Source organism: Bubalus bubalis, chromosome 5, assembly GCF_019923935.1.
Source record: "Bubalus bubalis isolate 160015118507 breed Murrah chromosome 5, NDDB_SH_1, whole genome shotgun sequence".
Taxonomy (NCBI): domain Eukaryota; kingdom Metazoa; phylum Chordata; class Mammalia; order Artiodactyla; family Bovidae; genus Bubalus; species Bubalus bubalis.
In genome coordinates, this window is record NC_059161.1 from 75,161,928 (window position 1) to 76,287,019 (window position 1,125,092).

At 38.4% G+C, this 1,125,092-nt stretch overlaps 8 protein-coding genes, 2 long non-coding RNA genes, 1 other non-coding gene and 3 pseudogenes across 61 annotated transcripts; 8 read left to right on the forward strand and 6 right to left on the reverse strand.

The window, feature by feature from the left end:
- Positions 1-46,100: 46,100 nt before the first annotated feature.
- CFH (complement factor H) lies at positions 46,101-528,262 on the forward strand. Of its 15 annotated transcripts, XM_045165769.1 has the most exons (28): positions 46,109-46,520; positions 61,517-61,702; positions 62,041-62,146; positions 65,349-65,425; positions 70,642-70,833; positions 76,990-77,160; positions 81,924-82,097; positions 85,821-86,009; positions 86,436-86,612; positions 110,900-111,082; positions 113,203-113,379; positions 117,429-117,605; positions 118,501-118,686; positions 118,795-118,974; positions 121,339-121,527; positions 127,959-128,141; positions 467,403-467,576; positions 471,295-471,483; positions 471,910-472,086; positions 497,191-497,373; positions 498,972-499,148; positions 503,245-503,421; positions 504,330-504,515; positions 504,627-504,806; positions 507,565-507,744; positions 514,805-514,987; positions 527,242-527,424; positions 527,853-528,262. In XM_045165769.1, exons 1-28 carry the CDS (start codon positions 46,463-46,465, stop codon positions 528,047-528,049), a joined length of 4,791 nt encoding a protein of 1,596 aa, XP_045021704.1. In that variant the 5' UTR covers positions 46,109-46,462; the 3' UTR covers positions 528,050-528,262. The 15 variants fall into 15 exon arrangements, with proteins under 15 accessions (XP_045021702.1, XP_045021703.1, XP_045021704.1 ...); XM_045165761.1 differs by lacking the exons at positions 504,330-504,515; positions 504,627-504,806; positions 507,565-507,744; positions 514,805-514,987 and having other exon boundaries at positions 46,126-46,520; XM_045165762.1 differs by lacking the exons at positions 118,795-118,974; positions 504,330-504,515; positions 504,627-504,806; positions 507,565-507,744; positions 514,805-514,987 and having other exon boundaries at positions 46,121-46,520.
- On the forward strand, positions 219,043-221,407 carry LOC102411566 (ribonucleoprotein PTB-binding 2). The gene is given in 5 exon segments (XM_045165639.1): positions 219,043-219,150; positions 219,152-219,773; positions 219,776-219,946; positions 219,949-220,010; positions 220,122-221,407. Coding segments are annotated over 5 exon segments (2,013 nt in total). The 3' UTR covers positions 221,172-221,407.
- Positions 252,121-255,730, forward strand: LOC123333740. The gene is made up of 2 exons (XR_006551235.2): positions 252,121-252,678; positions 253,489-255,730. It is a non-coding gene; the product is annotated as an uncharacterized LOC123333740 (long non-coding RNA).
- LOC123327556 (complement factor H-like) lies at positions 280,632-324,182 on the forward strand. 5 transcript variants are annotated; one of them, XM_045165770.1, is made up of 9 exons: positions 280,632-280,787; positions 287,333-287,521; positions 287,949-288,125; positions 304,147-304,356; positions 307,162-307,338; positions 308,388-308,561; positions 321,271-321,453; positions 321,890-322,117; positions 323,272-324,182. In XM_045165770.1, the coding sequence occupies exons 1-8, from the start codon at positions 280,730-280,732 to the stop codon at positions 322,084-322,086; spliced, it is 1,365 nt and encodes a 454-aa protein (XP_045021705.1). In that variant the 5' UTR covers positions 280,632-280,729; the 3' UTR covers positions 322,087-322,117; positions 323,272-324,182. The 5 variants fall into 5 exon arrangements, with proteins under 5 accessions (XP_045021705.1, XP_044799173.2, XP_044799175.2 ...); XM_044943238.2 differs by lacking the exon at positions 323,272-324,182 and having other exon boundaries at positions 321,890-322,300; XM_044943240.2 differs by lacking the exons at positions 307,162-307,338; positions 323,272-324,182 and having other exon boundaries at positions 321,890-322,300.
- Positions 357,664-404,130, forward strand: LOC112585128 (complement factor H-like). Of its 2 annotated transcripts, XM_045165771.1 has the most exons (4): positions 357,674-357,802; positions 387,183-387,371; positions 387,792-387,967; positions 403,969-404,130. In XM_045165771.1, the coding sequence occupies exons 1-4, from the start codon at positions 357,745-357,747 to the stop codon at positions 404,113-404,115; spliced, it is 570 nt and encodes a 189-aa protein (XP_045021706.1). In that variant the 5' UTR covers positions 357,674-357,744; the 3' UTR covers positions 404,116-404,130. The 2 variants fall into 2 exon arrangements, with proteins under 2 accessions (XP_045021707.1, XP_045021706.1); XM_045165772.1 differs by lacking the exons at positions 387,183-387,371; positions 387,792-387,967; positions 403,969-404,130 and adding exons at positions 363,061-363,249; positions 363,670-363,864 and having other exon boundaries at positions 357,664-357,802.
- On the reverse strand, positions 410,551-411,360 carry LOC102390487 (annotated as a pseudogene).
- Positions 528,263-539,328: 11,066 nt separating the features above from the next.
- LOC102388943 lies at positions 539,329-577,119 on the forward strand (annotated as a pseudogene).
- Positions 577,120-577,479: 360 nt separating this feature from the next.
- On the forward strand, positions 577,480-656,096 carry LOC102392806 (annotated as a pseudogene).
- Positions 656,097-742,535: 86,439 nt separating this feature from the next.
- Positions 742,536-790,111, reverse strand: CR2 (complement C3d receptor 2). Of its 5 annotated transcripts, XM_006050013.4 has the most exons (27): positions 789,724-790,111; positions 777,454-777,633; positions 775,364-775,463; positions 774,853-774,938; positions 772,982-773,380; positions 771,199-771,375; positions 771,014-771,116; positions 770,311-770,396; positions 768,828-769,217; positions 767,025-767,213; positions 766,837-766,936; positions 766,539-766,621; positions 765,435-765,842; positions 763,816-763,992; positions 763,638-763,728; positions 763,284-763,360; positions 759,700-760,107; positions 759,151-759,327; positions 758,989-759,076; positions 758,552-758,634; positions 756,889-757,281; positions 755,669-755,854; positions 753,817-754,005; positions 752,827-752,850; positions 750,822-750,897; positions 746,258-746,363; positions 742,536-743,259 (listed from the first exon to the last, which is right to left on the reverse strand). In XM_006050013.4, the coding sequence occupies exons 1-26, from the start codon at positions 790,094-790,096 to the stop codon at positions 746,273-746,275; spliced, it is 4,734 nt and encodes a 1,577-aa protein (XP_006050075.3). In that variant the 5' UTR covers positions 790,097-790,111; the 3' UTR covers positions 742,536-743,259; positions 746,258-746,272. The 5 variants fall into 5 exon arrangements, with proteins under 5 accessions (XP_006050075.3, XP_006050076.3, XP_006050077.3 ...); XM_006050014.4 differs by lacking the exon at positions 759,151-759,327; XM_006050015.4 differs by lacking the exons at positions 774,853-774,938; positions 789,724-790,111 and having other exon boundaries at positions 777,454-777,619.
- Positions 790,112-906,516: 116,405 nt separating this feature from the next.
- On the reverse strand, positions 906,517-935,165 carry CD55 (CD55 molecule (Cromer blood group)). 27 transcript variants are annotated; one of them, XM_025286151.3, is made up of 13 exons: positions 933,836-935,157; positions 933,546-933,730; positions 932,629-932,811; positions 931,049-931,240; positions 929,836-929,935; positions 928,724-928,809; positions 924,787-924,975; positions 920,496-920,546; positions 919,836-919,916; positions 916,335-916,355; positions 911,097-911,169; positions 908,967-909,064; positions 906,517-907,721 (listed from the first exon to the last, which is right to left on the reverse strand). In XM_025286151.3, the coding sequence occupies exons 2-12, from the start codon at positions 933,643-933,645 to the stop codon at positions 909,010-909,012; spliced, it is 1,131 nt and encodes a 376-aa protein (XP_025141936.2). In that variant the 5' UTR covers positions 933,646-933,730; positions 933,836-935,157; the 3' UTR covers positions 906,517-907,721; positions 908,967-909,009. The 27 variants fall into 27 exon arrangements, with proteins under 27 accessions (XP_025141936.2, XP_025141935.2, XP_025141931.2 ...); XM_025286150.3 differs by having other exon boundaries at positions 919,836-919,919; positions 933,836-935,155; XM_025286146.3 differs by having other exon boundaries at positions 919,836-920,546; positions 934,949-935,161.
- On the forward strand, positions 916,552-916,623 carry TRNAC-ACA. The gene has a single exon. It is a non-coding gene; the product is annotated as a tRNA-Cys (tRNA).
- Positions 935,166-946,171: 11,006 nt separating the features above from the next.
- Positions 946,172-956,992, reverse strand: LOC112585129. Its single transcript, XR_003109533.3, has 3 exons — positions 956,836-956,992; positions 952,886-952,969; positions 946,172-946,803 (listed from the first exon to the last, which is right to left on the reverse strand). It is a non-coding gene; the product is annotated as an uncharacterized LOC112585129 (long non-coding RNA).
- A 72,024-nt stretch (positions 956,993-1,029,016) lies between these two features.
- On the reverse strand, positions 1,029,017-1,037,114 carry LOC112577791 (apolipoprotein R). 2 transcript variants are annotated; one of them, XM_025277667.3, is made up of 4 exons: positions 1,036,710-1,037,105; positions 1,031,481-1,031,651; positions 1,030,520-1,030,695; positions 1,029,017-1,029,960 (listed from the first exon to the last, which is right to left on the reverse strand). In XM_025277667.3, the coding sequence occupies exons 1-4, from the start codon at positions 1,036,792-1,036,794 to the stop codon at positions 1,029,805-1,029,807; spliced, it is 588 nt and encodes a 195-aa protein (XP_025133452.2). In that variant the 5' UTR covers positions 1,036,795-1,037,105; the 3' UTR covers positions 1,029,017-1,029,804. The 2 variants fall into 2 exon arrangements, with proteins under 2 accessions (XP_025133452.2, XP_025133453.2); XM_025277668.3 differs by lacking the exon at positions 1,031,481-1,031,651 and having other exon boundaries at positions 1,036,710-1,037,114.
- A 47,880-nt stretch (positions 1,037,115-1,084,994) lies between these two features.
- Positions 1,084,995-1,105,344, reverse strand: LOC112582767 (C4b-binding protein alpha chain). The gene is made up of 4 exons (XM_025277669.3): positions 1,105,162-1,105,344; positions 1,087,676-1,087,846; positions 1,085,929-1,086,104; positions 1,084,995-1,085,410 (listed from the first exon to the last, which is right to left on the reverse strand). The coding sequence occupies exons 1-4, from the start codon at positions 1,105,244-1,105,246 to the stop codon at positions 1,085,252-1,085,254; spliced, it is 591 nt and encodes a 196-aa protein (XP_025133454.3). The 5' UTR covers positions 1,105,247-1,105,344; the 3' UTR covers positions 1,084,995-1,085,251.
- Between the last annotated feature and the right edge of the window lie 19,748 nt (positions 1,105,345-1,125,092).

The window sequence follows — 1,125,092 nt, forward strand, 5'->3', positions numbered from 1 at the left end:
TCACCAAATACCTTAAACATTCTCTAGTTAGAAGCCAGATCATGGAGACATTTAAAATTAAAACAAGCATCTTGAATTATTATCAGATACAAAGCAGAAAGAACATACACTGTATTGAGTTCAGATGCAATAAGCTGTACATGTACTACAGAGCTTCCTGAGTAATGCAACTTTTACAATGGGTCCAAACAAACTTTATAGTTGCACAAAATGAGGATGTGGCAAAAAGCAATATGGAAATGTCATAGCCAAATCACTAATTAAGAGGAAAGGTGACCACTTCCTACACAAATATCAATACAAAATTTATTGAAATACTGATTGCTGTGAAGAAATGCAATATATGATATTTGAGAATATTAGGATGAACATTGTTGACAAGTCATTCACTCAGATGTAGGAAAGTTGAATAAGAAGCAACTCCAATTTGTCCTTTGTACCTCTATTTCATTTTGTTTTGTCTATAAGCCACACACTCATTTGAACTTAAGCCCTGGGAGAATCTATATTTCACAGGGTAGTACAGAAAACCTAAATGCAATTATATGTTAATGACCTGACAGCCTAAGTTGAGTTTCAACTAATTTCCTGAAACATTAGTCAATTATTCTCCTAGGAGTTAACTACCAAATTATCTAAGATCATCATCTTTCCATAACTTACCTGCTTTACACAGACAACGTTTCCAAAACAATCTATCCCATGTAGTTATCCTAGAACATGATTTAAGTGGGACCAAGATTGTAAATATACTCTCAAATAGCTTTATTTTGAAATTTTCCACCAGTTGTTTCTTCCTTCTCATTTTCCTTCAATGCTTTTCTTTTAATTCCAAATTCCTAGATGACGATCAGTTGCTTAGAAAGAGCAACCTAGAAGCTGAGTCCTTTATGCTAGAGTCATAGGAGAGTTACTGAGTAGGAGTGAATCAAATAGGGAACAAAATATATCCAAATTATAATTCAGGAGTAAAAAAGAGATCCATGTTAGAGATTCTGCAGGAGCTGAATTGGATTCTGAAAGAAGACTCAAGACAATGTCAAGTCAAAAGTGAAATGAGGATGTTTAAACAGAGGAAATATTCTAGGTGTTAAACCAGGCTAGAGCAAGAGCAGCTATGAGAAGAGGGACATCAAAGACCATCAAGGTGAATGTGACATATCCAGAATAGCAGACTGTTAATTCTTATGGAAGGAAATCTGTGGCTCAAATGGTAAAGAGTCTGCCTGAAATGCATGCCAACTGGGTTTGATCCCTGGATTGGGAAATCTCCTAGAGAAGGTAATGGAAATGCACTCCAGTATTCCTGCCTGAAGAATTCTATGGACAGAGGAATCTGGCAGGAGACAGTCCATGGGGTTGCAAAGAGTTGGACATGACTGAGCAACTAACCTTTTCACTGTCACTTTCAAGGAACAAAATAAACTTGGGTCTCATTTAGGATGTTCTTGATTACTGGTACAAAATACATGATCTACTATGCCATAAAACACTAAAGATGATGAAATCCATATTGCAAAATTGAGATTTAAATTGAAGAAAGTAGGGAAAACCACTAGACCATTCAGGTATGACCTAAATCAAATCCCTTACGATTATACAGTGGAAGTGACACATGGATTAAAGGCATTAGATCTAATAGAAAGAGTGCCTAAAGAACTATGGATGGAGGTTTGTGAATTTGTACAGGATGCAGGGATCAAGACCATCCCCAAGAGAAAGAAATGCAAAAAGGCAAAATGGTTGTCTGAGGGGGCCTTACAAATAGCTGAGAAAAGCAGAAAAGCCAAAGGCAAAGAAGAAAAGGAAAGATATATCCATCTGAATGCAGAGTTACAAAGAATAGCAAGGGCAGGTAAGAATTTCCTCAGTGATCAATGCAAAGAAATAGAGGAAAACAATAGAATGGGAAATACTAGAGATCTCTTCAGGAAAATTAGAGATACCAAGGGTACAATTCATGCAAAGATGGGCACAATAGAGGACAGTAACGGTATGAACCTAATAGAAACAGAAGATATTAAGACAAGATGGCAAGAATACACAAAAGAACTATACAAAAAAGATTTGAGTGACCCAGATGGCCATGATGGTATGATCACTCACATAGAGCCAGACATCCTGGAATGCAAAATCAAGTGGGCCTTAGGAAGCATCACTATGAACAAAGCTAGTGGAGGTGATGGAATTCCAGTTGAGCTATTTTAAATCCTAAAAGATGGTGCAGCTAAAGTGCTACATTCAATATGCCAGCAAATGTGGAAAACTCAACAGTGGCCACAGGACTGGAAAAAGTCAGCTTTCATTCCAATCCCAAAGAAAGGCAATGCTAAAAAAATGTTCAAACTATTGCACAATTGTATTCATCTCACACACTATCAAAGTAATATTCACAATTCTCCAAGTCGGGCTTCAACAGTATGAACTATGAATTTCCAGAGGTTCACTGGAATTAGAAAAGGCAGAGGAACCAGAGATCAAATTGCCAATATTCACTGGAACATAGGAAAAACAAGAGAGTTCCAAAAAAACATCTGCTTTATTGAATACGCCAAAGTCTTTGACTGTGTGGATCACAACAAAATGTGGAAAATTCTTCAAGAGATGGGAAAACCAGACCACCCTAACTGCCTCCTGAGAAATCTGCATGAAGGTCAAACAACAGTTAGAACTAGACATAGGACTGACTCCAAATTGGGAAAGGAGTACATCAAAGCTGTATATTGTCACCGTGCTTATTTAACTTATATGCAGAGTACATCATGAGAAATGCCAGGCTGGATAAAGCACAAGCTGGAATCAAGATTGCTGGAAGAAATATCAATAACCTTAAATATGCAGATGACACCACCCTATGGCAGAAAGTGAAGAAGAACTAGAGAGTCTCAGGATGAAATTAAAAACAAGAGAGTGAAAAAGCTGTCTTAAAACTCAGCATTCAAAAAACAAAGATCTTGGCATTGAGTCACATCATTTCCTGGCAAATAGATGGGGAAAAAATGTAAACTGTGGCAGGCTTTATTTTCTTGGGCTCCAAGATCACTGTAGATGGTGACTGCAGCCATGAAATTAAAAGGAGCTTGCTCCTTGGAAGAAAGGCTATGACCAACCTAGACAGCATATTAAAAAGCAGAGACATTACTTTGCCAACAAAGATCTGTCTAGTCAAAGCTATGGTTTTTCCAGTAGTCATGTACGAATGTGAGAGCTGGGCCATAAAGAAGGGTGAGCATCGAATAACTGATGCTTTTGAACTATGGTTTTGGAGAATACTCTTGAGAGTCCCTTGGACTGCAAGGAGGTCCAACCAGTCAATCCTCAAGGAAGTCAGTCCTGAATATTCACTGGAAGGACTGATGCTGAAGCTGAAGCTCCAAGGCTTTCGCCACCTGATTTGAAGAACTTACTTATTGAAATAGTCCATGGGGATGCAAAGAGTCAGACACGACTGAGCAACTGAGCTGAACTATCTCTTTATGGAAAAATTGAGAGATAGAACATTTTTGCCAAGGCTTGATGCAGAGATCTAAAGATCTCTTTTCTCCACAAAGACTTAATTTCTCTGCATTCAGGTGTCCTACCTTCTGCATTCCTCCCTGTGATTTCAAGAGAACTCAAAGGATTGATTCTTTCCCTTCCAACAGAAACAAGAACATCTTTTACATACATTTTATTTATTATTATTTATTTATTTGGCTGTGCAAGCTATTAGCTACAACATGTGTGACCTTTTATCTTCATTGTAGCATGCACAGTCATTAATTGTAGGATGCTCTTTCTTTAGTTGCATCATGGAACTCTTAGTTGTGATGCATGGGATCTAGGTCCCTGACCCAGGATTGAACCCTGGCACCCAGCATTGGGAACTCAGGGTTTTAACCACTGTCAGTTCAGTTCAGTCACTCAGTCATGTCTGACTCTTTGTGAACCCATGGACTGCAGCATTCCAGGCTTCCCTGTCCATCACCATCTCCTGGAACCTGCTCAAACTCATGTCCATGAAGTCAGTGATGCCTTACAATCATCTCATCCTCTGTCATCCCCTTCTCCTCCTGCATTCAATCACAGCATCAGGGTCTTTTCAAGTAAGTCAGTTCTTTGCATCAGGTGGCCAAAGTATTGGAGTTTCACCTTCATCATCAATCCTTCCAATGAATATTCAGGATTGATTTCCCTTAGGATTAACTGATTTGATCTCATCACCTTGCAGTCCAAGGGACTCTCAAGAGTCTTCTCCAACACCACAGTTCAAAAGCATCAATTCTTCAGCACCAAGCTTTCTTTATCATCCAACTTTAACATCCATACATGACTATTGGAAAAACTATAGTTTTGTCCAGATGGACTTTTGTCAGAAAGGTAATGCCTGTGCTTTTTAATATTCTGTCTAGGTTGGTCATAGCTTTTCTTCCAAGAAGCAAGTGTATTTTTTTTTAATTTCATGGGTGCAGTCACCATCTGCAGTGATTTTGGAGCCCCCCAAAGAGTCTCTCACTGTTTTCATCATTTCCCCATCTATTTGCCATTAAATGATGAGACCAAATGCCATGATCTTTGTTTTTTTGAATGTTGAGTTTTAAGCCAACTTTTTCACTCTCCTCTTTCAATTTCATCAAGAGGTTCTTTAGTTCTTCTTCATTTTATGCCATAAGAGTGGTATCCTCTGCATATATGACGTTATTGATAATCTCTCCCAGCAATCTTGATTCTAGCTTGTGCTTCATCCAGCCTGGCATTTCACATGATGTACTCTGCATAGAGGTTAAATAAGCAGGGTGACAATATACAACATTGGCGTACACCTTTCTCAATTTGGAACCAGTCCGTTGTTCCATATTTGGTTGTAACTGTTGCTTCTTGACCTGCATACAGAGTTCTCAGGAGGCAGGTCAGGTGGTCTCGTATTCCCATCTCTTTAAGAATTTTCCACAATTTGTTGTGATCCACACAGTCAAAGGCTTTGGACTAGTCGATAAAGCAGAAATAAATATTTTTCTGGAACTCTATTGATTTTCTAATGAATCCATTGAATCTTGGCAATTTGATCTCTGGTTCCTCTGCATTTTCTAATTCCAGTAAACATCTAGAAATTCACAGCTCACGTACTGTTGAAGCCTGGCTTGGAGAATTTTGAGCATTACTTTTCATGTGAGGTGAGTGCAATATTGCAGTTGTTTGAGCATTCTTTGGCATTGCCTTTCTTTGGGATTGGAATGAAAACTGACCTTTTCCAGTCCTGTGGCCCTGCTGAGTTTTCCACATTTGTTGGCATATTGAGCGCAGCACTTTCATAGCATCGTCTTTTAGGGTTTGAAATAGCTCAACTGGAATTCCATCACCTCCACTAGCTTTGTTCGTAGTGATGCTTCCTAAGGCCCACTTGACTTTGCATTCCGGGACGTCTGGCTTTAGGTGAGTGATCATACCATTGTGGCTATCTGGGTCACTCTGACCTTTTTTGTATAGTTCTTCAGTGTATTCTTGCCACCTCTCTTTAATATCTTCTGCTTCTATTAGGTTCAAACAGTTTCTGTCCATTATTGTGTCCATCTTTGCATGAATTGTTTTCTTGGTATCTCTAATTTTCTTGAAGAGACCTCTAGTCTTTCCCATTCTTTTATTTTCCTCTGTTCTTTGCCTTGATCACTGAGGAAGGCTTTCTCATCTGTCCTTGCTATTTTGGAACTCTGCATTCAGATGGATATATCTTTCCTTTTCTCCTTTGCCTTTAGCTTCTCTTCTTTTCTATCTATTTGCAAGGCCCCCTCAGACAACTATTTTGCCTTTTTGCATTTCTTTTTCTTGGGGATGGTCTTGATCACTGTCTCCTGTAACATGTCATGAATCTCCATCTATAGTTCTTCAGGCACTCTGTCTATCAGATCTAATCCCTTGAATCTATTTGTCACTTTCTCTTTATAATCATAAGGGATTTGATTTAGGTCATACCTGAATGGTCTAGTGGTTTTCCCTACTTTCTTCAATTTAAGTCTGAATTTGGTAGTAAGGAGTTCATGATCTGAGTCACAGTTAGCTCCTGTTCTTGTTTTTTGATGACGTTATAGAGCTTCTCCATCTTTGGCTGCAAAGAATATAATCAATCTAATTTTGGTATTGACCATCTGGTGATGTTCATGTGTAGAGTCTTCTCTTGTGTTGTTGAAAGAGGGTGTTTGCTATGACCAGTACATTCTCTAGGCAAAACTCTGTTAGCTTTTGACTTGCTTCATTCTGTACTCCAAGGCCAAATTTGCCTGTTACTCCAGGTATCTCTTGACTTCCTATTTTGCATTCCAAAGAAGTCCCAAGAGAGTATCTTCAAAGCTAGATTCCAGGCAGAACTTGAAACTATGAGAGTAAGTATCTTGAGTGTTTGGTTTTCCAATTTGCAACTAAAGAATAAAGATCACTGAAATAGCCTCATCTTAGAGTTCATTCCCTCTTCCAATCCTCTTTTAAACAAAACAAAGAAGCTTCAGTTACTCTGCACATACTTATAGTAGAAATGCAAATCCTTCCCGAAAATGATTTGCAATCAGGGTATTGAAATAGCACAACCCAGTTCATTAACTGGACTTAGCTTTTGTTTTCCCAGCACCCTTTCTTGTATACAAAAGTCCTACTCTTCTCAGTGGATCATGGTGGAATTCAACACACATTCCTGCACAGTTGTGTGATGCAAGTGGGGTCAAAGAGTCTGAACTTGGGAAAAGGAGAATCTTTCATGTGTGATTAAGCAATTCTCTTTCTTTTGGGGTTTCTAAAAAAGAAGTATTTATGTCCTTCTCATAAATAACTTGGAACTGACCAGAATTTGCAGCAACACTAGATTTTTTTTAAGCTTCGGAGGTTGGCCATGATTAAAGTGAGCTCTCTTTTTGGAATACTCACAGGAATCAATAAACTCTTTTTTTTTTTTTCTTAAGGATGGTTTGAATTTTTATCATTTGCACTTTAAAAAAATTCTAACTAATAAATTAACGTGTAGGTAACTTTTGTTACCTATCACCATCTCCTCAGTAGTGCTATGAATAATTATCAGTCTTTTTTGGTCCATTACTGGAATCATTTCCTAATAAAACTAAGTAGCACAACAACTTTACATTTTCTTTCTCAACAAACTCTACTGTTGTTAGGATGCTAATTTTCACATCACTGCCATGGACTAACATTCCATATTGGAGTCCAAAATTTTGCATTCTGCAGTAATTAAACACCAACTTCAAAGCATCAGATCACCTGATCTTATAGAAAAAGATAAAATTTCATAATAATAACAGGTTTCAAAGAAGCAAATTAGAAAATATTTTTACTGACCAATGTTTTACCCAGTTTCAGGGAACTAAGCATTGTTTGCTTCTGTAAATTTATCCATTTTATTCTGTAACACCAACTGAAAGAACAAGCATATATAAAAAATAGGGACTGTTCTGTCTTCAGTGGGACTAGGAGACAGTCATAGTCCAAAGCACAACCTCCAAATAGAAATTAAAGGAAAAACTTATTGGGACCAAAATGGCAAAAGGTGACAAGAAGAAATGCAATCTCCTAGAGATGCTTTAAATAGTACAGAGGTCCTTCAAAGTAGAGGGAACAGCTCTAAGATAATAAAGATACCTGACATGGAGGTGTGAGCAGAGTGCATATGACTCTTTGTGACTCCATGGACTACAGCCCTCCAGGATCTTCTGTCAATGGAATTCTTGTCCTTGCCCAGGCAAGAGTATTAGAGTGGGTTGCCATTTCCTCCTCCAGGGGATGTTCCCCACCCAGTGATTGAACCCACGTCTCCTGCATTGCGGGCAGAGTCTTTACCACTGAGACACCAGGAAGCCCCGTGAGCAGAGTACAGGTGTATAAAGCAAGCCTGATGAGGGAGGGAAGATTGAATAAGAAGATTCATACTTAACGTTATATTTTCAGAAAGTGAGCAAGAAGACAAGAGTGTATACCTCAGTCATTGTGGTAACAGCTAATCAAATGTCAATGAAAAAAATTAATAATGGGCAGAGATGCCACAGACACCTGAAATACATGGCTTTATTGTGAAAACTCAAGACTTTCTGCTCACTGGACATGGGAATGTTAACGAGAGAAAGCATTTACAGAGGAGATGACGAAACAGAGATGATGAAGATGCGTCCTGAACTTCCACTGCTTCAGTTTACATCTCTCACCTTTAATGTAGTTCAGCAAATATGTGAACAGATACAAGTGTCTCATTCAAAATTAGTAAAAATCAGAAAGAAATAAGCATGGATGATATGCTTATAAGTAAAAAGATTAAACATGTAGGAAAAGAGCCAATGTTAGAAGAAAGGGCAAGGAAACAGTTGGTAACCCAATTGAATGGGAAAGCTTATTTGCAAATGATGTGTCTGATAAGAAGTTAGTATCCAAAATATAAAAAGAATTCACACAGCTCAATAGTAAAACAACTGAACAATTTGATTAAAAAATGGACTGAGGGCCTGAGTAGGCATTTTTCAGAAAAGTCATACTGATGGCCAACAGGCACATGAAAAGATGTTCAACATCACTAGTCATCCAGAAATCCAAATCACCCAGTTAAAGTTAAAAGACTAGTGACAGAATATGAAATCTGCCTAAAACCAATGAAGGGTTAATTTAGAATATATTAGAAATATAATACAAGAAATTTTTGCATATTAGCAGTGAAATGTATGATTTCTCTTTAAAAAATAAAAAGGATGTGAACAGGAATTTTTCAAGAAAAGAAATGAAAAAAGCGTATAAGTACATAAAGTATAGAAATAGATGCTTATGCACATTAACTAGAGCAATGCAAATTTAAACAATAGTGAGATATGAGGACATAGAAACTTCATGTGCTGTGAGGGAATGGAGAAAGGTAGAGCATTCTGGAGAGCAGGTGAAGTGACTTTGAACTAGAGGCTAAAACTATCACCACTGCTCTGGACCTACATTTCAATATATATATATAGATATAGATATAGATATAGATATAGATATATAGATATATAGATACACAATAAAAAGTAATGAATACATAGCAAAAGAAAAAAAAAGCAAGCCAATGATTTTGAAAATATTGAAAAAATTGCCATACAATATGTTACTTTCTGGTGTTCAATGAAGTGAATCTTTGCTTTCTGTTCTTTAAAAAATAAGCAAAGCTATTTTAGCTGTTATAATAATGGTTGCTCTGGATGGCAGAGGAATAGGATGGGGAAACCACTTTCTTCCCCACATATTCATTGAAAGATCATATGAATGCTAAAAAAAATTCCACAAAACAACTTCTGAAAGCTGGCACAGGACACTGGGCACCAAGAAAGGCAGCCCATTCTCTTCAAAAGGAGGTCACCTCTATCTCCTTCCTCCCCCTTTTCTTCTCTACCAAACTTTGTGAATCTCTTTGGATATTCCAGGCTGTGAAGAACACTTAGGGAACTGATTACTGGCTAGATCTGTCTCTCTCCTTTTCACTCCCCCTCATCTTCTCCTGGTCCCCTCTATCTCCTTCCTCCCACTTCTCTTCTCTATGTAACTCTGTGAACCTCTCTGGGTGTTCCAGACTGTGGAGAGCACATAGAGATTTGATTACTGGCTAGCTTGCTGTCTCCCCTTTTGATTCTGCCTCATCTCCTCCTGGTCACCTCTATCTCCCTCCTCCCTCTTTTTTTTTTTTTTTTTCCACGTAACTCAGTGAACCTTTCTAGGTGTCTTTACTGTGGAGAATCTTTTCTCCATTAACATAGATGTTTCATCATTGGTGCTATATGGATGGAGAAATCTTGAGGCTATTGTAAGAATAAGACTGAAAATCAGATGCAGGAGGCTTAAATCCAAAACCTGAGAACACCAGAGAACTCCTGAATCCAAGGAACATTAATCAATAAGAGCTCATCCAAAAGCCTCCATACCTGCACTGAAACCAAGCTCCACCCAAGAACCAACAAGTTCCAGAGCAAGACATACCACACAAATTCTCCAGCAACACTGAAACATAGCCCTGAGCTTTAATATACAGGCTGCCCAAAGTCACACCAAACCCACAGACATCTCAAAACTCACTACTGGACACTTCATTGCACTCCAGAGAGAAGAAATCCAGCTCCACCCACCAGAACACCAACGCAAGCTTCCCTAACCAGGAAACCTTAACTAGCCACTCGTCCAAGTCCAGCCACAGAGAGGAACCTCCACAATAAAGAAGAACCACAAACTGCCAGAATACAGAAGGGCCACCCCAAACATAGCAATCTAAAAAAGATGAAAAGGCAGAGAAATTCTCAGAAGGTAAAGGAACATGATATAGTCCCACCAAACCAAAAAAAAAAAAAGAGGAGGAGATAAGGAGTCTACCTGAAGAAGAATTCAGAATAATGATAGTAAAAGTGATCCAAAATCTTGGGAAAAAAAAAAAAATGGAGTTACAGATAAATAGCCTGGAGACTACTGAGAAGGAGAAGATGAGATTGAGGATTGAGAAGATGCAAGAAATGTTTAACAAGGACCTAGAAGAAATAAAAAAGAGTCAATCAATAATGAATAATGCAATAAGTGAGATAAAAAACACTCTGGAGGGAACCAACAGTAGAACTGAGGCAGAAGATAGGGTAACTGAGGTGGAAGAGAGAATGGGGGAAATAAATGAAGCAGAGAGGAAAAAAGAATTAAAAGAACTGAGAACAGCCTCAGAGACTTCTGGGACAATGCCAAACGTCCCAACATTCAAATCATAGGAATCCCAGAAGAAGACAAAACGAAAGGCCATGAAAAAATCCTTGAGGACATAATAGCTGAAAACTTCCCTAAAATGGAAAAGGAAATAGCCACCCAAGTCCAAGAAACCCAGAGAATCCCAAACAGGCTACACCCAAGGTGAAACATCCCAGTTCAGTTCAGTTCAGTTGCTCAGTCATGTCCGACTCTGTGACCCCATGAACGGCAGCACGCCAGGCCTCCCTGTCCATGACCAACTCCCCAGAGTACATCCAAACCCATGTCCATTGAGTCAGTGATACCATCCGCCATCTTATCCTCTGTCATCCCCAAGACACATATTAATCAAATTAACAAAGATCAAACACAAAGAACAAATATTAAAAGCAGCAAGGGAAGAACAACAAATAACACACAAGGGGATTCCCATAAGGATAACAGGAGACCTTTCAATAGAAACTCTTCAGACCAGAAGGGAATGGCTGCTGCTGCTGCTGCTGCTGCTAAGTCACTTCAGTCGTGTCTGACTCTGTGCGACCCCATAGACAGCAGCCTACCAGGCTCCCCCATCCTTGGGATTCTCCAGGCAAGAACACTGGAGTGGGTTGCCATTTTCTTCTCCTATGCATGAAAGTGAAAAGTGAAAGTGAAGTTGCTCAGTCGTGTCTGACCCTCAGAGACCCCATGGACTGCAGCCTGCCAGGCTCCTCCATCCATGGGATTTTTCCAGGCAAAAGTACTGGAGTGGGTTGCCATTGCCTTCTCCGAAGGGAATGGTAGGACATACTTAAAGTGATGAAGGAGAAAAGCCTACAACCCAGATTACTCTACCCAGCAAGGATCTCATTCAAATATGAAGGAGAAATCAAAAGCTTTACAGACAAACAAAAGCTGAGAGAATTCAGCACCACCAAACCAGCTCTTCAACAAATGCTAAAAGATCTTCTCTAGATAAGAAACAAAGAAAAGGTGTATAAACTTGAACCCAAAACAACAAAGTAAATGGCAAAGGGATCATACTTACCAATAAATACCTTAAATGTAATTGGGTTGAATGTCCCAACCAAAAGACAAAGACTGGCTGAATGGAAACAAAAACAAGACCTCTATATATGCTGTCTAAAAGAGACCCACCTCAAAACAAGGGACACATACAGACAAAGTGAAGGGCTGGAAAAAGATATTTCATGCAAATCGAGACCAAAAGAAAGCAGGAGTAGCAACACTCATATCAGATAAAATAGACTTTGAAATAAAGGCTGTGAAAAGAGACAAAGAAAGACACTGCATAATGATCAAAGGATCAATCCAAGAAGAAAATATAACAATTATAAATATATATGCACCCAACATAGGAGCACCACAATATGTAAAGCAAATACTAACTAACAAGTGTGAAAGGGGAAATTAACAGTAACACGATAATAGTGGGAGACTCTAATACCCCATTCACACTTATGGATAGATCAACTAAATGGAAAATTTGCAAGGTAACACAAACTTTAATGATACAATAAACCAGTTAGACCTAATTGATATCTATAGGATATATCACCCCCATACAATGAATTTCACCTTTTTCTCAATTGCATATGGAAACTTCTCTTGGATAGATCACATCCTGGGCCATAAATCTAGCCTTGGTAAATTTTAAAAAACTGAAATCATTTCAAGCATCTTTTCTGATCACAATGCAGTAAGATTAGATGTCAACTACAGGAAAAAAAAAATATTTAAGACACAAAAATATGGAGGCTAAACAACAAGCTTCTGAATGACTAACAAATCACAGAAGAAATTTTAAAAAATGAAAATATGCATAGAAATGAATGAAAATGAAAAAACAACAACCCAAAACCTATGGAACTGAGTAAAAGCAGTGCTAAGGGGAAGGTTCATAGCACTACAAGCTTACCTCAAGAAAAAAGAAAAAAGTCAAATAAATAACCTAACTCTACACCTAAAGCAACTAGAAAAGGAAGAAATGAAGAACCCCAAAGTTAATAGAAGGAAAGAAATCATAAAAATTAAGGCAGAAATAAATGCAAAAGAAATGAGACCATGGGAAAACTCAACAAAGCTAAAAGCTGGTTCTTTGAGAAGTTAAATAAAATAGACAAGCCATCAGCCAAACTCATCAAGAAAGAAAGGGAGAAGAATCAAGTCAACAAAATTAGAAATGAAAATGAATAAATCATAACAGACAACACAGAAATACAAAAAATCATGAGACTACTATTAGCAACTATATGCTAGTAAAATGGACAATTTGGAAGAAATGGACAAATTCTTAGAAAATTATAACTTTCCAAAACTGAACCAGGAAGAAATAGAAAATCTTAACAGACACATCACAAGCACAGAAATTGAAACTGTAATCAGTAATCTTCCAGCAAATAAAAGCCCAGGATAAACAATTAATCTCAAAAATATACAGGCAACTCCTGCAGCTCAATTCCAGAAAAATAAATGACCCAATCAAAAAATGGGCCAAAGAACTAAATAGACATTTCTCCAACGAAGACATACAGATGGCTAACAAACACATCACTCATTATCAGAGAAATGCAAATCAAAACCACAATGAGGTACCATTTCACGCCACCCAGAATGGCTGCGATCCAAAAGTCTGTAAGTAATAAATGCTGGAGAGGGTGTGGAGAAAAGGGAACCCTCTTACACTGTTGGTGGAAATGCAAACTAGTACAGCCACTATGGAGAACAGTGTGGAAATTCCTTAAAAAACTGGAAAGAGAATTGCCTTATGACCCGGCAATCCCACTGCTGGGCATACACACTAAGGAAACCAGAATTGAAAGAGACACGTGTACCCCAATGTTCATCACAGCACTGTTTATAATAGCCAGGACATGGAAGCAACCTAGATGTCCATCAGCAGATGAATGGGTAAGAAAGCTATGGTATATATACACAATGGAGTACTACTCAGCCATTAAAAAAGAATACATGTATACCTGTGGCAGATTCATTTTGATATTTGGCAAAACTAATACAATTATGTAAAGTTTAAAAATAAAATAAAATTTTAAAAAAAATCGAAAGAAAAAAAAAAAAGAATACATTTGAATCAGTTCTAATGAGGTAGATGAAACTGGAGCCTATTATACAGAGTGAAGTAAGCCAGAAAGAAAAACACCAATACAGTATCAGATCAGATCAGTTGCTCAGTCGTGTCCGACTCTTTGTGACCCCATGAATTGCAGCACGCCAGGCCTCCCTGTCCATCACCAACTCCCGGAGTTCACTCAGACTCATGTCCATCAAGTCAGTGATGCCATCCAGCCATCTCATCCTCTGCCATCCCCTTCTCCTCCTGCCCCCAATCCCTCCCAGCATCAGTCTTTCCCAATGAGTCAACTCTTCACATGAGGTAGCCAAAGTACTGGAGTTTCAGCTTTAGCATCATTCATTCCAAAGAAATCCCAGGGCCGATCTCCTTCAGAATGGACTGGTTGGATCTCCTTGCAGTCCAAGGGACTCTCAAGAGTCTTCTCCAACACCACAGTTCAAAAGCATCAGTTCTTCGGCTCTCAGCTTTCTTCACAGTCCAACTCTCACATCCATACATGGCCACAGGAAAAACCATAGCCTTGACTAGATGAACCTTTGTTGGCAAAGTAATGTCTCTGCTTTTGAATATGCTATCTAGGTTGGTAACACATACATATGGAATTTAGAAAGATGGTAACAATAACCCTGTATGTGAGACAGCAAAAGATACACAGAAGTATAGAACAGTCTTTTGGACTCTGTGGGAGACAGAGAGGGTGGGATGATTTGGGAGAATGGCATTGAAGCATGTATAATATCATATATGAAACGAATCGCCAGTCCAAGTTCAATGCATGATACTGATTGCTTGGAGCTCGTGCACTGGGACGACCCAGAGGGATGGTATGGGGAGGGAAGAGGGAGGGGGTTTCAGGATGAGGAACACGTGTATACTTGTGGTGGATTCATGTTGATATATGGCAAAAAAAAAAAAAATCCCAGGACCAGACGGTTTCACAGATGAATTCTATGAAAAATTTAGAGAAGAGCTAACACCTATCCTACTCAAATTCTTCCAGAAAATTGCAGAGGAAGGTAAACTGCCAAACTCATTCTATGAGGCCACCATCACCCTAATACCAAAACCTGAACAAAGATGCCACAAAAAAAGAAAACTACAGGCCAATATCACTGATGAACATAGATGCAAAAATCCTTTACAAAATCCTAGCAATTAGAATCCAACAACATATTAAAAAGATCCTACATCATGACCAAGTGGGCTTTATCCCAAGGATGCAAGGATTCCTTAATATCCACAAATCGATAAATGTAATATACCACATTAACAAATTGAAAGAGGAAAAACCATATGATTATCTCAATAGATACAGAGAAAGCCTTTAACAAAATTCAGCATGCATTTAAGATAAAAACCCTCCAAAAAGCAGGAATAGAAGGAACATGCCTCAACATAATAAAAGCTATATATGACAAACTCACAGCAAACATTATCCTCAATGGTGAAAAATGGAAAGCATTTCCTCAAAAGTCAGGAACAAGACAGGGTGCCCACTCCCAGCACTACTATTCAACATAGTTTTGGAAGTTTTAGCCACAGTAATCAGAGAAGAAAAAGAAATAAAAGGAATCCAGATTGGAAAAGAATAAATAAAACTCTCACTGTTTGCAAATGGCATGATCCTCTACATAGAAAACGGTAAAAATTCCACCATAAACTTACTAGAGCTAATCAATGAATATAATAAAGTTGCAGGATATAAAATTAACACATATAAATCCCTCGCATTCCTATACACTAACAATGAGAAAACAGAAAGAGAAATTAAGGAAACAATTCCATTCGCCATTGCAATGAAAAGAATAAAATACTTAGGAATAAATCTACCTAAAGAAACAATAGACCTATATATAGAAAACTATAAAACACTGATAAAAGAAATCAGAGATGACACAAATAGATGGAGAAATATGCCATGCTCATGGATTGGAAGAATCAATATAGTGAAAATGAGTATACAAAGCAATCTATAGATTCAATCCAATTCCTATCAAGCTACCAATGGTATTTTTCAGAAAACTAGAACAAATAATTTCACAATTTGTACAGAAATACGAAAAACCTCGAATAGCCAAAGCAATCTTGAAAAAGAAGAATGGAACTGGAGGAATCAACCTGCTTGACTTCAGGCTATACTACAAAGCTACACAGTCATTAAGAAAGCATGGTACTGGCACAGAGACAGAAATATACATCAATTGAACAAAATAGAAAGCCCAGAGATAAATCCACACACCTATGGACACCTTATCTTTGACAAAGTAGGCAAGAATACACAATGGAGAAAAGACAATCTCTTTAACAAGTGGTGCTGGGAAAACACTCTCCGACATAAATCACAGCAGGATCCTCTATGATCCACCTCCCAGAGTAATGGAAATAATAGCAAAAACAAACAAATGGGACCTAATTAAACTTAAAAGCTTATACACAACGAAGGAAACTATAATCAAGGTGAAAAGACAGCTTTCAGAATGGGAGAAAATAATGACAAACTAAACAACTGACAAAGAGTTAATCTCAAAAATGTACAAGCAGCTCCTACAGCTCAATTCCAGAAAAATAAATGACCCAATCAAAAAATGGGCCAAAGAACTAAACAGATATTTCTCCAAAGGGGACATACAGATGGCTGACAAACACATGAAAAGGTTCTCACATCACTCATTATCAGAGAAATGCAAATCAAAACCACAATGAGGTACCATTTCACCCCAGTCAGAATGGCTGCTATCCAAAAGTCTACAAACAATAAATGCTGGAGAGGGTGTGGAGAAAGGGAACCCTCTTACACTGTTGGTGGAAATGAAAACTAGTACAGCCACTATGGAGAACAACAGTGTGGAGATTCCTTAAAAAACTGGAAACAGAACTGCCTTATGACCCAGCAATCCCACTCCTGGGCATATACGCCAAGGAAACCAGAATTGAAAGAGACACATGTACCCCAATGTTCATCACAGCACTGTTTATAATAGCCAGGACGTGGAAGCAACCTAGATGTCCATCAGCAGATGAATGGATAAGAAAGCTGTGGTACATATACACAATGGAATATTATTCAGTCATTAAAAGGAATACATTTGAGTTAGTTCTAACGAGGTGGATGAAACTGGAGCCTATTATACAGAGTGAAGTAAGTCAGAAAGAAAAACACCAATACAGTATATTAACACATATATATGGAATTTAGAAAGATGGTAATGATGACCCTATATGCAAGACAGCAAAGGAGACACAGTTGTAAAGAACAGACTTTTGGACTCTGTGGGAGAAGGCAAGGGTAGAATGATTTGAGAGAATAGCATTGATACATGCATATTATCATATGTGAAACAGATCACCAGTCCAGGTTCGATGCATTAGACAGGGTGCCCAGGGCTGGTGCACTGGGATGACCCTGAGGGATGGGATGGGGAGGGAGGTGGGGGGGGTTCAGGATGGGGAACAGATGTACACCCATGGCTGACTCATGTCAATGTATGGCAAAAACCACTGCAATATTGTAATTATCCTTCAATTAAAATACATAATTTTTTTTTTTTAAAGAATAATGGTTACTCCTTGGGGAAGGGATGCAACATGAAGGTACTCCTAGAATGCTGGTATTGTAGTTTTCTTATCTATATGCTGATCACATTGGTGTATTCACATTTATAAACATAATTTGCTTCATTTTTATGATTTGTACATTTTCTCTGTGTTATAACTTAATAGGTATATTTTTAGAAAAGCAAAGCTTAAGGGAGAAATTAGTGGGGGGTATAAAGGTTATTGACATTTTTTCTATTTCTATGCTATATGACTTATTAAAATAGTACATCTTATTTTGTAACTTAAAAAAGTAAAGAAAATTACATTTAAATTAGTTAAAAAATCAAAAGCATTCTATGGACATCCTGGAGATTAATCATGAGATGAGACAGTAAGAGTGGTATTAGAGTCTTGCACATAATCATATGTTAAAAATGAGTGAAATAATGTTTATGAAATCCTTATGGGAAAAGAAGTGCAATTCAAGACTTTTTTAAAAAGATTTTTTATATTCAGTCAAGTTGACATTTTACTATAAAAGAAATAAGTTCATGAATATGCAAGAAATCAAGGAACAGAGTCCAAAAATCCTGTCTAAAAATTTTGATTATGAATTTCAAGGAAAAAAATCAACATCAAGATCTCAATAAGAGAGAAGCCACAGTTGGAAAGCACCAGTGGTAAAAAGAAATAAACCCATTTAAATATAAAACTAAATTTCACAGAAAATAGGGAAATTAGTAATGAAATAGAATATAAATGTTAGTACAGCAGAATGAATGTTAAACTGAAGAAAACCAGGAACTGATGAAAGGAGGATGTTGGAGGCACACAGTAGAACTGTACTTCACAGTGATTTTTAATTAAAACATGCCTGGGACCTGGTAGGAATAATGATAGTTGGATGACTTGTGTGATCTCTGGGCAGAAGTTTTAAGAAATTGTATACATTTGCATCTCTTTATCTCTGCCCTGGTGACTGGTAATGCCACATGGCCTGGACCCTGGGGCTAGAACAACGTATACTGTCATTCAATGGGTTGCCCATTAAAAACAAGCAGTGTGAATGAGAAATAATGTAAACAAGTATAAAATATTGTTAAGAAACATATTTATGAAATATAAAATTCATTTAATTTTTTTACTTTCTAAATGTATAATTATAATATGTTATATGTGTTTGCATTTTATGTTTTGCATTTTTACGTGTAAGGACAAATAGAAATATCATCACCAGTCATTGAGATTCTAGGATATCTATTGCTGCCACTTTATCCTGCTACTGGGAAGGACACTTGGGGAGCTAAAATGTTACAAGTTTCTTTCTCTGACTTACAGTGAAGTAAGTCAGAGAAAGAAAAAGACCCCATGAACTCAAAAGCAAAACAAAAGGAAAACAGACTCATAGATACGAAAAACAAAAAACAAAGAGATGTTTGCCAGAAGGGATTGTGGAGGCAAGAGTGACCAAAATAGGTGAAGAGGATTTAGAGGCACATACCCTCCAGTTAGATAATAAATAAGTCATGGGAAAAAGCATAACGAATATGGTCAGTGATAATGTAGTAACTTTGTATGGGGACAGATGGTTACTAATTTATCATGGTGATCATTTCATAATGTATGCAAATGTTGAAGCATTAAGTAGTACACCTGAAACTAACATAATATCAACTACATTTCAATTAAGAAAAAACCAAAACAAAGACTAGTTTCTGACCACCCTTGCCCCTCTCCTGTGAACCATTGTCAATAACAACCATCTTGTTGTATTGCCTTATATAAATTGAGTTCCATACCAGACATTCTTTTAGATTTTAACACTAAGATAAGTTTTCTCTCTCTCTCAAAAAAAAAAAAAACAATGTACATTCATTTCTTAGAAGAGGTATTTTCATCTGTTTTCACACTAAATTTGCAGATGTTAAGGAGAACTAATTATGAACCATTGTTTCATTTTGTATACTGGTCATCACGAAGTTCAGGGTCAAATTTAACATTAAATTATTGTACTACAGTAATAAAGATTTCTCTTCCTAAGAAAGAAGGAGAAGAACACTGAAAATATTCAGAAAAAGAGAAATTTAGAAAAGTATAGGAATAGGGAATACTTTTTATAAGATGGCAAGGAAAAAAATAGAAACAATTGATAATCATAATTACACTACTTGGGCTAAATCCAGCAGTGAACATCTAGATTATCAAATTGAACTGAAGGAAAAAAAAAATCCATTACATTGCAAAACATTAGCAGAGGTAAAAGGGAGCAGTGCATAATGGCAAAATATTCATTTAACCATTTATTAAAAAATGTTTTAAATTTTATCCCACAACATACAAGGGAGGAAGAAAGGGAGGGGGAGGGAAGGGAGGAGAAAGATTGAGAGAGCAAGAGGAAAATAATGAATTTACAGGGAAAATTAACAAATGTATCATTATTTGTGTTGTTTTATCACATCTCTCTTGGTTTGTAGAATAAACATTTTAAAAATAAGTAATTTGACAGGTTTGATCACACCATTGCTAAATTAGAACTAATAATATTTACAGAATATTGTACCTTCACAGTTGAAGGAAACACAGTTTTATACATATATCGGATATTTATGAAAAATGATGATAGGTCATGTCACAAAAGCAGTTTTTAAAACTTTGAAATATTTGGTAGTAGAACTTGTCTGATGAGGTGGCAATTAAGGAAGATAAAACAACAAAAGTTGACAAAATGAAACTACATTTGAAATATAAAATTAACACATGCAACTCATCGATTATAGAAGAAATCACTGTGGAACTTAGGCAATTTTTAGGTATTTAAAATATTGGAAATACTAGATAGCATAACTTGGAGTGTTGGGTTGAAGCAATATATAGAGATAAATGGTTAGACTAAAATTCTTAAGTTAGGAAAGGAGTGTAAAAATTAATGAGCTAAATCTCTGTCTTAGTAAATTAAAAATATAACTATAGAATAAATCTAACAAAATAGCCCAGCATTCTTGATTGGACTTTGTTAGGAAAATACTTTGACTTAAACATAATCCCTTTATTTGGACATACACTTGTGTGATGTAAACATTAAGTTCATGAATAAGTTATTGTATCTAATTTCATATAGATATACTTTTAGTATTATAGCCCTATATTCATATGCAATAGCCTGACAATTTTTAGGCCTTTAGTGCTGGCTCACAAGTATAAAGATGAGTTAGCATCTTTAGTATAAAGTATAGTTAGTATAAAGTATATAGTTAGTATAGTTAGTATAAAAATGAGTTGAGATATGCTGTTCAGCCCACTTTGCAGACCCTTAATGCTGTGGGCTGTTGGTGATCAGTCATTATATTGGAAGGCTGCATTAGTCCACTGAAAGTGTTCTCTCTGGAGGCAGGCTCTTTTATAGTGAACCCTGTTGTCTCAGTGTCTAACAGTGGATTTGTTAGGATGGCCAAGGACCTAAGGCCCTGTTTGACTGTTATTTGAAGGCTCCATTAGATTCATGACTTGTAGTGAGATAATCTCTGAATCTATTGGGCAAGCTGTAGATCCTTTGCATTGCTACATGACTGCAGCCATGACTTCAAATGACACCTGCTCCTTGGAAGAAGAACTATGACCAATGTAGACAGCCTATTAAAAAGCAGAGACTTTGCTGACAAAAGATCGGTCTAGTCAAAGCTATGATATTTCCAGTAGTCATATATGAATATGAGAATTGGACCATAAAGAAAGTTGAGTGTCAAATAATTGATGCTTTTGAACTATGGTGTTGGAGAAGACTCTTGAGAGTTTCTCAGACAGCAAGGAAGTCAATCCTAAAGGAAATCAATCCTGAATATTTATTGGAAGGACTGATGCTGAAGCTCCAATACTTTGGCCACCTGATGCTAAGAGCATCAAAAAAGACCCTGATTCTGGGAAAGATTGAGGGCAGGAGGAGAAGGGGGTGACAGAGGATGAGATGTTTGGATGGCATCACTGACTCGATTGACATGAGATTGAGCAAGCTCCGGGAGATGGTCATGGACAGGGAAGTCTGGCGTTCTGCAGTCTATGGGGTCACAAAGAGTCAAACACAACTGAGTGACTGAACTGAACTGATAGATTCTTTAGTGAAGAACCCTGGAGCCTGAGGTATATTGATGGTTTATTAACGAAGGTTTCCATCAAAAGTCTACAAAGCAGTATACAGATATGTGTAATATCATGGGTTCTGAAGGAGATGTGGGCTTCAGGACAGCTCTTGAGGTATTAACGTTTGGATTGATTTTAAGGTCTCTAGCTCTAAAGATCATGGCATCTTGTCCCATCACTTCATGGCAAATAGATGCGGAAACAATGGAAACAGTGACAGACTTTATTTTCCTGGGCTCCAAAATCACTGTGGATGGTGACTGCAGCCATGAAATTAAAAGATGCTTGTGCTTTGGAAAAAAGCTATGAAAAACCTAGACAGCATATTAAAAAGCAAAGACATTATTTTGTTGACAAAGGTCCATAGAGTCAAAGCTATGGTTTTTCCAGTAGTGGATATGAGTATGGATGGGAGAGTTGGACCATAAAGAAGGCTGAACTCCAAAGAATTGATGCTTTTGAAATGTGTTGGACAAGACTCTTGAGAGTTCCTTGGACAGCAAGGATATCAAACAAGTCAATCTTCCAATAAATCAGTCCTGAAAATTCATTGGAAGGACTGATGATGAAGCTGAAGCTCCAATATTTTGGCCACCTGATGCAAAGAGCCAAATCATTGGAAAAGAGCCTGATGCTGGGAAAAACTGAAGGCAGGAGGAGAAAGGGATGACAGAGGATGAGATTATTGGGTGGCATCACCGACTCAATGGACATGAGTTTGAGCAAGTTCCAGGAGATGGTGAAAGAGAGGGAAGCCTGGAGTGCTGCAGTCCATGGTGTTGCAAAAGTTGGACATAACTGAGTCATGGAACAACAAAAGTTCTAGAGACTAGGCTGTCTGTTGGCTTGTGTAGAAGCAGCAGAAAAATATCCACTTGTGCCATGTGCATCTGCAACATCCATGGAAGTCAATCGGTTGTTGTGCCTAATTCTTTATAGTCACTGATACAGAACCAAGAGGTCATCTCTACCATTTGTACTTAGAGCTGCCATAGCAAGATATATAGACTGGGTGACTTAAACAACACATGTCATTTTCTCATACTTCTGGGAGACTGGAAATCCAGAATCAAGGTGCCAAGGTTGGTTTTCAGTGACCTATCTCTTGCTGGCTGGCACACAATGACCTTTCTTTTGTGCACATGTGGAGGGTGGGGAAATCTCTGCACCTTGTCCTTTTCTTATAAAGACACCAGTCCTATCAGATTAGGATCCACTCTTATAACCTTATTCAATCTTAGGTACCTACCTTATTCCCTTAAAGCCCTATCTCTAAATACAGTTACATTGCAGGTAAAGGCTTCAGTGTATGAATTTGGGGAGGTACAATTCAGTCTGTAACATAACTATACATTATGGTCCAGAAAGTTCACAGCATGGTAACTTGGTGGTACCTTGGACTTTGGTTTCATTCAAAGTCAATCCATTCTGTCATTTGTGCTAGGAGGACACATTGTGTGAGATAAGGAGTTTTCTCAGATGAGTTATGTTCAAAAATCATCATTGTAAGAAAAAATTCATCATTGTAACAAAATCTGAGCATACACTGAGTCAAATGTTTTACTATTTGTCCAACTTATTAATGATTTGTCCTTAGCACGACTTGGTTTCTTTCTTCAGAGTCACTGTTATTTCGGTGTGGAAACCATGATGACTACTGTATGCCTCTACAGTCTGAGTGACTCCCATTGTCTGGTCAAGGTTGTTGAAACTGGAGATAACTTGAGACAGTGTCCCTACTTACACTAATCCCCCTGTGAAAAGACCAAATTCTGTTTCTTCTCCTAGTCTGAGACATTGTCTCAGTTGTTCAAGCTAAACAAAGATCACAGGGACCATTCTCAGTCATGCATTACACTAACTTTTTAGAAGTCAAGGCCTGAGGTCATCAAAAACTATATCCAATCAAGATGTTCTTGCATTTGAGCAGCTGAAACATTGATATCAACAATATAGAGAACTTTGGGGAAATTCCCTCATCGTCCAGTGGTTAGGACTCCTTACTTCCAATGTGGGGGGCATGGGTTCAATATCTGGTCAGGGAACTAAGATCCTGCAAGCCATATGGCATGGCCAAAAACAGAATAAAAAATAAAAGGAGCCCCAAAACAAAAACAGTCTAGAGAACTTTTAGTTTCAACAAGTCTTCTCTGCTGTCCTTATAAGAAGAAAATCTGGATAAATTGAAAATCAGAAAGTTTTCTTTAACCCAACAAAGGAATGGGTTTGTAAATAAACTGCTACCCTGAAATCTGGAATGAGATCCAGAGAATCACAGCCAAGACGTGCTTATCTGGAACACAAGTCACTTGATCCATAAACTGGGAAGATTTAAATGATCATCTTGACAATTATTGGAGATAATTGATAGAATGAGATGAGAAACTCCTGGGGGCCTTAGGAGACCCTTACACTTTTGTGATCTTTACTTCCAGGAGCCTCACCAGGTTCTCAAAATGAAGATCTGAAAAATATGCCCCTTCTGAGTCTTCAGAGGCAAAGGGAGAGTAATGCTTGTGAAATATGCCCAGACCTTCTCCATACCAAAGTCCTCCTCATCAAGAGAAAAAACTTGACCTGAGCCTTATCCTGGGATTATGGGGAAGGACATTCCTCTCACTCCAGACCCCTTCCTGTTTTATGCTGAGAGGGGGTATTTTTCTAAAGGCTGTAAAACAGAAAAACATTTATGAAGGTCACAAGTCAAAGAGGAAAGCTCACTATCAGAATGAGACTTAAATGGAAAATTATAGAACATTTACCCTCCCACACCTTGTTCCCACACCTATGGGATTACTACTGATCACAGATGAAACTGCTGTAAGACACACTCTTTCTGCAGAAGGGTATGCAGGAAAGCCTGAATTCCAACAGAAAAACAAAGTCAAGGGCCCTAGAGAAATTTGAAATCTGTGGCACCTATGGCTTGAGCAAATATGAAACAAACCTCAGATCTTGATAAGATCATAAATTCTCATGGCAGAGGCCTATTTACCTCAATTCCTATTCAGTTCAGTTCAGTTCAGTTCAGTCGCTCAGTCGTGTCCAACTCTTTGTGATCCCATGAATTGCAGCATGCTAGGCCTCCCTGTCCATTACCAACTCTCGGAGTTCACCTAAACTCATGTCCATCAAGGCAGTGATGCCATCCATCCATCTCATCCTCCGCCATCCCCTTCTCCTGCCCCCAATCCCTCCCAGCATCAGAGTCATTTCCAATGAGTCAACTCTTTGCATGAGGTAGCCAAAGTATTGGAGTTTCAGCTTCAGCATCAGTCCTTCCAATGAACACCCAGGACTGATCTCCTTTAGGATGGACTGGTTGGATCTCCTTGCAGTCCAAGGGACTCTCAAGAGTCTTCTCCAACACCACAGTTCAAAAGCATCAATTCTTCGGCACTCAGCTTTCTTCACAGTCTAACTTTCACATCCATACATGACCACTGGAAAAACTGTAGCCTTGACTAGACGGACCTTTGTTGGCAAAGTGATGTCTCTGCTTTCTAATATGCTATCTAGGTTGGTCATAACTTTCCTTCCAAGGAGTAAGTGTCTTTTAATTTCATGGCTATTACCTGATATAAAATGTCCAGAATTCAACAAACATTTACAAGCTGTGCCACAAGGTAGCAACAACAAAAATAGTCTGAAAACACAAAGCAAAGACTTTGATAACACTCAGATGTGACACAGATGTTGTTATTATCAGACATTATGTCTTAAATATCAATGATTAATATGCTAAAATCTCTAAATGGATAAAATATACAACATGCACAAACATATGGGAAACGTAAACAGATACAAGTTCTGAGAAATTATCAGATGGAAATACTGGAAATCAAAATTTACGTAACAGAAATAAAAATGATTTTAGTGGACTCATCAGTTGACTAAACAAGGCCAACGAAAGAATCAGTGAGCTTCTAGATTGGTCAATAGAAATTTTCCAAACTAAAAATTCAAAGATAAAGAGAAGAATTTTAAAAATCAGAGAACCACTAAGAGCTCTTGAACAAAATCAGAAGTAATAATATATATACATATATATAGTTATATATATTAAATATATATAATTAGAGTATCAGAAGGAGAAGAAACATAGGAGAGCAGAAAAAATATTTGAAATACTACTGGCCAAGAGTTTTCAAAAATTATTGACCAACTCCAAACTATGGATTCAGGAAGCTTAGACAATAGAAAGCAGAATAAATATCAAAATTTACTCCTAAGCTATCACATTCAAACTTCTACAAGGCAAAGTAAAGAGAAAATGCTGAAGAGTCTATGAAGGAAAAAAAAAAAAACCTTATCTATTAGGTAAGAACTATTGGTAATTTATCATCAGAAAACACAGAAGAAGAGAGTAGGTGAAATAGTTGCAGTGTTGAAAGAACAATCTACCAACCAAGAATTCTATACCCGTAAAACGTATCCTTCAAAAAATGAAGTAGTAAAGACTTTGTTAGGTAAGAAAACTGGGGTATTTTATCACTGATAGACCTTCTCTACAAGGAATATTAAAAGATTTTCCATAGGCAGAGGAAAATAAGTCAAAAGCTTGGTTCTGTTTAAAAAAGAAGAGCATCAGAGAATGAAGAAATGGAGGTGAGATAAAATCTATTTTTCTTATTTTTAATTAATCAGCTACATGACATAAGAACTGCAAGTATCAGTTCAGTTCAGTTCAGTCGCTCATTTGTGTCTGACTCTTTGTGACCCTGTGAACTGCAGCACACAAGGCCTCCCTGTCCATCACCAACTCCCAGAGTTTACTCAAACTCATGGGCAGAGTACATCATGAGAAACACTGGGCTGGAAGAAACACAAGCTGGAATCAAAATTGCCGGGAGAAATATCAATAACCTCAGATATGCAGATGACACCACCCTTATGGCAGAAAGTGAAGAGGAACTCAAAAGCCTCTTGATGAAAGTGAAAGAGGAGAGTGAAAAAGTTGGCTTAAAGCTCAACATTCAGGAAATGAAGATGATGACATCTGGTCCCATCACTTCATGGCAAATAGATGGGGAAACAGTGGAAACAGTGTCAGACTTTATTTTTCTGGGCTCCAAAATCACTGCAGATGGTGACTGCAGCCATGAAATTAAAAGACGCTTGCTCCTTGGAAGGAAAGTTATGTCCAACCTAGATAGCATATTGAAAAGCAGAGACATTACTTTGCTAACAAAGGTCCATCTAGTCAAGGCTACAGTTTTTCCAGTGGTCATGTATGGATGTGAGACTTGGACTGTGAAGAAAGCTGAGCTCCGGAGAATTGATGCTTTTGAACTGTGGTATTGGAGAAGACTCTTGAGAGTCCCTTGGACTGCAAGGAGATCCAACCAGCTCATTCTAAAGGAGATCAGTCCTGGGTGTTCATTGGAAGGACTGATGCTAAAGTTGAAACTCCAATACTTTGGCCACCTCATGCGAAGAGTTGAGTCATTGCAAAAGACCCTGATGCTGGGAGGGATTGGGGGCAGGAGGAGAAAGGGACGACGGAGGATGAGATGGTTGGATGGCATCAATGACTTGATGGACATGAGTTTGAGTAAACTCCGGAAGTTGGATAGCCCAGACATAAAACACAAAATAATAGCCATGTAAAATCTGGTCTCTGGCAAATTCAAGAATGTTTGGAGTCTTCCATCTGTGAGCTAAGTGGGGGACAAGATCATATACCTAATCATTATTCCTGCTTGTCCCATCTCTAATTTTTTTTGAACTGCCCAGGTTTTGGCATCAACCTGCTGAAGGTAAAGTAGACTTTCTCAGGATAGAGTTGGTGAAACAACTTCATTTTCTATATGTTCGGCCCTAGATGCCTCTTCACTAGTGATTCATGCCTCAACTTAGGGAGTCTCTTGACATAACTATCTTAATAAATGAAAATTTCAAGATTCCTTGGTGATCCAATGGTTAAGAATCTGCCTTGAAATTCAGGGAATGTGGGCTTAATCCCTAATTGGGTAACTAAGATGCCATATGCTGTGGAGAAGCTAAGCCTGTGTACCACAACTACTGAAAGCCATGTGTTCTAGACCCTGTGAAACACAACTAGAGAGATTGTGCACTCTTAAAATCACCCCACATGATGCAACAAGGATCTCTGGTGCTGCAACTAAGACCCAACACAGCCAGATAAATAAACAAATATTTTAAAAGAAAAAAAATCAAAATTTCAAAACCCATTGATAGCTGCCATGGACCATAAAAAGATATTTGGCAAACCTGTTATTTGATTTCTTAATTAAACAAATAGGAAAAGATGGAAATTTGAAGTTTAATGATGAAACATTTGAAGAATTTCTACTAATGTCAGCATATGACACTACAGCCACAATTATGAAAAGCTGTAACAAATAAATTAAGATAAACAATGTAATAAAATGTGGATATTTTGACAAATTCATTAAATCTGGTTGTAGCCAGATTTGGTTCATTGAACTGCTACACTGATGCATTAAGAAATATAATGCAAAATAAAGTAGTTTTTCAGAGCTGGAATTCCTTATTTGGAAACAAAATGAATGTTTCAGTATTATATTCCCCTTCTCTCCCAACCTCCAGTATAATAATTCAGAGGAGAGACAGTTCAGGGCTTTAGCCAAGACAGTAAAAGATTTACTGGAGTACAAGGGAATCAGATAATAAAAATTAGTGAGCTAAAATTCACAATTTGATTAGGTGAAACACAGAGGATTTTTTAGGGCAGTGAAACTATTCTGTATGGCAGTGGTAGATGACACTATGGTTTTATCAACAGTTCATAAAACTTTATAGTACAAGAATAAACATTAATATAACCAAATTCCCCAAATTCCAAAGTTAAGGGAACTCAGGATGAAATACAGAATGTAAAAAATATTAAGTGTAATACAAATGTGTGACCCAGCCTTTCAGTGTGACCTAGCCTCACTGAAAGGAGGAAGGGGAGAAAAGGTGCTGCACTAAGCAACTTTGGAAATTATTGGAACTGTGAAACTAAAGGTTATAAAACTTAAGATCATGTGAAAGCACTACTGTAGCTAATCAAATTATTTCTTATATGAACATGGGTTGATAATTCTGATAGGGTTATACATTTATGTGTGCTGTGCTTAGTGGCTCAGTCATGTCCAATTCTTTGCGACCCCATGGACTGTACCCACCAGCCTTCTTTGTCCATGCAATTTCCCAGGCAAAAATGCTGGAGTGGGTTGCCATTTTCTTCCCCAGGGAATTTCCCAACCCAGGGATCAAACCTGCATCTCCTGCTTGGCAGGCAGATTTGTTTTACCACTGGGCCACCTGGGAAGCCTCGTAAATTTATACAAAAATGTATTTAAGTCTGGTATAACTTCCTGGATCTTTAAATCATGTAAAATGACATATAACATACAGAGTGCTACTGCTAAGTCACGTGTCCGACTGTGCGACCCCATAGATGGCAGCCCACCATGCTCCCCTGTCCCTAGGGTTATCCAGGCAAGAACACTGGAGTGGGTTGCCATTTCCTTCTCCAATGCATGAAAGTGAAAAGTGAAAATGAAGTCGTTCAGTCGTGTCTGACTTTTAGCGACCCCATGGACTGCAGCCTACCAGGCTCCTCCATCCATGGGATTTTCCAGGCAAGAGTACTGGAGTGGGGTGCCATTGCCTTCTCCAAATACACAGAGTAGTGGTCACCAAAAAATACTCGATCTAGAATCAGTGCTCTACCACTGGCTATTCCCCAGTCAGTTCATTTATATTCTCTCATGACAGCTTCCTCATCTGTAAAATGGAGTTATGAATTTCTTCCTCATAAGCATTTAGGAGAATCAGAAGGTAAAATATATTTGAAAAAGATCTATCACTCAAAATCATGGAGCGATCTTTTTTTTTTTAATGAAAATGTAAGGATTTTATGTGGGATAACATGAAAAAGGCCATACAAAGAGCCTGATTCATAAATACTTAATAAAAGGGTGTTCTTTCTGTATAATTTGTAGTTAGGAAATGGTTAAACATAAACCAAAGACACCCTCATCAAAGATACACTGATTTATAGTAAATAAAACTATATTTATCTGCAAATACTTTTTTCATACGTAATTTTTCATTGTCTTGTTTCTGTGGTAGAGATCTGGATCATCAAGGCTTTTGAGGGATCATGTTCTCAAATAATCTTCTTCTCTGAATACAACTTTTATTGAATGTTCTTCAAAGATTAAAATAATTTCTTTTTTTTGCCAAAGCTCTTGTTAATTGGAATATAATTTGTTTCAAAGACAGTGACAAAAAGAAAAAGAAAGTTTAACCTTCTTATACTAGGATTAAATAAAATTGAATAGATGTTTGGGCTTCCCAAGAGGTGCTGGTAGTAAAGAACCCATCTACCAAGGCAGGAGGCGTATTAAACAGGTTTGATCACTGGATCAGGAAGATAACCTAGAGGAGGGCATTGACATAGGAGCCTGGTGGGCTTCAATCTATAAGGTTGCAGAGTTGGACATGACTGAAATGACTTAACATGCACTCATGCAAACAGAGGATTCCCTGGTAGCCCAGACAGTAGAGAATCAGCCTGCAATGCAGTCTTCCCCTTGAGAAGGAAATTGTAACCCACTACAGTATTCTTTCTTGGAGCATTCCATGGACAGAGGAACCTGGCGGGCTACATGGGGTCACAAAGAGAAGGACACGACTGAGCGACTTTCACTTTCACTTACCCAAACAGATACTAGATGGTGGGAACCAGGCTTCTCACCATTGAAAAGGAAGATGATGGGCAAGCAAGGAGGAAGGCTAGAATAAACCTTGTATTAATAGTTTTAAGTTAGGGTCAGATCCATTAGCCTGAATTCATGTTTGGCTTAATATACAAATGGGTGGATATATAAGTTATCATAGGTATATGTATAAACATAGACTGAGATACATGCATAAATTTCCTAGCTCTGCTGGCTGAAAGAACCTGAAAGAAAATAGCACTCCAGTGAAACAAGCATAGGTCAGTATCCAGATCTTTGTTTCTATACTCTTCTCCAACAGAAAGAACCAGGGCTTCTTGGAGAAATCACTGATTCTAGGCCTGGGGCAGGAATCTATAAGATGATCCTGAATCATCTTGTAGTGCTAGAAAGTAAGGATGTGTTAAAAAAAAAAAAAAATGCTGGGGACCTGCCAAAAGTACACTGGCATCAACCTAAAAGAATTCTCAATGGCCAAAGTTGGGACAATTTGAGAAAAAATGTAAATATGTAATGGTGGATTATGGACTTCCCTGGTAGCTCATGTGGTAAAGAATCTGCCTGCAATGCAGGAGACCCGGGTTTGATCCCTGGGTCAGGAAGGTCCCTCAGAGAAGGGCATGGTAATCCACTCCAGTATTCTTTCCTGGAGAATCCCCACAGATAGAGCATCCCGGCAGGCTACAGTCCATGGGGTCACAAAAAAATAAGAGACAACAGACAGACTAATACACACACACACACACACAATTGGATTATCATCTAAAGAATAAACATCTGCAGTGGCTTCCCTGGTGACTCAGTGATAAAGAATCCGCCTGCCAATGCAGTAGACATGGGTTCCATCCCTGTTCCAGAAAGATCCCACATGGCCCTTAAGCAACTAAGCCTGTGCATCACAACTATTGAGCCTGTGCCCTAGAGGCCAGGAGCCCAGCTACAGAGTCCAGTGCCAAAACTACTGACCCTTTATAGTCCATGTTCTGAAACAAGAAGCCACCACAATGAGAAGCTATAACACCTCAACTAGAGAGTAGCTCCTGCTTGTTGCAAATAGAGAAAAGCCTGGGCAGCAATGAAGACCCAGTGCAGTGAATAAATAAATAATTAAAATTATTTTTTTAAATGGTCAACAAAAAAAGTTAAAAAAAAGGAAACATCTGTAAATCCATACTGGGATATATAAATGATGGAGTAAGTGTGAGTGAAGAAACAGATTTTCAGTATGGAAGGATTCCAAATAATTTATGTAGACCCTCCCAGCAAGGAGTTGGGGTTTCACTTCCCACTTCTTGTATGAGTTATGCTTAGTAACTGGTTTACAACAAACATAATATAGGAAGGGACAAAGAGCTTAGTGTGGAAATCTTACAAACTTCACTTCAGCCAGATAATACCAGTGAACATCATCAGTGATATCATGTTGATAGAAGGTACCTTTGATATAATGTAATAAGAGTGACACCGCTTTCTGTAAACTTTCTCCCTACACCCATAACTTCAATATAGTCATGAGAAAAACAGCAGACAAACTGCAACCAAGAGACATTCTTCAAAGCAGCTGATCAGTCCCCCTCAAAATTGTCAAGGAAATGAGTCTAAAAATCTGTCAGTCCAGATGAGCCTAAAAAACATGATGACTAAATATAATCTGATATTTATATGTAATATAATTTGGGTGGGACTTTGGAAAAAGAAAGGACATTAGGTAACAACTAAGGAAATCTTTGAGAGTCCCTTGGACTGCAAAGAGATCCAACCAGTCCATTCTGAAGGAGATCGGCCCTGGGATTTCTTTGGAGGGAATGATGCTGAAGCTGAAACTCCAGTACTTTGGCCGCCTCATGTGAAGAGTTGACTCATTGGAAAAGACGCTGATGCTGGGAGGGATTGGGGGCAGGAGGAGAAGGGGACGACAGAGGATGAGATGGCTGGATGGCATCACTGACTTGATGGACGTGAGTCTGAGTGAACTCCAGGCATTGGTGATGGACAAAGGGAGGCCTGGCGTGCTGCGATTCATGGGGTCGAGAAGAGTCAGACACGATTGAGCGACTGAACTGAACTAAACTGAAGGAAATCTGAGTAAAGCATGGAGTTTAGTTGAATACAATGTATCCATATTGGTTCATTAGTTGTAACAAATAATATGGGTAATGCAATAAGCTGGACTTCCCTGGTATCTCAGTGGTTAAAGAATCTGCCTGCCAATGCAGGAAACACAAGTTAGATCCCTGGTCCTGGAAGATACCCTAGAGAAGGAAATGGCAAACCACTCCAGTAGTCTTGCCTGGAGAATCCCAGAGACAAGGGAGCCTGGCAGGCTATAGTCCATGGGGTTGCAAAGAGTCAGACACGACTTAATGACTGAACAGCAACAACTACAATGTGAGATGCAAGTGTGGGGGTAGCTGAAGTATTGAGGGATTCTTGGCACTATCTTTGTAATATTTCTATGAATTGAAAACTATTCTATAAAAAGTTATTAAAAATTAACACAAGCGGAAATAAATAATATGGATATTCTTTTATTTGTTAAAGAAATACACTTTATCATTAAAACCTACCCATCAAGAAAAACAAAAGTGTAGTGAGTGAAAGTGAAAGTGAAGTTGCTCAGTCGTGTCCAACTCTCTGCGACCCTGCGGACTGTAGCCTGCCAGGCTCCTCTGTCCATGGGGTTCTCCAGGCAAGAATACTGGAGTGGGTTGCCATTTCCTTCTCCAGGAAAAGTGTAGTAGAAAGTCATGAAAGTTAACCTGGTGAATATGTACTCATTTTCTTTCTTTTTTTTTTTTTTTGTCAAAATCTGGTTTGTGTCTTCTCAATTTTGCAGACTTTCTTATTGAATTATTTATCTTCCTTTTACTCAGCTTTATACTTACTGATATATTACATATATCCCAGTTTTATTATAAATTTCCAAGCAGAAACTATAATTAATTTTCTCTACATAGCCAGTTTCCAGCAAATAGAAATACATGTAGTTACCAGTATGTGATTATTAACTGCATAGAGACTCAGACTTTGGGGGAAAAGAAAGAACTAAAGACAAAATTCTGGGAATGTAGAAAACAAGATAAAACAGTCAAGAAGACACAGCCAAACAAAGTTAAAGAAGACAACAGAAAAATTCAGTATCATGGAAGACAAGAAAGGGGATTATCAAGAGAAAAGGTCGGTAGTCTCAAATGCATCAGAGAGAACATAGGGGATTCTTATTGACTGAATACTGTGTTGAACCATGTTACCCAAAACAGTATGTTCAAGTCCTAACCTCGTACCAGTGAATGTGACCTCATTTGAAAATATGGACTTGGTGGATGTAACCAAGTAAGATTAAGTTAAACTGGAGTAGGATCCCTAATCCAGAGATTGGTGTTGTTATAAGAGAAAGAAGAGGGAGATTTATTCACATAAGCACAGAGACACAGCCACAGGGGAGACAGCCACATGACCACGGAGCACACACTGAGGTAGCACCACTGCAAACCAAGGAATTACAAGGATTGACACCACCGCCAGAAGGCAGGAAGACTCACTGAAGGATTCTTCCTCAGTGTCTCTGAAGGTGGTCTGGCTCTGCTGATACCTTGACTGCAGACTTCTGACCTCCAGTAATTATGAGAATATAAATTTCTGTGATCAGAGTAGCCCAGAGAAACCAATACACCAGAAAGGGATAAATGATTAGAGAATTTCCTGGGATTGTTCCAAGGTAGTTGTTTTTGATGGCAGATAGAAGCCAAAATGAAGACAAGTTGGGAAATGTATGAGAGGTTAAGAAATAATTCCATAATCATAAACCAGCATTGCAAAAATTTTAAGTGATAAATACAAAATAGTTTACACTTTTTCAGATAATGTAATAATTATCATACTGAGTAAAGTAAGTCAGACAGAGAAGAAGAAATATTGTACAACATCCCTTGTTTGTGGAACCTAAAAAGAAATGATACAAATGAACTTAAAAATCTAAAAGCTTCACAGACTTAGAGAACGAACTTATGGTTGCTGGAGTAAAGGATGGGGGAAGGGATAGGGAGTTTGGGATGGACATGTACACACTATGTTTAAATGGATAATAATTTAAATGGATATATACTATATTTAAAATAGATAAGCAACATTGACCTACTGCATAGCACAGGAAACTAGGCTTAATGTTATGTGGCAGCCTGGATGGGAGGGAGTTTGGGGGAGAAGGGATACATTAATGTGTATTCCTGACCTTTCGTTGTCCACCTGAAGCTATTATTGATAATTGGCTGTACTCCACTAAAAAATAAAAAGTTTTTTTTTTTAAAGTTTTATATCAGCAGTTCTGTAAAGTCAACAAAGCACCTGATAACATGCTTCCACATGCTTTTGGGGTGTGGGAATTAGGATAACATTCTCAGGCAACACTTTGAAATGGTTGAAATGTAAAAATTCATTGCATCTATAACACTTCACAAATTCATTGTCGTTTTAGAAATGTCTTTCCTAAATTTATTTTAAAGCCAACAATACATAATCAATTTTCAGGTGAGTTCATATTGAAGTAAGAGTTATCTCTTTGTCTCGATGTGTCTTCCTTCCTTCCTTCACTTTTCTTTCCCTACTGCATAATCTAATTCAACTTTCCTTTTCACCTAGTTCTTTGTGCAAAGAATCAGTATATTATTTCCTTCCATGTTAATGAAGTTCAGTATGTAGTTCAATCTTAAAATATCTTAAAGTCTAGACAAGTACTTCTGTTTGGCTCCTTTCACCCTGTGCTGTGTTTGACACAGGATAGATCCTGCTTGTAGAGGGATTACATCGACAGCTCAAAGCAACCATTTTTTTCATTAAGAATAGATTTCAACTGACCTTCACCATTGTTTTTTAGAACATAAGGAGATTACTAATTACAAATCTTATCATAGGAGTGTCTTAGTAGAACCAATATTTCCCACTATTAATGTCTTTTAAATTTAAATCCTGTAACAAGTTCAAGATGTCAGTATCAGAATAGTCATTCTTACCCTTTGTCCATGAAATAGATCATTACAATAGGCCCAAGTTTGGACTGCTACTGAGAGGACCAGAGATAAAATATGAGACAAGTACTGTTGACTATTTAATTCAGTAATTCTACCACTTTTTTTTTACATATAATACCCTAGCACAGTAGTTTTCAAGAAACGACTATTTTAATCTGTGGACAATTAAGAAATAGATTTTATATGCAGTTTTAAGAGATCTTCCGAATCTTTGCATTCAAATTTATTTCTAATCATTCTTCTGAGAGAAAAAAAAAACAATTAAAACTGGAATACTATTAAGGAGACTCACAAGTAATTAAGAGTATGTGTCATCTTCTGGTGTATCGAAACTATTATGAACTAATTTTCCAATTATAGTATTTCTATAAAATAAAATTTTGGAGAAGTTTATTTTAAAATTCTTCATTTCAGAAATTCCTTGTGAACAGAATTTTATTCCTATAGAATATCTGAAAGGAAAAAGTTTATGTTTTGCAATCTTTTTTTTTTTTAATTTTATTTTATTTTTAAACTTTACATAACTGTATTAGTTTTGCCAAATATCAGTATGAATCCGCCACAGGTATACATGTGTTCCCCATTGCAATCTTTTGATGATGACATTAAATACAAGTGTTATTAGTAACATGATGTTTAATGATTAGTAGGATTTTTTAATAGAATAAAAACTGTTAATACTGGAACCAGCAGCAGCCATGTTGCTTTTGATATGAAATAAATAGATTCTTATATGAAATAAATAGATTCTTAAATAAATAGAATCTATTTATTTCATATCAAAAGCAACATGGTTAAAACCTGATCATGTACCCAGTGTGATTTTTACATCTGTTTTATTCTTTTTGATTGTTGATACACATCAGAATTTAAACAACTGTGATTTCTTAGGTATCATTTTCAGAGACGGCAATGGCACCCCACTCCAGTACTCTTGCCTGGAAAATCCCATGGAGGCAGGAGCCTGGTAGGCTGCAGTCCATGGGGTCACTAAGAGTTGGACATGACCCAGCAACTTCACTTTCACTCTTCACTTTCATGCATTGGAGAAGGAAATGGCAACCCACTCCAGTGTTCTTGCCTGGAGAATCCCAGGGATGGGGGAGCCTGGTGGGCTGCTGTCTATGGGGTCGCACAGAGTCGGACATGACTGAAGCGACTTAGCAGCAGCAGGTATCATTTTGTATTTGAATTTCATTTAAATGATGGCATATAATCTGACCCAATTGGTTATATTAACTGGGTTTCTGACCACTTAATTTTGGCTAACTACATATCATAGGCAAGACTCATTTTATTTCCCCCGCCCCCCAAAACTGATTATTTCTACCTTACAGTAGATAATTTATTAGATATTTTTAGAAAGATAACTTTCAAAAAATTATCATCTACCAGAACATAGCTTGGTATCATTATAAAAAATACTGCATTGTATAACTCTGAGTCTTCATTAGAGGCTGGAAAAAGTCCAACTCTAAGAGTTTCTTCTCTCTAGAGGAAAAGCTGATGATGAAGCTTGGGAATAATACACACTTGGAGTCAAAAAAGGTGGTGAGCCTAGTGTTTAAATATTTAACTCTGGAACCAGACAGTCTGGGTTCTAACATAACTTAAATAAGTCACTTCAGTTCAGTTCAGTCGCTCAGTCATGTCCGACTCTTTGCGACCCCTTGAATTGCAGCATGCCAGGCCTCCCTGTCCATCACCAACTCCCGGAGTTCAACTCAGACTCATGTCCATTGAGTCAGTGATACCATCCAGCCATCTCATCCTCTGTTGTCCCCTTCTCCTCCTGCCCCCAATCCCTCCCAGCATCAGAGTCTTTCCCAATGAGTCAACTCTTCACATGAGGTGGCCAAAGTACTGGAGTTTCAGCCTTAGCATCACTCCCTCCAAAGAAATCCCAGGGCTGATCTCCTTCAGAATGGACTGGTTGGATCTCCTTGCAGTCCAAGGGACTCTCAAGAGTCTTCTCTAACGTCACAGTTCAAAAGCAACAATTCTTCAGCACTCAGCTTTCTTGACAGTCCAGCTCTCACATCCATACCAGACCACTGGAAAAACCATAGCTTTGACTAGATGGACTGTTGTCAGCAAAAGAATGTCTCTGCTTTTTAATATATGGTCTAGGTTGATCAGAGCTTTTCTTCAAAGGAGCAAGTCTCCTAATTTCATGGCTGAGTCACCATCTGCAGTGATTTCAGAGTCCAAGAAAATAAAGTCTTTCATGGTTTCCATTGTTTCCCCATATATTTGCCTTGAAGTGATGGGACCAGATGCCATGATCTTCATTTTTTGAATGTTGAGTTTTCAGCCAACTTTTTCACCCTCCTTTCATCAAGAGGCTCTTCACTCCTCTTCAGTTTCTGCCATAAGGGTGGTATCATCTACGTATCTGAGGTTATTGATATTTCTCCCGGAAATTTTGATTCCAGCTTGTGCTTCATCCAGCACAGAATTTCACATGATGTACTCTTCATAGAAGTTAAATAAGTAGGGTGACATTATACAGCCTTGACGTATTCCTTTCCCTATTTGGAACCAGTCTGTTGCTCTATGTCCGGTTCTAACTATTGCTTCCTGACCTGCATACAGATTTCTCAAGAGGCAGGTAAGGTGGTCTGGTGTTCCTATCTCTTGGAAAATTTTCCACAGTTTGTTGTGATCCACACAGTCAAAGGCTTTGGTGTAGTCAATAAAGCAGAAGTAGATGTTTTTTCTGAAATTCTCTTGCTTTTTCAATGATAAAAGGGTGTTGGCAATTTGATCTCTGGTTCCTCTGCCTTTTCTAAATCCAGCTTGAACATCTGGAAGTTCATGGTTCACGTACTGTTGAAGCCTGGCTTGGAGAATTTTGAGCAATTGTGTGGTAGTTTGAACATTCTTTGGCTTTGCCCTTCTTTGGGATTGGAATGAAAACTTACCTTTCCAGCCCCGTGGCCACTGCCGAGCTTTCCAAATATGCTGGCATACTGAGAGAAGCATTTTTTTTTAATTTATTTTTTTATTGAAGGATAATTGCTTTACAGAATGTTGTTTTCTATCAAACCTCAAATTGAATCAGCCTTAAATATACATATATCCCCTCCCTTTTGAACCTCCCTTCCATTTCCCTCCACATCTCACCCCTCCAGGTTGATACAGAGCCCCTGTTTGAGTTTTTGACTATACAGCAAATTCCCATTGGGTATATATTTTAAATATGACAATGTAAGTTTCCATGTTACTCTTTCCATACATCTCACCCTCTCCTTCCATTTCCCCATGTCCACAAGTCTATTCTCTATGTCTGTTTCTCCACTGCTGCCCTGCAGGTAAATTTTTCAGTACCACTTTTCTAGATTCTGTGTATATGCATTAGCATACGATATTTATCTTTCTCTTTCGGACTTCATTGAGTGCAGCGTTTTAACAGCATCATCTTTTAGGATGTGAAATAGCTCAACTGGAATTCCATCACTCCCACTAGTTTTGTACATCCTGATACTTTCTAAGGTCTGCTTGACTTCACATTACAGGAGTCTGGCTCTAGGTGAATGACCACAGCATCATGGCTATCTGGGTCATAAAGATGCTTTTTGTATAGTTCTTCTGTGTATTCTTCTACCTCTTCTTAATACCTTGTGCTTCTGTTACGTCCATAGCATTTCTGTCCTTTATTGTGTCCATCTTTGCATGAATTTTACTCTTGGTATCTCTAATTTTCTTGAAGAGATCTCTAGTCTTTTCCATTCTATTGTTTTCCTCTATTTCTTTGCATTGATCACTAAGGGAGGCTTTCTTTTTATTTTATTTTTTAACTTTACAATATTGCATTGGTTCTGCCATATATCAAAATGAATCCTCCTCAGGTATACACGTGTTCCCCATCCTGAACCCTCCTCCCTCTTCCCTCCCCATACCATCCCTCTGGGTCGTTCCAGTGCACCAGCCCCAAGCATCCAGTATCGTGCATTGAACCTGGACTGGCGACTCGTTTCATATATGATATTATACGTATTTCAATGCCATTTTTCCAAATCATCCCACCCTCTCCCTTTCCCACAGAGTCCAAAAGACTGTTCTATACATCAGTGTCTCTTTTGCTGTCTTGTATACAGGGTTATTGTTACCATCTTTCTAAATTCCATATATATGCGTTAGTATACTGTATTGGTGTTTTTCTTTCTGGCTTACTTCACTCTGTATAATAGGCTCCAGTTTCATCCACCTCATTAGAACTGATTCAAATGTGTTCTTTTTAATGGCTGAGTAATACTCCATTGTGTATATGTACCACTGCTTTCTTATCCATTCATCTGATGATGGACATCTAGGTTGCTTCCATGTCCTGGCTATTATACACAGTGCTGCGATGAACATTGGGGTACACGTGTCTCTTTCAATTCTGGTTTCCTCAGTGTGCATGCCCAGCGTGGGATTGCTGGGTCATAAGGCAGTTTTATTTCCAGTTTTTTAAGGAATGTCCACACTGTTCTCCATAGTGGCTGTACTAGTTTGCATTCCCACCAACAGTGGAAGAGGGTTCCCTTTTCTCCACACCCTCTCCAGTATTTATTGCTTGCAGACTTTTGGATCGCAGCCATTCTGACTGGCGTGAAATGGTACCTCATAGTGGTTTTGATTTGCATTTCTCTGATAATGAGTGATGTTGAGCATCTTTTCATGTGTTTGTTAGCCATCTGTATGTCTTCTTTGGAGAAATATCTATTTAGTTCTTTGGCCCATTTTTTGATTGGGTCATTTATTTTTCTGGAATTGAGCTGTAGGAGTTGCTTGTATATTTTTGAGATTAGTTGTTTGTCAGTTGCTTCATTTGCTGTTATTTTCTCCCATTCTGAAGGCTGTCTTTTCACCTTGCTTATAGTTTCCTTTGTTGTGCAGAAGCTTTTAAGTTTAATTAGTTTAGTCAAACAAATTAGTCCCATTTGTTTATTTTTGCTTTTATTTCCAATATTCTGGGAGGTGGGTCATAGAGGATCCTGCTGTGATGTATGTCAGAGAGTGTTTTGCCTATGTTCTCCTCTAGGAGTTTTATAGTTTCTGGTCTTAAGTTTAGATCTTTAATTCATTTTGAGTTTATTTTCTTATCTTTCCTTGCTATTCTTTGGAACTCTGCATTCAAATGGGTATATCTTTCCTTTTCTTTTTTGCCTTTTCAGTTCTCTTCTTTTATCAGCTATTTGTAAGGCCTCCTCAGACAACCATTTTGCCTTTTTGGATTTGTTTTTCTTGGGATGGTCTTGATCACTGCTTCCTGTACAATGTCATGAACCCCCATCCATAGTTCTTCAGGCAGTCTGTCTATCAGACCTAACCCCTTGAATCTATTTGTCATATCCACTGTATAATCATAAGGGATTTGATTTAGGTCATACCTGAATGGTCTCATGGTTTTCCCTACTTTCTTCAATTTAAGTCTGAATTTGGCAATAAGCAGTTCATGATCTCAGCCACAGTCAGCTCCTGGTCTTGTTTTTGCTGACTGGATAGAGCTTCTCCATCTTTGGCTGCAAAGAATATAATCAATCTAATTTCAGTATTGATTATCTGGTGATGTCCATGTTTAGAGCCTTCTCTTGTGTTGTTGGAAGAGGTTGTTTTCCATGACCAGTGCATTCTCTTGGCAAAACTGTGTTAGCCTTTGTCCTGCTTCATTTTGTATTCCAAGGGCAAATTTGCCTGTTACTCCAGGTATTTCTTGACTTTCTACTTTTGCATTCCAGTCCCCTATCATACAAAGGACATCTTTTGGAGTGTTAGTTGTAGAAGATCTTGTAGGTCTTTATAGAACCATTTTACTTCAGCTTCTTCAGCATTAGTGTTTGGGTCATAGACTTGGATTACTGTGATATTGAATGGTTTCCCTTGGAAAGGATCAGAGATCATTCTGTCATTTTTGAGATTGCACCCTGCCTTTCAGACTCTTTTGTTGACTATAAGGGATTCTTGCCCACAGTAGTAGATATAACGGTCATCTGAATTAAATTCACCCATTACAGTCCATTTTAGTTCACTGATTCCTAAAATGTCGATGTTCACTCTTTCCAGCTCCTGTTTGACCACTTCCAATTCACCTTGATTCATTCCAGGTCCCTATACAATTTAGCTCTTTACAGCATCGGAATTTACTTCCATCATTGGTTACACCCACAACTGGACATTCTTTTTGTTTTGGCTCTGTGTCTTCATTCTTTCTGGAGTTATTTCTCCATTCTTCTCCATTAGCATATTGGGCACCTATCAACCTGGGGAGTCATATCTTTTTGTCTTTTCATACTGTTCATGGGGTTCTCAAGGCAAGAATATTGAAGTGGTTTGCCATTCCTTTCTCCAGTGGGTCATGTGTTTTTTTTTTTTTTTTCTTTTTTGTCAGAGCTCTCCACCATGATCTGTCCATCTTAGGTGGCCCTACATGTCATGGCTCATACTTTCATTGAATTAATAAGGCTGTGGTCCATATGATCAGTTTGATTAGTTTTCTGTGATTATGGTTTTTATTCTGTTCACTCTCTGATGGATAAGGATAAGAGGTTTATGGAAGCTTCCTGATGGGAGAGACTGACTGAGAGACTAAGTCACTTTAGGTATGTCCAACTCTTTGTGACCCTATGGGCTGTAGCTCACCAGGCTCTTCCATCCACAGGATTCTCCAGGCAAGAATACTGGAGTGGGTTGCCATGCACTCCTTCAGGTGATCTTCCTGCCCACGGATTGAACCCATGTCTCTTATGTCTCCTGCATTGGCAAGTGGATTCTTTACACCAGCACTACCTGGTGTCAGTATTGTTTTTAATTCTAGGACACCCTCAATACATTCTCATACCTTAGAGTCTTTGCTTGGAGGTCCTCTTCCCTTAAATTGGAATTTAATAACCAAATATTCCAAATATTCTTGTTGTTGTTCAATCGCCCAGTCGTGTCCAACTCTGTGACCCCATGGACCACAACATACCAGCCCTCCCTGTCCCTCACCTTCTCCTGGAGTTTGCCCAATTCATGCTCATTGCATTGGTGATGCCATCGAGCCATCTCATCCTGTGATGCCCTCTTGTCCTGCCCTTGATCTTTTCCAGCATCAGAAACTTTTCCAATGAGTCATCTGTTCATATCAAATGACCAAAATACTGGAGCTTCAGCTTCAGCATCAGTCCTTCCAGTGAATATTCAGGGTTAATCTCCCTTAAGATTGACTGGTTTGATCTTGCTGTCTAAGGGACTTTCAGAAGTCTTCTTGAGATGCTCCCAAATACAGCCTTTGGAGAAAATTTCTTCTTGTGTTACATAATATTGATTTGTTACTGAGTGCAGGTATTACTTTTAATTTTAAAAATAGAGTTTTTAAAGTCTATTAAGTTTTGTAAAATTTTGCCTAACTTTTTGCCTTACTATACATAGAACACATTTGTTGATAAAGTGTCAGTGTGAATTTTGAGAATAAATAGGAGTGTTTGGGGCTTAATTTTAGTATAATGGCTAACTATTTACTGTCTGTTCTTGCTATGGTAATGTAATAGCATATAACAACTTCATGTCATGAAATAATAACATGTTGGTAATTTTATGTTTTTCTAAATCTCTTTGAAATAAACATTTGCTTTTTAAAAATACTGATGGACAATAAAAAGGAAAACAAAAGCAGTCAACTAATGCCTTAGGCATAGGTCTTTGAAATCAAATAAAAAGGAAAAAATGGTAAAAATAATACATCTAAAAGATGTTGTTGAAATTAATTTGAAGCCATTATTTTCACTTGAATAGTTGAGTGGCATCTTATGTTCATCTTCTGAAAATAAAGCAAAAATTTGTAAAGGAATATCACTCTGAAAATACTTTAAAATCTCCATAAATGTGTAAAATCTCCATATACACATACATAAATGTGTATATATGTGTGTGTGTATATACATTAAAAGCCTTTAGGGTGATTGCTGTTGTTCAGTCACTAAGTCATGTTTGACTCTGCACCTCCACAGAATACAGCATGACAGGCTTCCCTGTCCTTCACTCTCTCCCAGAGTTTGTTCAAGCTCACATCCATTGTGTTGGTGATGCCATTCAACTGTTTCATTCTCTCTCACTCCCTTCTCCTCCTGCCCTCAGTCTTTCCCAGTATCAGGGTCTTTTCTATTGAGTTGGCTGTTCACATCAATTGACAAGGTATTGGAGCTTCAGCATCAGTCCTTCCAATGAATATTCGTGTTTACATAATTATAAGATAAATAGGTAAATGTGAAGCATTTACTAAAATACATATGGAAATATTTTAAAGTATTTTAATTTATAAGTGTTTAATATATGGGAAGCAAATAATTTGAAAGACAGATCTGTATGCATAAAAAATAAAATTCAGTGAATCAGATCACTGGGTTTGATATCTAGTTCTAGCACCATGTTTTTTGACTTTGAGGAAATGGCTTACATGGTCTGTAGCTCAGCTAAATGCCTCCTCTTGGCATGAATTCACTCAGCTTTATTCCTTATCAGCAAAATGCATATGAAAGCCACAAAGGTTTATTGTTCTATGCTCACCAGAAGGGCAAAAATTACAAAGATAGAGGGTGTGTTGAGGGTGTGGAAAAACTTACAACTTGCTGATGGGAATATCAACTGATAGAGTCCTTTAGGAAAAATGTCTAATGATCCCTATTACACCCAAACATAATCATACATTCTGTCCTGATATTCCACTCCTCAGTATGTAGTTATTGGAAATGAGGGCATGTGCTTACTGAAACCTCATAATATGGTGTTCATAGCAGCACTCTGTGCATTACCACTAAACCACAATCTACCTAGATGCCCACTGGCAGGCACCAGGTAAATAAAATGTGGCATAGTCAAAGAACTGAATGAAAATGAAAGTGTTAGTTGATCAGTTATGTCAGACACTTTGTAATCCCTTGGACTGTGGCCCACCATGGGATTTCTGTCCATGGGATTTCCCAGGTAGGAATATTGGAGTGGGTTGCTATTTCCTTCTCCAGGGAATCTTCCCGACCCAGAGATCCAACCCAGGTCTTCTGCATTGCAGGCAGATTTTTTTTTTTTTTTAACCATCTGAGCCACCAGGGAAACCCAAAAGATTGAATATCATACAGCAAAAAGAGTTGATAATCTAGAGCAGCACCCAATGGTGTGGTTGAATGATCCAAATATTGTTTTTAGTGGAAGACCCCAAGCACGAAAAGATGAATATCTTATTACCAGATGTATATACAGTATTAATATAAAACCAGGCAGGGTGAAAAGACAGCCTTCAGAATGGGAGAAAATAATAGCAAATGAAGCAACTGACAAACAACTAATCTCAAAAATATACAAGCAACTCCTATAGCTCAATTCCAGAAAAATAAGTGACCCAATCAAAAAATGGGCCAAAGAACTAAATAGACATTTCTCCCAAGAAGACATACAGATGGCTAACAAACACATGAAAAGATGCTCAACATCACTCATTATCAGAGAAATGCAAATCAAAACCACAATGAGGTACCATTTCACGCCAGTCAGAATGGCTGCGATCCAAAAGTCTGCAAGCAATAAATACTGGAGAGGGTGTGGAGAAAAGGGAACCCTCTTCCACTGTTGGTGGGAATGCAAACTAGTACAGCCACTATGGAGAACAGTGTGGACATTCCTTAAAAAACTGGAAATAAAACTGCCTTATGACCCAGCAATCCCACTGCTGGGCATACACACTGAGGAAACCAGAATTGAAAGAGACACGTGTACCCCAATGTTCATCGCAGCACTGTGTATAATAGCCAGGACATGGAAGCAACCTAGATGTCCATCATCAGATGAATGGATAAGAAAGCAGTGGTACATATACACAATGGAGTATTACCTAGCCATTAAAAAGAATGCATTTGAGTCAGTTCTAATGAGGTGGATGAAACTGGAGCCTACTATACAGAGTGAAGTAAGCCAGAAAGAAAACACCAATACAGTATACTAACGCATATATACAGAATTTAGAAAGATGGTAACAATAACCCTGTATACGAGACAACAAAAGAGACACTGATGTATAGAACAGTTTTTTTGGACTCTGTGGGAGAGGGAGAGGGTGGATTGATTTGGGAGAATGGCATTGAAACATGTATAATATCATATATGAAACGAGTCGCCAGTCCAGGTTCGATGCACGATACTGGATGCTTGGGGCTGGTGCACTGGGACGACCCAGAGGGATGGTATGGGGAGGGAGGAGGGAGGAGGGTTCAGGGTGGGGAACACATGTATACCTGAGGCGGATTCATTTTGATATATGGCAAAACCAATACAATATTGTAAAGTTAAAAAATTAAATTAAATTAAATTAAAAAAAAAAAACAGCAAATTTGTCCCGTGTGCACAGAAATCAGGAGAGGGTACAGTCAGGCAGGATTGAGGGTTGACTAAAGTGTTGAATGGGAGGATGGGGTGGAGGGGGTTTGTGGGGTGCTGGGGTTTTCCTGAGAAGCTGTTCTTCACCTGGTGCTTTTAACATGTGTTTCCTCACTTTCTCTATATTCAGCAAACCATTTGCTTAGGTCTTTTTATGTATATTATATTTCAGTACAAAGTTTAAAATATTCAGCATTTCAATTTCTTGAATTTTGAATTATTAAACTCTTTTGTACCTAAAGAGAGTGAGCTTGTTGCTTTACACACATTTATAACAAATCCTTAAAAGATTAATTTCTTGAACTGCAGGAAAAGCAGGTCTCCAAATCAGCCAGCACTTGCATTCTTGGCAAAGTCTATTCCTGTTGTCTGGGTCTTGATTGTGAAAGCATTGCCTAACCTTGAGTTCTGTAAATGAATTTGAAAGAGCTTCTATTTATTTCTTTTTTAATCTCCTGAGGTTACAGATGGTAGATCTGAATAGGTCTGATTAATCGGAGGGTTTATGAAATACAGAGAGTATTACCAGTTATGCACATTCCAAGAACCTGAACATTTCCAGAGAACTAGCCTGGGTTTATAAAAACAAATCAAGGGCAGGTCACGGCATTCACTTTCTGTGGGAGTGCATGTTCAAACTCTGGCATTGCTGGGGCTCCTGTCAGAGATTTTTCTTTCGCTTTGCAAAGTTTCTGATGGGCGGGGCATCTAGCAATCCCTTTATTTCCCAAGCTGTGTTTCGACTTGCTTTTGGAGCAAGTGGTTTCCTGCACTTTTCACAGTTTTTAGCAGAGGAGAACCTGACACAGTGGTGAGCACTGTCAATGCTAGATGTGCCCTGAAGGGTCTCCAAAATGAGATTTCCAGCAAAAATCGTGTGGCTTGTGTTGTGGACCGTTTGTGTCGCAGAAGGTAAGAGTTTTGCTTTTTATTTTTTTCCTATATTGCAAAACATTTGCTAACATCCTTTTTATGGCAGTAAGAAAAACTTGGTCTAGAAGATGTGATTTCATTACTGTTCTGTGGCCTCCTGTGTGAGACACTTTTGACATTGTGAACAATGTCAAAAAATATAAGCAGCTTATTTGAATGGCATATCTGAATATTCATCATAATTTTATTTAATATAAAATTTTATAAAATGTTTAAATAATTATTAAAAAAAACTGTAACATGTCGTAATTGCAATTATCATAGAATGCACTTTATCTTTTTTTTTTTGCTTAGAATTTTCACCTTATGTGAAAGTATTAAGAAGTATGTGAACATATACAGAACAAGAAAATAAATTAGAAAATAAAAACCTTCATATTACAATGATTGGACTTATTTCAGATAGAGGACTTATCTCAGATAAAATTTTCTAAAGAAAAATTTACTTTTCATTTACAATTGACACTGTGATGGCCTTAAAAGTCTTGGAATCAAACACCACTTGCATCATTAGAATGAAAATATATAAATTTGAAAAAAAAATTGCATATGCAACCTTTGTAAAAGTTGCTCAATAGGGTTTTTTTTTCCCTCAAAAGTTGTATATAAGATATTCTAGAAGAATAGCCTTTAGGAGTAATACATCTGCATGGAGGATTTTTTTCTTTATATCAACAAGAAAATTTCTGGATAATTAAACCCTATTACTTTTCCTCACAGATGAAAAAATTTCTTTGTGGAGGAAATTTGATTTTCTAGTTCATTTTAGGTAACCAATTATGGGATAGATATTTGATTGACATTTTTTTTAAGTTATCATTCATGAATTCCCAGCATTTTTCACTAAGTCAACCAATTTTGATCAAATGCTTATTTCAAGTCAACCTCTAGGCAATGAGGAATATTAGCAAATAAACAAAACCCCTATTCTTGAATATAGTTCAATCTAGAAAATAAAGACAGTTATTTTTTTTAAGTTATATCCTTTAGTAATTTTTTTAGATTTTCTCAAATGTGTTTAAGACTTTTTTAAAAATAAAGTCTTTTCTTGTTATACATGCTAATATGCGATTACTTGATTTTTAGCTTATAAACCTTATATTTAGCCACTTTTTAAACTAGGTATACAATCATTTCCCCATCCATAAAAATATTGCAATAATAACTAATATTACAACAAAATATACAAAGAGATGATTACATTGGCAAAGAGTTCTGGAACAATGTAATGTTATCGATACCAAGCATCTTTTTCTTTACACAAGTATTTCTGTTTTTTCTTTAATAAGAATACTTTTAGTGCTTCCCGATTGACATCCTGTTTGCTGAAGTTTTCTGTCTACTGCATTTGTCAAGCTAGGGAAGATTTGTTTTGTTTCTAGCTCATGTTTAAAGCTAAGGATTGATGCTAAATTTTATTAAACTGTTTCAGTGATAACAAAGTGGAACTTGAATTATTATTAAAATTGTTTGCTACAAGGAATAAATGATAAAAACTAAGTAGCATTGATTTAAATTCCTTGCTCTCTAATTTATTCCAGCCGACTCATTTCATTTGTATTTTATGTTTCATCGATGTATGTTTGAATGTGACATCAGTTTCCACTAATGAACTGAGCATTAGCACTATACCCATTACAGTGAGAATGGCTATCAACCTGGTCACATTCTAGATAAACTACAGCTTTAGTATTTAAAGTAATATTTAGGTTAGCCTCATGGTTTTCACAAAAAACACCCCCAATGCACAAGTTAGTACAGAAAAATTACATGAGCTTTCAGTGCATATGGGGACTTCCCTCATAGCTCAGTTGGTAAAGAATCTGCCTACAATGCAGGAGACCCCAGTTCAATTCCTAGGTTGGGAAGATCCCCTGGAGAAGGGATAGGCTACCCACTCCAGTATTCTGGCCTGGATAAATCCATGGGATCACAAAGAGTCGGACATGACTGAGTGAGTTTCACTTTTTCAGTGGGTATAGAACTGCTCTTTTACTGCTTGTTCACCAAATATTTCTGAAACTGTTAGTTCAAATGTCAATCAATTTCATCAGTTTAGCATACCTAACAGGAATTTTATTAAAGAGTGGCCTTAGTCATTTAAAAATATACACATATACCTCAACATCTGCCTCTTTTTTTGTCTCCTGTGTAGAAATAACTACAGAATACAAATTGAGAGGTTGAGAAATACTGAATTGAATACTAAATGCTAAGTAGAGACATTGAGAAAAGACAGTTGTGTCTGCCATCACAATGGGCTTCACTCAACTAGATATAGCATTTCAGCATTTCCTACATGGTCTTTGTCTTGTTAGGAGTGAACATTTCTTAACAATACTAATCACTACTAAAGAGGAATAGTAACCAACAGGAAGAATTTATAAGCTCAACTCTCCATTAGTTTTTCCTTTATACTGGAGACCAAGTAGTACCTTTTAAATGCAGTAGGTTATCTGCATTTTCATCCTTAGTTGAACAAGAACATGAGTTGCTTCAGGGGGAATCATCCCAGGCTACTAAGAATCTGGTCAGATTTACAGAGTTTAGAATGACAGTTCCTCAGTTATAACACATTGTTTCTGCCTTCTGGAATATCTTGTGACCAATTTTTCAAGAAGACCTTTTAAGATCCAAAAAGTGTATATGCTTTGAAATTAACCATGGCCCCCAAATTCCAGGATGATTAAAGTAAATAAATCAAAACATAGCTGAAGCATGTCCAAGGCATGATGGCTATGTTGCTTGGCAAGATATGTGTTTTCTAATTCTGGAGGTTAAAAGGGTAAAAGCATTCTTTCAGGACCTGAAATATGTTACATATCAGAGAGATTCTATTCCAACACAGAGAGGAGAACTTATTTTTTTAATATATTTTACTGCTTCAAGTACAAGGTGGTTTTGAATCACAGTTAAATCTAATGTAAAAAATTTGATACTGTGATCATAAAAATTAATTATAAATTCATAAAAATACTTTTTAATGCAAAAATATCTGACATAAGAATTAATTATAAATTAATAACAATTGCTCTTTTATAAGGATAGATGTGAATGTCACATATAGTTATCTAATCTAGAAAACTAAACTCTTTGTTTCAATTCTAGTGTGATAAGTAAGAATCCATCCTCTCCAGAAAATCTCACATTTTCAGATTTAGTAGTGTGAGTGTTTACCTACATGGTGTGACTTAAAGTAGAGCAATAGAAAAGTTTTCTTCAATATCTTCTGTTCTCTTAAAATGTACATATTAATAATACCATAAATTCAACAGTCTGAAATTTATGTGGAAGGCCATATGTGAGTAAGAGTTGAGGTAGTTAAATTTAGTCATCATGATTTACTGTGAATTACATGATAATAAGTTTTCTGCAACAGTTTTAGTGGGCAAAGGGTAGCAACAAATGAAGGTAAGAACAGAATAAGCAATTTGGAAGATGAGGTGTTTCCAGGAAGGAAGATCTGATGGAGGAAGTGCTCTCTGGGTGCTTTGACAAAGGGTGGAACAAACGCCCCCAGGGTGGCCAGGAGAGGGAAAGCCTTGCTGATTTTAAGTTTAGGTCCAGCCTGGGAATGCACATTCTACTCTTTTGCCTGCACGTAATTTTAAACTAGGGGCTTCCCAAGTGGCGCTAGTTGTAAAGAACCCGCTTGCCATTGCAGGAGACAAGAAATGCGCATTAAATCCCTCGGTTGGAAAAATCCCCTGGAGGAGGGCATAGCAACCCACTCCAGTATTCTTGCCTGGAGAATTCCATTGACAGAAGAGTCTGGAGGTCTATAGCCAATAGGGTCACACAGAGTTGAACACAACTGAACTGACTTAGCATGCAATTTTAAACTAAAACTAAATTATTTAAGTATTGCTAAAATTATTCTTAGCTCGAAGTATGTTTTCTTTTTTTATTTTTTCTTTTTATTTTTTTTCACTTTTTTAAAATTTTATTTTATTTAAAAATTTTACATAATTGTATTAATTTTGCCAAATATCAAAATGAAGTATGTTTTCAAATACAAGTGGAAGCACAGATAAGGAGGCATTCTTTATCTGGGGGCCTTTATGGCTAGGGCTTGAGCCTCAGTCTGAGTTGACCCATTTTTATTCCCTTAGTCTGTGATGGTCCTTCACTTTTGGCCATGTTTCCTTCTTCTCAGCTCACCTCCTCCCCCTTCTCACCTCACACACCATCCCCCACCTGCCTGCCCTGAGATTCTGCCAAGTAACCTGTCCTGTGGTCACTTAACTAATGTGCACTTTACCCATTTCTTAACATCTTGAACCAGTCTCAGGACATAGTGCTTAAAAGGGACATGATGTCACTGAAAAAATAGTGTTGCATTTTAGCTTAAGACTAAAAGGAAACATTATAAAAATGGTTCAGAGAAAGTAAAGTAATGGAACAGGAAAAAAATCCCCAAAATAATACAAGTAAAAAGATTTGACAGAGTACTTTTATTTGTTTTGACATTTTGACTGAGAGAGCCAAGTTTCCCCTAAACCTTGTTAACCAGAAATTTAATAGATAGAAAAGTGATTATAGAAATGTTCCTTCAAAGGTTTTCTGAAGTTTTCTGAACTAAATTAAAGTGATTCTTAACTTCAAAAAGTATAAAATAAATTCAAATATAGGACCCATAAACAAAATGTAGAATGGAATTTTACAGATGCTAAATTTTTTGGGTTCATGCGACAGAGTACTAAAGATTTGTACCCTTGTCTTATCTTTTACTTTTGCTCCCATCTACGATGCCTTTTCTCCAGGTTATCCATTCAGTTCAGTGCAGTTCAGTTGCGTCCGACTCTTTGTGATCCCATGGACTGCAGCACACCAGGCTTCCCTGTCCATCACCAACTCAGCATGATCTTGCTGAAACTCTTGCCCATTGAGTCGGTGATGCCATCCAACCATCTCTACCCTGTCATCCCCTTCTCCTCCTGCCTTCAGTCTTTCCCAGCATCAGGGTCTTTTCCAAGGAGTCAGTTCTTCACATCAGGTGGCCAAGGTATTGGAGCTTCAGCTACAACATCAGTCCTTCCAATGAATATTCAGGATTGATTTCCTTTAGGATTGACTGGTTTGACCTTGCTGTCCAAGGAACTCTCAAGAGTCTTCTCCAATACTGCAATTCAAAAGCATTAATTCTTCGGCACTCAACTTTCTTTATGGTTCAACTCTCACATCCATACATGACTACTGGAAAAACCATAGCTTTGACTAGACGGATCTTTGTTGGCAAAGTAATGCCTATGCTTTTTAATAGGCTGTCTATGTTTGTCTTAGCTTTTCGTTCAAGGAGCAAGTGTCTTTTAATTTCATGGCTGCAGTCACCATCTGCAGTGATTTTGAAGCCCAAGAATGCATGTTGATGTATGGCAAAACCAATACAATATTGTAAAGTAAAAATAATAATAATAATAATAAATTAAAAATAAAATAAAATAATAAAAACTAAAAAAAATTGCAAAAGAGTAAAAAAAAAAAAAAGAAAGAAAGAAAATAAAGTCTGTCAGTTTTTCCATTTTTTTCCCCATCTATTTCCCATGAAGTGATGGAATCAGATGCCATGATCTTCAGTTTTTGAATGTTGAGTTTGAAACCAGCTTTTTAACTCTCCTCTTTCACTCTCATCAAGAGGCTCTTTAATTCCTCTTCACTTTCTGCCTTAATGGTGGTGTTAGCTGCATATCTGAGGTTATTGATATTTCTTCCTGCAATATGGATTCCAGCTTGTGCTTCATCCAGTCTGACATTTTTCATGAGTAGGTTCTGACAGTTGAATGGGAGTTAACCAGGTGAGGGTTGACAAGGAGGATATTGATTTTAAGAAGATTCAAATGTGTACTCAAAGGACTAAAAGTAGCCCTGGAAAGCCAGAGGAATCCAATCACTTTCCATATTTCTAATTCTTTAATCAATTGAGCTTGTCCAAATAATATGGGTAAAATTGAGTATCGTGTGTGCTGTTTTTCTCCCCTTTCTTTTTTCATATGTGTCCCCACGATTGTTGTGATAGTCCTTATTCTCTGGGAAGTTACATTTTGATAGGAGGACAGATGAAATTCTAGTAAACATAAACATAACTTTGAATCATGAATTACGTTGTGAAGAAAACGAAGCAGGGACTGAAGGAACATGACACAGAAGGGGTAGTGGGGTGTCCAGTGGGTCTTGGAGCCTAGAGATAAGTGGATCCCTTGGAGGAAGCAACATATGAATAGAGCCTGAAAGATGAGACAGCTAGTCACTAAGTGCCTGAGGTTAAAGAGACTGAGGAGTGAAACAACATGTGCAAAAGGCCTAAGGGGACAAAATTCATTTGAGATGTTCAACTAAATATAAACAATCAAACTATGGTGGCTTTGGCATTGTGAATAAATGATGGAGGTGATAAGATGAAATCAGAGAATGACAAGAGCCAAATACAAATTCTAAAGCCAAGGGCAGGAGACATACAAGGATAAGGAGAAGTCAGGGGAATTTTAATCCCAGAAGCGACATGACCAAATTTGCAAAAATCACTTGTGGCTCTGATGCTAATGTGAGAGGGGAGCTTGGGGACTAGTTAGCAGGTTGAGTTATCATCAAGCTGACAGATGATGCTAATCAGAACTAACATTTTAGAGATGGCAGTGGAAAGATGAAAAAACAGTGTGGTTGATGGTAATATCTTTTTCTCATGGAGACAAGAGATGCCATTTAAAGTTCTTGGATGTGTCTGTTTTTTCAGTTAGCATAATGTTTTCAAGATTTAGCATGTATCAAAGTATCCTTCGTTTATAAGGCTGAGTAATATTCCATTATATATCTGCTATATCCATTTGTCTATTGATGGACACTGGGATATTTCCATTGTTTGGTTCTTGTGCTCCTTTGAATATTGGTATGCAAGTATCTCTTCGGGTCCCTGCTTTCATTTCTTTTGGTTCCATACCTAGAAGTTGAGTTGCACACTTGGTGTGCTAAGTTAATTCAATTGTGTCCAACTGTTTGTGACCCAATGGACTGTAGCCCTCTAGGCTCCTCTGTCCATGGGATTTTCCAAGCAAGAATACTGGAGGGGGTTGCCATGCCCTTATTCAGAAGATCTTCTTGACCCAGGAATCTAACTCATGCCCCTTACGTCTCCTGTATTGGCTCCTGCATTGGCTTCTTTACACTAGCGCCACCTGGGAACTGCTGAATCATATGTTAACACTGTTTAACTTTTTGGGGAACTGCTAAACTGTTTTCCACAATGGCTGTACCATAGTGGTTAAGTATAAAATTTAAAATTTATTCTTTCAGAGTCCTGAACTCATTCAAGTAAATGATTCATCTACTAAAAGAAAAAAAAAAAAAAAAAGTTCATGGAAAAAGCACCAGGGGCTTTAGTATCATGTGAAGTATAATCAGTATGAGAACTCTTTTTATAGTAAATATGTCTACATAGAGTAAATATTGTGAGAAGCTAGTAGGAAGATTTTATGAAAGTGATGTATTCTTGTCTTTCATGTCTGGTTGTTGAAAGCAAGTAACAGAGGGATAAATATCCTTCGTGTAACTGCATTGCTTTAATAAAAATCATTTAAATTGAATAAGTTAATGGATAAGAAAATTTTACTTTTTCCTTGCATGAGCATAAGGAAAGGATAGGAACTAATTTTGTCAGAATGTTAGTATATTAGTGAAAATTGGTGCTCCACTCGTGATGCTGGCCATCTACATTTGGAATTCGGTAGATTAATTTTTCCGGTAACCTAAATGCCACGAAGTGGATCTGAATTTAGAAAGTGGAATTATCCTGTACTTAAACACAAAATTTCCATGTTATTAAAAAAAGGATCTTTAATTTGAAAAAGCAAAACCAAAAGCTCAGGCTTCTTGGGGAGAGGGAGGGGGCGCTGGTAGGTAGAGGTAAAGGCAGTTTGTATTGTTTTATGGTGGGGTGTTCGCACCATCTAGTGGAGAGAAAGTATGTTTACTTAAATTTTAGAAAACGAAACTAATGTGGACTCACAAAAGTTCCCTAACAGATGTGCCACACATTTGCAAAAACGTCAAGGAAAAACTAGCGCATATGAAAGCCCACATAAGTGTTATATATTACAGAAAAATGAATTTTCATGTGAACTTTCTGTTTCATGAAATGTAGAAAGTTTTCAAAATGGGATCCAGCTCAGTAGATTATTTTTTCCCCTTGTCTTTATGAAAAGAAATTCTAGAATAGAATGTTAGACCATTATTATAAAACCAACTAAGAAACGAAGTTTAGCAATGAAAATAATATCAACAAATAAATATGGTGAGAAGTATTTTTGACTTTGCCATTTTTAAGTAATGTGTTGAGCATATACTAATGAAATCATCCTAATATTGAGAGTGCTGCTGCTGCTAAGTCGCTTCAGTCGTGTCCGACTCTGTGCGACCCCAGAGACAGCAGCCCAACCAGGCTCCCCCGTCCCTAGGATTCTCCAGACAAGAACACTGGAGTGGGTTGCCATTTCCTTCTCCAATGCATGAAAGTGAAAAGTGAAAGTGAAGTCGCTCAGGTTGTCTACTTGAAAGTTACACAGTCATGTCCCACTCCTAGCGACCCCATGGACTGCAGTCTACCAGGCTCCTCCATCCATGGGATTTTCCATGCAAAAGTACTGGAGTGGGGTGCCAGTGCCTTCTCCGAAAATCGAGAGTAGTTATATCTAAATTAAGTAGAAAGAAGTTTTGAAAAGATTATCAATTATAATAAGTAGACATTAGCTTCATTATTAATTATATCTATTCCTCTCTTTATATGTCATATTGTTAATGAATTACTTTTTTCAGAAAATAAGAATCATATGGTATAGGCAGATTCTATTACATAATACCTTTATTGTGAAGTATATGAGTGGATAAAATATGTGTGCTGTATTAAAAATAATTCTAACTCCCCATGGAAACAAATAGAGCTTTCTGAGCATCCCCAACATACCCTTGGGTTTCTTTTGGATTAATACTCTTTCCTTTCTTCCAGAAGAAAACATTATTTTAATATTTATGGTAATTATATTTTTGCTCTTCCTTCATAGTTTTTAAAGGTTTATGTACACATCCCTCTTATATATGCTTGTTCTTGAATATTATGTAGATGAAATAATTTTGTAACATTTGATGTCTTCTTACTTCATGTGATTGCTATCATTTGTTTCTGTACCATTTTGTGGCATTGGTGTGATATTGAAATGCAGAAATATACACAAATTTCAATCCATTCAATAGTTGACAGACGTTGAGGTTATTTCCATTTTTAATTATGAAAAAATACATATGACTATAAAGTATTACCATACGTGAAAATCTAGTTTAGTGTATTCCTAGGAATAAAATAGCTCTTCAGTTCAGTTCAGTCTCTCAATCATGTCCAACTCTTTGCGACCCCATGGGCTGCAGCACACCAGGCTTTCCTGTCCATTACCAACTCATGGAGATGACTCAAACCCATGTCCATCGAGTCGATGATGCCATCCAACTATCTCATCCTCTGTCATCCCCTTATCCTCCTGCCTTCGATCTTTCCCAGCATCTGATCAGATCAGATCAGATCAGTCGCTCAGTCATGTCCAACTTTTTGCGACCCCATGAATCGCAGCACGCCAGGCCTCCCTGTCCATCACCAAGTCCCGGAGTTCACTCAGACTCACGTCCATCGAGTCAGTGATGCCATCCAGCCATCTCATCCTCTGCCGTCCCCTTCTCCTCTTGCCCCCAATCCCTCCCAGCATCAGAGTCTTTTCCAATGAGTCAACTCTTCGCATGAGGTGGCCAAAGTATTGGAGTTTCAGCTTTAGCATCAGTCCTTCCAAAGAAATCCCAGGGCTGATCTCCTTCAGAATGGACTGGTTGGATCTCCTTGCAGTCCAAGGGACTCTCAAGAGTCTTTCCAACACCACAGTTCAAAAGCATCAATTCTTCAGTGCTCAGCTTTCTTTATAGTCCAACTCTCAGATCCTTACATGACTATTGGAAAACCATAGTTTTGACTAGACAGACCTTTGTAGGCAAAGTAATGTCTCTGCTTTTGAATATGCTATCTAGGTTGGTCATAACTTTCCTTCCAAGGAGCAAGCATCTTTTAATTTCATGGCTGCAGTCACCATCTGAAGTGATTTTGGAGCCCCCCAAAATAAAAGTCTGCAACTGTTTCCACTGTTTCCCCATCTATTTGCCATGAAGTGATGGGACTGGATGCCATGATCTTAGTTTTCTGAATGGTGAGTTTTAAGCCAACTTTTTCACTCTCCTCTTTCACTTTCATCAAGAGGCTCTTTAATTCTTCTTCAATTTCTGCCATAAGGGTGGTGTCATCTGTATATCTGAGGTTATTGATGTTTCTCCCAGTAATCTTGATTCCAGCTGTGCTTCCTCCAGCCCAGCGTTTCTCATGATGTACACTGCATAGAAGTTAAATAAGTAGAGTGATAATATAAAACCTTGACGTACTCCTTTTTCTGTTTGGAACCAGTCTGCTGTTCCATGTCCAGTTCTAACTGTTGCTTCCTGACCTGCATACAGATTTCTCAAGAGGCAGGTCGGGTGGTCTGGCATTCCCATCTGTTAAAGAATTTCCCACAGTTTGTTGTGATCCACACAGTCAAAGGCTTTTTGGCATAGGCAATAAAGCAGAAGTAGATGTTTTTCTGAAACTCTTTTGCTTTTTTGATGATCCAGCGGATGTTAGCCATTTGATCTCTGATTCCTCTGCCTTTTCTAAATCCAGCTTGAACATCTGGAGGTTCATGGTTCATGTACTGTTGAACTCTAGCTTGTTGAATTTTGAGCATTACTCTACTAGCATGTGAGATGAGGGCAATTGTGCGGTAGTTTGAGCATTCTTTGGCATTGCCTTTCTTTGGCATTGGCATGAAAACTGACCTTTTCCGGTCCTGTGGCCACTGCTGAGTTTTTCCAAATTTGCTGGCAGATTGAGTGCAGCACTTTCACTGCACCATCTTTTAGGATTTGAAATAGCTCAACTGGAATTCCATCACCTCCACTAGCTGTCTTCATAGTGATGTTTCCTAAGGCCCACTTGACTTTACATTGCAAGATGTTTGGATCTAGGTGAGTGATCAAATCATCATGGTTATCTGGGTTGTGAAAATCTTTTTTGTATAGTTCTTCGGTGTATTCTTGCCACCTCTTCTTAATATCTTCTGCTTCTGTTACGTCCGTACCATTTCTGTCCTTTATTGTGCTCACCTTTGCATGAAATGTTCCCTTGGTATCTCTGATTTTCTTGAAGAGATAGCTAGTCTTTCTCATTCTATTGTTTTCCTTTGTTTCTTTTCACTGATCACTGAGAAAGGCTTTCTTATCTCTCCTTGCTATTCTTTAGAACTCTGCATTCAAATGGGTATGTCTTTCCTTTTCTCCCTTGCTTTTGGCTTCTCTTCTTTTCAAAGCTATTTTTAAGGCCTCCTCAGACAGCCACTTTGCTTTTTTGCATTTCTTTTTCTTGGGGGTGGTCTTGATCCTTGTCTCCTGTACAAAGTCATGAACCTCTGTCCATAGTTCTTCAGGCACTCTGTCATATGTAATCCCTTAAATCTATTTCTCACTTCCACTGTATAATTGTAAGGGATTTGATTTAGGTCATACCTGAATGGTCTTGTGGTTTTCCCTACTTTCTTCAATTTAAGTCTGAATTTGGCAATAAGCAGTTCATGATCTGAGCCACAGTCAATCCCGGTCTTGTTTTTGCTGACTGCATAGAGCTTCTTCATCTTTGGCTGCAAAGAATATAATCAATCTGATTTCGGTGTTGACCATCTGGTGATGTTCATGTATAGAGTCTTCTCTTGTGTTGTTGGAACAGGGTGTTTGCTATGACCAGTGCATTCTCTTGGCAAAACTCTATTAGCCTTTTCCCTGCTTCATTCTGTATTCCAAGGACAAATTTGCCTGTTACTCCAGGTGTTTCTTGACCTGGTACTTTTGCATTCCAGTCCCCTATAATGAAAAGGACATCTTTTTTGGGTGTTACTTCTAGAAGGTCTTGTAGGTCTTCATTAAACCATTCAACTTCAGCCTCTTCAGCATTACTGGTCAGGGCATAGATTTGTATTACTGTGATATTGTATGGTTTGCCTTGGAAATGATCAGAGATCAGTCTGTCATTTTTGAGATTGCATTCAAGTACTGCATTTCAGAGTCTTTTATGAATTGCTATTTCCTTCTCTATGGGATCTTCCCAGATCAGGGATCAAACCCACATTTCTTGCATTAGCAGGCAGATCGGAGAAGGCAATGGCAACCCACTCCAGTACTCTTGCCTGGCAAATCCCATGGACGGAGGGGCCTGGTGGGCTGCAGTCCATGGGGTTGCTAGGAGTTGGACACGACTGAGTGACTTCACTTTATTTTTTCACTTTCATGCATTGGAGAAGGAAATGGCAAGCCACTCCAGTGTTCTTGCCTGGAGAATCCCATGGACAGGGGAGCCTAGTGGGCTGCCGTCTATGGGGTCTCACAGAGCCGGACACGACTGAAGCGACTTAGCAGCAGCAGCAGGCAGATTCTTACCTTGGAAACACCAGGGAAGCCTGCACTGTAAGTAGGTCTAAACTTCATAGGGCTGGCTGTCAGAAAGGGTGGAGCACAGGTAAGGAAGCTGAGTCCACAGTACAGTTTCTTCTCTCTTTTGGATCAGGTTCAGTGCTGCTTTAAAAGCCATTCAAGTGATTTAATCAGGCTCACACCAGTTATCCAGGATAATCAGCTTGTTTAAAATTAAGTGTTTAGGATTATATCTGGTCATATAGCTTCTCAGCAGTACCTAGATTAGTGTTGGTTTAAATAACTGAGGATGGATGCCCAGTCACGCTGACCCCGCATCAAAGCTATCACAGCTGATTCATATCTCTTCATTCCTCTGGACATTGTTATCCTTCAAGTTATATCCTTCATTTTCTGTTCTCTTCTCTCAGTTAACACATGGTTGTTCTGTATTTTATGTATATGTATGTGTGTATGAGTATATATGTATTTTAAATTACACAAAACTATAGTTTTATTGTTTCACAATTGGTATTCTCTTAGACTTGTTTAGGTACTGTTTTTGTTTTTCTTTCATTACAAACCTTATACCTGAGATAGTTTTCCTTTTTCTAAAGTACATATTTCATTTTCCCTTAATGTGAATCTATAAAGCAAATTCTCTCACATTCTATTAATTGAAATCTTCAACCTTAAAAAAATTGTTCCTTTATGTAGAATTCTAAGTAGACAATTATTGCTTTATGCACATAGAAGTGATAAGTTAACAACTTCTGGTTTCCATTACTGCTGCTGAAAAGTCAGCTTTAAGTACTTACCATTCTGATCCTTGATCACTATAGTATATCTTTATTAGAAACAAAAAATCTATAATACCTTCTCCCTTACTTTTATGCTAACATTTAGCCATATGATTAAATATTCCCCAAAACACAATTTTCAAAAACCATAAAATATTTCCTCAGGTAAATGTACCACAATATGACAATATTCACATTAACATATCTTATTTTTTCCACTATGAAAATGTTGGAATAAATATCTTGTACATAAGAATCTTAGAAAAACTTTCATTATTGCTTTAGGATCTTTTTTCTGTTTGAAATTCTTTAATTTACATGAGCATTTTTAAGATTCTTTATCAAATTGCTTTAGTCATCTATACCTCTAATTTTATTTAATATATTTATAACATTTCTTTTTCTACAAAATCAGGTGTCATTCCCTTTACATTTTTGTCATTGAAATTTGTCCAAAAACATCACTTACACTTAATTGTGATGTCTTTGATTTTAGTAATGGTTATGTTATCAGTCATTCTTAAGAAAATGTTCTATCATCCTCCTGTATTTTTCTTTTGGTTGTGTTAGTGCTTTTGTTATTGCAAGAAGTGCTTTTGTGTGGCAAATAATTTTGCAGATAATTTTCCTTTGAATTTTGTATAGATTAAATCTTCAGAAATAGAATTTTAATTAAAAACATGCTAATATGTGTATACTTTTTACAATTTATTTCCTCAATTCATGAGTTTCCTAATGACAGTTTTCTGAGAAAACTAGGGATTCGATTTTATTCCTTTTTATCTTCAGTGGTTTCTAATTGCTAGAGTGCCAGAGTGGGTTTCAATTTGAGATTGTCAATCACATTTACACATATACTTGACTGCTCCAGCCCCAAGGTTACTGAGGTTCAAGAGATTATATAGAATTGGTGGTAGAGCAGACTGTACAAGATCTTGATGAAGATTTCAGACACCTCGATATGTCATCTCTTTGAATACATATTCAATAACTTCCTTACTAGAGTGACAACACTTTGTCTCCATATCCATTGTTGTTTCTTCAAACCTTAGAATAGTGCCTAATATTTCCTGAATTTGAGAAAGAATGTGCTGTGCTGTGCTTAATCTCTCAGTCATGTCCAACTCTGTGACCCTATGGACTGTAGCCCATCAGGCTTCTCTGTCCATGGGGACTCTCCAGATAAGACCATGGAGTGGGTTGCTATGCCCTCCTCTAGGGGATCATCCCAACCCAGGAACTGAACCCAGGTCTCCCACATTGCAGTGAATTCTTTACCGTCTGAGTCACCAGCGAAGCCCAAGAATACTGGAGTGGGTAGCCTATTCTTTCTCCAAGGGGATCTTCCCAACCCAGGAATTGAACCAGGTTCTCCTGAATTGCAGGTGGATTCTTTAGCAGCTAAACTACCAGGGAAGCCCTTAGAAAAGAGCAGAACTATAGAATTCAGTGTATCACTTAAAAATAATACAGTAAAGTGTAACTATTTATCTTGAAAGTTATTCTACAAATCTATGTAGATTTAATTTTTTTAAGGTAAAAAATATATATTAAGACTTACATTGGACGGACCTGTATAGGTTTTCTTTAAAACAAAAATAACCTGAAAAAATTGCATTTTTCATTGTATTTAAACACCCTTTTTTTTTTTTTTTGTAGACTGCAAAGAACCCCCTCCCAGAAAAGAAACAGAAATCCTGTCAGGTTCTTGGACTGAACAAACATATCAAGAGGGCACTCAGGCTACATATAAATGCCGCCCTGGATACAGAACTCTGGGGAGTATTGTAATGATGTGCAGGGGTGGAAAATGGGTGTCTCTTAATCCATCGAGGATATGTCGGAGTAAGTAATTCCTACTTTTGTGAAACCTGTGAAAAGTTGTGAAAAAACTATTTAATTAATAAATATTTAATAAATGCTATTATGGCAATACTGGCTGAATTCTACTGCTAGTGTCATTTAAATACAAAGCAATATATCCTCATCATTCTTAAAAAGGGGTTGTCATCTTCCAAAATTAAAAAAAAAGCATACAGATAACTTTGGCATTTTTCACTTTTCTATATTTTCAATTCTGTCCTCTAAAACAATATCAGATATCCCTGTTCTTGAACTCCTATGTAAATTGTTACTCGCTGTGCTACATGCTAACATCATATTCTTTTTCTTATTCATTTTAGAAAAGCCCTGTGCACACCCTGGAGACACTCCATTTGGTTCTTTCCATCTTGCAGAAGGAACTCAGTTTGAATATGGTGCAAAGGTTGTTTATACGTGTGATGAGGGGTATGTCATCAACAGAAAGAGCAGTTTATAATTCAGATCTTTCATACTGTAAAGAGTAAATAGAAACTGACCTTATTTATGTGTTTAAGGTTATTATATTTTTCTATCAGCATTTTTATAAGTAACAGACAAGTAATCTGAAAATGTAAACTATAATGAAAATGATTATATTTGGATAATATGATCTTCTCCTCAACATTGAAAAATTAAAATGAATTATAATTACTCTGGTAGAGTATAGTTACAGGAGAGTGGGAAAGTTGTACACATTTAAACAAAAATTCTCTGCAATGGGTCCTCACTGCATCCTATTATGTGCAGAATAAGAATTCCATATCTCAGGGGCAGTGGGAATGGTAACAAAATTAGAGAACGTGGATCTATTTTCATAAAACTTTATACAATTTATGAGAAATCAGACTAACTGAACACTGAAATAATAACTATCATTCTTTAAGTTTCCACAATCCGTAAATTACGCTTATCACGCAGACCAAAAATGCTGCTATACTCAAAAGAGGTAACTTTGTGCCTTCTAAGCACCTGCTGCTGCTGCTAAGTCACGTCAGTCGTGTCCGACTCTGTGCGACCCCATAGACAGCAGCCCACCAGGCTCCCCCGTCCCTGGGGATTCTTCAGGCAAGAACACTGGAGTGGGTTGCCATGTCCTTCTCCAATGTAGCAAAGTGAAAAGTGAAAGTGAAGTCGCTCAGTCGTGTCCGACTTTTAGCGACTCCATGGACTGCAGCCTACCAGGCTCCTCCATCCATGGGATTTTCCAGGCAAGAGTACTGGAGTGGGATGCCATTGCCTTCTCCGAAGCACCTGCTGGATTCCCACAACTCAGCTATTCTTAACCCTGTGTTGTGACTTGCTCAGTGTTCTTTCTTTCTTGTGACTCCCAGCACCTTGTTTTGAAGAAAGTTTTATATATAGGAAAACTGAATCATTGTACTTTTATACTACATAAATATACACAGAGTGGAATTTCTTATTCCACAAAGTGGAATCATTCATTCCCCATTTATTTCTTGATTTGAGGCAGTAGAATATTTTAGAGCTTAGGCTTTGAAGTAAGCTCGTATTCCAAAACGCTACCACTTAATAACTATATGTATTTTTAGAAAATATCTCTTTACTCCAATTTCCTCACTTATAAAAGCAGAAACATATCAAGCGCATCACAGACTTGGTGGGAGAAATAAGTACGGCAGGCTATGAGCAAGCAGGGCGGCGTCTCAGGGTCCCCATGGTGGGGAACGCGGGGCCGGGGCAGGGGCGGGGCGGTGGTGGGTGGATTCCCGCGGGCGGGGCAGCGCGGGGCTCAGGTTCCAGAGCGCAGTGGGCAGCGCGGCGTCAGCACAGGGCCCCAGGCTGAGGCGCCCGGGCGGCCATTTTGAGCTGGGAACGCCGTCTGAAGGGCTGGCTCTGCGGCTTCGGTATGCGGGACCCTGTGAGCCTGGTAAAGGAAACTTAGCGCGGAGGGGAAATAAGGTTAGATTTATTACCCAGGTTCTATTTTCATTCCCCAGAAATTTGAATTTCCGGGGTTAGCCGGTGGCAATAGGAGGATATGTGTAGAATTTCGCAGAACTCCGGAGAGAGGTTTGGGCGAATGACTGGGTCCCTGGTGGAAAATAGTCAGCAGGAAATGTTCCTCTGTTATTAGGCGGAGCCAATAAAGGAGCCAGAGAAGAACCTTTGACAACCAATTATCTTGTTCCTCCGTGTGACAGGGGCACAGAGTAAAAGTTTGAGTTCAAGTTCCCGTGACTTTCATTTACTCTACTGAAAAGATTTCTTCCCTTAGAGAATTAGGAACAAATCAACCACTATCCAAGAAGGCAAAGTGTTTTTTGAAGGAGAGAGTTTTCTTTTACTTGTGCAACTAGCAGGACAACTCTCATTCAGGGTCAAAGGAAATGTTTGTTCAGGTACAATTCTTTAGAAGTTTTAAAAGAGGCCTTTCTTTCTTTTTTCCCCAAATTCTCTCACTTGTGGTTATCAAAATGCCTTTCCTTATTTATTTTTTGAGTAAAAAAATTTTTTTTTGCTTCCGGTTGTCAAATGTAATAAATTTGAGAAGGATGCTTAAAAAAAAAAAAAAAAAAAAAAAAGCTTTGTATTTTGTATGGAGAAGGAAATGGCAACCCACTCCAGTATTCTTGCCTGGAGAATCCCATGGACAGGGCAGCCTGGTGGGCTGCCCTCCATGGGGTTGCAAAGAGCCAGACACGACTGAAGTGACTTACCATGCATGCATGCATGCATGCATTGGAAAAGGAAATGGCAACCCACTCCAGTATTCTTGCCTGGAGAATCCCAGGGACAGAGGAGCCTGGTGGGGTGCTGTCTATGGGGTAGTACAGATTCGGACACGACCAACGCGACTTAGCAGCAGCAGCAGCAGTATTTTGTATTGGAATATAGCCATTAACAATGTTGTGATAGTTTCAAGTGCACAGCAAAGGAACTCAGCCATACACATACATGTATCCATTCTCTCCAAACTCCCCTCCCATTCAGGTTGCCACATGACATTGAGCATAGTTCCCTGTGCAAGTACAGCATCTTTGGTTTGAAGCTCAGGCTTGATGAGTTAGTATAATTTCACACTGAATGACTTATGTAAGCGGGCTTGACTTGGTGACCATACTCTGGAAAGCATCACCAGGATGGAGATGGGAGATGGAGACAAGTGCTGACAATAAGCCACACCAAACTATTCTTGCTAGCACTGTCCTTGATAATGTTAAAAAAAAAAAAAAGCACAAAGTGTCCAGAAAATATCACAATCGTGGAGGGTAGGACTATGGATAGAAATATGGAAAAAGAGTGGACTGGGGTAACATGCAGTGAACTGTTGTTTACTGCTTTTATCATGATCTCATGTTTTTATCTTTGTTTTTTTGTGATAGTTCATGGAGCTTATTACATTGTTAAGTGTACCTCATTAACTGACTCAACTGGAAAAATAAAAATGCATAAAACATTAATGAGTTTGTGTCACGAACCAAGAATTTTGATAATTCAAGTCCATGCACCTGAGGGCTTAATTAAGTGCCTTTCCTGAGGAGGGAGGGAAGCATGTGCTCCTATTCATAGTTTTCCTCTAGAATTTCTGGATATTTGAAATGGTATCAAACTTAAAACTGCACATAAACACACATCAGCTCACAATTCTGTTAATTTTGATTTTTAGGTATCAGATGGTGGGTGAGATGAATTTCCGTGAATGTGACACAAATGGATGGACCAATGATATTCCCATATGTGAAGGTAGATGTAGAACTAATTTACAAGTATATTAAAGCATATATTTAAAATATGATTTTTTGGGGGAAATGTCTTATATTAAATATTCTTAAAGTCTATAATTAAATATTTCTTACTCAAATTATTTTTGTGGATTCTACTATAGTACAGATTTGGATCTAATCTTTTATTGCTATGTTGTTAAGTGTTTCAATAACCGAATATAAATACAGGTTCGTCTAATCTAATAGTCGAAGTATTACAGACTAGAAAAAAAAATCTAAGTTTTGTTTTTCCTTTTGGATTCTAACCACTGGGAATAACACACATATCACATTAAAATGAAGATGAGAGTGTCAGCTTTATTAATGAAGGAGCACACAGCCAAATAACCACCCCAATGCAAGGATCTCAGATAAAAGCTTAACTGGAGAACATAGTTTAAACATCTCCTTCCTCCTGCCTGACACGGGGAGTTTTCCTATGATTTTAGTTTACTGAAGAGAGCCAGAAACTAAGGAAGAGCTCTGCCCTTTCTTACTGATCCATAAAGCAAACAGAGAGAATGGAAAATTTGCACATCCTGTTTACCGATTTTAAACCACTGATTACAATCTGTAGTCATCATGAAAATAAGAGTCCCTTTGCTGTCCACCAGAAACTATCACAACATTGTTAATTGACTATACTCCAATATAAAATAAAAAGAATAATCTGTTGTCATCATGAAAATAACTTTTCCTAGTTGAATGGTGATGAGTAAGTAGAGAGGAAAAAGAAGAGGTAAATGCAGGGCAGAGAGAGTGGAAGGGAGGAAAGAGAGAAAAAGACAGAAGCAGAGGAAGAAGGAAAGAAGAACAGTGATCACTCAAAATTCCTGTTTTCTGAAAAAGAGTGGGAGATCTTTCATCAACAGAAATGAGAGGAAGGGGATAAATGTTCTAGGGAACATCCATACTGGAATAATCTGGAGTGCTTCTTAAAAACTGAAATTTTTGGATCATAAAGATCGGCTGAATCAGTGTTCCTTGGGTGATAGGGCAGGGAGCTAGCCACAGAGTTTCCATTTAACAAGCATCCTGGGAGATTCTATTCTAAAATAAAGGTTGACTATCTTAAACCTAAGGGATATTGGAAAATGATAAGGAAAATAAAAAAAGTGCTCTAGTTATTTTGATATAGAAGAAGAAGAAAAATTAAAGACTGTTTATTTATTGAAGTACATATATTCAGAAAGTTTGTTTTTATACCTTTTAGGAATACAGCTTTGTATTATTGTGAGACTTAAATGGAAATTTTGTATTTAAGTATCTCCAACTTTGTATTTCTCAATTATGTAAGAAATATGAATGAAATGAATGAACTGAAATGTATCAGTTCAATTCAGTTTAGTTGCTCAGTTGTGTCTGACTCTGCGACCCCATGGACTGCAGCACGCCAGGCCTCCCTGTCCATCACCAGCTCCCGGAGTTTACTCAAACTCATCTCCATTGAGTCGGTGATGCCATCTAACCGTCTCATCCTCTGTCATCCCCTTCTCCTCCTGTCCTCAATCTTTCCCAGCATCAGGGTCTTTTCAAATGAGTCAGCTCTTCGCATCAGGTGTTTCAGCTTCAACATCAGTCCTTTCAATGAACATCCAGGACTGACCTCCTTTAGGATGGACTGGTTGAATCTCCTTGTAGTCCAAGGGACTCTCAAGAGTCTTCTCCAACACCACAGTTCAAAAGCATCAATTCTTCGGTGCTCAGCTTTCTTCACACTCCAACTCTCACATCCATACAGGACCACTGGAAAAACCATAGCCTTGACTAGGTGGATCTTTGTTAGCAAAGTAATGTCTCTGCTTTTTTTTTTTTTTAATTTTATTTTATTTTTAAACTTTACATAAATGTATTAGTTTTGCCAAATATCAAAATGAATCTGCCACAGGTATACACGTGTTCCCCATCCTGAACCCTCCTCCCTCCTCCCTCCCCATACCATCCCTCTGGGTCATCCCAGTGCACTAGCCCCAAGCATCCAGTATCGTGCATCGAACCTGGACTGGCAACTCGTTTCATACATGATATTTTACATGTTTCAATGCCATTCTCCCAAATCTTCCCACCCTCTCCCTCTCCCACAGAGTCCATAAGACTGTTCTATACATCACTGTCTCTTTTGCTGTCTTGTACACAGGGTTATTGTTACCATCTTTCTAAATTCCATATATATGCGTTAGTATACTGTATTGGTGTTTTTCTTTCTGGCTTACTTCACTCTGTATAATAGGCTCCAGTTTCATCCATCTCATTAGAACTGATTCAAATGTATTCTTTTTAATGGCTGAGTAATACTCCATTGTGTATATGTACCATAGCTTTCTTATCCATTTATCTGCTGATGGACATCTAGGTTGCTTTTTAATATGCTATCTAGGTTGGTCATAACTTTACTTCCAAGGTGTAAGCATCTTTTAATTTCATGGCTGCAGCCACCATCTGCAGTGATTTCGAAGCCCCCCAAAAAAGTCAGCCACTGTTTCCACTGTTTCCCCATCTATTTCCCATGAAGTGATGGGACTGGATGCCATGATCTTAGTTTTCTGAATGTTGAGCTTTAAGCCAACTTTTTCACTCTCCTCTTTCATTTTCATCCAGAAGCTTTTTAGTTCTTCTTCACTGTCTGCCATAATGGTGGTGTCATCTGCATATCTGAGGTTATTGATGTTTCTCCCAGCAATCTTGATTCCAGTTTTTGCTTCATACAGCCCAGGGTTTCTCATGATATACTCTGCATGTAAGTTAAATAAAAAGGGTGACAATATACAACCTTGTCGTACTCCTTTTCCTATTTGGAACCAGTCTGCTGTTCCATGTCCAGTTCTAACTGTTGCTTCCTGACCTACATACGGATTTCTCAAGAGGCAGGTCAGGTGGTCTGGTATTCCCATCTCTTTCAGAATTTTCCACAGTTTATTGTGATCCACACAGTCAAAGGCTTTGACATAGTCAATAAAGCAGAAATAGATGTTTTTCTGGAACTCTATTTCTTTTTACATTATCCAGCGGATGTTGGCAATTTGATCTCTGGTTCCTCTGCCTTTTCTAAATCCAGCTTGAACATTTGGAAGTTCACAGTTCACGTATTGCTGAAGACTCACTTGGAGAATTTTGAACATTACTTTGCTAGCATGTGAGATGAGTGCAATTGTGTGGTAGTTTAAGCATTCTTTGGCATTGCCTTTCTTTGGGATTGGAATGAAAACTAACCTTTTCCAGTCCTGTGGCCCCTGTGAATTTTCCAAATTTGCTGGCATATTCAGTGCAGCACTTTCACAGCATCATCTTTTAGTATTTGAAATAGTTCAACTGGAATTCCAACACCTCCACTATCTTTCTTCATAGTGATGCTTCCTAAGGCCCACTTGACTTCCCATTCCAGGATGTTGGCTCTAGGTGAGTGATCATACCATTGTGATTCTGGGTCATGAAGATCTTTTTTGTACAGTTCTTCTGTGTACTCTTGCCACCTCTTCTTAATATCTTCTGCTTCTGTTAGGTCCATTCCATTTCTGTACTTTATTGAGCCCATCTTTGCATGAAATGTTCCCTTGGTATCTCTAATTTTCTTTAAAAGATCTCTAGTCTTTCCATTCTATTATTTTCCTCTATTTCTTTGCACTGGTCACTGAAGAAGGCTTTCTTATCTCCCCATGCTGTTCTTTGGAACTCTGCATTTAAATGGGTATATTTTTCCTTTTCTTCTTTGCTTTTGGCTTCTCTTCTTTTCAAAGCTATTTGTAAGGCTGCCTCAGACAGCCATTTTGCTTTTTTGCATTTCTTTTTCTTGGGAATGGTCCTGATCCCTGTCTCCTGTACAATGTCATGAACCTCCATCCATAGTTCATTAGGCACTATATGTCTATCAGATCTAATCCCTTAAATCTATTCTCACTTCCACTGTATAATTATAAGGCATTTGATTTAGGTCATACCTGAATGGTCTAGTGGTTTTCCTTACTTTCTTCAATTTAAGTCTGCATTTGGCAATAAGCTGTTCATGATCTGAGCCACAGTCAATCCCGATCTTCTTTTTGCTGACTGCATAGAGCTTCTCCATCTTTGGCTGCAAATAATCAGTCTGATTTCAGTGCTGGCCATGTGTAGAGTCTTCTCTTGTGTTGTTGGAAGAGGGTGTTTGCTATGACCAGTGTATTCTCTTGGCAAAACTCTATTAGCCTTTTCCCTGCTCCATTCTGTGTCCAAGGCCAAATTTGCCTGCTACTCCAGTTGTTTCTTGACTTCCTACTTTTGCATTCCAGTCCTATAATGAAAAGGCCATCTTTTTTGGGTGTTAGTTCTAGAAGGTCTTGTAGGTCTTCATAGAACTATTTAACTTCAGCTTCTTCAGCATTACTGATTGGGGCCTAGACTTTGATTGCTGTGATATTGAATGGTTTGCCTTGGAAACAAACAGAGATCATTCTGTTGTTTTTGAGATTACATCCAAGTACTACATTTCGGACCCTTTTGTTGACTATGATTGCTATTCCATTTTTTCTAAGGGTTTCCTGCCTATAGTAGTAAATATAATAATCATCTGAGTTAAATTCACTCATTCCCATCCATTTTAGTTGGCTGATTCCTAGAATGTCGACGTTAACTCTTGACATCTCCTATTTGACCACTTCCAATTTGCTTTGATTCATGGACCTAACATTCCAGGTTCCTATACAATATTGCTCTTTATAGCATCGGACCTTGTTTCTATCACCAGTCACATCCACAGCTGGGTGCTGTTTTTGCTTTGGCTCTGTCCCTTCATTCTTTCTGGAGTTATTTCTCCACTGATCTCCAGTACCATATTGGGTACCTACTGACTGGGGGAATTCATCTTTCAGTATCCTATCTTTTTGCCTTTCCATACTGTTCATGGAAAATATATACACTTTCATTAAAAATGAAAGTGAAAATATATACACTTTCATTACAAATCTCAAGGTAGTAGTGTTTTTTGCTTACTCCCACAGGAAAGAATCAGAGATAAGCTTACTACTATTATTGTTTTTCTTTGTTTTTACTTAGTAGAATTTATTTCTGGCTAACAGTTTTAGCAAATAAACACATCTTTAAAAAAGTAATCTTGCTGTTGGTTATATATATATATATATGTCAAATTTATATATACTCATTTTTTCATGATAAGGTTTTAAAGTTTTCCAATTTCATTAGAGGAAGTTATGTTTATTTTTTCAGTTGTTAAGTGTTTACCAGTGACAGAACCAGAGAATGGGAAAATTTTCAGTGATGCCCTGGAACCAGACCAAGAATATACCTATGGACAAGTGGTACAGTTTGAGTGTAATTCAGGCTACATGCTGGATGGACCCAAACAAATACATTGCTCAGCAGGTGGTGTTTGGAGTGCAGAAACACCAAAATGTGTAGGTAAGATAAACTTACTTACTGTTGATTTGATTAATTGCATGAGTTTAGTTTGTTTTTTCATGAAAATATACCTTTCAAAACACTGTGCATCCTATAGGATTTGAAAAATACTAACAATTGCTAGCATTTATTCAGCACTTACTACTTTACAGTAGGTGATCTAAACTGTTTACAAGTGTCATCTATTTAACCTTCCAAATGACCATGTGATTTATGTATTGTGTTCATCTCTGTTTCATAATGAGGAAATCATGGTGCAAAGAAATTAAATTGCATGTCCAAAATAATCATGGTGTATATGGTAGAGGTAAGATTCAAACCTAGGTAGCTGCTGCTGGTGCTGCTGCTAAGTTGCTTCAGTTGTGTCTGACTCTGTGCGACCCAATGGATGGCACCCACCAGGCTCCCCCGTCCTTGGGATTCTCCAGGCAAGAGTACTGGAGTGGGGTGCCATTGCCTTCTCTCAAATCTAGGTTATATGACACTAAAGTCCATTCTCATAACCATAATTAAAGTGTAGTTGACTCATGACTAAAGTAAAAGCATTTCTGCTACAAGTTTTTTTTTTTTTTTTAATTTTATTTTATTTTTAAACTTAACATAACTGTATTAGATTTGCCAAATATCAAAATGAATCCGCCACAGGTATACATGTGTTCCCCATCCTGAACCCTCCTCCCTCCTCCCTCCCCATTCCATCCCTCTGGGTCGTCCCAGTGCACCAGCCCCAAGCATCCAGTATCGTGCATCGAACCTGGACTGGCAACTCATTTCATACATGATATTTTACATGTTTCAATGCCATTCTCCCAAATCTTCCCACCCTCTCCCTCTCCCACAGAGTCCATAAGACTGTTCTATACATCAGTGTCTCTTTTGCTGTCTCGTACACAGGGTTATTGTTACCATCTTTCTAAATTCCATATATATGCGTTAGTATACTGTATTGGTGTTTTTCTTTCTGGCTTACTTCACTCTGTATAATAGGCTCCAGTTTCATCCACCTCATTAGAACTGATTCAAATGTATTCTTTTTAATGGCTGAATAATACTCCATTGTGTATATGTACCACAGCTTTCTTATCCATTCATCTGCTGATGGACATCTAGGTTGCTTCCATGTCCTGGCTATTATAAACAGTGCTGCGATGAACATTGGGGTACTCGTGTCTCTTTCCCTTCTGGTTTTCTCAGTGTGTATGCCCAGCAGTGGGATTGCTGGATCATAAGGCATGTCTATTTCCAGTTTTTTAAGGAATCTCCACACTGTTCTCCATAGTGGCTGTACTAGTTTGCATTCCCACCAACAGTGTAAGAGGGTTCCCTTTTCTCCACACCCTCTCCAGCATTTATTACTTGTAGACTTTTGGATCGCAGCCATTCTGACTGGTGTGAAATGGTACCTTAAAACTCTAAAAGGTCATTTTATATTTGAAAAACTAAACATTCAATGTTTATCTCTACTGATGTATCATGATGACATTCTGTCTTTGAATAACACTTCTAAAAGTGGCCCTGTTTTATACTTGCACTGGAAGTTTAGTATAAATATTACTGATCTGAATTGAATCCACTAAATAAATTTTTGTCTTTAAAAAAAAGTTCTATAGTAACCTGTAAGCCAGCATTTCTTTAGTCGTAATACTGCTGACCTTGGCCTCATGACCAATATGATGATTTTGTTGTTGTTTAGTTGCTCAGTAGTGTCCAACTCTTTGCAACCCCATGAATTGCAATGCACCAGGTTTCCCTGTCCTTCACTATGTCCCAGAGTTTGCTCAAACACATGACCATTGAGTCAGTGATGCCATCCAATCATCTCATCCTCTGTTGCCCCGTTTTCCTCCTGCCCTAAATTTTCCCCAGCATCAGAGGTTTGTCCCAATGAGTCGGCTCTTTGCATCAGGTGGCCAAAGTATTGGAAGGTCAGCATTGGCATCAATCCTTCCAATGAATATTCAGGACTGATTTCCTTTAGGATTGACTGGTTTGATTTCCTTGCAGTCCAAGGGACTCTCAAGAGTCTTCTAGCACCACAGTTTGAAAGCATCAGTTCTTTGGCACTCAGCCTTCTTTGTGGTCCTGCTCTCACATGCATACATGAGTAGTGGAAAACATCATAACTTTGGCATTACAGACCTTTTTTTGGCAAAGTGATGATTCTGCTTTTTAATACACTGCTTAGGTTTGTCATAGCTTTTCTTCCAAGGAGCAAGAGCCTTTTAATTTTATGGCTGCAGTCACCCTCTGCAGTGATTTTGGAGCCCAAGAAAATGAAATCTGACAGTTTCCACCTTTTCCCCATCTATTTGCCATGAAGTGATGAGACTATATGCCATGATCTTCATTATTTGAATGCTGAGTTTTAAGCCAGCTTTTTCACTCTCCTCTCTCACTTTCCTCAAGAGGTTCTTTAGTTCCTCTTTGCTTTCTGCCATTATAGTGACATCATCTATGTATCTGAGGTTGTTGATATTTCTCCCAGCAATCTTGATTCTAGCTTGTGTTTCATCCAGCCCAGCAGTTTGCATAATGTACTCTGCATGTAAGTTAAATTAACAGGGTGACAGTATACAGCCTTGACATACTCCTTTCTCAATTTTGAACCAGTCAGTTGTTCCATGTCCAGTTCTAACTATTGCTTCTTGTCCTGCATACTGGTTTCCCAGGAGGCAGGTAAGATGGTCAGGCGTTCCCAACTCTTGAAGAATTTTCCACAGTTTGTTGTGATCCACATAGTCAAAGGCTTTAGAATAGTCAATGAAGCAGAAATAGATGTTTTTTCTGGAGTTCCCTTTATTTTTCTATGATCCAGCAGATGCTGATTTGATCTCTGGTTTCTCTGCTTTTTCTAAATCCAGCTGTACATCTGGGGGTTCTTGGTTCAAATATTATTGAAACTTAGCTTGAAGGATTTTGAGTATTACCTTGCTTGCATGTTAATGAGTACAATTGTATGGTAGCTTGAACATTCTTTGGCATTGCCCTTCTTTGGGATTAGAATGAAAGCTGAACTTTTCTGGTCCTGTGCCACTCCTGAGTTTTCCAAAGTTGCTGGCATATTGAGTGCAGCCCTTCAACAGCATTATCTTTCAGGATTTGAAATAGCTTAGCTGAAATTCCATCACCTCCACTAGTTTTGTTTGTAGCAAGGCTTTCTAAGGCCCACTTGACTTCATACTCCAGGATGTCTGACTGTAGGTGAGTGACCACACAATTGTGGTTATCTGGGTCACTGAGATCTTTTTTGTACAATTCTGTGTATTCTTGCCACCTCTTCTTAATCTCTTCTGCTTCTGTTAGGTCTTTCCTGTTTTTCTCCTTTATTGTGCCTATCTTTGTGTGAAATGTTTCCTTGAGAACCTCATGATGATTTTTGCTTTTGTCATAATGTATTATGTCTAATTTATTTAAAATTACCATACCTTTTTTTTTTTTTACCAATACTTGTTTGGGAGAAATTTCTATCATATATTTTTTAACATTATCTAATTTCCCCAAATGATTTACATTTTCTTAGTCTAGTCTGTCCTACAGTGAGATACAAAGAGAAGTGTTCCTCTTCCTAGAAAGTCCTTTTTACAAAACTATTTCGAGTTAATAAAGATGAACATATTTATATGCAGTGTAGCAGTTACATATGCTCTAGAGATCATGTGGTGGGACTTGTGATTTAGTTGCTGAGTTGTGTCTGACTCTTGCAACCCCGTGGACTGTAGCCAGTAGGCTCCTCTGTCCGTGGGATTTCCAGGCAAGAATACTGGAGTGGGTTGACATTCTGTTCTCCAGGGAATCTTTCTGACCCAGGATCCAACTTGGGTCTCCTGCATTGCAGGCAGGTTCTTTACCAACTGAGCCAACAGGGAAGCTCTAGAGGATCATGGGTGGGGTTTATTTTTTGCATACGTTTCTGTGGTTAGTGAAATCTATCAGAAATGACTGATGCAAAACATGTCTTAAAGGAAGAATGAGAATCTTTAGATGAATTGAGGCAGGGAAAAGCAAACCAGTCGGATGGAGTGGAAGGGGCAGTGGCTTTGAGGTCTCTCTGAGCATGAAGCCCCTTGTTCCCATTGTTCTCAGGGGCCTTAATGTAGGATGCAGGCCGAGAAGAAGTCAGTGATGGAGAGAATATGGGCAGTCCAAGGTTCTGAGGGGTGGCACACACCATGCTGAAGGATTAGGCTTTTATGCAGACTAGTTTGGGAATCAATGCAGCATTTTAAGTGACAGGAAAAATATCATTAAGTTGCAAACAGGAAAGAAAAGATTGAGATGAAGGGAGAATAGAATCTGGGAAATTAGTCACTGTTGCTGGAATCCCAGGGGAAATTGTTTGAGAGAGGACAGTGTGAAAGATGATGGCCAGCTTTTGTTTGTTTGTTTGTTTTTGACAGAAACTTGAAGGGATGGCAATCACAAGAGCTGGTCAGTTGCTTTTTGGAGATGCAATACAACAAGTTAAATTAATTTCTTTGATAAAGTATTTTGTTAATAATTACTCTATTATCAAGAACAAAAAAATATATATAATTTTTACAGATCACTGAAATTATGTATCAAATTTTACCTACTTTTTAAAAAAATATGGTATTTTAATTACATAGCAGAACTACATGAGTTCATGTAAGTTGAATGCAATATCTGTGATACAATTCCTTCATAAAAAATTCCTTAGTTATTTCTACGTAAATTATTTCCATGAGAATGTTTTCCCTAAAAAAACACATATATTCTCCTTGAGTATATTGATTTTTACTTTCCCATTATATGCAAGTGTTAGAACACTTATTTGGAGAAGGAAATGGCAACCCACTCCAGTGTTCTTGCCTGGAGAATCCCAGGGAGGGCGGAGCCTGGCTGCCGTCTATGGGGTCGCACAGAGTTGGACACGGCTGAAGCGCCTTGGCAGCAGCAGAACACTTATTAAGTGCCTCAGCAGTGCAACTGGAAACATTATTTGGTATAAGAATATTGAATGATATGAGAAAAGTTCATTATGTATTGCTAATTATTATTTTTTTAAAGCAAACTTAAATGATTTGGAATTGAGTTCACATATTTTTTTGACTTTTGATTATGTTTGAAAATTTTTATAAAAAGCTTTTAAAAAATGATACATGTAGAAGAGGCTTATGCACTGTCATATGGAGTGAAGTAAGTCAGAAAGAAAATCAAGTATTGTGTATTAACACATATATGTAGAATCTGAAAAAATTGGTAGAGATGATCTCATTTACAAAGGTGAAACAGAGACACAGATGTAGAGAACAAACGTATGGATACCAAGGGGGAAGAGGGAGTGGGATGAATTGTAAGACTGGGATAGACATATATAGAGATATTATTGATACTATGTATAAAATAGAAAATTAATGAGAACCTACTGTATAGCACAGGGAACTTGGTGCTCTGTGGAGACACAAATGGAAAGGAAATCCAAAAAAGAAGGGATATACGTATACATATAGTTCATTAACTGTGCTGTACAGTAGAAACTAACACAGCACTGTGAAGCAAATAAACACCAATAAAAATTAGGAAAAATAAAAATAAAAACAAAGCCTAGAAAAAGTTGAAAAAAAGAGAAAGGCATTAAGTACATAATGTTTTCTAGCTTTCTACAAATGAAGGACAGGAGGCAACATAAATATTTAGTAATACCATTTCCCACAGCTCTAGAAATTGATGTTCAGATTCATTCAAAATACTATAATATATAAAATGCTTAAGTTACGACAAGTAACTTCTTTATATATCATTAATCTAAAATAAAGCAAAATATATGGAAAACCAGGATACATATGAATAGGCTGTTTTACATAAATCACAATGAAACTACTTCGGTATTCAGTTTTACATATATAGCTGATGAAGTTACTAGACATTATTTATGTCAAGAAGACTAATTTATTCCCCCAACTAAATAAATCAGCAAAAAGATTTAAATCAGAATTTTAACTTTCTTCCAAAAATGAATGTTAAAAACAACTGATAAATTATTCATCAAGCATTCAAGTCAAAACAGGACTTTGTTTGGTGGCCTAATTTACTTAATGGAATGGAAACAAAAGTTTTATCTTTATATAACTTATATCTGGGACACAGTACTTTGACATATAATGGACATTTTGAAATTTAATCCCTTTTGTTTAGAAATTTTCTGCAAAACACCAGTCATTTTAAATGGACAAGCTGTACTTCCAAAGGCAACCTATAAGGCAAATGAACGAGTTCAATACAGATGTGCAGCCGGTTTTGAATATGGTCAGAGAGGAGATACAGTATGCACTAAATCTGGATGGACTCCAGCTCCTACTTGTATAGGTAATGTTACATTTCTTTTATATCTTTTGCTGAATATTTTACCAGTTGCTTTAACTCAAATACTCCTTACCATTAAGCAGTTTATTTTTTCTGAAAATGGAGTATTGATGTTTATTTATTGCTGTTTAGTTGAAGTTATGTCTGACTCCTTTGAGATCCTATGGACTGTAGCCCACCAGGCTCCTCTGTCCTTGGGATTTCCCAGGAAACAATACTGGCATGGATTGGCACTCCCTTCTCCAGGGGATCTTCCTGACCTAGGGACTGAACCTCTGTCTCCTCCATTGGATTCTTTACCACTGAGCCACCTGGAAAGCATGACTTAAAAAAAAAAAAGATTATTGCAAATTGATCCTTGTTGTGTACTAGCAAAGTTGATATAAATGACTGAGTAGAACTTTATAAATCAGAAAGGACTATGTCAAGGAGTAGCACACTATTGTTGTGTACACAAAGTTGTTGTGCAGTCATGAAGTTGTGTCCAACTCTTTGCAACCCCATAAATGGCAGCATGCCAGGTTTCCCTGTCCTTCACTATCTCCCAGAGTTTGCTCGGACTCATGTCTATTGAGTTAGTGATGCCATTCAACCATCTCATCCTCTGTTGTTCCCTTCTCCCCCCACCTTCAATCTTCCCCAGCATCAGAGTCTTTTCTAGTGAGTCAGCTCTTTGCATCAGATGGCCAAAGCATTGGAACTTCAGCTTCAGCTTCAGTCCTTCCAATGAATATTCAGGGTTGATTTCCTTTAGGATTGACTGGTTTGATCTCCTTGCTACCCAAGAGTCTCTCAAGAGTCTTCTCCAGCACCACAGTTTGAAAGTATCAGTTCTTTGGTGCTCAGCCTTCTTTATGGTCCAACTCTCTCATCTGTATATGACTACAGGAAAAACCATAGCCTTGACTAGACAGACCTCTGTTGGCAAAGTAATGTCTCTGATTTTTAATATGCTGCCTAGGTTTGTCATAACTTTTCTTTGAAGGAGTAAGCGTCTTTTAATTTCATGGCTGCAGTCACCATCTGCAGTGATTTTGGAGCCCAAGACTATAAATTCTGCCACTGCTTCCAGTTTTTCTCCTCTATTTGCCATGAAATGATGGGACCGATTGGCATGATCTTAGTTTTTTGAATGTTGAATTTTAAGCCAGCTTTTTTACTCTCCTTTTTCACTTTCATCAAGAGGCTCTTTAGTTCCTCTTTGCATTGTGCCATTAGGGTGCTATCGTCTGCATATCTGAGGTTATTGATATTTCTCCTGGCAATCTTGATGCCAGCTTGTGATTCATCCAGTCCAGCAATTCACATGATGTACTCTGTATAGAAGTTAAATTAGCACGGTGACAATATACAGCCTTGATGTACTCCTTTCTAAAATTTGAACCAGTTTGTTGTCCCATGTCTGGTTCACGCCATAGTGCCAGGTCAAATCCAGCCTGTTCCTTTTTGTAAACTAAGACTTACTGGAATAGAGACATGCCCATTCCTTATATGTATTGTCTATGGCTACTTCAGGGCAAAGGCTAATAGAGTTTTGCCAAGAGAATGCACTGGTCATAGCTAACACCCTCTTCCAACAACACAAAAGAAGACTCTACACATGGACATCACCAGATGGTCAATACCGAAATCAGATTGATTATATTCTTTGCAGCCAAAGATGGAGAAGCTCTATACAGTCAGCAAAAACAAGACCGGGGCTGACTGTGGCTCAGATCATGAACTCATTATTGCCAAATTCAGACTTAAATTGAAGAAAGTAGGGAAAACCACTAGACCATTAAGGTATGACTAAAATCAAATCCCTTATGATTATACAGTGGAAGTGAGAAATAGATTTAAGGGACTAGATCTGATAGAGTGCCTGATGAACTATGGACTGAGTTTCGTGACATTGTACAGGAGACAGGGATCAAGACCATCCCCATGGAAAAGAAATTCAAAAAAGCAAAATGGCTGTTTGGGGAGGCCTTAGAAATAACTATGAAAAGAAGAGAAGCGAAAAGCAAAGGAGAAAAGGAAAGATAAAGCATCTGAATGCAGAGTTCCAGAGAATAGCAAGGAGAGATAAGAAAGCCTTCCTCAGCGATCAATGCAAAGAAATAGAGGAAGACGACAGAATGGGAAAGACTGGCGATCTCTTCAAGAAAATTAGATACCAAGGGAACATTTCATGCAAAGATGGCCTTGATAAAGGACAGAGATGGTATGGACCTAACAGAAGTGGAAGATATTAAGAAGAGGTGGCAAGAATACACAGAAGAACTATACAAAAAAGATCTTCACGATGAAGATAATCACGATGGTGTGATCACTCACCTAGAGCCAGACACCCTGGAATGTGAAGTCAAGTGGGCCTTAGAAAGCATCACTACGAACAAAGCTAGTGGAGGTGATGGAATTCCAGTTGAGCTGTTTCAAATCCTGAAAGATGATGCTGTGAAAGTGCTACACTCAATATGCCAGCAAATATGGAAAACTCAGCAGTGGCCACAGGACTGGAAAAGATCAGTTTTCATTCTAATCCCAAAGAAAGGCAATGCCAAAGAATGCTCAAACTACCACACAATTGCACTCTTCTCACACGCTAGTAAAGTAATGCTCAAAATTCTCCAAGCCAGGCTTCAGCAATATGTGAACCATGAACTTCCAGATGTTCAAGCTGGTTTTAGAAAAGGCAGAGGAACCAGAGATAAAATTGCCAACATCCTCTGGATCATGGAAAAAGCAAGAGAGTTTCAGAAAAACATCTATTTCTGCTTTATTGACTATGCCAAAGCCTTTGACTGTGTGGATCACAATAAACTGTGGAAAATTCTGAAAGAGATGGGAATACCAGACCACCTGACCTGCCTCTTGAGAAATCCGTATGTAGGTCAGGAAGCAACAGTTAGAACTGGACATGGAACAGCAGACTGGTTCCAAATAGGAAAAGGAGTATATCAAGGCTGTATATTGCCACCCTGATTATTTAACTTATATGCAAAGTACATCATGAGAAACACTGGGCTGGAAGAAACACAAGCTGGAATCAGGATTGCCAGGAGAATTATCAGTAACACCAGATATGCAGATGACACCACCCTTATGGCAGAAAGTGAAGAGGAACTAAAAAGCCTCTTGATGAAAGTGAAAGAGGAGAGTGGAAAAGTTGGCTGAAAGCTCAACATTCAGAAAACTAAGATCCTGGCATCTGGTCCCATCACTTCATGGTGAATAGATGGGGAAACAGTGGAAACAGTGTCAGACTTTATTGTTTTGGGCTCCAAAATCACTGCAGATGGTGATTTCAGCCATGAAATTAAAAGACGCTTACTCCCTGGAAGGAAAGTTATGACCAACCTAGATAGCATATTCAAAAGCAGAGACATTACTTTACCAACAAAGGTCCGTCTAGTCAAGGCTATGGTTTTTCTAGTAGTCATGTATGGATGTAAGAGTTGGACTGTGAAGAAAGCTGAGTGCCGAAGAATTGATGCTTTTGAACTGTGGTGTTGGAGAAGACTCTTGAGAGTCCCTTGGACTGCAAGGAGATCCAACCAGTCCATTCTGAAGGAGATCAGTCCTGGGTGTTCTTTGGAAGGACTGATGTTTTAGCTGAAACTCCAGTACTTTGGCCACCTCATGTGAAGAGTTGACTCACTGGAAAAGACTCTGATGCTGGGAGGGATTGGGGGAAGGAGGAAGAGGGGACAACAGAGGATGAGATGCCTGGATGGCATCCCTGACTCCATGGACATGAGTTTGAGTGAACTCTGGGAGTTGGTGATGAACAGGAAGGCCTGGTGTGCTGCAGTTCATGGGGTTACAGAGTCGGACACAACTGAGGGACTGAACTGACTGATGTCTACTTCTTCCCTACAATGGTGGAGCTCAGTATTTACGATAGACACCTTTCACCTGAGTCTTTATGTGAAAGAGGAGTTTTTAAACCTGGATTAGGTTATTTTATTACAATAAGAATAATGTATTCCAAAATCTTAGTGGCTTAAAAAACTAAGGTTTATTTTCTATGTATGTGCACTTCCAACCTTCATTGGAACCTGCATCTGCTATGTCTCTTGCCTTGGCAGGTAGATTCCTTACCACTTGTGCCAACTGGGAAGCCCATTGTATTAGATATATAGTCTTAATTAACAAAATTCCCGGAAAACATAGATCAGGAGGGACCCTCCTCATTATTTTAATTGTCCGAATCAGGGAATGGAGATATGACCTTCCGTGTTCTTTTTTAATCACTGTAGCTGTGGGAAAGAGAACATGAAAATTCAATGACTTTTTCAACTCCCTCCCTCTCTAAAGGAAAACATTACTCCCACATTCATTTCATTGTCCTATGCAATCCCTGTATTTAAGTCTACTTCAAAAGGACAGGGTGTGCTATTGCAACAAGTGTCTGGAGGGAGGAGAATATTTTACAGCAGTACTTGTGAGAAATACAGAAGCCGAGAAACTTGCAGAAAGTGGAAAGAATAGCTGAAGTGATACATCATGAATTCTTTGCCAGATGTGGAATATCATGAAGAGTGTGTTGACTGTGGAGAAAGAGAGTTCAAGAGTACCTAGGGTACAGATACATCAGATGAGAAACACAATGAAGGGAAATGTAAGTGATACAGCAGGAGGGGTATGAGGCTGTGCTCATTTTACTGACTTTTGTGCTGTACGAAGAACAAATTAATAACATCCACTTTTATATTTTTATATAATTGATTATTTTAATGGATGTGATTTCTATATTGTGAACATACCTTTTGTCTTTTCAGAAATAATATGTGATCCTCCTCGTATTCCAAACGGTGTGTACAGACCTGAATTAAGCAAATACAGAGGTCAAGATAAAATCACTTATGAGTGTAAAAAGGGTTTTTTTCCCGAGATACGTGGAACTGATGCAACGTGTACCAGAGATGGCTGGGCACCTGTTCCGAGATGTGCCTGTATGTTCCATTCATATCTTGACCTTCTTCTTAATTGTGAAATTTCTTTCTCTTAAACATACAACAGTGGGGCACCATGCCCTATGCAGTATGGCAAATCCAAGTATCCACCCTACTGTGTATGGTAATTTGGGGCTTTTAGAGGCATTATTTGCTTCTTGAAGTAGGCAATTCTAATAAGGAATAAAAACATTTTTGTAAACTAAAAACTCTTTACATTTTTGCCACTCAAAGATAAAATATGGCTGTGTTTTTGAATATATAAATCTCTAACAACCTACTCCACTATTCTTGCCTGGAGAATCCCATGGACAGAGAAGCTTGGCAGGATATAGTCCACAGGTGATCACAAAGAACTAGATATGACAGAAGTGAATTAGCATGCAAAATAATTGTAATACTGGATCTAAGTCATTAAGTAAAAATAACATCACATAGCACCTATTGTTTTAGATGCCCGCATGCATGCATGCTAAATTCCTCAGTCATGTCTGACTCTTTGCCACCCTATGGACTGTAGCCCACCAGGCTTCGCTGTCCATGGGATTTTCCAGGCAAGAATGCTGGAGTGCCTTCTTCCAGGTGTTCTTCTCAACTCAGGGATTGAAACCTGCATGTACTATGTCTCCTGCATTGGCAGGCGGCTTCTTTATCACTTGGGCTCACTGGGAAGCCATTGTATTAGATACATAGTCAAATTAACACGTTTCCCAGAAAACGTTTTGGCTTAGGACAACAACCCTCCATATTCTTAGAGCTCCTGTGGGTCAGGAATGAGGAAGGGCCTACACTGTCTGGTTCTGAATCACTATGCATGGGTGGCAGTCAGGGTATTGACCTGGGCCACTGTCACCTGGAGGCTCAGCTGGGCTGGAGGCTTTGCTTCCAGGTTGGCTCACTCTCCTGGCTTTGTGGGGAGGCCTCAGTACCTGACCAGCTGGGCGTCTCTGCAGGTCACTTGAGAGACAGCTAGCTTTTCTCAGGGGCAGTGACCCCAGAGAGGGAGGAGGAAGCCTCCACACCAGGTATGACTTGGTCACACACTGTCATGTCAGTCATGTGTATTCTTTAGAAATGGACACTAAGTCCTGCACACTCAGTGGTGAGTACTTAGGTTCTGTTTGAAGAGAGGAGTGTGGAAGGCGTTGTGGACTTTCCTAAAACCGTAAAATATAGAAAAACATCAGGTCAGCTGAACAGAGTATTTTCTGGGGATGCTTCCTTTACTCCTCAACTTCCTCTAAGTTGCCTCTAAACAATCTTCTTTCTAACAGTACACTGTAAAATTTCAGCATACTTAAACCAGTTATTCCATGAAAGAAAACTGTAATGATATAAAACAGTTCAGTGACCTTAATGGTAATTCCGAGCATACATTTAAAATGAATTTTCAAAGCATAAGTTCCATTAAAATGAAGGTATTAGCAGTATGAAACAGATTTTAATCTGCATAAGAATTTTAGGAAAAATATTTCATCTTGTTTAAGATGGATTTATGAAAATGGTGCTGTGTGCTTAGTCGCTCAATCATGTACAACTTTTTGTGATCCTTTGGACTATAGCCTACCAGGATCCTCTGTCTGTGGAATTCTCCAGGCAAGAATACTGCAGTGGGTTGCCATTTCCTTCTCCAGGGGAATCTTTCTGACCCACAGATGAAACCTGCATCTCCTGTGTCTGCTGCATTGCAGATGGATTCTTCACCAATGAGCCATAGGGAAGCCCTTTGAAAATGGTAGATCAACCCAATTCTATTTATATCACAACAAGGTTATCCCACAAGGGACCTTGTGAAGTTCTTGTGGACAACATGAGGAAACTATTTAAACAGTTTATCAATATTCATAGTTTCATTTAATGAGCTGATTATCAGATGCAGGACTTTGTTCTCAGGCCCGTTCCTTTCCTCTTTTGTATCATCAGCTAGTTTAATGCTGCAAAGGAGATGCATCTGGAATGATACACAGGTGCTGATAGTGAACCTATATTGGGACAGATTCATCCCTCAGAACGACTCCCATGTGTGAGGTTGGACCTAATAACATGAAATTTAAAACTTAAATTTAAAAATTATAAGATCCCGGGCCTGGATCTTTGGAGTAAGTTGCAGAGGTACAGAAAGACTAGAAACACTTTAAAACTTGGTGAATACTTTTCATCAATGTTGAGATCAATCTGAGCCAACATTATGATGGACAGCCAAGCCTGCTCATGAGACCTGAACCTGGGTTGATAGAGTGTAAGAGAAGAATGAGGCTGTTCTGAGTCCTGACAAAGTCAATGCCATTCCAACTATAGTGGACTATTATATGTGCTTCAATAAATGATCTGGTTAGAGAGACAAAGACAGATTCACATTTGCGCAAATAAAAGAGAGGAGGAAAATAGCTCAGGCCAGTGATAGTAATGATGCTTACTTTTAATTATGCCCTCTTTGTGTACCTTTTGGAAGTGAGTGTCAGAGGATTATTTTACTGTATTCATATTCTATGATGCATCAAAATGATAAATGTACTAGTTCTGAAATCAGATCATCAGAACTCAAATCTCTCCTCTACAACATAATGACAAAGCTAATTGAGTTCTTTTCACTTGGTTCTTGCAAATACAAAGACTCAAACTTGCCCAACATAGAATTATTGAAAGGTACACATATCTTAACATACATGATGAAATTTGTAAAATTCAAGGATGAAGAGACAATGTTCTAATCTCCAAAAAGTAGTGGACAGAAACCTAGACTATTACTTAAGAGGAATCAAACTATTTAAGCATTTCAAACTTAAAAATGCAGACAAGCTTCAAAAAAGTGGGGGAAATCTATCAGTGATGAAAGATGCAGACTATAGGCCATGAGAGGGTATAATTGACAAGTCTTTGTTAAAGGAATGGATTAAGATATGCAAAGAATCAAATTTTATAATTCACATAGCAAGCATATACATGAAAATTACTCAATATATGCTAATAACAATAAAATGTAATTATGTTATACCTCATTTAAAATATTTGTAAGAAATACTGAAAAATACACCATTCTCCAATTAAAATTAGACCATAAGTGACAAGGGTTTCCCTTCATTTTAACCATTTAAATATTAAGAATTATTCATTGTTCATTTCTCTGATTAGACAAGCAAGGGAAAAGATATCTTAATGTCCAGTTTGATAGATAAATAAGAATGTTACTCTGTGTGATTTGATCAATGAAAAATTGTTGTGGTTTTCTCTATATATCACATATTTCCAATAAACAGAAAAGTAAACTAATGAATGATAATTGTAAAAAAAATCTGTTTGATTCCTACATTGACTTGGTATGAGAATAAATGTCAGGATTCTGATTTCTGATGAGAATGGAGAAGAAAGAAAAAGAAAGCAGATAAGCCACAAGATACAATCTGTACTTTCATCTCTTGATTAAGATGCTAGTCAACCAAGGTTGGGACTTCTGTACTTAAGGAGAAATCATTTAATATAATTTCCTACCAAGAGAATCCACATACAAATTTTACATAATATGACCCACAAGACAGAATTTGATCTTCATTAGCAAGGAGTTCCTTACATACTTCAATCATCTGAATTTTCTATAACTTTTTTTCCCTAGAAACCATAATGCAATGAGTGTAATTAATTGAACAAGGATATATTCCATGGATGAAATATTAATTCAAATTGTATACTGAGGTAAAACATTATTTCTACTTTTTTTATTCCAAGGGAAACCTTGTAGTTATCCAGTAATAAAACATGGACGGCTATCTTATGCATACAGAGGATACTTTCCAGCACGTGTAAATCAACAGTTTGTCTATAACTGTGATCCGTCTTTTGTGCCTCCTTCACAACGTTCCTGGAACTACCTGACTTGCACAGCAGAAGGATGGTCTCCAGAAGAACCATGCCTCAGTAAGTAAACCTCTTTAAGTTTATATGCATAATCTTTGAAAGAGTGAAGAGACAAAAGTTGACAAGTGAGTACAGTTAAGTGTTATGTAACAACAGTAAGGCCACGGGATGAGTTCTGTGAGCAAAAAATCCAATAGAACTTCCCTTTACTAGATGCTTTTCATGTAAATCGTATGAGAGATACAGAGACTTTACAAGAATATCTGCATCATTTATACATATTTTAGTCATAAAACTAAAGACAAATAATATGGAATATTATCTTTTTCATTTTCCACAAACGTGGTACTAGCTTCCGTTTTTATTGTTACATGTTATATTTGAATACTAATGCATTCTTATGTAGATTCTATAAGGTTAATCTTTAATGTACTATTTTCCCAAACTTATGCTGTATTTCTTTCATATTAATTTTATGATCCTAAGGACAATGTATTTTCAATTATTTGGAAAATGGACATACCCCATCTCCTGAAGAAAAATATTTACAGGGTGAAACTGTAAGAGTTCACTGCTATGAAGGCTACAGTCTTCGAAATGATCAGAACACAATGACCTGCACAGAGAGTGGCTGGTCTCCTCCTCCCAGATGCATCCGTGTCAGTGAGTAAACTGGGCTGAAATCCCATGTGTTTATAATTTTCTAAGACTCAGCTGTATTATCCACTCCAAAAGTTTATATCAGATTCTTGTTTTTCCAAAGGACCTATTTAATTTTTTTGTTTACAAGTGTCTATGAGTGTACCTATAGACTTCTAGATAAGTATATAACCAAATATATGTACCCATTGATAGACATTAGTCAAGAAAAGAGGAGAAGATCCACAATGAAGAAACCTGTAATAACAGAGTGAGGTCAGAAAGGTGGCAGGAGTCTCACCGTCTCTCGTGATACAAACACAGACTTTGACCATCATTTGTGGATAATGATGGTATCTTTGTGGGGGTCCAGGAGTCTAGCAAGGAGAAGGCAATGGCACCACACTCCAGGACTCTTGCCTTGAAAACCCCATGGATGGAGGAGCCTGGTAGGTTGCAGCCCATAGAGCCGCTAAGAGTCGGACACGACTGAGCAACTTCACTTTCACTTTTCACTTTCATGCATTGGAGAAGGAAATGGCAACCCACTCCAGTGTTCTTGCCTGGAGAATCCCAGGGACGGGGGAGCCTGGTGGGCTGCCGTCTAAGGGGTCGCACAGAGTCGGACACGACTGAAACGACTTAGCAGCAGCAGGAGTCTAGCAGAGACATGACAGCATGCTCCTAGGGCACAAAGATTCAAGACTGGACGCCTCACTGAGGGTTAGAGGCATAGCCTCATTTTGCTCCTGAGGTGGCCCTGCTTAGTGCCAAGATAGACCCCTCAGCACAGGATTTTACCTGTGGGGAAAATAAGAGCGTGTGAGCAAGGGCGGCATCCTCATCTTCCAGCGCACTTCTCTCTCCCCTTATCCAGGACACTGGGGTCACCTGCATGGCTGGGATGGGGAGAGGCCAGGAGTACAGCATCCAGGGCTAGAATTCCTCAAGGAGCCTACTGACCTGGGTCCTAATGACCATGTGGAGATCCCACCAGGGAGCCCCAAACCATTGCAGACACCGTGCTTGTGGTTCTGCTCACCCCTGGGCCTCTCATCTCATCCACATCCCCTCCCCAGGTCCAGCTCCCTGTGTAACTCCCCACGGTGGCATCTAGACCTTTGCAGATGGCCTGTGGTACATCTAGAAGCCAACCTGTCCCCGTGGGTCTGCTCACGAATGTGAGCATTTGGCACTGCCCCAGGGAAGCAGCCAGGAAACTGTCGGCACAGAGACTGTCTTTGCTGCGTTGATAGACGCATATGAGCTTCAGAATTCTCTCCTAGGAGGAATTGAGTACATGGGACAGGTGTCTCCTTAAAAAATGTCTGAAAAGTCTCAAAATCCCTACCAATGTGACAGTGTACTTCCCTCCCCAGGTCAGTCTGTAAGACTGGAGGGAGTGACTGCTTCATTAAATGCAAACACAGCAACCTGAGACTTCAAGGGACACAGACATCAAAGGACTAAAATGTTAACAGAAAAACAATAGTTTTTCAGTTACTGACCCCAAATAACAGATATGGACGATTTGTCTGATAAGTAATTCAAAGTAATTGCTTAAGAATTTCATTGAGATAGAAGAAAACATTGGAGAAGGAGATGGCAACCCACTCCAGTATTCTTGCCTGGGAAATCCCATGGACAGAGGAGCCTGGAGGGCTACAGTCCATTGAGTCTCAAAGAGTCAGACACAACTGTAGTGACTTAGCATGCAAACATGCAATCCTTTATATTTAGAGTAATTATTGATAGATAAGGATGTATTAATATTATCTTTTTTATTTTCAGTTCAGTTCAGTCATTCAGTCGTGTCCCACTCTTTGCGACCCCATGAATCTCAGCAGGCCAGGCCTCCCTGTCTATCACCAACTCCTGGAGTACACTCAGACAGGATGTTTTATAGTTTCCTAATTTTTTCTTTCCTCTAATGGCTTGCCTTTTTGATTTCATGATATTTGTTATAGTAGTATGCATTTAATCTAGTATGGATTCTTGCTTTGTTTACCATGAGATTTACATAAAACACCTTACAGAGAGAGCAGTGTGTTTTATGCTGATAATATATGAACATCAACCACATATTAAATCTCCTTCCTTTTACCCTTCTCCATTTTATCTTTTTGATGTCATGATTTACCTCTTTTTACAATGTGTACTTAATTAAAAAATAATTGTAGATATAGTAATTTTTATATTCCTGTGCTTTAACTCTTAAATAGTTGTGTTTAACATTCCATATGAAGGTACTGCAGTGTTCTGAATGTGAATGTGCACTTAAATTTACCAGTGTACTAGGTATTTTCATGGAATGAATTAGCATTCTTTTACTTCAGCTTCAATAATTCCTTTTAGTGTTTCAGTAAGGAAGGTCTGTGTGCCTGCTCAGTTACCTCAGCTGTGTCTGACTCTTTGGGACCCTGTGGGCAGCCTGGTCCCGCCAGGCTCCTCCCTCCATGGGGTTCTCCAGGCAGGAATACTGGAGTGGGTTGCCATGCCTTCCTCAAGGAAGGTCTAATTGTGTTCTGTTTCCTCAATTTTTGTTGGTCTGGTGAAATCTTTATATTCTTTTCTTTTCTGAATGATATTTTCAAGTATTCTTCTTTGGCAGTTTTTTCTTTCAACACTTGGAATAAACCATCCCACTTTCTCCTGGCCTAGTAGGTTTCTGCTGAGAGATTTGCTAAGATCCAAATGAAGGCTCTTTAGTAAATTTCAAGGTTTTTGTATTGTTAGCTTGTTTGTTTTTTCTACATGCTGCTTGAAGGTGTCTCTATTTTTCTTTGATTTTTGCAACTTTATTATAAATGTGTGTTGTAGAGGACTTTTTAGGTTGATTTGGTTTGGTCACCTGTAAGCTTCCTGAACTTAGATATTCAAATATCATCCTTGATTTAGGAAGTTCTCAGACATTACTCCTTAAATATATTTTCTGCCTCATCTCCTTTTCTCCTCCTGGAACTTCAATAATTTGCAAATAGGTTCTGTTTTCAATGTAGCATAGATCATGTAGCCTTTCTTTGTTCTTTTGCATTCTTTTATTTTTTTTAAAAAATTTTAATTTTGTTTTTATTTATTTATTTTTAAAATATATTTATTTTATTGTATTTTTTAACTTTACAATATTGTATTGGTTTTGCCATACATCAACATGAATCTGCCACAGGTACATACACTTGTTCCCCATCTTGAACCCTCCTCCCTCCTCCCTCCCCGTACCATCCCCCTGGGTCGTCCCAGTGCACCAGCCCCAAGCATCCAGTATCGTGCATCAAACCTGGACTGGCGACTCATTTCATATATGATATTATACATGTTTCAATGCCATTCTCCCAAATTATCCCACCCTCTCCCTCTCCCACAGAGTCCAATAGACTGTTCTATACATCTGTGTCTCTTTTGCTGTTTCGTACACAGGGTCATCGTTACCATCTTTCTAAATTCCTTATATATGCGTTAGTATACTGTATTGGTGTTTTTCTTTCTGGCTTACTTCACTCTTTAGAATAGGCTCCAGTTTCATCCATCTCATTAGAACTGATTGGAATGTATTCTTTTTAATGGCTGAATAATACTCCTTTGTGTATATGTACCACAGCTTTCTTATCCATTCATCTGATGATGGACATCTAGGTTGCTTCCATGTCCTGACTATTAAAAACAGTGCTGCGATGAACCCTGGGGTACATGTGTCTCTTTCAATTCTGATTTGCTCAGTGTGTATGCCCAGCAGTGGGATTGCTGGGTCATATGGCAGTGCCATTTCCAGTTTTTTAAGGAATCTCCACACTGTTCTCCATAGTGGCTGTACTAGTTTACATTCCCACAAACAGTGTAAGAAGCTTCCTTTTTCTCCATACTCTCCAGTATTTATTGTTTGTAGACTTTTTGATAGCAGCCTTTCTGACCAGCATGAGATGGTACCTCATTGTGATTTTAATTTAATCTCCCTGGACAAGATAACTTTGATATATCATCTATCTCATGGATTCTTCTACCTTTTTGACTCTGTGGTTGATGCTCTTTAATGAATTATTTCATTTCATCCTTGGAACCTTCAGCACCAGAGTTTCTGTTTTTTTATGATTTGTACATTTTTATTAAACTGCTTGTTTTGTCCATTGTTTATTGTTTCCCTGCTTTTGTTCAAGTATCTTACTGTATTTTCTATAGCACACTGAGTTATTTAAAATGGCTATTTCGAATTCTTTTTTTTTTTAATTTAATTTTATTTTTTACTTTACAATATTGTATTGCTTTTGCCATACATCAACATGCATCCACCACGGGTGCACACATGTTCCCCATCCTGAACTCCCCTCCCACCTCCCTCCCCATACCATCCCTCTGGGTCGTCCCAGTGCACCAGCCCTAAGCTTCCTGTATCCTGCATCGAACCTGGACTGGCGATTCGTTTCTTATATGATATTATACATGTTTTAATGCCAGTCTCCCAAATCGTACCCCCCTCCCTCTCCCACAGAGTCCAAAAGACTGTTCTATACATCTGTGTCTCTTTTGCTGTCTCGCATACAGGGTTGTCATTACCATCTTTCTAAATTCCATATCTATGCGTTGATATTCTATATTGGTGTTTTTCTTTCTGGCTTACTTCACTCTGTATAATCGGCTCCAGTTTCATCCACCTCATTAGAATTGATTCAAATGTATTCTTTTTAATGGCTAAGTAATATTTCATTGTGTATGTGTACCACAGCTTTCTTATCCATTCATCTGCAGATGGACATCTAGGTTGCATTCTTCACTGGATAAATCACACATCGCCAATTGGATGTGAATACTGACAATTTTTATACTTTGTTGCTATCATGATACTTTGAGTTCATGTTCCTTAAAGTTTTGTGGTGCTGTTTTTCTAATTAAAGTTCTAGTCTCCTTTGGGTGAGAGACAACTTCCTTCAACCCTGCTAGAGACTCCGCAACTATTTCAGATCTTCTATAGTGGCACCTGCTGACACTTCTCATCCCTGTTTTGTCAGAATTTCTGTGCTTCTATGTCTTGTCTAGATAAATTAGTGCACCAGAAATGGTACTGACAGCCTGTCCTTTGTTTCCCCCAAAGTGGCAGTACATCTTTTTTTAATTTTTTTTTTACTTTAAAAAATTCTTATTTTAAATGGAGGCCAATTACTTTGCAATATTGTAGTGGTTTTTGCCATACAATGACATGAATCAGCCATGGGCATACATGTGTCCCCCATCCTGAACCCCCCTACCACCTCCCTCTGCATCCCATCCCTCAGGGATATTTCAGTGCACCAGCCCTGAGCACCCTGTCTCATGCATCGAACCTGGACTGGCGATCCGCTTCACGTATGATAATATACATGTTTCAGTGGTACTAATCTTGTGTTCCTGTTCTGGGCCACAGATTTAAGCCAAATTTCTGTGCAAGCTCACTGGTCGTCTGTCAAAGGTTCGTCTTCCCTCTGAGTCAGTTGTAACCACAGGGATCTGGCCACAGGGTGGAAGGGTGTGTGAATGAAGCAGACAGAGGTGCTCTTGTCAATACCTGGAGTTTCACAGAAGGACTTATCTCCATGCAAAAATTTTCAAGATAGGCTTTCCGGGACTCCTGGAGTGCAGCTGAGAGGGAAATATGATGGTTCATGAGCCACTGTAGGCATCACAGTCAAGACAGAGATCTGTCTGCCTTTTACCTCATGCATGCATGTGCGAGCCTCCTCCTGGGTCCGCTGGCATATGGAATTACAGGGGTGGGTGGTTGTTTATTTTATATTTATTTATTTTTAATAGAAGTATACTTACTTTATAGTATTATGTTGGGTTCTACCAAAAATCAATAAGAATCAGCCATAGATTTACCCATGTCCCCTCCCACATGAACATCCCTCCCATTTCCCTGCCCATCCTACCCTTCTAGGTTGTTACTGAGCTCTGGTTTGAGTTCCCTGAGTCATACAGCAAATTCCCATTGACTGTCTATTTTACATATGATAGTTTAAGTTTGCATGCTAACCCTCTCCATACATCCCACCCTCTACTTCCTCCCTGCCAGCCGTGTCCATAAGTCTGTTCTCAGTGTCTGTGTCTCCATTGCTGCTGTGCAAATAGGTTATCAGTACAGTATTTCTAGATTTCATGTGTATGTGTTAGTATGCGATATTTGCTTTTCTCTTTCTGACTTACTTCTCTCTGTATACTAGGCTCTATGTTCATCCACCTCTTTAGGACTGACTCAAGTGCATTCCTTTTTATGACTGAGTAGTATTCCACTGTATGTATGCAGCACATCTTCTTTATCTATTAATCTGTGGACATCTGTGTTGCTTCCATGTCCTAGCTGTTGTAAATGGAACTGCAGTGAACATTGGGGTACATGTGTCTTTTTCAATTTTGGTTTCCTCAGGATATATACCTAGGAGTGGGATTGGTGGGTCATATAGTGCTTTTACTCCTGGCTTTGTAAATACTCTCCATACTGTTCTTTATGTGGCTGTATCTACTTACATTCCCACTAACAGTGCAAGAGGGTTCCCTTTTCTCCACACCTTCTCGAGCATTTATTGTTTGTAGACTTTTTGATGATGGTCATCCTGACTAGTGTGAAGTGATATCTCATTGTTGTTTTGATTTGCATTTCTCTAATAGTGATATTGAGAATATATATATGTGTTCATTAGCCATTTTAGGTCTTTAGACAAATGTCTGTTTAGGTCTTTTTTCCCATTTTTTTGATTCGGTTGTTTGTTTTTATGGTATTGATTTGTATGAGCTGCTTGTATCTTTTGGAAATTAATCCTTTGTCAGTTGTTTCATTTGCTATTATTTTTTCCATTCTGAGCATTGTCTTTTCACCTTATTCATAGTTTCCTTTGCTGTGGAGAAGCTTTTAATTATGTCCCACTTGATTATCTTTGTTTTTATTCCACTATTCTAGGAGGTGGGTCATAGAGGATCTTGCTGTGATTTATGACATAGGGTGTTCTGCCTGTGTTTTCCATCCATTTTGAGTTTATCTTTGTGTATGGTGTTAGAAAGTAGTCTAATTTCATTCTTTTCCATGTAGCTGTCAAGTTTTCCCAGCAGCACTTAGGAAAGACACTCTATTTGCCCCATGGTATATTCTTGCCTCCGTTGTCAAACATAAGTTATTCGTAGGTGTATGGTTTAATCTCTGGGCTTTCTATCTTGTTCCATTGGTCTATATTTCTGTTTTTCTGCCAGTACCATACTGTCTTGATAATATAGCTTTGTAGTCATTCTGAAGTCAGGAAGGTTGATTCCTCTAGCTCTATTTTTCTTTCTCAAGATTGCTTTGGCTATTCAGGTCTTTTGTGTTTCCATATGAATTATGTCTTTTTGTTCTAGTTCTGTGAAAAATAACATTGGTATTTTGATACAGATTGCATTGAATCTGCAGATTATATTTGGTAGTATAGTCATTTTCATAATGTTGATTCTTCTAACCCAGGAACATGGAATATCTCTCCATCTGTTTATGTTGTCTTTGATTTCTTTCCTCAGCGTCTTGTACTTTTCTGTATACAGCTCTTATGTCTCCTTAGGTTTTTTCCCTAGGCATTTGATTCTTTTCGGTGCAATGGTAAATGGTATTGATACCTTAATTTCTCTTTCTGATGTTCCATTGTTAGTACAGAGGAATGCAAGTGATTTCTGTCTATTCATTTTGTATGCTGTCAGTTTGCTAAATTCACTGATTACCTCTAGTAATTTTCTGAACATATCTTTAGGGTTTTCTGTGTATAATATTGTCTGTCTGCAAACAATGAGAGTTTTGCTTCTTCTTTTCCAATCTGGATTCCTTTTATTTCTTTTTCTTCTCTGATTGCTGTAGCTAGGGCTTCCAAACAATGTTGACTAATAGTGGTGAGAGTGGGCACCCTTGTCTTTTCCTGATCTCACAGGGAATGCTTTCAGTTTTTCACCTTTGAGAATAATGTTTGCTCTGGGTTTCTCATATATGGCCTTTATTATGTTGAGGTAGATTCCTTCTTTGCTCATTTTTTGAAGAGTATTTATCATAAATGGGTACTGAATATTTTTAAAAGCTTTTTCTGCCTCTATTGAGATGACCACATGGTTTTATCTCGCAATTTGTTAATATGGTATATCACGTTAATGGATATACCCAAGTATATTGTAGAATGCTTGCATCCTTGCAATTAACCCAACTTGATCATAGTGTGCTATCTTTTTTAATGTATTTTTGAATTCTGTTTGCTAGAGTTTTGTTGAGGATTTTTCCATCTATTTTCATCAATGATATTGGCCTGTACTTTTCTTTTTTGTGTTGTCTTTGCCTGGTTTTGGTATTAGGGTGATAATGGCCTTGTAGAATGAGTTTGGAAGCGTTCCTTCCTCTGCAGGTTTTTGAAAGAGTTTGATAAGAATAGGCATTAGCTCTTCTCTAAATGTATGAGAGAATTCACCTGTGAAACTCTCTGGCCCTGTGCTTCAATTTTTGGGGAGTTTCTTAAATCACATTTTTGATTTCAGTGCATGTAATTGGCTTGTTCATAGTTTCTATTTCTTCCTGGTTCAGTCTTGATAGATTGAACTTTTCTAAGAATAGATCCATTTCTTTCAGGTTGTCCATTTTATTGGCATATAGTTGCTCATAGTAGCCCCTTATGATCCTTTGTATTTCTGTGTTGTCCGTTACCCTCTCCTTTCTCGTTCCTAATTTTGTTGATTTAATTCTTCTCCCATTTTTTCTTGATGGATTTGACTAATTGACAATTTTGTTTATGTTCTCAAAGAAACACCTCTCAGTTTTATTAATCTTTACTAATGTTCCTTCATTTCTTTTTCATTTATTTCTGATCTGATCTGTAGAATTTCTTTCCTTTTACTAACTTTGTTTTTTTTTTTTTTTTTTTTTTTAATGTCCTTCTTTATCCAGTTCTTTTAGGTGTAAAGTTAGGTTGTCTATTTGATGTTTTTCTTTTTTCTTGCTATAAACTTCCCTCTTAGAACTGTTTTGTTGCATCCCATAGGTTTTGAGTTGTCATGTTTTCATTTTCATTTGTTTCAAGAATTCTTTGATTTCCCTTTTGATTTCTTCACTTACCTGTTCATTATGTAAAAGCATATTGTTTAATCTCCAAGTGTTTGTGTTTTTTACTGTAATTGGTATCAAGTCTCATAGTATTGTGGTCAGAAAAAATGCTTCATAGAATTTCAATTTTTAATAATTTACTGAGGTTTGATTTTTGGCCCCAGTATAGTCTATCCTGGAAAATGTTCCAAGCATACTTGAGAAGAAAGTGTGTTCTTTTGGATTTGTGTGGAAAATGCTGAAGATATCAATTAGGTCCCTTTGGTCTAATGTTTCATTTAAGGTTTGTGTTTCCTTGTTGAGATCTTCCCTGGTGGCTCAGAAGTTAAAGTGTCTGCCTGCAATGTGGGATACCTGGGTTTGATCCTTATTAATTTTCTGTTTTGATGATCTTCCCATTGGTATAACTGGGGTGTTAACATCCCTTACCATGATTGTGTTGCTGTCAATTTCCCTTTTTACGTTTGTTAGTATTTGCGTTATGTACTGAGGTGCTTCTGTGCTGGGTACATAGATGTTTAGAATTTTGTCTTCTTTGGGGATTGATCCCTTGATCATTATGTAATATCTCTTCTTTATCTTGTATAATATTCTTTATTTTAAAGTCAATTTTGTCAGAAATGAGAATTGCCACTCCAACTTCCTTTTGATTTCCATGTGCTTGGAATATGTTTTCCATCCTTTTACTTTCAGTCTGTATGTGTTTCTAGGTCTGAAGTGGGTCTCTTCTAGACAGCGTATATATGGGTCCTGTTTTCTATCCATTCAGCCAATCTGTGTCTTTTGGTTGGAGAGTTTAATCCATTTACATTTAAAGTAATTATTTATATATTACTATTAGCATTTTACTATTATAATATAATATAATGCTGTATGTTCCTATAGCATTTTAAAAATCAATATATTTATTTTAATTGGAGGCTAAATAATTTACAATATTGTAGTGGTTTTTGCCATATGTTGACATGAATCAGCCATGGGTGTGCATGTGTCTCCCATCCTGAAGCCCCCTCCCACCTCCCTCCCCATTCAATCCCTCAAAGTCATCCCAGTGCACTGGCCCTGAGCCCCTTGTCTCATGCATTGAACCTGGACTGGCAATCTATTTCACATATTATAATATGCATGTTTCAATGCTATTCTCTAAATCATCCCACCCTTGCCTTTTCCTACAGAGTTGAAAAGTCTGTTGTTTACATCCTGTCTCTTCCACTGTCTCACATATAGGGTCATCATTAACATCCTTCTAAATTCCATATATATGCCTTAATATGCTGTACTCGTGTTTTCCTTCTGACTTACTTCACTCTGTATGCTGCTGCTACTAAGTCGCTTCAGTCATGTCCAACTCTGTGTGACCCCATAGGCGGCAGCCTACCAGGCTCCCCTGTCCCTGGGATTCTGCAGGCAAGAACACTGGAGTGGGTGGCCATTTCCTTCTCCAGTGCATGAAAGTGAAAGTGAAGTTGCTCAGTCGTGTCTGACTCTTAGTGACCACATGGACTGCAGCCTACCGGGCTCCTCCATCCATGGGATTTTCCAAGCAAGAATACTGGAGTGGGGTGCCATTGCCTTCTCCGTCACTCTGTATAATAGGCTCCATTTTCATCCACCTCATTAGAACTGATTCAAATGCATTTTTAAATCACTGAGTAGTGTTCCATTGTGTATACATACCACAGCTTTTTTATCCATTAATTTGTGAATGGGCATCTATGTTGCTTTCATGTCTTAGCTATTGTAAACAGTGCTGTGATGAACATTGGGGTACATGTGTCTCTTTGAATTCTGGATTCTTCACTGTGTATGCCTAGCAGTGGGATTGCTGGATCATATGGCAGTTCCATTTCCAGTTTTTTAAGGAATCTCCACAGTGTTCTCCATAGTAACTGTACTAGTTTACATTCCCACAAACAGTGTAAGAAGCTTCCTTTTTCTCCATACTGTCCAGAATTTATTGTTTGTAGACTTTTTGATAGCAGCCTTTCTGACCAGCATGAGATGGTACCTCATTGTGATTTTAATTTGCATTTCTCTGATAATGAGTAATGTTGAACATCTTTTCATATGTTTGTTAGCCATCTGTATGTCTTTCGGAGAAATGTCTGTTAGTTCTTTGGCCCATTTTTTGATTGGGTCATTTATTTTTCTGTAAATTGATCTACATGAGCTGGTTTTATAGTGTGGAGAATAATTCCTTGTCAGTTGCTTTGTTTGCTATTATTTTCTCCCATTCTGAAGGCTATCTTTTCACCTTATAATTTCCTTCATTGTGCAAAAGCTTTTAAGGTTAATTAGGTCCCATTTGTTTATTTTTTCTTCTATTTCCATTACTCTGGGAGGTGGGTTATAGGGGATCTTGCTGTGATTTAGGTCAGAGTGTGGTTTGCCCATGTTTTCCTCTAGGAGTTTTATAGTTCCTGGTCTTACATTTAGATCTTTAATTCATTTTGAGTTTATTTTTGTGTATGGTGTTAGAAAGTGTTCTAGATTCATTCTTTTACAAGTGGTTGACCAGTTTTCCCAGCACCACTTGTTAAAGAGATTGTCTTTTCTCCATTGTATATTCTTACCTCCTTTGTCAAAGATAAGGTTTCCATAGGTGCGTGGGTTTATCTCTGGGCTTTCTATCTTGTTCCATTGATCTATGTTTTTGGCATTGTGCCAGTACCATGCTGTCTTATTGACTGTAGCTTTGTGATATAGTCTGAAGTTAGGTAGGTTGATTCCTCCAGTTCCATTCTTATTTCTCAAGATTGCTTTGGCTATTCGAGTTTTTTTTGTATTTCCATACAAATTGTGAATTTATTTATTCTAGTTCTCTGAAAAATGCCATGAGTAGCTTGATAGGAGTTGCAATGAATCTATAGATTGCTTTCTGTAGTATACTCATTTTCACTATATTGATACTTCTGATCCATGAACATGGTATATTTCTACATCTATTTGTGTTCTTTGAGTTTTTCATCAATGTTTTATAGTTTTCTATATATAGGTCTTTTGTTTCTTTAGGAAGATTTATTCCTAACTATTTTATTCTTTTCACTGCACTGGTGAATGGAACTGTTTCCTTAATTTCTCTTTCTGTTTTCTCATTGTTAGTGCAAGGGATTTCTGTGTGTTAATTTTATATCCTGCAATGGCTGCCTTCTGTGGGGTCGCTCAGAGTCGGACACGACTGAAGTGACTTAGCAGCAGCAGCAGCTCTAGTAATTTTCTGGTAGTGTCTTTAGGGTTTTCTATGTAGAGGATCATGTCATCTGTAAACAATGAGAGTTGTACTGCTTTTTTCTGATCTGGATTCTGTTTATTTCTGTTTTCTCTTCTGATTTCTGTGGCTAAAACTTCCAAAATTATGTTGAATAGTAGTAGTGAGATTGGGGACCTTTCTCTTGTTTCTGACTTTAGGGAAAATACTTTCAAGTTTTCACCATCAAGGGTAAAGTTTGCTGTGGGTTTATCATATATGGCCTTTATTATTCTGAGTTATGTTCCTTCTATGCATTGTTTCTGGAAGGTTTTTATCATAAGTGGATGTTGAATTTTGTCAAATGCTTTCTCTGCATATATTGAGATAATCATATGGTTTTTATCTTTTAATTTGTTAATGTGGTGTATCACATTGATTGATTTGTGAATATTGAAGAATCCTTGCATCCCTGGGGTAAAGCCCACTTGGTCATGATGTATGATTTTTTTCATATGTTGTTGAATTTTATTTCCTAGAATTTTTTTTAAAGGATTTTTGCATCTATGTTCATCAGTCATATTGATCTGTAGTTTTCTTTTTCTGTGGCATATTTGTCTGGTTTTGGTATTAGGGTGATGGTGGCCTCATAGAATGAGTTTGGAAATTTACCTTCCTCTGCAATTTCCTGGAAGAGTTTGAGTAGGATAGGTCTTCTCTGAATTTTTGGTAGAATTCAGCTGTGAAGCCATCTGGTCTTGGGCTTTTGTTTACTGGAAGATTACTGATTACAGTTTCATTTCCATGCTTGTGATGGGTCTGTTAAAATTTTATCTTTCTTCCTGGTTCAGTTCTGGAAGGTTAGACTTTTTTAAGAATTCGTCCATTTCTTCCAAGTGGTCCATTTTATTGTCATAAAGTTGCTGATAGTAATCTCTTATGATCCTTTGTATTTCTGTGTTGTCTGTTGTGATTTCTCCATTTTCATTTCTAATTTTGTTGATTTGATTCTTCTCCCTTTGTTTCTTGATGAGTCTGGCTAATGGTTTTTCTATTTTATTTATCTTCTCAAAGAACCAGCTTTTAGTTTTGTTGATTTTTGCTATAGTCTCCTTTGTTTCTTTTTCAATTACTTCTGCCCTAATTTTTTTGAGTTCTTTCCTTCTACTAACCCTGGGGTTCTTCATTTCTTCTTTTTCTAGTTGCTTTAGGTGTACAGTTAGGTTATTTATTTGATTTTTCTCTTGTTTCTTGAGGTAAGCTCGTAATGCTATGAACCTTCCCCTAGCACTGCTTTTACTGAATCCCTTAGGTTTTGTGTTGTCGTGTTTTCGTTTTTGTTCATTTCTATGCATATTTTGATTTCTTTTTTGATTTCTTCCGTGATTTGTTGGTTATTCAGAAGCATGTTGTTTAGCCTCCATATATTTGTATTTTTTATAGTTTTTTTCTTTTTTTTCCCCTATAGTTGACATCTAATCTTACTGCATTGGGATCAGAAAAGATGCCTGGAATGATTTCAATTTTTTGAATTTACCAAGGATAGATTTATGGCCCAGTATGTGATCTATCTTGTAGAAGGTTCCATGTGCTCTTGAGAAAAAGGTGAAATGCATTGTTTGGGGGTGAAGTGTCATATAGATATTCTTAGGTCTAACTAGTCCATTGTATCATTTATAATTTGTGTTTCCTTGCTAATTTTCTGTTTAGTTGATCTATCCAAAGGTGTGAGTGGGATATTAAAGTCTCCCACTATTATTGTGTTACTGTTAATTTCCCCTTTCACACTTGTTAGCATTTGCCTTACATATTGTGGTCTGCCTATGTTGGGTGCATATATATTTATAATTGTTATATCTTCTTCTTGGATTGATCCTTTGACCACGTCCTTCTTTGTCGTTTTTCATGGCCTTTATTTCAAAATCTATTTTATCTGATATGAGTATTGCTACTCCTGCCTTTTTGGCCTGCATTTGCTTGAAATATATTTTTCCCGCCCTCTACTTTCAGTCTGTATGTGTCCCTTGTTTTGCGGTGGGTCCCTTGTAGACAGCATATATGTGGGTCTTGTTTTTGAATCCATTCAGCCAGTCTTTGTCTTTTGGTTGGGGCATTCAACCCATTTACATTTTGGGTAATTATTGTTAAGTATGATCCCGTTGCCATTTATTTTGTTGTTTTGGATTTGAGTTCATAAACCTTTATAGCTTCCCTTGTAGCTCAGTTGGTAAAGAATCTGGCTGCAGTGCAAGAGACCCAGGTTTGATCCCTGGTTTGGGAAGATCCCCTGGAGAAGGAAATGGCAACCCACTCCAGTATCCTTACCTGGAAAATCTCATGGACCAGAGGAGCCTGGTGGGCTGCCGTCCATGGGGTCACAAAGATTAGGGCATGACTGAGCGACTAACACTTACTTACTTATAAACCTTTTCTGTGTTTCCTGTCTAGAGAAGTTCCTTTATCATTTGTTGAAGAGCTGGTTTGGTGGTGCTGAATTCTCTCAGGTTTTGCTTGTCTGTAAAACTTTCATTTCCCCTGCATATTTGAATGAGATTCTTACTGGGTATAGAATGTGGGTTGTAGGTTTTTCTCTTCCATCACTTTAAGAATGTCCTGCCAATCCCTTCTGGCCTGAAGAGTTTCTGTAGAAAGATCAGCTGTTATCCTTATGGGAACCCCCTTGTGTGTGATTTGTTGGTTTTCCCTTGCTGCTTTTAATATTTTCTCTTTGTGTTTGATCTTCATTAATTTGATTAATATGTGTCTTGGGGTGTTTCACTTTGGGTTTATCCTGTTTTGGACCCTCTGGCTTTCTTGGACGTGGGTGGCTATTTCCTTCCATATTTCAGGGAAGTTTTCAAGTATTACCTCCTCAAGTATTTTCTCATGGCCTTTCTTTTTGTCTTCTTCTGGGACTCCTATGATTCAAATGTTGGGGTGTTTAACATTGTCCCAGAGGTCTCTGATGTTGTCCTCATTTCTTTTAATTCTTTTTTCCTCTCTGCTTCATTTATTTCCACCATTCTATCTTCCACCTCACTTATCCTATCTGCTGCTTCAGTTATTCTATTGTTGGTTCCCTCCAGAGTTCTTTTGATCTTATTTATTGCATTATTCATTGTTGATTGACTCTTTTTTATCTCTTCTAGGTCTTGTTAAACATTCTTGCATCTTCTCAATCCTCGTTTCTAGTCTATTTATCTGTAACTCCATTTTGTTTTCAAGATTTTGGATCATCTTTACTATCATTATTCTGAATTCTTTTTGAGATAGACTCCATATCTCCTCCTTTTTTGTATGATTTTTTGGGGATTTATCATGTTCCTTTACTGGCTGAATATTTCTCTGCCTTTTCATTTTGTTTAGATTGTTCTTTCTGGGGTGGCCTTTCTGTATGCTGGAAGTTTGTGGTTCCTCTTTATTGTGGAGGTTGCACCCTATGGGTGTGGTTGGTCGTTTGGCTTGTCAAGGTTTCCTGGTTATGGAAGCTTGCATCTGTGTTCTGGTGGGTGGAGCTGAATCTCTTCTCTCTGAGTGCAGTGAAGTGCCCAGTAGTGAGTTTTGAGCTGTCTGTGGGTTTGGTGTGACTTTGGACAGCCTGTGTATTGAAGCTTAGGGCGATGTTCCTGTGTTGCTGGAGAATTAGCATGGTATGTCTTGCTCTGGAACTTGTTGACTCTTGGATGGAACTTGGTTTCAGTGTAGGTATGCAGGATTTTGGATGTGCTCTTGTTGATTAATGTTCCCTGGAGTCAGGAGTTCTCTGGTGTTCTCTTACCTCTGGCTTTCAGTCTTAATCTTACAGTAGCCTCAAGACTTCTCCATCCATACAGCACTGCTGATAAAACATCTAGATAAATGGTGAAAAGAATCTCCACAGTGAGGGACACCCAGAAAGGTTCACAGTTACATGGAGAAGAGAAGAGGGAGGAGGAAGATAGAAGTGACCAGGAGGTGAAGAGGGGAATCAAAAGGGGAGAGAGCAATCTAGCCAATAATCAATTCTGTATGTGCTGTCCACAGTCTGGAACACCCAGAGAGGTTCATGGAATTAAATAGAGAAGAGAAGAGGGAGAAGAGAGATAGAGGTGTCCATGAGGAGAAGAGGGGCAGTCAAAAGGGAGAGACCAATCTAGTCTGTAATCAGTTCCCTAAGTGTTCTTCACAGCCCGGAACACCCAGAGAGATTCACAGTTAAGTAGAGAAACGTATGGGGAGGGAGGAGATAGAGGTGACCTGGGGGACAATAGGGAGAGTTAAAAGGGGAGAGAGCAATCAAACCAGTAATCACACCCCTAAGTAAAAATGGGTACTTGAAGATTAGATTCTTAAAGGTACACAATTGATAACAGATATCAAAAAGCAAAGATTAAAAATCTAGAGTAGAGGTTAGACTCTGAAAAATACAACATTAAAAATACAAAACCAAGCACAAATTATAAAAAATACATATATGAAATTTGCTTTAAAAAATAGGGTCTTTTTTGCAAGGTAATAGTAGGTTATAAAAATGAAAGTTAAAGGTGTAATAAAGAACTGAAAAATTAGAAAAAAAGATAATAGTAAAAATATATCTAGGAATTTCTGTGGAGCTGTTGAGGGTAGTGTGGGGTCAGTTCAGTTTCAGATAGCTCCTTGTTCCAGCTTATACTTCTTTTCAGGGTCTATATGCCCCCTCCAGTGCTTAGTCAATGCTAACTACAGGGTTTTAATCTGTTGTGCCTGTCACTATGAGAGCAGTTCCCTGTTACTTGTTTATTTTGGCTTCCACTGTTTGCAAGTCTCTTCAGTGTCTAATTTCCGCCTTGACGCAAGGGGGCGAAGGTGGTCACTTTTTTAGGCTCACTTGTTCAGTCGTGCTGTGGGGAGGGAGGAATACTGCAAACAAATATCACTGGTGTGTGTGGGGAGTGCCTACAGTGTATGGACCACACTGGGTTGCCCTAGCTCATGGTGCCTGTGCTTTCCCTGTCTACACTGCTCAGACTCCAGGTTGCTTCGAAGGGGAACTTTCCAAAGCAGGCCCTACGTTGCGTGCACTTCCCAGGTCTAAGCTTCTCAGGTTCAGGTTCTCTGCAAAGGCATAGACTCGGCTGGGCCTGCATTTTGTGCCCTTCCCAGATCCGAGGAGCTCAGGCAACCAGGTGCTTGGCGAGCACACTGTCCCAGGTGTGCAGTGGGTCTTATCACCTCCCTGGTCCCAGTCGCTCGGTTTACTGGGTGTGCCACAAGAGCGCCGTCACAGGTGTGCCGTGTGTCTCCTCTCGGGGGCTGATCTCAGGTTGCAACCCTCCTGGCAGATGTCAACCGTCCAATATCCCAGGAAGACGTGGTTTGCAACTGGGAGCCTGCTCCCAGTTTGGTGGAGGATGCCATCTCTGGGGCCAAAATTGCCCCTCGCCTTCCAGCTCTGGCTGTCGCCTGCCTGCCTCTCTGCCTCTGGTGTGGGGGAGGAGCCGGTAGGCAGCCTGCTAGCTCTCCTTTGGCATTTGATCAATCCTTTGTTCTGTGAGCGGGCCAGGATGTGGCTTAGGTTAGAGCTTTTTTTTTCTCTCTCTCTCTTTCCCCTCTCTCTCTCTCTGTCTGTCCCACAGTTTGGGTTGCTATCTCACGTTAGCTCCCTCAGATTGTCCTCAGGGCATTCAGGACTGGTCCTTAACCCTAAGCAATGCAACAGTGCCTCCCCCACTTGCTGGTGGCAGACGTGAGCATCTGAGCTATTTCTCCACTTGGAGTTTTGGTTAAGGCACATATTCTGTGGGTTTTTTTTTCCCCCCTCCCTGTTATGTTGCCCTCTTCCTGGTGGCTCAGAGGTTAAAGCATCTGGCCGCAATGTGGGAGACCTGGGTTCAATCCCTGGGTAGGGAAGATCCCCTGGAGAAGGAAATGGCAACCCACTCCAGTATTCTTGCCTGGAAAATCCCATGGACAGAGGACCCTGGTAGGCTACAGTTCATAGGGTCGCAAAGTGTCGGACACAACTGAGTGAGTTCACTTTCTTTCTTTCTTTCACTTTATGTTGCCCTCTGAGATTCCAAAACTCCCCACAGACCCACTGGTGAGAGGGTTTCCTGATGTTTGGAAACTTCTCCCCCTTCACCACTCCCTCCCCAGGACTGGTCTCTGTCCCTAACTCTTTTGTCTCTCTTTTTGGCTTTTATATTTTGTCCTATCTCCTTTGGAAGAGAATGGGCTACCTTTCTGGGTGCCTGGTGTCTTCCGTCAGTGTTCAGAAGTTGTTTTGGGGAAGTTGCTCAGCATTTAAATGATCTTTTGATGAATTTGTGGGGGAGAAAGTGATCTCCCCATCCTATGCCTCCACCATCTTAAGACTGCCCCCCACTTAGCATTTTCTTAATTGTTTTGGATTTTTTGTAGGTCTTTCCTTTGTCTTATGCTTATTGCCTATATGTCTCTTTAATATATGTTGTAAAGCTGGTTTGGTGGTACTAAAATCTCTTAACTACTGCTTGTCTGTAAAGGTTTTAATTTTGCATCAATTTTGAAATCCTTGCCAGGTAAAGTAATCTCGCTTGTAGATTTTCCCCTTTCAGTACTTTAAATACATCCTGCCATTCCTTTCTGGTCTGCAGGATTTCTGCTGAAACATCAGCTGTTAATTGAATGGCTTTTCCCTTGTGTGTTACTTGTTGCTTTTCCCTTGCTGCTCTTAATATTCTTTCCTTGTGTTTAATCTCTGTTGGTTAGTATGTGTCTTGACATGTTTCTGCTTGGATTTATCCTGTATTGGACTCTCCGTGCTTCTTGAACTTGATTGACTATTTCCTTTCCCATGCTGGGAAGGTTTTCAACTATAGGATCTTCAAAAAAAATTCTCAGTGCCTTTCTTTTTCTCTTCTTCCTCTGGGACCTCTATAGCTCAAATGTTGGTGTGTTTAATACTGTCCCAGAGGTTTCTGAAGCTCTCCTCAATTATTTTCATTCTTTTTGCTTTATTCTGCTCATCAGCAACTATTTCAACCATTCTGTCTTCCAGCTCACTGTTCCATTCTTCTGCTTCAGTTATTCTTTTATTGTTTCCTTCTAGAGTATTTTTAATATCAGTAATTGTGTTATTCATCTTTCTTTGTTTATTCTTTATTTCTTCTATATCCTTGGTAATTGTGTTAATTGTGTTGATTGCTTCTTGGCATTTTATGCCTTCTATTTTCAAGGTTTTGGAACATCTTTACCATAATTATTCTGAATTTTTTTTCAGGTATTTGAACTATTTCCTCTTAGCGTTTTTTTTTTTTTTTTTTTTTTTTGGTCTTGTGTGCTTCTAGTTTGTTCCTTTATTGAGCAATATTTTTTTACCTTTTCTTTTTTCGTTGTTGCATTTGATGTCTCCTTTTCTCAGGCTTTCAGGTCGAATTCCTTCTTCCTTTTAGTTTCTGCCCTTGCTGTGTAAGGTTGTGCCAGTGGTTTGTGTAGGCTTCTTTTTGGTGTGACTTTTGTTTGTACTCTGGTGAAAGGAGTAAGTTTTTTTTTTTTTTTTTTCCTTCTGATGGGCAGGGCTGTATGAGGTGGCAATTCTGTTTACTGATGACTGGGTTTGTGTTTTTATCTTGTTTGTTGTTTGGGTGAGGCATCCTACACTGGGTGCTACTGGCAGTTGCGTGATGCCAGGTGTAGACAAGCAGAGGCCTTTATGGGAGTTCTCACTAATAAATACTCCCTGGGGTTAGGAGTTTTATGGCAGGCTAGAGTCTTTTCAGTGCTCCCACTGCAAAGGCTCTGGGCCTGATGTCTGGCCAGGGAAGTGAGATACCACAGGTGGTTTGTAATGGCATTAAAGGGGATAAAACAAAGACACTAAAACAAGAAATGGACTACAAACCTCAGACAAATGGCAGATACAGAATCAGGCAAGTACTAACAAAAACATGGGAAATATACCACATAAACAAAACCAAAACAGTGAAAAAAAATAAAAGTAGAAGAGATTGATTCAGTGAGCATAGGAAAGTAAGAATGATATCAACTAGTTATTAACAAATCTGACTAAAAGCGTAAACTGGAAAACAAAACCAAAGCCATAGGTCAACTGGGGAATAAAACAACTAAAGCAAACAGACTAATGAACATAATGAGGAAAAGCGAGAAAAGGAAAAAAAGAAAGAAAGGCTAGAGAAGCAAATTTAAATAGAGGTAGACAAAGAAGCTTTACATATATTAAAGAAAAACAACAACAGAAAAAGAATAAGAAAAGCAAGCAAAAGAATATATATGGAAAAATAGTGATAATAATTTTTTTAAAGCTTTGAAAATTAAAGAGGAAAACAACCCTCAAAACCACAAAAGACCAATGTAGAGGCAGAAGTATTTAAAGGAAATTAAATGTGTGGTTAAAAAAATTTCTCAAAAGTGTAAATAGATTTAATTGTAGTATTAAAATCAACAGCTACAACATCAGAGAGCAAAAAACAAGTAAAAATTAAAAAACCCAGTAGCAACTACTAAATAAATTAAAATATAAGAATAATAAATATTTTTCTTGGATCAGCTGTCAGCATCCTTTTCCTCAATGTGAGTCACAGTCCGCCTCACCTCCCTAGGATGCCTCCAGTTCTGGGCTGGTCTCTTACCTGTTGTGGCCGCAGCTCAGACTCTAATCTGGTCCTACTCTTGCATGTTCTTGCTCTCGTCTATATCTGCCAGTGCTAGTGTGTTTTCTTTTGCAGGAACTCTCATTATCCTTTATATATTCCATAGATACAAAGTCTGCCAGGTGATCATGTGGATTCAATCTTCAGCTTGTACCACTGGTGGGAATGTTTTGGTTCTATTCCTTAGACACCTGCCCCTGGATTTCACTTGTGGTTTTATCTCCACCTTTGCATGTGACTCGTCCACAGGAGTTTACTCCTGAGGCTCCCCTGGAGGACTTGGGTGTGCCCCAGAGAGGACTGAATGTGGAGGTGGTGCAGTTGCTTGGATTGCAGGAGCCCTGGCAGTACCAGGTACTAAGGGGAGCCACTGGGTAGGAAAGCAGGAAATATGATGCCCTTAGGGTTTTTGTAGCCTCTGGTTGCTCTGTCTTTGTGGGATTGAGCTAGGGAGTGACACAGGAGCTTGGATAATGGGGACCATGAAAACACCGGATACTTAGCTGTAGCTATTGTCACAGGAGGTATGTGACTATTAGGGACTTTTCTAGCTTCTGACAGCTCTGCCCAGTGAGGATTGAGCATGGAGGTGACACAGCTGCTTGAATTTTGGGAACCCTGGCAGTGCCAAGCATGCAGGGAAACCAACTGACTCAGCTGTAGAAGCGAGGGTCCTATTAGAGTCGTTTCCTAGCTTCTGGCACCTGGCCATCAGAGGGCCTCTTTGGCTGGTCCTTCTCTGTTGCTTGACCCCTTCAGCCGCTTACAGGTCCCCCACTTGGGGTCATTCTCTGTTGTTCATCGTATCAGGGACTTAAAGATCACCCTGGCTGGAGTCCTTCTGTGTTACTTTGCACGTCAGGTCCTTAAAGGGCCACCCTCCCTGTGTTGTTTCAGCTGTCTGGTGCTGATATGTGCAGAGAGAGACTATAGAGATGGCTGCACCCTCAGTGTGTGACTCAGCAGTATCACCCTGCCTCCAGGTTAGCTGGCTTTGCTTCATAAGCATTTCCCACTGCGCTCTCCTCTCTCAGGTTCCTTCACACCATCTTCCTTCAGTCAATCCAATCTCTGTTCTATCTCCAACCTGAAGCACTTTCTAGGGGACTTGCATCCCTGTCTGGTGTAGGTTCAGCTGTGGCAAGGATTGTCTGTGTGATCCTCATTCCATTCAGACTCTCACTGGTCAGCTGCTTCACTCTCCAACAGAGTCAGTGCTTCACCTCTGTCGCAAACATTTGCCCTCCCATGCAGCTCTGTCCCCGCTTCAGTTGCCAACCCCAGATGCAGATTCAGTTCTACTCACTCTCCTCTTTTTTTGCCCTGCTTCCTTTGTCCTGCTGAATGTTGCCTGGTTCTATATATTCTTTTCCAGTGGTCAGGTTCTCAGCTGGCGTTCTGCAAGATCTTCTGTGTCTGGAGGTGTATTCCTGATGTATCCGTGGAGAGAGATGTACTGTTCCGCCATCGTGGATCTCAGTGTATGGTATAGAGCCCACACCTCACTCCAAGTCAGGATTGCTGTGGGTGGTTGTCGAACTTCTGTTGTTGGGTCAGGATAAAAAGCAATGGATATCTTGTTCTTCTCATTTGAACATACTTCTCAGTTGATCATTTTTCTTGACTCTCTGTGTTGATATCTGTGCATTAGACTAAACATCCACTTGTCCTAGTCTTCACAGATTGGCCTCAGTAGTAGAACCTTTCCAGAATTCAGCCTTTTCAATCAGCTAGGCCAGAATTTTGGTTACTTCTCTAACCTCTCTGCTCATCCAAACTTCTGAGTTTGTAGTCAGCCTTCTCCAGGATTCGAGAGTACGCAGTGATCTACAAGTCAGAATACTTGGTGAAACAGGCAATTGGAGTTTATCACCTAGCTCACTGTGCACTGAACTGGGGAGAGGAGCTGTGGCAAATGCTTGCATGCTACTTCAAACCCTGTGCCTCCTGCACCATGATTTAGCTCTCTGTAGTCCCCAGGCACAAATGCAAATTTTGGGTTTCATCAGCTCTCAAGGACAGGTTAGTTAGAAGCCAATTCCTCAGGCAGAGCTGGAAAAGATGAAGGTCCAGATGTGCTGTCTCACTCCTTCCATGGAGAAACTGGGAGTTGCTCACTCTTCATTAAGCTAAGGGAAGACCTGTGAGAAGTGCTGGTACAGATTCATAACTGCCACTTCATTTCTGTTATCCTAGGAGATTGGAAATCCTAGGCCTCCCAGAGGCAGGTAAATTGGAAGCTGGACCCTGGACTAGCATTTGCAAAATCAGAGATCTAGATTGTGGATCAAACTCCTTGCTCCTCCAGGAGAAGCAGGAAGTTGAGTGTTCCCTTCAAATTGTATGGTCCTTTGCTGCATGGATTTTATTGCAGGAATGTTCTTAGTTTTCCCTGCCTCTTAGGATTTTGGCATTTTCTCACTTGCCTTGAATGCAGAACTTCTCATCTACTGTTTCTATTTTCAATCGAAGGAGCTGATACACACAGAGTTGTTAATCAGTGTGTCTGTGGAGGGAAGGAGAGGTCAAGATGGCCTATTCCACTCTCTTACTAATATCACTGCAGTGTTTCCAAATTATATGTGTTGGGCTTGTTTGCTTTTCTATTTTCAGTTTTAAGGAAAAGCAATTATTGATTTTCATCTTTATCATTACTATTATTGCTATGTAATTTTAAAATTCCCCTCAGCACACTTTAGTGTCATCCCGTAAATCATATAAAACTTTAATTATCATGGTTTTATTTTCATTCAATTCAAAATATTCAGTTTTCTCTTTTGAGTTCTTCTTTATCTGTGAAGTACTAAAAAAATTAGCTGAATTCTATGAAGATGTCTGGTAGGTGACAGAATTGTACTTTTCCAAGTTTAGTTATTCATGGTTTGAAGGATCAATATTTTGTCCTTAGTAAAATGAATGGATGTATTGATCTTTGTCATCTTCGTTGAACTCCATGTACTGATATGGCTTTAAGCACCCAGTTTTGATGACAGCATTTCAAATTCTCAGAGACAAAGGCTGGGGTAACTGTGGTGGAAGATTCTGTGATCGTCACCTGATCTGTGTTCTGGGTTGTGTAAGAGATCCAGACTAGACAATACTTTCGACAAATCCCAGGAAAGGAAACCCATTGCTAAAAGATTTCTGACATGCTGTGGGATTCCAGATCCTTTAGACAAACAGATTTCTAATAATTTCCTAGAAGGGATTTGGAGTATTTTAAATCTTGCTTTGTTCTAGAAAATAGAAATCAAGTGTTTTGGTTTAATATCTTTGGAAACTCATAGTTTTTTTTTTTTTTTTCTCTTACACACGACCTTAAATGATTAGAAGTTTTCTTGGTTTATAGTCATAAGCGACTCCCCTTTTTTGTATCATTACCTTATTTGGGTCCTTATGAAATGTGTATCAAATATATGCTTACCTTTTCTTTATGCTTTCTCCCTTTTAGAAACATGTTCAAAATCCAATATAAGGATTGAGAATGGATTTTTGTCTGAATCTACCTTTACGTATCCCCTAAATAAACAAACAGAATATAAGTGTAAACCAGGATATGTAACAGCAGATGGTAAGACATCAGGGTTAATTACATGTCTGCAAAATGGATGGTCAGCTCAACCTGTATGCATTAGTAAGTATTTCATTATCTTAGTAGTCTTTATCTTGATGATAACTATACAGAAGTATTAACTTTGTTCTTTTGTCCTTTTTTCTTTCTTTTTTTAATTTTTTTGCTGGGGCAGGGTCATATGAAGTGTTTTGTGGTTCCATGGCTGTATTTGAAAAGATCAATTACAAAGCTTTGAAAAATGTATCTTTTTTTTTTTGCCTTTAATGATTAATTACTAGTGGAGTAGAATATCATTGTACTATTTAGTTCAACGTTTTGTCACTTTAAAACATCCTGTGACTAAAATCTAATTTTGCTAAGAGCCTTACCTGTCTGCCGGGATAAATTCATTTATTTTCAGCTGAGACCTTTGTGCTGATTGCATCTGCTTTTATTTTAGGAGACTCTTAAGCCAGAGTCTCTGCTCCTAAGCCTAAAAGTTATGTTTTTAAGCAAAGATGTGAGGCCATAGTGCATAAACTTCAAATAATATGATATATAATTCATATGTTTCAGTCTCTAGGATAGATATCCTTGTGAAAAATTCTCTCTTAGGAAATCTTCATAAACATCTAGTTAGTGGAGACAGAGAAACACTTCTAGACAGGACCAAATTCTGCTGTGCTGAAGGTTTTTCTTGTAGCAACACATAGATGTTTATGAAGATTTTCTAAGAACAATTAATGAGTTTGTTTTATTCATCCCAAAGCTACACACTGATATTTTTGAAGTGATATTTTACATATTCACTTTAAGTGAAGTGGGTATTTATAATATCCCTTTCTACTGTTTTCATTTTATTTTTTCCAGTGTCTATACTTGCTACAGGCACTACACCCTCAAAATGAAAAAAGTTTCACATATCAAACTTATTTTATTTTAATATATGACAACTTTTACATTCTAACACTCTTTTTATGAAAAATGTCTCTATTATTATATTTTACTAGTATAATTTTGCTTTAATACATTATGAAGTTTGAAGTAAATTATTTAAACTATTAACATCAGTCTATGGTGTTAGTGAGGAGAAGGCAATGACACCCCACTCCAGTACTCTTGCCTGGAAAATCCCATGGACGGAGGAGCCTGGTGGGCTGCAGTCCGTGGGATCGCTAAGAGTTGGACATGACTGAGCGACTTCACTTTCACTTTTCACTTTCCTGCATTGGAGAAGGGAATGGCAACCCACTCCAGTGTTCTTGCTTGGAGAATCCTAGGGACGGGGGAGCCTGGTGGGCTGTTGTCTATGGGGTCGCACAGAGTCGGACACGACTGGAGTGACTTAGCAGCAGCAGCAGCAGCATGGTGTTAGTTAAAACAGATTGTTAACATATTTTCTTGTAAATAGCTATAAATAATAAAATTGTGTCTGTATTCAATCTCGATAAGTATAAAATAATATACAACCATTAGAGATATAGTTGGAAAAGGAAAATCAGCATGTGAATTTTAAAAATTTTATAGCATCTTTAAAAAATTAACTTGCCTTTTGAAAATTACTTCTTTTTTTTTAATTTTATTTTATTTTTAAACTTTACATAATTGTATTAGTTTTGCCAAATATCAAAATGAATCCACCACAGGTATACATGTGTTCCCCATCCTGTACCCTCCTCCCTCCTCCCTCCCCATACCATCCCTCTGGGTTATCCCAGTGCACCAGCCCCAAGCATCCAGTATCGTGCATCGAACCTGGACTGGCAACTCATTTCATACATGATATTTTACATGTTTCAATACCATTCATTGACATTTTCTCTGGCAAATATGTCACAACTGCTAATTAATTTGGCATATTAATTAGGAAAATGTTGTTATGAAAATAGTATAATACTTCTGTAATGGCTTATTTTAATACTAGCTTTGGAAAAAAATGCACAAGTACAGCAACTGAGGAACATGTTCATAACATAAATAATTCAGGAACATTAAGTGTTGAGAAAAATGTTGCATAAAAATACACTTATTTTCACTTTGAGTAATTATTTTGGGACAGTGATATATCACTGGCATGGTTGGCTAATATTTTATGATTTGTACATACTAATTGGTGAAGCCCTTTTCCCTTGAGATGAAACTCAATCAAATTGCCCACTAAATAATATTAGAAATGAAATCAAAATCCCATTATCCCTTAGAATCCTGTGACAGGCCAGTATTTGAGAAGGCCAGAGTCAAAAGTGATGGCACGTGGTTCAGGCTGAACGACAGGCTGGACTACGAATGTGTTGATGGGTATGAGAACCGAGATGGACGCACCACAGGCTCCATAGTATGTGGTCAAGACGGCTGGTCTGATAAAGCTGCATGCTATGGTAAGTACTCTTTTCCAGATGTTCTTTCCTTCAAGATAAGCAAAATTTAGCAGTAATTGTCAGAAGTGTTTTATTTGTACCAAATTACACAGATCTAGAATCATCTTTAAGGAATGATGCTTCCTTCTACTTTAATGTAAACTGGAAGGAGGGGAAGTTTTAAAGTCCAATGACTCACTCAATACCAAAATGACAGGGTCTTGCAACCTGTTCAAGTATTTGCTTGTAAGTGTCTGCTTATACCTCCTACCTTGAATGTTAACTTCTGCAGGTTTTGACAGGTGCTTTTTATTTTCTGACTTGGACAAGTTCTGAGGACAATGACATGGATCTCTTTTATTTTGCCAATCAGATGTGTTTTTTCCAGGGTTGGAAATAGGGCTTCAGTCTCTGGTAAGCTGAGTGGATGTTGAGTGTCCCAAGTCAAGGGAAGAGTTATGTGCAAACTTTGGCAGCAAGGTAATATTTGGAAAATATGAAGGTGGGCGGATTCTACTGAATGAGAGAGGATTTTATGAGCTAAAGCTGATATGAGGCAAAGGAAAGATGAGCTGGGTTATTTCAAGGCATATTAACATTGATTGATTTTATGATTCATGAAAAGCCATAGGGAATTTTAAGAAAAGGAATGATATAATTTTATTTGGATTTTTGAAGGCCGTTTGTGGATTTTTCTGTATGCTGTGCTTATGATGGACAAGAGAAGATTCAAGAAACCATGTGGGGTGAAAAAGTGTGGGGATTAGATAAATTCTTGGCTGACGTGATTCAGAGCAGAGAATAGATTTGGGATATATTCTCCTGGTAATAAATGCACATAACATTGCTAACTGTTGGTTGTCAGAAAGAGCAAAAGTTGAAGGGACTCATGTTTTGAATACCATTTTCTCATAAGCAAGCAAGCAAATGGAAATGACTTTGTACATGGTACTGGCAGGAAAAAGAACACTCTTGCAAGAGCATCACAACTTTGACCTGAACACATTGTGGTTGGGCCAATGGGGACCATAAACATTGGACACATCAACTGTAGTGTTGAATGCATAGGTTTAAGCAGGAGATATACACATGAGATTATCACTCTCTAAATTATGACATCAGATTAGAAAAGAATGTAGAATGAAAATAGAAGAAAGCTCAAGACTGAGTCCTGAAGCTTCCAACACTGAGGTGTCTGACAGAAGAAGAATAGATGGCAAAGTGGACAGAAAGAAAGGAGGACCCAGAGAATTTAGGAGAAAAAAATGTCAGAATGAATGTTGCATAGATTGGACAGAATAAAATGATTTAAGAGCAAGGGATAATAAATTGACTAATAGTAATTTCTATGGAATCAGCCTGAAATGGTTCTATATCCAATTCCACCATTTGCTAAGTATGAATCTAAGGGCAACAACCTTTTTGAAGGTTTGTTCACTCCTCTGAGTCTGTAAAATCATTTAATATCTACAAATGTTCTAATATTTCAAAATATCTTTTAGTTATTAAAATAAATTATTCATATACACTTGTCATAATGCCTGCCATACAGTTTAATCAAGGCAATTGTAAACTAATTACATTAGAATAGTTACACTAATGAATACTTCTAATTCAGTTAATAAGCCAGGTTAAAAGACTAAAAATGTGGTGCCAATATTAATTGTGAGAGAGACAGTTTCAGGTGGAGTTCACAGGGGAAAACCTACTTAGAACCTGCTAAATAAATTATTAGTAAGAAATGCAATATAGCATGTGGACATAACTCTTTGAAAAGGCTTGGTTATGACAGAGAACAAGAGGTTCAGGATAGAGATTTCAGATAGATACACAGGGGAAGCTTGTTAGAGGAACGGGCCAGGCTTGTTCAACAGTGTCCAGAGCCCAAATTTCACTTTCAGGCTGTCAGCAAGCACCTAATATATGCCAGAAGTTGCCTAAGAGTAATTTTGAAGAATACAGTGAGGGACGGTGGTATGTCTTTCAAGAGCTTTCATGCCAGTATGAGAAAAATAAAAAGATGAATTAAGGCAAATAATGAACCAAAAAGTAAAACTATTTCTATTATATTAATCCAATAAGTGTATTCTAAGAACAAAAGAATCCAAGTGCTTAGAAAGTAGGAGGGACTGCAGGTGAAGTTTATGTAGGAAGACGTCTATGCAAAGAAAGCCTGGAAACCTTTCGTCAGCAGAGGCACACGCCTTTGCGGCAGCCGTGGCAGCAAAGCAATTGGCTTATTTTAAAAAGATTAGATGGTAAAGAATCTGCCTGCAATGCAGGAGACTTGGGTTCAATCCCTGGGTCAGGAAGATTCCTTGGAGAAGGGAATGGCAACCCTCTGCAGTATTCTTGCCTGAAGAATTCCACAGACAGAGGAGTCTGGTGGGCTATAGTCCATAGGGTCAAAAAGAGACATACCTGAGAGACTACAATTTCACTTTCAAAATTTCTGAGCCACCTGACAGTAAAATATCCACGTGCATTGCGGGAGACCTGGATTGGATCCCTGGGTTGGGAAGATCTGTTAGAGAAGGGAATGGCAACCCACTGCAATATTTTTGCCTGAAGAATTCCATGGAATTTTGGCAAGCTGCAGTCAGGGAATCACAAAGAGATGGACACAACTGAGCTACTAACAATTCTAAGTAAAGGGAAAGGCTTTTAACATGATCATGTCTTTCTTACAGTCACTCTATTGGAAGACAGCAGTTGGAAAACAGCCTAATGCCAAGACCTTTTTGTTGTTGTTAAAGCAATATTTAACACAGTATGATAAAATAGGAATTTTACATAAGATAAACATAAAATATGTAAACAAAGTCACATACCATCAGAAGTATTGCTATGTGGAAGTTTGGAATAGAATTTTAGGAAAGGAAACCCAATGGTTCTCATCAATAGTAACCTCTCATCTAAGCTACAAAACTCAATATTAAAAAAAAGCAGAAACAAACTTATTGATTTTGGGGGGAGGGGGCATTACTTGTAAAACTAGTTAGCTTATGTATAATTTTATGATAATGTTTGAAGAATTTTAGATAGTATGATTCTACTTTTTGGTGAGATTCTAATTCTTAAATTCCAATTGAGAAGTTTAAAAATGATTTAGCAATAGGAAGATTCCAAATAAAGAATAATGAAATTTTTGATAATATGTAGCAGTCCCTGGTGGCTCAGATGGTAAAGAATCTGCCTACAATGCAGGAGACCTGGGTTTGATCCCTTGGTTAGGAAGATCCAGTAGAGAAGGGAATGACTACCCACTCCAGTATTCTTGCCCGGAGAATTCCATGGGCAGAGAGCCTGGCCAGCTATACTCCACGGGGTCACAAAGGGTCAGACACAAGTGAGCGACTAATCCACACACAGCAATGTCACAAATTTCATAGATTTTACACATTTTCAATGATAAGTTTATACATTTTTAAAATGAATCAGAATAATTAAGCATATATTAATAGTTAAGCTCATTTATAGGTACAATAAGATTAGATGTTTGTGTTGTCATATACATAATCAAGACACCTAGAATATGCCTATGTGACCTTGAACATGTTTACTCATTTTGTTTCATGTTTCAGTTTGATTTCTATACTTGTAGATAAAATTAAGTGATTTTTAATGTACCTGTAACTCAAGTATAAGAGAAATGTCTCTCTTGTGTGTTCTAGTTTCCCAGTTATATTTTTTATAATACCATTTTTTCATTTGTATTCAGTTTTAAAATTGTGTATTTTTTATTCTGAGAGAATATTTCTACATTTTGAGACCAAAAAAGTAGCATTATATTTTGTAAATGTCAGTGATAAAATCAGATCCAGTATTAACAAGTTGACTTTACAAATAAATTATCAGGCATATATGTTGCTTCTCAATACCTTAATATTTCTCAAAATCCCAGATGAGTGCAGAGGATGTATAAAACCTAACATGTAATGTTTTTCAAGGAAGAGCATCAATGTGTTTTCTGTGTATGCAGTATCCAGCACCTTGTTTTATGTTACACAAATAATATTTATTTTGCAATGGTTAAATATTCTCACTCAATTACTTATCTTTTTTGATAGAAAGAGAATGCAGTATTCCTGAAATGGATCCATACTTAAATGCTTATCCCAGGAAGGATACATATAAAGTTGGAGATGTGCTGAAATTCTCCTGCAGTCCAGGCCGTATTATGGTTGGAGCAGATTCAGTTCAGTGCTACCACTTTGGATGGTCCCCTAAACTTCCAACGTGTGAAGGTAAATATTTATCTGACAGTTGTTGGAGCAAGAGTTGGGATTTCAGATATCAACCTTTTTATTTCCCTCCCTTAATTTTCTGTCCACTTCCAGTGCATCTATAGTCTAATGCATTAAGGCAGAGATATACCCACCAACGTGGAGAAGGAAATGGCAACCCACTCCAGTATTCTTGCCTGGATAATCCTGGAGACAGAGAAGCCTGGTGGGCTGCTGTCTATGGAGTTACAGAGAGTCGGACACGACTGAATGACCCACCAAGGACATGTACTGGGTAGTAGATACCTCGGTTTTCCTTCTTTAAGAAATTAACCTCCAGGTGCTTCTTGAAATATGTGGTGGAGAATCCACAGAAATGCATGAGGAACCTGACACTGGCAGGATTTCTTGTTAGTTTTCCTTTTTCCTGCAATTCCACCATTAATATTGGAGAGTTTATATACTGTGGGCTTTACATCTAGTGTCCTCAAGTATATCTAAAGAGTGTTCAAGTAACTTAAAATCAGTTCAGTCACATGTATCAAATCATGTGAATCAAAGTTAAACTTTTCAAATGCTTCTCTCAAATGATATTTTTTTCAAAAAGTTTTCACACAGTGTTTCTGTGGAATAAAAGTATTGCTATAATTTATACACCCAGATTGAGTAACTGGTTTGCATATTTATTTAGCATGTCTGGATAATGAACATGCTTTCTGAGCATACATAGACTTCAATATACAAGTTCAAGATGAGTAACAGAATCAGTAAACACTATTCTTTTTTCATTGTTTAAGAATGCTAAAATAAATTATATAACAAATAAAAGATCATTTAGAGAAATAAATTTCTGCATTAGCTGGATTTTTCAGTTATAACACACAATGTAACCATAATTTATGCAATATTTCTACAGTAAGGAAAGTAAAGTCCTGTGCTCTACCTCCTGAACTTCCTAATGGGAAAGGGAAAGAAATACACAAGGAAGAATATGCACACAATGAGGTCGTGGAATATACTTGCAACCCCAAATTTCTGATGAAGGGTTCTCGTAAAATTCAGTGTGTTGATGGAGAATGGACAGCTTTACCTGTGTGTATTGGTAATGTATTAAAAGTAGTAATATTTCAAGGTAAATCATTACTCTTATTTGTATCCATATACACATTTAAATAATATTTTAAAGACAAACATATTTGTGGATTTTCAGAGGAGGAGCGTACCTGTGGAAATATATCTGACCTTGATCACGGCGATGTCAAGCCTTCTGTCCCTCCCTATCACCATGGAGACTCGGTTGAGTTCAGTTGCAGAGAAGCATTTACAATGATTGGACCCAGATTTATCATGTGTATTAGTGGAGAGTGGACCCAGCCTCCTCAGTGCATTGGTCAGAATACACATCTCAAATTGACCTTTAGTATTTGCAGCCATTCTGTTGAAATTTAGAGTTATCCTTGAGAATGTCAGATCTTAAAATATAATGATCCCAAACATTTGATTTTTATAGTCCAATATGTGTTGAAGAGGAAAAATATAAACTAGCAATAGAATTTTATCCATCTTTCTGTCCTCATATGGACATCGTTTATCTTGACAAGTGTGAAACTAAACCTTACTGATAGATACTCATGTAATTAAAATGGGAGTACTAGTTACCAGGAAAATACAACTATCATTGCAGAAATGCCATTTTTGCTTTTATATGGTACTCTTTCTTTTAGAACATTGGAAACCAGGAATTATAGTTGAGGAAAATACCCATTTGATACATTTCTGTAGGAATCTTGCCTCTCTCAAGCTTCTAACTGATAATTTCTCTATCTGTTTCAAATTCTGCAAAGAGAATTTACTGTGTTGGGGAGGGTGGGCTCCAGCCCTCCCTGTTAGTAGGTAACTCTGTCATGGAAGGCACTTGGGGTGGGGCCAGGAACTGCCCTGACACATTTCCCTGTAAGAGATTCATCCTGACTCTTGGATGATCAAGTCTTTGATCACCGACCAGGAGAATCAATGTTAGCTGCCTTCTTTCATTTTTTCTCTTGGAATAGACTTTTTCCTGGAGTTTTCCTGGGCTCTGCATTCAAAGAGAGCCCTGGATTTCCAGGCCTATTAACTCATTATATTTCTAGTCATTAATTATTCCAAGAGGAAGGTAAGGCTTAGGCTTAGGCCCTGAGTGAGGGCAGGGACTGATAGCTGTTTTCTTTGCCGACAGTATGTCAAAAGACTCATTTCAAAAGACCAGTTGACAGATGGGAGACATTCAGTAGGAGTTTATTTAGTTAAATAGTAATTTTTTTTTGCTTATTAATCCCTGCATTTTCATGAACACATTATTGTCCTAGGTATTGCCAGTTCTTCAAGACCAAACCTCATCTTTGTCCTCTTCTATCTCCTCAAATGACCTCACCTCATTTAACTTTTCATTCTACCTAATGCCAAAATGTTTGCTTCAATTATTACTCTTCTGACCTCAGAGTTTTCCTTGCAAAAGTTAATCCTCTACCTGTATTCAGTTTAATGTAGTCCCCCTTTGCTATAATAGACCTTATTCCAGTTTTCTTCTCTCAAGGTTTATTTTGTAACTCTGTCTAATCTAGCTTGTCATTCTTCCTACTATGCTTATTCTCTCCTAATAAAATAAGTCTGCTTTCCTTCCAGAAATCAGTCCATCATAGGATGAGGCCCGCAGCCACTATTTCTCCTTTTGAGTATACATCTTCCTTTGGCCACCATTCCTTGAAGAATACTACTGGTTTTATGTCCATCAACACCCTGAACAAAATTTAAAAACAGGGCTAATTCCCAAGCCTTTAGTGTGTTTTCAATTCAGCTTGTTATTTTATTTTTTCAGAGTTTTATTTTGATATCATCATTTTTCTTTGACTATCTACTCGACTTTTCCTTATTTTATTCATTTCACTTAACCTTTATCATTAACAAATCATTAACATATACTGCCAAAGACCTATATGGATATTTTGTCAAATTCAAAAAGAACTGCCACCTGCATTGAATTTATGAAATAGGTATATATATATACATAAAGCTTTTTTAGTCCAACTTATCCTGGAGCTATAAAAAAATTGTATCATGGCTTTATATTGCATTATAATGATCTGATACATAACATAGTGGCTCAAAGACTCCAAGTGTATATGCAAGATAGGTTGTAACTTTAAGTACCCATCTTCTTATTTCAAGTGTTTGTTTATTTTTGGTGTCAGGTAAAAGATTTGCTTAAAAGTTAAGATTCTATACAAAACACCTTGGATGTAGTTTTCTTATTATGTTTCATTACATTTCTTGAAAAAACACATGTAAAGTAGCAACTTGGTATGCTTTGTCCACAGAAAATTGTTTTATTTTATTGTTTTAAGATTGTGAATTAAAAATAATGTAGAGATGCTTAAGGTCAACAAGCAAATTTATGAACATTTGCACAAATTTCAAGTTTGGGACCAAATTTATTCACATGATAGCTATTTGCTATGTAGATCATCAAAAAGTATTCCAGTCAAAAAGGCAGAAATCTTTAGGATGGGTGTTTTCTCTGAAATTTCAAAAACTGGACACAAGACTCAGGCTCATGTATAATTTTTCATCTCATGCAATTTGATCAGCAATAACTTGGCTGGTGGAATTTGTAGGCATAAATTGTAACATCATATTGACTCCATAGCTATTTTTTGTTATTAGCTGTTTGGTTCTTTAGAGTTAGTCTTTTCAAGAGAATGTTTTCATTTTATAGCAACAGATGAACTTAGGAAGTGTAAATGGCCAACATCATATTCACCTGAAGGAAAACAAGCACATATGATTGAATATGACCATAGCACCAACAAAACTTACCAATGTCGAGGAAAATCAGGCAAAATCAGACACAAACACTCAGTCTGTATAAATGGAGAATGGGATCCTAAAGTAGACTGCAATGAAGGTAATCTCTTGTCCATAATGTTTTAAAAAATGTATTATATATCTCTCTGACTTGTAAAAGTAGTATCTTTGTGTCCTTCAAGGAAATTTATCTATTTATCATTCCAAATATTTTCCATCTGCAAGGTAATTTAGAAGCTAATCAAAATACTGTGTCTAAATATTAATTGTATAACGTGCCTTAATCAGCTATGTGACAAACAACTCAGAGACTTTGTGACTTTAAATTAACATCTGGCCGTAGGTGTGCTCATTTCTATGGAAAAGCCATTGTTTCTGATTTTGTGTATTACACATACATGTACTTATGTTTATGCTGAACTATTATGTATTTATCGACATATCTATATGTATTAATCTATGTATCTATTTATATATATTTATGTATCTATCTAGTCATCTATTTTGGGAGAAGGCAATGGCACCCCACTCCAGTACTCTTGCCTGGAGAATCCCATGGACAGAGGAGCCTGGAAGGCTGCAGTCCATGGGGTCTCTAGGAGTCGGGACACGACTGAGTGACTTCACTTTCACTTTTCACTTTCATGCATTGGAGAAGGAAATGGCAACCCACTCCGGTGTTCTTGCCTGGAGAATCCCAGGGAGGGGAGCCTGGTGGGCTGCCATCTATGGGGTCGCACAGAGTCGGACACGACTGAAGTGACTTAGCAGCAGCAGCAGCAGCAGTCATCTATTTTTCTGTTTGTTTAACTATCTTGAGAAGTCTTGAGTCATGTTTACATGATGAATTCCATTTGAATAGGTTCATTTCAATTTTCCACTTTTAATATCTGCGTTTCTCTTCTCCAACTCTATGACTTTTGGACTCCCTATCCTCAATATGTTTACCAATTTCTACAAGCCTAGAATATCTAGAAAGAAGCTTCAAATCAATAGAAAACCAGATCTACTGTCTAATATTCCACCTCATAATTCATCCTTTTATAAAGATCCTAATATAAAAATCATACAACAATAAAGCTGTATTAATGGAGAATAAATTATTTAGAAAAACATAACTATTTGGGAATTAAACAACAAGCTTCTAAATAACTGCCATGCCGATACATAATATACATTGTATATTATGGGCTTCCCTGGTAGTTGTGCTGGTAAAGAATCCGCCTGCCATGCAGGAGACCCCAGTTCAATTTCTAGATCAGGAATATCTCCTAGAGAAGAGTTAGGCTGCCCACTCCAGGATTCTTGAGTTTCCCTGGTAGATCAGTCTATAATCTGCTTGCAGTGGGGAGGACCTGGGTTCAATCCCTGTGTTGTGAGAATCCCATGGAGGCAACCCACTCCAGTATTCTTGCCTGGAGAAGCCCCAAGGACAGAGGAGCCTGACAGGTTGCAGACCATGGGATCACAAAGAGTGAAACATTACTGACTGGCTAAGCACAGCATTGTATATTATACATTATATATTTATGATTGCTTGGTCCTTGTGAATTAACTTTTTTATAATTATAAAATATTTCTTAATTTTTGTCATGTACCTTGTCTGGAAATCTATATTAGCTTTTTAAATATAGTTAAATTGCAACAATTTATTATTTCATATGATGAAGAAATTCCCCCAAAATTTCAAGGAATTCATGATTATAAATTATTCTAAATTAGTAGCAAATATAAAATTAAAAGAGCTTGCTACACAACTGCATCTTTAAAGAAGCAAGCAACATTTAGGGGTAGTGAAGTACATATGTTCTACAGTTTCTTCTAGACACTTTGTAATTTTATGTGAGTATATTTAAGTATGTTATCTGTCTCATGTTAACATTTGAGAATTGCATAAAGTAGGAGTTGATTTTTTATGGATGGATTGTCAATTATTTTAAGAATATGTGTGGAAAAGCCGTTGAAGTGAAAAAAATCAGTTAACTATGAAAGTGTTGATTTATTTCTGAACTTTCTATTTAGTCACAACTATCTTCACTGCTGCCAAATTACCTTTGTAACTAGCTTTTTAGCAGGCTGAAAGTCTGATAATAGTCTCCAAGAATGTTCCTCTCACTCAAAATAACTTTATTTATTTTGGTTTTGAACATAGAAATTTCAGGGGAAACTTACAAACATTTTTTAAAATATAAATTTATTTATTTTAATTGGAGGTTAATTACTTTACAATATTTTGATAAAATATTGGGTTGTATATCGAATGGGATGACTTTGTAATGAGAAAAGAATTGTGGACAATTGGCTTCTTTACCATATTGAATTTTGAATTCATAAACATGGTATGTCTCTATTTATTTCTGCTTCAATATTTCCAGACATACCAATAAGCTCCCCTGGGGGCTCAGACAATAAAGAATCTGCCTGCAATTCAGGAGACCCGGGTTCAATCCCTGAGTAGGGAAGATTCCCTGGAGAAGGGAATGGCTACCCACTTCAGTATTCTTGCCTGCAGTCCCATGGACAGAGAAGCCTGGCAGGCTGCAGTCCATAGGGTTGCAGAGAGTTGGACATGACTGAGCACACGTGAGATCTGATATCCAGTTTGCTTCTTTGAAATATTCCCTTGATGAAGAATTCAGTTTCTTTAATAGGGAGTATGCTATTCACATTTTCTACATTGTCTTATCACTGTGTGAAAGTTGCATTTTTCAAGAAATATCTCTATTTTACCTAACTTATGTAATTGATTAATGTAAAATCATTTCTAATAGTCACATAACATTCTATTTTTCTTTTAATCCTATAGTATATTGGGTAATATCACCTCTTTCATTTTTGGTATTGAGAGTTGTTTACCTCCTTTATTTTGTGAATAGAGTTTTGTTTTTCAAAATTATCATTTTCAAATTAACATTTTTAACACACATAGTTTCTTCCATTTCCTCTCTTGTCTAATTTGTATCTTGTTAATGTTCATGATTTTTAACTTTCTTAATTTTCTGTTTTCTCTTTTCTATTAATCTTTCTCAATTTTTTATCTCTTGTGGACTTAATTTTCCTTTTTTCTGATCGCTTCATTTTAATTTTACTCTCTCATTTTTTAAGATAAAAAATGATGACATTGATTCAAACCATCCTGCTTTTGAAATCTAAGCCTGTAAAACTACATTTTTTTTCTTCTAAGTATTGCTTTACCTGTGCCTCAAAAATTTATAAATATGTATCAATTTTATTTTCAATGAACTGTATGTGAAATATTGTCTAATATTCATAGTGGCTTCTTTGATGTAACAGTTGTTTAGAAATGTGTTGTTTAATTCTCACATATTTATGGATTTCTAAGTAATTCAGTCTCCATTAACAGAAATACTGTGGTATGATTGTTATCTAGAGAGCTGCATATATTTACTATACACAATTTGATGATTATCATCAGTGATTACATAGATAATTTATTCTTACTGATTTCTAATCCAATTCCCTTGTCATAGAACACACTCTGTAAATTTTTAATATTTTGAATTTTATTCTTTCTTTGTTTCACAGCATATTGTCTATCTTTGTGATGTTTCCATTTCATATAAAGTATATGTATATTCTAGTTTCTAGATCAGTTTAACATTGTTCATAGTGTTCTAAAATGTACCTATGTCTTAAAATAGCTTTTTCTAGTTGTTCTATCCATCAGAGTAGGAAGGCTCTCAGAATTGGTAACAAGCGGTTGTGGATTTGTCTATTTCTTCTTTCAGTTCTGCCCATCTTTGCTTCATGTACTCTGATATATTCTTAGATACATTATATATTTATAATGGCTTAGTCCTTGTGAATTACCTTTTTAATATTTATAAAATAGGTCTTCATAGTTTTCATAATATGCCTTCTCTGTGAAAGGTTGTTGTTGAATCACGCGAATACACCGGGATTCTTGGCCCCCGGAGGAGAAGAATTCAATCCAGGGCCAGAGATGAGGCTTGATCGCTCAGAGCTTTTGTGTAATAAAGTTTTATTAAAGTATAAAGGAGATAGAGAAAGCTTCTGACATAGGCATCAGAAGAGGGCAGAAAGAGTACCCCCCTGCTAGTCCTCAGCTGGATGTTATATAGTCACTAGCAGTCTGTTAATGAAAGAAAGGAATGTCTTAAAATTCAGAATGGCACCAAATGGTTCATCCTGGGCCATAAAATGATTAACTTGAATCTTAAAGAAGGGCAGACGACCATACAAATAGTTTCATTTACATAGATTAGGGGAACAATATCTGAGTATAACATACTGGTTTGTCAAGTAGGTTCTGGGCCAAGAGGCGGAACCGACTTGGAGACAGAGTTTGGGGTAAAGGCATAGTACATTAGCATAGCTTAAGACAAAAATTTCCATAAGAAAAAGGCATTGGTTATCTCTAGGCTCAAGAATAGCTAACTTCAGGCGAAACCAGGTGTCATTATGGCAACACAGTATTTTAAGAGAAACCTCCCTTTAAATTTGTATAGAGAAGGAAAAAAATATTGCTAGTTTGTTTCCTCCTGCCCCTTAAGAGAGATAAAAATGTCTGACACTTGCAGGCTATTTCCTCCATTTGGAGACCCCTCTCTCCTTGGGGACCCCTAGATTTCCTATCAACCTGCCTAGGAAATGACTCTCTCATCTGGAAGTCCACATTAATTTATTGAAATATAGCTAATTAATTTAAAACACCTGACTATTTTCATGTGATAAAAGAATTCCTAATCAATTTCATGTAATGTGTCCTCAAATTATTCTCTATAAATTAAAAGCAATTGTAAATTAACAGAAAGCTAGATAAACAACTTATTCACCCATATCACAAAACTTGGAAATTAAAAAACAAAGTTTTTTCTGTGATTTACTGACAGAAAATATGTTAAATTAAGTAAAATGAAAACTGTATGCTTTAGAATCTATGGTACACAGGAAAAAACAAAGATATGTATAGATTAAAACTTGATTTACAAAAAAGTGAATTAAGTAATAGGTAGTACAATCTAGAATCCAGAAAAGAACATACATCCAAAGAACATAGAAGGAAAGGAAAACTAAAATTAAAATGTCAATTTTTATAATAAGCTAAAAAGTATAAATAGCTGATTTGCAAAATATTCAGTTTACAGGGAAATGTAGTGTAGAGACTAACTTTTGGAAGACTTTTAACAAATTAAAATTATTAGGACAAAAATGTTTAAACATCAGACATAAAAAAAAAAATAAATTCTTGAAAATACATTGATAAAAATGTCAAAATAGTTAAAACAGAAATAAGAGAAATATTTCTGATGAAACATAACTATTCCAAGTCTTCCCTGGTGGCTCTGATGGTAAAGAGTCCACCCGAGTTGCAGGAGACCTCGGTTCGATTCCTGTGTTGGGAAGATCCACTGGACGAGGGCAAGGCAACCCACTCCAGTATTCTTGCCTGGAGAATCCAGAATCCCCATGGACAGAGGAGCCTGGCAGATTATAATCCATGGGGTTGCAAAGAGTGTGACATTACTGAGTGACTATGCACAAAACAGCACAAAAAATACTCCTATTGACTTAGATCAGAATAGAAAATCTGATGATATTACTAATGATGAATAAAGTATATTCAGTCAAATATGTCCCTGAATTTAATACAAAATGTTGGCTCCCTGAAAGGATTTATGAGTTTCCAGCCTGTACTTGCATAGTGTTTCTAATGAAATAGAAATGAAGTGTGACAGGAGAAAGCAAAACCAAGGAGTCATAAAGGGCTCCAAATTCTTCCAGGTGTATTCACGCAGTCTTCCCTCAGTTGAGCAGAACAGGCTTTGTCTTCAGATTATGAATTGGATATTTGAGGTATCTCTATTTGATGGACTCGGACACAGTTTACAGAGGGATCTTTTATACCCTCTGGTCACACAGAAAAAGCCAGGCTTGCTAATCCATTAAAGAAGGTGCATTCATCAGTGTATATATGGTTTAAGAGTGCAGGCAAGCTAGTGAATTGTACCTCCAGGAGAGTACTGAATTGTAAACAATACACTCTAAATCCCAGTGAACCAATCTAACTCTTACCTTGTTCAAGAATCAGCATCAAATTAATAGGTTATTAACTAAATGTAGTTTCTCATCTGGCTAATCAACTCCCATGGTAGAAAAACTGGTGAGGGCTTCAATCCAATTCCAATATATCTGATCATGAATATCTGCTAAAAAAAAAAGAGACCCTGATAACAGTTTTCCCTCAGTACCTATAACTGAGTGAGCAATTCAATTAGGGCATCCTAAAGGTTAGAAAAAATAAAATCTGTTTTAATAAATCATGCAAGATTGAGCACAGGAAGAATAAAAGGAAGAAACTAAGACCATGAGACAATGAACCAAATGTGATATATTGAAGTGCTAAACAAGCTTAAGAGTATAATTACAGAGTATCATATTATTTGATCATTTATGATATAACATTATAGCTTTCTGTTTATTGAAAATTTTCCTTTAATATTTGAACTTATGCTTTTTAATCAAGAAATCTAATTTTAATATTTTCAGAAGCAAAAATACAACTATGCCCACCTCCACCTCAGGTTCCCAATGCTCGAGATATGACAACTACAGTGAAATATCAGGATGGAGAAAAAATATCAATTCTATGTAAAGAAAATTATTTAATTCAAGATGCAGAAGAAATTGTGTGCAAGAATGGGAGCTGGCAGTCAATCCCACAATGTATTGGTAAGTAGTGCATGCATAAGTTTGTTTAAAATATTCTTTAAAGAAGATTAATACTCCTCTAAGCTTTGTATCCTTCCATGGTGGCTCAGTGGTAAAGAAACTTCTTGCAACGCAAGAGATGCAGAAGATACGGGTTCGATCCCTGGATGGGGAGGATCCCCTGGGGAGGAGGGTGACAACCCACTCCAGCGTTGTTGCCTGGGAAATTCCATGGACAGAGGAACCTGTTGGGCTAGAGTCCACTGGGACACAAAGAGTTGGACATGACTAAGTGACTGAGCATGCACACAATCTTTGTATGGATCAGCAGGATGAAGTCCTCTCTGTCTCTTCCAATTTATCTTGAAACAGTAAATCACAGTTTCAGTTTATGAACTGATGAACACTCTTTCACTTCTGATGTGAAATGCAGACAAACTCCTTGGTCTACTGTGCAAATAACAGGTAAAATTTATATTTATGCAAATTTTATTCTTAATGATCAAAGGACAAGAATGAAGGCACAACTGGGCTGCCCAGCCTGGGAGTCATGGTCCTGAAAAATAAGCCCCCAGAAATTCTGACTTAGAAGTCCAGAGTAACTTGTGCATAAGAAAGCCAGAGGGCTTTAGGAAACAGAGTTTCTTCTGTTCTTTAAAGGCATACAAAATCTCACATACTCTGTGTCCCAGTGAAGAGGCATCAATGGGAAAGAGGCTTGGGTTAGACTAATTTGTTTATCTTTGTGAAACTTCTAGAGAGATAGAAGACAATTGGGATCATATATACTGGTGCCAGCCATCATGAGAGACAAGTACCACTTTAGAGTTTTCCCTAACACACATGTTCATAGCTTACTAGCACCAGAGACTTAACAACTCACCAGCATGACAGCACCAACCCGACTCCACTGAGCTCCACAGCTGCTACACCTGCATCTCACCCTGCTCGTGGGTGTGATATCACCAGCTCAAGTACACTTAGGCCCTGAAGCCAGCTCCATCAACACTTCATCCTGCCTATGAGTGGGCTGGCAGCCACCACATGAGGCACAGTCTGTCAGCCACCTGGGGAGGAAGTGGGATCCTTTCCTACCAGTGTACCCAGAGTAGTTGGCATTGACACAACAGAAGGGCACCCCTATATCATCTAGATCTGCTGCACACATCCTACAGAGGGGAGCATTCTGTTGGGCCCCATAGACTTCTGCAAAAGACCACTTCTCTAAGATCAGGAATACACCTAACTCTTAGAAATAAACACAGAGTTAGGTAAAATCAGGAGACAGAGAAATGCATTCCAAATGAAGAAATAAGACAAAATCTCAGAAGAGTCACTAAACAAAGTTAAGCAATCTATCCAATAAAGCATTCAAGGTAATGACCATAAAGATGTTCAGTGGACTCTAGAGAAGAATGAATGAAAATGGAATTTTACAAATAAGAAAATATTACAAATAAGAAAATACAAATAAGAAAAATAAAGAAGGACTAAACAGTGCTGAAGGATACAACAGCTGAAATGAAAAATATACTAGAGAAAATCAATAGTAGATTAGAGGATTCAGAAGAATGGATCAGAGATCTGGAAGACAGGGTAGTGGAAACTTCCCAAACAGCATAGGAATAAGAAAAAAGAATTTATAAAATGAGGATAGGTTAACAGACATCTGGGACAACTTCAGTACCATTATCATTATGGGGATCTAAAATAGAGAGAGACAGAGACTTACTTGAAGAAATAATAGCTAAACTTTTCTATCCTGGGGAAGGAAAGAGACATTCAGGTCTAGAAGTCAGACAGTCCCCAAAAGAGATGAACCTGAAGAGGTCCGTACCAGGACACATTATCATTTAATGGAAAAAAAATTAATAATGTTGTTCTTCCAAAGTAAATGGCAATGGGATCATACTTATCAATAATTACCTTAAATGTAAATGGGTTGAATTACCCAACCAAAAGACAAAGACTGGCTGAATGGATACAAAAACAAGACCCCTATCAGATCAGATCAGATCAGTCACTCAGTCGTGTCCAACTCTTTGCGACCCCATGAATCGCAGCACGCCAGGCCTCCCTGTCCATCACCAACTCCCGGATTTCACTCAGACCCCTATATATGCTGTCTAAAAGAGACCCACCTCAAAACAAGGGACACATACTGACTGAAAAAAGATATTTCATGCAAATGGAGACCAAAAGAAAGCAGGAGTAGCAATAGCAGATAAAATAGACTTTGAAATAAAGGCCATGAAAGAGACAAAGAAAGACACTACCTAATGATCAAAGGATCAATCCAAAAAGAAGATATAGCAATTATAAATATATATGCACCCAACATAGGAGCAGCTCAATACATAAGGCAAATGCTAACAAGTATGAAAGAGAAATGAACAATAACACAATAATAGTGGGAGATTTTAATACCCCACTCACACATATGGACATGTCATCCAAACAGAAAATTAGCAAGGAAACACAAACTTTAAATGATACAATGGACCAGTTAGACCTAATTGATATCTATAGGACATTTCACCCCCAAAATGTGCATTTCACCTTTTTCTCAAGTGCACAAGAGCCATTCTCCAGGATACAGCACATCCTGGGCCATAAATCTAGCCTTGGTAAATTCAAAAAAATTGAAATCCTTTCAAAGATCTCTTCTGATCACAATGCGGTAAGATTAGATGTCAACTACAGGAAAAAGAAACTATTAAAAATACAAACATATGGAGGTTAAGTAACACGATTCTTAATAACCAACAAAATAATGGAAGAAATCAAAATGGAAATCAAAATATGCATAGAAACAAATGAAAATGAAAACACAACAACCAAAGACATATGGGAATCAGTAAAAAGAATGCTAAAGTGAAGGTTCATAGCTTTACAAGCTTACCTCAAGAAATAAGAGAAAAATAAATATCCTAACTTTAAACCTAAAGCAACTAGAAAAAGAAGAACCCCAGGGTTAGTATAAGGAAGGAAATCATAAAAATTAGGGCAGAAATAAATGAAAAAGATACAAAGGAGACTATAGCAAAAATCAACAAAACTAAAAGCTGGTTCTTTGAGAAGATAAATAAAATAGACAAACCATTAGCCAGACTCATCAAGAAAAAAAGGGAGAAGAATCAAATCAATAAAATTAGAAATGAAAATGGAGCGATCACAACAGACAACACAGAAATACAAAGGATCATAAGAGTCTACTATCAGCAACTATATGCCAGTAAAATGGACAACTTGGAAGAAATGGACGAATTCTGAGAAAAGTATAACATTCCAAAACTGAACAACGAAGAAAGAGAAAATCTTAACAGACCCATCACAAGCATGGAAATAGAAACTGGAATCAAAAATTTTCCAACAAACAAAAGCCCAGGACCAGACGGCTTCATAGGTGAGTTTATCAAAAATTTAGAGACGAGCTAACACCTATCCTTCCCTGGTGGCTCAGAGGGTAAAGCATCTGCCTGCAATGTGGTAGACCTGCATTCAGTTCCTGGGTAGGGAAGATTCCCTTGGAGAAGGAAATGGCAACCCACTCCAATACTCTTGCTTGGAAAATCCCGCAGACGTAGAAGCCTGGTAAGCTACAGTCCATGAGGTCGCAAAGAGTTAGACACAACTAAACATCTTCACTTTCGCTTTTCTTTTCAACACCTATCCTACTCAAACCCTTCCAGAAAATTACAGAGGAAGGTAAACTCCCAAACTCATTCTGTGAGGCCAACATCACCCTAATTCCAAAACCAGACAAAGAAAAAGAACACTAAAGGCCAATATCACTGATGAACACAGATGCAAAAATCCTTAACAAAATCCTAGCAATCAGAATCCAACAACATATTAAAAAGATCATACATCATGACCAAGTGGGCTTTATCTCAAGGATGCAAAGATTCCTCAATATTCACAAATCAATCAATGTAATACACCACATTAACAAAATGAAGGAAAACAACACATATGATTATCTCAATAGATTCAGAGAAAGCCTTTAAGAAAACTCAACATCCATTTATGATAAAAACCCTCCAGAAAGAAGGCATAGAAGGAACATACCTCAACATAATAAAAACCATATATGATAAACCCACAGCAAACCTTATCCTCAGTGGCAAAAAATTGAAATGATTTCCCCTAAAGTGAGGAACAGGACAAGGGTGCTCACGCTCACCACTACTATTCAACAGAGTATGGGAAGTTTTATCCACAACACTCAGAGAAGAAAAGGAAATAAAGGACTCCAGATTGGAAAAGAACAAGTAAAACTCTCATGGTTTGCAGATGACATGATCCTCTACATAGAAAACCCTAAAGCCACCATGAGAAAATTATTAGAGCTAATCAATGAATATAGTAAATTTGCAGGATATAAAATTAATACACAGAAATCCCTTGCATTCCTATATGCTAACAATGAGAAAACAGAAAATTTAAGGAAACAATCCCATTCACCACTGTGATGAAATGAATAAAATACTTAGGAATAAATCTACCTAAAGAAACAAAAGACCTATATATGGTAAGCTATAAAACACTGATGAAGGAAATCAAAGATGACACAAATAGATAGATAAATATACCATGTTCCCAGATTGAAGAATCAATATACTGAAAATGAGTATACTACTCAAAGCAATCTATAGATTCAGTGCAATCCCTATCAGTCTCCAACAACATTTTTTTCACAGAACTAGAACAAATAATTTCACAATTTGTATAGAAATACAAAAAAACCTTGAATAGCCAAAGCAATCTTGAGAAAAAAGAATGGCACAAAAAACCTCGAATAGCCAAAGCAATCTTGAGAAATAAGAATGTCACTGGAGGAATCAACCTGCCTGACTTCAGACTATACTACAAAGCTATAGTCATCGAGATAGTATTGTACTGATACAAAGCCAGAAATATAGATCAATGGAACAAAATAGAAAGCCCAGAGATAAATCCATACACCTGTGGACACCTTATCTTTGACAAAGGAGGCAAAAACATACAATGGAGTAAACACAATCTCTTTAACAAATGGTGCTGGGAAAAGTGGTCAACCATCTGTAAAAGAAGGAAACTAGAACACTTTTCCAACACCATACACAAAAGTAAACTCAAAATGGATTTAAGATCTAGACGTAAGATCAGAAACTATAAAACTCCTCGAGGAAAACTTAGGCAAAACACTCTTTGACATAAATTACAGCAAGATCTTCTGTGACCCACTTCACTGAGTAATGGAAATAAAAGCAAAAATAAACAAATGAGACCTAATTAAACATAAAAGCTTTTGCACAACAAAGACAACTCTAAGTAAGGTGAAAAGACATCCTTCAGAGTGGGAGAAAATAATAGCAAACGAAGCAACTTACAAAGAACTAATCTCACAATCATATAAACAACTCTTGCAGCTCAATACCAGAAAAACAAACGACCCAATCCAAAAATGGGCCAAAGCACTAAGCAGACATTTCTCCAAAGAAGACATACAGATGGCTAACAAACACATGAAAAAATGCTCAGCATCACTCATTGTCAGAGAAATGCAAATCAAAACCACAGTGAGGTACCATCTCCTGCCAGTCAGAATGGCTGCTATCTAAAAGTCTAATGCAGGAGAAGGTGTGGAGAAAAGGGAACCCTCTTGCACTGTTGGTGGGAATGCAAACTACTACAACCACTATGGGTAACAGTGTGAAGATTCCTTAAAAAAAACTGAAAACAGATCTTCCATATGACCCAACAATCCCACTGCTGGGCATACCCATTGAAGAAAACAGAATTGAAAGAGACACATGTACCCCAATGTTTGTCCTAGCACTGTTTACAATAGCTAAGACATGGAACCCACCTAGATGTTCATCAGCAGACGAATGGATAAGAAAGTTGTGGTACATATGTCCAACAGAATATTTCTCAGCTATTAAAAAGATTGCATTGGAATCAGTTCTAATTAGGTGTATGAAACTGGAGCCTATTATACAGAGTGAAATAAGCCAGAAAGAAAAACACCAATACAGTATATTAATGCATATATATGGAATTTAGAAAGATGGTCACGACGACCCTATATGCGAGACAGCAAAAGAGACACAGATATAAAGAACAGACTTTTAGACTCTGTGGGAGAAGGCGGGGGGGGGGGGGGATGATTTGAGAGAATAGCATTGAAACATGTATATTACCATATGTGAAATAGATCACCAGTCTAAGTTCGATGCATGAAACAGGGCACTCAAAGATGGTGCACTGGGACAACCCAGAGGGGTGGGATAGGGGTACACCCATGGCTGACTCATGTCAATGTATGGCAAAAACCACCACAGTATTGTAATTAGCCTCCAATTTAAATAAAAAATTAATTAATAGAAAGTTGTTGTTCAGTTGCCAAGTCACGTCCAACTCTTTGCGACCGCATGGACTGCAACATGCCAGGCTTTCCTGTCTCTCACCATCTCCCAGAGTTTGCCCAGGTTCATGTCCATTGAAACGGTGATGTCACCCAACCATATCATCCTCTGTTGCCCTCTTCTCCTTCCTGAGAAAAGGCAGTAGTTACCTACAAGGAGACCCTAACAAGTATCAACATCTGAAGAATATTTTTTAGGTCATAATGGACTGGCACAACATATAGAAAGTAATGAAAGGAAAAAAACTTGCAGCCAAGACTACTGTATCCAGGAAAAACATATTGAAACCATAGTGTGATGTCCCTTCACACCTGTCATAATGGCTACCATGAAAAGGACAACATCAAGTGTTGTCAAAGATGTGGAGAAAAGGGAATCTTTGTGCACTGTTGGTGGGATTGTAAACTGGCAGAGTTGCTGTGAAAAAGAATGTGGAATTTCGTTTAAAAATTAAAAATAGAACTGCCATATGATCCAGCTATTCCACTACTGGGTATTTATTCATAGGAACTAAAAACACTAATCTAAAAATATATATGCACTCTAATGTTCACTGCAGCATTACACACAATAATCAAGATTTGGAAGCCACCTAAAGAGTCCACTGATATATAAGTAGATAAAGAAGGTGTTTTATATATACACATGATATGAACTATGACTGAGCCATAAAATATGAAACGTTTCCATTTGCAACAACATGGATGTGTCTAGGATGTATTTATTCTAAGAGATATAGATCAGATAGAAAAAGATAAATGCCACATGATTTCACTTATTTGTGGAATCTAAAAACAAAAGGAAAACAGGCTCATACAGATACAGAAAATTAATGAGTTGTTGCAAGAAAGGAGGAGGGGGTTGGCAAAGTAGATACAGGGGATTTTGAAGTACAAACTCCAGTTATGCAATAAGGAAGGCAGGGGGATGTAATATACAGCATACAAATATGGTCAATAATATTGTAATACATTTGTTAGGAACTATTGCTACTAGACATACTGGTAGTCATTTTATAATGCATGTAAAAGTAAAATCATTTTGTAGCCCATTTGAAGCTAACATATTATTATACATCCAACATTTCAATAAGACATTCATTTCAAAAAGGATGAAGGGGCATATTGAACAAGTGGTAGTAGCATAGTGTTTATGGAGACAAATAGCTTGCAAGTTTCAAATATCTGTCAGTTTTAAAATTCTGTAAATTGTTCTGAGTATTCTTTTCTTCTTATTCTTATTTTAAAATCCAAAGTAATATTTGATTGTATTAACATTTTTAATTTAAAGATTATATTTGTACTTTACTCTTTGACCTCTGTACTTCATATAGAAAAAATTGGATGTTCTCAACCACCTCAAATAAACCATGGGGCCATTAACTCATCTAGCTCTGCAGAAGAAAGGAGAGAAATACGTGAACAAAGGCTGTATGCACATGGCACGAAGTTAAGTTATACTTGTGAAGAAGGCTTCGAGATATCTGAAAATAATGTGATAATATGCCAAATGGGAAAGTGGAGCTCTCCACCTCAGTGTGTAGGTGAGGACACTAGGCAAACCAAAATCTATTTTCAGTACCATTCATTAAAACTAATCAGTTGTCATCAAAGTCATGAGACTTGATCCTTTAGATTTCTAAATATATCAAGTAACATCTATTTATAGGTCATTTATATTAAAATAAAATGTATATATTTATGCATTAAATCAAATTTGACATATAAAATTAATCACTTTGTTATTAATAATTTTGTTAGTTCTATAGAGAATTGCTTTTCAACTTGGCAATTATTTTGTATTAACACTAGATGTGCAATAAAATTAAACCTAACTATTATATTCGTAAACCTGTTTATATTCCTGTCTAAGTTTCAAAAAAGTGTCCTATGTCTTCCCTAAAATGTCCCTTTTAATTTCTTACAATATATAGTACTTCTCCTAAGTGTGGAGTCTCAATGTGTTTTTCTTTTATTACTCATGATTGGTTAGAGCAGCACTGATGTTTTCTTTCATATATTGGTAATTTCAGTTTCAAGTTCTTGCTCAAGTGGACACACACCAGACTGGTAATTTTAAGAAAAATTTGTGCACTTTCCTCCCATGTCATGGAAGTTCCTGTATAATGATTTATTATTTTCAAGTAAAACTACCAAATATGTTGACCAGGACATCAAATTAAATTTCAAAGTTAGCAAAACATGAAATCATTCTTTCATTTCTTCCCAGGACTTCCTTGTGGACTTCCACCTTATATTCAGAATGGTGTTATATCTCAGAAGAAAGACAGTTACCAATATGGAGAAGAAGTTACTTACGACTGTGATAAAGGGTTTGGAACTGATGGACCTGCATCTATAAGATGTTTAGGAGGGGAATGGTCTCGTCCACAAGATTGCATAAGTATAGTGTTTTTCCTTTTTTTCTAAAGCTGACAAATATCTTTTAATTCAAAGCATAAGTGGCCCAAATATGAAATTAAGCAGTAATTCTAGAATTTAACAAGGTACCTATGAAAAGTTCTGAATTCTGGTAGAGAATTAATAACCCTAGAAATAATAAAAGTTTGATTTTTTGTTGTAGTTCAGTCATTCAGTCGTTTCTGACTCTTTGCAACCCTATGGACTGTAGCAAGCCAGGCATCCCTGTCCTTCACTGTCTCCTGGTGTTTGCTTAAACTAATGTCCATTGAATCGGTGATGCCATTCAACCATCTCATTGTTTGTTGTCCCCTTCTCTTCCTGCCCTCAGTCTTTCCCAGCATCAGGGTCTTTTCCATTAAGTCGGCTCTTTGTATCAGGTGAACAAAGTATTGGAGCTTCAGCTTCAGCATCAGTCCTTTGAATGAATATTCAGGGTCAATTTCTTTTAGGATTGACTGCTTTGATCTTGCAGTCCAAGGTACTCTCAAGAGTCTTCTCCAGCACCATAGTTCGAAAATATCAATTCTTTGGAACTCAGCCTGACTCCTCTTTACTATCCAACTCTCAAATCATACATGACTACTGGAAAAGTCATAGCTTTGGCTAGGTGGAGCTTTGTTGGCAAAGTGATGTCTCTGCTTTTTAATATGCTGTTGAGGTTTGTCATAGCTTTTCTTCCAAGGAGCAAGCGTCTTTTAATTTCATGGCTTCAGTGACCATCCACAGTGATTTTAGAGCCCAAGAAAACGAAGTCTGTCACTGTTTCTAGTTTTTCCCCATTTATTTGCTGTGAAGTGATGGGACCAGATGCCATGATCTCCATTTTTTGAATGCTGAGTTTTAAGCGAGCTGTTTCAGTCCTTCTTCCACCTTCACCAAGAGGCCCTTTAGTTTCTCTTTACTTTCTGCCATTAAGGTGGTGTCATCTGAGGCATAGCTGGGGTTATTAGTATTTCTCCTGGCAATCTGGATGCCAGCTTGAGCTTCATCCAACCAGGCATTTTGCATGATGTACTCTGCATTTAAGTTAAATAAGCGGGATGACAATATACACCCTTGAAGTACTCTTTTTCCAATTTTGAGCCAGTCAATTGTCCATGTACGGATCTAACTGTTACTTCTTCACCTGCATAGTTTTCTCAGGAGGAAGGTAAGGTGGTCTGGTATTCCCATCTCTTCAAGAATTTTCCACAGTTTGTTGTGATCTACAGTATCAAGTGCTTTAGTGTAGTCAATGAACAGAAGTAAATGTTTTTCTGGAATTCCCTTGCTTTTTCTGTGATCCAATGGGCGTTGGCAATTTGATAACACTAAACTATCTCTTTCACATCATCTTGGGTTCAGTTTGAATATCCTCTGATATACATCTCAGATTTCTGGTCTCTGTTCCTGTACTATGGCTGAACTCTGCTCTTAACACTACTCAATTGTTGTTAATTTGTCAATCATTTCTTTGTAATATGCAATTTTCTAAGACATTTAACATAACTCAAGGTAACATATTTTGATAAAAGCAAAAATAGAAACATTCATAATTTAGGTGGGCTGTCATGCGAGAAGATACCTTAAATTTGAGAAGTATGCAGCTTTCCCATGTTGTATTTTTGATAATATAGAGATGGTCAAGAATATGAAGATTTCTGATATTTGTCTCAAGGTATAAGAGAAATGCTGTAGAATATTCATTGGTTTGATATGTAACTATTTATTTTCTGGAATATAATCAGTGGTCATTATGAATCTTTAAAAATGTACTAAACAAATGCATATTCTTTTTCTTTCAGGCACAAATTGTGTTAACTTGCCCACCTTTGAGGATGCTGTACTCATAGATCGGGAGAAGGATTTCTATAGGTCAGGAGAAAAAGTGGCTTTTAAGTGTCTATCATATTATCAGTTGGATGGATCTGATACTATACAGTGTATTAAGAGCAAATGGATAGGAAGGCCAGCATGCAGAGGTACTTTGGTAAAATTTTTTAATTTATATAAGTATCTGAAATAATATAATGTAGAAAATTGCCTCCACTATCATTAAATGGACATAGATTACTTTTAGGCCAGGTCAAAACCAGTTTGTGCCTGAACATAAAAAGGGATAGACTTGTGTTCCCAGCGTTTTTGTGTTGTAGCACAATAGTTCTCAAAGCACAGTCATGACAGAGCGTTCTCAGCACATTCTGTATACTGTTATATGCAAGCAGATTCACAGGCTCACTCAGACTTGTTGAATCTAAACCTCTGGTGCTGCAACTCTGACAATGTCTTGATGATTGCCAAGGAATTCTGTGTATATTTCAGTTTCGGACCCATGGCTACAGCCTCTTGTAGTTACAGCCTCTTCTTCCCATGAATCACACTGAGGAATGCACATCATTGATGGTGATGTCCTTAGCATTTGCCCCAAAATATCATTAAAGTGTAGTTTTGTAAATTTACACTTTAGTTTTCTATTATTTTTCCAGATCTTTTGTTCAAATCTTTAATTAATCATCTTCTCCTTGCAACTGTAGTATTCTTCAAAGTGTTTAATTCTTGATCAATCTCTAAAGAAGAACCTACTGTGTTTATTTTCTGAAAGGCCCTAAAGTTATATCTCATAAACAGGATGAATGTAAACCAAATCTTGAAGTCAAACGATATTTTTATTATGTTTTGCTTATGATTTATAAATTCATTTTGAATTTATATACTTTATAATTTTTATTTTACTAACCTCAAAAAGAGATTTCCAGGAAAACTCTTTTTTTTCAGTGCCCTAAAAATTGTGTATCACTTTTCTAGTGAAGTATAGGGGAGAGAATTAAGGTACAGAAGTTTAATTCCTGCTGAAAAATATTGCTTTATTTCCTTTCCCTTAACCTTACATATAAACTGATGACAATTAGCAGTCTTTCATGACAGATTAACTGTTGAATCAAAACAACCATGGAATATATTTGACATTCTATTTCCTCCTTGCTGTTCATGATAATCATTATATTAGAGATACTGTTTTACCTTTCTATTTAGATGTTTCCTGTGGGAATCCACCTGAAGTGGAAAATGCTATTATACACAATCCTAAGTCTAGATATCAAAGTGATGAGAGAGCACGTTACGAATGCATTGGGAATTATGACCTTTTTGGGGAGATAGAAGTCGTATGTTTAAATGGAACTTGGACAGAACCACCTCAGTGTAAAGGTAGAGTATTGTACTCACCCTGTCCACCCAGTTTAGAGAATATAATAACAAGATATATTGAATCAAAATTAGGATGAAGTAGCCTTTCTGGAATAATTTTTAGTTGCAAAAAAAAAAAAATGGTGCTAAAAATCCAGTTCTTCTGTGGTCTGAATATGTAATCTAACATGTTTATTGTATGACAGTGTTGACCAGATTTGAGCAGTTGGAATCATGGGACATTTCCTGTCTTAAAACATTAAGATAGTCAGTTGTTTTCTGAAGATAAGTGTGTAAAAGATACCATAGTTATATTTAACAGCCCAAGAAATTCCACTTTGAGACATGGAATAAGCAGCTGGGGCCTGATCACAAAATCTGACATAGATGTGGCCAGCTGTACCTATGGATGATATTTAAAGGTAGGTTACTAGCTGAGTTCCAGCAGAGCTATTTAAAATCCTACAGGATGATGCTACAAAAGTGCTACACTCATTATGTCAGCAAATTTGGGAAACCCAGCAGTAGTCACAGGAGTGGAAAAGGTCAATACTCACCAATTCCCAAGAAGGGCAGTACTAAAAAACGTTTAGATCACCAGACAATAGCAGTCATCTCCCATGCTAGTAAGGTTATGTTCAAAATCCTCAAGCTAAGCTTGATGTGAATAGCTGATGCATTGGAAGGTTGAAGGAAGACAGAGAATAGGGTGACAGAAGATGAGATGTTTGGGTGACATCACCGATTCAGTGGACATGAACTTACCCAACTCTGGGAGAGCTCAGGGACCTGGAAACCTGGCATGAGCAGTCCGTGGGGTCACAAAGTGTTAGACATGACTTGGTGACTGAACAATAACTAGCTGAACTCATGCAGGAAATGAGTGTACACATAAAAATAAAAAGTCTGAACTTGGTACTGGAATACTTCAGTCTTTAGAGATAAGACAGGATGGAAATCCAAACCAAGAAGTACATTCGGTTCAGTTCAGTTCAGTTCAGTCGCTCAGTTGTGTCTGACTCTTTGCGACCCCATGAATCACAGCACGCCAGGCCTCCCTGTCCATCACCAACTCCCAGACTTCACTCAAACTCACGTCCATCGAGTTAGTGATGCCATCCAGACATCTCATCCTCTGTCGTCCCCTTCTCCTCCTGCCCCCAATCCCTCCCAGCATCAGAGTCTTTTCCAATGAGTCAACTCTTCCCATGAGGTGGCCAAAGTACTGGAGTTTCAGCTTTAGCATCATTCCGTCCAAAGAAACCCCAGGGCTGATCTCCTTCAGAATGGACTGGTTGGATCTCCTCGCAGTCCAAGGGACTCTCAAGAGTCTTCTCCAACACCACAGTTCAAAAGCATCAATTCTTCAGCACTCAGCCTTCTTCACAGTCCAACTCTCACATCCATACATGACCACAGGAAAAACCATAGCCCTGACTAGACAGACCTTTGTTGGCAAAGTAATGTCTCTGCTTTTGAATATGCTATCTAGGTTGGTCATAACTTTCCTTCCAAGGAGTAAGCGTCTTTTAATTTCATGGCTGCAGTCACCATCTGCAGTGATTTTAGAGCCCCCAAAAATGAAATCTGACACTTGTTTCCACTGTTTCCCGACCTATTTCCCATGAAATGATGGGACCGGATGCCATGATCTTCGTTTTCTGAATGTTGAGCTTTAAGCCAACTTTTGCACTCTCTATTTTCACTTTCATCAAGAGGCTTTTTACTTCTTCTTCACTCTCTGCCATTAGGGTGGTGTCATCTGCATATCTGAGGTTATTTATATTTTTCCCGGAAATCTTGATTCCAGCTTGTGTTTCTTCCAGCCCAGCGTTTCTCATGATGTACTCTGTATATAAGTAAATAAGTTAAATATACAGCCCTGATGTACTCCTTTTCCTATTTGGAACCAGTCTGTTGTTCCATGTCCAATTCTAACTGTTGCTTCCTGACCTACATACGGATTTCTCAAGAGGCAGGTCAGGTGGTCTGGTATTCCCATCTCTTTCAGAATTTTCCACAGTTTATTGTGATCCACACAGTCAAAGGCTTTGGCATAGTCAATAAAGCAGAAATAGATGTTTTTCTGGAACTCTCTTGCTTTTTCCATGATCCAGCGGATGTTGGCAATTTGATCTCTGGTTCCTCTGTCTTTTCTAAAACCAGCTTGAACATCAGTAGATTCATGGTTCACGTATTCCTGAAGCTTGGCTTGGAGAATTTTGAGCATTACTTTACTAGCGTGTGAGATGAGTGCAATTGTGTAGTAGTTTGAGCATTCTTTGGCATTGCCTTTCTTTGGGTTTGGAATGAAAACTGAGCTTTTCCAGTCCTGTGGCCACTGCTGAGTTTTCCAAATTTGCTGACATATTGAGTGCAGCACTTTCACAGCATCATCTTTCAGGATTTGGAATAGCTCAACTGGAATTCTTTCACCTCCTCTAGCTTTGCTTGTAGTGATGCTTTCTAAGGCCCACTTGACTTCACATTCCAGGGTGTCTGGCTCTAGGTCAGCGATTACACCATCGTGATTATCTGGGTCATGAAGATCTTTTTTGTACAGTTCTTCTGTGTATTCTTTCCATCTCTTCTTAATATCTTCTGCTTCTGTTAGGTCCATGCCATTTCTGTCCTTTTTCGAGCCCATCTTTGCATGAAATGTTCCCTTAGTATCTCTAATTTTCTTGAAGAGATCTCTAGTCTTTCCCATTCTGTTGTTTTCCTCTATTTCTTTGCATTGATCGCTGAGAAAGGCTTTCTTATCTCTTGCTATTCTTTGGAACTCTGCATTCAGATGCTTATATCTTTCCTTTTCTTCTTTGCTTTTTGCTTCTCTTCTTTTCACAGCTATTTGTAAGGCCTCCCCAGACAGCCATTTTGCATTGATATATTTAGGACCATTTATATTTAGAGTGACTCATTAACTATTAAGGACAGTCTGCCATTTTCTTATTTGTTTTGTGTGTGTTTCCTTCAATTCTCAACGTTTTTCTTTTCTTGACTTCCTTGTGAATTTTTGAACATTATAAAATAGTTTGAAATGGATCTGCATTATATTTGAGTATATGTCTTTGCATGGTTTTTTTAGTCTCTCTAGGTATTAAGATGCACATAGGTAGTTTATCCGGAGAAACCAAAAAAATCTACTTTTCATACAAGGAACTGGAATACAAGGTAGGAATAAAAAGATACCTGAAGTAACAGGCAAGTTTGGCCTTGGAGTACGAAATGAAGCAGGGGAAAGGCTAAAAGAGTTTTGACAAGAGAAGACATGGGTCATAACAAACACCTTCTTCAAAAACACAAGAGACAATTGTATGCATGGACATCACGAGATGGTTAGTACCGAAATCAGAATGATTATATTCTTTGCAGTCAAAGATAGAGAAGCTCTATACAGTTGGCAAAACCATGATTGGAAGCTAACTGTGGCTCAGATCATGAGGTCCTTATTGTGAAATTCAGACTTGAAGAAAGCAGGGAAAACCACTAGGCGATTAGGGCTTTTATGATTATATAGCAGAAAGGATAAAAATATTCAAGGGACTAGATCTGAGAGAGTGCCTGAAGAACTATGGATGGAGGTTTGTACAGGAGGCAGTGAGCAAAACCATCCCCAAGAAGCAGAAATGCAACAATGAAAAATGGCTTTCTGAGAAGGCCTTACAAAGAGATGAAAGAAAAGAAGCAAAGTGCAAAGGACAAAAGGGAAAATATACCCATCTGAATGCAGAATTCCAAAGAATAGCAAGGAGAGATATGAAAGCCTTGTTAAGTGAGCCATGCAAAAAACAACACAAAACAAAACAAAACAAAAAACAGAGGAAAGCAATACAATGGGGAAGACTAGAGATGTCTTCAAGAAAATTAGAGAGAGCAAGGGAACATTTCATGTAATGATGGGCACATAAAGGGCAGAAACAGTATGCCCCTAAGAGAAGCAGAAGGTATTAAGAAGAGGTGGCAAGAATATACAGAAGAACTGTACAGAAAAGGGCTTAATGACCCAGATAACCACAAGTCACCTGGAGCCAGAAATCCTGGAGTGTGAAGTCAAATGGGCATCACTACAAACAAAGCTAGTGGAGGTGATGGGATTCCAGCTGAGCTAGTTCAAATGCTAAAAGATGATGCTGTGAAAGTACTACACTTAATATGCCAGCAAATTTGGAAAGCTCAGCATTGGCTATAGGACTGGAAAAGATCAGTTGAAGGGCAATGCCAAAGAATATTCATACTACCACAACACAACTGGGCTCATTTCACATGCTAGCAAGGTAATACTCAAAATCCTTCAAGCTAAATTTCAACATGTGTACTGAGAACTTCGAGATGTACAAGCTAAATTTAGAAAGACGGCGAAACTAGAAATTAAATTGACAACATCCGTTGGATCATAGAAAAACCAAAGGAATTGAAGAAACAATCTGCTTCACTGACTACACTAAAGTCTTTGACTGTGTGGATCACAACAAACTGTGAAAAATTCTTACAGAGATGGGAATACTTGACCACCTTACCTGCCTCCTGAGAAACCTGTATGCAGGTCAAGAAGCAACAGTTAGAACTGGAGTGGAAAAACAAACTGATTCAAAATTGGAAAAGGAGTATGTCAAGGCTATATTGTCACACTGCTACTTTAACATCGCACAAGATACCAGGCTGGAAGAAGCACAAGGTGGAATCAAGATTCCAGGAAAAATGCCAATAACCTCAGATACACAGATGACATCACACTAATGGCAGAAAGCAAAGAAGAACTAAAGAGCCTCTTGATAATGGTGAAAGAGGAGATTGAAAAAGCTAGCTTAAAACCACATTCAAAAAATGAAGATCATGGTATCGGGTTCCATCACTGTATGTCAGAAATGGGGGAAAATGGAAACAGTGACAGACTTCATTCTTTTTAGCTTCACAATCACTGTGGATGCTGACTGCAGCCATGAAATTAAAAGACTCCTTGGAAGAAAAGCCATAAAAACCTCGACAGCATGGTAAGAAGCAGAGACATCACTTTACCAACAAAGGTTCATATTGTCAAAGTTATGGTTTTTCAAGCAGTAATGTATGGATGTGAATGTTTGACCACAAAGAAGGCTGAGTACCAAAGAATTGAGTTTTTGAACTGTGGTGCTGGAGAAGACTCTGGAGAGTCCCTGAGACTGCAAGGAGATCAAGCCAGGCAATCCTAAAAGAAATCAGTTCTGAATATTCATTTGAAGGACTGATGCTGAAGCTGAAGCTCCAGTATTTTGAACACCTGATGAGAAGAACTGACTCCTTGGGAAAAGAACCTGATACTGGAAAAGATTAATCGCAGGAGGAGAAGGAACATCAGGAAATGAGATGGTTGGATGGCATGATTGACAGAATGGACATGACTTTGAGCAAACTCTGGGAGTTAATGAAGGACCGGGAACCCAGGCTTTCTACAATCCATGGGGTTGCAAAGAGTCAGAAACAATTGAGCGACTGAACAATACAACAGGAACTGATTATGATGTATCTTGACATTAAGTTATTTGGCTCCATCCCATTTGGAATTCACTGAGCAGTTTTAGCATGTAGTTGTTTTTGGTTAGTTGCTAAGTCATATGCCCTATTTGAGAAACTATCAGCCATTATTCAAAAAAAATTTTTTTGGAGTGTATTTCCTATACAATATAGTGTTAGTTTCACTGTACATCAAAGTGAATCAGCTACACATATACACATATCCCCATTCTTTTGGATTTCCTTTCCATTTAGACCATCAGAAAATGATGGCACAGGGAACTCAGCCATTATTTTTTATCTCTTATTCTTTATTTTCAACTTCATGTTCAACCTTCTTTGCTGTCTTCCCACAGATACTTGAAGCTATGTCCATTTTCTTTTCAGTCAATTTTCAAGGTTAGTTAATACTCAAACTTATTGATCATTCTGCCATCTGTGATATGTTGTCAATCCATGTGGTTTTCTAATCTATTTTCTAGTTCTACCAATTGGACTAGATTTTTAAAAACCGTCATCCAATGATTTCAATATCTGTGTCATCTCAGTGTTGTCTTCTGTTGATTGCTTTTTCTCTTTTGAGGTTTATCTGGTCTTTGGTCTGATAAAGGATTTTCAACTGTATTCAGACACTTGAGCTTTTTTATCTTGAGACTAAGGATGTTATTGGACTCCTTCATTAATCAGCCCTTCATTACTGCCATGTAGGGTGCAAGCCCAAGGTTCCCACCTGACCTCCTCTGTCACCAGGAGAAAGGGCAGAGGTTTCTTGTTTCCTCATTCAGTTCAGTTCAGTTCAGTTTAGTTGCTCAGTCGTGTCCGACTCTTTGCAACCCCATGAATCACAGCACACTAGGCCTCCCTGTCAATCACCAATTCGGTGAGTTCACTGAAACTCATGTCCATCGAGTCGGTGATGCCATCCAGCCATCTCATTCTCTGTCGTCCCCTTCTCCTCCTGCCCCTAGTCCCTCCCAGCTTCAGGGTCTTTTCCAATGAGTCAACTGTTCTCATGAGGTGGCCAAAGTATTGGAGTTTCAGCTTCAACATCAGTCCTTCCAGTGAACACCCAGAACTGATCTCCTTTAGGATGGACTGGTTGGACCTCCTTGCAGTCCAAGGGACTCTCAAGAGTTCGCTCATTATGTGGGTGGAAATATGAGCTGCTTACTTGGACCCTGTAGATCAATGCATGGAAAGGATTGGTCTGAGGTTTCTGCCATCATGTGTTTCTAGACTAAATCAGTCCAGTTCAGTTGCTTAGTCATGTCTGACTCTTTGCAACTCCATGGACTGAAGCACACCAGGCTTTCCCATCCATCACCAACTCCCAGAGCTTAACTAACCTCATGTCCATCAAGTCAGTGATGCCCCCCAACCATCTCATCCTCTGTTATCCCCTTATCCTTCTGCCTTCAATCTTTCCCAGCATCAGGGTTTTCTCCAAATAGTTCTTTTCATCTGCTGGCCAAAGTATTGGAGCTTCAGCTTCATTATCAGTCCTTCCAATAAATATTAAGGACTGATTTCCGTTAGGATTGACTGGTTTGATCTCCTTGCATTCCAAGGGACTCTCAAGAGTCTTCTCCAACACCACAGTTCAAAAGCATCAGTTTTTCGGTGCTCAGCTTTCTTTATAGTCCAACTCTCACATCCATACATGATGACTGAAAAAATCATAGCTTTCACTAGGTGGAATTTTGTTGTCAAAGTAATGTCTCTGCTTTTTGATATGCTGTCTAAGTAGGTCATAACTTTTTTCTAAGGAGCAAGTGTGTTTTAATATCATGGCTGCAATCACCATCTGCAGTGATTTTGGAGCCCCCAAAATAAAGTCTCTCACAGTTTCCATTGTTTCACCATCTGTTTGCTATGAAATGATGGGACTGGATGCCATTACCTTAGTTCTCTGAATGTTCATTTTTAAGCTAACTTTTCCACTCTCCTCTTTCATTTTCATTAGGGGACTCTTTAGTTCTTCACTTTCTGCCATAAGGATGGTGCCATCTGCATAGTTGACGTTGTTGATATTTCTCCTGACAATATTGATTCCAGCTTCTGCTTCATCCGGCTTGGAATTTTGCATGATGTACTCTGCATAGAAGTTAAGTAAGCAGGTGACAGTATACAGACTTGATGTGTTCCTTTCCTGATTTGGAACCAGTTTTTCTTCCATGTCTGATTCTAACTGTGGCTTCTTGACCAGCATACAGATTTCTCAAGAGGCAGGTCAGGTGTTACCATCTGTTTAATTTCCACAGTTTGTTGTGATCTACACAGTCAAAGGTTTTGGTGTAGTCAATAAAACAGAAGTGGATTTTTTTGTGGAACTCTCTTGCTTTTTTGATGATCCAATGGATGTTGGCAATTTGATCTCTGGTTTCTCTGCCTTTTCTGTATCCAGTTTGAACATCAGGAATTTCATGGGTCACATGCTGTTGAAGCCTAGCTTGGAGAACTTGGGCATTACTTTACTAGAGTGTGAGATGAATGCTATTGTACTGTAGTTGGAACATTCTCTGGGATTGACTTTCTTTGGGATTGGAATGAAAATTGACTTTTTGCAGACCTTTGTTCACTGCTGAATTTGCTGGCATATTGAGTTCAACACTTAAAGAGCATTGTCTTTAGGATTTGAAATAGCTCAACTGGAATACCATCACCTCCACTAGCTTTGTTTGCAGTGATGCTTCCTAAGGCATACTTGATTTTGTATTTTAGGATGTCTGGCTCTAGGTGAGTGATCACACCTTTGTGGTTATCTGGGTCATGAAGATCTTTTTTGTATAGTTCTTCTGTATATTTTTGCCTCCTCTTCTTAATATCTTCTACTTCTGTTAGGTCCATACCATTTTTATCCTTTATAGTGCCCATCGTTGCATGAAATGTCCTTGGTATCTCTAATTTTCTTGATGAGATCTCCAGTCTTTCCCATTCTATTGTTTCCCGCTATTTCTTTGCACTGATCACTGAGGAAGGCTTTCTTTTTTCTCCTTGCTATTCTTTGGAACACTGCATTCAAATAGTTTTATCTTTCCTTTTCTCCTTTGCCTTTAGCATCTCTTCTTTTCTCAGCTATTTGTAGGGCCTCTTGAGGCAACCATTTTGCCTTTTTTACGTTTCTTTTTATTGGGGATGATTTTGATCCCTTCATCCTGTACAAAGTCAGGAACCACTCTCCATAGTTGTTCAGGCATTCTGTCTTATCAAATCCCCTGAATCTATTTGTTTCTTCCACTCTAATTGCAAGGGATTTGATTTAGGTCATGCCTGAATGTCTAGTGGTTTTCACATCTTTCTTCAATTTAAGTATGAATTTGGCAACAAGGAGTTCATGATCTGAGCCACAGTCAGCTCCCAGTCTTGTTTTTGTTGACTGTATAGAGCTTCTCCATCTTTGGCTGCAAAGAATATAATCAATCTGATTTTGGTATTGTCCATGTGTAGAGTTTTCCATGGACATTTGGTGATGTCCATGTGTAGAGATTTCACTTGTGTTATTGGAAGAGGATGTTTGCTATGACCAGTGTGTTCTCTTGGTAAAACTCTGTTACCCTTTTCCCTGCTTCATTTTGTACTCTTAATGCCAAACTTGCCTGTTAGTCCAGATATCTCGACCTCCCACTTTTGCATTCCAGTCCAATATAATGAAAAGGACATCTTTCTGCTTGTTAGTTCTAGAAGTCCTTGTACGTCTTCAGAAAACCATTCCACTTCAGCTTCTTCAGCATTACTGTTCAGGGCATAGACCTGGATTACTGTGCTTGTCAATGGTTTGGCTTGGAAATGAACAGCAATCGTTCTGTCATTTTTGAGGTTGCATGCAAGCACTGCATTTCAGACTGTTTAGTCGACTATCGTGGCCACTCCAATTCTTCTTAGGGATTCTTGCTCACAGTAGTAGATATACTGGTCATCTGAGTCAAATCCACCCATTCAAGTCCATTTTAGTTTGCTGATTTTTAAAATGCCGATGTTCACCCTTGCCCTCTCCTGTTTGACCATTTCCAATTTGCCTTGATTCATGGACCTAACATTCCAGGTCCCTATGCAATAGTGCTCTTTACAGTGTCAGGCTTTACTTCCATCACCAGTCACACCCATAATTGGATGTTGTTTTTGCTTTTTCTTCATCTCTTCATTCTTTCTGGAATTAGTTCTCCACTGATCTCCTGCATATTGGGCACCTCCCCACCTGAGGAGTTCATCTTTCACTGTCCTATCTTTTTGCCTTTTCATACTGTTCATGGGGTTCTAAAGGCAAGAATCCTGAAGTGGTTTGACATTCCCTTCTCCAGTGGCCCACATTTTATCAGAATCCTCCGCCATGACACATCCAACTTGAAGGCCCTATACAGCATGGCTCAGAGTTTCATGGAGTTCTACAAGGCTATTGTCCATGTGATCAGATGGGTTAGCTTTCTGTGATTGTGGTGTTCATTCTGTCTGCCGTCTGATGGATGAGGATAAGAGGGTTATGGAAGCTTCCTGATGAGAGAGACTGACTCAGGGTGAAACTGGGTCTTGATCTGATGGAAGGGGCCATGCTCAGTAAATCTTTAGTTCAATTTTCTCTTGATGGGTGGGGTCATATTCCCTCCCTGGTTTTTTACCTGTGGCCAAACAATGGTGGAGATAAGGAAGATATTGCTGATCTAATTCAAAAGGTCTTATGCATGCACTGCTGGACTCAATGCCCCCAAACCTGCAGCAGGCCAGTGCTAACCCATGCCTATGCTGAAGACTCCTGGACATGGACGGGCAAGTCTGGGTCAGTCTCTTTTGGAGTCATTGCTTCTTTTTCCTGGATTCTTTTGTGCACAGGGTTTTGTTTGTGCCCTCTAAGAGTCTGTTTCTGCAGTCCTGTGTAGGTTCTGGTGGCTCTGTGGTGTGGTTAATTGCACCCTCCTCCAAGAGGGCTTATGCAATACCCAGGTCTACTGCACCCAGAGCTCCTGCCCCTGTAGCAGTGCACTGCCCACCCATACTTCTACAGGAGACACTCAGACACAATTCTGGCTTTGTCTCTGTGGGGTCTCTGGGTCCTGGTGCACACAAGAATTTAGTGTGCACACTTAGTGTAGTATTTCTAGACTAATTCAGTATTGTGAAAACTGTTTGTATCTTGTTAGGCTACTCTTTTCTGGGCCTTTTCTTAAAGAGATCAACTGCTTCATGAGACTTTTTTTCTTTCTGAAATTGTATTATTTTGGGATGCTGTCTCAGTGGCCCATTCAGGGTACATAGAAGGCAAAATGAAAACCCCAAGGACTCTCTTCAGTGTAACTCTTTGAATCCCAAGGTCCCTAAGCAGATTGACTTATACCTGTTTCACAGTCTTCTGTGTTGGTTTTTATAATATGTTCAGGACCTTTATTTGGCAGAAGGAATACTTAGCAGATGCTATAAACACAAATATTTTTACCTCATCTTGTCCAGAAATGGAAGCCAAAGTTTCCTTTCACAGACACTGCAACATGCTGTATAAAAGAGTAAAATTTTTTTTATCTTAGCTATCCATCTTCCCAGCATATACTCTGAAAGAAAACATGTTTGAACATCAGGACACTGCAAAGCAGACATATTGGTTAAAGTACTATATGTGCTTCCATGGTGGTAAAATAAGGTCTTAAAATGTGTATTTCTGATTAAGTGATTAAAATTCCTTCTGTAAATAATTTCTGTCATCAGAAATCTTAAGTTTTGATATGACATATTTGGCTGCCTTTTTATTTGTTTAAAACTGTAGGAGTTGTCTTTGAATAAATCAAACGCCATTATTTTTTAGACTCTCAAGGAAAATGTGGGCCTCCTCCAGGAATAGACAATGGAGACATTACCTCACTCCTGCAATCAGCATATCCTTCAGGAATGAGTGTTGAGTACCGGTGTCAGGCCTACTATGAACTTCGGGGAAACAAAAACGTAGTATGTCGAAATGGAGAGTGGTCACAACTACCAAAATGCTTAGGTAAATGCTTTAAACTTCTCTTGGATCCTGGGATAACCCTTGTACACAGCATAATGTTTAACTGTTTTTAATAGAGTTTTTATGGATTAAATAACAACCAGTTAATGCTTGCACACCAAGGATTAATCTCTGTATATAGAAATAAAGTTAGAAAATTTCATGTTCAAGCAACAATGGCTCCTTTATGAAAGCTCTTCATTTGATAACTGACATTATGAATCTTATAACATTTAATGATTACACTAAACAAAGTATCTCATTCTTATATCATTAATTTTTTAAATATGATGAAACCTACATTATACATTTTCAGTGTATTGGTTGGAAAATGTTTGAGGAAGATTTTTGCCAAAGTTCTTGAAACCCTGAAATTCTGTTGAAAGTATTTGCATATTACTCACAATTTATGTTTATTTTCTTTAATTTTAGAGGCATGTGTAATTTCAGAAGAAACAATGAGAAAACATCACATACAGTTAAGATGGAAATACGAGAAAAAACTTTACTCTAAAACAGAGGATAATATTGAATTTATGTGTCAATATGGTTATCGTCAACTGACACCAAAACATACATTTCGAACAACTTGTCGGGAAGGAAATGTGGTATATCCTCGATGTGGATAAAACATTGACTAAATGCAGTTGTAAAACTGAAGTATGTACATGTATTCAGATTTTTCCTTATTAATTCAATTATGTTTATTTTCTCAAGTATTTTTTAACTCATCTTGAATCATAAATCAGATTTGTGTTAAATATTATGGGGACAATGTAATTGAGAGATGGGTCCAATGAATCAATTCTTAAAAGTACCTCATTAAACTTGGCAAATCAAAATGTATGTGTCCTGTTCATGAAACATTTATAGCAAGAAATTAGATTCAATCACTTCCATGCCTCCTTCCATCCATCAGTTTCCTAACTTTCTTAAAGCTTTCTCCATTACTTCTGAGGGTTTCTGAAACTCTGTTTTAGAAGACATGGGGGAAAAGGTGTGGAAAGAAATGGAAAACATTCAAAATAGATGAGCAAAAGTAAGATAAACTACTTATATTTAATTCCTGACATAAGTATGACATAGTTTCCTTTTATATGTTTGATGTTATACTTATGTCAGGAATTAAATATAAGTAGTTTATCTTACTTTTGCTCATCTATCAATAGGTGAATACACCAAAAATGATGAGATACATAATATTTCAGTACAGTTCAGTCACACAATCATGTCCAGATCTTTGCGACCCCATGCACTGCAGCACTCCCAGGCCTCCCTGTCCATAAGCAACTCCCAGAGCTTACTCAAACCCATGTCCATTGAGTCAGTGATGCCATCCAACCATCTCATCCTCTGTCGTCCCCTTCTCCTCCTTTCAATCTTTCCCTGCTTCAGGGTCTTTTCAAAGGAGTCAGCTCTTCACATCAGGTGGCCAGTATATTGGAGTTCCAGCTTCAGCATCAGTCCTCCCAATGAACATTCAGGACTGATTTCCTTTAGGCTGGACTGGTTGGATCTCATAATATTTTACAAGATGCTTATCAAAGTACACATAATTCAAATAAAGAACAATGAGAATCACATTGCATAACTACTATAACACGGAATATAAGTGATTAAAAAATTCAACATTAATTATACACACACGTAAAGACACTCTGCTTTAAACAGTGAATAAATTTTTATAGAAAAATATTGGCAAGAAATGTAAGAAACTATCTAGTATAGCTAGAGTTGAATTCACAGATAATAGGTGTAAAAGGTGTTTCACTTCTTTTTACTTACATGTATTCTTGAATTTTTCTGTCTTTAGTGTATATCAACTTTGAACCTCAAAATATTTTCTAAAAGAAATATGCAAAGTGACACAAGAGGAGCTTTAGAGATCAATTTGGTAATAAACTCCAGGTCTAGTAACGTTTTCCTCATTTTGCTGGTACAGAGCATTTTAGAAACATTCACCACCAGTCTGAAAGGTGATGTTTATGTTCATACATTTTAAACAGCATATTAAGGTTAAATCAGTTAACTATAAACATTTTAAATTTCTAAATATCATAAAAATGTTATTATTAAAATAGATTTAAATAATCAAGCTACAATATTTAAGGTGATATCTTATTACTTTCTACTGCATCAAGTCAAGTGACCGTCTTAGTCTAAGAAGCATGGCCATCACCATTGGTGCTAATGTAAATCTGAATTGCTGGTAACAGCTGTTTTTCTCACTCTTAAATGAAATTGTTACAGTTGATAAGTTATCTTTGCTGTAAATGTTAACATTTTTGTTGATATTATTTCTCCAAAATTTTCAATTAATCATTGTAGAATCTATTTATGATCAAGGCTGCAAACAGTTATTTCACTGTTGTCTAGAAAATGATGATTTTTAAAGATCAGTTCTATCATTTTTCTGCATTTATTGTCATTCTGTGTAAAGATGAGTGTTAATTTATAGACTCTGTTCATAATCAACTTTACCTAAACAGTTTTAGCAAATCTTTAAAATAATTTGTTTTTAAATAATTTGTAGTTGACATATAGTTGATTTACAAGTTTCACAAGTATAAAACAGAGATCCACAAGTTTTAAATACTGTACTGTATTTAGAGTTATTGTAAAATATTCTTATGCTTCCTGTGTTGTATGGTATGTCCTTGGAGATTCTTTATTTTATACATAATACCTCTTAATCAAATACGCCTATTGTTCCTCCCTGCTTCCTTCTCCCCACTGGCAGCCACTTGCTGGTTATCTGTATCTGTGAGTCTCTTGCTGTTTTATTATATTCATTCATTTTAAAATTTTTTAAAAAATATAAATTTATTTATTTTAATTGGACGCTAATTACTTTACAATATTGTATTGGTTTTCCCATACAACAACATGAATCCACCACAGGTGTACACGTGTTCCCCATCCTGAACCCTCCTCCCTCCTCCCTCCCCGTACCATCCCTCTGGGTAATCCCAGTGCACCAGCCCCAAGCATCCTGTATCCTGCATTGAACCTGGACTGGTGATTCGTTTCTTATATGATATTATACATGTTTCAGTGCCATTCTCCCAAATCATCCCACCCTCTCCCTCTCCCACAGAGTCCAAAAGACTGTTCTATACATCTCTGTCTCTTTTGCTATCTCACATACAGGGTTAACATTACCATATTTCTAAATTCCATATATATGCGTTAGTAAACTGTATTGGTGTTTTTATTTCTGGCTTACTTCACTCTGTATAATCGGCTCCAGTTTCATCCACCTCATTAGAACTGATTCAAATGTATTCTTTTTAATGGCTGAGTAATACTCCATTGTGTATAGTTCCACCGCTTTCTTATCCATTCATCTGTTGATGGGCATCTAGGTTGCTTCCATGTCCTGGCTATTATAAATAGTGCTGCGATGAACATTGGGGTACACATGTCTCTTTCAATTAATTTTTTTTGTTCCACATATAAGTGATATCATATGGTTCTTGTATTTCTCTGTATGACAAATTTCACAAAGAATAATACCTTCCAAGTCCAATCATGTTGTATAAAACGGCAAAAATTCATTCTTTTTTATAGTTACTTAGAGCCCCTTGTGTAAATACATGTGTGTGTGTATATATATATATATATATATATACACACACACATACATAATTAGTGGTTTTGGTTAAATCTACTATAAAGATAAGAAAAGCATCATATCTTTTATCAGTGTAGTCCTGGTTATTGAAAGTAAGCTAGGGAATAGGAGATTTAAATTTGATTCATATTCATCCAAATTTATATGCTTACACTGAGTAAGGAGTATTAATTTCCAAGCTGTGATGGCCTTTGACTAAGCATATTTGAAGGTTTTGTTTTTAAAGAAGTTGAGAAAGAGCTGTGAAGTCTAGCTTATTTTGCATGAATCTGGTGTGCAGGGGTGGGAGGTAAAACAATGGAATTGTTTTACAATTGTCCTGGTATTTCAGAAGGCCAGTTATAAATAAAATTTGATACAATTTTCTTTTTAGTCTTTTCTTAAATGTACTAAGATATCTCATATTTTTGGAAAACACAGAGTGAAAAAAAATATATATCTATAAATATGTACCTCTAGGAGATGAAGTTAAATGAAAGCATCATCACTTGAGGTACTAGAGAATAGACTATGATCTGGCACCTTAAATAAGTACTAGAGAGGAGAATCTAGACATATTTTGTAAGTCTGCAATGTGAAACACCAGGGGAAAAAGGATTATATACAAGATGCAAGTCTGGAAAAAATAATGAATAGAGAGTCTAAGGAAGTAACCTGGACAGTAATAACACAAATTATTTTTTTCATTTTCAGTGAAAGGTTATGTTTTTCTAAGCTAAAAATGAGATGAGTATGTACTATGCATGGATCATTACATGCAAATATGAGAATCGTGAACAAATCTGACTCATTTTTTTTTATTTTAAAAACAAATTTTATTGGAGCATAGTTGATTCATAATGTGTAGTATCAGATGCATTGCAAAGTGACTCAGTTAAAGATATACATTTTTTTTTTTTTTGAACCATCATTTTGGCTTCCATGATTGTAGTTTTGCCTTTTCTGCAAAGAACAGCTACAACCTGGGAATAATCTAAGTGTCACTCAACTGGTGGGTGGATAGACCTTTGTTCTTATCAGCCAACTCTGTTAGTCATATGTTTCACTACTAGAGGTAAAATTATTGAGATTTATCCCTCAGTTTCCAATATTAGTATATCATCATTTGAAATCTTCAAATATATAATCTTCAAATATACACTTGAAATCTTCATTAAGTACAAATCTAACCGATTCATGACCTGAATTCAGGTAACACATGACAGCACAGTAAATATATCAATACACATAAAGAGAATTGCAGTTAACTCTTTCTTGAAGAGCTATTAACTTTGGAAAGAAGATGGAGTGAGTCCTCCAGAATCTGCATTTTGAAATCAAACCTTCTAACGTGATAGAATTGAGGTAGACCTTTGGATGGTGATTAGGATTAGAAGAGGTCCTTGGCGTGGAGCCCTTATACATGGGATTGGGGCCCCTGGAACACTAACAATAGCACTTGCTTCCTTTTGCTTCAGTTTGTTCTTCTTTATTCCATGCTCTCTCTGAGAATCAGTAGAATATACTCTTTGTAGCTTCTGGGAGTGGCCTTCAGTCCTTGCTGGTTTTTGGCTTGCAGCTGCATTAGTCTAACTGCTGCTTCTCTGACCACAAAATATTTTCTCTGTGTGTCTTTGTCTTTACTTGTATTTTTTTCTTCTTAAAAGACATCAGTGATATTTGATTGAAGCCCACCAAAATGGTTGCATCTTAACTTGATTACATCTGTTAGATACCTAATTCCAGATAAAGTAAGACTTTTAGGTCTTGGTTGTAAGGATTCTAAAAACTCTTTTGAGGATACTGTTCGACACATAACAGTGCACATTGCAGCCTTTCAGCTTCCTATCTTTCCCAAGTGTCAAATATATTCACCCAATCCCAACATCTCCCAAGGTTTTCACGCTTTTCAGCATCAACTCTAAGTTCCAAATTTTACTTAAATATCTTCTAAATAAGTTATGGATGAGGCTGTTTTTATGCATCCTTGGGCAAAATTCCTATTCATGTGTGCCCCTATGAACCAGAAAACAAGCAATACGCTTTCAAAATGCAGTGTTAATACATACATAGGATAGACATTACCATTCAAAAATGGAGACAGAGAAGTCTTAAAACCGTGAGGAGAAATCTCATTAGATCCCAATAGAGAGAACACTTCTCTATGAAAAAAAAAAAAAATGCCCATGGGAGAAAGCCCCAAATTTTCAACCCACCAGAGAGGCTAGCCTACTTTCTTAGCTGGGAGAGGCCCTGTTATCCCATGCCTCTTTGAGCAGGATCTATCTTTTGAGGCATTCTCCTTTATGTGTTTGATGCCTGTCCCTTTCAGTCCAGGCTGAATGCATTTCTGCTAGTATATAGTTCTCAAAAACCTTGTTAGTCTCTTGTGCTTTAATACATAGAAGTTTTCAGCTATATGGATAAAACACAGATTGTCCCTGAATAACAGCATCTCTATTTCTGGCTAAGTCGCTTCAGTTATGTCCAACTCTCTGCGACCTCAGGGATTGTAGCCTGACCGGGTCCTCTGTATATGGGGTTCTCTAAGCAACAATACTGGAGTGGGTTGTGATTTCCTTCCCCAGGGGATTTTCCCAACCCAGGAAATAAACGCCCATCTTTTAAGTCTCCTGCATTGTCATGCAGGTTCCTTACCACTGGCTCCACCTGGCATGCTGCAGTCCATGGGGACGCAATGAGTCAGGCACACGTGAGTGACTGAACTGAGCGCCATCTGGGCTGAGATGATTGGATTTCAAGTCACATTAAAAGACACTTGCTCCTTGAAAGCAAGCTATTTAATTTCACATCAAGTTAAAAGATGCTTGTTCCTTGGAAGAAAAATAACAAACCTAGACAGCATATTAAAAAACAGGGACATGACTTTGCTGACAAAATTCTGTATGGTCAATGCTGGCATATGCAGATGTGAGAGGTGGGCAATAAAAAAGGCTGAGCGCTGATGATTGGATGCCTTTAAACAGTTTGCTGGAGAAGACTCTTGAGAGTCCCTTGGCCCATCAGAAGAACAAATCAGTCAATCCTAAAAGAAATCAACCCCGAATATTCATTGGAAGTACTGATGTTGAAATTGAAGTTCCAGTGTTTTGGCCACCTGATGCAAAGAACTGACTCATTAGAAAAGACTCTGATGCTGGGAAAAATTGAAGGCAGGAGGAGAAGTGGATGACAGAGGACGAGATGGTTGGATGGTATCTCTGACTCAGTGGGCATGAGTTTGAGCAAACTCTGGAAAATAGTGAAGGACAGGGAAGCCTGGCATGCTACAGTCCATGGGGTCACAAAGAGTCTGACATGACTGAGCAACTGAACAACAAGTCACATGCCTAAACTTTTAAGCAAAGGATGGTTTCTCCTCACTACCTACTTGATTAGTGAGTACACTCCTGGGGTAGGCTGGGAAATTTCAAATTATCCCCTACTGATTCCTTAATGGCTGATGATTCATTCTTCAACTTACAACTTATTGCATATATTTTACTGCAAGCAGCAGGAAGAAATTAGATGAATCTTCCACAATTAGTTTGGCATCTCCTGAACTAAATATCCAACTTCACCTTGGATATTTTATATGGTGGTTAATTTTGAATCAACTTGGCCGGGTTATAGTATTCAGATGCTTGGTCAAATCAGTTTGTCTGTTTCTCTGAAGGCATCGTAAAGATATAATTAACATTTAATCACAGACTTTGAATAAAGTAAATTACCTTTCATAACTTCATCCATTCTGTTGCAAGTTTTAAAAGAAAACACTGAGCTCCTTCCAGGAAAAAAGAACTCTGCTTCTCAAAACTTCCAAAGCAAAAAACTACAACACACAACCTTCTTGGATTTTCCAGGCTGCCACCTACCCTGCAGGTTTCAGGCCTACCAGTATTCACAATCACATGAGCCACTTCCTTAAAACAAACCTCAATCTGTGTGTGTGTGTGTGTGTGTGTGTGGTGGGGAGTTTACAAACTCTGTATTTTCTTCTCAAATTTGCTGTGAACCTAAAACTGCTTTGAAACAAGAGTTCATTTTCTAATGAAGTAATTTGTAGAATTATGTGTGTGATTTCCTAATACATTCTCCACTACATTCTTCTTTATTTTAGTGTTCAGTTCAGTTGCTCAGTCATGTCCGACTCTGCCACTCCATGATCGCAGCACACCAGGCCTCCCTGTCCATCACCAACTCCCAGAGTTCACTCAGACTCAAGTCCGTCGAGTCAGTGATGCCATCCAGCCATCTCATCCTGTGTCGTCCCTTTCTCCTCCTGCCCCCAATCCCTCCCAGCATCAGAGTCTTTTCCAATGAGACAACTCTTCGAATGAGGTGGCCAAAGTACTGGAGCTTCAGCTTTAGCATAATTCCTTCCAAAGAAATCCCAGAGCTGATCTCTTTCAGAACGGATGGGTTAGATCTCCCTGCAGTCCAAGGGACTCTCAAGAGTCTTCTCCAAAACCACAGTTCAAAAGCATCAATTCTTCAGCGCTCAGCTTTCTTCACAGTCCAAATCTCACATCCATACATGACCACTGGAAAAACCATAGCCTTGACTAGATAGATCTTTGTTGGCAAAGTAATGTCTCTGATTTTCAGCATGTTATCTAGGTTGGTCATAACTTTCCTTCCAAGGAGTAAGTGTCTTTTAATTTCATGGCTGCAGTCACCATCTGCAGTGATTTTGGAGCCCCCGAAAATAAACTCTGACACTATTTCCACTGTTTCCCCATCCTCACCACCCAGATAATCACGATGGTGTAATCACTGACCTAGAGCCAGACACCCTGGAATGTGAAATCAAGTGGGCCTTAGAAAGCATCACTACAAACAAAGCTAATGGAGGTGATGGAATTCCAGTTGAGCTATTTCAAATCCTGAAAGATGATGCTGTGAAAGTGCTGCACTCAATATGCCAGCAAATTTGGAAAACTCAGCAGTGGCCACAGGACTGGAAAAGCTCAGTTTTTATTCCAATCCCAAAGAAAGGCAATGCCAAAGAATGCTCAAACTACAACACAATTGCACTCATCTCACATGCTAGTAAAGTAATGCTCAAAATTCTCCAAGCCAGGCTTCAGCAATACTTGAACCATGAACTTCCAGATGTTCCAGCTGGTTTTAGAAAAGGCAGAGGAACCAGAGATCAAATTGCCAACGTCTGCTGGATCGTCAAAAAAGAAAGAGAATTCCAGATAACATCTACTTCTGCTTTATTGACTATGCCAAAGCCTTTGACTGTGTGGATCACAATAAACTGTGGAAAATTCCGAAAGAGATGGGAATACCAGACCACCTGATCTGCCTCTTGTGAAATTTGTATACAGGTCAGGAAGCAACAGTTAGAACTGTACATGGAACAACAGACTGATTCCAAATAGGAAAAGGAGTACATCAAGGCTGTATATTTTCACCCAATTTATTTAAATTATATGCAGTGTACATCATGAGAAATGCTGGGCTGGAAGAAGCACAAGCTGGAATCAAGATTGCTGGGAGATATCAATAACCTCAGATATGCAGATGACCCTTATGGCAGAGAGTGAAGAAGAACTAAAAAGCCTCTTGATGAGGGTTAAAGAGCAGAGTGAAAAAGTTGGCTTAAAACTCAACATTTTAGTGTTAGGAAATCACAATATATCTCTGGAGATATGACTCCCTAGTAAGGATTAAGTTCTAGTTTCCCTTGAAGTTTGTAGCCCCTGGAATGCTTAGTGGTAAGATTATTGCCTAAGAAGATATCAAATTAAGAAAAACTAAGTTTTAGTAACAACTGAATACTTATCCTATACTACATTTCAAGATATTATATAATTAATATGTGCGATCTTCACAAAGGTCCTTAATACTGGGTATGGTGGTGGTTTAATTGCTAAGTCATGTCTGACTCTTGCAACTCTATGGACTGTACAATGCCAAGACCCTCTGTCCATGGGATTCACCAGTAAAGAATACTGGAATGAGTTGCCATTTCGTTCTCTAGGAGATCTTCCCAACCCAGGAACTGAACCCAGTTCTCCTGCATTGCGGGTGGATTCTTTCCTGAGTAAAGTATGAGGGAAGACTATAGAAAGGGAAGCTCATATATGGAATATATTGATTGTAGATATTTCACAGATGAGATGAAAGCCACACAGCTCATAGTATATCACCAAAGACCTCACATCTATCCCATTGTTATGCCAAAACTTAAACTCTTATTAGTCTGTCTCTAAATACTGTGCCATTAACAAAAATGTTATATGACTTCTTAAATGCACAGGATATTTTATATAGAATTCTAAACAATATTATATAATACAGCAATACATGAAAAGAAGCAAAAAAAGATGGCTGAGGAGTAAGATGGGGAAATCACCAGCTTCCCCACAAATACGCCAAAAACTCATTGAGATATTGAACAACTCTTACAAAGCAGACTTTAGGAGACAGTAGAAGACCCCAGGCTTCCAGCGGGGTAAGATAAGCTCACTGGAAGAAGGTAAGAGAAAAGATAAGACATTAAAAGTGAAAAGAAGAGATGGAGAATTTCAGGATGGGAGATTGTCTCTGAGACTGAACCACTGAGGTGGGAGCATTGAGTCCAAGATTATAGACTGCTAGAGAGCTCCTAATCACTCCCTCTCCCCCACAGAAATTAATTACTGAGAAAATCCATGAAGGCCTAGAATTGTACACAGAGCCTTGTATCACTGAGCTGCCGATGGCATATACACTGCAGGACAGCTTACCCAATCAACTGGCAAGACAAAAACACAATAACAATCATCAGCAGACAGGATTCTGATAGACACTCCAAAATATACCACCTCACACAGCCATGTCCTTCTGGAAAAGAAAAAAAAAAAAGAAAACAAAACTCACCTCCTCCACTACAATGGAGGGTCATGTCACCCCTAACAAGAAATCAACACAAACCACTGAAACAACCTTTCCCACCGAGAGCAAAAACCAAAGGAAGAAGGGATATATCCCTAAGGTCTGGGAAAAGGAGACTTCAAATGCAGTAAGTTAGAAAAAAAAAAGGAAGACACAGAAATATAGGACAAATGAAGAAACAAGGTAGAAACTCACAAGACCAAATAAACAAGGAGGAAATAAGGAAACTACCTGAAAAATAATTCAGAATAATGACAGTAAAGAAGTTCCAAAGCCTCAAAAATAGGATGTAAAATATGCAAGAAACAATTAACACAATTAATGCAATTACCAAGGACATAGAAGAAACAAAGAATAAATAAATAAAGAATAAATAATGAAGATATATGAATAACACATTACTGAAATTAAAAATAGTCTAGAAGGAACTGATAGTAGAGTAACTGAGGCAGAAGAACAGATAAGTGAGCTAGAAGATAGAATGGCAGAAGCAACTGCTAAAGAGAAAAATAAAGGAAAAAGAATGAGAAGAAATCTATGACAGTATTAAACTCACCAATGTTTGAGTTATAGAGGTCTCAGAAGAAGAACAGAAAAAGAAAGGCACTGAGAACATTTTTGAGGAGATTACAGTTGAAAACTTCCTCAACATGGGAAAGGAAATAGTCAATCAACTAAAAGAAGCACAGGGTCTAGTACAGGATAAACCCCAGGAGAAAGATGTTGAGACACATAATAATCAAGCTAACAGATATTAAACACAAAGATTAAAAGCACAAAGTATAAAACACAATATTAAAAGCATCAGGGGAAAAGAAACAAGCAACATACAATGGAAAACCTATACAAGTAACAGCAAATCTTTCATCAAGCCAGCAGAAACTCTGCAAGCCAGAAGTTGATGTCAGGATATATTTAAAATACTGAAAGGAAAAAAAAAATGGCATCAAGTCTACTCTATCTAATAAGGATCTCATTCAAAACTGATGGAGAAATCAAACACATTACAGAAAAGCAAAATGTAAGAGAATTTAGGACTACCAATCCAGCATTACAACAAATACTAAAGGGACTTACATAAGTCATAAACAAAAGAGAAAGGAAAGACATACAAAAACAATTAAGAAAATGTCAATAGAAACATATATATCAATAATTACTTTAAATGTAAATGAACTAAATTCTCCAACCAAAAGATATAGACTTGATGAATGGATACAGAAACAAGACCCATATATTTGCTGCCTACAAGAGACCCATTTCAAACCTAGAGACACATACAGGTTGAAAGCAAAAGGATGGAAAGTGATACCCATGCAAATGGAAATCAAAAGAAGCCAGAGTGGCACTTCTCATTTCAGATATAATACACTATAAAGTAAAGAATATTGCAAGAGATAAAAAAGGACTCTACATAATGATCAAGGAATCAATCCAAAATGAAGACATAACAACTGTAAATATCTATGTATCCAACATAGAAATACCTCCTTGCATGAGGCAAATACTAACAGACATAAAAATGGAGCTCGAGATAGCACAATAATAGTAGGTGGCTTTAACACCTTCTCCTTATACCAATGGACAGAGCATGAAAAACAGAAAATCTAAAAGAAAATACAAATCTTAAATGAAACATTAGGCCATTTGGATTAATTGATATCTTCATAACTTTCCATCCAAAAATGCAGAAGAATACACTTTCTTCTCAAGTGCACATGGAACATTCATTTTCCATAATAGACCACAGCTTTGGCCACAAATCATGCCTCAGTAAATTTCAGGGCATTGAAATCGTACCAAGCAATTTCTCTGACCACAATGCTACAAGACTAGATATCAATTACAGGGAAAGAACTGCAAAAAACACAAAAACAAGGATAATAAGCAATACATTTCTAAATAATAAAGAGGTTACTGAAGAGATCAGAAGGGAAATCAAAAGATTCATAGAAAGAAATGACAACAAAAACACAATGACAGAAAACCTATGGGATGCAGCAAAGCAGTTCTAAGAGGGAAGTGTATAACAATACAATCCTACTTGAAGATACAAGAAAATTATAAAATAGACAACCTAACTCTACACCTGAATCAGCTGATAAAATAACAACAGCAAAAAGCCAAAAATAGTAAATGGAAATAAATTATAAGGATCAGAGCAGAAATAAATGAAAAAGAAGTGAAAGGAGGTAGTCGTAAGATGGCAGAGGAATAGGACAGGGAGACCATTTTCTCCCCCACAAATTCACTGAAAGAACATTTGAACGCTGAGCAAATTCCAGAAAACATTTTCTGAATATTGGCAGAGGACATCAGGCACCCAGAAAGGCAGCCCATTGTCTTCGAAAGGAGGTAGGAGAAAATATAAAAGATAAAAAAAGAGACAAAAGAGGTAGGCACAGAGATCTGTCCCACGAAGGGAGTCCTAAAAAAAAGAGAAGTTTCCAAACACCAGGAAACGCTCCCACTGGTGGGTCTGTAGTGAATCTTGGAACCACAGAGGGCAACCTAACCAGGAGGAAAAATAAATAATTAAACCCACAGATTACATGCCAATGGCAACTCCCAGCAGAGAAGCAGCCCAGAGGCTCGCATCTGCCACTAGCAAGCAGGGGATGGACAGGGAAGCACAGGCTGCATTGCTTAGGGTAAGGCCTGGGCCTGAATGCCCTGAGGGCAATCTGAGGGAACTAAGGTGAGATAGCAACCCAGACTGTGGGATAGCAAGAGAAAGACAGGAAAAAAAGAAAAAGAGAGAGAGAGAGAGAGAGAGAGAGAGAGAGAGAGAACTATCCCCTCAAAAGCCCTAACCTAAGACTGCCAGGCCGGCTTACAGAACAAAGGACTGTGCACAGCTAGCCAACTGCGGATCAGCCCATCCCCAGCCAGAGATAGGCAGGTGGGGGCAGCCAGAGCCAGAAGAGGGCAATCACGGCCCCAGAGAGGCATCATCTACCAAACTGCATCAGGCTTTGTTGCTAACCAAGATTTCTAGGGATTCTGGAGGTTCGACATCTGCCAGGAGGGTCACAGCCAGAGATCAGCTCCCCAGAAGAGATACCTGGCACACCTCAGAAGGCACATCCATTGTACACTGAGAAAACTGAGTGGCTGGGACAGAGGAGGTTATAAGATGCACCCACTACATGGGGGTGACTGCGCTCGCCAAGGACCTAGTCACTTGAGCTGCTCGGACCTGGGAAGTGCACCAAACTCAGGCCCAACCAAGTCTGCGCCTTTGTGGAGTACCTGAGAACCTGAACCTGAGCAACTTAGACCTGGGAAGTGTAAGCAACCCAGGGCCTGCCTCAGATAGTTCCCAGCAGAGCAACATAGAGCCTGAGAAGTGTAGAATGAAAGCACACATGCGGTGAGTGGGGGCAAACCCAGGGCGGCTGAAACCCTGGGAGCACTTCCCACACACGCCAGTGATATTTGTTTGCAGTGTTGCTCCCTCCCGACAGCACAACTGAACAAGTGAGCCTGAAAAACTGACTACCATTGCCCCCTTGTGTCAGGGCAGAAATTAGATGCTGAAGAGACCAGTAAACAGAAGAAGCTAAAATAAATAGAGGGAATCCCTTTCGAAGGGACAGGTGCAACAGTTTAAAACCCTGTAGTTAGCGACTACATAGGAAAGGGCCTATAGATCTTGAGAAGAAGTATAAGCCAGATCAAGGAACTATTTGAAAATGAATTGACCCCACACTGTCCATAACATCTCCAGAGAAATTCCTAGATATATTTTTACTATTATCATGTTTTAATTTTTTAAAAATATTAAAATATTACTCCTTTAATTTTCATTTTATAACCTACTATTTTTATAAGCTTGCAAAAAAACCCCATATTTTTAAAGCAAACATTATATATATATTTTATAATTTTGTGACTTTGGTTTGTTTTTGTAATATCATATTTTTGAGAATCTAATCTCTATTCTAGATTTTTTTTTGACCATCAGAGCTTTATTATTATTATTATTATTTTTACTTTGCAATATTGTATTGGTATTGCCATACATCAACATGCATCGGCCACAGGTGTACATGTGTTCCCTATCCTGAACCCCTCTCCCACCTCCCTCCCCATACTTTGCTTTTTGGTATTTGTTATCAATTGTGTACCTTTAAGAACCCAATATTCAGTACCCATTTTTACTTGGTAGCCAGATTACTGTCTTGACTGCTCTCTCCCCCTTTGGACTCGCCTCTATCTCCTCCTTCCCCCTTCTCTTCTCTACCCAACTCTGTGAATCTCTTTGTGTGTTCTGGGCTGTGGAGAACACTTAGGGAACTGATTACTGGCTGGATCTGTCTCTCTCCTTTTGATTCCTTATTTTCTCCTCCTGGCCACATCAGTCTCCTTCCTCCCTCTTCTCTTCACTGTGTAACTCCGTGAACATTTCTGAGCTGTCCAGACTGTGTAGAGCACATAGCGAAGTGATTACTGGCTAGCTTTCTCTCTCCCCTTTTGATTCCCCCTCTTCTCCTCCTGGTCACCTTTATTTCCCTCCTCCCTCTTCTCTTTTCCATGGAACTCGGTGAACCTCTCTGGGTGTCCCTCACTGTGGAGAAACTTTTCATCATTAACCTAGAGTATTATCATTGGTGTGGTATAGATGGAGAAGTCTTGAGGCTACTGTAAGAATAAGACTGAAACCCAGAGTCAGGAGGCTTAAGTCCAAATCCTGAGAACACCAGAGAACTCCTGACTCCAGGGATCATTAATCAATAAGAGCTCATCAAAAGCCTCCATACCTACAATGAAACCAAGCACTACCCAAGAGGCAACAAGAACCAGAGCAAGACATACCATGCAAATTCTCCAGCAACACAAGAACATAGTCCTGAGCTTCAATATGCAGGCTGCTCAATGTCACACCAAACCCACTGACATCTCAAAACTCACTACTGGACACTTCACTGCACTCCAGAGAGAAGAAATCCAGCTCCACCTATCGCAACACTGACACGAGCTTCCCTAACCAGGAAACCTTGACAAGCCACCCATCCAACCCCACCCACAGTGAGGAACCTCCACAATAAAGAGGAACCACAAACTGCCAGAGTACGGAAAGGCCACCCCAAACACCGCAATATAAACAAGATGAAAAGGTAGAGAAATACTCAGAAGGTAAAGGAACAGGATAAATGCCCACCAAACCAAAGAGGAAGAGACAGGGAATGTACCTGAGAAAGAATTCAGAATAATGATAGTGAAAATGATCCAAAATCTTGAAAACAAAATGGAGTTACAGATAAATAGACTAGAGACAAGGATTGAGAATATCCAGTTGCCATTCACTTTATTGTTTTGGGTTCAAGTTTTATACACCCTTTCTGTAGTTCCTGTCTAGAGAAGATCCTTTAGCATTTGTTGGCAAGCTGGTTTGGTGGTGCTGAATATGCTCAGCTTTTACTTGTCTGTAAAATTTTGATTTCTCCTTCATATCTGAATGATATCCTTGCTGGGTACACTAATCTGGGTTGTAGGTTGTAGGTGAATGGCAAGAAATAAAGACCTCGAATAAATAAAAAAGAGTCAATACATAATGAATAATGCAATTAATGAGATCACAAACACTCTGGAGGGAACTAACAGTAGAATAGCAGATGCAGAATATAGGATTAGTGAGGTAGAAGATAGAATGGTAAAAATGAATGAATCAGAGAGGAAAAAAGAAAAAAAAAAAAAAAAGAAAAGAAATGAGGACAACCTAAGAGACCTCTGGAACAATTTTAAACACCCCAACAATCGAATCATAGGTGTCCCAGAAGAAGAATACAAAAAGAAAGACCATGAGAAAATACTTGAGGAGATAATAGTTGAACACTTCCCTAAAATGGGGAAGGAAATAGTCACACAGTTCAAGAAACCCAGAGAGTCACAAACAGGATAAACCCAAGTTGAAACACCCCAAGACACATATTAATCAAATTAACAAAGATCAAACACAAAGAACAAGTATTAAAAGCAGCAAGGGAAAAACAACAAATAACACACAAGCGGATTCCCATAAGGATAACAGCTGATCGTTCAATGGAAATTCCTTAGGCCAGAAGGGAATGTCAGGACATACTTAAAGTGATGAAAGAGAAAAACCTACAACCCAGATTAGTGTACCCGGCAAGGATATCATTCAGATATGAAGGAGAAATCAAAATTTTACAGACAAGTAAAAGCTGAGCATATTCAGCACCACCAAACCAGCTCTCCAACAAATGCTAAAGGATTTTCTCTAGACAGGAAACACAGAAAGGGTGTATAAACTTGAACCCAAAACAATAAAGTGAATGGCAACTGGATCATACTTATCAATAATTACCTTAAATGTAAATTGGTTGAAAGCCCCAACCAAAAGACAAAGACTGGTTGAATGGGTAAAAAAACAAGACCCCTGTATATACTGTCTAATAGAGACTCATTTCAAAACAAGGGAACATACAGACTGAAAGTGAAGGGCAGGGAAAGATATTTAATGCAAATGGAGACCAAAGAAAGTAGGAGTAGCAATGCTCATATCAGATAAAATAGACTTTAAAGTAAAGGCTGTGAAAAGAGACAAAGAAAGACACTACATAATGATCAAAGGATCATTCTAAGAAGAAGATATAACAATTATAAATATATATGCACCCAACATAGGATCACCACAATATGTAAGGAAATGCTAACAAGTATGAAAGGGGAAATTAATAATAATGCAATAATAGCGGGAGACTTTAATACCCCACTCACACCTATGGATGGATAAACTAAACAAAATTAGCAAGGAAACACAAACTTTAAATGATACAATAGGCTAGTTAGACCTAATTAATATCCATAGGACTTTACACCCCAAAACAATGAATTTCAACTGTTTCTCAGGTGCACATGTAACCTTTTGCAGGATACATCACATCCTGGGCAATAAATCTAGCCTTGTTAAATTAAAAAAAAAGTTGAAATCATTCCACACATCTTTTCTGGCCACAGTGCAGTAAGATTAGATGTCAACTACAGGGAAAAAAAAAAACTATTAAAAATACAAACATGTAGAGGCTAAACAACCTAGATGTCCATCAGTAGACAAATGGATAAGAAAGTTGTGGTACATATACACAATGGAATATTACTCAGCCATTAAAAATAATATTTTTGAATCAGTTCTAATGAGGTGGATGAAACTGGAGCCTATTATTCAGAGTGAGGTAAGCCAGTAAGAAAAACACCAATACAGTGTACTAACATATATGAAATTTAGAAAGGCAGTAACAATAACGCTATATGTAAGACAGCAGAAGAGATACAGATGCATAGAACAGTCTTTTGCACTCTGTGGAAGAGGGCCAGGGTGGGATGATTTGGGAGAATGGCAATGAAACATGTCTATTATCATATGTGAAATGGATTGCCAGTGCAGGTTCGATGCATGAGTCAGGGCACTCGGGGCTGGTGCACTGGGATGACCCAGAGGAATGAGAAGGGGAGGGAGGTGGGAGGGGGGTTCAGGATGGGGAACACATGTATACCCATGGCAGATCCATGTCAATGTATGGCAAAACCACTACAATATTGTAAGGTAATTAGCCCCCAATTAAAATATATAAATTTATATTAAAAAAAAGAAAAAAAAGTGAAGGAAATAATAGTAAAGATTGATAACTAAAAGCTGGTTCTTTGAGAAGATAAAGAACATTGACAAACCATTAGCCAGGCTCATCAAGAAAAAAAGGGTGAAAATCAAATCAACAGAATTAGGAATGAGAAAGGAGTGGTCACAACATACAATGCAGAAATACAAAAGATCAACAGAGACTAATATGAGCAACTGTAGGCTAAGAAAATAGACAACCTAGAGAAAATGCTCAGCTTTTTAGAAAAGTTCTACCTCCTTCAATTTAAGACTGAACCAGGAAGAAATAGAAATTATGAACAAGACAATTAGAAACACTGAAGTCAAAACTGTGATCAAAAATCTCCCCCAAGACAAAAGCCCAAGGCCAGATGGCTTCACAGGTGAATTCCATAAAACATTAAGAAGAGAGCTAACACCTATCCTTCCAAACTCTTCCTAAAACTTGCAGAGGGAAACATTCCTCTATATTCCTCTATTGTGGCATTCTATGAGGCCACAACCACACTGATGGCAAAACAAGATACTGATATCTCTCTCTCTGTCTCTCTCTCTCACACACACATTACAGGTCAATATCACTTTGATAACATAGGTACAAAAATCCTCCACAGAATTATAGCAAACAGAATTCAAGAACACAATAAAAAAGATCATACACCATGATCAAGTTGAGTTTATTCCAGGGTGCAAGAGTTCTTGGATGTATGCAAGTCAATTAATATGATTCACTATTTTAACAAATTGAAAGCTAAAACCATATGACAATTTCAATAGATGCAGAAAAAGCTTTCAACAAAATTCAGCACCCATTTATGATTAAAAGGCATATACAACAAGCTCACAGTAAACATTCTCACCAGTGAGACACTGAAAGCATTCCCTATAAGATCAGGAACAAGAAAAGGGTGCCTACTCATGCCATTAATATTTAACGTAGTTTGGAATTCCTAGCTACAGCAATCAGAGAAGAGAACACATGTATACCTGTGGCGGATTCATTTTGATGTTTGGCAAAACTAATACAATTATGTAAAATGTAAAAATAAAATAAAATTAAAAAAATAAAAAAATAAAAATAAAAAAAAAGAAAGAAATGAAAGAAATCCAGATTGGAAAGGAAGAAGTAAAACTCTCACTATTTGCAGATGACATGATACTGTACATAGAAAACCATAAAGATACTATCAGAAAATTGCTAGAAATTATCAGTGAATTTAGTAAAGTCACAGATTTTAAAATCAATACACAAAAATCACTTCTATACCTATAGAATAACAAAGAAAAATCAGAAAGAGAAATTAAGATATCAACTCCATTTACCATTGCAACAAAATGAATAAAATACCTTGGAATGAGCCTACTTTTGGAGAGAAAAGAACTATATACAGAAAATTAAGAGACCCGGATGAAAGACAAAATAAAGAGATGGAGGGATATTCCATGCTCCTGGGTTGGAAGAATCAATATGGTGAAAATGACTGAGTTACCAAAAGCAATCTAGAGATTGAAAGCAATATCAAATTATCAGTGGCATTTTTCACAGAACTAGAACAAAAAATTTCACAATTTGTATGGAGACACTGAAGACCCCCAAAAGCCAAAGTAATTTTAAGAAAGAAGAATAGACAATATCTTGAAATGCAAACCAAAACTACAATGAGGGACTATCTCATACTGGTCTGAATGGCTGCTATCCAAAAGTCCACAAGGAATAAATGCTGGAGAGTGTGTGGAGAAAAGGGAACCCTCTTACATTGCTGGTGGAAATGCAAACTAGTATAGCCACTATGGAGAACAGTGTGGAGATTCCTTAAAAAACTGAAAATAGATTTGCCATATGACCAAGCAGTCCCACTGCTGGGCATACACACTGAAGAAAGCAGAATTGAAAGAGACATGTGTACCCCAATGTTCATCACAGCGCTGTTTATAATAGCCAAGACATGGAAGCAACCTAGATGTCCATTGGCAGATGGATGGATGAGAAAGTTGTGGTACATAAACACAATGGAATATTACTCAGCTATTAAAAAGAATGCATTTGAATAAGTTCTAATGAGGTGGATGAAATTGGAGCCTATTATACAGACTGAGGTTCAGAAAGAAAAACACCAATACAATATCAGTTCAGTCAGTCAGCTCAGTTGCTGAGTCATGTCCGACTCTATGCGACCCCATGAATCGCAGCACACCAGGCCTACCTGTCCATCACCAACTCCCAGGGTCCACTCAGACTCACGTCACGTCAGTAATGCCATTCAGCTATCTCATTCTCTATCGTCCCCTTCTCCTCCTGCCCACAATCCCTCCCAGCATCAGAGTCTTTTCCAATGAGACAACTCTTCGCACGAGGTGGCGAAAGTCTGGAGTTTCAGCTTTAGCATCATTCCTTCCAAAGAAATCCCAGGACTGATCTCTTTCAGAATAGACTAGATGGATCTCCTTGCAGTCCTAGGGACTCACAAAAGTCTTCTCCAATACCACAGTTCAAAAGCATCAATTCTTCAGCGCTCAGCTTTCTTCACAGTCCAACTCTCACATCCATACATGACCACGGGAAAAACCATAGCCTTGGCTAGATGGACCTTATTGGCAAGGTAATGTCTGCTTTTGAATATGCTATCTAGGTTGGTCATAACTTTTCTTCCAAGGAGTAAGCGTCTTTTAATTTCATGGCTGCAGTCACCATCTGCAGTGATTTTGGAGCCCAAAACAATAAAGTCTGACACTGTTTCTACTGTTTCCTCATCTATTTGCCATGAAGTGATGGGACCAGATGCCGTGATCTTCGTTTTCTGAATGTTGAGCTTTAAGCCAACTTTTTCACTCTCCACTTTCACTTTCATCAAGAGGATTTTTAGTTCTTCTTCACTTTCTGACATAAGGATGGTGTCATCTGCATATATGAGGTTTTTGATATTTCTCCCAGCAATCTTGATTCCAGCCTGTGCTTCTTCCAGCCCAGCGTCTCTCATGATGTACTCTGCATATGAGTTAAATAAACAGGGTGACAACATACAGCCTTGACATACTCCTTTTCCTATTTGGAACCAGTCTGTTGTTCCATGTCCAGTTCTAACTGTTGCTTCCTGACCTGCATGTAGGTTTCTCAAGAGGCAGGTCAGGTGGTCTGGTATTCCCATCTCCTTTAGAATTTTCCACAGTTTATTGTGATCCACATAATCAAAGGCTCTGGCATAGTCAGTAAAGCAGAAATAGATGTTTTTCTGGAACTCTCTTGCTTTTTCAACGATCCAGCAGATGTTGGCAATTTGATCTCTGGTTCCTCTGCCTTTTCTAAAACCAGCTTGAACATCTGGAAGTTCATGGTTCACATATTGCTGAAGCCTGGCTTGGAGAATTTTGAGCATTACTTTACTAGCGTGTGAGATGAGTGCAATTGTGTGGTAGTTTGAGCATTCTTTGGCATTGCCTTTCTTTGGGATTGGAATAAAAACTGAGCTTTTCCAGTCCTGTGGCCACTGCTGAGTTTTCCAAATTTGCTGGCATATTGAGTGCAGCACTTTCACAGCATCATCTTTCAGGATTTGGAATAGCTCAACTGGAATTCCATCACCTCCACTAGCTTTGTTCGTAGTGATGCTTTCTAAGGCCCACTTGACTTCACATTCCAGGGTGTCTGGCTCTAGGTCAGTGATCACACCATCATGATTATCTGGGTCATGAAGATCTTTTTTGTACAGTTCTTCTGTGTATTCTTGCCATCTCTTCTTAATATCTTCTGCTTCTGTTAGGTCCATACCATTTCTGTCCTTTATCGAGCCCATCTTTGCATGAAATGTTCCCTTGTTATCTCTAATTTTTTTGAAAAGATCTTTAGTCTTTCCCATTTTGTTGGTTTCCTCTATTTCTTTGCATTGATCGCTGAGGAAGGCTTTCTTATCTCTTCTTGCTATTCTTTGGAACTCTGCATTCAGATGTTTATATCTTTCCTTTTCTCCTTTGCTTTTTGTTTCTTTTCTTTTCACAGCTATTTGTAAGGCCTCCTCAGACAGCCATTTTGCTTTTTTGCATGTCTTTTCCATGGGGATGGTCTTGATCCCTGTCTCCTGTACAATGTCACAAACCTCCATCCGTAGTTCATCAGGCACTCTATCTAGTAGATCTAGTCCCTTAAATCTATTTCTCACTTCCACTGTATAATCATAAGGGATTTGATTTAGGTCATACTGAATGGTCTAGTGGTTTTCCCTACTTTCTTCAATTTAAGTCTGAATTTGGTAGTAAGGAGTTCATGATCTGAGCCACAGTCAGCTCTTGGTCTTGTTTTTGTTGACTGTACAAAGCTTCTCCATCTTTGGCTGCAAAAAATATAATCAGTCTGATTTCGGTGTTGACCATCTGGTGATGTCCATGTGTGTCAGGAAGCATTTAACAGGAGGCTTCCTATATGCTGTTTTGGATCTGTCAGGAATTCTCTGTTCCTTATTAATTCCTGAATATTCAGCAATTAAGAGGAGAGGCAAGCCTCTCCCGGGGGCTGAAGAATCCAGGGATTTCCTTCATTAGTGTTTCTACATGGTGCTAAGTACCCTCTTCCTTCTTGTGTACGATACGGTAAAAGTGATTGTTTACAAATCTCTCCCTTTAATATGGATTGCTATGTTTTGTAAGTCTGTAATTTTAATCTTTATCTTTGGTGAGAATAACTACTTTGTAAGACGGTATATATGCCCACACCATGTTGATTAAAACACCTTTGCTCCATCAGAGCTCTGGTCCCCGTATATTTTTTGTCTGTCTGTCTGTCTCTCTTTTTCAGGCTGATCCCCTGGAGCACATAGGCCCTCTGAGTTCACTTTCCTGCCCGGGCTTCTAAGACCCTCTCGAGAAAGTGCTCTGAGCCTTCACTCCATCGAGAGGGTGCCTGAGGCCTCCGTGAAAAGAGCAAGCCCCGTTCCAGGGGCTTTATTGGCTTTTTTCATAAACCAAGTAATATCAGCCTCTTTCTCTCCTTTACTTTCTTATCATTGACTCCGGACCACCAGGTTCTGGCCCATTAAAGGACCTCAACACATGTGTAGAGTCTTCTCTTGTGTTGTTGGAAGAGGCTGTTTGCTATGACCAGTGCGTTCTCTTGGCAAAACTCTATTAGCCTTTGCCCTGCTTCATTCTGTATTCCAAGGTGAAATTTGCCTGTTACTCCCAGTGTTTCTTGACTTCCTACTTTTGCATTCCAGTCCCCTATAATGAAAGGACATCTTTTTTGGGTGTTAGTTCTAAAAGGTCTTGTATGTCTTCATACAGTATGCTGCTGCTGCTGCTGCTGCTAAGTCGCTTCAGTCGTGTCCGACCCTGTGCGACCCCATAGATGGCAGTCCACCAGGGTCTGCCGCCCCTGGGATTCTCCAGGCAAGAACACTGGAGTGGGTTGCCATTTCCTTCTCCAGTGCATGAAAGTGAAAAGTGAAAGTGAAGTCGCTCAGTCATGTCTGACTCTTAGCGACCCCATGGACTGTAGCCTACCAGACTCCTCCATCCATGGGATTTTCCAGGCAAGAGTACTGGAGTGGGTTGCCATTACCTTCTCCTGTCATACAGTATACTAACCAATATATATGGAATTTAGAAACATCGTAATGATAATCCCATATGCAAGAAAGCAAAAGAGACACAGATACATAGAACAATCTTTTGGACTCTGTGGGAGAAGGTGAGGGTGGGATGATCTGAGAGAATATACTGAAACATGTATATTATCATAGGTGAAACAGATCATCAGTCCAGGTTTTATGCATGAGACAGGGTGTTCAGGTCTGGTGTACTGGGATGACACAGAGGGATGGGATGGGGAGGGAGGTGGGAGGGGGGTTCAGAATGGGGAACACATGTAAACTCATGGCTCATTCATGTCAATGTATAACAAAAACCACTACAATATTGTAAAGTAATTAGCCTCCAATTAAAATAAATAAATTTTAAAAAAAGAATGGAGACTAGAGTTGGAGGAGTCAATTTCTGTGATTTCAGACTATAGTACAAAGCTATAGTCATCTAGAGAGCATGGCAATGGCACAAAAACAGAAGTATAGAACAATGGAACAAGATAGAAAGCCGAGAGAGAAACCCACACATCCATGGGCACCTTATCTCTGAAAAAGGAGGCAAGAATATACAATGGGGAAAATATAGTCTCTCCAATAACTGATGCTGGAAGAACTGGACAACTACGTGCAGAAGAATGATTAGAACACTTCTTAACACTATACACAAAGATAAACACAAATGGATAAAAGCTAAATGTTTTCAATTTAAGACCAGACACTATAAAACTCTTAGAAGAACACATAGGCAGAATAGTGTATGACATAAATTGCAGCATGATCTTTCATGACTCACCTCCTAAAATAATGGAAATAAAACCAAAAATAAATAAGTGGGACATAATTAAACTTATAAGACTTTTCACAGCAAAGGAATCTATAAACAAAGTGAAAAGACATCCTGGAAAATCCCATGGACAGAGGAGCCTGGTGGTCTGCAGTCCTCAGGATGGAACAAAGTAATAGCAAAGGAAACAATTGCTGAATTATTAATTACCAAATTATGCAAGCAGCTCATACAACTCAATACCAGAAAAACAAACAAGCCCATCAGAAAGTGGGCAAAATACCTAAACAGACATTTCTCCAAAGAAGACCTACAGATGGCTAATAAATCCATGAACAGCACTCATTATTAGAGACATGCTAATCAAAGCTACTACGAGATATCACCTCACACCAGACCAAATGGCCATAATAAAAAATTTCATAAAGAAGAAGTGTTGAAGAGGGTCTGGAGAAAGGGAACCTTTCTGCACTTCTGGTGGGAATGTAAATTGATACAGCCACTATGGCAGATAGTATGGACATTCCTTAAAACTAGTAATAAAACCACCCTATGGCCTACCAATACCACGACCAGGTATATACCCTGAAGAAATCAAAACTAAAAAAGACACCTGTACTGTTCATTATGGCACTATATACGATAGACATGCATGCAAACAACCTAGATATCCGTTGACAGTTGAATAGACAAAGAAGCTATGGTACACATATACAATGGAATACTGCTGCTGCTGCTAAGTCGCTTCAGTCGTGTCTGACTCTGTGCGACCCCAGAGACGGCAGCCCACCAGGCTCCCCCGTCCCTGGATTCTCCAGGCAAGAACACTGTAGTGGGTTGCCTTCAATGCATGAAAGTGAAAAGTGAAAGTGAAGCCACTGAGTCGTGTCTGACTCTTAGCGACCCCATGGACTGCAGACCACCAGGCTCCTCTGTCCATGGAATTTTCCAGGCAAGAGTACAGGAGTGGGGTGCCATTGCCTTCTCCGACAATGGAAACTACTCAGTCATAAAAAGGAGTGCATTTTGAGTCAGTTCTGATGAGGTGGATGAACCTAGAGCCTATTATACAGAGTGAAGTAAGTGAGGAAGAGAAAAACCTGTATTGTATATTAATGTACTTATAAGCATGGTACTGATGAACCTGTTCACAGAGCAGCAATGGAGATACAGGCTTATGGACAAGGGTGAGGGAGAAGAGGGAGAGGGTGAGATGAATGGAGAGAGCAGAATGGATGCATATATAGTAACATATGTAAACAGATACCAACGGGAATTTGCTGTATGACTCAGGGAACACAGACCAGGGCTCTGTAATAACCTAGATGGGGTGGGAATGGGTGAGAGGTGGAGGGAGATTCATGAAGGAGGGGATAAATGTACAACTATGGTTAATTCATTTTGATGTATGACAGATTCAAACCAATATTGTAATGCAATCATGAATCAATTAAAACAAATACATTTATTTTAAAAAGAAAAGAAGCCGGAAGTTCTCCCCTAAAACTTTAAGAAATGGCACAGTTCAGTTACTCATACAAGGTCAGGTTTCAGGTTTGCTGTTGGTCAATCAGTAACAAGTGTCTGACTCTGTGACCCCATGGACTGTAGCATGCCAGGCTCCTCTGTCCTCTACTGTCTCCTGAAGTCTTTCCTGTCCATTGAGCTAGTGATGATAGCTAACACATCTCATCCTCTGCCACCTCCTTCTTTTGCCTTCAATCTTTCTCAGCATCAGGGTCTTTTCCAATGAGTCAGCTCTTTGTACCAGGTGGCCAGAGTATTGGAGCTTCAGCTTCAGCATCACTCCTTCCAATGAATATTCAGGATTGATTTCCTTTAGGATTGACTGGTTTGATCTTACACTTCAAAGACTCTTAAGAGTCTCCTTCAGCACTGCAATTCAAAAGCATAATTTCCTCAGTGCTCAACTTTCTTTATGGTGCAACTCTCAGATCCATACATGACTACTGGAAAAGCCATAGCTTTGCCTGGATGGGCCTTTGTCAGGAATCTGATGTCTCTGCTTTCGGTACACTGTCTCAATGACTGCAGCCATGAAATTAAAACATGCTTGCTCCTTTAAAGAGAGTTATGACAAACCTAGACAGGTGTCAAGTTAGTAAATGGTACTTATGAAGAACAGGGAAGCCTGGTATAAGGCAGTCCATGGGGTTGCAAAGAGTCAGACACGACTGAGTGACTGAACAACAACAACCACCACATATGAAGGAAACAGTGGGAGGGAAGACAAGAAGCTTAATTGAAACTGTGCAAAATTCACTTTGTGAAATTGAACATTTTCAGTTACCACACTTAGCTGTAAGTTTATTTCCACTGAGGACAAGTCTATTTGTTATCCCAACTGAAATATGCTATTCAAGTGGTTTGATGATCTTTTCTATCATGATGTGTATTTTTTTCCCCATACTTGCAAGCAATTCTCCAACACAAGCTGGGTATGCTACAATTTAGTACATAATAATACCATCTACCTGAAACAGCTTCAGATCCCAGAGGATAAGGGCCTAGTCCCACAAACATGCCACCCTCCCCACTTCAGAAGCCTATCACAAATCCACATGACCATGCACTTCTGGTCTAGTCATTAAGATTGGAGGTAGCTACAACTTCATCTTCAGGTTCAGTTACTTGCTAGTGTGGCCCCTGGAACTCAAAATAAACTAATTAGATTAACTCATGACCAGCCAGATGGAAGGGAGGCGCAGGGCAAGGTGTGATAGAAGTTAGTAGAAGACAGCAGGAACCTACTAAGTGCAGAGCTTCCATGCTCTTCCAGGGCTCCACACTCCAAGTTCCTCTAAGCTATGAGTCCTGGAGGTTCTCAGAACCAAGGCATCACTACATGGGCATAAATTATTTATTTATTCACCATTGCTAACTGATGAAACCTCCAGTCCCTTGCCCTTCACTGGACATCAGGAGGGTGGGATCTTTGTTTCAACCATCTAGTCATACGGATGGTTCCCTGGGGAACTAGCCTCCATCATTAGAAGATTTCCAAAATTCACTGTATTAACATAACAAAAGACATATAGGAAATTCCAAGAGTTTCTAGAGTTCTGTGCCCCAAAAGGGGACAAAGACCAACTATATCTTTTTTTATTGAAAATCACAACATCACAAACCCTAACAGTGTTCTAAGTTTGTTGGGATGCTAACATATTGGCACTGTATCATATCAATGGCTATAAAATGATTGAACAAAAACATTTTCTATTTGTCTTTGCAAGAACTTTATTTCTTGTATTTCTTTTTTAACCAAGTATTAGTGTTAGGTTGTGTTGATTATAATTTTGTCTGCATTTGTTAAGATGTACAATCACTAATAACATTCTTTTTCCAGGCTTACATTTTCTTATTCTGCCAAGTGCAAGGTTTAGGTCATAGTATAAGGTCTTTTCACCAGAAATATGGATATTTCCCTTTCCTGGAAGTGGAAAGTAACTATCTGTTATCTTAAGATTGAACTGTCATTGAACTGTCAGGCACAGAAATCAATATGAACACAGGCTGGGGACATTGAACTCAGCCACCAAACGGTCATTGTCTGTTACTACATCATGTGGACAGGAAATTATATTTGGGTAAGGATATTCTCTGAGCCTTCTCCTTTGCACTTTTCTATGTTCCTATAAAGGTAAATAGAAGACAGCAGTAACCGATTAAGTGTGAGCTCCCTCTAGATTCTGACCACTTGGAAATGAAGTTTAGGTTAACCCCACAAGGAAAGGGACATGGACTTTTTCATTTCTGGCTGAATACAAGGCAGATATACTATCAGGTGTAGAAAAACGAATTTATAATTTCAACAGAGTCTACTTTTGACTCTGCTTTGAGGTTTGCTTCATTGTGCTTTCTAGTTTGATTCTTGTAAATATACTTGTAAATTTTAAACTACGTTTTCCTCTTTGCCCTTATGGTTTTAAAGAAAAATCATTCCCTTTTCAATATGATATTGTAAAGTTAAAAAAAAAAAAGAAAAATCATTCCCTTTTTAAAAATACAAGACACCTGTGTGGAGATGTGAGTAAATTAAACAAGGTAATAATGTCACCAAATATAAATAAGGTGACTCTTGGAAGTTTTGCCTTCAGTCTATAGAAAGGGAACAAAGGAATCTTCATTTTAGGAGATGGATTTAATATTGTTGTGTAGAAGCATCATTGTTGTTATTGTGGTGGACAATGGTGAACTACACTGATTATTTACTGGTGTTGCCAAGCACTGAATCCACCTTCTACACACTGCTATGCCCTCTTAGAGGTTAGCACTTATAAACTATGTTTCACACTCTTTGGTTTGCAGGTTTTCCCTGAGTTTTGCCCATAGATTGGAGTGGGAAATCAGAAACAAGAAGATTTCTCCAGCTCTACCAGTGAGGCAGTTACCCACAGTAGTTAGAGACACAGATCTGGTGAGACATCTCCACGTGGAGATCTGGTGATCCAGAGAGAAAATCCTGTTAGATTCCTGCTAGCCTGTTCTTCTCTAGACCCAGAACTAACAGCAAAACCGTATCTCCAACAACAGAGGGGTGGTTGCAAGCTGAAGGTACATCCAGGAGCAGTAGAACGTCATGTTTCTGGATCTAGCACAAGTTTCCCAACCTGGTAAGTTTTTATTGTGATTTGGACTTTTTGCATTGTGCAATGTCCTTTATTCCTCTGTGTGCTTGGTCGTGAGCTTATTCACTCACTCCTTTCAGACTCCTTGCAACCTCATGGACAGTAGCCCATCAGGCTCCTCTGTCCAAGGAATTCTTCAGACAAGAGTACTGCAGTGGATCTCTATGACCTCCTCCAGGGGATCTTCCTGAGCCAGAGATCCAACCTGCATCTCCTGTGTCTCCTGCATTGCAGGCGGATTCTTTACCTGCTGAGCCATTTGTTCCTTTCAGTTCAGTTCTGTTCAGTTGCTCAGTTGTGTCTGACGCTTTGAGACCTCATGAATCACAGCACGCCAGGCCTCCCTGTCTATCACCAACTTCCAGGGTTCACTCAAACTCATGTCCATCGAGTCGGTGATGCCATCCAGCCATCTCATCCTCTGTCATCCCCTTCTCCTCCTGTCCCCAATCCCTCCCAGCATTAGAGTCTTTTCCAGTGAGTCAACTCTTTGCACGAGGTGGCCAAAGTATTGGAGTTTCAGCTTCAGCATCAGTCCTTCCAATGAACACCCAGGACTGATCTCCTTTAGGATGGACTGGTTGGAGCTCCTTGCAGTCCAAGAGATGTGCAAGAGTGTTCTCCAACACCACAGTTCAAAAGCATCAATTCTTCGGCACTCAGCTTTCTTCACAGTCCAAATCTCACATCCAAACATGGCCACTGGAAAAACCATAACCTTGACTACATGGACCTTTGTTGGCAAAGTAATATCTCTGCTTTTGAATATGCTATCTAGGTTGGTCATAACTTTCCTTCCAAGGAGTAAGCGTCTTTTAATTTCATGGCTGCAATCACCATCTGCAGTGATTTTGGAGTCCAAAAAATTCTTGTTAAATCTAAATTCTAACCTCATAATACTCTGTCTCACTCTCTACGTCTCTCCCTGTCTCTTTCTCCTCCAAGGCTGGACAATTGCAGTGCATAAACCAGGTTTAGTTTCTTAGGTCACTCTGATTAGGTGTGCTCCTTGTATACGGACAGAATAAGGTTAAATCAGTTGAAGGACCCTTTCTTTATTAGACAATTTCACACTGTACATGCTTATAGATATGACTCATGTTTGGTGTAAACTTTGGTATAGCATCTTATGTTGATATATACACTCCTCTCCTTTTGTGCTTTTACACTTACTTTTTAAAAAAATTTTATTTTATTTTTTAACTTTACAATAATGTATTTGTTTTGCCATATATCGAAATGAATCCTCCACAGGTATCCATGTGTTCCCCATCCTGAACCCTCCTCCCTCCTCCCTCCCAATACCATCCCTCTGGGTTGTCCCAGTGCACCAGCCCCAAGCATCCAGTATCGTGCATTGAACCTGGACTGGTGACTCGTTTCCTATAAGATATTATACATATTTCAAAGCCATTCTCCCAAATCATTGCACCCTCTCCCTCTCCCACAGAGTCCAAAAGACTGTTCTATACATCAGTGTCTCTTTTGCTGTCTCGTATACAGGGTTATTGTTACACTTACTTTGCTATCTGAGAAAGTATTGTGTCTTTTCTATATGTCTAAACCTGTATAGTACATTTCATAGAACACCATTCCTGTTTTCATTATACTCAACTATTTGACATCTTACTGCCAGGTGTAAGTGGGATGTTTGTACACTCACCTACTTCTCAGTGGTCAGTGTTATATTCCATTCATCTCTTCCTTCTCCTGCCATGATTTGGTTACATTCTTTCTACTTTGCAGAATATTTAATTCATACAAATATGTCTATCCATGCCCCAGTTCTTATTTCAGTCTCAGTTCTGGAAAAAATATACAAAATGTTTAAGATCATGATATTGCCTATTTCCCACATCATCTTTTGAAATGTATATTAAAGCAAAAAGAGTCTCAGAATCTTCAAGGCCCCTTCCTGCCTTGCCCACAAAATAATTAAAACAAAACAAAACCCTTCTTTAGAGACTGAACAGTGCCATCTGATGGAATAAGCTTCACTTGTTGTTCAGTCACTTGTGTCCCACTATTTGCAACCCCTTGGACAGCACCTCACCAGGCTTTCTTGTCTCTCACTATTTCTAGGAGTTTGCTCAAACTCATACCCATTGGGTCAATGATGCCATCCAGTCATCTCACCCTCTATCAACCCCTTCTCCTCCTGGCCTCAATCTTTCCCAACATCAGGGTCTTTTCCAATGAGTTAGCTCTTCACATCAGGTGGCCAAAGTATTGGAGCTTCAGCTTCAGCATCAGTCCTTCCAATGGATATATAGGGTGGATTTCCTTTAGGATTGACTGGTTTCATTTCATTGCCCTCCAAGGGACTCTCAGGAGAACACCACTGTTTGAAAGCAACAATTCTTTGGCACACAGCCTCCTTTATGATCCAACTCTCACATCCATACATGAGTACTGGAAAAACCATAGCTTGACTATACAGGCCTTTTTTGGCAAAGTGATGGTTTTTAAAATTCTATCTACATTTGTCATAGCTTTTCTTCCAAGGATCAGGATTTTTTTTCTTTTTAATTTTGAGGCTGCAGTAACTCTTGTCAGTGATTTTTGAGTCCTCAAAAATGAAATCTGTCTCTATTTTCATTGTTTCCCCATCTATTTCCTATGAAGTGATGGGAATGGATGCCATAATCTTAGCTTTTTCATGTTGAGGTTTAAGCCAGCTTTTTCACTCTATTCTTTCTCCTTCATCAAGAGATTCTTCAGTTCATCTCGGCTCTCTGGAAAGAGCTGGTGTCATCAGCACATCTGAGGTTGTTAATATTTATCTGGCAATCTTGATTTCAGTTTGTGAGTCATCCACCCCAGCATTTCGCATGATGTACTCCACATAAAGTTAAATAACAGGGTGACAATATACAGCCTTGATGTACTCCTATCCCAATTTGGAACTGGCTCATTGTTCCATGTCTGGTTCTAACTCTTGATTCTTGACCTGCGTACAGGTATCCGAGGTGGTCTGGAATGCCAGTCTCTTGAGTTTTCCACAGTTTGTTGTGGTCCACAAAGTCAAAGGCTTTAGTGTAGTTAGTGAAGCAGAAATATATGTTTTTCTCAAAATCCCTTGCTTTATCTATGATCTAACGGATGCTGGCAATTTGATCTCTGGTTCTTCCTCCTTTTCTAAATCCAGCTTATAGATCTGGAAGTCTCAGTTCAGTTCACATACTGTTGAAGCTTAGCTTGAAATATTTTGAGCATTATATTGCCAATATGTGAAATGAACATAATTATGTGATAGTTTGAACATTCTTTGGCATTGTCCTTCTTTGAAATTAGAAAAAAAAATTGACCTTTTCCAGTCCTGGAGCCTCTGCTGAGTTTTCCAAATTAGCTGGCATACTGAGTGCAACACTTTATTGGCATTAGCTTTTAGAATTTGAAATAGCACAGCTGGAACTCCATCACCTCCACTAGCTTTGTTTGTAGTAATGCTTCCTAAGGCCCACTTGACTTCACATTCCAGGATTTCTGGCTCTAGGTGAGTGATCACACCATCATGGTTATCTGGGTCATTAAGACCTTTTTTGTACAGATTTTCTATATATTCCTGCCACCTCTTCTTAATATCTTCTGCTTCTATTAGGTCCAACTGTTTCTATCCTTCAGTGCCCATCTTTGCATGAAAAGTTCCTTTTGTATCTCTAATTTTCTTGAAAAGATCTTTAGTCTTTACCATTCTATTGCTTTCCTCTATTTCTTTGCATTGTTCACTTAAGGATGCTTTCTTATCTCTTCTTTCTATTCTTTCGAACTCCTCATTCAGGTGGAATAAGGTAGAGTCCTTATTTAAGGTGCCCCTTACATCATGGAGGCAGTTCCCTGATGGCTCAACGTTTAAAGAATCTGCCTGCAATGCAGGAGACACAAGAAACACTGGTTTAATTCCTGCGTTGTGAAGATTCTGTGGAGGAGGAAATGGAAATCCTCACCCTTATTCTTGCCTGGAAAATCTCATGGACAGAGGAGACTGGCGGGCTAAAATCCAAAGGATAGCAAAAGTCAGACACGACTGGGTGACTAAGCATGTAACTATAGCCACGGAATGTGTGCATCTGTATATCAATAGTGTCCTATGAGTTCTTGCACATTTAAAATATTTTCTGTAGTTTAATACTTGGCTGTCTGGTTGTATGGATATAAAACTCTTGGTTTTCATTTTCTTTTCTTAACTTTTATGAAAATGCTATTCTATTATTGCCTTGGTCTTTTAGTTTCTTTGGAGAATTCTAAAGTCCTTCTATTTTCCCCTTCCTTTTAGTCACCTAGGGCTCTAAGGAACTTCCCATTACCTTTACAGAGAAGACATTTTTAATGTGGCTATTCTAAATATGCAATATGATGAGTCTCATAAAATATATATAGTTATGTCGTGGTTTAGTTGACAGGCTGTGTCCAACTCTTGCAATCCCATGGACTGTAGCCTGCCAAGCTCCTCTGTCCATGGTATTTCCCAGGCAAGAATACTGGAGTAGGTTTCCATTTCTTTCCCAATACATCTATACAACTACTCTATAATCAAGATGTAGAATATTTTCATCATCTCAAATGTTCCTTCATCCTTTTTGAAGTCTCACCATCTTCCATAAGTACACTATTTCTTTTTGGAGTGGAGGTTTGGGTTCAATGAAAAATGAACTTCTGAAGAAAAATGATAACTTTTAACTTTTTCTTTTTTTTTCAACATTCTTTTATTGATAAACATTAAAACAATCTGTAGTTTTCTGTATGAAAACATAAGTTGTATGGAAATTTTAGCTTATGGAAATGTCCATAACTATTTTTATAGAAAGTATCTATAAAAAAAGAAACATTAAAATGTTTAAAGTGAAAATAACACCCCATTCACAAATTTGTTTAATTTTTCATATAGGATTTCATATTATTCAGTAGAATCTAGTATTACCAATAGCCCCAAATTCTTGTGTTTGGGGATAAAGACTCAAGGCTCTCTCAAGTCCTTTTGATTTGAGACATAAGATGTGTCCTCTGGATTGGATTCTAACTTTTAAATTTACATTTTATTCTGAAAATGGTAATTTTTAAAGCAAAGTTAAACATATAAATAGCTAAACACCTAAAGTTAATCTGATTGATAATTTTTTTAACACACATGTATGCCTGTGTGACTATTAGTTAGTTAGTTAGTTAGTTAGTTCAGTCACTCAGTCGTGCCCGACTCTGTGACTCCATGAATCGCAGCACGCCAGGCCTCCCTGTCCATCACCAACTCCTGGAGTTCACTCAGACTCACGTCCATCGAGTCAGTGATGCCATCCAGCCATCTCATCCTCTGTCGTCCCCTTCTCCTCCTGCCCCCAATCTGTCCCAGCATCAGAGTCTTTTCCAGTGAATCAACTCTTCGCATAAGGTGGCCAAAGTCCTGGAGCCTCAGTTTCAGCATCACCCAGGACTAAATTGAGTAAATGTCCAGCACATCATCAGGTTTCCTTGTGTTTCTTCCCATTCTGTACCACACCTTACCTCGTAGGCACCACCTTCATGATGAGGTTTTCCACCTTTTGAAAGCCTACCAATGAAATTATAAGATATGTACTTAGTGAGTGTGTTTGATTTTTTCCATTTACATGAGCTGTGTGATTATCCCAAACTGCTATCATTTTCTAAATTAGTGAATATTAATCAGTTGTATGAAAATGCTACAAATGTTTTATCCATTTTCTGAATGTTCATGGGAACCATTTACATTTTTGCCATTTATGAATAAAGCTGCAATGAAGAATTCTGTATGTGTCTTTTTAAGGGGATGCACTCCAGATCCTCTGGTGAGGGAGAGATTAAGGGGATAAACTTTCAGGTGCAAAATAGATGAGTCATAAACATGAAATATTCAGTGTGGAGCATATAGTCAATAATTATGCAATTTTAAAAATCTTGCTAGATTGTAACTAGACTTACTGTGGCAATTATTTTGAAATGGACAGAAACATGGAGTCACTACACTGTGTAACAGAAAGTAACACAATGTTGTAGTTGTAGGCCAACTGTACTTAAAAGAACAAACAAATACTTTGAAAAAGAGATCTCATTTGTGGTTACCATAGGCTAGGGCTGGAGATTGGAGAAGGCAATGGCACCCCACTCCAGTACTCTTGCCTGGAAAATCCCATGGACGGAGGAGCCTGGTGGGCTGCAGTCCATGGGGTCGCTGGGAGTCGGGCACGACTGAACGACTTCACTTTCACTTTTCACTTTCATGCATTGGAGAAGGAAATGGCAACCCACTCCAGTGTTCTTGCCTGGAGAATCCCAGGGACGGTGGAGCCTGGTGGGCTGCCGTCTATGGGGTCGCACAGAGTCAGACACGACTGAAGCAACTTAGCAGCAGCAGGGCTGGAGATAGGGGAACTGGATGAAGCCAGTCAAAAGGTACCAACTTCCTGCTGTGAGATAGATTAGTACAAAGGATGTAGTGTGCAACATGGTTAATATGACTAATTCTGCTGTATCTGAAGTATGAAAGTTAAGAGGATGGTAAGTCCTGAGTTCTCATCACAAATTCTTTTTTTCTTTAATTTTATATCTATATGAGATGATGGATATTCACAAACCTTACTGTTGTAATTATTTCATGATATATGTAAATTACATCATTAGGCCATACACCTGAAACTTATGCAGTGCTTTATGTAAATTATACGTTAACAAAATTGGAAAAATTGATAATCATAAAACCCACACATAAATAGCATGTAAAGGAAGGGATTGTGCTATAATTGATATGATTGTTTTTAAGCTCTACTATATATATATTTTTAAAATCTATTCACTTTCCCAAGTCCATGAAAATACGGATGACCCAAATGGCTGGGAAAAACCTCACCTACTCTCCTGAAATATAGTATTGAAAGTTAGTATCTGATATATGGCTTTGGAGCCAGTCCATATTAGCCACAGAAAGTTGTGCACTTAGATATCAGGTGCTGAATACAATAACTTATTGTGAAACTACCAACAGAAACAAGTTAGGGACATTTCAAAACTTTGAACGTTGATATTTATTAATGACACTAATTAACTAGCATCATTGTAATGCATAAATTCAGTCACACTAGGTAACTGCAAATGAAGCAGATTTTTGAACCCTAAACAGTGCAACTGGAGTATTTGTGTGAATGTACCACTGGGAAAATCTAACATGTTGTTGTTAATCAATGTCCTTCTCATCTTGTGGTTTTACACTGCTCATGGACAGGGTAAGTTGAAACAGATGTGAACACTCAGATCTACTTTCTTTTGTGTGTATTTTTGATTGAATAAACTGGTTAGAATAGTCTGTACTGTGAGATAACCATAAGAATACCTTAATGGAAAAATGATCAGATATTCACCTAAAAGGGGAAAACAAAATGAATACTTTTCAATGTCATCTGAGTTCCACAGTGCAAAAAGGTACTCTATGTAGATTATGGGGTCATGTGAATATGCTCATGAAAATTTGAATAGATAATGCGTCAGAGAAAAGTAGATTATAATTCCAGAATGTTTAGGAGATTCTTACTTGTAATATGAGAAAGCTCTGGAGAACAATGGTTATTTTTATACTTTTATATATGGTGATTTTTGCAGGTTCAAATCTCATTTTAAATATGTTCAGTTGACTGTATTGTGATTATAGCTTAATAAATCTATTAAAGGTCATTAACATCACTGTTAGTTTTTAAAAACCAGCTTAGGTACCAGATATATTTTCCTTTTACAAAATGTGGAATACGGTCTTAATTTCCAGTGTAGTGCCAATATATTTAGAATTATTTTCAGAGAGAAATGTAAATGTTGACAACCTTAAAAAAAACTTATCTCTTTTATTTTTAAACTTATAAGTTCTTTTCATTAATTATCTATTTTTTTACACAATAAGTGTATATATGTCAGGCTCAATCTCCCAATTCATCCCTCTACTTTTGGGCCCCCTTGTATCCATACATCCATTCTCTATGCCTATATCTCTATTTTTGCTTTGCAAATAAGTTCATCTGTAGCATTTTTCTAGATTCCATATATAAGCAATATTATACAATATTTATTTTTCTCTTTCTGACCTGCTTCACTCTATATGACAGTCTCTAGGTCTATCCATGTCTATGCAAATTGCACAATTTCATTGCTTTTTATGGCTAATATTTCATTGTATATATGTACCACTTCTTCTGCATCTATTCTGCTGTTGATGGACATTTAGTTTGATTCCATGTCATGGCTATTGTGAATAAAATAGATAACTAATGAGAACTTACTGTGTATCATAGGCAGCTCCCCTCAATGCTCTCTGGTGACATGAATGGGAAGGAAATCCAAGAAAAGGGGATATATATGTGTGTGTGTATATATATATAATGATTCGTTTTGATGTGCAGCAGAAGCTAACCCAACATTTTAAAGCAACTCCAATAAAAATGAAAAACAAAAGTCAAATTATATAAATGTATTAATATAAGTAATTAAATCATATTAAAAACAAAGATTTTACTCCAAAATATAAAACGTATATGTTCTTCATTATGATGTTTTTGTCTTTCATTTTCTTTAATAATCCATTTGTCTTCAAGTTTTTGTAAATGAAAACTCTAATGAGTTTTATGATACCTTGTGAAACTCAAGGTGTGAATAGAATATGCATCACTCTGCATTATTCATCTCATAATTTGTTGCATGTTATTTTAGTCCATTTGGCAATTTTCTTCATGAACAACATTTACAGCACAATAAAGCTCCCTGTCTAGTCCTTAGTGTTACAATTAAAAGCAGCTCAGGCCCCAGATCACTTATAAGAAAGGCTGCATCATCATTATTCTTGCTGAGGAGCAGGCAGACATGAATTGTTTCTCCTGATTCTCAGGTATATGAGTGATGGTTTATTAATCAACTAGAATAAGACTACAGGCATATTTCCAAATAAGAGGAGAAAGAGTATACAATATGAAAGAGAAATGTGAAACTTTGACAAATCTTCATCAGATATTCCAGTGCAACACTTCTCTTCTCTTTAACAACTGAACTCTTTCCAAAAGTGGTCTTAAAGCTAAATGTTGGAATATTTAAGCAAAGTTGTTTTTTTTTTTTTTTTCAGAATTTATGGGTGTACTTATGAAATTTTTAGCATGCAAAATAATTGTAATATCGGATTCAAGCCATTAAGTAAAACTCACATCACCTAACACCTATTGTTGTAGATGCCTGCATGCCTGCATGCTAAGTCGCTTCAGTCATGTCTGACTGTTTGCCTCCCCATTGGCTGTAGCACACCAGGCTTCTCTGTCCATGGAATTTTCCAGGCAAGAATACTGGACTGGGTTGCCATGCCTGCCTCCAGGGCATCATCCAAACTCAAGGATCGAACCTCCCTGTACTATGTCTCCTGCATTGGCAGGCGAGTTCCTTCTTTACCACTAGCACCAACTGGGATGCCCATTGTATTAGATACATAGTCCTAATTAAAAAATTTTCCAGAAAACATATTGGCTTAAGACAATACACTTCCATATTCTTAGAGCTCCTGTGGGTCAAGAATAAAGAAAGGGCTTCTCTGGCTAGTTATGCATCACTCTGTTTGGGGGGCAACTGGGTAATGGCCTGGGCTGCTGTCACCTGGACACTCAGCTGGGCTGGAGGCTTTGCTTCCAAGTTGGCTCACTCTCTTGGCTTTTGGGGGAGGCCTCAGCACCTGACCACGTGGTCATCTGCGCAGGTTGCTTAAGAGACAGCTAGCTTTCCTCAGGGCCAGTGAATACAGACAGGGAGGAGGAAGCTTCCACACCAGGTATGAGTTTGTCACACTGTCACATCAGTCATGTGTAATCATGAAAAATGGTCACTAAGTCCTGCACACTCCGTAGAGAGGACTTAGGCTCTAATATTTGGAGAGAGGAGTGTGGAAGGTGTTGTGGACTTTCTTAAAACCATCACATATAGAAAAACCTCAGGCCAATTTATCAGAGTATTTTCTGGGGATGCTTCCTTTACTCCTCAACTTCTTTCCTGCCTCAATAGTAACAATACTCTTTTTTCTAACAGTACATCATAAAATTTTGGCATACTTAAACTGGTTATTCCAGGAAAGAAAAGTGTAACTATAAAACAGGACAATGACCTTAACAGTAATTACAAACAAATCTAAAATGATTTTTCGAACCATAATTTCTTTTAAAATGAAGGTGTTAGAATTATTAAACAAGATTTCAATATACATAAGTATTGTATTAAAGATATTTAAACTTGCTTAAGATGGATTTATGAAAATGGTGCTGTGTGCTTAGTCCCTCAATCATGCCCAACTCTTTGCGACCCTTTGGACTCTAGCCCTCCAGGCTCCTCTGCCCATGGAATTCTCCAGGCAAGATTACTGGAGTGGGTTGCCACTTCCTTCTGCAAGGGAATATGATTGACCCAGGGATCAAACCTACATCTCCTTTGTCTTCTGCATTACAGGTAGATTCTTTACCCACTGAGCCATAGGGGAAGACCTATGAAAATGGCAGATCAACCCAAATGTATTTATATCACAGCAAAGTTATCCCACAAGGGACCTTGTAAAGTTCTTGTAGACAAGATGAGGAAATTGGCCAGTTAAATAGTTTATCAGATATTCATAATTTCATTAAATAAGCTGATTATCAGATGCAGGATTTTGTTCTCAGGCCTGCTCCATTGCTGTTTTGTATCAACAACCAGTTTAATGGAGCAGAGGAGATGTGCCTGGAATGATACTGAGGTACTGAAAGTGAACCCACATTAGGACAGGTTCATCACTCAGAAAGACACCCATGTGTGAGGTTGGACTCAATAATGGGATATTTAGCTATGATAATTATAAGATGCTGGGCCTGGATCATAGGAATAAGCAGCACAAATACAGAAAGACTAGAAACACTTTTAAAATTTAGTGAATACTTTTCATCAATGTTGAGATCAATTTGAGCCAACACTATGATGGACAGCCAAGCCTGCTCATGAGACCAGAACTTGTATTGGTAGAAGTGTAAGAGGAGAATGAGGTTGTTCTGAGTTTTGACAGAGTCAGTGCCACTCTAACCATAGTGGGCTATTATATGTGCTTCAATAAATGATCTGGTTAGAGAGACAAAGACGATTCACATGTGATCAAATAAAAGAGAGGAGGAAAATAGCTCAGGCCAGTGATAGTAATGATGTTTACTTTTAATTATGCCTTCTTTGTGTACCTTTTGGAAGTGTGTCTCAGTGGATTATTTTACTAATTCATGTTCTATGAAGCTACAAAATGAGGTGAATAACTGTACTAGATCTGAAGTCAGATAATCAGGACTTGAATCTCTCCTCTACGATGTAATGACAAAGTTAGTTGAGTTCTTTTCGCTTGACTTCTGCAAATACAAACACTCAAGCTCTCCCAACATGGTATTATTGTTAAATACACATATATTGACATATATGGTGAAATTTGTAAAATTAAAGGATGAAGAGAAATTATTCTAATTTCCACAAAGTAGTGGGAAGAAACCTAGACTGTTACTTAAGTGAAATCAAACTAAATAAGCATTTCACACTAAAAAATGTAGAGAAGCTTCAAAAAAGTGTGGGAAATCTATTAGTGATGAGAGATGCAGACTATAGGCCTTGAGAGGGTCTAATTAACAAGTCTTTGTTAAAGGGATTAGGATATGAAAAGATTCAATGTTTATAATTCACTTAGTAAGCATATAAATGAAAATTACTAAATATATATTAAAAATAAATTGTAACTACATTATACCTCATTTAAAATATTTGTAAGAAATACTGAAAAATGCATCATTCTCCAATTAAAATTAGCCACAGGCATTCAAGGATTTCCCTTAATCTTAACCATTTGAAAATTAAGAATTATTGATTGTTCGTTTCTCTGATTAGACAAGCAAGGGAAAAGATGCCTAATATCTAGTTTGAGTGATAAACAATAATGTTACTTTCTTGTGTGATTAGACCCATGAAAATTATTGTGGTTCTCTATATATATCACGTGTTTCCAATAAACAGAAAGTTAAAGTCATGAATGTTAATTGGAAAAAAAAAAAAACAGTGTTTTCTTTCTACATTGACGTGGTCTGAGAAGAAGTGTCAGGATTTTGGTTTCTCATGAGAATGGAAAAGAAAGAAAAAGAAGTCAAATGAGCCACAAGATAAAATCTGTACTTTCATCTCTTGACTAAGATGCTAATTTAGTCAACCATGGTTAGGACTTCTGCACTTAAGGAGAAATCATTTATTAAGTATCTATAGTTTTCTACCAAGAGAATCTACATACACATTTTATATGATATGACTCACAAGACATAATTTGACCTTCAATATCAAGGACCTCTTTACATACTTCAATCGTCTGAGTTTTCTATAACTTTTCTTTTCCTAGAAACCATAAAGTAGTGAGTGTAATTAACTGAACAAGAATGTAATTTATAGAGGTAATGTTTATTTCTTATTTGATTGTATAATGAGGTAAAACATTATTTCTACTTTTTTTATTCCAAGGGAAACATTGTAATTATCCAGTAATAAAACATGGACGGCTATATCATTCATACAGAGGACACTTTCCAGCACATGTAAATCAACAGTTTCTCTATAACTGTGATCAGTATTTTGTGCAATATTCCTCGGATTACCTGACTTGCACAGCAGAAGGATGGTCTCCAGAAGAACCATGCCTCAGTAAGTAAACCTATTAAGTTTATATGCATAAATCTTTGAAAGAGTGAAGAGACAAAAGTATACAAGTGAGTAGATTTAGGTGTTGTGTAACAACAGTAAGGCCAAGGGATGAGTTCTATGAAAAAAAAAAAATCCAAATAGATCTTCCCTTCACGAGAGGCTTTTCATGTAAATCCTGTGAGACAGAGACTTTATAAGAATATCTGCATCATTTATACATACTTTAATCATAAACTAAAGAAAAATAATATGGAATGTTGATTTTCATTTGTAACAGAGGTGGTAGTAGCTTTCATTTTATTGCTACATATTATATTTGAATACTAGTGCATTCACATTTAAATTCTAAAAGGTTAATCTTTAAGTTTCTATATTAACAAATTTATGTTTTTTTCTATCATATTATTTTTCTGATCCTTAGGAGACTGTATTTTCAATAATTTGGAAAATGGATATACCCCAAGTAGTGAAAGAAAAGCTGTACAGGGTGAAACAGTAAGGGTTCGCTGCTATCATGGCTACAGTCTTCAAAATAATCAGAACACAATGACCTGCACAGAGAGTGGCTGGTCTCCTCCTCCCAGATGCATCCGTGTCAGTGAGTAAACTGGGCTGAGATCCCAATATGTTCGTAATTTTCTAAGACTCAGCTGTATTATTCACTCCAAAAGTTTATATCAACCTCTTGTTTTCCCAAAGGACCTATTTAATTTTATTGTTTACAAGTATCTATGAGTGTACCTATGGATATTTCTTGATAAGTATATAACAAAATACATGTACCTATTGATAGACATTGCTCAAGAAAATAGGAAAAGATCCACAAAGAAGAAACCTGTAATAACAAAATGAGGTTAGAAAGACGGCAGGAGTCTCATTGTCTCTCCTGATATAAACACAGACTTTGACCATCATTTGTGGATAAGAGGATCTTTGTGGAGGTCCAGGAGTCTAGCAGAGACACGACAGCATGCTGCTAGGGCACGAAGATGACAGACCCCTCAGCACAGGATTTTATCTGTGGGGAAAATAAGAGCGTGTGAGCAGGGGCGGCATCCTCACCTTCCAGCGCACTTCTCTCTCCCCTTATCCGGGACACTGGGTTCACCCGCATGGCTGGGGGGGTGGGGAGAGGCCAGGAGCACAGCATCCAGGGCTAGAATTCTTCAAGGGACATGGGTCCTACTGACCACGTGGAGACCCCACCAGGGAGCCCCAAACCATTGCAGACACATGCTTGTGGTCCTGCTCACCCCTGGGCCCCTCATCTCATCCACATCCCTTCCCTAGGGCCAGCTCCCTGTGTAGGTCTCCACGGTGGCATCCAAACCTTTTCAGATGGCCTGTGGGAAATCTAGAAGCCAACCTGTCCCTGTGGGTCTGTGAGAAAGCACATGAATGTGAGCATTTGGCATTGCCCCAGGGAAGCACCCAGAAAACTGTCAGCACAGAGACTGTCTTTGCTGCATTGATAGAAGCATAGGAGCTTCAGAATTCTCTCCTAGGAGGAATTGAATACATGGGACAGGTGTCTCCTTAAAAAAGGTCTGAAAAAGTCTCAAAATCCCTCTCAGGGTGATAGTGTACTTCCCTCCCCAAGTCAGTCTGTAAAGACAGAAGGGAGTGACTGCTTCTTTAAATGCAAACACAGCAACCTGAGACTTCAAGGGACACAGACAATAAAGGACTAAAATGTTAAGAGAGAAACAAAATAGTTTTTCAGTTACTGTCCCCAAATAATGGATATGGACTATTTGTCTGATAAGTAATTCAAAGTAATTGCTTAAGAACTTCATTGAGATAGAAGACAACAGTGGAGAGGGAAATTGCAACCCACTCCAGTATTCTTTCTTGGGAAATCCCATGGACAGAGGAGCCTGGAGGGCTACAGTCCACTGAGTCTCAATGAGTCAGACACAACAGTAGCTACTTAGTATGCACTCATACATTCCTTTATATTTAGTGTAATTATTGATAGATAAGGATGTATTAATACTATCTTTTGTAACAGAATGTTTTATAGTTCCCTAAATCATTTCCTCTGACTGTTTGCCTTTGTGAATTCATGATTTTTGTTATAGTACTGTAACAATACTACTACAACTTTTGTTATAGTAGTATGCATTTAATAAACTTCTCTTTACCATTTGTGAATCTCGTATGGATTCCTGCTTTGTTTACCATGAGATTTATGTAAAGTATCATTCAGAGAGAGCAGTGTTTTATGCTGATAATATATGAATACAACCATATATTAAATCTCCTTCATTTTTCCCTTCTCCATTTAATCTTTTTGATGTCATGATTTGTCTCTTTTTATAGTATGTACTTAATTAAAAAATAATTGTAGCTATAGTTACTTTTATATTCTTGCACTTTAACTCTTAGTCAAGTGTTTAACATTCCATATAAAGTACTATAGTGTTCTGAATGTAAATGTGCACTTAAATTTACCAGTGTACCATGTATTTTCATGGAATTAATTAGCATTATTTTACTTCATCTTGAATAATTCCTTTTTGTGTTTCAGTAAGGAAGGTCAGTGTGCCTGCTCAGTTACCTCAGTCGTATCTGGTATTTTGTGACCCTATGGGTGACAGCCCACCAGGTTCTCTGTCCATGGGCTTTTCCAGGCAAGAATACTGGAGTGGGTTGCCATGCCCTCCTCAAGAAAGGTCTGCTGCTGCTGCTAAGTCACTTCAGTCGTGTCCGACTCTGTGTGACCCCAGAGACAGCAGCCCACCTGGCTCCGCTGTCTCCGGGACTCTCCAGGCAAGAACACTGGAGTGGGTTGCCATTTCCTTCTCCAATGCATGAAAGCGAAAAGTGAAAGTGAAGTCGCTCAGTCGTGTCCGACTTCTAGCGACCCCATGGACCACAGCCCACCAGGCTCCTCTGTCCATGGGATTTTCCAGGCAAGAGTACTGGAGTGGGGTGCCATCGCCTTCTCCGCAAGAAAGGTCTAGCTGTGTTCAATTTTCTCAGTATTTTTTGGTCAGGTGAAGTATTTATATTGTTTTCTTTTCAGAATGATGTTTTCAAACATTCTTTGGCAGTTTTGTCTTTCAACACTTGGAATATATCATCCCACTTTCTCCTGGCCCACTAGGTTTCTGCTGAGAAATATTCTTAGATCCAGATGAAGGCTCCTTAGTAAATTCCAGTTCAGGAAGTAACAGTTAGAACTGGACATGGAGCAATAGACTGGTTCCATTTAGGGAAAGGAGTACATCAAGGCTGTATATTGTGACCCTGCTTATTTAACTTATATGCAGAGTACATCATGAGAAACGCTGGACTGGAGGAAGCACAAGCTGGAATCAAGATTGCCGGGAGAAATATCAATAACCTCAGATATGCAGATGACACCACCCTTATGGCAGAAAGTGAAGAAGAACCAAAGAGCCTCTTGATGAAAGTGAAAGAGGAGAGTGAAAAAGTTGGCTTAAAGCTCAACATTCAGAAAACTAACATCATGGCATCTAATCCCATCACTTCATGGCAAAATAGATGGGGAAACAGTGGAAACAGTGGCTGACTTTATTTTGGGGGGCTCCAAGATCACTGCAGATGGTTATTGCAGCCATGATATTAAAATATGCTTACTCCTTAGAATTAAAGTTATGACCAACCTAGACAGAATATTTAAAACAGACACATTACTTGGTCAACAAAGGTCCGTCTAGTCAAGGCTATGGTTTTTCCAGTGGTCATGTATGGATGTGAGAGTTGTACTTTAAAGAAAGCTGAGCGCTGAACAATTGATGCTTTTGAACTGTTGTGTTGAAGAAGACTCTTGAGAGTCCCTTGGACTGCAAGGAGATCCAACCAGTCCATCCTTAAGGAGATCAGTCTTGGGTTTTCATTGGAAGGACTTATGCTGAAGCTAAAACTTCAATGCTTTGGCAACCTGATGTGAAGAGCTGACAGATTTGAAAAGACACTGATGCTGGGAAAGATGGAGGGCAGGAGGAGAAGGGGATGACAGAGGATGAGATGGTTGGATGGCATCACCGACTCAATGGACGTGGATTTGGGTGAACTCCGGGAGTTGGTGACGGACAGGGAGGCCTGACGTGCTGTGGTTCATGGCGTCGCAAAGAGTCGGACACGACTGAGCGACTGAACTGAACTGAACTGAAGTAGTAAATTCCAAGATTTTTGTTTTGTTAGCTTGTTTGTTTTTTCCTCATGCTACTTGAAGGCTTCTCATTTTTTCTTTGATTTTTGCAACTTTATTATAACATGTGTTGTAGAGGATTTTTAAAGTTGATTTGATTTGGTCATCTGTAAGCTTCCTGAACTTAGATATTCAAATATCATCCTTCATTTGGGAAATTCTCAGACATTACTCTTTAAATATGCTTTCTGCCTCATCTCCTTTTCTCCTCCTGGAACTTCAATAATTTGCAAATTGGTTCTATTGACAATGTAGCATAGATCATGTAGCCTTTCTTTCTTCTTTTTCATTGTTTTGTTATAATGTTTTTTTGTTTTGATTTTAATCTCCTTTGACAGGATAACTTTGATATGTCATCTATCTCACAGATTCTTCTGCTTTTTTCACTCTGTGGATAATACTCTTTAATGAATTTTTTCATTTCATTTCATTCTTGGATCCTTCAGCACCAGATTTTCTGTTTTTTTTTTTTTATGATTTGTACATTTTATTAAACTGTTTGTTTTGTCCATTGTTTATTGTTCATTTGTTTAATGTTTTCCTGCTTTTGTTCAACTCTCTTACTGCATTTTCTGTAGCACACTGAGTTATTTAAAACAGCTATTTCAAATTTTTCCTTGGATAAATCACAGATCTCCAATCTTCAGATGTGAATACTGAAGATTTTTATACTTTGTTGGTGTCATGATACTTTGGGTTCATGTTCCTTGAAGTTTTGTGGTGCTGTTTTTCTAATTAAAGTACCAGTCTTCTTTGGGTGAGAGATAACTTCCTTCAACCTGGCTAGAGACTCTGCAGCTATCTCAGATCTCTATAGTGGCACCTGCTGACAATTCTCATTCCTGTTTTGTCAGAATTTCTGTGCTTCATGTCTTGTCTGGATACATTAGTGCACCAGAATTTGTACTGATAGCCTGTCGTTTGTTTCCCCCAAAGTAGCACTACATCCTAGTCTTGTGTTCCTGTACTGGGTCACAGATTTAAGCCAAATTTCTGTGCAAGCTCACTGGTGGTCTGTCAAAAGTTGCTCTTCCCTCTGAGTCAGTTGTAACCACAGGGATCTGGCACAGGGTGGAAGGGTGTGTGAATGAAGCAGACAGAGGTCTGCCTGTGAAAACCTGGACTTTCACAGAAGGATTAGCTCCATGCATGAAGTTTTAACATAGGTTTTCCAGGACTCCTGGAGTGCAGCTGAGAGGGAATTGAGATGGTTCATGAGCCACTGTAGGCATCACAGTCAAGACAGAGATCTGTCTGCCTTTTACCTCATGCATGCATGAGCGAGCCTCCTCCTGGGCCCCTTGACATATGGAATTTCGGGGGTGAGTGGTTGTTTATTTTATATTTATTTATTTATAATTGAAGGATTTACAGTATTATGTTGGTTTCTACCAAATATCAACAAGAATCAACCATAGATTTACCCATGTCCCCTCCCACCTGAATATCCCTCCCAGCTCCCTGCCCATCCCACCCTTCTTGGTTGTTACTGAGCTCTGGTTTGAGTTCCCTGAGTCATACAGCAAATTCCCATTGACAGTCTATTTTACATATGGTAGTTTAAGTTTGCATGCTAACCTTCTCCATACATCCCACCCTCTACTTCCTCCCTGCCAGCCATGTCCATAAGTCTGTTCTCAGTATCTGTGTCTCTAATTGCTGCTGTGCAAATAGGTTTATCAGTACAATATTTCTAGATTCCATGCATATGTGTTACTATATGATATTTGTTTTTCTTTTTCAGACTTACTTCACTCTGTATACTAGGCTCTATGTTCATCCACCTCTTTAGGACTGACTCAAGTGCATTCCTTTTTATGGCTGAATAATATTCTATTGTATATGTGTAGCACAGCTTCTTTATCTATTCACCTGTCAACGGACATCTATGTTGCTTCCATGTCTGAGCTGTTGTAAATGGAACTGCAGTGAACACTGGGGTACATGTGTCTTTTTCCATTTTGTTTTCCTCAGGGTATATACCTAGGAGTGGGATTGGTGGGTCATACAGTGGTTTTATTCCTCGTTTTGTAAGGACTCTCCATACTGTTCTTTATAGTGGCTGTATCAATTTACATTCCCACCAACAATGCAAGTGGGTGCCCTTTTCTCCACACCTTCTCCAGCATTTATTGTTTGTAGACTTTTTGATGATGGCCGTTCTGACTGGTATGAAGTGATATCTCATTGTAGTTTTGATTTTAATTTCTCTAACAATAAGTCATGTTGAGCATCTGTTCATGTGTTTATTAGCCACCGTAGGTCTTTGGACATATGTCTGTTTAGGTATTTTTCCCACTTTTTGACTTTTTTTTTTTGGTATTGATTTGTATGAGCTGTTTGCATCTTTTGGAAATTAATCCTTTGTCAGTTGTTTCATTTGCTGTTATTATTTTTCCCATTCTGAGCATTGTGTTTTCACCTTATTAATAATTTCCTTTGCTGTGGATAAGCTTTTAAGTTTAATTATGTCCCACTTCATTATCTTTTTTTTTTTTTTCGACTACTATAGGAGGTGGGTGATAGAAGATCTTGCCGTGATTTATGACATAAGGTGTTCTGCCTGTGTTTTCCATCCATTTTGAGTTTATCTTTGTGTATGGTGTTAGGAAGTAGTCTAATTTCATTTTTTTTTCCATGTAGTTGTCAACTTTTCCCAGCAGCACTTATAGAAGAGACTCTCTTTGCCCCATTGTATATTCTTGCTTCTTTTCAAACATTAGCTATCCATAGGTGTGTGGGTTTATTTCTGGGCTTTCTGTCTTGTTCCATTGGTCTATATTTCCATTTTTCTGTCAGTACCATACGTCTAGATGACTATAGCTTTGTAGTCAGTTCAAAGTCAGGAAGGTTGATTCCTCTAGCTCTATTTTTCTTTCTCAAGATTGCTTTGGCTATTCAGGTCGTTTATGTTTCCCTATGAATTGTGAGACTTTTTGTTCTAGTTCTGTGAAAAACACCATTGGTACTTTGATACAGATGGCATTGAATCTGTGGATTATATTTGGTAGCATAGACATTTTCACAATGTTGATTCTTCCAACCCCAGATAATGGAATAACTCTCCATCTGTTTATGTTTTCTTTGATTTCTTTCCTCAGTGTCTTATACTGTTCTGTATATAGCTCTTATTTCTCCTTAAGTAGGTTTATTCCTAGGCATTTTATTCTTTTTGTTGCAATGGTAAATAGGATTGATACCTTAATTTCTCTTTCTGATGCTTCATTGTTAGTACATAGGAATTCAAGTAATTTTTCTGTAGTCATTTTGTATCTTGTCACTTTGCTAAATTCACTGATTACCTCTTGTAACTTTCTGATAGTATCTTTTGAGTATTCTATGTGCAGTATCATCTGTGTGCAAACAATGAGAGTTTTGCTTCTTCTTTTCCAATCTGGATTCCTTTTATTTCTTTTTCTCCTCTGTTGTCCCTAAGGCTTCCAAACAATGCTGACTAATAGTGGTGACAGTGGGCTCCCTTGTCTTTTCCTGATGTTAGAGGGTATGCTTTCAGTTTTTCACCATCGAGAATAATGTCTGCTCTGGGTTTCTCATATATGGCCTTTATTATGTTGAGGTAGTTTCCCTCTTTGCTCATTTTTTGAAGAGTATTTATCATAAATGGGTGTTGAAATTTTTCAGAAACTTCTTTTCTGTATTTATTTTGATTACCATATGAATTTATCATGCAATTTGTTAATATGGTATATCACATTGATGGACTTGTGTATACTGAAGAATGCTTGCATCCCTGGGAAAAACCCAACTTGATGGTTGCTATCATGGTGTTCTGCTCCTGCTGCTGCTGCTAAGTCGCTTCAGTTGTGTCCCGCTGTATGTGACCCCATAGATGGCAGCCCACCAGGCTCCCTCATCCCTGGTATTCTCCAGGGAAGAGCACTGGAGTGGATTGCCATGTCCTTCTCAAATGCAGGAAAGTGAAAGTGACTCAGTCGTGTCCAACTCTTAGCGACTCCATGGACTGAAGCCCACCAGGCTCCTCCATTAATGGGATTTTCCAGGCAAGAGTATTGGAGTGGGGTGCCATTGCCTTCTCCGTATCATGGTGTACTATCTTTTCAATGTATTTTTGAATTCTGTTTGCTAGTGTTCTGTTGAGTATTTCTCCATCTATTTTCATCAGTGATATTGGCCTATAATTTTCTTTTTTGTGTTATCTTTGTCTGCTTTTGGTATAAGGGTGATGATGGCCTTATAGAATGAGTTTGGTGGTGCTAATTCCTCTGTAGTTTTTTGAAAGATTTTTATAGGAATATTATTAGCTCTTTTCTAAATGTTTGAGAGAACTCACCTGTGAAACCATCAGGCCCTGTGCTTTAATTTTTTGAGAGTTTCTTTCTTTTTTTTTTTTTATCACATTTTCAATTTCAGTGCATGTAATTGGCTTGTTCATAATTTCTATTTCTTCCTGGTTCAGTCTTGGAAGATTGAACTTTTCTCAGAATATATCCATTTCTTTCAGGTTGCCCATTTTATTGGCATATAGTTGCTCATAATAGATTCTTATGATCATTTGTATTCCTGTATTTCTGTTGTAACCTCTTCTTTCTCATTCCTTATATTGTTGATTTGATTCTTCTCCCATTTTTCTTGATGAGTTTGCCTAATTGTTTGTCACTTCTGTTTATCTTCTCACAGAAGCAGCTTTTAGTTTTATTAGTCCTTACTATTTTTCCTTCATTTCTTTTTCATTTATTTCTGCTCTGATCTTTAGGATTTCTTTCCTTCTACTAACTTTGGGTTTGTTTTTTGCCCTTCTTTATCGAGTTGTTTTGGGTGTAAATTAGGTTGTCTCTTTGATGTTTTCCTTATTTCTTCCTATAAACTTCCCTTTTAGAACTGTTTTGCTGCATCCCATAGATTTTGAATTCTGTTTTCATTGTCATTTGCTTCAAGAATTCATTGATTTCCCTTTTGATTTATTCAGGAACAAGTCTGTTATGTAAAAGCATATTGTTTTATCTCCAAGCGTTTGTGTTTTTACCATTTCCCATCTATTTGATATCTATTCTCATAGTATTGTGGTCAGAAAAGATGCTTCATATGTTTTCAATTTTTTAAAATTTACTGAAGTTTGATTTGTGACCCAAGGTATGGTCTATCCTGGAAAATGTTCCATGCACACTTGAGAAGAAGGTGTATTCTTATGCATTTGGGTGGAAAGTTCTGAAGATATAAATTAGGACCATTTGGTCTAATGTTTCATTTATGGCTTATGTTTCCTTATTAATGTTCTGTTTTATGATCTGTCCATTGTTAACGTCCCTTACCATTATTTTATTGCTGTCAATTTCCCCTTTTATGTGTGTTAGTTATTGCCTTATGCATTGAGGTGCTTCTATGTTGGGTGCATAAATGTATAGAATTATATCTTCTTCTTGGATGGATCTCTTGATCATTATATAATGTTCCTTCTTTATTTCATATATTCTTTTTTTTAAGTCTGTTTTGTCAGGAATGAGAATTGCCACTTCAACTTCCTTTTGGTTTCCATGTTCATGGAATATGTTTTTCCATCCTTTTAATTTCGGTCTGTATGTGTCTTTAAGTCTGAAGTGGGTCTCTTGTAGACAGCATATATATGGGTCTTGTTTTTGTATCCATTCAGCCAATCTGTGTCCTTTGGTTGGAGAGTTTAATCCATTTACATTTATAGTAATTATTTACATATTACTATTAGCATTTTCCTATTATAATATATTATCCTATATGTTCCAATTAGCATTTTCTTAATTATTTTGTGTTTCTTGTAGGTCTTTCCTTTGTCTTATGCTTTTAATTCTCTTTAATATTAGTTGTAAAGCTGGTGTAGTGGTACTAAATTCTCTTAACTTGTGCTTGTCTGTAAGGATTTTAACTTTTCCATCAATGTTGAATGAAATCCTTGCCGGGTAGAGTAATCTTACTTGTAGATTTTTCCCTTTCAGTACTTTAAATATATCCTGCCATTCCTTTCTGACCTGCAGAGTTTCTGCTGAAAGATCAGCTGTTAATTGAATGGCTTTTCCCTTGTGTGTTACTTGTTGCTTTTCCCTTACTGCTTTTAATATTCTTTCTTTGTTTTTAATCTCTGTTGATTGGTGTGTGTCTCGACATGTTTCTCCTTGGGTTTATCCTGTATTGGACTCTCTGTGCTTCTTGAACTTGATTGAATATTTCTTTTCCCATGCTGGAAAAGTTTTCAACTATAATATATTCATAAATATTCTCAGTGACTTTCTTTTTCTCTTCTTTTTCTGGGACCCCTATAACTCAAATGTTGGTGAGTTAAATACTGTCCCAGAGGTCTCCAAAGCTCTCCTCAATTCTGTTCATTCTTTTTCCTTTATTCTTCTCATCAGCAACTACTTCCACCATTTAATCTTCCAGCTCACTGTTTCATTTTTTTTCTTCAGTTAATCTATTATTGTTTCCTTCTAGAGAACTTTGGATTTCCATAATGGTGTTATTCATCATTGTTGATTCATTTTTTTTTTTTTTTCTTCTATATCCTTGGTTATTGTGTTAATTTGTTGATTGCTTCTTGACATTTTATCCATTCTCTTTTCAAGGTTTGGAACATCTTTCCTATCATTACTTTGAATTCTTTTTCAGGTATTTTGCCTATCCTTCCCCTCCCCACCCCCCTCTTTTTTTTCCCCTTTGATCTTTTGTGCTTCTAGTTTGTTTCTTCATTGGAGCAATATTTTTCTGTCTTTTTTCTTTTCTCATTATTGCATTTGATGTCTCCTTTTCTCGGGCTTTCAGGTTGAATTCCTTCTTCCTTTTGGTTTCTGCCGTTGGTGTGTAAGGTTTTGCCACTGGTTTGTTTAGGCTTCTTTTGGGGGTGACTTTTGTTTGAACTCTGGTGAAAGGAGTAAGTTTTGTTTTTTTTTTTTCCTCTCTAATGGGTAGGACTTCATGAGGTGGCAATCTTGTTTGCTGATGAACTGGGTTTGTGTTTTTATCTTGTTTGTTTTTTGGGTGAGGCATCCTACACTGGGTGCTGCTGGCAGTTGGGTGATGCCAGGTGTATACAGGTGGAGGCCTTTATGGGAGTTCTCACTAATAAATACTCCCTGGGATTAGGAGTTTTATGGCAGTCTAGAGTCTTGTCAGCGCTCCCACTTCAGAGGCTCTGGGCCTGATCTCTGGCCAGGGAAGTGAGATACCACAGGTGGTTTGTACCAGCATTAACGGGGATTAAAACAAACACACTAAAACAGGAAACAAAATGCAAATCCCAGACAAATGGCAAATACAAAATAAGGCAAGTACTTACAAAAATAATTGGATACATACACATGCATGCACACACAGGGAAAAAAAAAGTGTAAAAAAAAAAAAAAAAAGAAGAAGAAGAAGAAGAAAGTATAAGAGATTGATCCAGTGAGCAAATGAAAGCAAAAATTATAGCAACTAGTTATTAAGAAAACTTACTAAAACCATAAACTGGAAAACAAAGCCAAAGCCATGTGACAACTGGGGAATAAAGCAACTAAAGCAAAACAGATTAATAAACATAGTGAGAAAAGGAAGAAAAGAAAGAAAGACTAGAAAAGAAAATTTCAATAGAGGTAGATAAATAAGTTTATATATATTAAAGAATAACTTACAACAGAAAAAGAAAAGGAAAAGCAAACCAAAGAATATGTGTGGAAAATACTAAAATTTTTTTAAAAACTTTGAAAATTAAAAACAGGAAAAAGTCCATAAAACAACAAAAACCAATGTAGATGAAGTATTTAAAGGGAATTAAAAGTGTGATTTAAAAAATTTCTCAAAAGCATAAATAGATTTAATAGTAGCATTAAAATCAACAACTAGAATAACAGAGAGGGGAAAAAAAGGTAAAAACCCAGTAGCAACTACTGAATAAGTTAAAATATAAGAATAATAAATGTTTTTCTTGGATCAGCTGTCAGCATCCTTTTCCTCAATGTGAGTCACAGTCCACCTCACCTCCCTAGGATGCCCTCCAGTTCTGGGCTGGTCTCTTACCTGTTGTGGCCGCAGCTCAGACTCTAATCTGGTCCTACTCTTGCATGTTCTTGCCCTGATGTCCACATCTGCCAGTGCTAGTGTTTTTTCCTTTTCAGGAACTCTAGTAATCGTTTGTATATTCCATAAATACAAAGTGTGCCTACTTGATCATGTGGATTCAATCTTCAGCTTGTACCACTGGTGGGGATGTTTTGGTTCTATTCCTTAGCCACCATCCTCTGGATTTCACTTGTGGTTTTATCTCCACCTGTGTATGTGAGTCGTCCACAGGAGTTTGCTCCTGAGGCTCCCTGGGAGGACTTAGGTGTGCCCCAGGGAGGACCGAATGTGGAGGTGGTGCAGTTGCTTGGATTGCAGGGGCCCTGGCAGTACCAGGTACTAAGGGGAGCCACTGGCTATGACAGCAGGAAATATGAGGCCCTTAGTGTTTTTTGTAGCCTCTGGTTGCTCTGTCCTTGTGGGGATTGAGCATGGGAGTGACACAGGAGCTTGAATAATGGGGACCCTGGCAATGCCAGATACATATCTGGTGGTATTGTCAGGAGGTATGTGACTATTAGGGATTTTTCTAGCTTCTGACAGCTCTGTCCAGTGAGGAATGAGCATGGAGGTGACACGGGTGCTTGAATTATGGGAACCCTGGCAGTGCCAAGCATGCAGGGAAAACAACTGACTCAGCTGCAGGAGCTATGGTCCTATTAGAGTCTTTTCCTAGCTTCTGGCATCTGGCCATCAGAGGCCCTCTTTGGCTGGTCCTTCTCTGTTGCTTGCCCCCTTCAGGTGCTTACAGGGCCCCCCACTTGGGGTCATTGTCTGTTGCTTATTTCATCAGGGACTTAAAGATCACCCTGGCTGGGGTTCTTCTGTGTTGCTTTGCACATCATGTCCTTATAGGTCCACCCTCCCTGGGTTGTTTCAGCTGTCTGGTGCTATGTTCAGAGAGAGAGGCTGCAGAGATCACTCTATTATCTGTGTGTGACTCAGCAATATCACCCTTCCTCCAGGTTAGCTGGCTTTCCTTCATAAGCATTTTCCACTGCAATGTTCTCCATCGGGTTCCCTCACACTGTCTCCCTTCAGTCAACAGCAGACCTTGCCCTGGGATTGTTTTCCAGTCTCTATGTTCCAGCTCCAAGCTACAGCACTTTCTAGGGGACTTGAATCCCTGTCTGGGGTATGTATGGCTGTGGCAAGGATTGTCTGTGTGATCCTCATTCCATTCAGACTCTCACAGATAAGCTGCTTCACTCTCCAATAGCCTCAGTTCTTCACCTCTGTCACAAACATTTGCCCTCCCATGCAGCACTGTCCCTGCTTCAGTTCCCCAGCCCCAGGTGCAGATCCAGTTCCACTCACTCTCCTTTCTTTTGCCATCCTTCCTTTGTCCTGCCCATGCACTGTGGTTGTGCCGCCCATGGACCATAAACATTGGAAATGTCAACTACAGTGTTGAGTGCATGGGTTTAGCCAGGAGATGTACATGTGAGATTATCACTCTGTAAATGATGACATCAGATTGGAAAAGAATGTAGAATGAAAATAGAAGAGAGCTCAAGACTGAGTCCTGAAGCTTCCAACACTGAGGTGTCTGACGGAAGAAGGATAGATGGCAAAGTGGATGGAAAGAAAGGAGGACCCAGAGAATTTAGGGGGAAAAAATGTCAGAATGAATGTTTCATAGTTGTGGACAGAAGAAGATGATATAATAACAAGGAATAATAAATTGACTAACAGCAATTCCTGTGGAATCAGCCTGAAATGGTTCTATATCCAATTCCACCATTATCTAACTAAATATCTAAGAGCAATGACCTATTTGAAGTTTGTTCACGCCTCTGAATCTGTACAATGATTTAATATTTACAAATGATCTAATATTTAAAAAGATTTTTTAGTTATTAAAATAAATTATTCATGTAAGCTTCTTGTCATGTCTACCATACAGTTTATTCAAGGAAAGTGTAATCAAATTACATTAGAATAGTTACACTAATGAATATTTCTAATTCAGTTAATAAGTCAGGTTAAAACACTTAAAATGTGGTGGATTTGGCTACATGGAAGCCAACAATAATTGTAACAGAGACAGATTCAGATGGAATAGACAGGGGAAAATCTACTTACAGCCTGCTAAATAAATTATTAATAAGAAATGCAATACAGCATGAGGACATAACTCATTCAAAGGGCTTGGTTGTGGCAGAGAATAAGAGGTTCAGGATGTATTGCTCAGTGGATTATGTATTGTATTAATGGGAAACATGAGAGTGTAATGAACGTTGAAGAGGATGAGCCAGAGAGGGAAGCAGGCAAAGACTGACCACAGGCTCCCTGTGAAAGAGGTGGGAGAGGAACTAGCAGTTTTGAGAAAGTCCTGGACTTGGTGACAACTGGATTATTTGCAACTTCCTGTCAGGAGAAGTAAGTAAATGGGTGTGTAATACAATGCTGAAGAGAAGCAGGTGCTGATGGTTCCTGTTCTCATTTCAGGAAGGAGACAAAGTCATGTGACCGAATGGTGCATGGGGGACGGAGGAGATGGAACACTGGCCAGTGTAGAAAAGATTGAGCACAGAGATTTCAGATAGACACACAGGGGGAGATTGTTATAGAAATGGGCCAGGCTTGTTCAACAGTGTCCAGAGCCCAGGTAATTTCACTTTTCAGGCTGTAGGCAAGCACCTGATATGTGCCAGAAGTAGGCTAAGAGAAAATTGTGAAAGATACAGTGGGGGTCAGTGGTATGCCTTTCAACAGCTTTCATGCCAGTATGAAAAAAAAAAAAAGATGAATTAAAGTAAATCATGAACCAAAAAGTAAAAATATTTCTATTATATTGTTCCAATAAGTGTATTCTAAGAAGAAAAGAATCCAAGTGCTTAGAAAGTAGGAGGGACTGCGGGTGAAGTTTATGTAGGAAGACGTCTATGCAAAGAAAGCCTGGAAACCATTCATCAGCAAAGACACATGCCTTTGCTGCAGCCAAGGCAGCAAAAAAATTGCCTTATTTTAGAAAAGATCAGATGGTAAAGAATCTTTCCGCAATGCAGGGAATTGGGTTCAATCCCTGGGTCAGGAAGATCTCTTGGAGAAGCGAGTGACAACCCACTGCAGTATTCTTGCCTAAAGAATTCCACAGACAGAGGAGTATGGTGGGCTATAGTCCATGGCATCAAAAAGAATCAGACATGCCTGAGAGACCACACTTTCCCTTTCAAAATTTCTGAGACACCTGACAGTAATATCTACCTGCATTGCAGGAGACCTGGATTGGATCCCTGGGTTGGGAAGATTCCCTGGAGAAATGAAATGCTAGCTACTGCAATATTCTTGCCTGAAGAATTCCATGGAATTTTGGCCAGCTGCAGTCCATGGGATAGCAAAGAGATAGACAACTGAGCTACTAACAATTCTAAGTAAAGGGAAAGGCTTTTAATTTTGATATTTGGCAAAACTAATACAATTATGTAAAGTTTAAAAATAAAATAAAATTAAAAAAAATAAAGAAGTCTAGCTCAAAAAAAAAAAAAATGATCATGCCATTCTTACAGTCACTCTTTGTAAAGACAACAGTTAGAAAACAGCCTAATATCAAGATCTTCTTTTGTTAAAGCAGCATTTTACATAGTAGGATAAAATAGGAATTTTATGTAAGTTTCCAGTGGCCATGTATGGATGTGAGAATTAGACTGTGAGGAAAGCTGAGTGCCAAAGAATTGATGCTTTTGAACTGTGGTGTTGGAGAAGACTCTTGAGAGTCCCTTGGACTGCAAGGAGATCCAACCAGTCCATTCTGAAGGAGATCAGCCCTGGGTGTTCTTTGGAAGGAATGATGCTAAAGCTGAAACTCCAGTACTTTGGCCACCTCATGCGAAGAGTTGCCTCATTGGAAAAGACTCTGATGCTGGGAGGGATTGGGGACAGGAGGAGAAGGGGATGACAGAGGATGAGATGGCTGGATGGCATCACTCACTCGATGGACATGATTTTGAGTGAACTCGGGAGTTGGTGATGGACAGGGAGGCCTGGTGTGCCACGATTCATGGGGTCGCAAAGAGTCGAACACGACTGAGCGACTGAACTGAACTGAACTGAAGCACAATATATGTAAACAAAGTCACATACTGTTAGAAGTATTGCTATGTGGAAGTTTGGAATACAACTTTAGGAAAGGAATCCCAATGGTTCTCATCAAGAGTAACCTCACAGCTAAGCTACAAAGCTCAACATTAAAACAAAAGCAGAAACAAATTTATTGATTTGGGGGGGAGGGAGAATTACTTTTAAAACTAAATATGGGCTTCCCTGGTGGCTCAGAGGTTAAAGCATCTACCTGCAATGCAGGAGACCTGGGTTCGATGCCTGGGTCAGGAAGATCCCCTGGAGAAGGAAATGGCAACCCACTCCAGTATTCTTGCCTGGAGAATCCCATGGATGGAGGAGCCTGGTGGGCTACAGTCCACGGGGCCGCAAAGAGTTGGACACGACTGAGCGACTTCACTTCACTTTAGCTTATATATAATTTTATGATAATGTTTGAAAACTTAGATAGTCCTTCTTTTGGGTGAGATTCTAATTCTTAAATTCCAATTTTGAAGTTTACAAATTATTGAGCAATAGGAAGACTCCAAATAAGAATAATGTAATTTTTGATAATATGTAGCAATCCCTGGTGGCTCAGATGTGAAGAAACTGCCTGTGGTGTGGGAGACCTGGGTTTGATCCCTGGGTTAGGAAGATCCCCTAGAGAAAGGAATGAATTACTCCCTCCAGTATTCTTGCTTGGAGAATTCCAAGGCCAGAAGAGCCTGGCCAGCTATACTCCATGGGGTCACAAAGGGTCAGACACGACTGAGCAATTAATCCACACACAGCAATGTGACACACAGCAAAAATTTCATAGATTTTACACATTTTCAATGATAAGCTTATACATTTTTAAAATGAATCAGAATAATAAAACATATTAATAATTAAGCTCATTTATAGGTACAATAAGATTAGATGTTTGTGTTGTCATATACATAATCAAGACACCTAGAATATGCCTATGTGACCTTGAACATGTTTACTCATTTTGTTTCATGTTTCAGTTTGATTTCTACACTTGTAGATACAATTATGTGATTTTTAATGTACCTGTAACTCAAATACAAGAGAAATGTCTCTCTTGTGTGTTCTAGTTTCCCAGTTATATTTTTTATATCATTTTTTCATTTGTATTCAATTTTAAAATTGTGTCTTTTTTTTTTTATTCTGAGAGAATATTTCTACATTTTGAGACCAAAAAAGTAGCATTATATTTTGTAAATGTCAGAGATAAAATCGGATCCAGTATTAACAAGTTGACTTTACAAATAAATTATCAGGCATATATGTTGCTGCTCAATACCTTAATATTTCTCAAAATCCCAGATAATGTGTTGTTTTTCAAGGAAGAACATTAATGTGTGTCCTCTGTGTATGCAGTACCCAGCATCTCATTTTATGTGACACAAATAATATTTATTTTGCAATGGTTAAATATTCTCACTCAATTACTTACCTTTTTTGATAGAAAGAGAATGCAGTATTCCCGAAATGGATACATACCTAAATGCTTATCCCAGGAAAGAAACATTTAACGTTGGAGATGTGCTGAAATTCTCCTGCAGTCAAGGCCGTATTATGGTTGGAGCAGATTCAGTTCAGTGCTACCACTTTGGATGGTCCCCTAAACTTCCAACGTGTGAAGGTAAATATTTATCTGACAATTGTTGGAGCAAGAGTTGGGATTTCAGATATCAACCTTTTTATTTCCCTCCCTTAATTTTCTGTCCACATTCAGTGCATCTATATTCTAATGCATTAAGGCAGAGATATACCCACCAAGGTGGAGAAGGAAATGGCAACCCACTCCAGTATTCTTGCCTGGATAATCCTGGGGACAGAGAAGCCTGGTGGGCTGCTGTCTATGGGGTCGCACAGAGTCAGACACGACTGAAGCGACTTTGCAGCAGCATACCCACCAAGGACATGTGCTGGGTAGTAGATACCTCGGTTTTCCTTCTTTAAGAAATTAACCTCCAGGTGCTTCTTGAAATATGTGGTGGAGAATCCACAGAAATGCATGAGGAACCTGACACTGGCAGGATTTCTTGTTAGTTTTCCTTTTTCCTGCAATTCTACCATTAATATTGGAGAGTTTATATACTGTGGGCTTTACATCTAGTGTCCTCAAGTATGTCTAAAGAGTGTTCAAGTAACTTAAAGTCAGTTCAGTCACATGTATCAAATCATGTGAATCAAAGTTAAACTGTTCAAATGCTTCTCTCAAATGATATTTTTTCAAAACTTTTCAAAAAGTTTTCACACAGTGTTTCTGTGGAATAAAAGTATTCCTATAATTTATACACCCAGAATGAGTAACTGGTTTGCATATTTATTTAGCATGTCTGGATAATGAACATGCTTCTGAGCATACATAGACTTCAATATGCTAGTTCAAGATGAGTAACAGAATCAGTAAACACTATTCTTTTTTTCGTTGTTTAAGAATGCTAAAATTAATTATATAGCAAATAAAATTTCATTTAGAGAAATAAATTTCTGCATTAGTTGGATTTTTCAGTTATAAGACACAATGTAACCATAATTTATGCAATATTTCTACAGTAAGGAAAGTAAAATCATGTGCTCTACCTCCTTAACTTCTTAATGGGAAAGACAAAGAAGAATATGCACACAATGAGGTCGTGGAATATGCTTGCAACCCCAGATTTCTGATGAAGGGTTCTCATAAAATTCAGTGTGTTGATGGAGAATGGACAGCTTTACCTGTGTGTATTGGTAATGTATTAAAAGTAGTAATATTTCAAGGTAAATCATTACTCTTATTTGTATCTATATACACATTTAAATATTTTAAAGATGAACAGTTTTTTGTGGATTTTCAGAGGAGGAGCGTACCTGTGGAAATATACCTGACATTGATCACAGCGACATCAAGCCTTCTGTCCCTCCCTATCACCATGGAAACTCGGTTGAGTTCAGTTGCAGAGAAGCATTTACAATGGTTGGACCCAGATTTATCACGTGTATTAGTGGAGCGTGGACCCAGCCTCCTCAGTGCATTGGTCAGAATACACATCTCAAATTGACCTTTAGTATTTGCAGCCATTCTGTTGAAATTTAGAGTTATCCTTGAGAATGTCAGATCTTAAAATATAATGATCCCAAACATTTGATTTTTATAATCCAATATGTGTCTAAAGAGGAAAAATATAAACTAGCAATAGAATTTTATCCATCTTTCTGTCCTGATATGGACATTGTTTATCTTGACAAGTGTGAAACTAAACCTTACTGATAGATACTCATGTGATTAAAATGGGAGTACTAGTTACCAGGAAAATACAACTATCATTGCAGAAATGCCATTTTTGCTTTTATATGGTACTCTTTCTTTTAGAACATTGGAAACCAGGAATTATAGTTGAGGAAAATACCCATTTGATACATTTCTGTAGGAATCTTGCCTCTCTCAAGCTTCTAACTGATAATTTCTCTATCTGTTTCAAATTCTGCAAAGAGAATTTACTGTGTTGGGGAGGGTGGGCTTCAACCCTCCCTGTTAGTAGGTAACTCTGTCATGGGAGGCACTTGGAGTGGGCCCAAGAACTTGCCCTGATACATTTGCTGTAAGAGACTCATCCTGACTTTTGGATGACCAAGTCTTTGATGACTGACCAGAAGAATCAATGTTAGCTGCATTCTTTAATTTTTTCTCTTGGAATAGACATTTTCCTGGAGTTTTCCTGGGCTCTGCATTCAAAGACAGCCCTGGATGTCCAGGATAATTAACTCATTATATTTCTAGTCATTAATTATTCCAAGAAGAAGGTAGGGCTTTGGTTTAGGCCCTGAGTGAGGGCAGGGACTGATAGCTGTTTTCCTTGCCGAGAGTATGTTGAAAGACCCACACTCAAAAGACCAGTTGACAGATAGGAGGCATTCAGTAGGAGTTTATTTAGTTAAATAGTAATTTTTTGCTTATTAATCCCTGCATTTTCATGAACACATTACTGTCCTAGGTATTGCCAGTTCTTCAAGACCAAACCCCACCTTTGTCCTCTTCTATCTCCTCAAATGACCTCACCTCATTTAACTTTTCATTCTACCTAATGCCAAAATGTTTGCTTCAATTATTACTCTTCTGACCTCAGAGTTTTCCTTGCAAAGGTAAATCCTCTACCTGTATTCAGTTTAATGTAGTCCCCCTTTGCTATAATAGACCTTATTCCAGTTTTCTTCTCCCAAGGTTTATTTTGTAACTCTGTCTAATCTAGCTTGTCATTCTTCCTACTGTGCTTATTTTCTCCTAATAAAATAAGTCTGCTTTCCTTCCAGAAATCAGTCCATTATAGAATGAGGCCTGTAGCCACTATTTCTCCTTTTGAGTATACATCTTCCTTTGGCCACCATTCCTTGAAGAATACTACTGGTTTTATGTCCCTCAACACCCTGAACAAAACTTAAAAACAGGGCTAATTCTCAAGGCTTTAGTGTGTTTTCAATTCAGCTTGTTATTTTATTTTTCAGAGTTTCATTTTGAAACCATCACTTTTCTTTGACTACCTGCTTGACTTTTCCTTATTTTATTCATTTCACTTAACCTTTATCATTAACAAATCATTAACATATACTGCCAAAGGCCTATACAGATATTTTGTCAAATTCAAAAAGAACTTCCACCTGCATTGAATTTACAAAATAGGTATATATATATATATAGCTTTTTTTAGTCCATATTTAACTTATCCTGGAGCTAGCAAAAAATTATCATGGCTTTATATTGCATTATAATGATCTGATACATAACATAGTGGCTCAAAGACTCGAAGTGTATATACAAAGGTTGTAACTTTAAGTACCCATCTTCTTATTTCAAGTGTTTATTTTCAGTGTCAGGTAAAAGATTTGCTTAAAAGTTAAGATTCTATACAAAACACCTTGGATGTAGTTTTCTTATTATGTTTCATTACATTTCTTGAAAAAACACATGCAAAGTAGCAACTTGGTATGCTTTGCCCACAGAAAATTGTTTTTATTTTATTGTTTTAAGAGTGTGAATTAAAAATAATGCAGAGATGCTTAAGGTCCACAAGCAAATTATATGAACATTTACACAGATTTCAAGTTTGGGACCAAATTTATTCATGTGATAGCTATTCGCTATGTAGATCATCAAAAAGTATTCCAGTCAAAAAGGCAAAAATCTTTAGGATGGGTATTTTCTCTGAAATTTCAAAAACTGGACTCAAGACTCAGGCTCATGTATAATTTTTCATCTCATGAACTTTGATCAGCACAAGAACTTGGCTGGTGGAATTTGTAGGCATAAATTGTAACATCATTATTTTATTGATTCCATAGCTATTTTTTGTTATTAGCTATTTGGTTCTTTAGAATTAGTCTTTTCAAGAGAATGTTTTCATTTTATAGCAACAGATGAACTTAGGAAGTGTAAAGGGTCAACATTATTTCCACCTGAGGGAAAACCAGCACATACGATTGAATATGACCATAACACCAACAAAAGTTACCAATGTCGAGGAAAATCAGAACACAAACACTCAATCTGTATAAATGGAGAATGGGATGCTAAAGTAGACTGCAAAGAAGGTAATCTCTTGTCCATAATGTTTTAAAAAATGTATTATATATCTCTCTGACTTGTAAAAGTAGTATCTTTGTGTCCTTCAAGGAAATTTATCTATCATTCCAAATATTTTCCATCTGCAAGGTAATTTAGAAGCTAATCAAAATACTATGTCTAAATATTAATTGTATAATGTGCCTTAGTCAGCTATGTGACAAACCACTCAGAGACTTTGTGACTTTAAATTAACATCTGGGCAGTAGGTGTGCTCATTTCTGCTGGAAAACCATTGTTTCTGATTTTGTGTATTACACATAAATGTACTTATGCTTATGCTGAACTATTATGTATTTATCAATGTATCTATATGTATCAATCTATGTATCTATTTATATATATTTATGTATCTATCTAGTCATCTATTTCTCTATTTGTTTAACTATCTTGAAAAGTCTTGAGTCATGTTTACATGATGAATTCCAATTGAATAGGTTCATTTCAATTTTCCACTTTTAATATCTGTGCTTCTCTTCTCCGACTCTATGACATCTTGACTCCCTATCCTCAATATGTTTACCAGTTTCTACAAGCCTAGAATATCTAGAAAGAAGCTTCAAATCAATAGAAAACCAGATCTACTGTCTAATATTCCACCTCATAATTCATCCTTTTATAAAGATCCTAATATAAAAATCATACAACAATAAAGCTGTATTAATGGAGAATAAATTATTTAGAAAAACATAACTATTTGGGAATTAAACAACAAGCTTCTAAATAACTGCCATGCCGATACATAATGTACATTGTATATTATGGGCTTCCCTGGTAGTTGAGCTGGTAAAGAATCCACCTGCCATGCAGGAGACCCCAGTTCAATTTCTAGATCAGAAATATCCCCTAGAGAAGAGTTAGGCTGCCCACTCCAGGATTCTTGAGTTTCCCTGGTAGATCAGTCTACAATCTGCTTGCAGTGAGGGGGACCTGGGTTAAATCCCTGTGTTGTGAAGATCCCATGGAGGCAACCCACTCCAGTATTCTTGCCTGGAGAAGCCCCAAGGACAGAGAAGCCTGGCAGGTTGCAGATCATGGGATCACAAAGAGTGAGACATGACCGAGTGGCTAAGCACAGCATTGTATATTAATCATTATATATTTATGATTGCTTGGTCCTTGTGAATTAACATTTTATAATTATAAAATATTTCTTAATTTTTGTCATGCACCTTGTCTGGAAATGTATATTAGCTTATTAAATATAGTTACACTAAAACAATTTATTATTTCATATGATGTAGGAATTCCCAACAAATTTCAGGGAATTCATGTTTATAAATTATTATAAATTAATAGCAAATATAAAATTAAAAGAGCTTGCTACACAACTGCGTCTTTAAGGAAACAAGTAACATTTACAGGTAGTGAAGTACATATGTTCTACAGTTTCTTCTAGAAACTTTATAATTTTATGTGAGTATATTTAAGTATGTTATCTATCTCATGTTAACATTTGAGGATTGCATAAAGTAGGAGTTGATTTTTTATGGATGGATTGTCAATTATTTTAAGAATATGTGTGGAAAAGCCATTGAAGTGAAAAATCAGTTAACTATGAAAGTGTTGATTTCCCAACTTTCTGGTCATTCAACTATCTTCACTGTTGCCAAATTACCTTTGTAACTAGCTTTCTAGCAGGATAAAAGTCTGATAATAGTCTCCAAGTATGTTCCTCTCACTCAAAATTACTTTAGTTATTTTGGTTTTGAACATAGAAATTTCAGGGGAGACTTACAAATTTTGATAAAATGTTGGGTTGTATATCGAATGGGATGACTTTGTAATGAGAAACAAATTGTGGACAATTGGCATCTTTACCATATTGAATTTTGAATTCATAAACATGGTATGTCTCTATTTATTTCTGCTTCAATATTTCCAGACATACCAATAGGCTCCCCTGCGGGCTCAGACAGTAAAGAATCTGCCTGCAATTCAGGACACCCGGGGTTCAATCCCTGAGTAGGGAAGATCCCCTGGAGAAGGGAATGGCTACCCACTCCAGTATTCTTGCCTGCAGAATCCCATGGACAGAGAAGCCTGGCAGGCTGCAGTCCATAGGGTTGCAGAGAGTTGGACACAACTGAGCACACGTGAGATCTGATATCCAGTTTGCTTCTTCGAAAAATTCCCTTGAAGAAGAATTCAGTTTCTTTAATAGGGAGTATGCTAATCACATTTTCTACATTGTCTTATCACTGTGTGACTGTTGCATTTTTCAAGAAATATCTCTATTTTACCTAACTTATGAAATTGACTGATGTAAAATCATTTCTAATAGTCACATAACATTCTATTTTTCTTTTAATCCTATAGTATATTGGGTAATCTCACCTCTTTCATTTTTGGTATTGAGAGTTGTTTCCCTCCTTTATTTTGTGAATAGAGTTTTGTTTTTCAAAATTATTATTTTCAAACTAACATTTTTAACACAGTTTCTTCCATTTCCTCTGTCTAATTTTTATCTTGTTAATATTCATGATTTTTAACTTTCTTAATTTTCTGTTTTCTCTTTTCTATTAATCTTTCTCAATTTTTTCTCTCTGTGGACTTAATTTTCCTTTTTTCTGATTGCTTCATTTTAACTTTACTCTCTCATTTTTTAAGATAAAAAATGATAACATTGATTCAAACCATCATGCTTTTTAAATCTAAACCTGTAAAACTACCTTTTTTTACTTCTAAGTATTGCTTTATCTCTGTAAAACTACCTTTTTTCACTTCTAAGCATTGCTTTACCTGTGCCTCAAAAATTTATAAATATGTATCAATTTTATTTTCAATTAACTGTATGTGAAATATTTTCTAATATTCCTAGTGGCTTCTTTGATGTAACAGTTGCTTAGAAATGTGTTGTTTAATTCTCACATATTTATGATTTTCTAAATAATTCATTCTCCATTTACAGTAATACTGTGGTATGATTGTTATCTAGAGAGCTGCATATATTTACTGTACACAATTTGATGATTATCATCAGTGATTACATAGATAATTTATTCTTATTGGTTTCTAATCTAATTCCCTTGTCATAGAACACACTGTTAATTTTTAATATTTTGAATTTTATTCTTTCTTTGTTTCACAGCATATTGTCTATCTTTGTGATGTTTCCGTTTCATATAAACTATATGCGTATTCTAGTTTCTAGATCAGTTTAACATTGTTCATAGTGTTCTAAAATGTACCTATGTCTTAAAATAGCTTTTTCTAGTTGTTCTATCCATCAGAGTAGGAAGGCTCTCAGAATTGCTAACAAGGGGTGTGGATTTGTCTATTTCTTCTGTCAGTTCTGCCCATCGTTGCTTCATGTATTCTGATATATTCTTAGATACATTATGTATTTATAAAGGCTTAGTCCTTGTGAATTACCTTTTTAATATTTATAAAATAGGTCTTCATAGTTTTCATAATATGCCTTCTCTGGAAGTCCACATTAATTTATTGAAATATAGCTAATTAATTAAAAACACCTGATTATTTTCATGTGATAAAAGAATTCCTAATCAATTTCATGTAATGTGTCCTCAAATTATTCTCTATTAATTAAAAGCAATTGTAAATTAAAAGAAATCTAGCTAAACAACTTATTCACTCATATCACAAAACTTGGAAATTAAAAAAAAACTTTGTGATTTACTGACAGAAAATATGTTAAATTAAGTAAAATGAAAATTGTATATTTTGGAATCTATGGTATACAGCAAAAATCAAAGATATGTATAGATTAAAACTTGCTTTACAAAAAAATGGACTTAAGGGGCGCCCGGGAAGATGACGGCGGCGAAGGGGGCGCGGCGGCGCCGGGGTCGGGGCTGCGCGGGCCGAGCCCCTTCTCCGAGGCGCGCGGACGCCCGGGGCCCCTTACCCGCGGCGCTGCACCCGGAGGAGGTCGCCGCGCGGCTGCAGCGGATGCGCCGGGAGCTTAGCAACCGCAGAAAAATCCTGGTGAAGAACCTGCCCCAGGACAGCAGCTGCCAGGAAGTTCATGATTTATTACAAGACTATGAATTAAAATACTGTTATGTGGACAGAAATAAGCGAACAGCTTTTGTTACCTTATTGAACGGGGAACAAGCCCAGAATGCAATTCAGATGTTTCATCAATATTCTTTTCGAGGAAAAGACTTGGTAGTCCAGCTCCAGCCAACAGATGCTTTGCTATGTATCACCAACTTGCCCACTTCTTTTACATTAGAAGAGTTTGAAGAACTTGTCTGTGCTTATGGAAATGTCGAGAGATGTTTTCTTGTCTACAGTGAAGTTACTGGCCATTCCAAAGGCTACGGATTTGTAGAATACATGAAAAAGGACTTTGCTGCAAAGGTTCGATTGGAGCTATTGGGTAAACAGTTGGGAGCATCAGCTGTCTTTGCACAGTGGATGGATGTTAATCTACTGGCCGCAGAGCTCATTCATTCTAAGTGCCTTTGTATAGATAAACTCCCTAGTGACTATAGGGATTCAGAGGAGCTGTTGCAGTTTTTTCCAGTATCCATAAACCTGTGTTTTGCCAGCTTGCACAGGATGAAGGTAGTTATGTTGGTGGCTTTGCAGTGGTTAAATATAGCACTGCAGAGCATGCTAAAGAGGTTCAACAAGCAGCTGATGGTATGACCATCAAGGGAAGCAAAGTTCAAGTTTCCTTCTGTGCTCGGGAGCACCAGGGCGAAGTACCTTAGCAGCACTGATAGCAGCTCAACGTGTGAGGCACAGTATGGGGAACACATGTATACCTGTGGCGGATTCATTTTGATATTTGGCAAACCTAATACAGTTATGTAAAGTTTAAAAATAAAATAAAATAAAAAAAAAAAAAAAAAAAAAAAAAAAAAAGGGCTTACTTCCAGAGCCAAATCCAGTGCAAATCATGAAAAGTTTAAACAACCCTGCCATGTTGCAAATTCTTCTACAACCCCAGCTCTGCGGGCGGACTGTTAAACCAGCAGTTCTTGGAACACCTCACAGCTTTCCGCATCTGATGAATCCATCCATCTCCCCTGCATTTTTACACTTGAATAAAGCACATCAGAATCTTTCTCATGTACCACTGGCTCAGCAACAGCTAATGAAGTTTGAGAATATACATACCAATAATAAACCGGGCTTACTTGGAGAACCCCCAGCTATGGTACTTCAGACTGCCGTAGGGATAGGGTCACCGCTTCCATTGAAAACAGAGCTGGGCCATCTTGAAGAAGTACATAAAACAGCACCTAATTTGATTCCAACTCAAACAACTATAACAACTGGCATGGGCATGTTACCATTCCTTCCAAATCAGCACATTGCTGGACAAGCTGGACCAGGGCATGGGAGCACTCAGGAGAAACAGCCAGCATTGGTGGGAATGGCAGAAGGAAATTTCTCAGGGTCACAGACTTATCTGCAGAGCTTTCCAAACCTTACTGCTGGTGGCTTGCTCACAGGACATCAAAAGCAACAACAAAGTCAGCCAAAAGGCCTGGAGATAAGTTCAGGGGCTGCCTCTAAGAAGCAGACTTCACTCTTGGGAGAGCCACCAAAAGAAATTCGGCTCAGTAAAAATCCATTCTTGAACTTGGCAAGTGTGTTGCCCAGTGTGTGCTTATCATCCCCTGCAAGTAAAACCACTGTACAGAAGACTGGAATTGCAAGCAGCATTCTGGATACAATCTCTCAGGGAAATGAATCACAACACACATTGGAGAAGTGCATTGCTTACTCTCAGCCTTTTGGTGATTATGCACAGGTCTCATCTTTAAGAAATGAAAAGCAAGGCTCATCATATCTCGTCTCTGCCCCAGAAGGTGGTTCAGTGGAATTTGTTGACCAGCATTCTCAGGGCACAGGAGCATATTACATGGAAACCTACTTAAAAAAGAAGAGAGTGTACTGAGTTAAGTTCTCTCCTTATAAACTCATAAGGTTCTTTGCAGTATCTCTGCTGTTCATCGCTGCCTTAACTACATGCAGACTAGCCATATCCTTTAAATTACGGGTTTATAACTTCCCAGAACGAACTGTGTTGTGCAGCAGGCAGAATTGCCAAGTAAAAAAAGTAAGTAGCAATAAGAGACATCAGTTGAGGACATATTCCACTAGAATTAGACACATCTTAATCAGTGTGCTATTAACTTAGTCCATTGGGGAAATTAACATATATTCCAATATTCTTTGTTTAAGACTGGGAATAATTTTGACACCGTATATAGAAGTGTGAAGCAATAAAATGGGAAACATTCTTGGTTTCCCAAGCCTTAGAATACATTTCTGATAAGCCAGTGTGCATTTCAATTTACTTTATCTGGAAGTAATCTCATTCACAAATTTTTAGAACTTTTACTAGAATTAGAGTGCAAGTACAAAATGCAGTGACTGGTAATGTTATACTCTACATGAAAACTTCATAATCAACCCCCGATACCAGTCATGCGCTGTAAAACTCAAACACAGAGGTGACATCCAAGGTATACACCACTACTGATGCTTTACGCTTAATATATTATTTACCACTAATACCTCTTGTGGGGGGAAAAAGGTATTTTTTTAAGTAGCTTTGGTGATCTAGTAATAATTTCAGGGGTTGGCAAACTACTCCCTGTGGTCAAATTCAGTCCTCCACCTGTTTTTGTACTGCCTGCAAGCTAAGAATGATTACATTTTTAAATGTTTGGAGGAAAAAAAAGTATGACTTGAAATTCATATTTCAGTGTCCATACATAAAATTTTATTCAAACACAACCATGCTTATTCACTTACATATCATCTATGGCTAATTTCTGTGCTACAGTGGCAGAGCTGAGTAGCTGCAAAGCGTAAAATATTTACTATCTGGCCCTTTATAAAGTTCACAGACTCCTGATCTAATACCATTCATTCCCTAATCCTTTTATTTTACACCTACAAAAAGACTTAAATTTTGCAACAGATTTGTAAGTAAGTGGCAAGAAACATAGGTTTCTAAGTCTTGTTTCGTAGAATAGTGATGATTAATTTACACGTTTTGGTCATCAAATGCCCTATTTCCACAGTAAAGCAGTCAATTCTGCCATTTCTAAAGGGGTCTTATGAGGTAACAGTATTTATAGCCATTCTTCAAAATGCATGAGAAACCCTTTTGCTATCCAGAATGTCTAAGTTTGTTCTTTGTTATGAGACACTAATTGATGATGTAGAATTTAGGGGGTCTCAGTGATCCTAGTCTTTTTGAAATCAGATCTTTAAGTATCTTGTATTTGAGGGACTTTATAATAGAGGGTATCACTCCTGTTTTAGAAGTTTAAAACTGGTATATATGATTTGTAATGTATTGCTTATATTAACTTCTACTGGCAAATGACAGCTAGAAAGTTAAACTAAGATAATTTCCAGTAAGTATACTACCTATAAATAACCAAATCAGGATGGGCATCACTCAATTCTGACTCAGCAGATGAAAAATGGGTTCCCCATGCTCTGCACTTTTTGTTTTCCTGTTGCATTAAGCCTCTTCAGTGCTTTGTCATAACTCTATGACAGTAGAAGACAAAGATGGAAATTTTAGAAATATAAGCAGAAAGAGGTTGAAAGAACTAAAAGGTACTTTGAGTTAACAGGTGTGGGTCTGCTATCCATACTGGCCTGTGCCCCATTGGGACATAAGAGATATGACACATGACTCAAGTGGTGTTAGTATAAGGACCATTACCCATGCTCTCCCCACCAGTCCATACTGTTATTTTTCTATGTAAACAAATTGTTTGTAATGCTTTGAAAATGAACTCTTAATATTAAAAGGCATATGCATGTGAAAAAAAAATGGACTTAAGTAATGGATAGTACAATCTAGAATCTAGAAAAGAACATATATCCAAAGAACATAGAAGGAAAGAAAAACTAAAATTAAAATGTCAATTTTTATAATAAACTAAAAAGTATAAATAGCTGATTTGGAAAATATTCAGTTTATGGAGAAATGTAGTGTATAGACTAACTTTTGCAAGACTTTAAACAAAATTATTCGGACAAAAATGTTTAAACATCAGACATAAAATAAATTATTGAAAATACATTGATAAAAATGTCAAAAGAGTTAAAACAGAAATAAGATAAATATTTCTGACGAAACATAAAATATTCCAAGTCTTCCCTTGGTGGCTCTGATGGTAAAGAATCCACCCAAGTTGCAGGAGACCTCGGTTTGACTCCTGTGTTGGGAAGATCCACTGGAGGAGGGCAAGGCAACCCACTCCAGTATTCTTGCCTGGAGAATCCAGAATCCCCATGGACAGAGGAGCCTGGCAGATTATAGTCTATGGGATCACAAAGAGTTTGGCATTACTGAATGACTAAGCACAACACAGAACACAAAATACTCCTATTGACTTAGATCAGAATAGAAAATCTGATGATATTACTAATGATGAATAAAGTGTATTCAGTCAAATATGTCCCTGAATTTAATACAAAATGTTGGCTCCTTGAAAGGATTTATGAGTTTCCAGCCTATACTTGCATAGTGTTTCTAAAGAAATAGAAATGAAGTGTGACAGGAGAAAGCAAAACCAAGGAGTCATAGAGGGCTCCAAATTCTTCCAGGTGTATTCACGCAGTCTTCCCTCAGTTGAGCAGAACAGGCTTTGTCTTCAGATTATGAATTGGATATTTGAGGTATCTCTATTTGATGGACTCAGACACAGTTTATAGAGGGATCTTTTATACCCTCTGGTCACGTAGAAGAAGCCAGGCTTGCTAATCCGTTAAAGAAGGTACATTCATCAGTGTATATATGGTTTAACAGTGCAGGCAAGCTAGTGAATTGTACTTCCAGGAGAGTACTGAACTGTAAACAATACACTCTGAATCCCAGTGAACCTATCTAACTCTTACCTTGTTCAAGAATCAGCATCAAATTAATAGGTTATTAACTAAATGTAGTTTCTCATCTGGCTAATCAACTCCCATGGTAGAAAAATTGGTGAGGGCTTTAATCAAAGTCCAATATATCTGATCATGAAAATCTAAAAAGAAAAAAAAAAAAGACCCTGATAACAGTTTTCCCTCAGTACCTATAACTGAGTGAGCAATTCAATTAGGGCATCCTAAAGGTTAGGAAAAAAAAAATCTGTTTTACATAAATCATGCAAGATTGAGCACAGGAAGAATAAAAGGAAGAAACTAAGACCATGAGACAATGAACCAACTGTGATATATTGAAGTGCTAAACAAGCTTAAGAGTATAATTACAGAGTATCATATTATTTGATCATTTATGATATAACATTAGAGCTTTCTGTTTATTGAAAAATTTTCCTTTAATATTTGAACTTATGCTTTTTAATCAAGAAATCTAATTTTAATGTTTTCAGAAGCACAAATACAACCATGCCCACCTCCACCTCAGATTCCCAATGCTCGCGATATGACAACTACAGTGAAATATCAGGATGGAGAAAAAATATCAATTCTATGTAAAGAAAATTATTTAATTCAAGATGCAGAAGAAATTGTGTGCAAGGATGGGAGATGGCAGTCAATCCCACGTTGTATTGGTAAGTAGTGCATGCACAAATTTGTTTAAAATATTTTTAAAAAAAAATTGATACTCCTCTAAGCTTTGTATCCTTCCATGGTGGCTCAGTGGTAAAGAAACCTCTTGCAATGCACGAGGTGTAGAAGATACGGGTTCGATCCCTGGATGGGGAAGATCCCATGGGGAGGAGGGTGGCAACCCACTCCAGCGTTGTTGCCTGGGAAATTCCATGGACAGAGGAACCTGGTGGGCTATAGTCCACTGGGTCACAAAGAGTTGGACATGACTAAGTGACTGAGCATGCACGCAATCTTTGTATGGATCAGCAAGATGAAGTCCTCTCTGTCTCTTCCAATTTATCTTGAAACAGTAAATCACAGTTTCAGTTATGAACTGATGAACACTCTTTCACTTCTGCTGTGAAACACAGACAAACCCCTTGGGCTACTGTGCAAATAACAGGTAAAATTTATGTTTATGCAAATTTTATTCCTAATGATCAAAAGGACAAGAACGAAGGGACAACTGGGCTGCCCAGCCTGGGAGTCATGGTCCTGAAAAATAAGCCCCCCAAAATTCTGACTTAGAAGTCCAGAGTAACTTGTGCATAAGAAAGCCAGAGGGCTTTAGGAAACAGAGTTTCTTCTGTTCTTTAAAGGCATACAAAATCTCACATACTCTGTGTCCCAGTGAAGAGGCATCAATGGGAAAGAGGCTTGGGTTAGACTAATTTGTTTATCTTTGTGAAACTTCTAGAGAGATAGGAGACAATTGGGATCATAGATACTGGTGCCAGCCATCATGAGAGACAAGTACCACTTTAGACTTCTCCATAACACACACATACATAGCTTACTAGCACCAGAGACTTAACAGCTCACCAGCATGACAGCACCAACCCCAGATTCCACTGGGCTCCACAGCTGCTACACCTGCATCTCACCCTGCTCTTGGGCATGATACCACCAGCTCAAGTATGCTTAGGCCCCAAAGCCAGCTGCATCAACACTTCATCCTGCCTATGAGTGGGATGGCAGCCACTACATGAGGCACAGTCTGTCAGCCACCTGGGGAGGAGGTGGGATCCTTGCCTACCAGTGCACCCAGAGTAGTTGGCATTGACACAACAGAAGGGCACCCCTATAGCATCTAGATCTGCTGCACAGATCCGACAGAGGGGACCATTCTGTTGGGCCCCATAGACTTCTGCATAAGACCACTTCTCTAAGAGCAGGAATACACCTAACTCTTAGAAATAAACACAGAGTTATGTAAAATCAGGAGACAGAGAAATGCATTCCCGATGAAGGAATAAGACAAAATCTCAGAAAAGTCACTAAACAAAGTTAAGCAATCTACCCAATAAAGCATTCAAGGTAATGACCATAAAGCTGTTCAGTGGACTCTAAAGAAGAATGAATGAAAACAGAATTTCAAGAATAGGGAAATATAAAGGAGTAAACAGTGCTGAAGGATACAACAGCTGAAATGAAAAACACAGTAGAGAATATCAATAGTAGATTAGAGGATTCAGAAGAATGGATCAAGAGATCTGGAAGACAGGGTAGTGGAAACTTCCCAAACAGCGTAGGAAAAATAAAAAAGAATTTATAAATGAGAATAGGTTAACAGACATCTGGGACAGCATCAGTACTATTCTCATTATGGGGATCTAAAATAGAGAGAGACAGAAACTTACTTGAAGAAATAATAGCTAAACTTTTCTAACCTGGGGAAGGAAAGAGACATTCAGGTCTAGAAGTCAGACAGTCCCAAAGAGAGATGAACCTGAAGAGGTCCATACCAGGGCACATTATCATTTAATGGATAAAAAATAATGTTGTTTTTCCAAAGTAAACAGCAATGGGATCATACTTATCAATAAGTAGCTTAAATATAAATGGGTTGAATGCCCCAACCAAAAGACAAAGACTGGCTGAATGGATACAAAAACAAGACCCCTGCTGTCTAAAAGAGACCCACCTCAAAACAAAGGACATGTACAGACTGAAAGTGAAGGGCTGGAAAAAGATATTTCATGCAATTGGAGACCAAAAGAAAGCAGGAGGAGCAATACTCATATCAGAAAAAATAGACTTTGAAATAAAGGCCATAAAAAGAGACAAAGAAAGATACTACCTAATGATCAAAGGTCAATCCAAGAAGAAGATATAACAATTATAAATATATATGCACCCAACATAGGAGCAGCTCAATACATAAGGCAAATGCTAACAAGTATGAAAGGAGAAATAAACAATAACACAATAATAGTGGGAGATTTTAATACCCCACTCACACATATGGATATGTCATCCAAACAGAAAATTAGCAAGGAAACACAAACTTAAATGATACAATGAACCAATTAGACCTAATTGATATCTATAGGACATTTCACCCACAAACTGTGCATTTCACCTTTTTCTCAAGTGCACAAGGGCCATTTTCCAGGATACATCACATTGTGGGCCATAAATCTAGCCTTGGAAAATTAAAAAAAAAAAAAAAAAATCCTTTCAGAGATCTTTTCTGATCACAATGCAGTAAGATTAAATGTCAACTACAGGAAAAAGAAATTATTAAAAATACAAACATATGGAGGTTAAGTAACACGATTCTTAATAACCAACAAAATAATGGAAGAAACCAGAAAGGAAATCAAAATATGCATAGAAATAAATGAAAATGAAAACACAACGACCGAAGACATATGGGAATCAGTAAAAAGAATGCTAAGGGGAAGGTTCATAGCTTTACAAGCCTGCCTCAAGAAACAAGAGAAAAATAAATAACGTAATTTTACACCTAAAGCAACTAGAAAAAGAAGAACCTCAGGGTTAGTATAAGGAAGGAAAGCATAAAAACTGGGGCAGAAATAAATGAAGAAGAAACAAAGGAGATGATAGCAAAAATCAACAAAATTAAAAGCTGCTTCTTCGAGAAGATAAATAAAATAGAGAAACAATTAGCCAGGCTCATCAAGAAAAAAAGGGAGAAGAATCAAATCAATAAAATTCGAAATGAAAATGGAGAAATCAGAGCAGGCAACACAGAAATACACAGGATCACAAGAGACTACTATGAACAACTATATGCCAACAAAATGGACAACTTGGAAGAAATGGATGAATTCTGAGAAAAGTATAACCTTCCAAAACTGAATCAGGAAGGAAGAGAAAATCTTAACAGACCCATCACAAGCATGGAAATAGAAACTGGAATCAAAAATTTCCAGCAAACAAAAGCCCAGGACCAGACGGCTTCATAGGTGAATTTATCAAAAATTTAGAGATGAGTTAACACCTATCCTTCCCTGGTGGCTCAGAGGGTAAAGCATCTGCCTGCAATGTGGTAGACCTGCATTCAATCCCTGGGTAGGGAAGTTCCCTTGGAGAAGGAAATGACAACCCACTCCAATATTCTTGCCTAGAAAATCCCACAGACGGAGAAGCCTGGTAGGCTACAGTCCATGGGGTCGCAAAGAGTTGGACACGACTGAATAACTTCACTTTCACTTTTCTTTTCAACACCTATCCTACTCAAACCCTTCCAGAAAATTACAGAGGAAGGTAAACTCCCAAACTCATTCTGTGAGGCCAACATCACCCTAATTCCAAAACCAGACAAAGAAAAAGAACACTAAAGGCCAATATCACTGATGAACACAGATGCAAAAATCCTTTACAAAATTCTAGCAATCAGAATCCAACAACATATTAAAAAGATCATACATCATGACCAAGTGGGCTTTATCTCAAGGATGCAAGGATTCCTCAATATTCACAAATCAATCAATGTCACACACCACATTACAGACTGAAGGGAAACAAACAAACAAACAAACAAACCACATATGATTATCTCAATAGATGCAGAGAAAGCCTTTAACAAAACTCAACATCCATTTATGACAAAAACCCTCTAGAAAGAAGGCATAGAAGGAACATACCTCAACATAATAAAAGCCATATATGATAAACCCACAGCAAACACTATCCTCAGTGGCAAAAAATTGAAATGATTTCCCCTAAAGTGAGGAACAGGACAAGGGTGCTCACTCTCACTACTACTATTCAACATAGTTTTGGAAGTTTTATCCACAACACTCAGAGAAGAAAAGGAAATAAAGGACTCCAGATTGGAAAAGAACAAGTAAACCTTTCATGGTTTGCAGATGACATGATCCTCTACATAGAAAACCCTAAAGACACCATGGGAAAATTACTAGAGCTAATCAATGAATATAGTAAATTTGCAGGATATAAAATTAATACACAGAAGTCCCTTGCATTCCTATACACTAACAATGAGAAAACAGAAAAAGAATTTAAGGAATCAATCCCATTCACCACTGTGATTAAATGAATGAAATGCAAAAAAAAAAAAAAAAAAAAAAAAAAAAAAAAAAAAAAAAAAGAAATGAATAAAATACTTAGGAATAAATCTACCTAAAGAAACAAAATACCTATACATGAAAGCTATAAAACACTGATGAAGGAAATCAAAGATGACAAAAATAGATGGATAAATATACCATGTTCCTGGGTTGGGAGAACCAATATACTGAAAATGAGTATACTACGCAAAGCAATCTATAGATTCAGTGAAATCCCTATCAAGCTCCAACGATATTTTTTCACAGAACTAGAAAAATTATTTCACAATTTGTGTGGAAATATAAAAAAAAAAAAACCTCGAAAAGCCAAAGCAATCTTGAGAAATAAGAATGGTACTGGAGGAATCAACCTGCCTGACTTCAGACTATACTACAAAGCTACAGTCATCAAGATCGTATTGTACTGGTACAAAGCCAGAAATATAGATCAATGGAACAAAATAGAAAGCACAGAGATAAATCCATGTACCTGTGGACACCTTATCTTTGACAAAGGAGGCAAAAATATACAATGGAGTAAACACAATCTCTTTAACAAACGGTGCTGGGAAAAGTGGTCAACCGTCTGTAAAAGAAGGAAACTAGAACACTTTCCAACACCATACACAAAAGTAAACTCAAAATGGATTTAAGATCTAAACGTAAGATCAGAAACTATAAAACTTGAGGAAAACATAGGCAAAACTCTCTTTGACATAAATCACAGCAAGATCCTCTATGACCCACCTCACAGAGTAATGGAAATAAAAGCAAAAACAAACAAATGAGACCTAATTAAATGTAAAAGCTTTTGCACAATGAAGACAACTCTAGGCAAGGTGAAAAGACAAAACTAATACAATTATGTAAAGTTTAAAAATAAAATAAAATTAAAAAAAAAAGACTGACTTCAAAGTGGGAGAAAATAATAGCAAATGAAGCAACTGACAAAGAACTAATCTCAAAATCATATAAACAACTCATGCAGCTCAATACCAGAAAAACAAACGACCCAATCCAAAAATGGGCCAAAGCACTAAGCAGACATTTCTCCAAAGAAGACATACAGATGGCTAACAAACACATCGAAAAATGCTCAGCATCACTCATTGTCAGAGAAATGCAAATCAAAACCACAGTGAGGTACCATCTCATGCCAGTCAGAATGGCTGCTATCTAAAAGTCTAATGCATGAAAAGGTGTGGAGAAAAGGGAACCCTCTTACACTGTTGGTGGGAATGCAAACTACTACAACCACTATGGGTCACAGTGTGGAGATTCCTTAAAAAAAAACTGAAAACAGATCTGCCATATGACCCAGCAATCCCACTACTGGACATACCCGTTGAAAACGAATTGAAAAAGACACATGTAACCCCAATGTTTGTCATAGCACTGTTTACAATAGCTAAGACATGGAACCCACCTAGATGTTCATCAGCAGATGAATGGATAAGAAAGTGGTGGTACATATGCCCAACAGAATATTTCTCAGCTATTGAAAAGATTGCAGTGGAATCAGTTCTAATGAGGTGTATGAAACTGGAGCCTATTATACAGAGTGATATAAGTCAGAAAGAAAAACACCAATACAGTATATTAACGCATATATATGGAATTTAGAAAGATGGTCACGACGACCCTATATGCAAGACAGCAAAAGAGACACAGATATAAAACCAGAGTTTTAGACTCTGTGGGAGAAGGCGAGGGGGGGATGATTTGAGAGAAAAGCACTGAAACATGTATATTACTATATGTGAAATAGATCACCAGTCTAAGTTTGATGCATGAAACAGGGCACTCAAAGATGGTGCACTGGGACAACCCAGAGGGGTTGGATAGGGAGGGAAGTGGGAGGGGGGTTCAGGATAGGGTACACCCGTGGCTGACTCATGTCAATGTATGGCAAAAACCACCACAATATTGTAAGGTAATTATCCTCCAATTTAAATAAAAAATTAATTAATAGAAAGTTGTTCAGTTTCCAAGTCATGTCCAACTCTTTGTGACCCCATGGACTGCAACATGCCAGGCTTTCCTGTCTCTCACCATCTCCCAGAGTTTGCCCAGGTTCATGTCCATTGAAATGGTGATGCCACCCAACCATATCATCCTCTGTCACCCTCTTCTCCTTCCAGAGAAAAGGCAGTAGTTACCTGCAAGGAGACCCTTACAAGTATCAACAGCTTCTGAAGAATATTTTTTAGGTCATAATGGACTGGCACAACATATACAAAGTAATGAAAGGAAAAAAACTTGCAGCCAAGACTACTGTATCCAGGAAAAACATATTGAAACCATAGTGTGATGTCCCTTCACACCTGTCATAATGGCTACCATGAAAAGGACAACATCAAGTGTTGTCAAAGATGTGGAGAAAAGGGAATCTTTGTGCACTGTTGGTGGGATTGTAAACTGGCAGAGTTGCTATGAAAAAGAATGTGGAATTTCCTTTAAAAATTAAAAATAGAACTGCCATATGATCCAGCTATTCCACTACTGGGTATTTATTCATAGGAACCAAAAACACTAATCTAAAAAGATATATGCACTCCAATGTTCATTGCAGCATTACACACAATAACCAAGGTTTGGAAGCCACCTAAAGAGTCCACTGATATATAAGTTGATAAAGAATGTGTTTTATATATATGCACAATAGGAACTATGACCGAGACATAAAATAGGAAACATTTCCATTTTCAACAATGTGTATGTGTCTAGGATGTATTTATTCTAAAAGATGTAGGTCAGATAGAAAAAGACAAATGCCACATGATTTCACTTATGTATGGAATCTAAAAATAAAACAAAAGGAAAACAGGCTCATACAGATACAGAAAATTAGTGACTTGTTGCAAGAAAGGAGGAGGGGGTTGGCATAGTAGATAAAGGGGATTTTGAAATACAAACTCCAGTTATGTAATAAGGAAGCCAGAGGGATGTAATATACAGCATACAGAATATGGTCAATAATATTGTAATAAATTTGTTAGGACCTATTGTTACTAGACATACTGCTAGTCATTTTATAATATATGTAAAAGTAAAATCATTATGTAGCCCATTTGAAGCTAACATACTGTTATACATCCAACATTTCAATAAGAAATTCATTTCAAAAAAGATGAAGGGCATATTGAACAAGTAGTAGTAGCATAGTGTTTATGGAGACAAATAGCTTGCAAGTTTCAAATATCTGTTAGTTTTAAAATTCTGTAAATTGTTCTGAGTATTCTTTTTATTCTTATTTTAAAATCCAAAGTAATATTTGATTATTTTAACATTTTTAATTTAAAGATTATATTTGTACTTTACTCTTTGACCTCTGTACTTCATACAGAAAAAATTGGATGTTCTCAACCACCTCAAATAGACCATGGAACCATTAACTCACCTAGCTCTGCAGAAGAAAGGAGAGAAATACATGAACAAAGGCTGTATGCACACGGCACGAAGTTAAGTTATACTTGTGAAGAAGGCTTCGAGATATCTGAAAATAATGTGATAATATGCCAAATGGGAAAGTGGAGCTCTCCACCTCAGTGTGTAGGTGAGGACACTAGGCAAACCAAACTCTATTTTCATTACCATTCATTAAAACTAATCAATTGTCTTCAAAGTCATGAGACTCGATCCATAAGATTTCTAAATATTTCATGTAATTTATCTACTTATACGTCATTTATGTATTAAAATAAAATGTATATATTTATACATTAAATCAAATTTGACATATAAAATTAATCATTTTTGTTATTAATAATTCCATTAGTTCTATAGAGAATCACTTTTCAATCTGGCAATTATTTTGTATTAACACCAGATGTGCAATAAAATTAAACCTAACTATTTATATTAGTAAACCTATTTATATTCCTATCTATTTAAGTTTCAAAAAAAATGTCTTTTGTCTTCCCTAAAACGTCCCTTTTAATTTCTTACAATATATAGTACTTTTCCTAAGTGTGGAGTCTCAATGTGTTTTTCTTTTATTACTCATGATTGGTTAGAGCAGCACTGATGTTTTCTTTCATATATTGGTAATTTCAGTTTCAATTTATTGCTCAAGTGGACACACCAGACTGGTAATTTTAAGAAAAATTTGTGCACTTTCCTCCCATGTCATGGAAGTTCCTGTATAATGATTTATTATTTTCAAGTAAAACTACCAAATATGTTGACCAGGACATCAAATTAAATTTCAAAGTTAGCAAAACATGAAATCGTTCTTTCATTTCTTCCCAGGACTTCCTTGTGGACTTCCACCTTATATTCAGAATGGTGTTGTATCTCACAAGAAAGACAGTTACCAATATGGAGAAGAAGTTACTTACGACTGTGATGAAGGGTTTGGAACTGATGGACCTGCATCTATAAGATGTTTAGGAGGGGAATGGTCTCGTCCACAAGATTGCATAAGTATAGTATTTTTCCTTTTTTTCTAAAGCTGACAAATATCTTTTAATTCAAAGCATAAGTGGCCCAAATATGAAATTAAGCAGTAATTCTAGAATTTAACAAGGTATCTATGAAGAGTTCTGAATTCTGGTAGAGAATTAATAACCCTAGAAATAATAAAAGTTTGATTTGTTGTTGTAGTTCAGTCATTCAGTCGTTTCTGACTCTTTGCAACCCTATGGACTGTAGCAAGCCAGGCATCCCTGTCCTTCACTGTCTCCTGGTGTTTACTTAAACCAATGTCTATTGAATCGGTGATGCCATTCAACCATCTCATCGTTTGCTGTCCCCTTCTCCTTCTGCCCTCAATCTTTCCCAGCATCAGGGTCTTTTCCAATAAGTTGGCTCTTCATATCAGGTGAACAAAGTATTGGAGCTTCAGCTTCAGCATCAGTCCTTTGAATGAATATTCAGGGTCGATTTATTTTAGGATTGACTGCTTTGATCTTGCAGTCCAAGGAACTCTCAAGAGTCTTCTCCAGCACCATAGTTCGAAAGCATTAATTCTTTGGAACTTACTGTCCAAATCTCAAATCATACATGACTACTGGAAAAGTCATAGCTTTGGCTAGGTGGAGCTTTGTTGGCAAAGTGATGTCTCTGCTTTTTAATATGCTGTTGAGGTTTGTCATAGCTTTTCTTCCAAGGAGCAAGCGTCTTTTAATGTCGTGGCTTCAGTGACCATCCACAGTGATTTTAGAGCCCAAGAAAATGAAGTCTGTCACTGTTTCCAGTTTTTCCCCATTTATTTGCCGTGAAGTGATGGGACCAGATGCCATGATCTCCATTTTTTGAATGCTGAGTCTTAAGCGAGCTTTTTCAGTCTCTTCTTCCACCTTCACCAAGAGGCCCTTTAGTTCCTCTTTACTTTCTGCCATTAAGGTGGTGTCATCTGAGGCATAGCTGAGGTTATTGGTATTTCTCCTGGCAATCTGGATGCCAGCTTGAGCTTCATCCAGCCAGGCATTTTGCATGATGTACTCTGCATTTAAATTAAATAAGCAGGATGACAATATACACCCTTGAAGTACTCTTTTTCCAATTTTGAGCCAGTCAATAGACCATGTATGGATCTAACTGTTACTTCTTCACCTGCATAGTTTTCTCAGGAGAAAAGTAAGATGGTCTGGTATTCCCAACTCTTCAAGAATTTTCCAAAGTTTGTTGTGATCTACACAATCAAGTGCTTTAGTGTAGTCAATGAAGCAGATGTAGATGTTTTTTCTGGAATCCCCTTGCTTTTTCTGTGATCCAATGGAGGTTGGCAATTTGATAACACTAAACTATCTCTTTCACATCATCTTGGGTGTAGTTTGAACATCCTCTGATATACATCTCAGATTTCTGGTCTCTGTTCCTGTACTATGGTTGAACTCTGCTCTTGTCAGTACTCAATTTGCTGTTAATTTGCTGTTTGGTAATCATTTCTTTGTAATATGCAAATTTCTAAGACATTTAACATAATTCAGATCAGATCAGTCGCTCAGTCGTGTCTGACTCTTTGCGACCCCATGAATTGCAGCATGCCAGGCCTCCCTGTCCATCACCAACTCCCGGAGTTCACTGAGACTCACGTCCATCGAGTCAGTGATGCCATCCAGCCATCTAATCCTCTCTGGTCCCCTTCTCCTCTTGGCCCCAATCCCTCCCAGCATCAGAGTCCTTTCCAAGGAGTCAACTCTTCACATGAGGTGGTCAAAGTACTGGAGTTTCAGCTTCAGCATCATTCCTTCCAAAGAAATCCCAGGGCTGATCTCCTTCAGAATGGACTGGTTGGATCTCCTTGCAGTCCAAGTGACTCACAAGAGTCTTCTCTAACGCCACAGTTCAAAAGCATCAATTCTTCGGCGCTCAGTCTTCTTCACAGTCCAACTCTCACATCCATACATGACCACTGGAAAAACATAGCCTTGACTAGACGAACCTTTCTTGGCAAAGTAATGTCTCTGCTTTTCAATTTACTGTCTAGGTTGGTCATAACTTTCCTTCCAAGAAGTAAGCGTCTTTTAATTTCATGGCTGCAATCACCATCTGAAGTGATTTTGGAGCCCCCCAAAATAAAGTGAGACACTATTTGCACTGTTTCCCCATCTCTTTGCCATGAAGTGATGGGACCAGTTACCATGATCTTAGTTTTCTGAATGTTGAGCTTTAAGCCAACTTTTTCACTTTCCTCTTTCACTTTCATCAAGAGGCTTTTTAGTTCCTCTCACGTTCTGCCATAAGGGTAGTGTCATCTGCATATTTGAGGTTATTGACATTTCTTCTGGCAATCTTGTTTCCAGCTTGTGCTTCTTCCAGCCTAGTGTTTCTCATGATGTACTCTGCATATAAGTCAAATAAGCAGGGTGACAATATATAGCCTTTTCCTGTTTGAAACCAGTCTGTTGTTCCATATATATTAGCGACTTCTAATTTTTCAAGTTAACTTTTGCCTAGTGTGTAATTTTTGCAGTCACCACTTGAACATGTTTTCATGTTTGAAGAGACTTTTTTTTTTTTAGACGACATACAGCTGAGTCTTGTTTAGGTGCCTACCCTGCCATTTTCAGGTTTTTAATGGATGCATTTAGGACCATTTATATTTAAAGTGACTTATTAACTATTAAGGACAGTCTGCCATTTTCTTATTTGTTTTGTGTGTGTTTCCTTCAGTTTTCAACGTTTTTCTTTCCTTGACTTCCTTGTGAATTTTTGAACATTATAAAATAATTTGACTTGGATCTGCATTGTTTTTGATTATATGTCTTTGCATGGTTTTCTTAGTCTCTCGAGGTATTAAGATACATTTACGTAGTTTATTCGGAGAAGGCAATGGCACCCCACTCCAGTACTCTTGCCTTGAAAATCCCAGGGACAGGGGAGCCTTGTGGGCTGCCATCTATGGGGTCACACAGAGTCCCATATGACTGAAGTGACTTAGCAGCAGCAGCAGGTAGTTATTCACTCCCTACTGTTGCTGACATTTTACCAACTCAGATGAAATGTGAAATGCTTACTTCCATTTAGATTTATTGGTTCTCTCCACATTTTTTTTTTTAGTGTTTTTTTTAATTTAATTTTATTTTTTAAACTTTACATAATTGTATTAGTTTTGCCAAATATCAAAATGAATCTGCCACAGGTATACATGTGTTCCCCATCCTGAACCCTCCACCCTCCTCCCTCCCCACACCATCCCTCTGGGTTGTCCCAGTGCACCAGCCCCAAGCATCCAGTATCGTGCATCGAACCTGGACTGGCAACTCGTCTCCACATTTTTAACATAAATGTCTCTAGTATCCTCTCTATATACATTGAGCACCATATCAGATGACAACTTTGCACAACTATAATAGAATCAACAGGGAAATCATACTCTTATTATATTTACCCTTTCTTAAAAAAAAAACAAAAAAAACAAAAAACTCCCTTCTAAAATCTCAATTCCTTTTCTGTTTTGCTTTCTTTTGAAAAGTTCTTAAGTATAGTTCTGCTGGAGACAAATTTTCTCAGTTTTGCTTTGTTCGGGAAATTCTTTCTTTCTCTAAATTCAAAAGGATAATTTACAATATAAAATTTGGAGTTGACAATTATTTTCATCCAGCTTTGGAAAAATGTTCTCACTTCTTTCTGGCTCTATGCTCATCGATGAGATTGCCACCGATGCTTGAATCCTTTTTTCCAAATACGTATTGCATAATATTTATCCCAAATAAGTATTGCATATATATAAAGCTGTTTATGAGATTCTTTTCTGTAAGTTTCAGGAATTTGAACATGATGTATCTTGTTTAACTTTTTAATCAGTATTGGCATATAGCCAATTAACACTGTTGTGCTAACTTCAGGTAAACAGAGAAGGGACTCAGCCACATATATGCATGTGACCATTCTCATTCAAACTCCCTTCCTATCAAATCTGCCACATTACATTCCACAGAGTTCCCTGTGCTATACAGTAGGTCCTTATTTGTCATCCACTTAAAAAATAGCAGTGTGTTCATGTCCACCCGAATTCCCTGTCTCTTCTCCCATCATTCCCCCTGGCAACCATAAATTCCTTCTCTAAGTCTGTGAGTCTGTTTCTGTTCCACAAATAAGTTTGTTTGCAAAATTTCTTTTAAGATTCCATATATAGGGGATGTCTTACAATTTTTCTCCTTCTCTGTCTAACTTCACTCAGTATAACCCTCTCTAGGTCCATCCATATTTTTGCAAATGGCATTATTTCATCCTTTTAGTGGATGAGTAATATTCCATTGTATATTTGTACCACATCTTCTTCATCCATTTCTGTGTTGATGGACATTTAAGTTGATTTCATATCATGACTATTGCAAACAAGGCTGCAATGAACATTAGGGTGTGTGTTTCCTCTTAGACCAAGTTTTTCATCAGATCCATGCCTGGGGCAAGATTGCAGGGTCATATGGTAGCTCTATTTTTAGTTTTCAGAGGCATGTAAATACTTGTCTCCGTAGTGGCTGTATCTAACAGTGAAGGAGGGTTACCTTCTCCACATACTCGCCAGCATAGCTCTTTTGACTCATGTTAAGGGATATCATGCTGTAGTTTTGATTTGAATCTCTCTAATAATTAGTGATATGAACATCTTTTCATGGGTGTCTTGCCCATCTGAATGTCTTCTTTGGAGAATATACCTAAGGAGACAGAAGATGTGTAATCTTAAAACTGTAGTACACTAATGAAAGTAATTGATGACAAAAACAGATAGAAGGACATACCACGATCTTAGATTAGAAAAATCAATATTGTCAAAATGACTGTACTACCAAAAGCAACCAACAGATTTAATGCAATCCGTATGTAATTACCAATGGCAATTTTTCACAACTCTAGGAAAAAAAAAACAACCTTAAAATTTGAATGGAGACACAAAAGGCCAAAAATAGACAAAGCAAACTTGAGAAAGAAAAATGGAGCTGGAGGAACGACACTCTCTGACTTCAGACTATACTACAAAGCTCTAGACATATATATATATATATATATATATATATATATATATATATAGTACTCATTATGACATCAAGACTTATGAATCAGTGAATTGAAATGGACAGGAATGGCAAATTTAATTCAGATAACCATTATATGGGCAAGAATTCCTTAGGAGAAATGGAGTAGCCTTCACAGCCAACAAAAGAGTCTGAAATGCAGTACTTGGGTGCATTCTCAAAAACAACAAAATTATCTCCATTCATTTCCAAGGCAAGTCACATAAAATCACAGTAATCCAAGTCTATGACCCACCCACTAATGTCAAAATATATGAAGTTGACGGGTTCTATGAAGACTTATATTGCATTCTAGATCAAATCATCAAAACCAAAAAAATCTGCTTTTCATACAGGGAACTGGAATGCAAGGTAGGAATAAAAAGAAACCTGGAATGACAGGCAAGTTTGGCCTTGGAGTGCAAAGTGAAGCAGGGGAAAGGCTAAAAGAGTTTTAACAAGAGAAGACATGGGTCATAGCAAAAACTCTCTTCAGAAACACAAGAGACAATTCTACGCATGGACATCATAAGATTTCAGTACCGAAATCAGAATGATTATATTCTTTGCAGTCAAAGATAGGGAAGCTCTATACAGTTGGCAAAACCAAGACTGGAAGCTGACTGTGGCTCAGATCATGAGGTCCTTATTGTGAAATTCAGACTTGAATTGAAGAAAGCAGCGAAAACCATTAGACCATTCTGGTCTTTTAGGATTATATAGCAGAAAGGATAAAAATATTCAAGGGATTAGATCTGAGAGAGTGCCTGAAGAACTATGGATGGAGGTTTGTAACTTTGTACAGGAGGCAGTGAGCAAAACCATCCCCAAGAAGCAGAAATGCAACAATGCAAAATGGCTTTCTGAGAAGGACTTACAAAGAGATGAAAAAAGAAGAGAAGCAAAGCACAAAGGACAAAAAGGAAAATATACCCATCTGAATGCAGAATCCAAAGAGGAGCAAGGAGAGATAAAAAAGCCTTATTAAGTGAGCAATGCAGAAAAATAGAGGAAAGCAATACAATGGGGAAGACTAGAGATGTCTTCAAGAAAATTAGAGAGAGCAAGGGAACATTTCATGTAGTGATGGGCACAGTAAAGGGCAGAAACAGTATGCCCCTAAGAGAAGCCGAAGGTATTAAGAAGAGGTGGCAAGAATATACAGAAGAACTGTACAGAAAAGGACTTAATGACCCAGATAACCACAAGCCACCTGGAGCCAGAAATCCTGGAGTGAAATCAAGTGGGCATCACTACAAACAAAGCTAGTGGAGGTGATGGGATTCCAGCTGAGCTAGTTCAAATGCTAAAAGATGATGCTGTGAAAGTACTACACTTAATATGCCAGCAAATTTGGAAAACTCGGCAGTGGCTATAGGACTGGCAAAGGTGAATTTTTATCCCAGTCTCTAGAAGGGAAATGCCAAAGAATGTTCATACTACCACAAGACAGCTGGGCTCATTTCACATGCTAGCAAGGTAATACTCAAAATCCTTCAAGCTAAATTTCAACAACATGTGAACTGAGAAATTTGAGAAGTACAAGCTAAATTTAGAAAGACGGTGAAACTAGAAATTAAATTGACAACATTCGTTGGATCATAGAAAAACCAAAGGAATTGAAGAAACTCTCTGCTTCATTGACTAAAGTCTTTGACTGTGTGGATCATAACAAACTGTGGAAAATTCTTACAGAGATGGGAATACTTGACCACCTAACCTGCCTCCTGAGAAACCTGTATGCAGGTCAAGAAGCAACAGTTAGAACTGGAATGGAACAACAAACTAGTTCAAAATTGGGAAAGGAGTATGTCAAGGCTATATTGTCACCCTGCTACTTGAACATCACACAAAATACCAGGCTGGAAAAAGCACAAGATGGACTCAAGATTGCCAGGAAAAATACCAGTAACCTCAGATACACAGATGACATCACACGAATGTCAGAAAGCAAAGAGGAACTAAAGAGCCTCTTGATAATGGTGAAAGAGGAGATTGAAAAAGCTAGCTTAAAACCACATTCAAAAAACGAAGATCATGGTATCAGGCTCCATCAGTGTATGTCAAAAATGGGGGAAAATGGAAACAGTGACAGACTTCCTTCTTTTCAGCTTCACAATCACTGTGAATGCTGACTGCAGCCATGAAATTAAAAGACTCCTTGGAAGGAAAGCTATGAAAACCTCGACAACATGGTAGGAAGCAGAGACATCACTTTACCAACAAAGGTTCATATTGTCAAAGTTATGGTTTTTCAAGCAAAATGTATGGATGTGAATGTTTGAGCACAAAGAAGGCTGAGTACCAAAGAATTGATTTTTTGAACTGTGGTGCTGGAGAAGACTCTGGAGAGTCCCTTAGACTGCAAGGAGATCAAGCCAGTCAATCCTAAAAGAAGTAAGTTCTAAATATTCATTGGAAGGACTGATGTTGAAGCTGAAGCTCCAGTATTTTGGCCACCTGATGAGAAGAGCTGACTCATTGGAAAAGAACCTGATATTGGAAAAGATTAAGCACAGGAGGAAAAGGGACATCAGGGGATGAGGTGGTTGGATGGTATGATCGACAGAATGGACATGATTTTGAGCAAACTCTGCGAGTTAATGAAGGACTGGGGAGCCGGGCTTTCTACAATCCATGGGGTTGCAAAGAGTCAGAAACAATTGAGCGACTGAACAACACAACAGGAACTGATTATGATGTATCTTGACATTAAGTTTTTTGGCTCCATCCCATTTGGAATTCACTGAGCAGTTTTAGCATGTAGTTGTTGTTTTTGGTTAGTCACTAAGTCATATGCCCTATTGGAAAAATTATCATCCATTATTTAAAAAAAATTTTTTAGAGTGTATTTCCTATACAATATAGTGTTAGTTTCACTGTACATTAAAATGAATCAGCTACACATATACACATATCCCCATTCTTTTGGATTTCCTTTCCATTTAGACCATCAGAAAATGATCGCACAGGGAACTCAGCCATTATTTTTTTTGATCTTTTATTCTTTATTTTCAACTTCATATTCAACCTTCATTGGTATCTTCCCACAGGTCCTTGAAGTTATGTCCATTTTCTTTTCAGTCTATTTTTAAGACAAACTTATTGATCATTCTGCCTTCTGCAATATATTGTCAATCCACGTGGTTTTCTAATAATCTATTTTCTAGTTCTACCAATCGGACTAGATTTTTAAAAACCATCATCCAATGATTTCAGTATCTGTGTCCTCTCAGTGTTGTCTTCTGTTGATTGCTTTTTCTCTTTTGAGGTTTACCTGGTCTTTGGTCTGATAAAGGATTTTCAACTGTATTCAGACACTTGAGCTTTTATATCTTGAGACTTAGGATGTTATTGGACTCCTTCATTAATCAGGCCTCCCTTACTGCCATGTAGGGTGCAAGTCCAAGGTTCCCACCTGGCCTCCTCTAACACCAGGAGAGAGGGCAGAGGTTTCTTGTTTCCTCATTCTATTCAGTTCAGTTCAGTCACTCAGTCATGTCCGACTCTTTGCAGCCCCATGAATGGCAGCACGCCAGGCCTCCCTGTCCATCACCAATTCGGGGAGTTCACTGAAACTCATGTCCATCGAGTCAGTGATGCCATCCAGCCATCTCATTCTCTGTCATCCCCTTCTCTTCCTGCCCCTAGTCCCTCCCAGCATCAGGGCCTTTCCCAATGAGTCAACTCTTCGCATGAGGTGGCCAAAGTATTGGAGTTTCAGCTTCAACATCAGTCCTTCCAATGAACACACAGGACTGATCTCCTTTAGGATGGACTCTTTGGACCTCCTTGCAGTCCAAGGGACTCTCAAGAGTTTGCTCATTATGTGGGTGAAAATGTGAGCTGCTGACTTGGACCCTGTAGATCAAGGCATGGAAAGAATTGGTCTGAGGTTTCTGCCATCGTGTGTCTAGACTAAATCAGTCAAGTTCAGTCGCTCAGTCATGTGTGACTCGTTGTACCTCCATGGACTGAAGCACACCAGGATTTCCCATCCATCACCAACTCCCAGAGCTTAACTAACCTCACATCTATCCAGTCAGTGATGCCATCCTACCATCTCATCCTCTGTTATCCCCTTATCCTTCCCCCTTCAATCTTTCCCAGCATCAGAGTTTTCTCCAAAGAGTCAGTTCTTTTCATCTGCTGGCCAAAGTATTGGAGCTTCAGCTTCATCATCAGTCCTTACAATAAATATTCAGGACTGATTTCCTTTAGGATTGACTGGTTTGATCTCCTTGCATTCCAAGGGACTCTCAAGAGTCTTCTCCAACACCACAGTTCAAAAGCATCAATTTTTCGGTGCTAAGCTTTCTTTATAGTCCAACCCTTGCATGCATACATGATGACTGAAAAAATCATAGCTTTCGCTAGGTGGAATTTTGTTGTCAAAGTAATGTTGCTGCTTTTCAATATGCTGTCTAGGTAGGTTATAACTGTTTTCTATGGAGCAAGTGTCTTTTAATTTCATGGCTGCAGTCACCATCTGCAGTGGTTTTGGAGCCCCCAAAATAAAGTCTCTCACAGTTTCCGTTGTTTCACCATCTGTTTACTGTGAAGTGATGGGGCCGGATGCCATGACCTTAGTTCTCTGAATGTTGATTTTTAAGCTAACTTTTCCGCTCTTCTCTTTCAATTTCATTAGGGGACTCTTTAGTTCTTCTTCACTTTCTGCCATAAGGGTGGTGCCATTTGCATATTTGAGGTTGTTGATATTTCTCCTGACATTATTGATTCCAGCTTGTGGTTCATCCGGCTTGGAATTTTGCTTGATGTACTCTGCATATAAGTTAAGTAAGCAAGCGACAGTATACAGACTTGATGTGCTCCTTTCCTGATTTGGAACCAGTTTTTCTTCCATGTCTGATTCTAACTGTGGCTTCTTGACCTGCATACAGATTTCTCAAGAGGCATGTCAGGTGTTACCATCTATTTAATTTCCGCAGTTTGTTGTGATCGACACAGCAAAGGTTTTGGTGTAGTCAATAAAACAGAAGTGGATTTTTTTGTGGAACTCTCTTGCTTTTTTGATGATCCAATGGATGCTGGCAATTGGATCTCTGGTTTCTCTGCCTTCTCTGAATCCAGTTTGAACATCAGGAATTTCATGGGTCATGTGCTGTTGAAGCCTAGTGTGGAGAAGTTTGAGCATTACTTTACTATCATGTAAGATGAATGCAATTTTACATTAATTGGAATATTCTTTGGGATTGCCTTTCTTTGGGAATGGAATGAAAATTGACATTTTGCAGGGCTTTATTCCCTGATGAATTTGCTGGCATATTGAGTGCAGCACTTAAAGGGCATCATCTTTAGGATTTGAAATAGCTCAACTGGAATACCATCACCTCCACTAGCTTTGTTCACAGTGATGCTTCCTAAGGCCTACTTGACTTTGTATTTTAGGATGTCTGGCTGTAGGTGAGTGATCACACCTTTGTGGTTATCTGGGTCATGAAGATCTTTTTTGCATAGTTCTTCTGTGTATTCTTGCCACCTCTTCTTAATATCTTCTACTTCTGTTAGGTCCATACCATTTTTGTCCTTTATAGTGCCCATTGTTGCATGAAATGTCCTTGGTATCTCTAAATTTCTTGAAGAGATCTCCAGTCTTTCCCATTCTATTATTTCCCACTATTTCTTTGCATTGATCACTGAGGAAGGCTTTCTTATCTCTCCTTGTTATTATTTGGAACACTGCAATCAAATCGTTTTATCTTTCCTTTTCTCCTTTGCCTTTAGCATCTCTTCTTTTCTCAGCTATTTTTAAGGCCTCTTGAGGCAACCATTTTGCCTTTTTTACGTTTCTTTTTATTGGGGGTGATTTAGATCCCTTCCCACTGAACAAAGTCAGGAACCACTGTCCATAGTTCTTCAGGCATTCTGTCTTATCAAATCCCTTGAATCTATTTGTCTCTTCCACTCTAATTGTAAGGGATTTGATTTAGGTCATGCCTGAATGTCTAGTGGTTTTCACATCTTTCTTCAATTTAAGTATGAATTTGGTAACAAGGAGTTCATGATCTGAGCCACAGTCAGGTCCCAGTCTTGTTTTTGCTGACTGTATAGAGCTTCTCTACCTTTGGCTGCAAAGAATATCATCAATCTGACTTTGGTATTGCCATGTGTAAAGTTTTCCATGGACATTTGGTGATGTCCATGTGTAGAGTTTTCACTTGTGTTATTGGAAGAGGATGTTTGCTATGACCAGTGTGTTCTCTTAGCAAAACTCTGTTACTCTTTGTCCTGCTTCATTTTGTACTCTTAACACCAAACTTGCCTGTTAGTCCAGGTATCTCGACCTCCCACTTTTGCATTCTAGTCCAATATAGTGAAAAGGACATCTTTTTGCTTGTTAGTTCTAGAAGTCCTTGTACATCTTCAGAAAACCATTCCACTTCAGCTTATTTAGCATTACTGTCCAGGGCAAAGACCTGGATTACTGTGCTTGTCAATGGTTTGGCTTGGAAATGAGCAGCAATCATTATGTCATAATTGAGATTGCATGCAAGCACTGCATTTCAGACTGTTTTGTTGACTATCATGGCTATTCCAATTCTTCTTAGGGATTCTTGCTCCGAGTAGTAGATATACTGGCCACCTGAATCAAATTCACCCATTCAAGTCCGTTTTAGTTTGCTGATTTTTATTTATTTTTTATTTTATTATTATTATTATTTTTTAGTTTGCTGATTTTTAAAATGCCTATGTTCACTCTTGCCATCTCCTGTTTGACCACTTCCAGTTTGCCTTGATTCATGGACCTAATATTCCAGGTCCCTATGCAATAGTGCTCTTTACAGCATCAGACTTTACTTTCATCACCAGTCACATCCACAATTGGATGTTGTTTTTGCTTTTTCTTCATCTCTTCTTTCTTTCTGGAATTATTTCTCCACTGATCTGCATATTGGGCACCTCCCCACCTGAGGAGTTCATCTTTCAGTGTCATATCTTTTTGCCTTTTCATACTGTTCATGGGGTTCCCAAGGGAAGAATAATGAAGTGGTTTGGCATTCCCTTCTCTAGTGGCCCACATTTTGTCAGAATCCTCTGCCATGACCCATCCAATTTGAAGGCCCTATACGGCATGGCTCAGAGTTTCATGGAGTTCTACAAGGCTGTTGTCCATGTGATCAGATTGGTTAGTTTTCCGTGATTGTGGTTTTCATTCTGTCTGCCCTTTGATGGATGAAGATAACAGGCTTATGTAAGCTTTGTGATGAGAGAGACTGACTCAGGGTGAAACTGGGTCTTGGTCTGATGGAAGGGGCCATGATCAGTAAATCTTTAGTTCAATTTTCTGTTGATGGGTGGGGTCGTGTTCTCTCCCTGCTTTTTGACCTGTGGCCAAACAATGGTGGAGATAAGGAAGATACTGGTGACCTCCTTCAAAAGGTCTTATGCACGCACTGCAGCACTGAATGTCCCCAAATCTGCAGCAGGCCACTGCTAACCCATGCCTCTGCTGAAGACTCCTGGACACTGATGAGCAAGTCTGAGTCAGTCTCTTGTGGGGCCACTGCTTCTTTCTCCTGGGTTCTTTTGTGCACAAGGTTTTGTTTATGCCCTCTAAGAAACTGTTTCTGCAGTCCTGTGTAAGTTCTGGTGGCTCTGTTGTGGGGTTAATTGCAGCCTCCTCCAAGAGGGCTTATGCAATACCCAGGTCTACTGCACCCAGAGCCCCTGTCCCTGTAGCAGTGCACTGCTCACCCATACTTCTGCAGGAGACACTCAGACACAATTCTGTCTTAGTCTCTGTGGGGTCTCTGGGTCCTGGTGCACACAAGAACTTAGTGTACACACTTAGTGTAGTATTTCTAGACTAATTCAGTATTGTGAAAACTGTATCTTGCTAGGCTACTCTTTTCTGAGCCTTTTCTTTTCTTTTTTAATTTTATTTTATTTTTAAATTTTACATTATTGTATTAGTTTTGCCAAAATTTTATTTTATTTTTAAACTTACAATATTGTATGGTTTTGCCAAATATCGAAATAAATCCACCTCAGGTATACATGTGTTCCCCATCCTGAACCCTCCTATCTCCTCCCTCCCCATACCATCCTCTCGGTTGTCCCAGTGCACCAGCTCCAAGCATCCAATATCGTGCATCAAACCTGGACTGGCGACCTGTTCCATATATGACATTATACGTGTTTAAATGCCATTCTCCCAAATCATCCCACCCTCTCCCTCTCCCACAGAGTCCAAAAGACTGGGCCTTTTCTTAAAGAGATCAGCTGCTTCATGAGACTTTTTTTCTTTCTGAACTTGTATTATTTCTGGGTTGCTGTCTCAGTGGCCCATTCAGGATACATAGAAGGCAAAATGAAAACCCCAAGGACTCTCTTCAGTGTAACTCTTTGAATCCCAAGGTCCCTAAGCAGATTGACTTACTACTTGTTTCACAGTCTCCTGTGTTGGTTTTCATAATATGCTCAGGACCTTTATTTGGCAGTAGGAATACTTAGCAGATGCTATAAACACAAATATTTTTACCTCATCTTGTCCAGAAATGGAAGCCAAAGTTTCCTTTCACAGACACTGCAACATGTTGTATAAAAGGGTAATTTATTTTTATCTTAGCTATCCATCTTCCCTGCATATACTCTGTAAGAAAACATGTTTGAACATCAGGACACTGCAAAGCAGACATATTTGTTAAAGTACTATATGTGCTTCCATGGTGGTAAAATAGGTCTTAAAATGTGTATTTCTGATTAAGTGATTAAAATTCTTTCAATAAATCATTTCTGTCATCAGAAATCTCCAGTTTTGGTATGACATATTTGGATGCATTTTTATTTTATTTGTTTAAAATTGTAGGAGTTGTTTTTGAATAAAGCAAACGCCATTATTTTTTAGACTCTCAAGGAAAATGTGGGCCTCCTCCACCAATAGACAACGGAGACATTACCTCACTCCTGCAATCAGAATATCCTCCAGGATCGATTGTTGAGTACCAGTGTCAGGCCTACTATGAACTTCGGGGAAACAGAAACGTAGTATGTCGGAATGGAGAGTGGTCACAACCACCAAAATGCTTAGGTAAATGCTTTAAACTTCTCTTGGATCCTGGGATAATCCTTGTACACAGCATAATGTTTAACTGTTTATATTAGAGTTTTTATGGATTAAATAACAACCAGTTAATGCTTGAACACCAAGGATTAATCTCTGTATATAGAAATAAAGTTAGAAAATTTCATGTTCAAGCAACAGTGGCTCCTTTATGAAAGCTCTTCATATGATAACTGACATTATGAATCTTATAACATTTAATGATTACACTAAACAAAGTATCTCATTCTTATAACATTAATTTTTTAAATATGATGAAACCTACATTATATATTTTCTGTGTATTGGTTTGTAAAAGGTTTGAGGAAGAATTTTTGGACCAAAGTTCTTGAAACCCTGAAATTCTATTGAAAGTATTTGCATATTACTCAAAGGTTCATGCTTATTTTCTTTAATTTTAGAGGCATGTCTAATTTCAGAAGAAACAATGAGAAAACATCACATACAGTTAAGATGGAAACACGAGAAAAAACTTTACTCTAAAACAGAGGATAATATTGAATTTATGTGTCAATATGGTTATCGTCAACTGACACCAAAACATACATTTCGAACAACTTGTCAGGAAGGAAAGGTGGTGTATCCTCGATGTGGATAAAACATTGACTAAATGCAGTTGTAAAACTGAAATATGTACATGTATTCGGATTTTTCCTTATTAATTCAATTCTGTTTCTTTTATCAAGTATTTTTTAACTCATCTTGAATCATAAATCAGATTTGTGTTAAATATTATGGGGACAATGTAATTGAGAGATGGGTCCAATGAATCACTTCTTAAAAGTACCTCATTAAACTTGGCAAATCAAAATGTTATGTGTCCTGTTCATGAAACATTTACAGCAAGAAATTAGATTCAATCGCTTCCATGCCTCCTTCCATCCATCAGTTTCCTAAACTTCTTAAAGCTGTCTCCATTACTTCTGAGGGTTTCTGAAACTCTGTTTTAGAAGACATGGGGAAAAAGTGAGGAAAGAAATGGAAAACAGTCAAAATACTGATAATATCACTTATCAAACATATAAAAGCAAACTATGTCATACTTATGTCAGGAATTAAATATAAGTAGTTCATCTTACTTTTGCTCATCTATCAATAGATGAATACACCAAAAATGATGAAATACATAATATTTTCAGTTCAGTTCAGTCATACAGTCGTGTCCTACTCTTTGCGACCCCATGCACTGCAGCACTCCAGGCCTCCCTGTCCATCAGCAACTCCCAGAGCTTATTCAAACTCATGACCATTGAGTCAGTGATACATTCCAACCATTTCATCCTCTGTTGTCCCCTTCTCCTCCCTTCTTCAATCTTTCCTTGCATTAGGGTCGTTTCAAAGGATTCACCTCTTCACATCAGGTGGCCAATATATTGGAGTTTCAGCTTCAGCATCAGTCCTCCCAATGAACATTCGGGACTGATATCCTTTGGGCTGGACTGGTTGGATCTCATAATACTTTACAAGATGCTTATCAAAGTACACATAATTCAAATAAAGAACAATGAGAATCATATTGCATAACTACTATAACACGACATAAAAGTGATTAAAAAATTGAACATTAAATACACACACACACACACAGATAAAGACACTCTGGTTTAAACACTGAATAAATTTTTATAGAAAAATATTGGCAAGAAATGTAAGAAACTATTTAGTATAGCTAGAGTTGAATTCACAGATCAGATCAGATCAGTGGCTCAGTCGTGTCCGATTCTTTGTGATCCCATGAATCATAGCACACCAGGCTTCCCTGTCCATCACCAACTCCTGGAGTTCACTGAGACTCACGTCTATCGGGTCAGTGATGCCATCCAGTCATCTCATCCTCTGTCGTCCCCTTCTCCTCTTGCCCCCAATCTCTCCCAGCATCAGAGTCTTTTCCAATGAGTCAACTCTTCGCAGGAGGTGGCCAAAGTACTGGAGTTTCAGCTTCAGCATCCTTTCTTCCAAAGAAATCCCAGGGCTGATGTCCTTCAGAATGCACTGCTTGGATCTCCTTGCAGTCCAAGGGACTTGCAAGAGTCTTTTCCAACACCACAATTCAAAAGCATCAGTTCTTCGGTGCTCATCCTTCTTCACAGTCCAACTCTCACATCCATACATGACCACAGGAAAAACCATAGCCTTGACTAGATGAACGTTTGTTGGCAAAGTAGTGTCTCTGCTTTTGAATATGCTATCTAGGTTGGTCATAACTTTCCTTCCAAGGAGTAAGCATCTTTTAATTTCATGGCTGCAGTCACCTTCTGCAGTGATTTTGGAGCCCCCCAAAAATAAAGTCTGAGACTGTTTCCACTATTTCCCCATCTATTTCCCATGAAGTGATGGGACCAGATGCCATGATCTTCATTTTCTGAATGCTGAGCTTTAAGCCAACTTTTTCACTCTCCACTTTCACTTTTATCAAGAGGCTTTTTAGTTCCTCTTCACTTTCTGCCATAAGGGTGGTGTCATCTGCATATCTGAGGTGATTGATATTTCTCCCGGCAGCCTTGATTCCAGCTTGTGTTTCTTCCAGTCCAGAGTTTCTCATGATGTACTCTGCATATAAGTTAAATAAACAGGGTGACAATATATAGCCTTGACGAACTCCTTTTCCTATTTGGAACCAGTCTGTTGTTCCATGTTCAGTTCTAACTGTTGCTTCCTGACCTGCATACAAATTTCTCAAGAGGCAGCTCAGGTGGTCTGGTATTCCCATCTCTTTCAGAATTTTCCACAGTTTATTGTGATCCACACACTCAAAGGCTTTGGCATACTCAATATTCACAGATAATAGGTGTAAAAGGTGTTTTACTTCTTTTTACTTACATGAATTCTTGAATTTTTCTGTCTTCAGTGTATATCAACATTGAACCTTAAAATATTTTCTAAAAAAAAATATCCAAAGTGACACAACGGGAGCTTTAGAGATCACAGGTCTAGTAACATTTTCCTCATTTTGCTGGTACAAAGCATTTTAGAAACATTCACCACCAGTCTGAAAGGTGATTTTTATGTTCATACACTTTAAACAGTATATTAAGCTTAAATCAGTTAACTATAAACATTTTAAATTTCTAAATATCATAAAAATTTTATTATTAAAATAGATTTAAATAATCAAGCTACAATATTTGAGGTATTATCTTATTACTTTGTACTACATCAGTTGAGCGTCTTAGTCTAAGAAGCATGGCCATCACCATTGGTGCTAATTGATGTAAATCTGAATTGCTGGTAACAGCTGTTTTTCTCACCCTTAAATGAAATAGCTTTGCTGTCAATAGTAACATTTTTATAGATATTATTTCTCCAAATTTTTCAACTTGGTTGTAGAATCTATTTATGACCAAGGCTGCAAACAGTTATTTCACTGTTGTCTAGAAAATGGTGATTTTTAAAGATCAGTTCTATCGTTTTTCTGCATTTATTGTCATTCTGTGTAAAAATGAGTGTTAATTTACAGACTCTGTTCATAATCAACTTTCACCTAAAAAGTTTTAGCAAATCTTTAGAATAATTTGGTTTTAAATAATTTGTAGTTGACATATAGTTGATTTACAAGTTTCAGGTGTTTAACACAGAGATCCACAATTTTTAAATATACTGTATTTATTTTTTTAATTTTATTTTATTTTTAAACTTTACATAATTGTATTAGTTTTGCCAAATATTGTAAAATATTGATTATGCTTCCTGTGTTGCATGGTATGTCCTTGGAGATTCTTTATTTTATACATAATACCTCTTAATCAAATATGCCTATTGTTCCTCCCTGCTTCCTTCTCCCCACTGGCAACCACTTGCTCATTATCTGTATCTGTGACTCTGTTGCTGTTGTGTTATATTCATTCATTTTTTAAAGTTTTAAAAAATATCTATGTATTTACTTTAATTGGAGGCTAATTACTTTACAATATTGTATTGGTTTTGCCATACATCAACATGAATTCACCACAGGTGTACATGTGTTCCCCATCCTGAATCCCCTTCCCACCTCCCTCCCTGTACCATCCCTCTAGGTCATCCCAGTGCACCAGCCCCAAGCATCCTGTATCCTGCGTTGAACCTAGACTGGTGATTTGTTTCATATATGATATTATACATGTTTCAGGTCCATTCTCCCAAATCATCCCACCCTCTCCCTCTTTCACAGAGTCCAAAAGACTGTTCTATCCATCTGTGTTTCTTTTGCTGTCTCACATACAGGGTTATCGTTACCATCTTTTTAAATTCCATATATATATGCATTAGTATACTGTATTGGTGTCTTTCTTTCTGGCTTACTTCACTCTGTATAATCGGCTCCAGTTTCATCCACCTCATTAGGAACTCATTCAAATGTATTCCTTTTAATGGCCAAGTAATACTCCATTGGCTATATGTACCACAGCTTTCTTACCCATTCAACTGCTGATGGGCATCTAGATTGCTTCCATGTCCTGGCTATTGTAAACAGTGCTGCGATGAACACTGGGGTACACGTGTCTGTTTCAATTAATTTTTTTCTAATTCCACATATAAGTGATATCATATGGTTCTTGTATTTCTCTGTATGACAAATTTCACAAAGAATAATACCTTCCAAGTCCAATCATGTTGTATAAGATGGCAAAAATTCATTCTTTTTTATAGTTACTTAGTGAATGAAGAGTGAGTCTAAGGAAGTAACCTGGACAGTAAGAACACAAAATATTTTTTTAGTTTCAGTGAAAGGTTATGATTTTCTAAGCTAAAAATGAGATGACTATGTGCTGTGCATGGATCATTACATGTAAATATGAGAATCGTGAACAAGTCTCAGACTTATTTTTTTATTTTAAAAACAAATTTTATTGGAGCATAGTTGATTTATAATGTGTAGTATCAGATGCATTGCAAAGTGGCTCAGTTAAAGATATACACTTTTTTTTTTAGGTTCTTTTCCCATATAGGCTGTAACAGAGTATGGAGTAGAGTTTCCTGTCTTATATGGTAGGTCCTTATTAGTCATCTATTTTATATATAGTAGTCTGTATATGTCAAACTTCTATTTTTTTAAAGAATTATGAGCAGATCCTACGCACAGTCAATTCTTTGAGAGAAGTGGCCTTATCCACATACTAAGATGCAAATGATAAATTATACAGCCCAAGTCTAATATCAAGGAGGATATTTAGGTTTACACTAATGCTGTATGAGAAGTCAATCTTTTAAATCCATCAAGGATAATTAAGTCCAAGATCTTTTATTAATTATGAAAATATATTGAATAAAATAAAGTGGTTTCAGAATCACTCTTAAAAGTAATTATTTTTAATGGAGAAATTCACAAGCATGAAATTAAAAACAAAACTCACAATACAATGTCCAAGGGGTTGATATCAAATTTGTATAAAAAGTGTAGTACACAGGTTGACAGAAAAATGCCTTGATCATTTAAAAATTTTGATATTTGGTATTTGCAGTTATTCTATTAAAAATAGATTCCTTTTAGAGTTACATAATTTTTTAAGTTAAATGGGAGTAATAAAACAAAGAAGTGTATTTTTACATCTGAAAAGTAAAATCTGATTTTACTCAGGTAATTACATACAATAAGCTCACACTCTTTAAGCACACTTTTCAAGAAATTTTGACCAATGTATACAGTTGCATAAGAGTCATCTAGACAAAATATAGGCCTCTGTGCATTCAGCCATGTCTGCCTCTGTGCAACCCTATGGACTGTAGGCTGCCAGGCTCCTGGGTTGATGGGACTCTCCAGGCAAGAATGCTGCAGTGGGTTGCCATTTCCTCCTCCAGGTGATCTTCCCCACCCAGAGATCAAACCTCTTACATCTCCTGCATTGGCCGGCACGTTCTGTACCACTAGCACCATCTGTTCAATAACCCCGAAGAATCTTCTGCAGACAATCCTCTTCATCAAACCCTAACCTCTGAGAACCATTAATTTGGCTTCTGTGACTGTAGTTTTGCCTTTTCTAAAAAGAACAGCCACAACCTGAGAATAATCTAAGTGTCACTCAACTGGTGGGTGGATAGACCTTTGTTCTTAACAGCCAACTCTGTTAGTCATATGGTTCACTACTAGAGGTAAAATTATTGAGACTTATTCCTCAGTTTCCGATATTAGTATATCATCATTTGAAATCTTCAAATATATAATCTTCAAATATACATTTGAAATCTTCATTAAGTACAAATCTAACCGATTCATGGCCCGAATTAACACAGGACAGCACAGTAAACATATCAATACATAAAGAGAATTGCAGTTAACTCTTTCTTGAAGAGCTATTAACTTTGGAAAGAAGATGGAGTGAGTCCTCCAGAATCTGCATTTTGAAATCAAACTTTCTAAAGTGATAGAATTGAGGTAGAACCTTTGGATGGTGATTAGGATTAGAGAAGGTCTTTGGCATGGAAGACTTATACATGGGTTTGGGGACCCTGGAACACTAACAATAGCACTTGCTTCCTTTGCTACAATTTGTTCTTCTTTATTCCATGTTCTCTCTGAGAATGAGTAGAATATTCTTTGCTTCTTTGTAGCTTCTGGGAGTGGCCATTAGTCCTCACTGGTTTTTGGCTTGAAGCTGCATTAGTCTAACTGCTGCTTCTCTGGTCACAGAATATTTTCTATGAGTGTCTTTGTCTTTACTTGTATTTTCTTCTTCTTAAAAGACATCAGTCATATTTCACTGAAGCCTACCAAAACAATCGCATCTTAACTTAATTACATCTGTTAGATACCTAATTCCAAATAAAGTAAGACTTTTAGGTCTTGGCTGTAAGGATTCTAAAAACTCTTGAGGACACTGTTTGACACATAACAGTGCACATTGCAGCCTCTCAGCTTCCTGTGTTTCCCAAGTGTCAAATATATTCACCCAATCCCAGCATCTCCCAAGGTTTCACCCTTCTCAGCATCAACTCTAAAGCCCAAATTTTATTAAATGTCCTCCAAATAAGTTATGGGTGAGACACAGTTTCTTGTTCATCCTTGGGCAAAATTCCTGTTCGTGTGTGACCCTATGAACCAGAAAACAAGGAATGTGTTTTCAATGTTAATGTATTAAAAATGTTAATACATACTTAGAATAGACATTACCATTCAAAAATGGAGAAAGAGAAAGAAAAATGAGTCTCAAATCCTAAACTCAAAACCCATGAGGAGAAATCTCATTAGATTCCAATTGAGAGAACACTTTTCTATGGAAAAAAATAAAAAAGCCCATGGGGGACAGCCCCAACTTTTCAACCCACCAGAGAAGTGAGCCTACTCTCTCAGGTGAAAGAAGCCCTGTTATCAGAGCTCTATCTTTGGAGGCATTCCTCCTTTATGTGAATGATGCCTGTCCCTTTCATTCCCTGCTGAACACATTTCTGCTAGTATAAGGTTCTCAAAAACCTTGTCAGTCTCTTTTGCTTTAATACCTATAAGTTCTCAGCCATGTGGATAAAACACAGATCATCCCTGGAAAACAGCATCTCTATTTCTGTCTTGTGCTGTGTCATGCTAAGTCGCTTCAGTCGTGTCCGACTCTCTGCGACCCCAGGGACTGTAGCCTGACCGGGTCCGCTGCCCATGGGGTTCTCTAAGCAACAATACTAGAGTGGGTTGTGATTTCCTTCCCCAGAGGATTTTCTCAACCCAGGAATCAAACGCCCATCTTTTAAGTCTCCTGCATTGTTATGCAGGTCTTTACCACTAGTTCCCCTGAGAAATTTCAAATTATCTCCTTTTTAATGACTTCTTAATGACTGATGATTCATTCTTCCATTTACAACTCATCTCATGTGTTTTATGCAAGCAGCGAGAAGAAATTAGATGAATCTTTCATAATTGGGTTGGCAATCTCCTGATCTAAATATCCAAGTTCAACTTGAATATTTTGTATGGTGGTTAATTTTGTATCAACTTGGCCGGGTTATAGTACTCAGTAGCTTGGTCAAACCAGTTTGTCTGTTTCTCTGAAGACATCTTAAAGATATGATTAACATTTAATCACAGACTTTGAATAAAGTAAATTACCTTTCATAACATGGGTGTACTTCATCCATTCTGTTGAAAATTTTAAGAGAAAACACTGAGCTCCTTCCAGAAAAACGGAACTCTGCCTCTCAAGGCTTCCAAAGTAAAAATTGCAACACACACACTTCCTGAATTTTCCAGGCTGCCACCTACCCTGCAGGTTTCAGACCTACCAGTCTTCACAATCACATGAGCAAGATCCTTAAAACAAATCTCAATCCATGTGTGTGTGTGTGTGTGTGTGTGTGTGTGTGTGTGTGTTTAGGGTGGGGGGTTGGGAGTTTGGGAGCTCTGTATTTTCTGCTCACATTTGCTATGAATCTAAACCTTCTTTAAAACATAGAGTTCATTTTCTAATGGAGTAATTTGTAGAATTATGTGTGTGATTTCCTAATCCAGTCTCCACTATACTCTTCTTTATTTTAGTGTTAGGAAATCGCAGTATGTGTCTGGAGATATGACTTCCTAGTAAGGATTACGTTTCTATCTTCCCTTGAAGTTTGTATCTCCAGGAATGTTTAGTGGTAAGATAATTGCCTAAGAAGATATCAAATTAAGAAAAGCTAAGTTATAGTAACAACTGAATACTTATCTATACAACATTTCAAGATGTTGTATAATTAATATGTGTGATCTTCACAAAGGGCCTTATTACTGGGTATGGTGGTGGTTTAATTGCTAAGTCATGTCTGACTCTTGTGACTCTATGGACTGTAGAATGCCAAGCTCTTCTGTCCATGGGATTCTCCAGGCAAGAATACTGGAGTGGGTTGCCATTTCCTTCTCCAGGAGATCTTCGCAACCCTCGAACTGAACCTGGATCTCCTGCGTTGCAGGCAGATTCTTTACTAATGAGCTATGAGGGAAGACCATAGAAAGGAAGCTCATATACTGAGTATATGATTGTAGATATTTCACACATGAGATGGAAGCCACACAACTCATAGTATATCACTGAAGACCTCACATCTATCCCATTGTTATGACAAAACTTAAATTCTTATTAGTCTGTCTCTAAATACTGTGCCATTAAAAAAAATGTTATGCTACTTCTTAAATTCACAGGATATTTTATATAGAATTCTACACAATTTTATATAATCTCACAATACATAAAAAGAAGTCGAAAAAAATGTAGAGGAGTAAGATGGGGAGGTTTCCAACTTCCCCACAAATACATCAAAAACTCATCAAGATATTGAACAATGCTTACAAAGCAGCATCTAAGAGATAGCAGAAGACCCCAGGCCTCCAGGGTGGCAAGTTAAGCTCACTGGAATGAGGAAGGACAAAAGATCAGATATAAAAAGTGAAAAGAATAGCTGGAGAACTTCAGGATGTGAGATTGTGCCTGAGACTGAACCAGTGAGGTGGGAGCATTGAGTCCAAGATCTGAGACTGCGAGAGAACTCTTAACTGCACCCACCCCCCATAGAAATTAAGGAAATTAATTACTGATAAAATCCACGAAGGCCTAGAACTGTAAACAGAGCCTAGTATCACTGGGCTGCCAACGGCATACTCTGCAGGACACCTTACCCAATCAACTGGCAAGACAAAAGCACAAAAACTATACCAGCCACAGGATTCACACAGACACTCCAAATTATACTGCCTCACACAGCCTTCTTCATAAGGAAAAAACGGAAACAAAACAAAACAAACCATAAAACAACTCACTTCCTCCACCGTAACACAGGCTCAAGTCACCCCTAACAAGAAATCAACACAAACTACTGAAACAACCTTTCCTACTGAGAGCAAAAACCAAAAGGAAGAAGGGATACAATCCTAAAGTCTGGGAAAAGGAGACTTCAAATGGAGTAAGTTAGGAAAAAAAAAAAAGAAAAGAAAAGACACAGAAATATTTGACAAATGAAGAAACAAGGTAGAAACTCACAAGACCAAATAAGCAAGGAGGAAATAAGAAAACTACCTGAAAAATAATTCAGAATAATGACAGAAAAGATGTTCCAAAGCCTCAAAAATAGGATGTAGAATATGCAAGAAACAATTAACACAGTTAATACAATTACCAAGGACATAGAAGAAATAAAGAATAAATAAAGAATAAATAATGAATAGAGATGAATAACACATTCCTGAAATTAAAAATACTCTAGGAGGAACAAATAGTAGAGTAACTGAGGCAGAAGAACAGATAAGTGAGCTAGAAGACAGAATGGCAGAAATAACTGCTAAAGAGAAAAATAAAGGAAAAAGAATGAGAACCTATGAAAGTATTAAACTCACCAGTGTTTGAGTTATAGGGGTCTCAGAAGAAGAGCAGAAAAAGAAAGGCACTGAGAACATTTTTGAGGAGGCTATAGTTGAAAACTTCCTCAACATGGGATAGGAAATCGTCAATCAAGTCCAAGAAGCACAGAGTCTAATACAAGATAAACCCTAGGAGAAGCATGTTGAGACACATACTGATCAAGCTAACATATAAAACACAAAGATTAAAAGCACAAAGCATAAAACACAATATTAAAAACATCAAGGGAAAAGAAACAAGTAACATACAATGGAAAACCCATACAAGTAATAGCAGACCTTTCTGCAAGCCAGCAGAAACTCTGCAAGCCAGAAGGTATGTCAGGATATATTTAAAATACAGAAAGGAAAAAAAAAAATCTACCATCAGGCCTACTCTATCTAGTAGGGATCTCATTCAAAACTGATGGATAAATCAAAAGCTCTACAGAAAAGAAAAAATTTAAGAGAATTTAGGACCACCAATCCAGCATTACAACAAATACTAAAGGGACTTATAAAAGTTGTAAACAAAAGAGAAAGGAAAGACCTACAAAAACAATTAAGAAAATGTCAATAGAAACATATATATCAATAATTACTTTAAAAGTAAATGAACTAAATTCTTCATCCAAAAGATATAGATTGGATGAATGGATACAAAAACAAGACCCATATATTTGTAGCCTACAAGAGACCCATTTCAGACCTAGAGACACATACAGGTTGAAAGCAAAAGGATGGAAAGTGATACCCATGCAAATGGAAATCAAAAGAACCCAGAGTTGCAATTCTCATTTCCGATATGATACACTTTAAGGTAAAGAATATTGCAAGAGATAAAAAAGGACTCTACAAAATGATCAACAGATCAGTCCGAAAAGAAGACATAACAACTGTAAATATCTATGCATCCAACATAGAAGCACCTCCTTGCATGAGGCAAATACTAACAAACATAAAAATGGAGCTCGAGAATAGCACAATAATAGTAGGTGGCTTTAATGTTTAACCTATTTAACCTAATAATAGGTGGTATAACATTGCTTATACCAATGGACAGAACATGAAAAACAGAAATCAATAAGAAAATACAAACCTTAAATGAAACATTAGGCCATTTGGATTAATTGATATCTTCAGAACTTTCCATCCAAAAATGCAGAAGAATACACTTTCTTCTCAAGTGCACATGGAACATTCATTCTCCATGATAGACCACAGCTTGGGCCACAAATCATGCCTCAGGACATTGAAATCATACCAAGCAATTTATCTGACCAGAATGCTACGGGACTAGATATCAATTACAGGGAAAGAACTGTAAAAAACACAAAAACAAGGATAATAAGCAATACATTTATAAATAATAAAGAGGTTACTGAAGGGATCAGAAGGGAAATCAAAAGATTCATAGAAAGAAATGACAACAAAAACACAATGACAGAAAACCTATGGGATGCATCAAAGCATTTCTAAGAGGGAAGTGTATAACAATACAATCCTACTTGAAGATACAAGAAAATTATAAAATAGACAACCTAACTCTACACCTAAATCAGCTGATAAAAGAACAACAGCAGCAACAACAAAAAGCCAAAAATAGTAAATGGAAATAAATTATAAGGATCAGAGCAGAAATAAATAAAAAAGAAGTGAAGGGAGGCAGTCCTAAGATGGCAGAGGAATAGGACAGGGAAACCATGTTCTGCCCCACAAATTCATTGAAAGAACATTTGAACGCTGAGAAAATTCCACAAAACAATTTCTGAATGCTGGCAGAGGACATCAGGCACCCAGAAAGGCAGCCCATTGTCTTTGAAAGGAGGTAGGAGAAAATATAATAGATAAAAAGAGAGGCAAAAGAGGTAGGGACTGAGATCTGTCCCAGGAAGGGAGTCGTAAAAAAGTGAGAAGTTTCCAAACACTAGGAAACACTCCCACTGAAGGGGCTGTAGTGAGTCTTGGAACCTCAGAGGGCAACATAACTAGGAGGAAAATAAATAAATTAATAAATAAAACCCACAAATTACCTGCCAGTGGCAACTCTCAGCGGAGAAACAGCCCAGAGGCTCGATTCTGCCACTAGAAAGCAGGGGCTGGACAGGGAGGTGTGGGCTGCATTGCTTAGAATAAGGCCTGGGCCTGAATGCCCTGAGGGCAATCTGAGGGGACTAAGGTTAGACAGCAACCCAGATGTGGGATAGACAGACAGACAGACACACACACACACAGAGAGAGAGAGAGAGAGAGAGAGAGAGAGAGAGAGAGAACTATCCTCTGAAAAGCCCTAACCAAAGACTGCCAGGCCGGCTCACAGAACAAAGGACTGTGCAGAGTTAGCTGACTGTGGACCAGCCCATCTCCAGCCAGAGACAGGCAGGTGCAGGCAGCCAGAGCCAGAACGGGGCAATCGCGGCTCCAGAGAGGCATCATCTACCAAACTGCAAGCAGGCTTTGTTGCTAACCAAGACTACTTGGGATTCCGGAGGATTGACATATGCCGGGAGGGCTGGAGCCAGAGATCAGCTCCCCAGAAGAGACACGATGCTGGGAGCCGGCATATTGCATATTGAGTGAGGATCTGTAATAGCTCAACTGGAATTCTATCACTGCTGGGAGCCAGCGTGAGGCACTCCGCCCATGACAAAGGTCATGAGGAAGGAGGCTCGGCATACGCAAAGGCGGGATCGAGCCTCAGGAGTCCCCCTGGAAATTCTCGAGCATCTACCCCCAAAACCAGAGTCTGCCTACTTTCTGGTTTGTGCTTTCACCTACACCTCTGACTTTACGGGGGGCTGTCTCCCACTACCTCTCTCTGGAAAAAGAGTTAGCTTACAGCTCCAGTTAATAATTCCTGGGTGTGACAGTGTTTAACCTACAAACTCCTTTGGAAATCCTCTAGCCTGCCTGAATAGGTTTTTCCGGCCACATGTGATTGTTCAGAGCCTCCCAACTGTGAGAGGCAGGAGATGTTCTAAACTGCCTAAACACAGATTCCTTTGAGTAGTTAAAAGATTGATTAGAAAATGTATTGGTGAAGGGTTTTTCACTTGTTGGGCCAATGTTTGCTGCTAAGTCTCCATACTCCTTACCTACTGTGTCCTTGGCAGTGTATTGATTGATATAATGGGTGTATAGAAATGTAAAATGCAGCTTTGTTCAATGCTTTTTGGAAGGCTGGCGCCTGACTTTGGAATAATCACCTTTAGAGAAAGATAAGTTTCTTAAAATGTTAACAGGCCTCCGGGCCAGAAGATGATGTCTATCACCTGAACTTTTGCATATGATAAGTTTACAGGAAAAAAGCCTGGCTTGCTGCATGGCTCTACCCCTTCCCCCATTATCCTCTATGCATACCTTTAGGTATAAAAACTACTTTGGAAAATAAAGTGCGGGCCTTGTTCTCTGAAACTTGGTCTCCCCATGTCATTCTTCTCTTTAACTTCCGGCTGAGCGTCCATCTGGAGCGCGGATGTCCTCTGCGACCATTTATTTGCCTGGGCTTCTAAGACCCACTCGAGAGGGTGTCTAAGGTGGGGCACCTTCCGCTATTCGAGAGGGCGCCTGCGGCCTCCGTGGTCAGAGCTAACCTGGTGTCACGGGTTATATTGATTTTCCGCGTAAACCAAGCCACTCAGCTTCTTTTCTCCACTGAATTTCCTCACTGAGCTATCCTTATTCTATTACTCTTTATATCTTTGATGAATAAATAATTAAATAAGTCGCCGACGCCGTCCCCGCTTCGAATACCCTGGATCAGCCGGGGCTGGACCCCGGCAACACCCGGCACACCTGAGAAGGCAGCCATTGTACACTCAGAAAACCAAGCGGCTGGGATGGGGGAGGCGATAAGACGCACCCCCTGCCTGGGGGTAACTGCACTCGCCAAGCACCTGGTCACCTGAGCTGCTCAGACCTAGGAAGGGCATCAAACGCAGGCCCAATTAAGTCTGAGCCTTTGAGGAGTACCCGAGAATCTGCACCTGCGAAACTTAAACCTGGGAAATGTATGAAACCCAGGGCCCACCTCGGATAGTTCCCGGCAGAGCAACATAGAGCCTGAGAAGTGTAGAATGAAAGCACACAGGCTGTGAGCAGGAGCAAACCCAGGGCAGCAGAAACACTTTGAGCACTTCCCACACACGCCAGTGATATTTGTTTGCAGTGTTGCTCCCTCCCAAGAGCAGGACTGAACAAGTGAGCCTGAAAAAGTGATCACCATCGCCCCCTTGTGTCAGGGCAGAAATTAGACGCTGAAGAGACCAGAAACAGAAGAAACTAAAATAAACAGAGGGAACCACTTTGGAAGTGACAGGTGCAACAGATTAAAACCCTGTAGTTAGCACCGACTACATGGGAAGGGGCCTATAGATCTTGAGAAGAAGTATAAGCCGGATCAAGGAACTATCTAAAAATGAATTGACTCTACACTATACACAATAGCTCCAGAGAAATTCCTAGATATATTTTTACTATTATCATTTTTAAATTTTTAAATTTTAAAGTCCTCCATTACTCATTTAATTTTCATTTGTATAACCTACTATTTTTATAACCCTGCAAAAAAAGACCATATTTTAAAAGCAAACTTCATATATATATTTTATAATTTTATGACTTTGGTTTGTTTTTTTAATAACATATTTTTGAGAATCTAATGTCTACTTTAAATTTTTAATCTTTACTTTTTGGTATTTGTTATCAATTTTGTACCTTTAAGAACCCAATAGTCAGTACCCATTTTTACTTGGGAGGGAGATTACTGGCTTGACTGCTCTCTCCCCCTTTGGACTCTCCTTTTTCTCCACCAGGTCACCTCTATCTCCTCCCTCCACCTTATCTTCTCTACCCAACTCTGTGAATCTCCTTGTGTGTTCCAGGCTGTGGAGAACACTTAGGGAACTGATTACTGGCTGGATCTGTCTCTCTCCTTTTGAGTTCCCATTTTTTTCCTCCTGGCCACATCAGTCTTCTTCCTCCCTCTTGTCTTCACTGTGTAATTCCACGAACATCTCTGAGTGGTCCAGACTGTGGAGAGCATATAGGGAAGTGATTACTGGCTAGCTTTCTCTCTCCCCTTTTGATTACCCCTCTTCTCCTGAGCATCTCTATTTCCCTCCTCCCTATTCTCTTCTACATGCAACTCTATGAACCTCTCTTGGTGTCCCTCACTGTGGAGAAACTTTTCATCATTAATCTAGAGTATTATCATTGGTGCTGTATAGATGGAGAAGTCTTGAGGCTACCGTAAGAATAAGACTGAAACCCAGAGTCAGGAGGCTTAAGACCAAATCCTGAGAACACCAGAGAGCTCCTGACTCCAGGGAACATTAATCAATAACAGCTCACCAAAAGGCTCCATACCTACAATGAAACCAAGCACTACCTAATAGCCAACAAGAACCAGAGCAAGACATACCATGCAAATTCTCCAGCAACACAAGAACATAGCCCTGAGCTTCAATATACAGGCTGCCCAATGTCACACCAAACCCACTGACATCTCAAAACTCACTACTGGACACTTCATTGCACTCCAGAGAGAAGAAATCCAGCTCCACCTATCGGAACACCGACACAAGCTTCCCTAACCAGGAAACCTTGACAAGCTACCCATCCAACCCCACCCACAGTGAGGAACCTCCACAATAAAGAGGAACCACAAACTGCCAGAGTACGGAAAGGCCACCCCAAAAACTCCAATATAAACAAGATGAAAAGGCAGAGAAATACACAGAAGGTAAAGGAACAGGATAAATGCCAACCAAACCAAACAAAAGAAGAAGAGATAGGGAATGTACCTGAGAAAGAATTCAGAATAATGATAGTGAAAATGATCCAAAATCTTGAAAACAAAATGGAGTTACAGATAAATAGACTGGAGACAAGGATTGAGAAGATGCAAGAAATAAAGACCTCAAAGAAATAAAAAAGAGTCAATACATAATGAATAATGCAATAAATGAGATCACAAACACTCTGGAGGGAACCAACAGTAGAATAGCAGATGCAGAAGACAGCATTAGTGAGGTAGAAGATAGAATGGTATAAATAAATCAATCAGAAAGGAAAAAAGAAAAAGAAAAGAAAAGAAATGAGGACAACCTCAGAGCCTTCTGGGACAATGTTATAAAAACCCCAGCAATCGAATCATAGTCTTCCCATAAGAAGAGTACAAAAAGAAAGACAGTGAAAAAATTCTTGAGGAGATAATAATTGAACACTTCCCTTAATGGGGAAGGAAATAGTCACCCAGTTCAAGAAACGAAGTGAGTCCCAAACAGGATAAACCCAAGACGAAACACCCCAAGATACATATTAATTGAATTAACAAAGATCAAACACAAAGAACAAATATTAAAAGCAGCAAGGAAAAAACAACAAATAACACACAAGCGGATTCCCATAAGGATAACAGCTGATCTTTCAATGGAAATTCCTTAGGCCCGAAGGGAATGGCAGGACATACTTAGAGTTATGAAAGAGAAAAACCTACAACCCAGATCAGTGTACCCAGCAAGCTGCTGCTGCTGCTAAGTCGCTTCAGTCATGTCCGACTCCTAGCGACCCCATGGACTGCAGCCCACCAGGCTCCTCCGGACTCCATGGGAGTTTATAGGCAAGAGTACTGAAATGGGGTGCCATTGCCTTCTCCATTCCCAGCAAGGATCTCATTCAAGTATGAAGGAGAAATCAAAAGCTTTACAGACAAGTAAAAGCTGAGAGAATTCAGCACCATCAAATCAGCTCCCCAACAAATGCTAAAGGATCTTCTGTAGCCAGGAAACACAGAAAGGGTGTATAAACTCGAACCCAAAACAAAAAAGTGAATGGCAACGGGATCATACTTATCAATAATTACCTTAAATGTGAATGGGTTGAAAGCCCCAACCAAAAGACAAAGACTGGTTGAATGGATAAAAAACAAGACAACTATATATGATGTATTCAAGAGCCTCATTTCAAACCAAGGAAACATACAGACTGAAAGTGAAGGGCAGGGAAAGATATTTCATGCAAAAGGAGACCAAAAGAAAGGAGGAGTAGCAATACTCATGTCAGATAAAATAGACTTTAATGTAAAGGCTGTGAAAAGAGACAAAGAAGGACACTACATAATGATCAAAGTATCAGTCCAAGAAGAAGATATAACAATTATAAATATATATGCACCCAACATAGGAGCACCGCAAAATGTAAGGAAATGCTAACAAAGTATGAAAGGGGAAATTAACAATAATAGTGGGAGACTTTAACGCCCCACTCACACCTATGGATAGATCAACTAAACAGAAAATTAACAAGGAAACACAAAGTTTAAATGATACAATAGTCCAGTTAGACCTAATTGATATCTATAGCACATTTCACCCCAAAACAATGAATTTCACCTGTTTCTCAATGCACATGGAACCTTTTGCAGGATACATCACATCTGGCCTTGGTAAATTGAAAAAAAAATGAAATCATGCCAAGCATCTTTTCTGACCACAATGCAGTAAGATTAGATGTCAATTACAGGGGCGGTGGGGGGAACTATTAAAAATACATTGCCTTCAGATAAGGCAATGGCACCCCACTCCAGTACTCTTGTCTGGAAAATCCATGGATGGAGGAGCCTGGTAGGCTGCAGTCTATGGGGTCACTAGGAGTCGGACATGACTGAGCAACTTCACTTTCACTTTTTACTTTCATGCATTGGAGAAGGAAATGGCAACCCACTCCAGTATTCTTGCCTGGAGAATCCCAGGGACAGAGGAGCCTAATGGGCTGCAGTCTATGGGGTCGCCCAGAATTGCACATGACTGAAGCGACTTAGCAGCAAAGGGGGGGGGGGGAATCGACAAACAATACAAATATATGGAACCTAAACAACTTAGATGTGCATCAGCAGACAAATGGATAAGAGAGTTGTGGTACATGTACACAAAGCAATATTACTCAGCCATGAAAATGAATACGCTTTAATCAGTTCTAATGAGGTGGATGAAACTGGAGCCTATTATTCAGAATGAAGTAAGCCAGAAAGAACAACACCAATACAGTATACTAACACACACATATATATATATATATATATATATATATATATATATATTTTAGAAAGCTGGTAACAATAAGCCTATATGTAAGACAGCAAAAGAGACACAGATATTAGAACAGTCTTTTGGACTCTGTGAGAGAGGGGCAGGGTGGGATGATTTGGGAGAATGGCATTGAAACATGTATATTATCATTTGTGAAATGGATCGCCAGTCCAGGTTCAATGCATGAGACAGGGCACTCGGGGCTGGTGCACTTGTATAACCCAGAGGAATGGGATGGGGAGGGAGGTGGGAGGGAGGTTCAGGATGGGGAACACATGTATACCCATGGCAGGTCCATGTCAATGTATGGCAAAATCACTACAATATTGTGAGGTAATTAGCCTCCAATTAAAATATATAAATTTATATTACAAAAAGAAAAAGAAGTGAAGGAAATAATAGTAAAGACTGATAACTAAAAGCTGGTTCTTTGAGAAGATAAAGAACATTGACAAATCATTAGCCAAGCTCATCAAGAAAAAAAGGATGAAAATCAAATCAACAGAATTAGGAATGAGAAAGGAGCAGTCACAACATACAATGCAGAAATACAAAAGATCAAGGAGACTAATATAAGCAACTCTATGCTAAGAAAATAAACAACCTAAAGAAAATGGACAGATTTTTAGAAAAGTTCTACCTCCTTCAATTCAAGACTGAACCAGGAAGAAACAGAAATTATGAACAAGGCAATTAGAAACACTGAAGGCGAAACTGTGATCAAATATCTCCCCCAAGACAAAAGCCCAAGGCCAGATGGCTTCACAGGTGAATTCCATAAAACATTAAGACAAGAGCTAACACCTATCCTTCCAAACTCTTCCTAAAACTTGCAGAGGAAAGCATTCCTCTATATTCATCTATTGTGGCATTCTACGTGGCCACAATCACACTGATGGCAAAACCAGACACTGATATCACACACACACACACACACACACACACACACACACACACACACGCAAATTACAGGTCAATATCACTGATAACATAGGTACAAAAATCCTCCACAAAATTATAGCAAACAGAATTCAAGAACACAATAAGAACATCATACACCATGATCAAGTTGAGTTTATTCCAGGGTGCAAGGATTCTTGGATATATGCAAGTCAATTAATATGATACACCATTTTAACAAATTGAAAGCTAAAACCATATGATAATTTCAATAGATGCAGAAAAAAGCTTTCAACAAAATTGAGCACCCATTTATGATTAAAGGGCATATACAACAAGCACACAGTAAACATTCTCAATAGTGAGACACTGAAAGCATTCCCTATAAGATCAGGAACAAAAAAAGGGCGCCTACTCATGCCCTAATATTTAATATAGTTTGGAATTCCTAGCTACAGCAATCAGAGAGGAGAAATAAATAAAAGAAATCCAGATTGTAAAGGAAGATGTAAAACTCCTACTATGTGCAAACGACATGATACTGTACATAGAAAACCATAGAGATACTATCAATAAATTGCTAGAAATTATCAGTGAATTTAGTAAAGACACAGATTATAAAATCAATACACAAAAAATCACTTCTATACCTATAGAATAACAAAGAAAAATCAGAAAGAGAAATTAAGATATCAATCCCATTTACCATTGCAACAAAATGAATAAAATACCTTGGAATAAGCCTGCCTATGGAGAGAAAAGAACTATATACAGAAAATATGAGAAATGGATGAAAGACGACATAAAGAGATGGAGGGATATTCCATGCTTCTGGGTTGGAAGAAGAAATATGGTGAAAAAGCAATCTAGAGATTGAAAGCAATGTCAAATTATCAGTGACATTTTTCACAGAACTAGAACAAAAAATTTCACAATTTATATGGAGACACAGAAGACCCCAAAAGCCAAAGTAATTTTAAGAAAGAAGAATAGACATTATCAGAGAGATGCAAATCAAAACTACAATGAGGGACCATCACACACCAGTCTGAAAGGCTGCTATCCAAAAGTCTACAAGCAATAAATGCTGGAGAGGGTGTGGAGAAAATGGAACTTTTTTACATTGTTGGTGGAAATGCAACTAGTATAGCCACTATGGAGAACAGTGTGGAGATTCCTTAAAAAAAACTGAAAATAGATCTGCCATATGACCCAGCAATCCCACTGCTAGGCATACACACTGAGGAAAGCAGAATTGAAAGAGACAGGTGTACCCCAGTGTTCATCACAGCACTGTTTATAATAGCCAGATCATTCAAGCAACCAAGATGTCCATCGGCAGATGAGTGGATGAGAAATTTGTGGTACATATACACAATGGAATATTACTCAGCTATTAAAAAGACTGCATTTGAATCAGTTCTAATGAGCTGGATGAAACTGGAGCCTATTATACAGAGTGAAGTAAGTCAGAAAGAAAAACACCAATACAGTATACTAACCCATATATATGGAATTTAGAAACATCGTAATGATTATCCCATATGCAAGACAGCAAAAGAGACACAGATGTATAAAACAGTCTTTTGGACTCTATGGGAGAAGGTGAGGGTGGGATGATCTGAGAGAATATATTGAAACATGTATATTATCATAGGTGAAACAGATCATCAGTCCAGGTTTGATGCATGAGACAGGGTGTTCAGGGCTGGTGCACTGGGATGACAGAGAGGGATGGGCAGGGAGGTGGGAGGGGGCTTCAGGATGGAGAACACATGTAAACCCATGGCTCATTAATGTCAATGTATAACAAAAAACCACTACAATATTGTAAAGTAATTAGCCTCCAATTAAATGAATTTTTAATAAAGAATGGAGAGTAGAGCTGGAGGAATCAATTTATGTGATTTCAGCCTATAGTACAAAGCTATAGTCATCCAGAGAGCATGGCAATGGCAAAAAAAACACAGATGTATAGAACAACAGAACAAGATAGAAAGGCGAGAAAGAAACCCATGCATCCATGGGCACCTTATCTCTGAAAAAGGGGGCACGAATATATAATGGGGAAAATATAGTCTCCCCAATAACTGATGCTGGAAGAACTGAACAACTATGTGCAGAAGAATGAAATTCAAAGATTTCATAACACTATATACAAAGATAAACACAAAATGGGTAAAAACTAAATGTTTTCAATTTAAGACCAGACACTATAAAACTCTTAGAAGAACACATAGGCAGAATAGTGTATGACATAAATCACAGCATGATCTTTCATGACTTACCTCCTAAAATAACAGAAATAAAACCAAAAATAAATAAGTGGTACCTAATTAAACTTATAAGATTTTTTCACAGCAAAGGAATCTATAAACAAAGTGAAAACCCTCAGGATGGAACAAAGTAATAGCAAAGGAAACAATTGCTGAATTATTAATTTCCAAAATATGGAAGCAGCTCATACAACTCAATAGCAGAAAAATAAACAAGCCCAGCAGAAAGTGGGCAAAAGACTTAAACAGACACTTCGCCAAAGAAGACCTACAGATGGCTAATAAATCCATGAACAGCACTCATTATTAGAGACATGCTAATCGAAGCTACTATGAGATATCACCTCATACCAGACCAAATGGCCGTAATCAAAAAATTCATAAAGAAGAAGTGTTGAAGAGGGTCTGGAGAAAGGGAATGTTTCTGCACTTCTGGTGGGAATGTACACTGATACAGCCACAATGAAAGATATTATGGACATTCCTTAAAATAAAACTAGGAATAAAACCACCCTACGACCTAGCAATACCACCACTAGGCATATACCCTGAAGTAATCAAAACTAAAAAAGACACCTGTACTGTTCATTGTAGCATTGTATACGATAGACATGCATGCAAACAACCTAGATATCTGTCAACAGTTTAATAGACAAATAAGCTATGGTACATATATACAATGGAATACTACTCAGTCATATATAGGAGTGCATTTTGAGTCAGTTCTGATGAGGTGGATGAACCTAGAGCCTATTATACAGAGTGAAGTAAGTCAGAAAGAGAAAAACGTATATTGTATATTAATGTACTTATAAGCATGGTACTGATGAACCTGTTCACAGAGCAGCAATGGAGATACAGACATACAGAACAGGCTTATGGACAAGGGTGGGGGAGAAGAGGGAGAGGGTGAGATGAATGGAGAGAGTAGCATGGATGCATATACACTAACATATGTAAAGAGATACCAACAGGAATTTGCTGTATGACTCAGGGCAACACAAACCAGGGCTCTGTGTTGTAGGCCCATAACCTAGATGGGGTGGGAATGGATAAGAGATGGCAGGGAGATTCATGAGGGAGGGGATATATGTACAACTATAGTTAATTCATGTTGATGTATGACAGATTCAAACCAATATTGTAATGCAATCATGAATCAATTAAAACAAATAAATATTTTTTAAAAAAGAAAAGAAGCAGGAAATTCTCCCTTAAAACTTTAAGATGTGGCACAGTTCAGTTACTTATACAAGGTCAGGTTTCAGGTTTGCTGTTGGTCAATCACTAACCAGTGTCTGACACTGTGACCCCATGGACTGTAGCATGCCAGCCTCCTCTGTCCTCTACTGTCTGTTGAAGTGTTTCATGTCCATTCAGTCTATGATGCTATCTATCCAATTTCATCCTCTGTGCCCCGTTCTTTTGCCTTCAATCTTTCTCAGCATTGGGATCTCTTCCAATGAGTCAGCTCTTTGCATCAGGTGGCCAGAATATCAGAGCTTCAGCATCACTCCTTCCAATGAATATTCAGGATTGATTTCCTTTAGGATTGACTGGTTTCATCTTACACTTCAAAGACTCTCAAGAGTCTTCTTCAGCACTGCAATTCAAAGGCATCATTTCCTCAGTGCTCAACTTTCTTTATGGTGCAACTCTCAGATCCATACATGACTACTGGAAAAACCATAGCTTTGACTGAATTGGCCTTTGTCAGGAATCTGATGTCTCTGCTTTCAGTACACTGTCTCGATGACTGCAGCCATGAAAATAAACCATGCTTGCTCCATTAAAGCAAGTTACAACAAACCTAAGCAGGTGTCAAGTTAGTAAATGGTACTAAGGAAGGACAGGGAAGCCTGGTATAAGGCAGTCCATGGTGTTGCAAAGAGTCAGACACGACTGAGTGACTGAACAACAACAACAACAACAACATATGAAGGAAACAGTGGGAGGGAAAACAAGAAGCTTAATTGAAACTGCAAAATTCACTTTGTGAAATTGAATATTTTCACTTACCACATTTAGCTGTAAGTTTATTCCCAGTGAGGACAAGACTATTTGTTATCCCAACTGAAATATGCTATTCAAGTAGTTTGATGATCTTTTCTGTCATGATGTGTTTGTTTTTTCCCCATCAGTTCAGTTCAGTTCAGTTCAGTCGCTCAGTCATGTCTGACTCTTTGTGACCGCATGAATCACAGTACGTCAGACCTCCCTGTCCATCACCAACTCCCGGAGTTCACTCAGACTCACGTCCATTGAGTCAGTGATGCCATCCAGCCATCTTGTCCTCTGTGGTCCCCTTCTCTTCCTGCCCCCAGTCCCTCCCAGCATCAGAGTCTTTTCCAATGTCAACTCTTTGCATGAGGTGGCCAAAGTACTGGAGTTTCAGCTTTAGCATTATTCCTTCCAAAGAAATCCCAGGGCTGATCTCCTTCACAATGTACTGGTTGGATCTCCTTGCAGTCCAAGGGACTCTCAAGAGTCTTCTCCAACACCACAGTTCAAAAGAATCAATTCTTCGGCACTCATCCTTCTTCACAGTCCAACTCTCACATCCATACATGACCATAGGAAAAACCATAGCCTTGACTAGATGGATGTTTGTTAGCAAAGTAATGTCTCTGCTTCTCAATCTACTAACTAGGTTGGTCATAACTTTCCTTCCAAGGAGTAAGCAGGAGTAAGCGTCTTTAATTTCATTTCTGTGGTGACCATCTGCAGTGATTTTGGAGCCCCCAAAATAAAGTCTGACACTGTTTCCATTGTTTCCCCATCTATTGCCCATGAAGTGATGGGGCCAGATGCCATGATCTTCGTTTTCTGAATGTTAAGCTTTAAGCCAACTTTTTCACTCTCCTCTTTCACTTTCATCAAGAGGCTTTTTAGTTCCTCTTCACTTTCTGCCATAAGGGTGGTGTCATCTGCATATCTGAGGTGATTGATATTTCTCCCGGCAATCTTGATTCTAGCTTGTGCTTCTTCCAGCCCAGCGTTTCTCATAATGTTCTCTGCATATAAGTTAAATAAGCAGGGTGACAATATACAGCCTTGACATACTCCTTTTCCTGTTTGGAACCAATCTGTTCCATGTCCAGTTTTTTGCCATACCTCCAAGCAATTCTCCAACACAAGCTTAGTGTCCTATAATTTAGTACATACTAATACCATCTACCTGAAACAGTTTCAGATCCCAGAGGTTAAGGGCTCAGTCCCACAACATGCTGCCCTCCACCCTTCAGAAGCTGATGACAAATCCATGTGACCCTGCACTTCTGGTTTAATCATTAAGATTGGATGTAGCTACAACTTTGTCTTCAGGTTCAGTTTTTGCTAGTGTGGCTCATGGAACTCAAAAGAAACTCATTGGATTAACTCACGACCAGCCAGATGGAAGGGAGGCCCAGGGCAAGGTGTGCTAGAAGTTAATAGAAGGCAGCAGGAACCTACTAAGTGCAGAGCTTCCATGCTCTCCAGGGCTCCACACTGCCAGTTCCTCTAAGCTATGAGTCCTTCAGGTTCTCAGAACCAAGGCATCACTACATGGGCATAAATTATTTATTTATTCACCATTTCTAACTGATGAAACCTCCAGCCTCTTGCCCTTCGCTGGACATCAGGAGGGGAGGATTGTTGTTTCAACCATCTAGTCATATGGTTGGTTTCCAGGGCAACTAGCCTCCATCATTAGAAGATTTCCAAAAGTCACTGTGTTAACATAGCAAAAGACATATAGGAAATTCCAAGAGTTTCTAGAGTTCTGTACCCAAAAAGGGGACAAACACCAAGTGTATTTTTTTTTATTGAAAATTACAACATTACAAACCTTAACATTGTTGGAAATATTGGCACTGTATTGTATCAATGGCTATAAAATGATTGAACAGAAAAAAATTCTATTTATCTTTGCAAGAACTTGATTTCTTGTATTTCTTTTTTTAACCAAGTATTAGTGTTAGGTTGTGTTGATTATAATTTTGTCTGAAGTTGTTAAGATGTGCAATGACTAATAACATTCTTTTTCCAGGCTTACAATTTCTTATTCTGCCAAAGTGCAAAGTTTAGGTCATAGTATAAGGTCTTTTCACCAGAAAAATGGATATTTCCCTTTCCTGGAAGTGGAAAGTAACTATCTGTTATCTTAAGCCTCTTATGTCATTGAACTGTCAGGCACAGAGATTGTTATGAACACAGCCTGGGGACATTGAACTCAGCCACCAAACGGTCATTGTCTATTGCTACATGATGTGGACAGGAAACTAGATTTGGATAAGGATATTCTCTGAGGCTTCTTCTTTGCACTTTTCCATGTTCCTATAAAAGTTAATAGAAGACAGCAGGAACTGATTAAGTGTGAGATCCCTCTAGATTCTGACCACTTGGAAATGAAGTTCAGGTTAACCCCACAAGGAAAGGGACATGGACTTTTTCATTGCTGGCTGAAGACAAGGCAGACATATTATCAGGTGTAGAAAAACAAATTTATAATTTCAACAGAGTCTACTTTTGACTCTGATTTGAGGATTGCTTCATCGTGCTTTCTAGTTTGATTCTCATAAATACACTTGTAAATTTTTAACTACATTTTCCTTTTTGCCCTTATGGTTTTAAAGAAAAATCATTCCCTTTTTAAAAATACAAGACACCTGTGTGGAGTTGTGACTAGATTAAAGAAGGTAGTAATGTCACCAAATATAAATATGGTGACTCTTGGAAGTTTTAACTTCAGTCTGTAGAATGAGAACAAAGGAATCTTCATTTTAGGAGACAGATTTAATATTGTGTAGAAGCATCATTGTTGTTATTGCGGTGGACAATGGTGAATTACACTGTTTATGTACTGGAGTTGCCAAGTCCTGCATCCACCTTCTACACACTGCTATGCCATCTTAGAGGTTAGCACTTATAAACTATGTTTACACTCTTTTGGTTTGCAGCTTTTCCCTTTTTGCCCATAGAAATTAGAGTGGGAAATCAGAAACAAGAAGATTTCTCCAGCTCTACCAGTGAATCAGTTGCCCACTGTAGTTAGAGACAGAAATCTGGTGAGAGATCTCCACATGGAGATCTGGTGATCCAGAGGGAAAATCCTGTTTGATTCCTGCTAGCCTGTTCCTCTTCTTCTCTAGACCCATAACTAACTGCAAAACTGTATCTCCAGCAACAGAAGGGTGGTTGCAAGATGAAGGTACATCCAGGAGGAGTAGAACCTTGTGTTTCTGGATCGAGCACAATTTTCCCAACCTGGTAAGTTTATACTGTGATTTGGACTTTTTGCATTGAGCAATGTCCTTTGTTCCTCTGTGTGCTTGGTCATGAGCTTATTTGCTCAGTCCTCTCAGACTCCTTGCAACCTCATGGACAGTAGCCCACCAGGCTCCTATGTCCATGGAATACTTCAGGCAAGTGTACTGCAGTGGATTACCATGCCCTACTCCAGGGGATCTTCCCGAGCCTGGGATCCAATCTGTATCTCCTGTGTCTCCTTCATTGCGGGCAGATTATTTATCTCCTGAGCCATTTGTTCCTTTCAGTTCAGTTCAGTTGCTCAGTCGTGTCCGCCTCTTTGCGACCCCATGAAATACAGCACGCCAGGCCTCCCTGTCCATCACCCACACCCGAAGTTCACTCAAACTCATGTCCATCGAGTCAGTGATACCATCCAGCCATCTCATCCTCTGTCTTCCCCTTCTCCTCCTGCCCCCAATCCCTCCCAGCATCAGGGTCTTTTCCAGTGAGTCAACTCTTCGCATGAGGTGGCCAAAGTATTGCAGTTTCAGCTTCAGCATCTTTCCTTCCAATGAACACCCAGGACTGATCTTTAGAATGGACTGGTTGGATCTCCTTGCAGTCCAAGGGACTCTCAAGTGTCTGCTCCAACACCACAGTTCAAAAGCATCAATTCTTTGGCACTCAGCTTTCTTCACCGTCCAACTCTCACATCCATATATGACCACTGGAAAAACCATACCCTTGACTAGATGGACCTTTGTTGGCAAAGTAATATCTCTGATTTTCTATATGCTATCTAGGTTGGTCATAACTTTCCTTCCAAGGAGTAAGCGTCTTTTAATTTCATGGTTGCAATCACCATCTGCTGTGATTTTGGAGCCCAAAAAATTCTTGTTAAATCTAAATTCTAACTTACCTTATAATACTCTGTCTCTTTCTCCATGTCTCTCCCTGTCTCTTTCTCTTCCAAGCCTGGCCAATTGCAGTGCATAAATCAGGTTTAGCTTCCTTGGTCACTCTGATTAGCTGCGCTTCTTGTATATGGAGAGAATAAGATTACATCAGTTGAAGGACCCTTTCTCTAATAGACAATTTCACACTGTACATGCTTATAGATATGACTCATGTTTGGTGGAAACTTTGCTATAGCATCTTATGTTGAAATATATAGACTCCTCTTTCCTTTTGTGCTTTTACATTTACTTTGTTATATGAGAAAGTCTTGTGTCTTTTTTATATGTCTAAACCTGTATAGTACATTTCATAGAACACCATTCCTGTTTTCATTATACTCAACTATTTGACATCTTACTGCCAGGTGTAAGTGGGATGTTTGTACACTCACCTACTTCTCAGTGGTCAGTGTTTATATTCCCTTATCTCTTCCTTCTCCTGCCATGGTTTGGTTACATTCTTTCTACTTTGCAGAATATTTAATTCTTACAAATATAAGTCTATCCATGCCCCAGTTCTTATTTCAGTCTCAGCTCTAGAAAAAAATGTACAAAATGTTTAAGATCATGATATTGCCTATTTCCCACATCATCTTTTGAAATATATATTAAAGCAAAAAGAGTCTCAGAATCTTCAAGGCCCCTTCCTACCTTGCCCACAAAATAATTTTTTAAAAAAAACCTTCTTCAGAGACCGAACAGTGCCATCTGGTGGAATGAGCTTCATTTTGTTGTTCAGTCACTTGTGTTCCACTATTTGCAACCCCTTGGACAGCACCTCACCAGGCTTTCTTGTCTCTCACTATCTCTAGGAGTCTGCTCAAACTCATACCCATTGGGACAATGATGCCATCCAACCATCTCATCCTCTGTCAACCCCTTCTCCTCCTGCCCTCAATCTTTCCCTACACCAGGGTCTTTTCCAATGAGTTAGCGCTTCACATCAGGTGGCCAAAGTATTGGAGTTTCAGCTTCAGCATCAGTCCTTCCAATGATTATACAGGGTGCATTTCCTTTAGAATTGACTGGTTTCATTTCATTGCTCTCCCAGGGACTCTCAGGAAAAGACCACTGTATTAAAGCATCAATTCTTTGGCACACAGGCTCCTTTATGATCCAACTTTCACATCCATCTGTACATGATTACTGGAAAAACCATAGCTTGACTATACAGGCATTTTTTGGCAAAGTGAGGCTTTTTAAAATGCTATCTATATTTGTCATAGCTTTTCTTTCAAGGAGCAGGCTTTTTTTTTTTTTTAATTTTGAGGCTGCAATAACTCTTGTCAGTAATTTGGGAGTCCTCAAAAAGGAAGTCATTCTCTATTTCCATTGTTTCTCCCTCTATTTCCCATGAAGTGACAGGACTGGATGCCATAATCTTAGCTTTTTCATGTTGAGTTTTAAGCCATCCTTTTCACTCTACTCTTTCACCTTCATCAAGAGATTCTTCAGTTCATCTTTCCTCTCTGCAAAGAGGTGGTGTCATCTGCACATCTGAGGTTATTAATATTTAGCCAGCAGTCTTGATTTCAGCTTGTGAGTCATCCATCCCTGCATTTCACATGATGTACTCCACATAAAGTTAAATAACAGGGTGACAATATACAGCCTTAATACTCCTATCCCAAATTGCAACTGGCTCATTACTCCCTGTCTGGTTCTAACTGTTGCTTCTTGACCTGCGTACAAGTATCCAAGGTGGTGTGGAATGCCCATCTCCTGAATTTTCCAGTTTGTTGTGATCCACAAAGTCAAAGGCTTTAGTATAGTCAATGAATCAGAAGTATATGTTTTTCTGGAATTCCCTTGCTTTATCTATGATCTAATGGATGCTGGCAATTTGATCTCTGGTTCTTCCTCCTTTTCTAAATCGAGCTTATAGATCTGGAAGTCTCAGTTCAGTTCACATACTGTTGAAGCTTAGCTTGAAAGATTTTGAGCATTATATTGCCCATATGTGAAATGAACATAATTATGTGATAGTATGAACATTCTATGGCATTGTCCTTCTTTGAGATTAGAAAGAAAACTGACCTTTTCCAGTCCTGGGGCCTCTGCTGAGTTCTCCAAATTAGCTGGCATATTGAGTGCAGCACTTTATTGGCATTATCTTTTAGGATTTGGAATAGCACAGCTGGAACTCCATCACCTCCACTAGCTTTGTTTGCAGTAATGCTTCCTAAGGCCCACTTGACTTCACATTCCAGGATTTCTGGCTCTAGGTGAGCTATCACACCATCATGGTTATCCAGGTCATTAAGACCTTTTTTGTACAGATTTTCTATGTATTCCTGCCACTTCTTCTTAATATCTTCTGCTTCTATTAGGTCCAACTGTTTCTATCCTTCAGTGCCCATCTTTGCATGAAAAGTTCCTTTTGTATCTCTAATTTTCTTGAAAAGATCTTTAGTCTTTACCATTCTATTGCTTTCCTCTATTTCTTTGCATTTGTTCACTTAAGGATGCTTTCTTATCTCTTCTTTCTATTCTTTCAAACTCTTCATTCAGGTGGAATAAGGTAGAGTCCTTATTTAAGGTGCCCCTTACATGTACGGAGGCTGTTCCCTGATGGCTCAATGTTTAAAGAATCTGCCTGCAATGCAGGAGACACAGGAAACATTAATTTGATTCCTGGGTTGTGAAGATTCTGTGGAGGAGGAAATGGAAATCCTCACCCTTATTCTTGCATGGAAAATTTCATGGACAGAGGAGACTGGTGGGCTAAAATCCAAAAAGGATAGCAAAAGTCAGACACGACTGGGTGACTAAGCATGTAGCTATAGCCACGGAATGTGTGCATCTGTATATCAATAGTGTCCTATGAGTTCTTGCACATTTAAAATTATTTTCTGTAGTTTAATACTTGGCTGTCTGGTTGTATGGATATAAAACTCCTGGTTTTCATTTTCTTTTCTTAACTTTTATCAAAATACTCTTGTATTATTGCCTTGGTCTTTTAGTTTCTTTGGAGAATTTCCCCTTCCTTCTAATCACCTAGAGCTCTGAGGAACTTCCCATTACCTTTACAGAGAAGACATTTTTAACCTGTCTATTCTAAATATGCAATATGATGAGTCTCATAAAATATATATATAGTTATGTCGTGGTTGACAGGCTGTGTCCAACTCTTGCAATCCCATGGACTGTAGCCTGCCAAGCTCCTCTGTCCATGGTATTTCCCAGGCTAGAATGCTGGAGTAGGTTTCCATTTCCTTCCCAATACATCTATACAACTACTCTATAATCAAGATGTAGAATATTTTCATCATCTCAAATATTCCTTCTTGCCTTTTGAAGTCTCTCCATATTCCATAACTACACTATTTCTTTTTGGAGTGGAGGTTTGGGTTCAATGAGAAATGAACTTTTGAAGAAAAACAGTAACTTTTAACATTATATTTTATTCTGAAAATGGTAACTTTTTGAAGCAAAGTTAAACATATAAATCGCTAAACAACTAAAGTTAATCTTAATCTGACTGATAATTTTTTTTAACACACATGTATGCCTGTGTCAGAGAAGGCAATGGCACCCCACTCCAGTACTCTTGCTTGGAAAATCCCATGGATGGAGGAGCCTGGTAGGCTGCAGTCCATGGGGTCGCTAAGAGTCAGACACGACTGAGCGGCTTCACTTTCACCTTTCACTTTCATGCATTGGAGAAGGAAATGGCAACCCACTCCGGTGTTCTTGCCTGGAGAATCCCAGGGATGGCTGAGCCTGGCGGGCTGCCATCTATGGGGTCGCACAGAGTCGGACACGACTGAAGCGACTTTGCAGCAGTCGCAGCATGCCTGTGTAACTATTATCCAGGACTAAATTGAGCAAATGTCCAGCACATCATCAGGTTTCCTTGTGTCTCTTCCCATTCTGTACCACACCTTACCTCGTAGGCACAACCTTCACGATGAGGTTTTCCACCTCGTGAAATGCCTACCAATGAAATTATAAGATACGTACTTATTGAGCGTGTTCATTTTTTTCCATTTACAAGTGCCGTGAGATTATCCCAAACTGCTGTGTATAGCAGTACCTCATTTTGTTTTCTAAATTAGTGAATATTACTCCATTGTAAGAAAATGCTACAAATGTTTTATCCATTCTCTGAATGTTCATGGGAACAATGTGCATTTTTGCCATTTATGAATAAAGCTGCAGTGAACAATTCTGTATGTGTCTTTTTAAGGGGATGCATTCCAGATCCTCTGGTGAGGGAGAGGTTAAAGGGAGAAACTTCCAGGTGCAAAACAGATGAGTCATAAACATGAAATATTCAGTGTGGAGAATATAGTCAATAATTATGCAATTTTTAAAATCTTGCTAGATTGTAACTAGACTTACTGTGGCAATTATTTTGAAATGGACAGAAACATGGAATCACTGCACTGTGTAACAGAAAGTAACACAGTGTTGTAGGCCAACTGTACTTAAAAGAACAAACAAATACTTTGAAAAAGAGATCTCATTTGTGGTTACCATAGGCTAGGGCTGGAGATAGGGGAACTGGATGAAGCCAGTCAAAAGGTACCAACTTCCTGCTGTGAGATAGATTAGTACTAAGCATGTAGTGTACGACATGGTTAATATGACTAATTCTGCTCTATCTGAAGTATGAAAGTTAATAGGACGGTAAGTCCTGAGTTCTCATCACAAATTCTTTTTTTCTTTAATTTTATATCTATATGAGATAATGGATATTCACAAACCTTATTGTTGTAATCATTTCAGGATAATGTAAATGACATCATTAGGCCATACATCTTAAACTTATGCAGTGCTTTATGTCAATTATATGTTAACAAAATTGGAAAAATTGATAATCATAAGACCCACACATAACTAGCATGTAAATGCAGGGATTGTGCTATAATTTATATGATTGGTTTTAAGCTCTACTATACTTTTTTTTTTTTTTAATCTATTCACTTTCCTAAGTCCATGAAAATATGGATGACCCAAATGGCTGGGAAAAACTTCACCTACTCTCTTGAAATATATTATTGAAAGTTAGTATCTGATATATGGCTTTGGAGCCAGTCCATATTAGCCACAGAAAGTTGTGCACATAGATAACAGGTGATGAATACAATAACTTATTGTGAAACTACCAACAGAAACAAGTTAGGGACATTTCAAAACTTTGAACTTTGATATTTACTAAATGGCACTAATTAACTAGCTTCACTGCAATGCATAAATTCAGTCACACTAGGTGACTGCAAAGGAAGCCGATTTTTGAACCCTAAACAGTGCAACTGGAGTATTTGTGTGAATGTACCACTGGGAAAATCTAACATGCGGTTGTTAATCAATGTCCTTCTCACCTTGTGGTTTTACACTGCTCATGGACAGGGTAAGTTGAAACAGATGTGAACACTCAGCCGTCCTCCTAAATATAACTATCTACTTTCCTTTGTGTGTATTTCTGATTGAATCGACTGGTTGAAATAGTCTGCACTGGGAGATAACCATAAGAATACCTTAATGGAAAAATGATCAGATATTCACCTAAAAGGGGAAAACAAAATGAATACTTTTCTATGTCAGCTGAGTTCACAGTGCAAAAAGGTACTCTGTGTAGATTATGGGGTCATGTGAATATGCTCATGGAAATGTGAATAGAAAATGTGTCACAGAAAAGTATATTATATATAATTCCAGAATGTTTAGGAGAGTCTTACTTGTAATATGAGGAAACTTTGGAGAACAATGGTTATTTTTATAAATTTACAGGTTCAAATATATTTTTTCCAGGTTCAAATCTCATTTTAAATATGTTCAGTTTACTGTATTGCAATTATAGTTTAATAAATCTATTAAAGGTCATTAACATCACTGTTAGTTTTAAAAGACCAGCTTAGGTACAGATATATTTTCCTTTTACAAAATGTGGAATACAGTCTTAATTTCCAGTGTAGTGCCAATACATTTAGAATTATTTTCAGAGAGAAATGTAAATGTTGACAACCTTAAAAAAAATCTTGTCACTTTTATTTTTAAACTTATAACTTCTTTTCATTAGTTATCTATTACATGTCAGGCTGGATCTCCCAATTCATTCCTCTACTCTCGGGCCCCCTTGTATCCATACATCCATTCTCTATGCCTGTATCTCTATGTTTGCTTTGCAAATAAGTTCATCTGTAGCATTTTTCTAGATTCCATATATAAGGAATATTATACAATATTTATTTTTCTGTTTCTGACTTTCTGCACTCTATATGACAGTCTCTAGGTCTTTCCACATCTCTGCAAATTGCACAGTTTCATCACTTTTAATAGCTGAGTAATGTTTCATTGTATATATGTACCACTTTTTCAGCATCTATTCTTCTGTTGATGGACATTTAGGTTGATTCCACGTCCTGGTTGTTGTGAATAAAATAGATAACTAATGAGAACTTATGGTGTATCATAGGCAGCTCCACTCAGTGCTCTGTGGTGACCTAAATGGGAAGGAAATCCAAAAAAAAAGGAAATCCAAAATCATTATATATTCACATAACTGATTCGTTTTAATGTACAGCATAAGCTAACCCAACATTTTAAAGCAACTCCAATAAAAATTAAAGAAAAACAAAAATTAAATTATATATATTGGCAAAACCAATACAATATTGTAAAGTTAAAAAATAAAATAAAAAAAAATAAATAGCCAAGAATGCAAAAAATTAAATTATATAAATGTATTAATATAAGTAATTAAATTATATTAAAAACAAAGATTTTACTCCAAAATATAAAACATATATGTTCTTCATTACAATGTTTTTGTCTTTCATTTTCTTTAATAATCTATTTGTCTTCAAGTTTTTGTAAATGAAAACTCTAATGAGTTTTATGATACCTCGTGAACTTCAAGGTGTGAATAGAATATGCATCACTCTGCATTATTCATCTCATAATTATTGCATGTTATTTTAGTCCATTAGGCAATTTTCTTCATCAACAACATTTACAGCACAATAAAGCTCCCTGTCCAGTCATTACTGTTACAATTAAGAGCAGCTCAGGCCCCAGATCACTTAAAAGAAAGGCTGCATCATCATTAATCTTGCTGAGGAGCAGGCAGACATACATTGTTTCTCCTGATTCTCAGGTATATGAGTGATGGCTTATTAATCAACTAGAATAAGACTACAGACACATTTCCAGATAAGAGGAGAAAGAGTATACAATATGAAAGAGAAATGTGAAACTTTATCAAATCTTCACCAGATATTCCAGTGCAACACTTGTCTTCTCATTAACAGCTGAACTCTTTCCAAAAGTGGTCTTAAAGCTAAGTTGGAATATTTTAAGCAAAGTTTTTTTTCATAATTTATGGGTGCACTTATGAAATTTTTAGCATGCAAAATAATTGTAATATCAGATTCAAGCCATTAGGTAAAACTCACATCACCTAACACCTAGTGCTGTAGATGCCTGCATGCTAGGTCGTTTCAGTCGTGTCTGATTCTTTGCCTCCCCATCAAATCTAGCCCACCAGGCTTCTCCGTCCATGGGATTTTCCAGGCAAGAATACTGGAGTGGGTTACCATGCCCTCCTCCAGGGGATCATCCAAAGCCAAGGATCGAACCTGCCTGTACCATGTCTCTTGCATTGGCAGGCGGGTTCCTTCTTTACCACTAGCACCAACTGGGATGCCCATTGTATTAGATACATAGTCCTAATTAACGAAATTTCCAGAGAATATATTGGCTTAAGACAATACACCTTCATATTCTTAGAGCTCCTTTGAGTCAGGAATAAGGAAAAGGCTTTGTTGGCTACTTATGCGTCACTCTGTTTGGGGGGCAACTGGGTAATGACCTGGGCTGCTGTCGCCTGGATGCTCAGCTGGGCTGGAGGATTTGCTTGCAAGTTGGCTCACTCTCCTGGCTTTTGGGGGTGGCTTCAGCACCTGACCATTTGGGCATCTCCACATCTTGCTTGAGAGACAGCTAGCTTTCCTCAGGGCCAGTGACCCCAGACAGGGAGGAGGAAGCCTCCACAGAAAGCATAATTTCTTTTTTAATTTCTTTTAAAATGAAGGTGTTAGCAGTATTAAACAGATTTCAATCTACTTAAGACTTATACTAAAGATATTTAATCTTGTTTAAGATAGATTTATGAAAATTGTGCTGTGTGCTTAGTCCCTCAATCATGTCCAACTCTTTGCGAGCCTTTGGACTCTAGCCCTCCAGGCTCCTCGGTCCATGGAATTCTCCTGGCAAGATTACTGGAGTGGGTTGCCACTTCCTTCTGCAAGGGAATATGAGTGACCCAGGGATCAAACTTACAGCTCCCTTGTCTTCTGCATTACAGGTAGATTCTTTACCCACTGAGCCATAGGGGAAGCCTATGAAAATGGCAGATCAACCCAAATGTATTTATATCACAGCAAAGTTATCCCACAAGGGACCTTGTAAAGTTCTTGTAGACAAGATGAGGAAATTGGCCAGTTAAATAGCTTATCAGATATTCATAATTTCATTAAATAAGCTGATTATCAGATGCAGGATTTTGTTCTCAGGCCTGCTCCATTGCTGTTTTGTATCAACAACCAGTTTAATGGAGCAGAGGAGATGTGCCTGGAATGATACTGAGGTACTGAAAGTGAACCCACATTAGGACAGGTTCATCACTCAGAAAGACGCCCATGTGTGAGGTTGGACTCAATAATGGGATATTTAGCTGTGATAATTATAAGATGCTGGGCCTGGATCATAGGAATAAGCAGCACAAATACAGAAAGACTAGAAACACTTTTAAAATTTAGTGAATACTTTTCATCAATGTTGAGATCAATTTGAGCCAACACTATGATGGACAGCCAAGCCTGCTCATGAGACCAAAACTTGTATTGGTAGAAGTGTAAGAGGAGAATGAGGTTTTTCTGAGTCCTGATAGAATCAGTGCCACTCTGACCATAGTGGACTATAGTATGAGCTTGAATAAATGATCTGGTGAGAGAGACAAATACAAATTTCACATGTGATCAAATAAAAGAGAGGAGGAAAATAGCTCAGACCAGTGATAGTAAAGATGTTTATTATTAATTATGCCCTCTTTGTTTACCTTTTGTAAGTGAGTCTCAGTGAATTATTTTACTGTATTCATGTTCTATGAACAATCAAAATGAGGTGAATAAATATACTAGATCTGAACTCAGATAATCAGGACTGAAATCTCTCTACAATGTAATAACAAAGTTAATTGAGTCTTTTTCACTTGACTCCTGCAAATACGGACAACTCAAGCTTACCCAACATGGCATTATTGTTAAATACACGTATCTTGACATACATGGTGAAATTTGTAAAATTCAAGGATGAAGAGAAATTATTCTAATCTCCACAAAGTAGTGGGAATAAACCTAGACTGTTACTTAGGAGGAATCAAACTAAATAAGCATTTCACACTTAAAAAAAGTAGAGAAGCTTCAAAAAAGTGTGGGAAATCTATTAGTGATGAGAGATGCAGACTATAGGCCATGAGATTGTATAATAGACAAGTCTTTGTTAAAAGGATTAAGATATGCAAAGATTCAAAGTTTATAATTCATTTAGTAAGCATATATGTGAAAATTACTCAAAATATATTAAAAATAAATTGTAATTATGTTATGCCTCATTTAAAATATTTGTAAGAAATACTGGAAAATGCATCATTCTCCAATTAAAATTAGACACAAGCATTCAAGTGTTTCCCTTAATCTTAACCATTTGGAAATTAAGAATTATTGACTGTTCATTTCTCCGATTAGACAGGAAAGGAAAAAGATGCCTAATATCTTGTTTGAGTGATAAACAATACTGTTGCTTTCCTGTGTGATTAGATCCATGAAAATTATTGTGGTTTAAGGGTTTTTCTAGTAGTCATGTATGGATGTGAGAGTTGGATGGTGAAGAAAGCTGAACGCCGAAGAATTGATGCTTTTGAACTGTGGTGTTGGAGGAGACTCTTGAGAGTCCCAAGGAGATCCAACCAGTCCATTCTTAAGGAGATCAGTTTTGGGTGTTCTTTGGAAGGAATGATGCTAAAGCTGAAACTCCAGTACTTTGGCCACCTCATGCGAAGAGCTGACTCATTGGAAAAGATTCTGATGCTGGGAGGGATTGGGGGCAGGAGGGAAGGGGACGACAGAGGATGAGATGGCTGGATGGCATCACCGACTCGATGTAAATAGAGAGACTCGATGGACATGAGTTTTAGTGAACTCCACGAGTTGGTGATGGACAGGGAGGCCTGGTGTGCTGCAATTCATGAGGTCGCAAAGAGTCGGACACAACTGAGCGACTGAACTGAACTGAACTGATAAATATCACGTTTCCAATAAACAGAAAATTAAAGTAATGAATGTTAATTGGGAAAAAAAAGTTTTCTTTCTACATTGACTTGGTGTGAGAAGAAGTGTCAGGATTTTGGTTTCTGATAAGAACGGAAAAGAAAGAGAAAGAAGTCAGTTGAGCTACAAGATAAAATCTGTATTTTCATCTCTTGACTAAGATGCTAATTTAGTTAACCACGGTTAGCACTTCTGCACTTAAGGAGAATTCATTTAATAAGTCTCTATAGTTTTCTACCAAGAGAATCCACATACAAATTTTATATGATATGACTCACAAGACATAATTTGACCTTCAATATCAAGGACCTCTTTGCATACTTCAATCATCTGAATTTTCTTTTTTTTTTCCTTTTATTTATTTAATTATTATTATTTACTTTACAACACTGCATTGGTTTTGCCATACATCAACCTGCATCCACACGGGTGTACATGTGTTCCCCATCCTGAATCTTCCTCCCATGTCCCTCCCCATACCATCCATCTGGGTCATCCCAGTGTACCAGCTCCAAGGATACTGTATCCTGAACCGAAACTGGACTGGTGATTCATTTCTTATATGATATTATACATCTTTTAATGCTGTTCTCCCAAATCATCCCCCTCTCCCTCTCCCACAGAATTCAAAAGACTGTTCTATACATCTGTGCCTCTTTTGCTGTTTCGCATACAGGGTTGTCATTACCATCTTTCTAAATTCCATATATATGCGTTAGTATACTGTATTGGTGTTTTTCTTTCTGGCTTATTTCACTCTGTATAATAGGCTCCAGTTTCATCCACCTCATTAGAACTGCCTCAAATGTATTCTTTTTAATGGCTGAGTAATACTCCATTGTGTATATGTACCACAGCTTTCTTATCCATTCATCTGCTGATGGACATCTAGGTTGCTTCCATGTCCTGGCTATTATAAACAGTGCTGTGATGAACATTGGGGTACATGTGTCTCTTTCAGTTCTGGTTTCCTCAGTGAGTATGCCCAGCAGTGGGAGTGCTGGGTCGTATGGCAGTTCTATTTCCAGTTTTTTAAGGAATCTCCCCACTGTTCTCCATAGTGGCTGTACTAGTTTGCATTCCCACCAACAGTGTAAGAGGGTTCCCTTTTCTCCACACCCTCTCCAACATTTATTGCTTGTAGACTTTTGGATCACAGCCATTCTGGCTGGCATGAAATGGTACCTCATTGTGGTTTTGATTTGCATTTCTCTGATAATGAGTGATTTTGAGCATCTTTTCATGTGTTTGTTAGCCATCTGTAGGTCTTCTTTGGAGAAATGTCTATTTAGTTCTTTGGCCCATTTTTTGATTGGGTCGTTTATTTTTCTGGAATTGAGCTGCAGGACTTGATTGTATATTTTTGAGATTAGTTGTTTGTCAGTTGCTTCATTTGCTATTATTTTCTCCCATTCTGAAGGCTGTCTTTTCACCTTTTCTTTTCCTAGAAACCATAATGTAGTGAATGTAATTAACTGAACAAGAATGTAATTCATAGAGGTAATGTTAATTTCTAATTTGATTGTATAATGAGGTAAAACATTATTTCTACTTTTTTTATTCCAAGGGAAACATTGTAATTATCCAGTAATAAAACATGGACGGCTATATCAGTCATACAGTGGATACTTTCCTGCACGTGTAAATCAACAGTTTCTCTATAACTGTGATCAGTATTTTGTGCCTCCTTCACAATATTCCTCAGATTACCTGACTTGCACAGAAGAAGGATGGTCTCCAGAAGAACCATGCCTCAGTAAGTAAACTTATTTAAGTTGATATGCATAAATCTTTGAAAGAGTGAAGAGACAAAAGTATACAACTGAGTAGAGTTAAGTGTTGTGTAACAAAAGTAAGGCCAAGGGATGAATTCTATGAAAAAAAACCCAACCATGTAAATAGATCTTCCCTTTACTAGAGGCTCTTCATGTAAATCCTATGAGATACAGACTTTATAAGAATGTCTGCATCTTTTATACATACTTTAATCATAAACTAAAGAAAAATAATATGGAATGTTGATTTTCATTTGTAACAAATGTGATAGTAGCTTTCATTTTTATTGTTATGTATTATATTTGAAAACTAGTGCATTCACATTTAAATTCTATAAGGTTAATCTTTTAAGTTCTATATTAACAAATTTATGTTTTTTTCTATCATATTATTTTTCTGATCCTTAGGAGAATGTATTTTCAATAATTTGGAAAATGGATATACCCCAAGTAGTGAAAAAAAAGCTGTACAGGGTGAAACAGTAAGGGTTCGCTGCTATCATGGCTACAGTCTTCAAAATAATCAGAACACAATGACCTGCACAGAGAGTGGCTGGTCTCCTCCTCCCAGATGCATCCGTGTCAGTGAGTAAACTGGGCTGAGATCCCATGTGTTCATAATTTTCTAAGACTCAGTTGTATTATCCACTCCAAAGGTTTATATCAAATTCTTGTTTTGCCAAAGGACCTACATAATTTTTTTGTTTACAAGTGTCTATGAGTGTACCTATAGATTTCTTGATAAGCATATAACAAAATACATGTATGAGTTGCCAGTCCAGGTTCGATGCACGATACTGAATGCTTGGGGCTGGTGCACTGGGATGACCCAGAGGGATGGAATGGGGAGGGAGGAGGGAGGAGGGTTCAGGATGGGGAACACATGTATACCTGTGGCGGATTCATTTTGATATTTGGCAAAACTAATACAGTTATGTAAAGTTTAAAAATAAAATAAAATTTAAAAAAAAAAAAGAAAGAAAATAGGAAAAGATCCACAAAGAAGAAACCTGTAATAACAGAGTGAGGTCAGAAAGATGGCAGGAGTCTCACTGTCTCTCCTGATATAAATGCAGACTTTGACCATCATTTGTGGATAAGAGGATCTTTGTGGGGGTCCAGGAGTCTAGCAGAGACATGACAGCATGCTGCTAGAGCACAAAGATGACAGACCCCTCAGCACAGGATTTTACCTGTGGGGAAAATAAGAGCGTGTGAGCAAGGGCGGCGTCCTCACCTTCCAGCACACTTCTCTCTCCCCTTATCCAGGACACTGGGGTCACCTGAATGGCTGGGGGGTGGGGAGAGGCCAGGAGCACAGCATCCAGAGCTAGAATTCTTCAAGGGACATGGGTCCTACTGACCACATAAAGACCCCACCAGGGAGCCCCAAACCATTGCAGACACCGTGCTTGTGGTCCTGCTCACCCCTGGACCCCTCATCTCATCCACATCCACCTCCCCAGGGCCAGCTCCCTGTGTAGGTCTCCACGGTGGCATCTAAACCTTTGCCGATGGCCTGTGGGACATCTAGAAGCCAACCTGTCCCCGTGGGTCTGTGTGAAAGCACATGAATGTGAGCATTTGGCATTGCCCCAGGGAAGCAGCCAGGAAACTGTCGGCACAGAGACTGTCTTTGCTGCATTGATAGACGCATATGAGCTTCAGAATTCTCTCCTAGGAGGAATTGAGTACATGGGACAGGTGTATCCTTATAAAAGGTCTGAAAAGTCTCAAAATCCCTATCAATGTGACAGTGTACTTCCTTCCCCATGTCAGTCTGTAAAGACAGGAGGGAGTGACTGCTTCTTTAAATGCAAACACAGCAACCTGAGACTTCAAAGGACACAGACATCAAAGGACTAAAATGTTAACAGAGAAACACAATAGTTTTTCAGTTACTGACCCCCCGAAAATGGATATGGGTGATTTGTCTGATTAGTAATTCAAAGTAATTGCTTAAGAATTTCATTGAGATAGAAGAAAACAGTGGAGAAGGAAATGGCAACCCACTCCAGTATTCTTGCCTGGGAAATCCCATGGACAGAGGAGCCTGGAGGGCTACAGTCCATTGAGTCTTAAAGAGTCAGACACAACAGTAGCTACTTAGCATGCACTCATGCATTTCTTTATATTTAGTGTAATTATTGATAGATAAGGATGTATTAATGCTATCTTTTGTAACAGGATGTTTTATAGTTTCCTAATTCCTTTCCTCAGACTGCTTGCCTTTGTGAATTCATGATTTTTGTTATAGTAGTGTAACAATACTACTATAACTTTATAGTATGACACCCCGCTCCAGTACTCTTACCTGGAAAATCCCATGGACGGAGGAGCCTGGTAGGCTGCAGTCCATAGGGTCGCTAAGAGTCGGGCATGACTGAGCCACTTCGCTTTCACTTTTCACTTTCATGCATTGGAGAGGGAAATGGCAACCCACTCCAGTATTCTTACCTGGAGAATCCCAGGGACAGAGGAGCCTAGTGGGCTGCTGTCTATTGGGTCACATAGAGTTGGACACGACTGAAGAGACTTAGCAGCAGCAGCAGCAGTATGCATTTAATAAACTTCTCTTTACCAGTGTGAATCTAGTATAGATTCCTACTTTGTTTACCATGAGATTTACATAAAGCCTCTTTCAGAGAGAGCAGTGTGTTTTATTCTAATAATATATAAACACAACCATATATTAAATCTCTTTCCTTTTCCCCTTCTCCATTTTATTTTTTTGATGTCATGATTTGCCTCTTTTTATAGTGTGTACTTAATTAAAAAGATAATTGTAGCTATAGTTACTTTTATATCCTTGCACTTTAACTCTTAAATAGTTAAGTGGTAACATTCCATATTGAAGTACTATAGTGTTCTGAATGTGAATGTGCACTTAAATTTACCAGTGTACTATGTATTTTCATGGAATTAATTAACGTTATTTTACTTTAGCTTGAATAATTCCTTTTCGTGTTTCAGTCAGGAAGGTCTGTGTGCCTGCTCAGTTACCTCAGTTGTGTCTGATTCTTTGTGACCCTATGGGTCACAAACCTGGACAGGTTCTCTGTCCAGGGGCTTCTCCAGGCAAGAATACTGGAGTGGGTTGCCATGCCCTCTTCAAGGAAGGTCTAGCTGTGTTCAATTTTATCAGTACTTGTTGGTCTGGTGAAGTCTTTATATTCTTTTCTTTTCTGAAGGATATTTTCAAATATTCTTCTTTGGCAGTTTTCCCTTTCAACACTTGGAATATATCATCCCACTTTCTCCTGGCCCACTAGGTTTCTGCTGAGAAATATTCTTAGATCCAAATGAAGGCTCCTTAGTAAATTCCAGGTCAGGAAGTAACGGTTAGAACTGGACATGGAGCAACAGACTGGTTCCAATTAGGGAAAGGAGTACATCAAGGCTGTATGTTGCCACCCTGCTTATTTAAATTATATGCAGAGTACATCATGAGATATACTGTATTTTCTCTAGCACACTGAGTTATTTAAAACAGCTATTTCAAATTCTTCCTTGGATAAATCACAGATCTCCAATCTTCAGATGTGAATACTGAAGATTTTTATACTTTGTTCATGTCATGATACTTTGGGTTCATATTCCTTAAGTTTTGTGGTGCTGTTTTTCTAATTAAAGTACCAGTTTCCTTTGGGTGAGAGAGAACTTTCTTCAACCCGGCTAGAGACTCTGCAGCTATCTCAGATCTTCTATAGTGGTACCTGCTGACACTTCCAGACAAGGCAATGGCAACCCACTCCAGTACTCTTGCCTGGAGAATCCCATGGACGGAGGAGCCTGGTAGGCTACTCAGTCGGGCATGACTGAGCTACTTCACTTTCACTTTCATGCATTGGAGAAGGAAATGGCAACCCACTCTAGTGTTCTTGCTGGAGACTCCCAGGGACTGGGGAGCCTGGTGGGCTGCGGTCTATGGTGTCGCACAGAGTCGGACACAACTGAAGTGACTTAGCAGCAGCTGACACTTCTCATCCCTGTTTTGTCAGAATGTCTATGCTTCATCTCTTGTCTAGATACATTAGTGCACCAGAATTGGTATTGACAGCCTGTTGTTTGTTTCCCCCAAGTAGCAGTACATCTTAATCTTCCTGTACTTGGTCACAGATTTAAGCCAAATTTCTCTGCAAGCTCACTGGTGGTCTGTCAAGGGCTGCTCTTCCCTCTGAGTCAGTTGTAACCACAGGGATCTGGCCACAAGGTGGAAGGGTGTGTGAACGAAGCAGACAGATGTCCTGTGAAAACCTGGATTTTGACAGGAGGATTAGCTCCATGCATGAATTTTTAAGATAGGTTTGCCAGGGCTCCTAGAGTGTAGCTGAGAGGGAATTGAGATGGTTCATGAGCCACTGTAGGCATCACAGTCAAGACAGAGATCTATCTGCCTTTTACCTCATGCATGCATGAGTGAGCCTCCTCCTGGGCCCCTTGGCATATGAAATTTCAGGGGTTGGTGGTTGTTTATTTGATATTTATTTATTTTTAATTGAAGGATAATTACTTTACAGTATTACGTTGGGTTCTACCAAAAATAAAAAAGAATCAGCCATAGATTTACCCATGTCCCCTCCCCCATGAACATCCCTCCCAGCTCCCGGCCCATCCCACCCTTCTAGGTTGTTACTGAGCTCTGGTTTGAGTTCCCGGAGCCATACAGCAAATCTCCATTGACTGTCTTTTTTACATATGGTAGTGTAAATTTGCTACAGTTCCAATTAGGAACTGGTTCCAATTAGGGAAACACTAACACTCTCCATCCATCCCACCCTCTACTTCCTCCCCGGCAGCCATGTCCATTGTCTGTTCTCAGTATCTGTGTCTCTAATCAGTTCAGTTCTGTTCAGTTCAGTCTTTTAGTCGTGTCCGACTCTTTGCGACCCCAGGAATCACAGCATGCCAGGCCTCCCTGTCCATCACCAACTCGCGGAGTTCACTCAAACTCATGTTCATCGAGTCGGTGATGCCATCCAGCCATCTCATCCTCTGTCGTCCCCTTCTCCTCCTGCCCCCAATCCCTCCCAGCATCAGTCTTTTCCAATGAGTCAACTTTTCCCATGAGGTGTCAAAGTACTGGAGCTTCAGCTTTAGCATCATTCCCTCCAAAGAACACTCAGGACTGATCTCCTTTAGAATGGACTGGTTGGATCTCCTTGCAGTCCAAGGGACTCTCAAGAGTCTTCTCCAAGACCACAGTTCAAAAGCATCAATTCTTTGGCGCTCAGCTTTCTTCACAGTCCAACTCTCACATCCATACATGACTACTGGAAAATCATAGCCTTGACTAGACGGACCTTTGTTGGCAAAGGCATATCTCTGCTTTTCAATATACTATCTAGGTTGGTCATAACATTTCTTCCAAGGAGTAAGCCTCTCCGTTTGTTTATGTTGTCTTTGATTTCTTTCCTCAGTGTCTTATACTTTTCTGTATACAGCTCTTATTTCTCCTTAAGTAGGTTTATTCCTAGGCATTTTATTCTTTTTGTTGCAATGGTAAATAGGATTGATACCTTAATATCTCTTTCTGATGTTTCATTGTTGGTACATAGGGATTCAATTGATTTTTGTGTATTCGTTTTGTATCCTGTCACTTTGCTAATTTCACTGATCACTTCTTGTAATTTTCTGATAGTCTCTTTTGGGATTTCTATGTGTAGTATTGTCTGTGTGCAAACAATGAGAGTTTTGCTTCTTCTTTTCCAATCTGGATTCCTTTTATTTCTTTTTCTTCTCTTCTGTAGCTAAAGCTTCCAAACAATGCTGACTAATAGTGGTGACAGTGGGCACCCTTGTCTTTTCCTGATCTTAGAGGGTATGCTTTCAGTTTTTCACCATCGAGAATAATGTCTGCTCTGGGTTTCTCATATATGGCCTTTACTATGTTGAGGTAGTTTCCTTCTGTGCTCATTTTTTGAAGAGTATTTATTATAAATGGGTGTTGAAAATTTTCAGAATTTTTCTGTATTTGTTTTGATTACCATATGAATTTATCTTGCAATTTGTTAATATGGTATATCACATTGATGGACTTGTGTATACTGAAGAATGCTTGCATCCCTGGGGTAAACCAAACTTGATGGTTGCTATCATGGTGTTCTGCTGCTGCTGCTGAAAAGTCGCTTCAGTCATGTCCAACTCTATGCGACCCCATAGATGGCAGCCCACCAGGCTCCCCTGTCCCTGGGATTCTCCAGGCAAGAACACTGGAGTGGGTTGCCATTTCCTTCTCCAATGCATGAAAGTGAAATGTAAAAGTGAAGCCGCTCAGGTGTGTCTGACACTTAGGGACCCTATAGGGACTGCAGCCTACCAGGCTCCGCCATCCAAGGGATTTTCCAAGCAAGAGTACTGGAGTGGGGTGCCATTGCCTTCTCCATATCATGGTGTACTATCTTTTAAATGTATTTTTGAATTTTGATTGCTAGTGTTCTGCTGAGAATTTTTCCATCTATTTTCATCAGTGATATTGGCCTGTAATTTTGTGTGTGTGTGTGTGTGTGTGTGTGTGTGTTTTCTTTGTCTGGTTTTGGTATAAGGGTGATGATGGCCTTATAGAATGAGTTTGGAAGTGATCCTTCATCTGCAGTTTTTTGAAAGAGTTTTATAAGAATATTATTAGCTCTTCTTTAAATGTTTGAGAGAACTCACCTGTGAAACCATCAGACCCTGTGCTTTAATTTTTTGAGAATTTTTTTATCACATTTTTTATTTCAGTGCATGTAATTGGCTTGTTCATAATTTCTATTTCTTCCTGGTTCAGTCGTGGAAGATTGAGGTTTTCTAAGAATATGTCCATTTCTTTCAGGTTGTCTATTTTATTGGCATATATTTGCTCATAATAGGTTCTTATGATCATTTGTATTTCTGTATTTCTGTTGTAACCTCTCCTTTCTCATTCCTAATATTGTTGATTTGATTCTCCCATTTTTTCTTGATGAGTTTGCCTAATTGTTTGTCAATTTTGTTTATCTTCTCAGAGAAGCAGCTTTTAGTTTTATTAGTCTTTACTGTTGTTCCTTTGCTTCTTTTTCATTTATTTCTGCTCTGATCTTTAGAATTTCTTTCCTTCTACTTACTTGGGGTTTGTTTTTTGCTCTTCTTCATCAAGTTGTTTTAGGTGTAAATTAGGTTGTCTATTTGATGTTTTCCTTGTTTCTTCCTATAAACTTCCCTTTTAGAACAGCTGTGCTGCATCCTATAGGTTTTGAGTTGTTGTGTTTTCACACAAGCTTTGTATGGATCAGCAAGATGAAGTCCTCTCTGTCTCTTCTAATTTATCTTGAAACAGTAAATCACAGTTTCCGTTTATGAACTGATGAACACTCTTTCACATCTGATGTGAAACACAGACAAACTCTTTGAGCTGCTGTGTCAATAACAGGTAAAATTTATATTTATGCAAATTTTATTCCTAATGATCAAAAGGACAAGGATGAAGGGACAACTGGGCTGCCCAGCCTGGGAGTCATGGTTCGGAAAGATAAGCCCCCAGAAATTCTGACTTTGAAGTCCAGAGTAACTTGTGCAGAAGAAAGCCAGAGGGCTTTAGGAAAGAGAGCTTCTGTTCTTTAAAGGCATACAAAAATCTCACATGCTCTGTGTCCCAGTAAAGAGGCATCAATGGGAAAGAAGCTTGGGTTAGACTAATTTGGTTATCTTCATGAAACTTCTAGAGAGATAGGAGATGATTTGGATCATAGATACTGGTGTCAGCCATCATGAGAGACAAGTGCAACTTTAGAGTTCTCCCTAACACACACATACATAGCTTAATAGCACCAGAGGCTAAACAACTCACCAGCATGACAGCACCAACCCTAAATTCCACTGGGCTCCACAGCTGCTACACCTGCATCTCACCCTGCTCTTGGGTGTGATATCACCAGCTCAAGTATTTTTAGGCCCTGAAGCCAGCTCCATCAACATTTCATCCTGCCTATGAATGGGCTGGAAGCCACCACATGAGGCAGAGTCTGGCAGCCAACAGAGGAGGAGGTGGAACCCTTTCCTACCAGTGCACCCAGAGTAGTTGGCACTGACACAACAGAAGGGCACTCCTATAGCATCTAGATCTGCAGCCCAGATCCTACAGAGGGGACCATTCTGCTGGGCCCCATAAACTTCTACATAAGACCAGTTCTCTAAGATCAGGAATATAACTAACTCTTAGAAATAAACACAGATTTAGGTAAAATCATGAGACAGAAAAATGCATTCCAAATGAAAGACCCAGACAAAATCTCAGAAAAGTCACTAAACAAAGTTAAGATAAGCAATCTACCCAAGAAAGCATGCTAGGTAATAACCATAAAGATGTTCAACGGACTCTAGAGAAGAATGGATGAAAACAGAATTTTAAGAATAAGAAAATATAAAGATGAACTAAACAGTGCTGAAGGATACAACAGCTGAAATGAAAAAATACACTAAAAAAAATCAATAGCAGATTAGGGGATTCAGAAGAATGGATCAGAGGTCTGGAAACAGGATAGTAGAAACTTACCAAATAGCATAGGAAAAAGAAAAATAAACTTTAAAAATGAGGCTAGGTTAACAGACATCTGGGACAACATCAAGTGAAGTACCATTCTTATTATAAGGATCTAAAATAGAGAGAGACAGAGACTTATTTGAAGAAATAATAGCTAAACTTTTCTAACCTGGGGAAGGAAACAGACATTCAGGTCTCGAAATCAGACAGTCCCCAAAAGAGATGAACCTGAAGAGGTCCATACCAGGACACAGCATCATTTAATGGAAAAAATTAAAAATGTTGTTCCAAAGTAAATGGCAATGGGATCATATTTATCAATAATTACCTTATATGTAAATGGGTTGGATGCATCAGCCAAAAGACAAAGACTGGCTGAATAGATACAAAAACAAGACCCCTCTATATGCTGTCTACAGAAGACCCACCTCAAACCAAGGGAAACATACAGACTGAAAGTGAAGGGCTGGAAAAGATATTTCATGCAAATGGAGACCAAAAGAAAGCAGGAGTAGCAATACTCATATCAGGTAAAATAGATTTTGAAATGAAGGGCGTGAAAAAAGACAACAAAAGACACTACATAATGATCAAAGGATCAACCCAAGAAGAAGATATTACAATTATAAATATATATGCACCCAACATAAAGGCACCTCAATACCTAAGGCAAACGCTAACAAGTATGAAAGGGGATATTAACAGTAACACAATAATAGTGGGAGACTTTAATACCCCACTCACACCTATGGTTAGATCAACTAAACAGAAAATTATCAAGGAAACACAAGCTTTAAATGATACAATGAAACAGTTAGACCTAATTAATATCTATTGGACATTTCACCACCAAAAAATGAATTTCACGCTTTTTGCAAGTGAAGACAGAACATTCTCCAGGACAGATCACATCCTGAACCATAAATCTAGCATTAGTAAATTAAAAAAAAAAATGGAAATAATTCCAAGAATCTTTTCTGATCACAATGCACTAATATTAGATGTCAACTGCAGGACAAAAACTATTAAAAATACCAACATATGGAGGCTAAATAACATGCTTCTGAAAAACCAGCAAATCATGGAAGAAATCAATAAGGAAATCAAAATATGCACAGAAACAAATGAAAATGAAAACACAACAACCCCAAACCTATGGGATTCAGTAAAAGTAGTGCTAAGGTGAAGGTTCATAGCATTACATCTTACCTCAATAAAGAAGAAAAAAGTTAAATAAATAATCTAACTTGACACCTAAAGCAACTAGAAAAAGAAGAAATTAAGAACCCCAGTGTTAGTAGAAGTAAAGAAATTATAAAAATTAGGGCAGAAAGAAACAAAGGAGACTATAGCAAAAATCAGCAAAACTAAAAGCTGGCTCTTTGAGATGATAAATAAAAGAGAGAAACCATTAGCTAGACTCATCAAGGGGAAAAAAAAAAAGAGAAAAATCAAATCAACAAAATTAGAAATGAAAATGGAGAGATCATAACAGACAACACAGAAATACATAGGATAATAAGTGACTACTATTAGCAACTACATGCCAATAAAATGGACAACTTGGAAGAAATGGATGAATTCTTAGAAAAGTAGAACCTTTCAAAACTGAAGCAGGAAGAAACAGAGGGTCTTAACAGACCCATCACAAGCACAGAAATAGAAAATGGAATAAAAAATCTTTCGGCAAACAAAATCCAAGGACCAGATGGCTACACAGGTGAATTCTACCAAAACTTTAGGGAAAAGCTAACACCTAGGTGGCAAGAATACACAGAAGAACTGTAGAAAAAGATCTTCACGACCAAGATAATCATGATGGTGTGATCACTCACCTAGAGCCAGACATCCTGGAATGTGAAGTCAAGTGGGCCTTAGAAAGCATCACTATGAACAAAGCTAGTGGAGGTGGAGTTCCAGTGGAGCTATTTCAAATCCTGAAAGATGATGCTGTGAAAGTGATGCACTCAGTATGCCAGCAAATTTGGAAAACTCAGCAGTGGCCACAGGACTGGAAAAGGTCAGTTTTCATTCCAAGCCCAAAGAAAGTGAAAGTGAAAGTGAACACCACACAATTGCATTCATCTAACACACTAGTAAAGTAATGCTCAAAATTCTCCAAGCCAGACTTCAGCAATACGGGAACCGTGAACTTTGAGATGTTCAAGCTGGTTTTAGAAAAGGCAGAGGAACCAGAGATCAAATTGCCAACATGCGTTGGATCATGGAAAAAGCAAGAGAGTTCCAGAAAAACATCTCTTTATGCTTTATTGACTATGCCAAAGCCTTTGACTGTGTGGATCACAATAAACTGTGGAAAATTCTGAAAGAGATGGGAGTACCAGACCACCTGACCTGCCTCTTGAGAAATCTGTATGCAGGTCAGGAAGCAACAGTTATAACTGGACATAGAACAACAGACTGGTTCCAAATAGGAAAAGGAGTATGTCAAGGCTGTATATTGTCACCCTGTTTATTTAACTTCTATGCAGAGTACATCATGAGAAATGCTGGACTGGAAGAAGCACAAGCTGAAATCAAAATTGCCAAAGAAATATCAATCACCTCAGATATGCAGATGACACTACCCTTATGGCAGAAAGTGAAGAGGAACAAAAAAGCCTCTTGATGAAAGTGAAAGTGGAGAGTGAAAAAGTTGGCTTAAAGCTCAACATTCAGAAAACGAAGATCATGGAATCTGGTCCCGTCACTTCATGGGAAATAGATGGGGAAACAATGGAAACAGTGTCAGACTTTATTTTTGGGGGCTCCAAAATCACTGCAGATGGTGATTTCAACCATGAAATTAAAAGACATTTACTCCTTGGAAGGAAAGTTATGACCAACCTAGATAGCATATTCAAAAGCAGAGACAATATTTTGCCAACAAAGGTCCGTCTAGTCAAGGCTATTGTTTTTCCTGTGGTCATATATGGATATGAGAGTTGGACTGTGAAGAAAGCTGAGCACCGAAGAATTGATGCTTTTGAACTGTGGTGTTGGAGAAGACTCTTGAGAGTCCCTTGGACTTCAAGGAGATCCAACCAGTCCATTCTAAAGGAGATCAGCCCTGGGATTTCTTTGCAAGGACTGATGCTAAAGCTGAAACTGCAATACTCTGGCCACCTCATGTGAAGATTTGACTCATTGGAAAAGACTCTGATGCGGGAGGGATTGGGGGCAGGAGGGAAAGGGGATGACACAGTATGAAATGGCTGTATGGCATCACTGACTCGATGGACATGAGTTTGGGTGAATTCTGGGAATGGGTGATGGATAGGGAGGCCTGGTGTGCTGCAATTCCTGAGGCCACAAAGAGTCAGACACCACCGAGTGACTGAACTGAACTTAACTGATCCTACTCAAATTCTTCAGAAAATTGCAGAGGAAGATAAACTCCCAAATTCGTTCTCTGAGGTCACCATCACCCTAATTCCAAAAGTAGACAAAGATGCCACAAAGAAAGAAAACTATAGGCCAATATCGCTGATGAACATAGACGCTAAACTCTTCAACAAAATTCTAGCAAACAGAATCCAGCAACATATTAGAAAAATCATACATCATGACAAGTGGGTTTTATTCCAGGGATGCAAGATTTCTTCAATATTTGTAAATCAATCAATGTGATATACAACATTACTAAATTAAAATATAAAAAACATGATTATCTCAATATATGCAAAGAAAGCCTTTTTAAAAATTCAAAATCCATTTATGATAAAAAACTCTCCAGAAAGCAGGCATAGAAGGAACATACCTAAACATAATAAAAGCCATATATGATAAACCCACAACAAACATTATCTTCAACAGCAAAAAATTGAAAGTATTCCCCCTAAGATCAGGAAGAAGACAAGGGTGCCCACTCTCACCACTACTATTCAACATAGTTTTGAAAGTTTGAGTGACAGCAATCACAGAAGAAATGGAAATAAAAGGAATCCAGATTGAAAAAGAAGAAGTAAACTCTGTTTGCAGATTCTATACATAGTAAACCCTAAAGACACCACCAGAAAATTACTGGGGCTAAGAGATGAATATAGTAAAGTTTCAGGATATAAAATTAATACACAGATATCCCTTGCATTCCTATACATTAACAATGAGAAAACAGAAAGAAAAATTAAAGAAACGATCCCATTCACCATTGCGATGAAACGAATAAAATACTTAGGAGTAAGTCTACCTAAAGAAACAAAATACTTATATATAAAAAGCTATAAGACACTGATGAAAGATATAAAAGATGACAAAAATAGATGGAGAAATACACCGTGTTCAAGGATCAGAAATCTGCATATTGAAAATAAATATAGTACCCAAAGCAATCTATACATTCAATGCAATCCCTATCAAGCTTCAATGGCAATTTTCATAGAACTAGACAGATGATTTAACAACCAAAAGTTGGCTTAAAGCTCAACATTCAGAATATGAAGATCATGGCATCTGGTCCCATCACTTCATGGGAAATAGATGGGGAAACAGTGGAAACAGTGTCACACTTTATTTTTCTGGGCTCCAAAATTACTGCAGATGGTGACTGCAGCCATGAAATTAAAAGACACTTACTCCTTGGAAGGAAAATTATGACCAACCTAGATAGCATATTCAAAAGCAGAGACATTACTTTGCCAACAAAGGTTCGTCTAGTCAAGGCTATGGTTTTTCCTGTGGTCATGTATGGATGTGAGAGTTGGACTGTGAAGAAGGCTGAGCGCCAAAGAATTGATGCTTTTGAACTGTGGTGTTGGAGAAGACTCTTGAGAGTCCTTTGGACTGCAAGGAGATCCAGCCAGTCCATTCTGAAGGAGATCAGCCCTGGGATTTCTTTGGAAGGAATGATGCTAAAGCTGAAACTGCAATACTCTGGCCACCTCATGTGAAGCGTTGACTCATTGGAAAAGACTCTGATGCTGGGAGGGATTGGGGGCAAGAGGAGAAGGGGACGACAGAGGATGAGATTGCTGGAAGGCTTCACTGACTCAATGAACGTGAGTCTCAGTGAACTCCGGGAGTTGGTGATGGACAGGGAGGCCTGGTGTGCTGCGATTCATGGGGTCTCAAAGAGTCGGACACGACTGAGCGACTGATCTGATCTGATCTGATGGAAATACAAAAGAATCTTGAATAACCAAAGCAATCTTAAGAAAGAAGAATGGAACTGGAGGAATCAGCATGACTGACTTCAGACTATACTACAAAGCTACAGTCATCAAGACAGTATGGTACAGGCACAAGCCAGAAATATAGATTAATGGAACAAAATAGAAAGTCCAAAGATAAATCCACACACCTAGGGACACCTTATCTTTGACAAAGGAGATAAAAATATACAATGGAGAAAAGACAATCACTTTAACAAGTGGTGCTGGAAAACTGGTCAACCACTTGTAAAAGAATGAAACTAGAACACTTTCTAACTATACGCAAAAATAAACTCAAAATGGATTAAAGATCTAAATGTAAGAACAGAAGCTATAAAACTCCTACAGGAAAACTTACACAAAACACTCTCTGACATAAATCACAGCAGATTCTCTATGACCCACCTTCCATGGTAATGGAAATAAAAGCAAAAATAAACAAATGGGACTTAATTAAACTTAAAAGCTTTTGTGCATCGAAGGAAACTGTAATAAAGGTGAAAAGACAGCCTTCAGAGTACGCGTAAATAATAGCAAATGAAGCAACTGGCAAAGAACTAATCTCAAAAGTATACAAACAACTCATGCAGCTCAATACCAGAAAAATAAATGACCCAATCCAAAAATAGGCCAAAAAATATACAGACATTTCTCCAAAGAAGTGATTCAGATGGCTAATAAGCACATGAAAAAATGTTCAACATTACTCATTATCAGAGAGTTGCAAATCAAAACCACAATGAGGTACCATCTCATGCTGGTCAAAATGACTGCTATCAAAAGTCTACAAACAATAAATGCTAAAGAAGGTGCAGAGAAAAGTGAACCCTCTTACACTGTTGGTGGAAATGCACGCTAGTACAGCCACTTTGGAGAACAGTGTGGAGATTTCTTAAAAAACTGAAAATAGATCTGCCATACAACCCAGCAATCCCAGTGCTAGGCACACACATTGAGGAAACCAGAATTGAAAGACACGTGTACCACAATGTTCATCATAGCACTGTGTACAATAGCTAGGACATGAAAGCCACCTAGATGCCCATTGGCAGAAAAAAATGGATAGGAAATCTGTGGTACATATACACAAAGGAATATTAGACAGGTGTTAAAAAGAACACTTTTGAATCATTTCTGATGAGGTGGATGAAACTAGAACCTATTATACAGTGATGTAAGTCAGAAAGAAAAACACCAATATAGTATATTAATGAATATATATGGAATTTAGAAAGGTGGTCACCACGACCCTATATGTGAGACAGCAAAAAGAGACACAGATATAAAGAACAGACTTTTGGACTCTGTGGGAGAAAGCGAGGTGGGGATGATTTGAGAGAATAGCATTGAAACATGTATATTACCATATGTGAAATAGATCACCAGTCTAAGTTTGATGTATGAAACAGGGCACTCAAAGCTGGTGCACTGGGACAACCCAGAGGGGTGGGATAGGGAGGGAGGTGGGAAGGGGGTTCAGGATGGGGGTACACCCGTGGCTGACTCATGTCAATGTATGGCAAAAAACTAAAATATTGTAGTTAGCCTCCAAATTAATTAATTAATTAATATTTTAAAAGTTGTTGTTCTATTGCCAAGTCATGTCCAACACTTTGTGACCCCATGGACTGCAACAGGCCAGGCTTCCCTGTCTCTCACCATCTCCCAGAGTTTGCCGAAGTTCATGTCCATTGAATTGGTGATGCCATCCAACCATCTCATCCTCTGTCAGCCTCTTCTCCTTCAAGAGAAAAGGCAGTAGTTACCTACAAGGAGACTCTTACAAATATCAATAGCTTCTGAAGAATCTTTTTTTTTTTTGGTCACAAGGGACTGGTACAACATATACAAAGAGATGAAAGGAAAAAAAAAACTTGCAGCCAAGACTACTGTATCCAGGAAATCCATATTGCAACCATAGTGTGATGTCCCTTCACACCTGTCATAATGGCTACCATGAAAAGGACAATATCAAGTGTTGTCAAAGATGTGGAGGAAAAGGAATATTTGTGCACTGTTGGTAGGGTTGTAAACAGGCAGAGTTGCTATGGAAAAGAGGATAGCGTTTCCTTTAAAAAATAAAAATAGAACTGCTGTATGATCCAGCAATTCCACTACTGGGTACTTATTCAAAGGAAACAAAAACACTAATCTAAAAAGATATATGTACTCCATTGTTCATTGCATTGAATGACCAGGATTTGGAAGCAACCTAGAAAGTCCACTGATAGGTAGATAAAGATGTTTTATATATATACATGCAATATGAACTATAACCAAGCCATAAAATATGAAACATTTCCATTTTCAACAACATGGATGTGTCTAGCATGTATTATTTTAAGTGAAGTAGGTAAGATAGAAAAAGACAAATGCCACATGATTTCACTTATTTATGGGATCTAAAAACAAAACAAAATCAAAGGAAAACAGGCTCATATGGATACAAAAATTTAATGAGTTGTTGCAAGAAAAGAGGAGGGGGTTGGCAAGGTAGATACAGGGGATTTAAAAGTACAAACTCCAGTTATGTAATAAAGCCAGGGGGATGTAATATACAACATACAGAATATGGTCAATAATATTGTAATAAATTTGATATGGACAGATTGCTACTAGACATACTGGTAGTCACTTTATAATGTATGTAAAAGTAGAATCATTTTGTAGCCCATTTGAAGCTACCATACTGTTATACATCCAACATTTCAATAAGAAATTCATTTCAAAAAGGATGAAGGGGCATACTGAACAAGTAGTAGTAGCATTGTGTTTATGGAGACAAATAGCTTGCAAGTTTCAAATATTTGTCCATTTTAAAATCCTTTAACTTGTTCCGAGTATTCTTTTTGTTTAATTCTTATTTTAAAATCCAAAGTAATATTTGATTATTTTAACATTTTTAATTTAAAGATTATATTTGTACTTTACTCTTTGACCTCTGTACTTCATACAGAAAAAATTGGATGTTCTCAACCACCTCAAATAGACCATGGAACCATTAACTCACCTAGCTCTGCAGAAGAAAGGAGAGAAATACATGAACAAAGGCTGTATGCACATGGCACGAAGTTAAGTTATACTTGTGAAGAAGGCTTCGAGATATCTGAAAATAATGTGATAATATGCCAAATGGGAAAGTGGAGCTCTCCACCTCAGTGTGTAGGTGAGGACACTAGGCAAACCAAACTCTATTTTCATTACCATTCATTAAAACTAATCAATTGTCTTCAAAGTCATGAGACTCGATCCATAAGATTTCTAAATATTTCATGTAATTTATCTACTTATAGGTCATTTATGTATTAAAATAAAATGTATATATTTATACATTAAATCAAATTTGACATATAAAATTAACCATTTTTGTTATTAATAATTCCATTAGTTCTATAGAGAATCACTTTTCAATCTGGCAATTATTTTGTATTAACACCAGATGTGCAATAAAATTAAACCTAACTATTTATATTAGTAAGCCTATTTATATTCCTATCTATTTAAGTTTCAAAAAAAATGTCTTTTGTCTTCCCTAAAATGTCCCTTTTAATTTCTTACAATATATAGTACTTTCCCTGAGTTGATTTTTGGAGTCTCAATGTGTTTTTCTTTTATTACTCATGATTGATTAGAGAGCACTGATGTTTTCTTTCATATATTGATAATTTAGGTTTCAAGTTCTTGCTCAAGTGGACACACACCAGGATGGTGATTTTAGGAAAAATTTGTGCACTTTCCTCCCATATTATGGAGGTTCCTGTATAATCATTTATTATTTTCAAGTAAAATTACCGAATATATTGACCAGTTCAGTTCAGTTCAGTCGCTCAGTCATGTCCGACTCTTTGTGACCCCAAGAATCACAGCATGCCAGGCCTCCCTGTCCATCACCAACTCCCGGAGTTCACTCAGACTCACGTCCATCGAGTCAGTGATGCCATCCAGCCATCTCATCCTCTGTTTTCCCCTTCTCCTCCTGCCCCCAATCCCTCCCAGCATCAGAGTCTTTTCCAATGAGGAAACCCAGGTCTCCTGCATTGTAGGCAGACGCTTTACCATCTGAGCTACCAGGGAAAGTTTGATTTGTTGTTGCAGTTAATTATTCAGTCATTTCTGACTCTTTGCGACCCCATGGACTGTAGGAAGCCAGGCGTCCCTGTCCTTCACTGTCTCCTGGAGTTTGCTTAAACTCATGTTCATTGAACTGGTGATGCCACTCAACCATCTCATCCTTTGCAGTCCCTTCTCCTCCTATCCTCAATCTTTCCCAGCATTAGTGCCTTTCCCAATGAGTTGGCTCTTTGTATCACGTGACTTCTCTGATGGCTCAAACCGTAAAGCATCTGCCTACAATGCGGGGGACCTGGGTTCAATCCCTGGGTTGGGAAGATCCTCTGGGGAAGGAAATGGCAACCCACTCCAGTACTCTTGCCTGGACAATCCCATGGACGGAGGAGCCTGGTAAGCTATAGTCATGGGGTAACAAAGAGTCGGACACGACTGAGCGACTTCACTCACTTTCACTTTCATTTTCATCAGGTGACCAAAGTATTGGAGCTTCAGCTTCAGCATCAGTCCTTCCAATGAATATTCAGGATAGATTTCTTTTAGGGTTGACTGGCTTGATCTTGAAGTGTAAGGGACTCTCAAGACTCTTCTCCAGCACCACAGTTCAAAAGTATCAATTCTTTGGCACTCAGGCTTCTTTATTGTCCAACTCTCAAATTGGTCCATGACTACTGGAAAAGCCATAGCTTTGACTAGGTGGACTTTTGTTGGCAAAGCGATGGCTCTGCTTTTTAATATGCTCTCGAGGTTTGTCATAGCTTTTCTTCCAAGGAGCAAGCGCCTTTTAATTTCCTGGCTGCAGTCACAAACTGCAGTGATTTTAGAGCCCAAGAAAATGAAGTCTGTCACTGTTTTCATTTTTTTCCCCATCTATTTGCCACGCAGTGATGGGACCAGGTGCCATGACTTCCATTTTTTGAATGTTGAGTTCTAAGCCAGCATTTTCAGTCTCTTCTTTCACCTTCACCAAGAGCCCCTTTAGTTCCTTTACTTTCTGCCCTTAAGGTGGTGTCATCTGAGGCATAGCTGAGGTTATTGGTATTTCTCCTGGCAATCTTGATGCCACCTTGAGCTTCATCCAGCCAGGTATTTTGCATGACGTATGCTGCATATAAGTTAAATAAGCAGGATGACAATATACACCCTTAAAGTACTCTTTTTCCAATTTTGACCCAGTCAATAGTCCATGTACAGATCTAACTGATACTTCTTCACCCACATAGTTTTCTCAGGAGGAAGGTAAGGTGGCCTGGTATTCCCATCTCTTCAAGAATTTTCCACAGTTTGTTGTGATCCACACAATCAAGGACTTTAGCATAGTCAATGAAGCAGAAGTAGATGTGTTTCTGGAATCTCCTTGCTTTTTCTGTGATCCAGTGAAGGTTGGCAATTTGATAACACTAACTAAATTATCTCAGTTTCACATCATTTAAGGTGCAGTTTGAACATCCTCTGATATACATCACAGATTTCAGGTCTCTGTTCCAGTACTATGGCTGAACTCTGCTCTTATCATGACCCAATTTGCTGTTAATTTATCAACCATTTCTTTATAATATGAAATTCTCTAAGACATTTAACATAATGCAAGGTAACATATTTTGATAAAGGCAAAAATAGAAACATTCATAATTTAGAAGGGCTGTCATGGGAGAAGAGAATTTAAATTTGAGAAGTATGCAGCTCTACATCTTAGAATGTCACCATTCTCATGTTGTATTTTTGATAATATAGAGACAGTCAATGTGACTAAATCAAGATTTCTGACATTTGTCTCTAGGTATAAGAGAAATACTGTAAATATTCATTGGTTTGATATGTATTTATTTTCTGGAATATAATCAGTGGTGGCTATGAATCTTTAAAGATGTACTAAACAAATGCGTATTCTTTTTTCTTTCAGACACAAATTGTGTTAACTTGCCCACCTTTGAGGATGCTGTACTCATAGATAGGGAGAAGAATTTTTATAGGTCAGGAGAACAAGTGGCTTTTAAATGTCTATCATATTACCAGTTGGATGGATCTAATACTATACAGTGTGTTAAGAGCAAATGGATAGGAAGGCCAGCATGTAGAGGTACTTTGGTAAAATTTTAAAATTTATATAAGTATCTGAAGTAATATAATGTAGAAAATTGTCTCCACTATCATTAAATGGACATAGATTACTTTTAGGCCAGGTCAAAAGCAGTTTGTGCCTGAATATAAAAAGAGATGGACTTGTGTTCCCAGTGTTTGGTGTTGTAGCCCAATAGTTCTCAAAGCATAGTCCTGGCAGAGCATTCTCAGCACATTCTGTAAACTGTTAGATATGCAAGCAGATTCACAGGCTCACTCAGACTTGTTGAATCTAAACCTCTGGGGCTGCAACTCTGATAATGTCTTGATGATTCCCAAGGAATTCTGTGTATATTTCAGTTTAGGATCCATGGCTACAGCTTCTTGTAGTTACAGCTTCTTCATCCCCTGAATAACATGAGGAATGCACATAATTGATGGTGGTGTCCTTAGCATTTGCCCCAAAATATCATTAAAGTATAGTTTTTTAAATTTACACTTTTTTTTCTATTATTTTTCCAGATCTTCTGTTCAAATCTTTAATTAATCATCTTTTCCTTGCAACTATAGTATTCTTCAGAGTGTGTTAATTCTTGATCAAGTCTCTAAAGAAGAACCTACTGTGTTTATTTTCTGAAAGGCCCTAAAGTTATATCTCATAAACAGGATGAATGTAAACCAAATCTTGATGTCAAATGATATTTTTATTATGTTTTGTTTATGGTTTATAAATTCATTTTGAATTTATATACTTTATAATTTTTATTTTACTAACCTCAAAAAGAGATTTACAGGAAAACTTTTTTTTCAGTGCCCTAAAAATTGTGTATCACTTTTCTAGTGAAGTATATGGGAGAGATTTAAGATACAGAAGTTTAATTCATGCTGAAAAATATTGCTTTATTTCCTTTCCCTTAACCTTCCTATAAACTGAGGACAACTAGCAGTCTTTCATGACAGATTAACTGTTGAATCAAAACAACCGTGGAATATATTTGACATTCTATTTCCTCCTTGCTGTTCATGATAATCATTATATTAGAGATCCTTTTTTATCTTTCTATTCAGATGTTTCCTGTGTGAATCCACCTCAAGTGGAAAATGCTATTATACACAATCAGAAGTCTAAATATCAAAGTGGTGAGAGAGCACGTTACGAATGCATTGGGAATTATGACCTTTTTGGAGAGATAGAAGTTGTATGTTTAAATGGAACTTGGACAGAACCACCTCAGTGTAAAGGTAGAGTATCTTACTCACTCTGTCCACCCAATTTAGAGAATATAATAACAAGATATATTGAATCAAAATTAGGATGAAGTCGCCTTTCTGGAATAATTTTTAGTTGCAAAAAAAAATGATGCTGAAAATCCAGTTCTTTTGTGGTCTTAATATGTAGTCTAACATGTTTATTGTATGACAGTGTTGACCAGATTTGAGAAGTTGGAATCATGGGACATTTCCTGTCTTAAATCACTAAGATAGTTGTTTTCTGAAGATAAGTGTGTAAAAGATACCATAGTTACATTTAACAGCCCAAGAAATTCCACTTTGAGACATGGAATAAGCAGCTGGGGCCTGATCACAAAGTCTGTCATAGATGTGGCCAGCTGTACCTATGGATGATATTTAAAGAAAGGTTACTAGCTGAGTTCCAGCAGAGCTATTTAAAATCCTATGGGATGATGCTACAAAAGTGCTGCACTCATTATGTCAGCAAATTTGGGAAACCCAGCAGTAGTCACAGGAGTGGAAACTTTGCAGTCACATTGCAGTCATCTCCCATGCTAGTAAGGTTATGTTCAAAATCCTCAAGCTAAGCTTGATGTGAATAGCTGATTCATTGGAAAAGACCCTAAACTGGGAAAGGTTGAAGGCAGACAGAGAAGAGGGTGACAGAAGGTGAGATATTTGGGTGACATCACCAATTCAATGGACATGAACTTAGGCAATTCTGGGAGAGGTCAGGGACCTGGAAACCTGGCATGAGCAGTCCACGGGGTCACAAAGTGTTAGACATGACTTGGTGACTGAACAATAACTAGCTGAACTCATTCAGGAAATGAGTGTACACATAAAAATAAAGAGTCTGAACTTGGTACTGGAACACTTCAGTGTTTAGAGGTAAGACAGGATGGGAATCTAAACCAAGAAATGCATTCAGTTCAGTTCAGTTCAGTTCAATCGCTCAGTCATGTCCGACTCTTTGAGACCCCATGAAACACAGCATGCCAGGCCTCCCTGTCCATCACCAACTCCCGGAGTTCACTCAAACTCATGTCCATCGAGTCAGTGATGCCATCCAGCCATCTCATCCTCTGTCGTCCCCTTCTCCTCCTGCCCCCAATCCCTCCCAGCATCAGGGTCTTTTCCGATGAGTCACCTCTTTGCATGAGGTGGCCAAATTATTGGAGTTTCAGCTTCAGCATCAGTCCTTCCAATGAACACCCAGGACTGATTTCCTTTAAGATGGACTGGTTGGATCTCCTTGCAGTCCAAGGGACTCTCAAGAGTCTTCTCCAACACCACAGTTCAAAAGCATCAATTCTTTGGCACTCAGCTTTCTTCACTGTCCAACTCTCACATCCATACATGACCACTGGCAAAACCATAGTCTTGACTAGATGGGCTTTTATTGGCAAAGTAATATCTCTGCTTTTCAATATAATATCTAGGTTGGTCATAACTTTCCTTCCAAGGAGTAAGTGTCTTTTTATTTCACGGCTGCAATCGCCATCTGCAGTGATTTGGGAGCCCCAAAAAATAATGTCTGACACTGTTTCCACTGTTTCCGCATCTACTGCCATGAAGTGGTGGGACCAGATGCCGTGATCTTCGTTTTCTGAATGTTGAGCTTTAAGCTAACTTTTTCACTCTCCTCTTTCACTTTCATCAAGAGGCTTTTTAGTTCCTCTTCACTTTCTGCCATAAGGGTGGTGTCATCTGCATATCTGATGTGATTGATATTTCTCCCAGCAATCTTCATTCCATCTTGTGCTTCTTCCAGCCCAGCAATTCTCATCATGTACTCTGCATAAAAGTTAAATAAGCAAGGTGACAATATACAGCCTTTTCTTATTTGAAACCAGTCTGTTCCATGTACATTACCACTTCTAATTTTTCAAGTTAACTTTTTCCTGGTGTGTAATTTTTGTAATCTCCACTTGAACATGTTTTCATGTTTGAAGATACTCTTTTTTTTTAGACAACATACAGCTGATTCTTTTTTAGGTGTCTACCCTGCCATTTTCAGGTTTTTAATTGATGTATTTAGGACCATTTATATTTAGAGTGATTTATTAACTATTAAGGACAGTCTGCCATTTTCTTATGTGTTTTTTGTGTGTTTCCTTCAGTTCTCAACGTTTTTCTTTTCTTGACTTCCTTGTGGACTTTTGAACATTGTAAAATAATTTGACTTGGATCTGCATTGTTTTTGAGTATATGTCTTTGCATGGCTTTCTTAGTCTCTCTAGATATTAAGATACACATATGTAGTTTATCCGGAGAAGGCAATGGCACCCCACTCCAGTACTCTTGCCTGGAAAATCCCAGGGACTGGGGAGCCTGGTGGGCTGCCGTCTTTGGGGTCACACAAAATCAGATATGATTGAAGCGACTTAGTGGCAGCAGCAGGCAGTTTATCACTCCCTACTGTTGCTGAAATTTTACCACCTCAGATGAAATGTGGAATGCTTACTTCCATTTAGATTTATTAGTTCTCTCCACATTTTTAACATAAATGTCTGTAGTACCCTCTCTATGTACATTGAGCACCATATCAGATGACAATTTTGCACAACTATAATAAAATCAACAGGGAAATCATACTCTTATTATATTTACCTTTTGTTAAAAAAAAAAAAAAACTCCATTCTAAAATCTCAATTCTTTTTCTATTTTGCTTTCTTTTGAAAAGTTCTTAAGTATAGTTCTGCTGGAGACAAATTCTCTCAGTTTCACTTTGTTCAGGAAATTCTTTCTTTCTCCCTTTAATTCAAAAGGATAGTTTACAAGATAAAGAATTTGGAGTTGACAATTATTTTCATCCAGCTTTGGAAAAATGTTCTCACTTCTTTCTGGCTCTAGTCTCATCGATGAGATTTCCACCAAAGCTTGAATCCTTTTTTTCCAAATATGTATTGTATAATATTTATCCCAAATAAGTATTGCATATCTATCAAGTGGCTTATGAGATTCTTTTCTGTAAGTTTCAGGAATTTGAACATGATGTATCTTGTTTAACTTTTTATTTAGTATTGGCATATAGCTGATTAGCACTGTTGTGCTAACTTCAGGAAAACAGAGAAGGGACTCAGCAACACATATGCATGCGACCATTCTCATTCAAACTCCCTTCCTATCAAATTTGCCACATTACACTCCACAGAGTTCCCTGTGCTATACAGTAGGTCTTTATTTGTCATCCACTTAAAAAAATAGCAGTGTGTTCATGTCCACCCAAATTCCCTGTCTCTTCTCCCATCATTCCCCCTGGCAACCATAAATTCCTTCCCTAAGTCTGTGAGTCTGTTTCTGTTCCACAAATAAGTTTGTTTGCAAAATTTCTTTTAAGATTCCATGTATAGGGGATGTCTTACAATTTTTCTCCTTCTCTGTCTAACTTCACTCAGTATAACACTCTCTAGGTCCATCCATATTTTTGCAAATGACATTATTTCATCCTTTTAGTGGATGAGTAATATGCCATTGTATATTTGTACCACATGTTCTTCATCCATTTCTGTGTTGATGGACATTTAGGTTGATTCCATATCATGACTATTGTAAACAGGGCTGCAATGAACATTAGGGTGTGTGTTTCCTCTTAGACCAAGTTTTTCACCAGATCCATGCCTGGGGCAAGATTGCAGGGTCATATGGTAGCTCTAGTTTTAGTTTTCAAAGGAGCATAAATACTTGTCTCCATAGTGGCTGTATCAACTAACAGTGTATGAGGGTTACCTTCTCTCCACATAGTTGCCAGCATAGCTCTTTTGACTCATGTTAAGGGATATCATGCTGTAGTTTTGATTTGAATCTCTCTAATAATTAGTGATATGAACATCTTTTCATGGGTATCTTGCCCATCTGAATGTCTTCTTTGGAGAATTAACCTAAGGAGACAGAAGATCTGTAATCTGAAAACTGTAGTACACTAATGAAAGAAATTGAAGACAAAAACAGGTATAAGGATATACAATTATCTTAGATTAGAAAAATCAATATTGTCAAGATGACTGTACTACCAAAAGCAATCTACAGATTCAATGCAATCTGTATGTAATTACCAATGGCAATTTTTCACAGAACTAGCAAAAACACACCTTAAAATTTGAATGGAGACACAAAGACCAAAAATAGACAAAAAAATCTCGAGAAAGAAAAATGGAGCTGGAGGAATGACACTCCCTGACTTTAGACTATAGTACAAAGCTCTAGACAAAATATATATATATATATATATATATATATATATATATATATATAGTACTCATTATGACATCAAGACTTATGAATCAGTGAATTGAAATGAACAGGAAAGGGCAAATTTAATTCAGATGACCGTTACATCTAATACTATGGACAAGAATTCCTTAGGAGAAATGGAATAGCCCTCAAAGCCAACAGAAGAGGCTGAAATGCAGTACTTGGGGGCATTCTCAAAAACGACAAAATTATCTCCATTCATTTCCAAGGCAAGTCACATAAAATCAAAATAATCCAAGTCTATGCCCACCCACTAATGTCAAAGTATATGAAGCTGACTGGTTCTATGAAGACTTATATTACATTCTAGATAAAATCATCAAAACCAAAAAAATCTGCTTATCATACAGAGAACTGGAATGCAAGGTAGGAATAAAAAGATACCTGGAGTAACAGGCAAGTTTGGCCTTGGAGTACAAAATGAAGCAGGGGAAAGGCTAAAAGTGTTTTGACAAAAAGAACATGGGTCATAGGAAACACAAGAGACAATTCTACGCATGGACATCACAAGATGGTCAGTACTGAAATCAGAATTTTTATATTCTTTGCAGTCAAAGATAGAGAAGCTCTATACAGTTGGCAAAACCAAGACTGGAAGCTGTTGTGGCTCAGATCACGAGGTCCTTATTGTGAAATTCAGACTTGAATTGAAGAAAGCAGCAAAAACCATTAGGCCATTCTGGTCTTTTATGATTATATAGCAGAAAGGATAAAAATATACAAGGGATTAGATCTGAGAGAGTGCCTGAGGAACTATGGATGGAGGTTTGTAACTTTGTACAGGAGGCAGTGAACAAAACCATCCCTAAGAAGCAGAAATGCAACAATGCAAAATGGCTTTCTGAGAAGGCCTTACAAAGAGATGAAAAAAGAAGAGAAGCAAAGAGCAAAGGACAGAAAGGAAAATATACCCATCTGAATGCAGAATCCAAAGAAGAGAAAGGAGAGATAAGAAAGCCTTATTAAGTGAGCAATGCAAAAAAAAAAAAAAAAAAAAAAAAATAGAGGAAAGCAATACAGTGGAGAAGACTAGAGATGTCTTCAAGAAAATTAGAGAGAGCAAGGGAACATTTCATGCATTAATGGCCACAGTAAAGGGCAGAAACAGTATGCCCCTAAGAGAAGCAGAAGGTATTAAGAAGAGGTGGCAAAAATATACAGAAAAACTGTACAGAAAAGGACATAATGACCCAGATAACCACAAGTCACCTGGAGCCAGAAATCCTGGAGTGTGAAGTCAAGTGGGCATCACTACAAACAAAGCTAGTGGAGGTGATGGGATTCCAGCTGAGCTCGTTCAAATGCTAAAAGATGATGCTGTGAAAGTACTACACTTAATATGCCAGCAAAATTGGAAAACTTGGCAGTGGCTACAGGACTGGAAAAGGTGAATTTTTGTCCCAGTCTCTAGAAGGACAGGCCAAAGAATGTTCATACAACCACAACACAAATGGGCTCATTTCACCTGCTAGCAAGGTAATACTCAAAATCCTTCAAGCTAAATTTCAACACATGTGAACTGAAAATTTCGAGATGTATAAGCTAATTTTAGAAAGATGGCAAAATTAGAAATTAAATTTACAACATCCGTTGGATCATAGAAAATGCAAAGGAATTGAAGAAACACTCTGCTTCATTGACTAAAGTCTTTGACTGTGGATCACAACAAACTGTGAAAAATTCTTACAGAGATGGGAATACTTGACCACCTTTCCTGCCTCCTGAGAAATCTGTATGCAGGTCAAGAAGCAACAGTTAGAGCCGGAATGGAACAACAAACTAGTTCAAAATTGGGAAAGGAGTATGTCAAGGCTATATTGTCACCATGCTACTTTAACATCACACAAGATACCAGGCTGCAAAAAGCACAAGCTGGACTCAAGATTGTCAGGAAAAATACCAATAACCTCAGATACACAGATGACATCACACTAATGGCAGAAAGCAAAGAGGAACTAAAGAGCCTCTTGATAATGGTGAAAGAGGAGATTGAAAAAGCTAGCTTAAAACCACATTCAAAAAACGAAGATCATGGTATCGGGTTCCATCACTGTATGTTAGAAATGGGGGAAAATGGAAACAGTGACAGACTTCATTCTTTTCAGCTTCACAATAACTGTGGATGCTGACTGCAGCCATGAAATTAAAAGACTCTTTGGAAGTAAAGCTATGAAAACATCGACGGCATGGTAAGAAGCAGAGACATCACTTTACCAACAAAGGTTCATATTGTCAAAGTTATGGTTTTTCAAGCAGTAATGTATGGATGTGAATGTTTGAGCACAAAGAAGGCTGAGTACCAAAGAATTGATTTTTTGAACTGTGGTGCTGGAGAAGATTCTTGAGAGTCTCTTAGACTGCAAGGAGATCAAGTCAGTGAATCCTAAAAGAAATCAGTCCTGAATATTCATTGGAGGGACTGATGCTGAAGCTGAAGCTCCAGTATTTTGGCCACCTGATGAGAAGAGCTGACTAATTGGAAAAGAACCTGATATTGGAAAAGATTAAGCGCAGGAGGAAAAGGGACATCAGGGGATGAGGTGGTTGGATGGTATGATCGACAGAATGGACATGACTTTGAGCAAACTCTGCGAGTTAATGAAGGACTGGGGAGCCGGGCTTTCTACAATCCATGGGGTTGCAAAGAGTCAGAAACAATTGAGCGACTGAACAACACAACAGGAACTGATTATGATGTATCTTGACATTAAGTTTTTTGGCTCCATCCCATTTGGAATTCACTGAGCAGTTTTAGCATGTAGTTGTTGTTTTTGGTGAGTCACTAAGTCATATGCCCTATTGGAAAAATTATCATCCATTATTTAAAAAAATTTTTTTTAGAGTGTATTTCCTATACAATGTAGTGTTAGTTTCACTGTACATCAAAATGAATCAGCTACACATATACACATATCCCCATTCTTTTGGATTTCCTTTCCATTTAGACCATCAGAAAATGATCGCACAGGGAACTCAGCCATTATTTTTTTTGATCTTTTATTCTTTATTTTCAACTTCATGTTCAACCTTCTTTGGTATCTTCCCACAGGTCCTTGAAGCTATGTCCATTTTCTTTTCAGTCTATTTTCAAGTCAAACGTATTGATCATTCTGCCATCTGCAATATATTGTCAATCCATGTGGTTTTCTAATAATCTATTTTCTAGTTCTACCAATCGGACTAGATTTTTAAAAACCATCATCCAATGATTTCAGTATCTGTGTCATCTCAGTGTTGTCTTCTGTTGATTGCTTTTTCTCTTTTGAGGTTTACCTGGTCTTTGGTCTGATAAAGGATTTTCAACTGTATTCAGACACTCGAGCTTTTATATCTTGAGACTTAGGATGTTATTGGACTCCTTCATTAATCAGGCCTCCCTTACTGTCATGTAGGGTGCAAGTCCAAGGTTCCCACCTGGCCTCCTCTGACACCAGGAGAGAGGGCAGACGTTTCTTGTTTCCTCATTCAATTCAGTTCAGTTCAGTCACTCAGTCATGTTCGACTCTTTTCAGCCCCATGAATTGCAGCACGCCAGGCCTCCCTGTCCATCACCAATTCGGGGAGTTCACTGAAACTCCTGTCCATTGAGTCCGTGATGCCATCCAGCCATCTCATTCTCTGTCGTCCCCTTCTCTTCCTGCCCCTAGTCTCTCCCAGCATCAGGGTCTTTCCCAATGAGTCAACTCTTCGCATGAAGTGGCCAAAGTATTGGAGTTTCAGCTTCAACATCAATCCTTCCAATGAACACCCAGGACTGATCTCCTTTAGGATGGACTCTTTGGACCTCCTTTCAGTCCAAGGGACTGTCAAGAGTTTACTCATTATGTGGGTGAAAATGTGAGCTGCTGACTTTGACCCTGTAGATCAAGGCATGGAAAGAATTGGTCTGAGGTTTCTGCCCTTGTGGGTCTAGACTAAATCAATCCTGTTCAGTGGCTCAGTCATGTCTGACTCGTTGCACCTCCATGGACTAAAGCACACCAGGATTTCCCATCCATCACCAACTCCCAGAGCTTAGATAACCTCACGTCCATCCAGTCAGTGATGCCATCCTACCATCTCATCCTCTGTTATCCCCTTATCCTTCCACCTTCAATCTTTCCCAGCATCAGAGTTTTCTCCAAAGAGTCAGTTCTTTTCATCTGCTGGCCAAAGTATTGGAGCTTCAGCTTCATCATCAGTCCTTACAATAAATATTCAAGACTGATTTCCTTTAGGATTGACTGGTTTGATCTCCTTGCTTTCCAAGGGACTCTCAAGAGTCTTCTCCAACACCACAGTTCAAAAGCATCAATTTTTCGGTGCTAAGCTTTCTTTATAGTCCAACCCTCGCATGCATACATGATGACTGAAAAAATCATAGCTTTCGCTAGGTGGAATTTTGTTGTATAAGTAATGTCTCTGCTTTCCAATATGCTGTCTAGGTAGGTTATAACGATTTTCTAAGGAGCAAGTGTCTTTTAATTTCATGGCTTCAGTCACCATCTGCAGTGATTTTGGAGCCTCCAAAATAGTCTCTCACAGTTTCCATTGTTTCACCATCTGTTTGCTGTGAAGTGATGGGGCCGGATGCCATGACCTTAGTTCTCTGAATGTTGATTTTTAAGCTAACTTTTCCACTCTCCTCTTTCACTTTCATTAGGAGACTCTTTACTTCTTCACTTTTTGCCATAAGGGTGGTGCCATTTGCATATTTGAGGTTGTTGATATTTCTCCTGACATTATTGATTCCAGCTTGTGGTTCATCCGGCTTGGACTTTTGCATGAGGTACTCTGCATATAAGTTAAGTAAGCAAGTGACAGTATACAGACTTGATGTGCTCCTTTCCTGATTTGGAACCAGTTTTTCTTCCATGTCTGATCCTAACTGTGGCTTCTTGACCTGCACACAGATTTCTCAAGAGGCATTTCAGGTGTTACCATCTATTTAATTTCTGCAGTTTGTTGTGATCGACACAGCAAAGGTTTTGGTGTAGTCAATAAAACAGAAGTGGATTTTTTTGTGGAACTTTCTTGCTTTTTTGATGATCCAATGGATGTTGGCAATTGGATCTCTGGTTTCTCTGCCTTCACTAAATCCAGTTTGAACATCAGGAATTTCATGGGTCATGTGCTGTTGAAGCCTAGTGTGGAGAAGTTTGAGCATTACTTTACTATCATGTGAGATGAATGCAATTTTACGGTAGTTGGAATATTCTTTGGGATTGCATTTCTTTGGGATTGGAATGAAAATTGACATTTTGCAGGGCTTTGTTCCCTGATGAATTTACTGGCATATGAGTGCAGCACTTAAAGGGCATCATCTTAGGATTTGAAATAGCTCAACTGGAATACCATCACCTCCACTAGCTTTGTTCACAGTGATGCTTCCTAAGGCCTACTTGACTTTGTTATTTTAGGATGTCTGGCTGTAGGTGAGTGATCACACCTTTGTGGTTATCTGGGTCATGAAGATCTTTTTTGTATAGTGCTTCTGTGTATTCTTGCCACCTCTTAATATCTTCTACTTCTGTTAGGTCCATACCATTTTTGCCTTTTATACTGCCCATTGTTGCATGAAATGTCCTTGGTATTTCTAAATTTCTTGAACAGATCTCCAGTCTTTCCCATTCTATTATTTCCCGCTATTTCTTTGCATTGATCACTGAGGAAGGCTTTCTTATCTCTCCTTGTTATTATTTGGAACACTGCAATCAAATCTTTTTATCTTTCCTTTTCTCCTTTGCCTTTAGCATCTCTTCTTTTCTCACCTATTTTTAAGGCCTCTTGAGGCAACCATTTTGCCTTTTTTACATTTCTTTTTATTGGGGGTGATTTAGATCCCTTCCCACTGTACAAAGTCAGGAACCACTGTCCATAGTTCTTCAGGCATTCTGTCTTATCAAATCCCTTGAATCTATTTGTCTCTTCCACTCTAATTGTAAGGGATTTGATTTAGGTCATGCCTGAATGTCTAGTGGTTTTCACATCTTTCTTCAATTTAAGTATGAATTTGGCAACAAGGAGTTCATGATCTGAGCCACAGTCAGCTCCCAGTCTTGTTTTTGCTGACTGTATAGAGCTTCTCCATCTTTGGCTGCAAAGAATATAATCAATCTGATTTTGGTATTGTCCATGTGTAGAGTTTTCCATGGACATTTGGTGATGTCCATGTGTAGAGATTTCACTTGTGTTATTGGAAGAGGATGTTTGCTATGACCAGTGTGTTCTCTTGGTAAAACTCTGTTACCCTTTTCCCTGCTTCATTTTGTACTCTTAACGCCAAACTTGCCTGTTAGTCCAGATATCTCGACCTCCCACTTTTGCATTCCAGTCCAATATAATGAAAAGGACATCTTTCTGCTTCTTAGTTCTAGAAGTCCTTGTACATCTTCAGAAAACCATTCCACTTCAGCTTCTTCAGCATTACTGTTCAGGTCATAGTCCTGGATTACTGTGCTTGTCAATGGTTTGGCTTGGAAAAGAACAGCAATCGTTCTGTCATTTTTGAGGTTGCATGCAAGCACTGCATTTCAGACTGTTTAGTCGACTATCGTGGCTACTCCAATTCTTCTTAGGGATTCTTGCTCACAGTAGTAGATATACTGGTCCTCTGAGTCAAATTCACCCATTCAAGTCCATTTTAGTTTGCTGATTTTTAAAATGCCGATGTTCACCTTTGCCCTCTGCTGTTTGACCATTTCCAATTTGCCTTGATTCATGGACCTAACATTCCAGGTCCCTATGCAATAGTGCTCTTTACAGCATCAGGCTTTACTTCCATCACCAGTCACACCCATAATTGGATGTTGTTTTTGCTTTTTCTTCATCTCTTCATTCTTTCTGGAATTATTTCTCCACTGATCTCCTGCATATTGGGCACCTCCCACCTGAGGAGTTCATCTTTCACTGTCCTATCTTTTTGCCTTTTCATACTGTTCATGGGGTTCTAAAGGCAAGACTCCTGAAGTGGTTTGGCATTCCCTTCTCCAGTGGCCCACATTTTATCAGAATCCTCCGCCATGAGCCATCCAACTTGAAGGCCCTATACAGCATGGCTCAGAGTTTCATGGAGTTCTACAGGGCTGTTGTCCATGTGATCAGATGGGTTAGCTTTCTGTGATTGTGATGTTCATTCTGTCTGCCGTCTGATGGATGAGGATAAGAGGGTTATGGAAGCTTCCTGATGAGAGAGACTGACTCAGGGTGAAACTGGGTCTTGATCTGATGGAAGGGGCCATGCTCAGTAAATCTTTAGTTCAATTTTCTGTTGATGGGTGGGGTCATAGTCACTCCCTGGTTTTTGACCTGTGGCCAAACAATGGTGGAGATAAGGAAGATATTGGTGACCTAATTCAAAAGGTCTTATGCATGCACTGCTGGACTCAATTCCCCCAAACCTGCAGCAGGCCAGTGCTAACCCATGCCTCTGCTGAAGACTCCTGGACATGGACGGGCAAGTCTGGGTCAGTCTCTTTTGGAGTCATTGCTTCTTTTTCCTGGATTCTTTTGTGCACATGGTTTTGTTTGTGCCCTCTAAGAGTCTGTTTCTGCAGTCCTGTGTAGGTTCTGGTGGCTCTGTGGTGTGGTTAATTGCACCCTCCTCCAAGAGGGCTTATGCAATACCCAGGTCTACTGCACCCAGAGCCCCTGCCCCTCTAGCAGTGCACTGCCACCCGTACTTCTACAGGAGACACTCAGACACAATTCTGGCTTAGTCTCTATGGGGTCTCTGGGTCCTGGTGCACACAAGAACTTAGTGTGCACACTTAGTGTAGTATTTCTAGACTAATTCAGTATTGTGAAAACTGTTTGTATCTTGTTAGGCTACTCTTTTCTGGGCCTTTTCTTAAAGAGATCAACTGCTTCATGAGACTTTTTTTCTTTCTGAACTTGTATTATTTTGGGTTGCTGTCTCAGTGGCCCATTCAGGGTACAGAGAAGGCAAAATGAAAACCCCAAGGACTCTCTTCAGTGTAACTCTTTGAATCCCAAGGTCCCTAAGCAGATTGACTTATACCTGTTTCACAGTCTTCTGTGTTGGTTTTTATAATATGTTCAGGACCTTTATTTGGCAGAAGGAATACTTAGCAGATGCTATAAGCACAAATATTTTTACCTCATCTTGTCCAGAAATGGAAGCCAAAGTTTCCTTTCACAGACACTGCAACATGCTGTATAAAAGAGTAAAATTTTTTTTATCTTAGCTATCCATCTTCCCAGCATATACTCTGAAAGAAAACATGTTTGAACATCAGGACACTGTAAAGCAGACATATTGGTTAAAGTACTATATGTGCTTCCATGGTGGTAAAATAAGGTCTTAAAATGTGTATTTCTGATTAAGTGATTAAAATTCCTTCTGTAAATAATTTCTGTCATCAAAAATCTTAAGTTTTGATATGACATATTTGGCTGCGTTTTTATTTGTTTAAAACTGTAGGAGTTGTCTTTGAATAAATCAAACGCTATTATTTTTTAGACTCTCAAGGAAAATGTGGGCCTCCTCCACCAATAGACAATGGAGACATTACCTCACTCCTGCAATCAGCATATCCTTCAGGAATGAGTGTTGAGTACCGGTGTCAGGCCTACTATGAACTTCGGGGAAACAAAAACGTAGTATGTCGAAATGGAGAGTGGACACAACCACCAAAATGCTTAGGTAAATGCTTTAAACTTCTCTTGGATCCTGGGATAACCCTTGTACACAGCATAATGTTTAACTGTTTTTAATAGAGTTTTTTATGGATTAAATAACAACCAGTTAATGCTTGCACACCAAGGATTAATCTCTGTATATAGAAATAAAGTTAGAAAATTTCATGTTCAAGCAACAATGGCTCCTTTATGAAAACTCTTCATTTGATAACTGACATTATGAATCTTATCTTATAACATTTAATGATTACACTAAACAAAGTATCTCGTTCTTATATCATTAATTTTTTTAAATATGATGAAACCTACATTATACATTTTCAGTGTATTGGTTGGAAAATGTTTGAGGAAGATTTTTGCCAAAGTTCTTGAAACCCTGAAATTCTGTTGAAAGTATTTGCATATTACTCACAGTTTATGTTTATTTTCTTTAATTTTAGAGGCATGTTTAATTTCAGAAGAAACAATGAGAAAACATCACATACAGTTAAGATGGAAATACGAGAAAAAACTTTACTCTAAAACAGAGGATACCATTGAATTTATGTGTCAATATGGTTATCGTCAACTGACACCAAAACATACATTTCGAACAACTTGTCGGGAAGGAAATGTGGTATATCCTCGATGTGGATAAAACATTGACTACATGCAGTTGTAAAACTGAAGTATATACATGTATTCAGATTTTTTCCCTATTAATTCAATTCTGTTTATTTTCTCAAGTATTTTTTAACGCTTCTTGAATCATAAATCAGATTTGTGTTAAATATTATGGGGACAATGTAATTGAGAGATGGGTCCAATGAATCACTTCTTAAAAGTACCTCATTAAACTTGGCAAATCAAAATGTATGTGTCCTGTTCATGAAACATTTATAGCAAGAAATTAGATTCAATCACTTCCATGCCTCCTTCCATCCATCAGTTTCCTAACTTTCTTAAAGCTTTCTCCATTACTTCTGAGGGTTTCTGAAACTCTGTTTTAGAAGACATGGGGAAAAAGTGTGGAAAGAAATGGAAAACATTCAAAATAGATGAGCAAAAGTAAGATAAACTACTTATATTTAATTCCTGACATAAGTATGACATAGTTTGCTTTTATATGTTTGATGTTATACTTATGTCAGGAATTAAATATAAGTAGTTTTTCTTACTTTTGCTCATCTATCAATAGATGAATAAACCATAAATGATGAGATACATAATATTTCAGTACAGTTCAGTCACACAATCATGTCCGAGTCTTTGCGACCCCATGCACTGCAGCACTCCCAGGCCTCCCTGTCCATAAGCAACTCCCGGAGCTTACTCAAACCCATGTCCATTGAGTCAGTGATGCCATCCAACCATCTCATCCTCTGTCGTCCCCTTCTCCTCCTTCCAATCTTTCCCTGCGTCAGGGTCTTTTCAAAGGAGTCAGCTCTTCACATCAGGTGGCCAGTATATTGGAGTTCCAGCTTCAGTATCAGTCCTACCAATGAACATTCAGGACTGATTTTCTTTAGGCTGGACTGGTTGGATCTCATAATATTTTACAAGATGCTTATCAAAGTACACATAATTCAAATAAAGAACAATGAGAATCACATTGCATAACTACTATAACACGGAATATAAGTGATTAAAAAATTCAACATTAAATATACACACACACGTAAGACACTCTGTTTTAAACAGTGAATAAATTTTTATAGAAAAATATTGGCAAGAAATGTAAGAAACTATCTAGTATAGCTAGAGTTGAATTCACAGATAATAGGTGTAAAAGGTGTTTCACTTCTTTTTACTTACATGTATTCTTGAATTTTTCTGTCTTTAGTGTATATCAACTTTGAATCTCAAAATATTTTCTAAAAGAAATATGCAAAGTGACACAAGAGGAGCTTTAGAGATCAATTTGGTAATAAACTCCAGGTCTAGTAACATTTTCTTCATTTTGCTGGTACAGAGCATTTTAGAAACATTCACCACCAGTCTGAAAGGTGATGTTTATGTTCATACATTTTAAACAGCATATTAAGGTTAAATCAGTTAACTATAAACATTTTAAATTTCTAAATATCATAAAAATGTTATTATTAAAATAGATTTAAATAATCAAGCTACAATATTTAAGGTGATATCTTATTACTTTGTACTGCATCAAGTCAAGTGACCTTCTTAGTCTAAGAAGCATGGCCATCACCATTGGTGCTAATTGATGTAAATCTGAATTGCTGGTAACAGCTGTTTTTCTCACTCTTAAATGAAATTGTTACAGTTGATAAGTTATCTTTGCTGTAAATGTTAACATTTTTCTAGATATTATTTCTCCAAATTTTTCAATTAATCATTGTAGAATCTATTTATGATCAAGGCTGCAAACAGTTATTTCACTGTTGTCTAGAAAATGATGATTTTTAAAGATCAGTTCTATCATTTTTCTGCATTTATTGCCATTCTGTGTAAAGATGAGTGTTAATTTATAGACTCTGTTCATAATCAACTTTACCTAAACAGTTTTAGCAAATCTTTAGAATAATTTGGTTTTAAATAATTTGTAGTTGACATATAGTTGATTTACAAGTTTCACAAGTATAAAACAGAGATCCACAAGTTTTAAACACTGTACTGTATTTAGAGTTATTGTAAAATATTGGTTATGCTTCCTGTGTTGTATGGTATGTCCTTGGAGATTCTTTATTTTATACATAATACCTCTTAATCAAATACGCCTATTGTTCCTCCCTGCTTCCTTCTCCCCACTGGCAGCCACTTGCTGGTTATCTGTATCTGTGAGTCTCTTGCTGTTTTATTATATTCATTCATTTTAAAAATTTTTTAAAAATATAAATTTATTTATTTTAATTGGATGCTAATTACTTTACAATATTGTATTGGTTTTCCCATACAACAACATGAATCTGCCACAGGTGTACACGTGTTCCCCATCCTGAACCCTCCTCCCACCTCCCTCCCCGTACCATCACTCTGGGTAATCCCAGTGCACCAGCCCCAAGCATCCTGTATCCTGCATTGAACCTGGACTGGTGATTCCTTTCTTATATGATATTATACATGTTTCAGTGCCATTCTCCCAAATCATCCCACCCTCTCCCTCTCCCACAGAGTCCAAAAGACTGTTCTATACATCTCTGTCTCTTTTGCTATCTCACATACAGGGTTAACATTACCATATTTCTAAATTCCATATATATGCGTTAGTAAACTGTATTGGTGTTTTTATTTCTGGCTTACTTCACTTTGTATAATCAGCTCCAGTTTCATCCACCTCATTAGAACTGATTCAAATGTATTCTTTTTAATGGCTGAGTAATACTCCATTGTGTATAGTTCCACTGCTTTCTTATCCATTCATCTGCTGATGGGCATCTAGGTTGCTTCCATGTCCTGGCTATTATAAATAGTGCTGCGATGAACATTGGGGTACACGTGTCTCTTTCAATAAATTTTTTTTGTTCCACATATAAGTGATATCATATGGTTCTTGTATTTCTCTGTATGACAAATTTCACAAAGAATAATACCTTCCAAGTCCAATCATGTTGTATAAAATGGCAAAAATTCATTCTTTTTTATAGTTACTTAGAACCCCTTGTGTAAATACATGTGTATATATATACACACACACACACACACACACATAATTAGTGGTTTTGGTTAAATCTACTATAAAGATAAGAAAAGCATCATATCTTTTATCAGTGTAGTCCTGGTTATTGAAAGTAAGCTAGGGAATAGGAGATTTAAATTTGATTCATATTCATCCAAATTTATATGCTTACACTGAGTGAGGAGTATTAATTTCCAAGCTGTGATGGCCTTTGACTAAGCATATTTGAAGGTTTTGTTTTTAAAGAAGTCGAGAAAGAGCTGTGAAGTCTAGCTTATTTTGCATGAATCTGGTGTGCAGGGGTGGGAGGTAAAACAGTGGAATTGTTTTACAATTGTCCCAGTATTTCAGAAGGCCAGTTATAAATAAAATTTGATACAATTTTCTTTTTAGTCTTTTCTTAATTGTACTAAGATATCTAATATTTTTGGAAAACACAGAGTGAAAAAAAAATATATATATCTATAAATATGTACCTCTAGGAGATGAAGTTAAATGAAAGCATCATCACTTGAGGTACTAGAGAATAGACTATGATCTGGCACCTTAAATAAGTACTAGAGAGGAGAATCTAGACATATTTTGTAAGTCTGCAATGTGAAACACCAGGGGAAAAAGGATTACATACAAGATGCAAGTCTGGAAAAAATAATGAATAGAGAGTCTAAGGAAGTAACCTGGACAGTGAGAACACAAATTATTTTTTCATTTTCAGTGAAAGGTTATGTTTTTCTAAGCTAAAAATGAGATGAGTATGTACTATGCATGGATCATTACATGCAAATATGAGAATCGTGAACAAATCTGACTCATTTTTTTATTTTAAAAACAAATTTTATTGGAGCATAGTTGATTCATAATGTGTAGTATCAGATGCATTGCAAAGTGACTCAGTTAAAGATATACATTTTTTTTTTTTTTTTGAACCATCATTATGGCTTCCATGATTGTAGTTTTGCCTTTTCTGCAAAGAACAGCTACAACCTGGGAATAATCTAAGTGTCACTCAACTGGTGGGTGGATAGACCTTTGTTCTTATCAGCCAACTCTGTTAGTCATATGTTTCACTACTAGAGGTAAAATTATTGAGATTTATCCCTCAGTTTCCAATATTAGTATATCATCATTTGAAATCTTCAAATATATAATCTTCAAATATACACTTGAAATCTTCATTAAGTACAAATCTAACCGATTCATGACCTGAATTCAGGTAACACATGACAGCACAGTAAATATATCAATACACATAAAGAGAATTGCAGTTAACTCTTTCTTGAAGAGCTATTAACTTTGGAAAGAAGATGGAGTGAGTCCTCCAGAATCTGCATTTTGAAATTAAACCTTCTAACGTGATAGAATTGAGGTAGGCCTTTGGATGGTGATTAGGATTAGAAGAGGTCCTTGGCGTGGAGCCCTTATACATGGGATTGGGGCCCCTGGAACACCAACAATAGCACTTGCTTCCTTTTGCTTCAGTTTGTTCTTCTTTATTCCATGCTCTCTCTGAGAATCAGTAGAATGTACTTTACTTCTTTGTAGCTTCTGGGAGTGGCCTTCAGTCCTTGCTGGTTTTTGGCTTGCAGCTGCATTAGTCTAACTGCTGCTTCTCTGGCCACAAAATATTTTCTCTGTGTGTCTTTGTCTTTACCTGTATTTTTTTCTTCTTAAAAGACATCAGTGATATTTGATTGAAGCCCACCAAAATGGTTGCATCTTAACTTGATTACATCTGTTAGATACCTAATTCCAGATAAAGTAAGACTTTTAGGTCTTGGCTGTAAGGATTCTAAAAACTCTTTTGAGGATACTGTTCGACACATAACAGTGAACATTGCAGCCTTTCAGCTTCCTATCTTTCCCAAGTGTCAAATATATTCACCCAATCCCAACATCTCCCAAGGTTTTCACGCTTTTCAGCATCAACTTTAAGTTCCAAATTTTACTTAAATATCTTCTAAATAAGTTATGGATGAGGCTGTTTTTATGCATCCTTGGGCAAAATTCCTATTCATGCATGCCCCTATGAACCAGAAAACAAGCAATACACTTTCAAAGTGCAGTGTTAATACATAGGATAGACATTACCATTCAAAAATGGAGACAGAGAAGTCTTAAAACCATGAGGAGAAATCTCATTAGATCCCAATAGAGAAAACACTTCTCTATGAAAAAAAAAAAAAAAATGCCCATGGGAGAAAGCCCCAAACTTTCAACCCACCAGAGAGGCTAGCCTACTTTCTTAGCTGGGAGAGGCCCTGTTATCCCATGCCTCTTTTAGCAGGGTCTATCTTTTGAGGCATTCTCCTTTATGTGTTTGATGCCTGTCCCTTTCAGCCCAGGCTGAACGCATTTCTGCTAGTATATAGTTCTCAAAAACCTTGTCAGTCTCTTGTGCTTTAATACATAGAAGTTTTCAGCTATATGGATAAAACACAGATTGTCCCTGAATAACAGCATCTCTATTTCTGGCTAAGTCGCTTCAGTCATGTCCGACTCTCTGTGACCTCAGGGATTGTAGCCTGACCGGGTCCTCTGTATATGGGGTTCTCTAAGCAACAATACTGGAGTGGGTTGTGATTTCCTTTCCCAGGGGATTTTCCCAACCCAGGAAATAAACGCCCATCTTTTAAGTCTCCTGCATTGTCATGCAGGTTCCTTACCACTGGCTCCACCTGGCATGCTGCAGTCCATGGGGACGCAATGAGTCAGGCACACGTGAGTGACTGAACTGAGCGCCATCTGGGCTGAGATGATTGGATTTCAAGTCACATTAAAAGACACTTGCTCCTTGAAAGCAAGCTATTTAATTTCACATCAAGTTAAAAGATGCTTGTTCCTTGGAAGAAAAATAACAAACCTAGACAGCATATTAAAAAACAGGGACATGACTTTGCTGACAAAATTCTGTATGGTCAATGCTGTTTTTTCCCAGTGGCATATGCAGATGTGAGAGGTGGGCAATAAAAAAGGCTGAGCGCTGACGATTGGATGCCTTTGAACACTTTGCTGGAGAAGACTCTTGAGAGTCCCTTGGCCCGTCAGGAGATCAAATCAGTCAATCCTAAAAGAAATCAACCCCGAATATTCATTGGAAGTACTGATGTTGAAATTGAAGTTCCAGTGTTTTGGCCACCTGATGCAAAGAACTGACTCATTAGAAAAGACCCTGATGCTGGAAAAAATTGAAGGCAGGAGGAGAAGTGGATGACAGAGGACGAGATGGTTGGATGGTATCTCTGACTCAGTGGGCATGAGTTTGAGCAAACTCTGGAAAATAGTGAAGGACAGGGAAGCCTGGCATGCTACAGTCCATGGGGTCACAAAGAGTCTGACATGACTGAGCAACTGAACAACAACAAGTCACATGCCTAAACTTTTAAGCAAAGGATGGTTTCTCCTCACTACCGACTTGATTAGTGAGTACACTCCTGGGGTAGGCTGGGAAATTTCAAATTATCCCCTACTGACTCCTTAATGGCTGATGATTCATTCTTCAACTTACAACTTATCGCATATATTTTATTGCAAGAAGCAAGAAGAAATTAGATGAATCTTCCACAATTAGTTTGGCATCTCCTGAACTAAATATCCAAGTTCACCTTGGATATTTTATATGGTGGTTAATTTTGAATCAACTTGGCCGGGTTATAGTATTCAGATGCTTGGTCAAATCAGTTTGTCTGTTTCTCTGAAGGCATCTTAAAGATATAATTAACATTTAATCACAGACTTTGAATAAAGTAAATTACCTTTCATAACTTCATCCATTCTGTTGCAAGTTTTAAAAGAAAACACTGAGCTCCTTCCAGGAAAAAGAACTCTGCTTCTCAAAACTTCCAAAGCACAAAACTACAACACACAACCTTCTTGGATTTTCCAGGCTGCCACCTACCCTGCAGGTCAGGCCTACCAGTATTCACAATCACATGAGCCACTTCCTTAAAACAAACCTCAATATGTGTGTGTGTGTGTGTGTGTGTGTCTGTGTGTCTGTGTGTGTGTGTGTGTGTGTGTGTGTGTGGTGGGGAGTTTACAAACTCTGTATTTTCTTCTCAAATTTGCTGTGAACCTAAAACTGCTTTGAAATAAGAGTTCATTTTCTAATGAAGTAATTTGTAGAATTATGTGTGTGATTTCCTAATACATTCTCCACTACATTCTTCTTTATTTTAGTGTTCAGTTCAGTTCAGTTCAGTTGCTCAGTCATGTCCGACTCTGCCACTCCATGATCGCAGCACGCCAGGCCTCCCTGTCCATCACCAACTCCCAGAGTTCACTCAGACTCAAGTCCATCGAGTCAGTGATGCCATCCAGCCATCTCATCCTGTGTCGCCCCCTTCTCCTCCTGCCCCCAATCCCTCCCAGCATCAGAGTCTTTTCCAATGAGACAACTCTTCGAATGAGGTGGCCAAAGTACCGGAGCTTCAGCTTTAGCATAATTCCTTCCAAAGAAATCCCAGAGCTGATCTCTTTCAGAATGGATGGGTTAGATCTCCCTGCAGTCCAAGGGACTCTCAAGAGTCTTCTCCAAAACCACAGTTCAAAAGCATCAATTCTTCAGTGCTCAGCTTTCTTCACAGTCCAAATCTCACATCCATACATGACCACTGGAAAAACCAAAGCCTTGACTAGACAGATCTTTGTTGGCAAAGTAATGTCTCTGATTTTCAACATGTTATCTATGTTGGTCATAACTTTCCTTCCAAGGAGTAAGTGTCTTTTAATTTCATGGCTGCAGTCACCATCTGCAGCGATTTTGGAGCCCCCAAAATAAACTCTGACACTATTTCCACTGTTTCCCCATCCTCACCACCCAGATAATCATGATGGTGTAATCACTGACCTAGAGCCAGACATTCTGGAATGTGAAATCAAGTGGGCCTTAGAAAGCATCACCACAAACAAAGCTAATGGAGGTGATGGAATTCCAGTTGAGCTATTTCAAATCCTGAAATATGATGCTATGAAAGTGCTGCACTCAATATGCCAGCGAATTTGGAAAAATCAGCAGTGGCCACAGGACTGGAAAAGCTCAGTTTTTATTCCAATCCCAAAGAAAGGCAATGCCAAAGAATGCTCAAACTACCACACAATTGCACTCATCTCACATGCTAGTAAAGTAATGCTCAAAATTCTCCAAGCCAGGCTTCAGCAATACTTGAACCGTGAAATTCCAGATGTTCCAGCTGGTTTTAGAAAAGGCAAAGGAACCAGAGATCAAATTGCCAACGTCTGCTGGATCGTCAAAAAAGCAAGAGAGTTCCAGATAACATCTACTTCTGCTTTATTGACTATGCCAAAGCCTTTAACTGTGTGGATCACAATAAACTGTGGAAAATTCTGAAAGAGATGGGAATACCAGACCACCTGATCTGCCTCTTGTGAAATTTGTATGCAGGTCAGGAAGCAACAGTTAGAACTGGACATGGAACAACAGACTGGTTCCAAATAGGAAAAGGAGTACATCAAGGCTGTATATTGTCACCCTATTTATTTAAATTATATGCAGTGTACATCATGAGAAATGCTGGGCTGGAAGAAGCACAAGCTGGAATCAAGATTGCTGGGAGAAATATCAATAACCTCAGATATGCAGATGACACCACCCTTATGGCAGAAAGTGAAGAACTAAAAAGCCTCTTGATGAGGGTTAAAGAGCAGAGTGAAAAAGTTGGCTTAAAACTCAACATTTTAGTGTTAGGAAATCACAATATATCTCTGGAGATATGACTCCCTAGTAAGGATTAATTTCTAGTTTCCCTTGAAGTTTGTAGCCCCTGGAATGCATAGTGGTAAGATTATTGCCTAAGAAGATATCAAATTAAGTAAAACTAAGTTTTAGTAACAACTGAATACTTATCCTATACTACATTTCAAGATATTATATAATTAATATGTGTGATCTTCACAAAGGTCCTTAATACTGGGTATGGTGGTGGTTTAATTGCTAAGTCATGTCTGACTCTTGCAACTCTATGGACTGTCCAATGCCAATGTCCTCTGTCCATGGGATTCACCAGTAAAGAATACTAGAATGAGTTGCCATTTCCTTCTCTAGGAGATCTTCCCAACCCAGGAATTGAACCCAGTTCTCCTGCATTGCGGGTGGATTCTTTCCTGAGTAAAGTATGAGAGAAGACTATAGAAAGGGAAGCTCATATATGGAATATATTGATTGTAGATATTTCACAGATGAGATGAAAGCCACACAGCTCATAGTATATCACCAAAGACCTAACATCTATCCCATTGTTATGCCAAAACTTAAATTCTTATTAGTCTGTCTCTAAATACTGTGCCATTAAAAAAATGTTATATGACTTCTTAAATGCACAGGATATTTTATATAGAATTCTAAACAATATTATATAATACAGCAACACATGAAAAGAAGCAAAAAAAGATGCCTGAGGAGTAAGATGGGGAAATCACCAGCTTCCCCACAAATACACCAAAAACTCATCGAGATATTGAACAACTCTTACAAAGCAGACTTTAGGAGACAGTAGAAGACCCCAGGCTTCCAGCGGGGTAAGATAAGCTCACTGGAAGGAGGTAAGAGAAAAGATAAGACATTAAAAGTGAAAAGAAGAGATGGAGAATTTCAGGATGGGAGATTGTCCCTGAGACTGAACCACTGAGGTGGGAGCATTGAGTCTAAGATCCAAGACTGCTAGAGAGCTCCTAATCACTCCCTCTCCCCCACAGAAATTAATTACTGAGAAAATCCATGAAGGCCTAGAATTGTACACAGAGCCTTGTATCACCGAGCTGCCGATGGCATATACACTGCAGGACAGCTTACCCAATCAACTGGCAAGAAAAAAGCACAATAACAATCATCAGCAGACAGGATTCTGATAGACACTCCAAAATATACCACCTCACACAGCCATGTCCTTCTGGAAAAAGAAAAAAAAAAAAAAAAAAAAAAAAAAGAAAACAAAACTCACCTCCTCCACTACAATGGAGAGTCATGTCACCCCTAACAAGAAATCAACAAAAACCACTGAAACAACCTTTCCCACCGAGAGCAAAAACCAAAGGAAGAAGGGATATATCCCTAAGGTCTGGGAAAAAGAGACTTCAAATGCAGTAAGTTAGAAAAAAAAGGAAAAGACACAGAAATATAGGACAAATGAAGAAACAAGGTAGAAACTCACAAGACCAAATAAACAAGGAAGAAATAAGGAAACTACCTGAAAAATAATTCAGAATAATGAGAGTAAAGAAGTTCCAAAGCCTCAAAAATAGGATGTAAAATATGCAAGAATCAATTAACACAATTAATGCAATTACCAAGGACATAGAAGAAATAAAGAATAAATAAATAAGGAATAAATAATAAAGAGATAGGAATAACACATTACTGAAATTAAAAATAGTCTAGAAGGAACCAATAGTAGAGTAACTGAGGCAGAAGAACAGATAAGTGAGCTAGAAGATAGAATGGCAGAAACAACTGGTAAAGAGAAAAATAAAGGAAAAAGAATGAGAAGAAATCTATGACAGTATTAAACTCACCAATGTTTGAGTTATAGAGGTCTCAGAAGAAGAACAGAAAAAGAAAGGCACTGAGAACATTTTTGAGGAGATTATAGTTGAAAACTTCCTCAACATGGGAAAGTAAGTAGTCAATCAACTAAAAGAAGCACAGAGTCTAATACAGGATAAACCCCAGGAGAAAGATGTTGAGACACATAATAATCAAGCTAACAGATATTAAACACAAAGATTAAAAGCACAAAGTATAAAACACAATATTAAAAGCATCAGGGGAAAAGAAACAAGCAACATACAATGGAAAACCTATACAAATAACAGCAAATCTTTCTGCAAGCCAGCAGAAACTCTGCAAGCCAGAAGTTGATGTCAGGATATATTTAAAATACTGAAAGGATAAAAAAAAATGGCATCAAGTCTACTCTATCTAATAAGGATCTCATTCAAAACTGATGGAGAAATCAAACACATTACAGAAAAGCAAAATGTAAGAGAATTTAGGACTACCAATCCAGCATTACAACAAATACTAAAGGGACTTACATAAGTCATAAACAAAAGAGAAAGGAAAGACCTACAAAAACAATTAAGAAAATGTCAATAGAAACATATATATCAATAATTTAAATATAAATGAACTAAATTCTCCAACCAAAAGATATAGACCTGATGAATGGATACAGAAACAAGACCCATATATTTGCTGCCTACAAGAGACCCATTTCAAACCTAGAGACACATACAGGTTGAAAGCAAAAGGATGGAAAGTGATACCCATGCAAATGGAAATCAAAAGAAGCTAGAGTGGCACTTCTCATTTCAGATATAATACACTTTAAAGTAAAGAATATTGCAAGAGATAAAAAAGGACTCTACATAATGATCAAGGAATCAATCCAAAATGAAGACATAACAACTGTAAATATCTATGTATCCAACATAGAAATACCTCCTTGCATGAGGCAAATACTAACAGACATGAAAATGGAGCTCGAGATAGCACAATAATAGTAGGTGGCTTTAACACCTTCTCCTTATACCAATGGACAGAGCATGAAAAACAGAAAATCTAAAAGAAAATACAAACCTTAAATGAAACATTAGGCCATTTGGATTAATTGATATCTTCATAACTTTCCATCCAAAAATGCAGAAGAATACACTTTCTTCTCAAGTGCACATGGAACATTCATTTTCCATGATAGACCACAGCTTGGGCCACAAATCATGCCTCAGTAAATTTCAGGACATTGAAATCGTACCAAGCAATTTCTCTGACCACAATGCTACAAGACTAGATATCAATTACAGGGAAAGAACTGCAAAAAAACACAAAAACAAGGATAATAAGCAATACATTTCTAAATAATAAAGAGGTTACTGAAGAGATCAGAAGGGAAATCAAAAGATTCATAGAAAGAAATGACAACAAAAACACAATGACAGAAAACCTATGGGATGCAGCAAAGCAGTTCTAAGAGGGAAGTGTATAACAATACAATCCTACTTGAAGATACAAGAAAATTATAAAATAGACAACCTAACTCTACACCTGAATCAGCTGATAAAATAACAACAGCAAAAAGCCAAAAATAGTAAATGGAAGTAAATTATAAGGATCAGAGCAGAAATAAATGAAAAAGAAGTGAAAGGAGGCAGTCCTAAGATGGCAGAGGAATAGGACGGGGAGACCAATTTCTCCCCCACAAATTCACTGAAAGAACATTTGAACGCTGAGCAAATTCCACAAAACATTTTCTGAATATTGGCAGAGGACATTAGGCACCCAGAAAGGCAGCCCATTGTCTTTGAAAGGAGGTAGGAGAAAATATAAAAGATAAAAAAAGAGACAAAAGAGGTAGGCACAGAGATCTGTCCCACGAAGGGAGTCCTAAAAAAAAGAGAAGTTTCCAAACACCAGGAAACGCTGCCACTGGCGGGTCTGTAGTGAGTCTTGGAACCACAGAGGGCAAAATAACCAGGAGGAAAAATAAATAATTAAACCCACAGATTACATGCCAATGGCAATTCCCAGCAGAGAAGCAGCCCAGAGGCTCACATCTGCCACTAGCAAGCAGGGGATGGACAGGGAAGCGCAGGCTGCATTGCTTAGGGTAAGGCTTGGGCCTGAATGCCCTGAGGGCAATCTGAGGGAACTAAGGTGAGATAGCAACCCAGACTGTGGGATAGCAAGAGAGAGACAGGAAAAAAAGAAAAAAAAGAGAGAGAGAGAGAGAGAACTATCCCCCCAAAAGCCCTAACCTAAGACTCTGCCAGGCCGGCTCACAGGACAAAGGACTGTGCACAGCTAGCCAACTGCAGATCAGCCCATCCCCAGCCAGAGATAGGCAGGTGGGGGCATCCAGAGCCAGAAGAGGGCAATCACGGCCCCAGAGAGGCATCATCTACCAAACTGCAAGCAGGCTTTGTTGCTAACCAAGACTACTTGGGATTCTGGAGGGTCGACATCTGCTGGGAGGGTCACAGCCAGAGATCAGCTCCCCAGAAGAGACACCCGGCACATCTGAGAAGGAGCGTCCATTGTACACTCAGAAAACCAAGTGGCTGGGATGGGGGAGGCGATAAGACACACCCCCTACCTGGAGGTGACTGCGCTCCCCAAGCACCTGATCACCTGAGCTGCTCAGATCTGGGAAGGGCACCAAACACAGGCCCAACCAAAGCTGTGCCTTTGTGGAGTATCTGAGAACCTGAATCTGAGCAACTTAGACCTGTGAAGTGTATGCTAACCAAGATTTCTAGGGATTCTGGAGGTTCGACATCTGCCAGGAGGGTCACAGGCAGAGATCAGCTCCCCAGAAGAGATACCTGGCACACCTCAGAAGTCACATCCATTGTACACTCAGAAAACTGAGTGGCTGGGACAGAGGAGGTTATAAGATGCACCCACTACATGGGGGTGACTGCACTTGTCAAGGACCTGGTCACTTGAGCTGCTCGGACCTGGGAAGTGCACCAAACTCAGGCCCAACCAAGTCTGCGCCTTTGTGGAGTACCCGAGAACCTGAACCTGAGCAACTTATACCTGGGAAGTGTAAGCAACCCAGGGCCTGCCTCAGATAGTTCCTGGCAGAGCAACATAGAGCCTGAGAAGTGTAGAATGAAAGCACACAACGCGGTGAGTGGGGGCAAACCCAGGGCGGCCGAAACCCTGGGAGCACTTCCCACACACGCCAGTGATATTGGTTTGCAGTGTTGCTCCCTCCCGACAGCACGACTGAACAAGTGAGCCTGAAAAACTGACTACCATTGCCCCCTTGTGTCAGGGCAGAAATTAGATGCTGAAGAGACCAGTAAACAGAAGAAGCTAAAATAAATAGAGGGAACCCCTTTCAAAGGGACAGGTGCAACAGATTAAAACCCTGTAGTTAGCGACTACATAGGAAGGGGCCTATAGATCTTGAGAAGAAGTATAAGCCAGATCAAGGAACTATTTGAAAATGAATTGACCCCACACTGTCCACAACAGCTCCAGAGAAATTCCTAGATATATTTTTACTATTATCATGTTTTAATTTTTTTAAATATTAAAGCCCTCTATTACTCCTTTATTTTTCATTTTATAACCTACTATTTTTATAAGCTTGCAAAAAAAACCCCATATTTTTAAGGCAAACCTTATATATATATTTTATAATTTTGTGACTTTGGTTTGTTTTGTAATATCATATTTTTGAGAATCTAATCTCTATTCTAGATTTTTTTTTGACCATCAGAGCTTTATTATTATTATTATTATTATTTTTACTTTGCAATATTGTATTGGTATTGCCATATATCAACATGCATCCGCCACAGGTGTACATGTGTTCCCTATCCTGAACCCCTCTCCCACCTCCCTCCCCATACTTAGCTTTTTGGTATTTCTTATCAATTGTGTACCTTTAAGACCCCAATCCTCAGTACCCATTTTTACTTGGGAGCCAGATTACTGTCTTGACTGCTCTCTCCCCCTTTGGACTCTGCTTTTTATCCACCAGGTCGCCTCTATCTCCTCCCTCACCCTTTTCTTCCCTACCCACTCTGTGAATCTCTTTGTGTATTCCGGGCTATGGAGAACACTTTGGGAACTGATTACTGGCTGGATCTGTCTCTCTCCTTTTGATTCCCTATTTTCTCCTCCTGGCCACATCAGTCTCCTTCCTCCCTCTTCTCTTCACTGTGTAACTCCGTGAACATCTCTGAGCAGTCCAGACTGTGTAGAGCACATAGCGAAGTGATTACTGGCTAGATTTCTCTCTCCCCTTTTGATTCCCCCTCTTCTCCTCCTGGTCACCTTTATTTCCCTCCTCCCTCTTCTCTTTTCCATGGAACTCTGTGAACCTCTCTGGGTGTCCCTCACTGTGGAGAAACTTTTCATCATTAACCTAGAGTATTATCATTGGTGTGGTATAGATGGAGAAGTCTTGAGGCTACTGTAAGAATAAGACTGAAACCCAGAGTCAGGAGGCTTAAGTCCAAATCCTGAGAACACCAGAGAACTCCTGACTCCAGGGATCATTAATCAATAAGAGCTCATCAAAAGCCTCCATACCTGCAATGAAACCAAGCACTACGCAAGAGGCAACAAGAACCAGAGCAAGACATACCATGCAAATTCTCCAGCAACACAAGAACATAGTCCTGAGCTTCAATATGCAGGCTGCCCAATGTCACACCAAACCCACTGACATCTCAAAACTCACTACTGGATACTTCACTGCACTCCAGAGAGAAGAAATCCAGCTCCACCTATTGGAACACTGACACGAGCTTCCCTAACCAGGAAACCTTGACAAGCCACCCGTCCAACCCCACCCACAGTGAGGAACCTCCACCATAAAGAGGAACCACAAACTGCCAGAGTACAGAAAGGCCACCCCAAACACTGCAATATAAACAAGATGAAAAGGCAGAGAAATACTCAGAAGGTAAAGGGACAGGATAAATGCCCACCAAACCAAACAAAAGAGGAAGAGATAGGGAATGTACCTGAGAAAGAATTCAGAATAATGATAGTGAAAATGATCCAAAATCTTGAAAACAAAATGGAGTTACAGATAAATAGACTAGAGACAAGGATCGAGAATATCCAGTTGCCATTCACTTTATTGTTTTGGGTTCAAGTTTATACACCCTTTCTGTAGTTCCTGTCTAGAGAAGATCCTTTAGCATTTGTTGGCGAGCTGGTTTGGTGGTGCTGAAAATTCTCAGCTTTTACATGTCTGTAAAATTTTGATTTCTCCTTCATATCTGAATGATATCCTTGCTGGGTACACCAATCTGGGTTGTAGATTGTAGGTGAATGGCAAGAAATAAAGACCTCGAAGAAATAAAAAAGAGTCAATACATAATGAATAATGCAATTAATGAGATCACAAACACTCTGGAGGGAACCAACAGTAGAATAGCAGATGCAGAAGATAGGATTAGTGAGGTAGAAGATAGAATGGTAAAAATGAATGAATCAGAGAGGAAAAAAGAAAAAAAAAAGAAAAGAAATGAGGACAACCTAAGAGACCACTGGAACAATGTTAAACACCCCAACAATCGAATCATAGGTGTCCCAGAAGAAGAATACAAAAAGAAAGACCATGAGAAAATACTTGAGGAGATAATAGTTGAACACTTCCCTAAAATGGGGAAGGAAATAGTCACACAGTTCAAGAAACCCAGAGAGTCACAAACAGGATAAACCCAAGGTGAAACACCCCAAGACACATATTAATCAAATTAACAAAGATCAAACACAAAGAACAAATATTAAAAGCAGCAAGGGAAAGACAACAAATAACACACAAGTGGATTCCCATAAGGATAACAGCTGATCTTTCAATGGAAATTCCTTAGGCCAGAAGGGAATGTCAGGACATACTTAAAGTGATGAAAGAGAAAAACCTACAACCCAGATTAGTGTACCCAGCAAGGATATCATTCAGATATGAAGGAGAAATCAAAATTTTACAGACATGTAAAAGCTGAGCATATTCAGCACCACCAAACCAGCTCTCCAACAAATGCTAAAGGATCTTCTCTAGACAGGAAACACAGAAAGGGTGTATAAACTTGAACCCAAAACAATAAAGTGAATGGCAACTGGATCATACTTATCAATAATTACCTTAAATGTAAATTGGTTGAAAGCCCCAACCAAAAGACAAAGACTGGTTGAATGGGTAAAAAAACAAGACCCCTGTATATACTGTCTAATAGAGACTCATTTCAAAACAAGGGAACATACAGACTGAAAGTGAAGGGCAGGGAAAGATATTTCATGCAAATGGAGACCAAAGAAAGTAGGAGTAGCAATACTCATATCAGATAAAATAGACTTTAAAGTAAAGGCTGTGAAAAGAGACAAAGAAAGACACTGCATAATGATCAAAGAATCATTCTAAGAAGAAGATATAACAATTATAAATATATATGCACCCAACATAGGATTACCACAATATGTAAGGAAATGCTAACAAGTATGAAAGGGGAAATTAATAATAATGCAATAATAGTGGGAGACTTTAATACCCCACTCACACCTATGGATGGATAAACTAAACAAAATTAACAAGGAAACACAAACTTTAAATGATACAATAGGCTAGTTAGACCTAATTAATATCCATAGGACTTTACACCCCAAAACAATGAATTTCACCTGTTTCTCAGGTGCACATGTAACCTTTTGCAGGATACATCACATCCTGGGCAATAAATCTAGCCTTGTTAAATTAAAAAAAAAAAAAGTTGAAATCATTTCACACATCTTTTCTGGCCACAGTGCAGTAAGTTTAGATGTCAACTACAGGAGAAAAAAAAAAAAAACTATTAAAAATACAAATATGTAGAGGCTAAACAACCTAGATGTCCATCAGTAGACAAATGGATAAGAAAGTTGTGGTACATATACACAATGGAATATTACTCAGCCATTAAAAATAATATTTTTGAATCAGTTCTAATGAGGTGGATGAAACTGGAGCCTATTATTCAGAGTGAGGTAAGCCAGTAAGAAAAACACCAATACAGTGTACTAACATACATGAAATTTAGAAAGGCAGTAACAATAACCCTATATGTAAGACAGCAGAAGAGATACAGATGCATAGAACAGTCTTTTGGACTCTGTGGAAGAGGGCCAGGGTGGGATGATTTGGGAGAATGGCAATGAAACATGTCTATTATCATATGTGAAATGGATTGCCAGTGCAGGTTCGATGCATGAGTCAGGGCACTCGGGGCTGGTGCACTGGGATGACCCAGAGGAATGAGATGGGGAGGGAAGTGGGAGGGGGATTCAGGATGGGGAACACATGTATACCCATGGCAGGTCCATGTCAATGTATGGCAAAACCATTACAATATTGTAAGGTAATTAGCCCCCAATTAAAATATATAAATTTATATTAAAAAAAGAAGTGAAGGAAATAATAGTAAAGATTGATAACTAAAAGCTGGTTCTTTGAGAAGATAAAGAACATTGACAAACCATTAGCCAGGCTCATCAAGAAAAAAAGGGTGAAAATCAAACCAACAGAATTAGGAATGAGAAAGGAGTGGTCACAACATACAATGCAGAAATACAAAAGATCAAAAGAGACTAATATGAGCAACTGTAGGCTAAGAAAATAGACAACCTAGAGAAAATGGTCAGCTTTTTAGAAAAGTTCTATCTCCTTCAATTTAAGACTGAATCAGGAAGAAATAGAAATTATGAACAAGACAATTAGAAACACTGAAGTCAAAACTGTGATCAAAAATCTCCCCCAAGAAAAAAGCCCAAGGCCAGATGGCTTCACAGGTGAATTCCATAAAACATTAAGAAGAGAGCTAACACCTATCCTTCCAAACTCTTCCTAAAACTTGCAGAGGAAAACATTCCTCTATATTCCTCTATTGTGGCATTCTATGAGGCCACAATCACACTGATGGCAAAACCAGACACTGATATCTCTCTCTCGCTCGCTCTCTCTCTCACACACACATACACACACACATTACAGGTCAATATCACTGATAACATAGGTACAAAAATCCTCCACAGAATTATAGCAAGCAGAATTCAAGAACACAATAAAAAAGATCATACACCATGATCAAGTTGAGTTTATTCCAGGGTGCAAGAATTCTTGGATGTATGCAAGTCAATTAATATGATTCACTATTTTAACAAATTTAAAGCTAAACCCATATGACAATTTCAATAGATGCAGAAAAAGCTTTCAACAAAATTCAGCACCCAGTTATGATTAAAGGGCATATACAACAAGCTCACAGTAAACATTCTCAACAGTGAGACACTGAAAGCATTCCCTATAAGATCAGGAACAAGAAAATGGTGCCTACTCATGCCATTAATATTTAACATAGTTTGGAATTCCTAGCTACAGCAATCAGAGAAGAGAAAGAAATGAAAGAAATCCAGATTGGAAAGGAAGAAGTAAAACTCTCACTATTTGCAGATGACATGATACTGTACATAGAAAACCATAAAGATACTATCAGAAAATTGCTAGAAATTATCCGTGAATTTTGTAAAGTCACAGATTTTAAAATCAATACACAAAAATCACTTCTATACCTATAGAATAACAAAGAAAAATCAGAAAGAGAAATTAAGATATCAACTCCATTTACCATTGCAACAAAATGAATAAAATACCTTGGAATGAGCCTACCTATGGAGAGAAAAGAACTATATACAGAAAATTAAGAGACCCGGATGAAAGACAAAATAAAGAGATGGAGGGATATTCCATGCTCCTGGGTTGGAAGAATCAATATGTTGAAAATGACTGAGTTACCAAAAGCAATCTAGAGATTGAAAGCAATATCAAATTATCAGTGGCATTTTTCACAGAACTAGAACAAAAAATTTCACAATTTGTATGGAGACACTGAAGACCCCCAAAAGCCAAAGTAATTTTAAGGAAGAAGAATAGACAATACCTTGAAATGCAAACCAAAACTACAATGAGGGACTATCTCACACTGGCCTGAATGGCTGCTATCCAAAAGTCCACAAGGAATAAATGCTGGAGAGTGTGGAGAAAAGGGAACCCTCTTACATTGCTGGTAGAAATGCAAACTAGTACAGCCACTATGGAGAACAGTGTGGAGATTCCTTACAAAACTGAAAATGGATTTGCCATATGACCCAGCAGTCCCACTGCTGGGCATACACACTGAAGAAAGCAGAATTGAAAGAGACATGTGTACCCCAATGTTCATCACAGCGCTGTTTATAATAGCCAAGACATGGAAGCAACCTAGATGTCCATTGGCAGATGAATGGATGAGAAAGTTGTGGTACATAAACACAATGGAATATTACTCAGCTATTAAAAAGAATGCATTTGAATAAGTTCTAATGAGGTGGATGAAATTGGAGCCTATTATATAGACTGAAGTTCAGAAAGAAAAACACCAATACAATATCAGTTTAGTCAGTCAGCTCAGTTGCTGAGTCATGTCCGACTCTATGCGACCCCATGAATCGCAGCACACCAGGCCTCCCTGTCCATCACCAACTCCCAGGGTCCACTCAGACTCGAGTCAAGTCAGTAATGCCATTCAGCTATCTCATTTTCTATCGTCCCCTTCTCCTCCTGCCCACAATCCCTCTCAGCATCAGAGTCTTTTCCAATGAGTCAACTCTTCGCATCAGGTGGCCAAAGTCCAGAGTTTCAGCTTTAGCATCATTCCTTCCAAAGAAATCCCAGGACTGATCTCCTTCAGAATAGACTAGATGGATCTCCTTGCAGTCCAAGGGACTCACAAAAGTCTTCTCCAATACCACAGTTCAAAAGCATCAATTCTTCAGCGCTCAGCTTTCTTCACAGTCCAACTCTCACATCCATACATGACCACGGGAAAAACCATAGCCTTGACTAGACGGACCTTGTTGGCAAGGTAATGTCACGGCTTTTGAATATGCTATCTAGGTTGGTCATAACTTTTCTTCTAAGGAGTAAGCGTCTTTTAATTTCATGGCCGCAGTCACCATCTGCAGTGATTTTGGAGCCCAAAACAATAAAGTCTGACACTGTTACCACTGTTTCCTCATCTATTTGCCATGAAGTGATGGGACCAGATGCCGTGATCTTCGTTTTCTGAATGTTGAGCTTTAAGCCAACTTTTTCACTCTCCACTTTCACCTTCATCAAGAGGATTTTTAGTTCTTCTTCACTTTCTGCCATAAGGGTGGTGTCATCTGTATATCTGAGGTTATTGATATTTCTCCCAGCAATCTTGATTCCAGCCTGTGCTTCTTCCAGCCCAGCGTTTCTCATGATGTACTCTGCATATGAGTTAAATAAACAGGGTGACAATATACAGCCTTGACATACTCCTTTTCCTATTTGGAACCAGTCTGTTGTTCCATGTACAGTTCTAACTGTTGCTTCCTGACCTGCATGTAGGTTTCTCAAGGGGCAGGTCAGGTGGTCTGGTATTCCCATCTCCTTCAGAATTTTCCACAGTTTATTGTGATCCACATAATCAAAGGCTTTGGCGTAGTCAATAAAGCAGAAATAGATGTTTTTCTGGAACTCTCTTGCCTTTTCAAGGATCCAGCAGATGTTGGCAATTTGATCTCTGGTTCCTCTGCCTTTTCTAAAACCAGCTTGAACATCTGGAAGCTCATGGTTCACATATTGCTGAAGCCTGGCTTGGAGAATTTTGAGCATTACTTTACTAGCGTGTGAGATGAGTGCAATTGTGTGGTAGTTTGAGCATTCTTTGGCATTGCCTTTCTTTGGGATTGGAATAAAAACTGACCTTTTCCAGTCCTGTGGCCACTGCTGAGTTTTCCAAATTTGCTGGCATATTGAGTGCAGCACTTTCACAGCATCATATTTCAGGATTTGAAAGAGCTCAACTGGAATTCAATCACCTCCACTAGCTTTGTTCGTAGTGATTCTTTCTAAGGCCCACTTGACTTCACATTCCAGGATGTCTAGCTCTAGGTCAGTGATCACACCATCATGATTATCTTTGTCATGAAGATCTTTTTTGTACAGGTTTCTGTGTATTCCTGCCACCTCTTCTTAATATCTTCTGCTTCTGTTAGGTCCATACCATTTCTGTCCTTTATCGAGCCCATCTTTACATGAAATGTTCCCTTGTTATCTCTAATTTTTTTGAAAAGATCTTTAGTCTTTCCCATTTTGTTGGTTTCCTCTATTTTTTTGCATTGATCGCTGAGGAAGGCTTTCTTATCTCTTCTTGCTATTCTTTGGAACTCTGCATTCAGATGCTTATATCTTTCCTTTTCTCCTTTGCTTTTTGTTTCTCTTTTTTTCACAGCTATTTGTAAGGCCTCCTCAGACAGCCATTTTGCTTTTTTGCATGTCTTTTCCATGGGGATGGTCTTGATCCCTGTCTCCTGTACAATGTCACAAACCTCCATCTGTAGTTCATCAGGCACTCTATCTATCAGATCTAGTCCCTTAAATCTATTTCTCACTTCCTTATTAATTCATGAATATTCAGGAATTAAGAGGAGAGGCAAGCCTCTCCCGGGGGCTGAGGAATCCAGGGATTTCCTTCATTAGTGTTTCTACATGGTGCTAAGTACCCTCTTCCTTCTTGTGTACGATACGGTAAAAGTGATTGTTTACAAATCTCTCCCTTTAATATGGATTGCCTATGTTTTGTAAGTTTGTAATTTTAATCTTTATCTTTGGTGAGAATAACTACTTTGTAAGACAGTATATATGCCCACACCATGTTGATTAAAACACCTTTGCTCCATCAGAGCTTTGGTCCCCGTATATTTTCTCTGTCTGTCTGTCTGTCTCTCTCTTTTTCAGCCTGATCCCCTGGAGTGCATAGGCCCTCTGAGTTCACTTTCCTGCCCGGGCTTCTAAGACCCTCTCGAGAAAGTGCCCTGAGCCTTCACTCCATCGAGAGGGTGCCTGAGGCCTCAGTGAACAGAGCAAGCCCCGTTCCAGGGGCTTTATTGGCTTTCTTCATAAACCAAGGAGTATCAGCCTCTTTCTCTCCTTTACTTTCTTATCATTGACTCCGGACCACCAGGTTTTGGCCCATTAAAGGACCTCAACACATGTGTAGAGTCTTCTCTTGTGTTGTTGGAAGAGGCTGTTTGCTATTACCAGTGCCTTCTCTTGGCAAAACTCTATTAGCCTTTGTCCTGCTTCATTCTGTATTCCAAGGCCAAATTTGCCTGTTACTCCAGGTGTTTCTTGACTTCCTACTTTTGCATTCCAGTCCCCTATAATGAAAGGTCATCTTTTTTGGGTGTTAGTTCTAAAAGGTCTTGTATGTCTTCATACAGTATGCTGCTGCTGCTGCTGCTAAGTCGCTTCAGTCGTGAACGACCCTGTGCGACCCCATAGATGGCAGTCCACCAGAGCCCACCGCCCCTGGGATTCTCAGAGCAAGAACACTGGAGTGGGCTGCCATTTCCTTCTCCAGTGCATGAAAGTGAAAAGTGAAAGTGAAAGTGAATCGCTCAGTCATGTCTGACTCTTAGCGACCCCATGGACTGTAGCCTACCAGACTCCTCCATCCATGGGATTTTCCAGGCAAGAGTACTGGAGTGGGTTGCCATTGCCTTCTCCTGTCATACAGTATACTAACCCATATATATGGAATTTAGAAACATCGTAATGATAATCCCATATGCAAGAAAGCAAAAGAGACACAGATACATAGAACAATCTTTTGGACTCTGTGGGAGAAGGTGAGGGTGGGATGATCTGAGAGAATATACTGACATATGTATATTATCATAGGTGAAACAGATCATCAGTCCAGGTTTTATGCATGAGACAGGGTGTTCAGGGCTGGTGTACTGGGATGACACAGAGGGATGGGATGGGGAGGGAGGTGGGGGGTTCAGAATGGGGAACACATGTAAACTCATGGCTCATTCATGTCAATGTATAACAAAAACCACTACAATATTGTAAAGTAATTAGCCTCCAATTAAAATAAATAAATTAAAAAAAAAAGAATGGAGACTAGAGCTGGAGGAATCAATTTCTGTGATTTCAGACTATAGTACAAAGCTATAGTCATCTAGAGAGCATGGCAATGGCACAAAAACAGAAGTATAGAACAATGGAACAAGATAGAAAGCCGAGAGAGAAACCCACACATCCATGGGCACCTTATCTCTGAAAAAGGAGGCAAGAATATACAATGGGGAAAATATAGTCTCTCCAATAACTGATGCTGGAAGAACTGCACAACTATGTGCAGAAGAATGATTAGAACACTTCACAACACTATACACAAAGATAAACACAAATGGATAAAAGCTAAATGTTTTCAATTTAAGATCAGACACTATAAAATTCTTGGAAGAACACATAGGCAGAATAGTGTATGGCATAAATTGCAGCATGATCTTTCATGACTCAGCTCCTAAAATAATGGAAATAAAACCAAAAATAAATAAGTGGGACCTAATTAAACTTATAAGATTTTTCACAGCAAAGGAATCTATAAACAAAGTGAAAAGACAACCCTCAGGATGGAACAAAGTAATAGCAAAGGAAACAATTGCTGAATTATTAATTTCCAAATTATGCAAGCAGCTCATACAACTCAATACCAGAAAAACAAACAAGCCCATCAGAAAGTGGGCAAAATACCTAAACAGATATTTCTCCAAAGAAGACCTACAGATGGCTAATAAATCCATGAACAGCACTCATTATTAGAGACATGCTAATCAAAGCTACTACGAGATATCACCTTACACCAGACCAAATGGCCATAATCAAAAAATTCATAAAGAAGAAGTGTTGAAGAGGGTTTGGAGAAAGGGAACCTTTCTGCACTTCTAGTGGGAATGTAAATTGATACAGCCACTATGGCAGATAGTATGGACATTCCTTAAAACTAGTAATAAAACCACCCTATGGCCTACCAATACCACGACCAGGTATATACCCTGAAGAAATCAAAACTAAAAAAGGCACCTGTACTGTTCATTGTGGCACTATATACGATAGACATGCATGCAAACAACCTAGATATCCGTTGACAGTTTAATAGACAAAGAAGCTATGGTACACATATACAATGGAATACTGCTGCTGCTGCTAAGTCGCTTCAGTCGTGTCTGACTCTGTGCGACCCCAGAGACGGCAGCCCACCAGGCTCCCCCGTCCCTGGATTCTCCAGGCAAGAACACTGTAGTGGGTTGCCACTTCCTTCTTCAATGCATGAAAGTGAAAAGTGAAAGTGAAGTCGCTGAGTCGTGTCTGACTCTTAGCGACCCCATGGACTGCAGACCACCAGCCTCCTCTGTCCATGGGATTTTCCAGGCAAGAGTACAGGAGTGGGGTGCCATCGCCTTCTCTGACAATGGAAACTACTCAGTCATAAAAAGGAGTGCATTTTGAGTCAGTTCTGATGAGGTGGATGAACTAGAGCCTATTATACAGAGTGAAGTAAGCGAGAAAGAGAAAAACCTGTTTTGTATATTAATGTACTTATAAGCATGGTACTGATGAACCTGTTCACAGAGCAGCAATGGAGATACAGGCTTATGGACAAGGGTGGAGGAGAAGAGGGAGAGGGTGAGATGAATGGAGAGAGCAGAATGGATGCATATATACTAACATATGTAAGCAGATACCAACGGGAATTTGCTGAATGACTCAGGGAACACAGACCAGGGCTCTGTAATAACCTAGATGGGGTGGGAATGGGTGAGAGGTGGAGGAAGATTCATGAGGGAGGGAATAAATGTACAACTATGGTTAATTCATGTTGATGTATGACAGATTCAAACCAATATTGTAATGCAATCATGAATCAATTAAGGCAAATAAATATATTTTAAAAAGAAAAGAAGTCGGAAGTTCTCCCCTAAAACTTTAAGAAATGGCACAGTTCAGTTACTCATACAAGGTCAGGTTTCAGGTTTGCTGTTGGTCAATCAGTAACAAGTGTCTGACTGTGACCCCATGGACTGTAGCATGCCAGGCTCCTCTGTCCTCTACTGTCTCCTGAAGTCTTTCCTGTCCATTGAGCTAGTGATGATATCTAACACATCTCATCCTCTGCCACCCCCTTCTTTTGCCTTCAATCTTTCTCAGCATCAGGGTCTTTTCCAATGAGTCAGCTCTTTGTATCAGGTGGCCAGAGTATTGGAGCTTCAGCTTCAGCATCACTCCTTCCAATGAATATTCAGGATTGATTTCCTTTAGGATTGACTGGTTTGATCTTACACTTCAAAGACTCTTAAGAGTCTTCTTCAGCACTGCAATTCAAAAGCATCATTTCCTCAGTGCTCAACTTTCTTTATGGTGCAACTCTCAGATCCATACACGACTACTGGAAAAACCATAGCTTTGCCTGAATGGGCCTTTGTCAGGAATCTGATGTCTCTGCTTTCAGTACACTGTCTCGATGACTGCAGCCATGAAATTAAAACACGCTTGCTCCTTTAAAGAGAGTTATGACAAACCTAGACAGGTGTCAAGTTAGTAAATGGTACTTATGAAGAACAGGGAAGCCTGGCATAAGGCAGTCCATGGGGTTGCAAAGAGTCAGACACGACTGAGTGACTGAACAACAACAACCACCACATATGAAGGAAACAGTGGGAGGGAAGACAAGAAGCTTAATTGAAACTGTGCAAAAATCACTTTGTGAAATTGAACATTTTCAGTTACCACACTTAGCTGTAAGTTTATTCCCACTGAGTGACAAGTCTATTTGTTATCCCAACTGAAATATGCTATTCAAGTGGTTTGATGATCTTTTCTATCATGATGTGTATTTTTTTCCCCATACTTGCAAGCAATTCTCCAACACAAGCTGGGTATGCTACAATTTAGTACATAATAATACCATCTACCTGAAACAGCTTCAGATCCCAGAGGTTAAGGATCTGGGTTTAACCCAGAGGTTAACCCTCCCCACTTCAGAAGCCTATCACAAATCCACATGACCATGCACTTCTGGTCTAATCATTAAGATTGCAGGTAGCTACAACTTCATCTTCAGGTTCAGTTACTTGCTAGTGTGGCCCCTGAAACTCAAAATAAACTAATTAGATTAACCCATGACCAGCCAGATGGAAGGGAGGAGCAGGGCAAGGTGTGATAGAAGTTAGTAGAAGACAGCAGGAACCTACTAAGTGCAGAGCTTCCATGCTCTTCCAGGGCTCCACACTCCCAGTTCCTCTAAGCTATGAGTCCTGGAGGTTCTCAGAACCAAGGCATCACTACATGGGCATAAATTATTTATTTATTCACCATTGCTAACTGATGAAACCTCCAGTCCCTTGCCCTTCGCTGGACATCAGGAGGGTGGGATCTTTGTTTCAACCATCTAGTCATACGGATGGTTCCCTGGGGAACTAGCCTCCATCATTAGAAGATTTCCAAAAGTCACTGTACTAACATAACAAAAGACATATAGGAAATTCCAAGAGTTTCTAGAGTTCTGTGCCCCAAAAGGGGACAAAGACCAACTATATCTTTTTTTATTGAAAATCACAACATCACAAACCCTAACAGTGTTGTAAGTTTGTTGGGATGCTAACATATTGGCACTGTATCATATCAATGGCTATAAAATGATTGAACAAAAACATTTTCTATTTGTCTTTGCAAGAACTTTATTTCTTGTATTTCTTTTTTAACCAAGTATTAGTGTTAGGTTGTGTTGATTATAATTTTGTCTGCATTTGTTAAGATGTACAATCACTAATAACATTCTTTTTCCAGGCTTACGTTTTCTTATTCTGCCAAGTGCAAGGTTTAGGTCATAGTATAAGGTCTTTTCACCAGAAATATGGATATTTCCCTTTCCTGGAAGTGGAAAGTAATTATCTGTTATCTTAAGATTGAACTGTCATTGAACTGTCAGGCACAGAAATCGATATGAACACAGGCTGGGGACATTGAACTCAGCCACCAAACGGTCATTGTCTGTTACTACATCATGTGGACAGGAAATTATATTTGGATAAGGATATTCTCTGAGCCTTCTCCTTTGCACTTTTCTATGTTCCTATAAAGGTTAATAGAAGACAGCAGTAACCGATTAAGTGTGAGATCCCTCTAGATTCTGACCACTTGGAAATGAAGTTTAGGTTAACCCCACAAGGAAAGGGACATGGACTTTTTCATTTCTGGCTGAATACAAGGCAGATATACTATCAGGTGTAGAAAAACGAATTTATAATTTCAACAGAGTCTACTTTTGATTCTGCTTTGAGGATTGCTTCATTGTGCTTTCTAGTTTGATTCTTGTAAATATACTTGTAAATTTTTAACTACGTTTTCCTCTTTGCCCTTATGGTTTTAAAGAAAAATCATTCCCTTTTCAATACAATATTGTAAAGTTAAAAAAAAAAAAAGAAAAATCATTCCCTTTTTAAAAATACAAGACACCTGTGTGGAGATGTGAGTAAATTAAACAAGGTAATAATGTCACCAAATATAAGTAAGGTGACTCTTGGAAGTTTTGCCTTCAGTCTATAGAAAGGGAACAAAGGAATCTTCATTTTAGGAGATGGATTTAATATTGTTGTGTAGAAGCATCATTGTTGTTATGGTGGTGGACAATGTTGAACTACACTGATTATTTACTGCTGTTGCCAAGCACCACATCCACCTTCTACACACTGCTATGCCCTCTTAGAGGTTAGCACTTATAAACTATGTTTCACACTCTTTGGTTTGCAGGTTTTCCCTGAGTTTTGCCCATAGATTGGAGTGGGAAATCAGAAACAAGAAGAGTTCTCCAGCTCTACCAGTGAGGCAGTTACCCACAGTAGTTAGAGATACAGATCTGGTGAGACATCTCCACGTGGAGATCTGGTGATCCAGAGAGAAAATCCTGTTAGATTCCTGCTAGCCTGTTCTTCTTCTTCTCTAGACCCAGAACTAACAGCAAAACTGTATCTCCAACAACAGAGGGGTGGTTGCAAGCTGAAGGTACATCCAGGAGCAGTAGAACGTCATGTTTCTGGATCTAGCACAAGTTTCCCAACCTGGTAAGTTTTTATTGTGATTTGGACTTTTTGCATTGTGCAATGTCCTTTATTCCTCTGTGTGCTTGGTCATGAGCTTATTTGCTCACTCCTCTCAGACTCCTTGCAACCTCATGGACAGTAGCCCATCAGGCTCCTCTGTCCAAGGAATTCTTCAGACAAGAGTACTGCAGTGGATCTCTATGACCTCCTCCAGGGGATCTTCCTGAGCCAGGGATCCAACCTGCATCTTCTGTGTCTCCTGCATTGCAGGCAGATTCTTTACCTGCTGAGCCATTTGTTCCTTTCATTTCAGTTCTGTTCAGTTGCTCAGTCGTGTCTGACGCTTTGAGACCTCATGAATCACAGCACGACAGGCCTCCCTGTCTATCACCAAGATCCAGGGTTCACTCAAACTTATGTCCATCGAGTAGGTGATGCCATCCAGCCATCTCATCCTCTGTCGTCCCCTTCTCCTCCTGCCCCCAATCCCTCCCAGCATTAGAGTCTTTTCCAGTGAGTCAACTCTTTGCACGAGGTGGCCAAAGTATTGGAGTTTCAGCTTCAGCATCAGTCCTTCCAATGAACACCCAGGACTGATCTCCTTTAGGATGGACTGGTTGGAGCTAGCTCCTTGCAGTCCAAGGGATGTGCAAGAGTGTTCTCCAACACCACAGTTCAAAAGTATCAATTCTTTGGCACTCAGCTTTCTTCACAGTCCAAATCTCACATCCAAACATGGCCACTGGAAAAACCATAACCTTGACTACATGGACCTTTGTTGGCAAAGTAATATCTCTGCTTTTGAATATGCTATCTAGGTTGGTCATAACTTTCCTTCCAAGGAGTAAGCGTCTTTTAATTTCATGGCTGCAATCACCATTTGCAGTGATTTTGGAGTCCAAAAAATTCTTGTTAAATCTAAATTCTAACCTCATAATACTCTGTCTCACTCTCCACGTCTCTCCCTGTCTCTTTCTCCTCCAAGCCTGGACAATTGTAGTGCATAAACCAGGTTTAGTTTCCTAGGTCACTCTGATTAGGTGTGCTCCTTGTATACAGACAGAATAAGGTTAAATCAGTTGAGGGACCCTTTCTTTATTAGACAATTTCACACTGTACATGCTTATAGATATGACTCATGTTTGGTGTAAACTTTGGTATAGCATCTTATGTTGATATATACACTCCTCTCCTTTTGTGCTTTTACACTTACTTTTTTAAAAAAAATTATTTTATTTTTTAACTTTACAAAAATGTATTGGTTTTGCCATATATCGAAATGAATCCTCCACAGGTATACATGTGTTCCCCATCCTGAACCCTCCTCCCTCCTCCCTCCCCATACCATCCCTCTGGGTTGTCCCATTGCACCAGCCCCAAGCATCCAGTATCGTGCATTGAACCTGGACTGGCAACTCGTTTCCTATAAGATATTATACATATTTTAATGCCATTCTCCCAAATCATCGCACCCACTCCCTCTCCCACAGAGTCCAAAAGACTGTTCTATACATCAGTGTCTCTTTTGCTGTCTCGTATACAGGGTTATTGTTACACTTACTTTGTTATCTGAGAAAGTATTGTGTCTTTTCTATATGTCTAAACCTGTATAGTACATTTCATAGAACACCATTCCTGTTTTCATTATACTCAACTATTTGACATCTTACTGCCAGGTGTAAGTGGGATGTTTGTACACTCACCTACTTCTCAGTGGTCAGTGTTATATTCCCTTCATCTCTTCCTTCTCCTGCCATGATTTGGTTACATTCTTTCTACTTTGCAGAATATTTAATTCATACAAATATAAGTCTATCCATGCCCCAGTTCTTATTTCAGTCTCAGTTCTGGAAAAAATATACAAAATGTTTAAGATCATGATATTGCCTATTTCCCACGTCATCTTTTGCAATGTATATTAAAGCAAAAAGAGTCTCAGAATCTTCAAGGCCCCGTCCTGCCTTTCCCACAAAATAATTAAAACAAAACAAAACCCTTCTTTAGAGACTGAACAGTGCCATCTGGTGGAATAAGCTTCATTTGTTGTTCAGTCACTTGTGTCCCACTATTTGCAACCCCTTGGACAGCACCTCACCAGGCTTTCTTGTCTCTCACTATCTCTAGGAGTTTGCTCAAACTCATACCCATTGGGTCAATGATGCCATCCAATCATCTCACCCTCTATCAACCCCTTCTCCTCCTGCCCTCAATCTTTCCCAACATCAGTGTCTTTTCCAATGAGTTAGCTCTTCACATCAGGTGGCCAAAGTATTGGAGCTTCAGCTTCAGCATCAGTCCTTCCAATGAATATATAGGGTGGATTTCCTTTAGGATTGACTGGTTTCATTTCATTGCCCTCCAAGGAACTCTCAGGAGAACACCACTGTTTGAAAGCAACAATTCTTTGGTGCACAGCCTCCTTTATGATCCAACTCTCACATCCATACATGAGTACTGGAAAAACCATAGCTTGACTATACAGGCCTTTTTTGGCAAAGTGATGCTTTTTAAAATTCTATCTACATTTGTCATATCTTTTCTTCCAAGGATCAGGCTTTTTTTTTTTTTCTTTTTAATTTTGAGGCTGCAGTAACTCTTGTCAGTGATTTTTGAGTCCTCAAAAATGAAATCTGTCTCTATTTCCATTGTTTCCCCATCTATTTCCCATGAAGTGATGGGAATGGATGCCATAATCTTAGCTTTTTCATGTTGAGGTTTAAGCCAGCTTTTTCACTCTATTCTTTCTCCTTCATCAAAAGATTCTTCAGTTCATCTCGGCTCTCTGGAAAGAGCTGGTGTCATCGGCACATCTGAGGTTGTTAATATTTATCTGGCAATCTTGATTTCAGTTTGTGAGTCATCCACCCCAGCATTTCGCATGATGTACTCCACATAAAGTTAAATAACAGGGTGACAATATACAGCCTTGATGTACTCCTATCCCAACTTGGAACTGGCTCATTGTTCCATGTCTGGTTCTAACTCTTGATTCTTGACCTGCGTACAGGTATCCGAGGTGGTCTGGAATGCCCGTCTCTTGAGTTTTCCACAGTTTGTTGTGATCCACAAAGTCAAAGGCTTTAGTGTAGTTAGTGAAGCAGAAATATATGTTTTTCTCGAAATCCCTTGCTTTATCTATGATCTAACCGATGATGGCAATTTGATCTCTGGTTCTTCCTCCTTTTCTAAATCCAGCTTATAGATCTGGAAGTCTCAGTTCAGTTCACATACTGTTGAAGCTTAGCTTGAAATATTTTGAGCATTATACTGCCAATATGTGGAATGAACATAATTATGTGATAGTTTGAACATTCTTTGGCATTGTCCTTCTTTGAGATTAGAAAAAAAAAATGACCTTTTCCAGTCCTGGGGCCTCTGCTGAGTTTTCCAAATTAGCTGGCATACTGAGTGCAACACTTTATTGGCATTAACTTTTAGAATTTGAAATAGCACAGCTGGAACTCCATCACCTCCACTAGCTTTGTTTGTAGTAATGCTTCCTAAGGCCCACTTGCCTTCACACTCCAGGATTTCTGGCTCTAGCTGAGTGATCACACTATCATGGTTATCTGGGTTATTAAGACCTTTTTTGTACAGATTTTCTATATATTCCTGCCACCTCTTCTTAATATCTTCTGCTTCTATTAGGTCCAACTATTTCTATCCTTCAGTGCACATCTTTGCATGAAAAGTTCCTTTTGTATCTCTAATTTTCTTGAAAAGATCTTTAGTCTTTACCATTCTATTGCTTTCCTCTATTTCTTTGCATTGTTCACTTAAGGATGCTTTCTTATCTCTTCTTTCTATTCTTTCGAACTCTTCATTCAGGTGGAATAAGGTAGAGTACTTATTTAAGGTGACCCTTACATGCATGGAGGCAGTTCCCTGATGGCTCAACGTTTAAAGAATCTGCCTGCAATGCAGGAGACACAGGAAACACTAGTTTAATTCCTGGGTTGTGAAGATTCTGTGGAGGAGGAAATGGAAATCCTCACCCTTATTCTTGCCTGAAAAATCTCATGGACAGAGGAGACTGGCGGGCTAAAATCCAAACGATAGCAAAAGTCAGACGACTGGGTGACTAAGCATGTAACTATAGCCACGGAATGTGTGCATCTGTATATCAATAGTGTCCTATGAGTTCTTGCACATTTAAAATATTTTCTGTAGTTTAATACTTGGCTGTCTGGTTGTATGGATATAAAACTCTTGGTTTTCATTTTCTTTTCTTAACTTTTATGAAAATGCTATTTTATTATTGCCTCGGTCTTTTAGTTTCTTTGGAGAATTCTAAAGTCCTTCTATTTTCCCCTTCCTTTTAGTCACCTAGGGCTCTAAGGAACTTCCCATTACCTTTACAAAGAAGACATTTTTAATGTGGCTATTCTAAATATGCAATATTATGAGTCTCATAAAATATATATATTTATGTCGTGGTTTAGTTGACAGGCTGTGTCCAACTCTTGCAATCCCATGGACTGTAGCCTGCCAAGCTCCTCTGTCCATGGTATTTCCCAGGCAAGAATACTGGAGTAGGTTTCCATTTCCTTCCCAATACATCTATACAACTACTCTATAATCAAGATGTAGAATATTTTCATCATCTCAAATGTTCCTTCATCCCTTTTGAAGTCTCTCCATCTTCCATAACTACACTATTTCTTTTTGGAGTGGAGGTTTGGGTTCAATGAAAAATGAACTTCTGAAGAAAAACAATAACTTTTAACTTTTTCTTTTTTTTTCAACATTCTTTTATTGATAAACATTAAAACAATCTGTAGTTTTCTCTATGAAAACATAAGTTGTATGGAAATTTTAGCTTATGGAAATGTCCATAACTATTTTTATAGAAAGCATCCATAAAAAAAGAAACATTAAAATGTTTAAAGTGAAAATAACACCCCATTCACAAATTTGTTTAATTTTTCATATAGGATTTCATATTATTCAATAGAATCTAGTATTACCAATAGCCCCAAATTCTTGTGTTTGGGGATAAAGACTCAAGGCTCTCTCAAGTCCTTTGGATTTGAGACATAAGATGTGTTCTCTGGATTGGATTCTAACTTTTAAATTTACATTTTATTCTGAAAATGGTAATTTTTTAAGCAAAGTTAAACATATAAATAGCTAAACACCTAAAGTTAATCTGATTGATAATTTTTTTAACACACATGTATGACTGTGTAACTATTAGTTAGTTAGTTAGTTAGTTCAGTCACTCAGTCGTGCCCGACTCTGCGACTCCATGAATCGCAGCACGCCAGGCCTCGCTGTCCATCACCAACTCCCGGAGTTCACTCAGACTCACGTCCATCGAGTCAGTGATGCCATCCAGCCATCACATCCTCTGTCGTCCCCTTCTCCTCCTGCCCCCAATCCGTCCCAGCATCAGTCTTTTCCAGTGGGTCAACTCTTCTCATAAGGTGGCCAAAGTCCTGGAGCCTCAGCTTCAGCATCACCCAGGACTAAATTGAGTAAATGTCCAGCACATCATCAGGTTTCCTTGTGTTTCTTCCCATTCTGTACCACACCTTACCTCATAGGCACCACCTTCATGATGAGGTTTTCCACCTTTTGAAAGCCTACCAATGAAATTATAAGATATGTACTTAGTGACTGTGTTTGATTTTTTCCATTTACATGAGCTGTGCGATTATCCCAAACTGCTATCATTTTCTAAATTAGTGAATATTAATCAGTTGTATGAAAATGCTACAAATGTTTTATCCATTTTATGAATGTTCATGGGAACCATTTGCATTTTTGCCATTTATGAATAAAGCTGCAATGAACAATTCTGTATGTGTCTTTTTAAGGGGATGCACTCCAGATCCTCTGGTGAGGGAGAGATTAAGGGGATAAACTTTCAGGTGCAAAATAGATGAGTCATAAACATGAAATATTCAGTGTGGAGCATATAGTCAATAATTATGCAATTTTTAAAATCTTGCTAGATTGTAACTAGACTTACTGTGGCAATTATTTTGAAATGGACAGAAACATGGACTCACTACACTGTGTAACAGAAAGTAACACAATGTTGTAGGCCAACTGTACTTAAAAGAACAAACAAATACTTTGAAAAAGAGATCTCATTTGTGGTTACCATAGGCTAGGGCTGGAGATTGGAGAAGGCAATGGCACCCTACTCCAGTACTCTTGCCTGGAAAATCCCATGGACGGAGGAGCCTGGTGGGCTGCAGTCCATGGGGTCGCTGGGAGTCGGGCATGACTGAGCGACTTCACTTTCACTTTTCACTTTCATGCATTGGAGAAGGAAATGGCAACCCACTCCAGTCTTCTTGCCTGGAGAATCCCAGGGACGGTGGAGCCTGGTGGGCTACCGTCTATGGGGTCGCACAGAGTCGGACACGACTGAAGCGACTTAGCAGCAGCAGGGCTGGAGATAGGGGAACTGGATGAAGCCAGTCAAAAGGTACCAACTTCCTGCTGTGAGATAGATTAGTACTAAGCATGTAGTGTACAACATGGTTAATATGACTAATTCTGCTGTATCTGAAGTATGAAAGTTAAGAGGACGGTAAGTCCTGAGTTCTCATCACAAATTCTTTTTTTCTTTAATTTTATATCTATATGAGATGATGGATATTCACAAACCTTACTGTTGTAATTATTTCATGATATATGTAAATTACATCATTAGGCCATACACCTGAAACTTATGCAGTGCTTTATGTAAATTATACGTTAACAAAATTGGAAAAATTGATAATCATAAAACCCACACATAAATAGCATGTAAAGGAAGGGATTGTGCTATAATTGATATGATTGTTTTTAAGCTCTACTATATATATATTTTTAAAATCTATTCACTTTCCCAAGTCCATGAAAATACGGATGACCCAAATGGCTGGGAAAAACCTCACCTACTCTCCTGAAATATAGTATTGAAAGTTAGTATCTGATATATGGCTTTGGAGCCAGTCCATGTTAGCCACAGAAAGTTGTGCACTTAGGTATCAGGTGATGAATACAATAACTTATTGTGAAACTACCAACAGAAACAAGTTAGGGACATTTCAAAACTTTGAACTTTGATATTTATTAATGACACTAATTAACTAGCATCATTGTAATGCATAAATTCAGTCACACTAGGTAACTGAAAATGAAGCAGATTTTTGAACCCTAAATAGTGCAACTGGAGTATTTGTGTGAATGTACCACTGGGAAAATCTAACATGTTGTTGTTGATCAGTGTCCTTCTCACCTTGTGGTTTTACACTGCTCATGGACAGGGTAAGTTGAAACAGATGTGAACACACAGATCTACTTTCTTTTGTGTGTATTTTTGATTGAATAAACTGGTTAGAATAGTCTGTACTGTGAGATAACCATAAGAATACCTTAATGGAAAAATGATCAGATATTCACCTAAAAGGGGAAAACAAAATGATTACTTTTCAATGTCATCTGAGTTCCACAGTGCAAAAAGGTACTCTATGTAGATTATGGGGTCATGTGAATACGCTCATGAAAATTTGAATAGATAATGCGTCAGAGAAAAGTAGATTATAATTCCAGAATGTTTAGGAGATTCTTACTTGTAATATGAGAAAGCTCTGGAGAACAATGGTTATTTTTATACTTTTACATATGGTTATTTTTGCAGGTTCAAATCTCATTTTAAATATGTTCAGTTGACTGTATTGTGATTATAGCTTAATAAATCTATTAAAGGTCATTAACATCACTGTTAGTTTTTAAAAACCAGCTTAGGTACCAGACATATTTTCCTTTTACAAAATGTGGAATATGGTCTTAATTTCCAGTGTAGTGCCAATATATTTAGAATTATTTTCAGAGAGAAATGTAAATGTTGACAACCTTAAAAAAAAACTTGTCTCTTTTATTTTTAAACTTATAAGTTCTTTTCATTAATTATCTATTTTTTTATACAATAAGTGTATATATGTCAGGCTCAATCTCCCAATTCATCCCTCTACTTTTGGGCCCCCTTGTATCCATACATCCATTCTCTATGCCTATATCTCTATTTTTGCTTTGCAAATAAGTTCATCTGTAGCATTTTTCTAGATTCCATATATAAGCATTATTATACAATATTTATTTTTCTCTTTCTGACTTGCTTCACTCTATATGACAGTCTCTAGGTCTATCCATGTCTATGCAAATTGCACAATTTCATTGCTTTTTATGGCTAATATTTCATTGTATATATGCACCACTTCTTCTGCATCTATTCTGCTGTTGATGGACATTTAGTTTGATTCCATGTCATGGCTATTGTGAATAAAATAGATAACTAATGAGAACTTACTGTGTATCATAGGCAGCTCCCCTCAATGCTCTCTGGTGACATGACATATATATATATATTCATATAATGATTCGTTTTGATGTGCAGCAGAAGCTAACCCAACATTTTAAAGCAACTCCAATAAAAATGAAAAACAAAAGTCAAATTATATAAATGTATTAATATAAGTAATTAAATCATATTAAAAACAAAGATTTTACTCCAAAATATAAAACGTATATGTTCTTCATTATGATGTTTTTGTCTTTCATTTTCTTTAATAATCCATTTGTCTTCAAGTTTTTGTAAATGAAAACTGTAATGAGTTTTATGATACCTTGTGAAACTCAAGGTGTGAATAGAATATGCATCACTCTGCATTATTCATCTCATAATTTGTTGCATGTTATTTTAGTCCATTTGGCAATTTTCTTCATGAACAACATTTACAGCACAATAAAGCTCCCTGTCTAGTCCTTAGTGTTACAATTAAAAGCAGCTCAGGCCCCAGATCACTTATAAGAAAGGCTGCATCATCATTATTCTTGCTGAGGAGCAGGCAGACATGAATTGTTTCTCCTGATTCTCAGGTATATGAGTGATGGTTTATTAATCAACTAGAATAAGACTACAGGCATATTTCCAAATAAGAGGAGAAAGAGTATACAATATGAAAGAGAAATGGGAAACTTTGACAAATCTTCATCAGATATTCCAGTGCAACACTTCTCTTCTCTTTAACAACTGAACTCTTTCCAAAAGTGGTCTTAAAGCTAAATGTTGGAATATTTAAGCAAAGTTTTTTTTTGTTTTGTTTTCAGAATTTATGGGTGCACTTATGAAATTTTTAGCATGCAAAATAATTGTAATATCAGATTCAAGCCATTAAGTAAAACTCACATCACCTAAAACCTATTGTTGTAGATGCCTGCGTGCCTGCATGCTAAGTCGCTTCAGTCATGTCTGATTCTTTGCCTCCCCATCTACTGTAGCCCACCAGGCTTCTCTGTCCATGGGATTTTCCAGGCAAGAATACTGGACTGGGTTGCCATGCCTGCCTCCAGGGCATCATCCAAACCCAAGGATCGAACCTCCCTGTACTATGTCTCCTGCATTGGCAGGCGAGTTCCTTCTTTACCACTAGCACCAACTGGGATGCCCATTGTATTAGATACATAGTCCTAATTAAAAAATTTTCCAGAAAACATATTGGCTTAAGACAATACACTTCCATATTATTAGAGCTCCTGTGGGTCAAGAATAAAGAAAGGGCTTCTCTGGCTAGTTATGCATCACTCTGTTTGGGTGGCAACTGGGTAATGGCCTGGGCCGCTGTCACCTGGACACTCAGCTGGGCTGGAGGCTTTGCTTCCAAGTTGGCTCACTCTCTTGGCTTTTGGGGGAGGCCTCAGCACCTGACCACGTGGTCATCTGGGCAGGTTGCTGGAGAGACTGCTTTCCTCAGGGCCATTGACGGCAGACAGGAAGGAGGAAGCCTCCACACCAGGTATGAGTTTGTCACACTGTCACATCAGTCATGTGTAATCATGAGAAATGGTCACTAAGTCCTGCACACTCGGTAGAGAGGACTTATGCTCTAATATTTGGAGAGAGGAGTGTGGAAGGTGTTGTGGACTTTCTTAAAACCATCACATATAGAAAAACCTCAGGCCAATTTATCAGAGTATTTTCTGGGGATGCTTCCTTTACTCCTCAACTTCTTTCCTGCCTCAATAGTAACAATACTCTTTTTTCTAACAGTACATCATAAAATTTTAGCATACTTAAACTGGTTATTCCAGGAAAGAAAAGTGTAACTTTATAAAACAGGTCAATGACCTTAACAGTAATTACAAACATAAATCTAAAATGATTTTTCGAACCATAATTTCTTTTAAAATGAAGGTGTTAGAATTATTAAACAAGATTTCAATCTACATAAGTATTATATTAAAGATATTTAAACTTGCTTAAGATGGATTTATGAAAATGGTGCTGTGTGCTTAGTCCCTCAATCATGTCCAACTCTTTGCGACCCTTTGGACTCTAGCCCTCCAGGCTCCTCTGCCCATGGAATTCTCCAGGCAAGATTACTGGAGTGGGTTGCCACTTCCTTCTGCAAGGGAATATGATTGACCCAGGGATCAAACTTACATCTCCTTTGTCTTCTGCATTAAAGGTAGATTCTTTACCCACTGAGCCATAGGGGAAGACCTATGAAAATGGCAGATCAACCCAAATGTATTTATATCACAGCAAAGTTATCCCACAAGGGACCTTGTAAAGTTCTTGTAGACAAGATGAGGAAATTGGCCAGTTAAATAGTTTATCAGATATGCATAATTTCATTAAATAAGCTGATTATCAGATGCAGGATTTTGTTCTCAGGCCTGCTCCTTTGCTGTTTTGTATCAACAACCAGTTTAATGGAGCAGAGGAGATGTGCCTGGAATGATACTGAGGTACTGAAAGTGAACCCGCATTAGGACAGGTTCATCACTCAGAAAGACGCCCATGTGTGAGGTTGGACTCAATAATGGGATATTTAGCTGTGATAATAATAAGATGCTGGGCCTGGATCATAGGAATAAGCAGCACAAATACAGAAAGACTAGAAACACTTTTAAAATTTAGTGAATACTTTTCATCAATGTTGAGATCAATTTGAGCCAACACTATGATGGACAGCCGAGCCTGCTCATGAGACCAGAACTTGTATTGGTAGAAGTGTAAGAGGAGAATGAGTTTGTTCTGAGTCTTGACAGAGTCAGTGCCACTCTGACCATAGTGGACTATTATATGTGCTTCAATAAATTATCTGGTTAGAGAGACAAAGATGATTCACATGTGATCAAATAAAAGAGAGGAGGAAAATAGCTCAGGCCAGTGATAGTAATGATGTTTACTTTTAATTATGCCTTCTTGTGTACCTTTTGGAAGTGTGTCTCAGTGGATTATTTTACTAATTCATGTTCTATGAAGCTACAAAATGAGGTGAATAACTGTACTAGATCTGAAGTCAGATAATCAGGACTTGAATCTCTCCTCTACAATGTAATGACAAAGTTAGTTGAGTTCTTTTCACTTGACTTCTGCAAATACAAACACTCAAGCTTGCCCAACATGGTATTATTGTTAAATACACATATCTTGACATATATGGTGAAATTTGTAAAATTCAAGGATGAAGAGAAATTATTCTAATCTCCACAAAGTAGTGGGAAGAAACCTAGACTGTTACTTAAGTGAAATCAAACTAAATAAGCATTTCACACTAAAAAATGTAGAGAAGCTTCAAAAAAGTGTGGGAAATCTATTAGTGATGAGAGATGCAGACTGTAGGCCTTGAGAGGGTCTAATTAACAAGTCTTTGTTAAAGGGATTAAGATATGCAAAGATTCAATGTTTATAATTCACTTAGTAAGCATATAAATGAAAATTACTAAATATATATTAAAAATAAATTGTAATTACGTTATACCTCATTTAAAATATTTGTAAGAAATACTAAAAAATGCATTATTCTCCAATTAAAATTAGCCACAAGCATTCAAGTATTTCCCTTAATCTTAACCATTTGGAAATTAAGAATTATTGATTGTTCGTTTCTCTGATTAGACAAGCAAGGGAAAAGATGCCTAATATCTAGTTTGAGTGATAAACAATAATGTTACTTTCTTGTGTGATTAGACCCATGAAAATTACTGTGGTTCTCTCTATATATCACATGTTTCCAATAAACAGAAAGTTAAAGTCATAAATGTTAATTGGAAAAAACAAACAAACAGTGTTTTCTTTCTACATTGACGTGGTCTGAGAAGAAGTGTCAGGATTTTGGTTTCTCATAAGAATGGAAAAGAAAGAAAAAGAAGTCAAATGAGCCACAAGATAAAATCTGTACTTTCATCTCTTGACTAAGATGCTAATTTAGTCAACCATGGTTAGGACTTCTGCACTTAAAGAGAATTCATTTATTAAGTATCTATAGTTTTCTACCAAGAGAATCTACATACACATTTTATATGATATGACTCACAAGACATAATTTGACCTTCAATATCAAGGACCTCTTTACCTACTTCAATCATCTGAGTTTTCTATAACTTTTCTTTTCCTAGAAACCATAATGTAGTGAGTGTAATTAACTGAACAAGAATGTAATTTATAGAGGTAATGTTAATTTCTTATTTGATTGTATAATGAGGTAAAACATTATTTCTACTTTTTTTATTCCAAGGGAAACATTGTAATTATCCAGTAATAAAACATGGATGGCTATATCATTCATACAGAGGACACTTTCCAGCACGTGTAAATCAACAGTTTCTCTATAACTGTGATCAGTATTTTGTGCCTCCTTCACAATATTCCTCGGATTACCTGACTTGCACAGCAGAAGGATGGTCTGCAGAAGAACCATGCCTCAGTAAGTAAACCTATTAAGTTTATATGCATAAATCTTTGAAAGAGTGAAGAGACAAAAGTATACAAGTGAGTAGATTTAAGTGTTGTGTAACAACAGTAAGGCCAAGGGATGAGTTCTATGAAAAAAAACATCCAAATAGATCTTCCCTTCACGAGAGGCTTTTCATGTAAATCCTGTGAGACAGAGACTTTATAAGAATATCTTCATCATTTATACATAGTTTAATCATAAACTAAAGAAAAATAATATGGAATGTTGATTTTCATTTGTAACAGAGGTGGTAGTAGCTTTCATTTTATTGTTACATATTATATTTGAATACTAGTGCATTCACATTTAAATTCTAAAAGGTTAATCTTTAAGTTTCTATATTAACAAATTTATGTTTTTTTTCTATCATATTATTTTTCTGATCCTTAGGAGACTGTATTTTCAATAATTTGGAAAATGGATATACCCCAAGTAGTGAAAGAAAAGCTGTACAGGGTGAAACAGTAAGGGTTCACTGCTATCATGGCTACAGTCTTCAAAATAATCAGAACACAATGACCTGCACAGAGAGTGGCTGGTCTCCTCCTCCCAGATGCATCCGTGTCAGTGAGTAAACTGGGCTGAGATCCCAATATGTTCGTAATTTTCTAAGACTCAGCTGTATTACTCACTCCAAAAGTTTATATCAACCTCTTGTTTTCCCAAAGGACCTATTTAATTTTATTGTTTACAAGTGTCTATGAGTGTACCTATGGATACTTCTTGATAAGTATATAACAAAATACATGTACCTATTGATAGACATTGCTGAAGAAAATAGGAAAAGATCCACAAAGAAGAAACCTGTAATAACAATATGAGGTTAGAAAGACGGCAGGAGTCTCATTGTCTCTCCTGATATAAACACAGACTTTGACCATCATTTGTGGATAAGAGGATCTTTGTGGGGGTCCAGGAGTCTAGCAGAGACACGACAGCATGCTGCTAGGGCACGAAGATGACAGACCCCTCAGCACAGGATTTTACCTGTGGGGAAAATAAGAGCATGTGAGCAAGGGCGGTGTCCTCACCTTCCAGCGCACTTCTCTCTCCCCTTATCCAGGACACTGGGGTCACCTGCATGGCTGGAGGGTGGGGAGAGGCCAGGAGCACAGCATTCAGGGCTAGAATTCTTCAAGGGACATGGGTCCTACTGACCACGTGGAGACCCCACCAGGGAGCCCCAAACCATTGCAGACACATGCTTGTGGTCCTGCTCACCCCTGGGCCCCTCATCTCATCCACATCCCTTCCCTAGGGCCAGCTCCCTGTGTAGGTCTCCATGGTGGCATCCAAACCTTTTCAGATGGCCTGTGGGACATCTAGAAGCCAACCTGTCCCTGTGGGTCTGTGATAAAGCACATGAATGTGAGCATTTGGCATTGCCTCAGGGAAGCACCCAGAAAACTGTCGGCACAGAGACTGTCTTTGCTGCGTTGATAGAAGCATAGGAGTTTCAGAATTCTCTCCTAGGAGGAATTGAGTACATGGGACAGGTGTCTCCTTAAAAAAGGTCTGAAAAAGTCTCAAAATCCCTATCAGGGTGATAGTGTACTTCCCTTCCCAAGTCAGTCTGTAAAGACAGGAGGGAGTGACTGCTTCTTTAAATGCAAACACAGCAACCTGAGACTTCAAGGGACACAGGCAATAAAGGACTAAAATGTTAAGAGAGAAACACAATAGTTTTTCAGTTACTGTCCCCAAATAATGGATATGGACTTTTTGTCTGATAAGTAATTCAAAGTAATTGCTTAAGAACTTCATTGAGATAGAAGACAACAGTGGAGAGGGAAATTGCAACCCACTCCAGTATTCTTTCCTGGGAAATCCCATGGACAGAGGAGCCTGGAGGGCTACAGTCCACTGAGTCTCAATGAGTCAGACACAACAGTAGCTACTTAGTATGCACTCATACATTCCTTTATATTTAGTGTAATTATTGATAGATAAGGATGTATTAATACTATCTTTTGTAACAGAATGTTTTATAGTTCCCTAAATCATTTCCTCTGACTGTTTGCCTTTGTGAATTCATGATTTTTGTTATAGTACTGTAACAATACTACTACAACTTTTGTTATAGTAGTATGCATTTAATAAACTTCTCTTTACCATTTGTGAATCTAGTATGGATTCCTGCTTTGTTTACCATGAGATTTACGTAAAGTATCATTCAGAGAGAGCAGTGTTTTATGCTGATAATATATGAATACAACTATATATTAAATCTCCTTCCTTTTTCCCTTCTTCATTTAATCTTTTTGATGTCATGATTTGTCTCTTTTTATAGTGTGTACTTAATTAAAAAATAATTGTAGCTATACTTTTATATTCTTGCACTTTAACTCTTAGTCAAGTGTTTAACATTCCATATAAAGTACTATAGTGTTCTGAATGTGAATGTGCACTTAAATTTACCAGTGTACCATGTATTTTCATGGAATTAATTAGCGTTATTTTACTTCATCTTGAATAATTCCTTTTCTTGTTTCCGTAAGGAAGGTCTGTGTGCCTGCACAGTTACCTCAGTTGTGTCTGATTCTTTGTTGACCCTATGGGTGGCAGCCCACCAGGTTCTCTGTCCATGGGCTTTTCCAGGCAAGAATACTGGAGTGGGTTGCCATGCTCTCCTCAAGAAAGGTCTGCTGCTGCTGCTAAGTCACTTCAATCGTGTCCGACTCTGTGTGACCCAGAGACAGCAGCCTACCCGGCTCCGCCGTCCCCGGGACTCTCCAGGCAAGAACACTGGAGCGGGTTGCCATTTCCTTCTCCAATGCATGAAAGCGAAAAGTGAAAGTGAAGTTGCTCAGTCGTGTCCAACTCCTAGCGACCCCATGGACCACAGCCCACCAGGCTCCTCTGTCCATGGGATTTTCCAGGCAAGAGTACTGGAGTGGGGTGCCATCGCCTTCTCCGCAAGAAAGGTCTAGCTGTGTTCAATTTTCTCAGTATTTTTTGCTCAGGTGAAGTATTTATATTGTTTTCTTTTCAGAACGATGTTTTCAAATATTCTTCTTTGGCAGTTTTGTCTTCCAACACTTGGAATACATCATCCCACTTTCTCCTGGCCCACTAGGTTTGCTGAGAAATATTCTTAGACCCAAATGAAGGCTCCTTAGTAAATTCCAGGTCAGGAAGCACAGTTAGAACTGGACATGGAGCAACAGACTGGTTCCATTTAGGGAAAGGAGTACACCAAGGCTGTATATTGTGACCCTGCTTATTTAACTTATATGCAGAGTACATCATGAGAAATGCTGGACTGGAGGAAGCACAAGCTGGAATCAAGATTGCCAGTAGAATTATCAATAACCTCAGATATGCGGATGATACCACCCTTATGGCAGAAAGTGAAGAAGAACCAAAGAGCCTCTTGATGAAAGTGAAAGAGGAGAGTGAAAAAGTTGGCTTAAAGCTCAACATTCAGAAAATGAAGATCATGGCATCTAGTCCCATCACTTCATGGCAAATAGATGGGGAAACAGTGGAAACAGTGGCTGACTTTATTTTGGGGGGCTCCAAGATCACTGCAGATGGGGATTGCAGCCATGATATTAAAATATGTTTACTCCTTAGAACTAAAGTTATGACCAACCTAGACAGAATATTTAAAACAGACACATTACTTGGTCAACAAAGGTCCGTCTAGTCAAGGCTATGGTTTTTCCAGTGGTCCTGTATGGATGTGAGAGTTGTACTTTAAAGAAAGCTGAGTGCTGAACAATTGATGCTTTTGAACTGTTGTGTTGAAGAAGACTCTTGAGAGTCCCTTGGACTGCAAGGAGATCCAACCAGTCCATCCTTAAGGAGATCAGTCTTGGGTTTTCATTGGAAGGACTTATGTTGAAGCTAAAACTTCAATGCTTTGGCAACCTGATGCAAAGAGCTGACAGATTTGAAAAGACCCTGATGCTGGGAAAGATCGAGGGCAGGAGGAGAAGGGGATGACAGAGGATGAGACGGTTGGATGGCATCACCGACTCAATGGATGTGGGTTTGAGTGAACTCCGGGAGTTGGTGATGGACAGGGAGGCCTGATGTGCTGTGGTTCATGGGGTTGCAAAGAGTCAAACATGACTGAGCGACTGAACTGAACTGAAGTAGTAAATTCCAAGATTTTTGTTTTGTTAACTTATTTGTTTTTTCCTCATGCTACTTGAAGGCTTCTCATTTTTTCTTTGATTTTTGCAACTTTATTATAACATGTGTTGTAGAGGATTTTTAAAGTTGATTTGATTTGGTCATCTGTAAGCTTCCTGAACTTAGATATTCAATATCATCCTTCATTTGGGAAGTTCTCAGACATTACTCCTTAAATATGCTTTCTGCCTCATCTCCTTTTCTCCTCCTGGAACTTCAATAATTTGCAAATTGGTTCAATTGACAATGTAGCATAGATCATGTAGCCTTTCTTTGTTCTTTTTCATTGTTTTGTTATAAGGTTTTGTTTTTTTAATTTTAATCTCCTTTGACAGGATAACTTTGATATGTCATCTATCTCACAGATTCTTCTGCTTTTTTCACTCTGTGGATAATACTCTTTAATGAATCTTTTCATTTTATTCTTGGATCCTTCAGCACCAGATTTTCTGTTTTTGTTTTTTTTATGATTTGTACATTTTATTAAACTGTTTTGTTCATTGTTTATTGTTCATTTGTTTAATATTTTCCTGCTTTTGTTCAACTCTCTTACTGCATTTTCTGTAGCACACTGAGTTATTTAAAACAGCTATTTCAAATTTTTCCTTGGATAAATCACAGATCTCCAATCTTCAGATGTGAATACTGAAGATTTTTATACTTTGTTGGTGTCATGATACTTTGGGTTCATGTTCCTTGAAGTTTTGTGGTGCTGTTTTTCTAATTAAAGTACCAGTCTCCTTTGGGTGAGAGATAACTTCCCTCAACCTGGCTAGAGACTCTGCAGCTATCTCAGATCTCTATAGTGGCACCTGCTGACAATTCTCATTCCTGTTTTGTCAGAATTTCTGTGCTTCATGTCTTGTCTAGATACATTAGTGCACCAGAATTTGTACTGACAGCCTGTCATTTGTTTCCCCCAAAGTAGCACTACATCTTAATCTTGTGTTCCTGTACTGGGTCACAGATTTAAGCCAAATTTCTGTGCAAGCTCACTGGTGGTCTGTCAAAAGTTGCTCTTCCCTCTGAGTCAGTTGTAACCACAGGGATCTGGCCACAGGGTGGAAGGGTGTGTGAATGAAGCAGACAGAGGTCTTCCTGTGAAAACCTGGACTTTCACAGAAGGATTAGCTCCATGCATGAAGTTTTAACATAGGTTTTCCAGGACTCTTGGAGTGCAGCTGAGAGGGAATTGCGATGGTTCATGAGCCACTGTAGGCCTCACAGTCAAGACAGAGATCTGTCTGCCTTTTACCTCATGCATGCATGAGCGAGCCTCCTCCTGGGCGCCTTGACATATGGAATTTCAGGGGTGAGTGGTTGTTTATTTTATATTTATTTATTTATAATTGAAGGATTTACAGTATTATGTTGGTTTCTACCAAACATCAACAAGAATCAGCCATAGATTTACCCATGTCCCCTCCCACAAGAACATCTCTCCCAGCTCCCTGCCCATCCCACCCTTCTTGGTTGTTACTGAGCTCTGGTTTGAGTTCCCTGAGTCATACAGCAAATTCCCATTGACTGTCTATTTTACATATGGTAGTTTAAGTTTGCATGCTCACCCTCTCCATACATCCCACCCTGTACTTCCTCCCTGCCAGCCGTGTCCATAAGTCTGTTCTCAGTATATGTGTCTCTAATTGCTGCTGTGCAAATAGGTTTATCAGTACAATATTTCTAGATTCCATGTATATGTGTTACTATATGATATTTGTTTTTCTTTTTCAGACTTACTTCACTCTGTATACTAGGCTCTATGTTCATCCACCTCTTTAGGAATGACTCAAGTGCATTCCTTTTTATGGCTGAAAAATATTCTATTGTATATGTGTAGCACAGCTTCTTTATCTATTCATCTGTCAACGGACATCTATGTTGCTTCATGTCTGAGCTGTTGTAAATGGAACTGCAGTGAACATTGGGGTACATGTGTCTTTTTCCATTTTGTTTTCCTCAGGATGTATACCTAGGAGTGGGATTAGTGGGTCATACAGTGGTTTTATTCCTCATTTTGTAAGGACTCTCCATACTGTTCTTTATAGTGGCTGTATCAATTTACATTCCCACCAACAATGCAAGTGGGTTCCCTTTTCTCCACACCCTCTCCAGCATTTATTATTTGTAGACTTTTCGATGATGGCCATTCTGACTGGTATGAAGTGATATCTCATTGTAGTTTTGATTTTAATTTCTCTAACAATGAGTGATGTTGAGCATCTATTCATGTGTTTAGTAGCCACAGTAAGTCTTTGGACATATGTCTGTTTAGGTATTTTTCCCACTTTTTGACTTTTTTTTTGTTTGGTATTGATTTGTATGAGCTGTTTGCATCTTTTGGAAATTAATCCTTTGTCAGTTGTTTCATTTGCTTTTATTATATTTCCCATTCTGAGCATTGTGTTTTCACCTTATTAATAATTTCCTTTGCTGTGGATAAGCTTTTAAGTTTAATTGTGTTCCACTTGATTATCTTTTTTTTTTTTTTCGACTACTATAGGAGGTGATTTATGACATAAGGTGTTCTGCCTGTGTTTTCCATCCATTTTGAGTTTATTTTTGTGTATGGTGTTAGGAAGTAGTCTAATTTCATTTTTTTTCCATGTAGTTGTCAAGTTTTCCCAGCAGCACTTATAGAAGAGACTCTCTTTGCCCCATTGTATATTCTTCCTTCTTTTCAAACATTAGCTATCCATAGGTGTGTGGGTTTATTTCTGAGCTTTCTGTCTTGTTCCATTGGTCTATATTTCCATTTTTCTTTCAGTACCATACGTCTGGATGACTATAGCTTTGTAGTCAGTTCAAAGTCAGGAAGGTTGATTCCTCTAGCTCTATTTTTCTTTCTCAAGATTGCTTTGGCTATTCAGGTCTTTTATGTTTCCCTATGAATTGTGAGACTTTTTGTTCTAGTTCTGTGAAAAACACCATTGGTACTTTGATACAGATGGCATTGAATCTGTAGATTATATTTGGTAGCATAAACATTTTCACAGTGTTGATTCTTCCAACCACAGATAATGGAATAACTCTCCATCTGTTTATGTTGTCTTTGATTTCTTTCCTCAGTGTCTTATACTTTTCTATATACAGCTCTTCTTTCTCCTTAAGTAGGTTTATTCCTAGGCATTTTATTCTTTTTGTCCCAATGGTAAATAGGATTGATACCTTAATTTCTCTTTCTGATGTTTCATTGTTAGTACATAGGGATTCAAGTAATTTTTCTGTATTCATTTTGTATCTTGTCACTTTGCTAAATTCACTGATTACCTCATAATTTTCTGATAGTATCTTTTGGGTATTCTATGTGCAGTATCATCTGTGTGCAAACAATGAGAGTTTTGCTTCTTCTTTTCTAATCTGGATTCCTTTTATTTCTTTTTCTCCTCTGCTGTAGCTAAGGCTTCCAAACAATGCTGACTAATAGTGGTGACTGTGGGCTCCCTTGTTTTTTCCTGATCTTAGAGGGTATGCTTTCAGTTTTTCACCATCGAGAATAATGCCTGCTCTGGGTTTCTCATATATGGCCTTTATTATGTTGAGGTAGTTTCCCTCTTTGCTCATTTTCTGAAGAGTATTTATCATAAATGGGTGTTGAAATAAAAGCAAAAATAAATAAATGGGACCTAATTAACCTTAAAAGCTTCTGCACATCAAAGGAAACTATTAGCAAGGTGAAAAGACAGCCTTCAGAATGGGAGAAGATAATAGCAAATGAAGCAACTGACAAACAACTAATCTCAAGAATATACAAGCAACTCCTACAGCTCAACTCCAGAAAAATAAATGACCCAATCAAAAAATGGGCCAAAGAACTAAATAGACATTTCTCCAAAGAAGACATACAGATGGCTAACAAACACATGAAAAGATGCTCAACATCACTCATTATCAGAGAAATGCAAATCAAAACCACCATGAGGTACCATTTCACACAAGTCAGAATGGCTGCGATCCAAAAGTCTACAAGTAATAAATGCTGGGGAGGGTGTGGAGAAAAGGGAACCCTCTTACACTATTGGTGGGAATGCAAACTAGTACAGCCACTATGGAGAACAGTGTGGAGATTCCTTAAAAAACTGGAAATAGACCTGCCTTATGATCCAGCAATCCCACTGCTGGGCATACACACTGAGGAAACCAGAAGGGAAAGAGACACGTGTACCCCAATGTTCAGCGCAGCACTGTTTATAAGAGCCAGGACATGGAAGCAACCTAGATGTCCATCAGCAGATGAATGGATAAGAAAGCAGTGGTACATATACACAATGGAGTATTACTCAGCCATTAAAAAGAATACATTTGAATCAGTTCTTTTTTATTTTATTTTATTTTTAAACTTTACATAATTGTATTAGTTTTGCCAAATATCAAAATGAATCCGCCACAGGTATACATGTGTTCCCCATCCTGAACCCTCCTCCCTCCTCCCTCCCCATTCCATCCCTCTGGGTCGTCCTAGTGCACCAGCCCCAAGCATCCAGTATCGTGCATCAAACCTGGACTGAAAACTCGTTTCATACATGATAGTTTACATGTTTCAATGCCATTCCCCCAAATCTTCCCACCCTCTCCCTCTCTCACAGAGTCCATAAGACTGTTCTATACATCAGTGTCTCTTTGCTGTCTCGTACACAGGGTTATTGTTACCATGTTTCTAAATTCCATATATATGCATTTGTATACTGTATTGGTGTTTTTCTTTCTGGCTTACTTCACTCTGTATAATAGGCTCCAGTTTCATCCACCTCATTAGAACTGATTCAAATGTATTCTTTTTAATGGCTGAGTAATACTCCATTGTGTATATGTACCACAGCTTTCTTATCCATTCATCTGCTGATGGACATCTAGGTTGCTTCCATGTCCTGGCTATTATAAACAGTGCTGCGATGAACATTTGGGTACACGTGTCTCGCTGCGATGAACATTGGGATACACGTGTCTCTTTCCCTTCTGGTGTCCTCAGTGTGTATGCCCAGCAGTGGGATTGCTGGATCATAAGGCAGGTCTATTTCCAGTTTTTTAAGGAATCTCCACACTGTTCTCCATAGTGGCTGTACTAGTTTGCATTCCCACCAACAGTGTAAGAGCGTTCCCTTTTCTCCATACCCTCTCTAGCATTTATTACTGGTAGACTTTTGGATCGCAGCCATTCTGACTGGTGTGAAATGGTATCTCATAGTGGTTTTGATTTGCATTTCTCTGATAATGAGTGATGTTGAGCATCTTTTCATGTGTTTGTTAGCCATCTGTATGTCTTCTTTGGAGAAATGTCTATTTAGGTGGATGAAACGGGAGCCTATTATACAGAGTGAAGTAAGCCAGAAAGAAAAACACCTATACAGTATACTAATGCATATATATGGAATTTAGAAAGATGGTAACAATAACCCTGTGTATGAGACAGCGAAAGAGACACTGATGTATAGAACAGTCTTATGGACTCTGTGGGAGAGGGAGAGGGTGGGAAGATTTGGGAGAATGGCATTGAAACATGTAAAATACCATGTATGAAACAAGTTTTCAGTCCAGGTTCGATGCACGATACTGGATGCTTGGGGCTGGTGCACTGGGACGACCCAGAGGGATGGTATGGGGAGGGAGGAGGGAGGAGGGTTCAGGATGGGGAACACATGTATACCTGTGGCGGATTCATTTTGATATTTGGCAAAACTAATACAATTATGTAAAGTTTAAAAATAAAATAAAATTAAAAAAAATAAATGGGTGTTGAAATATTTCAGAAACTTTTATTCTGTATTTATTTTGATTACCATATGAATTTATCATGCAATTTGTTAATATGGTATATCACATTGATGGATTTGTGTATACTGAAGAATGCTTGCATCCCTGGGAAAAACCCAACTTGATGGTTGCTATCATGGTGTTCTGCTGCTGCTGCTTGCTGCTAAGTTGCTTCAGTCGTGTCCCGCTCTATGTGACCCCAAAGATGGCAGCCCACCAGGCTCCCTCATCCCTGGTATTCTCCAGGGAAGAACACTGGAGTGGATTGCCATGTCCTTCTCAAATGCAGGAAAGTGAAAAGTGAAAGTGACTCAGTCGTGTCCAACTATTAGCAACTCCATGGACTGAAGCCCACCAGGCTCCTTCATCCATGGGATTTTCCAGGCAAGAGTATTGGGGTGGGGTGCTATTGCCTTTTCCGTATCATGGTGTACTATCTTTTTAATGTATTTTTGAATTCTGTTTGCTAGTGTTCTGTTGAGGATTTTTCCATGTATTTTCATCAGTGATATTGGCCTGTAATTTTCTTTTTTGTGTTGTCTTTGTATGGTTTTGGTATAAGGGTGATGATGGCCTTATAGAATGAGTTTGGTGGTGCTAATTCCTCTGTAGTTTTTTGAAAGATTTTTATAGGAATATTATTAGCTCTTTTCTAAATGTTTGAGAGAACTCACCTGTGAAACCATCAGGCCCTGTGCTTTAATTTTTTGAGAGTTTCTTTCTTTCTTTTTTTTTTTTTTAATCACATTTTCAATTTCAGTGCATGTAATTGGCTTGTTCATAATTTCTATTTCTTCCTGGTTCAGTCTTGGAAGATTGAACTTTTCTCAGAATATATCCATTTCTTTCAGGTTGTCCATTTTATTGGCATATAGTTGCTCACAATAGATTCTTATGATCATTTGTATCCCTGTATTTCTGTTGTAACCTCTCTTTTCTCATTCCTTATATTGTTGATTTGATTCTTCTCCCATTTTTCTTGATGAGTTTGCCTAATTGTTTGTCACTTTTGTTTATCTTCTCACAGAAGCAGCTTTTAGTTTTATTAGTCCTTACTATTTTTCCTTCATTTCTTTTTCATTTATTTCTGCTCTGATCTTTAGGATTTCTTTCCTTCTACTAACTTTGGGTTTGTTTTTTGCCCTTCTTTATCGAGTCGTTTTGGGTGTAAATTAGGTTGTCTCTGATATTTTCCTTGTTTCTTCCTATAAACTTCCCTTTTAGAACTGTTTTGCTGCATCCCATAGATTTTGAGTTGTGTTTTCATTGTTATCTGCTTCAAGAATTCATTGATTTCCTTTTTGATTTATTCAGGAACAAGTCTGTTATGTAAAAGCATATTGTTTTATCTCCAAGTGTTTGTGTTTTTACCATTTCCCATCTATTTGATATCTATTCTCATAGTATTGTGGTCAGAAAAGATGCTTCATATGTTTTCAATTTTTTAAAATTTACTGAAGTTTGATTTGTGACCCAATGTATGGTCTATCCTGGAAAATGTTCCATGCACACTTGAGAAGAAGGTGTATTCTTATGCATTTGGGTAGAAAGTTCTGAAGATATAAATTAGGTCCATTTGGTCTAATGTTTCATTTACGGTTTACGTTTCCTTATTAATGTTCTGTTTTATGATCTGTCCATTGTTAACATCCCTTACCATTATTTTATTGCTGTCAATTTCCCCTTTTATGTGTGATAGTTATTGCCTTATGCATTGAGGTGCTTCTATGTTGGGTGCATAAATGTATAGAATTATGTCTTCTTCTTGGATTGATCTCTTGATCATTATATAATGTTCCTTCTTTATTTCATATAATATTCTTTTTTTTAAAGTCTGTTTTGTCAGAAATGAGAATTGCCACTTCAACTTCCTTTTGATTTCCATGTTCATGGAATATGTTTTTCCATCCTTTTAATTTCGGTCTGTATGTGTCTCTAAATCTGAAGTGGGTCTCTTGTAGACAGCATATATATGGGTCTTGTTTTTGTATCCATTCAGCCAATCTGTGTCCTTTGGTTGGAGAGTTTAATCCATTTAAAGTAATTATTTACATATTACTATTAGCATTTTCCTATTATAATATATTATCCTATATGTTCCAATTAGCATTTTCTTAATTATTTTGTGTTTCTTGTAGGTCTTTCCTTTGTCTTATGCTTATAAGTCTCTTTAATATTTGTTGTAAAGTTGGTGTGGTGGTACTAAATTCTCTTAACTTGTGCTTGTCTGTAAAGATTTTAACTTATCCATCAATGTTGAATGAAATCCTTGCCAGGTAGAGTAATCTTGCTTGTAGATTTTTCCCTTTCAGTACTTTAAATATATCCTGCCATTCCTTTCTGACCTGCAGAGTTTCTGCTGAAAGACCAGCTGTTAATTGAATAGCTTTTCCCTTGTGTGTTACTTGTTGCTTTTCCCTTACTGCTTTTAATATTCTTTCTTTGTTTTTAATCTCTGTTGATTGGTATGTGTCTCGACATGTTTCTCCTTGGGTTTATCCTGTATTGGACTCTCTGTACTTCTTGAACTTGACTGAATATTTCTTTTCCCATGCTGGAAAAGTTTTCAACTATAATATATTCAAAAATGTTCTCAGTGACTTTCTTTTTCTCTTCTTCTTCTGGGACCCCTATAACTCAAATGTTGGTGAGTTAAATACTGTCCCAGAGGTCTCCAAAGCTCTCCTCAATTATTTTCATTCTTTTTCCTTTATTCTCATCAGCAACTACTTCCACCATTTAATCTTCCAGCTCACTGTTCCTTTTTTTTTTTTCCTTCAGTTAACCTATTATTGTTTCCTTCTAGAGAACTTTTGATTTCCATAATGGTGTTATTCATCATTGTTGATTCATTTTTTTTTTTTTTTTGTCTATATCCTTGGTTATTGTGTTAATTTGTTGATTGCTTCTTGGCGTTTTATCCATTCTCTTTTCAAGGTTTAGAACATTTTTCCTATCATTACTTTGAATTCTTTTTCAGGTATTTTGCCTATCTCTCCCCCCACCCCACCCCCCTCTTTTTTTTTCCCCCTTTGGTCTTTTGTGCTTCTAGTTTGTTTCTTCATTGGAGCAATATTTTTCTGTCTTTTTTCTTTTCCCATTATTGCATTTGATGTCTCCTTTTCTCGGGCTTTCAGGTTGAATTCCTTCTTCCTTTTGGTTTCTGTCGTTGGTGTGTAAGGTTGTGCCACTGGTTTGTTTAGGCTTCTTTTGGGGGTGACTTTTGTTTATACTCCGGTGAAAGGAAGGAAGTTTTTTTTTTTTTTTTTTCCTCTCTAATGGGCAGGACTTCATGAGGTGGCAATCTTGTTTGCTGATGAACTGGGTTTGTGTTTTTATCTTGTTTTTTGGGTGAGGCATCCTACACTGGGTGCTGCTGGCAGTTAAGTGATGCCAGGTGTATACAGGTGGAGGCCTTTATGGGAGTTCTCACTAATAAATACTCCCTGGGGTTAGGAGTTTTATGGCAGTCTAGAGTCTTGTCAGCGCTCCCACTTCAGAGGCTCTGGGCCTGATCTCTGGCCAGGGAAGTGAGATACCACAGGTGGTTTGTACCGGCATTAACAGGGATTAAAACAAACACACTAAAACAAGAAACAAAATGCAAATCCCAGACAAATGGCAAATACAAAATAAGGCAAAGTACTCACAAAAATAATGGGATATAGACACATGCATGTACACACAGAAAAACAAAACAAAACAAAACAAAAACCCAAACAGTGTTAAAAAAGAAGAAGAAGAAGAAAGTATAAGAGATTGATCCAGTGAGAAAATGAAAGCAAAAATTATAGGAACTAGTTATTAATAAAACTTACTAAAACCATAAACTGGAAAATAAAGCCAAAGCCATGTAACAACTGGGGAATAAAGCAACTAAAGCAAAACAGATTAATAAACATAATGAGAAAAGGAAGAAAAGAAAGACTAGAAAAGAAAATTTCAATAGAGGTAGATAAATAAGTTTATACATATTAAAGAATAACTTACAACAGGAAAAGAAAAAGAAAAGCAAACAAAAGAATATGTGTGGAAAATACTAAAATTTTTTTTAAAAAACTTTGAAAATTAAAAACAGGAAAAAGTCCATAAAACAACAAAAACCAATGTCGATGAAGTATTTAAAGGGAATTAAAAGTGTGATTTAAAAATTTTTTTCAAAAGCATAAATAGATTTAATAGTAGCATTAAAATCAACAACTAGAATAACAGAGAGGGGGGAAAAAGGTAAAAACCCAGTAGCAACTACTGAATAAGTTAAAATATAAGAATAATAAATATTTTTCTTGGATCAGCTGTCAGCGTCCTTTTCCTCAATGTGAGTCACAGTCCACCTCACCTCCCTAGGATGTCCGCCAGTTCTGGGCTGCTCTCTCTTACCTGTTGTGGCCACAGCTCAGACTCTAATCTGGTCCTACTCTTGCATGTTCTTGCCCTGATGTCCACATCTGCCAGTGCTAGTGTTTTTTCCTTTTCAGGAACTCTAGTAATCATTTGTATATTCCATAAATACAAAGTCTGCCTACTTGATCATGTGGATTCAATCTTCAGCTTGTACCACTGGTGGGGATGTTTTGGTCCTATTCCTTAGCCACCTTCCTCTGGATTTCACTTGTGGTTTTATCTCCACCTGTGCATGTGAGTCGTCCACAGGAGTTTGCTCCTGAGGCTCCCTGGGAGGACTTGGGTGTGCCCCAGGGAGGACTGAATGTGGAGGTGGTGCAGTTGCTTGGATTGCAGGGGCCCTGGCAGTCCCAGGTACTAAGGGGAGCCACTGGCTATGACAGCAGGAAATATGAGGCCCTTAGTGTTTTTTTGTAGCCTCTGGTTGCTCTGAACTTGTGGGGATTGAGCATGGGAGTGACACAGGAGCTTGAATAATGGGGACCCTGGCAATGCCAGATACGTATCTGGTGGTATTGTCAGGAGGTATGTGACTATTAGGGATTTTTCTAGCTTCTGACAGCTCTGTCCAGTGAGGATTGAGCATGGAGGTGACATGGGTGCTTGAATTATGGGAACTCTGGCAGTGCCAAGCATGCAGGGAAAACAACTGACTCAGCTGCAGGAGCTATGGCCCTATTAGAGTCTTTTCCTAGCTTCTGGCATCTGGCCATCAGAGGCTCTCTTTGGCTGGTCCTTCTCTGTTGCTTGCCCCCTTCAGGTGCTTACAGGGCCCCCCACTTGGGGTCATTGTCTGTTGCTTATTTCATCAGGGACTTAAAGATCACCCTGGCTGGGGTTCTTCTGTGTTGCTTTGCACATCATGTCCTTATAGGTCCACCCTCCCTGGGTTGTTTCAGCTGTCTGGTGCTATGTTCAGAGAGAGAGGCTGCAGAGATCGCTCTATTATCTGTGTGTGACTCAGCAGTATCACCCTTCCTCCAGGTTAGCTGGCTTTGCTTCATAAGCATTTTCCACTGCAATGTTCTCCATCAGGTTCCCTCACACCGTCTCCCTTCAGTCAACAGCAGACCTTGCCCTGGGATTGTTTTCCAGTCTCTATGTTCCAGCTCCAAGCTACAGCACTTTCTAGGGGACTTGAATCCCTGTCTGGGGTATGTATGGCTGTGGCAAGGATTGTCTGTGTGATCCTCATTCCATTCAGACTCTCATAGATAAGCTGCTTCACTCTCCAACAGCCTCAGTGCTTCACCTCTGTCACAAACATTTGCCCTCCCACGCAGCACTGTCCCTGCTTCAGTTCCCCAGCCCCAGGTGCAGATCCAGTTCCACTCAGTCTCCTTTCTTTTGCCATCCTTCCTTTGTCCTGCTGATGCACTGTGGGTGTGCCGCCCATGGACCATAAACATTGGATATGTCAACTACAGTGTTGAGTGCATGGGTTTAGCCAGGAGATGTACATGTGAGATTATCACTCTATAAATGATGACATCAGATTGGAAAAGAATGTAGAATGAAAATAGAAGAGAGCTCAAGACTGAGTCCTGAAGCTTCCAACACTGAGGTGTCTGACGGAAGAAGGATAGATGGCAAAGTGGATAGAAAGAAAGGAGGACCCAGAGAATTTAGGGGAAAAAATGTCAGAATGAATATTTCATAGTTGTGGACAGAAGAAAATGATATAATAACAAGGAATAATAAATTGACTAACAGTAATTCCTGTGGAATCAGCCTGAAATGGTTCTATATCCAATTCCACCATTATCTAACTAAATATCTAAGAGCAATGACCTATTTGAAGTTTGTTCACGCCTCTGAATCTGTACAATGATTTAATATTTACAAATGCTCTAATATTTAAAAATATTTTTTAGTTATTAAAATAAATTATTCATGTAAGCTTCTTGTCATGTCTACCATACAGTTTATTCAAGGACAGTGTAATCAAATTACATTAGAATAGTTACACTAATGAATATTTCTAATTCAGTTAATAAGTCAGGTTAAAACACTTAAAATGTGGTGGATTTGGCTACATGGAAGCCAACAATAATTGTAACAGAGACAGATTCAGATGGAATAGACAGGGGAAAATCTACTTACAGCCTGCTAAATAAATTATTAGTAAGAAATGCAATACAGCATGAGGACATAACTCATTCAAAAGGCTTGGTTGTAGCAGAGAATAAGAGGTTCAGGATGTATTGCTCAGTGGATTATGCATTGTTTTAATGGGAAAGATGAGAGTGTAATGAACGTTGAAGAGGATGAACCAGAGAGGGAAGCAGGCAAAGACTGACCACAGGCTCCCTGTGAAAGAGGTGGGAGAGGAACCAGCAGTTTTGAGAAAGTCCTGGACTTGGTGACAACTGGATTATTTGCAACTTCCTGTCAGGAGAAGGAAGTAAATGGGTGTGTAAATACAATGCTGGAGAGAAGCAGGTGCTGATGGTTCCTGTTCTCATTTCAGGAAGGAGACAAAGTCATGTGAGGCCGAATGGTGCATGGGGGATGGAGGAGATGGAACACTGGCCAGTGTAGAAAAGATTGAGCACAGAGATTTCAGATAGACACACAGGGGGAGATTGTTATAGAAATGGGCCAGGCTTGTTCAACAGTGTCCAGAGCCCAGGTAATTTCACTTTTCAGGCTGTAGGCAAGCACCTGATATGTGCCAGAAGTAGGCTAAGAGAAAATTGTGAAAGATACAGTGGGGATCAGTGGTATGCCTTTCAACAGCTTTCATGCCAGTATGAAAAAAAAAAAAAAGATAAATTAAAGTAAATCATGAACCAAAAAGTAAAAATATTTCTATTATATTGTTCCAATAAGTGTATTCTAAGAAGAAAAGAATCCAAGTGCTTAGAAAGTAGGAGGGACTGCGGGTGAAGTTTAGGTAGGAAGACGTCTATGCAAAGAAAGCCTGGAAACCATTCATCAGCAAAGACACATGCCTTTGCTGCAGCCAAGGCAGCAAAAAAATTGGCTTATTTTAGAAAAGATCAGATGGTAAAGAATCCGCCTGCAATGCAGGAGAATTGGGTTCAATCCCTGGGTCAGGAAGATCTCTTGGAGAAACGAGTGACAACCCACTGCAGTATTCTTGCCTAAAGAATTCCACAGACAGAGGAGTATGGTGGGCTATAGTCCATGGCATCAAAAAGAATCAGACATGCCTGAGAGACCACACTTTCCCTTTCAAAATTTCTGAGACACCTGACAGTAATATCTACCTGCATTGCAGGAGACCTGGATTGGATTCCTGGGTCGGAAAGGTCCCCTGGAGAAATGAAATGCTAGTTACTGCAATATTCTTGCCTGAAGAATTCCATGGAATTTTGGCCAGCTGCAGTCCATGGGATAGCAAAGAGAGAGACAATTGAGCTACTAACAATTCTAAGTAAAGGGAAAGGCTTTTAAGATGATCATGCCATTCTTACAGTCACTCTTTGTAAAGACAACAGTTAGAAAACAGCCTAATATCAAGATCTTCTTTTGTTAAAGCAGCGTTTTACATAGTAGGATAAAATAGGAATTTTATGTAAGTTTCCAGTGGTCACGTATGGATGTGAGAATTAGACTGTGAGGAAAGCTGAGCGCCAAAGAATTGATGCTTTTGAACTGTGGTGTTGGAGAAGACTCTTGAGAGTCCCTTGGACTGCAAGGAGATCCAACCAGTCCATTCTGAAGGAGATCAGCCCTGGGTGTTCTTTGGAAGGAATGATGCTAAAGCTGAAAATCCAGTACTTTGGCCACCTCATGTGAAGAGTGGCCTCATTGGAAAAGACTCTGATGCTGGGAGGGATTGGGGGCAGGAGGAGAAGGGGATGACAGAGGATGAGATGGCTGGATGGCATCACTCACTCGATGGACATGATTTTGAGTGAACTCCGGGAGTTGGTGATGGACAGGGAGGCCTGGTGTGCCGCGATTCATGGGGTCGCAAAGAGTCGAACACGACTGAGCGACTGAACTGAACTGAACTGAAGCACAATATATGTAAACAAAGTCACATACCGTTAGAAGTATTGCTATGTGGAAGTTTGGAATACAACTTTAGGAAAGGAATCCCAATGGTTCTCATCAAGAGTAACCTCACAGCTAAGCTACAAAGCTCAACATTAAAACAAAAGCAGAAACAAATTTATTGATTTGGGGGGGAGGGAGAATTACTTTTAAAACTATATATGGGCTTCCCTGGTGGCTCAGAGGTTAAAGCGTCTACCTGCAATGCAGGAGACCTGGGTAGGATCCCTGGGTCAGGAAGATCCCCTGGAGAAGGAAATGGCAACCCACTCCAGTATTCTTGCCTGGAGAATCCCATGGATGGAGGAGCCTGGTGGGCTACAGTCCACGGGGCCGCAAAGAGTTGGACATGACTGAGCGACTTCACTTCACTTTAGCTTATATATAATTTTATGATAATGTTTGAAAACTTAGATAGTCCTTCTTTTGGGTGAGATTTTAATTCTTAAATTCCAATTTTGAAGTTTATAAATTATTGAGCAATAGGAAGACTCCAAATAAGAATAATGTAATTTTTGATAATATGTAGCAATCCCTGGTGGCTCAGATGTAAAGAAACTGCCTGTGATGTGGGAGACCTTGGTTTGATCCCTGGGTTAAGAAGATCCCCTAGAAAAAGGAATGAATTACTCCTTCCAGTATTCTTGCCTGGAGAATTCCAAGGCCAGAAGAGCCTGGCCAGCTATACTCCATGGGGTCACAAAGGGTCAGACACAACTGAGCAATTAATCCACACACAGCAATGTGACAAATTTCATAGATTTTACACATTTTCAATGATAAGCTTATACATTTTTAAAATGAATCAGAATAATAAAACATATATTAATAATTAAGCTCATTTATAGGTACAATAAGATTAGATGTTTGTGTTGTCATATACATAATCAAGACACCTAGAATATGCCTATGTGACCTTGAACATGTTTACTCATTTTGTTTCATGTTTCAGTTTGATTTTTATACTTGTAGATAAAATTAAGTGATTTTTAATGTACCTGTAACTCAAAGACAAGAGAAATGTCTTTCTTGTGTGTTCTAGTTTCCCAGTTATATTTTTTATATCATTTTTTCATTTGTATTCAATTTTAAAATTGTTTCTTTTCTTTTTTATTCTGAGAGAATATTTCTACATTTTGAGAGCAAAAAAGCAGCATTATATTTTGTAAATGTCAGTGATAAAATCAGATCCAGTATTAACAAGTTGACTTTACAAATAAATTATCAGGCATATATGTTGCTGCTCAATACCTTAATATTTCTCAAAATCCCAGATTATGTATTGTTTTTCAAGGACGAACATTAATGTGTGTCCTCTGTGTATTCAGTACCCAGCACCTCATTTTATGTGACACAAATAATATTTATTTTGCAATGGTTAAATATTCTCACTCAATTACTTATCTTTTTTGATAGAAAGAGAATGCAGTATTCCCTAAATGGATACATATTTAAATGCTTATCCCAGGAAAGAAACATTTAAAGTTGGAGATGTGCTGAAATTTTCCTGCAGTCAAGGCCGTATTATGGTTGGAGCAGATTCAGTTCAGTGCTACCACTTTGGATGGTCCCCTAAACTTCCAACGTGTGAAGGTGAGTATTTGTCTGACAGTTGTTGGAGCAAGAGTTGGGATTTCAAATAGCAACCTTTTTATTTCCCTCCCTTAATTTTCTGTCCACTTTCAGTGCATCTATAGTCTAATGCATTAAGGCAGAGATATACCCACCAAGGTGGAGAAGGAAATGGCACTCCAGTATTCTTGCCTGGATAATCCTGGGGACAGAGAAGCCTGGTGGGCTGCTGTCTATAGGGTTGCACAAAGTCGGACATGACTGAAGCGACTTAGCAGCAGCAGCAGCAGCATCAGGCTCCTCTGTCCATGGGATTCTCCAGGCAAGATTACTGGAGTGGGTTGCCACTTCCTTCTGCAAGGGAATATGAGTGACCCAGGGATCAAACGTACAGTTCCCTTGTCTTCTGCATTACAGGTAGATTCTTTACCCACTGAGCCATAGGGGAAGCCTATGAAAATGGCAGATCAACCCAAATGTATTTATATCACAGCAAAGTTATCCCACAAGGGACCTTGTAAAGTTCTTGTAGACAAGATGAGGAAATTGGCCAGTTAAATAGTTTATCAGATATGCATAATTTCATTAAATAAGCTGATTATCAGATGCAGGATTTTGTTCTCAGGCTTACTCCATTGCTGTTTTGTATCAACAACCAGTTTAATGGAGCAGAGAAGATGTGCCTGGAATGATACTGAGGTACTGAAAGTGAACCCGCATTAGGACAGGTTCATCACTCAGAAAGACGCCCATGTGTGAGGTTGGACTCAATAATGGGATATTTAGCTGTGATAATTATAAGATGCTGGGCCTGGATCATAGGAATAAGCAGCACAAATACAGAAAGACTAGAAACACTTTTAAAATTTAGTGAATACTTTTCATCAATGTTGAGATCAATTTGAGCCAACACTATGATGGACAGCCGAGCCTGCTCATGAGACCAGAACTTGTATTGGTAGAAGTGTAAGAGGAGAATGAGGTTGTTCTGAGTCCTGATAGAATCAGTGCCACTCTGACCATAGTGGACTATTGTATGAGCTTCAATGAATGATCTGGTTAGAGAGACAAATACAGATTCACATGTGATCAAATAAAAGAGAGGAGGAAAATAGCTCAGGCCAGTGATAGTAAAGATGTTTATTATTAATTATGCCCTCTTTGTTTACCTTTTGTAAGTGAGTCTCAGTGAATTATTTTGCTGTATTCATGTTCTATGAACAATCAAAATGAGGTGAATATATATACTAGATCTGAACTCAGATAATCAGAACTGAAATCTCTCTACAATGTAATAACAAAGTTAGTTGAGTCTTTTTCACTTGACTCCTGCAAATACAGACACTCAAGCTTACCCAACATGGCATTATTGTTAAATACACATATCTTGACATACATGGTGAAATTTGTAAAATTCAAGGATGAAGAGAAATTATTCTAATCTCCACAAAGTAGTGGGAATAAACTTAGATTGTTACTTAGGAGGAATCAAACTAAATAAGCATTTCACACTTAAAAAAAGTAGAGAAGCTTCGAAAAAGTGTGGGAAATCTATTAGTGATGAGAGATGCAGACTATAGGCCATGAGATTGTATAATAGACAAGTCTTTGTTAAAAGGATTAAGATATGCAAAGATTCAAAGTTTATAATTCATTTAGTAAGCATATATGTGAAAATTACTCAAAATATATTAAAATAAATTGTAATTATGTTATGCCTCATTTAAAATATTTGTAAGAAATACTGGAAAATGCATCATTCTCCAATTAAAATTAGACACAAACATTCAAGGGTTTCCCTTAATCTTAACCATTTGGAAACTAAGAATTATTGATTTTTCATTTCTCCGATTAGACAAGAAAGGAAAAAGATGCCTAATATCTAGTTTGAGTGATAAACAATACTGTTACTTTCCTGTGTGATTAGATCCATGAAAATTATTGTGGTTTAAGGGTTTTTCTAGTAGTCATGTACGGATGTGAGAGTTGGACAGTGAAGAAAGCTGAGCGCCGAAGAATTGATGCTTTTGAACTGTGGTGTTGGAGAAGACTCTTGAGAGTCCCAAGGAGATCCAACCAGTCCATTCTTAAGGAGATCAGTTTTGGGTGTTCTTTGGAAGGAATGATGCTAAAGCTGAAACTCCAGTACTTTGGCCACCTCATGCGAAGAGCTGACTCATTGGAAAAGATTCTAATGCTGGGAGGGATTGGGGGCAGGAGGGAAGGGGACGACAGAGGATGAGATGGCTGGATGGCATCACCGACTCGATATATATAGAGAGACTCGATGGACATGAGTTTTAGTGAACTCCAGGAGTTGGTGATGGACAGGGAGGCCTGGTGTGCTGCAATTCATGAGGTCGCAAAGAGTCGGACACAACTGAGCGACTGAACTGAACTGAACTGATAAATATCACGTTTCCAATAAACAGAAAATTAAAGTAATGAATGTTAATTGGGAAAAAAAAAGTTTTCTTTCTACATTGACTTGGTGTGAGAAGAAGTGTCAGGATTTTGGTTTCTGATAACAACGGAAAAGAAAGAGGAAGAAGTCAGTTGAGCTACAAGATAAAATCTGTATTTTCATCTCTTGACTAAGATGCTAATTTAGTCAACCACGGTTAGCACTTCTGGACTTAAGGAGAATTCATTTAATAAGTCTCTATAGTTTTCTACCAAGAGAATCCACATACAAATTTTATATGATATGACTCACAAGACATAATTTGACCTTCAATATCAAGGACCTCTTTGCATACTTCAATCATCTGAATTTTCTTTTTTTTTTCTTTTATTTATTTTATTATTATTATTATTTACTTTACAACACTGTATTGGTTTTGCCATACATCAACATGCATCTGCCACGGGGTGTACATGTGTTCCCCATCCTGAATCCCCCTCCCACATCCCTCCCCACACCATCCCTCTGGGTCATCCCAGTGTACCAGCTCCAAGGAAACTGTATCCTGCACCGAAACTGGACTGGTGATTCATTTCTTATATGATATTATACATCTTTTAATGCCATTCTCCCAAATCATCCCCTGCCTCCCTCTCCCACAGAGTTCAAAAGACTGTTCTATACATCTGTGCCTCTTTTGCTGTCTCGCATACAGGGTTGTCATTATCATCTTTCTAAATTCCATATATATGCATTAGTATACTGTATTGGTGTTTTTCTTTCTGGCTTATTTCACTCTGTATAATAGGCTCCAGTTTCATCCACCTCATTAGAACTGCTTCAAATGTATTCTTTTTAATGGCTGAGTAATACTCCATTGTGTATATGTACCACAGCTTTCTTATCCATTCATCTGCTGATGGACATCTAGGTTGCTTCCATGTCCTGGCTATTATAAACAGTGCTGGGATGAACATTGGGGTACATGTGTCTCTTTCAGTTCTGGTTTCCTCAGTGAGTATGCCCAACAGAGGGAGTGCTGGGTCATATGGCAGTTCTATTTCCAATTTTTTAAGGAATCTCCCCACTGTTCTCCATAGTGGCTGTACTAGTTTGCATTCCCACCAACAGTGTAAGAGGGTTCCCTTTTCTCCACACCCTCTCCAACATTTATTGCTTGTAGACTTTTGGATCACAGCCATTCTGGCTGGCATGAAATGGTACCTCATTGTGGTTTTGATTTGCATTTCTCTGATAATGAGTGATTTTGAGCATCTTTTCATGTGTTTGTTAGCCATCTGTAGGTCTTCTTTGGAGAAATGTCTATTTAGTTCTTTGGCCCATTTTTTGATTGAGTCGTTTATTTTTCTGGAATTGAGCTGCAGGAGTTGCTCGTATATTTTTTAGATTAGTTGTTTGTCAGTTGCTTCATTTGCTTTTATTTTCTCCCATTCTGAAGGCTGTCTTTTCACCTTTTCTTTTCCTAGAAACCATAATGTAGTGAGTGTAATTAACTGAACAAAAATGTAATTCATAGAGGTAATGTTAATTTCTAATTTGATTGTATAATGAGGTAAAACATTATTTCTACTTTTTTTATTCCAAGGGAAACATTGTAATTATCCAGTAATAAAACATGGACGGCTATATCATTCATACAGTGGATACTTTCCAGCACGTGTAAATCAACAGTTTCTCTATAACTGTGATCAGTATTTTGTGCCTCCTTCACAATATTCCTCGGATTACCTGACTTGCACAGCAGAAGGATGGTCTCCAGAAGAGCCATGCCTCAGTAAGTAAACTTATTTAAGTAGATATGCATAAATCTTTGAAAGAGTGAAGAGACAAAAGTAAACAACTGAGTAAAGTGTTGTGTAACAAAAGTAAGGCCAAGGGATGAATTCTATGAAAAAAACCAACCATGTAAATAGATCTTCCCTTTACTAGAGGCTCTTCATGTAAATCCTATGAGATACAGACTTTATAAGAATGTCTGCATCTTTTATGCATACTTTAATCATAAACTAAAGAAAAAATAATATGGAATGTTGATTTTCATTTGTAACAAATGTGATAGTAGCTTTCATTTTATTGTTATGTATTATATTTGAAAACTAGTGCATTCACATTTAAATTCTATAAGGTTAATCTTTTAAGTTCTATATTAACAAATTTATGTTTTTTTCTATCATATTATTTTTCTGATCTTTAGGAGAATGTATTTTCAATAATTTGGAAAATGGATATACCCCAAGTAGTGAAAAAAAAGTTGTACAGGGTGAAACTGTAAGGGTTCGCTGCTATCATGGCTACAGTCTTCAAAATAATCAGAACACAATGACCTGCACAGAGAGTGGCTGGTCTCCTCCTCCCAGATGCATCCGTGTCAGTGAGTAAACTGGGCTGAGATCCCATGTGTTCATAATTTTCTAAGACTCAGTTGTATTATCCACTCCAAAGGTTTATATCAAATTCTTGTTTTGCCAAAGGACCTACTTAATTTTTTTGTTTACAAGTGTCTATGAGTGTACCTATAGACTTCTTGATAAGCATATAACAAAATACATGTATTGATAGACATTAGTCAAGAAAATAGGAAAAGATCCACAAAGAAGAAACCTGTAATAACAGAGTGAGGTCATAAAGATGGCAGGAGTCTCACTGTCTCTCCTGATATAAACGCAGACTTTGACCATCATTTGTGGATAAGAGGATCTTTGTGGGGGTCCAGGAGTCTAGCAGAGACACGACAGCATGCTGCTAGGGCACGAAGATGACAGACCCCTCAGCACAGGATTTTACCTGTGGGGAAAATAAGAGCGTGTGAGCAAGGGCGGCGTCCTCACCTTCCAGCACACTTCTCTCTCCCCTTATCCAGGACACTGGGGTCACCTGCATGGCTGGGGGGTGGGGAGAGGCCAGGAGCACAGCATCAAGAGCTAGAATTCTTCAAGGGACATGGGTCCTACTGACCACATGGAGACCCCACCAGGGAGCCCCAAACCATTGCAGACACCGTGCTTGTGGTCCTGCTCACCCTGGGACCCCTCATCTCATCCACATCCCCCTCCCCAGGGACAGCTCCCTGTGTAGGTCTCCACGGTGGCATCTAAACCTTTGCAGATGGCCTGTGGGACATCTAGAAGCCAACCTGTCCCCGTGGGTCTGTGTGAAAGCACAAGAATGTGAGCATTTGGCATTGCCCCAGGGAAGCAGCCAGGAAACTGTCAGCACAGAGACTGTCTTTGCTGCGTTGGTAGAAGCATATGAGCTTCAGAATTCTCTCCTAGGAGGAATTGAGTACATGGGACAGGTGTATCCTTATAAAAGGTCTGAAAAGTCTCAAAATCCCTATCAATGTGACAGTGTACTTCCCTCCCCATGTCAGTCTGTAAAGACAGGAGGGAGTGACTGCTTCTTTAAATGCAAACACAGCAACCTGAGACTTCAAGGGACACAGACATCAAAGGACTAAAATGTTAACAGAGAAACACAATAGTTTTTCAGTTACTGACCCCCCCAAAACGGATATGGGTGATTTGTCTGATTAGTAATCCAAAGTAATTGCTTAAAAATTTCATTGAGATAGAAGACAACAGTGGAGAAGAAATGGCAACCCACTCCAGCATTCTTTCCTGGGAAATCCCATGGACAGAGGAGCCTGGTGGGCTACAGTCCATTGAATCTTAAAGAGTCAGACACAACAGTAGCTACTTAGCATGCACTCATGCATTTCTCTATATTTAGTGTAATTATTGATAGATAAGGATGTATTAATGCTATCTTTTGTAACAGGTTGTTTTATAGTTCCCTAATTCCTTTCCTCAGACTGCTTGCCTTTGTGAATTCATGATTTTTGTTATAGTAGTGTAACAATACTACTATAACTTTATAGTATGACACCCCGCTCCAGTACTCTTACCTGAAAAATCCCATGGACGGAGGAGCCTGGTAGGCTGCAGTCCATAGGGTCGCTAAGAGTCGGGCACCACTGAGCCACTTCGCTTTCACTTTTCACTTTCATGCATTGGAAAGAGAAATGGCAACCCACTCCAGTATTCTTACCTGGAGAATCCCAGGAACAGAGAAGCCTAGTGGGCTGCCGTCTATTGGGTCACATAGAGTTGGACACGACTGAAGAGACTTAGCAGCAGCAGTATGCATTTAATAAACTTTTCTTTACCAGTGTGAATCTAGTATAGATTCCTACTTTGTTTACCATGAGATTTACATAAAGCCTCTTTCAGAGAGAGCAGTGTGTTTTATTCTAATAATATATGAACACAACCATATATTAAATCTCCTTCCTTTTCCCCTTCTCCATTTTATCTTTTTGATGTCATGATTTGCCTCTTTTTATAGTGTGCACTTAATTAAAAAGATAATTGTAGCTATAGTTACTTTTATATCCTTGCACTTTAAATCTTAAATAGTTAAGTGGTAACATTCCATATTGAAGTACTATAGTGTTCTGAATGTGAATGTGCACTTAAATTTACCAGTGTACTACATATTTTCATGGAATTAATTAGCATTATTTTACTTTAGCTTGAATAATTCCTTTTCGTGTTTCAGTAGGGAAGGTCTGTGTGCCTGCTCAGTTACCTCAGTTGTGTCTGATTCTTTGTGACCCTATGGACAGCAGCCCACCAGGTTCTCTGTCCAGGGGCTTCTCCAGGCAAGAATACTGGAGTGGGTTGCCATGTTTTCTTCAAGGAAGGTCTAGCTGTGTTCAATTTTATCAGTACTTGTTGGTCTGGTGAAGTCTTTATATTCTTTTCTTTTCTGAAGGATATTTTCAAATATTCTTCTTTGGCAGTTTTGTCGTTCAACACTTGGAATATATCATCCCACTTTCTCCTGGCCCACTAGGTTTCTGCTGAGAAATATTCTTAGATCCAAATGAAGGCTCCTTAGTAAATTCCAGGTCAGGAAGTAACAGTTAGAACTGGACATGGAGCAACAGACTGGTTCCAATTAGGGAAAGGAGTACATCAAGGCTGTATGTTGTCACCCTGCTTATTTAACTTATATGCAGAGTACATCATGAGATATACTGTATTTTCTCTAGCACACTGAGTTATTTAAAACAGCTATTTCAAATTCTTCCTTGGATAAATCACAGATCTCCCATCTTCAGATGTGAATACTGAAGATTTTTATACTTTGTTCGTGTCATGATACTTTGGGCTCATATTCCTTAAGTTTTGTGGTGCTGTTTTTCTAATTAAAGTACCAGTCTCCTTTGGGTGAGAGAGAACTTTCTTCAACCTGGCTAGAGACTCTGCAGCTATCTCAGATCTTCTATAGTGGTACCTGCTGACACTTCCAGAGAAGGCAATGGAAACCCACTCCAGTATTCTTGCCTGGAGAATCCCATGGACGGAGGAGCCTGGTAGGCTACTCAGTCGGGCACGACTGAGCTACTTCACTTTCACTTTCATGCATTGAAGAAGGAAATGGCAACCCACTCTAGTGTTCTTGTTGGAGAATCCCAGGGACGGGGGAGACTGGTGGGCTGCGGTCTATGGTGTCGCACAGAGTCGGACACGACTGAAGTGACTTAGCAGCAGCTGACACTTCTCATCCCTGTTTTGTCAGAATTTCTATGCTTCATCTCTTGTCTAGATACATTAGTGCACCAGAATTGGTATTGACAGCCTGTCGTTTGTTTCCCCAAATAGCAGTACATCTTAATCTTGTGTTCCTGTACTTGGTCACAGATTTAAGCCAAATTTCTCTGCAAGCTCACTGGTGGTCTGTCAAGGGCTGCTCTTCCCTCTGAGTCAGTTGTAACCACAGGGATCTGGCCACAAGGTGGAAGGGTGTGTGAACGAAGCAGAGAGAGGTCCTCCTGTGAAAACCTGGATTTTGACAGGAGGATTAGCTCCATGCATGAATTTTTAAGATAGGTTTGCCAAGGGCTCCTGGAGTGTAGCTGAGAGGGAATTGAGATGGTTCATGAGCCACTGTAGGCATCACAGTCAAGACAGAGGTCTGTCTGCCTTTTATCTCATACATGCATGAGTGAGCCTCCTCCTGGGCCCCTTGGCATATGAAATTTCAGGGGTTGGTGGTTGTTTATTTGATATTTATTTATTTTTAATTGAAGGATAATTACTTTACAGTATTACGTTGGGTTCTACCAAAAATAAACAAGAATCAGCCATAGATTTACCCATGTCCCCTCCCCCATGAACATCCCTCCCAGCTCCCGGCCCATCCCACCCTTCTAGGTTGTTACTGAGCTCTGGTTTGAGTTCCCGGAGCCATACAGCAAATCTCCATTGACTGTCTTTTTTACATATGGTAGTGTAAATTTGCTACAGTTCCAATTAGGAACTGGTTCCAATTAGGGAAACACTAACACTCTCCATCCATCCCACCCTCTTCTTCCTCCCCGGCAGCCATGTCCATAGTCTGTTCTCAGTGTCTGTGTCTCTAATCAGTTCAGTTCTGTTCAGTTCAGTCTCTTAGTCGTGTCCGACTCTTTGAGACCCCATGAATCGCAGCATGCCAGGCCTCCCTGTCCATCACCAACTCGCGGAGTTCACTCAAACTCATGTTCATCGAGTCGGTGATGCCATCCAGCCATCTCATCCTCTGTCGTCCCCTTCTCCTCCTGCCCCCAATCCCTCCCAGCATCAGTCTTTTCCAATGAGTCAACTTTTCCCATGAGGTGCCAAAGTACTGGAGCTTCAGCTTTAGCATCATTCCCTCCAAAGAACACTCAGGACTGATCTCCTTTAGAATGGACTGGTTGGATCTTCTTGCAGTCCAAGGGACTCTCAAGAGTCTTCTCCAAGACCACAGTTCAAAAGCATCAATTCTTTGGCACTCAGCTTTCTTCACAGTCCAACTCTCACATCCATACATGACTACTGGAAAATCATAGCCTTAGATGGACCTTTGTTGGCAAAGGCATATCTCTGCTTTTCAATATACTATCTAGGTTGGTCATAACATTTCTTCCAAGGAAGAAATGTTTGTTTATGTTGTCTTTGATTTCTTTCCTCAGTGTCTTATACTTTTCTGTATACAGCTCTTATTTCTCCTTAAGTAGGTTTATTCCTAGGCATTTTATTCTTTTTGTTGCAATGGTAAATAGGATTGATACCTTAATATCTCTTTCTGATATTTCATTGTTAGTACATAGGGATTCAATTGATTTTTGTGTATTTGTTTTGTATCCTGTCACTTTGCTAATTTCACTGATCACTTCTTGTAATTTTCTGATAGTATCTTTTGGGATTTCTATGTGTAGTATTGTCTGTGTGCAAACAATGAGAGTTTTGCTTCTTCTTTTCCAATCTGGATTCCTTTTATTTCTTTTTCTCCTCTGCTGTAGTTAAAGCTTCCAAACAATGCTGACTAATTGTGGTGACAGTGGGCACCCTTGTCTTTTCCTGATCTTAGAGGGTATGCTTTCAGTTTTTCACCATCGAGAATAATGTCTGCTCTGGGTTTCTCATATATGGCCTTTACTATGTTGAGGTAGTTTCTTTCTTTGCTCATTTTTTGAAGAGTATTTATTATAAATGGGTGTTGAAAATTTTCAGAATTTTTCTGTATTTGTTTTGATTAACATACGAATTTATCTTGCAATTTGTTAATATGGTATATCACATTGATGGACTTGTGTATACTGAAGAATGCTTGCATCCCTGGGGTAAACCGAACTTGATGGTTTCTATCATGGTGTTCTGCTGCTGCTGCTGCGAAGTCGCTTCAGTCATGTCCAACTCTATGCGACCCCATAGATGGCAGCCCACCAGGCTCCCCTGTCCCTGGGATTCTCCAGGCAAGAACACTGGAGTGGGTTGCCATTTCCTTCTCCAATGCATGAAAGTGAAATGTAAAAGTGAAGCCACTCCGGCGTGTCTGACTCCTAGCGACCCCATGGACTGCAGCCTACCAGGCTCCTCCATCCAAGGGATTTTCCAGGCAAGAGTACTGGAGTGGGGTGCCATTGCCTTCTCCATATCATGGTGTACTATCTTTTTAATGTATTTTTGAATTCTGTTTGCTAGTGTTCTGTTGAGGATTTTTCTATCTATTTTCATCAGTGATATTGGCCTGTACTTCTGTGTGTGTGTGTGTGTGTGTGTGTGTGTGTGTGTTTTCTTTGTCTGGTTTTGGTATAAGGGTGATGATGGCTTTATAGAATGAGTTTGGAAGTGCTCCTTCATCTGCAGTTTTTTGAAAGAGTTTTATAAGAATATTATTAGCTCTTCTTTAAATGTTTGAGAGAACTCACCTGTGAAACCATCAGACCCTGTGCTTTAATTTTTTGAGAATTTTTTGATCACATTTTTTATTTCAGTGCATGTAATTGGCTTGTTCATAATTTCTATTTCTTCCTGGTTCAGTGGTGGAAGATTGAGGTTTTCTAAGAATATGTCCATTTCTTTCAGGTTGTCTATTTTATTGGCATATATTTGTTCATAATAGGTTCTTATGATCATTTGTATTCCTGTATTTCTGTTGTAACCTCTCCTTTCTCATTCCTAATATTGTTGATTTGATTCTCCCATTTTTTCTTGATGAGTTTGCCTAATTGTTTGTCAATTTTGTTTATCTTCTCAAAGAAGCAGCTTTTAGTTTTATTAGTCTTTACTGTTGTTCCTTTGCTTCTTTTTCATTTATTTCTGCTCTGATCTTTAGAATTTCTTTCCTTCTACTTACTTGGGGTTTGTTTTTTGCTCTTCTTCATCAAGTTGTTTTAGGTGTAAATTAGGTTGTCTATTTGATGTTTTCCTTGTTTCTTCCTATAAACTTCCCTTTTAGAACTGCTTTGTTGCATCCCATAGGTTTTGAGTTGTTGTGTTTTCACACAAACTTTGTATGGATCAGCAAGATGAAGTCCTCTCTGTCTCTTCTAATTTATCTTGAAACAGTAAATCACAGTTTCCATTTATGAACTGATGAACACTCTTTCACATCTGATGTGAAATACAGACAAACTCTTTGAGCTGCTGTGTCAATAACAGGTAAAATATATGTTTATGCAAATTTTATTCCTAATGATCAGAAGGACAAGGATGAAGGGACAACTGGGCTGCCCAGCCTGGGAGTCATGGTTCGGAAAGATAAGCCCCCAGAAATTCTGACTTTGAAGTCCAGAGTAACTTGTGCACAAGAAAGCCAGAGGGCTTTAGGAAAGAGAGCGTCTGTTCTTTAAAGGCATACAAAAATCTCACATGCTCTGTGTCCCAGTAAAGAGGCATCAATGGGAAAGGAGCTTGGGTTAGACTAATTTGGTTATCTTCATGAAACTTCTAGAGAGATAGGAAATGATTGGGATCATAGATACTGGTGCCAGCCATCATGAGAGACAAGTGCGACTTTAGAGTTCTCCCTAACACACACGTACATAGCTTAATAGCACCAGAGGCTAAACAACTCACCAGCATGACAGCACCAACCCCAAATTCCACTGGGCTCCACAGCTGCTACACCTGCATCTCACCCTGCATCTCACCCTGCTCTTGGGTGTGATATCACCAGCTCAAGTACTTTTAGGCCCTGAAGCCAGCTCCATCAACATTTCATCCTGCCTATGAATGGGCTGGAAGCCACCACATGAGGCAGAGTCTGGCAGCCAACAGAGGAGGAGGTGGAACCCTTTCCTACCAGTGCACCCAGAGTAGTTGGCACTGACACAACAGAAGGGCACCCCTATAGCATCTAGATCTGCAGCCCAGATCCTACAGAGGGGACCATTCTGCTGGGCCCCATAAACTTCTACATAAGACCAGTTCTCTAAGATCAGGAATATAACTAACTCTTAGAAATAAACACAGATTTAGGTAAAATCATGAGACAGAGAAATGCATTCCAAATGAAAGACCCAGACAAAATCTCAGAAAAGTCACTAAACAAAGTTAAGATAAGCAATCTACCCAAGAAAGCATGCTAGGTAATAACCATAAAGATGTTCAATGGACTCTAGAGAAGAATGGATGAAAACAGAATTTTAAGAATAAGAAAATATAAAGATGAACTAAACAGTGCTGAAGGATACAACAGCTGAAATGAAAAAAATACACTAAAAAAAAACAATAGCAGATTAGGGGATTCAGAAGAATGGATCAGAGGTCTGGAAACTGGGTAGTAGAAACTTACCAAATAGCATAGGAAAAATAAAAATGAATTTTAAAAATGAGGCTAGGTTAACAGACATCTGGGACAACATCAAGTGAAGTACCATTCTTATTATAAGGATCTAAAATAGAGAGAGACAGAGACTTATTTGAAGAAATAATAGCTAAACTTTTCTAACCTTGGGAAGGAAACAGACATTCAGGTCTCGAAATCAGACAGTCCCCAAAAAGAGATGAACCTGAAGAGGTCCATACCAGGACACAGCATCATTTAATGGAAAAAATTAAAAATGTTGTTCCAAAGTAAATGACAATGGGATCATATTTATCAATAATTACCTTATATGTAAATGGGTTGAATGCATCAGCCAAAAGACAAAGACTGGCTGAATAGATACAAAAACAAGACCTCTCTATATGCTGTCTACAGGAGACCCACCTCAAACCAAGGGAAACATAGAGACTGAAAGTGAAGGGCTGGAAAAGATATTTCATGCAAATGGAGACCAAAAGAAAGCAGGAGTAGCAATACTCATATCAGGTAAAATAGATTTTGAAATGAAGGGCGTGAAAAAAGACAACAAAAGACACTACATAATGATCAAAGGATCAACCCAAGAAGAAGATATTACAATTATAAATATATATGCACCCAACATAAAGGCACCTCAATACCTAAGGCAAATGCTAACAAGTATGAAAGGGGATATTAACAGTAACACAATAATAGTGGGAGACTTTAATACCCCACTCACACCTATGGTTAGATCAACTAAACAGAAAATTATCAAGGAAACACAAGCTTTAAATGATACAATGAAACAGTTAGACCTAATTAATATCTATTGGACATTTCACCACCAAAAAATGAATTTCACCTTTTTTGCAAGTGAAGACAGAACATTCCCCAGGACAGATCACATCCTGAACCATAAATCTAGCATTAGTAAATTAAAAAAAAAAAAAAAAGGAAATAATTCCAAGAATCTTTTCTGATCACATTGCACTAATATTAGATGTCAACTGCAGGACAAAAACTATTAAAAATACCAACATATGGAGGCTAAATAACATGCTTCTGAGAAACCAGCAAATCATGGAAGAAATCAATAAGGAAATCAAAATATACACAGAAACAAATGAAAATGAAAACACAACAACCCCAAACCTATGGGATTCAGTAAAAGTAGTGCTAAGGTGAAGGTTCATAGCATTACATCTTACCTCAAGAAAGAAGAAAAAAGTTAAATAAATAACCTAACTTGACACCTAAAGCAACTAGAAAAAGAAGAAATTAAGAACCCCTGTGTTAGTAGAAGTAAAGAAATTATAAAAATTAGCACAGAAAGAAACAAAGGAGACTATAGCAAAAATCAGCAAAACTAAAAGCTGGCTCTTTGAGATGATAAATAAAAGAGAGAAAACATTAGCCAGACTCATCAAGGGAAAATAAAAGAGAAAAATCAAATCAACAAAATTAGAAATGAAAATGGAGAGATCATAACAGACAACACAGAAATACATAGGATAATAAGTGACTACTATCAGCAGCTACATGCCAATAAAATGGACAACTTGGAAGAAATGGATGAATTCTTAGAAAAGTAGAACCTTTCAAAACTGAAGCAGGAAGAAACAGAAGGTCTTAACAGACCCATCACAAGCACAGAAATAGAAAATGGAATAAAAAATCTTTCAGCAAACAAAATCCAAGGACCAGATGGCTACACAGGTGAATTCTACCAAAACTTTAGGGAAAAGCTAACACCTAGGTGGCAAGAATACACAGAAGAACTGTAGAAAAAGATCTTCACGACCAAAATAATCATGATGGTGTGATCACTCACCTAGAGCCAGACATCCTGGAATGTGAAGTCAAATGGGCCTTAGAAAGCATCACTACGAACAAAGCTAGTGGAGGTGGAGTTCCAGTGGAGCTATTTCAAATCCTGAAAGATGATGCTGTGAAGTGATGCACTCAGTATGCCAGCAAATTTGGAAAACTCAGCAGTGGCCACAGGACTGGAAAAGGTCAGTTTTCATTCCAAGCCCAAAGAAAGTGAAAGTGAAAGTGAATACCACACAATTGCATTCATCTAACACACTAGTAAAGTAATGCTCAAAATTCTCCAAGCCAGACTTCAGCAATACGGGAACCGTGAACTTCGAGATGTTCAAGCTGGTTTTAGAAAAGGCAGAGGAACCAGAGATCAAAATGCCAACATCCCTTGGATCATGGAAAAAGCAAGAGAGTTCCAGAAAAATATCTCTTTATGCTTTATTGACTATGCCAAAGCCTTTGACTGTGTGGATCACAATAAACTGTGGAAAATTCTGAAAGAGATGGGCGTACCAGGCCACCTGACCTGCCTCTTGAGAAATCTGTATGCAGGTCAGGAAGCAACAGTTAGAACTGGACATGGAACAACAGACTGGTTCCAAATAGGAAAAGGAGTATGTCAAGGCTGTATATTGTCACCCTGCTTATTTAACTTCTATGCAGAGTACATCATGAGAAATGCTGGACTGGAAGAAGCACAAGCTGAAATCAAAATTGCCAAAGAAATATCAATCACCTCAGATATGCAGATGACACCACCCTTATGGCAGAAAGTGAAGAGAAGCTTAAAAGTGTCTTGATGAAAGTGAAAGAGGAGAGTGAAAAAGTTGGCTTAAAACTCAACATTCAGAAAACAAAGATCATGGCATCTGGTCCCATCACTTCATGGGAAATAGATGGGGAAACAATGGAAACAGTGTCAGACTTTATTTTTTTGGGCTCCAAAATCACTGCAGATGGTGATTTCAACCATGAAATTAAAAGACGCTTACTCCTTAGAAGGAAAGTTATGACCGACCTAGATAGTATGTTGAAAAGCAGAGACATTACTTTGCCAACAAAGGTCTGTCTAGTCAAGGCTATTGTTTTTCCTGTGGTTATATATGGATGTGAGAGTTGGACTGTGAAGAAAGCTGATCACCGAGGAATTGATGCTTTTGAACTGTGGTGTTGGAGAAGACTCTTGAGAGTCCCTTGGACTTCAAGGAGATCCAACCAGTCCATTCTAAAGGAGATCAGCCCTGGGATTTCTTTGCAAGGACTGATGCTAAAGCTGAAACTGCAATACTCTGGCCACCTCATGCGAAGAGTTGACTCATTGGAAAAGACTCTGATGCTGGGAGGGATTGGGGGCAGGAGGGAAAGGGGATGACACAGTATGAAATGGCTGTATGGCATCACTGACTCGATGGACATGAGTTTGGGTGAATTCTGGGAATGAGTGATGGATAGGGAGGCCTGGTGTGCTGCAATTCCTGAGGCCACAAAGAGTCAGACACCACCGAGTGACTGAACTGAACTTAACTGATCCTACTCAAATTCTTCAGAAAATTGCAGAGGAAGATAAACTCCCAAATTCATTCTCTGAGGTCACCATCACCCTAATTCCAAAACTAGACAAAGATGCCACAAAGAAAGAAAACTATAGGCCAGTATCGCTGATGAACATAGATGCTAAACTCTTCAACAAAATTCTAGCAAACAGAATCCAGCAACATATTAGAAAAATCATACATCATGACAAGTGGGTTTTATTCCAGGGATGCAAGATTTCTTCAATATTTGTAAATCAATCAATGTGATATACAACATTAATAAATTAAAATATAAAAAACATATGATTATCTCAATATATGCAAAGAAAACCTTTTTAAAAATTCAAAATCCATTTATGATAAAAAACTCTCCAGAAAGCAGGCATAGAAGGAACATACCTCAACATAATAAAAGCCATATATGATAAATCCACAACAAACATTACCTTCAACAGCAAAAAATTGAAAGTATTCCCCCTAAGATCAGGAACAAGACAAGGGTGCCCACTCTCACCACTACTATTCAACATAATTTTGAAAGTTTGAGTGGCAGCAATCACAGAAGAAATGGAAATAAAAGGAATCCAGATTGAAAAAGAAGAAATAAACTCTGTTTGCAGATTCTCTACATAGTAAACCCTAAAGACACCACCAGAAAATTACTGGGGCTAAGAAATGAATATAGTAAAGTTTCGGGATATAAAATTAATACAGAGATATCCCTTGCATTCCTATACATTAACAATGAGAAAACAGAAAGAAAAATTAAAGAAACGATCCCATTCACCATTGCGATGAAAAGAATAAAATACTTAGGAGTAATTCTACCTAAAGAAACAAAATACTTATATATAAAAAGCTATAAAACACTGATGAAAGATATAAAAGATGACAAAAATAGATGGAGAAATACACCGTGTTCATGGATCAGAAATCTGCATAGTGAAAATGAGTATAGTACCCAAAGCAATCTATACATTCAATGCAATCCCTATCAAGCTTCAATGGCAATTTTCATAGAACTAGAACAGATGATTTAACAACCAAAAAGTTGGCATAAAGCTCAACATTCAGAATATGAAGATCATGGCATCTGATCCCATCACTTCATGGGAAATAGATGGGGAAACAGTGGAAACAGTGTCAGGATTTATTTTTCTGGGCTCCAAAATTACTGCAGATGGTGACTGCAGCCATGAAATAAAAAGATGCTTACTCCTTGGAAGGAAAGTTATGACCAACTTAGATAGCATATTCAAAAGCAGAGACATTACTTTGCCAACAAAGGTTCATCTAGTCAAGGCTATGGTTTTTCCTGTGGTCATGTATGGATATGAGAGTTGGACTGTGAAGAAGGCTGAGCACCAAAGAATTGATGCTTTTGAACTGTGGTGTTGGAGAAGACTCTTGAGAGTCCTTTGGACTGCAAGGAGATCCAACCAGTCCATTCTGAAGGAGATCAGCCCTGGGATTTCTTTGGACGGAATGATGCTAAAGCTGAAACTGCAATACTCTGGCCACCTCATGTGAAGAGTTGACTCATTGGAAAAGACTCTGATGCTGGGAGAGACTGGGGGCAAGAGGAGAAGGGGACAACAGAGGATGAGATTGCTGGATAGCTTCACTGACTCGATGGACGTGAGTCTGGGTGAACTCCGGGAGCCGGTGATGGACAGGGAGGCCTGGTGTGCTGTGATTCATGGGGTTGCAAAGAGTCGGACATGACTGAGCGACTGATCTGATCTGATCTGATGGAAATACAAAAGAATCTTGAATAATCAAAGCAATCTTAAGAAAGAAGAACGGAACTGGAGGAATCAGCATGACTGACTTCAGACTATACTACAAAGCTACAGTCATCAAGACAGTATGGTACTGGCACAAGCCAGAAATATAGATAAATGGAACAAAATAGAAAGTCCAAAGATAAATCCACACACCTAGGGACACCTTATCTTTGACAAAGGAGACAAAAATATACAATGGAGAAAAGACAATCACTTTAACAAGTGGTGCTGGAAAAACTGGTCAACCACTTGTAAAATAATGAAACTAGAACACTTTCTAACTATACGCAAAAATAAACTCAAAATGGATTAAAGATCTAAATGTAAGAACAGAAGCTATAAAACTTCTACAGGAAAACTTACACAAAACACTCTCTGACATAAATCACAGCAGATTCTCTATAACCCACCTTCCATGGTAATGGAAATAAAAGCAAAAATAAACAAATGGGACTTAATTAAACTTAAAAGCTTTTGTGCATCAAAGGAAACTGTAATAAAGGTGAAAAGACAGCCTTCAGAGTATGCGTAAATAATAGCAAATGAAGCAACTGACAAAGAACTAATCTCAAAATATACAAACAACTCATGCAGCTCAATACTAGAAAACTAAATGACCCAATCCAAAAATAGGCCAAAAAATATCAGACATTTCTCCAAAGAAGTGATTCAGATGGCTAATAAGCACATGAAAAAATGTTCAACATTACTCATTATCAGAGAGTTGCAAATCAAAACCACAATGAGGTACCATCTCATGCTGGTCAAAATGACTGCTATCAAAAGTCTACAAACAATAAATGCTAAAGAGGGTGCAGAGAAGAGTGAACCCTCTTACACTGTTGGTGGAAATGCAAACTAGTACAGCCACTTTGGAGAACAGTGTGGAGATTTCTTAAAAAACTGAAAATAGATCTGCCATACAACCCAGCAATCCCAGTGCTAGGCACACACACTGAGGAAACCAGAATTGAAAGACACGTGTACCACAATGTTCATCATAGCACTGTGTACAATAGCTAGGACATGAAAGCAACCTAGATGCCCACTGGCAGAAAAAAACGGATAGGAAATCTGTGGTACATATACACAAAGGAATATTAGACAGGTGTTAAAAAGAACACTTTTGAATCATTTCTGATGAGGTGGATGAAACTAGAACCTATTATACAGTGATGTAAGTCAGAAAGAAAAACACCAATATAGTATATTAATGAATATATATGGAATTTAGAAAGGTGGTCACCACGACCCTATATGTGAGACAGCAAAAGAGACACAGATATAAAGAACAGACTTTTGGACTCTGTGGGAGAAAGCGAGGTGGGGATGATTTGAGAGAATAGCATTGAAACATGTATATTACCATATGTGAAATAGATCACCAGTCTAAGTTTGATGTATGAAACAGGGCACTCAAAGCTGGTGCACTGGGACAACCCAGAGGGGTGGGATAGGGAGGGAGGTGGGAGGGGGGTTCAGGATGGGGGTACACCCGTGGCTGACTCATGTCAATGTATGGCAAAAAACTAAACTATTGTAGTTAGCCTCCAATTAAAATAAATTAATTAATATTTTAAAAGTTGTTCTATTGCCAAGTCATGTCCAACACTTTGTGACCCCATGGACTGCAACAGGCCAGGCTTCCCTGTCTCTCACCATCTCCCAGAGTTTGCTGAAGTTCATGTCCATTGAATTGGTGATGCCATCCAACCATCTCATCCTCTGTCACCCTCTTCTCCTTCAAGATAAAAGGCAGTAGTTACCTACAAGGGGACTCTTACAAGTATCAATAGCTTCTGAAGAATCTTTTTTTTTTTGGTCACAAGGGACTGGTACAACATATACAAAGAGATGAAAGGAAAAAAACCTTGCAGCCAAGACTACTGTATCCAGGAAAACCATATTGCAACCATAGTGTGATGTCCCTTCACACCTGTCATAATGGCTACCATGAAAAGGACAATATCAAGTGTTGTCAAAGATGTGGAGGAAAGGGAATATTTGTGCACTGTTGGTAGGGTTGTAAACAGGCAGGGTTGCTATGGAAAAGAGGATAGCGTTTCCTTTAAAAAAATAAAAATAGAACTGCTGTATGATCCAGCAATTCCACTACTGGGTATTTATTCAAAGGAAACAAAAACACTAATCTAAAAAGATATATGTACTCCACTGTTCATTGCATTGAATGACCAGGATTTGGAAGCAACCTAGAAAGTCCACTGATAGGTAGATAAAGAAGATGTTTTATATATATACATGCAATATGAACTATAACCAAGCCATAAAATATGAAACATTTCCATTTTCAACAACATGGATGTGTCTAGCATGTATTATTTTAAGTGAAGTAGGTAAGATAGAAAAAGACAAATGCCACATGATTTCACTTATTTATGGAATCTAAAAATAAAACAAAATCAAAGGAAAACAGGCTCATATGGATACAAAAAATTAATGAGTTGTTGCAAGAAAAGAGGAGGTGGTTGGCAAGGTAGATACAGGGGATTTAGAAGTACAAACTCCAGTTATGTAATAAAGCCAGGGGGATGTAATATACAACATACAGATTATGGTCAATAATATTGTAATAAATTTGATATGGACAGATTGCTACTAGACATACTGGTAGTCACTTTATAATGTATGTAAAAGTAAAATCATTTTGTAGCCCATATGGAGCTAACATACAGTTATACATCCAACATTTCAATAAGAAATTCATTTCAAAAAGGATGAAGGGCATACTGAACAAGTAGTAGTAGCATAGTGTTTATGGAGACAAATAGCTTGCAAGTTTCAAATATCTGTCAGTTTTAAAATTCTTTAAATTGTTCTTAGTATTCTTTTTTTTTCTTATTTTAAAATCCAAAGTAATATTTGATTATATTGAAAAGATTTTCAAAACAATTTTTTTAATTTAAAGATTATATTTTGGGGAGGGAGGTGGGAGGAGGATTCAGGATTGGGAACATGTGTACACCCGTGGCAGATTCATGTTGATGTATGGCAAAACCAATACAATATTGTAAAGTAACTAATCTCTAATTAAAATAAATAAATTTAAATTAAAAAATAATGATTATATTTGGACTTTACTCTTTGATCTCTGTACTTCATACAGAAAAAAATTGGATGTTCTCAACCACCTCAAATAGACCATGGAACCATTAACTCATCTAGCTCTGCAAAAGAAAGGAGAGAAATACATGAACAAAGGCTGTATGCACATGGCACGAAGTTAAGTTATATATGTGAAGAAGACTTCTAGATATCTGAAAATAATGTGATAATATGCCAAATGGGAAAGTGGAGCTCTCCACCTCAGTGTGTATGTGAGGACACTTGGCAAACCAAAATCTATTTTCAGTACCATTCATTAAAACTAATCAATTGTCATCAAAGTCATGAGACTTGATCCTTTAGATTTCTAAATACATCAAGTAACTTATCTATTTATAGGTCATTTATGCATTAAAATAAAATGTATATCAGATCAGATCAGATCAGTCACTCAGATGTGTCCGACTCTTTGCGACCCCATGAATTACAGCATGCCAGGCCTCCCTGTCCATCACCAACTGCCGGAGTTCACTGAGATTCACGTCCATCGAATCAGTGATGCCATCCAGACATCTCATCCTCTGTCGTCCCCTTCTCCTCTTGCCCCCAATCCCTCCCAGCATCAAAGTTTTTTCCTATGAGTCAACTCTTCACATGAGGTGGCCAAAGTACTGGAGTTTCAGCTTTAGCATCATTCCTTCCAAAGAAATCCCAGGGCGGATCTCCTTCAGAATGGACTGGTTGGATCTCCTTGCAGTCCAAGGGACTCTCAAGAGTCTTCTCCAACACCACAGTTCAAAAGCATCAATTCTTCAGTGCTCAGCCTTCTTCACAGTCTAACTCTCACATCCATACATGACCACAGGAAAAACCATAGCCTTGATTAGATGAACCTTTGTTGGCAAAGTAATGTCTCTGCTTTTGAATATGCTATCTAGGTTGGTCATAACTTTCCTTCCAAGGAGTAAGCGCCTTTTAATTTCATGGCTGCAGTCACCATCTGCAGTGATTTTGGAGCCCCAAAAAATAAATCCTGACACTGTTTCCACTGTTTCCCCATCTATTTCCCATGAAATGATGGGACCGGATGCCATGATCTTCGTTGTCTGAATGTTGAACTTTAAGCCAACTTTTTCACTCTCCACTTTCACTTTCATCAAGAAGCTTTTGAGTTCCTCTTCACTTTCTGCCATAAGGGTGGTGTCACCTGCATGTATGAGGTGATTGATATTTCTCCCAGCAATCTTGATTCCAGCTTGTGCTTCTTCCAGTCCAGGGTTTCTCATGATGTACTCTGCATATAAGTTAAATAAGCAGGGTAACAATATACAGCTTGACGTACTCCTTTTCCTATTTGGAACCAGTCTGTTGTTCCATGTCCAGTTCTAACTGTTGCTTCCTGACCTGCATACAGATTTCTCAAGAGGCAGATCAAGTGGTCTGGTATTCCCATCTCTTTCAGAATTTTCCACAGTTTATTGTGATCCACACAGTCAAAGGCTTTGGCATAGTCAATAAAGCAGAAATAGATGTTTTTCTGGAACTCTCTTGCTTTTTCCACGATCCAGCAGATGTTGGCAATTTGATCTCTGGTTCCTCTGCTTTTTCTAAAACCAGCTTGAACATCTGGAAGTTCACGGTTCACATATTGCTGAAGCCTGGCTTGGAGAATTTTGAGCATTACTTTACTAGTGTGTGTGAGATGAGTGCAATTGTGCGGTAGTTTGAGCATTCTTTGGCATTGACTTTCTTTGGGATTGGAATGAAAATTGACCTTTTCCAGTCCTGTGGCCACTGCTGAGTTTTCCAAATTTGCTGGCATATTGAGTGCAGCACTTTCACAGCATCACCTTTCAGGATTTGGAATAGCTCAACTGGAATTCCATCACCTCCATTAGCTTTGTTCGTAGTGATGCTTTCTAAGGCCCATTTGACTTCACATTCCAGGATGTCTGGCTCTAGGTTAGTGATCACACCATCGTGATTATCTGGGTCATGAACATCTTTTTTGTACATTTCTTCTGTGTATTCTTGCTACCTCTTCTTAACATCTTCTGCTTCTGTTAGGTCCATACCATTTCTGTCCTTTATCACGCCCATATTTGCATGAAATGTTCCTTTGGTATCTCTGATTTTCTTGAAGAGATCTCTAGTCTTTCCCATTCTGTTGTTTTCCTCTATTTCTTTGCATTGATCGCTGAAGAAGGCTTTATTATCTCTTCTTGCTATTCTTTGGAACTCTGCATTCAGATGTTTATATCTTTCCTTTTCTCCTTTGCTTTTCACTTCTCTTCTTTTCACAGCTATTTGTAAGGCCTCCCCAGACAGCCATTTTTGCTTTTTTTGCATTTCTTTTCCAAGGAGATGGTCTTGATCCCTCTCTCCTGTACAATGTCACGAGCCTCATTCCATAGCTCATCAGGCACTCTATCTATCAGATCTAGGCCCTTAAATCTATTTCTTACTTCCACTGTATAATCATAAGGGATTTGATTTAGGTCATATCTGAACGGTCTAGTGGTTTTCCCTACTTTCTTCGATTTAAGTCTGAATTTGGCAATAAGAAGTTCATGGTCTGAGCCACAGTCAGCTCCTGGTCTTGTTTTTGCTGACTGTATAGAACTATATATTTATGCATTAAATCAAATTTCACCTATAAAATTAATCATTTTGTTATTAATAATTTCATTAGTTCTATAGAGAATCACTTTTCAACCTGGCAATTATTTTGTATTAACACTGGATGTGCAATAAAATTAAACTTAAATATTTATATTAGTAAACCTATTTATATTCCTATCAATTTAAATTTCAAAAAAATGTCCTATGTCTTCCCTAAAATGTCTCTTTTAATTTCTTGCAATATATAGTACTTTTCCTAAGATGATGTGTGGAGTCTCAATGTGTTTTTCTTTTATTACCCATGATTGGTTAGAGAGGCACGGATGGTTTCTTTCATATATTGGTAATTTCAGTTTCAAGTTCTTGCTCAATGGACACACACCAGAATGGTAATTTTAAGAAAAAATTGTGCACTTTCCTCCCATGTCATGGAAATCCCTGTATAATGATTTATTATTTTCAAGTATAACTACCAAATATGTTGACCAGGACATCAAATTAAATTTCAAAGTTAGCAAAACATGAAATCATTCTTTCATTTCTTCCCAGGACTTCCTTGTGGACTTCCACCTTATATTCAGAATGGTGTTGTATCTCACAAGAAAGACAGTTACCAATATGGAGAAGAAGTTACTTACGACTGTGATGAAGGGTTAGGAACTGATGGACCTGCATCTATAAGATGTTTAGGAGGGGAATGGTCTCGTCCACAAGATTGCATAAGTATAGTGTTTTTCCTTTTATTCTAAAGCTGACAAATATATTTTAATTCAAAGCATAAATGGCCCAAATATGAAATTAAGCAGTAATTCTAGAATATAACAAGGTATCTATGAAAAGTTTTAAGTTCTGGCAGAGAATTAATAACCCTAGAAATAATAAAAGTTTGATTTGCTGTTGTAGTTCCATCATTCAGTCATTTCTGACTCTTTGTGACCCTATGGACTGTAGCAAGCCAGGCATCCCTGTCCTTCACTGTCTCCTGGTGTTTGCTTAAACTAATGTCCATTGAATCGGTGATGACATTCAACCATCTCATCGTTTGCTGTCCCCTTCTCCTCCTGCCCTCAATCTTTCCCAGCATCAGGGTCTTTTCCAATAAGCTGGCTCTTCGTATCAGGTGAGCAAAGTATTGGAGCTTCAGCTTCAGCTTCAGTATCAGTCCTTCTAATGAATATTCAGGGTCAATTTCTTTTAGGATTGACTTCTTTGATCTTGCAGTCCAAGGTACTCTCAAGAGTCTTCTCCAACACCATAGTTCGAAAGTATCATTTCTTTGGCACTCAGCCTGACTCTTCTTTATTGTCCAACACTCAAATCATACATGACTACTGGAAGTCATAGCTTTGGCTAGGTGGACCTTTGTTGGTAAAGTGATGTCTCTGCTTTTTAATATACTGTCGAGGTTTGTCATAGCTTCTCTTCCAAGGAGCAAGTGTCTTTTAGTTTCATGGCTGCAGTGACCATTCACAGTTATTTTAGAGCCCAAGAAAACAAAGTCTGTCACTGTTTCCATTTTTTCTGCATTATTTTCAATGAAGTGATGGGACTAGATGCCATGATGTCTATTTTTTGAATGTTGAGTTTTAAGCCAGCTTTTTCAGTCTCTTCTTCCACCTTCACCAAGAGGCCCTTTAGTTCTTCTTTACTTTCTGCCATTAAGGTGGTGTCATCTGAGGCATAGCTGAGGTTATTGGTATTCCTCCTGGCAATCTTGATGCTTCATTCTGCCAGGCATTTTGCATGATGTACTCTGCATATAAGTTAAATAGGCAGGATGACAATATACACCCTTGAAGTACTCTTTTCCCAATTTTCAGCCAGTCAATTGTCCATGTACAGATCTAACTGTTACTTCTTCAACTGCATAGTTTTCTCAGGAGGAAGGTAAGGTGGTCTGGTATTCCATCTCTTCAAGAATTTTCCACAGTTTTTTGTGATCCACACAATCAAGGGCTTTAGCATAGTCAGTGAAGCAGAAGTAGATGTTTTTTCTGGAATCCCCTTGCTTTTTCTGTGATCCAGTGGAGGTTGGCAATTTGGTAACACTAAACTATCTGTTTCACATCATCTTGGGTGCAGTTTGAACATCCTCTGATATACATCTCAGATCTCTGGTCTCTGTTCCTGTACTATGGCTGAACTCTGCTCTTAACACTACTTAATTTGCTGTTAATTTGTGAATCATTTCTTTGTAATATGCAATTTTCTAAGACATTTAACATAACTCAAGGTAACATATTTTGATAAAAGCAAAAATAGAAACATTCATAATTTAGGTGGGCTGTCATGGGAGAAGATAACTTAAATTTGAGAAGTATGCAGCTCTACCTCTTTAGAATGTCACCATTCCCATGTTGTATTTTTGATAATATAGAAAAAGTCAATGTGACTAAATCAAGATTTCTGACATTTGTCTCAAGGTATAAGAGAAATGCTGTAGAATATTCACTCATTTTATATGTAGCTATTTATTTTCTGGAATATAATCAGTGGTTGTTATGAACCTTTAAAGATGTACTAAACAATGCATATTCTTTTTTCTTTCAGGCACAAATTGTGTTAACTTGCCCATCTTTGTGAATGCTGTACTCATATATCAGGAGAAGGATTTCTATGGGTCAGGAGAACAAATGGCTTTTAAGTGTCTATCATATTTTCAGTTGGATGGATCTAATACTATACAGTGTATTAAGAGCAAATGGATAGGAAGGCCAGCATGCAGAGGTACTTTGGTAAAATTTTTTAATTTATATAAGTATCTGAAATAATATAATGTAGAAAATTGCCTCCACTATCATTAAATGGACATAGATTACTGTTAGGCTAGGTCAAAAACAGTTTGTGCCTGAACATAAAAAGGGATGGACTTGTATTCCCAGTGTTTGGTTTTGCAGCCCAATAGTTCTCAAAGCACAGTCCTGGCAGAGCATTCTCAGCACATTCTGTAAACTGTTAGATATGCAAGCAGATTCACAGGCTCACTCAGACTTGTTGAATCAAAACCTCTGGGGCTGCAACTCTGACAATGTCTTGATGATTCCCAAGGATTTCTGTGTATATTTCAGTTTAGGACCCATGGCTACAGCCTCTTGTAGTTACAGCCTCTGCATCCCCTGAATCACGCTGAGGAATGCACATCATTGATGGTGATGCCCTTAGCATTTGCCCCAAAATATCATTTAAGTATAGTTTTGTAAATTTACACTTTATTTTTCTATTATTTTTCCAGATCTTCTGTTCAAATCTTTAATCATCTTTTCCTTGCAACTATAGTATTCTTCAAAGTGTGTTAATTCTTGATCAAGTCTCCAAAGAAGAACCTACTGTGTTTATTTTCTGAAAGGCCCTAAAGTTATATCTCATAAACAGGATATATACAAACCAAATCTTGATGTCAAATGATATTTTTATTATGTTTTGCTTATGATTTAAAATTCATTTTGAATTTATATACTTTATAATTTTTATTTTACTAACCTCAAAAAGAGATTTCCAGGAAAACTCTTTTTTTTCAGTAACCTAAAAATTGAGTATCACTTTTCTAGTGAAGTATAGGGGAGAGATTTAAGATACAGAAGTTTAATTCATGCTGAAAAATATTGCTTAATTTCCTTTCCCTTACATACACACACACAAACACACACACAGAAGTCGCTCAGTCGTGTCCGACTCTTTGCGACCCCATGGATTGTAGCCCACCAGGCTCCTCGGTCCATGGGGTTTTCCAGGCATGAATGGGTGGGTTGCCATTTCCTCCTCCAGGGGATCTTCCTGACCCAGGGATCAAATCCATGTCCTCTGCATTGTAGGCAGATGCTTTACTGTCTGAGCTACTAGGGAAGTCCATCAAAAACACAGAAGAGTAGTAGTAAGTTTCAAAAGGATGTCAGTTGAGATCTTTTATAGATGAAATCTACTTCCTAGAAGTCAACTCGCCAATTATATGCACAGCTGGAGACAAGAGGCTGCAAAAAAAAGGTCCAACTGGAAAATATCTTGGGTACTCAATTAGATCTAGTTATCCTGCGTCTGTGGATTTAAAATGATCATCATCCACGGTGGAATAGATATGTTCCTCATTCCTTAGAAAATCCACAGCTAGGTTGATTGAGGCTATGGACATGTGCTGGAGTTAGTTCTTGAGATCCAGAAAGTTCAATCCTTCAGATCTTGGGCAAGCCTTGATCAAATTCAACACCTGGTACATGAGGCCGTTTGCTGGTATGAAGTTATTCCCACCAAAGTTCCCAGCTTCAGCCATTCCTGGATTGCTGATAGGTGCTCTCCCTGCTGAAGGCTGGCTGTTCAACTTGCTCAGCATCATGTGTGCATTGACTACTTCCAGAATATGTGTGGTTAACTCATTCATATCCTCCAGGGGCATGATCTTAAAGGCTACGAGGCTTTTCTTGTTCTGGAAAGATCTCAGATGACCAGCCACTTTCACATATGTTTCTGGAGGGACCACAGTGTTTTCACTGCTGGCATCATCTGTGTCAACCCACTGGCGAATATCAATGGGTGCAGCTGTCATGTCATCTATCTTGTAAACAATGTTGGTTGCACCCTTCTCTGCATTTCTGATAATCCCCACAATAGTGACCTGTGAAATCTCAACATTTCCAATTCTGAATACTTCATCAACCAGAGTAGCAGAAAGCAGCTGAGATATGGTACAGGGTACAATGTGCTGAGCTCAAGGTCTGGATTTCTTTTTGGCCTGGGAAGCTGTCAGAGATCCAAAGCCCCTAGGAGACTGTGTGTAGGCACCAGCTCCCCCAAAAGAGCAGGTGCTATAGCTTTCAAACCCACTATTCCACATCTTCGAGACGATTCCCTCAAGAGAGAGTTACAGAAGGTTCCAGCTGGAGGGTTCACCAAACCCCCTCAAGACCCCTGGCACTCCTGCTGCAGTTTATATATTTATACATATATAAACTGATGACAATTAACAGTCTTTCATGACAGATTAACTGTTGAAGTGAAAGGACCATGGAATATATTTGACATTCTATTTCCTCCTTGCTGGTCATGATAATCATTGTATTAGAGATACCTTTTTACTGTTCTATTCAGATATTTCCTGTGTGAATCTACCGCAAGTGGAAAATGCTATTATACAAAATCAGAAGTCTATATATCAAAGTGGTGAGAGAGCACGTTAGGAATGCATTGGGAATTATGACTTTTTGGGGAGATAGATGTCATATGTTTAAATGGAACTTGGACAAAACCATCTCAGTGCAAAGGTAGAGCATTTTACTCACCCTGTCCACATAATTTAGATAATATAATAAGAACAAAATATATTGAATCAAAATTAGGATGAAGTAACCTTTCATGAATAATTTTTAGTTGCAAAAAAAAAATGGTGCTGAAAATCCAGTTCTTTTGTGGTCTGAATATGTAATCTAACATGTTTATTGTATGACAGTGTTGACCAGATTTAAACAGTTGGAATCATGGGACATTTCCTGTCTTAAAACATTGAGATAGTCAGTTGTTTTCTGAAGATAAGTGTGTAAAAGACACCATAGTTACATGTAACAGCCCAATAAATTCCGCTTTGAGACATGGAATAAGCAGCTGGCGCCTGATCACAAAATCTGACATAGATGTGGCCAGCTGTACCTATGGATGATATTTAAAGGCAGGTTACTAGCTGAGTTCCAGTAGAGCTATTTAAAATCCTACAGGATGATGCTACAAAAGTGCTACACTCATTACATCAGCAATTTGGAAACCCAGCAGTAGTCACAGGAGTGGAAAAGGTCAAACCTCACCAATTCCCAAGAATGGCAGTATTAAAAAATGTTCATATCACCAGACAACTGCAGTCATCTCCCATGCTAGTAAGGTTATGTTCAAAATCCTCAAGCTAAGCTTGATGTGAATAGCTGATTCATCTGAATGTTGAAGGCAGACAGAGAAGAAGGGTGACAGAAGATGAGATGTTTGGGTGACATCACGGATTCAATGGACATGAACTTAGGCAACTCCGGGAGAGGTCAGGGACCCGGAAACCTGGCATGAGCAGTCTGTGGGGTCACAAAGTGTTAGACATGACTTGATGACTGAGGAATAACTAGCTGAACCCATTCAGGAAATGAGTGTACACATAAAAATGAAGAGTCTGAACTTGGTACTGGGACACTTCAGTGTTTAGAGATCATATAGGATGGGAATCCAAACCAAGAAGTACATTCAGTTCAGTTCAGTTCAGTTACTCAGTCGTGTCCAACTCTGTGATCCCATGAATCACAGCACACCAGGCCTCCCTGTCCATCACCAACTCCCAGAGTTCATTCAAACTCACGTCCATCGAGTCAGTGATGCCATCCAGCCATCTCATCCTCTGTCGTCCCCTTCTCCTCCTGCCCCCAATCCCTCCCAGCATCAGGGCCTTTTCCAGTGAGTAAACCCTTCACATGAGGTGGCAAAGTATTGGAGTTTCAGCTTCAGCATCAGTCCTTCCAATGAACACCCAGGACTGATCTCCTTTAGGATGGACTGGTTGGAATTCCGTGCAGTCCAAGGGACTCTCAGGAGTCTTCTCCAACAACACAGTTCCAAAGCATCAATTCTTCGGCACTCAGCTTGCTTCACAGTCCCACTCTCACATCCATACATGACCACTGGAAAAACCATAGCCTTGACTAGACGGACCTTTGTTGGCAAAGTGATATCTCTGCTTTTCAATATACTATCTAGGTTGGTCAGAACTTTCCTTCCAAGGAGCAAGCGTCTTTTAATTTCATGGCTGCAGTCACCATCTGCAGTGATTTTGGAGCCCCCAAAATAAAGTCTGACACTGTTTCCACTGTTTCCCCATCTATTTCCCATGAAGTGATGGGACCGGATGCCATGCTCTTCATTTTCTGAATGTTGAGCTGTAAGCCAACCTTTTCACTCTCCTCTTTCACTTTCATCTAGAGGCTTTTTAGTTCCTCTTCACTTTCTGCCACAAGAGAGGTGTCATCTACATATCTGAGGTGATTGATATTTCTCCTGGCAATCTTGATTCCAGCTTGTGCTTCTTCCAGCCCAGCATTTTTCATGACGTGCTCTGCATATAAGTTAAATAAGCAGAGTGACAATATCCAACCTCGATGTACTCCTTTTCCTATTTGGAACCAGTCTGTTGTTCCATGTACACTGGCCACTTCTAATTTTTCAAGTTAACTTTTGCCTGGTGTGTAATTTTTGTAATCACCACTTGAACATGTTTTCATGTTTTAAGTGACTTTTTTTTTTTTTTTTTTTATATACAACATACAGTTGAGTCTTGTTTAGGTGTCTACCCTGGCGTTTTCAGGTTTTTAACTGATGTGTTTAAGACCATTTATATTTAGAGTGACTTATTAACTATTAGGGACAATCTGCCATTTTCTTATTTGTTCTATGTTTGTTTCCTTCATTTCTCAACGTTTTTCTTTTCTTGACTTCCTTGTGGATTTTTGAACATTATAAAATAATTTGACTTGGATCTGCATTGTTTTTGAGTATACATCTTTGCATGGTTTTCTTTGTCTCTCTAGGTATTAAGATGCACTACGGTAGTTTATACAGAGAAGGCAATGGCACCACACTCCAGTACTCTTGGCCTGTAAAATCCCAGGGACAGGGGAGCTTTGTGGGCTGCCATCTATGGGGTCACACAGAGTCGGATACGACTGAAGTGACTTAGCAGCAGCAGCAGGTAGTTATTCACTCCCTACTGTTGCTGACATTTTACCACCTCAGATGAAATGTGAAATGCTTACTACCATTTAGATTTATTGGTTCTCTCCACATTTTTAATATGCATGTCTGTAGTATCCTCTCTATATACATTGAGCACCATATCAGATGACAATTTTGCACAACTATAATAAAATCAACAGGGAAATCACACTCTTATTATATTTATACTTTTATAAAAAAAAAAAACAACTCCATTCTAAAATCTCAATTCTTTTTCTATTTTGCTTTCTTTTGAAAAGTTCTTCAGTATAGTTCTGTTGGAGACAAATTCTCTCAGTTTTGCTTTGTTGGGGAAATTCTTTCTTTCTCCCCATAATTCAAAAGGATAGTTTACAAGAATTTGGAGTTGACAATTATTTTCATTGAGCTTTGGAAAAATGTTCTCACTTATTTCTGGCTCTATGCTTGTGGATGAGATTTCCACCGATGCTTGAATCCTTTTTTCCAAATACGTATTGCATAATATTTATCCCTAATAAGTATCACATATCTATCTAGCTGTTTATGAGATTTTTTTTCTGTAAGTTTCAGGAATTTGAACATGATATATCTTGTTTAACTTTTGGTTTAGTATTGGTATATAGCCGATTAACACTGTTGTGCTAACTTCAGGTAAACAGCGAAGGGAGTCAGCCACACATATGCATGTGACCATTCTCACTCAAACTCCCTTCCTATCAAATCTGCCACATTACACTCCACAGATTTCCCTGTGCTATACAGTAGGTCTTTATTTGTCATCCACTTAAAAACTAGCAGTGTGTTCATGTCCACCCAAATTCCCTGTCTCTTCTCCCATCATTCCCCCTGGCAACCATAAATTCCTTCTCTAAGTCTGTGATTCTGTTTCTGTTCCACAAATAAGTTTGTTTGCAAAATTTCTTTCAAGATTCCATATATAGGGGATGTCTTACAATTTTTCTCCTTCTCTGTCTAACTTCACTCAGTATAACATTCTCTAGGTCCATCCATATTTTTGCAAATGACATTATTTCATTCTTTTAGTGGGTGAGTAATATTCCATTGTATATATGTACCACATCTTCTTTATTTATTTTTTTTGATGTTCAAGCTGTTTTATTTTTTTTTTGAAGATTTTAAATTTTATTTTATTTTTAAACTTTACATAATCCGCCACAGGTATACATGTGTTCCCCATCCTGAACCCTCCTCCCTCCTCCCTTCCCATTCCATCCCTCTGGGTCGTCCCAGTGCACCAGCCCCAAGCATCCAGTATCGTGCATCAAACCTGGACTGGCAACTCATTTCATACATGATATTTTACATGTTTCAATGCCATTCTCCCAAATCTTCCCACCCTCCCCCTCTCCCACAGAGTCCATAAGACTGTTCTATACATCAGTGTCTCTTTTGCTGTCTCATACACAGGGTTATTGTTACCATCTTTCTAAATTCCATATATATGCGTTAGTATACTGTATTGGTGTTTTTCTTTCTGGCTTACTTCACTCTGTATAATAGGCTCCAGTTTCATCCACCTCATTAGAACTGATTCAAATGTATTCTTTTTAATGGCTGAGTAATACTCCATTGTGTATATGTACCACTGCTTTCTTATCCATTCATCTGCTGATGGACATCTAGGTTGCTTCCATGTCCTGGCTATTATAAACAGTGCTGCGATGAACATTGGGGTACACGTGTCTCTTTCCCTTCCTGTTTCCTCAGTGTGTATGCCCAGCAGTGGGATTGCTGGATCATAAGGCAGGTCTATTTCCAGTTTTTTAAGGAATCTCCCCACTGTTCTCCATAGTGGCTGTACTAGTTTGCATTCCCACCAACAGTGTAAGAGGGTTCCCTTTTCTCCACACCCTCTCCAGCATTTATTACTTGTAGACTTTTGGATCGCAGCCATTCTGACTGGTGTGAAATGGTACCTCATAGTGGTTTTGATTTGCATTTCTCTGATAATGAGTGATGTTGAGCATCTTTTCATGTGTTTGTTAGCCATCTGGATGTCTTCTTTGGAGAAATGTCTATTTAGTTCTTTGGCCCATTTTTTGATTGGGTCATTTATTTTTCTGGAGTTGAGCTGTAGGAGTTGCTTGTATATTCTCGAGATTAGTTGTTTGTCAGTTGCTTCATTTGCTATTATCTTCTCCCATTCTGAAGGCTGTCTTTTCACCTTGCTAATAGTTTCCTTTGATGTGCAGAAGCTTTTAAGGTTAATTAGGTCCCATTTGTTTATTTTTTATTTTATTTCCAATATTCTGGGAGGTGGGTCATAGAGGATCCTGCTGTGATGTGTGTCAGAGAGTGTTTTGCCTATGTTCTCCTCTAGGAGTTTTATAGTTTCTGGTCTTATGTTTAGATCTTTCATCCATTTTGAGTTTATTTTTGTGTATGGTGTTAGAAAGTGTTCTAGTTTCATTCTTTTACAAGTGGTTGACCAGAGTTCCCAGCACCACTTGTTAAAGAGATTGTCTTTCATCCATTGTATATTCTTGCCTCCTTTGTCAAAGATAAGGTGTCCATATGTGCATGGATTTATCTCTGGGCTTTCTATTTTGTTCCATTGATCTATATTTCTGTCTTTGTGCCAGTACCATACTGTCTTGATAACTGTGGCTTTGTAGTAGAGCCTGAAGTCAGGTAGGTTGATTCCTCCAGCTCCATTCTTCTTTCTCAAGATCGCTTTGGCTATTCGAGGTTTTTTGTTTTTCCATACAAATTGTGAAATTATTTGTTCTAGCTCTGTGAAGAATACTGTTGGTAGCTTGTTAGGGATTGCATTGAATCTATAGATTGCTTTGGGTAGTATACTCATTTTCACTGTATTGATTCTTCCAATCCATGAACATGGTATATGTCTCCATCTGTTAGTGTCCTCTTTGATTTCTTTCACCAGTGTTTTATAGTTTTCTATATATAGGTCTTTAGTTTCTTTAGGTAGATATATTCCTAAGTATTTTATTCTTTCCGTTGCAATGGTGAATGGAATTGTTTCCTTAATTTCTCTTTCTGTTTTCTCATTATTAGTGTATAGGAATGCAAGGGATTTCTGTGTGTTGATTTTATATCCTGCAACTTTACTATAGTCATTGATTAGCTCTAGTAATTTTCTGGTGGAGTCTTTAGGGTTTTCTATGTAGAGGATCATGTCATCTGCAAACAGTGAGAGCTTTACTTCTTCTTTTCCAGTTTGGATTCCTTTTATTTCTTTTTCTGTTCTGATTGCTGTGGCCAAAACTTCCAAAACTATGTTGAATAGTAATGGTGAAAGTGGGCACCCTTGTCTTGTTCCTGACTTTAGAGGAAATGCTTTCAATTTTTCACCATTGAGGATAATGTTTGCTGTGGGTTTGTCATATATAGCTTTTATTATGTTGAGGTATGTTCCTTCTATTCCTGCTTTCTGGAGGGTTTTTATCATAAATAGATGTTGAATTTTGTCAAAGGCTTTCTCTGCATCTATTGAGATAATCATATGGTTTTTATTTTTCAATTTGTTAATGTGGTGTATTACATTGATTGATTTGCGGATTTTGAAGAATCCTTGCATCCCTGGGATAAAGCCCACTTGGTCATGGTGTATGATCTTTTTAATGTGTTGTTGGATTCTGATTGCTAGGATTTGTTAAGGATTTTTGCATCTATGTTCATCAGTGATATTGGCCTGTAGTTTTCTTTTTTTGTGGGATCTTTGTCAGGTTTTGGTATTAGGGTGATGGTGGCCTCTTAGAATGAGTTTGGAAGTTTACCATCCTCTGCAATTTTCTGGAAGAGTTTGAGCAGGATAGGTGTTAGCTCTTCTCTAAATTTTTGGTAGAATTCAGCTGTGAAGCCGTCTGGACCTGGGCTTTTGTTTGCTGGAAGATTTTTTATTACAGTTTCAATTTCCGTGCTTGTGATGGGTCTGTTAAGATTTTCTATTTCTTCCTGATCGAGTTTTGGAAAGTTGTACTTTTCTAAGAATTTGTCCATTTCTTCCTCGTTGTCATATAATTTTTGTCATATAATTGTTGATAGTAGTCTCTTATGATCCTTTGTATTTCTGTGTTGTCTGTTGTGATCTCTCCATTTTCATTTCTAATTTTATTGATTTGATTTTTCTCCCTTTGTTTCTTGATGAGTCTGGCTACTGGTTTGTCAATTTTATTTATCCTTTCAAAGAACCAGCTTTTGGTTTTGTTGATTTTTGCTATGGTCTCTTTTGTTTCTTTTGCATTTATTTCTGCTCTAATTTTTAAGATTTCTTTCCTTCTACTAACCCTGGGGTTCTTCATTTCTTCCTTTTCTAGTTGCTTTAGGTGTAGTGTTAGGTTATTTATTTGACTTTTTTCTTGTTTCTTGAGGTGTGCCTGTATTGCTATGAACTTTCCCCTTAGGACTGTTTTACCGTGTCCCACAGGTTTTAGGTTGTTGTGTTTTCATTTTCATTCGTTTCTATGCAAATTTTGATTTCTTTTTTGATTTCTTCTGTGATTTGTTGGTTATTCAGCAGCGTGTTGTTCAGCCTCCATATGTTGGATTTTTTAATAGTTTTTCTCCTCTAATTGAGATCTAATCTTACTGCATTGTGGTCAGAAAAGATGCTTGGAATGATTTCTATTTTTTTGAATTTACCAAGGCTAGCTTTATGGCCCAGGATGTGATCTATCCTGGAGAAGGTTCCATGTGCGCTTGAGAAGAAGGTGAAATTCATTGTTTTGGGATGAAATGTCCTATAGATATCAATTAGGTCTAACTGGTCTATTGTATCATTTAAAGTTTGTGTTTCCTTGTTAATTTTCTGTTTAGTTGATCTATCCATAGGTGTGAGTGGGGTATTAAAGTCTCCCACTATTATTGTGTTATTGTTATTTTCTTCTTTCATACTTGTTAGCATTTGTCTTACATACTGCGGTGCTCCCGTGTTGGGTGCATATATATTTATAATTGTTATATCTTCTTCTTGGATTGATCCTTTGATCATTATGTAGTGACCTGACCATCTTTGTCTCTTTTCACAGTCTTTGTTTTAAAGTCTATTTTATCTGATATGAGTATTGCTACTCCTGCTTTCTTTTGGTCCCTATTTGCATGGAAAATCTTTTTCCAGCCCTTCACTTTCAGTCTGCATGTGTCCCCTGTTTTGAGGTGGGTCTCTTGTAGACAACATATGTAGGGGTCTTGTTTTTGTATCCATTCAGCCAGTCTTTGTCTTTTGGTTGGGGCATTCAACCCATTTACGTTTAAGGTAATTACTGATAGGTATGACCCCGTTGCCATTTACTTTATTGTTTTGGGTTCGAATTTATACACCATTTTTGTGTTTCCTGTCTAGAGAATATCCTTTAGTATTTGTTGGAGAGCTGGTTTGGTGGTGCAGAATTCTCTCAGCTTTTGCTTGTCTGAAAAGCTTTTGATTTCTCCTTCATACTTGAATCTTCTTTACCCATTTCTCTGTTGATGGACATTTAGGTTGATTCCATATCATGACTATTGTAAACAGGGCTGCAATGAACATTAGGGTGTGTGTTTCCTCTTAGACCAAGTTTTTCACCAGATCCATGCCTGGGACAAGATTGCAGGGTTATATGGTAGCTCTATTTTTAGTTTCAAAGGAGCATAAATACTTGTCTCCATAGTGGCTGTATCAACTAACATTGTAGGAGGATTACCTTCTCTCCACATTCTCGCCAGTATAGCTCTTTTGACTCATGTTAAGGAATATCATGTTGTAGTTTTGATTTGAATCTCTCTAATAATTCATGATATGAGCATCTTTTCATGGGTGTCTTGCCCATCTGGATGTCTTCTTTGGAGAATAAACCTAAGGAGACAGAAGATCTGTAATCTGAAAACTGTAGTACACCAATGAAAGAAATTGAAGACAAAAACAGATGGAAGGATATACCATTATCTTTGATTAGAAAATCAATATTGTCAAAATGACTGTAATATCAAAAACAATCTACAGATTCAATGCAATCCGTACGTAATTACCAATGGCAATTTGTCACAGAACTAGAAAAAAAAAAAAAAAAAAAAACTTACAATTTGAATGGAGACACAAAAGGCCAAAAATAGACAAAGCAATCTTGAGAAAGAAAAATGGAGCTGGAGGAATGACACTCCCTGACTTCAGACTACACTACAAAGCTCTAGACATTAAAAAAAAAAAAAAAAAAAAAAAAAAAGGTACTCATTATGACATCAGGACTTATGAATCAGTTAATTGAAATGGACAGGAATGGGCAAATTTAATTCAAATTCAAATATAATTCCAGCCTGGAATTTTGTATGATGTTAAATTAGCAAAGTGACAATATATAGCCTTGACATATTCCTTTCCCAATTTTGAACCAGTTGTTGTTCCATTCCAGTTCTAACTATTAGAATTATGGGCAAGAATTCCTTAGGAGAAATGGAGTAGCCCACACAGCCAACAGAGGAGTCTGAAATGGAGTACTTGGGTTCATTTTCAAAAATGACAAAATTATCTCCATTCATTTCCAAGGCAAGTCACTTAAAATCACAATAATCCAAGTCTATGCCCACCCACTAATGTCAAAGTACATGAAGTTGACTGGTTCTATGAAGACTTATATTACATTCTAGATCAAAACATCAAAACAAAAAAAATCTGCTTTTCATACAGGGAACTGGAATACAAAGGTAGGAATAAATGGATACCTGGAAGAACAGGCAAGTTTGGCCTTGGAGTACAAAACGAAGCAGGGGAAAGGCTAAAAGAGTCTTGACAAGAGAGACATAGGTCATAGGAAATACCCTCTTCAAAAATACAAGAGACATTTCTACACATGAACATCATGAGATGGTCAGCACCAAAATCAGAATGATTATATTCTTTGCATCAAAGATAGAGAAGCTCTATACAGTTGGCAAAACCAAGACTGGAAGCTGAGTGTGGCTCAGATCATGAGGTCCTTATTGTGAAATTCAGACTTGAAGAAAGCAGGGAAAACCACTAGGCCATTCAGGTCCTTTATGATTATATAGCAGAAGACATAAAAATATTCAAGGGATTAGATCTGAGAGAGTTCCTGAAGAACTGTGGATGGAAGTTTGTAACTTTGTACAGGAGGCAGTGAGCAAAACCATCTCCAAGAAGCAGAAATGCAACAATGCAAAATGGCTTTCTGAATTGGCCTTACAAAGAGGTGAAAAAAGAAGAAACACAAAGTGCAAAGGACAAAAGGAAAAATATACCCATCAGAATGCAGAATTCAAAAAATAGCAAGGAGAGATAAGAAAGCCTTGTTAGGTGACCAATGCAAAAAAATACAGGAAAGCAATACAATGGGAAAGACTAGAGATGTCTTCAAGAAAATTAGAGAGAGCAAGGGAACATTTCATGTAGTTATGGGCACAGTAAAGGGCAGAAAGAGTATGCCCCTAAGAGAAGCAGAAGGTATTAAGAAGAGGTGGCAAGAATATACAGAAGAACTGTACAGAAAAGGACTTAATGACCCAGATAACCATGATGGTGTTGTCACTCACCTAGAGCCAGAAATCCTGGAGTGTGAAGTCAAGTGGGCATCACTACAAACAAAGTTGTGGAGGTGATGGGATTCCAGCTGAACTAGTTCAAATGCTAAAGATGATTCTGTGAAAGTATTGCACTTAATATGCCAGCAAATTTGGAAAACTCAGCAGTGACTATAGGACTGGAAAAGGTGAGTTTTTATCCCAGTCTCTAGAAGGGAAATGCCAATAAATAGTCATACTAGCACAACACAACTGGGCTCATTTCACATGCTAGCAAGGTAATACTCAAAATCCTTCAAGCTAAATTTCAAAAACATGTGAACTGAGAACTTCGAGATGTACAAGATAAATTTAGAAAGACGGCGGACTAGATATTAAATTGACAACATCCGTTGGATCATAGAAAAAGCAAAGGAATTGAAGAAACACTCTGCTTCATTGACTACACTAAAGTCTTTGATTGTGTGGATCACAACAAACTGTGGAAAATTCTTACAGAGATGGGAATACTTGACCACATTACCTGCCTCCTGAGAAACCTGTATGCAGGTCAAGAAGCAACAATTAAAACCGGAATGGAACAACAAACGGGTTCAAAATTGGGAAAGGAGTATGTCAAGGCTGTATATTGTCACCCTGCTAATTTAACATCATACAAAATACCAGGCTGGAAGAAGCACAAGCTGGAATCAAGATTGCCAGGAAAAATAATGATAACATCAGATACACAGATGACATCACACTAATGGCAGAAGGCAAAGAGGAACTAAAGAGCCTCTTGATAATGGTGAAAGAGGAGATTGAAAAAGCAGCTTAAAACCACATTCAAAAACCGAAGATCATAGTATCAGTATAGTATCAGTATCATATTTTTGACTGTATGTCAAAAATGGGGGGAAATGGAAACAGTGACAGACTTCATTCTTTTCAGCTTCACTGTGTGAAAGTCACTGTGGATGCTGGCTGCAGCCATGAAATTAAAAGACTGCTTGGAAGAAAAGCTATGAAAACCTTGACAGCATGTTAAGAAGCAGAGACATCACTTTACCAACAAAGGTTCGTATTGTCAAAGTTATGGTTTTTCAAGCAGTAATGTATGGATGTGAATGATTGACCACAATGAAGGCTGAGTACCAAAGAATTGATTTTTTGATCTGTGGTGCTGGAGAGGACTCTTGAGAGTCCCTTATCCTGCAAGGAGATCAAGCCAGTCAATCCTAAAAGAAATCAGTCCTGAATATTCATTGGAAGGACTGATGCTGAAGCTGAAGTTCCAGGATGTTAGCCACCTGATGAGAAGTGCTGACTCATTAGGAAAAGAACCTGATATTGGAAAAGATTAAGCACAGGAAGAAAAGGGACATCAGCAATGAGATGGTTGGATGGCATGATCGACAGAATGGACATGACTTGGAGCAAACTCAGGGAGTTAATGAAGGACAGGGAAGCCAGGATTTCTACAATCCATGGGGTTGCAAAGAGTCAAAAACTATTGAGCAACTGAACAACACAACAGGAACTGATTATGATGTATCTTGATATTAAGTTATTTGGCTCCATCTCATTTGGAATTCACTGAGCAGTTTTAGTATGTAGTTGTTGTTTTTGGTTAGTTATTAAGTCATATGCCCTATTTGAGAAATTATCAGCCATTATTAAAAAAATAATTTTGGAGTGTATTTCCTATGCAATATAGTGTTAGTTTCACTGTACATCAAAGTGAAACAGCTACACATATACATATATTCCCATTCTTTTGGATTTCCTTTATATTTAGGCCATCAGAATATGATGGCACAGGGAAGTCAGCCATTATTATTATTATTTTAATCTCTTATTCTTTATTTTCAACTTCATGTTCAACCTTCTTTGCTATCTTCCCATAGGTCCTTGAAACTATGTCCATTTTCTTTCAGTCTATTTTCCAAGTTAGTTAATATTCAAGCGTATTGATGCTTCTGCCATCTGCAATATATTGTCAAACCATGTGGTTTTCTAATAATCTATTTTTAGTTCTACCAATTGGACTAGATTTTTAAAAACCATCATCCAATGATTTCAATATCTGTGTCATCTCAGTGTTGTCTTCTGTTGATTGATTTTTCTCTTTTGAGGTTTACCTGCTCTTTGGTCTGATAAATGATTTTCAACTGTATTCAGACACTTGAGCTTTTATATCTTGAGACTAAGGATGCTATTGGACTTCTTCATTAATCAGGCCTCCATTACTGCCATGTAGGGTGCAAGTCCAAGGTTCCCACCTGGCCTCCTCAGACACCAGGAGAAAGGGCAGAGGTTTCTTGTTCACTCCTTCAGTTCAGTTCAGTTCAGTCACTCAGTCATGTCCAACTCTTTGCGACCCCATGAATCGCAGCACACCAGGCCTCCCTGTCCTTCACCAACTTCCGGAGTTCACTCAAACTCATGTCCATCGAGTCGGTGATGCCATCCAGCCATCTCATTCTCGGTCGTCCACTTCTCCTCCTTCTTCTAGTCCCTCCCATCTCAGGGTCTTTCCCAATGAGTCAACTCTTTGCATGAGGTGGCCAAAGTATTGGAGTTCCAGCTTCAACATCAGTCCTTCCAATGAACACCCAGAACTGATCTCCTTTAGGATGGACTGGTTGGACCTCCTTGCAGTCCAAGGGAGTCTCAAGAGTTCACTCATTATGTGGGTGGAAATGTGGGCTGCTTACTTGGACCCTGTAGATCAAGGCATGGAAAGGATTGGTCTGAGGTTTCTGCCATTTTGTGTTTCTAGACTAAATCAGTCAAGTTCTGTTGCTTAGTTGTGTCTGACTTTTTGCAACTCCATGGACTGCAGCACACCAGGCTTTCCCATCCATCACCAACTCCCAGAGCATAACTAGCCTCATGTCCATCAAGTCAGTGATGCCATCCTACCATCTCATCCTCTGTTATCCCCTTATCTTTCCACCTTTGATCTTTCCCAGCATCAGGGTTTTCTCCAAAGAGTCAGTTCTTTTCATCTGCTGGCCAGCAGATCGAGTGGGTTGCCATTTCCTTCTCCAATGGATGAAAGTGAAAAGTGAAAGGTAAGTCGCTCACTCGTGTCCGACTCTCAGCGACCCCATGGACTGCAGCCTACCAGGCTCCTCAGTCCACGGGATTTTCCAGTCAAGAGTACTGGAGTGGGGTGCCATCGCCTTCTCCATGGTATGTCCTTAACAATCATCTATTTTACATATAGTAGTCAAACTTATATATATATATATATATATATATATATATATAGTTGTCAAACTTTTTTAATTAAAGAATTATCAACAGATCCTACACACAGTCAATTATCTTGGGAAGAAGTGGCCTTATCCATATAGTAAGATGCAAATGATAAATTATACAGCCCAAGTCTAATATCAAGAAGGAAATTTAGGTTTACACTAATGCTTTATGAGAAGTCAATCTTTTAAATCCATCAAGGATAATTAATATTAAAATCTTTTATTAATTATGAAAATATATTGAATAAAATAAAATGGTTTCAGAATCACTCTTAAAAGTAGTTATTTTTCATGGAGGAATTCACAAACATGAAATTAAAAAACAAAACTCACAATACAGTGTTCAAGGGGTTGATATCAAATTTGTATAAAAAGTGTAGTACAAAAAAAAAAATAAAGTGTAGTACACAAGTTGACAGAAAAATGTCTTGATCATTTTAAAGTTTTGATATTTATTTATTTTTATTATTTTATTTTATTTTTTAGCTTTACAATATTGTATTGGTTTTGCCATATATCAAAATGAATCTGCCACAGGTATACACGTGTTCCCCATCCTGAACCCTCCTCCCTCCTCCCTCCCCATAACATCCCTCTGGGTCGTCCCAGTGCACCAGCCCCAAGCATCCAGTATCATGCATCGAACCTGGAATGGCAACTCATTTCATATATGATATTATACATGTTGCAATACCATTCTCCCAAGTCATCCCACCCTCTCCCTCTCCCACAGAGTCCAAAAGACTGTTCCACACATCAGTGTCTCTTTTGCTGTCTCGCAGAACTGTTTATAATAGCCAGGACATGGAAGCAACCTAGATGACCATCAGCAGATGAATGGATGAGAAAGCTGTGGTACATACACACAACGGAGTATTACTCAGCCATTAAAAAAAATACATTTAAATCAGTTCTAATGAGGTGGATGAAACTGGAGCCTATTATACAGAGTGAAGTAAGCCAGAAAGAAAAACACCAATACAGTATACTAACATTATATATATATATATATATATATATATATATATATATATATATATATATGGAGTTTAGAAAGATGGTAACGACAACATTGTATGCGAGACAGCAAAAGAGGCACAGCTGTATAGAACAGTCTTTTGGACTCTGTGGGAGAGGGAGAGTGGGGATGATTTGGGAGAATGGCATTAAAACATGTATAATATCAGATAAGAAATGAATCTCCAGTCCAGGTTCGATGCAGGATACAGAAAGCTTGGGAATGGTGTACTGGGATGTCCCAGAGGGATGGTATGGGAAGGGAGGTGGGAGGGGGGTTCAGAATGGGGAACACGTGTACACCCGTGGTGGATGCATGTTGATGTATGGCAAAACAAATACAATATGGTAAAGTAAAAAAAATTAATTAATTAATTTAAAAAATAAATAAATAAATTATCCCATTAAAAGAAAAAAATTGAAAAATAAAATCTGATTTTACTCAGGTACTTACATGCAATAAGCTTACACTCTTTAAGCACACAGTTCAAGAAATTTTGACCAATGAATACAGGTGCATAAGAGTCATCTAGTCAAAATATAGGCTGCTGTTCATTCAGCCGTGTCTGACTCTGTGGGACCCTATGGACTGTAGGCTGCCAGGCTCCTGGGTCTATGGGACTCTCCAGGCAAGAATACTGCAGTGGGTTGCCATTTCCTCCTCTGGGTGATCTTCCCCACCCAGAGATCAAACCTATGCTCTTACATCCCTTGCACTGGCCGGCAGGTTCTGTACCACTAGCACCATCTGTTCAATAACCCCTGAAGAATCTTCTGCAGGCAATCCTCTTCATCAAACCCTAACCTCTGAGAACCATTAATGTAGCTTCTGTGACTGTACTTTTGCCTTTTCTGAAAAGATCAGCCACAACCTGGGAATAATCTAAGTAGCACTCAATTGGTAGGTGGATAGACATATGTTCTTTTTTTTTTTTAATTTTTTAAATTTGATTTTATTTTTAAACTTTACATAATTGTATTAGTTTTGCCAAATATCAAAATGAATCCGCCACAGGTATACATGTGTTCCCGACCCAGACGTTTGTTCTTATCAGCCAACTCTGTGAGTCATATGTTTCAGTACTAGAAGTACAATTACTGAGATTTTTCTTCAGTTTCCAATATTAGTATATCATCATTTGAAATCTTCAAATGTATAATCTTCAGATATACATTTGAAATCTTCATTAAGTACAAATATAACCGATTCATGACCTGAATTCAGGTAACACACGACAGCACAGTAAATATATCAATACACATATAGAGAATTGCAGTTAACTTTTCTTTGAAGAGCTATTAACTTTGGAAAGAAGATGGAGTGAGTCCTCCAGAATATGCATTTTGAAATCAAACTTTCTAAAGTGATAGAATTCAGGTAGAACATTTGGATTGTGATTAGGATTGAGGAGGTCTTTGGCATGGAACACTTATACATGGGATTGGGGCCCCTGGAACACTAACAATAGCACTTGCTTCCTTTTGCTTTGATTTGTTCTTCTTAATTCCATGTTCTTTCTGAGAATAAGTACAATATTCTTTGCTTCTTTGTAGCTTCTGGGAGTGGCCATCAGTCCTCGCTGGTTTCTGGCTTGCAGCTGCATTAGTCTAACTGCTGCTTCTCTGGTCACAGAATATTTTCTCTAGGTGTCTTGGTCTTTACTTGTATTTTCTTCTTCTTAAAAGACATCAGTCATATTTCATTGAAGCCCACCAAAACGATCATATCTTAACTTGATTACATCTGTTAGACACCTAATTCCAAATAAAGTAAGACTTTTAGGTCTTGGCTGTATGGATTCTAAAAACTCTTTTGAGGACAGTGTTTGACACATAACAGTAGACATTGCAGCCTCCCAGCTTCCTGTGTTTCCCAAGTGTCAAATATATTCACCCAATCCCTACATCTCCCAAAGTTTCACCCTTTTCAGCATGCACTCTAAGGCCCAAATTTTATTAAATGCCTTGTAAATAAGTTATGGGTGAGATGCAGCTTCTTGTCCATCCTTGGGCAAAATTCTTATTCGTGTGTGACCCTATGAACCAGAAAACAAGGAATGTGCTTCCAAAGTACAACATTAATACATACATAGAATAGACATTACCATTCAAAAATGGAGAAAGAGAAAGGAAAATGTCTCAAGTCTTAAACCCAAAACCCATGAGGATAAATCTCATTAGATTCCAATTGAGAGAGCCCTTTTCTATGGGGAAAAAAAAAAAAAAAAACAAAACCATGGAGGACAGCCCCAACTTTTCAACCCACCAGAGAAGTGAGCCTACTTTCTCAGCTGAAAGAAGCCCTATTATAGAGTTCTATCTTTGGTGGCATTCTTCCTTTATGTGTATGATGCCTGTCCCTTTCAGTCCATGATGAATGCATTTCTGCTAGTACAAAGTTCTCAAACACCTTGTCAGTCTCTTGTGTTTTAATATGTATAAGTTCTCAGCCATGTGGATAAAACACAGATCATCCTCGGATAACAGCATCTATTTCTGTCTTGTGCTGTGCCATGCTAAGTCACTTCAGTCGTGTCCGACTCTCTGCGACCCCAGGGACTGTAGCCTGACCAAGTCCTCTGTCCATTGATTTCTCTAAGCTACAATACTGGAGTGGGTTGTGACTTCCTTCTCCAGGGGATTTTCTCAACCCAGGAATCAAATGCCCATCTTTTAAGTCTCCTGGACTCTCATGCAGGTTCTTTACCACTAGCTCCATTGAGAAATTTCAAATTATCCCCTTCTTAATGACTTCTTAATGACTGATGATTCATTCTTCCATTTAAAACTCATCTCATGTATTTTATGCAAGCAGAGAGAAGAAATTAGATGAATCTTCCATAATTGTGTTGGCAATCTCCTGAACTAAATATCCAAGTTCACCTTGGATATTTTGTAGGTGGTTAATTTTGTATCAACTTGGCCTGGTTATAGTACTCAGTAGCTTAGCCAAATAAGTTTGGCTCTTTCTCTGAAGACATCTTAAAGATATGATTAACATTTAATCAGACTTTGAATAAAGTAAATTACCGTTCATAATATGGGTGTACTTCATCCATTCTGTTCAAAGTTTTAAGAGAAAACACTGAGCTCCTTCCAGGATAAAGAAACTCTGCCTCTCAAAGTTTCTAAAGGAAAAACTGCAACACACACCCTTCCTGAATTTTCCAGGCTGCCACCTACCCTGCAGGTTTCAGACCTACCAGTCTTCACAATTACATGAGCCAGATCCTTAAAACAAATCTCAGTGTGGTGTGTGTGTGTGTGTGTGTGTGGTGGGGAGTTTGGGAACTCTGTATTTTCTGCTCACATTTGCTATGAACCCAAAACTGCTTTAAAACACAGAGTTCGTTTTCTAATGAAGTAATTTGTAGAATTATGTGTGTGATTTCATAATCCATTCTCCACTATATTCTTCTTTATTTTAGTGATAGGAAATCGCAGTTTGTACCTGGAGATATGACTTGCTAGTAAGGATTACGTTTCTAGCCTCCCTTGAAGTTTTTATACCCAGGAATGCTTAGTGGTAAGATAATTGCCTAAGAAGATATCAAATTAAGAAAAACTAAGTTTTAGTAACAACTGATACTTATCTAAAACCAGCTTGAACATCAGAAAGTTAACGGTTCACATATTGCTGAAGCCTGGCTTGGAGAATTTTGAGCATTACTTTACTAGCATGTGAGATGAATGCAATTGTGCAGCAGTTTGAGCATTTTTTGACATTGTCTTTCTTTGGGATTGGAATGAAAACTGACCTTTTCCAGTCCTGTGGCCACTGCTGAGTTTTCCAAATTTGCTGGCATATTGAGTGCAGCACTTTCACAGCATCATCTTTCAGGATTGGAATAGCTCAACTGGAATTCTATTATCTCCACTAGCTTTGTTCGTAGTGATGCTTTCTAAGGCCTACTTGACTTCACATTCCAAGATGTCTGGCTCTAGGTCAGTGATCACACCATCATGATTATCTGGGTCATGAAGATCTTTTTTGTACACTTCTTCTGTGTATTCTTGCCATCTCTTCTTAATATCTTCTGCTTCTGTTAGGTCCATACCATTTCTGTCCTTTATCAAGCCCATATTTGCATGAAATGTTCCTTTGGTATCTCTGATTTTCTTGAAGAGATCTCGAGTCTTTCCTATTCTGTTGTTTTCCTGTATTTCTTTGCATTGATTGCTGAAGAAGGCTTTCTTATTTCTTCTTGCTATACTTCGGAACACTGCATTCAGATGCTTATATCTTTCCTTTTCTCCTTTGCTTTTCACTTCTCTTCTTTTCACAGCCATTTGTAAGGCCTCCCCAGGCAGTCATTTTGATTTTTTGCATTTCTTTTCCATGGGGATGGTCTTGATCCCTGTCTCCTGTTCAATGTCATGAACAGTATTCCATAGTTCATCAGGCAATCTATCAATCAGATATAGACCCTTAAATCTATTTCTCACTTCCACTGTATAATCATAAGGGATTGGATTTAGGTCATACCTGAATGGTCTAGTGGTTTTCCCTACTTTCTTCAGTTTAAGTCTGAATTTGGCAATAAGGAGTTCATGGTCTGAGCCACAGTCAGCTCCTGGTCTTGTTTTTGCTGACTGTATAGAGCTTCTCCATCTTTGGCTGCAAAGAATATAATCAATCTGATTTCGGTTTTAGAAAAAGCAGAGGAACCAGAGATCAAATTGCCAACATCCGCTGGATCATGGAAAAAGCAAGCGAGTTCCAGAAAAACATCTATTTCTGCTTTATTGACTATGCCAAAGCCTTTGACTGTGTGGATCACAATAAACCATGGAAAATTCTGAAAGAGATGGGAATACCAGACCACCTGATCTGCTTCTTGAGAAATCTAAATGCAGGTCAGGAAGCAACAGTTAGAACTGGACATGGAACCACAGTCTGGTTCCAAATAGAAAAAGGAGTACGTCAAGGCTGTATATTGTCACCCTGCTTATTTAACTTTTATGCAGAGTACATCATGACAAACGCTGGACTGGAAGAAGCACAAGCTGGAATCAAGATTGCCGGGAGAAATATCAATCACCTCAGATATGCAGGTGACACCACCCTTATGGCAGAAAGTGAAGAGAAACTAAAAAGCCTCTTGATGAAAGTGAAAGAGGAGAGTGGAAAAAGTTGGCTTAAAGCTCAACATTCAGAAAACGAAGATCATGGCATCCAGTCCCATCACTTCATGGGAAATAGATGGGGAAACAGTGGAAACAGTGTCAGAATTTATTTTTCTGGGCTCCAAAATCACTACAGATGGTGAGAGCAGCCATGAAACTAAAAGACGCTTACTCCTTGGAAGGAAAGTTATGACCAACCTAGATAGCATATTCAAAAACAGAAACATTAGTTTGCCAACTAAGGTTCGTCTAGTCAAGGCTATGGTTTTTCCTGTGGTTATGTATGTATGTGAGAGTTGGACTGTGAAGAAGGCTGAGCGCCGAAGAATTGATGCTTTTGGACTGTGGTGTTGGAGAAGACTCTTGAGAGTCCCTTGGACTGCAAGGAGATCCAAGCAGTCCATTCTGAATGAGATCAGCCATGGGATTTCTTTGGAAGGAATGATACTAAAGCTGAAACTCCAGTACATTGGCCACCTCATGCGAAGAGTTGACTCATTGGCAAAGACTCTGATGCTGGGGGGGATTGGAGGCAAGAAGAGAAGGGGACGACAGAGGATGAGATAGCTGAATGGCATCACTGACTCGGTGGACATGAGTCTCAGTGAACTCAGGGAGTTGGTGATGGACAGGGAGGCCTGGCATGCTGCGATTCATAGGGTCGCAGAGAGTCGGACACCACTGAGTGACTGATCTGATCTGATCTGATGCTTATCTATATACATTTCAAAATATTGTATAATTAATATGTGCAATCTTCATGAAAGGCCTTATTACTGGGTATGGTGGTGGTTTAATTGCTAAGTCATGTCTGATTCTTGTGACTCTATGGACTGTAGAATACCAAGCTCTTCTGTCCATGGGATTCCCCAGGCAAGAATACTGAAGTGGGTTGTCATTTCCTTCTCCAGGACATCTTCACAACACACGAACTAAACCTGGTTCTCCTGAATTGCAAGCAGATTCTTTACTAATGAGCTATTAGGGAAGACCATAGAAAGGAAGCTCACATACTGAGTATATGTTTGTAGATAGTTCACTGATGAGATGGAAGCCACACAACTCATAGCATATCACTGAAGACCTCACATCTATCCCATTGTTATGACAAAGCTTAAAGTCTTATTACTCTGTCTCTTAATACTGTACCATTTACAAAAATGTTATGCTACTTCTTAAATGCATAGGATATTTTATATAGAATTCTACACAATTTTATATAACACAGCAATACATGAAAAGAAGTATAAAAAAACGGTGGAGGAGTAAAATGGGGAGGTGTCCAGCTTCCCCACAAATACACCAAAAACTCATCAAGATATTGAACAACTCTTACAAAGCAGCCTATAAGAGACAGCAGAAGACCCCAGGCCTCCAGCGTGGCAAGTTAAGCTCATTGGAATGAGGTGGGACAAAAGATAAGACATAAAAAGTGAAAAGAAGGGATGCAGAATTTCAGGATGGGAGATTGTGCCTGAGACTGAACCACTGAGGTGGGAGCATTGAGTCCAAGATCCAAGACTGCTAGAGAACTCCTAACTGCACACACACACACCCATGGAAATTAAGGAAATTAATTACTGATAAAATCCACGAAGGCCTAGAACTGTAAACAGAGTCTGGTATCACTGGGCTGCCAACAGCATACTCTGCAGGATCTCTTACCCAATCAAGTGGCAAGACAAAAGCACAAAAACAATATCAGCCACAAGATTCCCACAGACACTCCAAATTATACTGCCTCACACAGCCTTTTCCATCAGGAAAAAAATAAAAACAGTAAAACAACTCACTTCCTCCACTACAATGCAGGCTCAAGTTACCCCAATAAGAAATCAACACAAACCACTGAAACAACCTTTCCCACTGAGAGCAAAAACCAAAAGGAAGAAGGGATACATCCCTAAAGTCTGGGAAAGGAGACTTCAAATGCAGTACGTTAGAGAAAAAAAAAAAAAAAAAAAAAACAGAAAAGACACAGAAATATAGGACAAATGAAGAAACAAGGTAGAAACACACAAGACCAAATAAACAAGGAGGAAATCAGCAAACTACCTGAAAAATAATTCAGAATAATGATAGTAATGATGTTCCAAAGCCTCACAAATAGGATGTAGAATATGCAAGAAACAATTAACACAATTAATGCAATTACCAAGAACATAGAAGAAATAAAGAATAAATAACAAAGAGAGATGAATGACACAATACTGAATTAAAAATACTTTAGAAGGAACCAATAGTAGAGTAACTGAGGCAGAAGAACAGATGAGTGAGCTAGAAGACAGAATGGCAGAAATAACTGCTGAAAAGAAAAATAAAGAAAAAGGAATTAGAAGACACATATGACAGAATTAAACTCACCAATGCTTGAGTTATAAGGGCCTCAGAAGAACAGAAAAATAAAGGCACTGAGAAAATTTTTGAGGAGATTATAGTTGAAAACTTCCTCAATATGGGAAAGGAAAAAGTCAATCAAGTCCAAGAAACACAGAGTCTAATATAGGATAAACCCAAGGAGAAAGATGTTGAGACACATACTAATCAAGCTAACAGATATTAAACACAAAGATTAAAAGCACAAAGATAAAGACAGAATATTAAAGGCATTAAGGGCAAAGAAACAAATAACATACAATGGAAAGCCCATACAAGTAACAGCAGATCTTTCAGCAGAAGCTCTGCAAGCCAGAGGTAATGTCGGGAAATATTTAAAGTACTAAAAGAAAAAAAAAAAAATCTACAATCAAGCCTACTCTATCTAGTAAGGATCTCATTCAAAATTGATGGAGAAATCAAAAGCTTTACAGAAAAGCAAAATTTAAGAGACTTTAAGTTCAGTTCAGTCGCTCAGTTCTGTCTGATTTTTTGCGACCCTATGAATCGCATCACACCAGGCCTCCCTGTCCATCACCAACTCCAGGAGTTCACTGAGACTCACGTCCATCGAATCAGTGATGCCATCCAGCCATCTCATCCTCTGCCGTCCCCTTCTCTTCTTGCCTCCAATCCCTCCCAACATCAGAGTCTTTGCCAATGAGTCAACTCTTCGCATGAGGTGACCAAAGTACTGGAGTTTCAGCTTTAGCATCATTCCTTCCAAAGAAATCCCAAGGGCTGATCTCCTTCAGAATGGACTGGTTTGATCTCCTTGCAGTCCAAGGGACTCTCAAGAGTCTTCTCCAAAACCACAGTTCAAAAGCATCAATTCTTCGGCGCTCAGCCTTCTTCACAGTCCAACTCTCACATCCATACATGACCACAGGAAAAACAATAGCCTGACTAGACGGACCTTTGTTGGCAAAGTAATGTCTCGGCTTTTGAATATGCTATCTAGGTTGGTCATAACTTTCCTTCCAAGGAGTAAGCGTCTTTTAGTTTCATGGCTGCAGTCACCATCTTCAGTGATTTTGGAGCCCAGAAAAATAAAGTCTGACACTGTTTCCACTGTTTCCCCATCTATTTCTCATGAAGTTATGGGACCGAATGCCATGATCTTCGTTTTCTGAATGTTGAGCTTTAAGGCAACTTTTTCACTCTTCACTTTCACTTTAATCAAGAGGCTTTTTAGTTTCTCTTCACTTTCTGCCATAAGGGTGGTGTCATCTGCATATCTGAGGTGATTGATATTTCTCCCGGCAATCTTGATTCCAGCTTGTGCTTCTTCCAGCCCAGAGTTTCTCGTGATGTACTCTGCATATAATTAGACAAGAGCTAATACCTATACTTCTAAAACTCTTCCTAAAATTTGCAGAGGAAAACACTTCCAAATGCATTCTACAAGGCCACAATCACACTGATGCGAAAATCAGACACTGATATCACAAAAAAAGATAAAGGCCAATATCAGTGATGAACATAGGTGCGAAAATCCTCCATAAAAGTATAACAAACAGAATTCAAGAACACAATAAAAACATCATACACCATGTCAGGTGAGTTTCTTCCAGGGTTCAAGGATTCTTGGATATACTCAAGTCAATTTATATGATTTGCCATGTTAACAAATTGAAAGCTAAAACCATATGATAATTTCAATAGATGCAGAAAAAGCTTTCAACAAAATTCAGCACCAATTTATCATAAAAAAAAAAAACCTCTCCAAAAAAATAAGTATAGCAGGAAGCTACCTTAACATGATAAAGGACATATACAACAAACCCACAGCAAATATTCTCAATGGTGAGAAACTTAAAGCATTACCTCTAAGCTCAGAAACAAGAACAGGGTGCCCAGTCACGCCACTAATATTTAAAATAGCTTTGGAAGTCCTAGCTACAGCAATCAGAGAAGAGATAGAAATAAAAGAAATCCAGATTGGAAAGGAAGAAGTAAAACTCTCACTATTTGCAGATGACATGATACTCTACATAGAAAATCATAAAGATACTATCAAAAAATTACTAGAAATTATCAGTGAATTTAGTAAAGTCACAGATTATAAAATTAATACACAGAAATCACTAGTATACCTATAGAATAACAAAGAAAAATCAGAAAAAGGAATTAAGGTATCAGTCCCATTTACCATTGCAACAAAATGAATAATATACCTAGGAATAAGCCTACCTATGGAGAGAAAAGAACTATATACAGAAAATTATGAGACACGGATGAAAGAAATGAAAGATGACATAAAGAGATGGAGGGATATTCCATGCTCCTGGGTTGGAAGAATCAATATGGTGAAAACGACTGCACTACCAAAAACAATCTAGAGATCAAAAGCAATATCAAATTACCAATGGCATTTTTCACATATCTAGAACAAAAAAATTCAAAAATTATATGGAGACACAGAAGACCCCAAATAGCCAAAGTAATTTTAAGAAAGAAGAATAGATCTGGAGGAATCAACTCATCTGATTTGAGACTATATTACAAAGCTATAGTCATCCAGAGATCATGGCACTGGCACAAAAACAGAAGTATAGACCAATGGAACAAGATATATAAAGCTGAGAGATAAACCCACACATCCATGGGCACCTTATCTCTGAAAAAGGAGGCAAGAATATACAATGGCAAAAATGTGGTCTCTCCAATAACTGATGCTGGAAGAACTGGATAACTATGTGCAGAGGAATGAAATTAGAACACTTCATAACACCATACCCAAAGGTAAACACAAAATGGATTAAAAACTAAATATAAGATCAGACACTATAAAATCCTTAGAAGAACAGATAGGCAGAACACTGTATGGCATAAACCATAGCATGATCTTTTATGACTCACCGTCTAAAATAATTGAAATAAAACAAAAAATAAATGTGTGATCTAATTATACTTATAAGCTTTTTCACAGCAAAGGAAACTATAAACAAAGTGAAAAGACAATCCTCAGGATGCAACAAAACAATAGCAAATGAAACAATTGATAAAGTAATAATTTCCAAAATATGCAAGCAGCTCATACAACTCAATACCAGAAAAACAAACAAGCCCATCAGAAAGTGGGCAAAAGACCTAAACAGACATTTCTCCAAAGAAGACTTACAGATGGCTAATAAACCCATGAAGAGATGCACAACATCACTTTAGAGACATGCTAATCAAAACTACTATGAGATGTCACCTCACACCAGACCAAATGGACATAATCAAACAATTCACAAACAACAAGTGTTGAAGAGGGTCTGGAGAAAGCGAACCCTTCTGCACTTATGGTGGGACTGTAAATTGATACAGCCTCTATGGAAGATAGTATGGACATTCCTTAAAAGAACATTAAGAATAAAACCACCCTATGACCTAGCAACACCACTTCTAGGCATATACCCTGAAGAACTCAAAACTGAAAAAGACACCTGTACCCCAGTGTTCATTGTAGCACTATTTACAATAGCCAATGCGTGCAAAAAACCTAGATATCCATCAACAGTTTAATAGACAAAGAAGCTGTGGTACATATATAAAATGGAAAACTACTCAGTCATAAATAGGAATGCATTTAAGTCAGTTCTGATGAGGTGGATGAACTTAGAGCTTATTATACAGAGTGAAGTACATCAGAAAGAGAAAAAACATATATCATACATTATTGTACTTATAAGGAATCTAGAAGCATGATCTGAGAAGCAATGGCACCCCACTTCAGCACTCTTGCCTGGAAAATCCCATGGACTGAGGAGCCTGGTAGGCTGTAGTCCATGGGGTCGTGAAGAGTCAGACACGACTGAGCGATTTCACTTTCACTTTTCACTTTGATGCATTGGAGAAGGAAATAGCAACCTACTCTAATATTCTTGCCTGGAGAATACCAGGGACGGAGGAGCCTGGTGGGCTGCCATCTATGTGATTGCACAGAGTCAGACAGGACTGAAACGACTTAGCAGCAGCAGAAGCATGGTACTGATGAACCTGTACACAGAGCAGCAATGGAGATGCAGACACAGAGAACAGTCTTATGGACAAGGGTGGGGGAGAAGAGGGAGAGGGTGAGATGAATGGAGACAGCAGCATGGATGCATATACACTAATATATGTAAACAGATAGCCAATGGGAATTTGTTGTATGACTCAGGGAACTCAACCAGGGTTCTGTAATAACCTAGATGGGGTGGGAATGGGTGAGAGGTGGGAGGGAGATTCGTATGTACACCTCTGGTTAATTCATGTTGATGTATGACAGATTGAAACCAATACTGTAACGCTATCATGAATCAATTAAAACAAATAAATATTTTTTAAAAAAAGAATAGGAGCAGGAAGTTCTCTCCTAAAACATTAAGAAGTGACACAGTTCAGTTACTCATACAAGGTCAGGTGTCAGGTTTGCTGTTGATCAATCACTAACCAGTGTCTGACCCTGTGACCCCATGGACTATAGGACGCCAGGCTCCTCTGTCCTCTATTGTCACCTGAAGTCTTTCCTGTCCATTGAGCCAATGATTCTATCTAACCCATCTCATCCTCTGCCACCCCCTTCTCCTTTTGCCTTCAATCTTTCTCAGCATCAGGTCTTTTCCAATGAGTCAGCTCTTTGCATCAGGTGGCCAGAGTACTGGAGCTTCAGCTTTGGCATCAGTCCTTCCAGTGAATATTCAGGATTGATTTCCTTTAGGATTGACTGGTTTGATCTTACACTTCAAAGACTCTCAAGAGTCTTCTTCAGCACTGCAATTCAAAAGCATCATTTCCTCAGTGCTCAACTTTCTTTATGGTGCAACTCTCAGATCCATACATGACTACTGGAAAAAACATAGCTTTGACTGAATGGGCCTTTGTCAGGAATGTGATGTCTCTTTCAGTACACTGTCTTGGTGACTGCAGCTCCATGAAATTATAACACGCTTCCCCACTGGAAAGAAAGTTATGACCAAGCTACAGGTGTTAGGTTAGTAAATGGTATACAGGAAGGACAGCGAAGCCTGGCATGCTGCAAGACTGAGTTGACTGAACAACAACAACAACAACATATGAAGGAAACAGTGGGAGGGAAGACAAGAAGCTTAATTGAAACTGTGCAAAGATGAGTTTGTAAAATTGAACATTTTCAGTTACTGCACCTAACTAAGTTTATTCCCACTGAGGACAAGTCTATTTGTTATCTCAACTGAAATATGCTATTCAAGTAGTTTGATGATCTTTTCCATCATGATGTATATGGGTTTTTTTCCTATACCTCCAAGCAATTCTCCAACACAAGCTGAGTATCCTACAATTTAGTACATACTAATACCATCTACCTGAAACAGCTTCAGATCCCAGAGGTTAAGGGCTCAGTCCCACAAACATGCTGCCCTCCCCACTTCAGAAGCCGATGACAAATCCATGTGACCCTGCACTTCTGGTCTAATCATTAATGTTGGAGGTAGCTACAACTTCTTTTTTTTTTTTTTTTTAGTGTCAAGGTAGACTTTTTTTTTGTTTTTATTTTATTATTATTATTATTTTTTTTTTACTTTACAATATTGTATTGGTTTTGCCATACATCAACATGCATCTGCCATGGGTGTACACGTGTTCCCCATCTTAAACCCCCCTCCCACCTCATTCTTCAATATCCACAAATCAATCAATGTAATACACCACATTAACAAATTGAAAAATAAAAGCCATATGATTATCTCAATAGATGCAGAGAAAGCCTTTGATAAAATTCAACATCCATTTATGATAAAAACTCTCCAGAAAGCAGGAATAGAAGGAACATACCTCAACATAATAAAGGCTATGTATACAACTTTGTCTTCAGGTTCAGTTACTTTGCTAGTGTGGCCCATGGAACTCAACAGAAACTAAATAGATTAACTCATGACCAGCCAGATGGAAGGGAGGCCCAGGGCAAGGTGTGATAGAAGTTAATAGAAGACAGCAGGAACCTACTAAATGCAGAGCTTCCATGCTCTTCCAGGGTTCACTCTCCCAGTTCCTCCAAGCTATCAGTGCTGGAGATTATCAGAACTCAGGCACCACTACATGGGCATAAAGTATTTATTCATTCACCATTGCTAACTGATGGAACCTCCATTCCCTTGCCCTTCGCTGGACATCAGGAGGGTAGGATTGTTGTTTCAACCGTCTAATCACATGGTTGGTTCCCTGGGCAACTAGCTTCCATCCTTAAAGGATTTCCAAAAGTCACTGTATTAACATAACAAAAGACATATAGGAAATTTCAAAAGTTTCTAGAGTTCTATTCCCAAAATGGGGACAAAGACCAACTATGTCTATTTTATTGAAAATCACAATATCACAAACACGAAAATTGTTCCAAGTTTTTTTCAGATGGTAACATATTGGCAGTGTATTGTATCAATCATTATAATTTGCTTGCACAAATAGATTTTCTATTTGTCTTTGCAAAAATTTGATTTCTTGTATTTTTTTAAACGAAGTATTAAACAAGTATTAATCAAAATTTTTTAACCAAGTATTTTAACCAGGTTGTGTTGATTATTAGTTTGTCTGCATTTGTTAAGATGTTCAATCACTAATAACATTCTTTTTCCAGGCTTACAATTTCTTACTCTGCCAAAGGGCAAGGTTTAGGTCATAATATAAGGGCTTTTCGGAGAAGGCAATGGCACCCCACTCCAGTACTCTTGCCTGGAAAATCCATGGACGGAGGAGCCTGGTAGGCTGCAGTCCATGGGGTTGCTAAGAGTCGGACACGACTGAGCGACTTCAGGTTCACTTTTTACTTTCATGCATCGGAAAAGGAAATGGCAACCCACTCCAGTATTCTTGCCTGGAGAATTCCAGGGACAGAGGAGCTTAATGGGCTGCTGTCTATGGGGTCGCACAGAGTCAGACACGACTGAAGTGACTTAACTTAACAGCATAAGGGCTTTTCACCAGAAAATGGATATTTCCCTTTCCTGGAAAATATAACTATCTGTAATTTAGGCCCTTTATGTCATTAAACTATCAGGCACAAAGATAGATATGAACACAGGCTGGGGACATTGAAGTCAGCCACCAAATGGTCACTGTCTATTGCTACATGATGTGGATAGGAAACTATATTTGGATACAGGAGATTCTCTGAGGATTCTCCTTTCCACTATTCCATTTTCCAATAAAGGTTAATAGAAGACAGCAGAAACCTACTAAGTGTGAGATCCCTCTAATTTCTGGCCATTTGGAAATGAAGTTTAGGTTAACCGCAAAAGGTAAGGGACATGGACTGTTTCATTGCTGGCTGAAAAAAAGGCAGATGTATAATCAGGTTTAGAAAAACGAATTTATAATTTCAACAGACTCTAAAGGTGACTACTGCACTGAGGGTTGCTTCATTGTGCTTTCTAGCTTGATTTTTATAAATAAACTTGTAAATTTCTAACTACATTTTCCTCTTGGCCCTTATGGTTTTAAAGAAAAATCATCCCATTTTTTAAAGTACACGACACCTGTGTGGAGTTGTGACTGAATTAAAAGAGGTAATAATGTCACCATATATAAATAATGTGACTCTTGTAAGTTTGGACTGCAGTCTATAGAAAGAGAACAAAGGAATGTTCATTTTATTTATTTTTTTTTCCTTAATCACCTTTTTTTTTAATATAAATTTATTTATTTTAACTGGAGGCTAATTACTTTACAATATTGTAGTGTTTTGTCATACTTTGACATGAATCCATCACGGGTGTACATGTGTTCCCCACCCTGAACCCCTCTCCCACCTCCCTCCCTATCCCATCCATCTGTGTCATCCCAGTGAACTTCCCTGGAAGTGACATGTGTCCCTCACTGTGGATAAACTTTTTGTCATTAACCTAGATGTTTTATCATTGATGCTGTATAGATGGAGAAGTCTTCAGGCTACTGTAAGAATAAGACTGAAAACCAGAGGCAGGAGGCTTAAGTCCAAACCCTGAGAATACCAGGGACTCCAGGGAACATTAATCGATAGGAGCTCATCAAATGCCTCCATACCTACACTGAAACCAAGCACCACACAAGGGTCAACAAGTTCCAGAGCAAGACATACCATGCAAAATCTCCAGCAACACAGGAACATAGCCCTGAGCTTTAATATACAGGCTGCTCAAAGTCACTCCAAACCCATTGACATCTCATAACTCACTACTGGACACTTCATTGCACTCCAGAGAGAAGAAATCCAGCTCCACCCACCAGAAAACCAACACAAGCTTCCCTAACCAGGAAACCTTGACAAACCATCAATCCAACCCCACCCACAGCGAGGAAACTCCACAATAAAGAGAACTCCACAAACTGCTAGAATACAGAAAGGCCACCCTAAACACAGCAATATAAACAAGATGAAGTGGCAGAGAAATACCCAGCAGGTAAAGGAACAGGAAATATGCCCACCAAACCAAAAAAAAAAAAAAAAAAAGAAAGAGGAAGAGATAGGGAATCTACCTGATAAAAAATTCCAAATAAATGATAGTGAAAATGATCCAAAATCTTGAAAACAAAATGGAATCACAGATAAATATCCTGGAGACAAGGATTGAGAAGATGCAAAAAAGGTTTAACAAGGATCTAGAAGAAATAAAAAAGAGTCAACATATAATAAATAATGCAATAAATGAGATCAAAAACACTCTGGAGGGAACCAACAGTAGAATAACAGAAGCAGAATATAGAATAAGTGAGGTAGAAGATAGAAAGGTAGAAATAAATAAAATAGAGAGGAAAAAAGAAAAACTAATTAAAAAAAATAAGGACAATCTCAGAGACCTCTTGGACAATGTTAAATGCCCCAACATTCGAATCATAGGAGTCCCAGAAGAAGAAGACAAAAAGAAAGACCATGAGAAAATACTTGAGGAGATAATAGTTGAAAACTTCACTAAAATGGGGAAAGAAATAATCACCCAAGTCCAAGAAACCCAGAGAGTCCCAAACAGAATAAACCCAAGGCAAAACACCCCAAGACACATATTAATCAAATTAACAAATATCAAACACAAAGAACAAATATTAAAAGTAGCAAGGAAAAAAACAACAAAATAACACACAAGGGGATTCCCATCAGGATAAGAGCTGGTATTTCAATAGAAACCCTTCAGGCTGGGAGGAAATGGCAGGACATACTTAAAGTGATGAAAGAAAATAACCTACAGCCCAGATTATTGTACCCAGCAAGGATCTCATTCAAATATGAAGGAGAAATCAAAAGCTTTACAGACAAGCAAAAGCTGAGAGAATTCAGCACCACCAAACCAGCTCTCCAAAAAATGCTAAAGGATCTTCTCTAGACAGGAAACACAGAAAGGGTGTATAAACTCGAACACAAAATAATAAAATAATGGCAACAGGATCATATTTATCAACAATTACCTTAAATGTAAATTAGTTGAATGCCCAACCAAAAGACAAAGACAGGCTGAACGGATACAAAAATAAGACCCCTATGTAGCTATGTTGTCTACAAGAGACCCACCTCAAAACAAGGGACACATACAGACTGAAAGTGAAGGGCTGGAAAAATATATCCCATGCAAATAGGGACCAAAAGAAAGCAGGAGTAGCAATACTCATATCAGATAAAATAGACTTCAAATCAAAGGCTGTGAAAAGAGACAAAAAAGGACATTACATAATGATCAAAGGATCAATCCAAGAAGAAGATATAACAATTATAAATATATATGCACCCAACATAGGAGCACCACAATATGTAAGACAAATGCTATCAAATATGAAAGGGGAAACTAACAATAACACAATAATAGTGGGAGACTCTAATACCCCACTCAAACCTATGGGTAGATCAACTAAACAGAAAATTAACAAGGAAACACAAACTTTAAACGATACAATAGACCAGTTAGACCTAATTCATATCTATAGGACATTTCACCCCAAAACAATGAATTTCACCTTTTTCGCAAGCACACACGGAACCTTCTCCAGGATAGATCACATCCTGGGCCATAAATCTAGCCTTGGTAAATTCAAAAAAATTGAAATCATCCCACTCATCTTTTCTGACCACAATGCAGTAAGATTAGATCTCAATTATAGGAGAAAAGCTATTAAAAATTCCAACATATGGAAGCTGAACAACACACTGCTTAATAACCAACAAATCACAGAAGAAATCAAAAAAGAAATCAAAATATGCATAGAAATGAATGAAAATGAAAATACAACAACCCAAAACCTGTGGAACACTGTAAAAGCAGTCCTAAGGGGAAGGTTCATAGCACTACAGGCATACCTCAAGAAACAAGAAAAATATCAAATAAATAACCTAACTCTACGCCTAAAGTAACTAGAAAAGGAAGAAATGAAGAACCCCAGGGTTAGTAGAAGGAAAGAAATCTAAAAATTTAGGGCAGAAATAAATGCAAAAGAAACAAAAGAGACCATGGCAAAAATCAGCAAAGCCAAAAGCTGGTTCTTTGAGAGGATAAATTAAATTGACAACCCATTAGCCAGACTCATCAAGAAACAAAGGGAGAAAAATAAAATCAACAAAATTAGAAATGCAAATGGAGAGATTACAACAGACAGCACAGAAATGCAAAGGATCATAAGAGACTACTATCAGCAATTATATGCCAATAAAATGGACAACTTAGAAGCAATGGACAAATTCTTATAAAAGTACAACTTTCAAAAATGGAACCGGAAGAAATAGAAAATCTAACAGACTCATCACAAACATGGAGGTTGAAACTGTAATCAGTAATCTTCCAACAAACAAAAGCCCAGGTCCAGACAGATTCACAGCTGAATTCTACCATAAATTTAGAGAAGAGCTAACAGCTATCCTACACAAACTCTTCCAGAAAATTGCAGAGGAAGATAAACTTCCAAACTCATTCTATGAGGCCACCATCACCCTAATACCAAAACCTGACAAAGATGCTACAAAAAAAGAAAACGACAGGCCAATATCACTAAAAAACATAGATGCAAAAATCCTTAACAAAATTCTAGCAATCAGAATCCAACAACATATTAAGAAGACGACCAAGTAGGCTTTATCCCAGGAATGCAAGGATACTTCAATACCCACAAATCAATGAATGTAATACACCACATTAACAAATTGAAAAATAAAACTCATATGATTATCTAATAGATGCAGAGAAAGCCTTTGACAAAATTCAACATCTACTTATGATAAAAACCCTCCAGAAAGCAGGAATAGAAGGAACACACCTCAACATAATAAAAGCTATATATGACAAACCCTCAGCAAACATTATCCTCAATGGTGAAAAATTGAAAACATTTCCCCTAAAGTCAGGAACAAGACAAGGGTGCCCACTCTCACTACTACTATTCAACATAGTTTTGGAAGTTTTGGCCACAGCAATCAGAGCAGAAAAAGAAATAAAAGGAATCCAAATTGGAAAAGAAGTAAAACTCTCACTGTTTGCAGATGACATGATCCTCTACACAGAAAACCCTAAAAACTCCACCAAAAAATTACTAGAGTTAATCAATGAATATGGTAAAGTTGCAGGATATAAAATCAATGCACAGAAATCCCTTGCATTCCTATACACTAATAATGAGAAAACAGAAAGAGAAATTAAGGAAACAATTCCATTCACCATTGCAACGGAAAGAATAAAATACTTAGGAATATATCTACCTAAAGAAACTAAAGACCTATATATAGAAAACTATAAAACACTGGTGAAAGAAATCAAAGAGGACACTAACAGATGGAGACATATACCATGTTCATGGATTGGAAGAATCAATATAGTGAAAATGAGTATACTACCCAAAGCAATCTATAGATTCAATGCAATCCCTATCAAGCTACCAACAGCATTCTTCACAGAGCTAGAGCAAATAATTTCACAATTTGTATGGAAATACAAAAAACCTCAAATAGCCAAAGCGATCTTGAGAAAGAAGAATGGAGCTGGAGGAATCAACCTACCTGACTTCAGGCTCTACTACAAAGCCACAGTTATCAAGACAGTATGGTACTGGCACAAAGACAGAAATATAGATCAATGGAACAAAATAGAAAGCCCAGAGATAAATCCATGCACATATGGACACCTTATCTTTGACAAAGGAGGCAAGAATATACAATGGATGAAAGACAATCTCTTTAACAAGTGGTGCTGGGAACTCTGGTCAACCACTTGTAAAAGAATGAAACTAGAACACTTTCTAACACCATATACAAAAATAAACTCAAAATGGATGAAAGATCTCAACGTAAGACCAGAAACTATAAAACTCCTAGAGGAGAACATAGGCAAAACACTCTCTGACATACATCACAGCAGGATCCTCTATGACCCACCTCCCTGAATATTGGAAATAAAATAAAAAATAAACAAATGGGACCTAATTAACCTTAAAAGCTTCTGCACATCAAAGGAAACTATTAGCAAGGTGAAAAGACAGCCTTCAGAATGGGAGAAAATAATAGCAAATGAAGCAACTGACAAGCAACTAATCTCAAAAATATACAAGCAACTCCTACAGCTCAACTCCAGAAAAATAAATGACTCAATCAAAAAATGGGCCATAGAACTAAATAGACATTTCTCCAAAGAAGACATCCAGATGGCTAACAAACACATGAAAAGATACTCAACATCACTTATTATCAGAGAAATGCAAATCAAAACCACTATGAGGTACCATTTCACACCAGTCGGAATGGCTGCGATCCAAAAGTCTACAAGTAATAAATGCTGGAGAGGGTGTGGAGAAAAGGGAACCCTCTTACACTGTTGGTGGGAATGCAAACTAGTACAGCCACTATGGAGAACAGTGTGGAGATTCCTTAAAAAACTGGAAATAGACCTGCCTTATGATCCAGCAATCCCACTGCTGGGCATACATACTGAGGAAACCAGAAGGGAAAGAGACACGTGTACCCCAATGTTCATCGCAGCACTGTTTATAATAGCCAGGACATGGAAGCAACCTAGAGGTCCATCAGCAGATGAATGGATAAGAAAGCTGTGGTACATATACACAATGGAGTATTACTCAGCTATTAAAAAGACTGCATTGGAATCAGTTCTAATGAGGTAGATGAAACTGGAGCCTATTATACAGAGTGAAGTAAGTCAGAAAGAAAAACACCAATACAGTATACTAACCCGTATATATGGAATTTAGAAACATCGTAATGATAATCCCATATGCAAGACAGCAAAAGAGACACAGATGTATAGAACAGTCTTTTGGACTCTGTGGGAGAAGGTGAGGGTGGGATGATCTGAGAGAATATATTGAAACATGTATATTATCATAGGTGAAACAGATCATCAGTCCAGGTTTGATGCATGAGACAGGGTGTTCAGGGCTGGTGCACTGGGATGACAGAGAGGGATGGGCAGGGAGGTGGGAGGGGGGTTCAGGATGGAGAACACATGTAAACCCATGGCTCATTAATGTAAATGTATAACAAAAAAACACTACAATATTGTAAAGTAATTAGCTTCCAGTTAAATAAATTTTTAAAAAAGAATGGAGAATAGACCTGGAGGAATCAATTTATGTGATTTCAGACCATAGTACAAAGCTATAGTCATCCAGAGAGCATGGCACTGGCAAAAAAACAGAAGTATAGAACAATGGAACAAGATAGAAAGCCGAGAGAGAAACCCATGCATCCATGGCCACCTTATCTCTGAAAAAGGAGGCACGAATATATAATGGGGAAAATATAGTCTCCCCAAAACTGATGCTGGAAGAACTGAACAACTGTGTGCAGAAGAATTAAATTAAAAGATTTCATAACACTATACACAAAGATAAACACAAAATGGGTAAAAACTAAATGTTTTCAATTTAAGACCAGATACTATAAAACTCTTAGAAGAACACATAGGCAGAATAGTGTATGACATAAATCACAGCATGATCTTTCATGACTTATCTCCTAAAATAACGGAAATAAAACCAAAAGTAAATAAGTGGTACCTCATTAAACTTATAAGATTTTTCACAGTAAAGGAATCTATAAAGAAAGTGAAAAGACAACCCTCAGGATGGAACAAAGTAATAGCAAGGGAAACAATTGCTGAATTATTAATTTCCAAAATATGCAAGCAGCTCATACAACTCAATATCAGAAAAATAAACAAGCCCAGCAGAAAGTGGGCAAAAGACTTAACAGACACTTCTCCAAAGAAGACCTACAGATGGCTAATAAATCCATGAACAGCACTCATTATTAGAGACATGCCAATCGAAGCTACTATGAGATATCACCTCATACCAGACCAAATGGCCATAATCAAAAAATTCATAAAGAAGAAGTGTTGAAGAGGGTCTGGAGAAAGGGAACGTTTCTGCACTTCTGGTGGGAATGTAAATTGATACAGCCGCTATGGAAGATAGTATGGACATTCCTTAAAATAAAACTAGGAATAAAACCACCCTACTACCTAGCAATACCACTATTAGGCATATACCCTGAATAAATCAAAACTAAAAAAGACACCTGTACTGTTCATTGTAGCACTGTATACGATAGACATGCATGCAAACCACCTAGATATCTGTCGACAGTTTAATAGACAAAGAAGCTATGGTACATATATACAATGAAATACTACTCAGTCATATAAAGGAGTGCATTTTGAGTCAGTTCTGATGAGGTGGATGAACCTAGAGCCTATTATACAGAGTGAAGTAAGTCAGAAAGAGAAAAATATATATTGTATATTAATGTATTTATAAACATTGTACTGATGAACCTGTTCACAGAGCAGCAATGGAGATACCGACATAGAGAACAGGCTTATGGACAAGGGTGGGGGAGAAGAGGGAGAGGGTGAGATGAATGGAGAGAGTAGCATGTGCCGGGAGCCGGCGAGAGACATTCCACTCGTGACAAAGGTCATGAGGAAGGGGGCTCGGCATACGCAAAGGCGGGATCGAGCCTCGGGAGTGCCCCCGGATATTCTCGAGCATCTACCCCCCAAAAAACCAGAGTCTGCCTACTTTATTGCTTTGTGCTCTCACCTCTGACTTTACTGGGGGCTGTCCCCCACCACCATCTCACTCTCTCTGTCAAAGAGTTAACTTACAGCTCCAATTAATAAAGTTCCTGGGCAATTAGGAGTGTTTAAATCCAAACCCCTCAGATGGCTCTCTAACTCGCCTGACAAGTTTACCCGGACACCTACAGCTATGCATACAATTGTTTACAGTCTCCCAGCCTCCAGAGGCACGGGAAGCTTAAGATATTCAAATAGCTTAGAGCCTCTCAGAGAATTAGAAACTGTCAGAATAAAGCTAGTAAAAGATTTCATTGATGAGCCAATGTTTGTTGCCAAGTTTTCACATCCCCTGAATTGTATCCTTGAATGTGCATTAATTAATATAGTTGGTATGTAGAAAAAATAAGTAGTGGCCTGGTGTTAGTAACTTTAGACCCTTAAGGTAGTAAATTCTTTCCTTTGTAAACCCATTACACATCCACCCTATAGGAACGTAATCTTATCTTCGGAGGATGGCGCCAAACCTTAAAATAATTACTCTTAGAGAAAATAAGTCTTTGTTGATAAGTCCTTGTCAAGAGTCATAAAATGTTAATAGGCCTCTGGCCAGAAGATGATGTAAATCACCTAAACCATTTGTATACGATAAATCTGCAGGAAAGAAACCCTGGTTTTTGATAAGCATCAAAGACTGCTGACTTTGCATCCCCTATTGTCCTCTATGTGTAACTTAGGGTATAAAAGCCCCTGTTGAAAATAAAGCTATGGGCCTTGCTCACCAACGCTTGGTCTCCCCATGTCATTCTTCCCTTTAACTTCTAGCTGAGTGTCCATCTGGAGCGTGGATATCCTCTGCGACCATTTATTTGCCTGGGCTTCTAAGACCCACTCGAGAAGGTGTCTAAGGTGGGGCACCTTCCGCTATTCGAGAGGGCGCCTGCGGCCTCCGTGGTCAGAGCTAACCTGGTGTCACGGGTTATATTGATTTTCTGCGTAAACCAAGCCACTCAGCTTCTTTTCTCCACTGAATTTTCCTACTGAGCTATCCTCATTCTATTCCTCTTTATTATCTCTAATTAACATTTGAATAGGTCGCCTAGCCGTCTCCCCTTCGAATACCCTGGATCAGCCGGGGCTGGACCCCGGCAAGCATGGATGCATATACACTATCATATGTAAAGAGATACCAACGGGAATTTGCTGTATGACTCAGGGAACACAAACCAGGGCTCTGTGTTGTAGGCCCATAACCTAGATGGGGTGGGAATGGATAAGAGATGGCAGGGAGATTCATGAGGGAGGGGATATATGTACAACTATGGTTAATTCATGTTGATGTATGACAGATTCAAACCAATATTGTAATGCAATCATGAATCAATTAAAACAAATAAATATTTTTTAAAAAAGAAAAGAAGCAGGAAGTTCTCCCCTAAAACTTTAAGATGTGGCACAGTTCAGTTACTTATACAAGGTCAGGTTTCAGGTTTGCTGTTGGTCAATCACTAACCAGTGTCTGACTCTGTGACCCCATGGACTGTAGCATGCCAGCCTCTTCTGTCCTCTACTGTCTGCTGAATTGTTTCATGTCCATTCAGTCTATGATGCTATCTAACCCATCTCATCCTCTGCCACCCCCTTCTTTTGTCTTCAATCTTTCTCAGCATTGGGATCTCTTCCAATGAGTCAGCTCTTTGCATCAGGTGGCCAGAGTATCGGAGCTTCAGCATCACTCCTTCCAATGAATATTCAGGATTGATTTCCTTTAGGATTGACTGGTTTGATCTTACACTTCAAAGACTCTCAAGAGTCTTCTTCAGCACTGCAATTCAAAAGCATCATTTCCTCAGTGCTCAACTTTCTTTATGGTGCAACTCTCAGATCCATACATGACTACTGGAAAAACCATAGCCTTGTCTTAATGGGCCTTTGTCAGGAATTTGATGTCTCTGCTTTCAGTACACTGTCTTGTTGACTGCAGCCATGAAATTAAAACATGCTTGCTCCATTAAAGTGAGATACAACAAACCTAGACAGGTGTCAAGTTAGTAAATGGTACTTAGGAAGGACAGGGAAGCCTGGTATGCTGCAGTCCATGGGGTTGCGAAAAGTCAGACACGACTCTGTGACTGAACAACAACAACAACAACAACATATGAAGGAAACAGTGGGAGGGAAGACAAGAAGCTTAATTGAAACTGCAAAACTCAGTTTGTGAAATGGAACATTTTCAGTTACCACACTTAGCTGTAAGTTTATTCCGAGTGAGGACAAGTCTATTTGTTATCCCAACTGAAATATGCTACTCAAGTAGTTTGATTTTGAGCATTATATTGCCCATATGTGTAATGAATGTAATTATGTGATAGTTTCAACATTCTATGGCATTGTCCTTTGAGATTAGAAAGAAAACTGACCTTTTCCAGCCCTGGAGCCTCTGCTGAGTTTTCCAAATTAGCTGGCATATTGAGTGCAGCACTTTATTGGCATTATCTTTTAGGATTTGAAATAGCACAGCTGGAACTCCATCACCTCCACTAGCTTTGTTTGCAGTAATGCTTCCTAAGGCCCACTTGACTTCACACTCCAGGATTTCTGGCTCTAGGTGAGCTATCACACCATCATGGTTATCCGGGTCATTAAGAACTTTTTTTGGACAGATTTTCTATGTATTCCTGCCACGTCTTAATATCTTCTGCTTCTGCTAGGTCCAACTGTTTCTATCCTTCAGTGCCCATCTTTGCATGAAATGTGCCTTTTGTATCTCTAATTTTCTTAAAAAAAATCTTTAGTCTTTACCATTCTATTGCTTTCCTCTATTTCTATGCACTGTTTACTTAAGGATGCTTTCTTATCTCTTCGTTCTATTCTTTTGAACTCTTCATTCAGGTGGAATAAGGTAGAGTTCATATTTAAGGTGCCCCTTACATGCACAGAGGCCATTCCCTGATGGCTCAACGTTTAAAGAATCTGCCTGCAATGCAGGAGACACAGGAAAAATTAATTTGATTCCTGGGTTGTGACAATTCTGTGGAGGAGGAAATGGAAATCCTCACCCTTACTCTTGCCTGGAAAATTTCATGGACAGAGGAGACTGGCGGGCTAAAATCCAAAGGATAGCAAAAGTCAGACACGATTGGGTGACTAAGCATGTAGCTATAGCCACGGAATGTGCGGATCTGTATATCAATAGTGTCCTATGAGTTCTTGCACACTGGGATGACCCAGAGGGATGGTATGGGGAGGGAGGAGGGAGGAGGGTTCAGGGTGGGGAACACATGTATACCTGTGGAGGATTCATTTTGATATTTGGCAAAACTAATACAATTATGTAAAGTTTAAAAATAAAATAAAATTAAAAAAAATAAAATATTTTCTGTAGTTTAATACTTGGCTGTCTGGTTGTATGGATATAAAACTCCTGGTTTTCATTTTCTTTTCTTAACTTTTATTAAAATGCTCTTCTATTATTGCCTTGGTCTTTTAGTTTCTTTGGAGAATTCTAAAGTCCTTCCATTTCCCCCTTCCTTTTAATCACCTAGAGCTCTGAGGAACTTCCCATTACCTTTACAGAGAAGACATTTTTTACCTGTCTATTCTAAATATGCAATATGATGAGTCTCATAAAATATATATAGCTATGTCATCATTTAGTTGCCAGGCTGTGTCCAATTCTTGCAATCCCATGGACTGTAGCCTGCCAAGCTCCTCTGTCCATGGTATTTCCCAGGCAAGAATACTGGAGTAGGTTTCCATTTCCTTCCCAATACATCTATACAACTACTCTATAATCAAGATGTAGAATATTTTCATCATCTCAAATATTCCTTCATGACTTTTGAAGTCTCTGCATATTCCATAACTACACTATTTCTTTTTGGAGTGGTGGTTTGGGTTCAATGAGAAATGAACTTTTGAAGAAAAACAGTAAATTTTAACTTTACATTTTATTCTGAATTTTTTTAAAGCAAAGTTAGACATATAAATAGATAAACAGCTAAAGTTAATCTTAATCTGATTGATAATTTTTTTAACACACATGTATGCCTGTGTTGGAGAAGGCAATGGCACCCCACTCCAGTACTCTTGCTTGGAAAATCCCATGGATGGAGGAGCCTGGTAGGCTGCAGTCCATGGGGCCGCTAAGAGTCAGACACGACTGAGTGACTTCACTTTCACCTTTCACTTTCATGCATTGGAGAAGGAAATGGCAACCCACTCCAGTGTTCTTGCCCAGAGAGTCCCAGGGATGGCTGAGCCTGGAGGGTTGTCGTCTATGGCGTCACCCAGAGTTGGACACGACTGAAGTGACTTGGCAGCAGTAGCAGCATGCCCGTGTAACTATTATCCAGGACTAAATTGAGCAAATGTGCAGCACATCATCAGGATTCCTTATGTCTCTTCCCATTCTGTACCACACCTTACCTCGTAGGCACTACCTTCGTGATGAGGTTTTCCACCTCGTGAAATGCCTACCAATGAAATGATAAGATACGTACTTAGTGAGTGTGTTCAATTTTTTCCATTTACAAGGGCTGTGAGATTATCCCAAACTTTATAGCAGTACTTCATTTTGTTTTCTAAATTAGTGAATCTTAATCCATTGTAAGAAAATGCTACAAATGTTTTATCCATTCTCTGAATGTTCATGGGAACAATGTGCATTTTTGCCATTTATGAATAAAGCTGCAATGAACAATTCTGTATGTGTCTTTTTAAGGGGATGCACTCCAGATCCTCTGGTGAGGGAGAGGTTAAGGGGAGAAACTTCCAGGTGCAAAATAGATGAATCATAAACATGAAATATTCAGTGTGGAGCATATAGTCAATGATTATGCAATTTTTTAAATCTTGCTAGATTGTAACTAGACTTACTGTAGCAATTATTTTGAAATGGACAGAAACATGGAGTCACTGCACTGTGTAACAGAAAGTAACACAATGTTGTAGGCCAACTGTACTTAAAAGAACAAACAAATACTTTGAAAAAGAGATCTCATTTGTGGTTACCATAGGCTAGGGCTGGAGAGAGGGGAACTGGATGAAGCCAGTCAAAAGGTACCAACTTCCTGCTGTGAGATAGATTAGTACTAAGCATGTAGTGTACAACATGCTTAATATGACTAATTCTGCTGTATCTGAAGTATGAAAGTTAATAGGATGGTAAGTCCTGAGTTCTCATCACAAATTCTTTTTTTCTTTAATTTTATATCTATATGAGATGATGGATATTCACAAACCTTATTGTTATAATCATTTCAGGATATATGTAAATGACATCATTAGGCCATACACCTTAAACTTATGCAGTACTTTATGTCAATTATATGTTAACACAATTGGAAAAATTGATAATCATAAAACCCACACATAAATAGCATGTAAATGAAGGGATTGTGCTATAATTTATATGATTGGTTTTAAGTGCTACCAAATTTTTTTTTTTTTTAATCTATTCACTTTCCTAAGTCCATGAAAATATGGATGACCCAAATGGCTGGGAAAAACTTCACCTACTCTCTTGAAATATATTATTGGAAGTTGGTATCTGATATATGGCTTTGGAGCCAGTCCATATTAGCCACAGAAAGTTGTGCACATAGATAGCAGGTGATAAATACAATAACTTATTGTGAAACTACCAACAGAAACAAGTTAGGGACATTTCAAAACTTTGAACTTTGATATTTACTAAATGGCACTAATTAACTAGCGTCATTGTAATGCATAAATTCAGTCACACTAGGTGACTGCAAAGGAAGCAGATTTTTGAACCCTAAACAGTGCAACTGGAGTATTTGTGTGAATGTACCATTGGGAAAATCTAACATGTTGTTGTTAATCAATGGCCTTCTCACCTTGTGGTTTTACACTGCTCATGGACAGGGTAAGTTGAAACAGATGTGAACACTCAGCCTTCCTCCTAAATATAACTGTCTACTTTCCTTTGTGTGTATTTCTGATTGAATCGACTGGTTGAAATAGTCTGCACTGTGAGATAACCATAAGAATACCTTAATGGAAAAATGATCAGATATTCACCTAAAAGGGGAAAACGAAATGAGTACTTTTCTATGTCAGCTGAGTTCCACAGTGCAAAAAGGTACTCTATGTAGATTATGGGGTCATGTGAATATGCTCATGGAAATGTGAATAGAAAATGTGTCATAGAAAAGTATATTATATATAATTCCAGAATGTTTAGGAGAATCTTACTTGTAATATGAGGAAACTTTGGAGAACAATGGTTATTTTTACAATTTTACAGGTTCAAATATATTTTTTCCAGGTTCAAATCTCATTTTAAATATGTTCAGTTTACTGTATTGCAATTATAGTTTAATAAATCTATTAAAGGTCATTAACATCACTGTTAGTTTTAAAAGACCAGCTTAGGTACAAGATATATTTTCCTTTTACAAAATGTGGAATACAGTCTTAATTTCCAGTGTAGTGCCAATACATTTAGAATTATTTTCAGAGAGAAATGTAAATGTTGACAACCTTAAAAAACATCTTGCCACTTTTAATTTGAAACTTATAAGTTCTTTCATTAGTTATCTATTACATGTCAGGCTCGATCTCCCAATTCATTCCTCTACTCTCGGGCCCCCTTGTATCCATACATCCATTCTCTATGCCTGTATCTCTATGCTTGCTTTGCAAATAAGTTCATCTGTAACATTTTTCTAGATTCCATATATAAGCAATATTATACAATATTTATTTTTCTGTTTCTGACTTTCTGCACTCTATATGATAGTGTCTAGGTCTTTCCACATCTCTGCAAATTGCACAATTTCATCAATTTTAATGGCTGAATAATATTTCATTGTATATATGTACCACTTTTTCTGCATCTATTCTTCTGTTGATGGACATTTAGGTTGATTCTGTGTCCTGGTTGTTGTGAATAAAATAGATAACTAATGAGAACCTCTTGTGTATCATAGGCAGCTCCACTCAATGCTCTCTGGTGACCTAAATGGGAAGGAAATCCAAAAAAAAAAAAGGATATATATATATATATATATATATATATTCATATAACTGATTCATTTTGATGTACAGCATAAGCTAAGCCAACATTTTAAAACAACTCCAATAAAAATTAAAGAAAAACCAAAATTAAATTATATATATTGGCAAAACCAATACAATATTGTAAATTTAAAAAATAAAATAAAAAAATAAACAAACAGCCAATAATGCAAAAAAATTAATTATATAAATGTATTAACATAAGTAAAATTATATTAAAAACAAAGATTTTACTCCAAAATATAAAACATATATGTTTTTCATTATAATGTTTTTGTCTTTCATTTTCTTTAATAACCTATTTGTCTTCAAGTTTTTGTAAATGAAAACTCTAATGAGTTTTATGATACCTTGTGAAATTCAAGGTGTGAATAGAATACGCATCACTCTGCATTACTCATCTCATAATTTGTTGCATGTTATTTTAGTCCATTTGGCAATTTTCTTCATCAACAACATTTACAGCACAATAAAGCTCCCTGTCCAGTCATTAGTGTTACAATTAAGAGCAGCTCAGGCCCCAGATCACTGAAAAGAAAGGCTGCATCATCATTATTCTTGCTGAGGAGCAGGCAGACATACATTGTTTCTCCTGATTCACAGGTATATGAGTGATGGCTTATTAATCAACTAGAATAAGACTATAGACGTATTTCCAAACAAGAGGAGAAAGAGTATACAATATGAAAGAGAAATGTGAAACTTTGACAAATCTTCACCAGATATTCCAGTGCAACACTTGTCTTCTCATTAACAGCTGAACTCTTTCCAAAAGTGGTCTTAAAGCTAAATGTTGGAATATTTAAGCAAAGTTTTTTTTCATAATTTATGGGTGCACTTATGAAATTTTTAGCATGCAAAATAATTGTAATATCAGATTCAAGCCATTAAGTAAAACTCACATCACCTAACACCGATTGTTGTAGATGCCTGCATGCTAAGTTGTTTCAGTCGTGTCTGATTTTTTGCCTCCCCATCAAATCTAGCACACCAGGCTTCTCTGTCCATGGGATTTTCCAGGCAAGAATACTGGAGTGGGTTACCATGCCCTCCTCCAGGGGATCATCCACACCCAAGGATCAAACCTGCCTGTACCATGTCTCCTGCATTGGCAGGCGGGTTCCTTCTTTACCACTAGCACCAACTGTGATGCCCATTATATTAGATACATAGTCCTAATTAACAAATTTTCCAGAGAACATACTGGCTTAAGACAATACACCTCCATATTCTTAGAGTCCTGTGAGTCAGGAATAAGGAAAAGGCTTCGTTGGCTACTTATGCGTCACTCTGTTTGGGGGGCAACTGGGTAATGACCTGGGCTGCTGTCACCTGGACGCTCAGCTGGGCTGGAGGATTTGCTTGCAAGTTGGCTCACTCTCCTGGCTTTTGGGGGAGGCCTCAGCACCTGACCACTTGGGCATCTCCTCATCTTGCTTGAGAGACAGCTAGCTTTCCTCAGGGCCAGTGACCCCAGACAGGGAGGAGGAAGCCTCCACAGAAAGCATAATTTCTTTTTTAATTTCTTTTAAAATGAAGGTGTTAGCAGTATTAAACAGATTTCAATCTACATAAGAATTATACTAAGGATATTTAATCTTGTTTAAGATGGATTTATGAAAATGGTGCTTAGTCCCTCAATCATGTCCAACTCTTTGCGACCCTTTGGACTCTAGCCGTCCAGGCTTCTCTGCCCACGGAATTCTTCAGGCAAGATTACTGGAGTGGGTTGCCACTTCCTTCTGCAAGGGAATATGATTGACCCAGGGATCAAACTTACAGCTCCCTTGTCTTCTGCATTACAGGTAGATTTATCCATTGAGCCATAGGGGAAGCCTATGAAAATGGCAGATCAACCCAAATGTATTAAATCACAGGAAAGTTATCCCACAAGGGACCTTGTAAAGTTCTTGTAGACAAGATGAGGAAATTGGCCAGTTAAATAGTTTATCAGATATTCATAATTTCATTAAATAAGCTGATTATCAGATGCAGGATTTTGTTCTCAGGCCTGCTCCTTTGCTGTTTTGTATCAACAACCAGTTTAATGGAGCAGAGGAGATGTGCCTGGAATGATACTGAGGTACTGAAAGTGAACCCACATTAGGACAGGTTCATCACTCAGAAAGACACCCATGTGTGAGGTTGGACTCAATAACGGGATATTTAGCTGTGATAATTATAAGATGCTGGGCCTGGGTCATAGGAATAAGCAGCACAAATACAGAAAGACTAGAAACACTTTTAAAATTTAGTGAATACTTTTCATCAATGTTGAGATCAATTTGAGCCAACACTATGATGGACAGCCGAGCCTGCTCATGAGACCAGAACTTGTATGGGTAGAAGTGTTAGAGGAGAATGAGGTTGTTCTGAGTCCTGACAGAGTCAGTGCCACTCTGACCGTAGTGGGCTATTGTATGTGCTTCAATAAATGATCTGGTGAGAGAGACAAATACAGATTCACATGTGATCAAATAAAAGAGAGGAGGAAAATAGCTCAGGCCAGTGATAGTAATGATGTTTATTATTAATTATGCCCTCTTTGTTTACCTTTTGGAAGTGAGTCTCAGTGGATTATTTTACTGTATTCATGTTCTATGAACAATCAAAAGGAGGTGAATATATATACTAGATCTGAAGTCAGATAATCAGGACTGAAATCTCTCTACAATGTAATAACAAAGTTAGCTGAGTCCTTTTCACTTGACTCCTGCAAATATGGACACTCAAGCTTACCCAACATGGTATTATTGTTAAATATACATATCTTGACATACATTGTGAAATTTGTAAAATTCAAGGATGAAGAGAAATTATTCTAATCTCCACAAAGTAGTGGGAAGAAACCTAGACTGGTACTTAAGAGAATTCAAACTAAATAAGCATTTCACACGAGAAAAATGTAGAGAAGCTTCGAAAAAGTGTGGGAAATCTATTAGTGATGAGAGATGCAGACTATAGGCCATGAGATTGTATAATAGACAAGTCTTCGTTTAAAGGATTAAGATATACAAAGATTCAAAGTTTATAATTCACTTAGTAAGCATATATGTGAAAATTACTCAAAATATATTAAAATAAATTGTAATTATGTTTTACCTCATTTAAAATATTTGTAAGAAATACTGGAAAATGCATCATTCTCCAATTAAAATTAGACACAAGCATTCAAGGGTTTCCCTTAATCTTAATCATTTGGAAATTAAGAATTATTGATTGTTCATTTCTCCGATTAGACAAGCAAGGAAAAAGGTGCCAAATATCTAGTTCGAGGATAAATGATAATGTTATTTTCCTGTGTGATTAGATCCATGAAAATTATTGTGGTTTAAGGGTTTTTCTAGTAGTCATGTATGGATGTGAGAGTTGGACTGTGAAGAAAGCTGAGCACCAAATAATTGATGCTTTTGAACTGTGGTGTTGGAGAAGACTCTTGAGAGTCCCTTGGATTGCAAGGAGATCCAACCAGTCTATTCTAAAGGAGATCAGTTTTGGGTGTTCTTTGGAAGGAATGATGCTAAAGCTGAAACTCCAGTACTTTGGCCACCTCATGTGAAGAGTGGACTCGTTGGAAAAGACTCTGATGCTGGGAGGGATTGAGGGCAGGAGGGAAAGTGAAGACAGAGGAGGAGATGGCTGGATGGCATCACCGACTCGATATATAGAGAGAGACTCGATGGACATGAGTTTTGGTGATCTCCAGGAGTTGGTGATGGACAGGGAGGCCAGGTGTGCTGCAATTTATGGGGTCGCAAAGAGTCGGACACAACTGAGTGACTGAACTGAACTGAACTGAACTGATAAATATCACGTTTCCAATAAACAGAAAATTAAAGTAATGAATGTTAATTGGCAAAAAAAAAAAAACTGTTTTCTTTCTACATTGACTTGGTGTGAGAAAAAGTGTCAGGATTTTGGTTTCTGATGAGAATGGAAAAGAAAGAAAAAGAAGTCAGTTGAGCCACAAGATAAAATCTGTATTTTCACCTCTTGACTAAGATGCTAATTTAGTCAACAACTGTTAGCACTTCTGCACTTAAGGAGAATTAATTTAATAAGTCTCTATAGTTTTCTACCAAGAGAATCCACATACAAATTTTATATGATATGACTCACAAGACATAATTTGACCTTCAATATCAAGGACCTCTTTACATACTTCAATCATCTGAATTTTTCCTTTTTTAATTTATTTTATTATTATCATTATTTGGAAAATATGAAGGTGGGTGGATTCTACTCAATGAGAGAGGATTTTATGAGCTGAAGCTGATATGAGGCAAAGAAAAGATGATTTAGGATATTTCAAGGCATATTAACACTTGGATTGATTTTATGATTGAAGAAAACTCATAGGGAATTTTACAAAAAGGAATGATATCATTTTAGTTGGATTTTTGAAGGCTGTTTGTACTTTTTTAGTATGTTCTGCTTATGGTGGAAAAGAGAAGACTCAAGAAGCCACGTAGGGTGAAAAAGTGTGGAGATTAGATAAATTCTTGGCTGAAGTGATGTAGAGCAGAGGATAGATTTGTGATATATTTTCCTGGTAGTGAACACAGGTAACATTACTAAATGTTGGTTGTCAGGAAGAGCAAATGGTGAAGGGACTCATGTTTCATATACCATTTTCTCATAACAAGCAAAATGGAAGTGACTTTGTAGGTTGTATGATGCAAAACATGTCTAAAAGGAAGAATGAGAATCTTTAGAAAAATTGAGGCAGGGAAAAGCAAATCAGTCAGATGGAGAGGAAGGGGAAGTGGCTTTGAGGCCTCTTTGAGCATGAAGTCCCTTGTTCCCATTGCTCTCAGGGGCCTTAACATAGGTTGCAGGCAGAGAAGAAGTCAGTGATGGAGTGAATATGGGCAGTCCAAAGTTCTGAGGGGTGGTATACACCATGCTGAAAGATTAGGCTTTTATGAAGACTAGTTTGGGAATCAATGCAGCATTTTAAGTGGAGTAGTGAAGTGACAGGAAAAATATCATTAAGTTGTAAACAGGAAAGAAAAGATTGAGATGAAGGGAGAATAGAATCTGGGAATTTAGTCACTGTTGCTGGAATCCCAGCAGAAATTGTTTGAGAGAAGACAGTGTGAAAGATGATGGCCAGCTTTTGTTTGTTTGTTTGTTTTTGACAGAAACTTGAAGGGATGGCAATCACAAGAGCTGGTCAGTTGCTATTTGGAGATGCAATACAATGAGTTAAATTAATTTCTTTGATAAAGTATTTTGTCAATAATTACTCTATTATCAAGAAAAAAATATATATATATATTTACAGATCATTCACTGAAATTATGTATCAAATTTGACCTAATTTTAAAAAATATGGTATTTTAATTACATAGCAGAACTACATGAGTTCATGTAAGTTGAATGCAATATCTGTGATACAATTCCTTCATATTTAAGAAAAAAATTCCATAGTTATTTATATGTAAATTATTTCCATGAGAATGTTTTCCCTCAAAAAACACATATATTCTTCTTGAATATATTGATTTTTGCTTTCCCAATATATGCAAGTGTTAGAACACTTATTTGGAGAAGGAAATGGCAACCCACTCCAGTGTTCTTGCCTGGAGAATCCCAGGGACGGCGGAGCCTGGTGGGCTGCCGTCTATGGGGTTGCACAGAGTCGGACACGGCTGAAGCGCCTTGGCAGCAGCAGAACACTTATTAAGTGCCTCAGCAGTACAACTGGAAACATTATTTGGTATAAGAATATTGAATGATATGAGAAAAGTTCATTATGTATTGCTAATTATTATTTTTTTAAGCAAGTTTAAATGATTTGGAATTGAGATCACATATTTTTCTACTTTTGATTATGTTTGAAAATTTTTATAAAAAGCTTTAAAAAAATGATATATGTAGAAGAGGCCTATGCACTGTCATATGGAGTGAAGTAAGTCAGAAAGAAAATCAACTATTGTGTATTAACACATATATGTAGAATCTGAAAAAATTGGTAGAGATGATCTTATTTACAAAGGTGAAACAGAGACACAGATGTAGAGAACAAACATATGGATACCAAGGGGGAAAGGGGAGTGGGATGAATTGTAAGACTGGGATTGACATATATAGAGATATTATTGATACTATGTATAAAATAGAAAATCAATGAGAACCTACTGTATAGCGCAGGGAACTCAGTGCTCTGTGGAGACACAAATGGAAAGGAAATCCAAAAAAGAAGGGATATATGTATACATATAGTTCATTAACTGTGCTGTACAGTAGAAACTAACACAGCACTGTGAAGCAAATAAACACCAATAAAAATTAGGAAAAATAAAAATAAAAACAAAGCCTAGAAAAAGTTGAAAAAAAGAGAAAGGCATTAAGTACATGATATTTTCTAGCTTTCTACAAATGAAGGGCAGGAGGCAATATAAATATTTAGTAATACCAAATGGGTAAACATCCTTTTGATGTAATTTCCCACAGCTCTAGAAATTGATGTTCAGATTCATTCAAAATTCTATAATATATAAAATGCTTGTTACAACAAGTACCTTCTTTATATAACATTAATCTAAAAAAAAAGCAAAATATATGGAAAAACAGGGTATATATGAATAGGCTGTTTTACATAAATCACAATGAAACTACTTTGGTATTCCGTTTTACACATACAGCTGATGAAGTTACTAGACATTATTTATGTCAAGAAGACTAATTTATCCCCCAACTAAATAAATCAGCAACAAGATTTAAATCAGAATTTTAACTTTCTTCCAAAATGAATGTTAAAAACAACTGATACATTATTCATCAAGCATTCAAGTCAAAACAGGACTTTGTTTGGTGGCCTAATTTACTTAATGGAATGGAAACAAAAGTTTTATCTTTATATAACTTATGCCTGGGACACAGTACTTTGACATATAATGAACATTTTGGAATTTAATCCCGTTTATTTAGAAATTTTCTGCAAACCACCAGTCATTATAAATGGACAAGCTGTACTTCCAAAAGCAACTTATAAGGCAAATGAACGAGTTCAATATAGATGTGCAGCTGGTTTTGAATATGGTCAGAGAGGAGATACAGTATGCACTAAATCTGGATGGACTTCAGCTCCTGCTTGTATAGGCAATGTTACATTTCTTCTATATCTTTTGCTGTATATTTTACCAGTTGCTTTAACTCAAATACTCCTTACCACTAAGCAGTTTATTTTTTCTGAAAATGGAGTATTGATGTTTATTTGTTGTTGTTTAGTTGAAGTCATGTCTGACTCCTTTGAGATCCCATGGACTATAGCCCGCCAGGCTCCTTTGTCCTTGGGATTTCCCAGGCAACAATACTGGCATGGATTGGCACTGCCTTCTCCACAGGATCTTCCTGACCCAGGGACTGAACCTCTATCTCCTCCATTGGATTCTTTACCACTGAGCCACCTGGAAAGCATGACTTAAAAAAAAAAAAAAAAAAAAAAAAAGATTATTGCAAATTGATCCTTGTTGTGTACTATCAAAGTTGATATAAATGACTGAGTAGAACTTTATAAATCAGAAAGGACTATGTCAAGGGGTAGCACACTATTGTTGTGTACACACAGTTGTTGTGCAGTCATGAAGTTGTGCCCAACATTTGGCAACCCCATAAACGGCAGCATGCCAGGTTTCCCTGTCCTTCACTATCTCCCAGAGTTTGCTCGGACTCATGTCTATTGAGTTAGTGATGCCATTCAACCATCTCATCCTCTGTTGTTCCCTTCTCCCACCACCTTCAATCTTTCCTAGCATCAGAGTCTTTTCTAGTGAGTCAGCTCTTCACATCAGATGGCCAAAGCATTGGAGCTTCAGCTTCAGTCCTTCCAATGAATATTCAGGGTTGATTTCCTTTAGGATTGACTCGTTTGATCTCCTTGCTACCCAAGAGTCTCTCAAGAGTCTTCTCCAGCACTACAGTTTGAAAGCATCAGTTCTTTGGTGCTCAGCCTTCTTTATGGTCCAAATTACTCATCCATATATGACTACAGGAAAAACCATAGCTTTGACTAGACAGACCTCTGTTGGCAAAGTAATGTCTCTGGTTTTTAATATGCTGTCTAGGTTTGTCATAACTTTTCTTTGAAGGAGTAAGCATCTTTTAATTTCATGGCTGCAGTCACCAACTGCAGTGATTTTGGAGCCCAAGACTATAAATTCTGCCACTGCTTCCAGTTTTTCTCCTCTATTTGCCATGAAATGATGGGACCAATTGCCATGATCTTGTTTTTTTGGATGTTGAATTTTAAGCCAGCTTTTTTACTGTCCTCTTTCACTTTCATCAAGAGGCTCTTTAGTTCCTCTTCACTTTCTGCCATTGGGTGCTATCATCTGCATATCTGAGGTTGTTGATATTTCTCCTGGCAATCTTGATGCCAGCTTGTGATTCATCCAGTCCAGAAATTCACAAGATGTACTCTGTATAGAAATTAAATAAGCACAGTGACAATATACAGCCTTGATGTACTCCTTTCTCAAATTTGAACCAGTTTGTTGTCCCATGTCTGGTTCACGCCATAGCGCCAGGTCAAATCCAGCCTGTTCCTTTTTGTAAACTAAGACTTACTGGAATAGAGACATGCCCATTCCTTATATGTATTGTCTATGGCTACTTCAGGGAAAAGGCTAATAGAGTTTTGCCAAGAGAACGCACTGGTCATAGCTAACACCCTCTTCCAACAACACAAAAGAAGACTCTACACATGGACATCACCAGATGGTCAACACCGAAATCAGATTGATTATATTCTTTGCAGCCAAAGATGGAGAAGCTCTATACAGTCAGCAAAAACAAGACCGGGGCTGACTGTGGCTCAGATCATGAACTCAATATTGCCAAATTCAGACTTAAATTGAAGAAAGTAGGGAAAACCACTAGACCATTCAGGTATGACTGAAATCAAATCCCTTATGATTATACAGTGGAAGTGAGAAATAGATTTAAGGGACTAGATCTGATAGAGTGCCTGATGAACTATGGACTGAGTTTCATGACATTGTACAGGAGACAGGGATCAAGACCATCCCCATGGAAAAGAAATTAAAAAAAGCAAAATGGCTGTTTGGGGAGGCCTTAGAAATAACTATGAAAAGAAGAGAAGCGAAAAGCAAAGGAGAAAAGGAAAGATAAAGCATCTGAATGCAGAGTTCCAGAGAATAGCAAGGAGAGATAAGAAAGCCTTCCTCAGCGATCAATGCAAAGAAATAGAGGAAGACGACAGAATGGGAAAGACTGGCGATCTCTTCAAGAAAATTAGATACCAAGGGAACATTTCATGCAAAGATGGCCTTGATAAAGGACAGAGATGGTATGGACCTAACAGAAGTGGAAGATATTAAGAAGAGGTGGCAAGAATACACAGAAGAACTATACAAAAAAGATCTTCACGATGAAGATAATCACGATGGTGTGATCATTCACCTAGAGCCAGACATCCTGGAATGTGAAGTCAAGTGGGCCTTAGAAAGCATCACTACGAACAAAGCTAGTGGAGGTGATGGAATTCCAGTTGAGCTGTTTCAAATCCTGAAAGATGATGCTGTGAAAGTGCTACACTCAATATGCCAGCAAATATGGAAAACTCAGCAGTGGCCACAGGACTCGAAAAGATCAGTTTTCATTCTAATCCCAAAGAAAGGCAATGCCAAAGAATGCTCAAACTACGACACAATTGCACTCTTCTCACACGCTAGTAAAGTAATGCTCAAAATTCTCCAAGCCAGGCTTCAGCAATACGTGAACCGTGAACTTCCAGATGTTCAAGCTGGTTTTAGAAGATGCAGAGGAACCAGAGATAAAATTGCCAACGTCCGCTGGATCATGGAAAAAGCAAGTGAGTTCCAGAAAAATATCTATATCTGCTTTATTGACTATGCCAAAGCCTTTGACTGTGTGGATCACAATAAACTGTGGAAAATTCTGAAAGAGATGGGAATACCAGACCACCTGACCTGCCTCTTGAGAAATCCGTATGTAGGTCAGGAAGCAACAGTTAGAACTGGACATGGAACAGCAGACTGGTTCCAAATAGGAAAAGGAGTATATCAAGGCTGTATATTGCCACCCTGATTATTTAACTTATATGCAAAGTACATCATGAGAAACACTGGGCTGGAAGAAACACAAGCTGGAATCAAGATTGCCAGGAGAATTATCAGTAACACCAGATATGCAGATGACACCACCCTTATGGCAGAAAGTGAAGAGGAACTAAAAAGCCTCTTGATGAAAGTGAAAGAGGAGAGTGGAAAAGTTGGCTGAAAGCGCAACATTCAGAAAACTAAGATCCTGGCATCTGGTCCCATCACTTCATGGCGAATAGATGGGGAAACAGTGGAAACAGTGTCAGACTTTATTGTTTTGGGCTCCAAAATCACTGCAGATGGTGATTGCAGCCATGAAATTAGAAGACACTTACTCCTTGAAAGGAAAGTTATGACCAACCTAGATAGCATATTCAAAAGCAGTGACATTACTTTACCAACAAAGGTCCGTCTAGTCAAGGCTATGGTTTTTCTAGTAGTCATGTATGGATGTAAGAGTTGGACTGTGAAGAAAGCTGAGTGCCGAAGAATTGATGCTTTTGAACTGTGGTGTTGGAGAAGACTCTTGAGAGTCCCTTGGACTGCAAGGAGATCCAACCAGTCCATTCTGAAGGAGATCAGTCCTGGGTGTTCTTTGGAAGGACTGATGTTTTAGCTGAAACTCCAGTACTTTGGCCACCTCATGTGAAGAGTTGACTCATTGGAAAAGACTCTGATGCTGGGAGGGGTTGGGGGCAGGAGCAGAAGGGGATAACAGAGGATGAGATGGCTGGATGGCATCCCTGACTCCATGGACATGAGTTTGAGTGAACTCTGGGAGTTGGTGATGAACAGGAAGGCCTGGTGTGCTGCAGTTCATGGGGTTACAGAGTCGGACACAACTGAGCGACTGAACTGACTGATGTCTACTTCTTCCCTACAATGGTGGAGCTCAGTATTTACGATAGACACCTTTCACCTGAGTCTTTATGTGAAAGAGGAGTTTTTAAACCTGGATTAGGTTATTTTATTACAATAAGAATAATGTATTCCAAAATCTTAGTGGCTTAAAAAACTAAGGTTTATTTTCTATGTATGTTCACTTCCAACCTTCATTGGAACCTGCATCTGCTATGTCTCTTGTCTTGGCAGGTGGATTCCTTACCACTTGTGCCAACTGGGAAGCCCATTGTATTAGATATATAGTCTTAATTAACAAATTTCCCGGAAAACATAGATCAGGAGGGACCCTCCTCATTATTTTAATTGTCCGAATCAGGGAATGGAGATATGACCTTCCATGTTCTTTTTTAATCACTGTAGCTGTGGGAAAGAGAACATGAAAATTCAATGACTTTTTCAACTCCCTCCCTCTCTAAAGGAAAACATTACTCCCACATTCATTTCATTGTCCTATGCAATCCCTGTATTTAAGTCTACTTCAAAAGGACAGGGTGTGCTATTGCAACAAGTGTCTGGAGGGAGGAGAATATTTTACAGCAGTACTTGTGAGAAATACAGAAGCCGAGAAACTTGCAGAAAGTGGAAAGAATAGCTGAAGTGATACATCATGAATTCTTTGCCAGATGTGGAATATCATGAAGAGTGTGTTGACTGTGGAGAAAGAGAGTTCAAGAGTACCTAGGGTACAGATACATCAGATGAGAAACACAATGAAGGGAAATGTAAGTGATACAGCAGGAGGGGTATGAGGCTGTGCTCATTTTACTGACTTTTGTGCTGTACGAAGAACAAATTAATAACATCCACTTTTATATTTGTATATAATTGATTATTTTAATGGATGTGATTTCTATATTGTGAACATACCTTTTGTCTTTTCAGAAATAATATGTGATCCTCCTCGTATTCCAAACGGTGTGTACAGACCTGAATTAAGCAAATACAGAGGTCAAGATAAAATCACTTATGAGTGTAAAAAGGGTTTTTTTCCTGAGATACGTGGAACTGATGCAACGTGTACCAGAGATGGCTGGGCACCTGTTCCGAGATGTGCCTGTATGTTCCATTCATATCTTGACCTTCTTCTTAATTGTGAAATTTCTTTCTCTTAAACACACAACAGTGGGGCACCATGCCCTATGCAGTATGGCAAATCCAAGTATCCGCCCTACTGTGTATGGTAATTTGGGGCTTTTAGAGGCATTATTTGCTTCTTGAAGTAGGCAATTCTAATAAGGAATAAAAACATTTTTGTAAACTAAAAACTCTTTACATTTTTGCCACTCAAAGATAAAATATGGCTGTGTTTTTGAATATATAAATCTCTAACAACCTACTCCACTATTCTTGCCTGGAGAATCCCATGGACAGAGAAGCTTGGCAGGATATAGTCCACAGGTGATCACAAAGAACTAGATATGACTGAAGTGAATTAGCATGCAAAATAATTGTAATACTGGATCTAAGTCATTAAGTAAAAATAACATCACATAGCACCTATTGTTTTAGATGCCCGCATGCATGCTAAATTCCACAGTCATGTCTGACTCTTTGCCACCCTATGGACTGTAGCCCACCAGGCTTCGCTGTCCATGGGATTTTCCAGGCAAGAATGCTGGAGTGCCTTCTTCCAGGTGTTCTTCTCAACTCAGGGATTGAAACCTGCATGTACTATGTCTCCTGCATTGGCAGGCGGCTTCTTTATCACTTGGGCTCACTGGGAAGCCATTGTATTAGATACATAGTCAAATTAACACGTTTCCCAGAAAACGTTTTGGCTTAGGACAACAACCCTCCATATTCTTAGAGCTCCTGTGGGTCAGGAATGAGGAAGGGCCTACACTGTCTGGTTCTGAATCACTATGCATGGGTGGCAGTCAGGGTATTGACCTGGGTCACTGTCACCTGGAGGCTCAGCTGGGCTGGAGGCTTTGCTTCCAAGTTGGCTCACTCTCCTGGCTTTGTGGGGAGGCCTCAGTACCTGACCAGCTGGGCATCTCTGCAGGTCACTTGAGAGACAGCTAGCTTTTCTCAGGGGCAGTGACCCCAGAGAGGGAGGAGGAAGCCTCCACACCAGGTATGACTTGGTCACACACTGTCATGTCAGTCATGTGTATTCTTTAGAAATGGACACTAAGTCCTGCACACTCAGTGGTGAGTACTTAGGTTCTGTTTGAAGAGAGGAGTGTGGAAGGCGTTGTGGACTTTCCTAAAACCGTAAAATATAGAAAAACATCAGGTCAGCTGAACAGAGTATTTTCTGGGGATGCTTCCTTTACTCCTCAACTTCCTCTAAGTTGCCTCTAAACAATCCTCTTCTTTCTAACAGTACACTGTAAAATTTCAGCATACTTAAACCAGTTATTCCATGAAAGAAAACTGTAATGATATAAAACAGTTCAGTGACCTTAATGGTAATTCCAAGCATACATTTAAAATGAATTTTCAAAGCATAAGTTCCATTAAAATGAAGATATTAGCAGTATGAAACAGATTTTAATCTGCATAAGAATTTTAGGAAAAATATTTCATCTTGTTTAAGATGGATTTATGAAAATGGTGCTGTGTGCTTAGTCACTCAATCATGTAAAACTTTTTGTGATCCTTTGGACTATAGCCTACCAGGATCCTCTGTCTGTGGAATTCTTCAGGCAAGAATACTGCAGTGGGTTGCCATTTCCTTCTCCAGGGGAATCTTTCTGACCCACAGATGAAACCTGCATCTCCTGTGTCTGCTGCATTGCAGATGGATTCTTCACCAATGAGCCATAGGGAAGCCCTTTGAAAATGGTAGATCAACCCAATTCTATTTATATCACAACAAGGTTATCCCACAAGGGACCTTGTGAAGTTCTTGTGGACAACATGAGGAAACTATTTAAATAGTTTATCAATATTCGTAGTTTCATTTAATGAGCTGATTATCAGATGCAGGACTTTGTTCTCAGGCCCATTCCTTTCCTCTTTTGTATCATCAGCTAGTTTAATGCTGCAAAGGAGATGCATCTGGAATGATACACAGGTGCTGATAGTGAACCTATATTAGGACAGATTCATCCCTCAGAACGACTCCCATGTGTGAGGTTGGACCTAATAACATGAAATTTAAAATTTAAATTAAAAAATTATAAGATCCCGGGCCTGGATCTTTGGAGTAAGTTGCAGAGGTACAGAAAGACTAGAAACACTTTAAAACTTGGTGAATACATTTCATCAATGTTGAGATCAATCTGAGCCAACATTATGATGGACATCCAAGCCTGCTCATGAGACCTGAACCTGGGTTGATAGAGTGTAAGAGAAGAATGAGGCTGTTCTGAGTCCTGACAAAGTCAATGCCATTCCAACTATAGTGGACGATTATATGTGCTTCAATAAATGATCTGGTTAGAGAGACAAAGACAGATTCACATGTGCGCAAATAAAAGAGAGGAGGAAAATAGCTCAGGCCAGTGATAGTAATGATGCTTACTTTTAATTATGCCCTCTTTGTGTGCCTTTTGGAAGTGAGTGTCAGAGGATTATTTTACTGTATTCATATTCTATGATGCATCAAAATGATAAATGTACTAGTTCTGAAATCAGATCATCAGAACTCAAATCTCTCCTCTACAACATAATGACAAAGCTAATTGAGTTCTTTTCACTTGGTTCTTGCAAATACAAAGACTCAAACTTGCCCAACATAGAATTATTGAAAGGTACACATATCTTAACATACATGATGAAATTTGTAAAATTCAAGGATGAAGAGACAATGTTCTAATCTCCAAAAAGTAGTGGACAGAAACCTAGACTATTACTTAAGAGGAATCAAACTATTTAAGCATTTCAAACTTAAAAATGTAGACAAGCTTCAAAAAAGTGGGGGAAATCTATCAGTGATGAAAGATGCAGACTATAGGCCATGAGAGGGTATAATTGACAAATCTTTGTTAAAGAAATGGATTAAGATATGTAAAGAATCAAATTTTATAATTCACATAGCAAGCATATACATGAAAATTACTCAATATATGCTAATAACAATAAAATGTAATTATGTTATACCTCATTTAAAATATTTGTAAGAAATACTGAAAAATACACCATTCTCCAATTAAAATTAGACCATAAGTGACAAGGGTTTCCCTTCATTTTAACCATTTAAATATTAAGAATTATTCATTGTTCATTTCTCTGATTAGACAAGCAAGGGAAAAGATATCTTAATGTCCAGTTTGATAGATAAATAAGAATGTTACTCTGTGTGATTTGATCAATGAAAAATTGTTGTGGTTTTCTCTATATATCAAATATTTCCAATAAACAGAAAAGTAAACTAATGAATGATAATTGTAAAAAAAATCTGTTTGATTCCTACATTGACTTGGTATGAGAATAAATGTCAGGATTCTGATTTCTGATGAGAATGGAGAAGAAAGAAAAAGAAAGATAAGCCACAAGATACAATCTGTACTTTCATCTCTTGATTAAGATGCTAGTCAACCAAGGTTGGGACTTCTGTACTTAAGGAGAAATCATTTAATATAATTTCCTACCAAGAGAATCCACATACAAATTTTACATAATATGACCCACAAGACAGACTTTGATCTTCATTAGCAAGGAGTTCCTTACATACTTCAATCATCTGAACTTTCTATAACTTTTTTCCCTAGAAACCATAATGCAATGAGTGTAATTAATTGAACAAGGATATATTCCATAGATGAAATATTAATTCAAATTGTATACTGAGGTAAAACATTATTTCTACTTTTTTTATTCCAAGGGAAACCTTGTAGTTATCCAGTAATAAAACATGGACGGCTATCTTATTCATACAGAGGATACTTTCCAGCACGTGTAAATCAACAGTTTGTCTATAACTGTGATCAGTCTTTTGTGCCTCCTTCACAACGTTCCTGGAACTACCTGACTTGCACAGCAGAAGGATGGTCTCCAGAAGAACCATGCCTCAGTAAGTAAACCTCTTTAAGTTTATATGCATAATCTTTGAAAGAGTGAAGAGACAAAAGTTGACAAGTGAGTACAGTTAAGTGTTATGTAACAACAGTAAGGCCACGGGATGAGTTCTGTGAGCAAAAAATCCAGCAGAACTTCCCTTTACTAGATGCTTTTCATGTAAATTGTATGAGAGATGCAGAGACTTTACAAGAATATCTGCATCATTTATACATATTTTAGTCATAAAACTAAAGACAAATAATATGGAATGTTATCTTTTTCATTTTCCACAAACGTGGTACTAGCTTCCATTTTTATTGTTACATGTTATATTTGAATACTAATGCATTCTTATGTAGATTCTATAAGGCTAATCTTTAATGTACTATTTTCCCAAATTTATGCTGTATTTCTTTCATATTAATTTTATGATCCTAAGGACAATGTATTTTCAATTATTTGGAAAATGGACATACCCCATCTCCTGAAGAAAAATATTTACAGGGTGAAACTGTAAGAGTTCGCTGCTATGAAGGCTACAGTCTTCAAAATGATCAGAACACAATGACCTGCACAGAGAGTGGCTGGTCTCCTCCTCCCAGATGCATCCGTGTCAGTGAGTAAACTGGGCTGGAATCCCATGTGTTCATAATTTTCTAAGACTCAGCTGTATTATCCACTCCAAAAGTTTATATCAGATTCTTGTTTTGCCCAAGGACCTATTTATTTTTTTTGTTTACAAGTGTCTATGAGTGTACCTATAGACTTCTAGATAAGTATATAACCAAATATATGTACCTATTGATAGACATTAGTCAAGAAAAGAGGAGAAGATCCACAATGAAGAAACCTGTAATAACAGAGTGAGGTCAGAAAGGTGGCAGGAATCTCACCGTCTCTCCTGATATAAACAGAGACTTTGACCATCATTTGTGGATAATGATGGTATCTTTGTGGGGGTCCAGGAGTCTAGCAAGGAGAAGGCAATGGCACCCCACTCCAGGACTCTTGCCTGGAAAACCCCATGGACGGAGGAGCCTGGTAGGCTGCAGCCCATGGGGTCGCTAAGAGTCGGACACGACTGAGCGACTTCACTTTCACCTTTCACTTTCATGCATTGGAGAAGGAAATGGCAACCCACTCCAGTGTTCTTGCCTGGAGAATCCCAGGGACGGGGGAGCCTGGTGGGCTGCCGTCTAAGGGGTCGCACAGAGTCGGACACGACTGAAACGACTTAGCAGCAGCAGGAGTCTAGCAGAGACATGACAGCATGCTCCTAGGGCACAAGGATTCAAGACTGGACGCCTCACTGAGGGTTAGAGGCATAGCCTCATTTTGCTCCTGAGGTGGCCCTGCTTAGTGCCAAGATAGACCCCTCAGCACAGGATTTTACCTGTGGGGAAAATAAGAGCGTGTGAGCAAGGGCGGCATCCTCATCTTCCAGCGCACTTCTCTCTCCCCTTATCCAGGACACTGGGGTCACCTGCATGGCTGGGATGGGGAGAGGCCAGGAGTACAGCATCCAGGGCTAGAATTCCTCAAGGAGCCTACTGACCTGGGTCCTAATGGCCATGTGGAGATCCCACCAGGGAGCCCCAAACCATTGCAGACACCGTGCTTGTGGTTCTGCTCACCCCTGGGCCTCTCATCTCATCCACATCCCCTCCCCAGGTCCAGCTCCCTGTGTAACTCCCCACGGTGGCATCTAGACCTTTGCAGATGGCCTGTGGTACATCTAGAAGCCAACCTGTCCCCGTGGGTCTGCTCACGAATGTGAGCATTTGGCACTGCCCCAGGGAAGCAGCCAGGAAACTGTCGGCACAGAGACTGTCTTTGCTGCATTGATAGACGCATATGAGCTTCAGAATTCTCTCCTAGGAGGAATTGAGTACATGGGACAGGTGTCTCCTTAAAAAATGTCTGAAAAGTCTCAAAATCCCTATCAATGTGACAATGTACTTCCCTCCCCAGGTCAGTCTGTAAAGACTGGAGGGAGTGACTGCTTCTTTAAATGCAAACACAGCAACCTGAGACTTCAAGGGACACAGACATCAAAGGACTAAAATGTTAACAGAGAAACACAATAGTTTTTCAGTTACTGACCCCAAATAACAGATATGGACGATTTGTCTGATAAGTAATTCAAACTAATTGCTTAAGAATTTCATTGAGATAGAAGAGAACAGTGGAGAAGGAGATGGCAACCCACTCCAGTATTCTTGCCTGGGAAATCCCATGGACAGAGGAGCCGGAAGGGCTACAGTCCATTGAGTCTGAAAGAGTCAGACACAACTGCAGTGACTTAGCATGCAAACATGCAATCCTTTATATTTAGAGTAATTATTGATAGATAAGGATGTATTAATATTATCTTTTTTATTTTCAGTTCAGTTCAGTCATTCAGTCGTGTCCGACTCTTTGCGACCCCATGAAGCGCAGCAGGCCAGGCCTCCCTGTCTATCACCAACTCCTGGAGTTCACTCAGACAGGATGTTTTATAGTTTCCTAATTTTTTCTTTCCTCTGATGGCTTGCCTCTTTGATTTCATGATATTTGTTATAGTAGTATGCATGTAATCTAGTATGGATTCTTGCTTTGTTTACCATGAGATTTACATAAAACACCTCACAGAGAGAGCAGTGTGTTTTATGCTGATAATATATGAACATCAACCACATATTAAATCTCCTTCCTTTTACCCTTCTCCATTTTATCTTTTTGATGTCATGATTTACCTCTTTTTACAATGTGTACTTAATTAAAAAATAATTGTAGATATAGTAATTTTTATATTCCTGTACTTTAACTCTTAAATAGTTCTGTTTAACATTCCATATCAAGGTACTGCAGTGTTCTGAATGTGAATGTGCACTTAAATTTACCAGTGTACTAGGTATTTTCATGGAATGAATTAGCATTCTTTTACTTCAGCTTCAATAATCCCTTTTAGTGTTTCAGTAAGGAAGGTCTGTGTGCCTGCTCAGTTACCTCAGCTGTGTCTGACTCTTTGGGACCCTGTGGGCAGCCTGGTCCCGCCAGGCTCCTCCCTCCATGGGGTTCTCCAGGCAGGAATACTGGAGTGGGTTGCCATGCCTTCCTCAAGGAAGGTCTAATTGTGTTCTGTTTCCTCAATATTTGTTGGTCTGGTGAAATCTTTATATTCTTTTCTTTTCTGAATATTATTTTCAAGTATTCTTCTTTGGCAGTTTTTTCTTTCAACACTTGGAATAAACCATCCCACTTTCTCCTGGCCTAGTAGGTTTCTGCTGAGAGATTTGCTAAGATCCAAATGAAGGCTCTTTAGTAAATTTCAAGGTTTTTGTATTGTTAGCTTGTTTGTTTTTTCTACATGCTGCTTGAAGGTGTCTCTATTTTTCTTTGATTTTTGCAACTTTATTATAAATGTGTGTTGTAGAGGACTTTTTAGGTTGATTTGGTTTGGTCACCTGTAAGCTTCCTGAACTTAGATATTCAAGTATCATCCTTGATTTAGGAAGTTCTCAGACATTACTCCTTAAATATATTTTCTGCCTCATCTCCTTTTCTCCTCCTGGAACTTCAATAATTTGCAAATTGGTTCTGTTTTCAATGTAGCATAGATCATGTAGCCTTTCTTTGTTCTTTTTCATTCTTTTATTTAAAAAAATAATTTTATTTTTATTTATTTATTTTTAAAATATATTTATTTTATTGTATTTTTTAACTTTACAATATTGTATTGGTTTTGCCATACATCAACATGAATCTGCCACAGGTACATACACTTGTTCCCCATCTTGAACCCTCCTCCCTCCTCCCTCCCCGTACCATCCCCCTGGGTCGTCCCAGTGCACCAGCCCCAAGCATCCAGTATCGTGCATCAAACCTGGACTGGCAACTCATTTCATATATGATATTATACATGTTTCAATGCCATTCTCCCAAATTATCCCACCCTCTCCCTCTCCCACAGAGTCCAATAGACTGTTCTATACATCTGTGTCTCTTTTGCTGTTTCGTACACAGGGTCATCGTTACCATCTTTCTAAATTCCATATATATGCGTTAGTATATTATTGGTTAGTATTGGTTAGTATTGGTGTTTTTCTTTCTGGCTTACTTCATTCTGTAGAATAGGCTCCAGTTTCATCCACCTCATTAGAACGGATTGAAATGTATTCTTTTTAATGGCTGAATAATACTCCATTGTGTATATGTACCACAGCTTTCTTATCCATTCATCTGATGATGGACATCTAGGTTGCTTCCATGTCCTGACTATTAAAAACAGTGCTGCGATGAACCCTGGGGTACATGTGTCTCTTTCAATTCTGATTTGCTCAGTGTGTATGCCCAGCAGTGGGATTGCTGGGTCATATGGCAGTGCCATTTCCAGTTTTTTAAGGAATCTCCACACTGTTCTCCATAGTGGCTGTACTAGTTTACATTCCCACAAACAGTGTAAGAAGCTTCCTTTTTCTCCATACTCTCCAGTATTTATTGTTTGTAGACTTTTTGATAGCAGCCTTTCTGACCAGCATGAGATGGTACCTCATTGTGATTTTAATTTAATCTCCCTGGGCAAGATAACTTTGATATATCATCTATCTCATGGATTCTTCTACCTTTTTGACTCTGTGGTTGATGCTCTTTAATGAATTATTTCATTTCATCCTTGCAACCTTCAGCACCAGAGTTTCTGTTTTTTTATGATTTGTACATTTTTATTAAACTGCTTGTTTTGTCCATTGTTTATTGTTTCCCTGTTTTTGTTCAAGTATCTTACTGTATTTTCTATAGCACACCGAGTTATTTAAAATGGCTATTTCGAATTCTTTTTTTTAATTTAATTTTATTTTTTACTTTACAATATTGTATTGCTTTTGCCATACATCAACATGCATCCACCACGGGTGTACACATGTTCCCAATCCTGAACTCCCCTCCCACCTCCCTCCCCATACCATCCCTCTGGGTTGTCCCAGTGCACCAGCCCTAAGCTTCCTGCATCCTGCATTGAACCTGGACTGGCGATTCGTTTCTTATATGATATTATACATGTTTTAATGCCAGTCTCCCAAATCATTTCCCCCTCCCTCTCCCACAGAGTCCAAAAGACTGCTCTATACATCTGTGTCTCTTTTGCTGTCTCGCATACAGGGTTGTCATTACCATCTTTCTAAATTCCATATCTATGCGTTGATATTCTATATTGGTGTTTTTCTTTCTTGCTTACTTCACTCTGTATAATCGGCTCCAGTTTCATCCACCTCATTAGAACTGATTCAAATGTATTCTTTTTAATGGCTAAGTAATATTTCATTGTGTATGTGTACCACAGCTTTCTTATCCATTCATCTGCAGATGGACATCTACGTTGCATTCTTCACTGGATAAATCACACATCGCCAATTGGATGTGAATACTGACGATTTTTATACTTTGTTGCTGTCATGATACTTTGATTTCATGTTCCTTAAAGTTTTGTGGTGCTGTTTTTCTAATTAAAGTTCTAGTCTCCTTTGGGTGAGAGACAACTTCCTTCAACCCTGCTAGAGACTCCGCAACTATTTCAGATCTTCTATAGTGGCACCTGCTGACACTTCTCATCCCTGTTTTGTCAGAATTTCTGTGCTTCTATGTCTTGTCTAGATAAATTAGTGCACCAGAAATGGTACTGACAGCCTGTCCTTTGTTTCCCCCAAAGTAGCAGTACATCTTTTTTTAATTTTTTTTTTTTTTACTTTAAAAAATTCTTATTTTAAATGGAGGCCAATTACTTTGCAATATTGTAGTGGTTTTTGCCATACAATGACATGAATCAGCCATGGGCATACATGTGTCCCCCATCCTGAACCCCCCTACCACCTCCCTCTGCATCCCATCCCTCGGGGATATTTCAGTGCACCAGCCCTGAGCACCCTGTCTCATGCATCGAACCTGGACTGGCGATCCGCTTCACGTATGATAATATACATGTTTCAGTGGTACTAATCTTGTGTTCCTGTTCTGGGCCACAGATTTAAGCCAAATTTCTGTGCAAGCTCACTGGTCGTCTGTCAAAGGTTCGTCTTCCCTCTGAGTCAGTTGTAACCACAGGGATCTGGCCACAGGGTGGAAGGGTGTGTGAATGAAGCAGACAGAGGTGCTCTTGTCAATACCTGAAGTTTCACAGAAGGACTTATCTCCTTGCAAAAATTTTTAAGATAGGCTTTCCGGGACTCCTGGAGTGCAGCTGAGAGGGAAATATGATGGTTCATGAGCCACTGTAGGCATCACAGTCAAGACAGAGATCTGTCTGCCTTTTACCTCATGCATGCATGTGCGAGCCTCCTCCTGGGTCCACTGGCATATGGAATTACAGGGGTGGGTGGTTGTTTATTTTATATTTATTTATTTTTAATAGAAGTATACTTACTTTATAGTATTATGTTGGGTTGTACCAAAAATCAATAAGAATCAGCCATAGATTTACCCATGTCCCCTCCCACATGAACATCCCTCCCATTTCCCTGCCCATCCCACCCTTCTAGGTTGTTACTGAGCTCTGGTTTGAGTTCCCTGAGTCATACAGAAAATTCCCATTGACTGTCTATTTTACATATAATAGTTTAAGTTTGCATGCTAACCCTCTCCATACATCCCACCCTCTACTTCCTCCCTGCCAGCCGTGTCCATAAGTCTGTTCTCAGTGTCTGTGTACTCCATTGCTGCTGTGCAAATAGGTTATCAGTACAATATTTCTAGATTTCATGTGTATGTGTTAGTATACGATATTTGCTTTTCTCTTTCTGACTTACTTCACTCTGTATACTAGGCTCTATGTTCATCCACCTCTTTAGGACTGACTCAAGTGCATTCCTTTTTATGACTGAGTAATATTCCACTGTATATATGCAGCACATCTTCTTTATCTATTAATCTGTGGACATCTGTGTTGCTTCCGTGTCCTAGCTGTTGTAAATGGAACTGCAGTGAACATTGGGGTACATGTGTCTTTTTCAATTTTGGTTTCCTCAGGATATATACCTAGGAGTGGGATTGGTGGGTCATATAGCACTTTTACTCCTGGCTTTGTAAGTACTCTCCATACTGTTCTTTATGTGGCTGTATCTACTTACATTCCCACTAACAGTGCAAGAGGGTTCCCTTTTCTCCACACCTTCTCGAGCATTTATTGTTTGTAGACTTTTTGATGATGGTCATCCTGACGAGTGTGAAGCGATATCTCATTGTTGTTTTGATTTACATTTCTCTAATAGTGATATTGAGAATATATATATGTGTTCATTAGCCATTTTAGGTCTTTAGACAAATGGCTGTTTAGGTCTTTTTTCCCATTTTTTGATTGGGTTGTTTGTTTTTCTGGTATTGATTTGTATGAGCTGCTTGTATCTTTTGGAAATTAATCCTTTGTCAGTTGTTTCATTTGCTATTATTTTTTCCATTCTGAGCATTGTCTTTTAACCTTATTCATAGTTTCCTTTGCTGTGGAGAAGCTTTTAATTATGTCCCACTTGATTATCTTTGTTTTTATTCCACTATTCTAGGAGGTGGGTCATAGAGGATCTTGCTGTGATTTATGACATAGGGTGTTCTGCCTGTGTTTTCCATCCATTTTGAGTTTATCTTTGAGTATGGTGTTAGAAAGTAGTCTAATTTCATTCTTTTCCATGTAGCTGTCAAATTTTCCCAGCAGCACTTATGAAAGACACTCTATTTGCCCCATGGTATATTCTTGCCTCCGTTGTCAAACATAAGTTATTCATAGGTGTATGGTTTAATCTCTGGGCTTTCTATCTTGTTCCATTGGTCTATATTTCTATTTTTCTGCCAGTACCATACTGTCTTGATAATATAGCTTTGTAGTCATTCTGAAGTCAGGAAGGTTGATTCCTCTAGCTCTATTTTTCTTTCTCAAGATTGCTTTGGCTATTCAGGTCTTTTGTGTTTCCGTATGAATTATGTCTTTTTGTTCTAGTTCTGTGAAAAATAACATTGGTATTTTGATACAGATTGCATTGAATCTGCAGATTATATTTGGTAGTATAGTCATTTTCATAATGTTGATTCTTCTAACCCAGGAACATGGAATATCTCTCCATCTGTTTATGTTGTCTTTGATTTCTTTCCTCAGCGTCTTGTACTTTTCTGTATACAGCTCTTATGTCTCCTTAGGTTTTTTCCCTAGGCATTTGATTCTTTTTGTTGCAATGGTAAATGGTATTGATACCTTAATTTCTCTTTCTGATGTTCCATTGTTAGTACAGAGGAATGCAAGTGATTTCTGTGTATTCATTTTGTATGCTGTCAGTTTGCTAAATTCACTGATTACCTCTAGTAATTTTCTGAACATATCTTTAGGGTTTTCTGTGTATAATATTGTCTGTCTGCAAACAATGAGAGTTTTGCTTCTTCTTTTCCAATCTGGATTCCTTTTATTTCTTTTTCTTCTCTGATTGCTATAGCTAGGGCTTCCAAACAATGTTGACTAATAGTGGTGAGAGTGGGCACCCTTGTCTTTTCCTGATCTCACAGGGAATGCTTTCAGTTTTTCACCTTTGAGAATAATGTTTGCTCTGGGTTTCTCATATATGGCCTTTATTATGTTGAGGTAGATTCCTTCTTTGCTCATTTTTTGAAGAGTATTTATCATAAATGGGTACTGAATATTTTTAAAAGCTTTTTCTGCCTCTATTGAGATGACCATATGGTTTTATCTCGCAATTTGTTAATATGGTATATCACATTGATGGATATACCCAAGTATATTGTAGAATGCTTGCATCCTTGCAATTAACCCAACTTGATCATAGTGTGCTATCATTTTGAATGTATTTTTGAATTCTGTTTGCTAGAGTTTTGTTGAGGATTTTTCCATCTATTTTCGTCAATGATATTGGCCTGTACTTTTCTTTTTTGTGTTGTCTTTGCCTGGTTTTGGTATTAGGGTGATAATGGCCTTGTAGAATGAGTTTGGAAGCATTCCTTCCTCTGCAGGTTTTTGAAAGAGTTTGATAAGAATAGGCATTAGCTCTTCTCTAAATGTATGAGAGAATTCACCTGTGGAACTCTCTGGCCCTGTGCTTCAGTTTTTGGGGAGTTTCTTAAATCACATTTTCGATTTCAGTGCATGTAATTGGCTTGTTCATAGTTTCTATTTCTTCCTGGTTCAGTCTTGATAGATTGAACTTTTCTAAGAATAGATCCATTTCTTTCAGGTTGTCCGTTTTATTGGCATATTGTTGCTCATAGTAGCCCCTTATGATCCTTTGTATTTCTGTGTTGTCCGTTACCCTCTCCTTTCTCGTTCCTAATTTTGTTAATTTAATTCTTCTCCTTTTTTTCTTGATGGATTTGAATAATTGACAATTTTGTTTATGTTCTCAAAGAAGCACAGTTTTATTAATCTTTACTAATGTTCCTTCATTTCTTTTTCATTTATTTCTGATCTGATCTGTAGAATTTCTTTCCTTTTACTTTTTTTTTTTTTTTAATGTCCTTCTTTATCCAGTTGTTTTAGGTGTAAATGTAGGTTGTCTATTTGATGTTTTTCTTTTTTCTTGCTATAAACTTCCCTCTTAGAACTGTTTTGTTGCATCCCATAGGTTTTTTTTTTTTTAATTTTAAATTTTATTTTATTTTTAGACTTTACATAACTGTATTAGTTTTGCCAAATATCAAAATGAATCTGCCACAGGTATACATGTGTTCCCCATCCTGAACCCTCCTCCCTCCTCCCTCCCCATTCCATCCCTCTGGGTCGTCCCAGTGCACCAGCCCCAAGCATCCAGTATCGTGCATCGAACCTGGACTGGCAACTCATTTCATACATGATATCCCAGAGGTTTTGAGTTGTCATGTTTTCATTGTCATTTGTTTCAAGAATTCTTTGATTTCCCTTTTGATTTCTTCACTTACCTGTTCATTATGTAAAAGCATATTGTTTAATCTCCAAGTGTTTGTGTTTTTTACTGTAATTGGTATCTAGTCTCATAGTATTGTGGTCAGAAAAAATGCTTCATAGAATTTCAATTTTTAATAATTTACTGAGGTTTGACTTTTGGCCCCAATATAGTCTATCCTGGAAAATGTTCCAAGCACACTTGAGAAGAAAGTGTGTTCTTTTGGATTTGTGTGGAAAATGCTGAAGATATCAATTAGGTCCCTTTGGTCTAATGTTTCATTTAAGGTTTGTGTTTCCTTGTTGAGATCTTCCCTGGTGGCTCAGAAGTTAAAGTGTCTGCCTGCAATATGGGAGACCTGGGTTTGATCCTTATTAATTTTCTGTTTTGATGATCTTCCCATTGGTATAACTGGGGTGTTAACATCCCTTACCATGATTGTGTTGCTGTCAATTTCCCTTTTTACGTTTGTTAGTATTTGCCTTATGTACTGAGGTGCTTCTGTGCTGGGTACATAGATGTTTAGAATTTTGTCTTATTTTGGGATTGATCCCTTGATCATTATGTAATATCCCTTCTTTATCTTGTATAATATTCTTTATTTTAAAGTCAATTTTGTCAGAAATGAGAATTGCCACTCCAACTTCCTTTTGATTTCCATGTGCTTGGAATATGTTTTCCATCCTTTTACTTTCAGTCTGTATGTGTTTCTAGGTCTGAAGTGGGTCTCTTCTAGACAGCCTATATATGGGTCCTGTTTTCTATCCATTCAGCCAATCTGTGTCTTTTGGTTGGAGAGTTTAATCCATTTACATTTAAAGTAATTATTTATATATTACTATTAGCATTTTACTATTATAATATAATATAATGCTGTATGTTCCTGTAGCATTTTAAAAATCAATATATTTATTTTTATTGGAGGCTAAATAATTTACAATATTGTAGTGGTTTTTGCCATATGTTGACATGAATCAGCCATGGGTGTGCATGTGTCTCCCATCCTGAAGCCCCCTCCCACCTCCCTCCCCATTCAATCCCTCAAAGTCATCCCAGTGCACTGGCCCTGAGCCCCTTGCCTCATGCATCGAACCTGGACTGGCAATCTATTTCACATATTATAATATGCATGTTTCAATGCTATTCTCTAAATCATCCTTCTTGCCTTTTCCTACAGAGTTGAAAAGTCTGTTGTTTACATCCTGTCTCTTCCACTGTCTCACATATAGCGTCATCATTAACATCCTTCTAAATTCCATATATATGCCTTAATATGCTGTACTGGTGTTTTCCTTCTGACTTACTTCACTCTGCATGCTGCTGCTGCTAAGTCGCTTCAGTCATGTCCAACTCTGTGTGACCCCATAGGCGGCAGCTCACCAGGCTCCCCTGTCCCTGGGATTCTGCAGGCAAGAACACTGGAGTGGGTGGCCATTTCCTTCTCCAGTGCATGAAAGTGAAAGTGAAGTCGCTCAGTCGTGTCTGACTCTTAGTGACCACATGGACTGCAGCCTACCGGGCTCCTCCATCCATGGGATTTTCCAGGCATGAATACTGGAGTGGGGTGCCATTGCCTTCTCCATCACTCTGTATAATAGGCTCCATTTTCATCCACCTCATTAGAACTGATTTAAATGCATTTTTTAATCACTGAGTAGTGTTCCATTGTGTATACATACCACAGCTTTTTTATCCATTAATTTGTGAATGGGCATCTATGTTGCTTTCATGTCTTAGCTATTGTAAACAGTGCTGTGATGAATATTGGGGTACATGTGTCTCTTTAAATTCTGGATTCTTCACTGTGTATGCCTAGCAGTGGGATTGCTGGATCATATGGCAGTTCCATTTCCAGTTTTTTAAGGAATCTCCACAGTGTTCTCCATAGTAACTGTACTAGTTTACATTCCCACAAACAGTGTAAGAAGGTTCCTTTTTCTCCATACTCTCCAGAATTTATTGTTTGTAGACTTTTTGATAGCAGCCTTTCTGACCAGCATGCGATGGTACCTCATTGTGATTTTAATTTGCATTTCTCTGATAATGAGTAATGTTGAACATCTTTTCATATGTTTGTTAGCCATCTGTATGTCTTTTGGAGAAATGTCTGTTAGTTCTTTGGCCCATTTTTTGATTGGGTCATTTATTTTTCTGTAAATTGATCTACATGAGCTGGTTTTATAGTGTGGAGAATAATTCCTTGTCAGTTGCTTTGTTTGCTATTATTTTCTCCCATTCTGAAGGCTATCTTTTCACCTTATAATTTCCTTGGTTGTGCAAAAGCTTTTAAGGTTAATTAGGTCCCATTTGTTTATTTTTTCTTCTATTTCCATTACTCTGGGAGGTGGGTCATAGGGGATCTTGCTGTGATTTAGGTCAGAGCGTGGTTTGCCCATGTTTTCCTCTAGGAGTTTTATAGTTCCTGGTCTTACATTTAGATCTTTAATCCATTTTGAGTTCATTTTTGTGTATGGTGTTAGAAAGTGTTCTAGATTCATTCTTTTACAATTGGTTGACCAGTTTTCCCAGCACCACTTGTTAAAGAGATTGTCTTTTCTCCATTGTATATTCTTACCTCCTTTGTCAAAGATAAGGTTTCCGTAGGTGTGCGGGTTTATCTCTGGGCTTTCTATCTTGTTCCATTGATCTATGTTTTTGGCATTGTGCCAGTATCATGCTGTCTTATTGACTGTAGCTTTGTAATATAGTCTGAAATTAGGTAGGTTGATTCCTCCAGTTCCATTCTTATTTCTAAAGATTGCTTTGGCTATTCGAGATTTTTTTGTATTTCCATACAAATTGTGAATTTATTTATTCTAGTTCTCTGAAAAATGCCATTAGTAGCTTGATAGGAGTTGCATTGAATCTATAGATTGCTTTCTGTAGTATACTCATTTTCACTATATTGACACTTCTGATCCATGAACATGGTATATTTCTACATCTATTTGTGTTCTTTGAGTTTTTCATCAATGTTTTATAGTTTTCTATATATAGGTCTTTTGTTTCTTTAGGAAGATTTATTCCTAACTATTTTATTCTTTTCACTGCACTGGTGAATGGAACTGTTTTCTTAATTGTTTCCTTAATTTCTCTTTCTGTTTTCTCATTGTTAGTGCAAGGGATTTCTGTGTGTTAATTTTATATCCTGCAATGGCTGCCTTCTGTGGGGTCGCTCAGAGTCGGACACGACTGAAGTGACTTAGCAGCAGCAGCAGCAGCTCTAGTAATTTTCTAGTAGTGTCTTTAGGGTTTTCTATGTAGAGGATCATGTCATCTGTAAACAGTGAGAGTTGTACTGCTTTTTCCTGATCTGGATTCTGTTTATTTCTGTTTTCTCTTCTGATTTCTGTGGCTAAAACTTCCAAAATTATGTTGAATAGCAGTAGTGAGAGTGGGGACCTTTCTCTTGTTTCTGAATTTAGGGAAAATACTTTCAAGTTTTCACCATCGAGGGTAAAGTTTGCTGTGGGTTTATCATATGTGGCCTTTATTATTCTGAGTTATGTTCCTTCTATGCATGGTTTCTGGAGGGTTTTTATCATAAGTGGATGTTGAATTTTGTCAAACACTTTCTCTGCATATATTGAGATAATCATATGGTTTTTATCTTTTAATTTGTTAACGTGGCGTATCACATTGATTGATTTGTGCATATTGAAGAATCCTTGTGTCCCTGGGGTAAAGCCCACTTGGTCATGATGCATGATTTTTTTCATATGTTGTTGAATTTTATTTCCTAGAATTTTTTAAAGGATTTTTGCATCTATGTTCATCAGTGAAATTGATCTGTAGTTTTCATTTTTTGTGGCATATTTGTCTGGTTTTGGTATTAGGGTAATGGTGGCCTCATAGAATGAGTTTGGAAATTTACCTTCCTCTGCAATTTCCTGGAAGAGTTTGAGTAGGATAGGTCTTCTCTAAATTTTTGGTAGAATTCGGCTGTGAAGCCATCTGGTCTTGGGCTTTTGTTTACTGGAAGATTACTGATTACAGTTTCATTCCCATGCTTGTGATGGGTCTGTTAAGATTTTATCTTCCTTTCTGGTTCAGTTTTGGAAGGTTACACTTTTTTAAGAATTCGTCCATTTCTTCCAAGTGGTCCATTTTATTGTCATAAAGTTGCTGATAGTAATCACTTATGATCCTTTGTATTTCTGTGTTGTCTGTTGTGATTTTTCCATTTTCATTTCTAATTTTGTTGATTTGATTCTTCTCCCTTTGTTTCTTGATGAGTCTGGCTAATGGTTTTTCTATTTTTTTTTTTTTTAATTTTATTTTATTTTTAAACTTTACATAACTGTATTAGATTTGCCAAATATCAAAATGAATCCGCCACAGGTTTACATGTGTTCCCCATCCTGAACCCTCCTCCCTGGTTTTTCTATTTTATTTATCTTCTCAAAGAACCAGCTTTTAGTTTTCTTGATTTTTGCTATAGTCTCCTTTGTTTCTTTTTCAATTACTTCTGCCCTAATTTTTATGAGTTCTTTCCTTCTACTAACCCTGGGGTTCTTTATTTCTTCTTTTTCTATTTGCTTTATGTGTACAGTTAGGTTATTTATTTGATTTTTCTCTTGTTTCTTGAGATAAGCTTGTAATGCTATGAACCTTCCCCTAGCATTGCTTTTACTGAATGCCTTAGGTTTTGTGTTGTCATGTTTTCTTTTCGTTCATTTCTATGCATATTTTGATTTCTTTTTTGATTTCTTCCATGATTTGTTGGTTATTCAGAAGCATGTTGTTTAGCCTCCATATATTTGTATTTTTAATAATCCCCCCCCCAAGTAGTTGACATCTAATCTTACTGCATTGGGATCAGAAAAGATGCCTGGAATGATTTCAAGTTTTTTAATTTATCAAGGCTAGATTTATGGCCCAGTATGTGATCTAGCTTGTAGAAGGTTCCATGTGCTCTTGAGAAAAAGATTAAATGCATTGTTTGGGGGTGAAGTGTCATACAGATATTCTTAGGTCTAACTAGTCCATTGTATCATTTATAATTTGTGTTTCCTTGCTAATTTTCTGTTTAGTTGATCTATCCATAGATGTCAGTGGGATATTAAAGTCTCCCACTATTATTGTGTTACTGTTAATTTCCCCTTTCACACTTGTTAGCATTTGCCTTACATATTGTGGTCTGCCTATGTTGGGTGCATATATATTTATAATTGTTATATCTTCTTCTTGGATTGATCCTTTGATCATTATTTAGTGTCCTTCTTTGTCATTTTTCATGGTCTTTATTTCAAAATCTAGTTTATCTGATATGAGTATTGCTACTCCTGCCTTTTTGGTCTGAATTTGCTTGAAATATATTTTTCCAGCCCTCTACTTTCAGTCTGTATGTGTCCCTTGTTTTGAGGTGGCTGCCTTGTAGACAGCATATATGGGGGTCTTGTTTTTGAATCCATTCAGCCAGTCTTTGTCTTTTGGTTGGGGCATTCAACCCATTTACATTTTGGGTAATTATTGTTAAGTATGATCCCGTTGCCATTTATTTTGTTGTTTTGGATTTGAGTTATAAACCTTTATAGCTTCCCTTGTAGCTTAGTTGGTAAAGAATCTGGCTTTAGTGCAGGAGACCCGGGTTCAATCCCTGGTTTGGGAAGATCCCCTGGAGAAGGAAATGGCAACCCACTCCAGTATCCTTACCTGGAAAATCTCATGGACAGAGGAGCCTGGTGGGCTGCCGTCCATGGGGTCGCAAAGAGTCGGGCATGACTGAGCGACTAACACTTACTTACTTATAAACCTTTTCTGTGTTTCCTGTCTAGAGAAGTTCCTTTATCATTTGTTGAAGAGCTGGTTTGGTGGTGCTGAATTCTCTCAGCTTTTGCTTGTCTGTAAAGCTTTTCATTTCCCCTGCATATTTTAATGAGATTCTTACTGGGTATAGAATGTGGGTTGTAGGTTTTTCTCTTTCATCACTTTACGTATGTCCTGCCAATCCCTTCTGGCCTGAAGAGTTTCTGTAAAAAGATCAGCTGTTATCCTTATGGGAATACCCTTGTGTGTTATTTGTTGGTTTTCCCTTGCTGCTTTTAATATTTTCTCTTTGTGTTTGATCTTCATTAATTTGATTAATATGTGTCTTGGGGTGTTTCACTTTGGGTTTATCCTGTTTTGGACCCTCTGGCTTTCTTGGACTTGGGTGGGTATTTCCTTCCATATTTTAGGGAGGTTTTCAAGTATTATCTCCTCAAGTATTTTCTCATGGCCTTTCTTTTTGTCTTCTTCTGGGACTCCTATGATTCAAATGTTGGGGTGTTTAACATTGTCCCAGAGGTCTCTGATGTTGACCTCATTTCTTTTAATTCCTTTTTTCTTTTTTTCCTCTCAGCTTCATTTATTTCCACCATTCTATCTTCCACCTCACTTATCTTAACTGCTGCTTCAGTTATTCTATTGTTGGTTCCCTGCAGAGTTCTTTTTATCTTATTTATTTCATTATTCATTATTGACTGACTCTTTTTTATCTCTTCTAGGTCCTTGTTAAACATTCTTGCATCTTTTCAATCCTCGTTTCTAGTCTATTTATCTGTAACTCCATTTTGTTTTCAAGATTTTGGATCATCTTTACTATCATTATTCTGAATTCTTTTCAAGATAGACTCCATATCTCCCCCTCTTTTGTATGATTTTTGGGGAATTTATCATGTTCCTTTACTGGCTGAATATTTATCTGCCTTTTCATTTTGTTTAGGTTGTTCTTTCTGGGGTGGCCTTTCTGTATGCTGGAAGTTTGTGGTTCCTCTTTATTGTGGAGGTTGCACCCTGTAGGTGTGGTTGGACGTGTGGCTTGTCAAGGTTTCCTGGTTATGGAAGCTTGTGTTCATGTTCTTGTGGGTGGAGCTGGATCTCTTCTCTCTGAGTGCAGAGAAGTGCCACGTAGTGAGTTTTTAGGTGTCTATGGGTTTGGTGTGCCTTTGGACATCCTGTATATTGAAGCTCAGGGCTATGTTCCTGTGTTGCTGGAGAATTAGCATGGTATGTCTTGCTCTGGAACTTGTTGGTTCTTGGGTGGAACTGGGTTTCAGTGTAGGTATGCAGGGTTTTGGATGTGCTCTTGTCGATTAATGTTCCCTGGAGTCAGGAGTTCTCTGGTGTTCTCAAGTTTTGGATTTAAGCCTCTTACCTCTGGCTTTCAGTCTTAATCTTACAGTAGCCTCAAGATTTCTCCATCCATACAGCACTGCTGATAAAACACCTAGATAAATGGTGAAAAGAATCTCCACAGTGAGGGACAGCCAGAAAGGTTCACAGAGTTACATGGAGAAGAGAAGAGGGAGGAGGAAGATAGGTGAAGAGGCGAATCAAAAGGGGAGAGAGCAGTCTAGCCAATAATCAATTCTGTATGTGCTGTCCACAGTCTGGAACACCCAGAGAGGTTCATGGAATTAAATAGAGAAGAGAAGAGGGAGAAGAGAGATAGAGGTGACCACAAGGAGAAGAGGGGCAGTCAAAAGGGGAGAGACCAATCTAGCCAGTAATCAGTTCCCTAAGTGTTCTCTACAGCCCAGAACACTCAGAGAGATTCAGAGTTAAGTAGAGAAGCTTGGGGAGGGAGGAGATAGAGGTGACCTGGGGGACAATAGGGAGAGTTAAAAGGGAAGAGAGCAATCAAACCAGTAATCACACCCTTAAGTAAAAATGAGTACTGAAGATTAGATTCTTAAAGGTACACAATTGATAACAGATACCAAAAATCAAAGATTAAAAATTTAGAGTAGCGGTAGTAGTAGTCCAAATTAAAAATTTAGACTCTGAAAAATACAATATTAAAAATACAAAACCAATCACAAATTATAAAAAATACATATGTGAAATTTGCTTTAAAAAATAGGGTCTTTTTTTGCGAGGTAATAGTACGTTATAAAAATGAAAATTAAAGGTGTAATAAAGAACTGAAAATTTTAAAACAAATGATAACATTAAAAATATATCTAGGAATTTCTCTGGAGCAGTTGAGGGCAGTGTGGGGTCAGTTCAGTTTCAGATAGTTCCTTGTTCCAACTTATACTTCTTTTCAAGGTCTATAGGCCCCCTCCAGTGCTTAGTCAATGCTAACTACAGGGTTTCAATCTGTTGTGCCTGTCACTTCGAGAGCAGTTCCCTGTTACTTGTTTGTTTTGGCTTCCTCTGTTTGCAAGTTTCTTCAGTGTCTAATTTCTGCCCTGACGCAAGGGAGTGAAGGTGGTCACTTATTTAGGCTCACTTGTTCAGTCGTGCTGTGGGGAGGGAGGAATACCGCAAACAAATATCACTGGCATGTGTGGGGAGTGCTCACAGTGTATGGACCACACTGGGTTGCCCTAGCTCATGGTGGCTGTGCTTTCCCTGTCTACACTGCTCAGACTCCAGGTTGCTTTGAGGGGAACTTTCCAAAGCGGGCCCTATGTTGTGTGCACTTCCCAGGTCTAAGCTGCTCAGGTTCAGGTTCTCCACAAAAGGCATAGACTTGGCTGGGCCTGCGTTTTGTGCCCTTCCCAGGTCCGAGGAGCTCAGGCAACCAGGTGCTTGGCGAGCACACTGTCCCAGGTGTGCAGTGGGTCTTATCACCTCTCTGGTCCCAGTAGCTCGGTTTACTGGGTGCGCCACAAGAGTGCCGTCTCAGTGTGCTGTGTGCCTCCTCTGGGGAGCTGATATCAGGTTGCAATCCTCCTGGCAGATGTCAACTGTCCAATACCCCAGAAAGATGTGGTTAGCAACTGGGAGCCTGTTCCCAGTTTGGTGGAGGATGCCATCTCTGGGGCCAAAATTGCCCCTCGCCTTCCATCTCTGGCTGTCGCCTGCCTGTCTCTCTGCCTCCAGTGGGGGCGAGGAGCCGGTCCGCAGCCTGCTAGCTCTCTTTTGGCATTCGCTCAATCCTCTGTTCTGTGAGCCGGCCAGGATGTGGCTTAGGTTAGAGCTTTTCTTTCTCTCTCTCTCTCTTTTTTTCCCTCTCTCTGTCTGTCCCACAGTTTGGGTTTCTATTTCACGTTAGCTCCCTCAGATTGTACTCAGGGAATTCAGGACTGGCCCTTAACCCTAAGCAATGCAACGGTGCCTCCCCCACTTGCTGGTGGCAGACATGAGCATCTGAGCTATTTCTCCGCTTGGAGTTTTGGTTAAGGCACATATTCTGTGTTGTTGTTGTTTTTTTTTTTTTTTTGTTTTTTTTTTTTTTTTTTCCCTCCCTGTTATGTTTCCCTCTTCCTGGTGGCTCAGTGGTTAAAGCATCTGGCCACACTGCGGGAGACCTGGGTTCAATCCCTGGGTAAGGAAGATCCCCTGGAGAAGGAAATGACAACCCACTCCAGTATTCTTGCCTGGAAAATTCCATGGACAGAGGACCCTGGTAGGCTACAGTTCAAAGGGTAGCAGAGTCAGACACAACTGAGCAACTTCACTTTCTTTCTTTCACTTTATGTTGCCCTCTGAGATTCCAAAACTTCCCACAGACCCACTGGTAAGAGGGTTTCCTGGTGTTTGGAAACGTCTCCCCTTTCACGACTCCCTCCCCAGGATGGGTCTCTGTCCCTAACTCTTTTGTCTCACTTTTTGGCTTTTATATTTTGTCCTACCTCCTTTGGAAGAGAATGGGCTACCTTTCTGGGTGCCTGGTGTCTTCTGCCAGTGTTCAGAAGTTGTTTTGGGGAAGTTGCTCAGCATTCAAATGATCTTTTGATGAATTTGTGGGGGAGAAAGTGATCTCCCCGTCCTATTTCTCCTCCATCTTAAGACCGCCCCCCACTTAGCATTTTCTTAATTGTTTTGGTTTTTTTGTAGGTCTTTCCTTTGTCTTATGCTTATTGCCTATATGTCTCTTTAATATATGTTGTAAAGCTGGTTTGGTGGTGCTAAATTCTCTTAACTACTGCTTGTCTGTAAAGGTATTAATTTTTCCATCAATTTTGAATGAAATCCTTGCCAGGTAAAGTAATCTGGCTTATAGATTTTCTCCTTTCAGTACTTTAAATATATCCTGCCATTCCTTTCTGGCCTGTAGGATTTCTGCTGAAACATCAGCTGTTAATTGAATGGCTTTTCCCTTGTGTGTTACTTCTTGCTTTTCCCTTGCTGCTTTTAATATTCTTTCCTTATGTTTAATCTCTGTTGGTTAGTATGTGTCTTGACGTGTTTCTGCTTGGATTTATCCGGTATTCGACTCTCTGTGCTTCTTGAACTTGATTGACTATTTCCTTTCCTATGCTGGGAAGGTTTTCAATTATAGTACCTCCAAAAAAATTCTCAGTGCCTTTCTTTTTCTCTTCTTCCTCTGGGACCTCTATAGCTCAAATATTGGTGTGTTTAATACTGTCCCAGAGGTCTCTGAAGTTCTCCTCAATTATTTTCATTCTTGTTCCTTTACTCTGCTCATCAGCAACTATTTCAACCATTCTATCTTCCAGCTCACTGTTCCATTCTTCTGCTTCAGTTAATCTATTATTGTTCCCTTCTACAGTATTTTTAATTTCAGTCATTGTGTTATTCATCTTTGTTTGTTTATTCTTTATTTCTTCTATATCCTTGGTAATTGTGTTAATTTTGTTGATTGCTTCTTGGCATTTTATGCCTTCTATTTTCAAGGTTTTGGAACATCTTTACCATCATTATTCTGGATTTTTTTTTTTTGTAGGTATTTGAACTATTTCCTCTTAGGGTTTGTTTGGGTTTTTTTGTTTGTTTGTTTGTTTGTTTTTTTGTCTTGTGTGCTTCTAGTTTGTTCCTTCATTTGAGCAATATTTTTTTACCTTTTCTTTTTTTCATTATTGCATTTGATGTCTCCTTTTCTTAGGCTTTCAGGTCGAATTCCTTCTTCCTTTTGGTTTCTGCCCTTGCTGTGTAAGGTTGTGCCAGTGGTTTGTGTAGGCTGCTTTTGGGTATGACTTTTGTTTGTACTCTGGTGAAAGGAGGTAAGATTTTGTTTTTGTTTTTGTTTTGTTTTGTTTTTTCCCTCTGATGAGCAGGGCTGTATGAGGTGGCAATCCTGTTTACTGATGACTGGGTTTGTGTTTTTATCTTTTTGTTTTTTTGGGTGAGGCATCCTACACTGGGTGCTGCTGGCAGTTGGGTGATGCCAGGTTTATAGAGGTGGAGGCTTTTATGGGAATTCTCACTAATAAATACTCCCTGGGGTTAGGAGTTTTATGGCAGTCTAGAGTCTTGTCAGCGCTCCCACTGCAAAGGTTCTGGGTCTGATCTCTGACCAAGGAAGTGAGATTCCACAGGTGGTTTGTAATGGCATTAAGGGGGATAAAACAAACACACTAAAACAAGAAACGAACTACAAATCTCAGACAAATGACAGATACAAAATCAGGAAAGTACTAACAAAAAAATGGGAAATACACACACACACATATATACACACATAAACAAAACCAAAATAGTGAAAAAAAAAAATAAAAGTAGAAGAGATTGATCCAGTGACCAAAGAAAAGTAAGAATGATATCAACTAGTTATTAACAAATCTGACTAAAAGCATAAACTGTAAAACAAAACCAAAGCCATATGTCAACAGGGGAATAAAACAACTAAAGCAAAACAGACTAATAAACATAATGAGGAAAAGCGAGAAAAGGAAAAAAATAAAGAAAGGCTAGAGAAGCAAATTTAAATAGAGGTAGATAAAGAAGTTTTACATATATTAAAGAAAAACAACAACAGAAAAAAACATAAGAAAAGCAAGCAAAAGGATATATGTGGAAAAATAGTGATAATATATTTTTTAAAAGCTTTGAAAATTAAAGAGGAAAACAACCCTCAAAACCACAAAAGGCCAATGTAGAGGCAGAAGTATTTAAAGGAAATTAAATGTGTGGTTAAAAAAATTTCTCAAAAGTGTAAATAGATTTAATTGTAGTATTAAAATCAACAGCTACAACAACAGAGAGCAAAAAACAAGCAAAAATTTAAAAACCCAGTAGCAGCTACTGAATAAATTAAAATATAAGAATAATAAATATTTTTCTTAGATCAGCTGTCAGCATCCTTTTCCTCAATGTGAGTCACAGTCCACCTCACCTCCCTAGGATGCCATCCTTTACCTTTACCTGTTGTGGCCACAGCCCAGACTCTAATCTCGTCCTACCCTTTCATGTTCTTGCTCTCATGTCTATATCTGCCAGTGCTAGTGTGTTTTCTTTTGCAGGAACTCTCATTGTCCTTTATATATTCCATAGATACAAAGTCTGCCAGGTGATCATGTGGATTCAATCTTCAGCTTGTACCACTGGTGGGAATGTTTTGGTTCTATTCCTTAGACACCTGCCCCTGGATTTCACTTGTGGTTTTTATCTCCACCTTTGCATGTGAATCATCCACAGGAGTTTACTCCTGAGGCTCCCCTGGAGGACTTGGGTGTGCCCCAGGGAGGACCAAATGTGGAGGTGGTGCAGTTGCTTGGATTGCAGGAGCCCTGGCAGTACCAGGTACTAAGGGGAGCCACTGGCTAGGACAGCAGGAAATATGAAGCCCTTAGGGGTTTTTTGTAGCCTCTGGTTGTTCTGTCCTTGTGGGGATTGAGCTAGGGTTTGACACAGGAGCTTGGATAATGGAGACCATGGCAACGCCGGATACATAGCTGTGGCTACTGTCACAGGAGGTATGTGACTATTAGGGATTTTTTCTAGCTTCTGACAGCTCTGCCCAGTGAGGATTGAGCATGGAGGTGACACAGCTGCTTGAATTATGGAAACCCTGGCAGTGCCAAGCATGCAGGGAAACCAACTGACTCAGCTGCAGAAGCGATGGTCCTATTAGAGTCGTTTCCTAGCTTCTGGCACCTGGCCATCAGAGGGCCTCTTTGGCTGGTCCTTCTCTGTTGCTTGACCCCTTCAGGAGCTTACAGACCCCCCACTTGGAGTCATTGTCTGTTGTTCATCATATCAGGGACTTAAAGATCACCCTGGCTGGGGTCCTTCTGTGTTGCTTTGTACATCAGGTCCTTAAAGCGCCACCCTCTTTGTGTTGTTTCAGCTGTCTGGTGCTGATATGTGCAGAGAGAGGCTATAGAGATGGCGCCATTCTCTGTGTGTGACTCAGCAGTATAACGCTGCCTCCGGTTAGCTGGCTTTGGTTCATAAGCAATTCCCACTGCGCTCTCCTCTCTCAGGTTCCTTCACACCATCTCCCTTCAGTCAACAGTAGACCTTGCCATGGGATTGCTTTCCAATCTCTATGTGCCAGCTCCAACCTTAAGCCCTTTCTAGGGGACTTGCATCCCTGTCTGGTGTAGCTACAGCTGTGGCAAAGATAGTCTGTGTGATCCTCATTCCATTCAGACTCTCACTGGTCAGCTGCTTCACTTTCCAACAGTCTCAGTGCTTCAGCTCTGTCACAAATATTTGCTCTCCTGTGCAGCTCTGTCCCTGCTTCAGTTCCCAGCCTCAGATTCAGATCCACTTCTACTCACTCTCCTCTTTTTTTGCCTTCCTTCCTTTGTCCTGCTGAGTGTTGCCTGGTTCTATATATTCTTTTCCAGTGGTCAGGTTCTCAGCTGGTGTTCTGCAAGATCTTCTGCGTCTGGAGGTATATTCCTGATGTATCCATGGAGAGAGATGTACTCCACGTGCACCTACTCTTCCGCCATCGTGGATCTCAGTGTATGGTATAGAGCCCACACCTCACTCCAAGTCAGGATTGCTGTAGGCAGTTGTCAAATTTCTGTTGTTGGGCTGGGATAAAAAGCAATGGATATCTTGTTCTTCTCATTTGAATATACTTCTCAGTTGATCATTTTTCTTGATTCTCTGTGTTGATATCTGTGCATTAGACTAAACATCCACTTGTCCTAGTCTTCACCGATTGGCCTCAGAAGTAGAACCTTTCCAGAATTCAGCCTTTTCAATCAGCCTGGCCAGAATTTTGGTTACCTCTTTAACCTCTCTGCTCATCCAAACTTCTGTTTGTAGTCAGCCTCCTCCAGGAGTAGAGAGTATGCAGTGATCTATAAGTCAGAATATTTGGTGGAACAGGCAATTGGAATTTATCACTTAGCTCACTCTGCACTCACTGACTTGGGGAAAGGAGCTGTGGTTAATGCCTGCCTGCTAGTTCAAACCCTGTGCCTTCCGCACCATGATTTAGTTCTCTGTAGTCCTCAGGCACAAATGCAAACTTTGGGTTTCATCAGCTCTCAGGGACAGGTTAGTTAGAAGCCAATTCCTCAGGCAGAACTGGAAAAGATGAAGGTCCAGATGTGCCATCTGACTCCGTCCATGGAGAAACTGGGAGTTGCTTACTCTTCATTAAGCTAGGGGAAGACCTGTGAGAAGTGCTGGTACAGATTCATAACTGCCACTTCATTTCTGTAATCCCAGGAGATTGGAAATCCTAGACCTCCCAGAAGCAGGTAAATTGGAAGCTGGACCCTGGACTGCTGCTGCTGCTAAGTCGCTTTAGTCGTGTCCGACTCTGTGCGACCCCATAGATGGCAGCCCACCAGGCTCCCCCCGTCCCTGGGATTCTCCAGGCAACAACACTGGAGTGGGTTGCCATTTCCTTCTCCAATGCATGAAAGTGAAAAGTGAAAGTGAAGTCTCTCAGTCGTGTCCGACTCTAGCGACCCCATGGACTGCAGCTTACCAGGTCCCTCCATCCATGGGATTTGCCAGGCAAGAGTACTGGAGTGGGACCCTGGACTAGCATTTGCAAAATCAGAGACCTAGATTGTGGATCAAACTCTTTGCTCCTCCAGGAGAGGCTGGAAGTTGAGTGTTCCCTTCAAATTGTATGGTCCTCTGCTGCATGGATTTTATTGCAGCAATGTGTCTTAGTTTTCCCTGCCACTTAGGATTTTGGCATTTTCTCACTTGCCTTGAATGCAGAACTTCTCATCTACTGTTTCTATTTTGAATCGAAGGAGCTGATATACACATAGTTGTTAATTCAGTGTGTCTGTGGAGGGAAGAAGAGGTCAAGGTGGCCTATTCCACTCTCCTACTAATATCACTGCAGTGTTTCCAAATTATATGTGTTGAGCTTGTTTGCTTTTCTATTTTCAGTTTTAAGGAAAAGCAATTATTGGTTTTCATCTTTATCATTACTATTATTGCTATGTAATTTTAAAATTCCCCTCAGCACACTTTAGTGTCATCCCATAAATCATATAAAACTTTACTTATTATGGTTTTATTTTCATTCAATTCAAAATATTCAGTTTTCTCTTTTGATTCTTCTTTATCCATCAAGTACAAAAAAAAAAATTAGCTGAATTCTATGAAGATGTCTAGTAGGTGACAGAATTGTACTTTTCCAAGTTTAGCTATTCATGGTTTGAAGGATCAATATTTTGTCCTTAGTAAAATGAATGGATGTATTGATCTTTGTCATCTTCATTGAACTCCATGTACTGATATGGCTTTAAGCACTCAGTTTTGATGACAGCATTTCAAATTCTCAGAGACAGAGGCTGGGTAACTATGGTGGAAGATTCTGTGATCGTCACCTGATCTGTGTTCTGGGTTGTGTAAGAGATCCAGACTAGACAATACTTTCAGCAAGTCCCAGGAAAGGAAACCCATTGCTAAAAGATTTCTGACATGCTGTGGGATTCCAGATCCTTTAGACAAACAGATTTCTAATAATTTCCTAGAAGGGATTTGGAGTATTTTAAATCTTACTTTGTTCTAGAAAATGGAAATCAAGTGTTTTAGTTTAATATCTTTGGAAATTCATAGTTTTTTGTTTTTTTTTTCTTTTCTCTTACTCAGGACCTTAAATGATTAGAAGTTTTCTTGGTTTATAGTCATAAATGACTCCCCTTTTTTGTATCATTACCTTATTTGGGTCCTTATGAAATGTGTATCAAATATATGCTTACATTCTCTTTATGCTTTCTCCCTTTTAGAAACATGTTCAAAATCCAATATAAGGATTGAGAATGGATTTTTGTCTGAATCTACCTTTACATATCCCCTAAATAAACAAACAGAATATAAATGTAAACCAGGATATGTAACAGCAGATGGTAAGACATCAGGGTTAATTACATGTCTGCAAAATGGATGGTCAGCTCAACCTGTATGCATTAGTAAGTAATTCATTATCTTAGCATTCTTTATCCTGATGATAACTATACAGAAGTATTCTTTAACTTTGTTCTTTTTTCCTTTTTTCTTTCTTTCTTTTTTTTTTTTTGCTGGGGTAAGGTCATATGAAGGGTTTTGTGGTTCCATGGATGTATTTGAAATGATCAATTACAAAGCTTTGAAAAATGTATCTTTTTTTAAAATTATCATTGGAGTAGAATATCTTTGTACCTTTTAGTTCAATGTTTTGTCACTTTAAAACATCCTGTGACTAAAATCTAATTTTGCTAAGAGCCTTACCTCTCTTCTGGGATAAATTCATTTATTTTCAGCTGAGACCTTTATGCTGATTGCCTCTGCTTTTATTTTAGGAGACTCTTAAGCCAGAGTCTCTGCTCCGAAGCCTAAAAGTTATGTTTTTAAGCAAAGATGTGAGGCCATGGTGCATAAACTTCAAATAATACGATATATAATTCATATGTTTGAGTCTCTAGGATAGATATCCTTGCGAAAAATTCTCTCTTAGGAAATCTGCATAAACATCTAGTTAGTGGAGACAGAGAAACACTTCTAGACAGGACCAAATTCTGCTGTGCTGAAGGTTTTTCTTGTAGCAATACATAGATGTTTATGAAGATTTTCCAAGAAAAATTAATGAGTTTGTCTTATTCATCCCAAAGCTACACAGTGATATTTTTGAAGTGATATTTTACATATTCACTTTAAATGAAGTGAGTATTTATAATATCCCTTTCTGCTGTTTTCATTTTATTTTTCCAGTGTCTATACTTCCAGTGTCTATAGTACTACAGGCACTACACCCTCAAAATGAAAAAAGTTGTACATATCCAACTTATTTTATCTTAATATATGACACTTTTCCATTATAGCACTCTTTTTATGAAAAATGTCTCTATTATTATATTTTACTAGTATAATTTTGCTTTAACACATTATGAAATTTGAAGCAAATTATTTAAGCTATTAACATCAGTCTATGGTGTTAGTAAAAACAGATTGTTTGTTAACATATTTTCTTGTAAATAGCTATAAATAATAGAATTATGTGTGTATTCAATCTTGATAAGTATAAAAGAATATACAACCATTAGAAATATAGTTGGAAAAGGAAAAGCAGCATGTGAATTTTAAAAATTTTATAGCATCTTTAAAAAAAATAACTTGCCTTTTGAAAATCACTTTTTTTTCAATGAAGTTTTCTCTGGCAAATATGTCACAACTGCTAATTAATTTGGCATTAATTCAGAAAATGCTGTTATGAAAGTAGTATAATACTTCTGCAATGACTTATTTTAATACTTGCTTTGGGAAAAAATGCCTAAGTACAGCAACTGAGGAACATGTTCATAAAGTAAATAATTCAGGAACATTAAGTGTTGAGAAAAAAGTTGCATAGAAATACACTTGTTTTCACTTTGAGTAATTATTTCAGGACAGTGATATATCACTGGCATGGTTGGCTAATTTTTTATGATTAGTACATACTAATTGGTGAAGCCCTTTTCCCTTGAGATGAAACTCAATCAAATTGCCCACTAAATAATATTAGAAATGAAATCACAATCCCATTATCCCTTAGAATCCTGTGACAGGCCAGTATTGGACAAGGCCAGAGTCAAAAGTGATGGCACGTGGTTCAGACTGAACGACAGACTGGACTACGAATGTGTTGATGGGTATGAGAACCGAGATGGACGCACCACAGGCTCCATAGTATGTGGTCAAGACGGCTGGTCTGATAAAGCTGCATGCTATGGTAAGCACTCTTTTCCAGATGTTCTTTCCTTCAAGATAAGCAATATTTAACAGTAATTGTCAGAAGTGTTTTATTTTTACCAAATTACACTGATCTAGAATCATCTTTAAGGAATCATGCTTCCTTCTACTTTAATGTAAACTGGAAGGAGGGGAAGTTTTAAAGTCCAATGACTCACTCAGTACCAAAATGACAGGGTCTTGAAACCTGTTCAAGTATTTTCTCATAAGTTTCTGCTTATACCTCCTACTTTGAATGTTAACGTCTGCAGGTTTTGATGGGTGCTTTTTATTTTCTGACTTTTACAAGTTCTGAGGGCAATGACATGGATCTCTTTTATTTTGCCAATCAGATGTGTTTTTTCCAGGTTTGGAAATAGGGCTTCAGTCTCTGGTAAGCTGAGTGGATGTTGAGTGTCCCAAGTCAAGGGAAGAGTTATGTGCAAACTTTGGCAGCAAAGTAATTTTGGAAAATATGAAGGTGGGCTGAATTATACTGAATTCTACTGAATGAGAGAGGATTTTATGAGCTGAAGCTGATATGAGGCAAAGGAAAGATGAGCTGGGTTATTTCAAGCCATATTAACATTGATTGATTTTATGATTCATGAAAAGCCATAGGAAATTTTAAGAAAAGGAATGATATAATTTTATTTGGATTTTTGAAGGCCATTTGTGGATTTTTCTGTATGCTGTGCTTATGATGGACAAGAGCAGATTCAAAAAACCATGTGGGGTGAAAAAGTGTGGGGATTAGGTAAATTCTTGGCTGAAGTGTTTCAGGGCAGAGAATAGATTTGGGATATATTTTCCCGGTAATAAATGCACATAACATTGCTAACTGTTGGTTGTCAGAAAGAGCAAAAGTTGAAGGGACTCATGTTTTGAATACCATTTTCTCATATGCAAGTAAGCAAATGGAAATGACTTTATACATGGTACTGGCAGGGGAAAGAACACTCTTGCAAGAGCATCACAACTTTGACCTGAACACATTGTGGTTGGGCCAATGGGGACCAGAAACATTGGATACATCAACTGCAGTGTTGAATGCATAGGTTTAACCAGGAGATATACACGAATTTATCACTCTCTAAATTATGACATCAGATGAGAAAAGAAAGTAGAATGAAAATAGAAGAAAGCTCAAGACTGAGTCCTGAAGCTTCCAACACTGAGGTGTCTGACAGAAGAAGAATAGATGGCAAAGTGGACAGAAAGAAAGGAGGACCCAGAGAATTTAGGAGAAAAAATGTAAGAATAAATGTTGCGTAGATTGGACAGAAGAAAATGATTTAAGAACAAGGGATAATAAATTGACTAATAGTAATTTCTATGGAATCAGCCTGAAATGGTTCTATATCCAATTCCACCATTTGCTAAATATGAATCTAAGGGCAACAACCTATTTGAAGGTTTGTTCACTCCTCTGAATCTGTAAAATGATTTAATATTTACAAATGTTCTAATATTTCAAAAGATCTTTTAGTTATTAAAATAAATTATTCATATACACTTGTCATAATACCTGCCATAGAGTTTAGTCAAGGAAATTGTAAACTAATTACATTAGAATAGTTACACTAATGAATACTTCTAATTCAGTTAATAAGCCAGGTTAAAAGACTAAGAATGTGGTGCCAACATTAATTGTGAGAGATACAGTTTCGGATGGAGTAGATAGGGAAAAACCTACTTAAAACCTGCTAAATAAATTATTAGTAAGAAATGCAATACAGCATGCGGACATAACTCTTTGAAAAGGCTTGGTTGTGACAGAGAACAAGAGGTTCAGGATAGAGATTTCAGATAGACACACAGGGGAAGCTTGTTAGAGGAACGGGCCAGGCTTGTTCAACAGTTTTCAGAGCCCAGGTAATTTCACTTTCAGGCTGTCAGCGAGCACCTAATATGTGCCAGAAGTGGCCTAAGAGTAATTGTGAAGAATACAGTGGGGGACGGTGGTATGCCTTTCACGGTGGTAAGAGCTTTCATGCCAGTATCAGAGAAAAAAAAAAAAAAAAAGAAGATGAATTAAGGCAAATAATGAACCAAAAAGTAAAAATATTTCTATTTATTCTATTATTCTATTATATTGTTCTATTATATTGTCCCAATAAGTGTATTCTAAGAACAAAAGAATCCAAGTGCTTAGAAAGTAGGAAGGACTGCAGGTCAACTTTATGTAGGAAGATGTCTATGCCAAGAAAGCCTGGAAACCTTTCGTCAGCAGAGGTACACGCCTTTGCAGCAGCCATGGCAGCAAAGCAATTGGCTTATTTAAAAAGATCAGATGTTAAAGAATCTGCCTGCAATGCAGGAGACTTGGGTTCAATCCCTGGGTCAGGAAGATCCCTTGGAGAAGGGAGTGGCAACCCTCTGCAGTATTCTTGCCTGAAGAATTCCACAGACAGAGGAGTCTGGTAGGCTATAGTCCATGGGGTCAAAAAGAGACATACCTGAGAGACTACAATTTCACTTTCAAAATTTCTGATCCACCTGACAGTAAAATATCCACTTGCATTGCGGGAGACCTGGATTGGATCCCTGGGTCGGGAAGATCCCTTAGAGAAGGGAATGGCAACCCACTGCAATATTTTTGCCTGAAGAATTCCATGGAATTTTGGTGAGCTGCAGTCCAAGGGATCACATACAGATGGACACGACTGAGCTACTAACAATTCTGAGTAAAGGGAAAGGCTTTTAAGATGATCATGTTTTTCTTACAGTCACTCTATGTGAAGACAGCAGATGGAAAAAGCCTAATAACAAGATCTTTTTGTTGTTGTTAAAGCAGTATTTAACACAGTATGATAAAATAGGAATTTTATATAAGATAAGCATAAAATATGTAAACAAAGTCACATAAATTAGAAGTATTGCTATGTGGAAGTTTGGAATAGAATTTTAGGAAAGGAATCCCAATGGTTCTCATCAATAGTAACCTCTCATCTAAGCTACAAATCTCAACATTAAAACAAAAGCAGAAACAAAGTTATTGATTTTGAAGGGAGGGGGCATTACTTTTAAAACTAGTTAGCTTATATATAATTTTATGATAATGTTTGAAAATTTTAGATAGTATGATCCTTCTAGAACTAGAATCTCACCAAAAAGAAGTTTATAAATGATTTAGCAATAGGAAGATTCCAAATAAAGAATAATGCAATTTTTGATAATATGTAGCAATCCCTGGTGGCTCAGATGGTAAAGAATCTGCCTACAATGCAGGAGACCTGGGTTTGATCCCTTGGTTAGGAAGATCCCCTAGAGAAGGGAATAACTACCCACTCCAGTATTCTTGCCCAGAGAATTCCATGGACAGAGGAACCTGGCCAGCTATACTCCATGGGGTCACAAAGGGTCAGACACAACTAAGTGACTATTCCACATACAGCAATGTTACAAATTTCATAGATTTTACACATTTTCAATGATGAGTTTAAGCATTTTTAAAATGAATCAGAATAATTAAACATATATTAATAGTTAAGCTCATTTATAGGTACAATAAGATTAGATGTTTGTGTTGTCATATACATAATCAAGACACCTAGAATATGTCTATGTGACCTTGAACAAGTTTACTCATTTTGTTTCATGTTTCAGTTTGATTTCTATAGTTGTAGATAAAATTAAGTGATTTTTAATGTGCCTGTAACTCAAATACAAGAGAAATGTCTCTCTTGTGTGTTCTAGTTTCCCAGTTGTATTTTTTATAATACCATTTTTTCATTTGTGTTCAATTTTAAAATTGTGCCTTTTTTTTTAATTTTGCAAGATATTTCTACATTTTGAGACCAAAAAACAGCATTATATTTTGTAAATGTCAGTGATAAAATCGGATCCAGTATTAACAAGTTGACTTTACAAATAAATAATCAGGCATATATGTTGCTGCTCAATACCTTAATATTTCTTAAAATCCCAGATGAGTGCAAAGGGTGTATAAAACCTAACATAATGTTTTTCAAGGAAGAGCATTAATGTGTGTCCTCTGTGTATGCAGTATCCAGCACCTCATTTTATGTGACACAAATAATATTTATTTTGCAATGGTTAAATATTCTCACTCAATTATTTGTCTTTTTTGATAGAAAGAGAATGCAGTATTCCCGAAATGGATCCATACTTAAATGCTTATCCCAGGAAAGAAACATTTAAAGTTGGAGATGTGCTGAAATTCTCCTGCAGTCAAGGCCGTATTATGGTTGGAGCGGATTCAGTTCAGTGCTACCACTTTGGATGGTCCCCTAAATTTCCAACGTGTGAAGGTAAATATTTATCTGACAGTTGTTGGAGCAGGAGTTGGGATTTCAGATATCAACCTTTTTATTTCCCTCCCTTAATTTTCTGTGCACTTCCAGTGCATCTATAGTCTAATGCATTAAGGCAGAGATATACCCACCCAGGTGGAGAAGGAAATGGAAACCCACTCCAGTATTCTTGCCTGGATAATCCTGGGGACAGGGAAGCCTGGTGGGCTGCTGTCTATGGGGTCGCATGGAGTTGGACACGACTGAAGCGACTGAGCAGCAGCATACCCACCAAGGACATGTACTGGGTAGTAGATACCTCAGTTTTCCTTCTTTAAGAAATTAACCTCCAGGTGCTTCTTGAAATATGTGGTGGAGAATCCACAGAAATGCATGAGGAACCTGACACTTGCAGGATTTCTTGTTAGTTTTCCTTTTTCCTGCAATTTCACCATTAATATTGGAGAGTTTATATACTGTGGGCTTTACATCTAGTGTCCACAAGTATGTCTAAAGAGTGTTCAAGTAACTTAAAGTCAATTCAGTCACATGTATCAAATCATGTGAATCAAAGTTAAACTGTTCAAATGCTTCTCTCAAATGATATTTTTTTCAAAAAGTTTTCATAGTGTTTCTGTGGAATAAAATATTGCTATAATTTATACACCCAGATTGAGTAACTGGTTTGCATATTTATTTAGCATGTCTGGATAATGAACATGCTTTCTGAGCATACATAGACTTCAGTATGTTAGTACAAGATGAGTAACAGAATCAGTAAACACTATTCTTTTTTCATTGTTTAAGAATGCTAAAATAAATTATATAATAAATAAAAGATCATTTAGAGAAATAAATTTCTGCATTAGCTGGATTTTTCAGTTATAAGACACAATGTAACCATAATTTATGCAATATTTCTACAGCAAGGAAAGTAAAATCTTGTGCTCCACCTCCTCAACTTCTTAATGGGAAAGGGAAAAAATTACACAAAGAAGAATATGCACACAATGAGGTCATGGAATATGCTTGCAACCCCAGATTTCTGATGAAGGGTTCTCATAAAATTCAGTGTGTTGATGGAGAATGGACAGCTTTACCTGTGTGTATTGGTAATGTATTGAAAATAGTACTGTTTTCAAGGTAAATCATTACTCTTATTTGTATTCATATGCACATTTAAATAATATTTTAAAGACGAATATATTTTTGTGGATTTTCAGAGGAGAAGCGTACCTGTGGAGATATACCTGACCTTGATCATGGCGATATCAAGCCTTCTGAACCTCCCTATCACCATGGAGACTCGGTAGAGTTCAGTTGCAGAGAAGCATTTACAATGATTGGACCCAGATTTATCACGTGTATTAGTGGAGAGTGGACCCAGCCTCCTCAGTGCATTGGTCAGAATACACATCTCAAATTGACCTTTAGTATTTACAGCTATTGTGTTGAAATTTAGAGTTATCCTTGAAAATGTCAGATCTTAAATTATAATGATCCCAAACATTTGATTTTTATAGTCCAATATGTGTCTAAAGAGGAAAAATATAAACCAGCAATAGAATTGTATGCATCTTTCTGTCCTGATATTAATATTGTTTATCTTGACAAGTTTGAAACTAAATCTTACTGATAGATACTCATGTGATTAAAATGGAAGTACTAGTTACCTGGAAAATACAACTATCATTGCAGAAATGCCATTTTTGCTTTTATATGATACTCTTTCTTTTAGAACGTTTGAAACCAGGAATTATAGTTGAGGAAAATACCCATTTGATACATTTCTGTAGGAATCTTGCCATTCTCAAGCTTCTAACTATAATTTCTCTATCTGTTTCAAATTCTGCAAAGAGAATTTACTGTGCTGGGGAGGGTAGGCTCAAGCCCTCCCTTTTAGTAGGATACTTTGTCATGGGAGGCACTTGGGGTGGGGCCAGGAACCTGCCCTGACACATTTCCCTCTAAGAGACTCATCCAGACTTTTGGATGACCAAGTCTTTGATGACTGACGAGGAGAATCAATGTTAGCTGCCTTCTTTCATTTTCTCTTGCAATAGACTTTTTTCCTGGAGTTTTCCTGGGCTCTGCATTCAAAGAGAGCCCTGGATGTCCAGGCCTATTGACTCAGATATTTCTAGTCATTAATTATTCCAAGAAGAAGGCAGGGCTTTGGCTCAGGCCCTGAATGAGGGCAGGGATTGATAGCTGTTTTCTTTGCCGACAGTATGTCGAAAGACCCATACTCAAAAGACCAGTTGATAGATGGGGGACATTCAGTGGGAGTTTATTTAGTTAAATACTAATTTTTTTGCTTATTAATCCCTGCATTTTCATGAACACATTCCTGTCCTAGGTATTGCCAGTTCTTCAAGACCAAACCTCATCTTTGTCCTCTTCTATCTCCTCAAATGACGTCACCTCATTTGACTTTTCATTCTACCTAATGCCAAAATGTTTGCTGCAATTATTACTCTTCTGACCTCAGAGTTTTCCTTGCTAAAGTTAATCCTCTACCTGTATTCAGTTTAATTTAGTCCCCCTTTGCTATAATAGACCTTATTCCAGTTTTCTCCTCTCAAAGTTTATTTTGTAACTCTGTCTAATCTAGCTTGTCATTCTTCCTACTATGCTTATTTTCTCCTAATAAAATAAGTCTGCTTTCCTTCCAGAAACCAGTCCATCATAGGATGAGGCCCACAGCCACTATTTCTCCTTTTGAGTATAGATTTTCCTTTGTCCACCATTCCTTGAAGAATACTACTGGTTTTATGTCCCTCAACACCCTGAACAAAACTTAAAAACAAGGCTAATTCTCAAGCCTTTAGTGTATTTTCAATTCAGCTTGTTATTTTATTTTTTCAGAGTTTCATTTTGAAATCATCACTTTTCTTTGACTACCTACTTGACTTTTCCTTAATTTATTCATTTTACCTAACCTTTATCATTAACAAATCATTAACATATACTGCCAAAGACCTATACAGATATTTTGTCAAATTCTAAAAGAACTTCCACCTTCATTGAATTTATGAAATAGGTGTATATATATATATATATATATATATATATATATATATTAGTCCATATTTAACTTATGCTGGAGCTAACAAAAAATTGCTATCATGGTTCTATATTGCATTATAATGATCTGATACATAACATAGTGGCTCAAAGACTCCAAGTGTATATACAAGATAGGTTGTAACTTTAAGTACCCATCTTCTTATTTCAAGTGTTTGTTCATTTTTGGTGTCAGGTAAAAGATTTGCTTAAAAGTTAAGATTCTATACAAAATACCTTGGATGTAGTTTTCTTATTATGTTTCATATTATTTCTTGAAAAAAACATATATAAAGTAGCAACTTGGTATGCTTTGTTCACAGAAAATTGTTCTTATTTTATTGTTTTAAGATTGTGAATTAAAACATATATATGGAATTTAGAAAGATGGTAACAATAACCCTGTGTACGAGACAGCAAAAGAGACACTGATGTATAGAACAGTCTTATGGACTCTGTGGGAGAGGGAGAGGGTGGGAAGATTTGGGAGAATGGCATTGAAACATGTAAAATATCATGTATGAAATGAGTTGCCAGTCCCCGTTCGATGCACGATACTGGATGCTTGGGGCTGGTGCACTGGGACGACCCAGAGGGATGGAATGGGGAGGGAGGAGGGAGGAGGGTTCAGGATGGGGAACACATGTATACCTGTGGCGGATTCATTTTGATGTTTGGCAAAACTAATACAGTTATATAAAGTTTAAAAATAAAATAAAATTAAAAAAAAAACAATGTAGAGATGCTTAAGGTCAACAAGCAAATTATATGAACATTTGTACAGATTTCAAGTTGGGGACCAAATTTATTCATGTGATAGCTATTCACTATGTAGATCATCAGAAAGTATTCCAGTCAAAAAGGCAGAAATCTTTAGGATGGGCATTTTCTCTGAAATTTCAAAAACTGGATGCAAGACTCAGGCTCATGTGTAATTTTTCATCTCATGCAATTTGATCAGCAAGCACTTGGCTGGTGGAATTTGTAGGCAGAATTTCTCACATTATTATTTTATTGACTCCATAGCTATTTTTTGTTATTAGCTATTTGGTTCTTTAGAAGTAGTCTTTTCAAGAGAATGTTTTCATTTTATAGCAACAGATGAACTTAAGAAGTGTAAAGGGTCAAAATTATTTCCACCTGAAGGGAGACCAACACATATGATTCAATATGACCATAGCACCAACAAAAGTTACCAATGTCGAGGAAAATCAGAACACAAACACTCAATATGTATAAATGGAGAATGGGATCCTAAAGTAGACTGCAAAGAAGGTAATCTCTTGTCCATACTGTTTTAAAAAATGTATTCTATATCTATCTAACTTGTAAAAGTAGCATCTTTGTGTCCTTCAAGGAAATTTAGCTATTTATCATTCCAAATATTTTACATATGCAAGGTAATTTAGAAGCTAATCAAAATACTGTGTCTAAATATTAATTGTATAATGTGCCTTAGTCAGCTATGTGACAAACGACTCAGAGACTTTGTGACTTTAAATTAACATCTGGGAAGTAGGTGTGCTCATTTCTATGGGAAAGCCATTGTTTCTGATTTTGTGTATTACACATAAATGTACTTATGCTTATGCTGAACTATTATGTATTTATCAATGTATCTATAGGTATCAATCTATGTATGTATCTATCTATCTATATATTTATGTATCTATCTAGTCATCTATTTCTCTATTTGTTTAACTATCGTGAAAAGTCTTGAGTCATGTTTACATGATGAATTCCAATTGAATAGGTTCATTTCAATTTTCCACTTTTAATATCTGTGTTTCTCTGCTCCGAGTCCCTATCTTGACTCCCTATCCTCAATATGTTTACCAATTTCTACAAGCCTAGAATATCTAGAAAGAAGCTTCAAATCAATAGAAAACCAGTCTACTGTCTAATATTCAACCTCATAATTCAACCTTTTATAGAGATCCCTATATAAAAATCATACAACAATAAAGCTGTATTAATGGAGAATAAATTATTTCAAAAATCATAACTATTTGGGAATTAACAATAAGCTTCTAAATAACTGCCATGCTGATACATAATGTACATTGTATATTATGGGCTTCCCTGATAGTTGAGCTGGTAAAGAATCTGCCTGCCATGCAGGAGACCCCAGTTCAATTTCTAGATCAGGAATATCCCCTAGAGAAGAGTTAGGCTGCCCACTCCAGGATTCTTGAGTTTCCCTGGTAGATCAGTCTACAATCTGCTTGCAGTTGGGGGGGGGTGGGGACCTGGGTTCAATCCCTGTGTTGTGAAGATCCATGGAGGCAACCCACTCCAGTATTCTTGCCTGGAGAAGCCCCAGGGACAGAGGAGCCTGGCAGGTTGCAGACCATGGTATCACAAAGAGTGAGACATGACCAAGTGGCTAAGCACAGCCTTGTATATTATACATTACATATTTATGATTGTTGGTCCTTGTGAATTAACTTTTTTATAATTATAAAATATTTCTTAATTTTTGTCATGCACCTTGTCTGGAAATCTATATTAGCTTATTAAATATAATTAAATTAAAACAATTTAACATTTCATATGATGAAAGAATTCCCAACAAATTTCAAGGAATTCATGTTTATAAATTATTCTAAATTAATCAGATCAGATCAGATCAGTCGCTCAGTCATGTCCGACTCTCTGCGACCCTATGAATCACAGCACGCCAGGCCTCCCTGTCCATCACCAACTCCCAGAGTTCACTGAGACTCACGTCCATCGAGTCAGTGATATCATCCAGCCATCTCATCCTCTGTAGTCCCCTTCTCCTTTTGCCCACAATCCCTCCCAGCATCAGAGTCTTTTCCAATGAGTCAACTCTTTGCATGAGGTGGCCAAAGTACTGGAGTTTCAGCTTTAGCATCATTTCTTCCAAAGAAATCCCAGGGCTGATCGCCTTCAGAATGGACTGGTTGGATCTCCTTGCAGTCCAAGGGACTCGAAAGAGTCTTCTCCAACACCACAGTTCAAAAGCATCAATTCTTTGGTGCTCAGCCTTCTTCACAGTCCAACTCTCAGATCTATACATGACCACAGGAAAAACAATAGCCTTGACTAGCCAGACCTTTGTTGGCAAAGTAATGTCTCTGCTTTTGAATATGCTGTCTACCTTGGTCATAACTTTCCTTCCAAGGAGTAAGTGTCTTTTAATTTCATGGCTGCAGTCACCATCTGCAGTGATTTTGGAGCCCAGAAAAATAAGGTCTGACACTGTTTTCCCATCTATTTCCCATGAAGTGATGGGACCAGATGCCATGATCTTCGTTTTCTGAATGTTGAGCCTTAAGCCAACTTTTTCACTCTCCACTTTCACTTTCATCAAGAGGCTTTTTAGTTCCTCCTCATTTTCTGCCATAAGGGTGGTGGCACCTGCATATCTGAGGTTATTGATATTTCTCTAGGCAATCTTGATTCCAGCTTGTGTTTATTCCAGTCCAGCATTTCTCATGATGTACTCTGCATAGAAGTTAAATAAACAGGGTGACAATATACAGCCTGATGAACTCCTTTTCCTATTTGGAACCAGTCTATTGTTCCATGTCCAGTTCTAACTGTTGCTTCCTGACCTGCATACAAATTTCTCAAGAGGCAGGTCAGGTGGTCTGGTATTCCCATCTCCTGAAGAATTTTCCACAGTTTATTGTGATCCACACAGTCAAAGTCTTTGGCATAGTCAATAAAGCAGAAATAGATGCTTTCTGGAACTCTCTTGCTTTTTCCATGATCCAGCAGATGTTGGCAATTTGATCTCTGGTTCCTCTGCCCTTTCTAAAACCAGCTTGAATATCAGGAATTTCACAGTTCACATATTGCTGAAGCCTGGCTTGGACAACAAATTAATAGCAAACATAAAATTAAAAAAGCTTGCTACACAACTGCATCTTTAAGGAAACAAGTAACATTTACAGGTAGTGAAGTACATATGTTCTACAGTTTCTTCTAGAAACTTTATAATTTTATGTGAGTATAGTTAAGTATGTTATCTGTCTCATGTTAACATTTGAGGATTGCATAAAGTAGGTGTTGATGTTTTATGGATGGATTGTCAATTATTTTAAGAATATGTATGGTAAAGCTGTTGAAGTGAAAAAATCAGTTAACTATGAAAGTGTTGATTTATTTCTGAACTTCCTATTTAGTCACTTAACTATCTTCACTGCTGCCAAATTACCTTTGTAACTAGCTTTTTAGCGGGCTGAAAGTCTGATAATAGTCTCCAAGTATGTTCCTCTCACTCAAAATCACTTAGGTTATTTTGGTTTTGAACATAGAAATTTCAGGAGAAACTTACAAATTTTGATAAAATATTGGGTTGTATATCAAACGGGATGACTTTGTAATGAGAAACAAATTGTGGACAATTGGCTTCTTTACCATATCGAATTTTGAATTCATAAACATGGTATGTCTCTATTTATTTCTGCTTCAATTTTTCCAGACATACAAATAGGCTCCCCTGGGGTCTCAGACAGTAAAAAAGCTGCCTGCAATTCAGGAGACCCGGGTTCAATCCCTGAGTAGGGAAGATTCCCTGGAGAAGGGAATAGCTACCAACTCCAGTATTCTTGCCTGGAGAATTCCATGGACAGAGAAGCCTGGCAGGCTGCAGTCCATAGGGTTGCAGAGAGTTGGACATGACTGAGCACACGTGAGATCTGATATCCAGTTTGCTACTTCGAAAAATTCCCTTGATGAAGAATTCAATTTCTTTAATAGGGAGTATGCTATTCACATTTTCTACATTGTCTTATCACTGTGTAAAAGTTGCATTTTTCAAGAAATATCTCTATTTTACCTAACTTATGAAATTGATTGATGTAAAATCATTTCTAATAGTCACTTAGCATTCTATTTTTCTTTTAATATATAGTATATTTGGTAATCTCACCTCTTTCATTTTTGGTATTGAGAGTTGTTTCCCTCCTTTATTTTGTGAATAAAGTTTTGTTTTTCAAAATTATCATTTTCAAATTAACATTTTAAACACACTTAGTTTCTTCCATTTCCTCTCTTGTCTATTTTTTATCTTGTTAATATTCATGATTTTTAACTTTCTTAATTTTCTGTTTTCTCTTTTCAATTAATCTTTCTCAATTTTTTCTCTCTTGTGGACTTAATTTTCTTTTTTTTTCTGATCTCTTCATTTTAATTTTATTCTCTCATTTTTTGAGATAAAAATGATAATATTGATTCAAACCATCATGCATTTTAAATCTAAACCTGTAAAACTACCTTTTTTCACTTCTAAGCATTGCTTTACCTGTGCCTCAAAAATGTATAAATATGTATCAATTTTATTTTCAATTAACTGTATGTGAAATATTTTCTAATATTCCTAGTGGCTTCTTTGATGTAACAGTTGTTTAGAAATGTGTTGTTTAATTCTCACATATTTATGATTTTCTAAATAATTCATTCTCCATTAACAGTAATACTGTGGTATGATTGTTATCTAGAGAGCTGCATATATTTACTGTACACAGTTTGATGATTATCATCAGTGATTACATAGTTAATTTATTCTTATTGATTTCTAATCTAATTCACTTGCCATAGAACACACTCTGTAAATTTTTAATTTTTTGAATTGTATTATTTCTTTGTTGCACATCATATTGTCTATCTTTGTGATGTTTCCATTTCATATAAAGTACATGCATATTCTAGTTTCTAGATCAGGTTAACATTGTTCATAGTATTCTAAAATGTATCTATGTCTTAAAATAGCTTTTTCTAGTTGTTTTATCCATCAGAGTAGGAAGGCTCTCAGAATTGCTAACAAGGGGTGTGGATTTGTCTATTTCTTCTTTCAGTTCTGCCCATCCTTACTTCATGTATTCTGATATATTTTTAGATACATTATATATTTATAATGGCTTAGTCCTTGTGAATTACTTTTTTAAATATTTATAAAATAGGTATTCATAGTTTTCATAATATGCCTTCTCTAGAAGTAAACATTAATTTATTGAAATATAGATAATTTAAAACACCTGATTATTTTCAGGCGATAAAAGAATTCCTAATCAATTTCATGTAATGTGTCATCATATTATTCTCTGTAAATTAAAAGCAATTGTAAATTAAAAGAAAGCTAGCTAAACAACTTATTCACCCATATCACAAAACTGGAAAATTAAAAGCAATTTTTTTCTGTTATTTACTGACAGAAAATATGTTAAATTAAGTAAAATGAAAACTATATACTTTGCAATCTATGGTATACAGAAAAAAACAAAGATATGTATAGATTAAAATTTGCTTTACTAAAAAAAGGGACTTAAGTGATAGGTAGTACAATCTAGAATCTAGAAAAGAACATACATCCAAAGAACATAGAAGGAAAGAAAAACTAAAATTAAGATGTCAATTTTTATAATAAGCTAAAAAGTATAAATAGCTGATTTGCAAAATATTCAGTTTATGGGAAAATGTGTATAGACTAACTTTGGCATGACTTTTAACAAATTAAAATTATTAGGACACAAATGTTTAAACATCAGACATAAAAGAAAATAAATTCTTGAATATACATTGATAAAAATGTCAAAATAGTTAAAACTGAAATAAGAGAAATATTTTTGATGAAACATAAAATATTCCATGTCTTCCCTGGTGGCTCTGATGATAAAGAGTCCACCTGAGTTGCAGGAGACCTCGGTTCGATTCCTGTGTTGGGAAGATCCACTGGAGGAGGGCAAGGCAACCCACTCCAGTATTCTTGCCTGGAGAATCCAGAATCCCCATGGGCAGAGGAGCCTGGCAGATTATAGTCCATGAAGTCGCAAAGAGTCTGACATTACTGAGTGACTAAGCACAACACAGCACAAAAAATACTCCCATTGACTTAGATCAAAATAGAAAATCTGATGATATTACTAATGATGAATAAAGTGTTTTCAGTCAAATATTTCCCTAAATTTAATACAAAATGTTGGCTCCCTGAAAGGATTTATGAGTTTCCAGCCTATATTTGCATAGTGTTTCTAATGAAATAGAAATGAAGTATGACAGGAGAAAGCAAAACCAAGGAGTCATCAGTTCAGTTCAGTTCAGTCGCTCAGTGGTGTCTGACTCTTTGTGACCCCATGAATCGCAGCATGCCAGGCCTCCCTGTCCATCACCAACTCCCGGAGTTCACCCAGACTCACGTCCCTTGAGTCAGTGATGCCATCCAGCCATCTCATCCTCTGTAGTCCCCTTCTCCTCCTGCCCCCAATCCCTCCTAGCATCAGAGTCTTTTCCAATGAGTCAACTCTTCACATGAGGTGGCCAAAGTACTGGAGTTTCAGCTTTAGCATCATTCCTTCCAAAGAAATCCCAGGGCTGATCTCCTTCAGAATGGACTGGTTGGATCTCCTTGCAGTCCAAGGGACTCTCAAGAGTCTTCTCCAAAACCACAGTTCAAAAGCATCAATTCTTTGGCGCTCAGCCTTCTTCACAGTCCAACTCTCACATCCATACATGACCACAGGAAAAACCATAGCCTTGCCTAGGAATCAAAGAGGGCTCCAAATTCTTCCAGGTGTATTCATGTAGTCTTCCCTCAGTTGAGCAGAACAGGCTTTGTCTTCAGATTATGAATTGGATATTTGAGATGTCTTTATTTGATGGACTCAGACACAGTTTAAAGAGGGATCTTTTATACCCTCTGGTCACATAGAAAAAGCCAGGCTTGCTAATCCATTAAAGAAGGTGCATTCATCAGTGTATATATCATTTAACAGTGCAGGTAAGCTAGTGAATTGTACCTCCAGGAGAGTACTAAACTGTAAACAATACACTCTAAATCCCAGTGAACCTATCTAACTCTTACCTTGTTCAAGAATCAGCATCAAATTAATAGGTTATTAACTAAATGTAGTTTCTCATCTGGCTAATCAACTCCCATGGTAGAAAAATTTGTGAGGGCTTCATTCCAATTCCAATATATCTAATCATGAATATCTGCTAAAAAGAGAGAGAGAGAGAGAGAGAGAGAGAGAGAGAGAGACCCTGATAACAGTTTTTCCTCAGTACCTATAACTGAGTGAGCAATTAATTTAGGGCATCCTAAAGGTTAGAAAAAAATAAAATCCATTTTACATAAATCATGCAAGATTAAGCACAGGAAGAATAAAAGGAAGAAACTAAGACCATGAGACAATGAACCAAATGTGATATACTGAAGTGCTAAACAAGCTTAAGAATATAATTAGAGAGTATCATATTATTTGATCATTTATGAAATATCATTAGAGCGTTCTGTTTATTGAAAAATTTTCCTTTAATATTTGAACTTATGCTTTTTAATCAAGAAATCTTATTTTAATATTTTCAGAAGCACAAATACAACCATGCCCACCTCCACCTCAGGTTCCCAATGCTCGAGATATGACAACTACAGTGAAATATCAGGATGGAGAAAAAATATCAATTCTATGTAAAGAAAATTATTTAATTCAAGATACAGAAGAAATTGTGTGCAAGGATGGGAGATGGCAGTCAATCCCACGTTGTACTGGTAAGTAGTGCATGCATAAGTTTGTTTAAAATATTTTTTAAAGAAGATTAATACTCCTCTAAGCTTTGTATCCTTCCATGGTGGCTCAGCGGTAAAGAAACATCTGCAATGCAAGAGATGCAGAAAATATGGGTTCGATCCCTGGATGGGGAAGATCCCATGGAGGGAGGGTGGCAACCCACTCCAGCGTTCTTGCCTGGGAAATTCCATGAACAAAGGAAACTGGTGGGCTAGAGTCCACTGGGTCACAAAGAGTTGGACGTGACTATGTCACTGAGCATGCACACAATCTTTGTATGCATCAGCAAGATGAAGTCCTCTCTGTCTCTTCCAATTTATCTTGAAACAGTAAATCACAGTTTCAGTTTATGAACTGATGAACACTCTTTCACTTCTGATGTGAAACGCAGACAAAGACCAGTCACATCCCACCCAGCTGTGGATGTGACTGGTGATAGAAGCAAGGTCCAATGCTGTAAAGAGCAATATTACATAGGAACCTGGAATGTCAGGTCCATGAATCAAGGCAAATTGGAAGTGGTCAAGCAAGAGATGGCAAGGGTGAATGTAGACATTGTAGGAATCAGTGAACTAAAATGGACTGGAATGGGTGAATTTAACTCAGATGACCATTATATCTACTACTGCGGGCAGGAATCCCTCAGAAGAAATGGAGTAGCCATTATGGTCAACAAAAGCGTCCAAAATGCAGTACTTGGATGCAATCTCAAAAACGACAGAATGATCTCTGTTCGTTTCCAAGGCAAACCATTCAATATCACAGTAATCCAAGTCTACGCCCCAACCAGTAACACTGAAGAAGCTGAAGTTGAATGGTTCTATGAAGACCTACAAGACCTTTTAGAACTAACACCCAAAAAAGATGTTATTTTCATTATAGGGAACTGGAATGCAAAAGTAGGAAGTTAATAAATTCCTGGAGTAACAGACAAATTTGGCTTTGAAATACGGAATGAAGCAGGGCAAAGACTAATAGAGTTTTGCCAAGAAAATGCACTGATCATAACAAACACCCCTCTTCCAACAACACAAGAGAAGACTCTACACATGGACATCACCAGATGGTCAACACCGAAATCAGATTGATTATATTCTTTGCAGCCAAAGATGGAGAAGCTCTATACAGTCAGCAAAAACAAGACCAGGAGCTGACTGTGGCTCAGATCATGAACTCCTTATTACCAAATTCAGATTTAAATTGAGAAAAGTAGGGAAAACCACTAGACCATACAGGTATGACCTAAATCAAATCCCTTATGATTATACAGTGGAAGTGAGAAATAGATTTAAGGGCCTAGATCTGATAGAGTGCCTGATGAGCTATGGAATGAGGTTCGTGACACTGTACAGGAGACAGGGATCAAGATCATCCCCATGGAAAAGAAATGCAAAAAAGCAAAATGGCTGTCTGGGGAGGCCTTACAAATAGCTGTGAAAAGAAGAGAAGCGAAAAGCAAAGGAGAAAAGGAAAGATATAAGCATCTGAATGCAGAGTTCCAAAGAATAGCAAGAAGAGATAAGAAAGCCTTCTTCAGTGATCAATGCAAAGAAATAGAGGAAAACAACAGAATGGGAAAGACTAGAGATCTCTTCAAGAAAATTAGAAATAACAAGGGAACATTTCATGCAAAGATGGGCTCGATAAAGGAAAGAAATGGTATGGACCTAACAGAAGCACAAGATATTAAGAAGAGATGGCAAGAATACACAGAAAAACTGTACAAAGAAGATTTTCACGAATCAGATAATCACGATGGTGTGATTACTGACCTAGAGCCAGACATCCTGGAATGTGAAGTCAAGTGGGCCTTAGAAAGCATCACTACGAACAAAGCTAGTGGAGGTGATGGAATTCCAGTTGAGCTGTTTCAAATCCTGAAAGATGATGCTGTGAAAGTGCTGCACTCAATATGCCAGCAAATTTGGAAAACTCAGCAGTGGCCACAGGACTGGAAAAGGTCAGTTTTCATTCCAATCCCAAAGAAAGGCAATCCCAAAGAATGCTCAACTACCGCACAGTTGCACTCATCACACAGGCTAGTAAAGTAATGCTCAAGCCAGGCTTCAGAAATATGTGAACCGTGTTAGAAAAGACAGAGGAACCAGAGATCATATTGCCAACATCCGCTGGATCATGGAAAAAGCAAGAGAGTTCCAGAAAAACATCTATTTCTGCTTTATTGACTTTGTCAAAGCCTTTGACTGTGTGGATCACAATAAACTGTGGAAAATTCTTCAAGAGATGGAAATACCAGACCACCTGATCTGCCTCTTGAGAAATTTGTATGCAGGTCAGGAAGCAACAGTTAGAACTGGACATGGAACAACAGACTAGACTGGTTCCAAATAAGAAAAGGAGTATGTCAAGGCTGTATATTGTCACCCTGCTTATTTAATTTATATGCAGAGTACATCGTGAGAAACGCTGGACTGGAAGAAACGCAAGCTGGAATCAAGTTTGCCGGGAGAAATATCAATAACCTCAGATATGCAGATGACACCACCCTTATGGCAGAAAGTGAAGAGGAACTACAAAGCCTCTTGATGAAAGTGAAAGAGGAGAATGAAAAAGTTGGCTTAAAACTCAACATTCAGAAAACTAAGGCATCTAGTCCCATCACTTCATGGGAAATAGATGGGGAAACAGTGGAAACAGTGTCAGACTTTATTTTTCTGGGCTCCAAAATTACTGCAGATGGTGACTGCAGCCATGAAATTGAAAGACGCTTACTCCTTGGAAGGAAAGTTATGACCAACCTAGATAGCATATTCAAAAGCAGAGACATTACTTTGCCAACAAATTTCGTCTAGTCAAGGCTATGATTTTTCCTGTGATCATGTATGGATGTGAGAGTTAGACTGTGAAGAAGGGTGAGCACTGAAGAACTGATGCTTTTGAACTGTGGTGTTGGAGAAGACTCATGCGAGTCCCTTGGACTGCAAGGAGATCCAACCAGTCCACTCTGAAGAAGATCAGCCCTGGTATTTCTTTGGAAGGAATGATGCTAAAGCTGAAACTCCAGTACTTTGGCCACCTCATGCGAAGAGTTGACTCATTGGAAAAGACTCTGATGCTGGGAGGGATTGGGGGACTGGGTGCAGGAGGAGAAGGGGACGACAGAGGATGAGATGGCTGAATGGCATCACTGACTCGATGGACGTGAGTCTTTGTGAACTCCAGGATTTGGTGATGGACAGGGAGGCCTGGCGTGCTGCGATTCATGGGGTGGCAAAGAGTCAGACACGACTGAGTGACTGAACTGAACTGAACTGAACTGAAGTGATATATGCTGTAGTTTTTATTTGAATCTCGCTAATAATTAGTGATATGAACATCTTTTCATGGGCGTTTTGCACATCGGAATGTCTTCTTTGGAGAATAAACCTAAGGATACCAAAGATCTGTAATCTGAAAACTGTAGTACACTAATGAAAGAAAATGAAGACAAAAACAGATAGAAGGATATACCATTATCTTTGATTAGAAAAATCAATATTTTCAAAATGACTATACTACCAAAAGCAATCTACAGATTCAATGCAATCCATATGTATTTACCAATGGCAATTTTTCACAGAACTAGGAAAAAAAAAAAAAAAGACTTTAAATTTGAATGGAGACACAAAAGGCCAAAAATAGACAAAGCAATCTTGAGAAAGAAAAATGGAGCTGGAGGAATGACACTCCCTGACTTCAGACTATACTACAAAGCTCTAGACACACACACACACACACACACACACACACACACACACACACATATATATATATATATAGTACTCATTATGACATCAAGACTTATGAATCAGTGAATTGAAAGGGACCGGAATGGGAAAATTTAATTCAGATGACCATTATATCTACTACTATGGGAAAGAATTCCTTAGGAGAAATGGAGTAGCCCTCACAGTCAACAAAAGAGTCTGAAATGCAGTATTTGGGTGCATTCTCAAAAACGACAAAATTATCTCCATTAATTTCCAAGGTAAGTCACTTAAAATCAGAGTAATCTCAGTCTATGCCCCACCCACAAATGTCAAAGTATATGAAGTTGACTGGTTCTATAGAGACTTATATTACATTCTAGATCAAAACATCAAAATCAAAAAAATCTGGTTTTCATACAGGGAACTGGAATGCAAGGTAGGAATAAAAAAATACCTGGAGTAACAGGCAAGTTTGGCCTTGGAGTACAAAATGAAGCAGGGGAAAGGCTAAAAGAGTTTTGACAAGAGAAGACATGGGTCATAGCAAACACCCTCTTCAAAAACACAAGAGACAATTCTATGCATGGACATCACGTGATGTTCAGTACCAAAATCAGAATGATTATATTCCTTGCAGTCAAAGATAGAGAAGCTCTATACAGTTGGCAACACCAAGACTGGAAGCTGACTGTGGCTCAGATCATGAGGTCCTTATTGTGAAATTCAGACTTGAATTGAAGAAAGCAGGGAAAACCACTAGGCAATTCAGGTCTTTTATAATTATATAGCAGAAAAGATAAAAATATTCAAGGGATTAGATCTTAGAGAGTGCCTGAAGAACTATGGATGGAGGTTTGTAACTTTGTACAGGAGGCAGTGAGCAAAACCATCCCCAAGAAGCAGAAATGCAACAATGCAAAATGGCTTTCTGAAAAGGCCTTACAAAGAGATGAAAAAAGAAGAGAAGCAAAGCACAAAGGACAAAAGGGAAAATATACCCATCAGAATGCAGAATCCAAAGAATAGCAAGGAGAGATATGAAAGCCTTGTTAAGTGAGCAATGCAAAAAAATAGAGTAAAGCAATACAATGGAGAAGACTAGAGATGTCTTCAAGAAAATTAGAGAGAGCATGGGAACATTTCATGTAATGATGGGCACAGTAAAGGGCAGAAAGAGTATGCCCCTAAGAGAAGCAGAAAGTATTAAAAAGAGGTGGAAAGAATATACAGAAGAACTGTACAGAAAAGGACTTAATGACCCAGATAACCACAAGTCACCTGGAGCCAGAAATCCTGGAGTGTGAAGTCAAGTGGGCATCACTACAAACAAAGTTGTGGAGGTGATGGGATTCCAGCTGAGCTAGTTCAAATCCTAAAAGATAATGCTGTGAAAGTACTACACTGCCAGCATATCTGGAAAACTCAGCAGTGGCTATAGGACTGGAAAAGGTGAGTTTTTATCCCAGTCTCTAGAATGGCAATGCCAAAGAATGTTCATACTACCACAACACTATTAGGCTCATTTCACATGCTAGCAAGGTAATACTCAAAATCTTCAAGCTAAATTTCAACAACATGTGAACTGAGAACTTCGAGATGTACAAGCTAAATTTAGAAAGACAGCAGAGCTAGAAATTAAATTGACAACATCCGTTGGATCATAGAAAATGCAAAGGAATTGAAGAAACACTGCTTCATTGAATACACTAAAGTCTTTGACTGTGTGGATCATAACAAACTGTGGAAAATTCTTACAGAGATAGGAATATTGACCACCTTACCTGCCTCCTGAGAAACCTGTATGCAGGTCAAGAAGCAACAGTTAGAACCAGAATGGAACAACAAACTGGTTCAAAATTGAGAAAGGAGTATATCAAGGCTATATTGTCACCCTGCTACTTTAACATCACACAAGATACCAGGCTGGAAGAAGCACAAGCTGGAATCAAGATTGCCAGGAAAAATAGCAATAACCTCAGATACACAGATGACATCCCACTAATGGCAGAAAGCAAAGAGGAACTAAAGAGCCTCTTGATAATGGTGGAAGAGGAGATTGAAAAACCTAGCTTAAAACCACATTCAAAAAATGAAGATCATTGTATCGGGTTCCGTCACTGTATGTCAAAAATGGGGGAAAATGGAAACAGTGACTTCATTCTTTTCGGCTTCACAGTCACTGTGGATGGTGACTGCAGCCATGAAATTAAAAGACTGCTTGGAAGAAAAGCTATGAAAACCTCGACAGCATGGTAAGAAGCAGAGACATCACTTTACCAACAATGGTTTGTATTGTCAAAGTTATGGTTTTTCAAGCAGTAATGTATGGATGTGAATGTTTGAGCACAAAGAAGGCTAAGTACCAAAGAATTGATTTTTTGAACTGTGGTGCTGGAGAAGACTCTTGAGAGTCCCTTAGACTGCAAGGAGATCAAACCAGTAAATCCTGAAAGAAATCAGTCCTGAATATTCATTGGAAGGACTAATGCTGAAGCTCCAGTATTTTGGCCACCTAAGGAGAAGAGCTGACTCATTGGAAAAAGAACCTGATATTGGGAAAGATTAAGCACAGGAAGAGAAGGGACATCAGAGATGAGATGGTAGGAAGCCATAATCGACAGAATGGACATGACTTTGAGCAAACTCTGGGAATTAATGAAGGACCGGGAAGCCAGTCTTTCTACAATCCACGGAGTTGCAAAGAGTCAGAAACAATTGAGCGACTGAACAACATAACAGGAACTGATTATGATGTATCTTGACATTAAGTTCTTTGGCTCCATCCCATTTGGAATTCACTGAGCAGTTTTAGCATGTAGTTGTTGTTTTTGGTTACTCCCTAAGTCATATACCCCATTTGAGAAATTATCAGCCATTATTAAAAAAAAATTTTTTTGGTGTGTATTTCCTACACAATATAGTGTTAGTTTCACTGTACATCAAAGTGAATCAGCTACACATATACACATATCCCCATTGTTTTGCATTTCCTTTCTATTTAGACCATCAGAAAATGATGGCACAGGGAAGTCAGCCATTATTTTTTTATCCCTTATTCTTTATTTTCAACTTCATGTTCAACCTTCTTTGCTATCTTCCCACAGGTCTTTGAAGCTATGTCCATTTTCTTTTCAGTCTGTTTTCAAGGTTAGTTAATATTCAAACTTATTGATCATTCTGCCATCTGCAATATATTGTCAATCCATGTGGTTTTCTAATAATCTATTTTTTAGTTCTACCAATTGGACTAGATTTTTAAAAACCATCATCCAATGATTTCAATATGTGTGTCATCTCAGTGTTATCTTCTGTTGATTGCTTTTTTCTCTTTTGAGGTTTGCCTGGTGTTTGGTTTGATAAATGATTTTCAACTGTATTCAGACACTTGAGCTTTTATATCTTGAGACTAAGGATGTTATTGGACTTCTTCATTAATCAGGCCTCTATTACTGCCATGTAGGGTGCAAGTCCAAGGTTCCCACCTGGCCTCCTCGGACACCAGGAGAAAGGGCAGAGGTTTCTTGTTCGCTCATTCAGTTCAGTTCAGTTCAGTCACTCAGTTGTGTCCGACTCTTTGCAACCCCATGAATTGCAGCACACCAGGCCTCCCTGTCCATCATCAATTCGGGGAGTTCACTCAAACTTATGTCCATCGAGTCAGTGATGCCATCCAGCCATCTCATTCTCTGTCGTCCCCTTCTCCTCTTGCGCTTAGTCTCTCCCAGCATCAGGGTCTTTTCCAATGAGTCAACTCTTCACATGAGGTGGCCAAGTATTGGAGTTTCAGCTTCAACATCAGTCCTTCCAATGAACACCCAGAACTGATCTCCTTTAGGATGGACTGGTTGGACCTCCTTGCAGTCCAAGGGACTCTCAAGAGTTCACTCATTATGTGGGTGGAAATGTGAGTTGCTTGGACCCTGTAGATCAAGGCATGGAACGGATTGGTCTGAGGTTTCTGCCATCATGTATTTCTAGACTAAATCAGTCCAGTTCAGTCATTCAGTCATGTCTGACTCTTGCAACTCCATGGACTGTAGCACACCAGGCTTTCCCATCCATCACCAACTCCCAGAGCTTAACTAATCTCATGTCCATCAAGTCAGTGATGCCATCCTACCATCTCATCCTCTGCTATCCCCTTATCCTTCCACCTTCAATTTTCCCAGCATCGGGGTTTTCTCCAAAGACTCAGTTCTTTTCATCTGCTGGCCAAAGTATTGGAGCTTCGGTTTCATCATCAGTCCTTCCAATGAATATCCAGGACTGATCTCATTTAGGATTGACTGGTTTGATCTCCTTGCATTCCAATGGACTCTCAAGTGTCTTCTCCAAAACCACAGTTCAAAGGCATCAATTTTTCGGTGCTCATCTTTCTTTATAGTCCAACTCTCACATCCATACATGATGAAGGAAAAAATCATAGCTTTCACTAGGTGGAATTTTGTTGGCAAAGTAATGTCTCTGCTTTTTGATATGCTGTCTAGGTAGGTCATAACTTTTTTCTAAGGAGCAAGTGTCTTTTAATTTCATGGCTGCAGTCACCATCTGCAGTGATTTTGGAGCCCCAAAATAAAGTCTCTCACAGTTTCCGTTGTTTCACCATCTGTTTGCTATGAAGTGATGGGACCGAATGCCATGACCTTAGTTCTCTGAATGTTGATTTTTAAGCTAACTTTTCCACTCTCCTCTTTCATTTTCATTAGGAGACTCTTTAGTTCTTCTTCACTTTCTGCCATAAGGGTGGTGCCATCTGCATTTCTGAGGTTGTTGATATTTCTCCTGACAATACTGATTCCAGCTTGTGGTTCATCCGGCTTGGAATTTTGCATGATGTACTCTGCATATAAGTTAAGTAAGCAGGTGACACTATACAGACTTGATGTGCTCCTTTCCTGATTTGGAAACAGTTTTTCTTCCATGTCTGATTCTAACTGTGGCTTCTTGACCTGTATACAGATTTCTCAAGAGGCAGGTCAGGTGTTACCATCTATTAAATATCCACAGTTTGTTGTGATCCACACAGTCAAAGGTTTTGGTGTAGTCAATAAAACAGAAGTGGATTTTTTTGTGGAATTATTTTGCTTTTATGATGATCCAACGGATGTTTGCAATTTGATCTCTGGTTTCTCTGCCTTTTCTGAATCCCGTTTGAACATTAGGAATTCCATGGGTCACGTGCTGTTGAAGCCTAGCTTGGAGAAGTTTGAGCATTACCTTACTAGCGTATGAGATGAATGCAATTGTACAGTAGTTGGAACATTCTTTGGGTTTGCCTTTCTTTGGGATTGGAATGAACATTGACATTTTGCAGACCTTTGTTCACAGCTTAATTTGCTGGCATATTGAGTGCAGCACATAAAGAGCATCATCTTTTAGGATTTGAAATAGCTCAACTGAAATACCATCACCTACACTAGCTTTGTTCACAGTGATGCTTCGTAAGGCCTATTTGACTTTGTATTTTAGGATGTCTGGCTCTAGGTAAGTGATCACACCTTTGTAGTTATCTAGGTCATGAAGATCTTTTTTGTATAGTTCTTCTGTGTATTCTTGCCACCTCTTCTTAATATCTTCTACTTCTGTTAGGTCCATACCATTTTTGTCCTTTATAGTGCCCATCGTTGCATGAAATGTCCTTGGTATCTCTAATTTTCTTGAATAGATCTCCAGTCTTTCCCATTCTATTGTTTTCCCCTATTTCTTTCCACTGATCACTGAGGAAGGCTTTCTTATCTCTCCTTGCTATTCTTTGGAACACTGCATTCAAATCATTTTATCTTTCCTTTTATACTTTGCCTTTAGCATCTCTTCTTTTCTCAGCTATTTGTAAGGCCTCTTGAGGCAACCATTTTGCCTTTTTTACGTTTCTTTTTTGGGGGGATGATTTTGATCCATTCCTCCTGTACAAAGTCAGGAACAACTGTCCATTGTTGTTCAGGCATTCTGTCTTATCAAATCCCTTGAATCTATTTGTCTCTTCCACTCTAATTGTAAGGGATTTGATTTAGGTCATGCCTGAATGTCTAGTGGTTTTCACATTTTTCTTCAATTTGAGTGTGAATTTGACAAGGAGTTCATGATCTGAGCCACAGTCAGGTCCCAGTCTTGTTTTTGCTGACTGTATAGAGCTTCTTAACCTTTGGTTGCAAAGAATATAATCAATCTGATTTTGGTATTGTCCATGTTTAGAGTTTTCCATGGATATTTGATGATGTCCATGTGTAGAGTTTTCACTTGTGTTGTTGGAAGAGGGTGTTTGCTATGACCAATGTGTTCTCTTGGCAAAACTCTCTTACTCTTTGCCCTGCTTCATTTTGTACTCTTGATGCCAAACTTGCCTGTTAGTCCAGATATCTCGACCTCCCACTTTTGCATTCCAGTCCAATATAATGAAAAGGACATCTTTTTGCTTGTTAGTTCTAGAAGTCCTTGTATGTCTTCAGAAAACCATTCCACTTCAGCTCCTTCAGCATTACTGTTCAGGGCATAGACCTGGATTACGGTGCTTGTCAATGGTTTGGCTTGGAAATGAACAGCAATCGTTCTGTCATTTTTGAGACTTCATGCAAGCACTGCATTTCAGACCGTTTTGGTTGATTATCATGGCTACTCCATTTCTTCTTAGACATTCCTGCTCACAGTAGTAGATATACTGGTCATCTGAGTCAAATTCACCCATTCAAGTTCATTTTAGTTTGCTGATTTTTAAAATGTCGATTTTCATTCTTGCCATCTCCTGTTTGACCACTTCCAATTTGCCTTGATTCAGGGACCTAACATACCAGGTCCCTATGCAATAGTGCTCTTTACAGCATCAGACTTTACTTCCATCACCAGTCACACCCACAATTGGATGTTGTTTTTGCTTTCTCTTTATCTCTTCATTCTTTCTGGAATTATTTCTCCACTGATCTCCTGCATATTGGGCACCTCCCCACCTGAGGAGTTCATCTTTCAGTGTCCTATCTTTTTGCCTTTTCATACTGTTCATGGGGTTCTCAAGGCAAGAATACTGAAGTGGTTTGGCATTCCCTTCTCCAGTGGCCCACATTTTGTGAGAATCCTCAGCCATGACACATCCAACTTGAAGGTCCTGTACAGCATGGCACAGAGTTTCATGGAGTTCTACAAGGCTATTGTCCATGTGATCAGATTGGTTAGTTTTCTGTGACTGTGGTTTTCATTCTGTCTGCCCTCTGATGGATGAGGATAAGAGGCTTATAGAAGCTTCCTGATGAGAGAAACTGACTCAGGGTGAAATTGGGTCTTGGTCTGATGGAAGGGGCCATGCTCAGTAAATCTTTAGTTCAATTTTCTGTTGATGGGTGGGGTCAGGTTCCCTCCCTGTTTTTTTACCTGTAGCCAAACAATGGTGGAGATAAGGAAGACACTTGTGACCTCCTTCAAAAGGTCTTATGTATGCACTGCTGCACTCAATGTCCCCAAACCTGCAGCAGTCCACCCTAACCCATGTCTCTGCTGAAGACTCCTGGACACTGATGGGAAAGTCTAGGTCAGTCTCTTGTAGGGTCACTGCTTCTTTCTCCTGGGTTCTTTTGTGCACAAGTATTTGTTTATGCCTTCTAAGAGTCCATTTCTGCAGTCCTGGTTAAGTTCTGGCGACTCTGTTATGGGCTTAATTGCAGCCTCCTCCAAGAGGGCTTATGCAATACCCAGGTGTACTGCACCCAGAGCCCCTGCCCCTGTAGCAGTGCAGTGCTCACCCGTACTTCTGCAGGAGACACTCAGACACAATTCTGGCTTAGTCTCTGTGGGGTCTGTGGGTCCTGGTGCACACAAGAAGTTAGTGTGCACACTTCATGTAGTATTTCTAGACTAATTCAGTATTGTAAAAACTGTATCTTGCTAGGCTACTCTTTTCTGGGCCTTTTCTTAAAGAGATCAACTGCTTCATGAGACTTTTTTTTCTTTCTGAACTTGTATTATTTCTGGGTTGCTGTCTCAGTGGCCCATTCAGGGTACATAGAAGGCAAAATGAAAACCCCAAGGACTCTCTTCAGTGTAACTCTTTGAATCCCAAGGTCCCTAAGCAGATTGACTTACTATTTGTTTCACAGTCTCCTGTGTTGGTTTTTATAATATGTTCAAGACCTTTATTTAGCACAAGGAATACTTAGCAGATGCTATAAGCACAAATGTTTTTACCTCATCTTGTCCAGAAATGGAAGCCAAAGTTTCCTTTCACAGAGACTGCAACATGTTGTATAAAAAGGTACTTTTTTTTATCTTAGCTATCCATCTTTCCAGCATATACTCTGAAAGAAAACATGTTTGAACTGCAAAGCAAACATATTTTTTAAAGTACTATATGTGCTTCCATGGTGGTAAAATAAGGTCTTAAAATGTGTTTTTCTGATTAAGTGATTAAAATTCCTTCAATAAATCATTTCTGTCATCAGAAATCTTAAGTTTTGATATGACATATTTGGTTGCATTTTTATTTTATTTGTTTAAAACTGTAGGAGTTGTCTTTGAATAAAGCAAACACCATTATTTTTTAGTCTCTCAAGGAAAATGTGGGCCTCCTCCACCAATAGACAATGGAGAAATTACCTCACTCCTGCAATCAGTATATCCTCCAGGAACGATTGTTGAGTACCGGTGTCAGCTCTACTATGAACTTCGGGGAAACAGAAACGTAGTATGTCAGAATGGAGAGTGGTCACAACCACCAAAATGCTTAGGTAAATGCTTTAAACTTGTCTTGGATCCTGGGATAATCCTTGTACACAGCATAACATTTAACTATTTATAATAGAGTTTTTATGGATTAAATAACAACCAGTTAATGCTTGCACACCAAGGATTAATCTCTGTACATAGAAATAAAGTTAGAAAATTTCATGTTCAAACAACAATGGCTCTTTTATGAAAGCTCTTCATATGATAATTGACATTATGAATCTTATAACATTTTATGGTTACACTAAACAAAGTATCTCATTCTTATAACATTAATTTTTTAAATATGGTGAAACTTACATTATACATTTTCAGTGTATTGGTTTGGAAAAGGTTTGAGGAGAATTTTTGGACTAAAGTTCTTGAAACCCTGAAATTCTGTGTATTTGCATATTACTTAAAGGTTTATGTTTATTTTCTTTAATTTTAGAGGCATGTCTAATTTCAGAAGAAACGATGAAAAAACATCACATACAGTTAAGATGGAAATACGATAAAAAATTTTACTCTAAAACAGAGGATACTATTGAATTTATGTGTCAATATGGTTATCGTCAACTGACACCAAAACATACATTTCGAACAACTTGTTGGGAAGGAAAGGTGGTGTATCCTCGATGTGGATAAAACCTTGACCAAATGCAGTTGTAAAACTGAAATATGTACATGCATTCAGATTTTTCCTTATTAATTCAATTATGTTTCTTTTATCAAGTATTTTTTAACTCATCTTGAATCATAAATCAGATTTGTGTTAAATATTACGGGGACAATGTAATTGAGAGATGGGTCCAATGAATCACTTCTTAAAAGTACCTCATTAAACTTGGCAAATCAAAATGTCATGTGTCCTGTTCATGAAACATTTACAGCAAGAAATTAGATTCAATCACTTCCATGCCTCCTTCCATCCATAAGTTTCCTAACTTTCTTAAAGCCTTCTCCATTACTTCTAAGGGTTTCTGAAACTCTGTTTTAGAAGACATGGGGTAAAAATGTGGAAAGAAATGGAAAACAGTCAAAATATTGATAATATCACTTAACAAACCTATAAAAGCAAACTATGTCATACTTATGTCAGGAATTAAATGTAAGTAGTTTATCTTACTTTTGTTCATCTATCAATAGATGAATACACCAAAAATGATGAAATACATGATATTTTCAGTTCAGTTCAGTCACACAGTCGTGTCCGACTCTTTGCGACCCCATGCACTGCAGTACTCCAGGCCTCCCTGTCCATCAGCAACTCCCAGAGCTTACTCAAACTCATGTCATTGAGTCAGTGATGCCATCCAACCATCTCATCCTCTGTGGTCCCCTTCTCCTCCCTCCTTCAATCTTTCCCTGCATCAGGGTCTTTTCAAAGGTGTCAGCTCTTCACATCAGGTGGCCAATATATTGGAGTTTCAGCTTCAGCATCAGTCCTCCCAGTGAACATTCAGGACTGATTTCCTTTAGGTTGGACTGGTTGGATCTCATAATATTTTATAAGATGCTTATCAAAGTACACATAATTCAAATAAAGAACAATGTGAATCACATTGCATAACTACTATAACACGGCATATGTGATTAAAAATTTAACATTAAATATACACACACACATAAAGACACTCTGCTTTAAACACTGAATAACTTTTTATAGAAAAATATTGGCAAGAAATGTAAGAAAATATTTAGTATAGCTAGAGTTGAATTCACAGATAACAGTGTAAAAGGTGTTTCACTTCTTTTTACTTACATGAATTTCTGAATTTTTCTGTCTTCAGTTTATATCAACTTTGAACCTGAAAATATTTTCTAAAATAAATATGCAAAGTTACACAAGAGGAGCTTTAGAGATCAATTTGGTAATGAACTCCAGGTCTAGTAACATTTTCCTGATTTTGCTGGTACAGAGCATTTTAGAAACATTCACCAGCAGTCTGAAAGGTGATTTTTATGTTCATACATTTAAAACAGCATATTAAGCTTAAATCAGTTAACTATAAACATTTTAAATTTCTAAATATCATAAAAATGTTATTATTAAAATAGATTCAAACAATCAAGCTACAATATTTAACGTGCTATCTTACTTTGTACTGCATCAAGTCAAGTGACCTTCTTAGTCTAAGAAGCATGGCCATCACCATTGGTGCTAATTGATTTAAATCTGAATTGCTGGTAACAGCTGGTTTTCTCACCCTTAAATGAAATTGTTAACAGTTGACAAGTTATCTTTGCTGTAAATCTTAACATTTTTGTAGATATTATTTATCCAAAATTTTCAACTAATCATTGTAGAATCTATTTGTGACCCAAGGCTGCAAACAGTTATTTCACCGTTTCTAGAAAATGGCGATTTTTAAAGATCAGTCCTATCATTTTTCTGCATTTATTGTCATTCTGTGTAAAGATAGGTGTTAATTTACAGACTCTGTTCATAATCAACTTTCATCTAAAAAGTTTTAGCAAATCTTTAAAATAATTTGTTTTTAAATAATTTGGAATTGACATATAGTTGATTTACAAGTTTCAGGAGTATAACACAGAGATCCACAATTTTTAAAGATTATACTGTATTTAGAGTTATTGTAAAATGTTGGTTATGCTCCTGTGTTGTATGTTATGTCCTTGGAGATTCTTTATTTTATACATAATACCTCCTAATCAAATACACCTATTGTCCCTCCCTTCTTCCTTCTCCCCACTGGCAACCACTTGCTCATTATCTGTATCTGTGAGTCCGTTGGTGTTTTATTATATTCATTCATTTTTTAAATTTTTTAAAATATAAATTTATTTATTTTAATTGGAGGTTAATTACTTTAAAATATTGTATTGGTTTTGCTATACATCAACATGAATCCGCCACGGGTGTACACGTGTTCCGTATCCTGAACCCCCCACCCTCTTCCCTCCCCGTACCATCCCTCTGGGTCATCCCAGTGCACCAGCCCCAAGCATCCTGTATCCTATATTGAACCTGGACTGGTGACTCGTTTCATATATGATATTATACATGTTTCAGTGCCATTCTCCCAAATCATCCCACCCTCTCCCTCTCTCACAGAGTCCAAAAGACTGTTCTATACATCTGTGTCTCTTTTGCTGTCTCACATACAGAGTTGTCATTACCATCTTTCTAAATTCCATATATATGCGTTAGTATACTCTATTGGTGTTTTTCTTTCTGGCTTACTTCACTCTGTATAATAGGCTCCAGTTTCATCCACCTTATTAGAACTGATTCAAATGTATTCTTTTTAATGGCTGAGTAATACTCCATCATGTATATGTACCACAGCTTTCTTATCCATTCATCTGTTGATGGGCATATAGGTTGCTTCCATGCCCTGGCTATTATAAACAGTGCTGCAATGAACATTGGGGTACACATGTCTCTTTCAATTTTTTTTTAACTCCACATCTAAGTGATATCATATGGTACTTGTATTTCTCTGTATGACAAATTTCACAAAGAATAATACCTTCCAAGTCCAATTATGTTGTATAAAATGGCAAAAATTCATTCTTTTTTATAGTTACTTAGCCCCTTGTGTAATACACACACATACATAATTAGTGGCTTTGGTTAAATCTTCTATAAAGATAAGAAAAGCATCATATATTTTATCAGTGTAATCCTGGTTATTGAAGGTAAACTAGGGAATAGGAGATTTAAACTTGTTCATATTCATCCAAATTTATATGCTTATACTGAGTAAGGAGTATTAATTTCCAAGCTGTGATGGGCTTTGACTAAGCATATTTGAAGGGTTTTTTTTAAGGAAGTCAAAAAAGAGCTGTGAAGTCTAACTTATTTTGCATGAATCTGGTGTGCAGGGCTGGGAGGTAAAACAGTGGCATTGTTTTACAATTGCCCCAGTATTTCCGAAGGCCAGTTATAAATACAATTTATTACAGTTTCCTTTAGTCTTTTCTCAATTGTACTAAGACATCTAATATTTTTGGAAAACACAGAGTGAGAAAATATGTATTTATAAATATGTACCTCTAGGAGATGAAGTTAAGTGAAAGCACCATCACTTGAGGTACTAGAGAATAGACTATGGTCCGGCACCATAAACAAGTACTAAAGAGGAAAATCTAGACATATTCTGTAAGTCTGCAATGTAAAACACCAGGGGAAAAAAGATTACATGCAGGGTGCAAATGTGGAAAAAATAATGAAGAGTTAGTCTAAGGAAGTAACCTGGACAGCAAGAACCAAATCATTTTTTTCAGTTTCAGTGAAAAGTTATGATTTTCTAAGCCAAAAATGAGACAACATGTATTGTGTGTGGATCATTACATACAAATATGAGAATCCTGAACAAACCTCAGACTTATTTTTTATTTTAAAACAAATTTTATAGCAGCATAGTTGATATATAATGTGTAATATATCAGATGCATTGCAAAGTGAATCACTTAAAGATACACACTTTTTCTAGGTTCTTTTCCCATATAGGCTATAACAGAGTATGGAGTAGAGTTCCCCGTGTTATATGGTAGGTTCTTATTAGTCATCTATTTTATATATAGTAGTCTGTATATGTCAGACATCATTTTTTTTAATTAAAGAATTATGAACAAATATTACACAGTCAATTCTCTTGGGGAGAAGTGGCCTTATCCTCATACTAAGATGCAAATGATAAATTATACAGCCCAAGTCTAATATCAAGAAGGAAATTTAGGTTTAAACTAATGCCTTATGAGACATCAATCTTTTAAATCCATCAGAAATAATTAAGTCTAAGATCTTTTATTAATTATGAAAATATATAGAATAAAATAAAATTCTTTCAGAATCACTTTAAAAATAATTATTTTAATGGAGTAATTCACAAACCCAAAATTAAAAAACAAAACTCAAAATACAATATTCAAGGGGTTGACATCAAATTTGTATAAAAAGTTTGGTACTCAAGGTTGACAGAAAGACGCCTTGTTAATTTTAAATGATGATATTTGGTATTTACAGTTATTCCCGTAAAAATAGATTACTTTTAAGTTACATATTGTTTTAAGTTAAATGGAAGTAATAAAACAAAGAAGTGTATTTTTGACATCTGAAAAATAAAATCTGATTTCACTCACGTACTTACATACAATAAGCTTAAACTCTTTAAGCACACAGTTCAAGAAATTTTGACCAATGTATACAGTTGCATAAGAGTCGTCTAGACAAAATATAGGCTGCTGTGCATTCAGCCGTGTCTGACTCTGTGCGACCCTATGGACTGTAGGCTGCCAGGCTCCTGGATCAATGGGACTCTCCAGGCAAGAATGCTACAGTGGGTTTCCATTCCCTCCTCCAGGTGATCTTCCCCACCCAGAGATCAAACCTATGCTCTTACATCTCCTGCAATGGCCGGCAGGTTCTGTATCACTAGCACCATCTGTTCAATAACCCCAAAGAATCTTCTGCAGGCAATCCTTTTCATCAAACCCTAACCTCTGAGAACCATTAATATGGCTCTGTGACTGTAGTTTTGCCTTTTCTGAAAAGAACAGCCACAACCTGGGAATAATCTAAGTGTCACTCAACTGGTGGGTGGATAGAACTTTGTTCTTATCAGCCAACTCTGTGAGTCATATGCTTCAGTACTAGAAGTAAAACTATTGAGACTTATTCTTCAGTTTCCAATATTAGTATATCATCATTTGAAATCTTCAAATGTATAATCTTCCAATATACATTTGAAATCTTCATTAAGTACAAATCTAACCGATTCATGGCCTGAATTCAGGTAACACACAACAGCACAGTAAATATATCAATACACATAAAGAGAACTGCAGTTAACTTTTTTTTGAAGAGCTATTAACTTTGCAAAGAAGATGGAGTGAGTCCTCCAGAATCTGCATTTTGAAATCAAACTTTCTAAAGTGATAGAATTTAGGTAGAACCTTTGGATGGTGATTAGGATTAGAGGAGGTCTTTGGCGTGGAACACTATACATGAGATTGGTGCCCCTGGAACACTAACAATAGTATTTGCTTCCTTTTGCTGCAATTTGTTCTTCTTTATTCCATGTTCTCTCTGAGAATGAGTACAATATACTTTGTTTCTTTGTAGCTTCTGGGAGTGGCCATCAGTCCTCGCTGGTTTCTGGCTTGCAGCTGCATTAGTCTAACTGCTGCTTCTCTGGTCACAGAATATTTTCTCTAGGTGTCTTTGTCTTTATTTGTATTTTCTTATTCTTAAACAACATCAATCATATTTCATTGAAGCCCACCAAAACGATCACATCTTAACTTGATTACATCTGTTAGACACCTAATTCCAAATAAAGTAAGACTTTTAGGTCTTGGCTGTATGGATTCTAAAAATTGAGGACACTGTTTGACACATAACAGTGCACATTGCAGCCTCTCAGCTTTTTGTGTTTCCCAAGTGTTAAATATATTTACCCAATCCCAACATCTCCCAAAATTTCACCCTTTTCAGCATGCACTCTAAGGCCCAAATTTTATTAAATGCCTTGTAAATAAGTTATGGGTGAGATGCAGCTTCTTGTCCATCCTTGGGTAAAATTCCTATTCATGTGTGACCCTATGAACCAGAAAACAAAGAATGTGCTTCCAAAGTACAATCTTAATACATACGTAGAACAGACATTACCATTCAAAAATGGAGAAAGAGAAAGAAAAATGAGTCTCAAGTCTTAAACTCAAAACTCATGAGGAGAAATCTCATTAGATGCCAATTTAGAGAACACTTCTCTATGGGGAAAAAAAAAAAAAAAAAAAGCCCATTGGGGACATCCACAACTTTCAACCCACCAGAGAAGTGAGCCTACTTTCTCAGCTGAAAGAAGTCCTGTTATCAGAGCTTTATCTCTGGACACATTCCTCCTTTATGTGTATGATGCCTGTCCTTTTCTGTCCATGCTGAACGCATTTTTGCTAGTATAAAGTTCTCAAAATCCTTGTCAGTCTCTTGTGCTTTAATACATATAAGTTCTCAGCCATGTGGATAAAACACAGATCATCCCTGGATAGCAGCATCTCTATTTCAGTCTTGTGCTGTGCCGTGCTAAGTCGCTTCTGTCCTGTCCAACTCTCTGCGACCCCAGGGACTGTAGCCTGACCAGATCCTCTGTCCATGGGATTCTCTGAGCAACAATACCAGAGTGCGTTGTGATTTCCTTCCTCAGGGGATTTTCTCAACCCAGGAATCAAACGCCCATCTTTTAAGTCTCCAGCATTGTCATGCAGGTTCTTTGCCACTAGCTCCACTGAGAAATTTCAAATTATATCCCACTGACTTCTTAATGACTGATGATTCATTCTTCCATTTACAACTCACCTCACGTATTTTATGCAATCAGCAAGAAGAAATTAGATGAATCTTCCATAATTGGGTTGGCAGTCTCCTGAACTAAATATCCAAGTTCACCTTGGATATTTTGTATGGTGGTTAAATTTGTATCAATTTGGCCAGGTTATAGTACTCAGTAGCTTGGGCAAACCCGTTTGGCTGTTTCTCTGAAGGCATCTTAAAGATATGCTGCTGCTGTTGCTGCTAAGTCGCTTCAGTTGTGTCTGACTCTGTGCGACCCCATAGACCGCAGCCCACCAGGCTCCCCTGTCCCTGGGTTTCTCCAGGCAAGAACACTGGAGTGGGTTGCCATTTCCGATTAACATTTAATCACAGACTTTGAATAAAGTAAATTATCTTTCATAGCATGGGTGTATTTTATCCATGCTGTTGGAAGTTTTAAGAGAAAATATTGAGCTCCTTCCAGGAATAGGAACTCTGCCTCTCAAGATTTCCAAAGGAAAACCTGCAACACACACCTTTCCTGAATTTTCCAGGCTACCACCTACCCTTCAGGTTTTAGACTACAAGTCTTCATAATCACATGAGCCAGATCCTTAAAACAAATCTCAAACTCTGTGTGTGTGTGTGTGTGTGTGTGGTGGGGAGTTTGGGAACTCTGTATTTTCCACGCACATTTGCTATTAACCTAAACCTGCTTTAAAAGATAGACTTCATTTTCTAATGAAGTAATTTGTAGAATTATGTGTGTGATTTCCTAATCCATTCTCCATAATATGCTTCTTTATTTTAGTGTTAGGAAATCGCAGTTTGTATCTGGAGATATGACTTGCTAGTAAGGATTACGTGTCTATCTTCCCTTGAAGTTTGTATCCACAGGAATGTTTAGTGGCAAGATAATTGCCTAAGAAGATAACAAATTAATAAAAACTAAGTTTTAATAACAATCTATACTACATTTCAAGATATTGTATAATTAATATGTGCAATCTTCACAAAGGGCCTTATTACTGGGTATGATGGTGGTTTAATTGCCAAGTCATGTCTGACTCTTGTGACTCTATGGACTGTAGAATGCCAAGCTCTTCTGACCATGGGATTCTCCAGGCAAGAATACTGGAGTGGGTTGCCATTTCCTTCTCCAGGAGATCTTCACAACCCATGAACTGAACATGGATCTCCTGGGTTGCAGGCAGATTCTTTACTAATGAACTATGAGGGAAGACCATAGAAAGGAAGCTCATATACTGAGTATATGATTGTAGATATTTCACACATGAGATGGAAGCCACACAACTCATAGTATATCACTGAAGACCTCACATCTATCCCATTGTTATGACAAAACTTAAATTCTTACTAGTCTGTCTCTAAATACTGTGCCATTTACAAAAATGTTATGTTACTTCTTAAATGCACAGGGTATTTTATATAAAATTCTACTCAATTTTATATAATACAGCAATACATGAAAAGAAGTAGAAAAAAATGGCGGAGGAGTAAAATGGGGAGGTGTCCAGCTTCCCCACAAATACACCAAAAACTCATTAAGATATTGAACAACGCTTACAAAGCAGCCTCTAAGAGACAATAGAAGACCACAGGCCTCCAGGGTGGCGAGCTAAGCTCACTGGAATGAGGTAGGACAAAAGATAAGACATAAAAAGTGAAAAGAAGAGATGCAGAATTTCAGGATGGGAGATTTTGCCTGAGACTGAATCACTGAGGTGGGAGCATTGAGTCCAAGATCCAAGACTGCTAGAGAACTCCTAACTGCACACACACACCCATGGAAACTAAGGAAATTAATTACTGATAAAATCCACAAAGGCCTAGAACTGTAAACAGAGCCTGGTATCACTGGGCTGCCAATGGCATACTCTTTAGAAAACTTAACCCAATCAACTGGCAAGACAAAACCACAAAAATAATATCAGCCACAGGATTCCCACAGACACTCCAAATTATATTGCCTCACACAGACTTCTTCATTAGGGAAAAAAAAAAAAAAAAAAACAATAAAACACTCACTTCCTCCACTACAACACAGGCTCAAGCACCCCTAACAAGAAATCAACACAAACCGCTGAAACAACCTTTCCCACTGAGAGCAAAAACCAAAAGGAATAAGGGATACATCCCTAAAGTCTGGGAAAAGGAGACTTCAAATGGAGTAAGTTAGATTAAAACAAACAACAACAACAACAAAAAAAGACACAGAAATATAGGACAAATGAAGAAACAAGGTATAAACTCACAAGACCAAATAAACAAGGAGGAAATAAGAAAACTACCAAAAAATAATTCAGAATAATGACAGTAAAGATGTTCCAAATCCTCAAAAATAGGATGTAGAATATGCAAGAAACAATTAACACAGTTAATACAATTACCAAGGACATAGAAGAAATAAAGAATAAATAAATATATAAATAATAAAGAAAAATGAATAACACATTTACTGAAATTAAAAATACTCTAGAAGGAACCAATAGTAGAGTAACTGAGGTATAAGAACAGATAAGTGAGCTAGAAGACAGAATGGCAGAAATAACTGCTGAAGAGAAAAATAAAAGAAAAAGGATGAGAAGAAACCTATGACAGATTTAACTCACCAATGTTTGAGTTATAGGGGCCTCAGAAGAAGAACAGAAAAAGAAAGGCACTGAGAACATTTTTGAGGAGATTAAAGTTAAAAACTTCCTCAACATGGGAAAGGAAATAGTCAATCAAATCCAAGAAGCAGAGTCTAATACAGGATAAACCCCAGGAGAAAGATGTTGAGACACATACTAATCAAGCTAACAGATATTAAACACAAAGATTAAAAGCACAAAGTATAAAACACAATATTAAAAGCATCAAGGGAAAAGAAACAAGTAACATACCATGGAAAACCCATACAAGTAACAGCAGATCTTTCTGCAAGCCAGCAGAGACTCTGCAAGCCAGAAGGTGATGTCAGGATATATTTAAAATACTGAAAGGAAAAAAAAAAATCTACCATCAAGTCTACTCTATCTAGTAGGGATCTCATTCAGAACTAATGGAGAAATCAAAAGCTTTACAGAAAAGCAAAATTTAAGAGAATTTAGGACCACCAATCCAGCATTACAACAAATACTAAAGGGACTTATATAAGTCATAAACAAAAAAGAAAGGAAAGACCTACAAAAACAATTTAGAAAATGTCAATAGAAGTATATATATCTATAATTACTTTAAATGTAAATGAACTAAATCATCCAACCAAAAAATATAGACTAGATGAATGGATACAAAAACAAGACCCATATATTTGCTGCCCACAAGAGACCCATTTCACACCTAAAAACACATACAGTTTGAAAGCAAAAGGATGGAAAGTGATACCCATGGAAATGGAAATCAAAAGAAGCCAGAGTGGCAATTCTCATTTCAGATATAATACACTTTAAAGTAAATAATATTTCAAGAGATAAAAAAGGACTCTGCATAATGATCAAGGGGTCAACCCATAAAGAAGACATAACAATTGTAAATATCTATGTATCCAACATAGAAGCTCATCCTTGCATGAGGGAAATACTATCAGATATAAAAATGGAGCTCAAGAATAGCACAATAATTGTATGTGGCTTTAACACCCTGCTTATACCAATGGACAGAGCATGAAACACAGAAAATCAATAAGAAAACACAAACTTTAAATCAAACATTAGGCCATTTAGATTAATTGATATCTTCAGAATTTTCCATTCAAAAATGCAGAAGAATACACTTTCTTCTCAAGTTCACATGGAATATTCATTCTCCATGATAGACCATAGCTTGGGCCACAAATCATGCCTCAGTAAATTTCAGAGCATTGAAATTGTACCAAACAATTTCTCTGACCACAGTGCTACAAGACTAGATATCAATTACAGGGAAAGAACTGCAAAAAACACAAAAGCAAGGGTAATAAGCAATACGTTTCTAAATAATAAAGAGGTAACTGAAGAGATCAGAAGGGAAATCAAAAGAGTCATAGAAAGAAATGACAACAAAAACACAATGACACAAAACCTATGGGATGCAGCAAAGCAGTTCTAAGAGGGAAGTGTATAACAATGCAATCTTACTTGAAGATACAAGAAAATTATAAAATAGACAACCTAACTCTACACCTAAATCAGCTGATAAAAGAACAACAGCAACAACAACAAAAAGCCAAAAATAGTAAATGGAAATAAATTATAGGGATCAGAGCAGAGATGAAAAAGAAATGAAGGGAGGCAGTCCTACGATGGCAGAGGAATAGGACGGGGAGACCATTTTCTCCCCCACAAATTCATTGAAAGAACATTTGAACGCTGAGAAAATTCCACAAAACAATTTCTGAATGCTGGCAGAGGACATCAGACACCCAGAAAGGTAGCCCATTGTCTTCGAAAGGAGGTAGGAGAAAATATAAAAGATAAAAAGAGAGACAAAAGAGGTAGGGACTGAGATCTGTCCAAGGAAGTCTTAAAAAAGAGAGAAGTTTCCAAACACCAGGAAACACTCCCACTGGCGGGTCTGTAGTGAGTCTTAGAACCTCAGAGGGCAACATAACCAGGAGGAAAAATAAAGAAGTTAATAATTAAAACCCCTAAATTACCTGCCAATGGCAACTCTCAGCGGAGAAACAGCCCAGAGGCTCGATTCTGCCACTAGCAAGCAGGGGCTGGACAGGGAGGAACCGGATGCATTGCTTAGGGTAAGGCCTGGGCCTGAATGCCCTGAGGGCAATCTGAGGGAACTAAGGTGAGATAGCAACCCAGACTGTGGGACAGTCAGAGAGAGACAGAAAGAGAGAGAGAGAGAGAGAGAGAGAGAGAGAGAGAGAGAGAGAGAGAAACTATCCCATGAAAGCCCTAACCTAAGACTCTGCCAGGCCTGCTCACAGAGCTAGCAGACTGCGGACTGACCCATCCCCTGCCAGAGACAGGCAGGCAGGGGCAGCCAGATCCAGAAGGGGGCAATAGTGGTCCCAGAAAGGCATCATTTACCAAACTGCAAGCAGGCTTTGTTGGTAACCAAGACTACTTGGGATTCTGGATGGTTGACATCTACCAGGAGGGTCACAGCCAGAGATCAGCTCCCCATAAGAGACACCCGGCACACCTGAGAAGGAGCATCCATTGTCCACTCAGAAAACTGAGCGGCTGGGATGCGGAAGGCGATAAGATGCACCCCCTACCTGGGAGTGACTGTGCTCACCAAGCACCTAGTCACCTGAGCTGCTCGGACCTAGGAAGGGCACCAAATGCAGGCCCAACCAAGTCTGCACTTTTATGGAGTACCTGAGAACCTGAACCTGAGCAACTTAGACCTGGGAAGTGTATGCAACCCAGGGCCTGGCTCAGATAGTTCCCAGCAGAGCAACATAGAGCCTGAGAAGTGTAGAATGAAAGCATACACATGGTGAGTGGGGGCAAGCCCAGGGCAGCTGAAACCCTGTGAGCACTTCCCACACACGCCAGTGATATTTGTTTGTAGTGTTGATCCCTCCCGACAGCACAGCTGAACAAGTGAGTCTGAAAAAGTGACCACCATCGCTCCCTTGTGTCAGGGCAGAAATTAGATGCTGAAGAGACCAGTAAAAAGAAGAAGCTAAATATTGTCACCCTGCTTATTTAACTTATATGCAGAGTACATCATGAGAAACGCTGGGCTGGAAGAAGCACAAGCTGGAATCAAGATTGCCGGGAGAAATATCAATAACCTCACATATGCAGATGACACCACCCTTATGGCAGAAAGTGAAGAGGAACTAAAAAGCCTCTTGATGAAAGTGAAAGAGGAGAGTGAAAAAGTTGGCTTAAAGCTCCACATTCAGAAAACTAAGATCATGGCATCTGGTCCCATCATTTCATGGGAAATAGATGGGGAAACAACGGAAACAGTGTCAGACTTTATTTTTTGGGGCTCCAAAATCACTGCAGATGGTGACTGCAATCATGAAATTAAAAGACACTTACTCCTTGGAAGAAAAGTTATGACCAACCTAGATAGCATATTAAAAAGCAGAGACATTACTTTGCCAACAAAGGTCCTTCTATTCAAGGCTATGGTTTTTCCAGTTATCATGTATAGATGCAAGAGTTGGACTATGAAGAAAGCTGAGCACCGAAGAATTGATGCTTTTGAACTGTGGTGTTGGAGAAGACTTTTGAGAGTCCCTTGGACTGCAAGGAGATCCAACCAGTCCATTTTAAAGGAGATCAGTCCTGGGTGTTCATGCTAAAGCTCAAACTCCAGTACTTTGGCCACCTCATGCAAAGAGTTGACTCATTGGAAAAGACTCTGATGCTGGGAGGGATTGGGGGCAGGAGGAAAAGGGGACGACAGAGGATGAGATGGCTGGATGGCATCACCGACTCAATATATATAGAGAGACTCGATGGACGTGAATTTGAGTGAACTCCGGGAGTGGGTGATGAACAGGGAGGCCTGGTGTGCTGCAATTCATGGGGTTGCAAAGAGTCGGACACAACTGAGCGACTGAACTGAACTGAACCGAACTGACATATATCACGTTTCCAAAAAACAGAAAATTAAAGTGATGAATGTTAATTGGGGAAAAAAAAAAAACAAACAAACACTGTTTTCTTTCTACATTGACGGTCTGAGAAGAAGTGTCAGGATTTTGGTTTCTGATGAGAATGGAAAAGAAAGAAAAAGAAGTCAGTTGAAACACAAGGTAAAATCGGTACTTTCATCTCTTGACTAAGATGCTAATTTAGTCAAACATGGTTAGCACTTTTGCACTTAAGGAAAATTCATTTAATAAGTCTCTATAGTTTTCTATCAAGAGAATCCACATGCAAATTTTATATGATATGACTTACAAGACATAATTTGACCTTCAATATCAAGGACCTCTTTACATACTTCAATCATCTGAATTTTCTATAACTTTTCTTTTCCTAGAAACCATCATGTAGTGAGTGTAATTAACTGAATAAGAATGTAATTCATATAGGTAATGTTAATTTCTAATTTGATTATATAATGAGGTAAAACATTATTTCTATTTTTTTATTCCAAGGGAAACACTGTAAATATCCAGTAATAAAACACGGACGGCTATATGGTTCATACAGTGGATACTTTCCAGCACGTGTAAATCAAGTTTCTCTATAACTGACCAGTATTTTGTGCCTCTTTCACAATATTCCTGGGATTACCTGGCTTGCACAGCAGAAGGATGGTCTCCAGAAGAACCATTCCTCAGTAAGTAAACTTATTTAAGTTTATATGCATAAATCTTTGAAAGAGTCAAGATAAAAAAGTATACAACTGTGTACAGTTAAGTGTTGTGTAACAACAGTAAGGACAAGGGATAAGTTCTATGAAAAAAAAACATGCAAATAGGTCTTCCCTTTACTAGAGGCTCTTCATGTAAATCCTGTGAGATAGAGACTTTATAAGAATATCTGCATCATTTATAATACTTTAATCATAAACTAAAGAAAAATAATATTGAATGTTTTCATTTTTAACAAATGTGATAGTAGTTTCATTTTTATTGTTATGTATTATATTTGAATACTACTGCATTCACATTTAAATTCTAGAAGGTTAATCTTTAAGGTTCTATTTTAACAAATTTATTTTTTTATCATATTATTTTTATGATCCTTAGGAGAATGTATTTTCAATAATTTGGAAAACGGATATACCCCAAGTAGTGAAAAAAAAAGTTGTACAGGGTGAAACTGTAAGAGTTCACTGCTATGAAGGCTACAGTCTTCAAAATAATCAGAACACAATGACCTGCACAGAGAGTGGCTGGTCTCCTCCTCCCAGATGCATCCATGTCAGTGAGTAAACTGGGCTGAGATCCCAGTGTGTTCATAATTTTCTAAGACTCAGCTGTATTATACACTCCAAAAGTTTATATCAAATTCTTGTTTTGCCAAAGGACCTATTTAATTTTATTGTTTACAAGTGTCTATGAGTGTACCTATAGGCTTCTTGATAAGCATATAGCAAAATACATGTATTGATAGACATTAGTCAAGAAAATAGGAAAATATCCACAAAGAAGAAACCTGTAAAAGCAGAGTGAGGTCAGAAAGATGGCAGGAGTCTCACTGTCTCTCCTAATATAAACACAGACTTTGACCATCATTTGTGGATAAGAGGATCTTTGCAGGGGGTCCGGAGTCTAGCAGAGACATGACAGCATGCTGCTAAAGCACAAAGTTTGAAGACTGGATGCCTCACTGAGGGTTAGAGCAGTAGCCTCATTTTGCCCCTGAAGTGGCACTGCTTAGTGCCAAGACAGATCTCTCAGCACAGGATTTTACCTGTGGGGAAAATAAGAGCATGTGAGCAAGGGCAGCATCCTCATCTTCCAGCCCTCTTCTCTCTGCCTTTATCCAGCACACTGGGGTCACCTGCATGGCTGGAGGGTGGGGAGAGGCCAGGAGCACAGCATCCAGGGCTAGAATTCTTCAAGGGACATGGGTCCTACTGACCACATGGAGACCCCACCAGGGAGCCCCAAACCATTGCAGACACCATGCTTGTGGTCCTGCTCACCCCTGGACCCCTCATCTCATCCACATCCCCCTCCCCAGGGCCAGCTGACTAGGTCCCCACGGTGGCATCTAAACCTTTGCAGATGGCCTGTGGTACATCTAGAAGCCAACCTGTCCCTGTGGGTCTGTGAGAAAGCACAGGAATGTGAGCATTTGGCATTGCCCCCAGGGAAGCAGCCAGGAAACTGTTGGCACAGAGACTGTCTTTGCTGCATTGGTAGAAGCATATGAGCTTCAGAATTCTCTCCTAGGAGGAATTGAGTACATGGGACAGGTGTCTCCTTAAAAAAGGTCTGAAAAGTCTCAAAATCCCTATCAATGTGACAGTGTACTTCCCTCCTCAGGTCAGTCTGTAAAGACCGAAGGGAGTGACTGCTTCTTTAAATGCAAACACACCAACCTGAGACTTCAAGGGACACAGACATCAAAGGACTAAAATGTTAACAGAGAAACACAATAGTTTTTCAGTTACTTACCCCCAAAAATGGATATGGACGATTTTTATGATTAGTAATTCAAAGTAATTGCTTAAGAATTTCATTGAGATAGAAGAAAACAGTGGACAAGGAAATGGCAATCCACTCCAGTATTCTTGCCTGGGAAATCCCATGGACAGAGGAGCCTGGTGGGCTACAGTCCATTGAGTCTCAAAGAGTCAGACACAACAGTAGCTATGTAGCATGCACTCATGCATTCCTTTATATTTACAGTAATTATTGATAGATAAGGATGCATTAATACTGTCTTTTGTAACAGGATGTTTTATAGTTCCCTAATCCCTTTCCTCAGACTGCTTGCCTTTTGAATTCATGATTTTTGTTATAATAGTGTAACAATACTACTATAACTTTATAATAGTATGCATTTAATAAACTTCTCTTCACCAGTGTGAATCTAGTATGGATTCCTACTTTGTTTACCATGAGATTTACATAAAGCATCTTTCAGAGAGAGCAGTGTGTTTTATGCTAATAATATATGAACACAACCATATATTAAATCTCCTTCCTTTTCCCCTTCTCCATTTTATCTTTTTGATGTCATGATTTGCCTCTTTTTATAGACTGTACTTAATTAAATAGATAATTGTAGCTATAGTTACTTTTATATTCTTGCACTTTAACTCTTAAATAGTTGTTTAACATTCCATATCAAAGTACTATAGTGTTCTGAATGTGAATGTGCACTTAAATTTACCAGTGTACTACGTATTTTCATGGAATTCATTAGCATTATTTTACTTTAGCTTGAATAATTCCTTTTAGTGTTTCAGTAAGGAAGGTCTGTGTGCCTGCTCAGTTACCTCAGTTGTGTCTGATTCTTTGTGACCCTATGGGTGGCAGCCTGCCAGGTTCTCTGTCCATGGGGTTCTCCAGGCAAGAATACTGGAGTGGGTTGCCATGTTCTCTTCAAGGAAGGTCTAGCTGTGTTCAATTTTATCAGTATTTGTTGGTCTGGTGAAGTCTTTATATTCTTTTTTTTTATTATTCTTTTCTTTTCTGAAGGATATTTTCAAATATTCTTCTTTGGCAATTTTCTATTTCAGCACTTGGAATCTATCATCCCACTTTCTCCTGGCCCACTAGGTTTCTGCTGAGAAATATTCTTAGATCCAAATGAAGCCTCCTTAGTAAATTCCTGGTGAGGAAGCAACAGTTAGAACTGGACATGGCACAACAGACTGGTTCCAGGTAGGAAAAGAGTACATCAAGGCTGCATATTGTCACCCTGCTTATTTAACATATATGCAGAGTACATCAGAGTACATCATGAGATCTACTGTATTTTCTGCAGCACACTGAGTTATTTAAAACAGCTATTTTGAATTCTTCCTTGGATAAATCACAGATCTCAAATCTTCAGAGGTGAATACTGAAGATTTTTATACTTTCTTGGTGTCATAATACTTTGGGTTCATATTCCTTGAAGTTTTGTGGTGCTGTTTTCTAATTAAAGTGCCAGTCTCTTTTGGGTGAGAAATAACTTCCTTCAACATGGCTAAAGACTTTGCAGCTATCTCACATCTTCTATAGTGGCACCTGCTGACACTTCTGGAGAAGGCAATGACAACCCACTCCAGTACTCTTGCCTGGAAAATCCCATGGATGGAGGAGCCTGGTAGGCTGCAGTCCATGGGGTCGCTAGGAGTCGGACACGACTGAGCGACTTCACTTTCACTTTTCACTTTCATGCATTGGAGCAGGAAATGGCAACCCACTCCAGTGTTCTTGACTGGAGAATCCGAGGGACAGAGGAGCCTAGTGGGCTGTGCTCTATTGGATCGCACAGAGTTGGACACGACTGAAGTGACTTAGCAGCATCTGTAACTTCTCATCCCTGTTTTGTCAGAATTTCTATGCTTCATCTCTTGTCTAGACACATTAGTACACCAGAAATTGTACTGACAGCCTGTCATTTGTTTCCCCCAAAGTAGCACTACATCTTAATCTTGTGTTTCTGTACTGGGTCATAGATTTAAGCCAAATTTCTATGCAAGCTCACTGATGGTCTGTCAATGGTTGTTCTTCCCTCTAAGTCAATTGTAACCACAGGGATCTGGCCACAAGTTGGAAGGGTAGGTGAATGAAGCAGACAGAGGTCCTCCTGTGAAAACTTAGGCTTTCACAGAAGGATTAGCTCCATGCATGAATTTTTAAAATAGGTTCCAGGACTCCTGGAGTGCAGCTGAGAGGGAATTGCAATGGTTCATGAGCCACTGTAGACATCACAGTCAAGACAGATATCGGTCTGCCTTTTACCTCATGCATGCATGAGCGAGCCTCCTCTTGGGCCCTTTGGCATATGGAATTTTGGGGGTGGGTGGTTGTTTATTTTATATTTATTTATTTTTAATTGAAAGATTTACAGTATTATGTTGGTTTATACCAAACATCAACAAGAATCAGCCATGGATTTACTCATGTCCCCTCCCACATGAACATCCCTCCCAGCTCCCTGCCCATTCCACCCTTCTAGGTTGTTACTGAGCTCTAGTTTGAGCTCCCCGAGCCACAGCAAATCCCCATTGACTGTCTATTTTACATATGGTAGTGTGAATTTGCATGCTAACTCTCTTCATCCATCCCACCCTCTACTTCCTCCCTGGCAGCCATGCCCATAAGTCTGTTCTCAGTGTCTGTGTCGCTATTCATTTCAGTTAAGTCGCTTAGTCATGTCCGACCCTTTGCGACCCCATGAATCATACCACGCCAGGCCTCCCTGTCCATCACCAACTCCCGGAGTTCAGTCAAACTCAGGTCCATTGAGTCGGTGATGCCATCCAGGCATCTCATCCTCTGTCGTCCTCTTTCCCTCCTGTCCCCAATTTCTCCCAGCATCAGAGTCTTTTCCAATGAGTCAACACTTCGCATGAGGTGGCCAAAGTACTGGAGCTTCAGCTTCAGCATCATTCCCTCCAAAGAAATCCCAGGGCTGATCGCCTTCAGAATGGACTGGTTGGATCTCCTTGCAGTCCAAGGGACTCTCAAGAGTCTTCTCCAACACCACAGTTCAAAAGCATCAATTCTTCGGTGCTCAGCCTTCTTCACAGTCCAACTCTCACATCCATACATGACCACTAGAAAAACCATAGCCTTGACTAGACAGACCTTTGTTGGCAAAGTAATATCTCTGCTTTTGAATATGCTATCTAGGTTGGTCATAACTTTTCTTCCAAGGAGTAAGCGTCTTTTAATTTCATGTCTGAAGTCACCATCTACAGTGATTTTGGAGCCCCAAAAAATAAAGTCTGACACTGTTTCCACTGTTTCCCCATCTATTTCCCATGAAGTGATGGGACCAGATGCCATGATCTTAGTTTCCTGAATGTTGAGGTTTAAGACAACTTTTTCACTCTCTTCTTTCACTTTTCTCAAGAGGCATTTTAGCTCCTCTTCACTTTCTGCAAAAAGGGTGATGTCATCTGCGTATCTGAGGTTATTGATATTTCTCCCGGCAATCTTGATTCCAGCTTGTGCTTCTTCCAGCCCAGTGTTTCTCAGAATGTACTCTGCTTATAAGTTAAATAAGCAAGGTGAAGATATTAAGAAGAGGTGGCAAGAATACACAGAAAAAGTGTACCAAAAAGATCTTCACGACCAAAACAATCACGATGGTATGATCACTCACCTAGAGCCAGACATCCTGGAATGTGAAGTCAAGTGGGCCTTAGAAAGCATCACTACGAACAAAGCAGGTGGAGCTGATGAAATTCCAGTTGAGCTATTTCAAATCCTGAAAGATGATGCTATGAAAGTGCTGCACTCAGTATGCCAGCAAATTTGGAAAACTCGGCAGTGGCCACAGGACTGGAAAAGGTCAGTTTTCGTTCCAATCCCAAAGAAAGACAATGCCAAAGAATGCTCAAACTACCGCAGAATTGCACTCATATCACACGCTAGTAAAGTAATGCTCAAAATTCTCCAAGCCAGGCTTCAGCAATATGTGAACCATGTCTCTATTTCTGCTGTGCAAACAGGTTTTTCAGTACAATACTTCTAGATTCCATGTATATGTGTTACTATATGATATTTGTTTTTCTTTTTCAGATTTACTTCACTCTGTATACTAGGTTCTATGTTCATCCACCTCTTTAGGACTGACAAGTGCATTTCTTTTTATGGCTGAGTAATATTCCATATATTCCATATATGTAGCACAGCTTCTTTATCTATTCATCTGTCAATGAACATCTATGTTGCTTCCATGTCCTAGCTGTTGTAAATGGAACTGCAGTGAACATTGTGGTGCATGGGTCTTTTTCTATCTTGGTTTCCTCAGGGTATATACCTAGGAGTGTGATTAGTGGGTCATACAATGGTTTTATTCCTCATTTTGTAAGGACTCTCCATACTGTTCTTTATAGTGGCTGTATCAATTCACATTCCCACCAACAATGCAAGTGGGTTCCCTTTTCTCCACACCCTCTCCAGCATTTATTGTTTGTAGACTTTTTGATGATGGCCATTCTGACTGGTGTGAAGTGATATCTCATTATAGATTTGATTTGAATTTCTCTAATAATGAGTAATGTTGGGCATCTATTCATGTGTTTATTAGCCATTTTAGGTCTTTGGGAAAATGTCTGTTTAGGTCTTTTTCACACTTTTTTATTGGGTTGTTTGGTTTTTTGGTATTGATTTATATGCGTTGCTTGCATCTTTTTGAAATTAATCCTTTGTCAGTTGTTTCATTTGCTGTTATTTTTTCCCATTCTGTGCATTGTCTTTTCACCTTATTAATAATTTCATTTGTTGTGAATAAGCTTTTAAGTTTAATTATGTCCCACTTGATTATCTTTTTTTTTTTTTTTTCCGACTACTCTAGGAGGTGGGTCATAGAGGATCTTGCTGTGATTTATGACATAAGGTGTTCTGCCTGTGTTTTCCATCCATTTTGAGTTTATCTTTGTGTATGGTGTTAGGAAGTAGTCTAATTTCATTTTTTTTTCCATGTAGTTGTCAAGTTTTCCCAGCAGCACTTATAGAAGAGACTCTCTTTGCCCCATTGTATATTCTTGCTCCTTTTCAAACATAAATTATTCATAGCTGTGTGGGTTTATTTCTGGACTTTCTATCTTGTTCCATTGGTCTATATTTCCATTTTTCTGCCAGTGCCATACTGTCTGGATGACTATAGCTTTGTAGTCAATTCAAAGTCAGGAAGGTTGATTCTTCTAGCTGTATTTTTCTTTCTCAAGATTGCTTTGGTTATTCAGGTCTTTTATGTTTCCCTATGAATTATGAGGCTTTTTGTTCTAGTTCTGTGAAAAACACCACTGGGAATTTGATACACGTGGCATTGAAGCTGTAGATTATATTTGGTGGCATAGTCATTTTCACAATGTTGATTCTTCCAACCCCAGATAATGGAATAACTCTCCATCTGTTTATGTTGTCTTTGATTTCTTTCCTCAGTGTCTTATACTTTTCTGTATACAGCTCTTATTTCTCCTTACATAGGTTTATTCCTAGGCATTTTATTCTTTTTTTTTTTTTTTTTGCAATGGTAAATAGGATTGATACCTTAATTTCTCTTTCTGATGTTTCATTGTTAGTACATAGGGATTCAAGTGATTTTTGTGTATTCATTTTGTATCCTGTCACTTTGCTAAATTCACTGATCACCTCTTGTAATTTTCTGATAGTATCTTTTGGGTTTTCTATGTGCAGTATCATCTGTGTGCAAACAATGAGAGTTTTTCTGTTTCTTTTCCAATCTGGATTCTTTTTATTTCTTTTTCTCTTCTGCTGTAGCTAAGGCTTCTAAACAATGCTGACTAATAGTGGTGACAGTGGGCTCCCTTGTCTTTTCCTGATGTTAGAGGGTATGCTTTCAGTTTTTCACCATCGAGAATAATGTCTGCTCTGGGTTTCTCATATATGGCCTTTATTATGTTGAGGTAGTTTCCCTCTTTGCTCATTTTTTGAAGAATATTTGTCATAAATGGGTGTTGAAAATTTTCAGAATTTTTCTGTATTTATTTTGTTTACCATATGGATTTATCTTGCAATTTGTTAATATGTTATATCACACTGATGGACTTGTGTATACTGAAGAATGCTTGCATCCCTGGGATAAACCAAACTTGATGGTTGCTATCATGGTGTGCTGCTGCTAAGTCGCTTCAGTTGTGTCCGACTCTATGCAACCCCATAGATGGCAGCCCACCATGCTCCTCTGTCCCTGGGATTCTCCAGGCAAGAACACTGGAGTGGGTTGCCATTTCCTTCTCCAATGCATGAAAGTGAAAAGTGAAATTGAAGATTCTCAGTTGTGTCCAACTCTTAGCGACCCCATAGATGGAAGCCCACTGGGCTCCTCCATCCAAGGGATTTTCCAGGCAAGAGTACTGGAGTGGAGTGCCATTGTTTTCTCCATATCATGATGTACTATCTCTTTAATGTATTTTTGAATTCTGTTTGCTAGTGTTCTGTTGAGGATTTTTCCATCTATTTTCATCAGTGATATTGGCCTGTAATTTCCTTTTTTGTGTTGTCTTTGTCTGGTTTTGGTATAAGGATGATGATGGCCTTGTAGAATGAGTTTGGATGTGCTCCTTCGTCTGCAGTTTTTTGAAAAAGTTTTATAAGAATATTATTAGCTCTTCTTTAAATATTTGAGAGAACTCACCTGTGAAACCATCAGGCCCTGTGCTTTAATTTTTTGAGATTTTTTTTAATCACATTTTCGATTTCAGTGCATGTAATTGGCTTGTTCATAATTTCAATTTCTTCCTGGTTCAGCCTTGGAAGATTGAGTTTTTCTAAGAATATATCTATTTATTTCAGGTTGTCCATTTTATTGGCAAATATTTGCTCATAATAGCTTCTTATGATTATTTGTATTTCTGTTGTAATCTCTCCTTTCTCATTCCTAATATTGTTGATTTGATTCTCCCATTTTTTCTTGATGAGTTTGCCTAATTGCCTGTCAATTTTGTTTATCTTCTCAAAGAAGCAGCTTTTAGTTTTATTAGTCTTTACTGTTGTTCACATCCCTTCTTTTTCATTTATTTCTGCTCTTACCTTTAGAATTTCTTTCCTTCTACTTACTTGGGGTTTGTTTTCTGCCCTTCTTTATTGAGTTGTTTTAGGTGTAAATTAGGTTGTCTATTTGATGTTTTCCTTGTTTCTTCCTATAAACTTCCCTTTTAGAACTGCTTTGCTGCATCCCATAGGTTTTGAGTTGTTGTGTTTTCACACAAGCTTTGTATGGATCAGCAAGATGAAGTCCTCTCTGTCTCTTCCAATTTATCTTGAAACAGTAAATCACAGTTTCCGTTTATGAACTGATGAACACTCTTTCACTTATGATGTGAAACACAGACAAACTCTTTGAGCTGCTGTGTCAATAACAGGTAAAATTTATGTTTATGCAAATTTTATTCCTAATGATCAAAGGCCAAGGATGAAGGGACAACTGGGCTGCCCAGCCTGGGAGTCATGGTCTGAAAAGATAAGCCCCCAGAAATTCTGACTTAGAAGTCCAGAGTAATTTGTGCACAAGAAAGCCAGAGGGCTTAAGGAAAGAGAGTTTCTGTTCTTTAAAGGCACACAAAAATCTCACATGCTTTGTGTCCCAGTAAAGAGGCATCAATGGGAAAGAAGCTTGGGTTAGACTAACCTGTTTATCTTCGTGAAACTTCTAGAGATATAGAAGACGATTGGGATCCTAGATACTGGTGTCAGCCATCATGGGAGACAAGTGCCACTTTAGAGTTCTCCCTAACACACACATATATAGCTTACTAGCACCAGAGGCTAAACAACTCACCAGCATGACAGCACCAACCCCAAATTCCACTGGGCTCCACAGCTGCTACACCTGCATCTCACCCTGCTCTTGGGTGTGATATCACCAGCTCAAGTATGTTTAGGCCCTGAAGCCACCTCCATCAGCACTTCATCCTGCCTATGAGTAGGCTGGCAGCCACTACATGAGGCAGAGTCTGGCAGCCAACAGAGGAGGAGGTGGAACCCTTTCCTACCAGTGTACCCAGAGTAGTTGGCACTGACACAACAGAAGGGCACCCCTATAGCATCTAGATCTGCAGCCCAAATCCTACAGAGGGGACCATTCTGTTGGGCCCTATAGACTTCTACATAAGACCACTTCTCTAAGATCAGGAATATAATTAACTCTTAGAAATAAACACAGAGTTAGGTAAATAATGAGACAGAGAAATGCATTCCAAATGAAGAAACCAGACAAAATCTCAGAAAAGTCACTAATCAAAGTTAAGATAAGAAATCTACCCAAGAAAGCATGCAAGGTAATGACCATAAAGATGTTCAATGGACTCTAGAGAAGAATGGATGAAAACAGAATTTTAAGAATAAGAAAATATAAAGATTAACTACGCAGTGCTGAAGGATACAACACTGAAATGAAAAATACACTAAAAAAAAATTCAATAGCAGATTAGAGGATTCAGAAGAATGGATCAGAGGTCTGGAAGACAGGATAGTAGAAACTTCCCAAATAGCATAGGAAAAAGAAAAATGAATTTTAAAAATGAGGTTAGGTTAACAGACATCTGGGACAACATCAAGTGAAGTACCATTCTCATTATAGGGATCTAAAATAGAGAGAGACAGAGACTTATTTGAAGAAATAATAGCTAAACTTTTCTAACCTGGGGAAGGAAACAGACATTCAGGTTTTGAAATCAGACAGTCCCCTAAAGAGATGAACCTGAAGAGGTCCATACCAGGACATTGTATCATTTAATGGAAAAAATTTAAAATGTTGTCCCAAAGTAAATGGCAACTGCATCATATTTATCAATAATTACCTTAAATGTAAATGGGTTGAATGCACCAACCAAAAGACAAAGACTGGCTGAATAGATACAAAAACAAAACCCCTCTATATGCTGTCTACAGGAGACCCACCTCAAACCAAGGGAAACATACAGACTGAGAGTGAAGGGCTGGAAAAGATAGTTCATGCAAATGGAGACCAAAAAAAAGCAGGGGTAGCAATACTCATATCAGGTAAAATAGATTTTGAAATAAAGGGCTTGAAAAAAGACAACAAAAGACACTACATAATGATCAAAGGCTCAATCCAAGAAGAAGATATCACAATTATAAATATATATGCACCCAACAAAAAGGCACCTCAATACCTAAGGCAAATGCTAACAAGTATGAAAGGGGGTATTAACAGTAACATAATAATAGTGGGAGACTTTAATACCCCACTCACACTTATGGTTAGATCAACTAAACAGAAAATTATCAAGGAAACACAAGCTTTAAATGATACAATGGAACAGTTAGACCTAATTAATATCTATTGGACACTGCACCCCCCAAAAATGAATTTCACCTTTTTTGCAAGTGAGTACAGAACATTCTCCAGGACAGATCACATCCTGAACCATAAATCTAGCATTAGCAAATTCCAAAAAAAAGAAAACAATTCCAAGAATCTTTTCTGATCACAATGCACTAATATTAGATGTCAACTTCAGGACAAAAACTATTAAAAATACCAACATATGGAGGTTAAATAACATGCTTCTGAAAAACCAACAAATCATGTAAGAAATCAACAAGGAAATCAAAATATGTGCAGAAACAAATGAAAATGAAAACACAACAACCCCAAAGCTATGGGATTCAGTCAAAGTAGTGCAGCATTACATCTTACCTCAAGAAAGAAGAGAAAAGTTAAATAAATAACCTAATTTGACACTTAAAACAACTAAAAAAGAAAAAATTCAGAACCCCAGTGTTAGTAGAAGGAAATAAATCATAAACATTAGGGCAGAAATAAATGAAAAAGAAACAAAGGAGACTATAGAAAAAATCAGCAAAACTAAAAGCTGGCTCTTTGAGAGGATAAATAAAAGAGAGAAACCATTAGCCAGACTCATCAAGGAAAAAAAGAGAGAGAGAGAGAAGAATCAAATCAACAAAATTAGAAATGAAAATGGAGAGATCATAACAGACAACACAGAAATATGAAGGATAATAAGAGACTACTATTAGCAACTATATGCCAATAATATGGACAACTTTGAAGAAATGGATGAATTCTTAGAAAAGTAGAACATTTCAAAACTGAAGCAGAAAGAAATAGAGGGTCTTAACAGACCCATCACAAGCACAGAAATAGAAAATGGAATAAAAATTCTTTCAGCAAACAAAATCCAAGGACCAGATGGCTTCACAGGTGAATTCTATCAAAACTATAGGGAAAAGCTAACACCTAGGTGGCAAGAATACACAGAAGTATACGAAAAAGATCTTCACGAGCAAGATAACCATGATGGTGTGATCACTCACCTAGAGCCAGACATCCTGGAATGTGAAGTCAAGTGGGCCTTAGAAAGCATCACTATGAACAAAGCTAGTGGAGGTGATGGACTTCCAGGTGAGCTATTTCAAATCCTGAAAGATGATGCTGTGAAAGTGCTGCCCTCATTATGCCAGCAAATTTGGAAAACTCAGCAGTGGCCAAAGGACTGGAAAGGTCAGTTTTTATTCCAATCCCAAATAAAGGCAATGCCAAAGACTGCTCAAACTACCGCACAATTGCACTCATCTCACACGCTAGTAAAGTAATGCTCAAAAATCTCCAAGCCAGACTTCAGCAATACGGGGACCGTGAACTTTCCAGATGTTCAAGCTGGTTTTAGAAAAAGCAGAGGAACCAGAGATCAAATGGCCAACACCCGCTGGATCACTGAAAAAGCAAGAGAGTTCCAGAAACATCTATTTCTGCTTTATTGACTATGCCAAAGCCTTTGACTGTGTGGATCACAAGAAACTGTGGAAATTTCTGAAAGAGATAGGAATACCAGACCACCTGACCTGCCTCTTAAGAAACCTATATGTAGGTCAGGAAGCAACATTTAGAACTGGACATAGAACAACAGATTGTTTCCAAATAGGAAAAGGAGTATGTCAAGGCTGTATATTGTCACCCTGCTCATTTAACTTATATGCAGAGTACATCATGAGAAACGCTGGACTGGAAGAAGTGCAAGCTGGAATCAAGATTGCCAGGAGAAATATCAATAACTTCAGATATGCAGATGATACCACCCTTATGGCAGAGAGTGAAGAGGATCTGAAAAGCCTCTTGATGGAAGTGAAAGAGGAGAATGAAAAAGTTGGCTTAAAGCTCAACATTCAGAAAATTAAGATCATGGCATCTGGTCCCATCACTTCATGGGAAATAGATGGTGAAACAGTGGAAACAGTGTCAGACTTTATTTTTGGGGGCTCCAAAATCACTGCAGATGGTGATTGCAGCCATGAAATTAAAAGACGCTTACTCCTTGGAAGGAAACTTATGGCCAACCTAGATAGCATATTCAAAAGCAGAGACATTACTTTGTCAACAAAGGTTCGTCTAGTCAAGGCTATGGTTTTTCCAGTGGTCATGTATGAATGTGAAAGTTGGACTGTGAAGAAAGCTGAGCGCTGAAGAATTGATGCTTTTGAACTGTGGTGTTGGAGAAGACTCTTGAGAGTCCCTTGGACTGCAAGGAGATCCAACCAGTCCGTTCTAAAGGAAATCAGTCCTGGGTGTTCTTTGGAAGGAATGATGCTAAAGCTGAAACTGCAATACTTTGGCCACCTCATGCGAAGTGTTGACTCATTGGAAAAGACCCTGATGCTGAGAGGGATTGGGGGCAGGAGGAGAAGGGGACGACAGAGGATGAGATGGCTGGATGGCATCACCCACTCGATGGACATGAGTTTGGGTGTATTCCGGGAATTAGTGATGGATAGGGAGGCCTGGTGTGCTGAAATTCGTGGGGCCACAAAGAGTCGGACATAGCTGAGTGACTGAACTGAAGTGAACTGATCCTACTCAAATTATTCAGAAAATTGCAGAAGAAGATAAACTCCCAAATTCATTCTATGAGGTCACCATCATCCTAATTCCAAAATCAGACAAAGATGCCACAAAGAAAGAAAACTACAGGCCAATATCGCTGATGAACATAGACACTAAACTCTTCAACAAAATTCTAGCAAACAGAATCCAGCAACATATTAGAAAAATCACACATCAAGACCAAGTGGGTTTTATTCCAGGGATGCAAGGTTTCTTCAATATTTGTAAATCAATCAATGTGATACACCACATTAACAAATTAAAATATAAAAACCATATAATTATCTCAATATATGCAAATAAAGCCTTTAAAAAAAATTCAAAATCCATTTATGATAAAAACTCTCCAGAAAGCAGGCATAAAAGGAACATACCTCAACATAATAAAAGCCATATATGATAAGCCCACAGCAAACATTATCTTCAATGGCAAAAAATTAAAAGCATTCCCCATAAGATCAGGAACAAGACAAGGGTGCCCACTCTCACCACTACTATTCAACCTAGTTTTGAAAGTTTTAGTGACAGTAATCACCGTATAAATGGAAATAAAAGGAATCCAGATTGGAAAAGAAGAACTAAAGATCTCACTGTTTGCAGATGACATGATTCTCTACATAGTAAATCCTAAAGACACCACCAGAAAATTACTGGGGCTAAGAAATGAATACAGTAAAGTTTCAGGATATAAAATTAATACACAGATATCCCTTGCATTCTTATACATTAACAATGAGAAAACAGAAAGAGAAATTAAGGAAGCGATCCCATTCACCATTGTGATGAAAGGAATAAAATACTTAGGAGTAAGTCTACCTAAAGAAACAAAATACTTATATATAGAAAGCTATAAAACACTGATGAAAGATATCAAAGATGACACAAATTGATGGAGAAATACATTGTGTTCAGGGATCAGAAAAATCAGAATAGTGAAAATGAGTATACTACCCAAAGCAATTTGTAGATTCAATATAATCCCTATCAAGCTCCAATGGCAATTTTCACAGAACTAGAACAAATAATTTAACAACTTGTATGGAAATACAAAAGAATCTTGAATAACCAAAGCAATCTTAAGAAAGAAGAATGGAACTGGAGGAATCAACACGACTGACTTCAGACTATACTACAAAGCTACAGTCATCAAGACAGTATGGTACTGGCACAAGCCAGAAATATAGATCAATGGAACAAATAGAAAGCCCAGAGATAAATCCACACAACTATGGACACCTTATCTTTGACAAAGGAGACAAAAATATACAATGGAGAAAAGACAATTGCTTTAACAAGTGTTGCTGCGAAAATTGGTCAACCACTTGTAAAAGAATGAAACTACAACACTTTCTAACCATACACAAAAATAAACTCAAAATGGATTAAAGATCTAAACGTAAGAACAGAAACTATAAAACTCCTACAGGAAAACTTATGCAAAACACTCTCTGACATAAATCACAGCAGATTATCTATAACCCACCTTCCATAGTAATGGAAATAAAAGCAAAAATAAACAAATTGGACCTAATTAAACTTAAAAGCTTTTGTGCATTGAAGGAAACTGTAATAAAGGTGAAAAGACAGCCTTCAGAGTACGAGTAAATAATAGCAAATGAAGCAACTGACAAAGAACTAATCTCAAAAATATACAAACTCATGAAGCTCAATACCAGAAAAATAAATGACCCAATCCAAAAATAGGTCAAAAAATAAACAGACATTTCTCCAAAGAGGAGATTCAGATGGCTAATAAGCACATGAAAAAATGCTCAACATTACTCATTATCAGAGAGTTGCACATCAAAACCACAATGAGGTACCATCTCATGCTGGTTAAAATGACTGCTATCAAAAGTCTACAAACAATAAATGCTGAATAGGGTACGGAGAAAAGTGAACCCTCATACACTGTTGGTGGAAATGCAAACTAGTACAGCCACTATGGAGAACAGTGTGGAGATTTCTTAAAAAACTGAAAATAGATCTGCCATATAACAATGGGATGCCAGCAATCCCACTGCTAGGCATACACACTGAGGAAACCAGAATTGAAAGAGACACATGTGCCACAATGTTCATTGTAGCACTGTTTACATTAGCTAGGACATGAAAGCAACCTAGATGTCCACTGGTGGAAAAAAATGGATAGGAAAGCTGTGGTACATATACACAAAGGAATATTAGACAGGTATTAAAAAGAACACATTTGAATCAGTTCTAATGAGGTGGATGAAACTGGAACCTATTATACAGTGATGTAAGTCAGAAAGAAAAACACCAATACAGTATATTAATAAATATAAATGGAATTTAGAAAGATGGTCACCATGACCCTATATGTGAGATAGCAAAAGAGACACAGATATAAAGAACAGACTTTTGGACTCTGTGGGAGAAGGCGAGGTGGGGATGATTTGAGAGAATAGCATTGAAACATGTATATTACCATATGTGAAATAGATCACCCCTAAGTTCGATGCATGAAACAGGGCACTCAAAGCTGGTGCACTGGGACAACCCAGAGGGGTGGGATAGGGAGGAAGGTGGGAGGGGGGTTCAGGATGGGGCTACACCCGTGGCTGACTCATGTCAATGTATGGCAAAAAACCAAAATATTGTAAAGTAGTTAGCCTGCAATTAAGATAAATTAATTAATATTTAAAAAGCTATTGTTCTGTTGCCAAGTCATGTACAACACTTTGTGACCCCATGGACTGCAACAGGCCAGGCTTCCCTGTCTCTCACCATCTCCCAGAGTTTGCTGAAGTTCATGTCCATTGAATTGGTGATGCCATCCAGCCATCTCATCCTCTGTCACCCTTTTCTCCTTCAAGAGAAAAGGCAGTAGTTACCTACAAGGAGACCCTTACAAGTATCAACAGCTTCTGAAGAATCTTTTTTTTGGTCCCAAGGGACTGGCACACAAAGAGATGAAAGGAAAAAAAACTTGCAGCCAAGACTACTGTATCCAGGAAAACCATATTGCAACCACAGTGTGATGTCCCTTCACACCTGTCATAATGGCTACCATGAAAAGGACAATATCAAGTGTTGTCAAAGATGTGGAGGAAAGGGAATATTTGTGCACTGTTGGTAGGGTTGTAAACAGGCAGAGTTGATGTGGAAAAGAGGATAGAGTTTCCTTTAAAAAATAAAAATAGAACTGCTGTATGATCCAGCAATTCCACTACTGGGTACTTATTCAAAGGAAACAAAAACACTAATCTAAAAAGATATATGTACTCCAATGTTCATTGCATTGAATGACCAGGATTTGGAAGCAACCTAGAAAGTCCACTGATAGGTAGATAAAGAAGATGATATATATATATATATATATATATATATATATATATATATGCAATATGAACTATAACCAAGCCATAAAATATGAAACATTTCCATTTTCAACAACATAGAAGTGTCTAGGATGTATTATTTTAAGTGAAGTAGGTAAGATAGAAAAAGACAAATGCCACATGATTTCACTTATTTATGGGATCTAAAAATAAAACAAAACCAAAGGAAAACAGGCTCATAAGGAAATCTAATACAGTTATGTAAAGTTTAAAAATAAAATAAAATTAAAAAAAAAAAAAAAAAAGGAAAAAAAAAAAAAATTAATGAGTTGTTGCAAGAAAAGAGGAGGGGGTTGGCAAGGTAGATACAGGGGATTTAGAAGTACAAACTCCAGTTGTGTAATAAAGAAGCCAGGGGGATGGAATATACAGCATACAGAATATGGTCAATAATATTGTAATAAATTTGATATGGATAGATTGCTACTAGGCATACTGGTAGTCATTTTATAATGCATGTAAAAGTAAAATCATTTTGTAGCCCATATGAAGCTAACATACTGTTATACATCCAACATTTCAATAAGAAATTCATTTAAAAAAGGATGAAGGGGCATATTGAACAAGTAGTAGTAGCATAGTGTTTATGGAGACAAATAGCTTGCAAGTTTCAAATATTTTTCCTTTTTAAAATCCTTTAACTTGTTCCGAGTATTCTTTTTGTTTAATTCTTATTTTAAAATCCAAAGTAATATTTGATTGTATTAATATTTTTTTAATTTTATTTTATTTTTAAACTTTACATAATTGTATTAGTTTTGCCAAATATCAAAATGAATCCACCACAGGTATACATGTGTTCCCCATCCTGAACCCTCCTCCCTCGTCCCTCCCCATTCCATCCCTCTGGGTCGTCTTGAGGTGGTTGAGAACATCCAATATTTTCTGTATGAAGTACAGAGGTCAAAAAGCACAAATATAATCTTTAAATTAAAAATAAATATTTATATTTGTACTTTTTGACCTCTGTACTTCATACAGAAAATATTGGATGTTCTCAACCACCTCAAATAGACCATGGAACCATTAACTCATCTAGCTCTGCAGAAGAAAGGCGAGAAATACATGAACAAAGACTGTATACACATGGCACGAAGTTAAGTTATACTTGTGAAGAAGGCTTCGAGATATCTGAAAATAATGTGATAATATGCCACATGGGAGAGTGGAGCTCTCCACCTCAGTGTGTAGGTGAGGACACTAGGCAAACCAAAATCTATTTTCAGTACCATTCATTAAACTAATCAATTGTCATCAAAATCATGAGACTTGATCCTTTAGATTTCTAAATACATCAAGTAACATCTATTAATAGGTCATTTATGTATGAAAATAAGATGTATATATTTATATGTTAAATAAAATTTTACATATAAAATTAATCATTGTTCTAATTAAAAAGTGTTTCTTCTGTATAGAATCTCTTTTCAATCTGGCAATTATTTTGTATTAACACTGGATGTGCACTAAAATTAAACTTAGCTATTCATATTAGTAAACCTATTTATATTCCTATCTATTCAAGTTTCTAAAATATGTCATATGTCTTCTCTAAAATGTCCCTTTTAATTTCTTACAATATATAGTACTTTTCCTGAGATGATGTTTGGAGTCTCAATGTGTTTTTCTTTTATTACTCATGATTGGTTAGAGCAGCACTGATGGTTTCTTTCATATATTGATAATTTCTGTTTCAAGTTCTTGCTCAAGTGGACACACACCAGAATGGTGATTTTAGGAAAAATTTTTGCACTTTCCTCCCATGTCATGGAGGTTCCTGTATAATCATTTATTATTTTCAAGTAAAATTACCAAATATGTTGACTGTACATCAAGTTAAATTTCAAAGTTAGCAAAACATGAAATCAATTTTTTTTCATTTCTTCCCAGGACTTCCTTGTGGACTTCCACCTTATATTCTGAATGGTGTTGTATCTCGCAAGAAAGACAGTTACCAATACGGAGAAGAAGTTACTTACAAATGTGATGAAGGGTTTGGAACTGATGGACCTGCATCTATAAGATGTTTAGGAAGGGAATGGTCTTGTCCACAAGATTGTATAAGTGTAGTGTTTTCCCTTTTATTCTTAAGCTGGCAAGTATCTTTTAATTCAAAGCATAAATGGCACAAATATGAAACTAATCAGTAATTCTAGAATTTAACAAGGAATCTATGGAAAGTTCTAAATTCTGGTAGAGAATTAATAACCCTAGAAAGAATAAAGTGAAGTGTCTCAGTCGTGGCTGACACTTTGTGACCCCATGGACTATAGCCTAACAAGCTCCTCGGTCCATGGAATTCTCCAGGCAAGAATACTGGAGTGGGTTGCCATTTCCATCTCCAGGGGATCTTCCCGACCCAGGGATTGAACCCAGGTCTCCTGCATTGTAGGCAGACCCTTTACTATCTGAGCTACCAGGGAAAGTTTGATTTGTTGTTGCAGTTAAGTATTCAGTCATTTCTGACTCTTTAAGACCCCATGAACTGTAGGAAGCCAGGCGTCCCTGTCCTTCACTGTGTCCTGGAGTTTGCTTAAACTCATGTCCATTGAACTGGTGATGCCATTCAACCATCTCATCCTTTGCAGTCCCCTTCTCCTCCTATCCTCAATCTTTCCCAGCATTAGGGTCTTTTCCAATGAGTTGGCTCTTTGTATCAGGTGACTTCCCTGATGGCTCAAATGGTAAAACATCTGCCTACAATGTGGGAGACCTAGGTTCAATCCTTGGGTTGGGAAGATCCTCTGGGGAAGGAAATGGCAACCCACTCCAGTACTCTTGCCTGGAAAATCCCATGGACAGAGGAGCCTGGTAAGCTACAGTCCATGGGGTCACAAAGAGTCGGACACGACTTAGCGACTTCACTCACTTTCACTGTCACTTTCATCAGGTGACCAAAGTATTGGAGCTTCAGCTTCAGCATCAGCCCTCCCATTGAATATTTAGGATCAATTTCTTTTAGGGTTGACTGGCTTGATATTGAAGTGCAAGGGACTCTCAAGACTTCTCCAGCACCACAGTTCAAAAGTATCAATTCTTTGGCACTCAGGCTTCTTTATTGTCCAACTCTCAAATTGGTCCATGACTACTGGAAAAGCCATAGCTTTGACTAGGTGGACTTTTGTTGGCAAAGCGATGGCTCTGCTTTTTAATATGCTCTTGAGGTTTGTCATAGCTTTTCTTCCAAGGAGCAAGCGCCTTTTAATTTCCTGGCTGCAGTCACAAACTGCAGTGATTTTAGAGCCCAAGAAAATGAAGTCTGTCACTGTTTTCATTTTTTTCCCCATCTATTTGCCATGCAGTGACGGGGCCAGGTGCCATGATCTCCATTTTTTGAATGTTGAGCTCTAAGCCAGCATTTTCAGTCTCTTCTTTCACCTTCACCAAGAGCCCCTTTAGTTCCTCTTTACTTTCTGTCCTTAAGGTGGCATCATCTGAGGCATAGCTGAGGTTATTGGTATTTCTCCTGACAATCTGAATGCCACCTTGAGCTTCATCCAGCCAGGTATTTTGCATGACATACGCTGCATATAAGTTAAATAAGCAGGATGACAATATACACCCTTAAATTACTCTTTTTCCAATTTTGACCCAGTCAGTAGTCCATGTACAGATCTAACTGATACTTCTTCACCCACATAGAGTTTTCTCAGGACGAAGGTAAGGTGGTCTGGTATTCCCATCTCTTCAGAAATTTTCCACAGTTTGTTGTGATCCACACAATCAAGGACTTTAGCATAGTCAATGAAGCAGAAGTAGATGTTTATCTGGAATTCCCTTGCTTTTTCTGTGATCCAATGGAGGTTGGCAATTTGATAACACTAAGTTATCTTAGTTTCACATCATTTAAGGTGCAGTTTGAACATCCTCTGATATACATCACAGATTTCAGGTCTCTGTTCCCGTACTATGGCTGAACTCTGCTCTTATCACTACCCAATTTGCTGTTAATTTATCAACCATTTCTTTGTAATATGCAATTTTCTAAGACATTTAACATAACTCAAGGTAACATATTTTTATAAAGGCAAAAATAGAAACATTCATAATTTAGATGGGCTGTCATGGAAGAAGAGAATTTAAATTTGAGAAGTATGCAGCTCTACCTCTTAGAATGTCACCATTCCCATGTTGTATTTTTGATAATATAGAGACGGTCAATGTGACTAAAGATTTCCAACACTTGTCTATAGGTATAAGAGAAATGCTGTAAATATTCATTTGTTTGATATGTAACTATTTATTTTATGGAATATAATCAGTGGTGACTATGAATCTTTAAAGATGTACTAAACAAATGCATATTCTTTTCTCTTTCAGGCACAAATTGTGTTAACTTGCCCACCTTTGATGATGCTGTACTCATAGATCAGGAGAAGGATTTCTATAGGTCAGGAGAACAAGTGGCTTTTAAGTGTCTATCATATTACCAGTTGGCTGGATCTAATACTATACAGTGTATTAAGAGCAAATGGATAGGAAGGCCAGCATGTAGAGGTACTTTGGTAAAATTTTAAAATTTATATAAGTATCTGAAGTAATATAATGTAGAAAATTGCCTCCACTATCATTAAATGGACATAGATTACTTTTAGGCCAGGTCAAAAGCAGTTTGTGCCTGAACATAAAAAGAGATGAACCTGTGTTCCCAGTGTTTGGTGTTGTAGCCCTATAGTTCTCAAAGCACAGTCCTGGCAGAGCATTCTCAGCACATTCTGTAAACTGTTAGATATGCAAGCAGATTCACAGGATCACTCAGACTTGTTGAATCAAAACCTCTGGGGCTGCAACTCTGACAATGTCTTGATGATTCCCAAGGAATTCTGTGTATATTTCAGTTTAGGACCCATGGCTACAGCCTCTTGTAGTTACAGCCTCTGCATCCCCTGAATCACACTGAAGAATGCACATCATTGATGGTGGTGTCCTTACCATTTGCCCCAAAATATCATTAAAGTATATATATATTTTTAATTTACACTTTATTTTTCTATTATTTTTCCAGATCTTCTGTTCAGATCTTTAATTAATCATCTTCTTCCTGCAACTATAGTATTCTTCAGAATGTTTAATTCTTGATCAAGTCTCTAAAGAAGAACCTACTGTGTTTATTTTCTGAAAGTCCCTAAAGTTATATCTCATAAACAGGAGGAATGTTAACCAAATCTTGATGTCAAGTGATATTTTATTATGTTTTCCTTATGATTTATAAGTTCATTTTGAATTTATATACTTTATAATTTTTATTTTACTAACCTCAAAAAGAGATTTCCAGGAAAACTCTTTTTCTTCAGTACCCTAAAAATTGTTTATCACTTTTCTAGTGAAGTATAGGGGAGAGTCTTAAGATACAGAAGTTTAATTCATGCTGAAAAATATTGCTTTATTTCCTTTGCCTTAATTTTACATATAAACTGATGACAATTAGCAGTCTTTCATGATAGATTAACTTTTGAATCAAAACAACCATGGAATATATTTGACATTCTATTTCCTCCTTGCTGTTCATGACAATCATTATATTAGAGATACTTTTGTACCTTTCTATTCAGATGTTTCCTGTGTGAATCCACCTCAAGTGGAAAATGCTATTATACAAAATCAGAAGTCTATATATCAAAGTGGTGAGAAAGCACGTTAGGAATGCATCGGGAATTATGACCTCTTTGGGGAGATAGATGTGGTATGTTTAAATGGAACTTGGACAAAAACACCTCAGTGCAAAGGTAGAGTATCTTACTCACCCTGTCCACCCAATTTAGAGAATATATTAAGAACAAAATATATTGATACTAAATTAGGATGAAGTAGCTTTTCTGGAATAATTTTTAGTTGCCAAAAAAAAAAAAAATGGTGCTGAAAATCCAGTTCTTTTGTGGTCTTAATATGTAATCTAACATGTGTATTGTATGACAGTGTTAACTAGATTTGAACAGTTGGAATCATGGGACATTTCCTGTCTTAAACATTAATATACTCAGTTGTTTTCTGAAGAATAAGTGTGTAAAATATACCATAATTACATTTAACAGCCCAAGAAATTCCACTTAGAGACATGGAATAAGCAGCTGGGGCCTGATCACAAAATCTGCCATAGATGTGGGCAGCTATAACTATGTATGATATTTAAATGTAGGTTACTAGCTGAGTTCCAGCAGAGCTATTTCAAATCCTACAAGATGATGCTACTAAAGTGCTACACTCATTACGTCAGCAAATTCTGGAAACACAGAAGTGGTCACAGGAGTGGAAAAGGTTAATACTCACCAGTTCCCAAGAAGGGAAGTACTTGGAAACAAAGACAGACTTCATTCTTTCAGCTTCACAATCACGGTGGATGGTGATTGCAGCCATGAAATTAAAAGACACTTGCTCCTTGGAAGAAAAGGACAGCATGTTAAGAAACAGAGACATCACTTTACTAACAAAGGTTCTTATTGTCAACAATATGTTTTTTCAAGCAATCATGTATGGATATGAATATTTGACCACAAAGAAGGCTGAGTACCAAAGAACTGATTTTTTTGAACTGTGGTACTGAAGAAGACTCTTGAGAGTCCCTTATCCTGCAAGGAGATCAAGCCAGTCAATCCTAAAAGAAATCAGTCCTGAATATTCATTGGAAACACTAATGGTGAAGTTGAAGCTCCAGTATTTTGGCCACCTAAGGAGAAGAGCTGACTCATTGGAATAGACCCTGATGTTGGAAAAGTTTAAGGGCAGGAGAAGGGACATCAGAGGATGATATGGTTGGATGGCATGATCGACAGAATGGACATGACTTTGAGCAAACTCCCGGGGGTTAATGAAGAACAGGGAAGCCTGGCTTGCTACAATTCGTGGGGTTGCAAAGAGTCAGAAACAACTGAGTGACTGAACAACACAACAGGAACTGATTATGATGTATCTTGACATTAAGTTCTTTGGCTCCATCCCATTTGGAATTCACTGAGTAGTTTTAATATGTAGTTGTTTTTGGTTAGTCGCTAAGTCATATGCCCTATTTGAGAAATTTTCTCATTATTTAAAAAAATAATTTTGGAGTATATTTCCTATACAATATAGTGTCAGTTTCACTGCACATCAAAGTGAATCAGCTACACATATACACATATCCCCATTCTTTTGGATTTCCTTTCCATTTAGGCCATCATAAAATGATGGCACAGGGAACTCAGCCATTATTTTTTTTTTATCTCTTATTCTTTATTTTCAACTTTATGTTCAACAGTTCTTTGCTATCTTCCCACAGGTCCTTGAAGCTATATCCATTTTCTTTTCAGTCTATTTTCAAAGTTAGTTAATATTCAACTTATTGATCCTTCTGCCATCTGCAATATATTGCTGAACCATGTGGTTTTCTAATAATCTTCTTTCTAGTCCTATCAATTGGACTGGATTTTTAAAAACCATCATCCAATGATTTCAATATCTATGTCATCTCAGTGTTGTCTTCTGTTGATTGTTTTTTCTCTTTTGAGGTTTACCTGGTCTTTGGTCTGATAAATGATATTCAACTGTATTTGGAAACTTGAGCTTTTATATTTTGAGACTAAGGATGTTATTGGACGCCTTCATTAATCAGGCCTCCATTACTGCCACGTAGGTTGTAAGTCCAAGGTTCCCACCTGGCCTTCTCTGACACCAGGAGAAAGGGCAGAGGTTTCTTATTTCCTTATTATGTGGGTGGAAATCTGGGCTGCTTACTTGAACCCTGTAGATCAAAGCATGGAAAGAATTGGCCTTAGGTTTCTGCCATCGTATGTTTCTAGACTAAATCAGTTCAGTTCAGTTGCTCAGTTGAGTCTGACTCTTTGCATCCCCATGGACTGCACCACACAAGGCTTCCCTGTCCATCACCAACTCACAGAGTTTAACTAACTCATGTCATCAAGTCAGTGATGCCATCCTACCATCTCATCCTCTGTTGACCACTTATCCTTCTGCTTTCAATCTTTTCCAGCATCAGGGTTTTTCCAAAGAGTCAGTCCTTTGCATCAGGTTGCCAAAGTATTGGAGTTTCAGCTTGAGCATCAGTACTTTCAATGAATATTCAGGACTGATTCCCTTTAGGACTGACTGGTTTGATCTCCTTACATTCCAAGGGACTCTCAAGAGTCTTCTCCAACACCACAGTTCAAAAGCATCAATTTTTCGATGCTCAGCTTTCTTTATAGTCCAACTCTCACATCCATACATGACGACTGGAAAAACCATAGCTTTCACTAGATGGAAATTTGTTGACAAAGTAATGTTTCTGCTCTTTAATATGCTGTCTAGGTAGGTCATAACTTTTTTTCTAAGGAGCAAGTGTCTTTTAATTTCATGGCTGCAGTCACCATCTACAGTGATTTTGGAGCCCCCCAAAATAAAGTCTGTCACTGTTTCCATTCTTTAACATCTATTTTCTTTGAAGTGATGGGACCAGACGCCACGACCTTAGTTCTCTAAATGTTGATTTTTAAGCCAACTTTTTCACTCTCCTCTTTCACTTTCATCAGGAGACTCTTTAATTCTTCTTCACTTTCTGCCATAAGGGTGGGATTATCTGCATATCTGAGTTTGTTGATATTTCTCCTGACAATCTTGATTCCAGCTTGTCCTTCATCCTGCTTGGAATTTCGCATGATGTTCTCTGCCTGTAAGTAAGCAGGCTGACAGTATACATCCTTGATATGCTCCTTTCCTGATTTGGAACCAGTTTGTTATTTCATGTCTGATTCTAACTGTGGCTTCTTGACCTGCATACAGATTTTTCAGGAGGCAGGTAAGGTGTTCAGTTCAGTTCAGTTGCTCAGTCGTGTTTGACTCTTTGTGACCCCATGAATTGCAGCACGCCAGGCCTCCCTGTCCATCACCAACTCCCAGAGTTCACTCAGACTCACATCCATCGAGTCAGTGATGCCATCCAGCCATCTCATCCTCTGTCGTTCCCTTCTCCTCCTGCCCCCAATCCCTCCCAGCATCAGAGTCTTTTCCAATGAGTCAACTCTTCGCATGAGGTGGCCAAAGTACTGGAGTTTCAGATTTAGCATCATTCCTTCCAAAGAAATCCCAGGGCTTATCTCCTTCAGAATGGCCATCTATTTAATTTTCACAGTATGTTGTGATTCAGAGTCAAAGGCTTTGGCGTAGTCAATAAAGCAGAAGTAGATTATTTTGTGGAACTCTCTTGCATTTTTGATGATCCAACAAATGTTGGCAATTTGATCTCTGATTCCTCTGCCTTCTCTGAATCCAGCTTGAACATCAGGAATTTCGTGGGTCATGTGCTGTTGAAGCCTATCTTGGAGAAGCTTGAGCATTACTTTACTGATGTGTGAGATGAATGTAATTGTATGGTAGTTTGAACATTATTTGATATTGAAATGAAAACTAACATTTTCCAGACCTGTGGTCACTGCCATATTTTCCAAATTTGTTGGCATAATGAGTGCAGTACTTAAAGAGCATCATCTTTTAGGATTCAAAATAACTCAAATGGAATTCCATCACCTCCACTAGCTTTGTCCGCAGTGATGCTTCCTAAGGCCCACTTGACTTTGTACTCTAGGATGTCTGGCTCTAGGTGAGTGATCACACAAATGTGGTTATCTGGGTCATGAAGCTCTTTTTTGTATAGTTCTTCTGTGTATTCTTGCCACCTCTTTTTAATATCTCCCACTTATATTGGGTCCATACCATTTTTGTCCTTTATAGTGCCCATCGTTGCATGAAATGTCCTTGGTATCTCTAAGTTTCTTGAAGATATCTCTAAGTTTCTTGAAGATATCTCTAATCTTTCCCAATCTATTGTTTTCCTCTATTTCTTTACACTGAACACTGAGGAAGGCTTTCTTATCTCTCCTTGCTGTTCTTTGGAACTATCCATTCAAATGGTTTTCTCTTTCCTTTTCTCTTTTACATTTAGTCTTTTCTTTTCTAAACTATTTGTAAGGGCTACTGAGGCAACCATTTTGCCTTATTATTTTTTTTTAATTTCATTTTATTTTTAAAACTTTATATAATTGTATTAGTTTTGCCAAATATCAAAATAAATCCGCCACAGGTATACATGTGTTCCCCATCCTGAACCCTCCTCCCTCCTCCCTCCCCATACCATCCCTCTGGGTCGTCCCAGTGCACTAGCCCCAAGCATCCAGTATCGTGCATTGAACCTGGACTGGCAACTCATTTCATACATGATATTTTACATGTTTCAATGCCATTCTCCCAAATCTTCCCACCCTCGCCCTCTCCCACAGAGTCCATAAGACTGTTCTATACATCAGTGTCTCTTTGCTGTCTCGTACGCAGGGTTATTGTTACCATCTTTCTAAATTCCATATATATGTGTTAGTATACTGTATAGGTGTTTTTCTTTCTGGCTTACTTCACTCTGTATAATAGGCTCCAGTTTCATCCACCTCATTAGAATTGATTCAAATGTATTATTTTTAATGACTGAGTAATACTCCATTGTGTATATGTACCACTACTTTCTTATCCATTCATCTGCTGATGGACATCTAGGTTGCTTCCATGTCCTGGCTATTATAAACAGTGCTGCGATGAACATTGGGGTACACGTGTCTCTTTCCCTTCTGGTTTCCTCAGTGTGTATGCCCAGCAGTGGGATTGCTGGATCATAAGGCGGTTCTATTTCCAGTTTTTTAAGGAATCTCCACACTGTTCTCCATAGTGGCTGTACTAGTTTGCATTCCCACCAACAGTGTAAGAAGGTTCCCTTTTCTCCACACCCTCTCCAGCATTTATTGCTTGTAGACTTTTGGATTGCAGCCATTCTGACTGGTGTGAAATGGTACCTCATAGTGGTTTTGATTTGCATTTCTCTGATAATGAGTGATGTTGAGCATCTTTTCATGTGTTTATTAGCCATCTGGATGTCTTCTTTGGAGAAATGTCTATTTAGTTCTTTGGCCCATTTTTTGATTGAGTCATTTATTTTTCTGGAGTTGAGCTGTAGGAGTTGCTTGTATATTTTTGAGATTAGTTGTTTGTCAGTTGCTTCATTTGCTATTATTTTCTCCCATTCTGAAGGCTGTCTTTTCACCTTGCTAATAGTTTCCTTTGATGTGCAGAAGCTTTTAAGGTTAATTAGGTCCCATTTGTTTATTTTTGCTTTTATTTCCAATATTCTGGGAGGTGGGTCATAGAGGATCCTGCTGTGATGTATGTCGGAGAGGGTTTTGCCTATGTTCTCCTCTGGGAGTTTTCTAGTTTCTGGTCTTATGTTTAGATCTTTAATCCATTTTGAGTTTATTTTTGTGTATGGTGTTAGAAAGTGTTCTAGTTTCATTCTTTTTTTTTTTTAATTTTATTTTATTTTTAAACTTTACATAACTGTATTAGTTTTGCCAAATATCCAAATGAATCCGCCACAGGTATACATGTGTTCCCCATCCTGAACCCTCCTCCCTCCTCCCTCCCCATTCCATCCCTCTGGGTCGTCCCAGTGCACCAGCCCCAAGCATCCAGTATTGTGCATCGAACCTGGACTGGCAACTCGTTTCATACATGATATTTTACATGTTTCAATGCCATTCTCCCAAATCTTCCCACCCTCTCCCTCTCTCACAGAGTCCATAGTTTCATTCTTTTACAAGTGCTTGACCAGATTTCCCAGCACCACTTGTTAAAGAGATTGCCTTTAATCCATTGTATATTCTTGCCTCCTTTGTCACAGATAAGGTGTCCATATGTGCGTGGATTTATCTCTGGGCTTTCTATTTTGTTCCATTGATCTATATTTCTGTCTTTGTGCCAGTACCATACTGTCTTGATAACTGTGGCTTTGTAGTAGAGCCTGAAGTCAGGTAGGTTGATTCCTCCAGTTCCATTCTTCTTTCTCAAGATAGTTTTGGCTAGTCGAGGCTTTTTGTATTTCCATACAAATTGTGAAATTATTTTTTCTAGCTCTGTGAAGAATACTGTTGGTAGCTTGATAGGGATTGCATTGAATCTATAAATTGTTTTGGGTAGTATACTCATTTTCACTATATTGATTCTTCCCATCCATGAACATGGTATATTTCTCCATCTATTAGTGTCCTCCTTGATTTCTTTCACCAGTCTTTTATAGTTTTCTATATATAGGTCTTTAGTTTCTTTAGGTAGATATATTCCTAAGTATTTTATTCTTTCCGTTGCAATGGTGAATGGAATTGTTTCCTTAATTTCTCTTTTTATTTTCTCATTATTAGTGTATAGGAATGCAAGGGATTTCTGTGTGTTGATTTTATATCCTGCAACTTTACTATAATCATTGATTAGTTCTAGTAATTTTCTGGTGGAGTCTTTAGGGTTTTCTATGTAGAGGATCATGTCATCTGCAAACAGTGAGAGCTTTACTTCTTCTTTTCCAATTTGGATTCCTTTTATTTCTTTTTCTGCTCTGATTGCTGTGGCCAAAACTACCAAAACTATGTTGAATAGTAATGGTGAAAGTGGGCACCCTTGTCTTGTTCCTGACTTTAGAGGAAATGCTTTCAATTTTTCACCATTGAGGATAATGTTTGCTGTGGGTTTGTCATATATAGCTTTTATTATGTTGAGGTATGTTCTTTCTATTCCTGCTTTCTGGAGAGTTTTGATCATAAATGGATGTTGAATTTTGTCAAAGGCTTTCTCTGCATCTATTGAGATAATAATGTGGTTTTTATTTTTCAATTTGTTAATGTGGTGTATTACATTGGTTGATTTGCAGATATTGAAGAATCCTTGCATCACTGGGATAAAGCCCACTTGGTTATGGTGTATGATCTTTTTAATGTGTTGTTGGATTCTGATTGCTAGAATTTTGTTAAGGACTTTTGCATCTATGTTCATCAGTGATATTGGCCTGTAGTTTTCTTTTTTTGTGGCATCTTTGTCAGGTTTTGGTATTAGGGGGATGGTGGCCTCATAGAATGAGTTTGGAAGTTTACCTTCCTCTGCAATTTTCTGGAAGAGTTTGAGCAGGATAGGTGTTAGCTCTTCTCTAAATTTTTGGTAGAATTCAGCTGTGAAGACGTCTGGACCTGGGCTTTTGTTTGCTAGAAGATTTTTGATTACAGTTTCAATCTCCGTGCTTGTGATAGGTCTGTTAAGATTTTCTATTTCTTCCTGGTCGAGTTTTGGAAAGTTGTACTTTTCTAACAATTTGTCCATTTCTTCCATGTTGTCCATTTTATTGGCATATAATTGTTGATAGTAGTCTCTTATGATCCTTTGTATTTCTGTGTTGTCTGTTGTGATCTCTCCATTTTCATTTCTAATTTTATTGATTTGATTTTTCTCCCTTTGTTTCTTGATGAGTCTGGCTACTGGTTTGTCAATTTTATTTATCCTTTCAAAGAACCAGCTTTTGGCTTTGTTGATTTTTGCTATGGTCTCTTGTTTCTTTTGCATTTATTTCTGTTCTAATTTTTAAGATTTCTTTCCTTCTACTAACCCTGGGGTTCTTCATTTCTTCCTTATCTAGTTGCTTTAGGTGTAGAGTTAGGTTATTTATTTGACTTTTTTCTTGTTTCTTGAGGTATGCCTGTATTGCTATGAACTTTCCCCTTAGGACTGCTTTTAAAGTGACCCATAGGTTTTGGGTTGCTTTGTTTTCATTTTCATTCGTTTCTATGCAAATTTTGATTTCTTTTTTTATTTCTTTTGTGATTTGTTGGTTATTCAGCAGTGTGTTGTTCAGCCTCCATATGTTGGAATTTTTAATAGTTTTTCTCCTGTAATTGAGATCTAATCTTACTGCATTGTGGTCAGAAAAGATGCTTGGAATGATTTCTATTTTTTTGAATTTACCAAGGCTAGATTTATGGCCCAGGATGTGATCTATCCTGGAGAAGGTTCTATGTGCACTTGAGAAAAAGGTGAAATTCATTGTTTTGGGATGAAATGTCCTATAGATATCAATTAGGTCTAACTGGTCTATTGCAACGTTTAAAGTTTGTGTTTCCTTGTTAATTTTCTGTTTAGTTGAACTATCCTTAGGTGTGAGTGGGGTATTAAAGTCTCCCACTATTATTGTGTTATTGTTAATTTCTCTTTCATAATTGTTAGCATTTCTCTTACATACTGCGGTGCTCCCGTGTTGGGTGCATATATATTTATAATTGTTATATCTTCTTCTTGGATTGATTCTTTGATCATTATGTAGTGACCATCTTTGTCTCTTTTCACAGCCTTTGTTTTAAAGTCTATTTTATCTGATATAAGTATTGCTACTCCTGCTTTCTTTTGGTCCCTGTTTGCATGGAAAATCTTTTCCAGCCCTTCACTTTCAGACTCTCTTGAGTGGAACTCTTTGAATCCAAAGGTCCCTAAGCAGATTGACTTACTACTTGTTTCACAGTCTCCTGTTTTGGTTTTTATAATATGTTCAGAACCTTTATTTGGCAGAAGGAATACTTAGCAGATGCTATAAGCACAAATATTTTTACCTTATCTTGTCTAGTAATGGAAGCCAAAAAATTTCTTTTCACAGACACTGCAACATGTTGTATAAAAAGGTAACATTTTTTTATCTTAGCTATCCATCTTTCCCGCATATACTCTGAAAGAAAACATGTTGAACATAAGTTCAGTTCAATTCAGTTCAGTCGCTCAGTCATGTCTGACTCTGTGCGACCCCATGAATCACAGCACACCAGGCCTCCCTGTCTATTACCAACTCCCAGAGTTCACCCAGATCATGTCCATCGAGTCAATGATGCCATCCAGCCATCTCATCCTCTGTCGTCTGCTTCTCCTCCTGCCCCCAATCCCTCCCAGCATCAGAGTCTTTTCCAGTGAGTCAACTCTTCGCATGAGGTGGCCAAAGTACTGGAGTTTCAGCTTTAGCATCATTCCTTCCAAAGAAATCCCAGGGCTGATCTCCTTCAGAATGGACTGGTTGGATCTCCTTGCAGTCCAAGGGACTCGCAAGAGTCTTCTCCAACACCAGAGTTCAAAAGCATCAATTCTTTGGTGCTCAGCCTTCTTCACAGTCCAACTCTCACATCCATACATGACCACAGGAAAAAACATAGCCTTGTCTAGATGGACCTTTGTTGGCAAAGTAATGTCTCTGCTTTTGAATATGCTATCTAGATTGGACATAACCTTCCTTCCAAGGAGTAAGCGTCTTTTAATTTCATGGCTGCAGTCACCATCTGTAGTGATTTTGGAGCCCCCCAAAAAAATAAACCCTGGCACTGTTTTCCACTGTTTCCCCATCTATTTCCCATGAAGTAATGGGACCAGATGCCATGATCTTTGTTTTCTCAATGTTGAGCTTTAAGCCAACTTTTTCACTTTCCACTTCCACTTTAATCAAGAGGCTTTTGAATTCCTCTCCACTTTCTGCCATAAGGGCGGTGTCATCTGCATATCTGAGGTGATTGATATTTCTCCCAGCAATCTTGATTCCAGCTTGTGTTTCTTCCAGTCCAGCGTTTCTCTGATGTACTCTGCATATAAGTTAAATAAGCAGAGTGACAATATACAGACTTGATGTACTCCTTTTCCTATTGGGAACCAGTCTGTTGTTCCATGTCCAGTTCTAACTGTTGCTCACTGACTTGCATACAAATTTCTCAAGAGGCAGGTCAGGTGGTCTGGTAGTCCCATCTCTTTCAGAATTTTCCACAGTTGATTGTGATCCACACAGTCAAAGTCTTTGGCATAGTCAATAAAGCAGAAATAGATATTTTTCTGGAACTCTCTTGCTTTTTCAATGATCCAGCAGATGTTGGCAATTTGATCTCTGGTTCCTCTGCCTTTTCTAAAACCAGCTTGAACATCAGGAAGTTCACAGTTCACATATTGCTGAAGCCTGGCTTGGAGAATTTTGAGCATTACTTGTTGAATATCAGGACTCTGCAAAGCAGACATATTTCTTAAAGTAATATATGTGCTTCCATGGTGGTAAAATAGGGTCTTAAAATGTGTATTTCTGATTAAGTGATTAAAATTCCTTCTACATCATTTCTGTCAACAGAAATCATAAGTTTCAATATGACATATTTGGCTGAATTTTTATTTTATTTATTTAAAACTGCAGGGGTTGTTTATGAATAAAGAAAACACCATTATTTTTTAGACTCTCAAGGAAAATGTGGGTATCCTCCAACAATAGACAATGGAGACATTACCTCAAGCCTGCAATTGTCATATCCTCCAAGAATGATTGTTGAGTACCGGTGTCAGGCCTACTATGAACTTCAGGGAAACAGAAACATAGTATGTTGGAATGGAGAGTGGTCAGAACCACCAAAATTTTTAAGTAAATGCTTTAAACTTCTCTTGGATCCTGGGATAATCCTTATACTCAGCATGATGTTTAACTGTTTATAATATGGCTTTTATGGATTAAATAACAACCATTGCCTCTTGAGAAATTTGTATGCAGGCGGAGAAGGCAATGGCACCCCACTCCAGTACTCCTGCCTGGAAAAATCCCATGGACAGAGGAGCCTGGTAGGCTGCAGTCCATGGGGTCGCTACGAGTCAGATACGACTGAGCAACTTAACTTTCACTTTTCACTTTCATGCATTGGAGAAGGAAATGGCAACCCACTCCAGTGTTCTTGCCTGGAGAATCCCAAAGACTGGGGGGGCCTGAAGGGCTGCCATCTATGGGGTCACAGAGTCAGACACGACTGAAGTGACTTAGCAGCAGCAGCAGGAAGCAACGGTTAAAACTGGACAGGGAACAATAGACTGGTTCCAAATAGGAAAAGGAGTACGTCAAGGATGTATATTGTCACCCTGCTTATTTAACTTATATGCAGAGTACATCATGAGAAACGCTGGACTGGAGGAAGCACAAGCTGGAATCAAGATTGCCAGGAAAAATATTAATCACCTCAGATATGCAGATGACACCACCCTTATGGCAGAAAGTGAAGAGGAACTAAAAAGCCTCTTGATGAAAGTGGAAGTGGAGAGTGAAAAAATTGGCTTAAAGCTCAATATTCAGAAAACGAAGATCATGGCATCCAGTGCCATCACTTCATGGGAAATAGATGTGGAAACAGTGTCAGACTTTATTTTTGGGGGGCAGCAAAATCACTGCAAATGGTGACTTCAGCCATGAAATTAAAAGACGCTTACTCCTTGGAAGGAAGGTTATGTCCAATCTAGATAGCATATTCAAAAGCAGAGACATTACTTTGCCAACAAAGGTCCGTCTAGTCAAGGCTATGGTTTTTCCTGTGGTCATGTATGGATGTGAGAATTGGACTGTGAAGAAGGCTGAGCACTGAAGAATTGATGCTTTTGAACTGTGGTGTTGGAGAAGACTCTTGAGAGTCCCTTGGACTGCAAGGAGATCCAACCAGTCCATTCTAAAGGAGATCAGCCCTGGGTGTTCTTTGGAAGGAATGATGCTAAAGCTGAAACTCTAGTACTTTGGCCACCAGATGTGAAGAGTTGACTCATTGGCAAAGACTCTGATGCTGGGAGGGATTGGGGGCAGGAGGAGAAGCGGACGACAGAGGATGAGATGGCTGGATGGCGTCACTGACTCGGATGTGAGTCTGAGTGAACTCCAGGAGTTGGTGATGGACAGAGATGCCTGGTGTGCCATGGTTCATGGGGTTGTAAAGAGTCGGACATGACTGAACGACTGAACTGAACTGAACTGATTTTGTTGCATGCTTGACCACCAAGTATTAATATCTGTATATACAAAGAAAGTTAGAAAATTTCATGTTCGAGGAACAATGGCTCCTTTATGAAAGCTCTTCATATGATAATTGACATTAAGAGTCTTTCATTATAACATTTAATTATTACACTAAACACAGTATCTCATTCTTATAACATTAATTTTGTTAATATGATGATACCTACACTATACATTTTCAGTATATTGGTTTGGAAAGATTTGAGGAAGAATTCATGGACCAAAGTTCTTGAAACCCTGAAATTCTGAAGAAAATATTTGCATATTACTCAAAGGTTCACGTTTATTTCCTTTTTAGAGGCATATGTAATTTCAGAAGAAACAATGAAAAAAATCACATACAGTTAAGATGGAAACACAATACAAAACTTTACTCTAAAACAGAGGATAATATTGTATTCATGTGCCAACATGGTTATCATCGAATGACACAACATACATTTCAAACAACTTGTCGGGAAGGAAAAGTGGTGTATCCTTGATGTGGATAAAACATTGACTAAATGCAGTTGTAAATCTGAAATATGTACATGTGTTCAGATTTCTCCTTATTAATTCAATTCTATTTATTTTATCAAGTATTTTTAAACATCTTGAATCATAAATCAGATTTATGTTAAATATTATGGGGACAATGTAATTGAGCTATGATGGGAGACCAATGAAATACTTCTTAAAATTACTTCATTGAACTTGGACTATCAAAATGTTACGTGTCCTGTTCATGAAATATTTACAGCAAGAAATTAGATTCAATCACTTCCATGCCTCCTTCCATCCATCAGTTTCCTAACTTTCTGAAAGCTTTCTCCGTTACTTCTGAGGGTTTCTGAAACTCTGTTTTAGCATACATGGGGAAAAAGGTGTGGAAAGAAATGGAAAATATTCAAAATATTGATAGTATCATCTAGCAAACATATAGAAGCAAACTATGTCATACTTATTTATGTCAGTAATTAAACATCAGTAGTTTATCTTACTTTTGCTCATCTATCAATAGATGAATAAATCAAAAATGATGAAACACATAATATTTTCAGTTCGGTTCAGTCACTCAGTCGCTTCTGATTCTTTGTGACCCCACTGCAGCACTCCAGGCCTCCCTGTCCATTAGTAACTCCCAGAGCTTACACAAACTCATGTCCATTGATTCAGTGATGCCGTTCAACCATCTCATCCTCTGTCGATCCTTTCTCCTCCCTCCTTCAATCTTTCCAAGCATCAGAGGCTGGACTGGTTGGATCTCATAATATTTTACAAGATGCTTATCAAAGTACACATAATAATTCAAATAAAGAACAATGAGAATCACATTGCATAACTACTCTAACATGGCATATAAGTGATTAAAAAATTCAACATTAAATATAAACACACACAAATAAAGACACTCTGCTTTAAGCACTGAATAACTTTTTCTAGGTGAATACTGGCAAAAAATGCAAGAAAATATGTAGTATAGCTAGAGTTGAATTTAGAGATAATAGGTGTAAAATGTGTTTAGCTTCTTTTTACTTACATGAAATCTTGAATTTTTCTGTCTTTAATGTATATCAACTTTGAACCACAAAATATTTTCTAAAATAAAGAAATATGCAAAGTGACACAACATAAGTTTTAGAGATCGATTTGGTAATGAACTCCAGGTCTAGAAACGTTTTCCTGATTTTGCTAGTACAGAGCATTTTAGAAACATTCACCACCAGTCTGAAAGGTGATTTTTATATTTAAACATTTTAAACAGCATATTAAGCTTAAATCAGTTAAATATAAACATTTTAAATTTATAAATATCATTAAAATTTTATTATTAAAATAGAGATATAAATAAGCTAAAATATTTAAGGTGATATCTCATTACTTTGTACTGCATCAAGTCAAGTGACCTTCTTAGTCTAAGAAGTATGGCCATCACCATTGGTGCTAATTGATTTAAATCTGAATTGCTAGTAGCAGCTGGTTTTCTCACCCTTAAATGAAATTGTTACAGTAGACAAATTATCTTTGATGAAATGTTAGCATTATTGTAGATATTATTTGTCCAAAATTTTCAACAAATGGTTATAGAATCTATTTATGACCCAAGGCTGCAAGCAGTTATTTCACTGTTGTCTAGAAAATGGTGATTTTTAAAGATCAGTTCTATCATTTTTATTCATTTATTGTCATTTGGTGTAAAGAGGAGTGTTAATTTACAGACTGTTCGTAATCAATTTTCACATAAAAAGTTTTAGCAAATCTTTAAAATAATTTGTTTGTAAATAATTTTAATTGACATAGAAATTGAAGAAAGTGAAGAAAACCACTAGACCATTCAGTTATGACCTAAATCAAATCCTTTATGACTATACAGTGGAAGTGAGAAATAGATTTAAGGGGTTAGATCTGATAGACAGAGTGCCTGATGAACTATGGACGGTGGTTCATGACATTGTACAGGAGACGGAAATCAAGACCATTCCAAGAAAAAAAAAAAATGCAAGAAAGCAAAATGGCTGTCTGAGGAGGCTTTATGAATAGTTGTGAAAAGAAGGGAAGTGAAAAGCAAAGGAGAAAAGGAAAGATATACCTATTTGAATGTAGAGTTCCAAAGAATAGCATGGAGAGATAAGAAAGCCTTCCTCAGTGATCATTGCAAAGAAATAGAGGGAAACAATAGAATGGGAAAGACTAGAGATCACTTCAAGAAAATTAGAGATACCAAGGGAACATTTCATGCAAAGATGGACTCAATAAAGGACAGAAATTGTATGGGCCTAACAGAAGCAGAAGATATTAAGAAGAGGTGGCAAGAATACACAGAAGAACTGTACAAAAAAAGATCTTCTCGACCCAGATAATCATGATGGTATGATCACTCACCTAGAGCCAGACATCCTGGAATGTGAAGTCAAGCAGGCCTTAGGAAGCATCACTACAAACAAAGCTAGTAGAGGTTACAGAATTCCAGTTAAGCTATTTCAAATCCTGAAAGACGATGCTGTGAAAGTGCTGCACTCAATATGCCAGTGAATTTGGAAAACTCAGCAGTGGCCACAGGACTGGAAAAGGTCAGTTTTCATTCCAATCCCAAAGAAAGGCAACGCCAAAGAATACTCAAACTACCACACAATTGTGCTCATCTCACACACTAGTACAATAATGCTCAAAATTCTCCAAGCCATCTCCAATATCAAGTGAATTGTGAACTTCCAGATGTTCAAACTGGTTTCACAAAAGGCAGAAGAACAAGACAGCAAACTGCCAACCTGTGCTGGATCATCAAAAAAGCAAGAGAGTTTCAGAAAAACATCTATTTCTGCTTTATTGACTATGCCAAAACCTTTGACAGTGTGGATCACAATAATGTGTGGAAAATTCTTCAAGAGATGAGAATACCAAATCACCTGACCTGCCTCTTGAGAAATCTGTAGGCAGGTCAGGAAGAAACAGTTAGAACTGGACATGGAACAACAGACTGGTTCCCAATAGGAAAAGGAGTACGTCAAGGTTACATATTGTCACCCTACTTATTTAACTTATATGCAGAGTACATCATGAGAAATGCTGAGCTGGAGAAAGCACACGCTGGAAACAAGATTTCCAGGAGAAATATGAATAACTTCAGATATGCAGATAGCACCACCATTATGGCAGAAAGTGAAGAACTAAAGAGCCTCTTGATGAAAGTGAAAGAGGAGAGTGAAAAAATTGGCTTAAAGCTTAACATTCACAAAACTAAGATCTTGGCATCCAGTCCCATCACTTCATGTCAAATGGATGGGGAAACAGTGGAAACAGCATCAGACTTTATTTTTCTGGGCTCCAAAATCACTGCAGATGGTGATTGCAGCCATGAAATTAAAAGACACTTACTCCTTGGAAGGAAAGTTACCAACTGCGACAGCATATTAAAAAGCAGACACATTACTTTGACAACAAAGATCCGTTTAGTCAAGGCTGTGGTTTTTCCAGTGCTCGTGTATGGATGTGAAAGTTGGACTATAAAGAAAGCTGAGCTCCAAAGAATTGATGCTTTTTAACTGTGGTGTTGGAGAAGACTCCTGAGAGTCCCTTGGATTGCAAGGAGATCCAACCAGTCCATCCTAAAGAAAATCAGTCCAAGGTGTTCATTGGACGGACTGATGTTGAAGCTGAAACTCCAATACTTTGGCCACCTGATAGGAAAGGCTGACTCATTTGAAAAGTCCCTGATGCTGGGAAAGATTGAGGGCAGGAGGAGAAGGGGATGATAGAGGATGAGATCATTGCATGGCATCACCGACTCAACGGACATGGCTTTGGGTGGACCCCGGGAATGGTGATGGACACGGAGGTCTGGCCTGCTGCAGTTCATGGGGTCGCAAAGAGTCAGACACAACTGAGTGACTGAACTGAACTGAATCTTATCTGTTTGATGTGATGGTTTGTTCTTTTTATAGTGTGTATTTATTAACAAATAGTTGTAAATATAGTAATTTTTACACTCTTGTACTTTAACTTTTATATAGATATTTAACATTCCGTTTCAAAGTACTATAGTGTTATGAATATAAATGTGCACTTATGTTTACCACTATACTACATATTTTCATGGTATTAATTAGCACTCTTTTACTTTATCTTGAAAAATTATTTTAGTGTTTCTAGTAAGGAAGGTATGCGTGCATGCTCAGTCACTTCAGTCATGTCCAACTCTTTGCAACCCTATGGATGGTATCGCACCAGGCTTCTCTGTCCATAGGGTTCTCCAGGCAAGAATACTGGAGTGTGCTGCCATACACACCTCAAGGAAGGTCTAACTGTGTTATGTTTCCTCAGTATTCGTTGGTCTGGAGAAGTCTATATTCTTTTCATTTCTGAATGGTATTTTCCAAATAAAGTGTTCTTGGTTGGCAGTTTTCTCTTTCAGCATTTGAAATATATCATCTCACTTTCTCCTGACCCACTAGGTTTCTGCTGAGAAATATGCTTAGAGCCAAATGAAGGTTTCTTAGTAAGTTTCATGGTTTTTGTTTTGTTTTGTTTTGTTTTGTTTTAGCTTATATGTTATTTCCTCATGCTGCCTTTATGACTTCTCTACTTTTCTTTGACTTTTGCACTTTATTATGTGTGTTGTAGACAATTTTTTATGCTGATTTTGTTTGGTCACTTGTAAGCTTCCTGAACTTTTACCATTACTTCTTTAAATACATTTTACTTGGCACTTACATCTTTAAATACATTTTCTGCACTCATCTCCTTCTTTCCTCTTTCTGGAACTTCAATAATTTGAAAACTGGTTCTATTGATGATGTACCATAAATCATGTAGCCTTTCTTTGTTCTTTTTCATTATTTTCTTTAAGATTTTTGTTTCTTTTTATTTTGTTTTTCATCCCTCCTGACTGGATAACTTCGATATGTCATCTATATCATAGATTCGTTCTTCTGCTTGTTTCAGTCTCTAGTTGATAGTCTCTAATGCATTTTCATTTCATCCTTGGATCCTTCAGCATCAAAATTTTTGGATTTTTAAATGATTTATGTATTTTTATTAAACTTCTTGAACTGTAAGGAGAGCCAACCAGTCCATCCTAAAGGAAATCAATCATTAATATTCATTGGAATATTCATTGGATGTTGAAGCTGAAACTCCAATTCTTTGGCCACCTGATGCGAAGAGCTAACTCATTTGAAAAGACCCTGATGCTGGGAAAGATTGAAGGGGATGACAGAGGATGAGATGTTTGGATGGCATCACCGACTCAATGGACATGGGTTTGGGTGGACTCTGGGAGTTGATGCTGGACAGGGAGGCCTGGCATGCTGCGGTTCATGGGGTTGCAAAGAGTAGGACAGTACTGAGCGACTGAACTGACTGACTGACTGATTAAACTTCTAATTTTGTCCATTTTTTACTGTTCATTTGTTTGTTGTTCTCATGCTTTTGTTTGATTTTCTTACTGCATTTTCTGTAGCACAGTGAGTCATTTAAAACAGCTATTTTGAAGTCTTCATTGGGTAAGTCACAGATCTCTAATCTTTGGGTGTGAATAGTGAAGATTTTTATACTTTGTTGGTGTCATGATACTTTGAGTTCAAGTCCCTTGAAGTTCTGTGGTGTTTTTCTAATTGAAGTGTTAGTCTCCATTGGGTGAAAGACAACTTCCTTCATCCCTGCTAGAGACTCTGCAGCTATCTCAGATCTTCTTTAGCGGCACTTGCTGACACATATCATGCCTCTTTTGTCAGAATTTCTGTGCTGCTATGTCTTGTCTAGATAGTGAGTACACCAGAACGGGTGCTGACAGCCTGACTTTTGTTTCCCCAAAAGTAGCACTACATCTTAATCTTGTGTTCTATCTTGGCCAGCAGATTTGAGACAAATTTTTGTGCAAGCTCAGTTCAGTTCAGTCACTCAGTCTGGTCCGACTGTTTGCAATCCCATGAATTGCAGCACGCCAGGCATCCCTGTCCACCACCAACTCTGAGTTTACCCAAACTCATGTGCATCGAGTTGGTGATGCCTTCCAGCCGTCTCATTCTCTGTCGTCCCCTTCTCCTCCTGTCTCCAATCCCTCCTAGCATCAGAGTCTTTGCCAATGAGTCAACTCTTCAAATGAAGTGGCCAAAGTATTGGAGCTTCAGCTTCAACATCAGTCCTTCCAATGAATGCTCAGGACTGATTTCCTTTAGGATGGACTGGTTGGATCTCCTTGCAGTCCAAGGGACTCTCAAGAGTCTTCTCCAATACCATAGTTCAAAAGCATCAATTCTTCGGTGCTCAGATTTCTTCACCATCCAACTCTCACATACATACATGACTACTGGAAAAACCATAGCCTTGACTAGATGGACCTTGTTTGGCAAAGTAATGTCTCTGCTTTTTAATATGTTATCTAGGATGGTCATAACTTTCCTTCCAAGGAGTAAGCGTCTTTTAATTTCATGGCTTCAATCACCATCTGCAGTGATTTTGGAGCCCCCAAAAAATAAAGTCTGACACTGTTTCCACTGCTTCCCCATCTATTTCCCATAAAGTGATGGGACCAGATGCCATGATCTTTGTTTTCTGAATGTTGAGCTGTAAGCCAACTTTTTCACTCTCCTCTTTCACTTTCATCAAGAGGATTTTTAGTTCCACTTCACTTTCTTCCATAAGGGTGATGTCATCTGCATATCTGAGGTTATTGATATTTCTCCCAACAATCTTGATTCCAGCTTGTGCTTCTTCCTGCCCAGCGTTTTTCATGATGTACTCTGCATATAAGTTAAATAAGCAGGGTGACAATATGCAGCCTTGACGTACTTCTTTTCCACTTTGGAACCAGTCTGTTGTTCCATGTCCAGTTCTAACTGTTGCTCACTGACTTGCATACAAATTTCTCAAGAGGCAGGTCAGGTGGTCTGGTATTCCCATCTCTTTCAGAATTTTCCACAGTTTATTGTGATCCACATAGTCAAAGGCTTTGGCATAGTCAATAATGCAGAAATAGATGTTTTTCTGGAAGGGAACCGTCTTACACTGTTGGTGGGAATGGAACTCTCTTGCTTTTTCGATGATCCAGCACATGTTGGCAGTTTGTTCTCTGATTCCTCTGCATTTTTTAAATCCAGCTTGAACATCTGGAAGTTCACGGTTCGCGTATTGCTGAAGCCTGGCTTGGAGAATTTTGTGCATTACTTTATTAGCATGCGAGATGAGTTCAATTGTGCAGTAGTTTGAGCATTCTTTGGCATTGCCTTTCTTTGGGATTGGAATGAAAACTGACCTTTTCCAGTCCTGTGGCCACTGCTGAGTTTTCCAAATTCGCTGGCATATTGAGTGCAGCACTTTCACAGCATCATCTTTCAGGATTTGAAATAGCTCAACTGGAATTCCTTCACCTCCACTAGCTTTATTTGTAGTGATGCTTTCTAAGGCCCACTTGACTTCTCATTCACTCTGAGTCCGTTGTAACCACACCTAGCTGGCCACAGTGTGGGAGGGTGTGTGAACGAAGCAGACAGAGCTCCTCCTGTCAAAACCTGGGTTCACAGAAGGACTTAGCTCCGTCATGATTTTATAAGATAGTGTATCCAGGGGCTCCTGGACTGGCTGGTGGGGCTTCAGCTGTTTTGTGACTGTAACTGTTTCAGTAGCACCACTGTAGGCACTACAGTCAAGATAGAGATCTTTCTGCCTTTTACCTCATGCACTCATGAGCGAGACTCCTTCTGGGTCGCTTGGTTTATGGTATTGTTTTTGTTTTGTTTTTTAATTTTAATTGAAGGATAATTGCTTTGCAGGTATTGTGTTGGTTTCTACCAAACATCAGCATGAATAAGCCATTGGTTTACCCATGTCCCCTCCCATGTGAATATCCTTCCACTTCCCTCCTCATCCCACCCCTCTAGGGTGTTCCTTAACTCGGGTTTAAGTTTCCTGAGTCATACAGCAAATTCTTATTGGCTATATATTTTACATATGTTAATGTAAGTTTCCATGTTCCTCTCTCCATACATTCCACCCTCAACTTCTTATTCCCGCAGTCATGTCCATAAGTCTGTTCTTAATGTCTGTGTCTTTGCTGCTACTGCTCTGCAAATGGATTCATCAGTACCATCTTTCTAGAGTCCATATGTATACATTAGTATACGATATTAGTTTTTCTTTTTATGACTTACTTCACTCTGTATAATAGGCTCTATGTTGATCCACATCACTAGGACTGACACAGATGAATTCCTTTTATGGCTGTGTGGTATTCCATTGTATATATGTACCACAGTTTCTTTTTCTTTATTTATTTATTTATTTTAATTTGAGGCTAATTGCTTTACAATATTGTAGTGGTTTTTGCCATACACTGACATGGCACCCCACTCCAGTACTCTTGCCTGGAAAATCCCATGGACAGAGGAGCCTGGTGGGCTGCAGTCCATGGGGTCACTACAAGTCGGACATGACTGAACGACTTCACTTTCACTTTTCACTTTCACACATTGGAGGAGGAAATGGCAACCCACTCCAGTGTTCTTGCCTGGAGAATCCCAGGGACAGGGGAGCCTGGTGAGCGGCCGTCTATGGGGTCGCACAGAGTCAGACACGACTGAAGCAACTTAGCAGCAGCAGCAGTGGGTTTTGCCATACATTGACATGAATCAGCCATGGGTTTACATGTGTTCCCCATTCTGAACCCCCCTCCCATCTCCCTCCCTATCCCATCCCTCTGGGTCATCCCAGTGCACCAGCTCTGAGCACCCTGTCTCATGCATCAAACCTGGACGGGTGATCTGTTTCACATATGATAATATACATGTTTCAGTGCTATTCTTTCATATCATCCTAGCCTCACCTTCTCCCACAGAGTCCAAAAGACTGTTCTATACATCTGTGTCTCTTTTGCTGTCTCGCATATAGGGTCATCGTTACCATCTTTCTAAATTCCATATATATGCCTTAATATACTGTGTTGGTGGTTTTCTTCTTTATCCATTCATCTGTCAATGGACATCAACGTTGCATCCATGTCATAGCTATTGTAAATAGAGCTTCTATGAACATTGGGTTACATGTGTCTTTTTCAATTTTGGTATCCTCAGGGTATATGACTAGTAGTGGGATTGCTGGGTCATATGGTGGTTTTATTCCTCATTTTTTAAGAAATCTCCATACTGTTCTCCATAGTGGCTGTATCAATTTACATTCCCACCAACAAAGCAGCCCTCTTCAGCATTTATTGTTTGTATATTTTTTGATGATGGCCATTCTGACTGGTGTGAGGTTGTATCTTATTGGAGTTTTGATTTGCATTTCTTTAATAAATGAATGATGTTGAGCATCTCTTCATGTGTTTATTAGCCATCTGTAGGTCTTCTTTGGACAAATGTCTGTTTAAGTCTTTGGTCCACTTTTTTTTTTAATTTTATTTTATTTTTAAACTTTACATAATTGTATTAGTTTTGCCAAATATCAAAATGAATCCACCATAGGTATACATGTGTTCCCCATCCTGAACCCTCCTCCCTCCTCCCTCCCCATACCATCCCTCTGGGTCATCCCAGTGCACCAGCCCCAAGCATCCAGTATCGTGCATTGAACCTGGACTAATCAGGTTGTTTTTCTGGTATTGATTTGCATGAGCTGCTTGTATATTTTTGAAAATAATTCTTTGTAAGTTGTCTCATTTGCTATTATCTTCTCCCATTCTTAGGGCTGTATTTTCACCTTGTGTATAGTTTTCTTTGCCACACAAAAGCTTTTAGGTTGAATTATGTTCCACCTTTTCTTTGTTTTTATTTCCATTACTCTAGGAGATGGGTCATAGAGTATCTTGCTGTGATTTATGTCATAGAGGGTGTACGTATGTTTTATCCTAAGATATTTATAGTTTTGGTTCTTACATTTAGGTCTGTAATCCATTTTTGGTTTATCTTTATGTATGGTGTTAAGAAGGGTTCTCATTTCATTTTTTGCATGTAGCTGTCCAGTTTTCACAGCAGCACTCATTGAAGAGACTATCTTTGACCCATAGTATATTTTTACCTCGTTTGTCAAAAATAAGTTATCCATAGTGTGTGGGTTTATCTCTGGACTTTCTATCATGTTCCATTCGACTATATTTCTGTTTTTGTACAGCACCATCCTCTCTTCATGACTAAAGCTTTGTAGTATAGTTTGAAGTCATGAAGGTTGATTTCCCCAGCTCTGTACTTCTTTCTCAAAATTGCACTGGGTGTTCAGGGTTTTTGTGTTTCCATATGAACTGTGAGATTTTTGTTGTTGTTTTTCTATTTCTGTGAAAAATGTCATTGCTAATTTAGTAGGAATTGCACTGAATCTGTAGTTTACTTTTGGGCGTATAATCATTTTCACAATATTGATTCTTCCAACCGAGGTAAATGGAATATCTCTCCATCTGTTTATACCATCTTTGATTTCTTTAATCATTGTATTATTTTCTGTATACAAAATTTTCTCTCTTGTGGTAGGCTTATTCCTAGGTATTTCTTTCTTTTAGTTGCAATGGTAAATGGGATTAATTTCTTAATTCCTTTTTCTGATGTTTAATGGTTAGTGCATAAGAATGCAAGTTATTTCTGTGTATTGATTTTGTATCCTGACACTTTGCTAAATTAGCTGATTATCTTTAGTAATTTTCTGATGGTATTTTTAGGGTTTTCTATATGTAGTGTCATGTCGTCAAACAATGAGATTTTTACTTCTTTTCCAATCTGGAGTTATTTTATTTCATTTTCTGCTCTGATTGCTGTAGCCAGGACTTCCAAATGTATGTTGAAAAATAGTGGTGAGAGCGGACACCCTTGTCTTGTTCCTGATCTTTCAGAAAATGCTTTCAGTTTTTCACCATTGAGAATAACATTTGTTCTGTGTTTGTCATATATGGCCTTTATTGTGTTGAGGTAGGTTCCTTCTTTGCTCATTTTTGGAAGAATTTTTATCATGAAAGGGTGTAAAATTTTGACAAAAGCAGTTTCTGCATCTATTGAGAGTACCACATGGCTTTTTTTGTTTTTCCAATTTGTTAATATGATATATCACACTGATGGATTTGTGTATATTGAAGAATCATTGCATCCCTTGGAGAAACCCATGATCATGGTGTACCATCTTTTTAACGTGTTTTTGAATTCTGTTTGCTAGAATTTTGTTGAGGATTTTTGCATCTATTTTCATCAGTGATATTGAACTGTAATTTTCTTTTTATGTGCTGCCTTTTGTCTGGTTATGGTATAAGAGTATTGGTGGTCTCGTAGGATGGGTTTGGAAGTGTTAGTTCCTCTACAATTTTTTGGAAGAGTTTCTGAAGAATACACATAAGTTCTTCTCAAATATTTGATAGAATTCACCTGTGAAACTGTCTGGCCCTGCGCTTTTATTTTTTGGAAGATTTTTTAGCACAGTTTCGATTTCAGTACTTATAATTGCTTGTTTATCATTTCTATTTCTTCCTTGTTCAGTCTTGGAAGATTGAACTTTTCTAAGAATAGATCCATTTCTTTCAGGTTGTCTGCTTCACTGGCATATAGTTGGTCATAATAGTCTCTTATGATCCTTTTTATTTCTGCATTGTCTGTTATAACCTCTCCTTTTTCACTTTAATTTTGCAGATTTGATTCTTTTCCTTTTTTTCTTGAAGAGTTTGGATAGTTGTTTGTCAGTTTTATCTTCTCAAAGAACCAGCTTTTAGTCTTATTAATCTTTATTATTGTTCCTTTATTTATGCTCTGATCTTTAAGATTTATTTCCTTCTACTATTTTTCTTTCTTTCTTTCTTTCTTTCTTTTTTTTTAGTGTGTGTATGTTTTCACTTTATTTATTTATTTATTTTGGAGGCTAATTACTTTACAATATTGTACCGATTTTGTCATACATTGACATGAATCTGCCACAGGTGTACATGTGTTCCCCATCCTGAACCTCCCTCCCACCTCCCTCCCCATACCATCCTTCTGGGTCATCCCAGTTCACCAACCCCAAGCATGCTGTATCATGCATTGAACCTGGACTGGTTATCCATTTCACATATGATAATACAACTGTTTCAATGCCATTCTTCCAAATTATCCCACACTCGACCTCTCCCACAGAGTCAAAAAGGCTGTTCTATACATCTATGTCTCTTTTGCTATCTCACATACAGGGTTATCATTACCTATCATTACCATGTTTCTAAATTATATATATATATATATATATATATATATATATATATATGCATTCATTCAGTTCAGTTCAGTCGCTCAGTCATGTCCGACTCTTTGCGACCCCATGAATCACAGCACGCCAGGCATCCCTGACCATCACCAACTCCCGGAGTTTACTCAGACTCACGTCCATCGAGTCAGTCGTGCCATCCAGGCATCTCATCCTCTGTCGTCGCCTTCTCCTCCTGCCCCCAATCCCTCCCAGCATCAGAGTCTTTTCCAGTGAGTCAACTCTTCGCATGAGGTGGCCAAAGTACTGGAGTTTCAGCTTCAGCGTCATTCCTTCCAAAGAAATCCCAGGGCTGATCTCCTTCAGAATGGACTGGTTGGATCTCCTTGCAGTCCAAGGGACTCTCAAGAGTCTTCTCCAACACCACAGTTCAAAAGCATCAATTCTTAGGTGCTCAGCCTTCTTCACAGTCCAACTCTCAGATTAATACATGACCACAGGAAAAACCATAGCCTTGACTAGACAAACCTTTGTTGGCAAAGTAATGTCTCTGCTTTTGAATATGCTATCTAGGTTGGACAAAACTTTCCTCCCAAGGAGTAAGTGTCTTTTAATTTCATGGCTGCAGTCACCATCTGCAGTGATTTTGGAGCCCAGAAAAATAAAGTCTGACACTGTTTCCACTGTTTCCCCATCTATTTCCCATGAAGTGATAGGACCAGATGTCATTATCTTCGTTTTCTGAATGTTGAGCTCTAAGCCAACTTTTTCACTCTCCTCTTTCACTTTCAGAAAGAGGCTTTTTAGTTCCTCTTCACTTTCTGCCATAAGGGTGTTGTCATCTGCATATCTGAGGTGATTGGTATTTCTCCGGGCAATTTTGATTCCAGCTTGTGTTTCTTCCAGTCCAGCATTTCTCATGATGTACTCTGCATATAAGTTAAATAAGCAGGGTGACAATATACATCCTTGACGTACTCCTTTTCCTATTTGGAACCAGTCTGTTGTTCTATACTGTATTGGTGTTTTTCTTTCTGGCTTACTTAAATCTGTATAATAGGTTCTAGTTTCATCCACCTCATTAGAATTGATTCAACTGTATTCTTTTTAATGGCTGAGTAATATTCCATTGTGTATATGTACCACAGCTTTCTTTTCCATTCATCTGCTGATGGACAACTTGGTTGGTTCCATGTCCTGGCTATTATAAACAGTGCTACAATGAACACTGAAGTACATGTGTCTCTTTCAATTCTGGTTTCCTCAGTGTGTATGCCCAGCAGTGGGATTGCTGGGTCATATGGCAGTTCTATTTCCAGTTTTTTAAGGAATCTTCACACCGTTCTCCATAGTGGCTGTACTAGTTTGTATTCCCACCAACAGTTTAAGAGGGTTCCCTTTGCTCCACACCCTCTTCAGCATTTATTGCTTGTAAACTTTTGGATAGCAGCCATTCTGACTGGCTTGAAATGGTACCTCATTGTGGTTTTGATTTGTATTTCTCTAATAATGAGTGATGTTGAGCATCTTTTCATGTGTTTGTCAGTCATCTGTATGTCTTCTCTGGAGAAATATTTGTTTAGTTCTTTGGCCAATTTTTGATTGGGTCATTTATTTTTCTGGAATTGAGCTGCAGGAGTTGCTTGTATATTTTTGATATTAATTCTTTGTCAGTTGCTTCATTTGCTATTATTTTCTCCAATTCTGAAGGCTGTCTTTTCACCTTGCTTGTAGTTTCCTTTTTTGTGCAAAGTCTTTTAAGTTTAATTAGGTCCCATTTGTTTATTTTTTATTTTATTTCCAATATTCAGGGAGGTGGGTCATAAAGGATCCTGCTGTGATGTATGTCAGAGAGTGTTTTACCTATGTTTTCCTCTAGGAGTTTTCTAGTTTCTGGTCTTATGTTTAGATCTTTAATCCATTTTGAGTTTATTTTTGTATATGGTGTTATAAAGTGTTCTAGTTTCATTTGTTTACAAGTGGTTGACAAGTTTTCCCATCACCACTTGTTAAAAAGATTGTGTTTTCTCCATTGCATATTCTTGCTTCCTTTGTCGAAGATAAGGTGTCCATAGATGTGTGAATTTATCTCTGGGCTTTCTATTTTGTTCCATTGATCAATATTTCTGTCTTTGTGCCAGTACCATACTGTCTTGATGACTGTGGCTTTGTAGTAGAGCCTGAAGTCAGGCAGGTTGATTCCTCCAGTTCCATTCTTCTTTCTCAAGATTGCTTTGGCTATTCGAGGTTTTTTGTATTTCCATACAAATTGTGAAATTATTTGTTCTAGTTATCTGAAAAATACCGTTCATAGCTTGATAGGGATTGCATTGACTCTATAGATTGCTTTGGTTAGTAAACTCATTTTCACCATATTGATTCTTCTGATCCATGAACACAGTATATTTCTCCATCTATTTGTGTCCTCTTTGCTTTCTTTCACCAGTGTTTTATAGTTTTCTATATACAGGTCTTTTGTTTCTTTAGATAGATATATCCCTAAGTATCTTATTCTTTTTGTTGCAATGGTGAATTAAATTGTTTCCTTATTTTCTTTTTCTGTTTTCTCATTGTTATTGTATATGAATGCAAGGGATTTCTGTGTGTTGATTTTATATCCTGCAAATTTACTGTATTCATTAATTAGCTCTAGTAGTTTTCTGGTAGAGTCTTTAGCATTTTGTATGTATAAGATCATGTCATCTGCAAATAGTGAGAGTTTTGCTTCTTCTTTTTCAATCTGTATTCCTTTTATTTCTTTTTCTGTTCTGATTGCTGTGGTCAAAACTTCAAAAACTATGTTGAACAGTAGTGGTGAGAGTGGGCACCCTTGTCTTGTTCCTGACTTTAGGGGAAATGCTTTCAATTTTTCACCATTGAGAATAATGTTTGCTGTGGGTTTGTCATATATAGCTTATATTATGTTGTGGTATGTTCCTTCTATTCCTGCTTTCTGGATTTTTTTTTTTTTTTTTTTTTGTTTTTTTTTTTTGTTTGTTTTTTTTTAATCATAAGTGGATTTTGAATTTTGTCAAAGGCTTTCTCTGCATCTATTGAAATAATCATATGGTTTTTATTTTTCAATTTGTTAATGTGGCGTATTACATTGATTGATTTGCATATATTGAAGAATCCTTGCATCCCTGGGCTAAAGCCCACTTGGTCATGATGTATGATCTTTTTAATATGTTGTTGGATTCTGTTTGCTAGAATTTTGTTAAGGATTTTTGTGTCTATGTTCATCAGTGATATTGGCCTGTAGTTTTCTTTTTTCGTGGCATCTTTGTCAGGTTTTGTTATTAGGGTGATGGTGGCCTCATAGAATGAGTTTGGAAGTTTCCCTTCCTCTTTAACTTTCTGGAAGAGTTTGAGTAGGATAGGTGTTAGCTCTTCTCTAAATTTATGGTAGAATTCAGCTGTGAAGCCGTCTGGTCCTGGATTTTGTTTGCTGGAGGACTGCTGATTAATTTCCATGTTTGTGATGGGTCTGTTAAGATTTTCCATTTCTTCCTGGTCCAGTTTTGGAAAGTTGTACTTTTCTAAGAATTTGTGTCTTTATATAAGAAAGCTGTGGTACATATAAAAATAATAATAAAATAAAAATATTGAAAGAAAAAAAAAGAATTTGTCCATTTCTTCCAATTGTCATTTTACTGGCATATAATTGCTGATAGTAGTCTCTTATGATCCTTTGTATTTCTGTGTTGTCTGTTGTGATCTCTCTATTTTCATTTCTGATTTTGTTGATTTGATTTTTCTCCCTTTGTTTCTTGATGAGTCTGGCTAATGGTTTGTCAATTTTATTTAACTTCTCAAAGAACCAGCTTTTGGCTTTGTTGATTTTTGCTATGGTCTCTTTTGTTTCTTTTGCATTTATTTCTGCCCCTATTTAAAGATTTCTTTCCTTCTACTAACCCTGGGGTTCTTCATTTATTTCTTTTCTAGTTGCTTTATGTGTAGAGTTAGGTCATTTATTTTACTTTTTTCTTGTTCCTTGAGGTAAGTCTATACTGCTATGTACCTTCCCCTTAGCACTGCTTTTACAGTGTCCCACAGGTTTTGGGTTGTTGTGTTTTCATTTCCATTCGTTTCTATGCATATTTTGTTTTCTTTTTTGATTTCTTCTGTGATTTGCTGGTTATTCAGCAGCATGTTGTTCAGCCTTCATATGTTGGAATTTTTAATAGTTTTTCTCCTGAAATTGATATCTAATCTTACTGCATTGTGGTCAGAAAGGTTGCTTGGAATGATTTAAATTTTTTTGAATTTACCAAGGCTAGATTTATGGCCCAGGATGTGATCTATCCTGGAGAAGATTCCGTGTGCACTTGAGAAAAAGGTGAAATTCATTGTTTTGGGGGTGAAATGTCCTATAGATATTAATTAGGTCTAACTGGTCTAATTGTATCATTTAAAGCTTGTGTTTCCTTGTTAATTTTCTGTTTAGTTGATCTATTCATAGGTGTGAGTGGGGTATTAAAGTCTCCCACTATTACTGTGTTATTTTTAATTTCCCCTTTCATACTTGTTAGCATTTGTCTTGCATATTGCAGTGCTCCTATGTTGGGTGCATATATATTTAATAATTGTTATATCTTCTTCTTGGATTGATCCTTTGATCATTATGTAGTGTCCTACTTTAGTCTATTTTACCTGATATGAGTATTGCTACTCCTGGTTTCTTTTGGTCTCTATTTGCATGGAATTTCTTTTTCCAGCCCTTCACTTTCAGTCTGTAGGTGTCCCTTGTTTCAAGGTGGGTCTCTTGTAGACAACATATATAGGGGTCTTGTTTTTTTATCCATTCAGCCAGTCTTTATCTTTTGGTTGGGGCATTCAACCCATTTACATTTAAACTAACTATTGATAAGTATGATCCCCTTGCCATTTACTTTATTGTTTTGGGTTTCAGTTTATACACCCTTTCTGTATTTCCTGACTAGAGAAGATCCTTTAGCATTTGTTGGAGAGCTGGTTTGATGGTGCTGAATTCTCTCAGCTTTTGCTTGTCTGTAAAGCTTTTGATTTCTCCTTCATATTTGAATGAGATCCTTGCTGGGTACAGTAATCTGGGTTGTAGGTTATTTTCTTTCATCACTTTAAGTATGTCTTGCCATTCCCTTCTGGCCTAAAGAGTTTCTATTGAAAGATCAGCTGTTATCCTTATGGGAATCCCCTTGTGTGTTATTTGTTGTTTTTCCCTTGCTGTTTTTAATATTTGTTCTTTGTGTTTGATCTTTGTTAATTTGATTAATATGTGTCTTGGGGTGTTTCACCTTGGGTTTATCCTGTTTGGGACTCTCTGAGTTTCTTGGACTTGGGTGATTATTTCCTTCCCCATTTAAGGGAAGTGTTCAACTATTATCTCCTCAAATATTTTCTCATGGTCTTTCTTTTTGTCTTCTTCTTCTGAGACTCCTATGTTTCGAATGTTGAGGCGTTTAACATTGTCCCAGAGGTCTCTGAGATTGTGCTCATTTCTTTTAATTCTTTTTTCTTTTTTCCTCTCTGTTTCATTTATTTCTACCATTCTATCTTCTACCTCACTAATCCTACCTCTACCTCCATTATTCTACTGTTGGTTTCCTTCAGAGTGTTTTTTATCTCATTTATTGCATTATTCATTATATATTGACTCTTTTTATTTTTTCTAGGTCCTTATTAAACATTTCTTGCATATTCTTGATCCTTGTTTCCATTGCTATTTATCTGTAACTCCATTTTGTTTTCAAGATTTTGGATCATTTTCACTATCATTATTCTTAATTCTTTATCAGGTGGATTCCCTATCTCTTCCTCTTTTGTTTGGTTTGGTGGGCATTTATCCTGTTCCTTTACCTGCTGGGTATTTTTCTGTCTTTTCATTGTGTGTATATTGCTGTGTTTGTGGTGGCCTTTCCGTATTCTCGCAGTCTGTCGTCCCTCTTTATTGTGGAGGTTCCTCTCTGTGGGTGGGGTTGGACGTGTGGCTTGTCAAGGTTTCCTGGTTAGGGAGCTTGTGTCGGTGTTCTGATAGGTGTAGCTGGATTTCTTCTCTCTGGAGTGCACTGAAGTGTCCAGTAATGAGTTTTGAGATATCAGTGGGTTTGTTGTGACTTTGGGCAGCCTGTATATTGAACCTCAGGGCTATGTTCCTGTGTTTGTAGGATTTGCATAGTATGTCTTTCTATGAAACCTCTTGGCCCTTGGGTGGTGCTTGTTTTCAGTGTAGGTACAGAGGCATTTGACAATCTCCTATTGATTAATGTTTCCTGGGGTCAGGAGTTCTCTGATGTTCTCAGGATCTGGACTTAAACCTCCTGCCTCTTGTTTTCAGTCTTATTCTTACAGTAGCCTCAAGACTTCTCCATGTATACAGCACTGATGATAAAACATCTAGGTTAATGATGCAAAGATTCTCCACAGTGAGGGACACCCAGAGAGGTACACAGAGTTACATGGGGAAGAGAAGAGGGAGGAGGGAGATAGAGGTGACCAGAAGGAGAAGAGGGGGAATCAAAAGGGGAGAGAGCAAGCTAGCCAGTAATCACTTCCCTGTGTTCTCTCCACAGTCTGGACCCCTCAGAGATGTTCGTGAAGTTACACAGAGAAGAGAGGAGAAGAGGAAGGAAGGAGACAGAAGTGCCCAGGGGGATAAAAGGGAGACTCAAAAGAAGAGAGACAGATCCATTCAATAATCAGTTCCCTAGGTGTTCTCCATAACCCGGAACACACAAAGAGATTCACAGAGTTGGGTAGAAAAGAGAAGGGGGAGGAGATAGAGGTGACCTGGCAGATAAAAAGGAGAGTCCAAAAAGGGAGAGAGAAATCCAGCCAGTAATCTCACTCCCAAGTAAAAATGGGTACTGAAGATTCTTAAAGGTTCTTAAAGGTACAAAATTGATAACAAATACCAATAGGTAAAGTTTAAAAATCTAGAGTAGAGGTTAGATTCTCAAAAATACAATATTAAAGGAAAAAACAAAGTCACAAAAATTATAATATATATATATATGAAGTCTGCTTTAAAAATTGGTCCTTTTTTTGCAAAGTAATAGTATGTTATAAAAATGAAAATTAAAGAGTAATAGAGGACTTAAGAAAATTTTTAATTAAAAAATGATAATAGTAAAAATATATCTAGGACTTTCTCTGGTGTTGTTGTGAACAGTGTGGGGTCAGTTCATTTTCAGATAACTCCTTGATCCAGCTTACATGTCTCAAGATCGATAGGCCCCTTCCTATGTAGTCAGTGCTAACTGCAGGGTTTTAATCTATTGCACCTGTCACTTCCAAAGTAGTTCCCTCTGTTTACTTTAGCTTCTTCTGTTTGCTGGCCTCTTCAGTGTCTAATTTCCACCCTAACACAAGGGGGCGATGGTGGTCACTTTTTAGGCTCACTTATTCAATCGTCCTGTGGGGAGGGAGGAACACTGCAAACATCACTGGCATCTATGGGGAGTGCTCCCAGTGTCTCAGCCACACTGGGTTTGCCCCCGCTCACAGCGTGTGTGCTTTCCCAATCTACACTGCTCAGGGTCCAGGTTGCTCTGTCAGGAACTGTCAGAGGTGGGCCCTGGGTTTAGTGGACTTCCCAGGTCTAAGCCATTCAGGTTTAGGTTTTTGGGTACTCCACAAAGGCACAGACTTGGTTGGGCGTGTTTTGTGCCCTTCCCAGGACTGAGCAGCTCAGGTGACCAGGTGCTTGGTAAGCATGGTCACTGTGACTCACCACTTCCCCCATCCCTGCTGCTTAGTTTTCTGGGTGTACAACTGGTGCGCCTTCTAAGCTGTGCCATGTGTCTCTTCTGGGGAGCTGGTCTCTGGCTGTGACCCTCCTGGTGGATGTCAAACTTCCAGAATCCCAAGGAGTCTTGATTGGCAAGGAAGTCTGTTTGTGGTTAGTATGATGCCTCTCTGGGGCCGGAATTGCCCCCGTCCAGCTCTGGCTGCCATGGCCTGCCTGTCTCCAGCAGGGGATGGTACAGTCCACAGCAGGCTACCACTGCTCAGTCCGTTGTTCTGTGAGTGAGCCTGGCAGTGACTTTAATTCAGTTCAGTTCAGTTCAGTCACTCATTTATGTCTGACTCTTTGCGACTCCATGAATTGCAGCATTCCAGGCCTCCCTGTCCATCACCAACTCCCGAAGTCTACTCAAACTCATGTCCATCGAGTCAGTGATGCCATCCAGCCATATTATCCTCTATCGTTCCCTTCTCCTCCTGTCCCCAGTCCTCCAACATCAGGGTTCTTTTCCAAATTTTCAACTCTTTGCATGAGGTGGCCAAAGTACTGGAGTTTCAGCTTTACCATCAATCCTTCCAATGAACACCCAGGACTGATCTCCTTAAGGATGAACTGGTTGGATCTCCTTGCAGTCCAAGGGACTCTCAAGAGCCTTCTCCAACACCACAGTTCAAAAGCATCAATTCTTCGGCGCTCAGCCTTCTTCACAGTCCAACTCTCACATCCATACATGACCACTGGAAAAACCATAGCCTTGACTAGATGGACCTTTGTTGGCAAAGTAATGTCTCTGCTTTTCAATATGCTATCTAGGTTGGTCATAACTTTCCTTCTAAGGAGTAAGCATCTTTTAATTTCATGGCTGCAATCACCAACTGCAGTGATTTTGGAGCCAAAAATATAAAGTCTGACACTGTTTCCACTGTTTCCCCATCTATTTCCCATGAAGCGATGGGACCAGATGCCATGATCTTAGTTTTCTAAATGTTGAGCTTTAAGCCAACTTTTTCACTCTCCTCTTTCACTTTCATCAAGATGCTCTTTAGTTCTTCTTCACTTTCTGCCATAAGGGGGTGTCATCTGCATATCTGAGGTTATTGATTGGACCCAGATTCATCACGTGTGTAGTGGATGTGGGCCCAAACTCCTCAGTGCGTTAATCAGAATACACGTCTCAAATTGACATTTAGTATTTACACCATAATGTTGAAATTTAGAGTTATCCTTGCAAATGTCAGATCTTAAATTATTATGATCGAAAACAACTGTTTATAGCTCGATATGTGTCTAAAGAGAAAAAAGATAAACTAGCAATAGAATTTTATACATCTCTGTCCTGATATGCACAGCATTTATCTTAACAAGTGTGAAACTAAATCTTACCGATAGGTACACATGTGATTAAAATGTGAATACTAGTTACAAGAAAAATGTAACTATCATTGCAGAAATACTATTTTTGCTTTGATATGATACTCTTTCTTTTAGAACCTGTGAAATAAGGAACTACAGTTGAGAAAATACCCATTTGATACATTCCTGTAGGAATTTTGTCTCTCTCAAAGCTTTTAACAATGATTATTTCTAAATCTGTTTCAAAAGCAGCAAAGAGAAGTTACTGTGCTGGAGGAGGGTGGGCTCAAGCCCTCCCTGTCAATAGGCAACTCTGTCATGGTAGGCACTTAGGTTGAGGCCAGGAACCTCCCCTGACTGACACATTTCCTTGTAAGAGACTCCTCCTGACCTTTGAATGACTGTCTTTGATGACTGACCAGAAGAATTGATCTTACCTGCCGTCTTTCATTTTTCTCTTGGAATTGACTCTTTTCTGGAGTTTTTCTGGGTTTTCATTCAAAGAGAGCCCTGAATGTCCAGGCTTACTTGCTCATTATATTTCTCATTATTAATTATTCCAAAAAGAAGTTAGGGCTTAGCCTCAAGCTCTGTGAGGGTGGGGGTCCATAGCTGTTTTGTTCCCTGACATATTTTCCATACTCAAAAGATGAGGTGACAGATGGACATTCAACAGGAGTTTATCTAGTCAGTCAGTAAATTTAATTGCTTATTAATCCCCCTAGGTATTGCCAGTTCTTCAAGACCAAACTTCATCTTTTGTCCTTTTTTATCTCCTCAAATGACCTCACCTCATTTAACTTTTCATTCTACCTTATGCCAAAATGTTGCTTCAATTATTATCCTTCTGATCTCAGAGTTTTTCTTGCAAAGGTTAATCCTCTAACTGTATTCAGTTTAATGTAGTCCCCCTTTGCTCTAATAGACCTTATTCCAGTTTTCTTCTCTCAAGGTTTATTTTGTAACTCTGTCTAATCTAGCTTGTCATTCTTCCTACTATGCTTATTTTCTCCTAAAAAAATATTTGCTTTCCTTCCAGAAACCAGTCCATCAAAGGATGTTTCCAGCAGCCACCCCTTCTCCTTTTGAATATACATCTTCCTTTGGCCACCATTCTTTGAAGAATACTACTGGTTTTGTGTCCCTCAACACTCTGAACAAATCTTAAAAATAGGGCTAATTCTCAAACCTCTAGTGTGTTTTGAATTCATCTCCTTATTGCATTTTATCTTTTCAGAGTTTCGTTTTGAAATCATCACTTTTCTTTGACTAACTACTTGACTTTTCCTTATTCTGTTCATCTCACTTAACTATTGTCACTAATAAATCATTAACAAATACTACCAAAGACCTATACTATACTGATATTTTGTCAAATTCATAAAGAACATCCACTTATACTGAATTTTTTAAATAGATGCACCCAATATGCCAGCAAATTTGGGAAACTCAGCAGTGGCCACAGGACTGGAAAAGGTCAGTTTTCATTCCAATCCCAAAGAAAAGCAATGCCAAAGAATGCTCAAACTACCGCACAATTGCACTCATCTCACATGCTAGTAAAGTAATGCTCAAAATTCTCCAAGCCAGGCTTCAGCAATATGTGAACCGTGAACTTCCTGATGTTCAAGCTGGTTTTAGAAAAGGCAGAGGAACCAGAGATCAAATTGCCAACATCCTCTGGATCATGGAAAAAGCAAGAGAGTTCCAGAAAAACATCTATTTCTGCTTTATTGACTATGCCCAAGCCTTTGACTGTGTGGATCACAATAAACTGTGGAAAATTCTGAAAGAGATGGGAATACCAGACCACCTGATCTGCCTCTTGAGAAATTTGTATGCAGGTCAGGAAGTAACAGTTAGAACTGGACATGGAACAACAGACTGGTTCCAAATAGGAAAAGGATTACATCAAGGCTGTATATTGTCACCCTGCTTATTTAACTTATATGCAGAGTACATCATGAGAAACCCTGGACTGGAAGAAGCACAAGCTGGAATCAAGATTGCCAGGAGAAATATCAATCACCTCAGATATGCAGATGACACCACCCTTATGGCAGAAAGTGAAGAGGAACTCAAAAGCCTCTTGATGGAAGTGAAAGAGGAGAGTGAAAAAGTTGGCTTAAAGCTCAACATTCAGAAAATGAAGATCATGGCATCCGGTCCATCACTTCATGGGAAATGGATAGGGAAACAGTGGAAACAGTGTCAGCCTTTATTTTTGGGGCTCCAAAATCACTGCAGATGGTGACTGCAGCCATTAAATTAAAAGACGCTTACTCCTTGGAAGGAAAATTATGACCAAGCTAGATAGCATATTCAAAAACAGAGACATTACTTTGCCAACAAAGGTCTGTCTAGTCAAGGCTATGTTTTTTCCTGTGGTCATGTATGGATGTGAGAGTTGGACTGTGAAGAAGGCTGAGCACCGAAGAATTGATGCTTTTGAACTGTGGTGTTGGAGAAGACTCTTGAGAGTCCCTTGGACTGCAAGAAGATCGAACCAGTCCATTCTGAAGGAGATCAGCCCTGGGATTTCTTTGGAAGGAATGATGCTAAAGCTGAAACTCCAGTACTTTGGCTACCTCATGCAAAGAGTTGACTCATTGGAAAAGACTCTGATGCTGGGAGGGATTGGGGGCAGGAGGAGAAGGGGACAACAGAGGATGAGATGGCTGGATGGCATCACTGACTCGTTGGACATGAGTCTGAGTGAACTCAGGGAGTTGGTGATGGACAGGGAGGCCTGACGTGCTGCGATTCATGGGGTCACAGAGTCGGACATGACCGAGCGACTGATCTGATCTGATATAAAATGCTATTTTAGTCAATATTTAACTTATCCTGGAGCTAGAAAAAAAGTTGTTATCATGGCATTATATTGGATTATAAAATGATTTCATATACAACATCATGTCTCAAAGATTCTACGTGTATATGTAGGAAACATGTTGTAACTTTAAGTACCCATTTTCTAATTTCAAGTATTTGTTGATTTTTGGTGATCAGGAAAAAGATGTGCTTAAAAGTTAAAATTGTTTACAAAGCACTTTGGATTTAGTTTTCTAATGTTTCATTACATTTCTTGAAAAAATATATTAACTAGCAATTTGGAATTATATGTCCAAAGATAATTGTTTTTATTTTAATGTTTTAAGATTGTGAATTAATAATGCAGGGATGGTTAAATTCAACAAGCAAATGAATGTGAACATTTGCACAGGTTTCAAGTTTGGGACCAAATTCATTCATGTGATGACTATTTGCTATGTAGATCATGCAAATTATTCCAATCCAAAAGGCAGAAATCTTTAGGATGGGTATTTTCTCCTAAATTTCAAAAACTGTGTGCAGAACTCAGGTTCATACATAGTTTTTCATCTCATGTAATTTGATCAGTAGTAACTTGCTTGGTGGAATTTGTAAGCACAAATTCTAATTTCATTATATTAGTGACTCCATTCCTTTTTATGGTTGAGTAATATTTCATTGTATATATGTACCACTTCTTATGTATCCTTTTTTCTGTTGATGGACATTTAGGTTGTTTCCATGTCCTGGCTATTGTACATAAAATAGATAACTAATGAGAACCTACTGTATAGCATAGGGAACTGCACTCAATGCTCTCTGGTGACTTTTATTAGGAGGGAAATCTCCCCAAAAGGGAATGTAACATATAACTGATTGAATTACTGTACAGCAGATGCTAACACAACATTGTAAAGCAACTACACTCCAATAAAAACTAATAAAAAGCAAAAAATTAAATTATATAAATATATTAAGTAGTTAAATCATATTAAAAACAAAGATTTTACTCCCAAAACATATAAGTTTCCTGATGTTTGTTGCCATGGTGCTTCTTACGAGCGTAATAAGAACCACAGGCCTGACAACTACAGTGTTGACTCCTATCTGGAAAAGTCTGTGAGGGTTCCACACAAGTACTACATGGGTGCCTCAGACAGCCCAGTGACAGCGTCACTAGGGTAGGCTGGGAATGCTACATCAATTGCCTAAACTGGGACAAAGGGTAGAGAGAAGGAGTTTAGAATTGAAGAAACCTGCATGTCCATTTAAGACAGAGTGGTTGAGCAAATGTGAGAGAGGGGAGAAATAAATAGTAGTGCAACATCTGTGGTAGATGAGTGGCTTGAGAAGCTATCTTGACTTTGAACAAAGAAACAAACAACAAAAATAAAAAATACCTTATTATCACAAACCAATTGAAAAGCTTATGTCCAGAATAGATGCAGTTAAAATCAAAGGAGAGGCTTCCCAGGTGAATCAGTGGTAAAGATTCCTGCCAATGGTAGGAGATGTAAGAGGTTTGGGTTGAATCCCTGTCTTGAGAAGATCCTTTGGTGTAGGAAATGACAACTCACTTCAGTATTCTTGCCTGAAAAGTCCCATGGATTGAAGAGCCTGGAAGGCTATAGACCATGAGGTCACACTGAGTTGGACACAAGTGAGTAACTGAGCACTCACATATACAGGTAAAATTGAAAGAATGCAGGATAGAAATCTAGGGAACTCACTACTGGTTGTTTCAATTGTTTACTGTGAATGCAAGGACTTATTATCTTGATGAAGGAGCAATTGTGTTAGGTGCCTTGAGCAAAATGAGGAGAATGTGCATCATTGACGTTGGGAAATGGAAACAAAAGTAAATTGCAAGCATATAAGTGAGTTTCAGGCAATGCTGAATGTCCTTCACAAGTTTTTAGGCCAAAGTACAAGATGGCACCAATACAGATGTACAATCTGCACAATCACGTGCTCTTCTGAAGTAAGAATAAGGTCTTAGAGTACATAAGTCCCAGACTCACAAAAGGAAATAAAGCTATTATTTTCCCAGGCTCTTGGCCATCACAATGTCTTACAGTTAAAAGCCACCAAAAACTATTTTTAAAACACCTTGTAATAAGTGAGAAGAAATGGCACACCCATCACAAAACATACATAGTTTAAAAGTTGCATTTTTTTTCTCAGTGGGTATCAGTTGTAAATAAAAATGAACTAGGGGCCAAAATATAAAACCAAAAATGAAGCAGCTATGTGTAGTTATTAATTTCTAGTTTGAACTGTAACTGAATACTATGGCTTCATATGTATTATTTTATACTGTACTTTTCCCATTATTGATGATTCGGACTTTAATAAGAAATTCCATAGTTTTTAATATCACAAATTAGAATATTTGAACAATGTATTCTAGAAAGCAATATATTAACTAAAGTGAATGCTTGTATATAATAAAATAGCCTTAATCCTTTTTCTCTAATGCCTTAACTGTCAAATAATTAAAACTTTTAAAAAGCCTAGGGTTATAGTCAGCATGCTAGACTGAGAGGTAAACACTGATGTGATGAGAACAGGTACTGATGCTGTCAGTGTTTAGCACTATGTGTTTAGCTGTGTTTATGCTCCAAAAGTGCAATATTAGACACTAGCTAGATAGTACTGCTGCCTCGTTCAACTTCAAAGAGAAAAACAGAATTTGATTAACCGAGTGCACATGTTCCTTTAAGTTACTCTTAATGTCCTTAGCTTGAATGCAATGCCATACAGATTTATGTGGCTGCTATTTTTATTTACTTTGCATTATTTTGATTAATATCTTAAATGGAAAAGCCAAACATTCCCTCTTCACTGACCAGTAAAAGCCCTTTAACTGCAGTAGGGAAAAAAAAAAAATATTGTGTGAAAATTGGTGATAACTGGCACTTAAGATCATAAAAATAGTTCTTTATACTTGGCTGCCTTAAGATGCTGTTTGCCCAGAGTTCTGAAAGACTTTAAGATAGGCAGTAATACTACAATACTACTGAATTTTTGTAGAATTGTTACATTTGATAATAAAACTTGCCTGTTTAATCTCAAAAAAAAATGGCTATGGCTATGTCAAATTTCTGCAATGGTATCTTATTTTTTAAAAAGGCATGGTATCCTTTTTTTAAAAATAATGCAAATTGTTCCTTGTTGCAATATAACAAGGTTCATGTAAATAACTGATTAAAGCTTAAATCAGAAAAGGCTAGGTCCAGGGGTAGCACACTATACCCCCAGGTAAAGTCCAGCCCTGTGCCTTTTTTTGTAAACAAAGATTTATTACACATTTTGGAAATGAATCACAGCGGATTATTTTACTGTATGCATATTCTATGAAACATCATGAGGTGGAAAAACATACTAGTTCTGGAATTAGAAGAACAGGATTCAAATCTCTTCTCTATATCTTAATGGTAAAGTTAACTGAGTTCATTAAGACTTGGTTCTTGCAAATACAAAGACTCAAGCTTGCCCAACATAGAATTATTGCTAAATACACATATCTTGACATACATGATAAAATTTGCAAAATCCAAGAATGAAGAGAAAATATTCTAAATCTCCAAAATTAATTTAAAAAAAATGCTAGACTGTTACTTAAAAGGAATGAAACTAAATAAGCTTTTCAAACTTAAAAATGTGGAGAAGCTTCAAAAAAGTGTAGAAAATCTATCAGTGATGAAAGAAATAAGAGTATAGGACCAGAGAAGGTATCATTGTCCTTTGTTAAATGTCTCGGTCTTTGTTAAAGAAAGGGATTAAGATATGCAAAAATTCAAAGTTTATAATTCACATAGCAAGCATACATTTGAAAATTACTCAGTAAAAATAACAGTAAAATGTAATTATACTACATCTCATTTTAAATATTAATAAGAAATAGTGAAAATGCATCATTCTCCAATTAAAGTTAGATATAAACATTCAAATGGTTCCCCTGACCTCAATCATTTGGATATTAAGAATTATTCATTGTTTGTTTCTCTGATTGGGTAAGAAGGTAAAATATATCTTAATGTCTGGTGTGAGGGATAAACAAGGGTGTTATTTTTCTGTGTGATGTGATCAATGGAAAATTGTGCTTCTCTGTATTTATCATAAATTTCTAGTTAATAGAATGATATTATTCAAAAAACAAAAACCTGTTTTCTTCTGACAATTGACTTGATCTGAAAATAGACATCAGGATTCTGATTTCTGAGGAGAATGGGAAAGAAAGAAAAAGAAAGCAGATGAGTTGTGGGATAAATCTGTACTTTCATCTGTTAGGATATTAATTTAGTCAACCAAGGCTAGGACCATGGAGAATTCATTCAATACGTCTGTATAGCTTTCTTTCAAGAAAGCCCACATACAAAATTACATAATTTTACATAATACAACCCACAAGACATAATTTAATCTTCATTAACAAGTACCTCCAATTCAGGTACTTGTTAAAAAAAATCAGATAACTGAAAAAATTCAGTCATCTGAATTTTCTATAACTTTTCTTTACCTAGAAATCCTAATGCAATGAGTAATTAAGTTAATAAGAGAATATATTAATAGATGAAAAGATTTCTAATTTGATTGCTTAGTAAGGTAAACCATTATTCATACTTTAATTTTTATTCCACATGAAATCCTGTGATTTTCCAGTAATAAAGCATGGAAGACTATATTATGTATATAGAGGATACTTCCAGCTCGTGTAGGTCAACAGTTTTCTTATGTCTGTGATCAGTATTTTGTGACTTCTTCACAAATTTCCTGTGATTTCATGATTTGCATAGCATAAGGTTGGTTTACATAAGTACCATGCCTCAACAAGTAAATCGTTTTAATTTTCTATGTATAAATCTTTCAAACAGAGAGACACAACAGTACATGTGGGTTTATACTATTGTCAAAAGAAAAATAAGGCCAAGGGATAAGTTCTATGAGCAAAAACCCTCAAGTAGTTCTTCCTTTCTTAAGGAGCTCTTCATGGAAATCACATGACAATTATATCTGCATCATTTATACATATTTTAATCATAAAAACTGAAGATAAATAACATGAAATGTTGATATTTAATTTTTAACAAACGTGGTAATAGTTTTCATTTCTATTAAGTTACATGTTATATTTGAATACTAATACATTCTTGTATAAGTACTATAAAGTTAATTTAAGATGTGTTATTTTACCAAATTCATGTTAATTTTTCTTTCATATTATTTTTATGATCCTTAGGGAAATGTACTTTCAATTCTTTGGAAAATTAATATAACCCAAGTCGTAAAGAAAATTATTTATGGGGTAAAACTGTAATGGTTTGCTGCTATGATGGCTACAGTCTTCAAAATAATTAGAACACAATGAGCTGAACAGAGAAGGGCTGGTCTTCTCCTCCCAGATTAATTACTAGTAGGTTAAAATATCATCACACCCTTCAGTTCAAGGCTTTTTCACTTTAAAACATCCTGTGATTAAAAACTAATTTAGCTAGGAGTCTTACCAGTTTTCTGATATAAACTCATTTATTTCTAGCTGAGACCTTTATGCTAATTGTATCTACTTCTATCTTAGGAGACTTTTATGTCAGAGTCTTTTCTCCTAAGCCTAAAAGTTATGTTCTTAAGCAAAGACATGAGTCCATAGTGCATAATCTTCAAATAATATGATGTATAATTTATATGTAAGAAACTCTAGGATAGATGAACTTGTGAAAAATTCTCTTATGAAGTCTTCATAAACATCTAGTTAATAGAGGTAGAGAAACACTTCTAGAGTGGGACCACCACACAGATGTTTATGAAGATTTTCTATGAACAACTTGCTGAGTTTATCTTATTCATCGCAAAGTCATTTTTCGAAGTTGGGGCACTTTGACCCCATATCAAACTCATTTTATACTAATTTGTGATCAATTCACTCTAACCCTCTTTTATAGACGAGAGGAGGTGTCTATTATTATTTTTTAACTAGTATAGTTTTGCTTTAATTTCTTAAAGTTTTAAGCTAGATGGCTATGTGATACATTATGAAATTTGAAATAAATTATTTAAGTCTTTGTTACTATCACTCTATTACAGTATTAGTGAAAATTAAGACCATTCTTTAACATTTTACTTTCTTGTAACTAGTTATAAACAATAGAACTATCTCTGCATTTGATCTTGATAAGGATAAAAGAATATACAACCATTAGAAATATATTTGGGAAAGCAAACTCAGCATATGAACTTTAAAAATTAGTGTGTTTTACAGTAGAATTTTATTTAATCTTTAAAAATTGACTTGCCTTTTTGAAAATTATTCTTTTTCCCAATTAAGTTTTCTTTGGAGTATATGTCACAGCTTCTAAGTTTTGCATATTAATTCAGAAAATACTGCTATAAAACAATATAACACATCTGTAATGGCTTATTTTATTACTAGCATGGGAAAATGCATAAGTATAATTAAATTAAGAAAAATAGTCAAAAATAAATATTTCAGAGACATTAAGTGTTGAGAAAATGTTTTTTACTTTGTATAATTATTTCAGAACAGTGATATGTAACTGATATTCTTGGATTTTTTTAATTCTTAGCACATACTAACTGGAAAGTCCCTTTCCCCTTGAGGTGGGACTCAGTCAGACTGCCAACCAATTAATATTAGAAATGAATTTTTGATCCCATTATCCCTTAGAGTCCAGTGACAGGCCAGTATTTGAGAATTTCGGAGCCAAGAAAAGTGGTGTTGGAGAAGACCCTTGAGAGTTCCTTGGACTGCAAGGAGATCAAACCAGTCAATCCTAAAGGAAATCAGTACTGAATATTCATTGGAAGGACTGATGCTGAAGCTGAAACTCCAATACTTTGGACACCTGATGTGAAGAATTGACTCATTTGAAAAGACCCTGATGCTGAGAAAGATTGAGGGCAGGAGGAGAAGGGGACAACAGAGGATGAGATGGTTGGATGACATCACCAATTCAATGGACATGAGTTTGAGTAAGCTCTGGGAGTTGGTGATAGACAGGGAAGTCTGACATGCTGTAGTCCATGGGTCCACAAAGAGTTGGACAAGAATAAGTGACTGAACTGAACTGATTCAAGAGTGATGGCATGTGGTTCAGGCTGAATTACTAATGCCTGGATGAGTATGAGAACTGAGATGGAGGCACCACAGGCGCCATAGTGTGTGGTGAGGACAGCTGGCCTGATAAACATACATCTTATGCTAAGTGCTCTTTTTCAGATGTTCTTTTCTTCAAGATGAACAGGATTAACATTAATTGTCAGAAATATTTTATTTTTTTAATAAATTTAACTGGTCTAAAGTCATTTTTAAGGAATGATTATTAAAATTAAGGTTTTCCTTCTAATTTGATGTAAACTGGAAGGAGGGGATGTTTTGAAGTCCAAAACTCACTCATTACAAGAATGATAGTGTCTTACAACATTTTCAACTATTTTGCTCCTGAGTTTCTGTTTATGCCTCCTACTTTGAATGTTAATTTCTGCAGGCCCTGAGAGTAACTCTTCATTTTCCATCTTGGACAAAAATTGAGGACAATGATATGGATCTCTTTTATGTTTGCCAATCAGCTAGAAACAGAGGTTCAGCCTCTGGGAAGCTGAGTTGATGATGAGCATCCCAAGGCAAGGGGAGAGTTTTGTGCAGAGCTTTGGCAGCAAACCAATATTTGGAAAATGTCAAGGTGAATGGATTCTACTCAAGATGTGGGAGAATTCTATGAGCTGAGGCTGATAGGAAGCAAAGGAAAGATTGTCTGGGTTATTTCAAGGCATATTAACATTTAGATTGATTTTATGATTGATGAAAAGCCATAAGGAATTTTAAGGAAAGGAGTGATATAATTTTATTTGGGTTTTTGAATGTGTATCTGTGTGATATACCTATTATGGACAAGAGAACACTCATACATGGTGAGAAAGAGTGGGGATTAGATAGGGTCACGACTGAAAAGATGCAGAGAGGGGATTTGGTATATATTTCCCTGGTAGAAAGCATAGATAATGTCACTAGAAACTGAGTGTCAGAGAGACTAAAAGGTGAAGGAATTTACATACTTGTTTACCATTTATAAATAAGCAAGAAAGTAAATGGAAATAACTTTGTAGGTGGGCAGGACAGAGAAGACTTTGGGAAAAGCATCACAACTTTGACTTGAACATCTTGTGGTTGGGCTTCCCGTGAACCATAAACACTGGATATGCCAACTACAGTATTAATGCATGAATCTACTCAGGAGATATGCATGGGAGATTATCACTCTGTAAAAGGTGACATTGAGTTGGAAAAGAACGTAGAATGAAAATAGAAAAGAGCTCAAGACTGAGCCCTGAAGCATTCCGAAACTGAGGTGTCCAACAGAAGAGGAATAGATGGCAAAGTAGACAGAAAAATTGAGGACCCAGAGAATTTAGGGTAGACATGTCAGAGTGAATGTTTCATAAATGTGGAGAGAAGAAAATGATTTAAGAAAGACAAAGTACAGTAGATTGATTAACACTGGTTCTCGAGGAATCAGGCTGAAATGACTCTTGCTATCTTAGGGTAACAACCAAGCTTATTTTAAGCTTTTTCATTCTTCCTAATCTGTAAAATGATTTTATATTTACAAATGCTCTAACATTTCAAAGGATTTTTTAGTTAATAAATTATTCATGTAAAATTATTTTGACAATGCCTGTCATACAACTAGGAGTCCCAGGTGGTGCTATGGGCAAAGGACCCGCCTGCCAAGGCAAGAGACATAAAGAGATCAGCGGTCCAACCCTGGAAGATCCCCTGGATGAGGGCATGGCAACCCACTATGGTATTTTTGGCTGGAGAATCCCATGGATAGAAGAGCCTGGTGGGCTACTGTTCATGGAGTTGCAAAGGGTGGGACACGAGTGAAGCAACTTAGCACACATGCTCATGTCATACAATCAATTTAAGGAAATTGTGACATAATTACATCATTAGAAAAGTGAACAGTGGTAAATATTTCTAATTCAGTTGATATGTTCAGTTAGAAGACTACAAAAATGTGATGAATTTGGCTATATAGAGGCCAACAATAAATGTAGCAGAGACTTGGATGGAGTAAATACAGCAAAACCTGCATAGAACCTGCTGAGAAAATGATTTAGAAACTTAATATAGCATGCAGACATAACTATTTCAAAGGTTTGGTTGTGTCAGAGAACAGGAGGTTCAGGAGATATTGCTTGGAGAATTATGCATTGAATGAAGTATCGTTTTAGTGGGAAAGATGCGAGTGTGAAGCGGGTGAGCTAGAAAGGGAAGTGGGCAGAGACAGAACACAGGTGGGAGAGGAACCAGTGGGGCTGAGAAAGTTCTGGGCTTTGGTGACAACTGCTCTACTTTCCACTTTCTGTCAGGTGAAGGAAGGAAAATGGGTATGTAAATCTAATGCTGAAAAGAAACAGGTGCTGATGGTTCCTGTTTTCCTTTGAGGAAGGAAACAAGCTCGCATGAGACTGAGTGGTGCACAGGCGAAGAAGGAGAAGGAACTCTGGGTAGAGAAGAAAAGCCTGAAAATAGAGATTTCACACAAACACACAGGGTGAGTTTATTATAGAAACGAGATAGGCTTATTCGACAGTGTTAGAGCCCAGGTAAATTTCACTTTTCAAGCTGTCAGCAAACACCTCATGTGTGAAAAAGGTCAGCTTTCTTTCCAACCCCAAAGATAGTCATTGCCAAAAAATGCTCAAACTACTGCACAATTACACTCATCTCACATGCTAGCCAAGTAATGTTCAAAATTCTCCAAGCCAGGCTTCAACAATACATGAACCATGAACTTCTAGATGTTCAAGCTGGATTTAGAAAAGGCAGAGGAACCAGAGATCAAATTGCCAACATCTGTTGGATCATTGAAAAAAGGAGAGAGTTCCAGAAAAACATCTGCTTCTGCTTTATTGACTATGTGAAAGCCTTTGACTGTGTGGATCACAGCAAACTGGAAAAATGGGAATACCAGACCACCTGACCTGTCTCCTGAGAAGTCCGTATGCAGGTCAAGAAGCAACAATTAGAACTGGACATGAAACAACAGACTGGCTCCAAATAGGGAAAGCAGTACATCAAGGCTGAATATTGTCACCCTGTTTATTTAACTTATATGCAGAGTACATCATGAGAAACGGTGGGCTGGATGAAACACAAGCTGGAATCAAGATTGCTGGGAGAAATAATAATAACCTTAGATATGCAGATGAAACCACACTTATAGCAGAAAGCAAAGAAGAACTAAAGAGCCTCTTGATGAAAGTGAAAGAGGAGAGTGAAAAAGTTGGCTTAAAACTCAACATTCAGAAAACTTTGATCATGGCATCTGGTCCCATCACTTCATGGGAAATAGATGGGGAAACAGTGGAAACAGTGACAGACTTTATTTTGAGGGGCTCCAAAATCACTTCAGATGGTGACTGCAGCCTTGAAATTAAAAGATGCTTGCTTCTTGAAAGAAAAGTTATGACCAACCTAGACAGCATATTAAAAAGCAGAGACATTACTTTGCCAACAAAGGTTCATCTAGTCAAAGCTATGATTTTTCTAGTAGACATGTGTGGATGTGAGAGTTGGACTATAAATAAAGCTGAGCACTGAAGAATTGATGCTTTTGAACTGTGGTGTTGAAGAAGACTCTTGAGAGTCCCTTGGACTGCAAGGAGATCCAACCAGTCCATCTGAAAGGAAATCATTCCTGAATATTCATTGGAAGGACTGATGCTGAAGCTGAAACTCCAATACTTCGGCCACCTGATGCGAAGAGTTGACTCATTTGAAAAGACCCTGATGCTGCGAAAGTTGGAATGCAGGAGGAGAAGGGGATAACATAGGATGAAATGGTTGGCTGATATCACTGACTCAATGGACTCAAGTTTGAGTAAGCTCTGGCAGTTGATGATGAACAGGGAAGACTGGCATACTTCAGTCCATAGGGTTGCAGTCAGACATGACTGATCGACTGAACTAACTAACTAACAAACTAGACCAAGAGAAAATGGTGAAAGACACAAGACAGGAATCTGCCTTTCAAGAATTATCAGTCTAGTATGAAAAACAAAACAGTGAATTAAGGTAAATAATGAATTGAAAGGTAACAATACTTCTATATTTTTTTAAACAAGTGTATTTGAAGAACAAAAATATCCAAGCACTTCAAAGTAGGAGGGGCTGAGGCTCTAGTTCATGTAGGAAGATATCTATTAAAGAAAGGGTGAAAACCATTCATCAGCATAAAGACAGGAGTCTGTGCAGCAGTTGAGGCACCAAAGAAATTGACCTCTTTCAAAAATTATGAATGGATTCCAAGGGGAGATGGATGACATTGGACATGTAGGCAAGAAATTGATATTATGAAATTTGTAATTTATTCTAAGGGGAAGCTTTTCAGATCATCATGGCTTTCTTACAGGCACTCTCTTTATGTGAAGACAACTGTTGGAAAACCCCCTACAGCCAAGATCTATTCTTGTTTTTGTTAGAATTGCAATAAATAAGAATAAATACAATACATTACAATAAAATAAGAATTTTATATAAGATAAACACAAAAGTCTTACCTGGAGGACCAGTGAATAAAAGTCCTCCTGCCACTGCAGGAAACCTGGGTTGGGTCCCTGGTCCTGGAAGATTCCACATGCTGTGAGGCAACTAATCCCATGTGCCACAACTACTGAGCCAAATGTTGCAGCTACTAAAGCCTGCATGCCAAGAGTCCATGCTACTCAACAAAAGAAGCACTTCAATCAGAAGCCTGAGCATCACAACTAGCCCCACTTGCTGCAACTAGAGAAAGTCTGCACAGCAACAAAGACCTAGCACAGCCAAAAATAAATAAATGAATTTTTTTCTAAAGATAAGCACAAAATATATAAAGGAAAACACATACCAATGGAAGTATTGCTATGTGGAAGTTTGGAATAACATTTTAGGAAAGGAATCCCAAAGGTTCTCATCAAGAGTGATCTTTTCAACTAAGTTACAAAACTCAGCATTAAAACAAAAACGTGTATACCTGTGGCGGATTCATGTTGATGTATGGCAAAACCAATACAATATTGTAAAGTAATTAACCTCCAATTAAAATTGATAAACTTATATTTAAAAAATTAAAAAAACAAATTTATTGAGTTATTTTTTGTGGCATTACTTTAAAAAGTCATTAACTTACGTCTAGCTTTATGATTGGGCTTCCCTGGTGGCTCTGTAGTAAAGAATCCACCTGCCAATGCAAAAGACTCAGGTTTGATCCCTGGGTCGGGGGAATCCCCTGGAGAAAGAAATGGCAACCCACTCCAGTATTCTTGCCTGGGAAATTGCATGGACAGAGGAGCCTGGCAGACTACAGTCCATGCAGTCACAAAGAGTTGGACACAACTTAGAGACTAAACAACAGCAACTTTATGATTAGGTAATCAGTTCAGTTCAGTAGCTCAGTCGTGTCCGACTCTTTGCGACCTCATGAACCACAGCACATCAGGCCTCCCTATCCATCACCAACTGCCAGAGTCTACCCAAACCCATGATTAGATAATAATCATTGACTCTTAGATAGTGTGAATGTTCTATTTTGGAAAGAATCTAATTTTTAAATTCCAGTTTGGGATTTTATAAATTACTTAAAAAAATAGGAAGATTCTAAATAAGAATAATGCAATTGCTGATAATATGTAACAATGTCACGAATTTCATAAAATTTAAAAAATTTCAGAGACAAAGATGCTTGGGGCTGGTGCACTGGGACAACCCAGAGGGATGGTACAGGGAGGGAGGAGGGAGGAGGGTTCAGGATGGGGAACACATGTATACCTGTGGAGGATTCATGTTGATATATGGCAAAACCAATACAATATTGCAAAGTTAAAAAATAAAATAAAATAAAAATAATAATAAATTGAATCAGAATAAATAAAATGTATTAATAAATTACAGCAAGAGAAGATGCTTAAAGGTACTGCTGCTGCTGCTAAGTCACTTCAGTCATGTCCTACTCTGTGCGACCCCATAGACAGCAGCCCACCAGGTTCCCCTGTCCCTGGGATTCTCCAAGCAAGAACACTGGAGTGGGTTGCCATTTCCTTCTCCAATACTTACAGGTACAGCAAGAAGATATTTATATCTCATATATCTTTAAATATAAAGACATTTATATATCATATATGTAATAAAGACACTTAGAATTTGCATATGTGGCCTTGAATGTGTTTACTCATTTTGTTTCATATTTAAATTTGACATTTAGTATTTGCAGCCATAATGTTGAAATTTAGAGTTACCCTTGAAAAATGTAAGATCTTAAATTATAATCATTGCAAGCATGTTGTTTATAGTTTAATATGTGTCTAAAGAGGAAAAAGATAAACTAGTAATAGAATTTTATGAATCTTTCTGTCTTGATATTAACATCATTTATCTTGACAAGTGTGAAGCTATATCTTACTGATTGATAAATACTCATGTGATCAAACTGTGAGTAGTAGTTACCAGGAAAATATAACTAGCACTGCTGAAATACCATTTTTGTTTTTATATGATACTCTTTATTTTAGGACCTTTGAAACCAGGAATTATAGTTGAGAAAATATCCATTTGATACATTCCTGTAGGAGTTTTACGCCTCTCAAACCTTCTGATAACTATAATTTCTCAGTCTGTTTCAAATTCAGCAAAGAGAATTTACTATGCTGGGGAAGGATGGATTCAAGCCCTCCCTGTCAGTAGGTAACTGTGTCATTGGAGGCACTTCGGGTGAGGCCAGGAATCTGCCCCGACTGACACATTTCCCTGTAAGTGACTTGTCCTGACCTTTGAGTGACCATCTTGATGACTGACCAGAAGAATCTTAGTTACCTTCTTTCACATTTCTCTTAGAATAAATTCTTTCCTGTGGTTTTCCACATTCATGGTTTTCTGCATTCAAAGAGAGCCCTGGCTGTCCAGACTTATTTACTTATCAGATTTGTAGTCATTAGTTATTCCAAGAAGAAGGTAGGGCTTAGGCTCAGTCTCTGTGAAAGTGAGGACTCACAGCTGTTTTGTTCCATGACATATTGTCTATACCCCAAAACAGGCTGACAGATGGGAGATATTCAATAGGGGTTTATTGAGTTAGTCAATAAATTTCAGTGCTTATTTAACTTTGCTTTTCCTAAACACATTCTTGTCAATAATATTTCTAGTTTTTCAAAATCAAACCTCATTTTTCCCCTTTTCTCTCTCTGCAAATGAGCTCACCTCATTTCCTGTCAGAAAAACCCAGGGTAACATTAGGCAAGAAAACTCTCAGCTGTTCTTTCTGCCTTCCACCGCAACTTCTGCTTCAATCATTACTCTCAGAATTTTCAGATCTCAGAGTTTTCCTTCTTAAGATTAATCCTATAACTGTATTCAGTGTAAAACAATCTCTTTCAGCTATAACAGGCCTTATTACCCTCTCTATGTTTATTTTGTACCTCCCTCTAGTCTAGCTTTTCACCTTTCTCATATGTTTATTTTCTCTGAAGAAGCAAATTGGTTTTCCTTCCAGAAACAACTCTATCTTCTTTCAGTTACCACTTCTTGAAGACTGCTACCTTGTTTTGTTTCCCTCAGTACTCTGGACCACTCCTAAAAGCAGGGTATATTCTCAAGCCTCTAGTGTGTTTTGAATTCATCTCCTTATTTTATTTTTCCAGGGTTGCATTTTGAAATCATTACTTTCTTTGGCCAGTCACCTGACTTTTCTTTATGCTGTTCATCCTCCCTTGACTCTGATCATTAACAGTTTAATGCAGGAACACTACCAAAGACCTACACTGATATTTTGTCAAATTCTAAAAGAACTCCAAGATGTATTGGATATTTGAAATATATAGCTATATAAAATGCTTTCATAGACCATACTGAACTCCTGCAAAGGCCAGCAAAAATTTCTTGTTAGTTAGTGTTAGCTGCTCAGTCGTGTCCTGACTCATTGCGACCCTATGGACTATAGCCTACCAGGTTCATCTGCCCATAGGATTGCCCAGGCAAGAATACTGGAGTGGGTTGCCATTCATTTTTCCAGAGGATCTTCCTGAGCCAGGGATCAAACCTGGGTATCCTGCATTGCAGGCAGATTCTTTAACGTCTAAGCCACCTGGGAAACCCAGGTTATAAGATAACCTGGAGTGAAAAACAGTTTCTAACAGTCTCAGAGTATATACTGGAAAAAAGGTGGCAACTTTAAGCCTTAGTTTCTTATTTCAGGTCTTTCTTGTTTTTTGGGGAATCATGCAAGAGATCTGCTTAAATATATTCAATATAATATAGGTATTTTTCTTATTAAATTATATCATCTTTCATGAAAAATACATTTAAATAAGAAACTTGATATATTTTCTTTCTATAGATAATCATTTTTAATGTTTTAAGATTATGAATTAAAAATAATGCAGAACTGCCTGAGATCAAAAAACAAATGAATGTAAACATTTGCACAGAATCAAGTATAGGACCAAATTTGGTCAGAAGATGACTATTTACTGTGTAGATCATCCCAAAAGTGAATCTCTGATACTTTTTCAGCCCCACAGTGCACAATATCTTTATAATGGGTACTTTCTCTGAAACTTCACAGACTGAATGCAGTACTTATGTGCATACATAATATCCCATTTCATGCATTATGATCAGGAAAAACTTGGTTGGTGGACTTTATAGACAAACATTCTAATGTAATCATACTCTTTACTCCATAGTTACTTTTTGTAGCAATAGATGCTTTGGTTAGTCATTTCAAGGGACTATTTTCCTTTTATAGCAACAGATGAACTTCAGAAGTGTAAATCATTAAGATTAAGTGTACATGAGGCAAGCCGGTCAAATGAGATGAATTTGATCATAATACCAAAATAAGGTACAGATGTCGAGGAAAACATAAATATTCAATCTGTATAAATGGTGGGACCCTGAGGTAACCTGCAGAGGTAAGCTCTTGCTTATAATATTTACAGAAATTCATTCTATTTCTTTCTAACTTTTACAAGTAGTGTCTTTGTGTCTTTTAAAGACATCTGGTTATTTATCAAGCTGGAAGATAATTTAGAAACTCCAAAACACTGTCTCTAAATATTAACTGCATCATGTGCACTAGTCAATTAATTATGTACTGAACCATGCAGAAATTTGGTGGCTTTAAATTAACATCTGGGCAGTAAGTGTGCTCATTACTATAGGAAAATCAATGTTTCTTATTTGACATATTACACACAATTGTGCCTATGCCTGAAACTATTATATATTTATCTATGCATCTATCTTCCTATGCATCTATCTATCTAGACATCTATTTATTTATAGCTGTCTAAAAAATTCTGAGTTGCACTGACACCACCAATTCCAACTGAATAGCACAGGGTTCATTCCAGTGTTCCGCTTTTCACACACGTATTTCTCTTCTGCAACTGCAGGATACCTTGACTCACTATCTTCAATACTTTTATCAATTTCTACAAACCTAAGAAATACAGAAAGTAGCTTCATTTCAATACAAAAAGAAATCTACTGTGTACCATTCAACATGTTTACAGTTCTTTTTAAAAGGAAGCAAGTCACATTTAAATGTAGTAAAATGCATGTGTACTACATTTTCTTCTGGAAGCTTTATAGTTTTAGAATATCTATTTATGTATTCCATCTACCTTATATTAATTTTTGAGTAAGTGGGATTTAATGTTATTTTTAAAATTATGAGTAGTCAGTTCTAACAACATGAATGGAATAGACTTTGAAATGAAAATCAACTCACTATGGAAATGTTGATTTATTTCTGGTTCTCTGTTTAGTCCATTTGTCCATTTATCTCTTCTTACTCTAACCAGTTTGCCTTGATAACTACAGTTTTATAGTAAGTCTTGGAGTATGTTGCACATTTTCAATTGTGGTCTTATTCAAGATTGTTTTAGTTATTCAGGTCTTTTCAGTAATATAGAAATGTTAAGGAAAGCTTATTAATTTATATAAAATATCTGCTTATATAATTAAAGGGATGGTATTGTATAAGGAAAGACAAGTTAGGGAGAATTGACATGTTAACCATATGGAGTGTTCAATCCATAAACATGATATATCTCTTCAATCATTTGTTTCTACTCCTGTTTTCCTAGAAATGTCTTAAATATAGAAAATTACACTTCTAAAAATTATTCATATTTTATTTATAACATCACAAATACAGTTCTTCAATGTTACATTTTCTATCTGATTTGCTGCAAATATGAAGAAATGCACTTGATTTTTGTATATAGATTTTATACTGTGTACTATATTGCCTTATTCATCTTAGGAATTGTTTTTGGATCAGTTAACAGTATTTCTCCTGGCAATTATATCATTGTAAATACAAGATTTTTATTCTGCCAATTCATTTTTACTTTGATTTCTTAAACTTTCTTATTACATGGGTCAAGACTTTAAGTAAACTTGTTGAAGAAAGTAGTGACTATAACCATCTTTGTCCTATTCCTTACACTGGTAGATGGTATACAACATTTTATATTCTGTGGACTTATTATTTCCTTCCTTAAAATTACTTGCTTTTTTTAAATATTACTCTCTCATATCTGAAGATAGAAAATTAACACATGCATTTAAACAATTCTTTTAAAAATATAACCTGTAAATTATACTTTTCCTTTAAGTACTCTTTAGCTGTATCTCAAAAAACTTTACATCCATTTTTTTCTCTTTAAATCTATGTAAAATCATTTGCTCTCTTTTAAAGAGCTTTGTTGCAGTATGATCATTATATAAATTACTACACATATTTCTTGTTTCCAATTTAATGAGTATAGTAGATGTTCACAGAAATAATTTATTCTTAATCATTTCTAATCTAATTCTGTTGTCACAGAACATACAGTAAAATTTCAATATTTTGCCTTTTTTCATGTTTTGTTATTGCACAGCATACTTTCTATCTTTGTGAAAGTTCCATTTTTAGATAAAAGCATATATATACTCCAACTGCTGGATCAGGTTAAAAAGATTTATATGTTCTTCAAATTCATTTATGTCTTTAAATATTTTTCTAATTGTTCTATCAATCAAAGTAGGAAGACTCTCAGTATGATTAACCAGGATTGTGAATTTGTCTATTTCTTCCTTTAGTTCTATCCATCTTTCCTTCATTTATTTTTGGATACATAGACTTCTATGAATGCTCATCCTTGTGAATTAATCTTTTTATAAGTATAAACTATTTCTTTAAAATTTTTAATAGTCCTTGTCTTGAAGTCTGCATTGTCTTATAATAATACAGTTAATTTAAAAGAATGGATTGCTTTTATGTAATAAATTCTCCTGATATTTGAAGTAATTAATCTTCTAAAATCATTCTCTCTAAATTAGAGGCAAAAATAAAATAATAAAAGCAGACTAGCTACAAGCTTATTCACTCATCTCGCAAATCTGAGGAAACCAAATTTATTTACTAACAGAAAAAGAAAATGGCAATAATAGCACTACACATTGAAATCAATGCCATACAGAAAAGAGCAATGATGTTTATAGCTTTAAGCCATGCTATAAAGAAATAGCAAACCAAAATAAATAGGCAATACAGACTAGAATATAGAAAAGAATATAACCCAAAGAACATGTAAGAAAAAATAACTAAAGCACCAATTATTATTTTTAAAAAGATAAGAACATTAACAACTTATCTGCATAATGACAGCTTTTAAGGAAATTTAGTAGATAGTTCAGCTTCTGGAAAGATGTAAAAGAAAGTACAAATTAAGATTATTTAGACAAAAATAGCTAGACATAGAAGAAAATAAATCCTTGAGAATACACTGAAAAAATATGGCAAGATATCTAAAAGATAAATAAGAAAAGTATTTTTTAATTTAATTTAATTTTTTAACTTTACAATATTGTATTAGTTTTGCCATATATCAACATGAATCCGCCACAGGTATACATGTGTTCCCCATCCTGAACCCTCCTCCCTCCTCTCTCCCTGTACCATCCACCTGGGTCGTCCCAGTGCACCAGCCCCAAGCATCCAGTATCGTGCATCAAAACTGGACTGGAGACTTGTTTCATATATGATATTATACATGTTTCAATGCCATTCTTCCAAATTATCCCACCCTCTCCCTCTCCCACAGAGAAAAAAAGACTGTTCTATACATCAGTGTCTCTTTTGCTGTCTCGTATACAGGGTTATTGTTACCATCTTTCTAAATTCCATGTATATGCTTTAGTATACTGTATTGGTGTTTTTATTTCTGGCTTACTTCACTCTATACAATAGGCTCCAGTTTCATCCACCTCATTAGAACTGATTCAAATGTACTGGATAAGAAAGCTGTGGTACATATACACAATGGAGTAAGAAAAATATTTTTATAAAATGAAAAACACTGATCTATGTGTATGTGTTCAGTTCCTCAGTTTTGTCTGACTCTTTGCCACCCGATTAACTGTACAGCCCACCACGCTTCTCTGTCCATGGAATTTTTCAGAAAATAATACAGGAGTGGGTTCCCATTTTCCTCTTCATGCGATCTTCCCTATCCATGGATTGAACCTGCAACTCTTGTGTTTCCTGCATTAGCAGGAGGGTTCATTACCACTAGTGCCACCTGTGAACCTCACAGTTCACTGAAGGATCATTTATACCCTGCTGGTCACATAACTAAAGCCAGGATCTCTAATCTGTTAAAGCAGGTGCATTCATCAATGTGTATATCCCTTAATAGTGTAGGCGAGTTAGTAAACTTCACCTCCATGATAGTTCTAAACTGTAAACAGTACACTCTGTGAACAGTACCAGTGAACAAATCCAGGTCTTACCTTCTTCAAGAATCTGCTTTAAATTAATTGATTATTAACTAAGTGTAATTTCTCCTTTAGATAATCAGCTCCCACTAACAGAAAATCCTGTGAGAGTTTTAATGCAATACCAATATATCTGATCATAGATACCTGTTTTGTTTTTTCTTTATAAAGACCCTGATATCAGATTTCATTTAGTGCCTGTAACTGAGTGAGAAGTTCACTCAGAACATCCTAATGATTAGAAATAATTAAAATCAGTTTTACACATATGACACAAAATGGACCAAATGAAGAATATACAAGGAAGACCATGACACTATAAACCAAATATGATATACTAGGGTGCTAAATAAGCTTAAGAATATGATATATATAAGCATTATTGTTGTTCTATCATTTATGTTATATTATTAGTGCTTTTTTATTGAAAATTATTCCTTTACTATTTTAACAGGATTTTTAATCAATAAGTCAAATTTTAATACTTTTAGAAGCACAAATTCAACAACGCTTACCTCCATCTCAGATCCCCAATACTCAAGATATGACAACTACAATGAAATATCAGGATGGAGAAAAAATACCTATTCTCTGTGAAGAAAATTACCAATTCAAGATGCAGAAGAAATTGTGTGCAAGGATGGTAGATGGCAGTAAATCTTACATTGTGTTGGTCAACAGTACATAACTTGCTTTATAACATTCTTTTAAATAAGATATATATTCCTTTATGCTTTGTACAAGCTGGAATCAAGATTGCCAGGAGAAATATCAATAACCTCAGATATGCAGATGATACCACCCTTATGGCAGAAGTGAAGAAGAACTAAGCCTCTTGATGAAAGTGAAAAAGGAGAGAGAGCAAGTTGGCTTAAAGATCAACATTCAGAAAACTAAGATGATGGCATCCAGTCCCATCACTTCATGGCAAATAGATGGGGAAACATTGGAAACAGTGTCGGACTTTATGTTTTGGGGGCTCCAAAATCACTGCAGATGGTGATGGCAGCCATGAAATTAAAAGATGCTCATTCTTTGGAAGGAAGGTTTTGACCAACCTAGACAGCATATTAAAAAGCAGGGACATTACTTTGCCAACAAAGGTCCATCTAGTCAAGGTTATAGTTTTTCCAGTAGTCATATATGGATGTGAGAGTTGGACTATAAATAAAGCTGAGTGCCAAATAATTGATGCTTTTGAACTAAGGTGTTGGATAAGACTCTTGAGAGTCCCTTGGACTGCAAGGAGATCCAACCAGTCCATCCTAAAGAAGATCAGTCCTGGGTTTCATTGGAAGGACTGATGTTGAAGCTGAAACTCCAATACTTTGGCCACCTGATGCAAAGAACTGACTCATTGGAAAAGACCCTAATTCTGGGAAAGATTGTGGGCAGGAGCAGAGGGGACGACAGAGGATGAGATGGTTGGATGGCATCACCAACTCAATGGACATGAGTTTGGGTAGACTCCAGGAGTTGATGGACAGGGAGGCCTGGCATGCTGCAGTCCATGGGGTTGCAAAGAGTCTGACATGACTGAACTGAACTGAAACTTTGTATGGATCAAAGATGAAGGTCTCTTTACCTTGAAACAATGAATCACAGTTTAAATATATATATATATATATATATATATATATATATATATATATAAATGAACATTCTTTTACTTCTGCTGCTGCTAAGTCGCTTCAGTAGTGTCCGACTCTGTGCAACCCCATAGATGGCAGCCCACCAGGCTTCCCCGTCCCTGGGATTCTTCAGGCAAGAACACTGGAGTGGGTTGCCATTTCCTTCTCCAATGCATGAAAGTGAAAAGTGAAAGTGAATTTGCTCAGTCGTGTCCAACTCCATGGACTGCAGCCTACTAGGCTCCTCTGCCCATGGGATTTTCCAGGCAAGAGTACTGCAGTTGGGTGCCATTGCCTTCTCCGTATTTTACTTCTAGTATGAAGTAAATAGGGGAAAAATTTAGGGGTTACTATGTAAATACCAGGTAAAATTTACACTTATGCATTTTTTTTTCTTAATGATCAAAAGGACAATAATAAAGGACCAATTTGTCTCCTTAGTATGGGAGTTGTTGACCTGGAAGATGAGTCCCCAGAATATCTGACATAAAAGTACAGTGTAGGGTTATAGGAAACAGAGATTCTATTCTTAATAGTAAATAGGGGAAACATTTAGGGGCTACTATGTAAATACCAGGTAAAATTTACACTTATGCATATTTTTTTTCTTAATGATCAAAAGGACAATAATAAAGGACCAATTTGTCTCCTTAGTATGGGAGTTGTTGACCTGGAAGATGAGTCCCCAGAATATCTGACATAAAAGTACAGTGTAGGGTTATAGGAAACAGAAATTCTGTTCTTAATAGGCACACAAAAATCTCACATGCTCCATGTCCCAAGGCAGAGGCAGTAATTGGAAAGAAGCCTGGATTAGACTGACTTGCTGGTCTTTGTGAACCTCTCAGAGAGTTGGGGAGTGGGCAATTTTGGGGACATAGATGCTGGTGCGAGCCATTATGAAAGCTCATTTTACTATGAAAACGCCACTGCCAAGTGCCACATTGGAGTTCTCCTTGTAGATTACTAGCACCAGAGGCTTACCAACCCATGAGTATGACAGCACCAACTCCAGGCCCCACTGGGCCCCAGCTGCTACACCTGGATCTCATCCTGCTCCTGCATATGATAGCACCAGCCCAGGTACTTTGGACCCTGCAGCCGGCTCTCCCAGGATTTCATCTTGCCAAATAGTAGGCTGCAGCCACTGCATAATGCACTGACAGATGACCAGGTTGGGGTGCTAGCCCTGCTTACCAGTGTCCCCACAGTAGTTGGGCTTGCTACAACAGAAGGACATCCCTATAGCATTTATATCTGATGTACAGATCCTACAGAGGGGAGCATGCTTCAGGGCCCCAAAGACTTTTTCTACATAAGACTACCTCTCCAAGCTCAGGAATATACCTAATCTTAGGGGAAAAGCACAGAGAATTAGGTAAAATGAGGAGACAAAGAAATACATTTCAAAAGAAGGAACAAGATGAAATCTCAGAAAATAACACTAAACAAAACGGAGGTATGCAATCTACCCAGTAAAGCATTCAAGGTAATGACCATAAAGATGCTCAATAAACTCTGGATAAGAATGGATGAAAAAAGTGAGAGTTTTAAGAAAAAGGTAGAACATTTAAAGGAGAACTAAATAGAGCTAAAGAATGTAATAGCTGAAATGAAAAATACACTAGATGAAATCAACAGCAGATTAGAGGATTCAAAAGAATAGATCAGTGATCTGAAGACAGGGTAGTGGAAACTACCCAAATAGCACAGGAAAAAGAAAAAATGAATTTTTAAAAATGAGTATATTAAGGGATATCTGGGCAACAGCAAATGCAGCAAAATTCTTATTATAGGAATCCCAAATGGAGAGAGACAGAGTCTTATTTGAAGAAATAATAGCTGAAACTTTCTAACCTAGAGAACAAAACAGACTTCCAGGCCTGGAAATAAGATTCCCAAATAAGATGAACCAAAAGAGATCTAACCAAAGCACATTGTAATTTAAATAGGAAAAAAAATAAAATAAAGAATCTTAAAAGCATCATGAGAAAAGCCACTAGTTACATACAATGGGACTCATAAGACCATCAGCAGTTTCTGCAGAAAGTTTGCAGGCCACAAGGGAGTGACACAACATACACAAAGTGGTGAAAGGGAAAAAAAAAATTACAACCAAAACTACCATATCCAGCAAGACTATTATAGGATAGATCAACAGTTTTAGAGATCTGCAAATAATGTGTTCAGCAGCATTAAACTCACTTTACAAGAGATATGAAAGGGACTTTCTAAGATGAAAAGAAAAGACTGCAACTAGACGTAAGAAAATTACAGAAGAAAGAAGTTTACTGGTAAAAGAGATGGGAATACCACACCACCTGACCTGCCTCTTGAGAAACCTGTATGCAGGTCAGGAAGCAACAGTTACAACTGGACATGAAACAACAGACTGGTTCCAAATAGGAAAAGGAGTCCGTCAAGGTTGTATATTGTCACCCTGCTTATTTAACTTATATGCAGAGTACATCATGAGAAACACTGGGCTGGAAGAAGCACAAGCTGGAATCAATATTGCTGGGAGAAATACCAATAACCTCAGATATGCAGATGACACCACCCTAATGGCAGAAAGTGAAGAAGAACTAAAGAGCCTCTTGATGAAAGTGAAAGAGGAGAGTGAAAAAGTTGGCTTAAAGCTCAACATTCAGAAAACGAATATCATGGCATCTCGTCCCATCACTTCACGGGAAATAGATGGGGAAATAGAGGAAACAGTGAGATACTTTATTTTGGGAGGCTACAAAATCACTGCAGATGATTATGGTAGCCATGAAATTAAAAGACACTTACTCCTTGGAAGGAAAGTTATGACCAACCTAGATAGCATATTCAAAAGCAGAGACATTACTTTGCCAACAAAGGTCCATCTAATCTTCAGGTCAATGTATATTAAAACCATAGTGAGATGTCCCTTCACACTTGTCACAATGGCTGATATAAAAAAAGACAATAGCAAGTATTGGCTAAATGTGGCCAAAAGGGTGTCTTGATGCACTGTTGGTGGAATTATAAATTGATAGAGCCACTGTGGAAAAGAGTATGGAGTTTACTTAAAAAGTTAAAAGTAGAACTCCCATATGATCTATCTGTTCCACTTTTGGGCATTTGTTTAAAAAAATCAAAAACACACAGTCTTATGGACTCTGTGGGAGAGGGAGAGGGCGGGAAGATTTGGGAGAATGGCATTAAAACATGTAAAATATCATGTATGAAATGAGTTGCCATTCCAGGTTCGATGCATGATACTGGATGCTAGGGGCTGGTGCACTGGGACGACCCAGAGGGATGGAATGGGGAGGGAGGAGGGAGGAGGGTTCAGGATGGGGAACACATGTATACCTGTGGCGGATTCATTTTGATATTTGGCAAAACTAATACAGTTATGTAAAGTTTAAAAATAAAATAAAATTAAAAAAAAAAAGATATAAGCACTAGTGTTCATTGCAACCTTACATGCAGTAGGCAAGGATAGGAAGCAAGCCAACAGTCCATTGATACATGAGTGGATAAACACACACACAAAATGAACTATTACTGAGCCATAGAATAGGATATATTTCCATTTGGAACAACATGAATGGGTCTAGTGTGTATTATGCTAAGTGGAGTAAGTCAGATAGAAAAAGACAGATACCACATGTTCTCACTTATATGTGAAATATAAATATAAAACAAACAAAATTAAAGGAACACAGGCTCACACAGGTGCAGAACTAATGGGTTGTTGCAAGAAGGGAGGTGGGGTTTGGCAAAATATATGCAGAGGATTTAGAGGTACAAACTCCAGTTATGCATTAAGGAAGCCATGGGGATATAATATACAGCATACAGAATATGGTCAATAATATTGTAATAACTTTGTACAGGGACAGATTTTTACTAGATCCTGGTAGTCATTCTATAATGTATGCAAAAGCCAAATGATTTTCTAGCACACCTGAGGTTAACATACTGTTATACATCCAACATTTCAATAAAAATTCATTAAAAAAAATGCAGGGGCATACTGAACAAGTGGATAGTACAAGAGTATTTATGGAGACAGTTGGATTGCAAGTTTCAATTATTTGTCAGTCTTAAAACTCTTTAACTTGTTCAACTTATTCTATTTTAATTTAAACATTATATTTATACTTCACCCTTTGATCTCTGTTCTTCATATAGAAAAAAATTCCATGTTTTCAACCACCTCAAGTAGACCATTAAACCATCTACCTCTGCAGAAGAAAGGAGAGAAACACATGACATGGACCAAAGCTTTATGCACATGGCACCAAGTTAAGTTATATTTGTGAAGAAGGCTTCAGGATATTTGAAAAAGATGGAATAACATGCTATATAGGAAAGTGGAGCTCTTCCCCTCAGTGTATAGGTGAGGACAGTATGCAAAGCAAATTTCTATATTCAGTATCATTCATTGAAACTGATCAATTGCAATCAAAGTCATGAGACAGGTTCCTTTAGATTTCTAAATATATCAAATCATTTATTTATTTATAAGTTATTTAGGAATTAATGTACCAGGGTAGCTCAAACAGTAAAGAATATGCCTGCAATGTGGGAGACCCAGGTTCAATCCCTGGGTCGAGAAATCCCATGGAGAAGGGCATGGCAACCCACTCTAGTATTCTTGCCTGGCAAATTCCATGGACAGAGGAGCCTGGTGGGCTACAGTCTATGGAGTCGCAAAGAGTTAAAAATGACTAAGTGACTAACACTTTTAGGTTTTAATATGTAATTTCTATATTTATACACTTAATTGATTTTTACATATTCCAATTAATCATTTGTGTTAATTTAATTGGTTCCATATAGAATCAGTTTTCAATCTGGCAATTTTTTTGTAATATTAGCAACAGCATGTGTAATAAAATTAAACCTAACTATTCATATAGGTAAACATATTCATAGTCCTACTTATTCATAGAATTTGCAGCATTTGCATTGCCACCAAGTTCTTTTCTGAGAAATTTCTTATGTTCTTCCTGCAATGTCTCTTTTAATTTCTTACAATATATAGTACTTTTCCTAAGGTGATGAAGTCCTAATGTGTTTATTTTTATTACTCATGATTGATTAGAGAAGCACTGATAGTCTCTTTTATATATCAGTGTTGTTAGTTTCAAGTTTGTGCTCAAGGGGATAGTTGGACAAACACCAGAATGGTAATTTTAGGACATATTCTTGTACTTCTCTCTGATTTTCTAGAAATTATAGTATAATCATTCATTATGTTCAAATAAAACTACCAAATATGATGAGCAGTTCATCAAAGTAAGTTTCAGAGTTAGTGAAACATGAAATCGTTCTTTTATGTATTCCTAGGACTCACTTGTGGACTTCCACCTTATATATAGAAAGGTGCTATATCTCAGTAGAGAGACAGTTACCAATATGGAGAAGTTACTTAACAACAGCGATGAGGGGTTTAGGATAGAGGGACTCGCATGCATCTATAGGACATTTAGGAGGGAAATGCTCCCGTTCACCAGAATGCATAAGTATAGTGTTTTTCAGTCTCTTCTAAAGCTGACAAATATCTTTAATTCAGAGCATAAATGGTATAAATATGAAATTAACCAGAAATTCTAGAATCTAACAAGGTATCTATGGAAAGTTCTGAACTGAATTAATAACTCTAGTAATTGTAAAAGTTTGTTTGTCTCAAATTGTCTCATCTTAAGAAGCTAAACAATAAAAGTTTGGTAACACGAGCTAAACTATCTCCCTTTCACATCATCTTGGATGTAGTTTGGACATCCTCTAATATACATTCTCAGATTTCTTGTCTCTGTTCCTTTATCATGGCTGGCCTCTGTTCATCAGTCTTATCACTACTCCATTTGCTATTAATTTATCAATCATTTCTTTATAACATGCAGTTTTCTAAGATATTTAACAGAGTTCAAGGCAACAGATTTTGATAGAAGCAAGAAATAGAAACACATTCATAATGTAGGTGACTTGAAATTGGGAAAAATAATTTGAATGTGAGAAGTATGCATTCCTCTCTCTTAGAACATCACCATTCCCATGTCATAATTTTGATGAATATAGAGACAGTCAATGTGACTGACTCAAGACTTCTGACATTTAAGTTATAAGAAAAATGTTATACAATATTTATTGGTTTGATATGTACCTATTTTTTTTGGAATATAATTATTTGGTGGTATGTATTTTTAAAGATGTATTAAACAAATACATTCTTTTTCTTTCAGATACAGATTGTGTTAACTTGCCCAGCTTTAAATATGCAGTCCTCATAGGCTGAGAGAAAAAGTTATGTAGGTCAGGAGAACAAGTGGCTTTTAAATGTTGACCATATTATCAGTTGGATGGATCCAATATTATACAGTGTATTAAGAGAAAATGGACAGGAAGGCCAGCATGCAGAGGTACTTAGGTAAAATTTTTAAATTTATGTATTAAAATACATTAAGAAACACAGTGAGGAAAATTGCCTCCACCATGATTAGAAAGACATAGATTATTCTTAAGCCAGGTCAAAGAAGGTTTATGCCTGAGCATAAAAAGGGATGGGAGTTTCCCAGGTGGCACTAGTGGTAAAGAATACACCTGACAGTGTATGAGACATGGTTTTGATCCTTGGGTTGGGAAGATCCCCTGGAGGAGGAAATGACAACCCACTCCAGTATTCTTGCCTGGAGAATTCCATGAATAGAGGAGCCTGGTGGGCTAGAGTTCGTGAGGTCGCAAAGAGTCAGACACCACTGAGCATCTGAGCATGCTCGCACACATAAAAAAAGGATGGAATTGTGTACTCAGTGGTCAGTCTATAGGCCAATAATTCTGTAGCCCAGTAGGCGATCCATGCACAGCAATCTCAGCATATTCTGTAAACTGTTAGATATGCAAGCAGATTCACAGGTTCACTGAGATCTGATGAATCAAAACCACTGGGACTGCAATTCTGGCACTATTTTAATGATTCCCAAGGGATTCTGTGCACATTTCAGTCTAGAAGCCATGGCAACAGCCTCTTGTACCTTACATGCTCTGAATCTCACTGAGGAGTTACACATCACTCACTAGGGTGTCCTTAAGCATTTGTCATTAAGTTCATTAATATCATTAAAGAATAGTTTTGTAAATTTACACTTATTTTTCTATATCTTATGTTTGGAACTTTTAATTAATCATCTTCTCCCTTAAAATATGGTATTATTCAGTGTGTTAATTCTTAATCAAGTCTCTAAAGAAGTACTTACTGTGTTTATTTTTCTAAGGGCCTAAAGTTACAGCTCTTTTTTAGTTTTAATTAATTAATTTATTTTAATTGGAGGCTAACTACTTTACAATATTGTGGTGGTTTTTGCCATACATTGACATAAATCAGCCATGGTTGTACATGCATTCCCCATCCTGAACCCCTCTCCCACCTCCCTCCCCATCCCATCCCTCAGGGTCATCCCAGTGCACCAGCCCTGAGCACCCTGTCTCATGCATTGAACCTGAACTGGCGATCTGTTTCACATATGATAATATACATCTTTCAGTGCTATTTTCTCAAATCATTCCACCCTCGCCTTCTCCCACAGAGTCCAAAAGACTTTTCTTTACATCTGTGTCTCTTTTTCTGTCTCGCATATAGGGTCATCATTACCATCTTTCTAAATTCCATATATATGCATTAGTATTGCCAGGAGAAATATCAATAACCTCAGATACGCAGATGACACCACTCTTAAGGCAGAAAGTGAAGAAGAATTAAAGAGCCTCTTGATGAAAGTGAAAGAGGAGAGTGAAAAAGTTGGCTTAAAGCTCAACATTCAGAAAACTAAGATCATGGCATCCGCTCCCATCACTTCATGGGAAATAGATTGGGAAACAGTGGAAACAGTGGCTGACTTTATTTTTCTGGGCTCCAAAATCACTGCAGATGGTGATTGCAGCCATGAAATTAAAAGATGTTTACTCCTTGGAAGGAAAGTTTTAACCAACCTAGACAGAATATTAAAAAGCAAAGATATTACTTTGCCAACAAGGGTCCGTCTAGTCAAGGCTATGGTTTTTCCAGTGGTCATGTATGGATGTGAGAGTTGGACTATAAAGAAAGCTGAGCACCGAAGAATTGATGCTTTTGAACTGTGGTATTGGAGAAGACTCTTGAAAGTCCCTTGGACTGCAAGGAGATCCAACCAGTCCATCCTAAAGGAGATCAGTCCTGGGTGTTCATAAGAAGGACTGATGAAGCTGAAACTCCAATACTTTGGCCACGTGATGCAAAGAGCTGACTCACTGGAAAAGACGCTGATCCTGGGAAAGATTGAAGGCAGGAGGAGAAGGGGATAACAGAGGATGAGATGGTTGGATGGCATCGCCGATGCCATCAATGGACGTGGGTTTGGGTGGACTTTGGGAGTTGGTGATGGACAGGGAAGCCAGGCGTGCTGCGGTTCATGGGGTTGCAAAGAGTCAGACACGACTGAGTGACTGAACTGAACTGATACTGTATTGGTGTTTTTCTTTTTTATTATTATTTTATTTTATTTTACAATATTGTATTGGTTTTGCCATACATCAACATGCATCCACCATGGGTGTACACGTGTTCCCCATCCTGAACCTCCCTCCCACCTCCTTCCCCATACCATCCCTCTGGGTCATCCCAGTGCACTAGCCCCAAGCTTCCTGTATCCTGCATGTTTTAATGCCATTCTCCCAAATCATCCCCCCTCTCCCTCTTCCACAGAGTCCAAAACACTATTCTATACATCTGTGTCTCTTTTGCTGTCTCTCATACAGGGTTGTCATTACCATCTTTCTAAATTCCATATATATACGTTAGTATACTGTATTGGTGTTTTTCTTTCTGGCTTACTTCACTCTGTATAATAGGCTCCAGTTTCATCCACCTCATTAGAACTGATTCAAAAGCATTCTTTTTAATTGCTGAGTAATATTCTATTGTGTATATGCACCACAGCTTTCTTATCCATTCATCTGCCGATGGACATCCAGGTTGCTTCCATGTCCTGGCTATTGTAAACAGTGCTGCAATGAACTTTGTGGTACATGTGTCTCTTTCAATTCTGGTTTCCTCGGTGTGTATGCCCAGTAGTAGGATTGCTGGGTCATATGGCAGTTCTATTTCCAGTTTTTTAAGAAATCTTCAAACTGTTCTCCATAGTGACTGTACTAAGTTACAGCTCTTAAACAAGATGAATGTAAACCAAATCCTAATGTCAAATGATATTTTTATTATGTTTTTCTTATGGCTTATAAATTCATATTGAATTTATATACTTTATAATTATTATGTTACTATCCTTAAGAAAGAGATGTCTAGAAAAGCTCTTATTTTTGCTGGCCTAGAAAATGTGCATCACATTTCTAGTGAAGGATAAGGGAGAGATTTAAGATACAGAAACTTAATTCATACTGAAAAACATTGCCTTATTTCCTTTCCCTTAATCTTACATGTAAACTGATTAAAACTAGCAGTCTTTCATAACAGATTAACTATTGAATCTAAACGACCATGGAATATATTTGACATCCCATTTCCTCCTTGCTGTTCATGATGATCATTATATTAGAGATACTTTTCTTCCCTTTCTATTCAGATGCTTCCTGTGTGAATCCACCTCAAGTGGAAAAGATATTGTACAAAATCAGGAGTCTAGATATCAGAGTGGTGAGAGAGTATATTATGAATACATTGGGAATTATGACATTTTGGGGGAAATAGATGTGATATGTTTAAATGGAACTTGGGTAAAACCACCTCAGTGCAAAGGTAGAGTATCTTATCCATCCCAATAATCAATTTAGAATACATATTAGGGACAAAAATCTGTTATTATAAATATATGATGAAGTAGCTTTTCTGTAATAATTTTATTTTTTAATTTATTTATTTAAAGATGGTGCTTATTTTTTTATTTTTTCCTTTTTTTTAAATTTAAATTTATTTATTTTAATTGGAGGCTAATTACTTTACAATATTGTATTGGTTTTGCCATACATCAACATGAATCCCCCATAGGTGTACACGTGTTCCCCATCCTGAACCCAAATCTAGTTCTATTATGAACTGAATAAGTATTTGACATTTATTTTATGAAAGAGTTGGACTTCCCTGATAGCTCAGTTGGTAAAGAATCAGCCTGCAATGCAGGAGATCCCGGTTCCATTCCTGAGTTGGGAAGATCTGCTAAAGAAGGGATAGGCTACCCAGTCCAGTATTCTTTAGCTTCCTCTGTGGCTCAGCTGGTATAGAATCTGCCTGCAATGCGGGAGACCTGGGTTTGATTCCTGGGTTGGAAAGATTCCCCTGGAGAAGAGAAAGGCTACCCACTCCAGTATTCTGGCCTGAAGAATTCTATGGAATGTGTATAGTCCGTGGGGTTACAAAGAGTCAGACATGGCTGAGAAACTTTCACTTCACTTCACTTCCCTTCACTTCACTTCACCTGAAAGAGTTAGCAAGATTTGAACAGTTTGCATCATGGAACATTTCCTATCATAAATATTAAGACAGTTACTTCTTGAAGAATAAAAGTGTTAAAGATACATTTGACTTGTATAAGTACATTTGAATTTTGGTAGATATTATGCCATACTTTTTTTGGAAAAAGTGCTCAAATATCAGGATCAATAGAGTTTTCATCCATGACCATAGAGCCAGGAAGAAGTGACAACAGTTTTCCAGTGCTGGAAATTGGAGCCCATCCATTTTAAATATAGCCCAACAAAGCCAATACAATATTGTAAAGTAAAATAATAATAATAATAAATTTTTAAAAAGAAATATATATATATATATATATATAGCCCAAGAAATTCTGCTTTGAGACATGGAATAGGCAGCCAGGACCTGGTCACAGAATGTGACATAAATTGGGGATCTTCACATATGGGTGATATTTAAAAGTATGTAACTAGCTGAACTCATTCAGAGAATTAGTGTACACATAAACATAAAGAGTCTGAATCTTGGTCCTGGAACACTTCAGTGTTTAGAGTTCAGGAAGGGAGGGAATCCAACCAAGAAATACATTACCCACTTCTAGTTTTTCAAGTTAACTTTTGCCTGGTGTATATTTTTTGCAGTCTTCCACTTGACATGTTTTCATGTTTGAAGTGACTTTCTTGTACACAGCATACAGCCAAGATTTGTTTATGTGTTCACCTTGCAATTTTCAGTCTTTTATTTGATTTATTTAGACCATTTACATTTAAAGTAACTATTAACTATTTTAGGGATAATGTCTGCCATTTTACTGTTGCTTTATATGTGTTTTCTCTGTTTCTCAATCCCACTTTGTTTTCTTGTCCTCCCTGTGAATTTTTGAATATTATAAAATAATTTAACTGTGATACATCTGCATTGCTTTGCATGGTTTTATTAGTAGTTGCATTAGTTATTAAGATACACAAAGGTAGCTTATCACTCCCTACTGTTGCTGACATTTTACCACCTCAGGTGAAATGTGGGAAGCTTACTTCCATTTGCATTTATTTATTCTCCCCAAGTTTTTAACATAAATGTCTGTAGTACTCTCTCTATATCCATAGAGCACCATATAAAATGATAATTTTCACAATCATAATCTAATAAAATCAGTAGGGAAATTATAGTCTTATTATATTAGTCCATATTTAAAAGAAATCAATTCCATTGTTTTTTCCTTCCTAAAGTCTCAATCCTTTTTCTGTTTGCTATTTGAAGAATTCTTCAAGTACAGATCTGCTGGAGAAAGATTCTCTCAGTTTTCTTTTGCCCAGGAATGACTTTATTTCTCCTTTTATTCCTAAAGGATAGTTCATTCATTATAGAATTTGGAGTTTCCAGTTCTTTTCATCCTGCATTGGAAAGCTGTTGTCACTTCTTCCTGGCTCTACGGTCATGGATGAAAACTCTACTGATGCTGATGTTTGAACACTTTTCCCAAAAACGTATGGCATAATATCTATCAAAAGTTACTGAGATTTTTCCCTGAAATTTCTGGCAATTTGATTATGATGTACCTTTGTTAACTTTTTATTTTGTATTAGTGTATAGCCAATTAACAATGTCATGCTAGCTTCAGGTGAACAGCAAAGGGGCTCAGCCATATAGATATATGCATCCATTCTCCTTCAAACTCCCCTCCCACCCAGATTGCCACATTACAGAGTTCCCTGGCTATACAGTAGGTCCTTACTGGTCATTCATTTCAAATATAGCAGTGTGTGCATGTCCATCCCAAACTCCCTAACTATCCCTTCCCCCATCATTTATCCCAGCAACCGTAAGTTCCTTCTCTAAGCCTATGAATCTGTTTCTGTTCTGTAAATAAGTTCATTTGTATCATTTCTTTTAAGATTCCACTTATAAGGGATATCATATGATTTTTCTCTTTCTCTGTCTGACTTAACTTCACTCAGTATAATACTCTCTAGGTCCATCCATATTGTTGAAAATGACATTATTTCATTTCTTTCAATGGTTGACTAATATTCCATTATATATATATATATATATATATTATTAAGATACACATTTTTAGTTATTAAGATACACATTTCTCATGATGTATTCTGCATAGAAATTAAATAAGCAGGGTGACAATATGACCCCATGAACTATACAGTCCATTGAGTTCTCTAGGCCACAACACTGGAATGGGTAGTTTTTTCCTTCTCCAGCAGATCTTTTCAACCTAGGAATTGAACTGGGGTCTCCTGCGTTGCAGGCAGATTCTTTACCAACTGAGCTATCAAGGAATCCCCATATATATACATATACATATACATATACATATACATATACATATACATATACATATACATCTCACATCCTCTTGATCCATTTCTCTGCCGATGGACATTTTCATTGATTCCATGTTTCATGTCTTGGCTATTGTAAACAATGCTGCAATGAACAGTGGGGAACATATGACATTTTGGGCCATGTTTTTCTCCAGATAAATGCCCAGGTGTGGGATTGCAGGGTCACATAGTACTTCTATTTTTAGTTGTTTAAGGAGCCTACATACTGTTCTCCATAGTGGCTGTACCAATTTATATTCCTACCAACAGTGTAGGAGGGTTGCCTTCTCTCCACACCCTCTCCAGCATATTGTTGGTGGCTTTTTTATGATAATCATTCTGACTGATGTTAGGTGATATTGTATTGTAGTTTCTATTAGAATTTTTCTAGCAATTAGTGATATTGAATATCTTCATGTACCTCTTGGCCATCTATATGTCTTCTTTGGAGAAGAATAAAATATCTACTAATAAACCCACCTAAGGAGACAAATGACCTGTAATCTGAAAACTACAAGACAGTGATGAAATCATTGAAGAAGACAAAGATGGAAAGATATACTATGTTCTTCGATTGGAAGAATCAATATTGTCAAAATGACTATACTACCCAAGGCAACCTATATAGATTTAATGCAATGCCTATCAAATTATCAATGGCATTTTTCACAGAACTAAAACAAACAAACAAACAAACAAACAAAACTTAAAATTTGTATGGAGACACAAAAGACCCCAAAGAGCCAAAACAATCTTCAGAAACAAAAATGGAGTTGGAGGAATGACACGTCCTGACTTGAGACTATACTACAAAGCTCTAATCATCAAAAGAGTTTGGTGCTAATTATGATGTATCTTGACATTAATTTTAGGATTTATCCTGTTTGGAATTTACTCAGCAGTTTTAATATATAGATTTGTACCTTATGCCCTATTTGAGAAATTTCAGCCATTATTTATTTTTAATAATTTAAAAAGTATTTGTTTTACAATGTTGTGTTTGTTTCTACTGTACATTATAGTGAGTCAGCTATAAATATACATATATCTGCTCTTTTCTTTGCCATTTAGGTCATCACAGGCACAGGGGACTCAGCCATTATTCTTTTATCTCATTTTCTTTACTTTTGCATTCAGAATTGTATTTCTAATGGGTCCTTGAAGCTCTGTACATTTTCCTTTCAGACTATTTTCAAAGTTAGCTTATATTCAAATTTATTTATCCTTCTGCCATTTGCAATATATTATTGAGCCATCCCGTATGGTCTTTTAGTAAAGTAATCTGTTTTCCTGGTCTATCAATTGAATTAGATTTTTTAAAACCATTATCCAATAATTTCAATCTATGTCATCTCAGTGTTGTCTTCTGTTGATTGTTTTCTTTCTGTTGGGGCTTTCATGCCTTTTGGTATGATGAGTGATTTTCAACTGTATTCTGGACATCTGAGGTATTATATCTGGGACTAAGGACCTTATTGGAATCCTTTAGTTGGTCGCTTATTTTCACTGTTGGCTATCCAGTATAGAATTATCAGTATTAATATCAGTACTTAGAAAGCATCACTACAAACAAAGCTAGTGGAGGTGATGGAATTCCAGTTGAACTATTCCAAATCCTGAAAGATGATGCTGTGAAAGTGCTGCACTCAATATGCCAGCAAACTTGGAAAACTCAGCAGTGGCCACAGGACTGGAAAAGGTCAGTTTTCATTCCAATCCCAAAGAAAGGCAATGCCAAAGAATGCTCAAAGTACCGCACAATTGCACTCATCTCACACGCTAGTAAAGTAATGCTCAAAATTCTCCAAGACAGGCTTCAGCAACATGTGAACCGTGAACTTCCTGATGTTCAAGCTGGTTTTAGAAAAGGCAGAGGAACCAGAGATCAAATTGCCAAAATCCACTGGATCATAGAAAAATCAAGAGAGTTCCAGAAAAACATCTATTTCTGCTTTATTGACTATGCGAAAGCCTTTGACTGTATGGATCACAGTAAACTGTGGAAAATTCTGAAAGAGATGGGAATACCAGAGCACCTTATCTTCCTCTTGAGAAATTTGTATGCAGGTCAGGAAGCAACAGTTAGAACTGGACATGGAACAACAGACTGGTTCCAAATAGGAAAAGGAGTTCGTCAAGGCTGTATATTGTCACCCTGTTTATTTAACCTATATGCAGAGTACATCATGAGAAACGCTGGACTGGAAGAAGCACAAGCTGGAATCAAGATTGCCGGGAGAAATATCAATAACCTCACATATGCAGATAACACCACCCTTATGGCAGAAAGTGAAGAAGAACTAAAAAGCTTCTTGATGAAAGTGAAAGTGGAGAGTTAAAAAGTTGACTTAAAGCTCAACATTCAGAAAACGAAGATCATGGCATCCGGTCCCACCACTTCACGGGAAATAGATGGGGAAACAGTGGAAACAGTGTCAGACTTTATTTTTCTGGGCTCCAAAATCACTACAGATGGTGACTGCAGCCATGAAATTAAAAGACACTTACTCTTTGGAAGGAAAGTTATGACCAACCTAGATAGCATATTCAAAAGCAGAGACATTACTTTGCCAACAAAGGTTCATCTAGTCAAGGCTATGGTTTTTCCAGTGGTCATGTATGGATGTGAGAGCTGGACTGTGAAGAAGGCTGAGCCCCGAAGAATTGATGCTTTTGAACTGTGGTGTTGGAGAAGACTCTTGAGAGTCCCTTGGACTACAAGGAGATCCAACCAGTCCATTCTGAAGGAGATCAGCCCTGGAATTTCTTTGGAAGGAATGATGCTGAAGCTGAAACTCCAGTACTTTGGCCACCTCATGTGAAGAGTTGACTCATTGGAAAAGACTCTGATGCTGGGAAGGATTGGGGGCAGGAGGAGAAGGGGAAGACAGAGGATGAGATGGCTGGATGGCATCGCTGACTCGATGGACGTGAGTCTGAGTGAACTCCGGGAGTTGGTGATGGACAGGGAGGCCTGGTGTGCTGCGATTCATGGGGTCGCAGAGAGTCGGACACGACTGAGCGACTTATCTAACCTGATCTGATGTGAACACATTCACATATTTGCTAGAAAGTCAACCCCATGTATACCTTTCATACAAGTAGGGAAGATTTCCTGAGCCTCAGTCTATTGATAGATTTCCCCTAACACTTTCTTTTTTTTCACTTCTATGACAAAAGTGTAATAATAATCTATATTATATCTAGATTTTTGTCCTTCTCAGCGCCCTCTCATTTGTTGTACAAGGCTAATATGGGTTGGTGGAAAAACTGTAAGATCGCTCTCTGCTCTTGTATCAACCACAACATTTACCAATCCACTTCTACAAGTTCTCCTTATGCCAGCTATTGTGGCATATAAAGATAAAACCAGACATTAAGAACAAAAGCCCCTGATTAAGCCAGTCATTATAATGAGAGGACAAATTTCTTAGAGACCAGTCAGGTCAAAATGTAGCAGTCTCCATTCACAGATTTTTCAATGTGTTTTCAGGGCATTAGAACATATTTGAATTTCATTTAACCTGTATCTCATTAAAGATGAATAGAAAAATCTGTTTATCTTTGAGGAAGTTACTTGCACTTTCTATTTCAGATTCCTAATGATATAATATAGGAAATAGACCAAAACGGAGAATCTCTAAATCCTTGTCACTCTTCTGAGGATATGATATCTTTTTTCATAAGCCAGTTTCTTTCTGTGATAGATTCCAATAAAAACATTTCCAGAACAAGAGGATTCAACTTCCAGGGGCTGACACACTGAATTCTATTCCTGGGTATGCCACTTCAGATCAAATCAGATCAGTCGCTCAGTCGTGTCCGACTCTTTGCAAGCCCATGAATCGCAGCACGCCAGGCCTCCCTGTCCATCACCAACTCCCAGAGTTCACCCAGACTCATGTCCATCGAGTCAGTGATGCCATCCAGCCATCTCATCCTCTGTCGTCCCCTTCTCCTCCTGCCCCCAATCCCTCCCAGCATCAGAGTCTTTTCCAACGAGTCAACTCTTCACATGAGGTGGCCAAAGTACTGGAGTTTCAGCTTTAGCATCATTCCTTCCAAAGAAATCCCAGGGCTGATCTCCTTCAGAACAGACTGGTTGGATATCCTTGCAGTCCAAGGACATATAATTTAGATAATTTATTTAATCTCTGAATGTTGAAGCTAATTTCGCTGTGTGGATAGAAGAATAACACTATTTCATCAAAGCTAGTGGAGGTGATGGAGAAGGAGATGGCACCCCACTCCAGTACTCTTGCTTGGAAAATCTCATGGATGGAGGAGCCTGGTGGGCTGCAGTCCATGGGATTGCAAAGAGTCGGACACGACTGAGCGACTTCACTTTCACTTTTCACTCTCATGCTTTGGAGAAGGAAATGTCAACCCACTCCAGTGTTCTTGCCTGGAGAATCCCAGGGATGGTGGAGTCTGGTTGGGCTGTCGTCTGTGGGGTCGCACAGAGTCGGACACGACTGAAGCGACTTAGCAGGAGCAGCAGCAGCAGTGGAGGTAATGGAATTCCGATGAGCTATTTCAAATCTTGAAAGATGATGCTGTGAAAGTGCTGCACTCAATATGCCAGCAAATTTGGAAAACTCAGCAGTGGCCACAGGACTGGAAAAGGTCAGTTTTCATTCCAATCCCAAAGAAAGGCAATGCCAAAAAATGCTCAAACTATGGCACAATTGCATTCATTTCACATGCTAGTAAAGTAATGCTCAAAATTCTCCAAGCCAGGCTTCAACAGCACATGAATTGTGAACTTCAAGATGTTTAAGCTGGATTTAGAAAAGGCAGAGGAACCATAGATCAAATTGCCAACATCAGTTGGATCATCAAAAAAGCAAGAGAGTTCCAGAAAAAAATCTACTTCTGCTTTATTGACTACACCAAAGCCTTTGACTGTGTGGACCACAACAAACTGTGGAAAATTCTTAAAGAGATGGGATTAAAAGACCACCTGATCTGCCTGTTGAGAAATCTGTATGAAGGTCAGGAAGCAACAGTTAGAACTGGACATGGAGCAACAGACTGGTTCTACATAGGAAAAGGAGTATGTCAAGGCTGTATATTGTCACCCTGCTTATTTAACTTATAGTCAGAGTACATCATGAGAAACGCTGGGCTGGAGGAAGCACAAGCTGGAATCAAGATTGCCAAGAGAAATATCAATAACTTCAGATATGCAGATGACACCACCCTTATGGCAGACAGTGAAGAACTAAAGAACTTCTTGATGAAAGTGAAAGAGGAGAGTGAAAAAGTTGGCTTTAAGCTCAACATTCAGAAAATGAAGATCATGACATCTGGTCCCATCATTTCATAGCAAATAGGGAATCAGTATAAACAGTGACAGACTTTTTTGGGTGGGCTCCAAAATCACGGCAGATGGTAATTGCAGCCATGAAATTAAAAGACCTTACTCCTTGAATGAAAAGTTATCACCAACGTAGACAGAATTTTAAAAAGCAGAGACATTACTTTGCCAACAAAGGTCCATCTAGTCAAAGCTATGGTTTTTCCAGTAATCATGTATGGATGTGAGAGTTGGACTATAATGAAAGCTGAGTGCTGAAGTATTGATACTTTTGAACTGTGGTGTTGGAGAAGACTCTTGTGCCGGGGACCAGCCCCAGCTGATCCAGGGTATTCGAAGGAGAGACGGCATAGGCGAGGGTCAGGAAACAACTGCTTAATTACACGTTAATTAAGGATACAAAGAGTAATAGAATGAGGATAGCTCAGTGAGGAAATTCAGTGGAGAAAAGCGGCTGAAATAAGGATAGCTCAGTAGGAAAATTCAGTGGAGAAAAGAGGCTGAGTAGCTTGGTTTACGCGGGAGACCAATAAAACTTCAAGACAAGAAGTTTGCACCACTTATGTAGGCCGCAGGCGTCCTTCCGTTCTCCCGAAGGAGAGGAGACACTGAGGCCTCCCCGGTCGGATCTTAGAAGCCCAGGCATAATTAGCAAGCATGGTGGGTTCCGCGCTCCAGATGGAGACTCAGCTGGAATTTGGGAGAGAGAGTGACATGGGGAGACCAAGTTTTGGTGAACAAGGCCCGCACTTTATTTTCCAAAGTAGTTTTTATACCTTAAGGTATGCATAGAGGATAATGGGGGAAGGGGTGGAGTCATGCAAGGACAGCAGTTCCTGGTTCTAATCTAAGCCAGGCTTTCAAACTTATCATATGCAAAAGTTCAGGTGATTGACATCATCTTCTGGCCCGGAGGCCTGTTAACATTTTAAGAAACTTATTTTTCTCTAAAGGTGATTATTCCAAAGTCAGGCACCAGCCTCCAAAAAAGCATTGGACAAAGCTGCATTTTACATTTCTATACACCCATTATATCAATCAATACACTGCCAAGGACACAGTAGGTAAGGAGTATGGAGACTTAGCAGCAAACATTGGCCCAACAAGTGAAAAACCCTTCACCAATACAATTTCTAACCAATCTTTTAACTACTCAAAGGAATCTGTGTTTAGGCAGTTTAGAACATCTCCTGCCTCTCACAGTTGGGAGGCTCTGAACAATCACATGTGGCCGGAAAAACCCATTCAGGCAGGCTAGAGGATTTCCAAAGGAGTTTGTAGGTTGAAACACTGTCACATCCAAGAATTATTAACTGGAGCTGTAAGCTAACTCTTTTTTCAGAGAGAGGTAGTGGGAGTCAGCCCCCCGTAAAGTCAGAGGTGTAGGTGAAAGCACAAAGCAGAAAGTAGGCAGACTCTGGCTTGGGGGGTAGATGCTCGAGAATTTCCAGGGGGACTCCTGAGGCTCGATCCCGCCTTTGCGTATGCCGAGCCTCCTTCCTCATGACCTTTGTCATGGGCGGAGTTCCTCACGCTGGCTCCCGGCAGTGATAGAATTCCAGTTGAGCTATTCCAGATCCTGAAAGATTATGCTGTGGAAAGTGCTGCACTCAATATGCAATATGCACTCAATATGCAATATGCCGGCTCCCGGCACTCTTGAGAGTCCTTTGGACTGCAAGGAGATGCAACCAGTCCATCTTAATGGAAATCAGTCCTGAGTATTCATTGGAAGGACTGATGCTGAAGCTGAAATCCCAATACTTTGGCCACCAGATGTGAGGAACTGACTCATTTGAAAAGATCATGATGCTGGAAAAGACTGAAGGTGGGAGGAGAAGGGGGAAACAGAGGATGAGAGGGTTGGATGACATCACCGACTCAATGGGCATGAGTTTGAATAAACTCTGGGAGTTGGTGATGGATGGGGAGGCCTGGAGTGCTGCAGTCCATGGGGTCACAAAGTGTTGGACTCGACTGAGTGACTGAACTGAACTGATTTCAAAGAGGCGTTGTAAAGAGTTGCTTTTGTTGTTTAGTCGTTAAGTTGGTTCAACTCTCCTGTGAACCTATGGACCATAACTGGCTGGGCTATTCTGCCCATTGGATTTCCGAGGCAAGATTATTGGAGTGGATTGTCATTTCCTCCTTTTAGAGATCCTCCCAACCCAGGGATTGAACCTGAGTCTCCTGCATCATCAGGGGAATTCTTTACCACGGAGCCACCAGGGAATCCCTGTAAAGAGTAGACAAGATTATTTGTTACTAGGCTGAGCAGAAAGTCCACATCGTTCTTCAACACAACTGAGAGATATTTGTGTTGATACTTTGCCTTGAGAATTCCCCAATATGATACTCCCCAAATAAACCCCTCTTTGATTAATTGAGCTTTTGCTTCAAAAAATGAAAGCATTTACACATAAGTGAACTAGTTTTCTTAATTTCATTCTTCTCCCCACACTTACTCTCACTGCTTACCTACATCTGTACCCCAGAGCAAACAAGAATCTCCCAATGCTCCTACAACTTATGAAATTCCTAGGCCCTTAGCAGCCTCAGTCAACTCACCTCTGGAGCAACTGGGCAACTCTAGCTCCCTTGGAGGGTCCTTTCATGGTAAAGCCAGTTCAGTTCAGTTCAGTCCCTCAGTCGTGTCCAGCTCTTTGTGACCCCATGAATCGCAGCATGCCAAGCCTCCCTGTCCATCACCAGCTCCTGGAGTTCACTCAGACTCACATCCATCGAGTTGGTGATACCATCCAGCCATCTCATCCTCTGTTGTCCCCTACTTCTCCTGCCCACAATCCCTCCCAGCATCAGAGTCTTTTCCAATGAGTCAACACTTCACATGAGGTGGCCAAAGTACTGGAGTTTCAGCTTTAGCATTATTCCTTCCAAAGATCACCCAGGACTGATGTGTTTTAGAATGGACTGGTTGAATCTCTTTGCAGTCCAAGGGACTCTCATGAGTCTTCTCCAACACCACAGTTCAGAAGTGTCGATTCTTAGGCACTCAGCTTTCTTCACAGTATAACTCTCATATCCATACATGACTACTGGAAAAACCATAGCCTTGACTAGATGGACCTTTGTTGGCAAAGTAATGTCTCTGCTTTTGAATATGCTATCAAGGTTGGTCATAACTTTCCTTCCAAGGAGTAAGCGTCTTTTAATTTCATGGCTGCCATCACCATCTGCACTGATTTTGGAGCCCCCCAAAATAAAGTCTGACACTGTTTCCATTGTATCCCCATCTATTTCCCATGAAGTGTTGGAACAAGATGCCATGATCTTAGTTTTCTGAATGTTGAGCTTTAGGCCAACTTTTTCACTCTCCTCTTTCACTTTCATCAAGAGGCTCTTTAGTTCTTCACTTTCTGCCATAAGGGTGATGTCATCTGCATATCTGAGGTTATTGATATTTCTCTTGGCAATCTTGATTCCAGCTTGTGCTTCCTTCAGCCCAGCATTTCTCACGATGTACTCTGCATTGCATATAAGTTAAATAAGCAGGGTGACAATATACAGCCTTGATGTACTCCTTTTCCTATTTGGAACCAGACTGTTGTTCCATGTCCAGTTATAAGTGTTGCTTCCAGACCTGCATATAAGTTTCTCAAGAGTCAGGTCAGGTGGTCTGGTATTCCCTTCTGTTTAAGAATTTTCCAGTTTGTTGTGATCCACACAGCTTCCCTTGTGGCTCAGATGGTAAAGCGTCTATCTAAAATGAGGGAGACCTGGTTTCAATTCCTGGGTCGGGAAGTTCCCCTGGAGAAGGAAATGGAAACCCACTCCAGTATTCTTGCCTGGAAAATCCCATGGACGGAGGAGCCTGGTAGGCTACAGTCCATGTTGTCACAAAGAGTCAGACATGACTGAGCGACTTCACTTCACTTCACACAGTCAAAGGCTTTGGCATAGTCAATAAAGCAGAAATAGATGGTTTTCTGGAACTCCCTTGCTTTTTCCATGATCCAGTGGATGTTGGCAATTTGATCTCTGGTTCCTCTGCCTTTTCTAAAACCAGCTTGAACATCTGGAAGTTCACGGTTCACATATTGCTGAAACCTAGCTTGGAGAATTTTGAGCGTTACTTTACTAGCATGTAAGATGAGTGCCATTGTGCGGTAGTTTGAGCATTCTTTGGCATTGCCTTTCTTTGGGATTGGAATGAAAACTGACCTTTTCTAGTTCTGTGGCCACTGCCGAGTTTTCCAAATTTGCTGGCATATTGAGAGCAGCACTTTCACAGCATCATATTTCAGGATTTGAAATAGCTCAACTGGAATTCCATCACCTTCACTAGCTTTGTTCGTAGTGATGCTTTCTAAGGCCCACTTGACTTCACATTACAGGATGTCTGGCTCTAGGTGAGTGATCACACCATTGTGGTTATCTTGGTTGTGAAGATCTTTTTTGTACAGTCCTTCTGTGTATTCTTGCCACCTCTTCTTAATATCTTCTGCTTCTGTTAGGTCCATACCATTTCTGTCCTATCTTTGCATGAAATGTTACCTTGGTATCTCTAATTTTCTTGAAGAGATCTATAGTCTTTCCCATTCTGTTGTTTTCCTCTATTTCTTTGCATTGATCACTGAGGAAGGCTTTCTTATCTCTTCTTGCTATTCTTTGGAACTCTGCATTCAAATGCTTATATCTTTCCTTTTCTCCTTTGATTTTCACTTCTCTTCTTTTCATAGCTATTTGTAAGGCCTCCCCAGACCTCCATTTTGCTTTTTTGCATTTCTTTTCCATGGGGATGGTCTTGATCCCTGTCTTCTGTACAATGTCACGAACCTCCATCCATAGTTCATCAGGCACTCTATCTATCAGATCTAGTCACTTAAATCTATTTCTCACTTCCACTATATAATCATAAGGGATTTGATTTAGGTCCTTTTCCAGTGGTCACAGTTCCACTTGGAATTTCCTTCACTATTAACCATTGGTGTTGGAGAAGACTCTTGAGAGTCCCTTGGACTGCAAGGAGATCCAACCAGTCCATTCTGAAGGAGATCAGCCCTGGGATTTCTTTGGAAGGAATGAGGCTAAAGCTGAAACTCCAGTACTTTGGCCACCTCATGCGAAGAGTTGACTCATTGGAAAAGACTCTGATGCTCGGAGGGATTGGGGGCAAGAGGAGAAGGGGATGACAGAAGATGAGATGGCTGGATGGAATCACTGACTCTATGGATGTGAGTCTGAGTGAACTCCAGGAGTTGGTGATGGACAGGGAGGTCTGGCGTGCTGCGATTCATGGCCTTGCAGAGAGTCGGTCATGACTGAGTGACTGATCTGATCTGATCTGATTAACCATTAGGAGGTTTTTAGGGTCCTTATTTTCTCCTTACCTACTGTTTGGTAGATATATTTGTATCCCTGTTTAATCAAAGAAAGAGTGTAATTCTTCTATACCTCAGTTCACTGTCAGTTAAAAACACCTTTTTTTCTAGGTTACTCCCACCTTTCAGCCCACTCACTTACAGCCGAAGGCTCTCTACTTCCTACTGCAGGAGGAGCTGGTGAATTTCTCTGGGGAAATAGGCTAGAGGTTTGGTGTTTCCCTGAGAGGAGCAATCCCACGTCCAAGGAGTGGTGGCTGCGTGGGTGCAGGAGGACTGAGAGGAGCTACTCCACGTTCAAGGTCAGGAGGGGCGGCAGTGAGGAGATACCCCTCATCCAAGGTAAGGAGCAGTGGCTGCACTTTGCTGGAGCAGCTGTGAAGAGATACCCCACGGTCAAGGTAAGAGAAACCCAAGTAAGATGGTACATGTTGCCAGAGGGCATCAGAGGGCAGACACACTGAAACTATAATCACAGAAAACTAGTCAGTCTAATCACACGGACCACAGCCATGTCTAACTCAATGAATCTAAGCCATGCTGTGTGGGGCCACCCAAGATGGGCGGGTCACGGTGGAGAGATCTGACAGAATGTGGTCCACTGGAGAAGGGAATGGCAAACCACTTCAGTATTCTTGCCTTGAGAACCCCATGAACAGTATGAAAAGGCAAAATGATAGGATACTGAAAGAGGAACTCCCCAGGTCAGTAGGTGCCCAATATGCTACTGGAGATCAGTGGAGAAATAACTCCAGAAAGAAAGAGCCAAAGCAAAAACAATACCCAGTTGTGGATGTGACTGGTGATAGAAGAAAGGTCTGAAGTTGTAAAGAGCAATATTGCATAGGAACCTGGAATATCAGGTCCATGAATCAAGGCAAATTGGAAGTGGTCAAGGAGATGGCAAGAGTGAACATCGGCATTTTAAAAACCAGCAAACTAAAATGGACTGGAATGGATGACTTTAACTCAGATGACCGTTATATCTACTACTGCGGACAGGAATCCCTCAGAAGAAATGGAGTAGCCATCATGGTCAACAAAAGAGTCTGAAATACAGTACTTGGATGCAATCTCAAAAATGACAGAATGATCTCTGTTCATTTCCAAGGCAAACCGTTCAATATCACAGTAATCCAAGACTATGCCCCAACCAGTAATGCTGAAGAAGCTGAAGTTGAATGATTCTATGAAGACCTACAAGACCTTTTAGAACTAACACCCAAAAAAGATATCCTTTTCATTATAGGGGACTGGAATGCAAAAGTAGGGAGTCAAAAAACACTTGGGGTAATAGGCAAATTTGGCCTTGGAATATGGAATGAAGCAGGGCAAAGGCTAACAGAGTTTTGCCAAGAGAATACACTGGTCATAGCAAACACCCTCTTCCAACAATACAAGAGAACACTCTACACATGGCCATCACCAGATGGTCAACACCGAAATCAGATTGATTATATTCTTTGCAGCCAAAGATGGAGAAGCTCTATACAGTCAGCAAAAACAAGACCAGGAGTTGACTGTGGCTCAGACCATGAACTCCTTATTGCCAAATTCAGACTGAAATTGAAGAAAGTAGGGAAAACCACTAGACCATTCAAGTAAAGCCAGAATGACACCTAAAACTCACAGTTTCATGTAAGGAAAATAAGCTTTTGTTCTCAGACATCTTTATTCCATTTTCAATGAGTAGTTCAGTTCAGTCGCTCATTCGTGTCTAACTCTCTGTGACCCCGTTGACTGCAGCATACCAGGCTTCTTCCTGGTCCATCATCAGCACCTGGAGGTTGCTCAAACTCATGTCCGTGTCCAGACTCAATGACTGGATGTATGCATTTATTAGGTATAATGCACTGAGTGGGAGGTCCACTCCAGATGTCCACTTGATTGTCTTCGCTGGTGCAATATACTGATGTCTTATCCACCAGGTCAAACCGTCTTTTCCTTCTCTCTCCAAGATTACAGTGGTAGGTCACCACTGTTCTGTACTGAAAATATTCTCTCTTGGGGCTAATGAAATCTCCATTGGTGATGGCTCGGGGTGGCCCTCAAGGAATGCCTAGGAATTGGAGAGGCAAGTTAAAACTTCATGGGGTTTTTTTGTTGTTGTGTTGCTATATTTAATTACAAATTTGGGTAACTAGTTTAAAAAATGATCAAATGTCAATATTGAGAACCTTTCTGCACTTGTATAATATTTGCTAATGTATAGACATGTTTTTACAAGATTGCAGATTCAGTTCAGTTCAGTCGCTCAGTCATGTCTGACTTTTTGCAACCCCATGAATCCCAGCACGCCAGGCCTCCCTGTCCATCACCAACTCCCGGAGTTCACTCAGACTCACATCCATTGAGTCAGTAATGCCATCCAGCCATCTCATCCTCTGTTGTCCCCTTCTTCTCTTGCCCCCGATCCTCAAAGTACTGGAGTTTCAGCTTTAGCATCATTCCCTTCAAAGAAACCCCAGGGATGATCTCCTTCAGAATGGACTGGTTGGATCTCCTTGCAGTCCAAGGGACTCTCAAGAGTCTTCTCCAACACCACAGTTCAAAAGCATCAATTCTTTGGTGCTCAGCTTTCTTCACAGTCCAACTCTCACATCCATACGTGACCACTGGAAAAACCATAGCCTTAACTAGACGGACCTTTGTTGGCAAAGTAATGTCTCTGCTTTTCAATATGCTATCTAGCTTGGTCATAACTTTCCTTCCAAGGAGTAAGCGTCTTTTAATTTCATGGCTGCAGTCATAGGTAACCTCAATATTGTGATCTCTGATGCTCTCAAGTATTGCTGTTTCAATAAATGGGTCCACATATTATTATAGTACATATACTTCTTATTTTAAGTGAGAATTTATATGTTAACTTTTTAAAATTTAATTATTTCTCTTTAGAGAGCATTTGGATTTATTCTATTGGTTTTTAATATGTATAACATACAGGATAGATTATCAAATAAATAAAAATCAAAAGTTCTAGCACAACTAATAAAAATAGATAAAGCACAAATACACAACATTATACAGGACAAACACAGCAATCATAGATTCAGAATAATAAAACTGATTGAATGTTTCTACCCTGCTTAATTTTCAAAATAAGAATGTTAGAAATAAAAATATATTTTGCCAGTATTGACTCAAGATAAGGTAGCATATAAAAAGACAGAAAAAATTACATCAAAAACTACTGCTAAAAAGATATGAATCACAGATAAGACTATGAACAGGTTTCATGTAATATTTAAGTAACAGGCAATTCTTAGTTAATTTAAATTATTCAAGAGCATATAAAATATTTCTATCACATTTGGTATGAATATCTTAAAGTAGACATTTGTTTATTTTTGGTTAAGAAAATATTTTATACTGTGAAAAAATTTCATAATTACTGTTGATTTTTTTTAATTTAAATAAAAATCAATGTTAAGTCCATTGTCTAGACAGAACCATTGCTAACTATTATATCATATTACATAATGTGCAGTCTTATTTATAAATCATATATATATAAATGTGTAATCTTAAATAGACAAACATATACAGATAACATATTATTTAAAATATATTTTTCACCTAAGGACTATTAAAAAGCAAAGACATTACTTTGCCAACAAAGGTTTGTCTAGTCAAAGCTATGGTTTTTCCAGTAGTCATGTGAGAATTGGACTAGAAAGAAAGCTGAGTTCCAAAGAATTGATGCTTTTCAACTGTGCTGTTGGAGAAGACTCTTGAGGGTTCCATGGACAGCAAGGAGATCCAACCAGTCAATCCTAAAGGAAATCAGTCCTGAATATTCATTGGAAGAACTGATACTGAAGCTGAAACTCCAATACTTTGGCCACCTTTTGCGAAGAACTGACTCCTTGGAAAGGACCATGATGCTGGGAAATATTGAAGGCAAAAGGATAAAGGGATGACAGAGATGGTTGGATGGCATCAGCAATTTAATGGACATGAGTTTGAGTAAGCTCCAGGAGTTGGTGATGGAAAGGGAAACTTGGCAGTGCTGGAGTCCATGGGGTCACAAAGAGTTGGACATGACTGAGCGACTGAACTGAACTGGTGTACTATTTAAGAGTACAATCATACTGTCTGATTACATTTGAAATAGTTCTCTATTTCGTCTAGCGAATTTTCTCATTTTTTTAAGGGCTGCTTCTAAAGTCTCATTTTTATTTATTTATTTTTTCTCCAAACTTTAGACTTTTTATTTTATATTGGGGTATAGCCAATTAACCATGTTGTGGTAGTTTCAGGTGAACAGTGAACATACATATATATTTTAATTTTTATTAGAACATGTGCCTTGTTTCTTCTAGCAGATCGTTTCCAGACATTGTTTAGAATGTGCACAATATTTCAATTCTGTTTATTTTTTCATTATCATAAAATAATAATGAAGGTAAAATTTGTACATTAGTCCTTGTAAAAACTCATAGCGATTTCTTAAAGTTATAGATTGTAGAATATCTGGATTAACAGCAGCCATACAGTTAAGGTTTTTGATATATACTGTGTCCTGGTCTGTTAGAAAATTCATCACCAATCATTCTACTGCCAGATGAGTTAGATAATGTTGATTTCTTTACATTATCACGAAGCCCAGGCTTATATCCTCTTTATACTCTTTGTTAATTTGCTAAGTACTTCTTCCTTTATATGTCTTAAAGTGTAAAGAGTTCATACTTCAAACAGCTCATAGGAGAGATATCATGTCACTGTTTAGACAAAGAATAAGAGAGGAGGGAGAGCCCAGGGCTTGAACCGATGACTTGGGGTTAAGAGTTGACAGAGAGGAGGCAAGACAATTTCACTAATCTTGGATTCATTTCCTTCACTAGAGAGAATAAGTTTCAAACTAGAAGGTGTTAAACCAACAAAACAGGAATTTGGGGACTGTTCTAAATAAGTTCAAGACTTTGTTTAAAATAAATGATACCCCAGAATGTAGGAAAAAAAACAAAACAAAACAAAAAAACAGGAGGAACTAGATGCTACGGACATTGTGAGCACCTTTAAGAATGTGAGTGTTTTCTTCAAATATCAGAAAGATACTATTGCCAAAAGGAATGAAATTTATTTTTTGTAATCCAAGAGGGAAACTCTAGAATAGAGCATGGAATAAAAAGGGGTAAGGGTTTCAACTTATGTTCACAATTGGTGTCTCCGAATCCCAAAAGACAGTATTGCCTGAGAGAATACATTCAGCAGCTGATGAGCCAATGAGTTGATTGCTGGAGGCAAAGATAAAAAATAACTATGTTGTACACATTCCATTAACTTCCTCAGCATGTATACCTCCATGACAAATGTGAAAGGCTACAGTCTGAAAGAAGTTCAAGGACTAGACTGAACTCCATGTATTTTATCTGGCTTTTCTTATTTCTCTTTTTCTATCCTCTCATTACTGAAAGAAATATTTCATCTTTAATTTCTTATGCCTCACTCTGTTTCTTAATTTATTGGTTCCAGTTCCAAAATAACACAATCCTTTTGTAGATAGACCTCTCTGATAATTTTCTCCTTAAAATCTGTTTTTTCTTACAGTAGAATTGGCACTATTTTTTTTTCTTTTTGGCATGTTCTGGATATGTTGTATATTAACACTGCTATATCATTTGATTTTAGGCAAGTTTCTTGTAAATGCAACAAGATTGGTGATGCTTTTCTAATCCTATTTGAAAATTTTGTTTTTCAAAAATGATTTTAAACCATACATATATACTGAACTGAATATGTTTTACCTTGATTTTGTCATCACTTCATTATGCTCCTGAATAACAGTCAATGGTAAGCTTGTAGCAATGAAAAGCAGATTTGTCCCCAAATAATAAAGGGGCTTATTTCTGGCAAAAGTGACAGATACTATCCATGCTATTTTCTTTTCTTTTTTCTTATTTCCTACCTGAAGCAAATAGGTGAACCTCTTTTAGTTGCTCTAATAATTTGAAAGATAAATAACCAATTTTTTGTTCCATTAGGAATTTATTTCATGTATGTTATATACACAAATGACACAGGTATTGACGTATTTTCTCCATTTTGGTGTCCAAATATTTATTTTCTATTCATGACTGGAATGATAGGTCCATGAATCAAGGCAAATTGAATGTGGTCAAGCCAGAGAGGACAAGAGTAAACATCAATATCTTAGGAATCAGTGAACTATAAGAATTGCTTGTATACTCTCGAGATTAGTTGTTTGTCAGTTGTTTCATTTGCTATTATCTTCTCCCATTCTGAAGGCTGTCTTTTCACCTTGCTAATAGTTTCCTTTGATGTGCAGAAGCTTTTAAGGTTAAAAATAAATGACCCAATCAAAAAATGGGCCAAAGAACTAAATAGATATTTCTCCAAAGAAGACATACAGATGGCTAACAAACACATGAAAAGATGCTCAACATCACTCATTATCAGAGAAATGCAAATCAAAACCACTATGAGGTACCATGTCACACCAGTCAGAATGGCTGCAATCCAAAAGTCTACAAGTTATAAATGCTGGAGAGGGTGTGGAGAAAAGGGAACCCTCTTACACTGTTGGTGGGAATGCAAACTAGTACAGCCACTATGGAGAACAGTGTGGAGATTCCTTAAAAAACTGGAAATAGAAGTGCCTTATGATCCAGCAATCCCACTGCTGGGCATACACACTGAGGAAACCAGAAGGGAAAGAGACACGTGTACCCCAATGTTCATCGCAGCACTGTTTATAATAGCCAGGACATGGAAGCAACCTAGATGTCCATCAGCAGATGAATGGATAAGAAAGCTATGGTACATATACACAATGGAGTATTACTCAGCCATTAAAAAGAATACATTTGAATCAGTTCTAATGAGGTGGATGAAACTGGAGCCTATTATACAGAGTGAAGTCAGCCAGAAAGAAAAACACCAATACAGTATACTAATGCATATATATGGAATTTAGAAAGATGGTAACAATAACCCTGTGTATGAGACAGCAAAAGAGACACTGATGTATAGAACAGTCTTATGGACTCTGTGGGAGAGGGAGAGGGTGGGAAGATTTGGGAGAATGGCATTGAAACATGTAAAATATCATGTATGAAACGAGTTGCCAGTCCAGGTTTGATGCACGATACTGGATGCTTGGGGCTGGTGCACTGGGACGACCCAGAGGGATGGAATGGGGAGGGAGGAGGGAAGAGGGTTCAGGATGGGGAACACATGTATACCTGTGGCGGATTCATTTTGATATTTGGCAAAACTAATACAATTATGTAAAATTTAAAAATAAAATAAAATTTTTAAAAAAAAAGGAATCAGTGAACTAATGGGTGAATGGGGAATGGGTGAGAATTTATTGGGCGAATTTAATTCAGATGAGGATTAAATCTACTACTGTGGACAAGAAACCCATAGAAGAAATGGAGTAGCACTCATAATGAACAAGACAGCAAAATATACACTTTTGGGTGCAATTTCAAAAATGACAGAATGATCTTGGTTCATTTCCAAGGCAAACTATTCAACACCACAGTAATCCAAGTCTACGCCCCAACCACTAACAGTAAAATATTTAAATATCCTTTTCATCATAGGGGATCAGAATGCAAAAGCAGGAAGTCAAGAGATACCTGGAGTAACAGGCAAATCTGGATTGAGAGTACAAAATGAAGCAGGGAAAAGGCTAACAGAGTTTTACCAAGAGAACACGTGCGTCATAGCAAACACCCTCTTCCAACAACACAAGAGACAACTCTACAAACAGACATCACCAGATGGTCAATACTGAAATCAGATTGATTATATTCTTTGCAGCTGAAGATGGAGAAGCTCTATACAGTCAGAAAAAAATAAGACCGGGAGCTGACTGTGGCTCAGATTACAGCTACTTATGGCAAAATCAAACCTAACCAAAGAAAGTGGGGAAAACCACTAGGCCATTCAGGTTTGATGTAAATCAATCCTTTATGATTATACAGTATAGGAGACAAATAGTTTCAAGGGCTTAGATCTGATAGACAGTGCCTGAAGAATTATGAGTGGAGATTCATAACATTGTACAGGAGGTAGTGTGCAAAACCATCCCAAAGAAAAAGAAATGCAGGAAAGCAAGTGGTTGCCTGAGGAGGCTTTACAAATAGATTAAGAAAAAAGAAAAGTGAAAAGCAAAGGAGAAAGGGAAAGATATACCCAACTGAATGCAGAGTTCCAGAGGAGAGCAAAGAGGGATAAAAAGGCTTTCTTCAATGAACAATGCAAAGAAATAGAGGAAAACAATAGAATGGGAAAGAGTAGAGATCTCTTCAAGAAAATTGGAGATATCAAATAAACATTTCGTGCAAGGACAGGCATAATAAAGGACAGAAATGGTAAGGACCTAAAAGAAGCAGAAGAGATTAAGAAGAAGTGGCAAGAATACACAGAAGAACTATACAGAAAAGTGTTAAAGACCACACACAATGATGTGATCACTCACCTAGAGCCAGACATTCTGGAGTGTGAAGTTAAGTGTGCCTTAGCAAGTATTACTATGAATAAGGCTAGTAGAAGTGATGGAATTCCCACTGAAATATAATACTAAAAGTATTATATAATACTAATGCTGTTAAAGTGTTGTACTCAGTATGTCAGCAAATTTGAAAAACCCAGCAGTGACCACAGGACCAGGAAAAGTCAGTTTTAATCCCAATTTCAAAGAAAGGCAGTGCTAAAGATTTTTCAAACTAATGAACAATTGTGCTCTCTTCACATGCTAGTAAGGTTATACTCAAAATCCTTCAAGCTAGGCTTCAGCAGTACTAGCATCGAGAACTTCCAGAAGTAAAAATTGGGTTTAGAAAAAGCAGAGGAATCAGAGATCAAATTGCGAGCATCCGTTGGATCATATAAAAAGCAAGGGAATTCCAGAAAATCATCTACTTCTGTTACACTGACTTGTAAAAGCCTTTGACTATGGGTCACAACAAACTGGAAAATTCTTAAAGAGATGGGAGTACTAGACCATCTTACCTGTCTTCAGAGAAACCTGTATGCAGATCAAGAAGCAACAGTTAGAAGCCTACATAGAACACTGACTGGTACAAAACTGGAAAAGGAGTATAACAAGGCTGTGTGCTGTCACCCTGTTTATTTAACTTATATGCAGAGTACATCATGCAAAATGCCAGATTGGAAGAGTTATAAGTTGGAATCAAGATTCCTGGGAGAAGGAGGGCCACTCTTTAGCCTGAGTAGACCAAGACAATGCTACTTGGGTTGGGTGGACAGCTGGGGGATTGGGCTGGAGAGGAGACATAGTAAATTGGAAAGGGGATGGACGGGACAGTCTGGATGCTTGAACCAGCATAGGGAGGGTTGATGACTGCAAGACCCGAGCAGCAGCATCCTTTATACCAGAAAGCTAGCGGGCACTATGGGGAAAAAAAAAAAAAACAAAAAAAACAAAAAACAAGAAGAAAGTGGAGGAGGTGCTAGAAGAAGAGGAAGAAGAAGAATATGTGGTGGAAAAAGTTCTAGATCGTCGAGTGGTAAAGGGCAAAGAGGAGTATCTCCTAAAGTGGAAGGGGTTCTCAGATGAGGAAAACATATTGGGAGCCAGAAGAGAACCCAGATTGCCCTGACCTCATTGTTGAGTTTCTGCAGTCACAAAAAACACAAGACAGATAAATCAGAGGGAGGCAAGCACAAAGCTGATTCTGATTCGGAAGATAAGGGGGAGGAGAGCAAACCAAAGAAGAAAAAAAAAAAAAAAAAAAAGAGTCAGAAAAGCCACAAGGCTGTGGCTGGGGTTTGAAACCAGAGTGGATTACTGGAGACACAGACTCCAGTGGAGAATTCATGTTCCTGATGAAATGAACTCTAATGAGGATGACCTGGTCCCTGCCAAAGGAAGCCAATGTCAAGTGTGCACAAGTTGTTGTACCCTTCTATGAGGAAAGGCTGACATGACATTCTTACCCCTCAGAGGATGATAACAAAACAATGACAAGAATTAACTCTCTTGAATACCAGCCCCTGTCACATCCAACTGTGGGTTTCAAGCGGGGAAAGAAGGAGTTCTACTTGTCTTGACACCATAAAGGTGGCTTGAGAAGATGTCCTTTGAAGAGCCAGTATAGTTTCTGTGCCCTACAGCAGCCCAGGTGCTTTAAAGCCGTTCAGTGCTGTATAGTTTGCACACCCATCCTGGTGGAGGGGAAGGAGTGTGACTGTTTCAAGGCAACCTGTTCTGAACTTTGCTTAAGAAAAAAGCAGAGGGCCTCCTATGAAGGACAAAATGCAGAATGGGATATGGGAGAGCAAGAGACACTGTAGATCTTCAAAGAGCGTCTCCACAACCCACACAGCCTTCTTCCTGATAGTGTTAACTCCACATTTTTACAGCGTGGCATGTGTATCTTTTTGTCTATTACTGGTGTAATATTTGGAGTGGGTGGGATGGGGTGGAAAAGAAGGGAGATGGCTTAGGATAATTCTTGTTAAGATTTGGGGAAATGGTGAAGCAAAGGAAAGAACAACTAATGATAATTGGGTTCTGTGTCCATAATATTGTATCCTTTCAAAAAATGTCAATGGCAACCTAAATGAGGACTGTGAGAGGCTGTTTAAAAGCTGTGAATGCCTGAAACTTAGAAGCCAAGGTATTCCCTGCCTGAGCTTAATGCTGCTCCCAACAAAGGACTAAGAAGCTACCAAAGGTGCCATTTTGGGGGATGGAAATTGGTTGAGGAGAAAAAGTCTTATTGGAGTGTATACACAGGCAGAACATTCTGTCTTAGAGGTACTAATTTATGAAATTGACAAGCCTTTCTTTTCCTATTTTGAAGTTATAAATATCAGCTTCTCCATCCAAGCCACTGTTGAAGTATTTAGGGAAGGGCAGAGAGTGGTATAAGAGGGAGGAAAGTAGGGAAAAACAAGGGCCATTGCTCATAGGGTGGAAAACTCTTGGAGCCTCTGTTTTTTGAACTTTGAAACTATTGGTGGCAGGGTTCAGTCGCTGACAGCACAAGTTCAAGAGTTTCAAAAGCCCCGGTCTCAGGAGAAGATTTAATTTTCATACTGGGGCAGTGGTTCACTTTATTTATTTTTTTATTTTTTTTCTATTTTTAAACTTTACAGTATTGTATTGGTTTTGCCAAATATCGAAATGAATCCGCCACAGGTATACATGTGTTCCCCATCCTGAACCCTCCTCCCTCCTCCCTCCCCTCCTAAGAATGAACTAAAATTCAAAATGCTGTCTTGAATCATGAGATCCATCAATTCTTGACATTGTCTAGAGCTGCATCTAGGGAAAAAAAAAAAAAGTGAAAAGTGAAGTCTCTCAGTCATGTCTGACTCTTTGCAACCCCATGGACTGTAACCTACCAGGCTCCTCTGTCCATGGGATTCTCCAGGCAAGAGTACTGGAGTGGGTTGCCATTTCCTTCTCCAGGAGATCTTCCCAACCCAGGGATCAAACCCAGGTTGCCCATGTTGCAGGTAGATGCTTTACCATCTGAGCAACATGTGTTAGGTTTCTGTGAAAACTTTTGTTTAAAAGTAAACTTCATATCAACACTGTCAGTTTTTTGTCTTTATTAAGCTATATAGATTTATAAAAAAAATGCTGGGAGAAATATCAATAACCTCAGATATAGATGACACCACTGTAATGTCAGAAAGCAAAGAGGAACTAAAGAGCATCTTGATGAAAGTGAAAGAGGAGAGTGAAAATCTGGCTTATAACTCAACATTCAAATAAAAAAGATCATGGCATCTGGTCCCTTCATTTTATGGCAAATAAAAGGGGGGGAAGGGCAAGCAATGACAGATTTTCTCTTCTTGGGCTCCAAAGCCACTGCGGATGGTGACTGCAGCCATGAAATTTAAAAATCACTTGCTTCTTGGAAAGAAAGCTATACAAACATAGGCAACGATTCATGTTCACGTATGGAAAAACCAATACAATATTGTAAAGTAATTAGCCTCCAATTAAAATAAATAAATTTAAGTTTTTAAAAAAGGGGGGAAAAAAGAAAAAGAAAACTAGCAAACATAGACAGCATATTAAAAAGCAAAGACATCATTTTGCTGACAAAGGTCCATTCTATTTAAAGCTATGGTCTTTACAGTAGTCATATATGGACATGAGAGTTGGACCATAAGGAAGGCTGAGCACCAAAGAATTGATGTTTTTTGAATTGTGATGCTGGAGAAGACTCTTGAGAGTTTCTTGCACAACAAGGAGATCAAACCAGTCAACCCCAGAGGAAAGCAACACTGAATACTCATTGGAAGGACTTACGCTGAAGCTGAAGCTCCAGTACTTTGGCCACCTGATGAGAACAACTGACTCATTGGAAAAGACCCTGATGCTGGGAAAGATTGAAGGCAAAAAGAGTAGAGGGTGACCAAGGATGAGAGATAGTTGGATAGCATCACCAATTTAATGGACATAAGCTTGTTCAGACTTGGAGAGATAATGAGAGATAGGGAAGCCTGGTGTGCTACACTCCATGGAGTCTCAGATAGCCAGACATGACTCAGTGACTGAACATCAGCAACAATCCATCTCTTATATAATAAAAGTGTAGCCTGTGGGTTTTTTTTTTCTTTCATTTTTTAGTTTTACGGATATAGTTTAAGACTTTAGAAATTGTTTTTAAATTATGATTACATTGCAAAGCTTCACTATTTAACAACTAGTTCTGTTATTGTATTTACTTCTATAACTTTGTCGAAAATATAACATTTTTTGAAATTTGTTTCTGCCAGTTTTGTTTTTGCCAATTTTCTACCTCACCAGTACTCATCATTATCCTTTAAAAATACTTATGATTGCATAAATTTATCTTTCTTTCTCCCAGGAAGTATGCTTCCTGGAAAGTATACAGGTGTTATTTTTGGGTCCTTGCTTATATTTTGATGTACAAGTGTAGTCTCTAGATGTTAATAAAACATTAGAAAATCTATCTTCTGCAAATTAGTGCTGTGAAGGATTGATGTGATGTCAATGTATATTAATTTCTTTTGCAGATATTATTCTTATTAATTTCCCATCTGCACTCAATTTTTTTTTCTCATTTTTCCCTGAAATACAGAATATTCTCTAGTAATGGCTAGGTATGGACTTACTGTTTTCCCTTCTGGAACTTTTGTTACATATATTTTGAATCACCTTATTCTTTTATACATAACCTCTTTTCTTATTTCTCCTTTTGCTTAATTCTAGGAGAATTTGATTAATTTTTTTATTAGTCTTCAATTTTCTACAATATTCAGTGTGTTTATTTAGATTTTTTTAGTCTGACATTTGTGCTTTTTGTTCATATGCAAACCTGTAATATATCATAAGATCAATGGTTTTTATTTTATACCATTGAGAAGGTCACTCTTATTCACTAACACACAAAAAAGAGAGAGTACTGTCAGGGAATGTATACATTGCACTTGAAGAAAGAAGTGTTTACATTTATCCTAATTTTATTTTATTGGGTTATAGATTCTATGATCAGTAAAGTCTTTGTTAGCAAAATTGCTGAAGGCCATAAGCTATTTTGGGGTGTTCATCAGGACAGTATAGATTCACCAATTTTCTCTAACTAGTTCAGCGGCTCCCACTGGGAGTGAGATTGAGATTGCACCATATGCTGAGCAACAGTAAACACTGCCGGGAGCCAGCGAGAGACATTCCACTCGTGACAAAGGTCATGAGGAAGGGGGCTCGGCATACGCAAAGGCGGGATCGAGCCTCGGGAGTGCCCCCGGATATTCTCGAGCATCTACCCCCCAAAAAACCAGAGTCTGCCTACTTTATTGCTTTGTGCTCTCACCTCTGACTTTACTGGGGGCTGTCCCCCACCACCATCTCACTCTCTCTGTCAAAGAGTTAACTTACAGCTCCAATTAATAAAGTTCCTGGGCAATTGGGAGTGTTTAAATCCAAACCCCTCAGATGGCTCTCTAACTCGCCTGACAAGTTTACCCGGACACCTACAGCTATGCATACGATTGTTTACAGTCTCCCAGCCTCCAGAGGCACGGGAAGCTTAAGATATTCAAATAGCTTAGAGCCTCTCAGAGAATTAGAAACTGTCAGAATAAAACTAGTAAAAGATTTCATTGATGAGCCAATGTTTGTTGCCAAGTTTTCACATCCCCTGAATTGTATCCTTGAATGTGCATTAATTAATATAGTTGGTATGTAGAAAAAATAAGTAGTGGCCTTAGTGTTAGTAACTTTAGACCCTTAAGGTAGTAAATTCTTTCCTTTGTAAACCCATTACACATCCACCCTATAGGAACGTAATCTTATCTTCGGAAGATGGCGCCAAACCTTAAAATAATTACTCTTAGAGAAAATAAGTCTTTGTTGATAAGTCCTTGTCAAGAGTCATAAAATGTTAATAGGCCTCTGGCCAGAAGATGATGTAAATCACCTAAACCATTTGTATACGATAAATCTGCAGGAAAGAAACCCTGGTTTTTGATAAGCATCAAAGACTGCTGATTTTGCATCCCCTATTATCCTCTATGTGTAACTTAGGGTATAAAAGCCCCTGTTGAAAATAAAGCTATGGGCCTTGCTCACCAACGCTTGGTCTCCCCATGTCATTCTTCCCTTTAACTTCCAGCTGAGTGTCCATCTGGAGCGTGGATATCCTCTGCGACCATTTATTTGCCTGGGCTTCTAAGACCCACTCGAGAAGGTGTCTAAGGTGGGGCACCTTCCGCTATTCGAGAGGGCGCCTGCGGCCTCCGTGGTCAGAGCTAACCTGGTGTCACGGGTTATATTGATTTTCCGCGTAAACCAAGCCACTCAGCTTCTTTTCTCCACTGAATTTTCCTACTGAGCTATCCTCATTCTATTCCTCTTTATTATCTCTAATTAACATTTGAATAGGTCGCCTAGCCGTCTCTCCTTCGAATACCCTGGATCAGCCGGGGCTGGACCCCGGCAAAACACCAAAGGTGTGACTTCTGCCCAGTAAACATAAGGTCTGACATTTTCACAGGATCTCTGTTGTGGGTTGAATAGTGTTCCCTAAAAATGTGTGTTGAAAATCTAACCCCCAATGCCCGTGAATGTGACATTATTTGGAAATAAGGTAGTTGTAGACATAATCACATTAATATGATGTCATTAGGATGGGCCCTAATTGAAAAGATTGGAGTACTTATAAAAAAAAAAAAAAAAAAAAAAGAAACTTGGGCATCAAGACCCACACAGAGGAGAGTGCCATGTGAAGATACAGACACAGAGAAAAGATGGCCATGGGAAGACAGAGACAAAAACCTGAGTGATGTGTAAAAGGCCAAGGAGGGCCTGAGATTAACATAATCTGAAAAAAAAATCAAGAAGGGATCCTGCCTCAGAGGCTTTGGAGGGAATATGTTCTGCTGACATGTTGATTTTTTACTTCTAGACTTCAAAACTGTAAAAGAATAAAATTTATTGTTGTTCTGAGCTACCCAGTTTGTCACACGTTGTTATGGCATCCCTAGCAAACAAGCAGTGACATCACCTTTAAGATCTGCTTTCTACACAGCTGCTTCATGATCTTCTCTTTCTTACAGCAATGTCTTCTCTGGGTTCGGGCTCCATGTATGGTTTGCCTGTGCCCTCTCCACATTTTCTCATTTTCTTGCTTTCTACCTAGTGAATACCTAACTTTTGTTGTATGCACTGCTCTGGTTTCCAGCAAGGATACAGAATTTTCCTCAGATCTTATCATAACTTTCTTCATTTCAATTAGGTGTTGAAAATCTGTCTTCAACCTTTTTAAGAGCAAATGAAAACAGCCTAGTCCTCCTTTCTGAGATATGCCCAGAAAGTAGAATTTCTGTCCTACAACTCTTGAACCAAGAGCTGTTGCTTGCAAATCACCCTCTATTACAAGAAAAATTGACTCTGGATCCAAGTAGGTGTCTACATCTATGTGAGCCACACCATTCATGGGAGTTTAATATGATTTTCCTTGAGAAAGAAACAGAATTGGAGTCAGGTAGACTAATCTGAAAGTGAAAGTCGTGTCCGACTCTTCGCAGCAGCAGCAGAATAATCTGAACTTTTGATAGTGTATAACAAGTTATTCCCATCTGACTATTACTTTCAGAAGAGCACATGCAATTCTGATGGTTCTGTAGATTTTTTACATTTTGCAGAACCTCACCAGATTGCCTCAGAATTAGGCATCCACTAAGCCTCACTTTCAAAGAGATCTCCACTCTAGATTTGCCTCTAATTTCTTATTAAAATATAAAGTTACTTGTGGACTTGTGTCCCACCAGTATAATTTTTCTTTCTTGGTTATTCAAACAGTTTGCATCTCCTGAAATATTTTTTTTTCCTTATCTTGAGTAATTCATTATTTACTTCCCTGTAACAAATGGAGTTTTCCTGCAAATATTCCTTGAAACTTTCTTATGAAATAGGCATTTCAACCAATTATTAGAGATAACCTGTAAGACCAACTCTTACATCTGCCTGATTGCACATGTTTGACAAAATTGCCTTATTGCTAAAATTTGGAAAAATTATATATGATCTTATTGATACTTTGACACCATGGTAACACTCCAGTGATGAGTTTACTCACATTTACAGACATCTTTGGCACTCGACTATGTGAGATTTTGTAGACACGTGATAGAGAATGATTTCCTGTGGTATCCAGGATAGCATTCATACATTAATGATGTCCCAATGGGAAACTCAGTTTCATTGGTTTGGATATTCAATTTAGCAAATTGGAAATGATCTAGGGCATTACAGTGACCTAGGGACCAAAAACTCAAGAACTTAAGAGTTAAAAAAAGATACCTAATGCCATTCTTCTTTCTCTAATATTAGATTTGAGGTCACACAAAATAAACTTTTATTTTGGAAAGATAATGTCCTTGTAATCTTTGAAGGGAAATTTCCATTAGCATGTATCCATTAGAAAGCAAACTATCTGGAAGTCTATTTTGCTATCTGGACCTTCTATTTATAGCATTTACTGTAAAAGACAGCTCCCATTCAATATTTCACATTTTCAGGGAGACAGAGAGAGTGTTTCTGCCCAGGTTCCACTTGGTTTGGTGTCTGTGTACTTCAGTGCATCAAAACCCCAGTAAAAAAAATTTAAATTAAAAAAAAAAAAAAAACAGTAGAGGGCTTATAAGCATGAATGCAGAACTCAAGATGTTTTCTGAAACTTAGAAGCAATCACTAGCTCTCTAGGTCTGATTCCTAGGAAGGGCATTGCAAAACAATGAGGTAATAAATATCTCCTCAAAATGAAACCAACAACAACAAATCTACAGTTATTATAAGAAAACATGGTTTGACATGTATGTTGAATAAAAGTCTAGCTTTAGCTTTAAAACCCTGTGCCTATAGCTCTAGGCTCAATGAGTAAAGACTCATTTTGTATTCAATTAGCAGGAAATCAAAAAATATATATATACTTTGAAAAATAGAAATCATTTCCACTTTGTTTTGATAATTTATCCTTTAGTTTCTATTGAGCTCTCCTCTTCTTCCCTTTCAATTTTTTTTTCATATAGTGAAAGTTATGCTAGATACAATTCTGCACCCAGACAATTCTGCCTGATTTGCAAACCAATTTATCATCTCTTCAACATAATTAAATACTTATCCTCAATATGAAAATTTGATTTATTTTCAATATATTTAAATTTATTTATCCTTTACAGGATATATTTTGATCTGTATTGCCAGTTTCTTTTTTAACTTAGAACTTGAATATTAGATATAACTAGATTCTAGCTCAAGAAGTTTCACCTTATAAATAAAACCTACTGGACAGAGGAGGCTGGTAGGTTCCTAGTCCATGGGGTCACAAGAATCAGACATGACTTAGCAACTAAACCACCACTACCAAAGGCCAAATGAATATGAAGATGGTCTGGCAGATCTCCAGTCTAAAAAGTCTACCTGATAAAATTATGGCTGCCATCTCAGTACAGGTTGTTGTTGTTCTGCCATCCAGTCATGTCTGACTCCTTGCCTCCCTGTCCCTCACCATCTCCCGAAGTTTGCCCAAGTTCATGTCCATTGCATCAGTGATGCCATCCAGCCATCTCATACTGCAACTCCCTCTCCTCCTTTTGCCCTCAGTCTGGTGAAAAAAAAAAAAAATCTCAGAATTTAGGTGATTGCCTCTCTCTGTTAATTCAGTGAATCTAAACTAAGTCTCTGTATTTGTAAACAGGCACATTAGAAAATCCCAAGTTGAAACCATGGTGTTTCTGGAGAAGAGTGAGGACAAAAATGACTTGAGTGTCTGTTCTTGGTCTGTTTCTTTCGAGAACCACTCTTTTCTTTCAGAGATTTCCAGCAGTGAATATGTTATGTGAAAGAGTCACTTCAACAATTTCCTTTCTCCTTCTGTCTTCACTTTCTGAACGTTCATGTCTTTGTGGTGTTGGTTACCTTAGGAAACCTTCTCCAGACCTTAGAAATACACTTTTTTGCATATTCTCATTGAGTTTATGTTTCTTTGTTTTTTGTTTTTTCTTTTCACCAGAGAAGGAAAACTTCAACATCTGAAATTAGTGTAAAGCTAAGGGGCAAGTCTGGAGAAGGCAATGGCAACCCACTCCAGTACTCTTGCCTGGAAAATCCCATGGATGGAGGAGCCTGGTGGGCTGCAGTCCATGGAGTCGCTAAGAGTCAGATACGACTGAGCGACTTCACTTTCACTTTTCACTTTCATGCATTGGAGAAGGAAATGGCAACCCACTCCAGGGTTCTTGCCTGGAGAATCCCAGGGAAGGGGGAGCCTGGTGGGCTGCCGTCTATGGGGTCGCACAGAGTCGGACACGACTGAAGCGACTTAGCAGCAGCAGCAGCAGCAAGGAGCAAGTCAGCCTTCTATTCACTTAGAATTTGGTTCAGATGGTAAAGAACCTGCCTGCCAACTCAGAAGATGCAAAAGGCTCAGGTTCTGTCCCTGAGTCAGGAGGATCCCCAGGAGAAGGAAATAGGTACCCACTCCAGTATTCTTGCCTGAAACATTACATGGACAGAAGAATGTCTGGCTCAGTCTGTCAGACATGACTGAGCATGCACACACATAGCCCATATTGGCTAAAACAATCTTTGTGTTTAGTTTACAATGTAGCCCAATTTCCATAAGGAATGCACAGCATTCTCCAGCCAAATAGGCTATATATAGCAATTTTGCATGCTTTGTTTTCTGCTGGTCTGTGTTTCTCTCCAAAATCTATAAAGATGGTCAATTTACCCCAATTTAGGTTCAATGATATTTTCTTTCAGTTCTTATTCTTTGACAACATTTTGCTTCTAATCCTAATTAGATGGACTTTCCTCGTGGTCTGGTGGTTAAGAATTATCCTTGCAATACAGGGGATTCAGGTTCCATCCCTGATTGGGGAACTGTGATCCCACATACTATGAAACAACAAGGCTGAACACCAAAATTGCTGAGCATGTGTCTCTGGAGCCCACGTGCCACAACTAGAGAGACTGCATACCACAGCTACTGAAACCTTGTGCTCTGGTGCCCAAGCACAGCAACTATTGAGCCGTGGCTTCACAACTAAACAGCTTGTGCACAGCAGAAAAAGACCCCACCTGACCCTACAAAGATTCCTCATGCTGCAACCAACACCTGATAGAGTTAAATATATAAATAAAATAATCTAAAAGGATGTATTGTATAGCACAACACCTGCTTCCTCAATCTGCAATGCAGGAAGCCTAGTTTGATCCCTGGGTCAGGAAGATCTCCTGAAGAAGGAAATGGCAATCCCCTTCAGTATTCTTGCCTGGAGAATGCCATGGACAGAGGACCCTGGTAGGCTATAATCCATGGGGTCACAGAGAGACACGACTGAGTGACTAGAACTAACCATCATCAGAATCTTACATGTTGATGTCTCTTAAAACTATTTATTATTGATTTGGTATTTAATTTTGTTAAGTGCACAAATAAACACCACATTGTAATTACGGAAATTTGAAGAGTCTTGTTTAGATATTCTGAAGCCTTTTGGAACGTGGGGTAGTGTGCACTAAGCTGGAAGTGCACAGCGAGGGGCAGGACCTCTCCAGATTCCTTTCCCCTGACTGTAACTGGTGCAGCAGATGGTGCTCTCTCCAGTGAGGCTGAAGCTCATCCCTTTCTATGTGCAGGTCACACGTATAACTTACTTCTTTTCCGAAAGGAAAGGCTTCCAGAGGTTTTCCTCTGTGTCTCCAACTAAGGATATCAGGTTGATTTGGACATAAAATTTCTGGAAAGTAAAAGGTATGTTTTATTGAAGAGTTTTCACCAGAGGTAATCTGCAGTCATAGGATGCTATGGTTGGTACTACCTAAAAACACAGAAAGGACTAGATCAACTGAGATTTCAATCTCAGGTTTTAATCAAAACTATATAAAAGAATTTACACCTTTAGTTAAGTACCAAAACTTTTAAAGAAGCAAAAGGATCTCTTGGAGGATAAGTCATTCATTTACTCAATGTATATTAATTGAGTACTTATTCTGTGTAAGCCATTCATCAGGGTCTGGTGATAAAATGGTGAAAAACATAGATAAATTCCTTGTCTTCCAAGGAGCTTACATTCTCAGGAAAGATTTCTACATATGTATTCCACATATACTAATCATCTAATCATTGCATATTGGAGACTCATAATCAGCTTATTGTTGCTGAATCTTTCAGCATAATTAGCTAGATACAAGTTCTGAGAATTTAAGGAGTCTTAAACAGCTCAGCCCGGGGAAGGCAATGGCAACCCACTCCAGTATTCTTGCCTGGAAAATCCCATGGATGGAGGAGCCTAGTGGGCTGCGGTCCATGGGGTCGCTATGAATCAGGCACGACTGAGCGACTTCACTTTCACTTTTCACTTTCATGCATTGGAGAAGGAAATGGCCACCCACTCCGGTGTTCTTGCCTGGAGAATCCCAGGGACTCAGGAGCCTGATGGGCTGCCATCTATGGGGTCGCACAGAGTCGGACACGACTGAAGCGACTTAGCAGCAGCAGCAGCAAACAGCTCAGCCTGTGTAATGTTGTTCCCCATTTTCCCTTTATTCCTGCACTGCTTTGATCTACCATCTCCATAAAAATTACTTAAAAAATTTTTTTTTCTCTCTTTCTTGTGCCACCTCTCCACTTAAGTATAAATAACACAGGACAGGGAGTTTGCTCATCTTGTTCACTGCTATAACACCAGTGCCTGGAAGAACAGCAAACACAGAGTATACACTCAATAAATTGAATTAAATGAATGAATGTTTTATACTTGTATATTAGCAAATGCAAAAACCATAGAGTATTTTAATGACATTAAACAAAAGAAAGAAGAAAATAATAAATTGGTCAAAGCTTCACATTAGCTAATCTTTCCTGATTTAGAGGCAAACTACAGCAGGATTTATCATGTTAAACAAAGAATTCTAAATGGCAGAGCCTGGTCAGATGGTTCCCAAAACATGTGATGAACTTGAAAGTGAATTACAAAAAATTGAATCACAATAAAATACTCATAAAACAAGCAAATACTTGTCGATAATTAGAATTAGAAAACAGAGAAACAACTGCTGGAGAGGCCAGGAGTCAAGTTACAAACAGATTAAAGGGAGAGATAGGCCTTCCCTGTTATCCCTTCTACGAACATTCACTGAAGCACTGCTATTTCAAAGGCTTTCCATTCCAACCAAGACACAGTAACTAGCAGAACTGCCTTTTAATAGGAATCTAAGGAAGTAAATATTTGTGAATATGGGAACAGTTTCAACCAAAATGCCATTTTATTTGCAAAAATCTCATCATTTTGAGGATCCGAAACCAGCAGGTGGCAGGGGTGCAGACACCACATCAGTCTTGAAAAGTCACAGCTTCCGGAATGGTGAGGGATAACAGCAAAGCACAGTTGAATGGTCACATTATACAGACCCAGCCAAAGATGAGGAAGGCATTTGTAGCATAGCTGCCATCTCCTTGATCCTGGATCCAGACTCAAAGAAATCAGTCTCTCTCTGAGCATCCCATGCTGATAAATCATCTCATAGTCATTATTAGAATAAAACATCCTCCAAGTGTAGGCACTGGAACAGCTAGTAAAGCAGCTGCCAGTTTGGATTAATAAAGCAAAGAATATCTGGAAAGAGAACAATGACTATTCGTTTATCTCTATATTTGTGGTGGTGGTGTAGAAAGTTCACAACAGCATGTTGGGCTACAAAAGAGTAACTGTGAATATCCTGGGAGCAAAAATGAAAGGAGATTGGAAAATCCTCCAAAATTCTCAATGTATGTTGAACCCTTGAGTGTGTGTGTGCTCAGCCACTCAGTCATGTCCAGCTCTTTGCAACCCTATGGACTGTAGCCCATCAGGCTCCTCTGTCTGTGGGATTTTCCCTGGCAAAAATACTGGAGTGGGTTGCTATTTCCTCTACCAAGGGATCTTCCTGACCCAGGGATCAAACCTATGTCTCTTGCATCTCCTGCATTGCAAGTGGATTCTTTAGCACTGAGACACCAGGTAAGACTGGTGGCTTAAATTTATTATGGTTCCTAAATTTATTAGGTGCTGGTATTTGGCTTCTGGCAAGGATTCTTTGGAACATTTTGAGATCAGGTGCTGTATGGCTCATGCTTTATACTTCCCATGTAGAGATGTGCATGCTGTGATGGGCCTAAGATTCTGATAAACAAGTGAATGACTTTAGTTAAAACATTAACATCAGCCACCATAATCCCATTTCAGAGCCCTTAGCCTGTTACTAACCACGTGACGTATGATTGGATGAACTATAATTATACCTTCACTCCTACTACAAAATTTACTTTTGATGGTTAAAAGATTTCTAAAATAATTCTTAAATGATCTCAGTTATTTTTAATAAGCTTTTCCCACATATAAATCTTTTTCTGTATCTCTGAAAATTGCTCTTTTTCTTTAATGCTTGGAGACTATCATTTCTTCACTTAATGTGTCACCTATATATGTTCATAACTAGTAGCTGTACTTGTGTTTTTGAACTTGCCATTTAATTTATGTTTCAGGTTTTCCTTCATATCTCATGTTACTAGTTCCACCTGTTCCTCACTCTTACTTTTCATATACACTTCCCAAACTTAATACCTCTGAATATTTCCTTTTTTTTTCCAAATCACACTAAACCCTTTTTTAAATGAAGTTCAGTTTCAGTTTTCAGCAGGCCAATCAGCTCACACTCATCCCTCATCACAAATGAAGGATACTTTTGCTCCAAGGTGGAAATTAAGTGCAAAGAGTACACTTCCATTAGGAAATTAGTACAGAAAGTCAGCACAAAATTTCCCTAGGAAAAAAAAAAAAAAAAAAAAAAAACAGGAATGAGATTTTCCCATGAGGGACAAAGAGACTGATCTGCAAACCAGAGAGTATAGGCACACTGGGGGGCTGCCGGGCCCCAATCTCCCTGGGATGTGCAGCACAGAGAAGCAGTCCCTCTGAGATCATAGCTGGGCTATAGAACACTTCCTGTCCAGGAGAAAAGTCATCCTTGTGGCTTGGAGTGTGTTTACCATGCAGAATTTCTGGAGGTGGCTGACGTACTGGAGAAAGAGAAACAAAGTGCTCTTAATTGTGTGAAAATAACTTTTCCTCATTGATGAGCTAGCCAAGAGACTCATAACCATATGTCTATATGTTTTAATAGATGTGGTAGACTAACATTTTATTGATGGCAAATTTAAACAGAGAGAGAAAGAGAGTCTTGTTAAAAGAACTGATACATTGCAGCCCAGTGACTAGAACTGAGACATCCTCGGTTCATGGTTTTCCACCTAAAGTATACTCCTGAAATGACATAGCAGACAGTTCCCATCCACATTTTGTTCTATTGATATCACTGTTCACTCAATACACAGTTGTTAGATTGATGGATTTTTATATCTTCATACCTCCTTCCTAGAAAGGCATCACCAATTTACATCCACCTTCTTGGCAGTAAGAAATGCTTGTGCCCAAATCTCATCCAACATGTTGCCCAATCACCTATCACATTATGCTGTGACCAACAAAATTCAGACATCTCTTTCCAACTCTGCAGTGGCCACCTGCCGTGTTTTGGCAGAGAAAATCGGTCTCCTCTCTGCACTCTATAGAGCAAAGTCCTCCTCAACCATTCATTTCATTCCAATGAAAAGAGAATCATTGAGTGAAATCTTCTGAAAAGCCTACAGTCCTCACAATAAGACTGCATATTCTATACCATAATTCGTATCTGAGTCTCTGTCTCTATATACAGTTGGTTTGAACCCAGAATCAGAATACATTTAAATCTCTTAAATTACGTAAAACTGTAGTAACGTGAAAAGTCATTTCAGCTTGGCTTAAACCAGGTCAGTTTCTCAGCCTAGACTTTTGCTTTCTCAAGAATAAAATGGGGCATTGCACTAGAATAAATTACCCCTTTAAGGACTTTGTAAATACTCTGATGTTGTAATATCGAATTTCAGGGCTCATCAGTCCCTTGTTTCCCTTGATTAATAAGTGCACTGTGGTGTGATATTTAAGTACCATGCTGTTAAATCTCTGTTGCCTAAGCCTCACACTTCTGCATTCTCCTTTGACTGCTGAGGCTACAAGCCTGAAAGCTAAAATTGATTGTCTTTCTTGCCAGCTGTGTCCTGGTTAAGCTGACAGTTGAAGGCATACATACTGAATTAAAAGGCAGGAAGATGATAGAAGTCATTCTTGTAGACGGGCTCAGGAAGTGGCAATTGATGGCTCTTTCTTAGTAGCAGCAACTTTAATTCCAGCAATGGCAATGACTGCATGCTCCAGCAACCTCAGCTACCTTCTGGCAGCAGTGGCAGCTTCTGCAACATGAGCAGCTGAAGGAAATACCTATTCACTGACAGTTTCAGGCACCTGTGCTCTAGTCCAGAGGAAATGGCAGGTTTCTGAGCGCTGGTAACATTTCCTGCCTCCTTTAGCTCTTCCTGCCCTTTTAACACTTACTACCTGTACTAAACCCCTCACTCCTTGAAATATATAGACTAGTTTTTTTGTTTGTTTGTTTGTTTGTTTCACGGCTCTAGAATCAGGTAGACTTAGGTTCTGGTCCTCCCCATAGTTCAGTTCAGTTCAGTCGCTCAGTCATGTCCAACTCTTTGCAACCCCATGAACTGTAACATGCCAGGCCACCCTGTCCATCACCAACTCCCAGAGTCTACCAAAATCCATTTAAATTGAGTTGTTGATGCCATCCAATCATCTCATCCTCTGTCGTCCCCTTCTTCTCCTGCCTTTAATCTTTCCTTCAATCTTTCTCAGGGTCTTTTCAAATGAGTCAGCTCTTTGCATCAGGTGGCCAAAGTATTGGAGTTTCAACTTCAACATCAGTCTTTCCAATGAACACCTAAGACTGATCTGCTTTAGGATGGACTGGTTGGATCTCCTTGCAGTCCAAGGGACTCTCAAGAATCTTCTCCAAAACCACAGTTCAAAAGCATCAATTCATCGGTGCTCAGCTTCCATCACAGTCCAACTCTCACATCCATACATGACCACTGGAAAAACCATAGCCTTGACTAGATGGACCTTTGTTAACAAAGTAATATCTCTGCTTTTTAATATGCTATCTAGGTTGGTCATAACTTTCCTTCCAAGGAGTAAGCGTCTTTTAATTTCATGGTTGCAATCACCATCTGCAGTGATTTTGGAGCCCAAAAAAGTAAAGTCTGACACTGTTTCCACTGTTTCCCCGTCTATTTGCCACAAACTGATGGGACCGGATGCCATGACCTTAGTTTTCTGAATGTTGAGCTTTAAGCCAACTTTTTCACTCTCCTCTTTCACTTTCATCAAGAGGCTCTTTAGTTCTTCACTTTCTGCCATAAGGGTGGTGTCATCTGCATATGTGAGGTTATTGATATTTCTCCTGGCAATCTTGATTCTAGCTTGTGCTTCATCCAGCCCAGCGTTTCTCATGATGTACTCTGCATATAAGTTAAATAAGCAAGATGACAATATACAGCCTTGACATACTCCTTTTCCTATTTGGAACCAGTCTGTTGTTCCATGTCCAGTTCTAACTGTTGCTTCCTGACCTGCATACAGGTTTCTCAAGAGGCAGGCCAGGTGTTCTGGTATTCCCATCTCTTTCAGAATTTTTCAGTTTATTATGGTCCACACAGTCAAAGGCTTTGGCATAGTCAATAAAGCAAAAAGAGATGATTTTCTGAAACTCTTTTGCTTTTTTGATGATCCAGCAGATGTTGGCAATTTGATCTCTGGTTCCTCTGCCTTTTCTAAAACCAGCTTGAACATCTGGAAGTTCACGGTTCACATATTTCTGAAGCCTGTCTCGGAGAATTTTGAGCATTACTTTACTAGCATGTGAGATGAGTGCAATTGTGTGGTACTTGGACCAATCTTTGGCATTACCTTTCTTTGAGATTGTAATGAAAACTGACCTTCTCCAGTCCTATGGCCACTGCTGAGTTTTCCAAATTTGCTGGCATATTGAGTGCAGCACTTTCACACCATGTTCTTTTAGGATTTGAAGTAGCTCAACTGGTATTCCAAGATCTCCACGAACTTTGTTTGTACTGATGCTTCCTCAGGCCCTAATGTGAATGACTTCACATTCCAGGATGTCTGGCTCTAGGTGAGTGTGAGTGATCACACCATCGTGATTATCTGGCTCATGAAGATCTTTTTTGTACAGTTCTTCTGTGTATTTTTGCCACCTCTTCTTAATATCTTCTGCTTCTGTTAGGGCCATACCATTTCTGTCCTTTATTGAGCCCATCTTTGCATGAAATGTTTCCTTGATATCTCTAATTTTCTTGAAGAGATCTCTAGTCTTTCCCATTCTGTTGTTTTCCTCTACTTCTTTTCACTGATCACTGAGGAAGGCTTTCTTATCTCTTCTTTCTATTCTTTGGAACTCTGCATTCAAATGGGTATATCTTTCCTTTTCTCCTTTGCTTTTGGCTTCTCTTCTTTTCAAAGCTATTTGTAAGGCTTCCTCAGACAGCGATTTTGCTTTTTTGCATTTCTTTTTCTTAGGGGTGGACTTGATCCCTGTCTCCTGTACAATGTCATGAACCTCTGTCCATAGTTCATCAGGTACTCTGTCTATCAGATCTAGTCCCTTAAATCTATTTCTCACTCCCACTGTATAGTCCTAAGGGATTTGATTTAGGTCATACCTGAATGGTCTCATAGCTTTCCCCACTTTCTTCAATTTAAGTCTGAATTTGGCAATAAGGAATTCATGATCTGAACCACAGTCAGCCCCATAGTTGCTATTTTAATAATCTTGAACAGTTATCTAACCTAAGACTCAGTTTCTCTGTAAAACAAAAAAGAATATTAACTACCTCATGCCTTTATTTTAAGAATTAAGTGCAAGGGCTGACTTGATAGCTCAGTTGGTAAAGAATCTGCCTGCAATGCAGGAGACTCCAGTTCCATCCCGGGGTCTGGAAGATCCACTGGAGAAGGATAGACTACCCACTCCAGTATTCTTGGGCTTCACTTGTGACTCAGTTGGTAAAGAATCCGCCTGCAATGCAGGAGACCTGAGTTTAATCCCTGGGTTGGAAAGATCCCCTGGAGAAAGGAAAGGCTACTCACTTCAGTATTCTGGCCTAGAGAATTCCCTGGACTGTATAGTCCATGGGTCGCAAAGAGTTGGACACCGAGCGACTTTCACTTTCACTTCACTTAGACTACATAATGGTGCTTAACAAGAGGACTCATTATGTATTAGCACTTACAGTACTCAAGAGTAACTAATGCATTTTTTTTTAAATATTATTTTAACTTAAAAGAAGAAGTAACTGAAAGATTATAGAGAGTATCAGTGGTGATATGTGCAGAACATTTGTTTATAAAAATCGCAAGGAGATTGTGCATTCTTTGCCCTGATTTATCTTTGCTTCTGTGTTTGAACATGTACACATATGCACATACCTGCTTTATTTCATGTTTCCTCCCAAGAAAATGTACTCTTACACACTGCTCATTACACATCTTCCCTCCCCTCCCCAGGACAAAAACAAATCTCCTTAGCCTCCTACAACTCGTGTCATTTGTAGGCACCTTCATGGCCTCAGTCAGACTCACCCCTGGAGCAACTGAGCAGCTCCAATTCCCACATATTTTGGGCCTGGAAATGAACAATGGAGAGTCCTTTCATGGTAAAGCCAGACTGACGCATAAAACTCATGATTTCATATAAGAAAAAAAAAACTTTTGTTGTCAGTTCAGTTTAGTTCAGTCACTCAGTCATGTCCGACTCTGCGACCCCATGAATCGCAGCACACCAGGCCTCCCTGTCCATCACCAACTCCTGGAGTTCACTCAGACTCACGCCCATTGTTCTCAGACATCTTTATTAAATTTTCAATGGCTAGAGGTGTGCATTTATTAGATATAATGCACTGAAGGGGAGGTCTGCTCCAGATGCCCACTTGATTGTCTTCGCTGTTGCAATATATTGACAGTTCATCCATGAGGTCAGTCAGCTTTTGCCTTCTCTCTCCAAGATTGCAGTGGTAGGTCACCACTGTTTCATACTTAAAATATTCCCTGTTGGCGCTGTTGAAATCTCCATTGGTAATGCCTGGGAGTGGCCCACAAAGAATGCCTAGGGAAATGGAAAGCAGTGAATTAAAATGACTATTGAGAGAAATCAAATGCGTCACTAAACGGTAACTATCTTTATTTTACCTTTATTATTAGATTTGAATCTTTGCTAACCTAGATAAGCTTTTACAAAGTTTTAATTTACATGGTCATGCCTAAATACAATTTGAGTATATTTGGGTAAGCATGAGAAGATTTATGAAGCTGTAGACTATGCTAAATATTTTGAAAATCTAAATGATGTAAATAGAAATATAAATTACTAATATTCACTAAAGTAGATATAGAAAAATGGTATAGACCAAGAAACTTGTAAAAATAGAAAAAAAAATTCACAAAAAAGTTATATCATAGTTTCATGTAGTATATACTTCTAAATGTAATTTTGAATGTTTCACAAGATACAAAGGATAAAACTTACCAATTCATTTTATCAAGCCTAAGTTTGATTTCATAATAGTGTACCCCTGTAAAAGTGACCACATAGTAGCCTTCAAGAAATGTCAGACACAGTTTTAAATGTAAAAGTAGGACATAACACATGAGAGGACATGGAAAAAGTTGTATTTTTCTAACACTATATAACTGGAATAAATAACATCAACCAAATTTCTAAAACAAAATTAATAATGAAAATTCTTAAGGAAGTTTTTGCTTCTGGTACTTTCAATAATTGACATCAATTATCTCTCCACCCATTTCCCACTTACCTCTGGAGAAAAACTAGAAATGCTGCAAAAATATAAAATATGTATTAGAGTGCTAACAAATGAGGGACTATGGTCTCATAGAAGATAAAAATCCAGGAAAGAATCTAGCATTTGAGCTGCTTTTCCCTTGGGAAAATTAGTTGATTCAGGAGGGGGCATTTGATAGGCTTATTGAGTCAAAGGCTTTCCTGATATCAGGGCTTCCCTGAAAGCTCAGTTGGTAAAGAATCCACCTGCAACATGGGAGACCTCAGTTCCATTCCTGGGTCAGGAAGATCTGCTAGAGAAGGGATAGGCTACCCACTCCAGTATTCATGGGCTTCCCTTGTGGCTTAGCTGGTAAAGAACCCGCCTGCAATGTGGGAGACCTGGGCTTAATCCCTGGGTTGGGATGATCCCCTAGAGAAAGGAAAGACTACCCACTCCAGTATTCTGGCCTAGAGAATTCCCTGGACTGTATAGTCCATGGGGTCCCAAAGAGTCAGACACAACTGAACGACTTTCACTTTCACTTTCAGTCAAAGGACAAAAATTGCAGTTCAGGGCCTTCAAATTAGAAATTTTATTAATATCTCTTGATATGTACTGAGACTTTAAAAAACCAGGCTCTGTGACTCAAGATTATTGGAATTATTCTTCAGGCACTGGTGGCCCAGAAAAATTAGTTTTTGAAATTGAATTAAAGTCAGATTGCTAGGGTCCCCAGGTACCTGGCAGGAACAACAGCAACAATAAAATCCCTCTCTGGAAGAAAATTAGTCATCCAAAACCTTGAATTTATTTCTACAGAAAAGCTTGCAAATATCATTCCTGATACACAATTAAAGGTAACCAGGTACTTGAACAAGTAAAATAACAAGAACAAAACCTAGCACAGTCACTGACAATAGAAACTGACCCATCAGGACTCCAGATATTGGAATTTTTGTTATCAGATTTAAAAAAATTATATCACTATTACTAATAAAGGATAAAATACACAAAATGGAAATTTTTGGTAAAAATTAAAAACAATTGAAGTGACAGGGCAAATTTTGAAAGAACCTAATAAAAGTTCTACAATTATAAAATGCAGTTAACTGAAATTCTGAATTTGGATAAGATTAGTGGCAGTTTATATACAGTTGAAAATTTAATCATTGGAAATTAGAATAGAAGAAAACATCAAGAACATAGGGCAACAAAAGAAACCTAAATACAGACAGGAGAGTAACAGTCTTGTAGAATAGAGGAATAAGGATAAGCACATGTTTAAGATAGAAAAATAAAGCATCCCACAATGAAGGGAGAGAGATAATAGTGCATAAACAACATGTGAAGAAATAATGATAGAGATTTTTCCAAAACTGTTGAAAGACATCGAACCACAAATTCAAGACACAATACAAACCCCCAAAAAACAAATACAAAGAAATCCCTACCTAGATGCATTATTAATATTGTAAAATATCAGAAGCAATTTTAAAAGCAGTCAGAAAACAGAGAGGATAACTTTCAAAGGAATCATACTTAGAATAATGTTTAAAACCTTTATTGCCAGAAGACTTATAATACAGAAATGCTTAAAAATTATTCTTTAGGCTGAAGGAAAATAGTGTCACATAGAACTGATAGAAATGCAATATGGAAGAAGTATAACAGAGTTAACATGTGAATAAATATAAATAAATACCACTTTTATAAAAGCAGCAACTATAATGTCTCATGAGATACAAAATGTATGTAAAAAATAGTAGGAAATGGCAGGAGGACATAAATGGAGTTAAGATTGCTATGGGTTCTTGCATTGTTTTGGATGTGGTAAAATCATTATTTATAATAGATTATATAATTATAATAGGTTATAATTAAGATAAATTCAATTATAATAAATCAAGGATCTATATTGCAGTCTCTAGGATAATAAATAAAATATACAAATAAATAAAATCACAAAATTTGCTTGAGGAGAAAAAATAGGGTAATAAAAATGATTAATTTAAAAATGTTAGGAAGAATAAAGGAAAAACTTAAACAAAAAATAAATAACAAGATGCTAGACTTAAACTTTACTATATAAGTAACTATGTTAATTTGAAATATTCTAAGCATTTCAATTAGAGGCAAAGATTTTCAGGGTGAATGAGACAACAAAATCTGAGTATATGATGTTTACAAGAGATAAATTTTATTTTATTTTTATTTATTGTTGGCCATGCTGGGCAGCTTGCAAGCTCTTACTTAGTTTCCTGACCAGAGATTGAACTCAGGCTCTCAGCAGTGAGAGTAAATAGTCCTAACCACTGAACTTCCAGGGTATCCCCTGATAAATTTTAAATGTATGACAAAGAATGGATGAAAGAAAAAGATTTGAAGCATATGTAATATAAATCAGAAAAGAAAGGTCAATATTTCTATATTAATATTATAAAAAATAGGTTTTAATGAAAGAAATATTATGAAAGGTAAAGAGGGACATTTCATTATGATAAAAGAGTCAATTCAGCAAGAAGGCAAAATAATAGAGATAGACAAATCTAGTCATATTCAGTAATCATAGTGGTTTGAATGGCAACTCCCTAAAAAGATATTTCATGTCCAAATCCATGGAACTTGTGAATGAGGATTTGTTTGGAAAAAGAGTCTTTGAAGACATAATTAAGTAAAGAATCTTGAAATGAGATCAACTTGGATTAACAGAGTGGATCTTCAATCTAAAGAGAGCTTGTAAGAGAAGAGAAGGGTAGATATACACAGAGGAAAGCATGTGCAATGGAAGCAAATAGTGGAGAAATATATCTGTAAGTGAAGGAATGCCAAGGATTGCATCAACCACCACAGGTAGGAAAGAGGGGATAGGACATTTTTTTTTTTTTTTTTTTCCCTCCCAGGAAAAGGAATCAATCCTGTTGACATGTTGATTTTAAACTTCTGGATTTTGAACTGTGAGAAAAAATTTTCATTTTAACCTATTAAATTTGACTACACTAAAGGCTTTGACTGTGTGGATCACAACAAACTGGAAAATTCTTCAAGAAGTGGGAATACCAGACCACTTTACCTGTCTCTTGAGAAACCTGTATGCAGGTCAAGAAGCAACAGGTAGAACTGGACATGGAACAACGGGATGGTTCCAAATTAGGAAAGTAGCACATCAAGGCTATTTACTGTCACACTGCTTATTTAACTTATATGCAGAGTACATCATGTGAAATGCCAGGCTGGATGAAACATAAGCTGAAATCAAGATTGCCAGACGAAAATATCAATAACCTCAGATATGCAGATGAAACCGCCCTTACAGCAGAAAGTGAAGAGGAACTGAAGAGCCTTGAGATAAAGGTGAAGAAGAGAATGGAAAAGCTGGCATAAGCTGGTATTTTTCAAACATTCAAAAAACTAAGATCTGGAGCATTCCCAAGATGACAGAGGAATAGGACAGGGAGACCACTTTCTCCCCAAAAATTCATCAAAAGATCATTTGAATGTTGAGCAAATTCCACAAAACAACTTCAGAATGCTGGTGGAGGACACCAGGCACCCAGAAAAGCAACTCAATCTTTTCAAAAGGAGTGGTCTTAGGGCTACTATAAGAAAAAGACTGAAAGCCAGAAAGCCGGAGACAGAAGGCTTAACTCCAGAACTTTAGAACATCAGAAAACTCCTGACTCCAGAGGATGTTAATAGACAAGAGCTCACTCAAAAGTCTCCATACCTACACTGAAACCAAGCTCCACCCAAGAGCCAACAAGTTCCAGTGCAAGACACACCATGCTAATTCTTCAGCAAAACAGGAACACAACCCCGAGCATTAAGAGAAAGGCTGCCCAAAACCATCCCAAACACATAAACATCCCAAAACTCACCATTGGACATTTCATTGCACTCCAGAGAGAAGAGATCCACCTCCACCCACTAGAACACAGATGCAAGCTCCTCCAAACAGAAAGTGTTGACACACCACTGGTCCAACCCCACCCACAGGGAGCAGATTCCACAATTAAGATTAACCATGAACTCCCAGACTGCAGAAAGGGTACCACAAACACAGCAATCTAAACAAAGTGAAAGGGCAGAGAAATATTCAGCAGGTTAAGTAACATGATAAAAACCCAACAAATCAAACGAAAGAACAGGAGATAGGAAGTCTACCTGAAAAGAATTCAGAATAGTGATAGTAAAGATGATCCAAAATCTTGAAAACAAAATGGAGTTACAGATAAACAGACCAGAGACGAGCACTGAGAAGATGCAAGAAATGTTTAACAAGAACCTGGAAGAAATTATGAAGATTAATCAATAATAAATACTGCAATAGCTGAGATTAAAAGCACTCTGGAGGGAGCCAATAGTAGAAGAGCTGAAGCAGAAGAGAGGATACGTGACGTGGAAGATAAAATGGTGGAAATAAGTTAAGCAGAGAGGAAAAAAAAAGAAAAAAAGAATTAAAAGAAATGAGGACAACCTCAGAGACCTCTGGGACAATGTTAAATGCCCCAACATTCGAATCATAGGTGTCCCAGAAGAAGAAAACAAAAAGAAAGGGCATGAGATAAATATATGAGGCTATTTCCCTCTCCCTAAAATGGAGAGGGAAATAGCCAACCAAACCCAAGAAACCCGAGAGTCTCAAATAGATAAACCAAAGGCAAAACACCCCAAGAAACATATTAATCAAACTAATAAAAATTAAGCACAGAGTAAATATTAAAAGCAGAACGTGAAAAGCAACAAATAACACACAAGTGGATCCCCATAAGGATAACAGCTTATTTTTCAATAGAAACTGTTCAGGCCAGAAAGGAATGGAAGGACATACTTAAAGTGATGAAAGAGAAAAATTTACAATCAAGATCACTCTACCCAGCAAGGATCTCATTCAGATATGAAAGAGAAATCAGAAGCTTTACTGACAACTAAAAGTTGAGAGAATTCAGCACCACCAAACCAGCTCTTCAACAGATGCTAAAGGATCTTCTCTAGACAGGAAAGACTAAAGGTTTATAAAAACAAACCCAAAGCAACAAAGTAAATGGTAATGGGATCATACTTATCAATAATTACCTTAAATGTAAATGGGTTAAATGCTCCAACCAAAATGAAAAGACTGGCTGAATGCATACAAAAACAAGACCCCTATATATGCCATCTACAGGAGACCCACCTCAAACCTAGGTACATATACAGACTGAAAGTGTGGGGCTGCAAAAAAATATTTCATGCAAATTAGACTAAAAGAAAGCAGGGGTAGCAATACTCCTATCAGATAAAATAGACTTTGAAATAAAGATCATGTTAAGAGACAAAGAAAGACACTACATGATGATCAAAGGATCAATTCAAGAAGAAGATGTAACAATTATAAAGATATATGCACCCAACATAGGAGCACCACAATATGTAAGGCAAATGCTAACAAGTATGAAAGGGAAAATTACAGTAACACAATAATAGTGGGAGACTTTAATATCCCACTTACACCTATGCATAGATCAACCAAATAGAAAATTAGCAATGAAACACGAGCTTTTAAATGATACAATGGACTGGTTAGACCTAATTGATATCTGCAGGGCTTTTCACCCCCTTAAAAAAAAAGGATTTCACCTTTTTCTCAAGGGCACAAGGAACATTCTCCAGGATAGATCATATTCTGGGCCATAAATCTAGCCTTGGTAAATTTTTTTAAAATTTGAAATCATTTCAAGCAGCTTTTCTGATCACAATGTGGTAAGATTAGATGTCAACTACAGGAAAAAAAAAAAAGACTATTAAAAACACAAACGTATAGAGGCTAAACAAAATGCTTCTGAATGACCAACAGATCATGGAATAAATCAAAAAGGAAATCAAAATATGTGTAGAAACGAATGAAAATGAAAACACGACAACCCAAAACCTATCGGATTCAGTAAAAACAGTGCCAATAGGGAGGGTCATAGCAATACCTGCTTACCTCAAGAAACAAGAGAAACACCAAATAAACAACCTAACTTTACACCTATATCAACAAGAAAAAGAACGGAAGAAGTTCAAAGTTAGTAGAAGAAAAGAAATCACAAAAATCAGAGCAGAAATGAATGAAAAAGAAATGAAGATGACTATAATAAAAATCAACAAGACTGAAAGCTGGTTCTTTGAGAAGATAAATAAAATAGACAAACCATTAGCCAGACTCATCAAGAAAAAAGGGGAGAAGAACCAAATCAATAAAATTAGAAATGAAAATAGAGAAATCACAACAGACAACACAGAAATACAAAAGACCATAAGAGACCTCAGCTGCTGCTGCTGCTGATGATGCTAAGTCACTTCAGTCGTGTCCAACTCAGTGCAACCCCATAGATGGCAGCCCACCAGGCTCCTCTGTCCACGGGATTCTCTAGGCAAGAATACTGGAGTGGGTTGCCGTTTCCTTCTCCCCATAAGAAACTACTATAAGCAATTATATGCCAATAAAATGGACAACTTGGAAGAAATGGACAAATTCTTAGAAAAGTATAACCTTCCAAAATTGAACCAGGAAGAAATAGAAAATCTTAACAAACCCACCATAAGCACAGAAATCAAAACTGTAACAAAAAATCTTCCAACAAACAAAAGCCCAGGACCAGAGGGCTTCACAATTGAATACTACCAAAAATTCAATGAAGAGCTAACACCTATCCTAATCAAACTCTTCCAGAAAATTGCAGAGGAAGGTTAACTCCCAAACTCATTCTATGAGGCCACCATCACCCTAATACCAAAACCAAACAAAGTTGCTACCAAAAAAGAAAACTATAGGCCAATATCACTGGTGAACAAAAATGCAACAATTCTCAACAAAATTCTAGCAAACAGAATCCAACAACATATTAAAAGGATCATCATGACCAAGTGAGATTTTATGCATAGATGCAAGGATTCTTCAATATTCCCAAATCACTGTGATAAACCATATTAACAAACTGAAAGATAAAAACCATATGATTATCTCAATAGATGCAGAGAAAGCCTATGACAAAATTCAACACCCATTGATGACCAAAAACTCTCCAGAAAGCAGGCATAGAAGGAACATCAATTCAATTCAGTTCAGTCACTCAGTAATGTCTGACTCTTTGTGACCCAATGGACTGCACAACTCCAGGTCTCTCTGTCTATGCCAAGCCTCTCTGTCCACGCCAGGCCTCTCTATCCATCACCAACTTTTGGAGTTTATTCAAATTCTTTTCCATTGAGTTGGTAGTGCCATCCAACCATCTCATTCTCTTTCATCCCCTTCTCCTCCCATCTTCAATCTTTCCCAGCATTGTGGTCTTTTCCAAGGAGTCAGTACTTCACATAAAGTGGCCAAGGTATTGGAGTTATAGCTTCAGCATCAGTCCTTCCAATGAATATTCAGGACTGATTTCCTTTAGGATGGACTGGTTGGATCTTCCTGCTGTCCAAGGGACTCTCAAGAGTCTTCTTCAGCACCACAGTTCAAAAGCATCAATTCTTCAGTGCTCAGCTTTCTTTATGGTCTAACTCTCACATCCATACATGACTACTGGAAAAACCATAGCCTTGACTAGATGGAACTTTGTTGGCAAAGTAATATCTCTGCTTTTTAATATGCTGTCTAGATTGGTCATAACTTTCCTTCCAAGGAGTAAGCGTCTTTTAATTTCATGGCTGCAGTCACCATCTCTAGTGATTTTGGAGCCCCCCAAAGTAAAATATCTCACTGTTGCCACTGTTTCCCCATCTATTTGCCATGAAGTGATGGGACCAGATGCCATGATCTTAGTTTTCTGAATATTGAGTTTTAAGCCAACTTTTTCACTCTCCTCTTTCACTTTCATCAAGAGGCTTTTTAGTTCTTCTCTTTCTTCCATAAGGGTGGTGTCATCTGCATATCTGAGGTTATTTATATTTCTCCCAGCAATCTTGATTCCAGCTTGTGCTTCCTGCAGCCCAGTGTTTCTCATGATGTACTCTGCATATAAGTTAAATAACAGGGTGACAATATACAGCCTTGATGTACTCCTTTCCCAATTTGGAACTAATCTGTTGCTCCATGTCTAGTTCTAACTGTTGCTTCCTGACCTGCATGCAGATTTCTCAAGAGGCAGGTCAGGTCCCATCTCTTTCAGAATTTTCCACAGTTTGTTGTGATCCACACAAAGGTTTTGGCATAGTCAATAAAACAGAAATATATGTTTTTCTGGAACTCTCTTGCTTTTTTTACTGATCCAACGGATGTTGGCAACTTGAAGGAACATACCTCAACATAATAAAAGCCATGTGTGACAAACTCACAGCAAACATTATCCTCAATGGCAAAAAATTGAAAGCATTTCCTCTAAAATCAAGAACAAGACATGGATGCCCACTCTTACCACTACTATTCAACATAGTTTTGGAATTCCTAGCCACAGCAATCAAAGAATAAAAAGAAATAAAAAGAATCTAAGTTGGAAAAGAATAAGTAAAACTCTCACCATTTCACATTAACCCCTACTTAGAAAACCCTAAAGATACCAATTAAAAACTACTAGAGATAATCAATGAATATAGTAACATTGCAGGATATAAAATAACACAGAGAAAAGTATAAAATAGTGATGAAAGAAATCATAGATGACACAGATAGATTTAGAAATATACTATGTTCAAGGATTGGAAGTATCAGTATACTGAAAAATGAGTACAACACAATCTATAGATTCAACACAATCCTTACCAAGCTGACAAGGGTATTTTTCAAAGAACTAGAACAAATTATTTCACAATTTGTATGGAAACACAAAAACCTCGAATAGCCAAAGCAATCTTGAGAAAGAAGAATGGAACTCGAGGAATCAGCCTTTCTGACTTCAGATTATACTACAAAGCTACAGTCATTAAGACAGTATGGTACTGGCACAAAGCCAGAAATTTAGATCAATGGAACAAAATAGAAAGCCCAGAGATAAATCCATGCACCTAAGGGCACCTTGTCTTTGAAAAAGGAGGCAAAAATATACAATGGAGAAAAGACAAGCTCTTTAACAAGTGGCGCTGGGAAACATGGTCAACCACCTGAGAAGAATGAAACTAGAACACTCTCTAACACCATACACAAAAAATAAACTCAAAATCGATTAAAGATCTAAATGTAAGACCAGAAACTATAAAATTCTTAGAGGAAAACATAGGCAGAACATTCCCTGATATAAATATCAGCAAGATCCTCTATGAGCCACTATTCAGAATAATGGAAATAAAAAACAAAGTAAACAAATGGGGCATAACTAAACTAAAAAGCTTTTGAACAATGAAGGAAACTTTAAGAAAGGTGAAAAGACAGCCTTCAGAATGGGAGAAAATAATAGCAAATGAAACAAATGGCAAAGAATTAATCTCCAAAATATACAAGCAGCTCAATACCAGAAAAATTAATGACCCTAAAAAAAAGTGGGCCAAGGAAATAAACAGACACTTCCCCAAAGAAGAGATACATATGGATAATAAACACATGAAAAGATACTCAGCATCACTCATTATTGGAGAAATACAAATCAAAACCACAATGAGGTACCATCTCACACAATTCAGAATGGTTGCCATCAAAAAATCTATAAAGGATAAATCCTGGAGATGCTGTGGAATAAGGGGACCCTCTTACACTGTTGGTGGAAATGAAAACTAGTCCATCCACTAAGAAGAACAATATGGAGATTCCTTAAAAAACTGGAAATAGAACTGCCGTACAACCCAGCAATCCCACTGTTGGCATAAACACTGAGGAAACCAGAATTGAAAGAGACACATGCACCCCAACGTTCATTGCAGCACTGTTTGCAATAGCTAGGACATGGAAGCAACCTAGATGTTCATTGGCAGATGAATGGATAAGGAAGTTGTGGTACATAGACATAATGGAATATCACTCAGTTATTAAAAAAAAAAAAAAAAAAACATGCATTTGAGTCAGTTCTAGTAAGGTGGATGAAACTAGAGCCTGTTATACGGAGTGAAGCCAGAAAGAGAAACACCAATACAGTATATTAACACATATTTATGGAATATAGAATAACAGTAGCAATGAGCCTATATGCAAGATAGCAAAAGAGGCAAAGATGTAAAGAACAGACTTTTGGACTATGTGGGAGAAGGTAAGGGTGGTATGATTTGACAGGATAGCATTGAAACGTGTATGTTACCATATGTAAAATAGATGACCAGTGCAAGTTCAATGCACGAAGCAGGGCACTCAAAGCTGGTGCTCTAGCGCAATCCAGAGGGATGGGGTGGGGAAGAGGTGGGAGGCAGGTTCAGAATGGGGAATACATGTGCACCCATGACTGATTCATGCTGATGTATGGCAAAAACTATCACAATATTTAAAGTAATTAACCTCCAGTTAAAATTAAATTAAAAAAAAAAAAACTAAGATCATGGCATCTGGTCCCATTACTTCATGGCAAATAGATGGGAAAACAACGGAAATAGTGACAAACTTTATTTTCTTGGGCTCCAAAATCACTCCAACAGTGACTGCAGCCATGAAATTAAAAGATGCATGCTCCTTGGAAGAAAAATCATGACAAACTTAGATAGAGCATTAAAAAGCAGTGACATTATTTTGCTGACAACAGTCTGTAAAGTCAAAGCTATGGTTTTTCATGTAGTCATGTGTGGATGTGAGAGTTGGACCATAAATAAGGCTGAGCACTGAAGAATTTATGCTTTTGAATTATGGTGTTGGAGAAGACTCTTGAGAATCCCTTGGACTGTAAGGAGATCAAGGCAGGCCATCCTAAAGGAAATCAGTCTTGAATATTCATTGAAAGGACTGAAGCTGAAATTGAAGCTCCAATACTTTGGCCACCTGATGCAAAGAACTGACTCATTTGAAAAGACCCTGAGGCTGGGCAAGATTGAAAGCAGGAAGAGATGGGGATGACAGAGGATGAGATGGTTGAATGACATCACCGACTCAATGGACATGAGTTTGAGTAAACACAGGCAGTTAGTGATAGACAGGGAGGCCTGGCATGCTGCAGTCCATGGGGTCAGAAAAAGTCAGACCTGACTTAGCAACTGAACAACAACAGCAAAATTTGTGGTAATTTGTTTTCTCAGTCCTAGAAAGGTAACATATATTTTACACATTCCTCTCAATAACTGAGAATACAAGTGGAAAGAAAAAAAAGCATCAGATCAGATCACATCACATCAGTCGCTCAGTCCTGTCTGACTCTTTGTAACCCCATGAATCGCAGCACGCCAGGTCTCCCTGTCCATCACCAACTCCAGGAGTTCACTGAGACTTATGTCCATCGAGTCAGTGATGCCATCCAGCCATCTCATCCTCTGTCGTCCCCTTCTCCTCCTGCCCCCAATCCCTCCCAGCATCAGAGTCTTTTCCAATGAGTCAACTCTTCGCATGAGGTGGCCAAAGTTCTGGACTTTCAGCTTTAGCATCATTCCTTCCAAAGAAATCCCAGGGCTGATCTCCTTCAGAATGGACTGGTTGGATCTCCTTGCAGTCCAAGGGACTCTCAAAAGTCTTCTCCAACACCACAGTTCAAAAGCATCAATTCTTCAGTGCTCAGCCTTCTTCACAGTCCAACTCTCACATCCATACATCACCACTGGAAAAACCATCGCCTTGACTAGACGAACTTTTGTTGGCAAAGTAATGTCTCTGCTTTTGAACATGCTATCTAGGTTGGTCATAACTTTCCTTTCAAGGAGTAAGCGTCTTTTAATTTCATGGCTGCAGTCACCATCTGCAGCGATTTTGGAGCCCAGAAAAATAAAGTCTGACACTGTTTCCACTGTTCCCCCATCTATTTCCCATGAAGTGATGGGACCAGATGCCATGATCTTCATTTTCTGAATGTTGAGCTTTAAGCCAACTTTTTCACTCTCCTCTTTCACTTTCATCAAGAGGCTTTTTAGTTCCTCTTCACTTTCTGCCATAAGGGTGGTGACATCTGCATATCTGAGGTTATTGATATTTCTCCTGGCAATCTTGATTCCAGCTTGTGTTTCTTCCAGCCCAGCGTTTCTCATGATGTATTCTGCATAGAAGTTAAATAAGCAGGGTGACAATATACAGCCTTGACATACTCCTTTTCCTATTTGAAACCAGTGTGTTGTTCCATGTCCAGTTCTAACTGTTGCTTCCTGACCTGCATACAAATTTCTCAAGAGGCAGATCAGGTGATCTGGCATTCCCATCTCTTTCAGAATTTTCCACAGTTTATTGTGATCCAACAGTCAACAGCTTTGGCATAGTCAAAAAGCAGAAAGAGATGTTTTTCTGAAACTCTCTTGCTTTTTCCATGATCCAGCAGATGTTGGCAATGTGATCTCTGGTTCCTCTGCCTTTTCTAAAACCAGCTTGAACCTCAGGAAGTTCACGGTTCACATATTGCTGAAGCCTGGCTTGGAGAATTTTGAGCATTACTTTACTAGCATGTGAGATGAGTGCAACTGTGCAGTAGTTTGAGCATTCTTTGGCATTGCCTTTCTTTGGGATTGGAATGAAAACTGACCTTTTCCAGTCCTGTGGCCACTGCTGAGTTTTCCAGATGTGCTGGCATATTGAGTGCAGCACTTTCACAGCATCATCTTTCAGGATTTGGAATAGCTCAACTGGAATTCCATCACCTCCACTAGCTTTGTTCATAGTGATGCTTTCTAAGGCCCACTTGACTTCACATTCCAGCATGTCTGACTCTAGGTCAGTGATCACACCATTGTGATTATCTGGGTCATGAAGATCTTTTTTGTACAGTTCTTCTGTGTAATCTTGCCATCTCTTCTTAATATCTTCTGCTTCTGTTACGTCCATACCTTTTCTGTCCTTTATCGAGCAATCTTTGCATGAAATGTTCCTTTGGTATCTCTGATTTTCTTGAAGAGATCTCTAGTCTTTCCCATTCTGTTGTTTTCCTCTATTTCTTTGCATTGATCACTGAAGAAGGCTTTCTTATCTCTTCTTGCTATTCTTTGGAACTCTGCATTCAGATGCTTATATCTTTCCTTTTCTCCTTTGCTTTTCACTTCTCCTCTTTTCACAGCTATTTGTAAGACCTCCCCAGACAGCCATTTTGCTTTTTTGCATTTCTTTTCCATGGGGATGGGCTTGATCCCTGTCTCCTGTACAATGTCACGAACCTCATTCCATAGTTCATCAGGCACTCTATCTATCAGATCTAGGCCCTTAAATCTATTTCTCACTTCCACTGTATAATCATAAGGGATTTGATTTAGGTCATACCTGAATGGTCTAGTGGTTTTCCCTACTTTCTTCAATTTAAGTCTTCTGAATTTGGCAATAAGGAGTTCATGGTCTGAGACCCAGTCAGCTCCTGGTCTTGTTTTTGCTGACTGTATAGAGCTTCTCCATCTTTGGCTGCAAAGAATATAATCAATCTGATTTTGGTGTTAACCATCTGGTGATGTCCATGTACAGAGTGTTCTCTTGTATTGTTGGAAGACCGTGTTTGTTATGACCAGTGCATTTTCTTGGCAAAACTCTATTAGTCTTTGCCCTGCTTCATTCTGTATTCCAAGGCCAAATTTGCCTGTTACTCCAGGTGTTTCTTGACTTCCTACTTTTGCATTCCAGTCCTCTGTAATGAAAAGGACATCTTTTTTGGGTGTTAGTCCTAAAAGGTCTTGTAGGTCTTCATAAAACCATTCAACTTCAGCTTCTTCAGTGTTACTGGTTGGGGCATAGACTTAGATTACTGTGATATTGATTGGTTTGCCTTGGAAACAAACAGAGATCATTCTGTCGTTTTTGAGATTGCATCCAAGTACTGCATTTTGGACTCTTTTGTTGACCATGATGGCTATTCCTTTCTTCTGAGAGATTCCTGCCCTCAGTAGTAGATATAACGGTCATCTGAGTTAAATTCACCCATTCCAGTCCATTTCAGTTTGCTGATTCCTAGAATGTCGACATTCACTCTTGCCATCACTTGTTTGACCACTTCCAATTTGCCTTGATTCATGGACCTGACATTCCATGTTCCTATGCAATATTGCTCTTTACAGCATCAGACCTTGATTCTATCACCAGTCACATCCACAGCTGGGTATTCTTTTTGCTTTGGCTCCATCCCTTCATTCTTTCTGGAGTTATTTCTCCACTGATCTCCAGTTGCATATTGGGCACCTGCTGACCTCGAAAGTTTCTCCTTCAGTAGCCTATCATTTTGCCTTTTCACACTGTTCATGGGGTTCTCAAGGCAAGAATACTGAAGTGGTTTGCCATTCCCTTCTCCAGTGGACCACATTCTGTCAGATCTCTCCACCATGACCCACCCATCTTGGGTTGCCCCAAAGGCATGGCTTAATTTCATTGAGTTAGACAGGGCTGTGGTCCTAGTGTGATTAGATTGACTAGTTTTCTGTGAGTATGGTTTCAGTATGCCTGCCCTCTGATGCCCTCTTGCAACACCTACCGTCTTACTTGGGTTTACTTACCTTGGGCATGGGGTATCTCTTCACGGCTGCTCCAGCAAAGCGCAGCCATTGCTCCTTACCTTGGACTAGGGGTATCTCCTCACTGCCGTCCTTCCTGACCTTCAATGTGTGATAGCTCCTCTAGGCCCTCCTGCACCCACGCAGCCACGGCTCTTTGGACATGGGGGTTATATTATAAACTAATGGTCACAGACGTGGAGATCCCTTAACTGGCCAGAGTTTCCAGGCCCCATGTCTGGGAAACAGAAAGAGCTCTTGCTCTGAAGGATTTGCACGTGGGTCTGCCTGTTAATGGGGACGTGCTGGTGTAGTGACCTTTTAGTTAGGTTAGCTCAATGCTTGACCACACAGAACTGTTGGGCCCGTGTCTGAGGAGCCTACTCAAGGGTATGGGTTACAGTATTTTTACTATACTAAAAAAAGCATAGTAAATCATATTTCCCTAAGAGACAGTTGTAGAAAATGTCATAAAACAACTACACCTTCTTTTCTAGGGCATACATAACATTTTTCCAAAACTGTCAATATTTGGGGCTATAAAACATCTTTCAATAAATTTCAAAGAATTAAACAAAAATATCAATAACTAAAAAATCTCCAAGTGTTTGAAAATTATGTAACACACTTCTAAATAAACTATTGATAGAAGAAGAGATCAAGAGGGAAATTAGGCAATTTTTTCATATAGTGATAATGAAAATGTAAAGATTGTGAGATGCAAATACAGAAATTTTTGAGAAAAATTTATAATTTAAATGTATCTTTTATAAAAAATGAGTCAAAAACAAAAGTATCTAAGCTTGTATATCAAGAATTAATGAACAGAGAATACCAAATTAAGCTCAAAGAAAGTATCAGAAAGGTACTAATAAATCATGTCAATAAAATAGAAAATAATTATACACTCTAGAAAATTAAAAGTTGTTTTTCAATAAATCTTGATAAACTCAGTAGAAATAATCAAGAAAAAGTAAATGTTAAATATTGTCATTAGCAAGAATTAAAGTAGGAATATCACTACATATCTCATAGCTATTAAAGCATAGTAAGAAGCTATAATAAACAATAGTATACCAATAGCTTAGCAAATGTAAATGAAATATATTCATTGAAAAATACAACTTATCATAACTTATTAAATAAGATATTAAAAATCTTAAAAGATCATGGCTAGTGAAGAAGTTAAATCAGTAATTAAAAGCCTAATAAAAAAAACTCCCATCCAGATTACTTTACTACTGAATTATTCCAAGGATATAAAGAAAAATAATATTGTTATATAAATAATTCAAGAGAATAGAAAAGAATGAATACTTTCCAAAACATTTTGTAAGACCAGCATAATCTTGATACCCCAAACTGACAATGGCATTAAAAGAAAGAAAAAAAAAAAAATAGAGTTCAACACCTCCTGAGAACATGAATGCAAGTTTTCTAAACAAAATATTAAGAAATTGAATGTAGAAGTATTTATAAAGGATAGTATAATGGTCAAATAGAATTTTTATTGACAAATTTGAAATATTAATCCAATGTTAAATATTGCAGTAAAAATATTAGCAACCACACACACATCATACACAACAATCATTTATAACACATTATTAGAAAGATGGATTTATTCTAGTAACTCAATTTTAGCTTTCTAATGATCAATCAGTACAATAGAAAATATCAATAAATGAGAAACATATGATTATCTCAATAGATGAAGAGTGATAAATTAGATTGCACATTCATCATAGTTTCCAAGGATGTGGAGCAGCTGGACAATTCATATGCTTCTGATAGGAGTGTAAATTTGTACAACCATTTTATAAAATCTTTTGGCAGTATCTACTAAAACTGAATGGGTTTATACTCAGCAATTCCACATATAGAAATATAAAAAATTTGTACATTTTGCATGCATAGATTTGGACATATACAAAGATTTGCAAATTTATATAGATTTCCATATGTACTTGCAAAAATACTGCTGATATTTAAAGTTAAATTTTGAAATTAATTAAATTCTTACAATGAAATATAGAGCAACAGAAAAGATCCAATTAATCTTACATGAATGAGTCTCCTAAGTATAACACTGATTAGAAGCTGAACACAAGAATAAACATTTTTTGATCCCTTTTATATAAAACTTAAGAGGAGGCAAAGCTAAACTTTGGTGATAGAAGTCAGAATAATAGTTACCTTGGGAAGATAATAACTTAGAAAGGGCAATAGGGGAAGCCTGAGCTGTTGATAATGTTCTATATATTATCTGAATTCTATTTACATGGGTGAGTCACTGTGTAAAGATTCATTGAACTGAATGAATAAGATTGTATGCCTTACTATATATGTGTTAAACTTCAATAAAAAGTCTATATAGTTCTATTTCTAGTTTTTTAAGGAATCACCACACTTTTCTCCATAGTGGCTGTACTAGTTTGCATTCCCACCAACACTGTAAGTGGGTTCCCTTTTCTCCACACCCTCTCCAGCATTTATTGCTTCTAGACTTTTTGATAACAGCCATTCTGACGGGCATGAAATGATACCTCATTGTGGTTTTGATTTCCATTTCTCTGATAATGAGTGATGTTGAGCATCTTTTCATGTGTTTGTTAGTCATCTGTATGTCTTCTTTGGAAGAATGTCTATTTAGTTCTTTGGCCCATTTTTTTGATTGACTCATTTATTTTTCTGGAATTGAGCTGCAGGAGTTGCTTGTATATTTTTTGAGATTAATTCTTTGTCAGTTGCTTCGTTTGCTATTATTTTCTCCCATTCTGAAGGCTGTCTTTTCACCTTGCTTAGAGTTTCCTTTGTTGTGCAGAAGCTTTTGATTTTAATTAGGTCCCATTTGTTTATTTTTCCTTTTATTTCCAGTATTCTGGCAGGTGGGTCATAGAGGATCCTGCTGTGATGTATGTCGGAGAGTGTTTTGCCTATGTTCTCCTCTAGGAGTTTTATAGTTTCTGGTCATACATTTAGATCTTTAATCCATTTTGAGTTAATTTTTGTGTATGGTGTTAGAAAGTGTTCTAGTTTTATTCTTTTACAACTGGTTGACCAGTTGTCCCAGCACCACTTGTTAAAGATTGTCTTTTCTCTGTTGTATATTCTTGCCTCCTTTGTCAAAGATAAGGTGTCCATAGGTGCATGGATTTATCTCTGGGCTTTCTATTTTGTTCCATTGATCTATATTTCTGTCTTTGTCCCAGTACCATACTGTCTTAATGACTGTGGATTTGTAGTAGAGCCTGAAGTCAGGCAGGTTGATTCCTCCAGTTCCACTCTTCTTTCTCAAGATTGCTTTGGCTATTTGAGGTTTTTTGTATTTCCATACAAATTGTGAAATTATTTGTTCTAGCTCTGTGAAAAAATACCATTGGTAGCTTGATAGGGATTGCATTGAATCTATAGATTGCCAGAGGGATGGTATGGGGAGGGAGGTGGGAGGGGGGTTCAGGATGGGGAACATGAGTTCACACGAGGCAGGTTCATGTCGATGTATGGCAAAACCAATCCAATATTGTAAAGTAATTAGCCTCCAATTCAATTCCAGAAAAATAAACGACCCAATCAAAAAATGGGCCAAAGAATTAAATAGACATTTCTCCAAAGAAGACATATAGATGGCTAACAAACACATGAAAAGATGCTTAACATCACTCATTATCAGAGAAATGCAAATCAAAACCACTATGAGGTACCATTTCACGCCAGTCAGAATGGCTGTGATCCAAGAGTCTACAAGTAATAAATGCTGGAGAGGGTGTGGAGAAAAGGGAACCCTCTTACACTGTTGGTGGGAATGCAAACTAGTACAGCCACTATGGAGAACAGTGTGGAGATTCCTTAAAAAACTGGAAATAGAATTGCCATACGACCCAACAATCCCACTGCTAGGCATACACACAGAGGAAACCAGAATTGAAAGAGACACGTGTACCCCAATGTTCATTGCAGCACTGTTTATAATAGCCAGGACATGGAAACAACCTAGATGTCCATCAGCAGATGAATGGATAAGAAAGCTGTGGTACATATACACAATGGAGTATTACTCAGCCATTAAAAAGAATACATTTGAATCAGTTCTAATGAGGTGGATGAAACTGGAGCAGATTATACAGAGTGAAGTAAGCCAGAAAGAAAAACACCAATACAGTATAAATGGCACCCCACTCAAGTACTCTTGCCTGGCAAATCACATGGATGGAGGAGCCTGGTAGTCTGCAGTCCATGGGGTAGCTAGGAGTTGGACACGACTGAGTGACTTCACTTTCACTTTTCACTTTCATGCATTGGAGAAGGAAATGGCAACCCACTCCAGTGTTCTTGCCTGGAGAGTCCCAGGGACGGGGGAGCCTGGTGGGCTGCCGTCTATGGGGTCGCACAGAGTCGGACACGACTAAAGCGACTTGGCAGCAGCAGCAGCAGCAATGCATATATATGGAATTTAGAAAGATGGTAATGATAACACTGTATGCAAGACAGCAAAAGAAACAGATGTATAGAACAGTCTTTTGGACTCTGTGGGAGAGGGAGGAGGGGGATGATTTGGGAGAATGGCATTGAAACATGTATAATATCATATAAGAAATGAATCACCAGTCCAGGTTCGATGCAGGATACAGGAAGCTTGGGGCTGGTGCACTGGGATGACCCAGAGGGATGGTATGGGGAGAAAGGAGGGAGAGGGGTTCAGGATTGGGAACACGTGTACACCCGTGGCAGATTCATGTTGATGTATGGCAAAACCAATACAATATTGTAAAGTAAAAAAATAAAATAAAATAAATAATTTTTTTAAAAAATCTAGCAAACTTTTAAACGTAGAATCTAAACGAAAAATATACAGATGTTCAGTGTAAACTCCTTTTGATTTTTGTATACGTACAGCTTTTTATAATAAATACAATGATTCTAAAAAAAATAATAAATAAAAGAGAAGTAATGCCAATCTCACCTAAATTCTATAGGAAAACAAATACATGGGACATTACAAGATGGTTTTATGAGATTATCATAAGTTTAATACTGAAATGTGATTTTTTAAATTACAAGAAAGAAAATTGCAGTCTAATCTCCCTAAAAGATATTAAGGATAGAGTAATAAAAGTGTTCTAAAATTAATGGTATTGGTTATACAAATGTGATTTTACTAAAAATCATTGAACTCTATACTTCAAAAGGCTTTTTAATATGTGAATTATACATCAAAAACATATAATATGTGTTACAAAAGCATATTAAATAACAAATAAAAATTTTAACATGTTATGACCAAGTTGATTTATTTCAAGAATGTAAAATTGGAATATGAATCCATTTTTTTTTTCAAAAATTCTTAGCAATGAAAAATATGAAATATAAAGGAACTTCCTTAATCTGAAAATGGCTATTTACAAAAAGCCTACAACAAATATCAGACTAATAATGAATTATTTTGTTGAATTTTTCCCTTTGAGATGAGGAACAAGACAAGGATTCCACCAGTGTGAAACATACTAGCAGTCCTACCTAGCAAAAGAAAGAAAGAAAGAAAGAAAGAGAGGTAGGAAGGAGACAGAAAGAAAGAAAAAACAAAAGGTGGAGAAGGGACAAAAGGAAGGGAAGGGAAGAAAGAGAGAGAGAAAAGGAAAGAAGAAAGAAAGGAGGGACATTCCCTGACATCCAGTGATTAGGACTCAGTGCTTTCACTGACATGAGACCAGGTCCAATCCCTGGTTAAAGAACTAAGATCCTGGAAGCCATGTGGCACGGCCAAAAATTAAAAAAAAAAAAAAAAAAAAGAAAGAAAGAAAGTAAAGCAACGGCAAAACAGAAAGAAAGAGCAAGGAAGGAAGGAAGGGACAGAGAAAAAGAAGAAAGAAGTAGGAGTAAAAGGAGGGAGGGAAATAGGAAACTTACAGTTATCTCATGTTTTTCTGAAATGTCATTCAGGTCAAATTGGAGCTGGTTTTCCCAGACTTACTTTGCCTGGAAGGTTCTAGATTGGGGTTAGAGCTTTAGAAGTCAGCATGAAATTCTGAGGCAGAAATGAAGCAACAGTCATTCCACTCTGGTCATCCTTGGTCAGTGGAGGCAAGGGGATAAATGCACAGAACAAATGGTCAGGTTCCCATTTGTCCTTGCTCTCCTTATTTCTACACCCAGCTCACTTCAACTGCTGTCCTGCTTCCCTACAGTGATTCCATCCCACTCTCAGATGCTTCACTGTGAGCTTACAGAAGCAGTAATCAGGAAAAGCAAAAATCTTTCATAGATTTCTACACCAGTCCTCTTCCCAGGTCTATCCCAGCTGTCAGATGTGCTTAGTTTGCTAAAAGCCTCAACTCCAAGACAGCTGGTTAGTGACTTCTCTGATCTTTTTAGACCAACTCCTCATGCAACTGGATAAAGTTTAATTCCATAATAAATCTCTTGTTGCATAATAAGAATAATAGTTCTGCTTTCATATTTGAACCAAAATTTATCCCAGAGTAACAGTGGAGTCTGGGATTGGTTATTTGATACAATTAGATTTAAAGGAATTAAAGCTGCCCAAGAAAAAGGCACACATGTAGTTTATGGAATGTAGGGGAAAATCACCTCAGTCAACACCCACTGACACCTACAATCAACAGAATTAAGATTTGGGATGACCAAGTGGCTGCTGTCCTATAACATTTGAGGGAAGGCATATAATGGGATTGCTCCTTGCTTCTAAGTGCATCAGAGAACTTAAGAGAAAGAAAATGGTGAGTTATAAAGCTTTCAATTACTGCTCAAGGTTTGGGTAGGAAAGCTTCTCTATCTACCCTAAAAGAAACACTTGTATCCTGTAGCCACAGGACCAAGATTTTTGAAAACCAAATACACCACATAATACTGGGAGTGAATTGCAATACAAATTGAATTCACAAATTCACAGAATTTCTTACAGTAAAGTTTGGTCATTGATTAGAAAAAGGATTGACTGAAAATTGAGATGGAGATATATGGAAAAATTCTAATTAAACTGAATACCTTGAACCTGGAAATTCTACTGAGCCTCCTTTACTAGAAGGAGCAGCCATTCCTCCTTGGTCTGAGGAGAGACGCTTCCTATTTCCTGAAGAAGTATTGCCATGGAATCAGAATGTTCAGTTAAATCTGAATTTCAGAAAAAAATAATGAAAAATTTCTAAGTATAGAAGTATATGCCAAATATTGCATTGCACATATTTATACTATAGAAATATCTGTTGCTTCTCTGAATTCAAATTTAACTGGGCATCTTGTAATTTTATTTGCTAACCCTGGCAACCCAAATTGCAAGGACTGCTAATTTTCCTCAGAACCTACCCCTACCTCTTTGCACTGTTTCTAGTCCTTTAACCAGATTTGAGCCTTGGTAGGACCAGGGAGAGTAAGGGAAATAACACTTATGACTTGTGAGCAGAACAAAATACACCAAAAGAATTGAGATTCCAAATTCAATATGTTAGCTTGAATGTGGCTTAACAGAATGAAACTGAAATACCAGGACATTATCATTGTACCACAGAGGAAGACACCCTGTGGCATGGGGACTTAGGAACACAAGAATGAATTTATCGTTTGCATGTGTGTGCTTAGTTGCTGAGTCGTGCCCGACTCTTTGCGACCCCATGGAGACCTGTTTATCTACTCCCTGTCTCCACGGTGCGCATAGGTTGAAAGTGAGACCTTTTATCCAAGGCTTTGGGAAACACACTTATGTAGAAGTTTCAGCATTCTTGAGGAACTCTGTGCTGGCTATTCTCTGTAGGACAGGAATGACAGTGGGAATGGTAGCTACTAAATGAGGTTCTCTGAATCCAATGGAGATGAAAGGACTTCAGGATCACAGAGGCCACATAGTAGCACTTAGCTACCAGAGACAACTGAAAGAGAAATCAGAATGATTTTTCTGCAAAGATCTTTGCATTGGCTAGTTGATCATGGAATCTCTAAAACTGAAGCAGATATATAGTGGTCTAAAGTATTATTTGATTTGTATGAGCAGAGAAGATGGTGTTGTTCAGTCAATAAGTCCTGTCTGACTTTTGGTACCCCATGGACACCAGGATTCCATGTCCTTTACTATTTCCTGAAGTTTGCTCAAACTTACGTCCATTAAGGAAGTGATGCCATCCAACCACCTTTTCTCCTCCTGCCCTCAATCTTTCCCAGCATCAGGGTCTTTTCCAATGTGTCAGCTCTTTGCATCAGGTGGCCAAAGTACTGGAGCTTTAGAGAAGATCTAGATCTAGTGAACAGAAGTCTGATTGAATCAGTACAAAAGGAAGCGGTAGTTATTTATCAACCAATTCTAAGACTTGAGACCAATGTGGAGACCTAGAGCAGCTTCAATAAATGGGAGACTGACTAGCTCTTCTTGAGGAAGCATATGCTACACAGCCAAAACGTATACCGTTGTTTCCTTGCTACCCTTCATCAAGGAGGCTTAAAGCCATTTGCCAGGGTTGAATATAGAAAAAGTTACAGAATTATAGAGATGAAAATATAAAAATAGGTCTAGATATACTACTTTTATATAATAGTCATCGTTATATTACTGTTTCTTCATGATATTCTGTTATGACTGAATATAATTCCAATGTATGGAGGTATTTCTTCTAATTATGCATGGATATTTTATGTTTCTTAGGGAACTCTCTGTAGTCATTTTTAATAAGTCTTTTTCCTTCCAGTAGGTTATTTCCAAACCATAATTCGAACCGTGAAATGCATTTAGATTAGATTAATGTGCTTGCCATTATAATGTATACTGCAATAAAAATTTACAATCTGCTTTATTTCCTAAGTATAAATTCTAGGGCCCCCGATGGCTCAAAGGGTAAAGAATCCATCTGCAATGCAGGAGACACAGGGGACATGGGTTCAATCCCTAAGTCAGGAAGATCCCCTGAAGAAGGAAATGGTAACACACTCCAATATTCTTGCCTGAAAAATCCCATGGACAGAGTAGCTTGGCAGACTACAGTCTAAAAGTGTTGCAAAGTGTCTATAAGAGGAGAATATGGTTATATAGATAGCATCACCAACTAAATGGACATGAATTTTAACAAACTCTGGAAGATAGTGAAGGAGAGGGAAGCCTAGTGTGCAGTCCATGTGGTCACAAAGAGTCAGACACAGCTTAGCAACTGAACAGCAACATAAAGTCTATGTAGCAGGTCAAAATATAAGCTCATTTTTGAAGCTTATATTACATTATGACTTTCAAGAAAGTGTGTTAAACATCTGGTACATGAAAGCAAATTACTCCATAGCTTCATCAGTCTTGGAGAGTATCAGTTTAAAAATTTATGTGAGACAGCAAAAGAGACACAGATGTATAGAACAGTCTTTTGGACTCTGTGGGAGAGGGAGAGGGTGGGATGATTTGGGAGAATGGCATTGAAACATGTATAATATCATATATGAAACAAATCACCAGTCCAGGTTCAATGCATTATACTGGATGCTTGGGGCTGGTGCATTGAGATGACCCAGAGGGATGGTATGGGGAGAGAGGAGGGAGAGGGGTTCAGGATGGGGAACAAGTGTAAAAAAAAAAAAGAAAAAGACTCCAAGCTTCCACTGCAGGTGGCGTGGTTGGTTCAATAACCCTGCAGGCTGTGTGGTGTGACCAAAAAAACAATTTTTAATTTTATAAATAAATAAATAAATCGAGTGTTTTAGAAAGACTCAAAATTTTTTTTTACTAATTGTCTATGCAGAATGGTTATTATACTGGGATTGGCAGAACCAACATAATTTCAAATTAATAGACATGAAAATGAAATTTGAAGGCTTTTATTCATTTAAGTCCCTAGGTTCAGAAAGGCTCAACCCAGAATAAAGAAGTACTTTGAAAAACAGTTGCCAGAACCTTACATGTATTTCTGAGACCATTAAACTATATTCATCTATCTGAATGACAGGATGCAAAATCAATTAAGATTTTTTATAACTTCAGGGAAAAATTGAGAATCTCTTGGTAAAGTAACAGACAAGAATATTTAACTCACTCTCACAAATCTGTGGGTCATTATCCCAGGTAACAGAGTTGCCAGAGATGATGAGTGCAGCAGAGGATTGACTCTACTCGGTATCTAGAGACAAAGAATAATGAATACTGTATTGTAAATAAACACTTAATCCTGCTTAAACTACAATCTTGGAAAATTCAGAAGGACAATTTCCATTTATCAAAGTACTATCACTTTCCCAAATGTTATGCCTTTATTTGGACATTAACATAGAAAGTGTATTAAAAAGCAGAGACATTACTTTGCTGACAAAAGTCCGTATAGTCAAAGCTATGGTTTTTCCAGTAGTCATGCATAGATGTGAGAGCTGGACCATAATGCTGAACACTGAAGAACTGATGATTTTGAACTGTGGTGTTGGAGAAGACTCTTGCAAGTCCTTTGGACTGCAAGGAGATCCAACCAGTCAAACCTAAAGGAAATCAACCCTGATTATCCATTGGAAGAATTGATGCTGAAGCTGAAGCCCCAATACTGATAGGTGAACAATGTTGGATTCATGATCTCCAAAGAAGATGTAGCTTCAGGACCAGGGACCAGCCTTGATCACTCAAGAGCTTTTGTGTAGCAGAGTTTTATTAAAGTAAGAAAAGGGAAAGAGACAGCTTCTGACATGGATATCAGAAGAGGGATGGAGAATGCCCCCAGATAGTCTTATCAAGGCCTTATATACTTTTTTCAGACCCACTTCCACAACATACATCTTAAATTAACAAGATTAGAATGAACAATAGAAAGATCTTACCAGACCCACTTCCATAATATACATTTTAACATGACAAGTTTAGTCAGAAAGTTCTTGTTAAGGAGAAACATGTCCTCAAGCAAGATACATTGTTATATTGACTAAGACAAAACAGTGTAGAAAAGAACATTTGTCCTTTTCTCCTTGAGAGCCCCAGACCTCTTTCTCCTTCTTGAGGGCTCTGGACTCCTTTCTTCTCCTCAGGAACCCTGGACTTCTTATCAACCTAGCTAGGAGATGACTCTTTCCATACTTTGGCCACCTGATGCGAAGAGCCTACTCATTAGAAAAGACCCTGATGCTGGGAAAGATTGATGACAGGAGAAGAAGTGGGCAACAAAGAACGAGATTGTTGGATGGCATCACTGACTTGATGGACATGAATTTGAGTAAGCTCCAGGAGATGATGAAGGACAGGGAAGCCTGGCATGCTGCAGTCCATGGGGTCACAGAGAGTCAGACATGACTGAGCGACTGAACAACAAATTTTCTTCTTCAGATCTTCTAAATTAGATATCTCTTCTTTATTAGGTTAAGGCACATTTTTATATACATCTAAGATAAATAAGATTCATCAAATTAGAAGCAAAGGAAATCCAAAGAAGATAAAATTAGTTGAGCACTTATTTCATATCATAAACGTTAAAGGCAAAAATTCTCAATTAGTATGCCAAAAGGTGTTCAAAGTTTGCCATACAATTTAGAAAAACTGATGACATTTATTTCTGTTTCAACTGAAATTCTGTGTAGTCATGGACTGTTGGGCTGGATTGTTCATGAAAATTGGTGGAGAATAAGATTGGATATTACTAAAGGTTAAGAAAAATAGTGTCAAATAACAGTCAAGTGTCTCTTTGGTGTAGCTTAGAATATTGTCTTATGAATAGATAAGAGACTATGGCACAAAATTTTTTCAAACAACAAAATAGATCAAATAGAGATCAAATGAAAAGAGTGACAGCTGTGGAAGTTCTTGGAAAAACCTGAAGCATTGTTACGTTGAAGTAGTGATTGTGTTGTCTTTATTAATGCCTTCAGGATTGTTTTCAGGTTTCCTAATGCCTTTCGGAACATCTTCAGAAATGAACATATTCTAAATTGCACCGCAAATTCGCAGAAATACAAATAGACAAAAAATGGAGGAAAGGAAGGCTGCAGTCCTTCCACTACGTGTGCCCCTCCTTCTATCTGTTTGCCATAGAGGCAGAAACCATGGAGACGCTTCTGGCTTTTGCCTTCACAGAGATTATTTCTCAAAGTGCTCTTTTTATTTTCTAATCACGACATTGGGGATAAAAATGGTGAAGTTCTAACTTGAGTCCACAGTTCTCCTTTTGCTACTATTGTTTAGTGTTGCATAATGAACACAGAATGAATCAAAATGTAACCTTGTATTCATTGGTTAGGGGGACCCTTAGAGAATGTTTTCATGTACTAAATTTGTCTCCCAAAAATACATTAAACAATTTAGTAAATAATAGCCAGATTTCTTCCCTTTCATGATGTTGAGAAAGAAAGAGAGGTAAAACTCACGCTTCTTTTTAAAAGAGGAATCCAGAATTTTTATATCCATTTCAACAATCTGTACCCTTTACATCCATCCTACCTTCTTGGGTCACCTGGGGAAGAGGGAGTTGTAGGGTCATATCAGCTAAGCCACGGTTCAGGAAAAGTCATGACAAATTCAATGCCAGAAGCCACAAGCAGTCTGTAAGTAAATGTGTCTAGATATTTGATAATCTTCTACATAGAGCCAAGAGTAGAACAGAGAGACCTTTCAGTATTTGTGTCACTTCCTTTTTTATTTTTTATTTTTTTTCAGAATGATAATTTTTTATTTTTTAAGAATGTCCTGAATCTATGCATACATGAACTAGATAGATGAGTTAGGGAAAAAATAAGAAAAAAAAATCTTTATGAATTATTTAGATTAGGACATTGAAATCTTTGGTAAGAAGAACCTCTCTTTAGCAACTTCATAGTAACTTAAAGAAAACCTTTTTATTTTGAGATAATCATAGATTCATATGTAGTTGTAGGAAATAATACAGAGAGAGCCCAGGCACCCTCTACTCATTTTTTCCCATTGGTAACATCTTGCAAAACTATGGTATTATGTTAAAACCAGGATATTGACATAGATATGATCCATTAATTTTATTCATATTTATTGTTTTATTTGTATTAATTTGTGTGCATGAATGCACATGCTTGCATGTGCATTTATATCTATGCAATTTTTAGTAGACTATTTTTAAGAGCAGTTGAAGGAAGACTGACCAGAAGGTACAGGGATTTACAATAGACTCCCTGCCTTGACATATGCATATCCTTCCACATTTTCAGCATCTCCACTAGAGCTGTGCAAGCTTCCTTGATGGCTCAGCTGGTAAAAACAAAAAAACAAAAAACTTCTTGTAATGTGAGAGACCTGGGTTTGATCTCTGGGTTGGGAATATCCACTGCAGAAGGGAATGGCTATCCACTCCAGTATTCTGGCCTGGAAAATTCCATGGACTGTATAGTCCATGGGGTCACAAAGAGTCAGACACGACTGAGCAACTCTCACTTACTCCCTCAGAGCTATGCATTTCTACACTGATACATCATTATCACTCAGAGGTTGCTATAGTCCATGGGTCACAAAGAGTCAGACACGACTGAGCGACTCTCACTCCCTCAGAGCTATGCATTCCTACACTGATACATCATTCTCACTCAGAGGTTGCTATACATCCCATGGGTTTGGATAAGTGTAGAGTGACACGCGCTCACCAGTGTAGTATCACATGGACTAGTTTCACTGCTCGAAAAACTTCCGAGCTCAGCTGATTCATCCGTCCCTACTCTCAGTCTCTGAAAACCATATTATTACTCCATAGTTTTGCCTTTTCCAGAATGTCATATAAACAGAACCATACAGTAGCTAGCCTTTCTAGATCGGTTGCTTTCATTTAGTAAAATACATGTAAGTTTCTTCCATTTTCTTTTCATGGTTTGATAGCTCATTTATGTTTTCCAGAGAGAATTTCCCATTTTAAATTCCTATCAACAATGTATAAGTCATCTATTTCCTCCACATCCATGCTAGCATTTGGTATTTTTACTGCTTTTATAGTACTCATGCAGATAGATGTGCAATGCTGTCCCACTGTTGTTTTAATCTGCACTTTCCTAATGGCTAATGAAGTCAAATATCTTTTCATGTGCTTGCTTTCCAAGTGTATATTCTGTTCAGTGAAATATATATTTGTGTCTGTACTGGGTTTTACAGTGTGCCTCCAAATTTGTGTCCACCTGAAACCTCAGAATGTGACTTTACTTGGAAATAAGGTCTTCACAGATGTAATATGTTAAGGCTTTGGTTAGGTGGGCCCCACCCACAAGGACTGGTGTCCTCAGGAATAAGAGGTAAATCTGGGCACAGAAGGAAGATGGGGTTAATATATAGAGAGAGGCAAAGCCATGGGAGATACAGGCAGAAATAGCAGTTTTTAGGCATGCAATGGACATTTTTTACAGACATAGAATTCATATGTGATAAATTCTTTTATTTCAGTAGCTGAAATAGGTTGTGCCAAATCCCTCTTATCTCACATTTTCAGATAAGAAAATGCCATCACTCTCATTCCAACTGGAGTTCCCCTAGAGATAAGGTGTCCTTTCTCTATGGTTGCTTCAAAGGTTTCTTTTCAAGAGGGTTTATAATACCTTGTTTAAATAATTTTGTGATGGCTGCTTTAAAGTATTTATAATAGTGTCAACATCTAATTCATCTTGGTATTGACATCAGTTGATATCTTTTATCAATCAAGTTGTGAGCTTCCTGGTTCTTGACATGACAGTTTTCTACTGTATCCTAAACATGTTGAATATTATAAGATTCTTGATCTTATTTAAACCTATTTTATCAGGCAACCATCTTCCTTAGGTTAGTGTGTAGATTCTGGACTACTTTTATGAGATTTAGTTCCAATTTAGCTTTAGTTTTCTAAGTCTCTCAATGGTATTCTGATCTGCTTTATTTGTCTGGTTCCCACTTAAATCTTCAGTGTATCTCTGCTGATGCTGCCTGTAAGAATAAAAGTGCTTCCCTGGGCTGCCTGCTGTTGCTAGGTGTGGAATCGGGGCTATTCAAACCTTGAGATAAAGAGTAAATTCTCTGGCCTGCTCTCTGGCTACTTTCTAAGGGTGGGCTTCCCACTTCACCAGAGTTGTTGCCACCAAGGGAGGAAAGCATCTAATGAGGCTGCTTTTTGCTGCTGGGTAAAATACTAGGGCTTCCCAGGTGGCATTAGTGATAAAGAACACACTCACCAATGTAGGACACATAAGAGACTCGGGCTCTATCCCTGGGTCAGGAAGTTCCCCTGGAGGAGGGCATGGCAACCCACTCCAGTATTCTTGTCTGGAGAATCCCATGGACAGAGGAGCCTGGCAGTTTACAGTCTATAGGGTCGCACAGAGTCAGACATGACTGGAGCATCTTAGTATGCGGAAGACTAGGAGACTTGAGTCTGGGTGCTTTTTCCCACCATGTGGAGGATCAAGAGACCCTGAGACCGGTTCATCTTCTGCTGCTGGATTAGTGGTACACTACCATGGGTGTAGGGTCAAGAGATACTGATCCTGTTCTGTTTTCTGCTACAGTGTGGAAGGCTGGCACCCTGGGCCTTCTGGCATGTCTGATGTGAGTGGAGGAGTCTCCCTGCTATCTTGAAGTCTAGGTCTCACCAACCAGGTTCTTCTGGTGCTACTGGAAGCAGAGAATAAACTCACTGCTGTTGGCCATTGTAGGGCATGAGATATGTCAGTCACCCATGTTCTGCTATTGACATGGCTGCTGATGGACTGAGATGTGCTGTTTCTGATGGGTGGGACGTGGGAAGGACAGACTTCCCCCATCCCTGATTTCTCCCTATTATGCTAGGCAAACTGGGCCAATGCTATCCCTAAGTATGGTTTTCTTCACTACATCCCTGCTGAGCTTCCCCTCCTCCAGTCCTTTAATGTGAGAGTAGGCTTCTGTTTCTCTCTGCTTGTTGACTATTCTGGCTTACAGTCTTCTATAGCACTTATCTTTTGAGATAAAAGGAAAATCCAGGGAACTCACCACAAGATCATTCTTTAAGGTCTGGGGCCCCTAACCAGCCCAACTTTCTTTCTACCTTTTGTGGTTATCTTATGGTTGTATGTTGAACAGTTTCCAGGGTATTTATTCATATGCAGAGAGAGAAGCAGGGAAAAGCAAAGCTGGAACTAGAAGTTCAGTAACAGGTCTTTAAAAACCGTTTATAAAAGTTAATAATCAGTCATTGTAGAAAAAAGTGAAAGACACAGAAAATTCCAGTAATGACAAAAAATTACCTAAAATCTCTCTTTCAGCATAGTTAATGGTTTAGAGAAGAGCTTCTCAAAATTCTCATTTGCATGGAAATCACCAGGGGATCTTGTGAAAATGTGATTCTGATTCAGTGGGTATGCAGATTTTGCATTTCTAACAAGCTTCCAGGAGATGCTGACCTTGCTGGTCTGTGCACCGTACTTTGGGTCCAGAACTTAGAGGAAGTTCTTTCAGTCTCTTATGTGAAGAAATACATGTGTAACATGAATGTTAGCTGTCAGGTGATTGTGGTTAAACTGGACTGGGACCTATATTTCACAGCCATATGAGAGTCTTCCTTCACCCGCATGATGTCTGTGTGTCTTAGGGCTTATTTTCCCACACTTCTTTCTGCTTCCACTCTGCTGTGTCTATCCCTGCTGGCTTTGGGTTCTGTACTACATTTCATCTAGCAGCAAAACCCATGATTTTGTGGTTTTCTCCCCCAAATCCACTTGTGCAAAGAATTTTTGTTGCATTTTGGGCGAGTTTTAGAGAGTGTTACCCTGGGAAGTGAATGCCATCAGTGATTTTATTCCATCCCTCACTTGTCTTTCTCCTCCTTCTTCTCTGAAATAACAAGCAACTTTCTCTCCTTGCCTTAGTTTGGAGTTGCCTTAGTCCTGAGTTTGGAGTCTCGCCTTCTTTAAATATAACCTCTATCCTAAAACTGTTTTCATTATATACAATATTGCTGGGTAGCACACCTACATTTGCTCTTCAGATTTCCTTTTGAGGCCTTATTGAGACTGATACTCCTGGGTTCTCTTTTTATCTCTACCTGCCAATCATGAGTTCTCAGACTGGTAAGTTTGGGAGAAGGATAAGGGAAATTAATTTCAAACTTCTTCATCTTGCACCACACTCCCACTCTTCATGCCTGCAGAGAGGATGCATTCTGGTTCATTCCCAGCCATATGCTAAAGTGCCTCTCCTACCCCTGTGGTGAGTGGGGGTGGGTGGGGGAAGCTGACTGTTATTCATCTGTGCCTGAGAACAGGAAAGTACATTTAGTTGTGGGATTTTAAAAATTAGTTCATTGATCCCTGACCTAAAGTTATATTCTCTACCAATCCCTTTCAGCAATAAAGATATAATTTGAGCTTCATCTGTCTGATTCCTCAGTTGGTCCAGAAATTTGGTGGTGAAGATATGTGAATTGCTCATTGGAATGCTTCCTGCAAGCTCTAGCAAATATACTATGATCAATCCCCAATATTTTATTGCAGAATAATATTCCATCACTTAAAGTGAAGTCACTCAGTCGTGTCCAACTCTTTGGGACCCCATGGACTGCAGCCTACCAGGCTCCTCTGCCCATGGGATTCTCCAGGCAAGAATACTGGAGTGGGTTGCCTTTTCCTTCTCCAGGGGATCTTCCCGACCCAGGGACTGAACCCAGGTCTCCCACATTGCAGGCAGACGCTTTAATCTCTGAGCCACCAGGGAAGCCCATTCCATCACCTAAAATGGACCACAATTTACTCATATAATGCCCTATTGTGAATATTAGGTTATTTTCCAACCTTTCCAAACCTTTAGATTCTTTTAGACTCTTCAGAGGGCTTCCCTTGTAGCTCAGTTGGTAAAGAATCAGCCTGCAATACAGGAGACCGAGGTTTGATTCCTGGGTTGGGAAGATGCCCTAGAGAAGGAAATGGCAACTCATTCCAGTGTTCCTGCCTGGAGAACCCCATGGACAGAGGAGCCTGGCAGGCTACAGTCTATGGGATTGCAAGACTCAGACACAACTGAGAGACTCAGCACAGCACACACAGACTCTTCTGATAAGTTTAACTTCTTGGCAAAAATATATTGCCTAAATTGTGCTAAATGGTATAAATTTGTATCAATGTATACTGTTACTAAAGAGATAAAACCAGTCAATATTAAGGGAGATCAACCCTGAATATTCATTGGAAGGACTGATGTTGAAGCTGGAGTTCCAGGGTTTTGGTCATTTGATGCAAACAGATGACTCATTGGAAAAGTCCCTGATCATGGAAAAGATCGAGGGCAGAAGAGGGCATTAGAGGATGAGATGGCTGGATGGCATCACTGATGCAATAAACACGAACTTGGGCAAACCCCGAAGATGGTGAAGGACAGGGAGGCCTGGCCTGCTGCAGTCCATGGGGTTGGAAAGAGGTGGACATGACTGGGCAACAAAACAATAACAACAGTACTGTTATTAGAAGTTTATGTCAATACCCATTACACTGAACTTCATCAATAGCAGCTATACGTAAGGATTTTTGCCTCTTTTGTTTATTGCTATTCTTAGGATTTGTGGGCTCTGAATAAATACTTTTGTATTCAGATCAGATCAGATCAGATTAGTCGCTCAGTCGTGTCTGACTCTTTGCGACCCCATGAATGCCAGCACGCCAAGCCTCCCTGTCTATCACCAACTCCCAGAGTTGACTCAGAGTCATGTTCATCAAGTCAGTGATGCCACCCAGCCATCTCATCCTCTGTCGTCCCCTTCTCCTCTTGCCCCCAATCCCTCCCAGCATCAGAGTCTTTTCCAATGAGTCAACACTTCACATGAGGTGGCCAAAGTACTGGAGTTTCAGCTTTAGCATCATTCCTTCCAAAGAAATCCCAGGGCTGATCTTCAGAATGGACTGGTTGGATCTCCTTACAGTCCAAGGGTCTCTCAAGAGTCTTCTCCAAAACCACAGTTCAAAAGCATCAATTCTTCAGTGCTCAGCCTTCTTCACAGTCCAACTCTCACATCCATACATGACCACTGGAAAAACCATAGCCCTGACTAGATGGACCTTTGTTGGCAAAGTAATGTCTCTGCTTTTGAATATGCTATCTAGGTTGGACAAAACTTTTCTTCCAAAGAGTAAGCATCTTTTAATTTCATGGCTGCAGTCACCATCTGCAGTGATTTTGGAGCCCAAAAAAATAAAGTCTGACACTGTTTCTACTGTTTCCCCATCTATTTCCCATGAAGTGATGGGACCGGATGCCATGATCTTTGTTTTCTGAATGTTGAGCTTTAAGCCAACTTTTTAACTCTCCACTTTCACTTTCATCAAGAGGCTTTTGAGTTCCTCTTCACTTTCTGCCATAAGGGTGGTGTCATCTGCATATCTGAGGTGATTGATATTTCTCCCGGCAATCTTGATTCCAGCTTGATTCCAGTGTTTCTTCCAGTCCAGCGTTTCTCATGATGTACTCTGCATAGAAGTTAAATAAACAGGGTGACAATATACAGCCTTGACGTACTCCTTTTCCATTTGGAACCAGTCTGTTGTTCCATGTCCAGTTCTAACTGTTGCTTCCTGACCTGCATACAAATTTCTCAAGTGTGTCAAATAGGATACTATTGTTATTTTCATTTGTATTCTATTAATAGCAAGGCTAGACCCTTCCACACTTATTGACAATTTATACCTTTTTCTTTTGTTAATTGCCACTTTGTATCTTTTGATCATTTCTCTATTTAGATATTCATGTTTTGTTTATAAGGTCTTTCCATATATTTTTTCATTTGCATTTCATTTGTTTTTAGTACTAATATATGTCTCAATTCTATTAATCTCTCAGTGGATTCTGCCTTTGCTTGAGATAAACCCATTGACTTGGAATATTCTTAAATCTGACACATTTATTCCTTTTTATTTAGTTTTATCTAGGAGTCATATATAATAACATTTGTTTCTTTGATCAATATGAAATTACTGTGGTACATAAAATGCAATAAGTATTTAATATTATTAAAAAATACTAGTCTGCTTATGCTTTGAAACACTACATGATACCTTCATATCACTTGATTCCCGTTTACAAATTTGGGTCTATTTCCACTATTCTGTCTTCCAGATCACTGATCTGTTCTGCATTTTCTATTCTGTAATTGAGTCCCTCTCATTAATTTTTCATTTCAGTTATTGTATTATTCAGTTCTGATATTTCTTGTTTGTATTTTCTGTCTCTTTATTGAAATTCTCACTATGATCATCCATTCTTTCCCTGAATTTGATGAGCATTTTTATAACTATTATTTTGAACTCTTTATCTGCTAAATGCTTATCTCCATTTTATATATTTCTTTTTCTGGGCTTTTGTCTTATTCTTTCACTTGAAAGGTATTCCCTTGTTTCCTATTTTGCCTACCTCTCTGCATTTGTTTTTATATATTAGGGACATTGGCTACATGTGCCAATCTTAAAAGAGTGGCCTTATGTTGATGGTGTCCTGTAGAGCCCAGTGACATAACCCGTCCTGGTCACCAGAGCCAGGCACTCAAGGCTATCCCCTTCATGGGTTACCTGCATCCTTCTGTTGTGTTTAGGTCATGACTTCTAAAAAAAACACTGGTGGGAAGGACTGATCCCCAGCCCAGGAGTCTGGGAGGCCTAGTTGCAATTACTGTAGGCTTGCTGATGGGAGGGGCTAGGCCCCCAGAATGTGAATCACTTTAAAGGGTCACTTGTCCTGACCAGAGACATGCAATGGGTAGGATGGGGTGGGAGCATCTTTAGAGGAACTGGTTGAGGCTGGAGGGTTGGGTAGAGCAGATTCTTAATGGAATGTTGGGATAGGGCACACAGTGTTACTTATGTTTATGGAGAGTGACAGCAAGGCACCTACCAGTACTGGGCCAGCTATATGGAGGGAGAGAAAAAAAAAATGGCACCTACCAGCACTTTCATCCCCTGGTACATGTACCCCTGTACATCCCCTAGTGCCCTAAAACTAGACAGTAAATCACCTTCTTATAAAATCCAGGCATTTTTAAACTGCTGCTCTGTCTGTGTGGGACTCAGAGCAAGTGAACCCTTTAAGAGAAGAGTCTCCCACTGCACTCTGGATCTCCCAAACATAAGCCTGCTGTCTTTCAAAGCCAGACACCATGGTAATTTTATTTCTGGTGCAGATGCCATAGGCTGCAGAGCTCAACGTGAGGCTTGGGCACCTCACTCCTCAGAGGGGAACCCTATGGCTGTGATTTTCTTCTGGTTGTGGGTCACTATATTGGGGATGTGGGTTCTGATGAGATCACATCTCTTTTCCTCCTCTGCATCTCAATGTGACCATGTATATATATATATACTTAGTTGTTGACAATCTGTTCCATTAGTTTTCGGAGATAATTATTCTATATATAGTTGTACCTTGGTATGGGTCGCTAAAAGTCGGACACTACTGAGTGACTTCCCTTTCACTTTTCACTTTCATGCATTGGAGAAGGAAATGTCAACCCACTCCAGTGTTCTTGCCTGGAGAATCCCAGGGACGGGGGAGTCTGGTGAGCTGCCGTCTATGGGGTCGCACAGAGTCGGACACGACTGAAGCGACTTAGCAGCAGCAAGAAAAGGCATGCTTAGAAATTTTCTACTCCACCGTCTTGACTGGGCCTCCAAACACAGACTGTCTTTTTTTTTTTTTTTTTTTTTTTCCCTTAGTTTTATTTATTTATTTTTTTCTTTTTTTATTTTATTATTATTTTTTTTTTTACTTTACAATATTGTATTGGTTTTGCCATACATCAATATGCATCTGCCTCCGGTGTACACATGTTCCCAATCCTGAACCCCCCCTCCCACCTCCCTCCCCATACCATCCCTCTGGGTCATCCCAGTGCACCAGCCCCAAGCTTCCTGTATCTTGCATCGAACATGAACTGACAATTTGTTTCTTATATGATATTATACATGCTTTAATGCCACTCTCCCAAATCATCCCCCCCTCCCTCTCCCACAGAGGCCAAAAGACTATCTTAATTTCAGAGATTGCTTTAATTCTCCTTTCCAAGATAGATGCCTTTTTTTTTTTTCACTAACTGTCCTGGCTAAAATTTCTAGTTTAATGTTGAATAGTTGTGTGACACTTTGAATTTATATAAATGTGTATGTGATGTGGTATACATGTGTCTCTATGTGTGTTTGTGTACTATAGAAATATATTTTTAGTTGTTGATCATGATAAAATGTTTGAAAACCACTGTTTTATAGAAGCTTTTGCCCATTTGCACTAGGAAACCTGTATAAGAATGTTTATATCAAAGATGCTTATAAAAACCAAACAAAACAAAGCAAAACAAACTAGAAATAATCCAAATATCTAATAAAAAGAACAAAGAAATAAATTGTATTGTATGTGTAAAAGAGAGTACCAATCTAAATGAAAATGAGTTAACCACAATCACCTGAATGAATGTCAGAAAAAAATCATTAAATCAAAAGCAAGATGCATAAAAGTACATACAAAATCGTGTCATTTATATAAAGTTCAAAATATGTATAATAAAAAATATAATGGTTAGGACTACGTATGAGAGAAATAGAAAACAAATGTAAGGGATAGACAAAATTAATGATGGTGGTTACTTCTGGAGAAGTTTTGGAGGGTGAAGGAAAGAAAATGGAAAAGAGCACACAGCGTTAAAGGTAATAGGTTCAGTTCAGTTCAATCGCTCAGTCGTGTCTGACACTGTCCATCCCCATGGACTGCATCATGCCAGGCTTCCTTGTCCATTACCAACTCCCAGAGTTTACTCAAACTCACATCCATCTAGTCAGTAATGCCATTCAACCATTTCATTTTCTGTTGTCCCCTTCTCCTCCCACTTTCAATCTTTAACAGCATCAGGGTCTTTTCCAAGGAGTCAGTTCTTCACAACAGGTGGCCTAGTATTGGAGTTTCAGCTTCAGTATCAGTACTTCCAATGAATATTCAGGACAGATTTCCTTTAGAATGGACTGACTGGATCTCCTTGCAGTCCAATGGACCTCAACAGTCTTCTCCAACACCACAGTTCAAAAACATCAATTCTTCAGTGCTCAGCTTTCTTTATACTTCAACTCTCACATACACACATGACTACTGGAAAAACCAGAGCATTGACTAGACAGACTTTTGTTGGAAAAGTAATGTCTCTGATTTTTAATATGCTGCCTAGGTTGCTCATAGCTTTTCTTCCAAGTAGCAACCGTCTTTTAATTTCATGGCTGCAGTCACCATCTGCAGTGATTTTGGAGCCCAAGAAAATAAAATCTGTCACTGTTTCCATTGCTTTCCCATCTATTTGCCATGAAGTGATGGGACCAGATGCCAATATTTTACTTTTTGGAATGTTGAGTTTTAAGCCAACTTTGATCTTCACAACCCAGATAATCATGATGGTGTGATCACTTACCTAGAGCCAGACATCCTGGATGGGAAGTCAAGTGGGCCTTAGGAAGCATCCCTATGAACAAAGCTAGTGGAGGTGATGGAATCCCAGTTGAGCTATTTCAAATCCTAAAATATGATGCTGTGAAAGTGCTGCACGCAATACACCAGCAAATTTGGAAAACTCAACAGTGGGCTCAGACTGGAAAAGGTCCATTTTCATTCCAATCCCAAAGAAAAGCAATGCCAAAGAATGCTCAAACTATCACACAATTGCACTCATCTCACACGATAGTAAAGTAATGCTCAAAATTCTCCAAGCCAGGCTTCAACATTACATGAACTGTTAAATTTCAGATGTTTAAGCTAGATTTAGAAAAGGCAGAGAAACCAGAGATCAAATTGCCAACATCTGGTGGATCATTAAAAAACCAAGTGAGTTCCAGAAAAACTCCTACTCTGGCTTTATTGACTATACCAAAGCCTTTGACTGTATGGATCACAACAAATTGTGGAAAACTCTTAAGGAGATGGGAATATCAGGGTAACTGACCTGCCTCTTGAGGAATCTGTATACAGGTCAGGAGGCAAAAGTTAGAACTGAATATGTAACTATAGACTGGTTCCAGTTGCGAAAGGAGTACATCAAGGCTGTATATTGTCAAAATGCTTGTTTAACTTATGTGCAGAGTACACCCTGAGAAACGCTAGGCTGCAGGAAGCACAAGCTGAAATCAAGACTGCCGGAAGAAATATCAATAACCTTGGCTACGCAGATGACAACACCCTTATGGCAGAAAGCGAATAAGAACTAAAGTGCCTCTTGATGAAAGTGAAAGAGGAGAGTGAAAATTTGGCTTAAAACTCAATATTCAGAGAACTAAGATCGTGGCATCTGGTCCCCTCACATCGTGGCAGATAGATGGGAAAACAATGGAAATAGTGAAAGACTTTATTTTGGGGGGCTCCCAAACCACTGCAGATGGTGACTGCAGCCATGAAATTAAGACACTTGCCCCTTGGAAGAAAAGCTATGATCAACCTAGACAGCTTACTAAAAGCAGAGACATTACTTTGCCAACAAAAGTCCGTCTAGTCAACGCTTTGGTTTTTCCAGTGGTTACATATGGATGTGAGAGTTGGACTATAAAGAAAGCTGAGCACCGAAAAAATTGATACTTTTGAACTGTGGTGTTGGAGAAGACTCTTGAGAGTCCCTTGGACTGCAAGGATATCCAGTCAGTCCATCCTAAAGGAAATTAGTCCTGAATATTCATTGGAAGGACTGATGCTGAAACTGAAACTCCAATACTTTGGCCACCTGATGAGAAGAACTGACTCATCTGAAAAGACCCTGATGCTGGGAAAGATTGAGGGCAGGAGGAGAAGAAGACAACAGAGGATGAGATGGTTGGATGGCATCACCAACTCAATGGACATGAGTTTGAGTAAACTACAGGAGTTGGTGACAGACAGGGAAGCCTGGTGTGCTGCAGTCCATGGGGTTGCAAAGTCAGACACGACTGAAACAATGAACTGAACTGTACTGGATGCTTGGGGCTGGTGCACTGGGACGACCCAGAGGGATGGTATGGGGAGGGAGGAGTGGGGAGGAGGTTTCACGATGGGGAACACGTATATACCTGTGGCAGATTCATGTTGATATATGGCAAAACCAATACAATATTGTAAAGTTAAAAAATAAAATAAAATGAATTTAAAAAAAAAGATCTTCTCTTTCACTTTCATCAAGAGGTTCTTTAGTTGTCTTCATTTTCTGCCATAAGGGTTGTGTCATCTGCATATCTGAGGTTATTGATATTTCTCCCAGCAATCTTGTGGGATTGTGCTTCAATCTTGCGCTTTATCCAACGCAGGATTTTGCATGATGTACTCTGCATAGAAGTTAAAGAAGCAGGGTGACAGTATACAGCCTTGATGTACTTCTTTCCTGATTTGGAACCAGTCCATTGTTTCATGTCCGGTTCTAACTGTTGCGTCTTGACCTGCATACAGACTTCTCAGAAGGCAGGTAAGGTGTTCTGGTATTCCCATCTCTTTCAGAATTTTCCACAGTTTGTTGTGATCCACACAGTCAAAGGTTTTGATGTAGTCAATAAAGCCAAAGTAGATGTTTTTCTGGAACTCTCTTCCTTTTTCCATGATCAAACAGATGTTGGCAATTTGATCTCTGGTTCTTCGGTCTTTTCTAAATCAAGCTTGAGCATCTGGAAGTTCATGGTTCACGTATTGTTGAAGCCTGGCTTGGAGAATTTTGAGCATTACTTTACTAGCATGTGAGATGAGTGCAATTGTGCGGTAGTTTGAGCATTCTTTGGCATTGCCTTTATTTGGGATTGGAATGAAAACGGACCTTTTCTAGTCCTGTGGCGTCTGTTGAGTTTTCCAAATTTGCTGGTGTTTTGCATGTAGCACTTTCACAGCATCATCTTTTAGGATTTGAAATAGCTCAACTGGAATTCCATCACCTCCACTTGTTTTGTTCATAGTGATGCTTCGTAAGGTCCACTTGACTTTGCATTCCAGAATGTCTGGGTGTAGGTGAGTGATCACATCATCATGCTTATCTGGGTCATTCAGATCTTTTTTGTATAGTTCTGTGTATTCTTGCCACCTCTTCTTAATATCTTTTGCTTCTGTTAGGTCTATACCATTTCTGTCCTTTATTGAGCCCATCTTTGCATGAAATGTTCCCTTGGTATCTTTAATTTTCTTGAAGAGATCCTAGTCTTTCCCATTTTATTATTTTCCTCCATCTCTTTGCATTGATCACTGAGGCCGACTTTCTTATCTCTTCCTGCTATTCTTTGGAACTCTGCATTCAATCGGGTATATCTTTCCTTTTCTCCATAGTACTCAAGTACTTAGTAATCAAAGGGAGTAGTGATGTTTTTAAGGCTGGTGGCATATGCACTGAAATTCATTTCATTTTATTACTATTTTTATGTTTCAGTTATATTATTTTGTATGTATTGTAAGTAAGCAATAAGTAATAAAAGCAGATCAGAACTTAAGATATAAGGTCCTCCTTCTTTTTCCTTAATTGATTGACTCCTGCAGCAATAAGCCAAGAGTATGTCTGCTGCATGATACCTGCATAGTGTACACTTCTGTAGGGGTGCTAGAACAATTAAGATTTGCCCATCCATCACATCTGCTCCATCATCCCAAATAAAGAGGTCTTTCCTACTTTTTCCTGATTCCAACATTTCTAAGCCTTATTGTTTTAAGAATGTAGGTATGTTTGTTTCATTTATATTTTTAGAATGCTGGTCGATCTCATCTAGTGAATGTTTCACTTTGCTTTAGGTACCTTAATTCAGTATGAAAAGACTATCCTCACCCCTCTAATTTCTATCTTGGATACAGATTTTTTTCTATTTTTTTCAAATATTTGTTTAGTCATTGCCAAGGGTAGTTAAATGCCTGGGTTCAAGTCACCACCTCTACTTAGAAACCTTAAAGTTATATTTTGAGTGAATAAGTAGTTTGACTCTCAGACTATTATTTAGAGGCTACTGTTAAAATTCTAGAACTGTTATCAAAAACATTGCTACTGCCAACTCACCCTTTATTACAAAAATAATTAAAAGTTGATCCAAACCAAGTGACTTTGTTGATCTTCATTTTGCCATTTATGGGCTCTAGAAAAGATCCACATGATTTACCTATGGGGAAGAAGCAGAACATGGGAACTTGGGTGTAAAATACTCTGAACTTCTAATAATACATAAGATCTCAACCTGGCCATAGATTACTGAAGGGCATTTGTAGTTCCACAGATTTGCTACCTTGAGGAAACTCACAAGACTGCCTCAGAATCAGGTACCTTCCACCCATCATTTTCAAAAAGACCTCACCTCCAGATCTGTCTCATCCTCATATTTTTTGCCTGTCAAAAAAAAAATGTAAACTTTATTACTAAAATGCTGACTCTGTAATTCAACCAATATAAATCAAAAGACTTGAAGCTTGGGATTCTCTCCCCACCTACACTTTTCTTTCCTTTCCTGAGTCATTCATTACTTAGTTTCAGTTGTATAAATGGGACATCCCCTAGCAAATTTTCCCTCAGTCATGCCTTCTGATGGTCATTTCCTGTGAAATGAATTTGTAATGAACATGATAGGGACTCAGCAGTAGCAAGATACAATCTACAAAAATAAATCTCACATGTATTATACTTTAGGCAAAGTTACCAAGACTTGTGTCTTCATTTCAAAATTTGAACAATTGATCAGATCTTAAGGATTAGTGACTAATACAGAGGAGTTCTCAATCCAGATAGAGATAAAGGAAATCCCTGTATTAAGTTGTTACATGTACAGTTGTTTTCAGGGCTTGGCCAGATAGAGTTTTTTAGGCAGGTGATAGAGAACACTTCCATAATCCCCAAGGCTGCATTTATACTTCAAAGTTGTTCCAACAGGAAATTCATCTTTGTCCATCAGTTCTGTAAGCATGGTGAATGGAAGCGCCACTGGGGCTTTGCATTGACCTGGAGAGAAAGCCCACAGTGACATCAAAGTTAGTGGAGAAACTTCTAGTATACTTTCTTTTTTTTTTTTTTCTCCAGTGTGTTTCATAGGTGTAGCAGTAACCACTGTTGAAAGTCTGTTGCCAAGTCAATGATTCAGCACAAAGAAATTTCAGCACTTAGTTTGTAGACAAAACTCAACAAATATGAAGCAATATTTTAATGCATATTTTAAATATTGGACTCAGTTACTATACCTTAAAACCTCGTGCATGTGTGCGTGTGTCTGTGTGCATGCGCTCTGTCACTCAGTCACATCCAACTCTTGCGACACCACACAATGTAGTCCCTCAGGCTCCTTTGTCCATGGAATCTTCCACAAAGAATACTGGAATAGGTTGCCGTTTCCTATGCCAGGGGATCTTCCCAACCCAAGGACTGAACCCTCAGCGTCTCCTGCATTGGCAGGAAGATTCTTTAACACTGAGCCAGAGTGTTAGAGATACTAACACTCTGAGATGATTACTCAGACTTTTTAAAATTTTCAGCTGTTCATAGTTTCTAAACAAAGAAAGCAGTGTTTTTAACAGTTTGACAGTATTCCATGAGTTATAATGTGCTTTTTTTCAATTTAAACATTTGATAATGACCATTGTTTCTTCATTGATCCACGGTTTACTTAGAATAGTTTTGCAGAATTTATACACATTTGAGGAAATGTCTTTAGATATATATTTATTACCAAACTTTGAGGTTAATTGAGTTTGTTTTATGGTTTAGTATATGATCAAATGAGACAATTGTATGTGTATATATTTGTAAAAACTGTGTGTCTGTGATAATGGGTGCAGTGCTCTAGGTGTATCAGTGAGGCAAAATCATATTTGTTTAAATCATCTGGATACTTACTGATTTGTGGGGGTCTGTTTATTGTACCAGATAATGTTCCATTTATTGTACATTTGTCTTATTTTTCTAACTCTGCTCTTTTTTTTTTTACTATACATATTTTAACATTTTTATATATGTATAGTGATGTACCTTTATATATTTTTAAATTATATTTCTTAGTAAATAGACTCTTTTATTATTACAATATATCTCTCCTTATCTCTAGTAATGAATCTTGCCTCAAATTATATTTTCTATACTTTACTTGTAAGGCAAATAACAAGCAAAAAACAAGTTTACAGATTTAACCCTCAGTAAACTGAGGGAGATGGTGAGGGACAGGGAGGTCTGGCATGCTGCAGTCTATGGGGTTGCAAAGAGTAAGACATAACTTGGTGACCGAACAACAACATATCTATATTTTTTTGTTTGTTTTGTTGTTCTAATGTGGACCATTATTAAAATCTTTATGGAATTTGTTACAACATCACTTCTGTTTTCAATGGATCCATTGAATCATAAAAAAAAAAAAAAACACATAAGAATACCAGAAAAAACATCTACTGCTTTATTGATTATGCCAAAGCCTTTGACTGTGTAGATCACAAAAAAAAAGCTGTGGAAAATTCTTCAAGAGATGAGAATCCAAGACCATCTTACCTGCCTCTTGAGAAACCTGTATGCAGGTCAAGAAGCAACAGTTAGAACTGGACATGGAACAACAGATTTGTTCTAAATTGGGAAAGGAGTACATTAAGGCTGTATATTGTAACCCTGCTTATTTAACTTCTATGTAGAGTACATAATGCGAAATGCTGGGATGGATGAAGCACATGCTAGAATCAAGATTCCAGGAGAAATATCAATAACCTAAGATACACAGATGACACCACCCTTATGGCAGAAAGTGAAGAAAAACTGAAGAGCCTCTTGATGAAATTGAAAAAGGAGAGTAAAAAAGTTGGCTTAAAACTCAACATTCAGAATAAAGATCATGGCATCTGGTCCCATCACTTCATGGGTAATAGATGGGGAAACAGTGGAAGCAGAGACAGACTTTATTTTGGGGGGCTCCAAAATCACTGCAGATGATGAGTGCAGCCATGAAATTAAAAGACGCTTATTCCTTGGAAGGAAAGCTATGATCAACCTAGACAGCATATTAAAAAGCAGAAACATCACTTTGCCAACAAAGGTCTGTCTATTCAAAGCTACGGTTTTTCCAGTAGTCATATGTGGATGTGAGAGTTGAATTATAAAGGAAGCTGAGCACCAGAGAATTGATGCTTTTGAACTCTGGTGTTGGAGAAGAGTCTTGAGAGTCCCTTGGACTGCAAGGAGATTAAACCAGTCCATCCTAAAGGAAATCAGTCCTGAATACTCACTGGAAGGACTGATGCTGAAGCTGAAGCTCTAATACTTTGGCCATCTGATGTGAAGAACTGACTCCTTGGAAAAGACCCTAATGCTGGGAAAGATTGAGGGCAGGAGGAGAAGGGGACGACAGAGGATGAGATGGTTGGATGGCATCACCAACTCTATGGACATGAGTTTAAGCAACCTCCAGGAGTTGTTGATAGACAGGGAAGCCTGGCATGCTACAGTCCATTGGGTCACAAAGAGTTGGACACGACTGAGCGACTGAATTGAACTGTACTGCTTCTGTTTTATGTTTCAGTTTTTTGGCCACGTGGCTTGTGGAATATTAGCTTGCCAACCAAGAATCAAACTCACACCTATGCATTGGAAGGTCAGGTCTTAACCACTGGACCTCCAGGGAAGTTCCTATCACTGTTTTAAATATAAACACAGAATGATAATTCAAAGATGAAGATTGCCATAAAGCCACATTTGTCAAATCAGCTTTCTTTTGGTTCATTTTTTCATAACATGCTTTTCCATCTTTTTATATTCATTCATTCTATCTCTGGGGCTTCTCTTGTGGCTCAGCTGGTAAAGAATTCTCTTGCAATGTGGGAGACCTGGGTTAGATTCCAGGATTTGGAAGATCTTCTGGAGAAGGGAAAAGCTACCCATTCTACTATTCTGACCTGAAGAATTCCATGCACTGTATAGTCCATAGGGTCGCAAAGAGTAGGACTTGACTGAGCAACTTTCTCTTTCATTCTGTCTCTGAACATGTGTATTATTTTTGTTTTATATGGAGCAAATAGTTTTCATTTTTACTTTTATTTATTTTTTATTTATTTAGGCAGGCTGCTTGGCATACCTTGTGGGATCTTAGGTCCTCGACCAGGAGTTGAACATGGGCCCAGGCAGCGAAAGCACATAGTCCTAACCACTGGACTACCAGGGAATTCCCTATAGTTTTTTTTTTGTTCATTTTTTAATTAACTTACTTATTTTAATTGGAGGATAATTTATTTACAATATTGTGCTGGTTTTTGCCATATATTGACATGAATCACCCACGGGTGCACATGAATCCCCCTAACCTGAACCCCCTCCCACCTCCCTCCCTACCCTCTCCCTCTGGGTTGTCCCAGAGCACCATACATCGAACTTTGTGTGCCCTGCTTCATACATCGAACTTGCACTAGTCATCTATTTTACATATGGTAATATACATGTGTCAATGCTATTCTATAGTTTTTATTTTTAATTATGATAGAGTCCCCAAACTTATTAAGTTCACAGCACTCTTAGAGTATTAGTAATTTTTTCATGTCATTTCTAGCCAAAAGAAAAATACTTAACAGTTTATTTACTAAATAACTAGGCCCAAACTGCTCAGTAAGTCTTGTGCCCACCATAATTCTTAATAACAGAATGTTAAATGCTGCTCAGCTTTGTAAACCTTGAAATCAGATTGCAAACCACCATTTAATTTCTGATTCCTGATTAACTTTCACTTGGTACTTTTTCTTTATCACAGTCATTGCTGAAAACCCAGCTTTGCAAAGATTTGATGTCATCCAATAGAACTTACTGCAATCTAACATAACTGGAAGCTACTCTGAGCTAGCAGTTTGCAAAATACATGAGAGATATCAAATATTGCTGTGTTTCCACTGAACATTTAAAATATTCCATAGGCCCCTTGTGAATTTATAAAGCCCCCCATGGCACCTCAGTCCACAGTTTTGGAAATGCAGTACTAGGACAATCTTCATCTTTAAAATGGAATTGTCTGTTCATATTTAATATAATTATTGATATATTTGGGATTCTAGCAATCATTTTACTATGTGTTTTTAATTTGTCCTATGTTTTCTATGTTCTTTATTTTCTTCTATGGTGCCTTCTTGTTATTAATTATATTTATTATTTTACTCATTTCTCTTTATTATTAAATTATTAACATACTAATAATTTTATTTTATTGTTATTTAAAGGTAATGCGCATCCTTAACATAGAAAAGGTAATTAACAGTTATAATTTCCCCAACAATGCAAGAACCACAGAAAATGTTAACTTCATTTACTTCCCGCCTGTCTTTTGTTCTATCATGATCATGTATTTAAATTCTACATACATTTTAAACTAAGGATTGGGGGCAGGAGGAGAAGGGGACGACAGAGTATGAGATGGCTGGATGGCATCACTGACTCTATGGACGTGAGTCTGAGTGAACTTCGGGAGTTGGTGATGGACAGGGAGGCCTGGAGTGCTGCGATTCATGGGGTCGCAAAGAGTCGGACACGACTGAGCGACTGAACTGAACTGAATCATAATCAGATCAGATCAGATCAGATCAATCGTGTCCGACTCTTTTCGACCCATGAATCGCAGCACACCAGGCCTCCCTGTCCATCACCAACTCCTGGAGTTCACTCAGACTAACGTCCATCGAGTCAGTGATGCCATCCAGACATCTCACCTTCTGTCGTTCCCTTCTCCTCTTGCCCCCAATCCCTCCCAGCATCAGAGTCTTTTCCAATGAGTCAACTCTTCGCATGAGGTGGCCAAAGTACTGGAGTTTCAGCTTTAGCATCATTCCTTCCAAAGAAATCCCAGGGCTGATCTCCTTCAGAATACTGAGTCATAATTATACGGAGTCATAATCAACGTGCACAACACAGGCTGTTTACTAGACTATTACCACTTTCTGTTAACCTGAACTCTAATGGTAATGGACTCCCTCAGCTAAGATTTTGAAAATCTGTTTGGAAATATGCAGTAGGCCAGATAATGAGCTCCCAAAGACAACCATGCCTAATCCTTGAAAACTGTGAACATTACCTACTATGACAACAGCGCTTTACAGATGTGATTCACTTAAAAACCTTAAAATGGGAAGATCATCCTGGATTATTTGGATGGGTCTTAAATTTACTCACAAAAGTCTTCATAGGAAGGAAGTAAAGGATCAAGGAGACAGAAGAAGATATGAAGATGGGACACTACTGACTTCAAAAGTAGAGAAAGGGGGCCATGAGCCAAAGGATGTAGGCTGCCTCTGGAAGATAAAAAAGAGCAAGGAAACCTGAAGTCCTCTTGAGCATCTAGAAAGAACACAGCACTATGGAACCATTGTAGATTTTGACCTCCAGAACTGTAAGAGAATAAATTTCTGTTGTTTTAAGCCACTGAGTTTGTAGTAATGTATTTTATAGCAGCAATAAGAAACTAATACAAAAGATAATGGGACATGGTTCTAAAAAGTTTGAATTTGTAGAGACTTGGCCTGGAACCCAATGTCTTCTACTTACTAGCTATGAGGTCTCAGATGAGCTGCTTAAATTTCTCTGAGCCTGAGTTTCATCTTCATCATAATGATGATAATATTTACCTAGTAATTTTGCTGGGAAAGTCAAAGATGCAAAGCATTTAGTAGTATCTTAGATATTGAAGACACTTGGTAAGTTGTTGTTATAGTTATAATCTATTGAAAAAGGAAAATGCTAACAGGATATTTCTTGCAAAAGTGGGCATGCTCACTTTGCTTCCAAGAGTTTATTTTCTGCCTACATGTACAGAACTAATTTAGAATAAATTTACCTTGGAAAAGCCCTGAAGGACCTCAGTGACCAGCGATCTCAGAAGTTCTCCTGAATGAGTGTGTCCCAGATTCAATCTGTGCCTAGGATTTAATCTCTGAAACCCAAGAGTTCTATCATGGTTCCCACCAAACCACTGACAAACATGAGAATTCCTGAAGAAATTGGATTGAACTAGCCATTAGGTCTGCATAGTTGCTATTTACGTTTTTTCCTATTTAATGGCTTTTATCAAAATTAAGGGATTTAATCTGTGTATCCTATCTGAGCAAAGGATGGTGATCCAAGAAAACACACATTTCTTATTTATTTTTTCTAACATTAGACAGTCTTATATCTATTACTACACATTCTCTTTATTAAATAGCAGCTATTAAGCTAGAGTGTCCTTGTCTGTTTCTTTCTTCATCTTGTATCATCTTAGTCCTCTAGCTGAGCTATAGTCCTTCCCACCAAAACCTTTTTACCTCTTCTTTAAGATATATGTTCTTTCTTCTGTCTGCGATATTCCCTCCATGTGATTACTTTTATCTTCACTGTAACTTTCACTCTTTCAGATGTCTACTAAAATGCTGCTTCCTTATAAATGGTTGAGTCCCTTTGCTATTCACCTGAAACTATCACAGCATTGTTAATCAGCTATACCCCAATACAAAAGAACACATTTCAAAATAAATTAAAATGCTGCTTCCTTATTGAAGCCTTCCCTGACCCTACCAGGGATTTCAAATCTGAACTATTTCCCTCTGTCCCATCACATAATAATTTCTAATAAGACCCTTTCCTTTTCCTTTTATATCATTTAGGGTTTTTTTTTTATGTTCATATGCTTTTAAACATATCTAAGTGTCTCAATAGATATTAGACAGCATATTATGAAGGCAAGAAACTCCATGATTTTTGGTCTAGAACTCAGTTATAAGCAGTCAGTGCATATTTGCTGCCAAGAATAGGTGAATGATGAATTACCTAAAAAACTTTTTTAAAAATCAAGAAATCAGGCTATATCCCTAAAAGCTGTAATTGAGTGGGTGTGAGTAATGGCCCAAGAAAACATCTTTTTAAAAAGTTTCAAGGTGATTTTGATAGATAACAGCACTTTGAGAACCACTGGGACAAATAGGAAAAAATTACCAAAACTACCAAAAACTAAAAAACAACTCCTGTGACTTCAAATATGATGCCTTCACTTTTTCTCTAGTTGTATGTATGAGGAATATAATTTTGATAGTGATCTCATCCATTGGTTCTTTTCAAGGAAAGAGATTCCAAGTGGAGCTTCTGGTGCCAAAGTTTTACTAGGAGAGGCTGAATGTCACAGCAAAGCTCACAAGAAGAAAGAGACGTAAAACAACAAAGCAAATGTAATGAACTATTCTTGGAATGGCATGCCTTTCCCTTCAGCTCAGTTCAGTTCAGTTCAGTTCAGTCACTCATTCGTATCTGACTCATTGCAACCCAATGAACCGCAGCACGCCAGGCCTCACTGTCCATCACCAACTCCCGGGGTCAACGGAAACCAATGCCCATTGTGTCGGTGATGTTATCCAACCACCTTATCCTCTGTTGTCCCCTTCTACTCCTGCTATTAATCTTTCCCAGTATCAGGGTCTTTTCAAATGAGTCAGCTCTTCACATCAGGTGGCAAAAGTATTGGAGTTTCAGCCTCAGCATCAGTCCTTCCAATGAACACCCAGGACTGATCTCATTTAGGATGGACTGGTTGGATCTTCTTGCAGTCCAAGGGACTCTCAAGAGTCTTCTCCAACACTACATTTCAAAAGCATCAATTCTTCAGTGCTCAGCTTTCTTTATATTCCAATACTCACATCCATACATGACTACTAGAAAAACCATGGCCTTGACTAGATGGACCTTTGTTGGCAAAGTAATGTCTCTGCTTTTTAATATGCTGTCTAGGTTGAACTTCCAGATGTTAAAGCTGGTTTTAGAAAAGGCAGAGGAACCAGAGATCAAATTGAAAACATCCGCTGGATCCTCAAAAAAGCAAGAGAGTTCCAGAAAAACATGTATTTCTGCTATATTGACTATGCCAAAGCCTTTGACTGTGTCGATCATGAAAAACTGTGGAAAATTCTGAAAGAGATGGGAATACCAGACCACCTGACCTGCCTCTTGAGAAACCTGTATGCAGGTCAGGAAGCAACAGTTAGAACTGGACGTGGAACAAGAGACTGGTTCCCAATAGGAAAAGGAGTACATCAAGGCTGTATATTGTCACCCTGCTTATTTAACTTATATGCACAGTACATCATGAGAAATGCTGGGCTGGAAAAAGCACAAGCTGGAATCAAGATTGCCTGAAGAAATAAAAATAACCTCAGATATGCAGATGACACCACCCTTACGACAGAAAGTGAAGAGGAACTAAAAACCCTCTTGATGAAAGTGAAAGAGGAGACAGAAAGAGGAGGGTGAAAAAGTTGGCTTAAAACTCAACATTCAGAAAACTAAGATCATGGCATCTGGTCCCATCACTTCATGGGAAATAGATGGGGAAACAGTGGAAACAGTGTCAGACTTTATTTTGGGGGGGCTTCAAAATCACTACAGATGGTGATTACAGCCATGAAATTAAAAGATGCTTACTCCTTGGAAGGAAAGTTATGACCAACCTAGATAGCTAATTAAAAAGCAGAGACATTACTTTGCCAACAAAGGTTTGTCTAGTCAAGGCTATGGTTTTTCCAGTAGTCACGTATGGATGTGAGAGTTGGACTGTGAAGACAGCTGAGCGCCGAAGAATTGATGCTTTTGACCTGTGGTGTTGGAGCAGACTCTTGAGTCCCTTGGACTGAAAGAAGATCCAACCAGCCCATCCTAAAGGACATCAGCCCTGGGATTTCTTTGGAAGGACTGATGCTGAAGCTGAAACTCCAGTTCTTTGGCACCTCATGTGAAGAGTTGATTCACTGGAAAAGACCCTGATGCTGGGAGGGATTGGGGGCAGGAGGAGAAGGGGATGACAGAGGATGACATGGCTGGAGGGCATCACCGACTTGATGCACATGAGTTTGGGTGAACTCCAGGAGTTGGTGAGGAACAGGAAAGCCTGTCATGCTGCGATTCATGGGGTCGCAAAGAGTCGGACATGGCTGAGCGACTGACCTGAACTGAAATGAGGTTGGTCATAACTTTCCCTCCAAGGAGCAAGCATCTTTTAATTCCATGGTTGCAATTATTGTCTGCAGTGATTTTGGAGACAAGAAAAATAAAATCAGCCACTGTTTCCACTGTTTCCCCATCTATTTGCCATGAAGTGATGGGACCAGATGCCATGATCTTAGTTTTCTGAATGTTGAGCTTTAAGCCAATTTTTCACTCTCCTCTTTAACTTTCATCATGAGGCTCTTTAGTTCTTATTCACTTTCTGCCATTAGGGTGGTGTCAGTTGCATATCTGAGGTTATTGATATTTCTCCCGGCAATCTTGATTCCAGCTTGTGCTTCTTCCAGCCCAGCGTTTCTCATGATGTACTCTGCATAGAAGTTAAATAAGCAGGGTGACAATATACAGCCTTGATGTACTCCTTTTCCTATTGGGAATCAGTCTCTTGTTCCATGTCCAGTTCTAACTGTTGCTTCCTGACCTGCATACAGGTTTCTTAAGAGGCAGGTCAGGTGGTCTGGTATTCCCATCTCTTTCAGAATTTTCCACCGTTTATTGTAGTCCACACAGACAAAGGCTTTGGCATAGTCAATAAAGTAGAAAGAAATATTTTTCTGGAACTCTCATGCTTTTTCCATGATCCAGAGGATGTTGGCAATTTGATCTCTGGCTCCCCTGAATTTTCTAAAACCAGCTTGAACATCTGGAAGTTCACAGTTCACATATTGCTGAAACCTGGCTTGGAGAATTTTGAGCATTACTTTACTAGTGTGTGAGATGAGTGCAATTGTGTGATAGTTTGACCATTCTTTGGCATTTCCTTTCTTTGGGATTGGAATGAAAACTGCCCTTTTCCAGTCCTGTGGCCACTGCTGAGTTTTCCAAATTTGCTGGCATGTTGAGTGCAGCACTTTCACAGCATCATCTTGTAGGATTTGAAATAGGTCAATTGTAATTCCATCACCTCCACTAGCTTTGTTCATAGTGATGCTTCCTAAGACCCACCTGACTTCACATTCCAGGATGTCTGGCTCTAGGTAAGTGTGAGTGATCACACCTTCATGATTATCTGGGTCATGAATATCTTTTTTGTACAGTTCTGTGTATTCTTGCCACCTCTTGTTAATATCTTCTGCTTCTGTTAGGTCCAAGCCATCTGTCCTTTATTGAGCCCATCTTTGCATGAAATGTTCCCTTGGTATCTCTAATTTTCTTCAAGAGATCTCTAGTCTTTCCCATTCTGTTGTTTTCCACTATTTCTTTGCATTGATTGCTGAGGAAGGCTTTCTTATCTCTCCTTGCTATTCTTTGGCACTCTGCATTCAAATGAGTATATCTTTCCTTTTCTCCTTTGCCTTTCACCTCTCTCCTTTTCACAGCTATTTGTAAGGCCTCCTCAGACAGCCATTTTGCTGTTTTGCATATCTTTTTCTTGGGGATGGTCTTGCTCCCTGTCTCCTGTACAACATCATGAGCCTCCATCTATAGTTCATCAGGCACTCTGTCTATCAGATCTAGTCCCTTAAATCCATTTCTCAATCCCACTGTATAGTCATAAGGGATTTGATTTAGGTCATACCTTAATGGTCTAGTAGTTTTCCCCATGTTCTTCAATTTAAGTCTGAATTTGGCAATAAGGAGTTCATGATCTGAGCCAAAGTCAGCTCCTGGTCTTTTTTTTTTTTTTTTTTTTTTTTTTGCTGACTGTATAGCGCTTCTCCATCTTTGGCTGCAAAGGATATAATCACTCTGATTTTGTTGTTGACCATCTGGTGATGTCCACGTGTACAGTCTTCTCTTATGTTGTTGGAAGAGGGTGTTTGCTATGACCCTTCCTTTAATTACCTAAAATTCACCTGAGTTCTGGCATAGTATATGTAATAACTAAAAATGAAAATTTGGATGAAGTGAAAGTGAAAGTCACTGAGTCATGTCCAACTCTCTGCAACTCCATGGCCCATGGAGTTCTCCAGGCCAGAATACTGGAGTGGGTAGCCTTTTCCTTTTCCAGGGGATCTTTCCAACCCAGGGATCAAACCCAGGTCTCCCACATTGTAGGCAGATTCTTTATCGCTGAGACACCAGGGAAGCCCAAGAACACTGGAGTGGGTAGCCTATCCCTTCATTGGATCTTCATGACCCAAGAATCTAACTGGGGTCTCCTGCATTTCAGGCGGATTCTTTACCAACTGAGCTATCAGGGAAGCCTGAAAACTTGGATAATATCCCAAATAAAAAGGAATGTATGAATCTGAGAAAGGTTGATTTAGTTTCTTTTCCCTTCTTCATTGCCAATCCCTCAAATTAGGGCTTGTTTCTACAACAAACATATTAATATAAACTGTATAAGCTCAAGATCTACCATAGTTTAAAAAAAATTTTATAGCTTTATTAATATATATTGGGCTTCCCAGGTGGTGCTAGTGGTAAAGAACCTGTCTGCCAATACAGGAGACAAAAGAGATGCTAGTTCAATCCCTGGGTTGGGAAGATACCCTGGAGTAAGGCATGGCAACCCACTTCAGTATTCTGACCTGGAGAATCCCATGGACAGAGAAGCCTGGTGGGCTATAGCCCATGGGGTCAAAAAGAGTCAGACATGACTGATGCAACTTAGCATGCATGCAAACATGCATTAAGCTATATTACATACAATAACTATACAATTTGTTGACTCGACATATGTATACACTATGAAATGGTCACCACAGTCAAGACAACAAACTTTTCCATCACAGTATCTATCTACAGTTTCCTAATGTTTATTTGTAATCCGTTCATCTCTTTATCTCCTTCTCTAGGCAAACTCCAACTTGCTTTCTGTTACACAAGTTGATCTGACTCCTAGAATTTTGGATAAACTGAATTATTCAGTTTGTACTTTTTATTTTTATCTAGCTTTAACAAAGCATAAATATCTTGCAAATCGTCTGGGTTGTTACACATAAAAATTTAAGTGGTTTTGTTTGTTCACTGAGTAACATTCAGTTGTAAAAATACACCTTAATTTAGTTTACCCTTTTAGCTGTTGAAGGACATTTGTATTGTTTCTAGTTATTCACTATTACAGATAAAGCCACTATAAAAATTCTTGAACAAGTCTTTATGTGAACATATGCTTTCATTTCTCTTGAGTAGATACCTAGGTGTAAAATACTTGGATATATGTGTATTTAACATTTTAAGAAACTGTCAAAATTTTGTTTCCAAAGCGGTTGTATCCTTTTAACAATGAAGAATGCTTGATAACTATAATTTACCTTATAGCTAATACTTGGTATAGTCAGTTTTTGAAATTTAAGTCATTCTAGTGGGTGTATGGAGGAAGCAATGGCAACCCACTCCAGTACTCTTGCCTGGAAGATCCCATGGACAGAGGAGCCTGGTAAGCTGCAGTCCCTGGGGTGGCTAAGAGTTGGCCTTGACTGAGCGACTTCACTTTCACTTTTCACTTTCATGCATTGGAGAGGGAAATGGCAACCCACTCCAGTGTTCTTGCCTGGAGAATCCCAGGGACGGGGGAGCCTGGTGGGCTGCCGTCTATGGGGTCGCACAGAGTCAGACACAACTGAAGTGAGTTAGCAGCAGCAGCAGCAGTGGGTGTATAGTGTCATTTCATTGTTATTTTTGTCTTGGGTGTCACTGTCCAAACTTACTTGAGCCAGGTTGATTTATTCTGTACTATAAGCACAAACTACCCAATATTTCTTTATGTCTGTTCAAACATGAGCTGTCAATCTAGAGTATACTCTCTTCCTCATTCCTCATATTCTGCTCTTTATAAAGGGACTTGAAAATGTTTTCCTTAAGTAATTCTATTATTTAAAAAAAAAAAAGAGCATGCACTTAAACATGTGTATTTATTTTATATTTAAATATATTCATATATTTTATGATGTATATTATATGCTATGCATTTGGTGTACTATATAACATTTAATATTATGCAGCACATACTTTGGTATAATGTATAATATATATTGTATTTTCTATATGGTATAATATAATATCTACCTTGGTATAGTTTGGTATTAAATAATATATAATATTTAGTATGCATAACATACATTATATAGATTAACATGTTATATATAAACTATATATACAAACTATAAGAAGTCAATAGTAGATGTTAGATTATAATATATGACATAATAAAGCTATTATATCTATGTTTAATTATACTAATATAACTTAATTATATTAATATCAGTAATTATATACAATTATTATGCAAGTTATTTACAATTATTATATAAGCTATATATAATAATTATATATGCTATATAATATATATTGAATGTAAAGCTATATTTCAACTTGTCTCCTTAATTCTTTCTAGATTTTTTTCATTTTTGTCAACTTTTGGTCAATCGTGATTAAACCAACAGGATTTCTTCCTCTTAATGTCTGTGTGGAGAGGACAGTCAGCCATGTCATTCAATTGCTTGTTTGAGTTGGCCCTATTAGAATTATTTTATCCATTATCTCTATATAGGAAAATTTTGAAGTTACTTGTCCAATTGTGAAAGTTATATTAGATAAAACCAGGTAACACAAGCATAAATCTTCTCATCTGAGCATATATAAACTGAAACAAGTCAGGAATTATAGAAAGCCAACTCCTTTCTACCCCGCATCTTTACACAACAAGGTAACAGTGAGATCTGACCTGAGGGCCAAGTGAGGGTGCCAGAGTTGGCCCTATCTTCAACACAGTCCTAGCAAGGCTTGTGCTATGCTAATTTTTATGTAAAATAAATATATTCATGAAACATCCTTTACATTTTTTTTTTTTTGGATTCACTCTTCAAGTGCTGTTAAAGCCATGCTTCTTCCACTCAGCCTAAGATCACTGAAGCTGAGATCTCTCCCTTTTCAATCATTCTGAGGCCCTCAGACTCTTGTATGACTTTTTAGTCATGGTTTTGTAGATCCCCGTGGGGATTTTCAGATTACGAAACACTGTCACATACAGTAAGTCATCTGACTTTCACACTAACCCTCTCAGATAGCAGAATATTAATTATGTTTATTGTATATATGTGGACTCTCGAGATCAGGGATGTTACTGACTTGCTGGTCCAAGGCTTCCAGCTAGTAGATAGCAGAGGCTGGACAAACCAGAACCCTGGCCTTTTAGTTCAGATGTCCTAAAATCCCACCACCCTACTTTATGCACACATCTTGAAGGCACAGCTCTCTCTTCCATTTCTTACAAACTCCAAAGTGCTGTGTACACTGTCAGCATTCCATCAGCATTTTCTAAATTACTTTAGCAAGTAAATTGCTAGATAGTTTAGGCTGTTTCACACTTTGAAGTTATTATAATAATCCTAGTAAAAAAATTTTTGCAATTAATAGTGTCTGGGAGTGTACTATAATGGTAAACTTAATAAACACAGACAAGCTGTAACAACATTTCAAAAAGAAGGGAACCAGGTACCCACAAAGTCCACAAAAATTCTAAATACAGATTGCTTAAATTTCTTGGCATGCTACTCTTCTGAAAATAAAGCTTTAGGTTTTACCCCATTTCTTCACTTGACAGTTCCTTTATGACATCTAAGTAAGTAAGTGTTAGTTGCTCAGTCCAGTCTGACTCTTAGAACCCCATGGACTGTAGCCCACCAGGCTCCTCTATCCATGGAATTTTCCAGGCAAGAATACTGGAGTGGGTTGTCATTCCCTTCTCTAGGGGGTCTTCCCCGCCCAGGGATTGAACTGGGGTATCCCACATTGCAGGCAGATTCTTTACTGAGTCACCAGGGAAGCCTATGGCGTCTAAAGAGATAAAATATTAATAACAATTTCTGTGGAAACTTAATTTACTCTCGTAGAAGGAAAGGCATGATCAAATACTGAATGCAAAATGCCTAGCGATGACAAAGAGCAAACTGAGTTGTCAAGAAGAGGCTCGACAAAAAAGAAAAAGACTGTCACTTCAACCAAGATGTCCACTTCAATGAGTTGACCCAACTAAGAAGACTTCTAGGGAAGCCAAAAATAAGAAGGGTTCTAATCTCTGTTTGCCTATTTGAAGTGAAAGGAAAGAAGAGAGGACACCACCTCAAAATTTTCATAACAGTTATAATAGGCTTTGTTTTGTTGTAAATGACTTGACTAAACTGGGACAATATGTAAATATTACTCTCCACTCCTACCTGCAGTCATTACATTGAGCGAGGGTTCTGCAGTTCAGCTAGCTCTTCTAACCCCAAGCACCTGGCATTTGTCTTAGCACAGGTGCTCAGTAAGTGCATGTTAATGATGACGGTGGTTGTTTAGGGTGCTGAATGGGGAGTGAATATAACCAGATGCGAGGCACTTTGCAGGTGATAATTGGCACCCCGGGACTGCTTGTTCAAACACCCTCATGTAGGAAGGGCTGAAGTAATGAGGATAGATATTAAATGGCAGGCACCGTGTTAAAACTTTGACAGGCTCTCTGCCAGTCAGGTAGCAACTCCATGAGGTGCAGAGATGGGTGACGAAGAAACACAAGGAGTAACTTTCCTCACAGTTAACATGTTTCAAGGGTTAGAACTCACCTCAGTCGAATCCCCCAACACCCTTTTCTTTCCCTATGACCTTCTGCTATAGACAGTCTCTGTACAAATAAGGTAAACGCAAGGAATTCCGTGCGGCACCCAGTCATCATCTGCACTGGGCACAGCATAAGCCCCACAAAGAGCGGTGGAGCAGTGCCACCAGGAGGCCGGAACACAGCGGGGAGTCTCAGAGCCGACCTGCCTTCTCGCACTCTTAGCCCTTGGAAAGATACACTTTCGACGCGGGTGCCAGCGAGGACAACGCGCCCGCGCGCACCTCACCCCCGGCAGCCCGGCGCGTGAGTAGCGCCAGAACCGCCTGCAGGGCTCCTCCCGAGCCTGAGAGCGGGGCTTCGGCAGCCGGAGAGGGTCCCGTTTCCACGGAACAGAGGTTCCCATCCGTCCCAAGCGCCTCTAGGAACCAGAGACGGTCTCGGAGAAAATCGAAGTCGGGAAAAGTGCAGCGGAGAAAAGGACCACACACCGGATGTAGCTCCCAAGGTTTGGGAAGTGCAGCGAAGGTTCCTCACAGGAAACTGTTGACCACAACTTCCCTTTGGTGAGCGAGGTCTTGTTTACTCCCGGTTTCCCTTGTTTCTCACAAGCCTCGCTCCCAAGGAACACCTTGGAGATCTTGGTACAGAAGGAAAATTAGGCAGAGCTTTCAGCTCCTTGATGTGTTCTATGTATGAGGATGGGCAGCTAGGGACAAAAGCGGTGGATTCTCACAGCTTCGCTTTCATACATCCCTGCACGATTTTTGCCCTTCTCAAGAATCCACGTGGGTAGTAGGTCAGCTAAAGAAATGCCTGCACTCTGCCTAAGAGACTGTTGCAGGCAACGTGTACAGTGTACAGAAAATGAAAAACCAATTTCTTTATGTTGAATTGAGATACACCAAGCCATTGAAAGTTCTTTTGAAAGAGAGTGACTTAATCAAATTTGCATTTTTAAAAGTATGATTCTGATATGACACCCCTTATGTATGGTATCTAAAAAAATGATACAAATGAACTTAGAAAACAGAAAGAGACTCACAGACTTAGAGAAGAAACTTCTGGTTAGAGCAGGAGAAGGGATCCTTAGGACGTTCGGGAGGGACATGTACACACTGTTATATTTAAAATGGATAATCATCAAGAATCTACCGTATAGAACATGGAACTGCTGCTCAATGTTATGGGACAGCCTGGATGGGAGAGGGCTTTAGGGGAGAATGGATACATGTGTATGTATCCAGTCCCTTTGCATGGCTCAGTCTCTTTGCTGTTCACCTGGAAGTACCACAACTTTGCTAACTGGCTATGTCCCTGATAGCTCAGTTGGTAAAGAAGCTGCCTGCAATGCAGGAGACCCTGGTTTGATTCCTGGGTCGGGAAGATCCCCTGGATAAGGGTTAGGCTACTCATGCCAGTGTTCTTCTGCTTCTCTTGTGGCTCAGCTGGTAAAGAATCCGCTTGCAATGCGGGAGACCTGGGTTCGGGTTGGAAAGATACCCTGGAGAAGGGAAAGGCTATTCACTCCAGTATTCCGGCCAGGACGAGTCTATGGGGTCGCAAAAAATCAGACACAACTGAGTAACTATCACTTCACTTCACCTCAATACAAAATAAGAAGTTCAAAAAATTAAAAATTAAAAACAAGTATGATTTTGTCTGTAGTTTAGAGACTAGATAGGAATAAAGGAATAGTGGATGGAGATACCAAGAAGGAGGCTTTTACCATCATCAGGATGAGATTTGGTGGTAACCATGACTGGGATTCGCTAAGAGTCGGACACTACTGAGCGACTTCACTTTCACTTTTCACTGTCCTGCATTGGAGAAGGAAATGGCAACCCACTCCAGTGTTCTTGCCTGGAGAATCCCAGGGACGGGGGGAGCCTGGTGGGCTGCCGTCTGTGGGGTCGCACAGAGTCGGACACGACTGAAGTGACTTAGCAGTAGCAGCAGCTGCAGCACGACTGGGATTAAAGTAGATAATTAAGAAAGATATTGGACTGTTCTATACATCAGTGTCTGAAATGAGTCGCCAGTCCAGGTTCGATGAAGGATACTGGATGCTTGGGGCTGGTGCACTGGGAGGACCCAGAGGGATGGTACGGGGAGGGAGGAGGGAGGAGGGTTCAGATGGGGAACACGTGTTATAGCTGTGGCGATTCATGTTGATATATGGCAAAACCAATACAATATTGTAAAGTTAAAAAATAAAATAAAAAGAAAGATATTGGAGATAGAATGAGCAAAATTTGCTCAAGCATTGGATTTTGGCAAATTTCTTAAAGTTACTGGTAAGAAAAAGAAGAGAATCAATAGTTAGCCTTAGGATTCAAAATGAATGATTAAGGTGTGTATTGAAATAAGAAGTACGGGGGAGGGACAAGTAAGAATTAAAAGATGAGAGAAGTGGGGATGTGTGGTAGGCAGAAGAATGGTTCCTAAGATGCCCCTGTCCTATTCCCCACAACCTGTGCTATGTAACCTTATGTGGCAAAAAGGGTTTTGCAGGTGTAATTAACTTAAGGAGTTGGAGGTGGGGAGGTTATCTTCTATTATCTTGGTGGGCAGTTTAATCAAAGGGATTCTTATAAGAGTAAGGCAGCAGAACAGAGAGGGAAAAGGCAATGTCTGAAGCAGAGATTAGAGTGATGCCACCACAAGCCAAGGAATCCCAGCTACCTCTAAAATCTGGAAGAGGCAAGGAACAGCTTTTTCCCTGAAGCTTTCAGAAGGAGTCAGTCCCATCAACACCTTGGTTTAGCACTGTAATACTCATTTTTAACATCTAACCTCCAGAACTGTTTTTAAAATCTGCACTTTTTCAAAATTCAAGGTAATTTGTTATAGCAGTATCAGGAAACCAATATGGAGGGGGTGGGGGTAGCCTGATCAGGGGAGAGTACTGAAGGTTTCTTGGATTTTTAACTGAGAAACTTATGGAACTTTTAGCCATGGAATAAATGGAATTTAGTGAGGGCCAGAAGGTGTGAGAATATTCTAGGAAAAGGTTGAGAGTATAGTTAGTTTGTTGATTATGAAACTAGACTTCTAGAAAGGCCCATGAAGAGGACTTTTGTAAAGGAAATGGATGGAAGACAATCAAAAATCTCAGGAATTGTTGGATCTGTTAAGGAACAAAATGTACAATAAACAACAGATCAGGATAGAAACATATGAACCACATTCATCCAGAGGTCTTAAAAATTTTTTTGTTGAAGTATAGTTGATATACAATACTATTTTAGTTTCAGGTGTATAACATAGTAATTCAAATTTTTATAGATTATATTCCATTTAAAGTTATTATAAAATATTGGCTAAATGGTAATTCCCCTACATATGAATCTTCAAGTTGTGAACTTTCAAAGATGCAAATGTGTATTTACATGTCCAATTATATAAGTTAGTCCACCTGTCTGGTGTACTTGTCATGTTCACACCATCCTCTAGAAGTGGTGGCATTTTTTGCGTACTTTACTGTACAGTATGGTATAGAGTCCAATAGTGCAGTATCCTTATTTCAAGCCCAGAATGTCCAGAAGCAAGTGTAAAAGCAGCAGTGATGTAGTTGGTACTACTGTACTTTTCAAGATACTATACTGTAAGATTTTAAATGTTTATTTTGTGTGTTTGTCTTTTTTTTTTTTTGTATTTGTGTGAAAAGTATTATAAACCTATTACAGTGCAATACTAGACAGAAGGTTGTTAGTTGGTTACCGAGGCTAACTTTATGAGACTTACGAACAAATTGGTCTTATGAAGGTACTCTCAAAACAGAACTTGTTCATATGTTGAAGAATTACTATACTCAATATATTTCCTGTGCTGTTTAATATATCTTTATACCTTATGTATTAAAACATAGTGGTTTGTGCTTCCTAACCCCCTATCCCTCTCCTCTCCTCCCGTTCTCTCCCCACTGGTTTGTCCCTTATATCTGTGAGTCTATTTCTGTTTTGCTGTATTCATTCTTTTGCTTTATTTTCTAAATTCCACACACAAATGATCACATACAGTATTTGCCTTTTTTTGTCTGACTTATCAACTAGAAGTCTTTTAATATTTATTATGTGTATTATCTGTGTATTATGGATCCCTTTGCCTATTTGATCAAGCAGGACCCCTTCTCAGAATTGTTTTTATAAATGCATAAAATAAAGTACACAGAATTACAAATAAAACTGGTTATATGGAAATATAGTTCTAGTCATGAATTTTTGGAGGTCTGTGGTGACCAAGACAAAAACCCTAGATTTAAAAATTAGTAGAAGCAAAAGTCATTTGTTTCTGAAGCTAGAGTTAGAGCAAGTCATATGGAGAGTGGAATAATTTTAAATATCAAATGCTGTAAAGAGGGAGGAGGGGTATAAGGATTGAAAAGGCTTCAGATATTTCAGTAAATATGTTAGTTCTTCTCTCCTCTGTACATAGATATGGTTCATGGTGGAATAAAGACACTCAAGGTTGGAAATTAATCTTCACTCATTATCTCTTCACTGTTGGAGACCCACATACACACCGTCCAGCAAACCTGTACTCACTCAGCATGTACAGCCTTAGTTCACACAAACAGTCCAAAATACTGTCTTACTTCATTAGTCCTTTTATTAAAGTCTCAGTTCCTACCCTCACGAGGTGAAGGGCAGTGTCCCAAAGGCCAGATATGTTTTTAATCTTCCATTCTTGTCCATTAGACTCTCTCCTAAGACTCTATTGTGATAAAATCAACATTGATCACATCACATTACAACCCCCTTTTATTTGGAGGGTAATTGCAATACTGTGATGGTCTCTGCCATACATCAACATGAACTGGCCATAGGCATACCTGTGTCACCTCCCTTCTGTCTCCCCTCCCACCTCTTCCTCCTCCCCATCCCAACAGTTCAGGTCGTCACAGAGCACTGGCTTTGGGTTTCCTTTATCACACATCAAATTCCCATTGGCTATCTATTTTACACATGGTAATATATAAGATTCAATGCTACTCTCTCAAATCATCACACTCTCTCCTTCTCCCACTGTGTCCAAAAGTCTGTTCTTTACATCTGTGTCTTTTTTACTACTTTAATACTTTCCTTTTTAATACTTTAATACCATTCTTTCAAGGATTTGATATCATCCCTTCAAGATATTCTCAATAGAGCAATGGAAGAAGAAGCCAGATCATAGTAGGCTGTGGAAAAAGGAATAGAAGATTGAATTCCCCAGGCTTACATCACAAGCTATCAGAATATGCCACCCATTACCACTTCTTTTTACACTAGTCTCCTAGCATCTGCTTTCTTCCCTCATTTCTGGAAGGTTTTCGCTCCTACCTCATGGCAAACTTCTCTACCATTACTCCTGTTATAATCCTCAGTGATTTGATATTCAGTGATGGTATTTTCCAAATACCTTGTCTTTTTTCAACAGTCTTGTCCTTTCCTCTATTCTGCCACTTATGCCCATGGCCATATCTTAGACCCTGTCATCATCCATAAATACAGTCCCTCCATAATTTTGGCCATCCCACTGCCCAACCACCAATCCTATCCTTCTAGTTCACCTCTAGTATCTTGATCCCAACAATCTTGGTATCTCTCAGTACCTACAATCCATTTATCTTTTCTTTCAATTTCACACCCCCTTAGTATCCTCACTTTCATCCTGACAAGATTCAATTCAATTCCATGGTCCATCATTATAATCACTATCTTGCATTCTGCCTCAGCCGCCTTGCCCTTCTTCCACTTTATTGTATTTATTATGTGAACAATCTTGCTTAGATTCATTTCTCCACAATTTTGCCCCTGTACTCATGAAACTGAATGTGGCTGGAAAAAAAAAAAAGTGTGTCCATGAGGACTAGTCTAATGACAACTCATTTCAAATGGACCTTTGTAATGCGGGCTGGTGTTCTTACTATACTTACCTAATCCATTTACTCTCTCATTCTTCCAAGTGACTATCATTTTTTTTTTTTTTGGCATTGAACTCTCACTTCTCCTCCATTGTTCTTAATATGTTTATAGCTTTGCTTTTTTTTTTTAAACAGAAAAAATAGGAAAAAAAGAAAAAAACAAAGAAAACTTCCACAAACTTCTCTCAAAATTTAATCTGAATATTTCTATCCGGTTTAGATAATTTATCTCCTGTTCATAGGGTTATACAGTTCACACCTTATCTAAGGCTAAATTTGCCACTAATGCACTAGATTCTATCTGTTCTTTCTTGCTCAAATACATCACTCTAGGAATTCCCCTCTCTCTCCAGAATTATTACTTCCCCTTTTCTACTGGATTTTTACCGTAGCATGCAAACAAATTTCTCCAAATGCAGCAGACATAGTCCCTGTTTGATTTTTTTTAATTAAAAAAAATTTTTCGCCTAATATTTCTTTTGCTTGCAACCCAATCTGACGAGATATCTATATCTGCAGAGCTACCTCCTTCATCCCCTTGAGTTTCTATTTTTATTTAAGTGTTACCTTCTCAATGAAGTCTTCTCTGGCCACTATTTACAGCTGCACATCCATTCAGAACTTCCTTTCCTCTTTCTCTGCTTTATATAATGTTAAAATTTTTACTTATTTTTTCATTTTATTTCCATCTGACAATCTGCTTGTCATTTGCCTCTCCTCACTAGAATAAAAGCTACTTGAGAAAACATGTTCATTTATCACTGCTATATCCCACAACCTAAAACACTGCCTAGCACACAAGAATGGGTACCATAATTATTGGTAAGTGAATAGATGAAATGGTTAAATCTGCTAAGTTTCAACCACTTTTTCAGAAAATTTGATGGTAAAGAAAAGGGAGATAGTTTAAAAGAGAAAGCATGAATGGTTTGGGGGAGGATTTGTTTCAGGGTTGGGGGTGGATATGTGTTGTTTTAACTGAACCCATTCTTTTGGAATTAAGCCCCTGATTTTTCCTGTTTCCACAGTTCCATATGGTTCAGATGGACCACAATTTCTCAAATATGACAATATTGACATATTGAACCAGACAATTCTTTGTTTGGGGGGCTGTCCTGAGCACTGTAAGATGTTTAGCAGCCCCTCTGGCTTCTACCCACTAGATGCCAGTAGCATTCCCCTCCTCCAGCTGTGACAATAGCAAATGTCTACAGATATTTCCAAATGTCCTCTGTGGGCTATGGGAGACTGGGGGGAGAGAAGGGAGGGTGTGATTACCCCACTTGAGAAGAACTAAGGTAAATCAATTCTATCCCCAGTTCTAAGCCTAGGCAAACAGCTTAGCCCTTGTCATCTGCTTATTCACTGCTGTGATCTAGTAAGTGGTTCAGCTGAGGACATTGACCCTATTTGGACAAGTAAGAGTTAGTGAAGGCACTTTTGAAAGAGTTATTGGACCAAAGAAGTTCTTTATGCTGGAATGCTAAACTGACAGGGCTTCCTAGGTGGTGTTATTGGTAAACGGCCTGCCTGTCAATATAGGAGACCCAGGTTTGATCCCTGGGTCAGGAAGATCCCCTGGAGAAGGAAATGGCAACGCACCCCAGTATTTTTGCCTGGGAAATCCCATGGACAGAGGAGCATGGCAGGCTACAGTCCATGGGGTCACAAGAGTTGGACATGACTTAGTGACTAAACCACCACCGCCAGAGAATGAGGCCAGCAGAAAAAAAACAAAACCAGGGAATGAAACAGATTCCTAAAGATATGATTTGAATATTTAATTCCCATTTTGACTGAAACAAGCTGCACCCTTGACCTTTTCTGTCATGCGACATAAAATTCCTTCTTGGTTTAAACCAGTGTGAGATGGATTTCTGTCACCTGCAGCTGAATAAGTACTGGCTTGAGCACATTTTGTAGGTGAAAAAAGGCAAGCAGTGATGAGAGAAAGTATAACTGAGGGAGCAATGTCCTGGAAGAAACAGAAAGGGATGAGAAAACTGTATAGTCTGTAAAAAGTGGTAAGTGGAATTAAGAATAAGGATGGATAAACTTGAGAGGTGAAGAAAGAGGAACTAGAAAGCTATCCTGTGATATTTTCTTCCTCTGCTAAGATAAGGAAGGTAGTAAGATATAATATGGGGTTTTCCAGGTGGCTCAGTGGTAAAGAATTCACTTGCAATGCAGGAGACACGGGTTTGATCCCTAGGTCAGGAAGATCCTCTGAAGAAGGCATGGCCACCCACTTCAATATTCTTTCCTGGAAAATCCCATGGACAAAGGAAACTGGCGTGGAGTCGCAAAGAGCCAGACACAACTTAGTAACTAAAAAACAACAATTTATAGTAGATGGCTTGAGGTGAATGAACAGATGAGTTGGAGAAATGAAAATGTACTGTGAATCAATAAGATACCAAACTGCATACCAACTGAAAGCAATTTCTTAAGGAGATATCTGTTAACTCATGTTCATGTGGGGGGGGGCTAAGTTGCTTCAGTCATGTCTTATTCTGTGCAACCCTTTGGACTGTAGCTCACTAGGCTCCTCTGTCCATGGGATTCTCCTGGCATGAATACTGGAGTGGGTTGCCATGTTATCCTGCAGGGGATCTTCCCAACCCAGGGACCAAACCAGCATTTCCTGTGTCTCCTGCATTGGCAGGTGGGTTCTTTACTATTAGCACCACCTGGGAAACCCATTCATGTTCATAGCAGCAATATTCACAATAGCCACGAGGTGAAAACAACCCAAATGTTCATTGATGGATAATTAGACTTTAAAATATTGTATATACATACAATGAAATATTATTCAGCCTGAAAAAGAATTCTGACACATGCTACAACACAGATGGACATTGAGGACATTATACTAAGTGAAATAAACTTGTCACAAGAGGACAAGTAACTGTATGGTTCAACTTATATATAAGGTATCTTGAAGTAGTTATGAAATTCATATAAATGGAAAGTAAAACGGTTGTTGGCAGGGGCTGGAAGATGAGGGGAATGTGGACTTACTCTTTAATGGATATAGAGTTTCAGTTTTGTAAATTGAAAAAGTTCTGGAGATCTGTTGCATAGCAATGTGAATATACTTACACTTCTGAGGTGTACACTTAAAAATAGTTAAGACTAAATTTTGTTACATGTTTTCTTTACTACAATTTTTTTTTTTAAGATGTCAAACAGCCTACAGAATCTAGAAGAGTGGGAGTAAATCTGTGGTAGTGAATGAGGAAGATTTTATTTTCTCAATAATTTAAATACTGAAACAGAGAACACTGACAGCCAGATTTAGAGTGTAGTGGGAGACAATGAGTGCACTGGGGGAATGTGTTGCTGGATAAGTGTTGAGGATGAGAGAATTCAGTTTGTGGGTTGAGTCTGACTAACATGACAAAATGGTGGGCTCCAGGATGCATAATTGTTAAATCAAAAACTCTAAAAACCCTAAAACTATGTCTGCTATTCAAGAGTTCATTGACTCCAGTAAAAAGATCACAAAAGGCAAGATTTTTTTTTAAGATAAAATTTACTTGAATGACGAATGTACACATTATCAAATGACATTTTACAAACAACTATAGTTACTTCAGAGTTAAAGCTTCAGAATTACAACTTGACTCCTATAATTTTAAAAAAGATGTGCAAACGGGAATTACTGAGTGATTATAGAAAGGCAAAAATATATTCGATGAGAAAAACTCAAATCAAGTGGAAATAAAAGTGAGATGTTTAACTAAATCAGAGAAAGATGCTCTTATTAAAATAGAAACAGTCTTCCCAACAAATGTATGCCTATCATAACCACAGGATATGCTTCATATTTTGCTTAAATAATTAAAACCACACTATAATTAAAAGTATACAGTAACATAAGTATGTTGATTGCAGTATATATGTCTAGATTCTTTCTAGACACAAGGAAAGCTCTTTTTAGTGCCTTCCTTAAAAATGTAACACTTCAGAGATATGTAACTGTTTATAGCCATAGCCTGTCTCCAGGTACATCACAGGTGAGGCTTCAAAAAGTCCTTGAAATGCACATGGCAGTAAAACTGGGCTCCCATCTTTACCATCATCAAGCAACTTTTCTTTGTTCTGCTTGAGACCGATTGCATATAGGAGTTAAATCTTATGAAACAATCTCACTGATGTTGAGACAATACTAATCCACTTATTGATAGTAGAATGGTTTCTTTCCAACCATCAGTAGGGTTCCAAGCGGTGAGGCATACTGAAATAGATTAATTTCTATTTAGGAGGCGGCATGAAAAGCAGTGATGCAACTCAAAGTTTAAATACGAGTGTTAACCTTATCTCTATATATACCAATTACAAGTGCTATAAACAATGGAGCATCATTCAATTAAATGGTCCATCATATTACATGAAGCAAATAAATAATAATTAAATTTTGCATTGATAGATATGAATAAAAATAAATGAGGAAGAAATTAAAACAATGGTCTCCTACTAACTTACTCATATATTCATTCAACAAACATTTACATGATAGCTTTACTTTGGGCGCCCAGGGCTTTGGTTTTAGAGATCACTCTGGCATAGTCTCTCCCATCCTCTTCTCTTTTTCTGCAACTCATCAGCAACAAGGCATCTTTTTCTTCCTCAACTGCCACAGCAGTTTTTCTCTGTCTAGTTTATGGCACTTAATGTTACACTATGATATGTATATGTCTTATTTCTCTGACTAAAATAAGTTCCAAGAGGGTAGAGGTGGTCTCTTCATTTTATATTTTATAACTCATATAGGAGAAAGCAGCTTGAAGTCATATTTGAGCTTGAATTCTACCTTTGTCAACTACTGACCCCGAATCTTTGGTCAAGAGAATTTTTTCTTCCTGGTTTTGTCACCGAGGATATTATATGCCCATTCAGGTATTGCTGCTGCTGCTGCTAAGTCGCTTCAGTCATGTCCGACTCTGTGTGACCCCATAGATGGCAGCCCATCAGGCTCCCCCATCCCTGGGATTCTCCAGGCAAGAATACTGGAGTGGGTTGACATTTCCTTCTCCAATGCATGAAAGTGAAAAGTCAAAGTGAAGTCATTGAGTCTAGTCTGACTCTTAGCGACCCCATGGACTGCGGCCCTCCAGGCTCCTCCATTCATGGGATTTTCCAGGCAAGAGTACTGGAGTGGGGTGCCATTGCCTTCTCTGACTCCAGTATTACCTTGGAATAATACACACCTTTTAAAGTTGCAGTGAAGGCTAAATGAGATAAGGCATGAAAGAGCCTTAGCATTAAGGCCTGGGCTTAGCAAACCTTCAACTGTTCAACCCCATTTTCTCCAGGAAACCTCAGGGGGGCTCTTCATGTTGCCTGTCAACCTTTCTGTACTCCCTATCATTCAGGCTTCACCTATCATGGTGACAAATTAATACCTTCTCCTTCTCCTCAAGTCTTTAACATCTCCTTTTCTAATCTCCTTGTCAGCTGGTCATTTTGCTTTTTATTCACTGAGAACACAGAGGCATCAGAAGAGAGCTTCTACATGTGTTTTCCCAATCACATCTCCCCACCTGCCTTCATCTGCTCCCATGTGTTCTGCCTTTCCTGTTACTAAGGCCAGGCTCCTGGCTAAGGTCCACCTCCTGCTTGAACACTAGATCCCATTCCTCCTAGCTTAGGACATTGCTCCCACAATTTTTCCTTTTCTTTCCCTGTCATTTCCTTCCTTCCCCCTAGATCATTCTCTTCAGCTTATAGGAATAGCAGCTGTTTCTCCATTCTTACAAATATGTCCCTTGGCTTCTTATCCTTGCCATTACTCTATTTATCTGCTCCTCCCTATAGAAAAAAATCCTTGAAAGAGAAATCTCCAATTTCTCTCCTTTCATTCTCTCTTAAACACTTCTGTCAACTCCAATGTGCTTCTTTTCCTCTACACCAAAACTGTTCTTATCAAGATTACCAGCAAATCTTATACCAAACACAGGTCAGTTTTCACATTGATGTTCCTTGATCTATCAGCACATTTGACAGGGTCTATCACTCCCTCCTCCTTAACGTTCTCTCGTTGCATGACTCCTGGAACACCACACTCTGGGGTTCCCTCCTGTATCAGAGCAGCTTCTATGCTCTTGTGTCAGCTCCTTCCCACTCCATGACTCCTAATGTTGGAGGATCCAGGGCTCAGCATTCAGACCCATCTTCTTCCCTTGCCTATCTCACTCCCTTTATTGACCTTACTCGGTTTCATTATTCTGTATATCCATACACTGACAAGACCCAACTTTGTATCCCAAGTCTGGTCCTATTCCTAAAATGCTGAGTTGTACATCCAGCTATCTTTTTAGCACCTGTATGTGGATATCTATTAGATATCTTACATTTAACATCTCCAAAGTGAACTGCTCATGTTTCTCTCTGGTCTTGATTTCATTCTCAGTTGTCTTAATTAACAGCAATTCTATACTTCAGGCTGCTCAGGCCAAAAACTCCAGGCATCATCATTGACTTCTCCCTTTCTCTCATACCCTGATACAAACTGTCAGCAAATTCTACTGTCACTATCTCAAAAATGTATGAAGAATCTGACCTCTCCTCACCAGGATGGTAGTAGCCATTCACAACTTTAATTAGAGTTTTGTGATAGCTTCCACATGGAGGCCCCATCTTTCACCCCTGGCACCTACACTGTCTTCTTGATGAAGCAGTTAAAGTGATCATTTGCTTCCCTGTTTAAAATCCTTCAGTGATTCTCATCTCAGAGCAAACACCAAGTTCATTACAATGACCTACCATACCCTATAGGGCCGTCAATCTTCACCCTCCTCCTCGTGTGTGCCTCCAACGCAGCAGGAACATACCACCTTATACGGTCTTTGTGCTCACTGTTCTTTCTTCCTCTGCAAGGCTGTCCTTGCTTCACACTAGTCTTTGCTGAACTGTCATTTTCTTAGTGAGAACTTCCCTTCTAACTCTTCTTCCCTATCTAGCCCCTTTTCTGGTTTATTTTTTCTCACAATATTTATTGATTGATTGATTCTTATTTTGTTATTTATTTAAATATTTGTTGAATAGATGAATAAATTAAAAAAAACAGGGACATGAGTTGGTAATGTGAAGCAAGTAAACAGATTTTGTGCATAATTATTAAAGACCTATGCAACAGAGCCATATATATTTAGTACTATACTTATTGATAAATATAAATTGAAAGAAATTTTGACATAGAAATTAATAAAAATATTTAAAACTTCATTAGATACCAGTTTGTCTTCTGATTAGTTTGCTGGGCTGTATGGGTCAACAGAGTATATGTCTAGTGTTTCTAAATGAACATCTTCTTTATAGTTTTTATTTGTGTAGTAATTGCTAAATGGGAAAAAAAAAAAGAAAAGAAAAAATAAATTCTTTATTCACTGGCCAAGATTACTATAAAGGTGTAACAGTTGTTTTCTTTTTTGCAATTCACAACACATGGTAAGTACTTTTTATGGATGATTTCATTTTATTGTCTTAACTCTTATGAAGTAATCACTATAATCCCCATTTTTTGAAAAGACCCATAAAAATAATTTGCTAAGCTACTAAGTGTCCAAATCAGAAGTTGGCAAAACCAATACAATATTGTAAAGTAATTAACCTCCAATTAAAATAAATAAATTTATATTTTAAAAAAAGAAGTTTACATTGGGCAGCTTTATCCAGGTCTTTTAATGACTAATAATTAGGACTCCCAGATTGAAAAACTTTATAAAGAAGCTTTCACTTTATAATATGATCATAAACTTACCTTTGGAGGACCAATCTTCCAATCTAACTTAAAAAGAAATTTTTTATATTTGATATTTAATTCAAAATACTTATATAATCATGCAGCACTAAAAATTTTAAATGACTTTTAAGACATTTTTACTTTTTTTCTTTCAAAGCACATGTACTTTGCTGTGCTTCTAAAACATTTTGTCAAAATTAGCAAAAGACAATAAAATGTTATTGTACTATCAAGCAGAACTCTGAGATAAAATAACACAAAATTACTAGGAAAGAAAGATTACCGCTAAAGGTACTTACAACTTGCCACTCACTATCACATTTAAGAGGTCAATTTACATATTTAGCAGGAAGATACATTAAAATTATTACAAAAGATAATTTTTAGGTTAATGTGAGATTTAGGTTTTATTGAAACATCTTAGAAGGCAAGAAGAGAATAACGTAGTCTCTTCTTCACATGTTTGAATAACTTCAAAATATTTAATTTTGTTAGTAGACATTGATTTTTAAATGATCCATTACTCATCTTACTTACAAAAAGTATATAAGGCAGTTCAAATGTCTGTATTAAGTATAAGAAACTAAAATGAAGTCAGTTAGAAAATGGAAATAAAACAAGTGATGCTTAGGAGTTTAATTTAACATATATGTTTAGTTCATAATCAACTGAGGCTCTTATGTATAGTGTTTGATATAAACATGTTAATAACTTTGTTAACAACTTTAATAATCAGATAGGAATATTACAAATTATTTGTGCTTATAGGTGTTCCCAAAGTTTACAAATTTTCCTACACATGTAATGCTCTGATAGCAAACTTTGTAAAAGGAAGGCAGGAGATAGAGACCACCTTTTCTATTTATTTATATGTCTTTTTAAATTACTCGACTAAAATTATGTTCTAACTTCCTGTGAGAAAAGCCATGCAAATGACATCTCTATGTTTGTTTTCTTGAGACCTTTAACTCTCCTGAATTCTATGAAGCCATTTTCTCCCAACTTTCTTTCCTCTTACTTTTGACAGTTCCTTCCCCCTCTTGCCTTTTAAGTATTACTGTTATTCTTAGATCTGTTTTCATCCTTGTTCTAATTTTCTATTTTGTTTGGTACCAAGGCTACAATCGTGATTTAAACATCATGTACCTGAGTCCAGGCCTCTCTCTTGAGTCCTCAAAGAGGGTACCTAGAAGTAGCAAATCAGAACTGCACCATTTTCCCCCACAAACTGTCCCTCTCCATTTTTTGTGAACCATTGGATCCATCCAGTGGCACCCACTTGATTCATACTTTGTGTCCCCTTCTTCCCACATTTAGCAATTCACTAAACCTTGAAATACTGATTGAAGGTGGGAGGAGAAGGGGACAACAGAGGATGAGATGGTTGGATGGCATCACCAAATCGATGGACATGAGTTTGAGTAAGCTCCAGGAGTTGGTGATGAACAGGGAGGCCTGGTGTGCTGCAGTCCATGAAGTCACACAGGGTCAGACATGACTGAGCGACTGAACTGACTAAACTGAAATCCTAAAAAGCCTATTGTCTTCATAGTAAAAATATTTCCTTTTAAGATTTTTTTGGACGTGGACAATTTTAAAAGTCTTTATTGAGTTTATTACAATATTGCTTCTGTTTTATGTTTTAATTTTTCGGTCAGCAGGCATGTGGAATATTAGTTCCTAATCAGGTATTGAACATATACCCCTGCGTTGGAAGGTGAAGTTTTAACCACTGGACCACCGGGGAAGCCCTTGAAGATATTTCCTACATCTATTGCATCCTCTTGATCCTCACCACTGCTGCTTTGGTTGACAACTCAGTACTGCCCCTTTTTAAAAAATCGAAAATCTGAACATATTGTTTCTTTGCTTAAGATTCTACAGGGTAAACACCAACTCCTTGTCGTGGCATACAAGGCTTTTGATGATCTAACTTTCAGACCATCTTTCCCCAAGACTGTTAAACATCAGTCCCGTGAGATGTTAAAGGCATTTTATGAGAAAAAAGTTCAGCAGCCCAACTCGTCTGCGAGACTCATTTTTGAAAAATTAAATGGGCTTCTTTAGTGTAGGACCTTAAATAGTCTCATGGTCATTGTGAATCCCCATGAGAAAAATGTAGCTTGAAGTATTTCCCAATATTATTTGTTCATAGAACATCATTTCCCCTGAAATCATTCACAAAACAAAGGTTATGTGATAAACTCTGATAAACACTACTGCCTAAAGTACCTCTGACTGTAGACCCTTGCCAGACCTACTGTATTTAGGCCCTTCCAGGCTTAGTACAAACTATTCAGGTTCAAATATGCCATTATTACATAATTTCAATGTTACCCCCTTCATGTCTGATGCCTACTCTAGGCATTACAGAACTGTGAACAGTGCAATCAGATCACTTAGATAGATCCAAATGATGTGGCTTGTTAAAGTAATTTTGCTGGAATTTGTGGGTGACATGTTTATGGTGACATGATTTGGTCATCCTCCACTGGAAGTTATATGAGATTCGGTAAGACTTTACCTGATTATCCTCCCTATCACTAGCATTTATTGATCCTTAAGAACCTGGGCACACAGAACATTCCCTGGCTGATAATTGATGATATCATTTGCTAAAAGTGTATCCTTTGTACCTATCAGAATATTCTGCAATTTCCATAAGATTTTATGTATCAGAGGGGATCTTTTATGTCACTTAAACCTATGCTAACTTCAATGTTTCTCAGGCATGTCAATTGCTTACGTAGTTCTTATATGATGGAAAGACAAGTCCCTGGGTCTTACTCAAACTGCACCTTCTACTTGGAATACTTTTCTCTACTTGTCTACACTCTGTGCGGCATACCTGCAACATCTTCTCCACTATGAAAGCTTTTCTGATCAAAATTCCTAAGTACTGACCATTTGATTGCATCCCCACCAAACATCACTTAACCTACTCTGGCAATAATACTTTATGGATACAAATTTTGAAAAAGTATGTCTAATTTATGTATGATAAAACATAATATAGCAAAATGTAGAAACCTAGTAGTATATTTAAAGAGTCATGAAAACAACAATTGAGTTGTTTAAAGATTACTTAAACAAATAGAAAGGCCTAGTATGTTTCTGTATGAGAAAGCATTACAGAAAATGTGCCAGTTCTCAAAGGTTAACCTATAGACATAAATGTAATCACAACATATCTGTCTTTAGAAAATGACAGATCATCTAAAACTCCTATAAGAACAAACAGAAGAAAGAGGAAAATCTTTAAAAACTATAATGAGGGGATTCTTGCCTTGTTAGAAGTTATAATATCAGAAAACTATACTATTTGAATGCAAAGTGTTTGTGATAGAAAAATAGACACATCAATGAAATAATAAAAAAAGAATCCAGAAATACAATATATCCAGATATATTATTTGATATATGATCAAGTTGGAGCTAACTTTCTGGAAAACCATTTGGCAATATTAACTAAGCATCTAAATGTTCATACACTTATTCCTAGAATTCTAGGGATCTAAGCTAAGGAAATATGGAGACGTAGAAAAAGTTTCTTTAGGTTTTTCTTGTTTTTATTTATTATGAAAATAAATGTGGAAGCAGCTTAAAATCTACACAATATAGATACATATTATAGAAAAATATGCAATCAAATTGGTAAAAAGAAAATGTGATTTAAATATAAAAATAGGCTAAATGAAAAAAAAATTAAGGCAGGATTAAAAATAAAATAAGGCCAATATTGCAGTTTAAAAAAAAGAAATAAGAAAATAATCATATAGGCAAATGCCAAATATCAGCAGTTTTTATGACTGGGACTTTTTCCTATTTTTTAGATTTTTTATTATGTATAAATAAATATAATATTATCTGTATAAATACCATTCAAATAAAATGAATGCTCGTTATCTTTTAAGTTCTTACAGAAAGGATATTCTATTTAACACAAGATGCCTTATTCCAGTTATCACATTGCAGTATTTATTTCATTTAACTTGTGCTTCTGTGTTTAGTTTCAGGAAAGAAGTGTATTTTTGTCAAGCAGGCCTCAAACTTACCGTTCTCTGTGTTTTAATATCATGCGTAAGGCGACAGCACCCAAGCAGAAAAGAGCTATTACCCCAGCAGAAAAACCTAAAATACAAAACAGAGTATTAGACAATAGAAAAATGTAACCTACATTGTTTTGAAGTGATTGTGGGGCCTGTTCCTAGTGGTGGGGAAAATGTTATGTGATTTTTTTGCTTATTCTTCTTCAGCCATACAGATACTAAATTCCGAAATAGTTGTATATGGGCTTACATTTGGATTTAATCCAGTTCATATTTATTCTAAAGCACCAAGCATTTGACCACAAGGTTCCAGTCAAGTTTAGGTTCGGCTTTTCTGTTCTTTTCAGTTTTATTAGTAATATTCTTGTCACTGGAGTGAAATTAGAAGCTCAGGACACCAGGATTCCATGACTTTTCATACAACATTTAACTCTCAGTTGTGAAATATATTTTGCCACTGCAGAATAAACGAATCTGTTTTGATAGCAACCAAATCATGCAAAAGACCAATAGTTAAACGAAAGTTTTGTGTGTGGCGCTCACTGGCTCAGTCATGTCGTACTCTTTGCGACCCCATGGACTATAGCCTGTGAGGCACCTCTGTCATAGAATTCTCCAAGCAAGAATACTGAAGTAGGTTGTCATTTCCTTCAGGGTATCTTACCAACTGAGAGATTGACCTCACATCTCTTGCATCTTCTGCACTGACAAGTGAATTCTTTACCTCTGCACTGTATGGGAAGCCCAAACTTTTAGTAAACCTAAACTTTTGAACTAAAAACTGGGAGTAGCTGATCAAGTCATTCATTTCATCCTATCCAAAAGTGACAGTTTGTGATGTGAAGTGCACATTAAAAGAGCCCTAGAACACTTAAAAAAAAAAAAAGTACAATTTCTCATGAGTTCAAATGAAAAACTTAACAGGCAGGATACAGGGCTTCCCTGGTGGCTCAGATGGTAAATAATCCGCCTGCAATGCAGGAAACCTGGGTTGGATCCCTGGGTTGGGAAGATCCCCTGGAGAAGGGAATGGCAACTCACTCTAGTATTCTTGCCTGGAGAATTCCATGGACAGAGGAGCCTGGTGTACTACAGTCCATAGGATCACAAAGAGTTTGACACGACTGAGCGACTAAGCACAGCACATATCAGTTCTATTCAGTTGCTTGTCTGACTTTTTGCAACCCCATGAACTGCAGCACTCCAGGCTTCCCTGTCCATCACCAACTCCCGGACCTTACTCAAAGTCATATCCATTGAGTTGGTGATGCCATCCAACCATCTCATCATCAGTCATCCCCTTCTCCTCCTGCCTTCAGTCTTTCCCAGCATCAGAGTCTTTTCAAATGAGTCAGTTCTTCACATCAGGTGGCCAAAGTATTGGAGTTTCAGCTTCAGTGTCAGTCCTTTCAATGAATATTCAAGACTGATTTCCTTTAGCGTGGACTGGTTGGGTCTCCTTGCTGTCCAGGGACTCAAGAGTCTTCTCCAACACCACAGTTCAAAAGCATCAATTTTTTGGCGCTCAGCTTTCCTTATAGTCCAACTCTCAGATTCATACATGACTACTGGAAAAACCAAAGCTTTGGCTAGAAGTACCTTTGTTGGCAAAGTAATGCCTCTACTTTTCAATATGCTGTCTAGGTTGGTCATAATTTTTCTTCCAAAGAGCAAGCATGTTTTAATTTCATGGCCACAGTCACCATCTGCAGTGACTTTGGAGCCCTCCAAAATAAAGTCTGTCACTGTTTCCATTGTTTCCCCATCTATTTGCCATGAAGTGATGGGACCAGATGCCATGATCTTAGTTTTCTGAATGTTGAGTTTTAAGCAGCTTTTCACTCTCCTCTTTCCCTTTCATCAAGAGGCTCTTTAGTTCTTCACTTTCTGCCATAAGGGTGGTGTCATCTGCATATCTGAGTTTATTGATATTTCTCCAGTGTCTCAAATTTTACATACATTTCTATAAATTACCATTAGAAGTTTTATTGAAGAATTTAAGAAAACTTACCAGCAATAAGAGGAGCAAGTGAACCTAAGGAAAATACAAAATCATGAAAACATTAGTCTAGTTGCATGGCTCCACGTAGCTCCAAATACCGTGGATGTCCCAGAAATTAACATTCAGATCCCTCTTCTTTAAGTCTACTTAAAAAGATGTATCAGAACACTGAATTGTACCCAATCTTTCTTCATTCTTTACGTAACAACTTCATTGGCCTTTAAAATTTTTTTACACTTTAAGGTGAGGTAGTTCACTCATGAAAAAAATGATAATAATAATAAACTCAACTTTATAATCAGGGATTTCTCAGGTCAGAATGGAAACAACGATCACAACAGTTTAGTTAGCATATTTTTGGAGGTCCCTGTCATATCAGTAAGCACTTATAAATCAAGATTCAGCAACAGCAGAAGTCTCGGGAGCAACTTCTTTCAAAATACAGTCTGTCTTTTGTATCTGTGGATTCAACCAACCACTAATTTAAAAATATTTGAAAAAGTAAATATTCCAGGAAGTTCCAAAAAGCAAAGCTCACGCTGTTAGCCCAGCATCTATTTACATAGCATTTACATTGCATTGGGTATTGTAAATAATATAGAAATGATTTCAAGTATATGGGAGGATGTGCACAGATTATATGCAAATACTATGCCATTTTACATAAGGGACTTGAGAATATGCAGATTTTTGTATCTGAGGGGGTCCTAGAACCAATTCCCCTGAGGATACCAAAGGACCACTGTATAAGGCTGTGAGTTTTGCACCTTTTAAATCAGTGCTCATCTATCTTTATATTCTTTCTTTACTTTCCCAATCTTCAGAAAGTCTCACTTTTACTACAATAGACCATTGACTTCAAATTCTTCTGTTACTATACCACTAATCACAAACCTATGTCACTTTGAAACCCAGGAGTCCCTAAAATTGAGGGATAACCCTCTGTCTCTTCTTTCCAGTGAAACAAGTAGAAGCTGCAGAGAAGCTCTTTGCACTTACTGGGTGATTTGCAAACAGCCAAGGGAGGGTTCCATCGGTGATCTTCCTGACACTGGCTCTGGGGACTGCCTTCTAGGGTATACCCATCTTCACACATTAAAGTGACAACAGCTCCATATTGATACATTCTTCCAGGCTCCAGCCCATTCTGGATTCCATTTATATGTTCTGGGAAGCTACAGTTCACCTCTGAAATTACAGGAATCTAACTGAATCTGTGTCATATTTTGACCTTTAACTAAGAAGATTTATGAAACCAATTTATTCTATTCTCAGTTAGTAAAACTTCACTGAAATAACACAAAATTGTATCCTAGGAATAGACTTTTAGTGTCAGCCATCTACCTCAATAACACCCTGGTTATCAAATAACTTTCTTTCTTGTGCTTTAGTCTCTAAACCAATAAAGAATAATTTTTGTGGGAGAGGGAGAGGGTGGGAAGATTTGGGAAAATGGCATTGAAACATGTAAAATATCATGTATGAAATGAGTTGCCAGTCCAGGTTCGATGCACGATACTGCATGCTTGGGGCTGGTGCACTGGGACGACCCAGAGGAATGGAATGGGGAGGGAGGAGGGAGGAGGGTTCAGGATGGGGAACACATGTATACCTGTGGCGGATTCATTTTGATATTTGGCTAATCTAATACAGTTATGTAAAGTTTAAAAATAAAATAAAATTTAAAAAAAATGATTTACCTGATAGAATTCAAAAAAAAAAAAAAAGAATAATTTTTGTGGCTTCTTAGAGAAATGATGCAGGATGAATGAGTAATGTTAAGACTTCTGAACTATTTCCTCAACTTCTATTCTTGTTCTCTAACTCTTCTTAGATGGGAATGCTTCCTCTTTTCTTCTTTAGTCTTTTCAGTGTAGTGGCCAATAGTGTGAGATTTTGGATTTGAACTAACTCTAGGGCTTTCAAGTTGTTTGACTCTGTATAAGTTATAAATCTCTCCATGCTACGAGGACCTCATCGATAATACAGGAATAATGACACCAATCTCATATGGTTCTCATGAAGATTAAATGACAGAAGGCATGCAAAGTGCTGTGTGCCCTAAGTGCTCAACTAATATTTAGTATTAACTCACCACTCATGTTTCATATGCACTATTTATGATAGTAAAAATGACATTCTGAAAAACTTTAATAAGTATACCCATAATTCTACCACCACTTACAGGGAAATATGCTCAAAAAATTATTTTTAGGAGTATTTTGTCAAATGCACACTTACCATAACTAACCACAGTGCACATTCAATCTGTATTAATTGTTTAATCTACATAAAGACTTCATCTTTCCATATTTAAATGACTACATATATGATAGCTCATATAGACTAGGCCTTCAGCCATTTTCTTTATTTTGCAATATTTAGATTACTTCATCTATTAATCCAATTAAATACATTTACTTGGATTAAATACATTAATTAAATGTATTTAATTAAATGATCCAATCAATGCATCTATTTGGCTATTTTAAGTTGAAAGTACTTAGGAGAAGGCAATGGCACCCCACTCCAGTACTCTTGCCTGGAAAATCCCATGGACGGAGGAGCCTGGTAGGCTGCAGTCCATGGGATCGCTAAGAGTCAGACACGACTGAGCGAATTCACTTTCACTTTTCACTTTCATGCATTGGAGAAGGAAATGGCAACCCACTCCAGTGTTCTTGCCTGGAGAATCCCAGGGACAGCAGAGCCTGGTGAGCTGCCGTCTATGGGGTCTCACAGAGTCGGACACAACTGAAGTGACTTAGCAGCAAGTTGAAAGTACTTAACTGAAAATATCTACTTGGGACAAATTTTATTTAAAAAATAAGAAAACAAATAGAGAACACACCTTTACAATACGGGGCAGGTCGGTTCCAGGTTCCTTCATGTGTGCAAAGAAGGAGTGCCTCTCCCACAAGCAGATAGCCTTGGTTGCAGCTGTACAGGATTGACATTCCAGGAGAAAATCGAGTTAAGTCTCCACCAGTATGATTTCCATGGGAGATCATAAATGGACGTTGACAGCCTAAGAAAGCTTAGACATCAATATGAAAGGATTTTTAATTTAGTACAGAGGAACACATAGCCAATACTCTCTGTAGTTGATAACAATACAGAAAGAAGGCAGGCAACAAGCCAACTGATCAGTATCCAAAAATACTCATTCCACCCAAACCAAGCAGTACAGGACAGATATTTGCATTTCCTACCTACACCATATATGATCTGAAAGCAAATGTCAAAAGTAAGATAATGAAACATCAGTGGTTTCAGCCTACAATTGTAATCTATCAAAGAACAGTAATCTTTTCTCTTTAAATGGTAGAAAGGCTATAGTCAAGTGTCACGCCTTCAAATATCTACAGGCACCAGGAAGTGATGCCAAGTTATAGAGTACCTATCTTTCTAAAAATGGCAGCCACTGCCTAATTCAAGCTACTGGTACCTTGCAGGAAAGCAAAGGGGATCCTCACTGTATCACAGATTCACAGTTTATCTTGGGCAGTAGGGATGGGTCTCACTTAAAATAAGACTGCTGTGCTAGACAAAAATAAACAGTTCTGAATTCAGTTCTTGGTTGCCAGTTGGCATTCTCTGCTGCAGATAGCCACTGACAGGGATAAAACCACCCATGACAACTAAAATTACAAGACAATTAAGTGGGTTTTAAGGCTAGTTCCATTCTCCAGAATACTCAAATATCTCTTTCTGGCTTATAGCACAGCCGTAAATATGAAATTATCAAGCAATGTTACTGCCAAACATTTGCTGAAAAAGGTATGTGCATTTTTGCCATTCTAAACTAATAAAAATAATAAATTTGGAAGATCCCATCAATTTAGAAGTTAACTATTATCCTTTCATGTACCTTTTGTCAACATGCTTGGAAAGAAAAAGGAAAACAAAAAGTGAGCTGAGAAAATAAGACAAGCAAGTGTTTTGTAAAATAATATGATTACCTAAGCTTTTAACTTGCCTTTCTATAGATGAAATGACAAGTGCACATTCAAAACCCCTTTTTAAAAATTCTATGTAACACCCCATATTTTATTCCTTAAAATATCTTACCCTTTTTGATGCAAGTTGGTACACCTGGAACCCATTTGTTGTTGGTATGGCATCTAATCAAGTGACTGCCATTCATGATGAAGCCGGGATTGCAGGCAATATGTAATATGTCATTGTGGGAATATGAAGAATAGGTTTTATTTAGCTTGTGTCCATGCATGACTTCTGGGTTAGGGCAGTGAGTCACAGGAGGAGGTTTTAAGCACTTCGGGGCTTGTCCACTCCAAGATACACCTCCTTTAGAATCACTTATGCATTGTATACTTTTATCTCCCAGGAGATCAAATCCTTGATCACATTCATAAAAGACTTTGTTTCCATATTGAAAGCCTCCTGGCAGCACACTCCTGTACCTCCCATTGTTAATCACTGGTGGATCCTGACAGTGGATAACTGCAGAAGAGAACAGGAAATTCTGCTTCAGCTGGTACACCATAGTAGACAGTCTTCATTCAGGTACAAATGCAACTATGCAACTGTGTGTACTGCTGCTGCTGCTGCTGCATCGCTTCAGTCGTGTCTGACTCTGTGAGACCCCATAGACAGCAGCCCACCAGGCTCCCCCGTCCCTGGGATTCTCCAGGCAAGAACACTGGAGTGGGTTGCTATTTCCTTCTCCAATGCATGAAAGGAAAAGTGAAAGTGAGGTCTCTCAGTCGTGTCTGACCCTCAGCGACCCCATGGACTACAGCCAACCAGGCTCCTCTGTCCATGGGATTTTCCAGGCAAGAGTGCTGGAGTGGGGTGCCATCGCCTTGTGTGTACTGCACATAGCTATAAAGTTATTTCTTGGAGGAGGAAATGTCAATGTGACCACTTAATTCTTGCCTGGGAAACTCCATAGACAGAGGAGCCTGGCAGGCTATAGTCCATGAGGTTGCAAAGAGTTGGACATGGCTGAGTAACTGAACACAAATAAAGTTATTTAAATTTTAGATGCTCGATCATGCTTTCTTTAAAAAACTTCATTGAGTTTTTTGACTCTATGAATAATACATACTTATTCCAAAATAATTCAGAAAATAGAGTATAAATATAGACAAAGGAATAAATACAGATATGTTCCCATGAAATAAATAGTTTATATTGTTATTTTTTTTAATTTTTAGCAATTAGCAGGCTTACTGCAAATACAGTCATTCCTCAGTACCCACAAGGGACTGATTCCAGGGTCCTCCATCAGTAGCAAATTCCAAGGAGGCTTAAGCTCCTTCTATAAAATGGCATAGTGTTCGCATTTAACTTATGCACAGCCTCCTGTATATTTTAAATCACCTCTAGATGACTTATAATACTGAATACAACATAAATGCTATCTAAATATTTACAAATACAATGTAAATGCTAAGTAAATAGTACCCAGCACATAGCAAATTCAAGTTTAGCTTTTGGAAACTTTCAGGATTTTATATATATATATATATATATATATATATATATATATATTATTTACAGTTGGTTGACACAAAGTTATGAAGCCTGCAAATACAGAGGGTCAACTGTATTCATTTCCTACTTGACAGTTTTGTTTCCCACTGCCAGTACTATCTAAATACTAAAACATGTTTTATATAAACTAAGCTAGAACACATACACTGCTGAGGCAGTGACCTATCCTCTTTACCTCTCTACAACCCCATGGACTTTTTTTTTTTTAACTTACTTTCACAAACTGGAATCTTTTGGAACCAAACCCTATTTTCATCATCTTGACATTTCTGAAAAGCGTATTTCATCATCCGGTACCTAGAGAGAGATTATAATACATTTTCTCTTCTTAAAAATTGCATCTCTGAAACCTAGCCTCCTCAAACCACTAATATAGAGGCACTTCTAAATAAGAAATTTGGCACAAAAGAGTCAAAAGTCTTGGCCCTTCAAGTAAGAAAACTGCTTTAGATTTAGGGTGCTCCCAGCAAAGACATTTTCATGTCAAGAAAGGACTGAAAAGTTAGAGATGCTAGTTAGACCTTTATAATGTCGCATCCTCTGTTAATGTGACAATGAGGAACTTTAAAAGGGAGTCACCAGGACAAATTGAGGTTAGAATTAATGCACAAAGCAAGATGGAGACCCTTTATGAGAATGAATCTTACTAACCCCTCTTGGCAAGATGTATTAGCTGGTACCACGAGTGAACCAACTGGAGGTTCTCGAACATCTTCTTCCAAAGGTTGGCATTGTGCTTCTAGAGGAGCAAAGTTGAAATTACTTATATATGCTTAATATAAAAGGGAAAGACGACTCAGGAACTGAAAATACCTTCACACCGAGGGACAGACGGACTCCAATTTCCTGAAGGCATACAATGAATGGATCTGTTTCCCACAAGCAAGTAACCAAGGTCACAGGTGTAGTCTACAGTCATCCCAGAGACAAAGAGGACCCTATTTCCACCTGTATGCTGACCATGGTGGAGCCCAGAGGGTGGCTGACAGCCTGGAGAGAAAACTTCCCACATAAATACCAACAAAAACTCAAGAACACTAAATACACAACATTTGACAATAGACAATCTGAAACTTTTAAGCAAAATAGCAAGCCCTTATTCATTACTGAGTGCTTTCTGCCCTTTTGAAGGAAACTACCACCTTAAAAATAGATCCTCTGAATTATCTACCTTGACTTTATCCCATATCCAAGGGAGCATTTGGATAAAGAACATATACAACACGAATAGACTGTTTTAATACAGAATGGGATGGTAATCTATGCCCCTTTGCTTTTTCCCACAACTCTAGCTTTGGGTGGGAAGTAACAAACAAGAATAAACAAATAAATACCTCCATTTTTTCTCCACTTGATTTTTACCTTTTTCACAAACTGGTATTTCAGGATCCCAGGTGTTATTGGCTTTGCAACGAACCTGACTGCTGCCCTTCAAAATAAATCCATCATCACACTTGAATATCACACTGTCATTGTAGAAATATGGAGCTTCCTTTCCAGATATCTTGTATCCATTTGCAACATGGACATGCGAGCATTGAACAGCAGGGAGGGAGAGTTTACAGAGAGGAGCAGGGCCACTCCAGATGCCTGTCTCTTGATCATTGCTTATACAACGAATTGTGTTCTCCCCAATGAGGTTGTACTTCACTCCTCTCTCTGGCCCAGGGTTACATGTGTAAGTGACTGTAGTTCCATACAGGACATCTTCTGAAGAACTGCCTGTGTGTACTCCATTGTAGATAACAGGAGGTGGTGGGCAGGTGATATCTGGAGGGAGGAAAACTTACTCTACAATTCTGTTTCAGTAATAAACACCAAAGAAAAGAAATGAAGCTGATTATAAATCTTTTATCAGGTTTCCTAGAGAATATGGGTGAGATATGATTATGTTTTGTGTCAAAACTCATCGTGTATGTAAAATTCAATTTAAAAGATTTCATTGAAAAAATCTTTGCAATGTGTTAAAAGATATATATAAATATCATATTGTGACTAAAGTCTGATAGCAAATTATTAAGAAAAGAATTCTTTTTATAACAACCAATAGGTCAATAGGCAGACAGAATGAAAATCACAATCACAGAAAACTAACCAAACTGATCACAGGGCCCACAACCTGTCTAACTCAATGAAACTATGAGCCACCAGGATAGATGGGTCATGGTGGCGAGTTATGACATAATGTGGTCCACTTGAGAAGGAAATGGCAAACCACTTCAGTATTCTTTCTTTGAGAACCCCATGAACTGTATGAAAAGGCAAAAAGATATGACACTGAATGATGACCTCCTCAAGTTGGTAGGTGCACAATATGCTACTGGAGAAGAGTGGAGAAATAACTCCAGAAAGAATGAAGAGACAGAGCCAAAGTGAAAACAATCCCCATCTGGGGATGTGATTGATGATGAAGTAAAGTCTGATGCTGTAAAGAACAATATTGCATAGGAACCTGGAATGTTAGGTCCACAAATCAAGGTAAATTGGAAATGGTCAAACGAGATGACAAGAGTGAACATCAACTATTTAGGAATCAGTGAACTAAAATGGACTGGAATGGGAGAATTTAGTTCAGATGACCAATATATCTATTACTGTGGACAAGAATCCCTTAGAAGAAATGGAGTTGCCCTCAAAGTCTACAAAATAGTCTGAAATGCAGTACTTGGATGCAATCTCAAAAATGACAGAATGATCTCTGTTCATTTCCAAGGCAAACAATTCAATATCACAGTAATCCAAGTCTGTACACCAACCACTAATGCTGAAGAAGCTGAAGCTGAATGGTTCTAGGATGACCTACAAGACACTCTAGAACTAACACCCAAAAAAGATATTCTTTTCATCACAGGGGACTGGAATGCAAAAGTAGGAAGTCAAGAGATACCTGGAACAACGGGCAAGTTTGCCCTGGAGTACAAAATGAAGCAAGGCAAAGGCTAACAGAGTTTTGCCAAGAGAATGAACTGGTCATAGCAAATATCCTTTTCCAACAACACAAGAGATGACTCTATACATGGACATCACCACATGGTTAATACCAAAATCATACTGAATATATTCTTTTCAGGAGAAGATGGAGAAGCTCTATACAATCAGCAAAAACATGACTGGGAGCTGACTGTGGCTCAGATCATGAACTCCTTATTGCAAAATTCAGACTTAAACTAAACATTCAACATTCAAAAAACGAAAATCATGGCATCCGGTCCCATCACTTCATGGCAAACAAATGGAGAAACAATGCAGTGAGAGACTTTATTTTCTTGGGCTCCAAAATCACTGAAGATTTTGAGTGACAACATGGTGACAACAGCCATGAAATTAAAATATGCTTGTTCCTTGGAAGAAAAGGTATGACCAACCTAGACAGCATATTAAAAAGCAGAACCATTACTTTGCCAAAAAAGGTCCTTTTAAGTCAAAGCTAGAGGGCTATGAGGGCTTCCATTATAGCTCAGTTGGTAAAGAATCTGTCTGCAATGCAGAAGACCCGGGTTCAATACCTGGGTCAGGAAGATACCCTGGAGAATGAAATGGCAACCCACTCCAGTATTCTTGCCTGGAGAATCCCATGGACAAAGGAACCTGGCAGGCTGCAGTCCATGCGATCACAAGAGTCGGACATGACGGAGCGACTAAAGAGAGACAGAGAGTCAAAGCTATAGTTTTTCCAGTAGTCATGTGTGGATGTGAGAGTTGGAGCATAAAGAAAGCTGAGCAACCAAGAATTGATGCTTTTGAACTGTGGTGTTGGAGAAGACTCTTTCAAGTCCTTTGGACTGCAAGGAGATCACATCAGTCAATCCTAAAAGAAATCAGCCTTGAATATTCATTGGAAGGACTTCTGAAGCTGAAACTCCAATACTTTGGGCACCTGATGCAAAGAACTGACTCATTGGAAAAGACCCTGATGCTGGAAGGACTGAAGTCAGGAGGAGAAGGGGACACCAGATGATGAGATGGTTGGTTGGCATCACCTATGTGATGGACATGTGTTTGAGCAAGCTCCGGGAGTTGGAGATGGACAGGGCAGCTTGGCATGCTGTAGTCCATGGAGTTGCAAAGAGTCGGATATGACTTAGTACTGAACTGATATGAATAGGTCAATAAACAGCACAGCAGAATAGAATTAAGGTTTTTTGAGATGGTTTATCTTTGTGTTGTGATGGTATGGTAGGTTAGCCAAGAATTTTTATTGTTTACTGAACATCTACTTTTTGATAAACAATGTTCTCATCCTTAATGTAGGGATAGTGGCATTTAATTATAACAACTTTGAGGTCTGAAATCTTATGGCAACATTACAGATAAGAGGCTTGGGTTCAGAGAAGTTATATAAATTGCCCCAAGTCAATAAGTAGAAATAGAATCTGAGTTCAGATCCCATTCAGTCCTCTTTCTTACCACTAAGCTAGTATACCCAGACTTAAGGATGATGGTTCATATACTTACTGACTTCATTACTCTTATTCTCCCAAATCACATAAGAGAATCAGTAGTTAAATGCGTTCACATTAAGTGATTGCTATGCTTTGAGTAAAAGAGGAGGCAACAGAAAGCAAAACTGTGCAACTATAACTATTGACAGAGAGAAAAGAATGGAATCTAATATTCGTAATCCCATAACATGTCTAAAACAGAAATCTCACAGCAAGCTAAAGTGAAAGTGAAAGTGAAGTTGCTCATTCGTGTCCGACTCTTTGCGACCCCATAGACTGTAGCCTACCAAGCTCCTCTGTCCATGGGATTTTCCAGGCAATAGTACTGGAGTGGATTGCCATTTCCTTCTCCAGGGGATCTTCCTGACCCAGGGATCAAACCCAGGTCTCCTGCATTGTAGACAGACGTTTTACCATCTGAGCCACCACAGGAAGCTAGATCCTCTGTTATTCATATTCATTGATCTCACTTTATTCTAGAGCCTCTGTTATTTTTCTACTCACCTTTACAAAGACGAATTTCCATAAACCAAGGAATTGTGCCTTGACACTGCTGATAAACACTTTCACCCAGTCGGTACCTAGGGACAAAGAGTCATGACATTTTGTCATCTGTGGACCATTAGCCTAAGCAAAAGCTATTGGCTCAATAGCACATATTACTTTCAGGACAGGCAACTATAGGAACAAAAATGTAGCCACCAGGAGCACAACCCATCCACTGAACAGCATAGTTTGCATTAATGGAAAAACAGAGTGATCAGCATGTCCACAAACCCATGAAGAAGGTCTTTGAGATAAACTCTTAACACAGGGCTTGCAGTGTACCTACTGTAGTCTGAGATAGTCCTCACTTACCCTTCATCACAAGAAGAGTTAACATCTGGTCTAATAAATTGGTTCTTGGGTTTTTTAAAGACTTGCTTTCCAACAGGTTCACATTCTGCCACTAAGAAAAAAAAAGGAGAATGAGAAATCAACTGAAGGCCATTTCAAAACCAAAAAACAAAAAAAATCAAAATTCAGAGCCTGGCACCTTTGCATGTGGGAGCAGTAGGCATCCACACTCCATCAGGGGTACAACGTATGGATTCTTCTCCCACCAGCTCATAGCCAGGGTCACAGCTGTATTTTATGGATGTCCCAGGGTCAAAGCGAACCCTGTGTCTGTCTTCCTTTTGCCCATTGAGGATTTTAGGAGGGGCTTGACAATCTAAAAGAAAGGCAGATAATTTTTCTTATGTAAACAACAGAAAAAACTGAGCCAAAGATATTGATACCAATGCTACACTGCCATTCTGGTGGCAGTTGTACAGTACAGCCGTAATCTTGCAGCCCAGTTTTGGGTAATTTTAGGTCAGTGGTTATCTTTTATTTTTTTTTTTCCTGCATTTAGACTGCTGTAGATTGTTTTCCATTCCAACTGAGTGCTCCAACTCATTTGCTGTCTCTTCCTGTTTTAAGGAACCCTCTTGTATGCTTCTAATGGGAGATTCTGATCTATCTATAGGGTGGGATTTTGCTGAAGTCTCTTTTAAGAAATCACTGTTAAAACAAGCAAACATTTTCTCCAGTTTTTTTTTGTTTGTTTGTTTTTTTACTTTAAAGAAAGGGACAATTTAGTGATCCCTAATGTTTTTCCTCCAAGGATACTTCCACAAAATGAATGGTAGTGTTTTAAAAGGCTTATGAAGAAAGAAAATAACTTATATTCACTATATTTGATGTGGGTGGGCTTCCCTGAAAGCTCAGCTGGTAAAGAATCCACCTGCAATACAGGAGAACCCAGTTCAATCTCTGGGTTGGGAAGATTCCCTGGAGAAGGGATGGGCTACCCACTTCAGTATTCTTGGGCTTCCCTGGTGGTTCAGATGGTAAAGAATCTGCCTGCAAGGTGGGAAGATCCCAACCCAAGGATGGGGAAACAATGGAAACAGTGGCAGACTTTATTTTCTTGGACTCCAAAATTGCTGCAGATGGTGACTGCAGCCATGTAATTAAAAGACACTTGCTCCTTGAAAGAAAACCTATGACCTACCTAGACAGCATATTAAAAATCAGAGACATTACTTTGCCAACAAAGGTCTGTATAGTCAAAGCTATGGTTTTTCCAGTAGTCACATATGGATGTGAGAGTCAGACCATAAATAAAGCTGAGCACCAAAGAATTGATGCTTTTGCACTGTGGTGTTGGAGAAGATTTTTGAGAATCCATTGAACTGCAAGGAAATCCAACCAGTCAATCCTAAAGGAAATCAGCCCTGAATGTTCATTGGAAGGACTGATGCTGAAGCTCCAATACTGTGGCCACCTGATGTGAACAGCTAACTCATTGGAAAAGACCCTGATGCTGAGAAAGATTGAAGACAGAAGAAGGGGATGACAGAGGATGAGATGGATGGATGTCATCACTGACTCGATGGACCTGAGTTTGAGCAAGCTCTGGGAGTTGGTGATGGACAGGGAGGCCTGATGTGATGCAGTCCATGGGGGTCACAAAGAGTCGGAAATGACTGAGTGACTGAACTAAACTGATACTTGGTATAACTGAGGGAACTGGAAGCTGGAAAAGGTCCTGCTGAAGTCCATAACACCTTCTCTAATGTTTCTAAAGAAGGAGTCAGTAGCATTTATTCTGAACATTGGAATACCCACCCTTTTCACAGACTGGTACTGATGGTTCCCATGTGCCTTGGGCATTACATCGGACTGCCCTGCTACCCTTCATGGTAAAGCCAAACATGCAAGCAAATACCACAGTGTCATTATAGGAATATTGATCTCTCTGCCCAGATGATATTTGGCCTCTTGGAATCTGAGGAGGTGGACACAAAACCTCAGAAACAGAAAGTTCACAGCGTGGGGCAGGTCCGCTCCAGGTCCCAGTCTTCTGACTATCGGTGGTACAACGGATAGTTCTCTCCCCAACGAGGATGAAGTTCACTCCTTTCTCTGGGCCCGGGTCACAGGTGTAACTGACTGTGCTTCCATATCGAAAGATCACTGAAGAGGTGCCTGTACGTCTTCCATTGAGTATAGGAGGAGGTGATGGGCAAAGAATTTCTAGAAAATTAGAGAGATAGTTGACAAGATTACAGCTGTACTATCAACAAAGAATGTCTCCGGTGTTTCTAGATGCCACTCTCACATCCTGGGTTCAGGGACAATAGTGTTGGAATCTGTGATGAATCTGTCAAAGCAGCTATAGCAAAATAATTCAGAAAGTATGATCTAAAATTTTGTTCCTGAATGTATCTACTTTGCTGATCCTTTTATTTCTTTTACCAAGTATATAATCTCCATTATGTGCATGGCCTGGATGGCAATTGTACATAGCTTTCAGAGAAAGAAATGCTCAGGAACCCTATTTTACCTGAGTAAGCAAAGGATAAAGAGATAATACAAGGATGCTTCAGTGAAGAATATATCCCTTAAAATCTAAAGATCTCTTCACAGCCTGTGCAAGTCAGTGAAACTTTGAGCCATGCTGTGCAGGGCCACCCAAGATGAACAGTTATGGTGGAGAGTTCTGAAAAAATGTGATCCACTGGAGAAGGAAATGGCAAACTACTTCAGTACTCCTACCTTGAGAACCCCGTGAACAGTATGAAAAGACAAAGATCTCTAGAGGAGATCTTTGTTCTATAAGATCCTGTGTAGCAACAACTAGGCACAAAACTTTCAGTTAAGCTGAGAAGGCAGTGTCTTGCTGAACCTCTGGCCAAGGAGCAAGTTACAAACTACAGTTGCCTAACTTACCTTCACATGCTGGCATCCTGGTCCAAAAAGTACGCTGTCCAAAAATTACACACTGACTAGAAAGTGGTCCTTGTAACCGATACCTGGAGACAAAGGGAGGTCATTCAGAATGATTAGGCAGAATGAAAGCCTCTATTAAAAATCCAAGATAAATTCACTAAATTTGGAGGCACTAACTTCTTTTTATCAGCATTATCTCACAACCTCAAGTTGTCTATCGACCCTCATAGTTTCACAGTTCACACCATGCACACATAAGTCAAATGAATGAAACCGCATTGGGCCTCTGGACACTCACCCTTCATTACAGGAAAAGTTCACAGTTGCACCAACCCCAAAACTAGTGGGCCTCTTTATCTGCCCATTGAGAAATGGTCGTGGAGGTTCACACTGTGCCTCTAAGAAAGCAAGCCAAAGATAAGCAAAATATGGCAAGTAACATAATAGCCCAAATTCTTAACACAGATGATTGTCAATTTAGAGTACCTTTACATGTGGGAGCAACAGCACTCCAGTCTCCCGAAGACAAACAGTGAATGGTGTTTTCTCCAAGAAGTAAATAACCAGGTTCACAACTGTAGGTCACAGTCAATCCTGGAGCAAAGGAGTCAACACTCTCCCCTGTGTGATGCCCATTGGCAATTGTGGGAAGTGAAGGACACTCCAGGGGCATATCTTTACACACACATTAGGAAAAAGGTCATCAGATAACAGTTCCTTCACAGTCTATATTTTGATTTAGTATATACATCCAATTAAATGATACATGATCTATGGCAAACAGTCATTATTAATATTCAACTCAGTCTTTTAAAGATTAAACAGGTGTGGTTTAATTATATCCATTTTATACTACAAATAGTACATTATCTTTTAGTTATACTTTATGAATTATATTTGCCATGTGAAAACCTTCAATTACCAAAAAATAAAGTCCATTTTTCACTCATACTCTCATTCTACCCTTAAGCCTATTCTATGCTCCAAAAGTAGCATGCTGTTATTTATAAGATTATCCTGCCAGATATCAGTAATATAGTTTGCTTTTATCCCATATGTGATATATATACACACATTTTTCCTGTGTGTGATGCTCAATACATATTGTTCAATGCCTTGCTTTATTTGTTTAATAATCTATATCTTTCCATGTCAATACATAGAGGCCTATTTAAGTCTTTATAAAGACTTAATTGTTTTTCAGGCTTCCCTGATGGCTCAGATGGTAAAGAATCTGCCTGCAATGCAGGAGACTTGGGTTCCATCCCTAGGTCAGGAATATCGCATGGAGAAGGGAATGGCAACTCATTCTAGTATTCTCACCTGGAGAATTCCATGGACAAAAGAGCTTGGCAGACTCCAATCTTTGGGTCTCAAAGAGCCAGACATGATTGAGTGACTATCAAATACACACACAATTGTTTTCCATGGTCACCTCATTTGTGACTATCTTCAGAATGCCTCCAAGATTTTATAGATAGAATCATATTTTGATTATTTTGATAGTACAATTTTTGACAAATATTGCCAGATCCCATAATTACATAACTGAAATTCAGATTTAGAGTTCAAGCAACGTAAGTCAAACAAAATACAAAGAAAAGGAACTTACAGTAGTTCCTATTCTCAAAGTTGTTGTTCAGTCGCTAAGTCATGTCCAACTCTTTGCAACCCAATGGACTGCAGCATACCAGACTTCCCTGTCCTTCACTATCTCCTGGAGTTTGCTCAAACTCATGTCCATTTTCAAAGTAACTTGATTTGAGATGTTATGGCTTAGGACATGAGTTTGGAATATAGTGTGGATCACTCAGAAAGTATTTATAGAGGTCAAAGGGAATGGCAAATCATTTCTGCCGTACTACATTAACAGCTCTTATAGATAAATTTTAAATCCATTTGGTGTGTTTTTGCTTTAGGAGCCCACATTTCTTTTCATTTGACAATACCCTAGATAGACAGTTTAAACTATCTACTTTCCACAGTCCAGACTAACTCTGGCCTCTATCATTGTGAGATATTCCATTCAAATATTAGGTGTGTTCAGTTAGATTTTCCCATTATATTTTAAAATTATTTGCTCTATTGATGAATGAACATTTATATCCTTCTACAACTAAGGAAAAAAAAATAGGAAACTGTCATTTTCACCCTTTCCCTTGCTTCCTCCCTCCACCCTTAACATTTACACATTCACACTGTTCTTCCTTCAGAATGATCCCAAACTTAACCTGCACAGAAATGGAAGGGACCAAGCTCCTGGTTCAGTTTTATTTTCATTCTACTCACCACTCTCACAGGTTGGTAATGGTGTCGGACCCCACCTTCTATTCGCTTGGCACCAAACGGTTTTGTTTCCTTTCATGGTGAAATTGGCATTACAGGAAAATGTCACAGCATCACCGTGTCTGAATGGTGGTCTAGATGTTTTACTTCGATATCCCCCTGGTACTATGGGTTCAGAGCAAACAGAATTTCTATCATAATATTCACAGATAGGAGGAGCTTTATCCCAGATTCCATTCACATTGTCTTTACTTATACAAAAAAGACGTCTTTCTCCAATGAGGCGGAAGGCACTCTGACATGTATAGGTCACCACAGAATTAAGCGCTACAGGACCAGAATAATAACTACTGCGTCCATTTTTGATAGAAGGAGGGGGGTCACAAAAAATCCCTGCAAAGTAGGAAAGAAAATATGTGGTCACAATGATCATGAAAATAAGATTCAAATTTAGATAAAAGATCCAAATATAGGTCATGTCACTGTTTCAGAAATAGCTTAGAAATTTGTATAATTTCTTTCTTATTCATACTCACTCTGACAGCTCAGTAAGAGCTGTCCCTATGCTGCTAAATTCTTACCTTTTTCTTGATCTTCAGCAAAAAAAGCAATTAGGACCAAACAATAACAATGAAACAGAATTTATTGAATAGTTCTGTGTCTAATCAACTTTAATAATGAAACAAAAGGTAAATAGTACATGAAAATAATGTTAATGACATACTAATTACATGTGTACAATTTGGGCTCAATAGGCCTGGTTTCAAATCCCCAAAGTCATTCAATAGCTGCGTGACCTTAGGCAAGTCTCACCCTCTTTAAGCCTCAGTTTCCTAATCTAGTAAGAAAGTAGCTGAAAATGACAAGTACAATACCTGGAACATGCTAATTATGCAACACCTATTTCAAGCACAACTGGGGCTATTAAGTATAGAGACCACATTCTGTCCTGTTACAAAAGATACTGCGTCCTCACTGCAAGTCAATTGTCTTCTTTTAATGCTTGTCTCCTTTGAAGAAGCCACAGGAAATGGTTTCAAATAATATCTTTTATTTACTTGTCCTAATGGGCATGAAGAATATTAATTGTTTATAGCTGTGTTAGTATATGTACACTTTTCCTGAGTGAGTCTCAGAATAAAGAAAAAACTGCCAACCTCTGAAACTTCTGGATGATTTCCATTTAGCTCCAAGATTTGCTCATCAGATGAGGAAGTGGCATAACCATGTCAGTGCATCAGTGCTATTCATTTTCATCTGGAGTAACTTTTGAGAGCCTTTATCCTTATACACATAGAATACTCAACACCATTTGTAGTCAATTGAATAAAGTTAGTTTTGGCCTGCATTCTAAAACATACAGAAGAGTGGCATGTATATGTTCAAAGCATACATGTTGATAGATTTTATAATTGATAAATGCATGAGAACACACCAAAAATCAAGAGGCACAATCCATACTTGATTATTTTTGCTTTCTACTCACGTTCACAGACAGGAAATTTATTACTCCAGAAAACTCTCATTCCTTCTGAGACACACTGACTAGAAGACTGGCCATTTAACCGGTACCTTAAACAATAAGGGGCAGCAAATTATCACCAGAACAAACCAGTTCTCCGTTACATGGAAACTAAGCACTTCTTTCAAGAGTGTGGGATTAATGGGGTCTATTTTCATAAGAATTTTCCCTAAGGAAAAAGTCCAAGATTGCGAATTAGCTAAGTTATATGAAGACTTCAGACCAGCTAAAAACACAGAGCAAATAGTCCTGATGGTCTGTTCTTTCCTTGAGTTCTTGCTTTAATCTTCAGCATCCAAATGTTAAGATTTTCTTGACCATGAGAAGGAAACAACCTTAGTTCCTAGTGAAGAAAACATCAAAGACTTTGTTTCCTAAGCTTACTTCAAAGAGCCCCTCTTACTGAACCCTCAACATCCATTCAGTCTCCATAAAAGAAACCTTAACTTCTGAGCCTAATCATTGCTTTTGCAAAAGATGAGAGGACAATTCCCAACTTTGGCTGACCATGAACACATTTGGAGAAAATAAATGGGATTCTTTTAATAACAGAATTCTTAATCATAAAAGGTAAAGAAAAGGAGACAGAAAATCAGAGGCAAAGAAATGTAACTGTCTTTAAAGATCACACTTTGCAATGACTAGCTATGGATCACTTTGCACTCACCCTTTATCACAAACAAATGAAACCTCTGCCCCAAGCTGGAGATTAGGAGGAGCTACCACACGACCATTGAGAAGTTGGTTTGGAATGTCATCACATGATTTCACTAGGAAAAAAGAAACAAGGCTGGCACATGAGGAGTCAGGAAACAACTGAGTTTCCTTGAGATGAAATAGACCTTTATGCACCTTCACATTTGGGTGCTAGATGGCTCCAAGTTCCCAAGGATGTACATTGTATAGGGTTAGTTCCAATGAGAGTGTAGCCAGGCTCACAGCTGTAGGACACTTCCTGTCCAACTGCAAAGAATTCCTCATCCAGTTGGTTATAATTACCATGGTGGGTATGTGGAGGTGGTAGACACCCTGAGAAGAGAACAGGACCGGAGGCCTGTTATTTCTAAAATAAGAACTTTCTTCTCTACAACCTAAGCCAATTTAGGGTTGGCAGGAGTTGGATGAAGGTGGTCATGTCAGCCCTCCTAAGTGTAAGGCAAACACTCTTTTGGGTGAGACAGAGTGGGGCTACTATATGTTACATATTTTAGACATGATGAACTTTGCATCTATCGCCTCTGTATCTTCATCTATACCAGGAACTATGACCCCTCCTCATCATTTTCCTGTTTTATTTAAATGGATATCCTCTCACTAATACTGTAGCCAAGGGAACCAAACTATTATAATGCCTTTTCTTTTTTTTTTTTAATCCACCGAAATATCCCCTTTCTTCCTGGTCCCCACACCACTGATGAAGTGTCTAAGTCTTGGGGAAGGAGCTCCTAATGGTGCCAGATTTTTAGTAAGTTGGGCATTTCTCAATAAAAGTAGGAGAAAGAGGGGAAATGGGGGAAGTGACTCAATCTTAATTCTAACCTTATTCCATAAAGGCTACATTTTTCAATAGAAGAATGTATAAAGCCTATAGTAATTTGAATCAAATTCTGATCGGTCAATTTTCCCCACTGGCCTGGCTAATGGGATTAAGAGTTAATTTTATCCTCATTTAAACAAAATCTAACTACATACAATTTTAATCATATAAAAATCTTTGATCATTGGCTCTGGTACTATCTGCTTTTTGTGTGTGTGTGTGTGTGTCTTCTGATTTCCCCTAAATTAATGTATATCTAGCTCTGTCCCAGAATATAGTAAATTTCTCATCTCTTCAACATTTATATACTACTTTCAAAGTTTACTTTTAAATTTTTTTCCCACTTAACACATCACCCTATTTAACCCCCCAAATCATATGTAATTATTTTATATTGTTAGGTTAATCATGTTTCCATTATAAAATTATAATTATCTTTTCGTTTGTGTCTATCTATTGATTGTGAAAACTGATAAACATCTTTTACTATTGTGATTATGCAACTATTATTCACTTAATACCACTGTATCATGATTGGTCAACAGAAAATAACAGAATTCTATATCACTAAGACTACTATTTAATATAAAAACTTGAATTTACTTTTTAAAATCCAGATACATAGCAGAATTATTTTGGATTATTTTTGATAAATAAAAATGTCCAGGTATTGCTACTTTTCTCTCCAGAGCTCCAGGTGTGTTTCTAATGAGCAGATATGTTTAAAAGCAACTGGACTATATGATGATCTCTTATCTAGTTTGTTGCACTTTTTCTATTTCATATTCAGTGCTCCCATTTCACTTAGTTTATGTTTTCCAATTTCTCCGTCTCTTTTTTGTTGTTATTGCTGCTGTTCTTTCTCAAGCCTTTATCAAGCATAGTAGAAAAGCTTTTGTATACCTGTATGTATGTGGTATTATAATAAATATATTTTAGAAAATTTATGAATCTTTGCCTAGCTACTTTTAAATTCTTTAACCAGGATATCCAACAACATACACTGTCTTTATCATCCTCTTCTCGTAGGTATCCTACATCTATCTCTCCCAAAATCTCATTTTATTTCTAGATCCCCAAAATTGCAGCCCAACTCACCCTTGAAGCACTTTGGCAGTGGAGGATTCCATTTGCTGTTTGGTTGGCACCATACTGTGTTGCTGCCTTTCATGGTAAAGCCAGGCTTACACTTAAACATCACAGAATCATTTAAAGAAAATGAACGCCTAAATCCAGATTCCATAGCTCCATTTTCAACTTCTGGAATTGGGCATTTGACTACAGGAATACACTGAGGGGGAGGGCTGTTCCAGATGCCAACTTGATTGTCTTTGCTGGTGCAATATATTGACTTCTCACCCAAGAGGTCAAACAGCTTTTTCCCATTCTGTCCAACATGGCACTGATAAGTAACCACCGTTCCATAGTAAAAGTAGTCTCTATTGCTGCTCTGAAAGTCTCCATTAGAGATGGCTGGGGGTGGCTCACAAGGAATAGCTTTGGCGGTGTGGTAGATAGGAAAAGAGAGAAGGTATTTAAATGTTATATCTTCTGTAACAAACACATGAAAAGATCCTCAACATCACTCATTATCAGAGAAATGCAAATCAAAACCACAATGACGTACCATTTCACACCGGTCAGAATGGCTGCTTTCAAACAGTCTACAAACAATAAATGCTGGAGAGGGTGTGGAGAAAAGGGAACCCTCTTATACTGTTGGTGGGAATGCAAACTAGTACAGCCACTATGGAGAACAGTGTGGAGATTCCTTAAAAAACTGGAAATAGAACTGCTATATGACCCAGCAATCCCACTGCTGGGCATACACACTGAGGAAACCAGAATTGAAAGAGACACATGTACCCCAATGTTCATCGCAGCACTGTTTATAATAGGCAGGACATGGAAGCAACCTAGATGTCCATCAGCAGATGAATGGATAAGAAAGCAGTGGTACATATACACAATGGAGTATTACTCAGCCATTAAAAAGAATACATTTGAATCAGTTCTAATGAGGTGGATGAAACTGGAGCCTATTATACAGAGTGAAGTAAGCCAGAAAGAAAAACACCAATACAGTATACTAATGCATATATATGGAATTTAGAAAGATGGTAACGATGACCCTATATGCGAGACAGAAAAAGAGACACAGATGTATAGAACAGTCTTTTGGAATCTGTGGGAGAAGGCGAGGGTAGGATGATCTGAGAGAATAGCATTGAAACATGTATATTATCATATGTGAAACAGATTGCCAGTCCAGGTTCAATGCATGAGAGAGGGCTGGTGCACTGGGATGACCCTGAGGGATGGGATGGGGAGGGAGTGGGATGGGGGTTCAGGATGGGGAACACATGTACACCCATGGCTGATTCATGTCAATGTATGGCAAAAACCACCACAATATTGTAAAGTAATTTGCCTCCAGTTAAAATAAAAAGGAAAGAAATTTAAAAATAAATGTTATATCTTCTGGGAATTTTGTCTTAATTCTTGCAAACCAAACTTCCACTTCACCTACAATTAACCCATATTGCTGAAATTCTGTAAGCTCATCTCAAAGATGGTTCTAAATGGAAAGTATCAAGGTAGGAAGATACATGGAACTGGCCTAATAAAACCCCCTAAATATGACTTAGTCACCAGTCCTCACACCCAGAGTACAGATAAACTCTTACAAAAGGTACTTAGAGTGCCATACATTCTGCTTGGATTTAAGCTGGCAGAATGGAGTCTTGTGGCATATTTTAGACTTGAGCAGTTATTCATTGTGAACTAACTTACCATCAAGGTATGGTAAGCAAAAGAAAGGGTAGTGGGATCAGGGGCATGGAAGAAAATAAATCACAGATTTGTGTTCAGATCTGCTCAGAACAAGTGCAACCTTCCTGGATACTTATTTTGATATGTAGATGTCCACTTTCCCTCTAGAGGGGGACGAGAACAAAAATTCTACTCACATTCACAAAGGGGTAGGTCCTTATCCCAGGTTACTGTATTGTCTGAGATAAGACATGTAGCAGATGTGTCACCAATGAGTCGATATCTAAAGATAAAGAGATGAGTGATCATCTCCCAGCTGGACATTTTAGAAAAGCTTAGAACTTTTTCCACTGAAAGAATGGCAAAGAATAGAATATCATGGTGAAAGTAATGGTGAAAGATTATGGACACATACATAAGATTCAACAACCTAAAGACAAATGAAATTTGACCTCCTGGTCACGAACACTGAAGATTTAAAATTGGAAGAGCAGTAGCGCAAAATTTTTCTCTTCTAGGGATCCACTCTAGTGGGTCATCCTTAACAGTTCTCCCTGGAACATATCAGAGAGGTGATTCTCTTTTTATTTATCCATTTTTAAGGGTGGGCGGCAATTACTCATATCTTTTTTTTGGAAGACAGATGATTTCCATTGAAACTACTGTTCTAATATCCACATACTCTGGAGATGTCTCCTGCCAACTCACCCTTTGTCACAAGAAAATGTAATTGTTGCCCCAAACATGATACCCTGAGGTGTGTGGACAGAGCCATGGAGGAGTTCTCTAGGAACCGTACATGATTTACCTACAAGGGAGAACAAGACAGAAAAAAAAAAAAAAATCGGGATTGGGATTTTAGGGATTTTTTTCTGCTTTTATTAAATTCCAATATGACTGGACTTGCTGAGTAGCCTACCCATGCTTATGCAAAGAACTTTTGGACATTTAGAAAACTTTTATCTTTCAACTCCATAACACTATTTGTTTAAAACCTGTAGTCTATATTTCTAAGCATTTATGAAAATATTATTTGTGGTCAACCATAATTTATAGTCTCTCAGTTCAGTTCAGTTGCTCAGTCATGTCCGATTATTTGCGACCCCATGAATTGCAGCATGCCAGGCCTCCCTGTCCATCACCAACTCTCAGAGTTCACTCAAACTCATGTCCATCTAGTCAGTGATGCCATCCAGCCATCTCATCCTCTGTCGTCCCCATCTCCTCCTGCCCCCAATCCCTCCCAGCATCAGAGTCCCGACTCTTTGCGATCCCATGGACTGTAGTCTACCAGGCTTCTCTGTCCATGGGATTTTCCAGCCAAGAGTACTGGAGTGGGTTGCCATTTCCTTCTCCTGGGGATGAACCAGGTCTCCTGCATTGCAGGCAGATGCTTTACCCTCTGAGTCACCAGGTACTGTAATTTATAGTCTCTCCTTCTCCCTTTTATACTCTGTCAGTTGATGGCAACATCTAGCAAGTCTTGTGGCTTAAAAAAAAAAAAATTATCATTTCCTTTCTGTAGCTCATTATTTACCACCTGTCCTTAATTCAATTGATCATCAAGTTTTCATGACTAGATTCCAGAAATCTCTCTCCAAACCAATTATTTTGCTACTACTAAAATCTCTCATTAAATCACTAAGTAATAAAATTTACCTTTCTAATGCTGGTTGCCACTGGTCCAGTACATGTTTTATGCCACTGCACACATTATCATTTAGAATCACAAATGCAGTCATGCCACTCCCCACATTCAAAAAATTACAATCACTTACCAATGTTCATTGGAAAAAAATGTATGGCCCACCACAGTTAAGTTCCAGTCCTCATCATTTACTATTTCTCACCATGAACCTTGTGTTCCAACCACAATTTTTTTTTCTATTTTGTATTTTTCAAAGACATCATGTTCTTCCATATCTTTATATGTTGACATATGCTGTTTTTTTCTGTCTGTAATGCCCAGATGTCCCTGTTCTCCTAGATAGCACTTATTATTTATTCTCTGTGATGTCATATAATTTTATCTTTATAGATTAAAAAATTATACCATAGCACAGTGTTTGTTTAAAAGCCAGTCTCTACAAATAGTATAGGAGTTCCTCAGAGACTAGCAGATTAATTTATATATCTCTCCCCAACCCCACCATCCAGCTTAATGCTTTATACCTAGTGATTATTCAAATATATTTCTTGAATTGAATTGGGTAAGATTGAGGTGAAACTAATATTAGAATTAGTTTATACTAGTTGGCTCAGACGGTAAAGCATCTGCCCGCAATGAGGGAAACCCGGGTTTGATTCCTGGGTCAGGAAGATCCCCTGGAGAAGGAAATGGCAACCCACTCCAGCATTCTTGCCTGGAAAATTCCATAGACTGGGGAGACTGGTAGGCTACAGTCCATGGGGTTGCAAAGAGTTGGACACGACTGAGCAATTTCACTTTAATATATATATATATATGTTAGTACATATATATATATTAAGATATATATACTTAAAGTTATATATATATATTAAGATATATATAACTTTTAAGATCACTATAACACAGTACAGAGACCATAGAACAAAGTCGTGGAAATTATAGGATAAACAGAGTTGGCCAGCTGTGATGATTTAACTCCAATACCCAATATCTAATACCCTTAGGAGTAAAAGAAACCATGGAGAACCTAGGAACTCATTCATTTGAGATTACTGACTAATCTTCTTATCTTTTATCTTGAAAATTACAGGTTAGCCCACAGAGACATGCTACAGACTCAAAGATTCTTCTATTACAGATTACTCACGTTTACAGAATTGCTGAGCATTTGACCACTGGGAGGTCTTTAGGCAGGTGACAAAGAATGACTTCTTGAAATACCCAGGAAGGCACTCATATTCCCAAGTTTTGCCAACAGCAAACTCAGACTGATCACTCTGAATTTTAGGCTTAGCAAAAGGATATCTTGGCAGGAATTTACACTGACCTAGAGACAAAGATCACAGGAATATCAAAACTGAGAGGCTAAAATCTCTACTGTGCTTCTGTATGGTCACGAGTTACAATGACAAATTTGATCTTTAGAAATTAAATCTAATATGTAGATATTTGGGGGAGTCAAAGAAAATGTATCTTACAGTATGAATGCATATACAGAGAAACAAGCTCAGGAGTTCAAAGACTTTTTATGACAGACTTCAGAAGAAGAGCTGGAGAAAATATTTTTTTAATAAAATTCCATAAAGACCCTGGAGTTCCACCTTTATAAAATCTTATAAAATTTAAATAAAAACTAAAATGGTATAAAAACTTTTCTTCAATATCACAGGAAACAAGTATATCAAGTATATCAGATCTTGTGAGCTCATCTCATGTAAGAACCTCCAAAATTATTTTTATGAATTAACATTTCTATTTTAGTCTTTAAAACTTTAGGCCATAGTAAGGAGAAAATGCTGGGCTGGAAGAAGCACAAGCTGGAATCAAGATTGCTGGGAGAAATATCAATAACCTCAGATATGCAGATGACACCACCCTTATAGCAGAAAGTGAAGAGGAACTAAAAAGCCTCTTGATGAAGGTGAAAGAGGAGAGTGAAAAGTTGGCTTAAAACTCAACATTCAGAAAACGAAAATCATGGCATCTGGTCCCATCACTTCATGGGAAATAGATGGGGAAGCAGTGGAAACAGTGTCAGACTTTATTTTTTCTGGGCTCCAAAATCACTGCAGATGGTGACTGCAGCCATGAAATTAAAAGACGCTTACTCCTTGGAAGAAAAGTTATGACCAACCTAGAGAGTCTATTCAAAAGCAGAGACATTACTTTGCCAACAAAGGTCCATCTAGTCAAGGCTACGGTTTTTCCAGTGGTCATGTATGGATGTGAGAGTTGGACTGTGAAGAAGGCTGAGCACCGAAGCATTGATGCTTTTGAACTGTGGTATTGGAGAAGACTCTTGAGAGTCCCTTGGACTGCAAGGAGATCCAACCAGTCCATTCTGAAGGAGATCAGCCCTGGGATTTCTTTGGAAGGAATGATGCTAAAGCTGAAACTCCAGTACTTTGGCCACCTCATGCGAAGAGTTGACTCATTGGAAAAGACTCTGATGCTGGGAGGGATTGGGGGCAGGAGGAGAAGGGGACGACAGAGGATGAGATGGCTGGATGGCATCACTGACTCGATGGACATGAGTCTGAGTGAACTCCGGGAGTTGGTGATGGACAGGGAGGCCTGGCATGCTGCAATTCATGGGGTTGCAAAGAGTCAGACACGACTGAGTGACTGAACTGAACTGAACTGAAGGAGAAAATAGGATTGTTTTTTATTCTTCATTATTTTTTCCATTAACCTAATGGAGTAATATGCCCCCAAAAGCATTTAGTAAATACTTTCTGATGGGTACCAGATAAAAGGAGATAGTTGTTTCAAGATATGTCCTTGTGAATTAAAGTAATTGTGATTATGATGATGAAAAAGAAACAAATATTATTCTAGGAGGTGAGGAAAAAAAAGAAAAACTGTAATGACCTGATGCTTTACAATGTACCTTGAAAAGAATTTTTCTAGATATGAAAGACAGTTCAAGTTTCAACTCCAGAATGATGGTATATTTGAATATCAAATCTATAAATCTCCATTTTCAAACAAATCTGAAACAGTTATAGATGCAAGTCAAAGAACAAACATGGACTAACTGACACAAAGGGAAACACAGACCTCCCAAGGTTATAGCTGGATCCAGCCTTTTTGTAGCCAACACTTCTATTGGTGGAGTCATACAGACAGGAGTCTCTGGTGGAGGCATAGGCCAAACAACAGGGAGGGAACACAGCCCCACCCACACAGATAATTGGATTAAAGATTTACTGAGCATGGCCCCACCCATCAGAACAAGACCCAGTTTCCCCCACAGTCAGTCTCCCCCATCAGGAAGCTTCCATAAGCCTCTTATCCTTGTCCCTCAGAGGGCAGAGAGAATGAAAACCACAATCACAGAAAACTAACCAAGCTGTTCACATGGACCACAGCCTTGTCTAACTCAAGGAAACTATGAGCCATGCTGTGTAGGGCATGGGGAGAGTTCTTACAAAATATTGTCCACTGAAAAAGGGAATGGCAAACCACTTCAGTATTCTTGCCTTGAGAATTCCATAAAGACTATGAAAAGGCAAAAAGATAAGACACTGAAAGCTGAAATCCCCAGGTCAGTAAGTGCCCAATATGCTACTGGAGAAGAGTGGAGAAATAACTCCAAAAAGAATAAAGAGACTGAGTCAAAGTGAAAAGACCACCTAGTTGAGGATGTGACTGGTGATGGAAATACAGTCTGATGCTGTAAAGAATGGTATTGCACAGGAACCTGGAATGTTAGGTCCATGAATTAAGGAAAATTGGAAGTTATCAAACAGGAAGTGGCAAGAGTGAACATCGACATTTTAGAAATCAGTGAAATAAAATGGCCTGTAATGGGAGAATTTAATTCAGATAACCATTATATTTATTACTGTGGGCAAGAATCCCTTAGAAGACATGGAGTCTCCCTCATAGTCAACAGAACAGTCTGAAATGCAGTACTTGGGTGCATTCTCAAAAATGACAGAATGGTTTCTGTTCATTTCCAAGGCAAACTATTCAGTATCACAGTAATTCAAGTAATCACCAACCACTAATGCCAAAGAAGCTGAAGTGGAACAGTTCTATGATGACCTACAAGACCTTCCAGAACTAATACCAAAAAAAAGATGTCCTTTTCATCATAGGGTACTGGAATGCAAAAGTAGGAAGTCAAGAGATACCTGGAGTAACAGGCAAATTTGGCCTTGGAGTACAAAATGAAAGGGCAAAGGCTAACAGAGTTTGCCAAGAGAATGCATTGGTCATAGCAAACACCCTCTTCCAACAATACAAGTGACGATACTACACACGGACGTCACCAGATGGTCAATACTGAAATCAGATTGATTATACTCTTTGCAGCTGAAGATGGAGAAGTTCTATACCCTTAGCAAAAACAAGACCGGGAGCTGATTGTGGCTCAGATCATGAATCCCTTATTGCAAAAATCAGACTTAAATTGAAGAAAGTAGGCAAAACCACTAGACCATTCAGGTATGACCTAAATCAAATCCCTTATGATTACACAGTGGAGGTGACAAATATACTCAAAGAATTAGATGTGATAGAATCCCTGAAGAACTATGGACGGGGGTTCATGACATTGTACAGGAGGCAGTGATCGAGACCATCCCCAAGAAAAAGAAATGCAAAAAGGCAAAATGATTGCCTGAGGAGGCCTTACAAATAGCTGAGAAAAGAAAAAAAGTGAAAAGCAAGGGAGAAAAGGAATGATATACTCATCTGAATGCAGAGTTTCAAAGAATACCAAGGAGAGATACAAAAGCCTTCCTCAGCAATCGATGCAAAGAAATAGAGGAAAACAACAGAATGGGAAGACTAGATATTGCTTCAAGAAAATGAGATACCGAGGGAAAATCTCATGCAAGATTGGGCAAAATAAAGGCCAGAAATGGTATCGACCTAACAGAAGCAGAAGATATGAAGAAGAGGTGACAAGAATACACAGAAGAACTACACAAAAAAGATGTTAATGACCCAGATAACCACAATGGTGTGATCACTCACCTAGAGACAGATATCCTGGATTCGGAAGTTAAGTGGGCCTTAGGAAGCATCATGACAAACAAAGCTAGTGGAGGTGATGGAATTCCAGATGAGCTGTCTCAAGTCCTAAAAGATGAATCTGTGAAAGTGCTGCACTCAATATGCCAGAAAATTTGGAAAACTCAGCAGTGGCCACAGGACTGGGAAAAGTCAGTTTTCATTCCAATCTCAAAAAAAGGCAATGCCAAAGTAGGCTCAAACTACTGCACAGTTGCATTCATCTCACACCCTAGCAATGTAATGCTCAAAATTCTCCAAGCCAGGCTTCAACAGTACCTGAACCAAGAATTTCCAAATATTCAAGCTGGATTTCTAAGGCAGCGAAACAAGAGATCAAATTGCCAACATCCGTTGGAACATAGAAAAAGCAAGAGTTCCAGAAAAAATCTACTTTTTCTTTATTGACTCTGCCAAAGCCTTTGACTATATGGATCACAACAAACTTTGGAAAATTCTTAAAGAAACTGGAATCCCAGACCACCTTACCTGTCTCCTGAGAAATCTGTATGCAGGTCAAGAAGCAGCAGTTAGAACAGGACATGGAACAACAGACTGGTTCCAAACTGGGAAAGGTGTATGTCAGTGCTGTATAATGTTACCCTGCCTAATTAACTTATATTCAGAGTTCATCATGAAAATGCTGGGCTGGATGAAGCACAAGCTGGAATCAAGAATGCTGGGAGAAATATCAATAACCTCAGGTATGCAGATGACAACACCATTATGGCAGAAAGTGAAGAGGAAGTGAAGAGCCTCTTGATGAAAGTGAAATAAGAGAGTGAAAAAGCTGGCTTAAAGCTCAACATTCAAAAAATGAAGATCATGGCATCTGGTCCAATGACTTCATGGCAAATTGATGCAGAAACAATGGAAAAAGTAAGAGACTATTTTCTTGGGCTCCAAAATCACTGCAGATGGTGACTGCAGCCATGCAGCCATGAAATTAAAAGATGCTTGCTCCTTGTAAGATAAGCTATGACTAACCTAGACAGAATATTAAAAACCAGAGACATTACTTTGCCAACAAAGTTCTGTATAGTCAAAGCTATGGTTTTTCCAGTAGTTATGTTAGGATGTGAGAGTTGGACTATAAAGAAAGCTGAGCACCGAAGAATTGATGCTTTTGAACTGTGGTGTTGGATAAAACACTTGGGAACCCCTTGGACTGCAAGGATATCCAACCAGTCCATCCTAAAGGAAATGAGTCCTGAATATTCATTGGACGGACTGATGCTGAAGCTGAAGCTCCAATACTTTGGCTACCTGATAGGAAGAACCAACTCTTTGGAGAAGACCCTCGTGCTGAGGAAGATTGAAGACAGGAGGAGAAGCAGATAACAGAGGATGAGATGGTTGCATGGCATCACCAACTCAGTGGACATGAGTTTGAGCAAGACCTGGGAGTTGGTGATGGACAGGGCAGCTTCGCATGCTGGAGTCCATGGGGTCACAAAGAGTTAGACACAACTGAGTGACTGAACTGGTCGACAGGATCTAAGAATAGCCTTTACTGTTGGGACCCATGTCACACTGTAGGTCTCCTGTTTCTTTTCTCAACTCTTCTGTTTTCCTCCATTAACACCTACAAATGTCTTCAAGCACATACTTTTGCAAAACAGCAAGACTCTATGGGGAAAGTCAGGGTTTGACCTCAATGAAGACCAACTTCATGACCCTGTCATTATTTGTGTCAATTCACCCTAACCAAATGATTTAACCTATACATATCCAATGTGAATAAGAACAACCCTAAATAATTCCACAAGCTGAAAACCTGTCTGAATTTACAAGATTAATTCAGTAGTGATGATATGGACTAAGATGCAACCAAGATCTTGGAGAAGCAAAATGCAGAAGTTAATTTATAACATGACATTTGGGGGTGAAATTAAGTAAGAATCACACTTTCTGGATGAGAAATATTAGGAAATTCTTATCTTCAAAGAGACTTAGGAACTTTCTCTCTTTGGGGGGACACCAACTCTTATTAATAGGGCTTCCCTTGTGGCTCAGATTGTAAAGAATCTGCTTGCAATGCAGGAGACCTAAGGTTGATCCTTGGGTTGGGAAGATCCCCTGGAGAAAGGAATGGCAGCCCACTCCAATATTCCTGCCTGAAAAATTCTATGGACAGAGGAGCCTGGTGTGCTACAGTCTATGCGGTTACAAAGAGTCAGACTTGACTGAGCAACTAACACTTTCACTTTTCAGCTCTTATTAGTAATGAAATCATCAAAATCCCAGGTCAGAGGACAGAAATTCCAAAATTATGTTTTCCACATAAAAAAAAGTGAACGTTATCTATGAACCATTAAGTAACATTATTTTTCTTAAGTTGGACCCTCTTCACATCTTTTTAAAATCAGGACTAAACATCAGTATAAATAATGACAGGATCTAAAATAGAAGATAGTGACAAAATATTGACATATACATTACATAAACTATGTTAAAACTAAGTATGCAAAGGAGTTTCTAGAGAACAAAAGTATATTTAATTCTTTATTTGTGTTTAAGGAGATTTACCTGAACTGGCTTAGAAGTCCATTTGAAATGAATAAAGAACAAATATATAGGATAATAAAAATAAACCTGAAATTTAAGACAGATAGCAGATAGAAGGAGAAAATATTATAGATAATGAGAATTATTATGATCAAATATCAAAACACTGGGTTTCCTTACTATTTGATAATTTTTGAATGACCAGTGCAGGTATTAACCAAGATACTGTCTTAAATACAGAATATGCATCAGTGAACATTAGACACAAGGTTCTCACCTTCATGGAATTTATATTAAAATAGAGGGAGGTAGACTATAAATAAATAGATGATATATAAAGGAAATAAACAGAATTATGTATCAAAATGTAATGGACTGGGAAAAGAGGAGACAGGATGGCATACAACTTCAGTTATGATGATTAAGGAAGACCTATGAAGAATAGAGATTTGAGTTATGACTGAAGGATAAGAAGGTGTCAGCAAGGTAAAGTGCTGGGTAAAAGCAATGGATTTGCTATGCCTTAGGAATAGACTAGGGCTTCCCTGGTGGCTCAGATGGTAAAGAATCTGCCTGCAATGTGGGAGACCTGGGTTCGATCCTAGGGTTGATAAGATCCCAGGGCATGGCTACCCATTCCAGTGGTCTTGCCTGGAGAATTCCAATGGACAGAGGAGACTGGTGGGCTACAGTCCATGAGGTCACAAAGACAAAAGGCAAGTGTGGCTGGAATTTGGTGATCAGAGTGGAATGGGATGAAGCTAGAAAGCCCAGCAGAAAGAATTGCACAGGGCTTCTTAGTCTACAGTAGAATGTCACCATGTTCTTTTGGGTGGATGTCATTGGAGAGTTCAAGCAAGAGAGTCGTGTGATCTAGTTTAACTTTTAAAAAGAATAATTTGGTAACTGGATGGAGAATGGACTGGACTTTTACTTTCAGAAGTAGGAAGTAAAATCTGGAGGCTATTAAAGTAGATTACCCCAAATAAAATAAAGCTTGGATACAAGGAGACAGAAACAGATAAACTAGGAATATACTATAGAAATAAAATTGGTAGGACTCCATTGTACTAGATGTGGGGCTAAGGGAATGGGACTATTCAGTAATGGCTCCAGGCTTTTTTAAACAAAATTTATTTTATTTATTCACTTATTTGACTGCACTGGGACTTATTTGATGCATGTGGGATCTAGGTCCCTGACCAGGGATCAAACCAAAGCCCCCTGCATTGGGAACACAGAGTTTTAACCACTGGACCACCAGGAAAAACCTAATAAATGGCTTTTAAGCTTTTGATTTGAGCTACTTGGTTGACGGTAATACAATGTATTGAGATTGGAATGGACCTGTGTCTGTGTGTGTGTATGTGTGTGTGTGCACGTGTGCACGTGTGTGTGTGTGCGTGTGCACATGTGTGTGTTGTGGGGAATGTACAGAATTGGTTCCACTTTAGGCTTGGTATATTTAACATACTCAGTGGACATTAAGATGCAAATGTAATTGCATGCACAAATTTGCCTCTCAGGAGAGAGCTCAGGGCTACAGATAATACGTATGAGTCATCAACATATAAATAGTATTTAAAGTCGTGAGACTGGATAGCTCTCTTAGGAAGAAAGTATGGAGGAAAACAGAAGAGGCCCAGGACTGAACCCTAAGACCCTCTAAAAATATTAGAGATAGGGCAAAAGAGACTAAAGGTAACCAGAGAAAATAGGTAAAAATAGGAAAAAAATAGATACGAGTGTCTTGTTTTGGAAGATGATGATGAAAACTGTTTCAAGAGGCAGAAGTCAGTCAGCTTTTGCTGAAAGACTGAGAAAGATAAAGATAGAAAAATGACCATTGGATTTGTTAGCAGAAGGTCAGTACTGACCTTGATGAGAATAGCTTCAAGACAATAGTGTGGAAAGAAGCCTGTCTGGGAAGGATTAATGAGAAAAATAAGTGTGAGGAAGTAGTCAATGAGAATTTTTGCTGAGAAAGATGAGAAAAAGGACAAAAAAATGGAATGCCACTGGATCATGAAAAGTTTCTTCCTGCAACCAAAGAAAGGATGCCCTGGGGCATATTTAACTGCTGGTGGGGATCATCCAAGGGAGAGATACAAATGGATGATACGAGACAGGGGATATCTGCAGAGGTAAAGTCTTTGCACAGGAAACAGGATGGATTGTGATCATGAATACAGAAAGAGGAGTTGACTTTTGTCAGGAGGAAGGATACTTCTTCCATTGTTATAGAAGAAAATAGAAATTTCTTACTGAACTCCTAGATATGTGCAAATGCTGGGGATTCATCAGGCAATAAGACAGATAAAGGCCTTGTTCACATGGCCTGGTAAGGGAACAAACAAGTAAATAAATTAAAAGGTTTTATATGATGATAGGTGCTCTGTGGAAAAAAGAACATGGTTGTGTGATAGAGTGGCCTGGGGCAGGAGCTACTTCAGGTAAGAGTCAGAGAGTCAGAGAAGAATAACAGTGGGTCTGAGACATGAATGTTGAGGAGACAGGTAAGGGGTGACCTGTAGACAAGATTTAACAGAGGAAAACTAGTGCAATAGCTAAACAAGTGTGACTCCAATTAAGGAACAGAAAGAAGGTCAGCATGGCTGGAACACAGGTGGTGAGTGAGGAATATAGAGAATTTCAGAGAGAGGCAGAGGCTTGGCATTGAGTTTAAGGAGCATGGATTTTGTCTCAGTGTGATGGGAAACCCTTGGCAGGTTTTAAGCAAAGGAGAGAAAAGGATCTGATTTCAGACAGAGGTAAATGATTGGAAAATAGGGGAATTTCTTTTAATGATTTTGTTTCCTTAGTGTTGAGTGAGGTGAGGCTGTCAGTCAAGGTAAGAGTGAAACTTAAGAGTATAAGAAATTTGAATTGGTTTATGCAAATAGGCAAAAGGGGAAAAACAAAACCACTCTGAGAAGGAAATTTGGTCTTTAAAACACTTGCTTCAGAATTTTTCAGAATGCTTGTTAAATCTTGGATTTCTAGGCCAACTCCCAGACATATCTCTGGAAGGTAAGATGGAACCCAGAAACCAAAGGCACCATAATTCCTCAAAAAATTAACAATAGAACTATCATATGATTCAACAATTACATTTTTAGGGATATATACAAAGAAAATGAAAACATTAACTTGAAAAGATATCTGTACCCTCATGTTCATAGTGGCATTATTTATACATGTAAACATAGCCAACACATGGAAATAACCTAGTTGTCCATCAACAGATGAATGAACGAAGAAGTTGTGGATGAATATATACAATGGAATATTATTCAGCCATTAAAAAGCAAGGAAATCCTACCATTCACAACAACATGGATGATATTTGAAGGCATTATACTGAGTGAATAAGTCAGAGACATACAAATAATGTATCATTTCACTTATATGTGGAATCTAAAAACAAAAATACCAAACTCAAAGAAAAAAAGAGATCTGATTTACCGTTACTGAAGACAGAGCATGGGAGGAGAATTGGAGGAAGATGATCAAAAGTTTTAAATTTCCAGTTATATGAAAAATAAGTATAGCAATGTAATGTACAACATGATAACTATAATTAACATGGTTTTATGATGTGTGGGAAAATTGTTAATAGAGTATGTCCTAAGTTCTCATTGGCTTCACTCATGGCTCAGAGGTTAAAGCGTCTGCCTGCAATGCGGGAGACCTGGTTTCAAACCCTGGGTTGGGAAGATCCCCTGGAGAAGGAAATGGCAACCCATTCCAGTATTCTTGCTTGGAGAATCCCATGGACAGAGGAGCCTCGTGGGCTACAGTCCACAGGGTTGCAAAGAGTCGGACACGACTGAGCTACTTCACTTCACTAAGTTCTCATCACAAGGAGAAATTTTTTTTTCCTTTCTTTTTATCTTATGTTAACTAAATGGATGTTAACTAAACTTACTGTGGTAATCATTCTACAGTATGTGCAAATCAAACCATCATGCTGTACACCTTAAACTTAGTGATGTATATCAGTTATTTTTCAATAAAACTGGAAAAATATATGTATGCATACTTTTTGTAAAAGGAATGTCAAGAGTTTCTTAAGCATCCTCAGAGGCAGGAACTGGCCAAGAGCCAAGGGATGGACAGGGGAGGATACATAGTAGGAGGAGGGTATGGGCAGAGCATGAGCAAGAGATCATGGGGTGACAGTCAGGCAAGACGAGCAGGAAGTGGTAGGGAATCAGGAGGGGTATGCTTAAGTGAGATCCAAAGGCTTAATTCCACAGTCAGTAGGAAGCCCTTTTAGATTTTTGAGCAAGGGAGTGAAATAATGAAAAAGATATTTTTAGTTTTCATGATTGGAAAGGTTGGACAAGTATCAGAATAACCTGTAAGAGAGGAGGTTGTTACAAAGGTAATCATAATGAGAATGATCAGAATACTGGTGTGAGAATGATAAGACAAACAACAGAAGCACACTAGTTATGACAGCTGGCAGTTCAGTAAACCTGCTCTTTCGTGTGTCTGGAGTTAAGTGACTGAGAGGATAGTTCTGCTCTGGTACTGGAAGGGGATGCTCTGGCATCCTTGGGGGAACAATGAATTGGCAGGGTTGCTAAAGAAGTTGATTTTCAATTGATAACATCCTCTCTGAAATTTAGAAAAACGAATGGAACGCTGGCAAGAAGTCTGGTCAGGAACAATGCCACAAAGATGTGTTAGAGAAAGTTGTGAAAGTACATTTGTTCAAAGAGAGTTAATAGGTAGGAGAGAGAGGCATGAAGATAGTGGTTTGGGGAAATGTTCAATTAAGGGTCAGGAAAAAGTTGAATGTTAGGAAGTTGACAAAGTAAACTGTAATAGAACCAAAGTATGCAATATCCCCTAGCAAGTTGGCAGTGGTCAAGCTTAAACGCTGACTCCATCAAAACAGATCCAGATAGTCATCTTATTATTGGCATTTAGTAATAACATCAAACATCCAGCTTTCATTTGCTTAATTTCATCTGCTATTCAGGTAAGGGTAGGGCTGCTTATCAATAGCTTCCTTTTAAAGGTGAAGAAACTGAGGCTTGGGAACTAAATGACTTGCTAAAAGTCACGTAGGTATTGAGGTCTGTATACAGTAAATTTCTTATCCACTGTCCTCTGAAAATTATTAGACAGTTATACTTAGCCTATTACCAAGAGACTCCAATCTTAATTTACAATTTAAATTACAATTTAAAATTAAACCAATCTGGAGGAAGAAAATTATAATAAACGTTGAATGACACTTTCTGGTGCCCTTGCCAATAAATAACACAAAGAACTGCAGTTTTTTATTCATATATCAGCTTTTCTAAGTAGCTCCAGATGTTTAGCATTTAGGATCTCTCTACCAATATCACATCGAAATTAAAAATATATATATATGAGAATCACGCCTGGGAATCAGACATTGTTCCTTTTTGGGAAGCTAGCGGGAGGCTGTGCTGTTTTTATTGGCAGGGGGGCGTTCAGTGTGTGCAGAAACTCCCGCGCCTAGCGGAGCATACAACTGCACTCAGCACAACTAGGTTTCGGATAAGTGTCTCGGCATTAGCGCTCGCAGACCTGCGGGACCCAGAGCGCTGAGCACACGCTGAGTCCCGGCCGCTCGGAGCCCGGCGAGCACGGGGCGGGCACGTCACGCCACAGGATACATTGGACAGATCACATAGTGCCATTCCGTCATGCAGCCAGCGATACTGGTGGCCCCAGCACGGGAGCAGCGAGCGAAGACCTTCAGGACCAAGAGAGGTGCCCCAAACGAGCGAGAAGCAGGCAAGGTTGTCCCACCTTCTCACTTTTGACTGCTTCCTTTGCATCGTGGCACAGAGGCCATCCCGGTCCCAGACGCGTCCCTACCTCCATGATCCCATTCCCAGCTCACCGAGGACCCCCGGCGCGAGAAGAGTCAAGAAAACCCAGATCGGGCCCGCGGCGCCCATGCCACGGCTGCAGCCCCAGCGGCGGGATGCGTTCTGAGACCCGCGAGCCTCCAGCAGCTCCGGGAAGACAGGGCTAGAGAAGCTGGCAGCTGCAAGCAGGGGAAGGTGGGCCCTTAAGTAGTATCTGGCACCACGTGCTAGCCTGAGTGCACACCTGCAGGCTGTGGGGGCGGGACCACACCGTGAGGGTGGCAGAAGCAGCTGCGGGTTGGCACGCGGCCGGCGGGCGGAGAAACTCTGATTCACTGCTTGGCTCAGACTCCAATCTTCAGTGCACTCGCTTTCCAACTTTTTGGACCGCGCAGCCCAGGGCATCTACTTTTGCCGCTGGGGCTCCGAAGCAAAATAGCACTACCTTCACCAATCCATGATGCTCTCCTGTCCTGTCCTATTCTATCATCTCCTTTCCTCCCCCGTCCAACCCTTCCTCCCTCTGCTCACTCTCCCTTCCCCTCCTCTCCCCTTCTCCTTTCCCCTTCCCTCACTTTCTCTCTCTTGAAAATTCTGGTTTGGATTCGCTAAATTCATTTCAAAAGTTATTCATGTTTCCAGCCTTCCGTTTGAAAACCGTTTACTTACAAAGGAAACTAAGGAATAGCAACCACCTCTGATGCCCTTTTCTTTTTATTTTGCAATAACTAAGGCAGAAAAGTTGCAAAAATAATACAAAGGATCCCCACACATCCATCACTCAAATTATCCAAATGTTAACATTTCACTATATTTTCTTTTTCATTCTCCAGCTCTCCCTCTTTCTAGATAAATAACTATGATATAGTTATATAGAGATTTAGATATATACACATATAGGTTTATAAGTGTATATGATTACAATTATATAATTTTTTACTTTAGAACTCTTTGAGATAAGTTACAGGCATGATGCCTCTCTTCTAAATACTTCAATATGTATTTCCTAAAAACGAGAATATAGTCTTACATAATTTCAGTACAATGAGCAAAAACAGGAAATTAATGTATTACCTAAGGGACAGACCGTACAGATTTCTCCAATCATCTAATATTCGTTATTATGGCAAAAAATGTGGGGGAAGGCAAGTGCCAATTCATGCACAAAGGAACACATACCCACTCTTTTCTGGTGCTGAGTCATTCTAGGATCATTCATTGCATTAGATTGGTGGTGGTGTTATTTTTTTCTCATTTATTCTGATAAAGTCTTTTTGTTTTTCTGTTTTCCTGACCTTGAAATTTTTGAAAGTACACAGCAATTATTTTTGTTTAATGACTTTTAAATTAGTTACCTATTGCTAGTAGTAAATTACCCTTACTAATTTAAAGCAAGAATAAACACACATTATCTCACACAATTGCTGTGTGTCAGGAATTTGAGAGCATATAAGCAAGGTGGTTTTGGCTCGAGCACTTTCATGAAGTTGCAGTCCAGACATTGGCCAGAACTGCAATCATCTGAAAGTTGGACTGAGACTGGAGGATCTAAGTCTAAGATGACTCAACCACATGGCTGTAGGTTGGAGGCCAGATATCCTCACCAGGAGAACCGTGCCCTAGGACTATTTGAGTGTCCTTGTGATATGCCAGCTGGCTTCTTATAGAACAAGAGAAAAAAGCAGAAGTCACAATGTCATTTAAAATTTATTCTCAGAACTCATACTATATTACTTCCATAGTAGCCTGTTGGATACTTGTGATGGTTAATTTTATGGGTCAGCTTGACTGGTCTATGAGATGCCCAGATACATGGTCAAAAATTATTCTGAGAGTTTATGTATGGGTGTTTTCAGATGATATTAACTTTTTTGGTAATATATATTTATTTTAACTATTTCCAGTTTTGTTGATATATAATATTGTATTAGTTTAAGGTGTACATTATAATGATTTGATATATGTACATATTGAAAAATGATTAGAATGGTAAGTTTAGTTAACATCCATCACCTCACATAGTTACAGAGTTTTCTTATAATAATTTTTAAGATCTACTCTCTCAGCAACTTTCAAATATGCAGTACAGTATTGTTGACTATAGTCATCCTGCTATGCCTTATATACCCAGAACTTATTTATCTTATAACTGAAAGGTTGCGTCTTCTGACCACCTTCACTCATTTTCCCCACTTCCCACCTGCCCCTATCTCTGGCAGCCATCAATCTGTTCTGTAATTATGAGTTCATTCTTTTTAGATTCCACATGTAAATAAGATCATACAGTATTTGTCTTCCCCTGTTCAACTTGTTTCACTTAGTATAATGCTTCCGAAGTTCATCCGTGTTATAAAAAATGGCAAGATTCATTCTTTTTATGGTTGAATATATATATATATATTCAAAATAAAAATGTGCATATATATATATATATATATGCACATTTTTATTTTCCCCTCCTGATGTATACACAGAAGTGGAACTGCTGGATAATATAGCAGTTCTGTATTTTATTTTTTAGAGGAACTACTCTTTTTCCATAGTAGCTCCATCAATTCATATGAGTCCTTTTTATACACATCCTATTCAACACTTGTTATCCCTTATGATGGTAGCCATTCTAACATGTGTGAAGTGATACCTCATTTTGGTTTTGGTTTGCATTTCCTTGATGATTGATCGTGTTGAGCATCTTTTTATGTGTGATATGTAGAAGCTTTTTAGTTTGATGTAGTAATAGTTGTTTGTTTTTTGCATATGTTGTCTTTACTTTGGGTGTCAAATCAAAGAAAAAAATTGTCAAGACCAATGTCAAAGAGCTTACCCCCATGTGTTCTTCCAGGTATTTAATGTTTCAGGCCTTACATTCAAGTCTTCAATGCATTTTGAGTTGATTTTTGTGTATGGTGTGAGATGGTTCAGTTTCTTTCTTTCGCTTATGGTTGTAGAGTTTTACTAACACCATTTGCTGAAGAGACCATCCTCTATTCATTGTTTATTCTTGGCTCCTTTGTTGTAAAATAATTAATCTTATATATATGGGTTAATTTTTGAGTGCTCTATTGTTTTCCATTGATCTGTGTGTCTGTTTTTATACAAATACCATACTCTTTTGATTTTTTATAGCTTTGTAATATAGTTTACATGAGATAATATAAAATATATGTGTTGATCTCTGCTCCTTATTCCTGGCACAGAGCTCCTAAAATCCTTGATATTTTCTAGGTGTTTACCAGGAGGATATCTTGTTCTAATATATGTCTTTGATTCTACCCTAACACAGCTCATAAAACCCTAGTAAATTTTCATGATATGAGCACTAGGAACATCTTTTGTTCTGTTGAGGTGACTCTTGCAGGACTTCTGGATGGAGGCTTGTCACTAGAAAGATAAAGCCATCATTAGAAGGTTGCAAGTTTTGCCCCCTCCCTTTCCCATCCTCCAGAGAGGGGAGAGGCTAGACATGGAGTTGATAATTGACCACCCCTACATGAGGAAACCTCCATAAAATCCCAATAGTGCAGCCATAGAGAGTTTCCTGGCTGGTGAAGACATTCACACCAGGAGGGTGACATACTCCCAATCCATGTGTACAGAAGTTCCTACACTTGGGTCCTCCTAGAGCTTGCCCTAGGTATCTCTTCATCTGGTTGTCCATCTGTAACCTTTATTACGGTGGTGAGGTGAAGGTGTGCTCAGTCATGTCTGACTCTTTGTGGGTTGTAGCCCATGAGGCTCCTCTGTCCATGGAATTTTCCAGGCTAGAACTAGTGGAGTGGGTTGCCATTTCCTTCTCTAGGGGATCTTCCCAACCCAGGGATTGAGCATGCTTTTCTTAGCATCTCCTTCAATGGCAGGCAGATTCTTTACCATTGAGCCACGAGGGAAGTTTATCCTTTATTATATCCTTTAATAAACTGATAAATGTGAGGCAGTGTGGCCCTGAGTTTTATGAGCTTCTCTAGCAAATTGATCAGACTTAAGAAGGAGGTTTTTTTAACCTCCAATCTATAGCCAGTTGGTCATGGCCACAGGAGATAAACTGGGTTTCTGAATGGCAACTGAGTTGGGATGAGAGCAGTCTTGTAGGGCTGAGCCCTTAACATGTGGGATGTGATGCAATCTCTGGGTATAAAGTGTCATAATTGTAGTGCAGGACACTCAGGCGATGTTGCAGAGAATTGCTTGAGGTGGGTAAATTCCTCCAGGCATTTGGTCACCAGAAGTGTAAGAAGGAGTGTTCTACTAATGGTAAAGGAGACACACAAGAAAGAAACACACAGTGGGGAACAATTGGGTTTTTCCCTACATAGGGGAAAAAAAAAAGCTGAGTTTTTTTCTTTATAGTTTGAAATTAGGAAGTGTGATGCCCCCAGTTTTGTTTCTTTCCCAAGATTGCTTTGGCTATTAGGGGTATCTTGTGGCTTCACACAAATTTTAGGATTTTTTTTTTCTGTTTATGTTGAAACTACCATTAAAATTTTAATTGGGATTGCATTGAATCTGTGAATCATTTTGGGTAATATGGGTATTATAACAATATGAACTCTTTCAATTCATGAGCATAGAATATTTTTCCATTTATGTATGCCTTTTGTCATTGCCTTCTTCAGTGGACTATGTTGTGTCAGAACTCTCCACCATGACCTGGCTGTCTTGGGTGGCCCTACATGGCATGGCTCATAGTTTCATTGAGTTAGACAAGGCTGTGGTCCATGTGATCAGTTTGATTAGCTTTCTGTGATTGTGGTTTTCATTCTGTCTGCCCTCTGAGGGGTAAGGATAAGAGGCTTAGGGAAGCTTCCTGATGGGGGAGACTGACTGTGATGGAAACTGGGTCTTGTTCTGTGGGTGGGGCCATGCTCAGTAAATCTTTAATCCAATTTTCTGTTGATGGGTGGGGCTGTGTTCCCTCCCTGTTGTTTGACCTGAGATTAAACGGTGGTGGAGGTAAAGAAGATAATGGCAACCTCCTTCAAAAGGTCCCGTGCATGCACTGCTGCACTCAGTGTCCCCGACCCCATAGCAGGCCACCACCAACCCACGGCTCTGCCAGAGACTCCTAGACACTCACAGGCAAGTCTGGGTCAGTCTCTTGTGGGGTCAGATTAGGGTTTTTTTCCAGTAGTCATGTATGGATGTGAAAGTTGAGCTATAAAGAAAGCTGAGCGCTGAAGAATTGATGCTTTTGAACTATGGTGTTGGAGAAGACTCTTGAGAGTCCCTTGGACTGCAAGGGCATCAAACCAGTCAATCCTAAAGGAAATCAGTCCTGAATATTCATCAGAAGGACTGATGCTGAGGCTGAAACTCCAATACTTTGCCCACCTGATGCAAAGAACTGACTCTGGAAAAGACCCTGATTCTGGGAAAGATTGAAGGCAGGAGGAGAAGGGAACAACAGAGGATGAGATGGTTGGGTGGCATCACTGACTGGATGGACATGAGTTTGAGCAAACTCTGGGAGTTGGTGATGGTCAGCGAAGCCTGGCATGCTGCAGTCCATGCAGTCGCAAAGAGTCAGACATGACTGACTAAACTGATGTCTTTTGTAGGTATTTTTCTATTTTATTCTATTTTATTTTTATTGAAGTATAGTTGATTTACAATATTATATTAGTTTCAGATATATGGCATACTGATTAAATATTTTTATAGATTATATTCCATTTAAGCTTATTACAAAATAATGGCTACATTTTCCTGTGCTACATAACATATCCTTGTAGGTTATTATTTTTGTATGTGATAGTTTGTGTCTCTTAATTCTATACCCTATTGTGACCATTACTCTCTTCCCACTGGTAACCATTGTTTTTTTCTGTATGAGTCTGTTTCTATGTTTGTTGCATACTTTTGTTTCATTTTTTAGATCCCACATATAAGTGATAACATTGAACAATTGTGTTTCTCTGTCTGACTTTCTTCACTCTCTAGGTTTATCCACATTGCTGCTAATGGCAGAATTTCATTCTTTTTATGATTGAATAATATTTCATGTATACATGCATGTGTGTATGCCATATCTTCTTTATCCACTCATCTGTTTATTCTTAGAAAATCAGTTTATTAGCAATCCATATGCTTTCTACAAAAAATGTATCATAAAGACAAAGATGGGTTAAAAGTAAATGACTGAAAAGTTATAACATGCAAAGAGTAACCACAAGAAAACTGGCATGCCTAAGCTAGTATCAGACAAAGATTTGAAGGCAAGGAATTTTACAAAAGCATAAGAGGGATAATATATAATATTAAAAGAAACAATCACCAGAAAAACAAACATCCTAAATGTACATACATTTAATGAAAAATCACAAAAATTAAAGAGGCAAAAACAAAGAACACAACACCAAACAACTGCTAAAATACCCAACTACAATGAATCTATTTTATTTTTTTCAGCACACTTGTATCACTTGCCAAGGTAAACCACATAGTGATCCACAAAGTAGGTCTTAAAAAAGTCAAATATTTGATACCTTATGAAATATATTCTCTGGTCATAGTGAAATTAAATTGGAAATCAATAAACATTAGATACTTAGAAAATCCCAAAATGTTTAAATGCTTATAAATGATACTTCTAAATAACCCATCTCCTTAAGAAAAAAATCCTGAGGAATTAAAATTTTTTGAAACTGAATGATAATAAAGACACAGTACACAAAAAATGCTGGGATGGAACTAGAACAGCATATAGATAGAAATGTATGGCATTACAAGTTTGAAATGACATCCAGGACTGATGTTGAAGCTGAAACTCCAATGCTTTGGCCACCTGATGCAAAGAGCTGACATTTGAAAAGACTCTGATTCTGGGAAAGATTGAGAGCAGGAGGAGAGGGGGATGACAGAGGATGAGATGGTTGGATGGCATCACCAACCCAATAGATTAGAGTTTGTGTGAACTCCGGGAGTTGATGATGGACAGGGAGGCCTGGTGTGCAGCAGTTCATGGGGTCACAGAGAGTCAGACATGACTGAGTGACTGAACTGAACTGAACTGACTCTGTTGACGGATACTTCCATATCATAACTATTGTAAATAATGCTGCTATTAACATTGGAGTGCATGAGTCTTTTTGTTTACTTCAGATATGTACTCAACAGTGAAATTGCTGGATCATATGATAATTCTATTTTTACTGTTTTGAGGTATCTATATATTATTTTCCACAGTGGATACATTAATTTATCTCAACTATGTACTGTGGTTCCATTTTGTCCACATCATTGTCAACTTTTGTTATTTGTAGACTTTTTGATGATAGCCACGAGTATGAAGTGATTTCTCACTGAGATTTTGATGTGCATATCTCCGATGATTACCTGTAGTGAGCCTCGTACCATGGGCTTATTGGCCATTTGTATATCTTCTTTGGAAAAAATGTCTTTTGGAGTTATCTGCCCATTTTTTGATTTCTTCTTTTTGATATTGTGTTGTATAAGCTGTTTATATATTTTGGATATTAAACTCTTACTGGTCATATCAGTTGCAAATATTTTATTCCATTTATTTGACTGTCCTCTCATTTTGTTGACGGTTTCTTTTACTGTTGAAAAGTTTTTTTTTTTTTTACTTTAATTTGGTCCCATTTGTTTATTGTTGCTTTTATTTCTTTTGCCTTAAGAGTCAGATCAAAGAAAAATATTGCTACTATACATGTCAAAGAGTGTTCTACGTATGATTTCTTCTGGTATTATGGTTACAGGTTTTACATTTAGGTCTTTAATCAATTTTTAGTTTATTTTGCATACAGATACAGGAAATGTTCTACTCTCATTGTTTTATAGATAGCTGTCTGATTTTCCCAGCACATTTATTGAAAGGCATGTCTTTCCTCCATTGTATATTTTTGCTTCTTTGTTGTAGATTAATTGACTATATGTTTGTAGGTTTGAACATTCTTTGGCTTTGCCTTTCTTTGGGATTGAAATGAAAACTAACCTTTTCCAGTCCTGTGGCCACTGCTGAGTTTTCCAAATTTTCTGGCGTATTGAGTGCAGCACTTTCAACAGAACCATCTTTTAGGATTTGAAAAAGCTCAGCTGGGATCCCATCACCTCCACTAGCTTTGTTCATAGTGATGTTTCCTAAGGCTCACTTGACTTCACACCCTAGGATGTCTGGCTCGAGGTGAGTGATCACATCATAATGGTTAGCTGGGTCATTAAGATGTCTTTTGTATAGTTCTGGGTATTCTTGCCACCTCTTCTTAATATCTTCTGCTTTTGTTAGGGTCATACCTTTTCTGTCCTTTACTGAGCCCATCTTTGCATGAAATGTTCCCTTGGTATCTCTACTTTTCTTGAAGAGATCTCTAGGTTCTTCCCATTCTATTGTTTTCCTCTATTTCTTTGCATTAATCACTTAAGGAAGTTTTCTTTTTTTTTTTTTTTAATTTTATTTTATTTTTAGACTTTACATAACTGTATTAGTTTTGCCAAATATCAAAATGAATCCACCACAGGTATACACGTGTTCCCCATCCTGAACCCTCCTCCCTCCTCCCTCCCCATTCCATCCCTCTGGGTCGTCCCAGTGCACCAGCCCCAAGCATCCAGTATCATGCATCGAACCTGGACTGGCAACTCCTTTCATACATGATATTTTACATGTTTCAATGCCATTCTCCCAAATCTTCCCACCCTCTCCCTCTCCCACAGAGTCCATAAGACTGTTCTATACATCAGTGTCTCTTTTGCTGTCTCGTACACAGGGTTATTGTTACCATCTTTCTAAATTCCATATATATGTGTTAGTATACTGTATTGGTGTTTTTCTTTCTGGCTTACTTCACTCTGTATAATAGGCTCCAGTTTCATCCACCTCATTAGAACTGATTCAAATGTATTCTTTTTAATGGCTGAGTAATACTCCATTGTGTATATGTACCACAGCTTTCAAGTAATGCAAATCAAAACCACTATGAGGTACCATTTCACACCAGTCAGAATGGCTGCGATCCAAAAGTCTACAAGTAATAAATGCTGGAGAGGGTGTGGAGAAAAGGGAACCCTCTTACACTGTTGGTGGGAATGCAAACTAGTACAGCCACTATGGAGAACAGTGTGGAGATTCCTTAAAAAACTGGAAATAGACCTGCCTTATGATCCAGCAATCCCACTACTGGGCATACACACTGAGGAAACCAGAAGGGAAAGAGACACGAGTACCCCAATGTTCATCGCAGCACTGTTTATAATAGCCAGGACATGGAAGCAACCTAGATGTCCATCAGCAGATGAATGGTTAAGGAAGTTTTCTTTTCTCTCCTTGCTATTCTTTGGAACTCTGCATTCAGATGAGTATGTTTTTCCTTTTCTCCCTTGCTTTTAACTTTTTTCTTTTTTTTTTAATTTTTATTTTTTAACTTTACAAAATTGTATTGGTTTTACCATATATCAACATGAATCTGCCACAGGTATACACGTATTCCCCATCCTGAACCCTCCTCCCTCCTCCCTCCCCATACCATCCCTCTGGGTCGTCCCAGTGCACCAGCCCCTAGCATCCAGTATCGTGCATCGAACCTGGACTGGTGACTCATTTCATATATGATATTATACATGTTTCAATGCCACTCTCCCAAATCATCCCACCCTCTCCGTCTCCTAGAGAGTCCAAAAGACTGTTCTATACATCAGTGTCTCTTTTGCTGTCTCGTATACAGGGTTATTGTTACCATCTTTCTAAATTCCATATATATGCATTAGTATAATGGCACCCCACTCCAGTACTCTTGCCTGGAAAAATCCCATGGATGCAGGAGCCTTGAAGGCTGCAGTCCATGGGGTCGCTGATGGTCGGGCATGACTGAGCGACTTCACTTTCACTTTTCACTTTCATGCACTGGAGAAGGAAATGGCAACCCACTCCAGTGTTCTTGCCTGGAGAATCCCAGGGACGGGGCACCCTGGTGGGCTGCCGTCTATGGGGTCACACAGAGTCGGACATGACTGAAGTGACTCAGCAGCAGCAGCATACTGTATTGGTGTTTTTCTTTCTGGCTTACTTCACTCTGTATAATAGGCTCCAGTTTCATCCACCTCATTAACTTTTTTTCTTTTCTCAACTATTTGTAAGGCCTCCTCAGGCAACCATTTTGCCTTTTTGTATTTCTTTTTCTTGGGAATGGTTTTGATCATAATCTCCTGTACACTGTTACAAACCATCATAGTTCTTCAGGCACTCTGCCTATCAGATCCAGATCCTTGAATCTATTTGTCACTTCCACTGTGTAATCATAAGGGATTTGATTTAGGTCATACCTTAATGGCCTAGTGGTTTTCCCTACATTCTTCAATTTAAGTCTGAATTTTGCAATAAGGGGTTCATTATCTGAGCCACAGTCAGCCCCTGGTGTTGTTTTTGCTGACTGTTTAGGGTTTGTCCATCTTCAGCTACAGAGAATATTATCAATCTGATTTCAGTATTGACTATCTGGGGTGATGTCCATGTGTAGAGTCTCGTGTTGTTGGAAGACGGTGTTTGCTATGATCAATCGTTCTCTTGACGAAACTCTGTTAGCCTTTAGCCCTGCTTCATTTTGTACTCCAAGGCCAAATTTGCCTTTTACTCCAGTAATCTCTTGACTTCCTACTTTTGCATTCCAGTCCCCTATGATGAAAGTCACATCCTTTTCTTTTGTTAGTTCTAGAAGGTCATGTAGGTTTTGATAGAACTATTCAACTTCAGCTTCTTCAGCATTAGTGTTTGGGGCATAGACTTGGATTACTGTGTATTGAATGCTTTGCCTTGGGTTCTGGCCTCTGTATTCAGTTCCACTGACTTATGTGTACATTTTAATGTCAAACAGTGCAGTTTTGATCACTGTAGCTTTTTAGTATATTTTGAATTCAGAGAATTGATACCTCCAGTTTTGTTCTTTTTTCTCTACTTGGCAATTCAGGGTGATTCCATATAATTTTTAAAGATTTTTTTCTAGTTCTGTAAAAAATATTATGGGTATTTTGATAGGGATTGCATTCAATATGTAAATTATTTTGGGTAGTATGGACATCTAACAATGTTAAATCCTTTAATCAAAGAACATGGAACATCCTTCCACCTCTTTGTATCATTTTCAGATTCCTTCATTAATGTTTTATATTTCTTAGAGTATGGATATTCCTCCTCCTTGGTTGAGTTTATTCCTAGGTATTTTATTCTTTTTGATGCAATTGTAAATGGGGTTATTTCCTTACTTTTTCTGGTAATTCATTATTAGTATATAGACAAGTAACAAGTTTCTATATATAAATAGTATATTCTACATCTTAACCAAATTAATTTATTAGTGCTAATAGTTTTGGTAGAGATGATAGAGCATACTATATAAAGTATCATGCCATCTGCAAAGCAAACAGTGGAAGCTTTACTTTTTCCGCTTCCAATTTGGATGCCTTTTAATTTTCTCTTGTCTGATTACTATAGCTAGGACTTCATATACTACGTTAAATAGTAGCAAAAGTGGGCACCCTTTTCTTGTCTCTGGTTTTAGAAGAAAGGCTTTCAATTTCACCACTGAGTATGATGCTAGTTGTGGGTTTGCCATAAATGGCCTTTATTATATTAGAATATATGTCAACATATACAGGATATTTACCTCTATATCAGCTTTGATAAGACTTTTTATCATGAAGAGATGTTAAATTTTGTCAAATGCTTTTTCTGCATCTATTGAGATGATACTGTGATTTTTATTCTTTCTTCTGTTAATGTAATGTATCACACTGATTTGTAAATATTGAAGCATCCTTGCATCTCTGAAATAAATTCCACTTGATCTTTGTATATGATCATTTTTATATATATTGTTAAATTTTGTTTGCTAATATTTTGCTAAGATTTTTGCATACATATTCATCAAAGATATTGCCTGTAATTTTCTTTTTGTGGTATCTTTGTCTAGTTTTTGGTATCAGAATCATAGTGTCTTCATAGAATGAACTTAGGAGTCCTCTGAAATTTTTTGGAATAGGAGTGTAGATATTTATATCTTTGAGAGCATTTCCCTGTGAATCTGTCTGATTCTGGACTGTTATTTGCTGGAAATTTTTTAAATTAAAAAATTCAATTTTACCACTAGTGATTGGCATGTTCACATTGTCTGTTTCTGATTCAATTTTGAAAGGCTGTATATTTCCAGAAATTTGTCAGCTTCTTCTAGGTTGTCCAATTTGTTGCCAATACTATAACTTTGTAGTATTCTCTTATGATATCCACAAGACCAGGAGCTGACAAATTCAGATTTAAATTGAATAAAGTAGGGAAAACCACTAAATCATTCAGGTATGGCCTAAATCAAATCCCTTACAATTATATAGTGGAAGTGACAGAGAGATTCAAGGGATATGATAGACAGTGCCTGAATAACTATGGACGGAGGGTTCATGACATTATATAGGAGGCAGTGATTAAGACCATCTGCAAGAAAAAGAAATGAAAAAAGTCAAGATGGTTGTCTGAGGAGGCCTTACAAATAGTTAAGAAAAGAAGAGAAGTGAAAGGCAAAAAAAAAAAAAAAAAAAGAAAAGGAAAGATATACCCATCTGAATGCAGAGTTCCAAAGAAAAGGAAAAACAGATAAGAAAACCTTCCTCAATGATCAATTAAAAGAAATAGAGGAAAATGATACAAGGGGAAGAAACTAAGATCTCTTTAAGAAAATTAGAGATACCAAGGGAACATTTCATGCAAAGATAGGCACAATAAAGGACAGAAATGGTATGGACCTAACAAAAGCAGAAGATATTAAGAAGAGGTGGCAAGAATACACAGAAGAACTACTACAAAAAAAGAACTAAATGAACCTGATAACCATGACAGTGGGATGATTCACCTAGAGCCAGACATCCTGGAATGCAAAGTCAAGTGGGCCTTAGGAAGCATCATGACAAACGAAGCTAGTGGAGTTGATGGAATTCCAGCTGAGCTATTTCAAATCCTAAAAGATGGTGACATGGAAGTGCTGTACTCAATATGTCAGCAAATTTGGAAAACGCAGCAGTAGCCACAGGACTGGAAAAGGTCAGTTTTCATTCCAATCCCAAAGAAAGGCAATGTCAAAGAATGTTCAACCTATAGCACAATTGCACTCATCTCACAGGCTAGCAAAGTAATGCTCAAATTCTCCAAGCCAGGCTTCAGCAGTACGTGAACCATGAACTTCCAAATGTTCAAACTGGATTTTAAAATGGCAGAGGAGCCACAAATCAAATTGCCAAAATCCACTGGATCATAGAAAAACCAAAAGAATATCAGAAAAGTATCTACTTCTTCTTTACTGATTATGCCAAAGCCTTTCACTGTGTGGATCACAATAAACTGTGGGAAATTCTTAGAGATGGGAGTCCCAGACCACCTTACCTGCCTCCTGAAAAATCTGTATGTAGGCCAAGAAGCAACAGTTAGAACAGGATATGGAACAGACTGTTTCCAAATTGAGAAAGGAGTACATCAAGGCTGTGTATTGTCACCCTGCTTATTTAACTTATATGCAGAGTACATCATGCTGGATGAAGCACAAGCTGTAATCAAGACTGCTAGGATAAATATCAATAATCTTAGATACACAGATCAGATCAGATCAGATCAGTCGCTCAGTCATGTCCAACTCTTTGCAACCCCATAAATCGCAGAACGCCAGGCCTCCCTTTCCATCACCAACTCCCGGGGTTCACTCAGACTCATGTCCATCGAGTCAGTGATGCCATCCAGCCATCTCGTCCTCTGTCGTCCCCTTCTGCTCCTGCCCCCAATCCCTCCCAGCATCAGAGTCTTTTCCAGTGAGTCAACTCTTCGCATGAGGTGGCCAAAATACTAGAGTATCAGCTTTAGCATCATTCCTTCCAAAGAAATCCCAGGGCTGATCTCCTTCAGAATGGACTGGTTGGATCTCCTTGCAGTCCAAGGGACTCTCAAGAGTCTTCTCCAACACCACAGTTCAAAAGCATCAATTCTTCCACGCTCAGCCTTCTTCACAGTCCAACTCTCACATCCATACATGACCACTGGAAAAACCATCGCCTTGACTAGACGAAACTTTGTTGGCAAAGTAATGTCTCTGCTTTTGAATATGCTATCTAGTTTGGTCATAACTTTCCTTCCAAGGAGTAAGTGTCTTTTAATTTCATGGCTGCAGTCACCATCTGTAGTGATTTTGGAGCCCAGAAAAATAAAGTCTGACACTGTTTCCACTGTTTCCCCATCTATTTCCCATGAAGTGGTGGGACCGGATGCCATGATTTTTGTTTTCTGAATGTTGAGCTTTAAGCCAACTTTTTCACTCTCCCCTTTCACTTTCATCAAGAGGCTTTTGAGTTCCTCTTCACTTTCTGCCATAAGGGTGGTGTCATCTGCATATATGAGGTTATTGATATTTCTCCCAGCAATCTTGATTCCAGTTTGTGTTTCTTCCAGTCCAGCATTTCTCATGATGTACTCTGCATAGAAGTTAAATGAGCAGGGTGACAATATACAGCCTTGACGAACTCCTTTTCCTATTTGGAACCAGTCTGTAACTGTTGCTTCCTGACCTGCATACAAATTTCTCAAGAGGCAGATCAGGTGGTCTGGTATTCCCATCTCTTTCAGAATTTTCCACAGTTTATTGTGATCCACACAGTCAAAGGCTTTGGCATAGTCAATAAAGCAGAAATAGATGTTTTTCTGGAACTCTCTTGCTTTTTCTATGATCCAGTGGATGTTGGCAATTTTATCTCTGGTTCCTCTGCCTTTTCTAAAACCAGCTGAACATCAGTAAGTTCACGGTTCACATATTGCTGAAGCCTGGCTTGGAGAATTTTGAGCATTACTTTTCTAGCGTGTGAGATGAGTGCAATTGTGTGGTAGTTTGAGCATTCTTTGCCATTGCCTTTCTTTGGGATTGGAATGAAAACTGACCTTTTCCAGTCGTGTGGCCACTGCTGAGTTTCCCAAATTTGCTGGCATATTGAGTGCAGCTCTTTCACAGCATCATCTTTCAGGATTTGGAATAGCTCAACTGGAATTCTATCACCTCCACTAGCTTTGTTCGTAGTGATGCTTTCTAAGGCCCACTTGACTTCACATTCCAGGATGTCTGGCTCTAGGTCAGTGATCACACCATTGTGATTATCTGGGTCATGAAGATCTTTTTTGTACAGTTCTTCTGTGTATTCTTGCCCTCTCTTCTTAACACCTTCTGCTTCTGTTAGGTCCATACCATTTCTGTCCTTTATCGAGCTCCCATCTTTGCATGAAATGTTCCTTTGGTATCTCTGATTTTCTTGAAGAGATCTCTAGTCTTTCCCATTCTGTTGTTTTCCTTTATTTCTTTGCATTGATCACTGAAGTAGTCTTTCTTATCTCTTCTTGCTATTCTTTGGAACTCTGCATTCAGATGCTTATATCTTTCCTTTTCTCCTTTGCTTTTCACTTCTCTTCTTTTCACAGCTATTTGTAAGGCCTCCCCAGACAGCCATTTTGCTTCTTTGCATTTCTTTTCTATGGGAATGGTCTTGATCCCTGTCTCCTGTACAATGTCATGAACCTCATTCCATAGTTCATCAGGCACTCTATCTGATCTAGGCCCATACGACCATTATGGCAGAAGGGAAGAAGAAGTAAAGAGCCTCTTGATCAAACTGAAAGATGAGGGTGAAAAGCCTGGCTTAAAATTCAACATTACAAAACTAAGATAATGGAATCTGGTCCCATCACTTCATGGTATATAGATGGGTAAACAATGGAAACAGTGAGAGACTTTATTTTCTTGGGCTCCAAAATCACTGAAGATGGTGACTACAGCCATGAAATTAAAAGATGCTTGTTCCCTGGAAGAAAAGCTATGACCAGCATATTATTATAAAATATCAACAGCTCATTTATAAAAGCTATAAACAGCATATTTAAAGGCAGATATTCCTTTTCCAAGAAAGGTTCAAAGCTATAGATTTTCCAGTAGTCCTGTATGAATGTGAGAGTTGGGCTATAAATGAGGCAGCTAAAACTGGAGCCTATTATACAGAGTGAAGTCAGAAAGAAAAAAAACCCATACAACATATTAATGCATATATATGGAATTTAGAAAGATGGTAATGGTGACCCTATATGCAAGACAGCAAAAAAGACATATGTAAAGAACAGATGTCTGGACTCTGGGAGAAAGCAAAGGTGGGATGATTTGAAAGAATAGCATTGAAACATGAATATTAGCATATGTGAAATTAATGACCAGTCCAAATTTGATGCATGTAACAGGGCACTCAAAGCCAGTGCACTGGGACAACACAGAGGAATGGGATGGGGAGGGAAGTGGGAGGGATTTCAGGATGGGGGGACACATGATGTCTGCTGCTGCTGCTAAGTCACTTCAGTCGTGTCCGACTGTGTGCGACCCCAGAGATGGCAGCCCACCAGGCTCCCTCGTGCCTGGGATTCTCCAGGCAAGAACACTGGAGTGGGTTGCCATTTCCTTCTCCAATGCATGAAAGTCAAAAGTGAAAGTGAACTCATTCAGTCGTGTCAGACTCCTAGAGACCCCATGGACTGCAGCCTACCAGGCTCCTCCGTCCATGGGATTTTCCAGGCAAGAGTACTGAAGTGGGGTGCCATGTCAGTGTATGGCAAAACCACTACAATATTGTAAAGTAATTAGCCTCCAATTAAAATTTTTTAAAAAATGTTAAAAAAAAAAAAAAGCTGAGCATCAAAGAATTGATGCTTTTGAAATGTGGTGTTGGAGAAGACTCTTGAGAATCCCTTGGAATGCAAGGAGATCCAATCAGTCCATCCTATAGGAAACCAGTCCTGAATACTCATTGGAAGGACTTATGCTGAAGCTCCAATAACTTGGCCATCTGATGCGAAGAACTCACTCATTGGAAAAGACCCTGGGAAAGATTGAAGGCAGGAGTAGAAGGGAACAACAGAGAACGAGATGGTTGGATGGCATCACCGATTGGATGGAAATAATTTTGAGCAAGTTCTGGGAGTTGGTAATGGACAGAGAAGCCTGGCATGCTACAGTGCATGGGGTTGCAGAGTCAGACAGGACTGAGTGACTGAACTGAACTTTAAGCTTATCCTTTAAGCTTTTAGCAATTTAAGATTGATCATGTACTAAAGCTCAATATTTTTACACCCTTCCACCCACAATTTTATGTTTTTTATATCACAATTCACACCTTTTTTACCTTGTGTATCCATTAATGAATTATTGTAGTTATAGTTACTTTTACTACTTTTATCTTCTAACCTTTGTACTAGATTTATAAGTGATTTATCCACCACCATTACAACATTGGCTTCCCTCGTAACTCAGCTGGTAAAGTTTCTGCTTGCAATGCAGGAGACCCAGGTTTAGTTCCTGTATCATGAAGATCCCCTGGAGAAGGGATAGGCTATCCACTGTAGTATTCTTGGACTTCCTCGGTGGCTCAGATAGTAAAGAATCTGCCTGTAGTGTGGGAGACCTAGGTTCGATCCCTGGGTTGTAATAGGGCATGGCAGCCCACTCCTGTATTCTTGCCTGGAGAATCCCCATGGACAGAGAACTCCCATGGACAGAGGAAACAGGCAAGCTGTAATCCATGAGGTCACAAAGAGACATATGTGACTGAGAGACTAAGCACAGCACAGCACAACATATCACAACATTAGAGTACTCTTAATTTAACTAAGATCATGGCATCTGATCCCATCACTTCATGGCGAATAGATGGGAAACAATGGAAACAATTACAGACTTCATTTTTGGGGGTTCCAAAATCACTGAAGATTGTGAATGTAGCCATAAAATTAAAAGATGCTTGCTCCTTGGAAGAAAAGTTATGACCACCTAGACAGCTTATTAAAAAACCAAGACATAAACTTTGCCAACAAAGGTCCTTCTAGTCAAAGCTATGGTTTTTCCAGTAGTCATATATGGATGTAAGAGTTGGACTGTGAAGAAAGCTGAGAGCCGAAGAACTTATGCTTTTGAACTATGCTGTTGGAGAAGACTCTCGAGAATCCCTTAGACAGCAAGAAGATCAAGCCAGTCCATCCCAAAGGAAATCAGTCCTGAATATTCTTTGGAAGGACTGATGCTGAAGCTGAAACTCTAATACTTTGGCCACCTGATGCGACGAACTGACTCATTGGAAAAGTCCCTGATACTGGGAAAGATTGAAGGCAGAAGAAGAAGGGGATGACAGAGGATGAGATGATTGGATGACATCACTGACTGGATGGACATGAGTTTGAGTAAGCTCTAGGAGGTGGTGATGGACAGGGAAACCTGACTTGCTGCAGTCCATGGGATCACAAAGAGTCTGACATGACTGAGTGACTGAACTGATTCTGATTCTAACTGAATTTAACTATATATTTATTAATATCTTTTCCGATGAGACTGATACTTTTATGTTTTTCTGTTCCTAATTGGCTCTTTTATCTCAGGTTTAACTGTTTAACTGTTAAGTCCCTTTAACATTTCTTATAATGCTGGTCTTATGATTATGAATTCCTTTCACTTTTTATTGTCTTGAAAACTTTTCATTTTTCCTTGAATTCTCAAGGACAACTTTGCTGGACACAATATTCTTGATCAGCAACTGAATATATCACACTACTCCCTTCTGACCTGCAAAGTTTCTGCTGAAAAATATGCTGCCAGTCTTATGAGGGTTATCTTATACATAATACATTGATTTTCTCTTTCTGCTTTTAAGAATCTTTAACTGTTTAACTTTTATACAGAGTACATCATGAGAAACGCTGGGCTAAAAGAAGCACGAGCTGGAATCAAGATTGCCAGGAGAAATATCAATAACCTCAGATATGCAGATGACACCACCCTTATGGCAGAAAGTGAAGAGGAACTAAAACGCCTCTTGATGGAAGTGAAAGAGGAAAGTAAAAAGTTGGCTTGAAGCTCAACATTCAGAAAACTAAGGTCATGGCATCTGGTCCCATCACTTCATGGGAAATAGATGGGGAAACAGTGGAAACAGTGGCAGACTTTATTTTGGGTGGCTCCAAAATTACTGCAGATAGTGATTGCAGCCATGAAATTAAAAGACACTCCTTGGAAGGAAAGTTATGACCAACCTAGATAGCATATTAAAAAGCAGGGACATTACCTTGCCAACAAAGGTCCGTCTACTCAAGGCTATGGTTTTTCCAGTAGTCATGTATGGATGTGAGAGTTGGACTGTGAAGAAACCTGAGCGCCGAATAATTGATGCTTTTGAACTGTGGTGTTGGAGAAGACTCTTGAGAGTCCCATGGACTGCAAGGAGATCCAACCAGTCCATTCTGAAGGAGATCAGTCCTGGGTGTTCTTTGGAAGGAATGATGCTAAAGATGAAACTCCAGTACTTTGATCACCTCATACAAAGAGTTGACTCATTGGAAAAGACTCTGTTGCTGGGAGGGATTACGGGAAGAAGGAAAAGGGGACGACAGAGGACGAGATGGCTGGATGGCATCACCGACCTGATGGACGTGGGTTTGAGTGAACTCCGGGAGTTGGCGATGGACAGGGAGGCCTGGCGTGCTGCAATTCATGGGGTTGCAAAGAGTCGGACATGACTGAGCGACTGAACTGAACTGAACTTTTGACGATTGAGTTATGATGTATTTTAGTTTAAGACTCTTTGAATTAATCTAATTTGAGCTCTCTAGGATCCTGGGACCTACAGGTCCATTTCCTTCCCCAGATTAAGGAAGTTTTTAGCTATCATTTCTTTGAATAAGCTTTCTGTTCTTTCTGTCCTGACAGGGAGATGGGTGTTTGGACACGTCCATGGGAAAGGGGGAGTTCAAGAGCCTCCTATGTAACCATCTTGGACTGGAATCCCTGAGATTAACATGTAATATCAGTAGACTGATAAAGTATATTGCCCTGCCTAATGTGGGTCCAAGGTAAGGAGCATTGGCTGCGCTTTGCTGAAGCAGCCGTGTAGAGATACCCCACACCAAAGGTAAGAGAAACCCAAGTAAGATGGTAGGTGTTGCAAGAGGGCATCAGAGGGCAGACACACTGAAACCATACTCACAGAAAACTAGTCAACCTAATCACACTAGGACCACAGCATTGTCTAACTCAATGAAACTAAACCATGCCCATGCGGCAACTCAAGATGGGCGGGTCATGGTGGAGAGATCTGACAGAATGTGGTCCACTGGAGAAGGGAATGACAAACCACTTCAGTATTCTTGCCTTGAGAACCCCATGAACAATATGAAAAGGCAAAATGATAGGATACTGAAAGAGAAACTCTCCAGGTTAGTAGATGCCCAACATGCTACTGGAGATCAGTGGAGAAATAACTCCAGAAAGAATGAAGGGATGGAGCCAAAGCAAAAATAATACCCAGCTGTGGATGTGACTGGTGGTAGAAACAAGGTCCGATGCTGTAAAGAGCAATATTGCATAGGAACCTGGAATGTCAGGTCCCTGAATCAAGGCAAATTGGAAGTGGTCAAACAAGAGATGGCAAGAGTGAATGTCGACATTGTAGGAATCAGCGAACTCAAATGGATTGGAATGGGTGAATTTAACTCAGATGACCATTATATCTACTACTGCGGGCAGGAATTCTTCAGAAGAAATGGAGTAGCCATCATGGTCAACAAAAGAGTCCGAAATGCAGTACTTGGATGCAATCTCAAAAAAATGACAGAATGATCTCTGTTCATTTCCAAGGCAAACCATTTAATATCACAGTAATCCAAGTCTATGCCCCAACCAGTAATGCTGAAGAAGCTGAAGTTGAACGGTTCTATGAAGACCTACAAGACCTTTTAGAACTAACACCCCAAAAAGATGTCCTTTTCATTATAGGGGACTGGAATGCAAAAGTAGGAAGTCAAGAAACACCTGGAGTAACAGGCAAATTTGTCCTTGGAATACGGAATGAAGCAGGGCAAAGACTAGTAGAGTTTTGCCAAGAAAAGGCATTGGTCATAACAAACACCGTCTTCCAACAACACAAGAGAAGACTCTATACATGAACATCACCAGATGGTCAACACCGAAATCAGATTCATTATATTCTTTGCAGCCAAAGATGGAGAAGCTCTATACAGTCAGCAAAAACAAGACCAGGAGCTGACTGTGGCTCAGACCATGAACTCCTTATTGCCAAATTCAGACTTAAATTGAAGAAAGTAGGGAAAACCACTAGACAATTCAGGTATGACCTAAATCAAATCCCTTATGATTATACAGTGGAAGTGAGAAATAGATTTTAAGGGCCTAGATCTGATAGATAGAGTGCCTGATGAGCTATGGAATGAGGTTCATGACATTGTACAGGAGACAGGGATCAAGACCATCCCCATAGAAAAGAAATGCAAAAAAGCAAAATGGCTGTCTGGGGAGGCCTTACAAATAGCTGTGAAAAGAAGAGAAGTGAAAAGCAAAGGAGAAAAGGAAAGATATAAACATCTAAATGCAAAGTTCCAAAGAATAGCAAGAAGAGATAAGAAAGCCTTCTTCAGTGGTCAATGCAAAGAAATAGAGGAAAACAACAGAATGGGAAAGACTAGAGATCTCTTCAAGAAAATCAGAGATACCAAAGGAACATTTCATGCAAAGATGAGCTCAATAAAGGACAGAAATGGTATGGATCAAACAGAAGCAGAAGATATTAAGAAGAGATGGCAAGAATGCACAGAAGAACTGTGCAAAAAAGACCCAGATAATCACAATGGTGTGATCACTGACCTAGAGCCAGACATCCTGGAATGTGAAGTCAAGTGGGCCTAAGAAAGCATCACTACAAAAAAAGCTAGTGGAGGTGAAAGAATTCCAGTTGAGCTAAAATGATTCCAAATCCTGAAAGATGATTCTGTGAAAGTGCTGCACTCAATAGGCCAGCAAATGTGGAAAACTCAGCAGTGGCCACAGGACTGGAAAAAGTCAGTTTTCATTCCAGTCCCAAAGAAAGGCAATGCCAAAGAATGCTTAAACTGCCGCACAATTGCACTCATCTCACATGCTAGCAAAGTAATGCTCAAAACTCTCCAAGCCAGGCTTCAGCAATATGTGTACAGTGAACTTCCTGATGTTCAAGCTGGTTTTAGAAAAGGCAGAGGAACCAGAGATAAAATTGCCAACATCTGCTGGATCATGGAAAAAGCAAGAGAGTTCCAGAAAAACATCTATTTCTGCTTTACTGAATATGCCAAAGCCTTTGACTGTGTGGATCACAATAAACTGTGGAAAATTCTGGAAGAGATGGGAATACCAGACCACCTGATCTGCCTCTTGAGAAATTTGTATGCAGGTCAGGAAGCAACAGTTAGAACTGGACATGGAACAACAGACTGGTTCCAAATAGGAAAAGGAGTACGTCAAGGCTGTATATTGTCACCCTGCTTATTTAACTTATATGCAGAGTACATCACGAGAAATGCTGGGCTGGAAGAAGCACAAGCTGGAATCAAGATTGCAGGGAGAAATATCAATAACCTCAGACATGCAGATGACACCACCCTTATGGCAGAAAGTGAAGAGGAACTAAAAAGCCTCTTGATGAGGGTGAAAGTGGAGAGTGAAAAAGTTGGCTTAAAGCTCAACATGGCATCCAGTTCCATCACTTCAGGGGAAATAGATGGGTAAACAGTGGAAACAGTGTTAGACTTTATTTTTGGGGGGTCCAAAATCACTGCAGATGGTGACTGCAGCCATGAATTTAAAAGACATTACTCCTGGACTGGCAACTCGTTTCATACATGATATTTTACATGTTTCAATGTCATTCCAGGTTCGATGCACAATACTGGATGCTTGGGGCTGGTGCATTGGGATGACCCAGAGGGATGGAATGGGGAGGGAGGAGGGAGGAGGGTTCAGGATGGGGAACACATGTATACCTGTGGCGGATTCATTTTGATATTTGGAAAAACTAATACAATTATGTAAAATTTAAAAATAAAATAAAATTTAAAAAAAATCAAGAGGGTACCCCCTAAAAAAATAAAATAAAATAAAAGACACTTACTGCTTGGAAGGAAAGTTATGACCAACCTAGATAGCATATTCAAAAGCAGAGACATTACTTTGCTAACAAAGGTTCATCTAGTCAAGGCTGTGGTTTTTTCTGTGTCATGTATGGATGTGAGAGTTGGACTGTGAAGAAAGCTGAGTGCCGCAGAAGAACTGATGCTTTTGAACTGTGGTGTTGGGGAAGACTCTTGAGAGTCCCTTGGACTGCAAAGAGATCCAACCAGTCCATTCTGAAGGAGATCAGCCCTGGGATTTCTTTGGAAGGAATGATGCTAAAGCTGAAACTCCAGTACTTTGGCCACCTCATGCGAAGAGTTGACTCATTGGAAAAGACTCTGATGCTGGGAGGGATTGGGGGCAGGAGCAGAAGGGGACGACAGAGGATGAGATGGCTGGATGGCATCACTGACTCGATGGACGTGAGTCTGAGTGAACTCCGGGAGTTGGTGATGGACAGGGAGGCCTGGCGTGCTGCGATTCATGGGGTCGCAAAGAGTCGGACATGACTGAGCAACTGATCTGATCTAATGTGCGTGATCAGTTAAAGGTCTGAATAGAAGGAAAGTCTGACCATTACTTGAGCAAGGGAGAATTCCTCCTGTCTGACTGCTCTCAGACTGGGACATTAGCTTATTTTCTTGCCTTACAGACTGGAACTGAAAAGTCAGCTCTTCCTGAGGCTCAAGCCTGCTGGTCTTTGGACTGGAGCTACTCCATTGCCTCTCCTGGGTCTCTAGCTTGCCAACTCATCTTGTAGATCTTGGGACTTGTCAGCTTTCATAATTGTGTGTACAATTATTTATTATAAATCTGTGTTTCTGCCTCTGTCTCTCTTTCTCTCTGTCTTTGTGCCTGTGTCTCTCTCTAAGTATCTGTGTCTCTCTGTCTCTATATCTCTTCTTCTATGGAGAACCTTGACTAATACAGGCATACAGATCAGCCCTTTTCAGTGTGAGAGGGCCTATACACAGATGCGAATAACAGAAGGCAGAGATCATTCAGGACCATACTAGAAGCTGCCTCAGTTTGGTTTTGCTTGATATTTCTTCATCAGATTAGACTCAGATTATGCATTTTTTTTCAGGAACATCACAGAAGTGATCCTTTTCAGTGCATTATATCAGGAGGCATATATTATCTATTTGCCCTGCTCCTAATGGTGTTAATTTTGATCACTTAAAGTGGTGTCTGCCCAGCTATTTTAGTAGTGCAAAATTAACATTTACTTTTTGTAATTAATAAACATTTTGTGAGGAGATTCTTTAAAACTATGTAGATATCTTATTTTACATCAAATTTCCACCTACTAATTTTATTATTTAGTATTTTTATGATTCTTACCTGAATCAATTATTACCATGATGGCTGAGAAACTATAATTTTTTCTCATTCAGTTATAACTTCTATATTTATTAAGTTGGCATTATAGCCAAAAAAAGCTTTCCTTTCTCTCCCATTTGTTCTTTCATCTATTTATCTATATCAACATGGATTTGATATCTATACCAATATAGACTTCATTTATTTAATGGCATCCGGTCCCATCACTTCATGGGAAATATGGCGAAACAGTGGAAACAGTGTCAGACTTTATTTTTTCTGGGCTCCAAAATCACTACAGATGGTGACTGCAGCCATGAAATTAAAAGACGTTTACTCCTTGGAAGGACTGGATGCTTGGGGCTGGTGCACTGGGACGACCCAGAGGGATGGTATGGGGAGGGAGGAGGGTTCAGGATGGGGAACATGTGTATACCTGTGGCAGATTCATTTCGATATTTGGCAAAACCAATACAATATTGTAAAGTTTAAAAATATAATAAAATTAAAACAACAACAACAACAATAAAATGTATGGGGCAACTACTTTTCCCCGCCCTGATGCAGTAAAAAAAGAGAAAAGAAAGTTATGTCCAACCTAGATAGCATACTGAAAAGCAGAGACATTACTTTGCCAACAAAGGTCTGTCTAGTCAAGGCTATGGCTTTTCCTGTGGTCATGTATGGATGTGAGAGTTGGACTGTGAAGAAACCTGAGCGCCGAATAATTGATGCTTTTGAACTGTGGTGTTGGAGAAGACTCTTGAGAGTCCCTTGGACTGCAAGGAGATCCAACCAGTCCATTCTGAAGGAGATCAGCCCTGGGATTTCTTTGGAAGGAATGATGCTAAAGCTGAAACTCCAGTACTTTGGCCACCTCATGCGAAGAGTTGACTCATTGGAAAAGACTCTGATGCTGGGAGGGATTGGGGGCAGGAGCAGAAGGGGACGACAGAGGATGAGATGGCTGGATGGCATCACGGACTCAATGGATGTGAGTCTGAGTGAACTCCAGGAGTTGGTGATGGACAGGGAGGCCTGGCGTGCTGCGATTCATGGGGTCGCAAAGAGTCGGACACGACTGAGCGACTGAACTGAACTGAATATATTACTATCATTATTTATTGTGATTGCCCTTGATTTGACCAATGGGAGCCCTTAAAATAGCTCCTGTGTCATTTTGAATGGTTTCTCCCATTTCTTGAGCATTTCTTTTGTGGCAGAGTAAGATGTCCCAGATTCACCTTATATTTGTCCAAACCCAACACTAGAACTTGCCATTTATCCAAAGAATTCTGGTTCCTTTAGGAGAGAATGGTGTCTGAAAATCAAGATCTGAATACTAAGTGTGTTCATTTCCATTTTAGTAGCATTGCTTCCAAATGCTCAGAAAGCAGACCTGGGAAATATTTGTATGTATATCTATATCCATACCTATTTAAATCTATTTCAATCTGTATTTATTTCTAAGTATTAATTCATATCAATTCTTCAAATTTTGTTCCAAAACCTTTTAGGTGTTATTTTAACCTTCCCTCTTTCCCTTGTAACTCTCTTTCCAGCAGTATGATGCCAAGTTCCCATTCAGTTCAGTTCGGTTCAGCTCAGTCATGTCCGACTCTTTGCAACCCCATGAACCACAGTATGCCAGGCCTCCCTATCCATCACCAACTCCTGGAGTCCATCCAAACCCATGTCCATTGTATCGGTGATGCCACCCAACCATCTCATCCTCTGTCGTCCCCTTCTCCTCCTGCCCTCAATTTTTCCCAGCATCAGGGTCTTTTCAAATAAGTCAGCTCTTCGTATCAGGTGGCCAAAGTATTGGAGTTTAAGCTTCAACATCAGTCCCTCAATGAACACCCAGGACTGATCTCCTTCAGAATGGACTGGTTGGATCTCCTTGCAGTCCAAGGGACTCTCAAGAGTCTTCTCCAACACCACAGTTCAAAAGCATCAATTCTTTGGTGCTCAGCTTTCTTCACCATCCAACTCTCACATTCATATATGATTACTGGAAAAACCATAGCCTTGACTAGATGAACCTTTGTTGGCAAAGTAATGTCTCTGATTTTTAATATGCTGTCTAGCTTGGTCATAACTTTCCTTCCAAGGAGTAAGCGTCTTTTAATTTCATAGCTGCAATCACCATCTGCAGTGATTTTGGCGCCCACAAAAGTCAGCCACTGTTGCCACTGTTTCCCCATCTATCTGCCATGAAGTGATGGGACCAGATGCCATGATCTTAGTTTTCTGAATGTTGAGTTCTAAGCCAACTTTTTCACTTTCCTCTTTCAGTTTCATCAAGAGGCTCTTTAGTCCATAAGGGTGGTATCATCTGCATATCTGAAGTTATACAGATTTCTCCCGGCAATCTTGATTCCAGCTTGTGCTTCTTCCAGTCCAGTGTTTCTCATGATGTACTCTGCATATAAGTTAAATAAGCGGGGTGACAATATACAGCCTTGACGTACTCCTTTTCCTATTTGAAATGTCTATTTTTCCATGTCCAGTTCTAACTCTTGCTTCCTTACCTGCATACAGGTTTCTCAAGAGGCAGGTCAGGTGGTCTGGTATTCCCATCTCTTTCAGAATTTCCCAGTTTATTGTGAACAAAAATAGTCAAAGGCTTTGGCATAGTCAATGAAACAGAAATAGATGTTGTTTTGGAACTCTCTTGCTTTTTCAATGATCTAGCAGATGTTGGCAATTTGATCTCTGGGTCCTCTGCTTTTTCTAAATCCAGCTTGAACATCTGAAAGTTCATGGTTCATGTATTGCTGAAGCTTGGCTTGGAGAATTTTGAGCATTACTTTACTAGCATATGAGATGAGTGCAATTGTGTGGTAGTTTGAGCACTCTTTGGCATTGCCTTTCTTTGGGATTGGAATGAAAACTGAGCTTTTCCAGTCTTGTGGCCACTACTGAGTTTTCCAAATTTGCTGGCATATTGAGTGCAGCACTTTCACAGCATCATCTTTCAGGATTTGAAATAGCTCAACTGAAATTCCATCACCCCCACCAGCTTTGTTCATAGCGATGCTTCCTAAGGTCCACCTGACTTCCCATTATCCCTAATCTATTAACATATTTACTCAGCCCTAGAATACACAGAAAGAAGTTTTACAATTTCTAGTCCTATACTCTAGTGGAAATCAAACCTACTAGTTTAAAATGTTTTTGTTTTTGCTTTTCACTTTAAAACATAAATTTAACATTGCTCTCTTCAAATGTTGCTTAGATCAATTACCCCCACCCTGTAGAGTGGGTATATTATACTACTAAATCTATTTGTTTTTCTTTGTATTTCATTTTAGTTTTTTCCACTTTTTTTTTTATTTTCTAATTTTTATATCAGTAGACATTAACCTAGTTCCAAATATCAGAACTATATAAAAAGATGTGATCAGAAACATTCTCCTGCCCACCACTTCTATTCTGTCCCTTTCCTTTATACTCCATTTCTACCTGCTTCTTATAGGTACCCAATTTCACTAGTTTCTGGCTTATTTATCTTCTTAAATTTTCCCCAAATGAACAGACCATGCATGTCTTCTTATTTCTCTTTATTACATAAAAAAAAAGCACCATATATGCACTTCACCCCATATAACAGATAATGCTGGAATTCACTACATATAAGTTCAGAGATATTTCTCATTCTTTTTACAGTTTATAGCACCTCATTATGTAAATAACCATTTCAAATGCCAAAAGATGATACTGTTAAAGTGCTGCACTCAATATGCTAGCAAATTTGAAAAACTCAGCAATGGCGACAGGACTAGAAAATCTGTTTTCATTTCAATCCTAAAAGAAGGCCAATGCCAAAGAATGTTCAAACTACTTTACATTTCACATGCTAGTGAGGTAATGCTCAAAATCCTTCAAGTTAGGCTTCAACAGTACTTGAACCAAGAACTTGCAGATGTACAAGCTGGATTTAGAAAAGGCACAGGAACCAGAGATCAAACTGTCAGCATCCCTTGGATCATAAAAAAAGCAAGGGAATTTTTAAAAAATCTACTATACTGCTTCATTGACTACAGAAAAGCCTTTGACTCTATATATCACAACAAACTGAAAAATTCTTAAAGAAATGGGAATACAGGCCATCTTACCTACCTCATGAGAAACTTGTATGCAGGTCAAGAAGCAACAGTTAGAACCAGACTTGGGACAATAGACTGGTTCAAAAGAAAAGAGTATAACAATGCTGTATATTGTCAATCTGCTTATTTAACTTATATTCAGAGTACATCATATGAAATGTCAGGTCGACTGAATCACAAGCTGGAATCGAGATTGATAGGAGAAATAGCAACAGCCTCAGATATGCAGATGATGCCACTCTAATGGAAGAAAGAGAGGAGGAACTAAAGAGCCTCTTGATGAGGGTGAAAGAAGACAGTGAAAAAGCTGGTTTAAAACTCAACATTAAAACACTAAGATCATGGCATCCAGTCCCATCACTTTATGCCAAATAAATGGGGAAAATGTGGAAACTGTGGCAGTTTTTATTTTCTTGGGCTCCAGAATCTCTGCAAACAATGACTGTAGCCACAAAATTAAAGGATCTTCTTTGGAAGAAAAGCTATAGCAAACCTAGAAAAGCTATAACAAACCTAGACAGCATGTTGAAAAGCAGAGACATCATTTTGCTGACAAAGTCTGTATAGGCAAAGAAATGTTTGTTCCAGTAGTCTTGTATGGATGTGAGAGTTGTACCATAAAGAAGGCTGAGCATGGAAGAATTGATGCTTTCAAACTGTGGTACTGGAGAAGACTCTTGAGAGTCCTTTGGACAGCAAGAAGATCAAACCAGTAAATCCTAAAGGAAATCAACCATAGAAATTCATTGGAAAGACTGATGCTGAAGCTGAAGCTCCAATACTTTGGCCACCTGATATGAAGAGCCAGCTCACTGGGAAAACCCACATGCTGCGAAAGATGGAGGGCAGGGGGAAAAGGGTGCAACAGAGGATAAGATGGAATGGCATCGCTGACTAAATGAACACGAGTTTGAGCAAACTCTGAGAGATTGTGAAGGACAGGGAAGCCTGGTGTGCTGAAGTCCATGGGGTTGCAAGGAGTCAGACACAACTTAGTGACTGAACAGCAACAACAGTAGCCCTCTACCCACCTTCTACGAAAGTCTCTTCTGTAAGGCTGCTAATTCCACTCAGGGACTCTGCCCTCATGAGCTACTTGGCTTCAGCAATATGTGAACCATGAACTTCCAGATGTTCAAGCTGGCTTTAGAAACGGCAGAGATCAAATTGCCAACACACACTGGATCATCGAAAAAGCAAGAGAATTCCAGAAAAATATCTATTTCTGCTTTATTGACTATGCCAAAGCCTTTGACTGTGTGGATCACAATAAACTGTGAAAAATTCTGAAAGAGATGGGAATGGCAGAACACCTGACCTGCCTCTTGAGAAACCTATATGCAGGTCAGGAAGCAACAGTTGGAACTGGACATGGAACAACAGATTGGTTCCAAATAGGAAAAGGAGTACGTCAAGACTGTATATTGTCACCCTGCTTACTTAACTTATATGCAGAGTACACCTCTACCCATCTTCTGAGTCCTCTGGTGGCTCAGAGGGTAAAGCGTCTGCCTGCAGTGCAGGAGACCCGGGTTCGATCCCTGGGTTGAGAAAATCCTCTGGAGAAGGAAATGGCAACCCACTCCAGTGCTCTTGCCTGGAAAATTCCATGGACTGAGGAGACTGGTGGGCTACAGTCCATGGGGTCACAAAGAGTTGGACCCAACTGAGCAACTTCACTTTCATTTTCACTTTCACCCACCTACCATGTGAGGATACAGTGAAAAGATGGCCATCTTTGAACAAGAATCAGCTTTTCAATAGACATCAAATGCTCCAGTACTTTGATTTGGGGATTCCCAGCTTTCAAAATTGCTGTGATGTCGCAGGAGCGGCCAAGAGGAGCTACCCCACATCCAAGGTCAGGGGCGGCGGCCCAGAGGAACAACCCCTCGTCAAAGGAGCGGTGGCTGCACAGGCCCAGGAGGTCCGAGAGGAGCTACTCCATGTTCAAGGTCAGGAGGGGCGGCGATGAGGAGATACCCCTTGTCCAAGGTAAGGAGTAGTAGCTGCACTTTGCTGGAACAGGAGTGAAGAGATACCCTATATCCCAGGTAAGAGAAACCCAAGTAAGACAGTGGGTTGTGAGAGGGCATCAGAGGGCAGACACACTGAAACCATAATCACAGAAAACTAGTCAACCTAATCACATGGACCACAGACTTGTCTAACTCAGTGAAACTAAGCCATGCGGTGTGGGGCCACCTAAGACCAGCAGGTCATGGTGGAGAGGTCTGACAGAATGTGGTCCACTGGAGAAGGGAATGGCCTTGAGAACCCTATGGGCAGTATTAAAAGGTAAAATGATAGGATACTGAAAGAGGAACTCCCCAGGTTGGTAGGTGCCCAATATGCTACTGGAGATCAGTAGAGAAATAACTCCAGAAAGAATGAAGGGATAGAGCCAAAGCAAAAACAATACCCAGTTGTGGATGTGACTGGTGATAGAAGCAAGGTCCAATGCTGTAAAGAGCAATATTGCATAGGAATCTGGAATGTCAGGTCCCTGAATCAAGGCAAATTGGAAGTGGTCAAACAGGAGATGGCAAGAGTGAACGTTGACATTCTAGGAATAAGCAAACTAAGATGGACTGGAATGGGTGAATTTAACTCAGATGACCATTATACCTACTACTGTGGGCAGGAATCCCTTAGAAGAAATGGAGTAGCCATCATGGTCAACAAAAGAGTCTGAAATGCAGTACTTGGATGCAATCTCAAAAATGACAGAATGATCTCTGTTCATTTCCAAGGCAAACCATTCAATATCACGGTAATCCAAGTCTATGCCCCAACCAGTAACGCTGAAGAAGCTGAAGTTGAGCAGTTCTATGAACACCTACAAGACCTTTTAGAACTAACACCCAAAAAAGATGTCTTTTTCATTATACTGGACTGGAATGCAAAAATAAGTAGTAAGGAAACACCTGGAGTAACAGGCAAATTTAGCCTTGGAGTAAGGAATGAAGCAGGGCAAAGGCTAATAGAGTTTTGCCAGGAGAACGCACTGGTCATAGCAAACACCCTATTCCAACACATAGGAGAAGACTCTAAACTTGGACATCACCAGATGGTCAACACTGAAATCAGATTGCTTATATTCTTTGCAGCCAAAGATGGAGAAGCTCTATACAATCAGCAAAAACAAGACCAGGACTGACTGTGGCTCAGATCATGAACTCTTTATTACCAAAGACTTAAATTGAGGAAAGTACACCATTCAGGTATGACCTAAATCAAATTCCTTATGATTATACAGTGGAAGTGAGAAATAGATTCAAGGCACTAGATCTGATAGAGTGCCTAATGAACTATGGAATGAGGTTCATGACATTGTACAGGAGATGGGGATTAAGACCATATCAATGGAAAAGAAATGCAAAAAAGGCAAAATGGCTGTATGGGGAGGCCTTACAAATAGCTGTGAAAAGAAGAAAAGTGAAAAGTAAAGGAGAAAAGGAAAGATATTCCCATCTGAATGCAGAGTTCCAAACAATAGCAAGGAGAGATAAGAAAGCCTTCCTCAGCGATCAATGCAAAGAAATAGAGGAAAACAACAGAATGGGAAAGACTAGAGATCTCTTCAAGCAAATTAGAGATACCAAGGGAACATTTCATGCAAAGAGAGGCTCTATAAAGGACATAAATGGTATGGACCTAAGAGAAGCAGAAGGTATTAAGAAGAGGTGGCAAGAATACACAGAATAACTGTACAAAAAAAGATCTTCATGACCAAGATAATCACGATGGTGTGATCACTCACCTAGAGCCAGACATCCTGGAATGTGAAGTCAAGTGGGCCTTAGAAAGCATCACTATGAACAAAGCTAGTGGAGGTGATGGAATTCCAGTTGAGCTATTTCAAATCCTGAAAGATGATGCTGTGAAAGTGCTGCACTCAATAGGCCAGCAAATGTGGAAAACTCAACAGTGGCCACAGGACTGGAAAAGGTCAGTTTTCATTCCAATCCCAAAGAAAGGCAATGCCAAAGAATGCTCAAACTACCACACAATTGCACTCATCTCACACGCTAGTAAAGTAATGCTCAAAATTCTCCAAGCCAGACTTCAGTAGTACATGAACCGTGAACTTCCAGATGTTCAAGCTGGCTTTAGAAAAGGCAGAGGAACCAGAGATCAAATTGCCAACATCCGCTGGATCATGGAAAAAGCAAGAGAGTTCCAGAAAAACATCTATTTCTGCTTTATTGACTATGCCAAAGCCTTTGTGTGGATCACAATAAACTGTGGAAAATTCTGAAAGATATGGGAATACCAGACCATCTGACCTGTCTCTTGAGAATCCTGTATGCAGGTCAGGAAGCAACAGTTAGAACTGGATATGGAACAACAGACTGTTTCCAAAGAGGAAAAGGAGTACGTCAAGACTGTATATTGTCACCCTGCTTATTTAACTTCTATGCAGGGTACATCATGAGAAACGCTGGACTGGAAGAAACACAAGCTGGAATCAAGATTGCCTGGAGATATATCAAGAACCTCAGATATGCAGATGACACCACCCTTATGGCAGAAAGTGAAGAGGAACTAAAAAGCCTCTTGAAAGTGAAGGAGAGTGAAAAGGTTGCCTTAAAGCTCACATTCAGAAAACTAAGATCATTGCACCTGGTCCCATCACTTCATGGGAAATAGATGGGGAAATAGTGGAAAACAGTGTCAGACTTTATTTTGGGGGGCCCCAAATCACTGCAGATGGTGACTGCAGCCATGAAATTAAAAGACGCTTACTCCTTGGAAGGAGAGTTATGACCAACTTAGATAGCATATTCAAAAGCAGAGATATTACTTTGCCAACAAAGTCCATCTAGTCAGGTTATGCTTTTTCCAGTAGTCATGTATGGCTGTGAGAGTTGGATGATGAAGAAAGCTGAGGTCTGAAGAATTGATGCTTTTGAACTGTGGTGTTGGAGAAGACTCTTGAGAGTCCCTTGGACTGCAAGGAGATCCAACCAGTCCATTCTAAAGGAGATCAGTCCTGGGTGTTCATTGGAAGGAGTGATGCTGAAGCTTAAACTCCAATACTTTGGCCACCTCATGCAAAGGGTTGACTCATTGGAAAGACCCTAATGCTGGGAAGGATTGGGGGCCGGAGGAGAAGGGGATGACAGAGGATGAGATGGCTGGATGGCATCAGCGACTCGATGGACATGGGTTTGGGTGAACTCCAGGAGCTGGTGATGGACAGGGAGGCCTGGCATGCTGCAATTCATGGGTTCACAAAGAGTCAGTCCTAGGTAAATTAGACAAATAATTCTACTGAAAACAAGTCTAAATGCTAGATGTGTATATGTGTATGTATATGCATATGGGTATATATATGGGCCTATTTATCTATCTAGATATCCATATAAGTATATGTAATGAGAATATGTAAGTGGAATTATCAGGGCAAAATATAAGAAAAAGAGGCAAGTCAGTTAAGTCTTTTAGGGGGTGTGGGAGAATTTGAGCATTGATCCTGAAAGTCTCTTTTGCCACTGAAAACAGAAATTAAGGCTCACAAGATGACTAAAATTAAAAAAAAAATCAGACAATAAAAAGTGTTTTTAAGCTTATGAAAAACCAGTATTCTCTTATACTGCTGGTGGGAATATAAAATTGTGCAAGTTATTTGGAAAATAGTTTGGAAATTTCTCAAATGAATAAACCCAGCAATTTTACCTCTTGGTAAAAATCCTAGAGAATTAAAATATGTGTTCATACTAAAACTTGTAGATGAATGTTTATAGCAGCATTATTCTTAATAGCAAAAAGGTGGAAATAATCCAAATGTCAGTCAATGATGAATGGATACACAACCCATATGATGGAATATCATTCTGCCTTAAGAGGAAAAAAGTACTGATACATGTTACAAGTTGGATAAACTTTGAAAACATGCTAAGTGAAAAAATATAGTCGCAAACTTTTGTATACTCTATAGTCCTTTGATATGAAAATCCACAACAGGGAAATCTATAGAGACACAAAGTAGAACAGTGATATCGCTTCTTGGCCTTTTGCCTGAGAGCAAGTGTGGTATCTGTTCTTATCAGAAAGTAGATTAGTGGCTGCTTGTTGATCATATCAGTCGCTCAGTCATGTCCGACTCTTTGTGACCCCATGAATTGCAGCACGCCAGGCCTCCCTGTCCATCACCAACTCCCGGAGTTCACTGAGATTCATGTCCATAGAGTCAGCAATGCCATCCAGCCATCTCATCCTCTGTCGTCCCCTTCTCCTCCTGCCCCCAATCCCTCCCAGCATCAGAGTCTTTTCCAATGAGTCAACTCTTCACATGAGTGGCCAAAGTACTGGAGCTTCAGCTTTAGCATCATTCCTTCCAAAGAAATCTCAGGGCTGATATCCTTCAGAATGGACTGTTTGGATCTCCTTGCAGTCCAAGGGACTCCCAAGAGTCTTCTCCAACACCACAGTTCAAAAGCATCAGTTCTTCAGTGCTAAGGTTTCTTCACAGTCCTACTCTCACATCCATACATGACCACAGGAAAAACCATAGCCTTAACTAGACAAAACTTTGTTGGCAAAGTAATGTCTCTGCTTTTGAATATGCTATCTAGGTTGGTCATAACTTTCCTTCCAAGGAGTAAGCATCTTTTAATTTCATGGCTGCAGTCACCATCTGCAGTGATTTTGGAGCCCAGAAAAATAAAGTCTGACACTGTTTCCACTATTTCCCCATCTATTTGCCATGAAGTGAAGGGACCTGATGCCATGATCTTCGTTTTCTGAATGTTGAGCTTTAAGCCAACTTTTTCACTCTCCACTTTCACTTTCATCAAGAGGCTTTTGAGTTCCTCTTCACTTTCTGCCATAAGGGTGGTGTCATCTGCATATCTGAGGTTACTGATATTTCTCCCAGCAATCTTGATTCCAGCTTGTGTTTCTTCCAGCCCAGCGTTTCTCATGATGAACTCTGCAAATAAGTTAAATAAACAGGGTGACAGTATACAGCCTTGACGAACTCCTTTTAAGTGGTTTAACTATATGGTACATGGCATTGCCACGTATGCTGTTAAGTCACTTCAGTCGTGTCCGACTCTGTGCAACCCCAGAGACGTCAGCCCACCAGGCTTCCCCGTCCCTGGGACTCTCCAGGCAAGAACACTGGAGTGGGTTGCCATTTCCTTCTCCAATGTATGAAAGTGAAAAGTGAAAAGGAAGTCGCTCAGTCGTGTCCAACTCTTAGCGACCCCATGGACTACAGCCTACCAGGCTCGTCCATCCGTGGGATTTTCCAGGCAAGAGTACTGGAGTGGAATGGCATTGCCTTTTCTGTTGCTATGTATAGCTATTTTTTAAAAACCCTGAGGATATAGGCTGTCTGGGGAGGCCTTACAAACAGCTGTGAAAAGAAGAGAAGTGAAAAGCAAAGGAGAAAAGGAAAGATATAAACATCTGAATGCAGAGTTCCAAAGAATAGCAAGAAGAGATAAGAAAGCCTTCCTCAGTGATCAATGCAAAGAAATAGAGGAAAACAACAGAATGGGAAAGACTAGAGATCTCTTCAAGCAAATTAGAGATACCAAGGGAACATTTCATGCAAAGATGGGCATGATAAAGGACAGAAAAGGTATGGCCCTAACAGAAGCAGAAGGTATTAAGAAGAGGTGGCAAGAATACACAGAATAACTGTACAAAAAAAGATTTTCATGACCAAGATAATCACGATGGTGTGATCACTCACCTAGAGCCAGACATCCTGGAATGTGAAGTCAAGTGGGCCTTAGAAAGCATCACTATGAACAAAGCTAGTGGAGGTGATGGAATTCCAGTTGAGCTATTTCAAATCCTGAAAGATGATGCTGTGAAAGTGCTGCACTCAATAGGCCAGCAAATGTAGAAAACTCAACAGTGGCCACAGGACTGGAAAAGGTCAGTTTTCATTCCAATCCCAAAGGCAATGCCAAAGAATACTCAAACTACCGCATAATTGCACTCATCTTACATGCTAGTAAAGTAATGCTCAAAATTCTCTAAGCCAGGCTTCAACAATATGGAACCGTGAGCTTCCTGCTGTTCAAGCTGGTTTTAGAAAAGGCAGAGGAACCAGAGATAAAATTGCCAACATCTGCTGGATCATGGAAAAAGCAAGAGAGTTCCAGAAAAACATCTATTTCTGCTTTATTGACTATGCCAAAGTCTTTGACTGTGTGGATCACAATAAACTGTGGAAAATTGTGAAAAAGATGGGAATACCAGCCCACCTGACCTGCCTCTTGAGAAATTTGTATGCAGGTCAGGAAGCAACAGTTAGAACTGGACATGGAACAACAGACTGTTTCCAAATAGGAAAGGAGTACGTCAAGGCTGTGTATTGTCACCCTGCTTATTTAACTTCTATGCAGGGTACATCATGAGAAACGCTGGACTGGAAGAAACACAAGCTGGAATCAAGATTGCTGGGAGAAATATCAATAACCAATGCAGATGACACCACCCTTACGGCAGAAAGTGAAAGGAACTAAAAAGCCTCTTGATGAAAGAGGAGAGTGAAAAAGTTGGCTTAAAGCTCAACATTCAGAAAACGAAGATCATGGCATCTGGTCCCATCACTTCATGGGAAATAGATGGGAAATAGTGGAAACAGTGTCAGACTTTATTTTGGGGGGCTTCAAAATCACTGCAGATGGTGACTGCAGCCATGAAATTAAAAGACGCTTACTCCTTGGAAGGAAAGTTATGTCCAACCTAGATAGCATATTGAAAAGCAGAGACATTACTTTGCCAACAAAGGGCCATCTAGTCAGGGCTATGGTTTTTCCTGTAGTCATATATGGATGTGAGATTTGGACTGTGAAGAAGGCTGAGGACTGAAGAATTGATGCTTTTGAACTGTGGTGTTGGAGAAGACTCTTGAGAGTCCCTTGGACTGCTAGGAGATCCAACCAGTCCATTCTGAAGGAGATCAGCCCTGGGATTTCTTTGGAAGGAATGATGCTAAAGCTGAAACTCCAGTACTTTGGCCACCTCATGTGAAGAGTTGACTCATTGGAAAAGACTGATTCTGGGAAGGATTGGGGGCAGGAGGAGAAGGGGATGACAGAGGATGAGATGGCTGGATGGCATCATGGACTCGATGGACATGAGTCTGAGTGAACTCCGGGAGTTGGTGATGGACAGGGAGGCCTGGTGTGCTGTGATTCATGGTGTCGCAAAGAGTCGGACACGACTGAGTGACTGAACTTTACTGAACTGAGGATACAGGAAACTTGAAGAGAATTAATAGAAAAAAGATGTAACAAGCAAATACCAATAAAATATCTAATTTAAGGTATAAAGCATTACTATAGATAAAAAGAGTCACTAAATAATAGTAAATGAGGTATTCACTCAAACAATGTAAGATTTTGTATTTGTTTGTATATTGTAACATAGCCTCAAAACATTTAAGGCAAGTTGGACAGAACTACAAGAAAAAATAGACAAATTCACAATTCAAATTCATAAACAAACTTTAATTTGTGAAAATGGAAACATTATCTGCTCAGTCACATCCAACTCTTTGCAACCCCATTGACTGTGGCCCCCCTGGGCTCTTCTGCCCATGGAACTCTCCAGACAAAAATACTGGAGTGGTTATTCCCTTCTTCATGGGGATCTTCCTGACCCAGGGATCAAACTTGAATCTCCTTCTTTGCAGGCAGATTCTTTACTGTCTGAGCCACCAGGGAAGCCCTAAATTTTAATTTATCTGTCAATAATGGTTAGAATGAACAGACAGAAAATTTGCGAATACATTGAAAATGTGTGAAATGTAATTAGCATGCATTTTAGATATATGTATGTATGTATGTATATAAAACATGTGCTGTGCTGTGCTTAGTCATTCAGTCATGTCCAACTCTTTGCCACCCCATGGATTGTAGCCTGCCAGTCTCCTCTGTCCATGAGGATTCTCAGACAAGCATACTAGAGTGGGTTGCCATGCCCTCCTCTAGGGGATCTTTCCTCCCCAGGCATCGAACCCAGGTCTCCAGCATTGCAGGCAGATTCTTTACTGACTGAGCCATCAGGGAAGTCCAACAAATGCAAAATACACCTTTTTATTTCCCCCAAGCACACAGGGCTCATTTGCAAACATTAATCATAGATAATAAAGCATGTCTCAAAAACTTCAAAACTTGAAATCATGCAGTGTATATTCTCTGACTTCAGTGCTATTAAACTAGAAATCAGTAACTAAAAGATAAATAATTTTTTAAATCTATGTGTTTGAAAACTGACATAGGCCTGTCTAAGTAACACATGGACCAGAGGGGGAAAATCATAGTAGAAATGAACATATAATCACATTAAAATCTGTGAAATTCAACTACTGCAGGTTTCAGAATGAAATTCAAAGTCACGCATGGATGTATTGAAAAGAAAAAGTCTGAAGAGCATGTTTTTCATGAAGCTAGAAAAAGAAACCCAAAAAAAAATAAAAGTAGAAAGAAGACAATACTTAAAATAGGACTAAAAATTAATCAAGTAGAAAATAAATAAAAGCCAAGTTGGGTTCTTTAAAAAGTCTAATTGGACAGATGACTAATAAGAGTGATCAAAGATTAGAGAAAAGGATAAAAATAAAAGTAATGGTGAATATTGAAAATGTACAAGGGGTCATTACTGCAAATAAATCAAGAATACATACTAAGTTTGTTGAATGAACCAGCCCAGAAGTCCCTTGAAAAATGCCTCCCAGTCTGTGATTTACCCAAAGATAAAGCAGATTCTTCACTATCTGAGCCACCAGGGAAGCCGAGTAATCCACTTCCCTGGTGGCTCAGACGGTAAAGCATCTGTCTACAATGCTGGAGACTGGGGTTCGATCCCTGGGTTGGGAAGATCCCCTGGAGAAGGAAATGGCAACCCACTCCAGTACTCTTGCCTGGGAAGTCCCATGGACAGAGGAGCCTGGTAGGCTATAGTCCATGGAGTCGCAAAGAGCCAGACAAGACTGAGCTACTTTACTTACTTACTTTATTTATGATTGGTTTAGAAACTTCCAAACTTCTGGTGAATTACAAAGGAGATTGATATAAAGTCATCATAAAGTATCTCCAGTCTCTGTTTCCTGCAACAAAACTATATTTACTCTTATGTTATCATAGACTTTTGGCTCCAGCATGAAACAAGCGCCATTATAAGAGTGGAGCTACCACATCTTCATATTGTGATTTTCAGTAGTGACAGGATCTGGGATGAGAGCCTTCTGGAATATTGCCAAGAACATATACATAGAATGGGTATATAGGCAAGATAGAAAGTAAGAAAAGTAAATCATTCTCTATGAAATTTAATTTTTCCCAGCTTAAATAGTGTTTAAAAAAATGTGTCATTACCTTAATACGGAGTTTTAAAAACATCTGCAATATTTTTACCATCTAACTAATTAGATTAACATCACTTGGAATGTGGTTCTCTTGAATACAACAAAAAGTAATGTGTGTAAAAAAGCAATAATCCCTAGGGATTTCTTGGGGAAAAAAGATATGGTCAATCCATATAAAAGCAGAAGAGGAACTGCTCCTTTGGGGAGTTTCCACATTTGCTTAGGGGTGTGGAATGCTGTACCCTGGATGGTAAAAGAAGTTCATTCAGGAGTCACATAAGAAAAAATGTTCCTTCCCTTTTGAAAAGCAGAATTAATGTAGTTTCAAATTAAGTAGAATCAGTGTCTACATTCTGGCTAGGACAATTCCTTCGCTTTCCCAAACTGTTTGATTATTTCAGAGTGGCCAGTTTAAAACAAGCACCTCATATACTAAGTTGCCTGAGAATACTTCTATCACATGTTAATCAATGAGTAAACTGTCCATAAAAAATAGTCAAACATCAATTTACAATTCAGAATCTTGAGGCTAGGTGGTGATGCTAAGGGTGACAATGGTGGAGGGTGGTCAAGAGGCTAAGTGATAGGGACATTTACAGGGGTTTTGTAGGCTGCCTAAGTCTTAGACATTCATTTCATCACCATTTCTGTTTTCCTTCCTTTGCAGTCAAGCAGAAGAGATTTTGCTACTATTTGGATCTAACTTCCTACAAAACTCATGGGTTTACATACCATACTTTGTTCTTTCAGATCCTGTGTTTATGGATAACTGAAGCAAAGACTTGGCCAATTACAATTTTCAGAAGTGCAGAACCTCTGAACGTTCCCCCTCAAGCCCCTGGGAAAGGAGACTGATTGCTGTCATTTGAGGCATCCTGTCTTGCCTCCTGAGGTAGCCTGATTAAGAAGAGCAGTGAGGTGACAGTAAGTAGTGGGGAGAGTGTCCTTTCACAATCCTTCTAGACTTCTCCACACTTGTTAATGGTTCCTTTGTTTCTCCTACTTGGGCTTTGTCCAAACTTTCATTTAAACAAATATCTTGGGTTTCAAGAAGACACAGGGCTGTCATGGCTCATCATCTCCCATTTCTGTCTGACATGTGAAGAAATCTTTAGTTGATATTCCTTCACTTTAAAAATAATTTTAAGAAAGTAGTTTACTGGTAACACTAATTTAAATTCCAAAAACTTACAACATAATTCTAATTTTTTAAAAATCACTTTCCCTAATTCACTCATTAATCCAGTATACTTTTAAGCTTTTCACTGAAGATTTGAAAATTGAGAAAACATAGAGCCAAATTTTACACTTTAGTATTTAGTTGAAATATATATACAAGCTTACAAAGAACAAAAGTATAACTTTAAAAAGAGTTTTGTAAGTCCAGTATATTTGGTGTTCTAACAGGAAGAAAAATTTCATAAGTCAGAGTTCAGTTTGTGTATTTAGAGGAATTAGAAAGAATTATTCTCAGCACTGGAAATAAGACAAAGATTAATCAAGTTAAGTAGTTTAGAATTTCCATCAAAATTTATAATCTGTAAAATTAGTAATTAATGTAAGTAGTGTTATCAATCCAGTGAAAAAATTAATTAGCTCATGATAAGAATAATGATATACATTAGAAATTGATACACTTGTTAAAACAATTTTAAGACCTCTTTAAAAGCTCCAAATCAGTATGCTCACTTGACAGGATTTGAAAATTAATATAAAAAGCAATGTTTATAAAAGTGGAAGCAGTAAACAGCAGAAATAAACATAGTAAAACTTTAATTTTACAAACAATTTGAAAGATGTCCTTTTAAATATAATTTTATTTTATATTTAATATATAGTTGATTTAAAATATTGTGTTAGTTTCAGGCATACAGCAAAGTGATTCAATTAAACATATAAATATATCCATTCTTTTTCAGATTCTTTGCCCATCTAGATTATTACAGATTATTAAGAAAATTTCCTTGTGTTATACTGCACATCCTTGTTGATTATTTACTATATATATATGTTCATCCAAAACTCATAATTTATCCCTTCCCCCCACGTTTTCCATTTGGTAACTATAAGTTTGTTTTTGAAGTCTGTGAGTCTGCTTCTGTCTTGTAAGTAAGTTCATTTGCATAATGTTTTAGGTTCAATATATGTGTTATCATATGGTATTTGTCTCTCTAATTAACTTAACTTATTATGATAATCCCTAGGTCCATTCATGTTGTTGCAAGTGGCAAAGCTAGAGAAATCAAAACAATATGGTTCAGTTCAATTCAGTTGCTGTCATGTCCGACTCTGACCCCATGAACTGCAGCATACCAAGCTTCTCTGTCCATCACCAACTGTTGGAGCTTGCTCAAACTCATGTCCAGCAAGTCAGTGATGCCATCCAATCTCATCTTCTGTTGTCCCCTTCTCTTCCTGCTTTCTATCTTTCCCAGCATCAGGGTCTTTGCCAATGAGTTAGTTCTTCACATCAGGTGGCCAAAGTGTTGGAGTTTCAGCTTCGGTATCAGTCCTTCCAATGAATGTTCAGGTCTGATTTCCTTTAAGATGGACTGGTTTGATCTCCCTGCAGTCCAAGGGACTCTCGAGATTCTTCTCCAACACCACATTTCAAAAGCATCCATCCTTTGGCACTCAGCTTTCTATCTAGTCCAATTCTTACATCCATACTTGACTACTGGAAAAACCATAGCTTTGACTAGATGGGCCTGTGTTGGCATAGGAATGTCTCTGCTTTTTAATATGCAGTCTAGGTTGATCATAGCTTTTCTTTCAAAGAGCAAGCGTCTTTTAATTTCATGGCTGTAATCACCATCTGCAGTGACTTTGGAGCCCAAGAAAATAAAGTTTGTCACTATTTCCATTATTTCCCCATCTATTTGCCACGAAGTGACAGTATGGTGCTGGCACAAAAACAGAAATATAGACCAATGGAACAAGATAGAAAGCCCAGAAATAAACCTACAAACCTGTAGTCAATTAATCCACAACAAAGGAGGCAAGAATATACAATGAAAAAAAAAACAAACAAAAAAACAGTCTCTTCAATAAATAGTGCTGGGAAAACTAGACAACTACATGTAAAAGAATGAAACTAGAACATTCTCTAACACCATACCAAAACAAATAAATAAATAAATGCAAAATGAATTAAAGACCTAAATGTAAGACTGGATACTATAAAACTCTTAGAGGAAAACATAGGCAGAATACTCATTGGCATAAATTGCAGAAATATCTTTTTGGATGTACCTCCTAGAGTAATGAAACTACAAACAAAAAATAGGACATAATTAATCTTTAATTTTCAAATCCTATGAACTCAAGTGAGCATAGTGATTTGGAGCTTTTACAAAGATCTTAAAATTGCTTTAACAAGTATATCAACTTCTAATGTATATCATTATTCTTGTCATGAGCTAATTAAAAAGAAAGATAACCCATAGAGTGGAAGAAAATATTTGCAAAAGAAGCAATTGACAAGAGGTTAAATTCCAAAATACAAACAGCTCATACAGCTCAAATCAAACAAACAAGCAAGCCAATCAAAAAATGGACAGAAGATATAAATAGACATTTTCCTAAAGAAGACATACAGATGGCCAAAAAGCGCATGAAAAGATGTTCAACATCCACTACTATAGAAATGCAAATCAAAACTACAGTGAGGTATCACCACACGCCAGTCAGAATGACCATGATCAAAGTCTACCAACAATAAATGTTGGGAGAGTGTGGAGAAAAGGGATCCCTTCTATACTGTTGGTGGGAATGCAAATTGGTACAACCCTTATGAGGAACAGTATGAAAGTTCCTTTAAAAAAAAAGTTAAAACTTGAATTACAATAAGATCCAGCAATCCCACTCCTGGGCATATATCCAAAGGGAAAGAAAAACCATAATTTGAAAATATACATGCATCCCAATGCTTATTGCAGCACTATTTATAATAACCAAGACATGAGGTGGATGAAACTGGAGCCTATTATACAGAGTGAAGTAAGCCAGAAAGAAAAACACCAATACAGTATACTAACGCATATATATGGAATTTAGAAAGATGGTAACAATAACCCTGTGTACGAGACAGCAAAAGAGACACTGATGTATAGAACAGTCTTATGGACTCTGTGGGAGAGGGAGAGGGTGGGAAGATTTGGGAGAACAGCATTGAAACATGTAAAATATCATGTATGAAATGAGTTGCCAGTCCAGGTTCGATGCACGATACTGGATGCTTGGGGCTGGTGCACTGGAACGACCCAGAGGGATGGAATGGGGAGGGAGGAGGGAGGAGGGTTCAAGATGGGGAACACATGTATACCTGTGGCGGATTCATTTTGATATTTGGCAAAACTAATACAGTTATGTAAAGTTTAAAAAAAAAATAAAAATATAAAAAAAAATAATAATAATAACCAAGACATGGAAGCAACCTAAATGTCCATCTACAGAGGAATGGGTAAAGATGTGGTACATATATATAGTGGAATATTATTCAGCCTTTATAAAGAATGAAATAATGTCATTTGCAGCAATCTGGATAGACCTAGAGATTATGAAAAGTCTCTTTTTTAAATTTCCTAGATCATTAGGTAATACAAAACAATTTGAGATTATGCTATTATATATATATAATATATATAATATAAATGGTAGATATATATAAATAGCATATATATTATATATATATTACATATATATATAAATGGTAGAATTAGATAGCTAACATCTGCAAATGCAGCAAGTAGATGAAAAGGTCAAAGTTTATAAATGATCTATCTATAACCGTAATCACAAGACAATAGAGTCAATACACTAAAACACACACTTTTGATTCTAGTTATTATGGAACAAAGAGCCATAAAATCAGATGTGACAGCAGACAGGAAACTTAATCTGTCACCCTCCAAACTCTAAATCTCACATAAAATAAATAAATTCTTGACAGTTGACATATAGGTTTAACTGGTAGTTGGTAGCCATTTCAAGTTCCATTGCAATATAGAGCAAATAAAAGAAAATAAAATCTTGCTTCAGAAGTTTTAGAAGACATTTCATAAAACAAAGTTAAATAATGAATGAAAATAATTAATGAGCCAACCGTGAATTTAAATATATTTCCTCCTCCTCTTAGCAACCATTTATCTTTCAACAACTTGCCTGGTTTCAGCCACTATAAGTCATAGGCTATAATTCCCTGGTCTATTGTAAATCATACATCTAAAATTTTATATCTCTGAAACACTTTGAGAATTAGAATAAGTAACAAATAGTGAGCTTGTGCAGAGTGATTAGACATGCATTTTTTCCTCTTGGAACCTTTTGCTACTTCCTTGGTTGGTGATTTTGAAAGTTTAATAGTAGTCATGAAAATGTGTTGACATACTCTTCACCACTTTGTAATAGCTTCCAAAACTGGAGTTCAGTTCAGTTCAGTCACTCAGTCGTGTCTGACTCCTTGCGACACCATGAATCGCAGCAGGCCAGGCCTTCCTGTCCATCACCAACTCCCGGAGTTCACTCAAACTCATGTCCATCAAGTCGGCGATGCCATCCAGCAATCTCATCCTCTGTCGTCCCCTTTTCCTCCTGCCCCTAATCCCTCCCAGCATCAGATCTTTTCCAATGAGTCAACTCTTCACATGAGGTGGCCAAAGTACAGGAGTTTCAGCTTTAGCATCATTCCTTGCAAAGAACAACCAGGGCTGATCTTCAGAATGGACTGGTTGGATCTCCTTGCAGTCCAAGGGACTCTCAAGAGTCTTCTCCAATACCACAGTTCAAAAGCATCAATTCTTCGGCACTCAGCTTTCTTCACAGTCCAACTCTTGCATCCATACATGACCAGTGGAAAAACCATAGCCTTGATTAGACGGCCCTTTGTTGGCAAAGTAATGTCTCTGCTTTTCAATATGCCATCTAGGTTGGTCATAACTTTCCTTCCAAGGAGTAAGCGTCTTTTAATTTCATGGCTGCAGTCACCATCTGCAGTGATTTTGGAGCCTCAAAAAATAAAGTCTGACACTGTTTCCACTGTTTCCCCTAGCAATCCACTCCAGTATTCTAGCCTGAAAAATTCTGAGGACAGAGGGACCTGGTGGGCTGCAGTCTATGGGGTCGCAAAGAGTCAGCCACAACTGAGCACGATAACCTCCAGAATAGGCCTCCTTATAAGCAAAAAGAGCCTGATGCTGGGGAATGTGGCTTCAGCCTCTACATTAGTTTTGGGTAGAGCAAACTGCATGATCATATACTGGAGCTGTTTTAAGCCTCAATAAGTGGTGATGGTGGTTACTTGTTTGCTTGTTTCTCCCTTCTTACTGCATTCGTTCAGAATTGTTCCTGTATTGCATCACTCTTTCCTTGGACTTTTAACATTAACCTTTAACCTGTAACTTTAATTTCTTCAACTGTTAAAAATTCATTTGATTATGAGTAAATTTTGTCATGATTCTCCCACTTCACTGAAGTTCATTTAGACAAATAAAGACAACTTCTTCCACTGAGTCAGAAGTTGGTTCCCTAGTTTCAACATGTAATAATACCTCACATGGTTTCTTCTTTCCATAATTTTTTTTTCATGGCTAGCTTACTTTCAGTTCTTTTCCTCTGTGTCTGTATTTATTACTTTATGAGTTACTTCTGCCAGTATTAACATAATACAGAAGGGAAAGTCTTCAAGAATTTTGAGTAGTTATCAAGGAGCTTAATGTTATACTATTGTTATAAAATGAATGGATACAATGGTGTCTGTAGCATTTACCTTTCCAGGAGGTGTGGGTACTGGTGGCGAATAAATACCTGCCAATATCTAGGCTGTCAGTTTTTTTGAAAGCATAGTGACCACTGCTCCTCTATAGTAAGACTTCCTAAAGAGACTTCTATTTTGAGAAAAATCTGCCTATAATCTGCCTCGACCTTCATAGTAAGTGTAATTCAGTTTATTTGGTACTTACCTTTCTTTTCTGAGAATTGAAGGAACTATAAGTCCTTATAAGTTTAAACATTTACAATTCTGAATCTCCAAGAGAACTGGTCAACCCCACCATCATATACTGCCCCCTTTTGCTGCTATTTAAGAGCTATGTTCCTGTGGGTTCTGACATGGAGATAGAATTTATTTTTGGAAAGAAATCATAAGCAATGGCAATGATATATTTACAAGTTTGCATCAATATATTCATTTATTTTGTAATTCATCCATTTTTTATTTTGTAATTCATCCATTCATCCAAAAGTGCTTATTGAACAAATGGGTGTGGGATAGGCATTAGTGGTACTGCAGAAGACTCTTGAGAGTCTGTGGAACTGCAAGTAGACAAAGCAATCAATCCCAAAGGAAACCAATGCTGAATATTCATTGGAAGGACTGATGTTGAAGATGAAGCTGCAGTACTTTGGCCACCTGATGAGAACAGTCAACTCATTAGAAAAGACTCTGATATTTCAGGAAAGATTGAAGGCAAAAGGGAACGGCAGAGGATACAGTGCTTAGATAGCATCACCAACTCAATGAACATGAGTTTGACATGGGGTCGCAGTCGGACATGACTTAGCAACTGAACAGCAGCAAGATATTATTCTAATTGCTGGGCAAAATAGGCAAAAATCTCATTCTACTGTCCTCAAAGGGTAGCTTCAAATACCTGTGAATAACAAAATGATCCCAAAGATTTCAGCTCCCCAGAGATTTCCATATCACTGAAACCTCCTCTCCTTTCTAGGAAGCACTGCATCTTGTGCAAAGTGATAGTGCACATCACTTACCTGATGCATGACAAGACCGAATTTTCTGGTAGACAAAATGTGTGGTTCACAAAAAACAAAGAATGATCAATCTTTGCCCTAGAGATAGGCAATTCTTCCTTTAAATAATTTCCTTTGTATCAATATTTTCCCAATCCTTTGCTTTCATTAAGCATCCATTAGATATTTTTCAGCTTTCTGCTTTTATATGACAATATACTATTTATATATTTCTCCTATAATTCTCTGTTATTTGCAATAACTCATGATCAATGGGTATTTTGTTCTACATTTCATGAAATATTTTCTCCTAAAGAATATCATTAAGTTTTTCTATGCTGGATAAAAATATTTGACTCTTGTTTCCTAGTCAAGGAAAACTGCATAGCCAGTATATATCAAAATATGCTCAATTTCATTAGTAATAAAGGGATTACAGATTTAAACCAATATTAGTGTACACCTACTAGGCTGGCTAAATTTTAATTTTGTATTTGCAACAATGACAAGCATTGATAAGAATGTAACACAAAGGGAACTTTAACACCCCTCTGGTAGGTGACTAAATTAGAAATTGTTTTGAGAATAATTTAGTCACATCAAGGAAAATTTTGTATATATATGTATATGTTGACTCAATTTCCACTTCTAGATATATACCCAAAATAAACTCTAGCATGAAAACTGCATTTATATAAACATATCATTTATACATCAGTGAAAAGGGTTGAATTAAAGTTGTATGTATTAATGTAAATTCTCCAGAACATACACTTGATCAATGATTGAAAATTGCAGGCTACATGAAGGATGATACCATTTATGTAAAAGATACAAGTACACAAAACAATACGGATTTGCATCCATTAAAAAATGCATCCATTTTTGGCAGGGTCCTGGTTCCTACTCAAGGAATATGCATAGCAATTTCTTTGAGTTCTTCTGTGGAACTGGGGCCCCACCCAGGTAGAGGATGATGATTTCAGGCTGAGCACAAGATTCCTGGAGCACTCTCCTCAACACCAACAAATCACACACCCTGCAGCCCTCACCCTAAATTTTGCCTTCCTTTTCTGGGCCCAGTGATGACCATCCTGCTTAGCCTCCTGTTTGACCTCTGTCTGTTTCATCTCTGACACGGTCCAACAGTTTCAGGTAACTTGCTATAACTACAAGGGTGGAAGCTGGTTTCAGATATGGAATGCCTTGACTTAGATGAGATAGAGACTTTTCTGCTAAGCAGGGCTACGTCCATGCCTAGCAGGAAATAGTTACAGAAGGAAGAGACCCCCATCCCAATTCCCAGTATCTTGAGTATGAAGTCTCTCAGAGTGGAGGTGTTAGAAGAAGCACACTCACTGAAACCAACCACCCTGGTCAGGCACCATAGTAATCATCTGCATGAATTGTTTTATGACAGGAGATCCTGGTAAGAAACACAGAACTTACAAGCCAGCACTAACCAGAAGAGTATGGGAAAGGTCAAAAGGAGACGTCACATGTCCATCCACCTCCCATAATCATACTTGTTGGCATTCATCTTGGTTGAATAATGTGGATGCCACCAGGAAGTACTCTGAGCCAGATGATTGGCCAAAGACAACCCGAAACTAATTCCATTACCATAAAACCCAGGACTGAGAGCCATGTGGCAGAGCAGATCTCTTGGGTTCCCTGCCCTACTGCCCTCCTCCCGGGCATGCTTTCCCAATACAGTCTGTTGCTTTGCCTAAATAAATAAATAAACAATGCATCTATTTTTAGTAAAAGGATATGCATAGAAATGATGAATAACACTTTAAGGATCACTGTTATCTCTAAGCCGGCAAGTAGGAAAATTGGATTAGACAAGTGTATATAGGGGACTTAAATTCATATCTGTAATTTTATAAAACATCTGAACTAAATTTATAAAATGGTTACATCTGAAAAAAATTGGGTTTGAGTTCAGTTATTCATTATTCTATTTTTCCTGGATGTTTGAAATATTTTAAAGTGAAAAAAGATAGTATATGTCAATGGAATAAAGGTGGTTTGCAACAGAAGTTAGGAAACCTGGGGTCAGCTGGAAATATGTATCCTGTCTTGTGCAGTGAGCAAACACTGAATTTGGAATTATCTGAACATCTACTAATTAGAGAAACTATTTCATTGGGTTATACGAGGCCTTAGTATCTGCACATCAGAATCATGTGAGGTGTCTACAAAAGTAAATTGAGGTTGACTCTTAGAGATTCTGATTTAATTGACCTAAAGAGGACATCAGTAATTTTTAAAAAGTTCCCTGAGTAATTCTAATATACAGTCAGGGTTGAGAGCCAAAGGCTGGGGTAAAATATCCCTCAATACATCAATACTTGTATCTTTTATTCTAACTTAAGTAACTTTCTGAGGTTTAGAGTTGGATACAGAAAAAGGGAGGAGAGACTCTATGTAGGATACATGACTATTCTGATCACTGGAAAATTTATATAATTGATAGAGAAAGTTTCTTGGAAATTCTGTTAGTGTAAGACTATCTACCATCCAAAAAATAATCCATAGTTCTTATGTTGAGGAAACTCAGTTTCTGAAACAGTGAAGTCAAAGATTAGGCCTTGGAATGTAGAAACACACATATTTACCTTGAGAAACCTTGTCAGGTGGCCAGCCAGTCAGATTTTCTCAACATCTCACCCTTTCTTTCTACCTGATCATATAAATCCATATAAAATGTTTGACTTATCATTATCCTCAAGTAAAGTGCAAATATTTTAATATGTCATGTAAGACTTATGAGCAGGGCCCTTTCATCTTTTTGCTCTTGACTTCCCTTCCACACTACTGAATCACATGCCTTACCACCTAAATTTGCCAAATCTCTGAGCTTTCATCCTCGAACAAGCTATTCCCTCCCCGATATATTCTTCCAACTCCTTTTACATAATTATTACCATTGCTTCTCTTTTGGACTACTACCCATCTCTCAGGCTTCAAGCTTGGAACTCACAACCCCTGGGGAATACTTCTTTTTTACTGTTTAACTGTGCTCAGTGTTATTAGAGCTAGAAGGAAGTGTGCAATGCACAGGAAATAAATGAACTTTTAAAAGTCATATTTTTATTTGTTAGAATGAACAAGTTTCTTTTATCATGGGTTGCCTTTACCTCAAGGGAGGTTCACCCCTTTCCCACCTATACAATATTGCTACCATTTGTGTGCCTGTGTATTCTGCTGCTCAGTCATATCCAACTCTTTGCAACCCAATGGATTGTAGCCCACAGGGCTCTTCTGTCCATGGAAATTTCCAGGCAAGAATACTGCCCAATGGATTGTAGCCCACAGGGCTCTTCTGTCCATGGAAATTTCCAGGCAAGAATACTGAAGTAAATTACCACTTCCTCCTCCAGGAGATCTTCCTGACAGGATCAAACTCACATCTCCTGTGTCTCTTATATTAGCAGACAGGTTCTTCCCTGCTAAGCCACCTGGAAAACCCTGCAAAATGATTTCTCTCAAAACATTGAGTCTCCTATTTTTTTTTTCTCCTCCTGAAGTGTTTTTTTCTTCATTCACACATTTGGCATACATTAATCAAGAATTTACTCTGCTCTAGGACTTGAGCTAATTCTTGGGAAAACAGTTTTGATAAGGTTCATTAACTCCGACTCATCCTTAGGGTATCATTTCAGGCCTTACTTCTCCCAAGTAACATTCCTGACTCCTCACACTCAGGCTTATGCCCCTCCAGCATCTCCCACAGTACTCTGGACTGCCCAAATCCTAGGGATTTGCATACTCTAAAATCACCTGTTTATCTGCCTATATACCTCTATTCACCTTCAGGCTTTAAAATCTGTGAAGAAAATTTTACTTTGGGCTTCCCTGGTGGCTCAGCTGATAAAGAATCCACCTGCAGTGTGAAAGATCTGCGTTTGATCCCTGGGTTGGGAAGATTCCCTGGAGAAGGGAACCCACGCCAGTATTCTTGCCTGGAGAATTCCATGGACTGTATAGTCCAAGGGGTCACAAAGAGTTGAACACAACCTAGCATCCCCCCACTGGCATATCCCCGCTACCTAAGCAATGCCTGGTACCATATTAGGGCTTAATACATATTTCTGGATATTTTTTGATCAGTTCAGTCACTCAGTCATGCCTGACTCTTTGTGACCCCATGGACTGCAGCACACCAAGCTTCCCTATCACTAACTCCTGAAGCTTACTCAAACTCATGTCCATCGAGTCGGTGATGCCATCCAATCATCTCATCCTCTGTAGTCCCCTTTTCCTCCCACCTTCAATCTTTCCCAGCATCAGGGTCTTTTGCAAGGAGTCAGTTCTGCGCATCAGGTGGCCAAAGTATTGGAGCTCCAGCTTCAGCATCAGTCCTTCCAAAGAATATTCAGGACTGATTTCCTTTAGGATGAACTGGTTGGATCTCCTTTCAGTCCAAGAGACTCTTAAGAGTCTTCTCCAACAGCACGGTTCAAAAGCATCAATTCCTCAACAATCAGCCTTCTTTATAGTCCAACTCTCACATCCATACATGACTACCGGAAAAAACATAGCTTTGACTAGACATACCTTTGTTGGCACAGTAATGTCTCTGCTTTTTAATAAGCTGTATAGGTTGGTCATAACTTTTCTTCCAAAGAGCAAACAACTTTTAATTTCATGGCTGCAGTCACCATCTGCAGTGCTTTTGGAGCCCCAAAGAAAAATAAAGCCTGTCACTGTTTCCATTGTTTCTGCATCTGTCATGAAGTGATGAGACCAGATGCCATGATCTTAGTTTTCTGAACGTTGAGTTCTAAGCCAACTTTTTCACTCTCCTCTTTCATTTTCATCAAGAGGCTCTTTAGTCCTTCTTCACTTTCTGCCATAAGGGTGTTGTTACCTGCTTATCTGAGGTTATTGATATTTCTCCCGGCAATCTTGATTCCAGCTTGTGCTTCATCCAGTCCAGCATTTCGCATGATATATTCTGCATATAAGTTAAATAAGCAGGGTGCCAATACACAGCCTTGACGTACTCCATGCCCAATTTGGAAACAGTCTGTTGTTCTATGTCCAGTTCTAACTGTTGCTTCCTGACCTGCATAAAGATTCCTCAAGAGGCAGGTCAGGTGGTCTGGTATTCCCATCTCTTTAAGAATTGTCCACAGTTTGTTGTGATCCACACAGTCAGAGGCTTTGGTCTAGTCAATAAAGCAGAAATAGACATTTTTCTGGAACCCTCTTGCTTTTTTATGATACATCGGATGTTGGCAATGGATATTTGTTGATCAGATCAGATCAGATCAGTCGCTCAGTCGTGTCCGACTCTTTGCGACCCCTTGAATCGCAGCACACCAGGCCTCCCTGTCCATCACCAACTCCCGGAGTTCACTCAGACTCACATCCAAGGAGTCAGCGATGCCATCCAGCCATCTCATCCTCTGTCATCCCCTTCTCCTCCTGCCCCCAATCCCTCCCAGCATCAGAGTCTTTTCCAATGAGTCAACTCTTCGCATGAGGTGGCCAAAGTACTGGAGTTTCAGCTTTAGCATCATTCCTTCCAAAGAAATCCCAGGGCTGATCTCCTTCAGAATGGACTAGTTGGATCTCCTTGCAGTCCAAGGGACTCTCAAGAGTCTTCTCCAATACCACAGTTCAAAAGCATCAATGCTTCGGTGCTCAGCCTTCTTCACAGTCCAACTCTCACATCCATACATGACCACAGGAAAAACCATAGCCTTGACTACACGAACCTTTGTTGGCAAAGTAATATCTCTGCTTTTGAATATGCTATTTAGGTTGGTCATAACTTTCCTTCCAAGGAGTAAGCGTCTTTTAATTTCATGGCTGCAGTCACCATCTGCAGTGATTTTGGAGCCCAGAAAAATAAAGTCTGACACTGTTTCCACTGTTTCCCCATCTATTTCCCATGAAGTGGTGGGGCCAGATGTCATGATCTTCATTTTCTGAATGTTGAGCTTTAACCCAACTTTTTCACTCTCCACTTTCACTTTCATCAAGAGGCTTTTGAGTTCCTCTTCACTTTCTGCCATAAGGGTGCTGTCATCTGCATATCTGAGGTTATTGATATTTTTCCCAGCTATCTTGATTCCAATTTGTGTTTCTTCCAGTCCAGCATTTCTCATGATGTACTCTGCATATAAGTTAAATAAACAGGGTGACAATGGATTTATGCTATCAACATCCAGGAATGTAGAACCAGGATTTGGGGGAAAGATAGAATGTGAAATATAGATTAAAAATTTGCAGCCCAGAAAAGGTGTGAAGTGATAAGTAGCTATGAGATCTATGAGTTAATTCACACAGAAAGCAGAAGCACAGAGACTGATCTTGGAAGGTATCTTTTGTCCTATGTGAAAAGGCCTGTAGCTGATGATGCTATAGTTAGAGGTCCCCTTGCTGTTTTAAATCTACATGACTAAGGCTGTTTACTGCAAGCATTGGGATTCCCAGTCCTTGGTCTTCTTTCTTATGATGAAGGAATATTGTGCCCAAAGCAGGCAAGTCAGAACTGTTTGAAAGCCATGCTCCCCTAAGCAATTCTCAACTAATGATAAATGCGGCGTTGGTAGAAAAACATCCCACTTCTCTGCTTCTCTGTTGACCCCAAAGTAGTACCATAAGTCACTCTTCTTACAACAGCTGTATATACTCTATGGTCTTTTATAAATTTTATCCAAATGCAAGAATATTTTTCCATAGTATAGTATAATTATGATATTATATATTTTATTGCCACTTTATTGTTTAAAATTATTTTCATATTAATTATTTATTTTAATCCTCACAATAACCTTGTGATATATGTTTCACTTATCCTAGGCCCTACATTTAAAAAATACATTTCTAAAATTTTCATACATATTACTTTAATATTCGCATAATATTCCACCAAACATATTCCAAAATTGACCTAACCACTTACCCAATTTAATGATAACTCCAGATTCCTATCCTAAAGATTGAATGACAGCTGTAAAGTTTTAGGTTTACAGCATTTATACAAAGTCTTACTTTATAACACCTGGTTGTTTTCCAATTTAATTGGTGAATCAAAATCCTATCTTCCTTCTGGAATGTTCCTTCCTTATATTCCCTCCTAGAAACTAATTTATTTGAAGACCCTTCTAACATTAACCTAATTTTTAATTTTAAAATTGCTGTAGAACCTTAAATTATTTTAGTGTGAATAATATGATAATATTGTGGCGGTACAGGGAAATCCAATAATTTCTCTCTCAGTGTTATCTCTCCCACTCCAGCCCCAAGGAATCCACAAGGTGCTGTATGCATCTAATTCTCTTTCTTTGAAGAATATTATTCTTTGTAGTCTAAGTTTCTGGTTCTCTTTATATTTCTTATGCTCTATTTATGATATAAATCCAGAGATATTGTAACTCCAGAGAGCCCAGATTAAATTTCCATCTCAATAACCTGAATTTACTCCAGTTCTTTTCTTTAACTGGCTCTTAAATTACCACAGTTATTGATTGCCCCCTCCCTGCCATCCCATTTTCCTACCTTCTACATGCAGAGCAAATCACTCTCCAGTTCTGGTTGTCAACACAGAGTATATAAAGTGTTAATTGTATCTGCCACCATGGCTTCCCATCTCCACTCATATGGGGCTCCTTTTTCTCAAAGTGGTATCTTAATGGTATCTTAGGTTCTTCTTCAACAGACCAAAGACTGGAGATTCAGATTCTAGTCTCATGTCTATTACTTTCTAAGCGAAAGACAGGCCAAGTCACATTTCTTCTCTGGATCTGTTTTCTCATTTGTAACAGGGGTTTACTTTATACCATTTAAGAATTGTTTCAACTCTGTGTGCTATGATTTTTAAGTCTCTTAGTACTTTCAGGACTGACCTACTGAAAATAAGTCTCAGTTCAGCTGTTCTTGCTCTGAGGAAATGAATTACTGTCCAAGGACCTGGATTGCCACATGTTTGTGTGCATACAGCAGAACCAGAATACAGAAGTAGATAAGAGATATTGTAGAAATAATTGCTGAGTGTTGCTGGCTTATGTTCATGCTGAGTAAAGAAATTTGTGCTTTGTGAAACTTTTAATAATAACAGTTTTCTTTCTAATATGTTTTTTAAATGAACAGCAATGGTAGGCAATACAGTTGGCTATTTGTACAAAAGATCCTTTGGTCCCTTTGGAAAACCCCAATATCAAACTAAGAAAGACCGGTGCTTTCTGCAAGATTGCAAAGGAGTATATCTCACCCCAGGATTTCCATGAAATCTAAGAAACACCTATGTTCTTAAATAATCTAGTGAAATGACTAGACAGCAGAAAAAAATATCTAGTGTTTGGTTTTGTTTCTTAATTCTTCCAAATTCTCTTTCAGGTCATGTTTTTAAGTATATTTACATAACAATTAATAAATACAAATTAAATCTTAACTTCACTGAATACTTCATTATATCATTTGGTCAAGAGTATTATCTTTTTGGGTGGCGGGGGGGGCAGGGAGGTGTTTAAGAAATGGCAACCCACTCCAGTATTCTTGCCTGGTAAATTCCATGTTCAGAAGGTCCTGTTGGGTCACAGTCCCTAGGGTCACAAAGAATCAGACACAACTGTACATGCACACACACACACATGATCTTTTCTAAGGATTTGGAATTATAGCATTTAAGAACTGGAATGGACTTTTGGAAATAACATGATTTGGTGGTTTCCAAATATGTCTGGTCATCACAATCACCCAGGAGCATGTTAAAGATCTGGGGTCCTGTGCCACAACCCAACTAAGTCCAAAAAACTTAGAAGCCCCAGGTGAAGAATCTAGAACTTCTGCTTTTAATAATATCCCAGGTGATTGTTTGGATGTGGTCAGTTTGGCACCAATATTTGAGCAATTTTGAGCAATTTTTGAAGGCCATTGAATATTTTATTCTGATACTTTATGCAAGACTTTCTGTGTTAGTATTATCCCCAAAGAGGTTTACTAGTTCCCTCTTGGCCAAAATTTGTTAAACCATTTATACTTGCTTGGCCATGTAGACAAAATTTGCCTACCTGCTCTTTTCACCCATTGGCCTATCTGAGTCTTACCAGTTGGAACTACACATAATGAATTTAATTCTTTTTTTTTTTTTGGCGGGGGGCAGTGGGGTGGGATGATCTGAGAGAATAACATTGAAACATGTATATTACCATATGTGAAACAGATCGCCAGTCCAGGTTCGATGCATGAGACAGGGTGTTCAGGGCTGGTGGACTGGGATGACCCAGAGGGATGGGATGGGGAGGGAGGTGGGAGGGGGGGTTCAAGATGGGGACACATGTACATGCATGGCTGATTCATGTCAATGTATGGCAAAAAATACCACAATATTGTAAAGTAATTAGCCTCCAATTAAAATAAATAAATGTAAAACAATAATAATTCCACTTCACATATTTGACACCAGCTGTGTCTTTCTCTTCTATGGGCCAAATATTTTGCTTCTTTTGCTAACTTTAATTATGGATTCAAGTTTTTGTATCATTGTCTTCATCCACATTTGAATACAACCCGATTTGCTTATGCTGTTTCTAAAATACAATACGCAAAGCTGATTGCAGCATTTTTCAGTATAAACAGTGAAGAAAAGAATGAAATTATCATTTCTCTTTTCCTGATCACTATACTTGAATTAATGTGTTCCAAAATAGCAGTAGTGGTTTAGACTATTTAATCATATTATTGGCTAATATTGAGTTAATTAAATCCTGAAGTTGTTCTATCATGGGCTGCTCTTAAGCCATATTAATTCCCATACTGACCTTATACCTTTGAATATGTTTTAAAATTAATTAAGCACACAGTATTTAAAGTTATGTTTACAGTATTCTCCATGTTTCACTTGAACTGAACTTTTCCTAAGTCAATATTATTTTGGATCCTCATCCTTTCAACTAGCTCTGTTTATTCATTCTTGTGCATCCATGTTAAGTCACTTCAGTCATGTCTGACTCTTTGTGACCCTGTGTACTTAGCCTGCCTGGCTCTGTTCATGGGACTCTCCAGGCAAGAATACTAGAGTGGGTTGCCATGCCCTCCTCCAGGGGATCTTCCTGACATAGGAATCGAACCTGAGTCTCCAGTGGCTCCTGCATTGCAGGTGGATTCTTTACCACTGAGCCACCAGGGAAACCTCTATTCATTCCTGCTACATATAAATCACACATTTTATACACAAGTCATAAATAATTCTTCCAAGTCATATATTGAGCCAAAGTCAGGTTTCCATTTAGGGTGTGCTGTTATGACCAACCTAGATAGCATATTCAAAAGCAGAGACATTACTTTGCCAACAAAGTTTCGTCTAGTCAAGGCTATGGTTTTTCCTGTGGTCATGTATGGATGTGAGAGTTGGACTGTGAAGAAGGCTGAGCACCGAAGAATTGATGCTTTTGAACTGTGGTGTTGGAGAAGACTGTTGAGAGTCCCTTGGACTGCAAGGAGATCCAACCAGTCCATTCTGAAGGAGATCAGCCCTGGGATTTCTTTGGAGCGAATGATGCTAAAGCTGAAACTCCAGTACTTTGGCCACCTCATGCGAAGAGTTGACTCATTGGAAAAGACTCTGATGCTGGGAGGGATTGGGGGCAGGAGGAGAAGGGGATGACAGAGGATGAGATGGCTGGATGGCATCGCTGACTCCTTGGATGTGAGTCTGAGTGAACTCCGGGAGTTGGTGATGGACAGGGAGGCCTGGCATGCTGCGATTCATGGGGTTGCAAAGAGTCGGACACGACTGAGTGACTGATCTGATCAACTGCAAGAAATAATTATTTTGTGAGGACTAAGGTAAAAATAAAATGAGTTTAACTTAAGCACAAACTAGTAGGCCATGCATATGTTCACAGTAGTGTTTTATAGTCAATGAATTCTATTTCCTTACATGTGAACTTTAAAAGGGTTTAATTTCTTCTACCTGGAATTGGTGAGTCTTATTACCATTTTATTCTAGATGTTCTCTGGTTAAACTGACTTACAAAATTAATTTCACTTCCTCCCTTCCCCCATGAGTTTTATCTTAAATTCTTTTAAGACTTCCCATAGGAAATAGGAACCAAGGTACACTGCACTTGTTTCTCAATTCTTCTTTTTCTGGTCCTTCTTAGGTTAAACAGTGTTTGTGACAACAGCAACTTTGAAAGTTGGTTTTAAGTCTCTGATCGTTTTTGGTTAAAAAAATAAGCTAGTATTAGGAATAATCATATAATTTTAAATATGGCAAATGTATAATCTTTAAGCCAAAATAAAAACGTTTCTACTTTGTGGCACTTAAAAATATAACTGATGCACAGTTAGTTTTAGAACTCCAATAAAAATTTGAATGCCATGTATACAGGGTTATTGTTACCATCTTTCTAAATTCCATGTATATGCATTAGTATACTGTATTGGTGTTTTTCTTTCTGGCTTACTTCACTCTGTATAATAGGCTCCAGTTTCATGCACTGGGAAGACCCATTAATGGTATGGGGAGGGAGGAGGGAGGTGGGTTCAGGATGGGGAACACGTGTGTATCTGTGGCGGATTCATGTTGATATATGGCAAAACCAATACAATATTGTAAAGTTAAAAAATAAAATTAAATTAAAAAAAATTTTGAATGTATCATCCCTAATCCCAAATTGTATCTATCCTGTCTAATAAATCACTTTCAACTTTTTCTCTTCTGTGGATTCCTTTTGTTATTTTTGTAGTTTCTGCCACCATCATCTCTAATGTAGTCTTCTACAATAGCTTCCCAAGTCCTCTCCTTTTTCAGTCTCCAAAGATCAGATATGGAGGAGAATATTTTTAAAAAGAAAATATTGAAATAGATATAAAAAAACTATAGTATTTTACAGTAAAGTCTATCACACAGTTATTATACAGTAATGTTACAATAAAATTATTCTCTGGGTATTATTCATATAATAGAGAAATTGTGAAATATCTCTTCTCCTTTCTTAATTATGGACAATAAGAAGGCAAAATTGCAGAATGTCTTAATATTTTCATTATTTAAAAATACATAAATTAGTTCCATGTAATGTAAATTTTGGCTGTATTTGTTTATAGTCTGTGGAACTCCAGCTGTTTTCCTTGACATGTCTAGCTCCAGAAGTTTGTATTGAGGAACTGATAAGTCAGAGGCAGGGTATTTCCCCCATCCCTCCGGGCAATGGTTGCCATCCCTAGCAAGTTGTCAGAATTACTTGGGTAGCTTTTGTTTAATATACAGATTTCCCACACCCCACCTGAGAACTACTGAGTCTGGTTAACCTTGGGCAGGCTGGGAATTTATGAATTAAAAAAACTCCACAGGTGATTCTGATGATCAACCAAGGTTGTGAAACCACAGACTTAGGAAACTCTGGCTAATGGGTAAGAGAAATTTGAATGCCATTGAGAGGAAGTATGCCCTCTAAATATAAAACTTTACAGTTGCCAGCAGATGAACACATGTAAATGAAGTCTGTGAGAATGAATTCAGAGACTGAACATGCAAAGCTATCCCTAGTGGATTTATTATTTTTTAATAATATAAATGCCAAGTGTCAGGGTTAAAAGTGATAATTGTCATTATATTGACTTTGAAGAGTGAAGTTAAAATTTAGCATGGTTTAAAGTAGATTCTCCCCAACAAATTACTTCCTTGGTAACACCCCACACTCTGTTACATCATAATATTATACCACAACACTGCATACAAAATTACTAATTCAAACATCCTGTTCTCTGTCTATAATTTCCTTTACGTTCAGCTTACTTACTTAACCACTCATTCTTGACCTTTGATTGACTGCACAGGACTTTCTGTTGTGCTTCTCTTTCCTCCTAATCCAGCTGCCCACTCTTTCTTCAGTTCCTTAATTAATCTATAGCTCAAATTCAATAGCAGTCCTGCCAATAACAAATGCTCCTTTGCCTCTTTGCTTTCTTGTAAGTATTTAGAAAGCCCCAAACCTGAATCAGCCCTATATTCCTCTTTCTCTGCACATTCTTTTTCAACTGCACATTGCAATGGCAGATAAATTCAGGGTTGCTGTTCAGTTGCTATGTTGTGTCCAACTCTTTGTGATCCCATGAACTGTAGCACACCAGGCTTTCCTGCTCTTCATTATCTCCCTGAGTTTGTTCAAACTCATACCCATTGAGTCAGTGATGCCATCTTACCATCTCTTCCTTTATTGTCCCCTTCTTCTCTTGCCCTCAATCTTTCCCAGCATCAGTGTCTTTTCCAATGAATCAATTCCTTGCATCAGGTGGCCAATATTGGAGCTTCAGCTTTAGCATCAGTCCTTCAAATGAATATTCAGGGTTGATTTCCTTTAGGATTGACTACTGTGATCTCTTTGCTGTCCGAGGGACTCTCAAGAGTCTTCTCCAGAACCACAGTTCAAAAGCATCAATTCTTCGACACAGCCTTCTTTATGATCCAACTCTCACATCCATACATGACTACCTGAAAAACCAATGCTCTGACAATATGATCCTTTGTCAGCAAAGTCATGTCTCAAACTCTCTATGTTTGTCATTGCTTTTTTTCCAAGGCGCAAGAGTCTTTTAATTTTGTGGCTGCAGTCACTGGTCACAGTGATTTTGGAGCCCAAGAATATGAAACCTGACACTGCTCCCACTTTTTCCCCCATCTATTTGCCATGAAGCATATTCAAAAGCAGAGGCATTACTTTGCCAACAAAGGTCCGTCTAGTCAAGGCTATGGTTTTTCCAGTGGTCATGTATGGATGTGAGAGTTGGACTGTGAAGAAGGCTGAGCACCGAAGAATTGATGCTTTTGAACTGTGGTGTTGGAGAAGACTCGTGAGAGTCCCTTGGACTGCAAAGAGATCCAACCAGTCCATTCTGAAGGAGATCAGCCCTGGGATTTCTTTGGAAGGAATGATGCTAAAGCTGAAACTCCAGTACTTTGGCCACCTCATGTGAAGAGTTGATTCATTGGAAAAGACTCTGATGCTGGGAGGGATTGGGGTCAGGAGGAGAAGAGGATGATGGAGGATAAGATGGCTGGATGGCATCACCAACTCAATGGACATGAGTTTGAGTGAACTCCGTGAGTTAGTGATGGACAGGGAGGCCTGGCATGCTGCAATTCATGGGGCCGCAAAGAGTCGGACACGACTGAGCAACTGAACTGAACTGAACTGATGAGATCAGATGTCATGATCTTCATTTTTTTTTAATTTTACATTTTTCAAATTTTGAATTTTTTAGTTTGGAGTTTTAAGCCAGCTTTTCTACTCTCCTTTCACCTTCCTCAAGAGGCTTTTTAATTCCTCTTCACTTCCTGCCATTAAAGTGGTATCATATGCCTACCTCAGGTTGTTGATATTTATCCCAGCAACTTTGATTCCAGCCTGTGAGTCATCCAGTCCAGCATTTTATATGATGTACTCTGCATATAAGTTAAATAAGCAGAGTGACAACATACAGCCTTGTTATACTACTTTCCCAATTTTGAACCAGTCTGTTGTTCTATGTCAGTTCTAACTGCTTGCTTCTTGTCCTGCATACAGGTTTCTCAGGATGCAGGTAAGGTGGTCTGGAATTCCCATCTCTTTAAGAATATTCCAGAGTTTGTTGTGATCCACATAGTCAAAGGCTTTAGCAAAGGCAATGAAGCAGAAGTAGATGGGGGTTTTTTTATTTTTTTTTTATTCAGTGTAACCAGTTTCAAATGGGTCTTCCACCTTACAATTTTTCTTCTTGTTAACTCACTTTTTCAATTATTACTTTGTATCTTCTTTATACCCCCACCCTTCCAAACACACTGCCTCTTTCTTGCTTTCTCACATCATTTTCGGCAGATGAGATTGTTTCCTTCTTCACTTGTAAGCCAGAAGAGATACATTCTCCCAATTTCCTACTAACCAATTCTATGAACCTCCATCTGCACTCATCTTTTCCTTCTTTCCAGTCTTTACTTCTAATTAAAATCAATCTTTTCACATGGGTCTTGGATTCTACTCTTTCCTTATTTTTCATAAACATTCAAGTCTCTGATGGTTCACTAAGCTCTGCAATTTCTTAGGGAAACAAATTGCTTTTGGTTCACTTTTTTGGTAGTAGTAGCAGTACTCTTGCCTGGAAAATCCCATGGGTGGAGGAGCCTGGTAGGCTGCAGTCCATGGGATCGCTAAGAGTCAGACACGACTGAGCGACTTCACTTTCACTTTTCACTTTCATGCATTGGAGAAGGAAATGGCAACCCACTCCAGTGTTCTTGCCTGGAGAATCCCAGGGACGGGGGAGCCTGGTAGGCTGCCGTCTCTGGGGTTGCACAGAGTCGGACACGACTGAAGTGACTTAGCAGCAGCAGTTCTAGGGGTTTCCACTAGCCATTTTGTCTGGCTTTCCTATCAGAATAACTCTCATTATGCCAATTAAAGAAACAGTATTTGGGTTCTGCCAGTTGTTGAGTATGTATATTTCAACCATGCACTCAAAAATTGGAAAATATCTTCTAAATGTGTCCAGGGACCATAGGAGCTCGCTTTGATATGGACCTTAGTTCAAAGCTCCACTTATCATTCACCTCTATCAGTCAAAAGTACAACTTTAATCCATTAGCCAAAGCCTAGGACATCTGTGGGTCAATATTTTCTTATTACTGCTTTGACATTGATTTTAATTACAATAACCATTTAGTCTCTGTTGAATAAGTGATACTACTTGACCCTTACCACCACTACAGGATTCAATTATTCCCACTGAATTCAAAGAGGCATTTCAATTCAATTCAATTCAATTCAATTTCAATTCAAAGAGTCAGAATTTCCTGCCATTTTTCCTACCATTGAAACATGTCAGAATCTCTGGCCCTCAAAGAAAATCTAGTATAGAAGACTTAAAGAATCTTGAAATTTCTCCCACCAATGTATTTCTCTAGCTCTTGGGAAGGTATCATCCTCTGGATTCTCTCATAGGACATATTATGTGAAATATTAATAGCTTGTACATAATCCATTTCAGAATTCCAATACCCCTTATTATTCAAACAGTAATGTTTGAATAATAAGAAAAAACTTACATATTTACAAATGTAATTACCACTCTGGTACTCTTTATTCCTTTGTGTAGGTCAATATTTCCAGTCAATATTTTCTTTCTGCCTGAAAATTTTCCTTTTGCATTTCTCTTAGTATGGATCTGATGATGATGGACTTATGGATTTTTTGTATGTATAAAAAAGCCTTTATTTTTCAAAGATATTATCACTGGGTATAGCATTCTAGATTAATGTTTTTTCTTTCAGTTTTTAAAGACATTGCTGCATCTTACCCTTGCTTGCATGGTCTATTACAATGAATCTGCTATTATCTTTACTATGACTTCTCTGTACATAGGGTGTTTGTCTCTGACTACTTTTAAGATTTTCTCTTTATAATTAGTTTTGAGCAATTTGATTATGATGTGCCTTGGTGTAGCTTTTCTCCTCATGTTTCTTGTACTTGGGATTCATTGAACTTTTCTGCATAATGTTTTTCATCAAAGTAGTAAAATTTTTGACGATTAATTCTTCCAATAATTTTTTTTTTTTCTGTTCTCTTATTTTCTCCTCTTTGAGAACTCAAGTTGCATGCATATTAGGTCACTTGAAGTTATCCCACAGCTCAAACATACTCCCCTTTTTTATTTTTCCTTTATTTCATTTGGATAGTTTGATGCTATCTTCATATTTACTAATCACTTCTGCAATGTCTAATCTACTGTTAATCTTATCCACTATATATTTCATTTTAGATATTCATTTTCACCTCTAGAATTTCAACTTGGATCTTTTAAAAAATACCTTTCATGCTTTGGTTTATCTTTTCATACTTATGAAATATGGCTATAATAACTGTTTTACTGTCCTTGCCTGCTCATTCTAACATCCACATTAATTCTGTGTATGTTCAATTGATTGATTTGTTTCCTCAATATGGGCTGTTTTTCTTGCATTTTACATAGCTGGTAATTTTTTTTCATATTGTTTTATTTTTTAATATAAATTTATTTATTTTAATTTTTATTGGATATTAGAAACTATGAATTTTAACTTGTTAAGTGGTGGGTATTTTTGTACTTCTATATATTCTTGAGCTTTGTTCTTAGGTGCAATTTATCTACCTAAAAATCATCTGATCCCATTGCATCTTATTTTTAAGATTTTTTTTTTTTTTTTTTAAGATGAGACTAGAGCAGTGCTCAATTCATGGCTAAAAACACCTGGTATTCTACATAATGTCCCATGAATTTTGAGGATTTTCCAGTCAAGTCTCTGAGAACAGACATTGTTCCTGACCTTTTGTGAGCAGCAGACCTTGTTACAACTAATTTAGGGGGTGGCTCTTTTCTTGGCCACAGAAATTTTTCTCACATTAATTGTTACTCAACTGAACACTCAAGCAGGTCCTCTACAGATCTCCAGAGTTCTCATTTTGTGAATCTCTCTCTCCTTCATCTCTGTCCTGTGAACTCTACTGTCCTTGGTCTCCTGGTCTACCAGCACTCAATACTATCTTCTCAACTCATGGAGCTTATTGCATTCCACCTCACAGGGATCACTGTTCTTTGTTCTGTCATAACCAATATCTTTCAAATGACTATTTTATATATTTTAAACATTTTACAGATGGAAGAGTAAATCTCATTCCTATTCCTTTGTCTTTACCAGATGCAGAAATTTTCTTGTATTTATACACACTCCTCTACAATATACCAAGGAAATTCTGGCATTTCAGTTTTATCCAGCATGAACCACTTTTGGGTCCACCAACATGTCAAACCAACAGTCAACCAACATGTTAGAATCACTCCAGGTTCCCTAAGCAAATACATCAAAATCAGCATTTCTTCTTATTGTGAAATCTGGTAAAATATTACCTTATCTTGTATTTCTTCCACCCTGATCCAACAGTGTTAGGACTCACTCTTATTTTCTAATTTATACTCACTATGAATATAAATTAGAAAAAGCTTGAAATTGTTATCATGCATATGGTGCCTCCTCCCAGGGCACATATGTACCCAAGCCCTGACAACTGAATTTAGAAATGGTCATAGATATAGAAGAAATGAGAGCTGGGGGAGGTAGGTCATGATGAGCAATCAATATGCATTTCTCTGGGAAGTTCATTAAAACTTCTTCAAGATAAATATTTCTTATTACTCTGTAACTCAGCTACACTTAGAATTTGACTGTAGGTTTGTTTTTAAGAAATTTTGACTCTGGCTATAAAAGATAAATTTCTTTCATGACATTCAAAATTTTTTTTTCATGTTCCTGTACTAACCTTGAATTGAGATTGTAGAGAGAGCCTTGAGCATATCATTTATTTTTTTTTTTCCTCCATGCTCTCCAATGCATTTAGAATCAATCAATGGACCACAGAGTCTTTAGGGTCTCTTCATTTCCATTAAAATTAGCTCTATCAGCTAATGAAAAAAAAAAAAAAGAAATACATTTATTTCCTCCACAGTTGCATGAGGCACATATGCTTGTTTACAGATCTCCTAAGCTTGGAATTTTTCATATTTGTCCAGTGTATGCTAAGCAGCTGGAGTCTGCTTAGCATACTCCAGGTAAAGACTTTAAGAATATGCATTTGAAAATCATCACAGTGACTCTTTCTTGGGGGTTAAAAGACTTTGAAACTATAAAGTTAATGCTTTGAGTTGTAGTATTTTAGTCTCATTTACGTAAGATTAATTTAGCTTTTAGTCCTGATTGTGTAATTAAAATTTATTTAGTCATGGTAAAAGTTTGTTTTGAGTTTCCTAGAATCAGAACTATGAGTTCAGCTAGAACTCTTGACTCAAAAACATTTTGAAAACCTTATTACTGAATGCAAACCATCATAAGAAAAGTGTATTAGTTAGTCAACACTGCAATAAATGTTGTGTAACAACCTATCCTAAAATGCATTGCCATTTTAACCAGTACTTTTTTCTCATGATCATGCTTCTTCAGGTAGACTGCAGGTTGGTTGATCTATGATGAGTTCAGCTGGTGATTCTGCTTTAGAAGGAATCATCTGAGCTTGGCTCTAGGCTATGGGTTGGATTCAGCCATACTCCCATGTTTTTATTCTAGGGTCAAGTCTGAATGTCAGTGGCTACACAGAGTATGCTCTTTTCATGACAGATTATTGAAGTGCCAGAGGACAATCCAAACAGCAGAAGAACATTTAAGATTTCTACTTTTATCAAATGTACTGAAGTTTCATTGGCCAAAGCAAGTAGCTTGGGTGAAGCATAGGGCTGTAAACTCATCTACAGTGGAAGGATATTGAATATTTGCTAAATTATTCTGAATCAAATGATTCTATTCCTAAAAATCTAGCTTAGAGAAATATCCTGAATATACAACATCAAGAGATAATTAAGTAAAGAATATAGCCAGGAAATATTATGGACTTTCACCAAAAATAATTATGACAGTACTTATGAAATATAGAGAAGTGAAACAAGCAACATGAAGCAGAAAGAAAAGAACTGTCAGTTATAAAAACAAATTTCTTCAGCATTTTAGAAGAATGGCAAAATTCTTCTTAGGGAAAAATTGCTCTTTTGTTTAGAAACCATGGGCCAGTCCATATATGGGGAGATTTAGACAATTAGGAGCCTAATTCCACAGCATATTAATGTAACAGGGGTTTTAAGTTTATGCATTCATTGGCAGCCTAAAAGATAGAAAGGTTAGTTAACACTGCAATAAACCTTCTGTAACTACCTATCAGGGAAGAGTAAAAAGAAAGTCAACACTAAAACTGCAGGCCAGGGACTAAGGAAGAGTTGTTCTTGTAATAAAAAATGGACATCTAATTTCATAAGAATACTTGATATTAATTTTTAACTTTACAAGATACATATATTTATATACATAGTTTTTCATTAGAAGAGAATAATAAATACACAAAACCAGTTAACATTTGGATAAAAAGATAATGATGCCTTACCCATCAGTTGCAGAACTGACTAGTTGGTTGGTTAACTAGTTGGCTGGATTTATATACTGAGCCTGCAGGTTAGTGAACTTGAGCAACATTGACACCCATTATTTGGTTTTAAGTCATTTCCTATTTTTATGCAATAATATTCCTCTGCTATTACTGATGGTGGTGGTTTAGTCACTAAGTTGTGTCTGAGTTTTCCAATCCCATAGATTGCAGCCCACAAGGCTCCTCTATTCATGGGATTTCCCGGACAAGAATACCAGAGTGGGTTGCCATTTCCTTCTCCAGAGGATCTTCCAGACCCAGGAACTAGACCCAAGTCCCCTGCACTGAAGGAAGATACTTTACCTCTGAGCCACCAGAGAAGCCTCTGCTATTGCTAAACGTTTATAACTATACCTTTTTTTTTTTTTTTTTTTACATCTAGCAATCTAGCAGCAATGTGTTTTTTGTGTTCAGGGGAATGTGGCAGTGGGAGCTAAGTGATGAGAGGAAATGGTAGCAGTTGCAGGGGAAGAGTTAGATGAGTTTCACTGATCCTCAGGAGTGCTGCCCAATAAAACATTCTGCAGTGATAGAGTGCTCTAGGTCTGTCTGTTCTAATATGATAGCCACTAGCCACATGTGCTTGCTGAGTATTTGCAACATGGCTAATGTGACTGGGGAACTAAATTCTCAGTTTATGTTAATTTAACTAATTTAAATGTAGGTAACCACATATGGACAGTGATTATCATATTGGACAACACATAGTGTTTAGATAAAACCAGAAATAGCAGGTGAAAAATAAATGAACAGAGGCAGGTTCTCTGTCATTCAGAAACCCCAGAACTAGTAGAGCAGGCACTAGGTTTTTGGAAATCATATGAAATATTAGTTTAACATATTTAGTTATTTGATAAATGGTGATTAACATGTTGAAAGATAAATATATAGTATGAACTTAAAGTTGTAAAGTACATTTCTGTGTTTAGAGAAAAATTGGAAGATTAGTTTTCAAAATGTTAACTTTAGGTGCTATGATTATAAATAATTTCTATTTTTTATTTCTATTTATTATATTTCTCAAATTTTCTCCAAAATATGCATAAATTTTTAATTTGTAATGTTTATTTGTCTGGATAATACTTTAAAATATCAATAATCCCCCCCACCAAATCTCCCTATTTCCTTCCCTTATTGAATTGATCAGATAACTGACAATGACTTAGGACTTCCTTGTTTCTGGGAAAGTATGTGGTTGGCCAGAAAGCAGAAGTTACATGCAAGACTCCTGGCTTTTTGAAGGTGGACAGGTTTGCAAAAATTTTAAGAGAAACTGGAGATATGGAAGAAACAACAGGAGGGGATGAAACTTGCCCCCAGAGAGCAAAATAATTTCTAGAGACTGAACGAGTGGTCTGAGCATTATAGAGTACCAAGCACCAGGATGGGCTTTCTGATAATGCAGGGGTCTTGTATGACCTCAGAGGAAACGTATGTATGCTACATGTAAGAACTGAACTTAGAGACTCTGGGATTCCCTGCTTTCCCAGAATGCCCCATGTCTCAAAGGTGGTGGAAGCAACAGAAAGCTTCCAATTCTGAAGCATTCAGTCAGTAGCAAATAACATTTCAGTGACTTAAAGGCCCAAACCCCAACACCTTGTCCCTTGGACCTCAATACATCCCTGGGATAGGTGAGGGGGCACAAGAAGAAATGAAGAGGAATTTTCAACCAACTGGCTGGAAATATTTAAAAATTTAATTGACTTAAGTAATTTTTTTTTTTTAAAGAACATGAAGAAAACGGAACCATTATGCATTGCTGACAAGGATAAAAATGGAACAGCCCCTGTGGAAAACAATTTGACAGTTCCTCAAAAAAGTAAACATAGAATTATCATATGATTTAGAAATTCTACTTCCAGGGACACACCCAAAAATTTCAAAACAGAGACTCCAACATACACTTATACACCAATGCTTATTGCAGCCTTATTCACAATAGCCAAAATGTGGAAATAATCCAAATATATTAACAGAAAATGGAATCTTTTAAAAACAGTATGTGATCATTAGGGAATTTAAGATAGACATGTACACACTGCTGTATTTAAAATGGATGACCAACGAGGACCTACTGTGTAACACATGGAACTCTGCTCAATATTATGTGGCAGCCTGGGTGGGAGGGGGGTTTGGGGGAGAATGGATACATGTATATGTATGGCTGAGTCCCTTCGCTGTTTCCCTGAAACTATCACAACATTGTTAATCAGCTATACCATAATACAAAGTAAAAAGTTTTTTAAAAATCAGTATATACATGAAATAGAATATTATTCAGCCAATAAAATAGAACGGAATTCTGGCATGCTGAAACGGATGAACCTTGAAGATGTTATGTAAGTGAAATAAGTAGACATGAAAGGACAAATACTGTATGATTCCACTTACATAATGTACTTAAAATAGGCAGCTGCATAGAGACAGAATGTAGAATAGGGATTACCAAGGTCTAAAGGGAAGGGAGAATAGGAAGTTATAATGGGTACAGAGCTTCAGTCTGGAATGATGAATAATTTCAAAAAATGGATGGTGGTGATAGCTGTGTAACCCAGCAAAAACCTACAGGCTCTTTCCCAAGTAAAAAGACCCCTCTATGCCCTCTGTCTTTTGTTGTAGAAAAGATGAAGTCTCCCAGGTCTCCCCGAGTCACAAAAGAGCAAGCTTTGTAGTTAATGATTAGGACGATAGGGTCACAGACTCTATGCATATTCTTGAGTAGTTTTACAGATACTATAACTCCCACCAGATGAAAAAGACTAACTGCATGATGCCCACACTCTAGCTATGACATACGTTGCTCCATCTATGCCATTTATGGCTAGCACAATTCCAGGAACTAGCCTCAAGAGAATGATGCTAAGCTTCTTGCTCATAACAATCTATATATTTGTAGGCATCAAAATAGCTGTAGCTTGCTCTGCTCCTGTATGTAATTGGGCAATTTAAAATGTCAGCAAAGAGATGATACAGATCCATGTTGATATCCTGCATTTCTGTTTCACTTTTAACTTAGTTATAAAACTGAGACTGACATGTACACAATACTATATATAAAGTAGATGGTTAATAAGGACCTATAGTATAGCACAGGGAACTCTACTAAATAATCTGTTGCTGTTGTTGTTCTTGTTGTTGTTGTTGTCATTGTTCAGTCACTCAGTCATGTCCAACTCTTGTGATCCCATGGACTGCAGCACACCAAGCATCCCTGTCCTTCACCATCTCCTGAAGCTTGATCAAACTCATGTCTATTGAGTCAGTGATGCCATCCAACCATCTCACCCTCTGTCATCCTCTTCCCCTGCCTTCAATCTTTCCCAGCTCTATTCCCATAATGAACAGAACCCATAATGAATAGGCTCTATGCATCAGGTGGCTAAAGTATCAGAGCTTCAGCTTCAGCATCAGTCCTTCTAGTGGATATTCAGGATTGATTTCCTTTAGGATTGCTTGGTTTGATCTCCGTGCAGCCCAAGGGATTCTCAAGAGTCTTCTCCAACACCACAGTTCAAAAGCATCAGTTCTTCAGTGTCGGCCTTCTTTATGGGCCAACTCTCATATCCATACATGACTACTGGAAAAACCATAGCTATGACTACACAAACCTTGGTCAGCAAAGTAGTATCTCTGCTTTTTAATATGCTGTCTAGGTTGGTCTTAGTTTTTCTTCCAATGAGGAAGTGTCTTTAAATTTCATGGCTGCAGTCACCATCTTCAGTGATTTTGCAGCCCAAGAAAATAAAATCTGTCACTGTTTCCATTGTTTCCTCATCTATTTGCCATGAAGTGATGGGACCGGATGCCACGATCTTAGTTTTTTGAATGTTGAGTTTTAAGCCAGTTTTTTCACTCTCCTCTTTCACCTTCATGAAGAGGTTATTTGGTTCTTCTTCACTTGCTGCCATTAGGGTGGTGTCATCTGCATATCTGAGGTTATTGATATTTCTCCCTGCAATCTTAATTCCAGCTTGTGTGTCATCCATGACCTATACTGGAAAAGAATCTTTTAAAAAGTGAGTATATACATATAAAATATATAACTGATTCACTTTATATTATGCATATATGTGTATATATATATATATATATATATATATATATATATATATATAACTGATTCACTTTGCTGTATAGCAGGCACTAAACATTCTAAATCAACTATACTCCAACAAAAATTGTTAATTGTTTTTAAAAAGATTAAGATCACAAGGTAACCTTTAAGTTATCTCCTGACTTGTGGTCTACTAAATGCACACAATATCTTTCCTAACGTTGATTACTCCCTAAATAAAAAGTAGTAGGAATGAAGAATTAAGTAATTGTCTCCACCTTCAGAAGCTCCCTTAGCAATTCTTCAGACAGAAACTCAGATGAGACAACATCTGAAGAAAGATCATGAGGAGTCAGCCAGCCTGCATGTAATGGAAAATGATGTAGACCTTCACCTCCTGCATTGATGATTCATTCAGATTCTTCCCCTTTTTTTCCTTTAGAAACTGTCATGACTGAGAAAAATCTCTGGAGTTGGTCTTGGGACATGAGTCCACTTTCTCCCTACATTGCCAGCTTTTCTGAATAAAGTAACTTCCCTTTCTACCAGTTTTTGCCCCTTGATTATTTGCTTTTGAGAGGCAAGCAGCTGAACCTGAATCTGGTAACAGTCACATAATATGGTGAATATATGTGTAAAATGCCACTGAATTGTACATTTAAATGTGGTTACAGTGGTAAATTTTGTGTCAGTTAAAAAAAAAAATCCCAAAGAGAACCATTAAATTTGCCCCTGCCATTCCTAAGGTTTATTAACTTGATTCAAAATACCCTTTACTCGAGTTAATTTGGCCTCAGTGATAAGACAATAATATCCTTTCAGATTTCAAACTTATGGCCCATATGTTGAGGTCTTTTCAGTGAGAAAACAAATTATCTCCTTTTGAGCTTCAAGAATATTCTGTCTTTGTCTTTCTAGCATTTTTTCTCTGACTTCATGTAATCTGTTATACATATATATAGCTAGCACTCAGCCCAATACTTGAGAGTACCCCTCTGTAGATTTCTATACAGCTCCTTTTCTGTCTGACACTCAACCCTGCAAAATACTAGTTGTCTCGCCAATACCACCTCCAGTCTCTGCCTGTCAACCCAGTGAGACTGCTGTCTTCCAGTATGGTAGCTTGGTAACCATCTTCAGGTAGCAAGCTGCTCCTGCAGTGAAGCTCAACTTGTCTGTTTCCCTTCTTTCAAGGATCACAATCCTATGCTGCTGCTTCTACAATGTCTGATGCAAGGTGACCCTCAGGTGGATTTATGGAACTCTTTCTATGTGTAGCTCTCTCCACTCTTCCCAGGAAACTCCTGCTCCTTCAGCCTCCCTGGACATTGATTTCCTCCCTTAAATTCTTTGAGCTGACTGTGGTCTGCTTGGACATTTCCTCTCTCTGTTGTGATCCAAAATATGTCATCACATAGAAGCTAGAGCAATTGTAGGGATTAGCTAATTTTTTCCCTTTTCTCAGGCTGATATTTAATATAAAAACAATTATTCTCTATATTTTATCAACTTACTTGCTTATAAATCAGAGCAAATCTGGTTCTGAGTATTCTCTCTGGCCATATATGAAAGTGAGAATTACTGTTTAGAATCTGTTTTGCTTTTTCTAAACATAAACTGATCCCCTTTACTATGTGTCATTCTTGCAATAAAATTTCTATTCCTTCTCTTTGAGCATAGTGAATATTCTTAAGGCATGCTCACATTTTTCTATTATCTGTATTTCTTTCAATGGGATTTCTCTAGTTCGTTACTCTCTCTCTCTCTTTCTTTCTGTATCTTGCCCTCTTTCTCTCTCCTGCCACATTCATCTCCCTAGCTCTTAGTCTCCTCTAGTGGGTTGCCTGGAGAATCCCAGGGATGGGGGAGCCTAGTGGGCTGCCGTCTATGGGGTCGTACAGAGTCGGACACGACTGAAGCGACTTAGCAGCAGCAGCAGCAGCAGTGGGTTACACATTTTTACCAGGAAGTCTTCTTCAGTTGAGTTGTTTCCACAAGAATGAAGTATACTACTTTGTGGGTTCCCTGTGGTTCAGGAGCACATCTGATTTTGCCAAGGCCCCACGAGTTTCTGTGTTTATAGAATTTATCAGTTGGGGTTTTCCACATAGACAAGACAATGCAAATTCATACGACACACTCAGGTTTAGCGGCAGGCTTCTGTTTCTTTTTTCCCTCCCTTTTGCTTCTTTACTGCCTCACTGGCATAGGTGGCAGGGTATTTCACTTTCCATTTTATAGACTGGCTCTCAGATGTGTGAAAGGGCCCAGTTCTAAGTGTCAGTGTTCTCTGGGACTCTGCACTCAAGTCTAAAACCCTGATGTGTTTTAAAACCACAGTCCCCATAGGGACTTCATTCTGTCTCCTCCATGGGTCACTGCTTTCTTACTACATTGATTTTGAAGATTCTATTCTTTCTTCTACCTAGGTATCTCTCATTTTTAATTTAAAGTTAAGTATTTTCAAAATTAATTTGGATTTGTAGTATCCATTTTTTCTAATTATTTTGTATGTGATGAAAAGTTTCAAAAGTCAGTCTTGTCGACTATATTGCCCTGATGTATGTGTAGTATTAAGAAGTTCATCATCTCTCCCCTCAGTTTCCAGAATCATAGCTTTTAACATTTGATGAATGTACTATTCACTCCATTTTTTCCTTTCAGCAAGAATGTTAGACTTTAGTATGTGAATTTACTTCCTTATCTGATTGTGATGTACTTAAATGGCATGTTGTTTTAACTTGCACACTCTGAGTCTCTTAATGCAAGACCAGCCAAATACAGCATGGAATAAGTGTCTATTGAAAAGAGCACAAGGGAGCTTTCTAAAAGTTTATTAAAAACTTGTATGTATTAAGCTTAATTTCTTTAAAATGAAATTTAAGACAAAAATTTCACTTTTTATTTGACACAAGATTATTGCTAATTATTTAAGTATGTAAATAATCCCTAAAGTAGTACATTAGAAAAAAAGTCAATAAGAAATAATATCTCTTCATAGAAGCAATGTTCCAATTAACTAACCTGTGAATGCTAAGTCGCTTCAGTCGTGTCTGACTCTTTGCGACCCTATGATCTGTAGCCGCCTCCTGCCCCCCACCCCAGCTCTTCTGTCCATGTGAGTCTCCAAGCAAGAACACTGGAGTGGGTTGCCATGCCTTCCTCCAGCAGATCTTCCCAACCCAGGGATCAAATCCATGTCTTTTACGTCTCCTGCATTGCCAGGCAGGTTCTTTTCCACTAGCACCACTTGGGAAGCCCCCACTAACCAAGGAAGTGACAAAATAAAACCAATCCCCTGACATCTTGTAGATATCACTAAGTGATCAAGATATATAAAGATGCATAGAGAATGATAAAATAAATATCCAGCAAACAGCCTAAGAAATAAAACCTTACAAGTATGGGTGCAGGACTTCGAAGGACTGGGTGCTGGCACTGTTGAGAACCTGTGTTTGGACCACCCAGAGACAGCCTCAGTGTCTGGAGCCAGAGCAGAATGGGATGCAGGGGCCAGATACCCTTCTGTGAGAAGGAGGTGAGAGCTATGGGAGCCTTGAAATCTCACACCTGTTTCTTGTAGCTTCACAAGGGGTGATGTCCCAGAGGGCTTGTGCAGTGCAGGACTGAAAGGGCCTCCAGTTGACCTCCTAGCTGGAGACTTCAGTAGTTGGAGGCACCCCATTTCCCCCTTGCTTTTAGAAAATCCCTAAAGACACTGAGCTGGAAAATTATGCAACTGAGTTGCTCCAGACTTCCCTGAAGGAATTTTTGTTGCTTTCTGAGGAGAAATGAATCATTTGGAAAACTTGGGACTCTGGATAGCTTTTTGGACAATTTAACTAAGGATGACACAGAGAGAGGGCAGGGTGGGGGATGATAGGAATTTGAGAAACTTGAGCACAGCAGGGGGGTAATTTATTTGCATTTCTGATTCCTACATCAGGATCTTAGGGAACTCTCTCCAGAAGTATCCAGGATCTCTGGAGGGGCAAGTCCTAAGGGGTAAAGGCAGGTTTTAGGAGTGAGGCAGACCCAGTAATAAGCATGACAGATTTAAAGGGCCTGTTGTCAAATTGAGAGCAGAGGGCAGGCAATGTTGCATCCCATGAGGGACTCCTCCTTCAGAGATGAAATCTAGAAGAACCCTTAAAGAAAAAACTCTAGCTAATACTGAAAATGAAAGTCGCTCAGTCGTGTCCAACTCTTTGCGATCCCATGGACTATACAGTCCACGGAATTCTCTAGGCCAGAATACTGGAGTGGGTAGCCTTTCCCTTCTCCAGGGGATCTTCCCAACCCAGGGATCAAACCCAGGTCTCCTGCATTGCAGGTGGATTCTTTACCAGATGAGCCACAAGGGAAGATTAAAAAAAGGGATACTAAAAAAAAAAAAAAAAAAAAGTAAATTAAATCAGATATCTATGATTTAAATGTAGTTTTAAAATTTAAATTAGAGTTTACTAAGAAAGAGGGAAAGCAGCAATGATAATGGGATTCTCCAAAGTCAGATTGGGACATCCCTGAACTTGAATTTATCCTTTTGGCACTTATTTAAAAAAAGAAGAAGAAGAAGAAAGACTAACTTTGTTGACAAAGAAAATGTTAATTGTAGAAGAAGGATCCTGTCCTGGAAGAACTCACATCCAAGCTTGCTTCAGTTATTTTTACAGCAGATTCTCTGCAAGGATTGCTCAGAGAATTGACTCACTCCAGTACCAGGGACTTTTGAAGCAAAGGTCAGGAATTCATTTCCAAATCTCAGTTAAACTGTAGAATCAGCTTACTAATGCCAGAAGAAAGTTTTGAGAGTCCTCAGTTTAACTTATTCAATTTGCAGGTGAAAGCACTAAGGTCCTGAAAGGAAGGTGAGAACAAATCAAGGACAACTGGGGCTAGAATCTGATTTCCTAACACCCAGCTAATGTTCTGTCCAGATACAACTCAAAAGCTCTTCTGGCCTGGATAACATGCTCCAAGTTGGCCTATTTGGGAAAGAAAATTAAGATAATATTAACCTCTGGTTGAGAAGTCATTTGTCCAAACATAATGGGACCTTTCCAAGGGCAGAAAAAAGATGTGAGCTAGCCTGTACTTACTTATTACCCATGACAGGAAGGAACAAAGTCTAGACTTCCAAACTCAATTTTTTTCCTAAAATAAAAATCTGTGATTAGCTTTGAGTATGTCCGTTTGGATTTAGGGCCACAAGTAATTCCAGTTTCTTCTGTTATCAGTAATGCTGTTAAGGAAGACTGTGTTTAAGATTAGCTCTTTGAATTTTGCCTCTCATCCTAATGGTGGCTCAGACTGTAAAGAATCTGCCTGCAATGCAGGAACCTGAGTCAGAAAGACCTCCTTAAGAAGGGAATGGCTACGCATTCCAGTATTCTTTCCTGGAGAATTCCATGGACAAACGAGCCTGGCATGCTACATACAGTCCATGGGGTTGCACAGAGTCAGACATGACTAAGCAACAAACACTGTTTTCTTTTTTCATCTCTAAAAGGAGCTTGGAGTGGGAAGGAGGAAGGCAGGAGGCAGAAATTGAGAGAAACTGAGGTTGCAACTCATTTACCATTCTTCATAGAGTATATGCTCAGAATATACTTTTCTACAACTATATGCAATGCCTTCCTAAGGTACAACTAAATACAGGGACCTCCAGGTAGATTTGGAAATTAGTTGTTCTGATGCTACAGAAACTTGCCAGGGACAGAAGATGCAACAACTTTTATCTCTGTTCTCGATTCCTATTATCTCATGATGTTATATAAGTCACAGTTCCTTTGATGGGAATAAAGTGAAATGAGAAAAGGAAGTGTAAGAGGAAGGAAACAAGAACTTTTTCAAGAGAAAGAATCTAATCTTACTCTTCTCTACAGCCAGCCTCCAGCCTCTGCATGCATACTTCTTTGCACAGTGACTTCTACATACGATAAACAAATACAGACGCTCAGTTTGCTTCCTTTTTTTTTTCTGTTTTCTTTTCTCTTCTTTCTTTATTTTTTTCCTGTTATAAACAAATGTCTATTTATCTATACAACATCTTCTCCTAGTTACTCCTCTAATTCATATCAGAAATCTTAACCTACCAGTAATCCGCCCTACAGTGCTTTAAGAAGATAGCTGTAGGAAAAGAGTGGGGAGGTAGAAAAATATGTTGTTGTTGTTGTTGTTATTGCTTAGTCATGCTTGACTCTGCAATCCCAATAGGCTGTGGCCCTCCAGGTTGTTCTGTTCATGAGATTTTCCCAGACAAGAATACTGGGGTGGTTTTCCATTTCCTTCTCTCCGGATCTTCCTGACCCAGGGACCTTCCTGACCCAGGGATTGAACCTGTGTTTCTTGTGTCTCCTGCATTGGCAGCTGGATTCTTTACCACTGAGCCACCAGAGAAGCCCCTCAAAAAATATACAATTTGTATAAATTGTATGTATTTAAAGCCTTTCAATTTTTTGAAGATTTTTTAAAATTTAAATTATCAGTTCAATTCAACTTGATATATATATCAAGTACATATTACTTCCATGAAGTATTTCTATCTTATCTGCCCATAATCTTCTTACATTTAGGGACTTCATTATTCTCTTTAGTATGTAATTTTACAATAACTTGCTTTCCTATTAGGCATAAGCATTTAAATGAATATTAGCTCACTTAATCTTTATAATTGCAAGTGAGAAAAGGTCTTGTAAAAAGTAATGAATTTTGAATTAGGAAATATACCATAAATTTCTATCTCTGCCATTTATCTCTTTATTGAGATTGGTTAAGTTATAAGATCTCTCTGCACCATATTTTCTTCATTATACAACAGAGTCATAAACATCTTTACTATTCTCCTGGCAAAGCTGTAGGAAGGGTTAAGTGAGACCATGTGTGTAATTAACACAGGAAGTACTACAGGTTTGTCTAATATTTATTGACATTGCTATGCATAAAGAAATGAAGACTCAGTTTTTAAATGAGGGAGAGCCTCATTTAATTAAATTAAATACTTTAATTACAAATTATTAAATTTTCTATTTGAACTTTTTATTTTTAATAAAAGTGCTAATGACAAACCTGAGCAAGGACACAGCAGAGCTGATAAAATTGCCATGTAGCTAAGTGACTTCATCCCATAACTAAGTACCAGCATCTTTACTATATATTTTTAGATTATAATTTTATATTTTTTAGGAAAAGACCTTGTTAGAATTTCAAAAACTTGCTACTATTTGCATAGAAGAATGTAAAATTTAAATAAAGTTAACACTCAGCAGTAAATAGTATTTCCTCCCAGTATAACAGCAAAAGAAATTGTGTAGACTCTAATGATGTACCCAATAACAACCACAATAATTCCTATTTATTCAGCACTGCAGCTGTTTCACAGTGTAGAAATAGAAAATAAGGAAAATAAAATGTTTCTTTTTTGTACAAATATCAATAGGTGAAATATATTCCTACCACTAGATGGAGACATAAACATAATTGACAAAATTGACTTATTTAAAAGGAGAAAAGCACATCACCCTCTAACAATTGCATATGGAAAAGTATATATGCATCAGCTATGTAATGAGATAATTTGGAAAAATCTTATTTAACTAATTATAAAAATATAAAACAATGACGTGAAAATTACAATAACTTAAATTCAGTATAATTCCTGTACTTGTGATGATGAAATAAACAATTTTACTTGTTCTCTTTCTGAATCATCAGAAAAGATAAATTATAAATTTATCAGAAATTATAAGACTAGATGATTCCTAGTTTTCCTAAAACCTAAAGACAACACAGTGCTTTTTGTTTCAATAATTTTTCTACAATGAATAGTTCTTTTGTTTTGATTTGAATTGGGATTTTTTTCCCCATAAAGTAAATGATTGTTTTCTTGGAAACAGTGTGGCATACTGTGCTATAATAAATTACCTAAACTTAGTGAAAGCCCTTTTTTTCTGAATGGGATTTTCAGTAGGGGAAAGCCTGAACTGGCTGCTTAACTATAAGCCAACCTGGTTAAAATGTATTTCCCACCATCTCTCCTACAAAGACTCTCAGAATCATATTATACTATATTCCTCCTTTGGGTACGGTTTGTAGCATACTTCCTGAAAGTATAGACTTCTGAGGGTTATTTTAATAATGTTAGCTGTGGTTCAGTTCAGTTCAGTTGAGTCGACTGAACTGAACCCCAAGAATTGCAGCACGTCAGGCCTCCCTGTCCATCACCAACTCCCGGAATTCACTGAGATTCACGTCCATCGAGTCAGTGATGCCATCCAGCCATCTCATCCTCTGTCGTCCCCTTCTCCTCCTGCCTCCAATCCCTCCCAGCATCCGAGTCTTTTCCAATGAGTCAACTCTTCGCATGAGGTGGCCAAAGTACTGGAGCTTCAGCTTTAGCATCATTCCTTCCAAAGAACACCCAGGACTGATCTCCTTTAGAATGGACTGGTTGGATCTCCTTGCAGTCCAAGGGACTGTCAAGAGTCTTCTCCAACACCACAGTTCAAAAGTATCAATTCGTCGGCGCTCAGCTTTCTTCACAGTCCAACTATCACATCCATACATGACTACTGGAAAAAAAACCATAGCCTTGACTAGACAGACTTTTGTTGGCAAAGTAATGTCTCTGCTTTTCAATATGCTATCTAGGTTGGTCATAACTTTCCTTCCAAGGAGTAAGTGTCTTTCAATTTCATGGCTGCAGTCACCATCTGCACTGATTTTGGAGCCCAAAAAAAATAAAGTCTGACACTGTTTCCACTGTTTCCCCATCTATTTCCCATGAAGTGGTGGGATCAGATGCCATGATCTTAGTTTTCTGAATGTTGAGCTTTAAGCCAACTTTTTCACTCTCCACTTTCATCAAGAGGCTTTTTAGTTCCTTTCACTTTCTGCCGTAAGGGTGGTGTCATCTGCATTGGTTATTGATATTTCTCCTGGCAATCTTGATTCCAGCTTGTGTTTCTTCCAGCCCAGTGTTTCTCATGATGTACTCTGCAAATAAGTTAAATAAGCAGGGCAACAATATACAGCCTTGACATACTCCTTTTCCTATTTGGAATCAGTCTGTTGTTCCATGTCCAGTTCTAACTGTTGCTTCCTGACCTGCATATAGGTTTCTCAAGAGGCAAGTCAGGTGGTTTGGTATTCCCATCTCTTTCAGAATTTTCCACAGTTTATTGTGATTCACACAGTCAAAGGCTTTGGCATAGTCAATAAAGCAGAAATAGATATTTTTTTGGAACTCTCATGCTTTTCAATGATCCAGCAGATGTTGGCAATTTGATCTCTGGGTCCTCTGCCTTTTCTAAAGCCAGCTTGAACATCTGGAAGTTCACAGTTCATGTACTGCTGAAGCCTGGCTTGGAGAATTTTGAGCATTACTTTACTAGCATGTGAGATGAGTGCAATTGTGTGGTAGTTTGAGCATTCTTTGGCATTGCCTTTCTTTGGGATTGGAATGAAAACTGACCTTTTCCAGTCCTGTGGCCACTGCTGAGTTTTCCAAATTTGCTGGCATATTGAGTGCAGCACTTTCACAGCATCATCTTTCAGAATTTGAAATAGCTCAACTGGAATTCTATCACCTCCACTAGCTTTGTTCGTCCTGGTTATAATATTCAAATTCAGTTATCTGTTTTATCAAAGATTTAGATGCTTATGAGTCTTATATTCAGGGAAGAACTTTGAAATTTTATTCCCATTATTCAAAAGATAAAGTAAAATCCAGGGTTTTGTTGAATCCCTTATTCAAAAAGATAACTAGGAATTTGCTGTATGACACAGGGAGCTCAACCCAGTGCTTTGTGACAACCTAAAGGGGTGGGATGGGGTGGGAGGTGGGAGGTGGGTTCAAGAGGCAGGGGGCATATGTATGCCTATGACTGATTCATGTCGATGTATGGCAGAAACCAACACACTATTGCAAAGCGCTTATTCTTCAATTAAAAATAAATCATTTTTTTAAAAGAGGTCTATGTCTCTTTTAAATGAACAAATGTTTGAAGGTTGAATGATTAAGCTAAGGTGGAGTGTATGGTACCAGAGATAAATTAACTTCCATGTGGGACTCAGAGGGAAGGTTGTCTGCTATTTCTCCCTGTTGGTGGTTGTTACTGAGTTTGGAGCCACAGGATCCAGATTTTGTTGTTGTTGTTTTTAATGACCCGATGAAATCTATAAGCCTTTGAACTTGATGATGGGTGATTAAATCCTACATTTCTGATGTAATAGTTCACCTGATTAGAACCCTAGTCTGATTAAGGCCAGGCAACAGGTTTCTTTCTTTGGACAAAGTGAGGGCCCAGAAGGAAGGTTTTGTTTTTGCAGTGGCAGCGGGCAGCAGTGGAGCTCTGGAGTTCTGTAGGCTAATCTCTGACCCCACCCAGATATTTTGCTTTAGTAGCAGGACACAGCCGCCCTCTGGTGGATAAATATCCAGTGTTATGTTCCGGTTCCCTGAAGCCCATTCTTGGCAGTGATTAGGAACCTTTGAGTAGAACAGTGGTCTACAAGGCCAATCTCTACCTGCCAAGATTCAGAGTTAGTTATCTCTTTTCCTTGGGCAAAAAAAGGATGTCTATAATCTCCTTTGCACAATCATTTGATGAAATTCTACCACTGAAGTTTATTGTTTTTTCTTCTCTGAGTTAAAAGATGGGGAATGGGCTATCCGAGTGAAATTCACAATTTCTAAATAGGGGCTCTAGCCTTTCAGAAACCGGAGAAGGCGATGGCACCCCACTCCAGTACCCTTGCCTGGAAAATCCCATGGATGGAGGAGCCTGGTGGGCTGCAGTCCATGGGGTCGCGAAGAGTCGGACACGACTGAGCGACTTCACTTTCACTTTTCACTTCCATGCATTGGAGAAGGAAATGGCAACCCACTCCAGTGTTCTTGCCTGGAGAACCCCAGGGATGGGCGAGCCTGGTGGGCTGCCGTCTATGGGGTCACACAGAGTCGGACACTACTGAAGTGACTTAGCAGCAGCAGCAGCCTTTCAGAAACAGGTTAGTTTCAGAATCTGCATTATTTCCTGAGAAGTGAAATTAGCATATTGAAGATAACCCTATATCAGAATATAAACCAGTTTCCAAGCAGGGAAACTTGATCAAGATCAGTTTATGTACCTAATTCTTTAATAAAAAGGCAAAAATGTCTCAAATATGATGGAATTTCCATAGCATTAGTATTAAAAAGACGACTAAATCCATGTACAAGTCTGGGAGGAGACTCTAAAATTCCAAAAAAAAAAAAAAAAAAAAAATTTAACTCAAGACATTTTAATATTTTAAATGTGCTATCTCTAAAACAAAAACAATAAGAACAACAGCAAAACCCTTTTTAGATGAAATGAAAATGTAAGTACATACATAGCAGCCATTGAGTTTTCAAAAACAGGCATTATTTATGTAAGATCAAGAAATTAATACTCAGGGGAGCAAGTCTTAAAATATTTTCTCTATGTGAAAATGTTGCCTTCCAAATAAAAACACTGGCTTATTAAGTGTTGTTATAGCATCATTGGCTAAAGATAATAGTAAACTTTAGTGAGAGGATAAATAAATGCATACACATAGCCCTGTAAAAAAAAAAAAAGCAAAATTGTTAATGAAAATGAAATGCTTTCTATCCTTTAAAAAAGATGAGGAAGAGACAGAGGGACACACACAGAGAGAAGTTCATGCTCTCTGGTATCTCATAGTATAAGGACACTAATCCCATCATGTGGGACTTGCCTTCATGACCTCATCTCAACCTCATTAGCTCCCAAAGGTCCTATCTGTAAAGACCATTTGGGGTTGGGGCTTCAACATATGAATTTGAAGGGGACAGAATCAGTCCATAGCAGCCATCTTACAAGTGATAATTCAACATCCCCACAATGAAAGGACCACTGAGATGCTACCACATCCTGCAATTCCTCCTGAATCAGTAAAGGTCCAATTACTTTGGGTATAGTTTTTATGTAACTGGTTTTCTTTTTTCAAGTATGCTGCATTGATGAAACTGAGCCTGTGTTATTTTTTGGATTAGATCTACTGGAGATTATTTATCTTTCCAGTTTATACCTCTGGGCTACCAACTACCACCAACCCTTGTGAATGTGTGTGGGACCCTGTGACAGCTCTCAACCTATTGGTTCCAACTATGGTGCCACCTATGGCACCTAAGGATGGTGAGAGTGATAGCAGATTTCCTTTATTCTCCTCCCCATCTTTGTGGCATCTGGTCACCTACTTCCCCCTACTGGCCCATGTGTAAGGCAGTCTTTAGGAGTGGTCACTTCTGTCCCTCCCTGAGAACTTTCTAGACTGTTGCTCCACAAAATGAATGGGATCTTCTCAATTCTCTCTCTTGTATTTAACCCACATAGAGATATTGTGCTGTCCAGAACAGTCTTAGGCCATGCTGGAGAAGAGACAGGCAATTTTTATAGGAATGGGTTGCTTTTTTACTTCACCCCTTCCAGCTGGTAGAGGACAGAGATGCAGTCAATATTGAAAAAGATCCCACTCTAAGAACACAGTGATTGTGGCCTAAAGCATCCAAGGCTAGGACATATAATAAAGTCCAAATGCTAAATACAGCACAACTAAAAAATGAAGCATTATTTACATCTTTTCCCGGCTGGATAACACTTGCATTTGCAGTGACCACCGATTAAGCCTGGCATACACCTTTGAGAGTCATTGGAGGCCAATGTTCATGGCTAGCACAATGGATGACCAACATAATGCATAATGATATAATTAATGATAAATAAATGATACTGGGAACCATGGGGATAAGAAGATCTATATCAGTATAAGTGAAGTGAAGTCACTCAGTTGTGTCTGACTCATTGCAACCCTATGGACTGCAGCCTGCCAGGCTCCCGAGTCCATGGGATTTTCCAGGCAAGAATAGTGGAGTGGGTAGCCATTTCCTTCTCCAGGGGATCTTCCGGACCCAGGGATCGAACCCAGGTCTCCCGCATTGTAGGCAGACTCTTTACTGTCTGAGCCACAAAGGAAGTTCCAGGTTCTAAAGAGCCATCACACTGAGTAGTAACAATGTTGCCATCTTTTCCTGCCACTGGGATATCAAAATTAACCAAGAATAACACATTGGGCACATTGGCAATTAAAAATGTTGGAGGATCTAGGCCCAAACAGATGGAGAAAAATCTTCAAGTCACTGAAAAATTCTGCAAGTAAAGGTAACATGGTTAAAAGTCTATGTCTAATTCAGCATCAATGTGTGTGTTAAATAATGAAACATATGAGACTTTAAAAAACAATACTTTTTACTTAAGGGTTGGCTGGCCCTTGACTGATCAGTGTTAGAATCCATTCCCTGGAATTTGGTTGGGTCTAAGAGATTCTACTTTCAATATGGATGTGTGTCCTGAAGAGAAATATCAAACCCGGGAGCAGTTAACTGTCATGTCTCCTGCCATATAGCAGCAAAGTAGCAGGAGGATCTATGCCAAGAAAGACAAGGAAAAAAAAAAGAAAACTGGCACCCAGTGCCAGGTCCCACTATCTGTTTGAAGCCTGCTATATGCTTGTCAGTGGGGTCCCTGAGACCCCTAATCCTTATGCCACATCTTCATACACATGTGCACAATTGTTCTTAAGTTGCATTCAGTTGATTTCAGTAACCTAAACAAAAATGAGTCTTAACAAAACCACACCCATAACAATGAAAATCACCTATGAAGCATCTTTTATTAAATGAAACCCAATAATTGCAAAGCATTGTGTTATAACAGTATGTAGATTTCTGATGTAATTGCTTCTTGGATTTTTAAACATTAAAAACTATATGGTTGAAAATACTATTTTTATTCCTTGTTTAAGATTTTAAGCAAACTAATAAAACGCACAAATTTTTTTATTTTATTTTTAAACTTTACATAATTGTATTAGTTTTGCCAAATATCAAAATGAATCCGCCACAGGTATACATGTGTTCCCCATCCTGAACCCTCCTCACTCCTCCCTCCCCATTCCATCCCTCTGGGTCGTCCCAGTGCACCAACGCATAATTTTAGAAAACAGCCTATTGTAATTAAAGTGAAATTTTCTTCAAATATTGATTGTGTTTTACTGAATGAATTTGCTTACAATGGTATTTTCTTCTATGCCACTTAGCCAAGAGTATCCAATATGAAAAACAGAACTGCAAAAATTTGGCAAAAAAAGACTTCTGCAAAAACCAGAGAAATAGGAAACTATAGGGAGATGATGTAGATAATTGTAAATTAAATTAGATTTCAAACTCAATTATTGTAACTTGATAAATAATAATATATTGCAATTCAGCATCTTGTACCCAGAGACTGATGTAGATAGATTTCAGACTTTAATAGTGAAGTGAAAGTCATTCAGTCGTGTCTGACTCTTTGTGATCCCATGGATGGAATTCTCCAGGCCAGAATACTGGAGTGGGTAGCCTTTCTCTTCTCCAGGGGACCTTCCCAACCCAGGGATCGAACCAAGATCTCCCTTGTTGCAGGTGGATTCTTTACCAGCTGAGCCACAAAGGAAGCCCAAGAATACTGGAGTGGGTAGCCTACCCCTTCTGCAGGGGATCTTCCCAACCCAGGAATCGAACTGGGGTCTCCTGCATTGCAGGAGATTGCAGATTCTTTATCAACTGAGCTATCAGGGAAGCTCAGACTTTATAGAAGACACTTAAATATCTAGCTACTTATTCTGTAAATACATTTTTGTCCAAAACAGTGGTTCTCACAGTTAGCTATATATAACAGTCACCTGTGATCTTTTACAAATTCAGATTCCATTCCTTACCACTGGAAAACCTAATTCAGATTATCTGGATCTATAACAAGGCACCTGTATTACTGAAGTGGTGAGTTTGATAAATGGCCAACTGACAAAATTACTGAGTACCTTACAGAATGCTTTATCGCTGTCCAGTAATTTTGTAAATATACAAGCATTATGTGTGAAAAGAAATTAGCAATTGATTCTATTTGGTTCTTAATTAAATATAAAAAAGAATAGTATATGATCTCAGACTTTTTTTTACTAGGACATCTAGGAAATTGGTAAATGAGGAGGATTATTTGCCACTATGTGATAAAAGACAGAGTTTGAGATAAAACCTCCACCGAAGTTGCAAATGGGCTTTGGATATTTTTACTATGCTGTGTTCCTTTAAACATGATTTGTGAGGGTTAAATGAATCTCACTGATATTTTTTAATGAGAAATATTTCATCTTTTAAAGTAGAATATTTCTCAAAGGTAGGAAGAAATAAAATTTTAGTGTTCTATAATCACTTCATTTGAATCCTCATCAATTGTTTGATTCTGGTCTTAAGGTTAACACAATACTAGCAAAGAAAGAGAAGAAATCTGAGGAGACAAATTGTAAAAAACACATGATAAGCCTAAGAAATAAAGCAAAAAATATTTCTCAGGAAACCAGCAGAATTCAGAATCTAATATAAAAAGAGAGTAACAAGTTAAGATCTATTTATAACTCACAAAACTAGCTCATAAAATAGTTACTCTTACCACCACAAGAATTTAAATACACTCTCCAATAATTTCAACCATAAAACTATCATTTTCAGTCGACAGTAAAGCAAGATAAATATCACATCACATTGTTTATTTTGTCATTATTTGCTTATTTTTCTTAAGTAAGTATGTACTAAGCACCCATAATGCCCGGCTATTGAAAGGGGTGGAAATACAATGCTGAGTAGGATAAATATAGTTTCTGTTTTCTTGGAGTTTAGGGCTGAGTGATAAGACATAAAATTATGCAAGACATGCAATTATGATAACAAAGAGAGATAAGTAATATGGAGAGTTTTATGGAACAATGTGTGTGAAATGTGAAAGTGTGCTTTTGAGGCAACCTAAATTAAGAGACAGAGAAGTGAAAAGTGTCGGTAGAACGGAGGGCACCATAATGTTTTCTTTGGGTGAGCAGCAAATTATGCTCAGAGACTGAGACTGTCTTTGCCAATAGTTTAACAGAGATTCACTGCCGTAATTTTACAAACCAACAGCGTACAATAATAAGCCACTCAAGCAATAACATACTCCAAACCAACGAATGATAAGTTAATCATACTATTGTTTCAGGCAAGGGGAGATGGAAGGAATAATAACCAAATTTAGTTCCAGAGTTTTGGTTTCTAACCAGAACCAACTGGAGTCTGGCTGCCAGAGCCAAAATAAAAGTCCCTTGTTGCTAGAACACTGTTGCTAGGGGACTAACGCGCCAGTTTGGCAGGCCAGTTTAGCTGCTTCCGGGGGTTAACTACGGGGACTTGTCCTGGCTTGAGCCCCTCTTGTCCCTTCTCTTCGCGAGACGGTCCTATGGTTTACCACGACTGCCCAGCAAGAGTAGCCTGGCTACAGCAGAAGCATATGTCTGAGAATCTTCAGAAAGCTAGACCAGCAAAGGGTAGCTCTGCTCTGACCCGAACTCTGGAATATTCCTCACAAACTCTCCATAGGCACAATCTAAATGTGCCCTCTTTGTACCTGCTTCTCCACAAATTCTTATCCATAAGCCCCCAGAGGGGCTCCTCAGCATCTGAGCAGCAGTGCTTATCAACCAGGACAGATGAGAGGATGACATCTTAACTTCATTCTTATATCAAAACAACGTTACTTATAAAAACAACTTTTTTTTTTTGGTCACAAACAAGTGAATTAAAGCAACTCTGCTTAAATTATAAATAAGTAGATTTTAAATAATATCCAACCAATACACAACAGTCGTTAAGACTGAAAGCTACAGAATAAAACTAGCATCTTGTGTGAAGGCTATTAGGAGGAAAAGAACTAAAAGTACACGTCACTCAAAAGTTTCATCTTTAAAAGCTGAAATACTCATATATTTCATCAAGATGGGACTAAAATGTTCTGTTAAAATTCATGCTCAAAGAAAAGCTGTGATCCTCAAAAAGAAAAATTAAAAACACATATTATACTCTACCTTGAAATATTTGAAGTAAAACTTCTGAAAAAAAATTTTATTTCAGTATGTGGGAAAAAATAAATGAAATTAAAACAAACAATAATTTTAATTTTTATGATCAAATAGAAAAAATAATGAAGCATTTTCAGGTAAAATATTTAATACACTCTCAAAAAAATAATATTGATCTTATGATTGCTACCCAGTGCTATGGACCACTTATCACACCACATATTCTACTAAAATGAAAAGATAACTCTTAGGAAAAATTACAAAGTAAACACTATTGTTTCAATCAATTGACTATTGGTACAGCACTATTAGCTTAATAAACTACAATTTCCACACAATAATATATGATACCTAAGTCATATATTAAGATCCCTCATAGAACTGTGTCTATTCTTAAATATTATTTGACATAAGTATAATTTGTATTTTATCTAATTACTTAAAATGTAAAACTATAATTTAATAATTTTGGTACAGCTAGAATTAGCATAACATCTAAGCAAACATAAAATTTTATATTTATTTATTGATAAAAATGGTTTCCATTAAAAACATTTATTTTAAAACTTCACTAAAATCTGAACAAGTAATACCATAGTAATGCTAAGAAAAATGTCCATAACTTTAGCCAACATTTTAGAAAATTTCCAGATGTTTTAATTTGGCACTAAAAGATAATAACTTCAATTGTCTTGCAATGATCTAATACAAGATTTACATCAAGCAAATAACTTCAAATCATTTTTCAATAAGCTTATATTCACTTCTACACATAAAATAGACATTAGATTTAAAAAAATAACAAATTGATGGGAATATATAATAATAAAAATTCAATGATTCAGACATTGGTGGGCAGGCTGTAATTAAGGCTAGAGATGCAAAGGCAGTTCAAAAGTCATAGAAGGTTTATCTATTAACTTTAATACAAATTTGCAGTGAGAATAAACATGTGGAAATGAATTCTTAAGAGGCTTAGCTAAAATAAATAAAAGCAGTGTTAAGAATTCTCCTTATGAGAAATATAGTTATTAAAATGAAAGATTAATTCAATAGAAATACACACATAAAATATATTAAATTGTGAAAAGTGAAGGCAATTATTGAAATAAATAATTGCCATATATCCTTAAACAGTATGAGCTAATCTTATTGCTTCTTAATAGACATACATATCTATTTTTTCAGGGGCAAGTGGATGGTGTAGTGGACAAAAGCATGCAATTTTAAAATTTCTGTAGGAAGATATAATACATATTAAGACTTGGTAAAGAAAATGTTTAAAATATTAATACTCTTTAATTTTAAAATTTTGTCAGTGAAATAAGTCCCAGAAAGATAAAGAAATGAAGAGAAATCAGTTCTGATAAACTGGTGATTTGAGAACAAGCACACAATACCATTTTAAGTCCCCTGTTCAACATGGAAGTTACAATGAAATAGTATAATCCTGTTGGTTTTTGTTTAACAAATAGTTCTGTTAAAGCTTTCGAACTGTGGTGTTGGAGACGACTCTTAAGAGTCCCTTGGACTGCAAGGAGATTAAACCAGTAAATCCTAAAGGAAATCAACCCTGAATATTAATTGAAAAGACTGGTAGTGAAGCTGAAACTTCAATACTTTGGCCACCTGATGCAAAGAGCTGACTTATTGGAAAAAATGCTGATATTGAGAAAGATTGAAGGCAGGAGGAGAAGTGGGTGACAGAGGATGAGATGGTTGGATGGCATCACCGATTCAATGGACATGAGTTTGATCAAGCTCTGGGAGTTGATGGTGGACAGGGAACCCTGGCATGCAGCAGTCCATGGGGTCACAAAGAGTGGACATGATTTAGGAACTGAACAACAACAGGTAAGATCAGAGTACAGAACTGAAGCCCTGGTGAACTGCTATCTTTAGTAGAAGACTGTTCCTCATGACAAGAAACTGCCACCATTAGATGGATGAGAATGCAAGGCAGGTGAAGATTTGGTTTAGCAGAAATGGAAGCCCAGGGCAGCTGAGTGAAAGGAAAGTTATGTGTTTGTATTTTTACTTCTAAATATTTGCTTCATTCTTAAATCTATGTCAAATCAGGCAAATGGAAAGATGATCTTTTATCTGCCTACCTAAACGTGTTCAGAATATATACAGATTCTTTTTTGTTCCTGCGGAAGAAAATTGTAGTCACAATTTGAGGGTCATTTTCTCCCTACCCTTGGTGAAAGCCAACATGAACTGACATGGACTGTGTCCAAAGTTGATAACAGATATTTTCACATATTGAGGTCTGGAGAAATAATTCCAAAACCATGCAATTCAGATTGGAACTTGAACCCATGTTCTTTTTTTTTGGGGGGGGGGGGGTAGAATTTTTTTTTATTTTTTAACTTTACAATATTGTATTGGTTTTGTCATATATCAACATGAATCTGCCACAGGTATACATGTGTTCCCCCTCCTGAACTCTCCTCCCTCCTCCCTCCCCGTATCATCCCTCTGGGTCGTCCCAGTGCACCAGCCCCAAGCATCCAGTATCGTGCATCGAACCTGGACTGGCGACTCGTTTCATATATGATATTATACATGTTTCAATGCCATTCTCCCAAATCATCCCACCCTCTCCCTCTCCCACAGAGTCCAAAAGACTGTTCTATACATCAGTGTCTCTTTTGCTGTCTCGTATACAGGGTTATTGCTACCATCTTTCTAAATTCCATATATATGCATTAGTATACTGTATTGGTGTTTTTCTTTCTGGCTTACTTCACTCTGTATAATAGGCTCCAGTTTCATCTACCACATTAGAACTGATTCAAATGTATTATTTTTAATGGCTGAGTAATACTCTATTGTGTATATGTACCACGGCTTTCTTATCTGTTCATCTGCTGATGGACATCTAGGTTGCTTCCATGTCCTGCCATGTTCTTTTAACTGAGATCACACACCTGGTCTCAGGACTTAATGAAGCTCAGGCTCTTGATGGCTCATCACAGGAAGAATTCAGTGAGAGACAAAGTGACAGGTAAGAAGTAGATTTATTTAGAGAGAAATGCACTTCACAGGCAGACTGTGGGCCATCTCAGAAGGTGAGAACAGCCCCAGGGTATGGGGTTGTCACTTCTTAAAGAGTTGGGTAATTTCATAGGCTAATGAGTGGAAGGATTATTCCAGTTATTTGGGGAAAGGGGTGTGGATTTTCAGGAATTGGGCCATCACCCAATTTTTGACTTTATTGTCGCCTTGGACCTGCACCTATAGGTGAATCATTTAGCTTGCTGATGTAGTACATTGAGCGTATACTGAGGCTCAAGTCCTAGTGGAAGTCAACTCTTCTACCATCTTGGACCTATTTGGTTCTAATCGGTTTATGTTGTGTCCTCAGGTTATGTCATTCTTTGAAAGGTTGTGCCCTGCTCCCTTCCCTTCTATTTTAATTTTAGATTCTATATGAGTTAACTTCAATTTTATGCTAACTGAAACAGCCAGTGTGTGGCCCATCAAACGTATATTATACATCTACTTTATTAGGAAAAAGGCACATTGATCAGAAGTAAAGAATGTTCATGTTAAAAAACAAAGATTAAATTACTTTTTTTTCTGGGACACAAAGGCAAGTACTCCTTCAATAATAAAACTCCCTCCCCAGGTGCAAGGCTGTGCTGACTACTTACGTGTACCTGCTAATCTGTTGTGGGCTTTTGTTTTTTTATTTTTGAAATCTTAAAGGAATATATCCCTGACTTGTTTAATGTTCTTTGTTCTGACAAGATACAAAACTGTTCTGAAACCCAGACTTCTCCACAGCAGCTCCTCAGAGTTATATGAGAGGCTGTCTTTCAGGCTACAGTCCTCAGTTCGGCTCAAATAAAACTCTTTTCTACTTCTATTTTAGGTTTCTATTATAGATTATTTACTTATTATATTTCATTATATTATTATATATTATAATTATATAATATTATATTATTTATGCTTACTCCTTGGAAGAAAAGTTATGACCAACCTAGATAGCATATTGAAAAGCAGAGACATTACTTTGCCAACAAAGGTCTGTCTAGTCAAGGCTATGGTTTTTCCTGTGGTCATGTATGGATGTGAGAGTTGGACTCTGAAGAAAACTGAGTGCCGAAGAATTGATGCTTTTGAACTGTGGTGTTGGAGAAGACTCTTGAGAGTCCCTTGGACTGCAAGGACATCCAACCAGTCCATTCTGAAGGAGATCAGCCCTGGGATTTCTTTGGAGGGAATGATGCTAAAGCTGAAACTCCAGTACTTTGGCCACCTCATGCAAAGAGTTGACTCATTGGAAAAGACTCTGATGCTGGGAGGGATTGGGGGCAGGAGGAGAAAGGGACGACGGAGGATGAGATGGTTGGATGGCATCACTGACTCGATGGACGTGAGTCTGAGTGAACTCCGGGAGTTGGTGATGGACACGGAGGCCTGGCATGCTGTGATTCATGGGGTTGCAAAGAGTGAGACACGACTGAGTGACTGAACTAAACTGAACTGATAGATTATTTATTGATTATTTTCATCAATGAATCCAGTGCTCAGGGGTGTTCTTTTGCATGGTCTCTTCCAAGGTGGTAGTATTAGTAACTACATTTGAATTCATCATTTTGTATTTATTTTCTTAAAAAACATCACTCCTTCCCACAGTTGTAAATTTTCTAGTCTCAACAAAATGTAAATTCACCCTGAGGAATGGGAGATTCCCAGAACTCCCAAAATAGATTTCTGCCTCTTATGATGAAGTGCTATGGCTGTCTACACTTCTCAAAGAATGAAATAATTCCAATTTGTAAGCTTTGATTGGAAGATTTTATTTTGTATAGACTGCTTTATTTGCTTTTAGATAATTTTGTAATTTAGAGGCAAAATAATTTCAAACAACAGAATCTCTATTTTAATTAATATTAAAAGTCACTAAGTAGTTATCTAAATATGAAATAACCATAAAAATTGAAAAAATAAGAAAGTGGACAATTTTTTTCCAGTTCTTTCTATGTGATATTCCTATTTTTAAAAAATTCATGTAGTCAGGGAAAAGTGAAGTTTCTACAGTCACCTGGTAACTGTAATATTCATATATGAAATAGGTTAATGAATTTAATAGTCAGAGAATTTTACCTCAAAGTTGTTTTTTCCTTAGAAATAACACATTTCAAATTTATTTTTAAAATGGTATTAATAATAAAAAGATATTATTCAATTGAGTTTTAAACCTTTTGGTTAATGGTATAACAAAAATGTTGGTAACACATTTTGACGAGAAAAATACCCATGAGTTTATAAATAAAATATCTAAATGATTACTTGAAAAATTATTTCCTAGGAGGAGAAGGGTGAGACAAAGGAATGAGATGGTTGGATGACATAATTGACTTAATGGACACGAGTTTGAGCAAATTCTGGGTGATAGTGAAGGACAGGGAAGCCTGGCATGCTGCTGTCCTTGGCGTCTCAAAGAGTCAGACACGACTGAGTGACTGAACAACAAAAACAAAGCAACTTTTATAAATTGTATTTAAATGTGTTATACATGCTGTGAACGTCAACAAAAAAGTAAAAGAAATAATAAAAGCAAATGTCACTGTTGTTCAGTTGATAAGTCCTATCTGACTCTTCATGACCCCATGGACTGTAGCACTCCAGGCTCCTTTGTCCTCCACTGTCTCCCAGAGTTTACTCAATTCAAGCCATTGAGTCAGTGATGCTATCTAACCATTTCATCCTCTGCTGCTCCCTTCTCCTTTAGCCTTCAATCATTCCCAGAATCAGGGTTTTTTTCCAGTGAGTCAGCTCTTCCCATCAGGTGGTCAAAGTTTTGAAGCTTCAGCATCAGCCTTCCAAGGAATAATCAGGTTTGACTTTAAGATTTTCTGGTTTGATCTCCTTGTTGTCCAAGGGACTCTCAAGAGTCTTCTCCAGCACCACAGTTCAAAAGCATCAATTCTTTAGTGCTCAGCCTTCTTATGGTAAAACTCTCAATCCATACATGAGTACTGGAAAAACCATAGCTTTGACCAAACAGACCTTTGTCAGCAAATTTATGTCTCTTCTTTTTAATACACTGTCTAGGTTTGTCATAGGTTTTCTTCCAAGAAACAAGTGTCTTTTAATTTCATGGCTACAATCACCATCTGCAGTCATTTTAGAACCCAGGAAATTAAAACCTGTCATTGCTTACACTTTTACCCTCTTCTATTTGCCATGAAGTGATGGGACCAAATGTCATGATCTTGGTTTTCCGAAGGTCAAGTTTCAAGCCAGCTTTTTCACTCTTCTCTTTCACTCTCATCTAGAGGCTCTTTAGTACCTCTTCACTTTCTGCCATGACAGTGGTATCATCTGCATATCTGAGGTTGTTGATATGTCTCCTGGCAACCTTCATGATTCATCCAATCCATCATTTTGCACCATGTACTCTGCATGCTGCTGCTAAGTCGCTTCAGTCGTGTCCAACTCTGTATGACCCCATAGACGGCAGCCCACCAGGCTCCTGTGTCTATGGGATTCTCCAGGCAAATTGAAGTTAAATAAACAGGGTGACAATATACGGCTTTGTCATACTCCTTTACCAATTTGGAACCAATCAGTTGTTGCATGTCTGGTTCTAACTGTTGCTTTTTGACCTTCATATAGGTTTCTCAGGAGACCCCATCCCTAAGAATTTTCCACAATTTGTTTTGATCCACACAGTCAAAGGCTTTAGGGTAATCAATGAGACAGAAGTAGATGTTTTGCTGGAAATCCCTTGCTTCTTCCATAATCCAACAAACAGCAATTTGATCTCTGGTTCTTCTGTTCTAGTAAAACTGGAAGCTCTTGGTTTATGTACTGCTAAAACTTAGTGTGAAGGATTTTGAACACAAACTTGCTAACATGTGAAGTGAGCATAGTTGTACAATAGTTTAAACATTCTTTGGCACCCTTCTTTGGGACTGGAATGAAAACACCTTTTCCAGTCTTGTAGCCACTGCTGAGTTTTCCAAATATGTTAACATACTGAGGGAAGCACTTTAACAATGCATTTTAGCTTTCCATAAAAAGAGTGCTTAGAAATTAAGAGGGAGAAATCCCTTCTTGCTGTTAGATCAAGGGAGGCTATCTTAAATTGCAAATCAAAAGTATAAAATATGTGAAAAAAATGTAGGAAACAGCCAATAAAAATCAACATTTTAACAGGAATTCGCTATGGGTGAAATTTTTTTTAATAAAAAACTATGATAGAAACACCAAAATAAGTGTTTTGAGAAGTTAATGAAGGATAAACATTCATTAATAATTAAACTAATAAAGGCAGATATGAAATATAGACTGTCAGATATAAAACAACTTATCTTGGAAATGGACAATGGAATCATTTCAAATTTCAATCTCAATTAATTCTATTACCTCTAGTGTATCCAGTCTTCATTTTCTGACCCTTTTAAAAAATGACACTGTGAAAGGAGGATTGAGAAAAACATATATACTTTTATCTAGATTTAGGATCAAGTTCTTAAAATCACTGCTGGGATTATAGAACGATGTGTGGAAAACTGATTTCTTAATGTTGTGTTCCTGTTTTGCCAAAAGTTTCACTTTTGTTTGAAACTTCAGATTGCAGTGCTGGGGGCTCCTACTTATAATCACAGGCTGCAAACTGATATTGTCATCAGTTTGGATGCAAAAATGCAGCTCTGGCTTTACTTTAACATTTTTACAATGCTCTTTGTTTTGTCTTATGAGTCATGGGATTTCACTAAACTCTGGTTGCAATTGGCCAGACCCCTAGGGGCTCAAGAATTCCAAAACCCACTCCCTGTCTTATCTAAAGTGCTGCCTGACTAAATGTGCTTGCAGGTAGGAATGCAATCTGGGCAGTGTACAAGCAGGTCAGAAGTAAGATCAGATACCTGCTCTCCCAACTTGTGAAGCCTGAACAAGACTTCCTCCACTGTAATTTCCCTCAACAGCCTCAGGACTGTTTAGGCTGAAGAGCATAGGAATAAGGCAAGATAACATAAGCAGCCTTCTTAACTGTATATGCCAAATAAAAATTGTAGATCATCAATATAAATAAAGTGATCAAAGAAATGAGTAATGGGTTAAGCAATGAAGGAAACGATTTTTCGACAGTAAGGGATTTAGTAAAGAAAAAGTCCTACCATGAATGAGAAGTATGTTTTTGTACATCTGCTCCTATATCCAATAACTCATTGGCAGCAATAGTAGTAACAATAGAATATTCTATCAAGGTATGTGCTCAATTACTAAGTCCTATATGACTCTTTGCAACCCTATGGACTGTAGCCTGAAAACCTATCAGGATACAGTTACATTTATCTATGAGTTTCAAAGAAATTAGTGATACCAAGGGAATATTTCATGCAAAGATGGGCACAATAAAGGACGGAAATGGTATGGACCTAACAGAAGCAGAAGATATTAAGAAGAGCTAGCAAGAATACACAGAAGAACTGTACAAAAAGATCTGAATGACCCTGATAACCTCGAAGGTGTGATCACTCACCTAGAGACAGACATCCTGGAATGTTAAGTCAAGTAGGCCTTAGGAAGCATCACTACAAACAAAGCTAGTGGAGGTGATGGAATTCCAGTTGAGCTATTTCAAATCCTAAAAGATGATGCTGTGAAAGGGCTGCACTCAATATGCCAGCAAATTTGGAAAACTCAGCAGTGGCCACAGGACTGGAAAAGGTCAGTTTTAATTCCAAAGAAAGGCAATGCCAAAGAATATTTGAGCTATTGCATAGCTGCACTCTTCTCACATGCTAGCAAAGTAACATACAAAATTCTCCAAGCCAGGCTTCAACAGTATGTGAACTGAGAACTTCCAGGTGTTCATGTTGGATTTAGAAAAGGCAGAGGAACCACAGATCAAATTGCCAACATCTGTTGGATCATTGAAAAAGCAAGAGAGTTTCAGAAAAACATCTACTTCTGCTTTATTGATTATGCCAAAGCCTTTGACTGTGTGGATCACGACAAACTCTGGAAAAGTCTGAAAGAAATGGGAATACCAGACCACCTGACCTGCCTCCTGATAAATCTATATGCAGATCAAGAAACAACAGTTAGAACTGGACATGGAACAAAAGGCTGGTTCAAGATTGGGAACAGAGTACGTCAAGGCTGTGTATTATCACCTGCTTTTTCACCTTCCATGCAGAGTACATTATGTGAAATGTGGCACACAAGCTGGAATCACAATTGCCGGGAGAAATATCAATAACCTCAGATATGCAGATGACACCACCCTTATGGCAGAAAGTGAAGAAGAACTAAAGAGCCTCTTGATGAAAGTGAAAGAGAAGAGCAAAAAAGCTGACTAAAACTCAACATTCAGAAAACTAAGATTATGGCATCCAGTCCTATCAGTTCATGGCAAATAATTGGGGAAACAATGGAAACAGTGAAAGACTTTATTTTCTTGGGCTCCAAAATCACTGCCGATGGTGACTGCAGCCATGAAATTAAAAGACACTTGCTCCTTGGGGAAAAAGCTATGACAAACCTAGACAGCATATAAAAAAGCTGAATATTCATTGGAAGGACTGGTGCTGAAGCTGAAGCTCCAATACTTTGGCCACCTGATGTGAAAAACTAACTCATTGGAAAAGACCCTGATGCTGGGAAGGATTGAAGGCAGGAGGAGAAAGGCATGACAGAGGATGAGATGGTTGGATGGCATCACTGACTCAATGGACATGAGTTTGAGCAAGCTCTAGGAGTTGGTGATGGTCAAAGAAGCCTGGCGTGCTGCAGTCCATAGGGTCACAAAGAGTCGGACATGACTGAGTAACTGAACTGAACTGATGAAAATTTATAACTCTGTTTTTTTTTTTGCCAAATTTTACTAAGGGTTCTCAGGGGAAGCTAAAATTTGGAACAGAAAGAGTAGGGAATGACATTTGGGTCACGATACCTGAGTTCTCATGGGAGGGAAGTAATATGTGGTCCCTTTCCAATATAAATTATAAAATGTGTTAGGCTTCTGGAAAAAGGGATTCCTAACTAATATGTAGTAGTTTCTACAACCATGGGTTAACATCCACACAAATTGAGGAGCAATTTCAAAAAAAAACACATTAAAGGATTAAGAGGAGATATTCATGGAGTTCTCCAATAAGTAGGGCTCCCAAATGAAAGAAGTTGATCCATATAGCAGTCCCTTGATAGCTTTGTCACAGTCTATCAGTAAGTGAGTATGATTATTAAATTAACACACAAAATTGGCATGTAATACTTGTGTTCAAGGCTTGAGCTATATCTTTACCAGTGCTGTGAAATCTAGCAGACAGATAAATTTTTGTCTGTAGAAGGGCAAAGGTCTGAAAATACAGGCCTGGTTTGCAGGGCAGGTGAAGTTATCCTGAGTCTGGGTCTGGTACATGTTTCTCCAGCTGAAAATTCCTTAATTCCTTTCTTCATATTTTTCTTTTAATTGGCATATTCATGAATGTCAAGGCATGAATGACAATCCACATTACAGTCAGGCTTTCAAGAATAATCTATTCATGAAAATAACACTGGCTTAATGATAAGTATTTCCATTTTTTCCTGTCAGGGGATTATCACTAACATGCTATTATCTTTCCCCTGCATAATCATATCAGCAGGCATGGGAGGGCTGTTAGGTTGCTTCACCCAGACTTTAGCTCCAATTGCAAGCATTTCACTTATGGACCCAAACTGGCCATCACTCTTCACTGATAGTAAGATGGGAGATATTCTTTTTCATGCTTTGCCAATTACATATGGAAGAATCAGCAATTCAGCAATTCCATCCTGTTTACTGAAGCTTCCTTTGTTGCTCAGCAGTAAAGAATCTGCTTGCCAGTGCAGGAGATGTGGGTTCGATCCCACGGTCAGGAAGATCCACTGGAGAAGAAAATGGCAACCCACTCTAATATTCTTACCTGGGAAATCCCATGGACAGAGGATCCTCACAGGTTACAGAACATGGAGTTGCAAAGAATTGGACACAACTTAGTGACTGAACAACAACAAATCATGTCTATTAATAAAAAGATCATCCTTTTTTTCCTTTTGTAAAATTACTCATATTTCTCCTTGGCAGTCTGGGTCTATAACTCCCCAATAGACATAGATCCCTTTTAAAGCTAAACTGGAATGTTCTCTAATTAATCCAGGGTGTTCAGGAGACATCTTAATTCCAATACTTGAAATAATACATATCAATCTTTTAGTAAGTCTATATTCAGATATAGAGTACAAATCCAGTTCAGAAGCCTCAGGAGTAGCTCAGAAAGGAGTTGCTGCTCCTAGACTGATTTCCCAATACTCAGCTGTTTCAGGTTGGAAGTCTGTTTCATGAATTTGTAAGTTTGGAATAGTCATTCTCAAAGGAGTTTCTGATTCTCCTATAGATCTATTATTTAAAATGTGAGGGCAATAATAAAGTTAGTCTTCCAATTTTTGTAAGAGCCCTCTCCAAGTTTAATTAACTTCTGTTTATGCAAACTACTAATTCTTTCAATCAAGCCAGCAGCTTGATAATAATAAGAAATATGAAAAATCCATTGTATATTATGTTTCTGAGCAAATTCTTGTATTAATTTACCTTTAAAATGTGATCCACTGCTACATTGACTTTGAAGTAGAACACCATAATATAAATTAATTATATTAGTCTGATTAACTTTCCCAAAAGACATGGCCACTAAATATCCAGAATAGGTGTCCACAGCAGTACATACATATTGGCATATTTTATCTCAAATCAATGAACCAATATAATTAATTTGCCATATGTGCCCAGGCAGCTTGTCACATGTCAATTGTCCTTTGACTAATTGTGGCAAGCTTCTGTTTAATATGTTAAAAAATTGGACATTGTGAAATAACAGATTTAATGAAATCCATAGTTAAAGAAATACCTTGATTCTGAGCCCACCCATATGTTGCTTTTTCTCTCAGATGGCCACATTTTTGGTGTGCCCCAAAAGTCAAGCCTTTTAAGTCACTGGAGTCTGGATTGACTTCTACTGCTTGGATAATGTTTGTTTACCTGTAATAGAGTTATGCCATTATTTTGTAGAATTTGGAACACTGTGAGCATCTACAAGAAGACCAAAACTTTAATAGTTTGAACAATTTCCCAAAGGTCAGACCATAACTTATTTCTACATAGCTCCTTGGAGTGAATTTGTCAGTTATTCTTTAGCCATAGGGGAAACCAGGTCCAAATCATTGGCTTCCAATCAAGAATCTGTGAATAGATGTCATTCAGATAAATTCTCTTGCTTTAATACCTGATAAATAGCTGTGCATGTGTGCTAAGTTGCTTCAGTCGCATCCCACTCTGTGTGACCCTATGGACAGTCACTTGCCAGGCTCCTCAATCCATGGGATTATCATCTTGGAAAATCAGCTACTTTTAACTTCCCCAGTTCAGTTCAGTCACTCTGTCTTGTCTGACTCTTTGCGACCCCATGGACCGCAGCACGCCAGGCTTCCCTGTCTATCACCAACTCCCGGAGCTTACTCAAACTCATGTCCGTAGAGTCAGTGATGCCATCCAACCATCTCATCCTCTGTCGTCCCTTTCTCCTCCTGCTTTCAATCTTTCCCAGCATCAGGGTCTTTTCCAATGAGTCAGTTCTTCGCATAAGGTGGCCAAAGTATTGGAGTATCAGCTTCAGCGTCAGTCCTTCCAAAGAATATTCAGGATTGATTTCCTTAGGATGGACTGGCTAGATCTCCTTGCAGTCTAAGGGACTCTCAAGAGTCTTCTCCAACATGACAGTTCAAAAGCATAAATTCTTCAGTGCGAGGTTTTCTTTCTAGTCCAACTCTCACATCCATATATGACTACTGGAAAAACCATAGCTTTGACTAGATGGACCTTTGTTGGCAAAGTAATGTCTCTGCTTTTTAATATGCTATCTAGGTTGGTCATAGCTTTTCCTCCAAGGAACAAAGGTCTTTTAATTTCATGGCTGCAATCACCATCTGAAGTGATTTTGGAGCTCAAGACAAAAGTCTCTCACTGTTTCCATCGTTTCCATCTATTTGCCATGAAGTGATGGGACCAGGGGCCATGATCTCAGTTTTCTGAATGTTGAGTTTTAAGCCAACTTTTTCACTCTCCTCTTTCACATTCATCAAGAGGCTCTTTAGTTCTTCTTTGCTTCCTGCTGTAAGGGTGGTGTCATCTGCATATCTGAGGTTATTGATATTTTTCCTGGCAATTTTGATTCCAGCTTGTGCTTCATCCAGCCCAGCATTTCACATGATGTACTCTGCATAGAAGTTAAATAAGCAGGGTGACAATATACAGCCTTGATGTACTCCTTTCCCGATTTGGAACCAGTCTGCTGTTCTATGTGCAGTTCTAGCTGTTGCTTCTTGACCTGCATACAGATTTCTCAGGAGGCAAGTCAGGTGGTCTGGTATTCCCATCTCTTGAAAAATTTTCCACAGTTTATTGTGATCCACACAGTCAAAGGCTTTGGCATAGTCAATAAAACAGAAGTAAATGTTTTTCTGGACCTCTCTTGCTTTTTTAATGATGCAATGGATGTTAGCAATTTGATCTCTGCTTCTTCTGTATTTTCTAAATCCAGCTTGAACATCTGGAAGTTCATGGTTCATGTACTGTTGAAACCTGGCTTGGAGAATTTTGAGGATTACTTTGCTAGCACGTGAGATGAGTGCAGTTGTGTGGTTGCCGGGAGCCAGCGTGAGGAACTCCGCCTGTGGCAAAGGTCATGAGGAAGGAGGCTCGGCATACGCAAAGGCGGGATCGAGCCTCAGGAACCCCCCTGGAAATTCTCGAGCATCTACCCCCAAAACGAGAGTCTGCCTACTTTACTGCTTTGTGCTCTCACCTACACCTCTGACTTTATGGGGGGCTGTCCCCCACCACCTCTCTCTGAATAAGAGTTAACTTACAGCTCCAGTTAATAAAGTTCCTGGGCATGACAAGAGTGTTTCAACCTACAAACTCCTTTGGAAGTCCTCTAGCCTGCCTGAACAGGTTCTTCTGGCCACATGTGATTGTTCACAGCCTCCCAACCATGAGAGGCATGAGATGTTCTAAACTTCTAAATACAGATTCCTTTGAGCAGTTAAAAGATTGATTAGAAATTGTATTGGTGAAGGGTTTTTCACTTGTTGGGCCAATGTTTGCTGCTAAGTTTCCATACCCCTTACCTACTGTGTCCCTGGCAGTGTATTGATTAATATAATTGGTGTATAGGAATGTAAGTAGTAGCTTTAATGTTTGTAACCTTGGACCCTTGAGTTAATTCTTTTCTTGTTATAGCCCACCACACCTTTGCCCTATAGGAATGCAACTTTATCTAATGCTTTCGGAGGGTGGCACCTGACTTTAGAATAATCACCTTTAGAGAAAAATAAGTTTTCTGAAGAAAGGGTCATAAAATGTTAACAGGCCTCCTGGCCAGAAGATTATGTAAATCACCTAAACTTTTGCATATGATAAGTTTGCAGGAAGAAAGCCTGGTTTACTGCATGACTCTACCCCCTTCCCCCATTGTCCTCTGTGCATAACTTAAGGTATAAAAACTACTTTGGAAAATAAAGTGCAGGCCTTGTTCACCGAAGCTTGGTCTCCCCATGTCGTTCTTTCTCTCACCTTCTGGCTGAATTCCCATCTGGAGCCTGGAGGCTCGTCAAGCCTACTAATTATGCCTGGGCTTCTAAGATCTGACCAGGGAGGCCTTAGTGTCTCCTCTCCTTCGGGAGAATGGGAGGACGCCTGTGGCCTACATAGGTGATGCAAATTCCTTGTATTGGAATTTTATTAGCTTTCCATGTAAACCAAGTTATTCAGCCTCTTTTCTTCACTAAATTTCTTCACTGAGCTATCCCTATTTAACCACTCTTTATATCTTTAATTCTATCGTATCCTGATCGCCAAAGCTGTCTCCCCTTTGAATTCCCTGGATCCACTGGGGCTGGACCCCGGTATGTGGTAGTTTGAACATTCTTTGGCATTGCCTCTCTTTGGGATTGGAATGAAAACTGACCTTTTCCAGTCCTGTGGCCACTGCTGAGTTTCCCAAATTTGCTGGCATATTGAGTGCAGCACTTTCACAGCATCATCTTTTAGGATCTGAAATAGCTCTACTGGAATTCCACCACCTCCACTAGCTTTGTTTGTAGTGAGGCTTCCTAAGGCCCACTTGACTTCACATTCCAGGATGTCTGTCTCTAGGTGAGTGATCACACCTTCATTTGTTATCAAGGTCATGAAGATCTTTTTTGTACAGTTCTTCTGTGTATTCTTGCTGCCTCTTCTTAATATCTTCTGCTTCTGTTATGTCCATACCATTTCTGTCCTTTATTGTGCCCACTTTGCATGAAGTGTTCTGTTGGTATCTCTAATTTTCTTGAAGAGACCTCTAGTCTTTCCCATTCTGTTATTTTCCTCTATTTATTTGCATTGACCACTGAGGAAGGCTTTCTCATCTCTCCTTGCTATTCTTTGGAATTCTGCATTCCGACGGGTATATCTTTCCTTTTCTTCTTTGCCTTTAGTGTCTCTTCTTTTCTCGGCTATTTGTAAGGCCTCCTCAGGCAACCTTTTTGCATATACCTCCCCCAGTAGTTGTTAGCAATTTAGTAGTCACTGAATTATATGCCACCACTTTCCAATAGTGAGTGGATCCTATATATCTAGCTGATCCATCAGTGAACAATGCATACAATTTTTGTTGTGTAGTTCAAGTGTCAAAGCACTTTCCCCATTTTACAAGGGACACAGTTATCACTAGTTTAATTATAACCTCTTGCTTGAGTCCTTCAGTTGAAATTTCAGAAATCTTTTCATATAAGGCAATGAACTCATATGGCCATGGTTTGGCTTAGTTCTGAATATACCATTTCAATTTTATTATGCTGGACTCCTAGGCTTGCCCAATCCTGTAGATGCTGGGAAAATTTGTACCCATTGCATGATTTTGGCACTTGAGGCCTTAATATTACAGTATGATCTATAGTAAATTGTTCCATATCAATCAAAGCCCAATAATAAGCCAATAACTGTTTTTCAAAGGTAGTGTAATTTCTTCTGGCCTCTGGAAATTTCCCTACTCCAGAAGCCCAAAGGTATTCTTTTGCCTTGCTGATTTTGCCATAAACATATATAATTTTGCCAATTAACATATATAATTGTATGTTCCTTGGTTGTAGATCATGGGGTAACTAATTTCTATCCAAAGAGAGAGAAGCTATCTGGGTAGTGAATCCTAGTCAACATAGATCTCAATTAACAAAACTAGAATTTTTATTCAGTGAAACATAAAAAATGTTTTGTGAGGGTGTTATCCTTGCTGCCAGGGAAGATTTTATCTCTTCAACTTAAAAAATGAGGTTTGGATAGCAGCTTCTATCCAAAAGTCTACAAGCAATAAATGCTGGAGAGGGTGTGGAGAAAAGGGAACCCTTTTACACTGTTGGTGGGAATGCAAACTAGTACAGCCACTATGGAGAAGAGTGTGGAGATTCCTTAAAAAACTGGAAATAGAACTTTCATATGACCCAGCAATCCCACTACTGGGCATACACACCGAGGAACCCAGAATTGAAAGAGACATGTGTACCCCAATGTTCATCACAGCACTGTTTATAATAGCCAGGACATGGAAGCAACCTAGATGTCCATTGGCAGATGAATGGATGAGAAAGCTGTGGTACATATGCACAGTGGAGTATTATGCAGCCATTAAAAAGAATACATTTGAATCAGTTCCAATGAGGTGGATGAAACTGGAGCCTATTATACAGAGTGAAGTAAGCCAGAAAGAAAAACACCAATACAGTATACTAACGCATATATATGGAATTTAGAAAGATGGTAATGATAACCCTGTATGCGAGACAGCAAAAGAGACACAGATGTATAGAACAGTCTTTTGGACTCTGTGGGAGAGGGAGAGGGGGGATGATTTGGGAGAATGGCATTGAAACATGTATAATATCATATATGAAATGAATCGCCAGTCTAGGTTTGATGCATGATACTGGTTGCTTGGGGCTGGTGCACTAGGATGATGCAGAGGGATGGTACAGGGTGGGAGGAGGGAGGAGGGGTTCAGGATGGGGAACACGTGAACACCCGTGGCGGATTCATGTTGATGTACAGCAAAACCAATACAATATTGTAAAGTAATTAGCCTCCAATTAAAATAAATAAATTTATATTAAAAAAATTTTAATGAGGTTTGTCAGAGATCTGGGAAAAGCCAGGCAGCCATCTTGGACTTCCCATAACCCTAGCTGTGTGATTTACAGCTATTACTTACTCATTTTAAATTCCTTGATTTAGGAGTAGACTGTTGCCATATCTTATGGACATCAGGAAGTCTGACAATGAGTGGTTAATTTTTTGTGGAAGCAGGACGAGCTTTATCTGTGTGTGCCACAATCTTCATAGATCATTGTGAAATAATATTTACTTTACCAAAGTAACAAAAGATTCTAAAAACAAATGTAAATTACTTAAAGGTGAAGAAATATGCATAGTCTGTTATCAAAAGCCACATTCCAAGAAAACTTTGTTCTCTTAACAAAGAGAGAAAGCCAAATTCCAGTCTAATGCCACCTTACTGTTGATAACAGAATTTTATTTATCTAGTTAAATTTTAATTTAATCTTAAAAAGTCTTTTCTATAAATCTTGAAGAGGCAGGTTTTTTTTGTTAAGGCATTAGAATGAAACCATAGCTCTCTATAATGACAGAAAGGTTTAAGAAGGCACGTTTAAAGTCTGATGACAATGCAATTGACAAAGTAACTTGGTTACCACTGTGACATGTAACACTTTAAGAGAGTAACTGGAATTATGACTGATAATATTTTACCAAGACATGTCAGATCTTCATGAATTCTATATAATTTCCAGAATATCCATATTAGTACCATGTACCATACAATGCAACCTGAGAAGATTTATTACTTATTAACAATACTTCCCATGTACCTTTAACCTACCACATGAACCTAATTAGCTTCATTTCTTTCTTTGGGACGCCTCAGGAGCCCTCTGAAGCATCTCAAAGATAGCTAGAGGTCAAAAGAATTTCATTCGAATTTGATTTTAGGAAGTTGGTCAAAAATATTAAAGGCTTTAGAAAACTCAGTCAGATAAGATCATAGGTCACTATGAAACAATAGTTATTCGCTCAGCCAAAGTAATAATAACAGATTTCAAAAGCAAATATAGGTCACTTAAGACGTTGTTAGTTGTTGGTTTAGTCACTAAGTCATGTCTGACCCCAAGAACAGTAGCCTGCAAGGTTCCTCTGTCAATGGGATTTCCCAGGCAAGCATACTGGAGTGGGTTGCCATTTCCTTCTCCAGGGGACCTTCCCAACCCAGGGATTGAACCCTTGTCTCCTGCATTGGCAGGTGTTTTCTTCACCGCTGAGTCACCACGAAGGCCCCTTTTAAGAGGTAAAGAAACTTAAAATGTGTTATCAAAGACTGTACAACATCCCAAGAAAAACTTGTATGATGCATAAAACTCTTTTCTCAGAGTCCACTTTTCACAAAACTTTATCACTTTTTATATTAATTATTTTATGTTCCCATTCAGAAACAGACACTTATAAGTAAGACCTACTTCCTTTTCTCTTAACTAAATGCAATTTTATTCCTCATACTTTCTTAAGTATTCCTACTTCCCTTAAGCAACAATGAACTGTCCTTTATATTAGCATTCTGTAGATTGGTGAACATAAATACCTGTGATGATTTTTACAATGTTTGCTTTCTTATAGAGAACATCTCAGGATGGTACCAAACATTCACTGACAGGTTTAATGTAAGAGGAAGCCAGTGTTCAGCAATTAGCTTCAGTATCTTATATGGGAGTGGCTTAGCTATTTAATAAACTTCCATCACTTAATTTAGCACAGCCCTTGCAATTTAAGTTACCAACGTTTGCAGAAACCATTTTAGGCAGACATTCCTAAAGCATAATTATTCTTAATAGATATCTCAAAGCTCTTAGATGCTTGGATGTTTAGAAGAATTGATGCTTTTGAACTGTGGTGTTAAAGAAGACGCTTGAGAGTCCCTTGGGTTGCAAGGAGATCAAACAGTCAATCTTAAAGGAAATCAGTCATGAATATTCATTGGAAGGACTGATACTGAAGCTGAAACTCCAATACTTTGGCAACCTGATGCAAAGAACAGACTCACTGGAAAAGCCCCAATGCCAGCAAAGATTGAAGGCAGGAGGAGAAGGTGACAACAGAGAACAAGATGATTGGATGGCATTACCAACTGAGAGGGCATGAGTCTGAGCAAGCTCTGGGAGATGGTGATGGACAGGGAGGCCTGGTGTGCTGCAGTCCATGGGGTCACAAAGAGTTGGACACGACTGAGTGACTGAACTGAACTGAAAAGCTCTTACTTACATTTTCTTTCCTTAAAAGATAATATTGAGTTACTTTCTAAAGTGGACTCAATACCTGGCTCAAATGTGGAATATGCTGTTTCCAGAAACCAAATAGCCCTAGAAATTTTTGAGCCTCCCTTCTTGCCTGGTAAGTTGTAAATTTCATTATCTTTTGTTTAGCCTTAGGTAAAATCTCTCTATGTCCTTTAGCCCATTTTATTCCCCAACGCTTTACAGTTTGGGCAGGTCTCTGGATTTTGGAGAGATTGATCTCCCATCCCAAGAGTTGGGGTTCCGATCTACCTCTGCTTTAGCTATTGCCGATGATTTTTCTTTCAGTTTTGTTTTTTTTTTTTTCTTTTTGCTAACCTTGCCAAACTACTTTCCATATTTAACTCGTGCAATCTTTACAGAGAGGCCTTTTCGGCTACTGACTGATGGAGACTCAGTCAGCTAAAATGCAATTTTGACTTTGTAACATGGACAATCATCCTTGCAAGTCACATAACTCTTCCTCTAATTTTAATTTCTCTTCAACCAATTTTAATTTGGTTTCATATATCTTACATTAGGCAGAGAAGAGTATCCAGCCTCTTGGACCCAGCAAGCTATAGTCTTGTCCTTTCTGAATTGGCATGAGCCACAACCATTCCATATAACTTGTAAAGGTTTGGCCCACTTTAATTTGGGGTCCCAGTTCTCATACAATCCTGTGATATGTCCCTTTCAGTAGCTAACGAACAGTAAGGCAAACCTTCTCATCCAGGAATAAAACCTTGGTTAGTCTTAACTTCTTTCTTTTTACAGAGTGGCATTTTATTCACAAATCCTGCTCATAGCACCAATTTATGTTTTGTTGAAGTTTTTACTTTCATTTTAGATTTGAAGAATTTATTAACCAAAAAAAAAAATCACAAACAAAATAAATAAATTCAATATTTAATAGAGGGTTCTTTAACTTAATTTCAATATACAAATATTAAAAGAAAAGAAAAATAGAAACAATAAAAAAGGAGTAACAAAACAAACATCATCAAATTGGGCTGACTAATATCCAGACTTAAACAACACACTGGGAAGTCCCTTGTTAACAGTAATCTGGAGTTTGAGTTTGGAAAAGGTCCAAGGTGATGTGTCTACTTCATGAGTGAGACTTCAAATTGCAGTTTCAGGGATTCCCACTTACAATTCCAGGCTGCAAACAGATATCATCATCGGTTTGCATGCAAAAATGCAGCTCTGGTTTTACTTTAACATTTTTACAATGGTGTAAAATTTGGTTTATCTTGTGAGTCATAGGATTTCACTAAACCCTGGGTGCAGTTGGCCAGACCTCCAGGGGCTCAAGAATTGCAAGACCCACTGCCTTTCTTATCTAAAGTGTTGCCTGGCTATCTGCCCTAGTGAACAGGCACTGAATCTGCAGTGTCCAGGTAGGTCAGAAGCAAGATCAGAGGCCTGTTCTCCTGCTTATGAAACCTGAACAAGGTTCCCTCCATTTTAATCCCCCTAACTGTTCCGACTCATGAAAATGATATATCATTTGTTTAGATGTATAATTTCTTTCAGCAAAGTTTTATAGTTTTCTTCATAGAGTTCTTTCACATTTTTGCAAAATGTATCTCTCAATACTTCATGTTTTGGATGCTACTGAAAATGGGATTGTTTTTAAATTTTCTTTTTCTGATTATTCATTACTGGTATATGAATTATAAAATTATAATTGTCTATATATTAACATTGTATCCTGTGACCTTACTAAATTCATTTATTCTAGTAGACTCTTTTCTATATACATAATCATACCATTTGCTCATGAAGACAACTTTGCTTCTACCTTTCCAATTCATTGACTTTCACTTCTTTTTCTTGCCTTATGGCACTGGTTAAAACTTCATATAAAATATTGAATAGAAGTAGTAGATATCCATGCTTTCTTCCTTTCCTTAGGTAGAAAGCAGAAAGTAGGTTTGTTAAAGATGCTCTTAATTAGGTTAACAAATTTCCCTTTTCTTAGTATTCTGAGAGATTTTATCATGAATGGATGTTGGACTTTTTCAAATTTCTTCTGCATCCATTGAACTGATCTTTTTTTTTTTTTATTAATATGGTGAATTATACAGATTGATTTTTGGATATTAAATCAACATTTTACTACTGGGATAAAGCTGATTTGATTAAGATGCACCATATTCTTTATGTATTGTTAGGTATGTTTTGTTAAAATTTTGTTAAGGCTATTTGTGTCTATTTTCATGAGGGATCTTGGTTCATAATTTTCTTTTCTGATGTCTTTGGCCTCATAAAATGAGTTTAGGAATAGTCTCTCTTTCTCTGTTTTCTAAAATAATTTGTGTAACATTGGTCTAATTTCTTCCTTAAATGTTAGAATTTACCAGTGAAACCATCTGGGCCTAGAGTTTTCTTTTTTGGAAAGATTTCTAATTGAATTTTTTTTTAAACATAGGGCTATTCAAGTTGTGTATTCTTATTGGGTCAGACTTTATATAATTTGTGTTTTCACTAATTTATTCATTTTACCTAATTTTTTTGTTGAACTTATTGGTATAATGTTGAATTTATTGGCATGAAATTAGTATTATCTTATTTTTCTTTTAATGAGCAGGCTCTATAGTGAGTGATACATTCTGATACTATGATACTGGTAATTCTTGTCTTCTCCTTTTATTCTTTATCAGTCAAAATGGAATTTTCTCAGTTGTATTGCTTAAGATTTAACTTTTGATTTCATTGTTTTTTCCCTATTACTTTTTGCTATTCTATCTCAAAGATTTTTGCACTTTATTATTTGCAGGGGGCAGGGAGCAGTATTTGATTTTCATGACCTAGACACTCTGGAAAGAGTACAGGCTATTTTGTATAATGTTCCTTGAACTGCTTTTCTCTGATGCTTTCTCATAAATTGATCTGGATTTTTAAAAGGATTTAAAAGCATTTTTAAAAGGACTATCATGCAAATGATACTGAGCTCTTCTCAAGGTGATCTGTCAGGAGCAACTTCATGTTACTTGTCCCATTATTGGTAATGTTACCTTTGATCAGTTGATTAATGTGGTGTCTGTCAGGTTTCTCTTTCAATCCAGGCTTTTATCCATAACTGTCCTGGAATAATTTTTGGACAAGACCACCAATAGCCTGTGTATTGTAAACCCAAAAGTTGACTATTAGTCTTTCTTTTGCTTTCTTCAGTTCCCTGACGTATGTTCTCCAATTAATGACTCCCAAACATATCGAGCTTGAACACTTCCTCCAAGCTCCAGATTTGTATTTTTTACTACTCATACTCCAGAAAGAATGAAGGGATGGAGCCAAAGCAAAAACAATACCCAGCTGTGGATGTGACTGGTGATAGAAGCAAGGTCCTATGCTGTAAAGAGCAATATTGCATAGGAACCTGGAATGTCAGGTCCATGAATCAAGGCAAATTGGAAGTGGTCAAACAAGAGATAGCAAGAGTGAATGTCGACAGTCTAGGATCAGCGAACTAAGATGGACTGGCATGTGTGAATTTAACTCAGATTACCATTATATCTACTACTGCAGGCAAGAATCCCTCAGAAGAAATGGAGTGGCCATCATGGTCAACAAAAGAGTCCAAAATGCAGTACTTGGATGCAATCTCAAAAACGACAGAATGATCTCTGTTCATTTCTAAGGCAAACCATTCAATATCACAGTAATCCAAGTCTATGCCCCAACCAGTAACACTGAAGAAGCTGAAGTTGAACGGTTCTATGAAGACCTACAAGACCTTTTAGAACTAACGCCCCAAAAAGATGTCCTTTTCATTATAGGGGACTGGAATGCAAAAGTAGGAAGTCAAGAAACACCTGGAATAACAGGCAAATTTGTCCTTGGAATACGGAATGAAGCAGGGCAAAGACTAATAGAGTTTTGCCAAGAAAATGCACTGGTCATAGCAAACACCCTCTTCCAACAACACAAGAGAAGACTCTACACATGGACATCACCAGATGGTCAACACCAAAATCAGATTGATTATATTCTTTGCAGCCAAAGATGGAGAAGCTCTATACAGTCAACAAAAACAAGACCAGGAGCTGACTGTGGCTCAGATCATGAACTTCTTATTGCCAAATTCAGACTGAAATTGAAGAAAGTAGGACAAACCACTAGACCATTCAGGTATGACCTAAATCAAATCCCTTATGATTATACAGTGGAAGTGAGAAATAGATTTAAGGGCCTAGATCTGATAGATAGAGTGCCTGATGAGCTATGGAATGAGGTTTGTGACATTGTACAGGAGACAGGGTACAAGATCATCCCCATGGAAAAGAAATGCAAAAAAGCAAAATGGCTGTCTGGGGATGCCTTACAAATAGCTGTGAAAAGAAGAGAAGTGAAAAGCAAAGGAGAAAAGGAAAGATATAAGCATCTGAATGCACAGTTCCAAAGAATAGCAAGAAGAGATAAGAAAGAAATGCAAAGACTCTCTCGGTGATTAATAGAGGAAAACAACAGAATGGGAAAGACTAGAGATCTCTTCAAGAAAATTAGAGATACCAAGGAAATATTTCATGCAAAGATGGGCTCAATAAAGGACAGAAATGGTATGGACCTAACAGAAGCAGAAGATATCAAGAAGAGGTGGCAAGAATACACAGAAGAACTATACAAAAAAGATCTTCACGACCCAGATAATCACGATGGTGTGATCACTGACCTAGAGCCAGACATCCTGATTGAAGTCAAGTGGGCCTTAGAAAGCATCACTATGGGGGAAAAAAAAAAAAAAAAGCAAGCAAGCAAGCATCACTACGAACAAAGCTAGTGGAGGTGATGGAATTCCAGTTGAGCTATTTCAAATCCTGAAAGATGATGCTGTAAAAGTGCTGCACTCAATATGCCAGCAAATTTGGAAAGCTCAGCAGTGGCCACGGGACTGGAAAAGGTCACTTTTCATTCTGATCCCAAAGAAAGGCAATGCCAAAGATTGCTCAAACTACTGCACAATTGCACTCATCTCATATGCTAGTAAAGTATTGTTCAAAATTCTCCAAGCCAGGCATCAGCAATATGTGAACTGTGAACTTCCTGATGTACAAGCTGGTTTTAGAAAAGGCAGAGGAACCAGAGATCACATTGCCAACATCTGCTGGATCATGGAAAAAGCAAGAGAGTTCCAGAAAAACATCTATTTCTGCTTTATTGACAATGCCAAAGCCTTTGTGTGGATCACAATAAACTGTGGAAAATTCTGAAAGAGATGGGCATACCAGACCACCTGACCTGCCTCTTGAGAAATCTGTATGCAGGTCAGGAAGCAACAGTTAGAACTGGACATGGAACAACAGACTGGTTCCAAATAGGAAAAGGAGTATGTCAAGGCTGTATATTGTCACCCTGCTTATTTAACTTATATGCAGAGTACATCATGAGAAATGCTGGACTGGAAGAAACACGAGCTGGAATCAAGATTGCCGGGAGAAATATCAATAACCTCAGATATGCAGATGACAGCACCCTTATGGCAGAAAGTGAAGAGGAACTACAAAGCCTCTTGATGAAAGTGAAAGTGGAGAGTGAAAAACTTGGCTTAAAGCTCAACATTCAGAAAACTAAGATCATGGCATCTGGTCCCATCACTTCATGACAAATAGATGGGGAAACAGTAGAAACAGTGTCAGACTTTATTTTGGGGGGCTCAAAAATCACTGCAGATGGTGACTGCAGCCATGAAATTAAAAGACGCTTACTCCTTGGAAGGAAAGTTATGTCCAACCTAGACAGCATATTCAAAAGCAGAGACAACAAAGATCCGTCTAGTCAAGGCTATGGTTTTTCCTGTGGTCATGTATGGATATGAGAGTTGGACTTAAGAAGGCTGAGCACCGAAGAATTGATGCTTCTGAACTGTGGTGTTGGAGAAGACTCTTGAGAGTCCCTTGGACTGCAAGGAGATCCAACCAGTCCATTCTGAAGGAGATCAGCCCTGGGATTTCTTTGGAAGGAATGATGCTAAAGCTGAAACTCCAGCACTTGGCCACTTCATGCGAAGAGTTGACTCATTGGAAAAGACTCTGATGCTGGGAGGGATTGGGGGCAGGAGGAGAAGGGGACTACAGAGGATGAGATGGCTGGATGGCATCACTGACTCGATGGACGTGAGTCTGAGTGAACTCCAGGAGTTGGTGATGGACAGGGAGGCCCGGCATGCTGCGATTCATGGGGTCGCAAAGAGTCGGACACGACTGAGTGACTGAACTGGACTATTCATACATGTCCACTTTGATGTCTGAAAGGCATCTCAAACTTACCATGTATAAAAGCAAACTGCTGATCTGTTACAAAAGTCTCTCCTTGCTAAGTGGCAACCTCTTCCCTTCTGTTGCTCAGGTTAAAAATCTTGGTGTCATCCTTGACTCCTTTTTTTTTTTTTCAACTGCTCACCTAATCCTTTAAGAAATTCTGCTAACCTTAACTTCAAAATATCCAACTTCAAAAGGTTCACTTCCTGCCCCTTACCTCCCCACCCCAGAAACCGTCAGGATGCTTGGATTGGAAACTTCTAGATTGTGAGCATCATGTGTTTTATTTGTTGTTTACAAGGATCTTCTCTCTTCCTGGTTCTGATTCTACCTTCCTTCACACAACTTAGTCTATGATGAGAACACAGAATTTCAGAGAAAAAACAGAACAAGGAAGAGAACTGTCTTTAAGCTTCTTTACATTTTCTGCTTCCATGTTGTTCCATGTGGCAAGGAAAATTGAAATTTGGCTAGCTGTTTGAAATTGGGAGAGGAAAAACTACAGGTAAAAAAATTAACAAACCAGAGTAAAAAGAATAATTATTTTTTAAAGAATATATGGGAGACCTTAGATGGAAGTAGTGGCAAGGGGAAGCAAGGAAAACACCACCACCTCTGAACACTGAAGCATCTGCAGTCTGAAAATAAACCAGCCACCATTGCAGTGGGCTGCAAAGGACTCACCAACCTTAGGGAAGAGGCAGTTTTTAACTTAGGCAAGGGGGTGAAGAGAACACTCAAAGTAGGTGTGTGGAAAATAAGGCATATCTACTTTGGGCATTGATTAAAAAACAGTGCCAAGGTGTGATAAGACAAAAATAATTAATGTTCAAATGTTCCAAGAAATTTGATAGCAATTGTGGGTTAAATACTATAAAACACAACTTTCTGTGGTGAGCAAGTATAATTTCCTACAACAAATAAGCACCAGTCTCAAGAGTAAAAGCAATAATACAATCTTGGCAATTAAAGTATAATATTATAGAAGAGCTTACCTTGGGAAAATATAAAACTATTTACCTTCATGATTACAGGATACAAATTATAAGTCATACAGGAAAATCCCATTATACTTAACATACTTATTTCTATTATTATTTTCTTCGTGTAACTTGTTGTTAGATATTTTTCAGCTTATACCCTTATCTAAGTAATAAGATGTAAAGACTAACTCAGTATAATTTATTGTCAAAGTTTAATGTTTCCCAGTATCTAAAACTCTTGCTACAAGACCATTGTGACCATTGATTCCAACTTTTAATCACATCAAAATAAACTATCCAGAATTTATTATTTTACACTAAACATATGACACACCATAGTCCTCTCTCTAAGCCTTTCCTACTTTGAGCTTGCCACACTATTTGCAGTCCCCAATCCTGCCATGTGAATCTCATCTATTTGTCCTTTCTCAGTTTGCACAGTCTTGAATGATCCCAGCCCACCACCTAGCAAAAATAGCTTAGGCACTCCTTATATTCTGTACAAGTGTAACACTTATAACTTTACATTCTTTCTCTCAATAAATGTATGGTTTTGGTCTTCTTCTAAGTAGATAAGTCGGTAGATACCGCACAGTCATTTGGTAGCTGCAGCACCTAGCACGTGATAACCTGCATGGAGTAGGCTCTTAGGTATTTTTCTGAGTAACTAAATCAGCATTATCCTTGCTACTACCCCAGGAAGCACAGACTGTCACAGCAGATAGAGTAGGTCCTCCTGTTTAACAAATGAATGAATTAGTAGATAGACATTGGCCTATTTGCAGAACTTTTAAGGAAGTTAAAAGAATTTCCTAATATTAGAAACTATTAGGAAATTACCATTAATCTTGTTAGTTGTGATGATGTGGCTAGTTAGGGAAAAAGTCTTCATTGTTGGAAATACATATTTAAATATTTATAGTGAAATGTCATGATGCTTATGGAATTTATTTTAAAACACTTTAACAACAAATAGATGGGGAAACAATGAAAACAGTAACAAACTTTATTTTCTGGGCTCCAAAATCACTGCAGAAGGTGATTGCAGCCATGAAATTAAAAGACGCTTATTCCTTGGAAGGAAAGTTATGACCAGCCTAGACAGTGTATTAAAAAGTAGAGACATTACTTTGTCAACAAAGGACCATCTAGTCAAGGCTATGGTTTTTCCAGTGGTCATGTATGGATGTGAGAGTTAAGACTATAAAGAAAGCTGAGCACAGAAGAATTGATGCTTTTGAATTGTGGTGTTGGAGAAGACTCTTAAGAGTCCCTTGGACTGTAGGAGATCCAACCAGTCCATCCGAAAGGAGATCAGTCCTGGGTTTTCATTGAAAGGACTGATGTTGAAGCTGAAACTCCAATACTGTGGCAACCTCATGCAAAGAGCTGACTCATTTGAAAAGACCCTAATGCTGGGAAAGATTGAGGGCAGGAGGAGAAGGGGACAACAGAGGATGAGATGGTTGGATGGCATCACCAACTCAGTGGACATGGATTTGGGTGAACTCCAGGAGATAATGATGAACATGGAGGCTTGGCGTGCTGCGGTTCATGGGGTCGCAAAGAGTCGGACACAACTGAGCGACAGAACTGAACTGAACAACAAAGTCAATGAAGCAATGTGACAATATAATTATTGTGAAATTTATTTATGTATATATTCTAGTCTATTCCAACACTTAACATGTAAGTGGCAAGATGACAAGAACATATTAAGAATCTGGAAACTGATGTGATTGCCTTTAGTTAAATCAACAACAAGTAACACATTAAAAGTGATTCTCACTAGGCCAAAGGGCAGCATTCTAAACTCCTATGAAAGGCAGGAAGGGGCTCCCTTATTTATAAATAATTTACACAAGAAAATAAATGTCAAATACTACATGAGACAAAAATGTGGTTATTTCTACTTAGGGAAAATAAATTTTGCTTTACATATCTCCTTGAACTTTTTCTGATATACATGTAAAACATAAATAAATATAAATTAAACAATATTACAAAAGAATAAGATTTACAATTTGAATATGAATATCTCACTTCAGAAATATATCATCTTTTCTTATACTAATATTACAATATCTCTACAGAGTTTTAAAGACATTAAGTCAATCTAAGACAACTTTCACTCTTTCATGGGGGCATTTTTTCAAATAGAAAAAATTGTTCTAACAAAATTATAGCTGATCTATCTACAAATAAGGGGCTAATTCACTATCTGCAATTAATGAAAAAGGAAGACTTATTCCTTCATTATGTATTCTTCCTTTGTCACCAACTAACCCAAGAAACTCAACACTCTTGGATCATCAGCATGTTTTTCCTTTAAAAAAATCTGCCAACTAATTCAGGCTCATTTTAATAGAATAAGAAAAGTAGAAAATGCCCTTTAGTCAAGGAAAATTATTGTATAATGTGTTTTATCTTTTTGACAATTTTCCTTATAAGAGACTGGTTCAATTGTTTTCAATATCCAATTGTTTTAATTTTTTGTCTTTTATAAATAAAAATAACATTACATATTTGGTGAAAAAAAATTCTTTTTTTCCTTCTTTCTCACATTCTAAACATGAACAAATCTCTCCACTTTCCCACACTTTTATGAAAGTAATCACTCTTAATCTTATGAATTGTTCTATTTTCAAGGGTCTTAGGAGTGTTGAGAATGTGATTCCAGGACAGAGTCATCTTTCCTTGCTTCGTGGACATTCCTATGCATCTTAAAAACAAGATAACATGCAAAACACTTTCTTCTCAACTTCTTTGGCTCAGTTAGCCACGGTTTCTAGCATCATAAGCAAAATTGTCAATGTTATACACATATGTCCTGAAAGTAAGAAAAAAAAAGTTAAAACCAAAATTACTTACTGGTTATATATATTCATTTTTTAATTACTATGTGATAAATCATGAACTAGAATAGTTAGTTAATTTGGGGTACAAAAAATAAATGCAAAGTTAGTAGTTATAGAGCATAGACAATCCCACCCAGTATAGTTCCCTGGTGGCTCAGTGGTAAAGAATCTGCCTGCAGTACAGGAGACCTGGATTCGATCCCTGGGTTGGAAAGATCCCCTGGAGAAGGGCATGGCAACCCACTCCAGTATTCTTGCCTGGAGAATTCCATGGGCAGAGGAGCCTGGTGGGCTACAGTCCATAGGATTGCAGAGTTGGACACGACTGAAGTGACTAGGCAGCAGCAGCAGCAGCAGATATGAAAATGTGTTAGTCACTCAGTCATATCCATCTCTTTGTGACCCCATGGACTATAGTCTGCCAGACTTCTCTGTCCATGTAATTTTCCAGGCAAGAATACTGGAGTGGGTAGCCATTCCCTTCTCCAGGGGTTCTTCCCAACTCAGGGATCAAACCCAGGTCTCCTGTATTGCAGGTGGATTCTTTAAGCAACACCAACTAAAATATGACACTTGAGTTTTTAGTTTCTTTTGATTAATTGCCAAGTTAGATTCAACTAAGATACTTTCAGATTAAAAATCAATGAAAACTCCCTGGAATAGAAGAAAGTTTAATCAAAAGAAGATACCTAGAAAGTTTCACACATACATACATATTAAGTCAGTTTTGTTTGATAATTTTGACTCACAACATAATAGAGATAAGATCTGTAAACATGACTTATAAACAAGACTCTTTAAAATAGATTTTATATTTCTTAAATATTACAAATGGGAGAAACAAATACAGTATGAGCCAACCATCTCATGATGCAAGTAGTCACAATGAAAACATTCCTATTTGTAAGCCCTAATGTATCAATCTTCTGCTTTTTCCAGATTATTTGCAGGATTGTGAACATCCAAACATTTCAATCAACTGAGTAAAAAACACAGAATGAGATAATAGGTATATTGCTGAAGAATGGAAGGCTGAAGACATGTCACATTAACAAAGATCAATGTGTTAGTCAATCATTCAACAAAGAAAAACAATTCTAACAATAATAGAGGTTTAAACCTCTATTGTCCTTTAATAGTCACAGATAGATACCAAGCCAATTGTGTTAATGGACATTTTCCAAGACACAGAAATGTAATTTTACTGAACCATATACCTTTTGTAAATTACCAGAGGTCTTACTTCTGCAGCATCACCAGTTACAGTGAATCATGAAACTTAAGTGCTTTGGTGTTCTCATGTGTGTGGTAAGAGCTGAATAGTAGAGAAGGAAAATAGTGATTGGATTATGAAAGTTTAAAGCTCAATAAAAAGTAACATGAGCATTTGTTTACAATCAATCAAAAAGCAACATGAGATTTTGTTTATATTCACATTCTTTTTATAAGCTAAAATGTATCATATATACCAACACTTCTAAAAGATGTAAATAAATCCTTGGACAGGCAAACACAAAAGATCAACAGGTAAGGTATGAGACACCTTCACACGTACTTGCTCTTTCCCCTGTCTCATTGGAAATTAAATTTTATTAAATCAGCATAAAATTGTGAGAATAACAAAGACTGTATAAAGTTAGCTCTTACTCTCAACAGCTTATACTTTCAAAATAAGGCAAGTGGAGTGTTTTTAAGTGGACATTAAAAAAAAAAAAAGGCAAATTCTTTCTTAGGGCTTTGCATGAATTTTCTCTGATTCAGAAATAGAAAAATTAGGTTTACAGCAAAATCCCAATAAAACATAAATATTCCCTCCTACATTTCAGCACTTTTCATTCTATTAAAAATATCATGGTCAATTATTTTACCAAAATATCTGAAGAAACTGATGATAGCCAAGAGAAAGCCCCCAGCAAACTCATTCCATTCCTTCCCCCTCAACCTAACAAGCCCTGGAATATTGGCTTGAGAATTATACTGATAATGCTCCAATTCAAAAGCAGAACTGGACTAAATGTAAGGAAGTACAGAAAAACATGCTTTATTCTTTTTTCCAAAATAGTCTTGAGGAGGCATCTGTATCAACCTAACTCACTTTATATGACTTAGAATTCTATTATTTATACTGAGCTATAAAGCACATTCTTTAAAAGTTTCAGAAAAATCTGAAGTCATATTTTACTACATTTGCTCTTAAAACATCTAGAGTATTTTATCGACAGTAAGCAAATATCTATAAAACCTGCCAAAAAAAATAGGACCTAGTGGCCAAATGCTTTTAGCAAAAGACTGAACTGCTTAATGATTTAAAGAATGTTTTCATACTTTAGCTTATAATAGGCTTAAATAATATGGTTCACTTAAAGACAAGGGAAAGAGCCATGAAGGCTAAAAAGGAGATACATCATCCAAAGAATTGAAAAGGCAATTGAGTAACAGCATTAAAATATAATTGTTCTTAAGCAATGAAAAAATAGACAGGCTTTAGGGCACTTCAGAAAGAATTCAGTCTCTGTGAACTCCGCAGTTAGTTTTCTGAATGATAAAATCTACGAAACAGAAGGTCAATTTAAATAGTACTCTGTCTACAGGATATATCAGAGCCAACCGTGACTTGATATTTAACACATGCATATTCAATGCAGATCAGACATTTCAAGTACTGATTTTTTTTTTCTTTCTGCGTTGTTTTATCACCTGAGTGCTTACTGTGTGCCAAGTAAGATCCTAACCCCTTTACAGGTGGTGATTCATTTGATCCCACAAAAAAGATACTACAATCTCATGAAGTGGGTACTATTATTTCCCCCATTTTATGAATGGGAAAACTGAGGCATAGAGAGGTGAAGCTCCTCACAGTCAAACGGCATGTAAACAGTAGACTCTGAATTGGAATCAAGCAGCTAGGGTCTAGAACCTGCCCTCTTAACCACTGGGCTGACTTTGGCTAGACTGACATCTATTAATAAATCTGATTTATTCATAGGCCTGATCACATGCAATTTAGCAATACATTAGAGTTTCTTTTTCTAGACATTTTCACTTCTGTACAACATACAGATACTCATAAATTTTACTATGTAGAGAAAAAAGATGAGTTGATCAATAGGTTGTGATGAGACTTTGGCTTTCAAATCACTTAATGTTCTTGTATATACTGAGATATCTAAATTTTTTTAAAAAGACAGGCCATTCATCCAAAATAGTAAATACAGACAAAAGGAATAAAGATATAGCATGTCAAAAAATACAATTAAGCTTAGAAAGTTATCTACTGTTATAGTGTCAAGTTTTACTGGAAAAAAGGTAAGAACAAATTTTTAAAAATCATCAGAATTTTTGCTCACCCTGATTTTCCACTGTCCCAGAAAATTTTGACTAGAATTATGATACCAATTATTACAGTAACAGCAACACATCCTTGAGGGGGAAAAAATGGTAAGTTAACCAATATAGAAATGAGCAATTACATATACAGTGTAATTCACAATGACAAACATACTGATTATCAGGTAAGTTCAAGAAAAAACAGGAGACTTGAATTATATTTTGCTTGCTTGCTTATGTCACAAGTTTGACAGTAAGATCTACATGTTCTTTATCCTGTTTTCTTTCAAGGGAAAATGAAATATTTAAAATGAAGTATCACAATGCTCAAATAAAATCTGACAGATTTGAGAGGATTCTAAAATGTTTCAACCCCACCATGCTTAATTTTAAATTATTTGATCACTGATTATTTAAACATTATACTATGTACAATTTCAGCACTAGAAGATGTCTTGGAGTTCACATTTATTTTGTAGATAATTAAATTGAGTCTGAGAAAGGTGAAGCTTCCACATGCGGTTAATGGCAAGGCCATTTACTCAGTTCATAGTAAAGGTAACAGAGATGTAGGCCTTTCTCCATCATAGGAAAGGCATCAGTATCTGGGCACAGAGAGTAAAACTACAGAAATGCTTTCCAGTGTTTAGTCTATTGCAGATAAAATTTCATTTAGGGAAACTGGTATTTACTTTCAATATTAAATGCACTATTTTGAGTGGAACAACAACAAATAATTGATGAAATAATTTGATCAACAGTAAAAAAAAATTTTTTATACCTTGATTTTTACACATAAATTTTCTTCTTAAAACCAGTCACTGCCTTTTCTCCTCACCACCTGAGTATCCCTTTTCCTCCTCACTGCTGCTGCTGCTGCTGCTAAGTCTACACCCTCCCAAATCCTTGAACTCTATTTTTTTGATCTGTACTACAAAGTATAAATGATACTAGAAAAGCAACTGAAGCTAATGTGACTAACAAGTGTGTCCAGTTTCAAATCAGCAAAATACAATAAATGTCGCATAATTGAGCTGCCATGTGGATACATAATTTTAAAAACAGCTGTTTCTACCACAGAATTTACAGTATTTTACCCAATTTCTTTAATTGATTCCTTAGCACCATAGCATTAATTTAAAAGATTACACTAATAAAATAAGTCATGGCTCCTTCAAAATTTGGGGTTTCTTTTTGTTTTACCACTTCCCATTAATCCCACCATTTTCAAATGTTGCAGAAAAATCCCATTTTCAATTTGAATGATAAATGAAGATCGAAAAATTTTAAAGTGATCCCAAATGTTTGGATGACAAAAGTGGGAATATTCTTAGAACACTGGTCAGCACATATATGTGATTCTAAAAGAAAGTGTAAATGTTTATGTTTTAACAGAAAACCAATGCAAACTACAGAAATATGAGAAGTATAATTCTAAATAAATAATTCCTCAATTAATAATTAATGAGAATACTATTTTGCAAATTAAAACAAAGAAAACTTTATAAAAGCAATAGTTTATGATCTAAAATTCACCCAAAGGTGAATAAGTACTAATTTAAGACTAAAACAATTTAGGCCAACTTGGTTAGACAGCATCACTGACTAAATAAAGGTGAACTTGAGCAAACCAAACTTCAGGAGATAGTGGAGGACAGGGAAGCCTGGTGTGCTACAGTCCCTGGAGTAGCAAAGAGTAGGAGCGACTGAACAACAACAACAACCTGGGATAAATGAAACTATAATATTATAAATGAAATTAAGATTATGATTCCAGTGTCATTAAGGAGCATTTGGGTAGGAAAAGCACAGAATTTTAGAAATGTTTTTCTCTAAGTAAAAGGAGTATTTTAGTAATGTTCCCCATTATGTAGAAATATATTTACCTAGTACTTAAAACAGTGCAGAGCAGTTTGTCACATATTAGCACATTATCTCCAATAACTGGCATGGTACTTGTAAATAGTAAAGATCCATGATTTTAACTGTTCATAATCTTCTCGATAAAAATACCTGAGATTACTCAAACTAAATTTGTATTAGATGGGTATTACATTAATATACAGAGTATTATCTCCATTCCTGAACAACTCAAATCAGAATGAGGCTGCCTCCTTTCCTGAAGAAATGTGGATTCATCCAGTCATTTCAAAAGGTCTCACTTACACACATGCCATAAAGTGGAAATGCACTCTCTGTACTATGAAAAACTAAGAAAGCTGTGAATAGGTTTTGTTCTTCCTTATAATCCTATTTAAAATAAAAGCATAAGTAAATAAGCATGTGATATTTAAAAGAAAAAGTACTTTAGATACTTCACTGAGCACTCTTAATTTTTTTTTTCTTTACTATTACTAATTCCTACAAGCAGCTTATGAGTGTAACAACATAGGATTTCAGCAATGAAGGGGAAAAAAGCAACACTTATAAAGAATCAGGACTATCTTAATTGTTAAATTTGAGTTGTATAGATCTAGGAAAAGAATTTTTCTACCCTTTCAAGCACTGAGTGCTAAGGAAACTAATCATCTCCCTCTATTCAAGTGCCTAATAGCTGTGTGACCTTGGGCAAGTTAAGAATCTTGCACAGCCACAGTTCCTCTCAGCTACAAGGTGGGACGCAGCCACATTACAGGACTGCTGTGAGAAGTAAATGAAATAATACACGGATGTTTCAGTGCAGTCCTTACCACCGACCCAAGATGCACATGTCACTCTAATAAAGGGCTATCTGATTCTCTGCTGTGGCCAGAGGGAACGATAAAATTGTCAGAAATCCATCTCAGAAAGATAATAGTGAAAAATAATAAAGAATTATTAAAGCTGAGATTTACCCAATTTTTAGCACTATGCCAGTAGTTTTCACAACCCATATTTCATTAAGCTTCCAAGACTTTAAATAAGAATCATGATCACCATCTCATAAATGAAAAAATTGAGACTCAGAGAGATTAAGTAAATCACTTGGGTTGAGTAATTATTAAATGGAAAAAAAAAAAAAAAGTCCAAAACAAGATTGAAACCAAGATCTGACTGACTCCAAAGCACAAGTCATCCTTCTGTAAAATACTGTCAACAAAAACAAACAGAAAACCCCACAACTATATACAGCATGTATTCTCAGTGGGGTTGGTATCATCCCTAAAGGGGAAAAAGTTTGATTTTGTTTTTTTTTACTTTTTACATATAAAGTACAGATGTGCATACAGTACATAAATAGATTTATATTATATCTATAGTATTAATATTTTATAGGGATGATTAGGAAAAAATGACTTACAAGATCCTTGAGGGGGAGAGGGTAATAAAAAAAAAAAACATTGTTTTTGGAAAATACACTAATACACAGCAGAGAATAACTTTAAAAATCACCTTGCAGGGTTATCACTGGAGGTCCAGTGGTTAAGAATATGCCTTCCAATGCAGGGGATGCGGATTTGATCCCTAGACAGGGAACTAAACATCCCACATGCTTTGGAGCAACTAGGCCTCAATCAGACAGCCCATGGACAGCAAATTATAAAGCCCTTGCACCACGAAGATCTCACATGTGGCAACTGAGACCCAAGACAGTCAAAAATAAATAAATAAAATTTTTTAAAGAAAATCACAAGGCAGGCTTCACTTAAACAGCAGATAAAGTTCTGAGATGAGCAGTCAGTCTCTATTTCTTGGCAAAATTAAACAGGAAAAAATTCAAAGTTTTTGCATTCAAATGCAAAGTTCTAATATCATTTGTGTCACTCCTGTGCATTGCAGTGGAATCAATAAAAGCAATTTCCTTGTTGTCAAGTTTATCTTTAAAATGAGAAAAGTGACCTCATTCACAATACATTTAAGAAGTAAAGATAATTTTCAGGTTTATGTTTTATAAGTGTAAGATCCCAAAGAAAAATATTACCATATGTCTGATATAAGAGGGAAGGAATTCCTCTTTATTTTTGAGCACAGGTTGGAATTACAACTAACCCTAAGAGAAAGTTTCTGGAAAAATCACACAATATATACTTAAAGAATTTCAGAGAAAATAATAAGCACCCTCAAATCTTCACTGAATGCCATTGAGCTGGTAAGAAAAAGTGCATCTATTAAATTTTAACTTCATCTATTAAAAATGTCATTAAGCCATTAGATCATGAGATTTTTCACTTAGAATACATTTATTTTTATTTAAAATATAGAATGGACAAAATGAATTGCAACTGTTGGAATCTTTCAAAATAAATCTTTTAGCTTAAAAAAGTTTTGCCTAAAACATAAAAACTATAATAAGTAACAATGAAAATAATAAAAGCAAGTATTACTTTCAGTTTCATAGTCACATGGCTAATTCATGCATGCATAAGATGAGCTTTCAGCTTATAAACACATAAATCAAAGTGTTTTTTGCAAATTTTTATGTGTATTTTCCATTAGACATTACTTATCAATATGCCAATTTAGCTGTATAGCTTCTAAACAGACATTTCTCTTACCATCTTATTAATCTTGTTAATACATAACATCAGATGATATATTTACGAACAAAAATGGACTGGACCAAATGATAGAAGAAACTGCAACAACAGGTATGTTTTTGGTCTCATGCCTACAGCAACAGAGCATTTTCTAGAGAAACTTTACTTTAAACCACTGACAGGGAAAGGAAAAGGAAGAAGATATAGCCAAAAGTAACATTCTTTGTTTTACTTGGGACAGGACAAATCTAGAAATAGTCAATGAGTAGTTTACAATTAGTTATAAAACACTTGAAGATAGAAACTGTATTGATAACTCTCTCCTCTTGTGATTCTTAGGCACTAAAATGAGATGCAGTGAGCCACTAGGCATGCAATAATACTTGACTGATTGGCCAAATGATTTGAAGTTCTCCTAAAATTACCCTGGAACAAGAACATGGTGGGAAATGTTCTTAACATAGTGAGTACTCTAACATACTGAGTACCTAACGGTGCCCACAAACATGTCGATAAGATGTCTTTACCTGTTTTCTCTTTGGCACCCACACATACTGTATTCTGATAGTATCCCTAAGACAGTATCAACAACTCAATGGACATGAATTTGACCAAACTCTGGGAGATAGTGGAGGACAGAGGAGCTTGACATGCTACAGTCCATGGGATCACAAAGAGTTGGTCACGACTTAGTGACTGAACAGCAACAACAAAGACAGTAAAAAAACAATATTCTTTTCCAGGAATTATATATCCGAAAGCGATGACAAATTCTGCGAACTCTCAGAGAGTCACACTTACCCGATGCAACGGTGCTAGCAACTAAAGAAGGAAAAAAGGAAAGAATTACAAAAGTAAAACTGTTTTAAAGTCATTGATTTGCTAGCAATTCAATAAATATATATTTATCAATCAACTGTATTTAAAAAGAAACAATTATAAATAAATTAATGAAAGCAATCATATTACTAACAATCAAGTAACACACATTAGTATCTCTCTCTATTAAACAAGGGCTTCCCTGGTAGCTCAGATGGTAAAGTGTCTGCCTACAATGCAGGAGACCCAGGTTCAATCCCTGGGTTGGGAAGATCCCCTGGAGAAGGAAATGGCAACCCCCTCCAGTACTCTTGCCTGGAAAATCCCATGGACTGAGGATCCTGGTAGGCTACAGTCCATGGTGTCACAAAGAGTTGGACATGACTGTGTGACTTCACTTTCTTTCTTTTCTATTAAACAAAGTCAGTCAACAATAGAAACATAAAATGTGATTAAAGAGTTATTGAATACTGAAACAAACACTATGTAAATTTGGTTATATGACTTGATGGCAAGGACCAACACTGACAAATGGAAGGTGCATGGTACATGCACTATGGATTACACTCAGTAGTAGCTACTACTATTTTTTCAATAAAAGCAGAAAAGGCATACAATATTTAAAGGGTAAATTAATTGTATATGAGAGAAATTTGATCCCAAATATTCACTGTATTTTTATCATAATCATTTAAAATAATTGAAAAGTTTGTTAAATTTGTTAAATTATCATATTCATGCAGAAAAAAGTATTTCAACACAGTTAGCGCTATAACAAATTTATACTAAGTGAACTTGTTTCTCTTTACCTTGCCCTATTAAACCTATATATTCAACCTAAAATTTTTAGGGCCAGAGATGTTGTAAAATTTTAAGAAGTCAGTAACCACATATAAATGTTAAAATTAATGAACTGAATCTAATTGGATCAATATAAGCCACAAAAGCAATGTTGAGTGCAAAAAGTCAAGTTTGGTAATGAAACATATGACATACTGTTTACGCAAATTATAAAAAAAACATGCAAAGCTATAATATGTACTACTTATAGTGACATACATGTAGCATAAGAATAAAAACACAGAGAGGGAGCTTGCGCAATGAGGTACCATCTCACATCCGTCAGAATGGCCAAGATCAAAAAGTTTACAAACAATAAATGCTGGAAAGGATGTAGAGAAAAGGGAACCATTCTACACTGTTGGTGGGAATGTAAATTGGTACACCCACTATGGAGAACAGTATGGAGAGTCCTTAAAAAACTTAGTGTTGCTGTGTGTGTGTGCTTAGTCCGTCAGTCGTGCCCCACTCTTTGCGAACCCATGGACTTCCACCAGGCTGCTCTGTCCATGGGGACTCTCCAGACAAGATTACTGGAGCAGGTTGCCATGCCCTTCTCCAAGTAATCTTCCCAACCCAGGGATCGAACCCAGGTCCCCTGCACTGTAGGCAGATTCTTTACCACCTGAGCCACCAGGGAAGCCCAAGAATACTGGAGTAGGTAGACTAGCCCTTCTCCAGGGGATCTTCCCGACCCAGGAATCAAACCAGGGTCTCCTGCATTGCAGGCGGATTCTTTACCAGCTGAGCTACTAAGATAGTCCAGTTGCCACATGATCCCCAATACTCTTGAATATAGATCCAGAAAAGATAAAAATTCTAATATGAAAAGATATATGCACCCCAATGTTCACTGCAGCACTGTTCACAATAGACAAGACACAGAGGCAGCCTAAATGTCCATCAACAGAGGAAAGCGTAAGGAAGATGCAGTACATATATACAATGGAGTATCACTCAGCCATAAAAAGAATGAAACAATGCCATGTGCGGCAACATGGATGGACCTTTAGATTGTCACACTGAGTGAAGTCAGACAAAGACAAACATCATGTGATATCACATATTATGAAATCTAAAAAGAAAAAAATGATACAAATGAATTTATTTACAAAACAGAAACAGAATCACAGACTTAGAACACAAAACTTATGGTTACCAACGGGAAAAGGTTGGAGGGAGAGATAAATTAGAAGGTTGGGATTTATATATATAAGCTGAGTCACTTTGCTGTATGGAAGAAATGAACACAACATTGTAAATCAACAATACTTTGATAAAAAATTTTTTAAAGAAGCAGGAAAAAAAAACAGGCAGGAATTGAGGTTCCCTTTTTTAAAAAGGGAACTAATATGAACTCATACATATATGAGATTTTATGTATTTGACCTTTTACCCAAAGGAATAAAGAAACATACAAAGGAAATTTCCACAATAATATCTGTAATGTTTTAAGTTCTTAAAGATTCTGGGTAATGGCCAAATGAGCTTGAGCATGGAAATTTATGAAATTTGGACAATGTACTGAAAAAACAACAATGATAGCTATTTGAAGACATGAAGAACAAACTAACTCAGGCAGAAATAAATCAAAGCTGAGAGAGCTCAGGCAGCAGATGAGCTGCAGGGAGTGGGATTTGCCTGCACGCAGCAGGGAGAAATCCCTAGGCCACTTGGCACAGAAAGCAGAAAGCCACAGTTTCACTGGCTGGAGAAGTCAGGGAACGGAGTTCAGAATCACAGAGCATCTGGAAGGTGAGGGGCTGATGCTGCTCTATTTCTTGACATATGTGGTAGTTACACTGATATTTGCTTTAGGAAAGTTATTAAGCCTTATATGTATATTTTGTACAATTTTCTGTGTGTTGATGTCAATGAAAAGTTAAAATAATTCTAAAAATTACCTCTTGGCTCAGTCGTATTGAGATTTAAAAAAAAAGATAAAAACAAACGGATAAAAACAACCAAAAATCCACATATCTCTATTAAGGAACAAGAGTGTCTATAAAAAAGACTATTCATTAAGCAAGTTGTAAAATAAGAAGACATCCTGGTAGTCTGAAAAAGCATTAATTAGATGGGTTTCATTCACTCAGTAGGTTTTCTTGAAATCTAAAGCATATGTTACTCTGCTTTCATAAAAACTGTCATTTAAAGAGTTAACCTGAAAGCTATCAAAGAACTCTGTGTTTTTAATTACTTAGAAGATACTATTAAGGTACTTAACCAAATCAGCAACTCTAGGGAATCTGGAGAGTTCCTTTAGCATGCTTGATGGATGAGTCTCTGTCATTGAATCAGACCTAGAAATCAACCTAAAGGATTATACACACTTGGTTCTTTGAGGGATCATGAGGAATTCAGTGGCTCCCTAAAGCTAACATGAAAAGCAGCATTTTTTTACTGATGGTAATTTAGAATTGCTTTTATGACACCACAACCTTTTTCTATATCATTGCAAAAATATTTCTTTCTTAAAGGTATGCTCTAGCACAATCCAAAGTTTAAAGTCAGAACATTGCTATGAAGAAACTCTGCCTACAATAAACCAGAGACTACTTAATTTTTTAACCCTGATGAATTTGAAATTTCTACCATGGCACATAAAATCCATATGTGGAAACCTGGACTGAGTCAACTGACCTGAAGGAGCGCTTCCTCTTCCTTTAGGTGTGCCTGTTGCATGAAAACGCGGGGTTGTCCTGGGAACAGCTGTACTTTTTGCTGCTGTAACACGAGCAGAGGTCAATCTTTGTGTTATACGGAGACCCTTAGTCGTATGTACAGAAGTGGACTTTTGTGTAGTTTTAAGATTCTGTGTAAGTAAAGATTTTGCTGGGGTGAATCTTTGGGTTGTTGGTGTGGTTTCAGAAGCATTTGCCATGAGGAGATTCTGAGCTGCTGTAGAGACAGTGTTTGATATTGGGGAATTCCAGGCTGTTGTAGCAGAACCATTTGCTGTGGAAGGTTTCTGAGGAGGTGATGGGACCTTTGTAGCTGGAACATTTACAGTGGTGTATGTCTGAGAAACTAGTGGGGCCTTTGTAGCTGAAGAATTTATTGTGATGAATTTCTCAGGAGTTGGTGGGGTTTCTGTAGTTGGAACATTTACAGTGGTGGGTTTCTGAGGAGTTGGTGGGGTTTCTGTAGCTGAAACATTCACTGTGGTGGGTTTCTGAGGAGTTGGTGGGGTTTCTGTAGCTGAAACATTTACAGTGGTGGGTTTCTGAGGAGTTGGTGGGGTTTCTGTAGCTGAAACATTCACTGTGGTGGGTTTCTGAGGAGTTGATAGGACTTTGGTACCTGGAACATTTACTTCAGTGGATTTCGGAACTGTTGGTATGACATCAGTTTCTGTAGAAGAAAAATGTTATAATAAAATTAGGTAAATAATGCTGTCCAAGTTAAGATTTAGGAACCAATTGTTTGCTCTGACTCTTCTCTTTCCCTACAAAAATCTAACTATGACTTTTAGGAAACCAAGTATTCTCATGTCTTTCCCAAGGAACTGAAATGCTATATATTATCTTTGCTTTGAAATAAGTTGCACCTATAGGCAACCAAAGTAATATTGAGATTCCTAAAACTGTTTTCTATTTGAAAAAGGAAATCAAAGTCAGAACTGGCAGTGATCTCATTCTTAATACCCCTCAAATAAAGAGTTTTTCTCATAAATTGTCCTCTTTCCCTCATGCCAAGACCAAAGAAGAACAGGATGCAACCTTGAAGCAACAAAGATAAGCACAACAGAGTCACTTTTTTCAAAGTGGTCAGGACATGTTAGTGACCTTGGGAACTTGTTTTGTTTCACTTCTCTTTTAAAGCAATAAATTCAATCAGGCTACAGTAAATCCCTTTTCTCCTCTTGTGTTGGTTACCAAACTTACACAGAAAAAAGTTTAGTTCCTCTTTGGATTTTAGGTGAGATAACAAATATCTGAAGTGCAGATTATTCTGAGAGTCACCAATCTAACATTAAAATTTTAGGTCTGTTTGACTTTGGGTTGCTGATCCAATCTCCCTCATAAAGTACTGAGCAGTGTGTAAGCCTGTTTGACCAGATATTAAAGACTGCTGTCCACTTCTCTAAGCTTCAGTTTTCTCATCTGTAAAATGAATGAATTTCCAAAAAGTTTTACTAATGAGGTGCCTGGAGATGGTTTTATTTTTATTCTGCTTAGAGTCCTGAAAGTTTTTGGAATCTCTTGGTTGATATATTTCATCACTTTGGGAAATTTTTCAGTCATTATCTCTTAGTGTATTACTTATGCTTCTCTCCCTCTCTTTCTCGCCTCTATTTTTTTAATCATAATTAGAACAGTCATATCTCAAATGTCTCTTAAATTTGGTCTGTATTTTACTTTCATTTTTCTCCTTGTTCTTCAGTTTTAATTAACTTTTCTTCCAGTTCCCAATAACGTCTCCTGCTATGTCCAAATTGCTGTTAAACCTGCCTACTGTGCTGCTCAGATACTATATTTTCCCATTGAAGAACGTCTATTTTACTCCATTTTACAGACTCCAAATCTCTGTTGAAGTTCTCTATCTTTTCCATTAGTATCTTGAATATATTAATCACTTAAAGTCCTTGTCTGCTAACTCAATTACCTAGATTTTTATTATTTGCTTTTCATTTCTCCTAATTTGGTTATAATTTCTTGCGTCTCTCCATATCTTAATAATTTTTTTATTGTATGCAATACATTGTATAAAATTCAGATGATATGATCTTCCAAAGGGAGGGTATCCTTTTCTGATAGGCAGATTGGTTTGCTCTGATCACATCCTCAGCCTATGAGGACTGAGGGGGGTTACAGTTTCCATATGACTCAATCTACTTTTGCTGCTTGGAAGTGCATCTTTTTTCCTCAGCCCTGAGAGACTGTGGGAGATCCAAGTCTATTCTTCAGCAGTGCCCTCTCTAGCAACACAGCCTCTCTCTCCACAAAGCTTCAAAATGAGCTTAAATGTTGTAAGAAGGACGCTAACTGTATGCTTGATACAAGCCTGTTTTTGTGATGGATTTGTTGTCCAAATACCATAAGCTTCAGGAAGATCTCATTTTGTACTTTGGCAGCTTGGGGTCTAGCTCCCCAGTCTCACCTGCATTCCTAGAAATCCACAAATGGCTCTTAGGAAAAACTGGGTCAGCATTTGAGGATTTCCAGTTTCCAGTGTGTTATCCTAGCTAACCATAACTACTGAGAGCAATGGTCTTTTATCTGGTTCAAGATGGATCCTCAGCCTAGGTGCACATCAGAATCATTTGCCTTCATTCAGAATTTTAGTTCATTCAGCCCTAGTTATTCCCCTGAGGCAACAATTTTTGCCTTTAAAATATGGTTTAAAAAAAATCTACCCAGGTTTTGTAGTTCTTGTCATGCCAGCATTGGCCTGCCATGACATCCTTGAGCATTACCATAGAGTTGTAAATTCTAGATAGCTGATTATTTAATAAAATAGGGGAAATAAATATGAAGTGGATCATATGGCTAAAATCTAAAATATCAAAATTTACTCACTTTAAATGAATTCAAACCATTAAATGAAATTTACACCTTTTAACTATCACATCTTCACATCATAATAACCATTATCATTAATGGTACAGAGAACAAATATGCAATATTACTGGGACAGTAAATTGGTACAGTTTCTTTTGAAACAATATTGGTAACATCTATCAAAAGTTTAAATGCATATATCTTTGATATTGTAATTACACTGCAAGGAATTTATGGCAAATAATGTATTTGCACAGATACAAGGAACACAATAATATTTACTGTAGAACCTTTTTTAAAATATTTTTTTTAAAAACTAGAACAGATACTGAATTCCCTTCAATAGGAGACTGGTTAAGTAAATAATATATCCATATCATTAATATGATTTTTAAAAGAAATATGTGTATGTATATTTATTTCCTAGAATAAAATACAAAAATTTGTAAACAGTGGCTACTTCTGAGGGTAGGACTAGAAGAGAATTTTGCTTTTCATTTTATATAATCATCAACATGGTTTTAACATTGTGCTGTGCTTAGTAACTCAGTCGTGTCCAACTCTCTGTGACCCCATGGACTGTAGCCCGCCAAGATCCTCTGTCCATGGGGATTCACCAGACAAGAATACTGGAGTGGGTTGCTATGCCCTCCTCCACGGGAGCTTCCCAATCCATGGATCAAACCCAGGTCTTCTGCATTGCAGGTGGATTCCTTGCTGTCTGAGCTACCAAGGAAGCCCAAGAATACTGGAGTGGGTAGCCCATCGCTTCTCCAGGGGAACTTCCTGACCCAAGAATCAAACTGAGATCTTCTGCATTGCAGGTGGATTCTTCACCAACTGAGCCACCTGGGAAGCCTAGTTTTAACATTACTTCATAATATTCATGTATACCATTTATATGAAAAAACTACTATTAATAAGCAATGCTATTTAAAAACCATGCTAATAAAATTCAAGTATAATTATAAAAGTAGCTATTTGTTTGAGTTATACTGGCATTTGAATATGATACTGCTTAAATAAATGCCACCTCCTAGGAAAGTTCTAGAAATGTAAACAAGAGAGCATTGTCAATAAGAGAGAAATTCTGGAGGCAGAAAACAATACAATTCAATGAAGTCAACAGGTGGGCAAGAGTTTCTCTTTGTTGTCACAACATATAACATCTTTATTTAGATCTCTCAGTTCAATCTAAGATTTCCTCTCAATTAAATAAACCACTTTATACACTTTTTTTATAAACAAGAATATATCTATATTAACTTATTGAAAGTAACATGGTAAGAAACAGCAAATATAAGCTAATTCACTAAAAACATGAGACATATATGTGTGCATATATATATCATATATGTGTGCATATATATATATATATATATGTATATATATAAAATTGTACATCTCCATCCTACTCTGCAGTTCAAGCCGTAAAGAATCCATCTGCAATGCAGGAGACACAGGAGACATGGGTTTGATCCTTGGGTGAGGACGATCCCAAGGAAATGGCAACCCACTTCCTTGCCTAGAAAATACCATGAACAGAGGAGCCTGGTGGGCTGTAATCCATAGGATCGCAAAGAGTCAGACATGACTGAGTACGCACATACTTGCACTATTATATATATACATATATTCACAGAGGTCATGTGTGTATTATTTGTATTTTACCATATGGTGGCTCAGCAGTAAAAGAATCTGCCTGTAATGCAGGAGAAGTGGAAACTCTAGTTTGATTCCTGAGTTGGGAAGATCCCCTGGAGAGGCAAATGGCAACCCATTCCAGTATCCTTGCCTGGGGAATCCCATAGACAGAGGAGTCTGGCAGGCTACAGTCCATGGGGTTGCAAAGAGTAAGACACAGCTAAGCAACTAAACAACAACGGCAATAACATATGTTCTCCACATCAGTGCTTCTTCCTTTTTGGAAGTCATAGACCCCCTCGTAGAGTCTATTCCCCAGAAAAATGCAAATATGCTTAAGTACAATGCTTTACATTCATTTCTCAGGGAGTCAGTATACTCTCTGAAGCCCATATACAGACCCAAGGGTAAGAACAAACAGAATTGTAACTTTGCAAACGAATTACCTCTACACTGAGGTAGGGGGCCACTCCACTCTCCTTGGCCATCTTTTACAGTACAATAGATAGAGCTCTCTCCATGTAGGGTGAAGCCTTCCATACATTTATATGTTACAGATTGTCCGTATGCATAACTGTTTTGTTTCTCTTGAATCATTCCATAGTCAACTTTTGGTGGTTCTGGACATAAAATTTCTTTTAAAACATCATAACATATGTTAAATTAATTAAATCCCCAAGATAATTTCATAAACAAGATTAAAATAAGTTAAATATTTTATTTAAAAAAATAAAAATATACCATTCTTTTAAATTAAACATTGCATCTCAGAGAAAGCAAGGCAGAGACTTCCATTTAAGGAGTAAAAGGACTTGAGTTTAAACCTAAGATGCACCCTCCTTAGACCAGAGAAGAGGGCTCTGCTTTTGATTCCAGGGAGAAACAATACCAAATGAAAGGAGCTGGGAATGTAAGTGGCATGCATGGGAAACAGAAATTTTGGATAGAGCAAAAGATTTTAAAAGTCAAAATTAGACTTTGATTTTCAGGATAAAATTTTTAAAGCATGTGTTGACTCTTGGCCTTTTATTTGAAGTAAATCTTACTGAGCAGCTGAATTTGTAAAACAAATACAAGCAAAGTATTGATTGTTATATTATAAAAAGAGGCCTCTCCCTGGCAGCTCCCCTGATTCAGTGGTTCCACATTCTCTAGAGACATGAACCTGTTTTTCTTGTCTTTTTTTTTTTAAGCAAGAAGGCAATGTGATCACATGGGGACGTCAAATTACATTACATCAAATCCTCTTAAGTACCCAGACAATACTAGCTATTTATGAATTACTTTTAGGCCACTGATCAAAGCAGGGAACAAAAACAAGCTAATCTGATTTACACTGGGCTGAGTGGGTATTGACAACACACATTACCAGCAGTTCAGTCCCAGCAGTTTCTGAGCATCTAATACATACTGGGCATTGTTCTATAAATAAAAGTATAACCAAGTAAGATACAGTTCCTCTGTCTTAAACTATAGTGGAAAGAGACATTCAAAGAGATCATTTCCATACAAAATGGTGAGGATTATCACAGAAGCATGCACAGTGGTGTGGAAAGAACAAACAGTTACAGTCAGGGAAAGCTTCGAGGAGAAATTCGCAAGCAAACTCTTAAAAAATAAAATAAAAGGGGTAGGGGGTGCTGAAGGGATTTCCTGACAAAGGCAGTATCACAAGAAATGATGCGGGGACATGAAGAAATCTGAGGTATCCAGACAACCTCAGCAGTTTGTGAAGGAGGAGGGTGAGACATAAAGTGTGGAGAATTGGATAGACCATGGCTAGACTTGTGCACTATATGAAGGGGTTTAGACCTGGTACGCTGGACGTGATGAGGAGATACTATCAAGTCTCTTTCAAGAAGGGAAGAGGCCAGTCGCATTTGTGTTTCAGATGGATGACTGGGTAGAGGCTGGATAACACACTAAAGGTGTGTGAGAATGGAGGCTGGAGGCCACTGCAGTCAGCACCACTTGAGCAAGTGGAACTCCTGCCTAGCTCCCACATGGAAAGGCCATGCTCTTGCCCTCCTCTGGATGTGCCTCTCTCTACTAGATGGGGAATCTGCAGGGCTGAGATAGTATGCTCAATGAGAGCTCCTCCCCACCCCATTCTAAATCACGCTCCAGCAACTGGTGCCCAGAATTCCCTGGGCCAACACTCCTTTCAGGGCTTCTCCTCATCCATATTCTTGACAACAGTCTATACTGCTGATGTGTCTACCTTTAGGCCAGAATTCAATGGAGTGGAGGCTAAGGGTTATAGGGGATATGATTTGGGTGTGTAGATTGAGCTATCCATTTACAGGCATCAGAGACCCCTCACAGTGCAAGAAGGGGGCATCAACTTGAGAAACGATGAATCTTAGATTAGGGACCTCCATTTATACTCTTGTCCTATGCCCTGAAAATGCTAGGAATAGCCCTTATTGCAAAGTCTAAATGAAAGCTAGTAAACCATATTAAAAGTGTTATATATAGAAGATAATACAGGTTTGAGAAATATATTAAGGAGATAAAGGAAAAAATATTTGGTGATTATACGTGAGAGGTTAAGATAAAGAGAGGGGCCTGGAATGACAGATATTATAGAGCAGCAACTGATTCTAGGCTAGTGTGTACTAGCAGTCAACTAAAATTATTTTTGAAAAGCAAATATTGGCAGAGAGATAGGAAAACAGGTGTTTCTGACATTGAGGCTTTCTTCAGAGGTGAACAAGTATCATCACCTCTGACTGGCATATGACCAAGGAAAAGTTCTGAATATGTCCATTGTTCCTTCCTTCTTTAGATCCACACCTCCATATCCACATTCACAAAGGGACATCAATGCTGCCTCATGTGCTGATAAAAGCCCAGAGTGCATACTTGAGATATGCTGTGTGCTCAGTTGAGGTCAAAAACCTCATTGCTTAAGAATGTATACTTTCTACCTGAAGTCTTTGGTGGAAAGTCTACATTAGGAGAAGTAGGGCTTTAATAGGGATAGTTGAAGACATGGGGTTGTTGAATGAAAAGGGCTCTTTCCCACAGAATACAGATGTCAGTGATTGCAGAGTTGCAGAGCCAGGTAAGAGAGTCAGAGTGAAAAATATGAACATAAGGAGTTTTACCACAGAATTGAAGATATTAGACAGAGAGCAGGACCTGGACTAGCTGTAAGCAAACACAAAAAGAAACTGGGTTTGCAGCACAAAAGCTCTTCTGTGCTGGAATGCATGCTTGGTGTACACATTTCTGTGAAATTCATGACAGCAGTTGCTTGTAAATATGTTGGCCTCAACTGGGAGACTGCTTGCCCAGACTTTGTGACAAGTTGTTGCCTCTGTCAGAAAAAAAAGATACGGTCTAGCTCCTGCTTGCTTTCCATATTTGCTTCAGTATCAGTTACAGCATTCCTAACTGGATAACATAGGAAAGGTGATGGTAGGTAGTAAGGATGGATATTTGAAAATAATAATGAAAAAAAGGAAGAAATAGTAGATATAGGAGGTGGGGCCCAAGGTGGGTGTGGCAAGAGCAAACTCCTGGTTGGCAAGGCTTCATTTCATTTGTCTTCTTATCAGTTGACCCCACACATTCCCTACCAGAGAGCATGATGCTTGTTAAATTACACTACATCTACTCAAGTTTCCTGCTCTTAATAACACCAAAACTTGAAATGAGCAATAATTTCAATGAGGATGAGAGAAATAAAGCTACATTTTAAAACACTGCACATATATACTTCTCTGTTTTCAGGAGACATATGTCTCTAATGCACATATATTTAACTTGATATACCCTTTTAGGAAACTAGCCTCTGTGCCCTCTTCCCTCTTGAGAAGACAGAATTTTCAAGTGCAGATATTTCTTCATTACAATATATGCTTATTTCTCTAAAGATAAAAGTATATCATGGTTTAAAACATTTCAACATAATTAGCTCAGTTAACGATCCTTAAAGGAATCTAGTGTAAGGTAACACTAGGTCTTAGAAGAATGATGGGCTTGAAATCAAGAGGTCTGGGTTAAGTGCCTACTTTGGCCACTTATTTGGCATATAGGGTCAAGTCGTACAGACCTTTTAATGAATAGTATTTTAACCACCAAAAAATTAAAAATTATGAAGGAGGGAAAAAAAATCCCAAATCTATTTTATTTGACTGTTAGAAGGAACGATAAGATAATAAATGACCAAGCACAATATAAACCTTAGTTAATTTTTAATCCTTTATCCTCATGGTTAATAAATTAAGACGTATTACTAATAGAGTTATATAAACTAGGCAAAACATTCACACATTGGAAAGTGAGGGTACTACAAACATATACTGACGAGCAAAAAGCAATTTATCATTGATTATTCAGTCCCACAGCAGAGTGCTTAGATTTTTTCAGTCTTACCTTGGCATTCTGGAAATTCATCAGTCCACCCAACAGTATTTCCCACAGGAGCACAGAAACTAGAAGCTGCACCAACTAATTTGTACCTACAATAATGAGGGAAGAAAAAAAAATTAAGTTCCACTCGCACATATTTGACTTCCCTTAAATCCTTCAGAATATCTCCTTACAATATTTGTTACACCAGTTGATAGAGACAAAACAATAGTTGATAAAAGCTCATTTGGCAGTTTAAAGGAAAAGAAAAAATTATATCTAAAAGAGTGACATCAAAGATAAAAAAGTGTAAGCAAAATTTTTGTAAGCAAAATATTTTTTATTTGGGTAAGGCATATGTTAGAAAATACTAAAATATTTTAAAACATTTTTAAGGAATACAGATGCTTAAATCTTTTCTATTTCTGAGTTATAAAAGATCAATACAGATTCCATAGAATAATAGAATGTACTTATATTTAAAGGGTTCAAAGTATCCCCAGATTTGTTATTAATGATCCAAATATCTGTGTTTAGTACAGGAGACAAATGACACTGGTAGCTTTATAAATAACAGGGACACACACACAGAATAAAATATCATAGTCCAATTTACAGATATTAAATGAGAAAATGAATATAAAGCTTTTAGCAGCACTTGAAACACTGATAATCCTCAATGATAATACTCCTTTCCCATACATAGAGGACTTAACAAAAGATCTTAGGTCAGAATGATATTTTTACACTAGGAATGATTGTTTTTAACCCTTGATATCTTATAACAGATTGTTCGCATACAAAGAAAACAAACAAATGCAAACTCATTATTTAGGTAAAGACTGGTTTCAACACTGAAAAGATTTAATTTCTCCAAGGATCATCAACGTATCACAAGTTTTTTCCTCTACAAGTCACAGTTAAAACTTTATAATGAAATCTAGCGATTGAGAGAATTTTGGTGGTATTATAAGAAATATTCCTTTCTTGCCCCATTTTACTAACTTTAACCGCAATGAGTTCATCATTGAGCAGAGGGTGGTTTTATTGCTTGTCACAAATCTAAAAGTTTCTATCTTAAATTCTAATTTGTTTTTCCAGTTGTTAAATATAGTGTTTCATATGCTCAAACTTACCCTGCGTTACATGAAAAATAGATGGTCGCACCAAGTAGTATGTCAGTTGTTATATTGACATGACCATTGTCTATTTCTCTAGGCTTAGGACATGATTTTTCTAGGAAAGAATATAAATTTATTTTTTTCATTAAATTATCAGGCACATCTATGCAAATTCACCATCTGAACCACTGCTATTACTTATCCAACTATTTAAACTGTACCTTCATTTTATCAGTTTCAAGAAAGCAAGGTATTAGTCCATGGGGTCACAAAGAGTCAAACACAACTGAGCGACTTTCACTTTCTTTAAAATATACACTTAAGTCATTTTGCACTATGTTAAATCACTTCAGTCACATCCAACTCTGTGTGACCCTGTGGACTGTAGCCTGCCAGGCTCCTCAGTCCATGGGATTCTCCAGGTAAGAATACTGGAGTGGGCCATTTCCTTCTCCAGGGGATCTTCCCGACCCAGGGATCGAACTCACGTCTTTTAAGTCTCCTGCATTGGCAGGAGAGTTCTTTACCAATATTGCATTTTTAGGTAACCTTAAATTAAGTTTAATCTTAGGTTAAAGGTTTTTCCAGTGGTCATGTATGGATGTGAGAGTTGGACTATAAAGAAAACTGAGCACTGAAGAATTGATGCTTTTGAACTGTGGTGTTGGAGAAGATTCTTGAGAGTCCCTTGGACTGCAAGAAGATCCAACCAGTCCATTCTAAAGGAGATCAGTCCTGGGTGTTCTCTGGAAGGACTGATGTTGGAAACTCCAACACTTTGGCCACCTGATGTGAAGAGCTGACTCATTGGAAAAGACCCTGATGCTGGGAAAGATTGAGGGCAGGAGGAGAAGGGAATGACAGAGGATTAGATGGTTGGATGGCATCACCGACTCAATGGACACGGGTTTGGGTGGACTCCGGGAGTTGGTGATGGACAGGGAGGCCTGGCGTGCTGCGGTTCACAGGGTCGCAAAGAGTCAGACACGACTGAGCTACTGAACTGAACTGAACTGAAACCTTAAATGTGAAATCAGTGAGCAAAGTAATATTTCTAGCTCACAAGTATTTAGTTTGCCTAATTTAAAACAAATTGGTTCTAATGGTTCATTTAAGAAACATTCTAAATAATAATATGTACACATAGACTTCTGCTATGAGTGAAGGAAGAAACGTTATTTTCCCCAAACACCATATGATTAAGATTACTCTTTAAAACTATACTCACTTTTACAAAATCTATCAGGTTTGGACCACACAAAATTCTGAAGACAAGTTATGTTTCCTGAGAGAGAAGGGTCCCTTATGTAGCCCTGACGGCACTCATATTCCACAGTGGTACCTTCTGGGAAATAATTCTGTTGGCTATAAGACTTTTTGAGAGATGCAAAAAGTAGCCTGGTTGGAACATCACAGCTACCTAAAAGTATTAACAAAACAACAACAACAAAAAATGAGTATATAATTGCTGTTATAATCTATGTCTAATTATCTGGTCCTTAGATCACTCTTTATCTGTATTTCTTTGTACATAGTATTCATATTAATGTCACTATGGCATTGATAGTGTGTCAGCATATTCACATATAAATTTTCATTCCCTAATTACTAGAGCCCTGTGAAGTAGATTTGGTACACCAAAGTCACTATGTCCACAATTCAGAAAATGTAACTTATTTCAGTCGCCTGGCATCATTCTGGCATTGACTCAATGAAGGCCAATTCCCTTACCCTGTCCCATGTATCATAGGGATAGATAAGAACCAGCATTTCCAGATCCCTGGGCTAGTGTCCTGGACAATAATAATAGTTAACAATGATAGCTAACATTTATTGAGTACTTGTAAATGTATTACACATGTAAACTCATTTAATCCTCAGGACAACCTATGGAGGCAAGGATCAGATGAGCCAATGGAGAACATGAAGTATTTAAAAACTGGAATCATCCAGACAAATGCAAATTTATAGTGGCATCATATAGTGTAAGGGGCATTAGATCTATGATCAACAGACTCGCTGGCTCTTCTGCATAAGGAGCTCCTGATCCCAAGGAAATTGTTTAACTGGGAGCTGCTTTCTCAACTGTAAAGTGTGGATAAGTCCTTAACTAACCTCAGGGAGTTGTTTGAAGAATTAGACAAAGTACTCTATGCAGAATAACTCTCTTCAGTTATCAACACTAAAGCATGATACATGTGCAGAGACATGTACTTCAACCTCCTGCCTTGGGATCATGGATAAATAAAAACAAAACGTTAACACTGATTTCACACCTGATTTCAAAAAGTACTTGTGGCAGTTTCTATGTTCACCGTAGCTTCTACTGCTCCAAGTTGTTCAAACGCAGGAATTAAATTTTTATCTTTACTTGTACATGTCAAGGCTAAACTAGGGCAATGAATATAAAGATAGATTTTGAAATGAAAATTGAGAATTTTTAAAAATATCACCACAGAGTTGTACTGGGCAAGTCCTACAGAGGACTCTGTTATGTGTCTCAAGGTAACTACCAAACATAGTTATAGATAATTTACTCCCTAAACAGTACCTATTGTTTATTTTCGCTATTAATCAGTTCAAGAGTTACAGTGTTAGGAACAAAAAATAAACCTGTTAATGAAGAGCAGGACCTATTCCAGGAAGTAATGCCATCAATTAGCTAGATTGTGAATTGCCAACAGGTATGCCCAGGTGATTAATAATGCTAGAAAACTATCAATTACCAGTCATTCCAAAGAGGGATAAAATTAAACTTAAGAAACATTCCATTCCCATAACTTTTCTAAAATGAAATGAAGAACTTACGATTACAAAATTCTGCAAGCTCTGACCATTTATTATTCTGACAGACCACTGAGTCTGCCTTGCCAGGAACTTTTACAAAGCCTCTGTTACATTTGTAGGTTACTGTTCTTTTTTCAGGAAAACTTGTAAGACCTCCCAAAGTTGCTTGGGCATTAGGCACATCTGGGGGAAGGCTGCAGTCACCTAGGAAGGAATAAACAAAACTGAAGGAAATACCACTTTTCAATTCATAGAAACATTCTTTTCCCAAGACAAATAAGGGAGGCGGCAAAGGCTTTTGATGCCTACATAATATTTCCATCCAGTGCTGAGCTGACACATCAAGAACTTGCCAGGCTTCCTGTCTGTCAATTAACTCAAACAAGAAATTCCTGCCCCTCGTTATCATATACATAGAGAGAGAGCTTTAGACTTTCACAGAGATACTGTTTCGAGGCACACAATACAGACAGATGCCCCCTTGGAACGTTACACCTGGAGGAGACGACGTGCAAACTCGTAGTGCCAAGTCTGTGCACGACTGGACCCTGTGATGGTCAATGATCTGGCTTCCCAACCTTAAGGAGACGCGAAGGATTCACTCTCTTCGACCTCTGCCTGTCTTTTTGGCTTCTCCATGTTTGGCCCCTCTCCCCTCGAAGGCTCACTCCTAAAAACCCTGCCAGCTGGGGTCCAGCATAGTAAACCTCCTAGTGGCAGGTGAGCAGCGAAGAGCCTCTTTCCGTTCCCTGGGATCGTGCCAGTAGGAGGGCTGACCCTTACAGGTGGAGGATTCCGGGAACGATTAGGGATGCCCACGTGGCTCACCCGCCGCGTTCCGCGGACTCCTCGGCTGTCGTGCCGACGACCTCCACCCCTTCCACCCTGCCCGAAGGTTGAGCCGCAGGGGTGGGCTTCGGCCCCGGACCCCCACTCACCCGACGCAGCCGGAGGACGCAGGAGTAGCAGCAGCAGCTGCGGGCCCAGCCCGCCCAGGAGGCTCAGCATCGCGCGGGCGCGCGGGCGCACGGGACTCATGGCGCGCGGGGACGGGGACCCGGCGTGGGCCTCCGCGGTGAAGACACAGCGGGCTGAAAACCCGAGCTGAAGTCGGGGCAGCGCTCTGAAGTTAAGCAATAACAGTTAGATTAGCGCCCTGGGCGGGGCCGGGGCTCTGACTCACCAAAGGACTGAGAACGCGATGAGTGGGCGAGGGCTTTTCTCACACCAGGTGCTGGGCGGAGTAAGGGCGGGAGCCCCATCTTCACGGGCCCTTGGGATCCGAAAAAGAGGGAAAAGAGGGGCCCCGGGCAGGGAAAGCAGCTCGTCGGCGCCGGACGCTGGGACCCTTGCTTTCTCTTTGCTAGGGTGGGGCCTGCTATGAGCCGCCGAGTGGAAATGTAAATATCTGCTTTCTTACGTAAACAAAACAATGGGGGGAAAGGAGGCCAGAGGAATGGTTAAGCGGCGTAGGTAGGCGTTCCTCCTCCCGGAATCTGGATTAGTTTAAGTGGAAATGAAGCGCCTTTGAGTGCTGCAAAGTTGAGCGGTAGGTGCGGCAGGCTTGGAGTTTTCCCCGGGAGCTGAGAAACAGGACCCACCCAGGGACCTGGCGTCTTCAACTTGGAGGTCTGTCAAGTGGCAACAAGAAGATGAGAGGGAAGAACCACCGCGTGCTGTCTCCTTGAACATTCTGTAATCAGAAAACAGCAAACGGGAAACCATCCGAGAAAACAGGTCGAGAAACAGCAGGGACTGAACAGTGTTCTTAGCCTGTCTGCATGAGAATCGCTTTCATCGCCAGGGGTATTCCTTATAAACGAAGGACACCTCTTGGATTCTACTTAGGGACTGCTGTAGTGTGACTGCAAGTAGAAAGTCACCGTCCTGTGCTGTAAGCATGTGTCGGCTGGGAGAAAGTTGTAAAAACAAAAACGGAGCGCTAGAAAACTAAATAGTAAGAGGGTGGATTTTAAGAGGAAACTTTGTTAGAAAAACCTTAAGTATATGCCAGGGGTTTGCCAGAGTGGCCACACCTTAAAATGACATGGGGATGTTTTTAAAATCCAAATGTTCAAGTTACACCTGAAGTTAAAATCCCTGGAGATGGGACCGGGAGGCCATCAGGATTGTTTAAAGCGCTCTGCGTAATTCTACTTTGCAGCCAGGTTGAGAACCACAGAGCTATGACAGTGCTGGTCAAAAACACCAAAGGACATTGATGAAAGGGTCAGTTATTCATCTTCCTGGGAACAACTCAGAGCACATTTCCCATCAATAGTTGAACTGAGCTGGTTAGCAGAGTCCTAGCCTGGGTTTCCTATCCCCCCAGACACTTTACCTGATTAAATGAAATCCCCAACTTGAAATTATGCCTTGGTCCACCGACCAGCTGTGGAGTCCATGCCTCTTATCCTTTCCTAAATGCTTTCGGATCACTCTGTATTGGTTAGTGTGAGCTTTATAAGGAGGAAAACAACAGTTTCAACAACAGTATTTTCTCTGACTCATGCTTACTGTACTGAACAGAACTCTGTGTCACCCAGTGCTAGGACCATTCCAGGAAAGGAACTCCTATAGGCTTTCATTGAAGCCAATTAGTATTAAAACACCTTAGAGTTTAGAAGGGGAGGAGAGTGCTTTTAAAACCAAGTGATGTGATACTCATCCTTGATATCAAAATACCTTATTTTTACTTCCATATTTGGCATAAAATCACAAAGTGTATAAGGGCTCAGAGTGTTTCAGAAGTTATACCAGATCTTCATTTATTTTTCCAAAGAGCCTCCCTTGACTTGAACTACCACTCCCTTTTGCTAACCATCATAGGCAGGTAGTGTACATTCCTGCTTGAGCTCATAGAAGTGGTGTGAAAGGCGAGGTGACATCATAAAAAATAGTTGGAGATCAAGGCCAGTTACGGAGTTGCTAGAAGACTTAACTATGAGGCCTGTTAGAACTGTTTAAGTGAATATAATAACTTTTTATTCAAAGAAAACATTGAAGTCTGCAAATGTAGGAAAAAAAAATGTCTATCACCCAGCTTAACCACACTAAATGCTCTAAGCATTTACCTTCCAAACTACTTAGTTGATTATTCATCTTTTTTTAAAGGACTTTTATGAGAAGTAACAGTGGAATCTAGTGATACTTTCAGTAACAGCACTCCCAAAATTTCAACATTTCCTCAGAATGTTGAAAAAAAAATTTCCACTTATTCAACTTAGAAAAAGGCTCTTTGATAAAAATCTATGCATGATTAAGAAAAATTAAATATTCAAATTTGTAATTTACTGAAGATTATTTTGGCCTCAATTTGTTGTGTTCCATTATAGACATTATACACCGTTTTGCCATGACAACTTCTTAAAGTGGAGATAACTGTCCATGTTTTATAGATGAGGAAGCAAGCTGAGAAGGTAAGCAATTTACCCAAATCTGTGCAGCTAGTAAGTGACCAGGCCAGAATCTAAATCCAGTTTGTCTTATTCCCAAACCTCTACTTATCTATCCTACTCTTCCACACTATATTCTTTTTGTTGGAATTAATCAGCAAAGTTTCCTTCTATGTGAAGGACTCTGAATTAGGCAATTTGGGGAGATGATTAGAGACCCAGCTGCATCTGATGACAGCAGCGGACCTGAGCCTTCATACTTGATCCATAAAAACCACCTGTGTATTCTCAGGGACTCAGGTACCCACTGATCAAGAAAGATTTGGGACAAAAATAGGCTCTACAGAGCTTTGCAATTCCAAAGCAATGTTTATATAATTAGGTTGAAAAACGTTTAACAAAATAGAAAATAGTTCTACGATTTTCTCAGAGGTTAGAAAACATGGCTTCCACCACTGTCCCAGGCACCATCCAATGACTACATCAAAGGTTTTCAATACACTGAGGGCCACTTAGTACTCAGAAGCACACTAAGAAAGTGGTGATACTTGTGTTCCAGAATCTGTAACCTAAGAGAGAGTTTTTATGTGATAAATGCCATGAGCATGCCACAATCAATGTGCTATGAGGGTTCAGAGAAGACAGAAAGGAACATGGCTGTTGGGCGCAGAGGAGGCTGACATCCTAGTGATTCAACTAAATATGACAAATGAATATCAATGTAATAGGGAAAATATGAAAATAGATAATGGTATGAGCAGAGATTTGGGGTCAGGAAAAGCACAGTTTATTCCAAGAGGAGTAAGGAGTTTCATTTAAGGAGAGCTTGTAGAACTGAATTGGAGCAATAAAAGGTTGAAACCTAGACTGGCAGTAGATTTGAGGGAACCTTAAATGCAAGGCTTTTCCACATTTAGTGCTGCTCAGAAGCACTGGAGGACTGTTGAGGATTTTAAGCAGGAAGTTGAGAGAATTTCACAGTTGTGTGCAGGATGTTGCAATGGGGTGACTGAACAAAGACTCAATTTTACAGCTAACTGTGCAATGGTTGAGCCACTTAAGATTGGAGAACAGAAATGTCTTTAATTTTAGATTCATAAATGTATGTTAAGAAAACAATCTTGTTACTCTAAAAATCCCTTGACATGATTATTATAGTCATTTGAGTTTTTATGATTGCTCTTACCAAACATGTTTCAATGGAAGAACTTACAATTTGGTGACTCAAAGATAAGGAAACAAGGTGGGGGAAGTGTTAAAGCTGACTCAGCGCCTTGGTGTTTGAGCCTAGAGGTCCTATTTGAAAGAACTGTTTCAAAGTCAAGAGGTAATTTAGGGAAGAAATAAAAATTTGGTGCACTTATTGAAAGTAAAATGCCTTGGCAGGGTGTCCACATGGAGGTCTATAGCATAAGATGAAAATGTAGATAAGAACTGAGCTGGAGCTTGGATGATATGGCTGAAGGCATGGTAACCAAGGGAGAGAATGTAGACAGAAACTCGAAGAGGCCTGAGGTGTGAGCCTTGCCCCATCAATCCCTTGCCTCCACAATACAGTACAAATAATAAAGGGGAAGGAGGGAACGGTGGAAAGAAAAGAAGTGCCATTTCCTGAAAGCCTAGAGACACAAAACCTTAAGCCAGATATTATCACTCTATCTGTCAGGGAGGCAGTTGGTGTTTACAGAGGTTAAGTGCCTCCAGATCACTTTGCAGTGAAGGGTGGAGCTGGGGCTTAGGACCTTAACCCCTTTGTTACACTGCTCAGCATCATCCCCTCTGCAAAACCCCCTGCTCACAAAGTCAGACCCAGTACCAAAGGACCACCACCTTTCAGTATCTTTCAGTTCCTCAATTCTAAATCAGTCTATTTCATATTTGCATTCATAACTCAGCCTAGAATTATCCTATCAATCTTAAAGTCGCCAATGAAAATCAAAACTTTTTTCTGAGGTATTTTGTCACACAGTTGCAAACCAGGGCAGCTGTGCTGCACAGAATAAGCGTATTTGTAAAAAGTAAATGAAAACTGAAGAGCAGACTCCTGCTTCTTTTAAGGGGAGTTTATTCTTCAGGAATTCACTAATCAAGGTATCAGTGTACTACATCAAATTTAGCTTTTTTTTTTTCCACTAGGGGCAGGTTTAGCAGTACCCCATAAAAATGACTTAATACCATGTGATGTTTGCACTTGGCATGGTGGCATCCTGCCCTGCCTCTGGCTTCCTTGTGTGTGAGGAGAGGCTCAGAGGCCAAATGGAAACATGATGCTTGACTCACATGAGCAAATGTTTCTAGCCAAGCCCTGATTTTGTAAGACGACAGTGAATTTTTGCCAAAGTAGAGGTGGTGGCAGGAACCAGAAAGTTGTGTGGTATGTGTGTGTATGTATCTGTGTGTTTGAGTCTGTGTCTATATACATGTGTGTATGTGTATTAATGTGTGTGTGGCTGTGCTTCTGAATGTATGTGAACATGTATGTGTGTGTATGCGTGCATATGTATGTTCATGTGTGTGTGTGAGTATATGTGTATTAGTGTATATGTGTGAGTGTGTGATGGTAAGCAACATAGCACAAAGGCTGAGTGGGAAGTTTGGGAGTCATATTGTCTTAATTTCACATACTGACTCTATTGCTCCCTCACTTTCTATGTGGCATGGTAGCCAACCACTGTGACACAAATCACTTATTTATAACTCAGATGTGATAATGTTGCCTACCTCATAGGGTTTTTGTGAAAGATAAGTGAGGTAATGTATGTAAAACACTTGGCACTTTGTGTGACTCACAGTAAATACTCAATGACTATTACCAACAATTGATGACAATGACAGGCATGAGTGAGCACTTCATATACCAGGACATGCCCACTTTTCCTGTAATGTATTTAAAAAAAAATCATGACCAAGAATCTGAAAAATCTATAACAGAAATATCAAGGAGATGCTAATAGTGTTGAGACCATTCCACTATTTGCCTTATTCTTTCCTTACCCAGTAGAAATTCACCATTGGCAAAATTAGGTCATTTACAAAGATTCAGATTTGTTTAATATTGTCCCCCTCCCTACTTCCCCTGTTATCCCATCTGCATTTTGTTTGCCTTGATTTATGATCTTGCAAATTAAAAAGCAAAATTACAATCTGAGCTCATTAGAATTGCACAAGGGTAAGGAGAGAAAAAAGAAATGTGTGCTTAAGGATCACATCACATATGCTACTCTTAGTTTGAGGACTAACCTCACTGCTTAGCCATCATGGCAATGCCACAAGCAAACGACTACTACATCCATTTTCACATAAAACAAATGCTCAAAGGAGAAAATGATTGGATCAAGAGATACATATAGCAAAACCAAGATTTGAATCCAGGTCTCAGTAGCTTTAAAATTGTGCTCTGTCCACTACACATTACTTTATATTTGTTGATACATAATTAAAGATAACTGTTCCTTGATATTTCTCAGAAGGATTCATTAGTGGGTAAATATTTTCTTACTACTTCACTTTTAGTTGTCAAATAAAAGCCAATTACCTAAAGATGAGCATTTCCCTGGAATAAATTATACTTTTTCATATAAACCCAAGTAGTCTGCTATAAAGAAGGTGATTCAAACAAACATTGACTGCAATCACTGGTGAAAATGCTCTTTCCTCAAAGTCTCCATTTTTTACCACCTCCTCTAAGACTTCTGTAGTATCCTTTCTTCTTCCTCCTACATATTAATCCTTGTGCTTCAAAGCCCTTTGCCTCTCCTTGCTGATTCTTTTTTAGTACATTCTGCCACATATGGGCTCACAGAAGGATAACTCTAAATTGCAAGAAGGTTTGAACTTCTTTATGGTGATTACAAGATCTAATTTATCATTTTGTCTTTTATTCCCTAGTGCAATTTCATGCACAGAGGAAGTATTGAGTAAATGGTTGTTATATTTACCAGTCTATCTTCCTTATGACCCTAGAATTTATTGACTTGTTTAATAAACAGAGCAGATTTACTAAGATAAGGACTGAAAGCATTATTTCAACTTTGGCCATTTCTCTCTCATAATCCATAATTTAGATAAATCTTCCATGACCTCTGTATCTGATTAGAACCCCAATAGGTAGAAAAGAGAGTAAAGAATTTTCCAGGGTAAAAGATAAGATGATTTTGAATTTATTTGAGAAATACATGAAAGTGAGCTTCTTTTAACTTTCGGCCACCCTTCTCTCTACTTCAAATCTGCTTTATTCAAAGAATGGTATCATTATCCATTCAGATCTAGGTACCTCCCCATCTCTTGCTCCTATTACTTGAAGACATTTTATGGAAAAAAAAATATTCAAATTGCCAAAACAAGCATGATGTGGGGGGGGGGTGGAGTTCAACATCATTATTCATCAAGGAAATGAAAATCAAAAGCAGTAGGTTACTACTAACTCCCCACTAGAGAGACTCAAGTTTTAAAAGTCCTTTTATTAGTGAGAATAAGAACACCTGGAATTCTTGTACATTGCTAGTGAGAATGTATAATAGTACAACCACTTTGGGAAACACTTTGGTCACTTCTTAAAAAGTTAAATGGATACCTTGTATGTTAATCACTCTTTGTGACCCCATGACCTAACAATTCCAATTCTAAGTATTGGCCCAGGGAAAAGGAAAACATATCTACAAAAGACTTGCACATAAATGCTCCTAGCAGCTTTATTCATCATAGCCACACATGGAAACACTTCAAATGTCCATCAACAGCTGAATGGATTAAAAAAACCGTAGTGCATGCATACACTGGTACTTTCATATGCGCTCACTATTCAAAAGGAACAGATTAGTGATACCATGGGAGAAGGCAATGGCAACCCAGTCCAATACTCTTACCTGGAAAATCCCATGGACGGAGGAGCCTGGTAGGCTGAAGTCCATGGGGTCGCAAAGAGTCGGACACGACTGAGTGACTTCACTTTCACTTTTCATTTTCATACACTAGAGAAGGAAATGGCAACCCACTCCAGTGTCTTGCCTGGACAATCCCAGGGACGGTGGAGCCTGGTGGGCTGCCGTCTATGGGGTCACACAGAGTCGGACACGACTGAAGTGACTTAAGCAGCAGCAGCACCACAGCAGTGATTACCGTCAACAGTATGGATGAATCTGAAAAACATGCTTGGCCAAGGGAACCTAGACACATAAGAGTACATACTATATGATTTCGTTTGTGTGAGATTCTAGAACAAGCAAAATATTTACTATGATAAAAATATAATTAATGACCATCTAAAGTGGGCACGCCAAAGAGGTAAGAGGACTGATTGCAAAAGGGCGACAGGGAAATTCTGAGGGCGACAAAAAAAGCTTTGTATAACATCCATTGGGGTGGTGGTTTTGTGTGTATGCATTTGTCAAAATTCATCACACTGAATACTGTAAATGATGCCATTTGGCTTATGTAAATAGCACCCCCATAAAGTTGATAAAAAATGAGATCAGAGTTTTCAGCTCTGGAGTTGGTGGGCTTTAGCAACAAAGAACCAAATAAGTCATTATATCAAGAACAGCACAATCAAATGTGTTGTTGTTTAGTCTCAAAGTGTGTCTGGCTCTTTTGTGACTCCATGCACTGTAGCCTGCCAGGCTCTTCCGTCCATGGGATTTCCCAGGCAGAATACTGGAGTGGGTTGCCATTTTCTTCTCCAGGGGATCTTCCTGACCCAGGGATCAAACCTGAGTCTCCTGTATTGCAGGCGGGTTCTTTACTGCTGAGCCACCATAGAAGTCCTACAATCAAAAGTATCTTTTTCCTTTTTGCCCCCTTATCTAATAGATCAGATTTAATTAAATGGTGTTAACCTTACTTGTGCTATAATTTCAGCCTGTCCAGTAATCTTAGCCTATAAGGAACAACAGTAGTGACCTTTGCTGACTTCCAAAAAACTGTGTTTTATATATGTGAGAAAACTGACAACATGACAGACACTGATAAGCATGTTGGATAAACCTTTTGATTTGGATAGTATAACCCTTGTTGTTTACTATATTCTGAGAGGCACATGGTCAAATCAGAGGGCTCATTATTACCAGTACATCTATGGGAACTTCCAAGTGTGACTTCCCATTAAGTGAAAACCTAAGGGATTCCATCATCCATACAATTTTGACCCCAACTTATTCTCACTGCTCCATCTGAGGAGCTAGTAATGTTTTCTCAGAGTTAGTGAGGAGGATTTCTGGCTGTCCTCCAATGACCTATCCTATGAGTTCCCACTAAATCTTGTGCTAGCATGATATGGAGGTAATTCAGATGCTCTGGGGTGTTCATCACCAATATCTCAGTTAATCTTCCATCCACTCCTTGACAAAAGTGTTATAATCCTCCCCTAAGTGAATTTCAAGGATTACCTAACCAGCGCAAAGTTATACAAAAATGATGACCAGATCTTGCACTTGATCCATCAAGTGTACTAAAGATTTTGCACATGATCCATCACACCACTCACACGTCACAATATACAGTCTTGCAAAATGAAACAACTGCAGACACCACAGAGTGCTGTATATTTGGTCTGCTCACTCTAAACACGCTGTTTTCACTCGTTTATGAACTGGCTCAGATATCACTTTTCCATAAACTTTACCATTTCCATGAACTCGGGGTTTTTAAACAACAATAGGATGAATTGGCCAGTCCATTCTAAAGGAGATCAGTCCTGGGTGTTCTTTGGAAGGAATGATGCTAAAGCTGAAACTCCAGTACTTTAGCCACCTCATGCGAAGAGTTGACTCATTGGAAAAGACTCTGATGCTGGGAGGGATTGGCGGCAGGAGGAGAAGGGGACAACAGAGGATGAGATGGCTGGATGGCATCACCAAGTGATGGACATGAGTCTGAGTGAACTCGGGGAGTTGGTGATGGACAGGGAGGCCTGGCGTACTGCGATTCATGGGGTCGCAAAGAGTCATACAGGACTGAGTGACTGAACTGAACTGAACTGAACTGAGGATGAATTGGGGGATAACTGTACCCATACTTAAGAATGTACTATGTCCTTCTTCCCAGTTAACTTAACCAATATATATCAGTTCAGTTTAGTCGTTCATGTCCGACTCTTTGCAACCCCATGGACTGCAGCATGCCAGGCTTCCCTGTCCATCACCAACTCCCAGACCTTGCTCAAAATCATGTCCATCAAGTCAGTGATGCCATCCAATCATCTAATCCTCTGCCGCCCCCTTCTCCTCCTGCTTTCAATCTTTCCCAGCATCAGGGTCTTTTCGAGTGAGTCAGTTCTTCTCATCATGCGGCCAAAGTTTTGGAGTTTCAGCTTCAGCATCAGTCCTTCCCAGGAATATCTAGGACTGATTTCCTTTAGGATGGACTGATTGGATCTCCTTGCAGTCCAAGAAACCCTCAAATACATATAAATAAATGTAAATGCAATATAAAAACACACAAATATAGACCTAACTAGAGTGTGCTTCTGCAGTTAATTATCAAACCCTAGTTGTGCCTCCGTGGATGTTTTCTACATGCTATTTCCCATGTGTCTTTATCAGTCGTCCTTCAGGGGCAGCAGTGTGGTTAAAACAAACGGTCATTTTGTTGTCTCGCTAAGGTTTTGCAGTTTAACTGTTTCATCCCTGACTATATAGAAATTGTGTTTAAACTGGCTGCTCTTTTCATACTCTCCTGTTTTTTCCAAAAAGCTTTATCTGGAATAGTAGTCTATGGACACAGTTCACAATTCAGAAAAGACTAAGTGAAAGGATACTACACTTATATAAAAAGAAATTTTTTTAGAAAGTGTTTAAATATCCAACTATATTTGGTTAAATATATTTTAGTATGTATACCTACCTTACTGAACATTATATAATGATTAAGAATTATATATACAAATAAATTTGTAACAGAATATGGAATGTTTTATTACAATGTTATTTGAGCAAGATAAAAATGATAAGTTCTATATATAATAGCATCATCCATTCGACTATTTATCAACATGAAAAAAAGTTATAAATAAAAGAAAAAAGTAACCCAAATGTCATCTAAGTATATACCTGTGGAGTAAGCTTACTGATTTTTTCTTCTTTCTGTTTTTATTTTCTCTATGAGCATTCATTACTGTTAATTCTATAAAATTTTCTCTTAGTTTAAAAGAAATCCTATCATCTGATTCAAGATCATAATTGCTCAGTATTTGATTGGATCGCTCTCGGTTGTAACTTGTTTGACTCTAGTGATTTGAATTCATTCTACTTGAACTTCTTGCAATTTAATTCCATTTTCATCATATCAGTTGCATCCTTTCTAGTTTGAAAAAATTTCTCCTTGGTAGAAAAAACAAAATCCAACATTTTTTGGCAAGTCAAATTCTTCCCATCCAGGATGCAGCCCTTTATTTGCACTCTCATTAACAACTGTCTGATCTCGAAAACTCTCATCCAGACTGTCCCAATAAACCCTTCCCTGTTTTTGTCACCTCCTCTTCATTACTTATGGGTACCGTGTCCAGATTAAACTGTCATCTGCTTAACAATGACTTCCCATTTGCAGAGGATCAAGTCCAGTCTTCTTAGCCTGACACCAACAAGTCCCTTTGTAATTTGACATTAGGTCCTCCTTGCCTTGTTCTCATCAGTCTCATGTATGAATGAACAAAATTTGCAATGCCCTGGTGAAACTTCTTTCCTTGCTGACCTCTGGCATCCAGTTCCTACCTCCACATCCTGACTTTCTCTCAAAGAATGCCCTCCCTGCCCAGGTTGGTCCAAGAAAAGTCTTCCTTGACCATCAGCCGGAAGAATTCTCCATCTCTTCTGAATCCTACAGTAATACACTTATTTTCCCGAAAGTATGCTTGCATGCATTTGAGACATCTCTTCCAACATTATGTTGAACTCTTTTAGATCTTATAAGGTTGTTTAGTTCTGTTTGCTCTCTTCCTCAACTAGGTTATAAAGCAGCAGTGTGACACAGTGGGTAATATCACTGGCTCTCAAGCCTTCTGCTTGGGTTTGAATCCTGACCCCATCTCTTACAAGCCTATGGCCTGGAGAAGTTACTTCGTTTTACTGAGCCTCATCTATAAAATGGAGATAATAATAGTATCTATCTCATAGAATTAAGTGAGATAATTTAAAGTACTTGGAATAATGCTTGGTATACATTTTACACCAATTAAATATTAGCTGTCATGGCTGTTAGTTTAGTGTAAGGAGTATATTTCATATTTCTTATCATCCACAACTCTTAGTAAAAAATGTTTTACTAGGGAATGAAGAGTAAAAATGTTCATGTATTTGCTGATTTTTCTGATAATGAGACAATCTTTATATTAGCAACTAGTAAACCTTAGGAATTTATTAATAATCTATATGTATCAACAGTCTATATATGCTATAACATTATTTTATTAAATAGTCACAATAAATCTTCTCTCCTACATTGCTTCATATGTGACTTTTTATTCAAGTTTTAGGTTATGAGTGTGTGCATGCAATTGAAAAATCCAAACAGTACTTCTTAAGGATATGAAACAGTAGTCACCTGACCCATTGTCCCTCTAAAAGGTAACAATTTTCAACGTCTTTAATATATCTTCTGGTATATACCTCTGTACTCTATTGTTCATGTCTTACTATTTCTTTATCAATTTTAGACCTTATCTGTTGACTTCCTATTATGGAAGATTAGAATTTAAGTCTCTTACACCCCAACCTCCCATACTTACTTCTTTTCTCTCCCTCAGCCTCTCAATATAGTTATATAATCATCTTTACTTGAATTAATATTCAATATTTATATATTATTACTATAACATTAACAGATTAGTATATAGTACATTATTAATTTTTGCATTTGCCGGTGCCAGCCGGCAAAGTCGATCAGGTCCCGAGAACGTGCATGGCGGGGCTGAGAAAGGAAACTAAAGCAAGAGAAATCTACAACAAAGATGGGGTCGAGAGGTTCAGACACGTCTCCACGAAGGGACGCAGTCTGACCCCAACTTTATTCAGCATCTTATATTTATACATAAGAGCGTGAGAAAGACAAGACAGTTAACATTTTTTCTTGGTTGACCTATACATCTTACAAACAGTCACAAGAAATCTTGAGAGCATGGGAATGGCACCCTGTTATTATTTCTTACACCAGATAACATTTCTCTGTGCATGAGAAGTTTGCACAGAACTCCAGGTGCCTGCAGTAAATAAGCGCCTAATCTCTGGGGTGGTGGGACAGAGAGCTATGTTTGCAAGCAAACCCTCAAGGACTGAGGCAGCTCCCAGAGCTGTGTCCTTCGGACAAAAGACCCCGTTCTCGTGGGCAGCTCCCCGCATGCATTAATTTTTAAAATATTTCTTTCCAGTGGTAATTGTCTCATTCGGCTGTTTGCTCAGTTTTCCTATGTACCTTTCACTAACTGCACAGTACCGTAAAAGTCCCATGCAGAAGGAAATGGAAACCCATTCCAGTATCCTTTTCTAGACAATCCCATAGACAGAGGAGCCTGGTGGGCTTCAGTTCATGGGGTTACAAAGAGTCAGACATGCCTGAGCATCTGAGTATAAAATTCCCTAAAATATGGTCAGACATTAAATAAAACTATGGGTTCCACTTTTTCTTCCTCTTGGAGTACAAACTTTTGTAGTCCTTCATTATTTTCTGCCAATCTGTACTTCTGTCCTCTTGAGACTTCCTTTTGCCAGAAGAGAGAATTAACTCTGTCTCTTATGTTATTATTGTTATTGGATTTCCTTCTTCCTGTACCTGTGTCTTCTTGTCTTGTGTTTCTCCTCATTTTGCTAACTTCCTGAAATGGGGGACAAGGAGGAGTGGATAGAACATAGTTTTTTTCTTAATTTTTTAATGTCTGAGAAGTTCTTGGTTTTACCTACAAGCTTGACAGAAAGTTTGTCTACGTTTTTTAAATCTAAATTGAAATTTCTTTCCCTTAGAATTTTGAAAGGCATCTCTATTTTCAGGATTACTAACTTCCAGAATTTAGATATCATTCTGACCCCAAACTCTTTATGTCCGATCCAGTTTTATTCTCTATAAAGTTATATTTTCTTTTCTTTGAGCTTGGATCTCCGAAATTTTATCTCAATATGCCTCGTATTATACTTTTTCATTCGCTCTGCTGGACAGGTCAACCTAGAAACTCATGTCCTCCAGTTTTGGGAAGTATTCTCACATTATTATTTTGATAACTTTTTTTTCTGTATTCTCTTTCTTGAACTTCCATTAGTTAGATCATTTGTCCTGAGATTCCTGTTAGTTCTCTAAACTTTTTATCTTTTATCTCTTTTCTTTTTGTTATATTTTCTTAAAGATGTCCTTAGTTATATCATTTAGTTCTTCTATTGAACTTGTATTACTGCTATGGCTTTTCAATTACCATCATCTCTTAATTATTCTCTGGATATTTTTTTGCCTTTACCAGCATCCTTTTCTAATTTCATAGATATATTAATTATGTAAATTTTCTTTTGGTTTGATGGTGGGTAAGTATTCTGCTATTTGCATTGTCTGCATGTGTCTTCTGAGTTCTATTTGTGTGTGTGTGTGTGTGTTTTTTTTTTTTTTCCTTTCTGCTTTTTTAGTTTTGGCCTCTGTTTCTTATGCTGGAGTCTTTTCTCAACTCTCTTATAACTTGTAATTTTCCTTTAATATCGAAGAGTAAGACTCCAAAAAGTTGGTATAATTTTCTGTGTGTGTGTGTGTGTGTGTGTGTTTGTGGTCCTGGTTGATTTTCTAAATGGATGGCTTGACTGTAGGGTTATTGTGTGGAGGAAGTAGCTTCATATGTTATTGTCTGAAAATAATTTCTTGCAGGTCCATTTGTTTCTCTGGAAAGAAATCCTCCAAAGCCTTGCCTGGATGGAACAGAGAGGCATAAGCCTAGCTACTAATATCCTGGGATCTTAATATTTGCCTTTCCTACTCCTCTTCTTTCACTTTGTAGTATCTTAAAGTAGAAAATTACTGTGAGTTAATTTTTCCACTTAATATCCACTTCCTACTGACAAGATAAGTCACCTGTATACTCTGGATATAAAAAGAATCCATGTATAATTCATATATGTTTGGAACATACTCTCTGTTTTCAGTCCAAGCACTCACTCCCATGAGTTGAGAGGTTCTTGGTGCCTCCAGTTCTCAGCTTTTCTAAGGTTCTTCGTAAACATACTGGCTTCTCCCTCAGAAGGGAGTTAGGTTCCTACTCTCAGCTAAATCAGTTACTATTGGGACACCTGTGTGCCTCTGCTAACCCATTGTGAATATTTTGTGTTTTTCTAACTTGTAAAAAAATTCCTTTCTTGTCACTTTAGTGGCATTTTTAGAAAGAGTAAAAATAAACATGAATATTCAATTTTCATCATTATAAATCAAAAGTCATTGTGTATATACATGTTGTTGTTTAGTCACTCAGTCGTGCCTGACTCTTTGCAACCCCATGGACTGCAGCACACCAGGCATCACTGAGTCAGTGATGTCATCCTGTCATTCCTTGCTTCTCCTGCCTTCAATAGTTCTACCATCAGGGTCTTTTCTAATGAATCAGATCTACGCATCAGGTGGCCAAAGTATTGGATCTTCAACTTCAGCATCAGTCCTTCCAATGAATATTCAGGATTGATTTCCTTCAGGATGGACTGGTTAGATCTCCTTGAAAACCAAGGGACTCTCAAGAGTCTTCGCCAACACCACAGTTCAAAAGCATCAATTCTTCGATGATCAGCTTTCTTTATAGTCCAACTCTCACATCCATACATGTCTACTGGAAAAATCATAGCTTTGACTATATGGACCTTTGTCAGCAAAGCAATGTCTCTGCTTTTTAATACTCTCTCTAGGTTGATCATAGCTTTTCTTCAAAAGAGCAAGCATCTTTTAATTTTATGACTGCAGTCACCATCTATTTTGATTTTGGAGACCAAGAAAATAAAGTCTATCATTGTTTCCTTTTCTTCCCCCAATCTATTTACCATGAAATGATGGGACCAGATGCCATGATCGTAGTTTTTTTGAATGTTGAGCTTGAAGCCAGCTTTTTCACTCTCCTCTTTCACTTTCATCAAGAGGCTCTTTAGTTTCTCTTCAATTTCTGCCATAAGGGTGGTGTCATCTGAATATCTGAGGTTATTGATATTTCTCCCAGCAATCTTGATTCAAGCTTGTGCTTCATCCAGTCCAGCATTTCTCATGATGTACTCTGCATAGAAGTTAAATAAGCAGGGTGACAATATACAGCCTTGACATACTCCTTTGCCAATTTGGAACCAGTCTATTGTTCCATGTCCAGTTCTAACTATTGCTTCTTGACCTGCATACACATTTCTCAGGAGGCAGGTCAGGTGGTCTGGTATTCCCATTTCTTTAAGAATTTTCCACAGTGTGCTGTGATCCACAAAGTCAAAGGCTTTAGCATAGTCCGTGAAGCAGATGTTTTTATGGAATCCTTTTGTTTTTTTTCTATGACCCAACAGATTTTTGCAATTTGATTTCTGGTTCCTCTGCCTTTTCTTTATCCAGCTTGAACATCTGAAAGTTCAGGATTCATGTACTGTTGAAGCCTAGCATGGAGAATTTTGAGCATTATTTTGCTAGTATGTAAAATGAGTGCAATTGTGCAGAAATTTGAACATTCTTTGGCATTGCCTTTCTTTGGGATTGGAATTTAAAACTGACCTTTGGCAGTCCTGTAGCCACCGCTGAGTTTTCCAAATTTGATGCCATATTGACTGCAGCACTTAACAGCACCATCTTTTAGAATTTGAAATAACTCAACTGGAATTCCATCATCTCCACTAGCTTTGTTCATAGTGATGCTTTCTAAGGCCCACTTGACTTCAGACTGCAAGACATCTGGCTCTAGGGACATGATAATACCATTATCATTATCTGGGTCATTAAGATCTTTTTTGTATAGCTCTTCTGTGTGTTCTTGCCACCTCTTTTTAAATATCTTCTGCTTCTGTTAGGTCCATACATTTCTGTCTTTTATTGAGCCCATCTTTGCATGAAATGTTCCCTTGGTATCTCTAATTTTTTTAAGAAATCTCTAGTCTTTCCCATTCTATTATTTGTCTCTATTTCTTTTCATTGTTGATTTTGGACAGCTTTCTTATCTTTACGTATTATTCTTTGGCAGTCTGTATTTAGATGAATATATCTTTCCTTTTCTCCTTTGCCTTTTGTTTCTCTTCTTTTCTCAGCTATTTGTAAAGCCTCCTCAGACAAACATTTTGCCTTTCTGCATTTTTTTTTCCTTGGGGATGGTTTTGATCACTTCCTCCTGTACAATGTTACGAACCTCTGTCCATAGTTCTTTAGGCACTCTATCAGATCTAATCCCTTAAATCTATTTGTCACTTCCTCTGTATAACCGTTAGGAATTTGGTTTAGGTCATACCTGAATAGCCTAGAGGTTTTCCTTCAATTTAAGTTTGAATTTTGCATAAGGAGTTCATGATCTGAGCCACATTCAGCTCCTGGTCTTGTTTCTGCTGATTGTATAGAGTTTCTCCATCTTTGACTGCAAAGAATATAATCGATCTGATTTCAGTATTGACCATCTGGTGATATCCTTGTTCTGTTGGAAGAATGTGTTTGCTATGAACAATGTGTTCTCTTGACAAAACTCTGTTAGCCTTTGCCCTGCTTCATTTTGTATTCCAAAACCAAATTTTCATGTTACTCTAGGTATTTCTCAACTCCCTATTTTTGCGTTCCAGTCCCCTATGATGAAAAGGGCATATTTTTTGATGTTAGTTCTAGAAGGTCTTGTAAGTCTTCTTAGAATCATTCAACTTCAGCTGCTTTGGCATTAGTGGTTGAGGCATAGACTTGGATTATTGTGATATTGAATGATTTGCCTTGGAAATGAACAGAGATCATTGTGTTGTTTTTGAGATTGCACCCAAGTACTGCATTTTGGACTCTTTTGATGACTATGAGGGCTATTCCATTTCTTCCAAGGAATTCTTGCCTATCATAGTAGATATAATGGTCATCTGAATTAAATTCACCCATCCTGGTTCATTTTAGTTCACTGATTCCTAAAATGTCAATGTTCACTCTTACCATCTCCTATTTGACCACTTCCAATTTACCTTGATTCGTGGACCTAACATGAATCTACATGGATATAACAGGAAGCTACATGACTTCCCTGTAGCTCAGATGGTAAAGATTCTGCCTCAAATGAAGGAGACCCAGGTTTGGTCACTGGGTTGGGAAGATTCCCTGGAGAAGGGCATGGCACAACCCACTCCTGTGTTCTCTCTGGAGAATCCCATGGGCAGAGGAGCCTTATGTGCTACAGTCCATGGGACTGCAAAGAGTTGGACATGACTGAGCAACTAACACTACTATGGACCTCATATTTCAGGTTCCTATGCAGTATTGTTCTTTACAGCATTGGACTTTACTTTCACCACCAGACACATCCACGCTGGTCTTTGTCTCCACTTTGATTCAGCCTCTTCATTCCTTTTGGAGCTATTTCTTTGCTCTTCTCCGGTAGCACATTGGCCACTTACTGACCTGGGGAATTCATCTTTCAGCATCATATCTTTTTGCCTTTTCATACTGTTCATGGGGTTCTCAAGGCAAGAATGCTGAAATATGTGTGTGTTGGGGGAGGGTGGGTAGGTGGGTGTGGGTGTGTGTATTTACTGCTTAACTATTTTATGCAATGCTATTATCACCTAAAAAACAGAGACTTCACCAGCCAATATTTATTTGGCATCCAGGTAGGAACTTTAAGAAAACTGGATGTGTCAATAAAAATAAAGAGGCATAAATTGAAAATTCTTTGTTCTTAGGACAGAAAGATCCAGCAAGTAAGGCAACTGTGGATTAGCTAATTCCTTTTAAATGGCTTAGAAGGTAGGCTCTTCTTATCCAAATGTTACCTCAGATGTGACAAAGTACATCAATATGTGCCCCCCAAAGCTAATTTTCTTGTGAGTTACTAAAGAAAGTCTTCAGGCTCTAGTCACGTTTCTTAAAAGATCACTTGACAAAATGATAATTCAAAGTCCAGAGTCTAATGGAGATAGCAGTACTTCAGATATCAGACAGAAATCAGTTTTATTCATTAATTTAGCAACTGTCCATCGTGCCCCCATTTTGTGCCAGGAAGTAGGCCTATTGACCATTTGACACCAGTACCTCCCATGGATGAAACAGCGTGGCAGGCTGGCCCAAGGGGAGCCTTCCCTCTCTAAAGGGGCCAATTGAGAAGGGCTGCCAAGAGCCACAGATGCTCAGTCTGTGCACAGAGCACTACTGTGTTTACTTTTAGGTGAAGTATTGCTTGACAAATATAGTTTTCATCATTTCAGATAAGTGACAAGTTCAAGCTTCCAAGTGGGGCTCCCAAATTAATCCTTTGTTCTGTGATGATATCAGCATGCACTTAAAAGACAAATCAGATTCTTTGAGATGTCAGTAGTTTTAGGCTAGGAGCTGAAATGGTATGGCTATCTATTTCCCGTGGCTAAGGCCAAACTGTTAAAAAGAAATGTAAGTTTCTATTGTGGATAGTGAAATTTGAAATCAACTCAGGTTTTATTTCTTCATTCCAAACCCAAATCCAGCTGACCACTTTCAGAGGATATAATTCCCTCAAAGCTCCACCAATTATGGGCAGCAAATTTAGCTTGGCAATGTTTACACTGAGGAAGATCTGAACATTGATGTTTCCAAAGGAAGCCTTTTCTACTGTGAAGGACCCACAATGTCCAGTATATTTTCAGGATAAGCAAAGGTTGCAAAGGTTGCCAAGGTTGCAAATAGGTGGCTTGCATGCTGGACCCAGAACTGGATATGCATTGTTTGTCTAGGCTCCAAGCCTCCACTCGGGCCCCAGGTCCCATCCTTACCTCTCCTATTCTAGGATATTCTTCTAGCAAATGTCTCCCGTTCTGCATGTATTATCAGTTTTTTTTCTCTCAATTGGATCTTTCCTGCAAACATATACACATACTGTTATTACTCTGATCTTCAGGAAGAAAGAAGTCCTCTCTTCTCCCTTCAGCCACTGCCCCATTTTTTCTTTCAGTTCAGTTCAGTCGCTCAGTCGTGTCTGACTCTGCGACCCCATGAATTGCGGCATGCCAGACCTCCCTGTCCATCACCAACTCCCGGAGTTCACCCAAACTTATGTGCATCGAGTCAGTGATGCCATCTAGTCATCTCATCCTCTTTGGTCCCCTTCTCCTCCTGCCCCCAATCCCTCCCAGCATCAGTCTTTTCCAATGAGTCAACTCTTTGCATGAGGTAGCCAAACTATTGGAGTTTCAGCCTCAGCATCAGTCCTTCCAATGAACACCCAGGACTGATCTCCTTTAGGATGGACTGGTTGGATCTCCTTGCAGTCCAAGGGACTCTCAAGAGTCTTCTCCAACACCACAGTTCAAAAGCATCAATTCTTTGGCGCTCAGCTTTCTTCACTGTCCAACTCTCACATCCATCCATGACCACTGGAAAAACCATAGCTTTGACTAGATGGACCTTTGTTGGCAAAGTAATATCTCTGCTTTTGAATATGCTATCTAGGTTGGTCATAACTTTCCTTCCAAGGAATAAGCGTCTTTTAATTTCATGGCTGCAATCACCATCTGCAGTGATTTTGGAGCCCATAAAAATAAAGTCTGCCACTGTTTCCACTGTTTCCCCATCTATTTCCCATGAAGTGATGGGACTAGATGCCTTAGTTTTCTGAATGTTGAGTTTTAAGCCAACTTTCTTACTCTCCTCTTTCACTTTCATCAAGAGGTTTTTGAGTTTCTCTTCACTTTCTGCCATAAGGGTGGTGTCATCTGCATATCTGAGGTTATTGATATTTCTCCCAGCAATCTTGATTCCAGATTGCACTTCTTATTTTCTTTAGGACTTTTCAAAACATTTGTAAATAATTTCTGGGTCTAATTTTTCTCCTCCTTCTTGAACATATTCCGATTAGGATTTTGCCCCTCCCCTCATCAATTTCCTAAATCTGCTCTTATCCAGATCATTAATGATGCTCATGTTGCTAAATGGTCATTTCTTGTGACTGACGGCAGCATATGGCCCAACTAACCACTTCCTTCTTCTTAATGCACTTTCTTCTCTTGGATACCACACTCTCTGTTGTTGTTGTTGTTGTTGTTTATCTCTAGTTGTGTCTTCCCAGTTGACTTTGCTGATGCCTCTGAATTTCCCCCAACTCTAAAGACAGTGCTTTAGTGCTCAGTTGGTTGACCTCTTCCCTTCTCTACCAGCACTTAAATTCCTTGATATAACATCTAATCTGAATTCTATGATTCCTGAAATTATGTTTTCCATCTGAATCATTCCCCTGAATTCTAACCATCTACACAATTGCCTAATTGACAACTCTGCCTGGAAAACTAATGGGCATTTCAAACCTACCAGGTAAAAAAACTGAACTCCTACATTTCACCCCACCCTTAACAACACAGCTTTCCCCATTTTGGTAATGACAACCACCTCCTTCAGATCAGATCCAAAATTCTGGGAGTCTTATTTAGTGCTTCATTTTTTCACACATCTTACATAGAATCTATCAGCAAATTCCATTGTCTCTACCTCCAAAGTACATCCCAAGTCTTTCTCCATCTCCCCACCTCCACCCATTCCAGTCTTGTCCAAGCAGCCTTCAATTCTGACTTGGGTGACTGCAGTAACTTCCTCCCAGATCTCCTGGTCTGTCCTGACTCTGTAGAAGTAGGCTCTCAATGTAGCAATCAGTAGCTTCTTGTCTCCACCAGGATAAAAGCCCAGACTCTGACAATGGCCAACCAGACCCTGTAGGATCCTGTTCTTTCTTACTGCTCTGACCTCATCTCTCCCCAGACTCTTTCTAGGTCTCACTGCTTCAGCTACACTGGACTCGTTGTACTCACTAAGCAAGGAATTTACTAATTTCTTTTGTTTATGGTATATGCCTCCACACTTAAGGGTAAACTTTATCCAGAAAAGAGATTGCTGTCTTCTTTATTCACTGAGAAGTCTCCAGATCCTAGAATCATGCCTGGAACACAGTAGGTGCTCAACATATATTTGTTAAATAAATGAAATTCATGCACAAAGTTTTTTTAAATCAGAATATTTCTTATAAAATATCATGTTTCATGTTCTCCTTGAGAAGTCAGACTAGGCCCCACCGGGTTTGTGTCTCCCCAGGCTCACACTCTCCCAGGGTGGAGTAGAGACTATTTCCTTTGGCTGCTGAAGGCTCTCCACACTCCCAATGTCCTTCATCCAGTTATGACTGTATGTTGTCAGACTCTACAGTAGCACCTACTTCTATCTTATTTGTGTTGTCAGGGGAACAATACTTTCTTTACAACAAAGATAATTTTCAAAGTAGCAGGAAGGGAATTAAAAGAAAAAACAGTTTTTTGTGTGTGTCTGTTTCATGGGTGCCCCAACATGCATCTCAGGCCTCTCAGGCTGAGTGCTGTCTGCCTACTTTCTAGGGTCTACTTTCATGATCTTGGTGAAAATCCAGACCCTGAGATCCAAACTGCTCTTTCAATATGAACTTTCTCCTGAGTTCCAGACTCACATAACCAACTGCTTTGTAAAGAGACCATTAATGGGAATTTTTTAGAGCTGTCTCAAATCCACCCTGTAAAAATGATAGTTTCATGCCCCTGTCCAACCAGCAACTCTAACCTCTTCTTCAACCAAACTTTCATTTCCTCTAGTGTTTCTAATCATAATTAATGGCACAATAAGATACCAGTATGTCTGGGCCAGACTCCAGCAGTCATTCTAGAATTCCTCCATTTTTCTTTCATTTTCAACATGTTATGTCATTCACCAAGTCCTATGAATTCAACCTCCTAAACATCTATTTTTTTTCCTTTTCTCTTTTACCATACCAGTTTTTTTCTTTTGTAATAATCTGTTATGTTATCTTCTGGCATTGAGTTAACCCTACCCTCACCCCCACCCTATTTTCAGTCTGTGCTACAAGTGTTTCTACCTTAAAGAAATTTATTTAAAATCCTACATAGCCTTAACTTTCCATAGACTAGAATTCCAACTCCTGAACATAACATTCAACCCACTTCATGATCTGCTCCCTCTCTACCTTCCCCTTGATATCACTTGCCTCTTTCCTCACTCACCTGATGCTAAAGCCTAGTTGAATTATGTGCTCTTTCCTCTGTGCTGTACTCTTTTTAACCTCAACCACCAGGCTCTTTACATAAGATTATCTTATTTCAAGATGCAGGTAAGCTGTGGTTTGTTTGTGATCTTTCCACCCAGACATTCATAATGCTTTGTTCAGTATTCTATTACAGCACTTAACTGATCTGTACTTACAGTTGACCTTTGAACAATAAATAATTGGTTCCAGGAGCCACTGAAAATACCCAAATCTGTGGAAGTTCAAGTCTCATAGTTCGCCTTCCACATCCATGGTTTACAGATTCAACCATTCCAAGATTCAACCATCATCTAGTACTGTAGTATTTACTGAAAAAAAATCTCATATAAGTGGGCCCACAAGGTTCAAACCTATCTTATTCAATGGCCAGCTCTATTTGCTAATGCCACCAGACTGTGGCCTCTCAAGAATAAGGATTAGGAACTGATCATCTTTATGTTTCTAGAAACTAACTTTGTGTTTGTCTAGTGGTGTATGACATATGATACATTCAACAAACATGTACATAAATGGGCAAATGAGTGAAGCTGCCAAGGACTAGAGATTTGATTAAATTCTCTTTCCTTTCATTAGCTCTCTTTGTCAAGGGCTGTGCATATAGCAGCCACCTTTCATGGTCTTGTAATAATAAACTATCAGATCACTTACCTGCAAATGAGTGGTTAAATATCTCTCAACCTTTTCCAGTCGTTTTTCCAGTAGTCACATACAGATGTGAGAGCTGGACAATAAAAAAGGCTGAGCACTGAAGAATTGATGTCTTTGAACTGTGGTGCTGGAGAAAACTCTTGAGAGTCCTTTGGACAGAAAAGAGATAAAACCAGCCAATCCAAAAGGAAGTCAACCCTGAATACTCATTGGAAGGACTGATGCTGAAGCTGAAGCTCCAATACTTTGGCCATCGGATGCAAAGAGCCAACTTATTGGAAAAGACCCTGATGCTGGGAAATATTGGAGACGGGAGGAGAAAGGGGCAACAGAGCATGAAATGGTTGGATGGCATCACCGACTCAATGGACATGAGTTTGAGCAATCTCCAGGAAATGATGAACAGGGAAGTTACAGAGATCTGGGTGTGGTACATAATATGCTCTGTCACAATATACCACATGGCTGAACAAACAAGTAAACTCTTCTACCAGGCACAGAGCAGAACGGATCAGTTTTAAGATAGATGAAAACTAGGATAAACTTAAGAGGCAGAAAACATGACAAAGAAAATATACAAGCTAGAGAACAAACTGCATGTCATTTACATGATGCTAATTTATTTTCTATTTCAAATTTTCTAATAGGAAAAGATAAAAATACCAACTCATCCTTGCCAATTCCATGGTTTCTCTTAGTAAATAATTTGTTTGTTCCACATTGTCAATTTCATATTCTTTCTCTTCCACTATTTGAAAAGTAACGTGCCTCTATGGAAACAGTTCTACCAAACAATATTAATCCATGCCTTCTGCTTGCTGTCAGCTCCTGACCTCCCTTCACCACTGCTCTTGATTCATTGAAGGCTTTGGCATCCTCACAGTCTTCTCCTCCACCCAATATCCACTCATTTTCAGGATGATATCATATCCACATTTAACATCCTAGACACTTATTTCCATGTATTCATTTCCAGTGAAATTTCAGCTACCCATTTCCATAGGCACACCCTAGAACTTTTCACCTAGAATTGTTCCAGCTCTAAAAATATTTGTTTAGACAGCAAACTCTGAACATAAACCTTTGATCAATTACTCTGAGTCTACCATTGTTTGTCCTCTTCAATTCATAGATTCCTTTACTTTTTATTTCTCTCTCAGCTCCTGTTTTTCTTCCCTGGTGGCTCAGACAGTAAAGCATCTGTCTACAATGAGGGAGACCCAGGTTCTATCCCTGGGTCGGGAAGATCCCCTGGAGAAGGAAATGGCAGCCCCCTCCAGTATTCTTGCCTGGAAAATCCCATGAATGGAGGAGCCTGGTAGGCTATAGTCCATGGGGTGGCAAAGAGTCAGACACGACTGAGTGACTCCACTTTCTTTCAGCTCCTGTTTACAATCCTTCCTTTTCTGATTGAGATTCTCTGACCTCTCACTTCCTTTTCCTTTCCAATGCCTTTAATTTTCTTCCCAGTTCTCCCATTGTATTGTATCTTCCTGATCAAATACCAAGAGGGTGAACCCCCTTGCAGCCCATTTCTAAATGGATGATCTACTAGAGAAATAAGACAACCCAGTGGATACTAAACCATCTGAACTGTGTTTCTCCATCCCATCTCTCTGCCATCCTCTATCTCACCTTTTTCATACTTTTTCCACTTTTCTCAAATATCTACCCTCTACTCAACACGTTTCTCTCTAACTCTCAGTAGAGGATTTTCCCTAATTTTGGAAACACACTTTAAAGTTCACTTCACCAGTGTGAAGAAGGAACGCTTTGGCTCTTGAGCCCTTGGAAGCCTTCTCACTGCACCATCTGCTTCTCCTTATCTTTCCTAACCCCACCAGGAGAAAACCTCTCTTTGCTGCCAGTCACCACTTGGAACACATGGGCATATGTGTTCAAAGTCATGCTGGATTTCAGCAGAGGGAAACAGTTCTACTGAACTGTTTATCCCCACAGAGGGATAAATGTAGGACAGGCCACACTTAGAAAAATTCTCCTCCATTTATTCTTTGCAACGTTATCATGCCAAGCTATTCTGATATGTCAAATTTTCTGAGAAGCTGGTGGTAGATAAAAGGATCCTAGTGGGTAAGGGGAAATTTAAAAGATAAGCAAATGAAAACAAAACAATAACAACCAAAACTCTTGGCTAACCATAACTGTAACCTCTAGGGCTGCAAGTCAGTCCTCTCCCTACTTTTGGGCTTTGGTCTGGCCATGGGATTCAGTCCCCAGCTTCCAGGCAATATGTATGTGGAAATGATGAGAAGAAGCAAATGTCAGGCCTAGGAAGGAAGTGGCCATGTCTGTCTTGCTTGCTTTTGAAATCTAAGACCTACCATAGAACACGAGAGATAATAAAATTTCAATAAATATGTGAGGGAATAGAGGAAAGAAAAGAAGATGTAAATGAAAACCATCTTCATATTGGCTTTGCCTAAGCTGTGTATTGGGTAGTTTTGTATTTTCTTCTGACAAACTCAGGCAATCTCTGACTTCATTGCCTTTTCCTTAGTCTCTCATATAGTCCCTTTGGCATTCTAGTTGATTTTCTATAATGTCCACTTATTCTTGGACTTAAAATTCTTGGTCTAATTATGACTAGCAGAATAAGTCTGGATTATGTCATGAATCTAACATTACAATCAGTTCAGTCAGTTCAGTCACTCAGTCATGTCCAACTCTTTGCCTCCCCACAGGGTCGCAAAGCATGCCAGGCCTCCCTGTCCATCTCCAATTCCTGGAGTTTACTCAAACTCATGTCCATTGAGTCTATGAGGCCATCCAACCATCTCATCCTCTGTCGTCCCCTTCTCCTGCCACCTTCTTTCCCAGCATCAGGGTCTCTTCCAATGAGTCAGTTCTTCACATCAGGTGGCTAAAGTATTGGAGATTCAGCTTCAGCTTCAGCATCAGTCCTTCCAATTAATATTCAGGACTGATTTCCTTTAGGATGGACTGGTTGGATCTCCTTGCAGTCCAAGGGACTCTCAAGAGTCTTCTTCAACACCACAGTTCAAAAGCATCAATTCTTTGGCACTCAGCTTTCTTTCTAGTCCAACTCTCACATCCATACATGACTACTGGGAAAACCATAGCTTTGACTAGATGGACCTTTGTTGGCAAAGTAATGTCTCTGCTTTTTAATATGCTAACATCACAATAGAGTGCTGTATTCCTGATATTCACCCACAAACATATATTTAATACCAAATTAATACATATTTTAGCAACAGGAGGCAAATTATTGTTAACATTCCTCATAATTTCTCTGTGTTACTCCCTCCCAATTGTCATATAGAAATATATCTTCGTTAAAGAAACTTAAAATTTTGAGAGGCAGAAATTCTTGCCTATCTCTTACCAAGCTAGCAGAGAGAGAGAAGGGGTTGATAACATCTTCATAAATTATAACAGAAACCAAAGCTTGTGACTCCTGACTGCTTGCTATAACTACAAGACCAGAAATCCTCAGTGCAGCCTACTAGGACCTGTGTAAGAATAAACAACTTTTCAGCTCGAAAGAATTAGCTGAGCCCAGCTCTGTTAGAGACACCAATGACCAGAGAGCCATTTTCTTTGAAGAAGGTTTTCTCTTCAGGACTTTGGGTTTTCAACACCTCTATTTTCTGATTATCTTACTCTCTCATATCTCAGTTTCTCTGAAGTTTCAGGGGACTGTCCTCCATCTTAAAGACCTCAATTCCACATGTGACCCTGGTGTATTTTGCTGTATGTTGTAATATTTGATTTGGCACTCTTTCCACATTAGCAGTGGGTGGGGGATTTTTTAATTTCAGAAATAATTATGTAAAATTATCAAATAATTTGTGAATGTTATTATGAAAGTGTGCTGTTGGATTTATTGGGAAACACACAGACTATCATAACTTGAATTGAGGAGTTTCTTGAGCCAGAATGTCAGTCCCTCAGTTGCTATCAATCTGAAAAATCTGTTTTCTGACCAAATACAAGAAACATTTTTCAATATCAAAACCTGAATCTTTGTGTAAATAGTAGCTTTGCTTTTTTAGTGTCCTTGATTAAAAGTATATACAATTATTTTTTTAAAGCTATCATGAATTCAGAAATATTTTTGTTGTTGTTTTTTTTTAATAATTTAATATTGGAGTATAGTTGATTTACAATGTTGTGTTAGTTTCAGGTATACAGCAGAGTGGTTCAGCTATACATATATATATATATTTTTTTTTTTTTTTCAGATTCTTTTCTCATATAGGTTATTACAGACTATTGAGCAGAGTTCCGTGTGTAATACAACAGACTGTTGTAGTGGTGGAATCCATCAGTTCCACCACTATTTTATATATAGTAGTGTGTATATGTTAATCCCACACTCTTAATTTGTGCCTTCCTCCTCTTCCCCTCTGGTAACAATAGGCTTGTTTTTCGAATCTGTGAGTCTGTTTCTGTTTTGTAAATAAGTTCACTTGAATCACTTTTTACATTTCGCACATAAGTGATATCATACATTTGTCTTTCTGTACAAGTAGAAACAGACATGCTTTTAAATTAATTTCAAATAGCATCTATATATTTATTTTCTATAGAAAATGATTCCATGAAGCATAGAGATTCACAGACATCCTTAGCAAAGTTTTTAACTTTTAAAAGAAACTAGGTCCCAAACACATCTTCAAGGCCTCTTGTTTTTCAACTGTATAATAAGTGTTATGTTGCACTTAACATGTATGTGGATCATACATGTAACATCCCCTCTCTACCAATTTCTATTTTACATCCTCGATGAGGGCCGTGAGAACAAGTTTCCCATTTCAAGATGCTTAATTTTGTAAGAGAGGTATAGCACACCCAAAAGCAATTTTTACCTTTACTGTGAATGTAATTTATTCATTGAAAAAATCATATCATATATATTTCCCTTTATCCACACAGTAGGGAGGCACTACATACATCCTTGTTGACACACTCATTGAATAAAAGCAGTCAGAACCAAATTATAGAGATGCTATAATTATTTCAAATTCGGTGTCTGCTAAACCTTGCCAGGAATATCTTGGCCTCCGCGGAAGTCTCTGTAACCAAGCAAACATGATATCGCTATGGCATTGTCTCTTGGAACAAAATAATGCCCTAAGGCCTTTGGGGAGTTGCGGCCACTTTGGACTTTAGATTAAATTGGAATCTAAAGAAGTCAACCATAAAGTACATTAGAAGCATAGTATACTTTCATACACACTGATGCACCCTCTCAATAGAAGTGCTGGATTCCCACTGTTAGTATTCTAACTAGGTAGTTGTTTCTTCTGTTGGTGTGTCTATTTTGTCTTTTGACAGAAGAATAGAACTTCAATGTAAATATTTATTTTGGAAAGAAAGATTGACTTTTTTAGTAACTAAAAAGAAAGGAAGGAAGACCAAAGGTGGAGAACTTTGTTTCTTTTGGCACAGGGAAAGCTCCAGTGTGGAGGAGTTTGAAAGAGAACAGAACATCAATAAGTGTGTAGGAAGAATGTATGATTACAATAGAGTGAAAGTACTTTGATGTCTGAAGATGGAAATTGTTATTCAGGCGTGATCACACTTAAACACACATAGCCAGAGCCATTGTATTGAGATTTTAAGCCTATATGAAAATGGTGTCAATAGAAAAGGAAAAGGGACACTTCTCCCCAGGTGGAATTTTAATTTTCCTTTGAAGCAAAATTCTCCTCCTTACTTCTGACTTAGGCACAAAGTCCTGGGCTTAGAATCAAGAAATGTGAGTGCTAGTATCAAATCTCATAGTAATGAGCAGTCTTAATTTAGGAAAGGCAAAGAATAATAGAAATGCAGCCTTGGAAGAAACCAGAATTTTCTTAATCCATCAGTTCATTTCAAAGTGGCTGAAATGCCATTAAAAAGAATACATTTGAATCAGTTCTAATGAGGTGGATGAAACTGGAGCCTATTATACAGAGTGAAGGAAGCCAGAAAGAAAAACACAAATACAGTATACTAACGCATATATATGGAATTTAGAAAGACGGTAACAATAACCCTGTGTACGAGACAGCAAAAGAGACACTGATGTATAGAAGAGTCTTATGGACTCTGTGGGAGAGGGAGAGGGTGGGAAGATTTGGGAGAATGGCATTGAAACGTAAAATATCATGTATGAAACGAGTTGCCAGTCCAGGTTCGATGCACGATACTGGATGCTTGGGGCTGGTGCACTGGGACGACCCAGAGGGTTGGTATGGGGAGGGAGGAGGGAGGAGGGTTCAGGGTGGGGAACACATGTATACCTGTGGCGGATTCATTTTGATATTTGGCAAAACTAATACAATTATGTAAAGTTTAAAAATAAAATAAAATTTAAAAAAAAAAAGTGGCTGAAATGGAGCTGAGACTTGCTTGTGCTTCAATTTTCCATTCTGACAAATGTATTCATCCCTTCCCTGCCTCCAAAACAGAGCTGCACTGAGGGTCAAATGAAATGAGAGGTTTGAGAATGGCTCATCCCTATCATCTCCTTCTCCCTTGGATCCTCATGCTATACACTGCTATCTTTTTTTTTTTTTTTTTCAATTGCCTAGACTTGTTCATTGCATTGCATTTGCCTACCTTTGATGTTAACTTGATTTTGAAAGCAAGGACCTATATGTTAAGTATATATCATATAGTAAGTAAATATAGAGCTTGAAATATACTGTTTGTTGAGCAGATAGTAACAACTGAAATTCACTGTGTGGTTACTATGGCACCAGGCACTGGGTTATTGTACAGTTCTTTGAATATGGTAGTGTTTATCCTCCTTATCCACCCAAGAAGACTGAAAACCGGAAAGGTTAAGTGAATTCCCAAGAACACACAATTTGGAGGTAGTGGAGGGACCAGATTTTTCTGGCCCCAAAGCCTATATTCTTTTCGTGCAAACAGACTTGATTAAGTTAAAAGTGATGTGAACTAAAGGTGAGAAAAGTTGGAAACTATCATGCTTGTTATACTTCCAGGGATACTATACCGGAAATTTCAGTCGGCATTATATTCTACCTCTTTCTTCAGCCTAGCTACTGGTTTGCCATATGTTCTACTGTTCTCTTCATGTCCCAGTGAGACATACATGTTTCAACAATTAGATTTCTTATATTTGATAACTATCCAAATGCCTTCCATTTTATACTTTTCAGATCCTCTTTTCTGTCTCTGGCAGAGCAGTGCCCTGGGCTCAGAATGGGGGCTGACTCTCAAGGTTTGAGTCCATAATGAGCGGAAAGCTACAGCCACGCCCTCAGGGAGCGCTTGAACCCTGCTCTCAGCAGCTTCTGTGCTTTCGCGAGGTATAGGCCACCAAGGACACCCGGCACTAAAAACAGCTGCGGTTTTAAAGGGCAAATCCTCCAGGAAAAGACTGTTTATACCTTTCTCAGGTTTTTCTACAGTTTTAACTTCCTTTTAGCTGCTGCTGTTTAAATTGCGTATTGTTAGAAAAAAGGCAAACTTCACCTGAAGAAAACCCTAAAGAACAACTCGTCTGAGTAGGTGAAATATGAACACCCTATACATTTTTGTTCATATCATATTGATTTAAAAAATTATGTTTGCTTTCAGGAGAAATTTTATTTATTGTGTTTTTTAACTTCTTTTTTAATTGAAGTATAGCCAATTAGCAACGTTGGGATAGTTTCAGTTGCACAGCTGAGGGACTCAGCCATACTACATATTCATGTACCCATTCTCCCCTGAACTCCCTTCCCATCCTGGCCACATAGCATTGAGCAGAGTTCCACGTGCTATACAGTAGGTTCTTATTGGTTATCCATTTAAAATACAGCAGTGTGTACATATCAATCCCAAACTTCCTAACCATCTCTTTCCCACATCCTTCCCCCTCCTGGTTAGCCATGAGTTCATTCTTTAAGTCTGTGAGTCTGTTTCTATTTTGTAAATAAGTCCATTTGTATTGTTTATTTTCAGATTCCATGCATGAGTGATATAATACAAAATTTCTCCTTCTCTGTCTGACTTACTTCACTCAGAATGACAATCTCTAAGTCTATCCATGTGGCACAATTTCATTTCTTTTAATGGCTGAGTAATATTCCATTATATAAGTAAACCACATCTTCTTTATCCATTCCCATTGATGGGACGTTTCGGTTGCTTCCATGTCTTGGCTATTGGAAACAGTACTACAATGGACACTGGGTGTATGGATCCTTTCAGAAGATGTTTTTCTCCGAATATATGCCCAGGAATGGGATTACAGGGTTATACAGTAGCTCTGCGTTTAGTTTTTTAAGAAAACTTCATTCTGTTCTCTGTCGTGGCTGTACCAATTTACAGTGCCATCAACAGTGTGGTTGAAACTCCTACACTTTTAATTAGTTCAGTACTTGATTGTCTACTATGTGTAAAGCTTTGTGCAGTGAACTTTGAATTGGAGGGAATTCAGATTTCCAAACACATTGCCAGAGCTACAATATCACTTGCACAACTACATCTGGACTTTCCGAAACTTCCCTTTCTCCCATTTGCTATTTTCTTTTTCTTCTGCTGTACATCTTACACAAATACTGACCACTTAAAAAAAAATCTACTGATCAGAAAAAAACAAAGTTTTGCTCTAAAAAGATATGAAAGTGAAAGTGTTAGTCACTCAGCCCTGTCTGACTGTTTTTAACTCTATGGACTGTAACCCACCAGACTCCTCTTCCCATGGAATGCTCCAGGAAATAATACTAAAGTGGGTTACCATGCCCTTCTCCAAGGGATCCTCCTGACCCAGGGATTGAACTCAGGTCTCCTGCATTGCAAGCAGATTCTTTACCAACTGAGCCATAAGGGAAGCCCAAGAATAATGGTGTGGGTAGCCTATTCCTTCTCCAGGAGATCTTCCCGACCCAGGAATCAAACCAGGGTCTCCTGCATTGCAGGTGGATTTTTTACCAGCTGAGCTACCAGAGAAGCCTGAAGTGATCTTATCACACACAGAACAATAATAAAGAGGACAGGAGAAAACTTTTGGAGGTGATGGATGTCTTTATGGCATAGACTGTGTTGGTGATGGTTTCATGGGTTTATGCCATTCTATCTTCAAACTCATCAAGTTGTATATATTAAATGTATAGAGCTTTTCATATGTCAATCACACCTCAATAAAGTGATTTTAAAATGATTTTGGGGAGAATGAGTCTCAAATACAAAATTATAACATCAAAGTCTTCTAATAGAAATTTATACTGCTTTCCAAAAGAATTATACCAACTCACCACCCAAAGAGAAAAAAGGAAAATCAATGCACATAGAAAAAAAATGCGACTATGTATGGTGATGGGTGTCAACTAGACTTACTGAGGTTATCATTTCACAATATATACAAACCGCAGATCATTATTTTGTACACTTGAAACTAATATAATATGTCAGTTTTATCTCAATAAAATAGTGATATCCAAAATTAAAATAAATAAGTCTTTAAAAATTTATTTACCACACTCTCAAAGTTATATTCAATTACAATATATGCATTAATAACTGGGAGGCACTCTGAGTTCCCATAACTCTCTGACAATAGGCTTACTGTCAAAGTTAAGATTTTGCCTTATCCCATTTCATGTTCCAGAAAGTTAGTTTTTATAGAATCTGAGTTATCTACACAAAATGTTTCTGAATGAACTGACAGACATTTCCTGAGTACCCACTCTGTGTGAAGAACTGTGCCTGGTGCTATGGAAATACAATCCTTGCCCACAAAGCACTTACTCTCCAGTAGGCAGGGTAAGATTATGATGTCTGTCTTACATGGCATCCACTTCTTGCTGTTGCACAACTGATACATAACAGAAAGTAATAAGAGACACAGAAGAGATACAAATAATTTAAGGAGAAGACAGAACAGAGAAACACATTTTTTGAGTTGGGCAGATCTAAAATCAATTTCTTTGAGCTTTGTTCTTTTTGCATTAAGAAGAATAAAATGCTAGAGGTAGAGCTTTGGGGCTAAGATCCTTTTATAGAAGGCTCTGACAGAAATGGGACTTTATTTAGAAATTTTGGATTTCCTTAAAGTATTTCCTATGACGGAATGAAGAAGTCCTATGATTATATTTCTCATTATTTCCACTAGTTAGAAATATTTCCCATAGTGTTTCAAGCACAAGTGAAAAGTGAAAGTGAAATTCATTCACTTGTGTCTGACTCTTTGTGACCCCACAGACGGTAACCTGCCAGGCTCCTCTGGCCAAGGAATTCTCCAGGCAAGAATACTGGAGTGTGTAGCTGTTCCCTTCCCCAGGGAATCTTCCCAACCCAGGGATGGAACTGAGGTCTCCCACATTGCAGGAGAATTCTTTACCATCTGAAACACCAGGGAAGCCTGTCTTAAGTACATCATATATATAACTCAGCACTCTGTATTGCAAATACTCTTGATTCCTATATCTTTTTTGGTCTTTGTTTTACTTACATTTAATAGAGATGAAATTGATTCTTGCGTTGAGTCAAATAAAAGGAAAGACTGAGACCTTGCAGTATAGGATCCAGGCTGTATGTACACTGGATGTAAAAAAAAAAAAAAAGAAAGAAAGAATGGAAAATGTTCTGGTTTATCTTAGTACCATTCATGTGTTACCCTTTTTATTCCCAGTGATCTAGAGAGGTATTATGCAGTATGGCATCTGCTGGCCACATATAGTTGTTTAATTTACCTTTAAATTAATTTAAAGTTAGTTTCTCAGTCATATTAGCCCATTTCACCTCCTCAATAAATAGCCCCTAAGGCCAGTGGCTACTGTACCAGATTGTGCACCTGTGATAGAATGCTTATCATCAGTAGGGTGACCATATAACTTATCTTCCCACCTGTGACACTTTGAAAGCGATGCTCTCCAATGTTGTGACAAATGTTCTATAGAACATTCCATCACTAAATAAAGTTCTGTTGGTGAGAATGATGTTCTAGAGTCCTAGGTAGTTCATTCAGTAGACTCATTTTCTGGGAAAAACTCACTGTTTTCCTCTACTCATACAACACTTCTGACACCAGATAGGTGGGTTTTCCACACCAGAAAATTCTGACACTACCTGGAGTTAATGCAAAATTCACAGGTCAAGGGCTCAGCTACAAAAGACTATCCATACCCCTTCAGATGCTAATTTTAAGAAGTGGTTAAAACCACAACTTCTATCTGTTGTTGAGTTGCTCAGTCGTGTCAAACTCTTTGCAACCCTAAGGACTGCAGCACGACAGGCTTCCCTGTCCTTCAGCAACTTCTATCTGACTTAGCTACAACTCTGAGGTTCCCGTGACCCTCTCTTATTGGGTTCAACATTTTACTAGAGGGGCTCAAAGGACCCAGGAGAAGAATTTACTTACTATTGTTAATTTATTAGAAAAGATATTTTAAAGGATAAAAATGAATAGACAGAAGAAGAAACACCTGAAGCAAGGTCTATAAGGGCCCAAGCCCTGTAGAGTTTCTGTCCCTGTAGAGTTGGGGTGGACCACCCTACTGACACATAGATGTGTTTACCAACCTGGAAGCTGCACGAACCCCACACTTTAGGGATTTTTATGGAGGCTTCAACACCTAGATATGATTGGTCATTAACCCAATTTCCAGTCCCTTCCTCTCTCTGGAGAATGGGGGGTGGGTGGAGCTAGAAGTTTCAAACTTCTAATTATGACTTGGTCTTTCTGATGACCAGTCCCCATTCAGGAGCCCACCAAGAGTCACCTCTCTAGAACAAAAGATGCTTCTATCACTCAGGAAGTTAAAGGGATCAGGACTTCTGTGTCAGATGCTTCTCTCACTTGAGAAATTACAAGAGTTTTACAAACTCTATGTCAGGAACTGGAGTCAAAGATCAAATGTTAGCAGGAACCGGAAGCAGAAACCAATATATATATTGCTTGTTATTTCATGCTCATGAAAACTGTGCAGTGGCTAATATTTAAAGATTTTTGTAGTTAGAGATGAGAGATCCAATTTGCTAGGCATGAGGAAGGGGGACATTTTCTAAGTTATAGCTAACATTCTTTGAATATCAACTATTTTCAGAGAATCTTCTATAAAATGTTATCTAGAATAGGGTAAAGAAAAGAAAAACCCTGAACATTAAGGTTTTTAAATCTGTGAATTTTTTTTTTTGGGGGGGGGGTTATAAATAGAATAATTAGGCCTTCCCTGGTGGTCCAGTGATTAAGAATCCACCTACCAATACAGGGAACATGGATTCAATCCCTGGTCTGGGAAGATTTCACATACTGTGGGGCAGATAAGCCTGTGCGCCGCAATGACTGAGTCCATGCACCTAGAGCTTATGCTCTGCAACAAGAGAAAGTGCCACAATGAGAAGCCCATGCGCTGCAGCTAGAGAGTAGCCCTGGCTCACCACAACCAAAGAAAGCACGTGCACAGCAATGAAGACCCAGTGCAACCAAAAATAAATAAATATTAAAAAAAAATTATATGTCCCAACTTACCTTGGCAGTCTCAGTTTGCACTTGTTTTCTTGGTGCATAGTTATTATGAGTTCTGTATTTTATTCTTAAAGTGTAACAGTTGGGATGATAAACGATACAATCACCTTACTGATGATGAATTAAAATTAACATGGAGTAATCTTCAAGCATACAATATGGTCTCTAGAGGGCCATTGGAGATCTGATCTCAGACACATCTCTGCACCACTGAGAATTTGAACTTGCTTTGAACGGTACTAAACCCAAGGACACCAGCAGCCTATTCAGAACGACACCTGACAGCTGCAACCTTATGGTATTGAAGTCTTCCCTTGCAACTATGGAACCACTTTGTATGCCAACCAATACTTCCTTAACAAGCTCTGTGACTTTTTCCCAGCTCCAATTATAATTACTTTTTTTAAAATTTATTTATTTGGCTGTGTTGAGTCTTAGTTTCAGCACACAGGATCTTCAGTTTTTGTTGCAGCGTGAGGGTTCTTTATTTGTGACATGTGGGATCTAGTTCCCTGACCAGGGATCAAACCTGGGCCCCCTGCACAAGGAGGATAGCATATTAGCCACTGGACTACCAGGGAAATCCCTATAATATAATTCTTGATAAACAAATTATATAACTCTTACCTTGCAGTTTGGGGTTTTTGTTTGTTTGTTTGCATTTTATAAGCCTCTCCCACTTTGAAGTCTGGAGGAGCAATATTCAAGCATATCTTGAATCTGAGTCTCCCAACCTCAGTTCAAACAAACCCCAAATCAACACTTTTTCATTTCAATCAAATCTAAATTTCTCAAATTTTGGCTAACCCTAAACTATAATTAGGTTATCAGAGAAGGTTATTGGAGAAGGAAATGGCAACCCACTCCAGTGTTCTCGCATGGAGAATCCCAGGGACGGGGGAGCCTGGTAGGCTGCCATCTATGGGGTTGCACAGAGTCGGACACGACTAACGTGGCTTAACAGCAACCTATAGTCAAAACGACTGGTTCCAAACAGGAAAAGGAGTACGTCAAGGCTGTATATTGTCACCGTGCTTATTTAACTTCTGTGCAGAGTACATCATGAGAAACGCTGGGCTGGAAGAAGCACAAGCCGGAATCAAGATTGCCAGGAGAAATATCAATAATCTCAGATATGCAGATGACACCACCCTTTATGGCAGAAAGTAAAGAGGAACTCAAAAGCCTCTTGATGAAAGTGAAAGAGGAGAGTGAAAAAGTTGGCTTAAAGCTCAACATTCAGAAAACTAAGATCATGGCATCTGGTCCCATCACTTCATGGGAAATAGATGGGGAAACAGTGGCAGACTTTATTTTTGGGGCTCAAAAATCACTGCAGATGGTGATTACAGCCATGAAATTAAAAGACACTTACTCCTTGGAAGGAAAGTTATTACCAACCTAGACAGCATATTAAAAAGCGGAGACATTACTTTGCCAACAAAGGTCCACCTAGTCAAGGCTATGGTTTTTCCAGTGGTCATGTATGGATGTGAGAGTTGGACTGTGAAGAAAGCAGAGCACCAAAGAATTGATGCTTTTGAACTGTGGCATTGGAGAAGACTCCTGAGAGTCCCTTGGACTGCAAGGAGATCCAACCAGTCCATGCTAAAGGAGATCAGTCCTGGGTGTTCATTGGAAGGACTAATGCTACAGCTGAAACTCCAATACTTTGGCCACCTCATGAGAAGAGTTGACTCATTAGAAAAGACCCTGATATTGGGAGGGACTGGGGGCAGGAGGAGAAGGGGACAACAGAGGATGAGATCGCTAGATGGCATCACCCACTGGATGGACGTGAGTCTGAGTGATCTCCGGGAGTTGGTGATGGACAGGGAGGCCTGGCATGCTGCGATTCATGGGGTCGCAAAGAGTCGGACACAACTGAGCGATTGAACTGAACTGAACTGAACCTATAGTTTCATTTCCTCCTTCCCTAGTGAAACTTTGTAGAATGGCAAAACAAAAGCCTTCTAAATGCAGATATCTTGAAGTCAGTTTCCCCAAGTCCCATTCAGGTCTTTGTGCTCAAAGACTATAAAATTGTTCCCCACATATTTACTTACTTGCCAACTTACTCGTGGCAAAGTTTCACATGTGATCTTGTACTTAAGTTTTTCTCTTAAGGATGAACAATCAAGAGAGAACACTGTTTAACTAGAATGCAGGAATATGTGAATGACTTAAGGAGACATAGACTACTTCACAGGTTTCCATGAGTGTGAGAAGGAAAAAGAGGCCTGACATTAAAAGAACTGAGAAATAGAAAGAAATATTTAGTGGAAAGAGAACTGATCTTGGAGTCAGAATACGTGTTTTTGCTTGTTTCGCCATATATATGAACCTAGGTTCCCCCTTTTTATGTATTGCCCACGTAGATTTCCGTTATCTAGAGGGGAAAATTACAATATAAATTTAAAACATTCTTCATTGGAGCAAGTTTGAACTTCTGGACTTCCTTTGTCTCCTTATATACCAATTGTTCTCTTGCTTCTTGACTTTTGCATATGCAGTTTCTTCATTCTTTAATTCTCAGTCTATCACTTCCTTTTGGAAATCTTCCCTGATACCCTGAATCAGGTCAAGGTCTCATAGTTTCTATACCTCATCAAAGCACTGAGGTTTAATTTCCTATTAACATGTCAAAGTTCTTACTTTAGGACTTTAAGCTCTGTGAGAATAAAAGCCATGTCTGTTTAATTTGCTTAATCCTCCCTTCCCTAGAACAGAATCCATATAGTTGATGCTCAGTTATATTTGCAGAATGAATACATAAATAAATAAATGAGCAAAGCTGTGTGCAGTATCCAAGGATACAGAGTCAAGGAAGACAAGATTCCTACCCCCAAAGGAGCACATAGTTAAAGCTAAACTAGAATGACTTTAACACAAGGCAAAATAATTTTCATAGAAGAGGTACAAGAAAGATTTTATAGGCAGTCAGAGGGAAACAAAAGCACATCAGAATTTTAAAAACGCTTCTTGAGAAAGGGAGCATTTGCGATAGACCTTAAAAGAAGGCTAACGAGTTGCCAGTCCAGGTTCGATGCATGATACTGGATGCTTGGGGCTGGTGCACTGGGACGACTCAGAGGGATGGAATGGGGAGGGAGGAGGGAGGAGGGTTCAGGATGGGGAACACATGTATACCTGTGGCGGATTCATTTTGATATTTGGCAAAACTAATACAGTTATGTAAAGTTTAAAAATAAAATAAAATAAAATAAAAAAAAGAAGGCTAGAAATTCTGTAGGCAAAGATAATTATATGCAGTTAATAATGAATTTATTGTAAACCTATTATGTACAGGAAGATAGTCTGGGGCACTAAATTAGTAAAAGACAAATAAGTTTTTTTCTTTCTGCCTGAAAGAAGACAATGATTTAACTGGAAAACATATAGACATACTAAAAGTTATGACACAAGGCAGAATGTATTCAGTTCTAAAATGAACAGTGTGAACAGAGTGCTGTGGGAGCTCAGAAGAGGGACTGGGGACGACAGAGAGAAGAGGGCTGGGTTCCGACTGGTTCTGTCCTTTGCACCTGGGCGGAGAACAGTACAGCAAAGCCTTGCAGCTGTGAATTTTAATGAATTTCTTGGAACTTGACTGTGTTTCTCTTGTAGCTTGGCAACACTCATTTTGGCTCATGAGATGGTCACCACTGGGAACAGATTTTTAAAAGGCTAAACTTTAAATCCCCCATTTACACACAGGACACACTTGTAAACCTTTCCTTCAGATAATTGCCTCTTTGAGCAATGACCTTGGCCATGTTTAGAGCAGTTCACCCAAATTTTACCTATCCTTTATGTTTGCCACACTCTCGAAGAGTAATCACGGGATTCTTGTTTAACCTTAGCAACTCCCAGGGACATTTTGAGCTGGTTTCTTCCAAAGGGAGCTGTGATAGGTTGGAATATATTTCAGGTGAGATCTATTTATTTCCCCTTTCCCTCTTGGACTCTCACTGTGGGAATTACAGGCAGTGCAGCTCTGCAGAGTCCCCATGGAGTATGTGCCAAGTGACGCGCCTAACCCAGCTGGCCGCCGCAGCCCTTGGGATGCTCCAAGGTTGCTCAGCAGCAGCCTGAGTTGGGGGAGAAGAATGTTTTTGTCTTCAATTAATCTGAGGCTGATTCGTGAATTCTAATTCCTGCCGTGAACTCGAAGGCACTGCTATCTTTGTAGATGTTCATGGGGATTGAGACATCATTATCAATACAACTGCTAACATCACAAATTTGAGGATCCCCTGAATCATCATGGCATTTAGTTGATGACCACAGACCACTTCTCCAGACACTGAAGATTTAAAGCCAGTATTAACTTACAGTCTCTAAAAAGTCCTTGGATACATCAAGGCCTATACACTGTTCTGTGGTATATAGACTTCCTCCTCCCACTAGATTTCTAAAAATATGAGAAAGTTGGCAGGGAATTTTTTGTTTTTCATGAAGGGGTGTCTTCCAGGGAGAAGGAACATAGCAATTGCTCTAGGACCACAGGATGGTATAATGCAATGATGAGATCATCTGGCAATGCCCAAATCCATCTAGTGCTTACTGAGAAGAGAAACGCAATTTACAGCAACACCAGGGGACAGCACCAGTGCTGTCTATACTATTGGCACCAAATGGCACATCCTGTGGAACCTCTCCCCCTTCCACAAAAACACCTCTGCTGTGCAGATGAATTTTGTTGCAAAATCTGGAGCAGGAAGAAAGTTCTAGATGCTAAAGACACTAAAAGACCCATTTTCCTGTTAATTTAAGCAGAGCTGATACAGAGTAAAAATACAAAATATTTCAAAACAGAAACAGCATCCTCTTCCCATCTCCGGCATCCCTGAATGTGACCAGCCCACCCAGAGACAGCAGTTATGCTGAGCAAGTCCTTTGTCATCTGTAAACCAGATGAAAATACGTGGGAACAAAATCTTTCTCATAAAAAAAAGAAAGAAAGAAAATCTGTGAGTTTTATGTCTAACTCATGGGGAGAGTTTGATTTTTAGTTTATAGTTCTTTAAAATAGATACATGGATCTATTAGATCCTCTACTATAGATCCTCTACTATAGATTATATAGAGTATCTATATATATAGATACTCTACTCTTTTGGTTCTTCTAGCTGGTCTGATAATTAAGACAGATTAACAAGAGAAAGCCAAAATCTGGTCTTTTACAGAAAAGGCTCCTTGAGATTATGAGGCCCCAAAGGATAATGAGGCAATTGAGGCTTATATGTTATTCTGAGCTAAGGAGAGAAGGGGAGGGATCTGGGACTTCAAAGGGGAGAAAGACAGTTCACAGGGAGGTGGGAGGAGCATGTTATTTGATAAACAAATATCTGCCATGCCACTTGGAGACGTCTTTCTTATGTACAACAGAGTTATCTTTGGTGATAGTTCTCTCCTGGTTTAGGCTCCTCATCTAAATTATTTTAGGCAGTTAAGGAGTAGGTAAAATAAACAAATTTTCTGAGTCTTCTGTTTCTTAAAAACTAATCAGCTTAAAATAATCCTCATGCCACAGAGACACATTATGGGGTGGTAAGTTTTGCTCCCCTCTCCAAAAGAGGTGTGCATGTGCGCTAAGTCGCTTCAGTCCTGTCTGACTCTGCACGCTGTAGACTGTAGCCCTCCAGGCTTCTCTGCCCATGGGGTTCTTTAGGCAAGAATACTGAAGTGGGTTGCTATGCCATTCTCCAGGAGACCTTCCTGGCCCAGGGATGGAACCTGCATCTCCTGCATTGCAGGCAGATTCTTTACCACTAGCACCACCTGGGAAGCCCATCCGAAAGAGGCTGAGTAAGGAAATATAAGCTCTCTGTAGGAGGGAATTTAAAGGAAGAGATGTGTGCCAATGTTGTGTGTATAAATGCTTTATGAATGTATACTTTGGAATCAGCAGTCTTGCTGCTAGAAAGCTAACTGCTCAGTGTTGACCCTGTGTCACAAAAACACCACTGACCAAGCGCCACATCCTTCCACTTTACTGAGTCAGTTACAATTTTTCTCTCAACTGCAAACATCTGACTGTGTGTCTGGGAAGTCCCTTACCACAATATTTAAAATGCAAAGCTCTAGGGAGGGCAGACTGTGGGCCAGAAACAGCTCTCTAAACCAGGCATCTCACAGTGGCTCAGTCAATGTGTTAAGTTCTGGGCACACTCATTTCTCTGGGACTTGCTAGTAATATTTTGTTGTATGTTGCTGTTGTTGTTTAGTTGCTAAGTTGGGTCCAATTCTTTTTTTTTAATATAAATTTATTTATTTTAATTGGAGGTTAATTATTTTACAATATTGTATTGGTTTTGCCATACATCAACATGAATCCACCATGGATATACACGTGTTCTCCATCCCAAATCCCCCTCCCTCCACCCTCCCCGTACCATCCCTCTGGGTCGTCCCAGTGCACCAGCCCTAAGCAACCAGTATCGTGCGTCAAACCTGGACTGGTGATTCGTTTCATGTATGATATTATACATGTTTCAATGCCATTCTCCCAACTCATCCCACCCTCTCCCTCTCCCACAGAATCCAAAAGACTGTTCTATACATCTGTGTTTCTTTTGCTCTCTTACATACAGGGTTATTGTTACTATCTTTCTAAATTCCATATATATGTGTTAGTATACTGTATTGGTGTTTTTCTTTCTGGCTTACTTCACTCTGTATAATAGGCTCCAGTTTCATCCACCTCATTAGAACTGATTCAAATGTATTCTTTTTAATGACTAATACTCCATTGTGTATATGTACCACTGCTTTCTTATCCATTCATCTGCTGATGGACGTCTAGGTGGCTTCCATATCCTGGCTATTATAAACAGTGCTGTGATGAACACTGGGGTACACGTGTCTCTTTCAATTCTGGTTTCCTCAGTGTGTATGCCCAGCAGTGGGATTGCTGGGTCATGAGGCAGTTCTATTTCAAGTTTTTTAAGGAATCTCCACACTGTTCTCCATAGTGGCTGTACTAGTTTGCATTCCCACCAACAGTGTAAGAGGGTTCCCTTTTCTCCACACCCTCTCCAGCATTTATTGCTTGTAGACTTTTGGATTACAGCCATTCTGACTGGCGTGAAATGGTACCTCATAGTGGTTTTGATTTGCATTTCTCTGATAATGAGTGATGTTGAGCATCTTTTCATGTGTTTGTTAGCCATCTGTATGTCTTCTTTGGAGAAATGTCTATTTAGTTCTTTGGCCCATTTTTTGATTGGGTCATTTATTTTTCTGGAGTTGAGCTGTAGGAGTTGCTTGTATATTTTTGAGATTAGTTGTTTGTCAGTTGCTTCATTTCCTATTATTTTCTCCCATTCTGCAGGCTGCCTTTTCACCTTGCTAATAGTTTCCTTTGTTGTGCAGAAGCTTTTAAGTTTAATTAGATCCCATTTGTTTATTTTTGCTTTTATTTCCAGTATTCTCGGAGGTGGGTCATAGAGGATCCTGCTGTGATGTATGTCAGAGAGTGTTTTGCCTATGTTCTCCTCTAGGAGTTTTATAGTTTCTGGTCTTATGTTTAGATCTTTAATCCATTTTGAGTTTATTTTTGTGTATAGTGTTACAAAATGTTCTAGGTTCATTCTTTTACAAGTGGTTGACCAGTTTTCCCAGCACCACTTGTTAAAGAGATTGTCTTTAATCTATTGTATATTCTTGCCTCCTTTGTCAAAGATAAGGTGTCCAATTCTTTTGCGACCCCATGGACTATAGTCTGCCAGTCTCCTCTATTTGTGGGAATACTGGTGAGTTGTCATTTCCTTTTCTGGGGGATCTTCCCAATCCAGGGATTGAACCAAGTCTCCTGCACTGCAAGAGATTGCTGAGCCATGTGGGGAACACCCCCCCCCCACCCATCCAGTAATATTACAGGAAAGAAATATGAGTTGCTGGTAAAGGTGGGAAAGGAACTACTTGTTGCTTATGAGAAAGTGATTATAAAGTGTGCCATGCTGTATACGTGTCATACCCATCTGAATAACTCAAACCTTCATGTGGTTTCTTTATTAAAGCTAAGAAAAAGTTAAAGGGAAGAGAAAAGACATGTACACAGATAAGGACTAACATACCACTAAGATACCACTGAGATACCTTACCTACAATCACTGTTCTAGGAGTAAGAAATAATTCACAGGCATTCTCTGTTGGACTAATCATCATTCCGGTTTTCAAATTCGTTTCATGCTCTACATCTTTAAAAATATATCCATTCCCGGTGTCCACAACATTTTGAAATCTTGTATGTTAGGGATGTTCCTCTTCTACATATTTCTTTCCAACATCTGAAGAGTGACTTTTGCTCTTGTCAGCAGGCTTGATCGTGACACAGTTTCACAGGGGAGTAGGATCCTGTAAAGAATGGAGAGAAATGTCTGAACTTAATTCCCAACTACAGCACTAGACACTTCTGCTTGTGTTAAAATGCCTTCCACTGAGCTGCAGGCAAGGCTGACTGATACATTCCCAGAGTCACAACACAGGTTTTTGCTTTGTTCTGAATCCCTCTCAGAAGAACAGATTTTTTTTTCCTGGAGATGTGAGCCTCAACAGAACTCGTAAATGTAAATTACTCATGTCAGTTCTGGATAATTCTCTTCGACCAGTCCTATTGGCCTGTGAGTGTACCATGTGGCTTTTGTTCCATCCTGAATTTGGAAAATATGGGGCTTGAAAAATTGCAGTATTCAGAATGCTTAGGCATGTTCAGTGGACAGAGGCAAGTGTAAATTTCATGGCTAAAATTCCATTTCCTCCCCAAGCCTTCTAGCTAAAATGGTTCTCTCTCTTTCTCTCTCTCGGCCCTGAATGGCGCTGATATTCAACCAAAATAGCTTATTATTCTGCTACTGATGTCTTATCTCTCCGGGTGGATTTTGTATTGCTAAAGGGAGGAGGCCTTGTTTTAACTTTCCTTTTATTTCCTAGTAACACATGCTTCAATAACCCTGTATTAAGCATTCATTAAATATTTACTCGATGAATAAAGAATTCTTCCCTCCTTCTCCTCCTCCAGCAGTCCCATCAGACTAAATTCATTCTGTCAACATTTTACAATCTTGAAAAGAAAAGCCACAGAATCAGAAGAGTGTCAGTGATGCTAAAACCCATGATACCAAACCTAGACTTAATAAATGACAATTGCAATTTCAAACTTCCCCAGAAATATAATCTTCATCAGCCTTTCTGAAAATTTTTGGTCCACCAATGGGGTAACCAGAGGCCCTCTCCATTCCCACCCCTCCACCCTCCCACTCCCCATCCCCTCACCCCACCCAGGCAGAAGTAATCTATGTGCTAAAACCCCTCCCATCTCTTCCCTCCAGAAAGACGTCCTGGAATGAAAATAATAATTTTCTTTTGTTAATAGCTCACTTGCCCCACTTTTTTTCATATAAAAACATTCACTTTGTTCAGCCCCTCAAAGCACCCTTCTTGTTGCTGAATAGGTTGCTGCCCAATTCATGTATCATCTAATAGTCAAGTAGATCTTCAAGTTGACTCAGTTGAATTTTGTTTTTTTAACAAGTACAGCTGGTAACTGTTTCTGTAGTTCTGGCTATTAATCTTCATGAGACTTATGAAGTAAAAGCAAACATATATCATCTGGGAAGGGCTGGCCAGTTATAGTCTTAACATGAAACCCTCAATTTGCTTTCACCACTCTCATCTTTCAACCTGGCAACAACCCTCAGAGGAAGGGAGGGGAAAGAATGAATTTTCCAGCTGCAGTGTCTCTGAAAAGTAAAACAGATAATACAATGAAGTTACATAAATTATGATGAAAATTGGGATTAAAAGTTTGTTAAATGATACTCATCCTATGGCATTTGATTGCCATCTTAAAGTCATGCCTGTTTACAAACTGAAAGGACATCTGGCCAGAAAAGACAACTGCAACCAGTTCTAAGCAGCCCAGACGTAGGTCGTTTGTTCTAAGTGTGCCTCATGGGCTCATAGTTTCATATTTTCCTCCCTCCTCACCCCCTGCCCTAATTGATTCCATTGCATTCTTTACCAAAATTGGCAAGTTATTTGCTATTATTCATGACTTCAAAAAACATGTTTCAAACAAATGGAGCTTAATTACTTTTCCCTGTGAGAAAAAATCCTTTTAAGATCCAGAAAAACAGTGATGATTAACACAAATGTATTGTTAATGACAGAAATTCAGGTGAACATAAGATGTTGTCTTAAATTTAAAGGTAAGGAATTACTGACCATAAGTAATTAATGAGTCTAGCTCTTAATTGTAATAAACATCTCCTGCTGACCAAAGATGTCACATATTTCTGCACAAATCACTTAAAGTTGTTTTCTTTTTAAAGGGAGATATCATCTCATTCAGCTGTTTGGTGATCTTATATTCTGGAATGATAACAGCTAAAGGTCAGTAATAGATCTTTCCTAATACTGTGACATGGAGAAGGCAATGGCACCCCACTCCAGTACTCTTGCCTGGAAAATCCCATGGATGGAGGAGCCTAGTAGGTTGCAGTCCATGGGGTCGCGAAGAGTCGGACATGACTGAGAGACTTCACTTTCACGCATTGGAGAAGGAAATGGCAACCCACTCCAGTGTTCTTGCCTGGAGAATCCCATGGATGGGGGAGCCTGGTGGGCTGCCACCTATGGGGTCACACAGAGTCGGACACGACTGAAGCGACTTAGCAGCAGCAGCAAGACTGTGACAACATTTTCACTTTAAAAGTCTGGGTTTGCCTGTAAAAAACTGCCAAATCCATTAGTTAAAGGAAATGCAGTACTTCTAAGCTTTCGTTTTGTAAGATAATTTTCAAATGAGTCCAACAGCTAACACGTGGCTCTGCTCCTTTCTATCTTCTCCTCCAGGCTCTCACCTTTTGGGGGTTTCTGCTACACTGCACTGACCCCTACTTGAACTTTGTGCGCTTTCATTTGGCCAAAGCTTGGACAGAGACTCATTTCTCTGTTTCCTCCTTAGCAGGGCTAAGGCAGTTCAGAACTTTCACAAAAGCTTTCGTAAGGGTCAATTAAAACCAAAAAAGAGAAGGAACCTAAAATACATGCAAAGACTGTGGCACATAAGTTACAGTTTTCTAGTTTTATATGTGCTGGTGTGTACCCAGGAATTACAGAACAGGTCCTATTTTACACCCTATCTGAGATGTTTTCAGATCAGTTCAGTCATTCAGTCTTGTCACTCACTCTTTGTGACCCCATGGACTGCAGCACGCCAGGCCTCCCTGTCCATCACCGGCTTTCAGAGTTCGCTCAAGCTCATGTCCATCGAGTCGGTGATGCCATCCAAACATCTCATCCTCTGTTGCCCCCTTCTCCTGCCTTCAATCTTTCCCAGCATCAGGGTATTTTCCAATGAGTCAGTTCTTCTCATCAGGTGGCCAAAGTATTGGAGTTTCAGCTTCAACATCAGTCCTTCCAATGAATATTCAGGACTGATTTCCTTTAGGATTGACTGGTTGGATCTCCTTGCAGTCCAAGGGACTCTCAAGAGTCTTCTCCAACACCACAGTTCAAAAGCATCAATTCTTTGGCAATCATCTTTCTTTATAGTCCAACTCTCACATCCTTTCATGACTACTGGAAAAACCATAGCTTTGATTAGACAGACCTTTGTCGGCAAAGTAATGTCTCTGCTTTTCAAAATGCTGTTAGGTTGATCATAGCTTTTCTTCCAAGGAGCAAATGTCTTTTAATTTCATGGCCACAGACACCATCTGCAATGATTTTGAGGCCAAAAAAATAAAGTCAGCCACTGTTTCCATTGTTTCCCCATCTATTGGCCATGAAGTTATGGGACCAGATCTTAGTTTTCTGAATGTTGAATTTTAAGTCAGCTTTTTCACCCTCCTCTTTCACTTTCATAGTCAGCTTTTTCACCCTCCTCTTTCACTTTCATCAAGAGGCTCTTTAGTTCTTCTTTGCTTTCTGCCTTAAGGGTGGTGTCCTTTGCATATGTGAGGTTATTGATATTTCTCCTGGAAATCTTAATTCCAGCTTGTGCTTCATGCAGCCTGGCATTTCACATGATGTACTCTGCATAGAAGTTAAATAAGCAGGGTGACAATATACAGCCTTGCCATACTCCTTTCCCAATTTGGAACTAGTCTGTTGTTACATGTCCAGTTCTAACTGTGGCTTCTTGACCTGCATACAGATTTCTCAGGAGGCAGGTAAGGTGGTCTGGTATTCCCATCTCTCGAAGAATTTCCCATAGTTTGTTGTGATCCACACAGCCAAAGGCTTTGGCACAGTCAATAAAGTGGAAGTAGATGTTTTTCTGGAACTCTCTTGCTTTTTCAATGATCCAATGGATGTTGGTAATTTGATATGTGATTCCTCTGCCTTTTCTAAATCCAGCTTGAACATCTGAAAATTCTCAGTTTTCACATACTGTTGAAGCCTGGCTTGGAGAATTTTGAGCATTACTTTGCTAGTGTGTGAGATGAGTGCAATTGTGCGACTTTGAACATTCTTTGGTATTACCCCTCTTTGGGATTAGAATGAAAACTGACCTTTCCCAGTCCTGTGGCCACTGCTGAGTTTTCCAAATTTGCTGGCATATTGAGTGCAGCACTTTCACAGCATCATCTTTTAGTCTTTGAAACAGCTCAACTGGAATTCCATCACCTCCACTACCTTTGTTCATAGTAATGCTTCCTAAGGCCCTCTTGAGTTCACATTCCAGGATATCTGGCTCTAGGTGAGTGATCATACCATTTAGGTTATCTGGGTTGTAAAGATCTTTTTTGTACAGTTCTTCTGTGTATTCTTGCCACCTCTTCTTAACATCTTCTGATTCTGTTAGGTCCATACCATTTCTGTACTTTATTGAGCCCATCTTTACATGAAATATTCCCTTGGTATCTCTAATTTTCTTGAAGAAATCTCTAGTCTTTCCAATTCTATTGTTTTCCTCTATTTCTTTGCATTGATCACTGAGGAAAACTTTATCTCTCCTTGCTGTTCTTTGAAATTCTGCATTCAAATGAGTATATCTTTCCTTTTCTCATTTGCCTTTAGTGTTTCTTCTTTTCTCAGCTCTTTATGAGGCCTCCTCAGACAACCATTTTTCCCTTTTTGCATTTGAGACAGTTTTACTTAACCCTAAATGACTGACATCAATTTATAGCCTTCTTCCTGTGTTCTGGGCCTTCTCAGGTAGCTCAGTGGTAAAGAATCTGCCTGCCAATTCAGGATCTGCAGGAGACAAGGATGTGATTCCTGCGTCAGAAAGGTCCCCTGGAAGAGGAAATAGCAACTGACTCCAGTATTCTTGCCTAGGAAAGTTCACAGAACAGAGGAGTCTGGCTGGCTACAGTCCATGGGGTCACAAAGAGGCAGATACAACTGAGCTATTGAGCATACCACACACGTGTGTTCTATCTCAGCTTCCTTTGGATGAAATTACTTGAACATGCTGATCTCCTTCTAGATATCTCAACTACATTGTGGTCAAAGTCAAGAGAAAGGGGTTTCCACTCAGTCCCAAGGGCTTCCCCCTCTCCTCCCTACCAGCACCAACAACACTTCCTTCTAAGTTTTGAGAAGCATAGGCAGCAAGACTTGTCACCTAAAAATTGTGTCTTTGCAGTAAGAATTAATTTAGGCTGCTACCAGAGATACCTGCAAAGCATATGAGCTAAGTGTGGTGGGAGAGACCAGAGTCAGCTCTGTGGCCCATTATCTGTGCAAGACCCAGCAAGCATCTGTTTCTCAAACATTTGCTTTATTATCTCCAGGTGAAGGCCCAAACCACTACCTCAAACATCCTCTTTTTTCTTTAGCTGAAGATGTATCTAAATTGAGGGCTTACACTTTGGACTGCACATCCTCTGAATCCCCAGGATTACCGTGCTGGCGGGGGTGATTTATCCTGACTACTAAAGAGAACCTGGACTTGAGCCCACAGTAGACATAAGGGAGAGTGTGTCTGGAGTATGGGAGGTCACTTAGTGTCTCTTATGCCTTATGCATCAAGTCCATGGGAACCACAACACAATCCAGGTGGGACTGATGACCCAAACCCTTCAAGAATGAAGGGTCACCCTACCAGGGAAAAGCTATAAACAGCTGAACTCCTTACTAAAGACACTGAGAATGCAGAATGGGTAGTTGAAAAAGGCTGTTTTACATACCAGCAACAATCACATGTGCACATGCACATGTTAAGTCCTTGTAGTCATGTGTGACTCTATATGACCCTGTGGATTGTAACCCACCAGGTTCCTCTGTCCATGGGATTCTCCAGGCAAGAATACTGGAGTGAGTTGCCATGACCTCTTCAGGGGATCTTCCCCAGTGAACCATATGTTTTCATGTTATTGATTAGCATTTTTTCACTTTAGCTTGAATAACCCCTTTCTTTCAATGTGAAAAAATTACTTTCAGTGGTCCCTATAGTCATGTATGGATGTGAGTTGGAGCATAAAAAAGGCTGAGCTCCAAAGATGTGATGCTTTTGAATTATGGTGCTGGAGAAGACTCTTGAGAGTCCCTAGGACCACAAAGAGATCAAACCAGTCAATCCTAAAGGAAATCAATCCTGAATACACATTGGAAGGACTTTTGCTGAAGCTGAAGCTCCAATACTTTGGTGACCTGATGTGAAGAGCTGACTCATTAGAAAAGACCCTGATGCTGTGAAAGATTGATGACAGGAGGAGAAGGGGATGACGGAAAATGAGATGGTTGGATGGCATCATCGCCTCAGTGGACATGAGTTGAGAAAGCTCCAAGAAATGGTGATGGACAGGGAAGCCTAGTGTGCTGCAGTCCATTAGATCACAAAGAGTCAGACACGACTGAGCGACTGAACGACAATAGCAACTCCTTTCAGTGTTTCTAATAAGGCAGGCCTAACTAACCCTAGTTACTCAGTCGAGTTCGACTCCTTTGCAACGCCATGGACTATAGCCTGCCAGGATCTACTGATGTTCAATTCCTTCAGTATTTGTTGGGCTGGGGAAGTCTTTACTTTCATTTCTGGATAACATTTTTCCCATTCTTGGTTGGCAGTTATCTCTTTCAGCACTTGGACAATGTTGTTCTACTTTCTTCTCTCCTATTAGGTTTCTACTTAAAAATCAACTTAGAACCATGTTAGTGTTCATTTATAAGTATCAACGTTTTTTTTTTCATACTGTCTTTAAGGCTTTTTCTTTGATTGTTGCATCTTTATTATAACATGCATTGTAGAGGACTTTTTTAGGTTGACTTTGGTTGCTTAAAGTACTTCCCTGATAGCTCAGTTGGTGAAGAATCCACCTCAAATGCAGGAGACCCTGGTTCAACTCCTGAGTGGGGAAGATCCGCTGGAGAAATGATTGGCTACCCACTCCAGCATTCTTGGGTTTCCCTTATGGCGCAGCTGGTAAAGAACCCTCCTGCAATGTGGGAGACCTGAGTTCAGTCTCTGGGTTGGGAAGATCCCCTACAGAAGGGAATGGCTACCCACTTCAGTATTCTGGGCTGGAGAATTCAATGGACACTATAATCCATGGGGTCACAAAGAGTCGGACACAACTGAGCGACTTTCACTTTGGTCACTTAAAAACTTCACAAGCTTACATATTCTAATCTCACCCTTGATTTGAGAAGTTTTCAGCCATTCTCTCTTTCTTTTTTCTTTGGCCATGCTTCATGATATGTATCTTAGTTCCCTGACCATGGGAAGATCCAAGCTTCCCTTTACCTTAATGCCAACACTCCCCACCACCCCCCACCCCCCATGGAAGCGTGGAAGCATGAAGTCTTAACCTCTAAACCACTGGAAGTCCCTCAGCCATTATTTCTTTGAAGGAACTTTCTGCCTCATCTCCCTCTTTTCTCCTTCTGGAAGATTAATAATTGATAAATTGGTTCTGTTGATGATGTACCATAGGTCATGTTGCTTTTCTTCACTCTTTTTCATTCTTTTTGTTCTCCTCTGAGTGGATAACTTCAATGTATCTGTTGTCTATCTCACAGATTCCTTTTTCTGCTTGTTTCATTCTGCAGTTGATGCTATGTTCTTGCATTTTCATTTCATCATCGGATTTTTCAGTGCCAGAATTTCTCTTTGGTTCTTTTATATGATTTCTCTCTTTTTGTCAAACTGCTCATTGTGTTCATGTATTATTTCCCTGATTTTGTTCAATTGTCCTCCTGAGTTTTCTTGTAGCACATTGAGTTAATTGAAACAGCTATTTGGGGGACTTCCTTTGTAGTACAGTGGATAAGAATCTATCTGTCGATGCAGGATACACGAGTTAGATTCCCTGGCCCAGGAAGATTCCACATACCATGCAGCAACTCGCAAGCCACAGCTACTGAGCCCACATACCACAACTACTGAAGCCATGACCTAGAGCCTGTGATATACAACAAGATAAGTCACTGCAGCGAGAAGCCCACACACTGCAACAAAGAGTAGCATCTGCTCACCACAACTAAAGAAAGCCCAGACAGCAATGAAGACCCAGCAGAGCCAAACATAAATAAATAATTTTTTAAAATAGTTGACTTTGGCAATGAACCTGGAGCAGGAAATGCTTATAAAAAATTAACAAACAAAACAGCTATTTTGACTTCTCCATTAGGTGAATCACAGATCTCCAACCTTTGGATGTGAATACTGAAGATTTTGTGATACTACAGTGGTGTCGTGTTCCTTTCATTTCGTGCTCCTTGAAGTTTGTGTTGCTGTGTTTGCAGTGGCAGTACTCGTCTCCTTTGGGAGACAGACAACTTCCTTCAGCCCTGCTAGAGACTCTGAGTCTCTCTCAGATCTTCTATGGAGACACCTACTAACACACCTCCCTCTCGCAATAGAATTTCTGAGCTCCTTTGCCTTGTCTAGATGCTACAGTGAACCAGGATGTGTGCTTCATTTCCTCAAAGATAACACTACTTCCTAATCTGTTCTCACCCTTGCCCACACATTTGAGCCAGATTCTGTGCATGCTCAGTAGCTGTCCATCAGAGTTTGCCCTTGTGTCCAATGTCATTTGTGCCCACAGGGGAGGGGGTGGCCACAGGGTCAGGGAAAGGTGAGTCATGCAGACAGAGCACTGAAAGGGTCAGTGGGCCACTTGGGAGAACCTGCAGTGAGAAGTTCCCAGCAGCTTTTGAGTGAGTTCTCTGATGGAGTCTGCATTAATGCAGTTAGTAGGATCACCCTCCCTTCAATGCTCTGTGTCCTGTCTGCTACTTTCATAGCCTCTTCATAACTATGAGTCATATAACTCAGTACTAACTCCTCTGGATGGAGTAAGAGGCAATTGAACCTTTTCGCAGATCCCACACAGCTGAGGAAGCTGCGAGGTCATTCACAGACTCTCCTATCCCATGTGGGAGAAATCAGGGGACTAGAAAGTTTTCTATTAGCCTTAAGCTGTTCTTCCTTGTTGGGGAAGGAGATGCAGGTAAGATCAAGACATTTCTCTTACCCAGTCTATGAGTCCAAACTCTTTCCCCGCCCTCCCCCCCCCCCCCCACAGTGCTGTGCTGGAGCTCCTCCTATGAAAACCTGGACTTTCACGTAAGGACTCTGCTCTGTGGGTGATTGTCTATGACGGTGGTTCCAGGGGCTCCTGGACTGTGACTGAGAGATGCTAGAGCTGGCTCAGGGGCCACTGAAGGCACTACAGTCAGGACAGACATCTGTCTGCCTTTCACCTGATGCATACGTAGGCGAGACACCTCCTGGGTCCCTTGGCCTACGATGTCAAGTCTCTCACATCACTCCAAGGCAGGTTTGTCTGTGATGGATATCCAATTTTTGTAGTTGGGTCAGGAGCAAAAACGATTAGGTCTTGTGCCACCATGCTTTCTATTGAGGGTTTAGAATTCTATTTTGTCTCGTGTGAATAGTCCTGCTTTCTTCTGGTTACCATTTTCATGGAATAGTATTTTTCACCCCTTAATTTTAAGCCTCTATTTGCCCCTAATGTTAGTTTCTCATAGACAGCAATACAGGTGGATCTTGGATTTTTATCCATGCATCTAGCCTATGTCTCTTATTGTTGAGTTTAATATATTTATATTTAAAGTATTTTTGACAAATATTTTTTAGTATTACATTTTATTATTTATTTTCTTTGTTTTGTAGTGCTTTTATCCCTTTTTCTTTCTTGCTATCTTCCCTTGTCTTTCATTGGGTTTGTTTGATTATTTGTTTGCTTGCTATTTTAAACAGGCTTTGATTCTCTTTTCCTTGATGTAAAATATAGGTATACTCTTGTTGGGGCTTTCATAAACTATCCAATTTTTATAGCACTAAGGTTATCTCTCTCCCCTTCCAAGTTAAGTTGTTGACTTAATACAATGTACATCCAATTACATTCATAACCATTTAAATAACTTGTTATATTTATTTACAATACTTTGATCTTTTCACACTTACACTAGAATTACAATTGACTTTCCCATCACAGTATTCTATATTTGTCTCTATATTAACTACTGACAATGAATGTCATGCTTTCTATGCTATCATCTTGGTGTTTAGCACCTTTGTATCTCAACTTGAGGAACCCTTCTTGAACATTTCTTGGAATGAACCTCTAGTGGTAATAAACTCCCTAGGCACTTGTGTTTCTGGTAATATTCTTACCTGCCTTTTGTGAAGGTCAAAGTCATGGTACAGTATTCTTAGTAGTTTTTCTCTCCCTTCAGGCCTTCAAGGTTTCTGCTATAAAACCTGGTAACTTTATGGTTCCCTTCTATGTGATGTTTCCTATCGCTGTTTCAAGATCTTCTTTGACTGTAGACAGTGTGACTATGTGTATCAGTTGGAGGAGGGATTTTTTGCAGTCCATTTTACTTCATTTGAGATTACTAGATCAGGATGTCTATTTCCTTCCCCAGATTTAGGACGTTTTCAGCATTATTTATTTGATTCAGTTTTCTGTTTCTTTCCCTCTCTCTTCTTCTCAGGCTTCCATAACATATATATTGATCATTTTGGTGGTGTCCCATAAGTGCCTTAGCCAACAATCACTTTTTTTTTTTCATTCTTTTTTTGCTTCTCTGACTCAGTGACTTTTTAGTGAACTTTGTATTCACTGATCCCTGTTTCTGCTTGATCTAGTCTGTTGTTGAACTCCTCTTGAAATTTTCAATTTACTTATTGCATTTTCCAGTTCTGCAATGTTTCTTTGGTGGTTTTTTATCATTTACCTCTTTGTTATACATGATTTGAGGAATCATCATTCTGACCATAGATGATGAGTGAATGTGTTGATTTTTGTCGTCTTCTTTGAACTGCATGTAGTTTTAAGCACCCAGCTTTGATGACAAACATTTCAAATTCTCAGAGACAAAGGCTGTGGTAACTATAGTGGAAGATTCTGTCACCATCACCTGATCTGAGATGTTCCAATTTGTTAAGTGTGTTCTGGGTTGCTGAAGAGATTCAGACTAGGCAATACTTCCAACAAGTCCCAGGAAAGGTAACCCATTGCTAATAGAGCATTGACATGCTGTGGGATTCCAGATCCTTTAGACAAATAGATTTCTAATAATTTCCTAGAAGGGATTCTGAGTACTTTAAATCTTTCTACTGAAAAAAAAATAAGGTGTCTTGATTTAATATCTTTGGAGACTCATAGGTTATTTTCTCTCACAGAAGAATTTAAATGATTAGAATTTTTCTTGGCTTACATTTAAGAATGACTCCCCTTTTTGTATAGCTATGTTATTTGAGTCCTTATGAAAAGTGTGCCAAATATATGCTTATCTTTTCTTCATGTTTTCCCTCTTTTAGAAACATTTTCAAAACACAATGAGAATAGACTTTTCTTCCAAGTCTGTCTTTATGTATCCCTTAAATAAACAATATAAGTGCAAACCAGGATATGTAACAGCAGATGGTAAAATATCAGGATTAATTACATGTCTGCAAAGTGATTGGTCAACTCAACCTGCATGCATTAGTAAGCAATTCATTATTTTAATATTCTGTATCCTGATGATAACTATACATAAGTATTCTTTAACTTTGTTCTTTTTATCTTTTGTGTGTGTGTGTGTGTGTGTGTGTGTGTGTGTGGTGGAGGGGCATGAGATGTTGATGTGGTTCCATAGCTGGATTTGAAAAGATAAATTACAAAACTTTGAGAAAATGTATGTCAATTCTTGCCTGTTATGATTAATTACTAGTAGGGTAGATTATCATCGCACCCTTCAGTTCATGGTTTTTTCACGTTAAAGCATCCTGTAATTAAAAACTAATTTGGCTAAGAGCCTTACCTGTATTCTGGTATAAACCCATTTATTTTTAGCTGAGACTTTTATGCCAATTTTATCTGCTTTTATTTTAGGAGACATTTATGTCAGACTCTTTCCTCCTAAGCCTAAAAGTTATGTTTTTAAGCAAAGACATGAGTCCATAGTGCATACTCGTCAAATAATATGACATGTGTAATATATATGTTTGAAACTCTAGGGGAGATATACTTGTGAAAAATTCTCTCTTAGGAAATCTTCATAAACATCTAGTTACTGGAAACAGAGAAACACTTCTAGACTGTACCAAATTCTGCTGTGTTGAAAGCTTTTCTTGTACTGCCACACAGATGTTTAAGAAGATTTTCTAAAAACAGGTTTCTGAGTTTTATCTTATTCATCCCAAAGCCACACAGTGATATTTTTGAAGTTGGGGCACTTTCCCCCATGCCAAACTCATTTTGTACTAATATGTGACCTATTTTTCACTTTAACCCTCTTTTATAGAAGAGAGGAGACGTCTTTTTTTTTTTAATTTTATTTTATTTTTTAAATTTTACATAATTGTATTAGTTTTGCCAAATATCAAAATGAATCCGCCACAGGTATACATGTGTTCCCCATCCTGAACCCTCTTCCCTCCTCCCTCCCCATTCCATCCCTCCGGGACATCCCAGTGCACCAGCCCCAAGCATCCAGTATCGTGCATCGAACCTGGACTGGCAACTCGTTTCATACATGATATTTTACATGTTTCAATGCCATTCTCCCAAATCCTCCCACCCTCTCCCTCTCTCTCAGAGTCCATAAGACTGTTCTATACATCAGTGTCTCTTTTGCTGTCTCGTACACAGGGTTATTGTTACCATCTTTCTAAATTCCATATATATGCGTTAGTATACTGTATTGGTGTTTTTCTTTCTGGCTTACTTCACTCTGTATAATAGGCTCCAGTTTCATCCACCTCATTAGAACTGATTCAAATGTATTCTTTTTAATGGCTGAAAAATACTCCATTGTGTATATGTACCACTACTTTCTTATCCATTCATCTGCTGATGGACATCTAGGTTACTTCCATGTCCTGGCTATTATAAACAGTGCTGCGATGAACATTGGGGTACACGTGTCTCTTTCCCTTCTGGTTTCCTCAGTGTGTATGCCCAGCAGTGGGATTGCTGGATCATAAGGCACTTCTATTTCCAGTTTTTTAAGGAATCTCCACACTGTTCTCCATACTGGCTGTACTAGTTTGCATTCCCACCAACAGTGTAAGAGGGTTCCCTTTTCTCCACACCCTCTCCAGCATTTATTACTTACAATGGATTAAAGACAATCTCTTTAACAAGCGGTGCTGGGAAAACTGGTCAACCACTTGTAAAAGAATGAAACTAGAACACTTGCTAACACCATACACAAAAATAAACTCAAAATGGGTTACAGATCTCAACGTAAGACCAGAAACTATAAAACTCCTAGAGGAGAACATAGGCAAAACACTCTCTGACATACATCACAGCAGGATCCTCTATGACCCACCTCCCAGAATATTGGAAATAAAAGCAAAAATAAACAAATGGGACCTAATTAACCTTAAAAGCTTCTGCACATCAAAGCAAACTATTAGCAAGGTGAAAAGACAGCCTTCAGAATGGGAGAAGATAATAGCAAATGAAGCAACTGACAAACAACTAATCTCGAGAATATACAAGCGACTCCTACAGCTCAACTCCAGAAAAATAAATGACCCAATCAAAAAATGGGCCAAAGAACTAAATAGACATTTCTCCAAAGAAGACATACAGATGGCTAACAAACACATGAAAAGATGCTCAACATCACTCATTATCAGAGAAATGCAAATCAAAACCACTATGAGGTACCATTTCACACCAGTCAGAATGGCTGCGATCCAAAAGTCTACAAGGAGATGTCTTTTATTATTTTTATACTAGTTTTGCTTTAATATTTTAAAGTGTTAAGCTAGCTGGTTATGTGACACATTGTGAAATTTGAAATAAAGTATTTAAATCTTTATTAATGTCACTCTATTATAGCATTAGTGAAAATTAACACTGTTCTTCAATATCTTACTTTCTTGTACCTAGTTATAAAAACTAGAACTACCTCTGCATTTGACCTTGATAGATATGAAAGAATACACAACCATTAGAAATATATTTGGCAAAGCAAACTTAGCATGTGAACTTTAAAAATTAGTGTATTTTAAAGTAGAATTTTATAGAATATTTAAAAATTTACTTGCCTTGTTAAAAATTACTTTTTTCCAATTAAGTTTTCTCTGGCATATATGTCACAACTGCTAAGTTTTGCATATTAATTCAGAAAATATGGTCATTAAAAATAGTACAATGCATCTATAATGGCTTATTTTATTACTAGCATTGGAAAATGCATAAGTATAATTAAATTGAGAAAAATATTCATAAAATAACTATTTTGGAGACATTAAGTGTTGAGAAAAATGTGTAGAAATATGTTTTTTCATTTTTCATAACTCTTTTTTCAGTTTGCTATGCTTATGATAACAAGAAAAACTCAGGAAGCCTTGCAGGGTGAGAAAGAGTGGGGATTAGATAGGGTCATGACTGAAGAGATGCATAATGGATAGATACGGGATGTCTTCTGCTGGTAGAAAGCATCGATAATGTTACTAAACAGCGGGTGTCAGAGAGACTAAAAGGTGAAGGGACTTACATGTTTGTTTGCCATGTTTTAATAAGCAAGAAGGTAAATGGAAATGGCTTTGTAGGTGGTGCTGGCAGGAGAGAGAACACTTTGGGAAAAGCATCACAACTTTGACTTGAACACGTTGTGGTTGGGCCGGCCGTGGACCTTGAACACTGGATATGCCAACTACAGTGTTAATACAGGAGTCTACTCAGGAGACAAACATGAGAGATGATCACTCTGTAAATGATGACATCAAATTGGAAAAGAATGTAGAATGAAAATAGCAGAGAGTTCAAGAGTGAGCCCTGAAGTATTCGAACAATGAGGTGTCTGACAGAGGAGGAATAGGTGCCAAAGCAGACAGAAAAATGGAGGACCCATAAAATTTAGGGGAAAAAAAATCTCAGAGTGAATGTTTCGTAGATGTGAAGAGAAGAAATGATTTAAAATAGAGTAGACTGATTAATAGTGGTTCTTGAGGAGTCATCTGGGAATGACTCTTGCTAAGTATGAATCGTAGGGTAACAACCAAGCCTGTTGTAAGTTTGTTCAGTCTTTCTAATCTGTAAAATGATTTGATATTTACAAATGTTCTAATATTTCAAAGAATTTTTTAGTTATTAAATTGTTCATGTAAAGTTCTTTTGGCATTGTCGGTGATACAACTAGAGCTTCCCAGGTGGCGCTATTGGCAAAGGACCCCTGCCAAGGCAGAAGACAATATAAAAGAGAGGAGCATTCCAACCCTGGGTCTGGAAAATCCCCTGGATGAGGTCATGACAACCCACTCCAGTATTCTTGCTGGGAGAATCCCATGGACAGAGAAGCCTGCCGGGCTACAGATCGTGGAGTTGCAAAGACTCAGACACGACTGAAGCGACTTAGCACACACGCTCACGTCATACAATTAATTTGAGGAAATTGTAGCATAATTACATCATTAGAATAGTGAACAGTGGTGAATATTTCTAATTCAGTTATATGTCCGGTGAGAAGACTGTAAAAATGTGATGAATTTTGCTATATAGAGGGCAACAATAAATGTAACTGTTTTGGATGGAGTAAATACAGCAAAAACCTAAATAGAACCTGCTGAGAAAATGATTTAGAAACTTAATAGAGCATGCGGACATAACTATTTCAAAGGTTTGGTTGTGGCAGAGAACAGGAGGTTCAGGAGATATTGCTTGGAGAATTATGCACTGAATAAAGTATTGCTTTAATGGGAAAGATAAGAGTGTATTGAACGTTGACGAGGATGAGCAAGAGAGGGAAGCAGGCAGAGACAGAACACTGGCCCCCTGAGAAGGAGGTGGAGAGGAACCAGCAGGGCTTTGGTGACAACCGCTCTACCTTCCACTTTCTGTCAGGAGGGAGGGAGGAAAATGAGTGTGTAAATCCAATGCTGGTAAAAGCAGGCGCTGATGGTTCCTGTTTTCCTCTGAGGAAGGAAACAAGCTCATGTGAGACTGAGTGGTGCACAGGGGAAGAAGGAGAAGGAACACTAGGTAGAGAGAAAAAGACGGAAAATAGGGCTTCCCTCCTCGCTCAGTGGGTAAAGAGTCTGCCTGCAATGCAGGAAACCTGGGTTCAATTCCTGGGCCAGGAAGATACCCTGGGGAAGGGAATGACAACCCACTCCAGTATTCTTGCCTGGAGGATCCCATGGACAGAGGAGCCTGGCAGCCTACAGTCTATGGGGTCACAAGAGTCAGACACAGGCAAGTGACTAAGCAAACAGCACAGAGAATTCAGGCAGATACACAGGATAAGCTTATTGTAGAAATGAGTTAGGCTTGTTCAGCAGTGTTGAGGGCCCAGGTAAGTTTCACTTTTCAGGCTTTCAACAAGCACCTCATATGTGCTAGAATTAGGCAGAGAGAAAATGGTGAAAGATACAAGCTGGGGGGTGTGCCTTTCAAGATCTTTCAGTCCAGAATAAAAAACAAACAAACAAAAAGCAATGAATTAAGGTAAACAATAAAATGAAAGGTAAAGATGCTTCTATATTTTTCAAATAAGCGTATTACAAGAACAAAAGAATCCAAGTACCTCAAAATAAGAGGGGCTGAGCCTCTAGCTCATGGAGGAAGAAGTCTATGCAAAGAAAGTTTGGAAATCATTCATCAGCATAGATACAGGACTCTGCAGCAGTGGAGGCAGCAAAGAAACTGACCTATTTTTAAAACTCTGGATGGACTAGGATTCCAGAGCGATTGGTGGAGTTTGGACACAGTTTGGGTCATGGAAAGCCTCACTCTACCACCCAAATTGATGTAAATCCATTGAAGATCACTTAGTCATTCATCAAATGTCCTTCAAGAACAGATTATGTGCCTGTGTGTGTGTGGCTTCAGTCATGTCTGACTCTTTGCAACCCTATGGACTGTAGACCACCAGGCTCCTCTATTTTCCAGGCAAGAGTACCGGAGTGGGTAGCCATGCCCTCCTCCAGGGGATCTTCCCAACCTAGTGATCAAACCCACATCTCTTATGCCTCCTGCACTGGCAGGTAAGTTCTTTACCACTAGTGCCACCTGGGAAGCCCTCCTATAATCACATGACCAGTTGCAAAAATAAAGACTATAATTGTAATTTAAAAAAAAAAAGTAAATTAAGAGCTTTGGCCATTTTGATGAGTTACTCAGTTTTCCTGGGTCTCTTCCATGTATATATGTTATTAAACTTTTGTTTGATTTTCTCTTATTAATCTGTCTCATGCCAAGTTAAATTTCAGACCAGCCAGAAAAACCTAGAGAGTAGAAGAAAATCTTTCCACTGCTATCCCAGAGAAACACATATTTTAGTCAAGTGACTGATGCCATAAATGACTCTTTTCCTTAGGTGAGAGTTTCCTACTCCCACACCAGAAGATGCATTCATCCTATAGAGGTCTAATAATATAAAATACATAAATGATTAATTAACATAGCATTCCCCTATCCATACAGTGAGAGTGAGGCAGGAGATGGGGCAGTTCAAGAGCTGTACTGTTGTTCAGTCGCTAAGTTGTGATCAACTCTTTGCGACCCCCATGGACTGTAGCTTGCCAGGCTCCTCTGTCCTCTACTCTCTGCTGGAGTTTGCTCAAATTCATGTCCATTTAGTCAGTGATGCTATCTAGCTGTACTTCCCCCATAAAATTCAGATAACCTATTCCCCACCCCTGAATTAACATAGAAAACCATCAAGTGTTTTCTTTCCCAGGGGCTTTTCATTGGTTTCATGTTATTAAAGGGTTTATTGAAGACTTGATGACTTTTCCAGCACTGTACTATTTACATAAAATGATGACTACTGATTTATTTGTACAAAATGCCCATCAATAAAATTTTCCCTTTACTCTGGTCTCATGAGATCAGCTTTCCCAAACTTACACAGGACCCTGAATATATTTGATAAGGTTGCCTGAGTTTTTGCAAGGACAAGATATGTGGTGTCAGTTGGGAGAAACTGGACTTGCAATAGACAAGCTCAAGTTCCCAAAATAGAGACTTAGATATTTGGTCTGTAATGTTTGTCATTGTGAATTCAGGCATTCTAACTGCATGATGAATGTCAGGAAGCTAATGAGTAGGAAAAGGAACCTGCTAAATTATAGCTAGACTCCCTCTTTTGTTTTTATTTTTTTTTTGCAGTTACTAAAATTTTAATTTTGAAATGTTAATCTCCATGTAGTGAAGCTATTATTGACTGGATCTGCTTAAAAGGCTGTCATACAATTATTTTTGGTAGAAATCTCTTTAGTATAGCTTTAGTATAATACTGGTCAGAGAGAAATGCAATAAATTAGCCTACAAAGATTATAAACCCTTAATTCAGTCTGGGGGCATCCTCAGTTAGATGGCTTTGTTTAATTAGTATCAGTTCATTGGAGATAGGAGCTCTGGAATTTAACGCTTTGAATTTTACATGCCTATAATTTTGTGATTTTTGAAATACTGAAGCTACTTACTCTTTTATTTTAGATGTTTTTCTGGAGGATGAATTAATCAATATGTTTATAACCTTTGAAAATTATTTTCTCCAATAAGTGGTTCCTCTGCACTGAAACTGAGATTGATATTATCATTTTTCCTATTTTAGACATAGATATCTATCAGAATTTTCAAAATTTAATGCCCAAATCTCTCAGAAAAGAAAACCAGTCATGGTTGTAAGTCAGTTATGATGCATTTGGCATAAGGATCATTGTAAGTCTGTTTAATCAGAAGCTCATACCCAGATGGTCCTGAGGTTGGTTCACAGGTGTATTTGTCTTTCTCAGTCAAACTTATTATCCCTAAACATAATACCCACTGGGCTTCCCACATGGCGCTAGCAGTAAAGAACCACCTGCCAATGCAGGAGACATAAGAGACATGGGTTCAGTCCCTGGGTTGGGAAGATCTCCTGGAGGAGGACATGGTAACTCACTCTAGTACTCCTGCCTGGAGAATCCCTTTGACAGAGGAGCCTGGTGGGCTACAGTCCATGGGGTTGCAGAGAGTTGGACACAACTGAAGTGACTTAGCACGTGTGCATAATACCCTCTAGGTCCATCCACATTGTTGCAAAAAGCAGAATTTCATTCTTTTTTAATGACTAGTAATTCATTGTATGCATATACACCACATCTTCTTTATATACTTATCTGCTGATAGGCATTTAGGTTGCTTCCGTGTCTTGGCTACTGTAAATAGTGCTGCTGTGAATATTTGGGCACATATATCGACTCCCCTCTTTAAAAAAATAAATAAATAAATGAGCTGAAACAAAAATCTCCACTTCTCACGGCTGGCCTCTGAAGCCTGAGAAAAGCAGGATGTGGACTTCTGACCTATTGATTCCGCTAAGCTCATAAACAGGAATTCAGACCAAAAAAAAAAAAAGTTTTCTATTTATTGGAAGTAAGTCTAGAAAAATATTCATTGCCCAGCTCTCAAATGTCAAATTAAATTCAGGGTGTTTATATGGAATAATCTATGCCTACATGAATGAATCTGCCCACTTGGAACCTTCCTGCCACCCACCTCAACACCCTTAACCAGTAGAATTCGCTTTAGCTTGTTCCTCCCTGCCTTTGTGCCAAATTTTGTTCCCAGCCTGCTACGTAAACCTTCAGTTTCCTTCATCCTTGCTATTTACTTCTACTGCTACTAAGTCACTTCAGTCGTGTCCGACTCTGTGTGACCCCAGAGACGGCAGCCCACCAGGCTCCCCCGTCCCTGGGATTCTCCAGGCAAGAACACTGCAGTGGGTTGCCATTTCCTTCTCCAATGCATGAAAGTGAAAAGTGAAAGTGAAGACGCTTAGTCATATCCGACTTTCAGCAACCCCATGGACTGCAGCCTACCAGGCTCCTCCATCCATGAGATTTTCCAGGCAAAAGTACTGGAGTGGGGTGCCATTGCCTTCTCCGTTACTTCTACTACTTAACCTAAAACACCAAAAGCAAACAAACCAAAATTGTCACTCCTGCTTTCCCATGAAAATAATCCAATCCTGCCCTCCATCACTAGACTTTCCCATTGGCCCACACCCACAGTTGGCCTTGTCAGACAGGCTCACCTTGGCTGACTCTTATCTTAATAGAAACCTAGCTATCTTTATGTTACTTCATGCCCAGCTTGCCTTTCCTTGTGAAATCTCCACCTTCCACTCCCACTAGTGTGTTTTTTTTATTTATTTTTTATTGAAGGGTAATTGCTTTACAGAATTTTGCTGTTTTCTGTCAAACCTCACTATGAATCAGCCATAGGTATACATATATCCCCTCCCTTTTGAAACTGCCTCCCATCTCCTTCCCTATCCCATCCCTGTAGATTGATACAGAGCCCCTGTTTGAGTTTCCTGAGTCATACAGCAAATTCCCATTGACTATCTATTTTTAACATATGGTAATGTAAGTTTCCACGTTACTCTTTCCATCACCTCCCCTGTCCCTGTGTTTCCCACTTGTTTTTTGGTAGAAGATAAATTTCTATCCTGTTGTGCCTTTCAACCCATTAAAATATTTTCATTAGAAGTCTTTCCAGCCCTTGCTCTTTACATTTAGTTACTTCCAGAATGTTAACCCACTATCCACATGGCTTTTTTATTTGTTTGTTTGCTTTGTTTTGTTTTTTTTTTGTTTTTTTTTTTGTTTTTTTTTGTTTGTTTGTTTTTTTGTTTTTTTTTTTGGCCATGCCCCTGCACAGCATATGGGATGCATTATCTTAGTTCCTTGAACAGGGGTTGAATCCATAACCCCTCCAGTGGAAGCATGGAGTCCTAACCACTGGACCACCAGGATACCCCCTCACATGATTTTTATTGATGGCATTTGTTCTCACATTTTTATTCTCTCCCCAGATTCCTGCTACTAACACTCACTTTGTGAACTAGCCCTTTGAAAACATCTATGTGTCAAGTCTATTTATATCTATTGTTTTGACCTCTTTGACATCTTCACAGCTCAATTCCTGCTTCTCCAGCTCTGCTGATCTTCATCAGTTCTGCACTTCCCATGTCTTCATGCTCACCCTAATCATTTCAAAACCCCTGAACTAACTGTGGAAAATTCTGAAAGAGATGGGCATACCAGACCATGACTGGCCTTTTGAGAAACCTGTATGCAGGTCAAGAAGCAACAATGAGAACTGGACATGGAACAACAGACTGGTTCCAAATAGGAAAAGGAGTATATTAAGGCTGTATATTGTCACCCTGCTTATTTAACTTATATGCACAGCACATCATGAGAAACGCTGGGCTGGAGGAAGTACAAGCTGGAATCAAGATTGCTGGGAGAAATATCAATAACCTCAGATATGCAGAGGACACCACCCTTATGGCAGAAAGTGAAGAACTAAGGAGCCTCTTGATGAAAGAGGAGAGTGAAAAAGTTGGCTTAAAGCTCAACATTCAGGAAACTAAGATCATGGCAGTCAGTCCCATCACTTCATGGCAAATAGACGGGGAAACAGTGGAAACAGTGTCAGACTTTACTTTTTTGGGGCTTCAAAATCACTTCAGATGGTGACTGCAGCCATGAAATTAAAAGACTCTTACTTTTGGAAGGAAAGTTATGACCAACCTAGACGGCATATTAAAAATCAGAAATATTTCTTTGCCAACAAAGGTCTGTCTAGTCAAAGCTATGGTTTTTCCAGTAGTCATGTATGGATGTGAGAGTTGGACTATAAAGAAAGCTGAGCACCAAAGAATTGATGCTTTTGAACTGTGGTGTTGGAGAAGACTCTTGAGAGTCTCTTGGATAGCAAGGAGATCCAACCAGTCCATTCTAAAGGAAATCAGTCCTAAATATTAATTGGAAGGACTGATGCTGAAGCTGAAGCTCTAATACTTTGGCCACCAGATGCAAAGAGCTGACTCATTGTAAAAGACCCTGATGCTGGGAAAGACTGAGGGCAGGAGGAAAAGGGGACGACAGAGGATAAGGTGGTTGGATGGCATCACTGACTCGATGGGTGAACTCCAGGAGTTGGTGATGGACAGGGAGGCCTGGCATGCTGCAGTTCATGGGGTTGCAAACAGTCAGACATGACTGAGCTACTGAACTGAACTGAACTGAACTAACTCTATCTCCATACTCTCCTATCGAACCATTCTCTTGCTTTCTTCTATCTCTACACACACATGTTCTATTTTTTTATAACCACTGAACCAACTTTTGACTCTCACCAGAATTTTTGAATCAAATTTTTTTGTTCAATTTGTTATAATTATATAATTCCCAATTTAACACTGAATCCAGGTTTTTCAATAGTTTCCCATTATCCACCTATCCATTAATTCTTGCAACAAATACATTTTAAATATTCTCTATGAACTATGTGCTGAGATATGATTGAGGAAAATGACCTTGGCCTTCATGGAAATTGCAGTCCAACAGGAAAGACATATCAAATAAGTAAATGAGCAAATATATGATTATAAGATAACAAATTAAGATTTATGAAAAGTATTAAGGAAAAAATAATGGGCCCACTTTAGATTGGGAGGCTCATGAAAGTGCTCTCTGAGGAAGCGGCATTAAAGCTAAGGTATGATGAATGAGGAGGAGTAACATGAATCTGGCAGCTGAGATAAGAAAGTGTCGGGTATACTTGGGGAAAGGTCAGCGTGGCAGGAACAAGGAAGAAAGTGGCTCAAAGTGAGGTTGGAGGGTTAGGTAAGATTTTAGTCATTCAAGATCTTGTAAACCATGTTATGATGTTTGAAATACAATGGAATGTCAGTAGGAGTTTTAAGCAGATTAATATAAAAAGTTTGCATTTTAAAAAGGTCCCTGGTAATATACATGTTTCAATGCTGTTCTCTCAAATCATCCCACCCTCGTCTTCTCCCACAGAGTCCAAAAGTCTGTTATTTACATCTGTGTCTCTTTTGCTGTCTTGCATACAGGGCCATCATTACCATCTTTATAAATTCCATATAAAAAAAAGAAACCATAAAAAGTTCTCTGGGTTTGTTGCTGGAAAATGAATTAAATAGAGCAAGAGTAGAAGTAGTAAGAAGAGTTAGGCTACTGTCAGGCCAGTTCATTAACTCTGTAGTATCCAACTCTTTGTGACCCCAAAGATTGCAGCACACCAGGCTTCCCTGACCATCACCAACTCCTGGAGCTTGCTCAAACTCATATCCATCAAGTTGGTGATACCATCCAACTACCTCATCCTCTGTGATCCACTTCTCCTCCCACCTTTAATCTTTCTCAGTATCCAGGTCTTTTTCAAGGAGTCAGCTCTTCGCATCAGGTGGCCAACTTATTGGAGCTTCGGCTTCAGCATCAGTCCTTCCAATTAATATTCAGGACTGATTTCCTTTAGGATGGACTGGTTGGATCTCCTTACAGTCCAAGGGACTCTCAAGAGTCTTCTCCAACACCACAGTTCAAAAGCATCAATTCTTCGGCACTCAGCTTTCTTTATAGTCCAACTCTCACATCCATATATGAATACTGGAAAAAACATAGCTTTAACTAGATGGACCTTTGTTGGCAAAATACTGTCTCTGCTTTTTAATATGCTGTCTAAGTTTGGCCATAGCTTTTCTTCCAAGAAGTAAGAGTCTTTTTAATTTCATGTCCTCAGTCACCATCTGAAGTGATTTTGGAGCCCCTAAAAATAAAAGTCTCTGTTACCATTGTTTCTCCATCTATTTGCCATGAAGTGATGGGCCTGGATGCAATGATCTTAGTTTTCCGAATGTTGAGTTTTAAGCTAGCTTTTTCACTCTCCTCTTTCACTTTCATCAAGAGGCTCTTTAGTTCTTTACTTTCTGCCATAAGAGTGATGTCATCTGCATATCCGAGGTTATTGATATTTCTCCTGGCAATCTTGATTCCAGCTTTTGCTTCATCCCACCCAGCATTTCACATGATGTATTCTGCATGGAAGTTAACTAAGCAGGGTGACAATATACAGCCTTGACATACTCTTTTCCCAATTTGGAACCACTCTGTTGTTCCATCTCGGGTTCTAACTGTTGTGTCTTAACCTGCATACAGATTTCTCAGGAGGCAGGTCAGGTGGTCTGGTATTCCCATCTCTTGAAGAATTTTCCACAGTTTCTTGTGATCTACACAGTTAAAGGCTTTGGTATAGTCAATAAAGAAAGAGTAGATGTTTTTTCTGGAACTCTCTTGCTTTTTTGATGATCCAGTGTATGTTGGCAACTTGATTTCTGGTTCCTCTGCCTTTTCTAAATCTACCTTGAACATCTGGAATTTCATAGTTCATGTACTGTTGAAGCCTGGCTTCGAGAATTTTGAGCATTACTTTGCTAGACTCTGAGATGAGTGCAATTGTGCAATAGTTTGAACATTCTTTGGCATTGCCCTTCTTTGGGATAGGAGTGAAAATTGACCATTTCCATTCCTGTGGCCACTGCTGAGTTTTCCAAGTTTGCTGGCAGCACTTTTACAGCTTCATCTTTCAGGATTTGAAATAGCTCAACTGGAATTGCATCACCTCCACTAGCTTTGTTTGTAGTGATGCTTCCTAAGGCCCTCTTAACTTCACATTCCAGGATTTCTGTCCCTAGGTGAGTGATCACACCATCGTGATTATCTGGGTCATGAAGATCTTTTTTGTATAGTTCTTCTGTGTAATCTTTCCACCTCTTCTTAATATCTTCTGCTTCTGTTAGGTCCATACCATTTCTGTCCTTTATTGTGCCCATCTTTGCGTGAAATATTCCCTTGGTATCTCTAATTTTCTTGAAGATATCTCTAGTCTTTTCCATTCTATTGTTTTCCTTATTTCTTTGCATTGATCACCAAGGAAGGGTTGCTTACCTCTCCTTGCTATTCTTTGGAACTCTGCATTCAGATGGGTACATCTTTCCTTTTCGCCTTTGCCTTTCACATCTCTTCTTTTCTCAGCTATTTGTGAGTCCTCCTCAGAAAACTATTTCATCTTTTTGCATTTCTTCTTCTTGGGGATGATCTTGATCACTTCCTCCTGTACAATGTCACAAACCTTGGTCCATAGTTCTTCAGGCACTCTGTTTATCAGAGTTTATACCTGGAATCTATTTGTCACTTCCACTGTATAATCATAAGTGATTTGATTTAGGTCATACCTGAATGGTCTAGTGGTTTTCTCCACTTTCTTCAATTTCAGTCTGAATTTGGCAATAAGGAGTTCATGATCTGAGCCACAGTCAGTTCCTGGTCTTGTTTTTGCTGACTGTATAGTGCTTCTCCACCTTTGACTGCAAAGAATATAATCAATCTGATTTTGGTATTGACCACCTGGTGACGTCCATGTGTAGAGTCTTCTCTTGTGTGGTTAGAAGAGGGTATTTGCTATGACCAGTGTGTTCTCTTAGCAAAACTCTGTTAACTTTTGCCCCTTTTCATTTTGTAGTCCAAGGCCAAATTTTCCTGTTACTCCAGATATCTCTGGGCTTACTACTTTTGCATTCCAGTCCCCTGTGATGAAAAGGACATCTTTTTGTGGTGTTAGTTCTAAAAGGTCTTGTAAGTCTTCATAGAACCATTCAGCTTCAGCTTCTTCACCATTACTGGCTGGGGCATAGACTTGGATTACTGTGATATTGAATAGTTTACCTTGGAAATGAACAGAAATCATTCTGTCAGTTTTGAGACTGCACCCAAGTACTGCATTTTGGATTCTTTTGTTGACTATGAAGGCTACTCCATTTCTCCTAAGGGATTCTTGCCCACAGTAGTGGATATAATGGTCATCTGAATTAAATTCGCCCATTCCAATCCATTTTAGTTAAATAGAGATAATGTTGATATGGACTAGACAAACAGCAGAAGAGATAGAAATGTACTTGGAAGCAGAATCAGCAGAATATGATTAAATTGAGATTAAACTGAGAATCTGAATTTAAGGGCAATTTCTTAAGATTCTTACTTGGGCCTTGAGTGTGTTATGATACTACATGTTAACACAGTCATGATGGGGAGACAAGAGATTCATTAGTGTTAACAAAATTCAACTGAGTAAATTTGTAGATCTAACTGGCTTTATTCAACAATTCTTAAATCAGACAGCATTCCATTTAGTAAATAGAAAGAAGCTCTGAGGAGCTGTACAAAACGGAAGGCTCATAGAACTCGGGAAAACGTTTTACTTACTATATTCCTGGTTTATTAGAAAAGGGATATAATTCAGGAACAGCCAGATGAAAAGATACAGAGTGCAGTGTACATGGGAAGGGAGAGAGTGCTTTCATGCCTCTCGCTGAATCTGTGTGTATTCACTAGCACACAAGCTCTCTGAGCCCCATCTATCCTTTTGGGGGTTTTATGGTGGCTTTACTACATAGGCATGATTGATTAAATGACTGGTCATTGTAACTAAACTCAATTTCCAGCCTCCCTCCCCTCCCCTGAGGTTGGGGGGTGGGGCTAAAAGTTCAAACTCTGTAATCGCCTGTTTTGGAGAAGGCAATGACAAGCCACTCCAGTACTCTTGCCTAGAAAATCCCATGGATGGAGGAGCCTGGTAGGCTGCAGTCCATGGGGTCGCTACAAGTCGGGCGCGGCTGAGCGACTTCACTTTCACTTTTCACTTTCACACAATGGAGAAGGCAATGGCAGCCCACTCCAGTGTTCTTGCCTGGAGAATCCCAGGGACGGCAGAGCCTGGTGGGCTGCTGTCTACGGGGTCGCACAGAGTCGGACACGACTGAAGCGACTTAGCAGCAGCAGCAGCAGCAGCAGCAATCACCTGTTTGGTTCCCCTAGCAACCAGCCCCTATCTTTAGAGACTTTCCAAAAGTCACTTTGTTGCAGGAAGGGAGACCCTTCCAGGGCCTGAAAGGGGGCTCTTGTCTAACAATTGGAAATAAATTGTCCAAGGAGACACACATGCTGCCAAAAAAAGAGACTTTATTTGGAAGGGGCACCTGGGTGGAGAAATGGAGGGTAAGAGACCCCAGGAAGACTGCTCTGTTGCTTGGTTTGCACTCTCAGATTTTATGGTAACAGGATTACCATACCCAGGTTGTCTCTGGCCAATTATTCTGACTCAGGGTCCTTTCTGGTGGGGCACAGACTGTTCAGCCAAGATGAATGCCACTAAAGAGGATAGATACTGGGAGATCAGTAGGACATGTGGTGTCTCCTTTTGACCTTTCCTGAATTCTTCTGGTTGGTGGTAGCTTGTTAGTTCTGTGTTCCTTACTTGGACCTCTTGTCATAAAATAATTCACACAAATGGTTACTATGTTAACTGGCTTGGGTGGGTGGTTTCAGTGTTCTCCCTAACAACTCCCCAGTGAGAGACTTCATACTCAAGATAACTGTTGGCTAATTAGCCTGCAATTAAAATAAATAAATTAAAATTTTAAAAATTCAATTCATTTTTTGCTCAGTTGCTTTTTAATTAATGCTGGCATCTACATTTGCTGGACACCAGCATTCTCTATGATGTTTTAAAAACAGAAATAAATTCAGTTATTGACAAAAAAAAAAAAGATATCTGTTGGAATTTAGGGTGGCTGTCTCTTTTTTCTACTACTGCTTCCAGCTGAAACTGGCTGTAGTCCTGCCTAGTAGAGCAGAAGTGTCTCTCTATTTGATCTAAATCAAGGTACTCTGTGCCTGAAACCAGCATTCACCCTCTTGGTAACAGCAATTTAGCTTGAAACTGTTGGATTCAGTTGGAGATGAAACAGACAGGAGCCAAACAAGAAAGCTAACAGGAGTCCAAAAAAGGAAGGCAAGATTTGGGATAAGGGCTGCAGGATGTGTGACTTTCTTCTGATTGGTTGGTGGTGAGGTAACAGAGCAGTGCTGCAGGAATCTTGAACTCAGTCTGAAATCACCATCTTCCACCTGGGTGGGGGCCCAGTTCTACAGAAGGACTCAAAGATAGTCTTAGGCATATTCCCTGAGTAGGAACCAGGACCCTGCCCCAAGTCTGTACCACCATTTGACTGCTCCTCCTCTTTTTCTGCACCCCTCCCTTTCCTGATGAGCAACTCTTTGAGACTGCCCTTTGGAACTCAGGAAAGGTCAAGGAGTGAATGAAGCCTATATCCTACAAACAAGAAATGGAGGATACAGAAAGGATCTGTGCACCAGAACCCCAGAGTCCTGCTCAGTTCGAATTCAGGGAACTGGGCAACAGCTTCCCATCAAAATGGGGCACAGTGCTGCCTCAGTTGGAGAACAGACATTGAACTGGAAGTATTTGAGCTCCAAGTCCTGGATCTGAGTCTTGTATGAATAAAATTTCAATCCCATGATCTGCCATTTAGGTAACAGACCCAATTAGAAGTAGTTGGAGGAGTGACAACTGGACTTTTAATAGACAAAATAAATCTCATTTCTTTTCAGAAGAATAAGCCTAAAGCCCAGTCTGGGTAAGGCACTTGGGGGAGACTTATAGCCAAGTAGGCTTTTACTAGTTTATGTAAGTAGGTTTTAACTCTTAATGTAGTATTAACATATAGATAACAAGTGCTATTGGTCATTATACATGTCTCTGCTTTTTGTTAATGTATGACCTAAAGCAATTTCCTTGTTTAGAAATGTAATAGTTACAAGAGAAGACCTTAAAAAGTAAGGTTGCAGTTACTAGCTGCCAGCAGACATTGTTTTGAGAAAGTCCAGTGACATCTGGTGACACAGCTCTGAAAACTCAAGTTCCTATAAGAACTTGTCTGAATTATACCCATAATATCACCTAGTTATTTCCTTGGGCATCTGAGCCATAGCTGCTCCATTTTGACTTTTAATTGTAATAATCTCCTTAATAGCCAAAGCAGATGTCACTGTTAATGGTGTTAGCATTTCTCTAGGAATGAGAAGATGCAAGAATTGGGACTCATAAAAATCTTCTGAAAATATCTAACTATATGAAGGCCTGTTCAGCCAGTTTTTTCCAGAACACAGAGTGCTCATGCCTGATCTCCACCCTGAACTCCTTTCAGGGGTGTTGAAGGTCAGCAGCTGCAGTGGCCATGATTTAACCTTTAAAGCTAGATGGCAAGTGCAGTTTCCAGTTGGCAGGGCCCCTTTATGGTCACAAACTTTACCATGATTTGAGGGGGGCGCATTTCATGACCATCTTGTCCCGTAGTCCTGGGAATGCCCAGGTCTGGCAAAGATTTCACTGATAGGCTACTCAGTGTGCTGTTACTGGGTTAGGCCAAAGAACAGCATCCAAAATTCGCTTGTCTATATTAGCCTCTTATGGCCCAAGAGTACATTCCCTTTTGTTGCTTCTTCCTGTATCTAGAGTATCTGTATCTGTTGCAATCATGGATCTCATATCAGAAGCTCAGTCACACATTTGGTAATGAAAGAAACAGCAATTTTGTAAAATGGATGAAATACAAATAATATAACTATTAATGTTAGCAAAGTAAGAAGTAAGCCAAGAACTTCCATTAGGTGCAACCCAGTAATATCCTAGTTCATCTGACTTAGTCTATTCTGTACCAGTCCTTACCTTTTAGGGAAATTATATATATTGGCATTGTCCATAAGGCACACATAAATTTTCCTAGCTTTACTAGACTGATTGTCCTTAGTATGAATTAATTGTTCACAACATACAGGAGACTTTAAACTTAAATTTCACAGTCTGGTGTTAGCCACATAAATGCATCCCATAATTGTGGGAGGTTTCATTGGCTGAAACTTTGCCTGTTGCTGATTGAGCTTGAGTAATATAGGAAAACTCATATTTATGATCCCTGTCTCCTGTACAATGTCACGAACCCCTGTCCATAGTTCATCTGGCACTCTATCAGATCTAGGCCCTTAAATCTATTTCTCACTTCCACTGTATAGTCATAAGGGATTTGATTTAGGTCATACCTGAATGGTCTAGTGGTTTTCTCTACTTTCTTCAATTTCAGTGTGAATTTGACAACAAGGAGTTCATAATCTGAGCCACAGTGAGCTCCTGGTCTTGTTTCTGCTGACTGTACAGAGCTTCTCCATCTTTGGCTGCAAAGAATATAATCAACCTGATTTCGGTGTCTACCATCTGGTGATGTCCATGTTTACTGGGAGAAATAGCAGCAACCTCGGGTATGCAGATGATAACACTCTAATGGTAGGAACTGAAGAGGAACTAAGCCTCTTTATGAGTTGGAAAGAGGAGAGTAAAAAGCTGGCTTAAAATTCAACAAGAAAAAAAAAAACAAAGATCAGGGTATCTGGTCCAATCACTTCATGGCAAATAGAAGGGGAAATGTACAAGCAGTGACAAATTTTATTTTCTTGGGCTTCAAAATCACTGCAGATTGTGACTGAGGCCATGAAATTAAAAGATATTTGCTTCCTTGAAAGGAAAGCTATGACCAACCTAGACAGCATATTAAAGAGCAAAGGCATCACTTTGCCAAGAAATGCTTGTATAGTCAAAGCTATGGTTTTTCAAGTAGCCATGTATAAATGTGAGAGTTGAACTATGAAGAAGGACTAGATCTGATACACAGAGTGCCTGATGAACTATGGATGGAGATTGGTGACATTGTACAGGAGACAGGAATCAAGACCATCCCCATGGAAAAGAAATGCAAAAAAGCAAAATGACTGTCTGGGGAGGCCTTACAAATAGCTATGAAAAGAAGAGAAGTGAAAAGCAAAGGAGAAAAGGAAAGATATAAGCATCTGAATGCAGAGTTCCAAAGAATAGCAAGGAGAGATAAGAAAGCCTTCCTCAGCAATCAATGCAAAGAAATAGAGGAAAACGGTAGAATGGGAAAGACTAGAGATCTCTTCAAGAAAATTAGAGATACTAAGGGAATATTTCATGCAATGACGGGCTCGATAAAGAATAGAAATGGTATGGACCTAACAGAAGCAGAAGGTATTAAGAAGAGGTGGCAAGGATACACAGGAGAACTGTACAAAAAAGATCTTCATGACCCAGATAATCACGATGGTGTGATCACTCACCTAGAGCCAGACATCCTGGAATGTGAAGTCAAGTGGGCCTTAGAAAGCATCACTATGAACAAAGCTAGTGGATGTGACAGAATTCCAGTTGAGCTATTTCAAATCCTGAAAGATGATACTGTGAAAATGCTGCACACAATATGCCAGCAAATTTGGAAAACTCAGCAGTGGCCACAGGCCTGGAAAAGGTCAGTTTTCATTCCAATCCCAAGGAAAGGCAATGCCAAAAAATGCTCGAACTACCGCACAATTGCATTCATCTCACACGCTAGTAAAGTAATATTCAAAATTCTCCAAGCGAGGCTTCAGCAATATGTGAACCATGAACTTCTAGATGTTCAAGCTAGTTTTAGAAAAGGGAGAGGAACCAGAGATCAAATTGCCAACATCCGCTGGATCATGGAAAAAGCAAGAGAGTTCCAGAAAAACGTCTATTTCTGCTTTATTGACTATGCCAAAGCCTTTGACTGTGTGGATCACAATAAACTGTGGAAAATTCTGAAAGAGATGGGCATACCAGACCACCTGACCTGCCTCTTGAGAAACCTGTATGCAAGTCAGGAAGCAACAGTTAGAACTGGACATGGAACAACAGACGGGCTCCAAATAGGAAAAGGAGTACGTCAAGGCTGTATATTGTCACCCTGCTTATTTAACTTATATGCAGAGTACATCATGAGAAACGCTGGGCTGGAGGAAACACAGGCTGGAATCAAGATTGCCGGGAGAAATATCAATAACCTCAGATATGCAGATGACACCACCCTTATGGCGGAAAGTGAATAAGAACTAAAGAGCCTCTTGATGAAAGTGAAAGAGGAGAGTGAAAAAGTTGGCTTAAAGCTCAACATTCAGAAAACCAAGATCATGGCATCTGGTCCCATCACTTCATGGCAGATAGATGGGGAAACAGTGGAAACAGTGGCAGACTTTATTTTTCTGGGCTCCAAAATCACTGCAGATGGTGATTGCAGCCAGGAAATTAAAAGACTCTTACTCCTTGGAAGGAAAGTTACGACCAACCTAGATAGCATATTCAAAAGCAAAGACGTTGCTTTGCCAACAAAGGTCCATCTAGTCAAGGCTATGGTTTTTCCAGTGGTCATGGATGGATGTGAGAGTTGGACTTTGAAGAAAGCTGAGCGCCGAAGAATTGATGCTTTTGAACTGTGGTTTTGAACTGTGATTTTGGAGAAGACTGTTGAGAGTCCCATGGACTGCGAGGAGATCCAACCAGTCCCTCCTACAGGAGATCAGTCCTGGGTGTTCATTGGAAGGACTGATGCTGAATCTGAAACTCCAGTACTTTGGCCACCTGATGCGAAGAGCTGACTCATTGGAAAAGACCCTGATGCTGGGAGGGATTGAGGGCAGGAGGAGAAGGGGACGACAGAGGGTGAGATGGCTGGATAGCATCACTGACTCAATGGACATGAGTTTGAGTAAGCTTCTGGAGATGGTGGTGGACAGGGAGTCCTGGTGTGCTGTGGTTCATGGGGTTGCAAAGAGTTGGACACAACTGAGCCACTGAACTGAACTGAACTGAGTTCCAAAGAATTGATGTTTTCAAACTGTGGTGCTGGAGAAGATTTTGCAAGAACCTTGGACTGCAAGGAGGTCAAACCACTCAATCCTAAAGGAAATCAGCCCTGAATATTCATTGGAAGGACTGATGCTGAAGCTGAAGTTCCAATACTTTGACCAAGTGACGTGAAAAGCAGACTCACTGGAAAAGACTCTGATGCTACCAAAGTTTGATGACAGGAGAAGACGGAAGCAGCAGAGGATGAGATGTTTGGATGACATCATGGACTCAATGGACATGAATTTGAACAAACTCCAGGAGATAGTGAAGGACAGGAAAACCTGTCATGCTGCATTCAATAGGGTTGCAAAGGGTTGGACATGACTTAGCAACTGAACACAGCAGCAAACTTAGGTACAACAGAAGTATTACATTTAATTCTGATAGTTCTAAAGAGATGTCTATATTAGTTAGATCACCAAATAAACATTAATACCAGATTAATTTAATACTGAATATTTCCCAGTTCATGTGAACCTAAAATTCATTTAATTTAATTTCTCTTGTGTTTAGAATTGTTTGATTTGTAAGTGCTTACTTTTCTTTAAACAAATTAAATAGAGCTCATTTACAACTTAACCTCAACAATATTATCCAAGGATGAAGTCACATACTGAGACATACATATATCCAGACAGATACAATGAGAGATCTAGCTTCATTTCCTAAACTTAGTCATGAATCAGATATCACAGTATAAAATTCACTAGTTTATAAGATCAAGCTTGCCTTTACTAACTGTATATATAGCGAGAAGCATTTGGGGAACCAGTTTTTAAGACTTTTAACTAAATCAACTTTCTCTGAGATTTAAACAAAATGGTGACCACGCAATGTTATCCCATTTCACAAGACAGAATAGCCATCTCAAATCACTACAGAGAACACAAAGTATAAAACACAGGCCAGGCAGTCCTAATCAGATACTCCCTTAAATACAAGATTACAGTCTCTCAGAAAACCTCCTATGGAGCCACAGAACTTCAGATGCTGTATTTACAGAGTAAATGGAAATATCTCAGGACTTCAGTGATTGCAAATGGAGCAAAGGAGGCCAGGTTGAAAGAAGAGAAGGAAGGAGGTGGGGAGGGAGGAAAACAGGGTGGGCTTACAGACGTCTCTTGCCACGTGCAGATGCCCAGGCGTTACGGGACTTTTCCCTAGGCTTCCAGGAAGGAGGGACTGGAACTCAGCCCTACTAGTATCCAGAAGAGACCAGAACCAGAATTTGAGCTCTCTGTCAACACGAGGTGATCCGCCTTGAACCCTCAGCTCAGGCTGAGACTCTTTAACCAGGTTCCTGAGTCTAAAACCAGGGGACAAGAAAAACCAGTAGGATAGGGGAGGTTAAGAAGAAGAAACAGAGAGGGAAGGAGAAGAGAGGTCAAATAAACTCTTTTCTTCCTTGCCTAGTAGGGGCATTCTGGTCAGTCCATTTCAGGAGTCCAAATTGTGGCCACAGGGTTTGGTTCATCAGTGGGCAAGCTGGTTCCTGAGTACCCTGAGTGGTCAAGATGTCAATCACAGCAAAGAAGAGTCCCCACCAGAGTTGACAAGCAGAGATTTATTGGGAAGCGGAACTTGGGCAGAGAGCAGGAGGGTAAGCGAAGCCAGAAGGATTGCTCTGCCACATGGTTCAGTCTCAGATTTTTATGGTGATGGGATTAGTTTCCCAGTTGTCTCTGGTCAATCATTCTGACTCAGTGCCCTTCCTGGTGGTACACACATTGTTCAGCCAAATGGATTTCAGCGAGGAGGATTCTGGGAGGTTGGTAAGACAGGTGGCATCTCCTTTCGACCCTTCCCAAATTCTTCTGGTTGGTGGCATCTTTTTGGTTCCGTGTTCCTTACTAGTAACTGTTGCTACTGCTAAGTCACTTCAGTCATGTCCGACTCTGTGTGACCCCATAGACGGCAGCCACCAGGCTCCCCCATCCCTGGGATTCTCCAGGCAAGAACACTGGAGTGGGTAGCCATTTCCTTCTCCAATGCAGGAAAGTGAAAAGTGAAAGTGAAGTCGCTCAGTCATGTCTGACTCTTCGCGACCCCATGGACTGCAGCCTACCAGGCTCCTCCATCCATGGGATTTTCCAGGCAAGAGTACTGGAGTGGGGTGCCATTGCCTTCTCCTTACTAGTAACACCTGTCCTAAAAGAATGCATGCCAATGTTTACTATGGTGCTGGCCAGGGTGGGCAGTTTCAGTCAATGTTTCCCGTAACAACTTCACTAAAATAAACTCAGGTATGACAGAAAGGGGCTTGTTATGAATAATGGCAACCATTTCACCTTTATGGCTCAGTGGCCATTTCAGGAACTAAGGGCAACAGACCAAATATTATAGCAAAAGATTCTCCCATTGCTCTTATCACTAAGAAAATTCCAAAGGTTTGGGGAGTTGTGACCCAAGAACTGTAGCCAAAGATCAAAATATATACTTGCTATAAGTCATAATAATGCAATCATGTCATATACTAGAGCAGGAGTGATACTAATATGTATTTTTCTACAGAGCTGTTCATCACAAGGCTTTATGCAATAATTTTGATTTTTAAAACATTGCACTATAATTGTCTTGATTATCTTGATTATACTTGTCTTGATTATCAAGTTGTTGATGCTGCCTTAAGTTTTATGCCAAAGATGGGTGCTTCATTTGCCTCACCTTGGCCCCAGCCCAAACCTTCAGGTGCTGCAAGAACAGAAGTAATTGAAAGTTATTTTGGACTCACCACAGTGGCATTCTGCATATGCACAAGTTCAGTTCAGTTCAGTTCAATAACTCAGTTATATCCGAATCTTTGCAACCCCATGGACTGCAGCGTGCCGGTCTCCCCTGTCCATCACCAACTCCCGGAGATTGATCAAACTCATGTTCATCCAGTCGGTGGTGCCATCCAACCATCTCATCTTCAGTCCCCTTCTCCTACCTTCAATTTTTCCCAGCATCAGGGTCTTTTCCAATGAGTCAGTTCTAAGCATCAGGTGGCCAAAGTATTGGAGCTTCAGCTTTAGCATCAGTCCTTCTGTGTGAATATTCAGGATTGATTTCCTTTAGCATTGACTGGTTTGATCTCCTTGCAGTCCAAGGAACTCTCAAGAGTCTTCTCCAACACCACAGTTCAAAAGCATTAGTTCTTCAAGGTTCAGCTTTCTTTATCATCCAACTCTCATATCCATACATGACTATTGGAAAAATGATAGCTTTGACTAGATGGAATGTCTAGATGTCTAGATGGAAAGTAATGTCTCTGTTTCTTAATAGGCAGTCTAGGTTGGTCATAGCTTTTTTTCCAAGGAACAAGAATCTTTTAATTTCATGGCGGCAGTCACCATCTACAGAGATTTTGGAGCCCCCCAAAATAAAGTCTGTCACTATTTCCATTGCTCCCCCATCTGTTTGCCATGAAGTGATGGGACCAGATGCTATAATTTTAATTTTTTGAATGTTGAGTTTTAAGCCAGCTTTTTCACTCTCCTCTTTCACTTTCATCAAGAGACTCTTTAGTTCTTCACTTTCTGCCATAAGGGAGGTGTCATCTGTGTATCTGAGAGTATTGATATTTCTTCCTGCAGTCTTGATTCCAGCTTTTGCTTCATCCAGCCCAGCATTTTGCATGATGTACTCTGCATATAAGTTAAATAAACAGGTTAAGAGTATACAGCTTTGACGTACTCCTTTCCCAATTTGGAACCAGTCCGTTGTTCCATGTCTCGTTCTAACTGTTGCTTCTTGGCCTGAACCCAGATTTCTCAGGATGCAGGTAAGGTGGCCTGGTACTCCCATCTCTTGAAGAATTTTCCAGTTTGTCATGATCCACACAGTCAAAGTCTTTGTCATAGTCAATACAGCAAAAGTAGATGTTTTCCTGGAACTCTCTTGCTTTTTCTGTGATCCAACAGGTGGCAATTTGATCTGTGGTTCCTCTGCTTTTGGATCTACAGTGACCTGCTGCAGGGTCAGAAGGACTGAATACGACAGTGGGTGCACAAGTCCTTTTGAAGAGGTTGTCATTACCTTCGTTACCCCTACCATAGTTTGGCCTCAGTCTAAACAACAGGGAGGGAACACAGCCCCGCCCTTCAACAGAAAATTGGACTAAGATTTACTGAGCATGCCCCCCACCCCTCCCACACATCAGAACAAGACCCAGTTTCCCCCACAGTCAGTCTCTCCCATCAGGAAGCTTCCATAAGCCTCTTATCCTTATTCATCAGAAGGCAGACAGAGTGAAAACCACAATCACAAAAAACTAACCAAACTGATCACATGGACCACAGCCTTGTCTAACTCAATGAAACTATGAGTCACGCCCTGTATGGCCACCCAAGATGGACAGGTCATAGTGGAGAGTTCTGACAGAAGGTGGTCCACTGGAGAAATGCAAACCACTTCAGTATTCTGCCTTGAGAAGCCCATGAACAGTATGAAAAGACAAAAATATAGGACACTGAAAGATGAACTCCCCAGGTCAGTAAGTATGCTACTGGAGAAGAGTGCAGAAATAACTCCGGAAAGAATGAGGATACAGAGCGAAAGCAAAAACAGTGCCCAGTTTTGGATGTGACTGGTGATGGAAGTAAAGTCTGATGCTATAAAGAACAATATTGCATAGGAACCTGGAATCTTAGGTCCATGAACCAATGTAAATTGGAAGTGATCAAACACGAAATGGCAAGAGTGAACATCGACATTTTAGGAATCAGTGAACTAAAATGGCCTGGAATGGGTGAATTTAATTCAGATCTGCTACTGTGGGCAAGAATCCCTTAGAAAAAATAGAGTCGCTCTCATAGTCAACAAAAGAGTCTGAAATGCAGTACTTGGGTGCATCTCAAAAATGGCAGAATGATCTCTGTTCATTTCCAAGGCAAACCATTCTGTATCACAGTAATCCTAGTCTATGCCCCAACCACTAATGCCAAAGAAGCTGAAGCTGAATGGCTCTATGAAAACCTACAAGACCTTCTTGAACTAACACCCAAAAAAGATGTCCATTTCATCACAGGGGACTGGATGCAAAAGTAGGAAGTCAAGAGATAACCTGGAGTAACAGGCAAGTTTCCTTGGAGTACAAAATGAAGCAGTTCAAAGGCTAACAGTTTTGCCAGGAGAACACACTGGTCATAGCAAACACCCTCTTCCAAAAACACAAGAGATGACTCAATACGTGGACATCACCAGATGGTCAATACCAAAATCAGATTGATTACATTCTTTGCAGCTGAAGATGGAGAAGCTCTATACAGTCAGCAAAAACAAGACTGGGAGCTGAATGTGGCTCAGATCATGAACTCCTTATTGTTGTAAAATTCAGACTTAAATTTAAGAAAGTTAGGAAAACCACTAGACCATTCAGGTATGACCTAAATCAAATCCCTTATGATTACACAGTGGAAGTGACAAATAGATTCAAGGGATTAGATCTGATAGACAGAGTGCCTGAAGTATACCACTTTGTAAAGTGCATCTCTTTAAGGGTACATCAAATATACATTTTGTGCTAATGTCAAATGGACAAGTATTAAAGAATAATATTTGAACAAGTGGAGATGAATACTTACTATCAGTATCACAAAACACATTTGGGTGCTGCAGAAAAATATTAGACTTTTTATCCAAATCAATTTAATAATTATTTCAAATGTATTATGAATACTTAATAGTCAATTTTTTTAATTTGATATTCTCATGCAGGAATAAGAATTTATCAGCACTCTGCCTGCTACTCAGTTGCTCCTATGGTTACTGAACTGCCTCATAATGATACTTTATAGGTCTTCACTTTCAACTGACATCAGAAGAAGAGCAAGATATTTGGGGGCTTCTTTATTTTTCCTTAACAATTTCTTCTCCCCTTCATATGTCTTATAATAAGTGATTATATTCAGATTGATGATGCTATACCATGAATGTTATATGTGATTTGAAAGTTTTCTTTTTTTGTCACATTTGAAATGACCAGTGTTGACATTCTCCCCTCTATTCTGCTTTGGTGAGTCCCTTTTAAGACTTGCTCTTAATTTTTTTTTAATTTAATTTTATTTTTAAACTTTACAATATTGTATTAGTTTTGCCAAACATTGAAATGAATCCACCACAGGTATACCCGTGCTCCCCATCCTGAACCCTCCTCCCTCCTCCCTCCCCATACCCTCCCTCTGGGTCATCCCAGTGCACCAGCCCCAAGCATCCAGTATCGTGCATCGAACCTGAACTGGCGACTCATTTCATACATGATATTATACATATTTCAATGCCATTCTCCCAAATCGCCCCACCTTCTCCCTCTCCCACAGAGTCCATAAGACTGATCTATACATAAGTGTCTCTTTTGCTGTCTCGTACACAGGGTTATTGTTACCATCTTTCTAAATTCCATATATATGCGTTAGTATACTGTATTGGTGTTTTTCTTTCTGGCTTACTTCACTCTGTATAATAGGTTCCAGTTTCATCCACCTCATTAGAACTGATTCAAATGTATTCTTTTTAATGGCTGAGTAATATTCCATTGTGTATATGTACCACAGCTTTCTTATCCATTCATCTGCTGATGGGCATCTAGGTTGCTTCCATGTCCTTGCTATTATAAACAGTGCTGTGATGAACATTGGGGTACACGTGTCTCTTTCCCTTCTGGTTTCCTCAGTGTGTATGCCCAGCAGTGGGATTGCTGCATCAGAAATAGTGATCAGTGGAACAAAATAGAAAGCCCAGAGATAAATCCATGCACATATGGACACCTTATCTTTGACAAAGGAGGCAAGAATATACAATAGATTAAAGACAATCTCTTTAACAAGTGGTGCTGGGAAAACTGGTCAACCACTTGTAAAAGAATGAAACTAGAACACTTTCTAACACCATACACAAAAATAAACTCAAAATGGGTTACAGATCTCAACGTAAGACCAGAAACTATAAAACTCCTAGAGGAGAACATAGGCAAAACACTCTCGGACATACATCACAGCAGGATCCTCTACAACCCACCTCCCAGAATATTGGAAATAAAAGCAAAAATAAACAAATGGGACCTAATTAAACTTAAAAGCTTCTGCACAACAAAGGAAACTATTAGCAAGGTGAAAAGGCAGCCTTCAGAATGGGAGAAAATAATAGCAAATGAAGCAACTGACAAACAACTAATCTCAAAAATATACAAGCAACTCCTACAGCTCAACTCCAGAAAAATCAAATCCAGACCCAATCAAAAAATGGGCCAAAGAACTAAATAGACATTTCTCCAAAGAAGACATACAGATGGCTAACAAACACATGAAAAGATGCTCAACATCACTCATTATCAGAGAAATGCAAATCAAAAACACTATGAGGTACCATTTCACGCCAGTCAGAATGGCTGCGATCCAAAAGTCTACAAGCAATAAATGCTGGAGAGGGTGTGGAGAAAGGGAACCCTCTTACACTGTTGGTGGGACTGCAAACTAGTACAGCCACTATGGAGAACAGTGTGGAGATTCCTTAAAAAACTGGAAATAGACTTGCTCTTAAAAAGCAGTGGCCTAAATGAAGTAAAATAATTCAATTCAGCTCTTAAAGGTCATTTTGTTTAATATAGGTGCCACTATATCAAGCAATTTTATAAAAATGATCACTTTGATACAATTTGTTATTCTGCCTTATATAATTATTTAATGTATGAGATGTTTGTTGGATGAAAAATTATGTTTTCCCTAAAGTTATCTATATAATATATTCTCAATATTTATATATTAACTATCAAACTAGTTCTCTACTTATTTAAACGTTAAAAAAGTTAATATAAAATTAATAGCTTTATTGTGCATTGAACCTGGACTGGCTGGTACACTAGGACGACCCAGAGGGATGGTACGGGGAGGGAGGAGGGAGGAGGGTTCAGGATGGGGAACATGTGTATTCCTGTGGCGGATTCATGTTGATATATGGTAAAACCAATACAATATTGTAAAGTTAAAAAAATAAAATAAAATTTAAAAAATTAATAGCTTTAACAATTAGTAATCATAGAGTGTATTTGTGATAATGCCTAAATGGTCTATATATATATATATATATATATATATATATATATTTCCTTCAACTGACTGATAGAATCTTAGTGTAAAGCACATAAGAAGACTTTTCACCCTGAGTTACATCTAGGATATTTACCTATACCTAAATAGATGGGGAAACAATGGAAACAGTGTCAGACTTTATTTTTCTGGGCTCCAAAATCACTGCAGATGGTGACTACAACCATAAAATTAAAAGACACTTACTCCTTGGAAGGAAATTTATGACCAACCTAGATAGCATATTCAAAAGCAGAGACATTACTTTGCCAACAAAGGTCTGTCTAGTCAAGGCTATGGTTTTTCCAGTGGTCATGGATGGATGTGAGAGTTGGACTGTGAAGCAGGCTGAGCGCCGAAGAATTGATGCTTTTGAACTGAGTTGTTGGGGAAGACTCTTGAGAGTCCCTTGGACTGCAAGGAGATCCAACTAGTCCATTCTGAAGGAGATCAGCCCTGGGTGTTCTTTGGAAGGAATGATGCTGAAGCTGAAACTCCAGTACTTTGGCCACCTCATGTGAAGAGTTGACTCATTGGAAAAGACTCTGATGGTGGGAGGGATTGGGGGCAGGAGAAGAAGGGGATGACAGAGGATGAGATGGCTGGATGGCATCACCGACTCGATGGATGTGAGTTTGAGTGAACTCCGGGAGATGGTGATGGACAGGGAGGCCTGGCGTGCTACGATTCATGGGGTCACAAAGACTCGGACACGACTAATCGACTGAACTGAACCGAAGAAAGAATATTTGGTAGTAACTATAAATCTGAATGATAGTCTTTTTAGATATTACCACCACTGCTGCTCTGATTAGATGTGATTAGATATGGCTTTCACAGATGCCAGAAATTACATTGCAAGGGTTTTCAGCTATTTGGCCTTTCACATGACAAAGCTAAAAAGCAAATTGTGGCCAAGTACTGAGGCTACTCGGTGCATTTCTGGTAGCATTTAATGGTGTACATTAAAATGGTATTCTAGGTTGGAGAGAGAGTTGTTCTGTTGTGAAATCCAATGTGATAGTTTCCTGGGACACAGGGGCAGTGGTAGGTGCGTGCATTTCTGGCCTGGGTGCATGTGTCTCAAGTGGTGGTGAATTGAAGGTGGTGAACTGTAGGTACATCATCAGAGACACACTTGGCCTCACTCAGCACTTTGGAAATGTACCCTAATCACTTGGATCATCCCTATACGTTCTAGGCAAGCAATTATTTAGATATGGCTTACAATGATCCTCTTTACTTTGGCAGGAAAAAAAAAAAGCAATAATAACATTAGCTAAGATGCCCTGGTTAGGCATACCCCCAAAGAGTGTTCAGAACTGTTCTGTAATCTTTAGCAGTAGGAATATTAGGTTCCACATGTTAGTCACTCAGTCGTGTCCAATTTGAGACCCCATGGACTGTAGCCCACCAGGCCCCACCATCCATGGGCTTTCTTAGGCAAGAATACTAGAGTGGGTTGCCATTCCCTTCTCCAGGGGATCTTCCTGATCTAGGGATCAAATCCAGGCCTCCCACATTGCAGGCAGATTCTTAACCACCTGAGCCACCAGGGAAGCCCTACATGGATGGCCACTAATTTCTTCCACCTTCCCCACCAGGCTAGACACTCTGGTGTCTAGCCATCTCTTCTAATGCCAAAATGCCATCACTTCTAATCATACCAAGAACCCATACTCTTCATAAAAGATAGAAATTTCCTAGTATGGCTTATAATGACTATAAATAACTCTCATACAAATTCTGAAATCTGGAATAAGGGCAGCCCTGGGAGTGTTGGGAGAGCCGTGAAAAGAAGAACCTGTGAGAGAGGGAAAGCATCTCTAGCAGAACCTCTATTAATTGGCCCTCAAGGATTGCTACCTCTAATCCTCTCTTGGTAGCCCATGTGAATACACTGTGACCACAAACTAGGCCTAGTAAATGGCATGATAAAGGAAACAGATTTACCACAAAATCTCTGAGTGCTCCTCTTTTGGAGGACGTGGAGCAGCGATCAGTCAGGCCAGTGATGAAATTTCATGTCCCAGGAGGCAGGAGCTAAGGTAGAGAGCACCGATCTTCAGGGGACCAGGGATTTCATTATTAGAGAACACATAGTGATTTGAGTGACAATCCCTTGTAGCTCAGTCGGTAGAGTCTGCCGACAAGGCAGGAGACCCAGGTTCAGTTTCTGGGTCAGGAAGATCCCCTGGAGAAGGAAATAGCAACCCACTCCAATATTCTTGCCTGGAGAATCCCGTGGAGAGAGGAGCTGGCAGGCTACAGCCTATGGGGCCACAAGAGTCAGACATGACTGAGCCACTAAGCGTACAACACACACACAAGTAGCAGTATGACCAGGGGACTCAAAAATACTTAAATTATGCCTCATCAAATATGCCTCACTTTTCCTGCCATCACTTTATCTCCAGCTCTGCTCCCTTACCCTGACTCCCAGATTGGGAGATATAAGGTCAAGAAATAACCCCAGTGAGGGCTTGGCCTCTCAGTTCCTCAGGCTCTGTATCTGCACTAACATTCTCCTCAGTCAGTGACATTCAGCACCCTCTCCAGTGGCCATCCTAGACTTGGTCATCACCCAGAACCTTTTTATTCACCTGAATAAAAAATTCAGATAACACCATTCTGTGACTGCAATTTTCCATCTTTCCTGTTTGTTCATTCTGAATAACCTGCTATTGAGACCTTTTTCTCCCAACATCATCAACCCCTCTTCAGACTGAGAGTCAGCGGCACACATTTTAATCTTTTATTGCTATCTTAAACTTTGCCACTTTGTCCTTTCATCACTCCCATCCAATGAAATCCAAACCTTAAATGAATCAGGGCTCAGCTGTTCATGCCAACAGAGCTCTGGGAAAAACCAAAAACATAAAATCAAGCAGACTAGTACCGCTATAAATTTATGACACCAATTTCACCCAGGCCTTCAACACTAACCCCCTGATAATTCTCTATTCCATGAGGCTGGTTTTATATTTTCTAGAACATTTTTAATCCTTCTCTACCTTGCTTGGCATTCAGACCTCCCTACTCCTCCCTATCTTTGAGGAGGTGTGCTTACTTCTTCAGTGGGAAAACAGAAGCGATAATAAAGGATGCCTCATTCAAGCAGCTGCTGCTGCTGCTACTGCTGCTAAGTCGCTTCAGTCCTGTCCGACTCTATGTGACCCCATAGACGGTAGCCCACCAGACCCCCCGTCCCTGGGATTCTCCAGGCAAGAACACTGGAGTGGGTTGCCATTTCCTTCTCCAATGCATGAAAGTGAAAAGTGAAAGTGAAGTCGCTCAGTCATGTCCGACCCTTAGCGACCCCATGGACTGCAGGGGTCGGACTGGAGCCTACTAGGCTCCTCCGTCCATGAGAGTTTCCAGGCAAGAGTACTGGAGTGGGTTGCCTTTTCCTTCTCCACATTCAAGCAGTAATCCCACCCATTCTTCCCTTCTTCCCCACATAAAACTAAGATGTCCATTCTCCTATCTGAGGTCATTTTCTCCAGCTGAGCTCTGAACCTTTTCCTTGTTGCTTTCCCAAGAAACTCGGGCTACTCTTCCACCTCTGTCTATTACGGCAATTTATCCCTTTAACCTGATGTCCTGCTTCAGTCACCGCCTTCTCTGTCTTTACTTTCTTTAGCAACTGAATGTAACTTTTGCTGGTCTTCAAATTATACTTTTATTACTATTATTAAGTATAAAATTATGATTATTGTTATATGTTATATATAACTATGCTCACATTACATAAATACAAAATGTCAAATAAATCCTTTCCCTTCCTCAGTTCAGTTCAGTTCAGTCACTCAGTCGTGTCTGACTCTTTGCGACCCCATGAATCGCAGCATGCCAGGCCTCCCTGTCCATCACCATCTCCCAGAGTTCATTCAGACTCATGTCCATCGAGTCAGTGATGCCATCCAGCCATCTCATCCTCTGTCGTCCCCTTCTCCTCCTACCCCCAATCCCTCCCAGCATCAGAGTTTTTCCAATGAGTCAACGCTTCGCATGAGGTGGCCAAAGTACTGGAGTTTCAGCTTTAGCATCATTCCTTCCAAAGAAATCCCAGGGCTTATGTCCTTCAGAATGGACTGATTGGATCTCCTTGCAGTCCAAGGGACTCTCAAGAGTCTTCTCCAACACCACAGTTCAAAAGCATCAATTCTTCGGCACTCAGCTTTCTTCACAGTCCAACTCTCGCATCCATACACGATCAGTGGAAAAAACATAGCCTTGACTAGACGGACCTTTGTCTTCCTAACCATCTCCCAAATACAAACCCCAGAGATAATCACTATAAGATTGTGTATATATGTTTGTTATATATAGAGATGTATAAGAATTTCTTATATAAATGGAATTGTATGATACATGCTGTCCTGCAACTTGCTCTTTTCATTTTTTCCATTTTAGATATCTTTCTGAATTAGTGCATATAAGTACACCTCATTCTTTTTAATGTATGTGTTAATTGCTCAGTCGTATCTGACTCTTTGCGACCCTATGGACTGTAGCCCACTAGTCTCGTCTGTCCTGGGATTTTCCAGGCAAAGATACCAGAGTGGGCTGCCATTCCCTCTTCCAGGGGAACTTCCCAACCCAGGGATCACACCCAGGTCTCCTAGATTGCAGGCAGACTCTTTACTGTCTAAACCATCAGAGCTGCATTTAATTTTCATGGTTTTTAAACATTCACTGCTCCATTCCTCAGTTCCTAGGACAGTATCTGGCAAGTAGCAGGCACTCTATGAATATGAATATCGACTTCCCTGCTGGCTCAGATGGTAAAGCATCTGCCTACAATGTGGGAGACCCAGGTTTGATCCCTGGGCCGGGAAGATCCCCTGGAGAAGGAAATGGCAACTCACTCCAGTACTCTTGCCTGGAAAATCCCATGGATGGAGGATCCTGGTAGGCTACAGTCCATGGCATCACAAAGAGTCGGACATGACTGAGTGACTTCACTTTCACTTTTTACTTTATGAATATTTAATGAATAAGTGAATGAACAAACCATACTGTTTATGAGTGAGTATACTACATTTGAAAGCAGTGCTTTATTGATTTACATTTGGATTATCTTCAGTTTATTGCTTTTGCAGATAAACTTAGCCTGAACAGCAGTTCATACCCTTCCTGTTGCATCTTCTTGTCCATATATCTTCCTGGCTCCACTTGACTGTGTACCTCCATCTACTTTTGCAAAAATAGTTTCTGTTTCATGTATGACCAGCAAAGAAATTGCTTTTAATTGGCATGAACAAGAAACCCAACAAGAATGAGCATATGTGATGAATAGGATTTGCTGGAAATTTCTCTAATCTTACTAAGGTGTGGTTCACCAATGATTCTGATTCTTCTTTCAGACACAGAGTGGGATAACTCTTTGTTCTCTTTTAAAGGTCCCTTAAAGTGACTTGCTTCTGCCAGCTGCAGTCCTAAGGAGCCAGCACAATTGTTTTGTTCTTCCATTCACAGTATAGGCTTCCTTTGCGTGGGTCCCAGAACAGAGCTGCCCCTGCCAACACAGTATGGGTATGCAATGATAGCAAGAAATAAATCTTGCTTGTAAAGCCCTTGAAATTTAGGGATTGTTTGCTATGGAAACCAACCTAGCTCCTCCCAACTTCCCTGTGGTCCAGGGAAGACCCACATCAAGTTCTTGCAGCTGCTTCTTTTTTATAAAGAACTTTTTCAATTGAATTGTAAATAATGTATAATATTTTATTAGTCTCACATGTGTAACATAGAGATTTAATATTTTACACATGATGAAATAATCAGTAAGACCAGTTACATCCATCATCATAACAGTTAATATTAATGACCACATTCCCTATATATCTATCTCATCCCCATGACATATTTATCTTACAGATGGATGTTCGTAACTTTTAATTCCCTTCAACTATTTCATTCATCCCCCAACCCCCTCCTCTCTGGCAACAAACTTGTTTGTTCTCTGCATTTTGAGTCTGTTTCTGTTTTGTTTTGTTTGTTAATTTGTCTTGTTATTTAGATTCTACATATAAATGAAATCATATGGTCTTTGTTTTCCTCTGTCTGACTTACTTCACTTAGTCTAACACCCTGCAGATCCATTCATATTGCTGCAATGGAAATTTTTCATTCTTTTCATTCTCTATGTATACATATCATATCTTCTCTATCCATTCATCTATGGATGAATACTTCGGTTGACTCTATATCTTGGCTATTGTAAATAATGCTTCAATTTGAATATTGGGGTGCATATAACTTTTTCTAATTAATCTGTTTTTAATTTTATTTGGATAAACACCCAGAAGTAAAATTGCTGAATCATATGGTCATTCTATTTTTAAATTTTCAAGCGACTTTCACACTGTTTTTCATGACAGCACTAATTTACATTCCAACCACAGTGTACAAGTGCTCCCTTTCCCCACATCTTTGCCAATGCTTCTTTCTTGTCTTTCTGAAATAGCCCTTCTATGTACAGATGGCTAATAAACACATGAAAAGATGCTCAATATCACTCATTATCAGAGAAATGAAAATCAAAACCACAGTGAGGTACCATCTCACGCCAGTCAGAATGGCTGCTGTCCAAAAGTCTACAAACAATAAATGCTGGAGAGAGTGCAGAGAAAAGGGTTAGGGACTCTTACACTGTTGGTGGGAATGCAAACTAGTACAGCCACTATGGAGAACAGTGTGGAGATTCCTTAAAAGACTGGAAATAGAACAGCCATATGACCCAGCAATCCCACTGCTGGGCATATACATCGAGGAAACCAGAATTGAAAGAGACACATGTACCCCAATGTTCATCGCAGCACTGTTTACAATAGCCAGGACATGGAAGCAATATAGGTGCCCATCGGCAGACGAATGGATAAGAAAGCTGTGGTACACAATAGAATATTACTCAGTTATTAAAAAGAACACATTTGAATCAGTTCTAATGAGGCGGATGAAACTAGAGTCTATTACAAAGAGTGAAGTAAGTCAGAAATAAAAACACCAATGCAGTATATTAACGCATATATATGGAATTTAGAAAGATAGTAACGATGACCCTATATGTGGGACAGCAAAAGAGACACAGATGTAAAGAACAGACTTTTGGACTCTGCGGGAGAAGACGAGGGTGGGATGATTTGAGAGAATAGCATTGAAACATGTACGTTATCATATGTGAAATAGATCGCCAGTCCAGGTTCGATGCATGAGACAGGGTGCTCAGGGCTGGTGCACTGGGATGACCCTGAGGGATGGGATGGGGAGGAGAGATGAGAGGGGTGTTCAGGATGGGGAACACATATACACCTGTGGCTGATTCATGTCAATGTATGGCAAAGCCCACTAGAATACTGTAAAGTAACTAGCCTCCAATTAAAATAAATTAATTAATTTAAAAAATAAAACAGCCTTTCTGACAGATGTGTGTGAGGTGGTAGCTCATTGTGGTTTTGATTTGCATTTCCCTGATCATTAGTTACGTTGAGCATACTTTCATGTTGGTCATTTGTATGTCTTCTTTGGAAAGAACATCTATTCAAGTTGTCTACTTTGTTCTGTTTTGTTGAAATTGAGTTTTATGACTAGTTTATATATTTTAGATATAAACCCCTAGTCAAATATATCATTTGCAAATATATTTTCACCTTTTCATTTTGTTGGTGGTTTACTTTTCTATGAAAAGCTTTTTAGCTTGATGTAGTCCCATTTGTTCATTTTTTATTTTGTTTTCCTTGCCTAAGAAGACATATACAAAAAATTATCGCTAAGACTGATGTCAAAGAGTTATTGCCTATGTTTTTCTAGGAATTTTATGGCTTTTGGTCTTACATTTCAGTCTTTAATCCATTTTGAGCTTATTTTGGTACATAATATAAGAAAATTATATAGATTCATTCTTTAGCATGTAGCTCTTCAGTTTTCCAGCACTGTTTATTAAAGAGACTGTCTTTTCCCCATTGTATATTCTTGCCTCCTTTGTTGTAGATTAATTGATCATATGAACATGGTTTTATTTCTGTATTCTAGTTTGTACCACTGATTCATGGGTCTGTTTTTGTGCCAAAATCATACTATTTTGATTACTGTAAATCTATAGTACAGTTCCAAGTCTGAAAGTATGATATCTCCAGTTGTATTATTCTTTCACAAGATTTCTTTGGCTATTCTGGGTCTTTTGTAGCTCCATACAAATTTTCAAATAACTTGCTCTTGTCCTATATTTTGTTAAGGATTGCAGTGAGTCTGTAGATTGTTTTGAATAGTATGGACATTTTAAGGATATTGATTCTTCTAATCCATGGGCACAATATACCTTTCCATTTATTTGTGTTGTCTTTCATTTCTTTCCTCAAGTCTTACAGGTTTAGGTTTTTCATCTCCTTGGGTAAATTTATTCCTAGGCTGCACAGTTTCTAAAGGTATCATGTTGGATTCCTGATTCATTTCTTCCCCCAAGACCGGGCTGGGTGCTCTGGGTCCCTTCTGATGACCTGTGCTTCAGATACGTAACCTTTGTCAATACAGTAAACATCCTCTCTGGCTGACTTTTTCTGATAGCAATTTTCTCTATCCATGGCTACCTTGCTCCAAAGAATTATTTGTTTTTAAACAAATGTACTACATGATTTTCTCTCAGATAAACTGGAAGAAGACAAAATATAATTGTTATTTTGAGATATATCCTTATCGCCCTCAGCACCCTCACCCTGAACAGCTGTTTTTCCAGGGCATTGCCTGTAGCGTCTCTGTAAGCCTTCCTGTTTCCTGCTTCCTTGCTGGGCCTGATTCATTAGGACCATGGAGAAGTCTGCACTGCCACTCATGGCATTTCTCTCGCACCGTTACAGAGAACAGCTCTTGGTATCAGATGGTCTGTAGCAGCATTAGGAGAACAAGCCTCTGTTACACTTACTTTCCATCTGCACTCAAGTCAGGGTTTACTCTCATGTGTTGGAAAGAATGCTTTGGGTGAACACCTCAGTCTCTTCCTCCAAGGTTTCTGCCATTTTGCCTTTACCACAAAAGCCAGACCAATGTCCACCTCAACAAAATAACAAAAAAGGAGTTATCTCATGTTTAAAAATCTAAATCAGTCCTTTGTAAGCTAAATTTGTCCCATGTATAATAAGCCCTGCCTGCAAGATGCTTGGTGTGGATAACTTGACATGACCACCAAAAACTTTAATCCTTTCTGTGGCATAGTTTTACAAACTGCAAGCAAATTAAAAGAGCTTTTTGACTGGCTTTTGCTTCAAAACAGTCCCAAAATGTAGTTACCTAAAGCAACTACTTATAAACAAGGATTCTTCTGGGAAGTCTTTCTGATATGGTTCAAGCACAGCTTGTCTCAGTTAGCCTAGCTTAGGTGCCTGTAGTCAGTCGGCGAGTTGACTGGAGACTGGCTAGTTCCCATGGCCTCACATATCTGCTATCAGCTGAGACAAAGAAGGGGCATATATCTTTCATCAGCCAGCAAGATAGCCTAGACTTATTCACATGATGGTGGACATAGGATTTCAAGAGCAGCAACAAGGGGAACCCTAATGCACAAAGTGATTTGCAAGGTTCTGCTTATATCATATTTGTTACTTTTGTCCCATTGGCCAAAGCAAATGACAAAGTAGCCCAAACTCAAAGGATGAAGAAAGCTTCTACCTCAAATTGGAGGGGTTCTTAAAGATGTAGATACAAGGACAGGAAGCATCTGTGGCCATTTTTTGCCATAGGCCAAAAAAAGGGCAGTCTCCAACCCAGGCCTCAGGCTTCCTTTTCAAAGCCTCAGGCTTCCTCAGGCTTTCCTTCCTTTCTATCCACTCAGTGTACTCATTCCACTCCCACGGGACCCTTCGGAAGCCTGGGACATGTCCTATACCATCTCTAGTTCCCCAAATCCACACTAGTGTCTATAGCACAAAGCGCCATTCTGTATGGCTTGGGATAAAAGACTATCATTTTCGTAAACAACTATATAAATGGTTTCCAAATCAGGAACTCAATAGTTAAAGTTTGAGTAGCATACCATTACTATGTGAATTTTTAAGAGCTGCCGTAATTAGCATATTGAGTTCTTTTAATTTCAATTACTCCTTAACTTCAAGTACTAGCATTTCTATAATGTTGCATAATTTACCCATAGAGAAACATCCTCATGTCTTGTACCTGGCACTTCATTCTCTGCACTTTTCTTCTTTACAGCTTCCAGATTGCAAGGTATACTAATACTTGTTAACATACACATTGTGAAAAATCTGGAATCACTTTGTATAATACAGTTATTAGCCACATATGGTTACTGAGTATTTCAGTAGCCATATGGCTAGTTAAAATTTAGATGTGCTTTAATTTAAATATATCTATACTTAAATACAGTGTGTGTATATATATATATATTTAAATATATATATATACTTATTATACTGCATATATATAATTATATATATACACTTATATATACTGCATTTAAGTATATATATATATATACTTATATATATATATACTGCATTTTTAGCATTTAGTATGAAGAAAAGAATGTTAAATACAATGCTAATAACTTTCACATTGATTACATATCAAAATGACTCTATTTTGAAAATTTGGGTTAAATAAAATATATTATTGAAATTAATTTCAAATATTTATTTTTACTTTTTAAATGTAGCTACTGAAATTTATACATTTTGGCTCTCAGAATTTATTCTAGAAATTTACAGAAAAATAAAAGATAATGGGTTATATTAATATCAACCAAATTATGTTCAAATATATTTGAGAACAAAAAAACATTCTGAAAGATAAAGAAGTTTATTACATAATAAAAAAGGGTCAGTTATCAAGAAGATACAAATTCTAAACATTTATGCCCCTAATAATAGTACTTTAAAGTATAGGAAGCAAAAACTAAAAGCTACAGGAAATAATAGACAAACCTACAAAGAGAATTTTGATACCCCTTCTTCCAATCATTGATAGAACAAATAGACTGAAAATCAACCAGGATAGAGAAGACTGGAACCATATTAGCAACCAACTTTACCTAATTGACATTTATAGGGAGTACCACTCAGCAGCAAAACACACAGTCTTTACAAGAATACATGGAATATTGAGCAAGTGCCACATTCTAAGCCATAAAACATGTATCAATAGAATTGATAAATCCAAGGCAGACTGGTCAGGAAGCAAAAAGAGAGAAGATATGAATTATCAGCATCAGGAATAAGCATCACTATAGATCCTACAGCTAATCAAAGAATAAGAAAGTCACAACTGTAGAAGTTAGTAAGGTAAAAAATACTGTATTTTTTTAATTTATTTATTTTAATTAGAGGCTAATTACGTTACAATATTGTATTGGTTTTGCCATACATCAACATGAATCTGCCACGGGTGTACACATGTTCCCAATCCTGAACCCCCTCCCACCTCCCTCCCCATACCATCCCTCTGGGTCATCCCAGTGCACCAGCCCCAAGCATCCTGTATTTTGTGTGAGTGTGGCGAGAACTCTCCTGCACAGTGAAGCATACTGATACTGCAACTTCTTTCCTGAGAATGTATCCAAGAGAAAGCCTCAAGCAATTTCCAATTTGCGTTTTTCTTGCTCCAGTTTTTCAATCTCCAGAGACAATTTATGTAACTCCAGGGCCACCTTTGCTTCCATGGCATTTGGGTAACACTGTAGGAGTTTTTGGCCTTTCAAGACTGCCTCACAAACTTCAGCAGATACCTGAAAGAGGAAACAAAAAGAATGATTTCAGAAAGTTTCCTCATCCTTGTAAAGGGTGAGCTTCTTCAGGAAGTCTTATGACATAAGGAAGACTGAAAAATGAAGAACAACCCCAGGACCAATGATGGGTAGGAAACTCCAGAAAAATATTTTGGATCCTAGAAAAATATTTTCCTGAGAGCTCAGTCTGTGTTTGTTCTCAAATAATAATCAGCATCAGTGCCAAACACAGAGGAAGTATAAGCAGGAAGGAAATCTCCCCAAAAAACAACTAGCACATCAGTTCTGCTGACCAACCAGAAATGGAGCAAAACCACATAATTTATTGGAGGAAATACCAAAGACTAGATATCTGGTCAATAAGACTCTTTTGTTCACACACCTGAGATGACCCACTGTAAGGTGGAAAGAGCCAATAGACACCTTATAAATTCACCCCCCCCAACTGAAATAGACCTTTAAGACATATTATTTCTTTTTCTATTTTATGAACCATCCCATTTTCCTTTAATTAATTTTGAGGTGTCATATGACATAAAATTCATTGGCTGTTACTCACCTTCTCACACTTGGGCACATCCGGACTCCAAGATTTGTTCTCTGAGCAAAAGATGTTCTGGGAACCAACCATCCTATAGCCAGGGTCACACCTGGCAGTGACAGTTTCAGAGCTGACATATTGATCCTTCTCCACAGACAGCTTTCCATTTGATATTTCTGGTTTTGGGCATAGAGCTGTAATCAAGACACATTTTCTTAGCATTGTGAACATCTCAGATACAACACATTTTAACACTAATAATATCATTTAAAAAGGATAAAAATATTGCTGAATTCTACCTTTCTTTTCTACGCTACTGATACACTACTACTACTACTACCAATACTGGCAAGTATTTATGGAGCTCTGGCTGGAATCACCTGTGTGCAAACACAATATATACATCATTTAAAGTAAGCTTTCAGCAACTCTGTGAGGGAGGCCCTATGGTTATCTCCACCTTAGACATGAGGCAACTGAGACACAGGGAAGTTAAATGCCTTGCCCCACATCACATAATTGCAGCGGCAGAGCAAAAGTGAGAGCCTAGGGGCTGTTCTGAGCTGTTAACTTCTGCCCTATGGGACCTGTCTTCTTGCCTCAGTTTCATCTTGTGTAAAAAAAAAAAAAAAAAAATAGCACCAGTAACTCAGCTCCTGGAGTTATTATGAGTGAAATGATTTAAATAACCTTTAGCAACATTTTCCTTATTCTGCCATAATAGCCACTTAACCCAATAAGGAGGTCAACCCTATCAGTCAACTCTCCCATGAAAGGTTCTGGCCTCTATAAGAATTTGAGGTGCCATTTATTGGATATGTGGGAATTAAACCACAGTGGACCTCACTCAGGCTCAAGCACATGCTCATGACAACTTTACCTCTGGCTGGGAGGACGCATTCTCTCAGAGTCACTTCTGAATTACTCCATAGTAGCTCTATCTCTTAGTGCTATTCTGCCTCCAGAGAACCTAGATTACCTTTACACTGAGGAGCCGGTGGTGACCAGCTGAAAAATCTGCAGGAGATTCTAGCCTCTCCAACAAGAGTATATCCTTCCTGACATTCATACTCAACCACATCAGTTCCCCATGTTTGTTTTTGAATATACGTAAAGTGTCCATGTTTAACTTCAGGTGGTGGAATACAACCTTCAATGGTGAAAGAGAGAGAAGAGGTTTTTGTTGTTGTTGTTGTTTAAACAAAGCAGCACATTAAACAAAGCAGCATTCAACTAAAGTGATCGATTGAAAGACTTTTATCCTTCCCAATAAATTTCATTGCCCATAAGATAATTGGAATTATTCACAAAGAAGAAATGTGGTGGTGCTGGTTTAGTCACTAAGTCGTGTCCAACTCTTGTGACTTCACGGACTGTAGCCTGCCAGGCTTCTCTGTCCATGGGATTCTCCAGGCAAGAATACTGAGTGGGTTTCCATTTCCTTCTCCAGGGGATCTTCCCAACCCAAGGATCGAACCCGGGTCTCCAGCATTGCAGGCAGATTCTTTACCAACTGAGCTATGAAGGAAGCACCAAAGAAGGACTGTGCTCCTCTATTACCATGTGGCTGGAAATTAAGGAAAGGAGGTATGTATAAGGGTATCTGAGGGAAAGAGAACTGATCCTCACCTTGTATACAACTGTTTTTTTTTTTTTTTCAATAAGTTTAAATATTTAGCCAAATATGAGTATAAGCATTTACCTTAAAATGTCCGGCAGTACTTGAAGCATTTAACAAATATTAACTCATTTAATTCTCCCAAACAACCCTATGAGGTAGGCATTATTATTATTATTTTCATTTCATAGATGAGGAAACACAGAGAAGTACAGTAACTTTCCCAAGGTCACACAAGGGAGGGACTGAGTCAGTGCAGTTCTGCTCCACGCAGACCATGGTCTTGGCAATACACTGCCCTCAGCAGAGAGAATGGGCTACTTGAGGACAGTGGAAGACTTTCAGTAATTAAAGCTTAGAGTCAGTTTGTTAAAGCTTAGAGTCAGTTTGTTTTTTTTTTTAACTAAAGTTACTAAAGAAACATTTGTGATCAAGAGACATTGTTCTGTGAAAACTTGTAGGGACTGTGCAAATCCAGAATACCTTACCACTTCCGTACCCATCAATCCCAAGAGTATTCTGTGTTTTTGCATCTTTTATAGAAGAGAATATTAGAAAATGCTTTCTGAAATTACTTCAATAATGAAATAAGAATTAATCCATACAAAGACATTATATCAAATTTCACAAAGCCTTGGAGGATTTAGTTAATAATTTTAAAATATTGGCAAATACACATAATTTTAAGAAACAGACGTTAGGTTTATCAGGACTTGGAAAGCTTTCATAATTTTGCGTCTTCCATAAATAAAAGATTAAAGTCATAGAGTATACCTGGGTTCAGTGAATTTTCTAGAGCACCTCACAGAAATCAGAGAAATATTTAACTTACCAGATTTATTGTAAAAGGATATAACTCAGGAACAGCCGTACGGAAGAGATGCAAGGGGCAAAGTGTGTGAAAGGGGCACAGAGCTTCCATTCCATCTCCAGAAATGCCAGTTTTCCTGCACCTGTACGTATTCACCAACCAGAAGCTCTCTAAGTCCCATCTTTTGGGGGTTTTATGGAGGCTTTATCACATAGGCATGGCTAATAAAAACATTGGTCATTAGCAATCGATTCAACCTCCAACCCCTGCCTCCTCACCAGAGGCAGAGGGTAAGACTGATAATTCCAACCCTCTAATCATGATTAGCAGCCACTGTCCATCTTTGGGCTTACTCATGGTTCAGCAGTCAAGAATCCACTTGCTATGCCGGAGACACAGGAGACATGGGATCCCTGGGTCGGGAAGATCCCCTGGAGGAGAGCATGGCAACCCACTCCAGTATTCTTGCCTGGAGAAACCCAGGTAAAGAGGAGCCTTGCGAGCTACAGTCCAAAGAGTCAAACATGACTGAAGCGACTTGAGCACCCTTCTTTAGTTGGGGTTCCGAAGTTAGTTCATTAGACACTTTCTCATCATCTTTACTTAGGATATTATCAGAGTTTTGGGAGCTGTGAGCCAGGAACCTTGGACAAAGTCCAAATACACATTTTCTGAATGACCAAATGACCAAAAAAAATATTTTTTTTCTTTCAAATCACATTATCACATTTGTGAGTGCACCTGACCAACTCTGGCACACAACAATCTTTGGTTTCTCTGAACTACATTTCTTGTTAGCAATAACAGGTGTATCTGTCTATGTCCTAAGCACCATGTTAAGCACTTCACTTACAACATTTCATTTAATTTTAAAAAACAAAAACATAAAACCTTACTTGAGTGTCATTGTCATCCTCATTTACAGATGAAGGAACAGACTAATCTAATCAATAAACTATAAATAGAAAGACTAAGTAAATAAATCACACAATGAGTGAAGTACAAGTCTTCAAATCTGTTAAAGACATTCTATTTTCTGTCTCACTGGTTTGGCAGTTATGTTGTGGGGTATGTGTGTGTGCATATCTGTGCTGACAGATAGATAAGTAGGTGGACAGATCTTTATTCTCCTTTTGCATCTTGAGGGCAGGGAGCACATTTCATAACTCTCCACACCACAGACACTTAGAATGTTCCTCTGAAAGGGGCAGTTCCCAAACAGATATTTGTGAGAAGGTGATGTTACCTATACAGGAAGTCTAGAGCTCAAGTATAGCCCTTCCTGAGGCTCACGTGAAATAAATTTTTAGTAACACAATAGACATAAGATTGTTGCACTAAACTCCATGGAGAATATTAAGGGGCACATTGGAGCCTCATTAAAATAGTGAGGATGGCATATAAATAGTTAAGTCAAAATAGCAGGCAGAGTATGGTATTTGTCAAAAGAAAGCAGAAAATATGTAGTATAAGAAGAGGGAGAGAAATCCCATGCATTAAATATGCCAGGAAAATGCCTCCTAGGGGCAGGACTTGGTATTGGATAGTTAGCTGCATTGATGAGGCATTTTATATTGAGGGGAATTATGTTAGCAAGAATGAGAGGGAGCAAATCACATGGGAATATTTATGGTTGGTTAATAGGCTAGTTTGACTAGAGAATCACATAGGGGAGAAGTGTGAGAGGTAGGCTATGAAACTGGGATCAGATTATGACAGGTTTTAAACAATAGGCTGGGTTAAAGGCATAATTCCATAAACAATGGAAGAATTAAGGAAATGAAAAAGAAGGAATTTATTCAAAAGATAAATTAATAGCTCACAAGACTTCTTGACCAATGATACATGGCCTTTATTTACTGACTTACCCAGTGGAAATAGAAATTCAAAGATGAACGTGGAAGGTTGGTAGAATAAAAACAACCACACACACACACACACACACATATACACAAAAGAGAACCTATTACTTGCTAAATAAGTTAAAAAATCATCAGGCCCAATTCCTAACCAAACACTTGAAGAAGTTTATAATCCTATATTGACTTTTTTAGCCTTCTCTCAATTATTTTCATCTTTTTGCAGAAGAAGCCTCCAAAATAATGATACCACCATATCCTCTTTAGAAATTAAATTAGACAAAATAAAAATCATATAAGAAAAAGAAAATGATCTATACATTAAAAGAAACTCAAGAGGCATATGAATCGATTGTGATGTGTAGACCTTACTTGGATTCTAATTTGAATAAATAAAGTTACAAAAACATTTATAAATAAGACAATCAGGAAAATTTGAAACCTAGATACTTGATATTATGTAATTATGACAATTTTACATATGATAATGGTTTGTCATAGCTTTTAAGAAAGAATGTCTATCTTTTAGAGATACATGCTAAAATATTCAGAAGTAATATCCAAGATTTCCTTCTAAATAACTTAGACTGAGAAAAATGGATGTGGATATGGTTAAAACAAGAATGGTCATGAGTTGATAATTGTTGAATCTGAGTAATAAGTATTTGAAGCTTTGTACATATTTTAAGTTATCAATAGGAAAAAAAGAAATCACATTTTCTGATTTAAAAAATCACCTTTAATGCACAGATTTCATTTATATAAAACACAACTAAATGCTCTAGTCACATTTCTCCATAGAGTCCTACAGGTATTATCAAATCTTCTCAAATGCTGATTAATTTATAAACATTACCAAACTGCAAAAATTAAACTTTACATATATAAAATGTCATTTACAGAGAGCTTTTTTACATATAACTTATGACTTAAGATTCTAGTACATTTTCTCAGAATTAGTGGTAACAGTTACAATATCAATTTTGCTTAAGAGAAAGTAATAACACACCAATGCATTAGAAACAAAAATTATCTCTGAGTGTAATAAACTAATTGAAAAATTAAGAAATTACAAGCATTTGTGAGTTCATATTTATGTATCATTATGAAAGTAATGTTATTTGCAGTTTACAGTTTATTCTTTTTTTTAACTGAAATGTAATTGAACTCAACATTATGTTCAATCTAGGTGTACAACACATTTATTTACCTTATAAAATGCATGTTCTATTGCTCAGTCATGTCCAACTCTTTGTCACTCCATGGACTGTAGTTCACTAGGATCCTCTGTCCATGAGATTTCCCAGGCAAGAATACTGGAGTAGGTTGCCATTTCCTTCTCCAGGGGATCTTCCCGACCCAGGGATGGAACCTGCATCTTCTGCACTGCAGGTAGATTCTTAACCATCTGAACCACCAGGGAAGCCCTTTATAAATGCTCACCATGATAATCTAGTTACTATCTGTCATCATACAAGGCTATTACAATACTGTTGACCATGTCCCCATGCTGTTCATTTCATTCCCACAATTCATTATCTGTTTACTAGAGCAGACCCCCAGGAATTCATACAAAATAGCTGTTTCTCTAATAATGATAATAATATAAATATAAAAGTACTAAAAAACATTTTGAAAATATTTGGGAATTCAGTTGTTCCATTAATAAAATAGAAGTTAATAAACAATTTATTATAACATTGGTAAAGCAATTTGCTAACTGAAATTGTCATTAGTAAAACAAGTTATTATACCTCCTACAAAGTAATATAAAACATTTCAATTTGATCATACTTTTAAAATTCCTAATATGGAATGAATATATTTGCAATTGATTGGTTTAACTACCTTCTTGCCATTAATTGAATACTTTTCTAATTGCTTTTCTGGGACCTGAGAATCCGCAACGATTTTACTCACCTTGTAAGCCTTCAGGGCAGAGGAGCACGGTCAGAATCCCAAGGAGGTACAGAACTGGGGACTTTCTCCCTGACACAGGCTTCATGGTAAGTGTTGACAATTGTGACCAACAGAGGCTCAAAGATCACAGGTTGCACCTGAAACTATCTGGAAGGAGGAGAGGGAACTAGCAGCAGCACTCTCCAAATGAGTTCAGCTGCACAATAGTCAGCAAAATCCCAGCGTAAAAAAAAATACAGGTCAAAACTCTGAACTGAGAGCTTCTTCCTCCTCAGTTAGGAAGAAACTGAGTGGAACAGGGCAGAATTAGGACTTTTGCAATCAACTGAGTCAAAGGGCACTAGAAACCTCAATGTTATCATCAAGATCTGATGCCACGAGCAAGTGGGACTTTTGAGAGTATTTAAAACTCTGAGAGTATTTAGAAACCGTAACCCCAATCTTTTTGTGTGTGTGTGCTAGGACTGGAAATTGCTGTTTTGAAATGTAAATGATTAATTTCTGAGTGACAAGATAAACAGGGATTTTTTTTTTTTTAAAAAAAAGCACTTTGGTTCAGAGTGGAAGTCTCCACAACTCTCAAAACAAAACTTGAGTTAGCTCAAGCTGAGTATTAAGTCCAGTGGAGCTTGGATACTAATGTGAGAGGAAGCCATTCCTGAAAAGCACTAACTTTAGGAAAAGTTGTGCCTTTGAGTATTAGTTTGGGCTGCCAACAGCAGGATGAAATTTTAAAAAACAGAACCTGTTGGAGAAAGTTGTTTCCTTCCTGAAGTTCTAAAGCCCAGTGGGGAAAGACAAGCATGAAAAGACTCAGGAATATAAACGGGCCTGAAAATACAACTTTTCCAAAGAAAGGCAATGCCAAAAAATGCTCAAACTACTACACAATTGCACTCATCTCATGCACTAGCAAAGCAATGCTCAAAATTCTCCAAGCCAGGCTTCGACAGTACATGAACTGTGAACGTCCAGATGTTCAAGCTGGATTTAGAAAATGCAGAGGAACCAGAGATGAAATTGCCAACATCTGTTGGATCATCAAAAAAGCAAGAGAGTTCCAGAAAAACATCTACTTCCACTTTATTGACTATGCCAAAGCCTTTGACTGTGTAGACTACAACAAACTCTGGAACATGCTTAAAGAGCTGGGAATACCAGACCACCTGACCTGCCTCCTGAGAAATATGTATGCAGGTCAGGAAGCAACAGTTAGAACTGGACATGGAACAACAGACTGGTTCCAAATAGGAAAAGGAGTACATCAAGGCTGTATATTGTCACCCTGCTTATTTAACTTATATGCAGAGTACATCATGAGAAATGCTGAGCTGGATTAAGAACAAGCTGGAATCGAGATTGCCGGGAGAAATATCAATAACTCCAGATATGCAGATGACACCATCCTTATGGAAGAAAGCAAAGAAGAAACAAAGCACCTCTTGATGAAAGTGAAAGAGGAGAGTGAAAAAATTGGCTTAAAACTCAACATTCAGAAAACTAAGATCATGGCACCTGGTCCCATAACTTAACAGCAAATAGATGGGGAAACAGTGACAGACTTAATTTGGGGGGGCTCTAAAATCACTTCAGATGGTGACTGCAGCCATGAAATTAAAAGACAATTGCCCTTGGAAGAAAAGTTGTGACCAACCTAGACAGCATATTAAAAAGTAGAGACATTACTTTGCCAATAAAGGTCAGTCTAGTCAAAGCTATGGTTTGTCCAGTAGTCATATATGGGTGTCAGAGTTGAACTATAAAGAAAGCTGAGTGCTGAAGAATTGATGTTTTTGAACTGTGGTGTTAGAGAAGACTCTTGAGAGTCCCTTGGACAGCAAGGAGATCCAACATGTCCATCCTAAAGGAAATCAGTCCTGAATATTCATTGGAAGGACTGATGTTGAAGCTGAAACTCCAATACTTTGGCCACCTGATGTGAAGAATTGACTCATTTTAAAAGACCCTGATACTGGGAAAGATTGAAGGCGGGAAGAGAAGGGGATGTCAGAAGATAAGATGGTTGAATGACATCACCGGTTCAATGGACATGAGTTTTAGTAAACTCCAGGAGTTGGTGATGGACAGGGAGGCCTGGTGTGCTGCAGTCCATAGGGTCGGAAGGAGTTGGACATGACTGAGTGACTGAACTGAACAAAAAATACTACTCAGACAATATTTGAGCGAGACATTCCTTATAGTTATTGCTGCTTTACCTAACACACTTAATGAGTCAGCCTTTGGTGCCTTTCTAATCTGTTAGAAGAGGGAAGAGTAGTGCCTGAAATCCTGAATAATGAGGCACTAGACTATGAAGAGGTCGGGAGTGGTTAAATATGAAGAGAGAAAGGTTCCAGAAGACCTTAAGAATATTCAGAATGTATTTTACCAGCCAAAAGACACATCCAGTCCTGTGTTATATTTCTGACAAAGACAGCAAAAGACAAGGGTTTACCTGCATAATTTTCATCTTTAATGTAATAACTGGAAATATACTGATGTTTATTAAAAGAAGGCAATGAGTTTTGGGAAATGCCTGAAAATGAACTTCCCAGCAAGTTCAGCTGTGGGTAAAGAGTTTTTTTAAGTGGTCAAAATCCAAAGTGCTGACTCTCACCAGGGCTGTGTAAATTATGGTGCAATACTGATCACAGCACACCCAAATTTCAGCCTTACCAGAAATGAAGGAAAACAAACACATTTACCCTGAGTTTGCTTTAATTTAGAAAGAGAATCCAAGATATTACCAAATATTAGGAAAAAAGGCAGCTTAGAACATCCACTAGAAGACAATTTTGAATTCTCACTTCTATTAAGCCCTTACACTGTGTCAAGCAAGTTCCATAAGTAATTTTAATTGAAAAATGTTAACACTTGCCAAAAATTTACAAAAAACAAGTGGCTGATCCAAGATTCATCTCCTAAAGAGCCACTAAATGGACGATATTGATACAACCCACTCATGTTATTCAAATGGTTATACTTGTGTGTGAATTTAGTCAGTTCCGTACTGTTTTATCATGTATGTAAGTTGGTGTATCCACTGCCACAGTCAAAATCCAGAACAATTCCACCATCACAAGGAATTTTTATAGCCACACCCACCTCTTTCTTGGCTATCTCCTTATTCCTCACCCCTGGCAACCACTAATCTGGTTTCCATTTCTAAAACTTTGTCATTTTAAAAATGTTACATAGATAGAATGTACAGTAAAATCTTTGGGCATTAGATTTCTTTCATTCACCATAATTCCTTTGACATCCATTCAAGTCTTTGTACATGTCAACAGTCTTTTCCTTTTAATTGCTGAGTGGTATTCCATGGTACAGATGTATCACACAGTGTTTACCTAATGAGGGTTTCCACATTCTTGCCAGAATTTGATGTTGTCACCATTTTTTATTTTAGCCATCCTAATAAGTGTGCAGTGATAGCTTGTGGTCTTAATTTGCATTTCCTTAATAGGTAATGATGTTGAACAGCTTTTCTTGTGCTAATTTGCCATTTATATGTGCTCTTCAGTTTCTTCATGATTTTTGCCCATTTCCTAATTATATTGTTTTTCACTGTTAAGTTTTGAGAATCCTTTATTCTAGATATTGTTGTCATTGTTATTGTTCAGTCACTCAGTCACATCCAAACCTTTGTGACCTCATGGACTGCAGCACGCCAGTCTTCCCTGTCCTTCACCATCTCCCGGAGCTTGCTCAAACTCATGTCCATTGAGTCAGTGATGCCATCCAACCATCTCATCCCTGTCACCGTTCCCTTCTCCGCCTGCCCTCAATCTTTACCAGCATCAGGGTCTTTTCCAGTGTGTCAGCTTTTTGCATCAGGTGGACAAAGTATTGAAGCTTCAGCTACAGCATCAGTCCTTCCAATGAATATTCAGGGTAGATTTCCTTTAGGATTCACTGGTTTGATCTCCTTGCAGTCCAAGGGACTCTCAAGAGTCTTCTCTAGTTCAAAGACATCAATCATTTGGCACTCAGCCTTTTTAATCATCCAGGTCTCACATCCATACATGACTCCTGGAAAAACCATAGCTCTAATTATACAGACATTTGTAGGCAAAGTAATGCTCTACTTTTTAATATGCAGTCTAGGTTGGTCACTGCTTTTCTTCCAAAGAGCAAACATCTTTTCATTTCATGGATTCAGTCACAAGAAAATAAAATCTGTCATTGTTTCCATTGTTTCCCCATCTATTTGCCATGAAGTGATGGAACCAGATGCCACAATCTTCGTTTTATGAATGTTGAGTTTTAAGCCAGCTCTTCCACTTTCATCAATACTTCCCTAGTGGCTCAGATGGTAAAGCATCTGCCTTCAATGTTGGAGACCCGGGTTCAATCCCTAGGTGGGGAAGATCCTCTGGAGAAGAAAATGGTAACCCACTCCAGTACTCTTGCCTGGAAAATCCCATGTATGGAGGAGCCTGTATGGAGGACTCTAGTCCATGGGGTCGCAAAGAGTCAGACACTGAGCAACTAACTTTCACTTTCACTTTCATCAAGAGGCTTACCACCTCTTCACTTTCTGCCATAAGAATGGTGTCATCTGCATATCTGAAGTTATTGATATTTTTCCCCAGTCTTGAATCCAGCTTGAGCTTCATCCAGCCCAGCATTTCACATGATGTAGTCTGCATAGAAGTTAAATAAGCAGGGTGACAATATACATTCTTGACATACTCTTTTCCCAATTTTGAACCAGTCTGTTGTTCCATGTCTGATTCTAACTGTTGCTTCCTGACCTGCACACAGGTTTCACAGGTAAGGTGGCCTGGTATTCCCATCTCTTGAAGAACTTTCCACAGTTTGTTGTGATCCTCATAGTCAAAGGCTTTAGAGTAGTCAATGAAGCTGAAGCAGATATTTTTCTGGAATTCTCTAGTTTTTGCTATGATCCAACAGATGTTGGCAATTTGATCTCTGGTTCCTCTACCTTTTCTAAATCCAGCTTGTATATCTGGAAGTTCTCAGTTTCCATACTGTTGAAACCTAGCTTGAAGGATTTTAATCATTACTTTGCTAACATGAGAAATGAGTGTAATTATACAGTAGTTTGGACATTCTTTTTCATTGCCTGTTTTGGGGATTGGAATGAAAACTGACCTTTTCCAGTTCTGCAGCCACTGCTTAGTTTTCCAATTTTGCTGGCATATTAGTTCTAGTCATATATATGATTTAAAAGATTGTAGCTTGTCTTTCATCCCTTCACATGGTATTTTGCAGAGAAAAGTTTTTCATTTTAATGAGGTCCAGCTTATCAACTTTACTTTTATGAATTTCCTTTTATGTCTTTTGGTGTCAAGCCTAAAATATTTCCCTAGACTTATATCCCTATAAGAAGTTCTCCTATGTTTTTTTCTAAAAGTGTTATAGTTTTACACATTGCATTTAAGTCTTAGATTCCATTTGTATCTCCTCTACATTTTCATAAATTTTTTTTTAATTTTATGTTTCACTTTTAAGTCAGGATTTATTTTGAGTTAATTTTTATGTAAAGTGGGAGGTTTAGATCAAAGTTCATTTTTTGCCAATAGATGTCCAGTTGCTCTAGCACTATTTGTCCAAAAGGCTACTTTTTCTCCATTGGCTTGCTATTGCTTTCATCAAAAATCAGTTAAGCATATTTGTATGTAGATTTATTTTTAACTATCTAGCATGAGCTGTTAATTCAACAAGTGTTTACTGAACCCCAACAATGAGCCAAAATCTCTTCTAGGTGCTGTGGGTGCAACACTACTCAAGGCAGACAAAAATTTCAATATTCCTAGAGCTTATGGTCTAGTAAGAAAGATCAACATCAGCAAAAGAAAAATCAATGCATATCATGAAGTCAGAAAGATAAGTACTGTGAAATAAAATAATGCAGGGTAAATTGGATGATAGTAATGTCTCAGGAGGAATGAGCAGCATATATTAAACAATTTGCCCAAGGAAGTTCTTTCTGAATAATTGACACTGGAGTGAAGACTTGAATTAAATATGGAGAGTAAACTGTGCAAATACCAGCGGAAATATTTCTTGAAAGAGAGAACATGTCCTGCAAACTTGACTGGATGTGTGTAAGAGTATGGAGAGTTCTATTTTCAGTATAGCTGTGTAAGCTTCTATGTTTCTACTCCCTCACAGATAACTAGTATGAACTCTGAGCAAGACATGGAGGCTAGGAGTACCTACCTAAAGGGACTAGAGAGTGAACCTCAGTGGATACATTCTAGAGAGCAATAGCTACTAGAAGAAGGAAGCAGCAGAGAGCAAGTTTCCATTTGTGAAGGCTGTTAACTTTAGAGAAGATTGCATTTGGCCTGGTGGGGGATATCTAACACTTTATAGAAAATCGGCAGACTTTCTGGTAATAAGAGCCACTGGAAAATGAAGGGCTAAAAATTAAGTAGCCAAAAGAGGGGGAGACCTTCCTGTCTGTAAACCCTGCCTGTCTCTGGCTGATCTCTAATCACTTATTAGTGAAACACCCCAGCTAAGGATAAAAGAACTAAACTAAGGTTTGAGCTGCTATCTGCTGGGGTCCAGCCCCAGTGGATCCAGGGAATTCGAAGCGGGGACGGCGTCGGCGAAAATCAGGAAACAACTGCTTAATTAAACGTTTATTAAGGATATAAAGAGTGGTGAAATAAGGATAGCTCAGCGAAGAAATTCAGTGAAGAAAAGAGGCTGAATAAAATTCCAAAGCAGGGAATTTACGTCACCTACGAAGGCCGCAGGCGTCCTCCCGTTCTCCCCAAGGAGAGGAGACACTAAGGCCTCCCCGGTCAGAGCTTAGAAGCCCAGGCAAAATTAGTAGGCTTGACGAGCTTCCCTGCCTCAGAGGAAAAGTTCAGCTAGAAGGTGAAAGAAAGAACGACATGGGGAGACCAAATTTCGGTGAACAAAAAAGGGCATGCTTTATTTTCCCAAGTAGTTTTATACCTTAAGTTGTGCATAGAGGATAATGGGGGAAGGGGTAGAGTCATGCAAAGACAGCAGTTCCTGATCCTTATCGAAGCCAGGCTTTCAAACTTAACATATGCAAAAGTTTAGGTGATTTACATCATCTTCTGGCCAGGAGGCCTGTTAACATTTTAAGAAACTTATTTTTCTCTAAAGGTGATTATTCTAAAGTCAGGCGCCAGCCTCCAAAAAGCATTGGATAAAGTTGCATTCCTATAGGGCAAAGGTGAGGTGGGCTCAATCAAGAAAAGAATTAACTCAAGGGTCCAAGGTTACAAACATTGAGGCTACTACTTACATTTCTATACACCCATTATATCAATCACTACACCGCCAAGGACACAGTAGGTAAGGGATATGGAGACTTAGCAGCAACATTGGCCCAACAAGTGAAAAACCCTTCACCAATACAATTTCTAATCATTGAAACATGTAAAATATCATATATGAAACGAGTTACCAGTCCAGGTTCGATGCACGATACTGGATGCTTGGGGCTGGTGCACTGGGATGACCCAGAGGGATGGAATGGGGAGGGAGGAGGGAGGAGGGTTCAGGATGGGGAACACATGTATACCTATGGTGGATTCATTTTGATATTTGGCAAAACTAATACAATTATGTAAAGTTTAAAAATAAAATAAAATTTAAAAAAAAATTTCTAATCAATCTTTTAACTACTCAATCTGTGTTTAGACAGTTTAGAACATCTCCTGCCTCTCACAGTTGGGAGGCTCTGAACAATCACATGTGGCTGGAAAAAACCTATTCAGGCAGGCTAGAGGACTTCCAAAGGAGTTTGTAGGTTGAAACACTATCACACCCAGGAATTATTAACTGGAGCTGTAAGCTAACTCTTTTTTCAGAGAGAGGTAGTGGGGGACAGCCCCCCATAAAGTCAGAGGTGTAGGTGAAAGCACAAAGCAGAAAGTAGGCCGACTCTGGTTTTGGGGGTAGATGCTCGAGAATTTTCAGGGAGACCCCTGAGGCTCGATCCCGCCTTTGCGTATGCCAAGCCTCCTTCCTCAAGACCTTTGCCAGCGGCGGAGCTCGCTCCCCGCAGCTATCCAGGACAGAATTTTCAGTTTGAGTCCAACTAATTACACGCTTAAAACCAACAAACCTTAACCCATCTTTTGGAGGGAAATAACAGAATCCATTCACAATGACCAGTACACAGTCCAAAATTACTTGACATGAAGAAACTAGAAAACCTGAACCATTCTTAAGGGGAAAAACGTCAAAAAGCTATCCTCAAGATTATCCAAATGTTGAAATAAGTAAATAAAGATCTAAAGATACCTACAAAAACTATGCTCAATGATGTAAGGGAATATAAGCTTATTAATGAAAGGAAACATAAATTTCAGTAGAAAAACAAAAACTATATAAAACCACCTAAAGAAATTCTAAAACTGAAAAATACAGTCTTTAAAATATTACTGGAGGAACTTAATGACAGAGGAAAGAATCAATGAACTTAAGGATGAAGCAAAGCTTATATGGCTCAAAATAACCTGAAGTTAAAACTCCCCTCCAGGTCCTCCCCACCATTCTATGCAAAACAAAAAACTCTCTCACCTGAAGAAAAAAAATGGACATTAAAGTTGATTACGCCCAGCTCCCAGCCAGTCCAGCCTCTGGGCGATCTCCACAATTCCTTGCCCCAGCTGTTTAAGAGATAACTACTCCTAACAACCTTGGAGAAGAACAGGCCCCCTTAAGACATTAGCTTTCCACATATATGCCTATATATACTTACTCTTTTCTTGGGTTAGTGCAGCCGCTCACTAATCTGACTGCTGCTCCTTCTCACCTCATTAAAGGTGATCTGTTCCTGTAAAGTGCTGGTCTCATTCTTTTTCTGAATCTCGCCTTCTCTAACTCCCTTACCCTACAAAGGATACATTAATAGAAATTACCCAACCTTAAGATAAGAGAGAAGGCAATAGCACCCCACTCTAGTACTCTTGCATGGAAAATCCCATGGACAGAGAAGCCTGGTAGGCTGCAGTCTATGGGGTCGCTAAGAGTCAGACATGACTGAGCGACTTCACTTTCACTTTCACTTTCATGCATTGGAGAAGGAAATGGCAACCCACTCCAGTGTTCTTGCCTGGAGAATCCAGGGATGGGGGAGCCTGGTGGGCTGCCGTCCATGAGGTCACACAGAGTCGGACATGACTGAATTGACTTAGCAGCAGCAAGATAAGAGAGAAAAAATATTGATGGGTAAAAAATAGAGTCTCAGGGACTCATAGAAAAATATGAAAAAATCTAATATACATGTAATTAGAGTATCATAAAGCAAGAAAAGAAAGCTAAGATAAACAAATTACTTGGAAAAATAATGATTGAAAAATTCTCAAGTTGGTGTAAGAGGGTATATTTACAGATTCAAGATGTGCAAACCATGTCTAGGGACATTATATTCAAGCAACTACAAACCAAAGACAAAAATTTTTATAACATCTAGAGAAAACATTATTTAAATACAGGGAACACTTTGAGTGATTGCTAACTTCTTGCCAGAAATAGCAGAAGCCAGAAGACCAGCCTTTTTAAAGCACTGAAGGAGAAGCAAGAAGAGCATTAGATCATGTAAGGCTTTGTAGGCCCTGATGGAGCTTAGTCTAATGAAGGGAATCTAATTAAGGATTTTGAACAGAGGAACAACCCCAATAGCTTTCCATGGCTACCTGGAGGCACAAGAACGGAAGCCTTTTGGAGTAATCTAGGCAAGAATTTATAATGTCTCAGTTCAGGGTAATAGTGGTAAATGTTAAACATGAAAGAATTTGAGATATATTTAGATTCTATTGTTGATCTCTATAATCATTTCATTTTATGCATTTTCAACCTTCTTAGTTTAATCTTTCTTGAACATTGTTTGAAAAGACTTTCAAAATAGAGGTGGAGAATAATAGCAAGTAAAAAACAATGAACCAAAGGTCCATTTTAGGTCAAATAATTATTGGAATTGGAGTAACAAATAAAAAATATTATAGAAACATCCCTATAATCTTAACATGAATATTTTTCCATATCTTAAAAACATTTCAAAGGAAGAAGCAACTGAATTATATAACTGATTAGATGTAGAGTACACTCAAAAGGGAAGAGGTTAAAAAGCCAGTGATCTTCAGTCTTAAAGAGAACAGTACTATTTAAAGTATATATATATATATATATATATAATGAGCTAGGTGCACAGAGCAATTATAGGATAGGCCCCAATGGCCTACTAGTTTGATTCCAAGAGATTTCTCAGTAACTAACCTTTGTTCCAGTTTAGGAATGGATTAGGGGTGGGCTGTGTTAGCCAGCAGAGAAGGCAATGGCACCCCACTCCAGTACTCTTGCCTGGAAAATCCCATGGATGGAGGAGCCTGGCGGGCTGTAGTCCATGGGGTTGCTAAGAGTCAGACACGACTGAGCGACTTCACTTTCACTTTTCACTTGCATGCATTGGAGAAAGAAATGGCAACACACTCCAGTGTTCTTGCCTGGAGAATCCCAGGGACGGGCGAGCCTGGTGGGCTGCCATCTGTAGGATCGCACAGAGTGGAACACGACTGAAGCGACTTAGCAGCAGCAGCAGTGTTAGCCAGAGAGGCTGAGTCTTTATCCCTGTAGCCTTTTTATATGTTGATGAAGTACAGCTGGCCCAGATGAGTGGGTTCAGCTTTTATCAAAAGCATCCAGTGTATAGAACTGCTTCAGTATTAAATGGCAATGCTCAGAAGGGAACATTTGAATTTCCACGTGTTCTGATGAGGCGCTTACTCACTAAGATAAAATAATCTCAATAGTGCATTTACTGTGATAATTTCAAAATTTGGAAACTTGACCTCTGCCTAACTTTGAACATGTGATTGATCTCTGCTCTATATGCAGACCTTGATGATATCTTTCTGCATTTCTGTATGCTTGTATAAGCAAATGATTTGATTTTCCAAACATATGATCTTCTCTTTAATCTGAGCTTCCTCTTAACATCTTTCAATTCTGTAAATACTGACATTGAGTAGATAGTAATAACAGTGGAGCTGATGTGAACTCTCCACACACATTATATCTAAATCAAACCTAGATAGTGTATTAAAAATCAGAGACAACACTTTGCTGAAAAGGTCCTTGTAGTTAATGCTATGTGTTTTTTAATTAATTTATTATAATTGGAAGCTAATTACTTTACAATATTGTGGTGGTTTTTGCCATACATTGACATGAATTAGCCATGCATCTACATGTGTCCCCCGTCCCAAAACCTCTTCCACCTCCCTCCTCATTCCATCCCTCTGGGTTGTCCCAGTGCACCAGCATTGAGTGCCCTGTTTCATGCATTGAACTTGAACTGTTCATCTTTTTCACATATGGTAATATACATGTTTCAAAGCTATTCTCTCAAATCATCCCACTTTTGCCTTCTCCCACAGAGGCCAAAAGTCTGTTCTTTATATCTGTGTATCTTTTGCTGTCTTGCATATAGGATCATTGTCACCATCTTTCTAAATTCCATATATATGCATTAATATAGTGTATTGATGTTTCTCTTTCTGACTTATTTCACTCTGTACAAGAGGCTCCAGTTTCATCCTCCTCATTAGAACTGACTCAAATGTGTTCTTTTTAATAGCTGAGTAATATTCCATTGTGTATATGTACCACAGTTTTCTTATCCGTTCGTCTGCCAATGGACATCTAGGTTGCTTTCATGTCCTAGCTATTGTAAACAATGTTGTAATGAACACTGGGGTACACCTGTCTCTTTCAATTCTGGTTTCCTTGGTGTGTGTGCCCAGCAGTGAGATTTCTGGGTCCTATGGCATCACTGACTCAATGGACATGAGTCTGAGTGAACTCCGGGAGTTGGTGATGGACAGGGAGGCCTGGCGTGCTGCGATTCATGGGGGTCGCAAAGAGTTGGATACTACTGAGCTACTGAAGTGAACTGATGGCAGTTCTATTTCCAGCTTTTTAAGGAATCTCCACACTGTTCTCCATAGTGGCTGTATTAGTTTGCATTCCCACCAACAGTGTAAGAGGGTTCCCTTTTCCCCACACCCTCTCCAACATTTATTGTTAGTAGACTTTGATAGAAGCCATTCTGACCAGATGGAGAAGGCAATGGCACCCCACTCCAGCACTCTTGCCTGGAAAATCCCATGGATGGAGGAGCCTGGTAGGCTGCAGTCCATGGGGTCTTGAAGAGTCGGACACGACTGAACGACTTCACTTTCACTTTTCACTTTCATGCATTGGAGAAGGAAATGGCAACACACTTCAGTGTTCTTGCCTGGAGAATCCCAGGGACAGGGAAGCCTGGTGGGCTGCCGTCTATGGGGTCGCACAGAGTCAGACATGACTGAAGTGACTTAGCAGCAGCAGCAGCATGGTACCTCACATTGGTTTCGATCTGCATTTCTCTGATAATAAGTGATATTGAACATCTTTTCATGTGTTTATTAGCCATCTGTATGTCTTCTTTGGAGAAATGTCTGTTTAGTTCTTTGGCCCATTTTTTGATTGGGTCATTTATTTTTCTGGTATTGAGCTGCATGAGCTGCTTGTATATTTTTGAGATTAATTCTTTGTCAATTGCTTTGTTGGCTATTATTTTCTCCCATTCTGAAGGCTGTCTTTTCACCTTGCTTATAGTTTCCTTCACTGTGCAAAATCTTTTAAGTTTAATTAGGTCCCATTTGTTTCCATTACTTTTATTTTTATTTTTCCATTGCTTTTATTTCCATTACTCTGGGAGGTAGGTCATAGAAGATCTTGCTGTGATTTATGTCAGACAGTGTTCCACCTATGTTTTCCTCTAGGAGTTTTATAGTTTCTGATCTTCATTTAGATCTATACTCCATTTTGAGTTTATTTTTTTGTACAGTGTTAGAAAGTGTTCTAGTTTCATTCTTCTACAGGTGGTTAACCAATTTTCCCAGCAGCACTTGTTATAGAGATTGTCTTTTCTCCATATTTTTGTCTCCTTTTTCAAAGATAAGATATCCATAGATGTGTGGATTTATCTCTGGGCTTTTTATTTTGTTCCATTGATCTATATTTCTGTCTTTGTGCCAGGACCATTCTGTCTTGATGACCATAGCTTTGTAGTATAATCTGAAGTCAGGTACATTGATTCCTCTAGTTCCATTGCTCTTTCTCAAGATTTCTTTGGCTATTCAAGGTTTTCTGTGTTTCCAAACAGATCATGAAATAATTTGTTCATGGTTATGTGAAAAATACCGTTGGTAGCTTGATAGGGATTGCATTGAATCTATAGATTGCTTTAGGTAGTATACTCATTTTCACTATATTGATTCTTCTTATCCATGAACATGGTACATTTCTCCATCTATTTGTGTCATCTTTGATTTCTTTCATCAGTTTTATAGTTTTATATATATAGGTCTTTTGTTTCTTTAGGTAAATTTATTCCTAAGTATTCTATTCTTTTCATCACAATGGTGAATGGAATTATTTCCCTAATTTCTCTTTCTGTTTTGTCATTGTTAGTATGTAGGAATGCAAGGGATTTCTGTGTATTACTTTTATATCCTACAACTTTACTATATTCATTGATTAGCTCTAGTAATTTTCTGGTGATATCTTTAGGGTTTTCTATGTACAATATCATACTATCTGCAAACAGTGAGAGCTTTACTTCTTTTCTGATCTGAATTCCTTTTATTTCTTTTTTTTTTCTCTGATTGCTGTAGCTAGGACTTCCACAACTATGTTGAATAATAGTGGTGAAAGTGGACACCCTTTTCTTGTTCATGATCTTAGGGGGAATGTTTCAGTTTTTCACCATTGAGAATAATGTTTGTTGTAGGCTTATCATATATGGCCTTTACTATGTTGAGGTAGGTTCCTTCTATGCCCATTTTTTGAAGAGCTTTAATCATAAATGCATGTTGAATTTTATCAAAGGCTTTTTCTGCATCTATTGAGATTATCATGTGGTTTTTGTCTTTCAATTTGTCAATATAGTGTATCACATTGATCAATTTGCATATATTGAAGAATCTTTGCATCCCTGGAATAAACCCAACTTGATCATGATATATAAACTTTTTGATGTTGTTGAATTCTGTTTTGCAAAATTTTGTTGAGGATTTTTGCATCTATATTCCTCAGTGATATTGGCTTGTAGTTTTCTTTTTGTGTATTGTCTTTGTCTGGTTTTGGTATCAGGGTGATGGTGGTCTTGTAGAATGAGTTTGGAAGTGTTCCTTCCTCTGCAATTTTTTGGAAGAGTTTTAGAAGGATAGGCATTAGCTCTTTGCTAAATGTTTGATAGAATTCTCTTGTGAAGCCATCTGGTCCTGGGGTTTTGTTTTGAGGGAGATTTTTGATCACAGCTTCAATTTCAGTGCTTGTAATTGGGTTGGTCATAATTTCTATTTCTTCCTGGTTCAGTCTTGGAAGATTGAACTTTTCTAAGAATCTTTATATAGGGTGAGATTTGTGTTGAGTTTTTTGTTTGTTTGTTTTGTTTGTTTGTTTGTTTGTTTTTTCTCTGATGGGCAAAGCTGAGTGAGATGGTAATCCGGTCCGCTGATGACTGGGTTGGTATTTTTGTTTTGTTTTTTTGTTTAGATGAGGCATCCTGCACAGGGTGCTACTGGTGGTTAGGTGAGTTACATAGAGAAGAGAAGAGGGAGGAGGAAGATAAAGGTGACCTGGGGGAGAAAAGGGAGAGTCAAAAGGGGAGAGAGCAATCAAGCCAGTAATCACATCCCTAAGTGAAAATGGATACTGAATATTAGATTCATAAAGGTACAAAATTGATAACAAATACCAAAAAACAAAGATTAAAAATCTAGAATAGAGGTTAGACTCTCAAAAATACAATATAAAAAATAAATTTAAAAATGCAATATAAAAAATACAGAACAAAATCAGTCACAAAAAATTTTTTTAAATATATGAAAGTTGCTTTAAAAATAGAGTCTTTTTTTTTGCAAGGTAATAGTAGGTTATAAAAACTAAAAGAAGTAATAAAGAACTTAAATTTGAAAAACAAAATTAAAAAGTAATAGTAGTGAAAATATATCTAGGAATTTCTCTGGAGCTGTTGTGGGCAGTGTGGGGTCAGTTCAGTTTCAGATAGTTCTTTATTCCACCTTGTACTTATCCTCAAGGTCTATCGGTCCCTTCCAGTGCTTAGTCAATGTTAACTACAGGGTTTTAATATATTGTGCCTGTCACTTCCAGAGCAGTTCCCTCTTCTTTGTTTATTTTGGCTTCCTCCTTTTGCAAGTTTCTTCAGCGTATAATTTCTGCCCTGACACAAGGGGGAAGAAGGTGGTCACTTATTTAGGCTCACTTGTTCAGTTGTGTTGTGGGGAGGGAGGAACACTGCAAAAAAATATCACTGGCATGTGTGGGGAGTGCTCACAGTGTATGGACACACTGGGTTTGCCACAACTCACAACAGCATGTGCTTTACAGGTCTAGACTGCTCAGGCTCCAGGGTGCTCTGCAAGGGCACTGTCCCAAGTGGGCCCTGCGTTTCATGTACTTCCCTAAGCCACTTAGGTTCTCAGGTACTCTGCCAGGGCACAGACTCAGCTAGGAATGTGTTTTGTGCCCTTCCCAGGTCCGAGCTGCTCAGGTGACCAGGTGCTTGGCAAGCTCACTGTCCAGGTAGGCTGAGCATCTTAAACACTTCCCCAGTCCCCACCAGGATTGCAAGTGCACCGCAAGAGCACCTTCTCAAGTTGTGCTGTGTGTCTCCTCTGGGGTGCTGATCTGAGGCTGCAACCCTCCTGCCAGATGTCAATCATCCAGGATCCCAGGAAGACGTGGTTAGCAACTGGGAGCCTGCTCACAGTTTGGGGAAAATGCTGTCTCTGGGACCAAGATTGCAGCAGCCCCTTGTCTTCCGACTCTGGCTGTCACACACTTGCCTCTCTGCCTTGGGGGAGCTGGGGGAGGAGGGGTCTGTATGCAACTGGTTAGCTCTCCTTTGGTGTTCACTCAATCCCTTGTTCTGTGACTGGGCCAGGCTGCACATTAGAGCCTTTTGCACTTTCACAGGAAAGTTCTCTTTCTTTTTTTTTTTTTTTTTTTCTTCCTCCCTCTCTGGTGATCCCACAGTTTGGGTTGCTATCTCACATTAGCTCCCTCAGATTGTCCTCAGGGTATTTAGCCCCAGTCCTTACCCTAAGCAACAATTATGCAGCCCACACCTCCCTGTCCAGCTTCTGCTCACTGGTGGTGGACGTGAGCATCTGGGCTACTTCTCCATTGGCAGTTGCAGTTAGGCACTATTCTCTGTTTGTTTGTTTGTTTTTTCCTCCCGGTTATGTTGCCCTCTGAGATTCCAAAACTCCCTATAGACCTGCCTGTGAGAGGGTTTCCTACTGTGTGAAAACTTCTCCTTCACGGCTCCCTCCCCGGGATGGGTCTCCATCCCTAACTCTTTTGTCTCTCCTTTTGTCTTTTATATTTTGCCTTACCTCCTTTAAAAGAGAATGGGCTGCCTTTCTGGGTGCCTGGTGTCCTTTGCCAGCATTCCGAAGTTGTTTTGTGGAAGTTGACCAGCGTCCAAATGACCTTTTGATGAATTTGTGGGGGAGAAAGTTGTCTCCCCATCCTATTCCTCTGCCGTCTTGGGACCACCTCTCTAAAAGCTATGTTTTTCCAGTTATCATGTACAGATATGAGAGCTGGACCATAAAAAAAAGGCTGAGCATTGAAGAATTGATGCTTTCAAACTGTGATGCTGGAGAAGACCCTTGAGAGTCCCTTGGACAGCAAGGAGATCCAACCAGTCAATCCTAAAGGAAATCAACCCTGAATATTCATTGGAAGGACTGATGCTGAAGCTGAAACTCCAATACTTTTGCCACCGGATGAGAAGAGCTGACTCACTGAAAAACAACAACAACAACAACAACAACAACAAAAACCCTGATGCTGGAAAAGATTGAGAGCAGAAGAAGGGGGTGGGGTGACAGAGGATGAGATGGTTAGATGACATCACTGACTCAATGGACACATTATTGTTTAGTCACTCTATCATGTCTGACACTTTGAAATCCCATGGATTGCAACCAACCAAGGTTCCCTATCTTTCACTATCTCCTGGAGTTTGACTCAAACTCATGTCCATTGAGTTGATGATGCCATCTCATCCTCTATCACCTGCTTCCCCTCCTGCCTTCAACCTTTCCCAGCATCAGGGTCTTTTCCAGTGGATCAGTTCTTCACATCAGGTGGCCAAAGTATTGGAGTTTCATCTTCAACATCAGTCCTTCCAATGAACACTCAGGACTGATCTTCTTTAGGACAGACTGGTTGGACCTCCTTGCAGCCCAAGGGACTCTCAAGAGTCTTCTCTAAAACCACAGTTCAAAAGCATCAATTCTTTGGAACTCACCCTTCTTTATGGTCCAACTCTAACATGCATACACGATTACTGGGAAAACCACAGCTTTGACCAAAAGGACCTTTGTTGGCAAAGTAATGTCTCTGCTTTTTAATATTCTGTCTAGGTTTGTCATAGCTTTCCTTTCATGGCTGCAGTCACCATCTGCAGTGATTCTTGAGCCCAAGAAAAAAAATCTGTTACTGTTTTCACTTTGCCACCATCTATTTGCCATGAAATTATGGGAACAGATGCCATGATTTTAGTTTTAAATCAGCTTTTTCATGCTCCTCTTTCACTTTCATCAAGAGGTTCTTTAGCTCCTCTTCACTCTCTGCCATCAGGATGGTGTCATCTGTATATCTGAGTTTATTGATATTTCTTCCTGCAATCTTGATTCCAGCTTGTGCTTCACCCAGTCCGGCATTTCACATGATGTAGTCTGCATATAAGTTAAATAAGCAGGGTGACAATATACAGACTTGACATACTCCTTTCCCAATTTTGAACCAGTCCGTTGTTCCTGTTTGGCTTTAACTTTGCTTCCTAACCTGCTTACAGGCTTCCCAAGAGGAAGGTAATGTGGTCTGGTATTCCCATCTCTTTAGGAATTTTCCACAGTTTGTTGTGATCCACACTGTCAAAGGTTTTAGAGTAGTCAATGAAGCACAAGTAGATGTTTTTCTGGAACTCCTTTGCTTTCTCTGTGATCCAAGGAATGTTGGCAATTTCATTTCTGGTTCCTCTGCCTTTTCTAAACACAGATTGTACATCTCGAAATTCTCCGTTCATGTACTACTAAAGCCTAGCTTGAAGAATTTTGAGCATAACCTTACCAGCATGGTAAACGAGCACAACTGTATGATAGTCTGAACATTCTTTGGCATTTCCCTTCTTTGGAATTGGAATGAAATCTGATATTTTCTGGTCCTGTGGCCACAGCTGAGTTTTCCAAACTTGCTTACATATTGAGTGTAGCACTTTAACAGCATCATCTTTTAGGATTTGAAATAGCTCAGCTGGAATTCCATCATCTCAACCAACTTTGTTCATAGTAATGCTCCTAAGGCCCACTTCACTTCCCACTCCAGGATGTCTGGCTCTAGGTTAGTGACTAAACTATTGTGGTTATCCCGATCATTAAGACCTTTTTTGTATAATTCTTCTGTGTATTCTTGCCACCTCTTCTTAATCTCTTCTGCTTCTATTAGGTTCTTATGTTAAACCAATCATCTGTTTTTGGCATTTGGGTTGTTTCCATGTCTTGGCTATTGTGAATAGAACTGTTATGAACATTGGGGTGCATGTTTTTGAATTAGTGTTTTCATCCTAAACATCTACTCAAAGATCTTATCTCCAAATAGTGTTACATCCTGAAGTGCTAGAGTACCTCAGATTTCAACATATGAGTTTGGGGTGGACACAATTCACCTCAATTCAGTAGCTCTTTTTTGAGATATAATTGACATAACACAAAATTTATCATTTTAATGTCTATAATTCATAAAATGTGCAGCCATCATCACTATCTAATTTCAGAATGCTTACATCACTCCAAAAAGAAACTTCTTATCCTTTAGCACTCACTCTTCATTCTTTCGCTCCCCTGCTGCTGCTGCTAAGTCGCGTCAGTCATGTCCGACTCTGTGTGACCCCATAGATGGCAGCCCAACAGGTTCCTCTGTCCCTGGGATTCTCCAGGAAAGAACACTGGAGTGGGTTGCCATTTCCTTCTCCAATTCATAAAAGTGAAAAGTGAAAGTAAAGTTGCTCAGTCGTGTCCGACTCTTAGCGACCCCATGGACTATAGCCTACCAGGCTCCTCCATCCATGGGATTCTCCAGGCAAGAGTACTGGAGTGAGTTGCCATTGCCTTCTCTGCTCGCTCCCATAAGCTCTGCCAAATACTAGTCTACCTTTTGTCTCTATAGAGTTGACATTTCATATAAATTAAAGCATACAGGATGGACAGTCCTTTATGACTGGTTTTTTTTCCTTAGCATAATGTTCCCAAGGTTCTTCCACATTGTAGAATGTGTCAATACTTCATTCTTCTTTGTCAGTAAGTAGTACACCATTTGGGCTTCTCAAGTGATGTGAATGGTAAAGAATCCACCTGCCAATGCAGGAGACATAAAAGACGCTGGTTCAATTTGGGTTGGGAAGATACCCTCGAAGAAGGCATGGTAACCCACTTCAGTATTCTTGCCTGGAGAATCCCATGGACAGGAGAGTCTGGCAGTCTACAGTCCATAGGGTCGCAAAAAGTTAGACATGACTGAAGCAACTTAGCACACACATACTTAGTATGCCATTTATGAATAGACCACATTTTGCTTATCCAATCATCAGTTGAGTTGTTTTCACTTTGGGGTTATTATAAATAATGCTGCTGTGCACATTCTTGTGCATGTGTTTGTAGGAAGACATGCTTTCTGTTCTCTTAGGCATATGACTGACAATGAGCTGCTGGATGACATAAGCACTCTAATTTTTGAGAACCTGTCAACTTTTTTTCAAACAGCTACAGCATTTCACATTCCTACCAGAAATTTATTAGTGTTCTAATTTCTCCATATCCTCCCAACACTTGTTATTTTCTACTAAAAATAATTATAGTTACTTCAGTAGGTGGAAAGTGGTATGCCATTGCAGTTCTGATTTGTGTTTCTCTAAAACTAATGATGCTGAGTATCTTTTATGTACCTACTGGCAATTTGTACATCTTCTTTGCCAAACATTTTTTATTTTCCTTTCACACTTAATATAAGCAGAAATGCTTGTTCTAATAGTAGAAAATTTACAACTCTTTTCATAATGCTCTTTATGCTTATATATAATGCTCATAATGCTTGTATATAACCTTGTTATATATAAGGTTATTTGCCTACTTTAAGATCATGAAAGAATTCTTTTACATGTGTCACTTTTTTTTTTTACCTTTCACATGTAGATCTATAATCACTTCAGATTTCTTTTCAGTAAATGTAAGGTAGGAGTCAAGTTACAATTTTTCCATGTAGCTCTACAATTAATGTATGAAATATACATTGAAAAGACATCATTTCTCCCACAACACTGAAGAGTCAAATTTTTCACAATTAAGGTAAATATTTTACTATGAATATCAATTTATATATATGTATATATAAAATACATATAAATATAATCAACTCAATTCCATTGATACCAATACCCACTGTTTTAATTAATACACCTTTATAGTTCATCTCTCTTAAAATCTAGTAATATTAGTTCTCCAACTTTGTTCTGTTTCAAAATTATCTTGACTATTCTTGGATGTTTCCATGCCCCTGAGTGTCTTCTGATAAACCCAGAAAATGAACAGACCACTTGGTTTTGGCCTTTGGTACCACAGAAGAAATTCCATTCAACAGAGGCTTTTAAAAATTGATCTTTTGTATTAAATCTTAGCTCATGAAATTTGAACATCCTTTTATGAAATGATTTTTGGATACCTACTGTGAACACAATCCACAAATGAAATAGCAAGTGCAGTATATGACAGAGGTTAGTTTCACCTTCAGTGGGTAGTGGTCAGAGATACTCAATAGAATCACAGGGCTATAAATGATGCAGTATAAAAATAATGGTTTGTTGACAGAAGTTGACAGGTGGAAGGACAGTGAAGTTGAACATAAACTTAGAAGTACCCATTTCATTTTATATAAGGGTTATAAACTCAATAGAAAAAACCCTAAGATTTATAAATCAATAGAGATTATGGAAATTATGGAAATCCTATTATCAATAGGATTACGGAAATCTTCTCAGAAGACATTGGGCATCTCCAAAGATTGATAAACACATGTCCCATTTAAAAAGAAAACAACCATGCCTGTGTGCTCAGTCGCTTCAGTCATGTCTGACCCTTTGTGACCCTATGATTGGCAGCCTGCCAGGCTCCTCTGTCCATGGGATTCTCCAAGCAAGAACACTAGAGTGGGTTGCCATGCCCTCCTCCAGGGGATCTTCCCAATCCAGGGATCAAACTCAGATTTCCTGCATTGCAGGTGGATTCTTTACCACTGAGCCACCAGGGAAGCCCAAAACAAGCATACAAATAGTTAAACCTTGCTGCTACCATGCTCCAAAGAAGTTCACCAGTAGAGAAGCCTTGCTTATACATGCAGAGATATCAAACAATATTTTAGGGTTCCACTCCTTTATATGAATATAAAAAAAAAAAGAATATCCCCCAAACTCCACCCTATAATTAGTATTTCCAGAGACAGGCTTCCCTAGTAGCTCAGCTGGTAAAGAATCTGCCTGTAATGCAGGAGACCTGAGTTCGATCCCTGGGTTGGGAAGATTCCCTGGGGAAGGGAAAGGCTATCCACTCAGTATTCTGGCCTGGAGAATTCCCTGGACTGTATAGTCCATGGGGTCACAAAGAGTTGAACACCACTGAGAGACTTTTACTTTCAGAGACAGAAAAAAATCATATTGAATCTATGAATAAAGAACATAATGATACATTTTTTAAAATGCAGAGAACAAAAGCAAGTTATTAGAAATTAAAATATGACAGATTTTAAACTTCAATAAAAATCTTAAAATACAAAGTCTGGAAAATATTCCCAAAAGTAGAACATAACCAACAAAATATGGGAAGTAAAACAGAAAAAATAGTTAAAACAATATTTTATTAAAGGGAGTTCTAGGGGAGGGGTCAGGGAGATAAAAGAAAATTAAAACAAAAAATAACAGAAAAGTATTCTAAAAGTTTTCCCTGACCTAAAGCACATGTGTTTACAGATCATAAATTTATGACAAGTACCCAAGTTAATGCATGAAAAACATCTTACAGCAAGGCCACAGGGATAAAAAAGAAAATACTAATATTTTTCAGTGTGTGTTAGTCACTCAATCGTGTCCAACTCTTTGCAACCTCATGGACTGTAGACCTCCAGGCTCCTCTGTCCTTGGAATTCTCCAGGCAAGAATATTGCCATTTCCTTCTCTAGGGGATCTCTCTGACCCAGGGATCAAACCTGGGTCTCCTGAATTGCAGGCAAATACTTTACTATCTGAGCTACTAGGGAAGCCTCAATATTTCCCAGAGAGAGCGAAAAATCAACAACAGTGTATCAAGGACTGGAATATCATGGATTGTTCCATAGCAAAACTGGAAGGGGCATGGCAATGGAGAAATGCCTTCAAAATTCTGAGAGAACCCAAACTTCTACATGCAATCTATAAGTATGAGGGTAGTGGGGAAAAAGATATTTTAAAACGTGTAACAACTCAGAAATTTACTTCCCAGATACTCTTTCATATGCAGCTTTTGAAGGATCTGTTCCAGCAAAAATGAGGAAATAAAAAAAGACTTGGAATCGAAGTAATAAAGAGAACAGCAAAGGGAGGACCTAGGATTTAAGCATAAACTGTTTATTTCAGAATCACTGAAAAGAGAGGCTGGGAAGAAAGTCTCCAGGAGTGACAGTGGAGAAATGTATGGAATTAAAACAACATCTGACATGTATGAGCATTAAAAAATAGATTGCTAGACCATGACAGAGCTTTTGGAGCATGTAAGAAGAATCAATGATAGAAATGTAGAAAACTAAACAAACAAACAAAACAAGATAAATTATTAATGCCATAAAAATTAAATCATTGTAAATAAATATTTAAGCTCAGAAAATAATTATTTACAACTGAGCTTACCTTGGCTTAGCAAAGATCAAGATTTGCTTAATCAAAATAGTGTTCATACCAAATACTAATTTAACCAAAGGAGTAAGATTCCTGCACTGTGAGGAAAGATACTGCTACAAATAATGTAAAGGATAACACTCTAAACTCTATTCTCTCTTAATAGTAAGTCAATACATGATGTTTAAAAATAATAAATGTAAGTATAATAAGAATATTTTTGGAAACATGTAGTGAAATATCATAAGACAGAGCTAAAGGAGTTGAAAATGGTTATTTTGGGTGAATGAGACCAAAGGGTGGGATTGAGTGGATCAAAATTTTAGGGTTTTTCTTGAAATGTTTTCTGGATTACTTGACTTTTTCATTATTTGCTTGTACTAGTTTGATAAAAGAGTAAATTATTAAAAATAAAAGTTACATAAATAATAGAGGTTTAAATATGTTATTTAGAATCTTAAAGAAAATTAATCACTAAAAATACATAAAATTAAATGAGACTGACAAATGGAGAAAGAGAGTAGAGGGAAAATGGGAGCTAGATTGATCAATTTTGTAGCAGGAAATCAAAATATATGCTTAGAGATAAAAATTCATGTGATATAATGAGTGCATTCTTTCTTCAGAGTGACTAAGTTAATCAGAAAAGCTCAAAACAGAGTAACAATGAGATAGAAAAGGAAATAACCTGACTTTTTATAAATCTTTTTGCAAGGTTGAATTCTTGTTTTCCTTCTGTTGCTTCTATAATTATAATTATGTGTAATTAACTTAGAACTAACAAATGAAAAGATTGTGGCATAATTCACATACGTGTGAAAAGGTCCTCACAGTGCCCTGAGTAGAGACAGCAGGGGAGACAGAGGAGCCTCGGGCTTCAGAGATGCCTCTGAGTCTTCTCAATAGCTTGGCTCCCAGACTTGGAATGGATAGCCCTTTGATTATTTGAGTACATTCATGGATTTTTGGATATGAACTCCCTGAAACTAGGGAAAGACAGATTGCTAAAATGCTTTTCTTAATAAAGAGAAATGGGGTTCTGGGGCAGTGAGAACAAGAACGCATGAAATGCGAGAAGGAATGATTTGAAAAGGGAAAGCATTAGACCAGAAAAGCCTGGGGGCTGGCAGGGTCATGCAGAGTCAGCCAGAAGAGGTTCCTGGTGGCAGGGGAAGGCAACAGTTTTTTAAGATCACAGTTATGTAATATTCAATATGAAAGTCCAGTCTATGTAGCCATACAGACATCCCTCTGTTAATTCTAAAACGTTAGTAAAAGTCTGCTATGCAACTTTCTTATGTGACTGATATTTTGAAGAAATCAAAGAAAAGAGACATGTTCTCTATAATTGATCAAGATGCAGTAGTGAACCAGAGGCTAGTCACAGTAGCTAAATATGAGTGAGAATGATATTTGGGGAGGCAAAAAATTGGAAGAAGAGGTGACCATCAGAAATTATAAGGCTTCCAAGAATATCCAAAGCTGTAAGAGAGACATGTGTGGGATAAGCATTGAAAGTTCCACCCAGGCCCTCAGACCCTTTGCCCATTTCTGTATTCTCCTCTGCAGGCTTCTGTGTGCTCTGATTTCTTAGGGTCTTACCTCCTACTCTTTGGGGAGGACTTGCCGCAGTCTGCTATCCAGCTCTGAAGTCACACACAGAGAGTTGGATGCCCTGGAGGCTTGTGTGTCCACAGAATGTCCCTCCACCAATAACTGACTGATATAGCAGAATGAAAGCCCAGTTTCTTTACCTGGAATTGGGACAGAATATACACAAACTTAGAGTCCAGGATTCCCTTTTGGGTTAAGGTTAAGCCATCCTCCATATGACTTTGCCTAGTTGCCCTACTAGGTGCCTTCTCTGTTCCATCCTGCTTGTGCTTAGTCTCTCAGTCCCGTCTGACTCATTGCAACCCCATAGACTCTAGCCCACCAGGCTCCTCTGTCCATGGGATTCTCCAGGCAAGAATACTGGAGTGAGTTGCAGTGCCCTCCTCCTGGGGATCTTCCCAACCCAGGGATCAGACACAGGTCTCCTGCATCATAGGCAGATTCTTTACTGTCTGAGCCACCAAGGAAGCCCATAAATGCTGGAGTGGGTACTCTACCCCTTCTCCAAGTGATCTGCCCGACCCAGGAATCATACCCAGGTCTCCTGCATTATAGGCAGATTCTTTTACCAGCTGAGCCACAAGGGAAGCCCCTTCCATCCTGCTTACTCTACTCCTTTTCCTATTTCTCCTTGGAGAACTTGGAGAAGTTCCTTAATAAATCACTTGCACATAAATTCTTTTCTTGGGATCTGCTTCTGGAGAACCTGTCTTAAAAGAAACACTAAAGCTATTTTAACTGAAATATTAAAGAGTGATCACACTAGATTGGAAGATTTGGGCATGCCCAAGAGGAATACTTAGGTTGCATACAGACTTTCAAAAGTGCTCAAGTTGGTTATTATTGAATGCCAAGCAGAACCAAGTGTACATTAAATATAAAGAGGAACTGAGAAGTTGTTCCAGAGAAAACATTGGGGATCAACAGAGAGAGAGAGAAAGCAGAAGACAGAGGAAGATGTGCTATTTGATCTGGGCACTGAAGAATGAGTAGGAAGTGAAAGTGTAGTATAAGTACATCTCTCATACGAGGTGCTAGTATGTAAAATAGAAAAGAATGTTAACCAGAGAAACATTAGGAAGTGATTGATATAGATCCTTAATTTCTCATTACAAGAGAATAAAAGTAAAAACAAAGACACTGGACTCTTGATAGGTGATTATTTATTTCTGCCATATGATCAAAGCCAGGGAAACAGAAGTTTAAGATGAGAGAGAATATCAACCACCAATAGTTCCACACTATCAGTGGCATCAAAAAATATCAAAGATCTTTCAAATACAGGTATTTTTTTCAGTAAATAATAGCACTGAAGGAATGGTAGAGTTGCTAATGAGAAAAATGTACCCAATTCTCTATTTTTAAAGGGAAGGGAAGGGAAAGAGATGTACTGATTTTTAACAGGTGCTCAACTTCAAGTCTGTTCATCCAGTCCTTCAGTCTCCAGAGACAGTTTATATACCTCCAGGGCCATTTTTACATCCTCAGGACTTGGGAGACACTGCATGAGTTTCCTCCCTGTGAGCACTTGCTCACAGCCCATGCAAACTTCCTGAAAGAGATAAAGGATGGTTTGAGAGGTTTCTTTCCAAACTGAAAGTATGTTTCCTTCAGGATGCCTACCAATGGCAGTAAAGTTGGAATATCAAGACCCTCCATAGCACTGATGCAAAAAATCAAAAGATACTTTGTACATCTCAGCAAAGTATTCATCCTAAGATCTGACCAGCACTGCTCTTAAAACAGCAGTGAAATGATCTAAACAGAGAAGAAACGGCACTGCCAAAGATATCCAGGGAACTTCTTCAGGATCAGCTGAAGGGATGGACCTGATGTCTATGCAAAATCACAACATCTGTGGCAGAAATACCTGTACCTATGGAACCCTCCTATCTAGGGGCTTTGTCCATCTTGCTATAAAATAAGGGAATTAGAATTTGCCTTAAGAGCTCAACATGTACTTTGAGAGTAAAAGTGCTGATGCTGAAATTGATTTAAACAGCTCAGAAATGAGTCCTGATACAAGTCAAACCTCATCAGTGTCAGCTGGGACAGTGCTCTGGAGCAGGTTACCATTTATAGAATGTGATAGAACACCTGAGGTGTGCCATTTACCCACTCACACTTGGGCACCTCTGGGTACCATGTTCCATTCTCTGAGCAGATGATATTTGGAGAGCCGACCGTACAAAAGCCAGAGTCACATGGACAGTGACGTTTTCAGGCTCAACATACTGATCCTTTTCCACAGAAAAAGTTTCATCTTCTACCTCTGGATTCAGACAGAAAGCTGTAATAGAAAGACAAATGTGATCATTTTGTGATTCTCAGAATAAGATCATACAGTAGTAAAGAATATTGGCGGAATGAGAAACACTAATAATAAATTATGCCTGCATGCTGAGAGTTGCTCTTTAACTGCATGTATTGTATTATTATAACAATAAAATTAATAATTATAATATTAATGTTATTGTATACATATCATTGCTGGAGAGAAAAATTAGGTAAATGCTGGCTCTGGCTGAGTGGAAACCATACTGTCAGAATATACACAATGGTCCTACTATCTTAGCAAGGGCCATTCAGTAAAGTGGAGTTACCTTTACACTGAGGCCCTGGAGATGACCAATGTGAATTTCTTCAGGTGATTTTTTTCTTCTCCATCCAAAATATATCCTTCATCACATTTATCCTGCATCACAGTAGTAAAGGATAAAAATGAACTCACATCTTCATAGGATCCATGTGCGATACTAAGAAACACGCTGCAGTCTTGAATGGGGAAAGAGAAGAGTAGATGAGAATGAGCTAGTTTAAACAGCTATTCAGAAGAAGGGACTCTTCCAATTTTAGAGAACAAGGTCAGTAAATTATATTACTGAGGTATGTTTCATGTCCTTAAGAAAATCACTATGTCCGTGCTAAGTCGCTTCAGTTGTGTCTGACTCTTTGTGACACTGTGGAAAGTAGCCTACCAGGCTCCTCTGTCCATGGAATTCTCCAGGCAAGAACACTAGAGTGGGTTGCCATGCCCTCCTCCAGGGGATTTTCTCAATCCAGGTATTAAACTATGTCTCCAGTGGCTCCTGCACTGCAGGTGGATTCTTTACCTTTTCGGGGAAGCCCGAAAAAATCACTAGGAATGATTCAAACCAACATTAGAGCAAAGGAAACACAACCTTCAGTTCAGTTCATTCATTCAGTCATGTCCAGCTCTTTGCAACCCCATGGACTACAGCACACAAGACTTCCTTGTCCCTCACCACCTCTCAGACTTTACTCCAACTCATGTCCATTGAGTCAGTGATGCCATCCAACCATCTCATTCTCTGTCGTCCCCTTCTCCTCCCACCTTCAATCTTTCCCAACATCAGGGTCTTTTCCAATGAGTCAGTTCTTCGCATCAAGTGGTCAAAGTATTGGAGTTTTAGCTTCAGCATCAGTCCTTAGACTGATTTCCTTTAGGATGGACTGGTTGGATCTTCTTGCTGTCCAAGAGACTCTCAAGAGTCATCTCCAATGCCACAGTTCAAAAGCATCAATTCTTCGGAGTTCAGCTTTCTTTATAGTCCAACTCTCACATCCATACATGACTACTGGAAAAACCATAGCTCTGACTAGACTGAACTTTATTGGCAAAGTAATGTCTCTGCTTTTTAACATGCTGCCTAGGTTGGTCATAACTTTTCCTCCAAGGAGCAAGTGTCTTAATTTCATGGCTGCAGTCACCATCTGCAGTAATTTTGGAGTTCCCCAAAATAAAGTCTCTCACTGTTTCCATTGTTTCCCGACCTATTTGTCATGAAGTGATGGGATCAGATGCCATGATCTTAGTTTTCCAAATCTTGAGTTTTAAGCCAACTTTTTCACTCTCCTCTTTCACTTTCATCAAGAGGCTCTTTAGTTCTTTTTTGCTTTCTGCCATAAGAGTGGTGTCATCTGCATATGTGAGGTTATTGATATTTCTCCTAGCAATCTTGATTCCAGCTTGTGCTTCTTCCAGCCCAGCGTTTCTCATGATGTACTCTGCATAGAAGTTAAATAAGCAGGGTGACAATATACAGCCTTGACATACTCCTTTTCCTATTTGGAACCAGTCTGTTGTTCCATGTCCAGTTCTAACTGTTGCTTCCTGACCTGCATATAGGTTTCTCAAGAGGCAGGTCAGATGGTCTTGTATTCCTATTTCTTTCAGAATTTTCCACAGTTTATTGTGATCCACACAGTCAAAGGCTTTGGCATAGTCAATAAAGCAGAAATAGATGTTTTTCTGGAACTCTCTTGCTTTTTCCATGATACAGTAGATGTTATCAATTTGATCTCTGGTTCCTCTGCCTTTCTAAAACCAGCTTGAACATCTGGAAGTTCATGGTTCACGTATTGCTGAAGCCTGGCTTGGAGAATTTTGAGCATTACTTTATGGGTGTTGGCATGTAAAGCCGTGCCAGGGTCCAGCCCCGGTGGATCCAGGGAATTCGAAGGGAGACGGCTTCGGGGATCAGGATACGATAGAATTTAAGATACAAAGAGTGGTTAAATAGGGATAGCTCAGCGAAGAAATTCAGTGAAGAAAAAGGCTGAATAACTTGGTTTACGTGGAAAGCCAATAAAACACCAAAACAAGGAGTTTGTGTCACCTACATAGGCCGCAGGCGTCCTCCCATTCTCCCGAAGGAGAGGCGACACTAAGGCCTCCCCAGTCAGATCTTAGAAGCCCAGGCAAAATTAGTAGGCTTGATGAGCCTCCACATTCCAGGTGGGAATTCAGCCAGAAGGTGAGAGAAAGAACGGCATGGGGAGACCAAGCTTCGGTGAACAAGGCCTGCACTTTATTTTCCAAAGTAGTTTTTATACCTTAAGTTGTGCATAGAGGATAATGGGGGAAGGGGTAGAGTCAGCGGTAAGCCAGGCTTTCTTCCTGCAAATTTATCATATGCAAAAGTTTAGGTGATTTACATCATCTTCTGGCCAGGAGGCCTGTTAACATTTTATGACCCTTTCTTCAGAAAACTTATTTTTCTCTAAAGGTGATTATTCTAAAGTCAGGCGCCACCCTCCAAAAGCATTAGATAAAGTTGCATTTTTATAGGGCAAAAGTGTGGTGGGCTATAACAAGAAAAGAATTAACTCAAGGGTCCAAGGTTACAAATATTAAAGCTATTATCTACATTCCTATATACCAATTATATTAATCAATACACTCCCAGGGACACAGTAGGTAAGGGATATGGAAACTTAGCAGCAAACATTGGCCCAAGAAGTGAAAACCCCTTCACCAATACAATTTCTTTTTTTTTTTTTTATTTTATTTTTAAACTTTACATAACTGTATTAGTTTTGCCAAATATCAAAATGAATTTCTAATCAATCTTTTAACTGCTCAAAGGAATCTGTATTTAGACAGTTTAGAACATCTCATGTATCTCATGGTTGGGAGGCTCTGAACAATCACATGTGGCCGGAAGAATCTGTTCAGGCAGGCTAGAAAACTTCCAAAGGAGTTTGTGAACTAAAACACTCTTGTCATGCCCAGGAACTTTATTAACTGGAGCTCTAAGTTAACTCCTTCTCCGAGAGAGGTGGTGGGGGACAGCCCCCCGTAAAGTCAGAGGTGTAGGTGAGAGCACAAAGCAGTAAAGTAGGCAGACTCTGGTTTTGGGGGAGGATGCTCAAGAATTTCCAGGGGGACTCCTGAGGCTTGATCCCGCCTTTGCGTATGCCGAGCCTCCTTCCTCATGACTCTTGCCATGGGCGGAGTTCCTCACGCTGGCTCCCGGCAAAGCAGAACAACATAAATTGTGTCCTTTGACCAGAGTAACCAAATCCTCATCCAGACCTTCTAAAAAGGTGGAGTTAAGCAAGAATCATTTTGGTGATTAGAGAATGATTCAGGTGTCAAGCCTGAATATTGCGAAAAGTCCCCCCCGCCCAATCTCCCATAATAGCCTGGATCTATTCATTCAATCCTTGCTTGCATTGTTGAATCATTGTCCACTTTATCGTTTTTGAAGAAAGTGCTGGGAGAGGTTTGAGCAATTTTCGAGCTCTTTCCGTCAGTACAAATCTCTGGACTATGTGATTCAAAGTCCATTAAGGGGCATTTCCACACTGCTTTCTATATTCATTCCCTTGCTTTGCTTTCAGAAACTAACAGCTGTATTAGTTTATATCTATCTGTAAACCCAGACTTGTAGGCCTGGATGGTTAATTAAAATTCTTTAGTAAATCCCAAAGGATCCTGACTTGGACTGGGAAATTCCTTGGCTAAGGCCTTAAATTCTGTTCGAGTCCAAGTGTATAGACTAGAACCGAGGATGATACATTTCTCCCTGCAATAGTTTCCCTACAAGGAAGCTATAATCAGTTCTGGCTTTTTGTATTTAATCCTCCTTTGCTGGGAAAAAGGGAGCAGCAGGAGGTGGAAGAGTTGGAAGAGAAAAAGGCATCTGGGCCAGGCAGTTCAGATAGAAGAGGATTCACAGAAGGAGCAGAGGGAGAGGCAGTGTTAGGGCTAGCCACCTGTTTTAGTTCTGACACAGTTTCAAGCAATTTCTAGTTGGAATCCTGCAAAGAAGTTACATTATTGTTTCCTCTTTTAGAAGCTTCTAGATGCCAAAGTAAACATTCCATTCAGTCTGCTTGATTTTACAACCAGCTTTTTCTAACTGTGCATGTCAAAATAACAATTTTGGAATATCAAAAGTCCTCCAGTTTGGCCATTTTAGATAAAGATCTCCTTTAGTGTAATTTCCCCAATTTGGTATGTAGTTTCAAGTACAAGTCTTGTAGCACTAGATGGAGTGTTAGAGTCTGCTTTCTCATGTTCCTTGTTTCTGTTTGACAGGCTCTATTTCCCATTTTTGGTTGAATTTGTCATAGATGAAATTCACTAGTGAGATTGTGTGGTGGGCCAGTGTGCTCTCTGTGAGCTTAACTCCTCTTGGGGTCACCCCAGAGCTGCTTCAGCCCTCTTACGTGTCTCAGTACCTCCCTTCAGCAGTTCAAGACCACCACAGGTTCTCAGGTCACCAAATGACCAATTCTTTTTTTTTTTTTTTTACTTAATTTCTATTTATTTATTTATTTTAATTGGAGGCTAATTACTTTACAATATTGTGGTTGCTTCTGCCATACATCAACATTAATCAGCATTAGGTATACATATGTCCCCTCCCTCTTGAACCACCCCACCACCCCACCACCACCACCACTACCTCCTGCCCCATCCTACTCTTCTAGGTTGTCCCAGAGCTTTGGGTTTCCTGTGTCACACATCAAACTCCCACTGGCTATCTATTTTACACATGGTAATGTATATGTTTCAATGCTATTTTCCCAAATCATCCCACCTTCTCCTTCCCACACTGTGTTCAAAATGTCTGTGTCTCCTTTGCTGCCCTGCAGCCATGAAATTAAAAGATGCTTACTCCTTGGAAGGAAAGTTATAACCAACCTAGATAGCATATTCAAAAGCAGAGACATTACTTTGCCAACAAAGGTCCGTCTAGTCAAGGCTATGGTTTTTCCTGTGGTCATGTATGGATGTGAGAGTTGGACTGTGAAGAAAGCTGAGTGCCGAAGAATTGATGCTTTTGAACTATGGTGTTGGAGAAGACTCTTGAGAGTCCCTTGGACTGCAGGGAGATCCAACCAGTCCATTCTGAAGGAGATCAGCCCTGGGATTTCTTTGGAAGGAATGATGCTAAAGCTGAAACTCCAGTAGTTTGGCCACCTCATGCAAAGAGTTGACTCATTGGAAAAGACTCTGATGCTGGGAGGGATTTCGGGCAGGAGGAGAAGGGGACGACAGAGGATGAGATGGCTGGATGGCATCACTGACTCGATGGACGTGAGTCTGAGTGAACTCTGAGAGTTGGTGATGGACAGGGAGGCCTGGCGTGCTGCGATTCATGGGGTCACAAAGAGTCGGACACGACTGAGCAACTGAACTGAACTGTACTGAACTGAAGTAGGATCATCAGTACTATCTTTCTAGATTCCATATATATGTATTAATATACAACATTTGTCTTTTTCTTTCCGACTTGCTTCACTTTGTATAATAGACTGTAGGTCATTTGAACTGACTCAAATGTGTTCCCTTTTTATAGCTGAGTAATATTCCATTGCCTGGAGGAGGCATGGCAACCCACTCCAGTATTCTTGCCTGGAGAATCCTATGGACATAAGAGCCTGGTGTGTTATGGTCCATAATGTCACAAAGAGTTGGACATGACTGAAGTGACTTGGCGGCAGCAGCAATATTCCACTGTGTATGTGTACAACAACTTCGTTATCTGAATGGCCAATTCTTATCTGTGACCCCTGGATAGCAAGTGTTTTAATTAATCAGTGGGTTTCCCTGTAGGAGCACTGCATGATATGATGACTTGGCCTCCACCACTCCCGTAAATTTTTCAGTCACTTGAGAAAACCATAACTGGCTAGGAAGAGTCTTGTTCCTTTTCTTCAGAGCAAAGCTCTCATTAATATCTTCACCTTTATCCCATAAAACTTTATTAAGGCAGCTGGATTGAGAAAAATCATCAGATCAGGAAAAGCATCTTACCTAACTACTCAGCACATACCACTCAGTCTTCTATGACTGAGCAACCTTGATATCTTTCAACTGAGCCCTGGGTACTCCTCAGTATCTTTCAGCCAGACCTCCCTGGTATCTTTCAGCCAGCCCCCCACCCAAGTATCTTTCAATTGGGTGGTAATTCCTCTGTATTTTCAACTGAGCCCCATTCAATGTCTAGGCCATAAGTGGGTATGCCCTAGTATATTTCAACTGCCACCCTCCAGTATCTTTCAACTGGGAGCGGGCAGGCAACCTGCTCCACTGCCAAATAAAACTCAGGATCATCAACAAATATGCTAGATCTGAGAACCAGAAGAGACTTACCAAATTCATCTGGACTCTCTGAGGAGATGGATGGGTACCAGGGGCTGCTGCTGGTACCAAAGCTCCAGATACTCATAGAGTTCAGGTCACTTCATCAGTCATTATAACCATTGACTTTAAAAATATGCACAATATGAGAATAGTGAGTTAAGCTTTCTTTGGGGCAATATGAGGACTGCAGCCTGGGAGACAGAAGCTCCAGTAGCTCTGAGAAACTGTTGCATAGAGGTAGGAGGGAAGGATAGTATATATGTGATTTTGGTAAAGGGGGAGTACATGAAATCAAGCATGTTTTTTAAGAAACTTTCTGCTTGTCTTGTGAAGCTTCTTCTAATCATGAGAAGCAGTAGTCACCATGAAGGATTTTAGTGTTATTCTAGATACGAGGAAATACAAGAATTGGACTCATAAAATTTTATGCAAAGATGGACACAATAAAGGACAGAATAAAGGTCCATACCATGGACCTGACAGAAGCACAATATATTAAGAAGAGGTGGCAAGAATACACAGAAGAACTATACAAAATAGATCTTCATGACCCAGATAACCACGATGGTGTAATCATTCACCTAAAGCCAGACATCCTGGAATGTGAAGTCAAGTGGGCTTAAGGAAGCATTCACTACAAACAAAGCTAGTGGAGGTGATGGAATTCCAGCTGAGCTATTTCAGGTCCTAAAAGATGATGCTGTAAAAGGGCTGCACTCGATATGCCAGCAAATTTGGAAAAATCAGCAGTGGCCCCAGGACAGAAAAAGGTCAGTTTTCATTCCAATCCCAAAGAAAGGCAATGCCAAAGAATGTTCAAACTACCACACCATTGCACTCATCTCCTATCCTAGCCAAGTAATGCTCAAAATTCTCTAAGCCAGGCTACAACAGTACACAAACCGTGAACTTCCAGATGTTCAAGCTGGATTTAGAAAAGGCAGAGGAACCAGAAATCAAACTGCCAACATTTGTTGGATCATCAAAAAAAGCAAGAGAATTTCAGAAAAACATCTACTTCTGCTTTATTAACTATGCCAAAGCCTTTGACTGTGTGAATCACACACAACAAACTATGGAAAATTCTTCAAAAGATGGGAATACCAGACCACCTGACCTGCCTCCTTAGAAATCTGTATGCAGGTCAAGAGACAACAGTTAGAAATGGACATGGAACAACAGACTGGTTCCAAATCAGGAAAGGAGTACATCAAGGCTGTATATTGTCACCCTGTTTATTTAGCTTATATGCAAAGTATATCATGCAAAATGCCAGGCTGGATGAAGCACAAGCTGGAATGAAGATTGCCAGGAGAAATATCAATAACCTCAGATGTGCAGATGACACCACCCTTATGGCAGAAAGCAAAGAAGAACTAAAGAGCCTCTTAATGAAAGTGAAAGAGGAGAGTGAAACAGTTGGCTTAAAACTCAAGATTTGGAAAACTAAGATCATGGCATCTGGTCCCATCACTTCATGGCAAATAGATGGGGAAATAATGAAAACAGTGAGAGACTTTATTTTGGGGGCTCCAAAATCACTGCAGATAGTGACTGCAGCCATAAAATTAAAAGACTCTTGCTCCTTGGAAGAAAAGCCATGTCCAACCTAGGCAGCATATTAAAAAGCAGAGACATTACTTTGCCAATAAAGGTCAGTCTAGTCAAAGCTATGGTTTTCCCAGGGCTGCTGCCAAGTCACTTCAGTCGTGTCCGACTCTCTGCAACCCCATAGATGGCAGCCCACCAGGCTCCCCTGTCCCCGGGATTCTCCAGGCAAGAACACTGGAGTGTGTTGCCATTTCCTTCTCCAATGCATGAAAGTGAAAAGTGAAAGTGAAGTTGCTCGGTCATGTCCGACTCGTAGCGACCCCTTGGACTGCAGCCTACCAGGCTCCTCTGTGCATGGGATTTTCCAGGCAAGAGTACTAGAGTGGGGTGCCATCGCCTTCTCTGAGTTTTCCCAATAGTCATGCACGGATGTGAGAGTTGGGCTATAAAGAAAGCTGAGCATTGAAAATTGATGCTTTTGAACTGCGGTGTTGGAGAAGACTCTTAAGAGTCCCTTGGACAGCAAGGAGATCCAACCAGTCAATCCTAAAAGAAAGCCGTCCTGAATATTCATTGAAAGGACTGATGTTGAAGCTGAAACTCCAATACTTTGGCCACCTAATGTGAAGAACTAACTCATTTGAAAAGATCCTGATGCTGAGAAAGACTGAAGGTGGGAAGAGAAGGGAACGACAGAGGATGAGATGGGTGGATGGCATCACCAACTCGATGGACATGAGTTTGAGTAAGTTCTGGGATTGATGATGGACAGGGAAGCCTGGCATGCTGCATTCCATGGGGTCACAAGGGTTCGGACATGACTGAGCAACTAAACTGAACTGAACAAGAACTGGACTCATAAAATCAGCTCCTCAGAATATCTAACTATCTGAAGACCTGCCCTGCCAGTTTTCTGGGAGCACAGAGTGCCTCATTTCATTTCTGTTCACCACTCTGTTCTCCTTCATAGGGGTGTTGGAAGTAAGCAACTATAGCAGCATATGATTTAATCCTGGTAGAGGTAGATGGCAAGTGCCTATGGCAAGTGCCAGCTTGTGGTTGACAAGATCGATGGAAAAAATGAAGTCAGGAATTCACTAATACAGGTATAGTTGATTGATTGCAAGCAAAAGTACCAAGGTAAAGCAGGAAGAAGGGTAGACTTTTCAACAAATGGTACCAGAGCAATTGGCCATTCATATGCAAAAAAAAAAAAAAATGAAAGTTTGACTCCTAACTTTTACCATATGCAAATATTATTTCAAAATGGGTCATAGACATAAATATAAAACTAAGTTGCGAACTACTGCTGCTGCTGCTGCTGCTGCTAAGTCGCTTCAGTCGTGTCCGACTCTGTGCGACCCCATAGACAGCAGCCCACCAGGCTCCCCCGTCCCTGGGATTCACCAGGCAAGAATACTGGAGTGGGTTGCCATTTCCTTCTCCAATGCATGAAACTGAAAAGTGAAAGGGAAGTGGCTCAGTCGTGTCTGACTCTTAGCGACCCCATGGACTGCGGCCCACCAGGGTCCTCCGTCCATGGGATTTTCCAGGCAAGAGTACTGGAGTGGGGTGCCATTGCCTCTCCGTGAGAACTACTAGCTAGTATAATATGCATTCATTCCTCTATTTATATACCAGGGTCTAATCTTTGTTATAGAACACTATCTCTAACACATACTTGCCTGAACCACAGTCACTTAACTCCTTGCAATGAGTTAATGCTAACTCAGATTTTAATATATCATCTCAGTTTTATAAAGCAGTGGTCCCCGGCTTCCTTCCCCACACACCCCACCCCCAGGTCACACAGCAGGAGGTGAGCAACAGGTGAACAGCAGGCAAGCAAGGGAAGCTTCTTCTGCTCCCCACTGGTCACGTTACCTGAACTGTCCCTGCCTCCCATCACCCCCACCCCCTGCCATAGAAAAATTGCTTTCCACAAAACTGGTCCCTGGTGCCAAAAAGGCTGGGGACTGCTGTTATAAAGGGGTGATATATTCAGCTTTTTAAAAAAACTCAAAAAAAAATAAAAATAAAAAACTCATGAGCTGAGGTTCAAGGCATAATCTATTATGTTACTCACTGTTCCTTATAAAATAACCCCAGCAATCAACTGCTTTTCTATTTTTATATCAGACCAAAAATAGTTCTCCTATACAATAATGTTTTAACAATGAATGTAAATATTTGATCCATTATATTTCCCATTTTTGCTTGGTGTTGATTTTTTAAAAATTCACAATGTGAGAGTTGCGAGTTAAGTTTTATTTGGGGGGAATGAGGATCCAGGAAACAGCACCTTAGGTAACTCTGAGAAACTGCTAAGAGGCAGGGGAAAGGTCAGTATATATGTGATTTTGGTGAAGGGGAAATGCATGCAATCAAACACGTATTTTCCCAGGTTTCTACTGGTCTCGTGAAGCTTTTGCTAGTCACAAGGAATAGTCGTCACCATGAAGGAGTTTAGTGCTTTTCTAGATATGGGGTGATACAAGAATTGGGCTCATAAAATCAGCTCCTGAAAATATCTATCTGAAGACCTGTCCTGCCAATTTCCCAAGCACAGAGTGCCTCATTTTTGCTCTCCACCCTGAACTCCTTTCAGTGGTGTTGAAGGTCAGCAACTGTAGCAGCACATGATTTAATCCTTGGAGTACCTCTACAAGTACCCACGGCAAGTGGAAATTTGTAGCTGACACTGAAAATAAGCTCAATCAAAATTACTATGTAAATTAAATTTTGGTAAATTTACTTCTATCTCTAACGACTTTAATTTTTCATTTTTATTGTAGTAAGCTTAAACTATGTATAACTACTATTAATATAAACCGATATATTCCTTTTTAATTTTGAAATTATTGTTTTTACTGCACAATATGCTTAACCTTTAAAAAAGAAAACTATTTAAGAAAACTCCTTAGCAAGAAAAAATTTCAGTTATAAAATACATATCATTTGTTATGTATAAGTGTTATAATGAGTGATAGTTCATTTTATCTTTAAACCTAAAAATATCAGTATCAGAATGTTTATGATTTGCTAAAAATGATGGGAATACATGATTAGGAGCTAGTCACATTCACTATTAGATCAGAGGAATTTTAAGGAAATCTTGCTCCTTTCGTGATCCTTTGCTTCCCTAAGGAGGCAGCAAAATGGCAACTCAATTCAGTTTCCATTCATATAAAATGTTATATATGAAAGACTCTGATTTATCAGCTTTCTTCTCCCAGGTTCTCTTATTAAACCTGAAGAAAGAATGGCATATACTTACAATTTGTTTCCCTATAGTCAGAGAACAATATTCGGTGGTAGAAAATTTTTCATTGATCTTTTGTTTAGCTGTGTTAGTACCAAACTAGCATGTCATGTAACTTCATAGACTCTTTCTTCATGACATCCATTATTCAGCACATACTGTCAGCAAACCTCTAATGGAAATATAAAGATGAACTTAAGATGAATAATTCCATTTAAAACAAGGAGACGAATGCAACTGCTCTAATTTCTAGGGATGGGAGCAATCATTTCAAGGAAGAAAAAAAACAATCAATGCTAAATATGTGAAAGTAAGTTGCAGTGGAAATGAGTTGAGGAGCTTAGGGAGAAGCAAAGAAGCAATAATCTCATCTTGCTTGGTAGAAGTTCAAGTTAATAAAGAAGCCGGCAAGAGACTGGAGGATCCTTCTTGGAAGAAACTGAATGGTATCAGAGAGGATACCAATAAACACTGATGCTTGGAGAGTCTCCTGAATGTATTATGGTAAAACCAATCAGTTGAAACAAGGGTAGTAGTTCATATCTTTTTTCTGCAACAGTACAGAGGCAGAAGTGTATTCAGATTGGTCAGCAACTTGTCCAAAGAGGTTATCAGGGATCAGGCCCCTTCCTCTGTTGCTCCAACATCTCCAAGCATGTTGTCCCCATGAGCATGGTAGAAGTTCATTCACCAGCACCCTGTCAGCATTTCAGCCCTCAGAGTGTGAAAGAGGAAGTGGAAAGTAAGCAGCTTCCTTCTCAGGAAAGTGAGTAGGAAGCCGCACCCAGTGGGAGGTTGTTCCAAGGGAAGTTTAGCCGAGGAGCCATTTGCCCTGCTAATATCTAAAGGGGTAAGAGTAGTTCTGTTATTTACAGGAGGCAGGAAATACTATGAAACAACACCTCCATTATAGCCCCCACCAAGAAAAAAATAGCTCACTGCCTAATTTCCCCATGTACCTAGAACCTAAATCAGTTTTTGTGGGCCTCACCCTTGAAAATGAACATACAATCCAAAATTATCATCAACAGACATTTGTGATGAATAGAAATTCCAAAGAAACTGTTATTAGTATTCTCTGAACTATGTGAATAACCTGCATATATCTAAAGAACAGAATACTTTTTAAAATGCTGTGAACATTTTATAAAATCAATAAAATTATCAAAGCATAACATCAAGGAAATATCCCCAAAGACCGTGGGGGAGGGATGAGTCAGAGATGATGGTATAGGAGACAGAAAGAAAATTATAGGATTGATAAAGAGGTTTGTTATCTTACTAATAGAACACCCATAAATTAAAAAAAAAATAGAGAAGAGAAATATGAAGAAAATACACCAAATATATAGAAGCTATACAAAATGCCACTGAAAGAAAATAATACAAGTGTCCTTACAGAAGATTAGATATGAAAAAGTCCTATACAAGTAATACTTAAAATGACTTCTGACTTTTTCATCACAGTGTTGGAAACTATCACACTTAAGATCCTATCTTTAAAAATTCTAAAATAAAATTATTTTAAATCTAGTTTTTTACATTCAGCAGCATTATCAATCACATGTTCAAATGAAAAGAGTTTAAACATGCAGGAACTCAATGCCTTACTTTATATCATTTTCCTAAGCAGCTCCTTGAGGATAGCAATAGTGGTAAAGAACCCGCCTGACAATGCAGGAGACAGAGGAGACATGAGTTCTATCCCTGGGTCGGGAAGATCCCCTGGAGGAGGGCATGGCAACTCACTCCAGTATTCTTGCCTGAAGAATCTCACGGGCAGAAGAGCCTGGTGGGCTGTGGTCCATGGGGTGGCAGAGAGTCAGATATGACTGAAGCGACTTAGCACATGTGTATCATTTCCTAAGCAGCTCCTTGAAGATGTACTCCAGGAAAATGAGGAAATAAATTAATAAAGAAGAGAACATGAAGCCAAGAAGCTTAGACAGAGTAGGGAGGCAAGTATACAGACATGAGAGTATCCACTTCTGCTGAAGAGTATAACAGACAGAGTCAAAGTCCTGTCAGTATCACCAGGGCCCTACCACTCCAGCACACTCTGAACAATTTTTAAAAGCCTGTGTATCTGCTTTGTTACACCCAGGCTTTTTCCAGAGCCTATGAAGGCTACTCTGACAGCTTGCAAAACAGGTCAAAACTATCAGGAAATTAGCACTTCCCAAAGGCAAACCTTAACATCTATGAGGGATGGAAGACATTGTACCAATACCTCATCCCTTGCCATTGAGAGAGATAACCCTCATGTATATGTTTGACACACCTTTATAGCTTCCCCTTGGGTTTAGATTCCAGTCACCCACAGAGGTAGGTGGCTTAACGATGCAGCTCTTTTTGGCCACCTTCCCTTGTTTGCTCTTTATCTCACTCAATTTCTTAAATACTCATAAACATATTTTAAGCACCTATATAAAATCTACCAAGTATTTCTGAATATATAACACCTAACGCATCAGTTATCTATCACTAGGTGAACTCACAAGTGAGTTTTTGCTGCAGAATACACTGATATGCTACAATATAAAATATGAAATAGTTTTTCATCTTCCTCTCTAAAAAGTTTATTTTGATGTAAATAAGCAATGAAATGCCTTGCTTAAGATATAAAACTAATTCAAAAGCAATTAAAAGAAAATAAGCAAGGAAGTGTTGCTTAAAAAATATTATTAATGATTAAAAAATTTTCTGAGGCTTGGTAGCAAGAGAAGGGGGCTGGGAAGAAGGGTATAGTCACTCTTTTTGGTGGGAGGTGAGAATTAATGAGAGCCAGTGAGTGAAACAGTAAGTGCCTGATAATTATCTATCTCTAACCTTAAGGAACTAGTCAACATCCTCTCCTCCAAGCCATGCAGACTTAGTAAGTACATGGAAAACACCACTCAGGAAGTCAGAGACATAAAATGGACATCTGTTTGAATTTCTTTTTCTCACAATTATGCTGACCCTGCTAACATATGCTGGCAATTCATTTCTTGCTTTTGTTTTTCATGTAGTAAATCTGCCCACCTCCTGATAAGGCAATAGGAATTATTTTCCATATGTTCTAAAAGTTATTTTTAATATTTTAAATTAAATTATCCAGGTTCCTTTCCTTTCCTTTCACCAACTATTGGTGAGCATCACATTGAGCCCTTCTGGGTAGTTCTTCTGATGAGGCTTTTCTAGGCCACTTAGTCTCACCTACATTCTAAACAGTCTCTTCCACTCTCGATTTTATGTTCAATGATAAAAGTAGAGAAATGATGTTGGAAATGCACAAAACACTTAATGAAAGCAGAAAGATGATCATTTGGGAATCGTCTGAGGCACTATGGGGACTCATCTGGTATCCTTATGCCCCAAACGAAAAAGGGAAACTCAAAGAATTGTGCAAGAGCCAGCAAAAACATGCAATGCAGAGGTCTGATAAAGGGAAGTGAGAGATTTGAAAAGAGATAAAAAAGTGATGAACAGGATCATCACAACATATCATATCACTTTTCTGTATGATGTCTACATAGCCATATAGAAAAGTCAGCTAGCTGTACAGTAGGCCATCTGTGCTCCACTCATATTCCTACCCTGGGGGTCACTGCAAACAGCCCTTTAGATATCATGCCTTCCACTGTTGGCATTTTCAGGAGGGTGCTCAGCTGGGACCCACAGTGCAAGTCAGATGTCCTGGAAGATAGTGTTGTTGGAGCAAGCCTGTTCCAATGAGGAAAGAGGGGTTGGACAAATACCTCAGGTCCATTTTTAAGTTGTTTTAATGAACCTCCATACTGTTCTCCCTAGGAGCTGTACCAATATACATTCCCACCAACAATATATGAGTGTTCCCTTTTCTCCACACCTTTTCCAGCATTTGTTATTTATAGACTTTTTATTGATGGCCCCTCTTAGCCCTCTTAGGTGATACCTCACTGTAGTTTTGATGTGCATTTCTCTAATAATTAGCAGTGGTGAGCATCTTTCCATCTGACCTTTGCGCATCTGTATCTCTTCTTTGAATAAATGTCTATTGAGATTTTCTGCCTATTGAGAGAGTTTATTCTTAGGTTGGTTGATAGGAAGTCCAGGGCCCTTGAGAAGGAGGGGGCAAACATTTTTTTCTACTTTCCTTCACCTTAGTCACATAGGATGTTTTTCTTAAGCTCTGGGTTGCTATGGTAACAAACTATTTCACCTGAAATTAGCTTTCTTTATGCCCAGAGCTAATGATTATTCAGCAAAACAATACATCTTACTCATGGAAAGTTTTTTATTAGGCTTTATGTTAATGATTATAATTCAAACCAATATATCTTATTTGGAAACCTATTTTTCTTCAAAAACCTATGCCTTTGATTATATGGATACAAAATATCTCATCCAGAGACATCTTATCCTGAGACTGTTTCCCTTGGTTAATCTTGTATTGATGTTATTGCAAAATGTATGTTGTGGGAGAGGAGCCTGGTAAAACTTTCACAGCCTCGAAGTATTTCTTTGACCTATGTTTAGCAGTCCACTAAAAGAGTATATAATGCCCCACCTAAACTAGGGATGGTGGGTACTCTTCTACCCCCTTCCAGTGCCTTTTGCTGGAAGATTTTCTCTATTCTTTCACTTTAATAAAATCTTTGCTACATAAACCTCTGAATGACTGAGGCCACGTCTTTGGTCCCAGAGTGAATTCTTCTCCTTCAGAGACCACGAATCTGACACCATTCACTGTAAGCTATATTTTTTTGATTGGGTTCAGTTTCTTTTTTTTTATTAAGCTGTATGCACTATTTGTATATTTTGGAGATTAATCCCCTATCATGCAAGTCATTTGCAAATATTTTCTTGCATTCTGTATGTTGTCTTTTCATTACACTTTCCATTGCTGTGTACAGCTTTTAAGTTTAATTAGGTCCCATTTGTTTATTTTTGTTATTACTCTTACTCTAGGAGAGGAATCCAAAAAGATACTGCTGCATTTTATGTCAAAGTTCTGCCTATGTACCCTCTAGGAGTTTTAGAGTATCCAGTCTTATGTTTAGGTCTTTAATCCATTTTGAGTTTAGTTTTGTGTGTGTTATTAGAGAATGTTCTAATTTCATTCTTTCATATATCACTATCCAGTTTTCCCAGCACCATTTCTTAAAAAGACTGTCTTTTCTCCATTGTATACTTTTGCCTCCTTTGTAGTAGATTAATTGACTATAGGCGCATGGGTTATTTCTGAGATATCTATCCTGTTCCATTGACTTACATGTCTGTTTTTATGCCAGTACTTTTTAAATTGCTGTAACTTTGTTGCATAGTCTGAAATTGGGGAGCCTCCAAGCTACGTTTTTTCTTTTTCAAGATTGCTTTGGCTATTTGGGGTCTTTTGTGTTTCCATATAAATTTTAAAATGTTTTGTTCTAGTTTTATGAAAAATGACCCTGGTAATTTGATGGGGATTTCATCGAATATAGAGATTGCCTTGGGTAGTACAATCAATATTGATTCATCCAATCCAAAAATATATCTTTCCTTCAGTTTATGTCATCTTTTATTCTTTTTGGCAGTGTCTTGTAGTTTTCAGAGTACAGATCTTGTCCTTCCTTAGATAGATTTATTCATAGGTGTTTTATTCTTTTTGATGCAATAAGTGAGGTTGTATCCTTCATTTCTCTTTCTGATTTTTCATTGTTAGTATACAGAGGCACCAGATTTCTGTGTATATAATCCTGCAATCTCATTCTTGGACATATATCTAGAGAAAATCATAATTCAAAAAGACTAATTCACCCCAATATTCATTGTTGCACTGTTCACAACAGCCAAGACCTGGAAGCAAACTAAATATCCATTGACAGATGAATTGATAAAGATTTGGTATATTTATATAATGGAATAGTACTCAGCCATAGAAAAATAAAATAATGCCATTTGTAGCAACATGGATGGACTTAGAGATTATAATACTAAGTGAAATAAGCCAGACAGAAAAAGACAAATATCATATGATATCACTTATATGGGAAATCTGAAAAAGATTTATACAAATTAACTTATAAGCAGAACAAAAAGAAACACACAAACACAGAAAGCAAATTTATGGTTACCAAAAGAGAAGGAGGTGTGAGGGATAAATTAGGAGCCTGAAATTAACATACACATACTACTATATATAACTCAGACTTAAATTGAAGAAAGTAAGGAAAACCACTAGACCATTCAGGTATGACCTAAATCAAATCCCATATGATTACACAGTGGAAGTGACAAATAGATTCAAGGGACTAGATCTGATAGACAGAATGCCTGAAGAACTATGGACAGAGGTTTGTAACATTGTACAGGAGGCTGTGATCGAGACCATCCCCAAGAGAAAGAAATGCAAAAAGGCAAAACGGTTGTCTGAGGAGGCCTTACGAATGCTGAGAAAAGAAGAGAAGCAAAAGGCAAAGGAGAAAAGGAAAGATATATTCACCTGAATGCAGAGTTCCAGAGAAAAGCAAGGAGAGATAAGAAAGCCTTCCTCAGTGATCAGTGCAAAGAAATAGAGGAAAACAACAGAATGGGAAAGACCAGAGATCTCTTCAAGAAAATCAGAGATACAAAGGGAACATTTCATGCAAAGATGGACAAAATAAAAGACAGAAACAGAAGCAGAAGACATTAAGAAGAGGTTGCAAGAACACACAGAACTATACGAAAAAGATCTTAATGACCCAGATGACCACGATGGTATAATCACTCATCTACAGCCAGACATCCTGGAATGTGAAGTCAAGTGGGCCTTAGGAAGAATCACTATGAACAAAGCTAGTGGAGGTGACAGAGAAGGCAATGGCATCCAACTCCAGTACTCTTGCCTGGAAAATCCTGTGGGAGGAGGAGCCTGGTAGGCTGCAGTGCAAGGGGTCGCTACCAGTCGGACATGACTGAGAGACTTCACTTTCACTTTTCACTTTCATGCATCGAAGAAGGAAATGGCAACCCACTCCAGTGTTCTTGCCTGGAGAATCCCAGGGACGGGGGAGCCTCGTGGGCTGCCGTCTATGGGGTCGCACAGAGTCAGACACGACTGAAGCGACTTAGCAGCAGCAGCAGCAGCAGTGGAGGTGATGGAATTCCAGCTGAGCTATTTCAGGTCCTAAAAGATGATGCTGTAAAAGGGCTGCACTCAATATGCCAGCAAATTTTGAAAACTCAGCAGTGGCCACAGGACTGGAAAAGGCCAGTTTTCATTCCAATCCCAAAGAAAGGCAATGCCAAAGAATGCTCAAACACAATTGCACTCATCTCACATGCTAGCAAAGTAATGCTCAAAATTCTCCAAGAAAGGTTTCAACAGTACATGGACTGAGAATTATCAGATGTTCAAGTGGATTTAGGAAAAACAGAGGAACCAGAGATCAAATTGCCAACATCCATCAGATCATAGAAAAAGCAAGAGAATTCCAGAAAAACTTCTACTTCTGCTTCATTGACTACGCCAAAGCCTTTGACTGTGTGGATCACAGCAAACTGGAAAGTCCTTCAAAAGATGGGAATACCTTACCTGCCTCTGAGAAATCTGCACGCAGGTCAAGAAGCAACAGTTAGAACCAGACATGGAACAACAGACTGGTTCAAAATTGGGAAAGGAGAATCTCAAAGCTATATGTTGTCACCCTGCTTATTTAACTTCTATGCAGAATATATCATGCAAAACACCAGGCTGGATGAAGCACAAGCTGGAATCAAGATTGCCAGGAGAAATATCAATAATCTCAGATATGCATTACCCTTACGGGAGAAAGTAAAGAGGAACTAAACAGCCTCTTGCTGAAAGTGAAAGAGGAGAGTGAAAAAGCTGGTTTAAAGCTCAACATTCAAAAAGCTAAGATCATGGCATCTGGTCCCTTCACTTCACAGCAAGTAGATGAGGGAACAATGGAAAGAGTATCAGACTTTATTTTCTTGGACTCCAAAGTCACTGCAGATGGTGACTGCAACCATGAAATTAAAAGATGCTTGCTCCTTGGATGTGAGTCTGAGTGAACTCTGGGAGTTGGTGATGGATAGGGAGGCCTGGCGTGCTGCGATTCATGGGGTTACTGAGCGACTGAACTGAACTGAACTAAACTGCTCCTTGGAAGAAAAGCTATGACCAACTTGGACAGCATATTAAAAAGCAGAGACATTACTTCGCAGACAAAGGTCTGTCTAGTCAAAGCTGTGGTTTTTCCAGTAGTCATGTACAGATGTGAGATTTGGACTATAAAGAAAGCTGAGCACTGAAGAATTGATGCTTTTGAACTGTGGTGTTAGAGAAGACTCTTGAGAGTCCCTTGGACAGCAAGGAAATCAAACTAGTCAATCCTAAAGGAAGTCAGTCCTGAATATTCATTGGAAGGACTGATGCTGAAGCTGAAGCTTGAATACTTCAGCCACACGATGCCAAGAAGTGACTCACTGGAATAGACCCTGAGGCTGGGAAAGATTGAAGGCAGGAGGAGAAGGCCATGAGAGAGAATGAGATGATTGAATGGCATCACTGACTCAATGGACATGAGTTTGAGCAAGCTCTGGGAGTTGGTGATGGACAGGGAAGCCTGGCATGTTGCAGTCCATGGCATTGGAAAGAGTCGGACAGGACTGAGTGACTGAACTAAACTGATATATAAAATAGATAACCAACAAGGACATATTGTATGGCACAGGAAACTATATTCATTATTTTTTAACAACCTATAAAAGAAAAGAAACTGATACAGAGAAATACATATCTGTATAGATAGAAACAGATATAAATAGATACATATATATATCTACATGTATAACTGAATCACTTTGCTATACACCTGAAATTAACAAAACATTGTAAACCAGCTATATTCCAACTAGAATTTTTTTTAAAACTCCTCAAATCTCAATCATCAGGAGCAGGTTCTCAGTTTTGTTCCATACACGTTCAGAAGGCACTCGGCATAGTGTAGGTCCTGTTAGCAACAACAATGATCCCCTCAAACTTGCTGCCTCTTTAGGCTGTCTTCCCTTCCCCATATCACTACCTTTCTCTCACAGTGCTTTCTCGGATCAGAAACTAGACACTCACAAGTCTGTGGCTCACGAGAACCAAAATAAATATCAGCCAAAATAATTCCTAGTAGCAGGAGCAGGTGACAGCTTTTAAGACAATGAATAAACACCTTCTCTATTAAGTAGGTTTCTATAACCATTCAAGATCCTCTCTAGCATCTAAGGGTTAGGGAAAGCCTGCTATACAACTTTGCCTGATTGTAGTACACTTGGGAAAGTTAAACCAATGAGGCCTACATTCCCCATAGAGTTCTATGTACAAAATAGATGGGACAAGGAGCCAAGATATGAGTAGGAGAGAGATTTTAGAGGATGCAAGAGTTGAGAAAAGTGATAAATGCAAAGAATAAAAACCTCCAAACACCCCAAGATATAAGGGTGATTGACACAGGGCATCTTCTCATGTGGGGGGTGGTTGCTCGAGCCATTTTAACACTTCTAATAAGGAAAATGGGACCAATCACTTTGAGGATTTGGGAGCACAAATATGGCTGCCAGGCGGGATTCCACTCACCAGGCTTTCAGAGTCTGTTCTGAGGAAAGGGTCAGGAGACCAAGACAGACAAGAATCCCCTTCCTGTAAGGCAAAAGCCAAGAGGGATCATGACTGATGCAGAGGCCAAGCACATGGGGGCTCACAAAAGGACTTGACTGCCTCAAAGTGTGGACAGTGGACAAGAATTTTGGGGTGTGTTGATGTTTAATCTAAATATTGAGCTCCTGAGTAACCTATATATATGGAACTGTGGAGTAAAGGCAATCCATGGAAATGTACTGCTGTGAACACAAGTCCCTACGTCCAAGATCCCGACAGTAAAACAAACATATCAACTTCAGGTATGTGTGTGTTCACAGACCTTATTTTACAAAATTAAACACAAAGACAGAATGATGTTGGATATGCTAATTTTTTAATTAAAAAATGTGTACTCTGTGTCCAGAAAAGCGAAAACATGAGTCAGAAAGTCATCAAAATCTCCACAATCTCAAAGCACTAAATATTAACAAAATTATCCTTTCTAGATAATTATTACCACAATTTGTGGTGTAAAAGAGATGGTAAAAGTGATTAACTGAGGTGATCCATATTGGAATGAAGGCAGCAAGAAACGTTTTCCTCTCTCTCTTGAGAAATATTACAGTGATTACCACTAAGAGGTGTCCTTTGGCTTCTCTATCTGAAGCTCCAGGAGTGCAATCTCCAGGGACAGCTTGTACACTTCCAGGGCCAATTTCACCTCCTCTGGCCTTGAGAGGCACTGCAAGAGTTTCCTGCCTGTGACTACTTGCTCACAGCCTTCAGGATACTCCTAAAGGAGAAACACATGATGAGTATGCTTGAAAGACTTCTCTCCCGATTGTTAGGGGGCACAGTTCATGTGGAAACAGGCAGGGTTACAGATTCAGGACCAAGACACACCCCAGGACTGGTGGGGGAGCAGGAAAACCAGAAACACCTTGCTTCCCACCATCATCTTCCTGAGAGGAATATAACTCTGCTCTGAGACAGCCTCCCAGAAGGCTTCTGTGGGAACAGACATTACTGCTGTCCATCCAGAAATGGGACAAGAGTATATCAAATCTTCTAGAAAAGTTGGGAGTCAGTACTACCAGGTCTGAGACCCTCCACTCCAAAGGGGCTCCGTTTTCCCCGCTCACAAGTGAGAGGAGGAAAACTTTGCATCTCCTATCAGACCAGAAGACTCCAAAGCGAAAATGAGAGTTCCTTTGAATGAATGAATCTTGACAAGTTAGGTACCACCTTCGCTGGCAGGACAGTGCTTTGGGGTTTAGTAAAACAAAAATTACCTCAAATTGTGTGACTTACCCACTCACACTTGGGCACCTCCGGGTACCAGGTTCTGTCCTCTGAGCAAGTGATATTTTCAGAACCAACCAAATTATAGCCAGACTCACACTGGATAGTAATTCTTTCAGGTTCAACATATCTAACCTTCTCCACAGATAACCTTCCATATTCTATCTCTGGTTTCAGACACAGTGCTGCAATGGAAACATAACTTTAAGCAATCCACAGGTCTAAGAAAAAACATGCAAGCCTAGGGTACTAAGAATGAACTGTATTTAAGTGTTGCTAAATGTTTTACCTTTTTTGTAATCTTGAGAAGAAAAATAATATTCATTAGCATATTTATTCAAAGAAGGCAATGGCACCCCACTCCAGTACTCTTGCCTGGAAAATCCCATGGATGAAGGGGCCTGCTAGGCTGTAGTCCATGAAGTCGCTAAGAGTCGGACACGACTGAGCGACTTCCCTTTCACTTTTCACTTTCATGCATTGGAGAAGGAAATGGCAACCCACTCCAGTGTTCTTGCCTGGAGAATCCCAGGAACGGGGGAGCCTGGTGGGCTTCCATCTATGGGGTTGCACAGAGTCGGACACGACTGAAGCAACTTAGCAGCAGCAGCAGCAGCATATTTATTGAGCATTGGGATAGTACTTTACTTTATCAGACTTTGGGGTAGATCTTTATGTGATCATCTTATTTAAGTCTCACTATTCTATCTAAGAGAAAGTGAGATACAGAGAGGTTAAGTGGCTTGCTGAAGGATATATAACAATTTTAAATAGCCTGACAATATAAAAAGGGCTGCTAATGCTGCTAAGTTGCTTCAGTCGTGTTCGACTCTGTGTGACTCCATAGACAGCAGCCCACCAGGCTCCCCCGTCCCTGGGATTCTCCAGGCAAGAACACTGGAGTGGGTCGCCATTTCCTTCTCCAATGCATGAAAGTGAAAAGTGAAAGGGAAGTCTCTCAGTCGTGTCCGACTCTTAGCGACCCCATGGACTGCAGCCTACCAGGCTCCTCCGTCCATGGGATTTTCCAGGCAAGAGTACTGGAGTGGGGTGCCATTGCCTTCTCCAAAAAAAGGGGCATGTGACCCCAAATCTTCAACTATCAAATCAGTTGTCTCTTGTATCTTGATTCCTGTAAGACAATAGATGAAAAATTTTCCCTCTTGCTTATTATTCTCCTGTGTGCAAAGGAGACGATGATGGCAAATCTTATCCCTGAAGCTGTTGATGATGAAATGATATTAAACCTGTGTGCATGCAATAATCAGACTTCATTTTGACCTCTTGTCCCCATAACAGCTGGAAAATTAGGAGTCCCTCACCACACAGCTACATTGTGAGCAGCTGGTGCCCTGCACTGGCACTGATGGAAATAATTGTGATTTCACAATGCTTGGCATTAGTCCACTAGGGCTTACATTCTAGACCAACTTTTCATGAAAATTTTGCTGCAGGCCACAGCTACATGCAGATAGAATGTACCATCTGTAGACTATTTCTGGAATTATACAAGAAACTGGGAAATGGAGTTGCCTAACAAAGGCTGAATTTTGTACCTGGGAAAAGAAAGGGATATTAATGTTCTGTGTGCCCTCTGTACTTTTTGCTTTGGATACCATCAGACCATAGTAATTATTTTCAATAAATCAAATCAAATGGTTTTTTTGCTGCCTCTCACAGGAAAGAAACTGTGCTCTCAATCCTTTGATGATAGTCCCACCCCCGCCCCCTAAAATGAAGAGGGAGCCAGAGTTACCTTTACACTGAGGGACCTCAGGTGACCAGCCTGAAGACGTGCAGGAGAGTTCTTTCGCTCCAACCAGGATGTACCCTTCATCACATTCATATACAGCTTGGTGTTCAAATGCAAATAATTTAGAGACTATTTTACTTTGTCCATGGGCAATGACAGGAGGGGATTCACAATCTTGAGGTGAGACATAAAAGTAAAAGAAGGTCAGCATGTAGAATGCATATAATAACACTTCCTAGTATCTGTGTGGTTCAAAGGAGGCTTCCATCTGTCCTTCCGTCTTCTCTACCCATCCAATCACTCAGCCAAACGCAGGACTTGAGCTGCCTTCATGAAGGCCTGAGGCTGGGGAACCATAGAAAGGTTACAATGGACTGACAAGCACTTAGGATTGGCTTCATTTTTTGAAAATTCACTAAACTTGACACTACTTAGGAGCCATTTTGGCAGGAAGATGGAATTTAGTCAAAGTCACACTGTGCTGGTGTCACACTCCACTGCTTTTGTGCTAAATGCAGAGATGTATTTCTGGGAGAAACTAAAGATGCAAGATAAATCTGCAATCTCTGATGCATTTCTCCCAATAAGACCAGTCCATCTATCCTCCCAAGAATATACTCACTGTCCTCTAAAATAGTTCAGAAAGAGCTTATACAAAGAATAAAAATGATGGCTTGCATGTTGGAACAATAGACATGACACAGTGCTGAGCACCTGTGTGAAAGGGAACACTGTCAGGACCCACAAACACTGCATGAGAAGTTTAAATAAAACAGGTCATTGGAAATGCCTTCCCTGGTGGTTCAGATGGTAAAGAATCTGCCTGCAGTGAGGGAGACCTGGGTTTGATCCCTGGATGAGGAAGATCCTCTGGGGAAGGGAATGGCAACCCACCCCAGTATTCTTGCCTGGAGAATCCATGGATAGAGACGCCTGGTGGGCTTCCTGGTGGGGTTGCAGAGACTCAGTCACGACTGAGCAACTAACACTTGACACTTTTGGAAATGTCAGCAAAATGTTAAACTGATGGACGATAGTATCTACAGCACTATCCTAAGATGCCTCCTTGAGGCATGGAAACTGTGATGCCAACAATGAGGTTCAAATGCTGGAGTTACTGTGGCAAGTGGTAGACAGAGTGATTAAGTGATTCAGAAGAGTGAGTATGCTGGAGTAGATGTGCCACACACATGCAGGAAATGCCACCAAGTGATTATGTTGTCTAGGAAGACCTGGAGGATACATTTACCAAGGACAGAAGGAATATCATAATGAGAGGAGCACTGTATCAGAGACCAGAGCTGATGATGGGAAGACTGTTAAAGAACAAGTTTCACTCTTAACAGTCACAATCTGAGTGGTGCTCATAGGCTTTAGAAGCTAAGTAAATGTAATCATCCTAAGGAGTGGCAAGTTAGAGATACAACCAGACTGAGATTAGGAAGATGGTTAATAGAACATGACATTCCTAAGGGTGAAAACAGATGAGCAGCCAACTAGATACTACTCAATCTGTACCATGGAAAGAAATAAAGGATGGATGATCAAGAGGCTGATGGCCTTTGGTCCATTAAAAATTACAATCTGTTGCTTAGTTTCTGGACCTGTGCTATTAATAATCTCAGGTCTGGAGATCACTAACTGAAGAAAAAAGTTTCCACGGCTAAGGAGACTACAACAACTTGAGACATATGCACAGTAATGAGTTTCCCAGTCTTCGAAGAGGACCTGTGTCCATTTACATTAGCAATTATGCACAGATGAGAAGTGCATAATAATCCAAGTATTATTGGGCATAGAGTTTGAGTTGACATAGATACCTGGAACCATCAAGGCTCCCTTATTAAACCACTTGGTGGGCATTTCCATTATCTTTGAAAGTGTGGGCCAGATAGACAAAACTGGTCATTGGCATAATCCCCATATTCATCCTTGGCCTATGGGTTAAGAATGTCCTATCCAAGAAAACCAAGTAGAAGTCATTGATATGACCTATATCCTCCCCTTAGAGGCAAAGAAGATAAGTTCTTTTAAATATCATTTACCAATGTGTAGAGGAAACGGAGAAATATGTGCCACTCTTAAATAATTAAAGACGCAAGAGTGGTCATTGTATCTCCATGTATTTCATAAGTCTGTCTACTACAAAAAATTCGGATTCTGGAGAATTACAGTAGACTACTAAAAACGCAACAGCATTGCAGCCACTGTACCACATGTGGTATCTTTGCTAGAGCAGAACAACATGTCTTCTGGTAGGTGAGGCCACTGATTCAGCAGAGGCCTTCTTTTCCATCCCTGTCAGAAAAGAGCATCACAAGCAGTTTGCATACATATGGAAAGGTCAAGATCATCCATCTGCATTTTTAGTCCTTGGCTGTGATAACACTTCTGTCCCTCTCTGAAGATATTATAACCATGCAGACATCCATAGAACAGCACATTGATAGAGAACATCAATGGCATCATGTTAATTCTACTAAATAAGCAAGACTAGATGGCATGATGATGTTCCAGAGTAAGGAAGGTAGAGAAGGAGGAAAAGATGTAAACTCTGAAAGGCAGGTTCAAATAGATTTGAGCAGGTTTTATAACGTAGTGGGTGAAGGCACGTGGACCAGAAAGAAAGGAAGAAAAAAGAATAAATACCAAGAAACAAAAGGTAATCATTGAAATGTCTAGCTTATCTATTAGATGTGGCCTATTTTCATTGATTCAGAAAAGGGAGGGAAACCAGCAAAGTCAAAGAATGGGAACAAATAATGGGGGATAAAGAGAAAGTTGGACTAATGAGCAGTATTTTTTAACAAACTTATCCACTTAAAAAACATTCAGTATATACATGTTTTTAACCTAATGTGCTTTTTGTTGGTGTGTGTGTGTTTTGTTTCATTTTTCAAACTGAATGATGCTGCAGGAAAGGATTTTCACTGCAAGTTCATTTCCTTTGTTCAAATTGTACAAACGAAGCTAGGTAAAAAAAAAAAAAAAAATACAACACATAAAAACATCAGATCAGACAAATCACCACCGTTACACATTTCTTAAATTCTAAACTTACACTGCAAAAACAAATTATGAAAAATATGTGCATGGTAGGGAATGAACAATGGTATATCGTCCCTCTTTCTTGATGGAAGTCACAACAGTTACTAATATTTATCACCTTGTGAAGTTCATTGTTCTAATTTCCATTATCCGAGGAGGAAATCTGTCCTTGAGGATATCCAAAACCTTATTATGCTATGATATTAAATGCATCCTTGATATTGGGACAAAAGCCAAGCTTGTTCTCTGATCAAGTGATTGATCCATCAGAGCACAATAATAGGGTCATTTCACTAGTACCAGGTGTCCTGGGAGGGTGCCCAAATGTTTCAACCAGGGGGTCCTGAGATCAACATACTCACAACTGAGCAGTGGATGGGAACTTCTAGGTTAAAAAGTGCCAAAGTATAAGAGAAATTTCTAGTATTGGAAACTTTTCTCAGTTCACACACACTTCAGAAGAACTAAGTAGATTTCCAAGAGGAGAAATCAAAGTTAAATTTAATAATTTCATCTGCCTCTAGATTGTTCTTCTTTAGTAATGTTCCAAAATTTAACTGCAAAAATGTAAGGAGGGGGGAAATGACACTCATCTCAAGATCTGATTTTCTATCCTTTCATTCATTTAGCAGATAGAGACTGAAAGCTACTGGGTGCTGAGCTTTGTACCCCTCCCTATCTTTAAGAAGTCAGCAGTTGGCTTTAGTGAGAATAAGTCAGGAGCTATAGAATTTGTGCCAAATTTATTCAACATTTTCTTTTTTAAAGTGTGGATTCGGATCTGACCATATGAATGCACAGTTATAAGCATTTTTTTCTTCTGCATGAAATTGATCAGGATCCTGTGGGGCTCCTGGGCACAGAAGCCCTTCTGTCCCTGGTTTCTTGTAAGGAACACACCTCCAACCTCCATGACATTCCCCGAATTCCAAAGGGCAGATTCTAACAAATATTAATTTGGGAAAGGAAGGGATGAAAAGACAAGGGAGGGGCACCCAAGAAACAATAGAGCCTTGAGGCAGTCTTGGTCTGCCTCAAGGATACATAACAATGTCTTTAAACTATTTAAGATGTCAGCTTCCCACTGACATCTAATAGAAGCAGAAGATATTAGGAAGAGGTGGCAAGAATACACAGAACTGTACAAAAAGATCTTCAAGACCCAGATAACCAAAATAGTGTGATCACTCACCTAGAACCAGATATCCTGGAATGTGAAGTCTAGTGGGTCTTAGGAAGCATTGCTGCCAATAAAACTAGCAGAGGTGATGGAATTCAGGCAGATATTTAAAATCCTAAAAGATGATGCTATTAAAGTGCTGTACTCAATATGTCAGCAAATTTGGAAAACCTAGCAGTGGCCACAGGACTAGAAAATGTCAATATCATCCGACTTCCTAAGAAGGGCAGTACTGGATCTTCTGTTCAAACCACCAGACAATTGAACACATCTCCCATGCTAGTAAGGTTTTGCTCAAAATCCTCCAAGCTGGCTTCAGCATTTGTGAACTGAGAACTTCAAGATTGCAAGTTGGGTTTAGAAAAGGCAGAGGAAACAAAGCCAAAAGCTGGTTCTTTGGAAGGATAAATAAAATTGACAAACCATTAGCCAGACTCATCAAGAAACATGTTTGGCAAAACTAATACAATTATGTAAAGTTTAAAAATAAATAAAAATTTAAAAAAAAATAAAATAAAATAAACAAAGGGAGAAAAACCAAATCAATAAAATTAGAAATGAAAATGGAGAGATCACAACAGACAACACAGAAATACAAAGGATCATAAGAGACTATCAGCAATTATATGCCAATAAAATGGACAACTTGGAAGAAATGGACAAATTCTTAGAAAAGTACAACTTTCCAAAACTGGACCAGGAAGAAATAGAAAATCTTAACAGACCCATCACAAGCACGGAAATTGAAACTGTAATCAGAAATCTTCCAGCAAACAAAAGCCCAGGTCCAGACGGCTTCACGGCTGAATTCTACCAAAAATTTAGAGAAGAGCTAACACCTATCCTACTCAAACCCTTTCAGAAAATTGCAGAGGAAGGTAAACTTCCAAACTCATTCTATGAGGCCACCATCACCCTAATACCAAAACCTGACATAGATGCCACAAAAAAAGAAAACTACAGGCCAATATCACTGATGAACATACATGCAAAAATCCTTAACAAAATTCTAGCAATCAGAATCTAACAACACATTAAAAAGATCATGCCCCATGACCAAGTGGGCTTTATCCCAGGGATGCAAGGATTCTTCAATATCCGCAAATCAATCAATGTAATACACCACATTAACAAATTGAAAAATAAAAACCCTATGATTATCTCAATAGATGCAGAGAAAGCCTTTGACAAAAGTCAACATCCATTTATGATTAAAAAAAAACTCTCCAGAAAGCAGGAATATAAGGAACATACCTCAACATAATAAAAGCTATATATGACAAACCCACAGCAAATATTATCCTCAATGGTGAAAAATTGAAAGCATTTCCCCTAAAGTCAGGAACAAGACAAGGGTGCCCACTCTCACCTCTACTATTCAACATAGTTTTGCAAGTTTGGGCCATAGCAATCAGAGCAGAAAAAGAAGTAAAAGGAATCCAAATTGGAAAAGAAGAAGTAAAACTATCACTGTTTGCAGATGACAAGATCCTCTACATAGAAAACCCTAAAGACTCCACCAGAAAATTACTAGAACTAATCAATGACTATAGTAAAGTAGCAGGATATAAAATCAACACACAGAAACAGGCAAAACACTCTCTGACATACATCACATCAGGATCCTCTATGACCCACCTCCCAGAATATTAGAAATAAAAGCAAAAATAAACAAATGGGACCTAATTAAACTTAAAAGCTTCTGCACAACAAAGGAAACTATAAGCAAGGTGAAAAGACAGCCTTCAGAATGGGAGAAAATAATAGCAAATGAAGCAACTGACAAACAACTAATCTCAAAAATATACAAGCAACTCATACAGCTCAACTCCAGAAAAATAAATGACCCAATCAAAAAATGGGCCAAAGAACTAAATAGACATTTCTCCAAAGAAGACATACAGATGGCTAACAAACACATGAAAAGATGCTCAACATCACTCATTATCAGAGAAATGCAAATCAAAACCACTATGAGGTACCATTTCACACCAGTCAGATGGCTGCGATCCAAAAGTCTAGAAGCAATAAATGCTGGAGAGGGTGTGGAGAAAAGGGAACCCTCTTACACTGTTGGTGGGAATGTAAACTAGTACAGCCACTATGGAGAACAGTGTGGAGATTCCTTAAAAAACTGGAAACAGAACTGCCTTATGACCCAGCAATCCCACTGCTGGGCATACACACTGAGGAAACCCGAATTGAAAGAGACACGTGTACCCCAATGTTCATCGCAGCACTGTTTATAATAGCCAGGACATGGAAGCAACCTAGATGTCCATCAGCAGATGAATGCATAAGAAAGCAGTGGTACATATACACAATGGAGTATTACTCAGCCATTAAAAAGAATACATTTGAATCAGTTCTAATGAGGTGGATGAAACTGGAGCCTATTATACAGAGTGAAGTAAGCCAGAAAGAAAAACACCAATACAGTATACTAACGCATATATATGGAATTTAGAAAGATGGTAACGATGACCCTGTATACAAGACAGCAAAAGAGACACTGATGTATAGAACAGTCTTTTGGAATTTGTGGGAGAGGGAGAGGGTGGGATGATTTGGGAGAATGGCATTGAAACATGTATAATATCATATATGAAACGAGTCGCCAGTCCAGGTTCGATGCACAATACTGGATGCTTGGGGCTGGTACACTGGGACGACCCAGAGGGATGGTACAGGGAGGGAGGAGGGAGGAGGGTTCATAATGGGGAACACATATATACCTGTGGCAGATTCATGTTGATATATGGCAAAACCAATACAATATTGTAAAGTTAAAAAAATAATAATAAAATTTTTATAAATAAATAAATAATAAAAAAAAAAGAAAGAAAGAAAGAAAGAAAAGGCAGAGGAACCAGAGATCAAATTGCCCTCATTTGCTGGCTCATAAAGAAGGCATGGGAAATTCCAGAAAACATCTACCTCTATTTCATGGACTGCACTAAACCCTTGACGGTGCGGATCATAAAAAAACTGTAGAAAACTCTTAAAGAGATGGAATACCAGACCATGTTATCTGTCTCCTGAGAAACCTGTATGCTGGTCAAGAAGCAATAGTTAGAACCCCATATGGAACAACTGACTGGTTCAGAATTGAGAAAGGAGTATGATGAGGCTGTTTATTGTCACCGTGTTTATTGACTTATACACAGAACACATCAGGTGAAATGCCAGACTGGATGAGTTACAAGCTGGAACCAAGATTACCAGGAGAAATATCAACAACCTCAAATATGTACATGAACCACCCTAAAGGAAGAAAGAAAAGAGAAACTAAAGAACCTCTCAATAAGGGTGAAGGAGGAGAGTGAAAAAGTCAGCTTAAAACTCAATATTGAAAAACTAAGATCATGACACCTCTTCCCATCACCTCACAGCAAATAGAAGGGGAAAATATGGAAGCAGTGACAGATTTGCCTTCTCAGGCCCTAAAATCACTGTGGATGGGGACTGCAGCCATGACATTAGAAAATGATTGCTTCTTGGCAGGAAATCTATGACAAACCTAGACAGTGTGTTAAAAAGCAAAGATATCACTTTGCCAACAAAGGCCCATATAGTCAAGGCTATGGTCTTTACAGTAGTCATGTATGGATGTGAGAGCTGGACAATAAACAAGGCAGAGCACTGAAGAATTTATGCTTTTGCACTGTGTTCCTGGAGAAGACTCTAGAGAGTCCTTTGGACAGCAAGGATATCAAATCAGTCAATCTTAAATAAAATCAACCCTAATACTCTTTGTAAAGACTGAAGCTGAAACTCCAATACTCTGGACATTTGATGCAAAGAGCTGACTCGTTGGAAAAGACCCTGATGCTGGGAAAGACTGAAGGCAGAAGGAGAAGAGGGCAACAGATGATTGACTGGCATCACTGATTCAATGGATACAAACTTGGCCAAACTCCAGGAGATGCCGAAGGACAGTGAAGAAGTCTGGCATGCTGTAGTCCATGGGGTCGGGAAGAATTGGACATAACTTGATTACTGAACAACAAGAACAAGACGATAGCATTCTTCTTACCAGAAGACCACCAGAGGCTACATTAAAGGAACCAGAGAAGTTCACCAAGCTAGGAATGGGAGGATAGTTAGGAGGTTTGGGATGGACACGTATACCCTGCTATATTCAAAATGGATAACCTATAAGGACTGACTGTATAGCACATGGAAATCTGCTCAATATTATATGGCAGCCTGCATGGGAATGGAGTTTGGGGGAGAATGCAAACCTGTATATGTGTGGCTGAGTTCCTTTGTTTTTCACCTGAAATTATCACAACATTGTTAATTGGCCAAACCCACAAATAAAATAAAAAGTTAGTAAAAAAGATCACCTGAGACCAGATGAGGGAGTAGAGGCCCTGAATTCACCCTAATCTTATCAGCAAGCACAACCTTGAACCATTGCTATAAAACTCCTCCTCAAATCCTTTCAGGTTGGGATATACAATTTTGAGAGGCATGAACCTGCTCTGTCCCCCTTTACCTGGCAAAGTAATGAATTTTTTCTTTTCTACTTCACCCAACCCTCTGTCTCCAAGATCCAATTTGGCAACAGCACACAGAGCCTGAGCTTTTGGCATCATGCAGAGTTTTAAATCCTTTATCTGGAGTGCTGGAGATATGAAATACAAATAGCAAAAAAGAGAAACTGTCCTACTTTCATTCAAAATTTAACCAGAGTCCTATTTCTATCACATAATGGTTTCATGAAGCCTAAAAGTGGTCTACAAAAAGCCACTTCTGGTCTTTTTGCATTACCAATTAATAAAACTTCCACAAAAATTTAATCAATAACAAACCATATAATAACTTGTGTTTTTAACATGAAACTATGACTTTGATTATTATTTGAGAATTCTACTTTGTGAAAGTGTGTACAAAATAACAAAATGGGAAAAAGTATAAGAAAACAGACAATTTTTCTGCTTGAATTCACAAATGGCTGATGCACAGTGGGTTGGAATAGAAACAGCAAAGTTTTACAGAAACTTAAGAGAGTTAGATTGAAATCACAGAGTTCTTCCACAATCCATTCATCAGTGTTCAAAACTCTGAGCTGAAGAAACTGCTGGGCTAACTGGGTATGGCATTTTTATTGATTATTAAGCTATCAGTAAAAGCTAATAGCACCCGTACTTCTTAAAATTCTTGAATGAGATCTTTCATTCTCTATGGTTCTCTCTGCTCTAGGTACCATGATGTCACCTCTGAAGTTGTGTCTGAAGATAAAAAAATGACAAATGGTCATGGATAGAACACAAGCCACAGTGGAATTCTAAGATGTTTATTATACAAAGTAAGGCAGAGGCTCTCTGCCTCTTGTGGGCATCAGAAACATCTCTACACCTTTCTAAGCATTCACAAGCCTGCTCTCCTCTCCCTACTTCTAAAGGTAATGCTCCAGTGTGCCTCCTGTGTGTCTTGCCAAAGCCTAATTGATCTTGAGGTAAACTCCAATACCTCCCTTGTTTTTACAAAGGAAACTATAAATCTGAAGATTTTTTTTTTTTTTGCAAGGTAAGCTATTGGAACCATTCCAACTTGTATGTCAACAATCTTCTTGAAGTTGAACTAGAACAGTGGTTTCACACCCAAATTGTCATTCTGTTCCCAAGGCTAGAGGCAAATTTACTGAGGGTTTTTTTTTTCCATTCCATAGAGAGGCTAAAAGAATGAAAGCTCTTTCCTCTACCTTGAATATGACCTTGGCTCAAGACAGCTATATTTGACCCTCACAGACTCCACCATCTCAGAATCCCCATTGCTTGACACAAGAAATGATCCTGGGCTGATTTCCCTAGCAACCAGTTTCTCCAGGACTCCAGGTGAGGGCTTACCATTTCCTCAAGGCCAACCAGCCCAAGGCTTTTTACCTAAATTGAGACCTTGCTTAATAATCTCCATCATTTGGATGTTCATGGAAGTCTTATTTACAATAGCCAAGATAGAAGCCCGCAGTCAATCAACAGATGAATGGACAAAGAAGATAGATACATATATACATACAATATCACTATATTATAATATCACTATTATATTAATATTATATATATATATATATATTACTCAGCCATAAAAAATTGTTTTGCCATTTGAAACAACCTGGATGAACCTGGAGAGTAGTAAGCTGACTCAAATAAGGCAAACAGAGACAGACAAATACTCTGTTTTCACTATACATTAACAACAAAAGAACAGAAACAGAAATTCAAGTAACAATTCATTACCATTGCATCAAAAAGATAAAATATATAGGAATAAACCTACCTAAGAAGACATCCTGGAGTGTAAAGTCAAGTGGGCTTAGGAAGCATTACTATAAACAAAGCCAGTGGAGGTGATGGAATCCCAGCAGAGCTATTTCAAATCCTCAAAGATGATGCGGTGACAGAGCTGCACTCAATATGTCAGCAAATTTGAAAATTCAACACTGGCCACAGGACTGGAAAAGGTCAGTTTTCATTTCAATCCCAAAGAGGGACAATGCCAAAGAATGTTCAAGCTACCGCACAATTGCACTCATCTCACATGGCAGCAAAATAATGCTCAAAATCCCTCAAGCTAGGATTCAACAGTACGTGAACTGAGAACTTCCAGATGTTCAAGCCGGATTTAGAAAAGGCAGAGGAACCAGAGATCAAATTGCCAACATCCATTGAATCATAGAAAAAGAAGGGAATTCCAGAAAAACATATACTTCTGCTTCACTCACTATACTAAAGCTTTTGATTCTGTGGATCACAATAAACTGTGGAAAATTCTTAAACAAATGGGAATACCAGACCACCTTACCTGTCTCCTGAGAAACCTGTATGCAGGTCAAGAGACAACAGTTAGAACTGGACATGGAACAACGGACTGGTTCCAAATTGGGAAAGGAGTATGTCAAGGCTGTCTGCATTGCAGTAGACCTGGGTTTGATCCTTGGGTTGGGAAGATCCCCTGGAGAAGGAAATGGCAGCCCACTCCAGTATTCTTGCCTGGAAAATCCCATGGACTGCGGAGTCTGGTAGGTTACCGACCATGGACTTGCAAAGTGTGGGACACGACTGAGCAACTTCACTTTCTTTCTTTCTTTAATAGAATATGACATTCCTAAGGGTGAAAACAGTTGAGCAGCCAACTAGATACTACTCAATCTGTACCATGGAAAGAAATAAAGGATGGATGATCAGGAGGCTGATGGCATTTGGTCCATTAAAAAGTTACAATATGTTGCTCAGTTTCTGTGCTGTGGTTAGTCACTCAGTCATGTCTGACTCTCTGCAACTCCATGGACTGTAGCCCACCAGGCTCCTCTGTCCATGGAATTCTTCAAGCAAGAATACTGGAGTGGGTTGCCATGCCCTCCTCCAAGGAATCTTTCCAGCCCAGGGATCGAAACAAGGTCTCTCACATTGCAGGCAGATTCTTTACCATCTGAGACACTAGGGAAGCCCGCTGAGTTTTTGTACCTGTGCTATTGATATTGTCAGGTCTGGTGATCACTAACTGAAGAAAAAATTTCCAAGAGAAAGGATACAACACCGTGAGACATATGCACAGTAATAGTTCCCAGTCTTCCAAGAGGACCTGTGTCTATTTTCATAGGTAACTGTGCAGAGATGAGAGGTGCACAATAATCCAAGAATTACTGAAAATGGAGCTTGAGTTAACATAGATACCTGGAACCATCAAGGTTCCCTTATTAAACCACTTTCTGGGCATTTCCATTATCCTTGAAAGTACAAGCTGGATAGACAAAATTGGTCATGGGCACAATCCCATATGGGTCCTTGGCCTATGGGCTAAGACCATTCTATCCAAGAAGACAAGTAGAAGTCATTAATATGACCTAAACCCTCCCCTTGGAGGCAAAGAAGATAAGTTCTTTTAAATATCATGTACTAATAGTTGGGGGAAAGGGGAAATATGTGCCACTCTTAAAGAATTAAAGATGCTGTAGTGGTCATCATATCCTCGTGTACTTCATAAGTCTACTACGCAAAATTAGGATTATGGAGAATTACAGTAGACTACTAAAAACGCAACAGCATTCCAGCCACTGTACCACACGTGGTATCTTTGCTGGAGCAGATTAACATGTCTTTTGATAAGTGAGGCCACTGATTCAGCACAGGCCTTCTTTTCCATCCCTGTCAGAAAAGAGCATCACAAGCAGTTTGCATACATATGGAAAGGTCAAGATCATCCATCTGCATTTTTAGTCCTTGGCTGTGATAACACTTCTGTCCTCGTCATAACAGAGTCTGAAAATATCATGGCCATGCAGGCACCCATAGAACAGCACATTGATACAGAACATCAATGACATTGTGTTAATTCTACTGAATAAGCAAGATTAGATGGCATGATGATGTTCCAGAGTAAGGAAGGAAGAGAAGGAAGAAAAGATATAAACTCTTAAAGGTAGGTTCAAATAGATTTCAGCAAGTTTTATACTGTAGTGAAGTTGCTCAGTCATATCCGACTCTGTGCCACCCCATAGACTGCAGCCTGCCAGACTTCTCTTTCCATGGGATTTTCCAGGCAGGAATACTGGAGTGGGTTGCCATTTTCCTTCTCCAGGGAATCTTCCTGACCCAGGGATTGAGCCCAGACCTTCCGCTCTGCAGGCAGACTCTTTACCATCTGAGCCACAGGTAGGTGAAACCAGAAAGAAAGGAAGGGAAAAGAATAAATATCAAGAAACAAAAGGTAATAATTGAAACGTCTGGCTTATCTATTAGATGTGGCCTATTTTCATTGATTCAGAAAAGGGAAGGAAACCAGCAAGGTCAAAAGAATGGGAATGAACAATAGGGGGAAAAGAGAAAATTGGACAAAGAAGCAGTATTTTTTAACAAACTTATCCACTTAAAAAGCACTCAGTAAATACAAACTTTTAACCTAGCATGTTTTTTGTTTTGTTTTGTTTTGTTTCCTTTTTCCAACTGAATGATGCTACAGTAAAGGATTGTCACTGCAAGTTGATTTGCTGTGTTCAAATGATACAAACAATTTAGGGGTAAAGAGTAGAACACATAAAAACATCAGAATCAAACAAATTACCACCATTACACATTTCTTAAATTCTAAACTTACATTTTAAAATCAAATTATGGAAAAAGCATGGAAGGGAATGAACAACAGCACATTGTCTCTTTCTTGATGGAAAATATGTTACTAGTATGTATCCCCTGTGAAGCTCATTGTTCTAATTTCCATTATCCAAGGAGGAATTCTGTCCTTGAGGGTATCCAAAACCCTATTATGCTATGGTATTAGCAGCATCCTTGACACTGGGACAAAAGCCAAGCTTTTTCTGTGTTCAGGTAGTTGATCCATAAACACACAATAATAAGGTCATTACATTATTACCAGGTGTTCTGGGAGGGTGCCCACATGTTTCAACCAGTGGGTCCTAAGATCAATATACTCACAACTGAGCAGGGTATGGGAACTTCTAGGTAAAAATGTGCCAAAAGTATAAGAAAAATTTCTAGTATTAGACCTTTCTGCAGTCCACACACACTTCAGATGAATTGAGAGTAGATTTCTAAGAGAAGAAATCAAATCTAAATTTGATAATTTCATTTGCTTCTAAATTGCTCATCTTTCCTACTGGCTCCACCACTTAAACTGCAAAAACGTGAGGAGGGGAAGAATGACACTCATCTCAAGATCTGATTTTCTATCCTTTCATTCAATTAGCAGATAGAAACTGAAAGCTACTGGGTGCTGAGCTTTGCACCTCTCCCTGTCTTTAATAAGTCAGCAGTTGGCTTTAGTGAGATAAGACAGGAGCTATAGAATTTGTGCCAGCTTTATTTAACATTTCCCTTTTTTGAACTGTGGATTCACATCTGACCATACAATTGCACAGTTATAAGCATTTTTTCTTCTGCATGAAATTGATCAGGATCTTGTGGGGCTTCTGGGCAGGGAATCCCTTTTGTCCCTGGTTTCTTATAAGGAACACACCTCCAACCACCATGACCTTCCCTGAGTTCCAAAACACAGATTCAAACAAATACTAATCTGGGAAATGGCAACCCACTCCAGTATTCTTGACAGCAGAATCCCTTGGACAGAGGAGCCCGGCAGGCTACAGTCCATGTGATTGCAGAGTCAGACACCACTGAGCACAGACAGACTAATCTGGGAAGGGAATTGATACAAAGACAAGGGTTCAGTTCAGTTCATTTCAGTCACTCAGTCGTGTCTGACTCTTTGTGACCCCATGGACTGCAGCACACCAGGCCTCCCTGCCCATCACCAACTCTGGGAGCTTGCTCAAACCCATGCCCATCTAGTGAGTGATGCCATGCAACCATCTCATGCTCTGTCATCCACTTCTCCTCCTGACTTCAATCTTTCCCAGTATAAGGGTATTTTCCAGTGAGTCAATTCTAAGCATCAGGTGGCCAAAGTATTAGAGTTTCAACTTCAGCATCAGCCCTGCCAATGAATATTCAGGACTGTTTTCCTTTAGGATGAACTGGTTGGAAGGGACTCTCAAGAGTCTTCTCCAACACCACAGTTCAAAACAATCAATTTTTCCGCACTCAGCTCTTTATAGTCCAACTCTCACATCCATACATGACTACTGGAAAAACCATAGCTTTGACTAGATGGACCTTTTCGGCAAAGTAATGTCTATGCTTTTTACTATGCTGTCTAGGTTGGTCATAACTTTTCTTTCAAGGAGTAAGCGTCTTTTAATTTCATGGCTGCAGTCACCATCTGCAGTAACTTTGGAGCTCAGAAAAATAAAGTCTGTCACTGCTTCCATTGTTCCCCCATCTATTTCCCATGAAGTTATGGGACTGAATGCAATGATCTTTGTTTTTTAATGTTGAGTTTTAAGCCAAATTTTTCACTCTCCTCTTTCACTTTCATCAAGAGGAACTTCAGCTCTTCTTTACTCTCTGGAGAGTGAGGAGAAGGGAACAACAGAAGATGAGATGGTTGGGGGAATTACTGACTCAATGGACATGAGTTTGAGTAAACTCCAGGAGTTGGTGATAGACAGGGAGGCCTGGCATGCTTCAGTCCATCGGGACACAGTTGGACACAACTGAGCGACTGAACTGAATTGAGCCATTTCAATTTCCAAGAGAGGAGAATCACCCAGAATATATGAGTTCTTTCACTTCACCTTAAAGTTCTCCTTAAAGTATCTACTGTTATGATGTAAAAAACTTCTAAAGTAAAATATTTTAATATCCCTGCCTTAGATACAACTGAGTCACGCTATGATATTAAGACAGTTCACAAAGCCTGATTAACATGATATCATTCTGGAGCCATAGAAATTAATTTTCACAAGGGATGACAAGGTGGCATTTTGGGACTCCAGATTCCCACTGCTTGGCATGTAATCCTTTGTATCATCAGAACTGGGAATTACCCCTTTTCACATGAATAGGAGACATACTCTCCATGGAAATAGAGCCACTGGTGAAATCTCTTCTCAGTTGAGTGATTTTGCCATTCTGTGAAAATGCTCTATATTAAATGCTCTGATAGAAGATATAAGGAAAATATATGTACATTTTAATATTCTTAGAATTTCATTCTTTAGAAGAAATCCCATGGCAGAGGAATAACCATGTTTTTATTGGAATATTTCCATTTACAAAATTGTATATCTACAATTATAACCAGCACTACCACATTGTCATCCTGTTTATTTAACTTATATGCAGAGTACATCATGAGAAATGCTGGGTTGGAAGAAGCACAATCTGGAATCAGATTGGCGGGAGAAATATCAATAACCTCAGATATGCAGATAACACCACCCTTATGGAAGAAGGTGAAGAACTAAAGAGCCTCTTGATGAAAGTGAAAGAGGAGAGTGAAAAATTTGGCTTAAAACTCAACATTCAGAAAACTAAGATCATGGTATCTGGTCCCATCACATCATGGCAAATAGATGGGAAACAGTGGAAACACTGAGAAACTTTATTTTGAGGGGCTCCAAAATCACTGCAAATGGTGACTGCAGCCATGAAATTAAAAGACACTTGCTCCTTGGAAGAAAAGTTATGACCATCCTAGACAGCTTATTAAAAAGCAGAGACATTATTTTGCCGAAAAAGGTCCATCTAGCCAAAACTATGGTTTTTCTGGTAGTCTGGACTATAGAGTTGGACTATAAAGAAAGCCAAAACTATGGTTTTTCTGGTAGTCTGGACTATAGAGTTGGACTATAAAGAAAGCTGAGAGACAAAGAATTTATTGTTTTGAACTGTGGTGTTGGAGAAGACTTTTGAGAGTCCCTTGGACTGCAAGGAGATCCAACTAGTCAATCTTAAGGGAAATCAGTCCTGAATATGCATTGCAAGGACTGATACTAAAGCTTAAACTCCAATACTTTGGCCACCTCATGCAAAGAATGGATTCATTGGAAAAGACCCTGATGCTGGGAAAGATTGAAGGTGGAATGAGAAGGGGACGACAGATGAGATGGTTGGATGGCATCACCAACTCAATGGACATGAGTTTGAGTAAACTCCAGGAGTTGGTGATGGACAGGGAGGCCTGGCATGCTGCAGGCTATGGGGTTGCAAAAAGAGTCGGACATGACTGAGCGACTGAACTGAACTGAACTGCACCCTAGTGGGGCCTGCAGATCCTTGCAATTCCTTTCAGTGCTCATTAGTTAGGAACAATTATACCCTAGTTTGCAATGCAAGATCTTTCATTTATATAATGTTTTTAGTTTATACAGTGCTTTGTAATTTTACTCTAATAAGCTCACTCATTATTTTCAATGATATAAAAGTTTACTTTCTGGATGGCAAAAATTTTCTACACAACCTTGATGAAACAGAAAAATAATGAACCTTATTTAAGAATTAATTCTTTTTTTTTCTTTTTAGAAAGATTTTATTTAATTATTACATTCTGTGAAGTACATTTTAGTCAGAGAACAGAAAATATCAGAATTCAAGTTCTGCATCCACAAGTAATAGCTAAGAATTTAGGTTTAGCTACTTAAATATAAGCACTTAATATAAAAATTAAAAGGTTTCTCTTGTGGCTATATCAGCTCCCAAGGTTTTGCAATATTTTGCTTTCTAAGTACTTACACTCTGTATCAAAAGGACTAAAATTATTTAATTTAATTATTAATTATTTAATATTGAAATTAATATAACCTATGTTTGGTTATATTTAATGAATTCTTAATAAGAAATTCTTCTCCATACCTTATTTTAAACTTTCCCCTCTTCCTTATCACCTCTGTACTTACCACACAGGACAGGCGGGCAATGCAATAGAGATAGGATCCCAAGGAGGCACAGTCCTGGAAAAATTCTCTGCAACTTGGGGGACATGGTAAAGAATCTCAGAAACACAGCACTAAGACTCAGTGTTCTCAGACCCTGAATCAGGCTGAAGTGAAAGCTCTAAGTCAGTGGTAAATCGGTGCCTGACTCAAGGAACTCAAGCTGGGGAAGTCCCTGCTGTGAGTTACTAAAGGGAAGAAGCAGAACTGAGGAGACCAAGTACTGGATAGGACTTGAGGGGTGCAATCTTAAGCTCAAGTCTTAAGGAGAATGATAATAGTGTGTCGTGAGAGCTCTCCAGGGGTCTGTGGGTCTTTACAATTGTAACCCGATGACTTTCTCACTGCTGTGGGGAGCACTTGTTGGCTTATCTACCCATAAACATCATTCCTCTTGGAAGAATCAAGAAAAACTGGGCAAATGATATAGTGTGCCAGTTTCTTTATGTAACAGGGTGAGATGCCAAGGTGTGTTCTATGCCATCCCTCAGAGGTATCAAATCTTCATTCACTAGTGTGAATTCTCAATAGGAAGATAGGATTAAAAACAGATTTATAAAGTCTCTTCTTAAATATTTCACAAGACTAATTGGAATAAAGTCTATAATTGTGAAAAGGCAAAAATACAGCCCAAACAAAAATTAGTCCCTCGAATTTTAAGTTTCCTTGAGTATCTTTGGCACCAAATTAATCAACTTTGGGGTTACACTGGTCAAAAAGCAAAGGGAAACTTCTTAGAGTAGTTTTTTATAGCACAAATAAAGGAAAATTAAATGATAAGGAATTAAGCTTTATAAATGGGCATGACAATTTCAAGAATTTCTGCATGTCACTAGGTCTTTATTTTGGGGGGCTCCAAAAATCACTGCAGATTGTGATTGCAGCCATGAAATTAAAAGACAGTTACTCCTTGGAAGGAAAGTTATGATCAACCTAGATAGCATATTCAAAAGCAGAGACATTACTTTGTCAACAAAGGTCCGTCTAGTCAAGGCTATGGCTTTTCCAGTGGTCGTGTATGGATGTGAGAGTTGAACTGTGAAGAAAGATGAGCACCGAAAAATTGATTCTTTTGAACTGTGGTGTTGGAGAAGACTCTTGAGAGTCCCTTGGACTGCAAGGAGATCCAACCAGTCCATTCTGAAGGAGATCAGCCCTGGGTGTTCTTTGGAAGGAATGATGCTAAAGCTGAAACTCCAGTACTTTGGCCACCTCATGCGAAGAGTTGACTCATCGGAAAAGACTCTGATGCTGGGAGGGATTGGGGGCAGGAGAAGAAGGGGACGACAGAGGATGAGATGGCTGGATGGCATCACCGACTCAATGGACATGAGTTTGGGTGAACTCCGGGAGTTGGATGGACAGGGAGGCCTGGCGTGCTGCGATAATGAACTGAAGTGAACTGAACTGAAAGACCTTCCAGCCCAGCAATATATCTCTGACAAAAGCACTAGATGATAAGTTGTAAAGGACTTTTTTGTTAACCTCAGGACTAGTTAAGACTGATCCATTTAAAAAGGAGTCTTTCTCTCAGATAATTTCTTTTTCCAGGATCTGCAAAGGACATAGGTGAAGTTATCAACCTGAATTTCATATTGGACCCTGGACCATGTGCTTGAAGATACATAGATATGTATGAAGATACATAGGCTTGAAAATACATGGATATTCATTCACAGAATATGGTGAACACTGGAAAATGTCCCCAAATGACCTTCACTATTCAGTTGAACTGTAAAGAGTGCAAAAAGAGTCATATAACAATCAAGCTGCTTAGCTCTCAAAAATAAAGAGGAACAGTCCCCAGAAATAAATGGGTAAGCTCCTCTAAAATATTGATGACAGCACAATTAAGTTGTCTTATAAAGAGGGACTAAATTAAATCTAAGTATGCCAGATATGTCAGATAAAATAGATAATTTAAATAATTTAACAGGAGGTTGTTATTTTTCAGAAAAGTCTCTGCTTATTAATCATATTCCAAACTTTTACATAAGTCATTGCAGTTAATTTACAGTATTAAAGCAATACTGTAACACAGTTGGTATAGCCACATTTTACAAATGAGGAAATTGATTCAGGAAGACTGAGTATACATCCTAAAACCTTTCTCATCAGTGGCCAAGTCAGATTCTGAACCCAAGACTAATTTAAATCCCCAGGCCTTTTCACTATGCCAAACTATTTTCTATGTAATGGAATTAGACTACAAAGTTTTCTTGCACAGAATCCATTACCTATCATTTAGAAGACTGCGTCTAGGAGCCTTCCATTTCTACTATGGTGGGAAAGACCCCAGACTGCCCTTCTCTCAGGAGACTAGATCCCTGTATGATCTACCAAGAATTAATGCTCAAATAGGACTCAGTAGGCCTCAGGGGCTTCCCTTGTGGCTCAGCTGGTAAAGAATCTGCCTGCAATGCAGGAGACCTGGGTTTGATCCCTGGATTGCGAAGATCCCCGGGAGAAGGGAAAGGCTACCCACTCCAGTATTCTGGCCTGGAGAATTCCGTGGACTGTATAGTCCATGGAGTCGCAAAGATTTGAACATGACTAACTTTTACTTTCACTTTCAAAGGCCTCAGGGACTTCTCCAGTGCTTCAGTGGTAAAGAATTGGTCTGCAGAGCAGGAAACATGAGTTTGATCCTTGGGTTGGGAAGACGCCCTGCAAAGATGGTAACCCACTCCAATTTTCTTGCCAGGGAAACCCCATGGACTGAGGAGCCTGGAGGTCTATAGTCCCTGGATACAAAAGAGTCAGACACAACTTAGCAACTGTATCTCTGATCCTGCTCATGACACCAATTGTCTCTCTGTATTTCACTGTGCATACTGTTCACTGAACCCAGGGTAGGCAAGGCACCAGCTAAGAGGCTGGAGGAGCCAATAGGAACTGCAGACGCATTTATTCTCTCCTGGCAACAGCCATAGCAAAGCCTAACACAACACAACCTCTCTCCTGCTGGCACAGCGGCCATAACAGTATTCTCTCCTGGCTGACACAGCAGCCATAGAAGTAGATTCACTATATTCTCTATTCTGGTGGCTGACAGTAACGCTGCCACTTTCTAGGTGGAGCTCACATATCCCTACAGTACAGAGTAGCTCCTGACCAAGCGAGTACCTCATGATGTTCATGCACAGTGTTGTAAGTGAGCTCAGCTGTTCCATAGTCATTATTTACAAAACAAAGGGCGAGAGAGCCTGGCCACTGCCATCTTGGCTAACTTACTCTCTCCCCATACTTCAACCCTTCAGGGTCTCTCACCTCACATTCTATGTGCAATCCGTCTTCTGTGATATTCCCTTGGCAAGTAACACTGACCCTTGGATTTACATCTTGAAACAGCATCAGCAACAACAATGAACAGTTACATCCCCAATACACAGCAAAGCCCAATCACCTGGAACTCATGTTGCAGTCCTTGCCCTCGTGGGGCTAGAAGAGCCACCCACTGCATGTGGAGCGCCTCTGTCTTCCACAGCCAAGTCCAATCCACCATCTCGCTCTGTGAGATTGCATAAAAGCCTCCGCGGGGGCAACTCCATCCCTGTGGGATTTCTCATTAAGGACCTGCAAAACCCCCCACAGGCACCAGGTCCACCCCTTCAAGGAGGGGATTTTTGTGGCATTCACAGCCCACCCACATGATTATACTTTTCTAAATCTGAGGACACAGCCTTTACAGTACACCTCTGCACAAATCCACCCACATGCACAACCGCATCACCCAGGTGGGACCCCTGCAAGTTCAGGCCCCCTTTGGGGGTCTTCACACTTTCAAAATGGTATCTTGCATTCCATCCCTCTATTTCTCTCAGTTAGAACATACAAAAACCTCCACAGGTGCTGGGCCCACCCCTGCATCCCAAAGTTGCAAAAGCCATGCTGCCAAGGGTTCCCTGTGCATTTGCTGAAACTTCTTACCTGAGTTGACCAATTCCTCCTGAGTATATGGTCGATACGTGGTGAACTCAGTCGCAATGGGGGCCCTTGAGGATGTCCTCCCTGGGCCATAGGCTGCTCACGCTTCACTTTCTGCTGTATCACGGCCCTTGCTGCCAAGCAGGGGCCCACAGTGTCATAACGTTCGTCATCACCATCACTTACCACCTCGCAGTCAGAGATGCTGGGTTCTTCAAGGCCACAAGGTTCTTGCTCTGACACCAATATGCATTGCTCTAGTTCTTCAAGAGTCTCTGCACTTTGAACACTGGTGCAGCATCACCTATGGCGCGATCCATATTCTCCTTCAGGATACTCAGAAAAGCCACCCCACAATGCCAGCAGTGGTCCAAGACACGTTGTTCAGCAATCAGGAACTCACTGCCTGTAGCGCCTTTCCAGTGCTATCTGGTGACCCATTCACCACTTCCCAGTTTTCCACCAAAGCCGGGAGGATCACCGTCACAAAGTACCACATTCTTTTTTTTTTTTTTATGTCCTGCCTCTTATTACATGTTTATTTTTCTACATATATTTTAGAATTAACTTATTTCTCACACCTATCATTTTTTCTTGAAATCTTATCATAATTATAGAATAATTTGGTGACAATTGATATCTGTATACAATCTTTTCATACTCCCCAAAATGATAACTTTCTATTTTGTCATGCATTGCATTGTGATTTTTGTAGAATTTCAGAATTTTCTTCAAACAGTTATTGCATATTTGTTCTTAAATATATTCTTAATATTTATCTGTTTCTAGCTATTATAAATGGTGTCTTCCATTATAAATGTAATTGGTTGTTAGTGTAAAGGAACACTGTTTTATATATTATTATTTTTATCCTGCTCTCTAGCTTAATTCCCTTAAAATACATTGGTCCCTTAATTTCTGAGGAAGATTTGTTCTAGGACACCACTATGCGTGATATTTGGGAACTTTTTGATATATGGAAACTATCTTCACTTTTTGTAAATCTAACATCATTCTAACATTATTTTTAAATTTATTTTTAATACAGAGAGCAGTAGAGGCAGCATTAACTTTATTTTTTTATGATTTCCAAATTAATCTTTTTTATGATTTCCAAATTAATCTTTTTTTATTTTATTTTTAACTTTACAATATTGTATTGGTTTTGCCATATATCAACATGAATCCACCACAGGTATAAATGTGTTCCCCATCCTGAATCCTCCTCCCTCCTCCCTCCCTGTACCATCCCTCTGAGTCGTCCCAGTGAGCCAGCCCCAAGCTTGCAGTACCATTCATCAAACCTGGACTGGTGACTCGTTTCATATATGATATTATTCATGTTTCAATGCCATTCTCCCAAGTCATCCCACCCTCTCCCTCTCCCACAGAGTCCACAAGACTATTCTATACATCAGTGTCTCTTTTGCTGTCTCATATACAGGGTTATTGTTACCATCATTCTAAATTCCATATATATGCATTAGTATACTGTACTGGTGTTTTTCTTTCTGGCTTACTTCACTCTGTATAATAGGCTCCAGTTTCATCCACCTCATTAGAACTGTTTCAAATGTATTCCTTTTAATGGCTGATTAATACTCCATTGTGCATATGTACCACAGCTTTCTTACCCACTCATCTGCTAATGGACATCTAGGTTGCTTCCATGTCCTGGCTATTATAAACAGTGCTGCGATGAACATTGGGGTACACGTGTCTCTTTCCATTCTGGTTTCCTCAGTGTGTATGTCCAGCAGTGGGATTGCTGGGTCATAAGGTAGTTCTATTTCCAGTTTTTTAAGGAATCTCCACACTGTTCTCCATAGTGGCTGTACTAGTTTGCATTCCCACCAACAGTGTAAGAGGGTTCCCTTTTCTCCACACCCTCTCCAGCATTTATTGCTTGTAGACTTTTGGATCGCAGCCATTCTGACTGGCATGAAATGGTGCCTCATAGGGGTTTTGATTTGCGTTTCTCTGATAATGAGTGATGTTGAGCATCTTTTCATGTGTTTGTTAGCCATCTGTATGTCTTCTTTGGAGAAATGTCTATTTAGTTCTTTGGCCCATTTTTTGATTGGATCATTTATTTTTCTGGAATTGAGCTCTAGGAGATGCTTGTACATTTTTGAGATTAGTTGTTTGTTAGTTGCTTCATTTGCTATTATTTTCTCCCATTCTGAAGGCTGTCTTTTCACCTTGCTTAGAGTTCCCTTTGTTGTGCAGAAGCTTTTAAATTTAATTAGGTCCCATTTGTTTATTTTTGCTTTTATTTCCAATATTCTGGGAGGTGGGTTATAGAGGATCCTGCTGTGATGTATGTCAGAGAGTGTTTTGCCTATGTTCTCCTCTAGGAGTTTTATAGTTTCTGGTCTTACATTTAGATCTTTAATCCATTTTGAGTTTATTTTTGTGTATGGTGTTAGAAAGTGTTCTAGTTTCATTCTTTTACAAGTGGTTGACCAGTTTTCCCAGCACCACTTGTTAAAGAGATTGTCTTTAATCCATTGTATATTCTTGCCTCCATGTCAAAGATAAGGTGTCCATAGGTGTGTGGATTTATCTCTGGGCTTTCTATTTTGTTCCATTGATCTATATTTCTGTCTTTGTGCCAGTGCCATACTGTCTTGATGACTGTGGCTTTGTGGTAGAGCCTGAAGTCAGGCAGGTTGATTCCTCCAGTTCCATTCTTCTTTCTCAAGACTGCTTTGGCTATTCGAGGTTTTTTGTATTTGCATACAAATTGTGAAATTATTTGTTCTAGCTCTGTGAAGAATATTGTTGGTAGCTTGATAGGGATTGCATTGAATCTATAAATTGCTTTGGGTAGTATACTCATTTTCGCTATATTGATTCTTCCAATCCTTGAACATGGCATATATCTCCATCTATTAGTGTCTTCTTTGATTTATTTCACCAGTGTTTTATAGTTTTCTATATATAGGCCTTTAGTTTCTTTAGGTAGATATATTCCTAAGTATTTTATTCTTTTCGTTGCAATGGTGAATGGAATTGTTTCCTTAATTTCTCTCTTTTCTCATTATTAGTGTATAGGAATGCAAGGGATTTCTGTGTGTTCATTTTATATCCTGCAACTTTACTATATTCATTGATTAGTTCTAGTAATTTTCTGTTCTATGTAGAGGATCACGTCATCTGCAAACAGTGAGAGGTTTACTTCTTCTTTTCCAATTTGGATTACTTTTATTTCTCTTTCTGCTCTTATTGCTGTGGCCAAAACTTGCAAAACTATGTTGAATAGTAGTGGTGAGAGTGGGCACCATTGTCTTGTTCCTGACTTTAGGGGAAATGCTTTCAATTTTTCACCATTGAGGATAATGTTTGCTGTGGGTTTGTCATATATAGCTTTTATTATGTTGAGGTATGTTCCTTCTATTCCTGCTTTCTGGAGAGTTTTTATCATAAATGGATGTTGAATTTTGTCAAAGGCTTTCTCTGCATCTATTGAGATAATCATATGGTTTTTATTTTTCAATTTGTTAATGTGGTGTATTACATTAATTGATTTGCGGATATTGAAGAATCCTTGCATCCCTGGGATAAAGCCCACTTGGTCATGGTGTATGATCTTTTTAATGTGTCGTTGGATTCTGATTGCTAGAATTTTGTTAAGGATTTTTGCATGAATGTTCATCAGTTGTATTGGCCTGTAGTTTTCTTTTTTGTGGCATCTTTGTCAGGTTTTGGTATTAGGGTGATGGTGGCCTCATAGAATGAGTTTGGAAGTTTACCTTCCTCTGCAATTTTCTGGAAGGGTTTGAGTAGGATAGGTGTTAGCTCTTCTCTAAATTTTTGGTAGAATTCAGCTGTGAAGCCGTCTGGACCTGGGCTTTTGTTTGCTGGAAGATTTCTGATTACAGTTTCAATTTCCGTGCTTGTGATGGGTCTGTTAAGATTTTCTATTTCTTCCTGGTCCAGTTTTGGAAAGTTGTACTTTTCTAAGAATTTGTCCATTTCTTCCACATTGTCTATTTTATTGGCATATAATTGCTGATAATAGTCTCTTATGATCCTTTGTATTTCTGTGCTGTCTGTTGTGATCTCTCCATTTTCATTTCTAATTTTATTGATTTGGTTTTTCTCCCTTTGTTTCTTGATCAGTCTGGCTAATGGTTTGTCAATTTTATTTATCCTTTCAAAGAACCAGCTTTTGGCTTTGTTGATTTTTGCTATGGTCTCTTTTATTTCTTTTGCTTTTATTTCTGCCCCAATTTTTAAGGTTTCTTTCCTTCTACTAACCCTGGGGCTCTTCATTTCTTCCTTTTCTAGTTGCTTTAGGTGTAGAGTTAGGTTATTTATTTGACTTTTTTCTTGCTTCTTGAGGTGTGCCTGTATTGCTATGAACTTTCCCCTTAGGACTGCTTTTACAGTGTCCCACAGGTTTTGGGTTGTTGTGTTTTCATTTTCATTCGTTTCTATGCAAATTTTGGTTTCTTTTTTGATTTCTTCTGTGATTTGTTGGTTATTCAGCAGCGTGTTGTTCAGCCTCCATATGTTGGAATTTTTAATATTTTTTCTCCTGTAATTGAGATCTAATCTTACTGCATTGTGGTCAGAAAAGATGCTTGGAATGATTTCAATTTTTTTTGAATTTACCAAGGCTAGATTTATGGCCCAGGATGTGATCTATCCTGCAGAAGGTTCCGTGTGCACTTGAGAAAAAGTGAAATTCATTGTTTTGGATGATATGTCCTATAGATATCAATTAGGTCTAACTGGTCTATTGTATCATTTAAAGTTTGTGTTTCCTTGTTAATTTTCTGTTTAGTTGATCTATCCATAGGTGTGAGTGGGGTATTAAAGTCTCCCACTATTATTGTGTTATTGTTAATTTCCCCTTTCATACTTGTTAGCATTTGTTTTACATATTGCGGTGCTCCTATGTTGAGTCCATATATATTTTAAATTGTTATATCTTCTTCTTGGATTGATCCTTTGATCGTTACATAGTGACCTTCTTTGTCTCTCTTCACAGCCTTTGTTTTAAAGTCTATTTTATCTGATATGAGTATTGCTACTCCTGCTTTCTTTTGGTCTCTATTTGCATGGAATATCTTTTTCCAGCCCCTCACTTTCAGTCTGTATGTGTCCCCTCTTTGAGGTGGGTCTCTTGTAGACAACATATGTAGGGGTCTTGTTTTTGTATCCATTCAGCCAGTCTTTGTCTTTTGGTTGGGGCATTCAACCCATTTACGTTTAAGGTAATTATTGATAAGTATGATCCCGTTGCCATTTCCTTTATTGTTTGGGGTTTGAGTTTATACACCCTTTTTGTGTTTCCTGTCTAGAGAATATCCTTTAGCATTTGTTGGAGAGCTGGTTTGGTGGTGCTGAATTCTCTCAGCTTTTGCTTGTCTCTAAAGCTTTTGATTTCTCCTTCATATTTGAATGAGATCCTTGCTGGGTACAGTAATCTGAGCTGTACGTTATTTTCTTTCATCACTTTAAGTATGTCTTGCCATTCCGTCCTGGCTTGAAAAGTTTCTATTGAAAGATCAGCTGTTATCCTTTTGGGAATCCCCTTGTGTGTTATTTGTTGTTTTTCCCTTGCTGCTTTTAATATTTGTTCTTTCTGTTTGATCTTTGTTAATTTGATTAATATGTGTCTTGGGGTGTTTCGCCTTGGGTTTATCCTGTTTGAGACTCTCTGGATTTCTTGGACTTGGGTGATTATTTCCTTCCCCATTTTAGGGACGTTTTCAACTATTATCATCTCCTCAAGTATTTTCTCATGGTCCTTCTTTTTGTCTTCTTCTTCTGGGACTCCTATGATTCAAATGTTGTAGCATTTAATATTGTCCTGGAGGTCTCTGAGGTTTCCCTCATTACTTTTAATTCATTTTTCTTTTATCCTCTCTGATTCATTTATTTCTACCATTCTATCTTCTAATTCACTAATCCTATCTTCCGCCTCTGTTATTCTACTATTTGTTGCCTCCAGTGTGTTTTTTATCGCATTTATTGCATTATTCATTATATATTGACTCTTTTTTATTTCTTCTAGGTCCTTGTTAAACCTTTCTTGCATCTTCTCAACCCTTGTCTGCAGGCTATTTATCTGTGATTCCATTTTGCTTTCTAGATCTTGGATAATTTTCACTATCATTATTCAGAATTTTTTATCAGGTAGATTCCCTATCTCTTCCTCTTTTGTTTGGTTTGGTGGGCATTTATCCTGTTCCTTTACCTGCTGGGTATTCCTCTGTCTCTTCATCTTGTTTATATTGCTGAGTTTGGGGTGTCCTTTCTGTATTCTGGCAGTTTGTGGAGTTCTCTTTATTGCAGAGTTCCCTCACTGTGTGTGGGTTTGTACAGGTGGCTTGTCAAGGTTTCTTGGTTAGGGAAGCTTGTGTCGGTGTTCTGGGGGGTGGAGCTGGATTTCTTCTCTGAAGTGCAATGAAGTGTCAGTAATGAGTTATGAGATGTCTATGGGTTTGTAGTAATTTGGGCAGCCTGTATATTGGAGCTCAGGGCTGTGTTCCTGTGTTGCTGGAGAATTTGCATGGTATGTCTTGCTCTGGAACTTTTTGGCCCTTGTGTGGTGCTTGGTTTCAGTGTAGGTATGGAGGCATTTGATGAGCTCCTGTCAATTAATGTTCCGGAGTCAGGAGTTCCTGGAGTCAGGGTTTGAACTTAAGCCTCCTGCTTCCAGTTTTCAGTCTTATTTTTACAGTAGTCTCAAAACTTCCTTCCATACAACACCATTGATAAAACATCTAGGTTAAAGATGAAAAGTTTCTCCACAGTGAGGGACACCCAGAGAGGTTTACAGAGTTACATGGAGAAGAGAAGAGGGAGGAGGGAGTTAGAGGTGACCCGAATGAGATGAGGTGGAATCAATAGAGGAGAGAGCAGGCTAGCCAGTAATCACTTCCTTATGTGCACTCCACAACTGGACTGCTCAGAGATGTTCACGGAGTTATACAGAGAAGAGAAGAGGGAGGAAGGAGACAGAGGTGGCCAGGGGGATAAAGGGGGGAATCAAAAGGAGAGAGACAGATCCAGCCAGTAATCGGTTCCCTAAGTGTTCTCCTCTGTCTGAAACACACAGAGATTCACAGAGTTGGGCAGAGAAGAGAGGGGTTAGGGAAGAGACACAGGCGACCTGGTGGAGAAAAAGGAGAGTCCAAAGCGGGAGAGAGCAGTCAAGGTAGTAATCTCACTCCCAAGTAAAAATGGGTACTGAAGATTGGGTTCTTAAAGGTACAAAATTGATAACAAATACCAAAAAGCAAAAATTAAAAATCTAGAGTGGAGTTTGGAATTTCAAGAATACAATGTTAAAGAACAGAAGAAGAGAAATAAGAGGGAAAAAAAGTCAAAAAATTATTTTAAAAAAATATAGGTACAAAATTGATAACAAATACCAAAACCAAAAATTAAAAATCTAGAGTAGAGTTTGGAATTTCAGAAATACAATGTTAAAGAAAAGAAGAAAAAAAAAGAGAAAGAGAAAAGAAAAGTCACAAAAATTATAAAAATATATATATATGAAGTTTGCTTTTAAAAAAGGGTCTTTTTTTTTTGCAAAGTAATAGGTTATAAAAGTGAAAATTAAAGGAGTAATAGAGGACTTAAAATTTGTTTAAAATTTAAAAAAAAAGAAAGAATGAATGATCATAAAAATAGTAAAAATATATCTAGGACTTCCTCTGGTGTTGTGGGTATTGTGGGGTCAGTTCATTTTCGGCTAGTTCCTTGGTCCGGCTTATATTTCTCAAGATCTATAGGCCCCTTCCTATGTAGTCGGTACTAACTACAGGGTTTTAATCTATTGCACCTGTCGCTTCCAAGGCGGTTCCCTCTGTTTTAGCTTCTTCTGTTTGCTTGTCTCTTCAGTGTCTGGTTTCCGCCCTGACACAAAGAGGGCGGTGATGGACACATTTTTTTTTTTTTTTTTTTTTTAGGCTCACTTGTTCAGTCACACTGTGGGGAGGGAGGGACGCTGCAAACAAATAACACTGGCGTGTGCTTGCAGTGCCTCAGCCACACTGGGCCTGCCCCGGCTCACGGTGTGTGTACCCTCCCTGACCACACTGCTCAGGCTCTGGGTTGCTCCACTGGGAACCATCCGAGACTGTCCCTGGGCTCCATGCACCTCCCAGGTCTAAGCTGCTCAGGTTCAGGCATTCGGGTAGTCCTCAGAGGCACAGACTCGGTTGGGCCAGCGTTTTGTGCCCTTCCCAGGTCCAAGCAGCTCAGGTGATGAGGTGTGTTAGGCAAGCATGGTAGCTGCGACTTATCACCTCCCCGCTGCTCGGTTTTCTGGGTGTACAACCGGCGCACCTTCTCAGGCGGATGTTGACTGTCCAGAACCCCAAGAAGTCTTCGTTAGCAAAGAAGCCTGCTTACAGTTTTGTAGATAATGTCTCTCTGGGGCTGCGAATGCCCACTTCCGACTCTGGCTGCCTGTCACCAGAGGGGGATGATCTGCAGCCGGCAGTCTCTGTTCAGTCCTTTGTTCTGTGTGTGGCCTGGCGGTGTCTTAGGTTAAGGCTGGCTTTTCACGTGGTAGTTATCCCACAGTCTGATTTGCTAGCCCAAGTTATTTCACTCAGATAGCGCTCAGGGTATTCAGGCCAGATCCTTACTCGAAGCGATGTAGCCCGCACCTCCCTGCCCAGCCCCCACTTGCTAGTGGCGGGTGCACGCGTCTGCGCTGCTTCTCCTCTGGGGGAGTTACCGTTGGGCTCATAATCTGTGGGTTTTAATTGTTTATTTATTTTTCCTTCCTGTTATGTTGCCCTCTGTGCTTCCAAGGCTCGGCACAGACTCAGCAGTGAGAGTGTTTCCTGATGTTTAGAAACCTCTCTTTTTAAGACTCCTTTCCTGGGACGGAGCTCCATCCCTCCCTCTTTTGTCTCCTTTTTTGTCTTTTATATTTTTTCCTACCTCTTTTCAAAGACAATGGGCTGCTTTTCTAGGTAACTGATGTCCTCTGCCGGCATTCAGAAGTTGTTTTGTGGAATTTACTTGGCGTTTAAATGTTCTTTTGATGAATTTGTGGGGGAGAAAGTGGTCTCCCCATCCTATTCCTCTGCCATCTTAGCTCCTCCCCCAGCATTAACTTTATTTGCTGATGACATAATTGTATATCTGGAGACTCCAAAGATAAGTACTCTATACAGTCACCTTTTCCTATCCATGGGTTTTGCAAGCAGAGAGCCAATGAACAAATTGCCAACAATATGATACTCAAATCCACAGATGCTCAAGTCCCTTATAAAAAGTAGCAAAGTATTTTAGGATTTGTATCTAAACTACACACATTCTCCCATATATTTATATCATCTCTAGATTGCTTATACCTAATACAATGTAAATAATATGTAAATAGTGGCCAATTCATGGAAAATTTGAATTTTGATCTTTGAAACTTTCTTTTTTTTTTTTTTTTAGTAAATATTTTTAATTCACAGTTCATTGACTCTCCACTCACTTTCACTTTCATTTCATAGATTTTTGGGGAGGAAGACTGCTTAGGTGGAGTGTCCTTTTCATCGCATGATACAATCAGTATGCCTTATCCCTGTTCATGTTGACCTTGACAACCTGGCTGAAGTAGTGTTTGTCAGGTTATTCCACTGCCAAGTTACTCTTTTTCTCCCTCTCCATATTGTTGTATTTTTTGGAAGGAAGTCACTATGTGTAACTCACTTTTCAGGAATAGGGAGTTACACTCCACCTCCCTGAGAGCAGAATTACCTATGTTAATTATCTGAAATTCTGCATGGGAAATTTGTCTATTGTCTCACATGTATTCAGTCATTTATTTATATGAGTATGGACCCATAGATATTCATTTTATACTTTGGGGTATAATCCCAAAAGCTGAACTTAATTTATTACATTGCTCATCTTGTTATAGTTTTGGCCATTGAAGGCTCATTCTTGTCTTCTTTGACATATCCCCACTACTCTAGGGATTTTTTTTTTCTTTTTATTTATTTATTTATTTTTAATTTATTTATTTTAATTAGAGGCTAATTACTTTACAATATTGTACTGGTTTTGCCATACATCAACATGAATCCACCACGGGTGTACACGTGTTCCCAATCCTGAACGCCCCTTCCACCTCCCTTCCCATACCATCCCTCTGGGTCATCCCAGTGCACCAGCCCCAAGCATCCTGTATCCTGCATCAAACCTGGACTGGCGATTCGTTTCTTATATGATATTATACATGTTTCAATGCCATTCTCCCAAATCATCCCCCTCCTCCCTCTCCCACAGAGTCCAAAAGACTGTTATATACATCTGTGTCTCTTTTGCTGTCTCGCATACAGGGTTATCATTACCATCTTTCTAAATTCCATATATATGCATTAGTATACTATATTGGTGTTCTTTCTGGCTTACTTCAGCTCCAGTTTCAACCACATCATTAGAACTGATTCAAATGCATTCTTTTTAATGGCTGAGTAATACTCCATTGTATATATATACCACAGCTTTCTTACCCATTTATCTGCTGATGGACATCTAGGTTGCTTCCATGTCCTGGCTATTATAATCAGTGCTGCGATGAACATTGGAGTACATGTGTCTCTTTCAATTCTGGTTTCCTCAGTGTGTATGCCCAGTAGTGGGATTGCTGGATCATATGGCAGTTCTATTTCCAATTTTTTAAGGAATCTTCACACTGTTCTCCATAGTGGCTGTACTAGTTTGCATTCCCACCAACAGTGTAAGAGGGTTCCCTTTTCTCCACACCCTCTCCAGCATTTATTGCTTGTAGACTTTTGGATTGCAGCCATTCTGACTGGTGTGAAATGGTGCCTCATAGGGGTTTTGATTTGCATTTCTCTGATAATGAGTGATGTTGAGCATCTTTTCATGTGTTTGTTAGCCATCTGTATGTCTTCTTTGGAGAAATGTCTATTTAGTTCTTTGGCGCATTTTTTGATTGGGTTGTTTAACAAAGTACCACATTCTGTATGCCGGCCACTGGCTTCCTCCTTTCAGGGGAACCTCAGGCTCCCCTACCCACTGTGTATCCTGCCAACTCTTCTTCTGAGAAGCATCAGGCTCTTCTATCCACTGGGTATCCTGCAGACCATGCCAATTGTATTGCTTTTCATCCTGTTCACAGTGCCAGTTATCTTGCTGTTCACACTGCCCACACTGTTTGCTGAAACCAGGGTAGGCAAGACTCCAGCTAAGAGGCTGGAAGAAGATTTTGGGAGTTGGCAGGAACTTCAGACACGTTTATTCCCTACAGGCAACAGCCATAGCATAACCTAACACAACACAACCTCTCTCCTGCTGGCACAGCGGCCATAACAGTATTCTCTCCCTGCTGATGCAGCAGTCACAGCAGTAGACTCGCGATATTCTCCCCTCTCGTGGCTGACCCAATGGACACAGCTGTGACGCAGCAGTAATGCCGCCACTTTCCAAGTGGAGCTCCCATATCCTTACAGCACAAAGTAGCTGTAGCGAGTGCCTCCTGACACACACATGTGCAGTGCTATAAATGATCTCAGCTGTTACATAGTGGTTATTTACAAAAGGAGGGGCGAGACAGCCTGACCATGCCATCTTGGCTAATTTCTCTCTCCCCACAGCAACTACACAACAAACCGCAGGCCTCAGCCTGCACATATGTTTAAAGAAGGCTTTGGAAGTAGATAGTATTCCCTGTCCCCCCTCCCCCCTCCCCACCCCCCGCCCCCACCACCCAGTGGTCATGTATGGATGTGAGAGTTGGACTGTGAAGAAAGCTGAGCACCAAAGAATTGATGCTTTTGAACTGTGGTGTTGGAGAAGACTCTTGAGAGTCCCTTGGGCTGCAAGGAGATCCAACCAGTCCATTCTGAAGGAGATCAGCCCTGGGATTACTTTGGAAGGAATGATGCTAAAGCTGAAACTCCAACACTTTGGCCACCTCACGCAAAGAGTTGACTCATTGGAAAAGACTCTGATGCTGGGAGGGATTGGGGGCAGGAGGAGAAGGGGACGACAGAGGATGAGATGGCTGGATGGCATCACTGACTCGATGGACGTGAGTCTGGGTGAAATCCGGGAGTTGGTGATGGACAGGGAGGCCTGGCGTGCTGTGATTCATGGGTTCACAAAGAGTCGGACACGACTGAGCGACTGAACTGAACTGAACTAGAAGTAGATGAGATCTAATATTTTCAGTTCAGAAATTCTAAGTTTATGCAAAAAAGTGAAGAAAATACGTATTTATTTTCTTAAATAAAGGGTAGGAAGGACAGGAATAGGTCTTAAAAAAATTTTTAAGCCCAACTGTCCTTGAAAAGATCATGTCAACACCTGCTGAATAAACAAAATATATGAATGAATAAGAATTTGCTGTTTCCTTAGTCTGACAACAAGTAGTTCTTGAGACCGGATTTGAGTGCAAGAAATCTATCTGATAGGTAATTCTAGAAAGCATCATTAAAGGAACAGAGATGTAAAAATGGAAGGGAAGAAAAGGAACACAGCTTGCATTGGTGAGCAGACAGGTTCTGGCAGAGATTGAAGTAGGGAGTGGGGGGTGTAGGGAGGGATGCAATTTGGTATAGCCACTTTGGAAAACTGCTGAACAAATACATACCTACCTCTTCCTGCTGCTAAGTCACTTCAGTCGTGTCCAACTCTGTGACCGCATAAACAGCAGCCCACCAGGCTCCCCTGTCCCTGGGATTCTCCAGGCAAGAACGCTGGAGTGGGATGCCATTTCCTTCTCCAATGCATGAAAGTGAAAAGTGAAAGGGAAGTCGCTCAGTCGTGTCCGACTCTTTGCGACCATATGAACTGCAGCCTACCAGACTCCTCCATCCATGTGATTTTCCAGGCAAGAGTACTGAAGTGGGGTGCTATCACCTTCTCGGACATACATACCTCTCATGATCCAGCAATTCCATCCTTAGGTATTTGTGCAACAAGAATACATATGTTCAGCAAAAGACACATGAAAAAATGTTTATAGCCAAGAAAATTGAAAATAAATGTCCATTAAAAATAGAATAAATATGTAAATTGTGATATAATCATACAACAATGAAATACTTAATAGAAATGGAAATGAATGAACCTTAACTATATACAAGATGGATGAATCTCACAAATACAATATTTAGTGGGAAAAGTTGCCGGGGACCAGCCCCGGCTGAGCCAGGGTATTCGAAGGAGAGACGGCTAGGCGAGGGTCAGGGAATAACTGCTTAATTACACTTTAATTAAGGATACAAAGAGTAATAGAATAAGGATAGCTCAGTGAGGAAATTCAGTGGAGAAAAGAAGCTGAGTGGCTTGGTTTACGAGGAAAATCAATATAACCCGTGACACCAGGTTAGCTCTGACCACGGAGGCCGCAGGCGCCCTCTCGAATAGCGGAAGGTGCCCCACCTTAGACACCTTCTCGAGTGGGTCTTAGAAGCCCAGGCAAATAAATGGTCGCAGAGGACATCCACGCTCCAGATGGACGCTCAGCCGGAAGTTAAAGGGAAGAATGACATGGGGAGACCAAGTTTCAGTGAACAAGGCCCGCACTTTATTTTCCAAAGTAGTTTTTATACCTTAAGGTATGCATAGAGGATAATGGGGGAAGGGGTGGAGTCATGCAAGGACAGCAGTTCCTGGTTCTAATCTAAGCCAGGCTTTCAAACTTATCATATGCAAAAGTTCAGGTGATTGACATCATCTTCTGGCCCGGAGGCCTGTTAACATTTTAAGAAACTTATCTTTCTCTAAAGGTGATTATTCCAAAGTCAGGCGCCAGCCTTCCAAAAAGCACTGGACAAAGCGGCATTTTACATTTCTATACACCCATTATATCAATCAATACACTGCCAAGGACACAGTAGGTAAGGAGTATGGAGACTTAGCAGCAAACATTGGCCCAACAAGTGAAAAACCCTTCACCAATACATTTTCTAATCAATCTTTTAACTACTCAAAGGAATCTGTGTATAGGCAGTTTAGAACATCTCCTGCCTCTCACAGTTGGGAGGCTCTGAACAATCACATGTGGCCGGAAAAACCTATTCAGGCAGGCTAGAGGATTTCCAAAGGAGTTTGTAGGTTAAACACTGTCACACCCAGGAATTATTAACTGGAGCCGTAAGCTAACTCTTTTTCCAGAGAGAGGTAGTGGGGGACAGCCCCCCGTAAAGTCAGAGGTGTAGGTGAAAGCACAAAGCAGAAAGTAGGCAGACTCTGGTTTTGGGGGTAGATGTTCGAGAATTTCCAGGGGGACTCCTGAGGCTCGATCCCGCCTTTGCCTATGCCGAGCCTCCTTCCTCATGACCTTTGTCATGGGCGGAGTGCCTCACGCTCCCGGCAGTGATAGAATTCCAGTTGAGCTATTACAGATCCTCACTCAATATGCAATATGCCGGCTCCCAGCAAAAAGTCATGAAAGAAAGAATACACAATGTATTATTCCATTTCTTTAAAGTTAAATAACATAAACCAATTTGTGCTCTTAAAAGTGAGCATAGTGGAATCCTTTGCAGGGATAGAGTGGTGAGTTAGTAACTAACAAGTGAGCAAAAAAGGACTTCTGCACTTTCAGCGTTGTTGTTGTTGTTGTTTTATTGCTTTGGTTACTAGTTACAGAAATGCTTTACTTTGAGAATCCAAAATGCTTTGTGCCCTATTCTGTTCATAAACAGTAGGTAGAGTTTGGATATGTTGAGATGTGGAGTAAAAGCATTCAAGCGAAAGTAACTTATAAATACCTTTTGAATTTCCTGGCTTGCATTCTTTCTGAGGTACCAAAAAAAAAAAAAAAATGAACTTAGTTGCAGACATTTGTGGATTTTTGTACTAGAAATGTGTCATATTCTATGTGACATACTAACTAAGATGACTTGTGAACCCATGAGTAGTCATTAGTTAAATCCATTTCATCTAGTCAAGGTCATTTTTAAAATTTTATTTATTTTTAATTGAAGGATAATCACAATATTGTGTTGGTTTTTGCCATACATCAACATGAATCAGCCCTAGGTATAAAGGAGGTCATTTTAATTGTTACAACAAAAGACTTGCATATCCTCTAAGCAGCATGTAGCCAAAACAATCAGATGTTTGCCCATTGTTTTCCAGAGACGTGGAGTCAGTTGCATCTGGTTGGACCTAAGCTGGTTGACATTGGATAGGACCACTGACCCTCCAACTAGGCATGCACCAGTGCCCATTTGATGACATTTTGAACTTGCAGAGGCCCATAGCTTAGGTATACTTGTGTAAATGACAATTACTATGCCTTTTCCCAATCACCTTTCCCCATACTCCACATACTCCCTGTGTCTCATACCTCCCAGCTTCTTCATTCTTTATTTCATAAATACCCAAGCCCTGTGCCTTCAGGGAAGTGGATTTGAGATTTGTTCTCCTTGTAAGCTTTGGTTTGCTGTTCATGGGACAACGGACATGGCACAGTAACAACAACAGAGACAATGTGATATTTGAAAAATGCTTATTTAATTAACCAGTGCTTCAAGTCCAGAAGATTAAATATTTGGATCAGAAAAGTCTAGATAATCAAAAATTACACATTTTCAGTAACAATCATCATAATCCCAGCTCCCCAAGCCAAGACACTTATTACAATAAGTGATGGTGCTTAAGGAACAGCACATTTGTTGACCAGAGACTCTGTACATTGATCTAAAGGCAAAAATAACCCCTTTCTTTCCTCTTTTTAAGGGAATGTCTTAGTGATGTTCTTAAACTTGACTCTCTCCTTCCAATTGTTTAAGAGGAGCTCCTATCAGGCAGCAAGTGCAAATGGGGGCTGATTGTCACTAGTTTAAAGCTGCCGCCTCAGAATGATTTTCAAAAAACCTTCCCTCCACCCTGAAGGCTTTGCAGGTGAGTGGGATCAGCTCTAGCTCCAGGGCCCGGAGATCTCCCGCTGCCGAAGGCCTGCAGAAGAGGGGCACACTGAGCATGGGGGGCCACGCAGCTGAGGATAGCCAAGC

Excerpts from the sequence above, each read along its gene's own strand:
- LOC112582767 (XM_025277669.3), bottom strand. The coding sequence starts at position 1,105,246 with ATGTCCCCCAAGTTGCAGAGAATTTTTCCAGGACTGTGCCTCCTTGGG. Across the intron at positions 1,086,105-1,087,675 it reads TGAGGTCCCTCAGTGTAAAG|CACTGTGTCTGAAACCAGAG; the intron begins GTAACTCTGGCT and ends TTTCCATTGCAG. Across the intron at positions 1,085,411-1,085,928 it reads AGGTGCCCAAGTGTGAGTGG|GAGTATCCTGAAGGCTGTGA; the intron begins GTAAGTCACACA and ends TTTCTCCTTTAG.
- LOC112577791 (XM_025277667.3), bottom strand. The coding sequence starts at position 1,036,794 with ATGAAGCCTGTGTCAGGGAGAAAGTCCCCAGTTCTGTACCTCCTTGGG. Across the intron at positions 1,031,652-1,036,709 it reads CTGCCCTGAAGGCTTACAAG|GTTGTATTCCACCACCTGAA; the intron begins GTGAGTAAAATC and ends TCACCATTGAAG. Across the intron at positions 1,030,696-1,031,480 it reads ACCGGCTCCTCAGTGTAAAG|CTCTATGCCCAAAACCAGAA; the intron begins GTAATCTAGGTT and ends TCTTGATTACAG.
- CR2 (XM_006050013.4), bottom strand. The coding sequence starts at position 790,096 with ATGCCCTGGGCTGCGCGGTCCAAAAAGTTGGAAAGCGAGTGCACTGAA. Across the intron at positions 774,939-775,363 it reads ACATTTTCTTGTGACAAAGG|ATATCGACTCATTGGTGACA; the intron begins GTGAGTTGGCAG and ends CTTTATCTTTAG. Across the intron at positions 759,328-759,699 it reads AATACCAGTTTGTGAAAAAG|GCTGTCAGCCACCCTCTGGG; the intron begins GTAAAAATCAAG and ends TTTTCTCTCCAG.
- CFH (XM_045165769.1), top strand. The coding sequence starts at position 46,463 with ATGAGATTTCCAGCAAAAATCGTGTGGCTTGTGTTGTGGACCGTTTGT. Across the intron at positions 117,606-118,500 it reads TAAACTTCCAACGTGTGAAG|TAAGGAAAGTAAAGTCCTGT; the intron begins GTAAATATTTAT and ends ATATTTCTACAG. Across the intron at positions 472,087-497,190 it reads TCCCAGATGCATCCGTGTCA|AAACATGTTCAAAATCCAAT; the intron begins GTGAGTAAACTG and ends TCTCCCTTTTAG.
- CD55 (XM_025286146.3), bottom strand. The coding sequence starts at position 933,645 with ATGAGTCCCGTGCGCCCGCGCGCCCGCGCGATGCTGAGCCTCCTGGGC. Across the intron at positions 932,812-933,545 it reads GCGTCCTCCGGCTGCGTCGG|GTGACTGCAGCCTTCCCCCA; the intron begins GTGAGTGGGGGT and ends ATTCCTTCCTAG. Across the intron at positions 916,356-919,835 it reads AAGAGGAAGCGCTCCTTCAG|TTGCTAGCACCGTTGCATCG; the intron begins GTCAGTTGACTC and ends TTCCTTCTTTAG.
- LOC112585128 (XM_045165771.1), top strand. The coding sequence starts at position 357,745 with ATGTTGTTGTTGATCAGTGTCCTTCTCACCTTGTGGTTTTACACTGCT. Across the intron at positions 387,372-387,791 it reads TCCAGAAGAGCCATGCCTCA|GAGAATGTATTTTCAATAAT; the intron begins GTAAGTAAACTT and ends TCTGATCTTTAG. Across the intron at positions 387,968-403,968 it reads CTCCCAGATGCATCCGTGTC|AAAAAAATTGGATGTTCTCA; the intron begins AGTGAGTAAACT and ends TACTTCATACAG.
- LOC123327556 (XM_045165770.1), top strand. The coding sequence starts at position 280,730 with ATGCGGTTGTTAATCAATGTCCTTCTCACCTTGTGGTTTTACACTGCT. Across the intron at positions 280,788-287,332 it reads TTACACTGCTCATGGACAGG|GGAAACATTGTAATTATCCA; the intron begins GTAAGTTGAAAC and ends TTTTATTCCAAG. Across the intron at positions 308,562-321,270 it reads AGAACCACCTCAGTGTAAAG|ACTCTCAAGGAAAATGTGGG; the intron begins GTAGAGTATCTT and ends ATTATTTTTTAG.